At 47.5% G+C, this 1,153,433-nt stretch overlaps 7 protein-coding genes and 1 non-coding gene across 20 annotated transcripts; 6 read left to right on the plus strand and 2 right to left on the minus strand.

Annotated features, from left to right (window-relative positions):
- The first annotated feature begins 13,596 nt into the window (after nt 1-13,596).
- IQCA1 (IQ motif containing with AAA domain 1) lies at nt 13,597-182,472 on the plus strand. The gene is made up of 19 exons (XM_060151211.1): nt 13,597-13,896; nt 22,776-23,100; nt 26,739-26,858; nt 30,668-30,859; nt 33,293-33,364; nt 51,944-52,149; nt 77,351-77,435; nt 86,652-86,774; nt 98,517-98,592; nt 105,617-105,723; nt 105,881-105,982; nt 126,583-126,635; nt 130,063-130,145; nt 137,798-137,905; nt 141,980-142,179; nt 155,994-156,080; nt 166,384-166,561; nt 173,920-174,158; nt 181,895-182,472. Exons 1-19 carry the CDS (start codon nt 13,886-13,888, stop codon nt 182,021-182,023), a joined length of 2,496 nt encoding a protein of 831 aa, XP_060007194.1. The 5' UTR covers nt 13,597-13,885; the 3' UTR covers nt 182,024-182,472.
- A 33,860-nt stretch (nt 182,473-216,332) lies between these two features.
- On the plus strand, nt 216,333-279,525 carry ASB18 (ankyrin repeat and SOCS box containing 18). 3 transcript variants are annotated; one of them, XM_060151775.1, is made up of 7 exons: nt 216,333-216,569; nt 217,735-217,737; nt 238,544-238,663; nt 242,356-242,623; nt 261,646-262,150; nt 277,326-277,439; nt 278,197-279,525. In XM_060151775.1, the coding sequence occupies exons 1-7, from the start codon at nt 216,365-216,367 to the stop codon at nt 278,380-278,382; spliced, it is 1,401 nt and encodes a 466-aa protein (XP_060007758.1). In that variant the 5' UTR covers nt 216,333-216,364; the 3' UTR covers nt 278,383-279,525. The 3 variants fall into 3 exon arrangements, with proteins under 3 accessions (XP_060007758.1, XP_060007757.1, XP_060007756.1); XM_060151773.1 differs by lacking the exon at nt 217,735-217,737 and having other exon boundaries at nt 216,429-216,569; nt 237,819-238,663; XM_060151774.1 differs by lacking the exons at nt 217,735-217,737; nt 238,544-238,663.
- Nucleotides 279,526-296,252: 16,727 nt separating this feature from the next.
- On the plus strand, nt 296,253-298,337 carry GBX2 (gastrulation brain homeobox 2). 2 transcript variants are annotated; one of them, XM_060151214.1, is made up of 3 exons: nt 296,253-296,779; nt 297,076-297,096; nt 297,814-297,922. In XM_060151214.1, the coding sequence occupies exons 1-3, from the start codon at nt 296,253-296,255 to the stop codon at nt 297,920-297,922; spliced, it is 657 nt and encodes a 218-aa protein (XP_060007197.1). The 2 variants fall into 2 exon arrangements, with proteins under 2 accessions (XP_060007197.1, XP_060007196.1); XM_060151213.1 differs by lacking the exon at nt 297,076-297,096 and having other exon boundaries at nt 296,253-296,775; nt 297,814-298,337.
- Nucleotides 298,338-335,454: 37,117 nt separating this feature from the next.
- On the minus strand, nt 335,455-890,527 carry AGAP1 (ArfGAP with GTPase domain, ankyrin repeat and PH domain 1). Of its 10 annotated transcripts, XM_060151776.1 has the most exons (20): nt 890,329-890,527; nt 704,611-704,669; nt 698,113-698,200; nt 697,392-697,403; nt 675,381-675,466; nt 670,898-671,039; nt 665,730-665,864; nt 623,271-623,398; nt 621,233-621,388; nt 613,705-613,797; nt 536,112-536,216; nt 512,539-512,707; nt 491,237-491,395; nt 457,379-457,540; nt 417,594-417,668; nt 403,049-403,203; nt 400,025-400,115; nt 396,196-396,418; nt 339,250-339,505; nt 335,455-336,803 (listed from the first exon to the last, which is right to left on the minus strand). In XM_060151776.1, the coding sequence occupies exons 1-20, from the start codon at nt 890,489-890,491 to the stop codon at nt 336,600-336,602; spliced, it is 2,661 nt and encodes an 886-aa protein (XP_060007759.1). In that variant the 5' UTR covers nt 890,492-890,527; the 3' UTR covers nt 335,455-336,599. The 10 variants fall into 10 exon arrangements, with proteins under 10 accessions (XP_060007759.1, XP_060007760.1, XP_060007761.1 ...); XM_060151777.1 differs by lacking the exon at nt 697,392-697,403; XM_060151778.1 differs by lacking the exon at nt 417,594-417,668.
- LOC132521587 (peroxiredoxin-6-like) lies at nt 434,693-435,602 on the plus strand. Its single transcript, XM_060151215.1, has one exon. The coding sequence runs from the start codon at nt 434,752-434,754 to the stop codon at nt 435,424-435,426; it is 675 nt and encodes a 224-aa protein (XP_060007198.1). The 5' UTR covers nt 434,693-434,751; the 3' UTR covers nt 435,427-435,602.
- On the plus strand, nt 745,387-745,891 carry LOC132521588 (large ribosomal subunit protein eL21-like). Its single transcript, XM_060151216.1, has one exon. The coding sequence runs from the start codon at nt 745,395-745,397 to the stop codon at nt 745,875-745,877; it is 483 nt and encodes a 160-aa protein (XP_060007199.1). The 5' UTR covers nt 745,387-745,394; the 3' UTR covers nt 745,878-745,891.
- A 74,727-nt stretch (nt 890,528-965,254) lies between the features above and the next one.
- On the plus strand, nt 965,255-966,746 carry LOC132521589 (PRELI domain containing protein 3B-like). The gene has a single exon (XM_060151217.1). The coding sequence runs from the start codon at nt 965,282-965,284 to the stop codon at nt 965,864-965,866; it is 585 nt and encodes a 194-aa protein (XP_060007200.1). The 5' UTR covers nt 965,255-965,281; the 3' UTR covers nt 965,867-966,746.
- Nucleotides 966,747-1,039,234: 72,488 nt separating this feature from the next.
- On the minus strand, nt 1,039,235-1,039,306 carry TRNAA-GGC (transfer RNA alanine (anticodon GGC)). The gene has a single exon. It is a non-coding gene; the product is annotated as a tRNA-Ala (tRNA).
- Between the last annotated feature and the right edge of the window lie 114,127 nt (nt 1,039,307-1,153,433).

The raw sequence follows: 1,153,433 nt of genomic DNA on the forward strand, positions 1-1,153,433 counted from the left end.
GATTATTGTCCCTTTATTTTTTGGTGGCACTAAAGTGGATGCAACAATGATTAAGGTGCAAACTCTACGGTTGGAAAGGTTTCAAATTGGTAAGGAACAGATAAAAAGTACAAAAGAAATGACAAGAGAAGGTGGCATGTGTTAACTTCCTGTAAGAAGCTGAAAAGGTGATGGGTGGACTTCTGCTTGGGGGCGCGGAGGCAGGTGACATATACGGTCTCACTGCAGGTGCATGCACAAAGGCACACAGGAGTCCCGATTCTCTTCTACTTGTGGAAGCTTTGCGCGTGCAGGAGTCCAGTCGGTCTTGAAACAGCCGCACGTAAGACCAAGGTTTGGAGTAGCATCTGAATTTTACAGAGGCTGCAATTAAAAGACCTAACTCCTAATAATAATAATAATAATGTCTACTAATTGTTTTCTTTATTAGCCAAAGTGGTGGGGGTTTTTTTTGTAATTGAAGTAGAGTTGATTTACAATGTTGTATTAGTTTCAGGTGTACAGCAAATGATTCAGATATATATACAAACATATATATATGTATGTATACATATATGTGTATATCTGTCTATTCTTTTTCAGATTCTTTTCCATTATAGGTTATTATAAGATATTGAATATAGTTCCCCGTGCTATATAGTAGGTCCTTGTTGTCAGAATGGTTTTTTAAAAATCACCTGATTTCATAGCCTGTGGCAGGTAGAATTCTAAGGACTTCAATAGTCACGCCCCTCTATAAGCCCCTCCCTGAGAGGGGGCAGGCCGGTGCCTGGGATGGGAGAGCCGCCCCCTGGATCAGGTTAGAAGCTGGAAGACTCCCTTGTGGCTCCCACAAGAGAGAACGTCTCCGGCTGGCTTTGGATAAGTGAGCTGTCTGCGCTGTAAGAGGGCCCTGGGGCTGGGACCTGAGGGTGCCTTCCAAGAGCTGTGTCCTGGGGCCTCAGTGAATTCTGTAACAAGCTGAATGAGCTTGCAGGGGGACCCAGAGCTCCATCAGGGAACGCAGCCCAGCCAGCACTCACCTTCAGCCTTGCGTGACCCTGAGCAGAGACCCCAGCTAAGCCGTGCGTGCGGGACCTCTGACCAGTAGAAACGGTGAGATACAAAATGGTTGCTGTTCAAAGCCCCCCCGGTGTGTGATCATCATCACATGATAGAAAGTGCGTGGAGAGCACATCTTCTGTGATTTGTATCCACTTCTTCTTTTTCTTTTTGCCTTTTCTTCCCATCTGGCCATTTCTTTTCTCCATTTGCTTCTCCCCGAATTCTACACCCATTGTATTGTTTAATAGTAATACAGTCTCCAAATCACACAAGAAAGGAAAGGTGACCCGAGTCCAGCTCCTTTTCTAATTCATCCAGGCCTTGAAACAAGCAGAAATAAAGACAATCCCTCGATGACTTCTGGTTGTGTAGAAAACAGAATCGTATCCTCACCAGAGATCTCTGCATCTCTCTGCAGATGAACTTAAGCGACTGTCGAGATGCGGGCACTGTCCGGTGCAGGAGGACGGGGGCAAGACCTCTGTGCTCAGCTCTGACTCTGAGGAGACCAGAACCTCTTTCAGAGTCTGGAGACCCTCAACGTCCCACCGCCAGCCAGGGAGATGCAGGTCTGTCAAAACACGAAAATAATAACAACAGACATGGCCTCACCCAGGCCACCTCACCCTTCTATCCTTTGAGCCATAAATTCAGGCCTCTGGGACACTTTGATTTTTTCTTGTTCATCCTAATGCCTTTTTAGAGGAATATGGATAATGGCTTCAAACTCAAGAGGCTTGGGAAAGGAAGCCCTTTCTGGGAGGGGCCAAAGGTTAAAATTCTGGATGTTCTAATGCCAAACCCTTCTGCACAAGGAAACGAGAGATGGACACACATTTCAAATAACTTCTGCATTTGAAACGCAAGATTGGAAGGAGTATTTGTGAACAGTGACAATCATACGTGGATGAAACATTTTAAAAGTTCAAGGAAATAACTGAAAATAATTTTGACTGCATATCATTCATTTAAATTCTAGATTATTATGATTTCATAGTGTAATATCATGTGATCTACCACTTTTCTGAAATGATTTTGAATTCAATCCGTTACAGTCATAGGAAGGTTATCAGCACTGCAAACAGAGGTGCTGCTGTTTCTTATTAACTTCCTGTTATAGTTACTGTCTCTGCCATTAAATCTAGATGTAGTTAAAGCATAAAAAGAACAGATGTTAAGAAAATAGTTCTGAAGCAGAAACTATAAAGGAAAAATGTTTGGCAAAGAAGCAATCTCTCAGTTCGCTGGAAGAGGAAGCTAAACACAATTATTTGTTAAAATAAACATCATAATTCTGTCATTGGTACTGGACCAGCCCTCCTGCCATAAACAACCATACAACTGGATACAAGTTGGGGGTAAACTGTTTTTCAGACGCTAGGTAGTGAGGAATCTGAGAGAAGAGAAAAGCAAGAGTGGTGGGAATCACCTCCAAGATTACCCTCTCTGGCTCATTCGCTCCCATGGAGTCCAGTCCCCTCCTGTGAGCCGCTCTATGGAGAGGCCCATATGGAAAACCTAGGAGCCAACACGGAACTGAATCCCTTCCATCCAAAAGCCCAAGAGGAGCTTGATCCTGCCGACAGCAATGCGACTAAGCTAAGCCAACTCTGCCCCAGCCCAGCCCTCAGATTTGTATTTCGATTAATTTTCAATAAGTATATTTTCAATAAATATATTATTTAGTTTCAATAAATATATTCAACATAGACTTGTCAGAATACATCGACTTCATCTACAAATTAATAAGAAAAAGACAGAAAATTCAGTAAAAATCGGTCAAAGATTTCCATAGGCAAATGCCCAAATGGCCAAAGAAGTTTATGAAAGGGTTCTCGGGACCTTTATTTATCAGCGAAATGCAAATTAAAACCACAATAAAATAATAATACCACAATTTCAAAGAAAAAGAAAAAGACAGAAAATACCAAGTATTGGTAAATGTGTAAAGTGATCAAAATTCTTATTGGTAAAATTGAAGAAAATGCTACAACGACTTTGGAAAACTTTCTGGCCGTATCTGCTGAGGTTAGACATACGCATGCTCTGGTCCAGCACAGGACGTGCACTAAGATATGTAGGAGATTGATCACAGCAGCGTTGTTCATAACAACCTCAGCCTGGGAGCACCCCAACTGTCCCTCACGGTAGAATGGATAACCAAACTGCAGTCTGTCCGAGGGAAGACTGCACAGCAGTGGAAACAAATTGCATCTCCGTGTAACAACGTGAATAAACCTCACACTCATAAGTAGGTCAAAGCTGCATTCAAAACAAGGCACATCATCATATCATTCCGTCTTATAAAACGTAGTCTTCCTTTCTAAGGGAAAAATTAATCTTCGGTGTTCGGCAGTGTTGCCTTTTGGAAGCCGAGTCAGGGTGAGATTAGGAAGGGCTCAGAGAAGCTCTGGAAGTTGGCTTTTCCTCTGTGTCTCGATCTATACAAGTGTTTGCAAGCTGAGAAGTTTCGTTGAGCTGGACGCTTAAGAGTTTCACAGTTTTCAGCACTTATTATACTTTAAAGTATTTTTTAGATTGTAACTATTATTTTTTTATCTGCATTTCACCTGTCAAGACAAAAGAAAAGTAGGAAATTTTTTTCTTAGCATAAAAAGCATACGGAAACAACTCCCTGGGAATATCTCAGGCAGGCACATGCCCAAGATGACATTAATATTTAAGCTTTAAGCTCACCTAAGGCTGCGCTGGTTATCTGAACCAGTAAGATGCCTCAAGGAAGAGGACCCCATCCTGAATGCTGTGGGGCCTCTCGTGTCCCAGCCCTGGTACAGGGCAATCCCACATCTCAGGAGGACCGCACTTCTAGAGAGAAAGGATAAACCGAGAAGGGCAAGCAGAGAGACAACTGGAAGACAGATGAAGAAATGCATATAAAAATTCTTACTATCCTTCTGCCTCATTTTTTTTTATTGAAGTACAGTTGCTATTCAATATTATATAAGTTACAGGTGAACAATATAGAGATTCACAATTTTTAAATCTATACTCCATTTATAGTTGTTGTAAAATATTGGTCTATGTTCCCTGTGTTGTACAATATATCCTTGTAGCTTATTTGATACATAATAGTTTGTACCTCTTACTCGCCTCCCTGCTTCCCTCTCCCCACTGGTAACCACTAGTTTGTTCTCTACATCTGTGAGTCTGGGAGATGGATGGTGGAAGAAATGTGCCTATAAAAATTCTTACTAGCCTCCTGCTTGATTTTTTTAAAAGCAAGATTATATTTCTATTAAGTCCGGCAGTGTAAATTAATTGAGTAAGTAGGTGTTTTCTCTGCTGTTAAACTTCATCTTACTGCTGTAGTCAGGGCCATTGGCAATGCAAGTCCCTAAATAAGCCTCATTAATGTACCACTTTTGTTTTATGAACAATGCAGCTGTTATTTGTAATTGGCTCTCTACCCTGGGTACCCAAGAACTATTGTTTCATTATAAGCATTGTGAGAATAAAATAGCAAAAGAGGAGGGAACACGTATGAGAGTCAAATGGAAACAAAACAAAACAAAACAGAAATTGGACAGACACATGCTGGTTATTCAGAAGTAGTATCAAAATATAGGAGACTGTCGTTTCTGAGGAAGGTTTAAGGCTGAGTTTATCAATGGCCTGTGGAAATCGTATTCATTTTTAAAAGACAGCAGGTGTTAAAACAATGAGAAGTGACCTCCTTTGCACCTGGGTTACAAAAGCTGCCCCAATGTGTGTGAAAAAACAGGATAATAATAATTTGAAAAACATCCTGCCTCCGGCTAGTTCCTTTTTATTTTTTTCTCACACTGGACAGATTTATTTATAGATAATAAAGGCAGCTTATAAGAATCACACACACACACATACACACACACACACTCTTACACTCATTTCCCAGTGGAAGTGATGTTTATGTGACGTAAAGTAACTTTGGTGTTTGTAGACTCTGTTATCTTTGGAATCCCGTCCAGAATGTAATGTTCAGATTGCTCATATCCCTTTTAAATCAGTTTACTAGCATATTCTCAACAAACTCTACCAAATAAGACTCATTTCCAGTCCAAAACATCCTTTGATATGTGATTATAATGGACTAGAGAGAAGCCAAGATTCACAATCAAAACTTCTTGTTGCTTGGGAATGTCGATCTCACCTGCTGGAGGAGTTTGTAACTATCACCGTGGTGAAGGCGTGGTGAACCGCACCTATGGAGCAGGTCTTTGACACCCAAGATTTCTGTGAACCCCCAAATTAGGAATACTGCTAGCTGAGTTGGGGATTTTGAGCAGACACCTAGGCTCTCCCAGGAGCTTAAGGACCAAGCTGCCACACGACAGCATGTGGTTCTAATTTGTGCCAAGTGCTTTACCTACGTTATTCACCTAGTGCTTTTCATAATCCCTGGAGGTAAGTGGAACTGTCCCTCTCACAAATTGTAACATTCATGGACATTGGGGGTTGGTCAGGAAGAGTCAAGACAGGAAATATTTCAACACCAGAAGTCTACCAACGCTTTACTTTATTAATTCATAATTATGAATTAATGAAATCCATTCTTGATTCATTTCCAGTTGTGTGTGCAAACATAACAAGTTAGCGTTTTATCCATTTGCTTTGGTACAGACAGCATCAGACACAAAAGCTGGCGTGTTACAGCAGAGAGTTTAATATTTGACATTTTAAGATACGTCTCTTCTGTAGAATGACATTTTATACTTACAAGCATAGAAAATGCTTCTTACAGCTAAGCTGAGAGGAGAAGTCCTTCAAATTCGATTTGAACTTGAGCCCTTTTCACGTTTATCCATCCTGCTTCCTCTGCCTGCCACCCTGCAGGCCCACCTGAGGAACACGTTGGAACTGAACCAAGGTCCACTCTGCTTCCTTCTCAAGGTGACTTCAAGGCTCATCAGGCCAGGGAGGGACCACAGCCATCACTCCCCAAACTCCGTGGACACCTGCATGCCAGCCTCCTCCCAGGCTAAGGGAACTCGCCTCTGAAAGATGACTCCTGTCCCAGGTGCTCAGGGAGGGACGTGGGGAAAACTGCCAACGATGCTCAAGGACCGAGTTTTCAGAAAAACATCATGAACTAAACCTGCAGAACCCGAAGTACACAGAGTCGTAACAGCCAGGATTCCAGCACAGGGCAAATCAGAGACCACCGGAGGACGAGGCTCACCACGGGCTTTGAGTGATGTGGGCTTTGCTCTCACGGAGGCTCAGAAATGGTACGCAAGCTGCTTCAAGTCACCCTGTTAGGAAACGGAAGGATTGGGACGAAGTGTCTGCCGGTTCCAACTGTCCGCTATTCCATTCATAGTAATAAAGCCCCCAGTTTTTTTTTTTTAACTCTTTTTTTTTTTTCTTTTTTTTGCGGTACGCGGGCCTCTCACTGTTGTGGCCTCTCCCATTGCGGAGCACAGGCTCAGCAGCCATGGCTCACGGGCCCAGCCACTCCGCGACATGTGGGATCTTCCCGGACCAGGGCCTGAACCCGTGTCCCCTGCATCGGCAGGCGGACTCTCAACCCCTGCGCCACCAGGGAAGCCCCAAAGCCCCCAGCTTTTATTTTCAAATGAACTATGGGCTTACGATTTGCCTGATTACACTGCAACCTGTTTTTGAGCATCAGTGGAGCAATTAAAGTATTAAAGGAGAATAAGCGACATCCTGTGCTCTACAGACTAATAAGGATGATCCTCACACGGGTGGTGTTTCAGGAAATCTGTAACTGGGCAAAGGATGGAAGAGACGCAGCGTGACACTGGGCAGGTCCCCGCTGAGAGGAACACACGTGTGCTGCTCCCTAGAGATGGATGTGCTGTTTTCTGGGTACATCTGGGGCGCTGGGGGTTATGGCAAACCCGCGGAGACTGCATCGTGCTGCTGACTCCACTCACCCTTCAAAGGCCAAATTCCATTTTATGTATGGCACAAAATTTGCCATTTTAACCCATTTTAAGTATCCAATTCGGTGGCATTAACTACACTGACGATGTTCCACAAACATCAGCACTATTTCCAAAATTGTTCATCACCCCAGACAGCAATTCTGTAACCGTTAAGCAATAACTCTCCACTCCCTCCTCCCCTGCCCCAGCCCCTGGGAACCGCTGATCTATTTTCCGCCTCTATAACTTTGTCTATTCTAGATATTTCATATTAAACGAAATCATACGATATCTGTCCTTTCGTATCTGGCTTCTGTCAAGGTTCATCCATGTTGAGGCGCATATCAGAACGTTATTCTTTTTATGGATGAATGCTATCCCACTGTATCTACACCTCGTTGCGTTTATCCACTCATCTGTGCTTCTGGACTTTTAATTGGTCTCCCTGCCCCACGATCATGTGAGTCCTCTGCTCAACTGGACCTCCACGGTCTACAGAGCTCAGTCCAACTCCTCTGGCTCTCCCTGAGCACACACACCTTCTGGCCGAGGGCTAGGATGCCAAACCTATTCCCAGATCAGATCAAAATGTCCACCATCAGATGAATAGCTCCTCACACTTCTGCTTTTAAGCCTTTGCCCATGTTTTTTCCCCTGCCTGGAATGTTCTCCTTCTGTTTCCTCAAGTCAAAGCCAGTTCAGATCCCACCTGCCGCATAACCCCTTCTATTTTCCCAAGGGCACGGTGACCCCTCTCGCTCTTCTAAACTCCCAGGGGACTTGGCACCGTGGCATTTAATCACCCTGGAACTACCTCTCTTCTCCTCTCCTCTTTGAAGGCAGGATTCACCAGGGTCATCTTTTTTTACTGCCCAGTGTTGAGCACTGGGCTCTGTAGAGAAGGGGCATCAATCAACATCTGCCCAGTTGAGGTCACACCTATCAGGAGGGCGAGGAGTTTTCCCAGAGAGCTGGCTGTTGAATCATGAGGCTGTGTAAAAAGATACGAACATTTTAAATGAAACAAAACACCAATTATTAGGACAAAGCATAGTCACTGTGGAAAAGATACTGATCAGTTTAGAGGAAATTACAGAAAGGTGAGTCAGAATAATGATTTGGGCCTCAGATGTCCAGGGAAGCAGAGAGTGTGGTCACTAAACAAAATGAACTTGGTATTTTCCTGCCAGAAGAGAGAGAATCTAACACACTTGGGCATGGCAGGAAGGGACTCTGGGATAGACTCGGCAGGACAGAGAGAGATCAGGGAGGGTGGAGCAGAGCACGGGTCTCCCAGGAAGCCCAGGACTGTTCTGAGTTCTTCAGGGAACTAACCCCCGGGGCCATGTTGCTGCATCTGGTCAGTCCCCCAGCAGCACTGCCTGGCCGAGAGTTGGAGCCTTTCCTGGACAGGGTGCTTGGTCCAGCTGTAGAGTCTGATCATAGGGTAGAGTGCCTTCCTGCCTTACGTTCTAGTCTTGCTATTAGTGGGAAGAGCAGAAGGGGGTTTGCTGGCAAAGGAGGAGGGGCAAGGAGGCTGGGTCCTTGAGTGAGAAGGTGGCCCTGGGAAGCGGGAAGCAGTGCCCCATTCTGATTGGTTAGTGGCTTGCGCAGCACCTGGTGGTATGAAAAGGCCCTGCTCCTGGTGGCAGCTGGAGTTGTCCTGGGCTGAGGTTTGGACAGATGAGCGGCTCTGGGGTGTTTTTAACTCTGGTGCAAGCCTTTTTGGAGATTCAGGTGTGCGTGAGGACCCAGGTCCCTGGGGCTGGCTGAATTACCATGCTTCACGGGAAAGCAGGGTCCGGTGGAGAGGTTCTCAGTGACTGGTGACTCAGAAAAGAAAAGAAAAGAAGGTCAGGGCTTCCCTGGTGGGTCACTGGTTGAGAGTCCACCTGCTGATGCAGGGGACACGGGTTCGTGCCCCGGTCCGGGAAGATCCCACATGCCGCGGGGCAGCTGGGCCCGTGAGCCATGGCCACTGAGCCTGCGCGTCCAGAGCCTGTGCTCCGCAACGGGAGAGGCCACAGCAGTGAGAGGCCTGCATACCGCAAAAAAAGGAAAAAAAGAATAAAAGGTCAGGTTCTGGTCTAGTGAACTTAATGCAGCTCCAGAACAGATCACTAAAACGATTTGTGGGTTCTTAGAAAAGGAAGCAGAGACAAGTGGGTTCTCTAAAACAGGGCACACCTAAATTTCAATTTCCATAGTGACTAGCCTAGTAGAAAAGGACAACGCTGCAGTTGTAAGAGGGCTGTATATTAGCGACAAACTTGACAGCATCCTTATCTCATGGACTTGTTGAGGACAGAGAGGAGACAGGGTGGCTGGGGAGGTTGATAACTTGTGGACTGATGCTAACTGGACACATTTCTAGTGCTGTTCTGTCAGTCTGCTCAGCCTTCTCATAGAGAATGTTTTCATCGATGGCCTGGACCAGATTTGAGGGATGACATGGAATTGGATGGAAAGGTGAGCACACGGAATGACAGAGGGCTCAGCAGGTTGACTGTGGTTGACTGTGGCCGCCCAGCAATAGATGGAAGGGGTGGGAACCAAGGTATGGCCCCTGATGGAGTGCCTACCAGCCCCCACCTGGAAGGTTCTGTTTCATCGGTCTATGTCTAAAGGACACTGACAGTGAGCAGAGATACAGAGGGACTGATGGCAGGGGAACTTGAAATCTGGTGTTGAAGAACGTGGTCGTGCTTACTCTGTAATTAAGAAGACTGGCGGGGAGGGGATACATGGGTTTCAATGTTTAAAAGTCTGCTCCTGTAGAAGACGGTTGTTCTGTTTTGCCCTAGAGCTTTGATGGAAAAGCCAAGACTAATAGTGAGAGTTGTCCAAAATCAGATGGACTTCGTAAAGGGGCCAGGTGGTCCCTCCCGCTGCCAGAGTGTGGGCAAGAAGGGATGCTCAAGAAACAGGAATGTCCTGGGGGCTTAAAGCATCTGAGACAGAAGTAAACCAGACAACCTCTGATGGCTCTTCCAGGCCTGTCATTCCTCCAGGAACGGGATAATGAAGCCTGAGATCATCATTCTCCTGGATGTTTACCTCCTCTACTCCTGGAAGGCAAGATCCGTTCATGCCAGACTCAACCTTTCCTCTTGCACAGTGGGAACCATTGTGCTTTGCATATAACAGGCATCATTTAATATTTGCCCAAATGACTTCACATATATCCAGAGGACCGAGAAGATGAATCTGCCCAGAGACCTGGCAGTCTGATTAGTAAGCTGCATAAATTATTAACTACTGAGGACAAAGTCACCTTTTCAACTGGATCTACATAATTAAGTAGCAATGTTTTTTCTAAAAGGAAAAGTAGTTTGGGGAATACTCTTCTTAGGAACATTTGTCTCACAGGAAACCAAATTTTTAAACAAATATCAGTTAAGGTAGGTGTGGCTACCAACACAGAGATAATGATTAGGGGTGTGGTCTTTAAAGGGAGACTAGCAGGTGGTCCGAATACCAACTCCACCATCAACTGGAGGATGACCTTGGGTACACAGTTACTTAACCTCTCTGAGTCTCAGTTTCCACGTGTGTAAAATGAGCATGAAAATATTACTCAACTCATAAAGTTAGTGGGACGATTTAATGAATGAATATATATCAGGTCCTAAACTGTCCCTGGCGTAGAAAAAGTGGTCGATAAGTGTAGCAACTGGCAGAGCTCAAGGGATCTAATCAGAGAACAACTCTGTTTGTTCTCCCGGTATGCAGAGCTGGGAGACCTTGTTTCACTGTCGTATACTGAGTACCTGCTCCTCCTTTTCACATGACTTGTATCTTTCGATCACTGGATTTCATCCTCAAGTGTTTTATTTTCCAGAAGAGCTCATGGGATTTGGCTCATACGGAATGTTGCCAACCCAGCAGCCCAACTGCCTGATGCGGTTCTTTTATCTACCGCTCTCTCTCTTAATGCAGGTACATGCTGATTACGACAATAATGGCGGTCACATTTCCCAGCCGGTCCTTTTTCTATCTTGAGATGTTACAGCGTGAGGCTGTAACATCTAGAGCCACTGTAGAGGGAAGCCATCTGACATCCCAGGGATGACAGCTCCAAAAGCTAGAAAGCCCATCAAAGATGGATGATGTCACTGAGCCACTGAAATCATTGGCTCCCAAAGAGCCTCACCTCTATTCTTGTTAAGGGAGATTATAAATCCTCTTTTTTTTTTTTTTTTTTTTTTGCGGTACGCGGGCCTCTCACTGTTGTGGCCTCTCCCGTTGCGGAGCACAGGACCCGGACACACAGGCTCAGCGGCCGTGACTCATGGGCCCGCGGCATGTGGGATCTTCCCGGATCGGGGCACAAACCCGTGCCCCCGTGTCCCCTGTATCGGCAGGCGGACTCTCAACCACTGCGCCACCAGAGAAGCCCTATAAATCCTCTTATTGTTTAAGCCATTGGACACTGGGTTTTCTATTACTTGCACTTACGTGAGTGCTGTATTTCCTGAGAGCTTTCGTATTTTGGAATATTAACTGCAATGAGTAGAAATATCCTGGTTCACATTTTCCCCCAAGAACTTTGTAAATACCTCTAGCTTTTCATCTGACATTGAAAGGTACTGAGGAGAAATTCGAGGCCAACCAGATTCTCTGTATCACTTCTCCTTGAAGTTCAATAACATATCCAGGATATCTTAGGTGTTGGTTGTTCTATGTCAGTTTTTCCTGGAACACGATGAGAACTTTTGATCTGTAAGTTTCATTCTTTTATTTCAGAAATGTTCCTTTAGATCTTTGAAAAACTTAATTGGCGCTTTCTTTTTCAGGAATATCAAGTAAACCTTTCTAATTGCTTAAACATCTGTCTTTTCCTTTTACCTTCCCTGCAATTGATTTAAGCTTTTCCTCTAAGTCAGTAATTCAGATGAATTGTGCCCAGTCCATTCCTAGGTTTTTCTAATTTAGTTCCTATATTGGACTATTTCTGATTTTCATTTGTTTCGTTAGCTATACAATCTTCTTTTCCTTCTAATTATGTTGTTTTATATTACTCCCAGCACTTACTCTATTAAACTTCTATTCTTATTAACTTATTCTATAGTATAAAACACATGCAAAGAATTTTCTTCTGTTTGGTTACCTTTTTTCCAGGCTAGGTTCTTCACCTGTTGTAATCCTTTTTTTCCTTCCCCTTTTATTGAAGTCTTGGATTTACATAGTGGATATACTGCTTCTTATTCATATTTAATATGGATTGCTCTTTGTATATCTTCCAGTTCCTCGTATATAATGTGAGCAAATTCTCCTTGACTGCTTTCTCACTGTATCTGACTGAGTTTGAGAGCTGGAAAAATTGTATTTTTATCCACCTTTCTATAGCCTGGACACAGGGTAAGGATAAGGACCGATCCTCTGAGTCTTTGCAAGGTCTGCGCTCTGCTTTCTCTCCTGAGATTTTGGTAACTCTTTTACCACCATCCCTCGCGCTTCTTGGGAGTATATCCTATTCCTGTGACAAAATGTCCTTTGACTTTGAATCTGCCTCAATTCAGTATAAAGTCCTAAAAAGTGGCAAGCCCTAGTGATTTTTTTCTAGTTCCGGAAGGGCCCTGTGGGTGGTAGTGATTGTTTCGACTAGTGCTAGTTTTATCTCACCTGGATTTCCCCAGGTAGCTCACTTACCCTACTCACCTTTCATCTCAATTATCAGATTCCTGACTTCCTTGTATTGAAAAGTATTAGTGAGAATTCTTGGTACTTTGCCTACTTGGTACTTTCTCTCCCTAGTAGGGATTTTGCGGGGGAGTGGGGATGAGATTAGACGCCATTGTCCACTGCAGGTTTCTATTTCATTGAGTAGCTTTTGAAGTTTATGGCATGAAGTTGTACTTAATTTTTTGTTTGGCTCTCCTTTTCTTTTCCTTTCTTTCTTTCTTTCTTTCTTTTTTTTTCCTTTTACTATTCTTTTGTTCATTTCATTAGTAATTGTGGGAGAAGGGTTGTGTGATCCAGATTTATTCTGTCCTTTTTACGTGTTTGCCCTCTATATACTCTTTCAAGTGCATTAGTTCTAAAAATGTTCCACTAGAAATTGCAGATTATAAAATTTGCAAATAAACCTCAACAGTTACCAAAGATGATGAAAGAAGAACAATGCACACAAACACAGTGACTTGCTAATAACATCCACACGGCATCTTGCATTTACAACGCACTGTCGCCGTATTTCATTTTCATTTAGCCCCAGAAGGGCAGCATCTGCATCTGCCCTGCACCCCCAGAACCTAAGTCTGCGCTAGCCCAGAGTAGATACCCAGTAAGGTTTCGAAGGAACGAATGACTGTTACCCCACTTTACAGATGGGAAGACTGGGGCTACCATCATTAAGGACCTCGCCCAAGGCTACATATCTGAAGGTGGATGAAAATGGGCCAACGGGAAAGCGCAACAACGGCGTGGAGGACAACGAGCGGGTGGACAGGACCCGCGGCCAATCCCGCGGAACGCTGGGCGGGTCCTCCGGGAGGCGGGTACTACGCGTGGTTCCTGCGAGGATCGCCGGCCTTCGGCAGGCGCGGTTGCCAGGGAAACAGCAGGAGGCGGCGCAGGCGCCTAGCGCGAAGGGGGCGGGAGCGCGCCGGCGGAGCGGACCCGCGCTGCTCAGGCGTAGCGTCCGTAGCTAGGTTCCGCCTCGCGCCTTCTCACTGCCGGGCCACAGTAAGGTTCCGGAGCCTGGGGGTCTAGACGAGAAGGCTCGAATCCCACTCTCGGCGGCTGCGCGCCTCCCTGCCCATCGCCTTTCCCTTCCCATCGCCTTTCCCTTCCCGAACTGAAAAGATATCCCCAACCCCAGTCCCTCCCTCCAGAAGGAACTTACCCCAACGCCCTCTGGCTGTGTCCCGACCCCTGCAGCCAGCCGCCCTTCAGAGGACAACAGAAGAGCTTCCCAGCGGGCGAGGGAAAGAGGGAAAGTAGCCAGCATGTCGAACGCGTAAGTGATGGGCCGCCCAGCCATAGCCATGGGGTGGGCTTCTCCGACAAAAAGATAGCCTGCTGTGCTTCTTTTCCGTTTCTTTCCTCCCCCACCTCTTCTTTTTGCAGTTTTAGCAAGTAAACATACACCTCAGCAGAGAGCATCAGCTTCTGTGGACAGGGAATGCCATACACTTAGACCTGCCCACTCCCCTGGTGCTATCCCTGCCCCACATAGAGATGAGCTCCTCCAGGCCCAATGCTTATGCCCGCTAAGCCCTTGTGGATGTATTTTTGAGGAAGCAGTGTCTATGTTCAGTTCATTGCCTGCCTTTTTTGTTAATCTAACCCAGTAACATACGGTGCTTTGTGAAAACACCCAGGTCCCGATATTTAAGAAAGATCTTGAGGAAGCTTTACTGTACCACGTTGCTTTTCACCAAGAAACGCCAGTCAGGTGGCAGTGGCACCAAAGAGTATTCACCCAGCACTGTGCCGTTTACACAGCACCAGCCCAGCAGTTATTCCATAATGGTCACCTCAAACATCTATTACAGTGCTGACTCTGCAGGTACAGTTCTGAGTGCTTGACTATAGTAACTCATGACTCCCCTGTAGTGTAAGAACCTTTAATATTACTTCCACCTTACAGATGAGGACTTAGGCACAAAGAAGCTAAGTAGTTCATACACAGCAAGGACACTGTGTCAACCAGGCACTGCAGCTCCAACCTGCATTCCAGCTCTCAGTAACCCTGTTTTCCAGGCCAGGAAATAAGAGCAGCGAGGCTAAGGGCTTGCCGGGCTTTGCGGGTGGGGGAGATCAGGAGTTCAGCTCTGGACGTGTTGAGTTTGAAGTGCCTGTTGGACATCAAGTGGACACAAGTAGACAGTTGAATTCAGATGAGAGGGCTGTGTATGAAATATAAATTCGACAGCTGTTGGCATAGACAGTCTTTATGAGACATGGGATGAGTGTAGACAGAAGAGAGAACAGGTCCAAGGACTAAGACTTGGTCATCCAATGGCAAGAGATGGAGGAGGAGAGACCAGCAAAGGAACCAAAGGAGTGATCATTGAGAAGGAAACAAGGTTGTGGTGCCTTGGAAGCCAGGAGAAAAAGTAGAGTTTCTTGGAGGAGGGAGTAACAGACTCTGTCAAATGCTGCAAGGCAAGCCCGACGAGAGCTGAGAATTGACCATGGATTTAGCAGTGTGGAGTCCAGCGGTGACCTTGACCTTCGGGGGTGATGGAGTGGAAAGATGGACTAGAATGAATGTAGGAGAGAGGAAGAGGAGAGAAATCATAGACAGCACAGCACTGGCTTTTTAAAGGCATTTCGCTGTAGCTGGTGGCAAGGGAAATGGGGTCCAGAGAAAGAATTTTTTAAGATAGGAAACAATAGCCTATTTGTTTGCTGAAGGGAATGGCCAGTATAAATGAAGCGGGATGACATGGGAGGAGGAAGGAGAAGTGGGGTGACGTCCTTGCTAGTGGGGGCACGGGCCCTAGCAGACACAGAGAGGAGCTCAGGTGGTTTATGGCAGGAAGATGAGGCAGGGTAGAGGCTGTTTGATAAAGATGCTGTTCGGTGCGTAGACGTCCTGGTGGGGCCTGGAAAGATGATGTAGATGGTAGACGGTGGTGATGCTGAGGGGCCGAGGGTGGTACCCTCTGATGAAATGAGGTTGCAAACCAGGGAGTGTGGGGGGTGGGAGGGAGAATGGTCTGGAGGTGGGCTTAGGAGCCAGGATCTGGCCCCACTCCGTGCTGTGGTCCGAGGGCTCTGGGATGGAGGGACGGCTGCAGGAGAGGCTGTGTTCTGAGGGGAGAGCCAGGCCTCCCTTAGAGCAAGAATGCCAAGGAATATTCCAGAAACAGTACAAACACCTAGATAGTATTGGAAGAATTTGAAGGTTTATCATATATAAAATAACTTGAGAATTCCCATTTTGCAAGATTTTGTATCGAAGTACATGTTTATGTCTGAATATTTAAGTCTTTTTTTCCCCCTCCGCCCACTTATGCATCAACCCTCCATCCCCCAGTTATAGGAAAACTGCCAAGCTGTAGAAATAACAATCTGGTCTTTTTCAACTGTCATATTCAGTCTTCTGCGCCCACAGTCCTTCTAACTTCAATATCTGTAACATTTCTAGGTCATGTGCTGAAGTCTGAAACCAATCACGTACTTTAGAAAAATTCTAAGTGGTCTCAAGGATAAAATACTACCTTCTCTTTATAAGGCACGTTTAAAATTTCAAGAACACTTTAACGTCTGTTATCCCATTCCTCAGTAATCCTGTGGGGTGTCCAGGGTAGGTGTCATTATCCAGATTTGCCACTTGAGGAAGTGAAGGTACAAGGTTAAGTGACCCTCCTGAGACCGACTACCTCAAGAGACAGGTTCTGATTTTAAGCTTGGAGCACTTACAGCTTAAAAACCACCTTGCCATACGCCAGAGAAATAAAAACATAGGTCCACACAAAAATGTGTATTGGAATGCTCAAAGCAGCATCATTTACAAGAGCCCAAAGGCAGAAACACCCCATGTGTCCATTTACTGATGAGCAGATAAACAAAATGTGGTATATACATGCAATGGAACATTATTAGGCAATAAAAAGAAATGAGATAGTGATACACACCACAACACAGTGGGCTTTGGAAAAGTTATACTGAGTGAAAGGATCCAGTCACAAAGGGCCACCTGTTATATGATTCCACTTATGTGAAATGTCAAGAATAGGCAAATAAATAGAGACAAATTAGATGAGTGGTTGCCAGGGGCTGGGAGGAAGGCGGATAACGGCAAATAGGGAGTGACTGCTAGCGGGTGTAGGGTTTCTCTTTAGAGTGATGAAAATGTACTGAAATCAGAGAAAAGTGAAGGTTGCACAACTCTGTGCATATGCTAAAAAAAAAAAACCCACTGAACTGTGCACTTTAAGAGGGTGAGTTTATGGTATGTGAGTTACATCTCCATAATGGTCCTATTGAAACATCATCTTGCCACATTCCGTGTCTCAGATCATCTTCGTGGGCACTGGCTCAGCAGAAGGATGCTGAGACCGTGGCTTTGAGGCAGGGTGGGGCTCAGGCTGGACTGAGGCTTCGAGGGACATGGAGGCTGCACTGGCTGAGCGATAGGGTTGTAACCAGTGGACACACGTGGAGGGGCAGCAAGGCAGCGGGGAAACTGGAAAGCTGAAGCCAGTCTCCAGGGGAGAGGGTAGCAGATGCAGGGTTGCATGTGCACACAGCTACTTAATATCTCCCCATCGACCAACAAGCTTGCCTGGTCTGTCCAACAAGGGTCCTCCGAAAGACAGCAGGTGAGGAAGAAAGAGGCTGCAGCCCAAATGTCAGGACTTGGAAGGATCAAGCCACCAGGATGGTCTTTGGCCAAAGGTTCCAGTTAGGAGTCAGCTCTGCCCTGGCTCTGGAGGGATTCCTGCCTCTTTAACCCTGGGTAGAAGCCCAGGAGTGCACGACACTAGGTCAACAAGGCTTCCCCAGGCTGGATCTGCCCCAAAGCAAAGTCTTAAATTCTAGGTGTGTCCCATCCATTCATTTGGCTTTTGTTTCCCCTGGTGGAAGCCTCCTTTTCCCAAGATCCCTCGCTAATGACTGGTGTGGGTCTTTATGGGATTCAAGTCACCCCCCTGCACCCTATGGAAGCAGCCTCCATGGGTGGCATAACACACCTGAATGCTTGCTGGTGCGTTAAATGCTTTGAAGTCTGATAAATACCCTCTATCTTTTATTATCAACTCCACCCCTACATATAGAAATTATCACTAGATTTATTTCCAGAGTCTCCTGGATATTATTACCAAATTCTTGGTCATATTAAATCTGCCTGTCAGTCTCAAGAATCTGCTTTCTTTCTATCTGGTCTCTCCAGGCAGGAACAGAGACCGCCTTCTGCCTGTTCCAGTCCTCTGCAGCTAGCATTCCAGAATTTTCTTCAGCTACGTCTTGTGTGGCTCTAGCCATATGTATTCTTGAATGTTTAATGTTCTTGATCACCACTGCGAATGGGGTTTTGTTTTTCGTATTTTTTCTCTGCATTTAGTTTTTGGGGCTTTTATCTATGTCTTGCAACTCTGCTGTATTAATTGACTTCTTACTGATTTCCTTGGATTTTGCAGTGGTGTCATTTACAAGCAGTTTTTTTAATCTTTTGTATTGATCCCTTTTCCATCTGTTTCATCCTTTTTGTACTTGTATTTTTTAGCTTTCTGGTGTTTCTCTACTGAAAATATTTATGGTCTCTGGCTTTCAGCATTTTGAAGAGGTTGTCATCATTAGCCTCTTTGGGGTGTGTGGACAGTATTCTTAATCAGGCATATGCCATAAATTAAATTTATTGAGCATCTTCTTGGCATCTGTGAAAATAATCCACAGTTTTTACTGTCCTGTGCGGTATTTCGTCCAGCTTTCCTGACTCTTGTGAATTTCCCGGGTGACCCCCCCCCCCCTTGGTCAGAGGGAACAATGCTTTTGATCTGGCGCTGTGTTTTGTTTGCTGAGTGGAATTTCAGATCCGAGTTCCAAACAAAATTAGCCTGTAATTTTCTTCTGTAATGTCGTCCTGCCACGTCTAGGCCCTGAGCCCTATTTATTCTACAAAACGAGTGGATTTTCTGTTTTATGGGAACATGTGTCGAGCCTGGTGGCACGTGGGGCCTGCGTCACCTGTCAGGTCAATGAATGCGTTGGGTCCCTGGCCCCCTCTCAGATGCTGGAAGTCTGGGCTTTGGTAAACTAAGAACCTGCTCAGCTTCTTTGTACCCATTTATCATGCAACGAGTGAGAGGTCCTGGGCTAAGTAGAATTCTAACTTTTTTTTTTTTTTTTTTGCGGTACGCGGGCCTCTCACTGTTGTGGCCTCTTCCGTTGTGGAGCACAGGCTCCGGACGCGCAGGCTCAGTGGCCATGGCTCACGGGCCCAGCCGCTCCGCGGCATGTGGGATCCTCCCGGACCGGGGCACGAACCCGTGTCCCCTGCATCGGCAGGCGGACTCAGCCACTGCGCCACCAGGGAAGCCCTGGAATTCTAACTTTCGGTAGTAACTTTTCTCTGTTATAATGAAGTTGTCTATCAGAGTGCTCTTTCACTAGCAGTATTTTTAAAATATTGCCAAGTTTGGAGAATCTGGTACTTGAACCGAGGGATGGAGTGCCAGGGGCAATATTTAGCATCCAGCCTCAGTGGGGTGCTGGGAGGGAGGAAGAGTTTCGTTTTTAGCTATAAATCTTGGTTTCCTTGTGGTGTCCAGCACTCCTCTGCCCTGGGATTTGTCCTGACAAACTAGAGGCAATAAAGGTTCAGAGCCTGTACTCTGGAGCCTGGCTGCCTGGGTGTAAATCCTGTGTTCAAATCACACAACTTCGGGCAGTAACTTCTCTGTGCCTTGGTTTCCTCATCAGTAAACTGGAGTAATAATAATACCACCTCATAGGGTTTTGAGAATTACATGAGTTAATATATGTAAAGTACTTAGAACAGTGACTGATATGATGTAAATGTGAGCTATTAACCGTCATCATCACCAGAACCCTAAAGATTTTTCACATCAAGAGAAGCTTTTCACTTTTGGCCAGGAAGATAAAAATCTCCCATCTCTGCTCTAAGCACATAAAAATGATAGAAACAGCAGAAATTAATACAACATTGTATATCAACTATACTTGAATAAAATAATTTTTTAAAGTATAGAAGTTAGTATAGAAACAGTAACAGATTTAAGTTCCTTTCTTGTTTTATGAGCACTAACATGTCAGTAGGTTTAGAAATTAAACAAAAGTTCAGCGAACTGAGGTTTTGTTAATACTATGATTTCCATATTTATCTTTCTCTAAAATTAAGGATGTTGCCTTGTTCTTAAATTATTCCAAGTACTCAGAATTAACAAAGGAAATGTTTCTTTTGAATTTAAGGTGATTTATTTAGAGAGCAGAGCTAGCTCAGTAGAGTCTAGCCCAAAAAATGAAGTGACAACACAGTACTTAATTTTGAAAAATGTTCAGAGTATAGCTAAGTGGCTTTCCATATTTAAATAACCTAGTGTATGACATCTACTTAGTAAATGTTAATTATTTTTATTTTTAATTTGGAATTTTGATCAATAAAACAAAAATCAAATTATAAAAAAAGAAAAATATTTTTAAGGATTATTTTCATTTTTTATCTAAAACTTATTTTTTAATATTTTTATTTATATTTTAAATTTATATTTATAATATACTAATATTAGTATATTAGTTTATATTTATACATTTTTATTTTTATTATATATATTTAATATATATATTTATATATCTATATATATTAGCGTATATTTAATAGTATAATATTAAATTATAAAATAAAACTAAAATATTTAAAATTGAAAATAAAAAACCTGTTTGTTTGTTTTTTTAATCCAAGTTGAAAATCTCTGCGCCAGGAGCAGAGTGGAAACCCAGGGCAGTGAGCAGGCCAGACCAGGAGGCCTAGTGGGTGGGCAGTGCACTCTGGGATTTCAGCTCCTGAAAGGCCTGGGATCAGACCCTCCAGGAGGACTGGAGCTGGACTCCCATGGAATCCTGGGCAGGACCGCCCTTCCCAGCTGGGTCAGAGGCAGAGGGAGGGGCCGCAGCCCATTCTGGGTCGTAGTGGGAAACAGCTTTTCAGCCAGAAGGCAAGCTGTGGAACACATAGACTCAGAACACATAAAGAAGCCCCACAGTTTAGCAGAAAAACAATCCCACATAAAAACAGGTAAAACAAATGGGTGAACAATTGAAGGAAGAGAAATTGCAGGTGACCAGTAGCACGTGGAAAGATACTGTCTCGGTAGCAGCCGGGAAAGTGGGCACAGAAGTCTCTTATTTCTTACTCGTCGTCGTGGCACACATTCTGGCTGTGTGTCTCAGGGCGGTGGCAGGGGCTCTTTTATTTTGGGGAGAGGTGGAGGTGGCAGTGTGGTGTGAATCGTGGTTTCAGCTCAGAATCGTGTAGACCGGGGTTCAGACGCTGACCCCGCCTCTGAGGGGCATCACCTCCCTCCCACTCCAGTGGAGCGGCGGGAGGCTTCCCCAGGGGTGCTTCGAGGATGACACGCAGCATGGAACATGGCAGGTGGTCAGTTTCAGCGCAAGATGTTCACACTTTCTTACCCACGGGAAAGTGGGGAGCATGCTTGAGGAAGGGAAGATAGTGGAGCAGAGGGCCAGAGGGAATGCCTGGGAATGACCTCGGGAAGGAGATGAGGGATCCCCAGTGAAACAAGGTGGATTGACCAGCATATTTATCTCCAAATGGCCTCCGAAATGGCGGTAAGGGATTTAAAAGGCTGTAAACACACGAGGGCCAAGAGAACATTTGAGCATTTGACAAGAGACATCAGGAAAATGTAAGAGGGAAAGCAGGCTTGGATGAGAGGGGAGAGGTGGGGTAGAGAGCATGGCCTGCAGGCCAGCAGAACCCTGGGAAGGTCTTTCAGAGGTGGGGGGCACTGGTTGGAGATCAGCAGAGAGCAGTGCTAAGCTGCTCCCATCCTGGTGGAAGAGGCCGGTGCAGCAGCCTGGACACAGGATGCAGGACACAGGTGGGCATGGGAACGGGAGGCCGGGCTGACAGCAGGAAGGCAGTGAGAGCCCGCAGCCCCCTGGACCCGCTTGCTTCTCAGGCTGGAGGTTGGAGCCGCCCTCGCCAGCGCATCCTGGGAAGACCTTACAGACAGAGATGGGCATTGGCGGGTTTCGCCCTCAACCCAGGGAGATGGCCAGGATCCTACCCACCCCATCACCCCCGGTTAAGCCCACTGGTTAAGAAGCCCCTTCCCAGACACAATGAACTTCCGGTTAGCTTTTCAGAACTGGGTCTTGGATATAAAATAGGAGCCAAAAATCAGCCAAATTTTGAAAGAAAATAAAAGTCTCTGCCATGAGTGTATTGGTCAGAGTCCCAGCAGGAAAGAGGGCATGCTCAGCAGGGTGGCTAAGAAAGGGACCGGTGCCAAAGCTGTGAGCTGAATCTCGGGAAACCAACAAGGGATGGGGTGGTGTCCTGGGGGTGGCAGGGCTGTCACCACCCTAAGGCTTTGCTAGGAGGAGGATCGTTTGTTGACTCACTGGGGGGCCGCAAGAGAGGATATATCCCTATCTCACTCTCCCACTCCCCGGGCTCCCGGCTGCACCCTCCACTGAGCGGCTCAAACAAGAGCGGGGAGCCGGCCTCCCCAGCCACAGTCTGCACCTTACTTCCTACGGTCAGTGTTATGGTTCCGAGGTTCGTAGGTGTTGCTTAGAGCTGTACGTCGTTCATTTCTCACTGCTGTGTGTTTGTCTGTTGGTGACTATACTACAATTTATTTATCCATTCTCTTATCGATGGACGTTTGGGATGTCTCCAGGTCTTTGCTTTTATCAGGAAACGCTACTGTGATCATTCTTAATGCAGATTTACAAGTCTCTCCAGGGTATAATTGTTCATTCGTAGTTATGCCCATGTTCAACTTTACAAGGTATTTTCCAAAGTATTTGTTCCAATTCGTACTCCACCAGCTATGTATAGGGACAGATCAGGTAACTATTCTGGTTATCAACTTCCTCATCTTTTAAATGGGTATAATAATACTGGCTTTACCGGTATAGTGAGGAATCACTTTATATCATTTAGGCAAAAGGCTTTTTAAACTATTTATTTGATGATAATAGCCGTGGTCATATCCAAAAATCACACGCATAACAAAACAGGACATAAGGGGTCCAAAGAGCCTTGCAACCGTGCGCAGTGTCCTTAGCGCACATTTACGGTGTGTTACATTTTGTTATACCAGATGCCCAATATGTATGCCTTGCAGAGTAATTGTTTCTTCTTGTATTGTTGACCCTGTCGTCCCTCAGCATGTATAATAAGATGTGGCATCAGACCCAGGAAGCCCTCAGTTCTTTGCTTGATAAAGAATCTGAGAAGATGACAGAACCACAAAGAAATCAAGTTTTCATCTTCCAGATGTTAGCCACCTTCTACATAAAATATGTGCAGGTCTTTAGAAACCTGGAGAACATCTATGACCAGATGGTCCATCCACAGAAACGCATACTGATCCGAAAACTCCTGGATGGGGTGATGGGTCGCATCCTGGAGCTGAAGAATGAGATGGTTGAATTGGAATTAACCGAGTTTCATTACTTGGATGATATCTTACAGGATCTAAAGTTGGTTCCCGTAAGTACTCAGGGTGTTTTTCCTATTGGTTTCTTCTTCTTATAAATAAGATATATAGGCCTGTAACCAATGCTCTGCAGACTTTCTAGTCGCATTTATTAGTTGCATGTTGTATTGAGAGTCGAAGCACAGCCCTTCAGTGAAACTATACTGCCGTGGACAAGGATTGGGTTTGCCCAGTTTTTGGCGCAGACAGATCTTTGCACGGTCCTGGGGTCTGCTGGACACCGCTGTTGTGGGCTTACCTGTCACCGTGGTGTCTGCCCAGGTAGGTTGGAATGGAGTAGGACGAGCCTTTCCCAAACATCCTCCCAATTTCCAATAGCCATGCCCCTACTTCTGTTTCCAAAGGAAATCTCTCTCTGGCCTTTGCTTCCCATCATCTTCTCGATGAGCAGCCTGTTGGTTCCAAATTCCCAGGAGGATGCATCTCCTCCTTTGCTTTGGGTCAATGGTGACTCAGGAGGTGTATGGCAATGGGCCTTTGAGCCTCCGACACCAAAGAAGGGCTCCCTCCCCTTCTCTCTGATGCCCTGAGCACTCCCTGCCGGCACCTGTAACCACAGTGCCTACCTGTGAGCATTCTGTCCTGCAGCTGCCCTTACGACCACTGCCTGAGGCCCGGGGTCTCTTCTGGCTGGGTCTCTAGGGGCTGGTGAACACCCCGTTTCAGTGTGAGGAGTCATATGAGTTCAGTCTTCATTTTGAAAAGATCGTTTCCCTAAAATAAAATTAGGAAGAGAAAGCGTTTAGTTTTCCACACGGTGTTTAATATTTCTTCCTTTTGAAAATATTCAGGCTTCTATAAAAGGATGTCCCTCTCTGGGATAAACTTTCCTAGCATTATTACTGCATTGAATCAGAATGGACTAAAGAGAATACCGGGAATGAGTGAAGATGTTGAAGATCATCTCAAAATGTTCGTGTTTGTTGCATTCATGTATAAGAGCATGGGTTAAAGCACTAGATTTTTTACATCAGGAGTTCTTTACCCACCCCCAGTGTGAAAATATCAAGAACAACTCAGGACAAACATGAAATACATAGTCATTAAGTCATAATAATAAATTTAATTAATGAGGTAATATTCAATTTATTAATTTAATTCCAAGAATATTAAGTAATACTCCTAAATTTAAGGAATAAGCAGTTTATGAAATTTAAATGGTGGGCTCCTTCAGTTTTTTCCCTGCTTTTCATCCTGTCTCAGCATCTCTGCACTGGCTGGTTCATCTTCTTGAAGGCCATGACCATTGAGAAGGATGATGACTGAGTGACATCACCCAGGCAGCCTTCCTGATAGGAGACGATGAACTACATGTTCTGCCAGCCCTGGAGGGTGTTGATGGAGCCGTACAATGACACTGAGCTCCAGGTGCCTTGGGGGTGCATCACGCTACCTCAGCACAGGCTCCAGGAACAGTGCCCTTGCCAGGGAGACACACATGGACCAGCCTCTGGGGATACCTGTGTGGCCCAGTTCTGCATTTCAGGGTGAAAGTTTGACCAACCAGCATCCTCTGTGGCTAGGCCTCTGTGGCTATCACCCATAGCTCCTCTGTGTTTTGTTGGGCCAGCACGCAGATAGTCTTACAACATGACCACCCCTGACCGTGGCTCAGGGATGGAGACCTTGGTGGCTGCACCAGCCGGTCCTTCCTTGAGAAATTCTGAAACTGGGACAGAGAGAGACTACTTTCTGTCTCCAGTTCTGAACTGTAGTCTCCCAAACTTGTAAGTAGTTGGAGCCTTTGTTCACCAGATACTCCAAAGAAAGAAGCTTCAGAGAGAAAGAGCGAGAGGATAGAGAGAGAGGAGAACAAAGCAGGATCCAATAGGAGTAGAAGGCAATGACAAGTTCCTGAAGGCATCGTCTCCCCTGGACACATCCCTGATGCTGGCAGACACCCAGCTTTGTTCCTGCCCTTGTCCCAAGAGGCCCCAGATCCTTCCACCAATGTCCCCTTTGGCTAAACTAGCCAGAAGACTGTTTCTTTAGGTCCCCATAACATAGAGAAACACGTAGAGAAGAGAGAGATTCCCGTTCCAACAAATTTACTTTGACGCCACCCCATGGAGAATGGAAACCCCAAGGCATCTGTGATGGGCATAAAATATATCACAGATGGGGGCTTCCCTGGTGGCACAGTGGTTGGGAGTCCGCCTGCCGATGCAGGGAACGAGAGTTCGTGCCCTGGTCTGGGAAGATCCCACATGCTGCGGAGCAGCTGGGCCCATGAGCCATGGCCGCTGAGCCTGCGCGTCCGGAGCCTGTGCTCTGCAGCGGGAGAGGCCACAACAGTGAGAGGCCAGCGTACCGCAAAAAAAAAAAAAAAAAAAAAAAAAAAATATATATATATATATATATATATATATATATATATATCTCACGGATGGGATGCAGCAGCAAGCCTGAAGCAAGGGATACCTACGTTCCCCTCTCTTGCATTCTCAAGTGCTCTGTTTCCTCACCTTCAAAATCGTAACTGTAACTTTATTGGTCCTACATAGACCAGACAGAGCCACGTCAGCAAAGTTTCGTCTTAAAATTTAGAAAAGCACAACACTTGAACATGCTTATTAATAAACAAAAATCACAACATTAGATACAAGTGTCATCATTCTCCACTGACTGTCCACACTCACCCACTGGACCCTAGAAGCTCAGTCTTAGTTCACCCCAAACACTCCGTTAGCCGTGGAAAGTTTTGGTTTTCAAAAAGTGCTGCCACTTCCTGGAAGTCCTGGGTGTGCTATTCCACCAGGTCCTAAAGAGACAGTCCTGTATGCTAAAATGCTTTTTCAAGGGAAGGCCTATTCAGAATTCTCTGGACTGGGGAGATGTGGGGAGTCACACCAGAATGGGAAAAGGCAGAGCTGATGACCAGAACTTAGCTTCCCCCCAGTCAACTGGTCTACCAGAAGGCAGCCATGAGTGTTCTCATAGAGTATCTAGGACAGTGTGTCTAGATACTAGGGCCAAAAGCCCAACCATATCCTTGAATAACACTTCTACAATCTTGATTATTGACCTTGGAATAGTAAACATTCATTTGACCTCCACTAATTTGAAATATCTGTACACAAATGAAGAGCAGAAGTTTATATTAGTGTATAAAAACAAGTTTCCTAATAAAGCAAATTAATTTTGTAAATGATTTTTGTAACGGGGTAATTTAGGTCAAAATAAAACCAAATTATTTTTTTTAATTGTGACTGTTCACGTACACATGGTCAGTGGTGCTAATGATAAATTATTAGGTTTAATTCAAAGATCTCTATAGCTCAATTCTATGCTATCCTAATTTGCATTATTATTTTAGGTAAGCTCAGATAATATTATATTTCTTTAAAGAAAATTTGTTAAGCTGTCATTGGTTAATTGAGGCCTAATCGATACGAATTACTGGAATTTTACAGTAATGATCAAAATGGGCTATGGTTACACTTTCTCCTTTTGACTTCATTTATGTCTCCTTAGCGGGAAGGAACTGTCTTCACACCACTGGCTTCATCACCTCTTAAGTGAGGATGGGAAGTAAAGCGAGTCTCTGATGCCCTTGTCCTAACTGTATATTTTAAATGGATTTGAGTCCTGGAATCATGACCAAAATGCTCTTCTGCTTTCTCTTCTCTAGCAACAGTTAGATATCCCCATACCGAAGTATTTTCTGAAGGAGAGGTTGGAAGTAATAAAAGGAAGAGAGAAAATCCTTGCTCAACTATTAGCCGACAGTGGATTAGGCATAACTGAAGAGGTTTGTATATCATTTTAACAAACTATTCCATAATCTGTAAAACCTCCTTTTCTGCTGTTCCTAATTGTGCGACAAACAAGAAGACCGTTTTCGATGCGAGGAGCGTGGCACCCTTCCTCCCGTGTTATTCAGTCACTAAGAAGTTGCATAACCTTTAGGTGTGTTTTTGACCAGTCATAACCATTCTTTTTTTAAGATCAAAACATAGTACTTCGTTGGTTAAATCAGCATCTCTAAGACTGAGTAGATTATTGACTCAGTTTACTGGTTCATCTCAAAGTCACCCAGCCTACAGTCAGAAGCAGAATGTTGTTCATATAAAATAACTGAGTGCTGAGGTAGCTAGGAGCTAAAAAATTATGACACTCTCTGAAAATGCCGATTGACCTCTTGTAACTTCAAGCTGAGTGGCACTTAGATCACCTCGAATGGACTGTCTCTGGGCAAAGCGGGGGAAACCCTTAGAGACTCCCCTGGAAAGTCAAGGGCAGAACCCAGTGGGTGCCCTGGCCCCATTCCTCCTATATCCCCAGTATGTGCGCGGCTGCCCCCTTCCCGGTTTCCGCAGCTGTCTTCGCTCCGACCCTCACTGCCTTCTCGTGGATTCTGTGGTCATCTCCGTTCAGCCTTCTGGTGGGCAGCCCTTTCCACGGGGCACTGCCAGATGAACCTGATCAACCCCTCACTGCCGGCAAAGCAGTGCCTCCCGCCTCTGGCTGGTCTTCACGGCCCAGGCATTAAGGCGGCAGGTGAGCCGCACAGGGACAGTTCAGAGTGGCCGGGGCACTGTTAGTAGCTATGCTGAGACTGCGTGCAGCCTGGGTGCGCAGGGCAAACCGACACCTGTGGTCTTGGGACAGGTAGGCCCCGTGGGGTACTGCCAGCCTGGGCCATGGTGTGAAGGAAGATTCCAGGTGCACCCAGGATGGCAGGGGGGAGGGAGAAGCGTGTGCCCTGTCTGCCTGCCGAGGGACCTGAAGTGCATGCGCCGGATCAGCAGACACACCACGCCCCGAGCTGTCTGTCCTTTTGCACAGGCAGCGTCTCGCCGCAGCGAGGGTTTGGTCTCCTCGCTGTATCCCTGTCAATGTGATGCTAATTCTGCAGAGCCCAAGGTGGCACAGCATCCCTGGAGAAACCTTTCTTGACCCACCTCACTCCCGACCGCCCCTCCTTCCTGTGCCCCTTCTCCAAACGACCGGCCCCCCTTCTACATTCTACGTTCCTTGAAGCGGATTCCTGGGAATCTGGCCTGGGGGTTGTCCAGCCGTTCCTTCACCACAGGCTCCTGGGTCTGTGCCGTCTGTCACCGCATCATCACCAGAACGGAGCCCTCCCTCCCCAGGAATCCACCCCAAAGAGGCCCTGGCCCAAAGCGTTGACAAGCAGTGCAGAATCCGCGGAAGATCTTCTAGGGAAGACAGAGAAGGGAGGTTCCACGGCACACGCTGCAGTCAAACCCAAAGTCTCCTCTCTGCCGTTTCTCCTCCCCACTGTCCCTCCCGGTTTGTGCGGGGTCGGCAGCAGGAAGGTTTCTCTCCTCCCTCACTCCGCATCCAGCCCTGGTGGCTCCTTTCTCCTTGTTACGTCGAGCCGTTCATCTCTGCTCCAGGCCCTGCTTCAGGGGTGCCTAATGCCCCACAGAACATGGGGCTTCTGAGCAACACCCAGGCATCTGTGTGACCTTCCCATGCCCTTCAGTGTCTCACTGGACCCCCGCTCTCACCTTAAGCTGCTTATTTCTTGCAGGTATATGCAATGTATACCCCAAGAAGAATTTTGATAAGGGAAAATGACTGCCCACTGCTATAGTGGTCATGCAGAATATTTCACTGATGTTCAAAAAATCCTTGTCGGACTGAGTAGATGACACAAAATCCCTCACTAGTATCCCTTAAAAGCTGAAATTATTTTAGAATGGCGGTATGGAACCTAAAGGAAATAGACAATAATAACTAACGTTTGCCGGGCACCTGCTCTGGGCTTAAGGGTTTTTACATACATCAGCTGCTTTAATGGCAGCATAATATTCATTTTACCCTCACGTGCAAAACGCATTATCGAAAAGGAGGGCTCACTGCAAATTCGAAGCAGTGAGATCCCTCTGAAAACCAAACCCTGAGCAATTGTTGTGTGAAAGAGCTTCCTCCCGTAAGGCTCTAGGTGTCCCCATGCTGGGGGCAGTGGGTGCTTTCGTGGAAAGAGCGTGGCCGTCTCGGTTCCAGTGGACCCCACCCCTGACTAACTGTGGGAACTTGCGTAAATTATTTTACTGTTTCCACCCTCGGTCTTCTTAAGTGGTCACAGTAATACCTGTCTTGGCCTTTGCTCTGTGAACTGGATGAGAATGCATGTGAAAAGCATCTGGCATCTGTAGGTCCTCAATAAATGTCCCGTTTCTCCCCTACTTGCCCCTTTCTCTGCACCGTCCCCTGTTGCACAGAGAAATGACCGGACCGTCCTGGGAAACTTGGTCCAGGGGATGAATTGGAGCACCTCTACCTGGTCCCACAGTGTCTTGCCCTGGACCCTGATGGGGTGGCCATTGCTGTCCTCTGAGGCCTGGAAAAAGACTCAGCCCATGATTGAGTGTTTTTCGAATTCGAAAGGCCTCTCCCTTCTGCCTCTATCCACGCAGGAGGCTTGGGTGAAGCTAGGCCAGGCCCACAGCTTATCCCTCCTTCCAGGGACAACGCCTGAGCTCATGCAGGACCCAGGATGCCCCCAGCAGCCTTGCTCTTGTCCCTCTCCTCAGAAGACAGCACCGCGCCTCACCGGACCTTGCCAAAACACACCCCACTTGAGATCTCCAAAGACAATATCCTATTGCATGAGCCTGATTTTCTCAGTCTTGATAGTAACTATCACATTCAGATGTTTTAAAGTGCAAGTGTGCAGGTACTGGTACACATTTCCCATATAAAGGTTTTTTTATTAATTAATTTTTATTGGAGTATAGTTGCTTTACAATGTTGTGTTAGCCTCTACTGTACAGCAAAATGAATCAGCCACGCATGCACATCTATCCCCTCCCTTTTGGACTTCCCTCCCATTTAGGTCACCACAGAGCATTAAGTAGAGTTCCTTGTGCTATACAGTATGTTCTCATTAGTTATCTATTTTATGTATAGTATCAATAGTGTATATATGTCAACCCCAATCTCCCAATTCCTCCCACCCCCCCCCCTTTTCCCCCTTGGTATCCATACATTTGTTCTGTGTCTGTGTCTCTATTTCTGCTCTGCCAATTAGGTCATCTATACCATTTTTCTAGATTCCACATATATGTGTTAATATATGATAAAGTTAAATAGATACCCCTAAAGTGATTTTAATATTAGTCATATTCACTAGATCATCCTGTAATTTATATTAAAGTCAGCATTTGACTTCATCTATATTTCACATTTCAAATCCTCATAGTAGATATGTTTTGAATTTGTACATTTCTACTATTAAGTTAATGAACAGTGACAGCAATTTCAAGTTTATTTCAATCCATTTTATTGGCATTCCTCGTATAATTTGCTACCAACCTAAAACCTTGTGGAGCTAATTAGTATTTTGTTCAAAACGGTAGAGGAGAGCTTAAGGGTCCTTAAGTATGGGCCCATGGCGTGAATGAGGCATAGTATCAAAATATATGTATTCACGGGAAAAAATGATTCTATCGAATGGCTATCATGCTCTCTATCAGCAGTTTGGAGACTCTCAGCAGGGTGGTGTTAGAAGTTAGCATGTGATGTTTCTGGAATCAGCTGACGTCATGAACATGTTTAAACATTGATTTATCTTAAATGTTTTTGCAGAAATACCCTGTAAAGCCTATCCCCCTAGAAGAGGCTGTTAAATTAATCCAGGTCGCCGAGAGGGCGCGGCAAGGGCGCCTAAGAGCCATGTTCATGAAGCAGATCTATCTTCAAGAATTCAGAGCAATGCAAGCCAGGCTACTGGGCGAGAGAGTGGCCGACGTGGGGACTGCCGCACTGTGTATCCAGAAGGTGTGAACGGGGCGCTTTTGGACTCGGGGGCAAGGTGCCTTGACACAGCTGGAGATGCAGACCAGGGACGGGGGTGAGCTCTGAAACTCCAAATCCCCACATCCTACCTTTAGTAGGACTGGCCTAAATTCCAGAAGGACTGATCATCTTACCCTGGGGAAACTGTTAAGCAAGCTTCGTTATGTTTTTTTAAATTTTGTTATAAATAGGTGTGAAACTCAGGCATTTTGTTGAAATATTTTTAAAGATCACCGATAACTGTTGGAAAGAATGTTGCTATATAAGTCCTCACTGAATTTTTAAAAAGACATTTACACGCAGATGTGGTAATTATAGAAAGGGAGCGGGTTAACACCTGGGAGCTTGCAGAAGCATGTGCCGTTTGCAGAAGCTCCAGTGACCACCACTAATAACCAGAACACAAGTGGTCCTTTCAGAAGGGGCCCTTGAAGTTTCCTTCCCTTTGTCAGATGACCACCCTCGAGTTATACCCCATCTTTTTTCAAATTGTGACTGAGGCGGCTCATGGGAAAATGCAGAAGATGGCAACGTGACACAAGTTAGAATTAGGTTGGGGAGAAAGTAAGTACAAGGACATAAAACAGAGCCAGAAGATCAGGAATCTTGTCCCTAATTGTGTTTGAATGGGAGTGGTGGGGGTGCTGGGGAGAGACAGATAGACTATTTTCTTTCAAGGTTCTGTGGGGATATAAGGTTTTTCAATATTTATTTTATTGAAGTATAGTTGATTTGCAATGTTGTGTTAATTTCTGCTGTACAGCAAAGTGATTCAGTTATACATATATATATTCTTTTTCATATTCTTTTCCATTATGGCTTATCTCAGGATATTGCATATAGTTTCCTGTGTTCTACAGTAGGACCTTGCTGTTTATCCATTCTATACATAATAGTTTGCATCTGCTCATCCCCAAACCATCCCCACCCCCACCCCAAGCCTTGGCAACCAGAAGTCTGTTCTCTATGGGATATAAAGTTTTAAATGAGCATCTGAGTCTAAAGCTTGACTTGTACGATTCTTGGGTGTTACTGTGTTATATGCCTCCATGTTACAGTGGACATTTTTCTGTTAAAACTCTGAAGTACCACCCTTAGATTTAGCCCCTCACTTCGCAATCTAGAAGTTTCTCTTGAAGAAATACAGGTAGAGGAACCTCACTAACAAAAGCTATAGGCTATTTGCTCCCCAGCTTTATTGAGATATATTTGACATATAACGTTGTGTAACTTTAAGAGTAGGACATCGTGATTTGATATCTGTGTGTATTTCAAAATGATTGCCACAGTAAGGTTACTTAACACGTCCATCACCTCACATAATTGCCATTTTTTCTTGTAGTGACAGCATTTGAGGGCAACTCTCTTAGCGATTTGCAAGTATAAAATACAGTATTGTTAACTATAGTCACCATGCTGTACATTTTACCCCCAGAATTTATTCATTTTATAACTGGATGTTTGTGTCCTTTGACCACCTTCACCCATTTCCCTCCTCCACCCAGCCCCTGGCAGCCACCAAAGCTACTCTCTATTTCTATACATTTGCTATGTTTAGATTCCATATGTTAGTGAAGCATAAAGTATTTGTCTTTCTCTCTGTGACTTATTTCTCTTGCCCACGAAATGCATACACGTTGTCGCAGATGGCAGGATTTCCTTCTTTTCGTAGCTGAATAATACTTCACTGTATGTGGGCATCACATTTTCTTGATACAGTCATCCATCAGCAGACACTTAGGGTGTTTCCATATCTTGGCTGTTGTGAATAATACTGCAGTGAACATGAGGGTACATGTATCTTTTCAAATTAGTGTTTTCCTTTTCTTCAGATAAACACGCAGGAGTGGAATTTATGGATCATATGGTAGTTCTGTTTTTAATTTTTTGAGGAACCTGCATCCTGTTTTCCATAGTGGATACACCCAGTTACATTCCCACCAACAGTACGGGAAGGTTCCCTTTTTTCTCCACGTCCTCGCTGACACTTGTTATCTCTTGTCTTTTAGATAATAGCCATCCTAACAGGTGTGAGGCTGTTGCTGGGTCAGCAGTGGACCCTCCAGTTGCTCCCAGGGACAAGGGTGGGTCCTGTCTTGTCCCTGGGTGGACAGAACTGCCTCTAGTACCCCTTGTTCAATAGGGAGGCCCTGGACAAGAGTCCTCATCAGGGTCCACCGTTGGGTCCTGGGAAAGTAGACAATGGTTTAGGCCACTTCTGTGATTCATACTTTCTTTAAAATTTTTGCTTGTGATCACAAAAGAAAAAATACTCCATCAACACACACAGGTGCACAACCTTGACCGCATAATCATTACATCATTTGGGATGTGGAGGTTACATGGGAGAAACAGTATGACCATGTTTTCTTTATTTTTTATGTATTAAACAAGTAACCATTTATTTATTTTTAGGTTTGGCGAGGTTTCCATCAGTGCAAGAGAACTGAAAGAGAGAGAGAAGAGGAGATGATATTCCTGGGTATGGTAAGTTTTCTTATAGACAAATAAGCATCTGGTTTTCTTAAAGACAGTAGAATCTGTAAGAGTTGTGTCTTCCTTAGAGAGTTTTTGAGAGAAGAAAGGAAAGCAAAATACATGACTGGTGACTTAAGAGAATGGAATCGCCTGTATTATCTAGAAGCCTGCCCCAGGTGATCCAGAGACAGCAGGGTCTTGTCTGTTTACACGTCTGCCGGAATACACGGGCTGCTCCAAAGGTGGGACAAGCTGTGAGCTGCCCACCGATATCAGCCGTGCCCTACACTTTGTTAATATATGTTCGTATTCATGGTCCTGAGAACGGGTTTGCCCTGATACAGCCGCCTTCTTTTGGGTGATCTCCATGGTGATTACTGAATCAGAGTTGAAAGGGTATAGTACTCAGTTACGGCCACAAACTTAGCAGCTGCAACAACACACGTCTGTTACCTCGGGGTCTGTGGGTCAGGAGTCTGGGCTTGACTGAGTCTTCTGCCTAGAGGCTCACAGGCTGCAGTCAAGGTGTCGGCTGGGGATGGGGTCTCCTCCTGAGGCTCAGCTGGGGAAGGATCTGCTTCCACGGTTGTGTGGCTGTGGGCCGGATTCAGTTCCTCACGGGCTGCCAGATTGAACGCCTCCGTGTTTTTGCCAGTTGTTAGCTGGAGGTAGCCCCCAGCCCCTTGCCAAGTTGGCTTTCCACGTGGCAACTTGCTTCATCAGAGCTGGGGGGCGGGAGCTGCTTACAATCCCACGCAAATGATACGCATCACCTTTGTCCTATTCTGCTGGTTATCAGCAAGTCATAGGGTCCACTCCGTGGTTTTTAAGACAAAAGTGATGAAAGTTATAGAGCAATACCCTGAATGTGGGACCACATGCTGTTTTTTCTATTTACAGTAATATCACTGATAAGGTCTTCTAATTTACTTTAAATCCTAAGACCTCAGAAAAGAAAATTTAAATAGTCACGTTTCCGGTTGATCCCAGAACTCACTCTTTGCTCTTGCATCACTTTTTTTTTTCGGTACGCGGGCCTCTCACTGCTGTGGCCTCTCCCGTTGCGGAGCACAGGCTCCGGACGCGCAGGCTCAGCGGCCATGGCTCACGGGCCCAGCCGCTCCGCGGCATGTGGGATCTTCCCAGACCGGGGCACGAACCCGCGTCCCCTGCACCGGCAGGCAGACTCTCAACCACTGTGCCACCAGGGAAGCCCTCTTGCATCACTTTTATAATGGCCTGTTCTAAGCGACAGACGACGTGGTTTTAGAATAGCACATATTCTCCTCCGGCCCCGCATCCTGACCGCTCCACGTGCACTTCAACCTCTGTGCTTCACCTCTGTTGTCAGCACAGAATGGAAAACAAGAATTATTCTGTTTGAGGAAGGGATTCACCTCCGTGGTGCAGACACCCGGAAGAGCATCTTTCCCTGGTGAAGGGGCGTACGCTCACTGCCCCTGTGTGCGGAACCGCAGTTGTGACGTCCAGGCTTTATTATCTTAAAAAACATGGTGACTCATATCAGAGTGGCATATATGATTCAAGAAATACCCTGATTTCACCACCTGCATTCTTGATTTCTTTTTGATGTTTGAGTTTCAAAAATAAGTCAACATTAATTTTTGGAATTGAAACCCCTAGGATCCCAGCCCATCTTTTATTTCTTGGTTGTTGAGGTGCCATGATGAATCAAATGGGTGAGTCCTTGTCAGTTTCTAAGGATCTTTATGATTTCAGAACTGTGCTGGGTGCAATGTTATTCAGCCATAAAAAGAGGGAAATCTTGACACATGCTACAGCATGGATGAACTTTGAGGACATTATGCTAAGTGAGACAAGCCAGTCACAAAAAGACACATGCTGTATGATTCCATCTTCATGAGGCATCTAAAGTTGTCAGACTCATAGAGTCAGGAAGTAGAAGGTTGCCAGGAGCTCAGGGAGGGGCAATGAAGAGTAGTTCAATGGGTATAAAGTTTCAGTTTGAAAAAAAAAAAAGTTCTCCAGATCTGTTGTACAACAATGTGAATATACTCAACACTACTGAGTGGTATACTTACAAATGGCTAAGATGATAAATTTTATGTTATGTGGTTTTCACCACAATTCAAAAATTGTTTTTAGTTCACTGAACATGGAAATGTATATTGAGATGGTTCTATAGGAATCATCACTATTCACTAATGGCCAAAACATGCAAGTTAAAAATTAAATGAGATAGTGTATTTCATTCAATCTAAGATGTTGTTCATTATAAGATACATCATGATTGAAAATGAAAGAAAATGTTAGAGCAAATAAACCAAAACATATCCCTGATCATAATATACAGCCATCCCTGTATATTTAACATTTCAGGTATGTTAAACCATGAAAAATATGTATGTTAGAACTGATGATAGAAGGCAATTTGTATCTGTCTTATTGGGGGGAAAAGTTTTTTCAAGTTATATTGGAAAAATCAATATCATTAAAATAACCACACTACCCAAGGCAATCTATAGATTCAGTGCAATCCCTATCAAATTACCAATGGCATTTTTCACAGAACTAGAACAAAATTTTTTTGAATTTATACGGAAACACAAAAGACCTCGAAGAGCCAAAGCAATCTTGAGAAAGAAAAACAGAGCTGGAGGAATCAGACACCCTGACTTCAGACTATACTACAAAGCTACAGTAATCAAAACAATATGGTCCTCACACAAAAACAGACACATAGATCAATGGAACAGTATAGAAAGCCAAGAAATAAACCCATGCACCTTGGTTCAATTAATCTATGACAAAGGAGGCAAGAATATACAATGGAGAAAAGACAGTCTCTTCAATAAGTGGTGCTGGGAAAACTGGACAGCTACATGAAAAAGCATGAAATTAGAACACTCCCTAATACCATACACAAACATAAACTCAAAATGGATTAAAGACCTAAATGTAAGATCAAGTTATAATTATTGACAGGAGTGTGATGAGATGCTTATTCTCATACACGGTGAGTTAAATTGATTCAGCTTTTCTGAAAGAGGCAACACAATCATTAAAATATATCCTTCCACCTGAGTTCTAGTTCTAGCGTAAGGAAATCATCAGAAATAAAGGTTTATGTGCATAGACATTTCCTACAGTGTTGTTTTAAATAATGAAAAATTGGAAATACACAATCCTAGCGTTCCAGGGTAGGGATGGAGTTAAATGATTGATGGTGGACCTACCTTAAAGTAGTGATAGACCACCATTAAAAAAATATGTTTATGACTCATTTTTGATGTGAAAATGCTCAGAGTGAAAATACAGGATTTGGAATTGTACATATAATAGGATTTCAACTAAATAGATACACACATACATGCACATAGAAAGGAAAGAAAGTTTATATCGTGTTCCTTTTTTCATGTCAGAACTCTGGAAGTTTTTTGTTTTAATTGTATTTTCCAAAATGTTTAAATTTTACTGCATTAACTGGAAAAAAAAGGCACACATTTAAAAATAAAAGCAAACAGCCATAGAATATTATCAATTTTTTCTATTCAGATCTCCAAATTGTTTGGTGTATGTACATAGGTGGACAGTTTATGATACAAAATTGTTTCTCTGTTCTACCCGTTAGAGACACAGAAATATGAGATGTAATGATAAAAACAATGGTTATCTCCAATTTTCTACTTTAAAAATTAAACTTGCGGTCAGAAGATTCAATCTAAGATAATCTAAGTGTAACATGAAATTTTATGTAAGCAGCAGTTTGACTCAACCACTTCCATTTAATTTAATTCAGCCGACATTTACTGAATATGATGCGTAACAGGCCAGAAACTTAGGGAATGGCCAAATGCTATTTTTTTAACCTGAAGTTTTAATGGCTTACACTGATACCACATAAAGATAGAGTAACATGTTTTTTACTGTAATTTTCCTGTTTTACTTTGTCATTTGTATATGCTCAACTCAAATAAAGGAAGTCTGTTTTAATTTTTCAGCAGTACAGAGTTTGGATAGTAAATAGGACAGCTTGTCTGTTTTGTATTAAATGCGACTTTCTCCAGTTTGCTTTTTTTCCAAGCATGTCTTCTCTTGGTATTACATGTTCTATGAAATTTTACACCATTGAGAAATATATGCATCCAGTTTTTAAAAGAATGGTATCTTCTGTTTGCTGGCTGATAACCATAAAATCCATTACCCCAAATCCTGGGAATGTTTTCAATTAAATACATTTTCCACTATATCACTAATTAAGATAGTGTCTACTCATTTTAAAATTTCATTTTTCCATTATTTTACTTTGTTACATCATATCAGTGTATAAACCATTGACTTCTCTGATCAGAACAGTATTTGTATCTTTGTGGGAAGCTTGGCCTATTTCCAGGGGTGAGTATTTAGTAACTGAAATGAGAATTAGAGCAAACGACATAATTATGTCCTCAGTTCCTGACTAAATGTTGCCTTTACCATTGTCATATAAATTATTTTTTGATGTTGCCATTTTAAATATTTATATTCTAAAATCTACAAAGGAAAATAAATAGCACTCTAAAAATTCATGTGCAGTTATTTTAATTGGCAGAGCCAATGGAGTGGATGAAGGAGGACACTTAATGAATGTAATACATTTCATTCTGTGGGTCCCTTTGAAATAATGTGTCCTACAGCCAAGACCATGGTGTATTTTATGTTACCCTGAAGCTATCAATGTTTACGTTATAATAAAGAACACTAGGGGACACTTATTAAACACGAAGAACTGTCACTTTGAAATGCATCAACTAAATCCTCAAAACACCATAACACCCTGCTCACTTTCAAATTCTAACGTGAAACAGGCTACATTATAGATTATTTTTCGGTCAATAAATTAGACTCATTTCTTATTAACAAATAACCCCAGGTAGGAGCTTGGGCACCCAATGAATGCTCCCGAAAGGCGACTCTCTCCTGAGGCTCCCCTTGGTCTGGGGCCCTCAGGGGCTCCTCTTTGGGAACTGCTGTCAAAGCCAAAATGAGCGAAAAATCAAAATGAAACCGTCTTTATGATCACACTTTGATTTCAGCCCCAAACCATGGCGTCCGGCTTGGTCCTGTGCATTACTCATTATATTTGGCACCAGATGACCTTTGGTTGTTTCTAGAAATAAATGTATTAAAAAACAGATTTGCCATGATTTATGGGGTTTTGTTTTGCTTTGCTTTGGTTTTATTTTACTTTTTAAATACAAAAAAAAGCTGTTTCCCTAAGTGTCTGGGGACGGCAGCATCTTAGAAATGAGTGCGCGTCTCCCCTTGGCCTTTGAAGGGTTGGCCTGCCAGGTGGATGGAGTGGCAGGTGTCTGGGGCGGCCCCTCTACCACGTGGGTCACGGGGGGACACTTTGAGCCTCTCACTCACCCTCCCCCTGAGCCTCAGTTTCTCCTTCTGTAAGGGCAGGATAGTGTCACCTGTTTCACAGAGCTGTTAGAAGGGCTTCCGGACCCGGCCTAGAGCTTAGACGGGTTGCCTTCAAGGAATGGTGGCTGATTGCTCATCGTCTTGGAAAATGACATTACGTTATCCCGATAACTGAATGATTTTGTACAAAGGAAAACTATCACGGTACATCACAACCTTTCTATGTAACAAAACAAAATATTTCAAAATAAGTTGTTGCCTAACACATGCATGCCACTGATTTCAAAATATAAACTGACTTGGCCCTTGTTATTTGCTGCTCGTGTTACCAACCAGGATTCTCAGCCTCCTTAATCAATAGAAATTGATAAGAGGCCCAAAGAAATTCAGGCTAGGCGTTACTGGGGCCCCTGCTGCAGCTGGGCAGTTGGGTTTTTGGTCTTTATGTATCTGGTTGTTCATGATTTGCCCCAACTGTGCATGCACGCAGTTATTTTTAGTCCCTTATAGTCCCTTTCTTTGCTTTTTGTTGCTGGAGGAGACGTTTGTCCAGGTGCAAGCACTGTAGCAAAGGGTCCCAGGTCCCAGCCTGTCTCACTTAGATTTATGAACCTGAAATTAGTCTATTAAAAGTACAATCTGGAAATGCAGTGCCACTGGAACAGCCCAGCAGGGTCCGAGCCTCACCCAGCTGCAGAGGGAGGATTCGGAGATCCCTAGGGCAGCAGGTACTGCCCACCACGTACACTGTGTGTGTTGCACCAGGAAAATGTTTGCAAACCAGGAAAAGCAGTGATCCTGATACAGGCATGCATGAAAGGCTCTTAGGTTGAGCAAGGGAATCAGAGCCCGAGGAGGACACCCTGAATAATTTCTGTGATTCAAAAGTCCACCTCAAGATGCTTTGGGAAAAAAAGAAAACTCACTGTTTTCTTTTCTGTTAAATGAGATCTTACAGTCTAGTTAACTGGGAACCTTTAGTTTGATTGTAAGTATTTTTTATTGAAGTATAATTGTCATGCAGGATCATATTAGTTTCAGGTATATATCATAGTGATTTGACGTTTATGTACATTTTGAAATGGTCACCCCACGAAGTTATTACAATATTATTGACTACATCCCCTAAGCTGTGCGTTTCACTCCTGTGACTTATTTATTTTATAACTGGAAGTTTGTTTCTCTTAATCCCTTTCACCTACTTCTCCTGGCATCCACCCCCCGTCCCCCGCCCAGTCCCCCTCTCCCCTCTGGCAACCACTTTGTTCTCTGTAACAATGAGTCTGTTTCGGTTTTGGTTTGATGTCCATGTGTATTGATTTTTAGATTCCACATATAAGTGAAATCATATGGTATTTGTGTTTCTCTGTCTGACTTATTTCACTTAGCATAACACCCTCCAGGCCCATCCATGTTGCCACAAATGGCAAGATTTCATTCTTTTTTATGGCTGAGTAATATTCCTGTGTGTGTGTGTGTGTGTGTGTGTGTGTGTGTGTGTGTGTGTGTGTGTGTGTTGTGTTGTGTATTATATATATATTCATTTATTCATCTTCTTTATTCATTCATCTATGGATGGACACTTAGGTTGCTTCCATATGTCAGCTATCATAAATAATGCTTCAGTGAACATGTATCTTTTCAAGTGAGTGTTTTTGTTTTCTTCAGATAAATACCCAGAAGTGGGATTGCTGGATTGTATGGTAGTTCTATTTTTAATTTTTTGAGGAATCTGCACACTGTTTTCCATAGTGGCTGCACCAGTTTACATTCCAGCAGTGTAAAAGTGTTCCCTTTTCTCCATATCCTCACCAACACTTGTTATTTTTTTTTTTTGGCTTTTTGATAATCGCCAGTCTGACAGGTGTGAGGTGGTGTCTCATTGTGGTTTTGATTTTCACTTCCCTGACGATTAGTGATGTTGAGCATCTTTTCATGTGTCTCTGTTGGCCGTCTGTATGTCTTCTTTGGAAAAAGGCCTGTTTATGTCATCTGCTCATTTTTTAATTGGGCTGTTTGTTTTTTACATTAAATTGTGTAAGTTCTTTATATATTTTGAATATTAACCCTTTATCAGATACATAAGTTGCAAGTATTTTCTCCCATTCAGTAGGTGGCCTTTTAGTTCTGTTGATAGTTTCCTTTGCTGTGCAAAAGCATGTCGTCCCATTTGTTTATTTTTGCTTTTGTTGCCCTTGCCTGCAGAGAGAAGTCCAAAATAATATTCAGATTGATGTCAAAGAGTTTACTGCCTTATGTTTTCTTCTAGGAGTTTTATGGTTTCAGGCCTTACATTAAAGTCTTTAATACATTTTTAATTTATTCTTTTTTTTAAAACTGTTTATTTTTTTTTTAATTTTTTTATCTTTTTGGCTGTGTTGGTTCTTCGTTGCTGTGCACAGGCTTTCTCTAGTTGCGGCAAGCAGGGGCTGCTCTTCATTGCAGTGCGTGGGCTTCTCACTGCAGTGGCTTCTCTTGTTGTGGAGCACGGGCTCTAGGTGTGCCCGCTTCAGTAGTTGTGGCACACAGGTTTAGTTGCTCTGTGGCATGTGGGATCTTCCTGGACCGAACCCATGTCCCCTGCATTGGCAGGCAGATTCTTAACCACTGCACCACCAGGGAATTCCCTAATTTATTCTTGTATATGGTGTGAGATAGGGGTCCAGTTTCACTTTTTTGCATGTAGCTGTCCAGTTTTCCCACCACCATTTGTTGAAGAGACTGTCTTTTCTCCATTGTATGTTTGTGCCTCCTTTGTCATAGATTAACTGACCATGTGTGCATGGGTTTATTTCTGGGAAGTATTTATTGTTATTCTTATTCTGCTTTATTCTTGCCCTGGGTCCCCAGGTCGTCAGAAACTCAATGAGCAAAACAATTCTCTTTCTTTAGTCACCTGATCCCAGGATTCTTTGATCCCTACTCTAGGGCAGGACATTTGCCCTTATTCATCTCAGATTAGGGCCCATTACAAAGTCCTTTACTGCAGCCTAGTAGAATGGCTAAGGCCAGGAACTCTGGAGCCAGCCTGCCTGGGTTCAGACTCTGATTCCACCATTTACTTGCAGGGTGAACTGGGGTGGTGTCTTGGCTTCCTGGTGCCTCGATTTCCACATATGCAAAATGGAGACAGTGCTAGCACCCAGGCAAAGATGTGTGTTAAGTAGTAAAGAAATTGGTATCTGTAAAGCATTTAAAATAGTGTCTGACACACTGCACCCTGTGAGCACTAGGTAAGTGTTCACTGTTATTTTTTGAAATGGCTTATAATCGTGGGTGTAAATGCTCACATCACTCATGATTTTAAAATGCTTATTAAATTGTCATTTTTAATCTATTTAAGTTGGCCAAGATCAAAATGGTTAAGGTCACAATGTTGACAAGGTGTGGGAAAAAGGGCTCTGTCATACACTGTTGGGGGGAAGAGTAAAGCAATCCTGCAACCTCTTTGCAAGGCAGCTTAGCAATATCCATTAAAATTACAATGTATATTTTTGAGAAGTGTGATCTGTAGTACCCATAAAAACCATTTTCAGACAAACTATTTTAAGCCAGAAGAAAACTATCAGTGAAGAGATACAAGAAAGCATATACAGGGTAAGAGCAGAAATTCTGGAGGTACATGCTTCGGGTCAAAGCTCCAGCCTGCCGCTTCCTGGCTGTGTGACCCTGGACAAGTTGTTTGACCTCTCTGTGCCTCAGTTTCTGCATATATAAAATGAAGATAGTAATGGTACTCATACATAAGGCTACTTATTATGAGGAACAAATTAGTTAATATTTGTAAACCAGTTAAAATAGTGTCTCGCGAACTTTAAGTGCCATGGAAGTGTTTATTTTAAAACATTTTTAAAGAATGTAGGACACAAAAGTAGCAAATTTAGCTCCCACCACTAATCAATTACAGGCTCAACTATACAGTTCTATTCCAGCTCTTAATTAAGCAAATCTTAAAACTACTACAAGCTTCCAGAAAGTAGACTTAACGGACTAGAAATTGCTCTATTTTTAATTGTTTTGCACCCACTTGAAGTTGTGGCATCCTAAAATAAAGATTTACCGTAACTGTAGTATGACCAGAGGGCAAAAGAAAACCATCAGTGGGCTTCCCTCTTGGTGCAGTGGTTAAGAATCCTCCTGCCAATGCAGGGACACGGGTTTGATCCCTGGTCCGGGAAGATCCCACATGCCATGGAGCAACTAAGCCCGTGCACCACAACTACTGAGCCTGCACTCTAGAGCCGACGAGCCACAACTACTGAGCCCACATGCTGCAACTACTGAAGCCCACGGGCCTAGAGCCCGTGCTCCACAACAAGAGAAGCCACCGCAATGAGAAGCCCGCGCACCGCAACAAAGAATAGCCCCCACTCGCCGCAACTAGAGGAAACCCGCCTGCAGCAATGAAGACCCAACACAGACAAAAATTAAATAAATAAATTTTAAAAAATTAAAAAAGAAAAGAAAACCATCAGCCCTGACTCTCCCCACAACTTTTTTTCACTTCTTGCTGGGTTCTTCTTTCTGAGTAGATGCGTTTATATAAACACAGATATACAAGTATAGATATATTACTGTGAAATGAAATGGTGAAACAGAAGAGCTTATTTTTATAAACAAAGGAATGTCCATGCACACGCACCCGCATGCACACGATCTTAAAACGGACCAACCGAAGAGCAGTTTACTCCACAGCATGAGGCATTCCACGTGTAAAATTAGCGCAGGAAGCGCGTGGCGCGAGCCCATGGGCTGATGGGGCGGCTCTGAGTGCTCCCTAATGATGACCTACCGGGGGCTGCGTGGAGCTGATTAATCTCTGCACTGACCACAGCAGTCATTTGTTGGAATAGACCCTCTCCCTTCCCCTCACTGCTCCATCCACGCCTTAAGTGACTACAATACCCCCAAGACCATGAGCTCCTCCAGGAAGTTGCCAGCATTAAATCACTTATTTGCAAGGGGATTTGTGACTGATAAATTGAACAGATTGTCATTTGGACAAATGTCCATTTTATCTTACTAATTTGACCAAGGATTTTTAAAGGCAAAGCCCATCAGACATTAGATAAGCATTTTAAGTTAATGGACCATAGAGTCCTATTTCTCCACAAACCCAGGAGTCATCATCTTATGTCCTATTTTTACAGCAACATCAATTATTAATATGTATATTTTTGCTGACAGAGGACCTTGCTATAAACTTAGGTTTCGTTAACCAGTTCTGGGTCATTAACTGTGGAAAGCTTGTAAATATAATGGTTTATTCACATGGGAAGCCTTCATTAAGATGCATTATTCTACAGCTGATGTATTTCCGTATATAGTATATTATTGTGTTCTCTATTTCCCTTTAATATTCATAATTTATTTTTCAATGAGTTGCTGTCTATGCGGTGAGTTAACAAATTTGAATGCCATGTGAACAAAGTTGCTAAACAGGAAAAAGATGTTGTAGCCCAAAGGAAAAGCTACTCATTAACATAAGAATCTAAATATATTATAACCTTTAAATTCAAAAGCAACTAGCGAAAGAAGCTACAAATGACCCCAAATGTATTTTTGTCAGAGAAAGTCTATCTCAAGCAACACGCATGAATACACACATATTAACAGCCCAGCGTGGTGTAATAGGAGAAACACAGACCCAGAGGAATCCAGAAACCTTATTGCCAGCTTCTTCATTCACATAGGATGGCTTGGGAAAGTCATTAAGTGATGGACCTCAGTCCCCATCTGTTCAATGGGATAATCAGGTCCTTACTTCTGTCTCAAAAGATGGATGTAACATCAGTAAAGAAATGTAGAGAAAGAAGGTGTGGGACAGAGTGCCATGCCAATTACAAAAAATCTGATGAGCGCTGGGAGACTTTTGTTTCACTCGTAGACCATGGACGTGTTATGAAGTTGGCTGAACACTGTGTAGAGCTTTGCCAGGACACCAGTCAGAGTTGCCTACTCATTAATTCACTTTTAGGGATTCAAAGGGGAAAAGGCCCAGCTCAAATATAGTTTGTATGTGTGAATCTATGAAAAAAATATGCTATGATTTACCATAAGAACAATGTAGTGGGGGGGATTTCATATGATTCACTGATAAAAAATCATAATATTAAAGCAAGACTTCAAGACAATTTTACACATTCATCAGAGACAAAGAAATTTGGGTCATTTGTAGCAGAGATGCATTTGAACATCTTCACGAAAACAATGGACTTCAGGGTAGTCATTGGAGAGATCAGATAAAAATCTCTGTGTTAGTTATAAACTTCTATTTCATAACACTAGGAATGTAAGACATTTCCTGAAAAATATGAGAATTGGATATTTCTTTAAATGATTAAATAAAGGGATTTCTTATCTCTTTATTTTGACACCAAGTAGATAATATAAAGTCATGGCTTTGAGCACTTACATCTTGAGTCAATTTAGATCACTGGCTTTTAACATTGTTCTTTAAAATGATTCTCTAATTCTCATTCTAGATCCACTTTCAAAGTCATTTTAGCGGTTTTTCCCTATCAAGAGTTGTACATTCTCACGTTCTCATTATACTAAACTTAGACAATTTGCTTAGTTTGTTACACATTCTAATGCATATTTTTATCAAGTATTATATGTGTGATTTTCTTTTCATTTTTTTTCCCCTGGCTTTATGTCATTAAGTGGATGCTGTATTCTGACAGCATCTCAATTGTGGATTCAAGTAAAGAAGTCACAAACCAAAACAATGGTCACATTCCCACCAACAGTGCAGGAGGGTTCCCTTTTCTCCACACCTTCTCCAGCATTTGTTGTTTGTAGATTTTCTGATGACGCCCATTCTAACCGGTGTGAGGTGATACCTCATTGTTTTCTCTAATAATTTGCATTTCTCTAATAATTAGTGATGTTGAGCAGCTTTTCATGTGCTTCTTGGCCATCTGTATGTCTTCTTTGGAGAAAAGTCTATTTAGGTCTTCTACCCCTGTTTTGATTGGGTGGGTTGTTTGTTTTTTTAATATTGAGCTGCATGAGCTGTTTATATATTTTGGAGATTAATCCTTTGTCCATTGATTTGTTTGCAAATATTTTCTCCCATTCTGAGGGTTGTCTTTTTGTCTTGTTTATAGTTTCCTTTGCTGTGCAAAAGCTTTTAAGTTTCATTAGGTCCTATTTGTATATTTTTGTTTTTATTTCCATTACTTTAGGAGGTGGGTCAAAAAAGATCTTGCTGTGAATCATGTCAAAGAGTGTTCTTCCTATGCTTTCCTCTAAGAGTTTTATAGTGTCTCGTCTTATATTTAGGTCTTTAATCCATTTTGAGTTTATTTTTGTGTATGGTGTTAGGGAGTGTTCTAATTTCATTCTTTTACATGCAGCTGTCCAATTTTCCCAGCACCACATGTTGAAGAGACTGTGTTTTCTCCATTGTATATCCTTGCCTCCTTTGTCATAGATTAGTTGACCATAGGTCATAAATCAAGCCTTAGGAAATTGAAATTGTATCTAGCATCTTTTCCAACACAACGCTATGAGATTAGAAATAAATTACAGGGGAAAAAATGTAAAAAACACAAACACATGGAGACTAAACAATACATTACTAAATAACCAAGAGATCACTGAAGAAATCAAAGAGGAAATCAAAAAATACCTAGAGACAAATGACAACAAAAACACAACAATACAAAACCTATGGGATGCAGCAAAAGCAGTTCTAAGACGGAAGTTTATAGCAATACAATCCTACTTTAAGAAACAAGAAAAATCTCAAATAAACAATCTAACCTTACACCTAAAGGAACTAGAGAAAGAAGAACAAACAAAACCCAAAGTTAGTAGAAGAAAAGAAATCATAAAGATCAGAGCAGAAATAAATAGAAACAAAGAAAACAGTAGCAAAGATCAATAAAACTAAAAGCTGGTTCTTTGAGAAGATAAACAAAATTGATAAACCATTAGCCAGACTCATCAAGAAAAAAAGGGAGAAGACTCAAAAATCAGTAGAATTAGAAACGAAAAAGGAGAAGTAACAACTGACACTGCAGAAATACAAAGGCTCATGAGAGATTACTACAAGCAACTATGTGCCAATAAAATGGACAACCTGGAAGAAATGGACGAATTCTTAGAAAAGCATAACCTTCTGAGACTGAACTAGGAAGAAATAGAAAATATAAACAGACCAATCACAAGCACTGAAATTGAGACTGATTAAAAATCTTCCAGCAAACAAAAGTCCAGGACCAGATGGCTTCACAGGTGAATTCTATCAAACATTTAGAGAAGAGCTAACACCCATCCTTCTCAAACTCTTCCAAAAAATTGCAGAGGAAGGAACAGTGCCAAACTCATTCTACAAGGCCGCCATCACCCTGATACCAAAACCAGACAAAGATACTACAAAAAAAGAAAATTACAGACCAATATCACTGATGAACATAGATGCAAAAATCCTCAACAAAATACTAGCAAACAGAGTCCAGCAACACATTAAAAAGATCATACACCATGATCAAGTGGGATTTATCCCAGGGATGCAAGGATTCTTCAATATATGCAAATCAATCAGTGTGATACCCCGTATTAAGAAATTGAAGAATAAAAACCATATGATCATCTCAACAGATACAGAAAAAGCTCTTGACAAAATTCAACACCCATTTATGATAAAAACTCTCCAGAAAGTGGGCATAGAGGGAACCTACGTCAACATGATAAAGGCCATATGTGACAAACTCACTCTCAGTGGTGAGCTAACATCATTCTCAGTGGTGAAAAACTGAAAGCGTTTCCTCTAAGGTCAGGAACAAGACAAGGATGTCCACTCTCATCACTATTATTTAACATAGTTTTGGAAGTCCTAGCCATGGCAATCAGAGAAGATGAAGAAATAAAAGGAATACTTGGAAAAGAAGAAGTAAAACTGTCACTGTTTGCAGATGACATGATACTATACATAGAGAATCCTAAAGATGCCACCAGAAAACTACTAGAGCTAATCAATGAATTTGTTAATGTTGCAGGATACAAAATTAATGCACAGAAATCTCTTGCATTCCTATACACTAACAACGAAAGATCAGAAAGAGAAATTAAGGAAACAGTCCCTCTTCTTTTTCTTTATCATCATCATTTTAGGCTTTTCAGGACACATGGTCCCTGTCCCGACTATTCAGTGTGGCCGTTGTAGTGTGGAAGCCACCATAGACAGCATGTAAATGAATGGGCATGGCTGCATTCCAATAAAACTTTACTTACGAAAATAAGCAGTGGGCCAGGTTTGACTCGTGTGCTATAGGTTACCAAACCTTTTTCTAGAGTAGTTAGTTTTTCCTCAAACCTGGATATTATCAGAATCACTTGAAGACTTTCCCAAACTACTAGTTTCTTGCTCTTCCTCACCCCCAGGATGGAACTGGGAATCTATATTTTTTTTACTGCTTTTCAGAATTTTGAGGAAAAACGTTAACTTGGAAAAAAAACCTCACTGGTATATTTGAAGATGTGTTGCATCTAAAATAATTTCCCTGAACAAAGTGACTACTAAAAACAAGAAAGGAGCAAATATAAAATAAGAAGGAATTTTGGGAAGATAAGAACATGCTCTAAAAAGCAAAACAATGATAACCCCTCTAAAATTCTAAATAAATCCAAATAATAAATGGACATAACTGAAAGCCAAATTAATTGTGAAAGGTAAAGATAGAGAAATCTTCTGTAACATAGTGCGAGCAAGTAAAGGAGAGATGGAAAATACAAGAGAAAAGGCCAGATCAATCTGGCGCTCTGCCATTTATGTAATATTTGTTGCAGGGAGAAAAATGGAGAAAAAGAAATAATAGAAGTAAAATTTACAGAGGAGAAGACATAATTCTTTATATTGAAAGGACCCACTAAATGGAGAATGTGATGAATGAAGAAATGCTCACACCTAGATTCATTTTGATAAACTTTGAAAAGACGAAGTGTAAAGCATCATAAGAGCAGAATAGCTTTACCTACAAAGGAACAGTCATCAAATTTCCAACAAGCTGTCGCTGGCAGCTCTGCCCATTAGAAGAAGTATCTTCCAGGGTAGCTACTAAGCTGCCGTTCAAGTGGGAAGGGCCAAGTGAGGACATTTTAGAAATGCAGGTACTTAGAATATTTATGGCTGACCATATCCAGTCTGAAAGTTACACTCAAGGACATGCTTCACAACCTACATGTCCATCGACAGATGAATGGTTAAAGAAGATGTGGCACATATACGCGATGGACTATTACTCAGACAGAAAAAGGAACGAAATTGTGTCATTTGCAGAGATGTGGATGGACCTAGAAACTGTCCTACAGATTGAAGTAAGTCAGAAAGAGAAAAAACAAATACCATATGCTAACACATATATATGGAATCTAAAAAAACGGTGCTGATGAACCTAGTGGCAGGGCAGGAATAACGATGCAGGTATAGAGAACGGACTTGAGGACATGGGGCGGGGGAAGGGAAAGCTGGAATAAAGTGAGAGAGTAGCATGGACATATATACACTACCAAACGTAAGGTAGATAGCTAGTGGGAAGCAGCCGCATAGCACAGGGAGATCAGCTCGGTGCTTTGTGACCACCTAGAGGGGTGGGATAGGGAGGGTGGGAGGGAGGGAGACGCAAGAGGGAAGAGATATGGGAACATATGTATATGTATAACTGATTCACTTTGTTATAAAGCAGAAACTAACACACCATTGTAAAGCAATTATACTCCAATAAAGATGTTAAAAAAAAAAAAAAGAGAGAGAGAGAACAGTGAGACCAATAGCTCCCTCCCTCTGCTTGGCTCTAGCAGCCACACTTACACCTCTTCAGGAGCAGATGGGAGGATCTCTGTCTGCAGAAACCAGCTCAAAAGAAAGACATTTGGGTACTGATACTCAGATACCTCCAATAAAACAGCTCTGACCTCACCAGTCAGCAACTCCCCTACACAGGTTCCAAACAGCTCTGGGAGCCTCCCTCCTAAATAAGCGTGAACCACAAAGGGTCACCAGTCACTTAGGAAAGACAGAGACTCAACAGAAAAGAAATTGGAAGATAAAAAAGAGCAGTAAAATAAAACATAAAAAACAAAATTCTAAAAGTAATAACCTTATGGACATAAAATAGGATTATCGAATCCAGAACTTAGAACAAAATTCCCCAAAACAGGAGAATCAAAGAACAGTTGAAGTGCTGCTGAAGAGTTCAAATATAATAATAGAAACTTCAAAAAATAAAGTTGAAAGAAAAAATTAAGAAAGTCTCCTAGAAAATAGCAAAATGACAGAGATGGATGAGGGATACGTGTAAAGAAAATTGCAGGAGTTCTGAAAAGAAAAGAAGTAAGAAAACAGAGGAAGGAAATTGTAAAGGAACAGTAACCAAAAAAATCCTTGTAACAAAAGGATATGGATTTTCAGGTTTAAAATGGTCCCTGGCTTTAGTTAGGTTGTATCCATACCTTGGCTATTGTGAATAATGCTGCAGTGAACAGGGGGGTGCAGATATCTTTTTAAGATCTTGATTTCATTTCCTTTGGATATATACCCAGACGTGGGATTGCTGGATCATATGGTAGTTTTATTTTTAGTTTCCTGAGGAGCGTCCATAGTGTTTTCTGTAGTGCCTGCACCAGTTTACATTCCCACCGACAGTGTACAAGGGTTTCGATTTCTCCACATCCATGCCCAACACTTGTCATCTTTTCTCTACTTGATACTAGCCATCCTTTGCTGAATCAGACTATAGTTTTTGGATTCTGGAAGAATATTTCCTCAATTTTGGGCGCTATTCACAGTATAGGTGACACAGACACGACACACTTTTATGTTTATCTGCATTATTATTTTCTCTACCACTTTATTAAGTCTATACAATCAAATCACAATAGTAAATCAAGCCCTCATTTGTAGCATTTGCTAATTTCGACGGTGTAAGTATTCCTATAGCCAACTGCAAGCTGCTAACCTGAATGAACACAGGAAGGTACGCACAGAAGTGACAGCATTATTACAGTATTTTCACCTTAGAGATACAGCAGACATAATGACATCAAGAGCATAGATGACAATAAAATCCAGTAAAAATAATTATGAAGCAGTGAGTTTTTGGTATCGGTAACTTGCGTTGTTAATTTAATCCTAAATTTATATAATTTAGCATTTAAAAATAACTGTGCCTAACAGCAAGCTTGCAAAATTTCTGAAAATCTGTCAACTGGATCTCATGAGTCATTACAGGCTGGCCCCAGCACACCACTGAATTTGTCCTTAATTTGCTAACTTACCTGGGCTGAATCTCTGAACTCCTTAGAGCTCAGGATCTTTAGCTCATACCTATGATTCCCATGTGTGTTCTTCTTCTCCAAGTCCCTTTTAGTTCTTTCCATCCAAACCCACAAGGTAGCACTTTTATAGATCATTTGACATGGTTCCCTCTTGTGACGGACATTACTCTTATCCCGCCAACCTCATTTCTTGAGCGGTTCTAAAGAACAGGAATTATGTCCCAAAGTGACTTTGTATTTTCGGTGACCACAACCCGCCACACGTTGCTGGACCAGTGCTGAGCATTTGGTGGGCGTTCTACAGCTAGACGTTGTTGCCTTTCTGATCAGCAGATGTGGAGAGAACATTCTGACAATAAGATGTAATAGCGTGAATGTCTGGAGTCAGCTGAATTTCCTGCTCTGGAGGGTCCTCAACAATACAGGGGATGTTTTCAGAGTTGGTTTTGGTGTCATTTTTCTTGAAATCAGAACACCCAAACTCTTTTCATCAATTCTCGCTTCATTTACTTTCTAATGCTGTATTCTTTCCTCTCCCACTCACCAAGAAGATTTGGAAAACTTTACCTTCTGTAACTTGAATGATTTTTTGAATGATTTACCGAATAAGCATTTTTTAAGCTAATTACCAGTTTCTGGGAAATAGTACAGAGTGATCCCATACTTCCTTCCCATGGTTGTGAATTACTCCTTCAAGCCCTCCTGCAAGATCTGATTCTGTTGTTCTGTTTGTATTTCTTAATGGGTCTAATGGTAGAATGTATTTCTTAATGGGTCTAATGGTAGAATGTATTTCTTAATGGGTCTAATGGTAGAACACCATTGAAGATACTGACATATTTCATTATTGTCTAAAATCTTTCACCGCTCTGTAACCTTTATGATCTCAAACCTTTTGGCTTATATTTTCAGAACCCGCCTCCTTTGTTTAATGAAGTCAGTGCTGCATTAATCCAGGCTGACAGGGTGAGCCACCTGCGGGATGAGGTGCAGGTAAAGCATGAGGAGGAATACAGAGATGCCTTGGTTACAATCAAGGATGACTTGAAACTAATAGAAGGTCCCGACATCAAGGAGAACCTCCAAGATGAGATCCGGCGTTGGTTCATCGAATGCAGGTGAGTGTAGGACATCTATCCTGACAGTCGCTTCTGTGGTGGTTGATATTCTTGTGTGTTTTTAAGCACAGAAACATGTTGATATAGATTCATGTGGTTTTCTGGCTTCATTTTAGAAAAGTAGAATGTGAAGGCGAAGAATTTAGGAACTAATTCTTTTTTTAATGAAATTGCTTTTGTTCCTGGTTTTAAATACAGTCTATATAATACCTCTATAGCCACATGAAATTGAACATCATGGGTGGATGACACAGCCCCAAGATGGTAAGCCTTCACAGGCCAGGTCTGTCTGAAATCCGAGGGGTCCGGCCACAAGCAATCCATGCTGCCCTTCCTTCTGGGATTTGACCCTAATTGTATGAGGCTCCACAGTCTCAGTCATGCTCCTTCTCTGTCATAATCCCTTGAAGCAGCTGCTGACTCTGCGACCTGATGCCTGGCCCCCAGGCCTCCCATGAAATGATGGGAAGGTAGCAGTTCTGGGGACAGGGCCTTATGTATATTAAGACCTTCTTGTATTAAGGGTCTGCCTATATTAAGGGTCTTCTTTAATGCTCTTAAGTGAAATGTTAAGCAATTTAAAGCTTGTTTTCAAAAGGTGGTTTTTGTTTACAAAAGATGTGCTCCTTTATTAGAGAAGTACAGTAGAACAAGCACTTAAAGAACAACAGTACAAGTTTCCACACAGTAGAACAAACGCTTTGTAGGCAACCCAGTTGGAGCAGCTTTAAAATCTATTTCAAGGGCTTCCCTGGTGGCGCAGTGGTTGAGAGTCCGCCTGCCGATGCAGGGGACACGGGTTCGTGCCCCGGTCCGGGAAGATCCCACATGCCGCAGAGCGGCTGGGCCCGGGAGCCATGGCCGCTGAGCCTGCGCGTCCGGAGCCTGTGCTCCACAACGGGAGAGGCCACAACAGTGACAGGCCCGCGTACCGCAAAAAAAAATCTATTTCAAGAGGGGAAGGAAAGAGAGCAGATTGTGTGATCAGTCCCAGGGCCATGGAAGCAGACTCGCCACCTGTTTTCTTTGGTGGGTATTGTGCTGTACCACATTAGGTTCAGAGACACTCAGGTTCCAACTTTGATGAGCTCGTCAGGACCAGGGAATTTAACTTGTTGGCAATAGAAAACCAAACTCCTTCTCAAAATATTACATTAAAAGATGTTTATGTCTGTGGTAGGCAGCCTCCCAGATGGCCTCTGCTGACCCCACCTCTTCCTCTGGTAATGTCCTCCCTTTGAGTGTGATGTAGACCTAGAACTTCACTTCTAAAGAAAAATACATGGGGAACTTCCCTGGTGGACCCGTGGTTAAGACTCTGCGCTTCCACTGCAGGGGGCACAGGTTCAGTCCCTGGTCGGGGAACTAAGATCCCACATGCTGCGCAGTGCAGCCAAAAAAAAAAAAAGAAGAATAAAAAGAATATGGCAGGGGACTTCCCTGGTAGTCCAGTGGTAAAGAATCCACCTTACAATGCAGGGGACGCGAGTTCGATCCCTGGGCAGGGAACTAAGATGCCACATGCCGTGGGGCAACTAAGCACGCATGCCACAACTAATGAGCTCACGTGCCTCAACTACAGAGCCCACGCACCCTGGAGCCCTCACGCCACAACTAGAGAAGAGAAATCCCACACACCACAACTAGAGAGAAGCCCAAGCACTGCAATGAAAGATCCCTTGTGCTTCAGTGAAGATCTTGCGTGCCACAACTAAGACCTGACAGAGCAAAAAATAAATAAAATTAATAAATAATAAAAATAAATAAATCTTAAGAAAACAAATATGGCAAAAGCGGTGGGGTGGCACTGCCATCTTGCTTGCCTCTCGCCCCCCTCACTTGCTTTCACCCCTGGCTCTGAGAGGGGTCAGCTGCTGCCCAGCAGAGGGGCCCCGTGGAAGGAACGGAGGGAGGTTTCTGGTGACAGCCAGCAAGCAACTTGGGCCTCCTTCCAGCCTGAGAAGAGCTGAATCTTGTCCACAGCCACACGCGTGAACTGGAAGGGCATTCTCCCCAAGGCGAGCCTTCAGATGAGGCTGCAGCCCCAGCCAGCATTGTTTGCAGCCTCGTGGGAGACCCCGAGGCAGAGATACCCACCTGAGCCACATCTAGTTCCCTACCCACAGAAACAGTGACACAAGAAACATGTGTTGTTTCGGTCGCTAAGTGTTGGGGTGACTTAGCATGCAGCAACAGATGTCTAACGTACATCAATTATTTTACAATGATTCAGAAAAACTTGAACAATCATAAGCTTCTCTTGTGTTAATTCTGTATGGGATTCTAACATGCTATCTCCTCAATGATACTTAAATTTTATAACCAAGGTTCTTCAGGAATGTTTGCTATAACAGTCACATGCTTTTGATTGGGGAGTTCTGTCCTTTATTATATAAATAGGGCTTTCAAATAGTTATGGTTTTTTAAAATTCAACATTGATTAATTTTGTGAGCTTTTCTCTTTATATTATATTTATCAGGGATATTTTATTGCCAAACGGGATATTTTAAATGAAAGGAATATTTTAAAATGAGAAATTTGACACTGTATTAATTCTACACTGATAACTGATAATAATAAAGAGATAGAGAAAAGATGCTGATAGGGAGGGAGATATTTATATATGCATATATCCCCTCTTCACTTTATCAGCTTCCTCCTTACTTTTTTTTTTTTTCTTTGTGGTACGCGGGCCTCTCACTGTTGTGGCCTCTCCCGTTGCGGAGCACAGGCTCCGGAGGTGCAGGCTCAGCGGCCATGGCTCACGGGCCCAGCCGCTCCACGGCATGTGGGATCTTCCCGGACCGGGGCACGAACCCGTGTCCCCTGCATCGGCAGGCAGACTCTCAGCCACTGCACCACCAGGGAAGCCCCCTCCTTACTTTTAATTCTGGTAATGGCTTCATGGAGACATAAGATATACATATACATGTGTGTGTGTGTATGTATGTGTATATATATATATATATATGTATATATATAGGCAGATAGATAGATATCTCAAACTTATCAGATTGTACACTTGAATATGAACCGTTTATTATATATTACACATCCATAAAGCTGTTAGAAATAGATCAAAGATATATCAACAAAGATGTTAGTGTTTCAGTTTTTTAAAATAGCATGTTTTTTTGTTATTCAAACACCAAAACCCAGTATTCCAATCACTAGCCTTGTTCTCAGACTACCCCGCTACCCCCCTGCCAAACTCCCACTCACAGTATAAGAAAAACTTAATCGGTAACAATTGTAGGTAACAATCTCTTCTGGCTTAAATAGCCTCTTTATGGTTGACTGTCTATTTTGAGTAAATGTGCAGTCACTTCAGATGCCTCCCTGTCATGAATGTCCCTGTTTTTCTTCCCTTTGTGGCATCTGACTGCAAAGGGAAATTACCAACCTTCACAGCATCGGCTGGGGGCCAGCAGAGTGAACAGCATCTGGGCTCGGGCTATGTCAGCGCCCTGGCTGGTTTCCACAGGCGGGTGGTGTAGCCATCTGGTCCACGAGGAGAGACCAGTCCACCTGGTCTTTGGGGACCTCCTCCTGTGGCCTGTGGTTTCTGCCACGTGCCCTCATTCACTGGACAGCTGCGATTCAGGCCTCTCACTTCCTGAACAGGCCTCATCCCGCTGGATGCTGGTTCCTTCAGGACACCCACACTCCCCAGTAGCGTACAGCGTGCCCTTCTCAGGCCCTGGGGGACGGGCGGGATCTCTCAGACCTTCCACCAGCAGGTCCCCTCCTCCTGGCTCCGTCCAACTCCATCATATGCTGCACACCCAGGAAGACAAGCACTGCCCAGATGGTCCCTGATGCTCTTCAGCCACTCCACGGTCTCTGCTGGGATCTCAGCACTCATCTCCTCCTTGGCTGAGTCCCCTGGATATGGGGCCCAAGACACAGATGGTGTCCCCACTTGTCCACCTTCTCCTCCCTTCCCCCACCACTCTGCCTCACCAGCTTCTTGTTCAAATCCATCCTCTGTATGAAACCCTTCCTGAGTGCTTCCCTACAGTTCCTCTCCATCTCCTCCTTGAGCTCTGCCCGCATCTTCCCCTTCCCGCTCCAGGCGATCTGCATAATCACAGAAACTGGAGCCTTGCTTCCTGAGAAATAGCTGTGCAACCTTGGGCAAGTCACTTCACCTCTCTGTGCTGTCAGTCTCCTCACCTGTGATACGATAACAAGACTCAAACCTATTTTGTGGGGTTGTTAAGATATGGGAGACTTCGACCCCAGTGTGCAGACCATTATTATTCCTACCATATTGTACACATCTGCTCATTCATGTGCCCCTCCCCCAGATAAATGGCAAGCCCTGTGAGGACAGTGCCTCGTGCTGAGGAGAGAGTGGTGGATACAGTCCCCATCCAAGCAGTGGGTAGTGCAAGCCAGCAGTATTGCCCTTTTCCTTTCTTATCTAATTACATAATTGTGTCTGGAGGAAATATACTCAGGATGATTTTGTGCAATCATGGAACTTTAAGTAGAAAGGCATTGTTTCAAAAGAACTGTCTTCTGATTATATCACCTTGGTTTATAATTGAAACCTTCATTTTCATAGTTAATGAAGATGATATGCCCTGTGTTCATGAACTTTCCTTATCAGCAACTTTCCTCCCTTTTCTCAGGACATCAGAGAACAGATGCCCACAACCATGTGTTCTACAAATGAAATAATTCTCTAATTTTAGATAGACTTTTATAATCCAATTTATTGTTAGGTGATATAACCAAGTTGAAAGCACTATGTACAATTATAACTCCAAATAAGCTAAAATATATAAAATATGTGTATACACACATATACATATATACAAAGATATATTCACACATGCATTTAATTTATTAAATATATGTTTGCATATGGATGGAAAATTTCTGGAAGGATACACTAGAAACTTTATTAGCATGGCCACCTCTGGGGACAAGAGTAGTGATGTTACTTTTATCTCATATTCTCCTGTACGCTTAGAAGTCTTTCTTTCAATAAGTATTATTTTTATAATGAAAAAGCCTAGTTAAAAATATATTAGAAGTAAAAGAAAGGCAAGAAGTTAATTTGGGATAATCCAAAATAAACATTTGAAATGTTAAAACACCCTAATTTTTTAAAAAGTATATTGATGCAATACCTGCAGAACACTCCTGGAAATTCTTTTGATGAAAGAATAGGGCGCCTTGAGGTTGGCAGTAACTGTGCGTTGCTCCCCCGTCTGAGGTGCTGGGAGGGTCATGGGAGACTCCTGATGGCCTCCTGGGAGCAGCCCCTCCCATTGGCTCTGGGCTTTCTTTGAAGACCCAGCCCTCCCGGCCAGTCCCCTTGAGGGCATTCCATCCTGCTGTTACTGACCTGACAGTTTGGAGGCTGAGTTAGAGCAGCTCCCATGGGTATCCTGTGTGTAATTCACAGAGATGTAAAGATCCCTCCTTTTGAAGTAATGTAAGGTCGAGGGCGGATTTATTTTCATAATTGGATTACATTTATCTGATTGACTTTGATAAAATCCCTTTCCTTGCTTTTTTAAATCAAAGACAAATAAAAAGCAAATATTGTCTTTTGAAACATGAAACGTGATCAGTCTTCAGGATAAATTCCAACAGGACATACAGTGACGACTAAAAAATGACTAGAAGTTACAAATATAAACTCCCACAATTTTGAATACTAATTCTTAGCTGATTTAATCAATACTTGTAGTTGCCAAAAGTTGCCCAGTATTTTATCAAATACTAGGATTTGTGGTTCAAGTTGATTTTTAAATTATTTTAAAGGAAATCTTTTTTTCCAGTGTTAAAACTAATACATGCTCATTGTAGAAAATTTACAAGACAGTTTAAAAAAGAAAATTTAAATTGCCTATAATTTTAGTAGACAGAGATAGCTACTATAAAAATTTTTGGTAAATTGCTTTCCAGTATTTTTCTCTCATGTATATATTTTAACTACAGTTTTATGAATCCTTTTACTAATTTTTAAAAATTTAACACTGGGTTTCCCTACGTCCTTAAAATATTTTGCAAAAAGATGTATTTCATAATCGCTTAACGTTCTGTTGGGTGGATGGACTGGCTAATGAATCAATGATGATCTTTTTATTATTTTGCCAAATTGATAAGAGAATAGTGCTGTCCCTTAATTTGCATTTATTTTATTATTTGGAGGGGTTGAAAAATCTTTTGGACTTTTTGTCAATAGCATTTCTTCTGTGAACTGCCCCGTCATTTATATGCTTCCCTTTGTGATGTCTTTTTTCTTAAGTGACCTCTAAAATGTAGGATATATATAAAGTAGTTTAACCCTTGCATTAATTTGCAATTAGTGCTGTAATGCATGACCACAAACTTGGTGGCCTAAACCAATAGAATTTTATTTTCTTCCAGTTCTGGAAGTCAGGAGTCTGAAATCACGGACTCGGCAGGACTGTGCTCCCTCCGAAAGCTCTAGGGGAGAGTCGGTTCCTCACATCTTCCGCTTCTGGAGGCTGCCGACACTCCTTGGCTCGTGGCTACATCACTCCCATCTCTGCTTCGTGGTCACTTGCCTCCTTCTCTTCTGTGTGTCTAATCTCTCTCTGTTCTTCTCTTATAAGACACTTAGGATTTCATTTAGGGCCCACCAGGATAATCTTATCCCAAGATTCTTAATCACATCTCAAATATAGATATCTTTGTTCTTATAAATAACATTCAGAGACTCCAGGAATTAGGACCCAGTATCTTTGGTGGCTGTCATTCAGCCTACTACAATCCTCAGCAACCCCATGAGATAAGTACTCTTCTTTCTTTCATTCGCTGGCAGCATTCCTAACGAAGGACAAAACGAGAAGTTCGTAGTCCTCTCGGTCAGCACTGTCCAATAGGACTTTCTGCAGTGGTGGAATTGGTCTGATGTGTTCTGTCCACTCCAGTAGCCACCAGCCACATACAGCTATTGAGCACTTGAAAGACGGTAGGGTGACAGAAGAGCTGAATTTTTAATTTAATTTAATTTTAATTCATTCAAATTTAAGCTTAGATAACCATGTGTCATTAGGGGCTACCATATTGGATGGCACAGTCGTGGGGATTCTTGTTTCCAGAAAATCTCTTGCTATCATTAGTATTTCTTTTGGCTTGGGACCTGTCATAAACCGTCATCTAAGTGTTACGATCCACGGATGAGCTTCATTTTGAAGTATCATAAAGTAACCTCATCCAACGCCTTAGGGTGATAAAAGGAGAACCTTGAAGTCCGTGGGACTGTGGGCTCTTGTCCGTGAAGCTGCAACAACCTCTTCCCGCATTTCCCTCACGAGCATCAGAGACACCTGAGTAGCTGTCAGCTCTGAAAACCGGGCCAAATCGAGGCCTTTGTCTCTTTGCAATTGGTCCTGTGTGGACCACTTCTCCCCACCTGCATTTTTTAACTGAGTTTGTTGAAACTATGCCCGGCATCCAGCTCACCTTCAGTCTAGAGAGAAGTAAGACCCTCAAATGGGGTGACAGCCCTAGGATTGGCCCTGTGGCAGTTCTCCTGGGGTTTTAGCAGGTTCCTTTTAATCTTGAGGAATCTGGAAGTGGTAGTAAATTACATAGCCTTATTCCATTTTTTAAGCCAACACGCAGTCAGTCAGAGGTGATGGCTAAGAGGAAGGGCTCTGGGGGCTTTGAGATGCTGTTGGTCCTCAGCAGGGTGAGCCTGACTGCGAAATAAAATGCCTTTTAATCTCATGATGTGATGGCATCTATCATGCTCTCTATAATAAACAAACACATTACAAATCACACACGCACACACAGGAGGAGTGGTCTGAGAGCCAAGCTGCCCGGGTTCAAGTCCCGGCTCTAGCACTTACAGACTGTGTGTCCTTGAACCAGTTGCTTAACCTCTCTGTGCCTCCGTTTCCTCAACTTAAAATGAGGATATTAACAGTATCGACCTCATGGATAGGATAACAGAGAATAATACGTATAAAGCCCTTAGAGCAATGTGTGGCATATGATACAGCCTCAATAATTATTTTAAGCATACAGGAAGGCCGCTACATTCTCAGACACACAGTTTGCAGTTTGGAAGAGTTGCCGTAGCCATAGTGCCCTGCGTTTTCACTCCTGGGTCTGGAGCCTTTATATTCACTGCTGTAAGCATCTTTTCAAGTGCTGCATCCTGATCTGCAGGAGAGACTGGCTGGGGATGGAGGCGGGGGAGGAAGGGCTGCCAGTGCTGGGGGTGGGGATAAACTGAGGGATAATAACAGGGTAGGCGGACAAAAATTAGACAGGGTGGAATGTGCTCTCAGTCCCCAGGGCGGGGGAGCCAGGACGTGACATGTCTACAGATCACCAGCAGACGTACATCCTTCCTGGAAGAGGCCTTGGAATGCTTTGTTAATTTTTTTGATTAAAAAAGTTGAGATATAATTTAAATGCGGTAAAGTTCACCCTTTTGTGTACAGTTCTGCAGGTTAAGCTTTGTCGATTTAAGATATGTGGACCCGGAGGGACTCGCAGATTTGTCTCTCGGCCGCACAGTTTATGCCAATTTAGGGCTCCAGGAGTTTACACTGGAGGGGGCTCAAGAATTATCTGCAAGTGGAGAGAATGGTGCACTCACCACCCAGGAGAGCTCCCAGACACGTGCAGAAATTTGCTGAGGATGGGGACGTGTTTGGAGCGAGGCGGAACGACGGAGTTTCCTATCAGCCTGGAAAAGTGTATGTCTCTTTTGGAAAAGACTTTCAGACCTCTCCCATCCAGCCTCCAATGCTGTCCCCCTGCCAGGACCTCCCGGGCCTGCACCAGCTTCCATCACTGCTCACTCCTTCTGAACTTGCGTACCTGTCTACTGCTCCTCCAAGAGGGACCTCGCCAGGCGCTTCCCACGGATGCTTTTCTGGGATCTCGAGGCTTAGAAAGGCTGAGTGCCTTACTCGGGGTTCATGGCTCATGAGAGGCCATTCATACTCCAGTCTCTTGATTCCAAAAGCCATGATGCTCCCCCAACGGCAAATGTGTCTCCTTGTTCTGAGCATTCGAGCAACGGAAGGCTTGTCCTGTGTGTCTTGGGCTCCGTGGTCATTTCATAGGAAAAGATGGCCGTTGCCCAAGGCCGAGTGGCTCACTAGGTACCACCTGGAAACCAGGAGCTCTCCTTGTTCCTGACTCCTTCTCTGTCCCTGCTTCAAAGCCTCTTCCTGCAGAGTGAGGTGATGGTCTGTGTAGGTAAAAGGGAGAAAGACAGAGGAATCGTGGAATTTGAGAAAACTGGCTGATTCCAATTATTTTACAGGTGACAAAACGGACTCAGAGGGCTCAGGTAACTTGGCTAAAAACTTGGGTCGCTACGGGCAGAACTAAAACCAGGGTGAGCAGAGCAGTGAAGCCTGATCATTGTGTAAAACGAGATGGGTTCTCAGGGAAAGGTTCAGAATTGTTCCGAGGACTTTTAAGGACATCGGAAAGAAACCACTAGAATGTTCACAATAGGTATCTTCCCGGGACTGGGACCACGGCTCTGTTTGTTCTTTTCCTTCGTATTCCAAATTTTCTACATTGAGCATGAGTTACTTTCAGAAAGAAAAAAGAAATTTCAGGAGGACAGTGGGGAAGGGTTGGCCAGAGGAGGTGATTAGGGGTCGTTATTTTGAATTCCTTGCGTAATGATATTTTCAGTGAATTCTCAAAAGCAGCTGTGGTCTGTGGAGGAGATGTGAACACATGTGGATTACTCCTGTGAGAAGGTGAATAGCTTTTTTTTTCTCTGCCGTTCGCTTTGGTGGAAAATATATTAGGTTGAATGGAGGACATAAGAAGAGGTGGGTGAGAAATCAAGGTTATTCACAGAGGCCTTGGGGCAGGTGCACACCTGCGTGAAATCACGTATTTTGCTGTCAGTCGTCACAGTAAATCAGACTAAGAACACCCAGCAGCTACAGGCTCTCTGGCCTTATCCAGACACCAAGTCATGACGAAAGACAGGCCCTGAGGCTCTTTTGCAAATGCAGTGCCCAGACTCTCTCTCTATGGTCCACGGGCATACCCCTGGCTCCCAAGGTCCCTCCACCCCCACTGAGCCTCTGTCTTTCCCTCTAGATTGCAAGCCTTTGGGGGGGCAGGGCAGCGATGTCCTCTTTGGTTTTCTTCAAACCCAGCACAGTGCCTGAGATTCAACAGATGTAACGCGTGTGCTGAGCTGAGCTGCGGTCACGGGCAGAGAAGAGCTGAAGGTCCAGCGAGATACTGTAATTAACGTTGGGCCAGATCGCAGTGCCTCTCACGCTGCTGCATGCTTCAAAAGCTGCTGGACAGCCCGTCAAAACGGGTTTTGCCCCCCACCCCCGAGGTTCTGATTCAGTAGGCCTTGGGTGGGAACTAAGAGTCTGCATTTCTTTTTCTGTATAATTACTTCCCATTCGTTTTTGTTTGTTTGTTTGCGGTACGTGGGCCTCTCACTGCTGCGGCCCCTCCCGTTGCGGAGCACAGGTTCCGGACACGCAGGCTCAGCGGCCATGGCTCACAGGCCCAGCCGCTCCGCGGCATGTGGGATCTTCCCGGACCGGGGCACGAACCTGTGTCCCCTGCATCGGCAGGCGGACTCTCAACCACTGCGCCACCAGGGAAACCCACTTCCCATTCTTTTACTGATTTATTGTTTTGCATGTGATAAGAACACTTAACATAAGATCTACCCTCCTAGCAAACGTTTAAGTGTGCAGTGCAGTATTTGTTAACTGTAGGCTCTATGCTATACAGTAGATCTCTAGAACTTACCCATCTTGTATAACAGAAAGGTTGCACCATTTGACTAATACCTTCCTGGTTCCCCCTCCCCCAGACCCTGGCAACCACTGTTCTACTCTCTGCTTCTCTGAATTGGACTATTTTAGATTTCTCATATAAGCGACATCATATAGTATTTGTCCTTCTGTGTGTGACTCACTTCACTTAGCACAGTGTCCTCAAGATTCATCCATGTTGTCACCTATGGCAGGATCTCCTTCTTTTTATGGCTGGATAATACTCCATCGCATGTATGTACCACATTTTCCTTATCCATATGTGTTGACGGACTTTTGGGTTGTCTCCATATCTTGGCTCTCGTGAATAACGCTGCAGTGAACAAGCATGTGTGTAAAGAGAAAAACGTTTCCTCCTGTGTGTGTCTCCTTTACTCACCCACATCCACGCTGTCTTCTGACACCACGTGGGGGTGTCCACACATCAAGCAACTCTCTGCAACACCAGCTGGGTGTCCTACAATTCAGTGGAGTTCTGACACTCCCTGGAGAGAGCCTCAGAGCCCCCAAGTTAAGGGCTCAGTCCCACAAAACTGCTTCCCCCGACATCAGATGTCAGTGTCAAATCCCAGGTTGTCACCTGTGCTGCTGACCAATCGGCTATAAATCGGGGTTCCCATGACTCCCCGCTTGGGTTCCATAATTTGCCAAAATAGCTTATAGAACTCAGGGAGACACTTACTTACATTTACTTTTTGATTATAAAGGGAAATGGTAAAGGATACAGATGGACATCCAGACAGAAGAGACGCACAGGGCAAGGTGTTGCGGGGAGGGGCACGGAGCTCCCATGCTCCAGACACCACCCTCCCAGCTCCGCCACGTGTTCACCGACCCAGAAGGTCTCTGAACCCCATATACTTCGGGAAATTTTATGGAGGCTTCATCACGTAGGCGTGATCGATCATAAACTCAATTTTCATTCCTCCGCCCTTCCTGGACAGTAGAGGGTGGGGCTAAATGTCTCAGCTTCTAATCGTGGCTTGTCCCCGCCCCAGGAGCCCACCCAGCATCTCCTCATTAGAACAGAACGCTCTCCTGCCACGGAAATGCCAAGGGATGTAGGAGCTCTCTGCCAGCAGCCAGAGGCAGAGACCAATCGATGCGTCTTCTGTTATTTCACAGTGGGCGTGTAACTCTTTTTTTTTTTTTCAAATTTTTGTATTGAGATATATTTGATATACAGAAGACGTGTAACCCTTTGAGATCCCAATTTCATTTCCTTTGGATATATACCCAGAAGTGGGATTGCTGGATCACATGGTAACTCTATTTTTAATTTTTTAAGGAAACTCTCATACTGTTTTCCATAATGACTGAACCAATTTACATTCTCACCAACAGTGTTCAAGGGTTCCCTTTTCTCCACATTCTCCTCAACACTTACCTTTCCTCTTCTGATAACAGCCATCCTCACAGATGTGAGGTGACATTTCATTGTTATCTCAATGTACATTTCCCTGATGATTAGTGATGTTGAGCATCTTTTCATGTACCTGTTGGCCATTTGTATGTCTTCTTTGAGAAATATTTATTCACTTCCTTTGCCCATTTTTAAGCCAGGTTATTTGGGGGTCTTCTGCTGTCGAGTTGTAGGAGATCTTTATATATTTTGGATATTAGTCCCTTATCACATGTATGCTTTGTGAATCCTTTCTCCCATTCTGTAGGCTGCCTTTTCGTTTTGTTGATGGTTTCCTTTGCTGCACACAAGCTTTTAGTTTGCTGTGCTTCCACCTGTCTATTTTTGCCTTGGTTACCTGTGTCTTTGGTGTCGAATCTCTAACACGCTCCTGGGAGATGCTCAAAGTCCTGGTCCTGGGATTATACTTTGAGTAGGCTTGGGCTAGAGGCACTGCCACCCTCTGCGCACCTTCCAGGGAGGTGGGAAAGTGTAGGAAATCGCCTTAAGGAGTGTCAGGAAACCACTGAAAAAATTAAAACCAGTATTATCCTGGGAATGTGAAAGCCCCCAAATCTACTGACTCTCTGCTAGAGTCACTGGAAGCCGCCTCCGTCATAGGTACTTAATACATCGCAAGGCAGGACAAACTGTTCTTTGGACGTGGAGACTTTGGGTTTGTTTCAGCAGGCTCTTAATTTTTGTGTCGTATGGTGACATATGTCAATACACGTGTTGCTTCAGACAGAAATTATCATGCCTTTATGTTTCATAAATAGGTGCTGGTCACTCGATAGAACTAAGGTCAGAGGATCTTCAGAATTAACCTTTATACTCTAAAGCTTCTCTTTTCTGTAATTCACTCTGTTGCTGTTTATGAAAGATTAATTTTGAAAGTAACGCATAGGCAATGAGTTTAAAATGTAAACATCTGTAAAGTTTCGTTTCCTAAACTTTCTGGACTCTTGAGTTAGGAAGGGCAGTGACTCACTCCTTTAAATGAGGAAAAGTCTATGGATGAATGATGTCTGGGCTTTAGAACTATAGGTGCATGAACAGAAATGGACGGCCGTCTATTTCAATGGAAAATTCTCTCCATTCCTTCCTAAAGTGATTTGTTCTTGCTTGGGTATGAATTTGTCTATACAGATAAATATTTCAGACAAAAGGTGAAAATAAAGCATATGTAACATTTTCTCAACAAAAGAGTAACCAAAGTCTAAATAATCAATGACGTCATCTGTAGTATTTTGTTCCTTTTAGTAAAATAAAGTGAGCGCAGGGCAGGAAGGTTCCTGTAGGATTCAAGCATGAGCAACGATAATACTTTGGAATCAAGAAAGAAGCTTCCGGGCTTCCCTGGTGGCGTAGTGGTTGCGAGTCCGCCTGCCAATGCAGGGGACACGGGTTCGTGCCCTGGTCCAGGAAGATCCCACATGCCGCGGAGCGGCTGTGCCCGTGAGCCATGGCCGCTGAGCCTGTGCTCCACAGTGGGAGAGGCCACCACAGTGAAAGGCCCGCGTACCACAAAAAAAAAAAAAAAAAAAAAAAGGAAGCTTCTTTCTGGAGTAGTAACTGCTAATCATAGCCCACTAATAAGTAGAACCATCAAAGAATAAATCAGATTTTTTAATGTGCCACTGAGGAATCGCCTTGCTTTGCACACGCCCTTTTCCACCTCTGCTTCCAGAGATGGCAAACCCCTCAGTTTCCCAACGAGGGCCATGGTAATTAAGTCCATGTGTAGCCAATTGCCTTTATTGAGTGTAAGTGAATTTATAGGCAGCAAGTGACACTTTTGGAGGCTTCTGTGCGGTGGCACAAGCTGCTTTCTTTAGAACGCAGGAGAAATTTATGAGCCTGCTGACATTAAGGGAGGTAGTTGGATGACTTGGGGGGGACCGGCCGGAAACCCCTCCATCCATATATTTTTCATACTTGGTGAAACACAGATAAATCTCTGCCCTGGGCATCTGAAACGGTGGGACCGTTGAAGCTCAGTGTCAGAGCTCAGGGGAAAAATTTATCATTTTAGTAGTTCTGCTTTCTAAATCACTGCAGACTCTAGAGCTGGTCCTTTTCACGTTTGTGAAAGAATTTTTGACAATATGCATAAATTTTTAATCAGCTCTAACTTTACCAGATGTTCTGTGCCTCACGTTTGCTAACTGAAACATAGAAGGCATGGGTGTTTTTCTCCTCAGGCTCCCTTAAATAAAAGACTATAAAGGCAGGTAGGTCTGCTGAAGGTGATTTTTATAAGAAAGTAACATTAATCATTGAATATTCTGTAAGAAATTAACATTGCCCTTCCCCCATTAACGTTGTCATATATGAATTATAGTTTCTAGAGCTGAAAGGAACTTTAGAAATTGTCTGATAGACACACATTACTTACTTTTTAATAACGAATGAATAAACCTAGTTCAACAGCATCATTTGGAGGAGAGGGAAACCTACCAGCCTCCCACAGTGATGGAGCGATTTGCTCAAATCACACCTCTGATTAGTGGGAGCAGCCCACTTTATTTTTATTTTTATTTTTATTTTTTTTGATGTGGACCATTTTTAAAGTCTTTATTGAATTTGTTACAGTATTGCTTCTGTTTCATGTTTTTGGGGTTTTTTGTGTTTTTTTTTTCTTGGCCGCGAGGCATGTGGGATCCTAGCTCCTTACCAGGGACCAAAGCCACACACCCTGCATTGGAAGGCAAAGACTTAACCACTGGACCACCAGGGAAGTTCCTACAGCTTTATTATTGGAACCTAAACCACCCGTGTGCCTTCCTTGGCCGTCAGCGCAGCTCTGCCTGTGTAAAGTGCCCGGCAGGGGAGCGGAGCCTGCAGGTTCTCGACTTGCTCCAAGCTTGGTTCTGCTGGGGCAGCCGGTGAAACTTGCTAAGCTTCAGTTTTCTCATCTGAAAAATGTTGATGGCAAAAATAGCACCCACCTCACAGGGCTGTTGGGAGGATTAAAGGAGACCATGATCTCAAGTTCTGAGCGCACAGTGCTTAAAAAGGAATATGTTACCATGGAAGATTCTTTGCAAATCATTTCAGTACGGTCACTAGATCAGGTTATCCAGAAATAACATTGCTTTTTTTGTTGGTTGGTTGTTTTTTGCGGTACACGGGCCGCTCACTGTTGTGGCCTCTCCCGTTGTGGAGCACAGGCTCCGGACGCGCAGGCTCAGTGGCCCAGCCGCTCCGCGGCACATGGGATCTTCCCGGACCGGGGCACAAACCCGTGTCCCCTGCATCGGCAGGCGGACTCTCAACCACTGCGCCACCAGAGAAGCCCTACTGCATTTTAAATAAAGATACAGGGTCATCTCCTTCAAGCCATTCAGTTTATAGGAGAGAGCCAGCAGCCAATGTAGAGCGGAATCTGCCCAGTGGGGTCCTAGGACCTCGGCCTTTCCAGCTGGACAGGCCACTTGACCTGAAGGAGCCGCTGCCGCTCGTGAAATCATCAACTTTGCCCAACAAATCCCGTCTTGAGGCTGATTTTGGTCACGTGATATAAATGACAGTCCAGTAATCTGAAAAGAGAGGAGAGAAATCCTCGGACACAAAATATACCCAAATGCGTTGCTGGTCCCTCCTCTTAACAGCCAGAGGTCCAGGGCCTAGACCTTGCCTCCCTCTGTTCCCTGTCCCTCCTGGTGTCCATGGTAACCTCACCCAGGCTCACAGTGTTCCACTCCATCCCTGTTTGGTTGACTCCCACATGCGAGTCCCCAGCCCGGAGCGCTCGCTCTCCTAAACTCCAGATGTGGGGATCCCACTGCCTACTCAGTATCCCCACAGAGATGCACCTGGGGGGTGGGGGCGGCATCTCAGGCTCCACACATCCAGAAGTGCACTGGCATCTTATCCTCCCAAAGCTTCCCCACACAGCCTCCCACCCCAGCAGATGTGAACCCACCCGTCCAGTCTCTTACCGTCACCCTGACTCTTCATCTTCTCTCAGCCCAGCCTGCAGTCGGCCAGAAAATCCCATTGGCTCTACCTTCCAGATATGCCCCAGGCCCACCGACCTCTCAGGCCTCTGACTTCACCACCACCTGGGGTCTGAGCTGCATCAACCCCACCCTGATGAACCCACCTCCGCGCAACCACCCGGGCTCCCTTTCACCACCTATTGCTGCATACATAACAGCTATCACTCAGACTTGCAAACTTAGTGACTTAAAAACCATACCCACTGCAGCTCCCACGGTCTCTGTGGGTCAGGAGTCTGGGCTTAGCTGCATCCTCTTCTCAGGGTCTCACAAGGCTGTGGTCAAGGTCTCACCTGTTTCCATGCTCTCCTGGCTGTGGGCCTCGGTTCTTTGCGGTTGGCTGGAGGCCGCCCCCGGCTCCTTGCCAGGTGGGCCTCTCACCATGGTAGCTTGCTTCACCGAAGCCAGCAAGAGAGAGTCTGGGAGAGAAGTGGGAATTACGGCCGTGGAGAGCCATCGGGGAAGTGATATCCTGTCCTCATGCTTCCTGTGTTCTGCTGGCTACAAGCCAGTCCTGGGTCCCAGCCCCACTCAAAAGGAAGGAGAGACAAAAAGGTGTGGACACCAAGACACAGAGAACTCAGGAGATGCCTCAGAGTCTGTGGGCACAGAGAGGAAGACTCATCCTTCAAAAACCTAAGGCAGGTCTTGACCCTGCCTTAAAAAGTGGCTCCCTTTCCTCTCCAGAAAGGCAAGTTCGGGCTCGGTGTCCTGCGGCCACTGACAATCCTGGCTTTTCTTGGGGCAGCCCAGGGGCACCTCCTTCTTGGAGGATCGCCGTGACCAGGCCCCAGGAGCCTCCTCCACAGGGATTCTAGTGCCTGGGAGATATGCTTCCACAGTTTCTGCTCCCAGAACTGTCCCCAGTGCATGTTTTGTTGTTTGCTCTGATGAAATCTGGGAGAAGGGAAACTAGAGGCTTCCACTTACATTACTGAATCCTCATTTTGCAGGATAGAAAATTATGTGTCATGATTATTTTTCTTGATTCATTTCCAACTTGTTTGTGTTTTGATTTTTCTGACTCACGTGTTCTTTCAGTTAGGACTTCTAGGTTTCCAAGTCATTCAGAGTTAGACACACGTGTTTATTCCTAGGAATAAAAATGGTTCAGTGGTAGGAGAATGCAATACTACGTGCATCAGGAAAAACAATATTATCATTCCAGGTCATGCAAAAAAAATATTTGATGAAATGGAACGCCCACTTCTTATTGTAAAAATTTAAAGACAAGGATTAATTCTTAGCACAATAAAATGTAAACTGAATAAAACAAGGCTTTTTTTAATCTTCTGTTTACTGCTTTTTCCCTGTGCCTAGTCCGGTGTCTGGCACGTAGTTCTAAATGAGTGAATGAATGAATGAAACATCAAGTATTCGTTAAAACAAAAGAGAGCTATACACTTAATGAGGAAGCACTGTAGGTCGTCCCACAAAAGGAAAGGAAACTATCGATGACTTTGTCCCCTAATAATTAGTGCCATGATATAAATTATTATCAACATAATGACATCAAGAGGAAACAATATTTTTTTAAATGTAGCAAAATGTATTTTTTAAAAATCAACCACAGACTAAGTATGAAAGAGAAGTATATGAAAGTTTAAGCAGTCTATAAATGTTAAAAGGAAGAAATTTTAAAAGACTTGAATAAGTGGTGAGACGTGCCATGTTTCTGGTTAAACAGAAAGATGACATGATTGCTCTGGGTAATTTATAGAAAGGACACAATTTCAATTAAAGTCCCAACAGGATTATTTATTGAACTTGAAAACGTAATTATTAAAGTCATTAGGATTAAAATAAGAAAATAAGAACCATAAGGAAGAACAGATGACACTTTATTTTCAAGAATATTATAAAGAAAAATAAGGTATTGATATAAATGCATTACACTAATATAAAAGCACAAGCATAACTCAGTGAAACAAAGTAGAGAGCCCAGGAACTGACAAACATAAATGGAAATAAATAGCATATGATAAATTAAGTTTAAAAAGTAATAAGAATGGAAAAAATATACTTGCAGTAACTAGATTGCCTTAATTGCTAAAGCCAACAAGCAGTGGGAAGCCGAATGGAGAACTTAACTTCCCTAGAGAAAGGTCACAGTTTTCTAACTACGGAAACAAAAATGTTTTCCGCTGGCTGTAAAAATTACAAGGTCTTTATAATAATCAAACCCTAAAATAAGACAAAAAAGGGAGTCAAACAAAAATAAAATTTATTTTTTATTGTACATTATTTTACCTTACCATTTTATTTAATTACAAACATGATTTCTATTTGTCATAGCAAGGAAAGCAATACTGAACTATGTACAGAAAAAAATGAATGGGCTCCTTCCTCCAGGCCACATCTCTGAGCTAATCCAGGTGGACAGTGTAGGCGTTCCTCCTGCACCTGCAAACATAAACACAGGCAGACAAGGCTCTCCTGTCCCCTTTTCTTTTGATAACCCAGGTCGCTCCCAAGCCCAGTCTTTCCCCTTAATATTCTATCTTTAACATCCCTGTCCACATAGAGCAGACTAGTCTTTATGAGAATTGAATTTATTCATCCACCTAAGTATTTCTTAAGTGCTGGTGGTGAAAAGGTAAAGAGGAACAGGTGAAGTCTAGTCCTGATGCTGGATTCCACAGTGGGGCTTTACCGTAATTACATAGGCATTCCCCATTGCGTGATTATTTGCAGTTTCTTATTACAGTTTTTTTTTTTTTTACAGCTTTTGCTAGTACAAATTGTGCATCACAACATATCTCTGCTTTTACTTCAGTAAGGATTCCCAATAGTGGAATTGTTGGGTTAAAAGTTGTGTACATGTGAAAGGTGTATAACACAAACTTGATAGCTAAAGAATTAAGGAATCCATTGTCTAAGGGTTTATGCAAAGCCAGTAAGTGACTGTGATTAGTAGAGACATCCTGGGCTTTTTTTTTTTTTTTTTTTTTTGCGGTACGCGGGCCTCTCACTGTTGCGGCCTCTCCCGTTGCGGAGCACAGGCTCCGGACGCGCAGGCTCAGTGGCCGTGGCTCACGGACCCAGCCGCTCCACGGCATGTGGGATCTTCCCGGACCGGGGCCTGAACCCGTGTCCCCTGCATCGGCAGGCGGACTCTCAACCACTGCGCCACCAGGGAAGCCCCATCGTGGGCTTCTAGGCAGAATCCCAAGGTTAGAATTGAGGCACTTCTGTAAGGAACCGTTTGCCTTTGGAAAAGTCACTTAAACTCTCGGATTTTCCAACTTCCTCCTTTGCAAAATGGACAAAAGTGCTTATCTCACAGAATTTCTGTAAGGATGAAATGAGAAACAATTTGTGAAAGGCGTGTGTGAAAATGCTTTGTAAACCTGCATGCAACACACACAGTCAATGATCATTTCTGCTAAATAAGTGGGTCCAAGAGGTAAGGAGACCGTTACACAAATGCACATGCACGTAGCAGGTAGCAAAGTGCCAACCTCAGTAGCAGCTAAAGAAATGCGAATTCAAATTGAGCTTCCATTTTATACCCAAAACCCATAAAGGCATCAGAGGAAGAGGAAAGCCAATGCGTTGGTGTGATAGGTGAAGCAGACTGCAGGGGGCACTCAGAACTGTCTGGTGGGTTTGTGTTTGAATTCTGTTCTTTCCAGGAAGCAACCAGGGCTTTTCTCTGTGCACTTCCATCACGGGCACCCCCTCCCCACCCCCGGCCCCAGAATAATTGGCTGGGACAGGGGGTTGTAGTTATACCGAATTTTAATTCTTCCCATTTAAAATAATGAGCCATCAGCATCCTGCCCAGAGCGTCCTGGCTTTCAAGAACAGGTTGCTGCTCTTAGGAGATGCCTGTGAGGTGTGAACTAAGGTCACCTGAATTGATGTGAGTTTTGATGCTTGGAGGGCCAGGCTGGCCCCTCGGTGTCTCAGTGCTCTGCCGCAGAGCCCAGGCACCTGCCTCCAGACGTGAAGCCATGTTTCAGGCACAAAAAGGAAATGGCAACAGCATTGCCTGAGTCACGCAGATGCCGGACAAACGCTACTTGTAGGCTACAAGACGTGCAGGACACATATCATAGCTGCAGGGCCAAAGACAGATTGAAAGCCCAGTCATGGACCAAGGGTTTGGCTGGAGGTTTGGACCAAGGGTTTGGATGGGGGTTTGGGGAGGAAATTAGGTGGGAACAGTTTGGGATCAGACGATGGGATGGCTGGGGATTCAGAGTCATTGCTTTACACACGTGAACCCTGCCTGGAAGCTCCTTTAGTGGAGAGATGGTGCAGGTCCCACTTAAGAGCCGTGGCCTTGGAGGCCGTTATCCTAGATAACTTTGATCATAAAATATGGATGGGATGCTTTCTGAGTCAGTAACTAAGATTGGTATCAAGAGAAGAAGCTGGAAGAAATGTCAGATTACTAGAGCTTTCCAACCCTGGAGCAACTGCCCTGTGCCGTCACTTAGAGGGCTAATTCTCTGGTGGGGAGGGGGGCTTGGGGGCTTCTCAGCTTCTTTCCTCTGTAAGTTTCCAGGGGAGATCCAAATTTAGTGGTAGGGAGGTGTCACTCGTTTTTGAAAAATATTCAACAATCTCTAGTTTGTTGATAAATCTAAAGTTTGATAAATAATATATTCATATTCAGCATTCCTATTCAAATTTTCCTAAATACTTTTTATTTGACTTTTTAATTTTACTTTATTTTATTTTATTTTGATTTTTAACTGACAAAGCAAAAGACTTTAACGGGAAGGGGTGCCCGGGTGGAGAGCAGCAGGGTAAGGGAACCCGGGAGAACTGCTCTTCCTAAATACTTTTCAGGGAATGGATTTAATGAATACCTGGAAGTTTATCTTTTGGAAATTATACTTAATACTAATTAAATATTGTTCCAAAAAGTTGAATTCTTGCTTTTAGAAAACATGTCATCCCCATGAGACGTGCCGGCACGTGCTTGGTGGTGACTAAATGGTAACTAGGAGTGCAGAAATATCTGGTAAATCCTGCCTTGTCGAGTTCCAGATCCCTTTCTCAAACTTTGTGTTCTTGGGTGGTTTTTCACCTTTCTCGTTTCTCCTGTTCTGTAGATGCGGGTGAAATGTATATAGTTCAGTTGATTTCTCATGCAGCCATGTGCTGAGATCCATTTTCTGCATCACTTGGTCCATCTGATGGTTTGGATGCCCATTTGAAGAACCTGCTTTGGCCTTGCCTATTGCAGCAATTTGAGGGCAAATGGAAATTAGTTGGTGGTGCGTTGGGGGTGGGGGGGGAGGGAGTGGCACAGGGCGGAGGATACTAGCACACGCCTGCACGTTAACTTTGAAAATCAGCCGGACGATGAAAGTTCAAAGGTAATCAAATGTCTGTGGAGTTAAGATTCAAGCTATAATTGAGGGAAAGCTGTGATTTAAATAATCACCATGTACCACGTCAGGATCTTTACCATGTAATGATTTTGCAGAGGATTTTGTGTTAACATTTCCTTTAAGTAGAAAAGAATTCCCGCATCTATGAAGGTACTTTCCAAGCTACAGAGAGAAACTGGGGTAATCATCCAGAAACAACTTAACATCCCCTCTCTTCTCCATCCCGAATGCACATCCCTCAGCAAGACCTTTGGTTGTGAGATAAGAGGGAACCTATTGTATTTGGTCAAACATGTACTTTATGCAAGGTAGTCAGGGAAGGCCTCTGTGATATGATGACATTTGAACAAAACCTTAAAGCGAGTGGGTGTGTGTGTTTTCTCTCTGAACGTGAACATCTCTCTGAGCAGGGAGCATGGGGTGGATGGAGAGCAACTGGAATGATGAGTAGGTGGGGGAAGGCAGGAAGGCAGCAGGGCAGTACCAGGGAAGCCGCAGTAAGTGCAGGAACCGGGTCAGTCACCATCCAAACCAGGAGACTTGTAAGAATGAAAGGGGGTGCTGTTGTTAATTACGTATAACTGGGCCTGTCCCCAGGAAAGCGGGCCATAGGTTAACCTAATTATGTGGGCGTTGGTTTCATTTGGAGGGAGAGTTTTGGCAAACTTGGAGCAGAGAAACGGCACGGCGTGACTTATGTTTTAAAAGCATTTGTTTTGAGTCCTCAAAAACACTCAAGCTTTACAATGAAACAATAACAATTTACAATGGAATTGCTTGTGAAGTTGGTTGTCAAAGAAATAAGGTGGGTGGGTGTGAAGAAGGGAAAGTGCTCTAACTTTTAATTCAGTTGTATTCCTGGTTTTTATCCAAGATTGTGTAGGCTGAACGATGCACACATAAGACAGAACTCGGTCAGGCAAGTTAACAAGGTTTGAGATATGAGTCTCGTAGACAAGCAGGATCTGGGGCCAAATCTACGCATCAGCCCTGTGGTTGTGGAGTGTAAGCTGCATGAGGACGAGGTCTGACATCTTTTAACCTTCAGATCACTGTCTTCCGTTGCAACATCCAGAATCTAGTTGGTACTAAATAGATGTTTGTTGATTGACTATGTGCATGAATGGATGGACGCCTAGAAGGATGGATGGATGGATGGATGGATGGATGGATGGATGGATGGGTGGATGGATGGATGAGTGCACAAGGCCGCTCAAGTAGCTGCAGTCATGGTAGCTCCATTGACAGAGTGGCACACATAGTGTGTGACCACCCGACTTCCCCACTGCTGGTGCGTATGTCCATAGAACCGCCCCCCAACCCCAGGCAGTGCACTGTGTTCAGTTCCTTTCAAAGCAATACTGAGCAGCTGAGTCATGTGCCTGCTGAATGAGCCCATAGGAAAGTTTCAAGAGACCTGAGGGATTTTTGTCCAGACAGTGACGTAACTGTCCTAAGATGTTTGAGAAGCAGTCTATGAAAGGGATGGGGCCAACGCCCTGCGGTGGGGAAGGTTAGGGAGGTGCTGGCTGCCGACCTCTACCCAAGGCAGTGGCCCCAATTCAGACCCAATTCAGACTCGTCGCAGTTTTCACTGTCATGCACCTGCCTTTTTAAAAAGTTCCTTTAACAATATCCTTGAGGACACCGTAAACAATAATTGTAAGACTCAACCCTTAAATACATAGCTTTTCAAAATTTACGTGAGGAACCTGGAGGCGAGGTGGCTGCCTTCTGCTGCACCCCGAAGTATGAGGTCCGCTCAGGATGGGCCCCTGCCATCTGTCCAGCTTCAGACTGAACCAGACACTTTTTCTGGAACCTCATTTTTCGGACTCAGGTTTGGGGCAACATTTTCTCAAAAATGAACCAAGCGAGCCTGAAGGGAAACAACTGAGGGCATTTGTCGCTAATAATAAAAGTCAAGCTTTCTAGCGAGAATTACAATTTTGGAAATCTTGTAGTCACCTCTGCGAGTCTGAGAGCTTCTCGTTACTTAGCTTTGGGGTATGAGATTGGTGGCATTATTAATGAAGGTGATTTCTGGTGCGGTGAAATGTGTAAGCATTGGGAAGAGCCACGTAAGTCAGTGAATCATTAGCTTTGAAATGACCAAGATGTTACAGAATCATGTTACAAAGTCATTTTGGGGTGAAAGACCTACTCAATGCAGAGGCACATGGGTTTTGATGTGACACAGGGAAGGGAAAGTTCTTGATATGATTTCAGATTCCACATCACCACCAGCCTTTAGGAAGCTACCACTTGTCGAGTTGTGGTGTAGAGTCAAAGCAGAATGTTCACAGCTATCTAAAAGGCTATTAAAACCCTCCTCTCGGGCTTCCCTGGTGGCGCAGTGGTTGAGAGTCCACCTGCCGATGCAGGGGACCCAGGTTCGTGCCCCGGTCCGGGAGGATACCACGTGCCGCGGAGCGGCTGGGCCCGTGAGCCATGGCCGCTGAGCCTGCGCATCCGGAGCCTGTGCTCCGCAACGGGAGAGGCCACAACAGTGAGAGGTCCGCGTACCGCAAAAAAAAAAAAAACTCTCCTCTCTTTTCCAGTTACACAGCCGTGTGAGGCCAGATTTTCTTTCTATACTTCAACCAAAACAACATATTGTAACAGATTGAATACAGAAGCAGATATAAGCATCGTGCTAGCTTCCATTAAGCCAGAACAGTAACACTGTTCTCACTATTTTTTTTTGTTCTGGGAAATACATTCTTCATTAAAAATTTTGTTTATGTGAACACATAACGGGCTTATTATTGTTATTTTTTAATGAAAATGCATATTTTAGAAATGTGTCAGGTTTAATGTTTAATACAGTAAATATCAATAGCTAGAACTCACATAAACAAAAGCTTTTGGGGATCATCAAAAATTATCAAGGGTGTCAAGAGCAACTAAGGCCAGAAGTTTGAGAACCGCTGTTACAGAGTCATCTGGAGCGTGGGCATCTCCTCTAACCCTCAGATTCTCTTGTTTTGTGGATTAATGGAACTAACTTGGTCGTTTTTTCTTTCTATATATGGAATAAATATAACACTCGTATCCAAGTCAGTTTCTCTTGGAAAAATTAACTTCATTTCCCTTCTGAAATCCCTCAACATTAAATTTCAAAGTCTGCATTTTAAAACATAGAAACTATATGGTTACAGGAAAAAATTACTATTTGGAACTCTTAACATACGGGGCCTTAGACTCGCTAAAATCTAAAGCGTGCATGCGTATTTCACGCACTAGTCCTAAATCTGTAATTCGAACAATGCCATGCTTCTGTTTTATGTCAAAATCCTGTGTTTATCCTAAATTTCAAACAGGAAGAAATAGTTTGTGCTTCTGTCTTTTCATTTTTAACACAAGCACAGAGTATCTCAGTAATTAAAAAGAGAAAAAAAAAGGCAGAAAATTACAATCTGCTTCAAAGAGAGGTGTGTCTGTCTCACAGTCACAACTGCCTTGAGGAAGGAAACCTGTTCCTGAATGTCACCAGGTCCTTCTGCTTCTTAGAGACCGGATGTCTGGCCAGCAACTGGCAGGGGGCCCCTCTCCTAATAACTGTCACTCATTTCAGTGAACCTGACCAGAGCCAGCTAGTGGGGAATGCAGCAGAGAGGGCTGTGCTCATGGATGTTCATTCTGCCTTTTTTCCTCCTCAGGAACTTAACGGGCACATTTCCCAACTACCCTACAGAAGAAGAAGGAGGTTCCGCTATTATTTTTTCCAACAAGACACGACAACAGGTACAAGTATGCGTGAGAAATAAAATGTAAATATATCATAATCGCATTTCTTTAAACTTTAGAGATAATGACTTTTGCAGTGTTATTAGGTCTTGGTTATTTCCCTACAGATGTTTACCTGGAAGTACTTTGGTTGTTTGTCCACTAAGGTGCTTACAAAATTTTTTAGATGAATCCATGCTTTCTCCTGTCTTTGAAAGTGATGTGACATCACAGGAGTCTCATCTTCTTAGTCAGTGATGAGCAGCTCGATTCCAGGAACCCTTTATGTTCTGGTCCCTGCCTGCCTCCCAGTATCATTTCCTGTCCCCGTCACCCCATCTTCACACCGTCAACTCCAGCGGTCCACTTGCTCGTCCTCCTCGCTGCTCACGCTGCTGCCCCTTTAGTGCCTTTGTACATCTTATGCTCTCCCCTCACTCCAGGATGCCTTCTGCCCTTCCTCCTCTGCTTAGCTCCTGCTTGCCTGTCAAGACTCAGCTCTTTGCCATATTAATGCTCTTCAAGAGAAACACCCTTGGACCATCTCTGTAGATGTTCTAGTGGCATTTGATGATTGACATCCAAAGCTGCTTTTAGAAATGCCTTAATAAACCAGAAATAGGAACACTCTTCTTAACCTCAGAGTATTTACCATAGAAACCAAGAGAAGATTTGCATTACTCAACAGTGAAACGTTTAGAAGCATGACCATTAAAAGTGAAACTCAAGAAAAGAATAATTGCTATCAGCACTATTAGTTAATACTCTCTGGAAGTTCTAACAAATGCAATAACATAAGAAAAAGAAAAGAAGTTACAGATATTTAAAAAGTGGTGATTTTATTATTGTTTTCAGATTATGTGATTATATTCCTAGAAAACACAAACTTATCAAAAAATTATATTGACATATTATGCAGAGTTGTACAGAATTATACAGACAAAATTCACTGAAGAAAATGAAAGAAGAGGTGAATAAATAGACTGATGGTTTGTTTCTCTGGATAGAAGGATTCAATAAAATACACATTATCTTTCCATTGTTTATGCAGTTAGTGCAATTCCAATAAAATCAAAACAATTTTTTATTGACAAAATTATTCTCAAGTTTATAGAGAAGAATGAATGCATGACAATATCCAAAAAGTTTATGAAAAAGAGCTGTAATCAAGGGAACTTGCCCTACTTGGTATAAATCAATTTATAAAGTAATTGAGCCATCACGGTACTGGGAAAGGAGTAGACAGATAACAGCAATAACAAAAATAGTATGTCATGTGCAGCATTTATTGGACAAATATTCTGTTCTGGGTCCTATGCAAAGAACATTATGTAAATTATAACTCATTCAATCCTCCCAACCCACGAAGATCAAGCCATTTGGCCAGATTCACAGTTAATAAGTTGGGGAGCTGAGATTCCAACCCAGATAATCTGACTTCAGGATAGTGTGCTCAGAAATTGATTCAGGTACTAGTTGGAATTCAGAAATATAATCCTGACCTAAGTGGTGAAGGATTAACTATGCAATAAATAACATTGGGACAACTGGCTCTCCATTTGAGGAAATTAGTTGAGCTTTACCTCCCTTAATATACAAAATAAATTTCAGATGCATTAAGTATTTACATGTAAAATATTAAACCACAAATTACCAGTAGAAATTGTTTGATATTTAATAATAATGGAGAGTAGTTTTATAAGTATATCACCATAGGCAAAAATCATAAAGAGAATAAGCTGACATCTCTGACTAAATGAAGCTTAAATAGCAAAAAATATCATAAATGAAATTAAAATCATGTGATAAAATGGAGAAAATATTAGCAACGTAGCTGACGTTAGGTATCTTTCATATGTAGAGTTCTTAGTAATAAGAAAAATCTGAACACCTCAGTAGAAAAGGCAAAAAATATTAAAATAATTTAAAAAAATTTTAACTCACTAGGAAAGAAATTTAAATATAATGTTACTGTATCTCTTTTCACCTATAGGATTGCTAAAACTTTTAACTTGTGATAATAATTGGAGTTGGTGAGCGTGTGGAAAAAAGTCACTCTCGCACATTGTGGCTGGATACATAAATTAGCATGACATTTTTTGAGGGCCATGGCCAAGTAAATATCAAAATATTTACTGCGTATACCCTTTAACCCATAAATGCTCTTCAAGGAATTTATACTAAGGAAAAAATAGAAACAAGTTGCCATAGATGGGCAACAACAGACTTTTTCTATTAGCAGCAAAATAGTAAATATTTGTGGAACATACAGTCTCTGCTGCAACTACTCAACTCTGCTATTATAACATGAAAGCAGAGACAATATGTAAATGAATGGGCATGGCTGTGTTCCAATAAAGCTTTATTTACAAACATGGGCAGCAGGCCAGATTTGGCCCATGTGATATGGTTTGCTGCTACTTGCCATAGGTGACTGAAACAGCTGTTCTTGTCTGCACTGTTCACAGCATTGACAGAGAAGAAACAGGCTGATGTTCGTTACTAGGGAATTAGTTAAGTAACGTGAAACATTAACTAAGCAGCAGTAAAAACCATGCTGTAGATGAGGTTTTGTCAGCACTACTGACGCCACAGTCAGCATCCCTGGCTTCCTCTGCTTCCCTGCCTGAGCCCTCAGGATCAAGGGGAAGAGCTCTTCTCCCAACTCCCTGTCAAAAGCCAACATCAGCTCCCAAAGCCTTCTCTCCACCCTCCTGTCCTTCTCCCCTGAACTGTGTGACCACTTAATAACCACCCTCTTGTTGGCAGTTCGAGCCCTCCCTTGAGTGACTGTCATTTTGATGTGATGTTATTTCACTTTTTTACATGTTTAGATCTTGTCCCTCCAGCTAAATCATCCGGCACAAGTTGTGTCTTGAAAGCCCATGACAAGCAGCCAGACATGTTTCATGTTAGTTTTTAAAGGTAACAATTATAGAATTAAGAATGTTGGTGGAATGTCTAAATTGTCCATCAGAAACTCTCAGAAGTAGAGTTAATGTCCAGTCAAACTAAAAGCAAAAGAAAACAGAAGACGTCTGGTTAACACGTACACTAAAATCAAACAAAGGGAGCCCCAAAGCAGCATGACTTTAAAAGGCAGATGACTGAAGAGTCAGGACAGCATCGTGGTGAAGAATCCGAGTTCCACTAGGTCTGCAGCCTTAGGCAAGCGACTTCCCCGCTGCGTCTCAGTTTTCTTGTCTGCGGATGGAGATGCTAAAAACACCTGCCTCCCTGGGCCGATGCAATAATTAGATGAGATGATACACGTAATGTACTCAGAACAGAGCTTGGCACCCTGAAATCATTCAGAAAGTCTTAGCAATTGTTACTAATGGGAGGAGAGGGAGCAGGAGGGAGAGGAAGAAAGGAAGAGGAGAAGGTGGGAGGGGAGGGGAAGAGGCAGAAGAGATAGACCAAACATAATCACTATAACATACACGTAAACAGTCAAATTTCTATTTGTAAAAACAAAACGGTGCAAATACTTTTTCTGAAGTGAGCATAATCACATTGATGCCAAGCCCCCCAAAAGATGGAATACAAATAGAAGCCCAGGTCAGTCTTCCTTATGAGCATAAATGCAAAAATTCAAAGTGAAACATTAGCGAAACACTACAGTCAAGTGGTGTTTACGCACGAACGCAAGCACTGTTGTGTTTTGGATGTTCTGTGAATACATTGCATCATGTAAAGAGATCCAAAAGGGAAAACCATAAGCTCATCACTGTGGGTGCTGAAAGGGCATTTTACAAATTCAACTCCCTGTCTTGATATTAAAAAATAAAACAAAAAATGGAATATATGGATACTTCTTCAACATGACAAAATATTTCTTAGTTCAAAAGTTAATATCATGCTTAATGAAATTCACAAGAAACATTTCCACTGGTGTCATGAAAAATACAAGGATGGCCATTATCACCATTGACCCACAGGATCTATTGAACACTATTACACAAGAGGAAGAATGTAGAGATAGAGAATTGGAATGGAAGAGGGGAAATGGTCACTTTTTGCAGATATGTTCTGTACTTAGAAAAGCAAAGAGAATAAACTGAAAAACGCCTTAAACAATATGAGAAGTAAGACGGGGAGTTACAAAATTAATATGCAGAAAGAGAAAGCTTTTCGACGTTCAAACAGCAGCTACATGGAAAATATATTAAAAGAGTCCATTTAGGGCTTCCCTGGTGGCGCAGTGGTTGAGAGTCCGCCTGCCGATGCAGGGGACACGGGTTCGTGCCCCGGTCTGGGAAGATCCCACATGCCACGGAGCGGCTAGGCCTGTGAGCCATGGCCACTGAGCCTGTGCTCTGCAACGGGAGAGGCCACAACAGTGAGAGGCCCGCGTACCGCAAAAAAAAAAAAAAAAAAAAAAAAGAGTCCATTTACAATGGCAGCAATGACACGAAGATAAAATATCGAGGAATAAATTTGATAATAAATGTGTGTTCTATGGGAAGAAAAGCTTAAAACATTCTGAAGAATGAAAATGAGCAGATGGAAACCATATTGTGTTCTTAGGTAGGAATACTCAATGTTATAAATACTTCAACACTCCCAAACATCATCTATACATGTAGTATGATCCAAATAAAAATACCAATAGCATTTTGTTGGAGTGGGGAGTCAAGGTATGCAGAGGGTGACTAATTTGATTCTAAACTTTAGGTAGAAAGTAAATAACCAGGAATAACTAGTAAAATTCTGAGAACGAAGGGTAGTGAGGAGGAACCAGCCCTGCCAGGTATTAAAACATGTTTTAAAGAGCCCATTGATACAGGCACATGACTAAATGAAAAAGAAAAGAAAATCAAGAAATATATCCAAATACACATGGAAATTTAGTATATAATAAAGAAGCATCTCATCTTTCTTGCAGAAGGAAAAGAAAAAAGACCATTTAATGAATGGTATTATAATAACCAGGTTGTCAACTGGAAAAGAAGAAAATTAATCTCTATCTCTTGATACTTTAGCCCAGAATGATTCCAAATGGATCAAAGATTTAAATGTCAAACAAAACAAAAACACAAAAGAACCAGAAGCAGCCAACAAAGAAATATGTCATAACCTCAGAGTGGGAAAGACTTTTTACCTCTGTCGCACAACCCAGGAGACATAGAAGAAAAAAAACATAAATTAAACTACATTAAAAAAAATTTTTAACCTGCATGGCAAAACCGACACCAAGTAAAGTCAAATGACAGATGACGCACTGCAAGAATTATTTGTAATGAGCATCACAGATAAGAGATCAGTTTTCTAATATATAAAGAGCTCCTGCAGCTCTATAAGAAAAAACTCAATAACCCAATATTTTTAAAGCCAGAGGATATGAACAGTTCTCAGAAATGAAAATCTAAATGGATTTGAAACATAATAAAAGATGTTCAACATATGAAAAGACAATCAACCTCACACGTATAAGAGAAATGCAAATTAAAGCTACACTGACAGACAAAATTGATAGATTAAACCTCATCAAAATTTAAAACTTTGGGGCTTCAAAAGATGCCATTAAGAAAATGCAGGGCTTCCCTGGTGGCGCGGTGGTTGGGAGTCTGCCTGCTGATGCAGGGGACACTGGTTCGTGCCCCAGTCCTGGAGGATCCCACATGCCACGGAGCAGCTGGGCCCGTGAGCCATGGCCGCTGGGCCTGCGTGTCCGGAGTCTGTGCTCCACGGCGGGAGAGGCCACAGCGGTGAGAGGCCCACGTACCGCAAAAAAAAAAAAAAAAAGAAAATGCAAATACAAGAACAGACTGGAAGAAGATATTTGAAAACTTATACTTGATAAAGGATTTGTATCCAGAATGTACAAAGAACTCTTACATTTCAATAATAAGACAAACAATCCAATCAAAAAATGAGCAAAATACTCGAATAGACAATTCACAAATGAATATATATGAATAGCTAATAGGCACATGGAAGGATGCTCAACACCGTTAGTCATTAGGAAGATGAAAATTAAAACTATAATAAGGTACCATTTCACAACCACTAGGATGGCTGTAATTAAAAAAAAAAAAAAAAAGATAATAACAAATGTTGAGGATGTAGAGAAGAGGCAATCCCCCTACATGGCTGGTGGGGATGTAAAGTGGTGCAGCCACTTTGAAAAACCAGTTTGTCAATTTTTTAAAAGTTAAATACAAATTGACCAAATGACTCAGCACTTCCACTCTTAGGACTTTATCCAAGAGAAATGAAAACATATGTCCATACAAAAAAAAAAACTGTATGTGAATATTTATAGGAGCATTACTCATAATAGCCAAAATTTTGAAACAACCTAAATATCCATCTGTTGGTGAATGGGTGGGTGGAATGTGGTATATCCATGCAATGGAATATTATTCAGCCATGAAAAGGGAACAAACGATTTTTACATGCTATAACTTGGGGAAACCTCAAAAGCATGATACACAGTGAAAGAAGCCAGACATGAGAGACCACATAGTATACAATTCTGTTTATATGAAATGTCCAAAAAGAGTAAATCTATGGAAGCAGAAAGTTGATGAGAGCCTGGGGAGAAGGGCAGGAGAGGGAAGACACATTAACAGTTAATGGACATGAGGGGATCTTAGTAGTGGGGTGATGGAAATGTGCTAAAGATGATTTATGGTGATGGTTGCACAACTTGATAAATTTACTAAAGAATGATTGAATTGTACACGTGAAATGGGTAAATGTAGAAAATGTAAAATATGCTTCAATAAAGTTATACATGTATTTTCAAAAAGAAAAATAAAACAGGTAGCAGGCCAGATATGACCTCTAGTCCCCTTAGTTTACCAAAAACGTGATGGCTGACTTCATAGGCACTAAAGTGCACCTCTAATTTTGGGAGGTTTTGCTATAGTTGAAGAGCACGAGCAAAATAAATTCCATATTGACACCTAAAAAAAGAACCCCAAAACAAATACAACAACATGCCATTTTTCACCCGTTCAACTGGCAAACATAAGCGCCGTGTCGTTGAGCATGTGGGGAAATGCGTAGTTGCCGGCATCGCTGGCAGAAGTGTAAACCAGCAGAACCCGGTGGAGGCCGTTTGATGGTATTATACCTGTATGTGCACGTGATCCAGCGTTTCTCCTCGTGGGAATTATCCTGCACGTATGCTCGCACACTTGCAAAATGACATTTGCATGCGTTGATTCATGGCAGCTTTGTGGGTAATAGCAAAAGATTGGAAATAACCTTAATTTCCATTGGTAGGAGAATGGTCAAATAAGTTACCAATGGGGAGGAAACATTTCACTACATGCTCTTTCGTAACTTCTGAAGTGTGGATGGTGTAAATGTTTTATCTATTCAAAATAGTAAATAAACTGGGTAAAGATCTAGAGGGAACAAACAATGCTGTTGATGCAGTCGATACACTGAGTTTTATGCTTCACAAATAAGGATTTTATCCTCTTTTCAGATGCATATGTATATATATATATATTCAAGTTTCTGAAAGTTTCCAAACTTCCGAGAACCAAAACATGTCCATTTTCCATAAGTGCACCAGAGCATAAAAGTCCTGGCAGCCACAGTTTGGTTCTATGAGTGGAGGTGATCCCCAAGGAAAAAATTACTATTCTGATAACAAGGGACTTTTAATCCTATCTAAAGACACCCTTTTTATTACCAAATAATGTGCACAACATATACGTCACCTCAACTCCCCAGTACCCCCTCGCTGAGCGCCCCCCGCCCCTGCAGAATCTTCATTAGAGCCTAGGGGACGGGTGAGCCTGAGGATGGTGTGGAGTTAGACACATGACTATAGGTTTTATTTTTTTAAGTCCAGATGGTGCCTGAATAGTCTGCTTTGTTCATGATAAAGCTGTTCTGAACACTTTTAAAGGTATGAAGTAAGCTCCTAAAAACAACATAGCTATAAATTCAAAAATACAATACTAGAAAATAAACTTCAGCATTTTAGTAAATCACAGTAAGGCAGAATCAAAGCAGGCTTGATCCCAGGAGGATGGTTAAGTACAACACACTAGGGGTGAAATGATATTAGCCCTTTTTTTTAAGTGCATACCTTGCTCTCCAGAAGTAACCACTGTGCTGAATTTGGTGTTTATCATTCCCTCACATTTCTTACACTTTGACTGTGTGTGTATGTATCCTGAAACTGTAACCGTCAAGTATTTTTTTGTTTCACTAGATGCATTTCACAATGAAGGATAAATTTAGAGATATCGTTCAGCATCTTGCCTCTTTACTTTCTACATTATGCAGGTCATCCCGGTTAGCACCTGTTTGAATCCCGGCTCAAGCCACTTACTAGCTGTGTGTGTTGACCGTGGGACTGAACGCTCTGTGCCCTGTTTCCCTCATCGATAAAACAGGTCGCTAACAGCTTCCAGCCGTGGGCTGTGCTCGGCAGTAACTGAGCTCGTCTTTGTGACGCTCTTAGAGCCGTGCCTGGCGATCATTAGTGCCGTGGATGGAAGTGTTGACTTCATTCTACAGCTGAGGAAACTGAGGCTCAGAGAGGTTATCCTGCTTGTCTCAGTCACATGACCAGTGGTGAGCAGAGCCCGAGGGTCAAACAGGCTACGTGTCCCATCACGGTCACCATCCTACCTCCCAGAATTCACAGTGGGAGAGAGCTCAGTAAATAACCTGCTGTATTGAATGGAATTATATAGCTTTTTACAGACTTCCACTAATTCTCCGGTGATGCTAATCCTATGTGAACCAGGTATTTTTTAACCAATATTTTAAATTTTAGGAGAACAAATGGATTTTCGTAGGAAATACAAATTAAATCACAGGTGAAAGACACCACCTCTGAGGAGAGACGCATGATCATATATGGAGTCCAAGCAGGAGTCCTTGGCTGGGATCTGGGGAAGGGGTGTGCGTGGGCCGGTGCTTGGGCTGCGGCTGAGATGCTGACGGAGCCGAGACCTTTCCTGGTGTTCGTGGAACCCCTGGGAGCCAGAGCAGCTCTGAACCCACAGGGAATTGGTTCAGAAATGTCCACCCTCTCTATATATCTGCCCTCCAAGATCCCACTGCTGCCTCCACTGATGAATCCAGCCAAAGGCAGATGGCAGGAGGGAGACCAATGCTGCTAGGAGGGCTGGGTCTGTGGGCCCAGAGCAGGGCAGAGGAGGGACACTGCACAAATACTTCCTTCCAGATGGGAAAAATGGTCCTCATCTCGATCCAACTCTATGAAAAAGCCACGATGATTTTGTTTTTTACCAGGTTATCGAGGATATTATTGCAAGCCAAGAAGAGGAGGAAAAAACCAAAAAGAAGAAAGAGGAAGAGAAACCCAAAAAAGGCAAAAAAGGAAAGGAAAAGAAAGAAACAAAGGAAAAAAATAAGGTAACGTATTTGGAATTTGGGGATTTTTTTGCTTTTTTGCTTTAAATCCGTGGAATAATCTCAAATTTGTTGAGACTATAGTCACTCGTTTCCTTGGGAACCATGCTATCTACCAGCTGTTTTCCTTTTTTTCTTCTTTTTTTTTTAATGAAAGCTGACACTTTTATTTTCTTATTTGTTATTTATTTTATACATATTCGTGTATATATGTCAATACCAGTCTCCCAATTCATCCCACCACCACCGCCCCGCCACTTTCCACCCTTGGTGTCCGTACGTTTGTCCTCTGCATCTGTGTCTCTGTTTCGGCCCTGCAAACCAGTTCATCTGTACCGTTTTTCTAGATTCCACGTTTGTGTGTTAATATACGATGCTTGTTTTTCTCTTTCTGACTTACTTCACTCTGTATGACAACCTCTCGGTCCATCCACGTCTCTACAAATGACCCAATTTTGTTCCTTTTTATAACTGAGTAATATTCCATTGTATATATGTACCACATCTTCAGTTTTTTTTTCATGTTGGTCAACAGTTGCCATCTTTTCTATGACTCATAAATACCTATTAGGATAAGGAGTGGTTTCAACAACTCAGATACTTTACATTATTCACAAATGTGATAGCTTTGAATTTTCATTCTTCAAGATAAATGATTCCACGCATCTTTTCTCAAGGGTAGAGACAAGGAACGGTTCTTGGCAAACTAAGTGACCGCTACAAAGTCAAAATAATTGTGTCTGCTTTCACCAAAGTGTGTTCATTTCCATTTATCACTTCACGTCGACATCTTGGACCTGTTTTAACAGGACTTGTTTCTTACCACCCAAAGGAAAGCAGAGTTCAGAGTCACTGCGGGCCGGCCTGCCCTGTGCAATGGGGTTGCTGGGCGGGCAGGGGGGTGCTGCTGTCCTGGGTGCGATCAGAGGGGTTTTCACCCTCAAACATGTGGAGAGACCACTGCCAGGGTGGTGGTTCTCTCTCTGCATAAACTCCTTCTTTGGGAAATGGAATTCAGGCTGAAAGCTAGCGTCGTCTGAAAACGTGAATATGTTCACTGTAGCGGCTGGCCCAGACACATACTGCTTCACAGCTGACCAAAACCCTGATCTGAATCGGAGTGGAGCCGGAAAGGTTGTGTCCCTCTGTGACTGTCCAGAAGCAGAGGCCCAGGTCTAGCTCGAGTAGCCGTGGCCACGATCCTCATGTTCTGAGGATGCCCACTGACGCGCAGACTCGCAGATTTCTCTGTGGGAGAAGCAACTCCCTGGGGTCTTCTGGTGCATCACAGTGAGAGAGAAATCGGACGGGCTATGTAGTCAAGGAGTGATTGGACCAAGGAGGCAGAAGTTGTGAGCAAGGGAGAGGGGGTGATGGTGAATATAAAATGTCAATACCCGAAGTCCACGAAGATGCAAGTGATAAAAGCCAACCTCACGTTTAAAATCCTTTGGCTTGATTGAGGCCGACACTGCAGGCGAGGGTCCTTTCCAGTGGTCACGGCTGCACGGTGATATGCGGAAATCAAGCACCTGCCCCTGCTGTCCTGCCCTCTCTAACTATGTTCCATTGTTTTGCTGTGCTGACAAAAGAAGAGAGACCCCTCCCCACTCACGTTGAGAACAGCCCGCTCCACTGTAGTGGATGCTGAATGGGGCCCCTCTGATGCCCCCTTCAGGACCAAGGGGCTCAATCCCCAGCTACCCAGGATGCGGTGCTGACCCCTCACACTTAGTCCCTCCCCAGGAACTGTTCAGGGTCTAGCGGGGTGCTTCAAGTGAAGTGAGCCGCCGCCACGGGGCACGGGCCTTCAAGGACAGTCACATTAGGGACTTCCCTGGCGGTCCAGTGGTTAAGAGTCTGCGCTTCTACTGCAGGGGCACGGGTTCAACCCCTGGTTGGGGGACTGAGATCCCGCAGGCCTGCACGGTGCAGCCAAAAATAAATGAATAAATAAATAAATAAATAAATGAAATGAAATGAAATGAAATGAAATGAAGAAATAGCATCATCTTGGGAGAAAAAAAAAGATAGTCACATCAGGGTACAAAGACCCAGCCCCTCACCTCCCAGGACAACTCTGAAGTGTTCTCCTAGCTCCTGGGCTCCCTGTGGGGTCAGCTACCACTCTCTTGCAATTGCATCCCAGTTCAGCTCCCCCTCTACCCAGTTCAGCTCCCCCTCTACCCAGTTCAGCTCCCCCTCTACCCAGTTCAGCTCCCCCTCTGTCCAGTTCAGCTCCCCTTCTACCCAGTTCAGCTCCCCCTATGCCCAATTCAGCTCCCCCTCTACCCAGTTTAGCTCCCCCTCTGTCCAGTTCAGCTCCCCCTCTACCCAGTTCAGCTCCCCCTCTGTCCAGTGCCACTTCTCTCCCTCCCTCCCTTACAGGTGATATTCCCAACAAGCCACTTGCACATCCTCCGTCTCAGTGTTTCCAGGGAACCCCACCCAAGGGACCAGCTATTTGCTCTGTCTCATGGACTTACAAAGCTTTCAACCTTGTTACCTTTGTGATATTTTAAAAAGGGTCTATTTTCCCTTTATGGAGATTAGTTGAAATATTCAGATGTTTTTATATGAGATCTTTCCCAAGTTTTCTTGGGAAAACTATATATATGGGGCTGGCAACTGAGAGATGACCAAGTGTTATAAAAATACTCAAAGAATAACCATACAGCTTTGCTGTTGTGGTTAGGGGTTAGAGTTAGGGGTGAGTCAGTATCTGCAAGTTAAACAAAACTCGTTTCCTCTGTTTCCTGCCTTACCCTCTAACCAGGATGAATAATAGATGTATTTTTCTACAGGTCAAAATACTAATTTCCACACAAGGATTTGAATAGCTGGTCTCAGGAATGCTTCCTGATTCTTTAGGAATGATTTTAGAATAAGACTTTAAAAGTCAATGGAAAAGGCAATCTGATCTATAAGAAACATAGCAACATCATTTAATTATATCAAGCTTTCGTAGAGATTAACATTTCACATTTTAATAATCACATTGTCACTGTGTAGACCTGTACTTTTCGTATAAATTCATTTGTAAGTAATTCTGAAGGATCTTCCCCATCATTTGCAACTACTTCATAAATGCTGATGTACTCAAACTTTGCTTTTTTGTCCAAAACCATTCATCATTAAGTGACTATTTAATAGCTAGTTAATAAAACACTATCACTCAACAAAGACCAGATTGTGTAGCAGATAGTTTCAGATTTTTATGGAACAAGCTTCACTAACAGTGAATTTTAATTTGCAAGTGTCAAACTCACTCATGCATATTTAGAGGAAGAGATGCTTAGAATAAAATTGAAATTCTTCCAGTTGTCCCTTTTCTTAGGCACTGCTTCAAAATTATCTTGCCAGGTGGGGGAGGGTTTTAAAAATTAACTGTATCAAGTGAGCTGTCTTTTGGGTTTGGGGTTTTTTTTTTTTTCTGGAACAAATTAGAATTTTACGGGTGCAGGCAGAACAGTAGGGCAATAGGGGGTCTATGGGTTCCCTGGAAACACTGAGACGGAGAACGTGCAGGTGGTTTTCTGGAAACATCACCTGCAAGGGAGGGAGGGAGAGAAGTAGCACTGGACAGAGGGGGGGAGCTGAACTGGATAGAGGGGGAGCTGAACTGGGTAGAGGGGGAGCTGAACTGGGTAGAGGGGGAGCTGAACTGGGATGCATTTGCAAAGGAGCATAAATATCCAGGGAGTAGCTGTTGGGAGGGGCCTGGAGGGTGAGTGGATCGTAAGGCTGGGCGGGGGCAGTATTCCAGGCAATCTCCAAGCCACAGAACCAGAGGACAACTTCAGAGCATGGATGACAGGAGGCCAGGATAGCTATGCAGTGTGTGGAACCCGGAAAGGCTGCAGCAGGCAATGAGTGATCCCTTGGGGGGCCTGGCAGAGACTTCTGCAGAGAGAAGGTGGACAGAGAGAAGACCCTGTAAAGAGGCCGAAAAGACAAGCTATAGACTAGGAGAAAGTATTTTCAAATTATATATCTGACAAATAATTTGTATCTAGAATATAAAAAGAATTCTCAAAATTCAACAGTAAGAAGAAAAAGTGTCTTTCTTTGAAATCTTTTGTTTTAAATCCATCTCTAAAAGTATTGAGGATTGCAGGTAAGGAGATCCCCTTAAACGAGGGCTTTGATAGAGGAGATGCTGGTGGCAGAAGGACATTTTCTGCAGACCAATAGCAATCTCTGCAGATATGATTTCAATACCAACATAATTTTATTTGCCTCACTCTGGACCTCATGTTGGCTTTAGAAACAAAAATACAGAAAAAGAGCACTCTGTGATCCATCCCTACAATTCTTTTCTCTTTCTTGTTTTTCAATGTTCCGAATGTTCCACCATTTGGAGCTACTTTCAGTGGTTTTGTCCTGCCCATGACACATGCTCACGCGAATACTAAGGAGTCTTCTGTAAGTTTCCTCCAGCCATAAAATGACCTGACGTGGTGCTCACTTCTTCTGGAAAGATCCTTGGACCTATCCATATGCAGCACGATTAGCTTGAAAAGCTATTGTTTGTCCGCAGTGCCACCCAGCCGCTCTGACCACAGTGCCCCTTGGCCCAAGGAGGTGCTCCACATTGAACCGTGGAGCCAACCACGTTCTTATATAATTTTAGAGTATTTCAAACCGAATTTTGCACTACTTCACACAGATGGAAAAGTGAGTGTCATGGGTTTCCAGAGGCTGCTATCAGGAACAAGGATTTCATTATGGAAATATACATACCGAGCATCTTCTGTGTCCACTGAAGTGCAGTAAGAGAGTGGATATAAGGAAGTGAGAGGCTTCTGGGCTGTAGAGGCAGGGGCTCTTAACCCGGGGAACACGGACCCTATGGATACACATCCTGAAATTGTACGGAATTATGCGAGATGCATTCTCCTGGGAAGAAGGTATATGGGTTTTCTTTGTGTTTTCAAAGGATTCTTCCCGCTAAAAAGCTCAAAAACCACTGCATACGGAAAGGACATATTGGGTTGTTTAAGGGAAGGGCCAAGAGAAGCACTGCAGACTCAAAGAGAGTGAGGCTCTATCAGCATTGGAAAAGATGGAGGCTTCCCGGAGTGGGTGGCATCTCAGGAGAGCTACAGGAGTGTATGCACATCTCGTCATCTCAGGGGAACAAAATCTCCTGGCCGCTGCCCCACCTCCTGTGCTGCACTTGCAATCTCTTCTTCCCCCAGCAGCCAGAGTGCCCGGACTCCAATGTAACTCTGATCAGCACTCCTAACAACGCTTGAAACTCAGGAGCTGTGCAGTATTTATTTCTGAAGGAATGAGAAAGTACTCAGGTGAGGACCCTAGGGTGGAAATGGTGGATGGAAAAACATGGAAAAGATGCAGGAGATATGGCAAAGGATAACCAGCCTGGTGGACTGGGTGTTTGAGGTGGAGAAGGAGACCAGGAGTTGAGGTGGCTTCCAAGCGTCTTGAGCAACAGGAACTGGCTTCAGAACCTTGATGGTGGGACATCCAGGTAGATGTCTGACCGTCAGCTGGAGGTTCAGCATGAACTCAGGTGGGGTCAAGACGTGGTGTCGTTGCAGGAGTTGCCCCTGTGCAGGAAACCCTAGTGAAGGCGGGAGGATGGGTGGGTTTTAGGAAAATCAGTGTGGGTGTATGTTGGAGGATCTGGATTACATCCATCTATGAGGGCAGGGGGAAGAGGTGAAACCAACCAGGGAGATGGAAGAAGCCTGGCGGCAGGGAGAAATTCAGCACAAGGCCGCTCCTATCTAATTTTCCACCTGGGTGAATTTCTAGAAGGAGGAAAGGAACGTTTCCCTTCTGTTCCCCTCAGTCCATTCACCATGAGAAGTGAAAACTAAGAATACGATGGAGGCAGAGTCAGGAGATTCTTGAAAGAGAAGGGACCACCGGTGTCAAATGCCGCAGAAAAGTCAAGGAGGAAGCTTGAGAAAGAAAGTGTGGTGACGAGCACATCACTGGGACTATTTCAGGAGAGCGGAGCAAGGGCGGCAGGTGACAGGCAGGCAGGGGACTCTGGCTGAGACATGTGGGCAGCTGGTGGACACACCTCCTTCAGGAAGTTGCAACATGATGACGTTAGTCGAGAGAGGACTTTAAGATGGGGAAGAACTGTAAATGTGCCGGGACCAAGGGAAAAGTGCCCCTGGCCTGGGAGAGCTTAAAATTATCAGGAGGTGATGCCGAATAGAGCAAGACAAGGTTTCTCTGCAGCAAAAAGCAGTCGAGGAGAAGCCGGGAGAAACACAGGCGTGTGAAGAAGTGAGAAGAGTGTGGAGAAGGGGAGACCATTGTATTCAAATGGCCTCTGTCTTCTCAGGATAACAGGAAGCAAGTTTGAAACTGGTGTGACACTGCTCAGCTAAGAAGGACACAGCGAGGTACATGCAAAGACAACAGGCAGGTGGAGAACCCACTTACACGGGGACCGTCTCGGGCTTCGGTTGCTACAGCTGTCCCCCCCACCAGCTGGGTATCGCCCAGACCAGAACCAGACTGATTCAGGTGGACTGTGTTCTCTGGACCCTGATTTCCTAAACTGTGACTTTCTGGAAAGGTCATAGAGATTTCCTTCCAGGAGAAGTAAGCGCTAAAGACGGGAGGATCCCGGGATTCCTTTGCTGGCCTGGTCCTACCCTGCCAAGGCTCATCTAATTAGCACATCAAGCGTTATATAATGTCACTCAAGCAGTACGTGTTCAACGGAGAGGGGAAAAGAATCACTGCTTAGCAGAAAGAGAAAAATAAATAGAAGTTGCCCTTGCACCCAGGACCCAAAGTTAATGGTCATTAACATGTTGGTGTATATATCCTTCCAGAAATTTCTTTATGCATATATATATATATATATATATATATATATATAGTTTCTTAAGATACATTATTTGCAGTAACTGTTAATTGTCATGTCCTGTGGAGATGTGAAGTCAGGATACAGGTAAGGATTCTAAGCAGAAGCATGTCAGTTAAGCTACGAGAAGGCTGAGTGTTCGCTTGAGCTAAGTCTTAAAGGGCAAGGAGGTCAGCCAGGTGGACAGAGGTAAGAGTGGCTCCCCAGCGAAGGGGGCCTGTGAGGCCTACAGAGGTGGGCGCAGAGCCTGGGTGGTGGTGAGTGGGCTGGGGAAGGAGACACGCTGGCGGTCTGGATGGCCTGAGGGAGAAAGTAGTATATTCCACAGTAATAGCCGGGAAGCTCCTTCTGACAAAAATTAAACCTAGATACCCACAGAGAACATTGGGACAGATGTATTGAGGACATCGCTGTACATTTTTAGACTTCCAATTGTAGGTTTTGTCGGATCCACCGTGCATCTTTCATGGGGGAAGGCCAAAAAGGTTGAGTAACTAATTCTCCAGTCTCAATGGAATGTGAGAGCAGAAATGGCAAATGACATTCTAAATGCAAGCTTGAAAACAGTTATGAGATGATGAAGTATTTTTACAAGTCAAATTTCATGAGATACCACATTATTTTCATACATGTTTATTTTTAAAGGCAGTTTTTAATGATGATAGATTCTGGGATGATTTTTTCACTTCTGGATCTAAAAGCGGATTATAATTTCACTCTCAGCTCAGTGGGAAGTAATCAGCCTCTTCCCAGTCACAGCAGCCTCACTCCTACCCCAGGACAGAGACCCTAAGGGAACCATCAGATAATCTGAAAGCCACAAGCGATCAGTTGGACATTTGGACTTGTATGTTAATAGGTATATGCTGAAACACATACCCCCATTTAAAAAACGGAACAAGGAGCTTCCCTGGTGGCACAGTGGTTGAGAGTCCGCCTGCCGATGCAGGGGACGCGGGTTTGTGTCCCAGTCCGGGAAGATCCCACATGCCGCGGAGCGGCTGGGCCCGTGAGCCATGGCCGCTGAGCCTGCGCGTCCGGAGCCTGTGCTCCGCAACGGGAGAGGCCACAGCAGTGAGAGGCCCGCATACCGCAAAAAAAAAAAATTAAAAAAAACGGAACAGGGACTTTCCAGTGGTTAAGTCTCAGCGCTTCCACTGCAGGGAGCACGGTTCGAGCCCTGGTCGGGGAACTAAGATCCCGCATGCCGCATGGTGTGGCCGAAAAAATTAAAAAAAAAAAACCGGAAGAGTTGTGACCCTACTTGAATTTTGACACTTACCCACTAATGTGAAGTGCGACCGTCCCTCCACCCACAGACCACCTCAGATGCACACGTTGGCTAATAGAAAATTTCAAGAGGGCTTCTGTTCATCTGAGTCCCTCTTTAAGCCAGGCTAGAAATCATCCTAACGGTTAACATTTGGGGAGGGGCGTGGCCAGGCACACTGTTTACCTCTGTCTGCTCTCCTAACTTCACCAAGACAAATACCTAGGATACGATATCTGACAATGAAAAATCTTTTGGAATCCTCTGCATTTTTCTCTGTATCGCTATCTCGATGATTAAGGAAAAAAATTGTGTTGTATAAGGACCCATGTCACACGATAGATGGTAACTTACTAAAAATTATCAGTGTCAGTGATATTTACAACATTTCTGAACGAATGCAAAGGCTGGACATGTCTAAGACTCTGTCTCTTATTGGGACTCACTGGGCCTACTGGGTGGCAACACCAGCGCACTCAGGTCAGCAGACAGTGAGATGGAGCCAGGGCGCGTGGAGGGCTCAGGACCTGGCCGGCGTGGGCTGGAGCCGGGAGTCACAGGACCCAGGTCCACCGGGACCAGCTCTTCTGTCCACCCCCTTCTCTGAAGAAGGCCGTATGGTGGCTGGGACCACCTGCCTGCCTGTCATCTGTGTGCCCCCGCCAGTGCAGAGGGAGCCAATGTGGCTGCCCAGTCCAGCTCCTCGGGGTCAGGCTGCTCCAGGAGAGGCGCGTCTCTCTGGCTAGAACACTCTCCAGCCACTCGGCTGCGCTGGGAGTTGTGCCCGAGGAGCTTCCATCAGAAAGGGATGTTGTTCAAGGCAGGCACCGTTGACAGGTGCAACTGTACTTGTATGACCCCTTCACGGTGAAAGATTCAGAAAAAAAAAGTGACTTTGGAGTTGAGAGGGTAACACCTCCTCATGGAATTTCTCTCTCCCAATAATTGTCAAAATGAGAAAGATATTAAGTGTTTCAAACAGCAACCAAAGGAAAGGATATGTCCAATGAACTATTGACCAAAGGAAGAAATATCTCTGAAAAGGAAAGCAGACGTGTTCCATCGTGCTTTCTCTCTGGTTAAAAGGTGTCTCCTGTGACGGCCAGTTCTGTCATTACCACGTGGAAAGTCGTGGGAACCGCTAACGTCCACTGTCATTCTGTGCAATCAGGATCAGATGTTTCCAAAACTGGTCTTAACAGTGTTTTACTCCCCTTGAGAACTTGATATTTATTATAGAAATAAAGCTGTACAAATAGACCCATAAATCTTATTTTTACTTTCGTGCGTTAAACGCCTGGAGAACAGGCCTGATGCTGGTTCCATATGGGGTACAAAACGTCAGCAAGACGGAATCCTCCTCCATGGGGGCCCACAGCCCAAGAGAGCAGCTAAGGCAGGCACACAAATAGCCCATAACATGCACAGAGAAACAGGTGCCAGGAAGGATGAGCAGATCCTGCTGAGCAAGGGGAGGGCCTTTTTGACCTGGGACAATCCAGGACGGCTTCACAGAGGAGGGGATATTTGCCTCAGACCTAAGAAGAATTTTCCACAGAAGAAGATGGGAAAATGAATTCTGGTCAGAGATAGGTGGGCACCCTGACCCCCTCCAGCCTGTGCCCGTGCTCCAGCCAGAGTCATGACCCGACAGGCAGATCCATTCATGCCAGGCTCCTGCGGGAACCGCCAGGTGGCTGCCCTGCTCTCAGACCAAGTTCACACTCTCTGAGGAACACGGCTCATGGGCCTTCCAAAGCCCGTCCCCTCTCTGTGTCTCTGTCTCTGTGTCTCTGTCTGTCTGCTGGCCCTGTTCCGTACGCCCCTGCCCTACTAACTTCCAGTTACCAAAGGCAACGCGGCCTTCCAGCTCAGACTCACACGGACTGGTCCCTCTGCTGAAAGCGCTTCCATGATGCTCCCCTTGCTTTCCCTCCCCCCCGCCCCACCTCTACCCATGAAGGCGCACACTCACCACCTGTAGGGGCTCCCAGAGGCCAAATACAGGATGATCTGAGTACCTAAAACCAAAAGAGAAACAGCACATCCGTCAGCAACACACTGACTAAAAAATACAAAAGATCCGTGAATGCCTGGTGATACCCAGGCGGGGAGAGAGATAAGGAATATCTCTGAGAGTATTCATTAGCTATTTTAGATGCTCCTTTCTGTCCACGAATCATCTGTTTCATCCAAGGACATGGCTTTTTCCAGCACTGGTCTTCTCCGTGCTTCTCGGGCTGATTCTTCCTGAATGCCTGGGTGTCCCGGGCTGTGTGAGTGAGTGGGGCTCCTTCCCCTGTGAGCTTTGATTTCCTGTGGGTCCTGGAAGGTGGGTCAGTTGCGCCACAGGCGTGGAGCCCCCAGGAGTTCTGGGTCCAGGTTCTTCCCCCGCTTCTGCAAGGCAGGTGGCCTCGCGAGGAGGCTGTGTTAGCCCCTGCGTGTTCCGAGAGCTGTGGTTCAAGCAGGTCCCCCGTGTCACCCCACCCCCGCAGAAGGCAGAGTCCTCCCGCCACCCTGACCGCCTCCTGGGAGCTCCCATCGCTCTCGTGAGCTCGTTTCACGTGTCTTCCCGACTGCCACGTGGAGTAGGGGAGGAGAGGTAGGCGGGGATCCGGTACACGGGCTCTGCCGAACCACGGCCCATGGCGCGTGGGGTCCCAGAAACGAGAGCACGCCCTGTGCCCAGAGTCACCAGAGATGCTCACCGTCTTATGGCCGTTCCTCCTTCAAGCTGTACAGAGAGCACTTTGATTGCTTTGGGAAACTCCCCATAGACATGGTGTAGACCAGCATCCTTCCTTTTGCCCTTTGTGGGGTGACAATAACCAGGATTTTGGTCATCGGGCACCAGACTCTTAATACAGTACAAACATTATTGCCCAGAAACGTCAGATGGGGCTTTGCGAGGTGTGGCTCTTCAGGACGCGGAACAGCCCTGGTGGTGTAGGGCGACTTCTGCTGGGGGTCGGGGCAGACCCTCCAGCTGCAGTGGCCGGTGTCCCTGCAGCTCCGATCTGGCTGCACAGGGGCAGCCGGGACCAAGGGTGGCGTGGCCGGGCTCTCTCTGCAGCGGGGGCCCGGGGCAGGGAGGCTGGCAGGACCTCCAGCTCAGGCTGGGGCTCGGGACTGGCTTCCTGGCCCAGGGAGGGGACAGGCAAGCCACGAAAGGAGCAGCCCAGGTGCTCCTGCAAACCACCACCTGACAAGTGGTGGAGCAGAACACAGACGGAGAGCAGCAGCAAACCTGGGTCACGCGAACATGGCGAAGGAGGTGGCAGGACGTGGGTGGGCATCAGCTTTCAGAGCAAGGAAGGAGCAGAGCATCAGAGGACAGGACCAAACTCGGGGTGGGGTACCCCAGGGAGCCTGAAGGTAGAGCTAGGTCTCCAGACCACCCCCGCCCTGATCGGTGGACACAGCACTCCCTGCTCAGACTGGTCAGCAGGGAAACTGCCCAGGTGGGCAGACGAGGGGCTGGGCCTTCACCGCACAAACCAGAAAAGAGTCTACGTGCTTCTCTGTAACCACAGCACCACGATGTACGTGCCTCTTACTGTCTGATCACGACAGGTAAACTCTGCCTGGAGTTAACAAGTGTATTATTCTGCTTTCACAGGACGAAGGTGAGGGCTGGCAGATGTCGCCGAGTGTTTTCCTTCATACGATGCAAGAAGGAAACAACGTATACAAAGGTCAGTTGAGCAGAACAGGTGTGCTCCTGTCCACCCAGTGCGGCCTCAGCCTCTGTTGGGCAGAATTTGGTGCCCAACCACGAGAGGCTGCAAACATGCGATTCACAGCCAAGACCTTCTGCCCGTCTCTCTTTTAGAATTCCTTTGGGTGGCTTCAAGGCATAAAACTGGTAAAAGAGGAAGATGAGAACATCATCTAAACCCCTGTTCTGTGTTAAACCCTTGAGACTCCAGCTGAACATTCTCTTGCTAGGAATGAAAGGGAAGAAGGATTTTCCCTGGATTGTTTAAATTAAGAAAATCAATGCCGTATGTACAGTAAAATGTTTTAATCCTATTAGACTAAGACTCGTGCCTGAACACTGACACCTAAATCTTTTCTGCCATGTTCAGCATACTTAGCAGAGTACAATCTGTCTCATTCGGCAAGTGTATGAATTGGTCTTTGAGATACTCTCATTATACTTTCCTGGAACGGTTACCCAACTCCTGTGGTTCCACTCCACCCTCACAACAAACCCCAACACAGAAGGACCTGCCAAGGCGACCCTGGCCATCAGTGTTATTTGGAAATTCCTGAAAAATGCAATAAGGGCATGAAGTAGAATATTTCCAAACTCCAGTCACATGCGTGCCTCCTTCCTAATTTGGTCTTAGGTGGACAGCACCGCTACTGTTATTTACTTAATATCTATTTTTAATTGATGCACGGTTTTTATCCCAATTAATTGAGCCTCATCCTCGGCAACTATATCAAAAGTCGTTGCAGGGTTGATATGCCGGTTCTACAAAATAAGAGTGTCCGTGGACTTCCCCCCAGCAATCCAGTGGTTAAGACTCCACACTTCCACTGCAAGGGGAGGGGGTTCACTCCCTGGCCAGGGAACTAACATCCCGCATGCCATGCAGTGTGGCAAAAAAAAAGAATGTCCGTGTACCTCCTGAAATTCTTTCACTTACCACTAGTGGCAAGGGTCCCACTCTACCTGAGATGCTGAACGAAGGCAGAAGCACAGGGATAGGATGACCCCAGCAGGATTTAGCGACTGCTTTAATTGGGGAGGAAGGAGGTCAAAGGGTAAATTAACACTGATTAGGTGCCCGAGACGCAGAAGGCTTTGTGTTTTCGTTCCCATCTTACTTACCTTTATAACAACCAGGAGCGGTAAACATCACTTACCCACCATCAGCAGGTCTGATCTTCTATCAGGTCTACTGATAGAAGACCTGCCATCATTCACGTTTAAGAACATCAACTCTTTTTCTTTTCCATTATGGTTTATTACAGGATATTGAATATAGTTCCCTGTGCTATATACAGTAGGACCTTGTTGTGTATCCATTCTATATAGTTTGCACCTGCTGACCCCAAACTCCCACCCCAACCCTCCCCCATCCCCGTCACCCCGTTGGCAGCCACAAGTCTGTTCTCTATGTCTGTGAGTCTGTTTCCCTTTCAAAGATTCGTTCATTTGTGTCATATTTTAGATTCCACACGTAAGTGATATCATATGGTATTTGTCTTTCTCTTTCTGACTTACCTCACTCAGTATGATAATCTCTGGGTCCATCCATGTTGCTGCAAATGGCATCACTGCATTCTTTTTTATGGCTGAGTAGTATTCCATTGTATATATGTACCACATCTTCTTTATCCGTTGCTCTGCCGATGGATATTTAATTTGTTTCCATGTCTTGGCTATTGTAAATAGTGCTGCAATGAACACTGGGGTGCAAGTATCTTTTCAAATTACAGTTTTGTCCGGATATATGCCCAGGAGTGGGATTGCAGGATCATACGGCAACTCTGTTTTTTAGTTTTCTGAGGAACCTCCATGCTGTTCTCCATAGTGGCTGCACCAACTTACATTCCCACCAAGATAATACCAACTCTTTAACAAACAATGGTGCCAAGCAATCACTATCAAAGCATCCACTCACTTACATATTCACTCAACAAACATTGATTGACTCCAATGTGCAGGTGCAATGCTAGCCTGGAGGTACAGAGCTGGCGCATGCCGTCCGCAGGCTCACAACACACCAGGTGCGGTGGCGGTAGATGGGTGGGGACGGTGGCACAAGTTGGATGGCTTGTTAGGCTGGCCTCAGCCACCTCCGAGGGACCCAGCTAGGAATCGCAGTAAGTCACAGGCCTGGCTGTGGCGCCCCCGGAACTCAGGGCTGGGTCGCAGACAATAGCTGCCGTTTGTGAAGACACCACTTCACGTGACTTCATGTATTGGTCTGTACACACTGTCTTTTGTTTCGTATTCTGCACATCTATCTCCAACCTTCGAGATAATTTTCCAGGCCTTCGAACGCGTTAGGTAATTGACCAGCTACTCTTCTTCTGAACACCTCCCTTCTGGAGCCCTGCCAGCTGTCCTCCTTGGGGCTTCCTTTGCCTTCCCTGACTGTCACCCCTTCATTTTCCTGTTACTCCCTCATTTTGGTGGAGCCTGTCCTACTGGGTGTCCTGAGAGGGGCTGCCGGCGGGGAGTCTGAGGTGCCAGGTACATCTCAATGCACTCGCACTCGGGATTTGGAAGGCCTGGCTCCCTTGGCCTCTGATGTAACTGCATATGGAGAAAGAAAGAAAAGTGGGGAAGAGCAAAATTCTCACCTACCTTAACAAGGAGTCAGGAGCCCGTGTCTAAAATTGACACATCAAGAAGCAGCAGTAGACGCGTGTTATCTAGACATTGGGAGAGGAACAACCAACCAAAAGAGACCCCATGAAGCTAGATCACTTCACGCCCCCCTCCCCTGGGCCCCCCCCCACCTCAGGGCTGTCGTGCTTTCTGTTCCCCTTGCCTGGAATGCTTTTCCCTTCAGGCCTTCTCCCGTCTCACCTGTGCCCACCCCTGACCCCACTTTACTCACCTCCCTCTGACTTCCGTGTGTGTGTTTGCTGTCTCCCCGCAGGGGGTGGGAGGGGGGCGCCAGGTCCATGAGGGCAGGGCATGAATTTCATAATTTACAAATAGATCAGATTTATGAATAAATCTGAATCTAGTCAATGCATTTTTGAATGAATGAATGTGGGAATAAATGCCACTGGACAGTGTAACTGGAAGGCAGAGTTTTTTTTATTATAATCTTTTCAATACTCTGACTTTAAAATAAGGTGCATGCATTATTTTGATAAAAACAGTAATTAATTTGGGGGACATCTAATGTTCCCATGGGAAGCCTGCAGCCCCACCCAGCAAAGCTCTTGAAACGACCCACACCTGGTGTGTAATATCTGTTTCCATCAAGACTAAGAAAACACAAGCCACTCGGGAGCAGGAAACATGAAGCGTGATTTTCCTAGTTTGCTGTTGGGGCATTTGATGAGTTATCTGTCAGGTCTTCGGTAACTTACAGAAATTAAATGCTTTCATCTGAGAATTCTTTTCATAAAAATCAAAGGTTTTCCTTCTCAGACGAAACATTAGCATTTTAATCACTGAGATTAAGCGCCCTCCTCAGTCACCCCTCCACGTGCAAAAGCTGCCGCAGCTCCCGCTTCCCAATTCTGGGATAAAAGCTCATTCTCTGCTGTAGGAAAGAGCGGGCCGTTGTTTTCCTTTGAGAGCCATGAACAGCTTCCTGCATTCAGAAATGTCCATGAAATTCTTGAAGGGATTGAGAAGGGCCCTGTGCAAAAGTGTCATGAGAAAAACAAAGTTGCAGTGGAAAACGAGGTCCATTTACGCGAACTAGAGGTGAAACCGGGAAAGGCTGCTACGAACTGCTTTATCTGTAACATATAGTTACAGCTCCAGAAATGGGAACGTCACTGCTTTTACATAAATAATCACATCTTGCTTTCCTTTCTGTTGAATATTCTGTGTTCCTTTCATTTTGAAACGCATTGCTTCCCAGTCTTAGTAAATCAATCCCGTGAAAAAGCAGTGTAGCTTCCTTTAAATAACAAAGCAGTTTTGCTCTAAAAGATCTTAATGAAACAGGTGGCTTTTGCTGTGGGAGGAGATTTAGTCATCATACAAGGGGGAAATCTGCTAGGAAAGAGTTGTTATTAGTGAATAGCACGTTTTAACACAGTTATAGTATTTTCAAGGGGGGAGCTTACAATTGGAAACCCATAAAAAAGAAGCATTATGTTATTCCTGCATTTCAAAGTTTTCCACAGTCTAAGCTTATGTAAATTTCAGAAAACGTACAGAAAAGGGGCGGTTGCCTTCAAGCCCGTGAGCCAGCCTCGCCTTTGTGTACTCACACCTTCCAAGCTCACTGCAAAATCCCCCTTCTGGGGGGGAGGGCAGACAGGCACTCAGGCCAGAGCAGAAACTGGGGTCACCCTCAGACAGGCATACAGGAGGCACACCCCCAAACCTCTCCTGCCGTATCATCCCGTCCCATCGTCTGAGCCCTAGCGGCTGGGCCACCTCTCACGTGGCCACCCTGCTTGGGAAGGACATGTGGGTGAATCAATTCTATGAAAATTTCACCCCCTCTGTGATGTGTTTCTTGTCGATTTCTTATAAATCCACACTAGCCACCCTAGAAAAGGTTTGGGTACTTTCATCATCCTCATTTTCAAAAATCTGCCCCTGAAACTTTGCATCACCCGTCGGTTTCTCCTTGCTATCTTCCTGGCACAGACTGTGACCAGACAAGGACTGGCCCCGTCCAGGCCGCACTGCCCTTGGTTGGCTGGTGGGAGGCCGGTGAGCCTAAGAGCCCTCGCCGGGCCTGGAAGCCAGACAGGCCGACCCCTCTGCCCAGCTAACTGACCAGGAAGTGAGCCAGGCCTGACCTGTGTGTGGCCATCACCTTGTGATGCCCCCTCTCGCTTCCAGAGATCTCCATGCGAGCCTCTGGGAGCAGCGTCAGGGTCTCCAGCCTGTGGCTTGTGGAGCCGACCCACACTTTGGGAAAACTGGAGCTGCACAGCCACATCCCGTCTTGCTCCCCTTGCGTCCTGTGTGGCCCTGACTCGGACGCCGCGAAGAGGACACGCCCAGTGGTCCTCCGCCTCCTCACTTCCACCTGCTCTCTGGGCACAAGTGTTTTTAGAGTAGCCGCTGTCCTGCCTGGTTCCTCGCCCCTCGAGAGGTGGAGACTGTTGACAAGGAAAGGGAAGACTGTAAGACCAGCAGCTGGAAAGCGGTAGCATGGGGGACCCACCTGCCAGGGCTGCCGCCTGGCTGGAGCCCTCCAGGCGATGCCCTCGCCCAGTCGCCCGTTCTTGTGCATCTGCATCTCGTCGCCCTTTTGCTCCATCTCCCCAGGATCTGCAGCCATTCCTGGCTCACACCACGTGCCATCCCTTCTCCTTTCCTTTCTCGCAGCTTCTGCTCATCCCCGGCCTCCATGATTTACGTGGAGATTCCACCCTCCTCTCTCATCTGTTCGCCCACTTGACTCTCCGAGAATCTTCTCTGCTGTCCACCTTCACAGTTGACACCTCCTGCTCTGTGCGCCCAGATGTATGTTTCTGCCTGTGACCGTGACTGTCCTCTATGGCTTGTCCTCTAATGCCACCCTTCTTGATGAGCTGTGTCGGGGGACACAGTCCTGGCTAGTCTCAGGATCCCGTGAGGTGCTCGTAGGAGAAGCTGTGCTTGAGAAACTTCCATCCCATCGTTCACCGCCTGCCATCCAGGCCCCGCACGACCCCCTTTCTTCCCAAGCCATAGCCGTTGTCAGACAGAGGTGGGGAAACCCCTGCCTGGGGCCCCGTGGCCCTCGGTTGCCTTCCCGAGTTGCACGGCATCCGTGCTCCAGGGATGTGCTCCCGGCAAAGTGGCCCAGCGGAGTGGTGGTTGCAGGTTTGGTTCCAGAAATTTTCCATCACATTCTGAACACAAATTCAGGGAAGAGATCTCATTTCCCAAACTGGCAAGTCTTTTTCCCCTGGGAAATCCCCCGATCCCGCAGCCAGGATCCAGTGATCTGCACCTCTGTGCAATTTGGAATTCCCCTTCTGAGAAAACAGGTTTATTCCCATTTATTCCAGTGATACAAAATTACCCTTATTTCCTCTAGGGTCACATTTCTCTAACCATCCTCCTAACTGCCAGGCAAAAGGGAAATGTAAAATGTGTGTGATTTCAAAAACATCCAAAAAGTGATACAAAAATAGGGCCGTTGAATTAGGGGCGCGTAGCGGGTACTTGTGTATTCAGTGTTGGCTTTTACTAGGAGCCAGGGTAAATTACTGGTGAGTTGAACTAGCAACAAAATCTCTCCTATCTTAGCACATCATTTGAAGAATAAAAATAATGTAAAGCATATTACAGAAACAGTCACCTATAACTGTATAATCCCACAATTAACGTAGTATTTTTTACATGTTTTTAATCGTATGGAAGAATACTGTTTGTTTCATACTTTTTTATTGGATCTTTACACATTAGCAGTTTCCTTCTTTATTTTTTAGATATTATACAGGCACAATCCTTCTGTTTGGGAAGTGGAGAAGGATGTAGGGCAGAAAACTGAGTTTGTGTTATATGTCACAAAACTGCGTTCCTTAGTGTCAACCACAAAGGAATGGGCACTGGCCCTCTACCTCTACAAGGATTAGATCATGAGCCACTGCGGCTGCTGACTTCCAACACCCCCTGAAAGGAGTTCAAGGTGGAGAGCAGGCATGAGGCCCTCTGTGCTCTGGGAAAAACTGGCAGAGCAGGTCTTCAGAATAGTTAGATATTTTTAGGAGAAGATTTTATGAGCCCAATTCTTGTATCTCCTCCTATCTAGAAAAGCACTGAAATCCTTCATGGTGACGACTGCTCCTAGAGACGAGCAGAAACCTTCTGCCAAAAAATATGCTCGATTGCATGGACTCCCCCTTCACCAGAATCCCATATATGCTGACCTTCCCCCCCGCCTCTTCAGAGCAGTTTCTCAGAGCTCTCTGAGACGCTGTCTCCCGGGCTATAATCCTCATTTTGCCCCAAATAAAACTTGACTCACAACTCTCATGTCGTACATTTTTTTTAAGTCGACATTAGTCTTCACGCTGAAAAAATTTCATTTTCTTTTTCTTTATCCTTCTGGAGTACAGACCTGTGGAAGAATAAAGATGAATCGTGGAATGTCCCCCAGGGCTATGATCCCGAACTGATCAAAGCGGACAAACGGAAAGAATTGGAGTCGGAGATCAGGCTGCAGGTAAGACTGCTTTTATGCTGTAGTCCCAGCAAGTCATTCGCTGCAGTGCTTTGTTACAATTTCCCATTAATAACCTACCCAGAATTTAAGCTATTTTTAACTTCACAAAGAAAACACAAGTCATGCGAAGTCACCTAAACCTTTTGTATTCACCTAGGTTGACGAGCTGATGAGACAGGAACTAAAAAACTTAAAACTAGCTGTGAACAGAGAGATGGAATTATCGGGCAAAACAGGAAGGAAGAAAGGAAGTAAAGAGGTGAGTGGTCCTTATGCACGGGAAGCAGAGGGCAGATCCCAACCACGACCAAGAGCCCGGCCCCCGTGGGCGGTGGCCCATCCACGCGTGCTGCCTGCGGACCCCGGCTGTCCCAGGCTGATTCTCCGGGAAACGTGCCTACCTTTGGTGAATTTACGTCGGTCCACCAGGTAGCCCTCAGGGCTGTGGGCTCATAAATGAGATAAATCCAACAGTCTGGAAGTAACTTCCCCAGTCCCCCATCACTGCAGATCCGTGGTACCCAAGCCCCACAAGTGGGAGGAGACCTATCGGAGGAGCTGGGGCATGTGTCTCAAATGCCCACCCGTCTCTCCCTGTAGAAGCTCTGTAGGGGAAGCCAGTGGCAATGAGCAGGTTCTTTGTGAGTCGGGGAATCCGATGAATTGAATTTTCAGTTGCCACCCATCCGTCTCATTGTGGTTTAGAGTAGCCAGTTGGATCCCAGTATTCCATGTTCACATACTAGGGTCCTGAGAGATAAGAGAAAATATACATATTGGTGTGTGCCCCTACTTGTTGGCAGGGAGCTCCTGGAACCCTTGTAAATTCCTAAGTGACTGAGTAATATTCCATTGTATATATGTGCCACATCTTCTTTATCCATTCATCCGATGATGGACACTTAGGTTGTTTCCATCTCCGGGCTATTGTAAATAGAGCTGCAATGAACATTTTGGTACATGACTCTTTTTGAATTATGGTTTTCTCAGGGTATATGCCCAGTAGTGGGATTGCTGGGTCATATGGTAGTTCTATTTGTAGCTTTTTAAGGAACTTCCATACTGTTCTCCACAGTGGCTGTATCAATTTACATTCCCACCAACAGTGTAAGAGGGTTCCCTTTTCTCCACACCCTCTCCAGCATTTATTGTTTCTAGATTTTTTGATGACGGCCATTCTGACTGGTGTGAGATGATATCTCATTGTAGCTTTGATTTGCATTTCTCTAATGATTAATGATGTTGAGCATTCTTTCATGTGTTTGTTGGCATCTGTATATCTTCTTTGGAGAAATGTCTATTTAGGTCTTCTGCCCATTTTTGGATTGGGTTGTTTGTGTTTTTGTTATTGAGCTGCATGAGCTGCTTGTAAATTTTGGAGATTAATCCTTTGTCAGTTGCTTCATTTGCAAATATTTTCTCCCATTCTGAGGGTTGTCTTTTGGTCTTGTTTATGGTTTCCTTTGCTGTGCAAAAGCTTTGAAGTTTCATTAGGTCCCATTTGTTTATTTTTTTCTTTCCATTTCTCTAGGAGGTGGGTCAAAAAGGATCTTGCTGTGATTTATGTCATAGAGTGTTCTGCCTATGTTTTCCTCTAAGAATTTGATAGTTTCTGGCCTTACATTTAGGTCTTTAATCCATTTTGAGCTTATTTTTGTGTATGGTGTCAGGGAGTGATCTAATCTCATACTTTTACATGTACCTGTCCAATTTTCCCAGCACCACTTATTGAAGAGGCTGTCCTTCCTCCACTGTACATTCCTGCCTCCTTTATCAAAGATAAGGTGACCATATGTGCGTGGGTTTATCTCTGGGCTTTCTATCCTGTTCCATTGATCTATCTTTCTGTTTTTGTGCTATTTGTAATGAGGTGGATAGACCTAGAGTCTGTCATACAGTGAAGTAAGTCAGAAAGAGAAAGACAAATATTGTATGCTAACACATATATATATGGAATTTAAGGGGAAAAAAATGTCATGAAGAACCTAGGGGTAAGACAGGAATAAAGACACACACCTTCTAGAGAATGGACTTGAGGATATGTGGAGGGGGAAGGGTAAGCTGTGACAAAGCGAGAGAGCAGCATGGACATATATACACTACCAAACGTAAAATAGATAGCTAGTGGGAAGCAGCCGCATAGCACAGGGAGATCAGCTCGGTGGTTTGTGACCACCTAGAGGGGTGGGATAGAGAGGGTGGAAGGGAGGGAGACACAGAGAGAAGAGATATGGAAACATATGTATATGTATAACTGATTCACTTTCTTATAAAGCAGAAACTAACACACCATTGTAAAGCAATTATACTCAAAAAAAAAAAATTCCTAAGTGATAAGCACACTGGAAGCGTCTTTTGTTACAATGAGGCAATGCTGGGTGGGTTCCTAGGTGGCTCCCAGGTGGGGGCTGGTTACAGGGAAGACCAAGCCATGATTAGAAGCCTGGAATTCTCAGCTCCACCCACCCCCATTCTCTAGAGAGGGGACAGGAGATGGAAATGGAGTTAATAATTGATCAAGCCCACATGAGGAAGCTTCCGTGAAACCCCAATAATGATGGGATTTGGAGAGTTTCCAGGTGGGTTAACACTTCCACATCCTGGGAGGGTAACACACCCCAGTGTCACAGGGGCAGGAGCTCCTGCACTCAGGACCCTCCCAGACCTTGCCCTACATACCTCTTCATCTGGCTGTCCTTCTGTATCCTGTATCATATCCTTTAATGAACTGGTGGATGGAAGTAAGTGTTTCCCTGAGTTCTGTGAGCCACTCTCACAAATTAATCATACCTGAGGAGGGGTTTATAGCCGGTTGGTCAGAAACATAGGTGACAACCTGGACTTGGCAATTGGCATCTGAATTGGGGTGGGGAGCAGTTTGGTGGGACATCACCCTTAACCTGTGGGATCCGACTCTATCTCCAGGTAGACAGTGTCAGAATTGAGTTAGATTGCAGGACCCCCCAGCTGGTGTTGCAGAAAACTGCTTGGCGGGGGAAAACCCCGCACATCTGGCATCAGAAGTGTTGTGAACATGGTCCACTTTGATTCAGAGCCAGCCCTGCCTCTGGGGCAAGGATACTCCAGGCAGAGGAGCTGGCAGGACTGTGGGCAGCCTTTGCCCTTTGAAGGCTTTCTCAGGTTTCCATGGTCCATCACCTCTTCCTGGGACTCGCACACTCCCTCAGAGTTTACCACACTCCCAGCTACATTAGTGACTAGCTTCGCCAGCCCAGGGGCTGTATGGTGTCTTTACAGTGGCTCTATCCTAATGCTTTTTGTGTTGACTCTACAGTTTACAGTTTAACTCTGACTCTGAATGTCCTTCATGGGCCTCTACTGAGGCTCCATCTCTGTAGCCCACTGAGGGCTCTCTATAGGCTATTCCCTCATCAATAGGAAATAAATATGCCACCCATTGACCCTGTTAATGAATTTCACATCTTCAGAAAGTGATACTTTCATGACTGAACATGGAAATCAAGCCAAACAAAACGGAAAATGAAGCCAGGAGGTGACTGTACCCCTCCAGCTGAGAACAGGCTTCCTCCTCTTACCCAGCATCTGATCATCAGTCTGGCCCAAGGGCACCCTCTCACTCCTCGCAGCCTGGTGTCTGCCCTCACCATGTCCTAACTCATGACATGTCACAGGGTGAGAAATTGCTATGAATTTCTCTCTTGGAATTAAACTGGTTGAACACACAATAGATGCACTCAGGGTACCCCAATAGATTGATGGTAATTGTGTAACTGTAGAGTTTTCAGTTGTCAAAATTCCAATCCAAATGACCTTGGGAGACATAATTATGATTTAATTTCGTAAGCTGAAACTTAATTAGCTATACTAAATCCCCTCCTTAAGAAGACCATTAGCAGAAGGGGAATGGGCAACCTTGAACATAGAAAAGGAGAAAGAGGACTCAGAGGGATAGAATTTGACAGTATTATTTCAGCATTATCCAGAAACAGTGACTTGATCAGAGATTAGACAGCAGCCTGAGTGCTCCTTTTGAAATATAAATATGACCTTAGCACTCCATGCTGAAACCCTTCAATGACACCCCGGTTCCCCCAAGGATAAAGATGACAGGCTTACAAGGCCATGACCAACCTTGCCAGTGTCCTCTTCTTCAGGCTCATCACCCACCTCTCCTCCCTGGCTGCACTCCAGCACCCTGATCTTCCTCTTTGTGCCTCAAACACTCTGTGCTCCCTCCCACCACAGGGCCTTTGCACATGCTGTTCCCTCTCAAGAACTGTCTTTACCCCCACACCCTCAGTCCCGAGTGTAGTTAACCCCTACTCATCCTTGGGGTCTCAGTCCAAGCCCTTCTTCCTCAGGAAAGCCTTTTGGGACCTCCAAAGTAAGTCTGGTTGCTACACATACACTTGACGCTGAGTACCGTGTCTTCCTGGTGCTTTATATCACAGTTTTAATGTTACATTTACTGGTGAGATCATTTTGTTTGTTTCTGCCTTCCCAAATCTACTACTGAAGGGCCACGAGTCCAGCGACTATGTGACTGTCTTTTCTGCTCACCTTTGTAGCCTTTCCTGGCACATAGCAAGTCCTCAGCACATAATATTGAATGAATTAATTAATCAAATCTAGATCCTATGCAGATTGACCCCTATAGGCTAAATAAGTGCCTCAAGATGTCACAGTATGGCATAGGTAGCAATTCGGAGCATCCAGCCACTCCTTTGCTTATTCCATACTCAACAAGCAACCTTCTGATGAGTTATTGTAGTTTCATGTTCATTTTCTTACAAGAAGGAAGGTTACAGAGTCTGTTTCCCTTGGCAATTATATTTCACATTATAATTTAATCTACTTACATTGCAGTCTACTCCACCTTCTCTTGCGATTTAGAGATCCAAAATCAGATCTTGGGGGACGTATCATCTTTACTGATTGTTTCATTGAATATTATTTATTGGGCACTGTATGCCAGGTAGAGTTCAAGGCATTTGAGGTACAGAAGATAACAAGACAGACAAAGAGTCTGTACTTTCAAAAACAAGTTTGCAGATATGCAGGACTGTGAATCAACCCTGGATTTGCTGTCACCCCCATTATGACATCACTGAGTGAGGTCCTGACTCTCAGAGGCCATCTCTCTCTCTCGAGCTCCTCTCTTGTTCTAATCACAAAAACTTTAAGGACATAGGAGTTCCTGAAGTGGCCATGAAGCTCCTTGAGGATAAGATTCTTGACTGGCTCTATATTTTGCATTCCTGAGTGCTAGCATATATAATGGGAAAAAATGCCATATTTAAATAGAAATTTAGAATCCACATTTAAAAGAAACAAATATACATTCTGCAGTTGAAAAATATGGTATCCAAAAATAAGAAGTCTTCTAATTGGTTTAACAACAGCATAGACATCGCAAAAGGCAGGTTGACCTCAAAAACAAGTCAATAGGAAATCCAAACTGAAGTACAGAAAAAACAAATACTATAAAAAACAGAACAGAGAAGAAGAGAGATTTGAGACATGGTCAAAAGTTGTAACATATGTGTAATTAGAATTTTCCCCAAAAGAGGAGAATGGAACAGAAGCAATACATGAAAAAGTAATGTTTGTGAATTTTCCAAATCAGATGAAATACACACACCCACACATCCAAGAACCTTACTGAGGTCCAAGAAGGATGATTACAAAGAAAACCACATCTAGACACATCACAGTCAAAATACTGAAAGTCAAAGATAAAAGGCAAACTCTTACTAGATTTTTTTTAAAGGCACATTTCCTTCAGGATAACAAAAAATAAGAAAGACTACTAAATCTCTCAACAGAAACCATGGAAGCCAGAAGGAAGTGTGAATAGCATCTTTAGAGACTGGAAAGAAATAACTGCCAACCTAGAATTCTATACCCAGTGAAAATATCCTTCAAAAATGAAAATAAAATAGAGACAAACAAAATCTGATTTGACTTGGCAGCAGCAGACCCATAATATGAAAATACTAAAAGGATATTCTTCAGGCTGAAGGAAAAGAATCCCAGATAAGAGAACAAAAGTGTAAGAAGGAATAATCATTTCTTCAAAATGTAAAATTTGGGCAAGTATAAAAAGCTAACTATTCTTAAAATATTCTGGTTTTTAAAGCAAGAATAAGGGTCTGTACCATACATACAAAGAAAATATATAACAGCAGCAACAGAAAAGTTGGGTAGGAATAAACGGACTTGTGAGATTGCTGCATTGTTCAGGGAGCCAAAAAGAGCTAATTTAAGGTAAATTGTAATAAATTAATGATGTATTTTATAATTTTTTAAATCATACTAAAATGTATAGCAAAAAAGTAATAGTGAAGATAAGCAGAAAATTTTTAAATAATTAATCAAAAAGAATACAGGAAAGGAAAAATAGGAATAAAAAGAAAAGAAAAGAAATAATAAAAAGAAAGCAAATATGAATTTGATAGAATTAAATCCAATTAATTTAATCCATAATTACCTAAAATGTAAGTGGACTAAATGTTCTATTTTAAAAGACAATGATTGTCAGACTGGAAAAAAAACAAAACTCAACTATATGCTATTTATAAGAAACACACTTTAAACATAACAAATAGATATGTTAAAAATAAACTATAAACTATAGATGGTAATCTATAAACCATCAAAGTACTAGCCAAAAGATAGCTAGTGTAACTCAGTATCAGACAAAACAGGTTTTAGTTAATAACCACCCTGCACCATCCAAACACCACAGAAAAAATGTGGCCCCACTCCAGTGCACACCAGCAAAGGCTCCATGGGGAGCCTAGACTTCTTCCCTCATGAAGACATAGGAGACAACCCAACACCCTCACTGGAGTGGTGTCAGAGAAGATCAAATAAGGAACAAAGACTTTCATTCCTGCCCATTGGTTGTGAAGCCTTCCCATCCACTATGTCAGTGGAGACTACATGGGGAATCTATCTGGACTCCACCCCCAACCAGTGATAACAAGGCACCCCTCCCTCCCTGCTGGGATGAATCAGAGGAGACCTAGTGCAGAGTCAAAACTTCACCAGTTCCCAGTGGTAACAAGGACACCTTCACCTCAGTGTGAGTGGAGACCACATGGAGAGCCAGAACTCCCATCCCCACCCAGAAATATAAGGAGCCCCTCCCACAATGGATTGGGTAACCTAGACTTCTACCTTCCTGGCAGTAACAGCACAACACACACACACACACACACAATTCCCCTGCCAGAGCAGTGTCAGAGTTAAAACAAGAGATTTAAATTAAGTTCAGAGTCTCATAACATAATACAAAAATGTTTAGGTTTTATTGAAAGTCAGTCATCATAGAAGAACCTGGAAGATCTCAGACTGAAGGAAAACAGACAACAGATGCCAAGTCTGAAGTGTCAGCAATGTTAGAATTACCTGGCAAACATGTTAAGGCAGCCATGATTAAAATGCTTCAATGAGTAATTATAAAGCTGCTAGATACAAATGAAAAAAAAAAACCAGAAAGCCTTAGCAAAAAAGTAGAAGATATAAAGGAGAACCAAATGGAAATTGTAGAACTTAAAACTACAGTATGCAAAATGCTAGATGAGCTCAGCAGCAGAATAGAGGAGACAGAGGAAAGAATCAGTGAATTGGAAGATAGAACAATAGAAATTACCCAATCTGAACAACAGAGAAAATCAACTGGAAAAAAAAAAAAAAGCTAAACAGGAATTAGGAACTATGGGACTATTAAAAAAAATCTTATATTCATGCCATCAGAATCTCAGAAGGAGAAGAGAAAGAAGATGAGGCGGAAAAAGCACTTCGAGAAAGAATGGTTGAAATCTTCCCAAATTTGACAGGAGATATAAACATGCAGATTCAAGAAGCTAAATGAATACCCAACAGGATAAATCCAAAGACATATAATCTGAGACACATCATAACTAAGCTTCTAACTACAGAAGACAAAAAAAAAAATCTGGAAAGCAGCCAGAGAAAAAAATGACCCTTTACCTATAGGAGAAAAATACCTTAAATGACTGTGGGTTGCACACCAGAAACTGAGATGGAAAGAAAGGGCACAATACTTTTTCAAGTGCTGAAATAAAATAACTGCCAACCAGAATCTATACCCAGCAAAAATATTCTTTAGCTGTGAAAAGGAAATCAAGATATTTTCAGATGAAGGAGAACTAAGATAATTTTTCACCAGCAGATTCACCCTGAGAGAATTTCTAAAGGAACTTCTTTAAATGGAAAAAAAATGGTTCAAAAAAAAAAAACCTGGAGCATCAGAAAGGAAGAAATAACTTGGTAACCAAAAATATAGGTAATCTGGGTATCAGTGAAATCACAAAACTCCGTGTCATGGACCTCCTGGGTACTTCAGAAATACTAGAGGTGGCAGGTTCTCAGTGATATAACCAAGGATCGTCTACCTCGGGAGTCTCAAACTCAAATGCCTTCAGTGTCAGTCAAGTTCCATAAATGAGAGAAGCAGGCATAGGACTGTGATGAACTAAACAGCACACATGACTCAGCTCTGGCCAGTGATTGCCAGGCGGGAAGGCATACCCTGTCCTGCCAGATCTTCTGACTTTTCAAGAAAAGCCAGAAATCCTAACACAACATTGTAAGTCAACTATACTCCAATAAAAATTTATATATATATATATATATAGATATATATAGATAGATAGATAGATAGGCTTTTCTTCCCTTTCTAAATTATGTTATTTGATTGAAGCAAAAATTATGACATTGTTTGACTTGGTTCTCAGTGATGCAGAGGAAATATTTAAGACAATATTACAAATGACAGGGGATGGGTAAAGGCATGTAAAGGGAAATAAGATTTTTCTACTTCACTCAAAATGTGACATGAGTAGACTCTGATTCACTATGCGTATATAATGTAACACCCAGAGCAACCACTAGAAAAGTATACAAAGAAATATACTCAAAGAACACTATCAAATGAAATTCTAAAAATGGTCAAGTCATCTACAGGATGACAGTTTTCCCTGTCAGGAAAAAGAAATAAAAAATATAACAAAAAATAAATAAAATGGTAGACAAGTCTTAATATATCAATAATTACATTAAATGTAAACAGTCTAAACACATCAATTAAAAGACAGAGAATACCAAAGTAGATTTAAAAACATGACCCAACTATATGCTGTCTGCAGGAACCTCATTTGATATATAATGATATAAGCAGGTCGTAAGTAAAAGGATGGAAAGAATATATCATGCAAACAATCAAAAGAAAGCAGGAATGGCTATTCTAGTATCACATAAAGTAGATTTCAGAGCCAAGAAAATTATCAAAGTCAGGGAAGAACTTACATATGATAAAAGAGCCAGTCCATCGAAGACATATTAATCCTAAATGTGCATACACCAAACAACAGAACTATAAAATATAGGAAGCAAAAACCAATAGAACTGAAAGGAAAAACAGACAAATCCACATTCATTCTCAAGAACTGATAGAACACTAGACAGAAAATCATCAGCAACGATACTGAAGAACTCAACACCATCTACAAACAGAGTCTATTTGAAATTTATAGAACACTCCACCCAACAAACAGAATACATATTCTTTGCAAGTGCCCACAGAATGCATTCCAAGACGGACCTTATCTTGTGCCGTTAAACAAATCTTGACATATTGAAAAGAAATGAAATCATAGAGAGTGCATTCCCCTACCACAATGGAATCAAACTAGAAATCAATAACAGAAAAATAATAAGAAAATCTCCAAACACACAGAAACTAAACAGCACACTTCTAATTCATAGGATAAACAAGAAACAAGAGAACTCAAAACATATAATGAAAATACAAGATATCAAAAATATCTGGGACAGGGCTTCCCTAGTGGCGCAGTGGTTGAGAGTCCGCCTGCCGATGCAGGGGACACGGGTTTGTGCCCCGGTCCGAGAAGATCCCACATGCTGCTGAGTGGCTGGGCCTGTGAGCCATGGCTGCTGAGCCTGCACGTCCGGGAGAGGCCACAGCAGTGAGAGGCCCACGTACCACAAAAAAAAAAAAAAAAATCTGGGACACAAATAAAGTAGTCCTGAGAGGGAAATTTATAGCAGTAAACACATACACTAGAAAAAGAGGAAAAAGTTCAAATCCATCATCTAAGCTCCCACCTTCAGAACTTCAGAACCTAGAAAAAGAAGAGCAAAAGAAAAAAAAAACCCACAAAGTGAGAAGAAAGAAGAAAAAGATAAGAGCAGAAATCAGTGAAATTGAAAACAGAAAAACAATAGGGAAGTCAATGAAACAGAGCTTCCTCTTTGAAAATTATCAACAAAATTGACAAACCTCTAGTAAGACTGACAAAGGAAAAAAGAAGTCACATATTACCAACATTAGGAATGAAACAAGAGGTATCACTACTGACTGCAGATATCAAAAGAATAATAAAGGGATACTACAAACAACTACACACAAAATTTGACAACTTACACGAAATGAACACACTATTCCTAAAAATACAAACTACTACAACTCATTTAATATGAAATAGATAAATTGACTAGCCCTACATCTATTAAGGAAGTTAAATTGTAATTAAAACAATTCCCCAGGTAGCATCTCCAGGACCAGATGGTTTCACTGGAGAATTCTACTAAATATTCACAGGTAAATTAACACCAATTCTACACAGTCATTTCCAGAATAGAAGAAACACTTCCCAACCCATTTTATAACAAGCTAGTGTTACCCTTAAGTGAAAACCAGACAAAAGCAGTACAAAAAAAAAGGAAAAATATAGGCCAATATCCCTCATGAGTATAGATACAAAAATTCTTAAAATATTTTCAAGTAGAATGCAAAAATAAAGAGAATTATAAACCCTGACCAAGTGGGGTTTATTCCAGGAATGCAAGCCTAGTTCAATATTTGAGAATCAACTATGTTAACAGACTAAAGGAGAAAAAAAATCACATGATCATATCAATTGATGCAGAAAAAGTATTTAACGCTCACCCATGATAAATCTCTCAGAAAAATTAGAGAACTTCCATGACTTGATAAAAAGAATCTACAAAAACACCTACAGCTAACCTTCTACTTAACAGTGAAAGACTAAATGCTTTTCTCCTAAGACTGGGAATAAGGCAAGTGTGTCCACTCACTGCACTTTTATTGAACATAGTGCTAGACGTTTTAGCCAGTGCGGTAGGACAAGCAAAGGAAATTTAAAAAATAAACAGTCCCTATTTGCAGATGACGTGATTGTCTATTTAGAAAATAAGAAATCTACGAAGAAACTCCTAGAAATAAAAAAGTGCATTCAGCAAGGTTGTAGGGTACAAGGGGAACATATAAAAATCAATCATATTTCTGTTTACTAGCAATGAACAGATGGACACCAAGATTAAAAATATAATATCTCTTAAAATCACTCAAAAAGGAAATACTTAGGTGTAAAGCTAACAAAACGTGTGTAGGACTTGTATGCTAAAACTACACCATGCTGATGAAAGAAATCAAAGAAGATCTAAATAGATCAACATACTATGCACATGGATTGGAAAACAAAATGTAAAGATGTCAATTCTCTCCACATCAATATACAAGATTAATCCAGTTCTTATCAAAATCCCAGAAAGAGGGCTTCCCTGGTGCCGCAGTGCTTGAGAGTCTGCCTGCCGATGCAGGGGACACGGGTTCATGCCTCAGTCTGGGAAGATCCCACATGCCGCGGAGCAGCTGGGCCTGTGAGCCATGGCCGCTGAGCCTGCGCGTCCAGAGCCTGTGCTCCGCAACGGGAGAGGCCACAACAGCGAGAGGCCCGCGTACCGCAAAAAAAAAAAAAAAATCCCAGAAAGATAGTTTATAAACATAGACAAGATTATCCTAAAATTTATATGGAAAGACAATGAATCTAAAATTGCTAAAACGATTTTTTAAAAGAGGAATAAAGTAAAAAGAATCCATCTACCTAATTTCAAGTTTTATTATACAGCTACAGTAATCAAGACTGTTTGCTATTGGTAGAGGGTTAAACTGTAGATCAATGAAACAAAACAGACAACTGAGACATAGGCTCACACAAATAGGCCTGACTGATTTTTGATGAAGATGCAAATGCCGTTCAAGGGAGGAAGGATAACCTTTTCAATAAATGGTGCTGGAGCAACTGGATATCTACAGACCAAAAAAAATAATAATAATAAATGAACCTTGAGCTAAGTCTCACATATTGTACAAAAAATAACTCAAAACAGATCATGGACTTAGATGTAAAATGTAAAGCTGTAAGTTTTAGAAAAAAAATATAGGAGAAAATCTTTGGGAGGTAAGGCTAGCAAAGAGTTCTTAAAATTAACACTGCAAGCGCAAATCCATTAGAGGAATATTTGAACTTCATCAGAATTAAAACTGTTTGCTCAGAGAAAGACCCTGTTAAGTGGGTGAAAAGACAAGCTACAGACTGGGACAAAACATTTGTAAAGCACATATCTGACGACGAGCTAGTATGTAGAACATACAAGGAACTCTCAAAACTCAACAGTTAGAAAACAAAACAATCCGATTATAAAATGGACAAGAGACATGGAGACATTTCACCCAAGTGGATGTACAGAGGGAAAAAGAGCACAGAAAAGGTGTCCAGCATTGTTAGCCATTAGAGAAATGCAAATTAAAACCACAGAGAAATCACTTCATACCTATGAGGATGGCTAAAATAAAAACAATGGCAACACCAATTGCCTAAGATAACGGGGGACAAACTAGATCACTTTTACATGATTGGTAGGAGTGTAAAATGGTATGACCACTCTGCACAAAATTTGTCATTTCTTAAAAAAAAACATACAACTACCACAGAACCCAGCAATTGCATTCATGAGCATTTATCCCAGAGAAATGAAAACTTACACACACACACACACACACACACACACACACACACACACACAGAGACATTTGTTGCACCTTAATCAACTCATGATAGCCCAAAACTAGAAACAGCAATAAAAAAAAAAAAACTATTCATGCATACAGTGACCTGGACAAATTTCTTGAGAATTATGATGAATAAAAAGCAAGAAAGTAACATACTCTATGATTCTGCTGATAGAACATTCCTGAAAGGACAAAACTGTAGAAACAGAACAGATTAGAGGTTTCTAATAAAGCTGGATTGGCTGTGGGAGGGAAGCAAGGGTTACTCTGAAAGAGCAACTGGAAGGACCCTTGGGGTGATTGAAACGTCCTGGATCTCAACTGTATCAGTATCAAGTCAAGATCATGGTTGTGACCTTGTGAGAAAGTTCTGCCAGATGTTACCCTTAGGAGAAACCCGCTAAAGGTTACATCTCTCCATAGCAATTCTTACAGCTGAATGTGAGTCCACCATTATCTCAAAATAAGAAATTTAAATTTTAAAATACTGAAAAACATGAAGTATAGCTACGTGCAACCACATATGTGAATCTTGGAATTGTAATACTGATTGGAGGAAGCCAGACCTAAAAGAGTTTATGGGGTGCGGAGTCAAGATGGTGGACTAGGAGACACGGAATTCACATCTCCTCACAACTAGGGCACCTACCAGGCACTGGTGGGGGACCACGGACACCTAAGGGGATGGGAGGTTGTTTTTTTCCTCTTTTCGATTGGAGTTCTGTTTAACCTTGTTGATTCTTTGTTGTTGATTCTTTTATGTTTTTATTTTTCTAACAAATCTTTTATTTTTCTAATTTTGTTTCATTCTTTATACTTTGTTATTGTTCTCTGCTTTTGATTTGTTTCCCACCCACCCTTTTTTTTTTTTTTCCTTTTTTCTGTTGTGGTTTTATTTTATCTTGTTGCAGTTGTTTCAACTGTAGTTTTATTTTTCCTAATACATTTTTTATCTTTCTAATTTCATTTTGTTTTCTATTCTTTGATATTGTACTGCTCCTTTTTTTCTTTTCTTTCTTCCTTCCTTTTTTTTTTTTTTAACCATGCCACAAAGTTTGCGGGCTCAAGGTCGGGCTCGAGCTCCTGTGATGGGAGCTCCAAGTCCAAATAGCTGGATTAAAAGATAACTTCAGACCCCAGGGAATATCAATCACAGTGAGCCCTCCCAGAGGTCCTCATCTCAGCACCAAGACCCAGCTCTATCCAACTGCCTGCTAACGCCAGAAATGGACATCTCAGGCCAAACAACCAGTAAGACAGGAATGCAGCCCCACCCATCAAAAAAAATGAACCAACAAAAAAATATGTTACAGACTAAGGAGCAAGGTAAAAACCTACAAGATGAAATAAATGAAGACGAAATAGGCAACCTGCCTGAAAAAGAATTCAGAGTAATGATAGTAAAGATGATCCAAAATATCGGAAACAGAATTGAGAAAATACAAGAAACATGCAACAAGGATCTAGAAGAACTAAAGAGAAAACAAACAGTGATGAACAATATAATTACTGAAATTAAAAATACTCTAGGGGCTTCCCTGGTGGCACAGTGGTTGAGAATCTGCCTGCTAATGCAGGGGACACGGGTTTGAGCCCTGGTCTGGGAGGATCCCACATGCCGCGGAGCAACTAGGCCTGTGAGCCACAACTACTGAGCCCGCGCGTCTGGAGCCTGTGCTCCGCAACAAGAGAGGCCGCAATAGTGAGAGGCCCGTGCACCACAATGAAGAGTGGCCCCCGGTTGCCACAACTACAGAAAGCCCTTGCACAGAAACGAAGACCCAACACAGCCCTAAATAAATAAATAAATAAATAAATAAATAAATACTCCTCTTCTCTGTTTAAAAAAAAAAAATACTCTAGAAGGAATCAATAACAGAATAACTGAGGAAGAAGGACGGATAAGTGAGCTGGAAGACAAAATGGTGGAAATAACTGCCAGGGTGCAGAATAAAGAAAAAAGAATGAAAAGAATTGAGGACACTCACAGAGACCTCTGGGACAACATTAAATGCACCAACATTCGAAATATAGGGGTCCCAGAAGAAGAAGAGAAAAAGAAAGGGTCTGAGAAAATATTTGAAGAGACAATAGTCAAAAACTTCCCTAACCTGGGAAAAGAAATAGTCAAGTCCAGGAAGCACAGAGAGTACCATACAGGATAAACCCAAAGAGAAACATGTCGGGACACATATTAATCAAACTATCAAAAATTAAATACAAAGAAAAATATTAAAAGAGGCAAGGGGAAAGCAACAAATAATATATAAGGGAATCCTCATAAGGTTAACAGCTGATCTTTCAGCAGAAACTGCAAGCCAGAAGGGACTGGCAGGACATATTTAAAGTGATGAAAGGGAAAAACCTGCAACCAAGATTACTCTACCCAGCAAGGATCTCATTCAGATTTGATGGAGAAATTAAAAGCTTTACAGAAAAGCAAAAGTTAAGAGAATTCAGCACCACCAAACCAGGTCTACAACAAATGCTAAAGGAACTTCTCTAGGTAGGAAACACAAGAGAAGGGAAAGACCTACAATAACAAACTCAAAACAATTAAGAAAATGGTAATAGGAACATACCTATTGATAATTACCTTAAATGTAAATGGATTAAAGGCTCCAACCAAAAGACATGACTGGCTGAATGGATACAAAAACAAGACCTGTACATATGCTGTCTACAAGAGACCCACTTCAGACCTAGGGACACATACAGATTGAAAGTGAGGGGATGGAAAAAGATATTCCATGCAAATGGAAATCAAAAGAAAGCTGGCGTAGCAATTCTCACATCAGACAAAATAGACTTTAAAATAAAGACTATTACAAGAGACAAAGAAGGACACTACATGATGATCAAGGGATCAATCCAAGAAGAAGATATAACAATTGTAAGTACTTATGCATCCAACATAGGACCACCTCAATACATAAGGCAAATGCTAACAGCCATAAAAGGGGATATTGACAGTAACACAATAATAGTAGGGGACTTTAACACCCCACTTTCACCAATGTACAGATAACCCAAAATGAAAATAAATGAGGAAACACAAGCTTTAAATCACACATTAAACAAGAAGGACTTAATTGATATTTATAGGACATTCCATCCAAAAACAACAGGATACACTTTCTTCTCAAATGCTCACAGAACATTCTCCAGGACAGACCATAGCTTGGGTCACAAATCAAGCCTTGGTAAATTTACGAAAATTGAAAGGGTATCAGGTATCTTTTCCAATCACAACGCTATGAAACTAGATATTAATTACAGAAAAAAAACTGTAAAAAATACAAACACGTGGAGGCTAAACAATACACTGCTTAATAACCAAGAGATCACTGAAGAAATCAAAGAGGAAATCAAAAATTACCTAGAAACAAATGACAATGAAAACACTACAATCCAAAACCTATGGGATGCAGCAAAAGCAGTTCTAAGAGGGAAGCTTATAGCAATACCATCCTACCTGAAGAAACAAGAAACATCTCAAATAAACAACCTAACCTTACACCTAAAGAAATTAGAGAAAGAAGAACTAAAAAAAACCTCAAGTGGGCAGAAGGAAAGAATTCATAAAGATCAGATCAGAAATAAATGAAAAAGAAATGAAGGAAATAATAGCAAAGATCAATAAAACCAAAAGCTGGTTCTTTGAGAAGATAAACAAAATTGATAAAACTTTAGCCAGACTCATCAAGAAAAAATGGAGAAGACTCAAATCAATAGAATTAGAAATGAAAAAGGAGAAGTAACAACTGACACTTCAGAGATACAAAGGATCATGAGAGATTATTACAAGCAACTATATGCCAATAAAATGGACACCGTGGAAGAAATGGACAAATTCTTAGAAAAACACAACTTCTGAGACTGAACCAGGAAGAAATAGAAAATATAAACAGACCAATCACAAGCACTGAAATTGAAACTGTGATTAAAAATCTTCCAACAAACAAAAGTCCAGGACCAGATGGATTCACAGGCAAATTCTACCCAACATTTAGAGAAGAGCTAACACCTATCCTTCTCAAACTCTTCCAAAATATAGCAGAGGGAGGAACACTTCCAAAATCATTCTATGAGGCCACCATCACCCTGATACCAAAACCAGACAAAGATGTCACAAAGAAAGAAAACTACAGGCCAATATGTCTGATGCAAAAACATAGATGCAAAAATCCTCAACAGGATATTAACAAACAGAATCCAACAACACATTAAAAGGATCATACACCATGATCCAGTGGGGTTTATCCCAGAAATGCAAGGATATTTCAATACAGTCAAATCAATCAATGTGATACACCATATTAACAAATTGAAGGATAAAAACCATATGATCATCTCAATAGATGCACAAAAAGCTTTTGACAAAATTCAACACCCATTTATAATAAAAGCTCTCCAGAAAGTAGGCATAGAGGGACCCTACCTCAACATAATAAAGTCCATATATGACAAACCCACAGCCAACGTCATTCTCAGTGGTGAAAAACTGAAACCATTTCCTCTGAGATCAAGAACAAGACATGGTTGCCCACTCTCACCACTGTTATTAAAAATAGTTTTGGAAGTCCTAGCCATGGCAATCAGAGAAGAAAAAGAAATAAAAGGAATCCAAATTGGAAAAGAAGTAAAACTGTCACTGTTTGCAGATGACATGATACTCTACATAGAGAATTCTAAAGATGCTACCAGAAAACTACTAGATCTAATCAATAAATTTGGTAGAGTAGCAGGATACAAAATTAATGCACAGAAATCTCTTGCATTCCTATACACTAATGATGAAAAATCTGAAAGAGAAATTAAGGAAACACTCCCATTTACCACTGCAAGATAAAGAATAAAATACACAGGAATAAACCTACCTAAGGAGACAAAAGACCTGTATGCAGAAAACTATAAGACACTGATGAAAAAACTTAAAGTTGATACAAACAGATGGAGAGATATACCATATTCTTGGATTGGAAGAATCAACATTGTGAAAATGACTATACTACCCAAAGCAATCTACAGATTCAATGCAATCCCTATCAAAATACCAGTGGCATTTTTCCATTGGTATGAACCAAAAATTTCACAATTTGTAGAGAGACACAAAAGACCCCGAATAGCCAAAGCCATCTTGAGAAAGAAAAATGAAAGAATCAGGCTCCCTGACTTCAGACTATACTACAAAGCTACAGTAATCAAGACAGTATGGTACTGGCACAAAAACAGAAATATAGATCAATGGAACAGGATAGAAAGCCCAGAGATAAACCCACACACATATGGTCGGTCACCTAATATTCAATAATGGAGGCAAGAGTTTACAATGGAGAAAACACAGCCTCTTCAATAACAGGTGCTGGACGTTGCTTTGTGACCACCTAGAGGGGTGGGATAGGGAGGTGGGAGGGAGGGAGACACAAGAGGGAAGAGATATAGTGATATATGTATACGTATAGATGATACACTTTGTTATAAAGCAGAAACTAACACACCATTGAAAAGCAGTTATACTCCAATAAAGATGTTAAAAAATAATAATAAGTGGTGCTGGGAAAACTGGACAGTTACACGTAAAAGAATGAAATTAGAACACTTCCTAACACCATACACAAAAATAAACTCAAAATGGATTAAAGACCTAAATGTAAGGCCAGACACTATAAAACTCTTAGAGGAAAACATAGAACACTCTATGACATAAATCACAGCAAGATCCTTTTTGACCCACCTCCTAGAGAAATGGAAATAAAAACAAAAATAAACAAATGGGACCTATGAATCAACTAACAAAGGATTAATCTCCAAAATATACAAGCAGCTCATGCAGCTCAATATCAAAAAAAACAAACAACCCAATCCAAAAATGGGCAGAAGACCTAAAGAGACATTTCTCCAAAGAAGATGTACAGATTGCCAACAAACACGTGAAAGGATGCTCAACATCACTAATCATTAGAGAAATGTAAATCAAAAGTACAATGAGGTAGCACCTCACACTGGTCAGAATGGCCATCATCAAAAAGTCTACAAACAATAAATGCTGGAGAGGGTGTGGAGAAAAGGGAACCCTCTTGCACTGTTGGTGGGAATGTAAATTGATGCAGCCACTATGGAGAACAGTATGGAGGTTCCTTAAAAAACTAAAAATAAGTGGAAAAAAAAACTAAAAATAGAACTACCATATGACCCACCAATCCTGCTACTGGGCATATACCTTGAGAAAACCATAATTCAAAAGGAGTCATGTACCACAATGTTCATTGCAGCTCTGTTTACAATAGCCAGGACATGGAAGCAACCTAAGTGTCCATCGACAGATGAATGGATAAAGAAGATGTGGCACATATATACAATGGAATATTACTCAGCCATAAAAAGAAATGAAATTGAGTAATTTGTAGTGAGGTGGATGGACCTAGAGTCTGTCATACAGAGTGAAGTAAGTCAGAAAAACAAATACTGTATGCTAACATATATGGAATCTAAAAAAAAAAAAAGGTTCTCATGAACCTAGGGGCAGGACAGGAATAAAGACACAGATGCAGAGAATGGACTTGAGGACATGGGGAGCGGGAAGGGTGAGCTGGGACGAAGTGAGAGAGTGGCATGGACATATATACACTACATAGCACAGGGAGATCAGCTCGGTGCTTTGCAACCACCTAGAGGGGTGGGATAAGGAGGGTGGGAGGGAGATGCAAGAAGGAGGGGATATGGGGATATACATATGCATATAGCTGATTCACTTTGTTACACAGCAGAAACTAACACAACACTGTAAAACAATTATATTCAAATAAAGATGTTAAATTTTAAAAGGAAAGAGTTTATATTGTAAGATTCCATGTTCAAGAACAGGCAATGCGAATCCCCAGAGAAGTCAGAGTGGTGGTTACCCACAGACCCCAGAAAGCAGTGTGAGAGAGAATTCAGGAATGGTGAAAATATGTTCTGTATTTTCAGCTGGGTGGTAGTTATATGATTATATGTAAAAATTAAATGTAAAATGTTAACCAACCTGATGTGGGTATACTTTATGTACATTATGCTGCAATAAAAACAATAAATGAAAGCATGAATGAAATGATAGGGAGCAAGAGTCACCTGAGAAGGCCTGGGATAGAAGATGAGACAACAAAGGAAGATAGGGGCCAGGCTGCAGAATTTTAACTTTATCCTGTGGGCAATGGGGAGGTACTGATGGATATTTTATTTATTTATTTATTTGTTTGTTTTCTGCGGTACGCGGGCCTCTCACTGTCGTGGCCTCTCCCGTTGCGGAGCACAGGCTCCGGACGTGCAGGCTCAGCAGCCATGGCTCATGGGCCCAGCTGCTCCGCGGCATGTGGGATATTCCCGGACCAGGGCACGAACCCGTGTTCCCTGAATCAGCAGGCGGACTCTCAACCACTGCACCACCAGGGAAGCCCACTGGTGGATATTTTAGGCAGAGTAGTGCAGCGATAAGCACTGCTTTAACGGACCACGTTCTGAGCACTGCCCTCCCGCCGGCACAAGGATCTGAGTGCAAAGCCCTTTGGGAACCAAAGTTGGATGGTTGCCTCAGTCTTTGGGCTCCAGGTTCAGGTCCTGATGCTAACAGAGAGGTGATCAGATACCAAAGAAAAGCACAGCTTGATAGCCTGTGCACTCGGCACTCTCATCCTTTGTAGCAAGCGTGCCAGGGCCCAGAAGAAGAACCAGAATGCTCGGGGCCTGTTGGGACTCAGTCCATGCAGGTTTCCGGGTGGCCACCTCACCTGCCAGTCCCTGTGTTCATGAAGTAAGTGTTGGAGCTCCAGGTACCGCGATTGACTTCCCACCTCCCATCCCCTACGCCACCCCCCAAAACCAGCTTCCTTAGCTAATCTCTAGAGCTCATTTTTCTTGTTTACACAAAGCTTGATTTTACTAAATGGGTTTTTTTTTCCATTTTCTTCCAGAAAGACAAAAAAAGGAAAGTGGGGAAGAAGGATAAAGACCCAACGGCTGACAGGTGAGGGGTGCATACGGGTGGGGGGCATGGCAGAAAAGAGCATAGGACATGGCCTGAGTCCTCGGCCTGGTCTGGGAAAGGCAACCCCCCCCCTCCTGCTCTGTACACCACACCCCTTCATCCTGGAAGAGTATGGTGGGGGAAAGCGCAGAGACCTCTCTTCAGTCCTGCACGCAGGCCAGCATCCTTGACTGGGGAGACGCAGTGGAGAGGCAGGGCCTGGGAGGCAGACTCAGGCCCCATCGCTTCTAAGGCCGTGTGACTTTTTTTAAGTTTTAAAATTCATGGGGTTCTCAAGAAAGTTTTTTGAGAAAATAGCATCCTGCTATAGCTTTTGAGGGAACACTGAGACTGCAGTCCTTGAGGGCAGAGACGGTTCATATTACATGCCCACCCCTGGGCCCGCCCGCTGAGGCCCTTCATAAGTGCTCCTTGAAGGAAAGGGTGAGGATCTGTCTCATTGTGAAAGGATACTTCCATTTCCTTAAGCCTCATCGGCTGAACTTTGATATTAACGATTATAAATGCTCATTTTTAAGCTGAAATGGCCTTCAGTGCTTTAATATTGGAAATAAATAGGGCCTAGGTTTTCAGACATTTTCAAGGAATTTAATTAAAATCCCTAGGAAGTGAATGTCAGAAATCACTTTGAACATAGACCTTTTTTCCCATGGGTTTGTTAATGGGTCACAGGTGTTGCTCCCTGTTTGGGGTGTTCCCTTGTTCCCCTTTTGGTGCGCTGATAACAGTCCCAAACTCTGCTTGAAAGAAGACCCATGAGAGAGGAAGCCAGCATGGAACCATCCACAGGAGAAGTGGGGACCGGACCACCCCAGAGCTGGTGCACACGCCCAGGGCCCTGGCAGGCAGCCTCTGGAGAGACACCCAGCCTTGGTGTGGGCTTTGGCTCTGGGGAGAAAAGGCTCCCACGGGGTATCGCTAGAGGGAGGAGCTGCAGGCTTCCTCACATGACGTTCCATTGTTTAGGGAAAAGTTCAAGTTCAAGAGCTTTGGCTGACCGCTGCCTGGTCAGCATTCTGAGACTCAGGCGCCCAGTTCCTGGGAAGGAGTCCATCTACCGATGCGCCAACACTGACGCCTCCTCGGGGGGATGTTGTAGTCCCTTCCCTGGAGGAAGGTCCAGCCCCTGCCTACCCGCAGGGCCACTGCTGTCTTTCAGTGACTTTCACATGCCACGTTTCTCCTTTGTCCTTACCTCAGTCTTTCAGGAGAAGAAGATCCTGCTAAGTGTCTTATTGAGTGACCACCCAGAGCTAAACCCAAATCTGCCAAGATGAGCTGACAACTAAGTAAAAGTTATCTATTCACGTTCTCTGCGCTTAGAGAGTCGCTTAACTGAATACAATTCTGCTTTAACAACACAGAGCACACACGTGGCTCATGGACCGTGTCTGTTAGCCAATGAATGTGTTCTTTGCATAGGTTTCTTTACAGTTGAACTATTATAAATGAGCTACAGCAATTCTCTAGTGAAATGAAGAAAGACCAGTAGTATTTTATTCACTTTTATACCCCAAAGTACAGAAATACCTGATCATCCTATTCCTGGAAGATTTTTCATTTTAATTTTAAAGACTCTATGTTATTCATTAAGTGGGATTCAGTAAATGGGCTAGTTCTCTGCCAAGACACTGTAAGACAATTTATGTTTCTCTCATCCAGTTAGTATAAACCTTAAATCAGTATTTTTATCATAGTTTATAAGGTGGTTTTATTTTATTTATTTATTTTTTTTTCCCCATCACAAAACTACTCAACAGTGTGCTGACAGTCAAGGTATTCAAGGGGCATTTTATGCTCCCTGCCATTCACAGGGATTGTTATTGTTGAGTATTGTAATGGCCTCCTGAAAAATCAATTTAAACAGATTCATCACTCTTAGCTCCCTCATCTCTTCCTGGTCACTGTATGTGGCCGTGCTCAGAAAGGGACCATCTCTTCTCAGCCACTTCCTGGTTAATGATTAGGATGATCTATTATTAGTTTACAACTTGGGATTCCTCCCTGACTATTCCTGGGCATGATGCTTTTCTGTTCACTCAAGGCAGCCCCAGGCTGGTAGGCTGGCTGCCCAGACAAAAGGGGGCCTAGGGCTTTCAAACTGGCTCAGCCATATAAGGTCGCCATATAAGGTAGTTTTCGAGTTGAAATTTTTTATTCTGTCGCAAGAGTTTATTTCACTGGAAAGATCCAAATATAGATTTCTGTTCCCGGAGTCTTAAGATATTTGGTTTGGATTATTTTAGAGAATCTTATTCAATTTTATGTTAATATTTTACACATATGTTTATGTTAAACCAATATTCAAGTCAAAACACTGCCGTCGATACTGCCTTGGTATAGGTCAGATACTGTCATCCCAAATTCCATTACAATGAAAACTTTCTTAATTCTCAGCTGAGGGCACACGATTTTAAATATATCTGATAGAATAAAATTTCAGTCAACCAAAGACTGGCGTCACTGAATTAACATCTATCCCAATGGTTTTTGGCTTGAGTCTCACTGATGTTCTTGAGTCTCTTTTAATCACACTAACTTGGATCATTGAACAATCAAAGAACAGTTTAAAAATAGTTATATTTACAATTCTTCAGTCTAAAGAAAGACTGGGGTTGAACCAAAGCATCAGGCCCCTAAAAATGAAAAGGGAAAAGACAAAACATCTTGAAGGACTCTGCTGCCCCGTATTTGAGCATCTGAATTCCAGCAAACCAAGCCCCAGTTAATTTTATTGGGAGTTTCATTCATTAAGTGGGATACTATCTCCATTTTTTTTCCTCAAGTAGTATAAATTACCACCATGCTGGCTACATACCCGAGGCCGCCTTAGAGAAGAGGTTTTGTCATCTGTAAACACTATGGAAGAGTATAACGTCCTCCTAAAAAATTATAATATTTTGTCTTCATATTAAAATGATTTCCATTATAAGCCTTTGTTTTTTATAGATATTTCTTTTAAACTATTAGGCTATGGAGTTAAAAGGAAATGTCAATTTCACGAAGGATTGATGATTTTCTACAGCGTGCAGACGCTAACTGAATATATAATTATGGCCCCGTGAGGTTACTGTTATTGGGTAATTTCTGATTCATATTTGTGCCATCATGAAGGCTGATGAAAGGGGAGACTGCAGGAGTCATAGCTGGTCTCAGATGCCCAAAGATATAATTCTTATTCATGGGAAACATCAGGTATACCCATGGACGAGTGCAAGTATTGTTTTTAAAAGGTCTAATTTATCCCCCAATTGTAGTAACGCTTCAAAAATCAATTTATTTGCATACATACAAATGTACTTTGAATGAGATCTGGTTGAAGTTCTCTTGCGTATGTGATGATTAACGTCAGTACTGCTGATTTGATGTGTTTGCTCACAGAATACACGGTCTGCTTTATCCCCAGGACCATCGAATCTCTGTACAAGGAACTAGTGGAAGAAGGCTTATTGATCCAGGCTCTGAAAGTCAACCTCTCTGATTACATTGGTAAAGTACACAAAGAATAATGCATGTATGTGTCACAGATGCATGTCACCCCTTGGGTTCTGAGGACCCAACAGCCGGAAGTATGTTTCATCTGTGCTTTTGTCCAACCTAAAATCTGGACCTTAGTGGCTTGCAGTAAATGTTTGTTGGATTGAATCGATTTGAGTTCATGCTGTGCTGGGATCTAATGGGTCCAGCTCTCTCCCCTAATGTGGTAGAAGCAGGTTTCCAAACCTACTAGCAAGGTTCCTGGAGGCATTCTTTGTGGCTTAAGCTGAATTGAGGAAATGAAGAATTGTTCATGCTCTCTGTTTATCCAAGTGCCCTAGGGGGCAGCCCCTGGTACTTCCAACACAGAGTCCTCACAGGAGAAATTCCTTCCAGAATTCCATCTAGGGGCCACCACAGGAGTAGCTGGGAGGAAAAAGAGGGGACATTTGCTATCACCATCTTCAGCTAATGTTTTTCTCTTAATTTTTAAAAAATACCATGAGGATCTGAAAACATATTTAAAGCTTAAAATTCGTCATACTCCTACCACCCTAATGCAGATATCATTTTCACTTTCATACATCTACAGTCAACTGAGGACATTTCGCCTACATAACCACGAAAAGATAATCACACTCAGAAAATTTAACATTAATGTTGTACTGTTACCACTAGGTAATATCTAGTTAATACTCAGTTTTCCCAATAGTCCTAATAAATAATGTCCTTTGTAACTGTTTGTCTTTCTCAATCCCAAATGCAGTCAGGGATCATGGATGTGACGGATCTCCGTCGTCCCTTTCATTCCTTTAATCAGCACCAATTTAGAGGTTTTTCCAGTCCTTCACAGCATTGACATTTTAAAAAGTCAGCTGTTTTATAGACTCTCCTTCAACTGAATTGGTTTGATGGTTTGATGGTTTCCTCCTAACTCGATTCATGTTAAACATTTTTTACAGGGAAACTACAGGTAATATTGTGTCCTGATTCCCAGTCTTTCACATTGAGGGCACAAAAATGACGCTTTGTCCCATCACTGGTGATGTTGGGTTTAATCACTGGTGAAGGTGCTGTTCCACAGATTTCTCCATTGTAAAGCTCCATTTTCCACTTTGTAATCAATGAATAATCTGTGGGGGATAGTTTGAGGCTCTGGAGATTCTGTTCCCAGCCATCTTAAAGGTTTAGGCATCCGCCGTGATGACTTCTGCCTGCATCAGTGTTTGCTATGGTGGTTGTAAAGTGGGAATATTCTATTTCTGTCTCCTCTTCTAGCAGGTACCATTTTTCTGGAGAGATTTCCCTCCCACCCTCCTTTTAAAATTGTTTTGGTATTAGAGTAGACAGATGGATTCTCTCTTTCTAAAATTGTATTACAACCCATTTCCGAGTTATTCATTCCAGCGTTTACACTGCCCCAGTTTTGGCCTGCAGGAGCAGAAAGACTGACATTTCCCTTGGATCAAAAAACTGATCACTTTAATCCCTTTGAAATAAAGCCACATTTCCTTCTCAGGGGCTTGGAGGAGCCTTCGTATTTCCTAACGGTGTAAGATTTTACCAGAATATGTACTGGAATATCTGTTGGGTTTCTATTTATTTTATGTGTTTCTTATTCAAGTACTGCAGGGTTTTCTCCTGGATTGCCTTGATTATGTTCTGTTAATTCTGTTCATATGAAAAAATAACACTTTTAGCAGAACCCTACCTCTTTACTTACGACTGGGATCTCTAAGTGCTCTCTCTCTCCTTGTCTGGTTTCTTTCTTCATATCATGTCTTTTTTGCTTATCACTGAATTCCTAGCTTTTAGTACAGTGCCTAGCACATGGCACAGTCTCAGAGAATTAATGGACATATTTCTCATCTTCTTACTAATTTCTTATCCATCTTGGACTTCCTCACTGATCTCTTTGTCAATTTCCAGGCAGCATCTTGAAGATGCTTAAGGTCAAAGCAAATGAAATCAACCTCTTAAGAGTGACCTCAAATGTAAATGACCCAGTCTAGCAAAATCAGTCAAACTGCCACAAGGATTGGCTCCCTTTGGTCTTTTCCACGTTTGTCTTCTTTTTCCCGGTTAAGATCCTTAACTTGAAAAGATGGCAGTGGATCTTCCCAGATCCCCACATAAAAATAGAGTAAAGCAACTAGATGGCAAAAGCAAAGGCCTGTGGACAACATTAACACAAAAACGAAATAACCAAGTTTCCCCTCAAAGCCCAAAGTGCAAGCCACTGGGGACAAAAAACAAAAGAACCCCAAAATAGCCAGCAAGCACTCACTGGAAAGCACAGCAGACCAGGGTAGTAACTGCAGCTGGAATTGGGAGGGGTTTGCCCACGTCAGCAGCAGATGCGTGAAAATGGATAGAATCAGAAAGTATGAACGGGCGAGAACACTCCAACCTCCGGACGCTCTTGAAATTGACCCTTCCAAGACACGGCCTTATACTGAGAAGAAACTCTTGGGAGCAGAATCACAACTGAATAGGAACAACAGAGATGAGGGAGAGAAAAGGTCCAGAATAAATTGGGGGAGGGGAACAGAACAAGGACACCTCAAAAAGCAAGCCACCGTACTCATAACATATATGAAAACAACAGAAGAGGGGACTCTATGGAATTTAAAAAGCTACCCTGACCCAAACTATCTTCTAAACATATAGGAATATTAACTCATATAAATTTAAGCAATGGAAAGTTTCAAGGTCAAAGCCCATGCCAGATGTCTATTAAAAAAGAAAGAATAAGGAGCAAAGTGTCATCACAAAAAGACACGCCCACAAAGCAGACATAACTGGAACCTCCTCTTTCAAACCAAGCTAATATACATTAAGAAAATTATAGAAGATATGTAAGAATACATAAAGTGGAATTAGAAAAGTGCAGAAATGAGTTACACAAAATTCCAGGAATATTTTGGGTTTTTTTTGTTTGTTTGTTTGTTTTTTCTTTTCTGCGGTACACAGGCCTCTCACTGTTGTGGCCTCTCCCATTGCGGAGCACAGGCTCCGGACACGCAGGCTCAGCGGCCATGGCTCACGGGCCCAGCCGCTCCGCGGCATGTGGGATCTTCCCGGACCGGGGCACGAACCCGCGTCCCCTGCATCGGCAGGCGGACTCTCAACCACTGCGCCACCAGGGAAGCCCCAGGAATATTTTAAATAAAGGAGAAAATTCGTTTTAGGACAAAACTAAATTACAGTGAATACAAGAATGAATAAAGTCCACAAACCTGCTTTAAGAGAAATGAAATGTGAAAGACAGAATTTTTTTTTAAATAAAACTAGAAATGAAGAACAAGATTAAAAGGTTTCCAAAGAAAGTAACAAGTACTAAAGATAGGCAAAGAAAATTCACATAGGCAGGCAAACATAATACACATCCCTAAAGAAGAAAACCAAAGCCAAGGAACAGAACAAATACTAAGAACTTTTATTCATGAAAAATTTCCTAAAACAGAAATGCAAACCACATAATGAATGATCACACTTTGTATGTGAGAATATCAACTCCAATTGACCAACACCAAGATGTATTCTAATAAAAGTACCACACCTTAAAGTAAAGGGGAAAAAGAAACCTTGGGGCGTTACCCCTTCTTCTTTTCCAGCCGGCCCAGAGCTGGACAAGCAGGGCAGGGTGGGTGTTGGCTGTGCCTCAGCGACTCCCCATGCAGGCAGGGACTGAGCACAGACCCTCAGACTCAGAACGTGGCCGCGTGGTTTGGACATTCCCCACAGCCCAGGAACCCTGTATTCACAGCCAGCCCAGCTCAGCACTGCCGGGACACGAGTTGTTTGGGGGGCTTCCACTCTTTTCTAAACACCACTCAAATCCAAATACGCATTAGAATCACAGCAGTTAGGGCTGAAGGAGACTTGGAGGGCAGGAGACTCAAGTGTGTAATGTCTGGTTCCCCCAAGGCCCAGCTCCCAACTCCCCCCCACCCCCAGTTCCTTGCTCTGTCCCTGCGCACCTGCCCAGCTCAGAGCGCTGACCCTGTGCCCAGGAACCAGCTCCCGCCACAAGCTTGGGTATGCAAGAAATAGCACATTTCCTTATTCTTTAAATCACCGTAACTTAGCATCACGAGGGCTGAACTGCCAAGGTTATTCAAATTCAATCCTTCTTACAAACCTCCACCCCTGCCCCCAGGTACCATCAAGGTCCCTGATTCCCAAATGGTGCCTGGATGCTGGGGAGAGATTCTGGGCGCTGGCGTCCTCCAAGACCCCTTGGTGCCTGCCTGGGGCCCTCTCTCAGCGAGGGGCTCTCTCCCCTGCTCCCTCGTCCTCCGTGCCACCAGGACACAGGGCTGATGCCCACTGACCAGAGACCCACTGACCAGCTGTCCCGCCCAGGCTGGGAATGTCTTCTCCCTCCTGCCTCTGAAGCTCGCACCCTCTGGGCTGCCAGTCCCTTCTGTAATCTTTCTGTGCCTCAGTTTCCACAATTATGAGGATGATAACAGCAACCGCCTCACTGGATTGCTGTGACGGTTTAATGAGTGCAGAAGTGGAACACCTGAGGGCGCGCGGGCACAGAGCAGCTGGCTGCCCCCCTGTGTTGCCGCGGTGGTCATCTCACCTATCTTCCGCGGGCTCAGGGTTCTCCAGCAAGAGGGCTTGTGACTTCCTGGTGCCTCCGTGCCCCTCCCTCCCTGTGCACGTCGCAGAAGCGCGAGGCACCTGGGTCAGCCACTGCTCGAGGGGAAAATGCAGAGGGAGCAAACACAGCCAATACTCCCCTAAATTACCTGGCTCTGCCTGTGGCTCTGGAGCTGCTGCGTTCAGTGGGAACATTGACACCCAGGCCAGGGCTGGTGTTTCTTGCTTTCTCCTTGGCATCCAGGGCCTGTCCTAAGAACAAGAAGATTCAAAGGGTTCCTCAAAATCCCACCTTACAAGACTTGACTTAGACATTACACGTGGAAAACATCTGAAGCTTCGGAATACCTGGGCCCCGGGGCGCATAATCTTGGCAGAGATATAATAATCTGTTGCAACCAAAGGTTAACCTGAGAAGTCTCTCTGTCGACCTTATTCTGGAAGCTGGTAGCCTGCATCCAACGTAAATTTTTATTGTATAAACAATTCAGGAACCTGGATTGTAACCACGTAGCATGTGTCACCGTGCTCGTCATCATCAGAAGATGCTCTGTGCCGCCCTGGCAGTGCCCAGGGCAGAGCTGGCGTGTCCTGGTGCAGGTGGGAGGCCCCAAGTCCTACGAGGATTTTCTGCTGACTTGAGGCCTCCTGTTTCTCTCGCTCCTTTTCTTTGAGTAACTTTTTTAAGAGGCTGTTATTTTTTATCAATTGTCTGTTCTTTATTCTCTTTTCAATGCTCTGTGGGGTAGAATGGAAACGTTAGAAGCTGATTTCACCTTGCTTTCTCAAATATTTTTTATTTCTCCTTATTTTTTAAGTGTGCTCGTATGTTCCCATTCTCTACAATTAGTTCCTCCTCCTGTGTTCATTTGCTAGGACTGCTCTAACAAGTACCACAGTAGGGCAGCTTAAACAGCAGAAAATTACTGTCTCCCAGTTCTGGAGGCCGGAAGTCCAACGCCACAGTGTCAGCAGTGTTGGTTGCTTCCTCCTGGAGGCTCTGAGAAGGAAGCTGTTGGCTGTAGCCTAAGAGCCCCTTCAAGCCCCCACCTCTATCCTGCTCCCTGGACTTGTCAGTCCTCCCTTGCCAGGATGCTGAGCTGCCCTGGGGCTCACGTGGCCTAAACTGACCTCTTCCCCTCATCCCTCGTCTTATCCCCTGGTGGTTTGCTGGCGGTCTTTGGCGATCCTTGGCTTCTGCTGTATCACCCCATCTCTGCCTTCAGACCTGACGTGACCTCCTCCCTGTGTGTGTGTCTGTGTCCGAACTTCCCCTTTTTATAAAGGACACCAGTGTATTGGATCAGGACCCACCCTAATAACCTCAGCTTCATTAACTACACCTGCAGTGATCCTATTTCCAAATAAGGTCACATTCTGAGATACTGGAGGTTAGGCTTTGACATACGGATTTTTAAGGGGACACAATCCTACCCATAACACAGTCCTGTTTCTTTTCCCGCTGTTGTCCTAGGTTTCCTTGCCCTTTTTCATGCTTTCTATCTCTAACACCTCTTCATCTGTTTCCTTCTTCCCTCGCTCGTGGAAGACCTGGTGTCTGTGCAGGGAACCCTGAAGTCTCTAAATTCTGAATGAGTCCGTGGGAGGGGCTTATGGCTTCCGTGCTGGGCAATAGCAAAACGTAGTAACACACTTTCAGAATGAGTCTCCTCACTTGGCAAAGGGTCGTTCCTTCTATCAGAACCAACAGCCAACAGTTCAACTTCCTTTGTCTAAGTCTAGAAAATATGGCGCATCTGGGTATTAACTTGGATTTACTTAAGCAGGAAAATGGGGTCACTTTTATGCCCCCCCAATGTCATGTTTACAGCAATAAGTGCTGGATTTAACGGTGGCTGCAGGATCCCTTCCTGCTCTAGTGAAGGCGAAATGAACTGCTCTTCTATTTATTACCTGCTCATTAAAAAGCGTGCAGATCGGAAGCCAAAATAGATGCTTTCATTATCACTCATTTCCCTCACCAAGACCATTGCCCTTGCCAAGGACTTTCTTTCATGCGGAGGCTTTGAAAGGCTGTGGCCCACAACAAAACAGCAATTATGATCTGGATTTTAACTCTCATTTTCTTAGCATTTGAAAATGCTTTAAAGCCGTTGATATTTTCAGGATTTCATAGACGCCTACATGTATTTCTTCAGTGTTTTCATACACGCATAAAGGCAGTTATTTTACATATATAACATTGAAAGCTCTGCAGATCCATACATGTTATGAAAAGAAAAAGTCAGGAGAAAACAACATCAAGAGATTGTGATTCGTTTATCGAATATTTTTCCTTCAGATTCAGGTACAAATCAAGAGAGAATCATATGAGCATGTAAAAGTCCATCCTCATGACAAGTGAAGGCAGCAAAACTAATTTTCGTGGTGCCCTTATCTAAATTAGTTAGAAAATAACACTTCAGATTTATGACTAGTTACAATGAAGCTCTTGGATGCCTTCTAATTAAACCTGTAAAGATTTATTTCGATATTATTCCTTCGGTAATCCTTTGAAAACGATAAAAATGTTAATGAATATCACCCTCAAAAGGAGACGTTTCTGTTTGTCCTAAATTAGACTCAGATCCTACCTTTCCAATGATTGCATTTCAGGATCAGATTTACACGGCTTCAATACAAATTTCACATCCATCTTAAGTAAGTTATTTTTAAAGTTTGTGCAAATGTTAGACATAATCTCTTGGAATAGAAATTAAACCAAACATACGTTGTATGTTCTTCATGTTAGAACTTTGCTCTTCACATATTCAACATTCAGAGGTGATTTTTTAAAATACTGGGAGGTTAGTATCATACTCAACATAATTCTCAGCTACTGTAGCGAGTATAGAAATGTTTTTGTGGCTGGACAGTTTTTCTTCAAGCCTTTATCTGAGAAGTTCTTTATAATGACTCTCCGTAATATAATTATATTTGCTCAGAAATGTTAAATTTGTATCCTGTGTTAATTTTGCAAGTGTCCAAGTTATGCAACTCAGAGTAGCGTAGTTTCCCATTCATTTGTCCTCTATTTTTTTTCTCCCCAGGTGACTACAGCTACCTGGGGAGTACTCTTCGCCAGATGTCCACAGAACCCATGCCTTCCCTCCTGGATGTCCGACAGCTCATTACCCTGTACGGGATCCTGCCGCTAGGTAAGGACTCCACTTGCCCTGCTGTGCCTTTGCTAGTAGCAGGCGTGTCTGCTCGTGTGTTCCAGGTCATCAGTGTGCATTGCAGCTTACCTCTTCTACTGAGAATTGTGAGTGAGGGTCGTTCTGCTGGGCTAGAGCATCCTGGAGCACAGAAAGGTACCGCCCAGGAAGCATATCTGTAGCACCTTTGAATGTCTGGTTAGCATTCTGAAGGTCCTGGAAGCTGTCATCTGGAGAGATGATAACCGAGGCAAGCACCTGCAATTCAAAGCGACCAAATTAGACAAAGGCTGAGGTTAGGCTTACCTGTTACACACAGGCTCTGTCACTGGGTCCTTAACAGAGCCGGCCCTTCGGGAGTCAGTGAAAGTGTATTTCTTGGATCTAAAGAATCAAGGCTCTGCCAATTACCACGGAGATTCAATCATGGTTGTTCAGACAGACGGACCAGAGTCTGCAGAAAAGTCGGGGCTCTCCGTAACAGATACCCACTCCTCTCGTTCACTTTTATTTATGTTTTCATGACTGCGTCACCTGGGGCAGGGGCAGGAACTCCAGCCAGGCCGTGCTCTGATGACCATTCTGAACTAGAAGTCGCATTTTGTTTATTTAATTTGCTTCAAAGTAAGATGGGAATCGTTTGGACACTTCTCACCTTATTCCACTTTGACTTAAAGAAGAACTTAAACCTATTGGCCAGAAATAGTTCATTCTTCTTTCAACTTCATGTCAGAAGCAGTCAGTAGAATAGGGGTCAACATAAATAAGATACATATATAACACAATATATAATACTTGGGGATCAACATAATTTGGGGTCAACAGAATCAATATACAATATTTAATGGGGTCTGCGTAAATAAAATAAACAGATGAGCCCTCAAACCTCATCGCAGAGTGATGGAAGGCAGTGGAGCCAAGGACATCAAGGGGTGTCAAGATTTTAAGGGAACTCCTCCCAAGTGAGCGCGTGGCACGTGGTGTGTTTGCATCCTCCACTGGCAGATACAAGGCGATGGGTGTCGTCTCCAAGCTGACCTGAGGGTTCTGGAAGAAGCGGGCCTGGGAGGCATCCCACCCGGACCCTCCTTTTGTCAATGAGAAACCTGAAGTCTCCCTGGTGGCTGACCCGCCCCACCAGGCCCCAGAATCAGCGGGGCGTTTGTTCTCGTGACGGGTTCATGAGTTTGCACTGTACAAACAAGTCAGACAGAGAAGTTCGCTCACACGGCAGCCTGCCAGGGCTTCGTCTAAATTTCATACGTCTAAACTAGTATCCAGGCACAAAAGGGAATGCGTTTGTTGGTCTGATTATTCAGGTCACCCCTGCCAGGACTAGGCAAGGCGGCCACTTGGAAGAGGGCACTGAGGACACACCGCAAAGGCCACTTCCCACCCTGCCAGGCAACAAAGCTCGCACCGGCCCCCAGGGTCCCAGGAGCCTCGGCCAGGGCTCCCAGGACGAGCTGTGAACTTTCAAAGCCACAAGGGCAGTAAGGGAATGCCCAGGAAGCATCTGGTCAGCATTCACCCGCTCACTGCCCCCCGCCCCGGAATGTCACTGTCCCTGCAGCGTGGAGGGAGAGAGGGAAGCGCAGGGGGAGGGCGCTCACGGAGCAGAAGCTGCGTTTTATGTGCGGTTTCATTTCCCAGCGGAGGGGGACGTTGAACAGCTCTCACAGATGAGTAAGCCTTTCCAAGATGTTGAGGAACTTTCTCCAAGTCCGAGGTTGGAAGGGACAGAGCTGGGCTCAGGACACGGAACACTGGCTTCCTCGTGACTCTTTAAGCCTCCGAAAGTTGAAAAGGGTGAACGCACAAAAGCCTGGAAATTTCCTCTGTCTCTTAGCAATTCTAGGCAATTTGTACAACTGCCCTTGAAAGGCGAGATGAGCAGCTAGAGCCATGGACGCCGTGGCAGGTCTGTCCCCAGCAACTCCCCGGCCCCTCCCTGCCCTGCCGTCTGATGAGCTGTCCAGAGGCCAGCGAGGCGCCGGCGCAGAAGCCTTTCTGGACCTCCCTCTCCACCTCTGCACGGCGCTGGTGACCACCCCCTTCCTTCTGGAAAGTCACATCCCTGGGGTAGATGACGTGTCCGGGTCTCCCCCGCCTGTGCCCCTCCCCCAGCGCTGTCCTCCCCTCCCTCCACCCCTTCCGGAACTCTCCTGGCCCCCTGGCTTCGGCCACCACTCTAACCTCCATCATCTTCCAGGGACCCTGCCAGCTGGCGTCACTCTCTACCCCACCCCCTTGCTGACCCCAGCTACCTCGCAGCCAGAATCATCTGACCTTCCGCTGCAGGCTGTGGTCACTGCGCCCCACCCCCTTGCTGACCCCAGCTACCTCGCCAACCAGAATCATCCGCCCCCCCAGGACCTGCCTGACCTTCTGCTGCAGGCTGTGGTCACTGCTCCGCCCCACCCCCTTGCTGACCTCAGCTACCTCGCCAACCAGAATCGTCCGCCCCCCCAGGACCTGCCTGACCTTCGCTGCAGGCTGTGGTCACTGCGCCCCCTACTTGCATCCTTCTCAGACGCCCCCTTCCACCCTGCCCACTCTTCACCGGCCAGCCCAGACACAGCCCCTCTCTCTGAAGTCCGGTCTGACTCACCCCCATGCACCCACCTCATCCCCCAAATGGGAAGTCCTTTCTTCCCTGAATCTCTGTCTCCCTCACGGATCTTAGCACGGATCTTTTCCTCCCCTTCTAGTTACTTCTCAAGTTTAGCTCCCCCCGGCCATGAACTCTACAGCAAATCCTGGCTCTTCCGCATGAGCGGCCCCCAGCCGAGGCCACAGACTGAGCCCTCAGTTATCCAGGTGTTGAGCGGGAGACGGGAAGAATGGCAACTCTCTGCTGCCGTGGAAAACGAGGTCTGCTTCACCATAACACATTGCCGTTTCCCACGCTAACCACAATGGAAGCGTGCCCGTTTAGCTTCATTTTAAAGAGAACTTGCTCCAAACTACTTTCCAAGTTTTTGCAGAGTGTAGTAGGTAACTATAAAAATTTGTTTCTAATGATGAGATAAATTCCCTAAGTCTTGTCAATCACACAAGAAAAATGAAAGAGAAGGACAATAATAATTAGAATGTTGATATGTTTACAGCTGATCCAGAAGAGCCCAGCAGCTGACCAAAAGCAAACTAGTGTGATAGCCGACGTTCCAATCACAGCCATCTACAGGATTTAATTCTGTTCACTCTCTAATTACTTAGCGCCGACGTCTGCTCTGCTCATGTTCAGGATGGTGGAAGAAATCAAGCCCGAGTTCCAATCTGGGCTCGAAGGAGATGGGCGATAAGGTTGAGAGCACAGGGCAGGGACCTCTGAGTGACCTAATAATTCACATCCTTTATTATCAAGGGTCAGGTTGACTCTGCCCCTACCGACAGACTAGAAACCAGGACAGACGAAACCAACAGGGACCAACTGCATAGCACAGGGAACTCTGCTCAATATTCTATAATAACGCGTACGAGAAGGACTTGGAAAAAGGACTTGGAAAAGAATAGGTACATGTATATGTGTAACTGAATCACTCTTGTATACCTGAAACCAACACAACATGGTTAATCAACTATACTCCAACATAAAATAAAAATTTTTTTAAAAAGCCAGGCTACTGCTGCCTGGATCTTGTTTTTTCCCCCTTTTCCCCTGCATCTTCCTGTCCATCGCACATTCGTCTTCCTGAGCCTTCAAAGGCTGTAGTGCTGCTGAGAAGCAGAGAAACCCCCAGCCCCTTCCCCCAAAATGCCAGAGGTTAGTTACTGCAGGAATGTTCTCTAAAATTATGAGTGTGGGGGGAATGCTGGGGTGAGGGGTGAGAGAGAAGCAATGTACTGAACACCCAAGGAGACCTGACAGCTCCACCTTGACATACAAATCAAAGGTGTCACGGAGCTGGCTGAGACAGGAGGCGTGCCCCTGGTGAGAAATGCCTTCCACGCACCCATCACTGTTGCCGAGACTGGTGTCGTGCCATGGAGTCGTGGCCTTGAGGAGTCCCCGTCTAAGAGCCACTTATTTCCTTGGCGGGACCTTAGAGCCTCTGCCTCTGCATTTTTTAGGTTCTGAAGCAGTGCATGAGAAAGCTCCTTTGGTGAAATCCCTGCTCTTGGCTGGCCCATCTGGGGTGGGGAAGAAGTTGCTGGTCCATGCCATCTGTACCGAAACGGGAGCCAACCTCTTCGACTTGTCCGCAGCCAACATTGCCGGCAAATACCCGGGCAAAAGTGGCCTCCAGATGATGCTGCATATGGTCCTCAAGGTATTTATCACATTTCTTGACCTCCAGTTCTCCTCCTCCTTTCAAATTGCATTTTCAAATGCTGCCGTTAATTTCCTTAAGCCAACTAGCACAGACCCTCACAGATCATTTCCTTAGGCAGACATGCACATCCCTCTTAAACCTCCCCATTGCATCCTCCTGTAAATTACTTTATTATTGCATCTGGCTGAGCGTCCAACAGCCAGACACAGCTCCTTTCTTTGCGTAAACGCCCTCCTGTGCCATTCAGATCAGCCTCCTCCTGCCACAGGAATCCTTCCTGCAGTGCTCACAGGTCTCGTTAAAAATCAAATCCCTTTTCAGCCCACCTCCCTCCAATAATGGCATCAGATGTTTGCATTTGGGGGTATTTTTTCTCACGTGGCATACACTGAGGTCAGCTTCTCACACAGGAGATAAAGGAGGAACCCACAGGAAGCTAAGCTGACCGCAGTAGTGTAGATATTCAATTACAACCCAGTGCCAGAGGATGCCATGTCCTCGAAGGTGCATACACAACCCAGCGCTGTGATCTTAGATAAGCTCTTCACCTCCCTGGGTCTCTGTTTTATCGTCACTGAAATGAAGGAGTCAAACCAAATGATACTGTCAGCCCTAGAAGCAATGCTTCTCTGATATAGTTTAGATATAGATGATGATGAAGATACATCAATGGATGGATGGATGGATGATAGATAACAGATAGATGGATAGATAGATAGAGACGCAATATACATACGTACGCTTGAGGATTACCAAGTTTTAGAGCATTCTGATACTCTATATTTGATATTAAAACTTCACAGGATTTCATTTTCATTTGTTTGAGTCCCTCAAGGTTGTCCTTAGGCTGTTCAGTTCATTTTCAGTTGCTAGCATGTCCGATAAGCCAGCTTTTACTATATCAAAGTGTACGCGGAGCAAGGACTGTCCGGTACTTGGGGCTAGATGTTAGCTCTGCCCCTGCTTTCAGGGGAGATGGTTACACATGAGCAGCCGCTCATAGAAATGGTTCCTTTTCCATCTCCTCCTAACAGCCCCAGGGAGGAAGTGATGGCAGCAGGGTTTCCTCTCCCAGCCACATGGACCCCACGCTGCGCAAGTTAGGACATCCCGCCCCCACTTTCGTCCCTTGCTTGTCCTGAAGGAATCCATGGAGAGAGAAGTTTGGGGAGCTGGGAGGCGAGAAGAAGAAGGAGGGTGGGGAATAAAGAGCGAGCATTAAGCTACTTAATAGAGCGCCTCATACACGCTAAATGCTCCATGTCTTGTGTCATTGGATTTAATCTTCACGGCAGCCCAGTGAAGAGTTCATTCTCATCCCCATTTTACAGATAAAGAAACTGGGGCTCTGAAAGGTTAAGTAACTTGCCCAAGGCCACCGAGATCGAGTGGCTGAGCAGAGTTCAAACCTAGACCCTTCTCTTCCTGACCCTCCTGCACTATTTTTATTAAGGTAAAATTTACATACAGTGACAGGCACAGATCTGAAATATGCATATTAAGTGTGAAGTTTGAAGAAACGGATACAAATGTGTCACCGCCATTCTCATGTGCTTTCTGGTCCTCGTATAGCTTCTTTTCTGAAATGTCTGTCCAAGTCATTTGCCTGCTTTTCCCTGGGCTGCTGCTCTTGAGATTCGGAAGAGTTCTTTATGTACTCTGGATCCAAGTTCTTTGTGGGACACACATATGGCAAATGTTTCCTCTCATTCTCTGACTTGCTTTTTCGTTTTCTATTTTTTTTTGTTGTTTACTTGTCCTATCAGTTACTGAGAGGGGGTATTAAAACCTCCACCTATGGGGGATTCCCTGGTGGCGCGGTGGTTGGGAGTCCGCCTGCCGATGCCGGGGACGCGGGTTCGTGCCCCGGTCCGGGAGGATCCCGCGTGCCGTGAAGCGGCTGGGCCTGTGGGCCGTGGCCGCTGGGCCTGCGCGTCCGGAGCCTGTGCTCCGCAGTGGGAGAGCCACAGCAGTGAGAGGCCCGCGTATCGCAAAAACAAAAAAAACAAAAAACAAACAAACAAAAAAAAAACAAAAAAAAAAACCTCCACCTATGATTGTGGAATTCTTTTTTCTCCTTTTAGTCCTGTTGGGTTTTGCCTCACATATGCTGAAGCTCTGGTATGCACGAGATGTATCCACACTTAGAATGTTATGTCTTCCTGATGGGTTATTTTATCATTATGAAATGTCCCTTTTTGTCTCTAATAATACTCCTTATCTTGAAGTCTACCCAGTCTGATATTAATGGTGCCACATCAACTTTCTTTATACTCTTTTATTTTCAATGTCTTTAGAGTTAAAATGCCTTTTTGTGGATAGCACATACTTGAGTCTTGCTTTCTTATCCAATCTGACAATATCTACCATTGAATTGGAGCATTTGCTCCCTTTACAATTATTCACATGGTTGAGTTAGGTCTCCCGTTTTGCTGTGTGTTCTCCATTTGTCCCACTTATTTATTTCTCCTTCTTTGGGGTAAAGTCAGTACTTTTTATTATTTTATTTGAATTACTCAATTGTCTTTTTAGCAATGACTCTTATTTTTCAGTGACTGCTCTACAAATTACAGTAGTCTTTTTTTTTTTTTTTTTTTTTTTTTGCGGTACACGGGCCTCTCACTGCTGTGGCCTCTCCCGTTGCGGAGCACAGGCTCCAGACGCGCAGGCTCAGCGGCCATGGCTCACGGGCCCAGCCACTCTGCGGCATGTGGGATCTTCCCACACCGGGGCATGAACCCGTGTCCCCTGCATCGGCAGGCGGACTCTCAACCACTGCGCCACCAGGGAAGCCCCAATAGTCATTTTTAACGTAACACAGCATTAATATTGTACTATTTTCCTTAAAATGTGAGAATCTTACAATATAATCCATTTATTATCCCTTGTCCTTTGTGATTTTATCATACATTTTACATCTAGAAATGTTGTCAACAATACAATAGAGTGTTATTATTTTTGCATTGAATAGTCATTTGTCTTTTAAAGAAATTCAGCAGAAAAATTTAATATTTTATACTTACCCACACATTTACCATTTTCAGTGCTTTTCATTCCTTTCTGCCAATCCAGGTTTCCATTTGGTGTCATTTCTCTTTCAGCTGCAGAACTTCTTTTACATTTCTTTCAGTGCAGGTCTGCTGGCAACACATTTTCTCAGCTTTCATTTTATTTTTAAATGTTTTTACATTGCCTCCATTTTTGAAGGATATTTTTGATGGATATAGAATTCTGGGTTGACACATTTTTCTTTCAGCACTTTAAAGATGTTATTACATTGTCTCTGTAACTCCATTATTTCTGATGAAAAGTTGTCAAAAATTCAAATTATTGATCTCCTGTGTGTAATGTGTCAATATTCTCTGAATGGTTATAAGATTTTCTCTCTATCTTTGTTTTCATTCATTTGGCTATAATGTGTCTAGATATTTTTGTTTGTTCTTTGTACTTTAACTACTTGTGGCTCACTGTGCTCATTGAAACTGTAAATATATGTTTTAAGCCAAATTTGGGAAATTTGAGCCATTATTTACTCAAATATTTTTTCTGCCCCACTTTCTCGCCTCTCCTTCTGAGATATATATATATATTTGACTGCTTCATATTGTTCCACAAGTCACTGAGGTTCTGTCTCTCTAGTTTCCACATTGGATAATTTCTATTAATCTACATTCAAGTTTACCTACCCTTTCTTCTACTATCTCCAATCTGCTATTAAACCTATCTCGTGGATTATTTTTTTGTGTTTCTGATACTTTGCTTTGCAGTTCTAGGATTTAAATTTGCTTATTCTTATAGATCTCTATTTCTCTGTTGTAATTCTCCATCTGTTCATTCAATGTAGCTATCTTTTCTTTTAAGTCCTTGAACTCAGTGGTTGCCTTAGAGTCCTTATCTGCTAATTCCAATACTGTGTCATCTTGCGGTTTGTTTCTATTTGTTTTTTCTTGTCTATGTGTCACATGTTTCTGTTTCTTCATATGATTGATCATTTTTTATTGTACATTACACATTGTGGACGATATTGTGCTGACTCTGAAGCATGCTAGGCTTGGTTCTATCAGGCAGTTAAGTTGCTGGCTGATCAGCTTGAACTTGCAGAGGTTTTGTTTTCTGTTTTGTTAGTGTGGGTGTATTTTGAGTTCGCCCTTAGTCCTGGAACCTTGTCTTTACTTTGAGGTCTAAAAGGACAGCTTGACGTGTTTACCAAGCTCTTTTAACTTGGCAGAAGCTAAGGTATGTGCTCAGTTAGTTTAGTTTTCCAGCTGTTGCTTTCCACTGAGCTTGTTGGAATCTTCCCCCATGCATGCACACTTGCAGGGTTACCCAAGAATTTGAAGATGAGCTGGAATTTGAAGCCCAGCAACCTGACTTGTGACCTCTGTGTACTTAACCACCAAGCTCAAAGCACTAAGTTCTTCAGAGGTAAAGTAAGAGAAACCCATCCTCTTGCCCAAAAGAACACCTAAATGCACTCATTCTAAATGCTGAATTTTGTTGACATTGTCAGGTAACCAACAGAAGCACATGAGTATAAAAATATTGGCATTTCGTGAGCATCTATATATCACAGACCTTACACTTCTCTCTGTTTTAACTCATTCACTCCTCACAACAACCTTATGAGGTGGGCAATATTGTTATTCCCATTTTGCTGATAAGAAAACTGAGGTACAGAGCATTTACGTGATTTTCCTGGGTTGCAGTGCCGTGATGTGAGCCTGGTCAGTCTAGATGCAGAGGCTCCAGGTCTAACAGCTGCATTATTCAGCCTCTGAATTAAGCCGCTCGTCTCCAGCCACCAAATGGCTCAATTGCTCAGACTCCAGGACAGAGCCAAGGACATGATCATGATGTTCTCACTCTCAAGAAATTATTTGCTCGTGCCACTGAGAGGTTTGTCTTGATATCAGACGAGCTATCTTTGTATTAATTAGAATCACTGCAGACTGACATTATGTGGACCACAAAATGCTGGATGTCAGATTATCAAAATGTGGAACAGTACATGCATCCGCCTAGACCACTCCACGTCGGAGGACCTGACACACACCTCATTTACTGTGTATATAGCCGATTAATGAAAGACCAAGAGGTCTCTGGAGTGAAAGTCATTCATTTAAAGATCACGTACAGTGAGCCTCTGTGTCCTGGCAGGACTGACGGAGCAGCTATCTGCATTGCAAAGAGGTATTTGCCTTTAATTAACCAAAGGAAAGAGGGATTTTATGGCTGTGCTGGTGAATCAGGGGCGGGAAGCTCCAGTGCGGTCCTGTTATGTGGGCCGGGGCCGCAGCAGCTTGAAGGCAGCAAAATATGGATCTGAGGCGTTTGCTGGAGAAGGTGAAATAACAGAAGGGCCCGATTACTCATCACGTCTTCTTATAAAGAATTCCTCTGACTGAATTAATCTCGGCAGAGCAAAGAATGCAACGCGTAGGAAGCATCGTAATTTCGCTTCTGGCCGGAGGCGTCTGCTTTGCCCGCAACACCCTGTGCACGTGAAAACACGCTGGCGAAACGAGTTTCTGATCTGTTTCCCAAGCACAAGTTCAAATCTGTCTTGTTCTCATTATTTTGGGAGGGTTCCTTTATTTTACACACGATAACTCCAATGCATTCCTTTAAGAAATGCCTTTACCGTACCGGTTCACAAATGTTATTTAAAATTCTCTCTTCCAGCAAAGCTATATGTGGAAAGGAATATACATCTATTTAGCTAGGAAATATTAGAAATGCATCTAACAATTAAGAGACGCGGGATAAATGATTAATATTTAATAGGTGTTTTACAGACTAAAGAAGTTATCAAGGCAGGATGCCAGCCTCCTCAGGTGTTTATGACGGTCAGGCAGGGGATGGAGAAGCGGGGAGGACTCGTTGTCTGGCCAGAAGTTTTATATACACTTTCCCTTTTAATTGCCCCAATCCCTGATAGGCAGGAATTCATGTCTCCATTTTACAGACCAGAAAACTGAGGCTCAGGGTGCTTAATTCAACCAAAAATATAAGAGAACTAAGGGGCTGGCATCTGGATTTAAGCCCAGATCTGACTCCAAAGCCATCACCTGGCCCCCAGCTGGCCTCTGAGAGAGTGAAGGCTGTGTCGTGCCCGGCCCTGTGGAAGCTGGGCCGAGCGCAAGGCCATTCCTGGGCCAGAGTGTCAGCGTACCCTTTTCAGCATGAGACATTTCAGCGTGAGAAGGTGAAGAAACTGGAGGCTGTAGCGTCCCGTTGGCAGCTCCCGCGGCACCCCACGCCCTCCTGATTTCCCCCTTCGCTGACCCTCCAGACCGCCCATGAGCAGGCGGAGGGGAGGCCAGCAGCACCGGAGAGCAGGACAGAGCAGAGCGTCCTAATCCTGAGCTCTGGGTCCTGGGGGAGATGGTCCCTCCCTCCCTGGGTTCCTGGCTTCCTCCCTTTCCTCCTTTGTCAGAGGTCCGGCCACTGAGGGCTGGACTCAGAGGAAGACCTAAGAGAGCAGGGCTAACGAGGCCGCCCAGCCGGTGTCTGGGCCACGTGGCCCGTAGTGGCCGGCGAATCCGGACAAAAGAGCTGAGATGCTGCTCGTGCCTCAGCGCCACCCACCAGGGCTCCGTGCTGGGCTCCCAGCCAACGGCCGATGGCAGCTGGCCAAGGGATTTTGCCCAGATGTGCTGGTGTAAACAGCTGGCCCAGGAATCAGCAGATGGGGAGCCCAGCCAGTTACATCTCTGTAGCTCGTGGAGACTTACACTCCTGGTTAATAACCCAGACAAAGACATCGTGGCTGTTCGAGGATGATCTTCAAAAAACAACACACAGATGTACAATAAATGTAATAAATATGTTAGTCACCCTTTTCAAGGTGAAATTCAGTAAGGGTAAAGCAAAGACCTACACCTGGCCCCCCAAAACAGAGCTGCTCAAATGATAGGGGGGGGAGAGGAGAGGGAAACAGAGAAACAGAATTTAGCCACTTTCGTGCAGCATCAGGTGTGGCAATACAGGAACTGGGGGCTGCTGCCCATGAGCCCTCAGTGGGCTGCTCTCAGAGAGGTGGGTCCCCTCCCGCTGGGTCGTGTAGACAGTTTCAGGTTGAAGAAGGGAACGCACGTAGGCAGCAAAACCTTTTTTTTTACTACAGACTTTCCATTTTACAGCGGTTTTAGGTTCATAGCAAAACTGAGCCGCAGTCAGAGCATCCACACGTCCCCACAGAAGATGGGCAGCTGGGTTGGGGGGAAGGGCGCGTCCCAACCCCGGATGATCCGGGCGCCATCTGCAGTGAGGTGTGTGGAAACGCGCTGTGGGCTGTAAGGCACGTGAGCGTGGCTGCGTGTGCTCTTGTTCTGTGGTGGGTAATGGGAACGGGGTCAATGTCACAGGCATTAAAGAATTTTTAACCAGCTTGGAAACGCTTAGAGCGGGGAGTGCCCTAAATGTGGCTAAAAGGTGCATGGGGAAGGTGAGCATGGCCTTGCACCCCGGCGTTAACCCCTGTGCTTCCCAAAGTTGGCACAGAGTCAGGGCGGGTGGGCGTGAATCCATTAGTTCTAATGGATTAGCTGGGAGTCGGCTGGGAAGAGGGGGTCCCAGGGGAAAGTCTGGGTGATCTGTAAGCCTGACACCTGTCACCATCCAGGCACCATCCCCTCGAATTCCACCTGATAATCAGCAATGGTATCAGTGGCTTCCTGGCACCAGCGCTGACCTGGTTCCCCCATGTCACCTGTCCCAGTCCATCAGCTGTGCCTCCCTCCTGGTCCTCTCCTCTGCCTCAGTTCACCTTCCTTTCTCTACAGGGTCAGCCCAGCCGGGCTCCTGACTCTTTAATCCACTTCTCCTCTTCCTGTGATTGTCATTCGCGGCTTATCCCAGCTCACACCCAGCAAGGACTTGAAGTAACTCCTACAATCACATAAAAGATAATGCAAGGAAATAGAAAGTTTGAAAATATCATTTGTAAATAATGGAAATAGAGAACAAAATGTCTTCACATATTAAACGGAAACAGAATCCGAGTGACTATAGTTCAGAAAGCTAAGCCCCGCCCCCCGCCCCCAGTAACCGCCCCCGAGCTCCTTCCCAGCATGGCAGCACCTCGCTGACGGCTGCCTGACTGCCTAGCAGCTCCCATTCAGACCCAGGAGGCCACACACTCTGCAGGCCGGGATCATGTTTCCCAGACATCCCTGCCTGTCACCACAGATGCTCAGCAAAATCTGTGTGGGTTGGATGGATGGAAGGGCGGACGGACGGATGGAGAGGCGGATGGATGGTCCTTTTCAGTTTGGTAAACTAAGACACAACCACTGAAAAACGGAGCTGGGTTTTCCTGGGGTTCTCTATGGCAAACAAAATAGGACCCTTTCAGAAAGAACTCGCAAAGCTTCCAGGGGTCATTTGGGCAGATCTAATTAGTAATTCAAGCGTGCCAAACACAAACTGGTTTCCATTGTTGGGCCATTATATCCCAACCAAGAGAATCTAATTCCGATGGCGGATGCTTAACAGCATTTCTTTGGCGAACACAAAAGATCAAATCCATAAAACTCACGTGGATGGAGAAGTAACTGTTTGCTAGCCCTTCCCAGAACTTGAAAAAGCACGTTTTGGTTGAAACGCATCTTTATTCCGGAATTGATATTCAATAGGACTGCAGAGCCCTCTACTGGCGGCTGAAACAAACTATCTCCTGTAACTTCTGGAAAGTTCCATTACGAATTAATTACATTTAATTGCCCGTGACCTCAAACTATCTGTGGGTAATTTAAATAAAGCCTTTTTGTTGCTAAGCGAAAATTAAAATAGCAAAGGCTACCATTTTTCATTAACAAATTGCCAAAGAGTTTTTTATGGTTAATACTTGTTGAGAAGAGAGTAGAAAAACAGATCCACTTATTTGTGGCTGGAGAGAGTGTGAACAGAGGGCCTCCGGGAGGGCAGGTGGACCACACGGGTGAGGACGTGAAGAGCTGGCAGGCCCTCCGACCGACTAGCTTCATGGACCCAAAAGTGCCCATCTAAGCGCTGTTTGGTTTAGCAAGAAGGCGGAAAGCCATCCAAATGTTAAAAAAACAGGGGTTAGATCGATAAATGATGAGACCCCTTGCTAAAATGATGTTGGAGAAATAAATTTCTTATGAAGTGAACAAGAATATAAAGCAGTGTGTGAAGAACAGTCTTGTGCTTGCAAGTTTCGATACTGAGGAAGGTCTGTAGAGACAGGAAAGGTCTGATGAGCTGTCCCCAGTGGAGGGGGCAGAGGGTGTTTATGCCTGTCTGAATATGTATTCCGAAACTTTTACTAACCAGCGCTGCTTGTGCATGACAATAAGAAAGGGCTGAATTTCCGGGGCACTGTTTTCAAAGCTCAGCCTTGCTTGCCTGGTGCCCCCGTGGATGTGCCTTGACTCTCCAGCACCTGCCTGGCCCACAGGCATCCTTCCCCTCCCCGTGGCTGTGAAGCAGGGAAGGCGTCTCCCCCGAAGGTCATCCTCTCCCACCTTACCTCCCCACCCAATGCCATCTCTAAACTCTGCCAGTGTTTCCTGTCTCTGTCCCATGCACTCCTCAGCTCCCTGTCCCCTGGCTTCTGTCCCCTCCACACCCTGCCAAGGCCACCAGTGACCTCCTGGTTGCCAGACCCTTGGGCCAGCACTGGCTGCCGTCGTCCACCCCTCACTGCCCTCCACCGTCCCTGGGCTGCAGGACAGCTCCCTCTTCCGTGCCCCTTTGTTCTCTCTGGGGCTTCTCTTCCTTCTCTCCTCCATCAACGTCTTCACCCTTGGTCCCCGCTCCGCAGCCCTGGTCTGGCTTCCTCCCCTCTCCCCCTTTCCTTGGGAATCCCCTCCATCCATTCCCATGGCTCTGCTGCCATCTTCAGAGCCCTTTCCAGCCCCCCACCTCCCTCCTGCCCCCCAGACCCATCAGTCCTCCCGCCTGGATGTCCAGCTGCCCTCGGGCTCCCCTGGCCTAACCTGACCTCATCCGTTCATCCCTCATCTAGTCCCCTGTTTGGATTCCTGGGCCATCGTCCTCCTATTCTCCAGGCCTCGCAGCGTTGGAGACCCCCTGCTTCCTCATCCCTCCCCCAACCATCACCAGGTCTGGCAGATCCTAAATGCCCCTCCTGTCCGTTTCCTGCCCTCCCCGCCACTCCTCTGCTCCAGGTCTCACCTCCTCTTCCTCCAACAGCCTCCGAACCCTCTCCCTGCCTCCAGCCTCACCTCTCACCATGCCATCTGCACACACACACCCATCTCTTTCCCAGTCTCCGGGGAACAGTCATGCTTCACACCCCACCAGGGGGATTTTTCTCTAACACAACCAGCATCAAAGGTCACGATTCAAGACCCTTACAGACTCTCCACAGCTTCCAGGGTAGAAGCAAACTCTGTAGCACGGCCAAGGACTTTGTGACGCCTTCCAGAATGACCCCGAGCAGCCCCATTCGGGCACACCTAGCCCCGCACCTTGGCTCCTGTCCTGAGCATGGCAGATGCATCCCCTTCTCCAGGCTCTGGGACCTTCTGGAAACCATTGGAAGGTCTGTCTCCTTTAACCCTCATCTGCAGTCTCCATTTCTACTTACCCTCCTCATCTACTTCTCCCTCTTTCTGTCATCGGTGGTCCTTGCTGACAGCCCATTTTCCTTGTGCCCCCCTCCCAGCTACACATCTGCCCTCCCCTTCTGTCGGTGGGGACCCCTTGAAGTCAGGGACCCCAGCACCTACCCCAGTGCCCGGCACATCAAAGCCCCTCTATCAATGTTGTGAATGAAAAATGCGAGAATGGTTTTCATTCTACACGCTGGACCCAAAATAATAAAACCAGACTTTCTTCCGCCTGACAGCCTTTCAACTATTTGAAATCAGCTCACTTGCCCCCTTGAGTCTTCTTTTCCCCGAGGAAAAGAGCCTCGGCTCCTTCCATTCTTCCTGGTGGGAGAGGTGTTCGGCCTGGGAGGGCCCAGCCTTCTGTACCCCTCTTCTCTGCCCAGAACTGACCAAGGTCACCAGAGGTCCCCTGACCAGGCACGCCACCGAGGAAGGTCAGGGAAATAGAGATTCATGCTCTGGAGGACAAGACAGTGATGGTCTTAGAGCCCTTCTTCCTGTTAGAGGGAAAGGTGATAGAGGAGGACACGGGCCAAGGGTGAGGAGATGCTCTGGAATAGGCATCTTCTCTCCATGGCAACGTGGGAGCCCGCCGCCTGGATGATGGTGCTGGTCTGGGGGTGTCGGGCCGACCCAGGGCTTACTCTGCGCTCCACGTTTCTCTGTGCCGGGGGAGGAGGGGGTTTTACTGACTTCTTTCTCTGCCTCGGCACCTTATGTATAAAGGGGAGTCAGGTGGGGCGCCCTTGCCTCCGCGTGGGGTACATGGAAAGGGAGTAGCAGTGCTGTCCTAGATCTCAAGGCAATTTGCAAATGACCATTCTTTGTATTGTTAACATCAAAGAACTCGCTTGGGAAATGTTTTCTGCTCATTTGATAATGACTGAGCCCTTCCAAACCATGTGGCCACCCAGGTCCTCTGCACAGCCCTGGGAACCCCAGAGCAGGTGACCGTCCCGAGGAAGGAATTCCTTCACAGGTGCATGTTAGAAACACAGGAAGTGCGGAATTCCCCCACCACCGCTCAGAGGGAGCACTCAAGTTCAGGGAGCAATCCATAGCGTTCCCATTCAATGGAATGGTGCGGCCAGGTTTTCAGAACAACTTGAAATAAGGTGCGAGAAATAAGACTGGTGCTTTCAAAGTTATCCCAAACTAATAAGATGCCTGTGTTTCAAGTCCATCTATGTAGCTTGCCTTGTTAAAAGCGGAAAGAGAAAAGGAATGCTGGAATACTTGGTACTCACATCTGCAATTTCCATTAAGAACAGCTGGATCTAGAGAAAAGAGGCACACAGATAAGAGCCATGGAAGATCCGGTGTTTGCCAGGTGGACACAGGAGAGGCCGGTCTGCTGCCTCGGTGAGCGCACGAGTTAGCCTGAGACAGGAGACAGCTGTTTATGAGAAAACTGTGTTTCCATTGGTTTCCGTTCTAAAGCTAGGATTTTCAAGAGGGATTGAAAAGAATAAGGTTTTTGCCTTTGTTATTATAACGTATCTTTGTTCAGAGAAGCTGAAAACCTTTTATGTAAAGTATCTCACTTTCTTATTTTCTTTGGGGGCTGGAAGTAGGGAAGCTCTTGACTTAAACCCCAAATAGCTTTTAGTGGTACAGTGGTTCCTTGGAGCTGCCCCTCTGACCCTTGAGTGGGCCCCGCTGACTGCAGTGCATAAGACGGCTGGAAAGAAGTTGGGGGTTAAAGTCAGGAGCTGAGAGAATGGATGCACTGATGTGGTTGAAAGAGATTAGGAGGGGGGACGGATAGACTTGAGGATGGTTAGACATGGGAGGTGGGGCAAGGGAGGATGCTCGAGCATCTGGCTGGAGGAAGTGAGAGGACCCGAGGACGTGGCCACGCCCCCAGCACAGACCCGGCAGCCATCCATCAGCCTGGCCTCGCAGCCTGCTTCTGCCACTTTCTAGCTGTGTGACCTTGGACAGGTCATGTAGTGTCTTTGAGCCTCGGTTTCTCCATCTGTAAACAGGGATGATAATAACGCTACCTGCTACATAAGGGCTGTAGTGAGCTCAAATGAGTTATCACAGGTGACATCCTCCGAGCAGAGGAAGTGCTGGTCTGTGCTGGCCCTAATCTTGTGTGTGATGCCCTGTACAATGCGTGTGGCCCGGGCCTGTCTCGCTCGCTATTTTCATTGCTCCACGCCAAGCTGCCTCGGGTACTGGGATTGAAACTTGTAATTCTGAATTCTTAAACTCTGTGGCTCAGGGCCTAAAGAATAACGCTGACCAAAGAGTGGTTGTCTGGTACCGTTTCCTCTCTGAACGTCCTGGCATCCCGGCGTGTGTGGGACTGGAATACGGCCAGCCCGGGGGTCGGATTGGCACGGGGAGCAAGCTGAATCCACTTTTGTCTTTGAACATGCATAATCTGCTTCCCTTGGTACGTAGCGCCGGCGGAAACAGACTCAGCCAGTGTTCCCGGCGATTTTTCCATCATTTATTAAATGTCTGCCTTGGTTTAGGAATCATATCTGCTGCCTTAATGATGTTTAAAGAAATATAAAAATAGGAGTACGTAACACTGTATTCGCTGTGGCTGGAGACCACTTTTATCTGTCACCATTTTGCACAAAGCACAAATTGTTGCAAAAATACCCGAACTCTGCTCTCATGGGGGCGCTTTGAAGAGATTGTTAGGTGTGTGGCAATTACTCACGGGCCCACGGTAAGTCCCAGCGCTGTCACGAAGCCCCGCTCGCCCTGGAGGGGCTCAGAGCCACCTTCCAGACGAAACCACGGCCGCAAAGGCGCAGCCACACGGGGACGAACAAATGGCATCACGGGGGCCCTGGTGCTAAAACAGCTTTTCTCGAAATGAGCAAACTTGAATCAACCTGGGAGCGGGGCGTAGGCTGTAATTAAAAGTCCTGGCCCAATTCCCTTCGTTTGCAGGAGAAAACTATTGGTTTATTTCAAGCCAAACTGAGTCGAGGCTCGGGGTCCAGGAGCAGAACGCACAGACACCCAGCGCATCCTGACCACAGGTGGAAGAGGGCCGGGCAGCGCCCCCATCCCGCGGTGAAGGAGGCTACAGGCCGTATGCGCAGTGCAGCCCCGCGAGCCCCCTCCACCCCACGCCAGCCGTCCCCGAGCCAACACAGCGGGCCGCTGAGTCCTGCTGTTGCCGGGGGTCAAGTGTGCACCCCAGAGGGAAATGCATTTACAACCCACCATTTCTCCTTGCAGGTGGCCCGCCAGCTCCAGCCCTCCGTGGTGTGGATTGGAGACACCGAGAAAACCTTCTACAAAAAAGTCCCCAACGCCGAAAAGAAGGTGAGGGCTTCTCATTTCTTAACGTGGCCCTTTCCCTCCTACAAAGGGGCCCCGTACCAGGGACTACCTCGTTTTTTCAACACGGTCTTGCTTTTTCAAGGGAGGAAGGAAACGGAGGGGCAGCCGTCTCTCTGCCCTAAGCACTTGACTGCATTTGAAAGGATCCAGTGTCTGATTTTATGAGGCATAATTTAGAAGAAATGAAAAAAAGTATGGAAAAGGGGGGAGGGGAGCGTTAAACCCAAACCTACCGATTCAGGGGTAAGAAACAATTGAGAGAACTGTACTCAGTTACAGCAAATGGCACACACAGGAGTTATTATTAGGATTTCCTATTGTTCATTATAATAAATAGCAAAAGGCCTGCAATTTATGAACAAAGACCGTCCGTAGAACTGCCAAGCGCCCCACATTGGGTGTCCCCGGGGAGTCTTCTGTCAATTGCTTCCTTCCTCCTTTTCTCTCCTTTCAATGGCTCCCCTCCCCCGCACTTCCCCCGGCAAATCACCAGCAAATTTCCCACAAGTTAAAAAAAATTTGCAGATACACATGATTGTTATTCCACATCAATTTGCACCAAAGCAAATAGTGGTTAACTGTGAATTTCTGATTAAATTCATAAGGATTTTAATCACTTTTGCTCCTTATGTATTATACATCATTTTTAGCAGGTAGAGATGATTTGGATAAAGAATGAAAGCTGAATCTTTTCTTCCCCAAATGAGCCTTGATTGCCCTGTCATTTTAGAAACTCTTAAGAGGGTTCATTTATTATTTAATCTGGGAATCTGGTAGGTAGCTCCCTCTGCTGGCGAAGTTGCTACGTTAAAAAAAAGTCCACATACAGTAAAGCAACTATACTCCAATGAAAATTAATTTTTAAAAAATAACAAAATAGGGCTTCCCTGGTGGTGCAGTGGTTGAGAGTCCGCCTACCGATGCAGGGGACACGGGTTCGTGCCCCGGTCCGGGAAGATCCCATGTGCCGCGGAGCGGCTGGGCCCGTGAGCCATGGCCGCCGAGCCTGCGCGTCCGGAGCCTGGGCTCCGCAACGGGAGAGGCCACAACAGTGAGAGGCCCACGTACCACAAAAAAAAAAAATAACAAATAACAAAATAAAATAAATCCTTTAAAAGGCCACATACATGCGAACTTGAAGGCAGCAGTTACCACGGTCAATCTAAAGAGAGATGCAAGGCAGCGTTTAATCCAGGTGTCACACACTTCACGTCACCAGAAGCTTTGTCTCATGAATGGGCGAGGGCTCTCGCACTGGACATCAGCCTGGAGAATGAGAATTCAGGAGACGTATGTTCCCGGCCTGCTTTGCCCTTCACCTTAGTTGGCTGTGTGTCCCTGAGCAAGTAATTTAACCTCTCTGAGCTTCCACTTCCTTAATTAAAGGGCTCCAGAGAGAATAGCCTCTGAGTTCGTGAAGCCCCTCTCGAATTCTCTCCCGTGACCCCCTCGAGCTGTCGGTTTGTCGCCAACAATTACGTCTGCTCGTCTGTACCCCTCAGTGGGTCGAGAGTAAGAGGGATGGACACACCCGTTTGAGAGAGCCAGAGGGGCCCTGGGGGAAGGGCTGGCGGGCTCTGAGGGAGCGTCAGGCAGGAAGCGAGATGTGAGTTCAGTAGATGCCCCCCCAAGGGGAGTCACTGTGAAAGAGCAGGGAGCCGGCAAAGGAGAGACTCCAGAACCCTCCCCTGAACAGGCCCTGCCTTGCTGATCCCGAGGGGTTCTCTCCAGCACAACCTGATTCCCACAGATATGGTCACCGACTAGTCTTACTCCTGCAGAAAATGAAGGCCTTTGGTGGTACAGTCTTTGCTGTGGACAAATCGGACATTTATTCTATCCACCTCTGCATTAGAAGAGTCTGTCATCCGTCCGGGGAATTAACTGCACTGAGGACTGAATCACAACCTGGGAAAACCCCAGGATGCCTGATGAATACAAGCAGAAGGGTCCCTGGGTCCCCAGATGTCCAGAGGCCGGCTGGGGGCCTGAGGCAGCCCAGGCACAGACAGAGCTGCAAGGGGCATGCCCACCCCTGCAGCAGTGCAGCGGCCCCAGCTCCAGTGCCCCGGCCAGGGGAAAGCACGGTGGGCAGGGAACCGCTGCCTGGGCATCCTTCAGCTCGACGTCCTGGGCCTGCCCCTCGGAGAGCAGGGCTGCAGGGTTCCTGCTGCCTTCCTGCCTCTGGGGCCAGTGCTGGGCCAGCTCTCCTCTCCTTCCCACCCCACCTCCAGCTTCTGACTCCTGTCCTTACCCAAGTCCCTCAGCCTCCAGGGCCTGGGGCAGTCATGAGCATTGGACGTCCATGCTCTGGAGGTGATCACCAAATTCCAAGGGCAGCAGCTGCATCCGCCAACGAGAGGCACCAGGAGGTAGCACGACCGGCTCCACGTTGCATCACCTGGCCATCCAGGAACCCGGCGTCCTTACTACCACCCAGCCCAGCCTCCGTCCCGAAGGCTCCCCCGATCCCCAAGGTGCTGAAACCTAGAGAAGAATGTCCACCTGCAGAGAAGCCACCACCTACAGCCACAGCACAGAGCACTCCCAGCGTCCGCCCAGGGCAGTGGAGGGATTCCAGGAACGCTCTTCGAAGAAACCTCTCACCCACAATGACTAGCTCCACCCTCGAGGCCTCCCCCTCTGGGCTCAGGCCCTTTAGGAGGTACAGTGTGGAGGCTCATGCAGGCATAAGGAGGGAGGCAACGGAGAAGGCCAGGTGGCAGCGAAGGCTCCTGGGTGCAGGTCCGGGCACCGGGACCCCTAGGGTTGCTGCCACAGGCAGAGGACGCCCAGGGGCACACGGTGTAGGTCAGGAAGCTCCTAGCACCCCGGGAGGGAGGCGGCCTTCTCCTGTTTTGCAGAAGAGGACAAAGGCCCGAGAGGGCGCACAGCTGGTCAAGTGCAGAGCTCAGACTCCGAGGCAGGACCCCTCTCCCTGCCTGGATGCGGCTGCAGTGTCAGCACCGGCTTCCCGTCGGACCCTCCTCGCTTCTGCTACACCCGCGTCCTCCCTCTTCCCCTCTTCAGCCCCCAGGCTACTTTAAACCACATCCTGAAGACTGCCCGAGGGGCCCTCAGGTCTTAGAGGCAAATGTGTCAGGCTCCAGAGTCCCCTGGACCCTGACCACCCCTGCCCCCCACGTTGTCCTCAACACCCAGCCCCCAGGGACCTGGCAGATGCCTGGACAGCGCCCTCTCCCTCCCCTCCCAGGAGGGCCCTCCTTTCCACCATCTGAGGCTGGAGCCTTGGTCAGCTGTTGGTGTTTGAGGCGAAGGCAGTAAGGAATGAGGCAAGACGGGCTGCTGATGCATTTTCTGCTCCGTCACCCTCATGACTCCATCTAGCAGGAGCCCTGCCCACGTGACAGTAGGGCCTCCACGAGGGAAGCGCTGGCTGGGTTGGAGCTGGCCGCAGAAAAGCAAATGGAAACTGCTGCATGGGTGTCAGACACTAATTGGAAATCGCCCCCAATAATAAGGTGGTGTGGGCTGGCAGGTCCAGCGGTGGGGGCGGCTGAGGAGGTTGCCAGGTGATGGGGAGGATGTTGGCTGACATGATGGATGAGCACACCAGTCTCATGCATAATGGACGCGGCTCTGAACCGGAACAGGGGTGGCCCAAGTGCAGAAGAGTGTTGGCTGAATATACTCACCTTTCATTTCCATCCCCTCCTAATGGGACTCGCCATCAGTGAAGATATCACTCTGGACGCGGCCCAGGATCAACATTTGTTATCCAAACAGGCTAATTAAGTTCAGTCATCCCTACCATTGTCAGGAGACACAGACAGCAATAGCATCTCCTGCCTCAGAACAGGCAGGACTGCACCACTGTCACCATGGCAACCAGGCTGCTGGGGATGGGCTCAGACCTTGCAAGCATGTGTCTGCCCCCACAGAGTAGTAGTCTCTAGTCTCACCAGGTTAACTGTGTGAGGTAGGGGTCAGTCCTTCTTCCACCGGTCTTTGGGCAGCTCCATGTGCACCGCACACACGCCCCAGTCGCCCCTACCACCTTGCATTATTCTCCGTCAAGCTTCTTAAAAGACTCTTCTCACCATCCCCGCTCACTCTTCAACCCACCACTGTCCACTCAATGCTCTGCAGCTCCATGGAAACTGCTCTCACAAATTTCTTTGAAATCCATTTTGCCAGCGGGCCCCAGCTTGTAAAAAAAGCTCTGTCCTCCCTCAGCCCCTGTAGCCTTCTCCTGGTCTCCTCGCACCCCGCCAACACTTTCTTCTGTGTCTCCTCCATGCACTTCCACCCACCCCTTAAATACACGGGTGCTCACTGAGATTCCATCTCAGGCCCACAGACCTTTTTGCTCTCCTCGCCCTCCTTGGGCACCAGCTTATCAAATCACCCGTAAGCCAACGAGTGCCCCCACTCCATCCCCAGCCCGCAGCTCTCCCCTGAGGCTCGGGTGCAGTCACCCGGCATCACCCACAATCACCCCTGGGATACCTCCCCCACGGTGCTGCCGACTCAGGCAGGGCCTGTCCAAACTCCTCCTCCATCACCACCTACCACATGACCCTGCCCCTCCTCTTGCCTTTTCAAAGGGTTACGTTTTTAGTATAACAACTTTTCATAAGAGAGCTTTGGATCCACCCTGGTAAAATGAATTCTGAATATCTCCAGACTCTCCAAGCCTTGTCTAAACGCAGTGGGTTTTTTCCTGGCACAGGTGTAGATACTCCTATAAGGAATATTCTTCCAGAATCTCAGCAGAGGTCCTTCCTCAGTGGCCTGAGGCCCAGAGGCAGCTCCTCAGAGATGAGCAACTGACGCCTTATCATCCAGTGCAGTGGAAACTGGGGGAGATTTTTACACCGTCATTTTCAGCCCCGTTGGCAATGTTGCTAGTTTCCTTCAAATCATAAAGCCCCCGTTTTTCTGACTCTCCCCTTTAGAAACCTTTCTCTTCAATAGGGCAGACCTAGCATTGATTTCCTACCAGCACTTATATTTCAAGCACTTGTCAGACAGACACATTATGCCGTATACTCCTCATGGCATCCCTCAGGTTAGGACCTATGATTATTCCCATTTCTCAGATGCAGGGACTAAGGCTCACAAAAGTTGAGTAACCTGCCCAAGGTCACACATCTTTTAAGAGCAGAACCAAGACTGAGATCAGATCTGTCTGACCCAAAGCCCGTGCACTGAACCATTTGCTACGTCATCTGCCTGTTATTGTGGAGTTCGTTCCTTGAGCTTTTCATTTTTGCACAGAGCCCGACCCCTGAGGGAAGTTCAGTAGCAAAGTCAAGCCCCACCAAACATGCCTCCCTATCCTAGGCCGCCCAGAGGCATGGGTCTGAGCAAAGGCAGGTTTCTGCAAAGACCTGGGGTAGGGGTTGGGGAGCTGCCCCTTCGAGAGCAGGTTTCCATCCTCATGCCCATTTCCGGGATTTCAGGGAGTCTCATTCTGGGTCATCCCTCTCCTGTGCTTTGCCCTCTTTTAAGCTCCTCTGTTGTCCCCAACCCCCATTCATGCTTCCTGGGTGGAGTCCTGCAGGGCCATTGTTCCCTCCTGATGGAGCCAGGCAGCCTCTGGACTTCTGTGAGGGCAGGAGGAAGGGATCAGAAGCTGCCTGGTGATCTGGCTTCAGGCCCAGCCTGTGAGATTTATTTTGCTGTAAAAATCCCATCTCTTTCTCTGCTGTGAGTTACATTACAAAACGTCCCTTTAAACTGAATCCAACAACACAGAAGAAGGATTAGACACCATGACCAAGTGGGATTTATCCCAGGCTTAACATCCAAAAATCAATTAATGTAATATACTATATCATTAAAAATAAAGGACAGAAACCACACCATCCTCTCAACAGATGCAGAAAAAGCATTTGACAAAATACAACACCCCTTCATGATTAAAAAAATAGAAAGAAAAGGAAACTTCCTCAGTCTAATAAAGGGCAACTACAAAAAAATCCACAGCTGACATCATCCTTAATGGTAAAAGACTGGATGTTTTCCCCTTAAGAGCATCTCTTCTATCCAACATTATATTGGAGGTTCTCACCAGGGCAATCAGGGAAGAAAATTAAGTAAGGCATCCATACTGAAAAGGAAGAAATACAACTATATTTGCAGATGACATGATCTTGTATACAGAAAATCCTAAGGAATTCACTAAAGCAGTATTAGAACTAATAAACTAGTTCGGCAAGGTCGCAGGATAGGATACAAGATCAATATACAAAAAGCAACATTTCTATACACTGGCAAGGAAAAGATTAAAATTAGAATTAAGAAAACAATTCCAATTATAATAACATCCAAAAAATCGGAATAAACTTAACAAAAGAAGTGCAAGACTTCTACTCTGAAGACTCTACTCAAAAGACGCTACTCTGAAGACTTCTACTCTGAAGACTACAAAACATTGTTGAAAGAAGTCAACGAAGACCTCGATAAATAGAAAGATACATCATATTCATGGATTGAAAAACTTACTGTTAAGATGGCAAGAATCCCCAAATTGATCTACAGGTTCAGCACAATCCCCATCAAAATTCCAGCGACCTTAGTTGCAGAAATTGACAAGCTGATCCTAAAATCCATATGGAAATTCAAAGGACCCAGAATAGCCAAAACAATCTTGAAAAAGAACGGAGTTGGAGAACTCACACTTCCCAGTTTCCAAACTTACCGTAAAGCTGCAGCAATCAGGACAGTGTGGTACTGGCCTAAGGAGAGACATACGGGCCAATGGAATAGAACTGGTCCAGAAATAAACCCTCACATTTACAAAAAAATTGACTTTTGGGACAGAAGCGCCAAGACAATTCAATGGAGAAAGAATAGCCTTTTCAACACGTGCTTCTAGGACAATTGGATTGCCACATGCAAAAGAATGAAGTTGGACCCCTACCTCACACGGTTAACCAACAATGCACCACAGACCTAAAAGCAAGAGCTAAAACTATGAAAGCCTTAGAAGAAAATAGAGACATAACTCTTTGTGACCTTGGATTAAGCAATGGTGTCTTGGATACAATATCAGGAGCACAAGCAACAGAAGAAGACTTAAACTGAACTCATCAAAACTGAAAACTTTTTGCTGTAAAAGACATCAACAAGAAAGTGAAAAGACGACTCAGAATGGGAGAAAATATTTGCAAGTCATTAATCTGACAAGGGACCTGTATCTAGAAAATATAAATGACTCTTACAGCTCAATATTAAAAAGACAAGTAACCTTGGGCTTCCCTGGTGGCGCAGTGGTTGAGAGTCTGCCTGCCGATGCAGGGGACACGGGTTCGCGCCCTGGTCCAGGAGGATCCCACGTGCCGCGGAGCGGCTGGGCCCGTGAGCCATGGCCGCTGAGCCTGCGTGTCCGGAGCCTGTGCTCCGCAATGGGAGAGGCCACAACAGTGAGAGGCGGAAAAAAAAAAAAAAAGACAAGTAACCCAATTTAAAAAAAGGGCAAAGGATCTGAATACACGTCTTTCCAAAGAAGGTACATATGGCCATTAAGCGCGTGAAAAGATGCTAATAACATCTTTAGCCTCCAGGGAAGTGAAAGTCAAAACCACAATCCGATACCACTTCACACCCACCAGGTTGGCTAAATAAAAGGAAAAAATAAGAAAAACAGTAACAAGTGTTGGTAAGGGTCCAGAGAAACTTAAATCTGCTCTCTGCTAGGATTGTAAAACGGTGCAGACGCTTTAGAAAACAGTCTGGCATTTCTTTAAAAGGTTAGACAGAGAGTAACCATAAGACCTAGCAATTCAATTCCTCTGTACGTACCCAAGAGATACGAAAACATTAGTCCATACAAATCTTATACACAAATGTTCATAGCAGCGTTATTCACAACAGCCAAAAAGTGTAAGAAAAACAAATGTCCATCAGCTGATGAGTAGATAAGTAAAATGGGGCATAACCGTACAATGGATACCGTTCAGCAATTAAAATGAAGTCCTAAAACACGCCACCACATGGGGGAATCTCGAAAATGTTACCCTGAATGAAAGAAGCCACACACACACATACAGACACATATGGAATGATTCTATTTATGAAATATCCATAAGAGACACATCTGTAGAGACAGAAAGTAGATTAGTGATTGCCTAGGACTGCAGAAGGAGGTTGGGGGAAATGGGCAGTGACTGCGAACGGGTGGGGTCTTTTGGGGGCAACAAACATGAAAACGTTCTAAAATTAATTGTGGTGATGGTTGCACAACTCTGTGAATATACTAAAAACAATCATACATTTTATTTTTTTAATATTTTAATTTTATTGGTGAATCATATGTTTTAAATAGGTGAATTATATGGTATGTGAATTACATCTCAATAAAGCTGATCTATACCATGATAATGATATAAACATAATAATAGATAACATAATATAACAATAATAGATATTTGAAGTCTCCTTTGCAGCGCTCAATCGGTATAGGCCCCTAAACAGGAAGGGAATTGGGGGTGGGGCAAGCAAGGCCCCACACACATCCCCTCTGAAAGGCAGGGTCCCCAGAGCAGGGGCAGGAGCAAGGCTGTGGAGTCACTAACTCCGTGCTGGCAGCTGGGGACCGGCTCATGAACTCTGGGTCTCGGATGTCCCTTGGTCTCCTTGTGCCTCAGGCCAGCATCTCCGGAGTGAGGGTGAGAACGGGTCCCTCTCCTGGGGTGGCTGCGAGAATAAGGTGAGAAGGTTCACGTCAGGCACCGAGCAAGACCCCTGGAACACAGGAAGCATGCAGTCGATGCTACCAGTACCATGGAAGCAGCCTGGGCGTAAGAAGTAATGAGCGAGGCTCACGGGCCAGGAAGTAACAAGCTGCGCTGTCCTGGGAGGTCAAGGCAAGCCCCCAACCTCTTGCCTCATTGGAGCCAAAAGTTTCTGCAACTTCCCACTGGGCTTTCCTCCGAACGGCCCCTCGGCCCGGCGTCTCGCTCTTTTCTCATCCAGTATTTTCCCTGCACCCTGTCAATCCAGACATGGAACTGGGCCTTTCTGTTGGTCAAACAAAAGGAAGGAGGAAGGGGCACAACACTGGGCCCCCTGCGTGGCCACAGCCCCTTCCCTCCCCCTTCCCTCCCCGGCATCACCCACCCAGCTCACACCCGCCCTGCGGACCACACTCCTAACACCACCCTCCCTCCCTCTGCCCAGCAGGCTGCCGTTCCAGGTCTGACTCCCAATTCCACGGGGCAGCCGAAGGGCCTCCCAGGGAACAGATTCCCCAGCACACGAGTGTCCTTGTCCCAAAGGCCCTGCAGCCGTGCACAGCGCTGTCACCCCCGTGCCTCCAGTTGCCTGCCATTCGCGTTTATTCTCGAGCGTGGAATTTATCCCACACCCACTCCCTTCCCTAGATGTTACCAGCCCCTTCCTGCAGGCAGACGTGCGGGGCTGTCTTCCGGCCAGGTGTGCAGGACACACAGGGCCAAGCAACAGGCGACCTCATCTGTATAGAGTAGCTCACACGTGCTGGGGCGGTTCCAGGAAAGCCCCAGGATAGGTGGGATCTTCAATTCTCTGGCTCAATTGCCCCTGAGCCAAATGGGAGCAAAAAAGGCCCAGATTGTTCTTGGGTGTCTCTGTGGAGGCCCCCCCATCACCCCTAGCCGCTTCCTCTTCTCTTGCTGCACTAGTTGTGGTTGATTTAAAGCCCATGCGTTGCCATGGCAACGTGGCCAAATCTGACATGCCCCCCACCCCGCCCAGAAGCCAGAAGTTATCCTCCCTCAGGTACCTCAAGTCTTACTCCTGTCCCTCATTAGTGCTGAGATTATACTGAAATAATACAGGTTCAAACTACACCCAAACTGCTTCAGAGAGAAGTTTCACACTCTTATGTAACCAGCTGTTTTCAGATCTGAGATCCAAGACCTTGGTCCTCGTTGTCACAGCCGTCAGCAAAGGAAATCTTGAGTTCACCTTCAAAACAGCTCAGAGGAACACACTGGAAACCAATTCTCAATCCCAGCCAGTTTCCTTCCGCTTGGAAATCCGCCCTGTTTCCCATTCTTAGGGTTAAGATGCTGGTACGTTCGGTCAGGTGCTTCCTTCCTTCCCCCTTTCCAAATCGGAACACCAGATTTAAGGAAAGGAAGAGCCAGCAGTTCAGACCATGCAAACCAGGAACCACGTCCCGAGACCCGACCCAGAACAAACTCTAAGAAAGTGTGTTTGGGCATCACTTTTTAACAAATGTATGCCACAGTGCATCCAATGCTATATTTTCTTTTGTTCTTGATTCTTTTTTCCTATGTGTGGGCTTATTTTTTCCCCTCTCTCTTCCTCCCAGATGGAACCTAAGCGCCTGAAAAAACAGCTTCCCAAAATCCTGAAGCTCCTGAAACCAGATGACAGGATTCTGATTGTGGGGACAACACAGCGACCTTTTGACGCTGAACTTCAACCTCTTTGCAAAGTTTATCAAAAAATTATTTTGGTTCCCAGACCAGACTATGCTTCCAGATATGGCAAGTACCCCTCACCCCTTCCAGTGTGCAGTAACCGAAGCTGGGCCGTCGGTGTGGGCTTGCAGGCATGTGGGCTTGAGCCGGGAGGGTGGCCGTCGTCACCCAGTGACCATCAGAAGGTGATGTAAGTCCCAGTGCCCCAGGACATCAGCGAACTCCAAGCCATAAACATAAACACCAGGTCCCGAGAGCAACAGATCTCTGTTCTGTTGTTAATGTAATGCTTTTTACCCAAGACAAAAGGAAACAGGACAGGGATTATTATTTTGAGCCCTGAAGGAGACAAAAGCCCCTGTGGGTAAGAATTTTCCTTTTGACTGGTGGATTAGGGTCACTCAGCTTGTCCCCGTGGTGGTGATGTCTTTCCCGTGCAAAAGCATTTCTTTTCACCTGGTCGATTTTTTTTTTCAGGCTCAAAATACCAGTCCAAGGGAATGTTGATTTACCTAAACACTAAATACAACAAGAGCTTACTTTTTTTCCATTTTTTCCCTTGGATAGACAGATTCAAAATCACTTCTTTTGAAACCTATTTTTAAATGGGAACAATACAAAAAAGTGACCCTGGGAGGCAGTGCAGTGAAATTGGGAAGAGCTGTGGCACATGGATTCCGACGAGCCCTGGTTCTGATCCTGGCTGTCCCGCCGAATAGCTGATGACCTTGAGAAGTAGGCTGACATTCTGAGCCTCCATTTTCTCAGCTCTAAAGTAGGAGAACTGTTCAGTTCCCAGGGCTGTGGTGACCCTTATATGAGATGGCTGGAATGCCCAGCACCATCTCAGCTCCCGGAGAGGACGGGTGGAGGGGGAGAAGGCGGTGATGGGGGCGTGGAGGAGGAATATTTAAATGGCAGGTCAGTAAATGGCCCAGGGAGCCGGCAGTGGTGCCGGTGGTGGTTTCCATTATCGATTGCTGTGTGACAGACCTCCCCAGTGGCTTGAAACCATAAAGTACGCCTCTCATGATTCTGAGGGGCCACTGGGCTCAGTGGGGGAGTTCTCCCCAAGGTGTTTCATGATGGTGCAGTAAATGGCGGCTGGGACTCCAGTCATCTGAAGACTGGACAGGGCTGGACATCCAAGACCATTCCCTCCATGACTGTGCTGTTGCTGGCTGTCAGCTGGGAGCTCATCTGGGGCTGGTGACCAGACCTCCTCTACCCGGCCCCTCCCCGTGGCCTTCCACGGCGCGGCAGCTAGGTCCCCAGGGGGAACATCCTAAGGGGAAACATTTCAAGATGTTCAGGCAGAAGCTGGAAGGATCCTTGTGACCCAGCTGCAGAAGTCACACAGAGTCACTTTCACCACATTCTACTGGTCAAGAGAAAGTCACAGGCCAGCCCAAGTTCAAGGACAGTGGACTACACAGCATGTGAATACCAAAGGTGCAACTCATTGAGGGGTCGTCTTGACCGCCCATGGTAGTGGTGGTGGTGGTAGATTTGGTTTAGAGATGATGATGGTGCTGTTGGAAATGGCGGTGATGGTGACCGCAGCCTGGAAGTGATGGAGATGCTGGTGGTCATGACCACAGCCTGGGGGTGATAGAGATGATGGTGGTTGTGACCGCAGCCTGGTGGTGATGTAGATGCTGGTGGTCATGGTGGCGGTCATGTTAGAGGAGATGGCGGTAGCGATGACATGGTAGCTGTGGTGCATTGCTGAAAATAATAAAAACTATTAGGTCAGACTTGGTTTCTATTCATCCTTCATTAGTCACAATAGCACCACCAAAACAGAGAGGATATATGTCCTTTCTGGTTGATCTTAAGTTCCTGGTCAGTGTGATTTGCTAGAAGAACAACCCTTTACTCCCCATACATTATAAACTCTTAGCTTATTAGCCACTCCGTTTGCAATATGCATTCGTTTCTGTCTTGATAAAGTGTGATCATAATCACAGTGTTATATGCAAAGCACAGGAAGACTTTGGGCGCAGTTATTTCTCCACCATCTAGGGACTTCTCCATCTTCTGGGGCCTACAAGCCCTCCACTGGATCCTTTGCAACCAGCCAGCATCAAAGGAAAAGAAAGAAAGATAGTATAAATGATCTCTCAGGAGATTTAGGGACCAGACTGAGGAGGGACCAACAGTTCTTCTAGCCACGTTGGCCAGAATGCCTCACGAGGCCCCACCAGGGTTCAAGGGGGCAGGGATGTGTAGTTTAGCCAAGGAAGGAGTCGACACAGAGGTGGGTGTGCACCAGTGCTCTCTGCCCACTACAGAGGATTCCACGCTCCTGGCTTCATCAGAGCTTTCCCACTTGGTTAGATTCTCTGTCTCTCTCTCTCTCTCTCTCTCTCTCTCTCTCTGTATTGTATATATATTTTAAGCTATCTTAATGGAATAAGGTAGAGTATTATTAATTTTCAGGGCCTAGAACATTATTCTTGACTTTGAACAGTTTCGATTAGATTCTCTTGTGTCTTGGTTAGATTCTCTGTGTGTGTCTCTCTCTCTCTCTCTGTATTGTATATATATTTTAAGCTATCTTAATGGAATAAGGTAGAGTATTATTAATTTTCAGGGCCTAGAACATTATTCTTGACTTTGAACAGTTTCGATTGTCTGACAAAACCATAGGCCCTTTCGAAATGAAGCTATTGATGTATAACAAGGACAGGTGTGTTCTTTTGATAAAGTGCCAGGCCTCTCTAGGGACTCAGATCACAAGACAGATTCCAGCTTGAATCCCCTCACGGCAGCATCGTGGGAGAGGAAGGAGGAAGCATCCCTTCACCGGTGGGCGGATGATAAACCTGCAGCAGTGGTCATCTGGGCCCAGGGCTCTGTCCACTCAACCACATGTGTCTCACATATTTCTTTCTCGGTGGGTGATTTGTTCAGGCTGCCATTCTCGCCAACATCATAAATGCTACCCAGCGTTTCCTCCAGTGACCTTGAAGTTACCATAGCCACAGTGGCTGGGACATCTATCTTAAAGAAAGACTATTCCTGTCTTTGCAATGATCAAAAACGGTCTCTTGGGCTTCCCTGGTGGCGCAGTGGTTGAGAGTCCACCTGCCGATGCAGGGGACGTGGGTTCGTGCCCCGGTCCGGGAAGATCCCACATGCCGCGGAGCGGCTGGGCCTGTGAGCCATGGCCGCTGAGCCTGCGCATCCGGAGCCTGTGCTCCGCAATGGGAGAGGCCACAACAGTGAGAGGCCCGCGTACAAAAAAAAAACGGTCTCTTGCATCCTGTAAAGCCTGGGCTGCAGATCCATAACTTGGGCCCTTGCTTGTCCACCTGTCTGCTGGCAGCCGAGGGCCAAAGGTGCATGGGACACTCTCGATCCAACTGCTCAGATTCTCCAGGCGGTGCAGGGGAGTGACAGGGCTGAGAAGAGAAGGGCAGATCAGCCAGAGGAAACGCGGTCCTTAAGGTTTACCAAATATAATTCAATAGCTACCTGCTTTCCCCAAATCAAGCGGTTTCCTTCAAAATGTCTCTGCAAAGAAAATCCACCCCCAGGTTGATTAATGCCATGTCTAGTCCCCAGAAATCCCTTTGGGCTTCCTTCTCTCCACGTTCCTCATGCCTCCTCCTGTCTCTCTTCCCCGGGGTCTGCTCCGCTAATAACCCGATTCATCACAGGCCCCCCACCTTAGACCCTGTGTCTGCTCGGAGGGGTCCAGCCCATGTCTTTTTTTTTTTTAAACATCTTTATTGGGGTATAACTGCTTTACAATGCTGTGTTAGTTTCTGCTTTATAACAAAGTGAATCAGCTATACATATACATACATTCCCATATCTCCTCCCTGTTGCGTCTCCCACCCTCCCACCCTCCCTATCCCACCCCTCTAGGTGGACACAAAGCACCGAGCTGATCTCCCTGTGCTATGCGGCTGCTTCCCACTAGCTATCTATTTTACATTTGGTAGTGTATATATGTCCATGCCACTCTCTCACTTCGCCCCAGCTTACCCTTCCCCCTCCCTGTGTCCTCAAGTCCATCCTCTACGTCTGCATCTTTATTCCTGTCCAGCCCCTAGGTTCATTAGAACCTTTTTTTTTTTTAGATTCCATATGTATGTGTTAGCATACGGTATTTGTTTTTCTCTTTCTGACTTACTTCACTCTGTATGACAGACTCTAGGTCCATCCACCTCACTACAAATAACTCAATTTCGTTTCTTTTTCTGGAATCCTAGACTGCGGAGGCCTGAAGCTCATCCCAATCACATTATTCACCCTCTTGTGCTTTTGCAAAATCCCAAATAAAAATGAATTTTAAGACACTGTGTCATCTCAAGCACTAGCCAGGATAGAATCAATTGGGAATGCCAAAAGCAGAGAAGGGGCCCCGAAGACCAGATTCCTTTCAGCCTAAAGAAGGGGAAGGGGATGGAGATTAGTCTGAAGAACTGAAGAGCCCTCTACATCCAAGAAAGGAAGGTAAAACACGGCAGCAGGTCCAGAGAGCCCCTCAGCTGCCTTGAACCGTTTTGTAGCCCTGGCCTCTGGTCCTCACGGCCACGCCCGTTGCCAGTCCCCAAGCCTGTTGTGCTTTTGTGCCCACCACCACCCCCTCCGCCGCTGGACCAAAGGCTTGGCAGCCTGCTCATGGCTCCAGTACAGGCTGTGGGGCTGCCACTGCGATGAACCGCCAGGCTAGAGCTCCCTCCATGCCTGAATCCCCTCTTTGCTCCAGAGCAGCTATTTAAGGGCCAAGAACCCATGATCCGGTGGCTTTGTACAAGCAATAGAAGCTGTTCTTTTAAAGGCTAGTAAGTCTAGTTCATCGAACATGAGAAGGAAGTCAAGCCTGATTCTCTCTCCCCTTCTCTGGATCTGGAGATGGCTGGGGGCAAGTGGGCAAATCCCACCGCAGCTGTGACTGCACCACCATTAAAAAATGATGAGCTTGGGGAAGTCATCAATGTTTTAGGTATTTTGACGAAGCTTGACCAAGACTTTACACGAATATCATACACGTTCATTGTCAATAGGGTGTTTACATGCCCACACTAGACCAGAGTAATTGTCGTTTTTTGCATCACTCTTTTTTTATTGGAGTATCGTTGATCTACAATATCCTGTTAGTTTCAGGTATACAGCACAGTGATTCAGCTGTACGTATACATGTATATTCTTTTCCAGATTCTTTTCCCTTATATGTTTTTACAAAATACTGAGTAGAGGTCCCTGTGCTATACAGTAAGTCCTTGTCGGCTGTCTGCTTTATATATAGTCGTGTGTATCTGTTAAGCCCGACGTCTGCATCTCTATTACTGAATCTTTACTTGCAGGGATTTTTGTGTTAAAATACAGGGAGGCTGTGACTTTCATAGCTTAACAGGGAGGCACGGGAGAGCTGACCTTTGTCGCTGGGAAGCCCTTGGCCCTCACTGTTTGTCCCCTCCACGCTGCAGGTAGGAATTTCACCCACGGGTGCCCAAGTCTGAAGCTGCTCTGGGTTCCCAGCCTGGGGTATCTACCAGGCCCTCAGGTTTAGGGGTTCTCACCAGTGACTGTCCCATAAAACGTGTTCCCTTCTCAGGACCCAGAGTCACCACTCAGACCTGTTTGCACGGCTTCTAGATGTTATGAATGAGGACAGGAGACAGACGAGATCCCAAGGGATGGTGTCATCTGGTTGTTGTTGTTGCTGTGTGTTTTTACCACGGGCTGTGTCTCCTGATGTCTAACTCTACAGCAGTTGTATTTAGATAAGGGTAATCCTCCCCTGTTCCAATCTGTCTTTTACACAGATATGCTTAGAAATACTCTGTAGTTTATTTTGTGTTAGCTTTTATAATTGATGTTTTACTGAGCATTAGGAAACTTTGGTACCAAGTGGAATGACTTGATAGTAATAAAATTACAGAAATAACAGTAATAAAGCTACAGAAGAGAAAGTGTCCACTATATGCCAGAAGAGTTTCTTCCAAGTGATTTGTACACATTCTTGTCCTTATTTCTCATAGCAGCTTGAGAAGTAAATCTTTCTACTCCCACTTTTACCTTAGATGGGTTCAGGTCCAAATAAACCCACCAAGGAAGTAGCAGTGTAGACGCAGGAGGAAGATGTTGCTTTAGGCAAATTTGGGGGCCCCTGTGGCCCTTGCTGGTCTCACTGCAGCTCTCATCCCTTGATGGCTAACCTTCCACCGTTGGAAGACACCACAGGCCCCATGATAACATGCACCCCTTCCCAGCAACTCAGCTCACCTTGGGGCCAAGGATCTCCTGCCAAGGACAGTGGAGGCACATTGTTGGAATAACTCGTGGCCCCAAAAGCCAGACTCTGATGTGGGTCCTAGTTACGTTCCAAGTCATTCTATCCCTTGACAGTCATTGGACCTTTTCATCTCATCAGGTACTTTTGGATCAATGTAGTTGGATGCTGCAGTCATGTCACACACCTGACAGTGCTCAGATCATGCAGTAAATCTTCAGTTGTTTAAACACTGTTTCAAATATTCCTCAAAGAAGGTCAAAATGCTCTAGAGACATCTGGCCAGATCTTCTCAGTACCGCGGCTGGTTCTGGTACGGAAGGCCTTACCCTGTCTGCATCCTTCCTCACTGTCTGGATGGATAGAACTAAACACACCACAGCAAGTCTCATTTATTTCCCTGGAGCCTCTGTTGACAGAATAGACATAGTTCTCAAAGTGTAATCTCATCTCAAATGTTGTATGGAAGACCATCCTATCTCTAAGGTTACGTAAACATCAGGGATAATTTCATAATTCATCTTCACAGCATCCCTGTGTTCTAAGTGAAATCTCCCGGTCACCCCAGGTCCCACTGACCCACACAACAACAGGACTCCCACCTGGTAGATCTGTTAATCTGTGCTGTTTTTCCATTGTTGGGGGCAGAGAATAAAGGGTCCAGTTGCTCTGTCTAATAGGACGTGTGGGACAGTGTCTTACACCCAACGGGAACCGAGCCCTGCCATGGCTGATAGAAATTGGACTCTGCGTTCCAATTCCACGCATAAAAATCACGTAAGAAATGAACTTTATAGCTCAAAGAAGTCCGACTCCTACTTAGCCAAATGCCATAGACACCCACGTAAATTTCCAATGTTGGAAGATTTTGAACATCTTTGAAGGTACCACCCTAAAACTATACTGACCCTAGTTTAATTTTTCCTTGTCAATTCAAGGGGCTCGTAGTCTGCAGACCTCAGGGCCATCCACGTGCAGCCCTTATGCTTGAAAATCCCTCGGGGCAGAGCATTTGGTCAGGTGGCTTCCTGTTCATTTGAATTACAAATCGGAGCAGACCTCCTGTGCTCTCCTTTCTTGGTGAGCCACCGCTTTGTCCTGGGAACTGGGTCAATGCTGCTTTCTCTGTGGTGACTCCTGTTCTCTGTCTTTTCCATCATTTTGGATACAACAGTTTTGTGGAAAGAAATCATTCAGCGCCACGGCGGAGTCATCACCGGTGCCCTGAGTGTCAGTTGCTTGGCAAAGATCACCGACGGCTTCACCCAGGGCCACATCGTCCAGGTGGTGAAGGAGGTGCTCACGGAGCGCAGAATCCGGCAGCAATCTCACAAGCCGCTCACCGCCCTCGAGTTCATCCCGCCTCTCACCAGCATGAGTCCCGTCTACCAAGAGGAAGAAGAGAGCTTTAAGGTAAACGCAACGCCTACCTGGCCAGGTCCTAGCAGCAAACACTTGTCACGTCACCTCCTCCCTCCAGTCCCCTGGGATTCATGTATTTGGACTCTACCATACCCAGTAAAATTTAGAAACTCGAAATTTGGGGACCACAGTATTTTTCTGGCCTTAGCAGTAAAGCATGTCTTCCAAATTTTAGGAAAATTGTGATCCATGACCTTATAAATGAACAGCCAAATTGCAGAACTGAGTAGCAGCTTCAAAACCATTGGAATTGCACACACACACACACACACACACACACACACACCCCTCTCTTGGTTCTCACTGGTTTTTACTTCATAATTCACATCATGGAACAAGTTTTGCATGGAAAAAACCAGTCCCTAAACAGTGTACTTCCAACCAGTGCTGCTTTTGCTCCATATTTGCCCTGGTACACGTCATATTCTAGTACACTTGCGATAGGAAATCACAAGAAAATTCGCCAACATTTAGTTTTCGTATTTTTTTTTTTTTTTTTTTTTTTTTTTTTTTGGCAGTACACGGGCCTCTCACTGTTGTGGTCTCTCCCGTTGCGGAGCACAGGCTCCGGACGTGCAGGCTCAGCGGCCATGGCTCACGGGCCCAGCCGCTCCGCGGCATGTGGGATCCTCCCAGACCGGGGCACGAACCCGCATCCCCTGCATCGGCAGGTGGACTCCCAACCACTGTGCCACCAGGGAAGCCCTAGTTTTTGTATTTTTGAACACACTCTGATATGTTCACGGAACTTTTTAGATCTGGAGGAAGCTTTGAGAATTAACTCTTCATATCCCTCGATATGGGAGGAAAAGAACTAGCCAAGAGTGATGTGCCTTTTCCAGGTACAATGAGTTTTAGAGCCTTCGTCCGCAAGGCCCAGGCCAGCAGGCAACCCCTCCAAATCCTTTGAATAAGAATGAGTACAGTTGTGTTCTCTTTCTGAACCTAAAGGTAGTTTTCTTGGCCAACTGGGAAAAAAAGGGAGGAGAACTGTATCCATGCAATTATATCCACCACCATCTTAGCCATGCAGACACCGGAAAGAGAGTTGTAATTCCCGTTCAAGCCTCTTGTCTCTGAAAGCCTGCTTGGGATTAGGAAAATTCCCTCTATGAAGTGTCACTTTTCCACCAACTCTAGAAACTGTTTCCCCTCTGCTTTGCTGCTGATGCTTCAATGAAGGTTGAAAATAGTCTCAATACTGATCCCCAAAATAATGACCTGCACAAGGGTTGCACAAGTAGTTGATCTTGATCTTGATCTGCACAAGTAGTTTCATTAGATCCCATTTGTTAATTTTTGTTTTTATTTCTGTTTCTCTAGGAGGTGGGTCAGAAAGGATCTTGCTGTGATTTATGTCATAGAGTGTTCTGCCACTGTTTTCCTCTAAGGGTTTTATAGTGTCTGGCCTTACATTTAGGTTTTTCATCCACTTTGAGTTTATTTTTGTGTATGGTGTTAAGGACTGTTCTAATTTCATTCTTTTACATGTAGCTGTCTGTTTTTCCCAGAACCATTTATTGAAGGGGTGTCTTTTCTCTATTGTATATTCTTGCCTCTTGCCTCCTTTATCAAAAATAAGGTGACCATACGTACATGGGTTTATCTCTGGGCTTTCTATCCTGTTCCATTGATCTATATTACTGTTTTTGTGCCAGTACCATACTGTCTTGATTACTGTAGCTTTGTAGTATAGTCCTAAGTCCAGGAGCCTGATTCCTCCAGCTCCGTTTTTCTTTCTCAAGATTGCTTTGGCTATTCGGGGTCTTTTGTGTTTCCATACAAATTGTGAAATTTTTTGTTCTAGTTCTGTGAAAACTGCCATTGGTATTTTGATAGGGATTGCACTGAATCTGTAGATTGCTTTGGGTAGTATAGTCATTTTCACAATGTTGATTCTTCCAATCCAAGAACATGTTATATCTCTCCATGTGTTTGTATCAGCTTTAATTTCTTTCATCGTGTCTTATAGTTTTCTGCATACAGGTCTTTTGTCTCCTTAGATTTATAGGTAGATTTATTCCTAGGTATTTTATTCTTTATCTTGCAGGGGTAAATGGGAGTGTTTTCTTAATTTCTCTCTCAGATTTTTCATCATTAGTGTATAGGAATGCAAGAGAGTTCTGTGGATTAATTTTATATCCTGCTACTCTAACAAATTCATTGATTAGCTCTAGTAGTTTTCTGGTAGCATCTTTAGGATTCTCTATGTATAGTATCATGTCATCTGCAAACAGTGACAGCTTTACTTCTTCTTTTCTGATTTGGATTCCTTTTATTTATTTTTCTTCTCTGAGTGCTGTGGCTAAAAACTTCCAAAACTATGTTGAATAAGAGAGGTGAGAGTGGACAACCTTGTCTTGTTCCTGATCTTCGAGGAAATGGTTTCAATTTTTCACCATTGAGAATGATGTTGGCTGTGGATTTGTCATATATGGCCTTTATTATGTTGAGGTAGGCTCCCTCTATGCCTACTTTCTGGAGGGTTTTTATTATAAATGGGTGTTGAATTTTGTCAAAAGCTTTTTCTGCATCTATTGAGATGATCATATGGTTTTTCTCCTTCAGTCTCTTAATATAGTTTATCACATTGATTGATTTGCATATATTGAAGAATCCTTGCATTTCTGGGATAAACCCCACTTGATCATGGTGTGTGATCCTTTTAATGTGCTGTTGGATTCTGTTTGCTAGTATTTTGTTGAGGATTTTTGCATCTGTGTTCATCAGTGATATTGGCCTGTAGTTTTCTTTCTTTGTGACATCTTTGTCTGGTTTTGTTGTCAGGGAGATGGTGGCCTCATAGAATGAGTCTGGGAGTGTTCCTCCCCCTGCTATATTTTGGAAGAGTTTGAGAAGGATAGGTGTTAGCTCTTCTCTAAGTGTTTGATAGAATTCGCCTGTGAAGCCACCTGGTCCTGGGCTTTTGTTTGTTGGAAGATTTTTAATCACAGTCTCAATTTCAGTGCTTGTGATTGGTCTGTTTATATTTTTTATTTCTTTCTGGTTCAGTCTTGGAAGGTTGTTCATTTCTAAGAATTTGTCCATTTCTTCCAGGTTGTCCATTTTATTGGCATAGAGTTGCTTGTAGTAATCTCTCATGATCCTTTGTATTTCTGCAGTGTCAGTTGTTGCTTCTCCTTTTTCATTTCTAATTCTACTAATTTGAATCTTCTCCCTTTTTTTCTTGATGAGTCTGGCTAATGGTTTATCAATTTTGTTTATCTTCTCAAAGAACCAGCTTTTAGCTTTATTGATCTTTGCTATTGTTTCCTTCATTTCTTTTTCATTTATTTCTGAGCTGATCTTTATGATTTCTTTCCTTCTGCTAACTTTGGGTTTTTTTTGTTCTTCTTTCTCTAATTACTTTAGGGGTAAGGTTCGGATGTTTATTTGAGATGTTTTCTGTTTCTTGAGGTAGGATTGTATTGCTATAAACTTCCCTCTTAGAACTGCTTTTGCTGCATCCCATAGGTTTTGGGTCGTCATGTTTTCATTGTCATTTGTTTCTAGGTATTTTTTGATTTACTCTTTGATTTCTTCAGTGATCTCTTGCTTATTTAGTAGTGTATTGTTTAGCCTCCATGTGTTTGTATTTTTTACAGATTTTTTCCTGTAATTGATGTCTAGCCTCATAGCGTTGTGGTCGGAAAAGATACTTGATACGATTTCAATTTTCATAAATTTACCAAGGCTTGATTTGTGACCCAAGATATGATCTGTCCTGGAGAATGTTCCATGAGCACTTGAGAAGAAAGTGTATCCTGTTGTTTTTGGATGGAATGTCCTATAAATATCAATTAAGTCCATCTTGTTTAATGTATCATTTAAAGCTTGTGTTTCCTTATTTATTTTCATTTTGGATGATCTTTCAATTGGTCAAAGTGGGGTGTTAAAGTCCCCTACTATGATTGTGTTACTGTTGATTTCTTCTTTTATGTCCCCTTTTATAAAAGGGGAAATAACTGTCTACCTAAAATTTGTATCCAGCTAAACTAACATCCAAGAGATCAGAAAAAGTAAAGATACTTTAAGACACACAAAGATTGAGATAGTGTCCTACTCACTTAGCATTTGCCTTATGTATTGAGGTGCTCCTATGTTGGGTGCATAAATATTTACAATTGTTATATCTTCTTCTTGATAGATCCCTTGACCATTATGTAGTGTCCTTCTTTGTCTCTTGTAATAGTCTTTATTTGAAAGTCTATTTTGTCTGATAGGAGAATTGTCACTCCAGCTTTCTTTTGATTTCCATTTGCATGGAGTATCATTTTCCATCCCCTCACTTTCAGTCTGTATGTGTCCCTAGGTCTGAAGTGGGTCTCTTGTAGACAGCATATGTATGGGTCTTGTTTTTGTATCCATTCAGCCAGTCTATGTCTTTTGGTTGGAGCATTTAATCCATTTACATTTAAGGTAGTTAAGTTAGTTACATTTAAGGTAGTATATTCCTATTACCATTTTCTTAATTGTTTTGAGTTTGTTATTGTAGGTCTTCTTCTCTTGTGTTTCCTGCCAAGAGAAGTTCCTTTAGCATTTGTTGTACAGCTGAATTTGGTGGTGCTGAATTCTCTTAGCTTTTGCTTGTCTGTAAAGGTTTTAATTTCTCCATCGAATCTGAATGAGATCCTTGCTGGGTAGAGTAATCTTGGTTGTAGGATTTTCCACTTCATCACTTTAAATATGTCCTGCCACTCCCTTCTGGCTTGCAGAGTTTCTGCTGACCCCACATCCATTTCTGCTTCCTGTCATATCTCCAGGACTTGGCACAGCGCCTGATCCCACCTAGATGTTCAGTTAACTTGTTTAGCGGCAAATGGATTGAGCAGATGGCTAGAAGGAATGAAACTGTCACTCTGCTGAGTAATGTGATTCCATGGCTGTAGTTGCTGGTAATCAGGTCTATCATTTTCACCCTGAGAAATTTCACCCAGCTGCGCTTCTGACAACATGTCAGACTAGGGTCTTGCAGATTCTCCAAACACATGTACCTGCACAATGGACATGATGGAGAAGATATTGAATGATAATGATGTAATAGTTTTAATAGTGTTAGCTAATACTTATGACTACTTATGTGCCAGGCACCCTATTAACTCAGTTAGACCACACCATTTACCCTATTTTGCAGATGGGGAAACTGAGTTATAATGAGGTGTAGTAGGCAGAATATTGGCTCCCCAAAGAGGTCTACATCTGGGTCCCTGGAACCTGGGCCTATGTTAGGTTACATGGCAAAGGGGAATTAAGGTTTCAGATGGAATAAGTTTGCTAATCAGCTGACCTTAAGACAGATTACCCTGAATTATCCTTATGAGTCCAGTGTAATCATAAAAGTTAGAAGAGGGCACAAGAAGAGAAACCAGAGAAATGGCAGTGTGAGGAATCGTTGAGACTCCAGGTAGCACAACACTGCTAGCTCGAAGCTAGAGATGGGGCCACAAGCCAGGATAGCCGGTGGCCTCTGGAAACTACAAAAGACAAGGGGACAGATTCTCCCCTGGAACTCCAGAAAGGAATACAGCCGGCAGACACCTTGATTTTAGCCCCATGAGACCCATTTTGGACTTCTGATCTACAGAACTATGAGATAATAAGTGTTTTTTTAAGCCATGTGGTAATTTGCTGCAGCAGCCAAAACAAAACAAACAAACAAACAAAAACCACAAGAGGCAAAATGACTTGTTCCAGGTCACACAGCTTAAAAGGAGTAGAGCTAAAATTCAAATCTCACTCCAAAGCCAATTTTATTGACCATATTCCATACTGTGCCTCAGTAAATTAGGAGTCCATCACCTTAAGTACTTGGCCACCTCACCTTACGTTGAAAGGTGAGTCAATGCTCAAAGAAGAATGAGAAAATCCCCAAGTGCCAGAAACAAAGATAAATCTCAAACACAGGGACGAACAGATGCCTGGCTTGTAGCATAGAGAGAAATAAATGATGGAAAACAAAGATTAGGAGTTGTAGCAGATAAAATGACAAATCTGCTGCTTCTCTGACTGGATCTTTGATATCCCAATATCACCAAGGAGCATTAGCTTCTAAACACCCTATAAGTCCTGGTTCTGGATGTGGGTTTAGAGAACCACGTGGAAGCAAGTGCAGTACTGCTAGGGAGGTAGGTATAATGAGAGAGAGAGAGAGACCAAAACAAATCTGAAAATCAAAATTCCAAAACATTTTAGGAAATCTAGTGTTACATACAATCTTCAAACAAAAATGATTAAAAGACAATAGTTTAAACAAAAACATTTAGATTAATATGATTAAGATGTTCAAGAAAATAAATGAAGGCATAACTTCCATTAGAGATACACACAAAGTTTTGAAACAAAGACAGGCAGAAATGGAATAAAAACAGATAATTATGAAAAAAATCACAAAAAGAGAGCTTTGAAATGAAAAATAAGGTAACTAACATAAAAAGCCAAAAAATAAAAGAGGTGTGAACTCTTTTCACAACTCTTTCACAGCTCCCCCCAGAAGGCAACATAGAAAAATAAAAACATAAAACCTATAAACTGCAAGTAAGAACCTTTGAAGACACTGACACCCAACTAATGGCAGTTCTAGCAGAAGAGAAGAAATGTCAGAGCAACAATTATTTGAAGAAATACTTGCTGAGAATTTTCCTTAATTAAACACCTGACTTCTTAGGTTAAAAACAAACTCCACATGACCAGCAGAACACATGAAACAAATCTACACCTACATGCATTATTGTGAACCTAAGAACAAGGCAACAAGCCAGTCTTAAGACACCAGATTACCTGCAAAGAAGCAACTGGGAGATCAGACATCTCTTTGGCAAAAATAGACACCAGAAGAAAGTGAGAGTATATCTGCAAAGTGCTGAGGAAAAATAACTGTCTACCTAAAATTTGTATCCAGCTAAACTAACATCCAAGAGATCGGAGAAAATAAAGATACTTTAAGACACACAAAGACTGAGATAGTGTCCTACTCACACACTTCAGACTGCAGTTTGGAAATACCAAATAAAATTGAAGATGCTCATGACCTACAACCAGGAATTCTATTTCTGTGTATATGCCCCAGGGAAGTTTTCTCATTGGTGTATGAGGAGATATAAAAGTTGTGAATTTCAACACGGTTCATAATAACAAAATATTGGAAATGACCTATATGTCCGTTAATGGGAGAATTGATAAGTAAGTTGTAGCATAGTCATTTAATGAAATAATATAACCACAGAGCTTGTAAACTGAAGTGTTTCTCAGATTTCAAATAAATGTGAAAGTTGAGAAAAATGTCATCACAGGGCCAGCTGCAATCATTAAGTGCTTTGGGGTATTTTGGCTCCAGTATTTCTGCCATGTTTTTAACAGTATCCCTCAGTCCAGCTGCTGGTGGCCTTGTCTGAACCATAGGGAGCCATTCACATCACCAAGAAAACCCACACCTTCAGGATAGAGCAAGCTTCCCAGGAAGTCAGGTGACTTAGTTGGGAAGGGTCGTTGGTTAGATCTGGCCAATGATCCTCCTTAACTGTTAACGCCTTGAGATAGAAGTTTCAAATTGTATAGAAATACAGGTTGGTAAACCCACGTAGAAAGAATTTGTATTGAACATACATTAAATGCCCAACGTTTAATGGCTGCTTGCCCCTTTCCGTTCAGTGAGCTTTTCTTTATTTTTAAGGGCATACTAGTGAATTCACATCATTTTGATATTTTCCTGAACGTCTGTTTGATTTCAGGACTGGTACGCCAAGACCCCTATGAGTAAAAAGCGAGCCTTGGCATTAACAGGAGATAACAAAGAAAACGAAAAGGACAAAGGAAAAGAGAAGGAGAAGAAAGGGATAAAGGAGAAAAAGAAAAAGTAATGCCTCTCTGAGGAGCCAGGGATGGAGGTGGGCCCGACTCTCCAGGGGGGGAGATTGACCATTGCCTGTGTGAAGTCCCACACTGATGCCCTACGTCCGCCAGCCCCGCCCTCGCTCAGTTAGATCTTCGTAGGCTGACCACCAAGTCAGTTGTGCATAACAAGTGTTTCTAGAGCTTGTAACTATTTCTTAATCTATATTAAAGTTTGTATATAAGCAAAATTCACTCTTCACACACTCCACAATCTATCCCAGTTGGACACTTCATCTCGTCGGTACTAGTTGCTAAATTTAAATTTTGATACTTAGAAAATACCCTAATCTGACAACTAGTAAATTCATTCAGTCATTGGTGCTACTAGCTTTTTATTAATAATCTTGCACATATCTTAATAAATTAATTCTTTGCTCTATTCATGTATTCTATATAATGGAATAGAAACTTTTTCTTGGACTGACTCAGTAATTTGGTTGCTGGAGCTAAAAAAGATCTTTTAAATTAACGCTTTCAATCTTCTGACTTTGAAGATGGGGAAACTAAGGCCCAGGGCCACACAGCTAATATTTGGAACATTGGGATTATGTCATTGCCTCTTAGTTCCTGGGTTCCTGCTCTTGGGAAACACCGGAGCAGCGGCAGGCCAATGGCTAGATGAAAACTACGACCCCAAATGGGGTAAAAATAGGAGAAGAGAAACTCTAAATAAAGAAGTTAGAAATTCTAAGAAAGAAAAAGATTAAAGAATAGAAAGGTGAGGGTCAAAAGATAAATTTCAATTTTGTAAGAATCTGAAAGGTTACTTGGTGGCATATTGTAAGTAACCCGCTTCTAAATTGTGGTGAGAACACAATCAACGGAAGGAGACAAATTGAGGTGCGATAAATTCACTGGAATTTAATTCAAATTAACTACTGCACAGTTTTTGGTTACACCACAGAAAGTTCTACAATCTCCTAGTCCATAGACCAAGCTAGATCTCCAGGCTTTCCTGGGATTTTCAGCGGGTTAGATCTTTAATGCCCCAAACTATCAGTGGTTCCCAGCTGTCTTCTGGCCACCAGCACATACCCCTCAGCCTGTGTCTGTACAGGACATAAACACAAATTAGGACAGAAAGAGACAGCCCCAGGCTCCCGAGTTCTGCATGTGCTCTGTACAGACTGGAAAGCCATCCCTCAGAGTCTGTCTTCTTGAACAAACTCCACCTTCCTGGTGCCCTGCCGTAGATTTGCCTTCTCATACCAAAGGAACCCCAATTTCTGCAGACTGTCTGCCTGCCCTCCCCTTACCCACCCCAGACTGTGTCTGGCCAAGGCTCAAAGTGGCCTGAGAGGTGGGTGGACTCCCCATCCTAAGCTCAGAGAGCAGTGAAATGTTCGTCTCTCCAGGGTGGCCCACGGAGACCCTTTCTTTCACACGTCATGGGAGCAGACTCTTGGTTTTGACCCAGGATGAGAGCTCCAAGGCTCTAGGGTTTGGTGTTCATTGCAAAATAATAGGATCTGGATTGTAAAGCAATGAGAATCATGATTGTAAAGGAATAAGCGTTATGAAAATGTTAATGGTGGACAACACCTTTTAACTTGGTCTGTGATAAACAAGCACACTTTTCAGAACTCATACAAACCTGTGTAGGTAGAGCTTACTCAACAATCACTAATTAATTTATAAAAAATGAAACAGACCCACAAACATAGAAAACAAACGTATGGTTACCAAAGGGGGAGGTGGGAGGATGTTAGGAGTTTGGGATTAACAGATACACACTACTGTAGCTGTAGCACAGGGAACTGACTGTATTCAGTATCTTGTAATAACCCGTAATGGAAAAGAATATGAAAAAGAATATATATATATCTCTGAATCACTTCACTGTTCACCTGAAACTAACACAACATTGTAAATCAAGTATACTTCAATAGAAAATTAAAAAATAAAAAAATTTAAATGGCCACATGTGGCTAGAGTGCCTAGCATATTGAACAGTGCAACTTTGGAGTCATTTTGAGTCTTAAAAATTGGCAAAGATCGTCTAAATATCGTCCCTATGGGCTCACTCTCTCATTCACACTGAGACGTGATCTCCACTGGCCCCTCTGTTTTCTCCCAAACTCTGACTCCCTGCCCTTTCCAGTGCTAGGTGTTCACTCTGTTCCACGTGGCTCCATCAGCCAGCCCCACCTGGTTACCAAGAACCACTATGTGCTCCCACCCCAGCCGGCTTTGCCCAGCTCACAGGTGCCCTCAACTCTGCACAGAGTGGGCCCCCTTGTAGGTCACTGCAGACTGCACAGGAGCCTGACAAGCTATAGCCCAGCACTTGACGGTATTTGTACCATGGTGTCCTGCTCTGTGTGTGCGCCAGGGGATGGGTAGATTCCTACATGTATACTCACAAAAATATATTTCACTTTTTTATACAAGTGGTAACATAGCATATATATTGTTCCACCCCCTTGCTCTTTTCACTTAATTATGTACCTTGGGTATTGGTTCATATCAGCACACACAGATTGGCCTCATTTTATATTAGCTACGTAATACCCACTTGGTGGATATAGCATAATTCATCTGACCAGTCCACTCTTGGTCAGACATTTAGATTGTGTCCACCCTTTGCTATCCCATCAGTGCTACAATGAATACCTTTATACATTCTTCTGTGTGGACGTGTACAGGAGAAAGATCTGTAGGATAAATTCCTAAAAAAGAAGTTATGGCAACGGAATGCTATGCAGTCATTAAAAAGGATGAAATAATGCCATTTACAGCAACATGGACTATTAACTACAGATTATCATACTAAGTGAAGTAAGTCAGAAAAATCACTTACATGTGGAATCTAAAATATGACACAAATGAACTTATCTATGAAACAGAAACAGACTCACAGACATAGAGAACAGACTTGTGGTTGCCAAGGGGGAGGGGGGGAGAGGTATGGGGTGGGAGGCTGGGGTTAGCAGATGCAAACTATTATATATAGGATGGATAGACAACAAGGTCCTATTGTATAGCACAGGGAACTATACTCAATATCCTGTGATAAATCACTTTGCTGTACAGCAAAAATTAACACAACATTGTAAATCAACTATACTTCAATAAAAATAGAGGAAGTTATTGGGTCAGATTGGCCATGCACTTTTATTTTTTAGTTTTTTTAAGATTTTAATGCTGTTGGGACAAGTTCCTTTACTTATTTTTTTTAATATTTATTTATTTGGTTGTGCTGGGTCTTAGTTGTGGCAGCCGGGCTCCTCAGTTGCTGCTCATGGGCTCCTGAGTTGTGGCATGTGAACTCTTAGTTGCGGCATGCATGTGTGATCTAGTTCCCTGACCAGGGATGGAACCTGAGCCCCCTGCATTGGGAGCACGGAGTCTTATCCACTGCGCCACCAGGGAAGTCCCTAGCTGTGCATTTTTAATTTGGGTCACCCTGGCCAGGACACCAGGCGCTCACCCACCCGTCCTGCAGGAGGATGCTCATGACGTCATCATCCACTGGGCAGCTCATCAGACTACGAGCCTGTCATCAATCCATGTTTAAAATCCAAGGTCTCCCTGGGAAAGCGATGCAGCCATGTGCTACAACTCCTATTCTTATCTGACGCAGAGACAGGAGACGTGACAGCCCTGACGGGAGGAAAGCAAATAAGAGAGTGTGTGGGGTGGAAGGGCAGAGGGACTGGGGGAAAGAAAGGGAAACAGACCCTTCCTGGGAGTTCTGCTGGGGCCTGAGCTGTTCCAGGGTCATTAGGTGACAATTAGCTCCTCTGGAGTGTGTTCTGAAATGAAGGGGGCAGTAATTAATGTCATTCACCCTCATTAAGGGAGCATCTATGGAATGCAATCTGATTAAAGTGGAATTAAAGCTCTCGGGGGCTCTACCCTCTGCCTGCCCTGAGGAACCAGCAGGTTCCAAGTCCAGAACCACTGCGGGCTAACACGGCATTCCTTAGAAGATGTTCTTGAGACCATCCGGGCTTAAACAAACACCTCCATCCAGAACTAGCAAGTTTAAGACCCCTAACGCTGAGGAAGCTACTTTTTTTTTTTTTGCGGTACATGGGCCTCTCACTGCTGTGGCCTCTCCCGTTGTGGAGCACAGGCTCCAGATGCACAGGCTCAGTGGCCATGGCTCACGGGCCCAGCCGCTCCGCGGCACGTGGGAGCTTCCCGGACCGGGGCACGAACCCGCGTCCCCCGCATCGGCAGGCGGACTCTCAACCACTGCGCCACCAGGGAAGCCCTGAGGAAGCTACTTTTGAGGCTCTTCCTAACCCTCCATCCATGTGTGATATGAAAACAGTCACGGTGGTCGGTGTCACAGCGCTGTTTCAAAGAGCGACACTATTTTCAGCCACTAAAGACATTGTGGGACCCAAACAACTGAGAGAAGTGGCTTCTGATGTCCTCGCAGGTCTGAAGATTTTAATTTAAGAGAGGCGTGGATGATGCTAACGAAAGCAGAGGAACCACGAAAGACCAGTGGGCTTGAAACCAAGCTGGCAGCTACCTCAACAGTGAGGTTTGGAAAATCAAAGGGAGCTTGACCCAAAATACGTGTCTCCAAGCACCTGTGATCCCCACCATTAGACTCACTCATTCGCCAATGCATGGTCCCCTTAACCACCCCGGGTCGCTAGAAGTCACGGCTGCAGCATCGCAGCGGTGTGGGGTTCACTGTCCACGTCTTTTATTGAGCGCCTTCCATGTACCAGACACCGAGATGCCCAGGGGAGCTGCCTTGCAGTCTAGTGGGGGAGGGACATCCATGAAACGGCTGTGCAATGAATGTGTGTGTCCAGATCTGCACGAGGGGTGTAAGTACTGGGCACCCGACCTTGTCTAAGGGATCCGGCTTACGGCCGCCTGGCCTCATCCCTGCAGGAACATTTTCCGGATGGAGAAGCTGAGACTCCATGAGTACCTGGCAGGTCTGATTCCTTTCCTCTTCAAAACGGCCACACTTAGAGCGCATATAACTACCTAAGACGGTGTATTTCGGGCCCCCAGCACATGGGATGTACTCAGTACGGGTTTATTGCCTCATACTCGTTCTGCAGTGCACTTTTCATATGGGGCTTTGGGAGGCAAAGGGGAGCCCAGGAGTCGGCCTCCAGGAGTTTCGGTCTCTACCCCCCGCTCCCCTACCCCACGCACTGGACTGTAGTGGGATGACTCTCTCTTCACCCCAGCTCACCCAGTTCCTCCACGTGGCAGACAGACACAGGACCTTGCTCTTCCGTTTGGCCTAGGGATTAAGCATCTTAGCAATTTGGTCTCTGCAGTCAATTCTAGTGGTTTAGAGCAAAGGCCTTGCCTGACCCAAGCCCGGGCAGGCAGTTGGTCTCCACCCTGCGGGGCTGCTGGGAATAGTGACCCCAGCTATGACCGTGCACCCAGCACAGCGGCCGGTACCAAGTGAGGTCTCCGTGAGCACCGCTCGCTGTTCCATGACCACAGGGCTTGCGCTACAGGGGAGATGACAACACAGCGCTGCGATGAAGGTGGGGTGGGGGAGGGAAGGGGGGACACGCCTGCATCCCCAGGGCCAGGGTGCACAGTCCTGTGAGAAGCCCGGGGGCTCTCTGCCGGGTCCCCCCTCACCCTCCATCCCCAACCATATCACTTGCCTCTGTTTCCCTTGTTGAGGGCCAGTTTGGGGGTCTGGTAGACCTCCGTCACCCCTCTGGGATACCCCTGCTCCCTCTCTAGAGCCCTTGGGTGGCCTCACTCTGACCCATCCTCAGGCCTCTCCCCACCTGTCTGGAGGGAGGTCAGCCAGTGTCTGGGAGGAGGGCCGTGGCTTCTTGGAAAGCACCGTAGGCTGAGCTGGGCTGGGTCCAAATACACAAATGAGCTGGGTGACCTCGGGCCAGCCCAGCCACACATACACACACACACCACATATTCACACTGCACACAGAAACACACATGCCCCACAAACACACATGCCCACACACATAAACACACCAAGAGACATATAAACACACATGCACAGATACGCACATAAACACCCCACACTTATAAACACATGCACGTGTTCACATGCATACACGCATGTACACAATGCTATACATGCATGTTAACGTGCGTACACATGCTATTCACACGCGTGCATGCATGTACACACGTGCTATATGCACAGCCCCCTCCCGCAGCCCCCATTTCCTCAGCAGGGCTGATGGCAGATGCCCGTGACCCTCGCATCCTCGAGCCTCAGGCCTCCCCCCAGGAGAGGAGTGGGCACTGGGGAGCAGCAAATTGGGGAGATGTCCCCACCGGTGCTACTGGGCTCGGAGCTCTGTGTTTACCATCTACACTGAGCGAGTGTTTCGTGAAAACATCCGCTTCCTGCTCCTCGAGGGAGGGAGTCGCGGAGACCCCAGCTGCGGCAGGAAAGGCTGACGTGGACGCCCACGGCTCCTGGCTGCACGTGGAACAGGTAGGGCAGGAGGGTGGCCCAGGAGAGCCTGCAAGTGCATCCACGGCAAACCGAAAGCAGACTCCCTACTCCCCAGGTGGGGTCAGAGAGGTCAGCAGTTCTCCCAGCGTCACAAAGCGCTGCTCGCCGACACCACCAGACCACACACTCAACTCGGAGGAGGGAAGCTGAACGCAGGGTGATGTGGGGCCCATCCTGGGGGCCCCCAGGGAGCCATGTTTGTTTCCTCATCTATAAAAGACCTGGAGTGAACCCCATAAGGATCCTTCTAGCTCTGAGTTCCTATTGCCCGTAGGACAGAAGCATTCCAGAGATGAGGGATCTGTAAGCTTAATCCACGACAGTCATCAGGGTCATTTGTGATAAGAGGACCGTGACCAGGTTCACCCCACCTCCTAAACAATTGGGATCCAGACACATTCTTGAGAAAGCACCCCAAATATCACAGGGCAGAGTCCTCTACCTGCAGCTGAATGTTCAACACCACACAGCAAATGGAGCAAAGCGCCGAGGGTTGTATCCCGAGAGAAGCAGACCCCGTGATGATGAAGAAAGTTAACAGCTAGAGGTCAGAGCTGGCGTGCTCTCGCTCCGCACGTGATTCTCCGAGCATCCTGGCTTATTTTATGTCCCAGAGCTACAGCTTTAGGGCTCGGGCCCTATCTGGTCAGAGGTGGCCCTCATCTTGGAAAGCAGGGGCAACTTTCATCTTTGACCGTTGGCGTCTGACGATGTCTTACTCAGGCTGCGTCAGCACCGCTCAGGTGGCCCCGTGGGGAGTTCGGCTGCTTCTGCATCCTCCAGGCACCAGCCGAGCATCTTGCTGGCCCCGCTTCGGGGTCAACTCCATCTCCAACAGTAGTGCCCACCCTGCCCGTCTGTCCTCCTGTCTTGTTTCATGTTGTATTGACCACACTTTATTTACCACCACCCGACATGGTAGACATCCGTCTGTTTTCCATCCTCCCCCAAGCTGCACTAGAACATACAGTCCACCAGAGGAGCAAAGTGAGAGGCTGGATGAATCCAGGGAGAAGTCCTCCCTCACCTTCAAGTGGACTCCGAATGGCCGAGAAGCTTCTATTGTGCGAAGCCCCTGAGAGTTTATCGGGGTGGAGGAGAGCAGAGAGGACCAGTGGAAAGGTTTTAGGGGCCAGGCCTGCAACAGTGTACACATCAGGTCTATTTCCTTGGTCACTATGCAATCACACGGCCACGCTCGAGAGCAGGAGAGGGGGAGAAATACAGGAAAGCTGTATGCCCAGCCTCTACCACAAATGGAAACATGAAAAATTACCTCCAGTTTTTAAATTGTGGACTCAAGTGTATGAATTCAAGAACGTTTGCTACTTCCAAGCAAAAACACTAAAGATAAATGAGTATTCCCTTCTGGACAATCCCATTAATTGCTCTCTGACTACCTGAAATTTCATTTAGAGAGTCGTTCTTTTGAAAGAAAACTTTCCAATAGTCTTTTATCAAAATGTGAATATCCATAAGAGGGGATGTGCATTTGTGTTTTTGTTGAGTTATGACGCAAGTAGGACAAAGGCACAGTCCAGGATATGAAGGGGAGGTGTTGTCAACCCCTTAGAAGCCCACTTGCATAGATGTACGTTGACAGATGAATGGAAAAGATGTGGTATTATATACAATGGAATATTACTCAGTTATAAAAAGAAGGAAATAGGGCTTCCCTGGTGGCGCAGCGGTTAAGAATCCACCTACCAATGCAGGAGACACGGGTTCGAGCCCTGGTCCAGGAAGATCCCACGTGCCGCGGAGCAACTAAGCCCGTGCCCTACAACTACTGAGCCTGTGCCCTAGAGCCTTCAACCCACAGCTACTGAAGCCCGCGCACTTAAAGCCCGCGCTCTGCAACAACAGAAGCCACTGCAATGAGAAGCCCGTGCACAGCAACGAAGACCCAACGCAACCATAAATAAATAAATAATTTTTTTAAAAAAAAAGAAGGAAATAATGCCATTTGCAGCAACATGGATGGACCTAGAGATTGTCATACTAAGTGAAGTAAGCCAGACAGAGAAAGACAAATATCATATGATACCGCTTACATGTGGAATCTTAAAAAAAAAAAAAAGACAGATGAACTTCTTTACAAAACAGAAAGAGACTCAGACATAGAAAACAAACTTATGGTCACCAAAGGGGAAAGGGGTGGAGAGGGATAAATTAGGAGTTTGGGATTAACATATACACACAACTGTATATAAAATAGATAAACAGCAAGGACCTGCTGTATAGCACAGGGAATTCTACTCGATATTTTGTAATAACCTATAAGGGAAAAGAATCTGAAAAAGAATATATATAAAAAGAACTGAATTATATATATATGTATATAAATAACTGAATCACTGTACTGTACACCTGAAACTAACACGACACTGCAGATCAACTATGCTTCAATAAAAAAATAAATCAATAAATATTTTAAACAAAGAAGCCCACTTGTAGCGCTTCTGCACTGGGTGTGGTGCACACGGGCCACGTCCAATGCCATCCACCCAGTGAGATGTGGTGCTTTCCCCACCAGCCAGGCTCCCATGTTTATGGGGTCAGCAGTGGGGAGGTCTCATTGGGTGGTACCCTAGCGGGGCTGGGCCTGAACAGAAGCTGATGCCACCCAGAAACCTCAGTCTCCCCATGGCACACGCGGGGCTGCCATGCTCGGAGCCCAGACTTACACCCAGTCCTGGGGGCTCCCACAGCTCACTGAACACAGCACGTCACCCCCCGTGACCATCGTGCTTGACTCAAACAGCCAGAGCAGGGATGACATCCTCCCTCCTGAAAGATCATTTTACTCCAAGCGGAAACATTGATTCTGCCTCAGCAAATTTCCCAATTTGCGAGAATTCTACAACTGACAGATGAGCTGATGGGGAACGTTACCTTTATATAAAACAGTGAGCCACAGACTTCAAAGGGTTCTCGAAGGTAAATTTAATTACATCCTCCCCAACAAGACATCCAAAATACCCTCGCTTAGCTTTTGTGCGTGTACTTATACCAAGCACAATGCCCACGTCCTGTGACATTAGTATTTCTCTTAACATCATTGAAAACAGGAGTCCTTTGGAACTGGTTGGAGCAAATTATAATGCCCCTAGCCAGGGCCTTTTGTTACACAGCTCTTCAAAGGGGGTGCCTGCCTGGCCCTCTGAAAGCTGTCGGACCACTGGAGTTCATTTGAGAACCCTCTACCCCAAGTTGGTCTTGCAAATTATTTCTGCCCTATGCAGAGAGTCTTTTTACTTTCCTCATGGCATCAAGTGACTTTGAATCTTGCATAATACATACTCACACATACACAAGGAAAGGATTATTGTGTTGCCAGGGTTAAATCATGCTTATGATAATGAACTGATAAGATCTGGAGTGACAGAGGTTTTGTGTTTGTCCCTGGAGCACGGTGGTGCTGTGTCCAGTGAGGGAAGAGCTGCAGGGCTGTCTAGGCTCAGTCTGTACCTACAGACTGGCCTGCGCCATCCTTCAAATGCTCCAGATCTGGACTGGGGCTACATTTGACCTTGGTGAAACCCATTCCTGCCTTCTCTCCTGGTCCTGGGAAGGGGAAGAATGATAGGTCAGCTAACACCAAGATGACAACCTGACCACACCAGATTCTACTGATGCTCGTAAGCTTGGTTTCCAAGGCTGGGCACCAAGGGGCTCTCCAGCCCAGATCCTCGGCTCTGTGAGGAAGGTGGATCCAGCCTCTCTCCCACCAATAGGGAATCAAACTGGGACAGTCACCCATGCATGGATGGCAGCAGGGAGCTCACTGCCCCTGCAGAGAGTTGGCATCGCTTCTCCAGTGGCCAAGGACATCCAATGCTCTCTGTGCAAAGCCAGCACAGACTAGCCAGTCAGTTGACTCAAGGCCTTTGTCCTTGACGAGAATGGAAACTTCTCCTGTTCCTCAAGGAGCACGTTGAGAGTTTGATGAAGAGCTGGACCCGTCAGGCACTTGCCCAGGGTTCCAGTTGAAAGGGACGCCAGAACAACCCTGGGACCACAGTGCCCTCAAGTGGAGATTGGCAAGCACCGCTCTTGGTCAGTTCCAGGTTGGGAGCCTGCTCTGTGACATCCAGGACACATCAGGAATCTTATTCTAAATGTAAAGATGGCGATAAGTCATTTTATGAATAAGTATCTTTGTTTACTCATAGAATATAAGCTATTCTACCATCTCCAGTAAGTAAATGTACAAATATTTAAAGAATGCCCATTTTTTGTCTGCTTGGGGGGTCTCCACACCTCTGCTTGTCCCTGACATCTCACCCATTCTGCATATGCTCACAGGCAATGTCCATCACAGGGTTGTCCCTTCCTTGGGACCATGGAACATTTGGGGGATGGACAAGTACATGTCGAAAAGGGAAGAAAGAGTGACCATGAGTGAGAAGAGACACTTAGTGAACAGGCAATTCCTTTAGTCCTATTTCGTACAAGGCACAGGCATCTATCAACCTCGTGATGCAGGTGGTTCTCAAGTGTGAGCTGACTGAGCACTGCATGGACTTGGACTCGAGGTGGATCCTGGCCACCGGGGGAAACTTGGAGCACAGAGTTGCTGTGGCCTCCGCTGACTGTGCCTGGTCCTGTGGTCCCAGCCAAGCCCTCGCCTGTCTGATAGGAAACAGTACAAGTAAGATCCTGGAGTCCTCCTTGTGTGTGTCACCTGGTCATCAGTCACTAACTTCTTCTACTGGATCATTATCACTGGCTAGGGTCTGCCGGGGAAGACCATGACTTTGCCTTAAAAGATGGATCCTGAAGGGCTTCCCTGGTGGTGCAGTGGTTGAGAGTCCGCCTGCCGATGCAGGGGACGCGGGTTCGTGCCCCGGTCCGGGAGGATCCCACATGCCGCGGAGCGGCTGGGCCCGTGAGCCATGGCCGCTGAGCCTGCGCGTCCGGAGCCTGTGCTCCGCAACGGGAGAGGCCACAACAGTGAGAGGCCCGCGTACCACAAAAGAAAAAAAAAAGATGGCTCCTGAAGACTGCTGCCAGCCGTCCACCCTGCAGCTGAATAACATATTCTTAATCTCAGCAGTATTAGCATCAGCTGACCACAGCTGACCATCTGGGCCATAACAGTCATGCCACAACAAATGCCATCTCACACAGAGCTTTGCTCAGTGCGTCATCTATTTCTGCTTGATAGATTCTCAAAAGTGGCCCAGCTCGGTCAAAGTTTCATCTACACAAAAAGCAGAAAGTAGAGGGGAGTGAAAATCATAGACTACAGGGCCGTGGCCTCCTGCCAGCCCTCCAGGGGTGAGGTCCCAGCCTGGGTCATGGACACCCCCAGCAGAGGATGTCTGTCAACCATTTCTGTCATCATAGAAACTGGCCAAAGGCAGATGTGAGTAAGGTTGGGAGAGCCAGCCCTCATTGGACACATTCCCTGAATCATTCGCATGTGTAGATGCCTTCAGAGGGGCCCCAGCGCTGCCACGGTTCCACCCTCTCTGGGGTCACTTGCCAACGGGAAAGCAGGCAGGCCATGACACCTGTGCTGCCGTGTGTTGAAAAGATCCAGGGCCTCCTGCCACACCAGACACAAAAGGAAAGAGAAAGGGGCAAGGAAGCCACTGTCAGGAAAGTGTTGAAATAAACTCCAAATACCTTGAGAGCAGAGCAGGAAAAGTGCCTCAGTCAGATTCCCATTTCTGCACTCACTGGCAGATAGACATCTCTGGAAAGCGGCTCCCTAGAAGATTGCTGCCAGGAGCTGGGCGTGTGTGCACACCTTAACCCTGCTTGTGATGGTCGCAGAGGATAGCACTGCTGTCCATGCTACGTGGGATTGCTGGCAAACATCTGAATTTGCATCAAAATGAGGCAATGGGTGGGGGACATGGGAAATGGGGAGCTGCTAATCAATGGATGTAAATTTCAGTGAAGCAACATGGATAAGCTCTAGAGATGTGGTGCACAGCACTGTAACTATAGTCAACAAGGCTATATTGTGTGCTTTAAAAAGGTAGATCTCATGTTAAGTGTTCTTTCAAAAATGAAACAAATTTTTTTCAAAAATGAACTGACGGGGAGAGGAGCTTCAGACTACGAGGGATAGAAAGTCACCGTCTTGACACTGCACTTAAAAATATGCTCTAAGGGCTTCCCTGGTGGTGCAGTGGTTGAGAGTCCGCCTGCCGATGCAGGGGACCCGGGTTCGTGCCCCGGTCCGGGAGGATCCCACATGCCACGGAGTGGCTGGGCCCGTGAGCCATGGCCGCTGGGCCTGCACGTCCGGAGCCTGTGCTCCACAATGGGAGAGGCCATAGCAGTGAGAGGCCCGCGTACCGCAAAAAATATATATATATATATGCTCTAAAAGAGCATTTTAGCAAGAGTCCCTCAAAAAGAAATGGAGCGTGCTGTACAGGGCAGCTGGCTCGAGGGTCAGAGACCTGCATTAACCAGCCTCTACCTGTGCCCCCTCCTACCTCCTGGGAGGTGCTCTACCCTCCCACGTGCTCTTATGACTGGTGACCTCAGGATGCAGAGGAGATGCTTGAGACGGGAGCTCTATAGGGGCTATGCCCACACTAGACACAGGAGAAACAAATTTTTAGCACAGAGAATCCAGGAATGGATGAATCCATCTAAATGTCGCCCCTAGAGTCCAAACACACTAAGGGACGGTCCTGCTTCAAGTGGGCAGCCCTGCATGCACAAGGTGGGGAGAGGACAAGACCCACCTTTGAGGACAAACAGCTCTGACGGTCAAGTGCAGACTCCACTGCAAGCTCACTCCCCCATCCCCCTTAAAGATGCCCCACTTTGTCACAGGGGTATGAGTTTTAATGGTGGAGAAAATGGGGTGCAGGATGGGAGGGGTCATGCAGTGAGGAAGGGGACGTAACTTGTCTTCACTTCTCTGATAATTTACACACAGAATAATAGTAGTGAGTCAAAGCTGCAAAGAAGTGTGATATTAACCAGACAGGCTTAACAGTCAAATGGATTTGGACGAAATGCAGAAGAGTGGAAAACTTGCCATCTGCTCTTTCTTCTCTCCTTATCAGAATTGCGGATTCGACAAGCCGTGCCCAAAGCTACATAAATCCGTGTTTGCCCACTATTTTCTGTTTGCCTTGGCCAATTACATTAGAATACGACGACAAACCACCATCGCTGCCATACCCAGATGCACACACACACACACACACACACACACACATCTCAGCTGACGTATATAATTGGGAAATGTTCAATCCTAATGACTTCCATTGACGGTGGAGAGAAGAGCTAAGGTCCTTTGAACAGAATGCATTTTTCAAAGCCTTCCTCCCTGTTGCCTTGGTGAATCCTAGTGGAATGGAGATTGTCTTGGTGATAAGAGGAAGTCAAACAAGGAGAATGGAGGAGATGGTATATTGGGGCCAATAAAACCTCCTTGAAAGTTGGTTTCTTGGAGACAAGTTGGGGACACCACGGTGGTTTCACCCAGCTGTCCCGCTGGCATTATTAGGTCAATAAACTCTCCTAAGTTTCTATGAGCCAAATGGCCTCTCTCTCTGCACATTACCCCCAGCCCAGGCCCCGACCTCCGTGAAGGGGAGGGATGCCACTGTCACGTGGCCACCTCTAGGATGCCTTAGGGCATCTGCAGGTCAATAAAATGTCCTCGGACCCTGCCTGCCAGACCCCATCTGTGCCTGAGTCCCTGGGATTTTAGTGAGAATACAGCTTGTAAGATAGGGAGAAGGTCCACTGTACAAAACAGATGCCTATTAACTAAGAAGACCACCAGGGGAGGAAGGGAAGAAGGAGGGAGTGATGGTGGGTCATCAAGTTGGCCTGAAAGGAAAAAGTATGAAAGATCCAGATTGATCTCAAAGAACCCGCCTGGGTACCAGGCAGGCTCCTGGCAGGATCTCAGTGCAGGTGCTGTCTGTGGACTGTCACCAGCAGCTCAGGGTTCCTGCAGTCGCTGCACTGCTGCCTCCCTGAGCAGCCCCTCTTCATGTTGGATGTGCATTCGAATCTCCCAAGGAGCTTGTTAACATGCAGGTTCCTTATCCGTGGGTCAGGATTGGGGTCCAAGATGCTGCATCTCTGACAAGCTCTCAGATGATACAGATGCAGCTGGTGCCTGAAAACTCCATTAGGAATAGAGCATCTTGGGCTCCACTGCAGACCTAGGGAATCAGAATCTGCAGTTTATCACAACCCCAGGCGACTCAAATGTACATAAATTTTCAGCAGTTTTCTTCTAGGCACTACTTACACGCTGGAAATCAGGAAGAAGGCAAGTCAGAGGAAATAGTCCTGAGCACCCATGTTTGGTACACTTGAGCCAACCAAGGGACCGTACAGAGCCATCACCTTTGAGTGTCTGCCGTCAGGGAGCAAATCCGTCACACCTGCAGACGCCACCAGACTGAACATGCCAGACAAGGATGGGCAGTTCATTAGGCAGGACTCACGTTGTATACTTTGTCCCAGGGGCCCCTACATGTCATCCATTCACGTGGCCATTTGGCCATTTGTGTCATGGCAATAATGCCCACAATTTTCTCTGATTTTCCAAAGGTAAGAAACCAATGGTTTTGTGAAAATGTAGATGTACCAAAACATGTTAACACAAAGTTCCAGGAATTAGTCCTTACGGGTCAAAGTCATGTGTGCTTATGTGAAAATTCAATGAAGTCACTGAAACACAAGTGGAAAATACTTTGGGAGCCTTTGATTTTAGGCCTGGCAGGAAGCAAAGCATTGTTGGCATAAAGGAATAGACATAGAAAAGCATTTCAAGAGTCTTCCCACTGATAGAAAAACCCTAAGTATTATCAGCAAAAGGAGCTTCCTTAAATTAGTAAGAAGTGAAAAGTAATCTATGCTTTATCCAAAGAAACAAGAAAAAAAAAGTGAGAATAAAGAACACAGAACAGGGAAGAAGACCCCGGCACAAGCTCAGTTTTGTCACCAATGGGTGTGTACAGACCTTTGGCAAAACTCAATCTGCCCAAACCTCAGTTTCTTTGTCCCTAAAACTGGTCACCTGACTAGTCCACAGCTCATTCTCAGGTCTTAAGAATCAAAATTGTCAGAAGTTATGACTTTACATTTTGCTGCTTTTTCTGTGGCTTTCAAAGTAGACATACAAATGCATTTAAAATATCTTTTTAAAAATAAGGAACTGAAAAGACAACCCACAGAACGTAAGGAAATATTCGTATTGGGGTCTTTTCAGTTGGGGTTTATTATCCAAAAAAGCTGCTATGAATATTTTTGTACAGGTTTTTGTGTGAACACAAGTTTTCATTTCTCTGGAATAAATTCCCAGGAGTGAAATTTCTGGGTCTATGAAGATCACGTGTTTGGTTTTATAAGAAATGGTCAAGCTGCTCTCCGGAGTGGCGGTACCACGTTACATCCTCAGCAGCGATGGATGAGGGATCCAGTTTCTCCGCATCCTGGTCAGCATTTGGTGCTGTCACTCTTTTTTATTTTAGCCATTCTGCTGGGTGTGCAGAGACATCTGACTGTCATTTTTTTTAAAACGTGCATCTCCCCGATGGCTGCTCACGCCGAGCATTTTCTGTGTGTGCTTATTCGCCATTGGATCTCCTCTTCGGTGAAATATCTCTTCATGTCTTTTGCCCACTTTCCCTCCTTTTAACTAAATTTGATTAACTAAAAAACTCAGGGCTTCCCTGGTGGCGCAGTGGTTGAGAGTCCACCTGCCGATGCAGGGGACACGGGTTCGTGCCCCGGACCGGGAAGATCCCACGTGCCGTGGAGCGGCTGGGCCCGTGAGCCATGGCCGCTGAGCCTGCGCATCCGGAGCCTGGGCTCCGCAACGGGAGAGGCCACAACAGTGAGAGGCCCGCGTACCGCAAAAAAAAAAAAACTCAGTGCTGCTTTTAGAGGAATAGGAAGCATGCATCCCTGACCAAAAAAAGTGGGGGGATGTGCATCCTCAAACATTCACGGGAAGACCGGCAGAAACAGCCATAAAAACCAGCTGCATTTATTAAACAGTCATTGTCGGGAAGAGCATTCAAACACAGACGCCAAAGCCCCACTAGTTTCTGCCGGATCTCAGAAGGCTCCAGAAGAACAGTTCTGCACAATGCGCTTCCACAAGTCGATGTCTGTTCTTATTTGAAGGGGGGTGGCGTCTTCATACTTGGGCTAATGGGTCTTAGAGGATCCATTAGGATTCAGACCACTGGGTGGTCTGAATCAATACCCAGCGCAGATTCTAATACATGGAGCTGTAAGAGGCTCATTAAGATTCTATTTTGGTGGAAAATAGACATTAGGGAGCCCCTGGCTTCCAATATTGCAGACCACAATCATTTCTTCTCTGCTCTGTGTTGCAGCATTCTGGAAGATACCTGGGCATTTCAGAAAGTAAATAGATCAGAGTTGCTTTTGTTTGAGAGAAATCCCAGGGCTGGGAACAGGAACTCCTGCAGCCCCTCTGAGCAGGGGTAGGGGGTCCACAGTGAAAGCAAGGCACAGGGCGGCCTCATTGCACGGGCACCCGTATTCACAGCAGCATTACTCACAGTAGCCACAGAGATGGAAGCAACCCAAGTGCCCACTGATGGATGAAGGGATAAACAAAATGTGGTCTATATATACAGGGGAACTCAGTTTTTAAAAGGAGGGCTTCCCTGGTGGCGCAGCGGTTGAGAGTCCGCCTGCCGATGCAGGGGACATGGGTTCGTGCCCCGGTCCGGGAAGATCCCACATGCCGCGGAGCAGCTGGGCCCGTGAGCCATGGCCGCTGAGCCTGCGCGTCCGGAGCCTGCGCTCCGCAATGGGAGAGGCCACAATAGTGAGAGGCCCGCGTAACGCAAAAATAAAATAAAATAAAAAATAAAAGGAAGGGGATTCTGACACAGGCTACAACATGCATGAACCTTGAAGACATTAAGCTAAATGAAACAAGCAAGTCACCAAAGGACAAATTGTGTATGATCCCACTTCTATGAGGTCCCTAGAGGAGTCAAAGTCATAGGGACAGCAAGTGTAAGGGTGGTTGCCAAGGGCTGGGGGAAGGAGAATGGGAAGCTGGTGTTTAATGGGGACAGAGTTTCAGTTTTGGAAGATGAAAAAAGTTCTGGAGAGGATGGTGGTGACGATTGACCAGATGATGTGTATGTACTTGAAGCCACTGAACTACACACTTAGAAATGGTTAAAAGGGCAAATTTCATGTTATGTATATTTTCCCACACTTTTTTTAAAAAGGAAAAGAAACGATGGGTTCTTTACTTTCAGACACACTTTGATCTCACCCTCCCAGTGACTATCCAGGTCTGTTCAGAAGCAGCCTTGTTTTGATTCCCCAAACCTCCAGGAAAGAACAAAGTGGAACAACCCAGCAACCGGTTCTCATTACCTTAGGAGGCAAAGACTCTTCTCCTATCAGCCAGCAGCTGAGTCCAGCTTGATTAGGTCCACTGGCAACACTCCTGTCCCCTTCGGAACAGCAGGAAAAACCGGCTTTGGAGCAGAAATTTAATGAAAATTCAGGTCTTGTTGGCAGAGGAGAGATTTGCTGGTTTTTTCTTATCTTCACCATACTTGGTGGAGTCTGCCTTGGGGGATTCTAGGCATTAACTTTGTTCAGATATCAGAGTCTTCCGAGCTAGAATGGACCCTGAAGATGGTTTACTCCAAGCCCAAATGGACAAGGAGACCCCACATGACAACAGGAAGGGACAGACCCAGGCCACTGCCCTCTGTCCTCCATCCAGCTTTGGACATTTTGTGCTTCGTTCATCACACCGTCTAGACCCCCGGCGAGGTCGTTATTATGATCAAAGAGCCCTGGGAGAAAAATGCCTGACTTCTTACCTGTGTCAGGCACGTGAGCTGTCAGCAAATAGATCCACCGTCCTCTGCAGGGAAGAGGGAGAAAGTCCTGCCCTCACAAAGGTCACGTCCACGGTCACGGGGTCCTGATACTGTACACTCGGTGCCACGTTGATGCCTCACTGAAAGACGTTCAGATAATCAAAATAGGAACATTGACTGCGCCCCTGCCTTGGGGCCACACCGTTCATATATCAAGGCACAAGAAAGTGCTGTGTCCCTCCCATCTTGCGGATGAGACAACTAAGGCTCAGAAAAATCAATTAACCCACAAGGCACGTGGCTGGAAGATGCTGACCCAGACCAGCTCCGAAGACTGAGATGGCAAGGGGTGTTGCCCAACCTCAAGGTGACTGAATCCCAGGTCCCTGTGGTCCCAGCTCTCGCTGCTATAGCCCTGGTCCTCCTTCACAAGTGGACGTACAGCATCCTGAGGGCTGTGCCCTGTCACCATCATGAAGGTCACTCCTACCAGGGGTTAGCTATAGTTTTGAGCTGGGGTGTGAGTGGACCAGGTGGTAGGTTAGCAGGACGGGCATCTGGCCGCTGCTGCCCCCTGCTGGAGGGCCTGGGTTCAGCAGCCATTTGCTGGGGGGCCCACCCTGGAGAGAAATCCCCTGTGGGCAGTGCTGTGAGTGGCCACTGCTGGGAGGTCACCTCTCCCACTCCTCTCCCCGCCGCTGGTCCTCCTCCCGGGGGGAGTGGATGGAGGAACTGTGAGTGGATTTCTCGCATCCCTAAAACAGCTTCACCAGGGTGACCTGTGCTGGTCCGGGAGCCCTGGACATGAGCCTCTCCTCCAGCCAGGGGAGGATTTCCAACTATACCTCGAGTGGGGAGGGGCCGAGATTATTCAAAAACAGAGCCAAGGGCTTCCCTAACGGCACAGTGGTTGAGAGTCCGCCTGCCGATGCAGGGGACGTGGGTTGGTGCCCCGGTCCGGGAGGATCCCACATGCCGAGGAGCGGCTGGGCCCGGGAGCCATGGCCGCTGAGCCTGCGCGTCCGGAGCCTGTGCTCTGCAAAGGGAGAGGCCACAGCAGTGAGAGGCCCGCGTACCGCAAAAAAAAAAAAAATTTCTAGATTTGGAACTAGTTGTGTAGTTGTCTTGTCAACCGTCATATAAAGCCTAGAGAGGAGGGATTATGTGGTTTTTCTGTCTCGACTCTCCAACGTCTTACAGTGTCAGGGAACAGAGAAGGCGTTGAGCACAGACTTGTTAAATGTGATGATTCTCTATTTCATCCTGACCTCCACGTATGGGGGGTCCCAACCTCAGCGGTGACAGACTCCCACTCAAGGAGGGTTACCCTGGCCTGGGTCCCTGCCACTCCAGGCCATCTGGCAAGGTACCAGAAGAGTGAGCCCTCTCCTCTTCCCAGGCACGCGTTCCTTTCCCCCCACCCCCACCCCAGTGATAGTGTCGTCTGGCTGCTAGGAGAGGTGATGGGATGACCTGTGCACAACGGATTAGCCCCATGGCCCATCGGTCTGAGGGAACATGACACCTCTGCAGAACCACACCTTCTCAAACACACGGGCTGCTCTTACATGTCTGCTTGAAAACAGCATCCCCTCCTTTCTGTGTTCCTTCTTTTGATTCCTCCCACCTTTCCCCTGGGGACAGTGTGAACCACCCACAGAGGTTCAGTGGTGGGGCTCATTTCCCTGCCCAGCTGGATGTGGACGTCCACCTCCTTGAGTGTCCTAGATGACCTTGGGTGGTGCCTGGAAATTCTTCTTGGTGACACTGGACTTCTCATTTATGCTATACATGGAGACCAGTGAACCCTTCCAGACTCTACTCCAGCTGGACCCTGCAGGCTAAAGACCTGGGGAGGGCTGAGGGAGCCAGACTAAGAACCAGTCACTGCCTGAGAACACAGTCCACATCCAGGGACGGCAAGCTCCCAGAGAAGGCAGAGAGAGAAGATATGTGGGGAACGGCTGCAAGCCCTCAGAACCGTTGAGTAGAAACTACAGATAATTCTGATCGTTGACTTGTGGTTACTTCCCCTCCTCCCTCCTCCCCTCTCACCACCAACGGAGAGGGAGCTTCGAGCCAGAATACATTTGAATGGCAAAATAATTTATGCTTAATTAGGGTGCTGCATTTAAAATTAGAAGTTTCGATGCAGAAGCACATGGATTGTTTAATCGCATTGGTTTGCCACTCATTAGCCACTCTTCTCAGATGTCTGTGACCCTGGAGCCTTCTCCCTATTCCTAGGCACCCCCTTTCTTCTCTATAAACTATGGCAAATTCATCTTCCTAAAATGCCACCCTGGTCATTTCATAAGCTGCCTCCAAAAAACTCGAAGAGTTGGGCATCGATGGCGTTTAAGACCTTGCATGCTCACCATGTCCCCTTCCCACGGCATCGCTTCCACCCCTGCTGGCCGGGTCCACACAGCTGGTGGTCCCTCCATATCCCTTTGCTTACTCTCTTCTCTACATCTGGGAGGGAACCTTTTTACCTAACAAAATTCTGCCCGTTCCTTAAGACTCAATTCAAAAATCACCTGCCCATGAATTCTCTGGTGACTGCAACAAGACGTCTTCTCCCCAGCACCACCGCGGATGCCCAAGCTGATCGAGGTCCTTATTATATCTTCTTGTCCAGTTGGTCCTGGAACCAGACACCTTGTTCTACAAGCCTTTGTAGCCTACAATAGGGGCTCACTAAGACGATTCTTTTGGATTAAGGGTAAATGAAAGACAGGCCCTTTTTCTCCTTAGCCCTTTGTGATAGCTCAGAGAACAGTAAGACGTGTGATATGCTCAAAGCACGAAGCTTCCCCTACTGCAGATGCCACTAGAATTCACAGGCTCTCGATGCCGTACACAGATTTTCTCTTTGCTCTTAGTCAGCTCCCTCGCCCACCAGCCACACCAGATATTTCTAGTTTTCACTGCTGTGTTCAAGCTCTTTACCCCAATCATCTCTCCCACCCCTCAGCAAATGACTTTGACCCTCATTTCAAAGAAAAGACACCATTAGCTCTCCTCCCTTCCTCTTCTGGACCTGGAGACAACCTTACCTCTGTCTTTGGGGCATCTGTGCCTTTCTGCTTCCCTCCAGCATCAGGTGTGCTCCTGCTTCCGCTAGAGGCCGGGGCCCCCAACTCAACCTGGTGACAGCCCATGTGCTCCATCATTTATTCCACTTTCTGCAGTACTTACAATAGTTCTGTCTCTATAAGCTTTATACCTCGTAGAATATAAACATGTTCGAACCTCTGCCCCCTCACACAATTACAGGCCTATCACTGGAATGGTTAATTTTATGTGTCCGTTTGACTGGGCCACAGAGTGTTCAGGTATCTGGTTAAAGATTATGTGTAGGTGTGTCTGTGAGGGTGATTCCAGATAAGACTGGCATTTGAATTGGAAGACTGAGTAAAGCCAATGCCCTCCCAATGTGGGTGGGGCTCATCCAATCCACTGAGGACGCAAATAGAACAAGAAGGCAGAGGGAGGGACGATTTGTTCTCTCTGCCTGTCTGGGCTGGGACATTGGTCTTTTCCTTCCCTTGGACTAGAACTTATATCACTGGTTCTCCCGGTTCTTGGGCCTTTGGGCTCAGGCTGGAGCTCCCCCACTGGCTTGCCTGGGTCTGCAGCTTACAGAGATGATGGGACTTCTCAGCCTCCATAATCATGCAAGCCGATTCCTTACGATAAATCTGGAGAGCTAGTAAAATGACTCAAGTACGTCGTGGCACTGGCCAGGGCGGTCTCAAGCTTCCTTCTCACAAAATAGATGGTTTTTCCTGTGGGTCTTTACCATTTGGAGTCCAGAGCCCAGAGGTCTTTTCCCTTTAACAGGAGACCCCTGTAAGCATTTTGCCTATTTGACTTTGTCTCGGATATATTGGTTCATTTAGTCATTTTATAACTGAGTCTTGCTGACCTGAAAACCATTCTCTCCTTTTTTACATTTTTATGGAAACTATATCTATTATGTGTTTTCTTATAAAAGATGTAGATGCTCGTTATAGAAAAAATATAATGTAGGTAAGTGACCAGAGTAAAATAAAATACATCCTTCAAATCTTTAAATAAATAAATACAGGGTTGGTTTTTTGCTTATTTTGTTGTTGTTGTTTAGAAATATTGGATCACAACATACCTTCAGCTTTGAAACCAGATTTTCACTTAAAATAAGCTGTAAACAAATTTCCATACCGTTAAATATTCTATCGTCACAGATTTCCGTGGCTCTGTAGACCTCCATTGAATCAATGTACCATAATTTATTCAGCCAATTCCCTGTTAATTGGATATTTGGGTTTTTGCCAACTTGCCGGGGTTCATCAGGTAGTCCCTCCCAAAGAAAAACCCCACCACAGAAATGGCTTGCAATCCTCCAAATGATAGTTTTCAGCTTCAACGATTTTTAGATCCAGCATCCACTGAGAACTAGTTCTGACCTTCTCCTCTGCTCCATGGGTCTGCTATTCCCTACACCTGTACCACACCACTGATCATCGTTGCTTTCTACCTTCTAGGGAAATTCCATCTTTTACACATTCCTCAAAGTTTTCTAAACTATTCTAATATATGTATTCTTTATTTTTTTAGGGGGGCGGGTACTCTCTCAGCATACTTACAAAAGTATCATTTTATTGCAGAAAACTGAGAAAATACAGATTTTTTAAAATACTCGTTTAGAGATAACCACTGTTAACGTTTGGAATCCGTCCTTCTAATCTTTCTCCAAGCTTAATTTCATATATGCTTTACCAAAAATAAAATCATGCCATAGCATGCTGCCCTCTGGTAATTGTACATCTGCCAGAAATGCATGTAAATACCCCTTTCCTAAAGTCACCTCAGCACACAAGCATGCACATTTTTAAAGATTTGTCAATTTAACATCTGGTTTTAATTTGCATTTCTCTGAATACTAGTGAAGTGTAACATCACTTTAAGAGATTTATTGGCATTTTTATTCTTTTTTGTGAGATGGCTATGAATGTCCTTGGCCCCTGTTGCCATTGGAGACTTGGAGATGTGCTTATTGAACTGTAGGAAGCCCTTTACATGTGAAGGCTCAATCCTCTGAAAGATTTCTCACAAGTGCTCTTACCATTTGTTTTTAGGCCTTTTTTATATTTAGAAGTTTCAAATTGCTTATTTGAGCAAATCTAGATTCTAGATTCTGTCTTTGTTTTAATATTTAGGGAGCTCTTCTTCAGCCCAAGATAATAAAAACATGTATCTATATTCTTCTTTAGTGGTGATATGATTTTATTTTCAGTATTTTATTTTTTTAATCCTCTGGGTCTTCTTTTGGTGCATAATACGACAGATTTCACTTTTTATTTTTTCAGCTACCCCAACTCCATTTATTGAAAATCCTTCCCCTCCTGGTGAATTAAATGCCAATATTTCATGATCTAAACCTATTTATTGTTTCTGTTTCCAAGCTTCCTACTGTCTTCCATTGATCTTCCATGGAAGCTTTTGCTGCTAACGCACCTGGAAGAATTATTGGTGTTCTACCCTGTATTTTGCTATCTGGTGAGGCAGATTTTCTCTCAACATTCTTCTTTTATTGAATTTCCTGAACATTGATGTGAATTTATTTTTCCAGGATTCTCTCCTCTACACCTTGCCCAATTTTCTAACTTTGCTGGTATATAGAAAAGCCATTAATTTTTTTTATTTGGGGAGGGACATAGGCTAGCTTACTGAACATTTTTATAAGTTCTAATATTTTTTCAGTTGATTCACTTGGATTTTCCAAATAACTGTATCATCTGCAGATAATGGTTGCTCATTTTGATGTTTTTTAATACTTGTTGTTCTTATTTCTTTCCCTGACTTATCACACACTGACGAACTTCTCGAAGGGTGTAGAACATTGCTAGAGCTCACCTTGGCCTCATGCTTCCATACACCAAAACTTGGACTTGTGTGATGCTTCTGGCCTTCTGATCTCATACCGTTCACTCTGGGAGTACTTTATTGGTATCTCTGGGAGAAAGAATTTGCTTGCATGACTTAGCCACTTCTAGATTCATCTGGGATCTGTGTATCTGAGGAGAGGGTACTCTGGGTCTCTCTGTTTCTTGGGAAGTGTCAGTCCTTGTTGGGTGTGGGTGGGGAAAGGAGGGTCAGAGCTGCCAGGGACTGTGTACGTTGCCTAAGTCAGGGATTCCTAGTAAGCTCCTCTAGCTTCAGATCTAAAGCCACCTACTTCAGTTGGCTTTATCAGTAGTGAAGCTGACACTTTGAGCCCCATCTGTCTGATGCCTCCTCTCAGTTGATTCCAAACTGATACATGGAGGACATAATAATACAGGTTGGCTTGCCCGTTGTTCTTGTCAAAATAATCTCTGTTTCAGCATTAAATATGAGGTTGGTTGTTAATTTTAGAAAGATAATCTCTATCATGTAACAAAGTATTTTTTTGATCTAGTTTACTAGAAGTTTTAATATGCAATATGTTAGATGTTATAAAATATTATTTTAGTATCAGTTGAGATGATCATATTGTTTTCTCCTTTGAATTATTATGAGATAAAATATATTAGTAGATTTTTTTTAAAAAAACTAAAAATATTTGGCAATCCTACAACAAACTCTACTTGGTCATATGTATTATTCTTTTAACACATTGCTGGATTTGATTTGTTGATGTTTTACATAGAATTTTTGCAGTTATATTTGTAATTGATATTGATCTAGCTTTGTTTGTGATTATTGCTATGATTGCTATTATGTTTGTTATGTTTTATTTTGGCTTTTTGTGAATATTTCTTTGACTTTTTTTTTTTACTTTTGTCGACAAAATTGATGTACTGTGGTTTTCTACTCCTTCCTTATTTCGTTTTTGTTTCTTTTTATTTTCCTGAAAAATCACCCATCCCATTAAGACTTACAGACAAATTAAAACATATTTTCTTAAAGATTTAAAGTTCTGTTCCTTATCTAGTTACAGCCTCTTTTCCCTTAAGGTTATGTATTTGTGCCTATTCTCTTGGCTTTTTACTGATCTTTTTTTTTTAAATTTTTTTAATTAATTTATTTTTGGCTGCTTCGGGTCTTCGTTGCTGCTTGCAGGCTTTCTCTAGTTGCGGCGAGTGGGGGCTACTCTTCATTGCGGTGCGTGGGCTTCTCACTGCAGTGGCTTCTCTTGCTGTGGAGCACAGGCTCTAGGCATGCCGGCTTCAGTAGTTGTAGCACGTGGGCTCTAGAGCGCAGGCTCAGTAGTTGTGGTTCCTGGGCTTAGTTGCTCCACGGCATGTGGGATCTTCCTGGACCAGGACTCGAACCTGTGTCTCCTGCATTGGCAGGCAGATTCTTAACTACTGTGCCACCAGGGAAGTCCCTCACCAATTTTTTAATCTTTACATAAATAATGTCATACGGAATTCACTCTTTTGTGTCAGGCAACTTTCATTTATTCAAAACTATGTTTGTGAGAGTCAAGCACTGTTGCAGGCAACTGTAGTACATTCCCCTTCATCATTGTACCTTTTCCATTGTAGGAACACCATTTATTTATCCATCCTACTGTTAATAGACAATCGGATTGTTTCTAGTTTGAGGCATTAGGAACAATGCTGTTATGAACATTCCTGAACATGACTTTTAGTGGAAATGTGTACACATTTCTGTTGAGCATTTACCTGGGAGGGAGATATTTTTGTAACTAGATGTCTTTGCCTTCAACTTGAGTAAATAATCTCAGTTTTCCAAAGTGGTTGTACCGGTTTATGCCCTAGTAGGTTTTGGAAATCTGCATTGCCCCAAATCATCAAAATGAAATTGTAGGCGTTCTGGTGGCAGTGTAGTTGTATTTTAGTGGGGCTTTAATTTGTATTTCTCGTTTGGCTAATGAGAATAGGCCCCTTACATTTATGTATTGTTATTTGCATATCCTATTTTGTGAAGTATCCACTCAAGTCTCTTGTCCATTTTTCTACTTGGTTGTCTCCCTTTTTCTAATTGATTTGTAAGAATTCTTTATCTGAAGGTGAACACTTTGTCTGTTTTACATTTTGCAAATATCTTTCCCCATTTTTTCTCAAGAGATGATGTCTGTGAAATATTTTCCAAGTCCTTTCACGACTGAAGATCTCGTTCTGATTCCCCACACGTGAACATTAGATTGGTTGAGAATGGAGTTCTTGGGTTATAGTATATTTCTCCCCCTGCAAAAAGCTTTGTGGGCATTATTCTGTTGCTTTGTACCACCTTATTATATAAAGAAAACTGCTATCAATTAGGTAATGTGGCTTTCCTACAGTAAACTTATGAGAGCTGTTCCTTTATCCTTGAAATACCAAAATGTCATCAGAATATGTTCAGGTATGTTTCTATCTTTTCAAAGAATCTCTTGAAGGATACTTTAAAGACAATTTTTAATTTTAAGGGTGCTTAAAGGGAGTTTTGATTTGGAGAGAAGACATTCTTCAGCTCAGGAAACTTATCATAGCCCATTTTTGCTATGGGCTACCATAATAAAATAGCATAGACAAGGTGGCTTAAAAAAAAATGTATTTCTCACCATTTTGGGGACTGGGAAGTCCAAGATCAAGGTGCTGACAAAGTAGGTTTCATTCTGAGGCTTCTGCTCTTGGCTTATAGCAGCCACCACCTTGCCATGTGCTCACATGGCCTTCCCTCTGTGTGCCCAGGGAGAGGGGTCTCTGGTGGCTCTTCTGTAAGGACACCAGCTTTATCAGATCAACCCCCCTCCCCACTCATGACCTCATTTAACCTAAGCCACCTGCTTAAAGGCTCCATCCCCACCAGAGTCACATAGGGGGTGAGGGCTTCAACATATAAGTTTAGTGGGGGACACAATTCATTCCACAGAAGAACTTACCTTTATTATTTCCTTGTTTGCATGTTATATTCTCTCTGCTCCTTTTTCTCCTAAGATATAAAGAAGTTTCTGAATCTGTCCTCAATGTTACTTTTCTTTACGTGCATCTTTTTGTCCCTTTTATACTCTGAGTATGAGAAATTTTCTCTGTCCGGTCTTAAATCACTGATTTGATTTTCTGCAATCTCCAATCACTGTGTCAACTGCATTTTAAAACTTGAAGTAATGGTTTTCATCTCAGAGCAATCTTCCTTGATCTCCTGTCGCTCCTTTTCCGTGGACATAATGTTCACCTAGATTCTCAGGGGCGACATAAATCAGAGATTTTCTCAAATTTTCTCTTGTTTCTTGCAGCAACTCTGGTTCATAAAGAGACATTTGCTCTGATGACTCAAAATAATCCATCCTTCTGTGGTTCTGAATCAGAGTTCATAGTTTATCCTTGAGTGAGGAAGGAAAGAACGAGAGAGGGAAGAATGAGGTCCATGGCTTTCTTAAAAAGGTCGTTCAGGTGATGGGTTAATTATGTATTACTTCATAACAAACTACCCCCAAAACCTAATGGCTTAAAGCAACAAGCACTGACAATTGTTCAGTTTCTGTGGATCAGGAATGCAGGCATGGCTCAGGTGGGTGGTTCTAACTCAAAGCCTCTCATGAGGTTGCAGTCATGTCAAGACTCAGCTAGGCTGGCAGTTCCACTGCCAGGCCCCTTCACTGACTGTTGGCAGCCTCAGAATGTCCACTTTCAGGTTCACTCACCTGGGTCCCTCCACGGTGCCGCCTCATCACATGGAAGCAGGCTGCCCCCAGGATGAGCAATTCAAAAGGGAGAGAAAGAGAGCATGCAGAACAGAAGCTGCAGGCTTTTTATAACCTAATCTCCGAAGTGACAATCCATCCCCTCCGCTGTATGATATCCATTAGACGCAAGTCACCAAGTCCACACTCAAGGGGAGGGGATGACACAGGGTGTGAAGGTCATGGGCAGGTCAGTAGGGCCATCTCCGAGGCTGCCCACCACAGTTGGGTAGATCATAGATTGCGTGTGTCTGAGGTCAGACATTTTCAGACCCAGACTAAGAGACAGAGTTTAACCTTACAGACATGGTACTTTTCTATAACAGGTTTGTGTAGATTTGGAGAGAATTAGCCACAGACATGGCCAGGAGCTTCACCACTGGGCAGAGTGTTTCTTTCCAGGTTTTTGTTTGTCTTGTCGTCTTTTAATGTATAAGCCTCTGGAATGGCTGGTGCGATGCTCCTTTCTGAAACGTGCATGACTGAAACTAGAGGTCATAAGGTGCAGAGTGTGACCTGAGGCGCTGATGTTCTGGGAGTACCGCGGGGCTCAGGGCTCTCCCCCAAACTGCTGAAGAGGCAAGATCCACCCCACACCCACCGCAGGGCTCCTCTCCTACTTACCCATGGTGAACCCACGGGGAGCTGGTCAGCCCTTCCTCAGTCTTGCCTGCCCTACTTCTCCCAGGAATTCCCCAACACTTCTGTCATGGTGCACTCCGTCCTTAAGTTCAACCAGACACACAGCTCTCCATTTTTCTCCCTTTCCTATATTTCCAAGATTATCTAAGATGGGAGGAATTAAAATTTGAAAGCAGATTACAAACTGTGCTTCTATATCCTTGAAGTTGTCAAGGTCAGACAAGGGGTATACAGTCTGCTTTGCTCTATCAGGTTCGTTTTAACTTTTAACTCTCAGAAGGCAAACTTTCCACCTTACAATATTTTGCCTGATGAGTGCTGCACTGTCTCCCCCAGTCAATGGCCGAGATATCCATAATTAGCTGGATTACTCTTAAAAAGCCGTGACCATGGTGGTCTGGGCTCAGCACGGTGTCTTGATTAGGGGAACACCCTCCAGCAACCGCAGATGACTTCAAAGCAGTTGTCTTTCTTTCTTTATCCAATTCCCACATACGTCATAGCTGCTCCCAGGCCTTTTCTCCCAAAGTCCTCCAAATATTCCTGGTCCCTGCCTTAGCCCTTGTACCTCTTTTCTTCCCTCCCATGCCTTCCCCATCTCTTTTCACAAGACTGCATCTGGAAAAAAGAGCAAACTAGAAAAGAAGGAAGAGGAAGAAACGGATGAAGAGGGTGAGGAATTGGACCCAGTGGGGGTTTGAACAAGAAGCATGGCCACACAGTTCTAATGAGCGCAGTTAAACTGCCCGCATTTGCGTCTTAGCTCTGCCGCTTAGCAGCTGTGAGGCCGCCAGGAGATTGCTTCACTAGTCAGGTTCCCCATCTGCCAGATAGTAATAACGATAGCCCCTGCCTCGCAGGATTGTTGAGAGAAAGAGAGTTTACATGTGCAATATCTTTAAAAGAGGACCTATGCAATAAGTACCCAGTATATAGTATATATAGTATACAGTATGTAGTATACTATATGCTCAGTACATCAAGAGTACCTGGCATATATGAGGGCTCAAAAAGTATTTATTGGGGGGGGGGAGGAGTAAATTAGGAATTTCGGATCCACAGATACATTCCACTATATACAAAATAAACAACAGGGACCTAATGTATAGCACAGGGAACTATATTCAATGTCTTGTAATAACCTATAATGGCAAAGAATCTGAAAAAGAATAGATACAGATGCAGATAGAGATATGTGTAACTGAATCACTGTGCTGTACACCTGAAACATTGTAAATCAACTATACTTCAATAAAAAAGTAATAAAAATAAATAATTAAATAATTCTGCTTCAAAAATGTGTTTATTGAGTGAAACTCATTTGTCTGTTATTTTGTCTTTGATGGTTATACTAATGGAAAATGTCCACATCTCCAGCTGCATAACTTCATCCTTGTGTCAGCATAAATCATGCCCCTAACAGGAAGAAAAAAAAAAAAACAGGCAAGAGTTGTAAAGGGCTTTCATCACATCTAGCTAGTGCCCACGTGCCATCACGTTGTTTCAAGGACACAAAGGAAATGAAAGTGGCCCGTGTTTTCTGGGTGCATGACTTGCTGCCCATAAAGACCACGTAACAATGCCCCTTCACAAAGCAGTCCCCACAGCCTAGCAGGTTGGTGGGTGAGCCCTTCCCGCCACACATAAGTCTTGGCTGAAACTGACAAGCCTGAAAAGCTATGAGGAACCCCTTAAAAAGGAATTTAGAAAAATCTTCCACCGAGTTGAAAAGCTTCTGATCCCAGGGAGACATCTCTGTGTTGCTGAAGCTGGGAACTGGGAGAGCCGGACTGCGGGGACGGGAGAGAGGAGAGAACAGCCCGAGGTGGATAGAAACACCACGGCCAGGAAGGGAGCCCCAGACCAGCCCCGAGCTGAGAGGGTCCACAGCTGAATTGCACAGTGAGGTTTGAGCCAAGAGCACTTGGGGGCTGACCTACGGGGAAGCCGTGTGTTGAAGGAGCAACTCTCCAGGACCTGAGGATCTAAGAGGGGCCTTTCAGGCTTGAAGAAGCAGCCAGGCTCAGAATTGGACCCACTCACAGCGGAATGATGCCACAGTCACTTTGAGTGAACCTGGTTATGCCCGGTGTTTGTCTCCAAGCAGAACAATGAAGCGACCTTTATCTGATTCAGAGAAAGCCAGGATCCCTCTGCTATTGATTGCTCAAATATATTCTGCCCCTTCAAGGACAGTCAGCGAAGGAGAAAGTCAAATACAAGACTTCCAAGAAGTTAAGGGGGAAATATTGATACTGCATCCCTTCCCCCTCAAATGATTGTTCAGCCAGTGGGGGACTGAGGCCGGGTGGGCAGTAGGGGGTCCCATGAACTAATCAAAAAAGGAAAGACAAAGAAATAGAGAGCAGAAGATTTCACATTGAAATAAAGAAATTCGTGTTGCCTTAAATATAATTTGTGTTAGTTACATTTCAATTCCTAATTTATACATAGCGGGGTTGATAAAGAATTACATTATAACAAAATTAGCCAGAATAATTAGCATAGTATATGTGCTACTGATTAAACACCCAGCAGATAGCTTGGTAATTAGGATCAGTGAGTGCCGTATTTTGAGGCTTTGTCATCTTATTATCTGCCTAACAAGTGCTTCCTTTTTAGCTCCCTTCTGATTTGAAGTTTGATAGCAATCTCTAATAATTCTCAGTTTATTTCTTTAAATTACCTTACCCAAATTCCGATCATTTTCCTGCGGTCACTACCCTCCCTCTCTTTGTATTGACACAAATGTGCCGGTGTCAGATTTCCTTCTAAACGTAAAGGCATCTGATGCTACAAGGCATTTGTGCTTGGAAATTCAGGTTCAAAATCTCTTTCAAAACCCATCATTCTTTGGCTGAAAGAAAGAACCAGAGGCCAACCACACGCTCCGCAAGTTAGTCAAACGTCTGAATACAGATCTATAGAGTTCATACCTCCTTTCTAGGCAGAGCCCCATTGCCAGCAATTCCAAGAATGTGTCCACCAGGGTCCAACAGCAGCCCCTCAAGTGGCCCTGGCTGCTTGCTCACTGATGACCCTAGCCCGTGATGCCACTGCCCCGTATTCGGGGAGTCTGGGGTCAGCTGCTGCCCTTGCAACACACAGTGAGATTTTGTCATGGAAGACAAGAGTTCAACTACCGAAGAACAGAAAGCTTGGGGGCTGACTCACATTCTTTTCACAGGCAGAGCTGTGTCTGCTGCATCTCTTTAGACTGAAACCAGAACGTGTCCATGGTTTTAAAGGCAGAGTGAACACACCTGCCTCAACCAGGAATACTTTTAGCTGCAAGTCACAGAAAACACATGAATAGTACTTAAGGAATAAAGACAAGAAGTCTGGCAGTTGACGACCTGGAGCTGGGGCAAAGGTTCAGAAATGTCATCAAGGAACCATCCGTCTCGTCCCCTCTTTCTGTCCCACTCACCTGAGTATGTCGAGCCTTCATTTCATGTCCATCACCTCATGGCTGTAAGTTGGCTGCCACAGCTCCACACATTATGTCCGTGTTCAAGGAAAGAAGAAAGGGAAAGGAAAAAAGTGCCAACCGCTACTTCCCCTTTCAATCAGGAGAGCAAAGAACTTCCCAGATGCACCAGAGCAGACCATGCCTGCCCTCACTGGCCAGAACGGGGTTGCAAGGGAGGCTAATTCTAGAGTGGCTAACAAGGAGACTAGGGCGGAAGTTACTGACTTAGCTAAACATGATTCATCACCAGGGACCAGGCACACGGTCACAACAAAGAAAACCCAGGGTCTCTTAGGTAGGAGGAAGGAGAACAAATATTAAGTAGTAACTTCAGGGCTGGCTCCTCAAATGCAGATGCAGACATGTCGGGAGAAGCATCAGTGTATGGAACAGAAGCTGCAAAATCATGCAGAGGAGCTGAGAGGAGAGGGGTGTATTATTCAGGGTTCTCCAGAGAAACAGAACCAAGAGGATGTGTGTGCATATATATATATATATTCTTAAAATAAAGGTATATATGATTTATTTTAAGAAATCAACTCACGCAATTGTCACAACCAGCAAGTCCAAAACCTGCATGTAGGCCAGCAGGCTGAAGACCCAGGAAGAATTGCAGTTCTAATTCAAAGGCCATCTGCTGGCAGTATTCCATCTTGCTTGGGGGACATCAGTCTTTGTTCTATGAAGGCCGTCAACTGATTGGATGAGGCCCACCCACATTATGGAGGGTCATCGCCTTTCCTCAAAGTCCACCAAATTAAACATCATCATCTTATTAAAAAAAAAAAAAAAAAAAGAACTTCACAGGAGCATCCAGTATATGTTTGACCAGGTATCCGGGCAGTGTGGCCCAGCCAGATTCACACATAAAATTAACCATCACACAGGGAGACAAGACAAAGTAAGAAAGGGAAGAGGTAGCAAGACTGGGACACAAGGTGAAGAGGGCTCTATAAAAGCTATGTGATATATATACATATATATGTATAACTGAATCACTTTGCTGTACACCAGAATATAACACAACACTATAAATCAACTATACTTCAATTCAAAACTTATTTTTAATTTTTCAAATTTTAAACTTTAAAAAAATAAATCTATGTGAGGAAAGAGGAGAGATGTCATTGAAGGGCACAAACTTGCAACCAGCAGGTAAATAAGTCCTGGAGATCTAATGCACAGTCTAGTGTCTATAGACAACAATATTGTATTATGAACATCAAACTTTCTAAGACATGAAGAAAACTTAATTATCCCCACCACAAAAAAAGAAGTCATAATCCTGCAACATGATAGAGGTGTTAGCTAACAATGGCAATCATGTTACAATATATAAATGCATCAAATCAACATGACGTACACCTCAAACTTACATGTATATGTTATATGTTCAATGTATTTCCATTTTAATATATCCAAAAATTAAGCTAAATGGCATAGCCTGGGCCCCTCAGGTCATTACAGCATACAGGCGCTGCTGGAGCAGCTGTGTTTTGTGCCCAGGTTCAGGTGGGGAGATACAGGACCACTAGAGACAGAGGTTATGGGAAAAAAGTCCACTACCCCGCAGGAATGCATAGAAACCAACATGAGTGCTTTGCACTTCCACGGGGCACGGAATTGGGTGCTTTAAGCCAAAGTTAGCAGCCTTAAGAAGTACAGAGGCTGCTGCTGATACTTCGGTTACTTTCTGGGTTCACTTATGTGATGTTTTTGTCTTCTCGAGACGAGCCAGTCCATCCTGAATTTGGAAACCAAAGATTTCCCTGCATTCTCAATTTCAAGGCATGTCCAATTTATAGTCAACCAGACTCTCTTTTTAGATGAAGTGAAGGAATACGTGGTGTAGAACGTTACAGTATGTTCCTTTCAACAGAAAAAAGTTGCAAGCCCAGGCTCGGGAAAAGGATTTTAAGGTTAGGACAGAGTCTCACTTTGATAAAAGAAGATGTTGATCGGCAGTACCGACAAGAGATTTTTTTTAAAAAACGCTGTCCCCTCGGCTTCTCCCACTCACAGACAGGTCTACTGCCCCCCTGTCTAGAATGATCCTTAAGTGAGGCCTTGGGGAGATTAATTCCCACCTCCCTCTGAGGAACGCGGTGGGGAGGACTGCTGGCGGGTGGCCGTTCCCAGGGCTGTAACCGGAGCCACGTTTCTTCTATTTATAGACATGCCCGCAGCCCTCTCTGCCCAGCTGCTGACTTTGGACTCAGTTGGGAAGCAGAGCAGTTTGGTCAACACACAAACGACATCACGATGTCCATCTCTGATTGCCTTCCCGATTACCCGGTCAAGTCGGATTTCGTAAATAGATTGAAGTCAGCCCTGGAAGCCAGGGATGAGGCGACAGTGAGGGATTTGATCTGTACTGAAGTTCGGCACGTGGACGCCGTGATAGAACTGGCCAACGACGACTGGATGAAGGACCCCTCGGCCCAGCTGCCCCCCGGGGTCCTCCTAGGTAACTGCGATGAATCCGCTGCTTCCCCATCGTGTGCACAGGGTTGGGGTGGGGAACATTCGGGGGTGGAAGGGCAAATGGTTGAAAAAGGCGAATGATACGTGCCCAGCTGTATGATTCTTATTTATATACATACGCACTGTGTGTATATATGTATACTGTATATATACATGTACCTAGTATATATCTGTATATATATACATAGTATATGTCATAGTATGTATATATCATAGTATACACATATTTACTGTATTTACTATACAGTACATAGTAAATATATATATACTATGTAAATATATACACAGTAAATATGTATATATGTACTATGATATATAGATCTATACTATGATCTACACTATGTGTCTATATATATACACATACACACACATATATATACACACAGTATGTTACATAGGCAACAACTAAAGTGCAATATACAAAAAATTTAAAAAGAGAAAAATTAAACCGTGGCACCGTCATCCCGACCCAGCACCTCTTTTCGTTTCTCCACTTTTCTCCAAGCTAGTCTATTTGCATGTGTAAATTTCCTCTCCTTATAACCGTGTGGTAGATAATAAGTTTGTGTTCTGTTCTGTTGAGTTAATACACCTAAAGTACTTTCCATATTGCTACATGTCTTCTTAATTTCAATCACCTATTGAGGTGATTAATGACAAAATACTTAAACCAAACGCCTGCAAGAGGGAGCTGTGTGTTTACATTTTTACTACTATCAGTAATGCTATAATTAGTGTCTATATTAGCATTCATATGCTTTTTTCTTATTCAGGGTTCTGTCCTTAGGATAAATTCTTAGGAGCTGTATTACTGGGACAAGGATAACAAATGTTCCAAATTGTTTTCTGAAATGATTTCTATTCCTCCTGATAGCGAGTGTGTGTCACATCACACCCTGAACATTATGGGCGGTTAATATTCATATTTAAATCTCCAATTTAGTAAGTGCACCCTGGTCATTCTCCACTGCCTGCTCGTCCATCCTTTTATGTTTGTTTTTTAACATCTTTATTGGAATATAATTGCTTTACAATGTTGTGTTAGTTTCTGCTGTATAACAAGGTGAATCAGCTATATGTATACACATATCCCCCTATTCCCTTCCCTCTTGTGTCTCCCTCCCACCCTCCCTATCCCACCCCTCTAGGTGGTCACAAAGCACCGAGCTGATCTCCCTGTGCTATGCAGCTGCTTCCCACTAGCTATCTATTCTACATTTGGTAGTGTATATATGTCCATGCCACTCTCTCACTTTGCCCCAGCTTCCCCTTCCCCTCAACCTTTCTTTACTGCTCAGAACCAAGCCTTATCTGTAGGGTTTGGGTTTTCTTTGTAGACCTTTTTACATGTGGGCCCTTGTCTAGTCAGGTCCTTGGGCAATATCTCCTCATTTCTTTATACCTTTTTGGTCATTTTGTAGGTCTCCTTCACATAACATGTGTATAATCCCGTTGTCATATTTGCTGAAAATGATATCCCTGACCACAGCTTAACTGTTCACTGCATCGTGCTAATTCTAGCTTGTCAGATGTGCCCTCCACAACGTTAGTCTTGACTCCTAAGGAATGTTCAGGGCTCCCCTCCCCCCACTAGACAGACTCCTTCCCAACACATGTGAGTGCATGCACACACGCGTACCACTGCACACACAAGGCACAAACACACACGTGCACAAACACATGCTTACACATCCAGGAAGGACACCAAAAGGGAACGTGCCTGGGACGTTGGTGCTGGCGAGTGGAGCTTTAATGTGATGAAGGGACCGATCAGAGACTGGAACTTCTATGGGGGTGACCATCCCTCTATTCCCCTGTGATGTGGGTGCACCCCCGGTGCTGTCTCTCACTGGTGGTGTAAACAAGCTGCCGAAGGCTTTAGGGAGAAACCGGCTCCTGCTTCTTCTTTTCCTTGGTTTTCCTAATATCTGGGGCGTCGATCAGGGTGAGGCCCCAGGAGGCATGAGCTCAGAGAGCACCACGCCTCTCTTCAGACCTTAGCTCTGCCTGCATGGGCAGGGGTCCTCACCGAGACAGCATCTGGTACACGCAACAATCCAGGAGCCTGCCCTGGGGTGTGGAGGGGACTTTGAAATCCTAAACTGCGCTTTGGCCAGGAGTGTTGAGCTCTACATTTTGCATGTGCACTCCAGACCCACCCTGCCCCCTGCCCAGTGCCTGCCCATGAGGCGCTCTTACGAGACACATCATCCTGGCCCCCACTGGGTGTAGCTAACGCAAGGTGCTGCGAGGAGCGGGGAGGGGAAGGTATTTGCTCGGGGGACCCCTCCCTGCCAGATCATCGCTGCGATTTGGCTTCACCATTGGGCTGAAGGCTCAGCTCCTGCGTGGCACCTCCTACCTCGCTCCTTGCCCCTTCAGACACAGGGAGGGGGCTCCCACGGTGGCCCTGGGGACCCCAGCTGGCTTCCCTGGCCCTGCCCGCCTTTGCTACGCCCTGGAGTTGCGCCGTCTGCTTTCTGCTGGGATTCTGACTAGAGCAAGTGCCCACTCATCACAGCCCCTTTTACAAGCCCATCCCAGCAGGTTGGGGATTTGTGTATTTGGAGCCCCTGAGTTAAAATATCATTTCTTGTCCTTTAACAACAGCCTTAATCTGTTCTTTAGATTCATTTATTAAATAGCATAAGTGTTTTCACAGTAGGACACGTCATCAGTGCTACACATTAATATAAATTACAGGTAACATCTTACTATTTTAAATGAACTACATGAAAAGCTAATGATGTGATAATATTTTTCTTTCAGTATTAATAACATATTTTTTATTAATCCAAGATAAAAATCTAGTCTTTCCAACAAAAACTAAAATAAAATATCATTTCTTTTCACATTACTAATTGCCCTGCACCGTCTTTACTGTCCCCACCACTTTACTAAACACTTGAAACCAATGAAATCTGTGTTAAGAGTGTCCCGTTCCCTCCCACGAAGAACCTGTATGTTCTAAATCATATCGTATCTACTTCTCCCTGCCGAACGGCGCAATTCAGGACGAGAACAGGTCGATGCTGCTGACATCTTGTCAGGACTTGGGCTTGTTCTGGGTTGTTTTTGTTTCGGGATGATGGTAACTGAATGATTAAGCCTGTGACCTCAGGACACATACTGTTGCCAATGATTTTATTGTGGGGGAAGCAGGCTGGGATTGAAACCGGGGTAGAGATGCAGCACGCTCACACCTGCACTGGGGGGCCGCCTCTCTGGCTAACATGTGAGAGTAGGATTTGAAGGAAACAAGAAAGGTTAGGAAACAAGATCTAGTTAGGAGGTGGTTGAAGGCAGTCACCCAGGTGAGAGACGACAGGGTCTAAACCAAGAGAGTGGGGTACACACAGAGATAAAGGCGAGAAATGACAAAGCTGAGAAATGATGGGAAGGGGTTGGGGGTGAGTAGAGGATAGTGCCACCGATCCAGACAGAAATCAGGGGGCTCTGTGACTGTGACAAAGTTTGAGCCTTTGCTGTGAGCCTGGCAGTAACGAGGGGAGAATAGAAACAGGAATAACACACAGGACCGCCTCCCAGGAGTTCAGAATCCAGCCTGTGTCATCACAGGTAGGCTATCAGGTGCCTCAAATAGCCTTGGAGTGAGACGCTCCAGAGGGAAGCTTGGGCTCTGCCACCAACGAGCTGTGTGACCTCAGGGAAGTCACTTTCCCTCTCTGAGCCAGTGCCTTTACTTATTAACTAGTTCATGAGATTCCATTAGTGATTCCCAAGCAGAGGTCCCTGAGCAAAGCTCCACGGGGGAGGTCCCCGGAGAACCACGCTGTCAGAGAATACGCAAGGGCAGGTTAAAGGCTGGCTGTGGCTTCACCACCACCAGGGGGATGGGTGGTTTGCAGATGCGCCTTGGGCAACACTGGCTCAGATCACTGTTGAGGCCCCTTCCATCTCCAGGCTTCTCTGAGGCCGTGATCCCAAAGTCTCCCTGTCTCAGCCCAAAATGGAGCGAGGCCTCCTTCTTCCTGGGTATGGGAGTGAACGGGCTCGTTCTCGGGAGGTAATTGTGAGTCACGGGGGAACAGCCCTGAGAGAAGCAAGAGCTGTTTGCATTCAGACATACACGTGGGGTCTTTAGAATGTGTGAAGAGGGGTCAGAACTTGTAGCAGCACCTTGAAGGGCAGCCCACATTGGGAAGGGATACTGGAATTTCAGTCCTCCTGAGGAGGAAGGTGAAGATGAAAGGATGATGATGACCAAGAAGACAGGGCCGGTCCCGGCGAGGGGCAGGGGCTGCAGGTGCCCACCCCGGCCAGGAGAAGGCAGGGCCGAAGTTCAGGCTGAAAAGGCTTTTCGGGGAAAGGGGAGGAAAAGTTGTCCATCCCAAGGACAACGCTTGTTCAAAGAACTCTGAGTATTGTTCACAAGATGACAATTTGCAAAAATAAGAAGAAGAAAAGTGGGCTTCCCTGGTGGCGCAGTGGTCGAGAGTCCACCTGCCAATGCAGGGGACACGGGTTCGTGCCCCGGTCCGGGAAGATCCCACATGCCGCGGAGCGGCTGGGCCCGTGAGCCATGGCCGCTGAGCCTGCGCGTCCGGAGCCTGTGCTCCGCAACGGGAGAGGCCACAACAGTGAGGGGCCCTCGTACCGCAAAAAAAAAAAAAGAAGTAACAATTCTTTCTGCTTGTCAACATAAATATACAAGGACCTTGCTTCTCTCAGTGAGATCTCCATGCTTGTGTGTGAGCTTATTACTCCCACCAAATAGAGCAGAAAAAATAATTATTATTTATTTATCTGCAGCCATGTCACATCACAATAAAAGCATAGGGAAAAGAGGTACCAGCCAAAAAAATGGCAGGAACGACTTGTTCTGGAGAACCCCTCAGGTATACATGGGTCCCCTTAAGGAGGGCAGAGGGCAAAGGAACTTAAAAATTCAGCCCCAGCAGGTAGTGCGTCAAAGTACGGAATGTACCCTCCCTGCCTGGCCACGAGGCAGAAGAATGGTCCTCAATCAGGATTCCCCTAAAGACGCAACTCACCTGTGCCCTTGTGAAGCCACCTGCTCTCCTGCAAAGATGTACTTCGGATGCCCTGTGGGATGCTGGGAAGGGCATGGAGGTCTCTAACAGATGATCAGCCCTCTCCCTGCTAGTCAGACTGAGACTGGCCCGCTGTGAGGGACCCGGGAAGGAGTCCTGGGACTGGGGCACAGCAATCTCTCTCATTCTCTCCTTGTGTGTGTGTGTGTGTGTGTGTGTGTGTGTGTGTGTGTGTGTGTGTGTGTGTGTGTGTAATGAGAGGAACAGAGCTGAGGCCCCAGCTCATCCACAATCTGCTCCCCCATCTTTCCCACCTACCCCCTCCCAACAAGACCCTTCCTGCCAGGACGACACCCAAATCCCAGGGCTTGTCAGGACCTCCCCTGCCTCCTCGGTTCACCTAGGCCATGCCCTCCTTCCAGACCCCACACACGAGGGCCTCCCTGCACACCCGACCCACAGACCCACCACTTCCCTCCACAAGAGCACAAAGCCCTCAGTCTCCATCAGTTTCCGAAACACACAGCCTCGCTGGGCTAATTTTTTTTATTCTTTTTTTTTTTTTTTTGCGGTACGCGGGCCTCTCACTGTTGTGGCCTCTCCCGTTGCGGAGCACAGGCTCCGGACACGCAGGCTCAGCGGCCATGGCTCACGGGCCCAGCCGCTCCGCGGCATGTGGGATCTTCCCGGACCGGGGCACGAACCCGTGTCCCCTGCATTGGCAGGCGGACTCCCAACCACTGTGCCACCAGGGAAGCCCCCTCGCTGGGCTAATTTTTATACCCACTGAATATTTCATTCTCAAATATGGCCTCGTCGAGGGCAAGACCCTTGCCTGGTATCCGGAGCCTGGCTCAGGGTCTTAGCCCTGATAAGTGTTCAAACTCTGGGTACCCTGGCTGCATGGGTTGGCCAAGCTCTTTTGCTAACGTTCACCCGGGTGGACACAGACTGCGTTTCCACAGACATGACTGGGATGAGTCTTTCTGCAAAGAAAGATTCGATTCTACTTTCTGCTAAAGGCAAGTCTCTACTGTTGAATATTAGCAACAACGGCATTACTCGTCCTCGCCCCTTTGCAGTGCCTATCAGCTCACTAACCAGCGAGCACACAGCAAGGGAGAAAGGGTGGCGGGGGAGGGGTGGCGAGACCCCGCTTGCCCCCCAAATGCATCAACTGTACAATTTGGTAACTGGCGTAATCAAACTACTTAAGAAACAACTGATTACTAATTGCTATTATTAAGGATGTCAGCATTCCATGATTTTGCTGCTGATATCTTATGTACAAGTCAAGATGCTACTTGAATTCTTGATTGAAATAGAAAACTAGAGGCATTATGGTGTGTTTGGGGTAATGGTATTTAAGCATCTGGAGGCAAGTTAAAGAAATACTAATTGGGTTTTTATTAAGAGATCTCACCCAGCAGCAAGTATAGGTGGGGAACGAGGGTGGGTGAACGTGGGATGGACATAGACCCAGTGGGTCCGTTGGCAGGATTTAACTGTTCATTCAACCAACTTGACGCTGAGCACACTGTGCCATCCGAGGTACACCTACTCCCTTTGTCCCTGTGTGTGGAGGGGAGCATCGCCCACGGAAAACCCAACAGCTGAACGTCAGTTAAGTAAGCACAACCCTGCCTTGGAGGACTCACATTTGAACCAATGACAAGTGTGTGTACGTTGCTGGTGTCATGGATACAGCAAGAGATTAATGGTGAGGTGACCCTGGCTCTCCCACGGACTGAGTGGTCTTGAACCTTGAACCTGTGTGGTCAGTCCATCTCTCTGAACCCTAATTTCCTCATTTAAAAATATGGGATCAGTGGGGTCACCTCTCAGGGTGTTTCCAAAAGGGACAAACTAGGGTTCTAAGAACAACGACTTGTATTTATGGAGATCAACAAAACCCCGTTGCCTTCACAACACCTTCAGGTGTCGTGCACCCTGGCAGAGGCCTGTGTAGACTGGGCCCCAACTTCAAAGGAACGGCTGGCTCCAGGCCAGATGGGCAGGGAAGGTATCGCCTGGTGGGAGGCTGGTTTACGAGCTCGAATCACCGAAGACCAGCAGCCTTGCACAGGGCCAGTCTTGTTCTTGTTGTTAGGAGACTAAGTCCGCAGACCAGAGCTTGTTAGCACTGGAGCCAACCGCAAGTGGGGGCAAAGATGGAGGAATCACATGCAGTGAGCACTTCTCTTAGGTATGCGTTTTCCAAGGACTATTATCTTTCCCACTTTCCCAGCTGAGAAAAATGAGGCTCAGAGAGGGTGAGTTCCACACCTCAGATGCCACAGCAGGAGGAGGTGGAAATCCAGAGCTCTTCCTGGCACTCCTTAATGCCTGTAATTGTCCTGTGGCTGCATTATACAGATGGGGACACCAAGGCTCACATGTGTTCCCTTACTGGGCAACAGCCAGGTAGGAACAGCACACAAACCGGGTATGTTTTCTGAGTTGTAGTCAAGGGTTCTTGACACATACCCACCCAGAGATGTGTGGTAGGAAGATCCATGAAAAACGTCCCCACTGAGGCTGTGACAACCGTTCGACTTTACGTCAGACACACACACACACACACACACACACACACACACACACATGCACACAACATCAATAGCATGGAGTCCATCGCTTCAAATCATTCAAATAAGAGTATTAAGAAAAAACATGGATGAATGAACGGGGCGCTCAGCTGCAGAATAAAAACAAAAATGGGAAGCAGGAGGTCAGTGATGACAGGGAAGGATGGAGAGGCAAGAGCTCTGCCGTCTCGGCTGCAGCCCTGATCAGAGCGTGTGGGGGCAGGGAGACCCTGCTCGAAGCAAAATGAAATTAAACCTTTCTAAGTACTTATAAATCAGCACCTAATGACACCATCCCACCACCAGCCGGAGCATTGCTCTTATTACTTTGATTCACAAGCCAGGAAAAGATCCGGAATTATGCACAAATTATTGTCCCATCTTCTTAATTAACGCTGATTGCAAAATTCTTGCTAAAGTCCTTGCTAACAGACTCAATTATGCGCTGCCTGAATTGATTCACCCAGATCAAGTGGAGTTTATTAGAAATACACTTTCCTACAATAACATCAGATTATCTTTGAATATAGTTAAATTATTTAGGAATAAAATGGCTCCAGCAGCATCCCTTGTTTTAGCTTCAGAAAAAGTATCTCCCACCACCTAGAATGAAGATATTCCTTTGCTTTCTGCCAGACACACACCCTAGGCTCTATTTTCCCAGGAGCAGGTTGAATTGCTGTGGTGAGATGAGATATATGCCTTTGAGCTAATGGTCCAGCTTCAAAGCATATAGGCAGGAAGAAATATCCGACAGGGTCAAGTCTCAGCTCCCGCCAGTATGAACCGTCACTGCCTGTGGAACACAGTGAAATTGCAATTAGGCTAAATCAGGATATTTTCAGAATCAAAATTGAGAAACAGGCTAATAAAGACATAATGTATGCTGATGACACACTTCTATTAGCATCACTCCCCAGCACACTGGAGAGTTTCGAAAGAACAAAAAGAAACGAGGATAAGTGGGAAGAGGCTTTTCTACCTTTTTCCAGGATGATGGTGGTTCCTGCAATGGTGCACTCTGCTGAGGATAAACATTCCAAAGAAACGAACTGGAAATGGCAAATGCACTACCTATAGCCTGGTACCAAATTCAACAGCTGGATATTGAACAGGATCTGGGCTTGTCCTAATCACCACATCCTGGCACATAGTAGGTGTGTAATAAATATTAACAGACCAAAAAACATATGGAGGACACAAAATCTCCTGGGTTGGCCCTGGAAAGATGAACGTGTTCTTGACAGGCTGGGATGGAAAGGAAGTTATTCCAAACTGAGGGAGCAAAGGGAGCAGATGTGGAGCACACAGTCTGCACTCAGGGAAGTAGGAGCTGGCTGGAAATAGGGTGTGTTAGTCAGGGGATAGGGAGGAATATCTGGGCAAGCACTTTGAGACTGCATTGTATTGTGTGAGGCCACAAATCCTAGACATAGGCATTTACACTTAAATGCAAAGGCAGTGAGAAGCCACTCAACAATGGAATGAGATCATCTAATTTGGAAAAAAATGAAAAACTCCTACATATGTAGGAAGGATAGAGGTGGAGAGACTGGTGCCGGGAGTCATGGCTAGCTGCACACACCCACTCCCCCTCCTCCTTTACCAATAAAGTCCCTATGACAACACCATGTGCTGTCATAAGGTGGAGAAAAAACAACATTTCCCCACCTCCCCTGAAGCCAGGGCTGGCCTTGTTCAAGTCAATAATGGACTGAACAGCAGATCAAAGATGACGGGAGAAACAGTCAGTGAATTTGAAAACAGATCAATAGAGAGTATCCAGTCTGAAGAACAGAAAGTAAAACGATTGAAAATAAAATGAACAGGGACTGTGGGACAATATAGAAGGTCTGACACATTCAACCAAAGTCCAAGAAAGAGGATGGAGCAGAAAAAATATTTAAAGAAATAATTACCAAACATTTCCCAAATTGGATGGAAGATATAAACTTACAGATTCAAGAAGTTTAGCAAACCCAAAGCAGGATAGGCATCACAGGAGACAAATGTGTGCCTGGTATCTGGATGCTCTGTTGGCTGCTGTTCAGTCAAACTTGCCTTGAAAATAAAGAGCACATTTCATTGCAGTGAAGGGAGGGAAAAAGGTATGCAGAGAAAAAGACGCAATAACAGCTTCTTATTTGGGAGTGCATGTAACTCTCCTTTTCACAAGCCTGCAGTCGTTCCCTACTGCCTACGGCAAAGGTCGGCAAACTATGACCCTAGGGCCGTCTACCTGTTTTTATAAATAAAGTTTTACTGGAACATGGCCCTGCTCATTCATTTACACAGTGTCCATAGCTGCTGTCATACTACAGTGGCAGAGCTGAGTAGTTGCCACAAAGACCATATAACATACAAAACCTAAAATATCTATCTGGCACTTTACAAAAAGGCTTGGCAACCCCTGTCCAACAATGTACAGTTGCAATTTTATAGCAGGCGTCCAAGAGTCCAAAAGATGTGCTGTGAACTAACCAACCCCACCATCTCTCCCACATCCTTCACCCACCCTGTACTCCTGGGACTCTGATCAATAAAGACACTACTCATAGCTCAGTGGGGAGTAGGGGTTGCTCTGCAAAGTGTTTGCCATGAAAATTGACAGTGAACATTTAGAAACGTTGACAGCAATTTGACAATTAATATAACACCCACGTGTGTGATTACTGGACTTGTAATTATGCCCTTTTTCCATTTTATTCTTTCTTGTAATTAATTTTAATTGTATTTTGAAAGAGAATCACTCTGTGACAAACTGGGACCAAAAAAAAAAAAAAAATCCTTGGTCCTTCACCTGACGTGGTTGAGAAACCCTGGTCCGAACCAGGCCTCAGTGCCACCCCCAGGCCCTCTCTCCCCTCTTGGCCTTGGGGCAGGCCATCTCTGATCTCCTGTCTTCACGTGCTCTGACAACATGCCCACCCGTCCTTCCAGGTGGCCCAGGGGTTCACAGTTGGGTGCCGTTTGCCTTGCAGAGTATTTGCTGGGGATCCACACCTTCGAGGGGGAGGGGAGAAAGAGGGATTGGCCGGTGACCCAGGCCCTGCCATGCCTCGGCCAGCCCCAAGGGGAGCTTTGGAGCTGATCCACGTATCACGGTTTTCCCACATGGGGTCACAGTGGCAGGACCTGTCTACCGGTACCCATCAGTCACTGGATCTGCCACGTCGAGAAGCATATTCTGGAGTGAGACGCCTCTCTACCCAGAAGGAGCACACAGCCGGGGCAACAAGTCCTCCCTAACAGTGGGGTCTGGGCAGCACACCTCTGTGTCCACCAAAGGTCTTGGCCCTGCCGTGCACCTTGGCTCTGATCCCTCAGACCTACTCTCTGCGGCTTGCATCTTCCCCAGATCCCCGCTCTGCTCTCCCAAGCACCCACCTTCCAGACTGCACCCTGGGCCCCACCAACACAGCCCTGAGGCCAGGGACACCTGTCTGCCTCTTGCTCAGCCCACAATAAAGGGACACTCATCCCCCACCACAGGCCAAGAGGAGGAGACAGACACCCTCAGGGGTCGTGAGCCATCTTTTCCTTCAGTTCCCTCTGTGCTTAGCTCAGATGCCACCTTCGGAGAAAGCCTGTCCTACCCCTACTTCCTGTCACTCTGATACCTTACCTGATGCATTCTCATCTTCACACCTGTACCCCTATCGATCAGTGATCTCACTCCACTTGTCAGCTAACAGCCGCCTTGTCTGTCTCTCCCACAAAGTGTAACCCTCCTCAAAGGCAAGGATTTCTACTCTGAATCTCCACAGGTCTCTAGTACCTGAAAAAGGCCCCTTATGTGTACACTCACTACAGAATAATTCCAAATGGTATAGAAATGAACCCTTCCACCTGCAAACTCTGAAAATACCAGTTTCACTAAACACTTCCAAAACTTGATTTTTTAAAAACCTTTCACAACTGGATAGGCAAAAAAGATGTTTTCTTTTAACTTGTGTTTCTAATTAGTAAAAATGGACATTGTGTATATGTTTAGTGGTCATTTCTATTTCTTATCATGCTCTTTTCCTATTTTTCTGTTGGAAATTCAAAGTTCGCATTCTTTGCAAACCGAAACATAAGGACAATGAACTTTAAGTGCATCAGACACCACTGGGCTCGCTTTGGTCTGTGCACACTTGCAAAGTAACCAAAGGACTCCACTAGAAGCAACCCCCCTCCTCAACTACAGGACCAGTAAACTTCTCATTTCTCGAAGGGAAGTAAAGGATGATAGGGCATAACCGTCGGACCGAACCAACTTCAGGAGAGAAGTATTTTGCTCCCCGTGTGAGATTCATAAAAAACAATCAGTCTGAACAAGCAATTTGTCTCAAGAGGCAGGAGCTGCAATTTTATCATGTAATTAAATCCCCATGACAGTTGTAAAGAAACTTCGTCACCTTTATCAGGGAGAACTTCAATGAGATGCTTTCCAGCTCCATCACCAGAGTCCATAAGTGTCCTTCCAGGGCTGTTTACTCGTGGCTGTGCCTGCCGAGGTCCGGGCTGCCCCACCTCCCGCTCAGCCACAGAGGTGGGCAGTGCTCAAGGGCACCTTTGCTTCTGAGCTCCCGGAAGAGCCCTCCTGGGCCCTGCTGAAAGCAGCACTTGACCTTTGGATGAGATGGCATTCATGATGAGAAGTGACCACGCTGCTTTGCAGGAGCTGCACCAGGCTGGGTAGCGCTGTCGGGAAAATAAGTGAGCGAGGTGCCGTCCCCCGGTATCGTACTCTTCCACGTGACGGGAATGAGATTTCTCAATAATGTGAAATGAGTACAGACAACTTAATTCATTATTAACAGATACACTTGATCTGAGGAAGTAAAATGTTTTAATGTTTTGTTAAATGAGGTGTGCTGTGCTAACATTGTTATTTGGAGAGAAGGTTAGGATACGTTAATATTTTTGGATGTGAATGTCTGTGTGACTAACTCTGGTGAATGGGTGGGTGGGTGTGTCCTGGGCTCTTAAAAGCAGAGCCTTACATGCCGGCTCAGCTTATTATTTTTAAAAAATGTTTTAATATTTTTGGGTGAATTGCTTCTTTCACTTACATAGTATTTTCTCTTTTTTATTGAAGTATAGTTGATTTACAATGTTGTGTTAGTTTCAGGTGTACAGCACAGTGATTCAGTTATACATGTATATATATATATTCTTTTTCAGATTCTTTTCCCATATAGGTTGTTACAAAATACTGAGTATACATAGTTCCCTGTGCTATACAGTAGGTCCTTATTGTTTATCAATTTTATATATAGTAGTGTGTATATGTTAAGGTTAAATCCCTCATTTAGCCCTCACCCCACCTTTCCCCTTTGGTAACCGTAAGTTTGAAAAAATGTTGTAATTTTAAAAAGCTAAGGGAGTAGGGATGAAGGAGGAGTGGGCTTTAGAAATTAAATAAGGAGAGTGAGGGTCAAAAAAGGTGTGAAAGTAAATCCACGGTAAGACCTGGGGCCAGTGCCAGGCGGTAGGAACATTGAATTTAGTCTGTCGGATTTAGTCCATGGCCATTTACAGAAACAATTTGGGTAGGAAGCAGAATATTGATCAGGATAACAGGATGCATTCGTTTGTTTGAGAAAGTAATCAGAATCTCATTATGTCCCCAACGGGAATGACTTCCTGGCCTAGTGTTCCCATTTACTTGGACGCTTGACCCCAGAAGGAAGCTAGATATTTGCCCAATGGCCTAGGAAAGATTCCACACAGTTGCCCTTTCCCAAGAGCACAAGGAAACTCTACCTCGTGGCCCAAACACACGGGCAGTCACGGCCCTGGAGAACCAGCCTGACCCTGTAACAAACACACCAGCCCCACATTTCAGGCTCTGCTGGGTTGTTCCACAGAACATCACCAGAGCTCATCCCCAGACGCTTCTGAGGAAAAGGAAATCATTCATCAATTCAGTGGCAAGATGCAAAGATCCTGATATCGCGTGAAAATAATAATTACCATTTGAACGCTACCATTTTTATCTCATTATCATTTTAAGGTGGATTTTTTTTTTTTGTCTCATTTGATGGAGAAGCAAAAATTTCCTCTTGTTAGCTACCAACGCTACAAGACTTGGTATGGAGAACCAGTTTTTGTGTCTCCCATGGGCAAAACATTATGCTTATAAGTCCCCAAAATATTGTTTACAGAAGTATATTCAGGACTTGAGGACACAGGAAGGGGGAAGGGTAAGCTGAGACGAAGTGAGAGAGTGGCATGGACATATATACACTACCAAACGTAAAATAGATAGCTAGGGGGAAGCAGCCGCATAGCACAGGGAGATCAGCTCAGTGCTTTGTGACCACCTAGAGGGGTGGGATAGGGAGGGTGGGAGGGAGACACAAGAGGGAGGGGATATGGGGATATATGTATATGTATAGCTGATTCACTTTGTTATACAGCAGCAACTAACACACCATTGTAAAGAAATTATACTCCAATAAAGACGTTAAAAAAAAAAAAAGGATATTCACATCCAGTGGACTACCTGGCAAGCTAGCTAGAGAGATTTAGTCTGTTCATTGAATCATCCAGATAAAAGTTGGGTATCCTCTTGCATTTTTGTCTTCTCCTAAGTTCACTCCACACTCTGCAATAAAAGGCCTCAGCAATTAAATTTCTTTACAAATGAGTTTCCTCCATCGAATAGGTACCATCAGAAACTTCATCCGAAACGCTAAAAGTATTCAACATATTGATGTGGAGAAAATTGTATTCATCAGAACCCCTCTCTTTCACGAAGGGCACTGTATTTGTTCTTGACCAGCTCTGTGAAGCTGAAACTAGCAAGGCCTGAGAATGTGTGGAACCACACTGAAAGGGAGATCAGGGAGGAAGATTGCAGTGTTTGCGCCAGAGAGCAGGGAAGCAGAGATGGAGGAGACTCGTGGGACAAGCCTGTACAAACCGTGATAGACCCCTTCACATCCTCAGTATAGTTACCAAACTCGCTAAGTAATATTGTTGGTTGGCTAACTTGAAAGCAAACAAACCAACCAGAAAAAAAATTCAGTGAGCTAACTTTGTGCCACAGGCAGGACAGAGCACACACATTCGAGCAGACACAGAAGTGGGGAAACACGAGGAGGCAAAGCACAGGGGTGTTCAGGGTTCTAGGGAGGACTCTGGGTTGCACAAAACCAAGGGTCCCAGTGAGTAAGGGAACTCAAACGGACACAAGTTACTCTATACAGGCATGCTTTGAGGGTTTTAAAATAAAGTCAAATAATTTGCTGCACTTAGGCCACCTAAAGTTAGGTATAAACGTCACCACATCCATAGCATGGCTACCTCTGAGCTTAAAAACAAGAAAGAGAAAACTCGGGGCTTTCCTGGTGGCGCAGTGGTTGGGAGTCCGCCTGTCAATGCAGGGGACACAGGTTCGATCCCTGGTCCGGGAAGATCCCACGTGCCTCAGAGCAACGAAGCCTGTGCACCACAACTACTGAGCCTGCGCTCTAGAGCTCTCGAGCCACAACTACTGAGCCCACGCGCCTAGAGCCCGCACTCCGCAACAAGAGAAGCCACCACAATGAGAAGCCTGTGCACCACAACGAATAGTAGACCCCTCTTGCCGCAACTAGAGAAAGGCCCGCATGCAGCAACAAAGACCCAGCGCTGCCATAAATAAATAAATAGATAAATAAATAAATAAAATTTTTAAAAAAGAAAGAGAAACCTCTAGTGCCAGAAACGAGGGGACCCCCGGCAGTGAGTGGCAATTTCAACCAAGTGATTCACAAGGACAACAGGATCCTATGGACCTGGGATGTTGGTTTCACCCACCAATTTGATACCCACTCGTCCACATGTTTACTCACATCATCAGGAAGCAAATTATACAGTATCAGGCTGGAAACAGATTCTGGTCTTCCCTTGTGAGCAATGGTTCTCAACCTTGGCTGTATGTTAGAAGCACCTGGAAAGCTTCTAACCATCCTGTTGCCCACGCTGCCTGCTCCAGCCCATTACATCAGAATCTCTCAGGCTGGGATCCAGGCATCAATGTTTTTAAAGCTCCTCAGTGATTCCACTCTACAGCTGCTGCTTTTTAGGCACCATGTATATTATTTCTCCAGTTCAAGTTTTTTAGCAATATTTTCCTAAACAAAGACCCATATTTTTCCACCTTCTGTAAAAGGTCTTCAACCTTCGATTACAGGTTGAAATATTCATACCTATGCCTACATCTCCTTGCATATTAATGAGATAACCATGACACAAAAGAAAATTCTTTGAGTCCACCCTCACTTCTTCCTAGTGGCCCACAGAGCTCCAAGTACCCCTACTTCCTTTTCTAAATACTCCCAACCAATCCTTTTCATGATCCATTTAGGGATCTTGCCCAGAACTGATGTCAATTCAGACTTGAAGAATCAAGTTCTTTTCCTATTTGAAAACGAAAACTCTAGTCTTCTGGTCCTTCTTCTGTTTTATCTCAGTTTCTCAAAGATTTTGACAATTGCGGAGAAACTTCGTACACAAATTCACCCTTGGAAGAAACTGAGTTTTCGTATGGACTGAAGTAGGCAGAGAAGATAAGACTTGAGTTACATCTTGAAGGCTATGCATTGCCTTTTAAACAAGCTGAGAAGGATGAGGATGATAAAAATGAGATACAAATGGCTTGGTCCAAGCAAGGTTTTGATGGGCAGAATTAGTGTGCAGCAGGAAAGGAGGAGCCCAACCAAGAGAGCTGGGTGAGGAAACAGTGTTACTCACATAACTAAAGGACATCATTCAGCTGGTGGGAAGGAAGATAAAGAACTCCTGTGTGTTGGGGTCCGATGGTCACTGCTTTTTTCCATGTGATCTTTTTTATTGAGTTATGATTAACACACAATATTACATTAGTTTCAGGTGTATAACATAGTGATTCGGTATCTTTATACATTATGAAATGTTCACCACAATAAGACCAGTTACCATGTGTCACTATAAAAAGTTGTTACAATATTATTGACTATATTCCCTGTTGTATTATTACATTCCCTTGACTTATTTATCTTGTAGCTGGAAGTTTGTACCTCTTAGTCTCCCTTAGCTATTATACCTGTCCCCTCCCCCCCTCTCCCCTTTGGCAACCACCAGCTTATTCTCTGTATCTACGAGTCTGTTTCTGTTTTGTTTTGTTTTGTTTTGTTTTTGGATTCTACATGTAAGTGAGATATTACAATATGTGTCTTTCTAACTTATCTCACTTAGCATAATAGCCTCCAGGCCATCCAAGTTGCCACAAAGAGCAAGATTTCATTCTTTTTACGGCTGACTAATATTCCATTGTATACACATACCACATCTTCTTTATCCAGTCATCTCTGGATGAACACTTAAGTTCCTTCCATATCTTGACTGTTGCAAATAGTGCAGCAACGAACATAGAGGTACACATATCTTTTCTAATTAATGTGTTTTTTTTCCTTCAGATAAATACCTAGAAGTGGAATTGCTGGATCATATGGTAGTTCTATTTTTAGCTCCATACAGTTTTCCATAGTGGCTGCACCAGTTTACATTCCTACCAACAGTGCACAAGGGTTCCCTTTTCTCCATGTACTCATTAACATTTGTTATTTGTGATCTTTTTTGGTGATAGCCATTCTGACAAGTGTGAGGTGGTATCTCGTGGTGGTTTTGATTTGAATTTCCCTGATGATTAATGATGTTGAGCATCTTTTCATGTGTCTGTTGGCCATCAGTATGTCTTCTTTGGAAAAATGCCTGTTCAGGTCCCCTGCCCATATTTTAATTGGATTGTTTGTTTTCTTGATATTGAGTTGTATGCATTTTTAATATATTTTGGATGTTAACTTCTTGCCAGACATATCATTGGCAAATATCTTCTTCCATTTAGTAGGTTGCCTTTTTGTTTTGTTGATGGTTTTCTTCACTGTGCAAAAGTTTTGTAGTTTGAATTGGTCCCATTTGTTTGTTTTTGCTTTTGTTACCCTTGCCTTAGGAGACATATCCAAAAAACATATTGCTAAGACTGATGTCAAAGAGGTTACTGCCTATGTTTTCTTTTAGAAGTTTTATGGCTTCAAGTCATATTTAAGTCTTTAATCAATTTTGAGTTTATTTTTGTGTATGGTGTAAGAGAGTGGTCCAGTTTCATTCTTCTCCATGTAGCTGTCCAGTTTTCCCAACATCATTTATTGAAGAGACGTTTCTCCATCATATATTCTTGCATCCCTTGTTGTAGATTCATTGACCATATGTGTTTATTTCTGGGGTCTCTATTCTGTTCCACTGATCTATTTGTCTATTTTTGTGCCAGTACCATACTGTTTTAATTACTATAGTTTTGTAGTATAGCTTCAAGTCTGAGAGTGTGATATCTCCAGCTTTGTTCTTCTTCCTCAAGATTGCTTTGGCTGTTTGAGATCTTTTGTGGTTCCATACAAATATTAAGATTATTTTTTCTAGTTCTGTGGAAAATGCCATTGGTATTTTCATGTGGTTTGCATTGAATCTATAGATTGCTTTGGGTAGTAGAACATTTCAATGATATTGATTCTTCTAATCCATGAGCACCAAATGTCTCTCCATTTGTTTGTGTAACCTTCAATTTCTTTCCTCGATGCCTTACAGTTTTCTGAGTACAGGTCTTTTACCTCCTGAGGTAAGTTTATTCTTTCTGATGCAAATGTAAATGGGATTGTTTTCTTCATTTCTCTTTCTGATAGCTCATTACTAGTGAATAGAGATGTAACAGGTTTCTATATATTAATTTTGTATCCTGCAACTTCAGTGAATTCTTTTATTAGTTCTAGCAATTTTTGGAAGAGTCTTTGGGCTTTCCTGTATATAGTATCATGTCATTTGCAAATAGTGACAGTTTTACTTCTTCCTTTCCAATTTGAATGCCTTTTATTTCTTTTTCTTGACTAATTGCTGCGGCCAGGACTCTATGTGTTCCCTGAGAGTAAATGTGTATATTTTTTGTCTCTGAATCCCCCAAACATAATAGCACACCCTACAACATAATATTACACAAATGATTATTGAATAAATAGGTGAATGAATGGGTTGATTTTCAGCCATTTGTGGGGGTTTTCTTGGTTTTGTTTTTATTTTACTTGGCTTTTATTTAATGTAAGAGTCACACATACAGGTCTTCTTGTTCTTTAAAACAACAACTCTGTCATGCTGCCGTGTAGAACTAATCTCCATGTCCTACTCGTGAAACCAATTCTGTCTACCGTAAGCTATTTTTAAAGCTCTCACAAAGAACCAAGTCTGTTTCTGGACTACTACCCCATATCCACTGAAATCAAGCTTGAGTATTTAGGGTGCTGTTGACAAATATAACACTTGGAAAGCTAAATTTAGCATAGAACACAGGGTGGAATGGCTCTTATCCCTGGACTCACCTCCAGGGTCCCACCCCTTTTAAAAATAGCCCATGACAACATGTATCAGGTACAAAAGAATGCTCCAGTTTAAAGTACAGGCTCCAGTTGGATCCTGGATTATAGTTGCATATGAAAAGTCTTTCAGAAATGTATCTAATTACAAGCTATCAGTCTGAGAAAATAACAGCGCAGAAAGGCTATGTTTAAAGAAACGAAATACCTAAAGAATTACTATTGCTACTGAAATGAATAGAGCAATGACGTAACATGGAAATGAAGAAGGAAGAGTAGATGACTTTATTCTAGTGGACGTTCCAGAAAGGAAACGGTCTCCGTAGTGTTGCTGTTTGTCATTCTCCGTAAGCTCTTGTCGCATGCGTCTGATAAAGGCTGCATGCTCCTTGCAAACATGGTCTGCATAATCTTTACCACTGCATTTTCCATAGCACTCCTCAGCAGTGCTCTGGGACACCCCCAGCCCCTACACTATCTTCACCAACGTGAGCCCTTCAGCCTCTGAGGCACTGTCAACACCACTTATCCGCCTGCACAAAGCATCACAGAGGAGCAGGGGCTACACCTCTCCCATCCCAGCACCCTGCAAACCCCTTCTGTAGAGAAGATGTGGGCTTTACCATTTGGGGGAAGCTCCAGGCCTTGGGTCAGCCCGTGTAATACAGTTATGCCTGCAAATCAGGTCTATGATGAGAGTAAAACATCTTTATTAAATTATAAGGGCATCCAATCTCCCCTCCACTCTTTACTGCAAGCCTTGCTAAGAAAGGTCAAGGGTATTCTTCTGAGTCCCCCCTTTGTGGAAAATCTCAATGAAGGGGGCACCCCAGGGGCCAGATTACTCTGAGAGATCCTGCTCAGGCTTTAGAGGGACATAGAGAGAGGCAGGGGGTGGTCAGGGGGCAGCTTTGGGGAGTGAATGAGAGTGAGAGAGAGGGACACAGGAAAAGAGGGTGCTTACGAAGTCCAGCTCTGACTAAAGAGGTGCTGCCTCGTGAGCCCTAATCCTTGACATCAGGTCTTTTCTCCTGCTGTCTCTATGCTGTTTGACTGCAACACCACATAGCAATGGATCCCACGATCCCTGGGCTACCACTGGCACTGAGAGGATGGTGGCTACTGATACGCACACCTCCCTCCCCCGGAGCCTCTGTGCCTAACTCTCCTGGGCGCATGCTCCACCCCCTTTGCTGGTCCAGGCAGTGCCCTCCCGACTCTCCTTCCTCCCTCTAGCCTCTGGTCACATTTTTTATTGTAAGTCACATAGACGTGGCACAGGATCCTGTCAGCCAACTGCACTGGCCCATCCCAGCTTCCTAGCAGGGGAAAAACAAGAATTGGAAAAAATATATGAGAATTGTGTTTTATCTATGTTATAAGAAAACAGTGACCTTATTAATATTTTTAAAAAACTTTCCATTGAAGTATAGTTGATTTACAATGATTCAGGTGTACAGCAAATTGACTCAGTTTTATATATATATATGAATATATATATATTATTTTTCAGATTCTTTTCCATTATAGGTTATTACAAGATATTGAACATAGTTCCCTGTACTATAGTAGGTCCTTGTTGTTTATCTATTTTATATATAGTAGTGTGTATCTATTAATCCCAAATTCGCAATTTATCCCTCCCTCCCCTGCTTTCCCTTTTGGTAACCATAAGTTTATTTTCTATGTGTGTGAGTCTATTTCTGTTTTGTAAATAAGTTCATCTTTATCATTTTTTTAGATTCTACATATAAGTGATATCATATTTGTCTTTCTCTGTCTGACTTACTTCACTTAGTATGATAATCTCTAGATCCATCTATGTTGCTGCAAATGGCATTATTTCCTTCTTTTTTATGGCTGAGTGATATTCCATGATAGATAGATAGATAGATAGATAAATAGGCAGATAGATAGATAGATAGACAGACAGATAGATGATAGATAGATCACATCTTCTTTATCCATTCATCTGTCGATGGACATTTAGGTTGTTTCCATGTCTTGGCTATTGTAAATAGTGCTGCTATGAACATAGGGGTGCATGTATCTTTTCGAATTAGAGTTTTCATCTTTTCTGGATATATGCCCAGGAGTGGGATTGCTGGATCATATGGTAACTCTATTTTTAGACTTTATTAATTTTTAGACAATAAAATAAAGCCCTGAACTACAATGTAGCAAGTAGCTAGTAAGTTACTAATAAAGAACTGTTACGATCCATTAAAAAAAAAATTGTGGCATCTCTCATCTTCAGCAAGGGATGCGCATTTTGGGATCAGTTCTCAACAACTGGAAGAAACTCACAGGCCACCTGGGGCCCCAGATGATGCCTTTGGAAATCACTGGTGTGTCCTACTACGGAGCCTCCCACCCGGGGACACTTGTGCACAGCCCGGTCATTTGCAGTGTCCAGCTGGGCCTCCCTCACACAGCCTCGGGACTGACACAGCCCTCAGAATACACATCCGTTCACCACTGGCCACAGCAGCTAAGGAAGTGGACGGGATGAAAACAAGAAGACACACTACAGAGCAGGAAAAGAAGCCCTGCCTATCTCAGGCTGTGTCTGCCCTTGTCATGCGGAGAGCTGTTTGGAAGATATACAGATGTGCCTGTCTCTAGAGTTTACATCTATACAATCACAAGGGGGTGGCTGAGCTCTTTGGCGTATTAGTGGTCACGTGATGCTGGCCATATCAAGTAACCATTATCACATCAGAGCCCACAGGAGTTAAAAATACACCACCACCCGAGCCCCAACTGGATGACAATTGAGTAATAACAATAGAAATAGCTCACACTCCATAAGACCATCTTTCCCCTTCCTGGAGAACTTTTCTGAGATCATCGGCACTGCAATGAAGAGACAGCCAGAGCCAGTTACAGGGAAACTTCAGATCTTTCAGAAGATGGGAAAAGAGCCTCAGGCAAGAGCTGGGTGGCCGGTGCTCGAGTACCATGCTGCCTTGGTCACGGGAGACCTGGACCGTCTTAAGCTCCTCATGGACCAGTTCTTCCAGGACGCCAACGTGGTGTTTGAGATCAAGAAGGATGAGATGGAGTGGCAGGTGAAATCCCCGGCCACATTTGGACCGTCAGGTACCTTTCCTCCTTTAAAGCCCGGTTATTTATTTTTTTAAGGAGCTACTAACACACCTCTGTGTGTAGACTGCTCACACGGGTGCTGCCTTTAACATACTCAAGCAAGACATCTAGAAGCCAAACTCTGCGTGCATGATTTTTAAGAAGTAGTTTTTGTTTTGTTTTGTTTTTTGCGATACGCGGGCCTCTCACTGCTGTGGCCTCTCCCGTTGCGGAGCACAGGCTCCGGACGCGCAGGCTCAGCGGCCGTGGCTCACGGGCCCAGCCGCTCCGCGGCATGTGGGATCTTCCCGGACCGGGGCATGAACCCGCGTCCCCTGCATCGGCAGGTGGACTCTCAACCACTGCGCCACCAGGGAAGCCCTAAGATGTAGCTTTTAGGTGAGAGATGAGAGAGATGAAACTGGAAAGGCCAAGCTGTTGGTGAGAAGGGCCCTTCCCACGCTGGAGGTGCCTCTTGTCTTTAAAAAGAGCTTTGGTTTGAATGCTGATCTGCCAGAGCCTGGATCCAGCAGCCAGGGAGGCAGAGATAAAGTACAGCCTCTCCTTTGAGTGCGCCCGGAGCGGGCCCCTGGCGAGCAGCCGTGGGCTAGTTTCCCCTGTGAATCCGTGAGCACCACGGCTCCAGCAGGGAAGCTGGGACACAGCCAGCGTCGTGGAGGAACAGCTCTCGGGAGACGCTCCTCCTGGAACCCAGGGGAGCCTGGGAAGGGGAAGGAGGGGGAGAAAACAGAGGTCCTTAAGTTGTATATGTCTGCATTCTTGTCGCCTGGACGCTGTCGCTATGTGCCGGGCAGGCAAACCTACCCCCAGGTAGAGAGAAGTCCCCTCACCCCATCTGGGATGAACAGACCTTCTGGCCATCAGGCTGCAGTGTGACCCCCTTGGCTGGCACTCTGCCTTGGGCACCCTTCCTCCCGGGCATCCCGATGCCACATGTTTACCGAGAGGGTTCGTGTGTCGGAACCTGTGAGGGTTTCAGACTCTGTGGTCAGTGGGCCAATGGCCAGTGCCCCGTGGCCCTGACTCGTGATCTCTGGCAGGCCAAGAATGAGGAAGGGCGGTTGCCAGAGCACTGATCCAGTCTGTGTACACCTCACACAGGGAGAAGGGGATAAACCCAAACCCTGCCAAAGGGCTAAGCAGCTCAGAGCCACCAGCGAGGTGGCAGAGGCTGCGGGGAAGGCACACGCAGGTCTAGTCTGGGCCAAAACCCCTCCCAGCCAAAGGCACCCCAGAGCCTTTTTGGGCCTCCTCTCCCTCACCTGTCCCAGATGGGGCCCACATCTTCCTCCAGAGGGCTGTGTGACCATTCAACCAAGAACGCCAACTGCTTGAATGTTCGATTAATGTCTTTTTTAATCACATGCCTCGCAGCCCTGGACACACACACACTCAAATGTTGCATTGATAGATATTAATGTCAGTTCATGGTCTGAACCAAAGCCTCCTTCCTGTTCTCCCCCTCAATCTTTCCACCCCTAAGTTTGCTGTTTTTCCATGGCACCGCTGTACGACAGGAGATTAGAGCATTGTGGCAGTGAGGGGACCTGAGATATTACCGAGCAAAAGGGCAGCCCTGGGAGTTAGTGCTGGCCTGAGGCCTCAGTGCAGGCTGGGAAGAGAGGATGGACACTCTGGACTCTGGGCTCTTTCAGCTCAGCCACCTGAATTCTCCCAGCTGGTCCAGTAGCAGAAATGACCAAACCCAGGCTGAGCACAGTGGCCCCGACACTGCCCTCGCTCATACGAGGACTTCCTGGAGGCCAATTCAGCTCCTCCTGAAGGGAGGCATGGGGAAGGGGACACACAGGTTCACAGTGGCTGGCTCCTGGGTACCACATCCACGATGGAATGCTGGCCCCATCAAGCTCGCAGTGCCAGGAAGGCATTAGCATGGAGGAGGGGATGTTCAGAGGGAGGTATCACATGGGGAGAAGCCTGCTCCTGTGCTCTTCCTGGTGGCAGAACCTGGACCAAGGGTGCGATTTACAGGAAGCTGATTGATGATTCAGGTTTACTGAATGAGAGAGCTGCCTTTGAACGGGATTCTCTGGAAGGCCTGATAGAAGCTCATCAGCATCTCCAGGGACCTGGAGAAGGGGGCTGGCCCTAAGCTATGGCTGAGCTAAATACCCAGCCAAGGCCCCTTCCCATCAGTCCAGGGGAAGACTTGGGAACCTTGGGTGGGTGAACAGAGCTGCTGATGGTGGGAATTTAGCATGCCCTAGAAAATGGAGTACCCCCTTCCTTGACCCGCAGTAAGTAAACTTCCTATCTCAGGAAAATGAGTAGAATCAACAACCAGGAGCTGCTCCTACAAGAATGTAGGTAACTGTTACGGTCATATCCATCATGCCCCTCAAATCAGACCCAGTCTTCACTGGGCAGGGCAACTCAAACCCATGCAGGCCCACGTCCGCAGGGCCTCCAGCCACCATCACCCACCACCAGGACGACAGGCCTCCTCTTCCCCCACCGAGCGTGCACAACCTCCAGGCTGGGCCTTGGGGACGCGGGGCGGGCTGGAACCGTGCGCTGCATGGAGGTACGTAATTACGAGTGGTCTTTCAAACTGCTCAGCATGGGTCCCGGGAAGGAGGTGGCCTGTGAAAAGGGTCTCCTCCACAGCTCATTACAGCCACAGTATCGATTCTTCCATCATTATCAGAAGGCATCCCTGCCATGTGAAATCCTGTCCCTTGAAGTGTATTCACCAGGGACAGCTCTCCCCCATTTCCAGGAGTGCCCATAGCTGCTAACAACCTTCCACAGGCCTTTTGAAAGCCCAAAGTTTTCAGAGAAGTGAAATGTATAGTTCCTGCTCCATTCATCCCTCAAGAAAGAGCAACCCTACACACACACACACACACACACACACACACACACACACACACACACACACACACAAAACCCTAAAGAGCGCAAAGGAACAAACCAGAATTGTGCTCAATGCAGACCACCACATCAAAGGGTGCTTCTGAAACCCGGCCACTTCCAAGACAACTAAACTTTCCGAGTCCTTTTCTCGAGCAACCTTGGTGATGGGGGTCAGTTTGTTTTGTCTGTTGTCTTCTCCTCTTAATGATAAAGGGGTAAATTTGGGGCTCGAAAAGAGAGGGCTTGGATTCCAGAAAAATCCACAGCTCACTTTCCTCCCTCAAGCTGCCCCTAATTCAGAGTCTGGAAAATGTGAATTCCTCACGTAAATTCTCCCACTGTCCACCCTGCTTGTTCAGCTTTTAACTCCTCAAATCTTACCCAAGTTACCCTCATATTTCGCAAAACGCTCGTGCTTCTCAACAACCGCCCACCCCAATCTCTCCTTTGTATTTCTTCTCTCCCTGCTTCTCCATCTCTGTCTTTCCAGTGTGTCTCTGCCCTGTGTGCTGTTACTCTCTTTCTCCCCTCTTCCTACACTTCTTTCCCTTGCTACCTCTCTGCCCCTCTCTGTCAGGGCCCTTTCACCTCTACCCCCAGGCCTCCCTCCATCCCTCATCCCTGATCCAGTTGCACCTCACTGGGTCTCTCTATCCCGAACCCTGAGCATCTCTGTGTATCTCCCTACGTGCCCACCTGGTACCTACTTCTAAGAGATGGTTTCACCCTATTTCAGTCTCAATGGACACCGCTCCCCACCAGCGTCCCCCGACTCACCTGACCTCTCCCCACCTCCCCTCCACCCCCAGGCCTCTGGACGCTGGAGTACAAGCGCGAGCTCACCACGCCCCTGTGCATCGCCGCGGCCCGGGGCCACACGGCCTGCGTGCGCCACCTGCTCAGCCGCGGCGCGGACCCCGACGCCAGCCCCGGCGGCCGCGGCGCCCTGCACGAGGCCTGCCTGGGGGGCCACACGGCCTGCGCCCAGCTGCTGCTGCAGCATCGCGCCGACCCCGACCTGCTCAGCGCCGACGGCCTGGCGCCCCTGCACCTCTGCCGCACGGCCGCCTCGCTGGGGTAAGGAGCCGGGTGGCCCCGGCCACCCACCCGACCCTCGACCCCCGACCCCTGACCCTGCCCCCGGACGCCCTCAGCGCCCCGACCCCACTCAGACCCCGGACCAGGCCTGCGTCACCGCTCCAGGCCCCGCCCCCAGACCCTCGGCCTCGGCCCCGCCCGCCGCCTGACCCCGCCCGGACCGGGACCCAGACCCGGGAGCTCTCGGCCACGTCCGTCAGAGCCCCTTGGAGGCCACCGGGCCCCCCCGCCCCGGCCTCGGCCCCAGCCCGGGCCCCGCGCCGGCTTAATTAGCGCTTGATTGCGAGCGCGGGGGGGGCAGGCGACACACGGAGGTAATGAGCCGGTGATCACCGGCCCGCAGACGCCGGCGCTGGAGAATGCTAAAAGGCCACTGGCGGGGTTGGAGGCTGAAAAATTAGGGTTTTTAATGATAATTTTATGCAGAATAATTGTCACAGTGTGACATAAATGGTTAGCTCCTCAGGCGGGGCTTCGGCGTCCCACACGCCAGCCGAGCTGCGCCCGCATTTTCGGGGCCCACCCCCTCCCAGGTGCCGGGGTTCTGGAAGTTCTGATGGTGCCGGGTCCAGCCTCGCGGCTGTCCTTGCGGAGGGTCTGTCCCCTCGGGGTCCAGTAGGTCCTGGGAGAGACGGCGGGGGCCCACCGCGTCATTGCATAGGATTTCTGTTCCGGGGTCCCAGCTTGCGTTGTGTCATCTTGACATTTCTTTTAGTCCCTGTTCTTGGGATTAAAATTTCTTGGCCTCTGTCTCTGTGATGACGATTAAATAAAATCACCACGTCAAGCGCAGGCAGGCAGGACTACTGGGCTCTCAGGGACCAAGGCGGAGGGGCACCGCCAACCAATGTCACGTGGAGCAGGGACTCAGAAAGGCACGTGGACGACCAGGAGTCTTGAAGGAAAGTGACTGAAAACAATATATTTTTCAAAAGCAGCTTTACTGCGTTGTAATTGCATCTAGTAAACTGCGCATGGTTAAAGTATACAATCTGATAAATTTGGACACAGCCATGCACTCATGAAACCATCCCTATAATCAAGATAGTGAACCCAGCCATCACCAGCAAAAGGTTCCCTTGCCCCATTGTAACCTCTCCCTCCTGCTCCTCCAATTTCCCACTGATCTGCTTTTGGTCACTATAGTTTAGTCTGAATTTACTAGAATTTTATGTGAATGGAATGTAGTCTCTTTTGTCTGGCTTCTTTCATGCAGCAATATTACTTTAAGATTTGCTTTGAAGCATATATTATATTTTCATTTTATATTGGAGCATAGTCGATTAACTGTGTTGTGTTACTTTCAGGGGTACAGCAAAGTGATTCAGTTCAACATATACATGTATCTATTCTTTCTTCAAATTCTTTTCCCATTTAGGTTATTACAGAAAATTGAGCAGAGTTCCCTGTGCTATGCAGTAGGTCCTTGTTGGTTATCTATTTTAAATAGAACAGTGTGTACATGTCAATCCCAATACTTTGAGAGCTGTCACACTGTTGTGTGTATCCATAATTCACTCCTCTTCATTGCTGAGTGATATTCCAGGGTAGAGGATAACACAATGTATCTATCCACTCATATGTTGAAAGACACTTGACTGTTTCAGGCTTGGGGCTGTTACAAATAAAGTCGCTATGAACATTTGTGTACCAGCCTTTTTCTGGGTATATGCTTTCGTTTCTCCTGGATAAATACCTAGGCAGAGCTGTGTCACATGATATGACTAAAAGATAATCTTTTAGGAAATGACCTTCCAAATTGGATCTACCATTTTACATTCCCACCAGCAATATATGAATGTTCTAGATGCTTCCCATCCTCTCCAATACTTGGTATGGTCACTCTTTAGCTGTAGACATTCTTTAGGTACTTAGGAATATTCCATTGTAGTTTTGATTTGCATCCCCCTGATGACAAGTGATGTTGGGCATCTTCTCATGTACTTATTTGCCATCCATTTATCTTCTTTGGTGAAGTGCCTGTTCAAATCTTGTGCCCTTTGAAAATATTGGGTTGTTTGTTTTCTTCTTAAATTTTGAGATTTCTTTATATATTCTGGATACAAGTCCCTTGTCAGGCATGCGATTTATAAATATTATCTCCCAGTTTCTGGGTTATATTTTCTTTCCTTAAAAGTGTCTTTTGGGGCTTCCCTGGTGGCGCAGTTGTTGAGAGTCCGCCTGCCGATTCTGGGGATATGGGTTCGTGCCCTGGTCCGGGAAGATCCCACATGCCGTGGAGCGACTGGGCCCGTGAGCCATGGCCGCTGAGCCTGCGTGTCCGGAGCCTGTGCTGCACAACGGGAGAGGCCACAACAGTGAGAGGCCCGTGAACCGCAAAAAAAAAAAAAAAAAAAAAAGTGTCTTTTGGAGAACAGAAGTTCTTGCTTTTGGTGGCATCCAGCTGATCATTTTTTTCTTTTAGGGATTGTGTTGGGTTATTTTATCTTTAAAAAAAAAAAAATCTTTGCCCAACCATGGCCACAAACATTTCCTCCTATGTTTTCCTCTAAAATTTTTAAAATAATTTTATATGTTACATTTAAGTCTGTGGCCCATTTTGAGTTAATATCTGAATATGGTGTGAGGTATGGATTGAAGCTTCTTTTTCTCTGCATGTGGATATCCATCTGTCAAAAAGCCTTTCCTTTCTCCATGGATTTGCCTTTGCACTTCTGTTGAAAATCAACTGACTATATATGTATGGGTTTATTTCTGGCTCTCTTGTCAAGTACACACACAGGGCAAGGCCTGACCGATTCAACTGGTAAAGATCCACAGAGCCACTTGTAGATTCGGACTTTTAACGCTTACATAAACAGTGAAAAGAGTAATAGCCAGAAGTACCAATTCTTCACGGTCCCTGTCCCACACACCACAAAGGACAACACCCAAACGAAAGGGGCCAGACAATGGCAATGTGAGTTGCAGGAGACCCTGATACAGAACACCCAAATCTAGACCTCAGGTGAGCAGTTTTACAGTGTGCAGCTCTACTCTGAGGGGGGCAAGGCAGGAAGTCCCAAACCTCATCAGAACCCAGGAGGTGATGAGAAACGTCTCAGGACGGCCTCCCAGGGGCCGTAGGGAGGTGAGTGGACGATGGTCTTGTAGCAACTCCTTACAAGACTTTCATTCTGGAGGATCACATAGGTCAGCAGTGGTTCAAACTTTTGTTTGCATGGCCTGTGTGGATACGTGCAAGTCGCTGGGGCTCCACGGCAGAGCTGTGGTTCTGTGTCTCTACTCCATTACATTGCTCTATTGGTCCTTTTTGACCCCAGTACCACATTGTATTGAATATTGTAACTCTGTAAGAAATCTTCAAGTCAGGTAGTATAAGTTCTCCAGCATCATTCTTCATTTTCGAAGTTGATTTGGCTGTTCTAGCCTCTTCGCATTTCCACATAAATTTTAAAATCAGTTTGTCAATTTCTACAAAAAAAGCTGCTGGGTTTTGACTGAGGTTAATGTGAATCTATAGATCAGTTTGGGGAGACTTGACTTAAAAATATTGAATCTTTCAACCCATGAACCTGGTAAATCTCTCCAATAATTTAGATCTTTAGTTTCTTTCAGCTTTGTTTTATAGTTTTTAGTGTGCAGGGCTTAAACATATTTTGTCAGATATATCCCTAAGTATTTCATATTTTTGATGCTTTTGAAAGTGATTTTTTTTAACATTTTTTTTTAAATGGACTCTCAACCACTGGACTCTCAACCACTGGACTCTCAACCACTGCACCACCAGGGAGGCCCTGAAAGTGATATTTTTATTCAAATCTCTGTTGTGGTAGCTACTATATAAATTGATAAGAAGTTATTTTTGTATGTTAATTTGAAACCTGCAACCTTGCTAAGCTTACTAACTGTTCTAGTAGCCTATCATAGATTCCATAAGATTTCTATGTAGACAATCATGTCATCTGCAAATAAAAAGAGTTTTACTTCTTTTCCAATCTGGATGCCTTGTAGTACTTTTTCTTGCTTTATTGCACTAGACAAAACCCCCAGTACAATGTTGAATAGAAGTAACGAGAGCAGACAACTTTCCTTATTTGTAATCTTAGAGGAATTAAATCTTTCACCGTTAAGTATGGTATTAGATGTAGATGACATTTTTCGGATTGAAAGAGTGCCTTTCTATCCCTACTCTGCTGAGAGTTTCTACTATGAATGGATATTGAATTTTCTAAATGCTTTTTCTGCATATATTGAGTTGATCATATGGTGTATTTTTTAGTCTGTTAATATAATTATTTACACTGATTGATTTTCAAATGTTAAACCAACCTTGCATTCTTCAGACCACAGTTTATAAATTGCTAGGTTTGATTTGTTGAAGTTTTTTCAATCTGCATCTATGTTCATGAAAGGTATTGATCTGTAGTTTTTTCTTGTAATGTTTTTGTCTGGTTTTGATATCTGAGTAATGCTGGCCTCAAAAATAGTTGAGAAGTGTCCCCTTCTTGTCTATTTTCTGGAAAAGCTTGTGCAAAATTGTTATTATTTCTTCCTTAAATGTTTGGTAGAATTCATCCGTGAAGCTATCTTGGCCTGGAGTTTTCTTTATGAGAAGGTTTTTGGCTATGAATTCAATTTCTTTAATGGCTATAGTGCTATTCAGGATATTTCTCTCTTTTTGAGTGAGCTTTGATAGCTTGTATCTTTCAAGACATTTATCTCTTTCAATTGTTAAATTTATTGTCATAAAGTTGTTCCCTATTATCCATTTAATAGCTGCAGAATCTGTAGAATCATCACTCTCATTCATGATACTGGAATTTGTGACTTTTATTCTTTCTTCCCTGTTCAGTCTTGTTTTGGGTTTTACTGATTTTCTTTCTTGTTTTACTGTTTTATTTTTTCATTCATTCTTGATAGGATCTTTATTGTCCTCCTTTCTTTACTTACATTGAGTTTTATTTGTTCTTGTTCTTCTATTTCTTAAGATGGAAGCTGATGTCTTTGATGATTTTTATTTTCTAATATAGGCTTTCAGTGTTATACATGTACCCTCTATGTACTACTTTAGCTGAATCCCACAAGTTTTAATATGTTAAAATTTCACTTTCAATCAGTTTTAAATATTTTCTAATTTCCCTTTAAATTTTTTCCTTTTGATTTTTTTTTCTTTGAAACATAGGTTATATAAAAACATGTTATTTAGTTTCCAAATACTTGGGTATTTTCCAGATATCTTTCTATTATTTATTTCTAATTTAATTCCATTATAGTGCGAGAACTTACTTTGTATCACTTTACTCTTTTGAAATTTATTGAGTCTAGTTTTATGATCCAAAATATATTCTATCTTGGTAAAATTTCCATGTGCACCAGAAAAGAATGCATATTCTGCAGTTGTTGGGTGGTGTGTTGTATAAATGTCAATTAAGTCAAGTTGCTTAATAATGTTGTATAAAACTCCTATATCCTTACTGATTTTCTGCCTACTAGTTTTACAGGTTATTGAAAGAGGAGTGTTGAAATCCTTGACTATAATCATGGATTTGTCTATTTCTCTTTGCAGTTCTATCAGTTTTGTTTCAAATATTTTGAAGCTCTATTATTAGTTACATAGATGTTTAGCATTTTTATTGCCTCTTGAAGAACTGACATCATTATTAAAAGATATTCTTTATCTCTGGTAATATTCTTTGCTCTGAAGTCTCCTTTGTCTGCTTTAAAATATCCAGTCTGACATTAATATAGATTTCCTTTGATTAGTGTTAGCATAGTATACCCTTTTCCATTTGCATTAGTTATCTGTTGCTATGTAACAAATTACCACAAACTTAGAGACTTACTACAACACCCATTTATTGTCTCATGGTTTCTGTGGGTAGAGTTTGGGTGTGGCTTCACTGGGTCCTCTACTGCAGAGTCTCTCATATGACTGCCATCAAGGTGTCAACAAGGGCTAGGGTCTCACCTGAAGGGTCAACTGGGGAAGAATCTGCTATAAAATTCATATAGTTATAGGCAGAATTCAGTTCTTTGGGACTGTTGAACTGAAGGTCTCAGTTCCTTGCTGACTATTGATTGAAGGCCATGCTCAGTTTGTGTCTTTATTTTTAAAGTGGATTTCTTGTAGGCAGGTTATAATTGAATCTTTTTTAATCCAATCTGGTAGTATTTGCCTTTTAGTTGGGTGTTTAGATCATTTACATTTAATGGGATTTTGATATGATTATGTTCAAATCCTGTTATTTCTTTCTATTCATCTCACCCATTCTTTGTTCCCTTTTCTTCTTTTTCTACTTTCTTCTATACTGAGTATTTTTCATGATTCCACTTTATCTCCCTTTTTGACTTATTATATATAACTTTTGGTTCTGTTATTTTAGTAGTTGCTTTAGGGTTTATAGTATACATCTTTACCACAGTCTACCCTCAAGTTGTATTATACTACTTCATGTATAATATAAAAACCATATGACACTATACTTCCATCTCTCTCCTCCTGACCTTTGCACTATTGGTATCATAGATTTTACTTCTGTATATAAGTCCCACAATGCATTGTTATTATTTCTGTTCAAAGTCAATTATCTTTTAAATATATTGAAATAATAAGAAAAAAAGTTTTTATGTTTACCCATGTAGTTCCTATTTCCAGTTCCCTTCATTCCTTTGTATAGACTGAAGATTCCATCTGGGATCATCTTCCTTCTGCTTGGAGGACTTTCTTTAATATTTCTTATAGTGAAGGTCTGCTGGGGATGAATCCTTTTGGGGTTTGTATGTTTGAAAAAGTCTTTATTTCATCTGAGTGTTTGAAAGGTACTTTTGTTGGGTAGAGAATTCTAGGTTGACAGGTTCTTTTCTTCTTTCAGTGTTTTACACTCGTGGCTCCACTGTCATCTAACTTGAATTTTTATTTATTTCTTTTTTTTAAATAAATTTATTTATTTATTTTTATTTTTAGCTGTGTTGGGTCTTCGTTTCTGTGCGAGGGCTTTCTCCAGTTGCGGCAAGCGGGGGCCACTCTTCATCGCGGTACACGGGCCTCTCACTGTCACAGCCTGTCCCGTTGCAGAGCACAGGCTCCAGACGCGCAGGCTCAGTAGTTGTGGCTCACGGGCTTAGTTGTTCCACGGCATGTGGGATATTCCCAGACCAGGGCTCGAACCCGTGTCCCCTGCATCGGCAGGCAGATTCTTAACCACTGCGCCACCAGGGAAGCCCTAACTTGAACTTTTAATCTTTAAATCTTCTATCTATCTGATCTTTGTTCTTTTGTATATAGTGTCCCTTTTTTCTGGCTTTAATATCTTCTCCGTTTCACTGGTTTTAAGCAATTTGATCATGATGTGCTTTGATGTAGTTTTCTTCATGTTTCTTGTCCTTGAGATTTACTGATTTCTTGGATCTGTGGGTTTATACTTTTCATCAAATTTGGAAAATTGTTGGCAATTATCCCTTCACATATTTTCTATATGATCCCCTCCTCTGCCTCAGGGACTCCAATTGCATATATGTTACACCACTTGAAGTTGTTCCACAGTTCACTAATGCTCTGTTATTTTTTTTTTGCATTTTTTTCTTATGTAATTGATTTACATTTTGTTCTGAAATCCCTGATCTGCCGTTAATCCCATCCAGTGTATTTTTCATCTCAGACATTATAATTTTCAACTTTAGAAGCCCAATCTTAGGTCTTTTTAAAATATCTTTCATGTCTTTACTTAACATGTTCAATCTTTCCTCTAGCTTCTCAGATATATGGAATACAGTTCTAATAACTATTTTAATGTTTCTGTCTATCAATTCTATCATCTGGGTATGAATAACATTTTCTTTATTTTAACTTTGTTCATTTTGTAAATTTCAGATTCACATAAGGCATAGTTGTGAGAGATAAGATATGTAGATATAAGAGTCAAAGTAGAAATGCTTATGAATATATTTCTCCATGATTTTTTTGAAGCTCTAAGTAGATAGCTATTCTGCATGGATACTAAATAAAGATTAACTTCTACCTCATTTTAACTTACAATTTCTATCCTTGAGTCATTTGGTAGATGATTTGCTGGTGTACAAAGTTGCCATCTGGTGACAAAATTATAGAAACCCCATCTATTTTTGAAAAGCACAGCTCTAAGTTCATCCAATAATGGTTCCTTCCCTACAAGCATTCAGTCGCAAGTTGTTGAACTCTACAAGGTGCTGGGGCTGCGCTGTGTTATACACAGTCTATTCCCGCAAGATGCTTTTTGTTTCAAAGGAGAGGAAGGTAATTTACAGCAGGTGCTAGACACTGAGCCAAGCATATGTAGAATCCACTATGTGCACGGAAGTTGAGAGTGTGAGCTGGTAAATCTCTACTGGAAATTTTCTAGGAGAGAAAGAGGCACCAGCTCTATTCAAGGACATAAGCCAATCAAATCAAAGCAAATGTCTTTCTATATACTAAGAAAACGGGCAAAATTATTAGGCAGTTTTACATTGATTGCACTCAGTTTTCATCATATTTTTATACCCTACAATTTTATATGTTACAAGTACATAGTTTGCTACATCTGAGGTCTGGGTTGAATCCCAATTCCAACACTTACTAGCTGTGCAAGCTTGGGTAAGTTATTTCATTTTTCTGTGTCTCACTGTAATATTTGAGCCTACTGTGTAGGGTGGTTATTATGAGAATTAAATTAGCTAATGTAGGAAAAATGTTTAGAAGAGCACCTTGCATATAGTTAAGAATTACGTAGGTGCTGACTGCAATTCCTGAGGCCTCTTGTATAATCATTGTGTCTATCTTACAGGAATTGAAAAAACATTTCACTGTTTTTAATTAATATGGGGTTTGTGGTTTCTTTTATCTCCATATTTGTTGGTCATCTATCATTTATTCCCACTAATATCTCTAGTCAAGAACATACTCCCAATTATAACATATTCCTATGGAAAATATAACCCATTTGATGATATTGCATGTCTAGGAACACACCATGCTTCCCACCCCACCCCCCAAGAATGCATGTCTATATTTACTTTTCTGTTGTTCAAAATTAACTTCTCTAAATGCAGCATGGTATCCTGGATTGGATCCTGGAACAGAACATGAACATTAGTGGGAAAAGTGGTGAAAGTCAAACAAAGTCAGTTAATAGTTTTGGACTGATGTTAATTTCTTAATGTGGGCAAAGGTACCATAATAATATAAGATGTGAACTTTAGAGGGAGCTGGATGAAGAGCATTTGGGAACTCTGCACTATCTTTGCAACTCTTCTGTAAATCTAAAATAATTTTAAAATAGAAGGAGTTTTAAAAACCAAGTTTTCTTCATACCTTGGGCTCCAAACTTCCACCTTACAGTATTAGAAAAATATTGCTCTTTACTAAGAAATGAGGATGTATCACCTACTCAGAACACAAAATATTGTGAATCCTGACAACAGCCCTTAAGACAAACCAACAAGCTTACATTCGGAGCTGAGGCACACGCAGACCGTTCAAGCTACTCGGCTTACACACTGTGTGATAGAAACTCATTTCCTGGCTTCAGCTGGTTTTTCAGAAATCATTCAGATCTAGTACATTGTTTAATAAAGAAAGACTTTTAAAATGTCTTTATATTAACATGGGGCTTTTAAAATCTCTTTTCTTTTGTCTTTCTCTTCCTCTTTGTTCTTTTTCTTCTCATTTTCTCTTCTGTCTCCTTATGTCTCTCTACATGACTCTTTCTCCCTGGTGATTTCATTTGACAGTCTTGACTTAGTTAAATCCACGCTATTGGGGGAAAGTTTAAGATATGCGATGAACACACCAGAAGTTCAGGCAGAACTATGCAACAGCTGACTTAGAATATCAATGATTTGATGGAAGATGCTGGCGGGTCCCCTTGAACACCTCTACAATAACATAGCCAACTACCTTGAAGGATAAAAGTTAACAGATGTCAGAGAGGGCCTGAGGTTTAGACTACGGCTTTTCAGCTCTGAAGAGTCCCCCTAAAGTTAGACTCCGAGGAGGTCTGGCTTCAAGTAGTATAAACATTGTCACTTTGACAGGAAAGAGCTGCTTTCTCCAGAACCTTTTTATACATAGTAGATTTTAGGTCATCCTTAATTTTTTTACCTTACAGTAGAGAGGGGGTCGTTGACCTACATACAGAGCCACTTCATTTTCTTACTCTTGATGACAATGGTCTCCACACCTAGGGACCCAGTTCTGCTGCCTCCCCTTTTAGTCAGCAATTCTCCATGGGTGCAGGACTTTAAAACCTTTGAGTCTCTGAGTTCCTGGGATTTAAAAAAAAAATTATCTGTGCTTCCTTCCAACCAGCAAGCTTCAGAATTCAGAATTCAACACACAAAAAGGGATATCGGAGCTTTAATCTAGGAGCCTTTTGAAGAGATTTTCCCAAAAAGAAAAGTTCCAGTAAAGTTACTCTCTTCACGTTAGTAGCCTGCATGCCAGCCTCGCCCTATTTATTATCAGACTCCTCTCCTTGACCTTTTTAAAATTCTGAGATAATTAAAATGAGAAAAGAATGAACAGAGTCCTGATTCTTTTTCTCATCTAAAGCTGTCTTGATTTAAACAAAAGTGAGGAGGGTTTGCTTCCTTCACAAACGTATTAGTTAAAAAGCATGCAAGTTTACTTCTTAGTCCCAGTTGTGTCAATTCAACTAAATAAAAATTCATTCGTAAGCCAGAATTGGACTTGTGGAAGCAGCTAATTATCTTGGGAGGAAAAAATTATTGAAGAAAATCATTGGACAATTCTTTTCTAACTCAGACCTGGCAGGTTGAAATCTGGGCAGAGAGAAAGGAAGTATGACTCTTCCTGAGGAAAGAAAGGCACTCTCTGGTCAGGATTTGAACAGGGACAACTATTCTGAGTCCTCGCCCCAACCCCAAAAGCCTTTGCCTAATAACAGGAGGTTTGCTTGCATGAGGTTCCAGCTCATGAGCATCGATGTATATTCCACTAAACGGTCCACTCTCCACATCCCAGATGAGTGACAGATCGTTGTTCAGGTGGAGGGGAGAAACCATGGTCTGCTTCAACAGGACTTTGAGGCATCTCAAGGAATATTAAAGAACAAGGTGTCAGTTAGGGGCTACTCCCACTGGATGATTTGATATTTGTAGAAGAACTTCACTTCTTTTTTTTTCCTTTTCTGCCATGCGGCACGTGGGATCTTAGTTCCCTGACCAGGGATCGAACTCGCGTCCCTGCAGTGGAAGCACGGAGTCTTAACCACTGGACCACCAGGGAAGTCCAGAACTTCACATTCTGAGCACTTGCAAGTGTCTTACATGCTATGATCCTCCCCGCAGGCCTGCAAGGCATGGTTATCCCCAGTTTACAGGTTAGAAACCTGAGGCTCACCAACAGCCCATGTTTTGCCGTTAAGTGGCACAGTGTAAACCGTCAGAGCCAGGTTTGAAAGCCAAGCGCCGTAAGGGAGACGGATGTTGAGAGGTAGCTTCTCCCTTGTTAACCTAATTTTTTCAAAAACTGCCGATAGTCAGAAAGTAGCTCTGCTCATCTCTAATCACGACCTTTCAAACATGTTCCATCGTAGGTTTAGCCTCCTTCCTTGCCACTTCTGGCATCTCAGGCAGATGCCTCAGTTTTCTGGTCACTTGCCAAGTTCTATTTGAATACAGACAACTCGCTGTCAGGAATTAAAAGAGGTAATCCAGGCCAAATCAAACCTTCACCCTCTGGGCAAAATCCTTGATCAGACACCTCAGGAAAGATATACAAATGGCCAATAAGCAAACAGAAAGGTGCTCAACATCACTCGTCATCAGGGAAATGCAAATTAAAACCATGAGGAAATATGCTTTACGTTACACCCGTGAGGGTGGCTAAAGTCAAAAAGACAGACAACACCAAACACTGGCAGGAATGTGGAGCAACGGAAATGTCACACACTGCTGTTAGGAGTGTATAATGATGTAATCACCTTGGAAAACTGTTCAGCAGTTTCTTTTAAAGTTGAATATACACCTACCAGCAATTCCACTTCTAGATATTTATCCAAAAGAAATGAGAACGTATGTCCACAAGAAGACTTACATTAAAATGTTCATAGCAGCTTTATTCATAATAGCCAAAAAATGGAAATACCCAAATGCCCATCAGTATCAAAAGGAGAATGAATTTTTTCATTATGGTGAGTCCATACAATTAAATATGACTCAGAAATAAACCAGAATGAGTTACTCACGCATGCAACAATGTGGATGAGCGTCAAAGACATTCTGTGGAGCTAAAGAAGCCAGACACAAAAAGGTAGAAAATTCTAGAAAAGGCAAAACATGGTGAGAGAACTCAGAACCATGGTTGCCTGTGGGGGTGATGACTGGCTGGTAGCAAACACAAAGGAAATTCTTGGAGAGATGAAAATATGCTACGTCTTGACTGGGATGTTGGTTACAAACTTGTATTCCTTTGCCGATTTCTGCACCTGTGCGTTTCTCTGTATGCAAATTTACCTGACTTAAAAAATATATGCATATAAAACTGTTCTCTCATACAAGTCCCAGCTCCCCCCCACCTCACCCTCATCCCTGCCTAAAAAGAGAGTAGAGTCTTTTATTTCACTTTTCCTCCTTCTCTTCACCTCACTCTGATGCCTCTGGGTCTCCCTCTTCATCCAGTGTGCTGGGGCCGGGGGAGGAGAGAAAGGCTGCCCATTTCTTGTTGCTGCGGGGACACTGGTGAAGCTTCCAGAAAGGGCAAGTGAAGCAAACAGTGGAGCTATAACTTCTCTAAGTTTGCTCCCTAAATCAGTCCTCAGTCCCCCAAACGGCAGAATTTCACTCGCTGTCCGGGGAGAATTTGCCGAAAATACCCGCTGCGGCCACAACCATCCAACACTTCCGAAGCAAATTAAACGGCAGCTGTTGCTCTAAGGGGAAACGCAAGGGTGGAAATGGCCGGCAGGTTCCCTCTCCATCTCCCCGCTACCCTTAAGCATTTGTCCGTTCACATCAGCCCTTTCAGTTGTAAACCTTTATGCTTGATCGTCTCACAGCTTAGCATCCCGGGAGATGCTAAGGGAGGGAGAAGAAAATACAGAGCAGAAAGGGGCGGGTGGCAGGTCCACCAAGGAGAGGCTCAGCAGAAGGTCCTGAGAAACCAAGTGGAGCCGCTCCTCCATCAAAGTCAGGGCAGCGGCTTCCCCACCCTTCGTCTGGAGCCAGCTGGGGAGTCGATCCGCAGAGGGAGCCTCCTTTCAATGGAAAGCACGGCTGTGTTTTCCTCCCAGGTCTCTCCCCTCTGTCCCCTGCCTCCCCCCATTCCTGCCTTGCCCAGCATCCAGCCGATCTGCCTGCCCCCACCAGCGGACCCAGGCTTCGGGCTCCAGCCACCCTGCCCCAGGGACACGTCTCCAGCCCATCTGCCTCTGCGTCAACTCCGAGGAGGAAAAGCAGCATAAAGATGATTCAACAAGACTGGTTCATGACACCCATGACTCTCGCTGAGCACACTGCCTGGCGCGAAGCCCCTCCCGTCTGTCAGAAGGGATTCGGGCAGCAACCGTGGGAGGAGGACAGTGAAGGATTGCCCAAGGACTCTGGCGACGTCCAGCCACTGAAACCGTTGCTCAGGAGACAGAAGCTGAACACACCTGACAAAGGGCTTAGAAGCAATGCCTGTTTCCCCTCGAAAAACTTTAAGAGATCTTGGTGAATTTCGCCTTACGTTTAATAGTTCTTTGTCACTGTTGTCTTTCAGGACCATCGTTAGGTCGTTGACTCACTCTCTTAGCCAGCGGTAGCTGGGGTTCACATCTCAAGCAGCATGTTCTGTGGCGTCACCATCACATCCCAGGTCCCCGCCCCTGAGATCACTGCTGACCCCTCAAACACATCTTCACTGAAAACCAGGGAGAATGAAATCTATGGCGCAGAGGTGCCCACAGGACTGGACAAGCAGCAGGTTCCTGTTGTGTGTTGTTGTATAGCCCGAGGTCCACGCGCCAGGAGACCTCCTTGGCCTTCTGCTGCCTTCAGTGTTCTGTCAGTGAGTCTGTCCAGGAATCCCATGGAGTGCTCAGAGAAGAGACGCTCCCCCTCGCCTTGACAAGCTGCTGGCGTACAGAGCATGGGGGAAATTCTCTACTTATTGAATGAGCCAGTGAATGAGAAGCTTAGAGAGAACTTACGGGAAATGCCTAGGACCATGCCCGGCTCATAAAAGGTGCTTAACAAATAGTACCAACAGGAAGAGCAGCCGGGTGGGTAGGGTGACTGAGAAGTAAGCCAGACACAGCAGCCAGGGTCTCTGCCCTGCCACCTCTGGGCTGGATGGCCCTATACAAATCACTGGTCTTCTTCTAAGCCTCAATTCCCCCCCCCCCCGCAAACTCCACCTACAACACAGATTTGTTGCAAGGACTAAAGATAACATTCTTCTAAAAATAAATAAAAAGACCATGTGCTGGGGAATGCACTGACCGCCCAGCTCAGAACCAGAGGCTGTGAAATACCACTTTTGAGGACTTTGTGCAACTAGACGGATGGTGAGGAGGAACGCGGGAGAACGAAAGTCCGGAGCTGGCTCTGTCTCGTGGGGCACAGGGCGGCTTGGCAGGTGGTGTGAAAGGGTAAGGAAGAGGTGAGCAGTGAGGAAACCCGGGCTGAGGCATTCGGCACCTTTCTGCACCTGCGAGGCGAGTGGGAAAGCCAGCGCTTCGGGAAGATGCTGGAGGTGGCTGGAAGCGGTGTGTGGGATGTAGGCTCAGAGTCCCACTTCCCTCTTTAGAAATAAGTTAAAATGACATTCATTCAGCAGCCCTTGATGGGTTCATCTCTATTAACTCCTGCCTTTTGGCTCAAGCCACTTTTTCTGTGCTGTCAACCTTGGGCCCCATAACAGCTTGTCACCTCGATCATTATCAAAGATGGGGATGAGGGATGGTGGTGGGGTGGGGAGTGTTTGCCCAAGTTGCTTCATATCTGAGGTTGTTCAGACAACACAGCATCTCCTTAATCTCGTAAGACAGAGACAAGTCATTCTGACATCGTCAGATGGGAACTCACCCTTGGTTCCCGACAGCGACTGTCCTACACTGGCTCCAGGCCCTCCTTCTTGTGTCTATCAGGATAGCAGGAAACCTGCTCACAAAATCTCCCCTGGGAGGAAAGCGCTTGGCCAAAGCTGGGTTTCCCACACAGTCCTGCAAAGGCTTGGGTGGTACTTTCTCCGCTGGACCACCTCTTCCTTGACTGGAGACACGGACCCACACAAGGTCAGGTCTTGCAGGTCCCCAAGACTGTTACCACTGCTCTGCTTAGCCCTGAGGACCTTCCACCCACCCCCACCCGCTCCTCTCGACTCACCTTCTCAGAGGCACTGCCATACGTGCTTTCCCAGATCGTTGCTTACGCCTGGACAGATCAATGGAAAATTTGAGAGCATTCTGGAAACCTGGAAAGCTGAGCTGACATTCTTAGAATCCAAGAGATGCTGCTGTGGCAGTGGGCGATGGTTTTGTTATTAGTAAGTAACCTCTGTTTTGGTCCCTCTGTCAAATTGCAACTCCGATTCATTTCGGAAAATGAATTTGAAAATACAGGCAGGCAGAAAGGAAACAAAAGCACCATCACCCCATTATCCAGAGGTAAACTCGCTGGCTTGTGTATTTCTAGGCTTTCTTCATATGCACCTGCTCTTTTTTTTAAAATGTGCTCCATGCGGTTTTGTAACCCGATCTTTTCACATGACCACTGCAAATAGTTTTCCATGTCATTAAACAGGTTCCCACAACTTCATTTTTAATGCCTGCCCAGTGCGAGCCAGCAGCTATGTGCCCCAGTCAATTTGTTGTGTTGTTTTTTCCTCCTGCCTGTAGTCTGCAACTTACATCATTATCTGCTCTAAGGAAGTACCAAGGTTTAGCCAATTAGAAGCTCTCCATTAAAAATGAAAAGGGCATCTGCAGCCCTCCAGAGGGTGGGCCAGCGTCCTCATTCTTCTGAAAGGTATCTTTGTTGCAAAGAGCAACCTGGCCGTCAGCCTGTTAGGCTGTGGACGTGGAAAAGAGACCCACTTATATTCCCCGGTGGGCTTCTTCAGAGAGGTTGGGCTGCTGTTAAAAAAAAAAAAAAAAAGAGCAGAAGAAAATGTTTTGTAATTGTTTGTGAGTGCACACAGGCTCAGTGGCAAAATGAGACGGAACCCTTGATTTCTAACCTCCTGCTGCACTGTTCAAAATTCCTCCCAGAGAGGCAAGGAGGAAGCAGATCTGAAGCACTCTGATTGTCAAATTTGCATCTTCTCTTAGCTGGTTATCGTCCCAAAGGACATTTCACATCAAATTGTACTTGTCTGTAAAGATCTTCCACCCAAGACAGACCACTTCCCAAGATACTGCTGATATGGAGGCTAGAGAAATACAGAGAGAGGATTTAAAACATTGAGAGTCCCTGGGTAGAAATGTAAACAGATTTAAGGGCAGCAGCTTCCGGCCTGGAAACCCCCAGAGGATCCCGTTCAGAGCCCCAGTCAGGTAAAGAACAGGACAGACAGCCACCACACGAAGGAAAACCGGAGGAAGTTCAATAACAAAATGCGCGTGTGCAACGTGCTCTCAGGGAACACCAACAGTGGGCTAGCCCTGCCCTCGGCGCGGAGAAGCAGAGATAAATAACCCCCCATTTCTACACCCAAGGAGCCAACCGTCTAAGAGAGGAATCAAACGTGCCGGCGAACATTTGAAACACAGGTGACAAAGGCTGCGCCCAGACACTTAGGCACGAGGAACACGACAACACAGACGTGTGACCCAGAGGAAGAGGAAGGAAAGACAGGACGTGTCCTAAGAACCACACCTGGTCAGGTAGGATCGAAACACGGGATGGAGCATCAGGAAATGAAACTGGTGAGGCCCACGGAAGCTGGAGCACGCGGTGTCCTGTGTCCCGCGGAAAGGAGCCTGGGCTTTCTTCAGCCGCCGGGAGGAGCCTCTGGGTTTTCAGCGGGCACAGGCCTTACGATTCACACTGGAAAGGCTCTTTCTGGGTAGTACGGAGCTTGTTAGACTGGCGCAGGGAACAAATTAAGAGACTGTCGTTAGCTTCAGGCAGAAAATGACTGGGGGCCTCAACAAAGGATGGTGACAACGGGGATGGAGGGAGGAAGCAGTTCAGGTGATTATTCAAGAGATGGAATCGACGGGGCTGAGTGGCCCACTGAAGAGGGGGTGGGGGACGGGGGGAAAGCGAAGAGCAAGTACTGCCCAGAGCGAGACCCCCAAGGAAGCAGAAGAGGACTACACCTGGGGCAAGAGGATCCGGAGGGAGCCCCTTCCTCAGACCTACGGAAGTAGGAGAGGGCAATCGTGTAGACGCAGATGCTAACAGGTATGGGGGCCGACCAGACGGCACAAGGCGGGAAGGACGGCAGTTCCTGGGAGAACGTGCACTCTGAGTGAAGCAGGGGTAGATTGCTGAGAAGGAGGAGAGTAGAAATAGGACCTCTTGGGGACAGCGGTCAACATTTGGAACAGCCAGTAAAGGGCAAGGAAGGAGAAGCTGGTGCTCAGTCCTGGGAAGTAGCACCAAAGGGCCCTGAGGACCAGCTGAGCCCAGAGGCCGATCTCCATGCATGGTGTTCCCTCCAGCAGCACCCTGCAGCCGAGGCGGGGAAGAGCGGGTGGGTGATGATTGGGTTCCCAGCTGAAAATGTGGCCAACTGACGCAGGGGACGGCCACGTCCCCTCAACTCAAGGGACCTGAGGATGCCGAGAAGAGAGAGTGGAGGGCTGCCCAGGGAAGGAAGTGAAGCCAGGAAGGGCTGAGAAAGCCAGGGGCCGATGACCCAAGTCTCAACAGAGCAGAGAGGAGTAGAGTACCGACAGGAGGGCTGGCGAGACGGACCAGAGCCTTACGCCGTGAAGTCAGCATGCTGGCGCGTCAGACGCCAGAAGTGGAGTAAACACACTGATGGCAACGTCCAGGAGGTGACCCGGGAGTGGGGGACTGAAGTGGGGCTGGTGTTCTGGCAGTGCCCGTGAAGGACAAGGGCCAGCAGATGGAGGAGGGTGGTGGGAGGGTCTCTGAGACTATCCTACTTTCAGGCTGGTCCAGGCTGAGTTCCCCACCAGTGTCTGAGGCCCCACGTCCAGCATGGGCCTGCCCCGTCAGCAAAGGCCACCTGGGCTTGGCGTGAGGGGCCTGGGGTCCTCCCAGGTGGAAGCTGCTCTCCTGGGAGAGGACAGCCTTGGGACCCACCTGATGGGCCTGGAAGCAGCAGGTCTCCCCACCTCTGGGGGAGACCAGTGTCCCACGGGAGCCTACAAACCCCAGGACGCCATCGTGGGATTTAGCAGCAGCCAAAATCCACAGTCTGTTCAAGGAGAGCTTGGTTGAAACCAAGACAGTCCCACAGCTGGGCATGGCTGCGGGTTTCGCCCACGCATCCAGTGCTGTCTGAGGACACCCCAGTGCCATTCTGTGTCCGCGTCTTGAGGGATGGATAGATTCCCTCCCAGGGAGTAAGGCAAGCCTTGCCTCACACCGTTGCCAAAGCGCAGGTACCTGCCGGCTGATAAAGAGCCCGACGGCCTAAGGGGCCCTCCTTAGAACCCTGACTCCCAGACCCTTCAAGTGCCACCTGTGACGAAGAGCCCGGGTAACTCGTGTTTCCAGCACCGTCACCTGAACCACATTACCTTCCAGGGTAGCACCAAGTAGTTACAAATTACAAGGTAAATATTAACGCGGCGCGTGGGTTCTTAGGACAAGTTCCTAGCTGTTGCCACCATTTGGTAACCTGTACCCCCAGGTTTACCTTAATCTCTCTTTTTTTTTTTTCCCCCCCCCAGCTCAGTTTGAACTCCTATAGCCTGGGCACGGGAGACCTGGATTCCTGTCCTGGTTGTTTTAGGAGCCAACACCCCCCTGTGGGGAGGGAGGGGGGTCCGAAGCGCCGGAACCCGCAGGCAGGGCGTGCCGGGCTGGGGGAGACAGGGCGCCGGTGCCGGGGCGTCCGCCGGGCCCAGCCCGGGCGACTGACCTTGGCCTCCCCGCAGGTGCGCGCAAGCGCTGCTGGAGCACGGTGCCTCGGTGCAGCGCGTGGGCGGCGCGGGCCTGGACACGCCCCTGCACGTGGCGGCTCAGCACGGCCTGGACGAGCACGCGCGCCTCTACCTGGGCCGCGGGGCGCTCGTGAACGCGAGGAACGCCCGCGGCGAGACGGCCCTGAGCGCGGCGTGCGGCACGGCGCGGCGGCCCGACGAGCAAGCCCGCTGCCTGCGCCTGTGCGCGCTGCTGCTGCGGTGCGGCGCGGCGGCGGACGCGCGCGACGAGGACGAGCGCAGCCCGCTGCACAAGGCCTGCGGCCACGCGCGCCACGGCCTGGCGCGCCTCCTGCTGCGGCACGGCGCCGACGCGGGCGCGCTCGACTACGGGGGTGCGTCGCCGCTGGCCCGAGTGCTGCACACGGCCGCCTGCGCCCCCGAGGCCGCGCCGCAGCGCACGCTGCAGGAGCTGCTCAACCACGGCTCCCCCACCGTGTGGCCCGACGCCTTCCCCAAGGTAAGAAGGGGTCGGGGACAGGCCACGAGGACTTGGCAGCGCAGGGACCCGGCCTGCCGCCGGGGGGCATTCAGCGCTTCTCAGACTTTCAGGGGCCCGGAACGCCCCCTGGAGACTGGTCCAGATGCAGATTCTGATCCCGCAGGAGGGGATGGCAGAGTCTGCATTTCTAGCAAGACTAGAGATGAGGGTGAGGTCTTGGAACCACACTTTGAGGAGCCAGGGCTGGGCAACCCTTTCTAGAGTCACTAGAAAATGAAAAGGTTGGGGGGTCAACAAGCATACTCGAGTGAGACCTTGCAGAGTTGTCACCTGGGGACGCCAGGCCCCTGTTTCTATGATGCCGTCATGGCTCAAAATATTTTAGCAGATTATCTTTTGGTGTAACTGATGAACAATGAAATCAGTCTCTTGTCGCATCTGGTATTTGGCTTGAAATGAAATACGCAACGTGACCATCCACCTTATTAATAGGATTAATGATAGCACTTCACAGATTTCTCTCGTTCAGTCCTCACCACACGCCTGTGAAATACACCAGGTTCCTGACATTCCCTTACCTGGATTTCAATCAGGTGAAATGCCCTGTTGAGGGTCAAGGTTGTGTTGGGACCTCAACCCCACTTTGCAGACTTGGCTCTGAGCCGCTTGTCGCCTTTCCACGTGTCAGATCTGCACTGAAATGATAAAGATGAAGAATAAACATTTCTTATCAGAGAAAATAAAGACAAAATGTTTCTAAAAGGAAAGTTCCCAAGATACTAGTTAAAATAAGCGATTGTCCTCCCCCGAAAGACTTCATTGAAGGGAGGTCATTCCATTCGATGTAAAATTGGCTGTGCTAAATTTAAAAATTATCCCAGACTCACCGGTCATATGCCAGAGACGTGTCTGGCCTGATAAGCTTTACACAAATAGCCTAAAAGCTGTTATCCTAAAAGGACAACAGCTAGATGGTCTAGAAGGCCTGAAATAGTGAGATTCACACATTTCTTTCAGATGCTAACTTTGCATCCCAGATGCATACAGAGTAAAACTCTTGTCTCTCAAAACACAGGTGAGAAATGGAAAATCCACCCAGACAATTCCCTGGGTGTTTCCTTACTTGACAAACTTGATGACAAGTTTCTTACGCCGAGTCTTGCACCGTCCTCGAGTCATCCTCTTGAGGCATTCTACTAATGCAGTGACTTCCATGCCGTGCATGGACTCTTGAAAGGGAAGAAACGCCAGCCTTTCTGTATTCTATAACACTTCCCTTTTATATTCATGATTTACATTTAGACGTTTCCCAATATTAGCAGGCTTAGTTCATCTACCGATAAAATGGAAACCTACCACCCCTCCAGTTCACACCGTGTGTGCCTTAAACCAAGATGCACCCTTCAGCCCTTATGGTGTGAAACTACATAAAGAATGAACAAGAAACAACAAAGAAAGAAACAAGACTTCACATGATGCCCAACAGTGAAAAACACCTGGGACAAATTCTTTTAAAGAAAAAAGAAAATCAGTATATTTCAGAGGTGACCAGTAATAATCCTTTGTTAACCTCGAAGGCATTCGATTTTTAGAGACCGCTGTCCAGGTTTCAATGTCCGAGGTGCAGCCCCACAGGCATCATCCCGGGGGACAGGACTTCTAGCACCTGAACTCTGTCTCCAAGGCTGTGGGAATCACCCCACACTGACCTAGAGATGCAGCGCAAAGCCAGTGCCTCCCCTTTGGGCCTCCAGGGGCCCTGTCCCGGGATCCCCTCACGACATCCTTTGCCAGCCACCCAGGAATGGAGCAGGTCAGTGGGTGGGGTGCGGGGTGGCTGTGGGTTTGGGTCTGGGGACAGTTAGTTACAACGGGGACCCGGAGGCCACGAGAGGTGCTTGGCGTCTGGAGATGATGATGAATCTCCCAGCAGTTCCACACCATTGCGGAAAGAACCGGAGTTTCTTTGAGAAATCTTAATACTTTGAGGCTTTCACAGAGCGCAGTGCAGGGAACCTTCAGTCAGTTTGTTGAATGAGAGAAGGGGATTCCAGCAACTCCAGGGCACGGCGCTGCAGTTAAAATCTTTGGAAACGGGCCTCCGCTGTCTTTGCGCTGAGACCCGCCCACACCTCGGGGTGGGGGGGGGGGCAGGGGGCGGTGCGGAGGAGGTCCGCAGCCCCCTGCCCCCAGCACCCCACCCCCGGCGCCCCCGGCTAGGAGCAGGATGCGGGCAAGAGCGCGTTTACTACCAACCTGGACATCCTCCAAGCCAACGTACAAGTGCCTGTGAGGCTCTGGCCTCGCCCCAGGACAACCAGGGCGAACGCTCTGGAAATGTGGCATCAGCATCCAGACCCCCTGCATGTGCTCCACCGGGAAAGGGGTCTAATCAGCACGCGGGACATCAAAGCGCAGACCCGACTCGCTCAGCAGCCCCGTGGAGCGCGCAGCAAACACGCTGAAACGAGCCACAAAGATGCTCTGCAGGCAGGACTCAGCGCCATGGCGAGGCGTACACAGAGGCACCGGGGAATGTCACAGAGCACGCCGGCCGTGGGCAGCAGCCGCGCTTTAAATAGATGTAAAGAGACACCCACGGAGCTCAGAATTACTGAGGCAAAAGGTTTCACAGCGAGCTTATGACATAAATCACAGTTACCCGGTGCCCAGACAAAGGCACCAGCGCCGCAGCAGGCGGACTCGAAGCATCCGTCGGAGCCGCGCGCACTGCGCTGCCGCAAACATCAAAGCGGTGTCACGGCTGGGAAAGCAAAGCATGTGGACAATGCCAGGCCTTTCTGCCCGGCTGACCGCTACTTAACACCAGAGTCAGGTGGGGACGCGAGGGCAGGTGCAGGTGCGATGTCAGGATACGGCCAGGTTTGAATTCTGGAAGTTGCCGGGACGCAGGGGGCCCGGCCTGGAGGAGAGCGGGCAGGAGGGCAGAGAAACGCCCACGAGGGTGGATCCAGACCAGCTGCCGCTAGTTGACTTCGTGGGTTGGATGCTTGGTCTGGGATAAAGGCCTTTGCTCACGTGCCTCTCTCCTTCTGCCCCTCACCTGGGCAGTCATAAATAACTCACACTTAGATTTGCCCAGGAGTTGGGGAAGTGCCAGGCCAACACCGGTGATGAAAGCTCTCCCCGACAGGCGTCCCTTAAACACTTATTCATTCAACAAACATTTCTAGGGAGCGGCTGTGCTCCCGTGCCGGTGGGACAGTGTTGAACCGGAGCATGGGTATTTCCTGCCCTCATGGAGCGCCAGCCAGGTGGGTGAGATGGCCTTGACTCAGACAACCACACACACCACTGGGAAATTGCTGTGACGTGAAAAGCTGCAAAGCCAAGGCCCTCCAGACCTCGAAGGTACCAAACGAGGGGCCAGACCTGGCTGAGCAGCGAGTCCGAGGCTCCCTCGAGGGCTTATAGAGTGATTCTGGATCTGAAGACTGGAGACTTAGCTGTGTGAAGAGGGGAGGGGAAATCATTCCAGGCAGAAGAAACAGCAGGTGCAAAGGTCTTGGGGCAGAAGGAACTCTGCAATATGTGCAGGGGTGGGGGGTGGGGGGATGACCCAGTAGCTGGAGGGGAAACAGCAAGAGCCGGGACCCTAGGCAGGGCCCCCGTTAAGGGTTTGCGCCTTTGTCTTAAGAAAAATAGGAATCTATTACGTCATCTTAAGCAGGACAGGTGACATAATCCAGTAAGAATTGGAGGGTGATTTCTCTGCTCAGGGGTAGAGAACATGCTCTCTTGGGGGCTGCTGGGAAACCCCTGGCTGCCGTGCGGTCAGGTGAGGGATGCAGGTAGCTGGAGCAAGGGGAAATGGGAGGTGGAGGGCGAGAATGACAGATTCTAGAAATATCTGCAAACCTCCGGTCTTGCCTCTCCTTCTGGGCATTGACCACGCTGCACATATGGACCTGAAGTTTTTGTTTTCTTTTTACCGAATTACGGAACTAGGTAACGTGACTTCACACTCCAATTTCCTAGAGTTCTCCGTGGGGGGAGCCTGGGGTCGCAGTAGTCAAAACCCAGGGCTCCCTTCCCTGCCTTTACACAGCAGTGCTTGCACGCTGCCCCCATGGGAGCGGGGAGGGGAGCTATCAGCAGTAGCGCGCCTCTGTTTTCCTTGCTTTTGTTTTATTTCTCCATCTACATAGAAAGCAGTGTGCCCGTGTGATTTTTCCCCTTAATTTTCTTTCTGCCGCCTCATTAGCTGAAGAGAGTGTGCGCGGACCCTAATGCCATCAGCGTGTCAGAGTAACGTGGCAGCCGCTTCTCCACAGACAGCAAGGAGGCAGCGGAGATTTTTAAACTGTGTTGGCGTAAAAATAATGAAGGCAGCCAGCTGCCTGGCAAACGTGAGGGGGGCACAGCACGGAGGGGTTGGGAAGGGCCCGGGAGCCCCAGAGAGGTGGAACAGAGGAGAGACAGGAAATGAATTCCCAGAGACAGGCAATAAGACTTTGTCACAGTCCGTGACCCAGGGAGGAGGGGCCTGGAGGAGGGGAGCTCTTACTGAGGGAGGGCAGCTGTTCCTGGGGGCTGGGGCTTGAGGGGAGGGATGGGGATGTCCAGGTAGCATGCAGTCACTGGGAACCATTGAATATTTTGCAGAGAAGTGAGAGGGCCAATGGGAGGGTAGCTGGAGGGTCCAGATTGGCCTGAGGAAAGTCTGAAGATGCAGGAATTGCCTAGGATACCATGTAAAGACAGACTAGATCTGGAGGGATCCAGTGTGAACTGCTCTTTTCAATGGCATGGTTTCCTCCCAACACAGAAAAGGGGCCGATGGAATTCACTGTGCTCCCGGAAATGGCATGTTAGTGGTGGCTCGTGTAAGCCAGAAATACCAGCATGTCAAGAGCACACGGTGGGGTGCGAGGCTGGGCTGGGAAGATGCACGCCTGCCTGGCTCTCCCTCTGCAGCTCAGCCTACCGTGTTCATTCTCTCCTCCTCTAAAGCCCACTTAAGCCGGAGCTTGTGACAGTAATGGATTAGGGGAAAAACAAAATTGGGGTAGGGAGGGGACCAGAGATGATAATAGTAATAGGATCACCAATTTAAATGGGCAGCTGCTCCTGTCTTCATGTTAAAATATCTGTGAAGACGTAGACAGGAGGAAGGAAGGATGGAAGGAAGAGGGGGAGGGGGAGAAAGCAAACCCACGGCACCAACAGGAAGATCTCATGTCTGAGTCAGGAAGGGCTGACGCGGCTCTGCTCCACGGCCCTGAGTTTTCAGGCAATCAGGCAGACATTACAGACAAATAGTTTAAGTCCACCAGGCAGTAGGGGATGCTTGTGGAGGTGCAGTGCATCATGGGAGATGCAGTAAAGTGCAGAGGTGGAAACTGAGGAACCTGAGTTCCATGGCAACCTGCTACTTTGCTGGAGGGAGGGTGGGAGGAAGAGGCCTCCTGGTGGAGCACAGGTCACCAGGCTGGGCATCGCCCTCGCCAGCCTTCCTCCACTTTGCCCCTCCACCATCTCACAGGTGAACAGAGAACGGGACCATGGACTTCCCCTGCATGTTGACAGACCTCGTGTCTGGATCTCACCTTAATCAGAGATGAATACAGAAAAAAATTAATGGATTCATTGTGGGGAAGGGGAGAAGAAGAAAAATGAGATAGCATCCTGAGAGTAGAGACGAAATCTGTACCTCTCATCAAAAGATCCAGAAGAAGATCTGAAAAATTGTGTGCCCTGTGTGCCATCCTTTATGGAATGCAAGAAGATCTCGTCTTTAAATCCATAAAACCAGACAGGTTAAGCTGAGGAGTCAATAGAATGGCATGAAAAGGAAGATGGAGATAAATTTATACCAAGAAAGCAAGAGCACAGTGGTAGGTCAGATTACACATTAAAGGAAGTAGAAGGCAGAACTGATTCATTAAAAACATCAAATCAATGATGTAAGTGAGGGCGCTGGGCTGTTTGCATGTGTGCCCCCAGATCCAGTCCCTGCTGCCTCTGTGTTCTGCTCTGCGTCCTGATAGGGTACAGGGCCCCTCCAAGCTAACACGGAGCCCCATATCAGCTGGCTTCTGACTGGGTTCAGCCAACGGAGACACCATGGGGAATTGGAGGGGGAGGGGGAAAAGCCAAGGTATTTCTCCCCCTCTTCCTCCACCTCAGGTAGCTTCTACTGCAGCACGTGCATCTCCATGGCTCCAGTACCCCCAGGCGGCTCCTTCTCATAGCCACAGCCCCACCAGGCAGCCCCTTGGTTCCAGCCTCCCTTGTATCTCTCCTAACAAGAAGCACAGGCTTCAGGATTGGTGGTTTCTGAGTCTCAGTGACATCATCAAAGAACCAGATGCCTTTCAAGCTCAGTAAGTCAGCCTTGCCCTCAAAATGGTCCTTCTCTTGGTCCCTAAATGGCTTCCAGCAACTGGGCCAACCAGCCTCCTATTCAGATCCAGCTATTTTCTCTAGAAGCCCTGAGGAAGTCTTTCTTTGTGTCTTATTGGCCTCAGTTAGCTTAAACCTGCCCTTCCCCAAACCATTAAATGATGAGTGGAATAGAATTATCATGATTGAATTAATCTAATCATTTGGAGCGTTGGGAAGTCAACCACAGTGTTCACTACAAAGGACTAATATTAAAAGATCTTTTGGGGCTTCCCTGGTGGCAGAGTGGTTAAGAATACGCCTGCCAGTGCAGGAGACACGGGTTCAAGCCCTGGTCCAGGAAGATCCCACATGCCACAGAGCAACTAAGCCCATGCGCCACAACTACTGAGCCTGCGCTCTAGAGCCTCCAAGCCACAACTACTGAGCCTGTGTGCCACAACGACTGAAGCCTGCATGCCTAGAGCCCGTGCTCCCAACAAGAGAAGCCACCACAATGAGAAGCCTGCACACTGCAACGAAGAGTAGCCCCCACTTGCGGCAACTAGAGAAAGCCCACATGCAGCAACGAAGACCCAACGCAGCCAAAAATAAAAATAAATAAAATAAATTTATTTTAAAAAAAAAAGAGGGCTTCCCTGGTGGCGCAGTGGTGGAGAGTCCACCTGCCGATGCAGGGGACACGGGTTCGTGCCCAGGTCCAGGAAGATCCTGCATGCTGCGGAGCAGCTGGGCCCATGAGCCATGCCACTGGGCCTGCGCGTCCAGAGCCTGTGCTCCGCAACGGGAGAGGCCGCAGCAGTGAGAGGCCCGCGTACCACAAAAAAAGAAAAAAAAAAAAAAAAGAACTTCTTAAGTGCAAAAGAAAAAACAAAGCCAAGAAACTAAAAAACAAAGTGATGGTCGTAAAGGACAAAGAGCAGAGAGCCCATTCACAGATAAGTGATATTATTGAAGAACATACAACAATGGATCAGAAACAATAATCAAAGACATAATAGAAGAAGACTTAGCTGCACTAAAATATCTTAACATAGAGAAGTTGAATGGACATTCTCTGCAAATCAGTGATGGGAGACACATACCTATATACACTCTAAAAAAAATGTTCTAAAAAGGCTTGCAGAGTATCCAAGCAGCAAACAGGTTATTCATAAGGGAATAAAAATCAGGCTGGACTCAGATTTCTCTGCTGCAGTGTTATTGTAAGACAATGAAATATCACCTACAGATTTTTAAAGCAAAGGTTCGGACGCTAGAATTCTAGTTTCAGCCAAGATAGCTTTCATTTTGAGGCAAAAGAAAGACACTTTTAGATATCAAGGGCTCATAAGACATGCCTTCCTAATGCATTTTTTTAAAAGAAAAAATATTTCTGTTTACTGCATTATTTATTCAACAAATATTTATTGAACACCAGCCATTTGCCAACAACATACTAGAGGCTTAGGATAGCTAATGAGTGAATAAATCAGGGGAAAAATGTATTGCTTCCCTCATGGAGCTTACATTCTAATGGGGCAGACAGACATTAAACAACAAGCATAATAAATGGGCCAATAAAATGATAAGGGCTAGGGGAGAAGAAGCAAGACGGGAGACAGTGCGTTTTAAAGAGGGTAGTTAGGATGGGTGGTTTCTGAGTAGACTTCAGAGAGGTGAGGGAATCAGCTAAGCAGATGTCTAGGCAAAGAGCAGCCCAGCAGACAGGCCAGAAGTCTGTGGCCCCAAGGCTGGAGTGAGCCTGATCCACGTGGGGAACAACAGAGGAAGCCGTGTGGCTGAAGGTGGAGAGAACCAGTGGGACAGTAGCAGGAGATGAGATGGGAGAGGTGGGGGAGGGGCACAGACCGTGTGGGGTCTCGTAGGACATTGCAATGACTTTGGCCATTGGAGTGGTTTGAGCAGAGGAGGAGTATGGCCTGACTAACATTTTATGAGGCTTCTTGCGGTCTCCATGTTGAGAACATACTTTAGGAAGAACAGAAGGGAAGTGGGGAGATGACTTAGGAGGTTGTGACCTTAATCCACCTGAGGGATGACGGTGGCATGGACACGGGAGGTGGTCTGGTTCTGGATGTATTTTGAAGGTGGTCTGGTTCTGGATGTATTCTCCATGTTGAGAACATACTTTAGGAAGAACAGAAGGGAAGTGGGGAGATGACTTAGGAGGTTGTGACCTTAATCCACCTGAGGGATGACGGTGGCATGGACACGGGAGGTGGTCTGGTTCTGGATGTATTTTGAAGGTGGAGCCAACAGGATTTCTTGACAGATTGGCTGTGGGATATGAGAGAAGAGGAGTCAAAGATGACTCCAAGACTTTTAGCCTGAGAGACTGAAAGGTGAGATGCATCATCAACTGATATGGGGAAGCTTATGGGGAAAGTAAGTCCGGGGCTGAGGGAGAGACTTGGGATTTACGTTTCCGATACATTAAGTGTGAGATAGAGCCAGCCACAAGGAGATACCAAGTAAGCAGTTGGCTATTCAAGCCTGGAGCTTGGGAGGGAAGTTTGACTGACCTGGAGATACGCTTTTGAGGGCCGGTGGCATATGGATGGTATTTAAAGCCAGGAAGCTGAATGAGATCACCAGGAAGGGAGAGTAAATAGAGAAGAGGAAGGAGGACTAAATCCAAGGCCATTCCAGCAGGGAGAAGATGCAGAGATGAGAAAGTAGCAGAGGAAACAGAAGGAGCAGCAGTGAGGGAGGTGAAGGAGTAGAAGTGTGGCTTCCTGGAAGCCAAGAGAAGAACACGTCAAGTGGAGGACGTGATCAACTGTGTCAGAAGTGCTGATAGACAGCACGAGGCAAGGCAGAGCTGTGACCACCAGATGCAGCCTGCTCACGGGCGCTCTTGGCACGGGCGGGTTGGGTGGAGTACTGGAGACAAAAGGCCAGATGGGATGGGAGTAGCCAGCTGACCAAGAGGTGATGGGAAAGACTGTCTCAGGATTGGGAAACTCAATCTGCACATTGTCTCAGGTCAACCTCTTAAATATCTCTCAAAATCTTTCTTCTCTTTCCATCCTGGCTGCCACCAGCTGAGGTTAGGCCACCACCATCTCTCCGCTAGATTGCAAAAATACCCTCATAACTGGGCTGTCTGCCTCCAATATGGCCCCATGAAACTCTTCTCAACACTGTAGCCATGGTGACATTTCTAAAATTAAAACCTGACCCTGTCACTCCTCCACTCATCCTTCAAGGCCTCTTGGGTGCCCTCGGGATAAGTCCAGCCTCCCTGTCATGGCAGACAGTGGTCTTCTAGATCTGACCCTGCTTTCCTCTCCAGTCCCAGTTTTCACTACTCCCCGTGTCCAACTCCATGCCACAGCCAGTATTTTTTGTTCCTTTTCACCTCCCAAGTTTGGTAAATGTTTTCTCCACCTAGAACATTTTGGTCCTCAGAACTCTCCACACCTTTCGTAACTCCTACTCCATGTCTTAGCTTGAATGTCACTTCCTCCAGAAATCTTTCCTTGATCAACTCACCACCCCATTGCAAATCTAGGTCTGAGTTAGGTGTCATTTCTAGCACCTGGTGATTCTCTCACCATAGTACTGTGGCACCTATACATTTATTTTTATTACTACTACTACTACTACTATTACTTGAGACTGTATCATTTGGGGCCGTAAAATTCTGTGAAGCCAAGGCTTGCCTTTGTTATCACACAAACATAACACAATCTTTAACTTCTAGTAGGAAATTGATTAAATATCTGTGGAATGAATGGCTTAAACAACCCAGTTAAAATAGAGACAACTTAAATAATTGTCAGGCAGGTGGTGAAACTAAATGCAACTACCAAAAGTTATTTCCCAAGGAGATATATAGCATAAAATAAGATCTTGTACTAATTATAATCCGGAACACAAACTTCAGATGTTACTAAGGAGGGAGAAGAATTGGTTAAGAGAGGTGAGAGAAGGGATAATGGTACATCTAGAGCGCAAAAGATACTATTTTGATGTTTAGAGAAATATAGGTTAATATTATTTTTTTATTCTGAAGGTAACCACTGGTACAATTTTAAATAAGATATAGACTTCCAAAATATAAAAGATAGGGACTTCCCTGGTGGCACAGTGGTTAAGAATCCACCTGCCAGTGCAGGGGACATGGGTTCGATCCCTGGTCTGGGAAGATCCCACATGCTGCGGAACAGCTAAGCCCGTGCACCACAACTACTGAGCCTGTACTCTAGAGCCCACGAGCCACAACTACTGAAGCCCGAGCACCCAGAGCCTGTGCTCTGCAACAAGAGAAGCCACCGCAATGTGAAGCCCACGCAAGGCAACAAAGACCCAATGCAGCCAAAAAAAAAATCTTTTTTAAATATATAAACGATAAATACAAAGAAAATACAAACCTGTGTAACAGAAATCAGACAACAAAGGAAACAAGAAGCATAAAAAATCGTAAGGAATAAAACGATAGAAGTAAAACCAGACAGATTATCTATAACAATAAATACAAATTTCTTAAGTTACCCTATTACCAGTAGAGACTCTCAAACGCTTTAAAACAACGTGAAACAAAAGGTTAGAATTAAAGAGTGGGCAGAGGTAATTCTAGCAAAAACAAACTGAAAATAAAATGATGTACTGATATCAATATGCAATGTAGAAGAGTCCCAGGGAAATACACAAAATGAGAAGAAAAGATTCGCTCGACACTGATAAAGGATACAGTCCACAGTGAAGAGATAACCATTAAGAACCTTACATGCCAAAAAGAGATTATGTTACAATGGAGAAAGTAACTGAAAAATAATAATTCTAGATGATTTTTAATTCATATCTCAGTCTTTCCCATAGATAAAGTAGGGGAAAAAAATTTAGAAGCTTCCAATCATAAATGTGACATATACATGTTGAACTTTGAACCGTCAAACAGAATACAACTTCTAGTACTTCAAAATCAGACATTATGTAAAGCCGGAATACAATACTCCAGAAAATTAATAGCAAAAGTTAATTTTTAAAAATAATTTATGGAGTTCCTTGGTGGCCTAGTGGTTAGGATTCTAGGCTTTCACTGCCGTGACCCGAGTTCAATCCTTGGTTGGGAAACTGAGATCCCGCAAGCCGCAAGGCACAGTGTGGCCAAAAATTTTTAAAAATTAACTTTTTGAAAGTTTCATCACACGCTCCCAAATGGATACTGCGTCAGTAGTTATTTAATTGCAGACTGTTTAAGAAAGAAAGACAGTGACAACATTGTGCGTCAAAACTTATGGCTCGGACCACACCTCTGTTCAAAGGAAGATCCAGAGCGCTTGAAAAATTGCTTTATTGTGACACAAGGGAAAACATATTGTCAAGTTAACTGAGCAGTCAGTCCAGGGAGCTGGAAAGAGAAATGGAGAAAGGGATTAATAACGATAAAGGCAAAAAGTAATAGATTGGAATATTTTTAAAGAGAACTGATCAATGTAATCCAATAGCTGGTTTCCTGAGGAAAAAATTAAAATAGACAAAATTCCAGCAAGACTAAACATGAAAAACAATTCCCAATACAATCATAGTGAATCTCAAATGAGACAGGGTGCTTATTCCTATATACAGTGGAGATACGCCCCCGCCCAGATTTGTTCTCCACCTGCGTGGAGACGTCTGCAAGGCTCCTGGCCCTTGCTTCCTGGCTTTCACCAGTGCAGTGTCCCAGAAGTAGGGGAGGAAGGAGAGCGAGGTCAGAGGATGTATCCACTTGGCGCCCTCTCAGCTTCAGGCTGGTTGTGTGTCCCGAGCCAAGGATCACCCACCCCATTCTCTCACCCTGCAGACCCAGGAGTGGAAATAGCTCTGCTGCCAGCTCTATATCAATGCACTGTTCCCTGTGGTTCCCCTGGCTATAAATAAGCCCCGTATCAATAAACCCTCCTGGAATGATCCTGTATCGAGTATGCCATCTATTCCCTGTTAGAACCCTGACTGATACACATGAAATGCTAAATTTCTTTTCTTTTTCCAGGAAAATATAGGTGAACAAAATTGAGCCAAGAAGAAATCAAAACAAAATATGCCAGTAACCATGAAAGAACTTGAAAATATTAAATTATCACCTACAGCTAAAGGCTAGGCTTAAAAGCTTCAAATGAAAGGTCCGTCATGCTTTCTTATTTCCCATAATTATCTACTTTTCAAAATCTACCAGAGTATTAAAAAGATAGTTTTCTCAGATGGTTTTACTAAGTTAACATAAAGTGATATTAAAACCTGACAATAATAGCTCAAAAAGCTGAAACTGTAAACCACATTTAGTTATCAAGAGAGCTGCAAAAATCTTAGCAAGTTGAATCTGCCATTCTATTTAGAAGAATAGCCAGAGTCTGTTTTGTGAAGGTAAAAATGGGTTAATATTGGAAAGCCTTTTGGTATCAACTTGACTAGAAAAAGGCAAAAAAAATAAATCCTAAAATTTGTAGTAACCTAGGAATACAAAGATATTTCCTTAACTTAGAGTATTTATGTGAAACTAATACCCAAGATTATGGTGAAATGTTAGAGACAATCCTATTAAAATCAGGACTAAGATGCTGATGCCTGCTATCAATGTTGCTATTTAACATTGAATTTTAACGCTCTAGCCAATGTAATAGGACAATAAAAATAAGAAATATTAATACTGAGGAGGAGAAAATACCATTATTTGCGAAAATGATTCCCTACCTGAAAAATAACCTTAATAAATAAAATGTACTTATAAATCAATAGAAAAAATGAATACACTGTAGAAAAAATGAGCAAAAGACATAATTTAGCAATTCACAAAAGAAGAAAGGCAAATGGTCAGCCAAAAGTAAACATGCCATATTGTACCTATCAGATTTAAATAATTAATGAGATGGTCTGGGTAGGAAGAAAGAGGCACTCTCATACTCAGTTCTTTAAAAAGTGTAATAACTTACTTATAATTTGACAGTATGTTTTAAAAGCTTTAAAACATACACAGCCTTCGACCCTGCAGTTCTACTTCCAGCAATGCAGTATAAGCAATCTAAATAACTACAGCTGGGGGCAGAGAGAGAGAGAATTGTGTTCACAGATGTTCACTGTTTATAATATCAAAAAATACTGAGGCATCTTATAGTAGTTCATTCATTGAATTCATTATGATATGTTCATACAATATTTTATGGCCACTAAAAATGATGTTTAAATGCTCATTTATAATTTTTGAATTGTTCACAATCTATTTTGATAAAAAATAAATTTTCAAAATGATGTACAAAGCATTGGCTCATTTTGGTATATATATTAATTCCTTGTCTAAATGCATATAACCTTAGTATATACAAAATGTTGACAGTGGTTATCTCTGAACAAAGAAATGTGAAATTTAAAAATTTTGCTTTCCTGGGTCTTAAAGGGATGTTAGATCTGAAAGAAGCTAGGTACGCTGTAAAGGGAGCAACCGTATTGGGTGTGTTCAAGGAGCACCGGTGAGCGTGCTGCAGGCCAGGCTTGCCATTGGCTCTGACTGTTGTCTACTGTAGGTATTTGGTGCCTGACCTTAGAAAAATTGCTTAACCTCAGTTTTCTCAACCAGGAAATAAAAAGAACAATTCTGCAACACTTGGTAAGTCCTAAACCTCACAAACAGAGAATAATGAAGTTGCCCTGCCCCTCCCCAAAATCAAATCTGAATTTGGTCAAGCTTCTGAACCCAGCTACTAATTTACAGAAAGCCGAGAAAGAGCGGCATGCCCCAGGGATACAATCAGCAAAATCCCAGCAGTGAGAAACTCTACAGGACAAATAACCTAGTTTCTTCCACAAATATGTCAACATGAAACAGAAAAGAAAGACCTGAAAATATATCATATCAACCAATGTAAAGGTGTTGGTCTTATTTGAATTCTTATTCAAACAAACAAATGACTGTTTTTGATATAATGGCATTTAAGAGAAATTTGTGAATTTAACCATTGACTATATATTAGGTGATACTAAGAAACTATTGTTAATTTCTCAGCTGTTACAGTGACAACTGTGTTTGCATTTCTTCTAAACTTCCTTTAAGAGACACACAAATATTTACGGATGAAATGATGATACACTGAATTTGCTTTAAAATAACATTAGGGAGGGGATCTGGAGGTATGGATAGGGGAGGATTGGCCATGAACTGATGTGGGTATGTGAGGGTTTCCCCTACTATTCAGTCTACTTTGTGTACTTTCGAACTTCTTCATAACAACAACACCAAAAAGAAGTTTATTTTTTAAAAAGCAAGTACTGTTTCCATCTCTATGAAGCTGATGGACTTGAACTGTAGACTTTGCAAATTAGAAAATAAACATTCTTTGCCAGTGGGGACTCTGAAAATAAAACGGAAAGGCCAAGTGGAGAAGAAATGCAACAGCGAAGCAATTCTTCTCCCCCAGTTTCCCAACACATTAGAAAATCGAAGTAAGAAACTGGGAACACCATCCTTGGGCCAGATTCCCTCCCAGCAGAGCATACTTCTTTTTCTCTGAGCAGCTCCCCGGAGCCAAAGGAGCCTGCCCGGCCATCAGTATATTCCTCCTGGGAACTTGAATGCCTACCGCTTGGCCCAGACGTTTCGTGTTGATAAGACAGCCCCTTACAGAGCTCTGCCCTGTGCTTACCTGTGCACTAGCTCCTGGGGCCCTACAACGGCCCTATTGTACTGTTACTGGGATTGCTACCGTTCCCTGGGAGGACAGTGACGTCGCACAGCCAGGAAGTAGCAGCAGTGGGACCCAAGCACACCCTCCTGTCTCCCCACCCTTTCCCACCTGGACCCAAAACCCAGCCCACCCAAACTGTGCCTCCCACCATTTCCAACCAGGTGCTGAAGACCTGCGCGCCAGCCCCCGCTGTCCTCGAGGTTCTTTTCAACTCCTACCCTCAGCTCCGGGTGTCAGAGTCCTGGAAGGAGGTGATCCCTGAAGAAGTGTTTCAGGTGAGGAAGCTGCCCCTTCTTCCCCCGTTAGTACAAGACTGTCGTCTGTTTCTGTTCACCCACGTGTGGAGTTTTGCACTAATACTCAGGTAAGTAGAAAACATCTGGAGAACGGACGAGAAAGGCAAATTGGGGGCATATCTGATGTGTCTGCTTTTCTTCTGGAGGCTCAGTAATCACACAGCCTGTGGTTCTGATTGGGGTCCTGTGGGCTGCAAGGAACAGAAAACCGACCCACACAGGCTTAAGAAGCTCAGGGCTGCAGTAACCAGTGTCCAGAGGAGGGTGGGCCGTGGAGGTCCTGGCTCCTGGGTGTCAGTTTCTTTCTCTGACAGCTTAAGATATGACCAAGGCAGCTGCGGGCACTGCGTCCACATACAACAAAGTCCACAGGTGACTGTCAATTAAGAAAGAGAGAACTTTTTTTTTCTAGAAGCCTCTAGAAAATGTCCCCTCGTGTTTCACTGATTTGAGTCCTGTTCAGATTACTGAACAACAAAGTGTGCTCTGCAAAGCGGGTGGGCAGAGGGGAATTCTAGGAGGTTCTACCCATAGTATCTGAAATCACCCAAAGCAGACTTCCGTCTGACTGGGCAGGAGCTGCACTTGAGAAAAGTATCCGGACCCTCTCGAGGAGGGTTGTCCCGCATCAGTAGCCGGGAAAGGATCACCTGTGCCGCCAGGGCTCTTCTGTCTGGGAGAGAGACGTGTGTCGGTTCCGTGTGCCCAGACTGACGTTCCCCCGCCTTCCTTTCAGATGCACCAGCCTTTCTACCAGTCCCTCTTTGCCTTGGCCCACAGCCCGCGCTGTCTGCAGCATCTCTGCCGCTGTGCCATTCGGAAGCTGTTTAGCAGAAAGTGCTTTTATCTCGTGCCCCAGTTGCCCTTGCCCAAGTCCCTGCAAAATTACCTTCTTCTGGAGCCAGAGGGGGTTTTGCACTGAAACCCAGAGATTTGGACCAAGACACTTGTGCTCTTCTGTGGAGGCTCCAGGGTTACGAGGGGCCCTGGATGGGACTTGGCACCCACCCTGTGCACGGACCTCACCCAGCTTCAGGTCCACCTGGGCATGGCATTGGCAATAGAGGCCCTTTCTGCCTCTCAGGGTTGCTTGTAAGGACTGGAACTGTGAATAACGTAGTACTTGTATCAGAAAGTACCTTTCAACGGAGGTTGAACTAAAAGGTATACATATTTTTCCAAGGTCTGTCTCCTGCCCACAATGCGTTGGCAGCATTCGAGCTGCACCCCGCCCCCCCCCCCAGCCTTCAGGCCCTCTGCCTCAAGGGGAACACCCCACCCTTCCTAGTGCTCAGACCCTTGGAAAGACTCTGTCCCCCAAACGTGACAGACGTACACATTGAGAGAGGACACTTCTGTATCGAGAGCCCCTGCCTGGGAGCCCACTGGTGCTTCCCAGCGTATCACAGTCCAGAGTCCCTAGAAGGACGTCAGAGGGGTGGTGAGCCAGACGTTCTGATCCGATGTGGGTCTTCTGTGCAACAGCCTTACCAAACGCCAGCGGATCCAGCTGTGGGGAACAGTCCAGGAAGCCAGATGCCAGGGACAGACACAGGTTCCTGGAGGTTGCCGTCAGCTCAGCCCGAGCGTCCGGGATCGGAGAGCATCCTTAAAGGTTGAGGGCTGTGTTAACCGTGTCTTTCATTTTCTGTATTCTGGTGCTTCGACATCTGGGGCCTTTCGGACCCTGGAGGGACTGCTCCTCCCAGGGTTAGCCAACTCCTAGAGATTGTAAACAACATGCCCCCAGGCATCCTTTTCAAATACACCTCGACCAATCCAGAGTTCACTACCCACCACCTCCCTGGAGCTCCAGCCACTGCCCCTCCAGAGCCAGTCCCGACAACCAAGGCCAGCCCCTCTGCCCTGGAGCCCACTGCAGTCATTCAGACTAGCCAGTCCTACGCCTGTGTGTCCTGCCTCGCCTATCCTTTCCATGGAAACCACAATAAAGTCTCTTGCCCGTGTCCCCTCCCCCCACTTCCTGATCAACCCTGGTGCTTCCCCGTGTGGTGTGACCCTTCTCTTGGGAATGGTGACTAATAAACTATCTCTTCATTGATAACTGTCTCCCAATCTGTTGGCCCTACTAGACCTCACATTTTCTATTAAAAACCATCTCTTAAAACAAGGACTCTTTGTTTTCATCCTCTGAGGATAAGCAGTGGCTGCCCATTTTCCAGTTTGAGCCCGTGCAAGGTGCGGCTGGGACGAACCTCAGGAGGGCGGGCATGCCATCCCACTGTTCACAGTGCGGAAGTGGGGGTTCCACACCCCAGTAGATAACTGCGGTCTAAGGTGGGATGCTCTGTCTGTGAGTGAAGCCCACCGTGGAGGTGAAAAGAATGAGGGCGGGCGTCACGAAAGGAGTAGACCGGCTGAGCCTTGGTGGATGGCCAGATCTCAACACAGCGGGTCAGGCCAAGGGAGGGACAGGACAGCATCCCCCTTCAGCTGACCCACCCACATGCTGCCTTTTGAGACGGACATCTCACCCAAATGACTATGTAAGCACGGTTCAAGATCCCACACACCCTCACCCCAGGCAGATGGCTCTCCCCAGCCCCTCCCACGCAGACATTCTGGAGCTGCCCCTGGATCAAAAGGAAAACTTGAACAAAGGCAGGGGTGCAGGAAAGTGCGCACACCGTGGAGGAACAGTGATTCGTCCGCCTGGAGGGGAGGGTCCCTATGCTTCGGCCCCTGGAAGGAGGCCAGTCGGGAGGGTCTTGGCTTCCGGATCAAGGATTCTGAACTTCATTGCACAGGCCATGGGGAGCCGCAGAGCAGGTGAGCAGGTGTGACCCCAGTGAGACTCTAGGAAGTTCCTGCGTCCTGGAAAGGGATGCAGCACACCAGAGGGCGGGTAGGAACCCATGGTGACACCCCAGAGGTGGGGCTTCAGATCCAGGCTGCTGCACTGAGCAAGGAGAACAGTTACAGGTATCTAACGATCGGCTGCAGTTTGCTCAGCTGGGAAGTGAAAGCGTGCGTACCTCTCTCACCGGGCTGGGACTCAGTGAGATAATTCGTGAGGGCAGCAGGCTTCTCCAATCTGAAGGGATCTTGTTGAAATGCAGATTCTGACACTGGCGTCTGGGGCGGGGCCCCAGATTCTGTGGGTCGGCCAACTTTAACGTTGCTGACGAGCTTGGGTGACGCCCCTGCCCCTGGTTGGTCCTACTGAGAGCAGAGTGCAAAGCCCTAGGCCCAGAGGCGGCCCAGAGAAGGAAAGCAATAAATGGTTCCTTCTCTTATTATGGTTGTTTGATTATTAGGAGAAGAAAATAGCCTAATATTGGGATAAAGACTGCAAAAATGGAAAAGCAAAGCAACGTTATTTATGAGAAAAATGAGAAAGGCGGAAACAGTAAGAAATACAGCCCCAGCAGCTACTAAGGAGCCCTGTCCTCCCGGGATTTTGCAAATGAGGATCTGAGTGAGCCTCTGCTGCCTGACACAGCCTGTTCTTCAGCCTGCCCTCTCCACCCCCCTCCTCCTTAGAAAACAGGTGGTATTTCTGAATGCACTAAATTTTAAATATGTTTTGGAGTCCTGGAACAAAGTAGAACTCTTTTAAAACACATTGACTTTAAATTTCTAAAAATCTGATGAATAATGACCAATTATTACATTTTCAAAAACATGTTTTTCCCCAAATTACAGCTTAAAAACAACAACATGATTCTCAGAGTGAGCCCCAGACATCTCCCCATAGATGCCGAAATTCCACCCCTGTGGAATTCTTATTCATTATTTCACCCCCACCCCCCAAGAATTTTCTTTTAAAAATCAGATGCTCCCAGGTAGAGCTCATCCATGAAGTTCCTTGGGGATAAACCATTCACTCATCCATTCAGTCATTTGCTCATTCCTTTAACCAACCCTGTCTGAGCCTGCTGGGGGTGGAGCCCAGGGCTTAGGGCTCAGGACCCCCCACCACCAAGACAGGCTCCTAGTGGAGCTCACAGCCAAGCCAGGAAGGCCAACTTGTCAGCAAGGCTGTTGGAGAGACCTGGGCACATCGGGGGAGGTGTGGAGAGAAAGGGCCACTTTCTCCACTTTCTCTCTGGCTTCACCTCTGCATCGAATGAGGGCCCCTGTTCCCAAGGCAGGTGGCAGTGCGGGCGCTTTGCAGCTTCCCTCACCAGCACACGCCTCAGGCAGTCACGTGACATCCCCGATGAGCACCCACTGCGTCCTCCCCCACCAGCCAGTACCATATGCGGTGGGTCCAGTACCTCCAGTATAGAAGCGCTCTTGGCCCACATGGGCCCATGTGCAACAGAAACAGAGCAGTGAGCGATGTCAGGAAGTCCTTTACCCTGCCCCCAACTCAGGTACGTGACTGCCGCACAGAAAATAGGAAATAAAGCGGCGCTAGAAATTAGTTCTGAATCAGCCGCGTTCCAGTGGCTCCGGATGTGCTGAAAGCGATTCCTGAGGTATGGTCATGAGCGCATGGGACAAAAATGGCAAGTGTGGTGGTTTGCGGGTTAGCTTAACCATCAAATGGGGTGGAATTCATTCCTAGTTTTTCAGCATTGAATTACTGCTAGCAACTTGCTTTGTTAAGCAAAAAATAACTGAAAAAATTTGTAGTATTGATGACTGTCTAGCTTTGCCCTATGGGTCATGTGGCAGGAGGTTCTAAAATGAAGGGGACTTGCATAATTCCACACAGATAAGGGGGGGAGGGGAAGGACGAGACTAAGAGAAGGAGGGAGGGAGAAAAGGTGGGAAGGAGGGAGCGAAGTAACTTAGCTGAGTAAAACATCCGAAAACACATTATGCTTTGCAGCTAGAGTTATCTTGTCTGTCTTCTTTTCCAGTGAACAAAACATACCCTGGTATTTCTTTTTTTTTTTTTTTTTTTTTTTTTAGCGGTACGCGGGCCTCTCACTGCCGTGGCCTCTCCCGTTGCGGAGCACAGGCTCCGGACGCGCAGGCTCAGCGGCCATGGCTCACGGGCCCAGCCGCTCCGCGGCATGTGGGATCTTCCCGGACCGGGGCACGAACCCGCGTCCCCTGCATCGGCAGGCGGACTCTCAACCACTGCGCCACCAGGGACGCCCCCTGGTATTTCTTTTATTAAAGGGTAAAAGTGTTTTCCATTCTTAAACAGTTCATATTAAACATCACTATTTTTCTCTCTGAGTATATTACATAAACTCAATTCCATAAGACCTAAACTTTTTAAATTTTAAATTTAGTGTTTAATGATGCATTCACATGGTTCAAAAGTCAGAAGGTAATAAAAGAGTAGATGATGTTTCTACTAAAAAGGAAAACGATAGCAGAGGAATATTTTCCCTCAAACTCTGAGTATCTTTGACTATACAACTGTCATCTGACCGCAGAGAATTCAAAAATACACACATGAGGTTCTCTGCCTACAATGGTCCTGAGAAGTTTCACCCCTTTCCATCCCGACCATACCCTGGACAGGATGAGATGTCCACAGCACAGCTAGATGGCCAGACACAACCCACAGCCCACAGGCAGGCAAGGCACGGACATGGCACGGTGTGATGTGTCGTGTTTAAAATTCTGAAGGCGGCATGGGGCTTCTCTTATTAGTGAACTTAAAATCCATTTAATTTTAAGTTCCATGACGATCATCCATTCCGCATGTTTTGAAGAAAATCAAAACCACTGACTCTTTAGGAAGCATTTGCTAATCCCAGCAACTGTATATAATCACCACAGTTTCAGTCTCCGAAATAACCCTTACGTTTTCACGTTGATGGGGCAGGCTGTTGAACTTTTGCAAAGAACACTTAACCCTCTACAAAAACGGTATAAAATACAGGCTTGGAGAATGAGTGGGTCTGCTCCAGTGACGGGTCCTGACACGGACATCTGAGAGAGAGCTTAATCACTGCAATTGCGGACGTTATTAGCTTGCCAAGTACTTTTCATCTTTTAAGGGCTGCCCAAGGACCAAGTGATAAACCAGGAATATTGCATCGTTTATTCCATTATTTCAAGAATAAATTATTCCTTAGTCAAATTTTCTACGTGCACTTGGGATATTCAGGAGTCCCAAAGTTTCAACTAGGATCAAGGTCGCGTCTTATTTTTGGCTTTCAGTCGGCTTTTCAAACTCTAGGGTTTGTCTTGAAATTGTCAGTATCGTTCTGATTTAAAACAAAAATTAATCTCGTTAAATTGCTAAAAAATAAGCCTGAGTGAGGTCAATTCCTACAGCCCAGCGGGAGGATTCCAGCGTTGAAACTTATTTTCATGGAGTCCTGCAGGTGGCGCCATAAGCAAACGGTCTTAACCGGCCCACCAACCGGCCCACCAACCGGCTCTCCCCGGAATCAGAAGACAAGATTTTAGCTCACATGCTAAAGGGGCGGAGAGTATAGGAAAACTATAGAATCGTGACATATCATATAGAATTATGTTGCTATAATTTTAAAAATCCGTAATTAAAATATTGATTATGGGTTTGCCTACTTCCTTTGTATTAAGTATGCACGTTTTATAGGCAATGTGTTTATAAATAAATATAATTTTAAGTTGACTCTTTTACGATGCCATAATGACAGCCCAATCCTCATTTATGTGTTCAACGTGTTCTTTAACAAAATTATACATTCACCATTGCAATGTAACTAGCTGGGTTTTCAGCCTTCATCTAATCTTCGGGAATGGTATTTCTGCAGTCCTAACACTCTGCTTAATCACTCCAATAAAAAGAGTAGATTTCTTTGTAATGCAATTTGTAAGCAATAAACATGATTGAGAATGCAGTGTTTGCTGTCGACTATGTTTAACGCAGGGTTTTAATTCGGTGTGTAATTATTCATTTGGTAGGCACTTTTCCCATTCACGTATCTTTTCCCTGCTCTGAAAAAAGTTGGCAAGTTGGGAAAACATTGGGGAAACAGGATTTTCTAGTACTTTGTGCAAGCCAGAGTTGGATGCAGATGTTATGGAAAAAGAACCTTTTTTTATCGGCTAAAAACAGGAGGTCATATTAACTCCCAGTACAGACACATAAAAATGTGATTATGGGTTCTAAACACAACGCAGTGGGCTCCTAGCTAACAATGAGATTTCTAGGAAGTGATGCATAAATTCTTCAAAAATGACACATTTCTCACGTTTCATTCCAATTAAATTACTGAGGCAGCTAACAGCGAGGAGCACAAAGTACGGGGGTAAAATGAGGGTTTTCTTCTTGTAACTGTATCTCTGTGAAAGTATATTTTTATGAGAAGCAGTTAATATTACGCTATTATTTTTCAACTGCGCTGGAAGGGATATCTTGAGTCTTTCTTGTCGAGAGCTCTCCCCGGAAGAGTCTGCTCCTTTGTTTCCTGCGTTTACTAATAAGGGAGAATTGCTCCGCAGGCTACAGCCCCAACCCGGGTCTCTGGAGTGAAAGAGCCAGCCTGAAAGGGGTTCCGGGTGTCAGTCCTCAGGGTCCCAGGGTCGGACCCAGTAGCTGCCCACAGGCCTACGGCCGCGTGACTCAAATACACCCGGAGCTCCACTTACAAACTGCGGCGCGGGGCCGGGGGTAAGGGATTGGGGGTCCGCACCCACCCGCGATCCGCTAACACGCGGGGCGGGTCCTCCAGCGCCCGGCCCAGGTCTCCGGATCCTGAGTGCCCCGCGGCCGCGCGGGGGAGGTTCTCCGGGTGGGCCGGGAGGGGGATCTAATGGGGGGGAAGACCTGCTAGGCCAGCCCGCCGTGCCCCCCCCTCCGGGCGAGCCTGGGGGCGTGACGGTCCAGCCCCGCTCCCAGGACGACTGGGCTCAGGGCTGCTCCCCCGCAAAGGAGGCCAGAGGAGCGCAAGACCGCCCGGGGGGAGGCGGGAGGGGGCGTCGGAAGACAAAAGGATGTGAAGCTTTAAATTCAAAAAGATGTTTTTGAAAGCCTCGTCCTGGGGTTTGAAAGGCGCACCGAGGACAGCGGCAGAGCGATCCCAATCAGAAATGCGATTTGAAGTCCTAATGAACTTGATTGCGTGAACATTTATAATCCCCCATGGCCCTAAATGAAATCAGATATAATCAGAAGATACAGGGAAGGGAGTGTTTACAGCCGACGCCGGGCGGCTGCGGGACGGGGTGATGCGGCCCCGGTATTGATGTCGAAAATGATGGATAACGCGGGAATGGCAAATATACTATTTGTCTAATGGCTCGGCAATTAAATTCCCCTGTAAATGACCCATGCCTCATTTCATCCTAATCTATGGAATTTTGATTGAATTCGTCAGCTCTAATTGAAAAATACTGCACTTTAATGTCTGCATTGCAGTTTCAGGACGAGAGCGGTTTTAATGAGACAGTGCCCCCCTGACCCGGGAATATTTGAGACTTTCACTCGGAATTTAAAGCCAGAAGATTGCTCAACTGAGCGCCGCGATATCCGCCCCTGTATCCACGTTCATCTATCTCCAGACGCGATTTAATAAACGCACTTGGGGATAAATGCGCCCCCGACCCTCGCGCCCACGTGGCAACCAAGGGGCGTCCCCTCCCGGAGATAAGTGGAGGGGGCTCGGGGAGGTGCAGTGGCGATCCAGGGGAGGGGGCCTGTCCCCTTCCCCGCCCCGGTGCCCCGCCCCCGCCCCCGCCCCGCCGGCTCCAGGCCCTATCGCTGACCACTGCCTGCGACTTCCCGGGCCAAACTCAGGCATCCCCGCCCCCCAGGAGGCGGCCCAGCTGCCTGCGACCCGTGCACGGGAAGACGGGGCCGACTTCCGACGCGCTTTATACGCAAACGACGAGGCGAAGACATCCCTAAGAAATTAGCTACTTGCCGAAGCATATTTACTACACTGAAATGAATTAAAGAGAGACATTTTAAGTCGTGCCAACGAGATAATTGGGCCACCTTAAAACTGGAGATTTTGCCCCTTTCCATAAAAAAAGCAAGCCGGGGGTGCGGTAAAAATCGCCCCCCACACCCGAAACGAGATCAGGCCCGGCTGCTCAGAGAACGGAAGTCTGGGAGTGCGAGGGAATAGTCCCGGCGGAGACCTTGACGCGGCGACCCTCCAGCCCGGCTCCCCGGCTCCAAGGGGCCGATCCCGACAGAGGCCCGCAGGGGGCGCCGTCGAGCCAGGGTCCTGCAGCGAGAGCGGAGTGCTGCCGAGCGGAAAGGGCGGGTCAGCCCTTGGTCCCTGGCTGGCAGCTCGCGTCCCACCTCCCAGCTTCGTCCGCCCGCAGCGTCCCCACGGGGTTCGAAACTCCAGCGGTGGGATCGGGATGGGGGCCCTGAGGAGATGGAGTTTGGGGGGAAGCAAGACGCCAAAGTGTTCAGGTTGCCCACCCCTCCCCAAAGAGGAATGTATTTGAGCTTTGTTCGTTTAGCACATGAACACAGTTTACAGATATTTTATTTAAAGTAAAATAATCTGAAATGACAGAGAAGTCATCTCCCTGGGCAGGCAGTGCCTAGCGCCCTTCTAATGCTAAACTTAGTGATGAGGGCCGACTGCAGAGGGACGCTCCGGGGCCGGCGACTGTCGGCGCCTCGGCCTCCGTTTGTGCAAAGAGGATGAAGCTGTGCCGACGCAGGGGTGGCGCTTCGGGACCTCTGTCCTCCCGGGGAAGGCCTCGTGTGTCGTTAAATACTGTACCGCATCCTGATCCATTGGTGGCCTGTGCTTTGTTTTCAGTGCTAAAGAGTCTTGAGATCAGAGGCTGCCTCAAATTGATACTCTCGCTCTGAGCGCACAGGCTTGCCGCCCTGGCTGCCCCGTGTCCACCCAGCACCTGCAGCGCTCCAGGGCGGCGGGCTTGCTTGCAATTTAGAGACCCTCCCGAGCATTCGCTCCGGGCCAGGCGCCCTGCCACCTCGTGCTACGAGATCTAGTTCAGACCACCCATGACATAAGCAATCTGTTAATTATCTGCGTTTTAGGGATGCAGTCAGGCCGCTGGTGAGACAGAGCCGGCATTCCCGCCCATTACGCGGATGGAAAAACTGAGGCCGGGGTGAACTCAGCGGTGCACCCAGGCCCCTCAGGCCCAGGTGTCAGAGGGTTTCTTATCCTTTCCGCTTCTAGGCCCTGCTCAGGAGGAATCAAAGAACTAGGAGAACTTTACATGGATTTTTAAAGAGAGACAATGTGGTTTTTCTGTGAGCACGTCCAAAATCTGATCATATATCTTAAGGCCTTGCGCAATCACGCAAGTCTGATTTTTACCCCCTCATTTGTGACAAAGCCTTCTCTTGTAGCCTAGACGTTTAAAATGAAAAGAAATTGGGACTTTTTCTGTGCAGTTGTAGACATGAAAAAGGTAGACTCCCCGACCCTTCTAATTCCGCAGAAGGGGAGCCCGCTTCCGTCCCCTTGGAACCGCAGAGCCGAAAGAGGCCCTAAAGCCGATGCCATTACCCACATGACACGTAGGCGGCACTCTAGATCGCCGCGCGCTCCACACACCCAAGGTGCTTTCCACACTAATATTTTTGAAATTTCAAAGTCTGAAATAAAACTGTTTCCTGCCATTCTCTCATTAATTTATTAATATATAACACTTTTTTGACTTCTGTTTACAGATTTTAAATAACCTTGTTAGATGATTAAAATTAAAATGTCAATGTGAAATTTGCTTCCACAATAAATGATCCATTTCTTTACATTTTAAAGTATAAGTTTCCAAATAACTTACAATATACTGAACCAACTGAATTTTAAGGGTTTTGGGGTAAGAATGAAGTTGAACTTTAAGAAGCCTCTCATCTCTTAAGTCTTCTGGGGTTTTCTTTGCAGTTTAAGTGGGTCTGAGAGAAACTTGAGGAAAGAGGGAAAATTATAACAACCAAGAGATGAAGTAGCCTCATACGCTCAGGGGGAGAGCTGAGGGGCAGACGGCCTGAAGGCGCCCACTCACCGAGCCTTCGCCTCTGCCCTGCTATGGGGTCTGTGACTGTCCTCAAGGGCTGCTCTGCTGTGGCCTGGTCAGAGCAGGCGAGGGACACCCAAGGGAGCCTTCAGAAGCAGCCTGGGAGCCCCTCTGCTGGTGTCAGTGGCAATGTCCCCTGCAGGTGGAAGTCACCTCAGTACGGCTCACCTCAGTACATGAGTGTGAAGGAGCTACGAGAATAACCTCCCCTCCCAGGGGTGTCATCATGCAGAATAAATACTACATAGCGAGATGTGAGCAGCCTTTCTTTAATGCTCTGCTCATCGTTCAGAAACAAAACAAAACACTCTTTCAACAAACCCACACACACAAGGGGCAACATGGCCCGTGCAAAATACTTTCATTTCCTACAAAACCCAGAAATGTCCCCTGGGAGGTGTGGGGACAGCATTCTAAAGTTTTCTGGGTTTTTCCCACTGTGTCTCAAAGAACTGCACTCCTCATTCCCTCATTTTCCTGTCTGGGTGCGTATGCTCAAGCAGGTTGGTCCCCAAATGCAAACACATGGGGAGGGGCGGTATTAAGGTCTGCTCTCTATCCTGGTTCTTGGTTCCTTCTTTCTCTAAAGTTTGGGGACTTCAGGCTGCACCCACAAGGGAGATACAATTGTTGGTAGCAAACTTATGCAAATTGAGCCTTCTGTATATTTTCAGATGATAAATGGAGGAAATTCAAAGAAATTCTTTTGTTTCGGAGGCCTAGGAGATCAGCATTTCCAATTATTTCTGCAATCACCACCAAGGAGGGCTTGTATATTGGGGGACATGAGGCGGAAGGTTTTAGAGGTTTGTTTAGAGACCTGAAAACAAGGATTCCCTCCTCCTAGTAGATTCCAACCTTCTCAGGCAGTGACAAGGAGCAATGAGGACAGTGGGTGTGTACGATCGAAACTGGGAACAGTGTATATTGTCCCAGCTTGGCAAAAACAGATGCCCAGAAAGCTGGCTCACCCCCTTGAGCCATGACTTACACCCATGACTTACCCATGACTTACAGCCACCCTCAGGTCAGTGAGCAAAGGAGCCTGGGGAGGTGAGGACTCAGAGTCTGAGTGTCGAGGAAGGGGGAGTTGAGTCCTGTGGCCAGCCTCTACTGACTGTCCTTTTCATGAGCTCTGGTTCTTGGTGGCTTTCAAGCCCCTCAAACAAGGGTCAAAGATCTACACTGGAATTTTCCTCCCATGTGGAATGGGTCCACCCCAGTGGTTTGGGGGTAAGCACTCTTCTCTTCCATGCTTCTGTAAGTTGGGGGCCCTATTATAAGTGAAGTGTTCCTGGTTACCTTTTCAAGCGGCTTCCACATCTACAGTTAGTTCCATTTAATGGTTGATTATAATAGAATGGCTCTCTCCCCACCTCCATCAGCCCACACCGGCTCCTGTCCTCCCATGGGAAACATCTGTCATTTAAGTCAATCCTCCCCCGAGAGTCAGATCTGTCCTCTGGGAAAACCTCGTGGAGCTGGGTTGGTCAGTTACAGACATACCTACCCTTGAGGTTCCCAGATGAGCTTACTGACAAGCGAACTTTTTACAATGACCTTTCCCCCAGAAATCCACGGCAGGGATTCGTTACGAGGAAGAGAGGCCATCCCAATTCTCCCTCCACATTTAGCCAACATCTCTCCCCTCTGTTTACACCCAGTGCCCTGCCCCGTCCGGTGACATCCTTTCTGGGTCACAGTTTCTTAATCAGAAGGGGCAGGAACCAGAGGACATCCAGGCTCTGCTTTGCAGGCATCTCTGGAGAAAGGAGAAACACAGTGCCGCCTGGGAGCATCTCTGCGTTTTATTCGGTCCCTGTAGAAGTTGAAGTCGGAGCAGCGCCCTTGATTGTGGTGGCAGTTGATCCAAACACCCTCTTGCTCCCTCCAGTGCGGTTTCCAAAGGGTTAAATGGATGAACTCTAGGTAAACCTCGTCGTCTTTAACAGACAACACCCCTGCAGGGGGTCGGGGCCATCGAGGGGTGGCTGCTCGGCCGTGGTTTGCGAGGGCCCAGGAGTCCCCAGAGGCTCCAGTCTGAGTCCCTTGGCGGGCTCTCCCGGGCCACGCGGTCTCCTCCCGAGAGCTGGAAGCTGGGAGGGCGCACTGCTGAGCCCCGGCCACCGGTCGCTTCCTACTTCCGCATCCCCTGGACGCCGGCTGTGTCCGGCCCAGGACCGTCACAGTGTGTCCGGCGCCTTCCGGATAAGGCGGGCGGGATGGGACGGGAGGGGGACAGTAGCTGACCCGGGCGTTCCAGGAGGGTTGCCAGTACGGCGGTTCCCAAGGCCCCCCGGCTCAGGCTGGCGCACCCCCTCACCCCTCGGTGCCCTCTGCCCGCCTCCCGGGCCGCCGTTTACGCGGCCCCGGGATTAGCATCTCTGTGAAGTCCCGCAAACAATGCCCGCTGTGCGGGGAAGATGAAAGTCGGGCGCCGGGTAGCGGGGCGCGTTTGAAGTCCCCGAAAGGTGGGGCCGCGGGAATCCGAGGGGGCAGATGCGTAGAGATAAAGGCAGGTGAGAAGTGCCGCGCGGCCTGCGCCTCCCTCCCCGGCGCTCCCGGGCCTGGGGTTAGTGAACTCGCGCGGCCTCCCAGACGCGCGGCCCGAGCCAGGCCCGCGGGAAGGATGCGGGCGCTACTCCCCCGGCAGCCAGGCCCTCGCCCGAGGCCTCGGCCCCGCAACTACGGCCCTCGGGCCGGCTCCCGGCCTGGCCTCCGCCCGGTGCTTCTTCCTCCCAGCTTGGGAGCTCCGGGGTGGACGGGCTCAGTCCCCGCTGAGAATCCGCTTTGCCGGGGCTGGGTGCTCCCGGGGAGATGCGTGGTGAGCGCGGGCGCGGGGCTTCCAGGACGAAGGTGTCAGGCGATCCAATACCCCCAGTGGTCACGAACTCCCCACTCCAAGCTCCGGGGCTATTCTGAAAAGGAACTAGGGCCCCTGCCTGCGCCCTTGGACTCCTGGACCCCGGCTCTGGAGCCGAGGCCCGCGTTGGGTGCGGGGGAACCTCGAGCTCCACGCACTCGCAGCTGGCGTCTGGGTGCGCCGTCGGCGCGTCCGCGTCCGCAGTCTCGCGGCTCCCGGGAGGTGTAGGACCTCCCCGCCCTGGTCCCCAGATCCCACCAGGGCTCGGCTCGCGGGCCACGCGGCCGTGGCTCCGCCCGTTCCTCCGCGCTGGGGTGGGGAGGGCAGCGCAGGTGTGAGGGTCACGTTTCCCCGACTGCAGTCCTGCGGGGAACAATTTCCAACTCCTCCAAGGAAATGCAAAAAAAAAAAAAAATCTCTTCACGTTTCTGGTTTGCGGTTTTGTTTCTGCTATTTTGAGGGTGGGGGACAAAAAGCAAAACTTTCTACAGAAGAATGTCGCAGCACACACGGTGCTGCAAAGTGTTTCTTCTTCAGGGCGCTTTAGAAAACCCCCCGGTCCTGCTTTCTGCACGGCCAAGGAGCAGAATAATGAAACCAAAGACTTTTATTTTATAAACCACTTGATCTTTGCTTGGGAAACTCTATTAATTGAATGGGTTTGCCTTTTTTGCCAGTCCTCTTTATCATTATTTATGGGCTTTAAATTGTTTAAAGTTCCCTTGACATTCAATTTACAAGTTTGGGGACTTTTTTTGTTCTGCCTTTTGTCCTGGAGAAAGACATCGTGTTGGAAGTGCTTTGAAAAGCCAAACATGAGAGGTTGGCAATGAAAGGGAAGCGGGCGAGATCCCTTTTAATTCCGTTCTGTTGGTGAATGGCTCTTTTACATAATTGCAGGAGCTATTTCAAAGCCAGCCAAGGGCTGCCTTCACTTAGAACCACATGGAGTCTATTTTGGGCTTTCAGATTTAAAAAAAAAAAAAAAATGGCTGAATAAAATAGTTAAAAAAGATGAGGCTTCAATGCTTTCTACTACTTGCAAATTGGTGTGTCTGATGGGGAATTTTACACAAGCACCCCTTTGTAAGTGCATCTTGGGCTTGGGAGGGACTGTTCTGGGTTAGCTGGGTGTGAATCCCAATTGCCCTTCCATAAATAAAACCCATCCCAAGCTATTTCCCAACTATTGCCAGGAGCAAGAGCTGCGGCAATGACCTAATGATCAGGCCACTCAAAGTCCCTATAAATAAAAACAACATGGTTGCCCGAGAAACCGGCCTGTAGCCTGGGACTGGGCGGCGGGCCGGAACACCCGGCCCGCTAAGCCCGCGGGTTTCTCCGCACCCACGGAGACCTGGGGCTCCCACGCTGCCTTCTCTCCACGACCACCCGGGACCTCGACCCTGGCGGCATCGTGGAAGCGCGCGGTTCGCGGTGCTTCCTTCTCCGGGCTGGACTCCACAGGCCAACACAAGTTTGCTGCATGAATATTCATTTCCTTGTGCATTGAGCATTTTACACTCAGCCTCCATACACCTGCGTGCAAAAGCTGACTGGGACAGCCCCGAAGCGTGGCGACAACTTAATTACCATCACATTTACTGACGTCTGATGTTTTAAGTGGCCTAATACTGTCTTGACACCAGCTTGGCACCGGCCGAGGAAAGTGTCCAGGGGCTGGGCCAACTTCATCCCGACTGGAGTTTCCCCGGGAAAAAAAAAGTTCGCAGAAGTTAACTGGAGTTGGAGGACGCAAGATCTCCCTTCGGGTGCATCCTTCACTCTTCCTCCTCGGAGGGAGGGGACAGGGGACACCTAAGGCAAAGTTGCAAAGGTCTGTGCCGGCCGGTTTTCCCGCGCAGCCTGGGCCGAGCTGAATCACCGAGAGCTCTACAGTTGGAGGGAGTTCCGAGCTAGGCAGGTCGGAATCCGAAGGATGGATAATCGGTGCACCTGTCTCTCGCTGCCCAGAAATCTCTCCGAGGAGCAGTGGAAAAACTCTAAAGGCTTTTATTATCCACTGTCCCCTCGCTCTGAACGCTTTGTAGGTAGCTCAGGTGCCCCGAATGAATCTCGTTAACCACGGCGAAACACAAGGATCCTTTTATGACGCGAACAGTCGTTTTCTAAGCAGTTAAGCATTAGATGAGAAAATATGACTGCACTGCATTCGAGAAAAAGCACACTGGTAAATAAAATTCATATTGAGGAGCATTCCCTTCACTCCTTAACTAATAAAGGACATTAGGACTATAACCCCTGTAGTCAATACTTTCCACGGCAGTTTACGGGTGCAAATAATACGCCATTAAATTATTTCAAGTGTACCTATAATTCAGTGGACCTCAATCTCCTTGCTGAACTTTAAATGTGGAATTATCACCGAAATAATCAAAGGAACCTCTGTCCCTTGGAGGGTAATCAGGGGATGGAAGTCCCTAGAACAACATTTTTACGCCAAAATAGCAAAGTGGATGGCAAATCTGCTTAGGTAAAATGAGTAACAGCTTACACAGACATGCCAGTGTCAAGCAGCGAAGGGACCCGGCTGTATCAACGTAAATCAAACAGTCGAGCGTTTTTTTTTTTCTTTAGTATTCAAAAAACAAGGTAACCCTGCCCAAGACGGTGTGACTGTAACTATCTCATAATGAGAGGGAGTATTTATTATGCTCATAAAGAAACCAGACTTTTGCCCTGGGCTTCGATTTTTTTTTTCTTTTCCTTTTCTTCTTGTGCTTCCTTTGCAGGAGTGGAGAAAGAGGGATAGCGCTTACAGAGCCCACAGACGTCTCCTTCCCCATGGATCCCAACGGGAATTCATTTCCCCTCACGCCGCCTAAGCCACCTCGGGGTCTGGGCGTGAAGGGAGTGGAGGCAATACAGGCAGCGTCCTAATGAATTCCTTTCAAACCGCCTGCGGCCGGAGCCATCTATTACTGCGGCCTGGAGTGGGGAAAAACGCTGGAGACGCCTTTGTCCTGGTGGGGGGGCTGGGGGAGGAGGCGAGGAGAGGGAGGGCGGCTGGCGGCAGGGCCAGCGAGTTTTCTCAGCCCTCCGGGGCGCCGAGGATGCACCCTCCCCTCGCTCCTCCAGGGCCCGTTGGGTGGGCAGTGGGTCCCCGGCCAGACTCCCGGCTGAGGAGGTGGTCCAGGATTAAGACGTCCCCCAGGGGGCCTTCGGGTTAAAGCCAGAGAAAGAAGAAGAGCGAGAAGGAAGAGCTTCAAAGAATCAGGTCGATAAATTCATAAAGATCGATTTATCTTTATCTCCCAATTAAATGTGCTTGTAAGTGATACACAGCACACGTCCAACACGGGCCAACTCCCCAACCACTAGCTCCTTGGCGTGAGCTGATTTTTAATGACCGGCGTAACAGTGCTCTTCTCTCCTCTCCTCCCGAGTCCGGTGCTTGTCGGCCGTTCCGGGCGAACGTCTAGACCCGGGAAGTTGGAGCCGAGGCCCTGGAGGCGCGTGGAAGCCCCGCGCGCGCTGGCGCGCTTTGCACGGTCTGCCCTTGCCACGAAAGGATTCCATTTTAAAAGGGAATACAAGAGCTGAAAGTTTTGTTTTTATCATGGTGAAGGGGATAAGAACATTCCTAACACTCACCCCATCCCCGCCAATTCCCTTACTCCCAAATTCTGGGTTTTTACCACTGTCGAGACGGGGGAAACATCTTGAGGGAATCGGCTCCATCCTGCAGTAGGCAAAGGGGAACCGCGCACCCTCGAGTCCTCGCGCTGGAAACCTGGCGGCGGCGCCGGGGTGAGCGCTCCCTCCGTTCCCAACGTGCTTAATTAGCGCCTATTTACAAAACGCAGCATTTATTTGCGCAAACATCATAAAGCTTTCATCAGGATAATCTCACGTTATACAAACTGGAAGCACAGCAACTCCCCCCTTCCTCCCCGAGGATGGAGCAGATAAAGGACTCGCTTTATTATCATAATTATCGTGGCTGTTATTTTGGTGCGCAGGCAAAGTGTGTAAATAGGTGCGATGATTAAGAATGTCATGAAAAATGAGAAGGGATCGCTCACTGGAGGGCCCAGCTCGGGATGGGGGCATCAGCAGCCTCCCCACGGCGCCGGGAACGCGGGGGCGCCTCGAGCAACCCGGCGGGTTCCCTGCGGCGGGCAGGGGCTGCTAGCTCCCGGTCGGCGCCCTAGGGGCGGACCTGGAGGGGCAGGACCTTGCCCCCAACTCCGGGAACCTCGCCCGGACCCCGGGAGCAGCAGCAGCAGCACGCAGCAGGTTTGCTCCAAAGCATGTACCAAAGAAATAAAACGCCCGCGGTTTAGACGCGGCCGTCGCTAGACCCGAAAGCCGCCCTTGGAGGCAGCCTCGTTGAGGCTGCCGAGCCCCGAGTTTCGAGCCTAGGAGGTGCCAATGGCCCCTTTCAAGTTTGCGCGGCGCGGGCCAGGCGCACAAGCTCCGGCTCTCTGGGCCGCGCGCTGCGCTCGCGGCGTCCACAGCCTGCTCTCGGCCAGCCCTGGTGGAAGGGGCGGAGCCCCCACTTTCGCCCCGCCCACTCCTGGCGCAGCCAATAGGCGGCGGCTCCCGGCCCCACGTGAGGGGAGCCCGGCCGGGCAGCAGGCAAAATGTGAATGAGAAAGAGGAGCGCGATTTAAAGGTGCTGGCGGCGCCCGCCGAAAACAAGTGCGCCAGCTTCGCGCGCTCCCCTGCGGCCCTCAGGAGGCGACCGACAGCCAGCCAGACAGACGGACGCGCAGACGGCTGCGAGCCCGGGCCGAGGGCCGCGGAAGCGACGCGCGCGGGCTCCGACGGGCAAACGGCGGGCGGCAGCTCCAGAGAGCCCGCGGGGCCCGGGCGCCCGCTCCACTCCGGGGCGCACGGCCTCACCCGCCCACCAGCTCCCGCCAGGCATGCAGCGGGCCCAGGACTGAGGGGTATCTGCTCTCCGGGTCCCGCTCGGCCCCTGCCCGGTGCACCAAGTTGTGCTCCCGGCGCCTGGCGGGCTTCCCGGTGGCGGCGCGGCGCGGGGACTTTTCGCCTCTCGCGGGCCTCTCCCGAGCGCGTCTATGAGCGCAGCGTTCCCGCCGTCGCTGATGATGATGCAGCGCCCGCTGGGGAGTAGTACCGCCTTCAGCATAGACTCGCTGATCGGCAGCCCGCCGCAGCCCAGCCCCGGCCATTTCGTCTACACTGGCTACCCTATGTTCATGCCCTACCGGCCGGTGGTGCTGCCGCCGCCGCCGCCGCCACCGCCCGCGCTGCCCCAGGCCGCGCTGCAACCGGCGCTGCCGCCCGCGCACCCTCACCACCAGATCCCCAGCCTGCCCACCAGCTTCTGCTCCAGCTTGGCGCAGGGCATGGCGCTCACCTCCACGCTCATGGCCACGCTGCCCGGCGGCTTCTCCGCGTCTCCCCAGCACCAGGAGGCGGCGGCTGCCCGGAAGTTCGCGCCGCAGCCGCTGCCTGGCGGTGGCAACTTCGACAAGGCGGAGGCGCTGCAAGCCGACGCGGAGGATGGCAAAGGCTTCTTGGCCAAGGAGGGCTCGCTGCTTGCCTTCTCCGCGGCCGAGGCTGTGCAGGCGTCGCTCGGTGAGTCGGCGGCGCGCGCGACCCGGGCGGGAGGGCGCGGGGGCGCGCCAGCTCCGTGTTCCCGCGGGGACCGAGGGGATGAGGCCGAGCCCCCGCCCGCCCCTCGCCCCGGATCCACCGGCCTGAGGAGCCGGAGGATGCAGCGGAGCTGCGCGGCGGGGCCTCCGGAGGGCATTTAGAGCCACGCAGCAAGCGCGGGGGGGCGGAGTGCGCATTCAGAGCCCCAGGCCAGCTGCTGCTCTGAGCGGCGAATTTATCTGCCGGCCAGTTTGGCCGAGTCTTGCACTCCCCCATCTCCAGCGCTGTGACCTGGGATCCCGGGTAGGTTTCGGCCTTTGGGGAGGGGGGTTGGGCTGCGCGTCTTCGCAGGGAGGGTGCCGAAGGGCGTCCAGACCTATTAAACCCCTTTACCAGGCTTGCTGCTTGCCTGGGAGAATCGGATTCCTAGGAGGCTGTGCGTCCGCATGTGTGTGCTGGGGTGTCCGGTGGGAACTTCTTCTAAGGCTACAAAACTTCCCTTTGACCAACATCATCTGTCTCAAAACCCGACATGGTCTGGGATCTGCACCTCCCTGGGCACTCACTCTGGCTGTGATGAAATTGAAGTTCACAGAATTTTGGCGGCGGCGGCGGCGGCGGCGGCGGGGAGGGAGGTGGGCGGGCAGGATGAATCGTGAACTCCCCCTCAGTCCTCACCCAGCCCCCACCCCGGGGACAAAGAGGACGCTCTCTTGGGCCTCACGCCTCCTGTTACTTCTGCCTTAAGCTGCGGGAGGCTGGGAGGGTGCAGAGGAGGCCTGGTGGCCCCTTGAGTGATGGTTCTGGGCAAAGGGCCGTCGCCTGTACTGTCTCCTCCTCTCCCTTGAGCTTTCTCACGCCCCCCCCCTTCTCTACCCCTCAAAGGCCAGGAAGTCACAATGTGTTAATGTCACAGAAAGACAATCCGCTAAGGGGGGAAAATGCCCGAGGGACGGTGGGAAAGGGAAAGGAAGGCCAGTGTGCGAAATGTAATAAAACGCCGTTTGGTTTTGCTTTCAGTCGGGGCTGTCAGAGGGCAAGGGAAAGACGAGTCAAAGGTGGAAGACGACCCGAAGGGCAAGGAGGAGAGTTTCTCGCTGGAGAGCGATCTGGACTACAGCTCGGATGACAATCTGACTGGCCAGGCGGCTCACAAGGAGGAAGACCCCGGCCACGCGCTGGAGGAGACCCCGCCGAGCGGCGGCGGCGCGGGCAGCACCACGTCCACGGGCAAGAACCGGCGGCGGCGGACTGCCTTCACCAGCGAGCAGCTCCTCGAGCTAGAGAAGGAGTTCCACTGCAAAAAGTACCTCTCGCTGACCGAGCGCTCACAGATCGCTCACGCCCTCAAACTCAGCGAGGTGCAGGTGAAAATCTGGTTCCAGAACCGCCGGGCCAAGTGGAAACGGGTGAAAGCTGGCAATGCCAATTCCAAGACAGGGGAGCCCTCCAGGAACCCCAAGATCGTTGTCCCCATCCCCGTGCACGTCAGCAGGTTCGCCATTAGAAGTCAGCATCAGCAGCTGGAGCAGGCCCGCCCCTGAGGGCCCAGGGAGGGCTAGGGCCTGGACCACCGTGGAGAAGCCACAGTGCCCGAGGGAACCCATGGTGGACTCCACCGTGTCTGAGGCAAAACTCAAAGTCACCCCCCAACTTTGGACATCCCCAGCAAATTGAGAGTCTGTTCATGAAACAGGCTTGAAAGACTGCTTTTGAAGGGGCCACAGCTACACCTGAAGACACACTAAATATTTATTATACTACCCTACGTTGTACATTAGATGTCTATATAGACTGGATCTCAGCTGCTGTATTTTGGAAGTTATAGGACCCAACTACCCAGTAATGTCCTCCAGCCACACTCCAGAAGAGAACAAAACCTCTGCTGTAGCCTGCCACGCACAGCAGCCACTTTTCCATACTTTTCCAAAGGTAAACATCACATGCAGGAACGAACACTGGGGTCTCCATTTCTTTTTGTTTCTATTCTGGCGTTTTTAGTTGACTGAAAAGCAGACGTTTCGGGGCAGCCTGGAAATTCGCTCTGCTTTGGTTTTGCCTGGCTTTCTTTCCTGGGGTTGCATATCCTATGAGCCATGTCTGAAGCACGTCTCCGTTGTGTTTAATTTATTTCAATGTAGCTTATTTTCGTATAAGTTATGACATTAAAACAATCTCAGTCTTGTGAATAATAAAAAGGAGAGAGAGAGGGAAAAGACCAATTCTTGGGTCTCATAAGTTTGTCCAGATTTGACTAGAGGGAACCGCCTGCCGGCGTGTGGCCAGGCAGCTGGTCTGAGACCAGTACTGGATGAACACCCCGTGTCCAGGGCCTCCTCAAGCCGGCCGGACGTGAGCCGCACAGCACCTCACCAGGTTTGAAATAGGCCAGCAAGAGCTCCAACTGGGTTATCAATTTGAGCAAAGCTAATTTTCACCTTAGAAATCTAACATCTTCCCCTCTGCTCAGCCTAACCAGTACCTAGGAGGCTGGCAAACTTTGGCCAGAGGAGGTGGAGGTGGGCGCCGGAGGAGGGAAAGTGAATGCGGGTATGGGTGGCTTTGCACAAACTCCTGATTCTCTAAATCGACGACAGCCGGGGAGGGAATGCGTTTCCTTACAAACATCCCGGACCCGAAAAGAAGCGGTGCTCGCTCGCGGGGCAGGGCCGAGCGCTCATAAATCAGCCTCCGGGCGTGATCTTCCGACGGGAGCAGAAGCCCAACTAGCCGAGCTGGGCTTCCCGGCAGCGCTCAGCTCGGAGGCGGAGGCGGGCTGTGAACGCCCGCGGGCCGGGCACCTCCCTCTCCGGGCGGGGTCGGAGCGGGGCGGGACCCGACCACCGCCCCACCCCGAGGGACGCCGGCCAGCTGGGGGGGCCGGTCCGCGGGGCTGGGGGTGAGGGCTGGGCACCTCCCCCTCCTCGGGGCGGGGGGCGCGGCCAGCAGGGCGCGGGAGGGGCGTGTCAGGATTCCCAATCCCGCTCCCCGACCACCGCAGACCGCGCCCCCCGAGCCCGGCCAGTTCCGCGCGCTGCTCCTTTCCCGACCCGAAGCGCCCAGCCGGACGCGGGCGGCCAGGCCTTCCGGAGATTGCCGCGGACAGGCCGCGGGTGACCCAGGGGCGCGGTGCCAGAGCCCTCGCGGCCACCAAACCAGCAGCCCGAAGAGCGAAGAGAAGCCGGCGGCTTCGCCAGCCTCAGCCTTCAGAATGGAGGCCGGGGAACGGATTGCGAAGCAGCCGCGCGCCTCACTCACCGCGGTTCTCGGTCCAAGAAGGCGAAATCTGTCGCCGTGGGTCAATACTAATATTGACTTAATTTATACGGCTTACGACCCGTCACCTCTGCGTGGAGGAGGGGCATTGGGGACCGAGGTTTCAGCCCGCACTTCAGGCGCAAAGTGAGGGCCGGGCGCGACCGAGACACCGATTTCCGCCGCGTTCCCAAGATTTCCAGGGACAGAAGATGGCCCGGGCTTGGTTTTTGAGCACAGTGATACTGAGTGGCCGTTCATCCGAGGGCCTCAGTCCGCTCTGCGGGGAGCGGAGAGCTGTGGAGGCTCCTTGCTGCCCCCCACCCAGCGCCCTGGGGCCTGAGGTGGGAGGTGCGCCCGGGCCGCTCCCTGCCCGGCGCACGGTCCCCAAGGCCCAGCCGCTCCCGCCGATGCCGCCGGTAGCCCGCCAGTGATCGCGCCCGGGTCGCCTGTTGGCGTCATCTGCTCGCGGCAGGTCCGCACTGGCCACTGGCCGCCGCCGCCGCCGCAGCAGCAATGGAGGCCCGTGGAGACGCCGTCCCCGCCCCCCATACCCGGGCCTCTCCATCCCCAGGCCGGATATGTGCCCCTGGCAGAACCGCGGCCGGTGGCGCAGAGTCCGGGCCTGAGGATCTGGGGGGGCTGCGGCCTCCGCGGCGGGGACGCCCCCACCTGGCGCTCCGGGTCTGGGGAAGGAACCCCGGGTGTTGAGAGCAGGGCACTCCCCGCAGATCCTGGCGTGCCCCCCCATCCCATGTACCCTTGCACCATAACAGGTGTAACCCCTACCCACATTCTCCAAAAGCCCGTGGTAGGGATGGAAGGCACAGAGTGGAGGGGCCCAAAGCCTTGGCTTCAGAAACCTTGGGGGGAAAGTGAAGCTCCCTAGCAAGGAGGGGGGGTGCCTTCAGGGAACCTCATGGTGGGACTCAAGCTCCCAGGCCCACCCCAGCTGCGCTGGTCCTTGGCCTTTGGAAGCAGGAGGAGTAGAGGGCCTGGGGCTACCCTAGCCTGGTGGACACCGCGGCACCGGCCACCGCTGGGCCCCCCTGCCCTCTCTGGGCTCCGTCTCCCTCCTCCCCAACCTCCGAACGCCGGGCGGCCCTGAGAGCCCAGCGCGGAGGCCCAGGCCCGAGAGACAGGCCGAGGGGAGGAAGATAAACAAGCGGCGCTTGATGGCCGCTGTCATCATGGCCGTCATCATGGCTTTCATTTGGCTGCCTAATGAGTCACATCACAGGCAGAGAGAAAAATTGTCAATCGCCCGGGCCCTAATGAATTTTTTTGCAAATTGTAATCAAGCCAGGCCGTCTCAGCTGGCTGATTAATGAGACCCACGAGGCTCGGCCAGCACCTCAGCTTTTTATTCCATCCCGTCCTCTCTGCACTAAATTAACAGCAACTTGTCTGCGCTTCAAATTAACTCCCGATGATTAATTCTGATGGGGGGGCCTGAAGAATAGCTTGTTCTAATAGGCTCTGGCCTGAGATGCTGTTGGAAATTAATACACTTCCCCTTTGGCTGCCGGCTTTAATCCAAGGTTGGGTTTTGACATCACTATATTTGTTGTTACAATAAATCCCACTTACATCTGCAGATCAAATAATTACGCTTGGGAGCGCTGCGGACCTGCACCCACCCCCTCCCTGCGCTAGGGCTCTTGGAGCCCGTCTGCACCCTGCGTCCACCAACCGGGGTAGGGATCCTGGGGGCCGGGGGTGGGGGGCGCGGAGGAAGAGTCACCCAGCCCCAGCCCTAGCCCCTAGCCTCGGGGAGCTGGGTGCCCCTGGCCTTTGCAGAACTGAGGGTACTTTGAAAACCTGCACCCCCGTCTCCACGTTCTGGGGGCAGGGCCCTCTCAGATGGGTCTTGGGCCTTAAACACCCTCCTGCCCCTGCTCCCCGCTGGGGCTGGGAGAACCCCTCGGAGCACCAGGGCTTGGACTTTCCCCCCCGCCCCCAGCGCTGTGCTGGGATTGTTGAGACTCAGCACATGCTTCTGTGCCCAGTTTTTGCCACCCAGTCCTCAGCCCCAGGGTGGTATTTCGCAGGGACTTTTCAGCTAAAGGGGGTGGGGTGAGGGGGAGGGGGGGAGGCGGGGTGGCCTTCTAGGCCTCTCAAGACCAGGTTTGCCTGGCGGAACCATCCCGATTCTACGGCTGTCTGCGCGCCGGCCAGTCCGCACGAGGCGTGTAGCTGGCCGGAGCACCTGCATTCCACCCTTTCTCTCAGGGTCAGTGCCCGCTCGGTCTTGCGTCTGTTTGTTCGAGCTTAATTGGCTTAATCATTTCAGCTGTGTCTGGCAAGCCTCGAACAGGGCCTCCGGGCCGCTCCCTCCGGCCCCGGGCCTGTCCCAAGCAGAGCGGCGCTCTGTCCTCCCTGGCAGAGGGCTCTGCTGGGTGCTGGAAGCTGGGAGGGACACTCTGGCGGCCTCAGGATCTGACCACCGCCTGATTCTCGCCTCGGGGCCTTCTCAGCTCCCTGTGGCGGTCCCGAGTAGGGGTCTCTCGTGGTTGGAGCGCCGCGCATTCCGCGGCCTTGGCCACAGAGTCGGTTGCCTTCTCTTGTCACCTGCAGGAGGCTTGGGTGACCACACGGCCTAGTGGCGTGTCCGCGCTCAGCCTCCCTGGCGAGGACACTTTTGTGTATGTGCCCCTATTTCTGTTCCGGGAGACCCCAGGCCTCTGCCCAGGCACGCACAGCAGGAACAGGTGGTCCGCTTGCACCCTCTGATGTGCCAGGGCTTCCCACACAGCCAGGGCACAGCGGGGCCTCTTTCTGCCAAAGCTGGATGCCGGGCTCTGAGGTCTAGAGGGGAGCCGAGGTCTGGGGTCTGCCGGGAAGGGGTTGCCGGGCAAAGGGAGGTGGCATTAATCTTCATTTCGGCCCCTTATGGTGTAAACAGGAGAAATACGATCTTGGTAACCGAACATGAATGCAAATCACACCGTCAGAGTAATAAAGCACCTGAAACCCCGACACACAAAAGCAACACCATATGTATGAAGACAACCTGCATAAATTATAAATTACATCATAAGAATTGATTGCCGACTTGAACAGTTCAGAAGTGAGGGACCTAAGTTGACTTCCACACTCCCTGGCTTTGGGGAAAGGTCTGGGAGCACATTCCCTTCGATGGGCATCGGACCAGGGTAACTGGGCCCAGGGTCTCCTGCCAGCACTCTGGACCGATCCGCTTGCATCGGAGGTGGGGCGCGCACCGCCGGCTCTGCCCGGAGAGGAGAGGAGAGGCCCGAAACTCTGGAAGCCCTACGAAGTTCCGTGCAGGTGGGGCGAGAGGCGCCACAGGCACCGGGGCTGCTGCGCATCAGGGCCGGGTCTGGATTCCAAAAACCGCCCCACCAGACCAAGGAATGCCGTCCCTCGACCCCAACCCTTCCAGCCGGCGCTCAGATGTCTAGCTCTGAGCCAAAGTTCCCTGCGAGGGTGTCCCTCCGCGCGGAGTCGGCTGTGTGATGAGCAAGGGTGTGAGTGTGGGCGGGTGTGTGAGCGCGCGGAGAGTGCTACCATGTGTATAGTTGTGCGATTCCCCTCTCAACGTCTAAGCCCGCTTTGCCGAGTTTCTCGGAATTCCTGGATCGCGGAGAGCCAAGAGTCCGACCCCGCTGGAGAAGCCGAGACCCCGCTGGAGGAGCCGAGACCCCGCTGGAGGAGCCGTTCGGGGGCGCGCACTGCACCTTCCCCCGCGGGAAGCCGGGCCTGCGCCTCGGAGCTCTACCTCCACTCCTGTCCCACCGCGTGGAGGCCCCCGGGTCTGGTCTCTGGCCTCCACCGCCCAACCTCTAGCGCACTCCGTCCCCTTTGACCTCTCCGCACACACCCCTAACCTTTCTGATCTCTGGGATGACGTCCTCCCCCCACCCCACCCCGGCCTTGGAGCTCTCCCGGGTCTGGACTCTGGGCTGCGCCCCTACCCGCCCCCGAAGTCCACCCCGCCTCCTCCTCTAGGAGCTCCACCAACACACACAGCTGGGGGGCCGGATCTACCGCCTCCCGCCGAGCAGACCCGGCCCGGAGCCGGGCCACACACCGGACCAGGGAGAGGAAAATGAGGCCGGCGCAGCCCCGGCCAAAGCGCGGGGAGACCCTAGTTCTGCCCGAACCGTCAGCGTCCCCTAGGCCTCGAGGGAGAGAGGAAGGAGGTCGCGATCGGACCCCGCGGTTCCGAGGAGGCAAGGAGGCCGTCGGCCCGCGTGCGGTTCCCGGCCCCGCGCGACCTTGCCGGGGACAGGCTCCCGGGCCCGGAGTCCCAAGCTGGGGGCCCATTCAAAGGCGCGCCCGCAGCCGGAGAGCTGCCTAGGGCCCGGGAAGAAGCCGGGGGCAGAGCCCGGCCTGGGGGGCAGACGTCACGCTGGGCGCTCCACCCCCAGCCTCATCTCTTTATTTCCCGCCACTGCATCCCGCGCCTTTGTCATGCCTGTCCCGCTCTGGTGTGGCCGCGCGTCCTCTTAAAGGGCTCGGCCCCCCAGGTCGGGCTCCTCGGCCGCCCGAATGACAAAAGCTGAAATGAGATTACACCGACCAGATCCCATTAAGTCGGCCCCCCGGCCCGCGCTCGGGCCGGCTCAGATCCCTCAGCCCACCCGTCCCCCCTCTCCGCGCCCCCAGCCCGACTTCCGCAGACGCACCTGGCTCGGCGGCGGGGACCCTGCAGCAAGCTGAGCGCCTTGGGGGTTTGCAAGTGGCCGCCTGACCCCAGGGAGGGAGCGCGGCCCGGGCTCTGAATGACAAAAGCCCAGCCCGGCCACAGCGCGGAAGGAAACCGAGAGGGGGTGCCCCCAGCCCAGCTTGGACTGGGCCTCCCTGCAGGCAGAGGCGGGGTGCAGCCCAGGCAGTCAGAACCCAGGCCAGCTGGTTCTGTATGGAAGTTTCTGGGGCGCCTCGCCCATAGGGCCAGACAGGTAGCTGGAACCTAAGGTGCACGTAGGAACAGGAAAGACACCACCACCCCGTACCCAGTGCTTTACCTGCCCACTCATCTCAGTTACTGGAAACACAGGGGGAGGCTCCCTATCTGCAGATGTAGCAGCCAGACTGAGGGAAGAGGCTCCAGTCAGGGTGTCGCTTGCAGTGGGTCCTGGGTCACCCCAAAATCTGATCGCTCCATCCGAAAGCTTTGGGTGCTGAGGCCAAGGCCATTGGCACACACAGCAGCCCCCAGCGTTGGGAGCCAGGGCTCAGGTATTGGCCTTTTGGGGCAAGGCTGGTGGTGGGGAAGGGCTGGTGAGTCAGAGCTTCGAGCACCCTTGTTGCTGCATATGGGATGGTAGGATGGGGCTGGAGATGCCTGGCCCTGTTTCAAGTTTCCCTCTTTCTTCAAATAAAAAGTCCATCATCTTTAGATGAAATTGGGTAGATCTTCCAGAGACGGGGCGCAGAGCAGTGCAGAGAACACTGGAGGGAAGTCACATCCTAATAGGAGCTCCCCTTCGCTAACCTTGACCAAACCACTTCCCCCATCTGAGCCGTTGCTCCTTCACGTGATGACCTGGGACAAGGTTCCAAACTCCAGGTTGTCTTGGGTTCTGGGGGGTTTATGATGAAACACAGATGAAGGGCACGGTAATATCAGGGCCTCGGCACCAGCCCATTTAGGGCCTCGGAGCACAGTTTTGAATGCAGACCACCTGGGTTCCCACGCTTGGGGGTTTAACTCTCCAACCAAAGGTGATGTGGGCAAAGGGCACTGGGCAGAGCTGGGGCACACAGGGAGCCAGTATTAGCCACTGTTTCCATTTGTATCCGATCAGAGGCAGGTTCCCCAGCTGAAGGCTGGACGGAACCAAGGGCTGCCCTTCTGCCTCTGCAGCTCCTCCTCTGGGTTGGGGTCTGCTGTGTGACCTCAAGCTCCTCGGTGACAGCCCTTCCACCGGCCCAACCCAGGTTTGTCCTGTCGCAGCTGAGGCCATCGTTCAACCCTGTCCTTTGTGGAGATGGCCTGGAGTCCGCAGCACCCTCTTCGCTCACTTGGTAAACGGGCTTCAAGTCCTGCACCGGCACCTTCTGTCCTCGAGGGCCCCGGAGTCTGTGGGGAGGAGACAGCTGAATGGGCTGGGGACCACTGCAGCAGGAGACAACTCTTCAACCCATGAAGGCTATCGCAACTCGATTCTTCTCCATGACACCAAATGACTTCAGTGACCCACATGTGCTATCTGATCGGATCTGCTGTGATATCTTAGCCCTGGAGTCGGGGGTCCCGGAGGCTGGCCTGGGGTGGAGGCAGGACTCTAGGTCTAACTTGTTCTTCTGCACAAAACCCGACAGAGGAGGTCTCAGTGAAGGTGTAAATTACGGATAAAGACGTGAAGTCTCTTTTCAGAAGGGCCTGAATCATTCCTCATATTCTCACATTTCCTTCTTGGTACGGACACCCATCTCCCTCCAGAGGAGCCTGGTGGGATTATTTAGAAAACTGGCAAGAGCCCGAGCACTGTGAAAACTAAGATAAGCATTTTAAAAGCATTGTTGTCGCTGTGCTTAGGCAAAGAATCTCTGAGCTGGGCGAAATCTCGCCAGACTCGTCATTTGGTTTTCCAGTAACGGGGGCACGGTGCAGAATGACCACAGACCTTCATGCGATCATTCAGAATATTTGTGTTACCAAAGCAATTATTTAACATACATGTATGTGATTATCATTGAAAAACCTTTATCAATGGTTTTGAAGTGCATTTCCATTTTCCATGACTACGGCTGGAATTTTTGCCCACAATAATTTTCCTATTTCAGGATTTTGAAAGCTATAAATTGCGAGAAAAGAATGATAATTGCCCATCTTTAAATGAGAAATTGTTAATTTGGGATTTACAAAGGACTTTCCTTCATGAATAATAAGTGAAGACAAATTTGTCTTCCTGCCTCATCTCTGGAGGCTGCCGTCTCCTTACAGCGCCACCTATAGGCAGGGCATCTCTACTTGGTGTTTTTGGCATCGCCGGCAGGACAATTCTTGGTATGGGACTGTCCCATGAATGTCAGAGATATGACCCAGTTAAATGACAGCCAACAGTGCCCTCAAGGAGAATGCAGCTGTCCCCAGCTGAGAGCACTTCTACTAGGCATGGGGACCCAATGGGCACCTGGGTGCAACGCACACCTTTGGGCACTCGGTGCCAAAGGGGAAGACAGCTTGTTCCAGTGTGGGGAGACCAGTGTGCCCTGAAGCTCATGGCAAGACCCTCGTCCCCAGCCAGTTTGGGCAAGAAAGGCGCACAGGGCAGAGGCTCCTGCGGGGAGGCTACGGGTGAACAGGCCTTTACCAGGGCCTCTCCCCGCACCCCAGTGACCACAGTGGGGCTGCTCCAGGCACCCAGGGCCACCAGTCAACACAGCAGTGTTTGTATGACCAACTGCCTACAGCTCAGCGCCCGGAGGGCTCACCTGGCTCCTCCGTTCAGTCGCTCCCCGGGCTCTAGGCTTCCTGCTCCCCTCTAAGCCTCGTCCTGCTTCTGAAGCTGTGGGAGCGATCCCGCCCATTCGAGCTCAGTAGTCACAGCCAATCACAGCTGGTGCAGCTGCACGGGATCTCAGCACTCCGGGCACCCTGGCTGAGAGCTGACAATGAACATGGGCAGTTCCACCCCGCGGGAGTTCTCCCTTCCCAGGGCACTTCCCTTCTGCAGAGGTTGCCCAGCACTTACGTGGTTCAACATCCCATCCCTTGGGCTCAGGACCGAAATGGCCTCCAGTGTGTCTCAGGGGGCGCGAAGGCCTTCACGGGGGTCCGCACTGGCAGCCTGGAGCTCCTGAGGGGGCTCTGCTGACCTCACTCTCCGCCTGGGCCTTTCGAATGCTTTCTCAAAATGAATGAATGATAACAACAAATAATAATAATAATAGTTCTTCCCCCCCTTACTACCCAGCCCCAGCCACTGGACTGCCAAAGAAATCGAGGGGTTTATAGACGAATTTGGAGATATGTAGCCAAGTCCCTGATGAGACCGGAGATCACAATTTTCAAGTAATTCAGTCCATTAAGCCTATAGCCTGCCAACATTCCAGAGCTTCCATTGCTTCACCTGGAGGAATTCGATGATACTTTCAGGAAATGTTCTCAGTGACATTACTTCTTGGCAAGTCCACCTTGGTCTTGAAATAATGATTTAGTAATATGAGCTCATGTCCCCTCCAGCCCCTCCAGCCCCTCCAGTCCCTCCAGCCCAGACTAAGAGAGTTCCTGCTCCCCCCTTTCTCTCCTCTTCTCCCTTTAGCTCTGCTCAGACATGTCAGAGGGGACTGGAGTCCATGGGAGAGCAGCACGCGGCAGGGGGAGAGGACAAGGGTAGTAAGGACATCCATGCTCCCCAAATTAACTGCTAACATCAAGGTAATCTCAGTCAGAATCCCAGAAGAATCGTCTGAAATTTGACCAAACGATCCTAGAGTACATCTGGAAGATGCATGAACAGATGGACGTAACTGGGGAATTTTTGTTTTGTAATTTTATTCATTTATTTATTGAAGTATAATGGATTTACAATATTGTGTTAGTTTCAGATGTACAGCAAAGTGATTTAGTTATATATATTTTTTCAGATCCTTTTCCTTTCTAGGTTATTACCAGATATTGAATATGGTTCCCTGTCCTATACGGTAGGTCCTTGTTGTTTATTTGTTTTTATATAGAGGAAAGTGTATCTGTTAATCCCATACTCCTAATTTATCCCCCCCTTTCCTCTTTGGTAACTATAAGTTTGTTTTCTATGTCTGTGAGTCTGTTTCTGTTTTGTAAATAAATTCATTTGTTATTTTTTAGGTTCCACATATAAATGATATCATATGATATTTGTCTTTCTCCATCCGACTTACTTCATTCAGTATGATAGTCTCTAGGTCTATTCATGTTACTGCAAATGGCATTATTTCATTCCTTTTCTATGGCTGAGTAATATTCCATTACAGACACACACACACACACACACACACACACACACACCCCACATCTTCTTTATCCATTTATCTGTCAATGGACATTTAGGTTGCTTTCATGTCTTGGCTATTGTAAATAGTGCTGAATTGAACACTGGGGTACATGTATCTTTTCAAATTAGAGTTTTCATCTTTTCCAGATATATGCCCAGGAGTGGGATTGCTGGATCACTTGGTAACTCTACTTTTAGTTTTATAAGGAACATCCATACTGATAGCCATTCTGACCGGAGTGAGGTGATACCTCATTGTAGTCTTTTTTTTTTCTTTATTTTATATTTTTTTAAAGAGTTTCCACTTTATTTATTTTCGGCTGCACTGGGTCTTCGTTGCTGCGCACAGGCTTTCTCTAGTTGCGGCGAGCGGGGCCTACTCTTGTTGCCGTGCGTGGGCTTCTCATTGTGGTGGCTTCTCTTGCTGTGGAGCACAGGCTCTAGGTGTGCGGGCTTCAGTAGTTGTGACACGCGGGCTCTGTAGTTGTGGCGCACGGGCTTAGTTGCTCCACGGCATGTGGGATCTTCCCGGACCAGGGCTCGAACCTGCGTCCCCTGCATTGGCAGGCATATTCTTAACCACTGCGCCCCAGGGAAATCCCCTCATTGTAGCCTTGGTTTGCATTTCTCTAATAATTAGAGATGTTGAGCATCTTTTCCTGTGCCTCTTGGCACACGTGTGTCATCTTTGGAGAAATGTCTATTTAGGTCTTCTGTAGCTGGGGAACTTTTAAAGAGAAGTGTAATGATGAGGCGCACTTCTTTGATAAGAACGCACATCTAATGTCCATGGGTGACGGGCCCTCTTCTAAGCCCTATAGTCATTAATTAGTTGAATCCTCACAACAGCCCTAAGAGCTAGGTATTGCATTTTACCATACGAAACTGTTGGTACTTGCTAGCATTATTTTACCTACAAAGTGGCAATTTTGTATTATGGCCATCCACATTTTGCAGATGAGAAAACCAGGGCACAGAGAGGTTAAGTACTGTCCCAAGGTCACACAGCTAGCAACTGGTAGATCCAGGATTTATACCCAGACAGACTGGCTGCAGGGATAGTGCTCATAAAATGATATGATGTGACTGACAAATTACTCAGAATTAGACTCTAGAATATATGAAAATATAATCTATGATAAAGAAAGCTCCACAAATTTGTGGAAAAGGAAGAATAGTTGCATACATGGTATTTGGAAAAACTGGCTAATTAGGGGAAGAGACAACAGATCTTCACCTGCCACCTTTACCGCAGATCAATTACAGATGGATTAAGGAGTTCAATGCATAAAAGGAAACCTCTAAAACCTAGAAAAGAGGATTAGCTGAATAATTATCTGCCGAGTGGAGAGGACACAAGGAGAGAATAGCAAAGCTGTCTACATAAAAAAAAACTGGAGCTCTTGTTCATTCAAAAGATCATAAAACAATTAAAAATACAAGGAACAACTGGGAAAAACACTTGTCAGAAACATGACAAGATGGATTAATACATTTCCATATAAAGAACTAGAATAAAAGGGAAAGGAAACTGAGAAAGCGCATAGATGGACAATTCATGGAAAGTGAAAAGCAAACTCATTGATTCCACAAACATTTATGGGGCACTTATTACTTGCCAGACACTGTTCTGGGCTTGAGAAGGAGCTTGCCTTCTATGCGGTGAGACGGGCATGAAACAAACCAATAATGCCAGGTGTTATGAAGACAGGTAAGTGATAGGAAGGAGAATAAGCAGAGTAAGAACACGGGGAGTGGGAGGTGCTGTTTTAGATGGAGGGTTGGGGACAAGCTTGCTGCTAAGGTGAGAGCTGGGTAGCTCCCCGAAAGAAGTAAAGGGGCAAGAAATGCACAGGTCTGGGGGCAGAGTATCCCAGGCAGAGGGACAGCAATGAGACTAATGTCACTGGAGCAAACTGGCAAGGGGGAGAGTGATGGGATGATGGGGCCACAGAGGCAGTCAGGCACTTGACCATGGAAAGCTTTGGAGGCTCTGGGAAGAACTTGGATTTTATTTTAACTGATACAGGAAGCCACTGAAGGTGTCAGAGTACAGGAGTGCATACTTTTTTCTTTAATTGCTAATAAATAAATAAAACTGCTAATACTAATAAATATATAAAACTGCTAATACATTTTTCTTTAATTGCAAATAAACATATAAAACTGTTCAAAGAGATACAAATTAAAACCAAAATGAAGTACCACGGTAATTCTTCAAATTAGCAAAGTTTATAATATAAAAATAATATAAGAATTTATAATATTAAAAAATTTGTAAAACCGGACAGGGATATGGTTCAGGGAGGTGGACACTCATCCGTGGCTTGAGGAAGAGCATCCGTTCAATCAATAGTGATTGAAAAGGCGCCATGATTCCAAAATGAAAAGACAACCTGCAGGATGGGAGAAAATATTTGCAAGCAATGTAACCAACAAGGGGTTAATTTCCAAAAGCAGCTCATATAGCTGAATGTAAAAAAAAAACCCAAACAACTGAATCAAAAAAAAATGCAGAAGATCTAAAAAGACACGTCTCCAAAGAAGACATACAGACAGCCAACAGGCACATGAAAAAATGCTCAACATCACTAATTATTGGAGAAATGCAAATCAAAACTACAATGAGGTATCACCTCACTCCGGTCAGAATGGCCATCATCAAAAAGTCTGCAAATAATAAATGCTAGAGAGGGTGTGGAGAAAAGGGGACCCTCCTACACTTTTGGTAGGAATGTAAATTGGTGGAGCCGCTATGGAAAACAGTGTGGAAGTTTCTTAAAAAACTAAAAATAGAGTTGCCCTGTGATCCAGGCATCCCACTCCTGGGCATATATTTGGAGAAAACTAATTCAAAAAGATACATGCAGGGACTTCCCTGGTGGTCCAGTGGGTAAGCCTCTGCGCTCCCAATGCAGGGGCCCTGGGTTTGATTCCTGATCAGGGAGCTAGATCCCACATGCATGCCTCAACTAAGAGTTTGAATGCCACAACTAAGACCTGGCACAGGCAAAATAAATAAATACTAAAAAAAAGATACATGCACCCCAGTGTTCATAGCGGCACTATTTACAATAGCCAAGACATGGAAACAACTTAAATGTCCATCAACAGATGAATGGTAAAGAAGATGTTTTATCTATACACACACACACACACACACACACACACACACACACACACAATATGGAATACTACTCAGCCATTAAAAAGAATGAAATCATGCCATTTGCAGCAACATGGATGGACCTAGAGATTATCATACTAAGTGAAGTAAGCCAGACAAAGACAAATATCATATGATATCACTTACCTGTGGAATCTAAAATATGATACAAATGAGCTTATCTATGAATCAGAAATAGACCCACAGACATAGAAAACAAACTTATGGTTACCAAAGGGGAAAGCAGGGGGAGGGATAAATTAGGAGGCTGGGATTAACAGATACACACTCCTATATATAAAATAGATAAACATCAAGGACCTACTGTATGGCACAGGGAACTATACTCAATATTTTATAATAACCTATAATGGAAAAGAGTGGGGAAAAGAATAGATATATATGTATATGTATAACTGAATCACTTTGCTGTACACCTGAAACTAATACAACATTGTAAATCAAATCTACTTCAATTAATAACAAAAGAAAAGGAAACCACGAGCCAGATAGTCTTTGAGGGGCTGCAGAGGGGTAGCAAACAAGAGAAACAAGGGATCCATGCTCAGGAAGTAGGGTAAAAAATTTCTCTCAGCCTATTTTAAACTTGTTAAACAATAAGCAATAACCTTCATTATAAAAAACAAATAGGAAAACCATTATTACTACTTTTATTCAGCATTGTAACTAGTGGTCCTAACCAAAGCAGTGAAATGAGAAAAACAAATAAAAGCCATAAGGATGAGAGGGGGAAACTAAAATCAAATTTATGAGAGACACATTTAAAAAAAACAAAATATAAGGTACTCAGGAAAAATTATAACATTTTCTTGAGAGACATTAAAGAACATCAGAATAAACAGAGAGAGAAACCACGGCTATGGATGAAAAGGTTCAATGTCATAAATACGTCAGTTATTCCCAAATTGGGTTAGAAGATTCAGTGTATATAGAAAACAAGTTTATGGTTATCAAAGGGGAAAGGGGGTGGGGGAGGGATAGATTAGGAGTTTGGGATTAGCAGATACAAACTACTATATATAAAGTCGATAACCGACAAGGTCCTACAGTATAGCACAGGGAATTATATTCAATATCTTGTTGTAAACCATAATGGAAAAGAATATGAAAAATATATACACATAAAGAATATATATATATATATTTGAATCACTTTGCTATAAACCATAAACTAACATAACACTGTAAATCAACTGTACTTCAATTTAAAAACAAGAAGTTTCAATGTGATTCTAATAAAAAACCAGGAGGGCTTTTGAAGAGCTTGAGTTAAGAATAATAATGGGGCTTCCCTGGTGGTGCAGTGGTTGAGAATCTGCCTGCCAATGCAGGGGACACGGGTTTGAGCCCCGGTCTGGGAAGATCCCACATGCCGCGGAGCAACTGGGCCCGTGAGCCACAATTACTGAGCCTGCACGTCTGGAGCCTGTGCTCCACAACAACAGAGGCCGCTATAGTGAGAGCCCCGTGCACTGCGATGAAGAGTGGCCCCCGCTTGCCACAACTAGAGAAAGTCCACACACAGAAACGAAGACCCAACACAGCCATAAATAAATAAATAAAAATTTAAAAAAAGAATAATGATGACATACATGAAGAAGGAGATATGGTGAGAGGACATATCCTACAAGATATCAAGCCTTTTAAGGTTCCGGTTATGAGGGAAGTATAGTGTTTCCATGGGAATAGATAAATTGAACTGTGAAACAGAATTGAAAGCCTAGTACATATACCCCATGCATATATATCACAGAGCTTTCAGTAAAGAGTGTTGAAGCAATTAATGATCTCCAGTAAAAAAAGAAACTGGATGCTTCTCTCACATTACACACACACACACACACAAGTTAATTATAAATAGATTAAAGATGTTGATGGAAAAGACAAAATTTTTAAATTCTTATAAGCAAATATTCGAGTATTCTTTCTAAGGGAAAGGATTTCTTCAACAAGTTGCAAAATGCACTGTTCATCAAATGAGAGCATTCTTGAAAAGTCACAAACTAGAAGAAAATCTTTGCAAGGAATTTGTATAAAGAACAATTAAAAAAAACTGTTATGAGTGAAAAAGAAACAGATTAATCAGTAAAAAAAATAATAGGAAAGGGGCTTCCCTGGTGGCTCAGTGGTGGAGAGTCCACCTGCCGATGCAGGGTACATGGGTTCGTGCCCTGGTCCGGGAAGATCCCACATGCCGCGGAGCGGCTGGGTCCGTGAGCCATGGCCGCTGAGCCTGCGCGTCCGGAGCCTGTGCTCCGCAACGGGAGAGGCCACACAGTGAGAGGCCCGCATACCGCAAAAAAATAAAAATAAAAATAAAAATAATAATAATAGGAAAAAAATATGAACAGGCATTTTTTAGACGAGCAACATTATTAACAAGTAAATTTAGGAGTAGATGCTCAGTCTCACTGGTAATCAACGAAATTTAATTAAGGCCTAAATGAAATACTATTCTACATCCATCAAATTGGCAAAAACTTAAAAATCTGACAATACCAAGTGGTAGCAAAGTTGTAGAGTACCTAGAACTCTCATACATAGTTGGGGGGAATGTAAATTTGTACAACTACGTTGGAAAACAATTTGCCTGTTACACTGTGAAGTCAAACACATGCATAGCCACATGGCAATGTTACTTTTAGGTATTGAAAAAGTGAATGACTAATGATCATCTAATAAACCTTTTGCAAGTCAGGTAGTTTCCAATTTATTGTTTCCAATGACATGGAACAGAAACCAATCCAGTTACCAGCTGGTACATCGTTAAAAATTATGTTTAACAATTAAAGAAATAAGGTCACAGGAAGTTAAAATAAATTTTTAAAATTCATGTTATATACATATTTGCATTGCCGAGAAGTATAACAGGGTGATCAATAAATGACATTTAAGGATACAAGTCAGGATAAAGTTTTCAGGAAGGAAAAGAATGAAAGCACAATTTCAATTAAAAAAAAGGAAAAATGTAAGATTTCTGAGTGTTGAAGAGTTTGTTCATGTAGCTTTAAATAGGATGATGATGGATAATAAATTGCCATGGTGCTTGGATTCCACTGGACACATTTTTTAAAAGAGTGCTGAAGAGCTAGCAATAAGAGCTAGCTAGCTATAAGAGCAAACTGTGAAGTGAGGCAAATAGTAATCTATTTATTGGCCATTAACTGTCAGAGTAGGCTCCTTCCAGCTTTATATCTTTGGCAAACTTCCTTATTTCTTCTATGTTTCTTATATAATAGGAATGATGTTAAGTATAGTATATTTGGAATACAATGAAGTAATATTTTGTCTCAAAAAATACTTTATTTTTAAGTGTTAATATTTATAATGTGCCCAAATTATACCATTTTCAAAAACTTATGATAAAAAATTGAGATTTCAACTTTAAAAGGTGCAAGAGGATGCACAGTTTTTCAAATTCTGTTAGAGAGTGCATGAGGGGAAAGTTGGAAGTTCAGAGAAACTCTTGAACGTATGTGCTGGAAAAATGTACAAAAATATTCTTGGCAGCCTGGTTGGTGATGGTGAAAACTGGAAACTCAAATCAAGAGGAGAATGAATAAATGCATTGTAGTCTATTCACATTCTGGAGCAGTACAAATGCAGGAACTTTGGTGACATACAACCTGGACAAATCCCCAGTTTTATAAAGCTCAGAAACAAAACTAATGTGGTTTGTAACTAAACTATTTTTTGAAAAGCAAGGGAAAAATTGGCACACAATTCAACATAATGGTTACCTCTGGGGGTAGAAACATCCAGGGGGCAGAATTACCCAGGGGGCATTGGTGATTTTCTAGTTCTTAAAATGGGATAGTGAGTTACTTTATTATTCACTTTTATAGCTTACATATATGCCATTCTACTGTCACATCTTAACCAATTAAAAATTTTCAATTTTTATTTTGAAAATTTTCAAACATATGGAAAACAGCATCCAATATGCAGTTCATATTTGGATTTCCTCAATTTTTCATATTTGATAGCTTTTTAAAAGATCAACATCCAGTCGAGATTCATAAATTGCATTTGATTATTATTAATTTTAGTCTCTCTTATTCTAGAATAATTCACTCTCTTTTTATGACATTGACTTTTTGAAGGCTTCGGGCGAACACTCTTATAGACTGTCCTCCTGTCTAGTTTTGTCAGAGTATTTTTTCCTATTCTCTTAATTCCTCTTGGTGATTAACCTGCTGGGGGTTGGGGGGTACTTCTAAGAAAAGAAAAACAGTGCATTTTATTATATAATGGTGTCACATTTTTATGTAGTCAAATCTGTCCATTTTTTTAAACTTTGTGTTTTTTATCTTAATGAGGCAACCTTTTTCTAGCCCAAGATTATAAAACTATTCCATATTTTTCTAGTAGTTTTGTTTTTACATTTTGCTTAATTTAATTTAATTTTATTTTATTTTATTTGGCTGCGTTGTGTCTTAGTTGCGGCATGCAGGCTCTTGGTTGCAGCACGGGCTTCTCTCTACTTGTGGCAGCATGTGGGCTTCTCTCTAGTTGTGGCATGCGGGTTTTTCTCTCTCTCGTTGTGGCACGTGGGCTCAGTAGTTGTGGCACAGAGGCTTAGTTGCCTTGCGGCATGTGGGATCTTAGTTCCCCAACCAGGGATTGAACCCACGTCCCCTGCACTGGAAGGTGGATTCTTTACAACTGGACCACCAGGGAAGTCCCTACATCTTGCTTTAATCTATTTGGAATTTATTTTTGCATACGGTAGGCTAAGAGTCAAAGTATACTTGCCCCCAAATATATGGCCTGTTGTCTCCCCTGTTTATTAAATAGACTTTTACCATTGATGTGAAGTGCTACTTTTATCATATTCTAAATTCCATATATCTATAATCCATTTTCTAGAACTTAGCAACAACTCTGATCTATTTGTTACTTTCTGTTCCAACACTGTATCACTTTAATTTTTGTAGTTATTTTGATATCTTTTATGGTAAGTTCTTCCTCATTGTGCTTCATTTTCAATTTTTTCTTAGCCAGTGTGTCACATTTTCTTTTCCAAAAGAATTTCAGAATCATCTCTCCAAGTTATTTTGAAAAATTCATTTGGAATTTAGATGGCAAATGCACTAAATTTATAGGATAAAGGGTAGCATCTTTACAGTATTGAGTCTTATCATGTAGGATCATGACCTGCTTCTCTTGTTATTCAGATCTCTGCTGTCCTTTCGTAAAGATTTAGAATTTTCTTCATATAGGCTTCATGTATACCTTATATAGGTTTATTCCTAGCTATTTGAAAATACTAGTTGCTATTATAAATGGGAACCTCTTTTTCTTTTTACATGAAAAATTGCTAGTTTGTTAATGGTGATGGTATTAGAATGCAATTGAATTTTTATGTGGGTTTTGCCTCTCCTTTTCAATACTTAGACACCCTTTTTTTCTTGTCTTATTGCACTGGCTCCACCCTCCACTCCAATATAATAATGAATAGTAGTGGCGATGATGCGCATATTCCATTTCTCCCTGATTTTAATGGAAATGCTTCCCTTTGTTTTTTTCTCTATCTCTGTGTCAGGTTCCAATTTAGCCTGTGTGCCTGTGCACACCCCCAAAAGCAGAGCTTAGATTACGCACTTTGGGCTGTAGTCGATCACATTTCAAGGGTGCTCAGGCCTTGGGTCAAACTCCAGCTTTGCCTTTTCACACAGTTGTATGGCCTCTGGCAGGTTCCCAACCTCTCTGGGACCTATTCTGCTCTTCTGTAAGAGGGAGACACTGATGCCTCTCTCTAGGAGGACAATTACAAAGCTCCCACTGAGGGGAACGCTTATCCCATGCCAGCACCCACTCCCCTTCATGGCTGCGCTCCCGTGGGGCAAGGACTGCACTTGAGATCATGGCCTTAGAAGGGGCAGGAAGCTCCTTGCGCCCTGTGGAGGGAGGCCTACTTGGAAAAGAAACATTTACAAAAAATAATCACAATGCGGGTTGCAATGCTGTCAGACAGGCCAGGTTTTTCTGGCTCCACTTTTCCTTGACAACCAGCTCCTCTTTCTCACCCCTCAGATTCAGAAGTGTCCTGGGCAAACACATTAGCAGCTGAATCCACCATCATTGTTCATGATAAAAAGTGTGACTAAATATATCATTAAAGTTGGTAACTCAAGAAGGTATATTTCCCTTTGTGTGTCCCTGAGAATAGCAGTAACAAAGGGTGCATCACATGAAAATTAATTTGTTAAATTCAGTCTCCTTACTCAACCTCTTCTGGAAGCCTTCACTTTGCCCATGTGAGGCCTAGGCTCCAGAGCGGTGCAGGGTCCCTTATTCAGCATTTCCCATGCGTATGTGAGCACAGAGCAGACGCTTTCTTTCAGGTGTGCGGTAAACGCTTAACAGTCGGGGGGAAAAAACCTCTGCTGTATAGTGTTTGCCAATTTCCTTGGTGTAAACACTCCAACCACGGCCAGTTTCAAGCTACCTATGGGATGTCACTGAGCACGGAGCTGGGAAGGGAGGCTCACAGTCAGCTCTCCGGAGCTGGGAAAAGCTGCTTCCAGCTCATTACTGCTCAGGGAGAGGAAATCTAACAGGTTCTCTGATCCTTAAGTGGGGGGAATGGTGATGCACTTCCCTATGCCCAACAGGGGTCCCAGTTTTTTGTGTTCCCTTCCAGAAGTTGTTTTTATGTGTGCATCAGTGTATATAAATGGATAAACAGGATGGAATCATATGCAGAATCACATCGTTCTGCACCTTGTATTTTTCCACTTAATGTATTGTGGCCAGTTTTCCATAATCAGAGCACATGGAAGGGTCTGGATCTTGTGGTCAGCTGCTCCACAGTCTCTTGAACCAGCTCCCCACTGCTGGACATTCCAGGGGTTTGCAGGCCTCTCCTGGAACAATGTTGTTCTCTGCAAGCACACATTTCCCAAGCCTCCCTCAGAGGCCCTTGGGCAGCCTGGCCCAGCCCTGCCTGCTCTTCCACTGCAGACACCTGCTGAGTGGTTGAGAACTAACCCTCTTTTGGTATTAATGCCTAATAATAAACCAATCAGCTCCTTCCCTGAGCACTGGGTACCTTCCCTCTTGCCCAGAGCTACAGACTTGCAAACGCATTCAGCAAAGACAACCACCTGGTGCGACTGAGATGGAGGAAGACGTGGACGCTCGGCATCTTGGAGCAGGAGGGATCTCAGGGGCTGCCAGCAGCGTTGTGGAATCCGTCCCCATCTCCTTTGACCAGGAGACCAGGCACAGGAGGGCGGGCATCCCCAGTGCCCCCTCTGTAGGGGCAGACAGTGCCTCTCGGTGCTTTTTGTTTGGACTGAGCTGAAAGGGTGGCTGGAGTGGTGGGCAGAGGCCCCAACCTCAGGGCTGAACTAGTATGCCTCTGTCACCAGGGGGCCCAGGCCTGACATCGGCACTCCTGCATGGCTGTCCCTGTCAACTCTGGAAGCCCAGGGCAGACATGTGGGCTAGACAGGCCCGGGTCTTCCGAGGGTGCCAGCCAAGGCCACATGCCAGGAGCCAGCTCCATGGGGCTCAGCAGGGAATAAACCTGAAAGCCAAGGAGCCCGCCCCCCGCCCCCTTAGGATGCCAAGGACCAATGCCCGGGGGTTGCTGGGCAGAGCGGGAGATTAGGGGGGAGGGCACGGCGGCTGCCTTCAGCAGAGCTGGGGGTCCAATGAGGAGGACTTCACGTGCATGCACAGCTGTCATGCAGGGGAGGAAAGTCGGGGGGACGGGTGATGGGGTCGGGGTAGGTGGGAGCAAGGAAGGGTCTAGGGTTTTCCTTCTTGGCATGCCATGACGCCTCTGTGTTTCACTGAACGAATGAGGGACAGATGGGCCGTGTTCTGCTCCGGACCTGGGCTCTGGGATGTGGCTCGCTCAGAGCCTGGTGGTACCAGATAAGCTGCCTGAGTCCGGGGGAAGGACATCTCTGTGAGGGAGACTGGAACTGCCGCCCGGTGTCTGCCCTTCAAGAACATGTATTCTGCTGGGACAACGCCATCCAGAGTGAGACTGCACACCGGCCTCCCTTGCAGTTGGACGTGGCCACGTGGTGGGCTTCTGGCTGGAGAATGAAATGGAAACCTTCCGGGCCAGTGCCCTTTCTTGCCTCTGCCTCTCTTCTCCGGTCTGCATGCAGACGCCGCCTGGGGCCACACGAAGGAGGGTCTCACCTAGCGGTGGTCAAGTGCTGGGCTCAGAGGACTTGGGTCCCCGAAGACTCGACCCTCCATGGCAGGACTCCCAAATTTTATATGATCCATAACGGAACGTGAGTCTAAACTTCTGTCTTGTTGGAACCACCACTGCCATTTTGTGGTTTTCCCTTTCTGGCGCCGTCTGAAATCTACCCAACACGGTACGCCCACGAGGGCTACCGGACCCCAACCTGGCTCTCGCTGACACACCGTATTAGCTGTGAACCGTGGGTGGTGCCTGGGACCCGCTGCCAACCATGAAATTGGAACCTTTGGAGATGAGGTCAGCATTGTAGTCTTCACAAGCTCCCCGTGAATCCAGCGGGAGCTGTAGGTGGGAGCGAGTGATGGACATAAATAAAGGAAAATGGAGTGTATTTGTCCCTCCCCCAGCCATGCTGAAGTCAGGCACTGGGGGCCTGTCTAGCTGCTCATCCGGGCGACTCAGTGTCGTGAGCTCCAGGCTGGGTGGGGTAGACTAGTTAACAGTTAATGAACTCCCTGAGCAATGCGGAGAGGTCCAATGCATTTATTCGATACATTTATAAGCACTTACTGTACGCGAGGCATTGTTTTAGGTGCTGGGAAAAGTGGTCGATGAGACATGCATAGGGCCTGCCCCTCCGGGGACTTGTGTTCCCGTGGGCGGTGCACTTCAGCAGGTAACAGGTAACAATGAAGGTAACAATGCAGGTAACAATGAAGATGTGGTGTAATTTCAATCGGGGTACGTGCCATGAAAACCAATAAAGTAGGATAAGTGGGGAGAGAGTGGTGGGGCTGTTTCAGGTGGGGTGGTCAGTGGACCTGAGCTCCGAGCAGAGACCTAAGGAAGGAGAGAGGAGGCACGTGAAAGGCAGGATGAGGAACAGAGTGGGTGAGGGAACGGCAAGTGCAAACATGGGAATGGATCTATTGGCAAAGCTCAAGAACGAGCAAGGCCAGTGTACCTGTGGGACGGGGAGCTCGTGGAGGAGCCGTCAGGGTGGTGGTGGGCAAGATCTCATGGGACCTTTGCAAGACAAGGTAAGCATCTTGAATTTATTCTAGGGATGCTGGGAAGCCATCAGTGTGGACAGCACAGGTGTTTCAGGAGCTGACTTACACTTTAAAAGGGTCCCTCTGGCTTCCAGGTGGACGTTAAACAAATGGGGCAGCAGAAGGAGCAGGGAAACAGCCTGGTATTGGAGGCATCCGGCGCCTGGATCTGGGTGGCTGTGCTGCAGGGAGTGACACGTGGTCAGCTCTGGGAGGTATCTTTGGAGATGATGGGTGATCAGAAGGGAGAGAAGTCCTGGATGACTCCTGCACATCTGGGCAAGCACCTGGCAAGGGCGAGCTGGTATTTACGAAGATGGGGCTTCTTTGGGAGGGTTGTATTGGGAGGGAAACATTAATTTCTGTTTTGGAAACGATGCGCTTGAGATGACTATTAGATATCAGAGGAACTATTGATTGGCTACCCCAACACCTATTCCCAGCCTCCTTTTGTTCTTTTCCACCCACAGGACAGAGGCTGGAAAAGATAGATACTTGCTTCATATGACCAAGTTCTGGCCAATGGGTTAGTCACAAAGGGAAAAATTGCTGGAAAATGGTGGAAAATCTTGGAATACCTTTGCTTTCTTGATAAAAAAGATAGATGTGGCCAGTGCCACCCCTTTATCCCATGGACATGAATGCAATGTCTGGAGCTATGGCAGCCATCTTTTGACTGTGAGGTGGCTTGCTAACGAAGTGGAGAAGCATGAAAGAACCTGAATTACAAAAATTAACACTGCTGAGCCACAGTACCAGACCTGGACCGTCTGCCTCTAAATAATTTGTTATGTGATACAATTAAGCATCTTTAATGCTTAAGCCTCTGTTACTTGAGTATTCCATTATCTATAGCCAAAATAATTTGTAACTATACAACATCCAAATACCTACTTAGTGGTGGATATAGGAGTCTAGAACTCAGGGCAGAGACAAGGCTAGAGATATACATTTGGAACTCAAGGGCAAATATTGAAAGCTCTGGGCCTCGATGAGATCATTTAGGAAGGTCTCATGATAAAGAATAGTCTAAAGACGAAGTCCTGGGACATCTAGCATTTGGGAGTCAAAAAAGGAGGAGCGGCCAGCAGAGGAGACCAAGAGGGACAACAGAGTATGCTCTGTGTGTGTGTCTGTGTGTGTCTGTGTGTGTGTATGTGTGTACATACAAACACATACACACATGGGACCTTTGGTTTGGGGGTCACTTGCTACGTGTCTATGCACTGATCTGCAACTTGACTTTTTGTTAACAGTATATCATGGACATCTTCCCCCATCAGTACATACAGGTCTACTCTATTCTTTTTAATGGCTACTATTATTCTATTATATGGATATTCCATAATTTATGCGTCATATGTTAAAAAGGACTTCCATCCTATTGTTTCATACATGGAATTGGTACGATTAGCTAGCCATTTGGAAGAAATAAAATTTTCACAAATGGAAGATGGATGAAAGGTTTAAATAAAGTACCGTAAAATAATAGAAGTGTACTAGAAGAGAAATTGAGTTTTGTGTAATTTGGGTGAGGAAGGACTTTCTAAGCGTCACACGACGGGCAAGAATCATAAAAGTAAAGACTATTTGAGGATAGAAATCTTAAAATTCTGTACATTAAAAAAATCATAAAATTGGAAAGGAAATGAAACAATGAGAAAAAATTTTATAAATGTGCTATATAAAGGGTTAATATCCTCTAAGTTTACACATCATTAAGAAAAATGCAAATGCTCAGAAAGAAAAGGGAGCAAAGTATATGCAAGGGTAACAGCAACAAAATACAGATTGTTATTAAGCAAAACATTTCCACCCCAATAGTGTTAAAATGCAGGTAGACTAAGAGATCCTAGTTTTTTGCCTTTCGCATTGGAAAAGAAAATGTTAGCACCATATCGGTAGAGTGCTGGGGACCAGGCGGCCACATTCCTGAGTGAATGTTTAAATCATATGAGCTATTTTTTTTTTTTTTGACATGAAAAGTTGTTCATGCTCAGGGCGCCGAGTGATTATTGATTGGATCTTGGATGAGAGGAGAATCAGCTATAGACATTATTGGGACAATTGAGGAGATTTGAATATGGGCTGCATATTATATCATATCAATGGTAACTATCTTGGGAGTGATAATGGTCTTGTAGTTACGACAGAGAAAGTCCTTGTGCTTATTTATTTAAGGGTGAAAAATCATGATGTTGGTAATTTACTTTCAAGTGGTTCAGCATCGTGTGTGTGTACATTACCATCTTTCTATTACCTGTCTATTTATCTGTCATCTATCTATCTACCATCTATCATCTATCATCTTTCTAATCTCTAATCATCTATCTTATATCTATCTATCTAACCTATTATCTATCTATCATCTATATAGAAATCACCAATGTGTTAAAATGTTAACAATTGGCGAATACAAATGAGGTATCTCTGATGTTCAATGAAATATTTCCTCAACTTTTCTGTAGGCTTGAAAAATTTCTAAACAAACATCTGCAGGGAAGAGCGGCTGCAAAGGTTTGAAGGATGTTATTTTATTTTTTAAAAGAAAAGTACATCTGTATTTTTTAGAAGGCTGAAAGGACACGCACTCAAATGCGAAGAGTGCCCGTCTCTGAGGTGTTGGTAGTTGTTTATTTCACTTTCTTTCCTTATTTTAAAAAGTTATAGTAGTAATAAATGTTCAGATGAATCAGAAAATTCAAATAAGCAGAGAACAAGTTAAAATCATGAATAATCTGAGAGAGAACTCTTGTTAAGATCCGCTGCACCATCTTTTGGAGCGTTTCTATACATATATACATATATGTAATTCTATGTACTTTTTCCCAGCCAAAATAGAACTCATGGTATACACACTGATTACTTGCTTTTTGCAAACTCTCACTCTGCGTTATAAACGTCTTCTCATCTCCTGCAAAATGTTTCCTGCTTGCATGTGGATTAAGGGGGGATTTTAATATTTGTATGGTGTTGCTTAATTTGATGTTCCAGATTTTCTGTGACCTTAATGATGGTGATGATTTTTAATCCTTACTGTGCACTCACTAAACACTGTTCTAAGAAATGTACTAACTTTAGCCTTCACAACCCTCCAATGTGAGTATTACCATTACACCCCTTATACAGATGAGCATTCAGACTGTCATAGGGAAGAACTTTTGTATTCTATTACAAGGTTTTTGGTTTTTTTTTTTCGGCCACGCCGCACAGCTAGCGGGATCTTAGCTCCCCAACCAGGGATCGAACCTGGGCCCCGGCAGTGAAAGTGCTGAGTCCTAACCACTGGACCACCAGGGAATTCCCTCTATTACAAGTTCATCACTACAGGGATGTTGCCTAGAAGCTTGAATGATACATAATGGCCCATCTCTGGGAACCCTGCCTCCCAGGTAATGAGCATTAAGCTAAAATGCCTTTGTTTAGCTCACAGGAAACATCCTGACCAGGCCCACCTGTGAATGACCACAGGAAGGAGGAAATGAACACATCCCCTCCAGAGTCTGACTGGAACCAGGAGATGTTTGACTTTACTCCCCCCCCTTTAGTGTAAAAGAAGCCTGAATTCTAACTCAGGAAAGACGGTTCTTTGGGACACGAGTCCACCGTCTTCTCGGTCTGCCAGCTTTCTGAATAAAGTCGCTATTTCTTGCCCCAGCAACTCATCTCTCGATTTACTGGCCTGTCGTGTGGCGAGCAGTAAGAGCTTGGACTTGGTAACAAGAGGATCTAGGAAGCCCAGGCTGTCTGAGTGTACAGCCCACGTCTTAATCCAATACACTGCTTTGGCAACGAGCATGACAGTTTGTTGCTAAAAGGCAATATTTCATTTTCATACCAAACAGCTCAGGCACTGGGAGAAGCTGCGGCCAAGCTCTCTGGGAACTTGGCATCCAGGCCAGCACCTTCTGCTCAAGGAAGTCATTTCCCCGAGTGTGGTTTGGCAAAGCCAAGATGAATGCGATGGAGCCACAGTGACCAAACTGCCGTGCATTTCGCAAGTCCACACAACCAGGGCACAGGGCCTGGGCTACTCTGTCCTCCCAGCCCCTCCCCAGCCTGCCTGGTGCAGAGTCACCTGGACAGATGGCACAGGAGTGGGCAGCCACTGGGGTGCCTGATCTGTTGAGCATTTAGCAAGAGAGGACGCTGCACACAAATGATCACTGGATCCTCAGCCAGGAGCAGTGCAATGCCAAAGTTCTCACCATTCCTGTTCATGTGGTGTGTGTGTGTGTGTGTGTGTGTGTGTGTGTGTGTGTGTGTGCGCGCGCGCGTGTGCACGTGAGCTGTGTGTGGTGCATGTGTAGTACGTGTATTGTGTGTGTGGGGTGTGTGTTGTGTCATGTATGTGTGTGGTGTATGTGTGTAGTGTGTGTGGTGTGTGTGCACATGTGGTATGTGTGTGTGGTGTGTTACGTATATGTGTGTTGTGTGTCATGCATATGTGTGGTGTGTGTATGCGTGTAGTGTGGTGTGCGTGCACGTGTGGTATGTGTGTGGTGTGTGTGGTGTGTGATGTATATGTGTTGTGTGTGTTGTGTCATGCATATGTGTGTGGTGTGTGTATGTGTGTAGTGTGGTGTGTGTGCGCGTGTGGTGTGTGTGGTGTGTGTTATGTGTATGTGTTGTGTGTGTTGTGTGTCATGCATATGTGTGTGTGTAGTGTGGTGTGTGTGCACGTGTGGTATGTGTGTGGTGTGTTATGTATATGTGCGTGTGTCATGCATATGTGTGTGTATGTGTGTAGTGTGGTGTGTGTGCACGTGTGGTGTGTGTGATGTATATGTGTTGTGTGTGTTGTGTGTCATGCTATGTGTGTGTTGTGTGTATGTGTGGGTCATGTACCCTCCACAGTGCAGTAAACCAGGTTCTTTCTCTCCAGCTTGGAGCACAGACAGACCTTGAGGCCAGAGCAGAGCTTGGTCAATACCACATGCAAATAAATAAGTGCTAATTGCCTGCAGTGTCTCTGGGTGTCAGGTGCGGTTATCGGACTGCGTTTATGGGCCAATTAGGCTCCTTACGGGACTCGATGGTGATAAATCGTGGCTTAGCAGCTTCGGGAATGTGCTAGGGCTGGTGGGGCGGTGGCGCTCCACGCGGGCTTCTGGTTGTCCCTGCACGAGAGCGCGCTGGGACCTGCGGGGCGGGGGGCCAGAAAGCTCCGCACATCAATGACCGACCCTGGCCCGGGGCCACGGGCCAGGCTGAGGCTCCACCGAAGTGCCTGGGGACCTCTGGGGGGACCCGACTGCCTGGCGGAAGGGGCGAGGCGCTGAGCGCCCAGCTGCGGGCCTCCCTCTGGACCCTTCCCTCTTCAGCCCGCTTGGAGTGACAACCAGGCTTGGTTTCCCGAAAAGCAGAACCCCCCAAAGAAAATGGTGCAGGGGAGAGGGATGAACTGGGAGTATGGGGTTAACAGAACGCACACTACCATATACAAAATAGGTAATCAACACGGTCCTATGGTACAGCATGGCAACAGTATTCAATATCTTGTAATAAACTATAATGGAGAAGAACTATCAGAAAGAATGTATGTAGACTTCGCTGTACACCTAAAACTAACGCAATATCGTAAATCAACTATACTTCAATAAAAACCCTTAGACTTTGTGTTTGTTCCCCGTGTTGTTATTATAGAAACTGTACCCACGAACATCTTTCACACAAATGTCGAAGTGCTCACATTACTCCTTGGCCAGATTCCTAGACATTGAATTTATTCATGTAATTAACACATTTATGGAGCCCCCCACTGTGATGAAGCCTCGTCTAGGCCCTGGATTCCTGGGCCAGAGGGAACATTTTCAGTGTCTTTCAACACAATTCCGTATCGCTGTGCAGAAATGCTGTTTGACTTCGTTTCCACCAACAGCGTGTTAGGGACAGTCCCACTGTAGCCTGGCCAGCACTGCATACGATCACTTAAAAAATCTTGGTTGTAAAATCTAGGCACTCAGTCCCACTTTAGTTACCTCACTGAGGCCGCGGAACTTTCCGTGGCCTGGAAAGGTGAGTGATTCAGTTCCCCACCCCGGAGGCGGAGAAGCTGTGATCTCCCAGGAGGGAGATGGACGCTCCGAGGCTGACTCAAGAGCACTGGAGGGAAGGTGGGAGCGGTCAGGACGGGGTAGAGACCAGGACAGGCCAGGAGCCGCTGAGCAGCGGTGAGGCCGGGCCAACCCGCCTACCGGGCAGCTCTCTGGGGAGTCTGGGTGTTGACAGAAGGGTGTGTTTGGATGTTGGGGAAACTTACGGGCGGAGGGGCAGAGACCGACGGCTGCCCACTCAACACCTGCTCCCCGCTCTTCCTTACCACCAGACCCTGCCCCACTGAGCCCCCCTTGCAGCCCTGAATGACGCCACCTGGTCTGGCCGGCTGTGTGGCAGTGGTCACGAGCGGGGCTTTGAGGACGCCAAATAAAAGGGCCGTGTCGGCTGCTCCTTCCCTTCTCCCCACCTGGAAGGCAGACGCTGGATGTGGAACAGCCCTCTGTGGGGGCCAGGAGGTGATGGTTGACCAGGTGGCCGGGAGGAGGCTGGGCCCAGATGGCCTTCTGGAACTGTCCATGCAGCCCTGGCCTGCCTACCTCTAGGTGTCATCCCTTACTTAAAAGAACTGTTTTGTAAATCTCTTACCAAATAGATAACCAATATGCACGTGAATGCAGCTGATTCCTCCACAAAGCAATGTTCTTGGTCCTTTTTTGGCTTATTTACTAGAAGACAGGCCACCTTTGTCATGGTTTGAATTTGGCCTGCTGGGGGTCATGTGACTGCGTGGCTGGGTGGCTCGCTCCCTTCTGTGTTGCGCAATTCACCAGACACTCTGTGGCGCTGTAGGCGCCCCACGCCACGGGGAAATCCCAGCAGAAACTGTAAATACTACCTGTCCTGTGATCACGCGGCTCTATCTTTACTGACATGGAAGCCTGGGGGGTTGGAAAGCCATCCGTCTGTCTGTAGAGAGAAGAGTCTGGAAGGTGCTCCAATCACTAACTGTGGTGACGTCCGGGTGGTGGCATTTTGGGTGAGTCTTACCTTCTTTATACTTTTCTGAATTGGGGGATAAAGATAGAATGTTATTTTGCATGAGAACATTTTAATATTAGTAATAACACCGTCCTGGAATGGGTTTATTTTCTAGCCACCGCTGAGTCCTTATCACATATCTGGGGCACTGTGGGTCCAGTGCAAAGATACAGCTGAAGCATCTGATGTATCAGAACTTCCGGGCCCAGGCGATCCCTGGCTGGAGGAACCAGGGCCTCTTGGAATTTCTTGTAAATAGGTCAGAAGAGCTGCTCCTTGTTTTTTTCCTTCTTGCCATGACTGTAGCACCTTGGGCCAGTGTGCTCGTGCATGGGGCTGCCCGGGCCTAGTAGCAGAATCCCTTCCGTAAGCACTGAGCTGGGAATAGAAACCCAATTAATCATGACAAAAAATGCCCTCCCCTCCCCTCCCCACCAAAAAAAAAAAAAAAAAACCCAAGAAAAACCTCCACGGAAGCGGCGTAGACGTATTTCCATTTCTTTATTAGAAAGAGGCCTCTACGCTATAGCCACCTCTCTCCATTACTTTACACATTTTTCTTTTTCTTTTTTTTGTCCCCTTAGAATACTGTACAGCTGACACAAAAAAATCCCAAGGCAGGAAAATACAAACTGGCATATTTAATCAAAACAAGATCGTAGGAAATAACAAGCCAAGTGAAATGTCTGTCAATGGTTTTAATTACAGTACAAACAATATAAATAAAGCATCATTGAGTCATTGTGAAACAAACTTGCTGAATGAGGTAATATAAAAACAACCAAAAAAAGAAAAGGAAAAAACCCATCTCTGGATAAACCCCAGGCTCCTCTTCCGTCTTCTATACATGGCTATTTACAGAACAGAGAAATGTGCTAAAATGTGGCGAGGCGCGGCCTTCCCTAGTCCCTCCTAGAAATGCCTCCGTCATCGCCTTTGACCTGCTCAGGCTTCCCTTTCAGAAACACACCCAGTGGCAAGATGAGAACCCAGTTCCGAGTCAGGGACAGGAGAGCGGGGCTTGTCTGGGGCAGGAAGCCACACCCTCGGACCCACGTGGCGATGCCTGTGGCTGGTGCGGCCGAATTCCAGCCCTTCCCTGGGCTGCCAGCCCGGTCCTTCCGGGGCTCGGCCTCTGGTCAAGTGCACACGGCATCCCCAGCACAGGGCACTCAAGCCAGGGCGGGGGCAGCAGCCCCAAGAATCTGATATATTTTAGACACAAAAACTCAGTCGGAGGAGAGAAACCGTGCTGCGTTTGAAGGCTTGGAGAAGGCATTATTTCTAAGACCAAGATGCGTGAACAGCCCCAGAGCAGTTTGTAAGGGTACCTACCCACCGCCTATCCACCACGGAACAGCTCTGACCCTCACTCAAACCCACCAGTGCACTCGTAATAGTCCTGGTGAGAAAACTGCCGGGACCCCGTGGGTGGGACTGGGGGGCTGAGAGGTGCGTGTTGGGCTCCCATGAGCAGTAAGCGCTAACTCCCTGGCTTGTCCCCAGCTCACGGCACCCTGGGTCCAGCCTCTGTCCTCCCAAGCGGGATGTACCTTTTCCCCAGGCGGCTCAGTCAGGTGCAGAGCTGAGTGCAGTGTCCCCAGCTGGGCTGCTCACCAAGGTCTCTGCACGAAGCCAGGCACTGTGGGTTTCTAACACAGGCGTCGTTACAGGGGTGGGGAGACCCAGGACGTCCTTCACCCAGCCCCTGACACACCTTTAATTTCCACGAGCCAGCTCTGAGTACGAGCTTCTAAGGGATGGGCAGAGTCTCCTTATGACAAGAGTATTTGAACCAGCTCAGACATTAGCTTCCGGGCCGGTGTGGATGCCGTCCGGCACTAGGGAGACAGGGGCATAATCTGATTGAGGGGTGACTGTTCCCGACCGCGGGTGTGTTACGGGGGTCTGCTCCATTCCAAAGCCTCCCCAGCCCTCTCACATCTTGTTTGGTTCCTTTCTTTCATCTGCATCTCAAAAGCTGAAGGTCATGGAACGCTCACCGACACTGAAATCTAGATGAGTCCTAATTGCACTCGGACAGGTGAGGACCTCTCTTACGCCTTGATCACGACCCTCGGGAGTCCTTCTCTACAGACGCCACAGCCAGGCCCAACACAAGACAAGCCTCAAGCCCACCTCTCACTCATGCAGCCACCTTGCCTCTCCTTGCGCACAGCCGGCGCCTGCTGGGAGCCGGGTGTCCCGCGGTGGCTGGAAGCCCGCGATCCCGTCCTTTTAATGGGGCAGGCTCATGCTCGTACACCTGCAGCCTTTAGAGCCACCTTGGGTCTCTGCTGGGCACGCCTGCCCCAACCCTGCCCTCTCCCCGGCACCGAAGGCCTTCTTCTGGATGGCTTGAGGGTCTCAGATAAGGACACTTTCACCAAAAAGGCGCAAACCCCCAAACGCTGACAACAAAAACACCACCTCATAAGGGAAATGCCTTAAGGAGAGGTTTTCAAGTTCATGGTCACTGCACCCTTGCTTTGCGGAGGGTGCTTGCTACACTGGTGAAACAAATACTTCTAAAATCTGGGCTTTAAAAAAAAGAATCACAGATTAAAAACAGACTTTTTCGTTTTACAGAATCCCCTGCTGACGAAATGTCCTCTAATTTCAACTCAGACCCAGACTGCAAACGCCAACTGGAAAAAAAGTGTCAATCTATGTTTAAAAAGCAGCAGACATCCAAAATGAGACAGGGAATTTATTCATAGTTTTAAAAAACATCTGTTTTAGGACAGCATTACTTTTCTAAGGGGGAGAAAATCTGTGGTTTGGGGATGATCACGTCTTAGGTGGTTGAACATCCAACGTGGAGGTGCTGACCCTGTGTGGCAACATTTCTCTCTCAGATGTCACAGCACCTTGGGTTCCAGTGACTACTTCCTGGCAGTGATGGAACTGAAAGTCTGAGCAGTGTTTCATCTACCCCAAGGGATTAGCCCACCCGGCTTCTCCCGTCTGCATAACTGGAAGGAATCTGATGTCTTGACTGAAAGGCAAAGCTGATTTAGAAACCTGAATGAAAAAGGACCTGTCAGCGTAGGGCACAGAGCAGGGCAGAAGCAGACCCTGCCTCAGCCGCTTGGGGAATCCAAAAAGAAACATGTCTAAACCACGGCTAAAAGAGAAAGATGCAAGTCTCGATGCCAAAGGCCCTTATTTAGCTTTTTGGTTAAGGATGGGGCTGAAAATCACTCCAGGACAGGACTTCACAGCGTGTGAAGCCCACATGTAAAGAGGCCGTTAGAAATGAATTATATTTCCTGGGAAAGAAAGATGTGTATCTTCAGCACGTTTCTATCAGAGTTCCTTCCTGACGGCTCTTCAGTTTGTTTGCCTGAAGGACATAAATACGGTCCAGGGGAGCTGCAGAAAAGTCGCGACGACCTTGCGGGGCACCTGACAGAGAGGATGTGAGCAAGTGGAAGCAGCCCGTCCAGAGGTGACGGATTTGCTTTCCAATCATCTGTGTCTTCTGAGCAGTTTTTGAGACCTGACCCTACTTTACTCACTGAGGACCTACATTGTGGCAAGGCTTCCGAGCTCCCCCCCGACCCCCGCTTCCAGAACACTCTAAATGCAAAGAGAAAGGACTGGCGGGGTTGGAGCCACCGGGGCCCATGTCACCCGTGAGCACAGCTCGGCTGGGGGTTGGGCAGGAGCCAATGGCCACTCCCAAGGGGGAGGATGGTACCACCAAGGGCAGGCCCAGGACAAGGTCACTGGCCAGCCACAGCAGCTCAATGAGGGACAGAGGGAGACAGAAGGCGGCCCTGGAGCCTCAGGCCACACCCTGCCAGCCCAGAGTGCCTGCAAGAAGCTCTGGTTTTAAAGCGGAAGCAGGATAAGGACACCGAACGGGCCCCAAACGCGAGTGCCCAGCGGCCTCTCAGTGCCAGAGGAGGCGCCTGAAGGACAGAGGCCTTGGGATCGGCGACACAGCAGAGGGTGCGGGAGAGCGAAGGGTGGTCTTGGCCAGAAGCAGCGGGGCTGAAGGGCCTGAAGGGGACACTCACCCTTCCGTCCCCTAGAAAATCAAACTCAGACTCAGGCTGGTGGGCGCATGGCGGTGAGTGACGGGGAGGGGGCAGCGCGGGCTCACCCCTGGGGGAGGGGCTGCCCAGAAGCAGGGGTCCTCGGAGAGCCTCGCTCCCACCGACGACGAGGACGACGACGACGACGACAACGGCGACGGCGGGCTCAGCAGAGACAGAGGAGGGTCAGAGCCTCGACGGGAGGGCCTGGCCGCCCCCGCCCCCCCAGGGCACTGGCTGGGGCAGGTTTCCGGGCTGGCGCTCTTGGCCCCGTCCTATGCACGTTCTGCTCTCCTGAGCGTCCCGCCCCCGGCTGGGCATCGGGCCGGCATTTACCACACTGGTCCAAACGTCACCACACCCTGCAAGGCCACGGGGTTTCACAGCTGAGGAAGGACCCTGGGCAGCTGGATGGGACAGCAAGGCCAGGTGAACCCAGGTCTGCTCGGCCCCAGGGCTGCCTTTCTTGTTGGACTATTGTTCCCTAATGAAGTAGTGACAGCTCCTTTGCAAACGTGGGGGATGAGCCTGAATGTGTTCAGGTGGCACCAAACTGGGAGGCCCGGAGCTGATGCTGGAGGCCGAGGCTGGGTCCAAGCGGACCGCATCAGGCGGCACGAAACCTCAGAGGAGGGGGCAGAAGTGCACGGCCCTGCACCAGTGCTACAAGGGCCGTAGCCTGGACTCGTGGCCCTGCAGGAAAGGTGCTGCTTTAAGGATTCCAGGCCAGAGTAACTCAGGAAGAGCTGCTCTCTCCTGCACCCGACAGACCAGCGGTCAGCAAGCACCCGCTGCCCTCACCTGCTCTCTGGGATAATTGCACATAGGGCGGGCTTCCTGGGGGACAGGAAACTGTACCTGCTTATGGGACCAAAGACTCATGGCAGTAACGTCACTCACTCACCCTCGACTGCTCATCTACTGGGAAGACCGGAGACGGAAGGAACCCGGGACCCTGGCTTGGTAAACCATCTGTCTGTCCACCCCAGTACTCGAGGTCCACCCCCGCACCGTCAGAATCAAGGCTCCTTTCTCCGCAGGGTTCTCCTGGCCACAAGAGAAATCCAGAGAGGTCTGCAATACACCCAGCTCACCTGTGCAGGTGCCCTCACACGCGGCCGCCTTATCATATGCCTTCCCCAGCCAGTGGGTTTCTCGTCAAGGAAAAATTTGAATTCTGAATAGAAAAGGTTACGTGGATTCTGCAGTGGTGGCTTCCTGTGTCCTTGTCATGTCCCTGAACTTACATGGAAATAAACTATGAAAACTGGACCCCCTTCCTCAACTGGTTATTTCTAACACTGGCCCTGGGTCCTTGCTTCTCTGGCCTTGGTGTTAGTAAGGCTTTAAGATGGGAATGAGAGCGTTGTCAGCAAAGAAAGGACTTCTAGTTTGACACTGACATACAAACAGACGAGCCGCCGGTCACCTTTATTTTAAAAGAAAACCCTTGAAACCCACTACCGCCTTTTCTCTGTTGCCAAAACTCGGGCTCCAGAAAGCAGGCTGCCCCCTGCAGCAGATCAATATCGCTAAAAATAGCAGGAGAGGGGTCGAGTTTTCTAAGGAGGAATCAATGAAGTCCCAGCGCTGGAGGGAGGGAAGGGAAGAAACCAGTCTAGCATTCAGGTCGTGAAAGGCTAAGTGAAAAAAGAAGTCATCTGGGAAAATATTATATTATAAACACATATAATAATCTGTACACACCCATATACATCCCAAAGAGAAGCCTTACAAGGAATTCCGTTTCTTTTCAAAAGAAGGCTTCACTGTGATAAAGCATTCCTACAGTGGGAATTAACTACAATGAAATAATTTAAGAATTTCGTTTATACTCTATCTGTGTTCACTACATAACGTCTATGCTAACGGGGAGGCGAATGCGCGTGGCTGGATTAGAACAGTAACGCGTTCTTCAAAAACAGGAAGGACTTTCTCTTTTCCTCTATTCACATTCGAAATAACCACACAGCGATGAAACAGAATTAAAAATCGGGTGGAGGGATTACGGACCTGTTGTCAAGGCTTCCAGGCTGGAGGCTTCCGCACCTGTTACCCTGGGAAAACGCCGAGTTCCACAGAGCTGCATCAAGGTTAGAAATGCCCGTGAAACCCCGACCCAGGTAGAGACTGTGTAAAGCTTTATCTTTTCCCCACCTACTTTAATTTTTTTTTAAAAAGTGAAAGAAGAGGAAACACTCTTACAAAATAGAAGGTTTAATGTATGAGAGCAAGGAACTTCCCCGGAGGCGGCAGGGTGAACGTGGCCCTGTGTTTCTGTGCTACCTCAGTCCCATGCCGTCCTTCAAGGTGACGCCCTCTCCCCCCTCAGACTGCCAAAGGGCTCAAGGCACAGTTGCCCCCTTTTCTTTTTCGCCTAAGGTGTCACGATCTGGTTGACTATGTTTGGCCACCACGTTGAAGGTGGCCGAAGTCTGAAGCAGCCAGAAACCGTGACGACGGCAAATCGGGTGATGTACTAAAATGATGGGCCTGGCCACCAGGCAAAAAAAAAAAAAAAAAGTCTCAGGGCGTTTCATGAGTCAGTCTGTGCTCCCAAATTGGCAGCGGTGGTCAGGATGGACCTCTGCAAAGCGCCCGGGTCTGGGATTTGGAAAGTCACCCCCCCGCGTTGCCACAGCCTGTTCCTCTGGGTGGGCAAAAGTAGGGTCAGATCTAAATCGTGCTTTCCAGTAACAAGGAACGACATGCCTCTTTCCCCCTCTAATATGCTTTTATCCCCCCCTTTCTTGATTTTAATAAGCAAATTGTACCACCATCTTACTCTGATATGCTCCTTTTTAGAAGCTGTATATCACATTAATGGAAGTGTTTACTGCTGGGAATATTTCCCGTGTACAATGATCTGTAACCCTCTTATCTCAACTAGTTGCATATTATTAGTTCACATCCAGTTCAATTTATAAATTAACAGAGGTGCCATTTGTCTGTATAGAAATCAATGCATATTTATGAACTTCTTTTATTCAAATAGATTTTCAACACATCTCATCTAAAGACAGAATACAGAAGCCTGTGTGACTTGGGCAACGTGGCCCCCGAGTGACTGAGACCCAAGACACCCACCTCGGCAAAAGGACACAGACTACCTCTCAGGTTTGGGCAAAAAAACAGCCTTTTACGCATTTACTTAGTTCACTAAATGTGCTCAAAATGCTGTCGTTAGCTGAATTCGTGATTTCCTTTTGAACTTCCAAGTCACCCTTATTTATCTTTTCCGTTTTGTTTTTGCGCCAAGGAGACTGCAGTCAAATAACACTCGGCAACTGGTTTCCTCTCTTTGGACTGAAAAATTAAACAGATACTAAATTATGACAGTGAATTTAGAAAGGAGGGCTCCAAGGGCTTGAAAGAACATGTCTGGGATAATACGATGCTTCTAAGAGCATCGCAGTCACATCGCGGCAATCGCCAGAGCGTGCTGTGTAACTACCTCCTCGGCTAATACGCACGCTTCCTTCTCGGTGATGACTAATCATGTTCTATTAAACAGCGGTAATGCTGGAAGAACTCAGCTGTACGAGTGTAATGAAGCCGGTACTCTCCCTGGACAGATTAGCTACAACTGATTTGACACATACCATCATAGGGGCTTCAAACCTGACAAACTCTTCTTGCTTCTGATTTATGCCGTCAAGCTCCTCGGAGAAGAGATGAAACCCAAGCGTTCCGTCTGGTAGAGGTGAAATGTACTGATGTGCTGAACCGCCAGTTAAGGAGTGTTGCCCCTTCTCCTGGCTGCGCGCCTCCCCTCCCCCATGTCCCGTCCCTTGTGCCACGCTCTGTCTCCCGGCCACCGGAGGGACCGGGGTCCGGCACCGTGTGCTACCATCAACGAACCCAGGCCCGCCGGTCGCTCCTGTGTGTTGATCGGGGGAATTTATGCAAAGGAATCAATGCTGCAGCCTCCGGGCCTCCTCTTCGCCCCTTGAGGACCATCCGGGTTTTGTGATTTCACTTGGCGTGAGGGGGGTGGGGTGGAGGCGTGGGGGGTTGGCTGGGGACCACCAGGAGGAGTGAGGGGACGCGACGGGACTCACGTGGCGTGATCCCTGAGGGCGCGCGGGAGGCTGCGGGCACCGCCGGTCCTCAGATGATGGTGGGCACCCTCCCGCCGCTGTTGTTCCGGTTATTGTTCTTCCTGGACAGGTTGGGGGTGGCCATGAGCACGAAGCGCTCGTCGGGGCAGCCGTACTGCAGCAGGACGTCGGTGCACTCCTGGCTGGAGGCCTGCCGCGCGTAGGCCAGCGCCGTGTTCCCGTGCGCGTCGCGGGCCATCACGTCCACCCCGTACTGCAAAGGTAACAGAACCGCATTAGGGTCACGGGAGGGAGGGGACAGGGCGCCTTGTTCAACCCCGCAGGCAGCTGGGGCAGATGCGGACCCCGGGACGCGCTACCGGGAACCCGTGGGGGAGACCAGCGTCCAGTGTCCCTGCCCCCGTCCCCGCTACCCCCGCCAGGTGTATTCTTTTCAGAAAAGAGTGTGCTTTTTGCATCGAAAAGCCCCTCCCCTGTGCAACAGAAACGGACCAAGGATAACTCTAGTTTTGCTATTTCTATTTTGACTTTCCAATTATAAACACAAAAAACGATCACTCTTTTGATCTCAGAGGCGATTCATTTTCATTGAAGGAAATACATAGGTAATACGTAAGAGCATAAGAAGAAAAAATCACGTATAATCTCGCTATTCAGAGATAATCTTGGTTAATCTTTCAGCGGATTTCCTTCTAATGGTTCTTCTTTGAATCTAAATGCATATATGAATAACTGAGATAAAACTTGCACAAATAATTTTTATCTTTTTGTTTACTGAACTTGGTGCTCTGATCATTTTCTCAGATCATCAAAAGTTATTCAAAAGCATGACATATAACAGCCATATAATATTCCTCCGTATGAACATAACTCAGTTACTCTGTCCTCGGTAGCTACACATTGTGTTTTTTTCTTTTTAATTATTTTAAAAAATTTATTTATTTTTATTTTGGCTGTGCCGGGTCTTCGTTGTGGCATGCAGGATCTTTTTTTTTTTTTTGGTTGTGGCATGAATGTGGGGATTGAATCCTGACCAGGGATTGAACCCAGGCCCCCTGCATTGGGAGCACGGAGTCTCACCCACGGGACCGCCAGGAAGTCCCTACACATAGTGTTTTAAAGTTGTCATTGGTCTAAATAGTGCTGTGATGTACAGCCTCATACTGAACCTTTCTCAGGATCTCTGATTGTCAGAGTGATGACTAGAAGGGGTAACACGAGGTTAAATTACACAAATAGTTTTAAGCTTCTGGATCTTGAGAAAGGGTGGACTGATGTCCACTTCCACCACCACGGATGGGAGTCTCATCTCTCGTCTTCAGGAAGCATTAGCATTAAGGGAACTCTTGGCCAATTTGAGGGGGAAAGATGGCATGCAATCTGTTAATGGAACTGTGTTCCCCCAAACTTTATATGCTGAACTGTATTTGGACATAGGGCCTTTAAAGAGGTGATTAAGGTTAACTGAGGTCATATGGGTGGGGCCCTAATCGAATATGACCTGTGTCCTTATAAGAAGAGAAAAAGACAGCAGGGATGCATGTGCACACAGAGGAAAGGCCCTGTGAGGACACAGAGAGAAGTCTGCAAGCCAAGGAGAGAGGCCTCAGGGAAAAAAGGCCCTGCCCTCACCTTGACCTTGGACTTGGACTTCTGGCCTCCAGAACTGTGAGAAAATAAATTTCTGTTGTTTAACCCCCTGAGTCTGTAGTGTTTTGTCTGGGCAGCCCCAGCAGACTCATATGCAACTGCTAACATGAAGCTGAACACTGAGTGTTTCTGATATCTGTGTATCTAGTTCTCCCATCACAGCCATCCCAAGAGTCAGGTAAAAATATGTAGAAACTGGCATCATTCTCAGCTGTGCTGGACAGACCCATCGCCTGCCCCTGGGGTTGGGAGCAGAAGAGCCCCCAGCAGGTGACCCACCTCTGGACAGTGTCCCACTACTGGTGAGCACACACCCCTCCTCCCTACCCAGGACCCTCTCAACGGGCAGCTTTCCGCCACCCTTCGAATGGGGACCTGCTGTGGCCAAGGACCCCAAAGGCATGCAGGCAGCGGCCAGGCAGGGGGTGTGGGCTTCTCCGAAGCAGCTCCTGGTGGCACAGTCATTTTCTCCCTTTCTTCTCCCCGTTCAAGCTGCATGGCAAATGCTTCAATAGAGATTAAAAAGATAACTCTCCCCAGCGGAAATTAATCGGAAGAGTCCAGAAGAAGCCCTTTGACAAACTCCGACCACATCAAGGCTCAAAGTCTAGGGTCCAGCATTTTTGTGTTATGTGAACGAAAAATCCAAAGGTGTGGTAACGGGAAAACCACATAAACCGTTCAGTTTATATCCTCTCTCTCCACCCCTTCCCCACAAAACGATGATGGGAGTCTTTTGTAAAAGCAACAAGAGGAACATCACCAACTACACTTGACCCAAGGCGGGGGTCATCCCAAAGATGAAGCCGGCAGAAACGCTAGGAAATGCCGTGCAAAGTGGACCACTGTGCCCGCGTAAGGAGACTTCGGTCCTCCCTTTTAAACTGGTGCTCTGTGTGTGCCCTCAGACAGGTGGGCTGAAAGGGAGCCCCCCCACCCCAAAGCCTAAATTCCCTATTACTAATGCTTCCCACTTCCAGGCGGGCAACGATAGCCTTCTCCCAGAATGATGCCCGCGGAGCAGTGCCGAGGGCACGTGGGCGACCTACCCAGATGAGAAGCTGGGCCAGGACCACATTGCCCTTCCGGCAGGCCAGGTGCAGCGCCGTGCGGCCGTCCCCCTCCCCGCAGGTCTCGTTCACTTCGTCCCGGGAGCCGTGCGCCAGCAGCAAGATGACCGTCCGCAGGTCCTCGTCGGCGGTGGCCCGCAGCAGGTGCTGGCCCGGGGACAGCTCCGTGCACGCCAGCGGGGCCAGGAAGAGCTTCTGCTCGTACTTGGCCCGGATCCACCGCTCCTTCTCTTCCCTGCAAGAGTCACCAGACAGGCGAGGTCACGACCGCGAGGCAGAACCGAGGCTGCACCCCTCTGCCCAGCCACCACCGTGTGTGTGCTGTGTGGTCCGGAGGCGTCCAGGGGGCGGTGACAAGTGTCTTCACCCGGCACCAGGAAGCCCCCTCGGGGGAAAGGCTTCCCTACAGTGTACAAAGTGGGTCCCCACCAGGAGCACCACCTGGGCACCTGTTAGAGATGCAGGTTCTCAGGCCCCGTCCCAGCCCCCAGAATCAGAACCCCTGGGATGTGTTTTAACCAGCCCTGCAGGGGATTCTGACGTCCTAAGGTGTGAGAACCAGGGATCGGCCTTGAGCTCTCATGTGATTTCTTTTTTTTTTTTTTTTTTTTTTGCGGTACGCAGGCCTCTCACTGCTGTGGCCTCTCCCGTCGCGGAGCACAGGCTCCGGACGCGCAGGCTCCGCGGCACGTGGGCTCTTCCCGGGCCGGGGCGCGAACCCGCGTCCCCTGCATCGGCAGGCGGACTCCCAGCCGCTGCGCCACCGGGGAAGCCCTCTCATGTGATTTCTTCTGCTTTTTGTGGCCCCAGAAGAATCCCCCCGCTGCCCGGGGCCCCGCCCAACGCAGGACGGGTGCCACAGGCTCGGAGGCCCCATCCACTTTAAGCGGCCACAGTCAGAGCCAGGATTACAGACCACTTGGCTGGAGTCCAGGAGGCAGGGTGGCCGGTGGGCTCTCCCACCTGGTGTGACCTCGAGGGCTTAGTTCTCAACCTCATCGGCCGGGGAGGGGGTGTGTGTGAGCTCGGGGGTCTTACAGACACTCCCGTGGAAGAAAATGCTGCTACAGACGACACATGAAAAGGCAGCGAATCCAACGGGGAAAAGAGATGCAAGCGAAGCTCGTGACCCTGCGCGGCTTTCTTGGCTCTCGGGACACCTGGGGGAGCCTCGGGGAGGGCGTCAACGACTCCTTCAAGACGAAGAGCAGCCGGGGGGGTTTTCCAGGGAAAGTGGGCTGAGGCCCAGCCTAGGAGGCCAGGCAGGGGGCCCCCTGAGGCCAGAGCTGAGTCAGGGTGCAGAGGGCAGGAGGACACGGGGAGGGAAGGTGTGAGGCACGACGGGCATGGCAGCTGGTGCCCCTCCCCCAGGAGCATAACCCCAGCGGGGTGGGAGTGATAACAGGCCCACTCTCTGGGGCCCGAAGAGGACAGGATGTTGCCTGAGACATCTGGAAGGAGGGCTGGGGAAGGGAGGAGGGGGCAGGATGGGAAGAGAGGAGCTGAAGAAGGAGAGAAGAAACCAACAGCAAGGTGTGTTTATATTGACCGGAAGGAGAAGACCCCGGGCCGTCTACTCGTGCACTTGGGCCGCTAAGGGTGGATTTGGGTGTTGCCTCTTCTAATACAGGTGAAGACCACTGAAAACAACTCAGTAATCCTCAAGACTGCAGCACTGCTGGGGGAAAAAAACTGGGGGGAAATGCACAAGACAGAAGTGAGATTTCACAAGTAGCTCTTGAAATGAGAGAGTCTGGGAACAGAATGGGGCCGGGGTTGGGAGCGGGGGTTGGGGGAGTGGGGTGGGGGACCTTAGGCCGGACAGATGCTTTTTTCTTTTCTTTGATGTGGACAATTTTTTAAGTCTTTATTGAATTCGTTACAATATTGCTTCTGTTTTATGGCTGCGAGGCATGTGGGATCCTAGCTCCGTGACCAGGGATTGAACCTGCACCCCCTGCCGTGGAAGGCAAAGTCTTAACCACTGGACCGCCAGGGAAGTCCCCGGACGGATGCTCTTTGATGAGGCTGATGAAAGAAGCAACAGAAGCCCTAGAGATAAGAAGTGACTGTAATTACCCACAGAGACGTACATATACACGGATCCACAATTGCCCTGTCCTAAAACTCAGCATTTTCTCCGGGGGAGTCAGGAGGGTACATAGCTACAAACCACACAGGGGCATCACCTGGGGCCTCACGCTGGACTGGAGAAAGAAAACTCGTTACCCGTGACATTTTTCCTTTCCAAGTACAGAATAAAGGCCCTGTTTACACCTTTTACCCGTGTTGACATTGCTCCTAGTGATGTAGTGTCGGGTTAGCCCTAATCTGTTTCTAAATACTTAGGCAAACATTTTCTTCCAGGAGTAAATCTGGATTAGTTTTGCTTCGCTTCCTGGTCCCTACGAGGGACCCCCGAGCGACCCCCCGACCCTTTTCATTAGGCCATTTCTAGGACGAGCACGTGGCCGCAGCTGAGAGCTCACACCAGCACCCGGAGGCCGGCTGCACACCCTCCCTCCCTTGGGCCAAAATACAAGCACAAAAGCACGGCGACACCTTGGAAATACCGGAAGAGGTGAAAGGCGAAAAAACCCCAGGCCGGGCCGTGCTTTTCGTGTTACTTAAAAACCTTATTTCAAATGTATTAAACATATGTTGATGCATTTCATAAATCGCCGAAGAGCAAAACGCGAATTAAATGAAAAGGGACAGTAGTGGGCGAGATACAGCCAGATTTTCAAGTTCCAATCTGCTAATTCTCATTTCTTGGTAGGCATTAAAATCAGACCTCTTTTCCTCTGCTCCGGTTGATTTTAATACTCATTGCCAAGTCATTCAGGGACAAACCAGAGGATGGAACATGGCAGCTATAGTCCTAACTGCAATTATTCCATTTTCTTTTTAATATTGGAAGACCCCAGCCAAAGAACGAGGTCAGACCCCCCAGCTTCTAGCTCCTCTGCCGTGGTCCGTGTGGTCTCTTGGGGAACGCCCCACCCCAAGCTCACCTGAATTCACTGAACTCGACACGTGTCTGAATGATGAGTGCATTTAAGCTGTTCTTTGCTTTTAAAAATCAGTGTCGTTCGCAATACGTAATAAAGGCAGGTCCAGGTTTCGTGGGGCTGAAAACACGTACCATTTGGGGAGCCTTCTGTAAGAGGAAGACTCTGAGATTATGTATGTGAAACGAGGAACAGGGAGGAGGGCCTGGGGCTTGGGCTTCCTTAGCCTGGAGCGGGGTGATGATCATTTGTAAGGGTTTCAGAACCTCCAACAACTCAAATACAGAAAACAGGCTTGATACTGGGAACCGTCCCCAAGTGATGCTGCCAGGAGACAAAAGCAGCGAAAGCCTCTAGGCAGCCTTCTCGCTGGGGTCCACCTTTCCCAGCCCCACGTCCACACGGCCCCTCACCTCCACCAAGGGCATCCCCAGATCCGTTCAATGCATGGTTTTTATTATCTGACAGGACCACGGCTCTTCACCAAAACTTCTTGTGTTATTTAAAAGTAAGCATTTGATGCCGGCTTCTGGGTCCTGCAGGACGGTGATGTTTCAGTGTTTGTTTGTTTTTTTTCAGACACCAGGAGGCCGGAGAGCAAAGGAAGGCAGACCACTGGGCCTTGAGTCTGTGTCAGGCGTGCTGCCTCTCCACAGCTGAAATCCAACTGAAGGAACAGGGGATTCAGGAACGTTTCCGTTTTGTGGGAGCTAATTCGGCAACCCCCATGCGTGCATCAGCACTTAATATTAGTTACAGCCTATGTCCTGTGGTCACTGTCCACGCTGACAAACCGGGAGGAAAGCTTAATTCTGCATGCTCCCTGCAGTGGCCAGAGGGAGGGAAAAGAGAGTCCACACTGAGCTAAAAGGCTGCGGGTTTCGGCCTTGGAGAGGCTGGCGTTCATGTGCTTGCTTTGTTCTTCTTTGTGGTGCAGATCTTTGCAACTTCAGTCACTTCCTGGGCCCTCGTTTCCTCATCTGTAAAACGGGCACAGTGACGTCTACAGCAGGCAAGGTGGTTTTGGAATTTGAAGTCACGTGTTCGGATGAAGTGCTGGCCGTACACAGTGGTTCCCCGACACATGGCAGCCGTGGCTGTCGTGATGCTTGAAGAGAATAACCTCTCTCAAGATTCGCACTGCTGTCGTGCACACAAGTGCTCCCCGTGGGGGCGTCGCGGGTGATGAGGCGGCGTTGGGGGCAGGGGGGTCGGGCCTGACACTCCCGCTGGGTGGGCGAGGGGACCCCGGCCAGAGGCCTTGACAAACCCACGGGTGTCCTGTGGGGCTCCCCCTCCAGGGTGCAGAAGGACCTGAGACACTGGGGTGAGGAGTGCTCAGCAAATTCAAACGACCCCATAGCTGTCAGGACCTCTGGGGCCAAGTCTGGTTGGCCTCTGCCCGTGGCCTTGAGGCATCTAAGGCCTTCCTGGATGTTATGGACTGAACTGTGTCCACCCCCCCCCCCGATTCGTGGACTGAAGCCCTACCCCACCCAACGTGACTGTATTTGAAGACAGAGCATTTAGGAAGTAATCGAGGGGGACTGAGGTCACGGTCCTGGTCCGTATAAGAAGGGGAAGAGACAGCTGGGGGGTCTTTCTCCCCGTGCACAGAGGAGAGGACACAGCCGGTAGGTGGGTCTGCAGGCCAGGAAGAGGCCTCAACAGAAACCAACCCTGCCGACACCCTGACCTTGGATTTCCAGCCTCCGGAGCTGTGAGAAAATGAACTTGTATTGTTTAACCCCTCCGCCTCCTCTACCCCCGTCTATGGTATTTTGTTATGGCAGCTGGTCTGACTAATACACTGGACAGCCACATGGTCCATTGTTTCCACTTGGCTTCTGTGCCAACAGTCACCATGGGAAAGACAGATACTCTGACGATGATTCCTTTTCTGCGAGAATATTCTGTCTAAAACCATTCGCCCCAAGAAACCACGATGCCAAAGCACAGATACCCTAATGGTGACTCTGACGTCCCAATCTTGCTTCTGGGATTCCCGGCTTGTCTCGGCCCAGCCTTTCGTTTTCCCCAAGGAAGGCCAGTTCAAGAGCAGTGTAGCTGGCAGTACATCACCTCACCTCATTCCAGTCCCCTGGAGGCTCACTGCTCACAGCCTCCGTTAGCTAATGAGCTAAAAAATGAATTATTGGCACGGCTGGCCATCAGCAGAGAGGAGGAGGCCCCGCTCCTCATTTGAGCCCTGCGGTGACACACCTTCAAATAAATCAGCTGCACGGGACCAGGGAAAATGAGAGAACGGGCCACTCATCACAAGACACCAACCCAATCCCCCCAAAGAGAAAGACAAGATACAATCGAAGGCACAGGAGTGACTATTTTCTCTCCTTCTTGCCTAAGATGCAGCCCTTTCCAGGTAGCCTTCCATGCTCTCTGGGCCCAGGAAACTGCCTCGTGTGTGAGCCTGGGGCCCAGGTCTCGGAAGCCGTGACTCCAGGGTCCTGTGGGGTCTGCCGGGCTCAGCTGGTCTGCTAGGCCTGCAGCCTGACAGATGAGGCTTTGCCGCACTTGACCTTGAAGGGTGTTGACTCGGCCAAGGCTCCACCAAAGGTGATCCCGGGGGCGCACCTCACCTGCAACCCGCAGATTTAGTGCCTGCCGAATGGAATCAACTACCAGCACCAGTAAATCCCGCGAGGCCCCACTGAGGAGGGGCCGTCTCCAAGCCGCAGGAGCGCTTACTGTGACGGTGCTGCTGGTGACGGTGACGATGGTGACAACGGTGACCGGCTTTGTTGACGATTCCTGACCCTAGAACACCCGCCGTGTTCTTACGAGTGACCTACATGTCGAATGCTGAACACCATGCATGTGTGACGGCAGAATTGTGGCCATATTTTGGGAAATCATGACATAAAGGAAAGGCTTCAGGAGAAGAGATGGGTCATTTTTGTGGCAAGCTTCAGAAGATGGGGAAAAGGGTGGAGTCTGGAATTGACAGACACGGCTTTTCCTTTTTGTTTTTTTTTTTTTGCGGTACGCGGGCCTCTCACTGTTGTGGCCTCTCCCGTTGCGGAGCACAGGCTCCGGATGCACAGGCTCAGCGGCCATGGCTCACGGGCCCAGCCGCTCTGCGGCATGTGGGATCTTCCCGGACCAGGGCACGAACCTGCGTCCCCTGCATCGGCAGGCAGACTCTCAACCACTGCGCCACCAGGGAAGCCCAAGTTACCTGTTTTATATATAGTACTGTGTATATGTTAATCTTTGTTTGCAGTTTTATAGTAAACTTTAAGCCTTTCTCATCCTTCCTTGACCTTTATTTACCAAGCAATGGGCATGCAGTGATCAACCATGGACAGGTCACTGTTAAAATAGCTGGACTCTGTTACACACACTAGGAAAATCCCCAAGAGCATCAGAGCTAGTGTTTATTAAGTACTTCTGATGTGTTAGCCGCTGGGCTAATTATCTGGTTTCATTCTGACAACACCTGGTGGGGTAGGTCCTGCTATCATTCCCCCACAGTTTAGAAGGTGAAGATGGTCTTGCTGGGTCCCCGACCTGTGACGGCCCAAGCGGCTGTCCCCGGTGGTCACTGCCTGAGCTCTTCCTCCGGGCTCTGCCACCTCCCAAATAAGGAAACTTGATCCCATCTGGAAGGGCATCGCCTGCGTTGTGGGATTCCAGCCGAGTCCCCAGCACTCCGCCCGCCCGTTCTCTTCAATCACCTCACCACGTGGTGATGGGTCAAGTGTGAGTCGCTTTGGAGAATCTAGAGCTGTACCACCCCGGGGGCAGCATGAGCCACGCACAGGTGTTTAAATTAATCCAGATGAAACAGCAAGTCCCGCTCCTCTAGACGCGCCACACGGGTCAAGTGCTCAGTGGCGCCAGGGCTGGCGGCTGCTGTCTCGGGCAGTGCAGACGATCTAGAGCATCTCTATGACTGGATCTAGAGCTTCTCCATCCTGGCAGGGATCGTGCTCATCCAGACAACCTGTCTAGATCAGCACTAGGGAGGGTTTGTCTCTCCCATTTTTTTCTTACCCAAATTATTTGGGAATAACCATAAATGCAGAATGAAGAGAAAGGAAATCACCAATGTGTGTGTGGGAGACGGAGTGGAACGGAAGCCAATGCAGATGCCAGCACTCAGGACAGCAGCTTCTCTAGGCAGCCGGGTCCCGGGGGGCGGGCACCTGTCACTGCTGGTGGCCATGACGTCACTGGAGCACCGCAAACGCGCGCTGTCAGTGAGGAGCTAAGGGCAGGGCGGGTCTCAAAGACCCTTCGGGAAAGCTGAGGCTGAGTTGGAGCCGCACGAGACCCGCGCCACGCCCCTCAGAGAAACGCCGTCTTGATGTGGTCGGGGGGCCCTCCTCTGTCCACCGGAGGGCTACAGGGATGCGGCCACACTCAGCCGCCACCAGCTGTGCTTGGCGTCTGGCAGGGAGGGCCCGGGGTAACAGGGTTAATGCGCTGGCTTCCCAGCAAAGACCATTTTAGCAAATAACCACAAAGCTTCTGATTGACGTCCAGCACCGTTTTGCGGTCCCCAGGAGCAGACACGGGAGCCGCGGCCAGACCGTTCCCTGGGTCCTCAAGGGGCCCACCGTGGAGGCAGGATGGACGATGTTTTGGGGTGACGTGCGGAATGGTCAGCCTTCCCATCTCCACAAACGAGGCTTTCTCTGGCTCGGACCCTGGGCAGGCATGGCCTTTCCCAGAAGCCCCCTCAGTGTCGAGCCGAATGTGTTCATTTTGATGGGAGACCCTCCTCCCAAATGTTTGAAGGCCAAGAACTTTCTGGGTGCTTATCAAACTGCTTCTTCCAGAAACATCTTTTTTCTTTCCCCCTCACGGGGTGGGAAAGGATTTTTCAATAGTGACTTTATTTATTTATTTGGGCGCCCCACGCGGCATGTGGGGTCTTACTTCCCTGACCAGGGATCAAACCCGCGCCCCCTGCACTGGAAGCGTGTGGAGCCTTAACCACTGGACCTCTAGGGAAGTCTCTCAACAGTAATTTTAAAGGAGATTTTGTAGCAAAGTGTACCGGAGTGGAGGAATGTCCTTTGGGGTGAGGTGGAGAAACTGGAGGAGACCTGCACGGCTTTAAATGGTGACCCAAGAGGCCAGGAAGAGGAAAGAAAGCGCTAGCTAGCAGCAAGGAATTTCCCAAGTGTCTTTCGGCCTCAAGCAAAACAGGAACTGGAAGGGGAGGCATGGTAGAGGGGGCTGGAACAATATGTTAGGAAAACAGAGGGGCTTCCTCTCTCTGCAGGGGAAGACCCCGGCCCACTGCGAGCCCCGGCACGCATGCTTTCTCCCCCGGCCGCGTTGCCAAGGGGGCCGGCCTCGGGATGGGGGAGGGCAGCCAACAAAGACTGATGGCTATTTATTCCTTAATTACCAAAAGCTTTTAAGAAACTGGCCACTGTAAATCCCACATGCAGAGAGCAGAAGGCAATGGACAAGGATTTATGCTCACGGGGCAAAGACAAAATAAATATCCTGCCTGACTTCGGATCAATATTATGAGTGTTTTTGCCAACCTGCAGGGTGCTTTATGAGCTCGGAGGAACAGAACAGGATCATTATTAATTAAATAAAGTCAACTGCATTAGGCTTATTATTTCGGCGAGTCACAGTTAAGTGTGCCAGGCGGCAGGGGTTGGGGGCGGGTGGGCAGATCGCGGCCCCGGCAGCCCAGGAGTGAGAGTCTGTGCTCAGGTGCAGGCCCCGTGCGACAGGCTCAGCCCTGCGCCGTCCCAGAAGGTGCGGGTAAGGGCACTCGTCTCCCCCCACACCTTAGTCCGAGGTCCAGGTGGAGGCCTGGGGCCCTCGTGGCTTTGTTGTCATGAGCACTGGGCATCTCCCAGCACCTGCCTGTTTGGAACCTGACCGGGCTGAGTGGGAATATATCCCAGGATACAAGCAGTGACGCAAATGCAACATCATCCCTCTAAAGGTTTGAGGCAACCTAGGAGGATTTTGCTTCGGAACCTCAAAGCCGGAATAAAGGAGACGTCAGGCTGGGTCACCGGCTCGCGCTGGCCTGGAAGTGAGCAGGCATTAGATGAATGAATGCACAAAACCCGGCTCAAGGTCCACAACCTGTTGGTTGTCTGCAATGTGCTGGTGCTTGCAGGGAAAAAGAGACCTGGGCCTTTCGGGGAGCGTGGCTGCACTCATCCTCTCCGCAACCTCGGTTTCCCCTCTGGAGAGGCTGGTTCTGAAGTTCAAGGCCCCCACGAGCATCCGCTTGGGAGGTAAATGATGGATGGAAGGTGCCCCCCTGGGACTGGGTGAGCCCTGCACAGTCGGGCCAGACATCCCCCCGCTTACCGGGTCTGTGCGACGGAATGCCTCCGCTGAGCCTTCTGTTTGGACAAATAAATCTGTACATCGCGCAGCACCCAGGGCAGCCACCCACTCATAGCTTTCAACCACCTTGTTTGGGACCAGCTCAACCTCGGGCCACTCCCAGACGAGGCAGAGATGCAGCCGAGGGGCCTCTCCAGTGGATGCTGTCCTGCTGCCACCAGCACCGTGACCCACAGAGGTGGAATCTCTGCCCCGGCAAACGGCCCAGTGAGTCTCCCTCCCCCGCTGCCCCGCTGCGAGCCACCTGCACTGCGTTCTCAGGCTCCACTCATGAGAAATTCATTCCAGAATGAAAGAACCTGCTGCATTCATTTGCTGGTCCCTGGAATCGCAGCCCCCAGAGCCCACCTGTGTCAACCCTGCAACTGTCCGCTCAGGAGGCCACCAGGTTAGAAGAGGTGGGTATGGGTCAAGGGAAGGCAGGACAGGGGTGGAGGGCTGTCTTCCGGGTGCAATGGGCAGAGCTGGGGGCAGTGCGCAGGGAGCCCAGAGGCCGGCGTAGGCGGCAGGTGGAGTGGGGAGGAAGCAGAGTGGGGACGCTGAGAGCAGTTTCGAGAAAGTCTAACTCTTAAGTGAATCATTTTCAGAAGCGGGTTATGCCAGTAGAAAAAGGCAGAACATCAGATTGTTCCAGAAGCAGCTGAAATATTTTCAACATTTTTTTCAATTTTTAAAATTTTCAATGTTTTTTATTTTCAATATTTTTATTGAAAATATTTTTTAAGTTTTCACTATTTCCCCCTATCTTCTCATCTATCGTAAAATAAGACAACAAGACATAGGAAGTTAAGGGGAAACATGGCCGTGGCACTCCTCCCTCCACTCACAGACTCTCTTCTTGTCTCTGTGCTTCCTCCTTGCCATTTCCACTCACAGACACAGCTCATCTCGTTGGAATTTTAGCACAGGCGCCTTTATTGTTATGTGCAAAGCTGGTCTGATAAACTAAGTTTGTGAGTCAGTTTGCAAATTGAGTGTGTGTTTTTACACAGTAACCCTAGCTCAGCTGTGGGAGCCACACACACACTGGATGCTTCTGTAGGTCAACACTAGAAAAAAGGCGGACAACTGTTTGAAAGCATAAATCCCGATAAATCTGTGCCAAGTGAGAGGGAGCCTGAGGCAGTCAGGTGAGGCGGTCCTAGATTCTGCGTTATGTGGCATGAAACGGGACGCACCTCGGCGGCCCTCGCGGCAGCCCTGTTGGTAGGACCCCCATCACAGCGAATTAAGTTCACCATAACAGTGGCTGATGGGATCGGCTTTGGAACATATCACATCATAAACAGATAAGGGAAGAGAAATGGCCCTTTTCCTCCACTCGGAATACTGTAAAATGGATAGAAGCCTTTGCTGGGTGTGCACCAGCGCCCTTTAAACACCAGGGAGCAAGAACTCCACGGCTCTTCTTAAAAGAAAAATCGAGCGACAGGATGGAGTGGGGCAGAGGGCCAAGCATGACCCGGTGGCTGCTGGCTAAGTGGCCATTAAACACACAGAGAGAGAGAGAGACAGAGAGAGAGACAGAGAGAGAGAGACAGAGAGAGAGAGGGAGAGAGAAAGGCTGTAGGTCATGGAGTGGTGACACATTTGGAAAGCAATGGAGAGTTTTGAGTAGGTTTCTAGTAAAAACTGCCAAGTGGCTTTAAGAACCACAGTCTTTGGTAATATTATTATTTTTTAAGACAAAAGATGATTGATTTTAAACAATAAAGAATCATCTTAATGTAGATTTCCTTTTAATTATTTTCTGGGGGTGGGTGCACAGAGGGGATTGGAAGAATCACATGGTTCCTCAATGGCGAAACAAACAAAACAACAACAACAACAACAAAACGGATTTTAAAAGAGGAAAAGCATTCCAGAGGGTCTGCAAATGGATAAGGGCATTTAAAACAAATTTGCATGTTATCTTTTTTCAAAATACGAAAACACAGAAACATGCTGAAAGACACTAATATGATTGGGGTCAGCTGGACTGACACATTCCTTACAGTGGGGATGACTTGCCAGCAGCCACTCACACGGGCCAAGATGAATTCCATTCCAATGTAATGACAACTGAAAATTTATTAGAGACCCTCTTAGAGAAAACCCAACAAATGAAGAATGCTAGTTTTTCATTCTCAACTAATCTTAAATGTTAAAAATATTAGACCCACATCGACACATCCACTAGGTAGTGTTTTTTTCTAGATTTGGTTGTGAAGGGGTGGGGCTGATCCCAAGAATGTTTCATCAGGAGTGTGTTCGTGAATTCTCTGCAGTAAGGAAAGCATTTACTATGAAAGAAGCTAAAGATAAATCTTTTCCTTAAAATCACCAAACTTCTATCTAATGGGATCGGAAGGCAGAAACTGGTCAGATGTTTTATTTTCCACAATCGACACAGAGTTTAACTTGCCCAATGGCATTGTCTTTGATATTAAGACATTAAAACATTAATGGCGACACTCGAGTCTATCTGCTCAGCTTTTTCCTGGAGAGGGAATCTTAGCACAGTGGCATGAAGAAGACCTCGGGGCTCACCAGCCCGATGCCAGCTTCATCTGGGCGGGCGCAAGCTCTGCAGCTGCACCCTGAGCTCACAAGGGGCCTGTGCTTGGTGTAATGGCCTAAGGGTGCTGTCGTGAAATTCCTGCTAATGACTGGACAAGGGCTGCACAGTTTCATTCTCTACTGAGCCCCATACCTTCTCTAGCTGGCCCAGGACAGGCCAGTCGCTTTCAAGTATCAGTTGGTGGCAAAGCTGTCGCCAATCCACTGTAGTGAGCTTTCCATAAAGCTAGATTTTTAAATTTTTAAGGCAGGCCTTTTTCTGATGCTACATTCTTTCTGCTTTTCTGGATGCTAACATGTCCTTTCACGAAATCATGGTGATAGTAAACGATTTATTTAATTTCCTAACTTGGCAACGTTAAGAACCAGCTACTACCACATCTACCCCCTAAATATATTTTACAACCTGACGTAACTGGGAAGCTCCATCAGCCCAGTCCCTTTCTGCGGATGGTTTTGTCCAAGGCGGGACCGCTCGCTGGGGCAGCCAGGAGACCAGGGCAAGTCTCTGCTCTCAAACCCATGCTCTGGGCTTTCCAATCTGTCCCTGTGCATGAGGATGTTTGAGAGACTTTAAAAAGGCTTTTAGAAAAAAAACATCTCATCGAGACAGCCAACACTCCATTTTTAATGTGTCAAAAATCCAGACCCTGGGAAAACAGTATGGAGGTGCCTCAAGAAACTAAACAGAATTACTGCAGGGCCCAGCAATTCCAATTCTGGGTTTATAGCCAGAAGAACTGAAAGGGGTACTTGTACACCTGTGTTCACGGCATTCCTCACAATGGCCAAGAGGTGCAACTCAAAGGTTCATCGACAGATGAACAAAATGTAGTCTAGCTATGCAGTGGAACATTAGTCAGCCTTAAAAATGAAGGGAATGCTGATATTGGCTGCAACATTTGTGGACCTTGAGGACATGATGCTAAGTGAAATAAGTCAGTTGCACGCAAAAAATATTGTATGATTCCTCTTACATGAGGTCTCGAGAGTAGTCAAATTCATAGCGGCAGAAGGTAGAAGGGTGGCTTTCAAGGACTCGGGGAGAGGGGATGGGAGTTACTGTTTAATTGGGACAGAGTTTCAGTTCGGGAAGATGAAAAAGTTTTGGAGAGAATGGTGGACGGCTGCATGACAATGTGAATGCACTTCCTGCCACTGGACTGTACACTTAACATTGACTAAAACGGTCAATTTGATGTTACATGTATTTACCACAATTAAAGATAAAGTCCAGAACCTGAATGCTCTCTTGTTCCCTCATACAGATACCACTGTGTGAGTCTCTGACATTTCATGCCTGCCTTTTGACGGCTCATATACTATTATACTCCAGGACCTCAAAAATAATATAACATTATTATTGCTAACATGTGGTCTATGTTCGGTTTCCCCCAAATGATGCCCAAATGTCCTCTAGAGTTGAATTTTCCTTCCAATTCAGAAGTCAGTCAATGAGGATGCGATGCACCTGGTCACCCCACTTCTTTCATCTCCTCTAACCTAACAAACAGTTCCCTCCCCTTTTTGGTCTTTCATTATATTGACTGTTTCAAGGACTCCAAAAGCTAGTTCTACGGTAGAAGGTCCCGCACCCTGTTTTGTCTGATTTGATTCAGGTCACATATTTCTGTTGCGAACACTACACGGGTGGCACGTTCTCCTCTGTCACATCAGGAGGTACAGACTGGGGGGTGGTCTCAAGGCCAAATCTGAGCACAGGGTTAAAGCAGGGCCCCTGGCCCTGTCCTCTCTCTGGAACCTTCTTCCTCTTAAAACTAACAAGTGATCTGGGGGCGGATACCTCGAGCCGGTGAATCTCCTGTTCCTCTAAGACCTTTCCCTCTGGGGGCGGATGCCTCGAGCCGGTGAACCTCCTGTTCCTCTAAGACCTTCCCCCACAAGTGCTGTGGCATCACTTATGATCGCCGATCAATGATTACATTCTCAGTTACAAGACAGAGCTTTTCCGATTCTCTCATTCTTTCTGTGTATTAGTTGGCAACTTCTGTAAAGAAGAGGTCCCCCCCTGCCCCTTTCTGGAGTATCACTGTAGATTCTTAGACTTTAGAAAACTAAGTGTGTCATATAAACTATTATCAACATGATGCTTTTTGATCCTTAAATTGCTCCGGTTTGGCCAGTGGGAGGCCCTGTGTGCTGCCTGCTACTCTATCTGACATGTCTCCCTTCCTCCCTGTCGGTCTCTTGCTTCCTGGCACAGCACGATGTCCTAGGTCCATCCTACTTTCTCAGATCTGGAATAAGCCGTTTCCTTAAGGAGTCCTGATTCTTTTTTACGGAAGCCACCATTGATTTTGCTTTGTTTTTATAACTTAAAATTTGAGATAATTGTAGATCACATGTAGTTAGAAGAAATACCGAGAGATTCCATGCACCCCTTACCTAGTGTCCCCCAATGGTAGCATCTTGAAAAACTACAGCACAATATAACAGTCAAGTTATCTTGCTATCGATACAATCCAGCCATCGTGTTCAGATTTCCCATTTTACTTGCAGTTGTTCAAATTTGTGTGTATGGATTTAGTTCTATGCAATCTCATTACAGGTTAAGTTTCTGTATCTTCCTCCACGGTCAAGATTAGGTAGCATCTTGAAAAACTACAGCACAACATAACAGTCAAGAGATCTTGCTATCGATACAATCCAGCCATCGTGTTCAGATTTCCCATTTTACTTGCGGTTTGTATTCGTGTGTATGGATTTAGTTCTACGCAATCTCATTAAAGGTAAGTTTCCGTATCTACCTCCACAGTCAAGATAAGGAGCATCTCCCTTACAAGGGTCCCTCTGGTTGCCCTTTTATAACCACAACCACCTCCCTCCTGCCCATTCTCTGCATCTCTAACCCCCTGGCAACCACTCGTCTGTTCTGTTTCTATAATTTTGCCGTTTCGAGAATGTTTTGTAAATGGAATCATGTGGCCTGTAGTCTTTGGGGATGGGCTTCATTCACTCAGTGTAATTCTCTGATGACCCACCCAAGCTGCTGTGTGTATCACTGCTCACTCCTTTGCACTGCTGAGTACTATTCCATGGCACGGATGTGTCTCAGCTTGCTTAACTGGATCACCCACTGAAGGACGTCTCCTATTCTGGGCTGTTACAAATAAAACTGCGTGAACATTCGTTAAAAGGTCTTTGTGTGAACGTAAGCCTTCTTTCTCTGGGATGAATGCCATGGGGTACAGCTGCTGCCGGGTCATGTGGGACTTGTGTGTTTCGTTCTAGAAGAAACTGCCCACCTGTTTTCCAGAGTAGAAGAAATCAATTTTTCAAAACAAGAATTGATAAAAAGCAATTCCTTTATGAAAAAGGCACTGTGGGGCTTCCCTGGTGGCACAGTGGTTGGGAGTCTGCCTGCCGATGCAGGGGACACGGGTTCGTGCCCCGGTCCGGGAGGATCCCACATGCCGAGGAGCGGCTGGGCCCGTGAGCCATGGCCGCTGAGCCTGCGCGTCCGGAGCCTGTTGCTCCACAACAGGAGAGGCAACAGCAGTGAGAGGCCCGGGTACCGCAAAAAAAAAAAAAAAAAAAAAAAAGGCACTGTGAGGGCCCTTATGATTTAGAGGGACGTGATATCCCCGCATCAGAACACGGTACCCTGGGGGCCCGGGGCCACTGCAGCCTCTGTCTTCATCCCCTCCGACACCCCTGGGCAGACTGAGGGGCACAGATTAGCTTCAGGAATTTGATGGGACAGAAAAATGAGTACAGACACGCCAATGTGTGGGGTGTGTGTGGGTAGAAAGCACGGCTGAAGAGGTGGCACGCGGGGATCAAAAAGGGGGTTCACACGTACATCGACAAACGAGGACTGAGTTTACACGGTGGTCAGTGAGAAAATGTGCAGCCCCGTCTCTGCTAGTTTCCAGTAGAAAAAAAGGGATGAAAATAACACAAGTCTGAACAACCGAGAGCACACTGCAGACACGCCTCCTGCACACCGCCGTCCCCAGTTCTTGGCTCCAACGGGGGCCTCTGGCTCGCCTGGAAAAGCCGTGTCTACATTCCCACACCTCTCTCCCGCCCCTTCCCAGTCTCTCCGGGGCACATTTGGAAATTATTTTAAAAGATAAAATGCCTCTAATCTGTTACCCATTAGAAGAAACACGTGAATATTATTTTCTAATTTGTGACTCTTGAGTGTGTCTCAAACACCAGAGAGAAGTAATTGAAATAATTATGTCTGATCCTGCATATTTCTATTATGCTCCCGAAATAAGAGGGTGGATGTGTCCTCTTTGCGTGATATGCCCGGGGGTTGAAAGTATCCCTGAGAACATCAAAGCGCTGGACAAGAAATGGCCACAAAACTGCAATTTCTACCCAGCCCGGCGGTGGCCTGAGCAGCTGGGGCCCTGGGCCAGGCAATGGCTGAGTGGAGACGTGGGGGGTAGTGGGGCTCCCCGGTAAATATGGGCTCTTCCCTGCAACCCACTTGCCCCAAACTCCCCTACCCAAGTGACTAATTTGCTGCTGGAGACCTGAATTATGAGGCATCAGCCTGATTTATAACATGAGCCGCGTGGATTTTTTTTTTTTTTTAAATCCAGTTATAGTGCGACTTGAGTGACTAACTCCTGAAAATTGGTAATTTCTTGGTGGTTAACAGCAGAAGGTCCACCAATGAGAGGCAAGGCCCGCTAACAAATTTATAGGGCGTTATATGCCAATTAGACCTCGTCAGCCATTCAAAAGGCAGGGACGCCAATCAGGTTACCATTCCACAAATGCACCCTTTATCACCGACACTCTTGCAATTCAATCCCCCTTTATATGTTTGAAAAGCAGCATATTAATGCTGACTGTACAGGAACCTAATTTTCAGACGGCCTTTCTGGTTAAACCACCTCCCTTTTCTTCTAGGCAAACCCGTCTTTGTTCTCCAGTGGGAAACAAGGACCTGACATGAGCATGAAATCTACATGGGACAAGGTTCATTCCAGACTCTGGGTTTCCCCACCAGACACCGGCCCTCAGGGGAACCTCAGGGTTTACTGGTATCACTATGCTGTTATTTAGTCAGGCACCACCTAGTCATATGCTAGCACGCCCAAGGCCTAGTGGGCATTCATCTCCACCTCGTGGTCACTGGACAGTACATCTGCTGGAACGCAGTCCTGGCAACTGGGGGACCAAGAGGCACAGCGGTAAATACGCTCTTTTCGGAACAGTGAGGAAACATGTAGACCTGCCCGGGGAAACAGCATGGAAGTTTGCTCGTTGCATTAAAGCAGCTGACTGGACTGACTTTAATTTTGTATGTTTTCTTTGAAGGAAAAAAAAAATTCACAGAAGTGCACGCTCTCTGAGAAAAAGCCAGCTGTGTAGAAATGTACAAAATGGACTTAGCTGCTGCTGCCCACATCACTGGTCTGGCTTGCACCCTCTCCTCCTGGACATTTCCTGCTCTGCACAGCACCCCAAGTACGGTCTCAACCCCTTCTTTTTCCATTCCCTGAAGTGATGAATGTCAGCTCCCTTCCACCTCTATACTTTGAAATATAGACTCCTTCTTCCCCTTACCTGAAGTGAGTTCTTTGAATCTGATTTGATTACCACCAACATCTAACGCCCTATGAAGCATTCGTTCTTTCAAGGAATGTCAATCGAACACTCACTAGGAGTGAGGTACCGCACTGTGTCAGGTTCTGGGCTACAGGTGAACAGAGGCAGACGGATAAATAAATACATCACAGTGGGAAAAGAACTACCTTTGTAGTAGAGGCTGTGGTAATGGGATTCACAGGAGCCAACACACTGCATAAGAGAGAGAATCTGTGCTCTTCGTTTGCAACTATGTGGACGGCCCTGGATTTAGTTTACTAAACTTAAAGTGCAGCTAAACCCAGATGAAAAAGGAACCCTATTTCCTGCAGCTTAAGAACACAAAATGCATCAGTAAATATCAGAGCGTCTACAATTGGTGGGCAGCCTGTGAATCACTTAAACAAATACTTAAGTTCACAGAGGCACCAACCTCACGATATACCCACCATCCACTAGCCCAAGAGTAAAGGCAGCCTCTTGGGACACGCCAGCCCACTGACATGTGTATCGGAAGCGGCTGGTGTTTCAGGATGGTGTCACAGACAGTGGCGACACCAGGCCCAGACTCCACATGCGTCCTTGCTTAATGGGCCTTTTGGTTTTCCAGCAGAGCTGGAGTCAGAGACTCCTTCACAGCACTGTCCAAAGAGACCTAATTCCCTGCAAAGAGATCAAGATGTCTGGATGGAGAAAAACATGCAGGCAGGGCCACGATTCGGGTCGGGGGTCGATGATGGGGCCACAATCTCTAAAGAGAAAAGGATAATGAGGAAGACAGATAAAAGCTCCCCAGAGCTGTCCATGTTCTAATACCTGGAACCGGTGACTCTGGGACCCCACTGTGGCCGTATCACTGCGGGGCTGGAGTCAGAGAAGATGTGATGGCAGATGCAGAGGTCGGAGTGACGCAGAGCCACGAGCCAGGGGAAGAGGGCAGCTTCCAGAAACCGGAAAAGGCAAGCAGATGGGCTCCCGTGGAGCCTCTAGAAGGAATGCAGGCGTGTCCACCCACTTTGGACTTCTGACCCCCAGAACTGTAAGGTAAGGAATTTGTGTGACTTGAAGCCACTGAATTTGTGGTCGTTTGTTACAGAAGTGGTAGAAATCTAACATCCACACTGTCAGGAAGATCAAGATATGCCACTCAGGCAGAAGGACTATTTTGAACTGAAGATATTTGAGAGTCAACAAATGCAGGAAAAGGCTTTCTCTGAGCTACCTGTATCTGCCTACAAACAGATCCTCCATAAAGAAGAGCTCAATGGCTGTAAATCCCCTCCCTGGGAGTTTCATCCACCAGGGAGGAGGGACTCTTACCCCAGGAGCGATGAGAAGTTGGCATCACACCCATATAAACTTTGTCACCTCCTAAGGGCCCAGTGATCTTTCCTAAAAGTTGTTTGTTTTCCCGTAGGCGGCCTTTCTCCTCTTCCCTTTCCGTTATGAAGACGGCTAGTACATAAGCGCTCAAATCTCACCATCCTTTTGGGATTCACTTCTTTCTTGGATGCCCCCATGCATGTAAAATTAAAAATTAATAAATTTGTATGCCTTTTCTCTTGTCATTCTGTCTGCTGTCAATTTAATTCACAGGCCCCCAGGTACTGAACCTAAGAGGGTAGAGGAAATGTGTTCGCTCCCCTGACAACACCCCGCCCCACCCCCCGCCCCCAACCGCTTGTGGAGGGGATAACTCTCTGAGACCTGGCAAGGCTGGGACCCGGGAGAGGGTGACCAGCATGGGTGAAGTTCAAAATGATAGGACACTGGAGTAGCTCCCCACCTTTCTGGAAATGACAGTTACGGAGGCTGAGGGTCTCTCTTGCTCCAGCGGGGAATCCTGCCCAATCAGCACATCAACAAACTGGACAACCAGGCCTTTCTGACCCGTCCCTCAGGCCAGGGGACGTGGATAACGCTGGCCGGGGCTTGGTGCTGACGTTTTACCTGACTTGCCAGGTACAGTCACGTGCCTTCTGTGAAGGCTGACCAGCCCTCAAGGTCTCTGCACACCTTCAAGCTTCTAGAAGGGGGAGCTCAACCACACAAATACCCCCTCCCCACAAAGACGGCTGGCCTCCCACCTCTGGCCACAGCCCATTCTGGAGTCCTGGATAATGATTAATCAGTCTGGGTTCACTGAAGCCCACCTCCCCCCCCCCCCCGATTTGGTCCTTACTGGACAAAGGGGACGGCTATGTCTCTGTTGTCACCTAACAGAAGATGCCTAACAGTAACTGCCTTAACAGACTCCCCACTGCACCACAGGTTCACAGAAGAAAGCCTTTACAGATGCCAGGTGATCATGCCATCACGCCTGGGAGGATCCCTGTCCAGAGCCTCAAACTGGTCCTATCCCTACTGCCCACCCCCGACCCCCATTTCCGCAGGAGCCGTGGGGGGCAGGGCAGGCTCTGGGGACGACGTGGGTGGATTCGCCGAGATGGATGTGTCACCAGGTGAAAGGGCGGAGCTCCCGAAGGCTGCCCTTCGCTCTCCGGGTGGTCTTCCTTGGAGGGGGTGTCGGGGTGCAGACTGACACTCCCACCTGGGCTCCCTCACACTCCCACTTCGCCCCTAAACAGCAACGAACGCCCCGTCCCCTGATGGGCTCCATAATGAGAAGCGCTGTCAATCACAGCTCCATTAGCCGGGACAGACTTTCACTTCCTGAAACAATTTATTGGATTCCCAGAAGCAAACGGCCTTCTTCCTTTTCAGCTCTGTTTTTAGGGAGCTATTCAGAGGGAGTGTGTGTCCCTTCTGTTCCCGCTGGGCGGCCTTTGTTTCCTTCATTTACTCATGAAGACAGTTTCCTGAGTCTACCTACCTCCTCTGTCCTGGGTTTCCCGAGTATTTGCCAAAACTTTTCCCCCCACTGGTTCAGTGGCTACACAAAACCCACCAGCTGTTTCCAGCTACTGAACCAGGGAGGGAGCCGTGAATTTTATTTGCAGATTTTGGGAGGGGGCAGGGCAGGGCGTGGGGGAGGGGAGAGGGGAGGCACATACTTGAAGAAATTGAACTCGGGCAAAGAAATAAAGAAACGAGGCTAAAGAATGGAAGGCAGACGATGCGCCTAAGCTAGAACTCTGGGGTCCCGGCCCTCCCTCCCTCCCTCACTTCCGACGAAGAATTCTATAAAGAATAAAGATGCCTGGGCTGAAATTGTACCTTAAGAAGATTTACAATTTTTGGACCATGTTCACGCTTACAAGATCTATGTTACGAGTGACACAGTCTTACTGTGATAGAATTTCCAACTGTTTAAAAAACCTACCTGACCTACAAGAAAAGTGCTGCCCAAAGGATTTCAAAGGTCAGTGTCTCTCCCCGTTATGAGGAGAAAGAGAGGATTCAAAATTACATAAAATAATATTTTTCTTCTACTGCTCTTCTTAAAGAATAATATACACCTAGCAACTGCACTTGAGCCGGGAGGCCCTATCCTTGAAGCATAAATCACCTTCACTTTTAACCTGGGAAAATAGGCTGAAGGAAGCAGTTATGTCTTGCCTCTGAGAATTGCACGTCAATAGTAAATCGGGGGGCACGCTGAGTGCCACTGAGATCCGATCAGGGTAGAATTATGCAGCCACGTAAGAAATAATATCTATTAGGCTAATGTAATCACTGAATATTTTACAGATGAATTAGAATTTAGAATCCAATTATTTCCAACATTTGGACTGTCAGAGCCTGTTTCTAAGCAGGGGGAAGAAAAAAAAGCGGGTGGAGATGAGGGCAGGTTTTAAAGATGCAGTGACTGGGATGGACCCTCTCCTGCTCCCAGGCTGCCAGAAGAGCAGAGACATGACAACTGTGATCAGGGTTTTGGCCATCACCCCGCCCCACCGAGCCCAGTGAACCCAAGGCCAGGATTCGGGATTGTTATCCCTGACGGACAGCCATTGTCCCTGCCGGGAGCCCTCCTCCCAGGCTGGCATGCTTTCACAAAGGAAGCTGGCCGGGCCGCATCCTGGGGTGGCCCATGGAGCAGGACCGCAGACCGCTCTCCAGGCCTGGAAAACCACAGGGTGCCCTCGGGGGCCACTGCAGGGGCCTGGCCACGCCCAGGCCTGCCTACCCCTCTTCCAGCAGCATCCCCCCACCCCCAGCTCTCTTTAGAGCTGGGTTTCTTTTTATGGATGGTCAGGGAATGAGGCAGAGACAAATGAGGAAAAGGAAGCAGCTCGAGTGGGCTCTGGGATCTGCGTGAGGTGGCACCACCGCCTGGGACAGGGCCTGTGGTTCCAGGTGTGGGGAAACGGGATGGGCGGAAACTGAGGCTCGGCTGTGAGGCCAGCACTAGAGCAGCTGCGATGGAAATGAGTAAACAAAATCCTTACAATTGATATCGGAGTGATGAATAGATTTGTCTCAGAGTTCAGAGTTGTTGTTTTAAATTCAGAGTTTTTAATTACTTAGATCCAAACAGAGGTTTCTCTAGAGGAAAATGACTGAAAAATATATATATTTTTTCTTTTGCCTGTTACTTTTTTTTTTTTGAGGACAGAAATGTGCAGGAGCCCTTTTCATCATGGCTGTTTTGCAACGCTCAAGAATCTCCCATAGTCTCATAACAGAGAGGGAATGTTAGGGAGAAAACCCTCCACTTAGAATTCATTCCGGAATGATCCCTACAGTGTGAAATGAACGAACGGGCCGCGCATTTAAATTTTAATATGCCAGCAGGTCACGGGGCTGGCCGTCCAGACTGAATACACTTGTGTAGGTTTATGGCAGCTGGGCAGACACCTCCTCTTCAGGAAGACACAACTAAAGCGAGTTACAGCCATTACCTGCTGGGACCTCCCAGTCGTACACCCCCGACGGGAGGGAAGTTTGGTGTTTACAGGCCACGGGCTTTTATGACGGGGGTGCTTCCTGCCCGGCTCAACAGACAGACAGGTCCAACCTACAGACTCTGTGAGTCCTGCACAGTCTCTCCCACCTGGCATACAATGCGTCCTTATTGTCCCTTGAATTACTGAGCTGGACCGCCCTGCTCCCTCTCAACTAGAACCTTTGTGTGCGCGCATGTGTGTGTGTGTGCATGCACACACACACACGCACACACACATTTATCTCTTTGATTCATTTAATTGAGGGCAGGGCATTGGATAGGATCTCAGGCCTCAGAAGAGGCCTCCCTTGTTCTAGGATGATTTATCACAGCTCTTGAAAACACCTGTTCGTCAGTTTATCCTTTTGTACAAGATCAGACAATATCCAGTTTCTTTAAAGTACTTATAAAAATCTTCCTATGTAATACATTAAGTTAAAAAAACCCCCACAAAATTATAAGAAAAGAAACTCTATTTCTCTGTTTAAGAGTAATCGTATGAAAGCTTCCCAAATTGGGGTGATCGTATCTCTATGTATCCACGCACACACACGATTATACGGAATTCCGGTGATTTCTTAGTCGTGGGTATTCTCTGCTCAGCAAAGGTAAGCTGGTAATTGCTGAAAACAGTTTCTTCAAGGCAAAGCGTGTGTGTCTTCTTCTCTTCAAAGGAGAATCACTTGAAGCACTCATGCATCCTTTGATGGGTGCAGACCAAAAAAGTCACTTCCTTACGGCCAAACGAAAACAATCCTTTAACCTTTCCCTTAGGACAAAAGTCAGCCTCCAACGTCACATTATCAACGTGACAGGCCTGCACGGGAAACAACACTTACACGTGACAAAAACTCAGCTCCGCACACGTTATGGGGAACACACAGGCTGACTGAAACCCCAAGACGGAAGGCTCCCTGTCAGTCACCACTTCCCGTAAATTCACCGAATTGGCCAGTCTAGAAGGTGAGACCTCCTTGCTTCTTTATTTACTTATTTAAACAATTTTTATTTTATATTGGAGTATAGTTGATTAACAATGTTGGGTTAGTTTCAGGTGTACAGCAAAGTGATTCAGCTATACGTATACGTGTATCTATTCTTTTTCAAGTTCCTTTCCCGTTTAGGTTATTACTACAGAATATTGAGCAGAGTTCCCTGTGCTATAGAGTAGGTCCTTGTTCGTTATCTATTTTAAATACAGCCGTGTGTGCATGTCAATCCCAAACTCCCAACCTATCCCTCCCCCCGCACCTGAACTTTACCATAAGTTCGTTCTCTGTGAGTCTGTTTCTGTTTTGTAAATAAGTTCATTTGTATCGCTTATTTTAGATTCCCCAAGCGATGTCACAGGATATTTGTCTTTCTCTGTCTGACTTACTTCACTTAGTATGATAATTTCTAGGTCCACCCACTCTTGCTTCTTTAAACTTGGTTAAGTCTCCTAATCCAATCACCACTGCAGGTAAAGTTGTTTGCCCCTGATGGGCCTGGGGGGAATCATCTTCCTTTCTGGAGGGGACGGAGCAATGCTCCCCCCAGCCCTCATCCGCCTGGGTGCTTGGGAAAAGCTCTCCCTCCCTGAGAGATCACGTGGGCAGCAGCCTCGAAGCAGGACCTGGTCTGTGAGCTACTGCAGCCGCGTGCTTAATTAATGACCCTGCTGGTCGCAGCTGGAAGAGCTGAGCTGGGGGTGATTAATTAAATTAGCTGGCAGAGGAAATTACAGTGGAAAAGCCAAAGTTTGATTGCTCCATAATTAACCGCAGTGCAAATAATATCTGCATCTATAACTTCCAGCGATGAGATCAGAAGCCAATTGAATTTGGCAGTGATTGAGGCTGGAAATATCCTGTGGTGAAAAATGATAGGTTTGTTCTAGAGGGAAAACTTACAGAAATGGACATCTAGCAAATGTGATCGGGGAAAAGGGCACCAGGGGAAACTGCAGGAAGGAAGCCTTACCTTTCAAGCTGCCTTTTTCCAACATTAAAACAACTCTTCTTTTTTCATATTTCTTTTGGATTAGTGACTAGGCGTGATAGCCTATATACCCTGTCTCTACATTTCAGATTTGACTTCCCATGCCTGGAACCTACGTTAGGGTTCCATCTCCCTTCCTCGTTCCAGGGATTAAAACGCAATTCTCAAACAATTTCATAGACTGATAAGAGGGGATCACTTTCATCTCCCCTAGAGAAGGAATCCTCTATTTAGACCATCAGATGTGTGAGCTATTGCTGCTTTTCTGGATAATGACATTTTTTTCTTCTTTGTAACAATTTCATGTTCAAAATATGGTTTCATTAGCGATAGGATTCTACTTAAAAGAAAAAAAAAAGTATTTTATACAGATAATTGCCCTGCGAAAAACTGCAGAACTTTAAGCAGACGGAAACATTACATCTTCCACCATCCACATATTTTCACCAGCAAGTCGTTTCAAAGCAGAAGTCATGCATTTCTACAGGAAAAGCTCTCGCTAATGACTTGGTGGCTTTGGACTAGGAGGTGTGGCATCTGCCTGGCAAGTGGTCAACATTTTACCCCAATCTTGACACACAGAGACGCTCTCAGTCAAATGGAGGGGACACTAGAGCTGTAAAAATGTGACATACAGGGAGTTTGGGATTAGCGGATGCAAACTATTATATATAGGATGGATAAGCAACAAGGTTGCTACTGTATAGCACAGGGAAATATATTCAATATCCTGTAATAAACCATAATGGAAAGAGTATGGAAAAGAATATATATGTGTGTGTATATATATATATCTGAATCACTTTGCTGTACACCTGAAACTAACACAACATTGTAAATCAATTCTACTCCAATAAAATAAATGTTAAAAATGTGAGAGTGGCAACATCTTAAACGTCGTATATGGTTCAGAAACGTATCCCTAGGAATTTCTCACTTGAGCTGCACAACAATCTAGTGGGTAGACAGGGCAAGTATTGTTACTCTCAGTTTTTTATTTAAGTGAGAAAGTTGAGGCTCTGGGTGGTCACTGTTATGGCAGAGTTTGACCCAGCCTTCCTGCCCACAGCCCTCATTCCAGCCTAGGATCCCCCCTCCACCTCCTGACTATACACGATCTTCCTGCCAAGAGAGGGCTCCATCCTCACCCCAGGTTGGGATGTGCCCACAAGCACCACACCTGGATGGAGAAAAACATGTAGGCAGGGCCACGATTCGGGTTGGGGGTCGATGATGGGGCCACAATCTCTAAAGAGAAAAGGATAATGAGGAAGACAGATAAAAGCTCCCCAGAGCTGTCCATGTTCTAATACCTGGAACCGGTGACTCTGGGACCCCACTGTGGCCGTATCACTGGGGGGCTGGAGTCAGAGAAGATGTGATGGCAGATGCAGAGGTCTGAGTGACGCAGAGCCACGAGCCAGGGGAAGAGGGCAGCTTCCAGAAGCCGGAAAAGGCAAGCAGATGGGCTCCCGTGGAGCCTCTAGAAGGAATGCAGACGTGTCCACCCACTTTGGACTTCTGACCCCCAGAACTGTAAGGTAAGGAATTTGTATGACTTGAAGCCACTGAATTTGTGGTCGTTTGTTACAGAGGTGGTAGAAATCTAACATCCAGGCTGTCAGGAGGAGGACTGGGTGGAAGATGCACGAGGGGCTGCTGGCTGGTGTCCCGGCTGAGCTGGCGGGGGCCTGGCAGACAGAGGGCCCATCACCCTGGGCGCCCGGCAACCTCAGCCCCTCGTGGCCACAGGGTCTCCAGGAAATCATCTCTGCCTTCACAAACTGCTCTCCTATTTCCTCCCCAGCTGCCCCTCTGAGCCCGAGTCAGGAAGGTTCTGGACTCTTCCAGAATTGAGGCTGGAGACTGGAGGGAAGGGGCCGTCTGTCCTGTCTTCCTTCCTCTTGCTGAGAAACGATTCTTCATTGGTCTCTTGCATCTGCACGGCTTTCCAGCAGAGGCTCAACCGCCTTTGTGTTCGATTATCTTTCCAGGAGTGCCTGCAGGGCGAGCAGCCTTGGACCAGAGAGGCGGCCGAGATAAAGTGCTTTCTGCCCGTCCCTGAAGTTTCGGGTTCCCTGAGCGCGGGGCTCCTCCACCGTCTTGTAGCCCGCTGTGTGTGCGGATGTCACCTGGCCTCAACCGCATCACCCTGGAAACTGAGGGCACTGCTACTGCTGCAGGTAAGAGCTTTTGTTTGTTTCTGACCCAGGAATCACATCATGAAACAGCTCCATGGAACTGTGGCGGGCTAGCTTGCCCATTGGGGAAAATTTCAGACCCATCAGTTTCTCACTCCCTGCTAACTCCAGCCTCAAATGCTGGTCTTCAGCAGCAGTGAAACACATGGTAGCGTGTCGTGGTGGGTCCCTCTTCCACAGCTCTGCACAGACTGCCCCTCTCTCCATGGCATCCCTCTCCCAGGCCCGCCAACTTCCTGCCTGGAAGCCTCCCTTGGTTTCTCTCTTCCCCTCTTCTTGCTGCCGTTTGGCATGTATGACATTATCCAGCAGTTTTCAGCACTGTCTGTCTCCCCTCTAGGCAGTGAGACTCCGGAGGGCAGGCATGGTGTCCCCAGGCCAGGGTATGGGTTGGTGCCCTGTCTGGTGTCATCCCTCATGAGGACAGGACTGGAACCTCACTGCTCCAGCCCTGGGCTCACCGTATTTGGCCAGACCTGCTGCTGGGACGGAGGCACAGTGGGTGGCGAGGAAAGGCAGGCAGTGGGTGTGGTCTCTCATTTAACCACATGGGATGAGGGCCGCTCCGGGCGGAGAGAAAGGCATAAGCGAGGTCAACGACATGGTACAGGGCAGGGGCCTTTGTGGAGTGATCAGTCTGGCTCAAGCATAGGATTCCTACAGGGAGAAGGGGGCTGGAGGGTGGACTGGGCCCGGTGTGTGAAAGTACCAAGTCACAGGGGGCAGGTAGGGGACCGAAAATGTGAGGCCCGTGTGATGTCAGGAAATACCGAAGTCGTTCAAGATGCCACTTGGTAGTAATACTTATCCAGGGAGACTATCCCTTAAAAGGCAAAGGGACCCAATAAAATGCAGTCTCCTCCCCCTGCCCCCGCCTGCAAGGACAGACAGCTGGTGGCTTCTGCTGGGATGAATTCTCCTGGCAGTTGGAGCCAAGGCAGGTATGATGGCCAGTATCATGTGTCCACCTGTCCAGGCTGTGAAGCCCAGTGGTTTAATCCAGCACGTGTCTAGGTGTTGCTGTGAATGGTTAACGTCATCTACAATCCGTTGCTTTTAAGTGACGATGGCACTCAACGATGTGGGTGGACCACACCCAATCAGCTGAATGTCTTAGGAAGAGAAACCCGAGGTTTCCGGGAGGTATTCCGCCTCAAGACCGCGGTGCTGACTTCCATCTGAGTCTCCAGCCTCCGGCCTGCCCTACAGATTTCAGAGTTGCCAGCCCTCACTATCACATGAGCCAGTTCCTTACAGTAAATCTTTCTCCCTGTACATGTGTCTGTGTGTGCGCACGCGCACGCACGCACACGCACACACACACAGTTGGTTCTGTTTGTCGGGAGAAACCTGGCTGATAGAGCAGGTTTCTGAGGAGAAAAGTGACCTGATCGAAGCAGTGCCATAGATTCATGAGCCTGGACTCAAGGACCGGCTTCAAGGGAGTAAGGATGACGCGGTGAAGGATGGAGAGAAAGGCAGGATGCGTGGGGGGAGGGGTGGGCAGAGGGCACCATTCTTCTGGAGAGCACTGAATTGACACGAATTAAATTCCTCAAAAAGTCTGTAACGTTTGATCTAGTTAGGCTCCTTCTGGGGACCCAGCCTCAGAAAAGCATGAGTCATAAGTCCCTCAAAGATGTACACACAAAGGTGCTCACTCCAGCCGTCTTTCACTATTTCATTATGAATGTTCCCTAAGTCCAAAGGTGAAGGACCAAATGATGGCTCAACTGTCAGATGAATTACTGACTCCGTTAAGAATAATGCTCTAAAAGAAATATGTAGCGATGGATAGAGGATCATGATATACTGCTAGTATGGCGGGTCCTTAAAAAACTAAAAATAAAACTACCGTATGATCCAGCAAATCCCACTCCTGGGCATATATCCAGAGAAAACCATAATTTGAAAAGATACATGCACCCTGATGTTCACTGCAGCACTATTTACAATAGCCAGGACATGGAAGCAACCTAAATTTCCATCGACAAGAGGAATGGATGAAGGAACGGTATACATTTGGATATATACCAAGGTATATGTGGTACAGATCTACAATGGAATATTACTCAGCCATAAAAAAGAATGAAATGCCATTTGCAGCAACATGGATGGACCTAGAGATTATCATACTAAGTGAAGTAAGTCAGACACAGAAAGACAATTATCATATGATATAGCTTATATGTGGAATCTAAAAAGATGATACAAATGAACTTATTTACAAAACAGAAATGGACGCACAGACTTTGAAAAGAAACTTATGGTTACAAACGGGGAAAGCAGGGCGGGTAGGGATAAATTAGGAGTCTGGGATTAACATATACACACTACTATATATAAAAGAGATAACCAACAAGGACCTACTATATAACAAAGGGAACTCTACTCAGTATTCCCTAATAACCTGTATGAGAAAAGAATCTGAAAAAGAACGGATATATGTATATGTATAACTGAACCATTTTGCTGTAAACATTTGCTGTAAACATGTAACATCGTAAATCAGCTATACCCCAATATAAAATAAAATTTAAAATAAATAAATAAGCTAAAAAGAAAATAAAATATGTAACAACAGAAGGGATCATGATATGCTAGTGCTAGCCTAAAAAAGGCTTTAAAATTGTTTTTTAAAGCATTGTTTCTTTTCAAAAATTGTGTATGGGAAGACTGTATGTAACACATCAAACTCTAACTGGGGGTGAAATCCCAGATGTGTATGCGTAGGTGCATGTATAGTGTACGTATATATACATGCATATGTACATATTTTCAGTTCTCCGTGGGAGAGCTTCCAAAAATGTGGCCCTTGACCTTTAGAAGGTATTTCTTTGGGAAGGTTCTGTTAAGTAAGCCTGGGAAGCACTGCCCTTGCTCGGATGCCCACAGCACAGAGCCTGCACCCCTTACTGGAAGAAGCCACTGTTTGTTTACTTTGGTTCTCAAACACACCTCTGTTTCCAGAAACACATGTCACCACTTGCTGGAATTAAAACTCACAGGAGTACGCTCTGGCTTTGACACAGCATCCTGGTTCCTACGCTGAGAAGGTCTGGCTGGCTTACAGCCCATGTTTAAGATATTCAGGAAAGAGATGTTCTCAAGACTTAAAAAAAACCACATAACAGTCTCCGGTTGCTGAAAACAATCTTCTGTTCATCTCCAGACCTTACTGAGAAGTACGTGTGAAGGAGCCCGTGACGGGGTGGGAGGGTCCCAGTGGAGATCCGAGTTGCCCCACGGCTCCTGGAGGTCCGTATGCGATGTCCCGGCACCGCCTGTGACCAACCCGCCCCTGCTAGGCCTCCTTGGCCCCATGGCTGCTGCCGACCTGTTCTCACTGAGGCTTCCTCTGAATGGGTTTCTTCTCCAAATACATTTCGGATTCTGAGCCGCTTGCCCCGGCACAGGATTTCGAATCTAAAACCACTGGCGGCATCTTCATGAGACGCCGGGCCATTGGCACGGTGTCCTCACTGTCAGAGGCCCCTCTTGGGACCTGTGACATGTTGGACCGTCTTGGAGCCTCGGGAGGAGTGATGAGGTTCCTCCGGGGCCCACAGGGGGACCTCAGGCCACTTCTGGTACCTGGAGGCCCCAGCAGGTTCCCTATTTACCAGAAAGGCTTTGGAAACCAAGGACTAGAGACAGCCCAGGTTCCCTGGCCCTCATCCCAGTCTGGAATACCATTCCCTCCGACAACTGGATCAGGAGACCCTTGGTGGCTGTGTGGGCCCCACTGATGTCGCCTCTTTTTGTCCTATGCTTTCTTTAGCTTTCTTAATAAACTGGGAGCCCCCTGGGGTGGGGGAGGGCAGTACTAAATCTTTTTTTTCCCCTAACAGCTTTATTGTGGTATAATTTACACACCATAGAATTCACCTATTTAAGCATACATTTCAACAATTTTTAGTAAACCTACAGAGCTTCGCAGCCATCGCCACAATTCGGTTTTAGAACATTTTTATCACCCACCAAAGCTCCCTCACACCCATTTACAGTGAATCCCCAATTCCACATCCAGGCCACCACGAATCTGCTTTCTTTCTCTACAGATCTGACTTTTCTGTCTGGCTCTTTTCACTGAGGACTCCAGTCCTTATGTCCATTCCATAGACGACTGTTAAGTCCACGAAAACAGGAATTGCAAATAAAAGACACATCTGAGAGAGGGCTTTGTGTTGAAGAAGTGTCTGGTCACTGTTCAACTAATTCAATGCACGTTTCGTACCATTTCTACACGTCTGTTTCGGTTTGGAAAAACCTACTGTATTTAGGTGCTGGGTTTTATGTAGTCTATCAGCAAGTACAAACGGACTCTTCTGATGTTTAAGATGAAATTGCTGAGTTTAAACCCTGAAAACGAAGAACAGCCTACGCCGTGCCAGATAAAAACTGATCATGAACTTCCCAGAGTCCACGGTGTGAATTCGCCCTCAGTATCTTTACATTAACCCGATGATGAAGTTGCCCATTCTGAAGAGACGGTTAGGGTGACTAAATGGAGGATGGGAGAAGTCTCTTTGTAAGACGTCTTTATCTACACTCAGTCTAACTCACACCAAAGAAATGTCGAGACCTTCTGTGTGGATCATAAGTGCGGAGGGAGAGAAGAGTCGCAGACGGGGCTCCTGGCGTACCTCTGCTCAACCTCATCTCTTTGCAGGGGACACGGATGTTAGGGTAAGTGACCTGCCCTGACATGGGGCTCAAACGGGTCATGAACCTGCAGCTTCTACTACGTTGAGCTGCTGACTCTCACAGTCGGCTGGTGCGCAAACACCAGTTTGGAAAGGACTAACGTGGTACAAAGGATGTTGGGACAGACGTCTAATGAAAACTGTCATTGGACCTTTAATGAGAAGGAGAGTCGGCTACTCTGAAGGACTGTCTGAAGTCAAAAGTCAGGGCCTAGGGCTTCCCTGGTGGCGCAGTGGTTGAGAGTCCGCCTGCCGATGCAGGGCATATGGGTTCGCGCCCTGATCCAGGAAGATCCCACATGCCGCGGAGCGGCTGGGCCCATGAGCCATGGCCGCTGAGCCTGCGCGTCCGGAGCCTGTGCTCCGCAATGGGAGAGGCCACAACAGTGAGAGGCCCACGTGCCACAAAAAAAAAAGATATAAACAAACAACTAACTAAATAAATGTCCTCCTGAGGGGCAGATCAGCGCCAGGTGAGAGCCTCGCTCTAGGTAAGGCCCCAGCACACAGAGCAGGGGTTCCTGACCTGCGACACACAGTGTAACACCTGGGAGGAGGGGGTGGGGCTTTATAAAATGCCAGTGTCCAGGCTCGACTGGCAGAGTCTGGTTCCGGGGGCCTGGAGAGAGGCCGCAGACCCCCAGCGGATCTCACGTGTACTCGGGGCCATGAAAAGGCCCACAGGTGATTGTGAGGGAAAGCCACGTTTGTGGCCCAGATAAAAAAGCATGATCTGCTCCACCTGCTGATGAAGAAAGACAAGTTCCAAAAGACTAAGTGCCTTCCTTGCTGTGACGGACCCTGAAATTGAGACCGGGTTACTTAATAACCATTCCCAGGTTATTCTGTAAGACATTTATATGTGAGTATCCCTGTAAGGTCTTTGCAGGAGACTAACTTATGAAACCAAGAGCGTCATAATCTGACATCCCACCCCATCGCTGTTTTACAAGTCGAGAGGGCAAACACCACCTCTGTTCTGATGAGCTATCTAGACCCACAAGTTTGAAAATGGTGGCCACTGGCCACACAGGACCACAGGACGCCTGAATTGGGCAAGTCTGAACGAAGGTGGGCTGTGTGAAACAAGAGACCGGGTTTCAAAGTCTTAGTATCAAAGAAGAATGTATCTATCTCATTAATACTTTTAGATACTGATTACTATGTTGAAACAACAATTTACAGATAATGGGTGAGTTCATCATATCTTTAAAATTACTTCCCAGGTTCTTTTGACTCTTAAAGATGCAGCTAATAGAACTTTTTTTTTTTAAACATCTTGGGAACTTTTAAATTATTTTGTTGTTTTTTGGCTGCGGCGCACAGCTTGTGCGATCTCAGTTCCCCCACCAGGGATTGAACCCGGGCCCTAACCACTGGATCGCCAGGGGATTCCCTAGAAAGTTTAAAATGATATACGTGGACCACATCATACTTCTGGACAGTGCTGGTGTAGACAGCGGTGAGGATGGGTGGGAAAGTGAGGAGAAAATGTAAGACTGTTCTCCAAGAGAAGAAACTGTTTTCTGAACAATGCAAAAGAGAAGGCCAGGTTAGGTGAGGTTCCTCTCTCCTGCGGGCCTGTGTTCCATTTGCTCCTGGAGGTGGGCAGGGACAGCCGTGTGAAGGAGAGTCACCATGAGCACTGGCACCTGTGGACAGTTCTCAACCGCCGGATACTTCCAAAATCCGGCTTGGCTTTTAAAGCTGAGAGAAACTCCCCCCTGGTGCGGCAGCCGTACACAGCTGGAGCACCCCAACCTGCTCCACTGAGGAGGCTGCCGAGGGTTTTGAGGGGCTCTGGAAAAGGAGGGGCAGCGCAGAGACTCCAAGGCAAAGTTAGGAAACAACCCCTCCCCCTGCAGTCCTTGTCACCTTTTTCTTCTTTTATTAGAACTCTCACCTTTAATTAAGCTCTTCCAGAGAAATAAGCCCAATCGGCCTCACTACGCTGTTAAAAGTCAATGAGCTTAGCATAGCACAGGGAGATCAGCTCGGTGCTTTGCGACCGCCTAGAGGGGTGGGATAAGGAGGGTGGGAGGGAGAGGCAAGAGGGAGGGGATATGGGGCTGATTCACTTTGTTATACAGCAGAAGCTAGCACAACACAGTAAAGCAATTATACTCCAATATAGGATGCTGGTCCTAACTAGCAGCCCCACCCACTCCCCTGGCAATCCAGCCTCAGGGAAGAAAAAGAGAACCACCAGGTCCTCTTACAAAAGAGGAAACTGAGCCCCGGGGAGGGCTTGTTTTAAGGCTGTGCGGCTCAAGTCCGAGTACTACGCCTCCTCCAACCTCAGTGCTTTTAGCACAGGGCCACAGCCAGCGGGTACCAGGGCGCAGACAAGGGTGCCCTTCGGGTGGCACCCGCCAGTCTCGCTCTGTGTGAAAAGCATGGTCACGGTCACGCCGTTCGCACCAAGAACGCACCCTGCGCCTTCAAAGGTTTCAATCTCATAGACATTGTATACAAAATCTAACCACAATTTTAAAATGGCGGAAAATCAGAAAGTAAAGACAAGCAATAAATAAGTCAAAACCCCATCCCCCAGAAAATAAAAAATAACAACTTGGGGTACATTCTAATTTATAAGATGCTTTTAACTTAATATACTGTGACCCCCCTCTCTGGGTTACTACATTTTCAGCTGCACCATTTTTAGAGGCTTCAAAATATTTCACTGTATATGCTATTTACTGTAATCACCTACGCATTTAATATTTGTAAATAAATACATTATTTATATACTAAAGGAAATACGATTTATTTGATCATCTATTTTGGATTGATGCTTTATTTAAAAATTTTTGACTATTATGAACAACAATTCAGTGAGTACTTTTGCAATGAAATCTTTTCACACAGCCTTCATTTTTTTAAGGATAAATGTTAGGAGAAGAAGTGCTGGGTCAAAAGGCAGGTCCTCTCAGCTTCACATGTGAATTCTACCAAACATTCAAAGAAGATTTAATGCCCATTCTTTTCAAACTCTTCCAAAATATTGAAGAGAATGCTTCCTAAGTCATTTTAGGAGGCCAATATTACCTGATACCAAAACCAGACAAAAACAATACACAGAAAGAAAGTTACAGGCCAATATCTCTGATAAGCATAGGTGCAAAGTCCTCAACAATCAGTGTGATGCAGCACATTAACAAAGTGAAGGATAAAAATCATATGGTCCTCTCAATAGATGCAGAAGAAGCACGTGACAAAACTCAACACCGTTTTATGATAAAATAAATAGAGAAGGAATGTACTGCAACATCAGAAAGGCCATACGTGACAAACCCACAGCTAACATCATACTCAATGGTGAAAAACTCAAAGCTATCCCTCTAAGATCAGGAAAAAGACAAGGATGTCCATTCTCACCATTCTTATTCAAGATAATATTGGAAGTCCTAGCCAGAGCAATTAGGCAAGAAAAAGAAATAAAAGGCATTCAAAACAGAAAGGAAGAAATAAAACTGTCACTAGTTGGGGACGACATGATTTTATATATAGAAAGCCCCCCAAAAACTATGAGAAATAATAAATGAATACAGTAAGTTGCAGGGTACAAAATCAATATATAAAAAAATCTGCATTTCTATACACTAACAATGAACCAGCAGAAGGAGAAATTTAGAAAACAATCCTATTTACAATGGTAACAAAAATAATAAAATACCTAGGAATAAATTTAACCAAGGAGGTGAAAACATGTACACTGAAAACTGTAAGACACTGTTGAAAGAAGCTGAAGAAAACACAAAGAAATGGAAACATATTCCATGCTCATGAATTGGAAGAATTAATGTCGTTAAAGTGTCCATATTACTTAAGGCCATCTAAAGACAATGCAATCTCTATCAAAATCCCAATGACATTTTTCACAGAAGTAGAACAAAGAATCCTAAAACTTACATGGAACCACAAAAGACCCCAAATAGCCAAAGCAATACTGAGAAAAGAGAACAAAACTGGAGGTACCACACTCCCTGATTTCAAATTATGTTACACAGCCATAGTAATCAATAGCATGGTATTGGCAGAAAATAGACACACAGATCAATGGAAAAGAATTGACAGCCCAGGAATAAACCTGCACTTATATGGACAATTAATTTACGAAAAGGAGCAAAGAACATACGGTGGAGGAAGGATGTTCTCTTCAATAAATGGTGTTGAGAAAACTGGACAGCCAGATGCAAGAGAATTAAACTAGACCCACTGTCTCACACCATATACAAAAATCAGTGCAAAATGGATTGAAGACTTGAATGTAAGACCTGAAACCATAAAATTCCTGGAAGAAAACATGGGTAGTATATTCTTCGACATCAGTCTTAGCGATATCTTTCTGGATATGTCTCCCCAGGCAAGGGAAACAAAAGCAAAAATAAACAAATGGGACCACATCAAACTAAAAACCTGCTCAGGGGCTTCCGTGGTGGTGTAGTGGTCGGGAATCTGCCTGCCAATGCAGGGGACACGGGTTCGTGCCCCGGTCCGGGAAGAGCCCACATGCCGCGGCGCAACTGGGCCTGTGAGCCACAACTACTGAGTCTGTGCGTCCGGAGCTCGTGCTCCGAGGCCACGACAGTGAGAGGCCCGCGCACCGTGATGAAGAGCGGCCCCCGCTCGCCGCAACTAGAGAAAGCCCTTGCACAGAAACGAAGACCCAACACAGCCATAAATAAATAAATAAAATTAAAAAAAAAATAAATAAAAAATAAAAACCTGCTCAGCAAAGGAAACCATTAACAAAACAAGAAGACAACTTACCAAATAGGAGAAGATATCTGCAAATCATATAGCTGATAAGGGGTTAATACCCCAAACATATAAAGAAATCATACAACTCAACAACAGCAACAAAACCAAACAACCTGATTTAAAAAAAGGGCACAGGAGCTGAATAGACATTTTTCCAAAGAAGACACACAGCTGGCCAACAGGTATATGAAAAAAATGTTCAACATCACTAATTACTACGGAAATGCAAATCAAAACCATAGTAAGCTACCACCTCACACCTGTTAGAATGGCTATCATGAAACAGGCAAGAAATAACAAGTGTTGGCAGGGATGTGGAGAAAAGGGAACCCTCATACACAGCTGGTGGGAATGTAAACTGGTAGAGCCACTCTGGAAAGCAGTATGGAGGTTCCTCAAAAAGTTTAAAAGAATAGAACTACCATGTGATTCAGCTATTCTACTGAATACTTCTGGGTGTTTACATGAAGAATACAAAAATACCAATTCGAAAAGATATATGTACCCCTATGTTCTCTGCAGCATTATTTACCATAGCCAAGGTATGGAAGCAACCTAAGTGCCCACTGCTGAATAAATGGATAAAGAAGATGTTATAAATACACACACACACACACACACACACACACACACACACACACACACACACACACACACACACACACACACACTGGACTGTGACTTAGCCATAAAAAAGATGAAATCTTGCCACACCTGAAGCAACATGAATGGACCTTGAGGGTACTATGCTAAGTGAAATAAATCAGATTGAGGAAGACAAATACTATATGATTTCACTCACACGTGGAATATATAAAGGAAAAGAAGAAAAAAACCAAGCCAAACACGTAGCTACAGAGAACAGAGTGATGGTTACCAGAGGGGAAGAAGGGGGAGGAGGTGAAACGGGTAAAGGGATTCAACTGTACGGTGATGGATGGAAACTTTCAGTGTCCAACACGCTGTAGTGTACACAGAATTCAAAATATAACGTCAGATAAATTAGGAGTTTGGGATGAACAGATACATATTACTATATACAAAATAAACAAATGACCTACTGTATAGCACAGGGAACTATATTCAATATCTTGTAATAACCTACAATGGAAAAGAATCTGAAAAAGAATATAGATATTAAAAAAACGGAATCACTCTGCTGTACACCTGAAACTAGCACAACATTGTAAATTAACTATATTTCAATAAAAAAATGGCTAAGAAAAATGAAATACAATGTGGTATACATGAAACTTATATAATGTTATAAGCCAATGGTACCTCAATGAAAAAAAAAAAAAAGCTGTCCTTTTAAAGATGTCCTTTCTCATGCCACGTTCTTTCCAGGAAGGTTTCCCAATTTTTACTCTTACCAGCAGTGTTGGCAGGGGGAGGGAGGGGCTGAGGGCACATTTCCACGAAACCCTGGCCGACACGAAGCGTCACTATTTTCGGAAACACAACTATCTTTTTTTTTTTACCCATCAGATGTTGCACACTGACTGGCAGCTAATTATTTGACGCCAGGAAGAGTCACTCCATTTTATAGGAACGTACACGACATGCCCTTCTCTTTGCCAGACCAGCTAGCAGAAGACCGATGGCTGACCTTGACAGTCCAGTGACTGTGACTCGGAACATGGTGTAAAATACGCCAGGGATGGTCACTGCTCTTTGGCTCCTGTGACCACACATGAAAATCGCTTGGGATTCCTGAGTCTCGCCTTATATGTACAAAACGTGAAGGCTGTAAAGGATGCAAAAGATGTCTAAGAGATAAGCCTGCTTGCCCCAGAATCAAAGGAGAAAGATCACTTCATTCTCTTCTTCAGATATGTGCCACTCGCAGTCTTGGCCACAGAATTTAGCCCATGGTAACGTATATTATTTTACACTACATCGTAAGAAAATAACTGAATTGCCTTTCCAGAAACATCCTTCCTGTTTGTCCCAAAGGGGTTGGCACAGTACAAGTATTACTACAGATACTGATGACATTCTCTGATCACTCATTTGATTTAGGACCTTGTAGCCAATGTGATGTGTGGACGCTGTAATTTTTGTATGAGCTTGTTGAACCTGACCCTAAAGTACATGAACTTGTAGAAATTTTTCCCCTTTAAACGCTCGGTGACTTTTCCTTAGAAAAACTATAGATGACATTTATCTAGAACTCAGACCTTCATTTAGAAGATTAGGTATTCAGCACGGTGCCACACATACTGCTCATTCAATCCTCAAAATCATGCTACGAGGCAGGTACTACAATTATCCCTACTTCGCAGATGGGGTAACTGAGGTCCAACGCAGAGGTCAAACAGCCCAGGATACACAGCAAGTCAGTGGCAAACTAAGATTTGACCCTGGTCAGTTGAACCTGAGCCTGACCTTGAACCTTAGCTTTGGAACCAGATCCACCTGGACACGTACGAAGCTTGGTACATGCATCTGACCTGGTACTGAGCTCTTAGGTCTTAGTGATTAAAAAATTAAAAAGAAATAAAAAACCACCATTGATGAGAAACTATATTTCAGATATGCCTTTGAAAGAGTAAAGCGTGCAAAAAAAAAAAAAATACCACTGATAGAACCCCAATCCTTTTCAATACATTTTTTGAGGGACAGATGTCAGCCACAAAAACAGTACATACCCCATAATGCTATTTATATAAATTTTTAGAAAAGGCAAAACTAATCTTGTCCTGATAGAGAGCAAATCCATGACCACTGCTTAACAGAGACATTAACTGGAAGGGGTACGAGGCCACTTCCTGGGGTAAGAGAAATATACCAACAGGGGTGTGGGTTACACACATGCATGTGGTTGTCAAAACTGCTGGAACTCCTGGCTCCCTCAGATGTGCAATGCACTGTATGCAGAATACACCTGGATATAAATATTTTAAAATGACCCCTCCTGCCTCGCTAAATCATCCAGTAATTGTGAGGTTTCATGCTTTATCTCAACAATCTCAGAAGGACACTTTGAATGAGTCTTTTGTCCATCCTTGGACTGAGAACAAGATATTCAAGTGACTGGTATGGGCCTTGCACATTCAGGGCGTCCTGCAGGACAAAGCATCCCGCAGTCCGTGCTTCAGTAAATGGATCTGCGAAGTGAGTGGTCTTTCCTGAGCTTGGGAAGGGTGGCCCTGTGATGACAGGGAAAGACACTGTGGACCAGGAGCCCGGCCAGGGGAGCAGGGTTTTGCAGGATGCATGGGCAAGTCACACTGGGAAGCACAGTCACCAGGGTCACGAGCGGTGACGCTGACATCACCGGACACACGCTGACGTGGGGTCATCCTGACCACGAGATAACTACTCCATCAAATCTCAGCAGAAGCACCATGGGGAAAAGCCACGGTGACCTGCAAGTTTGTCTTCAGTGACCAAAGGAGCGTCCCAGCAGATGAGGAGTTTGATGGACGGCACTAGGGCTGGGGAAGGCCACACTAAAGCCAGTGCTGGAACGTTGGTCCTCGGTCCCTCATTAAACAACCGCCCAGCTGGCCATCACAGGACTCTGGGGCTCAGCGTGTGGCAACTGTCAAAAGATCCCCCTTTTTAAAAGGACCAGGGAGATGGGCTGTTCCGGCAACAACTGGACCCCACTCCCTCGCCTTGGGAAACAGGATTTCACTGTAAATATGCACATGAAAAGCGTTGCTCCTGTTTCTACGTGCTCTGGCCCCCGTGGGGCCCAAGTGCCGGCGGGCTGGCCAAACACCATCACTGTTCTGCAGAGAGCCCGACAGAGTGTTAGCAACGTATCAGCAAAGCCCTCCAGGCTGCCTGCGAACAGATCGTTTAGGGGAGCGTCCTTTGATGACTGCTTCACAGCCAGATGAAACCCAGCGGCAGGGGGGAGCGTGTTTCAGAAATAAGGCGCGACCCGGTGGGTGCAGGGGACCGAGCAGGCGCGACAATGGGGTGAGCGACACACAGGGAACCGCAGGCCCCTAGCTCAAAGCCAGTGGCTGTGTTCCTTGCCCTTGAATAAGTCATTCAGCCTCCCCCTGCACCACAATTTCCAAACCACGTGTGCAAACATCAGGGACAGAGTCCTTTTCAAACTTGTGTTGAAACCAGGGAGATTTCAGGAAGCCATGCTAAGGTCGGATGTTCACGTCCGTCTCACCGGAGTGCAGCCGCCTCCAGGAGATGAACCGCCTGATTTCTGTCTGTAGAAAATCAGACTTGAGAAGCTGCTGCAGAGGCAAGTCGCCTGCTGGGTTCCCTTTCCTCCCTCCACCTGCGCTGTGGCCAGGCGAGGATCTAAGTCCCTTGCCGCCTCCCTGGGGCCTGACTCTCCGCCCACAGTCCTTGTTTCCTGCATCACGTTCTTTGCCCACTTAGAGGGAGGCGTTGGATGAACACGGCTGGCTTTATCTGGCTTAGTAGGTTTTCGGTGAGGGTACCAGTCACTGTCTGGAGGGCCGTTGGTAGGTCTGGGAAGCTGCATATCAGCATTTATAGAGGAGGGCAGGCGAGGCCCAGAGGTCACGTTCCATATATGCCAGCACAGTGGCAAGGACAGCTGTGCCGTCCGGTGGCTGCAGGCCACACCCCTTAGCACCCGGTGCAGCGCCACCTGCTCCAGTTCCCCAATGCCCTGGGGAGAGCATCCTGGCAGCCCCCCAGCCAGCAGCCTCCGCATCTGCATGTGCCCCTCCCACGGCTCTGCACGGCCCCAGGCTACCTCCCCGGAGAGTCTCGGGGAGAAAGGCAGGGAGTTAATCCTGGGTGACCATCAGACCTCGAGACTCATCTCTTAGCAGATGTGGCTCATTTGACAACGTGGCTGCAGGTTAAAGAGGGCTGAAAATGACTCTGGAGCGAGGCTTGGCCTTCACCTTGTCCTAGAACAACCCTCCTCTACCTGCTCCATTCGCACCTGGGCCCTTGTGCCTGCCCTGGAGCTCAGACGATGACCTGGGAGCCGCCACCCCTCCCGGTCCCGCTCTGCCCCCGTCGGGTGCTGCGGGGCAGGTGAGAGGTGCTGCTGGGCCACCGGAGGGGCCCACCTTCCCCAGGTCCCACCTCCCCATGCCTCCACCCTGCCCGGGGTGTGGGGAGACAGGGTCCAAGAGTGCTCGGATAATGAGGTGGACTAGACTCACACCCGGGGAAAGCAGGACACACCTTCCACCTTTCAAGTGACCAGGTCAGAGGCTGGAGTCCGGAGCAGGGCACGCAGAGCAGCGGGGCTGGAAGGACGGAAGAAGGCGCCTGGTCGGCCCTCATCTCGGTCTCTGCCCCTGCTGCAGCAGGAAGATGAGTCGGCGCCTCTGTGGGCTTCCCGCGCATCTTCTCATCTGAACGCACAAGCATCTCAGGAAGCAGGCACCACTGCTCCCATTTTACAGATGAAAAGACTGAGGCCTGGCCATGGTCTGCTAACTTGCTGCTGGGGACCAGAACCCAGCTTGGGCCATTTCCACAGCTACTGTCTTTGTCCTCTCCTGAGAGCTGCTGTCTGAAGCTTCCACCACAGACGGACGGACGGACGGACGGACGGACGGACGAGAAAAGCCATTATGCTTATCTTGGTTTATCTTTAAAATAAACTTCCGAAAGCACCTTTCCTGACCTCCAGATACTTTAGGAGACTAACCTGATTAGGAATGGGTGTTCCTTAAGTGACAGCAACAATACTGCTTGGGGCCTGGGAGTTTGCTCACCACCTTCCAGGAGCCTCTCCAGGGTCATGAACTGGCCTCCGGCTTTCTCTCTGCCTATCTCCCTGCCTCTGTCCAGCGGGCTCGCTCCCAACTTCACCTGCTCACCAGGAGATTTTTTCCAAGTAAGGAGGCTGCTGTCAGGAAGAAAACCTTCCGCGCCTGGGTTACAAGTCTACGCGAGATCAATATTTCCAGTAAGCACCACAAAATGCCTCCCTTTCCTGCTCTTTCCTCATACAAAGTGCTCAGAGGACTCTCCTCTCCCAAAACAGACATGGAGTCCAAGGCACAGGCAGGCTGCAAACTTGACAAAGCCGACTAGTGATTCCTCACCTCGAGGAGGAAGGTGGGTATGACCAACACGCATCTGGGGAAATCAGAGCTCAGTGTATCAAGATGGAGATTAAGGAGACTGACCAGTGGTCCCTCGGTGTTTGCTGAGCCTGAACAATAAACTAAAGATGTTGGCTGTCGTGTTTCTGGCCACCATTCTCCACCATGTTCAGAGGGCATCATGGTCTCCAAGCAGCTGAAAGATGACATCGTGCCACATGGCAGGGGGTGGGCGTGGGAGAGGGTGAGGCCCTGCCCCAAGGTGACATGGATGGGAGGCGGGGGGAGGGGACAGGCACAGACACACTGCTACCTGGTCATCCTGCGTCCTGCTGAGCCCAATGGCAGCTGCACTGTGTCTCACTGCTGTCCAGTGTCACATGCAGTTCCCTTTGGTCACCGACCTCACAACGGCCCAGCAGCAAAGCACCGAGGCTCAGAGTGTGGGCTTTGGGGACAAACTCCCTGTCACCAAGTACCTGCTGTGTGACCTCCGTGTCCTCAGCTATAACATGGGGACAACAACTGCAGCTTTCCAAGGGGTTTCTGGAGACTTAGATCCGGATGCTGCGTAAGACAGCGGCTGCGCTCGGGGCCGTTAGGATGCCAGGGGCTGCTATAACTCATGCGTGGGCCAGCACTGGAGGGGTCGGCCGGCCCGCCCCCGGTGCTGCCACAAGTGGGCAGGCAGTGGACGAGCTGGAACATTTGGTCTCTGCAGCACCGAGGGGCCACGTCCATCCTGGAGGTTGTGCTTTGCAGGGAGCATGGAGAACACCAGCCTTTTCCATCTGCTAAGGATGCGCTCCTGCCGCCCCGGGCCTTGGGGGCTCAGCTTGTCTCTGGCCTTGATGGCTTTAGTGTGATGGGTGTGAGAGGCCAAGGTCACCTTGCTTTGGGCCGTAAGATCTCTAGCTGGAAAGGCCTCTCAGAAGCCCCATGACCACGTAAGACGCAGCGGCCTGCGTGGATCACCACACATTCATGGTCATCACTGAACACGTGGGCCCAACTCGGGGCGTTTTAACTCTTCTGACCGCAGGACCTCACAGGTGTCACCGAGCATCCCGGGAGCTCCCTGCCTCGGACGCGTCTCTCCTCACCGCTTCTTGGCTGTTGCTGCTTTGCCATCGTGGAAGTAGGTTCCTAAACATGACGAGGATTGCATTCTAATCCCTCACCACTACCTCCCAATCACAGAGACTCTCCTCCCCTCGACACTGACTTCACGCGGAAAGGGCACCCCGCTGTGTGACGTCAGAGTCTAGGGATAAACGCGTCCTCTCCTGATAGGGTGGAGGTCTCCTCTGTCAGGACTGCTGATGAAATTACGTGCAGGTGCCCCCCCTCGCATGGCACAGACACTGGTTCTTGATCCACTGTGGAGAACGGGGTTGATCCCAGGAGATTAAAAAAAATCCCACACACGCTTTGTCAAGAAGAAATCTGGTCGTTAGAAACCAAAACTGTCCACAGACACAACTGTAACAGAAGGACTGAGAATTTTAAAATCACAGATAATTTTCTGCTGTTCCCACTGGATTAGAGCAGCCTCGATGGGATCGGAATCCTACCTTTACCTCCTCTGTCCCAGGGACACCGCTTCTGTAAACAGTGCTAGGATGCCCTACGCCATACAGTTCTCCAGACTGTCTTCCGACTGTTACGTGAGGCTGGGTTGCACACAGCCGTACGGAGCTCTGCGTCCATCCTTTAACTGTGATGCCACGTCATAATCGCTAAGTATTGAGGTCAGCCCTGTTTTGTGTGTGGAGTCGTCCACTGGATGGACACTCCACGGAACCTCTGGCTGGCCACTTACTTTCACTTCCCTTTTATCTGCCATGCGGCATAGCCCCAACATTAGTTTCGGGAAACAAATAATTAAAAATACAAGCTCTCAAGTATTTATTGAGCCTCTATTATGGTTCCTCGGAAACTCTACGGAATACGTCATTATTCTTATTTTCATGTAACGCGTCTGGAAAGGTAGACTCTGACATTCTAGAATGCGAACGTATTCGTCTTCCTTGATTTATCCATTCCACACCCCCAGGAGAAAACTCCGGGGAAAGTGACTGGATTCTCAGAGGCCTTCGCACGCGTTCTTTAAAAGACGCTGATGATCTCAGGAGGTGAGGGCTGTTTGGGGTTGTCTCTTCCTTGCTCCGTAGCAGGGGTGCTACTGGCATTCTGGGCAAAGCAACTCTCCCTTTTGTAGGACTGTCTGGGGTTTCAGGATCTCAGGCCCCTAGGACTAAATGACAGTCATACCCCCCCCACCCCGCCCCATGGTCATTTCCAAATGCTTCCTGGGCTGAAAACCACCAGAGGGTTGAGAAAGGCGGGCACAAGGACCGTGGCCATTTGCAGACAGAATCCCATGCTCACAAGCCATGCAGTCGACTTCTCTTCGGTGCCGCCAGCTGACCAGTGTGAGCTACGTTCAGCCTGCTCCCAGGCACTGTGTGAGATTACAGGAGTCGCCTTCCCTGTCTGGGGTCCTCTTCTCTGCTCGTAAACACAGACATCTCCTAATTTCACTAAGATCGTGAGGACCAGTGTGAAAACACAAGGGGCAGCACGTGGAGGTCCTTGAGGAGAAAGTCACAGCTAAGTCACCATGGTTACGTGTTCATCCTCAAGGGTCGTAAGATCACGCACATTAGAGATGCTTTTCACGTGAGTCCCTAAGATTGAGGGATGTGTACTCCAGGTAATGTTTACCTTCCGGACTCCAGGTTGATGAAATTTTGTATCAGTTACAAACGACATTTAACTATTTGAAGCTTTAGTGCTGCTGTCACTGCTCTTCCCACTCTCCAGGGCCTCAAGCAGTTTCTTGGAGAAATCGCGACTCTGAAGCTGGGAGAAGCTTGCTTTGTCCTGCTGGCTTGGGATGGTACGCCCTAAAGCCCAGAGACCCTGCTCCAAAGCCAGGACTGGACAGGCAAGGCTGGGCCTCGGCCACGCTTGACCACCTCCTCAAAACCACGGGGCATAAACGGGTGCAATGTCCACCTTTATTAACACGAAATCAAACTGCCAGGATTTCACGGCTGAAATTACCTTTTATTTGTTCTGCCTGTCATTTAAAGGCCTCGCCATCCACCCAATGGCTCAAGAAAGAAAACTAAGTATCACCTTGGATGTTTGTCCTTCCCCAGGCCCCCAGCTGGGGTGAGCCCTGATAATGTTATGTCCCCGAGATCCCCTTGGTCCAAATGCCTCTTGAGGAAGGGCTGTGCAGCCGGCAGGACCCGGGTTGGATTCTGGTTCCTGCATTCACAGGCTGAGCTTCTCAGGCCAGTTTCCTTGTCTATTAAAGGGGGAAAGACATCGGTTTGTCCTGTGGATTCCAGGAGCCAATGGCTGTGACATGCCCGGCCTCTCAAGGCTCTGGAAGGCCCTCATATCACTGATTATCACTGATTTCAACGCACCAATTCACCTGGACATGAGGCGCCTCTTTCTCCCTGGCCTCACCCTCCTTTGGTCTGCCCCCCCCAAGTGCAGGGGGTTTTGGTAGCAGTGCAAATCCTGCTCAGAGCTCTATGCTGGACGACCCCCTCCCGCAGCTCCCCCAGCCAGATGAGGGGCAGACATGCTGGCCAGGCCGACCTTCCCCCACCATCCGGGCTTCAGCCACCCTCGTGTGTTTCTGCCTCTTTGCCCAGAATGTTCCCTCTTTGTGGAATGCCCTGCCCCATCTGTGCTCCTTGGAAATTCCTTCTTTTTTAAAAAAAATTGACACAATTCATATACTTTTTCACATTTCCTACAATTCATGCTGTAAATGTATATGCTTTGGTGGACTTTTAGTTTAGTTACAAGATTGCAGAGCCATCGCCATCATGGAAATGCAGACAATTTTCACTATCTCCCCCCCAAAAAACTTGTACCCTTTAAGCAGTCACTCCCTGGACACCACTGCCCCTCATCCCCCAGCCCCCGGCAATCACTGATCTCCCTTCCATCTCTCCGGATCTGCCTACCGTGGCCACTCCACATAAACGGAATAATACAATACGTGGTCTTCTGTGTCTGGCTCCTTTCGCTTAGTATGTTTGCAAGGTTCATCCAAGTTGCAGCACATGTGGTGTTTTATTGTTTTTTTGTGTCTGAATAACATTCCACTGTATGGATGTACCATCTTCTGTTTCATCATTAAAATTTTTTATTTTAATTCATCATTAAAATTTTTTATTTTATTTTATTGAAGCATAGTTGGTGTATATCCATCATTTGATGGACATTTGGTTTGTTTTCACTCTTTGGCTATTATGAATAATGCTGCTATGAACACTCGTGCACAAGTGTTTGCCTGGACGTGTGTTTTCATTCCTCTTAGGTGTATATGTAGAAGAGGAATTGCTTGGTCATACGGTAAGTCTATGTTTAACTTTTGGAGGAGCTGCCAGACTGCTTTCCGGAGTGGCTGTGTCATTTAACATTCCCACCAGCAGTACATGAGGGTTCATATTTCTGTACATTCCACCAACACCTGCCACTGACCTTCTTTTTTATTACGGCCACATCTTAGTGAGTGTGGGTAGTATCTCAGTGTGGACTGACTTGCAGTTCCCTAATCAGTAATGATGTCTGGCATTTTTTTCATGTGCTTATTGGGTATTTGTATATCTTCTTTAGAGAAATGTCTATTCCAACGCTTTGCACGTCTTAAAACTGAGTTACTTGTCTTCTGTTGCTGAACGGTACACATTCTTTATACATTCTGCATATCAGACTCTTATTCGATATATGGTTTTCAAATATTTTCACTCATTCTCTGTTTTCAATTTCTTGATATTGTCCTTTGAAGCACTAAAATTTTTAATTTTGAAGTCCAATTTATCTATTTTATCTATTTTCTTCTAAAAGTTTTACAGTTTCAGTTTTTACACTTAGGTCTTTGACTCATTTGGAGTTAGTTTTTGTCTACGGCAGGAGATGGGGTCTAAGCTTCATTCTTTTGTATGTGGATATCTAGTTGTCTCAGCGCCACCTGTTGAAAGACTATTCTTTCCCCAATGAATTGCTGAAAATCAATTAACCATAGAGGGACGAGCTTATTTCAAGACTTTCAATTCTATGCCATCAATCTATATGTCTATTCTTATGCCAATATCACAATCTTGGATTACTGTAGTTTTGTAGTAAGTTCTGAAATCAGGATATACGAGTGTTCCGACTTTGTTATTCCTTCTCAAGATTGTTCTGCCTGTCTGAAGGTCTTGTGAATGTCCATATAAACTGTAGGATCAGCTTGTCCATTTATGCAAAAAAAAAGCATCTGTAATTCTGAAAGGGATCGTGTTGAATCTACACATCATTTGGGGAGTGCTATCTTAGCAATATTAAGTCTTCTAATCCATGAACATGATGTCTTGCCAGTTATTTAGGTCTTCTTTAATTTCTCTCAAAGATGCTTTGTAGTTTTCAGTATATAGGTTAACTTTATTCTTGAGTATATTAATATTGTAAATGCAATTGTCCATTTCTCACGTATAGAAGTACAACTGAATCTTGTATACTCCTGAGGTCCTTTATTAGCTCTAATAGTTTATTTTGAATTCCTTTAGATTTTCTATATATAAGATCACATCATCTGCAAATATAATTTCACCTTCTTCTTTTCTAATCTGAATGCCTTTGGTTTCTTTCTCTTGCCTAATTTTCTGGCTCAAACTTCAATGATGAAGAGAAGTGGTGACAGTGGATGTCCTTGTCTCGTTCCTGATCTTAAGTGGGGAGCTTTCAGTACTTTACCATTAAGTTTGATGTTAGCTGTGGGTTTTTCATAGACACCCTTTATTAGGTTGAGGAAGTTGCTTTTTATTCCTACTTTGCTGTGTGTTTGTATCATGAAGGGGTACTGAATTCCGTCAAATGTATTTTCTCCATCTCTTGAAATGAGTGTGTAGCATTTGTCCTTTATTCCATTAATGTGGTATATTACTTTGACAGATTTTTGTGTGTTGAACCAACCTTGCATTCCTGGGGAAAATGACATTTGAACACAGTATATAATCTTCTTGTAATGGGGGCAGACACAGAGATGTTCTCTGTGGGGTGTAGCACCTTTGAGATGGCATATTGGATACAGAGTACGGTAAAGAAAGAGGACAGATACCTGGGTCTTAAGAAATGAGGAATAAAGTCCAGGGACTTGGGCTAAGACAGGGAGAGGGACTCCAGGCGGGTTGTGGGCGTTCGTGGATACTGCTTGGTGTAGACCACTGCTTCTCAAACTTTAATATGCAGAAGGATCACCTAGAGAGTTAACACACATCGTTGGGCCCCACCACAGGGATACACTTGGAATGGGGTCCAAGAACGTGCCTTGCTGATGCTGCAATAAACCACTCTACAAAGCAAAAACAAACCCGGACCGCATATGCCACGTCAGCAGACCCTCCCCAGCCCCCGAGAGCACACAGGTCACTTGCCTCTCTTGCCGCCAGCATGCAGGGACCCAGGCACAAAGCTGATTGAGTTTTCCAGATAAAGAGCCCAGGAAACTTCATAAATAGTATTTTCTTTCAGCATTAAATCTACATGATTAAGTGGGTGGGCTAATGACTAGTTTCATCTTACAAATGAGAACACTCCCTGGTTTTTAAAAATCAAAATCACAGAAGATGCTGGCTATGAAACCAGGACTAGAAATCCTCTGGCCTGGCTCCCTATTTCATCATGCAGATAATAAATACGATTGTGAAGCTTTTGGGAATACAAGCTAAATGTTTTCAACAGACAGTGTTGGGTCAGGGACATGAACGGAGGGAGGTTCAGGCAGGAGAAGGATGTGGTCACGTGAAAAGCTGGGGCTCGAACCGTGTGACTACGTTGGCTGATCTGTACATTTAGGTCTCGGCACTGTTTTCCAGAGAAGCTCTAAGGATTAGCACTGACTGCAGAAAATTAAGACTTGAGAATCACGACTGAGTGACTTGACCAGGTTTGCTGTATGAATGCAAACTAAAATGAATGATGCTTTATCATCTTTAAGTTACCATGAATGAGGCTATTAGATTTTATAAGTGGAAAGACATCGTAGTTATGCTATTATACATAATAAATTTACACTAATAATATATAAACACCAACACACTAATGGCTGGTAGGAGTATGAGCTGGGGTCAAGGGGAGGAGAGGGAATGTACACTGGTAAACACAGTGGTACCTCTAGATGCCACAACTGACCGTGGGATGTGGCCATATGACGCTGAGCAGAAAAAGGATGGGAGCAGCAGAAGGACCAGGGCAGAGTGTCAGGAGTCAGGTCCTGCGTTCAAGTGATCTCTGCCCCTTAGTCCCGGGCGAACCTCGACAAGTGACTCCAGGACCCTGACCTCACAACCTTCTCACATGGGAAACGGGGGTCATCCCGTGTCGCAGGACGGCTCCGTCCTAAGAAAAAGCACCCAGTACACGGTGAACCCTGGACCCAGGCTTGTCTGCTTCTGCCTCTTCTTCATTGTTAGGAAGAAGAAAGCAGGACCCTCCTCAGAAGAGAGGAGGTTTCTGGTGCAAAATGATCAAAGCACCACTGAGAGAAATGACCTTCTGGAAAATGCTCTACTTTTGGAGGAATCAAAACAGAGGCAGTTGTTTTAGTGTATTTACAGGCCCCCGTTTAGAAGGGCTCCCACGATCTAGAATTCAAGTCTAACAGTTCGCCTCCACATTACATTGCTTCATCTACGGACGCGGGCTCGGAAGTGGTCAGGGCACCTCCAAGAAACTGATGCTGGCAGGTGACTCGCATTTGCAGCTACCAATGATAATAAAAATTCTCAACCATAAAAAATTCCTTGATTGTCTCCATGGCTACATTTCAGAGAGTAAATGAGAGGGGTTTTCAACCCAAGACAGCTCTCCGGTCGTAAAGCTGGCTCCCACATTTGGTTTCCTACAGGATCAAATAAAAGACGGGCTTGTGTGTGGCAGGAGGACGTAATAAACCAACAGCACTATTTCATCCATCTTCTTCAAAGGCAACTGGAAGGAACAGTTATGCTGTAAAATGCGGAGCGCGTTTTACTTAACCTTACGGAGAATCTTGTTAGATCCGCCTTTCTTATAATTAGGGCTAGTCTGTCCTGAGAGCTTAATCGGAGAGCACTGCCGACGCACAGATTCCCTCCACGCTCCCTGCCTGCAGCGTACCAGGGGAACTGCTCTATCTCGTCAACCGTAATCTACAGGTATTATTTCTGAGGCAGTGTTAATGCGCGTCTCGTTTGTACGTTTCCCTAACTGACTTAATATTGATAGTGCAATATTTCCCGTCTGGGTGCAGAGCTCAGGTAAACCCAAGCGTATTTAGCAACGTGCTAATGAGGACCATCCCGTCAAGGAGGGTGGCTGAGTTACGGCTCGCGGGGTCTGATTCCATGTCGGCCTACTCTGAGAAGTCCCTAAAATATCTTAAGTCAAATCCGAGGTCCCCGAGCCGCTGTTGGGTTTGCGGAGCCGCGGACGTGTGAACTTTATTGGCAATAAACGTCGCTCCTGCACGCGGATGGCGTGCCTGCAAACCCAGGGCTCCTCGGAGCCTGCCACTGTCCCCACTCACTCAGGACACTGTCCCCGCCCGGACCCGAGGCCGGGAGGGTGGGCCCCGCTCCGGCGGCTGGGGCCAGGGCATGCCCGCTGACAGGCGCGCCACGATGACAGAAATGCACTCTGAGTTGCAATTAGTGGCACTGTCATTTTCGGGGGCTCCTGCCAATTAATTAAGCCTGTCAAACAGAAAAACCACAGCGCTCACATGATAATTTATATTGGAAGAGACGAGCCTCGTGGAGCACAGCGGCTCCCTCTGCAAACAGAATTCTCCCTCCGAGCATGGAAATACATATGAGAAAATAAATAAAATAAAACAACAACACAAAAGGGTGGATGGAGGGGAGGTGGAGATGGGGTCCTGCACGGGGAAGAAGAAAGTGAGGCTGTCCTTGTTATAACTGTTAACTCTGATCGCCAGAGTCGAAGACAGGCTGATTAAAACTCCAAACGAGCCCCCAGCTCCCTGAACCCTCTGTGTCCGTCCGGGATGATAGAATCAGGAGTTTATTCATACCATTAAGCCCCAGAGAACTTAATTGAAAGAAGAGCACAGCCCGGACCTTGACAAGCGGGAGGTCACGGTAATTGCTGCCGGACATATTTAACATTAAGATAATCAGGCCATTAATTACCCTTCGGATCATTAAATCAGCCAGTTGCAAAATGAAATTTCTGCCTCTATTACTCACTTGAGAGACCACAGGGGTGGCCTTTAATTTATCAGTGAGCTTGAGATACAAAGGCTGGGGCTGGGGGAGGGCAGGAAGGGAGGGGGCCGAGCGGCGGCAGTGGCAGCGGCGGCAGGGCATCAATTCGCCATGCTCGGTGATCCTGGCAAATTAACTAGGTAAGATAACCTCCGCTTCCAAAGGCAGAAGCTGGGGGTATGTAAATAGATGAGGGCAGACAGGGAGATCAGAGTCTGCACACCACTTAGCAGGATAATAAAGGAAATCATCCTTGATTATCAGTGCTAATTTGGACACTGCCGGTAGCTTGTTATGCGTGTTCTGAGTAGCATTTAATTAATTCAATTGCTTGTTAATGAGGGAAGTGACATGTGGGGAGCAGATGCCACCCAACTGCAGATGGGTTCTGGTCATCACTGCAAAGTCCTTCCCCCCCCCCATTTCTCCCCCTGCCCATTTTTCTTTTTTTTTAAGGAAAGAAAATAGGAAAAGGTGTCAAGCATAGAGGAACACTCAAAAGAGACAAAACACTGACCTCAGCAGGGCCAAGAACTGTTGAAAAATAATAAGATGAGACAATCCTGGGACCGCGTGGGCCCTCATGTTCCCCGAGGCCGCATTTGGATCAGTGCATCTTTATGCCAGAAATTTGAGCCTGAGATTACTATATTGTGATCTTATGATCAAACCTAACGAGACAGAGACGTGGCCAAGTGGTGCTGCTTTTAATATCTCAGAGTTAGCGGTGGGGATCCAATTATTTTCAGTTTGGATACATTTCCCCTTTATCAATATCTCCATGTGCATAAATAAGATGAAAGTGGCGTTCGGAAATGAAAAGCACACGGAACTTGGATCACTGGGCAGACTCGCTCCGCCTGGAAGTGAGCAGCCCGTCTCTCCCACGCGGATTTCTGACGTCCGGCCCCCAATCTTCCTCCTGAAGTGACATCTTTTTAGAGGTTAAACACAAGAGGGGAGTTTAGGGGCGCAGGTGAACTGACAAATAACGAAACCCAGAGAAAGGATGCTAAGAGAGGGAAGGGAACGTACGCTAAATCAGCCAACTCGGTCCCCTTCCATGTGGGATCAAAGAGGTGACGGGGTGATTTCAGTTGGGCCTAGAGCTTCTCCCGAGGGCTCTTTCATGGAATTGAGAACACAGCTCTCTACTTCCAGGTTCCTTTGATTTCCTAGACCAAACCGGCAGGCCCCAAACCACCTTGTAAACAGGACACCTGCCCTGAAATGCAAATAGCAACTGGTCCCTGGTCTCTCCCGGGCCAAAGCCCTCGACTCGGAGACACAAAGGTGGAAGATGAAGAGAGAAAGCCGCACAGCCCAGCTGAGTGCGGCTTCTGCCAGGAGGAAGGCGGTTCCAGAGAGCTCCGATCGGTCCTGGTGGGAAATTATTTTCCCTGCAGTCAATCGAAAAAGCTTCTAAGTGAAAAGGGGGATGAGAATCAAGCAGGACCTGCCTTAAGTGATGCAGACCGGCCCCGAAAACACCAGTGCGTGGCCGAGCGTGAGAGGATGCACGGAGAGGTCTGTTTGAGACGGCTTCACCGTGTGCTGGGAATTTCACTCGCAAACACATGGGGGAGTTCTGAGGCCCTGAGGATGCAAAGCCCCCCCGACACATGTATTCCAAGCTGACCAGTTTCCTCTTTCTCTCCTTCACCCATTCGTTCACGCACTCCGGAAATATGCACGTGACTGTTTTAACATCTCTACCTCCGAGCTGTGTCCTGACACCGGAACCAGAGCCCTGCCTGGTGGCTCCAGGCCCCGCGTCCAACTCCACAGGACAACGTACTCTAAGATGCAACACACCAACTCACATGCTGACCGTCCTGCCGACAGCAAACTGCCCCTCCTTAAGGCCCTAACACCTAGTTCATTCTGTTACTTCTCTCCTAGTCCAGCAGCCCCATTTACAATCAATATTTTAAGTGTGTGCTTAAATGGTATCAATAGCAATTAGAGGGGGATTCTGATTCCACCCCAGAGGTAGTTAATTGTTACAGCATCGATCTTCTCTACCTGCTCCTTTCTCCAAATTAAACCTCCATTACAGAGGGGGATGAAGGGCATCCTCTCCCCTCCTGAGACAATAAATTTCATATCGAAGGCACTGGAAAAAAAAATAGCAGTTGTTGCAGAATCCATCCAAAAAGATTTTTTTTTTTCTTCCTGGGAGTAATTAAAAGATGCTTTTCTTGACTAATGATTCCCCGGTTTAGGAATGGGAAGTCAATACTGCTTTGCCGCCGTCAGCTTCGATTGATCTCAAAGCTGTTCAAGTTTGAACGGCAGTTCTCAGGGCAGCTGAGAATCGCTGGAACCAATTACGTGCCGTCCAAAGCTGCCCTAATCAGGGGTGAAGGTCCAGCAAGCAGTAGGGCAGACGGCTGGTCAGAGGAGCCCGTCTGGGTGACACCAATGCGAGATGGCTTCAGTTGTTTCTTTGGAGAAGGGTCTGTCGTGTTCTACTTCTCCATGGTCCTGAGTCTGTGTGTGTGTGTGTGTGTGTGTGTGTGTGTGTGTGTGTCTGTCTGTGTGTGTGTGTGTGTGTGAGAGTGTGTGTGTGTGTCTGAGTCTGTGTGTGAGTGTGTGTGTTCGTGTGTGTGTGTCTGAGTCTGTGTGTGAGTGTGTGTCTGTCTGTGAGTGTGTGAGTGTGTGTGTGCGCGCGCGCGCGCGCGCGCGCGCTGGGGGAGGCATGGCACATTTCTAATTATATTCCACTGTCAGAATGAATCTTCTGAACAAGACAGAATGGATGGAGCTTCTCGGGAAAACAGCTGGGCCCTTTTTCAAAGAATCAGACTGGATATATTGCACTTGGCTTTTCCTCAGACAGAGATAAAATTTTATTAAAATATTTCTTTTTAGTATTACCTGAGGGCCACATTAGAGAACCGTCCAGCTTTTTTTGTGCTAGTGATCACAGGTCCTGCAGAGAGAGCGAGGCAGGGTGGGTGGGAGGGCGTGTCTTTCCTCGTCTTGGAGAGGCAGGAACCAGACTAGATATCCATTCTCACACCGCAGACTGAATTCCATGTGGACATTCCAGCCCAAACTTTGGGATTTTGATTCTGTTTGAGGAAACTGCAGGAGGTAGTGAAGGAGCTGGGGATCTGGCCTCTTTTACAATTACACTGAGCGGTCTCTGAGTGTATCTGAGGCTTTGCCCACGTTCCACCAGGACCACAGTCTTCCAACTGACCTTGCCTGTCTCCATCCTTTCCTAGGATGCTGCTGGCTGCCTCTAGTGTTCCTGAGAACAGGCGGAACATATATGAACACAGAAAGAGATCCAACAACCCACCCTCTGCCCAACCGCGAGAGTCGCTGTTAAAACACTAGCCCGGCTCACCAGGCCTTTGCTCTATTATGGCCTTCCCTTCCCCACTTCTCACTGTGCTCAAGGGTCCAGCTCCCCATGGGCCCTGAGGCTTCCACGTTCCTGTTTGTGTGTAGGTCCCTCCCATCCTCCAGCACACACACTCCCCACGCCCCTAGGCCTGGAGATCACAGCACACTTTAAAGTCAGCTCAGATGACATTTCTCCTGGACCTCCTGGAGCAACGCAAATCCCTCCAGTCTGTGAACGCCACCGAGTCCTGGCATCCTCGCCTGGCCCTGAGAACATTCACCAATCACTGCACACTTACGGTCGTCACCTAGCAATCACTTCTTTTCTATGAGGAAGTACTCAATGAATATCTGCTGAATTTAATTAAAAATAAAACTCCCTGGGAGAATTACTAAAGCACAAAGGTATATTCAATTCTCAAACATGTTTATCTTCTTAAAGATGGACAGAACTTAGAAACCCCCAAGTTACCACTGGAAATACGACGTAACCACATCACCTCACTGTAGGGATTTCACAGCAGTGACTCCACTTGTGAGAAAGAAAGACTCAAATGTCTCTAAAATGTAAAGATACGACGTGTATAACACTACACAGAAGAGGAAGTTACATACTCAAGAGGTTAATTCAAATGTACAAGTTAGAAGGATAAAATACCCTTACATACACCATCTTCACTTATGAGGATGAAATTATTATATAATATTTCCCAGTTAAAAAATTAACCTACGTCTTTGTTTGTAATCATTCTAAATGGTTTCTAATTGTGATAGATGGAAAAACAACCAAACTTTTCTAATCCATGTATTAAAAATAGTATAACTGCTCCGTTTACACACAAACAGTAAAATGTATAAAGTTAATTTTTTCCCAACTTATTTTAATGTTTTCTGCATTCATTCACACGTTAAACTCAATCCGATTTCCAATCATTTTTCTTTTTCAGATCTAAATACCCTCCAAGGAAACTATATGTATGAAAAAATAGACATTAGAACATGAATTAATCTTTTAAGAATGCTCCTAGTGGACAACCCTGCGGATTTCTATATTAGTGTTAAATCAAAATTAAAAAACTGTAGAAGTGTATCATTTCTTCAGTCTGTAAGACAGCTGCCTGTGTGTATACTACACAGCATAACTTATATATAAAGAGCTCACAGCGCCAACCTGCTCGATTTTAAACAGATGTACTTTGTACACATTTCTTGCCCACCCCCGTCCCCTCCCCACAGAGCACCTAAAAGGAAGGGCAGGGTTAATGACACCAGCTTCATTCTCTCAAGTGAACCGAAGGGGGCACCACAAATTCATTTTTTAGTGTTGATGAAATGAAGCCCACAGGTTTTCCACGTTATTGGCGGTAGAAACCAACTTCTTACCCCTCGCATGTGGCCCGACCACAGACGGACACCTGGGTTTCCTTGTTGTCTGACCACCAGCAAAACAGATCCGTGCTGATGCTGGGAGACCTCTTCTCCCCCCTCACCTCTGCACACACCTGAGAAGTGAAGGCTGAGCCCATCCCGTGCCCCTGCTCCAGATGCTGGGATGCCCCCCAGCTCCCCGAACAGCCGTGGAGACAGGACGGTCCATCCTGCCTCCGTGAAAGAGGCTTTCTCAGAAAACGCGCCATTTTACCACCCTTAGGTACATTAAATATGCATGTGTACTAAGAAATGGCTTATAATTGCTGTCAATGAAAAATGAGAAACGGAATGGACTCAAAATAAATGCGTTTTTTACACTGGGTAACAATTAACATTAATGAGGGGCCACCATTAAGTTATGCCACACTTGGTTGATTAAATGTGTTAGAAACATATTTCAGAAAATAAAATATATTTGGTTACTATAAACTCACTTAGTGGGGGTCGGCGGGAGAGGGGAACCAATGGAGTAGATGCTTATCAAAGACATAAGAATAACAAAATTAAAGAATCCAAAATTCATAATTAGTGTTAACAGCCTAGCTTATGCCTATTAGAAGTATATTAATTAAAGTGATATATTCATAAGGTTAGAAGCTTAATACATTTCTAAGAGAGGAAGAGGAATCCCCAAAGTGTAAAAACAAGAGTAAAAAATTAAGGAGTCTGAATTACCCGTGTCTGCGGAAGAGCAATTTTTAATACAGATGTTTCTGTCTGGGGTAATCAGCTTCCCACTGGTTGCTGGGGCAGTTCCAGTGGTGGCTGTCATTAAGGTCATTTCTGGTTGTTGAACTGCCTGCAGAATGCCCCATAACCACATGCCTTCCCACGTCCCTACCTTGTGGAGTCCAGCGAGGGCTTCGTCCGCCCCTGGGTGCTCTCCTCCCAGATGCTGTTGGCCAGCTCATTCCCAATGGACGACATCACCTTGATAAGCTCAATGGGCCAGTCATCAAGGTCCAGAGATCGGACTCGAGAAAGGTGGGTGCCAAGATTCCGGTGGATCCCTGAGCACTCAATGCACATGAGGGCTCCCAAGTTCAAACTGGCCCAGTTGGGATCTGTGGGAAGAGAAAAAGGGCGCCATATGCAATCAGACCGTCATCACTCATCCCAACTGTCCTTAGGTCTCAGGAACAAAACGGCCAATCGGCCTTCCCATGCAACAGTCCCTCCCTAGAATCACATGGCTTGAAAATGCTCCCTGGCCGGTACTTGGAACTGTCTCAGGCATCTCAAAAGATCTGACATGTTGGCGGCAACTTTCAAACAACTGGCTTTAACCAAAGCCTTGGAAACAACGGAAAGCACGGGTTTGGATAGAAAGACGCACTTTTGGATACTTCCGCAGCGGCACTCCCCTTGAGCAGGCGGACACACGTGGAAACGAAATCAGGCATGACTTGCCGCCTACTGTGGACGGCAGCTGACAGTGGGAAAGGGAAGGTGTGCTGAGGGACAGCTGGGCCATTCCCAAAGCTACCAGGTCCCCCGTGACCACCTCTGCAACCACGGGCACAGCAAAGTTTTTAGCGACATGATGCGCACATTTGCAAATTTCAAAGATGAAAGAAAGGCACACCACAATGAAGAAGTGTGCTTTTCAGGGATCTTATTTAAGGGCAACCACCAAAGCAACTCCCGTTTCTCCATCCTTCACTGCTGGCAAGATGGCGGACATGGTCCTTTGGTTAGGTTACTTCCCAGGATGATCGACCCTGATTCTCGGAATAAACGGTGATGGGCTTTGGGCTGTGACACTGCACCAAGGGCACTGAATGAGTCCAGAGAACAGCATTGGGACCCCTGAGTGGGATCAGTCCCTGTGTGAAACTGGCTGACACAGTCAGAAGACTGTGGATTTGGACCCAGGGCTGGCTCCATGCTAGAATCACCAGCTGATTTGCAAAGACGGGGCTGACCTTGACAGTCAATGGCTTTCACCACTGACAGAAGCAAATACGGCTTACATCATCCAAGAATAATCAACATTTACCGCAGGTGCACTTGAAGAGTCAACAAAAAACCAGGTAGCTGACATCATATTTATTTGGAATCACTCTGGAAATGGCAAATGACCAGGAGTGGCCTTATGCTCATTCAGCAGAAATCAGCCAGTGATTCACTTAATATCTAATACAAAGGCAGGAAGGTGGTGATAGAGACCATGGTGGGGGGCACACGAGAAGAGGGGTCTGTGACCTCAGAGACCGTCTGGTTGGGAAGAGGAAACAGATGCCCCTAATAATAATAATAATAACACATAAAAAACAGACACCTTTGCCAGTGTGTCATCTCTCATGTCCTTGACCTCAGCCCCTCGACCTTCCCCTTGTCCTCTGAGAAAACACAGCAGGGCAGCCAAAGGCTTGATTTGAATCCTGCTACACAGCTGGCTCTTATGATGACCTGGGGCATATAACCTGACCCTTCAGACTCTTCATGTCACCCTGTAAGTGGGACACACTGTAGCAACAACTATTACAGTCACAAGAATGGAAAGAGACAGTGCATGGTGGGACTGGGCACAGACCTGACAGATAATGTGTTTAAGGAATGGGAGTTTAAGACCTCTTTTCTCTCCAGATTTGTCACCCTTTGTCCCTGGATTCCTACTCAGGTGGCCTCATTCTAAACAAACTGGCCCCGGAGCCTCCCCCAACCTCCCTCTTCCACCTGCCCTCCCCACCTGGGCACTCGCCCGCCCAACCCGGCTCTCAGAATGTTCTCCCGACCTCCAATTGGCCACACACCGCAAAGCTCAGGAGCCACGGAATCTTCCCGTTAAAACAATCCTGTAGATGATGGTGGAAACCACTGCAGACGTTTCTCCTAATGGAGGTTCCGATACGTCTCCGATTTTGTGCTTTTAAAGATGTTACTTTGAAACTTCCTGATAAAAACACACTTCAAATAACGACTTCTCTCTTCTAACTTCATGTCATGACAACATACTGAAAGTAACATTTAAAAATTCAAACAAAAGAAGATGCTTTAAAGTCCCTCAAGAGCTTCCCTGGTGGCGTAATGGTTAAGAATCCGCCTGCCGATGCAGGGGACACAGGTTCCATCCCTGGTCTGGGAAGATCCCACATGCCGCGGAGCAACTAAGCCTCTGAGCCACAACTACTGAGCCTGCGCTCTAGAGCCCAAGAGCCACAACTACTGAAGCCCACGCGCCTAGAGCTCGTGCTCCGCAGCAAGAGAAGCCAACGTAATGAGAAGCCCGCGCACCGCAACGAAGAGTAGCCCCGGCTCGCTGCAACCAGAGAAAGCCCGTGCGCAATGAAGACCCAACACAACCAACAGTAAATAAATTAAAAAACAAACTAAAAAAAAAAAAGAAGTCCCTCAAGATACCTGAAGAGGAGACCCCTTCTTTCACCCGGAGGCCTCAGACATGGCCTTGCCGTCCTGCCCTTACCTGACCTGCCAACCAGTGGTCTCTCCCCTTTTATCTGTGACAATCCTGAGTTCTTCCTGTTAGGTCACACAAATCCTACCTGGCCAGCTTCCTACCTGAGCAGCAGCTGCTCTTTCCCTGAACAAACCAGAGCCATTCAGTTGTGCGTCCTGCTGCTTCCCTGACTCACAATGACCCCCTCCCCACCTGCTCCAGTCCCGCCCATTTCCTGCACAAGGTGTGCTCTGAGTTGCTGTGTGCCCCTAACGGCCTTGCTCCGTGGCCCCGGGCCTCGGGGCCACTGGGTCCAGGCCTCGCCCACTGGGCTTCAGGCTCGGGATGCCAGGGCCACCTTACACCCTTTTATTTTGTTTCAACTGGACTCTAACAACAGCAAAAATATATGATTGGAAAAACTTTACTGAATGGGCCCAGCACTGTGCCAGGGCTGGAAGGTGAAGAATGAGCAGTCAGTCCTTAACTTCAAGGACACGAACTACAAAAGGACTTTCTCAAAGGGAACGTGGCATTACTCCCTGGACAACGGAAAGCACGGAGGAAAACTGGGTTGCTCCAAGGCACAAAGCATAATTATGAAGTCTGTCAGTTCAATCAAATGCTTTTGGTGTGTAGCGAATTCAAGATAAAATAAAAAGAGACCATTTGATACCAAAATCTAGAACATATGATTTTGAAATAAAGAAAACAAAGCCCAGAAGTCTCTGGGCAGGATTTAACCAACTGTACTCTATGTTTATGGAAAAAGCAAACAAACGTATGATCGTTGATGAAGCCAAAGGTTGGTTTCTGGATCCGGCACAGAATCTGGGCAGGTGGCCTAATCCCTACAGCATCTGTGGTGTGACTGTGGCTCATGGGAATGCCTGGGGCATAAACAAGACTTGTGATGAACCAGAATGGAAAAGAACACGAAGAAGAATACACACGGGTCCAGCTGAATCACTTTTCTGTACAGCAGAAATTAACACAACGTTGTAAATCAACTACACTTTAATAAAATTTAAAAAAATCAAACAAACAAAAAAGAATTACAGTGCCATCAGAGAGGCATTTGTGTGAAGGGCACTGTGTTAAAATATAAGTCCAAACAAAAATATTTCAGTTCCTTAAAAGCCATTAAATCATGTTATAAACCTGACACGCCAGATGACAGATGTGGGTTTGCTGCAATGCACGCTGCGTCGGACCACCCCATCTCCCTCTGCCGAGGGCCAAGCCCCACCCCGTCCTGGCTCACACTTACTTTGGGTCTCGCAGTCCACGCAGTGGGAGTTCCCTCGGATGTTCCGTATCGACTGCAAGGCCATGGCCTCACTCTGGCTGGTCAGTCGGGACTGGCATACAGGGAGACATACAAACCCAAGATATGAGAACTCCGAGAAAAAGGTATATACCTGCTAATAAAGCCTGGGAAACACCAAACAGATGGCGAGCGAACATAACCCGAGGGCAACGTCAACAAGGGACTCCTCGTTAGACGTCTTTAGGATGGAGCCTAGCGGGCGGAGAACGGACCGGCACTACCTATTAGGATGCGTCAGATGAGAGACTCATGCCCTAAGACACATCTCGTGATTCCTCGTCAGGAGACCACACGTGTGTGTGGCTGGGGGTGTTCATGCTTCAACGTACACTTACTTGTCTTCTCTAAGCAAGTTAGAAAAACACAAAGAGGGGAAAAGAGGAGCACAAAAATTATAAACTATCATGGTTAAGTTTTATTAACATTGTGATATCTATTCTTCTGGCCTTTTTTAAAAAAGCACATGTATACAGATAGACGTGCTTTAAAAAAAAAAGCCAGTGTGGGGTACGTTGCTTTGGAATCTGCCTTTTTAGCCTAACGACATAGTGTCACCTCTCAATGGCATCACATAGTCCCTGGCATTATTTCATTTTATTTATTTCTGATGTGATAGATATTCAGAAGTTTTGTTTTTCTATATGTTTAAATTTGATTTTGGAAGGTAGCTATTACCTATGTTACTGATTTTCAGTCTTTCAGCACCAAGACTCCTCAGGAAAAGGGTCAGAGCAACTCTGGCATCATTTTAAATGGCTGCATAATATTCCACTTATGAAGACTTAGTTACATTGTTTTCCTTGATGGACATTTAGACTGTTTCCAACTTCTGTCTGCTATCAGCAGTGCTGTGAAATAGCTTACTGCTAACTCTTTGCACAAATTCGTGATTACTGACTAAGGATGAATTCTTCAAAACAGGAGGACCAGGTAAAAAGACGTACATGGTTTTAAGGCTTATGACGCATCCATTTAATATAATGGCTAATGCCAAATAAATCCCAGAGGACACTTAGAATAAGCTTGATTTTCATGTAAAAATTATTCACAAGTGGAACCATCTTATGTCAAATTGTTTGCTGTGAAACAATTGCTTACTACTTAATCGTAAACTGTAATTTATTAATTGCCACTGTCTGATTAGCATAATGCATCATTGCGGTTTTATTCCCTTTGGTTAGATGCCCAAGTATTCGAAGTGTGTTTAACAATTTCTACTGGCATCTGGAGTGTGTGTGTGCACGTACAGAGATGTGTCTTCTGTCTACCTCTATAATCTCTAGGGCATATGTATGTATATCTACTATTGCTCTCAATTCTGAATTATCCACGGACAGCTAGAACACCTTACAGCCCATTCTCAGCTGAGGCTGTGTTTTCCCCTGCAGCTGTTCCTTGTGGCTATTATTTCCATGCTGTGCACCGTCACACCTGTTCACCAAGCGCCCAAAGTGCTCAGTGAGTCCTTCTCTCATGGGGAACGCTGGCCTCTGATGGCACATGTCTATCGAGAGAAAAGGGGCAGCACTGTAAGGCTGGTGCTCGCATCAGGCCGAGGTGACGCTGTCTGTTTTCACAGAGAGCTGGGAGGCATCTGGCAAGGGTGTGAAACAGAAAAGGCGCGTGCCGTCCCCCACCCTCCTGAATCCGATGACCTGGCATATATTCAGGGTCTGACTTGAGATACTGTGATTTTATGCAAAATTTGGAGATGCGTTTGTCTGTTCAGCCACACGTGCCCTCCCAACGCCTGTTCTGAAGCCGAGTTCCTGAGCTTTGTGGGTGACAGGTGTCCTCAGTCCCCATCGACAGGAGATGCGGAAGCATCCCGAGTTTGCTTCAGAAGCCGCATCTGCAGCCGTGACTCAATAAAGCCAAGGTGCTCAGAAATGAAAGGCCCTGATTCTCCTCACTGTGGGTATAAAACATCTTTAAAAAAGAGAGGCAAATTACATTATAATAATAATGACTGTGGTCTGGTTTACCCTGGTTAAAGAGGGTAATAAAATAAGACACTCCATCTTTTTGAAAGACAGACTCCCTTCTTAATGACAAAGTGGAACATAAATCATTGGCAGAAATGTCTTTAAATGGTTACAAACGAAATTGCAGGTTGGGAGGCAATGTTCTTTCTCCTGGCTTCTGGTTGTTCACAGTTTGAAAACTCAAAATGCTCTCCGAGACTTTAAAGTGTCCCAGAGAAGGGGTTAAAAATATCCAAGCATTAAAATAATGATTTGTGAAGGAATCTCTGCTGGGAAAAGGGAAATGAGAAAAATGACCTTTGTATAAGGAATATCATTGGGCAGTAATTCAGAAAATGCAGGTTAAAGTCTGCTTTTCCTGGCTAAACAAATGCAAAAGAATGAACTCTAATTGAATAAACCCCATATCAGGCTTTATCAACAGAATTTAGAAAATGGACATTTTATCTTCCCTAAGCTCTTTGCATATGCTCATATATGTGCATGCGCTTTTCATCGAAGCCTGTACTAAGGGTCAGTTTTCTAACTCGAGGTGGATTTGAATTTGAGACATTTATGAGAACGGAACAGTGCCTCCTCTTAAGTCTGCACTTCTTTTCCTGAGGGTATTCAGCCTAAAGCAAAAATCAGTGTGAACAAAGAAGCCACAAGGGTCCAAAAGATTCTACGATCTCCAATAAAAGGTCAATACTTTACATTTGGGATGAGCCGAGAGAGCAAAGATTTAAACTGGGATATTCTGCCATCCGAACGTGGTTAAGCTAGGCTACTAATCTATGATACAGGACACATATCGACACAATTCCTTTTTATCTTTGCAATTATTTTGCATTCTGCTCAGAAACATTTAAGAGTCTTGCCAATTGCGCGTCTCACCCGATGCTCTCCCCTCCCCCACCCATTTCCGTTTCAGGATCAGCGCTCTTGATTTTGGTGGTGGGGCCTTGGGGGGGGGGCGGCAGGCTGCTCCGGGTTTTACCTTATTCTTGCTGCTCTCGCACGACTGTAAGCTGGCGAGGATCTGACTCTCGATGGCCTGGACCCACGCGTCTCGCTCCTCGTAGGTGGTGGCTTCAAAGTGCCACGTCTGGCCAGTGAGGGACACAATGATAAACTCAAAGTTTTCTTCTTGTTCTGAAACACAGAGTGGTGGGGATGAAGAGTTTAGCTTTCATGAGATCATGGCCCCTCCGCCAGCCCTCGGTCATGAAAGTGCCTTTGGGTTCAATCGCGCCTGCATGGGGCCGCGGCACACACAGGACCGGCCGCCCCGCAGCGGAGATCTGAATCTGCAGACCTCCCAACACTCCAGATTTGGTTCCTAAAGCCAGCGTGGCTTAGCTAGGTTTCAATCAACGCTCAGGGGATGAGGAAAAATGAAAATCAGCGTGTGATGTCAGTGTCTCTGTGCTGGGCACAGATGAAGCAACTTAGGGTCGTAATATTGTAATTCGTGGCCGGCTGCTGAAATTGACAGGGGGATGAAAATCAAGTGAACACTGCTCATCTCAGGATACAATTTAATTTCTTCATAAGCACCTGTGTGCCAATCCACAGATACACCCCGGCAAAGAGGGAGGCCTGAGGACGTCTGTCCTTTTAGGGCAGAAGACCAGCTACAGCGGGGAAGGTTTTAGTCTGGAGGAGCGAGTGAAATTCCAGGCGATTTGAAGGGGCCACTGTGTCCCAGGAAGGGGGGTCCTTACGTTTAAATCCTGCTCCGCCACTTGGCATGCTGGAGTCTGGACAAGTTCTCAACCCGTGCTGGGTTCATTTCCTCACCCTTAAAATGGGAGGGGAAAGCTGCCTCCTTTGCTGTGTTTTCCACTGGCTAAATGACGTGCACTAGCTCAGGCCCACGCCCAACACCCTCCGTGAGCGCTGGTGTGCGTCCCCTGTTCTGATCTAACCTCCGGCCTCTGCCACGGAATGAAAGGCAGAGCAGGGGCCACGTGCAGACAGCGTAGCCAGCCACAGGTAACCGTGAAGGCGTGTGGAGCTGGACTTTCAGGCACCAGCATGTCTCACGTGATCGGTAGTTCCCCATCGCTTGCTGCTGAGCCAGCTACATCGCGAGCCCCTGGCGAGCACGTGTTCCTAATAGCGTGAATACCCTGCTGCCCGCCCAGCTGACCTCTGCGTTCGTCAATTACCCCTGCCACCCACACTCGGCTTGCTCGCATCTGCACAAACCTCCCCCTTCCACACTCTTGGGTCCTCTAGCCTGTGTCCCCAGCACTCCTCATGGCCCCTGACCTCTGCAAGGCTCCGTGCTGCCGGGTTGGCCCCGCCCCTTCTCAAGGCCCTGCCTCACTGGGAGACAAGGATGCTCCCTCAGTCTCCGAAGCAACTGCAGTCATCTCCAGACGCCCTCTCCTCCTCCCCTTTCGTCTCAGAAGAGAAGCAGCTCCCACTACTGTGGCTGAGAGCCCCTCCCACCTGACCCCACTGATCTGGGCAGGTGGGGACAGGATGCTTGTGTCTTTGTCGAGCACACCCAGGTCTGAGGAGCTGCTCCAACACCGACTGCCACAGACACAGGGCCTTGCCACCTTTTCATGAAATCTTTATGTACCCTGATAACAACAGTATCGTGTTCTCGGTGACATCAGCATCGCTGCTCTTTTAGAATTCAACCTGCTGGCGGGCTGGGCCTCAATCTGTGGAACCTGTTCTCAACAGCACGTGAAGGAAGGTCAGGGACTCTCCTATCAGCGCGCCCAGGCTCACGGGGGGTAACGTTTCTCCAACAAGAGGGTCCACGGCCCCCGTCAGCTTCTCAAAGCTCTGTGACTCTCCCTGTAGCTGTTAAAAGCTCCTGGGACAGGGGTGCATCATGGGGCTGTGGAAAAGCAGGCGTGGAGCGCAGGCCCACCCCGCGTAAGGGGCCAAGCAGGGCGTCACCTGGAGCGGACCCGGGACAGCTCAGGGAAGGGGCTGAACGAGATGGTCTCGGTCCCCGAAGGGGGAAAGGAGAAGGGCACCTGGGATGCAACCGACACACGGAGACAGGAAATCTCTCTTTCAAGGACCAGAGTGGAATAAGGATATTTTCATATAAAAAACTGAAAGAATCAAGAGCCCCTCCCTAGAGGAACTGGTAAAAGACACACTTCAGAAGATTCTACAAAGGTTTGAACCAGATGGGTTAGGGAGCAAATGGATAAATATGGAAATACACCTAAATAAAAATTATATCAAATACTACTTTTCTTATCACGTCTAATTTGGGGAAGGTGCAAAATACTAGAGAAATGAGAGTGGACATGGGGACCCTGGAGTTAAAATGCCCTAGGACTTTGCATTGTTCCACAGGGGAGTTAAGAACTAACTTTAGACTTTGGTAAACTAGGCACACATGAGAAAATACCAGGGTTAACCTCTATGAGAAAAGAAGTAGAATGTATAACTCCCTGACAAAGAAGAAGGAAAATTTAATTAAAAATATGATTAAAATCTTTTATCAAACTAGGAATAGAAGGGAATCCTCTTTCCGTGGAAAAGAGTACGTATCCAAACCCACAGAACCGTTATTCTTTTTTTTTTTTTTTTTTGCGGTACGCGGGCCTCTCACTGCTGTGGCCTCTCCCGTTGCGGAGCACAGGCTCCGGACGCGCAGGCTCAGCGGCCATGGCTCACGGGCCCAGCCGCTCCACGGCATGTGGGATCTTCCCGGACCGGGGCATGAACCCGTGTCCCCTGCATCGGCAGGCGGACCCTCAACCACTGCGCCACCAGGGAAGCCCAACCATTATTCTTAAGGATGAAATGTTAGAAGCAATCATTTCACACCAGGTCAAGGGCTCTCAAGGCCAAAATGTTCACGGTACCAGCCCCTGTTCAGCCCTGCTGGCCGGTGCAGTGAAACAAAACAGGGAAGTGACAGATCCGGAGACTGGAAAGATAAAAGACACCAAACTGTCATTCACAGATTACAAGATTGCTTACATAGGAAACCCCAAGGAATCTACAAATGTCAAGAAATAAGAGTGGCAGTTAGTAAATGGGCAAGATTTAAGACCAGTATAATGAAACGTTAATTGCATTTCTGTACATGAGGATCTAACAGAAATCACGTTTAAAATATAGGTTTATAAATTCATTTCTCTCCATCTGTGAGGTAGGGAAAGAGAGATGCAAAGAAATGTGAGTAAGGCAAATAATTCCCTAAAAGTAGCAACACAGAGGATGACTCGGAACCTGCAGTCTCTGGTAACAGGTGGTAAAGAGAAGACTCCACACTGCATTCGACGTGATAGATTAACCCAAGCTTGGGAGTGGCCAGAGAGGTTTCATGCTTGTCTCTGGAAGACGAAACCCTGGCTGATTCACTAACAATAACGAAACACCAGGAAGGCTCAAAAGATCAAAAAGATGCAGGACATCCCGTGCCCCCAGCCTGGTGGAGAGCAGCTCATGAGAAAAGGTTGGGATTGGAACGGTGAGCCCCGTGAACACAACTGGATGACCCTGGAAAGCACAGCCACGTTTCACATCCTGATTAAGAACCAATGGTGCAAGCGCTCCACACGTGCTTCATCTGAGACAGTTTCCTTTTGGAGGGGGTAGGCCAGTGGGGTGACTGTCAGTCTGGAAAGGCACACAATTATACGAACAATGAAGAGGGGAATCAGAACCTACGGTCCCAATACTTCGGTGACCAAGTCAGCTGCATCAATAAGCGGTGATGGCCGTGACCGTCTGTGTACGAGTTGTCTGCTTCTGAGGGCTTTGAAGCGTGCACATGTACTCAGGTACGTGTCAGGACTTGTGGTCAAGGCTCTTCACGCTGTAGCAGCTCACTATGCAGTGAAACACTGACCAAGCGTTCTTTTGCGAAATATTTATTGTTTTAACCGAAGGGCTTGGCCTAGCCCTGGAGAGGCAGGGGACACTCCTCTCCAGTCTTGTCCACACAGGGTCTGGCAACAGCTCTCAAACAGAAAGGCCTCTGATGGTGCCTCTGTTCCTGGGCTGGCCTCTCCCAGGTGCGCCACACTGAGGGGCTCCTTGCTGAACTGTGGATGCGAACATCAGGGCTACCTGGAGGACGGGGGCCCAGCTCACCATGGAGAAGGCAGGGAGGAGGGGATGGAACCGCCCCCTAACACCGTTTCAGTACAGAGGCAGCCCCACAGGGGTGCTACTCCAAGCCTTCCTTTGGATTTCAGGCCCCGGTGAAGATGTCTTTATAAGAAGCCGGTTAGCTAGGATTCCCCGTTTCCTGAGTAAGGGATTAAAATCTGGGCATGGAGTTTAGTTGTAATCACTCTATACCACCAGCATCAATGAAATCCAGCTGATGCTTAAGTTTTCGTGTGTTTCCCAGGGTACTGTCTGTACGTGGCTTTTTTTTTTTTTCTTTTGGAGGGAGGGTAATGTGTTAACACTTACAGATACAGTTAGAGTTTCAGAACTAAATTATACCTGCCTTATGACTTTCCTCTGCCTCCTAAGATCAAAAAAAAAAAAACAAAAAACCAAGGACTATAGAGAAGTTGCATTTTTAATCATGTTACATATGACCTCCATGAAGGACTACTTGTTTCTTTGTAATGAATCTACTGCCTGGAATAATAAATATAAAAAAGAATAATACCAAGTTCGTGTCAGGAAAAATGCTAAGGCCGTCACAGGCATCGTCTCATTCAGTCTGATTATTTTCCTCTCTCGAGGTGGCCAGCAGTGCTTTGTTTCTCAAAAATAAAACAGTAAAAAAAAAAAGTTCTCCTAGGGTGTCCAGCAGGAGATGGATGGGTCTCCCCACTTCCCAGTGACCTTTTCTGTTATTTTCCCTCACTCCTGATGTCAGAAGAGCAAGCTGCCAGGGTCTTTTAAAGGTAATTTCCCCAGAAACCCCTAACCAGCTTGTCGCTAGTGTCATATTTCTTTTTAACTGGTCACGTCTGGAGAATGCTAGGGGACATGATGCCATGGATGTGGCAGTCTAAGCTGGGGACATTCCAGCTTCCATCTTCCTGCGTATCTGGCTCTGTGGCCAGTGATTGGTCTGCACGGGAAGGAAGAACGGTCCCAGCTACACCAGGACAATCAGAGCATGGGAGGCTCTTGGCCACTGATCTGTCCTAGTGGGGGGCACGTCACCCAAATGTCCTACTCCAGGTTTTCTTATCTGAGCTGGGGTCGCAGAGCCTCCTTCCTCTTATCTTGGACTGAACAAGACACAGCTCACAAGTTATCCACGGGAAGGGAAGCCTCTGCTATCTAGGCCACTATCCGTGGACACGTGAGAACACTGCTGACCAGCAGAGAGAAGCAGGGATGGGATGGACCCGATACCTGCCAGGTTCCTGGGTCCCTGCAGCCAGCCCAGCTGCCTGTCCTACAGTTGGATTGGATAAATGAATCCATTCTCCCTCCTTTTTTTTTTTTTTTTTTTTTTACCTAAATCCCTTTATATTTCTGTCACTTCCAAATCCAGTTCTAACTAATCCAGTGGAGAAAAGATCTAGCCCTGATGGGAGCCTCCAAGCTGCTGCCTGGTCATCTTCTTGAATCAACACCTGGCAAATCTCTAGATTTAATCCTGGCTTATATTTCTGTATCATGGCACTGACCATGAACACTCATTAAGTAAACAGTACATCTGGGGACCTAAATATCACCCCTTCCTCTGTGTGGACAGAACAGTCACAACATAAGCTCCTCCTCACGTTCAAACAAGAATTTCTATCAGACGATACAGCCCTATTCAAACCACCAGTGGACCAGAAGGATCCCATCACATTCTGAAGTGACACTGTGATGCTATTTTAGTATCAGCAACTAGATAAAAAAATGATAAAAATAATAATTGGCAGTGGGGGGCCAATCAGTCAGAAAGACAGACGGAGCATTACTCTCCAATGTTACCCTCACTTAAAATGTGAAGAATGAGAGCTCAGAAGGTGAGGACGAACAGTGGCTACGTTTCAAGTGGTTTCGGTTCACTGACACAAACCGACTCTTTGTGACAAGTACAGCAGCTTATATGTAATTCATTCCGTAAAAATAGAATTCAGGCTGTAGAAACTCCTGATGACATCTATGTTACAGGAGGTTTCTTAGTTTTAGATACACAGGTGATCATCAACATTCAATCCCCCAGATTCCCCCCATCATAAAAAAATCAAAGCCTGCCACACCCAGAGCCCGAAAAGAAAAGAACCGTGTTGTTTCCCAGTGTGGCATTCCAGGGCTTAGTGGTTTAATAAAGTTCTGTGATTGGGCTCATAGGGATTTAAACAGTTTTCCGTGTTTAACGGTTAGCTGTGGAAAGGTCCACTATAATAGTATTTTAGCACCATGAACCTGTCGAAATCAACCTGCCCAATTATTCCAAACGACATTAATAACACCGGATATTACACTAATTGCGTCCAGTTTCTATGCAGACGAGGCCCCGTGGGGCTAATTTCGCCTCCTTAGGGGCAAGCAACTCAGCCACCAGACTGATTTCACAAGGAATCCCTCCTCATTACACAAGTCCGGGCTGTCAAACTTTTTTTTTTTTTAAAGGTTAATGGGCCAATCAGTCATCAATTATTTTTGCGGAATCCTAGCAGGCAAAGGGTTAAAGGGCTAAACACAGCTGTAACTCATTTACATTTGAGGTTGCTTTCAACAGCAGACATCTGACAAGGATGCCTTTTGGGGGAGCGGGTGGAAGGGTAGGAAGACGGACAGATGCATACCTCTGTCTTGAGGGGCAGGAGATCTGGGACCAGAACCATTGCGCTGTACTTCTGCAAAGGCCAAGGATCCGGACCCTTGTGCCCATTTGATGCACAACGGCTCAAAAATGCCTGCGAGATGCAGGTGTACTGTGTACGGGGAGGCTGAGATTTGTTTCTCTTCTGAATTTACAAGAACCCAAAGTGTCTGCAGAGGTCACTCATCCCACTTTCTTCGTTGGCGGGATGAGGAATCTGGGTCCGCGTTCCCGGGCTCCCCTGCAAACCTGGAACCCAGACCCGGATGCCTATTTCTGTCCACGAGGCTAAGTGTCCTTCCCGACACATTTAATGACAAACATGATGAAAACCTGTTATTTAAATGGTGCAGAGATGACAGTGTCCAGCACGGAGGGGCCATGTGCCCACTGGCAGAGGTGGCCAAAGGGTCCACCAAGCCCAGAGGCTTCTAGATGGTCACCATTTAAAAATGATCTGACCATCAAATAGCCAAGGCTCGCAGGGAAATCGCTGTCGTCTCCACCTGTGACTTCTGTTGCCGCAGAACTGGGACTTTTGTTTTAGGGTACAGCACAGCACCCTGATGATACAGCAACTCAGACCACCGGTCAAGGGGCTTTTCCTCCTTAACGAGTATTTGCAATGGGTTTCTCTCCGTTTCTGCCTGAATCTCCACATTCTCTTTTCTTCGTGTCCTTGGGGTCTTGGGCTCCCATTTTTGGGGTCCTCACTCCCGCTTTTGGGGCCTTTCCCACTCTGCCATCTACTAATTGGGGCTGAGCTGCCCACTTCACCCTGCTGGTCTCAGCTCTGTGGTCCAAGGAGGCGCCAGCAGGGACTGACTGGGATGACAAAGGCTGTCCCTCCCTTTCTTTTGCCAGGGAGGACCTTCATCACTGACCCCAAAGGGCCTGAGGGAGCCTCAGAATCCTTCCTAGCCCAGTTCTCCAGGTAGCCACTATCAATTCATCTAAGTTGGAAACCGAGATGGAATGTGTTTGCTATTCTGCCCCCTCCCCAGGTCCCCCACTATCTACATACACCCTTCGAGATTACGCCAGGCTTGGTCAAACACAGCCCCAGGCTTTTATGCTAATTCTGAAGAGTCCCACATTTTGTAAAATACTTCAATATTTCTGCTTTCAAAGCATATATTAAATAAGCATGTGGTTTAGATATTTTGCCCAATTATGATGAAAACGACACACGTTTAAGATTTCAGCCCCAAACCCACCACAATACTGAAAGTCAGATTTTATCCGTTTTCGATTTTTCCTCCCATTTTTGTAAGAAAAGATAAATGTGAAGGATTTGCTCCAGGACCGTGCAGAGCCAAGACCTATGGCAAAAAAGTAATAAGTTAAAAGAAATGCCCTCTTCCACTTGAGCTGTTCATTTTTAACAAAAAGAAAACGTTATTTTTTGGTCTTTATAAACACACACAGGTCATGGTTCTTGGGTAAATATTTTTGCAAGCTCTCAACTTGGTGAATATCTTTGTTTAGCCCAGAGTCCAACGGAGGTGTCGTACTGTGGTTTAATTTAGGACAAGAGTAGAATTAATTTTGTGAAGAAGCAAGACCCCAGAGGAGGTCACCGAGTTAGGACTGTTTACTGCTAAATGTTATCACAGGAAGATCCTCAGGAAACACAAAGGAAGTTCTGATTTTCCAAACACATTAGACACAGGCGGGAGGGCAGCCGGAGAGCCAGGCAGCACCAAAGCTGGTGCTTCCGGAACCATAGGGGGCCACGTGGTTCCCTGAAATTAAGGAGAGTGTCTAAAATAAAACTCCTGAAAAAAATAAATGATTGGATCCCAAACTGAAAACCTCTCAGGAGGCAGAAGGCGGATGTGTTAACATGTTTTCTGGCAACTGCTCAGGCCCAGGCACCCCGGGAAAGCTTGAGGCCCAAGCTTTCGGTTTAGAAAGAGCAAACCTGGAGGCCCCTGTTGTCATTTACCTGGTTGCTCTACATGCTTCCATTTGTTACTCATTCTAACTTACATTCAGCACTTTTCAGAGGTCCCCTGCTCTCCTAATCACAGGGACATGGGGCCCAGGGCCCTTCCTCTGCTCAGAGCCTGGGGTGGGGATGGGGAGACTTGGACTGGCAGGCTCCAGAACCTTCCACGCTGCCTCCGCCCCCAGCTCTTCTCTCCCGGTTGCGGCTCAGCGCGTGGATGCCTGTCAATCTCATCATTCTTTTAAAAGTTGAGGGCTGGAAATACCCGCAGTCTTGCATCTCTCCCCAGAAAGTCAGTCCTGGAGCTAGTGCTCAAAGGGTTTCTTTCCTAAATCTGAATTTATCTGCATGAGATCTTAACCTGTGCCATTCATGCTTGACGAGTGCTGGCTTTGGCCCATCTTGCCCTGCCTGCACGGACACATTCCACAGGCCTAAAACCTGTGTGCTCCACGCACTGTGTTCCTGGAGATGGTCTTCCATGACGTAAGCATTTGTGAGTTTCACAGCAACCACCGCGGTCACCCTCGCCGTGTGCCCAGCTCCCTGGTAAGGGCTTCGTCCGCCTCTCTCAATTTCTTCTTCAATTGTCATTCGAGGTAGGTTTTACGGTCTCTGTTTCGGAGAAAGAAAACTAAGCAGGGGAGGAGACACCCAGCAACCCCAGTAACTCACACAGCTCGGAAGTGGCAGAGCTGGGATCGGATACAGGCATACTGGACTCAAAAACCCAATTTCTACATCTGACGGTTCTTTGGAGGATGAGAGTAAATGCAACTGGGGAAGGGTAGTGAAAAAAGTCTGGGAAAAAAGAAGTTTGATTTTTAAATCCCATCTTATATTTTCAGGGGCAACGCTTCCTGCCGAATGTCTGCCCCTCACTACGTAAATGGCGCTCAAGCACCTGAATCCTCTTTGCCATAGAGACTCTCTGGCGCTCCTGACGCTAGCAGCAGCGGTAGTGGTGACCGTGGGCACCGTGTCACCTGCCTCTGGATAGATGACCTCACTGACTGTCCCCAGTTTACAGATGGGGAGACTGAGGTAGAGAGCGGGCACAGGAATGACCCCAAGGTTAGAGCTAAGAAGTGGGGACGTGAGAACCAGGCCAGTACCATCTGCTCAAGAGTCTGGGCTTGAAACCACTGTGCACACCGCCGCTCACGAACCCAAGGTCGCGCGGCTTCTGATCAGGAACCAGGGTTTGACTGCAAGTATGTGAATGACTTAGGGTGAAGAAGAGCCCAGCCCGAGCGTGGAAGGTGGCCTCAGACGGTGGCCCCGCACAGGCCTGCAGGTACACGGGGCTCGGGGAAAGCTGCTGGGGTCTGGGTGGGCACTGCATTCGGCCACGGCAGTCCTTCAGAAGGACAGCATGACTCGTCACACCAGCTCAGGCCTTTTTCCTCCACTGCGGTGACAGGCGTCTGCTGGGCGTCACGGTCCCGACGGGGACGTGTGCTCCACGTCCATTGCTGAGCCCTCATCCGGGCCTCAGCTGCAGCTCTGACCCGAACACCTAGCCCACATGCCACGGTCTCCACATGCCAGCGTGCCTTCCTGGGGCTCCTGACTGCCCCCTCTGTGCCTTGGTTTCTCCTTTTGTAAAGGATCAAGGACACGACCTCTCTTAGGGGTTACTGGGGAGCCACACGACAGGATGCCAGGAAGTCTGAGTACTCAGCCCTGCAGGCCGTCATGACTCCGAGACCCCTGAATCCAGCGTAGTCTCGCACTCCACTAAACCCGCAGGGCACCCAGGGCCTCGCTGCAACTCCTCCCTCACCCTGCCTGACCCGCCTGGGCTGACCGTCAGCCCGTCCCCTCCATCTGCCTGGGCCCAGCACTGGGTACCCACACTGTAGCAGGAACCCAAGACCTGGGCAGGCCCGTCACCGGCTCAGGAGGGACAGTGTGATCATCATCTGTAATTTAACTGGACTGGAATGAGGTGGACGTCTCAGATCTGTGACTGTGGACACCGGGGGGTGGCGAGAGCATCACGGAGCTAGGCCGGCCATGGGAAAGGCCCGTTCTCATTTGCTCATACAGAAGGGATGGTCTTGGCCATCTGGTGGAGGAAGGGGGCGCCAGTCCTGACCTGGGCCCGAGGGACGAACGATGCCCACCACACGTGTTCTCCAAAAGGAGGCTCGTGTTTCTCCACGGCGCGGCCTGTTTGGCAACACCGTGTCCGGCACCTCTGAGTTCATCCATCTGGGCCACCACGTTGTGGCAGGGGACCCCAACCAGGCTTCACAGGCCTGTCTCTGGGGCAAGTTCCAGATCCAGGGACACGGACTCTACGAGCAGGGCTGAGTCGGGACTCTGGGCTATACTGAACCCGGCTGGTACTTGCGTGGCGCGGCCTGTTGGATGCATACAACGTGGGTGGGCCTGACACCCCAGGAAACGCCCCTCATTCCCCAATACATCTCTTCTTTACCCATTTACGCTTCATCACGTGCCTTCTTCTGCAGGAGCAAGGAGAGCTGAAACACCCCGGAAGAGTCCGCTGTTGGCCCAACTCACAGTGGGTGATGGTCCGCCCTGTCCCCAGCAGCTCAGGGAAGGAGAGGCCTGAGGACACCCGCACAGAGTCTGTGTGATCCCTCCTGGGCGACACTGCTCACAGACCGCCAGCCGGCCGCCCTGCCACGTGTCCTTCTACACAACGTCCACCTTCTGCTCGGGTCTGAGTAAAATGTTTCCAATGGAGTCGAACATTCCCAAGTCCAGCCTCATCCACCCGATTTGATATACATTTTCCTCGTGGCTTAGGAGGCAGCTACGAATTGGAGAATCACAGCATAAATAAACTTTCCATCGCAGTCCGCAGGCTTCCGAGATGGAAAAGTTAAAGTTGCATTCTTGTGGAAGGAACTTAAATTTCACCAACCCTGGGAAAGAGCTGAATTGTTACAAAGTAACAAAGATTTTAAAATTAGGGCAATACAATACACACCAATGAGGTTTCCAGCTTGGTTTCAGAGCTAATTAGCCCAATGGACAAAAAAAAGGGGGAAGAGAAACATATTTTTGTTTGTTTTCTAATCCTGTCTATGTGCTTCCCTAATTAGTTCGGTTTAATTCGTTTTTATCACTCCTGACGTCCATCTTTGACCATTTCCATAAGCACCCAGGAGTGGGTCCTGGAGCTGAGAGATCTGGGCATATGTCCTGTCTCCAGAAGATGCCAGCTACTCGTCCTGCAGAATATCACTTGACTTGTCGAAACTCCAACTTCTCATCTGTAACGAAGTACCTACCTGCCAGTGAAGATTCGATGAGATAATGTAGCACAGAGGCCAGAACGATGAACGTAAGAATAAAAGGGCTTCGGAGAAAGACCATCAGGTTCATTTCTTGGTCCTACCTGTCTTTCACCAGCCTGAATCCTCGGGTGAGTCCCGTAACGTCTGGGCTGTTCTCTCTAGATCTGGACTGAGGGGCGTGGACATGCTTCTAGGACAGGGCCTGGCGCACAGCGGGCACTCTCCCCTCTCCCCCCTCAAGTCCTAACTTCCTCTATAAGAAACTCTGGTGTCAACAATATTTTGTGGGTACCTCTGAACAGATTACTCAAGTGGACCAGTTTAAAAACTAGTCCATTTGGGGATGGGTGTACTTAGTGGAACACTCAAGGTCTCAGGTTACGACAAAAGTTAGAACGTTCGGGATATGAATTTTCCGAAAGGATGATTTTATAGACAGAGAAGATGTGATGACATCATATAGCAAAAGACCGGAAATCAGAAAGGCATTCTGATAATTTATGTTATATAATTATATGAATTCAGCACTATTATACTGAAAGCTGTATGAAATGAGACTGGATGCAGACAGACATTAATCTTGAAAGAAACCTAAAGTAAATGAAGAATGGTCATGTTGCTTAACTGAAGATTCATAAATGTAATCGAATGCCGAAGAGAAATGAAAGAAAATGTGAAGGAGACTAGTCATTATTTACTCCGATATCTTCAGGACTGCCTTGCGTAGCGTTGGCCATTGACGAGGGACCCTGAGTGGGTAGTGTTAACCGTATTTACAGATTTCAGACAGCAGAGAGCATCATGGTCCCTCCCCACCCAGGAGGGCTGGGCAGGGCAGTGTTGCAGGTTACCTGGTTGGTCAAGGCTGAGAAGTTCCCACTTTTGCAAACTGTCACACCTGTCGTGAGACACCTCCCTGCCAGCGTCTCCAGGAAGATCCCCAACAGCAAGTCTCGGGGGGGCTGTCTGCCTGCCTCCTCCTGCCCCCCAGCTTTGTAAATAACCACAGGTAAAACCAGACCTCACAAATATTTTTTAAAGGCCAAGAGTCAATAAACACATTTGTTGTGATAAATACACACATATACAAAAGAAAAGCGTATCTGATACGGACACTGGGGAGAGAAATGATTATGCACTCTAAGTTGAAACACTAGCATTAAAAAATAGTGAATGAGAATACTTAATACCCTTTAAAAGACAACAAGACATAATACTGCATGTGACTGTTTCTAAAATTCGGTTCTTTTCCTCTCTCATTTTGTCTCTCTTAAACGAATGCTTTGAAAGAAGATACCGGGGGGTCAAGTTCCATTGGTACCTTAACAGACGACCGTTTCCCCTTGAGGAATGAAAAAACAAATTATGATTAAAAACAGGTCTTCAACAAGCCATCGTGAAAATGTAGTTTTGTTTTCCGGATTCATTTTTTTTTTTCTTCTGGCTGAGAGCAGGGCTTTCAGTGGCGAGACAGGAGTAATTGTGAAAGGAAGGAAAAAAGGATGGTGATATAAATCAGCAAAGGTTAATGATTGGGATGTGAAGAGGGGGACTTGTTTACAGAAATAGTGTGCAATTTAAAATTTACAAGAGATTTAATGCCACTGCTTGCCAATTGCTAAAATCAACAGCCCAGAAAACAGTGACATTAAGAAAAATATTACAGTTATAATCACCCCCAAATAAGTCAATTAGTGTTAGGGCACGAGCTTGCGATTACTTGACCCATTTGGCTTGCATTTAAGTGAAAAAAAATGTCCCCCTATTATCCCGAGATCACTGGATTGTGACCTATTTTGCATCACACGCATCGTACGCCAGCCTCCCTTACAAGGGCTCGGGCTGATGGGGGTGGTTTTCCTTTGCTTGGCATCAAAATAATTCTGACCCTTGACATTTGTAATCATAAAAAAAAAGGGCAATTTATAATTGTGTTGTTTCAAATGAAGGCTGGGGTGGGGGGAAATTCAATCTGCTATTATACAAAAGCAATGACGGCTGTCTTCGGTGAAAAAAGCAACGCAAGTCAATTTGTGAACTTTGGCACCAGACGACCTTTAGAAACACAACAATATACTGAATTTACAAGCAATAGCGGGCCATGCAAATGACCCGGGCCTGGCTGCCTCTGTATTAGAGCTGCAGAGAGCATTATGGAGAATGTTTCCACAAAACAAATTAAGACTGTTACTTAAATGTCACGGCACACTACTGTATTTGGCTACAGATCATTACACCTGATACTAACACTTTTAAAAACTGTAATAACTTGGGAAATATTACATTGAGTGCTCACATGTATAAAGGAAAAGAAAAAAGAGAAGAAAATAGGTTTGTGAAGTAATTTAAACATCACTACGACTGCAAGGGAAAGGTCAAAATTTAAGTAAGCTGAAAGGAACATGAATGGGAAAATAAAACACACAAACAAAAAGATGGAAAGACCACGGGAATGACTGTGCAAACACAATCAGGGTGCATGCGGCTTTGGGCGAATCGCACTTCCAGTTGTGCGCTGGAGAGGCAGGGAGGCAGGAAGGCTGGGAGGACGCGGCGTGGAGGGCGAGGGGGGGAGGGGCGGCGTTACCTTCGGTGTTGGTGCTGCTGTTGTGGATATTTCGCAGGCTACCAACACGGTTTAGTTTCCATGCTTTGCGTTTGGCTGCATCCCGAGAGCAGATAGGGGAGAGGGGGAACAAGAGAGAAAACAAAAAGGAAAAGAAACAGATGAAAAGGGGAGAAAAGAAATGTCCAAGTAGCACGTGACGTCACCTCCGGCCTCCCGGCCGGGCCTCACCACCCCAAAGCGCAGAGAAACTCAGGAAGGGCAGAGGAAGGCCAAAAAAGCATCCTTAGCTTTGCACAGAATCCAACAAACGCCCAGGCAAGGAAGCCCATGCACCCCTTTCGCCCTGCTGGGTTCCACACGCGGCTACTCAAGACAGTGCAAAGCTGGTCTTTTCCCTGGGGGCTGGTAGCATCTTTTGAAGGAGCTACGAGGCCGGTCGCCATAAGCCCTCTGATTTGGCAAAACGCTGGGAGCATGTCAAATCAGAAGGGACTCTAGTGATTAGCCGTTCCTGTGTATGCTACAGATGGTAGGTGTGCAACGCCCAGAGCTGTTAAAAAAAGTACTTTCTCCCCAGATGTATTTTGATCTGGACAGGAACCTACACTAGCAAAACTCAACTACCATCTTGCTGTGGTTGAAGGGTGGTCCATTCTCCTTCCTATGGGGAGGAGGCTGGAGGCTCTGAATGGAGGAACCCACAGAGCACGTGCCTCCTTAAGCTCTCAGCTCACTGAAGAAAGCGTCCGAGAGAAAAAGACAAATACCAAGTTACCCACAGAGCAGCCCTGGGTTCAGAAGTGAAGTGCGGGACAAGTTTAACACAGGCATGACATGCCCACGGCTGACATGGCGTGCTGTGACTAACAGGGGTGAGATGCCCCCCTCCCACCTCCGCGGACCCTCTTCTCCACAGACACCGCCTCACCTCCTCCGCCCTCCCAACCCCCCACTCGGGAATGCAGACACCTGTGGCCAAGAGGCTGCCTCCTGCCAGCCCTTCAGAGGAGACACGTAAAAAGCAAAGAGTTAAACAGGGTTTTGAGGAGCAAGTCTTCAGGCTAATGTGACTAAAGGTCCAAGCACTGGACGGACAGCGTGGTCGGTGACGGCCACAGTCACGCACGCTCCTGAAGAAGGGGCATAATCGGACCATCTGTCTCTTCTGACTTCCACAGCCGGGAAGAGAAACTCGTCAAACCTTGCACGCGGCTTTCATTGGATAACCACTTGTTTAATGCAGGTAAGAAGCGCTCACCTGGCGAGGCAGGTGTGTGCATTTCCGCAGGTGTGTCTGAAGCTCACCGCAGAAAGCTAGGCTAACCCACTCGGTCACAGGCTGACCAAAAAGCGAGGCATGCACTGACCAGTGGCCAGCTCTCTCACCCCAAAGCATTCCTGGCTTAGGACAGATTGGCTGTTCTTGCCTTTGGTAGCATTAAGGCCAAAAGACTCAACCTCAACTAGTACGGTGGAGGCTTCAGGTCTTCCCAGAACCCCAGACCCCCGGTCTTCACAAGGGGTTCTGCTGCTGGAGCGAATCTCAAGCACTTTGGTGCACATTGGATTGCTCTGGGGTGACAATATAAGATACACGCGAGAAACAGGAACACGGAAGGGAACCAACGCAATTCCGAAACGGTACTGTATAATCAGGAGGCAAATTTTATGTTAATGAGAGTACAAACTAGCTGTGAGTTAGCTGTCACCTGATTCGAAATGAGAAAAAGTGAAGCTATAACTAAACAACTAACAATGACCTTGTGGCTTGAAAACCCAAATAATTTAATAAAAAATGTCTTGGGAATTTGGGGTTAGCAGATGCAAACTATTATATATAGCATAGATAAACAACAAGGTCCTACTGTATAGCACAGGGAACTATATTCAATAACCTGTGATAAACCATAATGGAAAAGAATATGAAGAAGAATGTATATATATGTGTAACTGAATCACTTTGCTGTACAGCAGAAATTAACGCAACATTGTAAGTCAACTATATTTCAATAAAATAAATTTAAAAAAACAAAAAAAGAAATGTCATCTCTAACCTAGTAAGGTTGGTGACTGAGACCCTTCTATAGTATATGCGTCTAAATTTAGTTTTCCATCAGTGGAGAAGTTTCCCTTATCTCTACATCCTTAAGGTATCTTATCTATAAGGTTACCTGTCCCAGGTAACACCACACATGGCAACGGGAGTCTCAGGTACACCCACTATTACCAATGTCATTCGAGACAAAGGAAACCGGTCACGGTTTTCGAGTGTTTACTTTGGAAATGTTCAGTGGATATTTACCGAGTTCCTCGTATAACTGAGACATTCACAGAATTAAGCGTGTGCTTAATTATTTCAATAGCCTGAGCTCTGGCGTCTTGGCCCATGTTTAACAAGTTCCAGAAAGTCGTGGCCACAGAGGCTGCACTCCTCAGTGGAAAGTTACCTCTTTCTAAAGCATTTACATATAAATAGGCAGAATCTGGGCCGGGCACCTCTGTGCAAGGGAGGGGAGCTCTGGTGCAGAAAACCTCTTTCCTGCCTGCTCTCCGCCTTGCATTTTTCATACCCCAGTCTCCCATTACCATATGGATATATAAGCAGGAAGTGAACTTGCAGCCTGGTTTTCTATTAACCTATTGATGAAATAATCAATTTTAATGTGTAAAATGTCATGCCTTTTTCTTCCTCTTAAACAAATGGACTTTTTCTGGCTGATACCAAGGTCCTGAGACGTGCATTTGTCTCCTGGGGCATTGATTGCTCTAAGTCCACTTGTTTAGAAGCTTCTCAACGGGAAAATACAATCATATTATCATCAATAAAATCTCTGGTTATGTGCAATGCTGCTGCCTGGATTCACCGCTAAAGGAAACGAAGACACCGCACCACACGGACCCAGGAATTATCCAACCTGCTGCCGCGGGCTGGATGCCGAGCTCCACTGACCAGCACACGCATGGCCGTCACGCTGGCAGCACCCCGTGACCGCAGGCCTTTGGAATAGACGGTGATTCTTTTTTTTAAAAATAAACTTTATTGTTTAGAGAAGTTTTAGGTTCACAGCAAAATTGGATGCAAAATAGTGAGTTGCCATGTAGCTGCTGTCCACCCCCTACTCACCCCACACACAACCTCTCCCAATATCAACATCCCACACCAGAGTGGTACGTTTCTTAGAATAAATGAACCCACACTGACGCATCATTATTTCCCAACGTCCATAGTTTACATGAGGGTTCGCTGTTGGTGTTACACTTTCTATGGATTTGAACAAATGTATAGTGACGTGCATCCACCATTATAGCATCAGACAGAAAAGCTTCACTGCCCTAAAACTCTTCCGTGGTCTGGCAACCACTGATCTTTTCATTAGTTTTGCCTTTTCCAGAATGTCATATGGTTGGAATCATACAATAGGCAGCCTTTTCAGATTGGTTTCCTTCGCTTAGTCACATGCATTTAACTTTCCTCCGTGTCTTTTTAATGGCTTGATTGATAGCTCATTTCTTTTTTTTTGTTTTGTTTTGTGGTATGCGGGCCTCTCACTGCTGTGGCCTCTCCCGTTGCGGAGCACAGGCTCCGGACGCGCAGGCTCAGCCGCTCCGCGGCACGTGGGATCTTCCCGGACCGGGGCACGAACCTGTGTCCGCTGCATCGGCAGGCGGACTCTCAACCACTGCGCCACCGGGGAAGCCCGATAGCTCATTTCTTCTAGGTGCTGTATAATACTGCCCCAACTTGGAAGCAACGGAGACGTCCTTCAGTGAGTGAATGGATAAATAAACTGCGGTAATCTAGATGGTCATTCTTGAGGACGTCGTGCGGACTAGCTCAAATGACTAAATTTTCTGGATGATTTTTATTTTAATTAAAATATTTTGTTTTAAAAAATATTTCAGGAATATAGTTTCTTTCTTTTAAACAAAGATGAACTTACTTTGCTTTTCTCACTCATGTTATTTCTCATGAAACTATTACTTCAATACAAGAATCTCCCCTGGTTTTGGACAAAAAGGCAGCAGACTGTGGGCATTCCATCAGTGTTCTCCATTCTGCTGTTCTGCTGACTGGATAAACAAGAGTCTCTTCTGTGAGCAAGTTGCCACGATGCCTTATATAACTATTTAAATGGCACATGTCTCAGCATCTTGTCCGGTGTTTGAGAACATGCATAACCTCTCAATGGACACAGAACCCCACAGCACGTAATCCCAGATCTAGTGCAAAGCAACTGTCATCCCCAATGCAGATGGTGAGATGGGCCACTTCTCCTTGCAGCCTGCAAGTTAAATGGAACTTTCTGAACCCCAGTCTGGGTTGGCAGAAACGTCAGCAGACCCAGGAAAGGGAGCCTTCAGCAGGACAGTGTAGCATTCTCCCCATAATGGCGCCAAAACGTGAACCGTGAACTTGGGTTAAACACCAGGCTACTACGTGAATATCACAGCAAGAGGCGGCACACGGGACACACAGCTGATGGTTGAGAATTAAAAACAGAGGAGGAGGTGAAACTCGTCATTAGGTTGGTTGGAAGATATTTTCTGGGGATTAAAATTTTGCAAAAGGCAGGTGAAGACAGTACAGAGACTCATGATAAGAAAACACAAAGTTTACCGCCCTATAGTAACAGTGGTATTGTCACTTCCCCTTAAAATTAATAAAGAGCCCTCTTGCGTATGAACACTGAAGGTGTTAGTAAAACCGACTTTTTAAGGCGATCTTTGAATTACAAAGGGAGGAAAAAGAGAGGTGACTCTGGTACTAACAGTGACCAGTGTAGGAGCGTGCGCACTGGGGGATGTCACGTGACACTGTCCCCTCCTGAGCGCAGCCCTGAGGTCCACATTCTGCACTGATTCATTTTTGGGGGCAGTGCGCTACCAGATTGGCAGGTGGGTGGCTGTGACCCAGCTCACGCAGGTCCCAACTGCTGCCCGTCCTGAGTCGTACATCTAAAGAAGAAAAGCTGATATGAAGCTGAATTCACAGAACATTTCTCTAAGGTGTCTGGGAGTTATAAATGATGATTTTTGTGCTCGGATGACCGTATGAGGTATAGCAGCATACACTCAACTCCTCGAAATTACTAACAGACAGTCACCATCTTTTCAAAGGAAACAGAGAGAAAGGGAAAACGTGCAAATTACGGCTTTCTACCAAGAGTAGCTGGAATCATTTAGAGTTAACGACCCCCAATCATTACACACCGATTTATTTCTGGAAGCTACAGCTTTTCATACAAGTTCCTGTCATGATCATGAGGCATTTAAAATTTTATTTTAAAGGAAAAGTCATCCTGTTTCTCTAAAAACAGCAACAACAAAATTTTAACTACGGCGAATGAATGTCTGAGAACGAATCACACGGCAGAGCTCCAACATGAGAATCCTCTGACTAGCTCTTTACAAGTGGAATAAAAATATTCTGCAGTCTGTTGGCATGCTCAAACAGGCAGGGTTTTATCCTAAACTCTTCCTGCATCCTAGTACCAGGAGGCCACAGACTTGTATTAACGCCCCCTCTGGTCTCCTTCGGACAGCGCTCTCTGTTGATTAGATAAATATTCCTCAGAGAGCTGATTAAAAAATGATGCAGCCAGGAGCTGTGTGTCCGAGCCCTGTCAGCCATGTTGGACGCTCAAGCGCGCATGAATTACATCCCTGGTGTGCACCGAGCGGGGCTGGCGAAATGCACGCTGCGGCCCTCAGAATCAATTACGAGAACTAATCGGACCTTTCTACCTAGGCAGAAGAAGGGGCTGGCTTGACGAGGGTGTGCCACTCATTTCTAAGACTGTCTTGTCTCAGCACGAAACAAATAACCGTCTCCATTCCTTCCAGGGAGTGTAAACTTGTACCTCTTGGAGGAGCCACGTGATAACCTCGTTTGATAGCACTGTTCCCCGTCCACAACGGATGTGTATTTATTTATTTGTAGAGATGCCATCAGTATAAATGCCACATGTGCAGGGGGGACTGCATGGGCTCCCTGGAGCATTGCAGCCGGACCGTGGCACCAGGATGCTGGATAAAGGCAGTCCCCCAGGAACCTCTGCAGGCAGGGTCGGATTCTGCTGTGGTTTTGTGTCCCTTCCACTTTAGTGCGCCCGGTGTCCCGCGATCTTTTGTCGGTGCAATTTCATTGTGAGGTTAGAGATTGGAGATTTCTTTTGTGCCGGCCATCTGAACATTCACGTGCTCAACAAGACTGGGTAAATGTTCTGTTCTTTTATAAAAAGGCAGTGGGTTTTTTTTCTTTTTTTCCCATAAGATGCAACCCCGAAGATTCTTCCACTATGTGAACTCACTACTTTAGCTGTGAAGGGGCTTGACATAATGGTCGTTTCCTAGAGGCTACCACACAGAGAGGTAGTCATGTTGAAACGTCCATTAAAAGGGCCTTTGAGAGGATTAAACAAAACCTGAGGCCAAGCAAAATAGGACAAATGTGCAGGAAGCAAAATAACTTCATCCTTCCCCGTTTCCAGCAAGACGAGTGTTCTTTTCGTAATTTGAAGTCACGGGCCACAAGACAAAATACCAAACCAAACAGAACTCCGAAATAAGGAATCGACCCTTAATTAGACAATTTTAATTCCATTTCCAATAACTCATAACTGCTTTCTTAACAGCCAATACAATTTCTGTATCGGGGGCTTCTTTACAGCTCTTAGGATTTGAAAACCGCCGAGGGCTTCCATGTAGTGGGCTAATGTAGACGCGCGCAGAAAACACCATTAACCCCGGAAAACATGGAAAACAAAAACGAAACAAAAACTCCAGGATACACCATAAAACCAGAAGTTCCAATTAGGTGGAGCGTTAGTTTCCCTTTCGGCCTAGAAACACACTGAGCTGCAGAGCGAGGGTTCAAGGGTACCCAAAATTAATTGGGTATTTCAGTTTGACAACTGCGAGTATAACTTTCAATAGGGACTGAAATAAAAGTGACTTCACGTAGAATACCCCCATCTTAGCTTTGGCACATTCTCGGGTGGAGATGAGAAATACATCAGTACATGATGGAAACTTCTTTCCATGTCTTCAGGGAGTAGCTACTCATTTTGAGAAGGGGAGGCTTTTGCGGGGCGGGGCGGGGGGTGGCTTGTTAGGATGTTGAAATCGGGGTTCCCTGGCCTCTCGGCTTCACTCTCTTTTGGGATGTGATAAGGGTGTGAGAACAGAGGCCACTCGTGACTGTTGGGTCCCCAGCATCACGAGGAACACTGCTTTTTTTTTAGACCTGGTTTCTTGGCGAATAGGGTAACGTATACCCTAATCCTTCCGTAGTATAGGACTGGACACGTGGCATTCAAAACAGAAACAAAAAGTAAATCAAATTCTCACGTAAGCAAGAAGAGTGAGGTTCAAATCAGTTTGTTCAAGCTGGATGATGTGTGTGAAGGTCATCTTTTGTGAGATCCGTGAGCAACTGTGCTCACCCAGGCAAGCAGGGGCAGCGTCTGGGCGAGGTGGAGGGTCTCCCGACCTGTCCCCGTCTCGTGCCCCCTCTCCGAGGGCCGGCTGCTCTGAGAAGTGGTAGGCAGGCCCAAGGCTGCCAGTGCTGGGAGGGGAAGGCCGGCATGCGGGGACCACCTTAGGCTTTCTGAGACTGAAATGAGTGATAATGGGAAACATTCGTCTTTCCTTTTTTCCTCTTTCCTTCCTTTTTCTTTTTCTTCTTCTCAATCTCCTCCAATAGAATACATGGCAGGCCTTTTTCCGATTTTTTTTTTTTTTAAAACACAACATCTTTCTCAGCAATTCTAGAAAAAAGTTTTTTAATAAAACTTCAAATTGCACTATCACATTTCAAAGGCAATGAGCAGTGAGAGCACCTAATCAAAGGCAAAATGATTTAATGACTGTGGCTTGTGCTCCCTGGAAGGGCTGTAATTGAGGGGCTGTGATCACTGGACCACCAGCTTCAACAATGGCAGACATTGCATTTGATCTGCCATCTTTGTAGCTGACTTCCTACAACCACCAAGTGAAATGATACCCTTTGGGGTTATTCAGTCCATCATATTCCCTCTGTGGCCATCTGAATCTGAGAAGACTGGTGAAAATATCTTCTAGAAAATGTTTTTAACATTTTGCATTTAAAGAAGGACTTCACCGGAAATTCTCAATAGCATTCTGATTTGTGGCTTGAGAAATCCTGGAAGCCATAAGATCCTTGGTACTTACTGAGTCAATCAAGTACAAAGATCAGAGGAGGAAAACAAAAGAAGAATTCGAAACTTTTGATTCTCCTTGCTATTATGGAAATACATTCCTTTAAGCGCTAACAGATTTCTTCCCCCTAAAACTGCTTGACTATAACTTCACAACTTCTCAGCATGCTCCTTGGTTATTGTGAATGATTAAACAATGTCGTTATTATCCAAGGAGGGCCTGGAAAAGTACTGCAGTGCTGACACAACAAAATAACAAATGTGTCATTTCTTTCATTTAAAAATAATTTAAATACATTAACTTTATTCAGCTTCCAGCAAGAACACGTTAGGTTACTTGAATATTATTGCAGAAGCAAAATTAATTACATAGCAGTATATAATATTAAGAATAAACCAGGACTAATCTAACTACCCCTTCCATTTTCCTTTTAAAGTTCTTATCCATATACGTATGTAATTATCACACTTATAAGTATACCTCTGACAGACCTGTACTACTTTTGTATGTAAGGTGTTACAGTTACCAGAGTTTTCAAAACTATCCCTTTTAACAGTTGCATTGTGGAGTTAAAATATATCATAGTTGTAGCCAATCCTTACTGTTAAACATTTAGTGATTTCCAGTTTTATGCTATTAAAGATACTATAATCTGTTTCACTTAATATAGGTACAGATAATTACATACAGAAATATTTATATATATGTGTATATACATGCTAGAATACACACATGTATTTCTTCTCTTTGCTAAGTCTGCTGAGAAGACCAAGAAGAAATGACATCCCAGTAGCAACAAGCATACCTAGACCCCAGATCTTGGTTTCTTATACCATTCTCCAATAAACAGAACCAGGGGTCCTTTGGAGAAATGGCTAATTCTAGGACTGAGACAGGAAAAATGCAACATGCGCCTGAAGCATCTTGTAGTTCTAGAGAGTAAAGAAGTGCTAAGACAAACAGGTAAACAAAACCCACCTTGAAAGGGGTAAGGACAAAAGGGCACGGGAGCTAAGTGAAAGAGCCCCCGATGGCTGAAGCTGGAACAATTTGAGCATGAAGAAAAACAAAGTAGTACTGGATGATAACCTCAAGTATAAAAGAAATATCCAAGAGTCCATGCCGATATAAATGACTGAATAAATTAATAAATGGGGAGAAGAGGCCAAGCTTCCATGCAGAAAGAATTTCAAAGAGTTTACACAGGTGTCCCACCTAAAGCAGGCGGTGCATAACTCTCCACTGCTTAACTGAGGGCTGTGCAGAGAGACCTCCCCGTGGAGCAGAGAGTGTGGGAGTGGGGATGCGGAAGGGAGAAACCCACAGTGGAGGAAACTGACAAACACAGCGTCAAGCTAGGTGATCAAGGTCAACACTGATAGTTACGTCATGTTGATAGTGTGTACCCTCGATATGACGTGATGAAAAGGGCACTTTATCTCTGTGGTCTTCCTTCACCAAACCTGTAACTCCAGACTGATCCTGAGAAAAATATCAGACAGATCCCAACAGAGAGGCTACAACATGCCTGACCAGTGCTCCTCAAAACTGTCAAAGTCATCAAAGACAAGGGAAGCCTGAGAAAACGTCCCAGCCAAGGGCAGCCTAAGGAGATGTGAGGATTACACGTCACGACGCATCCAGGATGGGACAGAGAGAGGCATTAGGTAAAAACTAAGGAAATCTGAATAAACTACAGACTTTAGTTAACATTTATATATCAGTATTGGTTCATTAATTATACGAAATATCCCATACTAATAAAAGATGTAAATAGGGCAAATTGTACGTGTGTGTGTGTGTGTGTGTGTGTGTGTGGCATATCTGTACTATCTCCTCAAATTTTCTGTACCTCTTAACATTTTTCTAGAAAATAAAGTCTATTAAAAATACTACAATAAGTATCTTTGGGCAGGAATATGTTTTTGCCTCCCAATTATTTTAATTGTTTCCTTGGAATAAAATGGCAGGAGTAATATTACCAAATGAAGGGAATATTCTGTAACGTGGAATATATACGGAGAGAACCATCTCATCACAATATATCATTTATTCTGCTCACTAAATCCACTTTTACAAGATAAAGACAATTTAAAATCTTAGTGTGGCATCAATATTACCTGTCACATGTTCCATTGAAGTTCTTACTAACTTGAACGCCTACCCCAACTGGCAGTTGTGTGAAAAGATGTGCTATTTATGATTGTGAAGGTAGGCTTCAGAGTATGTTTGCTAACTAATATTCTTTAGAAGCAATAATATACCAATGCTGGTTCTTTGGGTTACTGTGCTGTCTCCTTGTATTTCACTTAGAATTGTTGACCTTTAAATTTTTTTTCCCCTTTAGTGGATTACAATGTATATTTAATAAAAATGTACCATGGTTGAACAAATTTCCAGCTAACTTCCAGGATTAGCTTTTAACAGTTAAAAAATGAGCTTTGATCCACTGAGAAAAAAGTGTTTGTGCTCATGTTGAATTTAGATCTCAGCTTCTAATCAGCACATAAAATCGTCTTTTAAATAAATGTGACAGGGTTTAATAAAATTAAAGAGGAGAGTCATGCTAAGCTGGCTTCCTGAGATTCATCTGTGGTGACTTACCTATTCCGGGAAGGTCTGAACTTAAGAACGGCCTTAAGACTTTTGTCAGGGGACAAAATTAGCATCTTTTAAACGGGGATGAACAGTGATAGTTATATACGAAAAACAAGTTTCTAATCACTAGTGCATCCAGAAAATACGGTCCAAAATACATATGTTTTACTAGGACACACGACATGAGGTGCTATTCTCATCAATGCCCATTTTGTATATAAAAACCCCAAATAAATTGCAAGAAAAAGAAATACTGGGCTTCCCTGGTGGCGCAGTGGTTGAGAGTCCGCCTGCCGATGCGGGGGACACGGGTTCGTGCCCCGGTCTGGGAAGATCCCACATGCCGCGGAGCGGCTGGGCCCGTGAGCCATGTTCGCTGAGCCTGTGCTCCGCAGCGGGAGAGGCCACAGCAGTGAGAGGCCCGCGTACCGCAAAAAAAAAAAAAAGAAAAAGAAATACTAAACTGACTATGTCACAGAAGTACTGAGCTCAAGGCCTGATGGTTTTAAGGTTTTCAACCATCACTTTCATGAATGGATAGGGAACATATAAATCTATACCATATATGCATTATTTAGGTTAAAAAACCCCCGTCTTGTTTAAACTTCTCTAAGTCTTTGGGGGAGACAGTGATGTCTTACAGAGCGGGCAGGACAGGTAAACTGCCAAGAAGAAAGCATCAGGACGACAATGTACCGCTCCCTTCAGGGAGGAGAACTGGCTGCAGGGCGTGGGTCTGGCCTCAGCGGGTTAATGACTGAATTTGATCAGTGTGGCGTCTACTGCTTGCTCCCAGAAGTGCCAGGTGTGAGGTACGACGAAGAACAGCTGGGCAGTGGGGTAGGAAAAGCTGGCGCTCAGGACTCTCGCCGCCCTAGCCGGCAGCAGCGCAGGGTGGCCGTGGGGGGAATGGGGCTCTGTGACGGGTCCCCTTGGCATCAGCTCCATCCCAGAGCTGCCATGAGGAGTAAAGCAGACAACACACCAGGAAGGGCAGGAAGTCTGTGGGCTCAGGACCACTCTACGTACACAGACGCAGGGACAGAAAGTCTCAGACCGCATGAAGGACACGAGTGAAGGCAACGCCGGCTGAACCGTAATTTGAATGATTTTCTAATGAACTTCTGCATTAGTTCTGTGGACACCCCCAACTCTCCTTCTTTCTTCAGTGAGCAAAGTAAAAGAAGTGCTGGAAATAGAGCAGGTGTCTTGAGGGTGTGCTTCAAATCCAGCCATTCTGCCCCTCCTACTCACACAGATTTCGTTCTTAGGAAGCACAGTCATTAAAAAAACAATCTGAGGGGGCTTCCCTGGTGGCGCAGTTGGTGAGAGTCCGCCTGCCAATGCAGGGGACACGGGTTCGTGCCCCGGTCCGGGAAGATCCCACATGCCGCGGAGGGGCTAGGCCCGTGAGCCATAGCCGCTGGGCCTGCGCGTCCGGAGCCTGTGCTCTGCAACGGGAGAGGCCACAGCAGTGAGAGGCCCACGTACCGCAAAAAAAAAACCAAAAAAACAATCTGAGGACATGCTGAACTCAAGGCAAGAAATAGTATAAATGGAATGAAATGTGTTAATGAAATAGCTTTCCTAACTTTTGGTAAAGTTCAATAATTTTATGAAGTCATGGCTCCTGTGGCATCTCCCTCCTTTTAATGTTTAAATGCCCCATCCAAGAGGTACAGAAGGATGCAATGAGCTCCATCCTCAAAGGCCAAGAACCTCCAACGAAGAGAAACAGATGAAGGGCTTTCTTACCAAAACAACTCTGTAACAACAGCTGATGACCCCGCCATAGGGGGTGGCGGTGACGCTATTTGTGAACATATTCTTTTCACATCTCTTTTGCCATAAAACTAGAATTTGAAGCAGTTTATGAAACATACAGTAGCTCTCTCTCACACACAGGAGGGTTGGAGAGAGGGATTTCAACAGAAGACACTACTAGAATTAAAAGACCAGAACCTTTCATTTGAATGGACTTAGAATTTTTCAGATATCAAGAAGACAGGTTTTTTTATTACATATCCTGGAGATGGCACTGGAGTAGCTGGAGCGGCTCAGAAGGTCGCAAAATGACATCTTCTTAAACAATAAACCAAACATTTTAGCAGGGATCAATATATAATCAACCACTAACCGTATAGTATCTGGACACAGGTGCTATGGGAATTGAAGGTGCAAGATACAGCCACAGCTCTCAAAAAAATGTACGACAGAGAAGAAAAAATACAGATGATGAATCTTAAGATAGTACGGAGATATTTCTGAAAGTTGCAGAAATACAGTTCAGAATGATTTCTGGAATCATACTATTTTATAAGTCCTTCATTAAGGGCACTATGCATGTTGCTATGTACACACACACACACACACACACACACACACATTCTCCACTGCTGGCCACGTAACGCTCTACTGGAATCATCAAATAAGGCCCCAGTGATATATAAATTCAGTGAGGTTTCTCTTCTGCTTTTAACTAGTGGTAGAACTATATTTTCTGATAAACTCAACTTGGGTGAAAAGGTAACAACAAATTGGCAGACATCAATCTCTCCCAGCGGTCCCCAAGTTTTTAAAAATATGCACTCCCTTCTGGACGACAATGATTCGGCAACATTCTAAAATGACTTTGCTTCCTGTCGATCACAACGTCAGTACACATACACTTCTGTCTATACAGAGGACACCCGGACTCAAGACCCTTGGCATCTCCAGAGGTCCTTCATCCGCAGGCTGGGAGCTATGGCTCCATCCTCTTTCCTCCCTCCAGATAAACTGGGTTTGATGACCAACAGAAAGTCCCAAAGGGGCAGCCTGAGAGTCGGCAGGCTTGGCTCTCCAGCTCATGCTTCCACCCCTGACTCAGGGGCACGCAGAAGCAACATCACCTCTCCAATCAAGACAGGTGGCATTTAAAGGGCAAAAAAATTTGAATAAAAGGCAGGGTGGGAGGTCAAAGAAAAATGCCCACCCAATGACTAGAAACCCATGTCAAAGTGTAACTTCAAAAATTAGAAGACATACACCAGACACTTTCCTTCTCTCCCTTCGTCGAGCTGCCATGACTGGCGAGTCTGGCAACCCTCCCGGGGAGAGCTGGGCATCAGAGGTGTCCTCACCTCCCGTGCAGATGCCGGGTGCCCGCTCAGCCAGCAGAAGCTCTGAGTGGTTAAATACGGATGAGTGAATGACAATGGCTGCTACTAATCGTTTACTGAGTAATGAAACTGACACAACTGATAAAAGGTTTCAATCTCGAGAAAAATGATTTATCGTTTTTCAGTTTACTGGCACTGCCATTTGTGTGACAAACGGTTGCAAAGCCCCCAGTTAATCTCCGCACACCTCCAGCCTGAAAAGGCAGCTCCAGCCTGCGCATTCAGGTAAATCAGGAACAGCTAATACCCCGGCTGCGCCGAGGCAGAGAGGGCTAAATACTGGTGTTTTATCAAGGCTGATCTCCGCATCAATTTGCACAATGGATTTTTTTTTTTTTTTTTTTTTTTGGCGATGGGTGAGGGAGAGAAGAGACAGAGAAAAGAAAGAGGTGCAACAAGAAAGAAAGATAAGGCACAGCTAGAGAGAGCACGGTCCTAACACGGAGAAATGGAATTGTCAGTAGGATCAAAGCATAAATGACTTCGGATCGTCTCTGGATGGCAGATAGATTTTCTCCATGGCGAAGGCTGATCTGCGGCATCAAAGCGCCCTATCGAGGTTGTTTGTCACCTGAGAGTGCAGGGCTGCTGTGCACAGAATGTTCCTTCCACCCATGAGGAACAGAGGATGTTTATTCTTTAGGTATATTTTTTTCTGTTTTCCTATGGGTGGGTTGCAGGTGGGGGGCAGTGTGGCTTTAAGGACATTAAAGATTTTATTTATGTACAACACTCAAAAAAACACACTTATTTCTATGGCGTTACACGTTGAGTCTTATTCTAATTTTGGTAAGAATCAAATCAATTCAACAGGCTCTTCCCCCGAGAAACTGACATAACAGGAAAACCAGAACAGCTTGGCGTTTTGAGCCCTCTGCTGCTGCTTGGTGCCTGCGTCATCAGACAGGGGGGTAAGTAATTAAATAAGATAATGCACAGTGTAATTAGTATAGAGTTGGCAGAGGATAAACAGTAAATGTTAGCTATGATGGTGATGATGATGATCTACTTCTCAACTTTCAAACCAGAAAGGAACAAGCCTCTACTATACTATTGTCATATCAATCGGTAAATTTAAGATGTACATAAGCGCAAGCACGACGGGATTTCAGTTACAGGAACAGAAATGAATGTGAGGTCCATCTTATAAATTACATCATCTCTATCGGCTAGTCTACAGCGTGAAGAAGTTGGGAAAGACTTCTAAATGTAACCAGGAATTTCAGGAATGCATAGAAACACAGGCAGGGAAAAAATGCTAAATGCAGCGGATTTCAAAGATAGGCATTCTCTAAGATAACCGTGTTTGCTGAGATGAGAACATGAAACGACACGGTTATTAATTAGGACACATGTGGAAAGTGTGTTACAGGACTTCAGGTGACAGATAAAGGGTACTTTAACCCAAGCACCGAGCCCTGGAGGAATTAGAGGCTGTGGATCACCGTCTAGATGGAGGCGCTGGGGAAGGTGTCTGCACTAGAAGCAACGCCTCGAGGGAGCCATCGTAACCTTCCTTCCGAGGCTGAATAAGCTAAAGGAGGGGCGGTTCTTTTCCTTTCTTTAAATGGAGGGCTTCTCAGAGCCCTCGAGTTGCTAACGTGCATCTGAAACTCCAAGACGGAGCCAGACTAAACAACACTCTGCAAACTTCTGTCTTTCAGAGCATCTCGCTGGATTCATGTTCGATAACACAAACTTTTGGAAAACACTGGTTTATATCACATAAAACCATCCTCATCCAAAAGAAGCACTTTGGAAGCCAATCAGTACCTCCAGGCGGGCCCTTCGAGGCACTCTTCTTTTTCTACCTGGGGGACCAGCATCCACGAGGTACACACCACGGGCGGGCAAGGTGCTGGGCTTTTCGGGGACACGAGCACATAGGAGGGTGTGTCTCCTGCCTTCTCGGGCTTTCCGTCTAGTGGAACGGGTAAGACTAGCCCATGTGAAATGTTTCAAACCAAACATGTCGCGGACACAATACAAGGCTGCCCTGTGGCAGAAAGTAATTGTCAACCGAACTGCGTAGAGCGACATGAGTTGAGGAAAAGATCATTGTGCCCCCTGCCCTCCCCCCTCCCCCTCCCCCACCAAGGTTCAGCCTTTTTAGCTGTACAACTGTGAACCGTGGGCATTTTATACATCTTGCTGTCAGTGCTGAGGGAAAAAAACTCCACGTAGGAACTAGAGTGTCTAAGATGCAGAGTCTTTGGTAAAGTTTCATTTTCAGGCCATACACATGAAAATCCATGTCTTAGAATTAGGAAGTTTTTCTTCACCTTCAACGGTAACTTTTGCCACTACTTTACCAGGGACCTTCCATGACCTTGTCATGATGGTGGTCATGACAGTGCAGACATTTCTAGGTTTGCCTCTGTGGCCGGACAGGCTCCCCAGCCCTGGACGAACTAGAGGCAGACGGAGCATGGTTCACCCTGGAGATCTACCAGAAGGAGCTGGAAGAGCCCAATGAGCGGGACCCACTTCTGCATGGCAACAGCTCTTACCCACCCCAGTGCGCACTCTCCCTGGTGCCCACCTGTGCTCACGGACCCACAGGTGGGTAGGACATTAGCGGGCGGGGTACTCTGGGTGAGTAGAACGATCAGCTTAAAAATTTCATCCATTTCATCCATATGGATGAAATGCAATGGATGAAATGCTACTTAATGCAATAACCTCTAGGGGTTACTGTCTACAACCTTTGAAAGAAAGACAAGTATCATATGCTATCGCCTATATGTGGAATCCAAAAAAATGGCGCAAATGAACCTATTTACAAAACAGAAATAGAGTCACAGATGTAGAAAACAAACGTATGGTACCAGGGGGGAAAGGGGAGGGGAGGATAAATTGGGAGATTGGGATTGACATATACACACTACCATATATAAAACAGACAATCCACAAGGACCTACTGTACAGCACAGGGAACTGTACTCAGTGCTCTGTAATGACCCATACGGGAAAAGGATCTAACAAAGAGCAGATATATGTATATGTATAACTGATTCACTTTGCTGTACAGCAGAACCTAACACAACAATGTAAATCAACTAGACCCCAATAAAAATTAATTAAAAAGAAAACCATCACTGTGCTGTACACCTGAAACTAACACATTGTAAATTAACTATACTCCAATAAAATTAAAAAAATAGAAAATAGGGAACCAGCCAGCTGGTGGTTGTCGCCGTTGCGCCTAGTCCTCCTTCCGTGTCATCGCTGCCGCCATGCCCGGAGGGCTCCTTCTCGGGGACAAGGCTCCCAACTTCGAGGCCAATACTACCATCGGCCGCATCCGTTTCCACGACTATCTGGGAGACTCATGGGGCATTCTCTTCTCCCACCCTCGGGACTTTACCCCAGTGTGTACCACGGAGCCTGGCAGAGCAGCAAAGCTGGCACCAGAATTTGCCAAGAGGAACGTTAAGATGATTGCCCTTTCAGTAGACAGTGTTGAAGACCATCTTGCCTGGAGCAAGGATATCAATGCTTACAATGGTGATGAGCCCACAGAAAAGTTACCTTTTCCCATCATCGATGATAAGAATCGGGACCTTGCCATCCAGTTGGGCATGCTGGACCCAGCAGAGAAGGACGAAAAGGGCATGCCTGTAACAGCTCGTGTGGTATTTGTTTTTGGTCCTGATAAGAAGCTAAAACTGTCCATCCTCTACCCGGCTACCACTGGCAGGAACTTTGATGAGATTCTCCGAGTAATTATCTCTCTGCAGCTGACAGCAGAAAAGAGGGTTGCCACCCCAGTTGATTGGAAGAATGGAGACAGCGTGATGGTCCTTCCAACCATCCCTGAAGAGGAAGCCAAAAAAATTTTCCCTAAAGGAGTCTTCACCAAAGAGCTCCCATCTGGCAAGAAATACCTCCGCTACACCCCCCAGCCATAGTCTGGCTCTCCACGGAGTTGGTGCTGGAGCTGCTCACGGAGCACCGTGAGCCAGAGGATGCCAGCTGCCCATCATGTTTTCCTGCAGCAGTACCATAAAAACCTCCTGGTGTGATCACAGCCAAGGTCTTTAGGTTGCTATACTACTGGCTTATTAAATGAAAATGGCACTACAAATTCCTTGGGATTCTTTGCTCTGTGCCTTTAGCAGCATTCTCTTCTGTTCATATATCTTAACATTCTCTGCTGACTCTCTTTGAAATCTGAGGCTCATCTTGTTGGATCTCTGCAGGGTTTATGACCAACAAGGTGGTATCAGTTTATGGTTGAAAAAGCCTGCTTTGCTCCATCATAGAATGAGTATCAGGTTTTTTCAGCTGTTCTAATCAAATCCTCTCTTCTGTTACCCATTTTGGGAAGGAATAGAACTTGGGGTTCAGCTTCCTCTGTACATATCTACATATGTAACCTAAGAACTGAGTAACCCAGATGTTCTTCAATATTTCATGTTTTGATCACAACTGGGGGCAAAACCTTTTCAATTCTGTAATTTTCCAGTAGATAACTGAAGGATGAGCAGGGGGAAGGAATCTTTAAGTATTTTGCTATCAAGAAAATTTTTCAATAAATTTCTATTGAAAGTGGGAAAAAAAAATAGAAAATAAAAAAATGAAACTCTGATTTATATGCTTAAAGACAAAAACAAACCAAAAAAGAAGAAAAGCACAATTTAACAAGTGATCCCTTAAGTCAGAACCCAGCGTCCCTGGGCCTTTGTGAGGTAAGCCAAATTTACTGCGAGTAACTGGGTTCCCAAGAGTAATATTTTAATATATATGAACTGGGTCCCAAGACAGGGACTCGGGGCAGGCTCTGTCCTACACATGCGCTCACGGAGCCCTGACAACAGTCCTAGGTGGCTCACTGTCCCAGCTTTTACGGCTGAGAGCTCCGGGGCAGGAAAGCACGGGGAACCAGCCCAGGCCATCGCCCCAGTAAGAGGTGCAGCTGGAATTCAACCCAAGATGGACTGAGTTCCTGACCATCCCCCCAGCGGCCGGGCATCCTTACCTTCACCAGCACAACCCCTTTTGGTGCTTGGCCGCCTGCCTGGATTGGCCATACACTGTGGGAAGAAACATGCCAGGAGAGCGGAGTCTCACTGATAATTGAGGAAGAATAGGCATCTGGGCACTTGCAATGCCGGCTGTTTCGCTTTCATGGACAGCGAGATTCTAAGCATTTTTTAAAAGTTTGAATCTGTAGAGAATCTTTATACTTTTCTTCCCCGTGACTCACAATTCAAGAAGATATTAGAGGAGACCATCAGAGGTAAAAGGAACATTCTCCGAAGTCGGAGCAATGAGTAGAAATAAAACCCTTGCAAGAAATATTTCAGCAAGAGAAATTTCTTCTTCTTCATTAGAGCAAGGAATTGCAGAGTGAAATGCCTTAATTACCCATGAAGCAAGATAGCCTTATGTGATTGCCTTCGCTTTGAAAGCACTAGAAGGAATACCCAGTGTTAGATGCTTGTGTCTTTTTCCAACTGTTGGAAAACTCCCAATGCCATTCGCCAACCTCTGAAAGTAATCCTAGGCAGAATAAAACTATTTAAAAACTTTAAAATATTTAATCTACTTTATCTTAAACTGTTAAAGTGACGTACGTAGAAAGGCACCCATTTTTCTTGGGCATCCCTCTGTATGTGGTGGTTCTCTGGACCACTTTTAAAAACTGATTTTAGTGCTGCTTGCAAAGAATAAATCCTGTAAATATGGGAATATAATTGCATGTGGGGAACAAGCTAGCAGATATTGAAATTAAAGACTGGAGAAATAAGGAACGTATAACAATTCTTTTTTTTTTTTTTTTTTTTGGCCATGCTGTGTGGCTTGTGGGATCTTAATTCCCCTACGAGGGATTGAACCAGGGCCCTGGCAGTTGAAACAGCCGAGTCCCAACCACTGGACCGCCAGGGAACTCCCAACAATTCTTAAAAGAAATAAAATATTTCCCCAGTTATTTTACCAGCAATTCCAACGCTGAGATTGAAGTGAAAGTCAGCTTGTTTAAAATGATACGGTAGCACGTAAACATGCATATAGATCGCTATATTGACTAGAGACAAGTGCTGAGTTTAATGAGGCCCCCATAACTAGAGCGAGATCATGATTCCTTCGCCGGGAACACGCGGACCCCAGAGGGCCACCTGCTGCCAGCCTCGCCTCTGCGGGCTCTCTGCTCCGAGTCTCCTCGGGAGCCTTCCGGGCCCCTGTCCCCGAGTAAATAACCTGGTGCACCTGACTCTTCTTCCTCTGGCTCATCTCATTCCACTGCTTGATCACAACCGGACGTATCATATATTTATTTGCTATCTGGGACACATTTTCCACAACGGCAACAGCAGTATGGGGGTTCACAGGCTTTTCTAGAATCTTGCCACATTCCGGCAGGAGTGTGCCTGGAACCAGGACTTCGTGTTTCCTAGAGATGGACAGCGTGCGTCCTCCGAGGCGAGGACACAGGAGGAAACGTGGCTCCCGCAATGCTGGCCCACCGTGCTGGGAGGAGGCCTGGCCACGTGGAGGGGTCCCGTGGAGGTGTCTCGGCCGACGGCCAAGGTCCCAAGAGGCAGCACCAACAGTCAGACACGTGGTGACCGGCCCCCCAGACGTTTCCAGCCCCTGGATTTAGAGTCTTCTAGGGGAGGTCCCAGACACCGCAGAGCAGAGACAAGCCTTCCCGGCTGTTTCTGTCCTAATTCCTGAGCCACAGACGGCAGGGAAGCTTCTTAGGGGGTGCTCTGCTCCAGAGGGTGGACATTCCACCTGTCTGTCTATGTGGCCGGCTACAGCAGTAGGCCACGTAGAGAGGGAGGGGCAGGTGCTTTTCAAGGGGCAGGACTTGCCTTGAAAACAGCAGCTCAAATACTAATTCTGGTATGTTGTTTAAGAAAACAGATAATGATATTTGAGCTTGTACATGTTTGAAATTTGGTTTAAACCAATGAAATTAGGAAAAATATAAAACCAATATAACAGATGAGGGATTCTAATGGTAGAGCACCCGGGGCAGGATAATGATGTCAAGTCGTAAGAACGTCTTCTGGGGGCTGCCAGGTCCTGGCGTGTGACCTGCACTCTGCTGGGTCTGAACCTTGCGCGTGTTCATCCGCGACACAGTCCTAGTTGACCTTCACCTGGACCTCCGGTTCTCACTCCTGGCTCAGTTGCAATCACCTGGCGCCCAGGCTCCCCGCAGGCCAGCTGAACCCAAATCTTGGTTTCCAATCAGTGATGTAAACATTGTCCAGGGAGCTGGCTGGCCGGCCGGCCTCTCCACGCGCTTTCCTCCTCCCTTGGACCACAGCGATCCCACGGCTCCGCCACCCCGGGTGTTGCCTCCGGAGGCTTTCACTCCTGCAGGCCTTTCCCGCAGGGGCTACCTGGCCTGCCAGCATCTTCATTCCTTCTCCCCACGACAGGGTCCTCCAGTGCCCCTGTCCTCTTGGTCTCCTGCACTCCCTCCTTTCTCCAGCTGTGACCCTCAGGCAGGCACACCCCTAACTGTCCTGCTTCAGTTCCTGACCCCCACAGCCTGCAGCTTCGGCACAGTCCACGCGGGGACTCCTCGCCCATGCACCGCCGTGCACAGGACCCTTTTCCAGGCCTTCTTCCCTGAACAACGCTCCCCCAGCCGAGCACATCCTCCCTCGACAGCCCACCTCTCTGTTACATGTGTCACTGCCGAGCTACCGGTGACCCTCCTGCTGTCATCACCCCCTCTTCTTGTCTTCCCCCTCCCGCCACAGCAGCTGGGATGTCGTTTCAGAAATCGGGGCCTTAGAAAGTCCCCGGGGGGCCAAGGAGCTGGGGACGCTGGCCTCGGGGAGGACCGCATACACATCATTCCTCCTCCTTCTGGACCACAAGCTCTCAGTCGGCAGGGCTGCCCCTAGCTGGTCTCTGGGTCTCAGAAGCAGCATGTAACAGTGTCCTCTGGGTAGCAAATGGCCAGTAAGTGTCTGTTATTAATCTGATTTAAAGATCCTTAAATTCCAAGATCAAAGGAGGCTACTAGAGGTAACACATTATGAAGATCTGGTATTGCCTAAGTCTTGAGGCCAGTTTTTACTATTAAATATAATGATGATAATCTCACAACTTTATCTGACGGATAAAGGAGAGGAGGCCTGAGGGGATTAAATTCTGAAGGACAGAAAAACCAAAAAACTACAACCGTCGAGGGAAACACGAAAACATGGCATTTGAAGTGATCTGATGCTTTCCTTAACAGACCGAAACCAAAGTTTGTAACAACATAAAATCAAAGAGGCACAAGAACTAGAGAATCATCACCACTCAGCCCGAAGTGGTCTTAAAAAAACTGAGATTAGTACCAGGTTTCTGAAATCGTCTGCTGGAAAATCCCCTGAATGGTGAGCAACACAGTGGTGACAGTGACACCCGATCTAGGAAATAAACACGCAATGACCACAGAGAAATGAGGGGCGACCGAAGGGGAGTGAATGCTAAGTCACTAATTCTGCAGCGAAACAGAGAAGCTAATCACGGCCCAAGGGAGGTTGGCGGAAAAAGAAACAATAGTCTCTGGTCTTTAAGATTCCATCTGCCCACTGGGCCGCTCATTACTGGGAAGTTATAGAAAAAATGCAAGTGTCCCAGAGATGATGGAAAAGCTGACCTCTGCAGGCAAACTGAAACGGGAGAGATGCCCGTGTGCCTTGACTATGTAACTACTGCTGCTCGGTAGAGAAGCCAGGCTGTCCAGAGAACACTGACCCTCGAGATTAGAGACCGGCTCCCAGTGGGGAAGAGCACGGGATGATGGGAAATTCCTGAGTACCTTAGGGAGTCTGCGACTGATCCACGGGGGCAGGGAAGGGGACCAAGCGTCACTCACGTGCCAATGAAAGGAAGTCTTAACTCAGGGTACTTAGGATTTTTCAAAAAGAAAAACAGGAATGATTTAAAAATGCATTAAAGTCATAGACTTCTGTAATTAAGAGGGAGCCCAAAAGTGGATTCACTCAATTGTAGGAGATTCGTCCGTTTCCTATTTTAGAGGGAAAAAGGGAAGTCAGACAGCAGCGTAAGAAAAGAGGAAACTTGGCAGTTCTTCAAAAAGCTACGCATACTCCTAGGTACAGGTAGAAAAAAACCTGAAAAGAGACTCAAACAGATATTTGCATGCCCGTGTTCACTGCAGCATCACACAACAGCTGAAAGGGGTCCATCAGTACCTGAAGGGACACACAAAATGTGGTCTATCCACACACTGGAGTGCTACGTGGCAGCACAAAGGGATGACGGGCTGGTACAGGCTACAACATGGATGAACCTTGAAACCGTGACGCTAAGTGAAAGAAACGAGATGCAAAAGGACAAATACCGTATGATTCCATTTGTATGAAAAAATGTCCAGAACAGGCAAGTCCACAGAGACAGAAAGCAGACGAGTGGTTATCAGGGGCTGCGGGAGGAGACGGGGAGTTATTGCTTAATGGTTGTGGGGTTTCTATGTGGGGTGATAACAAAATTTTGGAAATAGCTAGTGGCAATGGTTGCAGAGTACTGTGAATATAATCAATGTCAATGACCTGTATGCTCAGAAATGGCAAGTTTTATGTCATATATTTCCCCCCCACAAAAAAGTTCCAAAATAAAAACAAGTAAGGAAAGAGAATAAGAAAGTAAGGGAGGAAAAAGACAATGACAGCGTGGATGGGAAAAGAGGAAATAAGAGAAGGGAGAAAAAAGCGAGAAAACTCTTGGATGGAGGAAGGAGAAAGAAAGAGAAAGAGTGAACTGAGGAAAGAGAAGCAAGAATGAGGGAAATGAGAGGGGAGGGCAGCCCTGGAGGAAGGGCTGGAAGCAGAGGATGGGTCCCAGGGAAAGGTCCTGGAGCAGCCCTGCCCGACGGCCCCTCCTGATACCAGTCCAGGGTCCCCTGCAGTAGCCTCGGTCCTTCCTCGACACCTGAGCCTCTGCTCAGCTCCCACCTGCCTGTCCCCTGGGGTCACACCCGGCCCCGGCGTCCCAGGAGACCCGAGCCTCTCCCGGGGCGGCCTTCCCTTCCCAGCTTCCTCCGTGCAGACCACCTGATGGCCCTGCAGTGGCCAGCACGTCAACATGGACTCCAGCACTCCGGGATGTGCTCTCACATGTCACAGTGGGCTTGTCCACCTTTACTGTGTGGAGCAGTAATTCGAAAGACTTTAGGGGTTAGAAAAAAAGTGACACCAAGATCTAGACTTGGCCCATAAATTAATGGCTTTCAGATCCTACCTTAGAATTCTTCAAGCAAAGAAACTTGGAAAAACATAGCTCTACTGGGCGAACTAAGCTGATTTTTGTGATCAGAAATAGAAGGTAGCAAGTTACTGATGATAACAACATATTCATCTCCAAAAGAAAACCAAAGACCTTCCCATGGACATTCGGGAACCACTCCTGGTTTGGAGGACATGGTGGCCCCGGCAGGGGTGGCTCTGTTCTCCTCCATGAGGGCCCGTGATGGGGGTGTTTCTATGCCGTTCAAAGACAAACGGGGCCAAACCGTGTCTGCATCCCTTCCCGGCGAGTAGAACAGGAGTGAGGCTGCGCACACCCGTCTCCGTGCTGGTGGAGAGACAACGATGATACAGGCTTCATTCACCGTTCACAAGCTGCTCAAGGAAAGGTCCCAGGCCACCCGCCACCATGGTGGCTCTTAACGCAGGCACATCAACAGGTGACCACGGGCAGGTGAGTTCTCTCCCTCCATCAGGTCACGGCGGGCAGGTGAGCTCCCTCCCCGCTTCTCACTCCTGCTGCAGGAGTCTGATCCCACAGTGAGGCAAAAACTAACAATTGGGGAAGCGGTGGAGGGGTTCAAGAAAGTAGCTGACTTAAATTGTTTACATTCTTTAATTAATCGGCCTTTTCAGGGTAATTACATGGTAATGACAGCACGTATTCTGCACTCGTGATGAAACTGTATTTTCGAGGTACTGACTCTCTCTCTTTAATGTGAGCACTGGACTCATCTGCTCAGGTGAAAACACCAGGCTGTAATCAGGTCGTCATAGTGGATGCCAGCTTTCTAAAGTTCCTACCTTAAAACTTGAACCATTTGCTAACTGTGAATTTGATATTTTCCACCTGCCATAAAAATACATTTTGTCAATCTACTGAAACATTGCCAAGGGTAAAACGACAAAAATTTTTAATGGCTTGAATATTAACTTATTATAATTAAGAAATATCCTTTTTGACAGCCTATTGTACAATTCTTTGTTTTATATAAATTTAATTTTATATAAAATTTTTAATTTAATTTTATATAAATTTAATTTAATTTATATAAATTTAAATTTTCCTTAGGGAAAGTCCTAGATAAGCCAAGATTTGGAGTGAGGGAGACCACTGAAAAGACACGCGTGAACTTTCAAAGGGAGGGGTGGTCGCTGTGGAGACTCAAGCAGGAGTTTCCTGTGAGGGTCACGAGAGGACACACAGGGAGCGTTTCATCGCAGTGCTGATGTGTAGCAAGGGGTCAATAACTGGGCGCAATGATTGTTGCTCATAGATGGTCAACCGTGGTTTTCCGTTTTGTGATTTTCTCTTTTAAAGAAACATCACGAAATCTAAATTTTGATAGAAGATATTTTATTTTCATGACATCGAGAACAAAGAAATCCTCCGTGTGTGCGTGCGTGTATACACGTGCAGAACATGAAGTTAAGGATTCTGGTAGGTTCTCCTAGGGCTGTTTAGTAACCATGCCTACAGTACACCTCGATTTTGCAGAAAGTCAAGTGACGTGGAAAATCATTCCCTCCTGCAGAAAGCAAGGCCAATCCACATGGAAACCAAGTCAAAGAACAAAGCTACCTACTTATTCAATTCAGAAGAGTCAAATCAGGTTATCGAGGTGCCCAGTGTGCAATGCGAGGGTTCCATCCTCTACGTCTCCCCAATGACTGAGGCCACAGGGAGCACCAAACCCTTGGTGGATTCAAGATAGATTTCTGAAAACATCCCACACCGATCGCTTGCTTGGGCGTGGCCAGTTCCTCACCTCGTACACAGAACAGTAGAAAGAACGCTCACATTTTCCTAGCTGATGACTCTGAGACAATCTACACACCAAGAATCTGGATTAAGAGCATGACATGTGAGGAAGAAAAATCTTGGTTTACAACAGTTTTCTGCATCTTATCATGTGCCTAACTGAGTTAGCGTCATAATGGGCAACGTCAGCGATCATGCTGGCAGGAAAAAATCCCACCCTTTCAAATATCACTCGTCTTCGAGACCAATAGGGGAGGTACACAACCGGGGAAACGACGTGGTGACAACCCTTTGGGCAGAGACAGCAGAGTTCACAAAACCCAGCCATGTCGACGTGCACTCCCCACAATTACTGAAGACAAGCCAGTCGCCTGAGGGAAGAATTCATTACCTCTTTTTTTTTTTTTTTTTTTTTTTTTTTGCGGTACGCGGGCCTCTCACTGTTGTGGCCTCTCCCGCTGCGGAGCACAGGCTCCGGATGCGCAGGCTTAGCGGCCATGGCTCACGGGCCCAGCCGCTCCGCGGCACATGGGATCCTCCCGGACCGGGGCACGCACCCGTGTCCCCTGCATCGGCAGGCGGACTCTCAACCACTGCGCCACCAGGGAAGCCCTCATTACCTCTTTTAACGCTTTTTGCCGAGAAGGAAGCTAACTGACAGAGATCTTATCTCCCCAAAGCGCGAAGCCTCCCTAGATGAATCTGGGAACCTGAACACAGTGGTCCCGTAACTGAATCTGTCCTCCATGCTCAACACATGTGCTCGGCGGCCAATGCCATGAAATACCTTCAGTATTCTCAAACATGCTATCATTAAACAGAAATTAGACGGAAACAAGGGAAGCCTAAAAACTGACTAGGAGTTCGGATGCTCTAAATGGCTAATACGTCCATTTTTCGCCCGAAACCCTCTCCAAATGCAGTTTTGCTATTAGGCAAAATCCAAAGAAAGGTAATCAATTCCAACTAAAAAGCACTTATCCTGGGAGGATGGTTTGCACGGCGCTTCAAATCCCTGGCTGCCTGCCAAAATCCAGACAACAGCCGTCTATGTTTCTGACTAGGCGAAGAGCACAGGGGCCATGCATAATTGACTAGAAGATGGGCTAGAACTGTGGCCAATCAGTGTGTGATCAAAAACGCGTGGAATATTCAGCACCACTTGATTACATGGAGGCTCGTCCTCTCACTCTCCTCATGAAATCTCTTCAAGGTCCAGAGTACTGTAATAAGATCATTACTGTCAAGCGGTACGAATCGCAGGCAATGAGTCTTGGGATAGGAAGTCATACTTCACAAGCTCCCCTGGTCTCTCTCTCTCTCTCTTTTTTTTTTTTGTATTTTACTGCACGCAGAGGCAGCAAGGCAACGAGGCGGCGGATAATGATCACATCGCTGTGTGGCAACTAGAAAGGCACTTTTAAGAAAAAGCAGAGAGACATCAGCTTAAGAGAAACTAAAACATTTTCCCTTTGCTTTTTTTCCCCCTTAAAAAAATTAAATAGAATTAAACTGTGTGCGGTAGTCGCTTTCATGCACTCTGAGATAATGTCATTGAATTTAACCATTTGAGAGATTTTCATATGGCAGCAAAGCCCATTACCCCACAGACAAATGGCCAATTTTCTCCATGTCCCAAGTACAAAAGAAGCCTTGTTAGGTTGTGTGTGTATCTCAGTGGCGATGCCTGAAGTTTGCACCGTACCTGCTTCTTTCGTTGGTGATGACACCCTGGGTTTAATACCTGGGGCCTGTTATATGTCTGAGACGAGAAAGGGGTGGAGTTGAAAGGCAGGGCCGCATTAGCAAAGATTCCTAAATAAACGCACCAAGTTGATCTCGAGCCACACCCACTCTAGAGCGTCAATCATCCGTCGCAATAAAATGAGAGCGCGGTGAGCACACCCGGCAACAAGGTGCGGCAGACATCTGATCATACTAAAATCAGCAAAGCAGGATTCCAGTGAATGATGGGGAGAGCTTAATCAAGAGCTCCCCTTCTCTCTCCAACTGTCCTGAAAAATGCTCACTCCCCTTGTCCAAAAACCCACAAAGGATATCATCCTCACAACGAACTTAAAAGCTGGGCTCACTGCATCTGAGTTAAACATCCCTAAGTTCAAAAAAGTTACGTGATGTTCCCTGCCTGTTCTCTAATCCTGCATGTTCTAATTGTCTGCAGAGTAGCTGAAGCAGTGATCTGCATCCTTCGTGGAATGTTCAACACACACACACACACACACACACAGACATAATGAGAAAGGCAATACTGCTTGTAAAGAAGCCATGTCACAACAAGCGTCCTGAGAAAAGAGGCTGAGATCAAAATTAGTGAAGGAGTCACTGCTTCCAAGTTCTTAAGAGCAATGGTGGGGGGTGATGGGCACGCAGCCCCCGACCAGCTGTGATGGGGAAAAGCACTGCCAGCATACACAGGGCTGAACCATGACCTGCAGAGAAGGCTCCTCTTCACATCCAAGCTGCTGAAGGCCTTTCCAGGTGGACAGCACAGGTACAAGGCAAGCCACACAGACTTCCAAGTCCTAGAGGCCTGATGTAGACCCCAAGTTCACACTCACCTGCCCATCTCTGGCAAATTACTTAACATCACCGAACCTTTGTCCTCACTGTGAAAACAGAGATAACACCACCTCCCTGCCGGACACTATGGGTTGTATGAAGGATGCAATGAGGTAACACCTGTCTAAGAGCAGGCACTGAATCTTGGCTTCCTTCTTTGATGCTTAAAGACCTATTCTAACAACGGAGGCAAGACCCCGGGGAGGGAGGGAGCAGTGAACAGAACAGGCGTGATCTGCAGTGACCGCGTCCATGAAGCCCACAGATAGGAATAGAAAGTTACAAGGCTTCGTGGACCGAATGTTTGTGTCCTCCCAAAGTTCATCTGTTGAAGCCCTAATCCCCATGTGATGACACCTGGAGATGAGGACTGTGGGAGATAATTAGGGTTGGATGAAGTCGTGAGGGTGGGGCCCATGGGATGTGGTTAGTGACAGAGAGAGAGAGAGAGAGAGAGAGAGGGCTCTCTGTGCACTGAGGCCCCCCTTGGACCTTGGCCTGAGTAGATCGCATCACACCCTGGGTCTCAGTTTCATAGCTGAATGAAGTGACATCCAAAGACTCTGACAGCTCCACCATTTTGAGAACATCAAGCAAATGACTTTGAGAGATTATCTTGGAATCCCCTAAAAGTCGGCTGACTCGGGCTCTCCCCCCCCGCCGGCAGAATTCCAACCCCAGGATGCCTGGGGAGAAATGCCTGTCCTGAGTCCTCCTGATGGACATTGGAGGCTGTGGGTTGTTCATGCAGAAAAAGCAGCTCTAAGTTTAGGGCCAACAAACGGAACTGGGGTCGGCCGCAGATCTGTCCTTGTAGACAGCAAGCTTGAGAGCAGTTTGCATCTTTCAAAGGCGCGTCCACTCTTACGTACAGCAGGAGGCTGAGTATGTCTTGTTGCATCAGGAGTGTCTGCAGGGCCCGGGAGCTCCAGGCCACCTTATACCAAGATTTATCGTGTGTTCACTTTGCATATTTTTTCCCTTTCTTGCAACAGCAGATATTTCATTCTGGAGTCTCCAACACCCAGGGTGCTGGGTCGAGGTCCCTTGGGCTCCCTGCACAGGCTGCTCAGGCGGCCACGGCTTATTTAGAGATCTGCTTTCTCCGCCAGACAGTGGGCATGCTGAAGGCAGGGGCCCTCAGTCACTTTTCCATCCAGTCCTAGGCATAGCTCTTGGCCTGCAGTAGGTGATTAATGCACTTTCATGGAACTGAATCTAACTCTTTAGTTTGCGTGTACTTAAAAAAAAAAAAGGACCAAAAATCCTTCTCTTGTTGTCAGCTCATCATGATGGGAATCCTCTGTTCTGGCTTCTCCTACTGTGATCAACTCATCTTTGTTTATTTCCGACCCACAGACTTCCACAAAGGATCTGTGAGCACTGACAGCTTGTGTGTGTTTGTGTCAGAAGGACTGTACCCTGCAGGATGGCTTTTGAGTCAACTGTGCCCCGTCTAGGATGTCAATGTCTAGAGTAAACCCAGGTCTACTCAATTTTAGCAAGTTCATTCTTGTGGAAGCTGGAGTTACAACCTGAGAACTCTCTTTGGAAAAATGATCTGGTTTGTGGGAAGTAGGCAAGTCCATCAGAATATCCAGTGTCTCCTATCACTTCCGCCTCAAGGGCGAAGAAACCCAGCCAACCTGGCTCCCTCATCAAAGTTGCTGCATTTTAGGAATATCATCCAGGAAGATGGCCCAGTTCTTGGCTTTTCCCATTTGCTCTAATTAACTGCTCAGCTTACTGATTTAGAGGCACGTACCAACTAGTTTGTAAATTGAACAAGGAAGTTCAATTAAGAAGTCCTTCCTGTTAGAAGAAATTACTGTTGATTATGGAATTTTGATGGAATGGATGATGGAGACTTCTGATTTTCTTTCCTTTCACTGAAGGGAGCTGCCAAACTTGTAACAAGGGGTAGATGAGGAGTGCTGCTGAAATGGTCACAAATAGGAGATCCAAGAGTGACCCACAAGAGTCACACCGGACAGCTTTCATAATCTCCCCTAGCTTTCCCCTCTAGACACCTCCAAATAATACAAAATCACACGAATCACACGAGAAAGCCCCTGTGGACAAGAAGCAAGCCATGGTGGTAGCTCCTTGGCCATCATGGGTTTCTTGCCAGTCATGTGTGCACCATCGCATCTAACATGGAGTAACCAGCACGTTAACTATGCCCAAGGAGAGAGGAAAGGTGAGAACATCCTGGTGATAAGACACTTAAACAACAAAACTGCTCTCCTAATCGTGCTGTGCAAAATCCCCAAATCACCACTGATGCCCCAAACTGCCCAACCCTCCACATGACCCAACATGACCCAACATGACCCTCGGGTCACAGATGAACCCGAGCTGTGATACACCTGTGGACTGCCTTCTTGTAAAAATGAGTACGCAGGGTGCTTCCCTGGTGGCACAGTGGTTGAGAATCCACCTGCCAATGCAGGGGACACGGGTTCGAGCCCTGGTCCGGGAAGATCCCATATGCCGTGGAGCAACTAAGCCCGTGCGCCACAACTACTGAGCCTGTGCTCCAGAGCCCACGAGCCACAACTACTGAGCCCGCATGCTGCAACTACTGAAGCCCGCGCGCCTAGAGCCCGTGCTCTGCAACAAGAGAAGCCGCCACAATGAGAAGCTCGCGAACCACAAGGAAGAGTAGCCCCCGCTCGCTGCAATCAGAGAAAGCCGATGTGCAGCAACGAAGACCCAACACAGCCAAAAATAAATAAATTTATGTATATATAAAAAAAATGAGTATGCAGGGAAAATGTTGTACAATGCTCCTGCGTAATCATTCATTTCCTCTCCAAATCTTCCAAAATATCAACTAATAAAAATTTTTTCAGAAGATAAAAGGTAACTGATCAATTACAGCAACATCTGTTTTCTTAGCAACTAAGTGAAAACAAAACTTTGTTTTGTGACTAATTCAATCACTACCACTGGTGTTTCAGGTTGCTGTAAATAGAAGACATTTAATGAAAGAGTGATGCTTTTTGTGGCATTTTATTAAATAAGATAACCATTACGTATTAAACCTGCAGAATCTAAAATGAAGTTCTACAACGAAGTTCTACAACATGTTAGCTTCCCCTAACCTTTACAACTCAATGCTGTGCTGTCTTTCTTCTGGACCACCCATGCCTCTCTTAAATATTCTGCCTGAAATCCTAGGTACAGTCTCTGGTGCAAGTCTTCTTCCCATATTAAGGCTATGAATGCCTTGGGGTGAGAGAGAAACTGAGTTTTAATTCTCTCGTCTCCCATGGAGCCAAACACACAGTGCTTCCTCTGTGCTTGTTGCTTAATATTTGATGAAAGAATAAAATGATTCACAATGTCAGGTTCTTCTCTGAAAGAATGAAGGAAAACTAAGTCCTGTCTGGCCTCTGCAACTTGAAGTTAATGTAATTTGTAAACATGTTGGAGACCTCGCCTCTGATGGCTTAGTGGGTACAGCTGTGATGGGCAATTTTTCTACTGTAATGGACAGAGGCCAGTTGTGACTTTTTCTCTACAGGATAGTATTTCAGTATCTACCCAGGATCAACCATACATGAGTCTATAAAGACCCAGAATGAACAACCAGGGCGTGGAGATGAGAAGGATAAAATAAATTTCCTTCTGAGACCTTCAGTAAAAAGCACCATGAACCCAAGGGGACCAAAAAACCCAAAAAACAAAAAACCAAAAAACCTCACAAAAAAGAAACAAAAAACCCCCACCACCAACAACAGGAACAACAGGATTTCTGCATACCCTCCTGTATAATCAGACTGGGTAAATCCAGACTGGCCCTGCATTTTTAAAGAAAGAAAGATCTTTGCTACACAACTTCTAGATGTGATGATCCGTATAAAAGTCAGTGTCTTTACATGGAATCTGAGAAATATCAAGGAAGCCACTCTGCCTGCCCCACTCCTAGATTCAAAAGCCGCTCCACACACCTCAAAGACTTGCTTTTTGCCTGGTGGAAAGAGTTTGAGGCAGAGAATCAAGAGACAGTTCTGTCACCTACCAGCAACCTGACCCTGGACAAGAAAGCCACTTAACCTCTCTCTACTTCTGCCTTTTCACTGGGGAAACAGGAAAATTAACACCGGATGCAAACTTGCATGAATGTTATAAAACTAACGAGAACCACCAGATTGGGGAACCACAGAACTGGGACCGCAGAGACCACGGGTACATTTCAGCCGCAATAACCTCACTCCTGAACCCTGGATAAGAAGGTACCCAGAAAGGAGGGTGATTCAAAGGCAATGCCAAAAGACAGCAAGTCATTAGAGATCTGCAAAATCCCCACTACCCAAGAGCTTTCCAGGCACACACCCTTCAACTTGGTTCTGGCCATGAACCCAGGGCCCCTGGGGCTAGCATCCTTCCGGATTCCGCTACAGTGGCCCAACCAGTGCTGTACTTGCTACAGGGGACCAGGAACCTTGCCTCTCAGGACAGCCCCGGCTCTTACAAAGTTTTCCTTTTAGTATCTGAACCAAAATCCACCTCCTTGAAACTTCCACCCATTGGTCCCAATGAAACCCATCAGGGCCACCCAGGATGATTCAGGACTCTCTTTCCATGGTTTGAACACAATTAGGACGCCCCCATGCCTCTTGTGCTGTGTCACCATCTTGCTTAGCGACACGTGGACTGACTTCTGTTGATCTACGATCATCACTGAGATCAGCACCCAGATCTGAACATACCCATTTTCTTAAATATAACTAATAATCCTGAGCAAATCAAATCCAATTTAAAATCAAGACTGTCACTGATATTTTAATATCTGTTGTTCCCAATGGTCTATTAAATAAGAATACAAGTAGTATTCGGGATTCAGAAGTTTTGTTGAAAAAGGTTAATAATACCACCTTCACATTTTTAATGGTAAGGCTGGGGGATGCTGGTTTCCAAGAAGCTTACCTCAAAGTTAAACTCAACGGTGAAGTCCCTATTTCTGACGTTCTTAATGAACAGTCGTTTTCCCAGATAAAAACATCACAAAGGTGCATATCATTACAAACAGGGCCACAGAATTTGAAAAACTCTCACATATTTTTAGAGACTGTATGTATGGAAAGAACAGATCTAAACCTGGGGGAGCCTCCAAGTAGGTAGATAGGGGGCCAGATGCCCGGTGATGCAGAATGTGCTGGAGAAGTACAGAGGATCCTCCAGCAGTTAGCATGGCAGCCCTTCACCTGCCCAAAGACACACCTCAGGTCTCAGTCCTGGGAACACCTAGGCACACACCCACCTGTCTGACGCACTTCTGCTTTAAATGACATACATCACCCACACTAGCTTGTACCTCTCCATTCTTCCACACTTACCTAAGGAAGGGGCTGGAATACTTTACAATACTGACTCTTTTAATGAGAGTAATAATTATATGTGAGCCCAGTGACCATGCTGGAACTCAAAATACTCATAAAGGAATTCTTCAGTCATAGATTCTACTCCTATAATTCACCAGACTCATTCCATTCATTTTATTTAAATTTTTAAATTTTAATTTTATTTATTTTTTTATATAACAGGTTCTTATTAGTCATCCATTTTATACCCATCAGTGTATACATGTCAATCCCAATCTCCCAATTCATCCCACCACCACCACACCGCCCCCCCCCCCCCGCCCTGTGGCTTTCCCCCCTTGGTGTCCATACGTTTGTTCTCTACATCTGTGTCTCAGTTTCTGCCCTGCAAACCGGTTCATCTGTACCATTTTTCTAGGTTCCACATATATACGTTAATATAGGATATTTGTTTTTCTCTTTCTGACTTACTTCACTCTGTATGACAGTCTCTAGATCCATCCATGTCTCAACAAATGACCCAATTTCATTCCCTTTTATGGCTGAGTAATATTCCATCGTATATATGTACCACATCTTTTTTATCCATTCGTCTGTCGATGGGCATTTAGGTTGCTTCCATGACCTGGCTATTGTAAATAGTGCTGCAATGAACACTGGCGTGCATGTGTCTTTTTGAATTATGGTTTTCTCTGGGTATATGCCCAGTAGTGGGATTGCTGGGTCATATAGTAATTCTATTTTTAGATTTTTAAGGAACCTCCATACTGTTCTCCATAGTGGCTGTATCAATTTACATTCCCACCAACAGTGCAAGAGGGTTCCCTTTTCTCCACACCCTCTCCAGCATTTGTCGTTTGTAGATCTTCTGATGATGCCCATTCTGACTGGTGTGAGGTGATACCTCATTGTAGTTTTGATTTGCATTTCTCTAATAATTAGTGATGTTGAGCAGCTTTTCATGTGCTTCTTGGCCATCTGTATGTCTTCTACGGAGAAATGTCTATTTAGGTCTTCTGCCCATTTTTGGATTGGGTTGTTTGTTTTTTTAATGTTGAGCTGCATGAGCTGTTTATACATTTTGGAGATTAATCCTTTGTCCGTTGATTCGTTTGCAAATAGTTTCTCCCATTCTGAGAGTTGTCTTTTCGTCTTGTTTATGGTTTCCTTTGCTGTGCAAAAGCTTTGAAGTTTCATTAGGTCCCATTTGTTTATTTTTGTTTTTATTTCCATTACTCTAGGAGGTGGATCAAAAAAGATCTTGCTGTGATTTATGTCAAAGAGTGTTCTTCCTATGTTTTCCTCTAAGAGTTTTATAGTGTCTGGTCTTACATTTAGGTCTCTAATCCATTTTGAGTTTATTTTTGTGTATGGTGTTAGGGAGTGTTCTAATTTCATGGTTTTACATGTAGCTGTCCAGTTTTCCCAGCACCACTTATTGAAGAGACTGTCTTTTCTCCATTGTATATCCTTGCCTCCTCTGTCATAGATTAGTTGACCATAAGTGTGTGGGTTTATCTCTGGGCTTTCTATCCTGTTCCATTGATCTATGTTTCTGTGCCAGTACCACACTGTCTTGATGACTGTAGCTTTGTAGTATAGTCTGAAATCAGGGAGTCTGATTCCTCCAGCTCCGTTTTTTTCCCTCAAGACTGCTTTGGCTATTTGGGGTCTTCTATGTCTCCATACAAATTTTAAGATTTTTCATTCTAGTTCCATAAAAAATGCCATTGGTAATCTGATAGGGATTGCATTGAATCTGTAGATTGCTTTGGGTAATATAGTCATTTTCACAATATTGATTCTTCCAATCCAAGAACATGGTATATCTCTCCATGTGTTTGTATCATCTTTAATTTCTTTCATCAGTGTCATAGTTTTCTGCATACAGGTCTTTTGTCCATTCATTTTAAATTGTAAGTATAAGGAAATGATTGTTCTTAATTTAGGTGACAGCATTTTCTTTTTTTAAAAATTTATTTTATTTACTTTTTCATTTATTTTTGGCTGCATTGGGTCTTTGTTGCTGCACGCGGGCTTTCTCTAGTTGTGGAGCCTACTCCTTGTTGTGCACGGGCTTCTCATTGTGGTGGCTTCTCTTGTTGTGAAGCACGGGCTCTAGGCGCGCGGGCTTCAGTAGTTGTGGCTCGCAGGCTCTAGAGCGCAGGCTCGGTAGTTGTAGCGTCCAGGCTTAGTTGCTCCGCCGCATGTGGGATCTTCCCGGACCAGGGATCGACCTGTGTCCCTTGCATTGGCAGGTGGATTCTTAACCTCTGCGCCACCAGGGAAGTCCCAAGGTGACAGCATTTTCTACCATTCTGTGTAGGACTACTGTTCTTCTGCAGAAAAGAACTACTAAAATCGAGTCCGATGAGGGCCAGGGCAGCGAGAAATTCATGGAAGGAAGATCTTTATTTCCATCAGGAGCACCAAGGATCCCCAGGTGGACAGAGAGTTTCTGGCTTTTCAGGCAGCATAAATACTGATGATACACTTTAGCCTTTACTTTCTGCACAAAGATGCCACAAAGGTAAGGAATATCCAGCGCTAGAACCTCTGTGCTCAGCTAAGAGCCTGGGAAGGGCGTGGGGGCTCCCTTTTGGACTTGGCTGGGCGATGGCTCAGAAGTGCATCTGGGGAGCTCTGACCCCTCCCTCGGCGAGGTTCAGGCCAGGCTCTCAGGGGCCACGGTGGACAGAGGCTTCCAGTCTACCGTGCTGATGAAAGATCAGCGGACAGACGTGCCCAGGGGCTTGTAAGAGGCACCGTGAAAGGTGTGGGCAGCACACGGCTTCCGCTGGCTCACCTCCACCTGCCCTCCAACGCCCTCAGAGGCAGGCCTGGGTGGCGGCAGCAGTAGTTCCCACACCCTTTGGCTTCTGGTTGGGTCTGGTCAAGGAGGTGGCGGCATGAGACCAGAGGCAGGGAGGAGAGTGAGGTTAGGCGCTTCCCCTGCGCCCCCTCACCCTTTGGGTCACTGGGGTGGCACATGTCCCTCTGTTGAAGGACACAGCTCCTGACGGAGACCTCCCCCAGACACCGCCCTCTCTGGGTGTTCATAACCGGCCCCTCCTTTCCCCGTCACCCCACTGGGAGTCTGCACCATCCCTAGAGCTCTTCCCACACCCTGCCCACACCTCTGTGGATAGTCCCTGTGGAAAATTCCTATCAACGACCCAGTTGAGGGTGCCATGTTTTTCCCGGGACCCTGACTGAAATAGCTGAATTTTATTTTTCTTATACTCTAAAGAGATTTGAGTCTAGTCATCTGTTCCAATGGGGTATGTCAAAAACTACACAATCCACCTACTTTATGGACACCATCTAGAGAACATTTTGCATCTGCAATTGCGACTTTCCAGCACGAGGTCAAACAAAAGAGAATATACTGGTAATAACAAGTCATAGTGCTTTGCAGGAAAGAGAAATATTTTTTTACAATTAAAATGAAACAGCCCTCTAAAAATATACAACTAGCTTTCATTTCAAGAAGAGAAGGCTTAGTTTTGATGGTTCCCACAATACACTTTGATTAATAAGAGTTGCTAAGAGTACTAAAAAACATTGTCTATCATTGAATCGAAAATGATCTCAATTGAACGATGCCTTCTGACTTTAGGGATGCGAAAATGTGAAGAAAAGAAAAACAGTGTGTCTTGGATACAATCAGTACAGCCTGTCTCCGAAAAACGACTCATTTATAGGTCGGCAGGTAACCTTTCCTCGGGAAAAATGATACGTGCTCTTTTTACCGAGAACTTGTCTTATTTTCTGTTGGAAAGACGTCACACTGTGGCATCACAGAGACAGTCCTCTGAACTACAAAGTGAGGCCCGGCTTCCTCTCTAATCATTAGTGTTGAACTTCTGAACACACACAACCATCACTCATCGTTCATGCCTGAGATGCTGTTGTGGTTTCTAAATTGGGTGTTTCTTTGGTGGCCGGGAGTCTGTCTTTCTGTCGGCATCACTGCCTCAGCAGTAAGGCCCTTTAATGAAAGGGTCTCTGGTTGGTTTGGGGTTGAGGATATGACTCAGCCTCGTCACAGGCTATTGCTTGGAGCACACAGTACAACCTCAGTAACTCAGGCGGTGGAAGATGGAAACATCTCAGGCGTCCGACAAGCTTACAGTCACTTGGCAAGTTTTCTGCAAACTCACGGGATGACCGGGATGCTGACTTGAACCCGCAGCCCGATTAAACACGCAACCGCTACTGATTTACTTTCAGTCTGTATCTTACTCACACAGCTTTCACTATGTCAGTAGGTGGGTGGGATGATTAGAATGTGTAAAATGTGTGTAATGTAGTGAAGGGTGGACTTGATCCCCAGTTTCTACCAAGTGGCAGACACTTGAAAAAAGTCATTGGTTGGAAACACATGACAGACGCGGTACGATATTTATCCGTGAAATGGGCATGAGGCCTTTCCATAGAGCAAATCTTACTCTTCCCTTGGGTATGTGGGGCACAGGTTCCCCACCCTGCTGAGAGGCCATGCATCTTCCTGGCTTTACCTCAGTCCTTTTGTTGGTGGGGTGTGGCCATCTGTGCATGGCTGGGGGCTTTTTGCTGAAGTTGTTGGAAGGTGTCTCATCAATGCTCAGCATCTGTGGCCGATTTCTTTTCCAAAGGGGAAGGTCAGTGGTGTCTGGGTGGGTGCTTTGATCCATAATCATTATTTTTCACCACTGCTGATATAATAGAATCATCCTCATTTAACATAACAGGAGAGAATTGGTTTTTATTGGCTAAACTTGTTAGCAGGAAGCTATGGGAAGCAAAATGGTAAGAAATGTGGTGAAGAAGGGCTTTCAGACTCCTCCCTGCCACCGTGGGAGTCCCAGCAAGCTCCCTGACACTCTGAACCCCAGTCTCCTCATTATAAATGAAAACGCCACCAACCAACTCACAGGATCACGGTAAATGACACAGAGCGTGTACTGTAAACTCTGTCCCTTCCCTGCTAACACATACGCTGTGGGTCTACGGGCTCATCTTTGGATATTAGGAGGGAACAGGCACTTTCTTTAACATTGAAACTTACAGTTTGAACAAAGGAGTATTCAGAAAAAGTGTGGCAGAAATAGAGAAAAAGGATATCAGCTATGAGGGTATTTCCAGCGTATATGGAATCCTTGTTGAAACCAGATTCTTTTACTACTATTGGTCTCACCAATGATTATTCATGTTATACAACCATGTTTGGGAATTTTAATTTTCCTTTGAAGTATCTGTTTAACTTGTTTATTGAAACTACATTAATTTCACCTCCCACAATGTGTGTGTACGTGTGCATGCGTGTGTATCTCCAATTGCATCCATGGAATAAAAGAACACAAGTCCATCAGAAGGGGCCGCTTCTGAAAGATCACATCGGGCCATCGCTGAGAATAAAACCCGACTTCAACAAGTCAAAGGAGAAGCAAGACAAACTGTGTCAGCGGGAATACTAATGCAGCTCACAAAACAAAAAGAGTGACGGACGCTAACAGAAGGGGCGTTTATCATCACACGTCGCTGAAAGTCAGCATCGGAGTGGCTGTCGTACTAGAGTTAAGTCTACCGGTGTCAGGGAAGCTTCCTAAATTAGGAGGCGCCGATCTTTTTTGGAGGAAGACAACATGGCACAGCTCGGCTGGAGCAGACACCTCGACCCCAGGTTGCCGGGGTCGGGGAAGACCAAACAACTTGACCAGATGTTACGAAGGGGACACCAGCGGCACCATCGACCAGGCCACAACCGCCAGGAGGTAAGACAGCTGCTGTGGTTGAACAGTCTCGAGAATCAGTGAGTGAAGAGAGGGTCCCCTAGCACCGCCTTGCTAACAAAAAGCACACGCACTGACCTGCGTTATTGTGCATGTGTGGTTCTGAGGATCAATGATTCCACAAATGAGAAAAAGTAAAAATCAATTTTCAGGAACGCGGACTCTGGCCCTGAGGTCCCGGGAGGCCTTACCGTCAGCAGTGCCTGAGAGGCCATCGGCTTTGAAGTTGCTGGTACTTTTCTTCCTCCGATGCTTCTTTCTGTTGGCGTGAGGGGAGGGGGGCGGGTCGAGCTTGGGGCTGGTGGTGCTGGAGATGCTTGGGCTGGAGCACACGGAGTCACCGAGCCCCGTGTCTGCCACCGGACCGGAAAAGGCAAAAGAACGCAAAGGTCAACACTTACAAAGTAGACTTCGCAAAAGTACTACAGCAACGTTCCTCCAGTGCCACATCATGCTCCGCAAATAACCCCTGGGCCGGAGGCCCAGAGCATCCCGTGTTAAGAGGTCACAGCGCCCCTGCAGTTCAAAGGCAGGCTCTCCTCTTGGCGTCATCCTTATGCTCTGGAGAATTTAAAGTTCTCTCTCTCTCTCTTTTTTATTTTTTAGGCCTGTGCTTCTCCAACTTTTTTTTTTTTACTTTTTATTGGAGTCTAGTTGATTTAAAATGTTGTTAGTTTCCGCTGCACAGCAAAGTGAGTCAGTTATACATACACATATATACACTCTTTTTTAGATTCTTTTCCCATACAGGTCATTACAGAGTACTGAGTAGAGTTCCCTGTGCTCTACAGTAGGTCCTTATTAGTTATCTATTTTATATATAGTAGTGTGTATATGTCAATCTCAATCTCCCAATTTATCCCTCCTCCCTTCCCCCCCGATAACCACAGTTTGTTTTCTACATCTGTGACCCTATTTCTGTTTTGTAAATAAGCTCATTCGTACCATTTTTTTTTTGATTCCACATATAAGCAGTATCCTATGATACTTCTTTCTCTGTCTTACTTATAAAGTTCTCTATTTTGCATAATTGGAGTTCTGGAAAAGGAAAGCGGGAGGTGGGAAGCTTTTTCCTTATTTTTCTCTTCCCATAATTACTGTGATATATTAGGAATGAAGTAAAGACTCTTAGGAATACACGTGAAGTGTCATCTTAAATGGGGTTGATTCCGTGTGTGTACACACAAGATAAAGGCATTCCTGATTCTCTGTCCTCTACCCCCAACATTATGTATGGCTGTACGTTAGTTTATTAGTAGTGAAAATCGGCATGCCACCTCCCTCTCTCACTGATGTCCAGCAATAGGGTTGGAAGTCCATAGTAGACCTGCCAATTTTTGATTCACAGAAGCTACTTACAAAATTTTAAAACCAGTGCACAAATGTGATCATTCACTGGAAGTGAAACTCTCCATTTATTATGTCTGTTTTTACTTTATCAGAGAGAAGAACAGAATGCCATGAAAACACCTGAAATGAACATGAAATTCAACAGAACGGAAAAGTACCCAGAGAAAGTGATGGGGGAACACCATCTAAACACCTCCAAAGTTCTAAGAATTCTGTATTTCATGATTCAGCATCTTTGTAACTCAAAAGACAGAACGTTCTGTGCGATATATTTCATTCATTCAACAAATATTTTTTGAGGCCTACTGTGGGCCACCACTTTTCCAGATGTTTGGGATCCATCACTGAGAAAGATAGATAAAGGTTCCCGTCTGAGTGGCACTGACACAGTAGTGGGGCCACAACCCACAGCTCATTACGAGGTGGTGAGAGCTGGAGAGGGAAAAGGAGGGTGCGAAGGGTGGACACTGGGGAGGCGGCAGCACGGTGAGGGGGAGTTGCCATTTTAAATGACAGGGTGGGTCTCACTGAGAAAGTGACGCGTGAGGCAATAGTTGAAGATGGTAAAGCCATGAGAAGGTGAATGTGCACCTCGGGGAGGAGGAAATTGTCAGAACCTGGCCCGAAGACCAGGTGTGCGCGCCTGGTGTGTTCCAGAAGCAGAGGGGGGTGCCAGTGGCCGGGGCCAGTTGAGGATGGGAGACTCACAGCAAATGGCACTGGAGAGAGGAAGGGGCTTGGCCACTATCTAGAGCCCTGGCTTTTACTCTGGGGGAAATGAGGAGCCTGGCAGGATTTTGAACAGAAGGATGACATGATTTCAAATATAAAGATACTCGAAATCAAAATGAATTTAAAATCTTTTCATTTTCTGATGTTCTAGGACATTTTATCATGTACTGAGAACTGTCAAAGAACACAGTATCTTTTTAGCTACAAATATGGTTCCAGGAATGCCCTAGGATGCAAATTCCTGATATCCTAAGACCGGTGATCCCATCCCATCTCTGCACGGTCAGAAGGATCAACCTTCTTTCCATATCCCCGTCACCTGTGGAGCAAAGGCCTCTGGGAGCCTGTCCTGGGAGGGGTGTGAAGAGTCAACCCACGGCTCCTGCAGGAGAACCTGCCTCACGGAGTCTGGGGCTCCAGGTTGCATCTTTATCCACAAAGTGGCCATTTATTCTGCATTCTCTTTCCAACTTCCCACCTGCTCTCCACCGAAGCCACACTCACCCTGGGTCCGATCCTTACCCCCCAGGCCTGGACGGTACAGCTAACTGCAGGAGGGCTCTCTCCTGCTGGCTTGCCACCTTTTAAGTTGTCCCAGTCTTCTGCAATACGAATCTTCTAAAAGTGGCAATTCTTACATACATTTTTTTAAAAAATGCTAGATCCTACTGAATATCAGATGAAAGCTGTAGGCATCCCAGAAAAAGAAAAAAAAAAAGGCTAGTCTAGTTAATACTTGTGCGCAATTTCAGAGGGTTCAGAAGCTGCCTGATGTTGCTAAGAGGTCCAGGGACCCCAAGACCACTGGCTGATCGTAAAGCAACCCTTTCACATGTTAGTCAATGCTCAAACCTTACAATGAATATTTTTGTACATTTCAAGTATTTGCTGCCCAGGTTTCAAAAGTCTTCACCCTCTGACTGCATCCTCTCTGACTCTGAAGTGTTAAGAACCCATCCTGTGCCGGGTGTGGTGACAGGCCATGGGGAAACAATGGTCCCAATGACCCTCCAATCGCGGAGGCAGATGAGGGGCGCAGGCAGAGACAGCTGCCCTCTGCTGCAGCACGGCTGGCGTTTCATTATTTCACTCTGTCCCTCAGGTGTCCCCTCAATTCAATGCACAATGTTCATTCCCAACTACGCCTCTTAATCCTTATGTCACAATCTCTCCCAAGCTAACATTTCTCATCTCTGAACCCCTACTGATCCTAGAGCTGGCGCTTCCTGCCCTTGGCCGTCTGGCCGTCTGTCCGTTATCTGGATGTAGCTGACATGGTTGTTTCCCAGGGCAGCTGAAGGTGCTCACCCCCGTCCTGAGCCACCCGATGCTGGGCACGCGGTGGATGCAGCATTATAATAGGGACACCTGGGTCCCTTCCATCATCCAGCCGTTCTTTAAGGTGGGTACCAATATCTCTTTTTAAGATGCTCAGAATATATACATAAGCTATACGGTCATGTAACAGGCTTCCATATATGTGAGGTGGCTCTATTTCTGGGTTCTCTATTCTTCTCCAATAATCTTTTCACCTATCTGTGTTCTATTAGCACATGGTCCTGAACGCTACGGCACTTTAGTCACCTCGGTAGCTCATAAGGTAGGGCAAGTCCCCACACTTCGTTATTCTTCCCAATTGTCTTAGGTCTTGTTGGCTGTTCTGAGCACACAACTTTGTGTATTCATCCAAATCGATGGAAAAGATATTCAACAAGGTGAGGTCAAGACAGAGCCTTGAATCTGCACTCACCAATCCACAACCAGAAGCTTTGTTGAGTGATCACTGAGTAGGACCTGGGGACATCATACTGTCTGTGCATCCAGCTCAGACACCTGTGAACTTGCCTATAAAGAAACTATGGTACAGCCTCGTCAAACACTCTGTTGAAAGCTAGACGGGTACCCAACTTACAGATATGTCTGCCAATGTAAAAACAAGAAAGGGAAACCCAGTTAATACCTCTTCTCCTTAATGAACTACCTCTGTTCAATTAAATCACTGTTTCCTTTTCTATACGCACACAAAGCACAGAGTATCACCAATCTAATTCAGAATCCGACCTGGGCTGGATTTTAAACTCACTGGTTTAGGGCTCAGAATTCAGCATTTTGGAAACCAAAATGACAGGCGCCTGTGTCTAGGCATCTCCCCTCACCCCTTCCGACTGCAGGAAACTTTCCGCAAAGTAACTGACAGGGACACGGCAATCTCATTTCCAAGGTTTCTGAGTATCTTACAATACGTGTAATTGAGGGGGAGATTCCTGACTCGCTCGAAGAAAGTAGCTAAGTGCCAATCTCGAGAAGGAACTACTTGCAAGTGGTGACACCCACCTTCCCCTAAGGGACCATCAGAGCCAAGCTCATCTGCATCCTTTACAGCCTTCCTTTCTGGGAGCCCATCCTCAACACCAGTGGCTCTATCCCCACGTGGCTCCACGTTTCCACTAACCCGCTGGCTCACCACTGGGAACCCTCACCCAGCGACATCTGGAAACGTCTGGAGACATTCTTAGTTATCAGACCGAGCAGGGTCGGGGTGCCACAGGCATCAAGTGGGCACAAGCCTGAGACGCTGAACAACACCCTACAACACATAGCACAGCCCTGCCGCGGAAAACCGTCCTGCCCGAAACGTCAGTAGTGAGAAACCTGTGGACTCAGAAGGGCTCTTCTATTCTTCTTCAACCTCTCAGACTCCTCCTCCAGAATCCTGTTCTGTGAGGGCTTGGGGCAATGTTCCTCACACCAGAGACCTCCCGAAGGCTCCCTTTCCCTGGAGCTACCCTGGCTCTCCCCCAGGACACGTCTCCCCCTGCACCACAAAGCACGCAGGTGGGCGGGGCGTCCTCCCAGCCCCGCGCTGCTGCTTGCAGACCACTCTTTCTCCCCCCAAGTCCTGGCCCCTCTGAAGCCTGTGCCCTGGGATCGCGCTCGCTCCCCAAGACCCCAGGTCCCACCCCTTCACTGCCCGTTTCAGGAGCAGATCACCCACCCTGACCTGTGATCACGTCCGGCGCCTCCTGGGCACTCCCTCCAGCATGCTGGCCTCCGGGCCCCTCCCAGGTGACCTCGTGAAGCTCTTTCCTCCCCTCTGCCACCGCACCCGCTGCTCTCCTGGTCCGGACCCGGGCCCGCCTGCTGCAGGAACCGGCCCCTCTGGGTTCTATTCCCCGCCTCCCCCCCATGCCCAGTCTGCCCAGCTCACCTACACCGGGGCCTCAGGTCCCATCTACCGGCCCCATCGGTCTTCACCGACTAACATCCACCTCACGTTCCATTTCTCTCCCTACCCCGCGGGACGACATCACAGGCACTGCTCCTGCAGATTTCAGCCTCCATGCCCCCTGCCTCCACCTCTCCCGACCACAGCCCCCAGCCTGACTGATGATTTCCACCCCTACCTGTGCCGCACCAGGACTCAGGCCCGGGATGGAAGAGTACAGCACCGTGTCAACTGCTTCCTCTACTGTGTGGCCCCTTTATGGTGCTGGGGTGGGACAGGGGCCCAACCTCTGGCCTGTGCTTCGATCCACTGCATTCTGGAAGTACATCCACCCCTCCCCCTCCAAGAGGCTCTATCACCCCTTCTCCACTCCCCTCAGACACCCTGCCCTGCAGCCCACCCCCCTCGAGGACCCCCATTTTCATTTCACTGCAGACACAAAAAGAAACAATGAAAGCAGCAACCAGAAGAGGGCACCCCCCTTCCCGCCCCGGGTCCCCACGGACTCGGGGCCTCCTCGCCCCGCCCTGTTGCCAAAGCGGCCCCTCCCCCGTGAACTGGCTTCCACCCGGCAGTTCGCACCCGCTCCTGCCTGCATTAAACGTGCTGCATCGCTGTATCACCTCCGCTCCTGACGAAACCCTGCCGTGACTCCAGGCCCTTACCCAGCCACCACCTGGCTTCTGCTCCTCCTTAAAGCAAAGCCCCTCAGAGCTGTCCTCCTCCTGGCTGCCTGTGCCAGGTGTCACCTGCCCGCGTCTGACCCGCCAGCCCGACACGCCCCTGCTGAGGCCCGGGAATCCCCACAGCCTCGTCCGTGGGCAGGTCCCAGCGGGATGGCGCCCGTCTCAGCAGCGCCCCACGTGGTTCCTGGCTCCCTCCCTGGCTGGGAAGACGCGGCGAGGCCTTACACTAGTTGGGTGGGAGGAAAATTAGGAAGCTGTGGGTCCTGCGATCCAAAGGGTGATGGCCGGGAGAGGGCCCCATTCTGGCCCTCGCCCTCGGTCACCTCCTGTCCAGCTCTCCTTGCCTCCCTGGTGAGGCCGCCCTCACCACACGGTACACCCCATCAGCCGTGCCTTTGTCTCTTCGTTAACTGGACACCTTCTGAAGGCAGGAACGTCCTTCAAACCTCTTCACCAAGACAGAGACTGAAACGTCCTGGGGATGAATGATCGGGGTTCCAGGCATGTCTGTGGAACTGAGTTTTATAAAGAGTTGATTCTCTCTTGCAGAGGCTTTAACACAGGTGGATGACACTGCTTTGGGTGTGTAACAGAGAATCACCTTTGCAACTTAGTTTTAAAGGTAACCACAAGCGGGCTTCCCTGGTGGTGCAGTTGTTAAGACTCCGCCTGCCAATGCAGGGGACACGGGTTCAAGCCCTGGTCTGGGAAGATCCCACATGCCGCGGAGCAACTAAGCCTGTGTGCCACAACTACTGAGCCTGTGCTCTAGAGCCCGCGATCCACAGCTACTGAAGCCCGCACGCCTAGAGCCCGTGCTCTGCAGCAAGAGAAGCCACTGCAATGAGTAGCCCCCACTCGCCGCAACTACAGAAAGCCCAGGAGCAGCAACGAAGATCCAATACAGCCGAAAGTAAAAATAGATAAAAAATAAATAAATTTATATATATATATATATAAAAAGTAACCACAAGCATGCTTCTGTGTCAAACTGCAGTCAGTCGGGTAAGTTTCCAGCAGTCTGGAACCTATTTTTAGGTGAGCAACTAAGACGGTAGATAAAGTCTATTTACGTTGCCAAAGTATCTCCCTTAATAGACCCCTCCATCGACCACGCCCACCTCGTGGGTCCTCTGTGCTCTGGGGGCCAGCTCTGCCTAGGCACCTGGGTCACGTCAGAGACTAGAGGGTGAAAATCCCTGTCCTCGAGTTGATTCCGATGACTGAGAGGATGCCTATCTGATCAGAGGACGAAAAGGGGAATCAGATGTACGGCGAGCACACCAGCTGCCTGGATTTAAACATACGTACACAGAAGCGCCACCTGCGCGCAGAGAGAAGTGAGGTGAGGAACCGTCCTCACGTCCACTGTCACCAAGGCGAGCACAGGCAAGCCGGCCCCATGGCCTCCCTTGAGAAACAGGAATATGACCCTGGGACGGCTGCTCGGGCCACTAGGACTCAGAGTGAGAGTGACAGAGAGCCAAGGTCAGGGGAAGGCCCAGGAGCGGGGCGGGGGAGGGAGAAGGGGAGGGAGAACAGAAGAACATGAGTCCTGCCCTGGCGCCTGGAGGAAGGGAGGGAGGAGGGAGGTGAGCTTTCAGGATGACACGGGTTGCCATCTCGTAATAAGAGCAATAATGATAATGATGAAACCAGGAAGCAGGACCAGCCCTGGTAAGCCCCACAAGTTCTTCCGCAGGCAAGGAGGAGCATGAATAAAGTAAGGGATATGCACCAGTCCCCGGGAGACCAAGAAGCATTTCCCATCCATGGCCTGGTTTGCTGCTCACAGGATCAAGGTACCGCCAAGAAAACCATCACTGCCCTGATGCAGAGACTTTCCAGGCCCTCCTGCAGGTGAGGCTGGAGCCCCGAGCGCCTCCCTTCCTGTGTCAGTACTCCACCACTGTGGTCCAGGCCCTGGACACGTGCTCCTAACATTTTTGCTGGAGGTAGCCACTATGAGGTCAGGCGTCCCGGTGGCCGGGCTAAGGGGGTGGGACAAACCAGATGCTCTGGGGTGGGGACAGTGGGAGCAGGCACAGTTCAGGGCTGGTCAGCTGGGCGAGGAAAGGCAGCTGCCCACGAACCAGGAGCGCCCACTATGCGAGGGGACCTGCACCAGGGCACAGAGGAGGAGGTCGGAGTGTGAGTCATGACAGAGGCCAGGGAGGGGCGGGGCCACGCGTGGTCAGGGAGGCCTGGAGGAGAGAGGGGCCCTGGCAGCCCTGACCGTTCTCGAGGATGGGGGTCACGTTGAGGAAGCTCTGGTTTCTAGCTAACTGGGTCCCGAGTCCCAGTGCCGGTATATGAATGCCCGGCTTCTAGATTTGGAGAACTCCCTTCCAAGAGGAGTCATTTAAAATTCCCCTGGTTTAGGGCTTCCCTGGTGGCGCAGTGGTTGAGAGTCCGCCTGCTGATGCAGGGGACGCAGGTTCGTGACCCGGTCTGGGAAGATCCCACGTGCCGTGGAGCGGCTGGGCCCGTGAGCTATGGCCGCCGAGCCTGCGTGTCCGGAGTCTGTGCTCCGCAACGGGAGAGGCCACAACAGTGAGAGGCCCGCGTGCCGCAAAAAAAAAAAAAAAAAAAAAAAAAAAAAAAAAAATTCCCCTGGTTTAAAATACGAGCAATCAAAACGCACCAGGCGTCTGTGCTGTGCTTTTCCATTTCCAACAGACTCCGCCTGCCTGACAAGGTATCCTTCAAACTGAAGAGGCCCCGAAAGCCCAGCCCCAGACACTGAACACGAGCCCACAGAACACAGTACAAATAACGCATCTTATTCTGTATCAACTACTGGGCGTCGGGACAGACAGTACTGTCGACAGCCTTAAATACGGGAGGGCAAGTGCAGAGAGCAGAGGAGCAGGGGGGACGCCGAAAGGAGAAAGCCATGCCAAATTGAAAGAGGCAAGCGCCCATTTCGCCCCCTCTAAACCGGCTCTGATGGAGGGACCGGAGCCCCCGAGACGAGGCGCCGAGCCGGGACAGGCCGGTCCACCGCCGTCCCGAGCGCTCAATGCCGGCCATTAGTTCTTCCCAATCGGGCGTCAATGTTCAACGCACACCCCAAAAAATATATAATACGAGCAATAACGATAACTATCTGCAGTGTCTCCGAGCTTCAGTACGTGACGTATGAGTCAAAGAAGCAGTTTCACTTTTCACTCGGAGAGCTGACAAGCATGACTGGAGGGGGAATAAAATAACATTCCGTTCGCATAAATATCAAGTAGCCTGCTTGCGACTGCTGGGCCAGGAACGTATTCTCAGCCGTCATTCCGGCAGACAGGCCCAAGGACACTCATAACTTATTTTACAATCATTTAGTTTCAGCTCAAGTGGAAAACGTGACAACTTATCTCTGCTGACAAGATGCCATATCAAACCTTACAATTAACTCTCGTCCGATTATCTGCCCAGCCGATCATTAGCGGGGCCATCTTTGATGAACTGCTGCAGAGAGCGTGCCTCGGTGATGGCCGTCAGTGCCAGGTGTGCGGATGCGTTTTCTGCTATCCCGGCTGATATTCAAATAGACCGGGCTCCACGCCTGTGATACCCATGGCCCTGCTTCTCCCAAGGGTCTCCAAAAGTGTATGCCGCGGGGGGGGGGTGTCCTCCTGCACCTCGCTGGGAAGGAGCGGGGCATCCCTGCGGCTGTCATGACCGCAACAACTACTGGCGTTCCTACCGCCATTGCATGTCCAACGCCCTTCCCCGATCCCCACTCTGGAGTTCATTTCAGGGAGCTGTGGACCCTCTGGAGGGACGTCTCCCTCCACGCTTCCGTATCGGGCTTGATTTGGAGAGTGGACACCCAGAATGTGCTGCAGGGAGCCCGCCACGCTATCTGGGGGAGCTGCCAGGAGTTCTGAGGGCAGGCTGATTGTTATTTCCTGTGTGCTGACGAAAGATAGGAATTGCTTTAAAATGCATGTTCACAAGAAGCCTGAATCTCTATTAAAAAAAAAAAAAAAGGAAGAAAGGAAAAGGACCGACCGTGAATGCATATTAGCTCTCCTCTCTCTCACTTTCACATAGTCCCTAACTTACTCATCTGGCAGGATCAGGAACAATGTATTACTAAAAATCTTTGTTTTTTGGTATTACAAGAATTCAAAATGATCAAAGACAGGGCTATTTGTCGGTGCCGGGCTGGGGTGGAGGGAATCAGCTGAGGGTTAAAACCTTCCAAAAACTCAAGATGGAGTCACTGTAGGAGCTGGTTAATTAAAACCTATTCCCTTCAAGACAAAGCCGGCAATCTAAAGCTAATTTGGATCTTCACTAAGGGCTCTGTTCTTTCTGAAGCTCAGAGAGATGTGTGGGCTGGTAAATAAAGAACAGGCCACCTCTGCCATCCAAGGAAATCACAACATCCCGGCTGCTGTTAAAAGGTGAGTGTGAAGTGAAGTTCAAAACCTCACCCCTTCTCACAGTCCTTTTGACGGGAGCTTTCAACAGGAGGACGTTTACTTGAATCCCAATCTCTGAAGATGTTTCAGAGCCCGGCATATTGTCCGGTTCCCTTTGCAGCTAGCGGCGCTCACACAGAGGTACACGGTGTCAGAAGAAGGGGCAGCGGGGACACTGCGGGGGGCCCAGGAAGATGACAGGTGTTGGGGAAAAGGGAGAGACAACACAGTGTTAGACTGAGTTACAAAAGTGGGAGGAAAGGAATACAATAGGAGGGGCTAGAATGGAGAGGAAACATAGGGAGAAGTGTTTCCTACCCGGGCTGTGTTCAGTTACACCCAGAGGTCTCTGTAAACGAAGCTGAATACGTTGGAATTGGTCTTCATTTACATGAAGCGCTTACTTACTGAAACATGTTTCTATGACAGCCTTAAAAAAAAAAAAAAAAAACCCACAAACTCTGATCGCTAATTAGGGTTCGGAGTTTCATTTTGAGGCAATGAAAAATGTTCTATGACTGACTGTGGCGAAGGTTGCACATTTCTGTGAATATACTAAAAGTACTGAATTGTAGACTTTAAATGGATGAAGTTTATGTGCTGTGAGTTTTAGCTCACTAAAGCTATTTTAAAACAAAAGAAAAGGGCGGGGGTCCATTGTGTTAAATGCTACAACGCAACCGAACAGGGAAGACAAAAGAAGGTAATGGGAGGGACCAGCAAATGCAGGTTCGGTGTCAGAGCAGGGGGTCCGGGTGGGGGGGTCGGACGACACTCAGAAACTTAAGCTAAGGCCGTTCACAAGACTTAGGTCACAAAGTTGAGTGTGGGGACTGGATGTGGCTCCCTGGGCCTCCAGACAGCCACCAGGACCTGGTTCCGGGTCTCAGAGAAGAGGTGGACCCTGGGATGTTCTGTCCTTCTCTGAGGGAGCCGTCCCGGCCTCCCGCGTGTCCTGTGCAGCGAGCACGTGTCCAAGGGCGGAGCAGCCTCACTCCTCTCGTTTCCTCACATCCTCCCCCCTTCCCTGAGCTACATCCGCCTGCCCTCTGGCCTCCTGGTGCACGCCGTTTCCTTGCACCCAGAATCACCTTGTCCCCTGTCCCTTCTTGCCCGCTACAGCAGGCTCTGCAAGTGCATCCTTGAGCCTCATGCTGGATGGTCAGCCTGTACTCATACCATCACCCGATCTGGGGAATGCAGGTCAGGATTGTATATTTCAGGGTCAAAAATTCAATTGTTCTCTGGCGGAATTTTAGCTGAATCAAGCGCACAAAGTTTAAATTAATCCAGTATACTCCGAAAACGTGTAAAGGCACTCTGAGCAGTACCGTTCGGTGGAAATGAAATCACTTCAAGAGATGCCTGCACCTCGTTTTACATAATCAGCCATTCTCAAGCTTACGGCTGCTCAATGACAAAGAGATTATCTTTCACGTGGGAGGCTCCACTGGCTGAGCAGGTTGGGGAACGGCTGAGATGTCTAGAAGAAAACTCAATTAGATAGAGAAGTTAATTAAATGCATGATCCCTCTTCGATAACGTAAATTTCCCATCTTTAGAAACTTAGCTGTTTCTATTAAAAGTCACTTGGAATCAAATTCCCAACTCCTGCACACGAAATGGTCCTGTCTGAGGCAGGAAAGGCCAGCTTCAGTTCTGCAAGTCCCCAGCGGGCTCTGTCCAGGGTCCTGAATATGTTCACTTGGTTTCTTCTTCTCAAGGTACAGAAATGCATCAAAACAAGGCTGTTTCTTCATGACCCATCCCTGCTCTTACTCTACTGATATCACGTGGTTTGAAAAAGTAGAGCGATGGTGTCCCCAGCTTTAAGAAAACCTGATATACAGAAGCCCAGACTAAAACAGGAGGTCATTTGGTTGTGATACACCATCCCATTGCTCCAGGGTCAAATGTCAAAAAGGTCAATAATCTAAAGAGTAGAGTGTGCTTCAGTGTGCTTAACTATTTCCCTAACGCTTAGATGGACTGAAAAATTCTGACCATAAATCAATACTTTTCATATATTTTCCATATTCGGAATTATTGCATGAGGGCAGTTTTCAAGGGATGTGGGCCCAAGAAAATGAGTATTTGTGGGGCTCGGGATACCTGATGCTAAACTGCTCCCAGAAGCTTTGTGCTCCCCCCACGGCAGTGTGCGAAGGCATCCAAACCATCACGTCCCTGAAGCCCAGGAGCTGATGCACATTCCAGCTCCTACCCTGACCATTTCCCGATGAAGAAGTCCATGGTCCTCAAGATGGACAACATCAAGGGGTGCAAGAGGGATGCAGATGGGGGGCAGGAAGAGAAGCACAGGATGAGTTCCTCAGAAGGAACTAGCACAGCTGTGGAATCAGAAAAGCAGTTCAGAATCCCACCTGGCTATGTGACTGGGTAGTTCATCTCTTTTGGCCTCAGTATCTCCACATGTAAAATGGGCAGGACAGCACCCCTGAACACCTGCCCTCGGCCTGCCGCAGCCCGGCCTCTCCTTCTCCATCCTGCCCAACACCAACTCCACCCTCCAGGTGTGCAGGCCAACAGCCCCGGGCCATCCTGACTCTTCTCCTCCTCTCACGTCCCACACCAGTCCAAGAGGACACACCACCACACAGGGCTTGGACTCTGTGCTCACTGTGGTACTGACCAACTGCCAGACAAATGGGTGGACAGACAGACCCACTCACCCCGTCAGGCTCTCTTCTAGAGCTGTAACAACGGAAGTAAATAAAACAAATCTCCTGTCCTAGAGAGCTGATGTCCTGGTGAGGGGATATCATCAATAAACACACACTAGACACAGACTCACACATTAGAGGGATGATGATAGATGCTGAGTGGACGGGTAATCTAGGTGGTCCTGGAGGGTCACTGACATGCTCTTAGCCTCCTTTAATCCTGAAGACCATGTAAACATGGCCACAAAGGGCAATCAAGTTTTTTAAAACAAGAGTCATCCACAAATAACAACTGCTGGTGAGGGTGTGGAGAAAAGGAAACCCTTCTGCACTGTTGGTGGGCATGTAAATTGGTGCAGCCACTGTGGAGGTTTCTCAAGAAACTAAAAATAGAACTACCATAGGAGCCAGCAATTCTAATCCTGGGTAGAATTTATGTAAAAAAATAAACAAAAACCACTAATTCAAAAAGATACGTGCATTCCAATGTTTACAGCAGCATTATTTACAACTGCCAAGATATGGAAGCAACCTAAGTGTCCGTCGACAGATGAATGGATAAAGAAGGTATGAGAAATCTATCTACCTCTATCTATACATCTAGATACCCACACAGTGGAATACTACTCAGCCATAAAAAAGAATGAAAATTTGCCATCTGCAACAACATGGATGGCCTTGGAGGATATTAGTGAAGTAAGTCAGACAGAGAAAAACAAATACTGGTATCACTTATATGTGGAGTCTAAAAAAACTAACTACTGAAGATAGTAAAAGAAACAGACTCGCAGATATAGAGAACAAACTAGTGGTTACCAGTGGGGAGAGGCAAGGGGGAGGGCAAGACGGGTAGGGGATTAAGAGGAACAAATTACTGTGTATAAAATAAACTACAAGGGTAGATTGTACAGCACAGGGAACGCTGCCAATAGTTTGTAATAATTATAAATGAAATATAACCGTTAAAAATTGTGAATCACTATGTTGTATACCTGAACCTTACCTAATACTGGACATCAACTATGCCTCAATTAAAAAAAAAGAAAAAAGAATAACCATCCAATAAGTTGAAACTAAGGAATCTGAACACAGAACTGCAACACAAAAAACATATATTACTGATACCAAAAGAAGATTATAAATTTAGGGGGAAAGTTCTGATAACTATTAGAGAGGATCTGGGACGTTCACGCTTAGACATCCCGAGATTAAAGCTGGACGAAGTACAGTGCCGACAGCAGACAGCTCACGGATTCCTGCCGGGGTGGGAGCCCAGGGCCAGACGACCCTCATCGTGAAGTCCTCCTGGCCCCTCTTCCCAGCTCCCACACAACACTGCACCCCTTTCACTGCCTTCTGAGTGCTGTGATTTGGCTCTGGGGATGCTTCCCTTATTTGGTGGTATCCCTCTGAGTTTTAACTTCTTTACGTATGCTTAGCAGCCAGTAGGCACCAAACACCCAAAATAGATGCTCAGTAAAAAGTCTTTCAAAAAAAAAGAAACGCCAAAACACAAACTGCAGCGCGTGCGCGCACACACACACACAAACAAAAAAATCCACAACAGACAAACAAACAAAAAACCCATACATTTAAGGAAAGTCTTTGAATGCTGGAAGAAACAAAAATCCGTATATCTATCATTGTATATCTGTGACCTAGAGGTTTTAGATATTATTTAAATGCCAGCTGAAAAAATCTGCATTAAATACCCTCACAGTTTTGAGCCCTTTGTAGAATAAATGATTACCCTATGAAGATGATAAATTGTATCTTCTTTTAAAAAAGATCTAGATTTCCCTTGGGCATCATCACATGTCACGTTATGTTATGTTTCAACTCAACAGATGGCTTTTTTATTTTGGATGAAATCAAATGGTAATTTGCAAAGTCATAGAAATAATATCTTCTCAACATTTAAAATGATACTTGAAAAACTTCTTGTTCTATGTCATCTCACTACTGTCTCCTAAACCGTGGGACAGGAGGTTTGATTGTGGTTCCCAAGCCTTTGTTGATGCTGGGTGGCACGCCAGTGAGAGATGGTATCAGGTGCCTCAAACGTCGGGCCGCTTGAAAGAGAGGCCCCACAAGTCTCAGAAACTCTATTCCTTTCCGTCACACCTGGGCCCTAACAATCGCCCCAGTCAGTGGATTGGAGGCTCCTGTGCGGGACTCCCTCCCACCTTGAGCCACTAAGCCCACGGCGGAGCTTTGAAGGGTTGGGTTCCATTGGTAATCCCCCCTCAGCGGTCTTGCACAGAAAGCCCTGGAGCTGGAGCAGGGCAACTGGCAACCACTGGGGACCAAAGGTGACAAAGCTCCCCACTTGGACGAGCATGACCTTGACGACATATTCAGAGAGCGTTTGCACGTGTGCACACAGACACCAGCCCACAAATAACTACCCAGCGCCCGCTCTGTGGGAAGCACTGTTTTAGGTCCTGGGAAAATAGCCGGAAGATACTATGTGTTTAAAAAAACAGATCCAATTAACACTGCAAAAACCAAACACATCCAACTGTAATTCTATACTGCATGTGTGGATGCAAGAGACACTCAGAATACATTTACCTAAATTTGCATCGTGAGCTGCCTTGGTCACCTGTTTCACACCTATACACCCTTCTAACAGAATAAACATTTTTCATAAAAATATGGGACAACAACTCCATAGGTAAATGCAAGGATTTGTCCTATGAAAATTCTTTTTGGAAAAGTGTGAGATGATTTCTTTAACTGCCACCGAAAAGAGAATATTTCTCTTTCCTGCTGTTTTAGAATTTTGCTAACGTGCTGCTGATGACTAATGACTGTGCTACATATTTTATGTAGATTCCAAGGCTGGGGTTAACCTCTAACTTCCTCTGCCTGAACACTAGATGTATTCAACTCACTCATGTCTCCAACTAGCGGCAGTTGAGGGCTGGGGCTGAATTCATTTGAATAAAGAACTTGAGACATTCAGGTCGTCTGTACTTTGAACTCTGGAATCAGTCTCGTGTGGTATTAAGAAGATGAGGCCAATGACCTTTCACTTCTGATTACACTGTTAAAACAACTGTATTTAAAATACTGACCAGGTCACAAATACATATTAGGTAGGATGATAAAAGGTTCCCCAAGCCAGAGGGCAACTGAGTAGATCAGAGTGGGCTGTTTTGTTTCCACGCCAAACCTGTAGTTAAGATTTCTCCTTCTTTCGAAGGAGCCTGAGCGAGAGCTTCCTACGTTTGGCAAGTTCTACATTCTGATGGTGCCAAAACTGCCCAGTCCACGCAGGGAGTGGCAGGCTGGCACGGTGCCATGCAGCTGAAGCCCAAGATTCTGATCACCTAGGTTACAAGGATACTGCTGACTCTGCACTGGAAGAAAATGAGTAACTCTCATGGACAGTACCCATGAGGAACAAAGGCTGCAAACATGGTACTCAGATGAGCCACCTTGACTAGGGTGACAGTCACCCTGCTTTGCCTGGTACAATTCCTGGTTAATGCCTGTTTCCCAGCATAATTAGTAACATATGGTCACCACAACCTTAATCCCACTCTGCCATCATTTCTGAAAATGACAAAAAGAACAAAGTTCAAAGGAAATCTGATAATTATGGTTATTAAGCTTTGGGCAAGTAAGGTTTCCTGAAAGTCGAAAAGTCCCTCTAAAATCCTACCCTAGGACTTCCCTGGTGGCGCAGTGGTTGAGAGTCCGCCTGCCGATGCAGGGGACGCGGGTTCGTGCCCCGGTCCGGGAAGATCCCACATGCCGCGGAGCAGCTGGGCCCGTGAGCCATGGCCGCTGAGCCTGCGCGTCCGGAGCCTGTGCTCCGCAACGGGAGAGGCCACAACAGTGAGAGGCCTGCGTACAGCAAACAAAACAAAACAAAACAAAAACCTACCCTACATTTTTGTGTTCTTTGCTATTGAATCTCATGATGATTTCATGTCAATCTCAAAAAACCAAAACAACAAACAAACAAAAAACACGCCTGGGACTTGTAAGTGCTGGAGAAGTTTGTTATGTGACCGATAATCATCTTAACTCGCCAGAAAATCTGTCGAATGTTATACTTGGGATAGTTGTCCCTACCAATAACCCCATGGATGAAGATACCATGAATAATATCTCCATTCAAAACCACAGACCAAAAATCATTTCATTTCTGAAGTGGTGTTTAAAGTACAGCCTTTTTCGGCAGTTTAATAATACTGGCCCTTTTCCAATGGTTTAATAATATTGTGGCCAAATGAGTGACTCTTATTTTGTCTTTTCCACAAAAATGAGAAATCGGAGTGTAACCTCTAAAATTAACGACGGTGTTTGAAAACTAAGATTAAATTACTTCTGACAAAAAGCGATGAATAATTTAGCCTTCACTCCAGAACATTCTTTTTAAAAAAGAACTGACTTCATTTGTACTCCTCTAATTCTGTCCTTTTAACTTCTAGCACTGTCTCGGAATTTGGGCTTTGTCCTGGCAAAAGTGAAATAAAACGCAGTAAAATACAATAAAAAAGAAAGTGTCTGGAGATCCCGCGTTGGATCTGCTTTGATTTCAAAGCATTTTCCTTATCGTGGCTAAAAATTTTGTCAATATAGTTCAATCAGATACTGGGGTGGATCTTTGGGGAAATTGCTGTAAAGTAAAATGAGAGATAAGATTGTGTTCCCAAACATAATAACTGACATTTTCCTCTTCTTCCTTAAGCAGAAGCCCAGCCCCCCTGTGGCCGGCACCAGGGTCGGGGAAGGATGCGGCGCCCCGGCCGAGGAGTGGAACCTGCCGCCTGCTATCCATCCAAGGACCGCTCATCCCCATTCTTCCCACTGCTGCCTCTTGTCCCCTGGGGTGAGGTTAGAGGCAGCGACGCCCCACCAGCCTCCCCAACCAGGACGAGGCCTCCTTGCTGCCTCCACGGTGCCCCTGCCCCCGTTCCTCAGGAATACATGTCTTTGCCTCTTCTCCCCTCCGCCCCTGCAGAAGGTTTCCGTCCGTCCATAATTTTCTCTCGAGCGCACTCTCGCCAACTGTCCCCGCCCACACCGCCGGTGATGCGCTACAGCACAGCCGAGGCTGGGACCGGGCGGCTGCTCCAGCTCTTCACTGGGATTCCGTCACTTGCGAGGGTGGAGGAAACTCCGGGAAGCCGAGGAGGGAGGGATTTTAGGGTCCCCTGAGCACAAGACTGGAAAGGCCATCTAGGTCCACTGGGGCTATAACCCCACGGTCACCCCGTTTCCCGCAGCCTCAGACCGCAGCGCAGATGCGTCCCGACCCTGAGCGGCTTTAACTAGCCATCACCTCACCCTCCATATCCCAGCAGCGAAGGGCTCTTGGGAGCAGTTTTGTTGCTGTTTTTAGTATCTTCTCTGATTTCCTGGCTCTGGCTCAGAAAAGGAAAAAATAGGCGTTACGTATTTTCTTCCATGAAATTCAAGTTCGTTTTCTAATCCTGGATCTCAGGACACTTTTTCACAGGTGAAGGCATCTCTTCTGTCTTTTCCAGAGGAACCGAGTCTGACCTTTAGAACTACAGTTGTCCGAGTTCCCAGAACATCCCGCAGGCCGCGGGGTGCATCTAGGGGGTGGGGTGCAGCATGGCTGGGCTCACTCGGTTCTGCCAGGGTGTTTAGGTAGCTAGAAACGCTCAACGCGTTTCTGCCCTTATTTCATGAGGGTCAGTGGAAAATGGAGAAAAGAAGATGTTGATATTCGTGAAAAGAGCTCGGCACTTATAAGCTTTATATGCAAGATGGGCACAAGAATGGATTCAGGAGGCGCACTCCAAGTGGCAAATCTATAGCCTTGGATACTCAGGGGGTTTGAGCAGATCTGTTCTATTGTGAAGAAAGAGAACACAATGATGACATGGAGACACGGTGCAGAAAACTAGGCTGGGATGAGGCATAATTAGGAATTGCACAGTATCTTCTAGCTCTTTCGAAAAGCACAGCCCTGCCACCACTCTCTTCCGAAGTGTTACAGCCATTGTTCTTACAAATTCAACTTTTTTTTGGCCATGCCGTGGCGGCTCGCAGGATCTTAGTTCCCTGACCGGCGATCGAACCCATGCCCCCTGCCAACGGAAGTGCGGAGTCCTAACCACTGGACTACCAGGGAATTCCCACAAATTCAACTTTAATACATGAAAGAAAATCAGTAACAAAATTACATACTTAAGTATGACTGTATCTGACTTCACATCTGGAAAGTCTCAGGAAGAAGCCTATTTGTTCAAGCCGTGCTTGTGTGGGCAGGAGACGGGGCCGGGCAGGACCGGGATTCAGAGCCTTGTTCTAGGTCCACGCAGATGAGAACATTCACTGACTATTAAACATTGCAATTTGCTCAATGCAACGAAATGAAATGCAATGAAACTGTGATTCATCCTCTACCATGGACGCTTCACGCATGTGAATAATTCCACTTACTGCCGGTACAACGTCTGCTTTCCAGGACACAGGACAGGCCCCACGCAGCTTCCCCATGACTCTACCCAGTTGCTCTGAATTGAGTTGGGTCTCCTGGTATCTCTGTAACTGTCTCCCCTGTGTGGCAAGTGGCAGAATGGGGGCAGGGACTCAGGCATCCTGACTTTGGTCTCTGTTTGCCCCACCAAGTCCCAGCTCCCCTTCTGCTCCCTGCCCCCAAAGCCTCAAATGTCCCCCCGCCACCTGCTCTCCTCTTCATGGCCTTGCCAATGCCAGTCAAGGACCACGCTTTTCTGATCAATAAAAGTTGCAAACTGAATTAAGTTTGCTACTAACGAAGTGCAAGTGGAAATTCGCAAATGTTCATGGCTTCATTTGTGTTTTTTCTAACTACAGAATTCATATTTGAAATAACTTTAAAAAATTTTTACATAAATAATAGGTATTCATTTCTGAAAGCTCAAAAGAGAACAAGGGAAAAACAGTTAAGATCTCGTATAACTCCCTCACCCCGCACTCTTTCCACCCAGGAGCCCTTTACACACACCCTGCCCTGCCCAGCCCATCGACGCATAAAACACGTGATCCTGCCAGCTGTGTGACCTGGGGCCAGTTATTCAGACTCTCTAAGACTCAGTTTTCTCATTTAAAATGAGGATAAGGGCACTGCCACACAGAACTGTAACAGGTTTAATGAGCAATGTGTCTAAAGCACTGATCCAGGGCTACTGCAGGGCGGAGAGCATCAGTACATTACATAAGCCCGAGGGAAAGCTCACTGGGCACCCCGTTCTCAGCCCCGGGAACAGAGAGGTGAACTAGATGGAGTCCTCGCCCTTAAGAAGCGTACATTCTAGTGGGGAAGGTGACAGATGATAAAATCAACGCGTGAATTACAAAGGTGGAAGGGGAGAGTGGTATGGGGGCAGTAAAGCGGGGAAGAGGGCTGTGGGCAATTTTAAGCTGGGAGACACAGAGGCCTCACGGACAAGGTGGTATCTGATGGGACATGAGGGCAGGGAGGCCATGTGCGCCTGGGGAGAGGTTCCCCAGCTCGGCACGGGACCAGGCCCCAGAGTGGGTGGGACCACACGAGGGTGACGCTGAAGCCGGTTCACAGCACGGTGACACCTACTGTTTACATGAACATCCTTCCAAGTTATTACACGGAAGGCAACATTTTCAGGGCTACGTGGCATCCCTTTGTGGGGCTTTACTGTAATTCATTTAACCAGTCCTCTGCTGCTCGTCACAGAGATGGTTTCCTATGCCTGAACTATTTTCAGATAGAGTAGAGAAACTTAACACATCTATAATTAAAGCCAGTTACGATGTAATCCAACTTTTGGAAATAAGTAAGAACACAGACATATGCACTGGAAGGGGACATATCCCCCAAACTAAAAGCTTAGGGTAGGAGTTTTTTTGTTTTAACAGCAAAAAGCTTCTCTGCTTTTTTAATTTTTCTAAAATGTAACGTTTTATAATTAGGGAAAATGCAAAGTTATTATTGCAAAAAATGAAAGAAGGGATAAGGTAGTTAACCCACTTGCTAGAAGGAGGAAGAAAGGCTTCCTAGAGTAGGCTGAAGTATGCATAACTGACACCAATGGGATCCTCTGTGTTTTAGCCCCATGACGGACGGATGTCACATTCATTGACTGGTGAAACTTTTTACATAAGTACGTCTATCATCCAGGCTTCTAGAAATCAAAGAATTTTAAAAGTGAAAAACAGAGCATAATGAACACAGTGCTAAGGGGAAAAAATGAATATTGTTTGAAAGGACAAATAATTTCTTAAAAAAAAAATTAACTGTCCAGGAACTTGTATTCACGTGATTTGATGGCTAACACTTTGGTTTACAGTTTTGCCAGCGCCCTGGGAAGACAGACGTGAATAAAAACCGGGTGCTGGGGCTTCCCCGGTGGCGCAGTGGTTGAGAGTCCGCCTGCCGATGCAGGGGACACGGGTTCGTGCCCCGGTCCGGGAAGATCCCACACGCCGCGGAGCGGCTGGGCCCGTGAGCCATGGCCGCTGGGCCTGTGCGTCCGGAGCCTGTGCTCCGCAATGGGAGAGGCCGCAGCAGTGAGAGGCCCACGTACTCTGGGGGCCTGAACTGCATGTCTGGCTGGCGCTACCCCTGCCTTCTGATTGATGGGGGCCTTACGGGCCCCCAGACTTCAATTTCCCTCTGCGCCCTCACCATAAAGGCGTCTTCGAAGGGAGACGGTGAGGTGGTGCTTCTGGGACATTTTGACATAGAAGGAAAACAGCCCTCAGACAGAGGATCTCTGAGGGCTGTTTCGGGGAGTGGACATGCTTATTTCACTTTCTGCATCAGTGCAAAGCTTGCTATGAAATGAACCAAGAGCCAACAGCGGGTTGCAAGGCGAGTTTCCCAATCTTGTAAAATTAAGCTTAAAATCCCACAGTACATTTTTCTGTTTTCTAATTACATGATACACAGAAAACATTTCCAAAGTAGCAATGCTTTATAATTTCAGAGTTCAGCTAGGGACTATATGCTTATAAACACTCTGAAATATAGAATGCCCGTGTGGAAAGGTAACTGGTATATGGTTGCAATCTTGGCTAAATGCTGCAGAGAGCAACTCGCACGTCAGAGCTGAGATCCTGAACTGCAACCGAGATGGAGAGATCAGGTGTGGGAACTGCGTAATGTATTTATCAATAATATCAAGCTCCCCAATACTACATTTTAAATTCAATTATAATTATTTCCTTGTAAATAAGTACACATTTTAAGAGATTCTGACGCAGACAAACATTTCCCTGCAAATGTAGTAAGATTTTAAAAATCCCACTGCAGAAATAATGTAGCAATTAAAATAGCATTTATAACAAAATATGTTTAAAATGTTTCTTCCTATAAAAGAGTAAAATTTTAAGTCATTTAAAATAACCATCTGTTTCCTCATGACATAAAATTTTTAGTATCATGTAATTAATATTAATATCACTTTCTGTTAATAACCTTATCTGTCAGATAATAAAGCAAAGATGTAAGGAAAGATATACTCATTGAAAGAAGTTTAAGAATGCAAAACTGAAGTAATGTACAAGTACTAAAGGAGTAAATACACAGAGGGTTTGATGATGACCCTGATCTGTACAAAGCTACCTGTCAGCCGTATTTATCAATCATCTCTCACCCTACCTACCTACCTGCTTACCTACCTACCTACCTACCTATCTTATCCATCCATCCATCCATCCAGCCAGCCAGCCAGCCAGCCATCCAGCCAGCCAGCCACCCACCCCGATCTATCTCCCTATTTTTATCTCTATCTATCTATCATCTATTACCCTATCTACCTACCTAATCTTATCTGTCCATTGGTCCATCCATCCAACCATCCACCCACAATCTCTCTCTATCCCTATCTATCTTTATCTATCTGTGTCTATTAACCATCTATCTATCTATCATCTATCCACCTACCTATCTCCTTCTAACCATATTACAACCAATTGTATTTTTATAACCACTCCTCTGCTACATTTACTTCCACTCCTTTCTTCCTTATCAGTATCTAAAAATTTTAAGCCCTTTAGGTCTTTCCCTCTTTGTATGCATGTGTAAATAACAGGAAGCAAGGGAAGGATGGAAAGAGATCTGACCAAACTTTATTCTAATAACTGAAAAAGTCACCAGGGAGACAGCATCACTGAAGTTTCTTAAGCTATTTGATTCCTAGGTTGAGGACTTGAGCAAAGCAGAGGAATAAAAAATGAATATTTTCCTGGCCCCAAAGTGGTATGAAATCACGAGAAAAAGTCCTATATTGCTTAAAAATATACAGTGTTATAAAATCAGATGGTTTAATGTTGCAAATACAAAAGCTCAGAAAGTTTTCTTTCCAGTTGGAAAATGGCATTATATACATTTGACAAATCTTTTTATGCTACTCCACCTCGAAGTCATTGGATGCGGGGCAGTAAATGACGCTTTCTATCTGTTAAAAAAATTACCCTAAAATTTAAAGTTTGCAACTAAAACTGCTGGGACCAAAAAACCACCAAACAAAAAAACTAAGTAACTGTAAAATTTTAGACTTCTGTATTTTAGGAAGCTTTAACAATTTACATTAATAACACGTTGTTGCACTGAGGCCAATGAGAAATGATGTTACTAAAAATACCAGTGGGATGGGAAATGCAAGTTTCAGCGACAACTCTACTGGAGACTTCTAGACTTCCGGGAGAATCAGGGGTTGCTGGGCTTGGATTACCTCCTTCTCTCCTAACCCACCTCTGCCTCATCTTTCTACACCAGATGATAACCCATGCTGACTCAGGACTTGGCTTGTAAAAGTCACAATCTCTGCTCCCTGAAAATCATGAGGGGCGCACTTGACTGCCCAGACTCAAGTCCAGACCTTTTGTGGATCCTTTTTCTAATCACCCTTCCTACCTTCATGCCTTGTCTCCAGCTAAGTTCCTTCATTACCCACGCCACAAAGCTCCCCAGACACATGCCCTTCCCAGCCTTCACACACACTCTTCCCTTCTCTGTCATCAGAGAAGCCAAGAGAAGGGAGAGTTTCCAGCACGATGGAGCGGTCACTGGGCTCCCCATCGCTAAGAAGCAGATGGCGACGGGAACCATGCTGTACCTGGGGTGGACAGCGTGGGTGGCCAGGCACTGGATGAGAGCAGTGTCTGGGCAGTGCAGGGAGGGAGGACAGATCGGGACGGATCAAAGAGAAGGCACCTGGTGAGTAGCTGGAGACACTGAGTGTAGACAGGAGTCCCAGGAGGGTGTATGGAGAAGAAGGCTGAGAAGGAGCTGGAAGGGCAGAGGGCCACGGAGCCAGGATGGGAGATCCCGGAGCAGGCCTGTCTGCTGAACAGAGGGACCCAACGTCCAGGAGAATCTGACGGTACAGGAAGCAGACAGGGTAACTGCAGAGGCAGAGTCCTTTGGAAGTGAGAGGTGGTGGGTCCAGAGGTGGAAGGAGCAACACTTCACAAGGGCAGGGACCATGCCCCCCAGTCCCCTGGCCAGCAGGAAGCAGCACAGAGGCTGCAGCTGGGGCGCGGGGTTGGGAAGATGAGTATGCGCCTTCCCCTATTTCACTGGTGAGACTTCAAGAGGGTCATCAGGTGAGGGAGAAAGTGAAAGATGCAAGAGGAAAAGTTTTGAAAGAGTCATTTTGAAAAATTAGGCTCTATCATATTACTTGACGCTACTTTGTGTCAAAATTGTCCCAATTCCTGTGCTATACGGTAGGTCCTTATTATGCATAACTGACACCAGTTAGTTAACTGACACCTTATTAGTTATCCATTTTATATCTAGTAGTGTGTATACTACCCAACACTCTGTAATGACCTATATGGGAAAACAATCTAAAAAAGAGTGGATATACGTATATGTAGAACTGATTCACTTTGCTGCACAGCAGAAAGTAACACAACATTGCACATCAACTAGACTTCAATAAAGGTTAAAAAAAAAATTGTCGGGCTTCCCTGGTGGCGCAGTGGTTGAGAGTCTGCCTGCCGATGCAGGGGACACGGGTTCGTGCCCCGGTCCGGGAAGATCCCACATGCCGCGGAGCGGCTGGGCCCGTGAGCCATGGCCACTGAGCCTGTGCGTCCGGAGCCTGTGCTCCGCAACGGGAGAGGCCACAGCAGTGAGAGGCCCGCGAACCGCAAAAAAAAAAAAAAAAAAAATTGTCACAATTCTTTCCTGTAACTTTGACCCACTGTTCCGAGTTCAATTCCCTGGACGTACACAGGGTAAGGCTCCTATCTGTTACCTTGACTGCCATTCGCACGCAGTGTTCAACCCCGACCCCAGCTCCAGAAGAGTGGATCTCAATCCCAGCTGCACCTTACAAGCCCCCTGGGAACATCTGGTGAGCAGGCTCCACCCCAGGGCCAAAGAAGCCCATCTCCAGCCCTTGGCCCCAGGAGCTAGTACTTTTGAAAAGCACCCTCCAGAGCAGGACCAGGGACGCCCCTGCCCCAGAGGCCCCTCCCACCTCCCAATTCCTCCATCCCTATCTCTGATGTGGGCTCCAGAGCCTTCTCTACATCCGCATCCACTGCTGTGAACAATCCCCATTTGCCAGTGTCCTTCTGGAAACGTGGTCCCACAAAAGAGACGTCTCCTTCTCTTAGGGCAGAGGAAGTCTCGACGGCATTTCGGCAGATGAGCTACACGAGGTCAGCCTCGTCGAGGTAGGGGTCCCCATTCCACGTGTGCACAGTTGGTTGGCTGAATCTGAATGCAGGATGTTTATCTTAGTTTCACTTTGTTAGCCCGACCCATTCTGTGGTCTCTGAATAGCGAGGATGCTGAGATTACGCCCGCCCATGTGTCGTCCGCGCGTCCTCAACACGGGCCGACGGTCAAGGCCACCCCGGGTCTCCCTCAGGCAGGCAGAGTTCTTGGGGCAGCTGAGCGTGGTGGTTCAAAGTACAGCACAGTGGAGGCTGAGACACAGCCTGAGACGGAATCCAGCCTTGGCCACCGGCCTGCTGCTACCTCTGTTTCCTCATCTCAAATGGGGATGGCACTAGCCCGCCTCTTCCGGGTCCTCGTGCCTGACAGGCAGGGAGTGCTGGATGGATGTCATGTGACATCATCACTGGTAGTAGCAGCAGAACTGCCATGGGGCTGGTACAACCCCCGCCTTCTGCCTTGGGGGACGGTCTGGGAAGCTGAGTTGAAAGTCTCGCTGCGGGCAAGGCACTGCTTGGGTTGGCTGTAGTCATTCTCTCAAGAAAGGAAACGGCCTCCCCTTTCTTTGGGAAGGATTATCATTTAATTCACGGTGGAGCACAGTGACGGTGGCTGCTAGGGTCCATAAAACCCAAGTCTTCACTGTTCAGACCAGGGTTTCTGGACCTCGGCGCTACTGACTTTGGACCAGATGGCCCTCTGTCGTGCGGAGCTGCCCTGTGCACTGCAGGGCGTTCACAAGCTTCTCTGGCTTCACCCACTCGATTCCAGTAGGAAACCCCTCCAACCCCTCAACTGTGACAACCTAAACTATCTCCAGACACTGCCACATGTCCCCACGGGAGGGACACACAAAATCACCCCTGGGTGAGAACCACTGGTCTAGATGAAGATACCGAGGGCCAGAGAGACCAAAAGATATGGTCCAGGTACCGTAGCAACTGGCAACGGTATCCTGCTCTAACATCTGTTTAAAATGATTTCTAGACATTTGCCAGGCAGCAAGAGAATTGCTGGCCTGCAGGTATGCAATCTCCTGCTCCCGGTCTGATATGGGGGCAGCGTTTCCCCTAGTCAGCACCTGCTGCTAGAAATAGCTGTTAGGAAGGAACTGAGGAGGCAAAGTACAAAGTAACAACGTTCTGATTGGGAGGAAAAAAATACACCTTTTACCCCCTGCGGCCAGATACCCTAGGAAGCTTCTGCTTTCTCCTCGGTCCCATGCAGAGAAAGGGAAGCAGGTTCTGCCTGCAGAAGGGAACTGGGGTCATCCCTTTAATTAGGCCGACAAGCCTGGTGGGGGGAACAGACCGCAGCGGCCGAGACCGGGCGTGCCCAGCTTTGAGATGAGAGCCCACAGGTCCTTTAATACTGAGCTTAGCTGAAGGTTGATGACAACCCCCAGGGAATGGTTTCTGAATGCCAGCCAAGATTTGGGAGAAACAGATGAGAAAGGCAAAGTGCAGCAGAAGTGAGAGAAGGGAAAATGTCTACCTTCCCTTAAAAAGCAAGCTCTATGAAAAGATAAACAATTTTTATGATACGTTGTTTTAATACTAAGAATTCATTTCTCCTTTAAAAAAAATAACAGAGAGGAAAACTATAAGCTTTGGAATCAGAAAGACCTGGGTTTGAATTCTGGCTATTAAGAGTGTAGTCTTAAGATTCTCGACCTTTTGGAACCTCACTTATGAAACAGGGATAATGATTCTCAGGAAATGGGCATTAGATGTCAAGCTCCTGACACAGAGACGCAGCTGTACAAATTCAGACGCTACGTAAGATGGCCAAACAGGCACGTGAAAAGATGCTCAACATCGCTAATTACTAGAGAAATGCAAATCAAAACTACAACGAGGTATTAACCCACACCCGTCAGAACGCCCATCATCAAAAAATCTACAAACAATAAATGCTGGAGAGGGTGTGGAGAAAAGGGAACCCTCCTCCACTGATGGTGGGAATGTAAATTGGTGCAGCCACTATGGGGAACAGTATGGAGATTCCTTAAAAAAACTAAAAATACAGCTACCGTATGATCCTGCAATCCCACTCCTGGGCATATATCCAGAGAAAACTCTAATTTGAAAAGATAAATGCACCCCCAATGTTCATAGCAGCACTATTTACAATAGCCAAGACATGGAAGCAACCTAAAATGTCCATTGACAGATGAATGGATAAAGATGTGGTATACATATAAATGGAATATTCCTCAGTTACAAAAAGAATGAAATAATACCATTTGCAAAAACGTGGATGGACCTAGAAAATATCATACTAAGTGAAGTAAGTCAGATAAAGACAAATATCGTATGATATAACTTACAGGTGGAATCCACAAAAATGCTATGGCTTAATTTATTTAGAAAACAGACAGACTCACAGACATAGGAAACAAACTTATGGTTACCAAAGGGGAAACAGGGGGTATAAATTAGGAATTTGGGATTAATAGATACATACTACTGTACATAAAATAGGTAGCCAACAAGGGCCTACTGTATAGCACAGGAAACGACATTCAGTATCTCGTAATAACCTATAATGGAAAACAATCCAAAAAAGAATAGATACATATGTATAACTGAATCACTCTGCTGTACACCTGAAACTAACACAATATTGTAAATCAACTATACTTGAATTAAAAAGGAAAAAAAAAAGTGAGCTGTAGTGTCACACTACCGCCACCTGCTGGTCACATGATAAAATTGTTAGCATAGAATCCAAGAAGAGAAAAAAAAAGTGCTCAAGCTGTAAAAATTAAAATTAATGAACTGACAGTAAACCTTCCCAGAACGCAAAGTTACGGCATGCTCTCTGTAATCTCAAATGCAGGGCTGCCTGCCCCTCCTGGGGCTGGCTCTATGAGAAAGGAGAAACCAAAGGAAGTGCAGGACACAACGACAAGAGCTGAAACCTGTGTTTCTAACTTCTACCATTAAAACAAGCCTTGTAAAAAATGTCCATGATGACAAAAAATATTTAAAAGTTAGCAAAAATGCAAGCGCTTCAGATTCAAGATTGGCTGTCTAATAACCACAGATTCTGGTGGGAAGATGTGTGGTTAGATGGTTAGAAGGAAATGGGCACACACACACCTTCCACGTGGAGGAGTGAAAAATGGGTATGGTTTTTATACTTGGGGCTGACAAGGCTGGACGGTGGCCTGGTGGAGGCAGGTGGAAGTGAAATGTTCAAGAGTCATCTGAAGCAGTGCAGTACTGCCGGTGATGGGCAGCCAGGGTGGCAGAAGATTAACTCTTGGAATGAAGCAATCAGAGATGGGGTGGAGCCATCAGAACAACCTGACAGTCAAGAGGGGCGGGGAGTTTGGCTGCCACGGCAACGGCCACCACTGAGACCCTCGGCCCACAGCTGGCAGTGGCAGGAGATGGTGTGGCAGGCTGCCAGGCTTGCCGAGACATGCAGGACCCCTCGCAGACGGATGCACAGGGTTCACGGCATTGGCTCGGGCCCTCAGCACAGGTGGGATGCACCTGAAAATGCATTTTGCCTCGGAGCAAGATATGACAACTAAGTATACTACAAATGACCCCCCCGGGGGTCCCCTGCCACCCACAGTCATACTAACTCTTGGCTAGCACTTCTAGAGAAAATTACCTATAGAGAAATGCTTAATCAAAAAAAAAAAAAAATCACAGGCTCCCAATGAAATTGCAGAGAATTCTCAGCCAATAGTTGTTGCAGAGATAATTGTTCTGAATCTATCAATAAAGCTGAGCTGCCCCTTCATTGACTGCAAACACCAATTTCTTTCACCCAGGATTATAAGTTGGTGTTCACAGGCTCACTCCTGCCATTACCGTGATAAACAGTTGAAATCACAACAGGGTCTGACATGTAGATCAATTCTGGGTCCATAACGAATCTACACAAGAGGTTCCAGGACAGGAATTTACAGCCACCAGTTTTTATTCTCTCTTGCTGCAAAAATTACTTCTGTCAAACACTTAGGAGAGTGAGGAAAAATGTAAAAAAATTAATTTTTCATGTACTACTGGAACAGCCTTTTTCAACGCAGAAGCTCAAGATGAATATGTTTCTGCATTTAAAAAATTACGCTGAGCAGCCTGTGGTGCTTAGCTGGAGTGGGACCCAAGCCTCTGTGCTGCAAGCCGGCAGACAGCAATCTGAAACCCTGAGCTGAGCTGTCTGCATTTCCTCTAAGGGCAGATGCGGGTCTCACGTTAGCAACGCCAAATTATATTAGACATCTAATTTTAAACCTCAGGTACTTAAATGTAAAACCTTACAGCAGTAATAGTCATAAAGCAGTGGGGCACTGCATTTCACAGAATGGATTCTTCTTTCTTCCCCCCTTAATTTAACCAGAACCTCCTGTTTTGTAGTTTCACACACCACAAAGTCATCTATCTAATTAGGAGTTGCTCACAGCTGCTTAAAAGACAGAAACCCCCGGGGTACCTGTGCGTCTAAAGGGGAAGACTTTACAGAGTTCTCTGGAGCCAAAGTCTTAATTTAGTGTGGACAAGGGGGCAGGGAAAAATGGAACCCCAACGTCATGTATTATCATGTACAATAAAAATGTGGGACAATGGGAAGGCATATTCACCAACACATGGTCATTTGGATTCAAAAGCTGCTTACTTCTCCCTGTCCCTGCCGCTAGCGCAGTGTAAGCTTTTTTATGACCCTGACATCCAAACCAGAGACTGGGGTGAGGGAGAGGAAATGATTAAAAGAAAAAAAAGAGGGTGGAGTTTGTATTTCACTGCGACGTAAAGAGAAAAAGCATGACAGAGAGCTCTTAATCATTGTTTGTTTCTTTTGTGATTATTTTCCAAGCATGGCAGGGAACGTGGATGCCCAAGTTGAGGTCTTGAAATCCATTCATAAATGTGTTTTCTTGAAGTCAGCTGTCAGATCCTGTGCCCTGATTTTACTAACAACTGCTCGGCGTCTGGAAGGATGGTACTAACGGGAGGGAAGCCAGGACGTTACTCTGGCCGCAGGCAGACAGGGCTACTGCACATGCAGGTGGACCCGAACGGCCCAGGATTCTTGACGACGTGCACTCTGACCCAGGAAGTCCTGCTGGAGCCTGGGACTCTGCATTTCTAGGCAACTCCCAGGGGCTGTCAGATACCAGTCAGTCTGTGGACCACACTCAGAAGCAAGGATTTCGAGCAATGGTTCTCAAACTTCAGCGTGCAGCATCATTCTGTGGAGGGTTTGCTGGGCCCCACCCCTGAGTTTCAGATTCAGTGGGTCTGGGATGGGACTTACGAATCTGCATTTCTAACCAGTTCCCAGGGGATGCTGCCGCCACAGGTCTGGGAAGCATATCTTGAGAAGTGCTGACGTAGACTCTAAGGCCTAGAATCAGGCCACCTGGGTTCACATCCCAGCCTTACCAGGACGTGACTCTGGACAAGCAGTACTGAACCCTTCTGTACCAGAGTCTCCCCACCTGGAAAATGGAGCTAAGAGCAGTATCCACTCCACGGGGATCAAATGCCCTCAATAAATATTAGCTCTCGTTATCATTACTACTGTTTCTCTTTTCAATCATATCTTGGGTGTGACATACCAGCCATCCTTCGAAAATACAGGCATCAAGGAAGATGCCTGAGAAACTATAGGAATCTTACTTCTGTACAACATTCCGTTTTCTCTCTGGATCTTTGCTATTTAAAATCGCTGTAAGCCTTAAAATAAGATGCTAATTGATTGTGCGATTCTGACCCGTTAATACTCATCTCTCTTCTTCCTCTCTGTCCTCATTTTCCTGTATCCCAACTAATACCTTGCACTTCCTTGTGGCCCCTCGACTGTTCCATGTTGCCCTTTCCTCCTCTTCAAGTCTCTGTCCAAACTGCCTTCATGTTTAGAACAACTTCCTCCTGTGGTTTTGCACACACACAATCCATCTGGTTCTTGAAACGCTGCTCAAGTTTCAGTCTCTTTGGGAAGTTTTCCTTGATTAACTCTCTCCATCCTTAAACTACCTGCACACTTTCACCCCGGGCTTTCTCCACTCACATCCCGCAGTAGGCTCGTGCCAGGGCACAGACTGGCTTCTCATCTCCTGTGTTCACGGTTCAAGCTCTGGGGCATCAGGAAGCCTAGCTAGTCTAGTCTTTCACAAACACACAATGTGATAGAACAACGGACACCCGGGGCGTTGGCATGTGAGAAATCGATTTGTAAATTTAAAAACAGCGTTCACCCGTAGGCAACCTCAGTCATACAGGTACTTTATAAATATGCCCGTACGGACCAATACGATCACCTTCCGTGGGAAGAGGCTTCTCAGCAAGTCAAGGGTTTGGCACTCACGGAGTCCCTGATGTGACGGTGTGGAGGTGCCCTGGCATACACACATGACCAGATGCAAAGAGCTCTCGGGTACAGGGGAAGTTAGCTACGGAGTCTTTATCAAAGAGATAATTATGCGAATGGAATATCTGTCAAGTGTGGGTTTTAGGTTAATAGGCTGCTTCCAATGCTTTTTCTGGAGGAATATTCTGAGTGTGGGGGGAGGCAAAGACTTGGGGTGAGGATCTTGCTTAGGAACTTGTTCTTCAATCCCCTCCCCAAATATAACTCCTACGGCGCATAAGGAACAGAACCTAGAGACCGCCGCCCTCATCAGGTGTGGTGGTGACTCAGCAGTTCTCACTCATAAGAGGAAAGCTTTAGAAAGGGTGCTGCCGGGCAAAGCAGCGTGTGCACCAGGCCGGGAAGAGCCAGCTGATGACTCCTGCCCCCCTCAAACGTGGGAGCGCACCTTCTCAGAGGGTGCCGGAATGAACCCACTCAGACAGTAAGGGTAATGCTCGTCGAAAAACGGCTGCATTTCCAAGTATTTGATAATGCAATTAAGCATGTGAACTGCTTGCCCCCCTAAAAAAAGTAACCATGGCAACCACAGCAGATGCTCAGTGACAGAAGCCACAGATGGACACTGCCCTACATACCTACTGACCACGCAAGGGAGAGAAGGACACACCCATTTAAGATTAGAACACAGAGGCTTGCAGAGGTAAGGCCGCCTGTCAAGGCCACCTGCTCGGCAGGTCGGGGGCCTCTGCCTGGAGCACGGACGTGTCTGCTGAGGAGGCCCGCACCAGGCCTGCCGGGGCACCTGACGACTATGAACACACAGCTGTCGCGTTACAAGGGAATAAACTGTACGCGGTTCATTTATAATGACTTTAGCCTCTTCATTGAGCGTCTTAAGGTGCTGTCATGATTTCAGACGAAAGGTGGAAAGCCCAGTCCCTGAAGAGGCTGGAGACAGACGTTCGTCCTCTACCGAAGCATCCTGTTTTGTCTGAGGAAGGAGCCGGGAGCGTGCTGGGCACAGGGCAATGCCGTCCGTGCGCCCCAGGCCCGCGCCGCTGTGGCACCAGCTGGAGCTGCCTTTCGAGACCTCACTCCTCCTCCTTGGTTTGGAGATGCCTTTTCTTTAAGGCCTCTGCTCGGCGGTGTCTGATGGAGGAGCATGGAGTAACTAGAAATAAGATGATGTTTATCCAAAGCACACGTCCTGCTGCAGCAGCTCTGGGTCTACAGGGAAGACCTGATGCTGAATCTTTTAATTAGGACAAATTATGCTAATATTCCTCTAAAACCCTGTCTGAGAGATGACACACTACTGTGGGAATTCCTTTAAATACCGGTGAACAGGTCATAGACAAAATGCCACAGGCAGAGCATGTTGTGGTAAAGTGCAGCCTCAACGCTGCATAGTTCACGCACTCACACATTTGTCAAGATAGTTTCCAGCGTGCACATCTGTTTCCCTAGAAGCCGCCCACACTTTTAAAAAAAAAAAAAAAAAGGCAAGAGGGAAGACTCTCCAAAACTTAGATGATATACCAGGAATCTTGGAAAACGGATAAGGAGAATGAATTACGTGTTTTCCTTTGATGCAAAAACACCGCAAAGCCTAACCACATAAAAGGCACACTAATGATGGAAAGTGTAGGCCACCTCATGTAGGGAAGTGTGGTCAGGGGCATACCACCTGCAGTCGGGTCTCAGCCCTGCCTGCGGTCTCAGTTTCCAAATCTGTCAAGTGGGGACGAACATCTACTGCTCCCTGCACCAAAGAAGGTCACGAGATGCTGTGGGTGAGACAGCCGATCGAGGATAAAGTGCTCCACGGGCGGAAGGCGGGCCAGGCATCGTCGACAGGGTGGCCGCCCTCAGAGCGGAGCTCGGAGAGCTCGGGGCGTCACGTCCAGCCCCTGGCTTACAACCGAGGACCGCGAGGTGGCCGCAGGTCCGTGGGGCTGTGCCCTCTCTTACCACTGCTGATGGCTGAGTTTGCAATGACCGTAGCCTCGCTCCACTGGTCGGCACTGGAGACAGAGTAGGACCGTTGCTGCATGCCGTCCGGTCGGCTGTTGAAGGAGCCCAGGCTGACGCCGCTCGCCATCTGAGACCCAGGCGCACTAGTGACATTCCCTAGGAATAAACAAGTCAGGTGAACACCAGCGCGCACTGCACACCCGAACCGGCACGAGTTAGTCTAGGGGCTTACACGCCTGCACACCGTGGACCTGACACCGAGAGCAGCCGGCGTCCCGATACAGGGCAAGTGGAAGCATCACATGAAACCATGTTCCAGAGGAAAATAGGGTGAAGCAGGTCTTATGGTGCTTGACAAAGGAACCCGATGCTTCCGATGGCTACACCCACCACAGTCCAAGACAAAGATGCACACCACCACCGCCGCCATCTCTAGACGGAGTAGCGGTGAAGACAAAAGACCCACTTTTGGGAAAAGCGATATTCCTGGCAGGCCAGCGAGCCGGGCACTGAGGAGCCCTGCTGCATCCACACATCAATGGAAATGAAATGATCACCAGTCGGGGGTCAACTGTCTGATGCCAGAGGATTACTTTCGCGGGGAAGCTATACTTTATGATCAACACAAATGGAAGTTGCCAGATGCGACATCGCTGGAAACGCAGACTCTTAAACCAGGTAAGTTTACTCTTAACCTTGAGAAGACCACGCAGAGGAAAAGTAACCTTAGCAACTTCACAGCACGCACACAGACTGCGAAGGAAAATGGTTCCATCGTACACGTAATGATTTGAATCAGTTGCTCAACATCAAAATGAATTATCATCTATCTGGTCACCCCAATTTTAGACGCAAAAACATAATTAAGTGCCTTTCTCCAAAGCTCAGCCAATCACACCTTGCTGCCAGTCAGTTCGTTTGTTAGATCTGTAGGCAGATCTTCAAAGGTATTAGGTTTCTTTCCTTAAACGTTCCTCCCATTGTTTTAGTTTAAAACCAATTAAGTTCAAAATTGTTTTCACAGAAGGTTTTCATAGCACAAGATTTTAAATACACAGACCAATTACCAGAATTACCCGTGGAGCTTTTTAAAAATAGAGGCTTCAAGAAATTCAAATTTCGATTCAGGAGGTCGGGGGATAGAGCTTGAGGGGATACGCATTTTCAAAGGGACTTCGGTGATTCTGGTGAGCAGCCAGAGGTAGGAACCAGGGCTCCACCACGAACAAGGTCCTCACTGTAATCGCACAGAGCATCCGGAAGTGACAAAACCATCAATGAAACACAAACGTGAGCAAATAGGACAAACAAGCGGTTAACGAACAGGAAGGATTTTGCTTTGAAAAATATATTTCTACCTTAAAAAATGATGCCGATTTTACGCTGTTGTGGGAACTGGGTACATTTTGAATGTCGTAAAAGTAAGTATTCCTAGGCAGGTTTACCGGATTCCAGAAAAAAAGCCAAAAGTACCACCTAAGAAAGGAAGAATGGGAGCCCATGTATCTTCCCAAGTGCGGGCCTCATAGCAGAAGCAGCTGCACCGCCTGGGAGCGTCTTCGAAAGGCAGGCTCCCTGGCCTCACCCCCGCCCCTGCTTTTATTTTTATTTTTTTTTGGCGGTACACAGGCCTCTCACTGTTGTGGCCTCTCCCGCTGCGGAGCACAGGCTCCGGACGCGCAGGCTCAGCGGCCACGGCTCACGGGCCCAGCCGCTCCGCGGCATGTGGGATCTTCCCGGACCGGGGCACGAACCCGCGTCCCCTGCATCGGCAGGCGGACTCTCAACCACTGCGCCACCAGGGAAGCCCGCCCCTGCTTTTTAATGAGAGCCCCAGGTGACATGTGCACACGTAAAAATATGAGTGGGCCTGCAGGAGAGCTCTGATTGATTTAAAAACCAAACACTTAAACCAGAAAATAACCATGGACACGAAACAAAAACTACAACGAAAGCTCTTCCCTGCCGCGGACCCCTGAGATCGAAGATGCTCCCGGGAAGGGCACCCGCCCTGGCTCCTCAGCTGAGCTGCAGAGGGTCTTGAGCCAGTTTCCCGTCTCCCTCCCAACTCTGATGTTCTGATTTTAGGACCTGTCCGAGCCCTAAAAACGTGGAAACTCATGCATCCTGAATGGCGGCGTCAGCCAGAGCTGGCGCCCGCTCCAGCACCGGTCCTCAGCAGCCTGGGTAGCAGGGCCAGGTGCGTAGCATCTCACAGGTACAGAGTAGCCAAGCCTCAGAGAGGCAGCGCTAAGGGACACACCACACGCTCGTCCGGGTTTTCTCCACGTGTCATCCATCATTTAGGGCGCCCTGGAGCTGTCTTCGGGGTGCGCTTCTCCTCGGCCAGATCCCTGTACAATAGGGCACTGGAACAGCCGGACGGCATATGCCCAGCAGCTGACCAGGCGTACCTGTCGGGTAGCATGGCCGGGTCTCCTCCTGACCCTGTGCTGACACCCGCGCCTGCCACCACCTTCTCCCCACACCTTCTATGCCCTGCTCCCTTCTGAGGAGGGCACCTGTTGGGTTACCTCCGGCTCCCAGCTGGGCTGAACGAGGGGGAGGCACAGGAGTGTGAAGTGGGGATGTGCACCCCTGGCCCCCCTCCCTGAGCGAGCGCCCTGGGCTAGCTGTCCCTTCACTGGAGGCTCGCCTGGGCCACCCCCACCCTCCTTTCCCTTCGGGTCCGTGGTGGTCCTGGTGCCACTCTGCCAGCCCTGGTGCCTGTACTACCTCCCGGCTTCTCTCTGCCCACACCTCTGTCCCTTTGCAAAGAAACCCTTCCAAGCAGGAGGGTGTGGGCCTCTGCCTTCCCTTCCCTGTGGACTCTGGTCCCACACGCCCACCATTTAAGAGGGGTTCACAACTCCTCCTGAGGCTCTGAGGCCCCTTCCACTTTCACCATGTGAATTCATAAAAACGCTAACATTAAGGGACTTCCCTGGTGGCACAGGGGTTAAGAATCCACCTGCCAATGCAGGGGACAGGGGTTCAAGCCCTGGCCCGGGAAGATCCCACATGCCGCAGAGAGACTAAGCCTGTGCACCACAACTACTGAGCCTGTGCGCCTAGAGCCCGTGAGCCACAACTACTGAGCCCACGTGCCACAACTACTGAGCCCGCATGCCACAACTGCTGAGCCCACATGCCACAACTACTGAGCCCGCGTGCCACAACTACTGAGCCCACGTGCCACAACTACTGAGCCCGCGTGCCACAACTACTGAGCCCACGTGCCACAACTACTGAGCCTGTGCGTCTAGAGCCCGTGCTCTGCAACAAGAGAAGCCACCACAATGAGAAGCACACGTACTGCAACGAAGAGTAGCCCCTGCTCGCCGCAACTAGAGAAAGCCCACGCGCAGCAACAGAGACCCAATGCAGCCAAAAATAAGTAAATAAATAAATAAATAGATACAAACTGATTGTATAAAAAAAGAGCTTTATTTTAAAAAAAAAGCTAACATTTTTATGGTGGGTGGAAGGAAAAGGAAGTGATGGAAAGAGAATAGGAGAAAAAGTACAATGAGAAGCTGCATGTGGGCTGCGACCCCACTCTGAGCTGGGCCCCCTGAGCCCGTGCTCCCACGGGGACACCTACTGTTTGGTGCGCACGTCAGGGGGATCATTCCTTCCTCCCTTCAGCGCTCATCTGTACCCCTGACAAGTCGTTATCAAGGGTGGGATTTGTCCACAAAACCTCATTTCATTACCACCTGTAGGCACACAAGGCAAAACACCTGAAAAACCAAAAATAAATTCACCATCCATCCGCCTTTGGGCAGATGAGTCCAGCAGTGCCCCTTCCCTTGTTCGCTCTGTCTGGGGTGTGGCTCCGAGGACGACCAGCCCCAGACCCTCCTGACATACTCCAGTCAAAAGGTGGAGAGGATTATCTTAGTGCGTCCAGCACTGACCACTTGGTGCCAAAGTCCAGGAATAAGTAGCCACAGGTGCTCAGGACAGCCAAGTCCATCTGAGCTCTGGGTCAGGGACGCAGGAAACATTCCAACAGAGACACTGGATAAAGAGGTAGTCTTAGGATGACAAGTTCTTCATCTGAAGGCTAAACGTCTACCAGGGAAGGAGTAGATTCCTTAAAATGTACAAGCTAATGAAAAACTATGTGATGCTGACCATACAATCTGGTTTTTAAACTTCCAGCTGTTTGTCGAATGGAATTTTCAGCACATTAAGCTGCTGGTGGATCCACTCTGGGGTGTAGCTCCTGAGGGGGCCCCCAAGGAACCAAACTGAGATCTCTGGGGTAAAGGAACTCCTGTCAAGGCTGTGTGGTCCTGGTGTCTGATTGCAGAATCCGTACGAAACCCAAAACAGCTGCATGGAATCATTCCGAAAGCCCACCCTGAGGGCCTTCCAGCTGGCGAGGGTCTTCTTATCCCAACCACACCCAATTCCCAATTGTCAGACTAAACAGAGACACCACAACACCATGACTGAATTTTGACCGAATGAATGTGTGTCCATGGACACGTGGTTATAGAAGTAAAACTTTAAAACAGATCCATAATCTTGGGGCCTGGCGTCGGGGTTGAGCTCATAGATGTGTTTTTGCTTAGGGGGAAATGATTTCTTTTATAAGTAGAATTAAATTTGGGAGTGTGCATCTAAAAATCTGTGGTTTCTGGCATTGTTTGAAAAATAAGAATATGTGGCAGCCATGGGCCTATGTTTATGCTCAGAAACAGTCAGTTGACTCCATGCCTTGAATCTGTCTGGGTTGTGTCTGAATCTACACGGCAAGAAGCCAGGGCCCACACCAGCTCTCCTACCCCCCCCAAATTCACTCAATTACCTGCCTGCCTAGTTCCTGATCTTTGGTGACCACGAGTTACAAAATCTTCCAAAAATATACAGAGGCCGATTCTCATTTCAGAAGGAAAACATGTCTCATTTTCTCTCAAGAGAGTAAATCTCTTTTTTATACATGCCCATTCGCTTTAATTTCAGTTAAAATGTTTCTGAAAATCAAATAATAAAAGATCAACTAATTGTGACGTAAGGAAACAAAAAAAATTGTGAAGGGTAAGAAATATCGTTTCTGCCCTAAATATATATACTTTGGAGTTCCACAAACAGGTGCTTGCCTGTAAATGTGAATGCATAAAGACACACGTTCCAACTCTGAAGCAAACCAGGGGTCCGTAGGCTTGGTCACGACACTGTGAAAGTAGCCTTGCTGGCTTAGCGTGGCTCGTGACACATCTTGGCCCAAGCATGAGCAGTCTTGGGCCAGTGGTCATATTTTGAGGCCTTTCTACTTTGAGTAAATCCTTCAGTCAAAGCAACCAACTACCCTCCAACTGTTTCATGAATATCTTTAGTAACTGTACAGAGTTAAAATCTAATGATAGTATTTTATGTCATAATTTCTGATGCTTATTTTCAAATGCATGCACGCACACACACACCCAACAGAGGCTAGTGCATAAGTTCATTTCTGTTCCCGAATGAACCTAACTGGTCAAGTAATACTGACCTGTCCCTGCTTCTGCCCTACATGTTAGCACTCAGGGAGTGTTCACCACTTTTGAAAACACCTCTAAGCATATGAGGAGATGCTAAGTTTCAAATCACCTTCTCTCCTCTCAGAGTACTCAAGGGTGACCTCTCTCATCGAATGGCGACTCATTTCACATTAATAAGTTATTAATTAAGGCTGTGGATCTGGAGTTCTCACTTGTGACTTATCTGATTCCCTGAGAGCGAAGGGTCTTAAAATCAAGACCACCTGCGATCAAGTGATGCCTAAACACTGTTCTAAGGGCGTCAGGGTCAGCCCGAAGTGAGGCAGAGGCCTCGGCGCCCGGTGATCAAGAGAAGAGCTGGGGATCTAAAGCCCAAATGGCCCACAACGATCCACAGAAACACCTTGCTCTGGGCGGGGCGGCTGCCGTGTTGATTAGCTAATCACCGCAGGGGCACACGGTATGAGAGGAGCCCTGCCCGACCAGGGCCCTGGTGATGCCCAGGGGAGAAAGACTGCTTCCTCTCCCAGGCAGCTGACCACCTAAACCGTTATCTGTTTGCTACAGAATTTCAAGAAAACAAGACAAGAGGCTGGGGTCTCTCCAACAGGGGGACTCAGAAGAGGGCTGGAACTTGCTGTCTTTCAGGCACGTCTGTGTTTCTCCAGAGAGAGGAGATTCCACAAGCCAGACTGGGACGTCCCCTCCCCTGGAGCACAGGGGGCAGGTCTAACAACTGGTTCTAGCTCACCGAGCTCCGAGCAGACACAAGGCCTTAACAGGAGGCGGGGGGGATGCTCACCTCCCCGAGATGCGCACCAGGGCTGTGCCTGCCTGTGGGTGGGAAGGGCACTTTTCATCTTTCCTTCCCTTCTCTCCCCTCATATCCCCGTCTTCCACCCTCCCTGGGCCTGAGCTCTCCCAGGAGACCCCCTCCCGCTGGTAGACAGGTCCACGGGTCCCTCATGGCATGGCACAAGGGGGTGGCAACTTCTTGTTCTGATGGTCTTTTCAGGAATGTCTGTGCAGTGAACAGACTTGGCTGATGGAGAGACCGTCTTCCTCCAGAGGAGGGCGGATTTGTGTGCTGTCGGGATGATAACGTCATGTTCCAGGGCAAAGGCTGGGCAGGCGTGCCTGTACCCCATTATACAAGACTGGGGTTTCCTAAGCTTGGGGTTCCTCTCCTGCAATATGATGCACTGTGTATGCTGGTGTCACCTGGCCCCGAGAGAACTGGTGCACGACACTGCTGAGACTCTAGCCACTGCTACTGCTGTGAGTAACGAGCTGTCATCTGTCCTGACCCAGGGGTCTCACCATCCAGGAAACAGGCAGGCTGGCTGAACTTGCAGGGAGGGTAAAATCGGACCCTGCACAGTCCCGGCCACCAGTTCTAACACCGACCTACTACTACCTTTCCTTGTCTCACTGCATGGAACCCCTGCTGTGCTGGGCACAATGAAGAAGACAGTCCCTGGACCAGCCACCGTCTGGTCCAGGAGAAGGTCTCAGACAAGCCCACAAGTGGCCAAAACGCAGGGCAAGGAACACAAGAGCCGTGAGAAGGTCAAAGAGGCAGGATAGCGTGCCTGCTGGAAGCTTCAGGAGAAACTTCATGGAACTCTGCAGATTTATTTTAGACTTTGGAATGGGCCCATCTCTGTAAATAATAATATGGAAGGAGGCGACACTACCTAACACTATCCCTCTGGATTAAAATCACACCAACATAAACAGATGAATGGATAAAGAAGATGTGGTGTACACACACACACACACACACACACACACACACACACACACACACACACAGAGGAATATTACTCAGCCATACAAAAGAATCACATTTTGCCATTTGCAGCAACATGGATGGACTTGGAGATCACTATGCTAAGTGAAATAAGTCAGACAGAGAAAGACAAATGCTATATGATATCACTTAATGTGGGATCTAAAATATACAACAAATTAGTGAATACAACAAAAAAAGAAGCAGACACACAGATACAGAGAACGAAGTAGCTGTTACAGGGCTGTGCCTGCCTGTGGAGAGGGGAGAGGGGAGTAAGTGGTACAAACTATTAGGTATAAAATAAGCTACAAGGATATACTGCACAACACAGGGAATACAGCCAATATTTTACAGCAACTCTAAATGGAGTATAACCTTTAGGAATTGTGACTATATTGTACACCTGTAACTTATATAATATTGTACAGCAACTATACTGTAATAAGAAAAGTAAAAATAAAAAAAGGACAAAAAAATCACACAGACATGCAGAAACAACCCACCAGAACACATGTACAAGAATGTTCATGGCAGAATTATTGAGAACGGCTGAAACGTCCATCCACCCACCATGGGTACCTCACAGTAGAGCCACACCGGTAAGAATGAATGGCCTCTGACGTGGGCCACAACAGGACAGACACCACAGACAGCACGCGGATCCGAAGGAGACACACACGAGGGCTCCGCCTGTCCTGGTCCCACACAACCGTACGAGGGGTCAGACGCAACAGGCAAAGCCCATCTACGGAGCGGGAAATGAGACGATGCTCACTCTCGTGTGTGTGTAGGGGCAGATGCGAAGAGTGATGCGATGGGGCCGGGGGCTTCCTGGGCTGCCGGCCACGTGCTGCGACTTGACTTACGTGCTGGTCACCCGTACACTTAGCTGGAACTTAGGATTTTGTAAGTGTATGTTAATCAATAAAATTTACCCCCCAACCCCCCCAAACTCATTTGAATGGCGTGTGAATGCAGAGGTCAGATCAGGAAGTATGAGAACAAGTCACCAAGGAGCAAGGAGACGGCTTCACCGGTGTTGCGTCCCACAGAGCGAGCGGCCCGGCCCGGCGAGGTGCGGCATGCTGGCGCCCAGGGGGAGCGAGGCCCAAAGGGACCCATTTGCTATTGTCTCAGTATTGTTTTGTCCCAAACAGTATCTGCGTTATGATGACATACGTGGCCGACTTCCGGGCCCATTCTGAACACAGGAGAGTGTGTCCTCAAAGACCCCCTCTACTATCAGCCGGCTGCCGGCCTTGCCGAGCAGGGGCCGCCGCATTAGGATGCTAATCCAGGGAGCCCCACGCCAGTTCCTTGATATGGAGATGCGTGTGCCCACTGGGCCGGCTGATTAGCGCAAGCTTCCAGGCGTCCAAAGCGCCAGATTCTTCCCAAAGAATAATTTTAGCTTTGCTTTTACATCCCTGAAGTGTAAGAGTTGATTTGAAAAGGTACTTACCTCCACCATATGCTATTTTTCTTTAAACCATTTGCATTTCAAAGCGAATATGGCATTTATAGCTGCCTGATCTCACACGAGCATGAAAAAGATGCTGGTTTTCTATTGAACAGGAATGTTTTCATCCTCCAAATGACATCGAAGGGAGAAGTCCTCTTTTAAGCTATAGGCTTATTACATTAAAAACAGCCTATTCTGATTTTTAAAAATATACCCTAAAATAAGGCTTTTCATAGCATTTAAATAGAGATTCATCAACAATTTTTGTTTTTTTTCTTAATACAGAATTCTGCTCACTGCACATCCTGACTTTGGTCTGCCTTCAATAATGAGACTTGACCCTACCAAGGCTTCAACTAGGAAAACAATACTTGGCATTTGACTTACTGGTGAAACAGCCTGGGAAAGGGCAGAATCGCTTGGGGATGGTGATAATGAAGTTCTTTGTACACTGAGAGTGGAGGAGAAAACCCAAAGAAGATTCTATGAGCACGTTAGTGTGAAAGAGACATTTACGTCCATTGTGGGACTTCGTAATTTTTTAAAAAAATCATAATTACAGAAATAGGATTGATAGGAACTCACTCTTCCCCTCGAAGGCCTCACCCTCTGAAACAGCGATTGCTCTTATAGGCCCTTTTTCATTCCTATGTGGCTTCAAATGTTATAAAAACTCAGAGTTCAAGGCTACTGTGCAAACCTACAGCCACACCATGCCCCATTCCGAGCGCGGGTGGGAAAACCAGGTCTGCTGGAAGCAGGACTGAACGACCGAGGCTCTTCTAATGGCCACATCACTTCAAACTAGGCCTTCGCCATCTGTTCCGTCCTCTAATTATAAAGCCAAAAATAATATAATTCACAACACTACCATAAAAAGTGAGATACGAATGATTTAAGTGCCTGTGAGGAGGGCCCATTCGCCTCACTATTTGCATTGGAAATCTGCCCTCCTTTTGGCAACCAGGATTTCAGGCTAAGAGGATTTTTTTTCCAAGGACATCTTCAGTAGCTTTTCTTAAAGATGTAACATTATGTAATACTTGTTTTGTAAACGCGTGCAATTCAACATATCTACTATTGAGATAGGAATCTTGTGTTTCTCAGAATGCTATGCTTTTTTTTTTTTTTTTTGGTTATATGTTTTCTGCAGTATGCTTACCAGAGAAAAAAAGAATGTACAGAGTCCAGACCTAGTGGTAATGACACAGGTGATTACACTAAATGCAACACTGCGGCCACGCCCAGAATTGAAACTCCTGGAACTAGACAGTTCATGGTTATTTTTCCTAAACTGTAGAGATAGCTCATTCTATTCTGATTTCTCCCTGCTCTAATGATGATGTCATGGGGAAAAAATGGGAGCATGTTTTGTTCTCTAAGTTACTGAAACTTACTTTGCAAGGTTATGCAGATACACAAATCATGTAAAACAGAAGTCTACCAAAATCCCATCTAATAGATCAACTCATTATTGAACATACGCATATATTTTTCTTAATTGTGACAACAGAAAAGATGTAATATTCTACAACACTTCTGTATTATGACTTCCCAGCCATTTCCCCATGTTGTTCCAAAACCTTCAAATAATTTCAGACATATAACATCTTACAGATTTAATGTAGATAACTTGCACTGCCATTTTCCTACATCTGGATAGTTTTGATTGCTTGCAATTTCTCATCATTATAAACAACACTGCAAAGGACATCTTCTACTTTTAGACTTTTCCTTAGGCTGACATCCCAGAAGAGTTATTATTGGGTTAAACAGCATTAACATCTTTCTGACTCGTGATATATGTTATTAATTTTCTTAATGACCCGTGGGCTAAAAGAAGATGGAAGCTGGGCATCCTGAAAACAAGTCAGGTCAGAATCTGTAAGATGGATAGAACAGTAACAATGATGATAAAATGGAGATAATGATGATGATCATAATATGCCCCCTGTGGTTAATACAAGGACCAAATTACATAAAGCACTTCGCATACTGCAAAGCCTCTGAAGATAGTAGTTGCTATCAATTTTGCCAACAGTGAGTTGTCCTTTTCTCTACAGTTTATTTTTTTAGCAAAAATGGTGATACTGCTAATTTTGTTTGACTTTAAAATCTAAGAAGTCTGGATATTTCACTCCTGTTTCTCTCGTGGCGGTGTCTCTTCGTGTGTAAACTGCTCGGACTGTTTGCCTCCTATCTGTGTTTTGGTGTCCTAGTCATTCATCACTTCACATGAGCCCACACACTCATTCACCGATGGTGTTTCTTGAACACCTACTCCTGTATATGGACCAGTACAGCATTTAGCATTGGGACAACTCGGCAACACTCTTCCCACTATTAGTCTCCCCAAATTCCAAAGGTAATGCCAAAGTCATCAGAAGTAGAGTTCATAAAAGGAAAGACAGAAAGGAAAGAAATCATGTGCTTGGGACATAACGCAAGCAATGGATGAATGAGATTACCTGACGGGCAAGGACAGGTGAGCTACAGTATCCATGGTCCTGCTTACATCCCATCCCTGGGATGCTGCTCCACCTTGGGGATGGATAGGATTTGGTGCTTGGTATAAATTAAGAAGAAAATATTAAGCACAATCAGAAGGTAAGTTCTGATATTTGGAAAGAGTTTAAATATTTATTGCTATGACAAAATCTGCTTTTTCCAGTTGGGTGTCCCAGCATTCATCATTGCAGAACGACACCTGCACTTCTCATCCTGCCCATTTATATCTATCTGCCTGAGGAACACTTGCTCCTACAGATTCTGAAGGTGTCTATGGAGACTGTCACCATAATGCTTACTTATGCATGTGATGCTTCCACAATGCTTACTTACCTACAAGCCATTTCTTGGTACGGGTTACATGAACAAGTTTATATGCAATACAGTTATAATGAGGTATTGTGACATTACACAAAAGGAGGCTAAAACTAAGGATTTTTTTAAGCAATAAAATATGAATATAGCACTCAAGTAATAATGTTTTCTAAAACAGAAAGTCCAAGATGCTCATATCATCTTCTCTCCTAGCTTCTTATTTGGTTCTATGCCCGCAACAACTTAATTCAATAGTTCAGTTTCCTCCTTTGCCATGAATAACAGTCCTGTCTTTAAAATATTCTTTCTCCTCCATCTGATACCTACAATAGGTGTGTTTCGCACAAAATTCAGTGTGACTTGACAGCACTGCTTTGAGGGAAGTCTTCCCTGGCTCTCACCGAATTTTATAAGCCGTTTCAGGGAGGTGGCCACACAGCCCCACCCCCAGAAGTGCTCACTTGGATTTCTTCCTCTCCCATCCAGGCTTCATAGAACCATCTCTTAGGATGGAACAGAGAGAGCCTGTAGGGGCTGAGGGCACTGAGGAACTCCATGCTTGCAACTCTGATGATGTGAAGGGGAGCTGCTTGTCTGTGGGCCAGGATGTTTTGGGGTTTAACCACTCACTAGGAATATTCCAGAGAGAGAAGCGCGGTCTCTGTATGCATGGTTTCTCAAAATGCCAGGCCACAAGGTTTGGAGCTGGTACAACATCATGACTAAAACATCATCCATGACTTGGAAAAGTTCTCCTCTGCCAATGTGGGAATGATTATGGAGCAAGTGGGCCAACCACAGACTTGACCCTAGCACAGAAAGGCTCTAACCCAAGGCCCTGGTCCCAGCCGAGGCCCCGGCCAGCTACCTTGCTGAAGGCCGTTGGGTCAGTGAAAGCCGCCCTCTTTCCTAGAGCTCTCCCAGGGCTGACCATTTTCCCAATCTTGAAAGCATCATGTCAACAGCTGAAACACTATTCTTCACTGAACACACACATTTTTGAGATGGGGGAAAAGTTTCTAAAGCAACTTTTATTTACTTATCGGGATATCTGTTCCCATAGAGATGTATGGCTCACTGTCTCCCTCATCCTTCTACGTTTTTAACGGAAATCATCAAGGATTAACTTGCTTTTGTCAGTTCTTACACAAAAGAACACTCCATTTAGAGTTCAAATGATTGAAGACAGTCTCCTTAAACTGGAAGGCATGGCTTTGATTTATATGTGAACTGTACCCCAGTAATCTTGATCACGGAATGTTGCAATGGAGGAACCGTTATCTGAAAGCAAACAATACTTACTCTCAATATTTATCACTTACATCTCACATGATGGGCGATACTCAGGAATATTTACTTAATGCAAAAATAATTGCTAGGTCACGAAGCTAGGAGAGGACAACAAAGGAAGAGAAATAATGGTCTACGCCTCAGAGAGTTTACAATTTAATGATGGAAACAATGTAGCACACATTTGCCTAAATCTCAGTGGGAGAGTCGTCTAAACATAGAAACCACTAACAGTAAGAAGGCATTTCTCCTGAAAGCAGATGCCAAAACTCTTATAAAGAATCAAAGAACAACTTTAGAGCCATTTCATTTCAGATGTCACCAGCTTCTTCAAATTTTAGTCTTAGAGAAACCCCACGAAACGTTTTTAACCGAAAAATAATGAATTATTAATTAGCCGTCAAAACCTACTCCAATAAAACCTGGTTTATGGAAGCAGACATCACCACGTGGTACTGGTTTTGGGGAGTATTCTCCAGCAAATTAATTCTCAACCAAGAAGGCGATCGTCTGCAAGTGCTCCACCGAAGCTGCTAGAAGGCTGTTTGGTCAAAGCATCCAATTTATGTTACCGGAGGATTCATGCTGCAAACAGAATCCAAAGTGTGGGAAATCATCGGGTGACCAAGGGCCCTGATGTCCTAACGAGCCTGCGACTCAACCCACGGGGAGGAGACTGCTCATCCGGTGCACAGAACAGATTCCACAGGCTCCGGAGTTATGAAAATGTCTTCTAGCCCATTTGAAACTAAACAAAGAGAAACTTTGTCTCTACAAGACAAGCACGGATCTAGTTTTGCTGTTGCATGTTGCGTTATTATTATTATTTTTTTAAATAGCTATTACCACTGTAGCAGCAGCTTAGCGACTCAGCGTCTGCAGTGTGAGCGGTTTTGATAAACAGCCTCTGCGGGCCACACAACGGGGATAATGTGTCCTTAAGTACCGCCAATGAGCTGCCATTCTGCACAGCCAATTACTTCTGTGCGTCTGTCACTCAAAGGAAAAATGACTGAGCCCATTAGATCAAACCTTTGTCACTGTTCCTAATGCACTCTTAGGCCTCATTAATCTCCGGGAGCAGCAACAGAGCTGCCGGGGTCTCATTGCCTCCCCCGACCAGGCCCACGTGAAGCCTCTCATCTCTCCCCCAAGTGTTCCGCGTTAATCAAGCTCTCCTTATTACCCCAGTCCCTGTCACGGCGGAGAGCGCGCTCCCTCTTAAATGCTCTCATTATGACCCATCTTTAGAGCGGGCTAAGTGGAAAAAAAAAAGAGAGAGGGAGAGAGGGAGAAAGAGGATGGGAGAGAAAGAGGAGAGGAAAAAGCAAGTCCGATCACATTAATATTCATGACACTAATTACTATTCTAGGTCACTGAATATTCATGCTATTAGTTGGGTTTTTTATGGGTTTGCTGGATGCCCTGATTACTGAAGTGTGGAGGGACACAGCATGGTTGAGACTTTCGATGTCCACAGCGGTTCAATACTCAAAACACATTGAGATCCCTGCCCCCACCCCTGGAAAATCAGCCTCGACCCTCCAGACGGCTTTCATATTTTGAAACCGCTGGGGGCCTGAGTGCGGGGGGGTGCGGGGGTAGAAGACGAGGCAGAAAGGTCTCCCCGTCACGCAGGTCTCAGCATCAATCTGGTTAGGATAAAAACACACCCACAGTTGCAAATACCCAACAAAGACACACTATAGGGATGAGAAGATAGCTGTCATCTGGGAAGCAAATGTCGCAACCAGGAGTTACGGCGAACACAGGAATAAAGAGAGGATGGACACACAGAACTGGAGCAGAGCCCCCCATGCAGATCCAGGGAAGTCCTGAAGGGCATTTCTCTGGCTGCCCAGCTCTCTGCCATCATGGGGGCAGCTGTGGGTTGCAGGGTGTGGGTTTAGTTGATTCTGACCCACTATGTCTACTCAAAGGCTACATGAACACTTCATGGCATTTACCAAAATTAATTCAAAAACATAATTTCTCAACCCTCTTCCTTTCTTTTCTTCACTAGTGATGAGCACGACTATTATGATGGATTCCTGATACAGTTCTGAAGAGTCACCCCGGGTCAGGCTTTGGAGAGGCATGCAGTGTGTTATCCTTACAAGGATGGGGGTGGGCACTGTTTTCCCATTTTCAAGATGAGGAAGCTGGGGTTTAGGTCCTAAGATGGGGAAGATGGGATTCAGTTTGGTGTTTCTGGCTCCAAAGCCCCTACTGTTGGCCATTATGTTTTCCTGCTGTCTACTGAAATGTCAAGATACCTGTCAGAGCCGAAACAGTCCTATATTCTGTCATATATGAATACTATTCTACCAACCCAGCCAAAAACTCGTGTCAGAAAATATTTTTGGACATTTGACCCCCTTCTCTGGAAGCGTCCCTGAAATGACAGTTGGGCAGACTCTAAAATGTGGTTTCCGATGGGTTCCCATTAGAATGGCAATGTAGGTTCCACGCCGAAGGAACACAAATGGTGGATACTGCCCTGGGCATCCTCAGCAAGTGACCTTGGAGGAAGGGGAAGATGTGATGGGGAAGGTGGAATTTAACCAGGTCTGAATAAAGAAATATCTTCTCGATTCTTCTCCTCCTTCTCCTTCTTCTTCTTCTTGCAGTAGATGCTTAAGTAATTTTTTCAGAAATCCATTGAGAGGGAAGTGTTCTATATCCCTGTATGTGACCTAAAAATGTCTTCACACTTGATTGATAATAGTTTGGCTCTACATAAGCTTCTAGATTCAAAATTATTTGTTCTTGTAACAAATACAAGGTGTTACTCTTGAGAAGGTCAAGGACTATCAGAGTTTTCTTCCTTGATAGGTAACCTCAGTCTTCCTGTTATCTTCGATGCTTTTGGGGATTTGGCCGTGTTTACAGAGCTTCCTCTCCCATCCAGTTTGTTACTTGACTCTTCAGATGGGAAGACACTGGCATTTCCTTTGTCACCTCTAGCGTATTTTCTTCTGTTATACTGCCAACAGTATCTTTAAGCCAAGTTCTTTATAGTATGTAATCCATCTACTGAAATTTTTAGTTTTGCAAACTTTCTCCTTAACTTCCAAGAACTCTTTCTCCTCAGGTTTTTCATGTCATCTTTTGTCTGTTTGTTTCATTTTGGAATACAAAAGCCAACCTCTTAAATCTTTCTGATGATCCCAGTTGTAATTTCCTCTTAAGTTCTCTTTCCCCAAATTATCACTCTCTCTCTTCCAAGATCAGTTGTCCTTTTGCTTATGTTGGTCTTTCACATTTTGACTGTTGGTGTCCACAAACGTCTTGGCTGTCCACTCATGTTTATGAGTAAGATCAGGGCTGAACAGACTCGGCACCCCTGGGGCACGTGTGTGGCGCATGCTAACTGGCGGGTTTGTCTTTGACCAACAATACAAGTTCATGGGCGGGCTGACACACCTGCATTACGTCCCTCATGGTCAGAGCTGCCCTTCCTTGCCATTCGTTTATGTTTCCCCGGGTCTATGCAGAGGTCTGCGTTTTCCAACCTGCTTCCTTCTCTTGCAAGCATGAGCACCCACATCAGGATATCCTCCCCAGGCATGCTGCTCACTTTCCCAGTGGGGCTGGTGGTGGGGATGCCACTGGGCAACTCTTCCTGAACGTGTCCCTCAGCCTGCAGTGCCTGCATCCCACAGGTGCCCAATGGAGCTGGCAGCCACCCCATCTTCACGGCAGCTCTTCTGCTCTGGTTAACTCGCGAGCCCCCAGATGAGACCCAGGCTGGGTTATCAGTATGCAGGTATGCAGTATCAGGCATGACAATGTGTTTCTCCTCCTCTTCCCCAAGTCCCTGGCGAAACTCGAAACTCGGTATTAAGAGCATCACATTTCTAGCATTTTAATGTTTGAAAGGTAGTCAGCATTCCAATACTGGCCAACCACTCCCCGATACTAGGAATAATGTAAGACCACCATCTCCTGCAAGTAGTTTTCTATCCAGTTGCCCCTTTTAGACCCTTTAGCAATGATCACCAGCTTCAGTGGTCTTGCTTGTGTGTCTATCTTCTGATTCTTCCACCCCCCATTGGAGTGTAAGCCCTTGGAGGGAGGGCCCCCTGAATCTCCAGAGCACTCCTCAGGGCTGGGCGTGCCGCAGACTCAATGATGATGGTAAGTGAATGGTACAGGAGGCAAAGCAATAAGGTATCCAAATCATTAAACTGGTTGGGAGAAACTAAAAGTCAACATTGACACACAGTTAGGCATCATAATGTTTGAAACATGGAATGCATTATGACTGCACACTAGAAAACTGAGAGAAACATCTGGATAATTATTCCAACTCAGGAAGAGTTCAGTAAGATGGCTGGATATAAAAAATACAAAAATTAGGATCGTTCTTATTTCTTACCGATTAGATGATAGAATAGACAACCCCTCGCCCCACCAAGTATCAGCTCACACTTCAACAAAAATTATAAAGTAATAGAACGGATTAACAGGACACATACAGGATCTAAATGGAAAAAAGTGTTAAAAGTTTACTGAGGGGTATATAGTAAGTCTGAATAAACTGGGAAAGAATTGTGTTCTATGATAAACTCAATATAGTTAAGATGTCAGTTCCTCCACAATTAATTCATAGATTAACAGCAATGCCAGTTAGAGTCACAACGAGATTATTTTTAGGGGGGAAGAGAAAGGTTTCCAGTTATTCTGAAGTTTACTGGAAAAAATAAATGGTGGCAATAACCAAGAAACACTATAAAATAAAAGAGTAATATGAAACCATGTTATATGTTACGTTACCAGATATAAATTGAGCCATGAATCTAAGACAATGAGGTAAATCTACACAATGCGGAGAAAGTAGGTCAATGGAATAAATTTTCAAGCCCAGAAACATAGCTAATTTGATTAAATGAGTTAGTTGTGCAAGAAAGGTGACAAACAGAATCAACAGGAAAAGGAAATAACAAAGAGAGAGAGAACAATTAGCTATATATTTGAATAAAAAGTTTAACTAGATTTCCTATTATATATAATAGACCCAAACAAATTAAAGGTGGATTAGAGGTTAATTATAAAAAAGGGGAAAAGGAGCAACAATAAAACTATAACTCTGAAATACATATATATGAATTATGATCTTACTTCAGGATTATTAAAGGCTTTCTAAATATCTAAAGTAGAAACTACAGAAGTACAAGTCTTATGATTCGATTACATACTAAAGAGAAGGAAACTCTGTATGTAAATAAGGCTACAAAATTCAAAAAGCAAATAGTAAACTGGGGAAATAGCTGCAAAATATATTACAAAGTGTTGTTATCCTTAATATACGAAGAGTTATTACACGTCAGTAAGCAAAAGAGAAGCACCTAGTGCAACAATGGACAAAGGATACATCTACACACTTACAACACAAGAACCACAAAAACCCCATAAATATATGAGCTGTTCAACCTCACTACTAACTGAAGAAATCCAAATAAACAAAACACGAGATATTTTTATTGCTTATAATATTAGCATAGATTCTAAAAATGTGTAGAGGTGAAATGAGCACTCACTTTATGGACGGAAGGGTATTTTATATAAAACCTTTCTAGAAATGAATTTGGAAATATGTATGGAGAATCTTGTAAGTGTTTATATCCACTGGCTGAGTCACTTTGCCTATGGACTTTTATGCTAAGACATTAGTAAGTTACACACAAAGATTTCAGTACAAGTGTGTATCAGGTCTATGTGAATGAAAAAAATGACTAGAAAGGAAGGCACATAACATTGATCTAATTCATAACATGGAGATAGAAAACGAATAAAAAAGAAAAAAGCTAAAAAGAAACAAAAGACGCCCAGTTACTCCAGAGGTCTAAAACAAAATGGCAGAATTCAAATGAGTTGAGAATGAAAGATGAGGTTAAGTAGTGGGTTAAGTTCTTCGGCAAGTTAGCTCTAAAATAACTAATACCTATCTTTAGCTAAAAGTCCATCACTTAAAAGTAGCATCCATTTACTTGAAATTAAATTTGCTGGGTTGGAATTCTCCACGTGAGAGAGTTCTATGAACAACAGGGTAGAGCTCTGGGTGATGCCAGCCAAGGACGTTGCCCACAGGCTTAGCTGAGGGCACCACCCCTGGGCACTGCTGTGACCATGAGGGACTTTCCACAGCACAGTGGTGCTGTGCTCCTGCGCACATCATATTCCCACTTCCGAGTCCCTACTTGTGACCCAAAGAAGATGAAACATCTACCAGGCTCCTTGAATGGGGATTTCCCCAGCTTAGGGTCGACAGGATGTGCTGTAATAAACCGACCATGGGTGTGACCATGGAAGAGGGATTTCAATCGTGACCCAAATCTTCCCATTCACCCAACAGCAAGAATCTTAAAGAGAAAGCAACTGGGCATTGAAAACTCAATCCCTAGCCGAGGCCCATGACATAACCTCCTCTGGGGATGTGATAAAGTTCACGTGGCATTTTGTATTTTCTATTTGTTATCAAACATTACATTTTCCCTAGGACAGTAAGTGGCAGTTAAGCCCCAAAGATGTCTCAAGATGACATTTCAAACTCCAAATCTTACATAGCCGACACTTCTTCAAATCATCAGGACTCTTCCCTCATCCTATGTGCCTGGCAAGTTCCCATCCTTTCTTCACACCCCACACAGGCATCCCTCAAGCCCTGAAGCCTTGCCCCACCTCCTGGGGTGAAGCCGAGCACATCACCCCGGGGCCTTCACACCTCCTATGAGCTGCTGCACTGCACTGGCTCATCTGCTCACCTTTCCCACCCCCCAGAGGGTGAGATTCCAGAGGATAGGGGCCACGCCTCATTTTTCTGTACCCCCAGAGCTCGGGACAGTGACTGGCGCACATCAGAAACCCCACACGTGCTTGCTGACTTGAACAAATAAATGGACAGATGTGTCCAATGGTCAGAAGGGGAAGTGGCTGGTTATAGGGTGGCTGCCTCGCACAGGAGTTCTGGGGGTCAGGGATTCTGCATCCACAGAATGCACAATTCCTGGCACAGAACAGGTGCTCAGCAAGGACTTTCTGAACAAATAAATTAATTAACGAAGACATTAGCTTTTCATTCAGTATAGAAACATAGTTTTTCTTGGGCGCTTTTCTCTCCTCCCACCCCACGGAGTTAGCACACCATCTAGAAAAGGAGAACTCACGTACCACTTGGAAGGAAGGTCAGCAGGTCATGAGACCACATAAAGTAACCGTATCACCTTTCTAGAATGAACTAATGTCTCTGTTATCAGAAAGGCCAGTTTTATTTTGATTAGTCACAAGAGCTGATGTTTGTATTGTGCTTCATGAGTTTCCACAGCACCTGCCGTCACACCTCTGTGATGGGGGCAGGGCCAGGCAAGATCAGCCTAATGTAAAACATGGTTCAGTTACCTGCTCAACACCATGCAGCACCGGGCAGTAGAACCCAGGCTGCTGCACCCCGAATTCTGTCCCCTTTTTCTTACCCTCCTTTTGCCAAACAATGTTATTCATGCCATGGAACTGTGGGGTCAGCATTATTCCTCTTTAAAAACATTTAACATTTCAGAAAGGAAAAAATTTCTTTAAGAAGCAGAGACATATGCTAGGAATGACTGCAGAACAGAAATCTATTTTGAGAAGATCAGATGTAGGTTGGAGACAGGAAAGGAAACAACTGAAATCTGTGAAGGGATTTCATATGTTGGAGGAGTCTGAGTTTGTTGGTGGAAGACTTAAAGTGGTTCTAACCACCTTTTCTCTGATAAGCGATCATGGGAAGGTAAAAGCCACAGCACAGTTTGCCAAGACTCTTAAACAAAAACAAACCACGACACTCTGAATGGTTTGCATTGCACACCGAAGCCAGGAATTTCTCAACACATCTATTCCGAGAAAACATTAACTTTCTCTGATCCTGAGCAAAAACCAAATTCTCCCTTAAAAGAGGATAAAGAAAACCAAAATTGTGTGAAAGAATCACATAACAGTTACAAGAGAAAACTGAGAGAATCTGAACTTTTATACAGGCCCAGGGGTTTCCTTTAAATCTTGCTCCAAATGGCTTTTCCATTTTTCTGAACACAGTCACTACAAATTAGTTAATACTAATCCTTGACACCTTAACAATGAATTCATGTTTTTTAGAAGGCCCTTAAACCTCCATCACGTGTAAAACGTGACTTTCAACCGCCCAGCCCTGGGAAAGCCTAGTGGTTTGTGCAGCTGTGACTCAAAGTGCCACAGTTTGCTTGTTGGCAGTCCAGGAACCCAAGGGTGTAGCGGAAACAATCATCCACAGAAGAGATGAGACTTGTAAACCTTAGTCTACAACCTTAATGGTCAAAATCTCCACTTAATCCAAAAACCTCGGCACTGTCCTCCAGCCAGGACCACCCATTGCTGCCATTGCGCTGGATTTCTTCAGCATGTTGGCTGTGAGCTTACCTGAATTTGGTGAGATGTGCAAGCTGCTCATGTCCTTGGACAGACCGTTGGTTTTCGGGCTGGAGATGGGCGCGCAGGCCGATGTGGCTCGGGGCGGCCTCTTCCCTGGGACTTTCACAGTGGTTCTCAGAAGATCAATCTCTTTGCCATGAACATTCTGCATGTAATCCTGTTCAAAATGTTAAACATCCAAGAGAGATTAAAAGAAAGACCTTTTACAATCTAGGACAAGAGGTTCTATCAGACATCCTGAGTTGTAATCCTATGACCCTTCCACGGTGGCAAGCGCTTAAAAATAAGGTTTTGATCTGTCTTGTACTGGTGGCATCATCATTACACTGATATCAGCTCTGTCTCTGTGTCCTGAACTAACCCAGGCCCTGGAAATACAGGAGACACAGTCGATGCCTTCTACCCAGGAGGATGAGACACCAGTACGGACATGAAATACTATTTTGTGAGCTGCTGCACATTAGATAGTACATTAGGAACCTGGGCTCTTCCTGTAAGTTTTGGGTAAAATTCCTTGGAGTAGGAACTATTTTGTAATAACCTTTTTGTCTCCGAGAGCAATACCATTAGACATCTAGGTAAGACTGAAGTTGTCTGGTGGGAACTCAGGTGAAAACTCTAAGTAAGAGGTCAAGCATTTTGTTCAGGAAGATGTCTGAGGGGGTCAGTGGTACAGTGCTGAAAACACACGAAGGTCACAGAAGAGCTGGATGCTAAAAAAGAAGGCGCATTATTTTTACTCAAGCATTATGTTTCTCCAAGTGATTCACTGTACTCGGAAAAAGTATCTTGCTTTTGTCTACACTTTGGAGCTCAATGACTAGCAGTTATCACGGAACTAAAGGGAAGTCTAGGTACACAGGGAATTCTTTGTGCCGTCACCTAATTCAATATGGAGGAAAACAATACTAAGAATCGGCTGTTGGGTGGAGAAAGAGAAGACAACTGAGAGCCAGAGTGAGGGGCCTCTTGACAAATTAGAGGAGTTACTGACCCTTTCATACATCTTGGGGGGCAATGAACCCCCCTGTCTCTGCAGATATATCATTAAACCAACATCACACATGAAGAAAGAATACAATCTAAATCACTCTTGGGTAAATAATATTTCAAGTGTTTTAAGACTAACCAGGAAATGAAATAAACAGATTCCTTCCTTGGCAGAATCTTGGTGGATTCCTTTTAGGATATAAAGGGAAAGACCAATAAATCTGTACTGATGATAAACAATAAAGTTCACGTCGATCTAATTTTAGAAGAACTGCCAAACGATCCGGCGTGCGACTGCAAGCGACCCAGGGAGTTTGGAGAAGCGAGCTGTTTCCTTATAATTGCCGATCAACAGAGTCAACAGATACAGAGAGAGAACTAGATGAAGGTCTACCGGCAAAGTGCACGGGTCAGAGGCCTCGGCCTGCAGGACGAGGAAAGTCAGTCCAGGTGAACGGCAGAAGCTTCAGAGCGCACAGAAGGTGCTAGGGAAGCCAAGAGAAGGACTCCAGTGGCTTCTTTTAATTGCAAGACAATGTCCATATTCCATAAGGTGAAGGGGTTGAGAAGCAGTCACTGGTTTAACCACAAGTAGGAAGTTTGCTGACAGAAGTTATGGCACAAAAAGGAACTCAAAGTACTAGATTCCAACACAGGGGGAAGAACCCGCATATGGGTCGCTGGGACCGTACGGGACAGAGAGAACTGTCCTCCCTCCAGCATCTGTAGGAGGGAGGGCCAGCTCTGAGTGTCAGACCTCACCTGAAACCCAAGCAGTTGGACTTGTGGCCGCATGGGAGCCACCCCAGACTCAGGAAAGGGAGTGGGCGAATTCTCAACACAGGAGGAAGGGCTGGAAGAGAAACTCCATAACGTGAACGGGGGCCTTGTGATGGAGATTACAGAACCCTGGAAGGTTCACCAAGCAGCAGCCCAGGAGATGATGACGCAGCATCCAGGGTGACTTCCTAAGGACAGACCTCAAACGGCCAATTCTTAGTGCAGAGCTCAAGGTCAAAAAGCTGAGGCTAGAATCAGGAGGAACGTGGGACTGAAGACAAACAAAGGATCAGAAGCTGCACCAAGCAGGGGCAAATTCAGATCAGCTCCTCCAGGGAGGGGCGAGGCTGGGCCTTCCTCAGCAATGACAAACCATCCGGAGAGAAGCATCTGCACCGGCACGTATGCTGTCAGCCGGGGAAGCCAGGAGCAGAGGTGCTGATGCACCCTGGGCTGCCCAGCTGTGCATTTAATCTCCCAGGGCAGCTTAGGGAGGGACATCTGCCGGGGTCGGCCACGGGCATCTAGGAGGAGGGTCATCACAGGTTTGGAGAAGGGGTGGGCTGTGCCTAGCTGGGAACAGACTAAAGACTCCACTTGAAAGGCAAGATGCTTCGACTACCCCTCCCCCCCACCCCCTGCCGCAAATATAATCTACTATGAAAAAAGTTGTGGTTTTGAAAGGATGAGGACAATGGATGGAAAGAAAGTTATTATCATTAAATTAGGCTAAAGGATAAAGCAGACTGAAAGAAATGTAGAAGTCTCGTGACCAAGCTCACCACGAGGATGGCCGACAAAAAGCACACGGAAGAAGGAAGTGGCCTTTGGTCAGTACAGGGCCAAGGGTCAAGGTTATTTTAAGAAAAAGGTTGTTCTTAAGCATCTTTCATTTACTTCCATTAACATTTACTCCAAACAGGCAAACCCAAGTCCCAAAACCAAAGTTAATGCTTGTAAATAATGAATTCCTTCTTGCATAGTTACTCCTTTAAAAATATCAACTTGCTACAACTTTTTTCTTTAATGCCAATTCTTAACAAATTAAAATACAATAACAGGAGTGTAATTGAGCATTTATGGCTTATGGGCTCTAAAATGAGGCTAATCAGAGAGTGACTAAGCCTCAGCGTGGTCTCTTTTTTAATAGGCATGTTTTAACATACAATAACCAGGATATTTTATTTAAAATTATTATAGAAATGTACCAAGAGTTGGCTCTCTGGATTTGAACGCGGCGACAGAACCGATTTATCTTTGGCTCAGCATGGGCTGGGGGATCTGTTTTCCTGCCTGAGTTAGGCATTGAAAGTGCAGAAGAACCAGTTCTTAAGAAAATCAGAATGTAAGTCTGGCAATTCTTAAATTTCAAGCCACTAAAATTTATAAAAATGTGACAAGACCCATTTCCTAATCCATAAAAGTCTTTCAGAAACAGGTGGATACAGGAGCCTGAGGCTTCTAGCTTCTCCCAAGAGAAACAACACTGAGTTTTCCGTTTTTGAAAGAACTACCCTTTTCATCTCTCCCCAGCTTGGTACTTGAGGAATTAAAGCTACAACCACCAAACAATGTCGCCTCCTCAGAAGTGGGACGCGCAGCCTGATGGTCCGAGGTAGGGACCGTGCAGGGGGAAATAAAGCCAGCGAGCTTGATTTTGATATGCAAACGTTACAGATACAACCCCTCTCCGTGTTCCTTGCAGAAAATGCTGATCGAGGATAAAAGGGGAAAAAACCCTTTAACAAGGCATGAGGGTAATTCAAAGCCAAGTACTTTTAAACAGCACTTAACAAGTCCCCGGGGCCCACTCAAGAGCCAGGCCCCCCAGAGGTGCTATCTCCTGCCCCTCAACAGCTTGAAAAAGTAGTAATTGCAAACCTATTTGCATTTTTCTTCTCAAGTTGTCCATGCTCACCTCGTGGATTATTTTTTGCAGGCAGGCGCCGGAGCAGAGGGACCCGTCCCCGACCGCGTGGATGAAGCTCCAGGACCCAGCACAGCGTCCCCCTGCCACCCCGCTCCGGCACCTTTGCCATCCCTTGTTTTTTACATTTTCCTCCTAATTATGTTGCATCTATTGCCGTACACTTAATTAGCTGCATTAATGTGATTTCTTTTCACATAGTCAAGCAATTAAGAGCTATGATTGAGTTTCATTCAATTAGCCTCAACAAACATGCTAATTGATGTCCCAGATGCAAATGAGGTGCAGTGAGAGGAACCTGCTAGCAATGGAGAGCCGTGTCAGGGACCCACAGCTTTCAGCTTGCTGACAGAAGCACAGCTCAGTGTGGCTCCCACCTTCGGCGGGGCTGCCTTGGGAGAGGGCGTGGAGTCCTGAGTGCCTCGGTGGGTGTAACCAGATCCCTCCGGATTCGAGAATTAACGGGTTGGCTGCTGTCACGCTGTTGTCCTAAAATCTCACAGTTACCCATTACCAGGACTGGGAGGTCATCACTGGAAGGCACTCAGCTCCGGCAATTAGAGTGGTACCAAGTCCTCATCAAGATACCACACGAAGCTCCTAAAAACACCCCACCCGAGTTCTCCCCAGACGGCCAAGGGAACGACGTGTGGGGCTCGTCTTGCCCATCCCAGAGCCCTCTGTGTGCGTGACGGCCTACAGTTCTCAGTAAATGGTGAGTTCATCTTAGTCAGCTCTGGGGCATTGGCACTTGAAGTTAAGCTCAAAATACAGCAATCCATCAATAGTCCCTAAAAATACTCTTACTATATTGATTCTCACTGCCTCCCATCCCTTTGTTACCTTTGGCTGTCTGGTGAAAGATGGTTTGCTTCGTGTGTTCATAGGGTACCAAAAAGCAGTTAACGAGATCTTAAAGCTAAACCCAAACGCATCAATGATGTGACTGGCATCTCAAGATTAGATCATCAGCATAAAACACACAGCTTTGAAATGCAATCAACATTGCTCTAGTTTTAACATATACTTTTTAAAGGTATAAAGATCCTTCATTCCCATAATTAAATGATGGAAAAGTTACAGAAATCTTTGTTCCAATTAGGTTTTCTCAATAAGCTCTGGTTTCTAACTGTATATAAATGTTGAGAAATTCATTATTTTCTATTACTATCTAATATTTTGTCTAAGTGAGGTAACTCTTAGGACATACTGATGCTTGCCTTGGTCTTTTTGCCACGGCTAATCTAGTCACGTGTTTTCTCTTTGCATAACCTAAGTTCAGCAGTCCTCAAAGTGTGGCCCTCAACGCCCTATCAGGGGCTTCATGAGTTCGACACTATTTTCAAAACAACCCCAAAACATAGTTTGCTTTTTCCCTCTGTTGAAATTTGCTTCGATGGTGCAAAAGCGATGTGGGTAATAAATATCGCTGACTCCTCAGCAGGAATCAAGGCAATGGTGACCACGTCGTACTTTGTACCCTGTCAGTATTTTACTGATTGTCACGCTCTCTAAATACAAACAAAAAAAACCAAAAAAGTTTCACCTAAGGATGTTTTCTTTTTTTTTTGTATTTCCTTTGATTTTATTGGTCTGAACTCATTTTACATTAACACTTCAACATTTTAATTTCCCGTAACTGTAAAGAAGAAAATAGAGGAACTTAAGAGAATACCGAACCAGAGTTGGTGTTATAAGAACACTCACATATCTTGCTAACAGAAGGATATTCACTGTTAAATCAAGAGCCTGAAAAAATGGCCACATTTTCCCCCCAGGAATTTCCCTTCTAGGTAATAATTCTAAGGTTCAAAGATACGACAAAATTGAGTTCAAGAATTTTCACTGAAGTTAGATAATGGTAAGGATAAGCAAGCACCTAAACGCCCATGACAAATATTTTGAATTACGTGATAATTTATTTATTTTTATTATTATTATTTTTTCTGGTACGCGGGCCTCTCACTGTTGTGGCCTCTCCCTTTGTGGAGCACAGGCTCCAGACGTGCAGGCTCAGTGGCCATGGCTCACGGGCCCAGCCGCTCCACGGCATGTGGGATCTTCCCGGACCGGGGCACGAACCCATGTCCCCTGCATCGGCAGGCGGACTCCCAACCACTGCGCCACCAGGGAAGCCCTGAATTACGTGATAATTTACAGCCATTCAAAATCATATTTTGAAGAATACTGGCTAACTTTAGATAACAAAGTATGTTCTTAATAAACCAAGAAAAAACCCCACAAAAAACCTACTGATTAAAAAAATTCTAACCTTTGAGCTTTTAAATTTCCCAGGTGATGCCACGGCAAGTGTACTTAAGTGTTTCTGCTGCGCCGCGAGGGCTGACCATCCTACACAGGAAAGCTCTTCCCTGAGTGTTTCATTCACAAGCTGAATTCGTCACTTGTTTGCTGGGACAACACTTCAACTTGAAAGAATGACTATGTCAGACATTAACTATGGTTATTCGGTCTTGGGTATGTGGTAGATATTTTCTTGAAAAAGAACAAGTACTTTTCTTGTGTTTGTACTGTAAGGAAAGCGGCTGACAGTATTTGTGGCCAGTGAGAGAATCTGAGCTTTCCAGCAACAATGAGAATTTCGAAAACTTGTGTCTCTCACCATGACACCTTCCAAATACCTGGAGACTTTTCTGACAAGACTGGTGGTGATATTAATGAATGTGATTTTGGGGTATTACTTGATGAAAAGTATCACCATTTGGAAATCTGCATACCTCAGTTAAACAAGCTTTTTGAAATGACTGACACATGGTGTGTCACATGCATGGATACAAGATCATTCAAAGTGCAAGACAGGTCATTGGATGTAACGTAGCAGGGAAGGAAAATTTCACTGAATTCCTAAGCTTTAATAAACTGTCACATGTCAAGTTTTAGTGTAGTATCCAAGGAGAACATGCATGATCTGAATGATCTGAAATGGCTATTAAAATACTCCTCAACCCTCCTCCACTGTCGGTGGAAATGTAACCTGGTGCTACCACTATGGTACACAGTTCGGGGCTTCCTCCAAAAACTAAAAATAGAGTTACCATATGATCCAACAATCCCACTCCTAGGCATATATCCAGAAAAGACAAAAACTCTAATTCAAAAAGATACATGCACCCCAATGTTCACTGCAGCACTGTTTACAATAGCCAAGACACAGAAGCAACCTAAATGTCCATCGACAGGTGAATGGATAAAGAAGATGTGGTACGTGTATACAGTGGAATACTACTCAGCCATTAAAAAGAATGAAACAATGCCATTTGTAGCCACACGGATGGACCGAGAGATTATCATGCTAAGTGAAGTAAGTCAGACAGAGAAAGACAAATACCATATGATATCACTTATATGTGGAATCTAAACTATGACACAAATGAACTTATCTACAAAACAGAAACAGACTCACAGACATAGAGAACAGACTTGTGGCTGCCAAGGGGGAGGGATGGATTGGGAGTTTGGGGTTAGCAGATGCAAACCATTATATATAGGATGGATAAACAGCAAGGTCATACTGTACAGCAAAGGGAACTATATTCAATATCCTATAATAAACCATAAGGGAAAAGAATATGAAAAAGAATGTATATGTATGTATAACTGAATCACTTTGCTGTACAGCAGAAAGTAACATAACATTGCAAATCAGCTATACCTCAAAAAACGAAATTTTCAGAAAAGCACACTTAAAATAAAAAATACTCCTTCCTCTTCCAACTAAATATCTCTGTGAGAGCCCCTTCACATACTTTAACCAAAACGACATGTCTCAACAGACTGAAGGCAGAAGTAGAAATGATGGTCTAACTTTCTGAACTGAAATCAAAGAGCTTTGAAAAAATGGAGAACAATGCTACCCTGCTTATGATTTCCTTTTGTTTTGGAAAGTATCTTTTTCATTAAAAAAATGTTATTTATGGAATAATATGTAATGGATAGGTTATTATTTTAAATGAACTATATGAATATTAAACGCTTTCTCAGTCATTTCTCAGTCATTTCTCCCAGGATAAACATCAATAGACATAATCCACAGAAACAAAAGCTCTTTCAGATTCTTCAGTTTTTAGGAAGGTAAAAGGGCCCTAAGGCCAAAAGGTTTGACACCCACTAGTCTAGCTTGATGTTCACAAAACAGCCAAGGGCTCTGTGTGTGTGATTTTATGCACACAGCTGGGGGAGGAGCATTGCAGCCTGAGCTGTGCAGATATTACAAATGGTCTGCAGATATGTCTGTCTTCTCCTGGAGGAGAGGAAGAACTCAGTCTTCCCTATTTTCACTCCACTTCATGAATGTGTCCAGGTTCAAGAGGAACAGTAGTTTATATAAATTCTGTTTTTTAAAACCCTTACTTCTGGGATCAAAAAAAAGATGTAAGAGAAGCCATTGTCAGATGCACTGCTATTCCCAAACTCCACTTAATACTATTTTCAAAGGAAACTCATCTATAAAGACATACATAGTACCATCCCTTCAAAGAGACCAAGCAAATGCTTAAGTCCGACATGGATGAATAATAAACAATAGCCTCATATATAGTCACAGGCACAGAGGAAAGTTAATACCCTAAAAACACTATGAAAATAGTATCGTAAAACTATGCGAAATCTCCCGGCCACATCCTTTCAGATCACATCCCTCAAAGAAGACAATTTCTCCTTCTCTCCAAAGGATCACAGTTACAATAGCAAAGGGAGCAGGCAGCTTCAAAGAGAAAAACCTTATGAGAATCAGTCTGCTTTCCCAAAGACAGCCAACAGAATCCCACTTATGAGAATCAGTCTGCTTTCCCAAAGACAGCCAACAGAATCCCACTTATGAGAATCAGTCTGCTTTCCCAAAGACAGCCAACAGAATTCCACTGTTTCACTTCTGGAGCTGCTTCGGAAAGACCACTTGACCAGCGGATGTCAACGTGACCTGTGGCCACCACAGGAAGAAGATACCTGGCAAATTGGATGTCAAATGGCGTCTGAGGCAAAGGCAACGCTTAGGACACCTGATTCTGAACCAAGGCTTTACTGGGCCTGGGTAACTACCTAAGAGGTGGTAACGGAAAAGGTTGGTGAAGCGTCGTGAGGGATCCGTGGTGGCACCCTTCGCTTCCACAGGGAGCTCAACACCACTGAAGCAGGGCAAACCTCTCCGGTGCATGTGCTCAAAGCGCTGGCATCCAACACATGTGGGCTCAAGCCCAACATTAGCCCAGGGGGAACAGGTTAATATAATATATATCAAAATAGCAGGGAATTCTACGTTGAATTATGAATATACCTTTGCTTCTTGACTGCATCTGCCTTGACTGACCCAGTATATTGAGCTTCACACTGCAAGAAAGATTTTTCTCATTTTAGGTTAAATTGAACATTACCCAGTTGTAGCCCATGCGTGCTCAGACCTAGCCTATACAACAGCAGTGTGTTGGATATGCAGGCAGGTCTCTCCCAGAGGCAAGCATGAGTGAGAGTTCACAGCAATAAACGACAAGGAGCCAGCCCCATTCCCTGGCTCCACGACTCTTTTAATAATTAAATATGGCTTGAAACAACTGGACCAGTAGTTGGATCCTGGAAATTCTGAGTTATGTAGGAATGTTCACCATAATGATAATTAGCTCTATCTGAACCACTTTAAAACTTCAGATTTCTTGGGATGAATTTGCTAGAACATGAAGCACTTAAAGAAACAGATTTTTTTTTTTTTTTTTGGTGGTACGCGGGTCTCTCACTGTTGTGGCGATTTTTAAAACATTTAAAAAAAACGTTTATTTGTATATTTATTTAGTATCTGTGAGCTCTGTGAGGGCAGGGACAGTATCCCCAGCACCAAGCAAGTGTCTGACGCAAGACAGACACACAGTGACTTCTTACTGAAGAAATGAAGGAGTAGGATTTACACGCTCGGGAAAGCAACTCGGACACTGCAAAGGAATGGGAAGGAGTAAAAGCATAGGGACACCACTTAAAGGAGTGTCAGGAGGAAGGGATGGCGACAAGAGATTTCCTAGCGGGAAGAAACAGATTTTTAAGACAGAAGAAGAGCACACACGTCTGTCTTCAGAGGACACTAATGATCGCTAAGCCTTTTCTTCTACCATTTGGCCCAACGCAGGACAGGAAGATTCCTACTTCAGTTTTTGCCCATCACAAAATTTAAGTACTTCTTCTAATTTCAAAACTTTCACTAAGCCTGTCTGGAAGTCTCATTATTTATTTTTTTTCCTGATGCATTGCTTTTTTAGGAGTGATTCTGTTTTCCTAACGCTACTTACTGCCCGCCAAGGCGGTTCACAGTAGTATGATCAGATTCATTTCAAATGAATAGCAGTCAGGTCACGGATTAACATAGTTTTCTGGTTTCCTAAACCAAGGACGGATGTCCACAGAAAACCAAGTTAGCCTCCTCCGGGCCAGAGGATGGCCTCAGAGCGAGAGTGCCTGGGAGCCTCTGCCTGTCAGGAGTTGTGGGCTTGGGCCACGCTATTTAACCAGTCTGGGTCCCGATTTCCACATCTTGACAAATAAGGGTGTTAATACTTCTTGCCTCACGAGATTGTCCCGATTCACTGAGACAATATACAAAGAGCTTGAAAGAATGCCAAAGCCCTTTAGAAATGCTGGCTCTACTGCTCTTGTCCAATAAAAATACTGAAATACTTGCCCTCTGATTTTATGTGGGCATTTCCCGAAGTGCGGGCAGCATCCCCACTGGGGGTGGCCATTCCGACAGGATGAGCCACGGGGGTGACCTGCAAAGCTAGTTTTCACTTCACAGCATAGAAAAAAAAAAACTGTCCTCTGCAAACGCGTGACGTTTTCTACATTTTTCTTCTTCTCCCCCCTCCTCCTTTTTCTTTTCTTTTCTTTTTTTTTTTGGTGGGGGAGGCATGTACAGGGTAGTCAGACATTTTTATTGCAAAATGCCGTCTGGAAAAGATGCAAAACAAAATTGCTAACATGCAAGGGAGAAAAATAAGGGAGCAAAACAAAAGGCCCCCTTCCCTTTGCTTATTGAGTTCAAAGGCATAACAGGCAAGCACCCTGCAGCAAATGGGAAGCTACACTAATTTTAAAGCCATAAAACGCTATCAAGTTCCCTGCGGGGCAGGACTACACTGAAGCTCGTGGCACCTAAATAAGATATGGTTCATTTACTTCGCAGCTTAGCCTAATGTAATCATCAGCGGAGTTTTAGCCTAGAGTTGTAACAGGCAAACAGCCGCTGCGGCAGAGGCGGTACTCCCAGCCATCGGCGGGGCCGTGGCTAGACGGCTGTTGATTAGAAGATTTTTCAGTTTTGACAAGCACTTAATGAACATCAATCGCACCTTGACTGGTTTCCATCTGGGGCCACAGGCACACCTGAGAAGAAGCAGGTCTCTCCGTCTCCGCCTCTCCTTCCTTCCCAACACTGTAGCAACCAGCCGGCAACCAGGTTAGAACCGGAGAAGCACATACTTACAAAGTCGAATAATGAAATTCCATTTCTTGGCAGCAGGGAAAAAGAATATTCCCGCACTGTCCCCCACGTCCGATCTCTCCCACTGAGAGTTCTCCGGAGCGACTTGCCGTCAGTGAAGAAAATGGACGGGTTTGATTTATTTACCTTTCGCAAGAATTTCCGGCCATAATTAGTAACCCTCCAAAGGCCCGAAATGGAAAACCAAGTGATACAGCTTGGGTACAAGGATGAAGCATCATGCTGCGTGCTGATAAGACGATATTCCAAGGACTCCTCTGGAAGCTTTACTCAGATCCACAAGCTACACGGTTAACTCTGTACAGTTATAAAAACATATATATACTTTTTGCAGAAGAATTTTTCAATGTAGAAAAATTTTTAAGTTAGGTAGGGTCTAGGCTACCTGGTGGTTTAATTTCTATACAGATAGGAAGACTTTATTTGTCTGATCTCACCCTACTTATGGTCACTCTGTTCTCAACATCAAGACGTGTACTACGGTGAGCCTGCATTTTGGCCATTTTAACCATCAATCTAAACACTTTCAAAGCCCAAGGGCTACCTAAAATAAACAAGGAATTCCTCAGGGCAGAAATATGAGTTTGATAAAGATTCTAACATTTCTGTGTATGTGTAATAGGTATGAGTTTTTCAGTAGTCATCTTTTTCTAACAAAATTTGTAGCTAGGGGCTTCCCTGGTGGCGCCGTGGTTGAGAGTCCGCCTACCGATGCAGGGGACACGGGTTCGTGCCCTGGTCTGGGAAGATCCCACATGCCGCGGAGCGGCTGGGCCCGTGAGCCATGGCCACTGAGCCTGCGCGTCCGGAGCCTGTGCTCCGCAACGGGAGAGGCCACAACAGTGAGAGGCCCGCGTACCGCAAAAAAAAAACAAAAAAAACAAAAACAAAAAACAAACAAAAAACAAACCAAAAAACCTTGTAGCTATTCCCTGAAAATATTTATACTACTGTGGCAGTATCATTCCATGGGTTTGAAATCATTGATATACGGGAGAAATAATTTATCATACTATCTGAAACTTGCTGGATGAATGCCAAAAATATTTCCCAGGTCACCTGAAGAGCAGAGAGGGACAGCCTCCCTCACCTTTGGCGGGCACTTGGCAAACACAGAGAGAGCCCATGGCCCATGTGGGCAGGGCTGGGTGGGCGTTTGCATGCCACATGGACCATGTCCAGACCATCATTCAGGTTATGAATCCTCCAGAACCCACCAGGCTCATGACTGGGCCTAGCGAATTTCTCTGTGGTATTTCTCATCCAGGGCCCTCATTAATGCTGGGCATCTTTAAATTCAGCCATTCTCAGTAGTTCTCCCACACTGTAGTTTTTACATTAAAACCTCAAGCTCCAGAGAGGTGTTTGTACACCTACGCTCACAGCAGCATCATTCACAATAGTTAAGAGGAGGAAACAGCCCAAGTGTCCATCCAACAAATGGATACACAGAATGTGGTATGTATACCTGGAACTAGTGCCAGGACCCCGACGGACACCAAAATCCACAGATGCTCAAGTCCCTTGTATAGGATGGCACAGTATGTGCATATAACCTACACACATCCTCCTGTGCACTTTGAATCAGCTCTAGATTGCTCATAATGCCCAATACGATGTAAGTGCTATATAAACAGCTGCTGGCAGGCGAGAAATTCAAATTTTGTTTTTTGGAACTCTCTGGAATTTTTTTCCCGAATGTTTTCGATCTGCAGTTGGTTGAATCCCTGGACTGTATATATCCAATGGTATTGTATGTATATACAATGGAATATTATTCAGCCTTAAAAAGGGAGGAAATGCTACAACACAGATGAACCTTCAAGACAGGAAGCTGAGTGAAATAAGCCAATCACAAAAGATAAACACTACACGATTCCACTCCTATGAGGTACTCAGTAGTCAAATTCATAGAAACAGAAGGTAGAAGGGTGGCTGGAGGAGGGGGGAATTCAGAGTCAGTGTTTGATGGGGACAGAGCTTCGGTTTTGCAAAATGAAAAAGTATCGGAAACGGACGGTGGTGATGGTTGCACAACACTGTGAATGGCCTCATCACTCCTGAACTTACTGCTTAAAAATGGTGAAGATGGCAAATTTTATGTGATGTGTGTTTTACTACAAATAGAGCAAAACAAAACCAAAAAACATCTCAAACTCCTGTCCAACCTTGGTGACCTGCTCTTCATTCTGCAGAAATGGAGCCTGGAAGGGACTGTGACACTTTTCTGTGGCTTAAAAACATCACATGGCGGCCTCCTTTCCTACAGTTTCAGAACCGCAGGCCTACAGGTGTGAGGACAGGCCACGCGTTCGGCTAATCGTGCCATCATTCTTTCACTCCTTCGACAAAACAGCACTGGCTCAATGTGAAGGCAACGCCGGCAACAGGACCCAGAATGTCTCCGGCTCCGCGGAGCTCCCAGTTTTGGGGGAGAATCGGGGCCATGAAATAAGGCAAGAGAACAGGGAAATGAGCCAGAGGGTAAGGTGCGGGCACCCAGCAGCGGTGCCCACACAGGCCTGCCTAGCAGGGGAGGAGGCTTCCGGGAGGAAGTGACATGTAAGACACCACCAGGAGGGGGCAGGAAAGAACATTGCTGGTGGCAGCGACGGCATCTGTTAGGACCTGGAGCCCCCAGAACACGGCCAGTGCCAGGAACTAAAAGAAAACCAGAGCTGTGGAGGAGGGATGGCGGGAGACTGAGGGAGCAGGTGAGGCCCGGAGGGGCCTGCTAGGGAGCAAGGACGCCGTCTGAAGTGAAGCGGGAATCCTCTCCGCACGGAACGTCTAAAAGAAACAAATGCAGGGACGGAAATCAACGTGTGACGTGAATTACAAGTGAGGGATCATGGGAAGACCTGCTCTCCTCCGCACTGTGCAGACAGGTTTTGGGAAACACGATGGGCAGGTACCACTCTAGGAGAACCGAGCAGACGTGCAGTTCTGAAAGTTCAGGACAGGTAGGGGTTGGGAAGTCGTCTCTCTAGCTGTGACCTCTGAGGTCTTCCTGATGAATTCCCAGGGACTACGGTGGAGAAAGAGAGGCCAGCAGAGCAATCACCTTGAAAGGGGTCTCCTGATTCCAGGGAGCCGCCCAGTCCCAGGGCTCCACAGGGGCACCTCCAGGCCGCCACGGCGGGGATGGGGCCATGCCAGGAGCTGAAACCACAAATAAGGGGGCCCGGTCCATGGCTGCTTCTGTCCACCTGCAACCAGAAGGTATCGACTTGGGGCGGGGGAGGGGGAAGCTGACGAAACGCCTTGGAAATCAAGGAAGGAAGGAACTATAAGACGGAAGGAGGTAATGAAGTTTGGGAGGCCAGAGATGCAACACACCTTGATCACATTCTGTAGATAAAACACACTGCATGAAGTTCCGCCCAGAGCCATGTGTGTATAAACATAAGAGCCTATGCTCCTACGTTGACTAGAGAGGGGTGTATTTAAGAACACACTCTCCCATCAAGCGCCTGCTATAAGCTGCCTCGGTTCCTGCCCTGGAAAAGGCAGAGCATTCAGTACGCCTGGAGGTGGACAAATCAACACCTCCAGATCCTTGAGGTGATTCCCACAACACTGGCTTGAAAGGCCAGGTCTGCCCTGAAACGGATCCGTTTGGATAAAGGGCCTGTGGTTGCTTCTGGGGAAGCAGAGAACGCTGGAGACTGAAGGACGTGAGCCTCTGTCCCATCCTCGACAAAGCCCCGCACACGGGGCTTATCCCTTCAGGCCCAGAAGCAGGAGACACACTTGGGATCTTCGGTGCTTCTCAGAGCTGTCTCCTGCCATCTGAGAAACTCTTGCAGAAACACCTGTCGCGGTCCAAGGTACTTGTCGCGGCCCGATGTACCGCTTACAAACCCTTTCCCACTTGTCTAAACAGGCAGTGAGACGAGAGAACAGAAGTGCTCATCTGTTGCCATACAGCTCCAGACCTTTGCTCCCTGATACCTACATATTTTCCTAACCTCCTCTACATGGATTGTTCTGGGTTCCAACACTCTTCTAAGATTTTATGGCATCCGTATCATGCCATTTGTGTGTGTGTTCTCTTCCGACCCCGACGTAAGCTAATCTATTCTTAGGGAGGTCTAGTTGTGCAATGTGGGTGGCTTTCTCCGTCTCAGTCTCACCAGAATTTTTAAAGCAGAGCCAGGATCACCAAGGACAGGTTTGGAGCCCAGGTCCCTAGGAGCACAGACTTGACATGAAGCTACTGAGCAGCCATGCTCCCTGCCACGTGGCCCCTACGTACGGGCCTGTGTGCTGAGCCCATGCTAGCCCTGGGCAGACGGCGGACTGGGCATAGTCCTTGCCCTCGGTGAGGCTACACTAGACGAAGCGGTACAGACGCGAGAGGCGCCAGGACAGGTGGGCAGTCTGGGAACCAGGTGTACCTCCAGCGGACAAAGGGCATGAAGGCCCACCTGCATGACGAGCATCAGACCAGAAACACAAGAAGCCAGACTGGAGAGGAACGTATAGACCGAGGACAGCTTCCGGCACTGCGGCTTCTACAGGGGGTAGCAAGATCCCGTAATCATTCATCACAGAATGATGCAGGTCGACTGCCGCGGTGTGACACAGCCAGGACACGCCAGACAGCATCTTCTCAGAAAGAAAGGGAGGCCTGACTTCTCTCTCAGGGTTATCCGTCATTCCATGACTCAAAGCTTCTACATCTGGACATCTGGGCTTGGAATCTGTCTGTCTAGCCCTGTAGCCTGGCTTCTGCAATGTTCTGGGGAAAACAAGGGAGAGGTTTTCCGAGGGTAACTCAATTCACCACCTCAAGAGATAGGGGTCTCCCTTCACGGGTGTGCAGCGGGCTGAAGGGACAGATTCTTAGTGAATCCTCAATCCTCAAGTAAAACGTCCCCATTTTATGTGAGGATTGTGTTATTTTATTTTTTACTTTTTCTACTTTTGGCCGCACCTTGCAGCTTGTGGGATCCTAGTTCCCTGACCAGGGATTGAACACGGGCCCTCGGCAGTGAAAGCGGAAGAGTCCTAACAATTGGACTGCCGGGGAATTCCCAGGATTGTTATTTTAAATGACACTTACCAGCAGTGGGTACAGGCAAGAGTTGTTCTTACAACGAATGGTATCTTCCTTTTCACCTTTAACTATTTCTTTTGAGAAGCATACCTACTTGGAAAGCATCTCACATCTTTTTGTTATTTTGGCATCAGTATCAGTAAACAAGTGGATTTTTCTGCCTGACTTTGAAACTAGAAACATACTGCAATCAGCATTCCGATGACAATTCAGAGTTCAAGTCCATGGGGGAAAAAACAAGGAAATGTCAGCAACCTGCAGAATCCAAGGCTTTGTGGAGCCGGAGAGTCTAAGGCACTTGATTAGGAATGAATGTCCTGTAAGAAGGAAAAGCCCAGTTCTGCAGGGCAGGGAGAAATGACAGCACCCCAGCTGCTGCTATAACTCAGGCAACATACAGAATGGGAAAGAAATCCAGGAGGGAGGATTTCAAAAGTGTGAGCAACTCAAGCACATGTCAGCCAGGTGGGCTGTCCACACCTGCTACGTGTGCTCAGGAGGAAGCTGGGAGAACCCCCCTGGTCTGGGCACCATAAAGTCCTTGGCTTGACCGGCGGCCAAGAGAGAACTCTTACAAGTCCATTTAGGAATCCCCCCCCCCACACCTTTGCCAGCAGGAATTTCAGCTGTGCCCTCGACGGCAGCTCCTTCGACACGGAAGATGAATGGGTGGCGATGCTGAACTGTGCAGCCCCGAGGTCCAAGTTCCTTCTCATTATCCTCTCCATTTCTCTATCAAGGTGCTCCCTAAGGCTCACATTCAAGTCCATAGAAAGGGAATTCAAGGATCTCAGAACAGGCTGCCTTTCACCCACCCAGACTAGAAACCAGCAAAGTGTCACAAAACCTCGGGACACTAAGACGGGTCTCCCCCGCAAAAAGTTAAGCAGGTAGGGCTTTTTAAAGGTCTTGTAGTTGTACAATTTTCTCCGAGGATCAAAAAAATACAGACCACGGAGCAGCAGCAGAAGTCAACAGCTTGCTTTTTATTTATTTATTTACTTTTAAAGTGTGTTTATTTGTCTATTTTTGGCTGTGTTGGGTCTTCGTTGCTGCACGCAGGCTTTTCTCTAGTTGCGGCGAGCGGGGGCTACTCTTCGTTGCAGTGCGTGTGCTCCTCATGGCGGTGGCTTCTCTTGTTGCAGGGCACGGGCTCTAGGGCACAGGCTCAGTAGTTGTGGCACCCGGGCTCAGTTGCTCCGCAGCATGTGGGATCATCCCGGACCAGGGCTCGAACCCGTGTCCCCTGCATCGGCAGGCGAGTTCTTAACCACTGCGCCACCAGGGAAGCCCAACAGCTTGCTTTTTACTATTTCAGTCTTATTTATATATTTAGGGCTGTCTTTGCAAAATGCCACGTGGAGATGAAAGAGCAGTTAAGCTGGTCAGTGCTGAAGCTCGGGTGACCAACTTCTCCCAGTTGCCTGGGACTTCCCAGGTTTTAGCACTGGACGTCCTGCATCCTAGGAAAACCAGGGCAGTCGATACTCTACAACGCCAAAGCAGCTTCGTTATCTTGGTTGAGTTTTCTATGTGTCATCTAAACTGCGCTCTAGGTTTTATTTAATTTAATAACAGCATCTTGAGAAAGAAAGACGAATCAAATCAACTGGCTTGTTTTCTGAGCCCGGATCTTCGTCTTACCATGAAACTGATCCCACCCAGCAACTCCAAACTTGGAATGGGGTTGTCCTTAGAAGTCCAACTGACTCTGCGAGCCTCCATTCGCTAGGGGTTCCTGGTGACAATTTCAGACGCACACACCCTTAAGAGTCTGAAGTGATCTTGAGAAGACAGTAACAGCAAGCATGCCCTTGCAGTTAAAGGATTCTTTCTCTGGATTTCCAGAGCAGACGCTGTGCAGCCAGTTTCTCGATGTCTACCTTAAAACGCACACTGAGAAGAAATGAAGCCTGACTGTATGCAGAAGGGTAGGATGTGTGAGCTGAAGCTTCGCAGGCAAGTTCCACCTTCTGAAAAGGCGGCAGCCCAGGTCCACCACAGACCAGGCGCTGATACACTCAGTTACAGAGACAATGCCACGGACCTGTGGGTTCCTTCAGTCCTCCCCCACCGGCTGCTCTGCTCAGCTATTCTGCCCCTGCCATCAGACCGCACGGCTATCCTTCCCCAGCGCGGGAACCACCGATCTTTAGGAACACCTAGGTTGAAATCCACCATCACTTCTTCCTCCTATGCCTGCATCTCCTCCTCTCTACCTACAATGCAGGAGGGAGGGGGACCCCATGAGCCCAAGCCAGCCACTGCTGACGGCCCCCGAGCCCCTGGGGAAGAGCGGAAGCAGGCCAGGAGGGGTGGCAGTGGGCGAAGGGTGGGGTTGAGACTTCACGGACCACAGAGTGAGTAAATCTGGGGTCCAGAGGCATCGCTGATATCAACTTGTAGGGAACTTTCTCCGTCTGGGTGGGATCAATGTTTGGCCCACTTTCCCTCTCATTTCCAGATGATCACTTCGTATGATCTGGCCACACACAGGCGATTCTACTCCGCTGCCCGGAGAGGGTCTCTCCTCCCTAAGAGAAGTGTTTAAGGTTTTCAACAACAGGAAACATGCCTGGGGTGAAAAAGCTTCCTTCAATGATGTCTATCTGCGGTACAGGGAAGGCTTAGGGACACCTGTGCTACAGAAATGGCAGAAGGAGGCCAAGCTGTGTGTCAGAGGGACCAAGGATTTGGGGCCCCTAAATAATCTGTGTAGGAGCGGAGATGAGGCTTGGGGTGAAAACCAGAAAGACACGTCCGGGATGATGCCATCGAACTGGGCCGCCTTTGAGGGCTTGGGAAGAAGATGTGGCTGGGAAAGCGTGTGCCAAAAGGGAACTCTGCAGCTGCGGCGACCAGTGGAGGTGATGTCCTGAGGACACCACCCGAGGTCCCCTTCTAGTAATCTTGTGCACGTGAGCTCTGAGCGGGACAGGCCATCCAGGCGCACCAGCGTCAGATTCCCTGGCAGCTGACCCATTCCGAGCACTCGGTGAACTTGGTCTCACAGCAACCCCACTGCCGGCTGCAAAGCTGAGGCCCCCCGCCTCATGACTGCCAGCCTGCTTCTCAGCCCCCGTCTCTGACAAGCCAGAGCGCGTCTTCCTGCGGCTCCACAAGCCGGGCACACAGCTGGGACCACACACGGGCCGTCCATCTCGCCCAAAGGCCGGGTCTGTTTCCTACCCCACCAACGCGTGCGAGACATCTGCTGGGATTGAAACTTGTGGTTCGGGTCCAAAGGATGATCTTTACAGAAACACTTCCACAGACACCTGTGTAATGAGGAAACCGTATCTGTTTCCCTCAAGAATAGAAATGACCTCCTCTGGGAGATCTTTTTGTTTTGCGGTACGCGGGCCTCTCACTGCTGTGGCCTCTCCCGTTGCGGAGCACAGGCTCCGGACGCGCAGGCTCAGCGGCCGTGGCTCACGGGCCCAGCCGCTCCGCGGCACGTGGGATCTTCCCGGACCGGGGCACGAACCCGCGTCCCCTGCGTCGGCAGGCGGACTCTCAACCACCGCGCCACCAGGGAAGCCCATCCCCTTTTTTTTTTAAAGGAAGTGGTCAGTCTCCCGCTTCCACAGCGCCCGAAGTAAGTTAAAGGTAGAGCCCAGTGCTGCTGGAGCATCCTGTCCAAGGAAACATCTGAGAAAACCATCATTGCTGGCAGCCCAGGGGAGCTGAGGGGGTGATGCGGCAAGGCTGGGGAAGGAGAGGCTTGTGGGGCAGGCAGCTCGGGCCAGCAGCAAACTCCGTACCCTGTCATAAACTCTTGGCCTTGCCTGCCTGCCGGTCCAGGGACACTGGTCAGGGTGGTCACCTGGGATTTTAAATCGGCTAGCTAACGAAGGAGCCGTCTAGATCAGCCCCTGCAGAGGGGGTCCGGCCTTACAGACCACGCTCTCTGAGGCAGGCAACACTCTGCAGGTGACGCACTTTGACTGCAGTAGAACAATTCAGGGCCCTCACCACGCTGGCCTGTTTCCCCACAAGCTTGATTCAGTCATTTACTCTTGCTCCAGTCCTCCTGGTGTGCAAGACCCCGCCGAGATCCTTGGGTTCAGCAGGACACCACGTCGAAGGTGACTCGTGATAGAGTCAGGGTCCAGCCTGATGCAGTCCGTGTGCAGTGCCTGTGCGCACAGGAAATGAACGCCTGTCCACCAAGAGGAGAGCCACACGGCCACAGGTAAGTGCTGGTTTTGAAGGGGCCGCTGGGGCTGCTACAGGCCCCACCTAACATCTGTTTGAATGATACACGTTTTGTGTATCTCAAGCCTATTGCTCTCAGACGCCCAACCCCACCCCATCACAAGCGCATTACCTTATTGGAATCCCACGCTCCAGAAAGCATGCCAGTTTCCTTTTTGGTAAATAAATTACCTCATCGTCAAAAGTTACGAGGATACACGGGAGCTGGTACAGCTATTCCACCAAAAGGACAAACACAGTCTTTGTAGAAAAGTATCTGAAAATGTCAGGCTGTTTAGCCAAGTTCTTTTCCTTGGCTCCCTGGAGAGGAACAGGCTGTAGGTTCTGCTACTTGAGATCAGTGCAGGTCCCCTGCTCCATGGCCAGTACGAGGGTGATGACCGACAGTACTGAAACCCAAAGCCACCAACCTGGGCAAGATTTCCCCAACATTTAACCACTTAGGTCCTCAGCACAAGTAGCCAGTAAGCTTAGCGGTCCTCCTGCCATAATACATCTCGGAGATAACCCAGGGAGGGAGTGATACAGTGTGATCAGTGTTGGAGACCATCTGGTTCTATCACCTTTGAAATTTTCCAGACCCGTTCTCCATGATGCAGAACTCTGGGACTTGAGTTAGCCACACATCTGCATGCTCCCAAATTTCTTATTAAGGAAAGTCAGGATTCTGCCCTTGGACATCCCCTTGAATACCTCCTTCCATCTGGAACCAAAGAATGCCAGTCTAACTCAGCTGCTGGGGATCTGTAGCTCCCAACAACTTCGACTAGAACAGATCCGTTCCAGGTACCTGCCAGAGAATATACCTGAAACTCAAAACTCAAAATATATCTTCACCCAAAGCTTAGCTGTATAGACAAAATCGGTGAAGGATTACAATGAAGGTCATGCCACCCCGTCATGCTCCAGTAATTCAAATCCACTTCTAGATTAAGCCACTCCCTTAGGGAACTGTGTCCCTGCATCAATAATTCCAGTTCCCAAGAGACTGGCGTTAACTGAAATGCACTTTAAAATGACACTGGCTCTTGCTTGCCCTACAATTACATAACAAAGCCCCACTGTGCTCCTTTGCCGGATTCCAATAATATCCATGCATACATAGGAAAAAAAAAAAAAGACGGCACTGAGGGCCCTGAGAAGCAGCAGACTGTGTGGGAGAATGTTTGAAGAACCGATGCTGATTACATCACCAAGCGGTTGAGATGAAAAGTAAGTGGGCATCAGCTCTCCTACAGGAATGTTCCAGTACCATCTTTTGTTGTTATCATCTTTCCCCCTTGGCAAGTAGGAGCAAATGCCCCTCTGATGGCACGTGAGCTTAGCAGGTGAGCGTAAGGTGACTTAAGATGCATCGTCAATCAGATCTCACTTTATTTTTACTTCCCAGCAAGAAGATGGTGATTGCACGTCTCCCTCTAAGTAACATAAAGCAAATGGGTCAATAATTAGGCTTCGCTCTCTGACGGGGTCTTTGGAAGAACTACGCCAGTGAAAAAGGGCCGCCTCCTTGCTGATGGGGCAGCTCTGCGGAGAGAACCCCAAAGACCTGGAGAGGGACAGGACTGCCACAGGCAGGCCTCATGGGATGGTATTAAGTCTCTGATTTGGAGGTCACTGGAGAAGCAGGCGGACTCTACTCCCCAAATAACCCCAAATAAATCAAGCACAAAGGAATTTCCTCTGTAAAAGAAGGAGTATATATCTCAAAAGTCTACTTAATGGTGAAGCATGGGAAGCATTCCATCGACAGGAGAAACACACCAGAGACACCTAAAGAAACATGCTTTTGAACACGGTTCAGAAAGGTGAAGCCACTGCTGTAAGACAAGAGGGAAAAGGGCAATTCACCCCAGCAAGCAAATTACACAGCGAGGGTACCGTCTGTTACCCATCCTATTGGAAAGGTTTCTGAAAAAGGGAAATGTTCCTGAGAGTGCAGGGGAAAAAGCCAGAGGAGATGAACGGATACCGTCTTTCCAGGAATTTGGCACTACATACCCAAAGCCCATAAAAGCATACACTGTTCAACTCAGGAAGGCTATGGCTACGAATCTGCGGAAAATGGATGAGGACGCAGAAGTGTCAAAAGAAGACACTGATTAGAGTTACTTACAACAGCAAAAATCATTCAGAATGTAAATTTCCTGCCAGATGTCTGTTCTGGAGATGCTGTTAAGTCAATTAGGACACACATGCAGAATGAATGCTATATAACTATTTAAAATGGTGGCATACATTTGCTGACATGGGAAGGTGCCTATGATCTTGCATCGTCTAGGAGAGCAGGCCACATGCCATGTGCACAGGGGGGCTGCATGCTTGTGGAAGGAAGACGCACAGAGTGTAGAAATGGCTGGGGACATACACCCCAAAACGCGAGCAGTCACGTTTTCCAGTGGGTATTTGGGGATTTTCATCTTCTGCAGTACGTTTATCTCTAACTTCTTGCCAGTCACCGTGCAATTTTTTTTAAAGTATTTAAAATGAAACGCTTAACACTGTGATATAATCAAACAACCAGCTAATACTATATATTCTAATCTACGCATTTGTCTACATCAAGGCAGGTAAACATCACGCAAGATTCAGGGAATGTGTCGTTCTGGAATAGGCGTTACACCCCGTCTTCAGGTTTTACCACTTTCTAAAAGAGCTCACCGTGGGTGGAATGTCTGCTTTCCCCCCACTGATGAAATTAATTGTCTTTTAATCTATCTTATAAAAATCACCAGTATAAGAGATTCTATTACGCAGAGAAAACGAACTTGCCTCACAAACCGGTATGTGTTCTTATCGGACAATAAAAACTGACTCATGAATTGCATGTAATTCTTGTTTTGGTTCTCAGCGGCTCAAGCGGACCCTGGGTTCCCTAGTCTAGATTTTCAGACAGATCTCTTTTTTTTCTCCTTTCTCTTTTACTACTTGCTCCTGTCTCTTTACTCTCACTTAAAATTTTTACTCTCATTTAAATACTACTTCAACCTCCAACAGAGCTGAAAGGCTTGACGGTGACTGTGCTGGGACACCCTCTGCCCCTCCAGCCCAACACCTGCTACTTTCTCCGAAGGAGCAATACTCACATGTAAACTTGGATGATAGGTCAGCACACCATTGTCACACAGGGTGACGTATTTCTTTTTCCATTCTTTGTTCAGTGATTTGCCACTTCGCTTCAGCAGCATGCCCTGTAAGGAAAAAGGAGGCGGACAGAAATTAATAAATGTAAGTTATAAAGTCCTGGGTCCATTTTTTTAAAAAAAGAGCAGGCACATAGGTAACTTTTAAATTGTTTAACTTTCATTTTCTCTATGCCATCTTAAAATGGAAATGACACATTTGTAGCTTGGTCATTTGATTTTCTCCTTTCTTTTTCATACGATATATTTATAGTCAACCAATTTCCTTTTGTGTATGTGTGTGTAGAACCTAACTTTCTGCCATTAATGAGTGCTAAGATACGCCACTGGTTCAACAAATATGATACGAACCGTCCTGATGTGCCACATCATACCTTTTCTTATAACTAAGTTACAAGCACATGGAGCCCCTAAAGGTATTAAAAAGGAACCTGCATTTCCTTTTCTAAAATTAAGACAGTAACCATATTCTTACCTTATGATATTTACACATAACATTTTTTTATAGTTTTTCATTTCAGATCTGAATTTATTAAAAATGAAATTCCATTTGCAAACTTAGCAACGGCATTCAATAGATGAACTGTGTATAATTTCCTTTAACCCATTTTTAATGAAATCACATTAGGGCTTCTTGAAAACCATTCAAAACTGGAAACCAACACACTTTTGAAGTATATTTGATCCAGTCTTCCTTAGATGACTGATGAGAATTTATGCTTGTTTTAACTACCAATTCCCAGCAAACCTTCTGCCTTGTTTGTAGGTTTTCCTGAGTTAAGAAAACCGAAGGCAGCCCTGAGCTCTGCCAGGCCCAGCACCTCGACTCTGCACTTTCTCTTTCCCTTTTGGGGCTTCGCGCCTTCCGTACTCAGTCAATTTCAACTTGAGCTTTCACATCTGGGTTCGTCTAACTCCTGTTCACGGAAAAGAAGGAAAACAGAAGAACCTCCTTCCTTGCCCTTCCTCTTGCTGCCCATTTATAAACCTACATAATGATGATTATGACTGAGAACGCATAAGACTAATGCTAGTGAATTCACCCAGATGGAGGCAGAAAGAATGTTGTAAGTTTGAGATAGAATCCGACACCTTAAAGAAGCAGAGGCATCCTGAGTCCCCTTGGGAATTTTTACCAGCCTCCATCCACCTCCTGACTCTCTTGATCGGAACCAAAATACAAGAAAAAAATCAAGTAAGCATTTTTTTATGCAATAGAATTAAGTTCCAATTAACTACCAATATTGTGACATTAGTTTTACACCAAAGTTTACAAATATAATGGATTATGAACCAACTCGGGACTCGGACCACAAACGTTTATTGTCGCTGAAAGAAAATATTTCAAAGTTTGAGGCAACCCACAAGTAAACCTTTGGAAGAGCATTTCTTTCCAAGTTCTTACTTAAAGAAAGCACGTGACATAAAGCTGCAGACCTTGATTTCTTGGAATCTCAACCAATATACACCAAACATGGCACTGAGACCAACAAAGGGAAGCAGGCCCAGAGGAAAATTTTACTTACAAACCAAGGCGACGCAAGTTCCAGGACACAGTAAGAACCAGTGGGAGAGGGATGGTCACCACTGGTGACGATGAATTAGGGACGATGAAAAAGCAACACTTAAAATCATCCAATGTCCCTCCCTGGTGGGATTTCTAAGATATTAAAACTTAGCACAATAAAACGTGACACAAGTTCTCCTGCAGGCTCACATTCTCCCACCACCATCCATTGTAGCTGGAATCCCAACAATACCTGGCGCTGGGGTTACTACGTGTCACTGGTGGCCGAGAGCCGCCCTGGGCCTCAGAAAGCTTTTCCTCTGGCCTCGAACGAAATGCAGGCCTCAGGTCACGCCCCGGGGCTCCGTGCAGAGGGACGAACGGAAGTCTCTCAGCTAGCACGTGGGCACTTTCAAGAGCAAATCCTACGCTCCCCGGTGAAAGGTATAAAGACTTATTTCTTAAGGGAATAAAGGGGAAATTTATCAGGAGGCCATGTGAAGAGACGACGTCATAGTTTTCTGGGAAATTAAATTAGGCCAATTTGTTTGGTCCTAGGAAAACTTAATGTCTTGTTGAAAAAAACAATCCAAGTCTTGACAAATCTTGTTGAAAAAAGAAAATTCAAATCCAAATCTTGATTATTCAAATGCTGCAACATACAGCAGACCTGAACACCCTGGTGGCCTAGGAACCGTATTTCTGCCCTTAAGTCCTGGCCCCAGCTGGGTTTATTATCCCACCCCTCACAGCCCACCCCAAGACTGCAGTAGAGACTGAACCGATTGGCCGCCTGGCTCCCCACGTCATGCTGCACACAAGATGGGGTCACCCAGCTGCTGGTCTGGGCAGAGCTGGACCAGGGAAGGCACACTTTTCTTTCAGTGGCTTGAGCGCTAGCAGGTGCTGATGCGTTTCTAAGTGTCGTCATTTTTCTCTCTCTCACTCGCTCCCCATAAGCAGCAGGGCAGGGGTAGCAGTTATGACGGCTCCCTCGTTACAGACGTGTACTCTGACCACAGAGGTAAGGGAGCTCGTTAGTGATGGGAAGCGACAGGACCAGCCTCCGTGCTCTCTTCATTCCTGCCATTACACGGGGCTGCTAAGTTCCGGCCTGTGGGCAATGACCACAATGGTCAAACTGACCAGTGTCCCCACCACTGCCTGGCCTACAGCCTTCAGTCTCGAAGCACCAGCTCGTCCTCCCAGGGCACAAAACCCAAACCTGAGAGCGGCGGGTCACCCAGGATCCTGGCCGGCACCTCCAGTCCGGTTCCTCTCTGGAGAGGGCACTGAGAATCCAGGATCGCAAGGGAATAGAAAATACCCGTAGCACTCGGGCTGGTACTTTACATTCACGCAGTGAAAGAACAGACAAGCACCATTCTAACGTGAACAAATTCAAATCTGTTCCTGAAAATACACTGTATATGGATCCAGAGGAAGGGGTTTCTGTTTGCTAAACCTTAAGAGTACCCTGAAAATGCCCTAAACTCTGAGTGTCCTGGAGAGAGGGGAGACCGGGACGAGGATCTATGGAAGCAAATCTCCAGCTTTACTAAAAGATCCCAGGAAGCGGGTGGTCAGGCTGTTGCAAGTGGAGAAGGCCAGACCTCTCGATGGGGTGGAGAAGGTCAACGACGCATAGCGGAGCCAACGGTCCAGGAACGGCGCCCTGGACTGAGCAGGGAACGCAGGGTCCGCATCTGCGTTTCCAGATTTCCTGATGACCCAAGAGAAGAAGAAAAACTGGAGCTTTAAGTGACGGCTCCTTACTTTAGAATGTCAGCAACGGATTATACACCATCTGCGTGTAATTCAGGCCAAACCCGACACATCTGCAGGCCAGACGCAGGCACCTCTGTGTCTGCGACCTCCGGCCAAGAGTTAGCAGAAGGCGGTAGTGGGGTCTGGACCAAGGTGCTGGCCCTCCCACGGCTGGGCCACGTGGGACCCCCATCCTATCACCCAGATGACAGCCATCCACAGGCTTGCACTTCCTGGAAGGGGAGTCCCGGGAAAGCCCAGGGCTGTGGATTAATGCCCACAGCCCTGGACGTCGGGGTCCACTTCTGCACTTACATGTGTGAACCTTTAGAAAAGGTCATGCAAAACACTAGGAGAAACCAGCAAACCGTGTGGTCTCTCCATAAATAAGAAGAGCCCCATCCTGAAAAACACGATGAGACGCGAGGTCTCTGATGAGTCGAGGGCGTGGGAGGCAGCAAAGCAGGATGAACTTCTGTAATCAGAGGTTTACCTGAAGTTCAAATGAGGAGACTCAGGAAACAGCTTCTGTGGATTAAAGATGTGTTTCCTTTTGCTTTCTTTCCATTTTTTTTCTTAAATTAATTCTGAACCCTGATTCTTAGAAAGTATTTGTATCAAGTGGGAATCACAGAATTTCAGAATCACAGGAGACTCTGGAAGTCAAACCATTCCATCCTGAATCTGCTAGACCAACATTTGTGCTTGATCCCTGCCCGGGGTCACCCTGCTCAAGAATCCCTGGGGACAGTGAACCCATGGGCCTGGACCCCTAGAGCTGCCTGAGCAGGGCTCCGCTGCCCTCCGGGGGCCGAGCCTGGTCTGTAACTCTGGAGTGCAGCCTGCCCCCAGCATGCCCTTCTTTTCAGGGACCAAGGACAGTTGCCACAAAGACCCAATGAGATGTCACACAGCTACACAGCCAAGCCCGTTCTTAGCCCCAGACTCCTCCCAAAGCAAAAGGTTCCAGCGCTCTGACATGGTGAGACTCTCCTCTTGAGCACAGGTAGCATCCCCCAGAGTGCTAAAGGGAGAGAACCTATCACCTCCCTTTAGGACAAACTTCTACCGATAAAGCAGGATGCTCTAACATGCTAGCAGCCCCTCACTGCAGGCTGAGCCCCTAGACTGGATCCCCCATGCTTCTGCCATCCCAGACTTACACAATTTCTACTCTAACTACCAGGAAAATGGAAAACCCTAAAAATAGTTCATTTTAAACTTTTGAAGGACACGAAGCCCTGATCCCACAAGCTAGAAGATGATAGAGGCCGGAAGGCACTCTGCCAGAGACACACGGGTGGGCAGCTCCCATCAGCGAGTGTAAATGGCCCTTCTGATTCTAAGTCTCTTTGATTCTGTGTGACCCAGGGCAAAACCACACGGCGGAATGTCAAAATGCATACTTGGTCTATCTTTCAGATGCCACTTTTGTACATGTAGAAACGATTTCCTGTTTAAGATCGTTTCTTGTGGACCAGCTATCCCAGTGTAGATGTCAATTACAGTTAATGCTTTATTTGAATTTCGTATGGCTTATGCATGTTTTAAAAATTTTTTATTTCAAAACAATATTGGGCTCATTGTGAGCCAGATGCTGCTCTAAGAGCCTTAGAAGTAAGTATTAACTCACTGAAAGCTTATGATGACCTGATGGTAATTACTATGACTATCCCCATTTTACAGATGAGGCCACTGAGGCACAGAGAGGCTATGTAACTTGCCCAACTCACACAGCCAGCTTGGTAGCTGATTTCAAGACAGCTTCCAGTGCACCAGGCTTCGTGTCCCTGTGTAAATCAGCCCACACTGACTCAGGGGTGCCTGAGACTCACTCTAACCAACAGTAGCAGCTGCAGTGATGCTACCTACACTGGGTTTAAACCTTAAGAAATCCTGGCAGCTTCTGCTTTGGGGAGCTCTGACCTAGAAGCCATGCTGTGCTCTGTCCATAGTTCTGAACCACAGAATTATGCGAAATAATAATAGTTTTTTCAAATCATTAGGGATTGGGGTAGAGTGTTAGGCAAAAATAGACTAGAAAAACAGAACTAGCGTCCTGCATTGCTGTAACAAAAATCAAAAACACATGTCACTGGCTTGCAACCAGGCAGCTGGTTGAGGCTGGCAGGGACTGAACAGCTGGAAGGACCGTGAGGAAAGTGCTCCCTGAGGTTGGAGAAAGGGGTCCGCCTTGTGTACTGGCAGGACGGACAGTTAGCAGACCTGCTCCCTGTGGGAACGTGCAGCACAGCCAGGGTGCGCAGTGAACCCCTGCACGGACCTGGCTAAGATTTCCGAGCAGAATGCCAAACACGCTAACTGCTCTGATGAGCTCTGATGAGTCTGGGAGGAGGGAGAGGAGATCAAGGTAGTTTACAAGCAGAATTAGAAAAAATATTTCTGATTTAAAAACCTCACTGGACCAGACCACGAGAAAAACTGTTTCTCAATCCCAGCTTCTCCTGCAGTAGAAAACTCTGAGAGTAAGAACTGGCCTCAGAACAAAGATGGAATCCAGGGAATGGCAGGGGATATGATCTCAGAATAAAGACCCCACCAAGAGTGTGGCAGTCAGACCCCCTTCTTGAGAACTCAGAAAGATTTCAGGTAGACCTTTCCCATTACCAGAAGACCTATGGATTAGAGACAGGAACCTGTGGATTGGCTTTCGCCTAATGGACCAAATTTGTAATTTGATACAAAGGACACCCACAAGGCTTTTAAAGGAATTACACCACTTTGGATTAAAAAGCACAGAGGGGACTTCCCTGGTGGCGCAGTGGTTAAGAATCTGCCTGCCAATGCAGGCGACTCGGGTTCAAACCCTGGTCCGGGAAGATCCCACATGCCACAGAACAACTAAGCCCGTGCGCCACAACTACTGAGCCCGCACTCTAGAGCCCGTGAGCCACAACTACTGAGCCTGCGTGCCACAACTACTGAAGCCCGTGCACCTAGAGCCTGTGCTCCGCAACAAAGAGAAGCCACCGCCATGAGAAGCCCGCGCACCGCAACGAAGAGTAGCCCCTGCTCGCCACAACTAGAGAAAGCCCGCGTGCAGCAACGAAGACCCAATGCAGCCAAAATAAATAAACAAACAAATTTATTAAAAATAAAACAAAATAAAAAGCACAGAGAAAAGAGGCCCTGGGCTTTCAACCCAAGTACAGGCTGAGAAAACTACATAGCTGTACACAGGCCATTTCTTATGGAGAAGGAAGGATGACTCAGATAGCAGAGCCCAGGGCCAAGGAGGATGGCCCGAGGAGCAGAACACACCCTGTGCTGTGGACCACTGATATCTACAGGTGTTCTGTCCCTCTCCTCCTTTTTGGAATAAGGTACCTGCTGTGGTTCTCCTGCGCCGCTGTCAGCACCGTGAGTGCGTGCGTGCGTGCGTGTGTGTTTATGCGTATGATAACTTGTCCCTTGAGTACCTGGTCTTCAGATGGAAAGGTCATATCCCAGGAGCCCCATCTACATGTGCACCTGATGTAGAGGACAATCTTGGATTCAAGCCTGAGCCAGACGCCATGATGGAATGAGACTTGGTGAATCTGGGGACAGGGTGAGGGTATTTTGCACGTGGGAGGGCAGATCGAAGTAGCTAGTCTCCAAAGATGACCCTCAAAAACTCAGCTCACTCTGTCACCCCAGGCCCTCAGACTCAACTTAACTAGTAGAATATGGTGGGAATGATGCTACTGTTCTGGCTGAAGCCTTGAGAAGGCCTGGAAGCTCCTGCTTTTGTGCCCTCGGGAGCCCTAGCCTCCTTGTAAGAAACTGGACCACTTTTCTAGGGAGACAGTGAGAAGGGAGAGACCCTGAGACTACATGGAGGAGAATCGGGTCTTGGATACACGATGGTCGTCGACCTGCTGGCGTCAACCCCCAGCCGTAGGAGCCACGTCTGCTGAGGCACCAGATGTGACTGAAGAAATCATCTTGTATGCCTCAGCCCCAGAAGGCATTTTGTGGAGCAGAAACGAGCTGTCCCCAACATCCCTGCTCCAAATTCCTGACCCATAGAGTCATGAGCAATAATAAAATGGTTACTGTTTTAAACCACTATGATTTGGGTTAATTACCAGCAACAGATAACCAGTGCAGTGGGGCGAGCCGGGAGCGATAGTCTATACTCATAACTGGAAGGTACACCACCTCCCAGTGAGTCATTTCACCCTCCAGACCAATTTCAAAGCTTTAACATCTTTTACTAGTTTGCATAGTGAGAAATTTAAGGGCTTTGTGACATCTCAAATATTCCTCTTCTCTTACTTAGAAATGGCAAACGTTGACCTAATTCCTACCACCTCATTCATTTACTGATGCATCAGAAAGACTGATTTTTAATGATCTACAACCAAAACATCAGATTCTAGGCAGGCATTTCTTGCTTTTTTGGCTCAGGGAACTTTTTCTATGGTGGAGCAAAGAGTAGAATTGTCTTTTGGATGCAATCTCTTTATTAGTCATGTGTATTCTCTGCGTAGTCCCAAGCGGTCATTGAAAGCCAAAAGCAATGTTATTAAGGGTACAAGCTTTAAATAACTTACAAAGTTAACGTAATGAATGTAACTGCTACCTGAAATCCATCACTCAGTGCCCGCTGCAGCCCCAAGCTGTGATAAAACACCACTCATAAATTTATATTAAAACCCTGTTCGATAGCAATTATTTACCAACAAAGATTTACTGATTGCATTAGAGACTGGGGGACTAAAGCAGGCACATCAGTCTTTGTTTTGAGTTGCAGGGACCAGTGGCGTTGGCGTCTGCGAGCACAGAGATCATCGCGACACCGGGGGAACATTTAACAGCCAGTCAGGGTCCTACGAGGCAACGGAGGACCAGCCAGCTGCAGGCTGCGCCATGGCAAGATCAGACCATCGACAGACACGAAGCACTGATCTCTGCTCTGAGGCAGCATTTCTCATCTGCTTTAACAGCCACTGGAGGCCATGCATGCATCTGACTGAAAGCAAAGGAGAGGCCATGTGTGATTCAGCAGTGATATAAATTGAATTATCCTGCTGCACTTGAGGGGGTGCCAACAGCTTCCTAATTACCAAGTTTAAAATGACGATAGTTTTTCCAGGGTTTGAAACATTCCACACAGGTTCGGAAATGTTTAGTATTTCTGCTTCTAAAAAGGACGTGCGGTTTGAGTCCTTCTTTGGTTCTACAGGGAACACTTGTTAAGGGCGCCCCGGTGACTTTATGACTCGCGTTATTAGTACTTTTGAGGAGATTCTCATGATAGCAGTTCAAGGTTTTCTATGGAATTTCTAAAATGTCGCAGAGAAAAGCTGGCATCTTTACCTGAGATCCAAAGAGTAAGATCACCAATCACTCGATTTTCACATTTGCATTTAGTACTTTTATTCCCATCAAGATTTTTCCTCTAACATGTATTATACTTGTGGTTTACTTATGTTTTGCTGACTTAAAGAAAGAAAAAGAAAACTAGGAAAGGGCATCTGGGTGAGTGGTCCATTTCATCATTAGAAATTGGGGAAGCACAGGAGTCGGACGACCATACAAGGCACAGGGACACTCTCCTCCCCTGTCAGGGGCTCCTGCAGAAGCCCGTCCAGCTGCGTGTCACTCCCCGCTGTGTCTCCGCCAACAGCCCACCCTTCCAGCATGAAACTTCTCCCTCCATCCTGCTCCTGCTCTCTCATTACGCTAAGCTGTCCCTTGCAGATAACAAATACACACTTCACCAAGAGTGCGCCTGGACGCAAAGGAGTGGAAATCCACGCACAGAAGTGTCTGTTGCAGGGGGTGCAGTCTGAGCCTGCCTCCCCTCACATCCCTCCATCACTTACACGTGGGACCGAGACGACGTCAGCAAACTCCCTGTTGGGAGCGTTGGATGTATAATCCTGAGCGTTGGGCTCATCCCCATGTCAACAGGAATCTCAACGCCGGTGCACCCTGCAGAGACTGCTAGCGCTGGGAATCGGGCAGCACTGGGGCTGGCAAAGTCTGGCCTGTGGGCCAAATCGAATCGTCTGCCTCTTTCTGTAAATGAAGTTTCATCGGAACGCAGCCGTGTCCATTCTTACACAGGGCTGCTTTCACCCAGTACAGCTCCGGAGTTGCAGGGAAGACCGTGTGACTTGCAAAGCATAAAATACGAGCTATCTGGCCCTTCACAGAAGAAGGTTGCTGAGCCCTGCTACAGGATCTGGAACCATGAAGAAGCAACTGGCAGCCACTGACTTAATTTACTTTATTTATTTATTTTTACTTTATTTTTTTTAAATAAATTTATTTATTTAATTAATTTATTTTTGGCTGCGTTCAGTCTTCATTGCTGCGCGCAGGCTTTCTCTAGTTGTGGTGAGTGGGGGCTACTCTTGGTCGCGGTGCGCAGGCTTCTCACCGCGGTGGCTTCTTTCGTTGTGGAGCACGGGCTCTAGGCACGCAGGCTCAGTAGCCGTGGCTCACAGGCTCTAGAGCGCAGGCTCAGTAGCTGTGGCGCGCGGGCTTAGCTGCTCCACGGCACGTGGGATCTTCCTGGACCAGGGCTCAAACCTGTGTCCCCTGCACTGGCAGGCAGATTCTTAACCACTGCACCACCAGGGAAGTCCCAACTGACTTAATTTAAAGTTGGCAAATTCTGTTCTTTTCCCCCAAGTTCCCATCTTGCATCCTCCCCTTACTCCTGCTGAAGACCCCCTTACACTCTAGCACTGTATGGAAGCTGGGCTCTGGGCTTGCATAACCTCTGCTGAAACAAGCATCACCTGGACCCTTAGAATAATGGTTGCTCTGGGCTGAATTATATCCCCCCTAAATTTTTATTGTGAAGTCCTAACCCCCAGGACCTCAGAATGTGACTGCATTTGGAGATACAGGGCCTTTAAAGAACCTATGGCTAACGAGGCCTGTAGGATGGGCCCTAACCCAGGAGGACTGATGTCCTTATAGGAAGAGATTCAGACACAGACACACATGGAGGGAAGATGATGTGAAGACACAGGGAGAAGATGCCCAACCACAAACCAAGGCAAGAGGACTCCAAGGAAGGACATCACCTTGATCTCAGACTTCCAGGCTTCAGGACTGTGAGAAAATAAATGCCTGGTTTTTGGTTTTTTTTTGCGGTGCGTGGGCCTCTCACTGTTGTGGCCTCTCCCGTCGCGGAGCACAGGCTCCGGACGCGCAGGCTCAGCGGCCATGGCTCACGGGCCCAGCCGCTCCGCGGCACGTGGGATCTTCCCGGACCAGGGCACGAACCCATGTCCCCTGCATCGGCAGGCGGACTCCCAACCACTGCGCCACCAGGGAAGCCCTAAATGCCTGCTTTTAAGGCTCCCAGTCTGTGGAACTGTAACCGAGCAGGACCCTATGGGGTCTTCCCGGGACAGATGCCCTCCCGCCCCACATGTCCACCTGCCCCTTGTCTGTAGAAAAACTTTAATAAAAGTTTTGAATAAATTTAATCAGAGAAGTGAGGAAACGCAGGAAGAAAACAGTCAAGCAAGACCAAGTAATAGTTTAGCCATTAAACAAAGTCAGGGACCTTTAATTCCTCCTCAAGGGCTACAGATAATATTCTAAGTCTTATCCTTTGAGCTGTTTTGCAGACACGGAAACCCACACCAGGTGGGAGAAGTTAACTGCATGCTGCCCACCAGCACACAGACCCCAGATGGGCTGGAACCAGAAGGCTGGTGATGCTGACTCCCGATGACCTCACCACCAACCAATCAGAAGAGTGTCTGTGAGCTGATCACACACCCTCCAACCCCCCTCCCTCACCCCGTCTTTAAAAACCTGTCCCTGAAAGCCAACGGGGAATTCAGGCCGTTAGAGCACCAGCTGCCTAGACTCCGTGCTTGGTGCCCTGCAATACATGCCGCCCTTCCCCCTTTGCCACAACCCGGCGCCAGGAGCCTGGCTTTAGTGCGGGCAAGGGGACCCGGGTTTGGTTCCGTAACAGTACTTTGTTACGGCAGCCCTGAAAGACTAGTACAACGGTGTGCAAACAGCTTGTAAGCTGCTGTAGGACAGAGAAAGGGTCTCATCCACCAGCACCCAGCACAGCAGGTAGTACAGCCCGGACCTCACCACGAATGCCCTGCAGGTCCCCACGTCACACAGCATCTTCAGCTCTCAACTCCCTGCTCACTCGAGTCTCACTTTTCCTCCCCAGTAGGACGCGTTCCCTGAGTATCCATCAGGCACCTCAAATACAGCACACCCCAACAGACAGGGAATTCTGGGGCGAGTGGCATGCGGTGAGTCCTAAGTAATCACGCCCATTTACAGACGTGCCTGGTTCTAAACTACCTCCCCAAATCCGGAACGTCTCCAGATAGCAGAGCAATCCATCGCAAACCTAAAACCAAAATCCAAAACGCAGGGAGGGTGCAGCAACCCGCCACTCAATTACAACGCCACTGAATCACATGGGGATGAGGGACCCGCCTGCTACAGGTTTAACAGGAAAAAGCAAGTGGGACAAAAATGACAAGACTGTACACCGTGGATCGAAACAGCTTGCGGTTCTAGACGCAGAAAAATACTCTTAAGTCAAAGAAGAAAGTCAGTAACAACCGCTCATTATATGCAAGAAGATAATTCCTATGAAATGGTTTCCCCAGATGCTCCTCAAACAGAACAATTCTAGCAAATTCATACACGTGAGGCTTGGATGTCAGTGTTGGTAAAAGGAGACGGACCAGTTCGACCGGGACCTGCGAGCTCTGCCAGGACTCCACCATTTTAACTTTCCACCTAGTTTAGAGTGTTTCCATAGAAACAGCGGGAAGCCCCTCTTAGCTGAGCTCTTTTTTTGGAATAGTAATATCTGCATCCCTAGCCCCCCATCCAGAGGATCTATTATCCCACAAATGGAAGCTTTGCTCCAGCCGGTGGAGGGAGTTGGGGGACGAGGCCAAGGCACCAGTGAGGATTCTGGATCTCTAAGCAGCTCCCTCGCGATGCCCTCCCCTTTCTGGTTAGTAATATTTCTGTCATTCTGCCAGGTTGTAGGGTACAAAGGGTTCCACTTTAATTGAGCTGTCAGCATCTCCGACAATCCTATAAAGCCTCGATTATGCACGGCGGGGTTAGTGACACACTTGTTATTGTGGATGCCCTATTTGCGAAACCCAAGCCTGCACCACGCGCGGGTCAGCTCACCCGCGCGACCTTCCTGTCATTAGCCGCGTCGATTTCTACCTCACCGCTGAGAAAATCACACGGCGCGGCTTCAAAGCGCCGGCCGGGACTGGATTCGACCAGGAGCTAATCACCCACAAATCCAGCTCAAATGGCAATAATTGGCTAAACTGCTCCCCTCTCCAGAGCTCAGCAGTAATTTGGGATAATAAAGAAAAGAATTATTCAGCCAACTGCCCCGGAATGGATGCTTTGTGACCGACACACTTCACATTTTAATAATGATGGACACAGAATCCAATTTAATTCCGTGTCAACTGAGTAACGAGACGGAGAACAATGGCGGGGAAGGGAAAAAAAGTTTGCTGGTTTTTTTCCCCCCTTTTTAGAAAAGCACGTTAACCCTGAGGAACGCTGAAGAGATGTGGACTTCACGTTGGGTCTGGCTGAATTATGAAGTCCCCACGAGGACCAAATGAATTCTAAACAGGGGCGGAAAAACAAAACAACGAGGCTGCTATATACTGGGATAATTTCAAACAACCACCAAAAACACTCCCCTCATCCAACGAAAAGAAAGGAAACGAAGAAGAAACCGTTGCCGCCAGGATGGACAGATCCTTCTTGATTTTTCTAGTTAATATCATCTCTTGATCACTTCGTCTGTCTTCCCTCTTACCCTGCCTCTTTCTGCCACCAGGGTTGCGGCAGCTGGGATGAGAGCTCTGCCTTGACGGCAGCCTGGTGACACCGCTGCAGTCACCCCGCAACACTGACTGCCGTCCGGGGGCCCAGCGGGCGCGTGGCGGAGCAGGGCTGCTCCGTCATCATCCCGGCCCTGACCTGTCCTCCCAGCCAGACCACCCCTGGAGGCGAGAACCACAAACAAAAACTGCGGGCGGGAGATGGACACCACTCGCTCGGAGCCGGTGAGACTTCTTTTCCTAAAGAAAATCAAACTGAATTCAATCCCCCGCCTCGGAAGCCAGGACACCCCAGTGTCCAGCCAGGTGACAGCGTGAGGCCAAGGATGGAGGGGCCCCTTTGTGCGATGGGGGGGCATTGCCCCAAGTACAAACTGTGGGGCGACACACGCAAACGTGTGTGTGCAAACGTGGCAGAGAGGAATTCCTGGACAAGCAACAATAAAGAACCTGTGGCTGCTTCTTTATTCAAGCAAATGATCCCTAAACCCAGTCATCAGCCCCCACAGGACACCCACCAGGGCGACTGTTAGCGTGCGTGTGAGCAAGGTGTGCGTGGGACATGGAAGTTACCTGGTGTGAGACACCAGGTGAGCTGCGAGGAGATTTCACATCTCCATCAGCTAAGTGTTAGTCTTCTGCAGGGGAGATCTGTCTTTTCTCCCCTAACCAACACTTCTAAACGCGTTCTCCTTGGGATATGCTCTGTTCTCACTTCCTTCTCGTTTCTCTCCTACCTGTCTGCCAACTGCTCACCCACCTGCCTCACATGCTGCCACTGCTGAGACCTGGTTTCTTTCCAGGTTACACTCTGCCCCTAGAAAGTCACCAGCAGCTGTGGGGAGCTCTCCCAGGGCACCCCAGGTAGTTCCTTCCCACCGTGTTCAGGCTCCCCATCACTCCCAGACTGGGCAGCACTGCCAAACTGGTGAGAGTTGTCACCAACTGTGGCGCCCCTCCCCCTGCCTCTCCCGCCTCCTCAGCAGGCGTCTCCTAGTCAGCTTAAGTCCCCTCAGCTCTGGGCCTGCTCTGCCCAGCAGAGTCACCACGAGCCCCGGGTGACAAGTGAGGACTCCACCTGTCCTCAGCTCTGAGGCTTGCTGTAGGTGTAAACCAAAACCACACACCAGAGTCTGAAGGCTTAGCAGGAAAAATGGGCAACTTTTTAAATTGGTTACATGCTGACATGATTTAATTTGGGATAGACTCAGTTAAACAAAACATTATTAAATTTCATTTCACTTGTTCTTATTTACTCTTTCTAATATGAATACCAAAAGAGGGGTGCGATTGTATCTGTGGTTCACATTCTGTTTCCATCTGACACTGCTGCCTACCCAGATCACATCTGCTCCCCCGTCGGGCTCCTGGGCTTCTGCAGCAGCAGCTTAACCAGGGAAGAGGCCATTCTCGTCTAGCTCATTTTTGTTTCCTACAACCTGGCACATGACAAGTGCTCAAGAAAAGGCTGTTGGACAAATGAACACATAACTGTATGACATAACCATCGCCGTGAACGGTAAAAGGTTTCGTGGAGATTAAATAATCGTGCGACGTAATATGGCCAGTGAGGAGTAAAACCCAAATCTGCACCCACGTTGTCTGTAGGGCTCCAATCCTCTTACGGTAACCACATGCCTTGCACCACACAGCAAAGGTGATTAGAAATCGCACGCTCGTAAGGAGATCGCATCAGACACCGAATCAGTACAAATCGTCTTCCTGTACGCATGGTAAGTGTAAAGTGCTGCTTTGGATACAGGGAGGCATAAAGAAGAACACTGCGTGGGGCCTGCCCCTCGGGATTCTTCTATTTTGGAAATTAAGATGTGGGCACAGGCAGAGGAAGGCAATTCAAACCTGGATTAGAGTTTCTACCGGAGAAATCAAAGGAGGGAAGGATTACTCACTTTGCTCCTGGTTAAGAAAAGAAGAAAGTTGGTGCCAACAGCCATGTTTCGCTTTTAAGCCAAGACTTAAACCAGGGGTGGTACCCGCTTGGCGGGCAGGCTCCCACTTCGCCACCCTCTAGGCATTTGCGAGGGCGAGCATCGAGCTTTCTCAACACAGCCCTCCAGGCAGGCTCTACTGTGGATGAGAACCGGCACAGAACAGGAATCCACAGCCGTCCCGCCCCTGATACTGCTAAGCCCTGGTCTCCAGAAACATTCCACATGCCATCTTTTTTTTTTTTTTAAATGTTGAACCTTCTTTTAATTTATTTATTTTTATTTTTGGCTGTGTTGGGTGTTCGTTTCTGTGCGAGGGCTTTCTCTAGTTGCGGCGAGCGGGGGCCACTCTTCATCGCCGTGCGCGGGCCTCTCACTGTCGCGGCCTCTCTTGTTGCGGAGCACAGGGTCCAGACGCGCAGGCTCAGTAGTTGTGGCTCACGGGCCCAGCTGCTCCACGACATATGCGATCCTCCCAGACCGGGGCTCAAACCCGTGTCCCCTGCATTGGCAGGCAGATTCTCAACCACTGCGCCACTAGGGAAGCCCCACATGAGATCTTTTTTTGTTTTGTTTTGTTTTTGGGTTTTTTTGCGTTACGCGGGCCTCTCACTGTTGTGGCCTCTCCTGTTGCGGAGCACAGGCTCTGGACGCACAGGCTCAGTAGCCATGGCTCACGGGCCCAGCCGCTCCGCGGCATGTGGGATCTTCCCGGAACGGGGCATGAACCTGTGTCCCCCGCGTTGGCAGGCGGACTCTCAACCACTGCGCCACCAGGGAAGCCCAACACATGCGATCTTTTTATGAGCAGCACAAATATTTCCTTCCACGACTATCTTCTATCCCAGCGATGCCGATGATTACTACGACCACTATTACTACTACTTAATTTCTTGGAAACTGAATACTGTTGTGAACTGATTAGAAAATGACAGAGACAGAGACAGAGACAGAGAGATAGAGACAGAGAGAGACTGCGTTTCTGGAAAACCAAAGTGAATCTAGTCAGCGCCACGTCCTGGGGCTGTGTGTATACTCAGAGCTATCACTGAAGGCCCAGGACGGCAGGGTCTCTATAAGCTAGTGGGTGAGTTTTCATTTCAGACCATTACCTGCCAGGTGCTCAGTTACTAGGTTAGTCTGGCTGAAGGGGGCACCCCTGCTCTCAGTCTTTGCCTAAAGGCGTGAGTTCAAACAAAGATACCCAAGACACCCAGGACAGGGTGCAAAATGATTCTCTTCCTCCCAAATGGTCTTGCTGTCTTACATCTAAGATGTCAGGTGGAACTTGTCTACAGATTCCAGTGTCTTCCCCAGCAGTTTCATTTGAGGAAATGTCAGATTGCTGAAAACTGTCATCAAACGGATATATGTGCTTACAAGTGTAAATACGCATGAATAAGGTAAAGGGCCATCCCTAGAACTACTCCCTTGGTGAGCGGGAACGAGCATGCCCACCCATCCACCAGCTGCCCACCAGGGTCACTAGTGGGTCGTTTCACAGACAGCAGTCAGCTCACCTGTCTGAACATACCTGGAAGGAGAGGGAAGATAGCCGTCAGCGTGCAGAGCCCCGAATTGCAGGCAGGGGCTACGCTGCTGAATACACACAATGCATGTGGGTGACAGAGGTGATGGTGACTGTGGGGCAGGTCGGATGTGCTTCTTTTCTGCCAAACATCCTCTACCAACGTCTTCTGTGCTCCAGCTCAGAGGCTGTTGCCATCAACGAGAAATGTGCTCCCTAATTACGGAGTAAAATCAAGTGGCGTCCATCACACCTTACTGACATCAACATTCTGGATAAAATTCTCAGCAGTCATCAAAAATGTGCTTAAGGAAATGTCCACATAAAAAAGACTATACCTTATTTCACGCCAAAGTCCTCAAATAACAAAATTTAAAACATAAAAGAGGGTGAAGTCATGTTCAACCAGTCCTCTGATGCATCACATTAGAAAAACAATGACTCCAATGGTCTCACTCTAGAAGGTGATTGTTAATCAGGGCAGTTTAATGATGAAACACTGCAAGTATTGTGTCAGCAAGTTAAAAATGGCCTTGTTTCAATACAAGAATCACTCGGTATATACTATATATGAAGTATTGTATTTCATGCCCCATTTACTGTAACACATTAGTGGGTTCAATCATCAAGTAACAACTGTTTCCTTGCCAGGTTCAGATATTGGGGGGGGGGCGGTCTGCAGTGGGAGAAGAGCCCCTGTAGGCTCAGAGGGCCGTAGGCACGTACAGAGATTTGGTCCTGTTCATTTTATGGGCCCTTCGACAATAGTAAATAATTGCACATCTAGATTTTAGCAAATAATACAGTCTTAGTGAATGCTTGTTTTTTAAACGCCAACTAACTGAAACACTATTAGACATGTTGTTCTTCATTGAATTATTTAAGATCACACAGAAAGAAGACTAGACAGCAGAGCCTTCCTGCAATGATGTGACTGATTCACTTCACTATGAAAATGTCAGAAAGAATAAAACAGACTGCAAGAACTCTCTGCAAAGCAAAAAGCTGTACAGTCTTTAAATATGAACTGTTTGCAAACTCCAGTCACTTCTTATATTAAAAAAATTCCAAAACTGAGACTAAGACAGGATATTTCACAAATTGGATTCTCTTTGGTTTAACACTATCCTAGATACTATTCCTATTGATCTGTGATGTGACAGTAGAAGGTATGGGGAGACAGTGGTGATTGGAAACCTATGTGATTAGAAAAGCTCACTCGTATACTGAATCCATAAACTATTTCCTTGGGGGGAAAAAAAAAGCACAGCAACCACGGTTTCAAACGGTTGGTTAAGAGGTTTACAGGAAATGCCGGGCACTCACATAATGACTCTCAACAGAGCACAGATCTGTATTTTCCTTTTCACCTTGACTGCCAGGATGCTCAGAGATGTTACATTTTTCTGAGTAGGTTTTCTGGTAAGTGCCTTTTCCTTCGGTGCCCGGCACTTAACTTTTTATAGTTTTCACAAGTGTCTGCGTTTCTTTTAGTGTAAGATAAAGTTGAAAGAAAGAGAAGAAGAAAAACACTTGAGAGGAAGGTTTAGCCCCCAAACTCAGGCCATAAGAAAGCAGTTAAGAGACTGGTTTGGGAGGGAAAGGGAGCCCGTGTGGCTGGTGATCGCAGCCTAATTCCCCTTCAAGAGGCACCCAGGGGCAGTCACACAACCTCTGCTCGGTGGTGTCCGCCTGGGCTCCCAGGCAGGACCCGAGCTGCCCTCGAACCTGAGCTGTTTGTTACTTCTTGCTGCCGAAAAGAGGCTCGGAGCCAGGGCTGAGGCATTTCGGTCTTTGAACTGCTTTCAGTGCTGTGAGGGGCAGGCCAACGGCTCTCCAGACAATAGTTCAGAACTTGTTCAGCAAAGCTTGATTTTTTTGCCTTCAAAGGTTGAAATTTGTTCTACAGATAAAAGTAATGCCTTCAGGGAAAATAACTCTAAGGCATTCCTGACAAATTCAAGTCCCTCCGAGTATCAAGCTACTATTGTGCTAAGGTACAGTCAGCTACGAAATACAGTTAGAAAAGGAAAGCCAGAACTTAAAAAAAAAAGAAAAAAAAAAAACTGCCCAGGAAAAACAAGCAAGTAGAAGGCCTGATGCTACTTGGTTGTTTCTATCTGAAAGCTGGCAGACCCAAGAACATACACGTTTATAGAGGTAACAGGCTCCCATGTTGAAAGGGGAGGGAACAGAAAAAAGAGATGTTTGTAGATTTTAGGATGCGGGCTCTAATAGGACAAGAGCGAGCTATTCTTCCTCAAGGACAGAGAATGGTTCTCTAGCCTTGGCAAGTATTTCCTCCTTTTAAAACTTCTCATGGGTGGAGAGGGAGTTAATAAAAGAAACAATATGTATAAGAAAGTGCAAGGTGCCCAGCATACGGCTAATAGAATTTGATGCTGGCTTTAATTTTAATGAAGAAAGTTGCCAGTAGCAACAAAACTGTCAGCAGCCGCTGAGGACCATTAATAAAGACGGAGACAACATTAGTGCCCGGCACCAGTACAAAAGGTTCCCCTCGCTCCATGCTGTGCTAAATTGGCTGCCCAATTTTTCTTAAGTGTCCATTCTATTTAGAAGACAATTTATTAATTTTTGCCATTTATTGTCAGTTGACAGGCCATCATTTTGTAGCCCGAATTTTAGATGAAAACTAATTGAAAAGACTGGCAGTATTTATGAGGGGTATTATTTGTCAATTACAGCGGCAAATACTCCTTGCTACCACCGAGTTTGATGCCCCAGCTCCCTGGGTGTGAGGACTGGTATGGCTGGCATTAAAATATGAGTGAGTCTCTCCCAGCTCATCAGCTCATCAATTTCACAGGCACGGAGGGAAACCACCTTCACGTTATAGGGACCTTTCATGGTAGATGGATATGTTATAACTTTTGACAAAGGGGAAGTACACAGCAAGTAATGAGAACAGATAATTGTGCACACAGAATGTAATTCACTGCGAAATAATTCATATCCACTACTTTTTATCATCTCTGGATAAGAGTCATCATAACTACTTAAACAGTCTGCTTTCTTAATTTTATACATTTTAAAGTAATTTCCCCTAAGTTACTATATTTCAAACAAATCCAAGTAGATGTATATGTTCTGCCTGTCCATTTTCCAACTTGAAGGCTCAAATGTCTTTTTTTTCCAAAAAACACTAAGCCTTATCCTTTATAAGGAAAACTGCTTTTACTCAGTCCAAACCCCTCCAGAACCTTGCAGCTAAAATGTTTGATAAATATGTATCTCTGAAGATGTTATGTTCATATGCTACAGTATTATCTTTTCATGTTTTAACTAATGTTTCCAAAACCTTGGATACAATGTGTTGAAGCAGTGAACAGTAATTTGCTTACCAACTAAAGAAAAGTTAAATGAGTTATAATTTTATGTGCCCAACTTAAGTTTCCTTTCTGTAGTAACGTTGATGGTGGAATTTGTTAAAGATTGCTATATTGCCTGAATTATGTTCCATTTGAATTTATACAAAGTTAAAGGTTTTAGCAATTAAGATAAGCATTCTCCCCAAACGGCAATACTAAATTAAATGACGTACATGGCGTCTTGCCAATTACCCAGTCCTCTGCCAGAAAAACGAGAATTCCCTGGGATCACCCAGGCAGCCGCGCGGAGGGTAGCTATGCTCACCTAAAACATTCAAACGCTTAAACAAAAAACATGGCACAGATCAAAAGAGATATTTCAGGATGAACTTCAGTAAACTTCTGCATCCTTCAGTGCTTCTAACTGGAAAACCTTTCTTTGTACCCAATCGATTCCCAAGTGACTTCTGTGCTGAATTCTCGGAAATCAGTTACAGGCATCCATAGAAAATGCTTGTATCGGTCTTTCCTTATCAGTAACTGACTGTATTTGCTGCCATCCCAAAGCTGGCCGGCGGGCAGAGGGGAGCTCATCTGTCAACTCAGGTACGGTGCACACACGCAAAGAGGGATGACATGTGTGTGACACGCAAGCCATGTTTTTGTGCGCATCCACTTTTGTAGTTTCTGGTTTGAAAGTAACGGCTGTGGGACTGCCAGTGCAGGGGACATGGGTTCCAGCCCTGGCCCATGAAGATCCCACATGCTGCGAAGCAACCTGTGAGCCACAAGTACTGAGCCTGTGCTCTAGAGCCCGCGAGCCACAGCTACTGCCTCCCGCGCACCTAGAGCCCGTGCTCTGCCAGAGAAGCCACTGCGATGAGAAGCCCGCGCACTGCAATGAAAGAGGAGCCCCCGCTCGCCACAGCTAGAGAAAGCCCGCACGCAGCAGCAAAGATCCAACATAGCCATAAATAAATAACTATATATATATGAAAAAAGTAATGTCTGCGACCAGGGTGGTGTGCCCTGGTCTCCTCAAGGGACGTGCTATGAGCAACCCAGGAGGGTCGGGGACAGGAGAGGGGAGGGACCACATCCGAGGTCCCCGTGTGATGCTCAGGGAAGGCTCCGAAGAGCAGCGTCCCAGGGATGCGGTGCCTCTGCACTGAGCTGCTGACTGCTGATGCAGCATCTGGGTGGGCTCCAATGAGGGCGCTCCCCGGAGGGCTTGTTCCCATGCAAGCAACTCTGGGCCCATTACATGGGGTGTGATTTGAGTCTGTGTGTCTCTCTGCACGTCTACAGCAGACTGCCCTCGAACACCGAAGATGGCCAACCAGGCTACACTGTCGGGACCAAGTGGCTTCCCAGATACCACACGGCATGAGCCGACCCTTACTGAGGAGACGTCCCTGGGGTTTAGCCTCAAACAGGCAGCACTGTCTGAAGTAGTTTATCTTCTGGTTTCATTGAGAAACAATTGACATAGGTCACTGTGTAAGTTTAAGGCACACAGCATTGTGGTTTAACTTGTATATATTGTGAAATGACTCCCACAGTAGGTTCGGCTAACATCCGTCTTCTCATATACATACAATAAAAAGAAAAGAAGGACAAAAAGAAGGAAGGGGGGGGGAAGCTTTTCTTTGTGATGAGCTCTCTTAGGGTTACTCTCTTCACCTTCCTATACACCACAGAGCAGTGGTGACTGCAGCCATCATGCTGTTCCTTACATCCCTAGTACTTGTTTATCCTGTTAACTTATTAACTGGAAGTTTGTACCTTTTGACCACCTCCCTCCAGCTCCCCGAGCCCCTACTGTTCCCCTTTGGTAACCACAAATCTGATCTCCTTTTGTATGAGTCTGGTTTTGTGTTCTTTACGTTCCACATATAAGAGAAGTGTTGGAATTTAATGGCAACCCCGGCAGGGACACTTATTGGTGACCCTCCCGCACTCACCCCTATTCTCATTTCGGCCGGTGTATGCGGGGTGCCCTTGGTCAAGGTCACTGCCTTGCCAGTGCACACTGTGTCCCTGACTCATGGGGGCTGGGTCAGAATTGGACTGGCATTTGGTCCACGTGAACAGCACTTGGGGGGGTCTTCTGTTTGAGGCTACTGCTGGCTTAGACGTGGTAACCACAGGAGGGCCCGGGCTTCAGCACACGGAGCACGAGAACACGCAGGGCCTGAACCCAGAGAGGTCAGAGCTGGGAGATGCTCCCTGGTGCCACAGTTTGCGGTTGCCCCTCTGCTTCCTGGCTGCCACCAGGTGAGGTGACTTTTCTCACACACACACCCCCCAAATCATTGTGGGTGAGCCACCAAGGATGGGGACGAACCTCAGGGACAGAGCCACGGCCTCAGCAATGCTAGATTAAGATGCAAATTTTAAATATCTTCAGTACTTCTGAGACAAGACTGGCCTTCTGGGAATGCAACAGCCTCTGTGCCTCCAGAGACCCCCAAAGGGTCCCTCCTCCCTACCCAGATGCCTGGTCCTCCACGTACCAACAGGCCTCCCAGTTTCCAGCATCGTGGAGGCAAGAGAAGGAGGTCTGGGTTGATGTGTCCAGACAATATAAAAACCCAAAAGTTCAGGGAATGAGTCTAAAGGACAGGAAGACAGATACTCTATTGCTATCTAAACCTGGAATCACTCCATTTTGAATTTAGTGTAAGTCAACTTTTAAAACTTCAAAAATATATCCAAGATAAAATAAGCTTAGAGTTAGGTTTCTTTTTTTTTTTTTTGCAGTATGTGGGCCTCTCACTGTTGGGGCCTCTCACCGCTGTGGCCTCTCCCGTTGCGGAGCACAGGCTCCGGACGCGCAGGCTCAGCGGCCATGGCTCACGGGCCCAGCCGCTCTGCGGCACGTGGGATCTTCCCGGACCGGGGCACGAACCCGCGTCCCCTGCATCGGCAGGCGGACTCTCAACCACTGCGCTACCAGGGAAGCCCTAGAGTTAGGTTTTGATAAACCTGAACGATGATAAACCTGTAACTGACTTAATAACTAGATCTAGAAATTCTGATGATGTTTAAATAAAGGTGAGCAAAGAGAACTTAAGATCCCAGGTGGCATTTCCTTTTGAATAAATACACTAGTGATTCGGAAATGCCTGCCACCCTACCACAAACCCCCTGATCCAGCCGCATCACCACTTTCCATAGACTTTGCTGACAGTCGCCCCTCCGGCCAGACTTTCCTTTCCATTCCGGGCCCAACACACAGCAGCTCACACATCAGCAAGGCCAGGGGCTACGTGATACACCTGAGAATATGGTTTGTTGAACATCACAAAGGAAGGACTTCACCTTTTCTTCCTTTCAACTTTTTCTGCTTTTCTTTTCTTTCACAAAACTAGGTAAGGATCCATTAGTCATCGTAGTTTAAAATAAATGATGTTGAAATTTCAGAAGTAACAGAGAGAGAAGAACTGAAAGCTTTCCCGCTGAAGCATCCTCTCGGGATGAACACACCATGAGAGCTGACCGATGTCCTGGGCCCTGGCTGCGGCCGTGAGCTAAACTTAAAGGGATCGAAACTTCCCGGGATACCGGCTCCAAAACCAAGGAAGACTAAAGAACTGTTTCTCGTAATTTGCTCTATCAACTTCTATGCAAAAAAAAATAATAAAGTAAAGCGGGGGAGAGGGGTATTAGCCATTTCTGAAACCCTACATCGAGACTACCTGCCATTCACCCACTCAGGGGGACACCCCACAGCTTAACAGATGACGCAAGTAAAGCTTAATTAGGCTGGTTAAGAAACTTCCTCAAAGCATGGCTAACAGGTGGAAGTGTAGGCACTAGGTGCTGGGTTGGCCTGGACTCAAAGCCCCTTGTGCCCTCCATCTCTCTAGGCCCTGAGCTAACTTCCCCCCTGGGGAGTCTGTCTGTGGCTACGACTGACCGCATCTCAATCAGCTGTTGGAGAGTCAGCTGATGGTTTGCAGCTACAATAGCAGTTCAGGGCGGGCTGAGGAAACCGCTGGTTCTGCCTCTCTGAAGAAGGGCAGGATAAGGGGGATGGGAGAAAAGGGGGAGGACGCACCCACCCTCTCTGCCTCTGGCCACGTGGTTTGCCAACAGGGCCGTGATGCACGATTCAGCTGGAAGCAGAGAAGGAACGTTGTCTCCTCCACGCAATGTTTTCTATCTGTTGACCTTGATCAAGAACTGGGCCTGAACTGTCTCAGCTGTGACAGAAGGCTTGATCATAGGATCATACGGATTTTTGTGGGCTTCATACTCGGTTTGTTGGACGTCACCCCAGGAATTCTGGAAGGGAAGGCTGGTTGGGTGGAGTGTCTGCTCCACAGGGCAGTTCCACTTCCTCCAGCTGAGTGAGTAATCTGGACTTCACATCTGGGTCTCAATCATCCTATGAACCTATGCATGTGATTCCTTTTTTCTTCCCCCAAAGAAAGCCCAGAACTGGCATATTTACCATGCGTACTTGCTTCATGAAAAAAACTGGAGTCGTTAGGTACGGCTCAATTACAGCATCTAGCATTTCTATACTGGAAGGTGATGAAGATGATCAGCATTTACTAGGAAGTTTTGTTAATAACGTCATTTCCCAAATTGATTCTGAGAGCAGTCGATGTCTGTTTCTAACCGAACCCAAAACAAACAACCATTCTCTCCCCCATCACAATACACCAGACTGGGGGTTTCTCATTTTACTCCCCCCAAATATGAACTCGTTTGTTCTACAGATTTCAGCACTTGTAAATGCACTTATCATACTTTACTCCCTAAATGAGGTTGAATAATATATTTGGTCTGATTAAATTTTCATTAACATTCAAAATCATTATTCAGTCATATTGTCTGGTAAAACACTCTGGCTTTTGAGTCCCCAAATAACGACCAGAGGGTCTTGGAAAGTGAAACCTAGTCTTGCTAACAAAGGAAAACAAAATCGTCTCCTAGACTACCTAAAATAGATAGCAACTGTAGATGGAAAGAAAGATCACATCCTCTTATTCACCATATCCCTGGGGTATTGAGAGATTTATGTGTACCTGCCTGGGGCTTAATTAGAAAAAAAAAACAACTAACATCACAAGGAAGTTGACATTACAAGTCCAGGATTTTTCTAATTCAGTATCGGAAGCCTTAAGAAAGGCACAACCTTGTTCCTTAAAAAACTCCTCCCTGAACTCGCGCGATCACAGGATTTTTAATCTTTAAACAGAGAAGGGGGAAGGTTTTCCCCCCCCATACAGTCTGTAAAATGCAGACCTGACACAATCTTTGATTTTAATGCCTTACATTTGCACTGTTTATTGCTTGTCCTCCGAACGTGTAAAGTGCCAATAAATGGAGGGAGAAAGGAAGAAGCAGCAAAGGTGCTCAAGGAAAGAGTGGAAACGCTCATTGATTTCCCTCCTTTGCGGAGCCAATCGCCCGGCTATAGAAATTAAGGGGTATTGTGTAAGTTGCCCAACTTTCCGGAGGAGCGATCCATCTCTACCTTCTGTAACCTCTTTGTTGGAAGACGTCAAAGGTCTATCAGAGATGCGCTGAAGTCGGGACCCACAGAAGCAGCCTGGGAGCTATCAGGCCGATCTGGAGTCCACCTCTGTGTTCACTCCCACCGCTAATTCATCATGGCCTGGACAGCTGGGCTGATTGCCGGCCTCCTAGCACAAAGCAGGGCCGGCTGACCACCCCTGGGCCCTGGCCGGGCAGGGGGAGGGCTGCCGGCACAGGCGGCCCTAGATAAGTGCTGGCTGTCAGTGCAAGGACAAAGAAGGGCAGGCCCTGGGGAGAGAAAGGAGATAAAAAAAAATTCCTCACAACTGCTTTATCTGATGAGGGTTATGGCTAATTAATTATAAACTCAATTACCTAACCCTTACTTCAGCAGTCTCTATTCATTAAGAGATAAAACATGACTGACGGCTAACTTTCCCTCGCACGCATACCCACACAGCAGGCTTGCTTGCGTTTCTATTCGCTAACACCCCATTTCCTAGAAAGATGTCCGAAGGCAGCCATACCCATCGGTGCCTGTCACAAGCTGGCCCGGGTCGGGTACCCCCCTTTCCAGCCCCGGCTCCCTCTGCCACTCTCCTTTCCCATGCTGGGCCCCGCTCTGTGTGGAAACACCCAGACCCCAGACAATAGACATTATGGGCACGCGCCCCTGTCTCTGCTGCATTTTACGGGGTCCTTTAATTTGGGTGTAAAACTGGGGAATCGGTTGCAGCGCGGTTTTTCCTCTTTCCGAGTAAATCTCCCCAACCAGGAAACGGGAAGCGAGGGCCAGGCAGGCGTTTCATATTTTTACATGTCGATTTCCACTCCCCCCGACTCCAAAAATTCTGGACAGGCCTGACCTTCTTTTCAGCAGCTCACACCTCATTTCAGAGCCCGCAGCGGCTCACAGGCCCGCTTCATCAATAGGCTCTATTCAGCGAAGGTTGTTAATCTCTTTCACCCTCTCCGCTTTGCCCACTTTAATGTATTTTCATGTCTATAAGTTCTTTTAATAAGCTGGGAGGGTCTGGGAGAGAAATACTTCAGGTTTCCTTACTGCTTGTCGCCAAAATTACCTCTGGTGTTCCGCGGACGAGATGAGCGGGTTGCGCATCCAAACACCAGGATCTCTTTCTTTTCTTCACAGGAGGCGACCGGAACCCCCAGCTTTCAGGTTGGCGAGCGGTCAGGACGCGCTTCCCCCGCCATTCCTCGTTCACATGCTCCTGCGCTTGTTAAACACCGCCTCGTTCACATGCTCCCGGCGGCCTCCTGGGTGTTCACGGCGCCCACGGGTGACAGTGGCTGTGGAGCCCCACGCCCCGCCCTGGGCAGCCTGGCCTCAGCTGCAAGTGCCCCGAGGTGGGGAGACCGAGGGATGCTGCTGGCAGGGCAACGCCACGTGCAGACAGCGCACCCCGCCTGAAGGGTCTCCCAGCCAGCGTGGTCCCCTCACACACCCCCACGGCGCCTCCTGGTGCACGGGGCGAGGCTAAAGTTTACGGGAAGGCGTGGAGCTTCCTCTGCCTTCGCCTCGAGCAGGCCCTGCCTCGGGTGTTCACCTCTACGTGTCCTCCAAGCCCAAACCGCAAGTTCATGGAGCCTCTCCTCCTCTCGCCATGAGAGCAGGGGGGCCCCGGTGGAGGCTCACACACGGTCAGGACCGACGGGCTGATGGGCGCCGAGCGCCACTGGCGCCAGCATTCCAGGCTGGGCTGGAGCTCAGAGATCCCAGGGAGGCCGGCTGGTGGGCCCAAGGCTGACCAGCCGGGAGGACACGTAGAGGCCCCGTCTCCTGGACGTGGGAGGGCCCTGTGAAGGCCGACGCAGCACACACTCTGCCCGGGAGACCCCCATCGGGTGTGGCGGGGAGGGAGCACGGTGCACGGTGTCGGAGGCTGTACCGAGGGGAGAGACCCAGAGTCAGGGATGTCCCGGGCAGGGCCCCTGCCCACAGCAGGCAATGGTCCCCGCAGACGGACACAGACCTGCAAGCTCACAGATCCCCCGGGATGGACTTGGTGGGAGTGGGCTGTGGGGCAGCCATGGAGCTCCCCAGCCTCGCTGTACAGCTGTCATCTCTCCAAGTCCACGATGGTCCAACACCCATCGCGCAGAGACAGTGAGAACACAAAGGGTGATGGTGAACACGGATACTCTTTGCAAAGCAGATATTTTTTTCAGGAATACACAGCAGCTATTCCAAGTCGCCCCAAAGTGTTTCTCGTCAAAGGCCTCCCTGCCAGCAGCCTCAGGTAAAGGAACGCCTCACCATCACTTTCCAACGTGGGCTCTGAACGAAAGCTGCTAGAATAATGTCACTGCAGTGAGCGAGTGTTGATCTGAGACCTCGAGGTCACAGGTGCCGGCGTCCAAGGAAGCCAGGTGATTATTTTTAGAGCTTGAGAAACGTCATCAACTTTTAAAGTAAGATTAGGAAGAGGGACGGCGGTTAATAACTGTGGCTATTGACAGTTCCGTCGTATTTAAATAAAGCAGAACTTCCCGGCTGTGTTTGAATTCTGTCTCTACAGCGCAGAACGTGTGGTTCTTTCTCCATGAGTCTCCACTCCTCTGGCTCCTGTGCAGCATCTGTGTTTTCTTCTTGGTCACACTATTCGCCCGCCCAGGCTTGCTGCCATCTCTGCACTGTAAAGAGCTGCTGCTGCCGGCAGTGGCCCAGGGGCCGGGATGGGGAGGTGGACAGGAGCGGAGGCAGGTGTACGGGCCCTGCGGGCGAGGGCCGGGAGGCGGGGAAGCCTGGGTCTTCTCAGAGCATTCACACGTCTTACTTCCTTTCCAGTCCGCATCCTTGGGGATCCTTCCTTTCCATTAGCATCCTCAATGCATGCTAACGGGGAACAGCAGCAAAGGAGACCGAGGTGGAGAAGCCAAGGGGGCGGGGCAAGACAGGTGAGCCTGGAGAGGTAGAGGTTGCATCTCAAGGAGAGAGACGGCCTGTGTGTCACGTGCAAGAGGAATACGGGCACATGGGGTGCCAAGAACACATCTTCCCACCCAGGAGCAGAGGGTGTGGGGCGTGGACCAAGAAGTATGGAAAAACCCTGCGTCCTGGGGAAGGGTGAGGCGAGGGGCCAGGTGGGGCCGGAAACTCCAAGCCCGACAGGTAACAACCTGCATGGGGCGGTTACCCCACCCCGGCATCCTCAGAGCAGGAGAACGTCATCGGGATGCACTCGGGGAACCTCTCCCAGCCACACGCTGTGAAGCTGCTACCCACCTGGGACGTGATGCAAACCCACACCATGGACCAGCACGAGAGCAAAGACCACTGATCGAAAACTCCGTGTCCGCATGTTTACATCACCACCACCACGCCCACAGAGGACTCACTTTGAAATGTGACTGGAAATGATGACTACTTGGAGAGACGTTCAGAAAAACCAGTTAATTAAATTGTCATATGTGTAGTCATAATTGGGCCTTGCTGGCCAACAGAAGGAAGACATTTGCAACTTTTCCCAGGAAATTATATTCTAAATCCTTCACGAGGTGGACCTCGTCCTTTTTTTCCGAGAAAACTTGATGGCGGTCTTTAGTATTCACTGGCATAATTAGGACTGCAGTTAATTTCATTAAATTCTCTTGCTGCTAAATGAAGCAGATTATGAGACATCTTTTATTGCAAGGCGTGAAATTACAGCCTGTCAGCTGCCAATGGTGGGGTGAAACTAATGAATTACAGGGTAAATAACACCAGAATTAACCAGCCAATTTAACATAGCGCCACAGAGCAAAGTCATTTTACTCAGAGCCTTAAGAAGTAACATGGGCTTCCCTGGTGGCGCAGTGGTTGGGGGTCCGCCTGCCGATGCAGGGGATGCGGGTTCGTGCCCCGGTCCGGGAGGATCCCGCGTGCCGCGGAGCGGCTGGACCCGTGGGCCGTGGTCGCTGGGCCTGCGCGTCCGGAGCCCGTGCTCCGCGGTGGGAGAGGCTGCAGCGGTGAGAGGCCCGCGTACCGCAAAAAAAAAAAAAAAAGAAGTAACATGGCCAGGACACCTCTGAAGCACACGTATGAACAGGGAGCCTGCCCATCCGGACCCCAAACACTGAGAGGGCAGTGAGGGGCAAGAGAAAGTAGCCATGGATGTGACTCTCAAACAGGGAAAAAGCATTAAGAGCCCAAATGAGAGAAACTCTCCCAAATATTCACAAGCTGGGGAAAAAGTTAAAGAAAAAGATTATCAAGGTGCAACTGAGTGTTTCTCACTCACTCTACTTGTTAAAAGGATCAGGAAAACTTCATCTGTGTGCTGTGTTGAATGGCTACGTCTGGACACACCAAATAGGAGATTTGGGAAATAACCTAAGAACTTTGAAACTATCAATAGTACCTGACACATGAATTACATGATCAGTATTAGTCTCATGAGTAATGATCTCATCGTGAACATCACAACTAATGGAGTATTATTTTCATCATGAATTATTTCCCCTTTTTGCTAGGTCCAAAAATTTGTTACTAACTTTTTTCCTTTTTTTTTTTTAAAAGAAAAACCAGCATCTGATATGGCAACGGCAGTATACCAGCTCCCAGTATTAGAAGGAAGCTGTCTGCCTAAGAGTATGGCTGTATCCACAATTCAGGTACCAAGTGCAGACTGTCTCAGGTGCTGTTCTGAGAAGAGGGCGGGGCAAGCAATATGGCGACAGGGCTGTTCCTGGAAGAGCTCAAGGCAGCTGGGCAATTCTGATAGGTGAGCAGACACATGCAGGTCTTAGAGGAAGGACCAGAAATTGATGTTAAAGGTTTTAAAGCCCCCGCCCTGATGTACTGACCAGGCTATGAAACTCTAGGACCTTATAATCCTGGAGTGGAAAGTAACTTTAAAGGCCACCCGGTAAAGTCCAATTTCTCATTTTGATGATGTAAAATGTGTGTTGGGAACGAGATAACTTCATGGGGAGTCTGCCCTCCTCGGGAGAAGAAACAGAAAGTAGAGCCCTGGGGAGGCACGGCTCAGGCTGCAGCTTCAGACGAGACACAGAGGTCAGGTGCAGCGGTGTGTGAGGGTCCCTGTCTCAGCAAACGAACCCAGAAAGGCACGTGTCAGGATCTAGGAACATCACTGGAAGGGTAGGAATCATCTCTTTAGGGATGCCGAACACACTGCTTAAGTTATGACTACTCAAAACTAGTGTGAGTTTTTGTTTGATAAAAGGACAGATTAAATGAGTTCAGTTAGAACAGGTTGACTCACTTCAACCCTGTTCTACCTTTTCAAAGATGTAAGTTTCTATGCAGAATAAACGTCAAGCTAAATAATCTATGAAGAGGTTCACTTCACTTACGAATTTAATCCGGAGTATGTATATTGTGCAACAACATCATTTTCACTGGGAAGCGTTCTTCTTTTGGACAAAATCAAAAGCAAGAGTGATGTGAATGGAAACAGGATTCTGAATCTGAGGAGGGTGTAAAAGGCCAGAGCGGCCACACTCCAGAGGAAAAGAAGATGGTCCAGGGTTTTTCAGTGCCGGTTTCCTTTCTAAAGCAATGCTTTTTTTTTTAAATGGAATTATCTTTTCTTCCTCAGTTTCCGATGCTGGTAACAGACCACCGTCCTTACAGGCTCCTGTTCTCAAAACCTAAAGTCTCACGAGACGCTCCCTTCCACAGGAGACTGGAGACCCCACTGGGCCCTGGGCGCTGGTCAGCCTGTGTGTCCCCCACCCTCCAGCACCCCCTGCCTTTGCATCAGCCTCCAACCTTCTTGTTCAACATGTTCAACCTGGGACGTGTCAACCCCTCTGCAGTTTTTAACTCCGTGGGATGAGGAGAGGGGAAGGCCACAGCCCTTCTGAGAGCCGCGGCCCCTCTTCTGAGAAGGCGCTCTTCCAAACTCTTCCATCCCACTCGGTTTCCAGGGGTCTATGCATTTACCAACGGCTTCCTTCAAAATCTCTTTCTCCTCTGAGTCCTAGATCTAAATTCCCAACTCTCCAGTACACCGTTTAACAGGATGCCTCTTAAACGCACCAGCTTCTGCAAAGAAACACACCTAAACACATCATCTCAATAAAACACGGCAATGGAAAGTAGCTCTGAGTGAACAGTGAAATGAAAACTTCTAGAAAAGAGGAGGTGGAATGTAGCTTGGCAGGCTCAGTATGCCAGGGGCCCCCCCAAGCCACCTCCTGGCTTATGACTCATACGGCAAAAGGACACAAACCACAATCAGCAAAGGGAAAAGGCCCCCGCGGTGACGTCCAGGGGAGACCAGGCCTGCAAGGGGCCCCTCCCAGCGGAGCCACACAGGACGCACTCAGTTCCCGCCCCCGTGAGCTGTGACACCACGCGTGAAGTGCTGTCCACCAGGGACGCTCATCAGAGACTCAGCACTCAGGGCTGGTCCCAAAGGCACCCTCTGCCTGGCACAGACCCCAGTTCCAAACTCCCCGGAGGAGAGCAGGTGGTTGCACAAACAGTGCAGGTGCACAGAGCTGCTCTAATCAGTCCAGGGAATGCGGGCACCCGCCCCCCGAAATCCCAGTTCCCAGACCAGCCAAGGGCCACCCCGTCAGCAGTCAGGCCTGCGTGGGATCTCTCTCCTGCACAGCCGGCGGGGAGAAGGGCGGGTGGGTAGGCGAGGGCATTCTGGTGGCGGGAGGCCTGGGTACAGGAGCACCAGGGCCGAGCCAAGGTGCAGGCTCCCGAGGGGCACAGAGCGGACATGTGACAAGACCAGGCAGAGTCCCCGGTTCCTGACTCAGGGGACTCTGCAAATGTCACCAAGATAGACATGCACACACAGGTGCTCAGGAAAGGAGGAAACAGAGGAAGATCCGTTGTAGATCAGCAGGGCCGGAGGTAGCCAGCAGGGGCCTGACGAGGGTCCCGAGGAAGCCCAGGCCCAGGGCTGCCCAGACCCCGAGCTGGCCCCACGTGCCGTTCTTCTACTAAGGAGCGTCGGGCACGGCAGGCGTTTCTGCATCGTCATCTGTAACCACCTGCATTCACGGAAGCGGCACAGCGTCTGACTTGGCTCCGATGCCCCTGAAGCCATCATAAAGGTGGTCTGACTCAGGAGGCGGCTGGGGGTCTGGAGGTCGCCCTGCGCTCCCTTGACCCCTTCTGAGATGCCGGGGCATCCCAGCTGTAGGTCACCCCTGAGGCTCTTGGGACTGACCTTTGGTCCAGGGCATGTTTTTGTTCCCGTTCAGGTGGCCCGCCTGGCCTAACGCAAGGCCCGTGGCCTGGAGGCTGCCTTTTCAGCTATTCAAAAACAGAGCCCAGTGGGCAGGCTGCGTCCTGCTAGGTTCTGGGGACCCCTCTGACAATAAGTTGTAACTGCTGAATCATTGTCTGTGGGGGGGCGTGGAAAAGATACCATCCATCATCAGTACCCACTGTGACAAGCACCACCGTGTTCCTGTGCAGAAGGCTGTAGGAAGAAAGCCAGGAAGGCTTCTGAGGGGTGGCGGTGCTGACACCAGACTTGGGCCAGCAGGACGAGCCAGGTGGAGGCGCGATGGTCGATAAACGCTGTGTGCAAGGGCACAGCAGTCAGGTGGCACCTATGCCTGGGGACACGGGTGGTGGGCATGGCCGAGCCGGACAGAAGCTGGAACGGGAGGCCGGAGACGGGCCGAGCCGGACCTGTAACACTGCCGAGATGGCTGAGCTTCTGGGGAGGCCTGGGAGGGGGTCTGAAGCAGAGACCCACCCTGGCGGCTTGGGGGGCCGTTTCCAGCCTACAGATACCTTCACATCAGCCCCTATGAGCGATTAATGTTTTCCGAACTCGGTTGCCAGCATTTAAAAATGACAGGATTTGATACGCAAGCCCAGATTCCTGGCTTCCTTTAAAAACCAGGACCATCTGGGAACACGGGGGCCACAGAGTAAGAGGCATGTGGATGTGAGCGCCGGCTGCCCCGTGGTGGGAGCTGCTCTCGTGTGAGTCAAACTCTTAGCCAGCTTCCCATCCCAGGACGCACTCATCACACGTGCCTGCTTGGCCGCTGTGATGCACCGGTGGTGTTTGTAATTCCTGCACTAAGCATTTTTATTCATTTGGCCACAGGCAACACAAGTCCACACCAACCACTGACATCCTGGCGTCAGGCGGAAAGGTCCCACCAGGAGCTGGATTTATGAGACCAAAAAGACCCCAAGGGGTACGGATCCTGGGAGGGGGGGAGATCTCTAAAAGTAGAGATCTCTGATTCAGGGCAGAGTGCCAAGAGCTGGAAGCCCAAGATGATGCTACTTACGGGGTAAGACAAAGCGGGAGGAGATGCCGCAGAGACAGGACACCCAGAGGTTCCGAGAGGAGAGTGGAAGCGAGGCATGGAAACCCCAGAGGAGAGAGTGTCACGTGGGAAGGAGCTCTGACCGCATCACTCCCTGGAGAGAGGTCAGGGCACTGCTTCTGTGGAAATGGGAATGTCACTCATTGGCCCCGGGACATACAGTCCCACTAGGAGAGGGGCCCGATCCAGAAGCACCGAGCAGGCAAGCAGAGGCGGCTGCAGCGCTGGCGGGCACAGGAGCAACCCTACAATGTCCTTCAGCAGAGGAAGGGAGAGCGCCCAGCGGGGGTGGGGAAGCGTGGATCCAGGACTGATCCCAACAAGGGGCGGGGAGTGGGGGGTGGGGGGGGAGGGGCCTGGGGCATCACCAGAGACCAGACAGGTTCACGCGGCCTTGAAGGGAGAGCTGGACAACAAGCCCTTTCACTCAGTTTTGAAGACCCACGTCCTTAATTTTATATAAAATTTTACATGAGATAAAAACACATTCCATTTACAGAATTGACTGGGTAGGAAAACATGAATCCCCAGGGAGGCTTGCTGGGGGTGCGTCCCTCTGGGCATTTCCTGGAGGATCCTTTCTAAGAAAAATGTCTTTCAATTCACTGGAATACAAAAGATGGTAGAATACAAAATATTTTGATCGCTGCCAACTAAACTGAAAGGCGGCCATCAAAATATTTGTAAAGCGTCTAGGGCAGATAAAGTAAACAACGCGACTCTTCGCTACCACTTCAAGATCTAGCAGGAGAGCTGGTACCCGCCATACTTCCAAAGAGTGGGAGTGTAGGCCACTCATCAAATTATCTGTGACAACTGCCACGTGAGGTGTAACAGCCACGACGTCTGTGGGTGACACAGTCCGGGCTCCGCTACCGCTACTGCGGGTTGGTGTCTAGATTCACGTTTACGGGAAATGCCAAATCTCGGTGGACGTTAGTAGAAATAAAGATGAATTTCCCCCACCCGCATTCTTGGGTCCTCGAATTCTATCTGCAGAGCCCGTTAAGACATGTTGCTGGAGAGCGTCTACTCTGGGCTCGGGAACTAAGCCGTCTCTCTGGACCAAGCCACTTGCCAGCTGCAGTGGCTCGTGCGGTGGCGTGACCTCCTTGATCTGGAACGTGTGGTCCTTGTTCTTGGTCTAAGACATGGAGGATGGGAGGGAGGCCCACACCAGGAGAACATGGAGGGGGGCACCTCGGGGGGAGCGCACGCCACACGGCAGCACCTCGTACAAGGCGGGAAGGCAGCACTGTCATCGTGGAGTGGCGACCACAGATTTCTTTTAAATATGGGGACGTCTGCTAATTCAGTGCCTGAAGTTCTTTCACTCCCTGATGAGTAGAGGTTAAGACTCCGCAAGTAATAATGGAAGTGGCACCCGGAGCTTTTGAGGGAGAGAGTGGCGGGCATATGGGTGAGGAAACAGGAAATCGTGGGAAAACGACACCAGGATGAGGCTGTGAGGAGGGATGCATGCTTGAAATAATTTCTTCTCTCAGCGAAAGCAGAAGGGAACAGCATCTCAGAACCACCTGGAAGGAACTGGCTGTCAGGAAAGTCAATGCGTTCGTAACGCAAAGCCAGATCACCGTGTCTGGCACGTGGCAAGTGCTGGATGAACGCTGGGAATTGTTTATAAGTTGCGAAATGATAAGCAAGTAACTATTTTTAAAATAAATGTATGTCTAGTCAAAAGTTTCCTAAGGAGTGAGACTGCTGGCAACTTCTGAACAGGAACTCACAGCAGTACGTTATTCCATCCTTTGCTGTTACACATTAATCAGTAACTTAGACCTAGTTTCCTCCTTTCCATCGCAGTCAGGCTTGCTGAAGTGTTGTCTACACTCGCTGTCCCCTGAACCAAAGGATAACTTTTGGTCCGTTTCCTATTTGATCTCCTTTTAAAAGCCACACCCTCTCTTCCTTCTGGTGGCGCAGTCTCCTAGTCCTTCTCCTGTTGCTCTAGTCCTGTTTCTCAGTTTTCTCCATGGGCTTGTCTTCATGTGCCCGTTCCTGTAACATTCATGTTCCTCAGATGCCACCCCAGCCCCTCGATCCCATTCTGTGCAATTCATTGATCTCACGCGCTCTTATGTCTTCAATTGCCATTTCTGATAGTATTAATGATCCCCAAATATACATCTTCAGCCCAGGTTTCCCTGATCTAGAAAAGCATCCACCAGTTGGCTTGCTGTGGATGGTCCACAGGCTCCGCAAACCCAGGGCGCCTAAAATGACACTCACTGTCTTCTGTGGTCCGTCCTCCCGTTCTGCTTCTCACCTTGTGACTGGACCAACTTGTATGAAGCTGACCAAGCCAGAAATCTCAGCATCATTCCTTCTTCCTCTGTCTCTCTCATCCTCTACATCTAACCAACCAATCACTACTGCCCATCCTACTTCCATAAAATCTCCCAGACACATCCGTTTCTCCCCATTCCGGTAGCCACGACCTGCCTGAGCCCACCCGGCTCTCGCCCGGATCACTGCTCTACCCACCTTCTGTCAGAGCCCCTGGTGCCTCTGATAGCTAGAATGACAATGCTGTCGTACATACTTGAATGCCACTAGTAAAACCTGGACCAACGGATGTGGAGTTTTAACCCGTCCCATGGCAAAGCTTCCAAAGGGGGTAGTTAGAAAGGAAGACGGAGGAAGAGGCCTAAAGACAGGATGGTTCCAACTCTTTCTGGGCACAGGTGACAACACGGCAGGGAACGCAGTGTTTCCTCTCTCTACACACGTCACTGAGCTGTGTCTCGAAACCACTGCTTTCCTTAAACAGCATCACAATGGTTGAAGCCATCAGGATCGGCGCCACTGGACACTGGCTGATCGTCCTGAAAGACTGACCGTCGACAGGTGTGTGGCCTCTGAGGAGTCCGCTCGGTGCTTACCCTACGGCAGGCCCAGGAGCAGAAGAACTACAGCCTTGGGCTGCAAGGACATGGTGAGTCCCCCGAAGATCGCAGTGTGATCTGATTAGGAACGTTCCTCTCAAACGTTTCGAGTCAACAGCTAATGTACTCTTAGCTGGAAAATTATTTTGCTCATAAATTATTTCAGATTTTAATTTTCCCCTTTTCTGGTTATGCTGCCTCCCTTCATTGACTTTCTCATTTTAAAAAGAAGTTCATAATTCTTTCTAAGTTTCTCTCATCCTGTGCTGGTGACATCTATTTCTGAGTGGAAATCAAGCTACAAAAATGTCTTTCAAATGACAATCATCTGCAAATGAGGAACCATTTCATGTGTGAAAAGCACAAACAACCCCTTTCCTAGGACTCCGGGACAGGAGGCAGCAGCAGCCTCCTTCATCTTTGCCTTGGGTTTCCCTAGAGTAGTGGTTCTTAATGGGGTGGAAGTGGAATCGCTGGGAAAACTGGTTGGAAACAAACCTCCCCTCCCCGGGAGCCCAGTCACAAGGCCTAGGGTCTGGCTCCTCCGACACTGTTCTGCTGGGTTTGTGTAAAAGCCTTCCAGGTGACGCTGATGAACAATCTTTGAGAATCACCTAGAGAATATCACCAGACCCAACCCAGACCAAATGAATCTGGATCTCCGTGGAAGGACTGTACGTGAGCATCTATATGTGTGCAGAGACGTGAACAGATGTGCCTCCGAGATTGAAAACCACTGGTGCAGAGGCTTTTTGGGAGTCCCTCGTGCAATATGTAAGTGGAAAAGAACTGCCTTGTGTTCTCATGCGACACTTTATTCCAAACCCCTCCTTTTGTTTGTAAGCTTTTTCCACAAAAGATTGCTTCATACTAAATGCAGACAAGTCCCTGGGGAGAGGAAAACCATGTTCCTGTCTTCTGATGTCTAGACCGTGGTCACATTAAATACCCAACATGGTTAATTTGCTAAATACGGAGACATCAACAATGTGTCTCAAATAAATCCCTTGTTCATCGAGGGCAGCTTAAAGAATGGCTTTATATCTTAAATTCCTGATTGGCAAAATTTAACCGCAAGTCTTAGAAATGTTCACTTTAAGTCCACAAAAATTGTGTTCACTTCTAATTTGTGCTTAAAAAAAAGAAAGTCTTCAATCAGTTAGATTCCAAAAGAAAAGGCTTCCTGTTCACTAAATATCATCTATGGGAAACACTCACAAGATGAGGATGCAGTAGATAAAATGTTCCCTTCTGGCCCCCTGGCCCTTTGTGCCGCAGCAGCCAGCAGAGTCTGGTACATCCGGGACCTCCTGAGATAATCCTGGCTTTCCTGCTGGGAGTATAGACTATCTCTCGTTCAAATCACTTTCCTTTTTATAACTAATGATGGTGGCCAACACGTACAGGGGTCAGCAAAGGCCACCTGAGACGATCTGTAGTCAATGTGATCATTTCCTAATATTCTGGAGCAAACTGTCTTGAATTCATTACGTTTTCTAAACACTTATCCGTGGGCAAAACTGCGAGAAAGAATGAATACTTCAGGAAGCACAGTTCCTATTCTTCCTCCTACTATACGAAGGGTTAGAGCAAAGAACGTCATTTTTTAATGCAAATAATATCTTTTTCATTTTTAATACAATTACTTTGAAGGGCAAATATTCACCAGTGGCAGGCTGCTCATGATGGCAGGCTGTCGGACGGCTCAGCTGTCGATTAAACGCGCTAAGCAAACATTACAGGTTTGTGAGATAACTGTCACTCCATCCTGACACTTACGTTTGGACCCTCCACCTACCACGTTTATGTTCAACTTTTTCCCTTTATCTGAAATTAAGAGCAATAAACTTATTGATGAGAAAGGAGAATCTCCTCCCATATGTAATTACCATGATCTAATAAAGTTGAATAGATGGTGTCTCTATATTTACTTTTACGTGAATGCAGACATGGCGATGGCAGTCACCGTACTTCCTGAGCTGTTGATTAGGTGCTGCCTGCTTTACGGAGGCCATCTAGCATCCTCTTCATCCACCCACCAACTCTGGAAGAGGGCTGTTCTACCAACCCTATTCTACAGGTGAGGTACCTGAGGTTCGGAGAGAGGGTTGGGCGTTTGCCTGAGGTGCACAGCTGGAAAGTAGGGTTTCATTCCAAAGCTGGGATCTTTGCACCTTCCAGAAGGTCCTGTCCCTGAACATCTGTGTCAAAGCTCGTGCCAACGTTGTGCATTGTGATACTTGATATTAAATGTTCCATTTCAGTATCTAACACTTACTAGTATATATATATATATATATATATATATATATTTTTTTTTTTTGCGGTACGCGGGCCCTCACTGCTGTGGCCTCTCCCGTTGCGGAGCACAGGCTCCGGACGCGCAGGCTCAGCGGCCATGTCTCACGGGCCCAGCCGCTCCACGGCTTGTGGGATCCTCCCGGACCAGGGCACGAACCCGCGTCCCCTGCATCGGCAGGCGGACTCTCAACCACTGCGCCACCAGGGAAGCCCACTAGTACATTTTTACTTTAATGTAAGGCTGTTATCACATTTAACCTGAGCTATTCTCAAAACCCTTGAACACATTACCCCTCTGCCTGCCCAATCCACGACCTCCAGTTTATACCAGCATCTGAGGTCTGGGCAGAGGAAGCCATGAAGGCCAGCGTTTGCTGCTGAAACGCTTCTCTTTTCCCTTCTCTCTGTGCTCACGCTGCTCTCGGCTTGGTTCCATTTCTCTGCCCATTAGCTCTAACCACGGAGGCCGCGTTAGAGACAACGGCAAGGGCGCTGTTAGGATGCACACAGGCCCGTCTTATCAGCGAGGCAGGGGGCTGCCTTCTCCATCTCCCTGCAAAGGCAATGAGCCCTGAGCTTCTGGAATCACCCATCTTAACCCGTTAATTTTAAATGCGTGCTCTTCAAAACGGGATGCACATCACCATGGTTTGAGATCTGAGACTCCCAGAGGAGAAAACGTGTGATGGACAACAGGTTTCATCTCTCTGGCCAAGGCCCTGCTGCACGCTGGCTGGAACTGAAGCATTATTACCTAAGGGCCAGAGTTTTGTGGAAGCCCCGGTATTCCCACAGGGACTGGACGTGGTTCCCACAGGACCACTTCTCTGGCTCTTCTCCCGAGTCAGGTCCCTAACCACTTCCTCGGGTCACCATCACAGCACTCTGGGCCGCTGCTGCAGGGCTCTAATTTGACTATTACTCTTTGGATATGGCTTTTGATCGCTGTACCTTTACTAAAGAATTAAGGTAACAGGAAATGTACGACAATATTTATAGCATCCGAAGTTTGCTTCATTCAGAAACCAGCTGAAGGGCTCGAGCTGCTTGCTGTTCAGTTTACTCTTCTGATTGCTTTGCTACTATGTAAATCAATTTGTTAATGTTCCTTACAAAATGCATGAGCCAGTTATACTGACAAACACACAAAGCTCATTCGTAATTAGCAGTTAATTAGTAAGAAGGAACAGATGCTGTTAGAGCTTCAGCAGGCGAACAGGTTCTGTAAACAATGCTTATAAATCTAAATGAATTTATTAACCACAATACAACTGTCAGCATTTTGTTGGCAACCATACAAAATATGGCGGAATCCCCAAAATGTCTTTGCAATGTATTAATAATCACGGTGACAGCCAGGGCCCTTCCAGCCACCGGCTGGCTGTTCTCAGCCACCTCCTTTGTCTTCCTGAGATGCGGTGGCTTAGTCATTCCTTCTTAGCTTAATCTTCCGTACATACTGGTTAGTAACAACGTTTAATGTGATGCAAACTTTCTACAACTGTGGCCTGGTTTGGACGCTCCAGCAGGGCTACAAGTCAACGGACTCAGAACTCAACGACCATCGGGAGGGACACATGTGCACTCCTCCCCACTCCCACAAGAAAAAGCTGATGTAATGTGCCAGGCACTTAATAAAGGGCCATGGGGGTGGGCAGAGGTGGGCCTGGGATAAATATGGAAGGTTTCAAAAGAGAGGGGCTGCCTGGGCAGCATCTTAAGGATGAGAAGTTTAAAAACCAGATAAGGTTGGTAAAGAGCAAACAGGCTACCGGCTGAAGAACCTCCCTGTGGGACGTGGGGAGACGCCAGACACGCTGTATTTGGAAACCTGCAAAAGTTTATGGGGTGGTGGGAGCTCCGGGGAGGCTGTAGGAAACCAGATCGGCGCCGGGTGGTGGAGGGCTCCTGCCCTGCCACGGGCTTTGGCCATCTTGGTACAGGCCGTGGGGAGCCATGGAAGACTGTAAGCTAAGTGGTGACAGACTCTAATTGGCATTTTCTGAAAGCAACCTTTGGCCTCAGTGTAGGTCAGGGATGGAGGGGGAACGGGCTGGGCTGGGCACTGGCAGGCGACCCAGGAGAGCAGGGGAGGGCGGGGCAAGGAGGTGGGGTGGGCGTGAGAGGCAGGCAGGGGTGACACCAGCTTTTAAGTTAGTCTCTTCCCCATCTAGTTTCTGAAAGTCATTACCATTCACCGTAATTAACGAATCAAATGTTCCCGTGATATTACACACATGATGCTGGAAGGGCTGTGACTCTGCCCCGCTTGCCTGGAGCAATCCCGATGGGCTCCCGCACGGTGGTCCCTGCAGCCAACCCTCCGCATCCTGCCCAGGTTCCCGGGATGGAGCCTTCCCTCCCACCAGCCTTCTCGCCAGCTGCCCATCTGCTTCAGAGCTGTTCCTTCTTGGGTGACCTTTTATTTAAATGGCATTTTCCCGTCCTCTCGTGGGGACCTCCTTCATAATGGTCTCTGCTAAATGAATAACTGGCCAGCACAAATGAGAACTCCAGCAGACAGGCCGCCCCCGCCGCCCCCCGCTTGACATTCCAGATAAAACATTTTCTCAAGGCAGACACAGAATGTGTGAACTAAGAGCTGGAACGACGGGCTTGGCCTCGGAGACACGTGGGAACTCTGCTCTCCTGGTGCTCTCCTGGTGGATGAGGCCGCACCCAGCAAGGTCACACCCCTCCACGGCTAGTCTGCAGCTGTTCCGACGGGGCCGAGGTAGAAGTCAGGGCAGGACTGGCCTTGACACGCAAATACCTCCCTGGACTGGCCGGGGCCCTTCACACTGACAGGCCAACACTGGCCAAGGGGCTGATGCTACCCGGATGGTGTCTTGAAGAAACGCGTGTCACGCCAAGCAGCTGGTCAGGAAATCACTGTAATGGGTTGTAACCGCACTTGTCAAAAAACAGGACAGAAGAGAGCAGGCTGGAGTGCAATGCACTTAATAAGCATTACTTCACAGAACTCAGATTTCAGTTGGGCATATATATATATGCACATATATGGCATATATATGCACATACACACACACTGCATCCCAGGGTGAGATACATTTCCTACTCTGTGAATTCTGAAACATGTCGCAACAGCTGGTAAAAGGTCTGTGGTGACTTTTGCAGCAATCACAACATATACATGTGGCCGAAGTGAGCTTATGTAGTCAATTGCTCTAAGTATATTCCGGAGAGTTAAATGCACATGAATGTGTAACGTGAGGAGCGAGTGCCGCTGAGGCCTCGGACAGGAACTCGCTTCAAAAAGCAAAGGGAAGAGTTTAAAAACCAGCCCCTCCAAAGCCTTAACCTGCAGGCATCAGCAGGGTCTTGCTCCCCTGGCCCATGGGACCTGCAGGGTACAGGCTGCTGCCTTCCTAGATAAGGCCGCTCTCTCCTCTGCCTGGACACCCCTGAGAGCTCAGCCACCAGCCTCTGCAGACCAGGTTTTCCAGGGCCTCTACCCAAACACGATCATTTCAGCTGAGCTTCAGAGACCCCAGAAGGCCACAGTCATAGGGATTGGGTCCCGGCCATGACCCAAGAGTGGCCGGTGACCAGAAGACCCTGTGGTCAGATTATGCCCCAGCTTCACACAGCCCTGTCCTCCTGGCCACTCCCACAGTGAGAGCTGGCAGGGATGGCCCCTGGCCACCCTTGTGGCAAGTGACATCACCTCTGTGCAGACCCCTCGAGTTTCTCCCCAACTCAGGACTCTGCAAGGACCACACAACAATCTAAGTAAATTGGCAACAGCGCCCAGCCCATAGCAAGCTCTCCACAACCACCGGCTATTAAAACTAATAGTGTCTTACATTCTCCACGGAACATTCTCACCCCATGGAAAGCCAACAGCCTTCCCTGATAGCTGGCGCCTCCCACCCATTCCTTAGCGACAGAATGAAGGATGGGGCAGCCCAAGCTTTACTCCCCAGAGCCATGTGCAAACCATTCCTCTCCACCGTCTGTAAGAGCCCTTCCTGAAGGAGCTCTCCTGCCTGATCCAAAGCTTAGTTTTAAACCTGCAGAAAGGGACCTGATGGGGTGCAGCACGAACAGATCCTGTCCTGAGACACTGAAGTCTGCCTAATTTGGTAACGGTGACATTCAGATCAGTAGAGAACAGATAAGCTCAATTGACGAAAGAGCTTAACTACCTGGAAGAATCAAATAGCAAAACAGTGAAAGGATGAAGTTGTAGGAGGACTTGGGAGGACAGAAGACCTTCAAAGCATAATTAACAAAGGAGGCAACACAAGATGAATAAGACTTTACACCAGAATTTTTAGAAATCTTCTCAAGGTCAAAAATTACTGCAAATAAAGCTGAAGTCAAAAGATAAATACGGAACACACGTGTATAACATAATGTATATAAAAGCAAAGGGCTTGGGCTTCCCTGGTGGCGCAGTGGTTGAGAGTCCGCCTGCCGATGCAGGGGACACGGGTTCGTGCCCCGGTCCGGGAGGATCCCACATGCCGCAGAGCAACTGGGCCCGTGAGCCATGGCCGCTGAGCCTGCGTGTCTGGAGCCTGTGCTCCGCAACGGGAGAGGCCACAGCAGTGAGAGGCCCGCGTACCGCAAAAAAAAAAAAAAAAGCAAAGGGCTAACATGCTTAATAAATAATGAGGATTAACAGGCCAATGCTGAAGATACCAACAGAAAAACGAGCCAACACTTAAACAGGTCCTTCACACAAAACAACACAGGTAGCCCATAAAAGTGTTTTTAAAAACTGGTAATAAATAAAGACAATAAATAAAGACTTTTTAAAACAGTAGGGTGCAATTCTAACACAGAAAACTCATTAAGATTAAGAAACACATATGTATATGTATGTGTACACACACACACAAATACCCAAATGCAGATGAAAGTATGTAGAAATATCACTTGTAAAGGAGTGAATTCATGTATTTTCTCTACAGAAAAATTTGGAAATATCTATCTAAAGCCTTAAAATTCCTATGCCCTTTGACTAAGCAAATCTACTGTTAGAAACATACACTAGGGAAATCAGGAAGAATCAGCATAAAAAAGATCTGGCTCCCTGGCTGTCACTGCAACCCTTCTGTCCTCCAATAATAGGAACCAGGGGTTAAAACGGATCTACTCAGACTGCCTCAAAGATGCCTTCGAGGCTCAAAGGCTGGCACCCAGAAGCAGGTTCCAAATGCCTTCCCTATACAGTGTGATGTATACTCAAAGACACACTGTTACTGTTCCATTCATTCATTCAAGAAACATTTACTGAGCACCTATTATGATATTAACTGTAACCAAGAGTCAAGATTTCTTCTGTTGTGGAACCCAAGGCAGGTGAGGCCAACCAGGTGACATAAGTGCTCCAGGGAGGACCAAGGTGACAGGGATGGAAGCAAGGGGGACCTCTCAGGGAGTGGGATGGGCAGGTTAGAAGAGGGTTCCACACACAGTGAACCTGAACAGGAGTCTGAAAAAACGTGGGTTACCACATGGGTCACGGCACCATGGGTGACTTTTCTTCTTGTCCTCGTATATTTTCTAATTTTACTACAATGAGCGTGTGTTACTTTACTTTTGTTCTGTAGTTTACAAAACAATTCCACCCAGGCCCCATCCTGCCCCCCGCCCCTTTCTGGCCACCTGTGGCTTCTCCCCGTCCCCAGGCATCCTGGGCTTCCCTTTAGCTGCAGTTCTGCCAGGCAACCACCCATGTCCCAGCGCCTCCTTCCTGGCTTCCCCTTCCCCTTCAAGCCTCATGCTCTACTCCTGCCCACCCCCTGGCCTGGGCTGCAGGTTGAGTGAGGCCTGCTCCTCCTGCAGCACTGCTCCAGTCCACAATCCCTCCACCCAACAGCCTGCTTGCTGACAACCCCTGGGTCCTGCAGCAAGCCTTCTACCTCCCTCCAAGGACACCTGCTGTCTGGCTTCCTTGTTCTCTTCTGCTGCATCCCCCAGCCCATCAGCCCTTCCAGCCTCACTTCCTTGTGAGTCTGTGCCTCAGGAGTCAGATGTGACGTGGTCACAGAGCAAGGGAAACCCTGCCTTGTGGGGAGGAGGAGGTTCCCGTCCTATGCCCACAGAGGAGGTGGGAGAGCCAGCTTCTTCCTGGCAACTGATCAACACCATGAGCTGGCAACCCCCCTACCCCTTTATCCAGCGGGTACATATCCTCCCTCAAGGCTCAGTGGGTCTCCACCCCCTTACTCCAGGCAATAAACACAGAAGCCAACCGGCAATTGACTACTCCCCCAGCTGTTAATTACAGACGTTGACACTGACACAGGACAGGGAGAATTATTACACCGTCCTGAATGCTTATTATTCTTATTAATTGGAATTAAGGTTAGAATGTCTACACTGTATAACTTAAAAAATGTTTCAGCCATTCTAAATTTAATACGGTGTATCAAGTACTTGGAAAAATTCTATATGCTCCTGAGCAATTATGTAATCAAGAGTTGATGATTTTGAGGACGCGTTACATTCAGTGTGTAATGGTTGAAAAGTAAGCAATAATTCTACTAAACTGCAAAGAAAATGCTAATCACACACTGTAGGCAAACCAAACAAGCCCAAGATTGAAATGAAGGGCACATCACTAACGACGGCTGGGAAGAGACTCAAGAATAATTGTTAGAAGTGGAAGAGGAATGATCAAGAGAATGAGAAGGCAAGACATACACTGGGAGAATTTAATATTGAAAGACATATCTGATAAAGGAATGTTATCCAAAACGTACAAAGAACTCTTAAAAATCAACGATGATAAACAAACGACCCAACTGAAACATGAGAATATCTGAACAGACACTTCACCAAAGAAGATGTACAAATGGCCAATAAGCACGTGAAAAGGTGCTCGGCATCACAGGTCATTGAGGAACGGCAAATTAAAACAATGACATACCACTAACACACCTCCTAGAATAGCCAAAATCAGAAACACTGACATCATCAAAAGCTGGCAAGGATGTGAAGCAACGGGAACTCACATTCACTGCTGGTGGCAATGCAAAATGATACATCTGCTTTGGAAGACAGTCTGTCATTTTCTCACGAAACTAAAAATATTCTTACCATACAATCTAGCAATCCCACTCCTTGGCATTTACACAAGTGAGTAGAAAACTTGTGTCCATACCAAAATCTGCACACAAAATGTTTACAGCAGCTTTATTCAAAATGCCAAAACGTGGGCTTCCCTGGTGGCGCAGTGGTTGAGAGTCCGCCTGCCGATGCAGGGGACACGGGTTCGTGCCCCAGTCCGGGAAGATCCCACATGCCGCGGAGTGGCTGGGCCCGTGAGCCATGGCCGCTGAGCCTGTGCGTCCGGAGCCTGTGCTCCTCAACGGGAGAGGCCACAGCAGTGAGAGGCCCGCATACAGCAAAACAAAAAAAAGCCCAAACTTGAAAGTAACCAAGACATCCTTCAAATGATGAAAGGACAAACTGTGTTACATCCAGACAATGCAATATTATTCAGTACTAAAAAGAAATGCGCTAACAAACAATGAAAAGACATGGAGAAACCGTAGATGCATGTTACTAAGTGAAAGTAGCAAATCTAAAAAGACCAGATACTGCATGTTTCCAACTATACGACGTTCTGGAAAAGGCAAAAGTATAGAGACAATAAAAACTGCAATGGTTGCCAGTGGTGGGGGGAAGGAGGGATGAACAGGCAAGAGCACAGAGGATTTTTAGGGCAGTGAACCTATATGCCGCGATGCTGTAATAATGGATACATGTCAGTGAATATCTGCCCAAACCCAGGGGATGTGCAACATCCAGAGTGAAGGGTAATGTAAACCATGGACTCTGGGTGGCAGTGGTGTGCCGGTGCAGGTGTACTGGGTATAGCCAAGGCGCCGCTGTGGTTTGGGCTGCCGTGAAGGAGGCTGTGCGCGTGTGGGCAGAGGTCATGGTGGAACTTTCTGCTTAATTTTGCTGGGAACCAAAAACTGCCCTAAGAAGTTAAATCTACTAATGGAGGAGAAGAGTGAGATGCTCATGACCAATCAAATGGAAGTCCCGGGTGTGAATCACCGACAGCTCTAACCTCCAGGGACAGCACCCAGGAGGTACCAGCACAGCCCAGAGTCCCACAGGCCATGCCCCTTCCATGGGGCATCCTGTAAATACACGAAATGCCAGCCTCCCAGAACTGCTCCGAACTCGCCCATGGGGATGCAACTCCCATGGGCATCCCATCAAGAGTCCCCATGCCTACTTAGTTGTGGACAACTGACAACTGAGCTTTCACCGGTTAACTGCTGGACTCACTGAAGGGTGTATCTGAGACGACTGTGACTGTGAATAGCATCCGGTGTAAGATAAATGGTTTTTAAAATTCCAAGGAAGAAACGTGTTGTAAACACCTTCTCCAACCTGCTGCCAGGTAAGTCGTCTGGGAGCGGCTTGTTAACGCTGCGGCTTCGCACGCTTGGGGCCGGCAGACCTTCCCGGGCTGGCCTGGGCACCTCTGCCCCCTTACAGCACAGCTTCTCCCCAAAATGAACCCTGACTCCCTGTGACTCCCAAGGTATCTGACAAAGAACGTCCAGCATGCAACGGCTACCCTGAGGGAATTACATTCTTCCTTTTTTTTTAAAATTTTTATTTATTTTTTGGCCGTACCTCACGGCTTGTGGGATCTTAGTTCCCCGACCAGGGATTGAACCCAGGCCCGTGGCAGTGAAAGTGCCGAGTCTTCACCACTGGGCCACCAGGGAATCCCCTTCTTTAAAACTGAAGTATAGTTGCTTTACAATGTTGTGTTAGTTTCAGCTGTACAGCAAAGCAATTCAGCTATATATATACTCTTTTTCAACTTCCTTTCCCTTATAGATTATTACAAGATAGTGAATATAGTTCCCTGCGCTATACAGCAGGTCCTTGTTAGTTATCTATTTTATACTTTGTAGCGTGTATATATGTTAATCTTTACCAGCGGCTTTCTGAATTCTGCAGTGTTCACTGAAATGAACACCGTGAGGGAGAAACATTGAGTGGATGTGACCACTTCGATGCCCTTACAATTAGAACACTCCCTGGGCTTCCCTGCACTGGAGGGAAGGCAACTGCAATGCTCGCTGGTGATGAACAGCACGGCTTTCCTCACAGAAATTTCCAAAGTGCAAAGAAAAATGCAATCTACTAAATAATTAAGTAGCCTTGTTAAGCACAACTAATTTACTAAGCACACCGATCCTCCCTGGCCACCAAGACAGCTGACTGCAGGCCCATCTCCCGGTGTCAGGGAGAAATTCCCCGGAGCCCAGTCCCTCCTCGTCCACACCTTCCTCCCGTGGGCCCCCTGCTCTGTCCTCAACCTCTTTCCTGGGTCGCATCACAACGGCCTTGCACTGGGAACTACTCCTCAGGCCCCCTGCCTCTGTCTGTCAAGATGGAAAGCAGCCGCATAGCACAGGGAGATCAGCTCGGTGCTCTGTGACCACCTAGAGGGGTGGGATAGGGAGGGTGGGAGGGAGGGAGACGCAAGAGGGAGGAGATATGGGGATATATGTATAACTGATTCACTTTGTTATAAAGCAGAAACTAACACACCATTGTAAAGCAATTATACTCCAATAAAGATGTAAAAAATATATATATTTAAGATGATGTTATAGATACTCATTCTAAATCTAGATGGAGTGATGTTTTAGGAGTGTATACATATGTCATAACTAATCAAATTGTGCACTTTACATATATGCAGTTTTTGTATGTCAATTATGCCTCAATAAAGCTTTGGATTAAACGAGAAAAGAAAAAGGAAAGCCGCGCAGCTGCCCTCGGGCTCTGCTGTCCATGGTCCTGACCCCAAGCTTCTTCCTACTGTTTCCAGAGGAAGTATCCAGGTACCTGTCACCACAGACTGCTGGTCGTTTCCTGAACCCCCTGCTCCCCCCCACCCCACCCCAACCATTCTCTGTGCTCCCGCTGCCCTCGCCGGTTCCTGCAGACGGATGTGTCACCTCGCTCCTCCTGGGAGAGCGTGGCTGGCTCTGTCAGCACTTGCCACACACTCAAGCTTTCTGCCCACCACCCTGCAAACGCCTCAGAGCCCCAAGGGAGCCTCTTGTCCACCTGCACAGCCCACTGCAGAGTGTACCCACCAACTCCAGGACGGATGTCGCCATCACGACAGAGGCAGACCAAACCCTCGTGCAGTTGGAAGGATTTCCCGCAACGAAAAAGATGCAGGAATATAATAGCATGAAAAATGAAAAAGCATTTATCATCAACATTAAGAAAAAAATTGCATGGCCCAGCATGTCCTCAAATGGTCACCCAGTGACCTCCAAGGAATGCATGGACAGTCTTGGAACACACTCTGGGAAACGGTAGGCAAGGTGAGCTCCCAGAATTCTCTCCTTGACCTTCCACTCTTGGGGAACAGGCTCTCAAAGTGAACATGTGCCCGAATTCTACCCCAGACTGTCCTCTAGACTTCCGACCCCAAAAGCTTATATTCTAAGGTTATACACACTCCACCCCATGGGGCAACTCCTCACTGGCTCTCCCAGGTTCTTCCAGAACAAACGTGACCCTAGGGAAGCCCCACAGAGAGCTTAAGTCTCAGCATTCCCAAGCTGTGTGACACTGAACATGGGCCTTAACTTCTCTGAGCATTTATTCTGTCTAAAATGGGGATTACTCTGTTATCCCCACAATAAGGCTGTAAGAATTGAACTTCTTCATTCAACAAGTATTTACTGAGAGCTTACTTGCTCTAGGGGCTTGGGACAGACCAGTGGCCAAAGAGATTATTTCTTTAAAAATGTCCTAACCTCAAGGCATTTACTTCTACGGGCTGGCAGCCGGGGTGGGGTGGGGTAAGTCTAGCACACAGTGACACCCAGCCTGCGCTAGCTCTTATTTCACTGATCTCAAAATATTTCCTCTTCTGGCAAACCTTGTGCCAGGAAGGTCCCTGCCCACTATTTCCTAGAAACCTGACAACAAACGAGAAAACATTTGTTCCCAGAAATGTAAAATTTGCTATCCATACTCACCTTCCTTTGGGATACTTATCCTAATCCTGTCAAAACACACCATCTTCCTGTGTAAATACGGCCTTGGGTGATCGGTACCCAAGGTGGCCTGGGTAAGCCTCAGGCGCTGGGAGGTCTCCTGCACGGAGCAGGAATCCTGCCAAGCCTACTTGCTCCAAAACTCTGGCATTTTTTTCTTTCTTTCTTTTTTTTTTTAACATCTTTATTGGAGTATAATTGCTTTACAATGGTGTGTTAGTTTCTGCTTTATAACAAAGTGAATCAGTTATACATATACATATGTTCCCATATCTCTTCCCTCTTGCGTCTCCCTCCCTCCCACCCTCCCTATCCCACCCCTCTAGGTGGTCACAGAGCACCGAGCTGATCTGTGCTAAAGGGCTGCTTCCCACTAGCTATCTACCTTACGTTTGTTAGTGTATATATGTCCATGCCTCTCTCTCACTTCGTCCCAGCTTTACCGTTCCCCCTCCCCATATCATCAAGTCCATTCTCTAGTAGGTCTGCGTCTTTATTACCGTCTTGCCCCTAGGTTCTTCATGACCCTTTTCTTTTTTCCCTTAGATTCCATATGTATGTGTTAGCATACGGTATTTGTTTTTCTCTTTCTGACTTACTTCACTCTGAATGACAGACTCTAGGTCCATCCACCTCACTACAAATACCTCAATTTCATTTCTTTTTATGGCTGAGGAATATTCCATTGTATATATATGACACATCTTTTTTATTCATTCATCCGATGATGGACACTTAGGTTGCTTCCATGTCCTGGCTATTGTAAATAGAGCTGCAGTAAACATTTTGGTACATGACTCTTTTTGAATTATGGTTTTCTCAGGGTATATGCCCAGTAGTGGGATTGCTGGGTCGTATGGTAGCTCTATTTTTAGTTTTTTAAGGAACCTCCATACTGTTCTCCATAGTGGCTGTATCAATTTACATCCCCACCAACAGTGCAAGAGGATTCCCTTTTCTTCACACCCTCTCCAGCATTTATTGTTTGTAGATTTTTTTGATGATGGCCATTCTGACCTGTGTGAGATGATATCTCATTGTAGTTTTGATTTGCATTTCTCTAATGATTAATGATGTTGAGCATTCTTTCATGTGTAATCTCCAAAATTTACAAGCAGCTCATGCAGCTCAGTATCAAAAAAACAAACAACCCAATCCAAAAATGGGCAGAAGCCCTTTCTGCAGACATTTCTCCAAAGAAGATATATAGATTGCCTCTGGCATTTTCAATTTCTGGAAGCTTCTATGGGGGGGCCTCAACCCCCGTAGATACTAGCAACCCCCCCGGCTGGGCCTCTGCATTTGGCGTGGGATACAGCCCCCCTGCCATCTGCGAGGCTTACCCTGACAGATCTTTGAATGCAAACCATTGTTAAGGGAAATCCTCCATAGCAAACGTTGGAAGTGCAATCCAACCCCTCTCGCGTGATTTAGTGATGAATCTTGTTCTCAGAGCCGGCGGCCGGCACCCACTTCGCAGCTCACAGGCGGCAGGGGGGCGGGTCAGGGAGGGGCTCAGCACTCCAGCCACACCACTCTCCCCCTTCCTTCGGGGGCCACTGCAAAGTCCTGGCAGACCAAAGAACTTTTAAAAGTCATTGATAAGGTTCATTACCGTATCAAAATGTCACCTACTCAATGTGAAACATTAAAAAGTATGAACACGAGTATTAGTAGAAACAGTCATGAAAGTGCAGAAACATCATGGAGAAACATTCGTCACCTCGCAGCTTCAGTACCAGCACTGACTTCCTGCTCCAGAGCCCTGAGCCTGGTAGGGCAGGGATGCACCCTATGCTCTCAACCCAAGACCCTCGGATCAGAGCCCTGGTAAACCCCTGGGTTTGCAAAGTCCTGACGTACATTTGAAACCACGGCACGAGGCAGGTCAGCCCTTGGTGGAAAACCAATTTCATTCAAACACGTGGGAGACACAAAATCAACAACTTAACTGATAAATAATAGAAAACATTCAAACACAAGATATGTTTATGGAGCAGAAGGGAAAAGTCACATACATTTTTCAAATAAAATGTTTACAGCTGTGTCCTTCTAATCCCTCAGGGGGACGGTGTTTTCTCTTCTCCGCATTGTGGGGAGAAACACAAGCTGAGACTGCAGACCTGCCCAGGGCTGTACACTTCCCCTCCTCCCAAAACCGCCTCAGGGTCGGTGATGGGATTTGGTTCTAAATTCTCCAGCAAGGAAACCACCCTGCAGGTCATCTGAAAACTGAAGGCAGATTGATCTAACTCAATCAACGTTAGCAGTAATAATGGAGGGGGCTATAAAACCATTGCTTCTGGGGTTGTTAAGCTAAATGTTGGTGTTTTTGAATCAATCCATAGAGAAAAGTGATGGGTCCCCTCCAAAAGAACTTTTGTGAAGTACCTTTCAGGAGAGCTAGTTCTGTGAGAAAACACTTAAGGTATGAGGCGTGGAGAAATGGAGATGGAATCAGGAATGATACAACCCAAGGGCACGGCGATGAGGCTTGCACCCAAGCTGTCCTGCATCCTCGGTCAGATTCCACATCTGCCCGAGCAGCATCTCTCAGCAGGCCAGAGGCTGGGTCTTAACGGATCCCTGCTAAACCATATTAATGAGGAAAACGCCAGCAATCCCATCTGGGGGTAGCGAGAAGGAATCTATCGGCGTGAAGAGCACAGAGTGTCCCTTCTCTGCATACTGCAGCCCAAACTATCCAAGCAGCTGTTTCACCCAGGGGCTGGGTACCACGTGAGCCTAAGCTAGCTCGCGTGCCTCTTCTGCTCCTGTGCACCCAAAGTCGGGACGGCTTCGAAAAGCCCGATTAAACGTTACTTTTTACTGTATATACTGACCAACATGCAAACATAGTTAGCTTGGTAAGTGAGTAATTGTGCCAAACTTGTAAAGAATTTGGTCTAGCCAGAACTTTATACTTTTTAATAGATGCAATGCTAAGTGCAAACATCTTCTGCTTTTCCTAACTGAAAATAAGATATTACCATATATTTTTAAGAGTAGGCATTGAAATAAACACCAACTTCCCTAAACTGAGCAAAGCATAATGACATTTATACGTGTAGGTGATCGTAGGGGAGGGCAAAAGAAGAAAATAACAGACTGACCTAAAATTAACGTAATGATATATATTTTTTAAAAAGTCTTTTATGTTACTTTTCATGCCATAAGCACAGCCAACAAGATGTAAAAATTGTATTCTTGGGCTTCTCTGGTGGCGCAGTGGTTAAGAATCCACCTGACAATGCTGGGGACACAGGTTCGAGCCCTGGTCCGGGAACAGCCCACATGACGTGGAGTAACTAAGCCCGTGGGCCGCAACTACTGAGCCTGCGCTCTAGAGCCCACGAGCCACAACTACTGAGCCCACGTGCCACAACTACTGAAGCCCACGCACCTAGAGCCTGTGCTGCGCAACAAGAGAAGCCACCGCAATGAGAAGCCAGCGCACCGTAAGGAAGAGTAGCCCCCGCTCACCACGACTAGAGAAAGCCTGTGCGCAGTGACAAAGACCCAACACAGCCAAAAATAAAATAAATAAATTTATATATATATAAAAAAAGTATTCTTTGCAATGAAGCTGAGGCTTCCGTGCTGGCAGCTGTCTAAAGGGCAGTCAGTGCTTCTTTCAAAAATCCAAAAGGACAGCAGTTCTTGCCCCCTTCACAGAAGCAGCACAAATACATGCATCAATCCCAATGTCGTTCCCAGCCTGTCAACAAGAAGGCAGGGAGAAGGCGGCCACAGCAAGGGAAGCCAGACCCCAGAGAGGCTCCCTCTGCCACCCTAGGGTTCACGGTTCTCTTCTCAGATCCACGCTCAATTTCAACACAGAGAAACAGGTCTCATTTTCTTCCAATATCATTTCTAGGAGCAATTTGCACTTGCCTACAAATGGTGTTTTGTATGGTTATTCTTGCTGAATTGTGAACAAGGAAAGACTTTCATAAATCAAGTCTGCTGACTCTCTTCCTCTCTTGATAATAAAAAGAGGGTTTCCATTAGGAGAAAAAAAAAAAGTCAGGGAAGCCTCCCTCCAACACGGGACACAAAAACATGTTTCCCTTTTGCTGAGATGATCCAGTCCCATGAATGCCCGGGTTACTGTGATGAGCACACATCACACAACAATATGCCTGTTGTGCTGAAGGCAGTTCCTTTTTTTGTTGTTGTTCTGCGAATACGAACGTGGGCAGTCTGATGTAAGGACATATCTGATCTAAGTGAGAAAACTATTTTTATTGCTCACTATTAACTGAATACAACAACAAAAAGAGGGGGGAAAAAAAGAGCATGCAGACCCGAGGGAATTACCAAATCAATTAACAAGTAATTCAGGAACTAATTTCTATATTGCCTCTTAGCACAAAATTGTATCTTTAATTTCTCCTGCAATAAGCATCTCTACGATGATTCTAACATACACTGCCGCTGTAAATGAGTTTACAAGGATCTCTTTTTGATTGGCTCTACATTATTTCTTCACAGTTCAATGCTACTGTAGCCAAGTGCTCTGAAATATTTAATTATACTGGTAGCTACCAGTTACCAATTTGCAAGGCCCACAGTGAGTACAGTACATTTTAAAGAACTAGTAATCAACTAATTAAAACCACAGTGAATTCCAGATACTTGAATTACAAACAACTGCTGTGGAATACACTTAGAGGATGAAGGGGAAGGAGATCTTGCAGAAGGTCTGGCTGTACCGTGGAGCGCGGATGCCACCCACCGAAGACCCAGCAGCACTGGTGCTATTAGGAAAACACATCTGCACTAGTCCCTGGGTGTTGTTCTGGGCCTGGATTTTTCATATCACATGGGAAGCCCAGTGGTAGATGAGGGCATTCAGTGTGAAGACCACAGGTTTTGGAAAGAGGCAGATTTGGGTTTGAACCTTGTCTCTGCCTCTTCCTGGCTTAATGAACCTATGTACGCTGAGCCTCGGCTTTCTCATCTGTAAAATGTAAAGAGTAACAGTACACAGCCTCCTAGGGCTGCTGGGAGATCAGCGAGCCTGCTGAATAAATGCATTAAAAAAATGCTTCGCGGGCGGAGACTGCGGGTGGCGGAGGCGGGGAGAAGCTTCGGAGCTGCGGAGGAGAGCACAGCAACAGGCGTGCGGCGGGCAAAGCGGAGAGATTCCCGCACAGAGGATCAGGGCCGGCCGGCGCTCACCAGCCTGAGAGGCTTCTCTGCTCACCCGCCGGGGCGGGCGGGGCTGGGAGCTGAGGCTCGGGCTTCGGTCCGAGCGCAGGGAGAGGACTGGGGTTGGCGGCTTGAACATAGCCTGCAGGGGTTAGTGCACCACGGCTGGCGGGGAGGGAGTCCGGGGAAAAGTCTGGACCTGCCGAAGAGGCAAGAGACTACTTCTTCCCTCTTTGTTTCCTGCTGCGCGAGGAGAGGGGATTCAGAGCGCTGCTTAAAGAGCTCCAGAGACGGGCGCGAGCCGCGGCTAACAGCGCGGACCCCAGAGACGGGCATGAGACGCTAAGGCTGCTGCTGCCGCCACCAAGAAGCCTGTGTGCGAGCACAGGTCACTCTCCACACCCCCCTTCCGGGGAGCCTGTGCAGCCCGCCACCGCCAGGGTCCCGGGAACCAGGGACAACTCCCCCGGGAGAACGCACGGCGCGCCTCAGGCTGGTGCAACGTCACGGCGCGCCTTAGGCTGGTGCAACGTGACACCGGCCTCTGCCGCCGCAGGCCCGCCCCGCACTCCGTGCCCCTCCCTCCCCCAGGCCTGAGTGAGCCAGAGCCCCCGAAGCAGCTGCTCCTTTAACCCCGTCCTGTCTGAGCGAAGAACAGACACCCTCGGCGACCTACACGCAGAGGCGGGGCCAAATCCAAAGCTGAGCCCCGGGAGCTGTGAGAACAAAGAAGAGAAAGGGAAATTTCTCCCAGCAGCCTCAGGGGCAGCGGATTAAATCTCCACAATCAACTTGATGTACCCTGCATCTGTGGAACACTTGAATAGACAACGAGTCATCCCAAATTGAGGAGGTGGACTTTGAGAGCAAGATTTATTATTTTTTCCCCTTTTCTTTTTTTTGTGAGTGTGTATGTGTATGTTTCTGTGTGAGATTTTGTCTGTATAGCTTTGCTTTCACCATTTGTCCTAGAGTTCTATCTGTCCGTTTTTTTTGTTTTTTTTTTACCTTAAAAAAAATTTTTTTTCTTGGGCTTCCCTGGTGGCGCAGTGGTTGAGAGTCCGCCTGCCGATGCAGGTGACATGGCTTCATGCCCCGGTCTGGGAAGATCCCACGTGCCGCGGAGCGGCTGGGCCCGTGAGCCATGGCCGCTGAGCCTGCACGTCCGGAGCCTGTGCTCCGCAACGGGAGAGGCCACAACAGTGAGAGGCCCGCGTACAACAACAACAACAACAACAACAACAAAAAAATTTTCTTAATAATTATTTTTTTATTTTAATAACTTTATTTTATTTTACCTTACTTTATTTTTTTTATCCTCTTTCTTTCTTTCCTTCTACTTTTTCTCCCTTTTATTCTGAGCCGCGTGAATGGAAGGCTCTTGGTGCTGCAGCCAGGAGTCAGTGCTGTGCCTCTGAGGTAGGAGAGCGAACGTCAGGACACTGGTCCACAATACACCTCCCAGCTCCACGTAATATCAAACGGCAAAAATCTCCCAGAGATCTCCATCTCAACACCACCACCCAGCTTCACTCAACGACCAGCAAGCTACAGTGCTGGTCATCCTATGCCAAACAACTAGCAAGACAGGAACACAACCCCACCCATTAGCAGAGAGGCTGCGTAAAATCATAATACGGCCACAGACACCCCAAAACACACCACCAGACGTGGACCTGCCCACCAGAAAGACAAGATACAGCCTCATCCACCAGAACACAGGCACTAGTCCCCTCCACCAGGAAGCCTACACAACCCTCTGAACCAACTTTGGCCACTGCAGGACAGACACCAAAAACAATGGGAACTACGAACCTGCAGCCTGCAAAAAGGAGACCCCAAACACAGTAAGATAAGCAAAATGAGAAGACAGAAAAACACACCACAGATGAAGGAGCAAGATAAAAACCCACCAGACCTAACAAATGAAGAGGAAATAGGCAGTCTACCTGAAAAAGAGTTCAGAATAATGATAGTAAAGATGATCCAAAAATCTTGGAAATAGTATACAGAAAATGCAAGAAACATTTAACAAAGACCTAAAAGAACTAAAGATGAAACAAGCAATGATGAACAACACAATAAATGAAATTAAAAATACTCTAGAAGGGATCAATAGCAGAATAACTGAGGCAGAAGAACGGATAAGTGACCTGGAAGATAAAATAGTGGAAATAACTACTGCAGAGCAGAATAAAGAAAAAAGAATGAAGAGAACTGAGGACAGTCTCAGAGACCTCTGGGACAACATTTAAACACACCAACATTCGAATTATAGGGGTCCAGAAGAAGAAGAGAAACAGAAAGGGACTGAGAAAATTTTTGAAGAGATGATAGTTGAAAACTTCCCTAATATGGGAAAGGAAATAGTTAATCAAGTCCAGGAAGCACAGAGAGTCCCATACAGGATAAATCCAAGGAGAAACACGCCAAGACACATATTAATCAAACTGTCAAAAATTAAACACAAAGAAAGCATATTAAAAGCAGCAAGGGAAAAACAACAAATAACACACAAGGGAATCCCCGTAAGGTTAACAGCAGATCTCTCAGCAGGAACCCTACAAGCCAGAAGGGAGTGGCAGGACATACTGAAAGTAATGAAGGAGAAAAACCTGCAACCAAGACTACTCTACCCAGCAAGGATCTCATTCAGATTTGATGGAGAAATTAAAACCTTCAAGACAAGCAAAAAGTGAGATATTCACCACCACCAAACCAGCTTTACAACAAATGCTAAAGGAACTTCTCTAGACAAGAAACACAAGAGAAGGAAAAGACCTATAATAACGAACCCAAAACAATTTAGAAAATGGGAATAGGAACATACATATCGGTAATTACCTTAAATGTAAATGGACTAAATGCTCCCACCAAAAGACACAGATTGGCTGAATGGATACAAAAACAAGACCCTTATATATGCTGTCTACAAGAGACCCACTTCAGACATAGAGACACATACAGACTGAAAGTAAGGGGATGGAAAAAGATATTCCATGCAAATGGAAACCAAAAGAAAGCTGGAGTAGCAATTCTCATATCAGACAAAATAGACTTTAAAATAAGGACTATTAGAAGAGACAAAGTAGGACACTACATAATGATCAAGGGATCGATCCAAGAAGAAGATATAACAGTTGTAAATATTTATGCACCCAACATAGTAGCACCTCAATACATAAAGCAAATACTAATAGCCATAAAAGGGGAAATCGACAGTAACACATTCATAGTAGGGGACTTTAACACCCCACTTTCACCAATGGACACATCATCCAAAATGAAAATAAATAAGGAAACACAAGCTTTAAAGGATACATTAAACAAAATGGACTTAATTGATATTTATAGGACATTCCATCCAAAAACAACAGAATACACATTTTTCTCAAGTGCTCATGGAATATTCTGCAGGATAGATCATATCTTGGGTCACAAATCAAGCCTTGGTAAATTTAAGAAAATTGAAATTGTATCAAGTATCTTTTCCAACCACAACGCTATGAGACTAGATATCAGTTACAGGAAAAGATCTGTAAAAAATACAAACACATGAAGGCTAAACAATACACTACTTAATAACGAAGTGATCACTGAAGAAATCAAAGAGGAAATCAAAAAATACCTAGAAACAAATGACAATGGAGACACGATGATCTAAAACCTATGGGATGCAGCAAAAGCAGTTCTAAGGTTATAGCAATACAATCCTACCTTAAGAAACAGGAAACATCTCGAATAATCAACCTAACCTTGCACGTAAAGCAATTAGAGAAAGAAGAACAAAAAACCCCCAAAGTCAGCAGAAGGAAAGAAATCATAAAGATCAGATCAGAAATAAATGAAAAAGAAATGAAGGAAACAATAGCAAAGATCAGTAAAACTAAAAGCTGGTGCTTTGAGACGATAAACAAAACTGATAAACCATTAGCCGGACTCATCAAGAAAAAAAAGGGAGAAGATTCAAATCAATAGAATGAGAAATGAAAAAAAAGTAACAACTGACACTGCAGAAATGAAGAGGATCATGAGAGATTACTACAGGCAACTCTATGCCCATAAAATGGACAACCTGGAAGAAATGGACAAATTCTTAGAAAAGCACAACGTGCCAAGACTGAATCAGGAAGAAATAGAAAATATGAACAGACCCATAACAAGCACTGAAATTGAAACTGATTAAAAATCTTCCAACAAACAAAAGCCCAGGACCAGATGGCTTCACAGGCGAATTCTATCAAACATTTAGAGAAGAGCTAACACCTATCCTTCTCAAACTCTTCCAAAATATGCCAGAGGGAGGAACACTCCCAAACTCATTCTACAAGGCCACCATCACCCTGATACCAAAACCAGACAAGGATGTCACAAAGAAAGAAAACTACAGGCCAATAACACTGATGAACATAGATGCAAAAATCCTCAACAAAATACTAGCATACAGAATCCAACAGCACATTAAAAGGATCATACACCATGATCAAGTGGGGTTTATTCTAGGAATGCAAGGATTCTTCAATATACACAAATCAATCAATGTGATACACCGTATTAACAAATTGAAGGAGAAAAACCATATGATCATCTCAATAGATGCAGAGAAAGCTTTCAACAAAATTCAACACCCATTTATGATAAAAACCCTCCAGAAAGTAGGCATAGAGGGAACTTTTTTCAACATAATAAAGGCCATATATGACAAACCCACAGCCAACATCGTCCTCAATGGTGAAAAACTGAAACCATTTCCACTAAGATCAGGAAAAAGACAAGGTTGCCCACTCTCACCACTCTTATTCAACATAGTTTTGGAAGTTTTAGCCACAGCAATCAGAGAAGAAAAGGAAATAAAAGGAATCCAAATTGGAAAAGAAGAAGTAAAGCTGTCACTGTTTGCAGATGACATGATACTATACATAGAGAATCCTAAAGATGCTACCAGAAAACTACTAGAGCCAATCAATGAATCTGGTAAAGTAGCAGGATACAAAATTAATGCACAGAAATCTCTGGCATTCCTATACACTAATGATGAAAAATCTCAAAGTGAAATTAAGAAAACACTCCCATTTACCACTGAAACAAAAAGAATAAAATATCTAGGAATAAACCTACCTAAGGAGACAAAAGACCTCTATGCAGAAAATTATAAGACACTGATGAAAGAAGTTAAAGATGACACAAATAGATGGAGAGATATACCATGTTCTTGGATTGGAAGAATCAACATTGTGAAAATGACTCTACTACCCAAAGCAATCTACAGATTCAATGCAATCCCTATCAAATTACCACTGGCATTTTCCACAGAACTAGAACAAAAAATTTCACAATTTGTACGGAAACACAAAAGACCCCAAACAGCCAAAGCAATCTTGATAACGAAAAACAGAGCTGGAGGAATCAGGCTCCCTGACTTCAGACTATACTACAAAGCTACAGTAATCGAGACAGTATGGTACTGGCACAAAAACAGAAAGATCAATAGAACAGGATAGAAAGCCCAGAGATAAACCCACACACATATGGTCACCTTATCTTTGATAAAGGAGGCAGGAATGTACAGTGGAGAAAGGACAGCCTCCTCAATAAGTGGTGCTGGGAAAACTGGACAGGTACATGTAAAAGTATGAGATTAGATCACTCCCTAACACCATACACAAAAATAAGCTCAAAATGGATTAAAGACCTAAATGTAAGGCCAGAAACTATCAAACTCTTAGAGGAAAACATAGGCAGAACACTCTATGACATAAATCACAGCAAGATCCTTTTTGACCCACCTCCTAGAGAAATGGAAATAAAAACAAAAATCAACAAATGGGACCTAATAAAACTTCAAAGATTTTGCACAGCAAAGGAAACCATAAACAAGACCAAAAGACAACCCTCAGAATGGGAGAAAATATTTGCAAATGAAGCAACTAACAAAGGATTAATCTCCAAAATTTACAAGCAGTTCATGCAGCTCAATAACAAAAAAGCAAACAACCCAATCCAAAAATGGGCAGAAGAACTAAACAGACATTTCTCCAAAGAAGATATACAGATTGGCAACTAACACATGATAGAATGCTCAACTTCATTAATCATTAGAGAAATGCAAATCAAAACTACAATGAGATATCATCTCACACCAGTCAGAATGGCCATCATCAAAAAATGTAGAAACAATAAATGCTGGAGAGGGTGTGGAGAAAAGGGAATCCTCTTGCACTGTTTGTGGGAATGTAAATTGATACAGCCACTGTGGAGAACAGTATGGAGGTTCCTTAAAAAACTACAAATAGAACTACCACATGACCCAGCAATCCCACTACTGGGCATATACCCTGAGAAAACCATAATTCAAAAAGCGTCATGTACCAAAATGTTCATTGCAGCTCTATTTACAATAGCCCGGAGATGGAAACAACCTAAGTGTCCATCATCGGATGAATGGATAAAGAAGATGTGGCACATATATACAATGGAATATTACTCAGCCAGAAAAAGAAACGAAATCAAGCTATTTGTAATGAGGTGGATAGACCTAGAGTCTGTCATACAGAGTGAAGTAAGTCAGAAAGAGAAAGACAAATACCGTATACTAACACATATATATGGAATTCAAGAAAAAAAAATGTCATGAAGAACCTAGGGGTAAGACAGGAATAAAGACACAGAGCTACTAGAGAATGGACTTGAGGATATGGGGAGGGGGAAGGGTAAGCTGTGACAAAGCGAGAGAGAGGCATGGACATATATACACTAACAAACATAAGGTAGAGAGCTAGTGGGAAGCAGCCGCATAGCACAGCGAGATCAGCTCGGTGCTTTGTGACCGCCTGGAGGGGTGGGATAGAGAGGGTGGCAGGGAGAGAGACGTAAGAGGGAAGAGATATGGGAACATATGTATATGTATAACTGATTCACTTTGTTATAAAGCGGAAACTAACGCACCATTGTAAAGCAATTATACTCCAATAAAGATGTAAATAAATAAATAAGCTACTTTTTTTTTTTCACAAAAAAAGGTTCATATTGGGAATCAGATCCTTTCAAATACAATGATTTCTATTTCTTCTCTTCCTCCTTTTTAAAATAGATCCAACAGTATGAAGCTGAAGGATCCAACTTAGGGCAACATGGCCAGTCACAAGAAAATCAGAATATCTGCAGACATCACTTGTTATTTCTATTCTTTTAAAAAAAAGGTCCAAGGAAGAAGAAAATGCCCAAGATGTTTGGTGTTAATAGTGGAAAGGGCATTGGGGTGAGCAGCTGAATGATGGATCCTGGATCCTGCACGCAACGAAGTGTAACGTTGGGTAAGTCATTTAACCTTCCTGGGACTCAGTTTCCCTATCTGTAAAATGAAAATCCTTTCCAGCTTTAAAAACCAGTATGTTTGTTGTCCTAAGACACTGTAATTTCAGGATGGACTCAAGGAGAGAATTTGGTTATTTGGGCAAAAATGGCATGACCACAGGGAAAAAGAACTCTTATGGTTATTATTTAAAATTAATATATGTTAATATATTATAAAAATATATACATATCAATATATATATAAACACACACATATATATTCTTCATTCTCTGAGATAAATTACTTAAGAGAAATATGTAAAATTTTGAGTAGAATTTCAGTTTTCAAGCAAAAAATGATTGGGGACCAAACTGAAACAGATCTTGGTTTGGAGAAGTACCTTGGGAAAGCTTCCCACTTTACACCAACCCGGTACAACCCCGGACCCCAGCAGCACTCAAAGCATAGCTGCTGTTTGATAAACAAGACTGACCAGTTTTTAAATGAAAGAAGCTGGCAGCTGTTGGTGATTCCTTAGGATTTGCTGAGAATCCACCATGGGCCCACATTCCAAGGCCCACAGCCTCCGGTCAGCCTTGAGTTTGGGAGCTGCCCGTCCATCCTCAGATCTGTCTCGTCAGGTCCACTCACCCTCCCAACCTGGTGGCCCCCCTCCTCTCCTGGACCCCTCCTCACCCCAGGTCCTCCTCAAAGGCCCAGCAAGTTTCACAAGTGTCCCCCTTTGCCCCTTTCCCCCAACAAAGGAGGGGGCTAAACAAGCACTTAATTGGTTCTCAGATGGTAAATCAATGGAAGACTAAAAGGAGAAAAAAGAAAATCACACCGGGAAAATATTAGTTGTCCTTTCTTTCAGACTATGAAATATTCCTGAGTTACAGATACTACTATGTTAAAAGGCTGATAAGTACCTGAAAGCACTAGTTTATGTATAACAACTACTCTTGAAATTCCTTTGATCAGGAGAGGCCTTTCATGGAATTCAGACTTCTAATTCACCTGTTATAGAAGAGGGGAAATAAGCTTTGTTCCACTTATGTACTCACGGCACCCGGGGCACTTTGCTCAAGACTACGTACATTTACCAGAAGGAAACTCTTCATTTTTAAAAACCTACTTATTATTGAACGCAATTTATATCATTAAACATGTTTTTACAGAGTATCAAAACAGTGTCGAAGTATCCCCCTAAGATACTTATCAGTAACTTCCTCTAAAGGAAGAATGGTAACTGCCAATTGAGAAACCCGCAGACCCCACCTTAACCAAATGACCAAATGACACTACCAGTAATTAGATATTTGGAAAGCATGTGCTCCCTGTTGAGGGCACTGGGAAGGGCACAACGCTTCTTGTGTTCCTGCCATAAATGCATAACCTCAATCTATTCCAGACAAAAACGTCCCAGTGCAGAAAGAGAGACATTCTACAATACAGCTGATGCGTATTCCTAGATGGTGTCAAGGTCATGGAAGGTAAGAGAGACTGAGGAATTGTCAGTGTGGAGGTGAGGAAGTCGACACAGCAACCAAATGCAAGGAGGGAGCCTGGCCTGCATACCGGGATGGAATCCAAGATGAGTCTGCAGACAGAGTAGTGTGTTATCCGAGTCGTCTCCTGCTTTGATACCTGTTTAGGGCCATGTAAACTGTTCACATTAGGGAAGCCAAGTGCAAGGTATACGGGAACTCACTGTACAATTTTTACAAGTTTTGTACAAGTCTAAAATTATTTCCCAATAAAAAGTTAAAATTTTTAAAGTTCTCGGGCTTCCCTGGTGGCGCAGTGGTTGAGAGTCCGCCTGCCGATGCAGGGGACACGGGTTCGTGCCCCGGTCCGGGAAGATCCCACGTGCCGCGGAGCGGCTGGGCCCGTGAGCCACGGCCGCTGAGCCTGCGCGTCCGGAGCCTGTGCTCCGCAACGGGAGAGGCCGCAACAGTGAGAGGCCCGCGTACCGCAAAAAAAAAAGTTTTAAGTTCTCCTTTAATCCCACACCAATTTACTTGTTTGTGTTCCTATTCATCCACTTTTATACCGAATGTACATATATTTTCATGTGCTTATTATAAATACAGTTTCATGCTTTCACTTAGCATTTTCTAACACTTCTCACAGCTCTAAAGAGCCTTCCAATTGACCATTTTAGAGGCTTTATATCCTACTACTGGTTAGTTGACAGTCACTAATTTAACTTCTTGGACATGTGTAGTTCCTGGAATTTTAGTATTATAAATAAACTTGCTATGAACATTTTTGTACACTTAAGATATTGTCCCTTTCTCCGAGTAAATTATCCCGTTGGGATGAACTTCTAGCAGAAAGGGAGAAAGATTACTGGGACAAAGTGAATACATTTTTTTATGTCCTTTATATACTGCTAGATTATCCTCCAAGAGGGCCGGGCCAATTTTTAGTAACACAGCAATGCATTTTTAAAACTCTGTTTTTCCCTAATTTTTGCCAAGAGTAGGATCTTATCATGTTTTGTTATTAATAATTATAAACCTAAGTGTAAAATCATTTCTCATTGTTTTAAATTTCTAACCGTTTAGGTATGAGCAAAGAAAACCCAAACGTCCATCCATGTTTATTTCCTTCTTGTGTTTCTTCATTTCCAAATCATCCCTTGTATGTTACTCATATCCCCAGTAGTTTGTTAGTGTAGTTGGCATATTTATATATTTCCATAAAATTCGTTTTTATGCATATTAAAACAATGTAAATCATTTTTCTGCAGAAGAACTTCTTGATGATAAACATATTCTTCTTTGGGGGACAAATTACAATCACAAAGGCTATGGTTGATGTAGGCTGAATAATGGGGTAAAAATCTGGCAATTATGAAAACAGTCAAGTGTTACTAAAATTTGCTGGTTTGATGTGAAACAATTTTTATAAACAAAATTACATAATGAAGACATCTACTTACGGACTTCCCTGGTGGCACAGTGGTTAAGAATCCACCTGCCAATGCAGCAGACACGGGTTCAAGCCCTGGTCTGGGAAGATTCCACATGCCTCGGAGCAACTGAGCCCGCGCGCCACAACTATTGAGCCTGCGCTCTAGAGCCCGGGAGCCACAACTACAGAGCCCACGTGCCACAACTACTGAAGCTCGCATGCCTAAAGCCCGTGCTCCACAACAAGAGAAGCCACGACAATGAGAAGCCCGCGCACCGCAATGAAGAGCAGCCCCTGCTCGCCGAAAGCCCGTACGCAGCAACAAAGACCCAACACAGCCAAAAATAAATAAAATAAAATAAATAAATTTAAAAAAGACAACTATTTAGACGCAATTTCTTCTGTAGTAAAGAAGTTTTAGAAGAAACTACATTTCTAAAATCATTTAGGTCACTGACAAAGGTTTTACTCTTTGAGGATTAAAAGATGTACCTCTTGTGTTTCACCTAAATAGAGTATTCTATGTATATATGAATCAGAGTTCAGAGAATGTTGGATTAAAAATTATTCTGGGGCGAGAGAGAGGCATGGACATATATACACTACCAAACGTAAGGTAGAGAGCTACTGGGAAGCAGCCGCATAGCACAGGGAGATCAGCTCGGTGCTTTGTGACCGCCTGGAGGGGTGGGATAGGGAGGGTGGGAGGGAGGGAGACGCAAGAGGGAAGAGATATGGGAACATACGTATATGTATAACTGATTCACTTTGTTATAAAGCAGAAACTAACACACCACTGTAAAGCAATTATACTCCAAGAAAGATGTAAAAAAATTTTAATAAATTAATTAATTAAAAAAGTAAAAATTATTCTGGGGCTTCCTTGGTGGTGTGGTGGTTGAGAGTCCGCCTGCTGATGCAGGGGACGCGGGTTCGTGCCCGGGTCTGGGATGATCCCACATGCCGCGGAGCGGCTGGGCCCGTGAGCCATGGCCGCTGAGCCTGCACATCCGGAGCCTGTGCTCCGCAATGGGAGAGGCCACAACAGTGAGAGGCCCGCGTACCGCAAAAAAAAAAAAAAATTATTCTGTATCTTAAAATATAACAACGTAGAGTATGACTTCTCCAATGTAACATATTCTTTAAAAGAAACATAACATTGTTTTGGGGGAAAGAAAAACATTTAACACTATTGACCTATTCCATCTACCACATATACTTGCCTACCTACTCGCTCTGCCCTGTGGACACTCGGGAGAGAAACACTGTCAGAAGAGGCAACGCCCCTCCCCTCCCACCCTTCCCCCCAAAGCACGTGGGAGTGGGGGGCATGAAGGATGCACGTGTCCATGCATCTGGGAGGACGGAGGCAAGATCCCAAGGCCTGACGAGGTGTCAGGGGAGGGCGGAGAGAAGACAGCACATCTCCTTGGGGACAAGGTACGTTTTCCTGGAACAGAAGGCATGTGACATGGGCCCTGAAGACAGGAAGACTGTGACAAACAGAGACTACAGGGACCAACCGAAGCTGGGAGCCCTATGTGTGCAAGGAAGGAAGGGAAGCAGCCCTGAGGCAGGGGTCCCTGACCCCCGGGCCATGGACAGCCTGTTAGGAACCAGGCCGCAAAGCAGGAGGCGAGCGACGGGCGAGCAGGTGAGGCTTCATCTGCCGCTCCCATCGCTCGCATGACCGCCTGTACCATCTCCCTCATTCCCATCCGTGGGAAAACTGTCTTCCACGAAACCGCTCCCTGGTGCCGAAAAGGTCGGGGACCGCTGTCCTAGAGGACTTCCGGGTGTGAATTCCAGCGCTGCCACTTACAGCTCTGTAACCTGGGCTGTGTGACCTGACCTTCCTAAGCCTTGGGCTCCTTATCTGTCGCTGGCAGTAAGTTGTGTCTGAGGCTGGTGGAGAATTAAGTGAGGTCATGTGATTAAAGCATCTAATATAGGAACTGATGCACAATGAGCACCCAGGGGGATCGCCAGCATTCTTTTAATAAATTGAACACACAGCAATCTGGTCAATTGTGACGACTTTCTAAGTAGGTGGAAATGTCACGAGCAAATATAGTGGGGTGTGGGTCTGATGAACTTGGGAAGGTGCTAAGTTGTTAATAGTATTTTTTAAAATTGAAGTATAGTTTCCTACAATGTTGTGTTAGTTTCAGCAGTACAGCAGTGATTCAGTTATACACACACACACACACACACACACACACACAGAATATATAACATATACAGATATTCTTGTTCAGATTCTTTTCTCTTACAGGGTTATTCCAAAATATTGAGTATAATTCCCTGTGTTATAAGTAGGTCCTTGTCGGTTATCTCTTTTATATATAGTAGTGTGTACATGTTAATACCAATCTCCTAATTTATCCCTCCCCCTGCTTTCCCCTTTTGTAACCAAGAGTTTGTTTTTTTTGTCTGGGGGTCTACTTCTGTTTTGTGAATAAGTTCATTTGTATCTTTTTTTGGTTTTTGGGGGGTCAGATTCCATATATAAGTGATATTTTTAAATGTTTCTATTTCACCAGTCTATAAACACAACTATAATCTTAAGTGCTTTATAGAAAATGTTTAACTGCAAACAGATTTCTCAAACCTACAAATCCTTCCACGTCTGTTTTATAATATTTCAGCAAATTTCTAGATATTTCATTACGGCTGTCAGCTTTGGTACCAAGGGTCTGAAAACGTGGCCATTGGTACCTCCGTTAAAAAATAAATTCCCTGGGGCTTCCCTGGTGGCACAGTGGTTGGGAATCCGCCTGCCGATGCAGGGGACACGGGTTCGTGCCCCGGTCCGGGAAGATACCACATGCCGCAGAGCGGCTGGGCCCGTGGACCACGGCTGCTGAGCCTGTGCGTCCGGAGCCTGTGCTCCACAGCGGGAGAGGCCATGACGGTAAGAGGCTCCCACAAAAACAATAAAAATAATAAAAATAAATAAATTCCTTGAGTGAGATGCAGGAAGGCAAATATGTTTTTGCTGCTCACATCTAGCAGATAAAATGTCGCTGTCTGATGACCTTCCTGAGAAGGGAATGGTGAGGACGTCTGAGGACGTATCCTTCACAATTTCTGGGGCCAAAGGCTCTGGAGTGAGCAACCGGTGGAGCAAAGTCATGAGAAGGGAGCCTGGGTGAGAAGCCACGTTCTCCGGTTTTTGGAAAAGTGTCCAGTCAAGCAGCCAAATGTCTCAGAGGGTTCCACTGTTGCTGTTTTTACACAAAACGTGACATTTTAAAAAAACTGAAGTATAGTTGATTTACAGTGTTTCAGGTATATAGCAAAGTGATTCAGTTATATATATATATATTTTTTTTTTTTTTCGTTTTCACATTCTTTTACATTATTACAAGATATTGAATATACTTCCCTGTGCTGTGCAGTAGGTCCTTTTTGGTTATCTGTTTTATATATAGTAATGTGTATATGTTAATCCCAAACTCCTAATTTATCCCTTCCCTCCCTTTCCCCTTTGGTAACCATAAGTTTGCTTTCTATGTCTGTGAGTCTATTTCTGTTTTGTAAGTAAGTTCATTTGTATCATTTTTTTTAGATTCCACATATAGGTGATATCATGATATTTGTCTCTCTCTTTCTGACTTACTTCGCTTAGTATGATAATCTGTAGGTCCATCCATGTTGCTGCAAATGGTATTATTTCATTCTTTTTTTAAGGCTGAATAGTATTCTATTGTATACACATACCACATCTTCTTTATCCATTCATCAGTTGATGGATGCAAAACATGACATTTTGACAGCCCATATGATTCTTCCTGCCAGAAAGTGAGGTGCTCACTCGTTTCAAACTTTATGTTCACAAAGAACAAAATCCAAGCTAGCCTTAACAGTCATGAAACGCACTGCCTAGAGAGGGAGCCACAGGCTTCGTAGAAGGAAGTACTCCTACAACAGTCTTACTTCAAATGATAAGTTTACTGCAACTCAGGAGAATTTAAGTTCACATGCTTAAATCAGAATATTTCAAATACCACGTGTTTCCTAACTAGTACGTGGAGCCTCCTGAAAAAGGTTCTTCCGATTCTCAAACATACGGACAGGAATAAAGTGGCCACACCTTGTAATCCTAGGAAGGCCCAAGGCAGAAGAACGTGTCGATGGAGAGATTGTTTCAGATGGCTCCTAGGGTCACACAGCCTGGCGCTCCTGTCCCAGCACCAACTAACCGTGTGCTACGGGCTGAACTGTGTCTCCGCAAAATTCACAGGGTGAAGCTATAACCCCCAACGTGACCTTATTTAAAGACAGGGACTTTAAAGAGGTTATTAAGGTTAGCTGCGGTCATAAGGGTGGGCCCCAAATCCAATACGACTGGTGTCCTTATAAGGGAGACTCAGCAGGCCAGGAAGAGCGTCCTCACCAGACATCAACCCTGCTGGGACCTTGAACTTGGACTTCTGGTCTCCGGAGCTTCTGTTGTTTAAGCCTCCCAGGCTGTGGCGCTTTGTGACGGCAGCCCTAGCAGACGTACACAGTGTGATGCCAGGCAGGTTACTCAGCCCCACCTTCCTCATCTGTGAAATGGGCACCATCATGTTTACTACTTCATGGTTCAAAGGGGTGACACTGACGCTCTAGCAGTGTCTGGCACTCAGGAAACAGCCAGTAAACGTCGTTCAGCACTAGGGCTGTGACAGGTTACAATCGCCCCGTGTCATAAACACTACGGGGATAAAGCTGCAAGGGGGAGGAAACGCTCTGACCAGGAACAACAGCAGCGACAGGCCGTCTGAGAAGTAAAGGCTGCTCTGGCCGGCCCTCGGGGACACAGCCCGCAGGCGCTCTGCCCCGGGGGAGCCTGGAGCCCTGAGCTCCACGTACTCAGAAGTCTCCCACCCTCATGCTGCCACTCAGTGGGGACGAGTCCTGACTCCCCACAGCCGAGGCAGAGAAACTGACACCAACACCCCTCCGCGGGGCAGTCAGAGCCCTTGGCAACGCGACGCCCCGGCCGTTCCAGCTTCCCTGCCTCACACCCCCTCCTTCTCTCTGCTCTGCTCATATCCTGCCCCCGCTGCCTCTGATGACTGCCTGCTCATACCTCCAAGTCCAGAGGGACTGACCAGCCCAGTGGAATCCACCGTTCCCAGCCCAGTGGAATCCACCGTTCCCAGCCCAGTGGAATCCACCGTTCCTCCAGGGGTACAGGGCCCTTTCAACACACCTCCACTGCAACGCCCACCCACCAGTACTGGAGGGCAGGGGTAGGGGCCTCCCTCGAAGTCTGAGGCCAGCCTGGGTGGCAGGCATCTATCTTCTGTCTCTCCAAGCCCCTGACAGAGTCCCCAGGGCGTGTCCACACAGGATGAGTGTATGACAGTTACAAGCCAACTGAGTCTGGTAAGAAATAATGCCAAAACCAAGTATCTTATTGATTCATCCACAAGCTTGGAGAAACTTAGCTTTGAGCAACTTCCCTCTATTTGTGTGTGAGTTTATCATCTTTCTGAGCCCACAGGGAATTGGGTTTTCATCACCACTGTTGAACTTTTAAAGAAAGTAAACAACCTTTAGGTGAAATGAATCACTAAATCAGGTATCACCCCAGCTCCTGGATTATGGATACACAGAGGACACACTCAGTTGTAACACGAACCTCCACTCTTGGAAATAACGTTATGTTTGCAGGCAGTTTACAGTGTATAAAGCGCTTCATTGTATATTACTGTGTATCACCGTCCTGCAGCCCTCCTGACCAAGGGAAGGATTAGGTTAAATTGCTCTGCAGATTTATATTTAAATTATGGATTTTGCATTTCAGTCATGTCATTTATTTCAGCATTTTGAGCACTTTGTACACACCATACTGCCACCCACCTACATTGGCCAAAGTGTCAGGGGGTCTGCCTTACTCATCAAAGACGGATGACGGTAAATTCCAACGCAGGCAACCAGATATTCCAAAGTGTGCCAAGAGTGCCAATGACACTGTGATATCTGAGGAGTCAAATGAAAAGCGTGTATGCCCCCACCTGACCTATTAAATTAATAATCGTAATTGGCTGAGTCTGTCGTGAACCAGGTCGGATGCAATCCTCACAGGGCCCTGTGCACCCAAGTGAGGTAAATTAGCTTTCAGAGCACCGGGTCTGTGTCAGTAAATTACCTGCTTCTGGGGAGCTGGCTGGGCCCCCGTGGGTGCCACGCAGAGCCGATTTGCCACACGGGTGAGCAGAGTCTTCTCAGGACGCTGGTGCACACGGAGTAAACAGGATCCCTTGTGGACACGGCACCATGGGGTGAGCTCTCCCCACATCCCGGGACGAGGGCACAGCCGGCCCCTTTCTCTCCCTGCCAGTCTCTCTACAGTTTCGGCCCGGTCACCAGTCTTGTTTCCTCCAGGAAAACAGACGATGGCTGGGTGGCCGACCACCCGGCTGTGAACGGTGTCAAACCTTCCGGAGACGCTACGAGTGAGCAGCGTTGGGCGGCTTTCTTCCTGCGGATGCCACACCCTCCACCCACCTCCCCACGCCCGGGTAGACCCCAGGTACCAGACCATGCAGGTCAGCGCCTGCAGCAGGCTGGCCGAGAGGATTCGCTCCAGAGGATCCTTTCACTTAATGGACAATTGCTGCTTTCTACTCAACCGAGAATCAAACACATGTATGGCTTCAAACGGCTCACAGGTGACGGCACAGCGCTGGGGACAGTGCCACCCAGGCCGCTCTGCCTCTGATGCCCTGGGAAGGGCTTTCCTGTGGCTTCAGTGTCTGCAGAAAAGACCCTGCTGTCACTGGCTGTCTGCCTGCCCCAGAGGTGGCCAAAGTCCATCAGGGTTCAAGGTCAAAGTTAAGACCTTAAAGAAAGTCACATGAAACCAACAAGGCCCTACTGTACAGCACAGGGAATTCTACTCAATATTCTGTGATGACCTACAGGCGAAAAGAATCTAAAAAAGAATGAATATATGTATAACTGAATCACTTTGCTGTACACCTGACACTAACACAACACTGTAGATCAGCTATACTCCAATAAAATTTAAAAAATAAAATAAATAAAATAAAATGCCTCCAACCACTCAGGTGAAAAAATCAGAAAGTCACACGAAGACACTTGGTGTTTGGTGTCTCCCTGGAGCATCCCAGGATTCAACAGCTGAGCCGGGTCTCCAGCAGCACCTCAGGCCCAAGTTCCGAGAGGTGCCTGGGTTGGACCAGGCAGAGGAAGAGCCAAGCGGAACAGGTGGCCCCTGAGTGCCTGTCACAGCTCGGGTCCCCGCACACACCTCTCTGCCTGCGCTTCTTCAAGGTCAACAGAGACTTGTTTCTCTCAAAATAGCAACCAGTGGACGAAACACAGAGAAAACTTCTGAACGCAGGAAGCAAGCAGGCGCGGTGCTTCGCCCACGAATCTCTAAAAGCTGAGTCCCGCCGGCACTTACATCTTTAAGAAACAAGCCACCAGGCAAGTGGCACCCCAGCCGGGCCTCACAGGCCCGTGCGGGCCCTGCCGGGGGGGGGGGGTCCACGGGGACAGCGAGGGGTCTTCGTTGCGGCCGGATTTACAGGCAGGCCCCGTGCTCTTCTGCAATCTCCCCTCTGCCTCACCAGGAATGCCCACCCCTTAGGGCCCAGCCGTGAACGGGGGACGGGTGTCAACAGCCGGATAAACACCATCAGTCTGTCTGAAGGGGGGAAGACCCCCAGACAGAAGCATAATAAAGCAGACAGTAGTTTCCACTCTTTTTCATCCTTGGAAATCCCAGGAGACAACATTTAGGGAGGCGTGCGCTTGTTTCTTGTTTGTCCTCACAAATAAAACATACATACAGGTATTTTCAGTTGTGTAAGCGAGACAAGATAAACTGACCAAGATTTTAAAAATTCCAACGTTCACACTCTAGTGTCAGTTACTAGGTGTGAGGCGACGAGGCCCTGAGGGCTGTTTTCCCCACGTGAACACCGGGGGGGGGGGGGGGGGGGCAGGACGAGCCCCGGGAAGGGAGAGGTCAGCTGCGTATCTGGACCATAATATAGAGATGAAAACATGCGGAAGGGAAAGAAAGAAGAAAGAGCACACAGCTGCCGTCCCCCAAACAGACCTCCCATCTGCCACCCACGATTTGCATGTCACCTTCTCCGGGCTCATTTGTACTTCATTTACTGCCAGTGACTTAACAAGATTTATGCAAATGACACCATAGGAGCTCCCCAACTCCCACCGCCATCAAGCGATTATGCATGTGCAACTCTCCACAGCAGTGAAAAATTAATACGTGACGAGCCCACGCGCTGCCGGGCCGGGCCTCTGGCCTTTTCTTTTTCTTGCTTTGCTTTTTAATTTTTGTTCGAATAGACCTTTTTGAGGAGGAGAAGGAAGGAGACGGAGAAGCAGCGGCAGAAGCAGAACTCTTTGAACCAAACCTCCACTAAGACCTCAGAAAGGACGAAAAGGCAAGGTGGGCCCAGGTCCACCTCAGGAAATGAAGTTACTTTGCAGAAAATAAGTCATATCCTTGACGAGAAAGCTTTCACTGGGGAAGGAGGGAAGAGAGGACCACTGCCTGCCGTGCACGGGCAGCTCCCACGCTGGGGGAAGAAGCCTCTGTCTCACAACGAACGGACGAGCTGTAAAGCGTGAGCCAAACAAGGTTAAAATAACTGACCGGAACATGTTTGATCTGTAAAAACACGAGTCAGGCTGCAGAGCGTGTTGCGAGTGGCCTCACCCGTGCCCTAAACCGCCCTGGACAAGACGCCTGCGCGGAGGGGAAGACAGACCCCATGATGATCACAAATCCTGGCCCGTCCCAAAGCCACCCCCAGCCCAGCCCCGCCCCACCGGGAGGTCCCTGAGGTTCGGGACAACTTCTCTGTTGTTAGGCAAAGGGCCCATGAGCTGGGGTTCAGGGCCCCAACATACAGACCAAGTCCTGAATGCAGGCTGAGTGTGGAGACAAGTGACTGGATGCTGGTGGGAAGGGCAGGCTATCGGGACAGGATGAAGGGACCCCGTGCAGCCCCGGACAGATGCGCGAGGACCCGTGTCCCTGGAGAAGCACGTTGCCGCAGGCCCATCTCAGAAGGTTCCTCTCCACAAGCAGGAGGTATTTCTGTCTGAGGTCAGGGGTCACTTGTTAAATTTAAAACACGTAACTTTGCTTCTTAAGCTTTCTGGGGCTTTTCGCCAACAGGCAGTGTACGGCACACGGCCGTGGGGATATGGGGGCCGGGGTCCGAATCCTGGCTCCTCAGCTTCTGAAGATGCCTGGTCTGGAAAGCTTGCCCTATGCGGGTTTAATTTAAAAATAAGGATAACACGGCTACCCGAACCGCGCAATGTTGAGGGTTCAGTGACATGCTAGATGGAAACAGCGTAACGAATACTAAGCAGTCACTTAGCTGTTCCAGTTCTGTAGTGTCTAGAACATTCCGGCAGGTACTGCCCCACTGGGCTCCGTCCTCTGTAATCCTCTTGCTTCAATTCTACCGGTTGAAGTCATCACTGGGAGGGTTAGGAATTTACACTACCTCTAATGGTCTCGGTTCCTTTATAAAAATACAGATAAATCTGTATGGCAGCGTGCAAACCCACGTCAGTCCCTGTGACCCGCAGCAAGGCTCCGACGACAGTGTCCTGAGCGAGACCGATCTGAAAGTCCGGTTTTGCTGGAATCTAAAAGTTCTCGCTGGCATCTCCACATCCAGTGTCCCAAGCAGGTCGGTATCGTCCGGAGCCCACTTCACAGATGAGGATTCTGAGGCCGGGCACAGAGTCCACGGGACTCGGACGGGCCAGGTGAGGTCTCTGGGAGGCGTCTGGTCTGTGGCCACGCGCGGGGGGCAGCTACGAGGGACACGAGCTACGTGCACTGCCTGCGTCACGATTCTCCAGAAAACCAGACCGTGATTTAGAGTTCGACTGGATTATTTGGAACATACACGACTGAAAGCTTCCAAGGAGTGGATAATACAAACTTTACGCCGCACGGTCAAGCCCCATCGGCACCCATGCTGAAAGCCTGGCCTGTAAGGCGAGCGCCTCCACAGAGGAGGCTGGGGGTCTGCCTGGCTGGTGTGGAGGCCAACGCTCCCACCCGAACCCACAGGACACGTGACTTAAGGCCACAGTCTAGTATTGAGTTCTAATATTCCCAAAAGGAAATGTCCCGGGACCAATATTTTAAGTGAGAGGAAAAGAGTTGAATGCTTTTTCTAATTCTAGTTGAAACAGCATCAACAGAATGAAAACTACACATTAAAATTACCTTATGTGGAGAATTAGGTTTACAAATAAATGCACAAAGAATAAACAACTGTGTGCTTGCATCTCTACAGCAAAGAAGTTGTTTAAGAGCCTTCAAAAACACACTCACAGACGCAGAGAACAGACTTGTGGTTGCCAAGGGGGGCAGGGATGGGGCAGGGATGGATTGGGAGTTTGGGATGAGCAGATGCAAACTATTATATATAGGATGGATAAACAACAACAACAGGTCCTACTGTATAGCACAGGGAACAACATTCAAAATCCTGTGATAAACCATAATGGAAAAGAATATGAAAGAGCATATATATATATGTATAACTGAATCACTTTGCTGTACAGCAGACATTAAACACAGCATTGTAAGTCAACTATACTTCAATAAATTTTTTTTTTAAAAATGCAAAAGTCAGGGCTTCCCTGGTGGCGCAGTGGTTGAGAACCTGCCTGCTAATGCAGGAGACACGGGTTCGAGCCCTGGTCTGGGAGGATCCCATATGCCGCGGAGCAACTAGGCCCGTGAGCCACAACTACTGAGCCTGCGCGTCTGGAGCCTGTGCTCCGCAACAAGAGAGGCCGCGAGAGTGAGAGGCCCGTGCATCGCGGTGAAGAGCGGCCCCCACTTGCCACAACTAGAGAAAGCCCTCACACAGAAACGAAGACCCAACACAGCAAAGATAAATAAGTAAATTAATAAACTCCTACCCCCAATATCTAAAAAAAAAAAAAAAAGCAAAAGTCAAAAAAAAAAAGGGAGAACAGCAGAGAGGAGGAAAGAGGACTTTCCTCAGTGGTTCTCCACGCCAGCCCACACACTGGCCACTCAGCGTCTGAACACATCTTACGAAAACCTCGTGGACTTCCTGCTCTGGTCTCACCTGTGACGCTGGGGCCCGATCTATCCTGTCCCTCCCCACACCTCTGTGCAGAAATTGCCCGGCCCCCAGCTAAAGCTGTATTCCTACTGTTTCAAACGGATTACACTAAACTGTGGAAAGACTCCAGCCCTTTTCAAGGGTGGTCAGTGCCAACACGAGTCCCTACAGGATTGGTGAAACTGTCTAAGTACCCGGAGAAGAGGCAAAGCTGTTATCCTGCCCACAGATTCCCTTCCTCTGAAGCAGAATGCACTCTAGATCAACTGGCCTTCTTCAACAAACTAAAAGGTGGCATTTCCAGAAGCCATGGTGCCGGGCTGAACGCTTATTTTTATTTTCCTGGGAACTACCGCAGCCAAATAGGTCCGATGAATTCCCGTTTTACTTGAGACATAAAGTAATTTGGTACCCGGCTTCTGGGCTAATGAAAAACGATTCCAGGCTAGCAACATAGGCCAAAACAAATGCCTGCATTCGAGTCCTGTTGTGTAATGAGGAAGTTTAATTAAGGCCCCGCATTACAGCTGTAAATGTTCCCTTATATAATAAGGTCTAAATGAAACTGAACCTAATCAAAGTTACAATCCCTTCATTAGCAAATTACAAACAAGAGCGCACAGCTGACACACCGGCGATGATTATCACAACTAATTGCCTCGTTGTTACAAACCAGCCTGAAACAGCGTTCAGATGTCCGTCTGCGCGAGCAAATTAGGGCCACGTCGGGCTACTCTGTGATCACAAGGGGCTCTTGTATGGCGATCTGATTTACCCCTGTCGACTGGCGGCCAGCGGCCCAATCAAAGCCGAGCTACAAAGGCAGCCTTTGAAGCCAGTGCAGCCTCCAAACACGCTCCATATGCAGGCGGGCAGACTGCGCTTCATTAGATCTGTTGTCACATTTCCCTCTTCTTATTCTAATGATCCTATTTTAATACACACAGGAACCTCTTCTAATCGATGTCAAGTGAGTGACTTCTACATTCATCAACAGAGCACATCAAACAAACCTTGGCGCACGAGCCGGCATCACAGTGAGCAGAGGGCCGGGGTGTGCCTCCGGCTACAGGGACAGGCAGGGGAAGCAGCATACCTGTTTAATCGGGATGGCTCGACCGCTCCCGATGCTGTCCGCCCGGCTCTCCAGGCCTTTTTTCTCTTTGTCTGGGTCACTCCCTTTCCGAGACTGCAAAGTAAAAATAAAGTTAGCATTTGGGGAAGGGCTGCGGTTCACAGATCGTGGAGGTGAGCCCCCATCTGCATGGTTGCTGCAAAACACACGCCCAGAAGCCCTGGATGAGCTATGCGTGTACCCACGTGCGCACACACAACCCAGGAGCAGACTGCTGGGGCGTCCACCTCCACCCAGCCATGACGTTACAGGGAGTTTTCTAAACTTTTCTTCCTACTTTTCCACTGCAAAATTATCTTTTAATTCTTTTGTAAAGAGTTCAAAATTCAATTACTAGAAACCAGTGGACCATACAGGAAAGTAACGCCCAACGGGAAAACACACTCTAAAGCCGCAGTTAGTCCAGCCGAGGAGGAGAGGATTCCTCGCTGCTTGTTTGGGAAACCTATGACATAAACGTATATATTTAATTAACATCTGAAGGATTTAAAAGCTTCTATTAACGTTTCGGCTGTGCAATTCAAAGGGACACCCTTAATTTGTATCAAGGTGCCATTAATGTTCCTTTTGATTGCTTCTGGATAGCTAGAAAAGAGCAAATTCAAAGTTAAAACTAGTTTAAGATACCACAAAAAATAACAAAGGGAAAAAAGTTGAAAATACCTTTTGGGGCAAAACAGTACTCTGGGGAAAAATGAGTGGCTTTGTTTGCCAAGTTCCTGAACAGTTTCCCTGGCCGTACTGCCGATGTACGTGCACTGCCCAGGAGCGGGCAATCGGCGGGGAGGGCGGCAGTGGTCGCCCCAGTTTGGAAGCCACAACTCCAGCACACGGTGCCTTGGGGACACTGAAGGAGCACCACAGCTAAGTCTCCCTCTCTTGGTGGCATGAGAAAGTGTGAGCACAATGATTTTCTGACAGATTTATTTTATTATGAGAGAAAGATCTGAGATTCGTCCTCCTTAATAACTGTGCTGACAAGTGACAACTCCACTCCATTACTTTTCAATGGGAACATTACTCACGCAATATTGAAAATGGAGAAACATTTTCATGTGCTTTTCAAATCTGGGATGATATATGAAATGAACAGACTTTGTGGTGTCCAGGGCAGCAGTGAGAAGCTAATGAAATCCAGTTTTAAAGGGCGTGAGATGGGGCCGCTGATTTTTTTTTTTTTTTTTTAAATATTAAAGGGGGCGATGTCGTAGGGCATAAGGGAGAAAAGTCCCCATGATGTAAACCCGGATCTGGGACTGCAAGGGGCACAAGGACTCCTCAGAAGACAGGCTTCTTGGATGATGCTAAGAAGCCGACATTTATTTATTGAACACCTACTAAGTGCCAGGCCCCGTGTGCTTTTTTCTTTAGGATGCTAGAAGCCTGGAATGAAGTACCAGGAAACGAAACAAGCAACCAATAGGAAGTTTCAGAAGAACATAAAACATGATGTTTAACCTTTGGGCTAGGAAAGAAATAGAGATTTATCAATTCCTTGTCGTGAATTTTAGTTAAGAGTTGCGGGCTCACTTTTCTCTTTAATTAACTCTTTAATTAATAATCTGTGGTAAGAGCTACGTGACAGCCTTAAATTCTCTTTTCCCTACGTCTCAGTTCATAGAAAGCTGGAATTTCAGGTTACTATTTGTAAAGTGAGATTCAAAGCTCACGGCGATGACTTTTAAAATTGTTTTAAATCAACAGAGACCATTAATGGTACTTTCAGAATTCTATGAATTCTAAATTTCTAAATCTGGAAATCTATCTTCATTATTCTCTATTAACCAGAATAATTAACAAAACAAACATTAAAAAAAATCAACGTCTTCCTCAAGGCAGCACATCTGTCCTCACAGCCACTCTGTCGTCAGAGCAGAATTTCCAGATTCCACACGAAGCAGGATTATGAACTAAGCTCCATGTTTGATCACACTCCCTGAGATGAAGGAGGTCAAAACTGATGTAAGACTTCACTGACAAAATGCAACAGAAATTCCCTACGGCTCCAACACGTTGGTGGAGAGAGTCGTACAACTAAAATTTCAAGACAGATCAGTGGTTATTTGTTAGGCAAAAGACCTGGTATCGCTGTCTTACAGTGACTTTTGGTACAACGGGCTGTGATATACGTCATAAAACTGAAATCCAACAACGAAACTAAAACAAACCCATTGGACATAAGACACCGCAGCACGTACAAATTCCCAGTAAGGTTCCTGATGTTTCTGCCAACTCTGAGACTACATCAGCCACGTCCTTACGTTCCAGCTGGAATGGCTCCGTGAAATCATCAGATCCGAAGTCTCTCTGGGTACCGCTGCCTGGGGCAGGAGTGAGTGTGCAAGGCATCCAGCCTGACACACAACCAGAAACCTAACGGGAGTTTATCACACCCATCACAGAAGGTCGGGGGGAGCCGGAAGTGGGACCGTGTAGCCTCCGCAAACAGCGAACGCAGAGGAAAGAAAGGCTAGGATAACTCTCATTACCATCTCCTTCTTTAGAGGAATGTTTAACTTTCCCCCAGGCGATAAAAGAAGCCGTGAAGGGGCACCCCGTCAGCTGCCTGCTTCCAAGGACAGGCAGCATCGCTGACAGGAGCCCTCACTATTAAACAGAAACCTGCTTTCCCCTTTCTAACTGATGAGTAAGTCGAAGGCTGCTGGAACACATATAATAGGATCCACGCTCCCCTTCTCTACAGAAGACAAAATACCATTCAAACAGGTCTATTTAGACTATCAATTTTGCTGCCTTATTTTTACAGAGCGTCTCTATGAGCTGGGCTATGCCTTTTTCACAATCTTAGGTTACTGGGTATGCTTGGCTCTGTGTCGGGGTGTCGGCATTATATGGTAAGCTTTAAAAAATACCATGTAAGTGACACCACGATTATAAGGCTTGAAAACAGGCAAAGCAACGTACAATTGTGGACACGTACTAGAATGAGTTTAAGACATGGATGCAGATAACAGACACCAAATCCAAGGGAATGCCGATCCCTGGACCAGGGGTCAGGGGGACGTATTCTGGAGGGGCACAGTTTATCCGTGACGGGGTTATTTCTAGAAGAAGTAACCGCTGCAGTGGCAGAAAAATGCTTGTATTTGCTGAGCTGCACGGTGAGTACATGCATGTGTTTTTTTAAATTCCTACATGTTTGAAAATATTTCCTAATAAAACATCTGAACCACACGTAAATAGGGCTACTAAACTAATCATCCTAAGTGCCAATATTACAGAACCAGGAAGTGAACGGAGATAGCCTTTGAATATTTCTTTTCTCAAAACAATGATTTTTTCTCAAAGAAATAAGCAAGATAGGATATAATTTAGCTTTTTTATCAGTGAAGTACCGTTCTTACCGCCAATATAACACATAATTTGCTACTACAGGAGAGACTTTTTAAAGTTTGTACTATTTTGTAAAAGGTGCGTGTGATTTATTTTTGCTTAAGATTTTTGCTTATTTCTGCACATGTGTATATGCCAACAGAAACATCTGGGACTGAAGAATGTTAGCCCAGAGTGGTACATTTACAGGTCATCAGATCCGAAATTTACACAATTCATAAGCACGTTATTTGAAAAATGGTGTGTGTACTACTTAATTACCTCTGGCCTCTTTATGAGGGTCCAATAAACGAGGACAATGCTCCCTCATCTGGGCATTACTGTCCCAGCCTGCGTGGACTTTTATTCACTAGGATTGTTCGGCATATGGTACTTCTGTCCTCCTAATACACGCTTTTCAATAAATACACTTTTGCCAATTTAAGCCAGTAACTACCAATAATCGCCAGGGATGAAGAGTCTACGACATTTTACATATTTAAGAATAGATGCAAACCGGTAACAAGGAGAATTTAGTTTCCTAAGTGGCTACAATTTCAAAATTAATTTGCTTCTTGTCATTCCTTGGATGACACTGACATCTAGTGGAGTTGACACTTCGAAGATCTTCAACCTACAACACCCACCCGGCACCACCACCATCACCATCTTGTTCAATGTCAAATCCAGTAATGACGAAGACACAGGATCTCAGCCGTCTTTTCCTTGAACGCCGTGATGCAAACCCGCCGTGAGGTTAGCTTCTTCCATAACCTGATTCCTGTTCCCGCTAATGACGGCCGAGCAGCCGGATTCGATTTCTAAAAGGGTGTATCTACTCTCAGACCATTTTCCAGCACTAAAAGAGATCAAGCACTGATCCCGCACAGGGTCACAGGCAGGCCCCCGCATCACTAGCTACGTTAATTATGACACAATAAATGAGGGCGAGTTCTTATTGGCTCCGGCACTGCCCCACCCGGCCTGGACAGCTGCGCCCCTGGCCTCTGCCCGGGTGCCTGGACGCGGCGGCGGTGCATACGTGTGCGCCGCTCCAGCAGCGGGGAGAGTGCCCCCTCGCTCCAGTCTCTGCTCTCCTCCTACCAGGCAGATCCCCCCGGTCTCTAATCCGCTTCCTCTTGAACGTGGGTTAGCTCCCATAACACTATCCCTGATAGAAAACAGAACCCAGCTGCGCAGACAGCAGAGGGGAAGGGAACGTTTATTACCCGAGTTACCGTTCCTTTGCTTCTTCCTGCCTTAAACTTGTCTCCTTTGTCAGTTACCCAGTGAGCGGGGTCTGGGACACTATTTTCCGGCACATCCCAACCCCAGGACTGCCCTTATAAGGGGTGGGGGTGGGCACGTGTCAGAGCAGCCCCAATTTTTTTTTTTTTTTAATGGTACGCGGGCCTCTCACTGTTGTGGCCTCTCCCGTTGCGGAGCACAGGCTCCGGACGCGCAGGCTCAGCGGCCATGGCTCATGGGCCCAGCTGCTCCGCGGCATGTGGGATCTTCCCGGACCGGGGCACGAACCCGCGTCCCCTGCATCGGCAGGCGGACTCTCAACCACCGCGCCACCAGGAAAGCCCAGAGCAGCCCCATTTTAAAGAGACTTCCTGGTTCTCACCTCTCACCTTGAACAGAAACCAAAGCCAGGGACCAGGAAAGGTGACCCTTAGAAGGTGTCGTGAGCCTGGGTGTTCCCTCTTCCCGCCACACCCTAGAAGGCCCCTCCCCGCTACGCTGGTGCCCTGCTCAGGGCCCAGTCTCTCTGCATCTTCGGCAATGGGCTTCTCAGGTCCACTAAGCCATGAGTCAGTGCACAGCCTGTTCTGCGAGGTGACACCTTCTCACCTGGAAGACCCCACCTGGGCGGACAGAAGTGTTACAGGTGTTGGATAAGCCAGACGTGCTGCTTAGGCAACTGCTGTTATTCTCGGTATGTCTGAAGAAATTCCACAGTAAACATCTTATTCACGTACAGATTTACGCATATCAGATATTCACCTGTATTTTGCAGACACCTAATTACCTCCCTCCCAATCTATTACACAGCCCTACAACTACTTTCTTTTTTTTTTTTAAATTAATTTATTTTTGGCTGCGTTGGGTCTTCGTTGCCAAGCGCGGGCTTTCTCTAGTTGCGGCGAGCGGGGGCTACTCTTTGTTGCGGTGCGCGGGCTTCTCACTGCGGTGGCTTCTCTTGTTGCGGAGCACGGGCTCCAGGTGCGCAGTCTTCAGCAGTTGTGGCTCACAGGCTCTAGAGCACAGGCTCAGCAGCTGTGGTGCATGGGCTTAGCTGCTCCACAGCATGTGGGATCTTCCCGGACCAGGGCTCGAACCCGTGTTCCCTGCACTGGCAGGCGGGTTCTTAACCACTGCGCCACCAGGGAAGCCCTCTACAGCTACTTTTGCTTATGCATTAAGAGAAATCGTTCCATAACATTAGTGGTGGTGAGATAAAAATGAAAGCAAGGCCACAAAGACTCTTCGCCCCTACAGGGAATCTTCTTAGCAGCCTCACCACAACTACCGTTGTTTCCAGCTCAGAGAGGTTAAGTAAGTTGCTCAAGGTCAAGCAGCTGCTGGCAGTGCAGGACAGGGTCTGAGCCCGTCTGATCCTCACTCTGGCCCTCCAACAGTAGCATCTGGCAGACCTCACATGGCACAGGGCAGAGAGTAAAGGGAAGGGGAGAGTTGTGAGGAGGGGGTGTTCGCTGTTGGCAATAGACCTTGGCACTAAAGACTTATCTGATGGGAAACCTGTTATGAACGTGGTGGGAAAGGGATGGGGCATCTATCATACTTGGTAGCCTCGTTCACCATCAAGAACGCCATCTTCAGGGAATTCCCTGGCGGTCCAGTGGTTAGGACTCCACGCTTTCACTGCCAAGGGCCCGGGTTCAATCCCTGGTGGGAGAACTAAGATCCCACAAGCCTCGCAGTGTCGCCAAAGGAAAAAAAAAAAAAAAGGAAGAAAGAACGCCATCTCCAAGTAAGGGCAGTGGGTCAGATAAGAGACTTGCGGCCACCCCTGCAGAATCTTCCTTCAGTTTAAGCCAGGAAATACTGAACTTCTTTGCATCTAAGTCAGCGATACTCAACCAAGAGGAGAAGTCAAGTGGTTTACAACAGAGCACCCTGACACTGGCGGTCGGAGACCTCTTTGTTGTGGGGCTGGCCCGTGCATCGCAGGATGTTTAGCGGCTCCATGGTTGCTACGCAGACTAGACGCCTGCAGGACCACACCCACTCCCACCCCCGAGCTGAGACAATTCACACTTTCTCCAGAAATGGCCGAATTTCTGGGAGTGCAAATCTGCCTGGTTGAGAACCCCTGCTTTGAAAGCATACACTTGTAATGCACAGACCTAGTCCCGGGAGGGAAAGTGTTCTTCTCAAATCAAATGACGCTAGTCACACGGCAGTAGCAGCTCTGCCCGGAGTTCTGTGGCCCCGAGTTCTGGGCTCCACTGCAAAGCCTTCCATGATTGATTGGTAATGTCTGCTGTGTGTCCTCTGTAGTTCAGGGGTTCTCTGCGTCCCAACTGCCCAGGGAACTTTTAAAAACTACACACGCCTGGGCCCCACGCACAGATCCTGAGTTCGTAAACCTGAGCCCTGAGAGCTGATGCAGAGTTTTAAAACGCTCCGCAGACGGTTCTGAAGAAAAGTCCAAGCAGACTGGCTTCTGTCTGTGAGCCGCTAAAGACCCTGAGCTAAGTCCTCAGTGCTCCAGCCCGAGGAGAAGGGGGTCTGTGCATTGATACGGCTTTATACACCTCATCTGAAAGGCCTGATGCACACGTTTGGGGAATTCTGGTGGAGTCTGTCACCTCCATGTATCTAATGTGACAAGTCTTTAGCTAGAGACCAAGAAAGTCACAGGATAACAGAGACCTTTATACAAACCCCTTGCTCTTCATTTCTGACACGTCAGGACTCCCTGCAACCGAGGAAGGCCCACCTGGCTCTACACCTGCGTCGTGGCATCCTATCATTTTCTCAGACTTCCACAGAACTCAGCACTCTCCTCATTAACTTGGGTTGGATGCTACACCTGTCGTTGAGCCACCTGGCGGCCAGAGGCCCGCTAGGTGAGCAGGAACCACGCTCCGCTTCCCCCCCACCCCGCCCCCCGGGGGACACTCACGGTGAAGAGGTTGGACCGGCGCTTGGACTGCTTGCGGACGGGCGTGGGCGTGTTGGCCGCGGGCGGTACGTCGATACGCAGCTCCTTTTGGCTGGTGCTGGGCGTGGACGGGACAGAGGAGGAATAGTCGCTCAGACTCCCGCCTCCGTTACTTGTCTGTAATGATTGAAAGCCAAGGTTTTGTTAGGACACGCTCCAGGAGCCCAACCCGCCCCGTGCGTGGGGTCATAACCCACAAGCCAGCAAGGTGCATGGAGGCGCGGCCCGGCCGGTGGCATCAGCATCAAGCAGGCACCGTTTCATCCTAGAACAGACCCATCAGCTCGGCAGCGTTTTGTCCAAGAAAAGTGACTTAAGACAGAGAAGTCTCTTTCGTTTGATCTTATACACGACCAAGTGCAAAACAGATGCTAGTGGGAAGCAGCTGCATAGCACAGGGAGATCAGCTCGGTGCTTTGTGACCGCCTGGAGGGGTGGGATAGGGAGGGTGGGAGGGAGACGCAAGAGGGAGGAGATATGGGAACATGTGTATATGTATAACTGATTCACTTTGTTATAAAGCAGAAACTAACACACCATTGTAAAGCAATTATACTCCAGTAAAGATGTTAAAAAATCTGAGAGTTAAAATGTCATTATTTCCTATTTCCTCTGAAAAGGGAAGGGGTTGGTTGAACTAAGTGGTTTCTACAGTCCCTTCACTGCTCCAGATTAGAAGGAGAAAGAGTGCAATTTTGCCCAGTAGAACCAAAACTCACATTTTGAAAATGACCTCTTGAAGGGATACATTGGGAGATTGGGACTGACATATACACACTACTATATATAAAAATAGATAACTAATACGAACCTACTGTGTAGCACAGAGAACTCTTCTCAGTGCTCTGTAATGACCTATATGGGAAAAGAATCTAAAAAAGAGTGGATATATGTATATGTGTAACTGATTCACTTTACTGTACACCTGAAACTAACACAACATTGTAAGTCAACTAGACTCCAATAAAAATTCATTTAAAAAAAAAAAAAAGAAAATGACCTTTTGGAAATGTGAAAGCTTCTGGAAGATTCTTCAAGATCCAGAGAGAATTACAGATGCCTAGAGTGGGATTTAACATCCTTGAGCGTGCCTTCACAGGACCCCGCTGTAAACGCACTTCCTGACTCTTCAAGCTACCAAAAGCACGATACGAAACCTTCTCGCTACGTCTCTTTAAAGAATATAACACCCGCCTAAGAAATGTTAACCGAAGACACACGGGCAGGCAAAAATAAGCCAACAGTTCATTAGTGGGTTTTTGGCTAGGTTCTTCAAAGTGACAATTATATTGTTCGTTCCCAAGTAAACAGCAAAATGTTGCAATGGAAAGATACTAGTTTCCATAGGGCCTACGGGAGACGGGAATTATAACTGAGGGCTGCTACCATATTGAAGCATATTGTAGGATTAGCCACTGAGATTCACCCACAACTGCCCAACCTACAAGCAGACGAGAATGAGGACCAACGTGGGGTCATTTAAATCAACAGCAGAGGGCTTCCCTGGTGGTGCAGTGGTTGAGAGTCCGCCTGCCGATGCAGGGGACACGGGTTCGTGCCCCGGTCCGGGAAGATCCCACGTGCCGCGGAGCGGCTGGGCCCGTGAGCCATGCCCGCTGAGCCTGCGCATCCGGAGCCTGTGCTCCGCAACGGGAGAGGCCACAACAGTGAGAGGCCCGCGTACCGCAAAAAAAAAAAAAAAAAAAAAAAAATCAACAGCAGAGACAGCAGTGCACACCCTGCACCTCCACTCCAGCCAGCATGCCTCATAACACAGGCAGCGTGAAGACAGGGAATATTAAAGAATGATTCCCATCAAAACCACTTGGCCACAGCAGTTTCTGAAGGAGATGTTACGTCAATTACCGACATGCTGTTATTTATAAAGTTGAAAAGAAAAAAAAAATCACCTTGGAGCTGGCTGAGAACACTATTTGGCAGGTGTGTCTCCTGGGTTCTGACCTGCTTTTCAGTCCAACCTCTCAAGGGACCAACATACCTGGCTGATGTGCACGGCAGACACCTGTGCGGAACAGACAGATGAGTGGCTCGGAGAGTTGGGTAGGGACTTGCAGGGCCCGATGGACAGCTGCTGCTTCTTCCTCGTGGCAACAATCTTCTGGGCAACTAGTGGACAGGAAGACAGAAGAAGTCTACGTGAGGCTCGTTTCCAAACAGAGGGAATGTGGCAGAGACCGAGGGCTGTCTCCGTTATCCACTATTCCTTTCATCCGTGGTAACAGAATTCCTGATTTTTAGTTGGGCGCAGGACTACCAGAATAGATACGACATTTCCTGGAGCTTCCTCCAGTCCATCCCCTTGCACCCCAGCTAAATGTGGCCATGCAAGCAAGCTCTGGCCAATGGGATGGCAGCAGGAGGGTCACATGGCGGTACCCAGGAAACATCCTTGAGAGAGCTGCCCCTGGCCCATTTCTTCCTTATGTCTCTTTCCTTCTTGCTATGTAAAAAGCACATATGTTGGCTGTAGCTCTGGAAGCGATCTTGCAGAAGGAAGCCACACTTGGTGGGACACAAGCCCCTTCCAGGGGCTTGGCCTCTGGCTCGGCAGCCTCGCGCAAACCTCAGACGCTTTGTATGTAAAACACAAAAACACACACCTATCTTGTTTAAATTATTCTAATAATAGGACTTTTCCCCCAGTTACTTGCAGCAAATATAATCCTAAATAAGACAGGGTAATTTATACCAAACCCTTTGGAAAATCAAAAATCTATTTTTTTTTGCATAGCCTGAAGAATTACTCTTAACTCTACAGGCTACTGCATAGAATTATATTCAAGGACATGTAATTATGTCAAAGACTTTTTAAATTTAAATATACGGCTCTACACATTGGGAGTTCATCTTAATCAATACAAACCTAAATTCAACCATTGGCAAATAGGCTGGCTGATACAGCACATTGGATTTAACTGGAAAGGAAGCCAACGATTAGAAAACTCTTCCTACACCAATAGGTGTCACTACAGGAGAATAACTACAGCTTTTATGTGAACAGATGTGTGTCTTTGGGGAAGAGCTGTAATTAAGTTCAATGATATTCAATCCTTATCTTTGTCCAGAGAGGTTGCTGATTTAAAAAGTACCCACGCAAAGGAAAACACACCACTGTCCCCAGCAACAGCTTATGTTACAGAAGGAGCACACAGTGTCCGCAGATGATTTCTTCTCCAAATGAACATAATTTTAAGAAGGAACTGGTCTGTCCACAGCTTATGGCTTTCATGTAAATGAATGATAGTATAAATATGATTAAGTGAAAATACAATATATAAAAAATGGCTCACAGAGATGAAGAAGCAGCTTCATTAGTTACATCCCACCTCCGATAGGCCTCTTATCATCCTGAAAGGACGATATCAATTAATTTACCCTCCCGTAGTGTATTGATCATAACCTTCATCAGCTAATCACGTTTAAATTACAGAGGAATATCGCAACACTCTGTCATTTCAAAACCATTGGCGTATCGATCTGGGGTCTTTGAAGACGCACATTAGAATATTTTAAAAATCATTATGTGAACTCAAAACTAAAACCTAAGATCAGATTCCAACAGCCGCAAAACGTGTGTCTTATAGGTGAACTGAAATCCCCAAACCAAAAGTAAATTAACTTAAAATCATGATTGTTTGGATGAATGCCAAATTACTTCTATTTTTTTTTTTTTTTTCTGAAAAAGAGCAAAAGGTGTTTTCTTGTGTTCAACTACTCCTGGCCTCAGAGTCACTATTCAGTCGGATGACCATACTGACTTTCACCTTAAATCTCATAGAAAAAACACAAAGGTCAGAATTAAACAGGGCTAAGCTGTTGGGAGAACTTCATAGACATTTTCTATAAGTGTTTTCTACTCTAAGGGGAGATTTGAGAAACTTTCTAAGACAAGTCAAATATGTTATTAAAATCCTCATTTTATGAAACTCCAAATGCAAATCAATGTTCCCTCCTTCCCACGTGGAGGCTAGAAAGAGCAAGTTCATGGGCAGAGAGAACCTTTTCCCATTAAACCCTCTCACAGAACAGGGCTGTGTAAAGCGTGAACCACACGTCAAGTACTACGGTTCTTCTGTCCACTGAATTATTGCTTGGCCACATTTATTAAAAAAAACCCGAAGTCACAACTGCTAATAACTGGTAGCATTCTTTCAAATTTAACTAGAACCTTCAACCCTATTTGTTGTATTTCCCCGTAATTTTTATGTCTACACACACATGGAAGAAAGGAAATGAGTTACAAATATTTTGTTCTAAAATACATAGACTGCTTTAGGAGTTACAGGATCACCCATAAAAGTGGGGGTAGTATCTGACTTAAGAAGGAAAAGGAGATAAGGGGACTGTTTTGTAAGGCTGGGCCACCTTCTCCTCCACAGTGAAAAGCCCCCGGCCCACTGCGGGCCACAGGGCTGGGCTGGGCTGTGTGAGTGGAAGGGCCCCCCGCCCCAATAACAACTCAAGGGAAACGGGATGCCAGGGGCAGGGAGGCGCTGTTCTCTTGTAACTATAATCATCAACTTTTCCTGAGATTTGGAACATTTAAATGTCAGGAGACTTAGAACATGAATATTACTTACACCCCAGATTACACTGGCTGGGAAATTTTTATAATCACTGAGTTTCTGTCTGCATTGGATCATTCCACAAATGAATACGTCACGTATTTTATATAAATACATGCAATGCACGAATGAGAAAACAGAAACACAACCACTTGAGATTCCTTAAAAGAATCTGGACTCTATCATCGAGGTGTGATGTTTTTCCTGTTTTGGTGACTTGCTTTCCTATAGAGTTGCCTGAGGCGCTAAGCCTAAGGTCTGAAATGCTGTCGTTGGCAGATACGGAAAATGTCTGCTCCTTTACCAGATACCCCGCCACTTTCATTAACCTGATATGGCAATGCTAGTACTTGGTGTCATTTTAAAAGTCACTTCCTAGGGATGTGATGTGCATGATAAACGCACAACAGTTAACATAGCTGTAGGTTATACATGGAAGTTGTTAGGGGCGTAAACCCTAGGAGTTCTCATCAAAGGTGAAAAACTTCTATTTCTTTACTTTTGTATCTATTTTACATAGATATTTTATTATACCTCAGTAAAACTGGAAGGCAAAAAATGTTCAAATACCTTCAAGTATAAATGAATGAATGAATGAATAATGTGTATGACTCCCTCCACAATTTTGAAATTTTATTTGGGTAATAGATAAAACATACCCTTTAACGAGCCCCTTCAACCATATCTGTAATTGCACTGTAGAAACTTCAAAACCAAGCAAGCAAACTGCTGGTGCCTGGGAGAGGCATGAGGGGCTCCTGGGGGCTGGTAGTGGCCCCTTCCTGACCTGGGTGATGACTCTGAGATCATTCTTTTTTAGCCGTACCCTTAAGTATACTTTCATAAACGTATTTCCACTCTTCAACTAGAAAGAAGTTTATTTACAAACTTAAGCAACAAGAAAAGCGAGTTATACGTTTACTTTCCCCACAAATTTTAAATTCTCTATTGGATAGATGATAAATGGCATCTTTTAATTAGTGTGTAAAGATAAGACTCTCAGCTCGCAAATAAGACCTCATTAAATCCTGGCCTAATGCCCGATTTCTGCTTCCGCTTTGTTTCTCAAATCATTTGCACTAAAGGAGGAGCAGAAAGAACGAATCTGGTCACACCAAGGGAGTCAGGCCCACCTCTCACCAGGTAACTAGGGGCGTCCCCCTCCCCTCCCTCTCCCCCCTCTTCTTTGTCCCTTACATCTGAACGATGGGCCAGCGGTCTGCACTTCCCGTCTACTGAGTCATTTAATCCTCGCAGTTGGGAAAACAAGGCAGAGGGGGCACCGGCAGCAGAACAGGGGTTCAGACACTCTGTCGGCCCCCATGACGGCACCAAACACTGCCACCTGGCAAGGCATCACCCCCCCCCCGAGACTCTACGGCTCCCAGGACAGGGACTGTGTACCCTTTGGCCCTGTCCCCTCACAGACTCTCCCTTGCTCTGCTGACCACTGCAACCCAGCTTCCGCCTCCATCCCCGTGGATGGACCTGCCATTGCCAAGGTTGCTGGTGACCAACTGGAGGCCAGGCGCATCCTTCTTGGCCTCTGGGCCGCCCTAGGCACTGCTGATGGTTCCTCCTCCCGTGACGCTGACTTTCCTGTGTTTCCTCCCCTGGCTGGAACCTCTTCTCAGCCTCCTTCACCGGTTCTTTGAACGTGGGCGCTTCTAGGCTTCCTTCTTTGGCCCTTTTCTCTCCATGCCTGTGGCTCCCCAATCTGTATGTAGCCTTGCTTTGTGCCCTTCCTACTTCTAGAACCGTGTATCCCATAACCAGCGCCACACCTGCCCTTGGAGGCACCTCAGTGTCCCAACCTGGGCCTCGCCTCTAACTCCGCACCCCCCGAGCAACCCCAGAGCAGGGACAGAGGAGCCGGAATAGATCGATTCTGCCACCGGAATTTCTCTTCAGTTCACCCTCACTGCCAATGTCTTGACCCAAACCTCGTCTGCCTGTGGCTGGTTTCTGAAGCAGCTTCCAAAGCTGTCCTCTCCTCACTGCCACTCAAGGGACACACTGCACGGCGACCTCCGCAAAGGTGACCCTTACGGGCCTTGTCCCGCTCAAAGTTCTGCAAATGCTCCCGTCACCAGACAGACGTCAGAACCGAAATTTCTCAGCAAAATGGGGCCCTTTCACGCTTGGGAGGGGTGGATTCTCCCCTCCTGTTATCACTTCCCATGCATCCCGGCTCCCACGACCCAGACACTCCTGGCCTCTTCCCAAGCCCTCCAGTGAAGGTCCGACCCACTGACAAGTGACTTAGGTGATGGCCGGCTTGGGACAGGCTGTCCCTTCTCCATCCCTTCGGTCTGGGGCTCCCACGCTGCCTGGAACCATATGGGCAAGTCTGTCTGATTCTGGTTCCCAGAGAAGGAAGCCCAGATAAGCTTCATTTCCCAGGACAGCTTTACCAATAAAAAGTAGTCATCCGATCTTCCAGGGTCTTATTCCTTAACGGGTTCCGAACCCCAGGGAGGACAAGGGTCCCCGCCCAACCGGACACGGCCTCCCTCCAGCCTCGCTGCCGGCCCCCAGGCTCACTGCCCACTTCCGAGCCGGACAGAACCCACTGCAGATGCCACAACGTGTGCTCTCTGAATCCTGCTACACAAGTTGCCACCACGGCCCAGACATGCTTCTCCTTCTCTTCATGGCCAATTCCTTCTCAGAATCCGTATCTCGAGCATCACTTCTCCTAGGCAAGCCTTCCTCTCTAACCATCAGGTTCCTCTAAGGAGACCCCGCATCCCAAATACCAAAGGTGCGGACACAACCAGCTCCGTATTTCACCCAGGCCTTGACTGAGAACCACTGCACAGTTACGCACACACACACGCCCACACGCACACATACACATACAGTCAGGGCCAGGCTGAAGAGCTGCAATTCTACTTTTCAGCCCCGAATCCCTAGTGCCTGGTGCATAGGCATTGTGCAATAAGCGATTATGTAATAATCCCAAACCAGACACGTCATCATTCACATCAGGTCCTGGCCTCCTGATCTCTACTCACAGGGCGAGGCCCCAGGACGGGGGTGTCTTTGACACTCCTCTTGCATGGTACCACCTGGCATCGGTAACGTCCACAATTAAGCACTTAAATTAAGCTTTTTAAAATTTCATTAACGATTATGACATTCTTGGTAAAGTCCAATGAGTGTTAGTAATTTAATCAGCAAGATATCTTCTCTGGTTTAAATGATTTACTTGAATTAAGTCAATTAACAGAAACGTCTGAAGAGCCACCTATGGGCCCAGAGAAGGAAGGGAAGACGGGAAGAGGCATGTGACCTGGTCTCTAGCCTCATGCAGCTCCCAAGCCAGGAGCAAGGCCCTCTGCATCTCACATCAATAGCTCCAAGGTTTCACCAGAGACAGGACCACTGAGAACTGCTCAAGTGCTCCACTGGGTGGTCCCTGTTGCCCCATCCTTTCTTCACTCCTTATTTACTCGGCTCCTACGACCCAACCTTCTCCCTGTGCAGGTCCTGAAGGAGCAGAGGCTTCTCCATCAGGCAGCAAACTGGCTGCCCTTTCACGTCCCTTTTGCCCCAGTTCACTGAGGCAGAGGAGACTTAACTCATCAACCAGCTTTGTAATGATCTGCTTTTGAACATTCCCCATCGTGACGCCCCATACAGCATCAGCTTCCGCTACGTGAGCCCTGCTGTATGAGCAACACAGCCCCTTCTGGAATGAGCAGAGCTGAGCCCCACGTCCTCGGGCTGCACTGGGGAGCGGGTGACTCTGGGGCCTGGGGAGAAGTGGGGTCTGCAGCTCAGGATGGCACTGTGGAAGCATGTACACCTGACTGATGACGTAGAGTCCCAGGTAGATGCCAAATAGAAACTTGGTGTGAATCAAGCCAACTCTGAGGAAGAGGACGATCCTTCAGCTACTAGGAAAAGCTCTATGTAGCCCATTGGGGCCAATGTGGGGTGGCAGTTCTGCGTAGACAACGTTAGATAGGAATTTAAGTATGAATGATACATCTATTACAGTAATATTTTAAATGTTTATAATAAACACACTTAATGAAAATCAACTAGCATGAGGCTCATTTTGCTCCACAAACATATTTGAAAAGCACAGTTTGAGGCTGGGGTTCACGCCATCGTTCTATCTCTGTTTTTGGTGCTACCACCCAAATGTAGCATTAACTGTCTTTGCATCGAAAGGCTCCTCCCTTAGAACCTTGGAGGGCTAACCAGGCAAATCCCCATAAAAAATGAAAACCACCAGGGACTGTAAATTTTCCAGTAACAAATAAAAGGTCCCCTAATGTCTCAACTCAGTCTTAAATTACAGTTGAGTGATCATTAAACTATCTTGTTAATTAAGTAGAAATTAATTACCACATTATCTAGGTAGTTCTGAACTTGTGACTTAGGAATGAAAACAAGTTTGAAGTGGAACTTTTCTCAAAGTTAATGAACGTTAAAGGAGGTGTGGTCTGTGTTGTTGGTAATCCTATACCCATCTCCTAGATTTGTTTTCATATGACGTTTTGGGAATAGAGGAAGCTATGCCAGAAAAACCATTAAAATGAAAAAGAGCGAGGGAGGTGGGGAGTGGGGAGAGGGTCTTCTCGAAGGCCTCTTGGGCTGTGTGATGATTAGTGACAATTAGTGAACCACAGGGACCCACAGCCCTGCCTGGCCCACACACCTGCGGAGATCCTGCCAAACTGAGCCGCCAACTGGAAAATACAGTCAGCTCACGTTCCAAGACGATGGGCCAATCCCACGGACCTGCACGTGACTCGAAGTGCTAGACGGGATGCCTCATTTACCTTCCTAGGGTCAACATGGACTTGACATTCAACCAGCACTCACCAACTGGGTCAGTGAACGAACAGAGGGATCGACAATGGGGACAGGGTGAGGACATGAGGAGAAGTAGGGGTGGAGAAGCAGCTGGAAACACGTTTAAGGATCCCGTATGCAAAGTGTGGATCGTATCCTTAAGGCAACAGGGAGCCGTCAAAGCTATTCATGGGCCAGTGACGCGATCCAGGAGTTGGAAGGACACCTGGTCTGTGTGGTTTGCAAGATGCAGGTGATCTCTACCTGGACAGTGGAGACAGCAAGCATGGGGGGCGGCGGGGTGGGCGCAGGGTGGGGGGGATTTGGGGGGACGGTGACCGAGCGGCCGTGGTCTATACGCAGGACCCCGGCTCTCTGATATTCTGTTTTGAGACTCTTGTGTCTCAGACTGCTGTTACTGTACCCTTACACATGATTAATATTTTCAAGGGGTATAGAATTCTAGGCTGATTACACGTCATTTGACGATTCAAAGCTACCAAAAGGAGTTATTATAAGGGTATATGAGCTCACTGATGTAGTGTTAGCTAAACCCCCATAGTTTAAAAACTTTCAAAGCAGATTTGGACATTTAACCTATTCTAAGTTACAGTTCTAAATCTGAGTATACGCCCATCTTCCTTAGAAAGACAGGCTGCCCCTGTTCTTTAACGTGTGTTAGATCTTCCTGTCGGCACGGCGACCCGCAAGGAGAAGCTCATTATCTTCGTTCTAGCAAAGCTTTCATCTTTTTTGCCACTACCTTTAAAATCACCCAACTGCTCTCTCCGAAGCCGACTTGTCCCCTTCCAAACCATCCTTCGTATGGACACGTTTATCATTCTAAAAACAGGCCTGGCTTGACCACTTCCACGTTTCATCAGGACAAACTATAAACCATCAGAATAGTTTCCTAATTATAACAAATATTATTAAGGAAGGAAACACACCCTGGAACTGAACAGGTCATAAAATGCATTTAGGGGTGCATGAAGAGGAAACACTCGCCATGCCTTTGTTTATTGGTTCCTTGTCAGTGAAAACCTCATGAGAAGCTCTGCCTAAACCCCGTGCCCTTGCCTTGTGTCCCCGAGCACAACATACGGCATTTCTATTATATTAAAAAAAACCTCTAGGCCAAGACAGGCCATGGTCAAAAAGCCAAATTCTCTTTAATTTCTTCTAGCGAAGCTTTCAAGTTTTCCGTGAAGTAATGAAATCTGAATTCTTAATCGGAGATGCCGTTCTTGCCTGTGTTCTTTTTATCTCATTGCATTAAAACAAATTTATCTTCATTTATGTCGCAATTACCTATTAGGGTTGTTAATTTGCTGGAAATGAAGCTATTGTTTAATTGCTCCTATTAATCGGGGGATTTAAATGCCGACTGTAATAAACAGTTACCTTCAGGATGGAGCAAAGTCATGGCTGCTGACATTAATTTCACAATTTCACAATGGGCGGAAATTTCTCCCATGTCCCAGGCAGCTGGATTTCCCTTTTCCTCCCGGAGAAAGTGCAAGAGTTTTTAAACATAAAATGTTTAAAAACTCATGCTGAAATAAACACGGTCTATTCAACGTGTTTTATACGTGTACCTAATTCTGATGGAAAGTTATTCTTTGTGTCGGGGAACATCAAACCATCCTGCCAGAAACCCACATCCCTTTTTCATGCGTTTCTTCACAGCACAATTTTCTCTTAAAACCAAGTCCCCAAGTGGAGTTGCCAACGGGAAGCTCTGGGTCCCAGCGGCCCCAGATGTTGGGCTGGTGGGCAGCAGGCGCCAGGACGCTCACCACCTGCTGGGGTTCTAGGCCTCCGAAGGACACAGGGTTCCTGCGTCCACACGCAGAGGATTTTGAACATTCACTGCTCTCCAAACAACTAAGTTTCAACATATCCCAGCACCGTACTGTCAAACGTCCTTCAGCTGGTCTGCACGTGGCACTTCCAGGGCTGGACTCGGCTTCAGTCAGCCTTTCTCCGCTAGAAGGAAGGAAGGCATTCCATTCAGCCCTGCCTGGAGTCCCCTCAGGGACGGCATCGCAGGCCCCAGCGGCCCTGTGCACCGCCAGGACGCCCAGCAGATGGTCAGCTCCAGACTCCTGACGCCACCTGCAGACACTGAGGGATCCTCCAGTTCCTCTGCCCTCCCTCCCCTCGTGCCGCCGGGTCCTCCCTCAGCACCGCCCACATTGCTGTGCCTCCTCCAGCCTGCTGACCCCACCAGCACCCTCATCTAAGACCACATCACCTCTGCATCACTGTGCAGACTCCAAGTTTTCGTCTCCGAGTGCAGAGGAAAGAACATGATACTACCCAGCATCTGGGACAAATCCAATGCCTGGTGGACGCCTGGAGAATCAGGGCCCCACTCAGGGATGGGTTCACGCTCCGGACAATCCGAGGCCCCCAGCGCACACTTGTGCCTGTGCTGCTGGGATCCAGGGGGGCCTCCGGGGTCTCAGAACGGAAATGAGCACCACAGACCTGAGCGGTGACTCTCAGAAGGGCTAATGGGGGGAAGGAGACTCCACCCCTCCTTCCCCTGCCTCCCCTTGGGCACAGGTGAGACCAGGATGACACCTGCCAGGCGTGCATGAGCCAGAGGGTGCAGCATCGATGCCAGTGACCCAGGCTGGTCCTAGGACACTCTCGGTCCTGCCACGAGTCTGCCCTCTTAATACGTGGAGTCGCCTTTTCCCTTCCATGGGTCGGGGCGGCGTCTTCCCTCTGCTCTCTGGCATCCCTCACTCACGATCTATTCCTTCATCACATCTTGGAGCAGCTAGTATGTGCCGGGCAACCTGTCAGATGCGGGAGACGGTGGGGTCCACACTGGCCTGCCGGCCACACCACTGAGGAACCAGGGACCAGGAGGCCTTACACGCTTGCGGTGAGAGTGCCCTTCAGAAGAGATGGCCACACAGCCTCCATGACTTCTTTCACTAAGGTCTCAAGAAGCAGCACTTGACAATCTTAGCGGAGAAGCGGCAAACCTCTCACTCTGCACCGGTGTTTCAGGTTCAGCACCTGCCTCCTTCCTCAACAAGTGTGTCAGGCACAGGACCAGCTGCGGGGCTTTAACAGCGCCCTGAAGAGAGCTGTGTATTTGTGACATCAAAGTGGGGATAATTTTCAAGAGGGAAACATTGATGAATTGTGACTATACTACGTAGACACTGAGGAATCATAAACAGCAAGAAAAATTTGGGGAAAGGGGGGTTGGGGAGGGATAAATGAGGAGTTTGGGATTAACAGATACACACTCCATTATAATAGATAACCAGCAAGGACCTACTATATATATAGCACAGGGAACTCTACTTGATATTTTGTAATAACACATGAGGAAAGAGAATCTGAAGAAGAATATATATATGCATAACTGAACTGCTGTGCTGTATACCTGAAACTAACACAATATTGTAAATCAACTATATTTCAATTTTTATTTTAATTTTAAAAAAGTAGGAAAAATTTGGAAGCGTGACCAGGAACACAAAGCACATCGAAGTGTCCTGCCTGAGGAACCGGCAGTGATCAGAACTGGATGAGGGCAGGCCCTGATGAAACAGAAAACCGCGGTGTGCGTGCGGCCGCAGAACAGCAGCAAGGGGTGCATGTGTGCCCGTCGGCGCAGTCCTGAGCCAGGACAAGGTAAGGAGTCTGAGAACGTACGAGCCAGGAGCAGTGAGGGGGCTGCTGCTGGCCGTGGGCTCTGAGCATCAGCGAAGGGAGATTCCAGGAGGCGGGAGCTGGCACCCCTGACAGGTGCGGAGACCTGGGCAGGGGCTGGAACGCCCCTGGCCACCCCGACCCTAGAGCTTTACTCTGATGCGCTGCATAAGATTACAAGAGTGAGTACCACCTACTCAATGCTCACTGGGCACTCATTACTATGACTCCGCGTAATGAATAATCAATTAATACAAGCCAGCAGGGTTTAAAAGCGGGGGACGCAGCTTAGGTTAATCGCAAACGTAGAAAGATGTGGCCAAAGCATAAATTAAAGATCTTTCAAAGAGCGAAGCTTTCCGGACTGGGGCACTGTGACATTCCCACCAAGACCCAGGTGGACACAGAGCTGCACCTAGACTCGGGCTAGAAAACATTCCAAATGCTACAATTAAACCCAGTGCAAATCTGTTCGAGAGGCCGCGAGACGATTAACTTTCTCTCTCCCTTATTCTCAAGTTGGATGCAAATCAGTGTCTTTCAAGACAAGGCAAGTGAAGATCCCAATAAATTGGCAATACAATTTAGATGGCAGACAAGGATCTAAAAGATAAATGGCTTAAACAAAGAGGGGGAAAAATGAACCTGTCACTTCTTCTCAACTCATCAAGCTGTCTCGCGGAGAAAGCTGATGATTCCGGAGCAGAGATGTTTCTGACACCCACTGAAGGTGGCGGCGTACCCTGGATGCTTTCATCTGAAGTTCCTCACCATTTTTTCTGCACCAGGAAGGCTACAGGACTCACCTTTTAGATGCCCTATTTTTTTTAAAAGGCCAAATTACTGGTCACAAAATAGACTAACACAGTTATATGAGTCAAGTGAAAGAAACACCCAGGATAAATGCAAATAAATGTAGTGATACCGGAAGAACACAATCCATGACAAAGACAGAAGTGACACAGGAAAAAGGTGACTGCGATAAGGATTTTAAAACACGATAAAAGAGGAGATACCAAAAGAAATGATGAAATCACAAAAAGTGGTTGAGAGTCCGCCTGCCGATGCAGGGGACACGGGTTCATGCCTCAGTCCGGGAAGATCCCACATGCCGCGGAGCGGCTGGGCCCGTGAGCCACAGCCGCTGAGCCTGCGCGTCCGGAGCCTGTGCTCCGCATCGGGAGAGGCCACAGCAGTGAGAGGCCCACGTACCGCAAAAAAACAAATGAACAAAAATCACAAAAATGATTATTCAAGCTAAAGAAATTGCATGAAAATTTAAGATGAGGAGATGAAGATAAACGAGGAACAGGAGACCAAAAGGGTCCAAAATAAGAAAATATGTGAGACAGAAAGGCCGTAAGTGGATTTTTAAATCGGGAACCTTGAGACAAATACAGTTAAGTACAATCATTGGTTTTCTCTTTCATAAATTAATAAAGTTTGGTTAATATTGCCTTAACCAAATGTGGAAGGTCTACTTTGCTTCCTATGTTGAGACACATGCTCACAGAAAAAAAAGGGAGTTTTAGAAACTTCTTTAATCTCCCCATTTGTCACAAACACATTCTCCTACAGATACCTTTTAACTTTCAAGAAAAATGGACTTATCTATCACAACTGAAGCTGTTTTCCTATTTCCGGAAATAATTATCCTTACAACAATCTCCATTAAAAAAGACATTTTCTTCTTAAAGTGGGGGAGAAGATGTCTTGGTTGGAACCTGAGAAAATTATTCCTCTCTCCCCGGCTCTGTTAATAACAAGCCAGCCGCCGTGCTCCTTGCGTGAAATGCCTTGGAAGAAGTGACAGTGACACACAGGTTGAATTATACAATGTATTGTGATGCAATTAGGAAGAAGGATGAGACGACAAAACAATTTCCACTTGGTCTTCAACAGGGCTGTGTGCACTGAGTCACCGTGAGGCTCTGCCCACCAACCATCAATTACTATCATTTACCCAGCACCACCACCCAGAACCCTACCCTCTCCAATACACACAATTCCTGTGGGTAAGTCTGGCCTTTTGTGATACTTCAGCGATATTAGGCATTTAAGTTATATGAATTCGAGGGCCCAAGTAAAGAAATGATATATGATTCCATAGAATTAATATAGCACCCTAAATAGATAACTAATAAGGCCCTACCGTACAGCACAGTGAACTCTACTCAATACTCTATAACGGCCTTTATGGGAAAAGAATCTAAAGAAGAGTGGAGATATGTATAACTGATTCACTTTGCTGTACACCTGAAACTAATACAACGTTGTAAATCAACTAGACTGCAATACAATTTTTTTTAAAATTTAAGAAATTTTAAAAAGAGCATCGTAGATCATTCTTTTCCATCGATCACGGTTACTGAAGAGTTACGTACACAGTGTGGAGACACTTTTTGCAAGTTTCTTTTCTTCAACAAAAAATAAGTGTATCAATTCCCACTGTAGTTACTCACAGCACCCCAGGTGATTAACAGGGCTCTAAATCTAATTTTATTTACATTTAGAAGACCTGAGGTCACGCCATCAAGATTTCACTTTTGTGACTAATCATGTTTAAGTATTAATTAGAGTCCGGCGGAGGATATCGATTGATTTCTGAATCTGTAATCTGCCGTGATTCAGAAACTGTGAGGAAGTCAAACTATCCCTACCTGGTACTGCCGGTTTCTACGAATTATTGAAATTCTTGCAAGAATCATGCATGCATTTTAATTCTGGAAAGCCTCATTTCAAAAAAAGAACGAAAAAAAGAGCTCAGAGTAATACTGCACGTTCCCCCTGTGAGAAAGTACTTCACATTAAATTCAGTGCATCTGGACTCATCTTACCGCAAAATACCGACAACAGTATTTTATTTTATTATTATTATTATTATTTTTTTGCGGTATGTGGGCCTCTCACTGTTGTGGCCTCTCCCATTTGCGGAGCACAGGCTCTGGACGCGCAGGCTCAGCGGCCATGGCTCACGGGCCCAGCCGCTCCGCGGCATGTGGGATCTTCCCGGACCGGGGCACGAACCCGTGTCCCCTGCATCGGCAGGTGGACTCTCAACCACTGCGCCACCAGGGAAGCCCAACAACAGTATTTTAAATGGAATAACAATTGCTTTTCTTTCCCCCTAAATTTTATAACGCAAATTTATAACCGTGGACAAAAAATGGAAAGAAATGTAGCTTGCACACCCATGTCCATACCACCTAGATTTTATAATTGTAGGTGTTGCTCTACTTGGCTTACTGCATACCCACCATCCATCCATCTTATTTTCTGATGCATTTCAAATATGGGGCAGACATCAGCGCTCTTCACCGCTACACTCTTCAGCATGTGCGTAATTAACTGTCATGCATTAACCGGTTAAGGTTCCTTCTTTTGAGATTGAAGGTACATACTGTGAAATGCAAACATCTTAGCTGTACCATTCCATGAACTGACAAATGTCACGTAACTCAAATCACTGTGAAGCTTCAGAAGGTTGGTGCCCCTTCCCCAAACCCACTCCCACCAGCCCCTCTAACTCTCAAAACCACTCTTCTGACTTTTTTACGTGCAGATTAGTTTTGCCTGTTGTAGGCCTTCATATAAATGAAATCATTCATTTACTACGAATGCCTCTGTTCACTCGACATCATGTTTTGTGGATACATCCGTAACAAGTTTTCAAACTAACTTCAGCACTGCCACACCGAATACCAGAATCCTCATTACAAAGTGTTCATCTCTTCCCAGTGAAACACAACAGGTCCCTACGAGAAGATGGCGATCTTCTACCGTAAGGAAAATAACACCTAATTACCATGAACTTCTCTGGTCCTGCCAAGAATGAAAAAGGAATAAACTGTCCATATTTTTTGAACCTACTTCTAAATTTATCTGACCTCGGGTATATGTGTCAGCTGCAGGTAAGAAGTCATAATGACTCTTCAGACCATAAGTTCAAAACCCTTTCTACACATGGGAGGCTTCCTTTAATCCACCCTAAGAAAATATCCCTCATTAACAAAAACTGAGGAATGTTATCCTTGGTGACATCACGGTTCAAACTCACTGAGAAAAATGGCATTAAAAAACAAAAAGTCCACAGTGGACACTTTGAAAACAAGTCACAGAATCTTAGACTAGATTCCCACACCTCCACCTACACACAGCAGCAGGTCACAAAAAGTTATCATCTGTATTCCAACAGTTTAAAAGGTTAAAAACTCAACAACGACATAAAAACATCCATTCACAGCACTTACAGCTGAAGACAGTGGCCTCTTACCCGATGCCTATTCCATTGCTGCAGGATGCCCAGCGACTCTTAAGAACATGGGCAAAAGTCACAGTGCAACTTCAACACGTTACCTTAACACGTTATCTTAATGTCGAAAACTGTAAAAATTAAACACACAATCCCGCTACTTCAGCACCCGTCCAGGGTGACACCTACAAAGAAAGAAGGAACTGATTGCAAGTTTTATGAAGTTATTCAGAGAAAGAAGGTTATTCTTCCACTGATACTGCTACATGTGACATTTTATCTACTAACGATATGTATGTTTATATATCGATATAAGCTTTTCTAATAAAGCTTTTGGGAATTCATTTTGAGAAAAAGAAACCCAACGTGAATAGATGAAAAGGACTCAAATGTGTGCTAGTTAATAACCCAAATCATTATCTATCATAAGAATTAGAGAAAGTAATGTGAAAGGAACGCTCTCTCTTCACTGCTGACACCCCAAATCCATCTGTGGCTGACACACAGGAGTAAAAGGCAAATGACAGCCCAGGAAATTTAACATACTAACTAAGGACATCGTCAAAGAAAGTTCAGAAAACACAGGGGGGCTTGCCTGGTGACGCAGTGGTTAAGAATCTGCCTACCAATGCAAAGGACACGGGTTCGAGCCCTGGCCCGGGAAGATCCCACATGCTGCGGAGCAACCAAGCCCGTGCGCCCCAACTACTGAGCCTGAGCTCTAGAGCCCGCCAGCCACAACTATTGAGCTCACGTGCCACAACTCCTGAAGCCTGCGCGCCTGGAGCCCGTGCTCCGCAACAAGAGAAGCCACGACAATGAGAAGCCTGCTCACTGCCACGAAGAGTAGCTCCCACTCGCCACAACTAGAGAACGCCTGTGTGCGGCAACGAAGACCCAACCAAAGCAGCCAAAAATAAATAAATAAATAAATTTATTAAAAAAAGAAAAAAAGAAAATCCAGGGATTTACTTTCTTCCTCCAAACAAAAATTATATAAATGCTAAAAGATGATACAGATATCTGTCTTTAAAACAGATTTCTCTTTTGATGGGCAAATATACAAACATGAGGGAGATAAAATGTATCGGAGCTAAAGCTCTCCTTCAAATGTATTACCAATCCACCCAACAATGGCTGGAACTTCAGGCCCATGAAGGAGAAGACGATGCCTTCCATGCTCTACACCTTGAACTGCAGCCTCTGCCCCGGGTGGGGTGAGGCACCCTGCCCATCTCCGTCCTTGCCTCTCCCTGGCTGAGGCTGGCCCCTCAGTGAAGAGCTAGTCCTGCTGTCCGGTCAGAGGCCTTAAACCAAGTCCACAAACACCTGCGGGCAAACAGTGGACAGTCAGAGGAATCCCACTGTGTCACTGGGTCTACAGGGTAAGAAGAGGGTCACAGCTGCCAGGAGTCACGGCTTTAAGCCTCTGGATCCCACAAAAGGAATTCAGGAACTCCTTACAGACTAGAGGCATTCCACCAGAGAAAAAGACATCTGATGAGAAGACTCATCTACATCCCCCAAAGCAAACCGGTAACGGGAAGACTCCCGTGTGTACTTTCCCAAACAGCTTCCGCTGGCTGTGCAGTGGCTCAGAGGCGCACTGGGTCCTACCTGGCTACGACAGCTTCCTGGCACCTGAAGACCGTTAACAAGACAGGAATTCACAAGTGTCCCCTGAAAAGATGTCTGCGCTCGGAAAGCCTGATTTAGCCTCCAATAAAGACTCGACTCTTCATTTGTGACTTTCTGGCCTTTATAAGCATTTAACTGTCATAACGTCTATAGTTCAGCACAGAAAAGGCATCATAGGGCGTTTATTATAAATCTTGCAAAACATATAAGGCCCCTTTGCACTTTAATCATTTGCTAACAGTTACAATAAGATTGTATTAAAAATTTAAAGTGCCCTACTTAAGCCATTTACCTTCAAACGTCCATTTCCAGGGAATGAATCCAAGGGATATGAATGTCGAACCCTACCTCAGATTTATTGCACCAAAGAATATTTCTACTGATACGGCTCTGATGAGTGAAGTCCAATGACTGTAGTTTTATTACTTTTTAAGCACTTAATGGGAAAATTTAGACATTTTCACAAGACCGAGCTTCCACAAGAATGGTACATTTAAAAAGTGACAGGCTAGGGAAGGTCTATGAGATTACTTTAGACATACCCAGATGAAACACAGTCGGTGGGAATTTTAAGGCAGCATCTAATGTCACAGGCTTGCCTCTGACATTATTGGTTTGGTTCCCCTCATCAACATCTTAAATAGTCCAGGGAATATTTAGCCAAGAGTAACCATAGAGAATTTTATTATTCGACACATAAACTTCTAAAGCCCTTTGAAAAACTCCACGGTATTTAATACTTTTCCCCACACTTACAACCACTTACCGTAGGGAGGTTACAAAACAAATACCATAATTATCTCCCTGTAATTACCCAAGGCCCCGGCAAGGGGCAACTGCGCCCATCACCGACCAGACTGTCAGCGGGAAAATCATCTTTAAAATGTTCAGAAGCAAATCAGAAAGTTTCCCTTTACTTGAAGTGACTTCCCCCCCACCCCGCATTGAAACCCACAGCTGTGATCCCTCAGCTTTCAATTAATGCCAAGGCAGTAATCCTATCAATCACCGAGGACTATAAATTTCTTATCTTTCTCATTAGCTGCACCTTGGCACAGCTTAAATATAAACACACCTTGCCACCAGACTGTAAATCACTCCGCACCAGCGACTCTACCCACGGTCAGAAGGGGCAGCAATGACTGCAGCAGATCCGTCGTGCGCCCGCTACAACGAAGCCGATTGACACTTCTCCAAAAAAAAACAGAAAAGTACCGAGATTCACACGGACACCACCTCTCTGAGTCTGTTTGGCTTAAAACTGGTCATGACCTGTCTTTATTAGTATTACTAAGCTTTATGCGCAAAATCCGATTTTCTGTGGAAATACATTTTTTGCTCCATCTGCCAATAACATCTTGCGTGGTTACCTGTAGCTATTAATTTTTCCAGACCTAAATTCTTCAACTTATTTTTAAAGCTGTAAAAAAAAAAAAAATCAACCCTCTTCTTGAAATAAAAGTGGGCACAACTATATCGAGAGAGGTGGCAGGCCCGGGGTGGGGCAGCCCCTCCAGAGGACTCGCCACCTTCTTTTCCAGGTAACCTTTGGTGTGGACATGTTGATACCAATATCTGAGCCTCATGTGAATAGTTTTATCAGATGTTCTCCAGTGAAACTATGCGGTCCAGTCCCTTAACAAAAATTCAGGCTACCTAAGTATTTTTCCACCAGGTGCAAACTTTATAAACTGTGTCCACTCGGTGGACCTGGTGGCAATTTCGCCCACTGGCGTCGCAAAGCTGTGCAAGGACTCGGAACCTTGGGCCGCGCGCGCTTCGGCCGTGAGCTTCCAGTGTCCCATCACATCCACTTTAGGCCTAAGTTAATTAATTGTATCTTTCAAATTAAAATGGATGGGGCACATTAACTCACCACCTTCAGTCTGCAAAGCGCAGAGGTTGATTACCTCCCCTGAAGGAAACCACGGGCAGGCGGCTCTGGCCGTGGCAGTACTGCCATCTAGCGGCCCCTGCTGTCATTGACCCGACCTTCCAGAGCGGCTTGGGCTCTGGGGCTGAAAATATTTCTGAGCATCTCAGGAACGGCTGGGTTCTGACATATTCTAGGGCACCCAAATACGCTATTTAAAGAGCTTCCGGAGAATAAACTGTGATGAGAAATACTTCATAGGGTACGGCAAGGAGACGCCATTAGTCACAAATTGCTCTCAGGTGACAAACATCTAAGACTTGAAGCAAAAAGCCCAAACCTCAAAATCAAAAATAAACAGGTAACGTTGACGGTTTTGAAAGGTATCTCAGTAAAGCTGTTATTTAAAAGAAAAAACAACTCGTCAATGCTTCTATCAGGATTTCCTTTTTCAAGTCCTCTGATGAGGATTTCTCAAGTTCCTGAGGGTTCTTTGCTCCTTTAGCTGATGACTCCATTGAGGTTTCTGGTACATATCTATCGATCAAATTACAAAGGCAATAAGTGCAACAGGGAGGAGTGTGGGTGACGGAGCTAGACTGCCTGGGCTCCCATCTCAGCTCTGCAACTGATGACCCAGATCCCCGGCAGGTGACCTGGCCATCCCGTGCCTGCTTCCGTCTCTGTATATGCCTCATGGGAGGGGGGTTTGAGGAATAGGTCATCTGATGAACAGGAAGCACAGGAAACATGCCAGCCTCGGGCAGAGGGACCACAGGGTGTGGGTGACGTTGAAGAGCAGCTGGGACACTGACTGGTCTGGGCGCCGCCTCTGCTCTCTTGGGAGTTCACAGTCCAGGTGAGGAGAACGGCCGTCAGACAGACCATCACCTCTAAGCCTGTGGAGCCCTTATTCTTTGTCAGGACCTGACCTGATCATTGGACCATGACTGACTCACAGCAGACTACTGTCATCTGCTAACTGAGAGACCTGGCACCCTGCCCCAGGTACGGGGACAGCAGAGAGGCAGCCTCCTGACTTCAGGGCTCCGATCTGAAGACTGAACTTGGGAGGAGAGAGGGACTCTGAGGACACAAAGAAGCAAGGAGGGCATCTGGTGGAAGAGACAGGAGCGTGGGGCAGGTAGGAGGAGGGTGCAGGGGGCAAGGGGGACACAGGACTCACAGACTGGGGGAGTCTCGGAAAGGCATTAGGAGGTGCTGTCTGATAAGAGCTGAATTTAAAAAGCCCTGGCAGAAGGACTGGACGGGGAAAGGGGGGACGCCTACAAAGTGGAAAAGTGCAGAGAGGGGCCCAGTGGGAAGGGCAGTGGCTTGGGCCAGGGCACTGCTGGTGGTGACCACACAAGGTAAGTGACCAGAGAGCCAGCCAGTCACACCAACAGAACGTGGTGAAGCGCATGCAGAAAGGAAAGCAGACAGGGGGATCAGAATGGCCCCAGCTGTCCAGTCCCAGTAACAGGATAGATGTGTTGGGACTCCAGGATCAAAGGGGCAGGTGCGGAGCCTGCGTGCCCCTCCGTACCCAAGAGGAGCAGTCCCGTAGACAGCTGACGGGGACAGCTCTCAGAGAAGGGCTCTCCACTGGCAGAGAGCTGAACTCTGCTTAAGCAAGCAGAGATCTTAGGTCAGAGGGGACAGGGCGAGGAGGAAAAGCAAGGCCAGGACAGAGCCAGGAGCATCACAGAACGAGCCCCCAGCCCACAGCAAAAAAAAAAATCCATTTTATTAAGAACATGTTCATGCGGAAGCATACTGAAAAGTATACAATAAACACCTTGTAAACCCACTGCCTACCTGCAACAAATGCAAACATTTTACTCTATTTGTCTTATTTCTGTGTTTATTAGCTGAACCAATTAAGTAGCAGGTTATCATTTCCCTTCAGCTCTAAATACTTAGAACACGTTCCTTCTTGAAACAAGGACATTCTCCCACACAGCCATCGGAGACCCACAGGAGAGTGTGAGTCTGTGCCCGTGTGCAGGGGGCTTGGGGACGCTCAGATGACTTGCTGAAGAACACCAGTCCCCAGGATCGGGGGATGAGACGCGCCTGGAGGTGGGTGCAGGTGCAGGGGCATCATCCTTTGCACTAACAGAGGGCAAAGAGCTCAACCAACCAGGGCACCGGGGAGGCTGCAGGTGGACAGAGGGAGCTCCCATTTGTCTCTAAGACAGAGATAAACAGACAACGGGACAGAGGGATAGAACTCTTCAGCACCGTAGTTTTCTCACGTTTGTCCCACTTCTGCTCATTTCATCCCTCCAGCTCGGAAGAGCCCAGTGAATCACTTCTGTCTTGACTTCCTCGTTTCTCTGCAGGATCCAGCCCGTCCTCCCCAGCGAGCAGACACCCATAGGATATGTGACACCCTCACACAGGTGAGCCGAGAGCTCACCTAGGCTGGGGCCCGGGCTCGGCAAATGGGCACAGAGGCAAGCAGAGCCGCATCCCCTCCTGCTCTGACGCTGCTCCCCGCTCGGGGCAGAAGGCAGAGAGGAGGGCGAGGAGAGGGGCTGCGAGCTGGGTGCCCACGTCTGAGGGACCAGAGGACTCTGCTCAGTGGACGGCATTCCAGGCCAGGGCAAGGGCGTGGCAGCTCAGCGTACCTGGGCCACAGGTGTGCAAAGGGAGGGACGGGACAGGAGGCAGGTGTCTGTCAGCCCCGAGCGAGGGTCCTCTGCTTCTCACTCCTGCCGAGCTCCCACCTGGGGGGGCGGCTAGGGGGAGGCACACGGGGGGCCCTTCATAACCCACAAGGAGCTGCTGCCTGAGTGAATGCAGGTTAGCGGCAGGAGGTGCTGGACAAGCAGTCGGGGATCTGGGCCGCCATCCACCCTGCCCGCTGGCCTTCAGGTTGGGAAACGCCTCCCAAGAGGGGCTCACAGCCACAACCAAGTTTGGAAACCTCCAAGGTGGTCGCCAGGGGGCCATCAAAGGCTCCTGAGCAGAAAAGAATCATGTCTGAGCTCCATTCCAGGCAAGGGCATGAAAGACAGTGCAACACAGAGGCTGAGAGCAGGCTCACTGTCTGGCTTCAGAAAGGATGCTGACCAGCGGCGTGGGTGGCGGCGGGACCTCCGAGAGGGCGGGGGGGAGAAGCCGGAGGGCTGGACGCAAGGCCATGCCCGCCTGGCGTGCACAAGCAGCCCCCCTTAGTCGTTCAACCACAATTACGGGAAGTTACCGTACGCTGGACACCGTGACCACCGTGTTGACTCAGATCCACTTCCTGCCCTCGTAGAACTTAAGGTAAAATCATTTCCAAAGAGGGTCTCACATCTAGTATGTGTTCAGAACAAAACAAAACAAAGCACAGTCTCCTCAGCTGTACGATGCCCTGTGTCTACGCTTTCCTATGAAACAGAAAACACTGTAGAACCATTCACGGATAGAAGTCAGCAGAGGCACAGGGGTGGTCCCAGGCGCGGGGAAACGTACAAGCTTGAAGGAGCCAGCAGGCTGCCTTCACGTTACCTGGTTCCTTGAAGAACGCGTCACAAATTCCTAAAACTCGTTTCCAACATTTTTCTGTCTCTGAAATACTTCCAGGAGACTAACTGCTTGATTAATTTCATGGACTTAGAACTTAAGACAAAGTAAAGGCTCTCCCCGCCGCCCCAAGAGCCCAGAGCAAACTGAGAACAGCAAAGTACGGGCAGCAAGTTAGAGCGTGAGTAGGAACACGCTGGGCGAACCCTTGTCTCGGGGGAAGGACTGTGACACTTCTCAGCCTCACAAACCAGTAAGCACTGACCTCCCGGCTGATGGAGAACCCAGGCTGCTGACGGAGGAAAACAGAGGTCCATTACGCTTCCATGGAGAGTCGCCTCGAAGATGCTGCTCGTTTCAATGGGAAGCATGCCATTACGTCCATGACTGTGGGGAACAGCTCTGATTTTTCTCCTGGTAAAATCTGATCTCTGCTGGTTTAAAATGCGCTCAAGGAACTTATTTCAGCCATCGGGGCTCAAATGAAGACGACATCAATGCAAATCTTCTCCCACTGAGGGCGACCCTCCCCACTACCTGGTGCCCAACGGTGGCCGATTACAGTTTGGGAGCTGGTCCAACTGTCATCAATGGTCCGTGCGCAGACGCCGGGCATGGCCTGGGGCTCCCACACCGCGCTCTGACCCTCTTCCTTTGCCCCACGAGGCTGCTGGCCGACCACACGGCCTCCAATGCTCTGTCCAGCACTGCATTCTACCCGCCGTCTTATTTTTATCACAACTACTTGAACTTCCCCTCGACTGTTCCCAGAAGTGACAGGAAGGGAATCCTTTCCAGGAAAAATCGAATTCGAATCTCAGAAGGAAGTTCTAAATCTTCCCTACTGACGCGTACATTTGAACTGTACCCTTATCAAGGTGCAGGTGGCCTTGTTTTTGTGGCCCAGGGACAAGCCCAGGGCACCTGAGCGAATGGAGGGAATGAATGGCCCAGCCCACGATTCAGAGCATCTCATTAGGGTTTCCCTCCCGCTGCCCACGCATCTCTCTCATCTTCTCTTTCCCAAGATGAAAAACGGTAATTACTTTAGAACCATCTGTTTTCCGAGACTTCACCGAAAATACCAAAATAAGTTCATTTGAAAGCTCTGATTGGAACCCGAGCACCGCCATAAAGATAAAGGCAGCTTGCTGGAGCAAAGGTAATTGGGAGTCACCTGACAACTATTTTAATTACTGCATTTACACCGGGCTCCACTTCCAGCCCTGGCGTTATTTCCATTTTAAATGCTACATTTCTCAATCGCTGCTCGCTTTACGATCAGGAATTTTTTAGGCTGTACACACGAAGGTTGTGATTTTTTACTCGCATTTTCCCATCGCCTACTCGTCATGCCCAAACCCACGCTGATGTGGGAGAGTTCTGAGGCGATGTTTTGAGGGCAGCACGAGGTCCTCCAGACACTGTCGTTTCTGAAAACAGGAGAGACGTGCGTCCACGTCTCAGCCGTACCATTTACACTTTAGTTACAGGCCCTCCGTCCGCAGACACCTGTCTCCTCACCCAAAGAAGGAGGTAACAGTACTAAGGACCCTTAAAAACAGGGGTGGATGTAGTGCTGTTTTGTGGATTTTCCAGCCATGGGTTCTTAATTAGACATATGCCACATTCAGGGGCGGGGGATGTCTGTAACATCCTGACAAAAGGCATCTATTAATTGAATTTTCTTTTCAAAACTTAATACAAAGAAGCTCAAAGGTCTGCATGTTTAATTGCAGAATATATCAGAACGGGCAAGACTAAGAAATTTAGCTTTTGTTCAAGTAGTAACTAGTGACTACGTCCTATCTCTTGATGCCATTTTTGCTAAGGATCCTAGAAAAGAAGCGATTGGTGGAAATGACCAGCAGGTGGGATAAAGGGGTGGTCATCTTAAGCAGAAAGAAAAAAACTCTTCAGTGAATTCTGGTAATATTTTCAAGAAGGAATTCATTTTTTTAGGTGTGAGGACAAGAAAGGCAACCAGGGGGACTCAGTTAATTAGTAGATACACTGTGGTTACCCAGAGAGACGCCCCTCCCCCTGCCACCGCACCCCTTTAATAGGGGAAAATGTGACTAACCGAGCAATTCACTTAACAGGTCCTCAAGCACCGTTCTTTAATGAATGAGTCGGTGTTATTTAAAAGAACTAAAATTTATGGTGAGTTAATCTGCGTCCAGAACACAGAGGGGGAGAGGTTGTTACAGGAGACTCAGTGCATTTTGGCCTACATCCAGGTGGAACTGGACAGAGCCGTCTCAACACCTTTCCTGGACGGGTGAGGCACAAGCACCAACCCCAGAAGGGCTCCGAGACCTCCCTGAGGGCAGAGAGGGACCAGCTCGCATCCCTGGGAGGCCTTCTGCTGCTTCTTCGTTAGGCATTCTTTTTCAAAATCCTCCCGAGCTAGCCACAGATACATTTCAGTTATTTTGGTCGCCCCCTCCAGGGAAGCAAGAATGGGAACAATGTCCCCACTCCACAGGTGGGTAAGCTGAGGAAGTGAGATGCTGAACTGTCACGTACGGCGGCGGGAAGATGAAGATGGAGCCCAGTGTTCTGTGGTCCAGCCCAGCATCCATCCCCGGGCCACCCAGGGGCGATGGTTTCTTGGTAATTGACTCAGGAACATCTGAGATTATAATTCACTACCTGTTGAACTCTCAAGCCTATCGGCGGGTAGCGATTCAATACAGCTGTCTTTACGGGATTAAGCAGGAATTTCTCGTCGAGAGAAATCGGAGTTTCTCGGTGTCTCAGGTCATTAGTGGTGGCTCAGCCTGTCTCATCATGAGCAAAGTTACAAGCAACATCTGGGCTTTCAGATGTTCCATTTACCTCAGCCACCTTCTAAATAGACTAGTTCAATAATTCCACCGGAGTTCTGTGGTTTGTTTTCTAAACGCTGGATGAATCGCTTTAATTCCCTGTTATTTTGAAACAGGTAGAAGGGTTGCTGAACAATAAAATGCAAAATGTAATAAAACTAAGAAAGGAAAATATTCTGAACCCTGGACTCACTCATATTCAAATACTTTTCTAGTCGTCTACAAACTCCCAAATCAGCTGCACGGTTTTAAGCATGCCTTTCCCGGTTCTGAAAAGGCTAGTTGGGACACACCAACTGCCAGGCACTGCTAAGGCTGAACATGTAGCTTCTGGCTAGGACCCACCGTGGCCGGTCAGCGTCACGTGGACCTGGGGTTACTGTGGCACCTCCAGGTGACCGACAGGAATCCAGCGTCACGCGGTGAGCGTGCTCATGTACACACACTGCACTCAATAAACGCTGATGGAGGTCAACAGGGGCCAATGCCAATGGTGGGTCTCGGCACCATTTCTCACAGGTGCCTGGCAGAAGTACCAATGCAGCTTCTTGTGCATAAACTATATCAGTTGAATCAATGGAATGGGTTTGGGCTGTGGACCGAAGAGAGAGAAGATGCAGTGGCCGAGGATGGGGTCTCAGTACATTCCATGGACGAAAGAGGCTGGGGAGAGGTGGAGGGAGGGTTGTTGCTCCAGGAGGGGTGGCAGGTGTCACAGAAGGAAAGGTCGACGGGTGAGGGAGGGATGAGCACTGAAAGTGGCCACTGGATTTAGGCAAGAAGGTCACTGGCGAGCCGGTGAGAGACGGAAGGGTGGAGTGGGGTAAGGAGTGGGAAGCAAGAATTAAGGTAAAGCAGCCCTGATCTCGGGGGCCTTCAGAACTGCTGGAAAACGCCAGCAGTCTGACCACCTGGCCCCGGCCTGAGCCTGCTCGGGCCCCTGCAGGCTGGGATCACTCCCCTGGGAAGACCAGACAGCAGACCAGAGCGCTCTGCTGCTTCTGGTCACCGGCGAGCACGCGGTCACCCGCTCCACCCATCAGAGTCCTGCCTTCTCGCCCTCAACCCCACTTAGAGCCACTCCTGTCCTTGTCACACTCTTCACGAGCCCCACGTCCTCCTGACTGCAGAAAGCCATGTCGCGTGCACCGGCTTCTGGTGGTGCCTCTGCTTCCGGGTGTGCACGTGCCCGGTGGGCATCTGAGCCCCGGGCAGCTCCCTCAGCCCCCTTTCCCAGGCTCCTGCATCACCACGGCAGGCACAGCTGAGACACGGACTTTCCTCCTGCCTTCTCGAGTCACCCGGCCCATTTCTGCCTACAGGAGCTTCCTAGGGCTGCCCTAGCACATCCCCGCAGAACAGACGGCTTGGAATCGGCAGAAACAGGTTCTCTCACAGCTCTGGAGGCCGAGAGTCCCACATCCGTATTGCTTGGCTGAAATCAAGGTGCTGGCAGGGCTGTGCTCACTCCAGAGGCTCCAGGGAGAACCTGTTTCTTGCTTCCCCAGCTACGGGTGGCCGCTGGCGTGCCTTGGCTCGTGGCTGCATCACTCCGCCTTCGACTCACTCCGCCTTCGACCCCCTCCGCTCCATCCTCACGCGTCACCTCCCCTGCGCATGCACTCAAATCCGTGCCTCCCCCTTACAAGGTAAATGCAACTGCTTTCAGGGCCCAACCAGAACATCCACGGGCCCCATCTGAAGACGCTTAACCACACCTGTAAAACCCTTTGTGCCTCTTAAGGTACACCCACAGGTTCCAGGGATTAGCACGTGCACATCTTCGGGGGGGCCATTCTTCCGCCAACCACACCATCTCAGGCTGTGGCTCAGACATTCCTCAGCTTTGGAACCCGTCACTTCAAGCGCCATTTTCCTAACACTGATGAGGGAAGTCCACCTAAGGCATGCTTTTCCCCCACATCCACCAGCTTTTCTAATTAGTTTTAATAAAATTCTGAAATGACCACTTGTCCTTCAATTTAAGCTTTTAACCTTTTTTTAGAAGGATTTGTATTTGGACAAATGAATACATGAGATCTAGGAATGGATCTTTATAAAATGTGGCTTAGTTTGGGTCATTTGCCAGAAAGAAAGGGGTCCATAAAATGAGCCTATCTGGTCCTGTATAATTTTTGTCCAGTGTATTTAATGGTATCGATTCCTTTATTTCCCAAGAGGAATCTACACACCAAAGAGACAGACTCTCTTCTTCCAGTCTACCTACCTGGAGGCCCATTTGTAACCACAGTTCACTGGTGATCAGAGATGCAGGAGGGGGGCCCCGACAGGCTAATGTCTCATGCACACAGGCAGCGTGAGATGCAGCTGCCCACCCGGACCTCCCGCCCGCCCCCCGCAAGCACCTCTCCCAGGCAGGGCTGGGAACGTCACAGCTGATGGTGCCTGATTTAATGGTCAGAACCTCAGATGCTGTGAGCAGGAGCGGGGCACTCGAGATATTTAGGGAAAGGATCTAGAGAAGGTGAGTCTCCAGACGAGCCTTCTGTCTCCAGGGTTGCTGAATCCAGGCTGGCAGATGCCAGCATAGAAAGGAATGCTGTGAAGTCATAAAGACACAGTGGAAATTAACGCAGAAACCATTCCCAGGTCTTTTTAAAGCAGGTTATTAACAAGGATATAGAATAAAATGCCAATTTTGTTTTAAAAGTATTGAACGACTAGACTGACTAGATGGACATAACAATAAAATGTTGATCACGAGGCGGTGGGATCACAGGTGATTTTAATTGGCTTCGTTAACAGTCTTCTGTGTTTTTACAAACAAGTGTTATCCTAACCGGAACAACACGAACGTGTAAATACACAGAAATAGGTAACACATGAAATATACATGTGTATTTTCGAGGAAATGGATGTGAACCCGGACTCTGAAAAGCAAAACTCCAGGGAAAGGGTGCAGCCAAGGGACACACGCCCACCCCCAGTGCAAGACTCACTCAGGGAGCCTGGGCTTCGCGCACCCTGACCAGCAGCAAAACTAAGAACAATGAGCTCCGCTTCCCCACTGTTACCTGGCCAGGTGGGCGGGGTCAGCCGCACCTGAGGCTTACTCATGGGATTGGCTCTTTTCCACTCTCCCTCCTTATTTTAGCCATCATATTTATAGCAAGTAAGTTAATGACATATCACGCTGAGTGATTTCCTCTGGCTATCATCTCATTTCTTCAACGGCCTCCTAACTGTCCCTGTAGCACACAATAGTGTGACCTGCCCAACTAACTGCATTTCTCCAAGGACCATTTAGGGAGAAAGGGCAGGAGACAAAGGACGGGCACTCCCAAAGGGCCCCGAGGAGGGAGACGCCCGGGAAAGCAAGGTGTCCAGGAAAGGAGCCCCTGCTCTGCTCAGTGTCGGATCTGATTTTATGGGCATTTTCACCCACATTTATCTTGAATTACTCGATTCATCAGGGTATTCGTTGAGGATTTCCGTCATCAGGGATGTATTTATGAGATCACTGTTCTTCAAACTCCTCTAGCAGTGGCCTTCCTTCTTCCAGAAGAACTTCATCAGGCAACGCCAACAAGGAAAGATTCAGCCGGCTCCTCTGGCTGAGCTGGAGCCTGGCCCCCTGCAGCCCCTGCTCAGAATACGAGGGTTCCCAGGACACTGTCCACCGCCCGCCGACCCTCGAGCCAGCGTGTGTGCATCCCCCGCTCGCTCCTGAGCCAGGCTCACTTTCTGCAGGGCCTGTGGACCCACGCTGGTGCCCTGTGAGTGGTCTAACGCACAAAATGTGTATTGAATTCAGTGGAAACACCTGCACCTGGGGCCACTGCCCCACCTCCACACGCCCTCCCTCTAATGCTCTCATTTGCAGGGGCTGGTAAAACAGTCTCTGGCTCTAAAAGAAAGTCCGTGAAAGCCGCCCTCCCAGAGGGGCTCTTACGCCTCATGTGGATGAATTTACCCCACTTCTACCTAACTTCTTGCTCAAAATACTCTGTCCTGTTCCCACTATTCCAAGGACTGAAAACTCTAGAACTCTCCAAATTGTATTTTCTTATAAATTCTAAACACTCCATTTGTAAATAACCTATAAAAAAAATCTATATAGAAGAGGCTGTGACTTGATATACTTCTCACTGGAAGTACCAAACGTGTAATTAGTCCCCTTTTCCACATAAAGAAATTGAAATTTTTCTGAGCTGAGATGCTACAGTGTCTAATGGAAACTATGCAGTGGGAGAAAATAAAAGGGTGAGAGCAAAATACAAATAAATGGAAAGTAACAGGGAGAAGCTATCCACCTTAGGGGGAAAAGAACTAACAGAACAAAACAAAAAAGAAAACAAAACACCACCGTCTCGAGAAACTAAAAGATGCGCCCAAGGCAGGTGCAGTCTCTATCAGAGACTCCTTCCTCTCCTGCGCGCCCCCAGCCCACTGCTGGTCCACAGAAGAGGCCACAAGTGCCAGCTCTCCGGAAGGGTCCTCAACACTTCAGGCGCCTAGAAACCAACCACTCGGCACCTGACCACTCTCAGTAATGGTGCTCTCCTGTGCAGAGAAGGACATCCGTGTTTCCCCAAACTGATCCACTCTGTCCCTCCTGCCCGGGGATGTCAGTCTGACTGTTGTCTGTCTCATCACTAAGTACCAGGCAGCATGAACAGCCCACAGTCTCCCCAAAACAGGGAGAGGCAACAGCTGGGCAGGGAAGCTGATGGCCAGGGCTCCACCCCAGACACCTGCTTGGCCCGGGTGCTGGTGAGAGCGCGGCCTGTGCTCCACCGCCTGCCTTCCCATCAAGGGCGCAGACCCTGAAGTGGGGAGCCTGGGCTGTCACTCAGGCTGACGGAACTCTTGGTGGCTTCTGTTCAAAGAGAATGGCGGACTAAATAAATCCATTTATTATACTGTATTAAAAAATAAGCCTACCGTTTGCCAAACTTTCATTGATTCTTCTCTAAAGTTACACGAGAGGCAAACTTAGGAAAAGGGGATCTGGGTCCCTTTAACCACAGACTACATCATTTCATCTCTTTTTATTTTATTCTCCTCCCCATTCCAATGAGTGAATGAAACGTTACTTCTGCGTTCGTGCACTGCTGATCCAGTAACTTCACACACTTTATGGAGTGTATCTTACTACAGGTCTAAATGGCCTCTTAAACCAGAGTGTTCGTTTTATTACGTCTGTATTCCGCACAGTGAAAGCAAAAGTTAAAAATATGTGAGAATCATCCTTACGAGTTCTTCCGATGCCCCCTAGTGGCATCTTACTAAATTACAAAATTGAGTACTTTCCTTTTGCTATATTTTCATTGAATCTCAGAGACCCTGACACAGGTCTCCTTCTATGACGCACATATTCTATCACATAAAGAAAACAGTCTGTGTGAATGTGTTTTCATTAGACAGTTTATCCGAAATATTATAATTTATAATTACAGCACTGCATCTAAGCCAACATCCCTCACTGGTGAAATGGCCTTACACACTGTATAAAAAATAATGATCGCTTAAAGGGCATTTTCGCTCACTACCAGGTTTAAAATGTAACCAGCGGCTTTTGAATATAACATTTCCAGGACAAAGGTAGAACTGTGCAGGCAAGAGACGCAGATCAAATTTCTAGCTTCTGCTTTGCTACTAAGCTTCCTCCCTGGCGGAACCGGCCCCAGGGGCCCCGCCTGCTCGTCGGTAAAGCGAGCGGTTGAGCGGGACAGCGTCTCAGGTCCTTCCGGACGTGAAATTCCACAAGCCCGCAGGTCAGGCAACAAATGAATTGAAATGCAGGAGATGCCTGGGTATTTCATTTAATATTGAAATCCTGGTGCATGGATGGGAGTACTCCCTAACATCTAGGCGACTGCACTGGCGCTCAGTATTTTTTCATTGGGTTTACACACCAAGTTAATTATGAGGGAGTTTCCCGAAATGCCAAAGTCCACAGACAAAACATTCCTCCTTGAACTACGGCTGCACGTGGAGCACAGCTGGCCAGGGTCGGGTCGCAGCGCTCCCTGCAGACAGAGACACGCACAAGCGAAAGAGCCGCACAGCCCTCTAAGGGGGTGGCACCTGGGGCCGGGTGACAGGCTGGCTGGCCAGACCACTCCCGACGAACATGCCTTAGGTTCTCTTTTCTTTTAGGGCTGACTGCTGTTTATTAATCACATATTTAAGTACAGGCTTGCAGGTCCCATGTGCACCCACTGAAGGGCATGTGACTGAACACGGCAGCACCTGGGAGACCTGCAGAGACAGAAAATCAGGCAGCGCCACCTGTGCTCCCGGCGGCTGACACAGGTGCCCAGGACACGGTGCGAAAAGAGCACATGCTTACGTCTGCTTTCTTCCGTGTTCATAGCAGTGACTCCTGTGGGTTCGCAAATTTTGACATTTCAGACACTTGATAATGAAATAAGAGTTTTATGTTCCCCCAAAGGGAGGATGTGCTTCGAGCATCTGGGAAACATGGGTCGAGATGAAGTTCCAAGCCCAACCCCAGGAGGAGGACCCAGAATGGCAGCCCAGGGACCTGCCCCGCGGCTGCCCTGCTCTGCAGCCCCGTCCCTGCAAGGAAATGAGGGGCAGGACCAAATCCAAGGACCTGGGTGTTCCCTCTGCTTCCCTCAGAGGTCACTTCACACCGGGGGTCTGTCTCCCACGGTGACACAGGCAGCGCTGGTGAGAAAGTCTGAGGGAACACTGCACCTCTGACAGCCAGCTGCCGAAGTCACAGCTCTGCACGGCTCTGGGGACCAGGCTCTGGGCCCGGCTGCCCTCTGGGGAGCTGGGTGCTCAGGGAACCCACCTGGTACACCCGAGAGGGCATGTCTGTGAGAGCAGCAAGAACCCCCTGCTCCCCACGTATCATCCCAGCCAAGAGACTGGCTGCTACCTCCTAACAAATAAGCTTTTTCTTAAATTAAGGGACAGACCTACTGAAAGTAATATTTGGAAAAAACTAGAAGTTATGATTATTTTGTCTATAAACAATAAGCACTTTTAAAATGAAAATATCCACAGTGGCCAGAGTGCAGAAAAAGGACACCTGACGGAGGAAACCTGAGTCGACACAGACTCCCCAGAAGGTTAAGGCTATCAAACCACAAGGACCAAAAGCTTTAAAGCTATGCAAGTCGCTGACCAGCAGTCTCAAGTCTGGAGGTGTGTCCTAAAGAAATGATAATAGGGGGCTTCCCTGGTGGCGCAGTGGTTCAGAGTCTGCCTGCCGATGCAGGGGACACGGGTTCGTGCCCCGGTCCGGGAAGATCCCACATGCCGCGGAGCAGCTGGGCCCGTGAGCCATGGCCGCTGGGCCTGCGCGTCCGGAGCCTGTGCTCCGCAACGGGAGAGGCCACAGCAGTGAGAGGCCCGCGTACCGCAAAAAAAAGGAAAAGAAATGATAACGGGTGGAGATGCAGCTTTAGGCAAAGAGCCAACCACTGAAGCATTAATTCTAAAACAACAAATAAATGGAGGGAGCGGGTCACAAAGTGTCTAATAGAGGACTGGGCCCAAAAGTTGTCACAGCCACTCAACGAAGGCAGTGCAAAAATTCCAAACTATTTTGTAGAAAAAGTATTTCTGTGAAAAAGGTTGTGAAGTATCAGAATGCCCGAGAATCCATTTTTCAAACACGTGGGCGTCCGTGTACAGCCCCCTTCCCAGGCCTTAATGATAACAGCCAGTGGGCGGGGGTCTTCCGGGTGGTATTTATTTCCATATTTCATAACCTTTAAAACCCATCTCTCTCTTTTCTTTGGCAAGTCTCACAAAACCCAACTTACTCATCAAAGTTTTTACATCCGTGTCTCTTGTAGACAAATCTACAATCCACTTTTCACAGTTTACTTTTCCCCAAATCAGGGATGATCACTGACAGAGGTGCTAACGCATCATTCCCCTCTTCACAAAATGTCCAATGGCTCTGCACTAAATGCACAAACCAGCCCCAGACTCCAGAGCCTGGTCTTTGGGGGACCCACCATCTGCTCCAAGCCTGGCTCCCCCACTCACTCTTGGAGCCAGTGTCTGGCCAGGTTCACCTGGCAAGCGGCATGTAAAAAACACCAAGTCCACGGAGAGAAGCTATGCTTTCTCGTATCAGAGCATCTCACAACTAACGAAAAGTCAACCTCCTTTGAGGATTACTTTTGTCTTTCACGAACTGAACCAATTTGGTGCTGCTAACCTAGTGGGTAGTGGGTAGTTCCTCAATGAGTATAGGTTACTCAAAATCTGGCTATGTCAGAAAACAGACTTGTGGTTGCCAAGGGGGAGGGCAGTGGGGGGAGGGATGGAGTGGGAGGTTGGGATTAGCAGATGTGAGCTATTATATACAGAATCGATAAACAACAAGGTCCTTCTGTATAGCACAGGGAACTATATTCAATATCTTATGATAAACCATAATGGAAAAGAACATAAAGAAAAGTGTGTGTGTGTATACATATAACCGAATATATATATATATATATATATAACTGAATACATATATAACTGAATATATATATAACTGAATCACTTTGCAGAAATTAAACAACATTGTAAATCAGCTACACTTCAATAAAAAAAAATCTGGCTATGTCCTATAAGGGAAAAAAATGTTATAAAATAAATAGAAGACTCCAAAATAACTTGGAAACATCAGCTACAGATCGTAACAATTTCTCACTATCCTAATTAAGTAACATCTTCATATTCTTTTGATCAGAGACTCTGTGGAGGGTTAAATAGGTCAAAAAATACATCACCGTTTAATCATCTTAAAAACATTAGAAAGAGCAGAATGCCGTGGCATTAAGAACTGATTAGGAACAAAAATAAAAGCCATTTGTATGCATTAATGATACATCAAGCTAATTCAAGCTGGCTAAAGTCATTAAGAGGAATCCTGGGGCAAAACACAGCTCTGATGCCACAGTGCGGCAAAGTATTACAAGAACCATTTTCTATGGCATTGATACAATTAATTCTCTGAGCAAAAGATAGGCTCTTAACGTGAAAATCAAAACACAGCACATTTACTAATAGTGTGTTTAATGGCCTCGTGTTGGTAGTGTGAGAGTTAACTCAGGCATTTCTGTGCACTTACACGAACACTGGGACCCACTCAATGCTCCCAGGGGAAGCACAGCATGACAAGTCCAGACTCAGGGTAAGTAAATGCCAGGAAAGATCCAAGCCTCTATCAACACAACATCCCACGACACCATGAGACAGAAGATGGCTCACCGTCTCTCGCTGTTTATAATATCATCAATCTTGATAAAGATTTTCAGATGACTTCTATGTTATTTTTTAAAAGAATTAAAATGCCTCTCCTTGCAATGGTTCCTTCTACTCACATCAGAAACCAGTTTAAGAATTATCATTTCACACCTGATTCCGTATTGTTAAGGCCAGTAGCTGCAGTCTGTGGAGTATGACCAACACTGATAATTTAGAAATTCCCCCCTACCTAAAAATTGTCATTTTGGGTAAGTGATTTTAAGCAAATCAGTCAATATTCCAAGGAGATAATTCCTCTTTGAAAGGAATTATCAGTGGACCTCTGGGTCCACTGAACATGATGGGAGATAAATTCTTAAAAAGGGCAACTTCTAAGCAAAGAGACTCCAAATGAGGAACGAGCTGATTTCATACTGGTGACAATAATCATGTTTTAAAACACTTGAGTTATTCAAGGTTCATCACCTCTCAGCCCCGGATTGCTCAGTGCAGCCCAGTCACTGGTCTCACCTTGATACATTCCCTACCTGTTCACCGTGTTTGGAAGACCTGGTTGCAGATCACGTGCCAGACGCACCGGGCTCCCCACCCCTAAGAACTTTCGAGCTCAAAGATTTTTTTCTAAGAACAGTAAAGTAACTCCAAAGTTCTTCTGTTTTTCTTTTGTTTTTGTTACCTCTGAGAATACAGTTTACTACACCAAGTGTTGCTATGTTACTTCTGGCATTCATTCATTACTTCGATGTGTGAGTTAACCCTGTTACAGAGAAAGCTTCCCTGGTTAAGAAATTCACTGCATTTGAAAATGCATATATAAGCGGTACTGACAATGTCATGTTTCATAAAAAGTTACTATAAATCATTTACACACTTTCTCACCCAAACATACACGAGGGTTACAGCACAAGGAGAACCACCGCCCCAAGCCTACACATCCCTAATCACTCCACGCCCCCTCCACTCACAGGCTCAATCAAAAGTCTACTTAGCGCTCGGGATATTTTCAGTTTGGTGAGAGATGATCCGCGATGGGCCAGGTATGGCTCTTTTGGAAACAACTTGCAGATTTCCAGGGAATGAGACCATGTTAAAAGCTACCAGGCAGTGACAGCCAAAGACACCTGTGGTTAATGATGACATCAGGGCAGCTGCAAAACCAGGGTGAAGACTGCCTTGTAAGACTTAACCAGTTAACTTGAGAGGAACCTGATGACTGTTTTCCTTTTCTTTTGTCCCCCACCTCAGCATCACCACGTGAGTGCTACGTAAGACTTAGGTAGGTAACTTTTTTCACGTCATCCCTGTTCTTGGGAAGTTTTAAACTAGTAAAAACCTTTAAAAAGTGTAATTTAAGCAGCTGAACCTTTTTTGCCCCATCCTAATACACACTAACCAACCATCTGTCCCAGGAAGTCCTGCGCATACAACTTTCCACTGCAAAGAGGGCAGTGAGAGTGGGCGGGGTGGGTGTGGGCACAGTGACAGTGATGGGCACAGAGGTGCAGTGAAAACAGGAAATGGACACGCGGGCCTGACACCAGCCGAACGATGTGACTTCAGGAAGCCAACCCCTCAGAGAACGTGGCTGCCCACTACAAGTCAGGCCTCGTAAGATCTACTACCTTACACCGTAAGCCCTTAAACTGCGACATAAACATCAGTCATCATTATAAATGATAAAAAAGCACATATTAACAGATACTTAATGACACTTAATGACTTCATTAGTTCACCTTTTCAGTATATATTAAATGCCAAATGGACACACATGGCTTGCTTCTGAACATGAAAAATCTTATCTTTGAAAGTACTCTTTTGGAAAAGAAAACATATATATATAAATAACAGTAAGTTGGCTCCAATCTGATCTCTAACATAATACAAAGAGGAGAAAAACAACAGCAACACTACAGATAACAACATAGGCCACCCCGCCGGTGAAAAGTAAGCTGGTTCCAGGAAAGAATGGAAGAGGCCTGACACATCCCTCAGCAGGAGGAACAGAAGACTGTGATGTAAGCAAGACAAGACGGTGCCAGATGGGGCCTCCCTGGGGGCGCAGTGGTTGAGAGTCCGCCTGCCGATGCGGGGGACGCGGGTTCGTGCCCCGGTCCGGGAAGATCCCACATGCCGCGGAGCGGCTGGGCCCGGGAGCCATGGCCGCTGAGCCTGCGCGTCCGGAGCCTGTGCTCCGCAACGGGAGAGGCCACAGCAGTGAGAGGCCCGCGTACAGCAAAGAAAAAAAAGAAAAAAAAAAAGCCAAAACGGTGCCAGATGATGCCACACTGGGGAGAAAAGCCCAGAAGATTGCTTACACTTAATGACGCCCTAACACATGCAATTAGGTTCCACCAACTGGGCTCATTAACACAGCTACCCTTGTACTGGACACTCCTGTAATTAGGGCCAAGCAGCTGCAGACGTTTCACGTGAAAGGGGATTCTCTGTACATCAGGGTTTCAGTCTTTGGAAGCAAAGGCTGGAAAGCACACTGAGGCTGCGTGCGGCACCACAGGACCCGGGCAGGTGTGCGATCTCTCGGGGCTCGGGCCTTGGCATGAGGGAGTCGACCCCCAGCTGGCGTGAAACCCAAGTAGAACAGCTTCTGCGAAAGCGTTTTCCAGAATGTTGACTGCAGCACACATCTGAAGAGCTGGGGTGGGATGAACTGGGAGATTGGGATTGACATATATACACCACCGTGTATAGAACAGATAGCTGAGGGGAACCTGCTGTATAGCGCAGGGAGCTCAGCTAGGTGCTCTGTGGTGACCCGGATGGGTGGGACCGGGAGGCGGGGTGGGAGGGAGGTCCAAGAGGGAGGGGATATAGGGATGTATGTATACACAGAGCTGATTCACTTCGTTGTACAGCAGAAACTAACGTAACACTGTAAAGCAACTATACCCCAATAAAAATAAAAAAAAGAAAGAAAGAAAGAGCTGGGTGATGGTGTCGCAAGACTGCCATGAGTCTTCCTAGGAGGGGGGCTGCTATAGATAAACGTCCACCCCCAGGACAGCTGGAGGGAACTCTCAGTAAAGCAGAAGGTCTAGCAAGAGGCAGACAGCGACCTTCAAATGCTACTGCCCAGCTTTGCCAACCACACGTACCTAAAACTGAATCGTTTCTGTTAATATAAATAAAGCAGACCCGTCCTAGAACAGAAGGTCTCGCACGTGAGATGACGGAACCACCCAACCACCCAGTGACAAAATCCAGCAGCCTTGGGCGGAATGAAGCAGGATGGCAATCTGCAATGCATCTACATCTTGGTCTATACGGATCTTGAGCTGGTCCACCAACTACTGTCAGAGCAGAATCTTGCAGGTAGGTTTCCAACTGTTCAATGAATAGAAGCTTAAGAAGTTAAACCTTTAGTGGGGAGTATGCCTTAATGTGTACAATAGGATGCTCTGAATCAGGATTTAACAAATGACTGCAACTTTAGAATGTATGTGCAAGAACATTAAATTCTGCGTACAACTGATGCTGGGAGGGATAACACAACATCCTATACGTAAAACAATACTGTTTACGATTCACATAAATCTGCATCAACTCATTCTGGGGGCGGGGGAGGGAAGGAGGGAGGGGAAGGGCATAAAGCAGCTTAGATAAGGGAAAGACAAGATGGTGTTCTGTACCACCAGCTGGTTCTACGTCGCATTCCGTATAAAGGGAAGCCACTCTTCTTTAGGTATCAGAGATCTTTAAAATATGCAAGCCAGATGCCATAATTTAAAAATTATAAAATATACCGCCAAAACCTTAGAGGTCCATCAGCTCTCTTCCACGAAACGCCAAAACAAACAAACGGATCCTCCCTCATCCCTAGGCTGAGATAACTGTTCTGTGACACAAATCACTATGCTCATCACACGTCCATGACACACCACTGCCACTCTCGGCAAGACAAGCTACAAACACGGACACCCGGTATAAGGTGAGATATTTAAAAGTGTTCAAAGAGTGACTAAGATCCACAATTTCCAAAACCCAACCCCAGGAAACTAAAATCACGGCTGCTCTATCGTGAAGACTTTCTTGCCCCCGAGACGGCGCATGTAACCCTCCAAGGGGCACTTTCACCACCCACACCAATGACTTTTCACTACCTTTAAGCTCTGCTTGGTCTTCTGAGGGAAGAATTTACTTTTGTTGTTAAGCGGTGTTTATTTTAGCTCATCACTGAACGTCTCGCCTGAAAACTCCCACCAGCAACACCACCTTCCTTTACCTGCCCAGAGGCTGAACTAGAACGCCATGAAAGACGTGCTCACTCCAAGGGCTCTGGCCACTCAGACCTGGTTCCTTTATAGAAAGTGACACTTTTTTAAAAAAAAAAAAGGAAGAAAAAAAAATTACAGCACCAGAGAAACGATACCTGCCGAGAATGAACTTTATTTGCTGCAATCCTGTTTCTGCATGTGTCCAGGCCCTAATCTGGACAAATGACCAGGGACTTTCAAAAAATTGAATGCCAAACACAGAAATCACTGTAATATTAAAAATACAACAGCCTGCAGTTCCTCTCCCAGACATGCCAGGGGCAAACAAAACAGCACAGAATGGGACTGAGAGACATGGGGTGGGCCCCGGGCAGCCCACAGGGCCCCCGAGGGCCCTTCTGGGAACCCAGACAAACAGATGGGCAACCAGGCCCCAAGCCAGCTTCAGCTGCCCAGATTAAGTAAAAAGCAATGAGTGTATTAATTCTCAAAAGGCGAATCTGACTTACAGGAAGCCCCTGTGCAGGCCAGATCATTCTTCTCCACAAGCTACACAAACTAAGAAGCAGAGGGTGACCCCAGGCTGTCAAGCAGGGGCGACGGAAAGCATCCTAGTCCGGCACTACCTCTTCTCCGCCCCCAGGCAAGATGTCGCCTGCATTTCTGGGTGACTGTTCTAAGTTTATCTTCCCTGCTGGACTTTCACTTCACCAAGACGGGGGCCCTGACTGTGCTTCCAGGCATGAGGAAGGCTGGGGCTCAACTAAGGGAATGAATGAACGAACGCAACAACCAACCTACTTTGCTTCCTCCTGATACCGAGAAGCGAACAGAGAACCTCCCTCCTGAATCACCTTCCAGGAGATACGTGACTACACCAGCAAAACCATCCTGTTTCTCCACTATTTTCACATTCTGTCTTCTGTGTTAGGACACTTACAGAAGCAAAGACTAAGGCCCCTGGTCTCGTACAAAGCAGAGCTGGGCAGCCAGCTGATCGGGAGCTCGGCCTGCAAGAGCAGGTGGAGGTCGGAGCTGGGGTAACACACCGGGTCTGGATGCTTCTTTGATCGATAAGCTAATGGTTACACAGAAGTCACATGCTTTTTAAAAAATTTTTCTACCATGCAAAGATATAAAAAGTACACAAATAAAAGTAAGCCCTAGGGCATAGAGAAAGCCCTGAAGTCAAAAAAAGAAATCCAGATATACCGAGTCCGTGAGTGGGCAGTGAACCTGTGCGGTGAAAGTGTACCCTGCCCCCAGCCTGCCCCGGGTATGTGGGCAGGACCCAGATGCTCTGTTTTAATGACAAAATGGTTAAGGCTCTAGGCTCCCGGCTCCCAAGACTGGGGTCCAATCCACGCGAGTACCTGTGGTCAAGGTACCTGACCTTTCTGAGCCCTGAGTTCTTTAGCTATAAACCTTCCAGGTTGGTTTTTTTTTTTTCTTTTCTTCCCTTGAAGATTAAAATGGACGGTTATTGCTAATGATTTCCAAGTACTGAGTATATTCCCCATTCGGTGAGCCACTACTTTCACCACTAACAATTCAAGAGTTTACGATTAACAAATAAAAAGGTTTACCAACTAATTACCACAGAAAATATGCAGAGTAACCGCAATTTTATTTTAGAAACTTAACCTTCACGTAAATAAAAATATTTTAAGAATAAAATCACAACAGTCACAGAAGTTGCAGTATCATGCAGACTTTGTACAATCCAAATACTCAACGGGAAGGTATCGTTTCTAAAGTAATAGCAAAATGTTCTGGAAATCGCGCAAGCCTGTGAAAACTCACACTTCGAGTGTAATATGGTTCACCTGTGGAATCACTGAGGAGCCGTCACAGCAAGGAAACACTGGTATTTTAACCAACGACTTTTGGAAAGGTCCTTCCTCACGCTCCCCTTGCCAGCTTCCAGCTTGAGGATGACAGGGAAGCGGCCCCTGCACACTGGCCCCTGCCCACTGCCTCGGATCCCCTGGGTGCTGGGCAGGGAAGCTCCATACCTTGTCATCCCCGAGTACCAGTTAGTTTACTATGTGTAAGAGGAGTTCATTTATTTATGGGAAGTTCACATTTGCAAACCTCCATCAATGTACAAGGAAAGCAATCACTGTGGAGAAGCAACTCATCCACGCAACTAAATGCCGATCCTCTACGTCAGGGATGGGCAGACTTTCTGTAAGAGGCCACAGAGTATCTCAGGCATTCCTGGCCAACCACTCAACTCTGCGGCAACACCCAAGAGCAGCCCAGCCCACCCCTCCCGCAGCCTGTAAACAGAAAAGTCTGTTTATAGAAACAGGCTGTTGGCCAGGTTTGGCCCCTGGGCCCTAGTTTGCAGACCTTTCATCTGTTAATACTCCACTTTAACCATCACAGGGGTTTCCACTATTGGGGCAAACGGCGACCTCGCCCACTGGAGCCCACCCCTCGGGAGAGCCCCACAGGCTTCCTTGCGTCATCCTTCACGGTGTCACTAACGTTCAAGGAGCTGCAGACACTGGCCCTGAACGGCTTTCAAGTGGGGTCTGCTCCCGAGCATGGGTGGGCAGGGCCCGAGGAGGCCCACGTAAATGTGCGGTAAAGGACAAAGGGGACGCAGAGCCCTGGGGACTGGGGGCTGAGCTGGGAGGGGAATGTGACGTACAGGGACTAAATAGGATAAATGTACTGAAAGATAGAAAAGGCTGATAATTATCTGGGAGGCGGATAAGAGGAAAGAGATGGCAAGCTTAGAAAAGGAACTGGCTGCTAAGGAAAGTGGAAGAAAATGCAAAGTTAAAAAATGGACACAATCTTTGAAATTTAATAAAATGGCAAGAGTGTGCAATTCCTATAATTTTCTCTGAAAGCTCGTTTGGACATTTAAAAAAAAAGCATAACCTGCCCGGTTTGGGGAAGTGCTGGGAGCACCCCATCATTACTACTCTTCCTGGCATTAACAGTCTCCCCAGGGCAAGGCCTCCACGACCCCAGGAGCAAGGGAGGCCTCCAAGGAGACCAAGCCTGGCTGCCCTGCTCAGCCCCCAACAAGCCCCGGCACAGAGCTGGGGATGCAGAAGTAGGTCTAAACGAGATTAACCCAGAAGAGGAGGGGGCCTAGGATTCCCATGAGGCCCATCAGAAACAGAACCGTCTGCCGGGAGCATCCTTCTCCCGCGTCTTTGATGCTAACCTACCCCAGACCCTCCCCGACCCCACCAGACCAGAGACCACCTTCCCCGCTACAGACCCCACCCCCCCGCCTCCCTCTCATCCCCACCTGCTCTCTCCCCTGCCCTCCAGGCCTGACGTCTGCCATCACAGTTGTGTACGGGGGGACCTCTGCTCCACCAGGAGAATTTCCCACCTGAGGGGTGGCTGTCCTGGAGGTGAGGGATCAAGAAGGAGGCAAAGACACAGTTCCCAAATGCTGGCGCTCACTCCCAGCCAGCGGCCCTAAGGCGTACTTACTCCTGGCCAAACTAGACTCTCTCTCTTTTCTGCTTACTCTCCTCCAAACCCAGCATGAAATATTTAAACCTTTTTTTTTAAGTGGGGCTGAATAAAGAGCATCTGCAGTGAAGCAGAAATGATGCGTGTGTGTGTCTGACACGTCCTGTGCGCAAATAACCATTTGAGAAATGCTTCATCCTGTGCAGAAAGGGGTCACCAGTGGTACACACAGGACTGTTTCAGGGCGGACGCTCAGCGCACCCCCGGAACGCGACCCGGGCTGAGGACCCTCCCTGTAGGGAGCGCTCGGGGTCGCGTCATCCGCGTGGACCGGTGGCCGGCGTGAGGTGAATGGATGCTGCAGGCACAGCACGAGCATTTACCGTCCTGGAAGACCCTCTCCACGTTCAGCCCGTACGTGGCGCACGTCTCGTAGTACGTGCACCTCTTGAGGTCGCTGGAGAGCTTCCGCGCCCTGGCGTCGTCGATGACCCGCGGGTTGGTGGAGCTGATGGCATCTGCAACAGACCGACAAGAAGCGGCGACATGGTGACCACGAGCGGCCTGGGGACGTCCCACCACTCACGGCCCCCAGGAGCTCAAAACCTGCCCCACGCTCAGCACTGCTGGGATTCTTTCCAGCACCTGGAGTTTTCAAAACACCGTTTATCGCCAACATAATCATCCCAGACACCACAACGATCAGGTGTTTCAGAGGATCCTGCTTCTGAATATGAAATAAAAGAATGTCCCCGAAGACCAGAAGGAAAGGGTACGAGTTCAACGTGGCCCCAGAGGACAATGCTTTAACAAGGAAAACCACACGGTCACTACGTGTGGCGAGCTCGGCACACGGCACCCGGGAAACGCACGCCCTCCATCTGCCCGCTGGACACGCGCTCATGGAGCCCTGTTGGGTGCCTGGCCCAGTTCTAGGCACGGGGATGCCCCCCAGGGAACAAAACTCTGTGCTCTCACAGAGGGGACATTAGGTCAGCTGGGGAGGGAGGCAGAAGATAAGTAAGACACAAACGAGGAAGGACGATGGGTGTAGGATGGGACGTAGGGTAGGAGCTGGGTCACAGGGCAGGGGTCAGAGAAGCCACACCTGCAGCAGGTGGCGGGTGGGGGAGGGTGCCTGGGGCAGGGGGCGGCAGAGCGCCGAGCATTTAAGGGGGACCCAAGGGCGAGGCAGGAGTGGGAGGGGGCCTGGGGCACTGGAGGGGGTGTCGCAGACTAGTGTGCAAACCACGTTGGCTCTTAACAGGTGGCTCGGGTGGGGGACTTCCCTGGCAGTCCAGTGGTTAAGACCTCGCCTTCCAAGGCACGGGGTGCGGGTTCGATCCCCGGTCGGGGAGCTGAGATCCCACATGCCTCGCGGCCAAAAAAAAAAAAACAGAACAGAAAATAGAAGCAATATTGTAACAAATTCAATAAAGACTTTAAAAGTGGTCGTCATCAAAAAAAAAAAAAAAAAAAAAGATGGCTCGGCTGCGAGACACCCCTCACCTCCTTCAGGACCTGTGTACAGATGGGGGCATCTGAGCCGTGAAACACATGTCAGGCACCGGCCACTAGTCTCGTAATAAAAAGAAATGCAGCCCTTCTTTTCTTTCAGCTCGGCATCCACGAGGCCCTCTCCCCGTTCGTTCTGTTACTACTGAGTAACTGGGGGGCAGCCGGACGCCCCGCACACAGGACCAGAGGACGGGCTGAGACGTTCCTGCTGGCGTGCTACCCTGCGAGGACACACACTTCACAGGGCTGCCCCTGACGTGGCATTTTCCCCGAGGGCACGAAAGCTCCTGAGTTACGGGAAACACTCAACATCTCTTTAACCAAAAACCCGCCACCGGCATTTTCTGTACTAGTCCAGGGAAAAGCAGTGTTAAGTCACACAAGACAGTGACAACCTTTTAAATGTCTGCTGTTGCACAGGAAGTGCCTGAGGCACTCAAATTCCTGGAAGTAGTAAACAAAAGGGACACCTTGAGGGAATAATTTATTGCTTTTTCCCCCTCTTTCTCTTCTCCTTACTCCCTATTTTTTCTTTTTTTCCTAGTCCCATGGAATAGGTTTAACCGATAGTTCTGAATTACTCCTAGAGAAACTATGATTCAGGACCCTTCTCCTGACAATGACCGGAGCCACCTCAAACAGATGTTCCAGAACATTCCCTGGCAGGGCCTGTTAGAGGGATTTCTTCAAACACTATCTCGTCCTGTCTTCTTACCTTACAGAATAAGAAATTTGACTTGGATTTCATAACACTTAAGGAAAACAAGTTTGCTTTTTTTTTAAGGTGTAAACATCTTTTAAGAAAACAGTAGAAAAAACGTTAGAAACCCAGAATTTTCCAGTGCTTTCGTATAAACTAGAAAATACACGCCACAGAGCGTGAATCCAGCTTCAGATTTATCCTGACCCCGTAATCCCCCAGGCCCTCCTTCCCCGGTGGGTGCCCACTCATTTCCGTCCCATCTCAGCTTCCTTCCAAGATACATTGTCATGTGTCAGAAGCAGACCCTACACTTGAATGCTCTTCTGGTCTTGTTTTTCATTCCTCTTGTGACTCTGCATCTTTTTACAGCTCGGGCTTCGCCCTCCAATCAAGGTGATCTTCAAGTCTTTAAAACAGATGTTTAAGAGACATCACACCATCACCTCGTCCTCTTAGGAACATCCTCCAGCTCCCCGATGGTACCCGGGAGAGAACACGTCCCCCCACCTCTGGGTAAGGCCCCACACCCCACGTACCCTTCAGGAATTGTCTTAATTCTTCTCTATCTTCTCCATCCCATAATCTCCTATCTTGAGGCCACCAGCCCCGACCAGCTGGGAGGGAAACCTGAGATCCCCTCAGCCGTTGTCTCTGGCACCCCACGCCGCCTGTACAGCATCAGGACAAGCATGGCTTCACAGAAAGCGAAACAAGCTAATGGTACCTACGGGTGGAACCTTCCAGAAGCCCACACTCACTCCACTTTCCTGCCACGGGGGCTTCCAGGGTGCTCTGGGAATCAGAGGTCTGGCTGATGACCACGAGGAGCCCTCAGGTGAGGACTGTCCCTACTTGATAACATTCCCGTCCTGCTCCTTTGGGACATGGCTTTGCTGAAGTCCAAACAGGTCTCACAAATGAATATGAGGGGACAGGGAACAAGCCCTCCAGCAGTGCTCCCAGGTGCTCGCTGGGTGCAAGCTCACAGGTGTACCTTGCAGGTACATGGCCCTCAATCGACAGACGCTTATAAAACTAGAGGGAATAAAAGGGGGCCGGTTCCTCCACATCAGGGCTTCCCCAGAGCCTCTGTGGAGCCATCCCCAGGCCTTCCTGAGACACAGACCATCCACCATCCTGGTGGGAGGTGAAGATGTGCCTTCCTTCAGCTGGGGCGGGAGACACAGAGGCTGCACTTATCTCCAAGGTCCGCAGCAGGGAGAGATATGCATCTGCAATCCCAGCAGGACCTCAGGTAAACTGGCCACACGTGGAAACATCAGGAACAAAAGCAAACACGCACTCGACACTGGTGTGCCCACGGATGCCCCCACTGCCTTACGGGATTTCCTCCCTTCAAGGCCTGGTAGCGTCAAGGTCAACAGCGTCCTGGAGCGAGTGATGCGGGGTTTGCACGGCCCCGTGCAGGGACCCCAGACTCGCCACCCCTACTACCCAAAACACTGCTGTGTAGAAAGACAACAAACTGATCAAAATTACCTTTCTGGCCTGGATTGAAAACCTACCTGCCCTTTATCCCGGTGAGTCCACCGCAGAAAGGCATTCTGCATCCTGAACACAGATCCCCTGAACCCAGGCGGCTGGCAAGGAGCCGCCCATACAGACCCTGCTTTGGCTCAGAAATGCCCTCGGTAGGCCTGCAGGAAGAGGCGCTTACTGGAAATTAACTGCCTCGATGTCGATTTCAAGGCAGCTTGAAGCAAGGTCTTCTTTAGATGAGCTGCCCACTATAAAATATTACGTATTAAGAATTTTCAGGAGGCCAACTCAAATACGCCAATTCTGTACATCCGAACAAGAACCAAGGGCTTTTTACTGGCGTGCCTTGTCTCCCAGTGACCACTAGAGGGCGCTTTGGGCATAAAAAACCTCTCACGTCCCATGTTGGTCTAAATCCACCTCTGCTCTGAAGGTTTCAGGTGTGAGACTGCTGGCCAGGACATATATGCTATTAAAAAAAAAAAAAAGAAGAGGGGGGACTTCCCTGGTGGTGCAGTGGTTAAGAATCCACCTGCCGATGCAGGGGACACGGGTTCGAGCCCTGGGCCGGGAAGATCCCACATGCCGCGGAGCAACTAAGCCTATGCATCGTAACTACTGAGCCTGCGCTCTAGAGCCCACGAGACACAACTACTGAGCCCGTGTGCCTGGAGCCTGTGCTCCACAACAAGAGAAGCCACCGCACCGCAACGAAGAGTAGCCCCAGCTCACTGCAACTAGAGAAAGCCCGCGCACAGCAACAAAGACCCGATGCAGCCAAAAAAAGGGGGGTGGGGTGGGGATTGGCAATGAAGTTCTCTCCATGAAAACCCAACCCTCACGTTTTACATCTAGCACCCTGAGCAGATGACTTTAGTTTATGGCACACTCTTTTCTCCCCACACACACCCACTCCACGATTCAGGCTTCTCCTGCCAAGGCAGCGGGTTACCCCGCCAGCGCTCTCAGTTATATTAGATCTGCTGCCACGCACGCAGCGAACTGTTCTTGCTTGTTTGGCGCAGCTGGTTTCTTATTTGGAAAAGTCTTACATCAGGGCATGCAAGGGCAGACCAGATGTGCTCATTCTAAAGGAATTAACGAAAAACAGAACCTGCACCAAAAGATGAAAGGAAAATCCAGTGTTTCTTGACATGATTATATTTTTTAAGTTCTCCATTTTTCTGGCAAAGCAGTTTTAAAGTTAACCTTCATGTGACTTTTAAAAACATTCCGTATGACCCCTTAGTTAAGTCCCCAGTGGCAGGTACCAGCACATCAATGAATCTATGATCAAGGGCATAGTAAGTGATGTCACTTTACTAAAAGACCAAGTTTTAAGTGTCCTAGAAAAAAAAACACAAAACGTACCCACATGGTAAGATTCTATGCTTTCTAAGGGATCTGCTAAAAATGAGATACAGCTCATAAGACATTAAGAAATAGAGCAGAATAAAACAAAACTCTGCATTATATCAGAAATCAGTATTAAAGGTACAAAGGTGAACATAAATAACCTTTTAGGGCGCTTATATATTATTTTGGAACAGAGAGAATTAAGATATTCTAATATAGAAATTAGAGCACTTGGGAGTGTAGGGGGGTGTTTTGTTTTGAAATTGCCAAGTGACTTCTCCACTGAATCAAATCAGGAAGTGTGACAGTTTCAGTTTCACGGATGCTCACTGTAAAAAGGGAGGCTTCAGTAGGAAATTACTGCTTCTTTAAACCGTTTCCAAACCCCTCCACTCTGAAAACACAGGCCAGGAATCACTTACTGCTCAGCTGCTGGAGCCATAGAAGCACAACCTGCCCTCGGGCACCACTCACCCTGGGTTCCCACCAGGACCAGCGGAATCTCACTCGTGTTCCGGTAGTTGGCCATCCGGCTGTAGTAGTGGTAGACCGTCTGGAAACTTATCTCATCCTCCAAGCTGAAGACAAATATAACAGCGTCCACCCACATGGCAAACTGGGGAGAAAAGAAAGGCAGGTGAGCAGGAGATACTGAGTGAGGAGCTCACGAGGGAAAGGCAAAGGAGCAGCATGGGGTCACCTTCATGAACACAGGACGAAAGGCCGGCAGACACGCCTCCAGCCGGGCCACGTCCGACGTCTTATAGCGCATCGCTGGGGCGTCACGAACGCCCTTCTCATCCTCGCACAACACGCCTGTGATGGCCCTCAGCCCCTTCCCACCCAGGCCACGCTGTCTCCAGAGTAAAACCAGACATCCTTCCCCAAGGGAGTGTCTACCCTCTGGCCCGACTCGGCCAATGGAAGGCAAACCCCGCGCACAGCAGAGCCGACCTGGAGATAGGCACGGAGGGCGGCCTTGCAGCTTCCTGTTTCACCCCAAACTCCCCAAGAAGGCCGCCCAGGAAGCCGTGCTGGACCCCTGAAATGGGGCTCTTCCTCTGGGTGCCCACGGCTCAGAAATCCTCCACCTCCAGGGCCAACTACTCCCTCAACATGTGAGGCCTTCGTATTGTAAAGATCAGCCGTCCCTGATTAATCCCAGCACCCTTCAAGGAAATCATGACTCACTGCCGGAGAAATTAACAAAAGCAATGCACAAAACTTAGGGGAAAACAATGAAAACCCCACAACAGCCGACTCCTGTCATTTTATTCTCATTTTTCTTGCATCCAGCTGAACTCACATCAGATCCTCTCTCTGGCAAATAACCACACCCTCAAGCACACGTTATCTCGTGGAACACCCATAACCGTCTTGTAAAGCTGGAGCCAAGAAAGGAGAGGGTCCTGGAAGCTCAGCAGCTTCCCAGGGCTCCCAGGGTCACAGAGGTGGCTCTGAGGAAGAGACTTAGCGCCAGAGACCCTTCTCTTTGATGAAAGACCCAAGTGAAAATCAAATAAAAAAAAAAAATGCCCCACATGCTTTCTCTAAAAGAACCTGCAGCTCCACGTAAGTTCTGCTGGTCAAGGCATCAGCTCTAATGTCTGGTGAGATTTTTAGTGGGTTAAGCTCTGACTTCCACATATAAATGAAAAGCGTATTCAGTTACAAATGGAGATTTTATGCAACAAAACGTAAATACACCTGAAGTTCAAATGATAAATATGAAATTAAATGTGAAAGAGAACTTGGGGCCAGTAGCCTTGGGACTGGCTGATGCCTCCTGAGGGCCCAGGACTCAGGCTGACACGGCATCTCCTTCTCCCCTTCTCTACCTTGAGATGTGTTTTCCTTTCTCTTCCCAAGAATCGGGGCGAAGTCAGCTTCCCCACGCCCACGAGCACCTTATGAATGCTTGTGGTCCCTGGGACCAGCCCGCACCTCCCAAAACTGACAACCACCTGACCCTCCGTGCAGAGGAAATGCAAACCAGGCCACATCCTCTCAAGGGTGCATCCTGAGAGCCCCAGGGCCTAGTGAGCAGTGGGCACTCCATAGATGTCCCCCATCCACCCCAGCGGCTTCTCCACCAACTGCAAAAAAAAACCCCAAAAAACCCAGTTAACTGGCAGAGTTTTCACACCACCTAATAAGACACCAGTATCCACAAAATCCTGCAACTTCACTCATGAAGCCGTCATTACCTTCGCAGACTATATGACATGATCTGCAACAGTGGAAACAAACAGCATGCTCACATGTGCCTAGGAGTGGTGACTTGAAAACAGTTCTTTTCCTTGAATGTCCGAGTACACTCGGCCTAGTTTTGAAAGGCTCCGTTTGACATCCCCTCAAAGCAGAAATCTGCACTTTAACCAGGGTAAGCTTCTAGCCTAATGATGCTTCTGTGGGAAGTATGTGCTAGAATAAGGGACTGGTCCTCAGGAAACTCACGGCCAGGGGCCAAGACAGAGACCTCCTGGGGGCCCTAGTTCTACCCCCGGCGGGGCGGGGGTGTGGGCCGGCCACCTCGGCCTGTGCCCTGATGCCATGAGATCTCAGGGCGTCAGCGTCCTTGGTGACGGGAACGCTCAGAGCATCGTCTCCCAGGGTCATCTCGAGGATTAAGTGAGCTGCACCACTCAGGGAAGGTGGCGGGGCGGGGGCTCAACCAGGGTTACCGATTCACAATATGTGTGCTTTCCAGACACGGGAAGAAACTTACAAGAAGGGCTCCATTACTGCTCACAGGCCTTAAGTTTTTTTGTTTTATTCTTAAAAGCCAATTCTTTAATTAATCAGGGACTAAAAGGAAGGAAAATGATTCTGTGTCGAATGACATCACATGTCCTAAGCATCTGAGGCTATGGAAAAGATGTGTTCCATAGGAATACGTGCTTCCTAGAGGAAAGATGCTTCTCAGAGGGTACATACCACTGGAGAGAAAAACCCCTGGGATTTTTAATGTCACCGTCTGGGGATGTGGGGAACACTGGGCCTGAGCTTCGTAATAGGAGAACCACCCCCCAAAAATATTTTCATTAAAAAGGCAACCCCAACAGCAATCATGGCTGATGAAAACTTCAGGGTGGGGCAGTGCTCCGAGCCCCTAATTCCTCGGGCTGGAGTTCCCTCTCCAGTGTGGGCCTGGGGCTCCTTGCGAGACTGGTCTCACTGCGGTTAAACTCTGGCCCAGGGCAGCCTGCTCACTGCTCCACGACTGGCGTCAGGGGAAGCGCCGTGTCTCTGCAGCCCTGGGCCCCCCAGCATCCCATCCCTGGCAGCATCCCGGGACATCAGTGCCTCTGAAGCCACTACACCAGCTCCAACATGCGCTCCTGTACGTCTCTCAACTTTCTTCTTAGATTCTTTATGTCAGAGCTAAGGTGTGCTCTTTACATGTGAGATTGCCCCTGGTCACTCCAAAACATTTACGAGCCAGAAAAGCGGAAAATCACCCCAGGTGACACCCACACTTTACCTACGTCATTCTCCTATTACCACCTGCCTCGGAGGGAACCCTTGTGATAGCAGGACAGACGTCCCACGGGCGAAGGACCACTCAGAAAAAGTGATTGAGCTTTCAGCACCATCATGAACCTTCTAGGACGGTGTCAGACATCACACCCTGTCCTGCTTAAGTATAAAGTAACAGACGTGCGCTGAACCCGAGCTCTCACAGCTCCGTAACCTACTTTTTTTCATGTTTAACATGTCTTCGGTGTTTCCTTACTCTCATCGATTATGCTGTTTCAGCAAAGCGAAAACAAATCTTTTCCACACTTTAACTAATGTCTTTGCTATCAGAACATACCTTATGGACTGCTTTGTTTCACAGTTTGACAGCATTTTTCTTTTAAATACTGGTATAGCTTATAATCAGTGGCATTTTAGACTCACTAAAACATGGTAAATCCAGGCCATTTTTCTGTAGCGCTGCATACGCCTCAGTGTATGGAGTTCTAGAACTTTAACAACCTCCATATTCAACATCGTTCGCTTAAATCACCAATAATCCTGTGTCGCACTTTCACCAAAGGGTAAGTTCAAGAAAGAACGCCAGAGAAAATTTTTAATATTAAGTTCACATTAATGGGTCTTGACTATTACTAGCCCTCGGTCCCTTCAAAGTGTTCAGCTAGTAAATTATATAAGTACAGTAATAAACTGGAGAGTAAGTAAACCAAAGAAAAAGGTTTTCCACACTCATGCTGTTTTTTTTTTCCTCCACAACACCCATTTTTCAAGGAACTTTCAAAGAAATCACACTGTGCTGCATCCTGGTTTGCGGCGGAGAATGATCCGGGCTGAGAAGCCTGGTGGGCAGCCTGGCAGTAGTGCTCAGATTTCCAAATCCCATCCAACTTTCTAAATGACTGTATTGCTCTAGAGATCAAACACAGGATAAAAGGAGAAAAAAAGGGCTATAGACACTTCCAGATGTCAATTCAGCTGAGTTGACAAATCAGTGCAGATTCTGCTCTTCCTTCCTTCTTAAAAAACGCAAAGTGGGGCTTCCCTGGTGGTGCAGTGGTTGGGAGTCCGCCTGCCGATGCAGGGGATGCAGGTTCGTGCCCCGGTCCGGGAAGATCCCACGTGCCGCGGAGCAGCTGGGCCCGTGAGCCATGGCCGCTGAGCCTGCGCGTCCGGAGCCTGTGCTCCGCAACGGGAGAGGCCACAACGGTGAGAGGCCCGCGTACCGCAAAAAAACAAAAACGCAAAGTGAAAATCAGCCACACAGCCCAAACTTCCCTCTAGGTTTCTGTCTGAAGGAACAACGGAATTAGTCTCTCAGGGATGAGAAAAACCTCAGTACAGAAAGCATTTTCCTGGGGCCTCTCTCTCACCTTTTCTTGTATGCACCTGACCGACTTCTTAGAAGCACCTGTGGAGTCAGACCCTTCCCAAGGAGGCCCAGGTGAACGCGGGTCACCAGTGTGCGCGCAGTACTCACCTGTGCCTCTGGAGGGCCCCCTTCATCCCTGATCAGCAGCAGATAGCTCTGTCCGTCGACAACAATCTCTTTCTTGAATCTGCCACCTGCCACACACACACAAAAAATCTCGTTACGCGGGAAAGACAGAGCGAGGGGAGGGCAAACAGACGTGGGCTTCGCTTGTGGAAAAATACACCCTAGGCTGTGGCCCTGGGGGCAGCCCTGAGTGTTTAGTAGGAGTGGGCTGCGGCTCTGCCTCCAGGGACCCCTGGACTTTAAAAGAACTACTGAACTCAGATTCAAATATCCATCCTTAAGAACCCGTGTTCCTTTCTAGTTAGAATACACAGCCTCCATGCAATGCCAGGATCACTCGTGGCTCAGAAGCGTGGGATTTTAATGCAGGCTTTGTGTGTAAATTCAGGAATTCTCTCTCCCTGGGAACACGCTGATACCGAGTCCAGAAACAGAGAGCCCGGAAATTGTTCTCTCGTTGGGTTCACAAAACCGAAACGAATTGTATCTGCTGATCAGGGGCCTGGTCTCCAGCACGTTGACAAATTCAAGGGCTGAGAATCTGTATTCTCCTCAAGAGAAACCCAGTTCTTGGAAGGAAAACATAGAACAGCATGGGGATGGTGTTTCCGTGTTCACAGTTCACAGGTAAGGGAAGGGTGCTCAACTACCACACACGGGTTAGACACAAACTACTGGATGGCAGCTCCGCACAGGCGGAGACACAGCAGCGCAGCTGGCGGACGGAGAGCGTTAGAGACCACGCTGGGTTAGCGAGAGACCACCAGGGGCCCCGCCGGAACACTGGGGGTACGGGGGTGGCCACGTGAAGGCGGCAGGGGCTGACCCCGCCCACGCCCAGGTGCCTCAAACATCTCCCCTCAGCGCCCCGGTTCGGACTGCTAGGCCTCCCCTGGGCAGCGGGAAATACGTCCACTTCTGGGTCCCTCTGCCACGCCCTCTGCCACCTCCAGAGACAAACGACCTTCCCACGCTCTGGGCTCCGAGCCTGCGGCAGTCACCCCTCACTGGGCTTCGGAACTCGTGGTCTCGAGGGGAACACGCCAGCACCGGCACTCATTTCAGCTCCTCGGCACAGAGGCCTTCCAGAATCACCAGCTAACCCCGAATAACTGGAAGCCCGCGAACCTCGCTGGTGGAGCTTCCCCACCGGCCCCAGAGGCTGGGTGTCGGCCCCCTGCCCCCCGGAGTCACACCTGGCTCTCCGCCACAGTGGCCCCTCGACGACGCGGACCTTCCCTCCGAGAGTCCGGGGTTTGGGCCATCCCAGCGCCCGAGAAGCAGAAACTAGACTCCCCGTCCCAAACCACCCCACCTCACCTCACCGCACCCCTAAGAAGTGTCCGCAGGTGGGCCTCTGCCACGTGAGGCTGGGGCGGCCCGCGGGGAGGTCGCCTCCGCAAGCGAGCACGCATGCGCACACGGCCGCTCCCGCCCCGCATTCCCCCCCACCCTCCGCCCCGGCCACCCCGTCACAGGCAAGATGCACGTGCTTAAAGAGCAAAACTTCAAAAACCGAAGAAAACTTTCCAACTTTAAAATGGAGAAACCCTCATTTTGATCCCCCTCACCGCCGACACCGAAAAAGGAGGGCAGACTCCGTGGAGAACGGACGGAGGGAAACACATCTGAGGGCCGGGGGCGGGGTACAGAGCGCATGCGCGCTGGACCAGACGGGCTGAGGCCCGCTCTGCACCTGCGCGTCCGGCTGTAGGAGGATCCACAGTGATTCACGGTCCCTGTGCCCCGCAGCTCCCCCAAACGAGCGCTGACTCCCAGCATCTGAGCGCATGGAGGCCAGCCCTGGTCTGATGAACTCAGGTTCGACCTCCACGAGGCTTCACAGCTGCCCTGGGCACGCTGGTCTCACACGGCCAATTCCTCACTAGTCCACGTGGTCTCCAGAGCAGGAGGGGGGAGCTCCCGCAGTACCAGCACCCCTCCGCTGCCAGCCGCCTCCCCCCATCTCCCTGGGGAGCAGGCACCCGGTGGGCGTCACCATGCAGCTCTCCCGGAATGACGCCCGCTGATGGCCCTGCTCCTCCCCTGGGTCTCTATGCCCTCGTGTGTCTTACAGGGTAAGGGCTTGTTGGATGAATTTCACATCTATTCGTTCATTCACTTTCTTTCACATATTTTTGTAGAGTCACGACCCCAAGTTATGTGTCCAGATAGCTGAACAACAATACTAAAGTTAAGAAAGGTTTGCACAGAGTTCTTTCCGCTCCTCTGCTTTGTAACCTCAAGCAGAGGCCTCTGGACCTAATTTTCATCAGCTCTAAAAGGAGGGGTGATTCTCTCCTCCATCCTTAAGGCCCCTTCCAATTCTAAAATCACTTTTCACTTCCCCCCTAAGATATGTAATTAGTATGTCTCTTCAATATTTTACAATTGCAAATATTAGACACTTGCAATGGACTTCTGTGTTTTCTCTGGTGTTATACATCAGGAAACAAAAATGAAACACTCAAATGCATTTGCCATGAACCCAAAGGTTTGATTAGATAAAATTCAGCCAGGTGTTTAAGCACCCAGATTGTGAAAAAGTAAGACTATGATTAATAAAATTATACATAAAAAATAAACTCCTACTGCGGATAGATTGTCAGCAGGCTCAACGGGAACATAGACAACTGGGTACTGGAGAAACACAGCCCAGCAGGTAAATAAAATTCGACTTTAAAATCCGTTTTCTACAGTTCACTTTAGAGACACAAAGGGAAAAAACCTTGGGATGAAGGTGGGGGTGGTACCAAGCTGGTCTACACTCCCCAGGGGCCACCTCTCTCATTATCTGAAATTCAAACCCGCCATCCATCCCAGCCATTAGATCTTTCCCTACCGAAATGTTAGAGCACACTACCAAACTTACATCCAACTTCATTTCTAATGCAGATTTTTAAATGCCTATTTTACAATCCTATTTCCAATTACAGTCATCCCTCAGACTCCACAGGAGACTAGTTCCAAAATCCCTTATACAAAATGGTGCAGTATTTTCATATAACCTACACACATCCTCCTGTATACTTTAAATCATCTCCAGATTACCTATAATATCTCATACGGTATAAATACCGCGTAAATAGCTCTAAGTTCAACATAAATGTTACGTAACTGGCTGCCAGCATGAGACAAATTCAAGTTTTGCTTTTTGAAACTTCCTGTAATTTTTTTTTTTTTGAGTGTTTCAGATCCGTGGCTGAACAAATCTGTCGATACAGAGGGCTAGCAGGGCTGTTGCACCGGGCTCTGTATTCCTAGCATTTAATGCACAGCCTGGCCTGTGGCCCATGCTATAAACTTGTTACACGAATAATCGTCAACCGTCTCTGACTGCCTAATACTATTACATAACATTAAAGTACCTGGGGGGTAGTTTTACTTTTAGAAAGTGTACCCAAATCTGACCCCTGTATTGGGAACGACCAACATGCCCTTGGCTCGGCCCACCCGTGCATACGTGTGCAGTGTCCCTCACACAGCTGCCTGCCCACCGAGTACACAGGGGTACAAGGGCTCTGTACCTGTGCTGACATCTCCATGAGAAGGGAAAACGGAGATCCCTCCCGCACTTAAGTCTGTTCCTTCCAGAGATGCCGTGAGGTCAGCAGAGGTAGAGAGCACCACATTAAGTATGCAGCAAACAGGTAGAGATAAGTGAGCAGAACCAAGTTCATCTCTGGGCTTTGATGTTCGTAACTGAGTCTCGCTGGACAGAAGTGTTTGCATCTCGTTAGAGCACACAGAGGAGACATTCTTCTTGTCTGAGCTCAACCTCACATGCAATTTATTAAATTTCTGGTTCACCCAAAGTCTAGTTTTCAGAGTTTCCAGAAAACTGCCCTGGGAAACTTGGTTTGCCCTTCAGCTTGCCTTCTTAAGCAAGTCAAGGTCTTAATTTCTTCCAAAAATGAGTAGAAGATGGACCTGAATATACCTACCAAGAACAGGGATGCTGGATGTGTTGTGAATAGCACACCAGGAAGCAAAGGTCAGTTGTTTTGTTTCTTTAATATCTTGAAAAAAAGACTCAAGGGGCCCCCTTATAATCCACTGGTAACCAATCAGTATCAAGGTTTCAAGGTTACTACCCTGAGTCCTGATCTCATGCTGGGGGAACCAGTTTTGAATCTGGGATGCTGGCGTAGGTAAAAACAACTGGGTTCCCTCTATTCTTTAAACTCAAGCTAGGTAGGATGGACCTACAATGGAGCCCTATTAAATATGAGGGCTGTCTACACTGAAGGAGGTATAACCATCTCACCTGGGTTGGCATTTCTGCTTTAAGGGGGAAAAAAAGAAAATCAAATTTTCCTATTCTCAAAAAAAAAAAAAAACTTGTTGGGAGTAAACACTGCAACAGATGTTTGACATTTCTGTCTTTTTGGCTAATTGGACTAAAAGATATTATCATATCATTAACAGCTCTCCAGGCAACAGCAAGCCTTGTAATACTTTACAAAGCACTTCTCTTCCCACATCATGTCCGTTGTTCCTCACAGCATCTTGTGATGCAAATATCACCATCAACCTCCACATCTAACTTGGCTGGAAAAGAAGTTCAGACACTGACCAAACCCCCACAGCCAGCAGGCATGAGACCCAAACCCAGAAGTGCTGACTGATTCTCACCTCTGCCCTCTTCCCTGTGGATTTTTGCTGAGACAGTTCACGGCACACAGTGTCCACAGACGAGCTTGGAATCTTTCGTGTAATTTCCTAGCACCCACAGGGCAACACCGAGAATGCAGGGCAGTGGGGCTGAGGATGTCTTTTCCTCGCTCCACTCACAGCTCCGGAAGGGAACTGCCTTCAGCCCCAAATGGTAATCATCCCTGTGCTTAGGAAACTAAAAACAAATAGACCTGCCTATCACTTTGTGTCACAGGGAAGAACCTTTTGTATTCTATTACAAGTTAATCATTAAAGGGATGTTGCCTATAAGCTTAAATGGTACATAATGGCCCATCTCTGGGAACCCTGCCTCCCAGGTGATGAGCATTAAGCTAAAATACTTTTGTTTAGTTCACAGGAAACATCCTGACCAAGCCCACCTGTGAATGACCGCAGGAAGGAAGAAATGAACACATCCCCTCCAGAAGCTGATGGAAACCAGTACGTGTTTGACTTTACTCCCTCCCCTTCTAGTATAAAAGGAGCCTGAATTCTAACTCAGGCAGGATGGTTCTTTGGGACACGAGTCCAGCATCTTCTCGGTTTGCAGGCTTTCTGAATAAAGTCGCTCTTCCTTGCCCCAGCAACTCATCTCTCGATTATTGGCCTGTTGTGTGGTGAGCCGTACAAGCTTGGACTCAGTAACATGTTTCATTTTTTTTCCCTGCTGATTTCCATCTTTACTTTTCCACGCATAAGCAACGGATGAATACCATTCTTGAGTTTAAAAGTGCATTTGTGGAGCACGCTATTTCCCTTTTCCATAAGAAAGAGGAAGGGGGGCATTATTCCAGCATCTGATCAGACAAAGTCAAGCCGCTAAGACCCTCCCCATAGCTGCAAGCTGGCCTCACATCTTGTCACCCTCACGAGGCCCCAGCTCAGGAGCACCTGATTTTCCCGGAGGAATGGTTCAGAGATTCTTGTCATTTGTAACATTTGCCTAAAATTTTCTTCCTACTTAGCCCCAGAACAAACATCTGTAAATGTTGGTGTTCCCTAATTATTTAGGACTGGCGGGATGAGAGGACTGCACTGGAGGCAACTATGAATATTTTCATTTCTCGCGGGAGAATATGAAAAGTCTGATCATGAATGTGCTAGAAAGGCTCTAAAATTAATTTTGCTCTTTTAACTCTGATCAAAATACTGAAGTCAGGCACCTATTACTGAGGTTTTGGAGAAGTTTCATATCATGACATTTAAAAGGGATTTTGGATCCCATCACTTTTACACTGGGGAAGAAAAGTTTTACTGGTTACACGTCCGTTTACAAAATTTAACCAAATCAGACTTCATTTCCCCTGCCAAGTTTTAAAAAACTTACACTGTTTAAAAAAGGGGAGGGCAGGGCTTCCCCGGTGGCGCAGTGGTCGAGAGTCCGCCTGCCGATGCAGGGGACGCGGGTTCGTGCCCCGGTCCGGGAAGATCCCACATGCCGCAGAGCGGCTGGGCCCGTGAGCCATGGCCGCTGAGCCTGCGCGTCCGGAGCCTGTGCTCCGCAACGGGAGAGGCCACAACAGTGAGAGGCCCGCGTACCGCAAACAAAAAAGAGAGGGCAGGGACTACTATAAAAATGTACTAACACTAAGGATCTAATTAATGCGTGGTGATTGGTAAGTTCACGGGTGAAATGCTCACACTTATGACTTCAGGTGAAATGGGGTTTAACACACAGGCCATGGTCTTTAACAACTTCTTTTCACCCAGACCTGAGTAAAATAAAGAAGGAAGACTGAGACAGAAGTCAAAGTTCCAGGGTAAGACGAAAGGTTTGAACGTTGCTATAACCAAATTTCCTTTCTTCCATATCTAATAAAATGAGGGGGGGAAAGTAAAAGCCAGATAAAAAGTTCACCATCCACCAAGAAAAGAAGCCAAGCTTTACAGAACCAACCTCGAAAACACTGACCTTAAGAATGAACAGGGGGACTCCAGCACTGGGTGGAGAGGGGCTCCAGATCCCCCAGGGAGGGGGTGCTCAGGAAGGGGCAGCATGGCCTTTGTGCCCTGTCCCCTGACGGTTAGGAGGTTCCCAAACGAGCAGCCGCCAGGGCTCTCTGCAGGCAAAGTGCCTGCGATACCCAGACTGCAAGGAGGGGCCCCCGCAGGGAGTGACAGTATAACACAACCCCCGCCCAGCCCGCGCAGAGGCAGGGGACCTGGCGCAGGGCATCCAGCAAATTCCTATGGACTGCAAGCGCCCTGTGTGTCAGGGCAGCTCACCTTTGTCTGGAGGAGATGCCCTCAGAGGACAAAGGGACTCATGATACACTGCGATTCTCAGGGAAAGTAACATCCAGCCTCAGCCTTCGGTGCTTCCCTGCAGGGGGCCGGGGGTGTGACGGAGGTCTGGGAAATGGGAACTCGGGCAGACTGGGCCATCCCTCTGGGCCAGGGATGTCTCCTCTAGCCTGTGTCCTGCCCCAGAAAACCAGATGGCAGGGGGCTCCCCACGTCCCGTACCTGACCCAGGACGAGTGGCCAGCCTATGTGAACGGCCTGGGCAGTGCGTGTATCCCTGCACTTGACTACAGTCGAGACAGCGCCAATCTCAGCAAAGGGGAGGAAAAAGCTAAAGAGATGGTGAGACTATCATGCAAAGATAGGGCAAGGGGAAAAAGACACGGAGGGACTGCGGGAGTTCCCTGGTGGCCTACTGGTTAAGACTCCGGGCTTTCACTGCCACGGCCCGGGGTTCAATCCCCGGTCGGAGAAATGAAATCCTGAAAGCCGTGCAGCGCAGCCAAAATAAAAGGGGAGGCGGGTTGCAAGGGAGCCCGCAAAACCCAAAGAGCCAATGGAGGAGGAAACAAAACTCAAAAAGCAGAAGGAAATCCCTTCTGATCACTTCCCTCCCTAATGCCACTTACGAACAGACACTGAACAAGACAAGAACTCCAGAGAGAAGAAACCGAAACAATGAGGGAAGAAATGGGAACCTCTAGAACTGAGGACCAAACCAGCATTTTGGAACGGACGAATACAATGTGAAAAAGTAAGGGAGAGAAGAAACACCGCTCAAAGCTGAAATTCCGACATGGAGGAATGGCTTGAAATAAACTCCGTCAAGATGAAAAAGACAGAAGTTAACTGACAGGAAGACAAATGAAACTAACAAAAGGATAAACGGCACCTCTGACAACAACTCCCCAACAAAAGAGCTCCAAGACTATTCAGAGGTAAAATACAGAGGCATTTTCTTGAAATGCAAGAAGATATGAACCTGCAGATCAAAACAGCTCATGATCTTCCAAGAGAAAAAGACAGACTCTCAACGTCACTTTAAGGATGGAGCAAAACCAAGGCCGTGGTGAAAAGCTGCCACGCCAGCCAAGACGGGGCTCTCATCCCACAGCAGGGCCCAAGGTGCACCCCCAGGAGCACACTCCAGGGCCACTTCAGGGGGTTGGAAAACGGCCAATGGAATAAGCAGTTTTTACATATGTACAACTGGTGTTGAAACGGCTGTCACATGGCAGGTATGTTACACACTAACCCAGAGACCAAGATGGCGGCTCTTGCTGCATCAGGGAACCTGGGCGGAGGCAGAACCCACCTGCTGGGATACAGGGAAAGTTGCAGCCTCGCCCTGGCCTTTTAAAAATCTCACCCTGCATTTGTTTGCGCCTGAAAATCATGAAGATTGCACAAGCAAGCAACCTGCTTGGGGACATGTCCCACCTTCCGTGAGGGACAAGCCGGGCACACGTGCGGTGACAGTTTTTTGTGTGATGCAAGTAATTTAAGCAACAACAAGGAGATAGTTAACCAGCTGGCTCTTGGCGATGTCACAGTGCACTCAGTGCTGACCGTGGTCCGGGGGGGCTCCTACCTGAACACTTCTATGGAATGAGGGTCACTGCCTTCATTGATTCAACCTGGAATTTCAAGAGTGCTACTATTCCTACTACTTCAACACTTCTGGATGTATTTAATGGAAGAGTACCTTGAAATGGCGAATAAGGTGAATATGTATATATACATTTATACATATATATATATTTAAGTGTCACCTGTGTAGCTCAGGTTTTCTTGACATCAAGTAAATAAAATCAAAAATTAATTGGATGAAAAGGCAGATATAAAACTGAAACAGGAGCCCCTTAAGCCCTATTCTGTGTTCATAAAACAGCTTTATTGCTGTCTCTCATAAGCAATGAGTCAGAAACTTATAAACTAGAACTTGTACAAGTTTTATTAACAGAACACCATGATGTATCAGAAATCTACTTAAAACATTTTGTAAAAACGGTATTGCTGCTCAAAAAAGAAACCGGAAAATTAATGTTTGGGGAAGTGGTTTGTTGCCCAAGAGTTAAATGCAATTTCTTTACATCTTCCAAGAACTTTGAGAAAAAGGTAAATTAGCAGCTTAACACATGAAACCCATTAAGAGTTCTCTCTTCCAAGTGCTATCTTCTCACGACTAAAATAAACACAGAAACCCTGGGAAGGTGCAGGCCGGCTGACCTGGACCAATCTCCAATCATCAACGTCCAGGGACAGGCCCAATTCCACTTTCATAAGCTTTATTAGCTTTTCCCCTGCAAAAAAACACTAAAATGGCTGTAAGACAGGATTAACCCAACAAAATGTTCTCTGTAATCACAGCGGCAGAACCTCAGGTACTGCAAAGAATAAAACATGCCCTACGATACCAGCAGCCCCAGAAGAGGCAGGCAGGTCCTGGAGGCCAAAGCATCCTTCTTCTTGTGAAGATGTCCACGGGCCCTGTGGTGGACACGGGACGCTCTCTGGAAAGGGAAGCCTGGACTTTGCTGTCCTCAGCTCACACTCCAGGTGTGATGCTGGCGCCTGGGCCCGCAGCCTGTTCCCTTGGGCTCAGAGCCCCAGGCCCATTCAGGCTGCCCTGGCTCCACACACTCAGACTTCCCTGCAAAGCTGTCTCTGGAAGTTAGGACCCACCCCCAAAGTTCACATACTGTCCTCCACTGAACTCAGTACTTTCCCCAGTAACTCAGCAGCTGTTCCAAGGGACAGGCAGCCTGCAGGGGCCGGCACGGCCCAGAACGCAGGAGACCTGGTGACCTGAGGTCCCGCTGAGGCCCCTGAACGTGGGTGCTGAGCCGTCAGGTGGGCTGTGGCCATTTCAGGACAGCAGAGTGTGTGTATCCAGGCAGGGGGAGCGCAGTGCAGAGGAACGGGCTCGAAGCCGCCCGCCAAGGGTCTGCCTCTGAGCTGGGCGACCCTGTGCGGCTTCAGTAGCGGCTGGTGCCTCAGCTCCCTTGTGTGAAAACTCAACGGACACCACCACCTGCCTCTGCAGCCACAGCGAAGGTGAGCGGGAGCTGATCTGCGGCAGCCGTCAGGCTCCCGGAACACTACCTGTGTGCCCTGAACACCAACTGAGCTCTGCTGTGTTACACTGGCGACTCTGTCTGGGGACTTGCACATTGAGGGAGAGTCTCAAAGTGAAATTCAACGACAAGGAAGAACCAAGACCACAGTAAGCAGAGAATGAAAGAAATTCCCTCAATTCGCTCAAATTCCCATATGAAAACCAGGATTCCCCTTAACACTCTGTCACAATTCCAGGTACTCTGGGAGATCCAGGGTAGTAATTATTTTTCCCAAGTCTGAAGAGCTCACAAGATACCAAGTTCTGGACGGTACTACTCATACTGCCCCAGGGAGAAGATTTTGTGAGTCCCAGTAACCGTCTCAATACTTATCCACGTGTACGGTGTGTCTCTAATCTCAGACGGGGTCTTCCATGCAAGCAAGCAATAGAGGAACACAGGGGAATGGACCTGATTGACACTCCACCTGTGACACAGTTTGGCTCTTAGTGGTATTTGGCAAGGGTTCTCCCCCTGTGTTCGCCGCTCCCCATTTCTCTGTTAGCTCCCTACACTGGGGCAATAAAACCTTGGTCTTCAGAAGCACCACTCAGCAAGCATTTAGCAAAGCCCGTTGTGGGCCAATAAGAAGCACAGTGCTGGTGAACAGAGTGAACAGGACAGAATCTCTGACTGTCAAGGGCAGCGGGAGGACACGGGAACTGACCAGGAGAGCCAGCTGGGTGGGGTATGGGAGGGGACCGGGCACCAGGAACAGACACAGCCTGTGCCCCCTGGAACCCGCTGGGAACCCACCGAGCGGACGGGATGGGGGGGCATGGTTTTCAGCCAGCCCCCTGAAGGAGGAAACAGCCACGTAATGATGGGCCCCTCCCTATAAAATCTAATACACGGGCACACCTCGGAGCTACTGTGGCTTCAGTTCCACCGCAATAAAGCGGGTATCACAATAAAACGAGCCACGGGAACGCTGGGGGTCCCCAGTGCATGTAAGTTACGTTTATACTATACTGTACTAGTCTATTATGCAGCATTATGTCTAAAAAACAACATACATACCTTAATTTCAAAATACTGCTAAAAAATGCTGACCATCATCTGAGCCTTTATCAAGTCATGACCTTTCTGCTGGTAGAGAGTCTGAAATATTTCAAGAATTATCCAAATGTAACACAGAGACGTGAAGTGAGCAAGGGCTGTTGGGAAAAATGGCGCCGACAGACTCACTCGATAACGGGGCTGCCACAAACCTGCCATTTGTTTAAAAAATAACAAAACTGCAATATCTGGGAAGTGCCAATAAAATGAGGTGTGCCTGTGTGACCAAAGAAGTAAGCTGTTTGTTGGAAATGTTCCGATACCCACTGTGGTGGCTGTACGTGAACATTCCAGCATCTACTACAGTCTCTGAAATAGTTTGGTGGTGAGGGGAGTATTAGTCGTGCACATACTTGTTTCCCTGGGGGGAAATGTACTTAAGGTTATTTGTTTGTTTTATTTTTAGTACTCTGCACATTTATCTTAAGCATAAAAAGGGATGAATTACAAAAAGTACTGCAGATTCAGGAGAAAAGAGCCCAGCTGCTCACCTGGTGCCTTTAAATGAGGCCAAATGCCACCAGCCATGGCCTGGGACGAGTCCAGGGGCAGCAGCCTCAGAAAAGGGGGTGAGGAGGTGAGCTGGCCAGCGCCCAACAGCACCTTGGTGGGTTGCTCAGCTACCAGCACACGGGCAGATGGTCTCTTAGTCCCTCAGATTTTACTGCTCTCAACTAGTGTTTCCCACGTGAAAATAACTTGTCATTAAAAAAAAACTGTCGTGTCAACTTTGTTTTTGAAAATGCGATTGTTGAATTGGACATGTAGAAGTACTGGCTTTAGAACTGTCTGTTCACACACATTTCTCTGAATATAAATCAGGTGCTTGTTTCAAGAAACTAAAACAGGATGGTGGTTGTGAGATTAGACCCTATGGAGAAACCCAGAAATCCTCTGCATTTTAATACCTGATGTGTTGACACTGCAGAGCAGGGTCACAAGCCATCACGGCGAAGGGCCACCAGACAGTGGCCTCGCGGGCAGTAGCCTTGCTTCAGGGTCGGGGTCGGGGTCGGGGTTGTTTTTGTTTATTTATTTTTACAGATCTTTAAAAATGCAACAGTCCTTCTCAGCTCAGGAGCAGCAACAGTACAGGGAGGGGGTGACGGCTGTGGGAGAGCCGTCTCCCCTTTGATATTTCTTCTGGGGACGTCACTTTTTTTTTTTTTAATTTATTTTATTTTTGGCTGCGTTGGGTCTTCGTTGCTGCGCGCGGGCTTTCTCTAGTTGTGGCGAGCGGGGGGCTACTCTTCGTCGCGGTGCACGGGCTTCTCACTGCGGTGGCTTCTCTTGTTGTGGAGCACGGGCTCTAGGCACGTGGGCTTCAGTAGCTGTGGCTCGCGGGCTCTGAGCGCAGGCTTGGTAGTTGTGGCACACGGGCTTAGTTGCTCCGTGGCATGTGGGATCTTCCCGGACCAGGGCTCGAACCCGTGTCCCCTGCATTGGCAGGCGGATTCTCAACCACTGCACCCCCAGGGAAGTTGGGGACACATCACTTATTGTCTGGACTGTCCTCTTCCATTTCCGGGGGCGGGGGGAGAGGTGGAGGCTCACTCTCTGTAACTGTCTCATTCCCATGGAAACACTGTCAGGACTTTAACAGCAGGATTCCAGGGGGCTCTGTCTCCAGGTCACTGTGCCCATCCTAGAGGGTGATCTGGTCTCTGAGAAGGCCAGCACCCTGTGAGCTGGACACCACCAAGACCTGGAGCAAAGCCCACCACCCAGGGCTGGCAGGAGACAGACTGCCCTGGGGTGGGTGGGTGTGTGTGTGAGTGTGAGAGTGTGTGTGTGAGTGTGTGTGTGTGTGTGTGTGTGTGTGTCTCCCTCTCAGGCAGATTCGGAACCTGCCCAACCCAGGAAGCCCCTGCATCTGCATCTTGGAACACACTTCGCTTGCACCCGGAAGGCGGGCCAGGGCACATCCTACAGCCAGTACTTCATGGGACTAATAAGCTGCCGCCCCTCCTGATGGGGCAGCAGTGGGTCCAGTGGTAAATGGTCCCCGCGGCTCATTCCCACCGTTCTGTGTTAGCTCCAAGGTCCAGAGGTTGTCTGAAGACTCCTCCCAACTGCCCTGCTGTGTCCCTCGCCAAAGCCAGCGCCTGTGTAATGACTGCTGGGAGCCCAGGGGTCCGGCCCCCAACTCCCTTCAGAATCCTTCTACGCACGAGGGCAATGGGAGATGCACGTGCTGGCAGCCTGGTCCACCTGGAGATCACGCGGTCACACCCGTGTAACTGACAGTCCCTGCACACAACCTCCCCCTTGGTTCAGCCTCACCCGCTCCCCTCCGCTGCGTGGAAGGAGTCGAGGACACACTGCCACCTGGTTTCTGTCACCAAGCCCCACCCCCTCCACACTTTCAACATGCTTGTCCCACCCAAGTGGCCCTCAAAGAACAATGCTGCTCTCTTCTTTTGTTTGTGGTGTTGCCATTTTGTAAAAGAAGCAAAATGGTAAGAAATGGGGCTCAGAAAAGGATGGCGTGCTGGCCACACATGGTGCCCCTTGGGCCACATGGATGGAACCGAGCAGCTTCCAGACGCAAGTCAGGGGGGACCATCTGCTACATTCAGAACTCTTCCCGAGCCAAGATCCTGCCTCACAATCCCTCCCAACACAGGACATCCAGGAAGCCACCACGACGGGTAAAAGACTACGCTGTAAGTTGCATGTGGTTTCCACTTCTGGCCTGGGTCAATCATCAAAGAATCGATTCGGTCAAACCATTTCAGTCATGTCGAACTGTCACCTTTTGTAGATAATGGGCAGCTGTACGTGGCGTGCACGCAGGTGCGCACGTCCGCACACAGGGGCCTGTCCCAGCCCCTCGGGTCTTGTGCCCACGATGCCCCAGCTCTCAGGGGGCACCTTGGGGGCCCCTGAGTCCTGCATGAGGAGGTGACGTGGAGGGGAGAGTCTGCGGGCACCTTCATCACACTACACACCCTCCTCGTGTAATTCTTTTTTTTGGCACTTGGCCTATTTTGCTACCGGTATTTTCCCTTCTGCTGCCTTATCTCCACGTCCTGGCCCTGGGAGTTAACCATGGCCCCAGCGAACGTCTGCCCTTAGAGCTCGAACATCCAGCAGGCGTGACCTCCCAGCGTCATCCTGCAGGCGGTGCGTCTTCTTCACACGGCAATCCCGTCTCGCACCAGCCGTGGCCGGAAGGTGGGCTCCACGCTGGAACATCCGTCCCCGTCTGGAACGTAAGCCTGGCCCCCTGACCCACTGCCCCGCATCTGACGGTGCTGCCTGCCCCCCTTTCTTTCTCCTCTGCCCGGCCCGAGGCTGGCCTCAGCCGGCATTTCTTCCTTTCTGTACAAACTTGCACAGAGAACCTCTCAACCTGTGGTCAGACTGCCTCGGTCAAGGACTGGTTATGAGTCTCAGATCTTGCCCTTCCCTGGGACCAATAAAATGGGGTGGGAGGGTGGGAGAGAAGTGAGCCTGTGAAAGGCAGAGATTTGCGAAAGGAAGCACAGAGGTGAGAGCAAACAGGACCTGGCCCTTCTGGCCTCTGGGGCACCCTGTTCCCACTGGGTAAGCTGAGTGGATCAGGTCTGTTCATCAGGGAAGAGATCTGCATTACAAAGCTTCCCACCGGTTAAAACTTAGAGTCTGCGCCTCAAGCAATGCCATCCAGAGGTGTCTCTAAAGTCTTCCCTCGGAGCTACTGAGAAAAACATGCAACTCTTCCTCCCATGAGATGTGAGTTTTGCAGACCATGCAGTCACGAGGCCACCAAAACTGCCTGCCGCCAAGTGGGGAGACCCAAGCAATGGGAGAGGCAGGTTCCTCACTAGCTCACGTGCATCAGGTGATTAGGGGCTTTCTCAAGCTATACACCCATCCCCGGAGCTGCTCCAGGTACATGAGTGAATGAATTCCCCCTTTCTACTGAAGCTCAGTGAAGCTGGTCATCTGTCCCTTGCAACCAAGGGATTCTACACTACGACAATGAACATGAACCAGACCAGAGCAGGCAGCTGCTGGACTGGTCGGCGGCCACGTGGTTCCCTGGATCCAGAGCCGCTGCCAGCAAGACGACAAAGTCAGGGCCCAAGGTCATGGGCAGATGTAGCAACGGACCAAGGAGAAAACACCTGGTGGCAATTCAGCTTTGACAGATCCAAGGACTGTTTTCTAATTTGCAATTAAGTCGTGCACTTAAAGGTCTAAAAAAACCATCTTGGGACTTACAATTTCTCTAGAAAAAATAATTTCTAATTTCAAAGGTGGAACTTTCTAGACCCCAGTCTCCTTTTTCCTATTAAAGAAATGGTTTTGTCCTGAGGTGTCTTAGGAAAGACACGGTTGTGTTCCCAGCATGCACGCTACTATTCTGGGGTCTCTGTCAATCAAATGACACGAAGGAGGATGTGTGGGCTACCCTGGGAGCCCAGGGACACTTCCCGCCTGAAGCCAGCATGCAAGGCTGCTCAGCTGACCAGGTGTAAATCACCACCGTGAATTACAGTTATTCATCCAGAAGCTTCTTCTCCCCTCTGGAACACACACACTGGCCACAGGTGCCATGCCCAGCTCTCAGTAGGCCCTCAGTTTCCCGGTGAATTAATTATAACAACACGGGACAATGTGTTCTGAGTCCCAAACAACCAATTCAAAAATACATTTTGTCCTGCCAATTTTGTCAATGCCAAAACCATAATCTCCTTATTCTAATTTTACAGCTGTCTTTTTCTTGTTTAAAATGAAGTAGAACACCCTTCTCTCTGATGATTTCTTTGAAGTTCTAGTGATTATTTCAGTATCTTTGCCTATTTTAAAGGCACTATCACCTGATCCTCAGTATGGCTTACGTGTGAGGGGACAGAGTCAGCAGACGGTTACACAGATCAGAACCATGACAAGAATCAATGATATTCCTATAGTTAGGGACTGAGTTAGCATCTGAAATAATTAAAGAAGATGGCTGAACTGGTTTCTGCTTTATCTATTAAGCCAACCTTCCGGTGGGCTCTTAGTTTTAAGGCTTCAGATAATCCTCATTAAAAACTTATCATGTACTTATGATCACCTGGTTGCAAGTAAGATGGTAAAGTTACGCTGAAACATTTAACTGGCTAGATTTCAAAACTACTCGAATTTTATTAGTGTTTACATATTTTGTTCATTGGAACACTGAACAGCACCAAGAACGTGTTTAGAAATAAACCTAACATCTGCTGAGCAGTGGTAGCTCACAAAAATGTTTTTTAAGTTTATTTGATTTGGAAAGGGTTTCTGGAGCTGACAGTTTAAATGCATTTCACATGTCCCAGAAAATAAGGCTGGTATTTACCACATGGCTTGTTTCTAAGAAACTAAGTAAACATTCATTTTTAAAAAATGACTTCAGATACCCATGCTCCTGAGAAGGCTTTTGCTGCCCTGACGATAGACACATCTGTTGGGAAACAATTCCAGGCAGAGTCCTCAAGGGAAGTGGCAAGATTAACAGAGGGACGTCCAGCTCACAGTGACCTGATGGCCAGCAGCCGCTGACCTCGGAGGAAGTGACCATTAGAACTGCAGCCGGTGTGTGACGTCCCGGCTAGGCACGGGCAGGGCACAGTGGTAACCCCAGGGCCAGTCACCCTCGGGGGGGCACCCTCGGATTGGAAACACTGGAGAGAAGGCTAAGATGGGGCTGTCTCATCCATCACAGTGGCCACCGTGCTCTGAGGCCACATCCAACCAGAGAAGCTCGTGACCCTGCAAGCAGCCCAGACAGAGTCCCCACCGCCCGGGTGCAAGAAAGACCTCAGAGAACTCAGCCCCATTCTAGAAGCCCTGTGGGGATGGGGGGCCAGTTTAAATTCCATCCTTCTTTCTAGTTTCCAAATGGCCCGACTAGGTCCCAGGCATCTTGTACAGCTCTCTACTGTCATGACCTGAGCTGTGCTTAAAGCTGTTAGAATAACCGCACTGGTGAGGAGAGACAGTGCCTCGGGCATATTCGAGCCAGGCCTGAGCTGGTCGAGGACCAGGACGCCTGGGGCACGAGCAACCGGGATCGTGACCTCGTGCCTCGTGGACACGAAGTCCTGAAGCCACACCTGTCAGAACAGCCCAGGAGGCAGGGCTGCCCACCTGAAGCAGAAGATGGAGGAGCGAAGGGGCAGGACCCTTATTTACGAGGTACGCGTCCCTGAGCCCTCTCTCCATGCCAGGGCTAACGCAGTCTTCTGCACGCTTACACTCATATTCAGTCCCTACAAGGACTGGGGAGCAGGGAGGAGTAAGCTGAAGTTCAGGAGGATGGGTAACTCACCCAAGGCCACAACGACAGTAAGTGGCTACGACAGGCTGGGAACCCGGGTTTCAACCACAGGCAAGTGCGGGCCTGACACGCGGGTGAGAGGCGGTGCCGTCGCGGCCCTCGTGCTGGCGCGTCCCCCACTACCGGGCTCGTGGCCGGAACCTGCAGGCTGCCGGCCTAGACTCGGGGCTGCCGTGGCCTCGGAGCTTTTTTAACCAAAAATGTGAATTGGTGGAGAGCCTACAGGAAGCTGGAGTCATTCACTGAAGGAATGAACTTCTGATGGATTCAGCTCCTGAGGACCTGGGAACGACAGGGTCAGCCGCCCCCAAGTCACACCAGGCCGAGGCCCCGCTCCGCAGCAGGTGGCGAACCCACCTGTGTCACACCTGGATGAGGGCTTACTCCAGATTCCAACGAAGGGGAGCTCTCAGACAGCGTGACATCATCCTAGCACTTCCCACCCATTTGGTGGCCCTAAGTCCTTGAAAAATTAGCCAAGAGCAGTTAACTTTATCGTCACAGGAAGGTCGGTCTCTGGACGTCCTTAAAGTTGTTTCCACCAACCTTAACACCAGCTACTCAGTCTGCTGGGCACTGTAGTGCATCTTAGAGCTAGAGGCCCCTTCCCCTCCTCCACTGCCATGAGAGCCGCTGCTGGGCAGCAGCCTTTCTGGGCCCCAGGTCCCCTGCGTGGCCCACCGTGGGAAGCACAAAGGGAGGGGCACACAGAGGGAGATGCAGCAGGACAAGGTCTCAGCAAGGGCTCAGCTCTGAAGCTCAGAGCTCTCGGGGACACCACCGTGTCCCGGTCTGCAAGGGAAAGTGTCTCAGGTGGCCCACGTTTCCATCAAATTCCTACATAATACTGGGCAGCCTTGGTTTTCTTTCCTTTTCTTTCTTATTTTGAAGGAAGAGAGCAAAAAACTGCGGCAGGCCCATGGAGTCTGTGGCGGGGGAAGGCAGAGTGCACAGCAGACATCAAGCGCACAAGCACATGAGATGGAACTCGAATTACATGCCCAGATCCTCATTCACTGTCCTAATTAGCAGCCACTAATAGGGCACTGAATGGCAGAGGAATAATTTCCACCCGATTCTTTCCATCAGAAGTGAGTGACAGCTGTGAAATTCCATCAGAGGTGTGAAGGTCACATGTACACTAACCTAATGTTTGTGACGTTCTAGGAGACCAGCCATGAGCATGGCCAGTGAGGTCTGGGGCAGCTAATCGCCCTTCTTGTCACCAAGAAGTAACGGGGCAACTTCAACAGGTCCGAGTGCAGCTTCTGTTTCAACACCAGATGTGTAATATGTACATACTATTACGGGTTAAATTCTGTCCCCTAAAAATGTGTTCCAGTCTGAACCCCCAGTACCTGTGGGCCTAAATCCAGAGACGAGTGTCTTCATGAGATGAGGGAAACCTGGACACAGACACAGGGAGAAGGCCCCGTGACGACACGGCAGAGACTGGAATGATGCGTCCACAAGCCCAGGAACGCCAAGGGCTGCCAGTCACCTGGAACGTGGATTCTCCCACATTCCCTCCAGAAGGAGCCAACCTGTCAGCAACTCGATCTCAGACTCCTGGCCTCCGGAGCCGTGAGAATACATCTCCACTGTTTCAAGCCACACAGTTTGTGGTAATATGTCATGCAGCCCTAGGACTCGGATACACACATTTATCTCACACACACGCACGATTAAAACGGTATTTGCCTGCACAAAAATTTTACTCTTTGGATTATTTTTGTGGACTTACAGGCTCCCTACTGGGTTACCCACTTTTGCATTGTTAATCCACTAATTAAAAAACACACATAAGGGCTTCCCTGGTGGCGCAGTGATTGGGAATCCGCCTGCTGATGCAGGGGACACAGGTTCGTGCCCCGGTCCGGGAGGATCCCACATGCCGCGGAGCGGCTGGGCCCGTGAGCCATGGCCGCTGAGCCTGCGCGTCCGGGGCCTGTGCTCCGTGACGGGAGAGACCACGGCGGTGAGAGGCCCGCGTACCGCGAAAAACAGAAACAAAAACAAACAAAAACAAAAAAACCCACACATAGTATTTAAATCCACTCCCTCATTTCAGTTGTATCTTTAAAATAATCTAAATTGTATGAGTCAGCTGCCTTTGCCACAGGGATAAGTACCAACCCAAATGCATCACACGAAGCACAACAGGTGTCATCCTCTGAGGGGTGATGGAACCTGCACTCTGGCGAAGGCTGGGGGTCCGAAAACAGAAGGCCCTGACCACCTTCACCCTCCCGGCAATCTAAAGATGCCCACCACAGGTCAGAGTAACACTAAAGGACATTTACACATTAATTAAAGCAAAAGAAGAGCCTGTGCAGACGGGAGAAGGGCAGGAGGCGCCAGTGGGCTGTGTGCACAGGCAGAGCCCCCAGGAACACGCCTCCCATGTAAAGCCGCTGCGCTGTACGGGGCAGGCAGTGGATCACTCCAGCCATTTTAAGAGGAAAGGGGGATGAAGCTGCAGGTAATAATAACAGCAAGAAAGCGGAGAGGTCTCACAGCTCAGCCAGAGGCCAAACCTCTCGGCCTGGCGACCGTGACACACACCTTCAGCTGCGTCCTAACCTGACCCTTTGCTACGAACGAAGCTGCAGGTGGTGCTGAGCTGTAATCGGCTTCATCAACCTCCCGCACACCCCAGAGAGGATTCCCTTTGCTCTGATGTTCTCCATAAACCTGGGTGATGACACAGAACACTGCAGCTCCAGAACATTCTCTGTGGAAAGCTTCTCACTGAAGCGAGCAAGGGTAATCGGTGGATGTTAACGCATGCGGCAAGGACTGAAATCACTTCGCAGCCACAGGCTCTGTGACCGGGGGCAGGGACTCCTGTGTGCCAAGACGATGAGAAAGCAAGGCTTTTCTCATTCATTTCCTTTTGGAAACAACAAATTACGGTGCCCTCCTGCTGCCACGTGGGACTCGCCCCAGTACGTGGACAGAACATGGGAAGCAAAGACATGCCCACCTGCCTGGTTCCAGGGCAGCTGGCCTCTGGGAAACAGCGAGTCGTGGGGACTAAAGGCTTCCAGGCACCAGGCGGCGCCTGCTCACAATTCTTCCGGGTCCCGGAGGACCTGACGCACGTCCCCTGGGGGGACCTCTCTACACTCCTGGCAACGTCAAGGAACAATCCTCTGACCTCTCAAACGGTGAGAGGACAGGTGGCCAGGTGGCAGGGCCAGCTCCTGAAGGGCGCGAGCAAAGATCTCGGACAATCTTTCCCCTGACCCGGGAGCCCTTGGGCACAGACCCCACTGAGGGGTGAGATGTCTCCACTTTGCAGATGAAAGAAGGGACGTCCCGTTACCGAACTCGAGAATGCATCCACCCTGTAAAATAATGTACTCTGAAAATCTTATGATACCATGAAATTCCCGGAGTAAAATGTGTTACCTGGGAAGTCGAAGAAGTAGGGCTGTTACAGAGCACATTTAGGTCTCCCCACTGGGTACAGTTTTTACTTTTGATGTGCGAACGTTCGAGAGAAAGGCTTTTGTGTTCATCAAAATATAAGGGCCCGCCACAAAGAAATCACAGTCAGGGCCAAATGCGATGGCACAAGCTGAACGCCCAAAGGGAGATGACAAAAGCCACAGTAAGGACGAAACAGCACCACGCGGGGAAGGGGAAGGCGGCCACAGGCGGGAGAACCGGGACCCGCGCCAACCACGCCAGACGCCGAACGGAGCACAGGAGAATCCGGCTCGTGGCAGCAAAACCAGGGCCCAGACCACGAAACCTCCAGGGACCCCCGACCAAGGGGTCCCCTCAACTGAAATCCTGAGCATTCCAGGGCACACAGGCAGCTTTACTTGAGGAGGTGATCCTCTCACTTGCAGTCCAGCTAATGAGTCCATCAGCAGCTGGTGTCATCAATCTACACAATTGCTGGACCCGAGGAATAAGCAGAACCCTCAAGAAAAAGGCTCTAAAAAACTCTCGGGTATAATCAAAATGACTATGGCTAAAACCCGCAGTCAGACACAAAGGCACAAATACACAAGTACAACCCAGGTACGGATTCCAGGAAAGAAGACGGCCAACTTTCTCACCTCTCTAAAGCACGCAATTTTCTAGCATCTGTATCCATTTTTCAGTGTCTAGCTATGCTTTTCCTCATTGATTCCCACATTTGAGCCTTCACTTCCAATCTCCCTTAAACCATCATTTCAATACGGATAACGAAAAACGTAGGCCTTTCCCTCATGTGACCACCACGAGACTTTTCTGGTGGGATCGCAAAATGCTGCAAAGTCATGGCAGAGCCCCACGCAACGACTGCCACTGAATTCCATCTGCCACACTTTTCTGAACGGTTACACAGTATCCAAGACAGGAGTTAAATACTAGAACAGGTGTTACAGGAAACATGTGAAGCTACTCAGCACTACTGCTAAAAAGACGTCTAAGGGACAAAACAGGGTGAAATGTTGAACTTAAAAAAAAAGGAAAGGATCAAATGAAACAAAATAGGATGATATACACAGAACAAGGAGGGAAGGGAAGACTACAGCACAGAGTTGTGTCTCTCCTCGCTCTTCAAACAAGACAAGCGCTGCCATGAAGAAAATGTATAGTTACCTGCGTCCATATCTGCAAAGAATGGAACAGCCAGTAAGAAAAAGAAGGAACCAGAAATTCAGTGTCTCAGAGTTGGATTTTAAAAGGTTACATGGAGAGAAAATATAATTTAGAAAACTGTGTGTGGACACTCTACCTGGATTTGGGGACACGGGAGCTAAGCGGTTTCCTAGCATTACTACCATCATTTTATTTAAAGCAAAAAAACAAAATATGGATATGTTAACTGAAGAAGTAAAGGCCTCATGGCAAAAGAAATAGCTTCTTCTCATGCAAAGTGATTATTAAATGTTTACAATACAATATAAGGGGGGAAACATACTCAAACACATGGTGGTGGGTCATCTGAAAGGCTCGGATCTATGACTAAGGAACAGTACACACAAATTAGGTATGAACTCAAGATCTAGATCAGAGAAACGTCCAAGCAGTAATCGTTAAAGGACTGACACTGGATTCACATCTGAAGGGACAGAACTATTCGGTACGAAATATATTCAACAGCGTTCATGGTTTGACTCTATCTGCTCCAAATGCCGAGATGGTTAGCGAAAAATACTACAGAAGAAGCAACATGCCTACGGATTTTTACTGCTTGGTTATGTTATGATTACTTTTCTCGACATGGGATACGTCACAGTAATGATTTAGAATATGCTAACAAAAAATTCAGAACACTAAACTCTCTAGAGGTAGAGACTGTGTGACACACGCAGCATACCTTCGGGAGACTCCTCCTGGACGTACGTGCCGGTCAGATAGCGATGCACCAGGGCCGACTTGCCACTGGCTAAATTACCCACAATGCCCTGAAACACAGAAATGGGCAGTCACTGAGGAGTAGTCAGTATATCATGCGATTCAGCAACCTGCAATGGAGAGGCTAAAATGGACAGCAATCCTGAACACCACCACGACCAAGCATCAGCGGGATGGCCGAAAATGGGCTAAATCCTTCTGCTGGAGAAGAAGGGATTCCAACACCTTCAATTAACCTCTCACGTTTTATCAGCCTCTACAGCCTGAAGAATCAACATGGTTAGAACACACACTGAATCCCGTGAGTGCTGGTTACATCAGGAAGGTGTACAGTGCGTCAGCCCACCAACATGTATTGTGGACCCTCGAAACACTCAACAAGGTACGAGGTTCAATGGGGCGCAGTGGCAGTACAGAGCCACAAGGGGATTAGGAGGACGTGCATTCCGTAACAACTCTGGGGTAGGATTTGCAGCCGGGTGAGACTAGCTGATAAAGAGCCACACCAAAAAAGCACAGTGCCAGGGAGGGACCGGAGGGGAGAAAACTGGACCAAGGCGGGGAGAGGAGGAGAGCCGGCCTGCATCTCTGGACACGGGGTCCACACGGGACAGAGCAGGGACCCACGGTCAAGGCGGCAAAGGTGTTCGTGCTGGATGGAAACCAGGTCAGCATGACGTGAGGGCCACTGTACCAGCAAGCGGGAACTCACAGTCACCGGCAGGCAAGGCTGGCTTCACCCTGCCTTCTTCAGAGAAAGCTCCCGTGTTAACACAGCTGACACACCTGGACTCAGGTGGCTGTCCCTGGGGAGGCCCTCCCTCTGCTCAGGACCTCACTCCCCCTCTATCTTCTGTGCAAAGACTCTCCTGAATTTTAATCTTTTCCTCCCCGGCTAGAACTTTCCCCTCTGCATTTAAGCATGATCCAACCAATTCTCTCTTGAGGAAAAGCAGGACGAGAGACCTGCCCTGGACACAGGTCCCCCGCCTACGAAGAGCCTGCCTCCCTCTCGCCCACTCTCTGACCCTACCCACCCCCAGCCTGCTGTTTTGACCCTATGGCTACAAGGACACTGCTCGAGGTCACCGAGGACTTCTGTTTCTAAATCCCCTGGCCCTCCCCTTGCTGCAACACCAGAAGCTGTAGAGGAGATTCTCTTTCTTCAAACTTCCCGCTCTGGGCTTCCTCTTCAAATTACCCCCAGCCCACGCTGGCTCCTTCCCTAGACCTCCTAGATTCCCTAGATCCTGGATTCTAAGCACCCACCTCCAACCAAGGGAGCCAGGCTACATCCCACCTACTCCCAGTAAGCCATGGATACCCACTCTCATTCTCCAGCCCCACCCCCTCTCAGGTAAACCCAAACACACCTACACTGGTACTGAAACCTCAGCATGTCCAGACCTTACCGTTCTCTCCCCAATCTGTTCACCATCCTGTGATCACATCACCACTCAGACTCCCAAGCCAGACACCTGGACGCCGTCTCCAATTCCCACCCCGCCCAGATGTGCTTTTGAGGGTCTCCACACACACACCCCCACCCCCACCACGGGGCAGGCTGTGCGTCCGTCCACTGGATCCTGGGAGAGCCTTTAGCTTATCTCCCTGCCTGGGAGCTCCCCCTCTTCGCCCAGAGAATACCAGAGATTCTTTAAAATTGACACTGCAAAGATGCGACTCCCTCATTTCACAACTCTCGGGAAGCCTCCCACTGCCTGCAGGCCAGAGTCCAAGTATTTCATGAACAGACCACAAAGCATCTCCCTCGAAATGCTCACGATCAATTCTGCTGCAGACACCCAGGTCCGGCAGGGACCACACGAACATATCACTCACCTGGGCACCCCTTCCTTCACCCGGAGAGAGTTTGGGGTGGCTTCCCTGCACACCCAGAACACTTCACACTGACTGCTGACGCTCTTGACGCCACCCCCCAGTACGCTCGGGTCCCCGAAGACCAAGAACTGTGTCTCTGATGCTGGCAAGGACACCTCTCTGAACGCCTACGCTCAGCACTGTCTCCGGCCCCAGTAAAGTGCCGGTAAACATGGGATGGTTGGATGGATGGATGGAACGGGGGGGTGGGGGGTGTGCCTGGTTGGCTGGATAAATGGGTGACGGTGCCACTAATGAGAAGAACAAACATAAAAGCGAACAAATTTGCCACGAGATTGTGGAAAGTAAGTTAAAACCTGATCTAAAACCCTGAACCATCCTGTCCCTCCCACCGTCATGGTCCTTTCGTCCTCAGCTTCCCACTCCCTGCTTCGTCCTCGATATGCCAGTGACCAAACACCATCCTAACAGGCCTTGCAGACTCCAGACGCTTAGATCGTTCCACATCAATCGCTGCCCAAAATAATACTCCTACTCGTGGGTCAGCAATCGGTTCAGATGTCACCTCCTCTGAGAAGCCTTCCTAATGCCACAGCCTCAACCGGTGCCTCTTCCCAAAGCTCCCTTAGTGCCCTCCTCCTAACGCTACCTTGCCACTTACCTCTTTGTTTCCCCAACATCGGTATGTGGGTCTGACTCTCTCCAGTGCTGACAAGGGACTGGGTCTCGTTTGTGTCTGGTTCTCTACCCCCCAGCATTGCCCACGGCGGACTCCTAGCAACACTGGGTGAATGAATGAATGACTGAATGACACTAACGCCAGTGCGTAGAAACGAGATGCTTTATTACCACAGCTCCAAGCCCCAGACTACGTGGACGGATCCCTTCCTGATTTGACTGATGTCTTCCCTTTGCTTTGGGCCTCTATAATCTGAGAATTTCTACCTGTTAATTATTCTCTTGCTCAAGGGTACCTGCTGCTTAGTCAGCTTCACGCTGAGAAAATCCGAAACAGTATGCCGCAGAATTGAATTTTTAATTAAGATTAGGCTTTTTCTTTCCTGAGGAGGAAAATGTTCAAAATCACTGTTCAGTCTGTGCTTTCTGTGTGTGGCAATATTCCCTCCTTCTTACATGTCAATGATTTGCTAAGAATTTACTCACCCCTTCTAGGGATCAAATCACTCAATCCCGGGGGTGGGGGGGGAGGTGTTTTATTTGGACTGAATGGCCATCTCATATACCTCCTTATGTCTGTGCACCGTGGGCATTATTTTAATTTGAAACACTGGCAGAAACAGCCAGCCAGCTGTGAGGAGGAAATAAAGCGAGGGATGAAAATGCTCTTTAAGCTGTAAAGCTGCACTGGGATCCATGAACTGCTACTGGATACGAACCAGAGAGAACGGAATCAGGCCAGTCTGGGGCTACAGGCTCGGGGAGAAGCAAGGTAACACGGGAAAAGGTGTCCTGAAAATCACAGAACTGTGTATTCTGCTGGCGACACGTCATCACACGGGCCCGGCATCCTCTGGGCAGGGCTGTGAACAGTCACATCACACGAGGTGTCTTTCTAAACTGACTTCTCTACTGTCCCACACTTCACCACGTACCAGCTTACACACGTGGTTTGCTGAAAATAAAATCGAGGCTTTTGGTAAAAATCCCAGTTGAGAATTCAATGAAAACGCGCAAATAGGATATGACGGGTTGCTGACAGACGCCCACCTCTACAGGCCAGGGATCTACGGAGTGGTTTCCTTTCCGCCCAGAGGTAAGTGGTCAGCACGTGCTGCCTGGCACACGTCTGCAGGGACCCGAGTGTGGACCCAAAGCAACTGGCCCCCATCACACAACCTCAGGAAGCATATAGCATGGCACTACCACTCTTGAAAAGAATGCAAACATTGGGGAATTCCCTGGAGGTCCAGTGGTTAGGACTCCTTGCTTTCACTGCCGAGGGGCCGGGTTCAATCCCTGGTCAGGGAACTAAGATCCCACAAGCCATGTGGTGGGCCAAAAAAAAAAAAAGAAAAAGAAAGCAAACATTGACATTTTTTCTCTGACAGATTCCAGATGGTTTACGGCCCAACATTACACGAAGAGTCCATCTGAGGCTTGCTATCATGTCACTGAATTGCTGCGTTTCTGAAAGCGTCAGGGGTTCCGAGGGTGCTGACCTAAGGGACCACCTGTCCCGGGTACTGTACCCAGGCAGGACACAATCGCAGCCCTGTGGACACACAGAGGCTGCCCCGAACAAAGGAGCATTTCTGTAGACGCTGGGAACGCCTTAGCACAGAAGGGATCTGCTGAGGAGGCCGAGCTGCCCGCTGCACCCCCCAGGCAGGAGGATGCCCGGCCCAGAGCGGAGCTGGCCATCCCCGCACGGGTCGGGGGCAGGGCGCCTCCCCCAGAACTGCAGAATCCTCCCCATTTACTTCTCCGTGAGATGGAGTCCACTGCTCCTGTGAATTCAAGCCAACTTCGTGAGAGTCCTGTTTCAGGATCATAAGTCCGCACCACCGGTTAACACAAGCGCCCCGACACCTCCAAGCACTGATTCCAGAAAACTCATGCTTCTGAAATACCAGCAGAGAACAGGTTTTGGTAGGAGGCGTCCTCAGTCACGGGCTGCTATGCGGGCTCTGGTAGAACCCTCACCACCTTTAACTCCCCAAACTGGGTCGAAACCATGGGCCTTGACACCCTTCAACTTTAAACTTCAGCTCCTCCCTTACACTGGCCACACTTCAGATGCTCTACAGCCACACGGGGCCCATGGGTGCCACCCTGAAGACAGAGAACATTTCCACGTTGCAGAAAGTTCTGCCGGCAGAGCTGATGCGAAAGCACCAACTCCAGGTTCAGATACGGGCTCCGCGTCTCACTAACCAGGGCTTCCTTGGGCACACTCTTAACATGTGAGGCTCCGCCCCCGCTGCCCGGGGAGTGGGGACAGCAGCACTCAGGACTAACAGCACTCAGGACTAACAGGCTCAGGACTCAAGGTGACGGCTCCACCCAGGAGGCACCCCACGTCCCGCACAGAGTAAGTGTCGTCACCAGAACGCTGTTCCCCTTGCTTTACTCCGACGGCAGGCCCCCAACCTTCGGCTGGCTCAAGAGGCCGCCTCTGAAACTGGGAAAGCTCCCTGGGAACCTCCCAGCAGCGTCCCTGGCCGCGCAGCCGCGACTGCTGACGTCGCTTCCTGACAGTGTCCCGCGGGATTCGCTCTGTTCCGGGGACGGCGTCACAGAGCACAGGGGACAGAGCGGCACTGTCCCAGGGCTGGGCTTGCGGAACCCGCGCTTCTGGAACGGCCCCGGAACCGTGGGCCCCTTTGCCTCCCCCCAAGGAAGGAGTCACCGAGAAAGGTCAGACCTGCTGGGAGGAAGGAGCGGGGATGAGCGGGGAGGGCAGGGGGCCTGGCCTGGACGCCTGGCAGTGGCCGCGGGGACACACATCAGACGCCCTCGGGCCGGGGGGATGTCAGGGGGCCTGCCCACGAGCCCTCCCTTCAGGCCTTAAGTTTCAAACCCTGCTCTTCCCGGTGACACTGGAAGTCACAGACACACTTGGCCTTGCTCCGTCTCCTTGTCTCGGAGGGAGAGGCCAGAAGGAGCCTGTCCCCCGCCCCTCCGGGTCCACCCGTGAAGCACCGCAGGTGGCTGGGGCCCCGGGAAGGGCATCTGAGGGCCTCTGGGGTCACCGGACAGACAGGCTGGAACTGCTAACAAACCCTGGGGCCTCAGAGAAAGGGCACGTGGGGGGACGACATGCCGAGGCTGAGGGCCCAGGTGGGCCGAGCAGAGCAGGCCCAGGGCCTGGACAGGATGAGCTGACCTGCTGTCACCACGGTCAGTCTGTCACGTGAGAAGTTTAAGATACACACACACACACACACACACACACACACACACACACACACGTCCTCCAGACGCCGCGTATTTCATAACAATGTGATTATTTAACAGTTCTAGCTGTCCTTTCTTCCATCCCCAAGTGCGGGGGGCAGGTGAAGTGGGGAGAGGCTCAGAGGCGTGGCTATTAACAGATCCAGTCATTTTTTATTTAAGTCAGTTTAAATAGTGTCACTGAAAGAGTACTTAAAGTTCATAATAAAAACAGAACTTTAAATTTTATGCTACCCCTCTGTGACACAGTAAACAGTCACATTTTCTCAGGGATGAGTTATAATTACATCTTGATACCTCGCTACAGAGACTGTCCATGACATCCTGCAAAGGACTAATGAGCTGTGTGCGTGTGTGCGCGTGCGCGTGTGTGTGAGACAGAATCTCTCTCTCACACACTCAGATACAAGAGACAGTGGTGGGTGGACCCAGCCCTGCACACAAGGCCACCTGCCATCTGTCATGACCGTCACGGGCGCCCTCGGGACTCCAGCCCTAACCTCAGCCTCACCTGGCCCCTCCCCAGGACACAGCAGAACACGGCCCACCTCTGGGCCCCAGGGAACGAGAACCCTCACACCCACCGGGATGCGGGCTTGGAGCACTCACAGGTCACACCTCACCTCTTCCTGAGCCCCCCTCCAAGCCCCCCTCCTGCAGGTGAGGAATGACCACGCCCAAGGCCAGAGCAAACACTCACCACTTTGAGCTCCGGGACGGATCGGCTTAACGTCCATTCCTGGCTGTTCACAAAGGCATCTGTAAAACAGGAGGGTAAAAGGAAGTGAGATGCTGAGACTTACCGAAGTGCAAGGTCAAGGTGCCCCCAAGGTGCCAGGTTTCAAGCGGGAAGGACACCGAGGACGGCCCAGCCCCGCATCGCTTGCACCCAGAGAAGCTGAGATGTGCCTGGTTCACACGGCTGTTCTGATCCAATCCGTGCCCTGCCTCTTAAAACGTAACACACACTCCAACAACTCCGAAGTCCTGCCCCAGCCCTGTAGGGCCCACCCTGCCCAGGGGTGTTAAGACCCTTCCTATCGCGAATGTGGGCAAGTGTGAGGACGAAGGAAGCTCCTGGGTTTCCTGGAAATGACCCTGAGCCAGTGAACTTTGGGCCTTTTGGGTTTTCACTGAAATACTCACTCGCCTGAAATCCCCCCAATAAAGTTATGGTAGGTGATGGTTGGAAAATCCAAGTGTTTACAATACGACACTATGGTTTAGAAGAAGACTTTCAAGCTGGAGTTTTGATCCTCAGAAACATATTAGACACTGAAGATCCAGTGAGAACACCTTGGGATGTGTCAGAAAGTCAAGGGGGAGGACTTCCCCGGTGGCGCAGGGGTTAAGAATCCGCCTGCCAATGCAGGGGACACGGGCTCAACCCCTGGTCCGGGAAGATCCCACATGCTGCGGAGCAACTAAGCCTGTGCATCACAACTACCGAGCCTGCACTCTAGAGCCTGTGAGCCACAACTACTGAGCCTGTGCTCTACAGCCTGCAAGCCACAACTACTGAGCCCGTGCGTCACAACTACTGAGCCTGTGCTCTAGAGCCGCGAGCTACAACTACTGAAGCCCATGCACCTAGAACCCGTGCTCCGCAACGAGAAGCCACCGCACCGCAACAAAGAGTAGCCCCCACTTGCCGCAACTAGAGAAAGCCCGCGCACAGCAACGAAGACCCAACACAGCCAATAAATAAATAAATAAATAAATAAATAATAAAGTTATTAAAAAAGAGAGAGAGAGAGCGCTGTTGCTGTGCTTGTAACAACCCAAGGCTGGTTACGTACATTTGGATACATCCACGTAACGAAGGCTAAGTCGCCAACAAAATGTTTAAAACCCCAACGTACCAAAGTGCAGCCATCCCAAAGCTATAGGGTTGTGTGTGTGTGTGTGTGTGTGTGTGTGTGTGTGTGTGTGTGTGTGTGTGTGTGTGTGTGTGTGTGTGTGTGTGTGTGTGTGAAATACCCACACAAGCTTGTCCATGCTGAGAACACTTCTGGAAGGATTAAAAAAAACTTCACAGTTGCTGATCTAGGGTTAGGAAACCAGGTGGCCTGGGGACAAGGTAATGAAGACATTTTCTTTTCATTGTCACCTTTTGGTACCTTCCACATTTTCTACCATCTGGCATGAAAAAAAAAATTCCATAATATAGTTTTTAATAACCTTAATAGGAAAACAAAGAGAGCAAAGTGGGAATTAAAATGAGCTCCATTCACTAATGCACGGCCGATATTTAAGCACATACCACCAAAGATTATGTTTATCACAAGTATTATATATTCATTATAAATTAAGCAGGGCTCCATTAAAGAAAGACGCGTATTATATAAACACTGCAACAATGTGTGTGGTGCCTTTTTACTTGCAAACATATCTTCCCTCGAATGGAATATATTTGTTTGTGGCAACTAGCTTAATAAAATTAATGCCTGATCTACCTGACCAGATTAATAAAATTAATGCTTGACTTAACCAGAAAAACACATCTTCAGTTTTTAAAGATTTACTTTAAAAATGTTCATCGCCTCCATCATTGCCCGGGCAGGACTGAATGCTGCCTCCCAAGAGGCTAAATGAAACATAACAAAGATGCAGCAGAAGACATACACACCAGATACTCCTTCACGCTAGTCCTCTATGGATTGGGACCTTTCTGTGGGCTGGACTCCCTAAGTGGGAGTTACAGGGATGACAGTACAGCCCCTCTGGAAGAGTTCATCACGGGGTGAGCAGGGTGGGGACCATGGCGACCAGACCAGCCGGCTGCTCTATTTAAGTCCCACGGTGCAGCAATCCTTAAAGGATAAACACACATGCGTCGGGGGCACACACCCAGCAGCCTGTGCGTGTGTGCGTGTATGGGAAAGCGTGTGCACGTGCACGTGTGTTCTCAGAGCAGCTAGAACCAAAAGTCACGGAAGATGTGTCTCATTTCAGAAGAGGCCATTCCGCGCTCCACTCAATTCCCCCACTTGGAGTAGAATAATCTTAAGAAAACACATCCCCATGCGCTTTTGAAATGCTACTGGACTTGAATTTAGAATAAAACACACCCAGTAAGCGCTGACTGACTGCTTTTAGCCTGTCGGGGACACTGAAGCCCCTTTAGCTGTCGTCACTGGGGGCCAGCATGCTGCGCGTCCTCTGTAATGACCCAATAGGGTTTAGGAAAAGAAGCCGGTTAGTCATTCCTGATCGTTAACATGGCTCCACTTCAGGTTACATTTTATCTTTTCAATTGAAATCATAATAGTGAAAAGAAATTCTCAAAGAACACAAAGATTAGGGAACCTGAAGTAACAGGGAACTTTTATCAGGAGTGAAGAACCCAAACTATTAGCTTCTTCAACAGAAATCTGAAGGCAGTTGGAGAAAGAAAGTGACCTCCCCCCCCCCCCCCCTCCAAAGCAGACTCAGGGACAGGGCCTAAGGACACAAGGGGAAGTTATCAGGACCGAGCAGGAAACCAAAACTGCTCAGCACTCGGGGGGAACTGTTAGGAATTTTAAGCAGAAATTCTCGGCCTAGTTATTCTGAGTTGACGACCAAAACGTGAAATTAAAGGAAAAGACACCAACCCCCCGCTGTCTCACTGGTGTGCCCACAGGTCACACGCATGGCATATTATTTTAGGACTTAAGAAAGGGAATTCTAAACAGTTAAATGTGGATGCCAGTAGAATTCCTTCCTAGCTTAGCCCTATATTAAGATAAAGTCCAGCGAAGCTCAGACATGAAAATGCACTGTATCCACACAATGCACACTTTTTTAAATACATTTGTTTATTTTATTTATTTTTATTTTTGGCTGCGTTGGGTCTTTGTTGCTGTGCACAGTCTTTCTGTAGTTGTGGCATGCAGGCTTCTCGCTGCGGTGGCTTCTCTTGTTGTGGAGCACAGGCTCTAGGCGCACAGGCTTCAGTAGTTGCGGCACGTGGGCTCAGTAGTTGTGGCTCGCCGTCTCTAGAGCACAGGCTCATTAATTGTGGCACACGGGCTTAGTTGCTCCGCAGCATGTGGGATCTTCCCAGACCAGGGCTCGAACCCGTGACCCCTGCATTGGCAGGCGGATTCTTAACCACTGCGCCACCAGGGAAGCCCACAATGCACACTCTTATGATGCTGAGCAAAGAGGAAGCTGCCAGACCTACACTTTCAAAGGCAAAGGTGCTTGGGGTTTGGACAATTCGTGCTGAGCCCCAAGAAAAATGAAATTCAAACCACCTGGGTCATCCCTTTACGGCATCCTCAGCAGTTTCTTTGTCTTTACGATTCTGGTGAGTGATGACGGAGCAGGCTGTGCACGTGGGGGGCGGGCATAAGGGGAATCTCTGTACCTCCCTCTCAATTTTGTTATAAACCTAAACTATTCTGAAAAAATAAGGTCTCAAAAAATGTAAACAAACATATGTATATATACAAATACACGCATATATATAATATACACGCACATACACACAGACACACAGTGAAATAAAGTGCCGAGCCTGGACCCCACCCTGCAGTGACGAGTAAAGTGCAGGTCGCGGAAGACGGCCGAGACAGAATGTATTTACAACACCACACTGTATTTATTCCTGTCTTGGTCCTAACACTGCTGACCACGCGGGTCACTGAGTGATAAACGTGTTTACACACACAGCGCTGCTGGAGAGCCAGCTCCTGGTGCCGCCCGGCCCAGGGGAGCCCTGAGAGCAGCGGGCAGCCTGGGCAGAGGGCCGGGCTCCTGCAGATTCCAACCAGCCTCCACCCAGAGGCCGTCTTGACAAATGGAACCACACACCGTGCACCTGGACCACCAGGGTGTGGTCAGCTCTCCTTAGCATCCCGGAGACCCCCTCTTACTCCAAGCGGAGGGTGTGACTCGGGCTTTCTTAGGAAATCTGAAAGCGTGATGCAGGAGGAAAGCAGGGATTATACAAACACCAGGAGAAACCCTTCTCTGGGCCAGTTCCGCCTCCTCCAAGTAGACCTCCTTCCTCGTCCCCACTGGCCGCTGCTTGTTTCCCATGCCCAAGGGCACCCCTGCACCCGCATCCATCTGGTTTCGTCCTACTGAGGAGCAGGGTTGGCCCAGCTGGGCCTGCTGACCTGCAGGGTGAGGGCAAGCAGACGGCCTTCCACGGAGGGGCGCAGACATCCTGGAGCTGGAAATAAAAGCCACACGGCAGAGGAAGGAGCCTGGACCCTGCAGCGGCCCCCGATCCTGGCCGGCCTAGGGGCCCCTCACCGCACCCCATACACCCCAACGCACTGGCGTGCACCCTGCTGTCCCTGAAACAGCCTGAACCCTCTTCCAGAGGACACGCACAGATCAACCCTTGACGGGGCTCCGGAAAGCATCGTAAGTGAATCCCAAAGAATCGCAAAGTCCCTTCCCGGTTCTTCTGAAGGAGACACAGTCACAAAGGACGCGGGCTTATTTCAGAGAACAGCCCCTCTCCCCAGCAGCAGAGCTGCTTCTCCGAGCCACTGGAGAAAAGCAAAGATGCAGTGAGGCCTTCTTTCTGGAACCTCCCTTTCCAGGACCACCTTCAGCCACACCCTGGCTGCTCTCGGTGACAGACAAGACCCTGGACCCCAAAGAATGCGAACAGCTCCTGACACCGACAGATGGGAGAACAGGCCTAAGGCCGTCGGGGCAGGAGCCGCAGAAACAAACAAAACACAAATCCAACGACAAAGCTACTCGGCTGTTTATTTTTATTTTCACTCCCAGGAGGACTGTCTCCTTTCCCTCGCCTGGACTTTCTCAAAATTCATCCTGAGTACAAACTCCCTTCAGTCTCCGCCTGCTAAGAACACTGAGGGACTCAGCTCTGGTCTGTTTCCAAAATTATTCATATGCAGAACCGCACAGTTAACCAGGAAATGTAAGGCCCTCATTTTACTACACACACAGTAGGCGCTCTGACTCGAAAGCCCTTGAAAGCCATAATCGCTCCCTTTTTTAACAACCCCCTCAGACCAAAGACAGAACAAATGGGGTGGGGGTGGAGGGCAGGGACCTGATTCCCAGCTGCTTAATTAGCAACTTGCTGCCCATGGGGGATCATGGACAAATCACCTAATTCCTAAATGCTAGGAACACAGGTGAAGAAATGGTCCAGCGAATAGACAAAATCATAGTGAATTTTACACTGCGTAGAAAGCCCCCCGTTTTCCCCTTGGTGCTACTGTATTGTTTTGTATTATTACAGCACCAACTCTTCCACTCTCTTGATTTGATGTATCAAAAGCCAAAAATTCAAGTCTTAAAACTGATACGATTTTGCAAAGTAGCCCAACAACAAAAAAAAAGAGTACTTCTTGTCCTTCAGCATTTTCCTCCAATACCTCGGAGTTTATTTAATTGCAGGGCATGAAGACGGCTACAGACTACATTAACCTCTGGGTTCCAGCAATAACCAGGAACCCTGCGTTAAGATCTACCAGGGAGATTATCCATTCATTACTCCATTTCCGCTGAGCCTGGACCAAGCAGTTACACTCTGACATTCAGAAAAGCATCAAAGCTGTGGTTGGACTTCCTTCTTGTGCACTTCATGTCAAAAATGAGCAACATGGGGCTTCCCTGGTGGCGCAGTGGTTGAGAGTCCGCCTGCCAACGCAGGGGACACAGGTTCGTGCCCCAGTCCGGGAGGATCCCACATGCCGCGGAGCGGCTGAGCCCGTGAACCATGGCCGCTGAGCCTGCGCGTCCGAAGCTGTGCTCCGCAACGGGAGAGGCCACAACAGTGCGACGCCCGCGTACCGCAAAAAAAAAAGAGGAACTTGAGAATAAACACAGCAATCTACTGGCGTAAGAGTACACCTCGATGAAAATGATTGATTATGAAGGACAATCTTAGCAGCCTATCTGGTAGGGGGACTAAAATCCTAATAAAAAGGGATGTGTTTTATTTTCTCCTTGTATTCCTGCCCTGAACAAGAGAGTGAAAGACTTTTCAGGAGCATAGAAATCAGAATGAATAAAAAGCATAAGTCTTCTTTACAAAATCAAATCAAATCTCTTTTGCAATACAGGCAAACGAGGCCATTCTTCCATCACAATGAATCTGGTCTGGAGACAAATGGTTTCAGTGATTACAAACAAACACCTCAGAAGGAAAACTGCCCTCAGTGCGCATGACTTCACCACTGTCTATGCAACGAGGATCAACCCTGCACAGGATTGATGAAGCGCAGAGAGAAAACAGCAGAGAGTCTCAGCGACCTTTACGACTGAGCCTGTGATACTGACGACCATCCCCCGAGCACTGCTGTGACCCAGGCTCACCTGATGCCTCAGCAGCGTGGGGACAGGCTCTCACTGCTCCGGGCTGCCCGGCTGCCCGGTGCTGCTGCAGAGGGGCGGTCCCTTGTGAATGGCCAGGCCAGCAAATCCCTCCCTCTTCACCTGCTGTGTTCCCCCAGGTGTGCGCCTCGCCCCACCCTGCCCCAGACTCACCTGGGACACCTGGCAAAGCTGGCAACAGGTGAACGTCAGCCGGGACCCATCCTATCCCAACTTCAGAGTCTGCATCACTAACCAGCTCTCTCTGGATTTCTTTACTCCCTCCGCTTTCCAAACTTTGCTAAGCAGATGCGACCAAGGTAAAATTCCAATGTCAGGGATTCACGCCATGGACTGTGGGAGCCCTGCTTCTCCCACCTGGCCCCAGCTGTCCTAATGTCCAGGTCCCCAGAGGAGCACAGGGAACTCGGCACGGGGAGCCAGAAGCCACGGGCTGACGGTGGCCTCCACCTTCCTGGGTGACTTTCCGAGTCTCTCTGACACTGTGTTTCCTCACCGGTAGAGTGGAAGTCCTTCCCCTCCACTCGAAGAGATGATGTAACCCCCTCTGCTAGCAAAGGGCCCAATCCCCACAGTGGAAGCCCTCCTACGGCCTTTGTGGGTGTGATCAAGGAGCAAAGCTGCTGGTACCCCATTGCCTGGGTCCCGCAGCCTCTGGGGTGGACACAGGCCACCTGAGTGCACCGCCTGTGTTGGGACCACAGGTGAGCCCGAAATAGCACGGGGCCCGAAAAGGCCTCATCAAGCCATCGAGCCACAAGTTATTAGCTATCGGCATTCAAAGCAAGCCATTAACTCTGAAGTGAGTAAGACCCGCTAAAAGGTACTGCCGGTTAGTTTCGATCCCAGGCCTATTTATATTACGTTGAACCTCCTGGAATTGTCATTTTGTCGGTCAGAAGTGGCTGAGTAGCAATTTCATGTGGTTCACGCTATAGCACGTGAGAATGCAAGAGGAAAGAAATGTATCCATGTGGCATGGTGACTCATATATAGCAAAAACACTGCAGGGCTCTAAAAGAATCCTGAATTCACTGTCTCTCAGCAAAAAACAAAAGAATCAAAGGAACAAAACAAGGGGGCTACGGTAAACCAAGAGATCTCTCAATGGACGTGAACTGAGACCATAGAGCCCCACGTCCTGGGCCCCCATCTTGGCAGGAGAACCTGGCTAAAGACCAGGGAAGGGCCAGTGTCGCTCCTGCTGAGGCCCCCGTCTCCACAGCTGTGTCCTTCCTCGGGGTCTTTCGCCATCGGCTCCCAGCACCCCTCGCTAGACAAGGGCGCTCGTCTTCAAGCACACTAACCCAGCCCCCCTCTGGCTCCTGGGCTCACTCCCCAGCAGAGCTACGGGCTCATTTCTTCCTCCAAATTCTCACGCAGAAGCACAGCACGTGGCCACGATTAGACCGTTATGGTCTCTCCTTCCCCCGCAATCCCGTTTGGATCCAGTGGCCACGAATACAGGTTCCAAACAAACCTCCCGAAATTATATTTAAGGGTTAAAACAAGGGACCCTGAAATCGCAGGTGACGTTTTAAAAAACTACATATTATCTCCGGGATTGAGATGTTTGTTTGAAACCTTAAATTTCACAAGAAGTTTTTTTTTAATATTCTTTTTAGCAACAGAAAAGTGAAATAGCATTTATTTTTAGTTTAAAGCATTCAGAATCCCAAAATATAAAGAGAAACAACAATGGGAAAAAGGAAGCACAGCCCCCGAGAACAGAAGCACTGGAGGAGACCAGGGCTCCCGTTGGGCCTCGTTTCCGTGCTGAGACAGGAAACGCATGTCCCTAATAAAATAAGAAATCCATTTCAATGCAGCAGGGAAGAGCCACACTGCAAACTGGTTAATGCATTAATACACTGATGACTCTCAACTGGAGGGTTTACCAGAAGCTCACTGGCAGTTTTCCGTAGGGTGATTTAATTTCTTATTTGAAAATCCCTGAGTCTCTCTAAGAAATGGAATAAACCATAAACCCTTGGGATACAACATTCATTCCAGGCTTCCCTGGAAGTTCAAGTTGCTTTCCAGTGACCTCAAAGACCCAGAGACCAGTCTCCCACCCACACGTTCCCTGACAGCATCCAACCCCTCCTCCTAAGGTGCTCCCAGGGCAGGGTGACGCACGCCAGGCCACCAAGACGCCCCCAATCCCACCACCGCAGACACGACCAAGGGCTTGCGATCCCAAGCATCTTCCTTCCCCTGAGTCCTGACGTGACTCGGAATCCTTCTCCACGAGACCAGCCTCTAAGGGGATCCTTTCTCTTCTGCCTAAGGAGCGCCCAAGGCAAACGATGCCTGCCCAGATGAGGTCCAGGGGACGTGCGAGCTTCTAACTTCTCAGAGCATGGCTGACTCCCTTCCCTGCCTTTCCCCCGATGGCGTTCCTGCATGCTGCCTAGAGCACCTTGCTGCAGAGCTCTCTGAGAACACCACTGCTACGCTGGGTGTGTGAAAAACGGCTTGAAAGACTCGTGTCTGAGGATAAGGAGAGTAGAGGGTGTGAGGATTTGAGAATGGAGAGGAAGAAAACGTTCCTTTCCTCCTTCAAGTATGAAAACTGATGCCTCTCTGCAGCCCAGAGGGGGAGCAGGGCCGCCTATAGAGGACCCTTCTGTGCAGCCCTGACAGCTCTGTGTTTCGTATTTCCTTCAGAAGGACGAGCATTTCATTAGCTGACGCCGCTCCAGAGTATTTTATTCACAAACAACACAGCAATCCAAAAAGCTGTGCAACCTGACTCCATCGGATTTCTGTTCCATGGTCATAAACCCAGGGCGACGGTGGGTTTTGCTGCAGATGTCTTTCTAGAGCAGGCTTTGGATCCCCAAACAGGATAACCCTATGGTCCTCGCTCTGGTTAACCCAACAGACATCATGTAAGCATTTCCACGCAAACAGACAACAGGCCGGTCTCCAAGCTGAAGTTAGGGGCCTTCTATCAACACCAGAGTTCCTAAAAGAACCACTCTCGGGGGAATGTGAATTGGTGCAGCCACTGTGGAGAACAGTACGGAGGTTCCTCAGAAAACTAAAAACAGCATTACCATATGACCCAGCGGTCCCATTCCTGGGCATATACCCAGACAAAACTATAATTCAAAAAGATACACACACCCCTATGATCATTGCAGCACTAATATTTACAACAGCCAAGACAGGAAAACAATCTAAATGTCCATCAACAGATGAATGGATAAAGAAGATGTGGTGTGTATGTATGTATGTTACACACACACACACACACACACACACACACACACAATGGAATACTACTCAGCCATCAAAAAGAATGAAATAATGCCATTTGCAGCAACGTGGATGGGTCTAGAGATTATCATACTAAGCGAAGTACCAGTAAGTCAGAAAGAGAAAGACAAATACCATATGATATCATTTATAAGTGGAATCTAAAATATGACACAAATGAACATATCTATGAAACAGAAACAGACTCACAGACATAGAGAACAGACTGTGGTTGATGGGCGGGGGGGATGGTTGCAGGCGCAAGGAATGGGAGTTTGGGATTAGCAGACACAAACTATTATACATGTGTGTAGGATGGGTAAACAACAAGGTCCTACTGTAGAGCACAGGAAACTCTATTCAATATTCCGTGACAAACCGTATGGAAAAGAATATGAAAAAGAATATATATACCACATAGGAAATGTTCAACCTGGACTTTATGAGGACTTACAGCTGAGCCCTGGGTAAGAGCTTCTGTAAGTGGGAAGATTAACAAGAAGTTCTAAGTGATGGCTGGTGTGATTAATAATTGTGAGACAGTAACACTGGCTGCCACACTAGGGTCCTGAGACAAGGACCCTCAGAACATACGGAGCTCCACCACTAAAATGCCACCTCGTGGCCAAGGACACACAGCCTCCTGGCGCATCTAAGCAGTGGCAAAATGTTGTCATCTCAGACCAAAGTCAGAATCCTACATTTTGAAAAGATTTTAAATTGTAAACAGACTTTAAGGAGTCTTTAAAACATTTTAACACCTACAATGAAACTGCCGAGTCTTTGAAAATGAAAATGTTTAAATGAGGACGTTTTATGAAAAGGTGTGAGCCAGAAATTGCCAGACAAAATAAAATCGGCAGGTTAAATTCACAGCCGTTTTTCTGAGATAGGTTACAGCTGTTTTTCTTATTGAAGTTTGAGTCAACACATGAATTAAAAGGTAATTTTAAAAAAAATACTTATTATTTTTTTGGCCGCACTGCGTCTTAGTTGCGGCATGCGGCATCTAGCTCCCTGACCAGGGATCGAACCCGGGGCCCCTGCATTGGGAGCACGCAGTCACCCACTAGGCCTCCAGGGACGCCCCAAAAGGTAATCACTACTATGCAGCTTAGATGTTGCTGGTGGGCAACAACCACTTTATTTGTGAAAGTTAAGACAAAGCTGAAAGAAGAAAATTTTCCTGGTTAAAATAAATCCTGGAAAAAAACAGAGATGGCTTAGATATTTACAATTCATAGGCTGCACTTCTGTCAGTCCTGTGCTGGATATAACTGAGCCCGACAGTTTTAATTTCATAGAGAATTGCAAACAGTCAGTAATATTTTTTACTTCTTGGTGCAATCAATGTTTATAATAAGGGATGGCTTGGTAACAGATGACAATGAATCCGGAAGATGACTACAGAATGAGCAGGCAGAATTAACTCTTTCCCTGCTGCCCCTGAATTTTGTCTAAAAAACCTGTAAGGTTGGTGGACAAGCGGAGGCCACGTGGCCAGCAGGGCCCAGGACCACACAAGCCCCGCCGCAGGGGCAAAAGGCACAGAGCCCGCTCTGCGTCGGTTACCACGGCCTGCCCATCACTGTCGGAGAATCAGCATTCCATGCGGGACGGCAGGCGTCACAGGGGTGTGTGGCATGGATGTGCTCAGCCACTTCCGAGCTGCTTCACAAGGACTAACCGCACGAGACAGGAGACAGTAGCCAGCACTTCTCCAGCTGGAGGTGGGAACTCCTGCTTCCAGGAAGCAAGTCAGTCAGCCTCTTCGGGCCCCATCCCTACCCCTGTAAGACACGAGGGCTGCATCTGGTCCCTTTGGCCCTCACAGCCTAGAATCTTCTCTTCCAGGACCTCCTTCCACGCAGACCCACGGCAGGCTGGGGCTTAGGGCAGGCCAGCCTCTCTCCATTTAATGGGCCTGCGCTGACCAAAAGGGAGGTTTCAGAGACGCTGGTTTCTCGACACAGCCTCATAATGGCCTTTGGCTAATATAACCCTTGACTTAACGTCGATAAAAGCAAATCAAAACAAAAAGAGCTGGGATATTTCTCTTTATAAGGTGGAAACAGGGCTCATCTTGAGTTAGCATGAATGATTTTTCCCACAAATAGGTCTGCAGCCCTTGCACAGGAAATGGGTGGTGATTTCACGGTGCCGCTACCTATTCTGCGGCTGCATTACAAGATTAAAATAAATACCGCCCGTTAGGTTGTAATGTCCAGCAAATCTAATCACGATCTTGGTAGAAGGTCCGTTGAGTCAGCTGAAAAACATGGATCGATGTCTCCTCCCTGTGGGCCCGGTCCAGGGCCTCCTGTCTGAGAGACAAGGATGCAGACTGCCGAGTGCAGAGATGAAGGCCCACCTCCATCGTCACACCTGTGTGTCCACCGTGCACTTCAGGAGCTGCACGGCTTCTGGGCCCCTCTGTCACTGACATTCAGGGTCAGTACTGGTCACGAGCAGTGGATGAAAAATTGGAAAACAGAGCAACTGTGCCAATGCTCTCTGCACTGGTCAGGGCAGTGCCCGTCGCTGTACTGCTGACCCTGGCAACCCCGCCCCACACGCACGCACCATCTCGGCCCTCCCCTGTTCTCAGCACAGAAGAATTTCCAGGGGTTATACACAGAAAGGGATCAAAACCTGAAGTCCACAACAGAGGGGCTGGCGACGGTCAAACCCGTCATCTGCATCCGGCCTGACGCAGCATCTGTGCAAGACCTACCTCGGTCCCCTGCTTGAGAAGCTCCTGGGGAAGACGGCCACCACCCTGCTCCTCTCCTCTGCTCCCCGGGCTGGGTGCCCAGCGGTCCCGTCACACACATGCACCTGCGGGACTCGCCACCCACTCTTATCTCTCTCCCCAGCAAGGCGCCCCGCTGCACCTCACCCTGTGCCCTGATCAGCTCCAATTCACACGGAACAGGCACGGCTGTAACGGTATGTAGGCTCGGGTGCAGACTGCACAAAATACAAAATCTGCCTTTGCGTGGAAAAGCCCCAGGGCAGATGACGTGCGATATGCTGAGCACAGAGACGGGGTCACAGGACGTGTCACCTCAGCCCACAGTTGGGCACCAGGTAATTAATGAGTGAGCTCGACAGCACATACACAACCGCAAGGAAGGCTGTCTGCAATGACAGCCGCTGCTGTGAGGTTAGTTGGGTTATTATCTCTAGGAGGAAGAGGCAGGGGGATCTTTTCGCTTTTACTGATTTGGGTCCTGTTTTAATTCTTTACCATGGGCAGGTATTATCTTTGTAATGAGAAAAGGTAGTAGAGATACTTTCTTCATAAAGGACTGGTTCCTCTTTACGCTTCTAACAACCAGACGAGCATGAGGTGAGTCACCCACGTGGTCATCAAGGTAGCACAGGAGGAAGGCTTTCAATGTCAGCCTCACTATGTAAGCATCGAACTAGGGAGAAACACAAGGAGACGGTCCCCCTTATTTCCAGACTTCTCAGTCCTCAGACTGTGACTGTCAGAGATCCTTAGGTGGTTCTGAAGTTACGAGGTCCATTCAGTAGTAAAAGAATGGACATGGGCTTCCCTGGTGGCGCAGTGGTTGAGAGTCTGCCTGCCGATGCAGGGGACACGGGTTCGCGCCCCGGTCCGGGAAGATCCCACATGCCGCAGTGCAGCTGGGTCCGTGAGCCATGGCCGCTGAGCCTGCACGTCCAGAGCCTGTGCTCCACAACGGGAGAGGCCACAGCAGTGAGAGGCCCGCGTACCGCAAAAAACAAACAAACAAACAAAGAAAAAGAATGGACATGAAATTCTACGCGTATGTATGTATATTCATTCCCCAACTCTGGGGGGTGCTGCCCGTCATCCCCGCCCATCACACCGTGCAAAGCCACAGCGGAAACTCATCCTGCACAGGGAGGCCTGTGTCAACGCCACACAGGTTAAACGGGGAGGAAGGAACATGAGTCCCCACGCATCCTGGCCGTTCATCCTCTACATCTGAGCTGTGTTTGCTTTCTAATTACACACGGCCTCTGGGGAGGGAAGGAGTCCCATGTGGACACAAACAAGGCAGGTGTGCAGTGACAGCAGGACACCTCGCCAGAGGTCTGGAGAAGATGCTGAGCAAGGTGAAAGGAACAAATGCCCCTGTGAAGCCAGAAGATGCACAGAAAGGAGCTTCCAGATACCTTTATTCCTTATTCTTTACGTCACTACACTTAAACCTAAGCAGATGGTCGCCTTCTAGAATCAGACATGATTTCTGTTATTTTCTATGAAACGTTCATGATACGTTCTGCAAAATTAGTAGGCAACCAAACTGTCTTGTTTCCCAAATAGAAAAGCCATTACTTCCCAACTGCTGGGGAGCAACTCACAGGATCTGCTACTACTTCATAGGAACCTGGATCGTTTCTGGCAGAGACAGAATTTTCTGCGTGTGAAGAAAAGCTAAGTAAGATCAGTTCTCAGTTAACTCTTCTATTTAATTTCTACATCCTCCTATAAGAAGCAAGTACCACTGCTTCTGATGTTTTTTTTTTTTTTTTTAATTTTTGGCTGCGTTGGGTCTTTGTTGCTGCACGCGGGCTTTCTCTAGTTGCGGCGGGCGGGGGCTGCTCTTCGTTGCGGTGCGCGGGCTTCTCATTGCGGTGGCTTCTCTTGCGGAGCACAGGCTCTAGGCGCGCGGGCTTCAGTAGTTGTGGCATGCGGGCTCAGTAGTTGTGGCTCGCCAGCTCTAGGGTGCAGGCTCAGCAGTTGTGGCGCAGGGCTCAGTAGTTGTGGCTCGAGGGCTCTAGAGCACAGGCTCACTAGTTGTGGCTCACGGACTCTAGAGCACAGGCTCACTAGTTGTGGTGCACGGGCTTAGTTGCTCCGCGGCATGTGGGATCTTCCCGGACCAGGGCTCGAACCCGTTTCCCCTGCATTGGCAGGAGGATTCTTAACCACTGCGCCATCAGGGAAGTCCTCTGATGCCCTTTTAACAAGCGTTTCTGACAAAACCTTCACGTGACCATGGAGGGCGGCAGCCCCGGGGTCTGGCCGTGGGGAGTGTTGGTGGCTGACTGCCTCCTGATTCTGATACAGTGCCCGAAGAGAGCATCGTAACCCAAGCACCCAGCCCCTGGACAGCTGACCACGGACGGGTACCAGGCATAAAGGCCTGGCCCGCTTCCCTGACCTGGACAACTCTGGGAACTGTCCCAGCTCCAAAGTCCCTGCCCTGCCCACCTCCTCAGGGTGCCCAAACCCCGTGGGGGGACTGCTCTGCAGCCGGGCAGCCTGACCTCCCCCACGGTGGGCGCCAAGAGCACGCAGGCCTCAGGGGATACTGATGCTGCCCGCCTCCTGGAGGCTGCTTCCCTGAGGAGCTGGCCTCCAGCAAGGGCCTTCCGCAACATCAACGGCCGCAGAGTGTGACGGGGTGCCCACCAGGAAGGCCCCCAGATCACGGAGCCAGACCTGGGGAGCATTTTCTGACGCTCCGCCGACCATGCTGGGTCACAGGGGCCTCTCTGCTCGTGGCACCCCTCCAGTCCCGACCCAGCCGCCAACTCCGGGGCATACCGGACTCATCTTGGGAACCGGGCAGCACCAAGGACCAGGGCACGCCCTCGGCCAACTCCAACCTGACCCCGCCCTCAGAAAGCCTCTGTCTAGGGCAGAAGACCAATGAGCCCACAGACAGGTCTGGAAGGCCAGCCCGTGATGCCAGCAGGATGTACAGGGACCCAGGAAAGGGACGGGGGGAGGAGGTCCGGGGCAGGCAGTCAGGAAGGGGGCTCGGAGGCGCTGGCATTTCAGCCTGGGGCCTGGAGGACGGGGTACAGCCAGGGGAAGAGCAGGCGGCCGGGGGGGGGGGGGCAACTGAGGAAAGGGCGGGGGCGGGAGCAGGACGGAGTGTGGGTCGATCCTGGGGTGGAGGACAGAGTGCGGGTCTTCTCCTCATGGGAATGAAGTCGCCTGGCCTCTAAGGGCGAGAAGATGATACAGGAGTCATACTTTCTGGCTGGTGAGAGACCCGCTGGGAAGGGCTGGCAGCGAGGTCCCTCCCTCCTGCTCTCTGCGGGCCCAGGCGGTGGAGGTCTGGGGTGGGGGGGGGGAGGGAGGGAGAGGTAGCGCTCCCAGGACCGCTGAGGGACCAGATGCAGGAGGGGAAGGCCAGGTGCCCGGCTGGAGGGGCAGAGGGAAGGTGGGTGCCACGTGCTGATATGGGAGAGGGGCCAGAGGCCCAGGCGGGGTTGGGGCAGGGGGCACCTCCGTGGAGACGTCCACACGTACTGCGCACGAGGGGCCCAGCCCAGGTGGGTGCCTGCCGGGAAGCCCCCTCTGTGTGTGGCTCTGGCTACGTAAAACATCTTCTACAGATATTCAAGGTCCACTCACTGTGCGTGCTTGGGGTCTGAACTTACTGTTTGAGTTACATCCTCTCAAGACAGCTGTATAACTTTTGCAACGTGATCTACCTTGCAAGTAGCTAACCAACTAGCTATCGTGATGTACTCATTTCTTCGGAAGGCTTCACGATGCACCGTGTAGCTTGCTCCTAGGAAAGTTACTTTTGCATCCCTGCCTTGCCTTCCAGCGCCTTGGACGTCATCAGCCGCTATTCCCAAGCTTGGCCAGCATTGCATCCCAGTGGTGGAGGGGCCCGCATGATGGAGGCCACACTGAGGAGGAAGGCAGAGGCAGGTCCCCAGAGCATGAAGCCCCCCCAGGCTCTCTGCCCCTGGGGCCCCTGCAGATGTGAACCCACAGCAAGAGGTACATTTCACCGAGCGTTCTCCTGGCATCCGCTTGGCAGTTCTCGCCAACACGAGACCTTACCGTGGTCACATGCACCGTGACAGTGGGTATCTGATCATCTTCGACCCAGCGCTGCTCTGTGGTGAGGGAAGCCACGGAAGGAGGTGAATCAGAGCCAGTCGCAGACTCGCTGGAGCCCACCTGGATGCTGGCGCGTCTCAAATCATTAACCTCGAGGCCGTAAGCAGACTCCGAAGATGTGTCAAATGTACTTTTGCTTATTGCAGTGGAAACGTGCACAGCTTCCCACCTCTGGGAGTACGTCACTGGCAAGCACAGGCTTTCAAAAGGGCCAACCTCTCCCCTCCCTTGATGAGCAGTGGCCACCCGCAGAGACACTGGCCTTGCCCACAAAAAAGAAGACACCCAGCACCTAGCACCCAGAGCCCCGGTCCCTCAGAAGGGGGAAGACTTCCCTGGGCCCTGCCTGACCTAGGGAACAGAATCTGGAGGGAGGGGTAGAAACTTCCAGTAAACAGCTCCCACCCCAGTGCTCTGGTACTCTCACCGGACAGCTCTGAGATCCCCAGCTCACCGCTTAATCAGAGAAAACCCAGCAGTGGGCGGCTTCCAAGAAGGCTCCTGGCATTTTTGAAATAGCCACAAATCCACGCTAAACCCTAGGCCCAGACTCCAAGTGTTTACACGGCTGGATTTAGAACTCTGAAAATAAAACCACTGATTTGGACTTCTCAAAACCAATCCTCAGACTGGACGGGAGGGGGAAAAAATCATGAGCAAAGAAAAAACACAATGACTTCATCCAAAGATACAGCAAGAGCAAGCAAAATCCAAGACCAACGCACCCACCCAAGCTGACTTGGGTCCACCTCATGGGGAGGCCGTGTCTCTGCCAGAGGAGCCCCAGCATCTGGTTGCCACCAAGCACGGCCCCTGGGGCAGCAGGGCCGTGTCAGTCTCAGAATCTGCCTGCAAAGGCTGAGGGACTAAGAATAAACTGTGCCTGGGGACTTACCTCCCTGGCGGTTCAGTGGTTAGGACTCTGCGCTTCCACTGCAGGGGGCGTGGGTTCAATCCCTGGTCAGGGAACTAAGATCCCACAAGCTGTGTGGCGTGGCCAACAAAATAAAAAATACAAAAGTAAGGGTTCCCCTGGTGGCGCAGTGGTTGAGGGGCTGCCTGCCGATGCAGGGGACACAGGTTCGTGCCCCGGTCCAGGAAGATCCCACATGCCGCGGAGTGGCTGGGCCTGTGCGTCCGGAGCCTGTGCTCCGCAGCGGGAGAGGCCGCGTACCGCAAAAAAAAAAAAAAAAGAAAGAAAGAAAGAAAGAAAGAAAGAGAGTAAGAACAAACCGCGTCCCTTCCTGGTTACTACTTTCCTTCTAAACTAAAACCTGTGCCGAAAAGTTTCAAATGCAAACATCAAATGCTCCAGTTGGAGCTCTGCCTCTCTGCAGCTAGATGTCACCTAGAGCGCCAGGCCTCGGGGCAGAGGGGGAGGGAGGCTGGGGCGTCTGAAGCCTCAGGAGCCCACCTGGGCCTGTCCTTTGACAGCCAGGGCTTTCACCTTTAGAAGGGTGGGGTGGAGCTGGGGTCACAGTCCCTCAGCTCTAACTTTCCAGGGTCCTTTGTTTCAGAAATGCATACTGAAGTCCTCTGAGCAGTAAATGGGAAGCCACTGCACTGGCCCCAAGCAAGGGGCAGGAAGTAAGTCCCCCTCCTTGTCCAAGGAAGAGATAAGAGGCGTACCTTTGGACCCATCGGCGACTGGAAAAAAGGGACACTACTGCGTGAAAACCAGCGAGGAGTGAGACCCGGGGCTCGCAGTCACCTGTGCGTTGACTACAGTCTCACTTCATCAGACATGTGTATGCAGCTGTTAGATACCTCTACCATCAGATACAATCGGTCCAGGGAAAACAGTAAATAGAGGAAATATTGTTTAAAACACTGTCAGGTGCTTCCCTGGTGGCGCAGTGGTTGAGAGGCTGCCTGCCGGTGCCGGGGACACGGGTTCGTGCCCCGGTCCAGGAAGATCCCACATGCCGCGGAACGGCTGGGCCCGTGAGCCATGGCCGCTGAGCCTGCGCGTCCGGAGCCTGTGCTCCGCAACGGGAGAGGCCACAGCAGTGAGAGGCCCGCGTACCGCCAAAAAACAAAAAAAACACACTGTCAGCACCACTAAACATCCTCAGGGGCTTAACACAGCCTGGAAAGCCAACTCTCCAGCCTGAGTGCACTCCCAGCCTGGGGTGCAAGCCACGAGCTCACTGCCCACCTGCTTGGACACAGTCAGCCTCAGCCCGGCCAGCCAAGGCTTCACAGGTGTGTGAACACACACTTGCACGCGAATCTACCACCATCCCAGCTCTGAAAGGCAGAAACCGCCGGGGGAATCCAGGGAAACATTCCCGACCTTTCATGACTTGGGTTGAGATGCAGGAGGCAAGGTAGGGAAGATCCCCATTCCAGGCCTGCCATATGGAGGCCCGTCAGGAATCCCACCTTTGAAATAAATGACAATGAAAGCGGGGAGGCCAGGAGAACAACAGCCCTGAGACCATGGGAATCTGCAGAGGCCAAGACCGCAGCCCCACGCCATCCCTGCCCCATGGCTGACAGACCTGCACACGTGCTCTGCCTGCCCCTCTCTGCGTGGTCCCCAAACGTAAGCTCTGGGGCTGCACGGAGACCCACTGCAGTCGCTGAACCCCGCCCGTTAACGAAGTCGCCCGGTACTGTGTCAGCGTCTCTAAGAGCCTACGAATGCGACAAGCTCCGGCCCTGCCACCCACGGGGCGCGCAGTGACAGCGAGGACAGGCAGCCTCACTGCTCCCACCACTCCCATTCCAGCTCCCACAGCCCCCGGGCCATCTCCGGGCAGCAGGGATGTTAGAGTTGAGCGCAGGTCGTAAGTGGACCAACTAACAGCTGGAGCCTGGGAGCCCCCGACTGACGGGTGGTACGGGCTCCTTCCGCCTCAACCTCCCCGTCCATCTCCGCAGGCAGCTCCGCAGAGGTCTCTCCACAGATAATCCATCAGCCCTACTGATGTGCGGTTTCTGGAACAAGCCGAGCGCTCCCAACAGGGCCCAGCCTGGAAAACATTACGTAGGTGTGGCTGTCACTCTCAATTGCCTTGTTGTGACACGACAACAAAACAGTCTAAAAATAAGCATAATTGGTCTGTTCCTCAAAGAGCACAGTCTGGTGGCAGGAGCTCCAGACTGCGGGGCAGGGAGGGGATCTAGGATGGACCCGCTGTCCCTCTCGCTGCTCCCGAGACCCCAAAGCTCGGTCCCTCCACTGCCAGAGGCCAGGCACCACTGGACGGCCCCGACCTGTGAAATAAATCACGGTTTCTATTTCAGCCGCAGCGACCCCTGTCCTGGCCATAAAACGGGCACGGGCCGTCACACACAGGCAGGACAGAAACCTCAACGTAAGGAGAAATTCCAATTCACCCGAAGCCAGAAACGACACAACAGACCCTCGCAGGGCCCGGGGCGTGAGGTGCTGCGAGCTGCTGCGAGCTGATCCTCCTGAGAGCAGCCTTCATGTGCAGGGCACGCCGAGGGCCCCGGGAGCGGCAGAAGAGTCCAGACGTGTGTTTGAAGCAGAGGGGCCGGCGATGCGAATGGCAACTGAGCTGTTGGGGCCTCGCTGACCCCTAGAGCTGGAGAATGAAGGGACGCCTCTGGGACGGGCAAAGCGCTCCCCCCCCCGCCCCGCCCACCGCACACCCAGGACCTCACGCCGAAACAGGCACTCTGCAACCCGACACCTGAAACCTCCTACAGACACCTCGACCGACCACAGACCCGGAGGACGGGACACAGCCCACACCTGACTGTCCCAGGACAGAGGTCAGAGGAGAGATCCAGGGGACAACCTTCTACCACAGAGAGCCTAAACTCCTGGGCACGTGAGCTTCCCCTCAAGAGATGCTGAATGCTGAACTCCTGCCCTTCCTCAAATCTGTTAATATCCCAGATGAATCTCTGGCCATGCCCTGTAAAGGAAGGGAACATTCCTGTTTATTTTGGAAACAGAAGAACTGAAGAGCTGACAGGTCATCTAAACAAACAATTTGAGTTTCAAAGGCTGGTTGCCACCTATACAGGGATTTTATCTGCAAGTTTTATCAAATTGTAACTGACATGCATCGAGTACATCTAACTTTGGAAACTCATCTGAAATGGAGTGTCAGCTGGTATCTAAGGTGAAGGGCCTTTCTAGGATTTGCTTGGCGTTAGACACACAAATCATATCATCACCCCAAAGGCACGCCTGCTACAAATAAAAGTCAGGCTTCAGGGGCCACGGGGACGAAATTCCTGGGCATAAAAGGTGCTGGTTAACACCTGCCACCCAGGAAGCCCAGACTGAAAGGGCGACCTGTCCTGATGGAACCTGAGGCCTTAATCTCCTTCCCAGGGATGGATCTCTCTCTAAAGACTTTAAAGAAAAGGAAACATGCCACGAAAATCTCCTGCCGTGTGGAAAACTAACTGCCTCTGAAATGCACACTTGTTTGATAGCAAATACCTGGATTCTTCTGCCGAGAACAGTGCGCACGTTCAGAGCTGGGGTTCATCCCTTCCCTGCTTCCCTGGACAGAGGCTGTTACAGCCCCCATCTACCTGACCTTTAACCCGCAGGTCTCAGGGACAACCCCATAAATAATAATGTCGTGGGATTCATCAGGACGGACGGGACGGGGAACTGGGGAAGGAGGTCATGTGGAAAGCTTTCTTCTGAGTCATAATTTAGAAGTGGCATTTGAATCTGTTGGTCAGGGGCGGTGTCCAAACCTCCTGTAGGTGTTGTACGTATGCAGGCATCCTCCGCAAAGGGGTGTAAGTGGAGTGCAGGCCTCAGCACGGGCATCTCTCAATCCCAGCTTCTTGGCCTACCTAATAAATTACTTGCTAATTTCAGAATTTTTTAACTAATTTAAATATTAAATACTAAATTTATTATTTTGTAATTTATAAAACGTATATTTGGATAATGTATGAATATTAAACAAAGTAAATATGAAATTTTAAGCAACATTTTAAAAATATGTATTTCGGAGAGATGAAAGAGGCAAGTACATTTCAAACAAAACAAAACGAAACAAAAAAAATCAATGGAACCCCAAATCGTATCCTCTTCCCAAGGGGTCATTATTTTTTACCCATGCCACCTTAAACAGAAGAAAGTATTTTTCATTTTAAAGGAGAGTAAGATTTCTCACATACACAGCACCCAGCTCTCCCCGCTGGCCAGGGTGGCAGCACCTCCTTCCGGAACAGTTCCTGTCATTGGCGGGGTGGGGCATCCCCAAGCAGGCCACACGTGGTGCCCCTGCTGCCCTGAGCCCGCAGGGTGGCACACACTCACCCTCGCCCCTCACCACCAGCCCAGGTCCAGTGCTGTTATCAATCCCTATTTTCCAGACGAGGAAACCGAGGCACAGAGAGCTTAGAGAAGACGCTCAAGGACACACAGCCACAAAACGGCAAAACCAGGCGTCTGGCTCCAGAGGCCTCGTTCTCAGCCAACAAGCCGCACGTACCCCGTGACCAGCCTGAAAGGGCTTCACAACACACCTATTACTATCCCGGTACGAAAACACAAGCAAACAAAAAATAGCTGAGTAGCATCATGGTATAAAATACGCACGCTCTCAGATCCTCTGCCAGACGCGACGTGATGTATACGTCGGTGGAAAACAATACATTTCCCCGATACTCTAATTCTGAACCGATTCCTCTGTTAATGATCTACTCCTAAAAGTCAATAACCCACCAGAGCTGTAGGGCGTGGTATTCTCTAGGCGCTGGTCGATGTTAAACGTCAGATGTAAAAATTACGATAACTGTATTACGTTTCTAGGTGCTACACAGAATTCAACATTTACTCATAAACCTGAGATCTCAGTTTAAGGATGGGCGGGGGCAAAGCTAAAAGCTCTGTACAGAGACAAGCTCCCTCCCAAGTGGCTCTGCATGTGTCTGGCTGTCTTGGGAAAAGTGGATGCACAAGGCAGTTAACTCAAGTGGGGCGGAACTGAGCTGAGGACAAAAGCACCAGGCTTGAAATAACTCCCTTCCGCTGCCGTGCACGCATTCTACTCCCAAGGAGGAACACAGGAAGTCATGGTGGGTGAGAAAGGGGCGAAAATTCTCAAAGAGGTGAGCATCTTGACCAGGTAAAACGGGACAGGACAGCAGCCCCCGGAAAGGGGTCATCTCATCTGGTGCCCGCGGCCCGGAGCCAGCCCCAGGCGCACAGATGGGAAAGCCCGCCTGGGGTGGTCCAGCAGGTGCTAGGAGGGTAATTCCGAGCAGAGCCTCCGGGGGCCCACAGTCGCTCTTCCCACCAGGCCACGAGCTTTTCCTGATGCGGCCTGAACAGGACAATCTGCAGAAGAACTGTCAGAGCAAACATTCCAGACAGGGTGAAGCTCCAGCCACGGAGACTCGGGCTGGGATGCTACCTGAAGATGCGCTGCACGCGTCGGAAGCAGGCCAGATGGATGTCACCTGCTCCCGGGCAGAGACAAGGCCCGAGGAAAGGCCAGGCTTCTCACCTCAGGAGGCCACCTGGGTCCCCTTTCACCTGCACGCAGAGAGCCAGAGGACAGGCCTGGGGGCGTCACACATCAAGGGCCACGTGGACATCCCGGAGGGTGCATCCCAGGTCGCAGCTCCCAGAAAGGGCTACCATGCCTTTGACCCTCGAGACACCTGTACACATGCAGACCCTCACTCCATCCCACCTTCACTGGGTTCAGGCCCAACACGCCTCCCACTGCTAGATCAGAGCCTCACAGCCTGCCCCAAGCTGCCCCGTGTCTTCACATCTGAGCCTCTTTCCAACAACAAGGCAGATTTTCTCAATCTTCCATGAGTGTACACTGAGTTAGCACTCTTCAGTCTCGGGGCGGGGTGGGGGTCGGGGGGTGCGTCCCAAGAGGAAGCCCCATCACGGGCCCAGCTCCCTGCATTCTGACGTCTCCCATGAGAACACCAAGTGCCTCTCACCAGGGTTACCTGCTGGCTCGAATGATGAACAGGTTTTATGACACGATCTTACACTGTCGAGCCCCAGTGCTCTCATCCAAAGCAGCAGTACTCGATGTACAAGAGTGGAAATATCAGCTTGACAGCAACACGGGTCCAAAGACACCATCTCTATCACGGTGTTGGAAAACGTGAGTATCTGAAGATAATATGGAATGCTCCAAACGATCTTGGTTACACTCCACCCCACTGAACAAACAACATGCGGCACCAGTGCCTGTCACTCTGAAGGCTGTAAGTCACTGCCAAGAGGAGGATCAATCACTGTTCAGTAAAATAGGAAGACGGCTTCCTCTAGGGATGCAGACAACTCTGGTTTTCAGGCAACACACTCGCCAGGAGGAAAGCACAAGCAGGGATCACGAAAGGCAGGTTGAGGACGCAGTGCTCGGAATAGCTCGTGGAAATAAACACATATTTGGCTCGGATCAGGAATGAAATGAATCCACATGCTACTAATGGAGTTAACTCTTCTGGTTACAGGAATCAAGAGGGGAAAAAAAGATTAAGCCCAAGGGGGGGGCGGTGGGGAAAGACCACTGTGCTCTCCCACTTATAAACTGAAGGTACAATGGTCAACAATTTAAAAAGAAGTAGTTAACTGGGAAATAATTAGAAAATACAGGGTGAAGTAGTGAAAACAAAACACAAGGTTAATTCATACTTGTGGCTTTGGAAATGCATTTGCCCCACCTGGGCCAGCTTACATGTGAGAGCAACCGTAAATCCTAGCATATCCACGTAGTTCATATGTTCTGTCTTTGGGTCTTTTGTAAAACATACTACAGGCAATCATTCTAAAGCAAAGTTATTCATTCTGGCCTTCCTGAGAATCAGCCCCCGGGATTCTAAACACCTACTTAAATAATGAGGCAGATGGGGCTCAGGGCAGTGAAATGACTTCTCTGGGCACCTTGAGCCCAAGTTTGCGGCCAAGACCAAACCTATTCCACTGACTCTGGACGCCGCGCCTTCTCCACGTGGCAACTTAAAAAAAGTCTCCCACGATAAACAGAACATTCCTTCCTGCCACCATCATCGACTTACTCACATACCTGAAATCAGTTTTCAAGGCAAGAACGCTAAGAGAAAGCAAAAAAGAAAGAAGTACAGGCTTTGAGAGAACCAGATTAAGATCACGCCGGGACATCACCCACCACCTTGAAGGCAGAAGGACAAAAGGCTTCAGTACCACGAGGGGCTTGATGGCCCGACGTGAGCCCAGGAAGCACAAGCTGTGCTGTGGCAGCTACGGAGTGGCCATGGGGCAGGCGGGGTGGGACAGATCATTTCCCCTAAGTCCCAGGTTAGCCAGCAGAATAAAGCAGCAGGTACAGGTACAGCCAGGTCTGGGGGCCGGGGGGGCCGGGGAGCAGGCAGGAGATCAGGACAAGGAAGTTACAGACAAATCTACCTCTCTTCCTGTACGTTTGGGAGAAAGCTGCTTCCTGAGAGACCAGGTACAAAAATCATCAAAATCCTAGATCCTGAAAGGACTCTTGACCTTAAAAACTAATATGGGACTTGAAGACCACCAATTCTAAGCCCCAGACAACGACCACGGGACCCCTTCCAACATTCCCTGACTAGCCTGTGCTTGGAAGCCTCCTGTGACCGGGAACACTTCACACAGGGAAGCGGCCCACCCCTCAGGTGAGAGCTGGCTTGTGGGAAATGCCTGCCTACCTAGTTCTGAGTCAACCTGGTCCTAAGGCATTGCACTCTCAGTGCTGACTACTGCGTCCTTCTTATGGCTGCTCCTCAAAAACCGGGAGACAAGTCTCCGTGCTCCCAGGCTTCCCTTGCAAATTAAAATTCCCCAAGTGTCTTCAAATGAACTTGGCTTCCAGAGTCTTCCAGGAGCCAGATCCGGCAAGTAGATTAGGCATCTTCTGTTAAATGCAAGAGAGGCCAGATTCTCAGAAGGTTAGCATTCTAGTCTGGCAAGTAAAATAACCAGAAAAATAAGATATTCAGGTATCTGGGAGCTGTGGATGAGCGGTGGGCACCACGGAGACAGCCTGCCTTGCTGGGTCCACCCCTCCACCAGTGACCGGGCCACGGTCTAAGGGAGCGGGACTTAAGTTGCAGGAAAGCAAGTTACAGGTGTGCATCCCTAAGTCCCAAGTCTTGTTACACACAGTTCACAGGCCAACTGGTTTTTCCATTGTTTTAGAGCCCTTGCTAATCGGAGCAGGAAGGTACAAGATGGATCAACACGCGACATCCCGACCCCACCCCCATCAGCTGAAGAAGTGGCATGTGAGTAACTCTGGTCTGTGTGAGAACGAGGGAGGGCAGGAGCTGCGTCAGAGAGCCTGGGGGCATTGTTCACCAGGTCAATTCTCAAGTGTCTGACGGTCAGCAGCACAGCTGAAAGAAGTCCTTGCGATGACAGGCACAGGGGCCAGAGGGAACACAGCTGCCCTTTGACAAGCATCTCAAACAGATGAGTATCCACGCACACATGCATTTGTATTCCACTGGTACCCAAAGGCAGCCCTCGAAATAAAGGGAGTGGTCCTAAGTGTCGACCAAAGGAAGGGCACACGCTAAGTCAGGCGAAACCTTGCACCTGACGAACACACCTGACACAGACCCAGTGCTTCGTAACTATTCTCAACAAAGGACAATATAAGAAAGTAACCCGGGCTTCCCTGGTGGCGCAGTGGTTGAGAGTCCGCCTGCCGATGCAGAGGACACGGGTTCGTGCCCCGGTCCGGGAGGATCCCACATGCCGCGGAGCGGCTGGGCCCGGGAGCCATGGCCGCTGAGCCTGCGCGTCCGGAGCCTGTGCTCCACAACAGGAGAGGCCACAGCAGTGAGAGGCCCGCGTACCACAAAAAAAAAAAAAAAGAAAAGAAAGTAACCCTCTTTTTCCCTTTCACTCCCACCAAATGAAGTGTACCTCTTCAAATTATCTTCATTTGTTAGATAAGGAGAAGCCAAATGATCCTTTCCCAAGCCTCTGGCTGGTACACCCTGGTAATGAAGGAGGGAACAGAGATTCCCATCCTCCAACCTATGAAGCTGATTTCTTTGTAAGCTTTCTGAATCTTCAGATCCATGAGTGATGTTAGAATTGAAAACCAACGTGAAAATGAAATTAACGAGACTATGAGAAAACAAAGGGTCAAGATGCATCTTTGAATTAAAACCAGCCAAATGAATAGATGTGTGCTAAGATTTTTTAAATTACGGGAGCATCTACAGGTTTGTCTTAAGTAAATGAACAGGAGAAAACAAAACTAACAAATGTGAATGCCTACATCAGTGGAAATGTATGAGAAACAGAATGCCTGAGGCTGTAACCTACAAACAAGTAAATATCATCACCACACCACACTGGACTCTAATCTGAGCTGAACAAAACCTAGACTGAAAACGATGGTGGGCAGATGGTACTTTCTCTCAAAATGATGCAAAGACAATAATCGCCCTTCCTTTTGCTAATCTGTTGACCTTAATACCAATTCTGTTCATCACCTGGGATATAACTGCAGCTTGCAGCTGTACATACTTTATCTCAATCGTTGCCCTAATACAAACGTTTTCTTTTACTCACTGTCAGCATTTTAAATAAATATAATTTTTCAAATTACAGAAAATAACAATAGCCTAAAGGCAATTTCCCATGATAAACAAAAACCTCATGCCAAAAAAAGTTAAAAAAAAACAAACCTCCTGAAAACCATAACATCCTTTTTAATGGCTGACAGTGGCATCAGTCATATGGATCTGGCGAACACGAATAATTTTTTTAGGAGTTAACTATAGAAATCCCAACCAACTTGCTGGTGGAGAATCTCCTCTTTTCTACCTGGTAAACTCCTACTGATCCTGCAAGACCCAAATCATTTTACCTCTCTGTGAGGCCTTCATTCACTCCTTCCCCTCTTCAAGGACATTTGCTCCCCTTTTTGTGTCCCCCCCCACAGTCATCTCAGTTCCTCCCATAAACACCTATTACAAGTCTACGTGCCAAGCACAGTGCTCTTAATTCTACAAAAGAAAGAGGAATAGGACGCCCAGGAGGGACTCATTGACTATTAGAATTGGCAGACATGCAAACAAGGTTACTGTTACACATTAGGATTAGTGCTCCGATGGAGGAACAGTCATACCTTCCCCTAAGTATCCCATGAAAGTGTGACTCACAGGAAACTCTCCATCTCCCCCAACAGGCCACCGACCTTGGAAGTCAGGAACTGTGCCCTAGTAAGCCCTAGCTCTCTGCTCCACTGCAGATTACACCACAGAAACTCAAATGTTTGTTAATGCAACAGAACAACAAAAAGACTGAAAATACGAAAAGTGGTACCAGTGCTTTACAGTTGGGTCTTATTCTTCCAAACAGAAGTACTTGATTGTATAACCGACCAGATGGTTGCAGTGGATCCATGTTAAAACTGGAGGATTTCTTTAGCAGATGCACTTTTGAACATCCCTTTGGGGGCAGGATATTCCAAGCCCAGCCAAGCCCAGATCACAAAAGATGCTAATAGGTGACTATGCTGTAATGTGGGCTCCAGCTCAAGAAAATAAATGTGGCAAGACACAGCCTAAGCCTCCAGTGCCTGCTTCGAGGGTCTCTGGCTGAGCAGCGCAGCTCTGTCTGTACCCCAATGGGCTGCTCCAACTCCAGGAAAACAATTCAACCTTACGACTAAAACGATGCGGATTTTCCTAAATTGCTACCTAGAGTCATTTATTCAAAAACAAGACAAAACAAACAAACCCAACATACACAAGTGAATTTCAAAACACTGAGTATGTAATTGGTTCAAACTGTCTCAAATGAAAAACTTTCAGTTACATCCTTTCTTTAAAACCCTGTCTTTCTCAGCAACAAATCAAGTTCAAAAATAAAAATGCATCAAGTTATTTCAGTCATTTCATTTCACTGTTGCTTCTCCTCTTACTGAAAGTTTTTTTTTTACTATAAAACAGTCTATCACCCCACACAAATTGAGTGATACAAATCAACGGAATCAAAAATTAAAGAACAAAGCCACTCATCAAAATGTGCTGTCAAAAATCAGCTGTAAATTAGTCATTTAAAGAGCTAACCTCAGTCTGGGCTATCAATGAATTTATTGCTGTAATCAATCCTCCCAGACAGCAACAGAACACCCTGAACACACGTGCGGCCCTAGACTGGCACTGCCGGCAGCTGGTTCCAAGGATGCCGGCAGCTGGTTTCATCCGTCAGCAGGCTGGCCGGGATGCAGAGGGCCCTCGCCAGAGAGCGACACCCTACAGTGGAATAAATCATTTATGACGCGATCTTTCGCGGTATTACATGATAGTTGTGTCAACAGACTCTGCCCTAATACACGCATATCAGATAACAGGAAACTGCCCTTGATCTGACATAAGGACTCTCTGAAATGTTCTAGGGCTCCCTGATATTGATAGTTCCAAAGCTGACAGGGAGGAGCCACCCTGGAACCTGGGAGGCGACTGTTACACATCACGGTGGGGGGAGAAAGAGGAAGAGCCTCAACAGACCAATAGGGATTAAAAGGTACGAGAGACTCATCCAGGAGCTTTCAATTCTTTCATCCTAATGCCTTGAATTCAGATTATAAGAAAACCACAGCTATGGGATGTGTGAGCCTGTGTGCGTTCTTAAAATAAGACTCTAACCGTCTTGCAAAGGTACCTTGCCTAAGCAAATTAACTCTGAGAGGCCAAGTAAATAATAATAATTCATTCGGTAGTCTTTTAAAGTTATTTTCCTATAGTCAATTCAAACTTTTAACAGCTGAAAGAGTGTAACAAAAGGAAAATTCGCCTGATGACAAATCTTCTCTAAGGTCCTTTATACTCGAAGGATGTCGAATTTTGATACAAAGTGGCTGAGATTTAAAACTAGTGACTGCTCCTCCTAATACATATATATATATATACACATGTGTATATATATATATATATATATATATATATATATATCTCACATTACAGGTCTGCAGCGGCTTACCTGTAACTCTGAAATCCAAACAGGTCTGAAAATGGAAGCTCTGTTCGCAAATGTTTAGCAGCCTCGTGGTGGCAAAGCACATTTATCATACCGAGTGTGAATATCTCCGGCTTTGCTGCATCTTGCTAGTGTCTGATTACAGCGTGCTGCCCGACCTCACGGCCAGTGTCCTGTCACACACACCACTTTACCTTCCTAAAATCCAAATTTTCTAAGTCCTGCAGATCCACCTGGCCCCATGGTTTAAGGCTCTGGGGACCTTCGCTCTATGGACATTCACATGGAGATTGAGCCTAGGTTCCACTGCATCTGAACGTTACCCGAGAGAATTCTACCCTAAATTCAAAACTTCATTTAAATAGCACCTAAAATTTGCATAATCTGTGTCACAGGAAGCAAATATATAAAAAGTAGAAGAGTATGATAAAAATGAGAAGACCCAAAAGCTGTGGGGTGCACCTTTTACTTGTAATAGATACAGGCCTTACAAAAATCCTGAGAACGCTGACATTTCAGGTATTTTAGCCAAAGGCAGGTGAAGGAGGTAGTTTTGTGAGTACCTAGAACTTCGAAGTAAGGCCCTAGAGTTCCAACTGTGTGTTCTGTAACCTAGTTCACAAACATTTGGTTTTTCTACACAACCCACAATGCTGTTATGCTCAGATGAAAGTAATTCCACCCTGAAAAGGAATGGCCACAGGGACAAAGCAACCAAGCATTATTTTAATTATTACTCTTGTTATTATCTTGTACAGCCCTAGAGGGAAAAATTCCCATACACTTCACACCTTTACTACTCCAAATCTACTATCAATCCATTTGACAGGAAAGGAAACATCCAAACCCCAAAGCTTTTAACTTGTATCAACAGCCACCACAATGAAACACATTCTAAGTGCTGTCTGGGCCGGTTACCTCCCCCTCCTGCTGAGGTCCCCCTCCCCCTCCTGGAACCCAGGCAGCTAATGACTATTTGCTACAAAGCCCCTGAGAACAAAGATGCAAGCCTGCCATTAGAGGAAGAACCAGCTGCCTGCGCATCTGAACTTCCACCGAACACAGGTGATGGCAGTGGTAGCTCCGTACAAACCAAGTGTCTCAACAAAACAACTCACATCATTTTTTAATATTTTAAGGGCACGCGGGAAGCGGTTGAGATCATGGTTGGAGTCAAACACGGTGCTTTCTACAGTATTCCAAGGCAGGTTAAAACAAAAGACGTGTGCAGCAAGTTAAACTAGTGCAAGCCCGACGACAGGTAACTTGATGCTACAGAGCCTCCCTGATCAAAAACTTCAGACTTTAACACTACTTGCACATCTGACTGCTTGGTTTCAGATATTTTCTATCATATCCTGAGGCTCAAAGGGAGTGTATTAGAACATGACATCATCTGTCTTCAGTTTACCTTAAAAGTAACTTCAGTGAGGGCAGTGGTTTCTTTGTATTGGCTGGTTTTAATATACGCCCTCGGCGGTCAGCTAACCTGTGAAGTCCGCTAAGGAGGAATACGCTCTCCGGGGCTGGTGGGTTAGCCGCTGAAAAGCTCTGATGAAAAGCCCACATTGCAGTGCTTCAACTATCTCCATCTCTATCAGAAGCAGGGTTCTGGTAATTAGCAGAAGGATCGTTACTAGTGATTTTTCTGTGATGAAATGCCCAAGGGACAATATTCTTAGGCATCCCCCTCACACCCCTCCCCATGAGAAGGACACAACAACCTAGCCTAACACCCTGCCCCCAGCCTCTTTAGGGCGATGCCCAGGCAGCGCGTAGAGAGTTGTGCTGTTTCTGGAGGATTCTGACCCCCAAACAACTACCAGAAGGTCAGCTGATACTTGCAAGAGAGGGTTACCACATCTGCCTCCAGAACCTTCCCTGTTGGAGGTCCAGAGAACTGAGCAGAGTAGAGAACGGAGATTTCAGGATCAGCGTGGGGCTGTGGTTTTCCCTGCCCGTGTGCTCTAATACATTCCTAGGAAACAAGAGTCCTGGCCCAGACGAGCTCTCACCATATGATGCCACTTGGCAGGAAGGCTATGGGCAGAGACCCGTCTCTGACCACTGGAGTGAACCCTCTCTACCAAAGGGTGAGAGCTGCCAAAGCAGCGAGGACACATCACACCACTCACAGATGGTAGTGCCTACAGTGAGACAGAAATTAACCAAGATGAACACCTCCTCTCCTGGCCACGCAGCACCACCTGCGTGGCGGCTTCCGGGACCAAGCCCCAGCTCCCTGCTGCAGCCCACAGGTATCCCAGCCGGCAAGAGCACGGTGCAGCACGAGCTCACGGGCCCGCTTATGGAGAACTGGCTGCGCCAGCATCTGCGGGAGAAAGGCACCGCTTGGCAAGGTGAAGTCTCCCTAGACGGGCTCACAGTGGCTAAAGTGACAGACCCTGAAAGGCACCAACACACGCAGTTGGGAGCAGGGGCAGTCAAGAACTTCCAGAGCTGCGGTATGACTGGGGAAAAACCGCAGTACCGGAGTTCTCTTCCAGCACGGCCACTCGCCGGCTGCTGAGGGCAGGTCCTTTAGCCGTTCCCAAGTCCCGGCGTGTTCTGCCAGGCAGGCCGCTGCGGGGCCCCCGGCCGGTTCCCACCACTGCCCTCCCCTGCCCGGCCGCGCTGCCCACCTCTGCGCGGGGACCCGTCGATGCTCTCGGCGCTGGACGAGTGCGCGTCGGCCGGGGCCCGCCGCAGGCTGCTGAAGTAGCCGCGCGGCCGCGAGGCGCCGCTCCGCGGGGAGGGACCGCCGCCAGTCGCGCCGTCCCTGCGCGCGAAGATACCACTGAAGAAGCGCAGCAGCCTGTGCTCCAACGCCGCGCCGGAGCCCGCGGCCGCCGCCCGCGCGCGCTCCAGCCGCTGCAGGTCGCTGTTGTCCAGCGTGCGGTTCTTGCTCTTGCTGCGCTCCCAGCGCTCCAGGTCCGAGAGCGCGTCGTTCTTGCTGAGCACCTCGCCCACGTCCAGGGTGTTGCGCTTCTCCGAGGCGGGCTGCCCGGAGGCCGCGGGCTCCAGGGCGGCCCCGGGGTCGGCCACGGCCTCGCCGCCCGGAGCCCAGGCCAGGCTCCCGGAGCTGCTGTGGCGCCTCCCGCGTCCCAGGGCCCGGCCCCGCGGCGCCTCGGGCCCGCTCCAGTGCCTGAAGCTGAGGCTGCGCCGCAAGGGCGCGGCTCGAGCCCCCTCCACGTCGGGACTGCCGGGAGCGGGCGAGCCGGTCCCCTCCTCCACTGCCGGGGGGCTGCCGGCCAGGGCCGCGGGCTCCCGGCCGCGTGCGCACGGCCGGAGCCGCCCGAGCTCCAGCTGCCCAGTGCTGCGGGTGCGGAAGGTGCGGAAGTCCCAGGCGCGAGGCCGGCGGCCCTCGGGGTCCTCAGCGCACGCCACCTCCTCCGCCTCCTCCACTAGCCGCCCGGGCGCGTCCGGGGAGCGCGCGGGCCGGGGCCTCCGGGCCGGGCGCGGGTCGGGGCCGCCGGGGCCCGGCGCGCCTAGATGCTCCTTCCTGACCATGGTCACGGAGATGCGGTAGACGGTCTTCTTGGGGGGCGTCCCGCGCGGCATCGCGTCCGCGGGCGGAGACGCGGGTTCGCCGCTGTCGTCCAGCAGGTACATGTCTCCCGGGACCGCGGCCGCTGCGCCGCCCGCCGGGGCTCCGCCGCATCCAGCGCGCCGCGGGCCGGGCCGCACGGTCGGGGCGGTCGCCGCGCGCGGCGGCGGGGAGGGCGGGCGCGCCCGGACAGGGTCCACGCCCCCGGCTCGCCGCGAGGGCCGCGCTCAGGCTGCGGGAACGGCGCCCCTGGCGCCCGCCGGCCCGTGCGCCGCGCGGCCCGAGTGCGGGGGTCCGGGCCCGGGGCGCCGAGCCATGGGCCGGCGGGGCCGGGCGGGCGGACGGTCAGGCGTGGGGACTGTCTCGCCGGCAGGTGCGGTCGCGGCGCGCAAGACCCGTGGCGGGCGACGGCGCCCGCGGCTTCATTGTCTACGGCGCGGGGCCCGCTCTCATCCTCGGGCCTTTTCTGCACAGTTCGGCGGCTCCGCAGCCTCCGCCACTACGTGGGTTCGGGACGCGCGGGCAGCTGCGCCGGCCGCGGGCGAGGGTCTGGCGGGCGGCGGTTTAAAATGGAAATGCGCGCCGGAGCGGGGCGGGGCGGGCAGGGGCAGAGGGGCAGGGGCAGACGGGCAGGGACCGCGGGCCGCGCGCCCAGCCCGGCTGCCGAGTCCCGGGAGCGCGGCGGCGGCGGCGGCGGGCGCGCGGCTCGGCGGCCAGGCCTAAGCGCCGGGATGGATAGCCGCCGCCGCGCGGACCGGAGCCTCCGGGGGATTGGCGGGGTGGCGGGGGGCAGGAGCGGGGGAGGGGGCTTGCGCCCGCCTGAACCGACACTCCGGGGCTTGGCTTGCAAAAGCAAACAGAACATGGAGCATCTCTCACCTGCGGAAGGTTTATAGGAAGAACCTCTCCTCATCAAGGAGCTTTGAAGGAGCGACTCAAAAGGTTTGTTTTCAAAAGCAAGGTATCTTAGGTACTTGTTGCCCTAACTACAGAGGAGCAAGTGCACCCCCAGGAAGGAGAGAACAAAGAAGGGCCCAGGAAGGCACCATCCGGCGATGGGGGTGCGGTTCACACCAGGGCCCTCCAAGTGAAGGACGGCGCAGTTTCACTCCTAGAATGATATTTTGGAGTATTTTTCCAACGGGTGGGGAAAAACTCCTGACAGGCAGGCATTTGCTGTCTTGGATAACAGGCCAGAGAATACAGTGGCTAAGAGCAGAAGAAAGAAGGCTGCCTGTCCCAGCCCTGCTTGTCCATTTCCTTCCTAGAGGGCTCAGTTTTTACACCTGTCAAGTGGGGATGGAAAAGAAATACAAAAACAAAAACCCAGTACCTAAACGCTGAGCGTTCTTGTGAGGACTGAATTAGCTGAGACTATGTGCAGGCATTCTGTGTTAAGTGCTAAATATTTACCATTAGTAATTTTTTTTAATCAACAGGTTGTTTTTGTTTTTAAATATTTATTTATTTTGGCTGCACTGGGTCTTAGTTGCAGCATGCAGGATCTTTTAGATGCGGCATGTGGGATCTAGTTCCCCAACCAGGGATTGAAACTGGGCCCCCTGCATTGGGAGCGCAGAGTCTTGGCCGCTGGACCACCAGGGAAGTCCCTTTACCACTAATATTTAGTGTTGATTTTTCTCCCATCATTTTCCCACCAGCTACATCTTGGCACTGCAGATACTGGTTCTTCATATTCTCTGATGCAGCACTATATTCACACGTACTTGATCAACACATTAGTTCTTCATGATGTCCTGAACATAGATCTCTCTGTTTAAAAGCTTCAGAAGGAAAATGTGGTAAAGACAACGTCCACTCATCAAGCCGGATGCTTTTACAGCCTTTTCTAGGCCTGGAAATGCCAAAGGCTGAGAGGCTGTTTCTAAGAAAAGTGCTCGAGGCCAGGCCAGGTGTGACGCTGGGATTAGACAGCTGTTCGCAAGTGCTGATTTCCCTTCTTTAATCTCTTAACAAGTAATTATGGGGCAACTATTGTGTTTGTGGCACTGAAAAGGACACGAAGATGAATCGTGAGGTCTCTTACAAAGGAGGTTATAACCTAGGAGATCTGGATTTGACCTCAGAGTGAAATGAAATATTTGGATTTGATGAAATAAACCAAAAGGTGGTTGAGTTTATTTTTAAAAAGAAACTTTGTGGCATACAGGATTTTTAGGGCAGTGAAAATACCCTGTATGATATCATAATGATGGATATGTGTCATTACACATTTGTCCAAACCTATAGAACGTGCAGCACTAAAAGTGAACCCTAATGCACACGATGGACTTCAGCTGAGGATGACGTGTCAGTGTAGGTTCATCAGTTGTAACAAATGTACCACTCTGGCGGGGTATGTTGATGGTCCAGGATGCTCTGCATGTACTGGGGGGTGGGGCGGGGGGGAGGATGTGGGAATTCTCTGTACCTTCTTTTCAATATTGCTATGAACCAAAAACTAAAAAATAAGGATTATTTTTTTTAAGTACTTTAAAACACACTTGACCACCCTCGGCTCCACCTGGACACAAAATTGCCACTGTCACAGGCTCACAAGCTCCATCCACCTGCTCTTGGCACTAAAGGATTCAGGACTGTGTCTCTCACATGTCCTCACTGCAAAGATGGGGACCCCAGGACAGATCAGTCTTACCTTTTGAGTTTCAATAAAAAGCCCCCTTTGATAAGACACACAGATCACCAACTTCTAGAGCTAGAGCCAGGCAGTAATCATCATCTATCAGAATGAGGTTTCTAGAACCCACAGGTTAGGGGAGTGTAAAGGCTCAGAGAGGGTGTGTGCTTTCTCCAAGGCTACACAGCTCATGGCTGAGAGCTAAACCTGGGGTCACACTGCCTGTGCCCATTTCCATGCTTCAACGTCATTTCTTTTGTCAGCGTTCTGCTTTGTGGACATCAGAGAGAGAAACAAATGTGTGACTATTACTGCATTTGACACTAATTGAACACAAATGATATCTCAGCAAGTTTTCACTTATTCCTTTTTCCTTTTGTTCATTTATTCATCAAACATATATATTGAGCATCTACTGTGGCACTCCGCAGTGAGAAGGCAGAGTCTCTCTGTCCTCCGAGAAGTCACAAACCTGTGAAAGACGCTGCAGTTCTCAAGGCCAAGTGACGTAACACACAAAGACAGACAGGAGGATGAAAGGGTGGTACAGGGCAGGGCCCAGCATGGTCTGATGGACGAGCACCCAAAGAGACAGTAAAAGCCTCCAATCTTACAGCTGTCGAGACTTAAAGGTCCACCAGGGTCTATAAGCAGAGAAACTGAAATTCAGCAATGCAGAGAGACCAGGATCTCTGTTAGGACCAGAATCCAAGGCCCTAACTTAGCCTGGCATCCATTCTCACTAGTATTTGAGACCATGGCAACTTCCAAACATTGAGACGAATTTTAATATGAAATCAGCTGCCCCATAAGATATAAAATACATCTTGTTATCGTGGGCATTCACAGAGCCCAAGGAGGGGAAACAGCATTTCTTTTTTTTTTTTTTTTTGCAGTACGCGGGCCTCTCACTGTTGTGGCCTCTCCCGTTGCGGAGCACAGCACAGGTTCAGCGGCCATGGCTCACGGGCCCAGCCGCTCTGCGGCATGTGGGATCTTCCTGGACTGGGGCACGAACCCGTGTCCCCTGCATCGGCAGGCGGACTCTCAACCACTGCGCCACCAGGGAAGCCCAAAACAGCAATTCTTCAGAACTCAAATACTGAACCGTGAGGGTCCTTCCAATCACTCCGCGGCTGTCTGGAATCCAGCCCGGGTTTTGCACTTTGCCGCCCGAAGATGCAGGCTGCAGAGTAGAAGATTCCATTCTATCCACCTTAGATAACTTGGAATCTTCGATGACACTGAACGAGGAGACCTCTTTCTGCTACAGCCGGTGTTGTTCACTATCTTCCAGCGCTTTCTGCCTCACAAGTAGCACCCATTTTCCATACCAATCCTAACGATTCCGTGTGAGGCCCGATCGTCTGCACTGAAAAACCTGGGAGAATGGCCTCTCCCTACTGCCCTGGATACATGGGCTCTTCCGATGCAAAGAAGACAGAGAGAGGCTCGGCCAGAACCTGCCCCTCCAAAATAGAAATCCTTTCTCACAGCCAGACCTGCCTTTGAAAAATAAAAAATAATCATACTATATGTGTTCAGGTGGGTAGGACTGCTTTATCTTCCTGTTGCTTTGGAAAGCAGCCCTGCTAGACCATTACCTCTTGCATTTTTCCATGCCATGGAGTATATCTGTATCACCATTTTGGCTTTAAAAAAAAAAAAAAAGAACGGAAGACTGTAGTGGAGCTCACTGCCACATCAAAACCGCGCAGCCGGCAGGCAAGCAGGCAAAGCCTTGGCACTGCAGAGATGCCAACGTCAGAAAGGGAAGGACCACATGGGGGGTCCAGGAGAGGGGGCCGGCCCTACCTACGCCCTCATCACCTCGGCAGCTGGCTTCCCTCCCCCAGCCTCAAGTTTATGAGATCCTTTGGCCACCCTCCCACAACTTCCCTGTCCCGGGCCATTTCTAGCTGCCCGTAAATTAAACATCCTGCGTGAAAATACTACTTTGCAAGCTTTCCTAGAGCTGATCAGCCTTGTTTAAAGGAAACCCCTGGTAGTCAGCAGAGCCATCTGTTCCACAAGCTGACTTTCCAAGCAGCAGAACGTGCCAGCCAGGCATCACATTTACAGTATCCTGGCAGAACCACATCTGCGGGCAACAGAAACCTGCAACCCGCTGACCGTGCCCCGGCCTCCGCACACCCGCCCCAGGAGCCATCAAAGGATCCCTCCTCCTGTCACGGGACATGGGACAGCCTCTTTTCTGGCATCAGGTTGACCGACAGATACAAATAGGAAGCAAGGAAAGACATGTATGTTTTCCTAACAATTTCATATTTTACCTTTTGGCAGAAGACTCGAGTCAGACCCTTGCGGGAGGAAGGGTTTCTGACCTAAGATCTACTGTGATGCTCAGCTTCTGCAATCACCCTGCCTGGGCTGAACTCATCAGGGGCCCCATTTTCCCTCATTTTATAAACTGCAGGTTCAAGTGGAACTCAAGTGAGAGGCCCTTGAGTCACAGAAGGACAAGGCACGTGCTCAGTCCCTGGGGCGAGGGCATTCAGCAGAAGAAAGACCACAGGGCGCCTCTGAGCACCTACGTCTTAGCGGCATTCTTCCTCAATGACCGACAGCAATGCGGTCACTGCCAGCCAAACGACGGGACCGTGGGATGTGTACGGAAGCACAGACATCGCAAGGCAGCGCCTGTGCTCCACACGCTTCAGTTTTAACAGGAAGCCCCAAGGTGCGGCCTCAACAGGCAAGACAGCCACACTCCAGGCGTGAGAGTGAGGAAACCGGGTCAGCAGCTACTGATCACAACTGAACTTGGTGTGACCTTAGAAGAAAGGGTTTTCTCAATCCACTGCCCGTCCGAAGGCATCCTCAGATCTGAGAATCAGGCAGTTTTGTCCCCATGGAAGCCAGACAGCTGGGTGCCCCTACAGGTGGGCCGGGGCAGAGGAGGGGCCGGAGACCCACGCACCCACCCTCAGCAGTAGCTCAGGTCCAGCTCAGGATCCTGCCAGCAAAGGTTTCTCTGGGGGGGCCCTCCTGCGGATTCCAGGTGACAGGTGATCGCTACCAGATGCCGGCGGTCGGCACCACACCTGTGCGGGGCAGCAGCGTGGGCGCTCACACTTGACTTGCAGACGATTTCATGTCGAAGGTGAGTCAGGAACAAACACCCTGACAGTCGGTGGACCTCTGACAGCGGGGGTTGACAAGTGTCACAAATAACCACCAACCAGAAGAAAGTGTTACATGTGGTAAGAAGAAGGTGGGGAAGAGGAAGGCAGAAGATTATTATTTCTACCTGAAACACTCAAAAAAAAAAAAAGGTTTCCGAAAGGGAAGCGGTATCTGGCCTTCATCCAGAGCAGGGTGTGTCCACCGCAGCGCTCTGGGCTTTCTGGGCATCGTAGGGTGTTCAGTTAGCAGCATCGCTGGCCTCTGCCCACTAGATGCTAGGAGCACCACCCCCCCTCCCCGGTTCGGCAGATACCGGCAAGTATCTCCTGAAGGCAAAATGCCTCGGGCAGGTCCAAAGGCACTGGCGAGACACACCCACGTGAAAAGGGGACTAGGGGTTCCCGTCTTCTCAGCTTTTCATTTTACCATTTTAATAATTCAGCCAGTCCTGCCTGCCTCTGGTTGTAGTAATGGAAAGTTCCAGACACTCTCTCTAAAAAAAAGAGAAGCAATGATTTCCTGTAGTCCTTCCCCAGATCCGAAGAACAGCACGAGTTACAGAGGAGGCCACGACTGGTCCTCACTCTGTGACAGACACGTCATCAGTTACAATTAGTTAAAATGAATAAGTATTATGGATGTGACTAAAACGCTGGAAAGGAAAAAACTGAAGTTCTGCCCTACCTTAATTATTTAAAATCCAAAGCAATGTTGTATTATTTTTAATCAGAAAATGTCCAAAGCAAGATGCTTGGAGGCTTGGACCCAGGACTGCCTTCCAGCACTGCCCAGGTGTGGACAGAGCACCTGAGGGCACGTGGGATCTCAGCTCCCGCCACGAGCCCCTGCAGGGACTTGTGCGCAGGCCTGACGGGCCACAGACCAAGGGCTGGAGGTACTTTGTCACACGGTCCGCTCCTGCCTTAGCTCAGGGTGATATCACTCCATCCTTTGCAAATGGGAACTGCTGTTTAAATTACAGAAAGCTAGAGCTGGAAGAGATTTTAATTTGACCCATTTCACAGATACAGCAGCGGACTCCACGGGAAGCCACCTGCCCGAGGCCAAAGGGGAAGAGCAGAGGAGAGGGCCGTCCACACAGCTGGAACAGGAGCCCCTAGGAAACCTCAGAGCCACTTCAGCAGCGCAGTGAGGAGCAGTCCTGATTTCAGAAGGATGCTCCCTGTCAGTTACAAATAGATTCTCACTCCCCAATACAGGAATGTGTCAGAAACATCTTCCTGGGCTTCCTTGCTAAGTGTCAGGCAAAAGTGACTTAAGATGCTGATAGAATGGAAGCCAAGCCTCCTCCCTGTCACTTTATGGAAACAAATGCCAACACCCCATGGAGTGACAACCAGAGCAGCTCCCACCTACGGTCACCCTTGCGATGCCAGATACTGCGCTGCAGCCGGGGCTCCCCGCAAGGATGCTCCCCTTTTCCGGCCTCCAGCTCTCTGTGGCAGTTCAGCTGATGAGTCAGAAGGATTTAATCAAGGGCAACACACAACTCTGCACCTGTCCCCTGAACAGCTGCAAAGAGGCTCTGGAATTTGTGTGGAGAAAACCCAAGGAACTCCTACAGATTACCTAATCCTCCCAGCCTTCGAGTGCATGAGGGGCCGAGGGGCTGGGCTGATCTGGTAACATTTTCCTCTGCAGGATCCACCAGAAGGGATTCCCCTAACAATAAAATCTGCCCAATCGTCGACAATCAAAACCCAGGGAAGAGCCTTTCAGCCGGAACTGCCATCTTCCAGTAATTCGCCAAAATGACCAACACAAAGGGAAAGAGGAGGGGCACCGGCTACACGTTCTCTAGGCCTTTTAGAAAACATGGAGTTGTTCCTTTGGCCACATACATGCGAATCTACAAGAAAGGTGATAATGTAGATATCACGGGAATGGGCACTGTTCAAAAAGGAATGCCCCACAAATGTTACCGCGGCAAAACTGGGAGAGTCTGCAATGTTACCCAGCATGCTGTTGGCATCACTGTAAACAAACAAGTTAAGGGCAAGATTCTTGCCAAGAGAATTCATGTGCATATCGAGCCTATTAAGCGCTCTAAGAGCCGAGACAGCTTCCTGAAACGGGTGAAGGAAAATGATGAGAAAAAGAAGGAAGCCAAAGAGAAAGGGACTTGGGTTCAGCTGAAGCGCCAGCCTGCTCCACCCAGAGAAGCACACTTCATGAGAACCAACGGAAAGGAGCCTGAACTGTTGGAGCCCATTCCCTATGAATTCATGGCATGATGGGTGTAAAAGAAAATAAAAGACCTGGACTGTAAAAAAACAAAAAACAAACACAGGGAAGAGTCTGATACGGACCCTCCTAACAGCCTGTGGAGTAAAAACAAAATACCAGGAGCTGTCGAAGAGCAGCCACCTAAGTGTGTGTGACGACAGCCGGACGTTTTCCAGGCTGGTCTTTAGATCCACGACCCCCAAGATGCGTAAAATCCAGAACTTCTGTGGAACTAACGATCGAGTACACAAATAATGCCGTGGGAATTATTATCTGCACTGTTAACAGAGCTCACCGTCAGGAAGAGCCTGTTTGAACACGAGTTATCACTACTGCATCCTGTGTGGGATCTGACTGCAGAGATATCTGGAAATCTTTCATCTGTGCCCCGGGGACTTGAAGGTTTGATATATTTTTCTCTAAGGGCTGAAAACAGCATGTGAAGATGCCTGTTCGAAGCCCAAATCCCCCCTCTGCCCCAAATCCGCAGCGGGAGACAGGTGACCAGCCTCCTGCCTTCGTTAGCCAATGTGTCACCAGCTCCGTGGTCCCCAGGCTCGGAGGATAAATGCTCCACGGCGGCTGATGGCAGCAGCCAGCCCCTTGGTAGTTACAGTTTGCATTAGAGCTCTGGGGACAGAAGACAAGTGGGTCGCCGGGATGAGTTCTGACGCAGTAAGATGGAATAGAACATCTACGTCTTCTCCTCATCTGCTTGCCACACACTGGTCGTCATCAGCCAGTGCACAAGCAGGGGCGAGGGGTGAGGGGTTCCTGGAGCAGGAAGGTGGGAAGACAGGGGGGCGCAGGGGGAAGGCAAAGCTGGGTCTCTAGCCCAGACAACTAGGGCAGCTCTGAGCTTCTTCACCTAGTTACGGTGGTGTCCTACGCTTGCCTCCTTTCAAAAATCACCACCAACCCCAGGCATGAAAAAGGATGGACCGAGGGGGGAATGATAAATAAAGCGGCCACGGCCAAACAACCCACAGGACTCACAATCTTTACTGACTCTCCCCTCCAGCGTCATCGCTGTTCCCCCAGGAGCGCTGCTAACACTTCTGTGATCTACCTGGCAATGAACCAGCACAAGACTTTCCAAATTTGGAAAAGGAGGTGCGTGACGCCTAACCTGCCAGCTCTGGGCACCACCGTGGGCGGATCTAGGGCAGCCTGAAAAGCCTCTGAACTACAAAGTCATATAACCACCTAAGACATGACTAGTTGGCTCCGCAACAGGTGATGGCGGAGCTGGGGTTCAGGTGCCATCCCTGGGTCCCTCTTCTCCTGTCACTCTGTCACAGCCACTCCACCCCAAGGGGGGCGGCCGGGAGAACCAGGGCACACACACCTGCCTCCTCAGCCCCAGTGGCCTTGTCCTTCACTGGCTTCCAGAGGCTCCTCCCACGGCCACACCCAGAGCTAGCGCTGTCCTACCATCCTCGTCTCCAACAGCTGTTCCTCTGCCCACAGCCCTCCATGCCGGCCAGCCTCTCCTTCCAGAACTGCGCCAAAGCGGTTATTTTAATGGAGCCTCTCCTTCCCAATCCTTCAGATCCTTCTGTATCCGGCAAAGGCCGAGACCTCTCATTGTCTACACCAGCCACGACCCTCCCAGCCCCGGGTGCCTCGGAGAACCCTGCTCCTGCACTCCCCACAAAGCTGCGTCCATCCAAACTCCACCCCACTGGACCGACGCTGCTCACAAGGTGTCCACGGCCCGGCAGCACGTGGCGCCCACCCGACCCTCTGCATCTCCAGGAGGCTCTCGTGCAAGCTCAAGCGTGGAGGCACCGGGCCCACTGCAGATGCTCGCACAGCAGGAAGGGCTAGATGCCAGCATCCTGCAGCCCTGGGCTCCCACCCACCCTCCCCATTCCAACTTTCCGGGCCGACCGCCTTCCCTGAGAACGCCAGGGCACCAGGCCCTCTTACGAAGACTTCGGGCCAGCGTTCAGGGCGGCCTCACTCTTGACCCTCACAACCACACCCACGTCTCCCGCTCAGAGTTGGCAAACGGACCCTGTACCATCCATCACAATCGTGTCCTCTCCTTCGGCCAGGCCAGCCCATGAAAATGCTCAATTATCTCCCATTTAATAAGAAACAGGAACAAGAGCCTCTCCTCCATCTGCGTGCCCTTGGCCTCTGCCAACGTCCTCCCAACTCTCCTTCCTCCCTCCATTTCCCCATCCTCTTCATCCTCCCCCGGATTCCCAGAGCAGGCGGGCCTGGCTGCCCCACGCCCCGGCTTAGCCCGCTCTCGGGCAACCATCCTTTCTGCTGTGATCAGACTTTTAGGGCACAGTTCCGCTCAGACCCCCAGAGACCCGTGTCACCTGCAGAGGAAAATGCCCACTCCTGCACTGGTGCCCCAGGCCCCAGGCAGCCCCCACTCGCACCTGCAGTATACAGCCACCGGGGTGCTAGACCCCAAGGCCAGAATGATGCAAACCCCGTGTGACTTCGGGAAAGTGACCTAGAGTCTCTGCACCCAGTCTCACTTATGCAGTAAGGTGATATAATCACAGGGCAGATGTGGCGACCAAATGTGATGAAACCACAGGGCAGACGTGACGGCCAAATGTGATGTGAAGCACCGGCCCCAGTGCCTAGAGCAAGCGTGTGTCGTCTGCATCCCCAGAGTCTTCCCTGTAACCCATCAAACTGCTTCCTAGTCCAGACTCACCCCCCCCCACCCAGTCTCACCACTGCCTCCTGCTGGGGCTGCAGGGTCAGCTACCTCCTCCCATCGCTGGGGCCCGGGCTCAGGTGTCTGTGTGTGGCTTCCCCGCCACACACACCTGTGCACACCCCTTCTGGGTATCCATCACCCTGCTCTGACCTGACATTCGCCACTTACGTAACCACCTCCCCCAGAAGATCAGGGTTCTTGACATGGGGCCACCAACTTCACCGCTAAACCCCAGCCCTTACCAGCGTTCTGCTTAAGAAACGCTGCCTGATGGTTCACTTGATCAACCCTGGTGGCTGATCCAAGCTGAGTCCCGGAGGGGAGCAGCAGTGCCTTGGTCGGTCGTATTACAGATAACGGCAGACGTCAGCTGAGTTGCTGGCCCCGCCCCACTCTGGGATGCCCCAGTTTATACAGCTACACCGCAGGGCCACCCAACCCCCTCAGAGTTTATCTACAAAGTCTCCAGCGATTAGGGAAAGACACGGCGAACAGGGTGATTCATTTCTTCCCCTGGCCACAGACCGCCTCAGCTGCAGCTGATCTTGGGTGGCTGCCCCCCCCACCCCGAGCAAAGGTGCCCCTCCCTTGGTGGAAAACAGGCAAACGTGATGGGGGGGTGAGTTCCCAGAGCCTGACTGCCTGCGGGGAGTCCCCCCCCCCCCCGCAGCAGAAGCTGCATTTTAGGGAGGGGAGTGCTGGTCAGAGGGCAGACAGCCTGGAGCCTGGAGAAGGCCTTCCTTGGAGGGATCCCCTGGTAGGGCGCCTCCTTCCCCGCCCACCCCTCGGGCCTGGGCCACACCTACTATGCAAAAGGAGGCGGGAGGGGATTCGCCCAGGGGTCCCCAGCCAGCGCGGGATGGGGGTGGTCAGCGGGGATTCCGCATACAGGGGCTCCTCGCCCAGCACTGGGCGTTTCCTGAGATAGAAGGAAATGCAGGCTACTGAGCCAGGTGCTTAGAACACCCTCGAAGAAATACAACGCCTGAAGTAACTTAGAACTCTTTAAAGGGAGGCCACTAATGGGACCTCCCCCGGAGTTAATGCAAGGATCCAAAGGCTCTGGGCACCGGGCACTTCAGAAGTTCTCAAAATAATGGTTTTCGGACTTCCCTGGTGGCGCAGTGGTTGAGAATCCGCCTGCCGATGCAGGGGACACGGGTTCGTGCCCCGGTCCAGGAAGATCCCACATGCCGCGGAGCGGCTGGGCCCCTGAGCCGTGGCCGCTGAGCCTGCGCGTCCGGAGCCTGTGCTCCACAACGGGAGAGGCCACAACAGTGAGAGGCCCGCGTACCGGAAAAAAAAAAAAATAATAATGGTTTTCCTCACTTTTCAGATGGCACATTCAGGGAAGCCGCCGGGAGCTGTGGAGGACCCACAGGGATGGCCACTCTGCAAATACCTCATCGCTGCACCCAAGCCGTCCGAGAATCTCCAGAGAAGCGGCAGCTGTCACTGGACATCTCTGGGTGCAAAGAACGGTGACCTAGGCAGCAGAATGTTCATGCAAAAGACCTTTTTCCCAGGAAGACTGCTCTATGGAATTACAAGTTCACACCCCAGGAAATTCAATACTTGAGACGGCCATCCACAAAAACCACCGGCACACACCAGTCCCCTGGAACTTGCCAGCGTTCACAGGCTGTCATCAAGCGAAGGGATGAACCGGGGCCTGCAGCCTGCTCACGCCACCTCCCCCAGGCTGTCGTGCAGGGGCCTGGCCCACTTCCTGCGGCCAGGCCAGGGGCGGGTCTCACTCGTGGCCAAGAATGAAGGGCCGCAGTGTGGCCATCCTTTGTAAGCCACACATGCAACGCGCTTTCAGTTTACCCACTCCCTTCCAGACAAGATGTAAAAAGGTATTTTACATCGATCGAAGATTCCCAGTTCCAAAGCCTACTGTGTGCGGCTCCGTCCTCCCAGAGGCTTAACCTTTGAGGCTTCGAAGACACCAGGCCACCAGCAGGGCAGGCAGGCCCACCCCCAAGCCAGCCCTTCTAGCACTTCCACCCAGACCCCCAAGGGGCCCGCTCCCCACCCGCCTGCAGCCCAGGCCTCCCCTCAGGGGGCCCGCAGGCTCAGCCAGAGCAGCCCTGGGCTCCTCTTGCCGAAGTGGCCATGGCCAAGGCCAAGGCTGGAGGAGGGCAGGCCACGGCCAGGCTCAGCCAGAGGCCCTTCACAGACGCTTTGACACAGTTCATCCATTTTATTCCCCCAATGCCCCGATGAGGTGGGCACTGCTATTATCCCTAATTTTACAGACTTGGAAAGTAACTCACAGAGGGGTTGAAAAGGTGCCCTGGATCTCATTCCCGGTGTGCCCTGCCCCGACACCCTCCCCAAAGCACCGACTGCACCCAAGGGGTGAGGCCGAGCCCACAGAGGAAGGCTGGACTGGAAGTCAGGGTGGGGAGACAGGGTGAGAGTGCTTTGTGGAAGAGAGTCAGGGAACTTCATTTTGCTGTTGCAGGTGGTGCTGGGTAAAGAGGTAACAGACTTCGGAAGCAGGTAGGCAGAGGAAGTGACACACACACACACACACACACGCGCGCCCCCCACACACACACACACACACACGCACGCACACGCACGCGCGCGCGCGCGCGCCCCTCACCCGGCTCCATGCGATGGGAAACTGAGAGTTCAAGGCAGCCTGGGGTAAAACAGGCTCCCATTTCACTTGAACCTCTAGGGACAAGGTACCAGTCCAGGGGTCAAGATTATCCCCAAATCCCTCCCTCAGGGCTGAGCAAAGCCCTAGGCTCCCTCCCCTTCCCCGTACAGGCTTTGAGAGGGCCTCAGCCTCCAGCCAGATTCCAGGGCAACCCTCCCAGGAAAACCTAACGGCCCCAAATCACCAACCCACTGCCCAGTCCACCTGCTGAGCCCGCCCCCTCCAGGAAAGCCCCCTCCGGCCCCCCTGAAACCTGCCCCCTGCCCCCCACCCTGTGTGCCCCCAGGGCCCTGTCACCCCTGGTCCCAGCCCCTGACCTCAACCCTGGAAGGCAGCAAGCAAGTCTGTCAATTGCAGTCCTCCCTTCCCTAAAGAGGAAGTACTCACTTACGAAGCCATAAATTCTTAGCATCAGACATACTCCGCATACAATTAGATCAGGACCACGGCATGGGCATCAGGAAAACTGCCCATCCCCCAGGGGATCCAGACCTTTCGCGGTTTCGTCAACTCAGCTCCTCCAAGGGTTATATTAGCAGCGTTATTTCTAAAGCAAAATCTCGTCATTTCTAGTAACGGAAGAGATTTATTTTGCTAACAGAAAACGGTGTGCAGAGAGAAGCAGAAATGATTTCCAAAAGGATTAAAAAGGGTAAAGGAAAATGTCCACAAATGATTAATTGGCTACCAAGGTTTTAATGACCTTGCTGACCAAGACCAACAGTTTGACGTTCATAATGGCGTTTGAAACATCACTGCACTTGTCTGCTTGGGCTGCTGTCACAAAGTATCACAGACTCAGGGGTTTAAACCCCAGAAATCGTGTTTTCTCGCAGCTCTGGAGGTGAAAAGCCTGAAGTCAAGGTGTCGGCAGGGGTGAGTTCCCCCTCCATGGCTTGTAGGTGGTGTTTTCTCCCTGTGTCTCCACATCGGCTTCCCTCTGTACCTGTGTCCTAATCTCCTCTTGTAATATAGGACGCCTGTCTTATTAGATTAGGGTCCATCTTAGTGCCCTTATTTTAACTTAATAACCTCTTTAAAGGCCCTGTCTCCAAATACAGTCATAGTGTGAGGTACTGGGGGTTAGGGCTTCACAGCTCATGGCATCTTCCAGATGGCATCATGGTTTAACCAATAACAACAAAACTTCTTAAAGGAAGGGGTGCATTCAATATCTAATAGTCCCATTTGGATTTACAAAAGGCATTTTTTGCAGTAAAAACTCAAAGCAAGCCCGACATCAACAAGGTGCTGCCATGCTCAGCTCAGCTCCCGAGCTCCCCAGGCCCCAACGGGAGTAACAGTCACTAGTCGGTGAAACTCAGGACAGAGAGAAACTCAGCTTTTTCTGGAGGAAGCCGAGTCTCACCCCCCGCCAGGCTCACTGCCATCCTCTCGGGGAAACCTGGAAAATTCACAGCACATGTGTGGGCTGGGATCAGTCTTCACTCTCATTTCTACCTTGTCATGGACGTTACTGGATTCATTGAAAACCAGGCGTGTCTTGCTCAAATATTAAACCAAAACCCATGTGTATGGTCAGCAGTTTCAACTAAAGATCCCTGGCACACAGCGGAATGCAATGCTTCTTTTCCTTTGTAGCTCTTATGTTCAGACTGCGTTGTTCGCTAGGCATAAAGCAAGATTTTAGGCTTAAAAGTCAGTTCTTTCTTTTTTTAAAGTAGCCCTAAGAACAAGTGCGTGAGGACTGTCCGGCCAAAGAGGTGTGTCACGTTCAAACCCGAGCCTCCGCAGTGGTACTAAGGCGCCAGGATAAATGAAAGCAATATTCTCTCCCGCCTGGTGTCCCCATCAGCCAGCAGCAGGCATGACCTACCCCCCAGGCCAGTGGGAAGGGGCTGTGGTCTGGCGGTAAAGGACGACTCCTGTGTCCTCACAGGGAGGGGGACATGCAGTGGACGGCCTTCCCAGACAAGACGCTTTCTTCCCTTGTCTGATTGAGCCTGTGCAGCCCCGCTAGTTACTTACTGGGAGGCTCAAAGCCCCAACCGCCTTGCCTTCCTCTGCACTGCCCCCTCTGATCCAACAGAGGTTCGCCCACAGCACGCAGGACAGAGTCTCACTGGGGGGACAAAAAGGAGGCTGGAAATCTCCACTGAACAGATTTAAACATGAATAAATCATACTTTCTGGAAAAAAAAATATATGGTTAAGTTAGATTACTTCCCACAAAGTAAGGGATTCTGCTCCAAGGCGACCCACAGAGCAACAGGGGAGCCACCTGCTTCTCTCCAAGGTAACTGCTCCACTCAGGGTGCGGCTCACACACAGCCTGGCTTGAGAAACACCTTGTTATTAGTTGGTCAGATAAAAGCACTCAGCAGGGTCTGCTCTCTCCATCCGCTTTCACTCTGGAGGTCCAGGGCAGGGAGTGTAACGCTGGTGAAATAAAGGGATGACGATCAAGAGGAAAGTGAGGTGAGCCTGGGAGGCTTCTGGACGCCTAATTAATTCCATGTCCTCAATTCCAGCATGAATTAATTTTCCAAGCATATGTATGTCTGCCTTTAAATCTATGCTGACCTTGGGTGGAATGCACAAAGGTTTCTGTTATCACGCAACTCAGGAAACAAACAAACAAAAACAACCTGCGGATCCCTCTGGGTACAGTAATTAATATTCCTTATTCATGAAAGAGCTTTGTTTGAAAATATATGATTCAATCAGAAAGTCATTTTCTTTCCATGTTTGCTGGGTCTCCTATATGAATGCAAATCATAGTGACAAAGACACAACATAAAGACCGAAAACTGCACTGCTTACTCCTTACAATGTTTAAACTTGGTCCAGATAGAGCCATGAGAAGCAACTCAAGAGAATCTGATAGAATACGTTGGATATTCTTATTCTCATTTTCTTGAGACGATTTGCCTTCATGAAAATAAAGCAGAGACCCACGATGGAGCCTTTTCGGATGAAATTATCGTCAAGCGCTGTCACGTGGGACGAGAAGAGACAGTCTAAAAAGTCCTGCGGGTTAGGACTGGAGCACGTCAACTTTAGGACTGGCCAAGGGGGACCACTGACCACCAATATCTAGTTCCTGTCACTTGAAATGTGTCACTGTCCTGGGATCACTTCATCTCCACTAAACCCATACGCGGACGTCTGTGGATGACCTTGGACTGGGTGAACCACACTTTACTCTGGTCTCTACCTTCGGACAGTGATGCCGTGCCCATTAGATTTTCTCTGGTCATCATTCAATCAGCAGTATCCGTGATGCAGAATATTGTGCCCTTTTTCAATCTGTCATATATCAAAATATTCAATTGGAAAGTCTGTTTCCTTCATCTTGCTATTGTTGTTACATAGTTAAGCAGTCCCAGCTGTCCAGGAAATACCACCGCAATGAACACATTATTGGGCAAAGAAGAATGAATGGAGGTTGCTGACAACCATTCCCCCGGCTACAAAGAGGCCAGGAAAAAAAGCGCCCGCGTTACATGAAATACACAGTTATGAATAAAATCCCTCCGCTGCCTTTTATCACCTCCTCGCAGGCCAGACTGAAATAAGCAGCTGGAGGACACTGATTATAATCTCCTCTCAGTACCGGTAAGATGTTTCTTCTGGTTCTTTATCTGTATTTTCTAAACTTGACATGTATTGCTTTTCATAAGCAAGGCTATTTTTAATGTTTAAACTTGGGCTGAGCCTGGCTTTCAATAATTTTGTTTATGCTCTCAGCGAGACAATGACTTTAAAACCCATCTTTACATCTCTCTCCTCAAGCCGACCACCTTTAAATCCTGAATGTTTCCCCTTTACTACTTAATCCATCCGATAATAAACAAAGTTGGGACAAATCAGGCAGAAGAGAGCAGTGAACCTACGCCACTATTCTGTATGTAGCAAAGCAAGAGGGCCCCCCCCCCCCGCCCCCGCACAATGGCTGGGTACCATTTCCTCCCTTCAAGAGGAGGAAACAGGCTTCGGGAGGTCGAGGACTTGCCCCAGGCCAGACAGCTAAGGAGGGATGACAGTTCAGGGATTCCTGGCAAGGTCAGCTGACTACAAAGCCAGGCCCTTTTCCTTCCCGGTGCTGTGCTGCCTTCCCACCCTTGCTGATCACTGGAAGCACAGGAATTGCTATCTTTCACGCTTTTGTTTATCTCCAGCGCTGAGCCCTCTTCCCCAAGGTTTCAGCAATGTCTGTGCAATAAAGTTTTGAAATCTCCTGTGTTCACATGCACAGCCCTCCTCCAGCTGTCCCCTTAAGGTGTAATCAATGTCGTCACCCCACAGACATGTGACCAGGGAATTTGCTTAGGGCAGTTCCTCAAAGGTGAGTGAACCAACAGGGAGAGGGTAGGAGAAGAGTCTCAAGACGTAGGAACCCAGCAGGTGGGTGGGCAGAACCTCAGTGGGTGGTGGACAGAGGCTGGAGCGCGACCAGGTGGCCTCAGTGGGGTCCCCTGATAAACCTGGAAGCCAGGCCCAGCCACCCGGGGTCGGGTCGGGTCGCCTGCTCCAGAGGGACACACTTGCGGCATCCCTCCCTACGCCTTCGGAAAGGCTGTCAGCTGGTCTCCTGCCCAGTCCATGTGTGTCTTCAAATGAACGCAGGCCGACCCTTCTGGTATGATCCACGGTTGGCGTCATCCTGTATTTCTCCCTCAGTTAAATAACCATTACAAAACTGAGCTCAAAAACCAGAAAGGTACCCCAAACCCTAAGCATTTCCTACTAGAAGACATTTTGTGTAATGTAAGGCTAATTTGCATCAAGAGAAGACATTTTCATCGACGGTACTTGCCTTACCCCTGCCATCACTGTAGGCTACTTTATATCCTTTTTGGAACACGACAGGGTAGAAATACATATTACTCCATCAATTGTTGTGAAAATCTCTTTAATTTCTTTAGCTTAGATTCCTAGAAGCGTAATTCCTGGGTCAAAGTGTGCAAACCATTTATCCATTCACATTTCCAAACTGCTTTCTAGAAAGGGTAAATTACTTCGACTGCCCCGTCATTATTTGGGGGCCTCAGTGTTGCCCTCTCCCTACCCATCCGACAGACAGGCTTCTTTGGGCCACCGTCCAGCCCATCCCCACAACACGGCCACAGGAATGGATACCTCTGTGTCACTGTCACCGCTGGTTTTAATCTTCGCTTGTTTGCTCAAACAATGGCATCTCAGATTAACTGGGTTTCGTTCATTTACCTACGGGAATCTTCATGTTCATTTGTATGAGCTCTTTAAACATCAGGAACAGCCAATTGTCCGTAACATTCAGCGCAAGTATGTTTTCCGTAACGTGTCAAAATGGAGAGCAGGGTACATCAAAAAAGATTTTCAAGAATACTGCTATGCAGACATCAGAGCATAGTTTTCTCGATGGTACCAGATCTCCCTCCCGGTTGGCACTGCCCACAGAGCGGCAGTCCATCTTGTCTCTATATTGGCTGCTCTTAATTAAGGCTGCCAACAGTCACAGAGGCTGGGGTTCTTCTGAGGAGCATGCTAGCTCTTCCCACAAAACGTTCCTTGATAAGTCTTTCTAGACTTTTAGCCGCAGTTGAAAGCTAAACTCACAGGTCTGTAATTTGCAGAAACCACATTTTTGTTTTCTACTCTGAAAACGGGTACTTTTTTCACGTTGAATTTTCTGTGCCCTATTTGCCAGGTGTTCTTCAGAACAGCAGGGTGGGAGGGGGAGGGTAATCTCATTTACAAGAATCCCCCGGACCTCAGAAGTTATGCAAGCCGTAGCACAAGTGTCCAGTTTTATGTCCTTTCTTCTCTGCTGTGTCCCCAGTGCCTAGAACTGCCATGGAGAACAACTAACTAACAATAACGGATGGAGGGAGTGGGGGAGGGGAGTGAAAGAATAAACCCACCCAGCCCCCAGGGCAGCAAGGGGCTCCCTCACACTCCCTTCACTCCTCCTGGGTCGAATCAATGCTTACTTTCATCTTTTCCATCCAAAGCTCACTCTCCAATCACAAACACATTTTTCTGGGCTTCCCTGGTGGCGCAGTGGTTGGGAGTCCGCCTGCCGATGCAGGGGACACGGGTTCGTGCCCCGGTCCGGGAAGATCCCACATGCCGCGGAGCGGCTGGGCCCTTGAGCCATGGCCGCTGAGCCTGCGCATCCGGAGCCTGTGCTCCGCAACGGGAGAGGCCACAGCAGTGAGAGGCCCGCGTACCGCAAAAACAAAACAAAACAAAACAAAAAAACAAACACATTTTTCTGATTGTCCACCAACATGGTCATCGAGTTTGATTTACTGAATTCTGTTGCCTTTGCAACTCCACATATTAACTCGAGCTAGAAATTAAAAAGCCACTACTTTGATGTAAAAGGCACTCCAGCATAAATGATAAGAGAAGCCAGCTCCTGATCTAAACGAAGAGCTGACGTGCTTCTAACTGATTTCATCTCCATCAACCTCATGACACCCAGGCACAGCCCAGACCCTTAAGTTAGTGACACCTGATACACTGCATACTCCATCGCGCCCTTTAAAATCCAATGCTCCCTGCTTGGCGTGTGGTCCCCGGACCAGCAGCGTCGACAGAGAATGTGGCACGAGTGTTAGAAATGCAGACTCTCAGGCCTCACCCCAGACCTTCTAAATCAGAATCTCTGGGGGTGGGGCCCGGGAATCTGTCTCAAGAAGATTGCTTCTTAAGCATCTCTATTCAAATGTGCAAAGCGCTGCTCCAGGACACAGAGGGCTGATGTCCTTTCGGACATTTCTGATGTAACAGCCCATTTTACATAAACACTTTAGCAAATGTCTTAAAACGACTGATTTAGTAAAACTCCAGATGTTCTATTTCCCCACCCTTTCTTATTTCCCCTGAATTCTGAAAGAATGGTACGGCATTTAAGGATCATTAAAGTAACACATTTTTAAAAGACATATAACAAGTGTGAAAGGCTTTTAAAGCATGACAAAGTCAATGATGGAATAATGGAAAAATTAAAAATCTCCTGGAAGTAGAGGCAGAACTGCACCCAAAATGTCTCTAGGACTTATTCTGTAATAGGAAAATAAACGTCTCCTGTAGCCTCACTCCCTATTTTAGAGGAAACTGCCCTTCCCCTCCGCCCCACAAAGTCCTCTGGGTCCTGGAGCTCTCTGCCCAGGGACCACACCCACCTCCCTCCTGGGGCCCGCCTCCTCCAGGGAGCCCCCTGCCCATCCCTAAACAGCAACACAACTAAATTCCAGTACATGTCAACGGTTTTTAAATAAGCTTTCTGGAAATGTCTAACCACCCTCCTTTGGGACCCTCACGAAGTCACACCATTCTGAGTCCTCCAAGATGCAATCAGAGGAGCCACTGTACTGACAGCATCAGCAGGGTGACCACAGTTGGACCAACGATAATCCTGATGAAAGTTAATGCGCAGGTGCTCAAAGCACCACGGACACCTGGGCTTGCGCATTTTAGATCTGATCACTGCCCCCATCAACTTCTGGAGGTGGATACCATTACCCCTCTCCTTTTTCTAAATAAAGGGCTAGAGACTTGGAGGGGAATCACTCAGTCACACAGCAAGCAGTGTGCAGGAAGGGAAGGCGCAGAAATCTGAACCCAGTTCAGCCTGATTCCAAAACGCTTGGTCCTGATTTAAGAGATGGAGAAACAGTAGGAGGGGCGGAGGGTGTTCTGCAGGGAGCTGCCGGGACCAACCCATCCTTCCCCACTATGGCTCTAGCGTGGGGTGCGGGACGGGTGCCCTGCTTCTCACATCCTGGGAACCGAGCCCCACAGCTGCGGTTCTGCGGTGGCCTCTGCTCCTGTCTTCGTATGGCTTTAACTTTATGGCAACAGCAACTACAAGATGGCATCACCCTGAAGAGGGGGAACTGTTTTTCAGGCTGTGGCTGGATTCACCACGGACATGGAAACCCTCTCTCCAGGGAGAGAACCACTCAGGCGAAGTACCGTTGCTGCTGACCTCCTGGAACCTCCGACTTCAGGCACTTTAACTGAGACAAGTTTGACATTGTCGCCTGCAGACTCCTCATGGGTTCTCATTACACAGTTCTCCATATGAAGTGGGGTGGAGCTGGCCCGTCCGTGGCCCATCAGAGGCCCAGATGCAGGGCCACTGCGTCGTCACAATTTCACGACCCACCCTTAACCTAAGGGCTGAAGGTCAAAAAAGAAACCAAAGCTCACTGCCCTGGGGGGCACAGGAAGCAGAGGGGCAGGAGGCTGGGGGCAACCAAGCAGTTGCGGGAAGACAGAAAGAAGAGATGGGAGTGGCACCGTGCCCACCGGATGGACACACCCATGGCCAAAGTTTCTCAACACTGGCCCACAACCGTGCAGGGCTTTCTAAGAACAAAGGAGGGTGAGGTTCAAGAGAAGAAGGCACTTGTGCTAATCTCACTCACCCCAGCACTCTCGACCTTCGTGTACGGTTGTGTTTGGGGGTGGGGAGGCTGCATTAACTAAAGGATTTAATTTTTCTGAATGGCAACCATCTGCTCTAATCCAGACTGACGGGGAAGCGGTGGCTGTGTGGTCCATGATGCAGACAAGGAGGGGGAACCACCAGGTCCCACCTGGGCCCCCATGAACTGGTCAGCCATGAGCCTGGACCATAAAGTGATGATGAGACTAAAACTTTCAGGGAAGTTCATTCCAGACCTCAAATTCTACCATTTTTTAAAAAACTTTATTGAAGTAGAGTTGATTTACAGTGTTGTATTAATTTCTGCTGTACAGTAAAGTGATTCAGTTATACATATATACACATTCCTTGTTAATATTCTTTTCCATTATGGTTTATCACAGGATATTGAATATAGTTCCCTGTGCTATACAGTAGGTCCTTGTTTTTATCTATTCTATATATAATAGTTTGCATCTGCTAACCCCAAACTCCCAATCTTTCCCTCGCCCAAATTCTACCATGTTAACATCAGAATTCCTCTCGCAGGCCACTACAAGTGATTCCTCAACTGAAAACCTCGATATAAAGTTCACAGGCCTCTGTCTGATCTGAAATATTCAGGTTACTCAGGTGCCCTCAGGTAAACATTTTTCTCCCTCCTGCTCAGCAAATCACTGAAATACGATAAGGGTAGACCCGTGATCAGTTGTCAAGATGATAAACTCATTTGCATGCAGTTGTGACCAAACATTTAACTAGCATCTTAAAAAGCAAACAGAAAGCCACCCTCTGTGTCACCGGGCACTCTTCACTGTCAGGACACAGACTCCCGAGTCGACTTTCCAGAACGAGGATGACCTTGCTCCCCTGACCTCCTTCACGCTGGCTACAACTCCAGCCCACCTTTTCTTTTATGTACAGTTAATTATTTTTCTGCTTTAATGCTACCTTCTTGTCCTAGGGCAGTACACAGCTCTAAGACCAGGAGCCCCCTATCTGGACGGTGTTGCCCCCTTTACACTTAAATGTGTTCTACGAAAGCCATTCTTAAAGGAGAGCAAAGCTGATGCACTACCAGAACTATTTCTGTGTATAAGTCAGGACATCAAGCGCTGGGCTCTCTCCAACCAGAGCTCACGGCGTACCAGGGGACAGGACTCCAGCCAGCGGGCCTCACGGCCACAGTCCACTGTGCTGTATTTCGGTCACGTCTCAAATCCCAGAGCCTGTTTAGCCAGCTTCTCAGAGATTGTCTCCTGGTCTGAGTGCCTGACTCCGCTTTGCCTCGTGCTTATTCGATGTGGACGTTTGAATGATTCCCTCCACATGGAGAGGCTATCGTTGATCTCCCGCCCAGGGGATTAAGAGTCTGCAAGTGAACTGTTTATCCCAGGGCAGAGAATGAGGAGGAGCTACTCTCAGATAAACGGGGCCTCAGACTTCCTTGGTGGCGCAGGGAATCCGCGCCTGCCAATGCACGGGACACATTAGTTAAGAATCCGCCTGCCAATGCACGGGACACAGGTTAGATCCCTGGTCTGGGAAGATCCCACATGCCGCGGAGCAACTAAGCCCGTGCGCTACAAATACTGAGCCTGCACTCTAGAGCCCGCGAGCCACAACTACTGAGCCCGCGTGCCACAACTACTGAAGCCTGTGTGCCTAGAGCCAGCGAGCCACAACTACTGAGCCCGCGTGCCATAGCTACTGAAGCCCATGTGCCTAGAGCCCGTGCTCCGCAACAAGAGAAGCCACCACAGTGAGGAGCCCGCACACCACAACGAGGAGTAGCCCCCGCTCGCCGCAACTAGAGAAAGCCCGCACGCAGCAATGAAGACCCAACGCAGCCAAAATTTAAAAAGGGGGGCCTCCCCTGTGGTCGACTCCCTGGAAACGCCTGTGTGAGCACCAGCGAGTACAAGAGAGAAACATCAACAAGAACGCTCCCAGGGAGTCCCCAGGGACGGGGACACACACACACACACACACACACACACACACACACACACACACACGGTGAACACGCCATGTGACAGCAACGGGCTCTGCTCCTCTCCAGTTCCCCCTCCAGATTATCTAATGGGGAAGAAATCTGACTGCTCTTCCAGACTTTCTTCTCCCAGCCTCCCATCCCGCTTCCAAGGAGGCCATCCAGGGCTTCTCGACCACCTGCAGCGGAAACAACGCGGAAAATCCCAAGACGTCTGCAAGGCTGACTTTGCATGGTCAGAAAGCCGCCCGTCTCCAGAATGGGAAGGCTGCCCTGAAACCTGGCACCCCGCTTTGTGGCTCGGGGAGCCCCCGTCCCGCTGGTCCCAGGCCTCCTCCACCACGGGGGCACCAGACAAGGGGCTCTGTCACCTGCTTCCTTTGATTAGATCATCTGTTTCTCTCCGAGAAAGATCCCAGGATGTGGAAGACCCAAATGCACATGCTGGCTCAGATACTGGGGACCCCATAGAGACAGCATGACTGGGGGGGCGGGGGACAAGCCGTTCTTGACAAAGTCTATTTCTGAGTTATGTTTCAACAGTGAACTTGTCAATTGCTGGCTTCCTATCCAAAGAAAAGGAAAGAGAATTGTGCTCAGACCAATACACAAGATAATCTGATCTCCAGGGCCCTGCAGATGGATAAGGTAAATTGCTAAGGGCTCCCCAGCGGAGATGCTGTGGGTCTTACTGGGCAACGCTGAACAAGGAGACATCCATCTGTGTCACACAGAGAGGGTTTCCAGTTCCTTCCATTCCCCCGTTCACTACGATCACTCCCCCCCCCCCCGACAAACACAATTAAAAGAAACGTTAAAGGTCATGAAAGGGGAAAGCCCTTCCAAGAAAGCAGGTATTCACCGGCCTCCCCTTCCCCAGCAGGGTGGCAGCAGGAGAAGATGGTTGTTGCTACGGTCCAGTCCAACTCTGTGTCTTTCCCAATCCTCCTGAGGCAATCTGCTGCGAAAACTGATCCCAAGTCACTTTTTCTCCATCTGAAAGCGAGAATGAGTCTGCACCTCCTCCTTAACAGAGCCTTCTGCTGCCACGTGACTTCCTGAGCCCAAAGGAGCCTGTGGCCAGAGGCCCTTCACCTCCCAGCATACCGCCTTCGCGGGTGGGTCTGTCTTTGGACAGCTGGGCCCTGTGGACGACTCTGCTGACAGCTGTTAGGACACAGGGAGGGAGCCGGGAGAATGCCTGCGCGGACCGTCCCTGCAGAGAACTGCAGAAGGCCCCTTGCCACCTCTGACCCAGGCCATCGCTGCCTGCGGCCATAGCCCGGAGGGCCCAGGAAGGTTGGGGGGTGGGGGAGTGTGCAGAAGACTCCAGCCTCACGTTTCTTTGGAAATGCTCCCCATTAAGCGCCCCAGACCTCAGTGACGAAAGAAATGCACACTTGCGCATCAATCCCATCGTACATGCAACGAGCCAGTGGGACTTAGGAGAGGAACCCCTGGTAGGAGGAAGGCTGAGCTGAGCGGGGGAGGGGCACACAAACTGAGGATGGGGACACTTTGGGACGACCCCTGGGAATTATCGGAAAACCACAGGGCCATGTGTCACCTGAGCCCCAGGAAGCCACGTGGGGACTTCAGGCTGAGCAGAGACTCAGGGTGCAAGGAGATGATGGAAGAAATGGCTGATCGATAGAGAACAACCTAATGGTCACCGAAAAGGGATCAACACAAACAGACAGAGGAAGGCATGTTTGAGAGAACCCTGTGCCACGGTCGAAAGGTTAAGGGTCAAGGCCGAGCAGTGCTGTAGAAGAGCCGGTGACCATGTCTCCGCAGCGTCACCCTAAGGTCATCTCTGCACACAGAAGACCAAGGCTGGAGGAGGACGTGGGAAAACGAACGCAGGGCATCTGTCGGGTTGGTGAAACCAGACTGGGGCAACTGTTCTTTAATGATCACCTCCTACCACGCAGTAACACCACGTGGCAGTAACATCGCTCGCGTGTCCTTTCCATTTAGAGGACAATGTCACTGAAAGTCGGGGGACAGAAGCAACACTCCGGACGGAGACGGAGTAGCAGGTTTTGAGCAGGACCAGCCGGCAGCCACGTGGGCAAGAAAGGAACCCACGGCGCCCAGAGGAACAGGGTGCGACCGGCTCTGCGGCTCCAGCTCCTTGACGTTTCCCAAAGTGCTGCTTGAATCGCAGCCCTGGAATGCACGGGCAGGCCTTCGACGAGCACACAACACAAAAGGCATTTCTCTTCTAATTACACGTTTCCCTAAAACACAACCAAGACCTATTTTAAAAAAAAAGAATTCCACATTCTGGGGACATTCACATATTTCTGTAGAGTTGTATTTGCCTGAACTGTATCTGTAAGATTAAAGAGGTTTTTTTAAAGTTCAAAACTCCCATTACACACTGTTTCTGGGATGGTGTAGGCCTGCACGTGTGTAACTGGCTGGTGAGCAAGGACACAGTTTGCGTGATTGATGGGAAACACCCTCCAGTCATAACCTGATTTTTTCTGGGGGCATCCATTGTCAGCTCAGGCGTCAGGCTGGTCATTACAAAAAGGCCGAGGTGGAGACGTCGTTCTGGGGCAAGAAAACACTCAGAAGTACAGCCTATTCCTAACCCACCTCAATCCAGCTCAACAGATCAGGACTCTTCTCTCCCATCTTTTCCAGTCCACCAAACATCTGACAGCTCTCCTTCAAGGGGAAAGAACAAACGTGCCTCCCTGCCCTGTCAGGCAGGCTTCCCAAGGTGCCGTTCAAAGGGTTTGGCCGCCACTGTTCTTTAGAATTTGCCCCCAAGACATTCTTAAAAGATGACAGGGGAGTAAAAATGGTGGCAGGTAAGAGAACATACAAATGAGTTAAAGATGCTGGCCTGTCCCACTCATGGCTTCTGCTGCATGCATTCCCAATCAGACAGTTTAATTACAGACCTTAGCTGTTTATGGACCAGAAGTGTCAGGAAACAACCAAGGAAATGCAGCTCTGCACTGGTCTCTCATTAAGCTGAGCCTGTCTGTCTACCAGCGGGGGAAATGGTTCTTTGGGGTTTTAGGATTTCTTTGCTTCTGAGTCCTGAGATGGGAGCATGTGATTTGGGAGGTAATGCACAGTTCATTCCTTTTCTGGAAGATAATGCTTCTGCCCTGTGTCAGGCTGGCCTCTCTCGACCCTTGATCTCTTGAGGGGAGGGACAGCACCTTCCCTCCTGGCCTGGGGCCAAAGTGGCCACTAGGGATCTTTGGTTTTTTTTTTTTGCGGTACGCGGGCCTCTCACTGTTGTGGCCTCTCCCGTTGCGGAGCACAGGCTCCAGACGCGCAGGCTCAGCGGCCATGGCTCACAGGCCCAGCCGCTCCGCGGCATGTGGGATCTTCCCGGACCGGGGCACGAACCCGCGTCCCCTGCATCGGCAGGCGGACTCTCAACCACTGCGCCCCCAGGGAAGCCCACTAGGGCTCATTTTTAACTGCACAGTAAACCAGCCAGAATCTTGGGAGATGGGCCAGCTTGAATCTTAAACAGAGGCAGGAAATGTTACAGCACCTTAGGCTCTCAGAGCACTATGTCTCTGTCCACCTGGGAATCCAGTCCCTGACTGACAAGGCTCTCCACACCCAGTCACCTCCGGGTCGGGGGATGATCTCTGCAATGAATGATGCTGTGAGTGCCCCGCAGGAGGGAAGAGGTTAAGTGCCTGTGCATTAGGCTGCCCTGGGCGCTGACAACCACCTCCCAAGGGGACACCAAAAACCCAGTGGAGATCCTCACACCAAGGAAAACTAGAAGTCTTTTTGAGCAACTGTGCATCTCTGAACCCTGTGACGGACAAATCACAACTAGAAAGATGCCAATTTCCCCAAAGGGAAACTGGGTCCTTAAAACCTCAAAAATAATCCTAAAAGGAAGTTCCAGAACAGTGTCACTGGCCCTTAAAGTGTTTTTCACAGTTCTGAGAAGCAGAAACGGACGGCACAGACACACGGGGTGCAACACGCTGCTTTTGGTTTGACAGACGAAGGTGCAGCAAGCCACAGCTCCCCGTCAGCCTTCAGCAAACAAACGCACCTCCTGTGCGCCCAGAAACACAGCAGACGGCCCCGCCGGTAAAGGCCGAGGGAGTACGGAGAGGATGCTGGGGAAGCCCCGCACCCCCGGGGTCATCCCTGAGGTTTCTGCATCTGCCCTGAGCTTCCCCTTCACCCCCCAGCAGCTGCTGAGCAACGGCTCCGGCTGGAGAAATAAACTCGCCTCTCAGCATCCTCTTCTGCCCACCCTGGAAACCCTGGGATTCCCCAGGCTTCTCTCCCAGGCCACACAGTCACCCTGGATGAGTTCATCCGCCCCCGTGGCCTGCTCTCCATCTCTGGATGACCTTCAGATGGATGTCTCCTGCTCAGATCAGAGTCTGAGGGCCGCTGGCCCTACAGCCTTTCCTACAAGCCCACTCAACTGTCCCATAGAAGCTTCACACGCACCAATGGCGCGGCCACCACGGACCTCATCCCGGTCCCTCCCCCAAACTGAGACCCACCGTGATCCATCCAAGCCCCCAAGCCCCACGCCCACCCTCAGCCTTGCCTCTGCCAAATCCAATCAAGCATCCAGTCCTGTACAGGCTCCTCTGGGATCTCTCCCGAACCTCCCCCCTCCCTCCGTCCCTACCGCCATCTCTGGGCCAGCGGTTCTCAGCGGGGCAGTTTGCTCTACAAGGAGCATCTGCTTAGGACTGTCTGGAGACGGTTCTGGTTGTCACAGCTGGAAAGGGGGGGGCCACTGGCCTCTAATGGGTGGAGAGCCCAGGGACGCTGCTGACCATCCCACAATGCACAGGACAGGCCCCGCTCAAGGCGTCAGTACGGCCGAAGGTGAGAGTCCCTGTCGTAGGTCCACACCACCCCTCTCCTGGATTCTACCAGCTTCCCCACTGGACTCCCCTCTTCCAGTCCCCGCTTTCCCAGCCCATGCGCGACAGGGAAGCCAGGGCAATCTCTCTCTCCAGGACACACATGATCACAGCTTATTCTCCCCCAATCCTGGAAAGCAAAGCCAATGACTTGGAATCCCCCCACTCACAGACAGCTGCCATTAGCACCATGGTGTTTTTCTTTCTGGTCATTTATCTGGGCATATTATATAGATTTTTTTAAATCAAAAGAATATATATTTTTTTGTTTTACAAAACTGAGATAGCATTCAACCTACTGTTTTGTAACAGGGTTTAACGTAATAACATTTCCCCACGTCATTTTGATGTTTACTTTTAATTTGACCGTTCACAACTTTGTCGTGGAGCACACTCCAGCTTTCTTCACTCTTTGAGTCAAATGTCATGGGACCCCTCACGTGCAGCCCAAGGGGTAAGACTAAGACATGGCGCCTCCAGGGGCTCCCACTCCCAGAGCTGCAGCCGTGACAGTGCCACGCTCAACTTTCACGGTCATAACATCTTGGGGCCAACCATCATCATCAGGTCTAACTTCCTATTTTACCGCCAAGGACGCTGTAGCCCAGTGAGGCGGGGGGTCGGTACCCAGGCCATGGAGCTGGTCTGTGACACACCAACCAGCATCCTGGCTGCCCATCCGGGGCACTTCCTCTTCCGTCTGGCAAGGGCTGAGACACACTGGTCTCTGGCCTGGAGCGTCCGTCGCCACGTTCCTCCCAAAGATAATTACAGTTTGAGATCCCGTGAGATGCTGGGAAACTTACGAGCCTACAAGGCAGGTCTTACCTTCACTGTACAGATAAAGACACCAAGATCAAGAGCAAATGCCCCACACCACGTGCTGAATCACACAGTGAGCTGGTGGTATTTCCATTTCCTAAGGCTGCTGTGTTGAAGCTATTAGGCTGGGTGCCTCAGGCAACAGCAATGTATGGTCGCACAGTCCTGGGGGCTAGAAGTCCAACAAAGTATCCGCAGGGAAGGTTTCTTCTGAGGCCGTGAGGGAGAAGCTGACCCAGGCCTCTCCCCTGTGTCTGGGGCTGCTGGCCATCGCTGGTACTCCTTGGCTTGCGCATCTCTGCCTTCCTCTTGCCAGGGTATGATACACATTTATCTCCCAATTCCCCGTTTTTTAGAAGGACACTAGGCATATTGGATTAGGACCCACCCTATCCCACTAAGACCTCATCGTTACCAATTACATCTGCAATGATCTCATTTCCAAATAAGACCATATTCTGAGGCGATGGGGGGGTTGGGACTTCAACACATGGATTCTGGAGGGAACACAATTCAACCCCTAACAAGTGGCGATACAAGGATTCAGTCAGGCTGACTCACCTCCAAGCCAGTGGGGTCCTGGGAAAGCTGGTGTGGAGGGTCCCAGAGAATGGGCCATCTAGGGGTGGGCACTCCAGACTCTGGAAGGGGAAGGCTTGGTTCTGGACAAGGCCTCTTCCACCGCCAGCACTGACCCAGAGGGCTGGACACCTGCATCCCTTCGCAAAGTCATGACTATTCCCCAAATTGGAGAGCTTTACCCTCACGTTCCTTCTCTGAGTCCAGCAACCACAGAAACTCAGCAGGGGTGTGTTTATTCTTTAGAACAGTCACCCCCAAAAAGCACAGTGCACAGGATGCCCCGCTGTCTCTCTGCACATGGCCACAGCCCTGGAAAGGCGCCCCAAGGTAAAAAGACCCAAAGAACTTGCTTGAAGAAAAGGACAACTGAGCTGGATGAAAATTCAGGGTCACCCGCATCCTCCAGAACCCTTTTCTCGATAAGATGGGATTTCAAAGCACTGAAAGGAGAACACCAGTCCTACACAGGACAATGCTGTTCGCCCCACACCTCCTGGGACGCTGCTCCCTGGGGCGTGGCTTTGGCGAGGGCAGTGGGAAAGCTCTGGACAAGGCCTCACGGATAACTCTGACACTGACTCTAGAAAAGTCACTCGTCTGATTCTTCCTAAAATGAAAGCAAAGCGCATCCCTGCTTCTGTGTTCTTGTGTCTCAGAGACTGAACCCACTGTTGCCAAACCATTTAAAATAATCTCAGGAACTGGAAGTTTCCGAATGATGGGTGAGAGAATTAATCCATTTTCCACACCTTTCAGAGTAAGCTGAATACCCGGAAGATGAAGGGCAAAACCTATCCGCCAGAGAAAAGGGGAAACGGAAGAAACACCTGCATCTCACGGAGCCTGGCAGTGAGCACAGCATACGTATACGGAGCTCACCTCCTTCCCCATATGACCTTGGGTGGGTTTCTCATTCCCATTTCCAGAGGGGGCAGCGGAGGCTCAGAAAGGTTGGAGGCCTTACCCACCGCCATGCAGCCAGGCTATAGGGTTAGGATTCAAACTCAGGACACCTGCTGCTTACACCACAGGTCCCGGGGCAGAAGGCTGTGCAAGATTCCTCATCGGGGAAGAAACGTTCACACTGTCTGAGGGGAAGCTGGTCCTGCCTGGACTTGAGGTCCCAGAAAATCCACGCAGACCTGACAACATACAGCCGGCCTCCGTGTCGACACTTCAGAGGGATTCAGGGGAGGGGATGGGGCGGACAGGGGACCACTTCTCCATCCACTCATTCATCCCACGAAAGGTACGGTGCCCCCAACCAAGAGCCAAAAGAGAGCCTCCCTCTGAAAATTCAATGCTCTTTTCAACACTCTGAAAAGATTTTATTTTGACCAAAATAAAACCCAGTGTTCTCAGGTTCAACAGCACAATTAAAGTGAGAACGGGGAGAAATCTGATGAAGAAACAGCCACAAAAACACAGGATGAAGCCTCGCTGGCACTGGGATGCTGACAACTGCAAATGCAGCAGAGAAGGTTCCGCGAAGCCCCTGGAAGGCTCAGCCTTTCCTTAACCGTCCTCCGTGTCTTGGACACACAGCTGGCCTACAGCACCAGGGGTGGAACTGATTAGAGACGGGTTTAATTCACGGCTTGAGCAACTCGGTTTTGACCCAAGAAATAACTTTCTGATGGACAGTTTCTCGGCTCCAGTTACCGTGAGAAGCTGTAAACAAGCGTCTTCTGGTGGGGTGAGTCCTGTCTGAGGGACGCCCGAGGGGACCTTCCAGAGCCAGCGCTCTCCACCGTTTTACACAGTGCCACACACAGGGGCTGTAATTATTACAATGACACCGTTGCTGCTTGCATGGAAGACTCCTAAGGGTGTGCAGGTGGAATGTAAACATACATCAGCGCTCCCGTGTTTACACGCAGAGCTCTCAAAAGCACAGCTTCCATCTAGCCAGGTGCCGGTGCGGACTCATACCCTAGCCCCTCCCAGGACCCCAAGGAGAAATTCGAGAGAGACACAACTGCGGGAAAATCAAGTGAAAAGCCCCAGCATTTGTCTTAAAGCCGCAGCTGCTTTTTTCAGCCCCAGCAGTGTTCAGCCCCTGTGCACGGGTCCCCCATCCAAGGCCTGGAGAAAAGCGGGGCACCCAGCTGCAGCTTTTGAGGGAGGGGCTCAAGCAAAGCAGCACTCAGAAGCCCACCAAACCCACCCAGAGGGAGGGGTGAGACTGCCACTGGGCTTCTGACCTTTAAGGAAACAGAGATACCCTCCTACACATGAGTCAGGGCCAGGCAGGTCTGCCAACGCAGCTGTCTGTGTTTTCCGGCAACTAAACCCCTGCACCTTACTCTAAAACAGTGATGCCTGTCCAAACAGGAAAACAAAGCGACAGCACATGTTATAAACCTCCAGTGACATGCCATCGGGCACCCCAACAGGAAGGCTGAGCAGATGAACAGGGAACAGCTGGCGATCGTGCCTCGTGATAAAAGCGGTGGACGCAGTTCTGCAGCAGACACGTGACCACCTAAACAGCAGGAGAGACAGAGCCTCGATCCCCGGACAAGCCAGGTGGAACCGGAGAAACAGAAGCATCCCGAGGTTCCCGTCCGCAGCCGGGACCTGCGCAGGCCTGCTGATTGCGGCTCAGAAAACCAGCCGTGTAGAACTCAACCATCAACAGATGGTCACCGCACAGCCCCAGGTGTACCTCGGATCTCAGCTCACCAAAGCCTGTGCCGTGGCTGCAATCGTCATGGAGATGGCGAAGCAAAGGGCCCCTGGAGGAGAGCACAGGGCAATTCGCCCAGCCATGCAGCGGCCTGTGGGGACTCGGCCACAGCCAGGCAGTCTCCTGGGACCTCTACTCAGGAGGGGAGCGCTGAAGTCGGAAAGACCGCTTGTTAATTCACCTTGAGACACTGAATTGCTGGAGCAGGTAACCTCTTGGGTCTCGCGGACAACACATTCTCACCTTGTGCATTAATTAGGATCACGTGGCCACATATGACCGAAAACCCCAATAACAGCGGCTTAAATCAGACAGAAGGGCAGTCCCCTCGCATATTAATGAGGTGTCCAGGTGGGCTGTCCCAGGTGAGGCTGGGGGCCCCATAAACCTGGACCCCTTCCAATTCCAACGTGGCCGTCATCCCTCCTCCTTGAGATGATCAGAGAGCAAGGGGCAACAAGGACCCACCCTTGTAAGGAGGGCGTCCAGAAGCTGCCACATAACGCCCCCAGCTGCATCTCAGGGGAGCAGCCATCCCCAACAGCGAGAGGGGCTGCGCGGGGCTTCATTCCGGGCAGCCAGATGAGGACCCGTACCGACGACCGGCTGCACGGAATTAGCATTTCCCACCTGCCACAGCTCTTTCTAAGCATTTTTCCATGCATCCCTCATTGAATTTTCACTGGCAACCATGTTGCATAGATATCACTACCCCCCTTTTTCAAGGCACACAGGGGCTCTAACCTCTTACACGGAAGTCCAGCCCATGGAAGCTGGCTCTGGAAGGCTTAGGGTGCACCCTGGGAAGAAGCAGAATGGGCAAGAAAAGTCCTTTAGGAGGGGTGGTCCGTGAGCCCAGGGAACTCTGGCAGGAAGGCAGGCCAGTCGCAACAGGTACAACATGGTTTGGTCCTTGGGCACAAGGCCCCTCTCGATCAACGGCGCCCGGCCAGCCAGGGCAGCCTGCCCCACCCTCCCTACCCGGCACCTCCCTGGCGACTGCCCGAGCCTGGCCGGTCACAGGTGGCCAATCCGTCATCCTCGCCTGCGCCAACCCCAGGCTCCATGCGCGGCTTTTTCAGTTCAGTCCTCCTAAAGCACCCTTTCCAAGTGTCCGGGGACACCCTCTCATTGTCTTCCAGGATCTGACAGCATCAGAATCAAGTTGGCTAGGACTTCCCTGGTGGCGCAGTGGTTAAGAATCTGCCTGCCAATGCAGAAGACACGGGTTCGAGCCCTGGGCCGGGAAGATCCCACGTGCCGTGGAGCAACTAAGCCCGTGCACCACAACTACTGAGCCTGCGCTCTAAAGCCCACGTGCCACAACTACTAAACCCGCGTGCCTAGAGCCCGTTCTCCGCAACAAGAGAAGCCACCGCAGTGAGAAGCCCGCGCACCTCGACGAAGAGTAGGCCCCACTTGCCACAACTAGAGAAAGCCCACGCGCAGCAACGAAGACCCGACGCAGCCAAAAATAAATAAATAAACGATTTATTTATTTTAAAAAAAGAATCAAGTTGGCTATTTACACATTAGAACAAAAACAGGGCCTTTTCAGCGACGAACCCCGATGACATCGACAGCGCCCCCGCTGCGGATTCCCCCTGGGGAGTTGCCCTGGGATCCAGGCGTTGCCAACACATTTGCATAAGAAGGAGCTAGACGGTGGGCCCTGTCAAAATATTTCGTGACGGCCCAGAGACGAGTTTGATGACAGGATGCGCAGTTACCGGGGAATGTGTTCACAACATGTCTCCACAATCTGCTGGCTCTCAGAGGCGGGCTCTTTGTTTTGATCGGGCTGCGCGCGGGCTGTCACTCAGGTTCATACATTATGCAAGCCCGGCAGCAAGCTGGGGCAGCACACCGGCCTGGGTTCAAATAATTAGGAGGAGGACCAAGCGTGGAGGAGGCAGGGCTGAGTGTTGCCATGGCGACAGCAGGGACCGCAGCCATGTTCTGATGAAGCACAGATGCCTCCACCAGAGCTGCTGGGTTGCCAAACAGCATCAGTGCAGTGAAGAAGCAGAATCACTTAACATTGAAAACTGAAGCCTAATGCCGCCCACTGCTCCCCCCAAACCTGCACCTAATTCTTTGACAGGTACAGTGCACACAGAACACGGATGTGCTGTGCTATGACACGACGTGGGAGATGCTTAGGCTGTAAGACTCCAGAATCCCATCTCAAACATCTCATGAAAAAGGAAAATGTTTAGCAGAAATTCCACCAAAATATTACCAATGACGTATAACAGGTTTTCAAAACAATAACTTGCCTTTCAATAAGTGTTTTGTTTGGCATAAAATCTTCCTACATTGCTCTGCTCTGAAGTTTTGTATTCATGTATTACTATTCTAATAGAAACCAATGCAAGGCAATATTCCACATACAGTGATGAAATGGTTAATATCTGCTTCAGAAGTACTTTTGACTAACAAGGCTTCATAAAAATCCCCAGTAACAGTCATTTCCTGCCTTCAGTGAAGTCTATTCACATCAGGTTACCAGTGGTGGTCCCTACGCTGGACGTTTGGTCCCCATCCTGGAGTTGCTCCTCCCATGTGTCTGTCCTGTTCTCCTTCTCCTGGTCTCGAGCATCTGGCTATGGCCGCAGCATCCTAACCGGCCTGCCTTCATCCCGCTCCCGGAGCCTGATGAGGCCACATCTCACTGAAAAAGCCCTCCAGGGCCTGCCCACCTTCCCTGCACACCTGATCTCCACCTTCCCGGCTCTTCCAGGCCTCTGGGCACGTGTACCTGGCTCACCCATCCCTCTGCCCAGACCACACCTCTCCAGGCTTCCCTTCTGCCAAGCCCATCCCCAGAAACCCAGCAAAGAGCTCCTCCTTCCCAGCCCCACCCCATCCCCGGGGGCTTCCTGCCCGGTGTCCCTGCCCAGTCCCCGGGCTCCCCCACGGGGACACCAGGCACAAGGTCACAGCCATGGTCTGGCTTCATGTCCTCTGCTCCAAAAGCAACTCTACTACAGTGAGAGGCTCAGAAGTGACACCTCGGCAATGCCCAGTGGGTGCTTTCCTCCGTCTGCTCTGAATGACCTTCCCCAGAGCAGTCCGAGCCCCTGACTCACCGAGGGTCTCACACTCCCCTCTCCTCCCACCAGACTTGCCCTGGAGGACACTCGCCCAGCAAGTGAGTGGGACCTTGGCCGTCTTCCCCTGTGGGTGAAGGACACGGTGCCCACTCGGGTCATCCCCCCCTTCTTTTCCAGCAAACATGTCCTTCCTTTCCTAAGTTCACCTTTCCTCCCCCAGTCAAGAACATTCCAAGACATATTTTCTAGTTCTGACCCCATCTTCATCACCCTTTGGCCAGAGCGCAAAAATAACATTCAAACCGCTGAGAAAAATCGCCCCCTTTCAGACAATCAGACCCACCATTCTCCCCACCGGTAACACACCTTTCTCCAGAATACAGAGCCGGCCCTGACCCCAGCCATACAGACCCCTGTGATCCCCTCCCGCTGCCTCAGCTGGGCTCTCCAGTGCCCGAGGCCTGCCGTGCATCATACCCTGTCCAAGGAGCCATGGCACAGCTCACCCCACGCTCACTGCCGCTCCAGAGGCATCATCTCAGAGCCCGAGATGTGACTCTCTGTATGGCATCCTGAAGCAGTTCAGGTCTGGGAAGAGTTTACTGCTACAGATGCAGATGTCAAGGTTATGGAGCAAAAGAGAGCTGCACCCCAAGTCCCATCCCAGCACCTGGAGCCAGTCTGGAGAGCCCTCCCATGAAACACTCACCCCCACCACAATCTGAGAGGCTGTGGCTGAATTCCCCAGCAGGATCTGAATCCCCCTTAGCCTTCCACACACACACGCGTGCGCGCGCGTGCATGCAACTCACTTTTCAGCTCACACACGGAAAAAAAATTTTAGTATTTAAAAATGTTTAATAGTTTAAAAAAATATGCAAATATTTAACTATGAAACAATAAGTTCTAAATGGAATATTCTACAGCAGGTAAAATGAAAGAACCAGAACGACATGTGTTAACACACTTTTTTTTCATTCACAAGGCAGAAGGATACCTTCAGCGTGTGTTACCCTGTGGGTTCTTACACACACAGCACACCACTTACTAAGGACACATGCTCAAGTTACAGTCTAAAGAGATGTAAACGGGAATTCCCTGGCAGTCCCGCGGTTAGGACTCTGTGCCTTCACTGCCAAGGGCCCGGGTTCAATCCCTGGTCGTGGAACTAAGATCCCACAAGCCGAGTGGCGCGGCCGAAAAATATTTTAAAAATTAAATAAAGAGATGTGGATGGAAAGACACAAACCACGTCAACACAGTCGAGGAGGTGGTGCTGGTGGGCCTCCCAACTATGTTTTGTTTCACAAACACACAAATAAACACACAACCACACCCCACATAGAAAAAGCAAACGTTAAATTTTTAAATCAAGGAGGTGCATAATCACATCCACCACGGTCTTCCCTGTGGATTTCAGAATTTGAACCATTTAATACTTTCAATGATTAGGATACAAGGTTCTCTCAACCGTTATGAAGTTTCTTTTCAGCAAAGAGTCACTTGGGACGGCGGCTGCAGAGCTGGTATCTGGCCACCAGCTCCAGAGCAGTTGGCCACGGTTCCATGTTCTTCTGTAATTAGCAATGACAGATTCCCCTTGAGGCCCCGCTTCTGGACACATTGGTGTGATCTAACTCATCCATGAGGCAAGCTTATACCGGAATTATCTTTAAAACGGAAATATTCCTCTTGGGTACTACACGTTATTAAATCTGACCTTTTTTCATATTACAAATACTAAGGGCTTCATAAAAACTGAAAACACTACAATACCCAAGAAAAATCTGAGGTAGAAAGTAACAACCTGGGGTGGGTGGCAGAGAGCAGAAGCGTGTCATTCATTCAGAGAAAAATGGCTGAAGTGAGGGGAGGGGTGAAGGGCCAAAAGTCAAGAAATACACCCCAAATGTGTCACTGGGAGGCTTCCAGAAGTGCGTGTTTGGCACGGGCCTCCAGCACCCTAACCTTCCACTCACGCCCAGCCTTGCTGGAAGGACCACAGAACCTGCAGCTGGCCTGGAGCACAAGGCTGGGGACGCACCAGCACAGGGAAGGGAACAGGAAAGATGCTGAGACAAGGTCCTGACCCAGAACGGCTCAGGTCACCCTGAAACCTTGAAGCAGCAACTCTCAAAGCCACCATGTGCAGAACAAGTGAAGTCTGATAACCCGCTATTTCCAAATGAACTAATTTTCTGTTCCCAAAACATGTTTTGCTAATGTTTACCCGAGTTGGCATGAAGCAACGCAAATGTGGCTGTGTAGGCTGCCGCCCATAGATTTCTGTGTTATGCACGGCATTCTGCATCAACAAGCGGAGGTCAGCCTACAGAACACAGATAAATCCCCAAAACAGTCAATCGATTCGGATGCACTGTTTCTGCAGCTGCATTTAAAGTTCCAAAGGAAAGGAGAGGCCCATTTATGTAAAAATTTCATAGCTGCGGCATCCTGGAGAACATCAGGCAATCAACAGGAAAATGAGCTCAACCCGAGAATATACTTGGATGCAAACTGAGAAGTGCTACAGTCGACCCCCATTCTATTCCCCTCCCCGCTCCCGCCAGGGTGCAGCTGGGTCCGAGGGTGCGAGATGCCTTGAAAGCCAGGGGGAGGTTTTGGCCAGAGAGGGTCACGTCTGACTTGGGTTTGAGGGCTCCCTCAGGCTGCTATAAGAAAGAACATTCCAGCACTAACTAGAAGGCCGCAGCAGCGACCCACCGAGTGACACTGCTGCCCAGGAGGGACAAGGGTGCCAGCAGCCGACGCCCAGAAGGCGAGGAATCTCAGCACGGGTCACGGGAGGGCTTCAGCTGTGCCCAGTAAGGTCTCCAGGGAGCCCAGGGCAGGTGCTGCAGAGGCCCGCCGGAGGACAAGCCACTACGGCGACGTGTAGCCAAAGGCTCTCCTCCAGACGTGTAGCCAAAGGCAACCAGCCCAGCGGATGCCGAGGCTCAGGAAAACCGAGTCCCACACAGACGCAGGCTGCACATCCTGGACAAGGTGCACAGCAAGGCAGACGGGGGCCCCCCGCACGATGCAGCAGGAATCACCCGCGTGTCGGAGCGCTGCAAGCAGGGGACACGTGAGCCAAGGGCGCAGCGAGCAAAGTCCCAGTAGTAAGTCCCTACACTCAGTGTCTTGTTTCTTATTGCCGCTGTAATGAATTCGCCACAACTTAGTGGCTTAAAACAATACCTATTCCGTATCTCACAGCCAAAATCAAAATCAAGGCAGAGCTGGGCTCTTTCTGGAGGCCCTTTGCCCTTTCCCACTTCTAGAGACGGCCCTTATTTTTTGGATCACGTCTCCATGGGTCCAACCCCTGTATCTGTCTTCACCTCGTCTTCACCTCTTCTTCTGTGACTCTGACCCTCCTGCCCCCTCTTGCAAAAACCATTGTAATTACATTGGGTCCACCTGGATAATCCAACATAATCTCCCATTGACTGGACCTTCATTTAATCACTCCTGCAAAAGCCCTTTTACCATGGAGGGTCACATATCCACAGGATTCAGGGATTAGGAGGTAAACACCTTTGGGGGCCATTATTCTGTCTCCCGGATTTATTCTCCCACATTTTCTGTTGTTTTTTGTTTTTGTTTTTCAGGCGAGGATTAGATGACATTACATACGCTAGTTAACTGAAGCTTGATAAAAATTGAAATATTACTATCAAAAGCTTATTAATAATAGTGATTAACACTATTAAAATTAAAAACCTTCTAATTTTAAGCTTTGATTGTACATTGTCTAAATACAAGCTTAATGATGGATCTTACTAATGAAAAAAAGATAAGGCCTTGTTAGTCTGTAAATCCCTACTTTGAAGCTTGTTAATTTGTGCTTGAATTGTGTCTGAAAACTTCTGTATTAATGTAAAATGGGTCTGTAGAAAAGGAGAAGCTAGAAAAGAAACAAACTGCAGGAAGCCAATTAAACCAGACAGATCAGGGCTGAAACCGCAAGAAGAGAAACCAGGCGCCCAATTACAGATTGCACTGGCTGCGCAGGGTAAGTGTGGAGCCCACAAAAGCCAAATGCTCCTGAAAATCACCCACAAAAACCTACTGGAATCCCCTGTGGTTCAGTAATGATGAGGGAGAAATTATTAGCATCTCATGAACTTGGAGCTCTGGGTCCCAACCAGAACACAGTCAAAAGTCACAGTGATGGAGGTGCCTTCAAGATGTCAGAGGAGTGAGACGTGGAGATCACCTTCCTCCCCACAGATACATCAGAAATACATCTACACGTAGAACAACTCCTAAAGGAACATCCACTGAATGCTGGCAGAAGACCTCAGACTTTGCAAAAGGCAAGATACTCCCCACGAACCTGGGTAGGGCAAAAAAAAAAAAAAGGAAAAACAGAGACAAAAGGATAGGGATGGGACCTGCACCTCGGGGAGGGAGCTGTGAAGGAGGAAAGGTTTCCACACACTAGGAAGCCCCTCTGCAGGCGGAGATTGCGGGTGGTGGAAGGGGGAAGCTTCGGGGCCGCAGAGGAGAGCACAGCAACAGGGGTGCTGAGGACAAAGCGGAGAGATTCCCGCACAGAGGATCGGTGCCGACCGACACTCACCAGCCCGAGGGGCTTGTCTGCTCCCCCGCTGGGTCAGGCGGGGGCTGGGAGCTGAGGCTCAGGCTTCGGTCGGAGCGCGGGGAGAGGACTGGGGTTGGTGACGTGAACACAGCCTGCAAGGGGCTAGTGCACCACGGCTAGCCGGGAGGGAGTCCGGGGAAAAGTCTGGAGCTGCGAAGAGGCAAGAGACCATTGTTTCGGGGTGCGCGAGGAGAGGGGATTCAGAGCACCGCCTAAATGAGCTCCAGAGACGGGCGTGAGCCGCGGCTAACAGCACGGACCCCAGAGACGGGCATGAGACGCTAAGGCTGCTGCTGCCGCCACCAAGAAGCCTGTGTGCGAGCACAGGTCACTCTCCACACCCCCCTTCCGGGGAGCCTGTGCAGCCCGCCACTGCCAGGGTCCCGGGATCCAGGGACAACTTCCCCGGGAGAACGGACGTCATGTCCCAGGCTGGTGCAACATCACACCGGCCTCTGCCGCCGCAGGCCCGCCCCGCACTCCGTGCCCCTCCCTTCCCCTGGCCTGAGTGAGCCAGAGCCCCCGAAGCAGCTGCTCCTTTAACCCTGTCCTGTCTGGGCCGGAACAGACGCCCTCAGGCGACCTACACGCAGAGGCGGGGCCAAATCCAAAGCTGAGCCCCAGGAGCTGTGCAAACAAAGAAGAGAAAGGGAAAACCCTCCCAGCAGCCTCAGGGGCAGCGGATTAAATCTCCACAATCAACGTGATGTGCCCTACATCTGTGGAATACCTGAAGAGACGATGAATCAGTCCAAAATTGAGGCAGTGGACTTTGGGAGCAACTGCAGACTTGGGGTTTGCTTTCTGCAACTAATTTACTTCTGATTTTATGTATATCTTAGTTTAGTATTTAGAGCTTATTATCATTGGTAGATTTGTTTATTGATTTGGTTGCTCTCCCTTTTTTTTAATCTATATATACATATATTTTTTTCCTTTTTCTCTTTTTGTGAGTGTGTATGTGTATGCTTCTTAGTGTGATTTTGTCTGTATAGCTTTGCATTTGCCATTTGTCCTAGGGTTCTGTCTGTCCATTCTTTGGGTTTTTTTAGTATAGTTTTTAGCATCTGTTATCATTGGTGGATTTGTTCTTTGGTTCAGTTGCTTTCTTCTTTCTCTCTCTCTTTTTTAATTACATTTTTATTTTTAATAATTTTTTTATTTTAATAACTTTATTTCTTTACTTACTTATTTTTCTTTCTTCATTCTTTTTTTTCCCTCCCTTTTCTTCTGAGCTGTGAGGCTTGGTGCTCACACACCAAGAGGGTCTTGGTGCTCTGGCCAGGTGTCAGGCATTGAGTCTCTGACGTGGGAGACCTGAGTTCAGGACATTGGCCCACCAGAGACCTCCCATCCCCACATAATATCAAATGGAGAAAGCTCTCCCAGAGATCTCCATCTCAACGCTAAGACCCAGCTCCACTCGACGACCAGCAAGCTGCAGTGCAGGACACCCCATGCCAAACAACTAGCAAGACAGGAACACAACCCCACCCATTAGCAGAGAGGCTGCCTAAAATCATAATAAGGTCATAGACATCCCAAAACACACCACCGGATGTGGTCCTGCCCACCAGAAAGACAAGATCCAGCCTCATCCACCAGAACACAGGCACCAGTCCCATCCACCAGGAAGGCTACACAACCCACTGAACCAACCCTAGCCACTGGGACCAGACACCAAAAACAACGGGAATTACGAACCTGCAGCCAATGAAAAGGAGACCCCAAACACAGTAACTTAAGGAAAATGAGAAGACAGAGAAATACTCAGCAGATGAAGGTGCAAGGGAAAATCCCACCAGACCAAACAAATGAAGAGGAAATAGGCAGTCTACCTGAAAAAGAATTCAGAGTAATGATAGTAAAAGTGATCCAAAATCTCGGAAACAGAATGGAGAAAATACAAGAAATGTTTAACAAGGACCTAGAAGAACTAAAGAGCAAACAAACAATGATGAACAACACAAGAAATGATATTAAAAATTCTCTAGGGGCTTCCCTGGTGGCACAATGCTTAAGAATCCGCCCGCCAATGCAGGGGACATGGGTTCGAGCCCTGGTCTGGGAAGATCCCACATGCTGCGGAGCAACTAAGCCCGTGCACCACAACTAATAAGCCTGCACTCTAGAACCGCGAGCCACAACTACTGAGCCCATGTGCCACAACTACTGAGGCCCATGCAACTACAGCCCGTGCTCCACAGCAAAAGAAGCCACCGCAGTGAGAAGCCCGTGCACCACAACGAAGAGTAGCCCCCGCTCGCCGCAACTAGAGAAAGCCCGTGTGCAGCAACGAAGACCCAACGCAGCCAGAAATAAATAAATAAATAAAGTTTAAAAAAAATTGTCTATAAGGAATCAATAGCAGAATAATTGAGGCAGAAGAACTGATAAGTGACCTGGAAGATAAAATAGTGGAAATAACTACCACAGAGCAGAATAAAGAAAAAAGAATAGAGGACAGTCTCAAGAGACCTCTGGGACAACATTAAATGGACCAACATTCAAATTATAGGGGCCCCAGAAGAAGAAGAGAAAAAGAAAGGGACTGAGAAAATATTTGGGCAGATTATAGTTGAAAACTACACTAATATGGGAATGGAAATAGTCAATCAAGTCCAGGAAGCACACAGTGTCCAATACCGGATAAATCCAAAGAGAAACATGCCAAGATTCATATAAATCAAACTATCAAAAATTAAATACAAAGAAAAAACATTGAAAGCAGCAAGGGAAAAGCAACAAATAACATACAAGGGAATCCCCATAAGGTTAACAGCTGAACTTTCAGCAGAAACTCTGCAAGCCAGAAGGGACTGGGAGGACATATTTAAAGTGATGAAAAGGAAAAATGTACAACCAAGATTACTCTACCCAGCAAGGATCTCATTTAGATACGATGGAGAAATTAAAACCTTTACAGACAAGCAAAAGCTAAGAGAATTCAGCACCGCCAAACCAGCTTTACAACAAATTCTAAAGGAACTTCTCTAGGCAGGAAACACAAGAAAATGAAAAGACCTACAATAACAAACCCAAAACAATTAAGAAAATGGTAATAGAAACATACATATCGATAATTACCTTAAATGTAAATGGATTAAATGCTCAAACCAAAAGACACAGACTGGATGAATGGCTACAAAAACAAGGCCCTACAAGTGGGTCTCTTGTAGACGGTATATATGCCGTCTACAAGAGACCCACTTCAGACCTAGGGACACATACAGACTGAAAATGAGGGGATAGAAAAAGATATTCCATGCAAATGGAAATCAAAGCTGGAGTAGCAATTCCCATATCAGACAAAATAGACTTTAAAATACAGACTATTACAAGAGACAAAGAAGGACTCTACATAATGATCACGGGATCGATCCAAGAAGAAGATAGAACAATTGTAAATATTTATGCACCCAACACAGGAGCACCTCAGTACATAAGGCAAATGCTAACAGCCATAAAAGGGGAAATCGACAGTAACACAGTAATAGCAGGGGAGTTTAACACCCCTCTTTCACCAATGGACACATCATCCAAAATGAAAATAAATAAGGAAACACAAGCTTTAAATGATACATTAAACAAGATGGACTTAATTGATATTTATAGGACATTCCATCCAAAAACAACAGAATACACGTTCTTCTCCAGTGCTCATGGAACGTTCTCCAAGATAGATCATATCTTGGGTCACAAATCAAGCCTTGGTAAATTTAAGAAAATTGAAATCGTATCAAGTATCTTTTCCAACCACAATGCTATGAGGCTACATGTCAATTATAGGGAAAAATCTGTAAAAAATACAAACACATGTAGGCTGAACAATACACTACTAAATAACCAAAAGATCACTGATGATTTCAAAGACGAAATCAAAAAAATACCTAGAAACGAATGACAATGAAAACACGACAAACCAAAACCTATGGGATGCAGCAAAAGCAGTTCTAAGAGGGACGTTTATAGCAATATAACCCTGCCTCAAGAAACATCTCAAGTAAACAACCTAACCTTACACCTAAAGCAAATAGAGAAAGTAGTACAAAAAAACCCCAAAGTTAGCAGAAGGAAAGAAATCATAATATCAGAGCAGAAATAAATGAAAAAGAAATGAACGAAACGATAACAAAGGTCAATAAAACTAAAAGCTGGTTCTTTGAGAAGATAAACAAAATTGATAAATCATTAGCCAGACTCATCAAGAAAAAAAGGGAGAAGACTCAAATCAATAGAATTAGAAATGAAAAAGGAGAAGTAACAACTGACACTGCAGAAATACAGTGGATCATGAGAGATTACTGCAAGCAACTATATGCTAATAAAATGGACAACCTGGAAAAAATCGACAAATTCTTAGAAAAGCACAACCTTCTGAGACTGAACCAGGAAGAAATAGAAAATATAAACAGACCAATCACAAGCACTGAAATTGAAACTGTAATTTAAAATCTTCCAACAAACAAAAGCCCAGGACCAGATGGCTTCACAAGTGAATTCTATCAAACATTTAGAGAAGAGCTAACACCTTTCCTTCTCAAACTCTTCCAAAATATAGCAGAAGGAGGAACACTCCCAAACTCATTCTACAAGGCCACCATCACCCTGATACCAAAACCAGACAAAGATGTCACAATAAAAGAAAACTACAGGCCAATATCACTGGTGAACATAGATGCAAAAATCCTCAACAAAACACTAGCAAACAGAATCCAACAGCACATTAAAAGGATCATACACCACGATCAAGTGGAGTTTATCCCAGGAATGCAAGGATTCTTCAATACACGCAAATCAATGTGATAAACCACATTAACAAACTGAAGGATAAAAACCATATGATCATCTCAATAGATGCACAAAAAGCTTTTGACAAAATTCAACACCCATTTATGATAGAAACTCTCCAGAAAGTAGACATAGAGAGGACTTACCTCAACATAATAAAGGCCATATATGACAAACCCACAGCCAACATTGTTCTCAGTGGTGAAAAACTGAAACCATTTCCACTAAGATTAGGAACAAGACAAAGTTGTCCACTCTCACTACTATTATTCAACATAGTTTCGGAAGTTTTAGCCACAGAATCAGAGAAGAAAAAGAAATAAAAGGAATCCAAATCGGAAAAGAAGAAGTAAGGCTGTCACTGTTTGCAGATGACATGATACTATACATAGAGACTCCTAAAGATGTCACCAGAAAACTACTAGAGCTAATCAATGAATCTGGTAAAGTAGCAGGATACAAAATTAATACACAGAAATCTCTTGCATTCCTATACACTAATGATGAAAAATCTGAAAGAGAAATTAAGGAAACACTCCCATTTTCCACTGCAACAAAACGAATAAAATACCTAGGAATAAACCCACCTAAGGAGACAAAAGACCTGTATGCAGAAAACTATAAGACACTGATGAAAGAAATTAAAGATGATACGAACAGTTGGAGAGATAAACCATGTTCTTGGATTGGAAGAATCAATATTGTGAAAATGACTCTACTACCCAAAGCAATCTACAGATTCAGTGCAATCCTTATCAAACTACCAATGGCATTTTTCACAGAACTAGAACAAAAAATTTCACAATTTGTATGGAAACACAAAAGACCCGGAATAGCCAAAGCAATCTTGAGAAAGAAAAACGGAGCTGGAGGAATCAGGCTCCTGGACTTAGGACTATACTACAAAGCTACAGTAATCAAGACAGTATGGTACTGGCACAAAAGCAGAAATACAGATCAATGGAACAGGATAGAAAGCCCAGAGATAAACTCATGCACATATGGTCACCTTATCTTTGATAAAGAAGACAAGACTATACAATGGAGAAAACACAGCCTCTTCGATAAGTGGTGCTGGGAAAACTGGACAGCTACATGTAAAAGAATGAAATTAGAACACTTCCTAACACCATACACAAAAATAAACTCAAAATGGATTAAAGACCTAAATGTAAGGCCAGACACTATAAAATTCTTAGAGGAAAATATAGGCAGAACACTCCATGACATAAATCACAGCAAGGTCCTTTTTGACCCACCTCCTAGAGAAATGGAAATAAAAACAAAGATAAACAAATAGGACCTAATGAAACTTAAAAGCTTTTGCACAGCAAAGGAAACCATAAACAAAGACGAAAAGATAACCCTCAGAATGGGAGAAAATTTTTGCAAATGAAGCAACTGACAAAGGATTAATCTCTAGAATATACAAGCAGCTCAATATCAAAAAAAACAAACAACCCAATCCAAAAATGGGCAGAAGACCTAAATAGACATTTCTCCAAAAAAGATACACAGATTGCCAACAAACACATGAAAGGATGCTCAACATCACTAATCATTAGAGAAATGCAAATCAAAACTACAATGAGGTATCACCTCACACTCTTCAGAGTGGCCATCATCAAAAAATCTACAAACAATAAATGCTGGAGAGGGTGTGGAGAAAAGGGAATGCTTTTGCACTGTTGGTGGGAATATCAATTGATACAGCCACTATGGAGAACAGTATGGAGGTTCCTTAAAAAACTAAAAATAGGGCTTCCCTGGTGGCGCAGTGGTTGAGAGTCCGCCTGCTGATGCAGGGGACACAGGTTCGTGCCCCGGTCCAGGAAGATCCCACATGCCGCGGAGCGGCTTGGCCCGTGAGCCATGGCCGCTGAGCCTGCGCTCTGCAACGGGAGAGGCCACAAGGGTGAGAGGCCCGCGTACTGCAAAAAAAAAAAAAAAAACAACAACACCTAAAAATAGAACTACCATACGACCCAGCAATCCAACTACTGGGCATATACCCTGAGAAAACCATAATTCAAAAGGAGTCATGTACCACAATGTTCACTGCAGCTCTATTTACAATAGCCAGGACGTGGAAGCAACCTAAGTGTCCATTGACAGATGAATGGGTAAAGAAGATGTGGCACATATATACAATGGAATATTACTCAGCCATAAAAAGAAATGAAATTGAGTTATTTGTAGTGAGGTGGGTGGGCCTAGAGTCTGTCATATAGAGTGAAGTAAGTCAGAAAGAGAAAAACAAATACTGTATGCTAACACATATATATGGAATCTAAAATATATATATATATGGTTCTGAAAAACCTAGGGGAAGGACAGGGATAAAGACGCAGACATAGAGAATGGACTTGAGGACACAGGGCAGGAGATGGGTAAGCTGGGACGAAGTGAGAGAGTGGCATGGACATATGTGCACTACCAAATGTAAAACAGATCGCTAGTGGGAAGCAGCCGCATAGCACAGGCAGATCAGCTCGGTGCTTTGCGACCAACCTAGAGGGGTGGGATAGGGAGGGTGGGAGGGAGATGCAAGAGGGAGGGGATGTGGGGATATATGTACATGTATAGCTGACTTACTTTGTTATACAGCGGAAACTAATACACCATTGTAAAGCAATTATACTCCAATAAAGGTGTTTTTAAAAAATCAAAGAAAGAAAAGTCACAGTTACTAATGGACATAACGGGTTACAAATCACAACCACAGTAATGGTAAAAAGGGAGTAAAAATTGCGTGCATCAAAAACTGAATTTTGCAACCCTACAAAAAGTGTACGTGTGTTTAGAGACGTGAATTTTCCCAATGTTGATTTTCTCAAAATTAGAGGAGTCACGTGCACTCGGGTAATTCTTCATGAAATGTTGGTTACTTAACTCATTTAACTCTCCCTGCTCCCAACCCACATCACCACAAAGACTCCGGTTCCCAAATCACTGTCTTAGTGTTTAAATTTAAAAGTGAGTTTATGCACAGCCTAAAATTAGTCACTGTATTCACTAACTTAGTAAAAGAAATCTGACTTCAGAGAGTTTAAAACAAAAAGCAGCTCGAAGGTAAAATATGTTTCCACCCAATCCCTTACCCAGGTCCCAGATCAGAGATTATAACTTAAAAGCAAACGTTCTGCACAACAACAAAAGCAGTAGCAGCAGAAGCCACACTCCTGAGTTGGGGTTTAATTATTTTTTAATTATTTTAACCACTATCCTACCTTCCTCTTAAACCCCAGCCTTTCAAAACTGTTTGCACGTAAAGAGTAACTTTCTGTGTTTTGGAGAGAGCGAAGTCTAATTCTCTGGACATTTTAACCTAGTTTTTAAAAATTATTTTGATATCTCTTCATCTCTTTACATATATTTGGTCTGCGTTTCAAGAATGTTTTTCTCCTATATTACAATTAATCCTTAAAATTATGAAGTTACAGTCCCCTGGTAAGGCCACTGCAGCATGCCAAAAATGAAAGCAAATGTTTCCCTTCTTTACTGCAAATTCATAAAATGTGAGCCCTGCCCAATCCCTGGGGAACTGGTATGACTTTGACTTTTTAACTCATCTGAAGTTAAAAAAAAGAAAAAATTAAAGATTCACATTCGTTCGTTTTACAAGCATCTCTAGGGAAGTTAATAATGGCATTTAAAAATTACACAATATATCCCCCTCACTTCAAAGATGCAACAAAAAAGGCATCTTTCCCAAGCTTTTATTAAGCTGAAAAGTGGTTTTTTTAATTATTATGTTCAGAAATTTTTTTTTTTACTATTCATTTTTGTAAATTTTTTCAGGGCAGAAACATTTATGAAAGGTCCGCTCCATGCAAGGCACCCAGTGATGTCAAGTTAACCACAGCTGGGCAGGGTGAGACCCCAAGTGCGGCCAGAAGCCATAAACCTGTGAGGTTTTCCATACACTCACATGAGTGCTTCATTTATTGGGCCAAACTGGCAGAAGGGTTACGGGTTGTTAGGCAGAGTGGAATTGCTAGGTCAAAGGCGACATACCTTTTTAAGGCTTTCATTACATTTCGTCGATTTTTTTTTCCCAAAGGGCTATCCCAATTTACATTCCTTCCTCTCATGTCCAATGGGAATACTATGGTCTGAAGTCCCCCTCAAAATTCACAGGTTGAAGTCTACCCACCACCAAGGTGATGGTATCAGGAGGTGGGGCCTCTGGGAGGTGATTGGTCATGAGGGTGGAGGCCTCATGAATGGGATCAGGTACCCTGTCCCCTCCAGCCACCTGAGGGTACAGTGAGAATTCAGGGACCCATGCTAGCACCCTGACCTCAGACCTCCACCCTCCAGAAGCATGAGCTATAAATTTCTCGTTTGTAAGCCACCCAGTGTGGGGTAGTTTGTTACAGCAGCTGGAACGGACTAAGGCAGGAACCGATTTCCATACACCTTTGCCAATATGGGGTCTTTGTTTTCAATACTCTACTTAACTAGGTGAAAAAGTCAACTCATCATTTTAACTGTTCTTTAATTAACAAAGCTAAATGTATTTACATATTATTTGCTCCTTCATTTCTTTTTATGAACCTGTGTCTGCTTCTTGTTTGGGGGAATTTCCTGTTCTTTTTGTTTTATAATATTCTTTACATATGGAAGATAATCCTTTGCCATACATTGTGAATATTTTCCCAGTTTTTTTATTTGCCTTCATATTTGCGTAAAGTGTTGGTGATGTTCAGAAGTTGTTCACTTGTTGTTCAGATGTTGTCAAGGCAAATCTCTTTTTTTTTTATTTTCTGCCTTTGATGGCCATCCTAAGAATAAATGACTTTCAAGATTTGTTTTGGAGGAAAGGATTCTGTCTTTGGAATGGCTATAGGCAAAAAGAGAAAAACAGTAATTTGACCTAGTTTCATAATAACCCAGCTCCCCAAGAGGGACAGAATGCATAGTTATACTGTGAAGTCAGGAGACCAGAAGAGAGCTGACCCCACTGCCTTAAAATACTTGCTCTTGGCATAAAAAGTAGGCTACAATGGAGAGGAGAGTAATGCCAAACATACCTCTGACCCACGCTTACAGATAAATTCAGGAAAAATGTAATAAATTCTCTGCCTAGAAACAAGAGAGATAATGCTTTGAAAAAGTATCTCGGGCTGTGAGTAAAGAATGGGATCGTTCCAATTTTAGGTCATTTCAGATCATTCCAACTTTAACAATACTGGCAAACTCCTCAGTGGGGCCAGTTAGGAGAGTATGAGGCCCAGTGGAAAGATGGATGCTGTGCTCAGATGTCCTATGAAGTCTGGTTCTCTGACTCCCAGTCACTTGACTCTGGGTGACGAAGCAAAGCCAGGGACACGGCTCTCCACGTCCCGGACCCTGGAGGTGACAACGCCCACCTCTGACCACGTGAGGAGGCAGAGGGCGTCACCCTCTCCGCACTCTTCACCTAAGAGCTACCCTCACTTTCACTTTATGAGCAGAAAAACGATCCAACAGAGAAAGCACTCGGCTGGCATAGAACCTTCTGTGGGCACACGACCACAGGCAGAGGTTCGTTGGCTGCGGGTGTCTGGAAGAACTGAAAGCCTTGTAAGAACATCACATATGGCACGTGCTCCAAGCAGAGAGCACGTCTGAGCTAAACAATTAACAGTATTCCCAAGAGGCAGAGAAAATGGGAAAAGACAGCACCCAACGCCTGGTTCTATTTCACACGAAGTCCTCACGCTACATACGTACCGTGGGAGCTGTTCCAGCCTCTTCCCAAACCATGTGGCCATGGGTGTCTGGCCCTGTGCCTGGCACATCCCACACCCCACACCAGGTTGCAGGGGGGTGGAGGGTGGGGTCTGGGGAGGACATTGCTAGGGACCCTCAATGCTCCCAATGTAAGTGGAACTGCCAAAGATTTTACACCAGAAACCTCTGACGACTTCACAGACTTTATAAAGAACAGCCCCCTAACCCTGCCCCACGCATCCTGCACTCCCTCACCGCTGAGCTGCAAGAGCCTTCTTCCACGTACTCCTCAAATACGTCTCTCCCGCACAGGGCCTTTGCACATGCTGTCCCCCCTCCTGAAAGAAGTGCACTCCCGTCCCCACCGAGACTGAAGAGGAGTGGCAGCTCGTTAAGCTGGGTCACCACCCTCCTCAGAGGCCCTCCTCTGACCCCGCTGCTGACCTCACTGAACTGTATGGTTATGGGGGTGACCCTGGCCAACCTCGCCTTCCCTTCGAGACTCCAAGTGCCGGAGGCCAAAGACCTTGCTTGCCTTGGCTCGCCAGCACCAACAGGAGGCCAAGCACACTCACAGATGCTCGATAAATGTTTGACGAATGAATAAAATGAACAGACACAAATGCAGAAAATTTACGGGCTTTCATGATCATTTAGCAGAACATACATGTGTGTCCGTGTATGTGTCAAAGATTCTGACACATCCCTACATTCTGAAATGACAGAGAAGTCTTCCAGGCCACTGCTGGCCAGGTGTCACCCCAGTTCCCTACACAGCAGATGGGTGAGGACGCCCCATGGCCCACGCTGTGTTGCAATATGCTAATTTGCTGTTAATTACAGCCTCTGCTAGGAACTGTAGGTGGAGTGGCAGGTTCTACGGGGAGGGCTGCACCAATTAGGCACACTCAGAAAGGAATATTTAAAAATAATTACCAGTTTAGTTTAAAGGCTTCCTTTAATTTATCAGATCACCTGGAGTAAAAAGCAATAAAGTGGTTCTATTTACCTGTGATATAGTTTCCTCTTTTTTCCTTTTCCTTACGATTTCTAGCAGCTTTTTTCCCCTGCCAAAGGGAACACCCATGGGCAAGAATAGTGTTGAGCTAAAAATTCTTTCCCTAGCCTTGATCGTTTTCAAGGGAATGGAGTGTTCTGTTAGTTCCTGAATCCATGGTTTCTATTCAAATAGATGTAATACTTGTCACTAACAGAAGCTGAAAGGTTTGGGGGACAGGGCTTCTGACATATGCATTACATGTAAACCCGTTTAGATGACAAGACAGAACCCGTTTTATTGTAAAATAAGTTGCCACATTAAGGTACTTATATCCCTCAGGCATCTGCCTCAAAACCTCACGTGAAGAGTATTAAATGTAAAACTATTTCAGTACAACTTATATTTATTTGCTCCCCTTGGGCAACAGAGTGTCCATGCACCTGCCCATCAGTAAGAACGCCCCCAGCCACGAGGAGAGAGGAGGACACCTAAGAGACGAAAGGGCACCAAGACAACCCAAGCTGAGAGTCTCGCATGGAGGCAGAAGCTAGAATCTCGAGAGGCTGGCATCCACGCCCACAAGAGCACAGCGCTGGCCGGCAGGACGGGCGGCCACAGGCATACCTGGGGGAGAATCACCCAGGCTGGCTCTCTGGCCATCGCACAGAGAACGGCCACCACACCCCCCAACGACCCTGGACGCGCTGCCGAGACGCCCGAACTCTGTCCCACCTGAACACGACCCTTCTTACACTAACTTCGTGGATTCATAGGTTCTCAAGGGTCAGAGCGAAACCCCCACAAGGCCTTGCTCCTTCCCCTCGGTACCTGAGTACGACAGGCTATTAAGGGTGCATTTGTCAGTCTGAATAAGTGCAAAGGCAAAGACCAATCCATAAATCATCTGGAGGGGTCTGGGCACTCATGGCATTGCCCCTGAGATCTCATTACCGAGGGCAGGCGCCCCGGCTGCCTTGAATTATTTACTGCAGCCCTGGCCCTTTGATTATGCCCGTGAGTTATATGCGGCGAAGGTGCATCTGGGCCCCGCTTTAAACAGGCTCTGTCCAGAGGCACCGGCTCAAGGCGAGTGAAGGGTGCAATCAATGAACAAGCTCTCTGAAGCCTCACCAGATGAGAGGAGATAAACGCCGGGATTAAATCTGGAGAGCCCTCCCTGCCAGCAACAAATCCGCCCCACAGGCTTCAAGCAGCGGACGACGGGCTTCACTGAGAAAAGCAAACGTCTCAAACAATAAGCAATTGGGAAAACAAAATCCTGAAACAGCGCTGGAATTATGATTGCAATTAGAAAATAAAGCATGTCTGATTGTTCTCCAGTGAGACCGCAGGCTGCAGACCAGAATAATTTTACATAATTATCCACATCACCATTGACAGAGGACGCTCCAGAAGGGAGTCACGCTGTGCCTGGGTCCCTGACCAGTGGCCTGAGATGTGGTTTCAGTCCCGGAACGACGGTCCCAGTGACCACGTGGTCTGAAACTGGGACAGAAGATGGAAGCACTTCTTTGTCTGAAATGTAAACATGTTTATGTGGAAACTCCTACAAAGGTATGAAATTCAGGCCATATTTACAATTGACGAATACTCTAAAGAAATGAAGACCTATACGGCAAACCTAAATTGTAGCAGAAACTCAAGACTGTACTTTTTACTCTACCTGTAATGGACATACACAGCTGTTCTTTACAACTAGCTCAATCCCCTGCTTATCAACGAGGAGACCCAACCCAACAGACTCGGACTCCTGTTCAAAGACACACAAGAGAGGGATTCTCTGATTACACCTGAGTCCGTATTGAGGGCTGAGCATCCCAGTTACCTACACGGTGTTATCACCCAGGTGTGCAGCTCCTGGCAAACAAAAAGGAAGGCGCTCTCAGCACGCAGGCGAAGCATGTCCGTGATTGGTTTTCATAACCTGGAAGACTATCACATCGGAGGAAGGCATGCCTCGCGACTCTCAAGCAGTGTCAGGTAACAGTGGGGTGTGACACTGCCAGCTGGCTTCCAGCTGAAACCCTTCCTCTTGCTGAGGTCAGCACTGCGACAAACTGAAGAGCTGACGGAGCGTCTACATGCCTAGAAAGCCCTGGATTCACGGTTCAAAAGCACTCACCCTCCTGTTAACGGTGCTCACACTGGCCCGCAGGAAAGAGATGCTCAGTTATCCTAAGGTGGTCAGCCAATCACCTCCTGTTCTGGCCCAATGACTGGACCTCGAGCAACTAGCCGGCGGGTCTCCACTTACCCACCTTTGAGGCGAGAAGCCTGGAGCCGCACCTCCAATCCTGCTGCAGCAATCACTTGCATCCCTCCCAATGCACTTCCCGGCCCCCTTGCGGTCGTGGGACCACCTACCAATCCTGGCCAGTGAGCTGGGAGCAAAAGTGACCTGTGCAACCTCTGAGCATCTAACTGCAAACACGAGACCCTCCGCCAGAGCTCTCTTCCCCGGCACAAAACGAGGAATGTTCCAAACGTGAACCGCTCCATCAGCCTGGGACCCCGAGGGACCAGATGCACAGAAGCCCCTCTGGCTGGCCTCGGCGCGCACGCAGATTCGGGGTGAGAGCGGGAAGCAGCCCTGGGCTGCCCGTAGCTCAGCTGAGGCTGCGCGGTACCACCGCACAGCCCAGCCCCACCCTACCGACACCCCTACCACGCGCTTTCCCTCCACTGCCCTTGCCAGTCCCTAGCCTCTATTTATTCTTATTTCTCTAAATCTCAAATAATGTTATCCCAGCCAGCCCCCTCGGGCTTCGGGCTCCCTCCCCAGAGCTCCCTCCCTCGCTGTCTTCATTCCCCCGCCCCCAACACCTCTAGGTTCCCTTCTCCCACTGGGGACCCAACTCCACTGCTTTCTCCCAAGCACCACTGGTCACTCCAACTCCACCTTTTCTTTTTCTCTCCTATGTTCCCACAGCTTGTCTTATTAAAATCAGGGCTCAAGAAAAAGTGCTCAGACAGCTGCCTCATAGCACCTGGCCGCAAACTCTCCCCACACAGCAAGACAGAAAACCACCAAAAGTAAGACCAAAAACAGGAGGAAAGGAAACCACAAAGCCCTTGGTAATAAGCATCCTTCAAAATGACAAAGCTCTGTGCAAAATTACTTCTATGCAGAACTTAACCACTGCTTCCCTTTTCTGTGGTCTCTTAAGTTTGCTCTTTTAGTTCTATTATTCCATCTTTATTACTATTATTATTACCACCTGCTGCCTCCAGGGGGCCCAGGGCCTGGCCGCCCCCCACTCTGAGCATCCCCAGTGCCCTGGCCTGAGACAGCTCCACCTTCCAAGGACCACACCCCACAGGATCCTTGCCAAGGTCTCTCAGCTGGGAACTCTGACCAGCAGGGCTCTTTCCAGAGCCAGATTACAAGAGGGAAAAAAACACACGCCTTGGAATTTTACAGAAGACAGCCAGCCAGCTCTGATTCCAGCAGTCTGCAGTGCTGCGGGCCAGAGCTCCTTCTCTGTGAGAATAAGAAGGGACCACGACGGCGACCAGGCAGAGGAGTAACCCCGAGACTCAACGAGGGGCCGTTCCAGGGAAGCCAGCTGTGAAGCCAAAAATCCCAGCGAGCAAAACTAAGAGCTCCACAGTCTTCACCCAGGAGACTAACCCTCCACTCCCCCCGCCCACCCTCTAAACGGGGCATCCCGCGAAGTACAGGGCCCATAGGTCATCGGCTGCCCTGCAGCTGGGACACAGCGGGCGTTCGCGGATGCGTTTCTAAGTCGGGCTCAGCAGATCTGGCTGCATTTTTTTGTCTAACATATTTTCAGAAGAACAATATTTGTTTTGGGGGAACCCAACATCTAGATATTATCTCTCCTTTAAAAATTCTAAAACACTCACAAAACCTCGAAGAATGTTCCCACCACAGTGTCAGGGCTGGGAATCCAAGCCTCCAGCGGCCAGTAGCCTCCTCTCTGCCACCCGGTCGCCAGGAAGATGACCGGAGCTGGAGCTCCACAGACTTCCAGGGAGATGCCAGTCTGTCCCCCGCGGTTGGGAGGGGGCCTCACAAGGTTCAGGGTCCAGCCCCTTCAGGTGACGGCAAAGCAAAGGCTAAGAGAGGGGCACACTCGATCACACACTCGTCACACTCGATCCACCCGACAGGGAAAAGCCAGGCTTGCGGGCTGCCAGCCAGTCCCCCCAAGGCCCAGAATGCCCTCCTCCTGCCCTGGGCTCCATGTGTCCTCTTATTCCTGCAGAGAGCACTGAAGGGAGACCAACAGAATTCCATTTAACAGTAGCTAAATTTCCAAATAATTAGCTAGATTTCATTAGTATAAACCATGCTTTGGTCCTTCTATAAAACCTCCCGTTTCCCACCTAGGACCCTCCCCTGCATGGTTTGGGGACAGTCTGGGGTCGGGGAGAGATGGCTCTGGCCTTAGAGACATGGGAACTCACTTTGGTCCCAACTCTGTTACTTGGGAACCTGGGAAAAGTCCCTTATCCACCTGACCTTGTTTTCCCATCCAGAGGATATAGACAAGAACTAAATACCCTAACCTTGCCATCTCCCTGCCTCGCTGGGCAAATGAGACAATGTGTGTGAAATGGGTTTATCAACGATGATAATTTATAAGAAGGGCTGCTCGCTTTGAAACTCCACGGCATCAGTCAGTGCTTCTGCCTTTATTCTCCTAGGATTGGTTTGTGACTCCTTCAGCCATATGCGAGATTCGCCGTGATGCCCAATTATCTTTTCCAGGAAAAGGCTCATTCTGGGTGTGATACTGGACATTCAGAACACAAGCCCTGCTGACGGTTTCACTGAAGCAGGACTTGGTCTCTGAATTGCGGAGAGCTATCTCCCCATCAGTCATGCTGTCTTACCACCCTTCCCCAAATCCACTAGAGGATGGATGGCCCAAGGGTGAATTAAAAGTTCATCTTGTGCAAACCAGTTTTGCTTTCATTAAAAACTGACACATCGGGGGACTTCCCCGGTGGTCCAACGGTTAAGACTCCGCACTCCTACCGCAGGGGGCAGGGGTTCGATCCCTGTTTGGGGAACTAAGGTCCCGCATACTGAGTGGGGTGTGGTCAAAAAAAAAATTTCTTTTTAATAAATAAACTAACACATCAGTTCTCAGCAATGTAGCTCAGACTGTGACAGAGAACACAGCTCTCTCTCCCCTGCCCCCTGCAGCAGATTCACCAAGAGGCTGATAAAGGCCATTCGTGGGGCAGCTGTACGCGCATCTGGAAAGACGGTAACGCCAAGCGCGACAGACGCCAAGTAAGCGACTGGCGCTTCACACCTACAAGAGGCCTGGAAAACAGCCCATCTTGGTAATCAATGATCAGTATTAACTAGTGTCCAAAGACGACTTCTCTGCAGACATACAAGCATAGCTGCTTTACTGTTTTCATTATAAAATGCATGCTTATGAGAGGAAGTCTAGAAAATCCTTAAAAGTGGGAAGAAAAAAAATCGGAGTTCCAGCAGGCAAGTACCTCTTCATGCCTGCAGGGTTTTGGTGGAGCTCCATAAACCACCAGACGGAAGCTTCAGGAGGTCGGGGAGGCCGCCGTCACCATGGTGACACAAGGCCGTGGATGGTGGGTGTGGCTTCCTGTGCACTCCTCAGGTCTGTGGCTGCAACTCCAGAGTCATTGACTAATTGCTGGTGGAGAAGAAATGTTACACAACAAAAATGTGCTGACTGCGCACAGCCGGCAATTTTTAGAAAGCGGTATCTTCGGAGGCTCCCAATTTCTGATGCAGGATAAGTCTAAGAATTTTAAATTTTTGTAAATGTGCTTACATTTTTTAAATGCTGCCTTTCTTATGTCTTCCCTTAGGGTGTCTTCATTTCCAGTATTTCACCTGTTACACATCCACACTGCACTTGGCAACACAGCAAAGAGAAAATAACTAACAGTGATAAAAACAATTATGATGCCAAAGATGTAGTGCTAAGTGATAAGCATAAAAAGGTTCCAACCAGATGCTAAAATTAGATCACAAGCTGCAAATACCATCAGGTATTAGCTGTACAGCCCTGGGACTTTGCCCGTCTGTAAAATGAGGAAAATAGTAATAATATTAATGAAGATGATGGACATGAAATGCACAGCACAGAACACAGAAAGCACTCAATGTTAGCCTCACTTATTCACTTTTATTATGACTATTATTAAATATTATTGGCCAGAAATGTGCAAGCTGAAACCAAAAAAAAAGATGGCATAAAGTATAAAGTGACAAGCAATATTCCTTTTATATGTGCCCGTTGAGAAGGAATGATAAATGTCAACTAAAAACATGTTTTTAATTCTATTCCTGATGCCAAGTTATAGCTGGAGGTTGCCTCAATTCTGAGGGCAATGATCGTATTTATCTTAAAAAAAAACAAAATGAAAAAACGAATTGAATGGCCAGAGAGCTCTTAACAAGATCCCCCTGTTATGCAACAGTTTTCTTCACCTGAATTCTGAGGTAAGGGATCTATTCATAGTAAGCCTTCCAAAAGCCACAGAAAGTTCAACATGGGGAACGAGCACTGACACAGGGCCTTCGCCTCCTGAGTGCCAGGACACAGGAGGACCACAGCGTGTGTGCAGGCATGCGTGGGGCTACACAAAGCCACCTCTGACCCACAGTGGGAAGCCCGCTCGATGTGCCCCTTTCTGATGCAGTGGGATGAAAGTAAACTAATTCATTAACTACTGAGATTTCTAGTGAAATATTTCCCCACGAAATATTTCACCTCCAAAACATTTACAAGCAGGGCTTTGCAGATAGGGGAAAATACTTCACACACGTGGTAAGACAGGTATTTTTTACTTCTTCTTAAAAAAAAAAAGAAATCGCTGGAAGTTTCATACTCACAGAACCTAACACATTTTGTTTTGTTTTGTTTTGTTTTGTTTTGTTTGCGGTACGCGGGCCTCTCACTGTTGCGGCCTCTCCCGTTGTGGGGCTCCGGACGCGCAGGCTCAGCGGCCATGGCTCACGGGCCCAGCCGCTCCGCGGCACATGGGATCCTCCCGGACCGGGGCATGAACCCGTGTCCCCTGCATCGGCAGGCGGACTCTCGACCACTGCGCCACCAGGGAAGCCCAACATGTTTTTTTATACACAAGAGAAGGGGTATCTAACAGAAACTTACGTACCTCCCCCAGAGCACCTAAATTGCGAATACTTATTCTACATCAAGTCTTTCGACCAATACGGACCGAACACTCCGAGGACCCCTTTCTGATCTCAGTGTTTGGGCCCAAAGAGACGAAGACCCCAGTCGTCGGGAACTCGGGTCCAGTGGCAGCGGGAACCACGAGAAACAAGCATAATGAGAGCACCGGACAGTGACGGGGCAGGAAAACAGAAGAGGAGGGGCTGCGGGCAGGAGGGAAGCCCAGCGCTGAACCCCTGGGAGGCTGAGGTCTGAGCAAGGGCTTGAAGGAAGTGAAAACCCCACGAGGAAGGGCCCTCCGGGCAGAGGCACGGCCACAGCCCCGAGGGCAGCCCATGGGAGGAAGAGGGTGGCCTGGCTGGAGCCGAGGTAGCCGGGAGATCGGGGAGGAGCAGAGGCCAGAGCAGGGCTGGCAAACCTCTCCTGCCAGGCACCGGAGAGTAAACCGTTTAGGTTTTTCGGGCCAGGAGACTATCGAGGGTGTCACAAAGGTCTGTGTCTCGAGGACTCAACTTTGCCGACATTTGAAGGCAGCCGTGGAAGGTGTGTAAGCCCACTGGCGTGGCTGCGACGTAGACGCAGAAATGTCAATTTCATAGGCCTTTCACAGGTCGCAAAGTATTTACCTTTTGATTTTCCCCCCAAGCACTTTATAACCATCAAAACCATTCTTAGCTTAAGAGCAGGCGCAGGACGGATTGGCTCCTGGGACTTGGTAAAGGGCCACTGCAAGTGCAAAGCTCTGCAGTGACATGACCGACTTGGGTTTTAACGATCACCTAGAAGCTCTTGCGAACAGGCCCCTGCAGGAGGGGTGAAAGCGAGGGGACCAGCGCATGGACAGTGTGACAACCCTGGAGTGAGGGGGTGGCAGGACTCCTCCCATGTCCAGGGTGCAACCGGGGGTCCCAGCTTGACTGGAAATGGGGGATGGTGAGAAAAAGAGAGGCATTGTGGATTATCCTGGGTTTGGGGCCTGAACAGCTCACTGGGAAAATGAAGTGACCGCCAGCTGAGATGGGCCAGGCTGCAGACGGGACACAGGACAAGGGGCCAGGGAGGGGGAGCTTCAGACCCGGGGGAGAGGAAGCCAACGCACCTTCCCTATTAGGAGCAGCCCATGGTCCAGCGCAGGGAGACGTCAGTATTCACAACCGGGGGTAAAGAGAGGCTGTGAGTCACCTCATGTTAGGTCCCCAAGTCTGGCTTTGCTGCCAAATGAGTTACAGAGCGTTTCCATTCTCGTGGCTTTCTGATAGGAGACAAAGGACTTGAACCTTTTTGCTGAATAAATACCTAAATGACTACAAAGGCGGGTGCGGGGCTCCTGAAGGCTATTTATATGCCTCTGAACTTGGCAACCTGGGGTTTACCGTGCCTGCAATTTGTCCCCATTTGTCCTTAAAGTCTGGAAGAATTTTCAAGCCTCCGCTAGAAACAGGAGCTGGCCTGAATCAGTTACACAGACTGAATTCCTCATGCCCGCGCCCCATCGTGACCTCTGCTGCTTCCGTGTCCTGGATCCCGGCACTGCCGGCCCCACCCCCACTCCCCGGAATATCCTAGAGAGCAGAGCAGACCATTCTCATCTGGGGGGGAAAGCCCCTCACCGGTCTGGGCCAAGCCTGCCTAGCCAGTGGGTGGCCAAGTGACGTCCAAAAAGGATCCCATGCGAGTGATGCTTGCAAGTGGCCCTCTAGTTTCTCTCTTTTTCCACCCAGCTTTATTGAGATATAATTGACAGATAACATACCTAAGTCTACTGTTTACAATAGGGTGATTTGATACACATATATATTGTAAAACCATTACCACAGGAGGTGCTAACACCCCCCATCACATAATTACCTTTTTTGTGCGGTGGGAACATTTAAGATCTACTCTCAACAACTTTCAAGCACGTAATACAGTACTGTTAAGTCACCATGCCACACATTAGACCCCAGAACTTACTCAGCTAATCACTAGCAGTCTGTACCCTTTCACCGACATCTCCCCATCCCGCCCCTGGCAACCGCCAATCCGTTCTGTTTCCACGAGTTTGCCTTTTTTTGATTCCACATATAAGTGAGATCATACAGTGTTTGTCTGTGATTTATTTCAATTAGCACAATGCCCTCAAAGTTCATCCATGTTTTCACAAAAGGCAGGATTTCCTTCTTTTTATGGCTGAATAATATATTCTATTGTGTATATACCACATCTTCTTTATCCATTCATCCATCCATGGACACTTACGTTGTTTCCACGTCCCGGCTCTTGTGAATAATGCTGCAATGAATGTCGGGCTGTAGCTATCTCTTCTAGACACTGTTTTCATTTCCTTTGGATATATGCCCAGAAATGGGATTGTCAGATCACATGATGTTTCTATTTTTAATTTTTTGAGGAGTCTCTATATTGTTTTCCATAGTTGCTGTACCAATTCTCACCCCCACCAACAGTGCAGCACGAGACTGCCCTTTTCTCCACATCCTCTCCAACCTCATTTTGGTAAAAAGCCATTCGAGCAGGTGGAGATAACATCTCATTGTGGTTTCCCTGATGATCAGTGACGTTGAGCATCTTTTCATGTATCTCTTGGCCATTGGTATGTCTTCTTTGGAAAAAGTCTATTCAGGTCCTTCGCCCATTTTTTAATCAGATTGCTTGGGTTTTTGCAGGTTTCTGTTTTAGGACTGGTGAAGGGGCTCTCAGAACCATTTCCAGAAGGCTCCGTGGGCACGTAAGCAGTGGCGGAAGCCCTGAAGTCATGTGCAGTTTTCCAAAGCTGAGCGACCACTTTGTGCAAACCCTGACTTGGTGGGGAATTTCTTTTTAAATTTATTTTTGTAGCCACGGAATAAAGCCTCACATGACCCTGTCATTTCCCACACGTGGAGAAGGCGTCACCAATTACCACCCTTCACGCCTGGCTGATTAATTACAGCACACACACCCCCCCAAGGTCCTCTACAGTTCACTCTGCACTGCCCGCTTCCCTGCCCTCCCCCAGTACCGGGCACCAGGAAAAAGGCAGAGACTGCCTCCCCAGCGTCCTCGCCCCCAGCCCCACCTTCTCTGTCATCTGATTCCTCCTGGGCAAAACTGGGGCAGGAAGAAAGAAAACACACAGCCCGACACACACAGTGTGACTCACTCCAGCTCGCACTCCCCTGGTGGCTAAAAACACACACCTGCACAGGCTCTCTCGGCACACAAGGCAGGGACCAGCTGCAGTAACTTGGAGGGCCCTCTGGGAGCAGCCAAAAGTCCCCATTCTGGCTTCAAGAAGTCCTCCAGGAGGAAAAACGGGAAGCCTGTCAAACTGACTCGGTAGAGCACCCACAGGCCTCCGGGGAAACGCATTTCACCTGCTGTGAGGAAAACAAAGGGCTCACCTGTGTGCACCACCAGGCAGGGAAGGATCGACCAAAGGAGACCCGCCGCTCTCTGCACCAACCAAATACTTAAAGCAGCTGAGCTCCTCCACAGCCCTGAGCACTTACATCAGTGACTGAAGACTTCGTTTTTCACAGGCTTTTTAAATAAAGGTATTACTCCAGCGCTCACAGCAACTTAAGAAGGAAATGGGGCCCCAGCTCACTGCTCTGCCCACAAATGAGAAATAAGCAACCCGCCCCCTGCCTCCCTGGGGACTTGAGGGTCCTCCGACGAGTCTCTCCCTGGACCACCAGACCTGCCTGCCTTAAGCATCCCACAGTTCCACAGCTCTCTGCTCCCTGACGTGAGGCAGAGGGCTCCGATGTCACAACTGCCATGGTGACCCCCTCCCAAGGCCCCCACCATCCTGCCTGGGCTTCTGACGTCATTAGTCAGGGTTTCACCTGTGTCAGGTACTACATGTTCACACGCAAGGCCTCTGTGCCAACTCCACAGTTCCTATAACTTTAAAACGCAACGCCCTCGCGATGCCTTGCGTGACCTTAACAGGTGATGCACAGAGTGGAGGCTGATTTTATCAACAGTGGACAGCACCTAGACAGGGTTTCCCAAAAGGTCATCAGCAGGCTTGGTCCCGGCAACTTGCAGGGGTTATGTGTTTTGATTCAAGTATTTAAAAATTATCTTAAAAAGCTAAAGACTTTGCCGTGAGTCCAACAGAGGTAGCTGGGGAACCAGGATGTCTGTCCACCAGCCTAAGGAGGGCCATACAGCAAATGCACCGAACCTGTGCCACCCCAGTGATTGCAAAAGTCACACCAGGGGGGCGGCTGACTTACAGCAGAAGTGCCCCATCTGTAACAGACTCACAGATGGAGAGAACTGGTGGTTTTACCAGTGGGGGGAGGGACGGGGAGGGGCAGGATGGGAGTGGGCGATTAAGAGGTACAGACCACTAGGTGATAAAATAAATAAGCCACGAGGATATATTGTACAGCACAGGAAAATACAGCCATTATTGTATAGTAACTTTAAATGGAGTATAATCTATCTGTTGATTCACTATGTTGTACACCTGAAACTAAGTCAACTATACCTCAATAAAAAAATGAAGTATTAAGTATGTTCATACAGAAAAGCACCCCATCTGATTCATTAAGTGGTTCCTTCTCATGTCACTGCATTTGATGTAGGAATTTTGAACTTACGGCTGGATTATCCAGGAGTGACGAACACAAGAAGGTAAAAACTATTAGTTTTGCGTACACTGATAAGTAACCACAAAGAGACAGCACGAGCCAGCTGTGGGCCGTGAAGCACGGGAATATTTCCTTTGCTGTCGTGCATGATTCAGAGCTGAGACACTGCTCAGGGTTCGGGGCTCTGGTCCCAGGAGACACAGTAACCATCCCACAAGAGGAAAGGAAGAGGGAACAGCAGCAAACCCACGGGTGCCGGCTGGGTGGTCGAGGTGCGCCCCTGGTGTCTCCTCCTAATAAGGAAACAAATCCCATCATCTCAAAGCCCAGCACAGTGGAGATTAGGGCCTCCACACAGGGGGAGCACAATTCTGTCCCGAGCACTGACCTTAGATAACATTAGTTTTCTGGTCTCCAGGGCTGGGATGATGAGGAGGGTTAGGGTTGATCTCCAAGGCGTCCTGGAGATCTAAAATTCTGCCGATTCTCAAAATTGATTTAACAATCAATATCCACTTACACAGTCCCATCAAACACAGCCCCACAAGACACAGCACCTCTGACAGCCAGGAACCCCAGTGTCTTCCCAGTCTCACTTGCCTCCCCGAGACCAGCAGAGGTGCTGTCGAAATGAGAGGAAAGGCTGTGTTTCTCGGTAGTTTCCATGGAATCACGGCATCACTCTCCTGTCGAGAGCACTGCAAGCTATCAGGGCGACCACTGCATTTACACAAGCACATCCAAGAACATAACCTGCTAGGCGTGAGACACGCCTGACACGCAGTGCATGACGTGTGCAAAGCAGCATGCCCTTGCTTCCTTCTGAAGAGAGAACATTTTGACCTTGTGGTTCTCTATAATGTTGTAATAACCCACCCTAGTTTATGCCGATTTATTCTTAAACGGCTCTTAGTAAGGTAAGTTAATGCATACATTTTTCTTACTCTCCAAAGACAGAGACCTTCTAAAATAGACTTCGCCACTTCAGGCTGCTGTCAACAGCTAGCTCTTGTTCATTTCGTGTAAACCATCGACTATAAATACCTCGGCTGTCTCTGCAGGGGATTTATTAGTGAGCTCGGTTTAGCGGTGGATTTACACCAACAGGAAGTGGCAGGATGGTCACGCCCCTCTGTTTACACGTCTCACTCCCTCCATCTACCGGCGGCTGCTGAAAATGAGTCCTAAAAAGGTCCAGGCTTGAATGTTTCAATAATGGACACTAACAACTCTATAGAGCCTTGCTCCACCTGACTTATAAAGAACAGCATGATGTCAGGTGCTCTACTTAGTTAACAAAATTGAAACCATATGAGCAGGCAATTACGGCAAGAGTGGCCCAGTATGTAATTAAGTAAGGTGAATTCTAGACTTCAGTGACACGGACATTATGAGACTACACCTCAGTGTTTAGGTTGGATTTGGGGTGCCCGGGGCTGCTATCACCGTTTCTGGCCGTCCAGAGGCCACGCTTCCCCGGGAAGCCTGCTTTTCTAAGGGTCAGCTCTGAGAAGCAGTGATGGGCTCCAGCAGCTGTTTTTTAAGGCGTCCTAACCGTGCTGGCTGGCTCCCCAACAGATCCTTGGCTTTCCAGCCACTTCCCCTAGAGGCTGGGCTTCACTTTTCACTCCTTGACCGGGGCACTTATGCAAGGCTGCCCCCATACTCTCTGAGACCCCTTTTCTGGGGAAATGTGAGCGAGTTCTTTAGGCGTGAAATAGACTCCTCTGGGCTCCACACCTGGCCCATCTGGCCCATCCCCATACCCCAGGCTCTCAGACAAACAGACGGCCCTCTTCCTCCTCATCAATGCCAACTGGGGGGTCCCGACTCCAGCCACCTTCTCTGGATAGGCTGAGGTTAAATTTCCTTAAAATTTATTTCAATGTCTTTGTAACTGTGTTGATATCATTAAAAAAAAAAAAAAGTCTGGAAAACTACGCATCCTATGCCCAGTCCTTTAAAATAACAAGACTGCTCATGGAATGCCGACCGTGGTGCCCAGCACACAGTCGTGCTCCGCATGAAGGAAGGACAGAAGGACGAAGTAAACTGGACAGGACCATATAATCATTTTAAAAGTTGGAACGGCAGAGAGACCAGAAAGCTATTCCTGTGTTTATGAAGGAGAAGGACAGGCGAGAGAGACCACTGCTGATTCCAGTTTTCTTTTTCAGGTTTAATAATAAAAATAATATTTAAATACAAAACAAATCAAAATGCAATTTTGCTACAAAGAACAGACAGTATTAGAATGCGTTTCATCACCAGAAGGGGGCAGTGTCTTCAAGACTACGTAAGTCCTTACCCTGCCTCAAGTCAGCTCAAACACTGAAAGCCCACATGAGACTAAAAATACACCAGGTTTCCGTTTAAATATCTCACTCTCCACTTCCTTTATATCACTAAAAAAAAAATTATTACATGTGAACCTACAATTAAAATTTTAATTAACATAGTTATGATATATTATAAATTAATGCAGATATTGGTTCATCCTTTTCCTTTCATAGTTGTGGTGCTCTCTTACATTACATGAATACACACTTTTTGAAAATCTCAAAGCCACAGGTAATCCCGATGTACCCTGCAATCAGGGTGGCTGACCTCAATAATCAGTACAGAACTACGGACCCACAACCTTTATGGCATCATTTCCCGCCATCTCACACACGGCCAGGTAAGGAGGGCCTTAAGCAGGATGGCGTCACCTCAGGCTTGTTCTAGAAGCTCAGCCGGCCCTCGAGGCCACCCTCCTGGCCACAGTCCCAACACCCACCGTCTGATCATCACCGACCGCAGCGCTCAGACACCCCCTCTTTACGTGGAGCCAAAACGTGTATTCCTGGGATCCCGACATTCGTGGGAGCCTTGCAAGGAGAAGTTACACCCACCCCACCTTCTATCTCCCAATGCCTCCTCTCGTCTCCAGGAAAAGAGTAGCTTCAACCCTGAGAGGGCATGGCTTTCCCGCCATTACCACCCTGAACAACCTCGGCCAGATTCCATGTTCCACGCACGTGTGGCCCACAGTGGAAGCTCTGGCTTCCCTCTGTCTCAACTCTGCTACGATTACTGGTGTCAAGTCCCTCCCAGGCATGTCCCACCTGTGAACAAGGAGGCCTGCCTGGAATTACTGATCACACCTGCAGGGAGGAGGGCCTCAGACATTCCCTGGAGCACCCTCTGCCAGTCTGTGCCACCAGCCACAAATCCCCCCGTGGTCCTAGTTCCAAAACTGCCAGCCTGGAACCAGCCTCTTCTGGAGCCCAGCCCCCCAGAACACTGCAAGACGGGGGTCTCGTCCAAAGGAAAGGTCCCCCAACTCCATCGTCACCGGCCTCCTTCTATGCGCCCTGGTTTGTCTGCTGGTCCTCAAGAGCGTGGTGTCCAGAGCAAAGCCCACATCTCAGCGGTCTGAGCTGCCGGGGACAAACACCTCCTCCATCTGGGGCGGGGATGACAGGCACAGATCCCGGCCGCCTCACCGACCCCACTGGACATAGCTCCCCATCCAGCTGGGCCTGGACCTCTCAGAATCAGAGCTGCCTCAATTTACTCCCATCTCAGACTTGAGGGAAACATACACACACAGCTAATGGGGCACACTAGCTCTTTGGGGACCACATCCCACTAAGAAAAAGAGTGACTGACTCTCTGAACCCAAACCCATCAGCCTTTAGGACATGTTCCACCAAGGGCTGCCAGGTTCCAGACCCAACACCAAGATGTCACGATATTTCCTGCTCAGTTCCATCACATCGAATCAATTCATTCCTATCGCTGTGTATAGGGACATACACTGGCCCTTTAAATGTGTCTGATCCCATCAGATTCGATGGGCAGGTTTCTTTACCCTTGGATTCGATGGACTGGCTGTGGCTGAGGGTGCAATCGGGGGCTTTGCTGGGTGTGACCTTCGGGGAAGCCCACCTCTGCTGGATCCCTGTCCCAGCATCGCCTCCCAGTGAGCCAGGAGGCCGTGCGGGGAGGGGAGCGCTCTGCCACGCTACCATCCACTGGCGGCCCCTTGCAGAGGGCCTGTCCCTTTCTCTGCATCGCATTCACAAAAGAACAGATAAGGTCCTTCTTCTAAGATCCTTTTGTATTCTTGGCTGGGCTCAGCTTTTCTGACACTCCTCTCCCAGTTCATCACCCGTGCTTATCCACCACCAACCTCGTGCCCATCTTCACACCCAAGCTGGACGCCAGGCAGCTTGGCCTCCTTGCCCATCATTAGTATGTGAAAACACCCATACCCCTGGGAGACATGGCATCTGACAGAGCAGGAAGGATGTGCACCGAAGGGTTAATAATAGTCTTTTTTTTTTTTTTTTTTTTTTTTTTTTTTGGCGGTACGCAGGCCTCTCACTGTTGTGGCCTCTCCCGTTGCGGAGCACAGACTCCGGACACGCAGGCCCAGTAGCCATGGCTCACGGGTCCAGCCGCTCCGCGGCATGTGGGATCCTCCCAGACCGGGGCACGAACCCGTGTCCCCTGCATCGGCAGGCGGACTCTCAACCAGTGCGCCACCAGGGAAGCCCCAATAATAGTCATCTTTGTGGGGAGAAATTATGGTTGCTTTCTATTCATGTTTTTATAATAAGAAAAATTAGAACTATTTTTAAAAATCCAAACCTTAAAAAAGTTCCCATTGAGTAAAAATTGGGATAGATGGTAACAGTGACAGAAAAGGAAAGATACTTCCTAATCCTTCCCAAACCTTCTCCTAAGGGATCTCTCCTCTTCCTCTCTCTGGACTCTCTGGAATTCCGTGTCCCTTTACCTGGACCCTCCCCACCTGTGCCCTCCTTCTCCCTCCTGGCAACACATGACGACACAAACCCTAAGATGACCATCACGTCCTCCGATCATCTTCACTCCAGAACAATTTAAAATATAAAGACAGTCATCCCAAAGAGAAAGTGACACCTGCAGATGGCAAGGCCCACTTCCCCGCTGAAGAACCAGGAGTCACATGTGAAAAGTTCAGGTGGAGGGAAAATTCAAAAATCAGACACCGAAACAAAGATATCTCTCAAAGCATAAGGGTACCTGGCAACCTTTCTTGAGGGCTGGACCCAAGCAGGACCGGGGAAGGGCATTTCCAGAACTCCTGGAGAGAGGAGTGCTTGGAAACTGTGGCAGAGCTATGACTACAGACTGAAGGTTTGTGTCCCCCCAAAATTCATATGTTGAAACCTAACCCCCAAGGTGACAGTATTTGGAGGCAGGACCTTTGGGAGGCCATTAGGTCATGAGGGTGGAGCCCTCATGAAAGGGATTAGTGCCATTATAAAAGGGACCCCCAGAGGCTCCCTGGCCCCTTCTGCCACATGAGGACACAGTGAGCACACAGCCATCTATGAACAAGGAAGCAGACCCTCACCGACACCAAATCGACACCAAATCTGCTGGTGCCTTGATCTTGGACTTTCAGCCTCCAGGAGTGTGAGAAATGGTTGTTTGCTGCTTAAGCCCCCCCCTCCCACCCCAGTGTATGGCCCTTTTGTTACAGCGGTCTTGACTGACTAATGCAGATATATTCCAAGTAAAGGAAACACAGGTGTATTTCAATATGGAAACAAATAAGTAAGCGCAAGCATGAAGAACAGCAGAAATCCAAACTGCTGATAACCTTAGGGGCCAGTTAAAATTCCGAAGTAAGCTCGGAAGACAAGCCACTTGAGACCCTCCTCTGCTGGAAGAGTCTTTAAAAGAGTCCCATCAGTAACAACAATCTCCAGTATATTCTATAAAGGGAGCCCACCTGTAGTCACAGAGCCTAGGGATAAATTTTAGTCATGACATTTACGGCATTCTCGATCTGTAATTTACACTAATAATCTCCAAGTAAAGAAGGATTTAAAAGGAACAGAAAAAGTAATCACTTGTGTCTCTCTGTGAACTTAAGGAAATCCAAAAATCTTCCCCAAAAGACACTCAGGAATGTGCATGAATAGAGTATAACTTCTTAACAACCGGCTCTGGGAGACTGTTAATAGCTCTACTAAAAGCCAAATATTACTTTAAATCAGGATTTTACCATGTGGCGGGGTTAAGTGTCGGAGGCCACACCTGACCAGGTGTGTCAGCAGTAGTGAGTCAGGGGTTCTAAAGAGGTTTGCCCATCTCAGCACCAAGGACAAGCGCCAGGGTGAGGGGTGGAACTGACTTTAAATATAGAATAGGGGGAGTGGGTGGGAGGTTGAGTGTAGAGTCATGGAAGAAGGAGAAGGAAGCACAGTTTTCCCTTCATTCTAAGGTACTTTATCCGTAACGAATTCTGAGAACTACCCTTCCCTGTGACGATTTTCATTTAGCAGTGGTTGAACAAACTCCTCCAAGTAAAGTGAAAGTTCCTAATACCCAGCAAATGACTGAGCTTCAGTTCCTGGGAAGCTGTGGGAGAGCGGCAGGGCTTGCTGTTTACCCCTGGCTCCCCACCTCCAGGGTGGCAGCTCCACTCACCACCACCCCTGCCTCAAGCATCCCTCCAGTAAAACAGATTCTTGGGCAACAAAGGAAACAGTATCTTTCCAATCCTTCCAATTGCGTCAGGCTCCCAGTGAGCTCAGAAGTCAAGTCACACCTACGATTATTACAGGGAAGATGCAGGACTCAAAGAAAGCTGTCTTCTCCAATTTTCTTTCACTCTCCAGCTGTCTGTAGCTCCATCTGCTTTAAAAGACAAGACTCAGTCCTCCTTTGATCAGAAACTCTTTTCTCCTTTTCCACCTGCTGGCCCCTAGTAGAAAGCTCTCCACATAATGAGGAGACAAGAGGTATTTGTGTAATTAACAAGTGAAATACAAGTGATTCTATTATTGCAGCCATGTTTATATTTGGGTAAGACCTCCTCCCTATAAACGGTTCAAAAATTATTCAATTGAAGGCACTGACTCGTCCGTTCAAATAAGGATTTAGCGAGCAGTTCCCTCATTAACCTGCAAAAGAATGAACTAACAACAGAGTCAGTGAAACTGTCTGTCTGCGTGGGACTGGAAACCGCCACCCTGGTAATTTTTTGCGTCTTGATTGGGTTGCCACTTACACGCGAGAGCTCTCCTGGTGGAAATTCTCAAGCTCAATTACACTCTAGTGAAACGTGCCCAAGAAAGCCGCCACGTGTGCACCATCCCCTGACCCACTGTCCAGCACCCAGAGTCCGGCACCCAGCGTATCCTACTGCACCCAAAACACCCTTCCGAAGTGAGTTCGCAAGAGGTAAGCATGGGTGGTCCGCCAGTGGTGAGTGCAGTGGCTCCTGTCTCTCCCAGATTATGTACCCCTGCAGGCAGCCTGAGGGCTCAGCCACCCCAACTCTCGTGTGCGTGTGTGTGTGTGTGTGTGTGTGTGTGAGTAAACCCACACCATAGTGCTGAGTCATACTGAGTCGACTAAAGTTCTTACACCTACTGTTTATCCAGGAGGCGTTTCTTTTCAGCCACGCTTCCCCCACCCGTACCTGACTAGCTGACCAGCCAAACTCCGGCACCTCTTCCTTGCCCCTGCCCACATCTAATCCACAGTCAGAACCTGTCTCAACACGCCCCTTGGTACCAGCCGCAATCCGTAACCTTAAGTTTAAAGGATTCCTCCAGCTGGTTCTGGTTTGCACAAATCCGGGCTGCATGCGGCCGCAGCGCTTAACCACTCCCCCTGCCGTCTCAAGATATGCTCCAACTAAACAGAAATGACCAGACTGGCTTTGTTTGGGGGTCTGCACAAAACAAGGAGCTGACCCCACGGCAGAAATTAAGACGACGGTGGATGCCAATGGGTGAAAACCTGGTGTGCGACAGATCTGAATGTACCTGTTGCTTTTAACTTCTAGTTTTTAGGAAGGAAAAAATATATTTAGTTAAAATGGACTCACACTTCTGTGGGATTCTTTTTTTTTTTGGCCGCACTGTGAGGCATGTGGGATCTCTTAGTTCCCCGACGTGGGATGGAACCCGTGCCCCCAGCAGTGGAAGCACACAGTTTTAACCACAGGAGTCCCTGTGGGATCTTTTTAAGCCTGTCCTCCAAACCTACCATTCACCCTGAGCCTCCATGGGATGGCTGGTGCCACCTCCCTCCTTCCACAGACTGGACGTCAGCATGACCCCGCTCTGCCCTTTTCCTGGCAGACAACTACTGGCCTGAGATAAAGTCACAGGTCCAAAGACTTTCCTTTGGCAAGATGGCCATGGCTGTGGTCTTCTAACAGTGATGCCCAGTCTGGGGTGTCCTGCCTGAACTTGTCCCCTTCAAAGCTGCCCCAGGACCTTGGCTTTGGCCTTTCACCTCTACGAATCAGGGAGAAATGAGGATTATTCTGGAAAATGCACATGTGGGGCTGGAGATGGCCAGTTAACTAGGGAATCATTTCAACTTTAAAACACAGGGGCACCCGGCAGGTGCAAGGCCAAATCCTACCAACAGTTTTAAATGAATGGAAAGCTCTTTTAAACATTTTCCCCCAATTCCAGAAACACATTTCATCAAAAAAGTTCTGTCAATTCTCGCCAAAGCTGCTGCCCGGGGTCATTAGTGTTAGAAAGGAAAGTCAGGACCCGGCACAGTATGCTGTGATTCCCGGGAAGCTGGGAGCCAGGGCGCTGACCCCAAACTCTGGTGATGGCGAGACAGGCTGAGGCCCCAGGCTCCCAAGTTCTGAGGGATCCTGGGCTCCCTTGGGCCATCACCCCAGCTGCAAAATCCTTGAAGTCCGCTCCATGCTTTTGTTATAAATCACAGTTGAGAAACATTTACACATCCTTCTAAAAAGGGTACTGCTCTTCGATGTGAGAAGCCCAGATTTTGGCGTCCCTTTGATCTCAAGGTTGCCACTGAAACCTGACCCCATGATTATGCGCACGACCTGGTGACCCAACAGCAGAGGGCTCTGTCAGTGCAATGAGGGGCCGCCACTTCTAAGGAGACACCGCGTGGTTCTCAATGGGCCGCCACTGGCATTTGGGGGCGAGACAGTTCTATACAGGGCAGGCCTGTCCAGCACATTGGGAATGAGTAGCAGTCCTGGCCTTAGGGCACTAAAGGCCATGGTGTGATGACCAAAACTGCCACCACACACTGTCACACTGCCGCTGAGAGCAGCACCGCCCAGCTGAGCGTGGAAAGGGCAGCATATTCAGAGGTCTGCCAAGGTCAGGCCCAACCTGGGGCCAGAATGGGCTGAAACCACAAATAGGAACCCCAGGGCCACATCTGGGGGCCAGATGTCTCTTCTCCTACGGGGCTGGCACCCCCATGGCATCCCCTCTTGACTCCCCAAGCCTCTCTCCAGCATCACTCCCATCACAATCGTGTGCTGTCTGCTGCACTAACATCTTCCCTGGATGGGACAAACAGCTCACATCCCTTAGAGGCTGCTGTAATCCGTGTTCTTTCTTGAAGGCCTTAACGATCTCCCGGGGTAAACACGCAACAATAAAACCTTCCTGCTTGCTATTCAAATAACCACATTCCACAGTTTTCTTCTTACACGTTTCAAGCTTTGCCACCAACCGTTGTCATTTTTCAGGATGTCCCTGTGTTTGTAGGATATCCATGGTAACATCACTAAGTTTTCTTTTTTCCTTTTAAATAGCTTCCATTAATATTTCCATCAGTTTCACACTCAGTCCATTAAAAACAGAATATAGACAATCATCCTACTTTATGATCAAATTCTGTATAAATCAGGGGTCACAAAACAAGCTGTAAGACTCAGCATCTTGACACACAGTGTATAACTTCCAAGTGCCAACCTCTTTGAGCATCAGTTTCTTTTTTTTGTTTGTTTTTTTGTTTGTTTCTCATTTGTCAATTTTTTTTTTTTTTTTTTGCGATACGCGGGCCTCTCACCGCCGTGGCCTCTCCCCTTGCGGAGCACAGGCTCCGGACGCGCAGGCCCAGCGGCCATGGCTCACGGGCCCAGCCGCTCCGCGGCACGTGGGATCCTCCCGGACCGGGGCACGAACCCGCGTCCCCTGCATTGGCAGGCGGACCCCCAACCACTGCGCCACCAGGGAAGCCTCTGTCAATTATTTTATACCTACAGAAAAGCATGCCAAGTACATGTATAATCTCTTCAAAAGTTAATAATATATGAAGGGAAAAAAGATAACCAAGGACTATCATGATATATAACCACCGTCCTCCAAATATATACATTGATTTAATGAAATGATGCCTGGAATATAGGCACAAAATAGACAATAAGTATGTATAGAATACCTTGAAGAAAATGTCACAACACTGTAAATCAACTATCCTCCAATAAAAATTTTTTAAAAAAGAAATAAAAATAACCCTGCTCACAAAACTAAAAAAAAAAAAATTGAAAAAAATAAAGAACCATTAGGATGGAAGGTGAGAATTTCATCATAAGCATCAGTTTCTTGATAAGAAAACCTCACTCCATACCTCACGCGGTTATAATAAGGACCAGATAATGTAACAAGCTCTGCAAAAGTGCTGGGAAGTCATAACGCAAGGGCAGCGGTTAGTACTTGTTATTCACCATCATCACGGTGGGGCTGCATCATTACTGGATAAAATCTAGAGCATCTTATACCCACTGCTCAGAAGCAGAGAAAGCACCTCTCACACAGAGCCTGATTCAAAGGTTCTCACTTGATTGTTTTTTTCTTCCACGCTGTAGCTGAGCTGTCACTTGTTGGGTATTTATCGAAGTGCCGCAGTTAAAATACAAGGGGCCAAAGGAGCGAGAACAAAGTAAACACAAAATGATGTCTAACATCAATTAATTAACTGATCCTAGGTCACAACTCTCTGGAACGACTCCTGTACTTGAGGATGCCCTAAATTTACTCAGGCACACAAGAACCTCTTCTTTAGAGCAAGTGTCATTTATTCCAGGAGTGAAGGGACCCTTGGGATCATTTGGTGCTGCCTCGAGGGGACTCCCAGAATGTGGGAAAGTACACCCCAACCCCCCTCTCTGCCCAGAACCGACAGAGAAGTCACTGCCACCTAGAGGGAGATGAAAGAAAACAAGGAAGCACCCTAGGATGGTTAATTTTATGTGTCGCCTTCTCTGAGCCACAGCGCTCAGCTATCTGATCAGACATTATTCTGGATATTTCTATGAAGGTGCTTTCTGGATGAGAAACATTTAAATCGGTAGACACTGAGTAGAACAGGTTGCCCACTATAGTGGGGATGGGCCTCATTCAATCAGTTGAAGGCCTTAAGAAAAAAAGACAGACATCCTCCAGATAAGAAGGAATTCTGCCAACAGATGGCCTTTGCACTTGAGATGGAATGTCAACTGTCCCCTTCATATTTTGGGCTTATACCTCCGTAATTATGGCAGTCAATTCTCTAACATAAATCTCTATCTCTGTTTACAAAAAAAAAAAAAAGGAGGAAACAGGCAAGCGGCCAGCATTTCCACATTCTCGACAGTAATAAGAAAAACAATGGGGGAAAGTTTAGTGGTTCCTCAAAAAGTTAAACACAGAATTACCATATGACCCAACAAGGCAGTTTCTAAGTACATCTCCCAAAGAAATGAAACTCGATTAAATACATATACACACAGGTACTAGCAGCAGTGCCCTTCACAACAGCCAAAGGTGGAGACAGCCCAAATGCCCGACAACTGATGAGTGGACCATCTGTGGTTAGAGTCCAACAAAGCAGTACCATTACCCAGCTTTAAAAAAAAACCTACTGACACGGTACCTCAGGGATGCACCTCAAGAACATCTGAGCGCAAGAAGGCAGACATGAAAGTCCGCAGTGTCCAATTCCGTTTATTTGAAATGTCCACAGAATAGGTAAGTCCACAGAGACAGAAGCCGACCGGTGGTTGCCAAGGACCTGGTGGGGGGCAGGGGGGCGGATGCGGAGTGACTGCTAAGGGTACAGGGTTCCCTCCTGGGGCAATGCAACTGTTTTGGAACTAGACTGAGGAGGTGGTCGCACAACACTGAGAATGTACTGAACGCCACTGAAGTGTTTACGTTAAAATGGTTAATTTTTCATTACGGGTGTGTTACATCCCTCGATCACTAAAAGCAAGGACCACAAAAATGGCAACAACAAAAGGGCCGGGCCGGTTCACCCGCTGGGAGCCTGACCCAAGGCTGTTGAGTCCCAAGAAGACTCTTGTGCCCGTGGAAGATGCCTGTAAAAGGAAAAGGTCTGAGACCACAGAGCACGGCGACATGAAGGTCATCCGACCAGGAAGCAAAGGCACCGCCTGGAAACCTTCAAGTACTGACCAGGGCTCCTTCAGGACAGCAGCCTGATGGCCCCCAAATGCTCCCTGTCTGACCTCACGGTGAGACTGCCAGGGGCTCCCAAGATGCCTCCCACAAGGAGAAAAGGGGCCCGGCTCCCAGAAGCCGGCTGGTCATAGCAGAGGAAACCTTTCGCTTCTGATCTCCTAGCTGGACAGACTCTGCCCCGGTGCACCCTTACCTAAAAGTTGTAATTTGGCCAATAAGCCGTGAAAATGGGCACCCTCTGTAACAAGAGTTGAGGAAACGATCATTTTGTTTCCTGATTTTCTCTCCAAGATTACTAAACTGGGTACCTTTTAACTTTAGCCAGTGATAATGAGACCCTCAATTCTTCTAAGACTTAGACTATCAAAGAAAAGGAAACAATTTTAAGATACAGGTTTGTATATCTAGATAGACACAGATGCCTAACATGCGTGATTTATATGATAGACAGGTAGACAGGAATACACTATAGATGTGTAATTTTGACCCTAAAAACTGAAGAATTATCAAGCTTTAACACAAATATTTAAATAGTGCACTGATTTTTTTAAAATCCTGGTGAAAATAGACACATAACATAAAATTCACCATTCTATACATGTTTAACCACGGAATTCAGTGGCATTAGGAACATTCACTATCATTTTAAAGGTCTCCATCACGTCACTGGCTTCTCACAAAGATATCCGGGAGTGGTAAGGCAAGCAGGTCCCTGGGCCCCAGGTCCAGCTCCAGACTCCATCCCCATTGCACTCGGGCCCTCGGAGCCCAGTCCAGACGCAGGTGACCTGCCTCTCAGCAGGGGCATGGAGTCACCACCACAGCCGGCCCCTGGGACGGTCCCTGTGAACACCGCCCCGCCTAGGCAACAGCCCTGTTCACACCAGGCCCGGCTTGGGTTTGTTCAATCAGCACAGAAGGCAATCTATCAGGTCAGAGCCCACAGACGTGAGGCTTTTGTGCAGCGCTGACAGAGGCGACATTTCAGGAGGGGCCAGCCTGCCCTCCCCCCCGAGGAGGGGCCAGCCTGCCCTCCCCCCCAAGGAGGCAGATGAGCCCGTGCTGAAGGGACTTTTTGTTTATGGCTCAATTAGCCGAGCCATCGTAGGGTGACGACACACACTCCCTGCTCGGGGGACGCTCAGGATGTTCGGAGAGAATGGTCACATAAATAACCAGGACCGGGGCCACACAGCAGTGCTCTGGGCCGCAGGGACTCTGGGCCACCACTGACCCCAGCAAGTGACACGAGAGCACCCGATGACTTCCAAACACACGAAGGACTCAGTTCCAAGCAGGCACTCGGAGAGAGGCAGCGTCCATCCCAGCCAAGGCTCTGGGCAGAGGGTCAAGATGCCGGATTAAGTCAAAACTGTCCAGGGGAGGCCACCAGACACACGCAGCTACCGAGCACTTGAAATGAGGCTGGTCTGACTCAGATGCGCCATGGGTGAAGAACACACCGCAATCCAAAGGCTTACAACCAAGAAGGATGATATCCACCCCCTGATAAATCCGATATGTTGCAGATGGGAAGGATGGGACTTTGCATGTGCTGGATTAGACACGATGTATTAATGTCTCAGTAAAGTGAATTCCACCTGCTCCTTTTTACTTTTTTTTAATGTGGCTACTTGAGAATGTTTAAGGACGCATGTGGCTCACATTCTTTTTCTACTGGACAGAGCTGCTAAGGGGCCTCAAGAAAGACCCAGATTTCATGACAATATAAATTCTTCCCTTGGGGAAGATGCAGAGGTGGAGTTTGGCACGCAGGGTACGGGTGGGAGATGCAGGTCTGTGGAAGGAGGGGAGAACAAGGGCCCGCGGGGAGCCCCGCAGCATGTGCAGCCTGTCGGTACCATCAGGATGGGCTCAAATGGCCAGACCATCATGCCAGGCAGACCACTGGAAGAGGGCCCAGAGGGATGCGCCCTTACGTGGGCATCTCTTTCTGCAGGGGCTACAGCCAGGGATGCTCCCTGCAGCTGGGCAGCATCCTCCCCAGGAGGGGCCCCCAGCACCCAGCATCCATCTCCCCTGTCCTCCGCCTGCCCGTCTGCAGTACTCACGCCGGCCGCCACCCCACAACATGACCACCGGTGAACATGGCAAAGATACACACCACAAAGTTCTTCAAAGCAGATGCTGGGTCAGCTCATTAATATTAGGCAATGCTTCCAGGTCACGCAGAGACCAAATGCTCACTGAGCACTCAGGGTACCACCTCCCAGCTCCCAAACAGCAGCTTAATTAAAAAAAGCCTGGAGAATGAAATGAGTATGGTGCTTGATGGACTGGACAGACTCACGGCGCAGAGGTGAATGAACAAAGCCCAAACCCTACTTCTGCCCTTTGTCCACGGGGAACCTGAGGCCCGATGTCACGCAATATACCAAGTGTCGGCAGCACCGTGACCCTGGCCTCTGGGTCCCCAGCCTGGTGCTCTGCCTGCAGGTCCCCAGATGTTTCATTCTTGCCAAGAGCTCAGCCACCTGATGCCAACTGCTATTCCCAAAGCAGCTTTCCAGCTCAACCCCTGGGTGGCAAGCTTGTCACTTGAATGTCTCAAGTCACTGTTCCTCCACAAGTGCCCCAGAGGCAAGATCATGCTGCACCCCCCAATTCCAGGTCAGACTCTTGGGACGGAGCTGCTGCAGGAAGAACCCAGTATTTCCAGATAAGATGGGTCTTGGTCAGCTCTGGCTGCTGTAACAACACGCCACAGACTGGGTGGCTTAAACAAGAGATGCTTATTTTCACAGTTCTCTTTTTTTTTTTTTTTTTGATGTGGACCATTTTTAAAGTCTTTGCTGAATTTGTTACAATACTGCTTCTGTTTTACGTTTTGGTCTTTTGGCCACAAGGCATGTAGGATCTTAGCTCCCCAACCAGGGATTGATCCCACACCCCCTGCCTTGGAAGGCGAAGTCTTAACCACTGGACAGCCAGGGAAGTCCCCTATTTTCACAGTTCTTGAGGCTGGGAAGCCCTAGATCAAGGCACCAGGCAGTCTGGTTTCTGATGAGAGCTGCTTCCTAGCTTGTGGAAGGATACTTTCATGCTGTGTCCTCAAAAGATGGAGAGAGAGGTCTCTCTGGTATCTCTTCTTATAAGGGCACTAATCCCATCATGGGGCCCCCACCCTCATGACCACATCTAAACCTAATCACCTCCCAAGACCCCACCTCCTAATGCCATCACACTGGGGTTTGGGGCTTAAACATCTGGATTTGGGGAGGACACAGTCCATAGCAGGGTACACCAAAACTTTGTCATAAGTTGACCTTCACGGCTACAGAAGACGAGAAACTTCTCTTCTGCTAAATCCTCAAATTTCCTCTACCTGGCTCAAAATCATGTTTGGTTCTTCTAGCCAGGATCTGTCAGCTGAAAGTGGCAGGTGAGTGTCAGGAAACTGGCCATGGACATTCACATCCATCTGTCTGCCTCCTCAAGCTACATCCTCACTGAGGGCCAAGTGGACCGCCTCCACCACTCTGCACCTTCAGCCCCGCAGGTCCCTCTGCCTGCAGATTGCTGAGCACGGCCAGCCCCTGGTCACATGCTGCAGCCTGGCCCGTCTGCACCTGTTTCCCTGGGTGCTCGGTTGGAACTTCTACCTCTGCTGGACAATGAGCCTGGGGTTAACAGATACACACGACTATATATAAAACAGACAACCAACAAGGCCCTACCATACAGCACAGGGAATTACACTCAATATTTTGTAATAACCTATACGGGAGAAGAATCTAAACAAGAATATATAACTGAATCACTCTGCTAAACGCCAGAAGCTAACACAACATCGTAAAGCAACTGCACTTCAATTAAAAAAAAAGAAAAAAAAAACCTATATATTCAGCGTGATCACAACAATGTGCAAAAAAAATCTGTGGGGACTTCCCTGGTGTCGCAGTGGTTAAGAATCTGCCTGCCATTGCAGGGGACACGGGTTCGAGCCCTGGTCCAGGAAGATCCCACATGCCGCGGAGCAACTGGGCCCTTGCTCCACAACTACTGAGCCTGTGCTCTAGAGCCTGTGCACCACAACTACTGAGCCTGTGTGCCACAACTACTGAGCCCGCATGCCTAGAGCCCGTGCTCCGCAACAAAGAAGCCACCGCAATGAGAAGCCCGCGCACCACAACAAAGAGTAGCCCCTGCTCGCCGCAACTAGAGAAATGCCGTGCACAGCAATGAAGACCCAACGCAGCCAAAAATAAATAAATTTATTTTTTTAAAAAATCTGTGAATGAAGAAAAGAAAAATGTTCTTTTCAGGGAACATTGTTTTACAGGACTGGAAATCAAGAAGGAAAATGATGTGGCTTCAGCTTTCTGAGACGCTTTAGAGAACACCCATCCTGTACCAACAGGAACAAAGTGGACAGTCACCTAAGATGCAGGGTTAAATGGCATCCCCAAATCTAGAAAGGAGGACAGGTCTACATATACTGTGTTCTCCTGGACTGGTCAAGGTGTCAAGGAATTTACAGGAAGGCATCCCTTAATTTATTGATGCTATTAAATAATAAATACACACATATGTAAAATGTATGTAAAACCTTCTAAAATTCAAACTGCCACGTGAACACCATCTGACCCTGTTGGCCTCACTCACGTGCCCTGTTTCTTTCCTACGTTACATGTAGGATGCCAGGAAATGAGTTTGCTGCCACCACTAAGATGGCATGGGAGCCAGCAGGGGCACTGGAGCTGGCTGGGAGCAGGGGCGGGCTGTGTGGCCCAGACCAGTCATCCAGCTGCTGCGGGTCAGCCTCTCTGCTGCCAAGCATGGGGGTGAGTCTCCCCAGGGTCCTGTGACTCTAACAGGAGGGTTTCACCAGACCCAGGGGTCAGACGGAGGCACAAGCCTGATGTGCTGATTCTGAGTCTGTGGCTCGTCTGCTCTGGGGCCTTTGGTATCACTAACTGAGACGTCTGCCATCCACACAACACTTCTGACCCCAAACGTGCAGGGTTTTTCCACACCAACACCGATTCTCCAATTCCTCGGACAGCAACTTGGCGTCCGAGATTCAAGTGAGTTCTGACGCCACCCAGAATTAGGGTCAGACCCCACAGGTTAAGGGGCTGGTCCCACAAGGTTGCCCCCGCCTCAGGTGCCGATGAGAACCAATCAGATGCCTCCCATCCTTCTGAACGACCAGCTGTAAACTGGGGATTCCCATCTCCCCTCCTTAGGTTTGATCATTTGCTAAAACGGCTCACAGAACTTCGGAACAGTTTACTTACCAGTTTATTATAAACAGCCAGACAGAAGACATGTGTCCGCAAGTCATGGGGAAGGGTGCAGGGGCTTCCGTGCCCTCTCCAAGGGCGCCACCCTCCCAGTACCTGGAGGTGTTCACTGTTCAGAAGTTTTCCAGAGATTAATCTCCAGCTTCTCTTCCCTTCCCGGAGGTCGGGGGGGGGAATGAAAGCTCCACCTCTATTTACTTGGTCTGTCTGGTGACCACCCCATCCCGAGGCTATGCAGGGCCTCACGCTGTGAGCAGAGCAAGGCGGGAGGATGTGAGGAGTCCAGAGGGCGGGGGAGCCCCAGCTGGGGCAGGGTGGTGCTGCCCAGGGGCGGGACCCCAACTGCCCAGAGAACCAGCCCGGCCTGCAGGAACCAGGTACTCAGGCCCTGGGGTCTGATCACACTTCCTTACAGCAGGTACTGCGACGGTGGCCGGACACCTGCAGGGGAGGCCTCGAGTCACGGTCCCCGTAGGAGCTCCAGGGCAGCAGCCTTCGGGGGCAGGCGCTCAGTGCAATTCCAGTGAATGTCCTAGAATTGTGCACGTGTAAGAAGCTGGGTCACACCGCACACACTCAGGAGCAGGCAGCTGAAGGACCAGCTGACCCAGAGAGGATAAGGCGGAACGCGGAGGAGCTCTCAGCGATGCTAGGAGGTCGTTAATGCCTTTTCATTGCAGTTGTCCAGCAAAATGCAGTGAAGTTCAGGGCTTACGTAGTGGTGCAGTGGTTGAGAGTCCGCCTGCCGATGCAGGGGACACGGGTTCATGCCCCGGTCTGGGAAGATCCCACATGCCGCGGAGCGGCTGGGCCCGTGAACCATGGCCGCTGAGACTGCGCGTCCGGAGCCTGTGCTCCTCAACGGGAGAGGCCACAACAGTGAGAGGCCCTCGTACCGCAAAAAAAAAAAAAAAGTAAAAAAAAAAGAGACAGGTTCTCTAATATTTTTAATCGTGGGCCACTCACCCCATTGCTTGCCTTAGATTTTCAATGCTGGTTATAATGTTTAATTCCATAAACATTCTAAATTTATACCTTGTTTTTTATTAAGGACGTAAAGAGAGCACCAATCTGAGAAATGACAGCGTCCACTTCTGGGTACTGACTAGCAATGGGAATTTCGGGCCCAGGTGGTGTGAGGAATAAATACTACACATGGGTCAGTCTCTGAACCAACAGGCTCCAAGACAAGACCCCACTTCCCAGGTCCAGTGAGGCCGAGAAGGGCCGAGCCAAGGTGAGACCACAGACCTTCCCGCTACGTGGGCCCAAGCCCTGCGGTGCCCCCCATTTCCTGAATTACCTGAATCTGAGCACCGGGTTTGCTCACAGACTGTTCTCACCTGGGTGCGGGCAGAACCCTGGGCTCAGAAGCATCAGGGTCTCTTCCCATTTTGCCCTTTACTGCATGGGGTCCCTCAACATTTGAGCCTGTTCCCCCACCTGTCAAACTGAATAACAAGCCCACTCTGGACGGTCGCTGTGAGGGGTGAATGAAAATTCACGTAAAGGGCTGCTTGGCCCCAGAGAGGCACCCACAAGTGGTCATGTCACTGCGCTAAGATCCCTTCTGACGGTGTGCGGTGGACTCAGTTAGCAGGCCCACAAAGACGTCCACTTCCTAGTGCCCTGAATCTGTGGATACGCCACCTCACAGGGCAAAGGGGACTTTGCAGCTGTGATGAAGTATCTTGAGCGTAGCCCGGATTAGGCACTGGGCTCAGTGCCGTCACAGGGTCCTTATACGAGGGAAGCAAGAGAGGAGAGTCAGACAGGGCAATGGGACGACGGAGCAGAGGGACAAAGAAAGAGACTGGAAGATGCCCGGCTGGCTCTGATGTCAGAGGAAGGGGCCAGGAGTCAAGGGAAGCGGGCCAGCATCCACCCCACACAGACCTCCTGGTGCCACGACATCTCAGGGCTGGGCGCTTTAGGACGGGCCTTGCCCTTCCGATAAACCTCAGCTTCCGCCTCAGAAAAAACAAGGCAGACTCTATTCCAATGGGCTGTGCGTCTACTCAACAAGAGAACAAGCGTAAAGGCTTACCGGAGCCCGGGGCAGTGCAGACAGCAAGCCAACAGCGGCTCTGGATTCATAAACACGGAACTGTGCTTCCATCTGTAAGCACCCTGCTGCCCTCAGACTAGCTGGCAGGGCTTCTCAAGACCCAGTCAGGGAAGAATCCCACACTGGCCTCGGTCTGACAGCTTCTGCCTGCGGGTAACCCCTTTCAGAATGCCACACAGGGGTCCTGATGGCGCCAGAGCCGTCGCAGTCAACAGGCAATCCCCACGGAGGGCACCAGAGGTGGAAGGGCACTGGCAATGTCACCCACCCAACACGCTCTGGGACAACCTCCCTGAGGGCATCCACCCAGCAAGTGGCTGGCTCCACAGCTACCTTCTGGAAATTTCTCAGCTGTGACCCACAGCTTCCTATCCCCACCCCTGATCTCTAGGCGAGCATTTAGACAGGTAGCAGCCCCACCAAATGGTACCGGCTGGGAAGCAGGTTGCTGAGGTACCCCTGCAAACACGGCATTGAGAGCTCCCAGCCGTTGCCCGGCAGACCCCTGACCTGCAGACACACAGCTCAGGTAGAGCGAGCACGGTCCCCGCCAGCGGAGAGGCCCAGGCGGAGAAGGGACACAGGAGGAGAGCACAGTCCCAGCAAAGGTGCAGACGTGGTGAGAGGATGAGACTCCTCACAGGGTCAGGCGGCTGGAGGGAGGGCAGGAGGAGGGCAGGGCTTGGAGATAAAGACGAAAATGCCAACAGGCAGATGGTCAGCCCCAGCAGTGCCCAGTGCTGGCCTCCCAGCCGGGGAGAGGGTCGTTGGGCTTGAGAAGGGATCACTGGGGAGAGAGGCCATGGCTCGGGCTTCTCTTGGGACAGACAGGTTCTCTCCCAGAAAACAGAGTGTGTCCCCGCCTTTTCCCAGGATCTCCACTTCCAAACATCCTTCCAGCTCAACTGTGACAAGAAAGAAAAGAGGGGGGCTTCCCTGGTGGCGCAGTGGTTCAGAGTCCGCCTGCCGATGCAGGGGACACGGGTTCGTGCCCCGGTCTGGGAAGATCCCACGTGCCGCGGAGCGGCTGGGCCCGTGAGCCATGGCTGCTGAGCCTGCGCGTGCGGAGCCTGTGCTCCGCAACGGGAGAGGCCACAACAGTGAGAGGCCTGCGTACCGCAAAAAAAAAAAAAAAGAAAGAAAGAAAGAAGAGATTCCAGGGACTTCCCTGGCGGTCCAGTGGTTAAGACTCTGCTCTTCCAATGCAGGGGGTGTGAGTTCGTTCCCTAGTGTTGGTTCCCTGTTTCCCACATGCCTCCCCGCCAGAAAACCAAAATATATAAAAAAAAAAAAAAACAGAAGCAATATTGTAACAAATTCAATAAAGACTTTAAAAAAAAAAGAAAGAAAGAAAAGAGGCCAAGACACCAGCCCACACACCAAGTTCTGCCTACAGCTGCCCGCTGGCCTGGGGTGGGAGTGGGCCCCTCCTTAGGGGCATGGACCAGGGCAAGAGGCCCACGTGGCCCCTGAAGCCAGGCTCGGGCCTGTACTGGGCTGAAGAACGTCCCTCCAATTCACATCCACCCGGAAGACACACACAGGGAAGTAGGTCACGTGATGACAGAGGCAGAGACCGGAGTGATGCAGTTACAAGCCAGGGGACGCTAAGGACTGCCAGCAGACCCAGAAGCTGGAAGAGGCAGGAAGGACCCTCCCCCAGGGTCCCTGGAGGGAGCACGGTCCTCTGACACCTGATTTTAGACTCTGGCTCTCAGAATTATGAGAACAGATTTCTGTGGCTTTAAGCCACCCAGGTTGTGGTCCTTCGTTCTGGAAGCCACAGGAAGCTAACACAGGGCCTGTCAGGCAGGGACTTCTAGGTCCACACACACTGGACCCAAAACGCTTCCTGCCTCATCTGCGTCCACTCGTGTCTCCCTCCAACAGATTCTCCCGCGTGCCGGCTGGGTCCAGTTGGACCACATAGATATGAGACACGGAGACGAAGCACCTTCTCTCACACTTAGAACCTGCCCTCCACTTCATACAGTGAAGAGGTTGCCCAAAGTCATCGAATGGCACCCTCGCGAATGTGCATTTCCTTGTTTATAAATGTTTATCTCAAAAGAAAAAAACAACTGGAAACCAATCTCAGACTTGAGTTAATAACAGATGATATGCACATGGCAGCGCTTAGAGGGAGATGTACTGAAGTCTGCAATTGACTCGAAACGCATCCGAAAAACGAAACAATGGAGGGACGGACAAATGTGCTCAAGCCAGCACAGCCACATGCTAACTGCAGAATCCAAGTCGTGCGTATGCAACTATTCACTGTAAAATCCTTTCCGTTCTTCTATATGTTTGAAATTTTTCATAATAAAATATTGTAAAAAAGAGTACAGTGGCAAGACATCCTTTGAAACTTTCTGGAAATCAGTGAAATGAGAAGCTTTGCGTAGATACACTTCACAATGGCCTTTTAGGAACCTTTTCATCACAAATAACAAAGCAAAGTGCATCTTCCTAACAGCACTGGAATACGTGAACGCCTGGTGGGTTCCTCCCAAGAATCCCCTCCCACATGTCACATGGTCAGTCAGGCAGCTGCTACACTGTGAAAGAGGGCACTAAAAAGATGAACCTTTTAAAAGCACCCCCTTAATGCCCTTAAAACAGATACCGCCAAGCTAAGCGGGGCTCCTCCACCTTGGTTTACGACGCCGGCAAGGGGCCCAGAGCTCCACGGGGAGGGAGCTAGTGCCAGGACCCGGGTGATGGGGATCCAGACTGACACCTGGCCCCAGGTCTGGCTCACAGCCAGCAGGCCCTCGATGTGTTAAATGGATGAGTGATGCCAAAACCCAATGTTTAGGAGAAGCACCTGAAGGCATCCTCACAGGCACCGATACTTCCACAGAACGTGCAGAAAGCTGGTCTCGGGTATTTGGCCTGAGAAACTGGATTAAAATCCTTCCCCCATGTGAGGACACCGGGAGGCTTCCTTGGCCCACTGCATGGCAGACGAGACCGATGTCTGTGGAAGGTCATGCTCAGCCACTGTTGCAGCGCCCCCACTCCCCCGCCCCCTCAGAGTCTGACTGCTCGAAAGCAAGGCTCGAGCCTGCAATTTACACCTGGTTCCCCAGTCCAAGGAAAGCATCCTATGATGTCACGTCTTGGTCCTTAGTAGCTTGACCACCTTAAGATTCGATGGATAGAGGCCAGGGTCATGATCATAAAAAGGTTTTAAAAGGTTATGTGGGGACTTCCCTGGTGGCGCAGTGGTTGAGAATCCGCCTGTCAGTGCAGGGGACACAGGTTCGAGCCCTGGTCTGGGAGGATCCCACATGCCGCGGAGCAGCTAAGCCCGTGAGCCACAACTACTGAGCCCGCGTGCCACAACTACTGAAGCCCGCGCGCCTAGAGCCCGTGCTCCGCAACAAGAGAAGCCACCACAATGAGAAGCCCCTGCACCGCAACGAAGAGTAGCCCCCGCTCGCCGCAACTAGAGAAAGCCCGCGCGCAGCAACGAAGACCCAACACAGCCAAAAATAAATAAATAAATAAAAAATAAAATGAAAAAAAAAAAAGGTTACGTGGGCTGAGAAAATGTGCAGGATGAAAAGTAAGTGCCAAGAGGAGGCCCTTCTGACTTCTCCGGAGACCACTTCCCCCGGCGGAGACGCACAGACCAGCAGAAGCAGCAGGAGCACCACCTTCTGTCTGTGGAAAGGGTCCTGGGGCCACACAGAGCCTGGGTATGGGAACCAGAGACCCATACGGACCACCTTCTCATTACGGTCACGTGACCTGTAGCAACTTCCCCACCTGCCCAGCCTCAGTTTCCTTATCTGTAACAAACGGATGATACCGCCCACTTCATAGGGATTTCGACAAGAAGTAAATCAAATAACACTCTTGAGGGGCTGGCACCGAGCTTACCACCTCTGAGACACTCAAGAAATGCTAGTTTCCTTCTCTCTCTCTTGCAGGGGCCCCTTCCCAAGCCCCAGCAAAGTTAATTAGGATCAAGAAAATACGGCAAGTTCCTAGAATTTACCCAGAAATCAAAGAAAATCACCCTACCAAGAAAAGGATGATAATTTATTGTAACAATCCAAGTCCCCCAGGGGTGTAATCTATAAAGAGAGAGTTCTAAAACTACAACTTCCTGTCCGATTGTAAAAATAGAACAGTGTTTGTCGAAGATCCTGGATCCAATTAATGCATTCATTTTCTCCAGAGAAGGAATCAAAGCATCTCAGTTTGTACCCACGCGGAGGAAACTGGGAGCGACGGGGGGGACTCGGGAAGCTTCTCGGGGCCACTGCCCTTGTCTGGGTAAGAGTGAAAGCAGGGTGACTGAAGCCACAGCCCCAAGGATGAGGGTCCCAAGGCAGAGTCCAGAGGATGGGTGGGGCAAGGCACCCCCAGACCCAGAAGAGAAGGGGCAGGACGGACAGAAAGACTCGCCATCCCTAGGGGCTGGGGACACGGAACGGGCCTAGAGCTCAGAAGTGTGGTCTGGGGGCACAGCTGAGGGCTGGGGGCATAGCTGAGGGCGGGGAGGAAACCCTACAGCATATCCAGTCCCACACCAGGCATGGGGCACAGACGCCTTCTGTAACCTGCACGGCACCCCAGGACATAAAGACGTGCACCGCAGCCCCCCACTTTACAGATAAAGCAGGGCAGCTGACTTGCCCAAGGTCACCCATTTCAAAGGGGCAGAGCCAGGACTGGAGCCGGAGCTGACTGTTAGTTTTACAATAGAAGCTACAGGGCAGGAGGGTTTCCAGAAAAAGACCAAAAGAGAACCCCTGGGTCTTGGCAATTAGAAGGCCACTGGAAAGCTCCAGGAACAGGGAGAGAAGTCCACGGTCAGGGATTGAGGAGGGAATTGGGGACTTGGGGGCTCAGGGGGTGGAGGGGTCATGCGGCCAATGCCATTCAAGAACACACACTCCAAAACGCACAGGAGAGGACACGTCCCCGGCCGTCCCCGTGGTCAGGGCTCGGCACTGTCCTAAAAGACCTGCATCTCTTCCTCATTCCTCAACCCCACAGTGGCAAATATGTACCCACACCCTAATCACTTGATTACAGACATAATACGTTATGATTTGACTACATTGCCGGATTATTATAGTGTGAGAAAATACAGGAACTGTTTCCATTACGCCTAATGTAACAGATGAACATAGGGATTGCTTTCAATCATGGTGAACGGCCTCAAACGCTGATTTCCTTTAAGATTGTTTGAGATCGTCTCTGATGTGCAAAAACTTTAAAACTAACACAAACCACTCTCTAAGCTCCCAGATTTTGTCACCATTTGTTGGGAGTTTTGTATGTCTGCTCATCTCAATAATGTCACAGAATTAGCTAGTTTGTTTGGACAAAAACCTCAAGCTCGTCCATGGAAGAGCCATATGTGTGAAAATTTAAAGCCTTGGTGGAGCAGTGGTTAAGAATCTGCCTGCCAATGCAGGCGACACGCCTTCGATCTCTAGTCCAGGAAGGTCCCACATGTCGCAGAGTAACTAAGCCCGTGCGCCACAACTACTGAGCCCGCTCAGCACAACTACTGAAGCCCACGCGCCTACAGCCCGTGCTCCGCAACAAGAGACGACACCTCAATGAGAAGCCCGCGCACCGCAACGAGAAGCCCACACACCGCAACGAAGAGTAGTCCCCGCTCGCCACAACTAGAGAAAGTCCACGTGCAGCAACGAAGACCCAATGCAGCCAAAAATAAATTAAAAAAAAAAAAGTTTAAAGCCTTGTGTTTTATGAAATAGGATAAAAGTCAAGCTCAGAGGACATAAAAGAAGTTGCATTTCAGCCTGGACTGGCAGGCAGCCCCTTCCTCTGCAAACAGAAGCAGCTTAGGTTCAAACCTGTCAACAGTTTTTAAATCAAAGGCCTTGGTTTCTGCCTCATCCTAAGTCAATTACAGTTCTAACCTGAAAAAGGTATTTAATGGGCCTTTATTTGAGTTCACAGATATTTTCCCCAAATAATGAATTAGCAATTTAATCCTCTTATATCCTCACCAGACAGGCAGATGGCAAGAGCCTCAGGAACACTGCCCGGGGGCGGGACAAGGGTCGAGGTCGGCCCAGGAGGGACCAGGCCCTCCGCTCGCACCCCCAGGGCAGCCGCCAGAGTAAACACCCGATAAGGGGGTACCCGGCTGCACACCTGGATCAATTGTGGGGGGTTGAGAACAACCCTAACATGTCAGGGAAACCCTCTAGCTATCCCCCCACCCCAAATCAGCAGAAGACATCTGTAAGCCCTCCCATTCTTCCCCCCCATACCCCGGCAGCCTCCCAACCTCCAGGGTTTCTCAAAGTCACTTGTTTGTTGATAGTTTTGAATTCAAGACACAAAGAAGTAACACTGGAAATGGTGGCTCGGTCCCCAGCCAGCTTTCGAGGCCTCTCTGGCTAGAAAGGAAGCTGAAATACTGTGTCCACGCAAAGAAAACTGACCGGAAAGCAGAGCCAGGGTAAGACGATGACCTGACAACACAAGGGCTCCACATGCAGACAGGTCGTCCTGCAGTGTCCAGTCCCGGGACAGCCCACCTTGGTCGCCTCTCCCCTCCAGCGGCTTCTCCACACAGTCCAGACATCACACTTGGAGGAAGCACTCAAGTCCTTTGTGCTGAGTCTGATCAATATTTTTTATGACTTTTCCAACAAAACAGGAGGAACTCTGACAGGGCGTTGCGGGGGGGGGGGGGCACGCATCCAGCAGTGACCTGAGCTTCCTGGAACATCACTTTGTCCAGTAGGGCAGGGGGTCCCCAACCCCCAGGCCATGGACCGATACCAGGCCGTGGTCTGTTAGGAACTGGCTCACACAGCAGCAGGTGAGCGGCAGGTGAGTGAGCGAAGCTTCGTCTGTATTTGCAGCCGCTCCCCATCACTCGCATTACCTCCTGAGCTCCGCCTCCTGTCAGCATTATGAGTTGTATAATTATTTCATTATATATTACAATGTAATAATAACAGAAATAAAGTGCACAATAAATGCAATGCGCTTGAATCATCCCGAAACCATCCCCCCTTCCCCAGTCCATGGAAAAAGTGCCTTCCACGAAACCAGTCCCTGGTACCAGAAAGGTTGGGGACCATCGCAGTAGAGAATGTAACACCTGAAGTTGACAACCTCTGAAAAGGTAAGTTTATTCATTTCCTGTTGCTACCGCAAGCAACTGTCACAAACATTAAAGGACTTTCCTGGTGGTGCAGTGGTTAAGAACCCGCCTGCCAATGCAGGGGACACGAGTTCGAGCCCTCATCCAGGAAGATCCCACATGCCGCAGAGCCATAATGAAAAACTGACTAATCTTTGAGAACACGCCTTACAGTGACAGACACTTCCACTAACACCACCGTCACCCTCGCTTGCCCCGCACGAGGCGTGCTCTCTGCAACGCCTCACCACCTGCCAGAGAGATGGCCACCAAGACCCATGACCATGAGCGCTCAGCTCCCTGGACGATTTCCAAACACTCTCAGGACACTCGTATCACCCCCATCATCGTATCCTCAGAAATTCTAAGCTGGCGAATACTTTATTTTTTTTTAAAGCCTTCTATGAAATGTGTAATGAACTCTTTCCCCCTAATTACAAACAGACCTGTCTGAGGCTATGGTAATGCGTTCACAGAGCTCAATTCTGTGTGCACTGTACCTTGGGGCTCCTCGTGAAATCAATCTGGAAAGTTATCTTTCTGGCTGAGAGTGTAATCATACTATTATAAACTACAGCACTTGACAGTTGCTGCATCTTTCTAATCAAACCTTCCGAGGCTGCGTCCTTTGTGAGGAATGGGGCCCTGATCCCATCATAACATTGCTCCTCTGGGAAACGCAGACAAGGCTTCCTGGAACTCAGGGTGAGGGAAAGTGGACTGGACTCTCTGGGGCCCTTCTGCTTCTGACGGCTAGGACTGGAGGGTAGCTGGGATCAAGTAGAGAGAAAGGAAGTGGATGGAGATGGGAGAACATTCTGGAAGGGCTCTGAGTATTTTCTAGGACTTGAGAGGTCAGATTTCAACACTTCTGGTTTTCCTGGTCACATGCTATTCTTAGAATCAGAGGTACCAGGAGACAGGGCCACCGAGATGCAGACACACAGAGAGGCCCCCAAGGGGCAAAGGCCAGTCAGACGTGGACAACGGCAGACGCGAGGAGGAGGTGCCAGAGAGGGTTTTCGGGGGAGGGAAGTGGCTCAAAGTGCAGGGGAAACAGGTGGCTAACGTCATTTGAGGGAAATACGTGACGCGGACAACAGAGAGTTAAATAAGAAATAAATCACGAGGGCTTCCCTGGTGGCGCAGTGGTTGACAGTCCGCCTGCCGATGCAGGGGACACGGGTTCGTGCCCCGGTCCGGGAGGATCCCACATGCCGCGGAGCGGCTGGGCCCGTGAGCCATGGCCGCTGAGCCTGCGCGTCCGGAGCCTGTGCTCCGCAACGGGAGAGGCCACAACGGTGAGGCCCGTGTACCACAAAAAAAAAAAAAAAGAAAGAAAGAAATCATGAAATGGGGGAGACAAGGCAACCTGCGTCCAAAAGAGCCAAACGCTCGGGGCTCCTCACCCAGAGGAGGAGAATGTGGGCAGTCCTACGGCATCAGTGCACACACACACTCACACACAGAGACACACGCACAGAGGGAGACAGAGATACACAGACATGCATGCACACACACAACAGACACAGACACACACAACAGACACATACACAGAGGCATGCAACACAGGCTCACACACACACAGGTGTGCACTTGCACACAAAGACACACACACAGGCTCACACAAACACAAAGACACACACAGAGATAGAGACACACAGACACAGACAAGCATGCATGCGCACAAAGAGACAGACACACAACACAGAGACACACATACTTAGACACAGGCGCGCACACACACACACACAACAGACACAGACACATGCGCACACAGACGTGCACTTGCACACACAGACACTGCGCCCTGGTGGCGCAGTGGTTAAGAACCCGCCTGCCAATGCAGGGGACACGGGTTCGAGCCCTGAGCCAGGAAGATCCCACATGCCACAGAGCAACTAAGCCCATGTGCCACAACTACTGAGCCTGCACTCTAGAGCCTGTGTGCCACAACTACTGAAGCCCACGTGCCTAGAGCCCACGAGCCACAACTACTGAGCCTGCGCTCTAGAGCCCGCGAGCCACAACTGAAACCCACGCGCCTAGAGGCCGTGCTCCACACAAGGGAAGCCACTGCAATGAGAAGCCCGCGCACCGCAATGAAAAGCCAGCTCTTTGGAATGAGTTCAGACTCCATTCCTTTCACCAAATCAAAATAACGCCAAGCCTCTGCCCAGCGCCGCTGTCTTGCTGCGTTGTTTGCCAGCACCCATAGCACTGATCCTCCCGAGGGGAGGGACCGAGCAAGGCTTTCCAGCCCTAAAATAACATCAACACACTGCAAGGAACAGCTCTGAAGAGCAGAGACGTGTGTGAATCACAGGGAAGGAGTGAGGGCCTGGGAGGGTTTGGGCAAACCCGTGGTGGCTGGCTCAGTTGCCCACCCTTCCCTCCCATCCCCGGTGTCTCTCCGGGACCCACTATGAAAGCCTGCAGGACGCAGACCTGGTTGGCAAGGCAACAGACCCACCGTCTCCAGCATCCTTCCCAGACCGCACCACAGACCCCGGGTCCCTGCCGGTTGGGAAACCTGGGACGGCCCTTTGGGCTTCCACCTCCAATCTCCAGAAAGTCCTGGGGCCACAACGGTACCTGCTAGATACTTGGGTCCTCGGAAGACAATCAAGCCCGGCTCCAAAATAATACAGCCTAGCTCAAACCTGACTTCTACGTTCCCCGCAAAAAGCAAAAGACCGCCTGTGTCCAAAACGAATGTCCACACACACAGTGCCATGGGGTAAGTGCACACGGACACTGGTCTCCCGCTCACGACGAGGCCACCGCCCAATACACAACCAAAAGCATTTCTACACTCCTGACCTCACACCTTGGTAGAGAAAAAGTTAAATGCAACTTACGGCACTTTCTAAGGCAGCTGGGTAGATGAACACACGTTGGTTTGGATGGATGTACACATATCACTTTATTCCCATGTACACCCGCGGAGGCAGGGGACACACACAGAGAACAGAGTCCCCACTGCAGTCTGCAGGAGGCTCCAGACGCCCTCCCTGCCCAGCTGCGGGTCACTCACGGGCCCTGACACCCAGGCTACTCTGAGCACCGTAAGGGTGAAGGGTCAGGCATTCGTGGCATCTCCACTGACACCCTTCTTGGGGCTGTGCACCCCAGATTCCCACGTGGTTCACCTACGGGACGGGGAGGGCCGGGGGCTGCCCCCGGGCATCGTTCCATCCTGGAAGGCCTTGGCGTGGGCAGCTGGGACAAGCCTGGCTTGGGCCATGGGGCAGGGTCCTCCTATCTTGTCTGTGGCCACTGGAGCAGTGGCCGAGTCCTAGAAGGCAGGTGCAGGCCAAGGACAAAGGGACTTGGGGGGTCACAGGTCTGTTCCTGAATGAGGCCAGTGGGCAGCAGAAGCCACGACACCAAGCTCCCCAGGACGCAGCTCCAAGAAACCGGGGGCCACCTCCGCTGCTGGCCAGGCGACAGGCACGGCCAGGCTGGCGCCCACCGTGTACACACCCCTCCCGGCTCAGTGCCCCGTCCCTCCTCCCTGAGCGAGGCTGCAGCCGAACCCCGCTCTCCCCTCCGAGGAGCAGCTCCCGCTCACAGCCCGCAGAGCAACTCAAGGACAGCGGCAGGCAGGCCTGGGAGGCCTGCTTTCCAGTCTGAGTAGCCCAGCCTGGCCGGACACGGCCCAGAGGAGGTGCCCCAAAACCCCAAGCAACCTCCTGGCCAAACCCACAGCGGCCACTGGCCGGCCTCAGACCAACAGCACGCCACCCACCACGAAGCTTTTAACCTCAGTGACTCGGGTACGGGCAGCGACCCCCAGGCCTCTTCTGCTGAGCACCTCAGGCAAGCACGGCCTCCACTCGGGTGTGAATCACACAGCGAGGCCGCTTACAGCCCAAGTTCACACGTGTGCCCTGGGGCAACGTCCTCCTACCTTACCGAAAGCAACCTGACGACAGGACACGAGGGCTGAACCGACGGTGAACACGAACACGGCTGCCTCCTCCTGCTGTGCACAGCTTGGTGGGCGTGAGGGGTCGCTCCCTGCACAAGCTTCCTCTGCTTGCAGCAGCGAGGTCCCGGCCCCCGCCAGCCCTGGATGCTGCCCTAACACACGTGCACCCTGTCACACGCGTGACAGGTGCAGGACGGCTACAGATGAGCATCTCCCTGTGCCCGCGGCCGGGCATCAGACACTGCGCTGGGGACGGGCTTCACTCAGAGACTGGAAATGGAGAACAACGGGATGGGCACAAGTGAACAGGGAGCCCCCTCCTTGGTTCTCAGCTGAGCAGACCCGCCACACTTGCAGGACGGCCCACGGAGCAGGACCGCAGGCTCTCCGCATCACAGAGGGATGGGGACGGCTAGAAGGGTGGCACTGCAGAGCAGGCAAACCTCCGGCATCTTTAGGAAGCAATGCTTTCCTCACTAACCCAGATTCCTAGGAAAATGATCCACCTGGAGAGAAGACCCACAGAGCCGCGGTAGCTCTGCCTAGAGGCACCTGGGAGCCTGGGGCCCTCCACCCCACCCGACCTCGCCAGGGCGGCCCGGGTTCCGGGATGCTGAGAACCCAACCGCTCACACCCACCCCAGCAAACCACCGCCCCACACCTCCCTACGATTCTATTGGCTGGAGAGAAAGACTGTTTGACAGACTCAAAAAACATTTCCAAATGGCATCAAGGCTCTCACAAGGCCCTCCAACTTACAGGCGTGTAAATGGAAGTCTCTTCCCTCCCTGACCAAAGCTGGAGGCTGCCCTGGTGATGCCCCAAGCAGTCCTGGCGCAGGAGGCCCAGGGTCAGGCAGGGCCTCTGGTTAAAAGGCTACGGCAGGGCAGCTGGGTCCTGGTCTTCTTTTCTTACCAGGAAAGCTCCAAGTGCTCCCCGGGTCCCCTAGAGATGGTGGCCAGCTCCCAGCTAGGGCTGGAACCCAGGCAAACTTCCCACATAAGAAACCCAAATAAATCAGGAGGCGCAGCTAAGCAGGCCACGCGCTCTGCTACAGCACAGCCTCCACCGGGCAGAGCCAGGCTAATTAAAACAAGACGCTCAAGATCAGAGCTCCCAATTACCTGCCAATTAACGCGCTGCCTTACAGACTCCCTGCCCCTCGTCCCCAAGGCCTACCTTCAATAAGCCTTTCTATTTCTGAAGACTCCCCGGAGCCCTTCCGCAAGTCTCCTGCAGAGACCCCGACTCCACCTTCGTTACAAATAAGCTTCCCTGCACTTCTGGGCAGAGGTGACTTGGGGAGAAAGCTTTGTCCACCCAGTACCAAGCCCTGGAGCTGTGACCGCAGCTCAGGGCCCCACCAGCTGGGGTGGGGAGTGGAGGACACAGCGGCTCCCGGATCCCTAAGCTGAGGTGCTTCCACACGCCAATCAAAGCTCAGTTAAGCCACTTTCAAGGGGAACTACTACTTCCACTGCAGAGGACAGACAGTGCCACTCAGGAATGTCACACGTGCTCACGGGCGCCCTGAGTGGCTCCCACCCACACCTGCCAGAGGCCCTGCCCTTTCCTGGCTCAGTCCAAACCCAAGGCCCCGCGAGGTGGCTGCGCAGCCGCCCTGCTGTGGTTCCAGATGGTAACTGTTAACTGGCGTCTTCGGGGACCGGGCACCAATTCACACACAGACTCACTGCCGCCAAAGGCCAGCCAACAGGGCAGGGAGATGTGCTGAAAGCCCTCTTCGTACAGATGATGATGAGGGTGACAATGACTGGAGTAGCAGCGACCCCTCACTAAGTACTCACCATGTGCCGGTGTCCTGGAATCTGTTTTCTTAACTAATCCTAACAACAACACAAGACAGGCATTAATGCTACCTGCGGAGAAAACAGAACCAAGGCACAACTAGGAGGTCATGAGACTCACATCCAGATACACGCTGTGTGCGTGTGTGTGTGTGTGTGTGTGTGTGCGTGCGCGCACATGCGTGCATCAGAGGTTAGGACCAAGGTAGGCACGGCCTCTCTGCACTAGCTGGGCCCATAGCCAAGGCCCCCACTGCTCAGGTAAGAGGACACAGCCTATCACACTCACCCGCAGACACTAGAGTCTGCAGCTGGGTTCCTGAAACCCAGCTCTCTGGACGGCAGACACTGCTCTCACCTGGTTCTTCCACACCTCTATGAACCCTCCGTTCTCTGAGTCGGACCCTCTCTGCATCCACAGCAGCCCTGCATACTTCGGCCACACCTGTCTGCAGACCTCTGACAGGTGCGTGCACCTGCCCACCACCCCCCGCAGGTGGAGGAGCTACCTGCGCCGCGTCCCCACTGCCCGGAAAGTGGGAGCTGCTCCTCTGACATTTTCAGGGAGTGAAGGAGAGATGGAAGAATTCCACCCTTTCCGGAAAGTCCAGTCCCCGGGGTTCTGGACTTTCTCCAAACAGCCAATGCTTCTACTTGACCAAGCACCTCAGCTGGTCTTCCTGGCCTCCACCAAGGCAGGAGTTAAACCTGCGCTGAAATCCCACGTGCACTGTAGGCACACCAGGCAAGCGATCCAAACCTGGTTTCCTTCACTATTTTCACTTATAAAATGTCCCTTGATAGAATTTCTTGGCGCCAACTTCCCTCTCCTCCCTGCAGTAACTGTGTTTCTCGATGCCAGCAATGTGCAGAAGTGAAAGTGCGTCTGAGGAGACCCCTCCAGATGAACGTGGCAGAGGGGAGACCGAACAGCATCGAGACGATGCTCAAACTCATCCGATTAACGCTTCTCCCAAGTCCTGCTCAAGGGGCTGGCGGGGACCAGACTGAAACCATCTGTACCTTAACTCCACACCAGAGGTCTTCAAGGGACTGCGAACTTCCTCTATCTTCTTTACAGAGTTTGGAGAGATGGGACAGAAGCCCCGCCCCCAGCCGCCTCCTCCGTCAGGCTCCTCCCCCTTCACTCTGAGCCGAAGGGCGGCAGCGGTGGGCGTGGCCGGAAGTGTGGCGGCACACCGCTCTCTGCTCTTCCGCACCCAGCATGCCCCGCTTCACCCGCCAGACCTGCCAGTCCAGGGAAGGACAGAAGTGAGCCCCTCTGCACATCCCAGAGAAACTTCCGGCTTGTCCCTCTTTCTTTAAAGGTGCCCCACTCACAAACCCTCAGCACACGCCGGCCGAGTACACGCCTGGGAAAGAAAACGATTCAACCGGTCTCATAAAGGGGCCTGAGAATCTTCAACTCGGAAGATCCAGAGGCCTGGAAATCCCATTCCCAGAAGACAGACAAGCAGGCAAAAGGGAATCGACCATAGCCTGAGAGTGAGACACAAAGACAGGGCCGACCTTCCCCAGGTGGTCTCACCTGTGCGGAGGTGGGTCTCACGTGATGCTTCCTTGCTCCCTCCCTTCCCCACAGACCGAGCATCAGCTGCCGCATCCCGTCCCGCTGAGCCTCCCACCTCTCCTCTGAGGTCAGTTCTCTCTTGAGAAATGCTGTTTTATCAGCAGACCACGAGCTCACTCTTCAGCCGCAGGAAGGACGGAGGCTCCCACCACCCTGGGCACGACACCTGCACCTGCAGGGCCCGCTCCTTGCGTTGAGGACGTAAGAGGCTCCGACCCGAGTCCCTGCCGACCGTCAACACCACCAAGGCAAACATCTGCCCACAGCGGCCAGAGGGAGCCCGTAGCACTTCCTGGGTCAGCAGGTCGGGGGCTCCGAGAACTGGCATTCCTGACAGCTGCTGGTGGCGTCACTGCTGTCAAGGATCGGCATTTGGGGCGAAGAAGGAAGGGCTGGACCATGAACTGAGGAGCCCCCCTGCCCGCAGACCTTATCTCTGTGGGAGGAATGGCCGGGAGAAGCCCCCCCACCCCCTCCCCAAGCAGCAAAGGGTTTCAATATTATAAAGAGCTCCTCAGGCGAAGGCGGGGAAAGGATCCCAGAGGAGAGGCCAGCTGCGGGGCAGTAAAGCCTCAGGCCACCCGTGGGTTCAGAGCCTGCGGTCCCGAGGCGGGCCCTGCCCACCCCCGCCCAGCACTCTACCCCGAACAGGGACACGCGCCACACCTCTAAAGCACCAACCCCACCAGCCCTCCCTAAAATCCACCCAGCCTCATAAGGACAAATACAAGGACGTGCATCATTTTAAACAGCGGCGACCATCAAAGAGCGAGCCGAGTCCACAGAGCCGAGCACCAACCCTCGCGGAGGCCCAGACACCCGACCTGCGGCCCCCAGAGGACCCAGGGCCTCTCCGTGCCCTCCCCCTGGGACGCACCTGTCCCCCACTCTCTCCAGCAGCTCTTCCTCTTTCCTCCGTGACAGCTGGGCGCCACCGAGCGGCCACGGGAACATCTCAGGCGAGCCCTGCCTGCAGCGGGCGAGCCTGAGAGCTGGGTAACGAGAGGCAGGGGTGCCGTCACCACCAGATCAGCGTGACCTTCTGGCAACCATCACAGACCTGTAACATCAGGTGTCTGGCAGGTCACTCTGCACGGAGGCTGCCGGAGTGGCTGCAGGACAAGCCCAGGAGGGACCCTGGGAGGGTGACCGTCCCTCTTGCTGGTGGCGGCTCCCAGCGGCCAGGAATCCCTGGGAGGAGGCCCCAGGCCGTGCAGAAGGAGCTACCGGCTCCTGCGCCCACAACGGCCTCCCTGGGGCGGTGCCTGCTGGTACAGGTGACACCACACCCGCGGGGTGACGGCACCAAGAACCAGAGGGCACAGCAGGGCTGCACTTCCCACCCTCCTGTCTCCTTCCACATCCATAAAACAGAAGGATGACCGATTAGCGGGGCTGACCAGAGCCTCCCAAACTGTAATGTGTCCCCGTCACGTGGGGATCCAAATGCAAGTACGACTCGGGCACACGCCTGCACTTCTGACGTGCTCGCGGGCGACGCTATCTTCCAATCCCTCAGCGATGTGCCGCCCATACTTCCTGCCTTGCATCTCGAATTAACAATTCATAGTGGCTTAAATGGTTCTCCTCTATAGACCGAAACCGCCATGGGCACTCGTAAAATACATGGGTGCTCAGAAATATCAATACTCTTCGTGTTACTCACCAGGTGCTAAAATGCAAACAGTATTACCCTCGTTTTAAAAAATTAGATTGTGGAAAAGGGCTTAAAAAAAAAAACACTAATCCAAGGGAACGAAAGCGGACCATGACGCCCGCGGAAGATTAACGGGCAAGTACAACTCGAAAGAGGAAAGCTAGGACAGGTGGGCCGAGCTAAAAACAGCAGCTGTTTGCAGAGCGGTGCTCACTGCTGGTGAGGGTCCTGCATCTCCTCCAAACGCCCACGCAGCTCTCCAAACACAGGAGTCCTCCGAGAGCGGCAGGCTGGCGCAGTCTGCAAACCAGGACTCCGTCCTTCCAGAGGGAGGCAATGCGATGTCAACCCCTGGGACATCCCGGGGGCTGCACTCACTGACTCTCCCGGTTCCTCCCAGCTCGATTACCCATGGGAGCCTCTTCTAGTCCGCATTCCTCACATTCGAAGGGTCTGGAGAACCCCATTGATCTAGCACACCTTCCTCCAAAACCGTGAGGGACACGATACCAGAGGAAAAGGCAGCCTGAAGCTATTCAGTCACCTGCGTGAGCTCCCAGGACTAGGGAGCAAGCAGGTCACCGTTCCTGCACAAGCCCCAGCGCCTGGACCCTGGACCACCACCCCAACAGGCCATTTCTCGCCAGGGCGGGGTGGAGGCATGTCTGTAAAAGGTCAGATGCAAAAGCAGCCAGAGGCAAGCACAAACAGAAGACTGTGGCTGTTCCAATAAAACTTTATGAACAAAAACGGGGCAGTGGCCCGGATTTGGCCCTCGGGCTACAGTTTTCTGACCCCACCCACCTTTCATCAAACACGTGGATAATTCCATAGTGAAGTGTGAGCACCTTCACGTGCGCAGACATATACATAAAGAACAAAAGCAGCGTCCCCGCTGGACAGCTCAGGCTTTGCTGCCACATGAGCAGCGCAGACCTAGGAGCTCCTGGATTTCCCAATTCCAGGGAAGGGGCTGTGGGCCTTTATGGACCCCAGTGTTTCTGGAAGTAAGTTGTGGGGAGGTGAGAGAGGAGGAAAGAAAAAGGAGAAAATGAGCCCACAACGCGCCATCTTTCAGCGCATCTCAGCACACGGATCCCACCACTGGAACATCCTCCCGGATGCGGGGAAGACCGCGCATCCCAGGACCCCAGGCACACCAGGTTAGCGTGTCACCTTCCCTCGAAGGCAAACCGCAGTCCACCGGCTGAGTACTGAATTAATGCCTGAGGCGCTGGACTTCGCTCTGGAACTAACAGGAACCTTATAGCAATCGCTCCGATTGTCTTCTTGCTCTAAAACAGACATAAATATTCTGTATTTCAATGTTCATGAGAAATATTCACTATTTCTCATGACACCTGGGCAGAAGTGGCAGCCAGAAGCTAACCTCCCAAGGCTTGGGTCACAAATATTCACTGCACCTGTTACTACTGCACACGCATTTCCACAAAACCACCGCCCGCCGGAATTTCACTGGGCTCTTTTCTTTCCGACGCACGGACACTGAGCACCTGCCTGCTGCCTCCACTCCCAAGTTCACCGCCACGCCCACAAGTCCAGCCTCTCACAGGGACAAGGTGAAATAAGGCCACCCCACAGTCTAAAGGACTCACACAAGCTAGGATGCGGTTATCTGGGAGGTGGGGACTTGAGTGTTTCCTGGAGGAAACGTACTCCTTTCCACATGGAACACGCGAGATGCATGTTCATCATGACATCACTCCACACAAGCCCCAGGCTGAATCTGGGAGGCTGGTGGGGAACAGGGGAGAGGCCTGAATCACATGAAGGCAGGCCACAGGGACGCCAGCAAACAGGAACACTGAAGGCCCACTCCCCCTCCCATCAGACGTGCTCTCCTAGGGCTCGCTAATCTCGTGTTAATGGACTTCATGGCACCCACAGGTTTGGCCCGTGCCAGGCTGGAAGTGTGGCCTCTAACACCCTGTGGCCTCATTCATCTCCGTGTAGTTTTCCTAGGGTGGCAGATGGAAAATGTTGCAAGAATGTGACTTGTGTCTCTTATTATGTTATAGATGTTCTGAGCAGTAAAGCAGTGTTCATATACCCACGACCAGGAGGGGCAAGGGAGCTCGAGGTCGCTCTGTCACGCTACGGGAGTTTGGAAAGCCACTAGAAGAATCAATATGGCAACATGTTACTACTGCCTGGAGCTTTGTTCAGGCGTTGGGAAGCAAAAGATACATAAGATATGAGAGCAAAGGTTTGCTAAAAGATTTCTCAAAGCCTTCTGAATCACAAGAGGAGTGTGTAACTTTGGCAGCGGGGGTACCACGTGGCTAAGCCACGTCCTTGGGGCCCAATCTCCAAGTGCACCACTGCCATCACCGCCACTCTCTGATGAGAAGCGGAGCATCTCTCTGAGGTGCATCTTACACCACCATCCTCAAACCTGTGTCTTCTGTTACACGGTCAAAGGTGTCTTTTTTGCTGGCGCGGTTCACCTCTGCACAGCTCTCTGGGTAACAGAGCAGGTCCACATGGACCATGCGTCGAGTACCGCAGACGGCCTGCTTCCTCGCCCTGCTCCTGCAAACTGCTTGCTTCTCGTTAACCTTCTTTAATCTGATTCAAGATTCACAGCAGCATATAAATAAAACCTTTTCACTCTGTCACAGAAGAAACTGAAGACCAGAGAGGCAAAGCAGCATTCCAGGCACGGAGGGGCACATGAGGTCTCGGACCAGCAGCTCCTTGTCCGGGTCCACACTAGGGCACCCACGTGTGCTGGACTGAAGGACTGGTGGTGAAATCAGACAAGGCATCCCCAAGGACCCCCCCATCACCCCCAATACCCACCCCTAAGCTCCCACCCCATCTTTGGCATCATCACCATCAGCTGGGAAATAACCTGATTCCCGGCTGGGAACCAGAGTCATCTTGGAAGGATTCCAGCCCTGTTTCTCAACAGAGATCCAGGACAGATGTGCTGATCCCAGGCATGGTTCTGGAACCAGAATTCCTTCTCTTGCTAGGCTGCCAGGAACCACCAGGAGTTCAAACCTGGCTAATTTACAACCAGGCTCCTTCTAGACTGCAACCTCCACTTTTCTTGTCCCCTCTGCCCCTGAAAATCAAGACCCTGAAGAAGCAGGATGACCCCACTGGGGGTGGAGGGCCTGCTGGGCACTCAACCGTGGGATTTCCTGCAGCTCCACTCTCAGCTCAGATGAGTGACCTTCACATACGAGGCAAAAAACCACCTGAGCTCTAGGGGGACAGCCCGGATTGGTCTGGCCTGCTGTGGTGACGGCTGTTCCCATGTCCCTGAAATTCTGCCCTCTGACCCCCTCCATCACAGACAGACCATTACAGTCCAGTGTGGAAAACTGCTCCCCATGTAAGGCAAAGCCTGGGCCAAATCTTGCAGAATGAGGAGGTCCCAGCCAAGGCCTTGGGGGTGGGGAGGTAGACAGTCCAGCAGAGAGGACCCCGTGCACAAGGGCCTGCAGGTGAGAATCTCATGTGGTACAGAGAGCTTCTTAATTCAGTTTTCAGTATTACCTGTCCTAAAACACCTTTTCAGATTTTTTTTTCCCCTAATCGCTCTCCCCCATGAAACTTTAATAGCAGAGGTATACCATACACCTGTTTACATCCTGTGGCCCACCAAAACCACCGTCATCTCTAGGATTTGTTTTTTCTCCTCTCAAGAACCAATTTTCACCACCACTGAGAATGCACTGTACAAAGGGATTACAAGCAGCTTGGGCTGCTGAAGAAACAAGCACGGATCCCGCTCCGCCAGCGGGCGTGGCCCCCACCCTGTCCCCCAGGGTCGGGGTGTCCCCTTCTGGGTCCTGCCCGCCCCACCTGTACTGGAGCCTCGACCTCCCTCATGCTCTGTATCCAACAAGTACTCAGTAAGCACCAACCAACACTTGGTGCTTCGGCAGATAACAGGGTGCGTAAAAGGTGGTTCTGGTCCCTGGCGCCGTGAGGACCAGTAGAGGCACACAGGGTCCAGTCTACCCATCACAAAGCAACATCCAACGGGGCCAGAATAAAAGGGTGTCACTGCTGAAGACAGAAGAGCTGGAGCCGCCGGGGCAGCTCCCTAGAGGGGCACTGGAGCTGCTAATGTGCTGGGTCCCACAAGCAGAATCTGCAGAGACAACTCCAGCTAACCACAGTGACACGGCCTCCCCACAGCCAAGGAGCCCGACGTCTGCAGGAAGTAAATGGCTTCAGGAGGCAGTTACTGAGGTCGACTAAATCTGACCATGTGTTAGAAGCAGAAAATGCCATCTACTATTTCCCCGGCTTTACCAGCGGCTGTTGCAAGACACCAGGTAGGTTTCAGCTCAGCCTCAGATTTCCTCCAAGTAAACCTCGAACTAAGGTTTCCTTCACTGGCCCTCCGGAACTGCAGCTGGGACGGATGCATGGTTTCCTTGAAACGCACAGCCTCTGAGTAATCATCCCTTCCTTTCACTTACACCACGCTACCTTCAACAGGACAAGGAAGTCCGAATCAAGATGATTTCCACCAACAGCCCTATTATTAACAAGCCCTCTGAACCTAGGTGGGTCCTTCGGATCAGCTTTGGGAGTGTCCACGGTCGCTGAGAACACAGCGTCTCCTTTTCCCGAGCAGAGGATGATCTAAACAACAACAAAATGGCGAAAACCAGGGTAAGGGAGAGGAGACAGAAAAGAGGCTGTGGAAGACACATCCGTGCATTGGAATGACCGCTCATCTCACTAGAATATTGGTTTAACTCAAGACGAAATTTTAAAACTATCAAAAACCCCCACCCACAGACTACAGGACCACTGAGAAGAAGGTAACGTGACCCTGGACCAGTCTTAACCAGGAGGAAACAAAGGACTTCTGAAACCTGACACAAAAGGTTCCCTAGAGTCGACATTCCAGCAGGAAGGCTTTTCCTGGTTAATCAACCAGAAATTCGAGTTTGACAGCTATGGGGACGGGTGTCCAGCAGGCTTCTGCACTTCCAACCGGCCAGGCACACACTGTCCCACCCTGAGGGTGTCAGGCAACAGCCCCTCGCACATCTGGGTTACTTCGCTGTAACTAACAGGGGAAGAGGCTCAGGTGCTCGGCCCCCATATGCTTTGAGAGCCTGACTTGGGGTGAACGAAGCCTGTTTCCAGCCCCACTGACTGTGAGAAGGATCCTATTTCTATTTCTACCTCAGAAAGGCTGGTCACGCCCCAGAGAGCATTCTTCTTTCTAAAACTTACGTAACAGAAACTAAACACACACCCTTTTAGAGGGGGAAAGCCAATCCCTGCAGATTCGGGGCCCTCGTGAGCGGTTCCGGGGGCACAAATCTCCCACTGTTCTTGCACAGCTTTCACAAAGGCAAACTGCAGCATCCTCTGTGTCTCTGTTGGCTTTGCTCTCTCCTGCCCCGACGCCTGATGGACCACTGCTTGGACCACTGCTTGGACCACTGGATGGGAGATCTCTTGCCACTCACTCCCATCAAGCTCCTGAAACCAGTGAAACTCACATCTGAGCGATCAGTCATCACTCATCAAGATGGCCACTCACACGTTTTGTGAAGCATCTGTGCACCTTCAAGGTTAGCCTTATGAAACTGTCTCCCCCCTGGGTCACTCTGTATTCAAACATGCTTCCTTGAAGGGAGGGAGAGAGAGGTGACGGAACAGCCAGCACCCGAGGACCAGGGCATGGCCTGAGCCAGCCGAATTCAGGTCACAGCAGTGCCAGGGGGAGGGCAGCACACGTAGGCTCCGCTGTGGAAAAGGCTGCCAAGCCCCCGGCGGACGTCGTCTCAGATGCGGCCTGTGATCTCCCCCGAGGTCATGCATTCAGGGCACGTGCTACCACTGGACGCCCCAGAGAACACCTGCTGGGCCAGGCAGGGCTCCGAGTGGCCGAGGCTCCTGCACACATGTGAGGCCGAGCTCACCGCGGGGCTCTCGGCTGTGGTCACGGCCGCGATTACTCTGTAGCTGCACGAGGGACTGGAGGAGCCCAGGAGGCTCTTGTCATAGGATCACTCTCCGCTCTCAAGGGCAGAGCCATGATGCTTCCACGAAGAGAGCTCCTGCTCTTCCCAGGAGCGTCTACCCTGCTGAAGAGTGCTCAAGAAGCTGCTAGAAAAAGGTGCAGAAACAGAATCACTACCTTTTGCTCAATCCATTCGGAAACAGCATGTCAAATTTACCATCTAGGGCTTCCCTGGTGGCACAGTGGTTGAGAGTCCGCCTGCCGATGCAGGGGACACAGGTTCATGCCCCGGTCCGGGAAGATCCCACATGCCGCGGAGCGGCTGGGCCTGTGAGCCACGGCCGCTGAGCCTGCGCGTCTGGAGCCTGTGCTCCACAGCGGGAGAGGCCGCAACAGTGAGAGGCCCGCAAAAAAAAAAAAAAAAAAAAAAAAATTTATCATCTAACCCCACCAAGGAGAAAGCCACACCCCTGAGGGAGTCAGGGTACCTGCAGTAGAAGAAGGTGCTGGCGCTCCGACCCCAACGCCCGGTCAGAGGCTGGCCCTGCCTTCCTTCAGGGTGACCATGTCCGGGTTCTTCCCTGTCGTGACAGGGTCTACACCCTCTGGAGGTGGTCACAGTTAACAGACATACTTTGTTTCTAGACCAGGGAAAATGACCTTTCCAAGCACCAATGCTCCAGGCAAGGCAAAGCTGGGGGGCACTGCAGACCTGAAGGCTGAAGAGATCTTTGCGGGAGAGGTTAAACTTCAAAGGGAAAGCAACAGGGCAGCCCACGGTCAGGCCAGCCCTGGAGAAGGCTTCCTGCTGCAGAGTATAGTTTCATCCCAGCCCCCCAGCCTGCAGGACACAGTTGCAGGCCAGACAGCCCCTGCCCTGGAGCTCAGTCCAGCAGCATCCTTCCTCCAACCTCTCACCTGGATGCTCTGACAGTCTCCCAGTGAAGAGGCAAAGCTAGTAATTCTTACCATACGCAATGATGGAACATCTACCAGAATTCCAGGCTCGAATTTAACCATCTCCCACTGAGCATGCTCCGCAGGACTGGACACTTAATAGCAACGAAGCAGATACCTTGTGTCCTGAAGACTGGCTACATCCTAACCAGAGGTGCTTCTTCCTGATGCTTCAGCACTTGCCCCTGCTTGGTCCCATCCTCCATCAGAGCCTCCCGGTGACACTGAGCTCCTTCAGGTGGAGCCACAGCCAGCCCTCCTCCTCGGGGCCCAGCCTGTCCCCAAGAGCTGCCTGGGGAAGGGGACTGATCCAGCCCATCACACTGGGTGGGAGCCACATTGCCCAGGGAAGGACAGTGCCTTGACGTGCCCAACGGGTCCTGAAGAAAAGCCAGCACATGGGTGTAACGGGAGCACCTGATCAGAACTCGCCCAAGTCCTGAAAATGAGCGACAAAATCCCAGCTGCAATTTGGTCCTCCTGGCAGTTCAGTTCATGCAGGTGAAAGTAAAATGCTCACAATTTTCTTAAAAGCCCCTGGGAGATGAGTGGGCAAGTGAGGGTTGTGAATAAGGCCGGCACGGGAGACTGGCACTGGGTTAATGTCCTATGGTCAGTGGATACTGAGGAGGTACAAGTGGCAGTATCTGGTGCTGAAGTGTCAGGATGCCTGCAATGCAGGTGCAGGAAAACAAAACAAAACACAAAACAAACAAAAAAAAAACACAAAAATTTATGTATACATAAGTAAAGCAAATGTGGCAAACTTTCTAAAAAGTCTCAGAGAAATTCAACTTTCTTTTTAAGATCATTTACATGCAAAATATATATAGTTTCATAAGCACTTTCTAAAATACGAGGGGACACATCAAATTCATGGATTAGTATCAGATGGGTGATGAGAATTTATGGATTTTTTTCCTGGTAGTGTTTTGTTTCATTTTTTTTAAAAACAGTGAACGGGTATTATCAGAAAGAAAATGAGATTTTATTTTTCGGTGATGGAGGCTGGGAGTTGATGGGCTCTTTTGATCTGATAGAGAAAGCACTGCCTGAAACCACAGGAGGAAACAAACTCCACTGATTGCTTCCTTTTCATCTCAGGAGTCACTTCCACTCCCACGTGTGCAGACAAGGAGAGGCTCCCTGAGGCCAAGGTCGAGACCCCAACCCTGGCCCTGGCGCTTGTGCTCAGGATGGGTCCCTGCTCTTGGGCTTCTAACACCTGACCTCCGGCTTTTGGCAACCAGCCTACGGGAACCCACTCTTTGAACTGCACTTTGCTCCCTGGGTCCTTGCTCCAAAGATTTGTTGCAATAAATCAAAGTGAAAGATACACAAACAGTTCCAGCCTGAAGAGCAACACCCCCGCTTCCACAAAGAGTATCAACTTCACTCCTGGAACAGGGATCATTCAGCATCTGGGCCCTTATCCATTTAAAAAAATGTCACATGACATTCAGCGTCCGCAGGGACAAAATGATGCAGCCATCAGAAAGAATAAGACAGAACCACAATGGTGGCCACGCCTTGTAACCCTTCACAGGAATTCTATACAGCAGTGAAAATGAAAGCACCAGAGCTACGTGAGTTAGCGCGCCTCGGTACCCAAAATCATGTGTAGCCAAGAAAAGCCAGGCAGAGAATCACATACAGGTGGATTACATTTACATGAGGTTGACAAAGACAGGCAAAACCAAGCGATACAGATTTTAGGGAGAGACACATTAAATGACAAAACCATAAATGAAAGAAATGGAACAACAAAAAGAACATTTAGGATAGTGGTTACCTGGGGGGGGAGGGGAACACGGGGGTCTGCAAAGGTTTTTGTAAAATGGTTCTTCAGCTGGATGGAGAATGCAGGCATTCATCTTATTGTTCCCTAATCTGTACCTACTGCTTGTGTTCACTGTCGTTTGTGTGAGGCAAATCCACGTGACCTGCTGCAAGACTGTGTCCAACAGTCATTTGTCAGATAAAATAAATGTGCTTCACCGTTACAGAGCAAGAGATCCATGCTTACGTAAGACGAGAAAACTTCTTGAAGAGTGCAAAGAAATTAACCACAATTACTTTTGATATTTATACTCCTTTTTCCCCCCACTGCGAGTATTACTTTATTTTTATTTATTTATTTATGTATTTGTTTATTTTTGGCTGCCTTGGGTCTTCGTTGCTGTGTGCGGGCTTTCTCTAGTTGCGGCAAGCAGGGGCTACTCTTCGTTGCGGTGCGTGGGCTTCTCACTGCAGTGGCTTCTCTTGTTGCGGAGCACGGACTTCTAGGCACACAGGCTTCAGCAGTTTTGATGCACAGGCCTCAGCAGTTGTGGCTCACGGGCTCTAGAGCGCAGGCTCAGTAGTTGTGGCGCACGGGCTTAGTTGCTCCGCGGCATGTGGGATCTTCCCAGACCAGGGCTCGAACCCGTGTCCCCTGCATTGGCAGGCGGATTCTTAACCACTGCGCCACCAGGGAAGTCCCGCGAGTACTACTTTATTAAGAAATAAATTCTCCTCAAGTCTAGGTCTATCTAGACCTTGCTCAAGCAACTGAGCGACCACATAGAGAACCATGCTGAGTAGAAATTAGCTACAAACATCCCTCCAAATCCGCAACTTGTGTATTCTATGCCCCAAGTACCGGAAGCCCTTTTTCCCCTAACACTGTGCACCAGCCCTGAGTGCCTCCTCCTGTCTTTTACGCCGTGAGGCACGAACTGGATAAACACGCGACCTTTGTAGGTAACGCCATATCCTCCTGTGCTTTTTTCCCTTCATCATGGTCTCCTCTTCAAAGATCTGTTCACTCTCATTCTCAGACACTGTGAGGTTCTGCAGAGATTTCCTCCAGTCTCTTCCCCTCCAAAGAAAGCACACCCAGGAGAGTAAGTAGAGGGTTTCCCCAGTCCTTAAAAGCATCGTTTCTTGTGCTTTTCTGATAACCAGGCTCTTTTTCCTTTTTGATCTTATTCAATGAAAACGACATTCTCTCCTCAACAAGGATAGAGAAAAGGGTTGAAAAGGAGGCCAACGGGAAGTGTCCTCACCTGCGTCCATTCGTCCCCTGCCTGCTCCTCTCTCCAGGGACCCCTGGGGAGGAAGCAGGATGCGGATGGCTCTCTGGGCAGGACTGGTGTCCACAGTTCCCTGGGCCTGACTCAGGACCAGGAGGACCAAAGTGGATCTCCAGTGCAGGCACGAGGTGCTTCCTTGACCCAGACTGAAAGGCCCAGACTTCTTGCGCCCAAAACCCTAGTGGGTCAGAAATCTACATTTCCCTGGCTGCCCCGTAGTCTTCGTTCATATGTGCTCCCATACACCCACCATGGGCACCCAGCACTAACACGCTCCCCACGCGGAAGCCGCTGCAATCATGCGCTGCAACACCTTTCATCGAAGGTTCTCTTCTCAGAGACAGATGACCAGGGGGAGGAGGACTCGACATGAGACAGACCTCAGTGACCTCTGCCCCACAGTGTGGTACCTCCAGGGCCACCTCACACCTCCGTCTCCTCCCTCCCACCTGATGGGGAAAACGGGACGGAGGGTGGACAGGAAAATTACAAAAGTAGGTTCTACACAAAAAATAACCACTCGGGCTTCCCTGGTGGTGCAGTGGTTAAGAATCCACCTGCCGATGCAGGGGACACGGGTTCGATCCCTGGTCCAGGAAGATCCCACATGCCGTGGAGCAACTAAGCCCGTGTGCCACAACTGCTGAGCCTGCGTGCCGCAACTACTGAAGCCCATGCGCCTAGAGCCCGTGCTCCGCAACAAGAGAAGCCACCGCAATGCCCGTGCACCGCAGCAAAGAGTAGCCCGTGCTCACCACAACTAGCGAAAGCCCGCGCACAGCAACGAAGACCCAACACAGCCAAAAATAAATAAATAAAATAATTTTTTTTAAAAAAAGGCCACTCATCGTGAAGGACCAAGCATGGCATCCTGAAAAGGACCGAGAGTTGGAGGCAGGAGACCAGCGTCCTTCAATTTAATTGAGCCAGAAACCCCTCCCTAGGTAGCCCCGGGCAGGGACAAGATCCATCCTCATATCTCAAGAGTGTGGGGTTAATTTAGAAAAAGTCCCTAAGAGATCAGCTACCTGGCACATTTTAAGATTCCAAAGCACTGTCTGTGCTCTGCATTCTCCGCGCTAGCCTCTTTAAGCAAAAACAACACAACACACCATAAAATTTCAGCCCCAGAAGAAACACCCCTAACACTTTCTCCAAGGAGAAGCTGTGCAAAGCCTAAGTCATTAAATGTGGTTGGAAGTTTGCACACCAACTGTTGCAATGCTGCACCGGGTCTTCCACACCAAGGGAGACCAGGACTTTCGATCAGGAAAAGGCAAGCATACGTGCCGGTTCACTGTGCTTTTTCATAATATCTGAAAGTTTGCACGTAAGAAAGTAGCTGCTGCTTCTCTGTGAACAATAAATAAACAATTTAAAACTCACACTTTGAGACTTCCCTGGTGGCACAGTGGTTAAGAATCCGCCTGCCAATGCAGGGGACAGGGGTTCGAGCCCTGGTCCGGGAAGATTCCACATGCTGCGGAGCAACTAAGCCCATGTGCCACAACTACTGAGCCTGTGCGCCTAGGGCCCGTGCTCTGCAACAAGAGAAGCCACTGCCATGAGAAGCCCGTGCACCGTAATGAAGAGTAGCCCCCGCTCGCCACAACTAGAGAAAGCCCACACACAGCAACGAAGACCCAATGCAGCCAAAATTTTTTTTTAATTAAATTAAGAAAAAAAAAGGGTAAGGCTCTTTGAAAAAATTTTAAAAAATAAAACTCACACTTCAGAAAGTGGTTGATGAGACCCAACCAAATTTTTCTTTCTGCCTCCCACCAGGAAAAAAAAAAAAGGTTTAAAACGCTACAATAAAATAATCACAGGTTCAAACATCAGTTTCCACTGACTTTAAATGGCGTTAAAATGCTATAATAAAGTACGCTGAAAAAACATCTTTCCTCTTATTTTTTCCTTATGGTAATCTGACTCCCCCCCACTGGTATTCCTTGTTCTGCTCTGGAATACTAAATCCTACCTTGGAAAACACACTTCAAAAGTGTCCTCCACAAGGCAAACTCATCCAAAGGAGGGAACGCTGATGAGAAGGTGGGAAAGGAGGCCCTACGCGGAGGGCTGATGGCCTGAGATGCTTCGGTCTGGACCAAGGAGGCAGAGGGTAGCTCCCACTGAAGGAGGGACCACCAGGTGATAATCTGCTCCAGGCACTCCACAGGGACCCAGCAAGGGTCACAGAAACCTGTGCAGAGAGAACTTTCCAGAGAACGGGACCCCTGGGCTCAGGAGCAATGCCCCCATCCTCTGTGCAGCGGTGAGCAAGTGTACATACGTACACGCACACACACACGCCGGCTGGGGCTTTTCCTCCAAAGCCTGGGAGAGAAGTCGGTCAGCACTTCCCCGGACAGACAGTCTGCGTACAATCCAATGCATTCTGGGACTGAATAACGCTCAGCACATAAAGACAGGATGATGCCCCATCACAGGCACAATATGCACCAGCCAGAAACCAATCTGGTCCCTGCACTGGACATTCAGACTTTACACTGTAAGTCAGGACACCCAGCCTGCACAACCATAAACACCCAAAGGCTCGAAATAAGCCTATAACCCTATTTTCTTTTCAACATCAAAATATGGATTAGGCGTTACAGTTGTTCTCTGAGTTTCTCCTGGGAGGCAGGGCATAAGCTGAGATTTAGTTTTTATCTCGAATGTGCAACAATTCTGACTATCAGGCGTATTAGCAGCTGCAGAAAATATGAATTAAGAGCTAACCTGAAGCCACTTCGTGTGGCTGGTGTAATATATTAGAAAAAGTCTTCAAGCCTGCTCTGCAGGGGAAAGCATGCTGGTTTTTCCGATGACAGATGCACAAAATTTTTAATGTGGCTGACTTAATGCCACGCAGGAAAAAAAAGGAGGGCAAGAGAAAAACAACAAAAAAAAAGCAAGTGATTTCCAGCAGCAAGTCCCCGGCTCACTCGGTGACTTTGGCCTTAAAACATCCATGACCCGCAGTCAATGGTATCTCAGTTGCTGAGAGAATTATTGGACTGGATTCAGAATTCAATAATATGGACTTGAAAGCTCCTACAGGCCAGCACTGTTAATACTAGAAGTGATAATTACACTCAAAGTGACAGTGTTCGCATGGGGAGCTGCAGGCTCCTCGGGTTTCTCCTACTTCACCCGCGGCCGGCAGTGGGGGAGCAGACACTGGAACGCAGGCTGTGCTGTCACTGCAGTGCTACCCTCTCCCTGGGGCCCAACGGCCGCCAGAGTCCATCCTCTCCCTGCTACCACTCGGCCCACACAGGGCCCGCTTCGTCTGGTCCGCGTTGCTTCTCTGAGCTCGCGTCAGCCCTCTCCCCTGCCTCCCTCTGTTCCTAAAGCCTCAGGGGCCCCTCCCAGCTCAGGGCTCCGCCCAGAAGCTCAGTCCGTCCCACCCAGACCTCTCCATCCACACGTGCACCCTGATCCAGGGCTTCGGGCAGCTGCCCCTCTCGGCCAGGCCTTCCACGAGGCCACTACACTTTCAACACCCCCCATCCCACACGCACACACTCACACCCCTTCCCTGCTGTGTGCTTTTCCTTGTCCTTCTTACTGGCTGCACGTTTAAGTAGTACTTTACTGGCTTTGTTTGTACGCTCCACCCACCCCAAAAATATTAGCTCCAGGAAGGTGAGTTCGCACCTGTTTGTTCACCGTTGATCCCCCAACGCCTGCAACTGGACACAGTTTAAACAATGCGGTGTGAGACTCCAGCGGGAGCCCTCCTCTCCGGGGGACCTGGTTCCCACACACGGGGTGCTGGGCCCCGTACGCAGTAAGCACCAAGGTACCCAGGGTGGGGACAGGCAGGACTGGGCACAGTGTCCTGTCTGAGGGATGTGCGCCCACACCCGTACACACTCTCACGTGCACACATGTGCGTGCACATACACCGGGCTCCGTGTGTCTGTGCTGTAAGCAAACGAGAAAGGGCCCCAGAGAAGGCAGACACCCCCTCCCCATAGGGAGGAAAGGAAGATAGTTTTCAAGGGAAACTGAACAGTTGATCTGTCCTTGATGTGTTATTAAGCTTTCCACTAAGGGAAATAGAGATTATTCTTGATGGAAAAAAAAAGTCAAAGCCAGGAGAAACGCAAGGCGCTTTTAGCATTACAAGAGTTAAAATTAAAAGGTGGGGCTCACTGGAAGACAAGTGAGTAACAGGGAAGAAGCAAAGGTCTGAGTCCTACAGGACAAGCCAGAAAGGCCTCTGCGGCCAAACCCTGGAGAGCTCAAGGTAGCGCAGCCGGGGTCCTGGGCTCCAAACGCGTGCTCCCCCCGTGGAGGAGGTTCCAGAAAGCCGACCTCTGGCCGGCAGGGATGTGCAGAGCCAGGCCCCGGCATGTCCTCCCAGCAAACCTGCCTCCGGATCCAACCCTCTGAGCTCATCAGGGGCAACTGGCTCACTTACACACTTAGGCGTGAACATGCAGGCCTGTTCAAGGCTGCCGAGAACCTTTTCTTCTGGAACGAGGGTACCAGCCCGCAAGAGCCGGGCACGTGAAAGGGCCGCAGCTCCGGGCCAGCGAGCACGCACAGCCCGGCCCGGGGTCTTTGAGGGCACTTTCACCACGAAGTGAAGTCACCGCGACTTCCTACCCGCCCGCCGCGGAGAACACAGAGAGGGGAGGACAAAGAGAAGAGGCGGCGTTTCAAGTGTTCAAGGCGCTGTTGCCACCCAAGATGCTATTCTGAGATCCATTCATCCCGCAGGGGAGGGGCGGTCAAGTTCTCATTTCATTTGCAGTGAGGACATAACGCGGTCGGCAGTGGCGGCCTCCACACCGTCCTCGATGACTTGCTCGGCACACACAGCCCTTCCGTGCAGAGGCTGGCGCACGCGTGTGCGCACGGACCATCCGGGCAGCGCTGGGGGCACCGGACCCTCCCCACACTCCTGCCAGCGCCAGCCCGGCTGTCCTGGAATACCCTTGGCTGCAGAAAGCCGTTCACGTCAACAGCTGGTCTCTTGACGTTCAAGCCCGAATTCCAGCACAGCGGAACCAGGAAATGGGCCAAAGGCATTTGCAGGGGGAAAGCACCCCTGGGCTACAGCTGCAGGCTGGCGTTGGCTTCCTGCTGTCACTTTCCTGGGCTTCGCTGCGCTATTTTTGTAGAAAAGGTCAATACTACAACTGAGAACTCATCTAAGGAACCCCAGACAGGGCAGAATGAGGTTAAAACAAGATGCCTTGACAATTTGAGACAGAAAGAGACAGAGACAGCAGCCTGCCGCCATTCCTGGGCATTGATGTGTGCGGGGGGCTGCTGTGAACACTTCCACGAATTACCGTACTTGAGTTTCCAGACGCTGCTCTAAGGAGGTACCACCGCTACCCCTGGCGTTTCGAGATGAGGAAACCGAGGCACAGGGCATCCCTGAGGTTTAAGGAGACAATGTGCAGAGGACATGTGTTAGGATTAAACGGAATAACATAACTCACACATGAATGTGTGTATATCGATAAGCTTCTAGTTTGATTACGTTTCGAACGTTCATCAAAAAAGGTAAATAAATGGCCCTGAAGCTGACATGGGTTATGGAGACAAAAAAAAAAGAGCCAATGGGAGAGGGCAGCGGGGCAGATCGGTCCCCACACTAGAGAAAAATCCCAAAGCTGACTTGGTACCAGCCTCCCAGTGCCATTCTCCGAGCATTCCTTTGCATTAAAGCAAAAGACAGAAGAACAAAGACCTAAAAAATATAATAAAACCTCTGCCTGATGATTTTAAGAACTGGAGTAGGATGCCTGCCACGTGTTCAGTCTCAGCCAGAGCGTAATTCCGGTCAACATTCCAAGCAAAATCTTTGCTGTGATGCTTAGCACAAAATGCCGCCTAGTTTCTAATTATCTGACGTGCTTCCATGCGATGGTGATGACAACGAGCAGTGGATGCACACACCTCCCTAGGACCATTCTCCACTTGTCTGATCCAGAAAACTTGGCCATTACGATTTCTTACATAATTTCCTGCCTGCCACAAACATTTGCATCTTCATTAGCTCTAAAAGGAAGAAAGTCAAAACCTCTCTCATCAGAATGCAACTGACTGTGGTTTTGAATGAACCTGATTATTTCTGATATTTAATGGACTATTACTAGATTGAAAAATAATTCTTTCAAAGCAAAGACGTCCAAAGTAGGGCTGTAACTCCCTGCTTCGGATGCTCATTCACTGCTCACGGTGTGTTCTATCTCCCTTCACTCTCATTATACTGGCGCCTCACAAATAGTTTCTGTCTGATTTTGTTTTCCTTTCCACCATCAGTAGCCATAGATGGCTCCCTTCTTTTTTTTTCCTTCCATCACCGCCATGACAGATCTGAAGCCGCATCTGATGACACAACTGCACCAAAGAAAGCAACACCCGTGTCTGCCAACCTACAGAAGCGGCTCCGAATGGAAGGAAGGCCCCAGTGTCCACAGCTCATGCGGAGGATCACGGCCCCCCGTCCACTCACCAGGACCAGGAGGGAGCAGGCCGGCACGCACCCTGCCAGCCACAGACAGGCAGGGGACGGGGGTAAGCTGCGCAGGGACTCTGGGTTTTCTTTTCATCTGTTTTAAAATATTAATTTTTGTCCTTTTTTATTTGATGCACTCAAAAAGATTTTTAAATCTACTTTGGGATGAGTCGATTCCAATACATCCACATACTTAAATATCATGCAGCCATGAAAAAGATCACTGATGAGAAGGCGAGGACATGGGAAAAATGTCATTGTAACAAAGACTCAGTAGGAAAACACTGGACACACCATTGCTTACGTGACACTTACCAACCCTCATAAAACACCAAGGTGGGAAAAGGAGAAAACCTCCCTGGAGTCAGTAGTTGCCTCCAGACGGAAGGATCACAGGCAACTTTTCTTCTTCTTTATAGTTTCCACATTCTCTATATTGAGCATATAACCTGTTAATAATCAGAAAAACGGTTGATCCATTCCCTGCAAATTCTCCTCTTTGTGATCAACTCTACCTTTTCTGTTTTCTCTTTTTCCTGCTGAAAAGTCTAAAACCTGGACAAGCATCCGCCGGGTGAACAATCTAACGAAGGCACCACTTCTCAGGGTCGGGGCTCCTGCTTACCTAGAGGTAAAGGTGGGCAGAGAACCAGGGCCTCCCAGTAACCTTGTCCCACCACGAGGACCCATGCACGATTCATCATGCATCTCAAGGCAGAAAGTGGCAGGTGACGTGAAGAGGGTCGGTCACAAGCTATGGGACTTGAGAAGAGAAGACCGTCCAGGAGATGAGGACACACAACCCTGGGCGAGGCTACAAGGATAACTGGTGATCCCGCAGGAGCGGAGGAGGGGACAGGAGCAGGTCCAGCCATGAGGACGCTGTGGCGAGGCGAGCAAGAAGGCCTCTTCACACCGACGAGCGGGGGGCGAGGCCACCTGCAAGAGGAGCTCTGCCTCCCCAGCAAAAAGGGGGAACCCCAGTCGGTGCAGGACAGCCAGAGGCTTCAGTCTGGACAAGGAGGGTCAGCTGAGATTCCAAAATCAGCCTCTTCGTGCGGAGTCTAGGTTCGTGGTACACGTGCGTTCACAGGTCGCGACGGTTGCCCAGAATCGGTACTCGTTTGCTAACTGTACTTCCTAAACTGAAGTGGAAGTCGGCAGAGAGAGCCAGAAAGCCTGACGTTCCGCAGTGCCCTCCCGCCCCCCACCACCCCGTGTGAACAGCGGAGCCCAGTGATGACGGGTGTGGCCCGTCCGCATGGCAGGAGAAGAATTGCCTGCAGGAACGTTGGGCCTGATGAGAAACAGACCCGGGGACTGCGGTGGGCAGAAACGTGCCCCCGCCCAAAGATGCCCCCGTCCTAACCCCCCCAAGTCCTGAGACTACGTCACCTTACATGGCAAAAGAGACTCGGCAGGTGTGACTACGTGAAGGTTCTTAAAATAGGGGAACATTTTGGATTATCCAGATGAGCCCAATGTCATCATGAGGGTCCTGAGAATTCGGAAGAGGGAAGCAGAAGAAAGAGAGAACATGACGTGAGGATGGACGGAGCGATCAGAGAGAGATCTGAAGATTTTACACGGCTGGCTTCGAGGATGGAGGAATGGACCACCAGCCAAAGAGTGCGCGGAGCCCGCAGAAGCTGGAGAAGGCCAGGGGATGAATTCTTCCCTAGAGCCTCCAGAAGGAGCACGGCCCTGCCAACACCTTAATTTTAGGACCTCTGACCTCTGGAACGGTAAGAGAATAAATCTATGTCGATTTAAGCCACTAAGTTTGGGGTGACTTGTTACAGCAGCGACAGGAAACTGATACCGGACCGAGGTCACAAGGGACCCTGTGAAAGCCCTTGGAACTACTTGCTACATGGAGTAAAGCACAATCTACGGGGATATTACATTTGTCTTACAGCAAACCAGTAGTGTGTGGAAGACCTCAGTAATGAAGTCTGAGACACCGACACAGAACTGGCCGCACTCACTCCGGACAGCTTAGTAACCTGGCAACAATTTGACCCCTAATTGCATCTTCTGGATGCAACTGCATCTTCTAGATGTAACTGCATCTTCTGGACCCCCTGGTAGCACGACAGTGGGGTATCACAGGCACTTTATAACTCACATCCTTTCTTCGACACAATCTTCAAGGCTTCCAGCTCTGTCCACTTCAGAGATAAATGGTGAACGTCTTGACAAAGACAAGACGCATGAGACGGCAGGCTGCCCGGCCTCCTCTTCTTGGTACTTGGGGGCTGATTCTCGCCTCCCCAGCCCTACTTGCCTCCAACACCACACACCCTAGAGTAAGGATGCAACACACCTTACCCTAACCTTCCGAGTCCTAGAGAACAGGGATTCTTGAAACCCATCCCATTACCCAATGAGGCACACACAGCCTCCGCCCAGCCCAATCACTGCCCCATCGCAGCTCCGAGCCCTCCTCCAACTGCTCCGGTGGGCAGCCAGGGGCCAGAGATCTGCCTGCCCAGCTTCCCTTCTCTCCCCCACTGCTCAACCTCTACTCCCAATACTGCCGACAGCCCTGACTCACACAGGTCAGGCCGAGGGGATGAAACGCATGACGGTCCCGAAGAAGGTTCACATGCCAACGTGTGCACCTCACACAGGGGATGGGCCAGGTGGGGACAGGTTAGTACAATAATGAGAATAACCTGAATGCAGAGGTTCATTGTTCCCTTCCAGCTCTCAGACATGGCGAGCTGAACTCTTTTGGCCCGAGCTCTCAAGCATTTTGTCCCAGCTCCCTGGAGCTGCCCAGTCTGATGCTGGCTGTGCATGTCTGTCCCGTGTCCCCTGGACACCATGTGCAATGGATACCATGGGCTCTGGGGTCAGGCACACCTGGATACCAAGCCTGATTTCTCCACTCACCACCTGTAGGACCTTACACGACATTCGTATTCTCTGAGTCTCTTAATCCCTACCTGCCACGATAATAAGAATTCTGTAGATTATTATAACAGGGAGCCAATACACAGAAAATTCTTCACATGCAGCTGATGCCCACGAAACTGTAGGCACTACAACCACCAGCCCAGGGCAAGCTCCAGCACACGGTACAGAAGTCCGAGTTCCCTGGAGAGAACTTACAACAATTGCTCCCCATAACATAAAAGGACCAGGGCTCTAACTATGACGAGGCAGCAAAGGGGCCTTCTCACAGTGCAGCAGAAATCTGACCAGGCAGCAGAGCAGGGCCTGGAGCCACTCCCCACACAGAGTTAGAGTCCCAAGAGAAGGGACCTGGAAACCATCGGCACTGCAGACAGGGAAGGAATGAGAAAAATACACAGTCGAACAATCAAGTCACCGACAGCCAAACTGTGATCAAAACTATTCATCACACACAAGGCTGCTTGCACACTCCGAAGCTCACAAAGGATGGAAACACGTGTTCTTCCAAAGTTCCTGCAAGAAGTAAGTTGGGCAAAGACACTTTGTTGAGAAGCCAATCTTTCACCGACTGCATGACGATGACAGTCTCAGCCGTCTCTCCCCAGGCAACTCCCACACACTATGCTTGTACTTTCCCCAGAGTTCTGGGAACTTCTCCATCCCACTCTCTAGTTCCAGACCTGAAATGAAAAGTCCATAATCAATACGCTTATGAAGCCTAAGAAATCACAAATAGCGGCGGAAGGTGGGGATGACCCGTGTGTGCAGGTGGCAGTCTGTCCCAGGGGCCTGCTGGGAGAAAAGACAGACTTGGTCCAGCAGCCGGGCTAGTAAAGGCCACCCCATTCCACCCCTTCCCTCTGGAGTGCGATGCCCAAGTGTGAGGTGGGGAAGGGAGGGTCCATTCTCCTCATGGGAGGATAAATGGGTACAAACTTTCTGGCATCAGTGCAATAATACATTACTTTTATTGGGGGAAAAAAAAAAACTTTGATAGAACAATTACCCATCTAGGATGACATCACAAAGAAATAATGCTCAGTGCTGTTATTATGAAAACATCCTTTACTGCATTGTTTAGAAGAGCAAAAACTCAAGCACCTTAAATGCCCAACAGAGTGTGGCTAATTCTGAAACATCCATTCACTTGAAAGGATAACACACATGCAATTTGGTAGCGACGCTCCAGTTATATCACCGGATATTAAAAACAGGGGTTGAGGACCTGAGCACCATAAGAGCCTCTGTTGTAAGATGTGAGAGGAAGCAAGCAAAGACCATCTGAAACTCACGTGAAAAAACCTCAACACGACATCTTGAAATGCTCGGTTATGGGCTTTTTTTCCCCCATCTACTTTGAATAATCCTACAATGAACACAAATTACAAATGTTTAAGCAGTCTGTTTAATAGTCTGTTTAAAAATAACTGGATGGGGCTTCCCTGGTGGCGCAGTGGTTCAGAGTCCGCCTGCCGATGCAGGGGACGCGGGTTCGTGCCCAGGTCCGGGAAGATCCCACGTGCCGCGGAGTGGCTGGGCCCGTGAGCCATAGCTGCTGAGCCTGCGCATCCGGAGCCTGTGCTCCGCAACAGGAGAGGCCGCAAAGGTGAGAGGCCCGCGTACCGCAAAAAAAATAAAATAAAATAACTGGATGGGACTTTCCCTGGTGGCGTAGTGGTTAAGAATCCTCCTGCCAATGCAGGGGCCATGGATTTGATCCCTGGTCTGGGAAGATCCCACCTGTCACGGAGCAACTAAGCCTGTGCGCCACGACTACTGAGCCTGCACTCTAGGGCCCGCGAGCCACAACTACTGAAGCCCACGCGCCTAGAGCCGTGCTCTGCAACGAGAGAAGCCACTGCAGTAAGAGAAGCCACCGCAATGAGAAGCCCGCGCACTGGAATGAAGAGCAGCCCCCGCTCGCCGCAACTAGAGAAAGCCTGTGTACAGCAATGAAGACCCAACGCAGCCATAAATAAATAAATAAATTTTTATAAATTCTATATAAAAAAACTGGATGCCTGTTTTTCAGGCATTCTCCCCACTTATTAATAATTTCTTGACTTGGGTCAGTTTAAAGACATCCCAGGCCACACCTCCTCACTGAGAACCACGTCTGGCCAGTGGCTTGACAACCTGGATTCTCCTCCTAAAATCACACACCACCCCCCATTTCCAGTTTCCTGGGGATTTTGCAATCTCCCATTCCATACGGGTTCCTATTGATCACTGTTGCCATGAACAAAACACTAAGTTGATACAGAAGAATTGCTACTTTACTTTCGCTTGATACAGTTTCATGGAAGACCGGAAGCCTGACAGTATTTCCATTTCAGAAGAAAAACAAGACTTACCGCCACCACCCCAAAAGTACGGAGAGAAATGCTTCCCAAAACAATCCACTCTACCACTTCCACGGTTTCATTCCATCAGTGGAAGTCTGCCTGTACAGTTTTGGGATAAATGCTACAAGAATTCACCGACATTCACTTACAATTTGCAAGGAAAAGTGTTCCATTAATTTTTAGGTTTATTACACATCATCACTATTCTCCACCTCAAGAAGCAACAAGTGCTTCCAATTTCCAACCTCAGGCTGGTGGTGAACTTTCTCACACAGGCCCTGCAGTTCACATCCTCATCTGCATCTCCTTTTGATTTTAATTTACGCACAACGATCTTGTCAAGCTCCTACTGCTTCTAAATGTATGCTTTGTGAAGGTTTTTCTTTTCGTCTCCAAATAATTCATTCCTTGTTACCGTAACTTATTCACAAGAGGCTCTTTTTTTTAAAATGTAAGTAGTTTTCTATCACAGGATTACAAGGGTGATATTCCACATTTTCAAGTGATTTTCTTGCTGCAAAAAAATAAAAATCTAACTCATGGTCTCCAAGTAAACAGAGATGAATCACAAGGCAACAGCCATGCCCGAGCCTTCCCCTGGGAGGAGACAGGCCAGGACATCTGTGCTACACCGAAGGTCTTCCCACGGGGCTGCTCTGTGGACGCAAGTCACAGCTGGTCCCCAGGTTTGCATCGACCGGGACAACCCAGCTATGCCTCTGGGTCCACGCGGCTAAGTGGCCTTGACTTTTTAAAACAGCCATCGGACAGAACTCCCACGCAGCTTGCCCACTTTATAAACTAGTCTTCTCTCTTGCAATGGAAACATTTGCCGAAGACCACATCAATACCTCCAGTTTCAAAGGAGACCCCGACGTAAAACAGAAATTTAACATTCAACAGTGACCACCCCAAAAAAGGGGGTAAAGTCCATTAAAGGGATCAATCTCAATGTTCTCTGCTAAATTTCACACCTGCCTTATCTCATCACCTTAAGAAATTTAACCCTGAAATTTTAAAATGGCATTCACACTGTGCAGACTCAGGAGGATACCTGATACCTGATACATTTTCCTGATGTATTTTCAAGCTGATACATTTTCAAGCTTTCTTTTTTTTTTTAATGGAAACTCCTATTTTTCCACGAAGACATTTTACCTAGAATTTGTATACAAAATTAGTTTATCTAGAATTTAATACATACTTAGCCAGCAATATCCAAGAATCGATCCAAAGAGATGCAGGATCCCTAGAGTTCCTCCCTCGGTCATCTTGGGGCCCAGATGTGCCCAGTGAGGTCGATAAGGGTGGTATGTTGCCCACCATCTGCTTCTCTTGGATGTACATCCCCCCGCCCCGACCAAACCCCCCAGTCAGTGAGCAGGGCCTTGCTGGGCAGGCTCTCCAGTACAACCTTCTGTTTCCCCGCTTTGTGTGATAAGAACATTTCCTGGAAGGGAGGGGTGAGGGCTGTACAGCCAGCTCGTCCTTTGGGGGAAGGCCTCGGGCATATGGCGGGAGGATGCAGGTCACGCTGACCCGCGGGCAGGACCACGGAGGCCCCGTCCTCTGACAAGAGATTGCGGGCAGCCGTCCACCTGCATCCTCTCCTCTCCAGATCCTCAGCTCAAAGCCTCCAGACCTGCCTCCACCCCTTTGCACCACCCCTTGAGCCTGCATACAAAGTATACCGGGAGTTGCTAAGCCACCCTGTACCGTTAAGGTTACATCTTGGGCCTGAGCCATCCCCCGCCTCACCCTGGCGTGACACACTCACTCCCTCTGAGCAGGACTTCTAATCGGAACCAACATTCGTGGGTGTCGTTGGGATCAGGGTCGGCCGCCCTAGCCACGGGGAGCCAAGTTCAGCCAGCTGTCACGTGACAGTGGTGCCCCCCCCGCCCCACCCACTGTCACAACCATTTTACGCTCGGAACTAGGAACACAGATTAAGCAGCACCTACACCGTCCCAGGCGCTGTGCTCAGCGCTGACGTGAATCACCCCTCTGGACACTCAGCCCAGAACTCAGAGGAAATGGGCGGCATCGTCCCCGCTGGACGCCGGGGGCGTGGAGCTCAATGCCGCCAGCCGCCGAGGTCACAGGGAGGTCCAAGCAGCACTCAAACCAAGGCTGTCTGGACACCGGCCACCCCCTCCCCGTCCACCCACACGGTGCCTCCCCCATGGGCATCCAGTCCGGCCAGCTCTGCCCCTGGGTACACACTTGCTGTTTCATCCCTGGACGCCATAAAACACTTCTCACAGCTCATCTTGGTGAAGGTGACCAGGGCTGGGGCAGGTGCTCGGCAGATGGCTCCCACCCTTGAGTGGAAAACCGGGACCCCGCTCCCAGGAGCCAGCGCCCAGCGAGGCGCCATCCACACCAGCCTGGGTCTCGTCTAGGTACTGACAAACCCGGCGCCAGGGAAACCGCTGCCTTCCCCTGAAATGTACCAGCAATCGCCACGCCCCAGAGGCAGGCAGAGACTAGATCCCCCCGAAATGTACCAGCAATCGCCACGCCCCAGAGGCAGGCAGAGACTAGATCCCCCTGAAATGTACCAGCAATCGCCATATGCCCCAGAGGCAGGCAGAGACTAGATCTGCACCGGGAAAGGAACACTTCCTGCCCAAGCGCTTTGCAACAACCTGGAAAGAATGAATGACAAAATCACAAGACCTCCAGTTTGCAACCTCTTAGCATGAACAGATCCGGAAGATGACGATTAGGTACTGCTCACATCAAAGAAAGACAACTCAAAGGTCCATCCCATGATGAAGCCCGGCCTCCACCCAGGAAGTCGCCTGGCCAAACAAAACCAGAACTGGAGTCAACACAAGCCTCCACAACCACTAATTTACAGGGAAACACAGAGGCGGCATGTTACATAATTCTAAGGGGATGCGGTCCCAAAAACTCCAGACCAACAAGTGCCGCAGGGCGCACCAGCTCTGTTAACAAATCTATTCCACAGGAAGAGAAGGAAGACGGCTGTGGAACCCACACGTTGGAAGGGACTCAGGGGAAGCATCAACCACCCGCACAGCGCGGACCTTATTCGGATCCCCGTTCAAACAAACTGAAAAAAAAAAAAAAATTACGATACTCCTGAGACAACTGGAAATTTGGACACCAACTGTGTATGTGATGATATTAAGAAATGGTTCATTTTTTAAGTGTGATAATGGTGACGTGGTCACGTGCACTTTTTGTTTGTTTTTAAGAGTTCTCCTCTTTTGGAGATGGACACTGAAATACTTATGGATGAAATGACAGGATGTCTTGGACTTGCTTCAAAATAATATTGGTGGGTGGCAGGGTGTCTAAAGGAAGTAAGATTGGCCACGGGTTGGCAGTTATTGAAGCTGGCTGACGGGTACCTGGGAGGTGATTATGCTATTCTATATACATTTGACGTGTTTGAATTGCTCTGTAAGTTTGAGAAAGCAATACTTAACTCAAAAAGTTCAAGCCTAGACTTTTCTTCTACCTTCACCCACTATGCACACCCAACGTATATACACATGAAAACACACACGCGTACACACAATTCTCTATTTTCTATGCATACACTAGACCTTCTCCTTAGGGAGGGAAATGAATGATCATTCCACTCCGAGTCTCGAGCTCCTACATCTCTAAGTCGAGAATTACATCTACGTCTTAGAGTCACTCGAGGATTAAACCAATTAATAAATATAAGCTGATTACCATAATTCATGTCATATAACCTGCAAACTGCTATCGCTAACAGTGCCGGTTTCAAGCGTGCCAAGGTGGTTTGCTCTGACAATTCTCCTGGCGGGGGCCTTCTGTCGCTATGAATTCAAGGAGGATCAAGGGCAGAGGGGCAAGATGCACTAAAGGAGCGATGTCAGAGTCACCGGCCTGGAAATGAGGTGACCTAAGGATCCCGTTACTGATGGCTATGCCGTCCCTCTGGTTTAAGACGCAAAAAATCCTACTACCTTGAGGATTTAAAAGTGAATAACCATTCTTTTTGCCCTCGTCTCTCTGGACTACAGCAGGGGACACCAGCTGAAGCTCCGCTCCGCACCACTCCCAAAGGCTACTGCGCACAGCTGACAAGCACTGACCTGCAACTGCCAGCCTGGCTCCCGTGTCAGGACACCGGGGATCAAAGTCAATTCCAGCAAGCCAACGGGGGGGAGGGGCGTCACACAAAACATCTTGAAAGACACCATTTAGGGGGTATGGGGTCTGGGCTGACAGCTGATTTTATTTCTGTCACCTTTAAATTCTTTACCAAAACCCTCTTTTAAAAGCATTCAAAGACAATAGATGAAAGAATAATCGAAGTCGCGAGACTGTCCAAAGCTGGGTTTGGAGATGCATGGTACGACTCGATGCACCGTTGTTCTTGCTCGGACCGAGCGCCAGAGCTACAGAAAGAACTGAACGTGGCAGCAGGGATGTGGCAGAGCCGTGGTCTTCAGGCAAAGGGGAGAGAGCCGGCCCTTCGCTCTCTTCTGGACAACGTTTCTGGGCCAAGCTCGCGGGATGGGCTGCTGGGCTCATTCCCGCTCCGTGCCCCGGGGGCCCAGGCCTGGCTGAGCTCGGATCCTCTCACCTGCCCCTGGGGCAATAACCCTAAGGGGGTGGGGGGGACCCCGGGAGGCATCCCTGCACTTAAGTCTCACTGCGAACAATCACTTCTGTTTTTCATTACGCTTCTTTCTTTAAACAAATTTTTATTTTTTTATCATCTGTTTTATATTTTTAAAAAACTGCTTGAATCTAAACATACTCTTCTACATTTTTTATAAAACAGTAACCTCATGGCTATTATTTTTTTCCCAGTACAAATGAGTCTCTGCAACCTCAATTAAGATAAAATTATAATAAACATAGAAAATACAGATATGCTAAATATAATTAAACATAATGTAAATAAAAATATTAATAAAGAAGTAAAGATATTATACGTTATAATAAAGACAAAAAATAAATAGCTCATCTCAGGTTCAGAAAGTCACTGTTTCCTGGTTCCATTCACTTTGGAAGTCAAGGGCGGGCTGCCCCCCATACCTGCAGTAGCGGAGACGGCTGTGCAGTCGGAGCCCTCATCTGAGTGGGGGATGAAGAAATGCTCAGGTACCACATACGGGTGATATCGGGGAGGCCGGGGAAGGGAAGGACACTCTTACGGACTGAATCACATCCCCCCACCCCCCAAGTTCCTATGTTGAAGCCCTAACCTCCAATGCGGCTGTAAACAGGGCCTTTAAGGAGGTAAATAAGGTCAAATGAGGTCCTAAGGGTGGGGCCCTAATCCAATAGGACTGGTGTCCTTATAAGAAAAGAGACCCCAGAGATGTGCACACAGAAAAGGCCACATGAGGACACAGGGAAAAGGTGTCCATCACAAGCCAAGGAGAGAGGCCGCAGGAGACAACCAACCCCGGCCACACCTCGATCTCGCACTCCAGCCTCACAACGATGAGACAATAAATGTCTGTTTCTTAAGCTCCCCGGTCTGGGACAGTCTGTTACCCTGCAGACGGACACAGACACCAAGCCCTTCCAGTACGCCACCGTGTCCCCAGCCAGTCAGATCTCACCCTGCAGGACCAAGGATGCTTCTGCCGGCAACTGTCCATCAGCAGCATTTGCACGGCTGGCTTTCGGGCCAACCATGTTAGAGAGGGTGAATCCCACTGCGGAGACCCAGCTTGGGGGGGACCACCCTCCACACAGTGTGCCCTCCCAAGCTGAGCATCCCCCCGCCGACCCCCAGGACACGGAGAAGATCTGAAGTCTCCTGAGAGGGGCGAGTGAACGTCCATCCACTCGACAGACCTCGGGCTGAGCAGAGGGTGGGGAGGGGAGAGTCAGCGGGAAGAGCAGCTAAGGGTACCAGGTGCTGACACTCACTTCCTCCAAGTAAAGTAGGAGGAAACTGAGGGTCAGAATCCAAACGGCTTCCCCAAAAGCACACAGCCAGGAAGAGCAAGACCAGACATCATTCAGACACTCTCCTTAGACACTACACACTATATGCCCCACAATCAATAGCTACTATGACGGAGTAAAAGCAGAAAATGCCAGGAGGGAGGTTCAAATAAAATGTGCCCGGGTATGAGAGAAGGCAAGGGCACAGCATTTCTGTTTTATTCCCAGGCTCGGGGAGCAGAGTAGAACAGTCAGGAAAGGCATTCCTCTCGTGAGCAGAGCGTTCTGGGGTGTTTATTGCTGCCAGGCATGCGTGCAGCTGGGGTGCCTGTGCCCTGAGGGACGAAGGCCGAGAGAGGAAGGAAGCCCAGGCCAGGCGAGTGTGTGCCTCCGGGAACCACCTGGTCTGAGGGAGGAGTGGCAAAGTCCCGGGGCAAGTGGGAGGCGGGGAGCTGGAGCCCGAGCGCTGAGGCAGCCCAGCCATCTGTCACCATCCGAAGCCCACAGGCAGCCCAGCAACTTCTCCCTGCACCTAGCAGGCCCTCGAGCCGCATCACTCAGCTACCCCCGCTCTGAAAACTATCTCACTTCAGTGAACACTTAAAAGGCAGCGCTGTCCTCTGGCATTTTCCCAGCTCCCTGGATGTTTAATTTCCAGCCTTTACATCTGCAAGGAGGAATTTAGAATGTCTGAAGCTGCTTACCAGTTGACACATGGTGTTTGCGCATCTTAAAGAAAAGTCGCCAATAAACCCATCCCATTCTCTTTAAAACACTGCAAAATCTCCAACCATAACCAGACTTGTTCGTGAAGAATTATGAGGACGCAGTGGACTTGGGCGGATGCAGGAAGTCATGCTCCAGACTCGATGAGCATCTCACTGCTGACGGGACAGCCCGCGTGTCCTCGCCACCGTGGTGCACTGGCGCTGCTCCTGCCAGCTGGGCATCCGTGCCCCCAGCTTTCGGAGGCAGCTCCTCCAACTAGCCTTTGAGGACCTGCCCCTCTTCTTCTCTACCACCCTCCTGGCACCGTCAATCAAGGTGGCCAAGAGGTGGCTGATTCCCTCTGGCAACAGGAAGCCCAAGTGGTGGCCCAAGAAAGAAGTGCAGTACCCCAAAGACACAGGGGTCTTGGACCCCTCAGCGGCCCTGGTTCAGCCCACCACCAGGCCTGGCTCTCAGACCGGCCTCCCATGCTCAGGACTGCCCCCCACATCCTGCTGGTAAATTCATCCGCTGGAATTTGCTAGAATGAGATTCCGATGTTTTCAACCATGGACCCAAACAGACCGATTTATCACGCTCCCCAGCTTAAAAGGTAAGCAAATTCTGGCCATCCTAAAAGGCAAAGGCCACTTGCTGAGGGCAAAGACTGCCTGAATTTAGGAACTTTTTTTATTGCCCTAAGTTCTGAAGGCCATTCCCAAAATGGCAACCACAGTAACCTCCAAGTCCTGGGTACCCGGCCTCACGGACTGGTTACTATAGCCTCGGGCCTCTTCTCTGGGTATTTCAGTCCTTGGGTCCGTGTTCATCAGGTGTGTTCCCTGTTGCTACATACATACGGCCTCATGCCAGGGAAGACGCCTTCAGGAGCTTGGTCCTCCCCTCTCACGCGGTCAAGCTCCATGGAGCTCTCACCATACGGTGGGTCCTGCGTGGGATCCTGGGGTCTGGTCCTACGACCACAGTCCCTGAGCACCTGGAGCCTGCGCTGGGGAGAGACTGGGGGGCTGGGGGTGGGGACACAATCAGAGCTGGGGGCACAGGCTGCCCGCCTGGCGTCTCAGCCAGGAGACGTCTGTACGGCCTCCAGGGAGCAGTGACACTTGAGCTGAGTAGTGAGGACGTCAGCTGGGTTAAGAAAAGAGGGGCATGCCTGCCTGGGGGCAGGAGCTGGACCACCAGAGGCCTTGGTGGAGCCCAAGATGACAGGTGGCCCCCAGGGAGCTGTCTGCAGAGGAGGTGCCTGCAGGGAGGGGCAAGACCACGCAGGCCGGTCACCAAGGGCCCTGGATGCTAAGAGAAGCAATTCCATTTGCATTTCTTTATTTACCCCATGACTTGTTCTAAAAAGGCTAAGGGGGTGAGGCCAGGAATTTCGACTTCACTCTGAAAGCCCTGGTGAGCCATTAAAGGCTTTTAAGCAGGGCAAGGCCTGGCCAGATTTGTTTTGGAATCTATTTATGGGTTAGCTAAGCTGTCAAACACGAATTACCACATCAGCGTCCTCGGACATCTGAGCGCAGAAGCAGAGACGTGCCTGTGCACCCCGAGGGAGGCTGGTGAGGACCGCCAGTGCCTCATCACGTAAATATAAATACGTGTTTACTACACCATCAAAGATGCGGGGACAGCACACAACCTGTGAAGCTGATCATAAAACACGTCAGCGGCATCCTACGGGTTATCACGCTGTGAAAACTTGAAAAGCTATCAAATCTTCATTTATATGAAGAGCTCAGCAATTCTCCAGCAGGCTTGATGTGGGGGATTGCATGTTGCTGGGCCTTCTGGCTTGTTAACTGAGAAAGGCCTGTGAAAGGGGGCAAGCTCACAGGCATCCCGTGACAGCAAACCACACCACTGATGCTTCCTGAGCCCACTGGCTAGGACGCCGGGTCCTCCACCCACCAACGAGGCACATGCCCACAGGGCCTGTCCACATTCCAGATTCAGGTCACTCACCGCTCCTCACGTCGTGACACCAGGATTGGGAGACCTGGAGCAGTGGTCCCCAAAGTCCAGTGCCCCACCCAGCAGCAGCAGGGGCAGCCCCTGGGAACCTGTCGGGGGGGCGGCATCCAGGCCCCGCCCCGGACCTCCTGGCTCAGAGCCTCTGGGGCGCATCCGGTGCTCACACGCTGTCCGGGTGACTCTGAGAATCTCTGCTCTAAAGGCCACCAGCTCTACAGCCAGGCCCGCGGGTGGGCCCGCCAGCCTGGACAGGTATACGGGAAGGGAAGCCATGCCTTACAAACCCACGGTGGCAACACCGCAGCTCTTGAATGGAGTGATGGGGACACAGGCGGAAGAAAACAACACATGCTATGTCATCAAATTTCATGATCTCAACCCTTTAAGACAGTTTGGTATCAAAGAGAAGCTAGGGAAGCTACGTTTGAACTAGAAAAGCATAAACAGGCCCAAGAGAACTGCAAAACAGACTTGAAGGGAAGTGACCTAACCTGACAGGGCCTGACCTGAGGAATGACCTTGAGGAATGACCCTGAGTGGACCGGGAGGGCCTGACTCCAAGCACCACTGTGGACAAGAACCCCAACTCTGCAGAGGGGACCAGACCAGCCAGGAACCCCTCGCTCTTATGAACACACAGTGCACTTTTTATAACATCCCAAGCACTTAATATTTCACAAATAATACATTCATGAATGTTAACGTCCTGGCAAGGGAGACAAAGGGCAGGTTCTCTGACTGGTGCAGAAGTTAGCTGGCCCTCGAGGGGACACCGGGGCTGCTGAGCAGTGGCAGGACCCCAGAGAGGTCAGGGTCTACTTCCAGTTCAGAAGTCAAGGTCAGCTTTCAGTTCAGAGGTCAGGGTCCACTTCTAGTTCAGAGGTCAAGGTCTGCTTTCAGTTCAGAGGTCAGGGTCTACTTCTAGTTCAGAGGTCAAGGTCTGCTTTCAGTTCAGAGGTCAGGGTCTACTTTTAGTTCAGAGGTCAAGGTCTGCTTTCAGTTCAGAGGTCAGGGTCTACTTCTAGTTCAGAGGTCTCCAACCAGCAGTGGGCACACGGCACATCCTTCCTAACAGAGAAAGTGAGGCAGGAATGGGTAAGGAAGTACAGGGGTTATTTTTTTATTCCTGTGTCAAAAAAAACCAGTGTTTCCCATTCTTGCTATTATCCCCCAAAAGCAAAAAAAAAAAAAAAAAAAAAGAATAAATAAGCGAACTCCCAAGCAGATAAAAGTCAGCTCTGCAGTACTTTGCTGATGCGGCAAGAAGTGACGGCTGACGTGGACAAGGGCTGTCATCTGCCGACACACACTGAGCCCCACCGTGAACACGTCTGTGAAAAGCTTTGTAGGAGCAAAATCTGTGATTTGAGGCAAGTACACAAGAGTTTTCTCCCCACCCTATAAGTAAAAGAACTGCCAAGGGAATGCTCCAGAATGTGGAGCTGTCAAAAAGATTTAAGTATGAAAGCTTCCAGGAGGTTTCCTCTTGGCCAGAGAACAAGTGAGTAATTTCCCTGAGCCAAGCGAAGGTTAATAATCAACGAAGTTCGTTAAGACAGCCCTGAGCTCACGCGGTTAGTCCTACAGCGCTGGGTGGAATTTGCCGACTCAAGCAACTGGAGGAAAGTCACATCCTCACCCAGGAGCCAGCTTCCTAGAAGCCTTAGAGGAGAAGGTGCTGGCTGAGTCTCACACAGCCCCTGCCCACCTTGAGAGGCTCGGTCAGACCCAGGCGACAAGGCCAGCCTCCCTCTCTGAGAAGTGCTTGACCCCTGGGAACACGTGGGTCCATTACCCCACAGATAATGCCACAGGTTCCCACCTGAAAAAGCAACGAGTGCCAGGCTGACCCTTGGTCAGCGCAGAGCTCTGCAGTGCAGACCAGAGGCCAGCAGGGTCCACGCAAGTCCGGCTGGCGGTCTTCAGCCCAGCACTGTTGGGATTCTGGGCCACCCTGTGCAACGTCCCTGGTCCCCACTCACCAGATGCCACTAACACCTGCCTCCCCAAAGCTGGGACAACCAGAAATTTCTCTAGACGCTGCCGAATGTCCTCTGGGGGCAAAATGTGCTCCTTGTCTTTGTTAAGAGCCGCAGATCTTAGCCAAACACTTGGATTGACGAGGAGCGAAAGTGACGTCAGGGGGGTCACAAAGTGCAAAATACCTGCCAACCCATGAGACAAGGATGGCAACTCCTCTCTCTCAAGGACACGTGCTGTCCTAACAGCCTGCTGAACTGACAGGCAGAGCAGAGACGCTCAGACTCCTGGCGGGAGGGTAAAGTCCAACAACCAATCTGGAAAACCGTCTGGCAGTTTCAAAGTTGACGCTACACCCACCACATCGCCCAGCCACTCCCTGCTGGATATTTACTCAAGAGAAACAAAAGCGCGTGCCGATAGGAAGAACAGTACTGAGTGTTCACAGCAGATGACTCGTAAAAGCCAAACCCTGGAAGTGAGTCAATCAACATCCAACAACAGGATAAGCTGTGGGGAGCACACACAATGGAATACGACTCAGCGGTAAAAAAGAGCAAGCGACGGATACACACAACGACCTGTATGAATCTCAAAATCCTGACACTGAGCGAATGAAGCCAGACGAAGAAAGCGTCCATTACTGTGTGATTCCGCTTCTGTTAAATTCTAGTAAATGCAAACTAATCCACAGGGACAGGAGATCAGTGCGAGCGGATGGGGGTGAGGGGATGGGTCACAGGGGGCAACGCCTGAGGAGATGAACACGTCCGAGAGCGTGACTGTGGTTTCGGGGTGGCCCGTCAAAACTCATCAAAGTGTAAACTTTCAATGTGTGCAGTTTCTCTTGCAGAAATTGTAAGTCTATAAAGTCGTTAGAATAAAATAAAGTAAGTGCAGAAAAGGCAAGGCAGCTGTAAAATTCACCGAGAATAACTGTTCCATCCCATGGGTGGGGGGGGTCACACGACCTTACAGGTAAGTCCTGCCTAAGCAGGTGGGGACTGCTCAGGTGGGAACTCTCGGCCAGCAGCGCTGCACCCCCTCCCCCGACACTGCTACGATCCCAGGGGATGGGCACACAGCCACCACCTACACTTCCCACTCCTTCCCCATCACCCAGGGGCCCATCGCCCCTCCCCGGCCTGGGGCAGATACAGCGGTCTGCCCCCTGCACAGATGGGGACTAAGCCCCGCCTGAAAGGCGAGTCTGGTCTGGTACAGAACAAGAATGCAGACCGTCACCAAATGCCCTTGGAAGGAATGTTGTGGACAGAGCACTAGACGGGCATCAGAGAACTGCCAGCCTGACAAAGTCAACTACGGGACAAGCCTGGGTGAGCCTCACCGCTCTCCGTCCCCAGAGCCACTCTCTGAAAGAGGGACGGCGCCGTCTGAGCCGCCCAACCACACCTGCGGTGGGAAGCAAATCCTGCGCGGAGCCCCACGCAGAGTCTGGCTCTGCTGCCCCATGAAGCCGGCATCAGAGCCGAGCACAGGACTTGGCCACCTCCGGCCCTGCCATCCGGCTCTGCATGATCTCAGGTCAATCACGGTGACTTTCAGGGTAGCAATTTCTCCATAATGTGCTAATTATAGCTCAGAGGAAAAGCAACGTCTATTTATACGTGTTTAAAATGAACTGCTTGCCAGCATCTTTATTATTAAGATGTCACATAGGGGCTTCCCTGGTGGCGCAGTGGTTGAGAGTCCGCCTGCCGATGCAGGGGACACAGGTTCGTGCCCCGGTCTGGGAAGATCCCACATGCCGCGGAGCAGCTGGGCCCGTGAGCCGTGGCCGCTGAGCCTGCGCGTCCGGAGCCTGTGCTCCGCAACAAGAGAGGCCGCAACAATGAGAGGCCCGCGCACCGCGATGAAGAGTGGCCCCCGCTCGCCACAACTGGAGAAAGCCCTCACTCAGAAACGAAGACCCAACACAGCAATCAACCAATCAATCAATAAATAAAATTTTTTTAAAAAAGATGTCATATAATTCGGGTGCCTTAAAGTTAATAGCTATAGTTTCGACCAGACCAGAATAAAGGTGTCACAGATGTTCCGAACTCAGGTGAATTTTCAAAGCCACGCTGTCTGGAATCTCTCCCTCCTCCCAGACTGGGAAACTGTCACCACAGGCCACCAGCTTGTGCCGGGTGTCCTTGCTGTGCAGTCAAAACCGCCAGCCAGCATCCCGACGCCACCAATCACAGCAACGGAGGAAAAGCAAGCTAGCAGCTGTGATTTTCCTGGTGACCACGGTGAGTAAGAGACACCTACAGGAGGAGCACAGAGCACAGAGAACTCCTCATGCCCTCTGCAGACCTTGGGCGGATCTGAGAGGTCTCCTTTCTGCATCATTAAAAATGTCATGAAGGGGCTTCCCTGGTGGCGCAGTGGTTGAGAGTCCACCTGCCAATGCAGGGGACACAGGTTCATGCCCCGGTCCGGGAAGATCCCACGTGCCACGGAGCGGCTGGGCCCGAGAGCCATGGCCGCTGAGTCTGCGCGTCCGGAGCCTGTGCTCCGCAACGGGAGAGGCCACAGCAGTGAGAGGCCCGCGCACCGCAAAAAAAAAAAAAAAATGTCATGAAGGACCTAGGGGTAAGACGGGAATAAAGACACAGACCTACTAGAGAATGGACTTGAGGATATGGGGAGGGGGAAGGGTAAGCTGGGACGAAGTGAGGGAGTGACATGGACATATATACACTACCAAATGTAGAATAGACAGCTAGTGGGAAGCAGCTGCATAGCACAGGGAGATCAGCTCGGTGCTTTGTGACCACCTAGAGGGGTGGGATAGGGAGGGTGGGAGGGAGGGAGACGCAAGAGGGAAGAGATATGGGAACATATGTATACGTATAGCTGATTCACTTTGTTATACAGCAGAAACTAACACACCATTGTAAAGCAATTATACTCCAATAAAGATGTAAAATAAATAAATAAATAAAAATTTAAAAAAACACACAGAGAGGTACGGTGGGAGGGGGAGCGGGGGGGGGGTTAGTGTGTGAGTCCTGAGTTCGAATCCAGACTCAGCCACCTCCAGGTGTGGGCGGATTTGGGCAAAGCTCTCAACGCTAGGCCTCAAGCTCCCGGCCCGCAAAAGGAGGGTTCTCCCACCTCTGTGCTGGGGTGACCAGGTAAAATGGCACAAAGCACGCTAAGCGCTTAACACAGGGCGGGGTCCCCCACGCAATAAACAGTTGGTGCTATTACGGATTTTATTAAGGGAGGAGAAGGGAAGAAACCACGAGTGTGTTCATGAAATGTTTAATAGAAATTTCTGGAATCTGGAGCAGGGGCAGCTGTCGGGGATGCCTCCAAGCGACGGTGTCATTTACAAGGCAAACCCGCGCCCGGCAGCCGCTGGGGCAGAGCTGCACCCCAGGTCCACAGGCCGAGCCAGACTCCTCCGCCAGGGCACCAGGCCACTCACCCACTGCCTCGTGCTGGCCTCTCCCCACTGTCCTCGCGGTGCAGGGCATTTTTAAGTAGCTAGTCATGTCCTCTGTTCCCCAAAACTAATTCATAACTGCAGTCTGAAAGGGACCCACGGGGGGAGGCGGAGGCAGGGGCTGGGACTCCTTAGCCAGCTGGCGTGGGAGCGAGCCTGGCCCACGGGACCAGCCGTCACCAGCCAGCAGCTCCCACGGGACAGGTCCTGAACAGCTGCCTCGCTCGGGGCTTTCCAGGTACAGAAGCTCGGCACAGAGAAAGGTCCACACGTGATGGCAAAATAATCTCCCGATGAAAGAGCAGGAAGTTCTGAAGAAGGGCTCGGCTCCACAGGGTCGGCCCAGAGCAAGTGTGGCCTGGCCGCTGGGGGGCTTCAGGGAGAAGAACCAGCAAGATGCTGCTGCAGCTCCAGCCCCCTTCAAGCTCATAAAAAAAGACTGGAACCTAAATAGTAGAGACTGTAACGCACAGAGAAAAGAGCAAGAAAACAGACTGGGCAGATGGCTGGGGTCTCTCCACTGTGTCCTGTCCACTCGGCTCCTTGTCCACCACCAGGCCCCATGTCTCCCCTCTTTGCAGTGTCGGTAGAGGACAAGGCAGCGTGGACCTGGGTGGAGGAATAAGTGCTGGGCCTTCACTGGTGGCTTCAAGTCTCGGTGGTCCTGCTCACGTGGACGCGGCTTCTCACAGCTCCTTACCAAGAATGGTCTCGGTGACATCACATTTTGAAACCGAGAGAAACTCTTGGTCAAATCAACTCAAGTTTCTGATTAAAAATTTTGGTTTTGTGTCCAGAAAGCCCCAAAAAGGCAATCTCAAAGTCATCACTCTTTAGGTCATGTTTTTTTTCAACACTGGAACCCAGGCTTAACAAACGCCAGTAGCTGAATCTAACCGGAGTTATGTAACAACAGCCAAGGTAACAGCAGCCATGGAAAATGGCTATTCCACACACAAGCTACTGGAAAAGTTCACTGCAATTAGCTTTGCACAGTATCTTCCTACAGAATTCTCAGACAGGGCTTGTTTAAGAATCAACACACGGTTGCAGCAGGATGGAGGGTCCTGTCCCCTATGGCTACAAGACTTGAACCCCAACCAAGACGGTCCATGCATCTCTCCATCCCTCACCTGCTAAGGAGCATTGTCAAGGCTGACGGGACAGCTCTAGGGATAAAACAGAACAAGACTCTGTGCTCCCACCCTCTTGGGAAAAGACACCCTTAACACATCCACGCAAACATCCACACTCACAGATGTCATTATAAATCGCATTACGTTTCCATGAGAGAGATGGCGGGCGGGGCGGACACCAACAGGGAGCCCGGCTACAGGGGTGACCGAGGTGACTTCCCTAGGTCCCTGGGGTTTAAGGTAAGGCCCCAAGAACAAGTGGTTTTTTGATACTTAAGAGAGTCAAGGGGGACTTCTCTGGCGGTCCAGTGGTTAGGACTCCGAGCTTCCACTTCAGGGGGCACGGGTTCAATCCCTGGCTGGGGAATTAAGATCCCACATGCCTTGCGGCCATTAAAAAAAAAAAAGAGAGAGAGAGTCAAGCCTTAAGGAGAACTTTGGTTGCCTGTTGTTGAAATAGACAAGCAAGACATCTGAAATCCTTCCACCATGAAAACGCACGGAGGCTGGGGCATTCCTTGTTTTATTTTTTAATTTATTTTATTAAAGTATAGTTGATTTACAATGTGTTAATTTCTACTGCACAGCAAAGTGATTCAGTTATACATATATACGTTCTTTTCATATTCTTTTCCATTATGGTTTATCATAGGATATTGAGTATAATTCTTTGTGCTATACACTAGGACCGTGTTGTTTATCCATCCTATATATAACAGTTTGCATCTGCTAACCCCAAACTCCCAATCCATCCCTCCCCTGCCCCCGCCAGGCAACCACAAGTCTGTTCCCTATGTCCGTGAGTCTGTTTCGTAGATAAGTTCATGTGTGTAAGTGATAGCATTATGGTATTTGTCTTTCTCTGTTTGACTTACTTCACTTAGTATGATTATCTCTAAGTCCATCCATGTTGCTGCAAATGGCATTATTTCATTCCTTTTTAATGGCTGAGTAGTATTCCATTGTGTATATGTACCACATCTTCTTTAACCATTCACCTGTTGATGTACATTTGGGTTTGTTCCCATGTCTTGGCTGCTGTAAACAGTGCTGCTGTGAACATTGGGTATCTTTTCAAATTATAGTTCTGTCCAGCTATGTGCCCAGGAGTGGGACTGCTGGATCACATGGCAACTCTATTTTTAGTTTTCTGAGGAACCTCCATACTGTTCTCCATAGTGGCTGCACCAATTTACATTCCCACCAACAGTGGAGGAGGGTCCCTTTTCCGGGAGCATTCTTTTTTAACTAAACTGTTAGAACGAGAGAATCCCTGTCCCATCAGCAGGTGACATGTTCGAAACTTAAGCTTCCCCCACTTTGTGGGGAGAGGTGGTCATTGAAAGCAAGTCAGAGGAGAGCATGGGAGGAAGGGATGGACACTCAGAGCCGCCCAGAAGCTCAATCCCTAGTCGAGTGACAAGAGGTGACAACTGAAATGTATTTTGCCATAAGTGCCCCTCAGCTAAAAGCCAGCCTGGACTTTGAAGAGATAATCATGACGAAGTGGAAGTTAAAACCCAGGGCTCTGGCTGGATATTTTAGACCCACAGGCTCACCAAATAGAAATTTGGTTTGGAAGCAAAGGCAGGGCTGTGAGCTAAGATGGCTTGAAGGCTCGAGTCCAGGCAGAAAAAAGTCTGACCCGCCAGCATAACCTTGGTGCAGCCCGGAGACGCACCCTGTGACGTGCAGACAACAGCTCAGAGCCGTGGAGAAGACACTGAGAGACCATACAGGGGGAGGAACCCGCTGATTCAGCGCCCCTGAAAGGCTGCGTGGTCAAAGGCCAGCTCTGGGCAGGATGTGGAGGGAGCTGCAGGGAGTCGATGGAGGAGGAGACTACCGACTAATAGCCCTTTGTGAAGTCATCGCTGGCTCAAGGACAGCTCAGAAGACATGCCCCAGGTGGGCCCAGTCTGGGGAACAGGAATTTGGGCCTAATCAGGTTCTGTAATTAACACTGTAATTAACGCTGCTGAGACAGGAATCACGCTATAATTTGGCTTCCAGTTCAGCCCAGGATGCTCCCTAAACTCATAAACTGGAGAGGTGAATGAGAGCTGAACTAGACACCTAGCATACAGGCCATACACACACACAGGCTCGACAACCACACCTGCAGCATTTACCATGTGCTCACCGCGGTGACAATGACCCAGCACCGCCAGGATTACAGAGAGTCCCACATCTGCTTTTCTATCTCTGGCTAAGTCTGGGGAACCAGGGTACAGTGGAGATGTTGGAGATTATTATCACGGACAGGGTTCCTTCTGCAGACCCCTGCACACTCTCAGATGTCATAACAAGGCCTTCAACGTGTGTGCACCTGTTACACAAGGCACACAAGGGCTAGATCATCCACGTACTACATGGATTACATACACACATACAATATGTTTTCTTCCCCTTTTGGCTATTACTCTACTGAGTGAAATTTCACTCTTGGGTTTGCTGAGGCAAAGAAGACTGTGGGCGGAACAAGTGAACACAATGCCCTGGGACAATCTGGCTTCCTCTGCCCAAGTCTTCTCCTCCCCACCCTCCCCATCCCCTCCTCCACCTCTACCAGACCAGGTCGGTTCAGGGACTGAGGAGCAATGGATGGGACAGTGGCAGTCACTCTGGAGACTGGAGGAAGCTTGAGCTCAATCAAAGTTCAACACCATGGATTCTAGACTCTGAAACTGAGGCCGAAAGGGACACGTGTGTTTCCCAAGGGTTCCATAGCACGTCACTGAGGCAGGAGCCTGTCTTGGCTCCCCCAGCTAGGGTTGCCTGTCCCCCTACAAGTCACAAAGAGTCATCAGATCCTCCACATCATTCTGCTTCCAGGAAGTGATCATGGTGTAACATGATCCAACAAGGAAATGCCTGTGCTCCGTATCAACACACAGACTATTCCTAAAACCAAAGTCCTGGACAAAGAGGATGGCGTGCCGCCCCAACAGCCAAAACCACCAAGGCCCGAAGTGGGGCTGCCCTCCCCCACACACACGCTCAGCCACAGAATTCAAGTCAGAGCTCAATTTAAAGTGTCCCTGTGGGTTCAAGGTTGAACTGTATCGAAATTAACAACACACACTACTATATATAAAACAGATAATCAACAAGGACCTACTGTGTAGCACAGAGAACTCTACTCGATATTTTGTAATAACCTATGAGGGAAAAGAATCTGATAAAGAATATATATATTCAGTTATATATAATACATATATATATATAACTGAATCACTTTGCTGTCCACCTGAAACTAACGCCACATTGTAAATCAACTATGCTTCAATAAAATAAAATACAAAAATTAATTTTTCTACATTTTATTGACACATAGTTGATTTTAAAAATAAATTAAAAAAAAAAGATTAACAACAAAAACTGTCCTTCCGAAGCACACGTTAAACCAACTTCCCCTGCAGAAGGAGACACTTCACGTTCAATCCACACTTAACGAGCACCTTGTCCCTGCTGTGCCTGTGCTGCGCCTGGAACCTGACACCATGACACCCAGATGGTACCGTTTCCGGACATCCTTTGGATTCCATGCCAACATGGACCCAGCCTAGGAAAACCCGGCATTCTATTAAAAATGCCTGCTGCTGGGCTTCCCTGGGGGCGCAGTGGTTGAGAGTCCGCCTGCCGATGCAGGGGACGCGGGTTCGTGCCCCGGTCCGGGAAGATCCCACATGCCGCGGAGCGGCTGGGCCCGTGAGCCATGGCCGCTGAGCCTGCGCGTCCGGAGCCTGTGCTCCGCAACGGGAGGGGCCACAACGGTGAGAGGCCCGCGTACCGCAAAAAAAAAAAAAAAAAAAAAGCCTGCTGAACTATCACCCTCTGGATGGAGAGATATACAAAACATTAACTAGCGGAGAAGCAAAGCAGTGGGTATGTAAGAGTTCACTCTGAATGTTCTTTCAGCTCTTCCATGTTTGAAATTTTTCATCACAGTATGTTGAGGAAAAGAGATCCTCCTCAACTTGTAAACAATGTTCATCTCTTTTCATTGCAAAATGTCTTGCTCACACAAATCCCAGACCCTAGGCTGTGGGACACGGAGACCCAGAGGGGGTGCCTGCAGTCCACCCAGGGGGTGAGGGCTCCGTGGACTCAGGTGAGGGGGCTCTCCCCACGCTGCACAAAGCGCCCAGGTGTCTATACCAAAGAGTGGAGCAGGGTCCCATCTTCCCGGATGAGGGAGACTGCACCGCGCTGAGATTCTTTTATGTCCAAGCAGGTGACCTGGAAACTGAAAAGCCCAGAAGTGCACCCCTTCAACCCGCATCCCCTCAGAAGTTGACGCTGGGATTCTAGAAGAAACACAGGCTCTCGCGTCTGAGCCTGGAATTCTGAGCCACTTCAGAAAAAGCAGCACTGCCACAAAGTCCACACCCAGCTCGCCATCCGGGCAGGGTCCGCAAGACGCACAGACAGAAACACAAGAGCCAACTGCCCATGATCTGAGCGTCTACCACTCCCCCCACCCCACAACTCTCCTGCCAAGCAAGGAGTTGAGGGAAAGAGTTTGGGGCTTCAGAGGTTTTTTTTTGGGGGGGGGGGGGACTCTAGATTTAGAGAGCAGGCAGGAAGAGATAGATATATAACTTTTTTATGCCCCAGCATAAGATGACCAGAAGAGCAAGTCCAAATTGAGAAACCTGGGTAAAACTAAACTTATTCAAGTGAAAAAAAAAAAATAGAAACACACTTTTTTGTGTGAAGACAGTGAGATTTCTTTGGGCAGAGATGAGAGTTTTCAAAGGCCTCCTTCGGAAGCGAGATGCCAAGATGCCCAGTCAGCGACCCCCCGCCCCAAATGGCATTAGCTCCCCATCTTCTGGGGCTCAAACAGCGCTTCCTGCAGGAGCTCCTGGGCTCCCCAGGGCACCCCCTCCAGCCCTCCTAGCCCACTGCACCCCTGGCCCGAAGCCTGTGCCTGTGCTGACCTATACAGCAAGCAGCCTGTTCGCCTCTGCGCTCCCAGCACGTGGCTCTACAGCTCTACGGATTAAAGCCGTAAAGTGAAAAAATAAATACACACCTAACAGACAGATACGGTATAGCGACAGAGACAGAGAGGGAGACACAGACACAGAAGAAATTTAGGCACCAGTCCAGCACCATGGGACACATGCTCTGAGGCAGGCACAGGTGACGACCTGGCTGCATGAGCAGGACCGCAGGGCCACCAGAGCCCAGGCTCAATCATACACGTCCCCCTGCGGGGACTGATTCAGCTCCTGGAGAGCAATGCACACTAGCTGCACTCCTAAGAGGCTGCCGTGCCCCTCAGACACCCAGTTAAGTTTCTGCAGGGGCGGAAGTGGCTGCCGTACAGCCCAGATGCCTGCCCCTCAGCCTGGATGACAGACGGGGGTGACTCGTGAATCTATACATCTGAGCCCACCCTGCAGGGGTAGGGTCCTCCCACCACAAATCCCAGGTAACCGGGTAACCACCCTGCTGTGGCTGTGAGCACCCCTCCGGCCCAAACCTGAGGGCTTCCAGGGCATCTAGAGGTGGAATCCCCCCACACGGCCCCACTCCTGCATTCCGTGGGTCAAACTTCGCTCCTTCCTCCTGCCCCCTCCACCCGAGACTCACAGGCAACCTCAGGCCTGCACCTGCATCCGTGGGTGCCCATCTCCGTTCCCCTGCTCCCTTGCCCAGGCCCCCCACCTTCCCTTGCAACAGCCCAGTTTTGTGGGTTTTTAAATTTTTTTTTTAATTTATTTATTTATTTATGACTGTGTTGGTCTTCGTTGCTGCACGCGGGCTTTCTCTAGTTGCAGCGAGCGGGGGCTACTCTTCATCGTCATGGGGCGCAGGCTTCTCATTGCGGTAGCTTCTCTTGTTGCAGAGCACTGGCTCTAGGCGTGCGGGCTTCAGTAGTTGCGGTACATGGGCTCCATAGTTGTGGCTCGCGGGCTCTAGAGTACAGGCTCAGTAGTTGCGGCATGCAGGCTCAGTTGTGGCTCGTGGGCTCCATAGTTGTGGCTCACGGGCTCTAGAGCACAGGCTCAGTAGTTGTGGCACGCGGGCTCAGGAGTTGTGGCTCACGGGCTCTAGAGCACTGGCTCAGAGTTGTGGCATGCGGGCTCAGGAGTTGTGGCTCGTGGGCTCTGTAGTTGTGGCTCGCGAGCTCAGCAGTTGTGGCACACAGGCTCTAGAGCACAGGCTCAGTAGCTGTGGCTCATGGGCTCAGGAGTTGTGGCTCGCGGGCTCTAGAGCACAGGCTCAGTAGTTGTGGCACGCGAGCTCAGTGGTTGTGGCTCATGGGCACTAGAGCGCAGGCTCAGTAGTTGTGGCTCGTGGGCTCTAGGCACGTGGGCTTCAGTAGTTGTGGCACACAGGCTCTAGAGTGCAGGCTCAGTAGTTGTGGTGCACGGGCTTAGTTGCTCTGTGGCACGTGGGATCTTCCCTGACCAGGGCTCCAACCCGTGTCCCCTGCACTGGCAGGTGGATTCTTAACCACTGCGCCACCAGGGAAGCCCGACAGCCCACTTATGAACCCTCCCTGCCACTCCCCACCACCACCGGCCGCCACCACCATTTCTATCCTGCCTGGTAACAGCTGAGCATCATGGCACAACCTTTTCCAAATGGAAATCCATAATCTATAATTTCCACGGCCCAATAAATAAAAGCACTCCCAGCATGCTCTCTGGGGCTCACCGGGCTCTTCTCCATCCTCGGGCCTCTCCTCCCCAGGTCCCCGCAGGCTGCAGAGAATGGATACTGGATGTTCCACTCCTATTACCCGCCCGCCCGGAAAGCCTCCACTGCCTGACTCCCACCCAGCTTCCAAGTCCAGTTAATCCCACTCCCCTCCCCTGCATCACACCCCCTGCTTATCCCAGTCTGGACCAGTGTGGCCTCCTGGGCTAGGTCCGACTGTGCTGGGAGAGGGGCTCCAAGCCCACACGTCTGCCTGTACCCCCAGATGCAAATAGAGTGCTTTGCCCACTGTCAGTGCTCGATAAAATCTGGTCTACTGATTCTCATATTGGCCACTTCCCATACTAAACAAAGTGAGGGTAAACCCGGCCCTCCCAACCCCCATCCCTCGAAATAAATATTTGCGTTTGTACAGCCACTGGAGACGTTCACACAGGCACACACCCCTCTCTCTCTCTCTCAGGCCCTCGGGTCCTTACCAGCTTCCCGGGTTTGGCCTCGTGAGTGTGGCCTTTGTGGAGGGGGATGGGCAGCTCCCAGGACACAGCAGAGGAACAAAGAAAATAACCCCTTGAGAGTAACAGACAGTTGGCAACACTTCGCTGATCTTTTTCCCTTTTGTGTCTCCACATAATTGCTACAAACAACAGAGACTGAAGAGCGCTAATATGTAACCATTAAGACCACGGATCAGTTTGGACGGGGAGTACAGAAGGAGTTTCCCTTCCGATGCCAACAGAGACGCACAGGTCACCTGAAACCCGGCGCCGAGGTGTGAGATAGACTCGGGGCTGGTGTGGGCTCAGCCAGTAGGACCCCCACTGACCACTGATGTCGGGCAGGAGCCAGGGAGAGCCGAGGGGACCCCGTTCCAGTCCCGGGGGAATCGCGCCATCCGCAGTTTCGAGGAAAACACTTCCTGGTGAAGGATTTCATTCTCACAGCTCCACTTACAAAGCTATACTTATTCCACTAACAGGGAATGAAGAGCCTATAGAATATCCAAAGCTAAAAACCTGATGTCTAAGACAGTGCCGGAAACGTATAAAGCACTTGACTATTTGTTTTTGGACAAACAGCTGGAAAGAAGGAGAAGCAAAGGACGGAGGCAGCAGGCAGCCACCATCCTGAGTGTCTGCAATGAACCTTGAACAGCAAGGAAAGGTCTCCAGACAGAGGCCACCAACGGAGCGGGTTCCGGAGCAGCTGCGCTGACCTGCGAGAAGGGCTAACAGGACGCAGCGCTCGGCTCCCCGGCGTGCAGCCCCCAACAGGAACGGGGACACGTGGGCACCAAAGGCACGGTAGCCCTATTCCCAGCAGCCCCGAACACAAAACCTCCCAGATGCCCATCGTCGGGAGAACAGGTAAGTAAGCGGAGGCAACCACCTCCAACCACATGCAATACAGGTGAGTCTCGCCCTGCGCTACGGCCAACTCAGGTTTTTTGATCTGGAGGCTGGATGTACCCACGTGGTCAGTTTGTGAAAACGCCCTCCCTGACGATCTGGGCATCCTTCTGGATCTATGTTTTATGCCAAAAAAAAAAAAAAAGAGCTCAAAAAAACTAGGGCGTTTGAAGTGGTCTCAATCCCTCCAATCCCAAACTCCTAATAGTAACACACGGAAAAATCAGAGATCCAGGCTTGATCGTCGAAGCGAAAACTGAAACAACTGTTTGTCTGTCTGAAATCAGGTTCACCAGCCTGACCTGACAGGAGCGGTGCCGGGACAGGAGAAGACTGCGTCACTGCTCCCAGCAGCACCCAGATCTTTGGAAACCACAGCAGAGGGTAGGCAGGCAGGCCCACGGAAGTCCCCTCCCTGGAAAATACGCCGGTTCTCCCCTCTCAGACAAGGTCAACTGGAAACACAAACAGAAGGCTCTCAGGGCAACCCGCTCTCTCCGAATCCACTTCTATTTCATTACAAAAGGGAGCCAGTAGCTACCACATCTGTGAGACCAAATCTTGCTGACGGCCACCATCTGCCCTGACACAGAGAATGTGAAGGAATAAAAACTCTTTCAGGAAACTAAGGTGGGTCTTGTTTTGTTGTAGGTCCTCACGAAAAATTCTTTTTCTGTCGTATGCTCAGTACTGCTGGTAGACTATGTCCATATCACCTAAAACTCACTGAATGAAAACTAAATTCACAGCCTGAAGATACCGTTCCCCCTTTAAGACTATCATCTGAGGATCCAGTAACAGTAGCTTTGTGTGCTAAGCTGGAAAGGGACATGGTTCTCTCTGCAAGAGCCTGCTGGATGTTGACATTTCTAAGACCAAACATAAATCGTTTGTGAACATGGCCGGTAATTATTTGGAATTCTTCTCCCAGAACCATGAAAAGTGTTTCCCACCCTTTTTAAAAAAAAAAAAAAAAAAAAAAAGCAGCTTCTAACCAGGATGCTAATGACAACCAGACGGCATAGGCAGTTTTTGAAGATCACACAGTCGCTTGTGTAGAAACACTGCACAAATACTCCCAACACTGCAGCCCAAAAAAAGACAGTCCGCACCAAACAGCGGGAGAAGTGTGAAATCTGCAAAGGAGCCCTGGTTAAACAAAAACACCAGTCTGTTCGCAGAGAGCTCAGGGTGGCCACCTGTTCAGGGCCGGTGGCGAGTTCTGATTAGCAGTGGAAGAAACAGTATCAGAGCGATGACAGCCCCCGCTCGGGCCCTGGGCCCAATCCTCCAGCCTATATTTAGTCTGCTCCTTGTGGAAATGTCCCAACCTCGCACACAGACAAGCTCTCTGGCTGGCTGCTCAAAGGGTCCAGTAACAAATCTCTTCTGCTGGGGCAGGTACCTTCTCTCCTTCCCTCCCTGGCCGCCACATGCAACCAAGGCAGCCCCTCCCGCCGGGTCAGTCGTGAGCAGAGAGCACAGGGAGGTGAAGGGATGGGGCCCACCACGACGCCAGCCCTGCCCCGGGATGGGTCATCACCGCGACCCGCTGTGCAGGCTTCCTCGCCACAAGATGGGAGCCAACGGGACTCAGCCTCAGAGCCCCGCGGCTCGCGGAAGGACGGGGCTCAGGGCAGCACACACCGGGCCTGGTGCTCAGAACCTAAGGAAAATCACAGATGCTGCAGAGATTAGAGATGAACATCTGCAGAGTTCATTTTCCTTCTCAGAGAAAGGTACTTAACGAAGGGTAGGAATTATGTGGCTAAGCAGCAGATCAGAACCCCCAACCCTGGATTTTAAAAATAACTAAGCCTGATCCGCTTTGCCAAACTCAATCACTTGGGCGAAGGCCTCAAAGAATCTGGAGTGTTGGGCGGGGGGGAGGGGTGGGGGACACGGGTTTGCTGGAACGTGGAGAAACAAGAGACAGGAACAAATCGGTAGTTCAAACAAGCCAGAGCTAGACGCACCAACTGTAAACACCTGCAGGGTACACAGGAAAAAAGGATGCAAAATAAGAGATTTTAGTCTGAACAAAATAAAAAGTCAGTTTGAGACCAAAAAAAACCAACAACAACAACAACAGAGGTGGTAGTAACGGGGCTCCAGGTTCCGCTGTGAAGGTTCCTGCAGCTGCCAGGGCTGCTTCTCCCTTCTGAGTCACTTCCACCAGGCTCCCCACACAGCCTTCTTAAGCTGCTTATAACTTACAGCTCTCCTGTTTAGAAATCCTCTTTTAGCTGCACAACAAAAACAAAACGTTATCACCTGCCAAATTATCATAACAAGTGAATACGGAAGAACCCCACTTAAACACACAGGAGACTAGCTAAGGATCAACAACCGACCTCGGAGACACAGGAAGGGAAGCCCACAGAACCCAGGACCGGGATTTACAGTCTCCCTCCCTAAGGGATGCCCTTGGCAATGTCCACCACCCACCAGCCACGCTCCTCGCAGGGCACTCAGCATCAGCACCGTGGAAGCAGAGTGAACCTGGACTTGAACCCATTCGAACCTGGGCTTCAGGGCCTCCTCCACTGTGTTTAATCTGTGTCACCAGAAGCAACGCCCTGGGCTCTTGGCCCCCGCCTGTCACCCACAGGGAAGGACAAGAGGACGCCCCTCCGCTGACTGAAAGCACTGCGCAGAGCCCTGGCCCAGGGAAGATGCCCGGTCCGCCACCGGAGCTCCGCCCCCTCCCCGGCCATGCTTCTCAAAGTGCCGTCCCTGGACTGACAACACCAGCATCCTCTGGAAACTTGTCGAAAGCACATTCTCAGGCCTGCTCCAAACCTACAGAACGAGAAACTCTGGGGGCAGGGCCAGCAACCTGTCTTCCCAAGCCCTCCATGTGATTCGACTGCGCGCTCAACTTCGAGGACCAAGGCTCTCTACTGAGGATACTATATTACGTCAGCCACCCAGCCTGTCACTCATCCGTCCCTATCAATGGTATCGATTCTGGGTCTGAAATTCACTTCCACCCAGGAGGAAGAAACACCACCCTTTTGTCGAGAGCCAGGTTGAAAAAGTTGCCAGGATTAAGCAAGCACGTCTTTTTCTTCCCCTACATGCACTAGAGAAAACTTCATTTCCACCCAAACACACACGGCATTTAGTTGCCACCCGGGCTAATCCACCAGACCCCAAAACACCCCGGCCCTGACACCTGTGCTCTGGTGACAACTAGCAAAACACCGTCACTTCTGCTAGAGGCTCAACATTGTTCAGATCACCAGCAAGAAGCAAGAGGACCCAAACGCCAGAGAAAACGCAAGCCCCCCCCACCCGCCGACAAGTCACCCGCTCAACAAACAATTCCCGGGCGTCCTCCAAGGGCCAGACACGACGCTCTGCATCACCGCGGAGATGGAACACAAGCACGACCTGATTTTCCTCAGAGGGTCCCCAGTCCTTGCTGGGAGCTGAGGCCTGGGACAGACAGGGAAGATGCGGACTTCAGCCAGGCTGAAGGGACGCCCAGAATCCGGAAGGGTCGGAGACCGTTAAGGTATGAAATTTAACCTGGAAGTGACGGACCGCCACCCGAGAATCATCTTGAAGGAGGAGACTGTGACACTCATATCAATAACGAAAAGGCCCCATATTTACAACTTGTATTAAGCCTGCAAGATTACGAACATAGTCAAGCGTGTCCAGGAAGGGTTATGCTCATTCACGGCAGGAAGAAGGGATTTGTTCCTTAAACACACACACCTGCCCCAACCAGATGAAATCAATTCTTCTAGGCAAACAAACTCTTACAGAAGTTTTGCCGAGGTGAGCCACCACGCAGAGAACGTAAGACTTGCAGTTAGTGGCAGCGTCCGCAACCCCTTCCTGTCTTGGGTAAAGGGGACACGTGCTTGGGATGGTTTGTACGTTCAGCCTGTGGGAACTACGAATAACCAGGAGCTTCGTTCCTAGCTCAGAAAGGGCTAGACAGCCAGCGATGAGGTTGACCAGCCCAGCCCATCTCTTTCCAGCAAGTTCCCTACCCTTTCTGGGCCTCCAAGGTGGCATCTGTGTCACTGGATCATCACAAGATGGACTGAGATGATGGAGGTCAAGCACTGGGCACTCTGCTGCCCACAGGTGCTCAACAGAGCTGCTCCACCGTGGGATGAAAGGCGCTCCCTGCCCCATCTTCCCAGGTTCCCCAAATGCTGGGGCTCGGCCCTTCAATGCCCCTGTGTCAGTGCCCTGACCAGGGGTGGCAGGCAGAGTTCTCTTGCCGAGGACTGGGCCACTGTGACCTCTCCAAGCCCTCCCAGGAAGCCACGCAAACCACCGGCGGGGCCCGTGGGGAACTCGGTTCCGCCCTCCCCGAGCAGCTGCTTGGTGAGTGTGGAGGCATGAATGCTGGTTAGGGGCTCGACCACGGCCCGGCGTATCATTTGCATCACGGTTCTGTGGCAGGCAAGCTGAATTACAAGGTGCAATGGCTAACAGAGGCTTTACCCATACTAGAAGAACAAGCTTCATTTAACAAGAAAGACAGCTGACTCATTCACCTCAACTCCATCAACCCCAGGTGGGCTTTTTAAAGGAGAACTGGAGGGGGGACCCTAGGCGAGATGCTTGCTCACCCAGGAGGCAGGCTAGTTCCCGTTCATTTCCAGGCACGGAGAACATCCAGGGTGCTGGCCACACCCCCGGGGGACAGCCCAGAAATCTGACCAGGTCAATCTGAAAACAACAGGCAATGCTTCCTTAAACTCCAGAGATTGGAGGAAAAAAATAAACCTCTCAAAGTCCGAAGTAAAGATTTGAAAAAACACTTTTCTTTTTTCTTTTTTTTTTTTTTTTGACAAGGTGATGTTTTAAAACAGAACTGAGAACTAAATCACATTCCCCATGCCTTCAAACAGGGTCACAGACCCATTCAGATTTGGGGATCTTGGTGAGCTCTTTCGACTAAAATATATACAGTTCGGCCCATCATTAAGAGATTTTCCAGTCCAAACCCTCTTAGAATCACTTTGAAATAAGCATTAGCTGAAACATCCTCCCCTTTGACAAGCTCGCTCCTCACTGCAACAGCCAATGATTCCTGAAAGACTCGGGAAAACGGGGAAATTGTACGTAAATTATGGCGCAAATGCTGGAACCTCACACCGATGTGATACATCGTATCTCTGAAATTGCTTCCTAACATTGAAAAGTGCTCACTTTATGCTAATCAGGTAGTTTTGTAAGTATGACTCCAACTTTGCTTAGGTCCACACAGAGGCAGGAAAAATGCCTAGCTGCATCTCCTCTAAAATGCAGGCAATTTTCTGTTTGTTGAGACGAGCGATGTTTAAACCATTTGTTATGACGTGCATATACTTTCCTGATTGGAAACGGTCTTATATTTTAAAATTCAGAGAGGTTTACGTTTTGCTACTGTACCATCCTCACCTGCAAGGTTCACAGGCAGGGGCAGATCTGCGTGCGTTTCTTAGAGGTACTGTGATCCTCTGGGCGCACACTCAGTGACAGCGCGGAGTTAAATGCGTCTGCAGTCTCCGTACCCCACGACAATGCTCTCCTGCTCGGTGTGAGTGAAGAACCGATATCCTACACAGTTGCACAAAACTGTTTCTTGCATGCTTCTCTCCTCACAGGAAAAATGTCATCCTGCCACAGCTGAGTAATCTTCTCAATTTCCAAAATATCAATGATGTAGATATAAATCACAACCGTATCTTAAAATTGGTAGTGAGAACATTTCATTATAACAAATGAACTTATATTTCATTAGGAGGGGCAGTGGAAGGTGCTTTGGGGGGCTGCAGACCTAGGTTCAAAGAATCCTTTGGTTCAGACCCGACTTTGACCTCAGTCAAACGTTCAGGAGGTCATTATCCTTCCCCGAATGAAGCCGGCCCACATTCTCTCACAGGGTTGGTACAGCTCCACATCGAGCTTATGAATGCAAGAGCATGCTTGCTAAAGTTCTATACAAGTAAAAAGTGGTAAAGTTGTTAATAATAATGCAAAGAACAGAATCATATTTGAATGGTTCTTAAGCCTCATTAAATTAACCACAGCCCTGACACAATATAAACATTCCTTTTTCTAACAAAAAAATAATAGCATTGCCAAAGTCCCAAGCAGGATTCATCACTGATTCTGCGTCTTATTAATGATAACAAGGTTTCCAGCCAAGAAGGGGCCTAAAGTCTGACATAGTACAGGTCAAGTACATAGACCTGTACATAGTACAGGTCTGACAGCAAGCTACCAGAAACCACCATCTAGGAACCACACGATGTTTTGGTTTTTTTAGAAAAGAAGGAAAAGAGAAGAAAAATGAAACCACATCCTCTTGCTAGAAAGTCAAAATGCTTTGCGAGGGGTGCCCGAGACCCCAGAACTGGGCTTCGCGATGGGAAATGAAAACGAGGCAGCATGACTCACACTCAGCTAGAGGTCTCTGCACAGAGACTAGGCGCTCTCAGCCAGGTGCTTTCAGCGCTAGTCACCAGCTTTCAAAGTGTTTCATCAGACTCCTGTGGATGTTGCCAGAGAGCTGCGGAGAGACAGCGGAAACAGGCACAGGAGCCCTTCACTTGGGTGGCCGCGGAGCCAGAGCCCCGGCTCTGGAGGAACGTTTCTGCAACCTCACCCAGCATCAGCAGCCGTGTGCCGGCCCCGCGGCCTCCCGCAAGTCTTGTCAGAGCCACACTGCAGCCTCTGCCTCTCAAGGAATCTGGAAGCATCTTAAACTGCCAACAGGGCGGCCAGGTGCTCTGAGAGCCAGGCCCACATAAGGCTGGAGCACTGTTCAGATCCTCCCCGGAATTAGCAAGTCCCCTATGGATACAGGCGACCAATCAGCAGCCTGGCTGGGATGCTGCTGTTCAGGTCCATAGGGCTGCCAAATGCCAAGAGGATCAGCCCCACCACATCCACCTTCTCCACCTAACTGGTCAAGCGTCAAACCAAGACACTCTGGGGTGAGCAGTTCAGGCAGCACGGCGCCAAAGCAACGCTCTCCTGAGGCCAGTGCCCCTCACCTGCAGACGGAGGGGAGCTGGGCGATGCCTGCAGCTGGGCTCCCGACACACTCCTGCCAGGCCTTAGAACCTTCTCAGTGTTCCTCAACTGTGGCCAGAGTGGCTTTTGGTTAGGACAGTTCTATATTATGGACAACCCACCCTTCAGTTCTTTTACCATCATTGACCAATGGCAGTGAGAAGGGAAGCAAGAGAACAAACCGGAAGCCGAATAGCAGAGACATAAGAGCCATGGCAAACCCGAGAAAACACAGGCCCAGGAGAGGCAGAACTCGCCTGAACGGCTCCGGAGGATCACTGCCTCGCCTGACTCGCAGGAAGGGTGGGTGGCCTCCGAGTGCCAGGTGTGTGAAAGTGAGACCCCCCAGGGAGGGTTCTTCTGATGTAACCCAGGACTTTTGGTAGAAAACACGCCATAGAGGAAGCCAGCTTCTGCACAGGGGCAGGTAGACCAGCATCGGGACACGATGCAGCCTGCAGCGGGGGCTGGCTCTCCGCTCCGGTTAAGGTCAGCTCTCTCCACTGTGCCCCCGAAATGGCCAAAGACACCAAAGGGGTTGGCCCTGCCCGCCTAAGCACGCCAGCCAGAGCCTCGCCCCCAGAAGCAACACTTCTCAAAAGACCTCTTCAACGTCCAGCAAGACGCTCGGCCCCAGCCTGGTAACCTGTCGCGGTCCGGTGGCGCCAACTCCTCCGGCTGCCCCAGGGCTTGGGCTGGGTCACTCGGGTGGCCCAGGACGCGGCCACACGGAGCCACTTTCTCACCGGAGACTCTACTGCCCATTAGCACATTATCGCCGGCGATCCATCTTCGCTGGCAGAGCTGGCGGCGCGCTCGCCCAGCCCTCGGCCTCCCCCTCCGCTCTCGCCCGGCCTTGCGGGGTGAGACGCACCGCAGTGCCCACTCGGCGGGGCAGCCGCGTGCCACGGCCCGGCGCGTGTGTACACACGCACGCACACACACGCGCGCGCCCGCTCCCCCGCGCCTTCCAGAAGCACCGCGGAGGCCCGGCCCTCACCTTCGATGGCGATGACGTGCTCCCGGATCTGGTTCTGCAGCACCGGCTCCTCCACGCGCTCCAGCAGCTCGTAGATGGAGTAGATGTTCGGGTGGACCGACTCGAAGCGCTGGATCTCGGCCCGGATGGCAGCCGAGTTGGCCAGCTGCTGCTGGTAGTTCATGGTGCAGGCACCGCGCCCGGAGCCGCGCGCCCCCCGCCGCCGCCGCCGCCCCGCGCCCCGGGGCCCGCGGGCCGCCGAAGCCCCCGGGGAGCCGGGCCCGCCGGCGGCGGGCGGAGGAGGCGCGAGAAGAAAGGAGCGGGCGGAGCAGGCGCGGGGCCGGCCCGCCGACTCAGTTCATGGCCGGGACGCGCGGCCGGCGGGCGGGCTGGCGAGCGAGCGGGCCCCGGCGCCCCGGGTCAGCGGGCCCCCATGGAGCGCCGCGGCGGGCGCGGCCGGCCCCGGAGGAGGCTCGCTCGGGCGCCTTCCTGCGCCGCAGCCGCCTTCCACCCCTAGGCGCTGCCCCGCCGAGCAGCCATTAAAGCCCAGGCAGCCGCCGCGCTCTGAGCGCCGGGGCCGAGGGCCGGCCCCCGGGCAGCGGCCGCGCCGCTCGGGGCGCCCGGCCGCGGCGTGGGTCCGCGCGCTGCGTGCTGCGCCGCCCGGCGCGCCGGGGCCCCTGCGCCGAGCCCTCCGTGCGCCGGCCGCCGAGCCGGGACCGAGCCGCAGGCGCCTTGCAAGCCCCGGAGCCCGCGCCGAGCGCCACTCGCCGCCTGCCCGGCCGGCCCCCTCCCTGGCACGCAGGGCTCCGGCCCACGTCGGCCCCGCCTCCGCCTGCGCCCCGCCCGCCCGCCCGCCCGCGCGCTTGCCGCTCGCCGCTCGCGGCCCGCAGCCCGCCGCCGCTGCTTCCTCCCCGGCGCTTCCCAGCGCGCCGGATCCCGGGGAATTGCGCCAGGCTCCGCCCCGCGCCTGCCCCTAGGCTTCCTGGGACTTGTAGTCCGCGCCGCGCCGCGTCGGCGCCCCGCCGGGACCGCGGGGAGGAGGCGCGAACGACGACCGGGGACCCCGTGCGGCCGGGGCCCCGGGGGCGAGGGGCCGGGCTGACAGGCTAGCAGACCCGCGACGCGGCCGGCCCCCTGCCCCAGCCTCTCCACGAGTCTCTGCGCTGCCCCGCGGCTGTCCCGCCGTCTCGGGACCCGGGAGGCCGTGCACGACCCCGCCCGCGTTTTTGTTTGTTTCTGGGCGGCTGGTTAGAGGAGCTTCTGCGACTCACCGTGTCCCCCGACCGCACTTTGTTGCTTCCCCTCCCCCCAGCCCCAGTTTTCACTTGCTGTCTCCTTTTGCGAAAGTGACACGAGTGCTTCCTCTAAATAAACTAAATTTCTTCCCGAAGGCGAAGAGCCTCCTTAGCCGTGGCGGCGTGGATATTCACACTCCAGGAGTGAAGTTTAGAAGAGGACACGAGGTGCTGTGAAATACCACGGAGGCTCCCTAGGCATCCTTTTCCTTTAAAATTAAAAAACAAAAAACAAAAAACCAAGCAAACTGAGATGTGGGTCCCCAGCCTGTTCACCCACCCCAATCCCCGCGTAAGCTCAGCGCCCGGGACCCCGCGGAGCCTGACTGCACTGCAGCAGTGGGCCCAGCGCGCGCAGGAGGCTAATCCCGCAGATTCGAGGCAAACCGGATAGTTGCAGATGTGCTGAGCACCGGCGCCAAGTTTGTGCGCACTGGCCTGGTCCCTAACCCCGCCCATCCAAGTGACCTTTTGGAAACGCGAGCCTGCTGCCCTGGCATCCCTGATCAAAGCCAGCTGAGTCTTCACCTGGTTCATGTGCAGCCTGCGTGTGGCTTACTCACCCTGGTATCCAGCCGCCTTGGGTTACACTTCGGGTTCACAGTTCCCCCAGACAAATGTGCCGACCACCTTCAGCACTCTGAGCCCTTGCTCATGCTTTCCTCCCTATCCCCAATCCCAGCAGGGCCCTGATGCCTGAGGCAGAGTTCCAGGCTCCCTCTGTGATATGCCTCTGGCTTTGCTCTCATCCTACCTAACTGTAGTAACTGAGGTGCCGACAATGTGCCCTCATCTTAACGTCTCAGCCGTCATTGGCTGCTCCCCTCCTTGAACCCTTCTCCTGGCTGCTGGGATAACATGATCACCAGGCTTTCCCACGACCTTCCCGGCTTCTCAGTCCGGTTTGTGATCCCCTCTTACTCCTGTAACCTTTAAATATGGAGAGCCCCCAGGGCTCATCTCCGGATCTCTTTTCTATAAGTGGGGAACCTCTGTCTTTTGGGTGTGAATATCGTATACAGGTTAATGAACCTCAAATTCATATCTCTAGCCCAGACCTCAACCCTAAATCACAAATTCGTATCCAACCGCTTCCTCAGCATCCCTTGCATGCCCGCTGACAACTGAAATCTAACACGTCTCAGACTGAACTCTTGTTATGCCCTCTTTTCTGCTCCTCCTGAAATCTTCCCTGTTCCAGTTATGGGCAACTTCAGGCCTCCTTTTGCTCAGGCCAACAACCATCCTTGATGCCTCTCTCCCCCATACCCCAAATAGTGTCAGCTCTACCTCCACAAGGTCCGGAATCTCACAGCTTCTCACCAACGCCGCTGCCACCAACCTGCTAAAGTCGTGATCATCTTGCCTCTGGATTGTTGCTAGGAAATTGATCTAGCAATTGATCTCCTTGCTTCTTATCTTGTGCCCTTACAGTCTGTTCTCAAGAAGGCAGCCCTGGTGACCCTTCTAAAACCCAAGTTAGGTCATGTTAAGCCTCTGCTCAAAACCCTCCCGTGACTCCTGTCCCATTGAGAGTAAAATTCAGCTCTTTACTGTCGTCTCCAAAGCCATACACACACTAGAGCCTATCAAGAGCTGTGCGGGGTGTGATGGGTCCCCCTACTTGTAAGCTAACAAGGTAGCCTGCCAAAGACACGAGACCCCTGGGTCAGAAACAAAGGGCTTTATTATTCATAGCAATCGCAGTAGCTAGAGGATCAGCATTTTCATGAGCTGGTAGTTAACAGAGCCCCAGTTCCCAGAGGGCCAAGAGGTCCAGATGCACATATAGTGGATTGACCTATAGGAGGGGAACCCTGAGCTTAGAGAACCCCAATCTTTTATATGGGCAGTAAACGTTCTGCCCTATAACTGTGACAGGAAACCCTATCTTCATCTCCCAAGGCCGTTTGCTCTACAAAAGTTCTTGAAAAGATAGTTCAGAAGAAAGGCGGTCAAAGCCACAACTACTGAACCCGTGTGCCACAACTACTGAAGCCCGTGCAGTCTAGGGCCTGCGTGCTGCAACTACTGAGCCCGCATACTGCAACTACTGAAGCCCGCATGCCTAGAGCCCATGCTCCACAACAAGAGAAGGCACCGCAATGAGAAGCCCGTGCACTGCAACAAAGAGTAGCCCCTGCTCGCCGCAACTAGAGAAAGCCCGCGCGCAGCAACGAAGACCCAACGCAGCCAAAAAAAGTTTTTAAAAAGAACAAAGGCAGTCCATGCCTCTTCACTCAGACATGCAGAAGTGCAAGAGACCTAGGGAGGATTATCTCCCCCAGCTCCTTGGTACACCTCCCACCACAGCATCTGTCCTTCTTCCCCATTCTCCCCTCTTTAGCCACGCTGCCTGGCCTCCTTGCTGTTCCTTAAATATACCCGGCACACACCCGACTCATGTATTTGCACATGGTATTTCCTCCATCAGGAATGCGCTTCCCCCAGCAATTTCAGCAGCTCCATCATTTCCTTCACACATTACTCCAAAGCCACCGTCTCCGTGAGCCCTCTTCTGACATCCTGTCTAAAATGGCATCCCTCTTCACCAACACTTCACGTCTTCCTTCTTTGCCCCCAAACATGCCCACATCCTAATCCCTGAAACCTATAACTATGTTATCTTACATGGCAAAGGGGCTTTGTAGATGCAGTGAAGTCAATGATGTTGAGATGATTATCCTCGACTCTCTGGGTGGGTCCAATGTAATCACAAGGGGTCTTATAAGAGGGGAGGCATCAGGGTCAGAGTCAGAGAAGGAGCTAGGAGGATAGATGCAGGGATGAGAGGGGGAGAGAGAAGTTGGAAGATGCTACACTGCTGGCTTTGAAGATAGAAGGATGGGACGATGAGCCAAAGAAAATAGGTGGCCTTTAGAAGCTGGAAAAGGCAAGAAAATGGATTCTCTCTTAAAGGTTACAGAAGGAATCCAGTCCTATCAACTCATTTCTGACTTGTGACCTCCAGAACTATAAGGTAATAAATTTGTGTTGTTTACACCACTAGGTTTGTGCTAATTTGTTACAACAACAATAGGAACTTAATACACTTGCTTAAATGTTTTCTTAGCACTCACCCCCATCTGATACGGTACGTACTTTACTTAGCTATCTTGGGTGTGTTCTGTGTCCCAACCAGAATATAAGCTCTATGAGAGCCAGGATTTCCGTCTGCTTTATTCCTTGTTCTAGCTCCAGCATCTATAAGTGCCTGACACGTAGTAGGTGCCCAATAAATGCTTATCAAATTAATGGCTTCTCCCATTAAATTATAATTTCCATGAAGACAAGGACCATCTCTCTTCTGCACAGTCCTTGGTCACTGTAGGGGCAATGAATATTCAACAAGTTAACTGATGAAAAATAGTAAATATCTCTCCTAAGGTAAGGGCTCCCCTCCCATCATACCAGGCACATAGTAGGTGTTCAATAAATATTAGCTGAATTGAAATGAAAGTTAGTTTTTCTAGTGACATGAGACCCAGTGGCATTTACAAGGAGGTTACTGGAGATTCATCTTTTGTGAATACAGCCAAGAATTCGGGCCTATTTTGATATGATAGTCCTTCCAAGGACTTTAATTTGTGAGTGAAAACTTTACTATGAAAGCAAGCTGGCTCTCAAAGTAGTGAATTTCTCCTGTCACCAGAAGTATCAAGGAAAAGCCTGATAACCATCCCATTCATTCATTTGTTCATTCTCTCATTTATTCATTCAACAGATCTTCTTTGATCACCTACTCTGTCCTAGACAGGGTGCTACATTCTAGAAATAGAAAGACAGAAAAGATGATGCCTGCCCTTAGAGAGCCTCCATTCCAGGGGACTATCTGTAGAAGAGGCATTGCTTTTGGGGTTCAATTTCTGAATCCAACACAGAGATTGTGAACAGAGAGTGAGAATAGTTATAAATGAAGGTGGTCGTGAACCCCCCTGCCCAACACACACACGCATATGAACACAGGGTTTACACACTCAACATTCAGTGACTGAGTTACAGTTGGATGAATGATTCTGGTCATGTCTAAGTAAACGTGTAAATCTAGGGCACTTCTGCTAGTGCCTAGCCATATACCTCTACGTTCTCCTGAAATGAAGCAGTGTGAGTTGTGTCCTCCAGAGGAAAAACTTTATTGTCATAACTTTAAACATCAAAATTCTCCCCATCCCCCAAAGTGCACGGGTGCCCTTACACATAGCTACATAGCTATTCCACCTAAATTATCTCTAAGAAGTGATTTAGAAAATTTATAAAACATTCTGTGTCTCTGGATTCTTAGGTAATTTACCTGAGCTTGAATTGATTTCATTAGGTTACTTTGCATGCTTGACTGGGGAGCTCTGAGATTTTTATTTGACATGTGTGTAGACTGTAATACGACAGAGGTTGCTTCATCTCATGGGGTCATCTGCAGAGAGCAGAGGGTCGTTGTGGGGAACTAGCGTCTCACAACGGCTTTGGACTCCAGATGGAGGTGGGGAGGGGCCACGTAGGGCAGGAGACGAGAGCAGAGACCAGAAAGAGGCATAATTCAGAAAACGGCCAAGATAAAATTTCCTTATCTTGCATTTTGCTCTCTGAGGCAATGACTCTGGGGTGAGGACGAGAACACACACAAATTGTGTTGGCATTTTTGCAGTTTGAGCTCTAGGCTGATCCAGACTGGGCTCTGTGGGGCCCCGCCTCTCTACTCCATGTAGCTCTCATTCTCCTCCTGGCACTGCAGGACTTCAGGAGCCATGTGCGTCTCTCAGTGATTGGGAAAGTTCAGGAGAACAAGCCCCATTGGGCAAGCTCATTTCAAACCTCTGCACTCTTCACATTTGCTGACATCCCCATGGCCAAAGCAGGTCACAGGACTGTGCCCAGAAGCAGGGGAGGGAAGAACACCCCACCCACCATGAGAGGACCCTGCAGAGTTATGTGGCAAAGGTGTGGCTGTGTAATCCTACTGTTGGAAGGTAGTGCAGAGCTGGTTAGTAGTCCAGTGGGGCATGCCATCCTTGGCCAGGTAATCGAGCCCTTTAGCTGAAATTGTGTCCTTCATTCGGTTGTTTGGCCCAGGGAAGAAAGCAGTGACATCTCACAGGGCAGTTGTGAGCATCTGAATAAGGTATGTGGGCAAACGCTTTGTCACCTGCAGGTATTATCCCAGCAGTGGAACAGGAGTTCTATAAGCCTCAGTTTACTTTTCTGTAAAAGATAGATTATAACACCTAAAACATTGGATTATTATTGCTATCAGAGCTATAGTCAACTTTCCCAAGTTCACAAGGCCATAGTAAGCAAATAATCCAGATCTGATTTACTCCACTTCTCTGAGGGAAGAAACAGAGGGGCAGCTTCTGCCTTTTCTGTACGTGCAACTTTCCCAGCCATCGAGTGCAGCAGAAGCAGTGATGCAGGACTTCTGAGGATGGTTCATATAAAGCAGTATACCTCCTACTGGTCTTATCTTTCTCACCCCTCCTCCACTCTTTTCACTGGCCCTTGGCCACCATGTTGTGAGGAAGCCCAAGCCACAGGGAGAGGCTACAAGATCGTGTGAATACAAGATCCTTCAGATGATTCCAGCTCCCAAGCTTCAAGTCTTCCAGCTGAGGCCCATGTAAGGTAGCGTGAGACAACCTGTTCTCTCCGTGCCTTGTCTGAATTCTGGACTCATCGAAACTCTGAGAGATAATAAGCAATTATCATTTTCAGCCTCTAAATTTGAGAGTGACTTGTTCTACAGGAATAGACGCTAATGGAGACGGGATCCTTGAACCTGTGAAAATGTATGAGAGAATCATGATATGTATGTGAGAATATATGACATGTGAGAATATATGACATTTTTGTTTCTGGGTTCATCATTTGTTGACATTTGCCCTGAATAAGGGCCCCCTTGAGAGAGAATCCAGTTCCCACATCAGCTCTGCTTGTCCTCTCCAGGCAGCCCTTCTCTGGTGCCCATGGCTCACTTTCTGAAACAGTCATTGGTTTTCTATTGCTGCCACCAACACAAATGTGTTGTCCTGTAGTTCTATAGGTCAGAAGTCTGACACGGGTCTCATCAGGCTAAAATCGAGACACCAACATCACGGTCCTTTCTGTAAGCTCTGCATAGCATCTGTCTCCTTGTCTTTTCCAGCTTCTTGAGGCTGCCTGCACTCCCTGGCCTGTGGCCCCCTCCTCCATCAATTTCACGGCCAGCAAAGGTGAGTTGAGTTGTTCTCACGTCACATCACTCTGACCCCCTCCTTTGCCTCCTCCCGCTTGTCAGAACCTTTGTGATTATATTGATCCCACCTGATAATCCAGGCTCATTTCCCCATTTCAAGATCATATGATTACTAACTTTAATTCCATCTGCAACCTTAATTCCCCTTTGCCACATAAGGTGACATATCCACAGGATCCAGGCATTAGGACCTAGACATCTTTCGGGTGGGGGGGGGCATTATTCTGCCTATAACGCATTAACAGATGCTGCCAGTGTTCAGTATGCACTTGTTGTTTACTATTTGGGGGTGTCAAGTGTCATAGTAGTTGCATTTGAACCTACCTATGCGTAACTAGAAGGGTTTTCGAAAGAAATGTTGGGTTCCCAGAATCAGCCTTGGACCCAGCCACACTCATACCCCTCAGTACAAGGTAGCCTTTGAAACTCATGAGATTTGTGTAACCTGATAAGTCACCTACTACTAACAGGCTCAGAATCCCCCCATAGGCCCCCACAGCTCCTGAGGCAAAGGGATGGAAAGCAGAAACACAGATGAACACAGTCTTTAAAGGCTTCATTTCTTTTGCACTTACATTTTTAGGTCAGTCAGTGCTTATTTGCAGGGTTAAAAGAATATCTTCCTAATATGCAGAGTAAACAAAATGAGCAGTAGCACTATTTAGCTCAAGGTCATTTAAAAAAGATTTTCATGGGACTTCCCTGGTGGCGCAGTGGTTAAGAATCCGCCTGCCAATGCAGGGGACACGGGTTTGAGCCCTGGTCCGGGAAGATCCCACATGCCATGGAGCAGCTAAGCCTGTGCACCACAACTACTGAGCCTGCACTCTAGAGCCCTCGAGCCACAACTACTGAGCCCACGTGCTGCAACCACTGAAGCCCACACGCCTAGAGCCTGTGCTCCACAACAAGAAAAGCCACCACAATGAGAAACCCGCGCACCGCAAGGAAGAGTAGCCCCCGCTCGCCACAACTAGAGAAAGCCTGCACGCAGTAACGAAGACCCAACGTAGCCAAAAATAAATAAATAAATTTATTAAAAAAAAAGATTTCCATGTTTATGGGCTATCCTTAAAATTAATAATGGCTGCTATATGATTTTATCAAGATTTTCAAAATCCCACTGAAAATGCAGAATGTTTCCTGTATGAAATCCAAGTTTTATTTCTCCAACTGTCACTAAAATGGGAGTACAGTTCTTGAGGACTCTTACAAAGCTTGGAGCAGCAGAAAGTGGGATGGGGTAAGTCAGAGTTTAGGGTAGATGGGAGCAAATTGCAGCTGAACCCTGAATGTTACTTTTCTGGAAAGTGTCTTTGTTCTGCCATGTGGAGCTCTCACTCCTGACCTTTCTCCTCGAACCCCGCTTTCTCTGGAGGCCAGTTGCTCCTCTCTTCACAGTCCCAGTTGTCCTGAATCACCAGGAAGGAATTCACCCCAAACCACGACACTTTATGAGACTGACTTTGCTCCTTTGGGTAAAGGTCTGGGGACACACACACACACACACGCACACACACACTATCACCATATTTTCCTAAATTAAGGAGAAATTGTTATTCAGACATGCACTCTATGGGTCATGATTCTTTAAGAGGTTGCGAAACTAATCTTATCAGCAAATAGAATAGAATAGAACAGAATAAAACAAATAGAATAGAATATCAGTGCATCATTGGTAGTGGGGGTGAGTGCTGTCTAAAGGTAGCAGTTGTTCTGTGAAACTTTTGTTGTTTTGTGAAGACAGCAAGGAAGTACTACTTCTCAAAGGACAAACATATAAGCAAACCTCTCACCCCCCCACACACCCGCCTTCTCTCTGGGTGTCTTTGCTAAGCATAACTCTTCCACAGTTTCCATGTTGTATCTGATTCCCATGGCTCCTGCAACAAATTACCACAAACTTACTGGCTGAAAACAACACCTATTTATTATCTCAGTTCTGGAAGACAGAAGCCTGAAATGGGTCTCATGCGGCTAAAATCAAGGTGTCCATAGGCCTGCACTCCTTTTGGAGGCTCCAGGGGAGAATCTGTTTGCGTGGCTTTTCTAGCATCTGGAGGCTGCCTACAATCCTCGGTGCGTGGCCACCTCTTCCATCTTCAAAGCCAGCATCATAGCGTCTTCAAATTTCTCTCCCACCCTCCTGCCTCCCTCTTTAAAGGACCTTGTGATTACTTTGAGTCCACTGATGATCCAGGACAATCTCCCCATCTCAAGATCTTTATTTTAATCACATCTGCAAAATCCCTTTTGCCATGTAAGGTAGCATTTTCACAGATTCCAGCTTTAGGACACAGACATCTTTGGGGGCCTTGATTCTGCCTTCCACTGATGCTGACAGTACAGTGGAAACAGACCCGGGCTTTGCATATTTCAGTGAAATGTATCATGGGCTGTCCCTCAGATAGATCCATATCAACACATGCTTAGTGACCAGCCTCCCAAAAAAACAAAAACAAAGAACCCAGCCTCCCTGTGGAAAATTAAAGCACTGTGAGCTCTTCTCATTTTTATCTAAAATTTAATTTAATATTCTAAAAGTCATTCAATGAAATACATAGGACTTTGAAGGAAACCAGTTATACTGAATTAGAATTATCAAGATATTTAACAGTTTATGGTATAGGAATATATCTGCTTCTTTATTAACATATCAATTAACAAGATGTAGCAGCCAGTCTACTAACAGAACTTTGAACTGCTGATAAACCTAAACAATATTTTAAGGAATTTGTAACATCTGTGATAGGAAAGAATCTGAGTTCTCTCAGTGACAAAGTCTCAGACACTGCTGATACTTCTGTGATCTATTATTTACATCTATAATGGAAGGAAATACCACATTTTAATTAAAGCTTAGTGAAATTAAAGATGTAAATGCTTCCTCATCCAAGTTCACAGACCCCTCTGTTTAAGGCCAGGACAAAGTAGGCAAGACAAGGTCCCCAGCCCAGGCGGAGGCTGGGGGTCTCCTAAGGCAAGTCTTTTTTTTTTTCATTGTGGTAAAATACATATAACATAAAATGTACCTTAGTACCAATTTTAAGTACACAGTTCAGTAGTGCTAAGCATATTCACATTGTTATGTATTCACTCTCCAGAACCCTTTTCGAATTGCTAAACTGAAACAATATACCCATTTAACAACTTCCCCTCCCCCCTTCCCCCCAGCCTCTGACAACTACCATTCCACCCTTTGTCTCTGTGAATCTGACTATTGTAGGCGTGTCTCCTATAAGTGGGATGGTGCAGTTTTTTATCTTTTTGAGACTGGCTTATTGCCCTTAGCATAATGTTTTCAAAGTTTATCCATGTTGCAACATGTGTCAGAATTTCCTTTTTAAGGCAGAATGATATGCATGTATGTGTGTATGTGTGTATATATGTGTATGTGTGTGTATATATATATGAATGTATATCACATTTTCTTTATCCATTCATCCACTGACTGACATTTGGGTTGCTTCCATCTTTTGGTTATTGTGGATAGTGTTGTTATGAACACGGGTGTGCAAATATCTCTTGCAGACCCTGCTTTCCATTCTTCGGGGTATATACCCAGACGTGGGATTGTTGGACAGAGCAAGTCCTCTTGATGGCTGTCAGAGGGAAACAACGCTACCAGGATCAGTCTTCTTCCAGACCAGGGTTCCCGCTCCTAAGATTTGTGCTGGAGAAAAGTAGTTAGAAATCTGGTCTCAGATTGTCACAGAATCAACACTACGGAAGAGACCTCAGAGTCCCTTTCGTGTACCAGCGAAAAAACTGAGGCCCCTGTGGGTGAAGTTACTTCCTGCACTAGTTAAAAATGAACTCAGGAGTGGAACTGGCCCTGTGAAAGTTACCAATTCCTGAGCCCACACAGGGTGGGTATCAGCATGGCTAAGACCCAGGCAGCCAGAGCAGAGGGAGGTGCTGGCTCTGGTGCAGAAATTCCACTGCTTTAGTGGAAATGCCCTTCCCCTTGCCTGATAGGAATACAGCCACACAAGAACAGTTTCCCTAGAATTTTCCCATGAAGCCAGCCACTGTTTCTTTTTCTCTTTTCCAAATGCGGACAAAAGGCAAAGATGCCTTATTCTCCTAGCAACCCGCTCAAGCCCTCTTCTGCATGTGCCATGAAAACTCTGTTCTGAATTCACATCAGCTCCTGGGGGTGTGAAAATGCAGCACACCAACCTTGGATTTGCAGCAGTTTTTAAAGTGGGTGTTTATAGAGACACAAGCTAACACAATTCTGTAAATCATTCCTCCTTGTATCAAGTGCAAAATGCATAATAATTCTGAATGTAAGAATTCTTCTCTCATATAATGGAAGATTAATTTTCTTCTACACATTCTGTGAGCTGATTAAAAAGCTGGTTTTATACATATAGTTTTGGCTGATGAACAAATTAGACATGAGAAATCAGATGCAAATGAGTAGTTTACAGACACTTTTGAAATTACATAATCTTCTCACAGATCATATGAAAACCAAGTAACTGAGTTAGAAAGGATCTGTTGAGGTGTCTGAAAGGAGGGTTTCTGTGATGTTTACCAACTATTTTTTTCTAATCACAATTGCCATATATATATATATATATATATTTTTTTTTTTTTTTTTTTTTTTTTTTGCGGTACGCGGGCCTCTCACTGCTGTGGCCTCTCCTGTTGCGGAGCACAGGCTCCGGACGCACAGGCTCAGCGGCCATGGCTCACGGGCCCAGCCGTTCCGCGCCATGTGGGATCTTCCCGGAGCAGGGCGCGAACCCGTGTCCCCTGCATCGGCAGGCGGACTCTCAACCACTGCGTCACCAGGGAAGCCCTGCCATATATTTTTGCAAACATCTTTGCACTTGTGCTTTGTATCTGTTTGTTTCATAAATTATTTGTTACAAAACTTTCAGGGGGCGGGTTGTTAAACTTTAGGATTTAATACCTTTGGTAAACATCCTTTTGCTGCACCCTCTGAAAGTACACTAAACAACAGCCCCCCAAAAGGACTGCTTTTCTGTTCTTCAATTTTCACTTGGTGTCCAAATACAGATTCAATTTAAATATTTATCGAAAGGTCGCTAAGTCCTGGGCTGGGCACCTGTTGACATCATCTTATTTAACCCTCTATGACATCACAGGGCAGCTAATGCTGTGCACCTAAGAGGCCCGAGGGTCAGGGAGGAGGTGACGGGCCCAAGGCTACAGCCAGACTCGACACACCCGGAGGGTAAAGCCCGGTTTTCTGAGTGTGAGCACACCTGGTTCCCTTCTAACCACAGTGAATCTCTAATTTTAAAAACACAAGGGAGGAATTCCCTGGCGGTCCAGTGGTTAGGACTCCACGCTTTCACTGCCGAGGGCCTGTGTTCGATCCCTGATCGGGGAACTAAGATCCCACAAGCCGTGCGGTGCGGCCAAATTAAAAAACAAAAACAAACAAACAAAACCCACACGGGAATGTGTGATCACAGAGACATTTTCTGTGATGTGGAAGATGAGCCTATAACCAAACAGATCTAGATCAGTGTGCATGGTTTCTGTGGAATAGAAGAGCATTTTCCCTGCCTTAACTCCAGTCTCTCCTGTTCTCACCAGGCTCTGTGTTTTGACTGTCATTCGATGCTCTGCTAAGCTGTGACCCACATGTTGCCTGACAATAATCCCTTCCTGTGTGTCACACTCTGCCCGGGGTGTGAGTCTGCCCTGTAGAGGAGGCCCTGGCATGTGCCCGGCTGGGATCCACAGCACACTTGGCTTCCAGCATGCTGGCCAGCTTTCTGCGTGTATCCCAGGAACGTAAGACTGCCTTTGGAAAAGGAACAGCAGTGGTGTTAGGACTTGCCTCCTCTTCTTAGCACAGTGGTCATCCGATTGTGCTCCTTGGAGCCCCCTAAGGAAGCCGGCTCGCTGTGGGGTTGGGATGTGAGCACATGGGGTTCTCCCTCACCCCCAACACTGGCTCCCTTTACATAAAGCTTCACTTTTATCTTGTTAACATGCAAGTTCCCCCATTAGATTCACTTTGGGGCAGGGGTGTTATTTAAGAAGCAAGACACATCAGTACAAGATGTCAAAAAACTTTCTAGGTACTTATATACTTCCTAGACCCATGACATTTCTGCATGATCATCTGTAGGCCTTATCTACTTGGGGTGGTTTTGTTCTACAGGACATGGAAGAGGGGGCACAGGGATGATGTGGGCAGAGAGGAAATTTGCTTTCCTTCCCAACACCTCCCTCCGGTTCTATGATATTTTCCTTCCCTCCTCCCCTCCACCGAGTGGAGAGCGGGTGACAGAACACCAGGTTAGGGCTTGGCAAAAGAGAGCCAGCAGGCCAGATGGCCTATGAGGTAAGAATCATTGTCACATTCTATTTAAAAAGTCAAAAGGAGACTATTTTTATAACATTTGGAAGTAAATAAAATTCAAATTTGGGTGTCTAAATAAAGTTTTATTAGAACACATGTGTGCCCATATGTTTGCACATTGTGACTGGCTGCTTTCACACCACAGAGCTGAGTAGTTAGGACAGAGACCTGAGGTCTGCAAAGACTAAAACACTTACTGTTGGGCCTGTTGCAGAGTGTGCTGACTGCTGCGCAAGTTTTAGAGGGTCCAGCCTGGTTTTAGAGGGGCTTCTGAAAGGTGTTGCCTTAACAGCAGACATTTTTTTTTTCCTAATCGAAAAAACATTTTAATCATCTTATCTCATTGACCTTTCTCATGCTTGAAGAAAATCTGAAAAAATGTTGTTTGCACAACTACCTTCTAACCTACGCAAATGAGTCAACAGCAGACCTCTAGTTGTAACAGAGCAGGGGAAATCCTGGGGAAAAGTCAGAGAGTCCTTAATCTGGACTCCCTTGTAGCTACAGCTATTCTGTGGGCGACCTCTGAATACATAATGAAGGAGTAGCACAGTGAATACAGAGCCTTTATTTTGACGCCCATGGGACTGAGTGCATAGGAACTTTATGAATATGCAAACAGTACACACCAAGTTTTGGAAACTCTTTTCTCAATTTCACTGGTTATGTTTTACCAACCAAGCAGTTATGAAACCAAGACACACCTTACTGAGTATCACACAAAGCTGGACAGAGCTTGATGGGTGGCCTGGAAGGAGAATAATTTGGTGCCTATCTAACCAATATTCACTGAGTATCTAATGTACATAGATGTGAAGCTAGGCTGTTCCAGGAATGTAAAGAGAAAGGTGTCTTGGGGTAGCTCAAGCCAGCCCTGGTCCCCGTTCTCCACGGCAGTTCAGCTCTGCCCCAAACCTGCATCACTCATTCACAGAACCAAAATTCTGGAGGAAACCACCCTCCCTACAGTGCAGCGTGGTGATCATCTTTGGGCTTCTCATCTCAGTCCAGTTGGATTGCTTCAGAAGCAGACTCTGAGAGGATTCAAGGGCAAGGAGCTGATCTGAGAGGTGATCCCAGGAATCCCCAGAAGGGGTGCTGGGAAGTAAGATAAGGAAAGGGAGGAAGCCAGCTTAGGGTGTGCTCCTGAGAAGGGTGTTGCTGTAGGACAATGGGGGCTCCTTTTCCCAGGTCCTCCAGAAGACTGCATGGGGTCACCCCAAAGTGGTCCTTGTGCCTCACAGGTGAGGAAGCCAAGGTATTTACCCACCGATTCATTCATGAAGGGCTGTCTTCTGAGGCACCAGTTCCCTGACATTTCAAACCTAGCACATTCTGTGGTCAAAGAGATCTCAGGTTCCCACAGAGAAAATCCACGTGTGGGTTTGGGAGGCAAGCCTCGGGCATAGGGAAAGGTACCAGCCATGGTCCCCACATCCTTCTCCACCCACCGTGCACTCCCTGAGAGCATTCTGGGAGACGTGCATCCTCCAGCTCCTTTCTCTTGCAGGGGTGCTTTGTGTCCCTGGCTGTCTGCTGCTCTAAGGGGCCACACAGCTGGCCCATCCTCCACCCATCTCTGGGGCAAGGGGATGGAGAAGAGAGTCTCATAACTGGGGGGGGCGGGGGGCGGGGGGTGCTGGGGCAGAGGAAGGAGTAGGGACGAGCCTCCACTGGGCATGGGGGCGGTGGGGCTTCCCTGTCACAGCTCCCCACCTTCCTGTCACCTGGAGTAAAAGACTTCCTCTCCTGGGCTTCCACTTCCTTGCTTGAAAAATATCACATGGACCAGAGGACCTGTAGGCCAGCACTTCTCAAACTTTAATATACGCACAAATCACCTGGGGTCTTATTAACACTGCAGGTCCTGATTCAGCAGATCTTAGGTAAGGCCTGAGATTCTGCACTTACAAGTTCCAGGTGGAGCCGTTGGTCTCATCTGCTGGTCTCATAAGGTATAGTCAGGATGTTGTATACCTGGTCCACCAAAAATCTCTGGTTAACCAGGATGGTATGGGAATGGGGTCTTACAACTTCATAGCTGTTAATGGAAACATTTTTTGTGGTTGCTCTTCTGATCCTGGCTATTAAACTTCTCTCTAAAATATTTTAGATCACAGACCTGTTTAAGGAAGCCCATACTATTTGTAAAAACCAAGCAGTTTTTAGAAGTTTCTTAGAAATGAATGCAATCCCTTTGTATTTCCCTCAAAAAGCTAATTTCTCTGGGACTCCAAAGGGCCTGCTCGTGCCGTTATCCCACTTATCACCCGCTTGGTTATTAGAAGCACAAAGTCACCGCCAGGTTTATAGGATGATATTTCCTAAGTGGGGTGAAGTAGGTGTTCTATCCAATTCTTCCCCCCCAGACTAGGAGTAGAATCTCACAGTCCTTGGCTTCTGGCAGCAATTCTGGCCCCGGGCAATTCACCCACCTGTGCCTTGCCAGCAGTCTGGACCACGTGCGGGCTCACTCTCTGTCAAACCACTCTTCCTGGCAGTGATGGTCAGCCTTGTGCTTGTGATATCACCATGCCAGAACCGTGCACAGCACCTCCAGATGGCTCTTCATTATGGATGAGAAAACAGCGGCTTAAAGCTAGTCTCAGGTCACCCAGAAAACAATGGCAGATGTAGCAGTAGGAGAAAATATCTGGTCCAGAGCCCTCTCTCGGAACCACTCAATCTAACCACAGATAGAACGCGCATACACCAGTCCACTTAATTCAAATTCTGGCTACTGTTAACTATGACTTAGGTGAATTCATTACCATCTTTGGGCCTTGGTTTTCTCATCTGTAAAATGGAGCCACTAAAACACCTACTGCATACGGTATTATGATTATGTTTCTGGGAATCTTATTAGTAACACCCGCAACCTTATTAGTAACATCAGTTACTAATTTAATTTACACACATGCAATTATAATGTTTAATGCCCTTTTACATTTTTTCTCAAACTCAAAGTATGTCTACCTGAGTTAGGTTAAATGCGCCCTCTAAAATCTTATTTTATTTTTTAAAATATATGCATGCATAGGCTATATTGGGGTTAGCATAAAATGGGACCAGTCGACCAGCCAATAAATGTTTACAGAGCACCTACTCTGTGCAAGACGGTCAGTGTAATGGAGATTTGGGACACGATGGTAAATAAAAGAGACTCACTTCCTTGTCAGAGCTGTCAGTGTAGATGGAGGTAAGCAAATACTTTCTCATCACTAATTAACTAATTCCAAGTGTGTGCTCCAGCGGACTTGAGGTGAGCTGCCCTTTACATCAGCTTCAGTGCCTTCTTCAGCCCAAGTATCTAGGCCAGATTTCCGTTTTCTTTTGCCTCAGGTTTATGTGTTGATTACCCTGTAGCACCTGAACTTCCCTTTGACCTTGACCTTCATGGGAAAGATGACCTGAAGATCTAGTCTTGAGGAGCAGAATCTGCTCCAGTTTTGGTGAATGACTGGGCTGTTTGTTTTGAAGAAAGGAAGTAAATGTTTGCAGAAGAATAGAGTTGAAAAGCCTTGGACAATAGAAGGTGATTTCAAGGCTCTGTGGGAAGAGATGGGGAGAGTGGAGGCTCAGCAGTAGGTACTCTGGTCTAAAACCTAGAGAGAAAATTAACATGGCTAATGCGGAAACTGCATTAACTTTTACTATATGACATGCATTTTCTTACCCTATATGGCATTCTTTCCTTTCCATGGAAATCAGTAAATTCTGCATTACTTGCACATGTGTTGGATCCAGATGTGGATTTCTTTTTGGATGGAGGGGGTGTTGAGACTGGGTGGGGGAGCATGCAGCATCACTCAGGGTTCTCCCACAGGTACAGGTGTGTGTGAGGGGGTAGGAGCAAGGGTCCTAGTGTTGCACTGAAATTAGCTCATACAGCTTCATGCAGCAGTTCTGTGTTGGGGGACAGAAGAACCCCTATGGCCAAAATGTTGATCCCCAAGGGGTTGTCCAGGGCTGACTGGCCAGGAGGTATGGAGGGTCCTGCAGAGGACAATATGAGGCAAAGGGCACGTTTGCAGCACACTTTTCCATCTTGCCTGGAAAGGAACAGCCCAGCTTGTGTGATATGTTTTATCGTGGTGATGGAGGGGAGGGGATGGGGACTGAACTGGGCGGAGTCTGGAAAAGCTGATGCAACATGAACTAATCTTTGTGAAGCTGACTCCTTTGAGTTCAGCCTGAGCTCTTGTATCACCTGTCTCCAAGATGCTGGAGCTGTCTGGGGGCCAAAAATGCTTTTAGAGATCCTCTAACCAAAAAACCTGTCTTCATGATGCTATCCCAGGATCCCATGGAAGCCGGGAAGGTCCTGGTGGTGGTATCAGATCAACCTAAAGTCCGAAAAGATTGGAGATGGGAGAACCTGAGAGCGGATTGCTGAGTGTCAGGTTCAGTCTGGAATGTAGAAACCTCATTCCCAATTCGCTTCAGCTGAGCTCATATCCAATGCTCATCTATCACAAACAAAGCAGGTTGGAATCAGTTTCCAGGTTTCAGTATGGAAATCTAGCCTTCCCTGTCCCTCTGTTTTGTTGACTGTCCCCCAAACTCTGTTAAAGGTGCAGAGCTCTTGTTTCCTTGTCACACATGACACTCAGGATTTTCTCCAGAGAAAGGGTTGGTGTGGTCAGGTATCCTCGGGTGGAGCTGGGCTCAAATGGTCCAGGAATTTCCCTAGTGGGCAAGGCTGATGCTACAGGCCGAATTGTGTCACCCAAAATTCCTGTGTTGAAGCCCTAACCCCCAGTGTGACTGTATTTGTAGATAGGATTTTTAGAGGCTTAAGGTTAAATGAAGTCATAAGGATGGGATTGGTGGCCTTATAAGAAGAGGGAGGGAGCTCTGTATCTCCACTATGTGAGGACAGAAAAAAGGTGGCCATGAACAAGCCAGGAAAAGAGCTCTCGCTGGAACTCAGTTGTGCTGCCGCTCTGATCTTGGACTTCCAGCCTCTAAAACTGTGAGAAATGAGTTTCTATTTTTTAGGCCACCCAGACTATGGTATTTTGTTATAGGGGCCCCAGCTGACTAAGACAGCTACTGTGTTCCTGGCTTTGTGGCTCCATCCCTGTCTAGCAACTTATAGGCACTGAATACTGTTATATCCCATCTGGAAAGCAATGTGGCAACACGTTGCAAAATGTTATGTCTTTGGTCTTATAATTTCAGTCCTGAGTATTTTTAGGAAGTAATTTAACAGGAGGAAAAAACTGTATACCTTGAAGAGGTTCATTGGAGTAGTGTCTTTCAGGTTTTATCAAATCAAAAGTATCCCACAATGTGGACTAGGCAACAGTAGAACAGGGTGTCAACTTGGGCAACATAGATACATTTTATATTATATGGTTTAAAAAGGAAAAATGATACATTTTGTGTAGGTTTTAATTAGAAATGTGAAACATATGTGTCTATGTGAAGGAAGAGAGAAAGGGAATATGTCAACATCCAATGAGTTAATTTAGGGCAGTGGGATGTTAGGGAATTTGAAAAATGTAGACATTTTCCCTTATTGACGTTTCATTTTTGCTATAGAGAACAAAACAAGGCTTATACTTGTCAGCTTCCACCCTCGGCAGTGCCTCCCCCCAGCCTGCTTGTCCCCTCGGGACTGAGTTTTCAGAACCACAGGAGGCCTTCCATGCCATCCCCAGGGCTCTGTTTTATAATAGAACACCCACTTGTCACAGGAACTGTGTCCTCCTCTCTGTGTAAACTGTCACCGCAGTCCCCAACAGCCTCCTTTGCATCTTGCCATTAACCTCACACCTGGGCTCACCTCTGGTTAATAGAAAAACGTCCGTGAAGCCAGAAGCCAAGACCAACTTCACTTTTCCACAGGTTTACAATGGCCGGCCGTTTCTCTCACTGGGATGTCACATGATTTGCTCTTGATGACAAAATCCCCTGGAACCAGATCCTTCTCTGAGTCAGAGCTGATCCTCTTGCTGAGTATCTGGTAGCTTGAGTCAGGTGATACCTAGCCTGGCGTTTTGCCACTGAGCCCTCAGGACCGGGTACTCCTGCTTTCAATGTGCGCTGGGGCTGAGTTTCATCTCGCAGCCCCCAAACTCGCCCGAGTCCCTTTGTCTACATGACTTGGGTAAATACGGTCCTTTTGGAATTGAATTTAGGTAGGAAGTGATGAGTATTTTCCACTTATACAGAACCTTTATCAATTTTTGAAACTATTTCCTTTCTAACGTAAACAAATGGATGCAAATGGTAAAACAAAACAAATGAATGCAAATGATAAAACAAAACAAACATCCACAAAAAGGTCAAAAGAGAAAAATGAAACTATGCTGCATCCACTAGCTCCACTCATTGGGAGTAATTATTAGCAGATTCTTGTGTACCCTTACGTCTATGCATATCTGCATCTATGCAGCATCTATATGCATATTCTGCACATTTTGAAACAAAACAAAACAAAATCAGGATGGTACCATGCACTGTCCTAGTGTTACATTTTCACTTAATTATATTGACATATCTTGGGATCTTTATCAGCACATTTAACAGGCCATTTGATAGATATTGAGGTTGTTCGTTTTGCTGTAATAAATAATGCTGCAAGTAACCATTTTGTGCACATACCTTGGTGCACATTTGCAAGTTTATTTGTAGGGTACATTCTTAATGATGGAAATCCTGGGTCAAAGGTAATGTGCATTTTAAATTTAGATTTCTACTGACAAACTGCTTCCAAAGAGGTTGCTCTCGTTTATTCTTCTACCGACAATGTATGAACCCACTAGGTTTTTCCACACTCTAGCTCATGATATGAACACAAACTTTAAAATTTTTGCCAATTAATAGTTGAAAAGTGGCCTCTTCCATCATTATTTAATTTGCATTTCCTTCATTATGAGTGAGGTTAAACATATTTTCATATATTTATTGGCCATTTATATCTTCGGTTCTATGAGATGCCTGGCCCCTGGCATATTTTGCTGTTGGGTATTTGTCGTTCTCTTATTATTTTATTAAGCAAATTAGCTCTTTATCTGCTTATGGGTTATAAATATTTCCCTAATTTTTTGCTACTGTTGGTTATGAGATTATTTTTCATACAGAAAACATTTAAAATTTTTTCTTAGCGATTGGAGCCACTTTTCTCTGGTCTCCAGGTTTTGGGGCTGTTTTTAGATAACTCTTCTTCTTCCATTTTTTTTTTTTTTTTTTTTTTTTTTTGGCTGCACTGTGCAGCATGTGAGATCTTAGTTCCCTGACTGGGGATTGAACCCTTGCCCCCTGCATTGGAAACGTGGAGACTTAACCACTGGACTGCCAGGGAATTTCCTGATTTCAAGATTATAAAACTTGTGTTTATTTTTCTTCTAGTGCTTAGTAGGTTTACATTTAAACACTTGAACCATTTAGAGCAGCCTTGTTCAACAGAACTTTCTAGATGATGAATATGGTCTGTGTTGTCCAATGGTAGTCACTAACCACATAGGGTTCTTGAGCACTTGGAATGTGGCTAATATGATCGAATAAATGAGTATTTACTCTTATTTAATTTTAATTAACTTATATTTAAATAGCCACACATGGCCAGTGGCTACTGTATTGCAAACCACATACCCAGAATTTATTTTAGTGTTAAGATTGCAGGAAGGATCGCTTCCCCTCTCCTCCTGAATGCCTAACCAGGTGTCCCAATGTCATCTGCTGAACCTATCTTTTCCCCTTGATTTAAAATGTCACCATTACCATATGCTCAACTCCTGTGTGCACTTGCATCTATTTTTGGACACTCTGCTTGGCTCCATTGATTACACAGAACCTTTATATCTGCAAAGAGCTTTTAGAAAGCTTCTCTAGTTACCGTATCTCAGAGCATCAGGATTACTTAACAGAAACATCTCTTCGTTAGTCTTTGCATAGAGGATGGCAATTCACTCCCACATTTTTCTGTCCCATTCTATTTTTGACGATAATACTTAACATTTAATGTCTAAACTAACAGTGATGGTGGAGAACAGGGGAAAAATAGTTAAAGGATTGACATGTGAGATTTTAAAAACTAAAATGCACATGCACACGAACACACACACACACACTCACACACACACAGATTTTCCAAAGATTTTTGGGGAGCCAGCTCAAGGCAAATGAGGAGGTAGGTGAGCGTTGGCTTCAGCACCTTCAGCTATACATTTCTGGGCCCTCTCATCCCAAACAGCAGTTATCCCTTGTCCATCCTGAGTCTCTCACAAAGCTCTTGGTCATGACAGTTGTCCAAACATCGGCTCTTTTGTCGCATTCGAGGTATCAGCTCTTTGGACGGACTGTTCCCTGACTGACTTATTGCAAGTTTCCTCAGCTCCTTCCCCAGGGGTCCACCCCACAGCCTCTTACAGTCAAGGTTCCCTTGGCCTTGAAGGTCACCCTCTTGGGTGTGTTCCCATAAAGTCAGTTCTAGCAGGCTATCTTTTCAGCATGCCCTTGGCCCAGAGGAAACTCATGCATTTGTACCACATCCGTGTTGGGGTCTGTGCTATTGTATGACTGCCCTCTCTCCCAGGGGGTCCAGTCAAGTCTCCACCCTTGGAGCCTCCAGTGGGGAGCGGGCTCCAGTGTCCCCAAGCGCGCCCCTCCCTCTAAGCTTCAGCTCAGGCAGCAGGATGGCAGTGAGTTGCTGCATCTCAGCTGCCATTCAGGTGGGAGAAAGACACGGGCACCAACAGTCTCTAAGGAGGGGTCTCTTGGAGCCTTTGGGGGTTGGAGGGGAGTCATGGGAAACACCTTAGTCCCTCCCCCACCCCACGGGCTGGTTCTTCTCTGTTGCCACCCATGATCTCCGATAAGCTCGAGTCTGTGCTGAGATAGCCTGCCAGTAGGTTTGAGGATTACGGGCCTGCTTGGTCAACTCAGGATAAGTCCCGTGCGGATGTGTCTTGAGGGTCAATATTAGAACCTGAAGTTATTTACTGCCTACTACCCTCAGGAATGGGACCTTCCCTGAAATTCTAAGACAGCGCAGAAAGAAACATCATATGTATGGCGCGTAGCCCCTCTTGCCACTGCTTTGAACCTTCTCTAATTTCCTTTCCCCTCTCCCTCTCAACCTTTTAACACACCCTCGTTCTTTTCTCAGAGCTCCTAAGATTATTTTATTTTTAATTTAAAAAATGTTAATACAATTTTTAAAGGTTGCTGTCCATTTTCAGTTATTACAAAATATTGGCTATATTCCCCATGTTGTACAATACATCCTTGAGCCCAACTTACACCCAATAGTTTGTACCTCCCACTCCCCCATCCCTATATCCCCCCCCCCAAATGGTAACCACTAGATTGTTCTCTATATTGGTGAGTCTGTTTCTTTTTTGTTGCATTCACTAGTTTGTTGTGGCTTTTAGATTCCACATATAAGTGATATCACACAGTATTTGTCTTAAGATTATTTTAGAACAAAGTACCAGGACAATGGTAAAATAAAAAGAGAAATTAAAAAGGGTTGGGGACTTTCCTGGTGACCCAGTGGTTAGGAATCTGCCTGCCAATGCAGGGGACATGGGTTTGAGCCCTGGTCTGGGAAGGTCCCACATGTTACGGAGCAAATAAGCCTGCGAGCCACAGCTACTGAGCCTGAGTGCCACAACTACTGAAGCCTGCGTGCCTAGAGCCCGTGCTCCACAACAAGAGAAGCCACTGCAACAAGAAGCCCGTGCACCACAACGAAGAGTAGCCCCCGCTCTCTGCAACTAGAGAAAGCCCGCATGAAGCAACAAAGACCCAATGCAGGCAGAAATATATACATACATACATACATACATATTAAAAAAATAAAAAGAGTTGGCAGGCAATAATATCCATTATAAAGTCCTTTTGCTTAGTATGATAATCTCTAGCTGCATCCATGTTGCTGCAAATGGCATTATTTTGTTTTTTTTTACGGCTGAGTAGTAGTCCATTGTATATATGTACCACATCTTCTTTATCCATTCATCGGTTGATGGACATTTAGGTTGTTTCCACATCTTGGCTATTGTGAATAGTGCTGCCGTGAACATACGGGTGCATGTATCTTTTTGAATTAGAGTTTTGTCTGGATACATACCCAGGAGTAGGATTGCTGGATCATATGGTAATTCCATTTTTAGTTTTCTAAGAACCCTCCCATACTGTTTTCCATAGTGGCTATACCAACTTACATTCCCACCAACACTTTGCTGTACAGCAGAAATTAACACGACATTGTAAATCAACTATACTTCACTTAAAAAATAAATAAATAAAGTTCTTTCATTTTTGGTGCTACTGGGGAGCCTTTCTCCCTCTCTGGCAGAATTATCCTCCATTCCAGTTCCCTAGCGAGCACATGACAGCAGGCATCCTACCAGGCTGGAGCTGCAGCTGGGTGGGGGCCAACCCAGGGAATCAGGTACAGCAGAGGTGCCCAGCAGCACTTAGCACAGCTACAGGGGCTCCTCATGGGAACAGGCAGAAATTATGCTGTGTTCAGATAAGAGGACTCTAATTAATAAGAAATTTAAAGAAGACCAATTTGTGCTCCACGGTGCACAAATTCTGCAGACCCGTGGCTGTTTAGGGACCACACAGCCATAATGGGCCTAATTGTCCTTTATTGAAGAACAGCAGAGCACAGTTAAGAGGCAGAAAAGGGGCTTTGGGAAACAGGTATCATCTGGTTCCACGTTCATCTTCTTCAATTGCTTCTGAGCAGAGAGATTTTCCTCACCAATGAAAAGCAAAGGCTTATTTTCCTCTGTGCCAATACTGAAGTTTGGAAATCAGGTTGGAGGGCTTTTGGTCTTGGGTTTAAGTGCCAGTCATCTATAGCCAAGGACTGATGGCTTTGTCAATGCTGGAACACCAGAGCGTGGCTGCATTTGTATTCAATTCTCTAAATCCACGTGTTTCAGGATTTTCTCTCAAGTGGAGCAATTGTTTTGTATTGATAACAATCTCCCAGATGAGCAGAGGTAGGAGAAGGGAAGCAGGTCAGGAGGCGTGGATTCTAATCCTGGCTCTGGGTGCACCTCGGAGCCCCTTCGTGTTAGTTTCCTGGGGCTCTGGAACACGGCACCGCACGCTGGGTGGCTTGAGGCAACAGAAATTCATTCTCTCATAGCTCTGGAGGTAGAAGTCCCAAATCAAAGGTTTCAGCCGCGTTGGTCCCTCCTGGAGGCTCAGAGGTCAGCTCTGTGCCCCCTTCTTAGCTCCGCCAGCATCCGTGGCATTGCTTGTTTTGTGGAGGTGTCACTCCATCTCTGCCTCAGTCGACACGTGGCCTTCTCCTTGTGTGTGTGTCTGTGTCTCTTGCCCGCTTCTTATGAGGACTCCAGTCATATCGGATTAAGGGTCTACCCTACGCTAGGATAACCTCAACTTAGCTTCCATCTTAATTACATCTGCAAAGACCCTATTTCCAAATAAAGTCACATTCATGGGTACCTGGGGTTAGGACTTCAGCCTATTTTTTGAGAGGGCACAATTAAACCCACAGCACCCTCTAACCCCGGCTTCCACTGTTTGAATATTTGCTTCCTCTGTCATGAGGCAGATCACTGGTGCTAGGTGTGGCTCGGCCATCTTTCCTGGTCACAGACAGCTAGGCTGTGCCCAACGATGTCTTCCCCAGGGCTCCTGAAGGGCATTCCTGGGCCCCCCCAGGGATTGTGATCAGGGCGATTCACTTGGTTGCAAAAACCCCAAGCTGATGCACACAAAACAAATGCAGAATGTCCCAATTAGTAACTGAAACTAGTAACATCTTTTTTTAATCTCTTCTCCACAAATCCCAAATTCTTTCCCGCCGCTGCCCTCCGGTCCAGTGGAGTTATGGTACTTGTTCCCTTGACGCGTTTCTTTCCTTCTGAGATCTGCGGTGAATTTCCCTGAAAGCACACGCTTGCCAGGTTTCTTCTGCGTTCTCGCCCCTTTCATTCTAGGGCTTTGTCACCAACACCTGCTGTTTCCGGTGCTAACAGGCCAACGGTTTTGCTCTTATCTTTGCTCCCCGGCAGCGCGTCTCTCTCTGGGCTGTGTCCCTAGATACGGTGTAATTTTCACCAGTGTTTATGGAACATTCCGTCTATCCTGTCTCCTCTGTCTGGCTTTCATCGTGTTCAGTTTTGGGAACTTCAGATTGGCCACTGTTTGTGGTCAGGGCGGCAGATGTGACCCGAGAGCCACACAAAGGCCAATAGCTTGTCCTCCACGGTCACTTCTTCACTCCTTTTGCGAAACTGGATCCCACTCTACTGACCTTGTCAATTTCCTCCGCTGGCTGGGCTGTGTATATAGCTGGGAATTCCTGATGTTGATATTCTCGTTGGCCTTTTCCACAGGAGATGCTGCTGCCAGCATCCTGCCTGGAGCTGTTGGAAGAAAGGGGTCTCAGCATTCATGAGGCAAACGCACGTTCAACCTCCCTGTCTTTGGTGGAGGGCCCTGCCCTCGATGGAGCCTGAGCACCCTGTCCAGAGGCCATGGCCTTCCCTCTCTCCAGAGGGTCTACTTCCAGGCTCGGCAGGGGGTGGGAAGGGGCATTTCCTCCGCTGAGAGGAGGGGTTACCTGAACGCTCACTCAGCCCCGCCTGGTTTACCTCTACGCCACCCCTCACTCACCCCAATTCCTAGACTTTTGGGGGACTCTGCTCCTTGGTTCTCAGCATCTCATTGTCTGCTTAAGGTTCTTAGCTGTCAGGTTACTTTTACTCATTGCTCTGCTTCCCAAATTTCAGACCTTATCGCTGTTGTTTACGCTTCCATTTTTCTTATTTGTATGTCTTTCAAAAAAGCCATTTACTGTTATATGACTCTATTGTAATATACCTAATTAGTCAACGATTGTTTTGGAAATTCATATCGTTTCCATTTTCTGTTATTATAAAGAAGCTGCGTTGAACAGCCTTGTCCATATCTGTTTACACAGCACTTATAATAAATTCTTATAAGAGAAATTGCTGGGTACATACACACATACACACACATTTACTATATATGACACATATGTATCAAGACTTGTGAGTATATATACTCATATACATCATACTCACATGTATATACTCACACCCATATATACACTCATGAACTTATCTGCGAATGTATGTTTGTATATACTCATGCATACCTAGTGAGTATTTCATGTTCATATGTATTTTATATGTATAATATATTGTCAACATGGTTCTGGTATTGTCCACGTGTGCTTTTCATTTATATATATATATGTATTTATTTTATTTTTGATTGAAGTATAGTTGATTCACGATGCGGTGTTAGTTTCAGGTGTACAGCAAAGTGATTCTTTTCAGATTCTCTTCCACTACAGGATATTATAAAATACTGAATACAGTTCCCTGTGCTGTACAGTAAGTCCTTGTTGTTTATCTATTTTATATGCAGTAATATGTATCTGTTAATCTCATACTCCTATTTGATCCCTCCCCCGACCTTTCTCCTTTGGTAACAATAAGTCACATTTGCTTTTCTTTCATTGACTTGAGAGTTTTGGGGTCAAATTGCTTGGGCTCAAGTCTCATCTCTCCCGTTGCTGGTCAGCCTCTCTGTGCCTGTGTGTGTGGAGATAGAGCGTCTCCTCCCTGAGGCTGTAGTGAACACTCAGTACAACAATACTGAACATTCCTGTAATGTCCTGGCGCAGAGCCCGGTGCCCAGCCAGCCCTCAGGAAGGGTCAGCAATGTTTGCTTTCAGGGTCAACAAGTGGCACTCCCCTCCCACCCGATTTCGGAATAATAATAAACTAAGACAAAACAATCAGCAGATAGAGACCTCGATAGCACCTTTGTCACTGACGAGACCAGGTTCAGGAATGGTCTGCTGGCTCCTTGCCTGCAGGGAGCAAATGTGCAGCTGACAGGCCTCGCCCTGTCCCGCCTCGGGCTGGGCTGGGTGGGGGGATGGGAAGACAGACTCTCAGGGGCATAGATGACGTCAGGCAAGTTGCTTCAGGGTGGCTCCTGGCGCTGAGGGCTGGTGCATCGCTGGCAGGCCTTGCTCCCCTGCTGGGTGTGTGGGGCGGTGGGAGGGCTGGAGGGTTCTGGGAAAGCCCCTCCCCTAGAGAGCCAGAGGGGTTCTCCCAGGTGACTGTGTTCTTCAGCTGCCCAGCTCACCTGGTGGGCCAATGGATGACCGAGGCCAAGCCCCATCTCAGGGGAGGGGACCAGCAGTCCGTCAGGGCAGGTCAGCTCCCACCCTCGCAGGACGCTCCGCCTACACCAGGCACTGGTCTTTTATGGATTCTCTTAGGAGCTTAGATGGCAGTACAGACTCCGCCCCCGAATAGCTCAGAAATCAGCTGAGTTAGATCAACTCAAGGTCACTTTTCTCCCAAGGCCACACACTCAGATCTAGCCTTGTGTTCAACACGCCTATCAGAGGTCCTGCACTGGGACCTAAAGATACTCCAGGGGCTTCACTGGTGGCCAGTGGTTGAGAGCCCGCCTGCCAATGCAGGGGACACGGGTTCGTGCCCTGGTCTGGGAAGATCCCACATGCTGCGGAGCTGCTGGGCCCGTGAGCCATGGCTGCTGAGTCTGCACCTCTGGAGCCTGTGCTCTGCAACGGGAGAGGCCGCAACAGTGAGAGGCCCGCGTACCGCAAAAAAAAAAAAAAAAAAAAGATACTCCAAAAGTTAACAGGTGGTAATAAGTTACCCCCTATGTAAATATAGGCCCTCTCTTCATTAAGAAGTTCCTGGGTATAAAATAAAGCCAGAAGATTAAATCCTCTTACAAGCTAAACTTCAAAGAAGTAGAAGTCCAATGGAATCAAAGTTGGAATTAAATATTTTGCCCTTGTGAGTTAAAAGTCAAAGGCATTAAAGACCAAAAATCAAGCTCCCAGCTTCTAATTCCTCTCTTCTCAGCCAGGGACATTCTTGCCGGGATGATGGGCAGACCCCCAGACGGGCAGCTGGGGGTCTCTTCCATTGGAAAGGCCGGTGTTGCCAGCCTGGCCACATAGGATGGTCAGCTGGTGCATTCACTTCCTGGGCCTGCTGTAACCAAGTGCCACAAATTGAGGGGCTTAAAACAGCAGGCCTTTATTCCCTCACAGCTTTGGTGGCTGGAAGCTCGAAATCAAGATGCTGTCAGGGTTGGTTCATTCCGGAGGCTCTGAGGGAGAAACCATCCCATGCTTTCTGCCGGCTTCTGGTGGTTGCTGGGAATCCTTGTCATTCCTCTGCTGTGGGTTCATCCCTCCAACCTCTCCTTCTGTCTTCACAGCGACTTCTCTGTGTTCCTATGTGCCTTTTCTGTCTCTTATACAAAGACACTCTCATTGGATGTAACGGCCCCCGATCCCGTGCAATCCGGTGTGCTCCCATCTTGACTGCAAACTAATTACATCTGCAAAGAGCCTAGTTCCAGATGAGGCCAATGCTGAGGTTCTGGCTAGACCTGTAGAGTGTGTACAACCCACAGCGCCCAGGCCGAATCCCACAGCTGTTAACTCAGGGGCTCTGGGGTGGAGCCAGGCGCCAGTCGTTCGTCAAGGCTCCCCAGGTCATTCTGATGTGTAGCCAGGGCTGAGAAACTCACTGAGGTCTAAAGAGGTGGAGGGAGTCTCTTTTAAAGAGGCCAAGTGTTAAGGGGAAGGAATAAGAGAGCACGCATGTCACACTCACCACCTTAGCGAGGCAGGCCAGTGCTTAGCCTTGCAGGGACCTGGGGCACATGAACAAAGGGTGGGGATGGAGAGAGCCTTGCTCTCACTGCACCCCTCACCCAGGCTGCCCGTCGGTCTGTGAGGATCGGTTCAAGTCCCTGGCCTCTGAGTTACACTCAACCAAAAGAAATCTGCCGTCGAGACATTATTTATTTATTATTTATTTGAAGTCCAGTTGATTTACAGTGTTGTGTTAGTTTCTGGCGTGCAGCAAAGTGATTCGATTATACATATATATATTATCTGCAGACTTTTTGATGATGGCCATTCTGACAGGTGTGAGGTGATACCTCATTGTAGTTTTTTTTTTTTTTTGCGGTACGTGGGCCTCTCACCATGGTGGCCTCTCCCTTTGCGGAGCACAGCCTCTGGACGTGCAGGCCCAGCAGCCATGGCTCACGGGCCCAGCCGCTCCGCGGCATGTGGGATCTTCCCAGACCGGGGCATGAACCCGTGTCCCCTGCATCGGCAGGCAGACTCTCAACCACTGCGCCACCAGGGAAGCCCCCCTCCCTGTAGTTTTGATTTGCATTTCTCTAATGATTAGCGTTGCTGAGCATCTTTCATGCACCCCGTTAACCATCTGTACGCATCGAGACACTGTGACGGTGTGTGTTCATCTCATCTGGGGACAACCCCCCTGTATACGTGAGACAGGGCTGTCTTCTTGCAGAGCTTTGCCATTTACAGTTTAAGGCTCATTCCTGGGTCTTGTTTGCAGTCTCTTCCCCACTCTGCATGAGGAAACTTCTGGTTCTGGTACTTTGGTACCTTGAGCACTTGCTCTGCTGGTCCGCTGAGAACGCTCCCTTTGCGGGCCGGCCCCCCAGTGGGTTTCCCTCCGCGGTCCTCTTCCTCCTGAGGCCCCCTTTGAGTTTCCAGCAGCTGAAGCTACTTTCTGAACGGCTCCCTCTCCTGTCCCACACACCTTTGGTTAGAACCATATCCCCATCTGAGTGCCTTCTCTCCTGATTCCTCGTGGCTTTTGTTCTAAGATATTTCTCCACCCTCTACCTTGTGAGACTACCGAGTGAGCCAAAGGAAATAAGAAGGTTCTAGGTCTGCGACAACTATCCACTGTTCAAGGAGTTCTCATCTCCTTACGACTCCGTTCCTGAGTGGGTCATTCCACCAGGAGGGCACCCCTCCCTGAGGACGAGTATTTCAGCCAGGCTGGACTTGCTCTAATTACTGTCCTGGCTCAGGGCATCTTGGCTGTACCTTTTCATAGAGCACTCTTGTTCCTGAGCTTGTTCTCACAGGGCAGGAAGTACTGGTCCCACCTCGACTGTGTCACCTTGAAATGCATCTAAGGAGGCTTCTTCGAGTGTTTCATGCTGGTCTGGGTGACCTTCTCTAGAATCTGTTCAGATTTTCTGTAACCACTTGGAATATCCATCCAACATTAATGGTAGTTTGCAGTTGCTCTCACCACAGACGCTGACGCTCTGGACGCCTTCTCCTCGCAGAAGGAGGTCCTCCCAGCAGAAGTCCTGAGATGGCAGAGTTGTCAGATTTTATTGGACTCCACTGTTTCTGACCTGTTAACAACCAAGATCACATTAACAACATCCCCCTATTTCCCTGTTAGACCTGGGGTGCATCTCCTTTCCTGTTTATAATGTCTTTCCTGGCCCTGAGATCTCAGTTATTCCTCCCGTACTGTTTCGGGTGTTGCTAAAATCCCACCCTTTCTCCTGTCTCTTAAAGAAATCTCTCTCTCTCCAGTTGAATCCTCCCAGTCTGCCTTATTTTATTTTCACTTTTCCTGTGCTGACTCTAAGCCTAAAACATTGTTGTTTGTTTGTTTAACGTCACTCTGATTTCGCCTCAATTTTCTGAGCAAATGTGATTCTTAGAGGCATGGGTCTTTCTAGCTTTTGGATTTGCAACGATTTCACTGAGTTGATTCTCTGCCTTCACCAAAAATGACAGCATTTGTTTCAGAAGAGACCCTTGTTTCTTTTTATTTACTACTGAAAAATCTACCACCTCCTGAAGGTGAGTCAGTTTGGTTCTCTGAAGTCAAAAGCCAGGGTCAGAACTTACATAATGAACGTGTCTAGAGCCAGCTCGAGAGCCTATGGGGAACCCTGTGATTAAAGCTTAGTTCCTCCAGCCTTTTCCTTGGCCGTGTGTGCAGAGCGAAATCTGGTGGCCAATCTATTGCTGTCTGTCTCCCCAGGTTTAGCACCCACATTCTAGAGGTACAACTAACTCTCTGCAAAAAATGCAGAACTCAGCTGCCTTCCAGTTTAAAAGCAGACCATGTTCTGCCCACCAAGGTCAAGGTCACGGTCAAGCAGGGTCTCCTCCAGCCTCAGCCTCACCTGGGGTACTGGTGCGCATATTTAAATGTCAACTGTGTCTGCACAGGTCCAGGTCAAGCCGTGGCAGCTGGCGTGCCACGGCCACCCACGCAGCTCATACCTGGCTAAAGTATCTGCTTGGTTCCCAGCAGCACACGCCTTCGCTAAGGCCTGGGCTCTGTGTCCTCCATTTACTGCCCAGGATTACTATGGCTGTCACAGGCTGGGAGCATCTGCTAAGGTGTGGGTGGCCTGGGCTGGGTCAAGGTCAGGGCTGCTGCCCTTCCTTTTGAAAAACAAAACTGTCCAAAGCTGCAGTGGCTCAGCAAGGTCAAATCTCACTTGAAACAGTCTTAAATCTGCTTGAAATTGTCAATATCCAAAAAATACTCGAGTCCTGTCTTCACAAAAGCTTCATCTACCCTGTGTCTTGGAAAACCTCCTCAGGTGTGATTCTGGACTGGGAAAGCTTGGGGCCGGGAGGAGTAAACCAGAACGTCTGCTCTCGGATGGCATGAGGAGTATGGGCTGGCCGAACACGCCTGCTCTCTTTCCCTGACTGTCCAATCAGGTCACTGACCCCAGCTCCCTCGGGAAAAGTAAGAGGTTGGACAAGGAACCAGAGTGTTTATGGAAAATTCCTCTCGTGGAAACCAGCGTAAATGCTATCATTATTCTATTATTAAGTAGGAGGAGCTCCCTACCTTTTGGAGTATTAGCACTATTTGGGTGTTATCACCAAGAAGTGTTTGGTTAGCTTGCATAATACAGTAGGCCTCACATCACACGACCATGTAAACCCTGGGATTTCAGTCACTCTTATTGAAGTGTTTTCTCAAATTATATGGGACTCTTCCATCTGAAATGCAATTAGTTGCTGTGGACTAGTACAGCTCCAAAGTCAATAAGTGTAATTTTAGAAATAAAATTCAGCATAATACACGCATCTTAATTTATCTGAATCTTGGCCAGTCGTAACATTTGGAGGACTGACAATTGTAATTCGATCACTTTAATTCTCTTTCGTACCCTTGGCTTTATGATCAAAACACATGACAAAGGTGATTTTCTTATTCCCATTGGACCCTGAGGCCCTACATCTATTTTAAGTTATGGCACTAGAGGAGAAGCTTAAATGATATGAACCCCTGAGGGGTGTCCATGAGACCCCAGGGCTACAGGATGGACCAGAGGTTTCTGGAGGATTAGTTTTGCTTTCATTTCCATGACACAGGTAGCCTTGCCCATGTTTTTACCTAGAAAAGGCTAAAATGAACCCTGTGGTGTTGAATTGGGATCAGAGGTATCAGTATAAACTCATGATTTTATAGAGACAGAGAAATACCGATGTGTGTATCAGATGGGTTACTAGACATTTACATATACATACATGTCTTAGCTCTGTCTCTGAGAGAGCCTAGAAGCAATGATACCCCAGTAACAACGAGCACACCTGCTGCCCAGGTCCTGGTCTCTAAACAGCATTCTCCAGAAATAGGAATCAGGGAAAACTCGTTGATCCAGTGCTGGGGCAGGAAAAATACAAGATGAAACTTGTGGTGACAAAATAAAAAATAAGGAAATGCTCAAGTAAAGATGGCAGCTTATCAAAGCAACACAAGAGTCAACATGAAGGAAGCACACGTGGCCAAAGCTGAAACATTTGATCAACAAAATGGATGATGATAGTGTTGAATTTTAACATATAGCATAAAATTAAAAGCCATCATGAGTTCCTACTGGTCTAAATAAATAACTGAATAAACAAGTAAGTAATAGGGGAGAAGAGACAACTCCTTCTCAAAATAGAATTTCAATTGCTAAGTAAACACAAAAAGAGGGAAATAGAGAATAACCATTAAGCAAACACCTCAGTAATAATTGTTGCAGACTAGATCCACCAATGCTAAAATTAGTGGGAGAGAGTTTGAGAAGTAGGGTTTGCATAGTCTCAAAGTATCTGTCTCAAGATTCTTATCCACTACTGAGAAAAGAAAGCATGACTTTACAATGGAGAAACCCAGCAGACACCAACTTAACCAAATTATTGAGGTAAGTGTCACAGTTAACAACACATCTTGGCATCACGAACCCCTCGATAAGAAAGGATATGACGTCATTCTTGCCATATTTTGTTTTGCCATATTCTTGTTCCAATCATGAAGAAACATTGGCCAGACCTTAACTGAGGAACATCCTACAAAATAACCCATCAGTGTTCTCCCAAGCGTCAAGGTCATGAAAGATGGGGAAAGACTAAGGATCTGTCATAGACTGGAAGAAACTAGTGAGACCCAACAACGTAATGCAATGTGGGATCCTGGACAAGAGTTGGGAACAGAAAAAGGACATTCGAGGAAAAATCGTCAGATTCTGATAAGGTCTGCAGTTCAGTTAATAATATCATGGCAATGTTAATTTCCTGTTCTTGATTAAACTGTGGTTGTGTTACCATAAGCTGGAAGCAGGGTATACTACTCTTACAACATTTTTTATGTCTAACGTTAATTCAAAATACAGAGTTTAAAGAGAGACGTTTTCTTGCCCCATGATTTTACGCAGGGACAGATCCAGATTTTGCGGATCTGAAGCTTGTACAATTTTGGAGGGCCTCACGAGGGAGAATACAAAATTATGAATATACAATTAGGCACAAAATTAGTATTTATTTATAAAGAGTAAAGAAAGTGCAGTAGGTTTTTTGATTACACATAATTTGGTAATGGAGTTGCTCTCATGCTACAAATTACAGAAGAATATTGTTTTTGATGAGAACCTGGTTGGCCTAGGCCGCTCTACTGATACTTGGCAATTTTGCATGTTGTTTCATCTAGAACCATCAGACTTTGTAAGGACAAAAGGTGTCAGATATGGGAACACACGATCCAAAATTTGGGGTGGGTGAAATATGTATTCTTATACACAGAAATGCTTACCGTTTGTATTACTGCTGCAGGTTAAGACAACTTCCATAGAAATTCCAAGTTCTATTTAGACAATTCCCATGGATAAAGAGAAAAATATGGTCCATTTATAGCTGTATGTGCAGGGTTATAGGTACATTCCTGTCGGGAGAGAACTTCCGCTTTAGCTGGGCATCGATAAGAACTGAATCCTCAGCTTATCATTTTGTATATGTAGTGATTGGAAGGATTTCCCAGAGTCTAGATACTGGCTTCTTACTTTAAACTTATTTTTGCTCCTCTCTGCACATACGTGTGATGCTGGGAACCGAGGGATACCTTCATGTCACAGAGGGGCCAGCAACACATCAGAGAGTCCTGGAGCGGGTGATAGCGTTATCCCTGGCAGCCATTCCTATGCTGAGTTGGCTGGAAATACCGTGAACTATGTACAGATAAATATATCCATTAAGCCCCCACTGAATGTTATCACCAAGGCAACTTCCTCTCAGTCAGATCCCCAAACTGCCCAGTCCACCCCAGTGCCACGGATGTGAGAAGCTGACAGAGAGGAACAAGAGTGGAGAAAGAGAGAGAGATCCTAAGAAACTGCTGTTAAAACATCTTACTTTTGCAGTTTTCAAAAACATATATGACTGTGTCAACGCATTACGCAGCCCCTCCCCGCATCTTGGAAGGGTCCTTGTGAGCAAATGGCCCCAAAGTGTAGAGCTCACTGGCTTCACACTGAGTCAGCCTCTGGCTACCCCTCTCAGGGGGAAACAGAACATTTCCTGAAGCTACGGCTTTCTCCCACTTTCTGTTACGGATTTCCAAACTAGCCCCTTTCAGACATTTGTCCAGTAGTCCTTTCCTGTCTCTGTTTCCCATGTTCCTCCTTTCTAGTCCCACGTAATGGGGTCGCCTTTGACTTTTTCACTTCCTGTTCTTCTCTTTAAGATGCCACAAAGAGGAAGCTGGAGAGATGGGGAAGATGGGCACGATCCTGCGCTATGATCACTTGTCTCTGTTTCGCACTGATAGTTGGGTTTCTATTATAACCGTCATTTATTAATGGCGGCTGGGTTGTATGCAGTACCAGCTGATTCCTGTGCATTATCTCACAAGACTCCGTGACTCCAGGAGATGGGCAAGAGTCCACTGGGGTGGACTGGGCAGTTTGGGGATCTGACGGAGAGGAAGTTGCCTTGGTGATAACATTCAGTGGGGGCTTAATGGATATATTTATCTGTACAGAGTTTACGGTATTTCCAGCCAACTCAGCATAGGAATGGCAGCCAGGGATAACGCTATCACCCGCTCCAGGACTCTCTGATGTGTTGCTGGCCCCTCTGTGACATGAAGGTATCCCTCGGTTCCCAGCATCACACGTATGTGCAGAGAGGAACATGATACTCCAATTATTCAGCTGTGGTAGGGCACGAACAATGATCATCAAAAGTGGACTTGGCCACAGTGATAAGGCAGGGTCCCAGAGGCATAAACCCTTTAGTTGAGGGGGAATTGGGGGAGAGTCCTGGGGGAGGGGTGGGAAGAGTTGACATGGAGAGGGTTCAGGCAAAGAGATGAGGACAGTGGCTATTCACCAGCTGGTACAGGACTAGGTCAGCATTTTATGGTCCTCCTGGTGCCAGTAGCTGAATACCAGCCCTGGAGGTAGGAAAGGATATTGTCCTTATTTTGCTGAGGAGAGAAAGAGGCTGAGAGAGGTCGAGTAACCTGCTCAGGCTCACACAGTGGTAGCTGGTGGAGGAAGGAGTCCATACCTGGTCTCTTAACCAATGGCTTCAGAGCCTCTAAATGAAGGGTCTCCATCCTCTGGTCACTGTCGTTTAGTCTATCGCTTCATGTTGCTGTATGTGGACCTATGTGCAGCCGGAATGGTAAGTCCACATCTTAAAGGAGCTGAAAGACACTGAGAGTCTCCCACTGGGAACCACCTGGGCCCAGGAGCCAGCCTGTGGCACCTGGGAGGGCCTTTCTCACCGGAGGGATGCTACCCACAGCCCCTCAACCTCTGGGTCACTGAAGCCCAAACTGGACTCTGCAAAATTGTTGAAAAAAACAAAACAAGTAACAGGGCTTCCCTTGTGGCACAGTGGTTAAGAATCTGCCTGCAAATGCAGGGGACGCGGGGTTCGAGCCCTGGTCCGGGAAGATCCCACATGCCGCGGAGCAACTAAGCCCGTGCACCACAACTACTGAGCCTGCGCTCTAGAGCCCACGAGCCACAACTACTGAGCCCACATGCCGCAGCTACTGAAGCCCGCACGCGTAGAGCCTGTGCTCCGCTGCAAGAGAAGCCACAGGAACAAGAAGCCCACGCACTGCAATGAAGTGTAGCCCCTGCTCGCCGCAACTAGAGAAAGCCTGCACGCAGCAACAAAGACCCAACACAGCCAGTAAATAAATAAATAAATTTATTTATTTAAAAAAAAAAACAAAAACAAGAAACACACTGTAGATATGTCAAGAACAGCCTGACAAAATTAGCAAGGGAGCCTCTTACACATGCTGCCACTTAGTATGAGAACGTCTTCCCCCAAAGCCTCATCAACACTGGTGATCTTCTAGCCATTCAGTCTCTGGCAATCAGGGCAGTGGGAGATGGAACCGCGCTGTTGTTGTTGTTTTTTCCTGCAATGTTGTTTTGAGTTGCATTTGTTTGTGAGTGAGGTGGAACACTTTTAGAGTAAATGTTTAGGAAGACAATTTGTTTATCAAAACTCTAAATGTCTGTACTCTTTTACACATGAATTTTACTTACAGAAATGTATTGTTTATTCTTGCAAAGGTTTCTAATAATAATATTCAATAATTACTGTGTGTTTATAATATGTCAGGCACTGTTCTAACTGCTTTCCATTATTATCTCTTTTCATCATCACACCAACCTCCTGGGAGGTAGAATTTTTATTCCCATTTTATACAAATGAAAAGATTGAGATAGAGTTGAATGAACCTGCCCACAAGACACAAAGTTAATTTTTTTTTTTTTGGGTGAAGTAGAAAAGAGTAGCTTTATTGCTTTGCCGGCCAAAGGGAACCAGAGCGGACTAATGCCCTCAGAACTGTATGTCACAACCCAGCGGGGTGGGGTTGCCTGTGAGGAGTCTTGTCGTCCAGGGGTGGATTGCTGATAAGGATCGGGGTGCCCTGCAGGGCCCGCATCACTTCGGTCCAGAGATCATCGGGCATCAGGTGATGATGGGCGAACTGTGACCTCCTCTGGAATGAAGAATGCTTCATCAAGTAGTTAACGTCTTCCATTCGGTGGGGTTTTAGTTCTGGTTTCCGGACTTAATGAAGCTCAGGCTCTTGATGTCTTATCGCAGAGAGAACTCAGTGAGAGACACAGTGATAGGGAAGAAGTGGATTTATTCAGAGAGAAACACACTCCACAGACAGAGTGTGGGCCGTCTCAGAAGGTGAGAAAAGGCTCACAAAGCTAACTTTTCACAACACTGTATGTAATTGTAACGTCTAGAAATAACTTATATAGCTATCAATTTGGGACCCAGCTACATAAATTGTAGAACAGCCACTCAATGGAATACTGAACAGCTGCTTGGAAGAATACCATAGATGCTTACTTCTTTACTGATAAGGGAAGATGTCTAAGATCTATGTCTATATCTACATCTATCTATATATATGGTAAAAAAATCAAGTGGAAAATAGTATCAGCCCACTTAGATAGAAAAAAAGTATCTATTATAAATGTATCCACGTATGGGTCTGCTTCTCTACGTACAGACGTTATCTGGAAGGATATGTAAGAAACCTCTACAAGATAAATAACCTACTTATGGTTTCTTATGGAGCCTAAGTGCTGGGAGGGAGGGTGGAAGGGAAGCCTTATTTTTAACTTTATACATTTCTATAGAGTTTGATTTAAAAAAGCAAAAGCCATGAGTGTGCATTACTTTAGAAATTTAAAAAAACAATAAAATTATGTTTTCAATGGATATAGTGGGCTTTCTCTCATAGTGCTGTTTTAAGAATGAAATAGGATGACAGTGGAAGAGCCTAGCTGCACCAGCTTGAAGGTGGGGCTCGGTGAACATTAATTCTGAATCCAATCCAACACCTGGCACAGGGCACATGGGACGCCATTCTTGCTTGGAGAGTGGGGGTCACAGGCCAGCCTTGAATGGAAAGGCTCAGTGCTGTGCTTTGAGCAAGGACGCAGATTGCTTGAAACCTGTTTCTTCTTAGTGACAATCACATGAGAAGAGTAACATCAGTGCTGTGCTTTGAGCAAGGACGCAGATTGCTTGAAACCTGTTTCTTCTTAGTGACAATCACATGAGAAGAGTAACATCTGGTAGAAGTCAGGACTGTTACAAGGATAAGCGTGTTACAGAGAAAATAACCACGGGAACCACGAGAGCTGGGTGAGGATCTTAGCTCTGCCCCTCACAGGTGTGAGCCTGTGCAGACTGTGGGAGTCTCGGGTTGCCGTGAAGATCAATTAGATTAGGCATCAAGGGAAAGGCTTTTATAAATTGCAAAACACTATTCATACACTTGGTTTCATGGATGAAAAAGTAGTGTGAGAAACAAACCCTTCAACCCCCAAATGTTAGTCATCAAGAACAAAACAAAATGAAATAAATTCAGAGGGAGCCCACAGAATGTATTCAATTTAATCCTTTAAAAAAAACCTCTTTAGGGCTTCCCTGGTGGCGCAGTGGTTGAGAGTCCGCCTGCCGATGCAGGGGACACGGGTTCGTGCCCTGGTCCGGGAGGATCCCACATGCCGCGGAGCAACTCTGCCCGTGAGCCATGGCTGCTGAGCCTGCGCGTCCGGAGCCTGTGCTCCGCAACAGGAGAGGCCGCGATAGTGAGAGGCCCGCATACCGCGATGAAGAGTGGCCCCCGCTCGCCGCAACTACAGAAAGCCCTCACACGAAACGAAGACCCAACACAGCAAAAATAAATAAATAAATACTCCTTCCTTCTACTTAAAAAAAAAAACAAAAAAACACCTCTTTATTCTTTTCAAAAAAGGAATAAACGTGGGGGGAGGTCCAGGTTCTGTTTACGATGTAGAAAGGTGGGAAGAGCCGTGCTCCCCGCAGCAAGAAAGAAGAACATTCAGCCTGAAGTCTAGGGAAAGACACGGGGCTCCAGGAAGGCACGGGACAAGAGCACCTGTTCTGGTCCGAGCAGGGAGAGGATGGGCCGACACACAGCAGGTGGGAAGACGGCAGCCCAGTTTCACCTCATTGTCAAAGACTCAACGTGGGCTCTTCTGAGCGTGGAATCCGGGAGCTGCGGACACAAGGGGAACCACACCTGTTCATGGTCTTTCTGCATGGACCTAGCTGATGGGAAAGATGGGAGGGGGTGGGAGGGAGGAGAAACCTCCGCAGGTGTCGGGGAGGGGCAGCCCTCCAGGACCTTCTCACACAGGAAGCCGGAGCCCAAACTTTTTGGGGAAACAAACCCCGTTGCCCTGCAGGGCTCAGGTCAACACCTTTTTTTTTTTTTTTTTTTTTGCGGTACGCCGGCCTCTCACTGTTGTGGCCTCTCCCGTTGCGGAGCACAGGCTCCGGACGCGCAGGCTCAGCGGCCATGGCTCACGGGCCCAGCCGCTCCGCGGCATGTGGGATCTTCCCAGACCGGGGCACGAACCCGTGTCCCCTGCATCGGCAGGCGGACTCTCAACCACTGCGCCACCAAGGAAGCCCAACACCTATTTTGTTGGAGGAAGGGAACAGAAAAGAAACCATCCTGGACCCAGAACATAAGAGATCTTCTCCAGGGAGAGACAGGGAGGATGAGAACGCAGGGAGCTAGACCTGGCCGAGACTGAGGATGGACCGGGACACCCGAGGACAACGCCTCTCGCTCCCGGGCTCGAAAGCATGATGAACAAAGAACAGGGTCTCCACTGGCGGGTGGGGCTCGGGGCACTGGAAAAAGCAGAGATCTTTCCAACTCGTTTTTAAAATACAGGTGTAGGTGCTACATTTATATCTGCCCGTTTAAATTCTGTCCTCTTTCGCTTCTAGAATTCTGGTGCGGTAAATCGTGGTTTCCTTTTAATGAAGCATTGGTAATGGAGTATCTGGTCCTAGTAGGAAATCATTCCTCACTTGTAACGTGCTCCAAATGCAGCTTCCTTTTCCAGAGACCTTGATGCAGAATAAAGTGTTCATCATTAGGTGCAAAAACAAACAAACAAACCAAAACCCTCTCGGTTGGCAGGAAAAGCTCAACGTTGAGATTAGAACAGGAACCCAGAAAGACACTCTGGCGACCCAGGGTTTGGGGTCTGGGAGGAGGGCTGGAGGAAAGCAACCTGGGTCTTTGCTTCTCTGGTGCTGCTGTGGTCCAGCCTGGGCGTCCATGTGCATCCTCCTGCCGGCTCTCCCAGGCACAGGTGAGTGTTTGGCTGGAGGCCACTCGCTGCTCAGTTCTCAAGGCTCCCGCTTGCCCTCTTCCAGCCCCAGTTCTGCCCTGGGCCACACGCTCACAGCCTCCTCTGTAGGGCCTCCTCTCCAGACAGTCAGCCATCTCCAGTGGGACCCTTGCTGCCAGACAGGATGAATAGAAATAATTTAACTGAACTTTTTTTTTTTAACGTCTTTACTGGGGTATAATTGCTTTACAATGGTGTGTGAACTTTTAAGTATTTTTAGAATATTACTTTATTCTTACAGGAATGTTTGTGTCTCCCAATTTTTCATAAAACCGATTTGCTTTTCTCCCTAGATGTGAAAGCAATCTATGTACATTGTCAGAAATGTGGAAAGTCTGGAAAGGAGAGAAGGGGAAATTTCAGACCCAAACTTCTTAGCCTAAGAGCTAATGTCTAGCGTTTTGGCTTCAGTCTGCACTTCCCACTTTCTGTTGCTGCCTCTGCAACCAGCCAGGGGCTGCCTTCTGCGTCAAACACACCTCTGTGCCCGTGCTGAGGCTAAGCCCTCCCTACCAAAGGGCTTTAAACTTGCCACTAAGATACAGCAAGCATTCTGGTTTACACTTTCTTCAAACTCCAACGTCTGTCTCTTTCTACATATATATGCTTATGTAACTCGAATGTACTATTTTGACTAAAGCTTTTGATAGAAAAGCTCAGCCAGGCAACCCTTTCCCAACAGGAACAGAGGCAACAGACTTTGATATTTCAAACCCCTCCGGGAAGAAACAGGATGGCGGTACCAGCATCAAACCGCACGCCGGAAGTGAAACAGCTTCCTGCAAACAGAATTTCTCTGTGGAAATTAGACCGGGGTCCAATGACTTTGAACCTTAGTTTCTTTCTTTCTTCCTTCCTTCCTTCCATTCTTCCAATATTTATTTATGTATTTATTTTGGCTGCACCGGGTCTTAGTAGTGGCACAAGAGATCTTCCTTGTGGCATGTGGGATCTTTTTTTAGTTGTGGCATGGGAGATCTAGTTCCCCGACCAGGGATCGACCTGGGGCCCCTGCATTGGGAGCGAGGAATCCTACCCACTGGACCACCAGGGAAGTCCCTTTTTTTTTTTTTAAATGACAAGCTGGAAGGGAAAATACCTTTGCTAGGCTTCTTTCCTCTTTTTTACCTTCTGCCATCATTATGTCACTCAGGGCTTGGCCACCTGTGCCAAGGGGGCCACATGGTATGAAAGGTGACTCTAGTGGGCTCTGAGGATGGGCACAGATGGGTTTGAAGCACAGCCCAGGCTACTGGGCACGAAGCTCGTTCTCCACCTAGCTGCTGCATGAGCCTGAAAAAAGAGAGAGAACGAGATTTCCCAACAGGTCAGACATGCTCTACCTTCAAAGGAGACAGGTTTTTTTTCTCCCTCCTGCTTGTTCGTACCTGGGGGGTCAGACTTTCTTTCCTCTCTTCATTTTCCCCTTACCTTGAAACCGACTTTAAAAAGTTTACTGTTATTATTATTTAAATAACACTGGATCCTTGCTGACCACCTAACAGAGGTCATGACCAGCTCTTATTGTTTTTTCTTTACTTTTACACGTCAGTTCTTTTCAAAAAGAAAAGTTAACATAGAGTTTTCAAGGTAATAGGGCTACAAGGAAATAGGTGTCAGTGCTAATTTCTAACCTATACATTGAAACATTTCCCAAATTCTGTTCTATGGAACACTGGCCGGTGTTCATGACTATTCCATGGTCAGAGCATCCTGTGATTTAAAATATTTGCTAAAAGGATTTATGAATATTGGTGATTCACGTAGAATAGATATTAGCATTTTAAAGGCTTCTTTAAGTTTTGCCATAAAGAAGTCTGTTTAAAATTGCTAAACCTAGAGTTTTTTAAGCTTACTTGACTCTGGAAAAATTTTCTTTAAGAATTCTCGATCAATTTGAAAAAATCTGAATTGTACTGAATAAATAAAAATAATACTGGACTTCCTTGGTGGCGCATTGGTTAAGAATCTGCCTGCCAATGCAGGGGACACAGGTTCGAGCCCTGGTCCGGGAAGATCCCATATGCCGCGGAGCAACTAAGCGTGTGAGCCACAACTACTGAGCCTGCGCTCTAGAGCCCATGAGCCACAACTACTGAAGCCCGTTTGCCTAGAGCCCGTGCTCCGCAACAAGAGAAGCCACTGCAATGAGAAGCCCGTGCACTGCAGCGAAGAGTAGCCCCCGCTTGCTGCAACGGGAAAAAAGCACCTGTGCAACAACGAAGACCCAATGCAGCCAAAAATAAATAAATAGAAATAATATTGTTTTTAATGGGGCCTCCTGCTTCACAAGCAGTATAAACGTAAACTTGAGTTCTTGCTGCAAGAAGAAATTCCGATCTTCTATTCAAAATCTTCCTAATGGCTTCCCTCTTCTAATGTGCCATTTGTCCTTTGGACCCTAGATAGCTTGTTTCTTTGTTCATCCATCCATTCATTCATTCATTCATCAATGTGTTTGTACTTAGGGAATCCAAAATGTTTTCCTTTAGGGTCTCTGCTTTTATGAACCTATAATCTAGAGATGAAGGACATGACCAATGGCTCCACTGAAGGGCAGAGTAATATGAATAATATTGATTAATCAATTAATTAACCTAATAATTAAATAGATATTTACTGAGTGCCTACGATGGACACTCAACACACAGATGGAGGCACTGGAGAAACATCTGTGAACAAATAAAATCCCTGCTCGGGGAACTAGTACTCTCTTTGGGGAGACACACAGTAAACAAACGCTGGTGTGTCAGATGGTGACAGGTGTTGCAGAGAAAAGTAAGGTAGGCAAGGGACAGGGAGTCCCACGTGGGGAGGGTGTGAGGCTTCTGGTGGTCAGAAAAGGCCTCACTGAGAGGTGACATTTTGATCAAAGATGCAAAAGGAGGTGAGGAAGGAGTGTTTTGCTTTCCTGGGGAAGAACATTGCAGGCAAAGGAAAGAGCTGGTGCAATGGTGGGGCAGGCGAAGACCTGGGTAGACAATTTCTTTTCATTGGTTAGAATTCTATCTTTAAGAATAGTCCTGCAAGTGTTTAAAGAGAGTTATTCTGTCCTTTCCTGGTTCCTTACAAGTTCTCACAGTCATTTTCCATTCGAATGAGGCTTCACCCATCCCAGATTATACTTCCCTAAGAAACACTCCTGGTTTCTTTCAATGTCTCCTTTCAAACATCTTTCCTAGAACTGGGACGGATGTGGTCTGACCACACCAAACACCGTTACCTGCTTTGATATGACACAGTACTCCAGTCTTTACAGCCCAAGATGATACTTGGATACAAGGCAGCCATGTCCTTGAGTTTGTGGTCAACTTCTCCAACATGAGTTGCTAAATCATATTCATCCATCTTCTACCCATGAAGATGACTTTAAAAGTCACAGCTGGACATAGCTGATGACACAGATCCGAGAAGGATAATTTGGTTGAGTGATTAGAGATTCAACATTATCCCAATAAGCTAGAATAATGGGTGAAACTAACAGAGGTAAATCTAAGAGAGATTAAAATCCCATGTTAAGGTCAAAGCAGATCTTCTGGTTCCTGATTAAAACACTGTGTTCAATGAGTCGATTTATTCTACTTGGATGTCTTGAATCTTCTGTTCTAATTGCATGTGCAGCCTAAAGAAAATGCCATAGCACTAGGTCTTTGGTTAAGGATTGTTTCCCTTCCTACCATGGCAAAAGTAGTGATTGACAGTGGGCTTTGCACATGTATTTGTGTGTGTGTGTGTTTGTAGACTAAGGCGTCTTTTATCAGGGCTTTTCCATTCCTAATGCTCCAATGGAAAGACTCAACATAAGGACAGTAACTTCACCAGATTCCAGCTGTCAGTGCCTCATGTTGGCCAGGAGTGCATATTAGTTATCAACTGCTTCATAACAAATTATCACGAACTGAGTGGCTTAAAACAACCCACATTTATTAACTCACAGTTTCTGTGGGTCAGGAATCTGGCATGACTTGGGAAGGGGGTTCTCTGCTTAGGTTCTCACAGGCTGCAATCAACATGTCAGCTGGGCTGTGTTTTCATCTGAAGGCTTGACTGGTGAAGAACCCACTTCCACGTTCATTCGAGTTGCTAGCATAATTCATTTCTTGTGGTTGTAGGACTGAGGACCCTGGCTTTTTGCTGTCAGCTTGAGGCTGTACTCAACTCCTAGAGACCACATGAAGTTCCCTACAATGTGGGTTTTTGCAGTGTGGCCAACCCCTAATCAGAGCCTCTAGCTCTGGTTTGCTTATGGAGTCTTATATAATGTAATATAATCATGGGGTAACATCCCATCACCTTTACCGCATCCTGTTGGTTAGAAGTAGGTCACGGGTCCTACCCACAGTCAATCAGAAGAAGCTACATGAAGGTGCCACACCAGGAAGCTGAGGTCATGGAGGTCCTCTTAGGGTCAGTCCACCACAGGTCAGTCCACCCCGGAGGCCAGCTCACATGGGATGTTGAGAAACTCATGTCTCTGAAACAGCCCACCCAAGTATATGGAGAATCTCTCTCCTATAAACTTACTGAGAACAGGGACCCGTGCTCTATATACTTCTGTATCTCCAAGTTTCAGCTTAGCACCAGACGTGTAGTTTGTACTCAATAAAATGTTTATGGAAGTGAATTATACAGAATAAAGTTGACTTGCATTGCAGAGTATTGAAATAACTGGCAAAGGTGAACTGCTCTGACAAACCCTGGCAGTGATGATGAAAATCAGGTGTGTGCCTGAGGACCCAAGAGGGTACAAAATAACATTTGAAATGGAAAGAGAAGTGATATATGATTATAGAAAATGTAGTGTGCTTCCTGAAAAATGTAAGATCGTATTAAAGGGTTATTTGTGAGGCAGTCATTAGCAACCAGCAGGCATCCACTTCACAGGTCATGGTGTTCTCACAACAAGCCTTTTGCTGGTAGGGGGATTGGAGGAGGAGATGAGCGGGTCATGGAATCCAGGGTCATCCCCGGGAGGTTCCTAAAATCTTCATAATATCACTGGGGTGAGAAGCTCACGATGTGTTCTGGATTATGGTTCATACATATAGCTGCTGAAAAACTATACCCACAGAATGTTGATGAATTGACCAATGTCAACATAAAGAATGGTTTCCTATAAGTGCTTCACCTCGTCCGGGTCAACAGTTAAAAAGCCCGATGCCCCTTACTCATTTGCAGTGATCTACTCCTCTTTGGGGACTTTTGTCCTAGACACAGTCCTTAGCTCAGATTAGCCATGGAACTGGCTTTGCATACTGTTCGCTTCTTGGCCATCATGAATGCCAAGGTGGCCTGTCTCCCAAGTTACATCATGTCCACAGCACTCATGGGCTCTTCCTTGTTGCTCAGCCTGTTATTAGCCAGTTCTTCTCATAACCTTGGCTGCCTTCTTAGTAATGAACTTGTTATTAAAGCTAGCTAAGGTGTTTTCCAATCCCACTCTGGGCATATATCCAGACAAATCTATAATTCGAAAAGATATATGCACCCCTACGTTCATAGCAGCACTATTCACAATAGCCAAGACGTGGAAAGAACCTAAATGTCCATCGACAGATTAATCAATAAAGAAGACACAATAAATATCTATCTATCTATATGTATCTACATACACACACACACAGACACGCATGCATGTGTGCACACAATGGAATATTACTCAGCCATAAAAAAGGATGAAATAATGCCATTTGCAGCAACATGGATGGATCTAAAGATCAACGTACTAAGTGAAGTAAGTCAGAAAGAGAAAGACAAATACCATATGATATCACTTATATGTGGAGTCTAAAATATGACACAAATGAACTTATCTATGAAGCAGAAACAGACTCACAGACATAGAGAACAGACTTGTGGTTGCCAAGGGGAGAGGGAGCTGGGGAGGGATAGACTGGGAGCTTGGGGTTAGCAGATGCAAATTATTATATCTAGAATGGATAAACAACAAGGACCTACTGGGTAGCACAGGGAACTATATTCAATACCTTGTAATAACCTATAATGGAAAAGAATCTGAAAAAGAATTTATATATGTATATGTATAACTGAATCACTTTGCTGTACAGCAGAAATTAACACAACTTTGTAAATCAACCATACTTCAATAAAATAAATTTTAAAATAGCTAAGATGTTTTCGGAGACTCTGCTTTTAGCCATCCAGTGGACACCAAAGTCTTCCATATGTTTCACACCACAGTTTGCTTTCATAACAGATTCTTTGATGTGGGATGATTTAGGTGTAGGGTGGAATCACATACCTCCTCTGAAAGGCCACACTTCCTCTCAATTAGGATGGTTCCTGGGGGTGTTTCTGCTGCCTGGGTCAGTCTTCTTCTCCTTCACTCCTTCCTTCCCCAGATTAGTTTCCCCTCCTCTATCGGTACATCTAAGGGGTCTCAATTCTGCCTAATTTAGCCAACAGGGTTTAATGAAGGCTCAGCTCCCCTTGGGATGGAAAATGAGAATTCTTAATTAAATCTTGGAATATTGAGGTCTGAACCTCAACCTTTTTTGGCAATTCCAAAATTATTTCCCCTGGAACATTTAAACCTGCAAAAAGGTCATGAATGTACAAGGAAGCATTTTAAAGTCACATTGGAGATTATGTTCTGAGCCATGATTTAGATTTTCTTTTAAAAATAAATTTATTTATTTGTTTATTTCTGGCTGCGTTGGGTCTTCGTTGCTGCGTGCGGGCTTTCTCTAGTTACGGCCAGCGGGGGCTCCTCCTCCTTGCGGTGCGCGGGCTTCTCATTGCGGTGGCTTCTCTTGTTGCGGAACATGGGCTCTAGGCATGCAGGCTTCAGTAACTGTGGCACGTGGGCTCAGTTGTTGTGGCACACGGGCTTCAGTAGTTGTGGCACACGGGCTTCAGTAGTTGTGGCTCACAGGCTCTAGAGCCCAGGCTCAGTAGTTGTGGTGCTCGGGTTTAGTTGCTCCACGGCATGTGGGATCTTCCCAGACCAGGGCTCCAACCCGTGTCCCCTGCATTGGCAGGCGGATTCTTAACTACAGCACCCACCACCAGGGAAGTCCCATGATTTGGATTTTAATTAGGAGTAGGATACACAGTTGAAGTAATGTCCCTTCTAACTTTGGAAGTTATTTTTATATGTCTTAGGAAAGTCTTTGGGAGTGGTGGGCAGGTTGTACTTTTCTCAATTGTGTTCTCTACCAGGGGAGAGAGCCTGCCTCTTTGGGTCCAGCCCCATCCTGTGAAGTCGGAGTGTTTTTCTTAGCAAAGACCAGCTTCTGTGCCCCTAACCACGTGGTCTTTCCCTTGGGCCCCCTCCAACAGGATGGAGTGGGCACACGGTGCCAAAAGACCCAGAAAGAGGCGGCAAGCTGAGTGCAGAGTGGAAAACTACCTTACGTCCTGACATCTACCAGACCGCTGCACTCCGCGCAGTGGGCCTGAGCAGCACACAGGAAGAAAACCTGCTCACATTCCCATCACGGAACAGGGTGGGTTCATTCTCACACTTGCATTGTCTATATTTAGGCTTTTCCTTCATTGAGGGAAACACCTGCAGGTCACCCACACTCTATCTCAAGGTGCTGATCGTTTTTCCTCCAAAAATCAACATGTCTAGGGGTTGATATGCTACAATGACACAAAAATAGTCCAACGCTTGCAACCACTGAAATATGTTAAAGGACCCTGGAGGAGTCGTGCTTGGGAGTTGCCAGGTGAGCACATTATTTCTTACTGAATAAAAGCTTGCTTTGAAAGTTTTGTATTTATCATATAAGTAATATATGTTCATTGCTGAGCTATCAGAAGATACAGATACACCAGGAGAGAAAGTGAGAAAAATACTTGTAACCCCAGAGGTAACCACACTTAAGGATTTGCTGTGCACCCTTTCAGAACGTTCTCTACGTTTAGTATGAATCAATCATACATACTATTTTATAACCTGCTTTTTTGCTTATTATACAACATGAATAACTTTCCATGTCGATGAATTAATTTCTGCAACTACAGTTCTGGTTTCAGTTCCAGTGTGTGGGTCCCCCCTCTCCCCCCATACATCCAAGCAATTCTGGGATACGGGGTGGAGGGTCCTACAGTTTAACTCAATTCTGACTATTTACCTTGAGATAATGTCAGATCCCATAGGTTGAGGGCTCCATCCCACAAGCCTGCTCCCCTCCCCCTACTTCAGATGCCAATCATAAGTCCAGGTTGATAGTTACCTGTGCTTCTGACCTGCTGGCTATAGCTCAGAGGTTCAATTAATTTGCAGGAGCAGCTCGCAGAATTCAGGGTAACATTCTACTTACTAGATGACTGGTTTATTATACAAGGATATAACTCAGGAACAGCCAGATGGAAGAGATGCATAGGACAAGGTATGGGGAAAGGACACAGAGCTTCTGTACTTTCTGAATAAGCCGCTCTCCCCCAGAACCCATGTGTTTACCAACACGGAAGTTCTCTGAACGCTGTCTGTTGGTTTTTCGTGAGAGCTTCCATTACACAGGCATGATGGATTAAATCATTGGCTATTGGTGATTGAACTCAATCTCAAAGCCCTCTCTCCCTGTCCTGGAGGTTAGGAAGTGGAGCTGAAAGTTCCAACCCTCTAATCACATGGTTAGCTACCCTGGCAACCAGTCCCCATCCTTAGGAGACTTAGGGGTTTTCTCAAAGTCACTCATTAACATAACACAAAAGGCACCTTTAATACTCTCCTTACAGGAAATTCCAAGAGTTTCAGGTGCCAGGAAAAGGACCCAAGTCCAGATATATATATTTCTTATTATAAATCACAATATCACACTACAGTATAATTTTTAATGGTTGCATATTACTTTAGCAAATGAATATACCATAATTTTTTGATTGGTCCCTTAATTCTTTAATAGCTAAGTAGCTTCTAGTCTCTCACAACTATTCCTGTAACAAAAGCTGTGTACGTTCATCGTTTTTAGTTTGTTTTGTATCTTGGTGCACAGAACTGGATTGTGCATTACCTCCAGCTCAGGACACTTTATCTTCATTCATCCACAAAAATATTTCATATTATTTTATTTTCTTCTTCACCCAAGTCTCACTCCATTTTTTTCCCTTATAGATTCTACTTTTGAATATTTTATGTGTGTCCTTCTGATCTATTTTCTAGACTTCAATTTGTACATATATGTAATTTGGTGAAGCACTTATTGCTTTATGTGCTTTAAAGTTGCCACTTCTTAATCTTCATTCAGCATATTACATACTGAGCTTTTCTTTCTTTGATGTATGTAGCTTCTGTTCCTCCCTTTCCCAGGTAGAGAGCACTCAGTCATGGGCATCCACTGTTACGTATCTGTTCATCCCTGATGCTGGACTTTTAGGTTATTCCCAGCTCTATGCCATTATAAACAACACTGCATGGAACATCCTCATGTGTGTCTTTTTTTTCTTTTTTTTTGCGGTACGCGGGCCTCTCACTGTTGTGGCCTCTCCCGTTGCGGAGCACAGGCTCCAGACGCGCAGGCTCAGCGGCCATGGCTCACGGGTCTAGCCGCTCCATGGCATGTGGGATCTTCCCGGACCGGGGCACGAACCCGTGTCCCCTGCATCGGCAGGCAGACTCTCAACCACTGCGCCACCAGGGAAGCCCTCATGTGTGTCTTTTAGTGAAAGTTTCTCTCAAGTATATGTCCTGCAGTGGGACTTCTGGTGTGATATCATATGCAGAGTAATTTTCACTAAATATTTTCAACTTATTCTGCCAAAGAGCTTTGCCAGTTTATACTTCTACTAATGGTGTGTGAGGATTCTCATCTCCCCCAGTATTATCTCCTTTTGAAATTTGGGCCAGTCTGGTAGATGCAAATGACAATTTTTATTGATTGAATTATGATTATTAACAAGGCTATTTCAGTCTATGTTTTTTAGCTATTTGATTTTTTTCCCCAATATGAGAATAAACTATTCATAGAATTTTCCTATTTTCTATTTTTCCGTATATATATATACATATATATTTCCATATATATATTTCCTTATATATAAAAACTTAAGAGTTTTTTTGGATTACATATGCTGAAGTATCATCTTCCAGTCAGTTATTTGCTGATTAACTTTATCTCTGAATTGAAATCTTTGCCTTTCAATTGGCTTTAAACCATTAATTTTCCCTTTCATGGCTTTATCTTTCAGAATCTCATGTAAGAAATCATTTCTTACCTCAATATAACAAAGAAATCATTTCTCACCCCTTCTTAATTAACTATTTCCTTAGGGTATATTATTTAGAAATGGTATTTTTGGGATAATGAATGTACATCAGACCTCTTTGGTTATAAGTGAAAGAAATTTAGCTCAAATCAGCACAATGCAAAAAAAAAAAAGGAAATAAATTGGCTCATTTAACTGAGAAGTCAAAGTTGTGGGAGTGGTTTCAGGAACAGCTGGATCCAGGGGTTCAAATAATATAATCAGGGCACTGGCTTTGGCTCTTTTTATTGTTGCCCTGCTTTGCCCTGTCTGGGCTTGATTTTCAAGTGAGAATTCCCAATGTGGTGTCAAAAAGGAATAGTGTCCACTCTTGGCTAATAATGGCCATAGAGATCGCAATTGTGTCTTCCCTGATAGCCCTGGGAAAAGTCCTGAGGGAGGCTTTGCACTGTGGCTTGAGTCTCATACCATCCTTGGGAGTGAGGAGAAATGACTCTTTGATTTGAAGTCGCATGAAAGTCCCCCAGAGAAGAATAGTGGTTTCCCAGAAAAGGACCTGCTGGACAGCTAAACATGTGTTCATATTTTTAATTTTTATATTTTGATAGTACTGATTCCAGAATGGTTGCTGCTTCCCCCAGCAGATAAGCCGGCCCCACCGCAGAGTCCCCTCAGCCTCAGGCAACTGCACGTATCCTCCCGGCTCCCTCCATTTGTCTGGGTCAGTCTTCCTGGGCATCAGGGTCCATCACGGGAGGTCCATCTCTCCTGTCTTTGCAGGAGAGTCACAGTGGTGGCTGCTCTTTCTTGCACCGGCAGCTTCTCCCTTCCACACACCCTGCCCCTCTGCGTCACACAGAGAAAGGGGGGCTGCTTTTGTGCCAAGTCGGCTGCCCCCAATCACCTAAGGTGGTGTCTAGGCAGCCGGGCTCCCCAGACCACTGTGCTCTCCCCCGGTCCAGCCCTCTTTGCTCAGGAATCCCTTGGAACTAACAGAAATCCAGACATGGTGGAGGAGGGTACCTCCACCCAGGGTCCTGGGGGAGCTGGACAGGACCAGTCATCACCCAGGAGCTCTGGGCTCAGCCCTGCTGATCTGTGCTGTGACTTAGGGTTGGTTTAGCTTCCGGGTCATACGGCCAATTCTGGGGGAGTAAGCTGAAGGTTCTGGGGGCAAAGGAGGGGGGCCAGACTGTAAACGTAGCTTGATGAATCACTTGTAAGTATTTAGGCCTGTGGTTTGGGGCCCTCCATTTCCACATGTGCATTCACTCCTGGGTTCAAGAGATGCCTGATTTTCCACGTCCCCCCTAATCCCCTATCTCTGTCTGACTGAACAGACTTGGGACACTAGCTCCAGCCTTCATTGTGATCTCTAAAGAGAGAAAATATGGGCAGGGGCCAGCCCTGTGGGTGTCTGAGGGCCCGGACTGTAACTTCCTGGTGGAGAAACAGGAGGGCAGAGCTGCCTGGGGGAGAGCACCCGCTGGAGACCTGGTCCATCCTCCTCCTTGGGGCAGACAAGATGGCCTTCAGGTGAGACAGAAAATGGGCGCCCACCAGGTTACCTAAGGTCAGGTCACGAGCTGGGTGATGCGTATCTGGAATGGACTTGAGATGCCTGAAGAGACCTCACAGAAAACCATTTGCTTGCTCTGCTGGGTGGGAGACAGGCGAGGCACAGGGAGAGATCAAGGTTTGCCACCATCGCGGAGGCGGACCAGATGCGAGTCCTCTGTGTGGTCCTGATGTGGAAGGAAGCGTGGGTACCACAGTGATTCTCAGAGGATGCTTTGTGAGCCCTGGCTGCTGAGGTCCCCTACTGGGCCTCACATGGATGCCCAGGGCAGGTTACTTTTTCTATCTTGTGGACTGAGGCGCACCATAACCAAGGACTTGCATGTTACTTCTGACCCAGGGCTGTTACTAATAGTTATCAACAGCTTCTAAAATGGAGTACTTCATAAACCACAATTGATGTGTTACTAGCATGTCCAAGATTCATGTAGTTGGCTTCCGGGAAGACTGCCTGCTGTGGGGAGTTAGACATTTCTACCAAGCCTGTGTACATGTGCATTATCAAGATTCTTTTTTGGGGGCAGGTTGTTTCATTTTTTTTTCCTTTTTATCAGTACGTTTTTCATGTTAGCCTCAATTTAGTGTAGTGATTAATCTTAGCGATTCAAAATCGCCTTTATTAAGGTGTAATTTACATACAACAAAATGCATCCATTTTCAGTGCGCAAGTTGATGAATTTTGACATGTGTGACCCATAAAGCCACCATCCCAACCAACATATAGACTATTTCCAGCACTCCAGAAAGTTCCATTATACCCTTTGCATTCATTATCCACCCTCACCCCTCCAGGTAACTGCTCATCTGATGTCCATCACCACTGATTAGTTTTCGCTGCTCTAGATTCCAGAAAAATGGAACCAGCCAGTATGTATTCTGAGGTATCCGACTTTCTCTCAGCATACCTGTGACATGATTTGTGTTGCTTGTTAGAATTTTATCCTTTCTCATTGCAGTTATAACTCTTCTCACTTTCTAATTATACATTCCAGCTATTTGACCTTTCTCCTAATACGTTTAGAAAGTGGTGGGCTGTTCGGCTGTTTGGGTATTGCTTCTGTGTAGTGGTATATATTTCCTCAGGAATTCTTTTTCAGCCTGGAAGCGTTTCAGTAATTTTAAACAGGCATGCATTCTAATACATGGGAATTATCCCTACCCCCATTGCTAAGCTGGATGTGGTAATATACGGTGATATTCATGAATTTGTGATGTTTCAATACTTTGCGACTTACTCACAAGGTGTGTGTGCTAAAATCTCTCGGTTGGTTTTCGTTCCTAGACCTTTATTTTATAATGGAAAGTCATGCGTAGAAGCACGTATCCTTCTCTTGTTTGTTAACAATAGTGACTCACTCTCCTCTTTCACTTTTCCTATATAGGTGGAAACCCTGGAGGAATAGCTGTCGCTCTCGGTTTGAGAACTGTACCCTTTCTGAGCCGTCAAAAGCCTACACATGGTGAGAGCTGAGTGTGGCCTGAGCCCCATCACACCAACGTCCCCCCAACCTTCCCCTCCCTCTGGCCTCTAATCATTTGTTCTCTTACCTCAGAAGGCACCTGATACCTAGAGATGTGGTTTTCACATTAAGGGTCATGACCCTCCGGGAGTCCTGCGATGAATTTGAAGGGTTATAATCTGCATTTTAAAAAATGAGATAGAATAGAGAAAATTACATAGTGCATTGTACTAAGTAAGAGTAACATTTTATGAAACTCTTGTTTCATTTGTGTATTTTCGTGTGTGTGTTTGCGTGTACATAGGTGTGTGTGTGTGTATGTGTGAATGTGTGTACATAATGGGTCACCATGGAAAATGTATTTTTTATTGCGTGGACAAAAATGACGTTTGAGAAGCTCTTGCCTGGAAGAGACCCAGAATCTCTGTCTTCCTCCTGTGCTGAGGTGACTGTGGCTGCAGAGGTGGGTGTCCATGTGTCTGCAGGAGAGCCCCCTGAGGTCACCCTGCCCCTCCTTTGCGATGTTCTGGCTGCCCCTCCCCGCTCCTCAGGACAGTGGCAGGCAGGCTGGTTGCCACCTATCCTGCTCTGGTGGGTCCAGTCCGTTTTAAGCCTGCTGCACCCACTTTGACCCAGACCCATCACCACTGCCCTTCCCCCAAGGATACAGCCACAGCTCTTCTTCCAAGACGCTGTGGTCTCCACTCCTGGCTGGCGGCTGCCACCGCTCCTCTCGTTCGGCTCCAGCTGGCCACTCTGGGTTGCTGCCGATTCTGGTGAGCTCAGTCCAGCTGAGCGTTTTTAGAAGTTGGGGACCCTGGGGCCTGGACCAGATTGGGTGAGAGCTACACAGTGGTGGCCCAGGTGATGCCCCTGCAGGGAACACTGACTGAGGAGGGAAGGCACCAGGTGTGGGATTAGGCAGGGAGGGGGCAAGGCTCAGACGGGCGAGTCACCAGGTTGGTGTTGGGAGGGTTTAGTGTAAGTTTGGTGTGACAGCAAGTCAGCTCAGGACTGACAAAGACGGAGTCCGTGAATGGGCGGGGGGTGTCAGGGGACAGCCCCAGGGACCAGGTAAGCTGGCCGCTGCCCCGAATCCTCCACTCAAAGTCAGTCCGTTTGTTTCTCCAAGTGTCCTACCCAGGCCTTGCTGGGAGGTGCTAGTCTCCTGCTGGTTGTTCAGACTTGGAGTATTTTTTTTCTTTTCCATTATGGTTTATCACGGAATACTGCATATATTTCCCTGTGCTATACAGTAGGACCTTGTTATTTATCCAGCCTGTATATAATAGTTTGCATCTGCTGACCTCAAACTCCCAATCCATCCCTCCCCCGCCCCCCCTCCCCCTTGGCAACCACAAGACTGTTCTCTATGTCTGTGAGTCTGTCTCTGTTTTGTAGATAGGTTCATTTGTGTCATATTTTAGATTCCACATATAAGTGATATCATATAATATTTGTCTTTTTCTAACTTCACTTAGTATGGTAATCTCTAGGTCCATCCATGCTGCTGCAACTGGCATTATTTCATTCTTTTTTATGGCTGAGTAATATTCCATTGTATATATGTACCACATCTTTATCCATTCATCTGTCAATGGACATTTAGGTTGTTTCCATGTCTTGGCTATTGTGAATATTGCTGCAATGAAAATAGGAATGCATGTATCTTTTTTCTTTCTTTCTTTCTTTCTTTCTTCCTTCCTTCCTTCCTTCCTTCCTTCCTTCCTTCCTTCCTTCCTTCCTTTCCTTCTTTCCTTCTTTCCTTTTCTTTCCTTCTTTCCTTCTTTCCTTCCTTCTTTGTTTCTTTCTTTCGTAATTGGTAGACATGTCTCTTAAGTCCCTTTTAATCTATAGGATCCTCCTCCATATTTTTTCTTTTTCTCTGTCTTCTTTATTGTGGTAAAATTCACATAACATCAAATTTACTGTTTTAAACATTTTAAAGTGTAGAATTCAGAGAGGCATTTAATACATTCAAAAAGTTGTGCAACCATCACCACTAAAAAGTTCCAGAACATTTCATCACCCCCAAAGGAAGCCCTTACCCGTTAAGCAGTCACTCCTATCCCCCTACTCCCCAGGTCTTGGCAAACACTAATCTGTTTTGTGTCTTTCTGAAGTTGCCTTTTCTGGCTATTTCATAATAATGAAATCAAACAACATGTGATGTTTTGTGTCTGGCTGTATCTTTTTGAATTGTAGTTTTGTCCGGATATATGCCCAGGAGTGGGACTGCTGGATCACATGGCAACTCTGTTTTTAGTTTTTGAGGAACCTCCGTACTGTTTTCCAGAGTGGCTGCACCAATTTACATTCCCACCAACAGCGTAGGAGGGTTCCCCTTTCAGACTTGGAGTATCTTAACCTAATTGCAGGTGTTAAATCAAATTAATGCAGACGTTAAATTTAACTGGAGCTCCAAATCCTTCTTGAAGACCCTCTGCATGCAATTTAGGGCTCCCTATGCAAATGTGGCTTCAGGACATCCCAGAGCCCCCAAATCGGACCCCAAAGGAGAGCCCCAACTTTTACCCAAGCCATGACTGAGCATTCAGTGGGAGACCCTGCACAGAGGCCAGCACTGGTGCACCGATTTTGTGTTCCAGGGGTTCAGGGCCCCATCCTGCTCTGCAGACCTGGAACTCCATCCTGCAGATGAAACATGGGCTGTGCCACGGGTCTGCAGGAGAATCCCTCCTGCCTTCCATTAATAAATGCACTTTATTTGGATACATGCTTTCTTCCTCTTCAAAACCATACGCCCTTTGGAGGCTAGAGATAACATATCTTCATCTTTTATTGCTCATCACAGCCGGGGACTTGCACACAGTAGGTGCTGGTTGAGTACTTGTTCACTGGAGCTGGAAAGCCCAAGTAAAATGTTTTCCCTTCCCACAAAGGACTGACTGTTCCTTTCTCTTTATAAATCTCCATCAGGAGCTACACCATACTCTTCCCCACGAAGCACGAGTCTGTGTCAGCTCTGGATCTTCTGATGCAGCAAAAGCATTCTCTCTCTCTCTCTCTCTTTTTTTAAATAACTGCACCTCCTGTTCTGATACTTGCCTTCTTAATGGGAAATAGCTCCCATGTGTACATGAATTCCTTGCTGGAGAGGTGGGTGTAGGTATTGGGTGGAGCAGGGGGAGGGATGAGGTGTTCAAACACCACGTGGTCGAGAAAAATGGTACAGAGGAACCGGTTTGCAGGGCAGAAATAGAGACACAGACGTAGAGAACAAACGTATGGACACCAAGGGGGGGAAGTGCGGGGGTAGTGGTGGTGGGACGAATTGGGAGATTGGGATTGACATATACACACTAACATAAATAAAATAGATAACTAACAAGAACCTGCTGTATAAAAAAAATAAATAAAATAAAATTTAAAAAAACACAAAACACCATAGAAACAGGATGTATTGAAATAATTGAAGGGCAAGGGTGGCAGCTGTGTCTTCCCATTTAATTAATGACTAGGACACTTATTGGCTAAACAGAGCTTCATGCAGTGGATGCCCCAGCTGGGCCAGCTACGGTCGAAAGTACAAGAGGCGTGAGCGCTGGAACGCTGAGGGCAGCCTGGCTGTGCCTGACCACTGCCACTCTCCTGTGCCCTGCGATGCAGGGGACGGTGCAAGTGGCCAGGAGGCCACTGGGGGTGGGGGAAGGGCAGTAGCCTGGAATTCAGGACACCAGGTGGTACCCCTCGCCCCAGCTCAGCCTCTAACTTGCTCAATGACCTCGGCAGGTCACGTCACCTCTTTGCAGTTCAACATCCTCACCTATAAATGGGTTGAATGAGTGACCCCAGAGGTTCATTTCCTCGCTGACGTTTTGGGTCTGTGATTTCCTTTGGGCTCTAGCTTTCTCTGGTTGAGAGGGCAGAGCAGCGAAGGAACAAGACAGACTCTGAAGTTAGGCACGGTTGGTGGAGGCTTGGGCGTGACTGAGGTCAGCGGGCATTAGTGACACTGTCTTGACACAGCATGTACGTGCAAGTGCAGGTCTGGCCGGTCCCCCAGTGCTCTAAAATTCTCAAGCCATCAGGGTGCTGAATTACATAATCTTTCCAGTTTTCCACTAACGTAGCTATTGAAGACATTTATGAAAATCTCCTCCTGTGCGAGTAATTAGGCCAAAGCCTTTTCTATTGAGGTTCAGTATTGCACATCTCACATACAAGCACATCTCCTAAAAGCAACTGCGCCTTGGAAAAGTCACATGTAAACTCTGTGTGGCCTGGTGAAGTTGCTTGCTATCAAAGTGGAGCCGAACAATAATGTAGGTTCAATGTAGGCAAATAATGTCATTCACACTCAGACAATATGTAGGGCCCGTGGGAAAAGATTTTGCATCTATAGCTTCAAAGAGGACGCTTAGATCCACCATCCTCTTTCCCACCTAATGTTCAAATTTTCTCTACAAGGAGTGGTCTAAGCTGGTGTTCAGCTCAACATTTCTTGGATTTGCTGGGCAGCAAACAGACTCACCAGGGAAACATTTCTTTAAGACACTCAAAAAATTATACTGCTTGGAAAAATACACATCCCCAATTAGAAAATCATATAATATTTTTAAAAATAAATTTATTTATTTAATTTATTTATTTTTGGCTGTGTTGTGTCTTCATTGCTGTGCACGGACTTTTTCCAGTTGCAGCAAGCTGGGGCTACTCTTCGTTGTGGTGCACGGGCTTCTCACTGTGGTGGCTTGTCTCATTGCAGAGCACGGGCTGCAGACGAGCAAGCTTCAGTAGTTGTGGCATGTGGGCTCAGTAGTTGTGGCTTCCCGGCTCTAGAGCACAGGCTCAGTAGGTGTTGGGCTTGGTTGCTATGCGGCATGTGGGATCTTCCCGGACCAGGGATCGAACCCATGTCCCCTGCATTGGCAGGTGGATTCTTAACCACTGTGCCACTAGGGAAGTCCCCAAAATCAATCTAATATTTTGGATGTTAGTTTGAAGTTGAAAAACAACAAAAGGAAAACTACTGAATGTTGCAGTATTCTTCCATGTAAATAAGGACAAGCACAGTGCTTCACACAGAATAAGAGCTTGAAAACGTGTTAGAAGGCATGTGTTTTCTCTAGAAAGTTAGAGGACCTGGGAGGCTCCAGAGCAAGGAGTTAATCCTGAAAATGTGAAATTAATTCACTGAGGACTGCGGTCGCAGAAGTCTCTACCATACGGTACACGGGTTTCTTCGAAAACAACTGATAAAAGCTGATAAACTATTTATAAAGAGAAATAGGTTGTTTTTTTTTTTTTACACAACTGCAATGACTTTCTTCAAGAGTAATGCCAAGAAGCAAATATTTTTGTGTATTTATTGTCTTAGCCTGGGCTACCATCACAGAATACCATAGACTGAGTGGTTTTAAACAACAGAAATGTATTTTCTTACAGTTCTGGAGGCTGGAAGTCCAAGGTCAAGGCACCAACAAGGTAAGTTTCCAAATACCATCCCGTTGCAGGGAGGGGGTTAGGGCTTCAACATATGAATTCGGGAGGGGGACCCAAGCATTCAGTTTATAACACTTATTATATATATGTACTCTTGTATACTTATTTACTCAAAAGATATACTCCTTTTAGACTGTTGCCCTGAGGGCCAGCAGCTGGGAAAGTCAGGGATACCCAGCCAGTGCCGGGGCTGCCCGAGAGGAGGTGAGTGGCACCAAAGGGACACAGAGCCCGGTAGGGAGCCTGCCCTGGCTTGGGAGTGGGTATTTGTGGCACTGCTTCATGACCAGCTCTGCGGGGACTCAGCCTTACCCCCCAGCCCTGCACACACCTGGGGTGGGAGGGGGGGGGTCGGTGGTATTGGTTAGAAAGTGCTCTTTCAGTGTGTCCATGAGTTGACTGCAGATGAGAAAAGTCACACAAACCGTGAGAGAGTCGTGGGGAAGGCTGGTGCAGCCGTCTAGGAGGTCTCTGACAATCACATTTAACCAAACAAAGCCACAGATGGTGGAGTAGCAGGAATTCCGAGAGGCCGTTTCTCACCACTGGATATCCTGTTCCTTTCCATGTGCATTTGCTGAGTTTTACTCGCCTCCCAGCCCCCAGATACTTGGCAAGCTTAGGCCCGGCTCACGTGTCAATTCCTCTTTGGGGGAAAGTGATCCCCTCCCCATCCCCACCTTTAACCATCCGAACCTCCATCCTTGGCTCAGGGACCAACTTCTCCATGACCACACAGCACACAGTCTCTGTACCGTCTGAAACACCTTGCAGATTCCTCGGGTATCAACACAGAGATTTTTAGGTCTCTAAGGTCAGGGGAAAATACAATCAGATCCTTCTTTGAACTTGCCCAGCTGCTGAGAACCAGGCTAGGAGGAGGTGCAGGAATGTTTGCTGATTGCATCAGGCCCTCAGATCTTAGCTCTTGCCAAAAAACAGAGCAAAGGCAGTTGGAAAGTTCTTCCCTAGACCTAGGGGGCATTCTGTCATTGTTATGAAACATTATCAGTTATGAAATTCATGACGATGTGCAACTGCGAAACTGTCCCCAGTTAAGTATCAGGAGAAAGAGAAAGGAACCAAAATTTATTAAGTGACCACTGAGTGACAGCAGATTCTTTTTTTTTTTTTTGGCTGCATTGGGTCTCTGCTGCTGTGTGCAGGCTTTCTCTAGTTGTGGCGAGCGGGGGCTACTCTGCATTGCGGTACACGGGCCTCTCATTGCAGTGGCTTCTCTTGTTGTGGAACATGGGCTCTAGGCGTGCGGGCTTCAGTAGCTGTGGCTAGCGGGCTCAGTAGTTGTGGCACACGGGCCCAGTTGCTCCGTGGCGTGTGGGATCTTCCTGGACCAGGGATTGAACCTGTGTCCCCTGCATTGGCAGGTGGACGCTTATCCACTGCACCACCAGGGAAGTCCCAGATTCTTTTCACATTATTTAATTTAATTTTCACAATAAGCCTATGAATTAGGTATTTGTGTTCCAGTAGTACAGATGAGGAAGCTGAGCCTTGTGGAGATTATGTAATCTGCCCAAAGCCACACAATTAACAAGTGATAGCATAGGGAATAAAACTTGGGTTTGTCTGATTTCTAAGTCTATGCTTTTTCCTATATCAAGGAACCTTCCAAAGCATTGTGCATATATAAGTATATTGGTCATGGTAAATTTCAGATGAAAATATGCTCTTTAATATCAGGGATTAGGGACTTCCCTGGCAGTTCAGTGGTTATGACTCTGTGCTTCCACTGCAGGTGTCACGGGTTCTATCCCTGGTAGGGGAACCTTAGTTCCCTGCATGCTGCACTGTGCGGCCAAAAAAAAAAAAAAAAAAAAAAAAAAAAAATCAGGGGTTAAATACATTCATGGGCCCTCAGAGCTTCTCCCTTTGACAATGTGGGGGATCTTTGCCCAGCTCGACAGCTGTGACCAACACCTATGTCCTTTCTGAGTCTGGCAATATTTTATCTGTTTACCTGAATCTGAAGTGATGTCCCTCACCTCCTTCATGTCCCTTCTTAGGTCAGGAAGTCAGGCGTTTATTGAGCTGTGAGGAGGAATTTTAAAAAAGAAAGAAAGAGCACATGAAACGATGCTCACTGTCATAAATCATCAGGGAAGTAAAAAAACCCCACAATGAGATAGCACTTCATACTCGGTAGAATAGCTATAATCAAAGACAGGAAATAGTGCGGGCAAATACATGGAGAAATTAGAACCATATATTCTATGGTTGGTGGGAATGTCAAATAGTGCATCCACTCTGGAAAGTAGTCAGGCAGGTTCTGAAAATGTTAAACAAGAGGAACTGTATGACCCAGCAATTCATAGCTATATACCCAAGAGAAATAAAAACATATGTCCACAGCAACACTTGTATGTGAGTGTTCATAGAAATACTATTCATAATAGCCCCAAAGTGAAAATAACCTAAATGTCCATCAATGGATGAATGGATAAACAAGTGTGGTTTATTCATACAGTGGAATATCATTTAACATAAGGAGGAATGAAGTACAGCTTCAGGCTACAACATGGGTGAACTTGGAAAACATTATGCTAAGTGGAACAAGCTAGTCATAAGAGACCACATATTGTATAATATTATTTATACGAAAAGTCCAACATAGGCAAACAGGCAGGCAGTAGATTAGTGGTTTCCAGGGACTGCAAACAGGCAGGCAGTAGATTAGTGGTTTCCAGGGACTGCAAACAGGCAGGCAGTAGATTAGTGGTTTTAGGGACTGGGGAGGAGAGGGAGAGACTGCTAGTGAATACAGAATTTCTTCTTGAGGTGACGGAATATTTAAAAATTACATAATGGAGATGGTTGTCAACATTGTGAATGTACTAAAAACCATTGAATGGTACACTTAAATAGGTGGATTATATGGTATGTGGATTATATTTCAATAAATATGTTATTAAACAAACAAGAAGGATGGAAGGAAGGAAGAAAGAAAGAAAGAAAGAAAGAGAGAGAGAAAGGTATTTACATCCTGTCCTTATAGGACGTGGAGTCTGGTTTGTTCAGGGACCCTGCCTCCTCGAAGTGTTTTGAGTCCTTCAAGGGCCTTCCTAACAGCATGCCTTTATTCCTCCTTCTCCCCTTCCTGGAATGCCCCTTCCTCTCCTGTCTGCTGGGCAGACCTACTATTCCACCATCAGGGCCCGCTTCCCCACACACACTCTTCCCTGGGGTTTTCGCAGATCAACTGGCAGCTTGCCTTACCCTTTTCTCTGCGCCCAAAGACTGTGCTCCTTTTGGGCATGTCACGTGGTATCGTGGTTCCCGGCTACCCGTCCATCTTCCTGGTGACCCTCCTGGGGGGCCAAGACACTGTCTTATCTCTCTCTGAGTACCCAGCAGCTGACACAGGGCCTGGCAGACAGCAGGGGTGAGGTGGATGCTGGCGGGGTGAAGGGCACATGCCCACACAAACACCTTCCAGAAACACGCATCCCTGGGGAAAAGCCAAGGCAAAGTTCACTGAATTTCTCTTCAGCCAATTTCCTCCTTCCTGTTAAATTTCAGGCAAGTGATCAGGTATACCCTGTTCTCACTGTGGTTAAAAAAACAACAAGCCAGGTTTGAAATTTAGGAAACTGGAGGCTCGGCTCCTCAGGGCTGAGAAAGGCCGGCAGATTCTCCAGAATTTCAGAGTCAAAGGCCCAAAAGTCAAAGGCAATTACCTTAAAAATCGCAACTCACCTTGTGCTACCAACATATTTTGCCGTGTATACAAGAAACCAAATTGATTTAATTTAATAATGTGTTTGCCAGTTCTGAGAAAGCTTGGTCAGAAGAGTAAATAATTTCAAGGAAGGTAAATAATTGCCGCTTAGCTGCCAGATGAATCTGTTCAAAATTTAGATGAATTCTTTATAGGTTCTTGACAATATTGATGGAAAGTTCTGATTCCTAACTGATCAATGCTGGTCTTCCTCAATCACAGCTTGTATTACTTAGGAATTTTGGTTGCAAAGCCCAGAAAGTCACGTGAGCTGCTTAAATGAGAAGGGAAATTCATCTTAAAGGCACAGGGAGCCTCTGTGAACCCAAAGCCTGGAGGCTACTGAGTTTCAGGATGGAATGGAACCAGGCCTGAGAGCTCGTTGGGACCCTCAGGGAGACCACTCCCAAGGGCTCTGTTTCCTTTGTCCCTTGGTTTCTTTGAAGGGCCATCTCAGCGTCCTATTCAACACAGGTCAAAATGACGCCCCCCACAGCTCCATGTTGGCCTTGGTTCCCCTCAAGACAAGAGTCAGGCTGACCTGGAAAGTCTCCCTGCCAAATTACACATACATTAGATGTAATCTCGGTAAATTTCAGATTAAAAGCATCCCCTTTCATACCAGGAGTTCAGTACGCTAAGGGGTTCTCAGAGTCTTCTCCCCACAGTACGCTAATGGGTTCTCAGAGTCTTCTCCCCACAGTACGCTAATGGGCTCTCGGAGTCTTCTCCCCACACAAAGAGCTCTTTCTTGGCTTGGGTCAGCTTCCCAGCGTCATGATGTATGAACCTGGATGCTCCTGGGGGGCCATGCAGATGGGCAAAGTCGGGGGAAGCTGGCCCCAGCAGAGGAAGGGGCTGCTGAGCAAACAGTAGGGTCCTCAGCACAGCCCACAACCGCACTGGAATTTGCCTAAATTTTGCCCTTTTCCACTCAGTTCTGTTTCCTTAAAAATGCCATTTAGTTTCCCTAGCACTTCATAAATCTTTTGCATTGCAATACGGATTATTTTATAGGCAACCCTTGGAAAAGTTGTTTCCATGAAGGTAATTTGGAGGCATGGGGCTCTTCCTAGTGGTGGGAAACAGTGGGCGGGCTCAGGGAGTGAGGCAGGGGCGTTAGACCTCAGACCTCCTGACAGCATCCAAAGTCGGCCTGCATTCCGCGCAGTGGATTGAGGTTGGAATCCGAAGTCTGGTGGGATATCTGGTCAACAAGACAGGAGGAGACGGAAGAGCTTTGACTGCTTCCGTGCGTGTCTAGGGCTGGTTCCCTGCAACCCGGGGCTTAAGCGGTGATGAGACACAGACCACATCCGTGAGGGATCACGAGCCCTGCTATCCTGCTGGGCTGAGCCTGAGGGAGGTAAGACTTTGCTACCTAGAGATTGAGGATGGAAGACTGATGGGCCAGGGAGTCCAGCGCCCCGGCCTTCAGCCGGTCCAGAAATGACAGTCATGGCGGGATGGGGGGGCTGGATGGTGGGGGTTGCAGGAGAGGAGCCGACTGACAAATCTTTACAGCCTTTTAGGCCCCGAAGCCAATGGGATCCCGAGATCGGCCTGGGACTGAGCAGAGAACTTGCCTCTGAATCAGGACAGCTGGGTGAGTTTCTGCTTAGTCATGGCTGAAGCGGGTGGGCAGGGGTACCCTGAGAGAGTAAAGAACAGCCCTGGTCCCTTCGCACTGGTAGAGCTGAGGCTCCTTTTTTCCCTACCAGGATTGGCTCGGAGCTGGGGGTGTGCGGTGGGGCTGGGCCGGCAGTGACGAGGTGATTGGGGGACGGGGTCCCACTTGGAGTGGCAGGAACACTCAGATCCAGGGTCTGAAGACCTGGGGTCTCACGAGAGCTCTTTCCTCAGCAGCCGCTGATCTCGAGGAGTTACCCGCCTCTGAGCATGCGCCCTCGCCTTTAAAATGGGAAGAATGGCAACTCCCTGTGAGACTTCCATAAGGTCACATACCTCGAGTCCCTGGCACATAGCACTTGGCATGTGGTACAAGCTTAATCAGCATGGATGCCCTGCCCTTTGGCTTCTTTGTGATGCTGAGCAAACTACCCATCTCCTTGTCTCATAAAAGGGGATGACAACGTCTTCCCTTTTGCTTCACCGGGACAGTAGCCGGTACACATTCGGGTCCCCGGGCTGCGACTGTTAGTGATTATCCAACACTCCTCTTCTCTACCATTCCCGGTCCCCCTTGAAGTTAGGTTGTGACTGGGTTCCAGCTCACAGCACGTGGATGGAAGTTGTGTAAGCCGCTTCCAAGCCTGACTGTAAGAATATCCTTCCAGATTCTCCAGTTCTCTCTTCCCCTGCCACAATGACCTTGGAAGCCAGAGAAGTAAGTGGGCTCCCCAATCTACACTGTGAGAAATCAACCTTGATGGAGGGCTTCTTTGTTCTTGCAGCATAGCTGAGATTATCCTGACAAATTCAGGCACTGTGGAATTCCTCAAGTTTTATCTACCGCTACCCCCACCCAACCCCTTCCCCCCAAATAAGACATTATCTACAAAACAATGAAGACTTTAAACCCTTCATATAACATTTCATTGACATGACCTTGAAGGGCTGGTGGCCAATATCAAAAGGGTCAGTTTTCATTGTACGGTCAGCTTGGCCTTCAGAAGTGCTGAAGTGGCTTCTTGCTTTCAGAGTAAACGTGTCATGTACACTTGTGCAGCACCTTAACTTTCAGTGGGTATGTTTTCTACAATTTAATGTTCCAGGCTAGAGAGTTGCTTTATACTACTCTTTATATCATAAAATTAATACCTGCTTATAGTAAAAAAAGAAATTCAGAGCACAGACAGGCATCACCTGAAAAGTAGAAGTTACTTTCCCCTCTTAAACACAGTCCTGTCCCTGAGCTAGTTTTTCTCACAGGACTTCTCTTTAAGTATAAGCACTTAAAAACAATCACAATCAGAATTCTCCTATATATATTCTTCAACAATTTGCCTTTTAAGTTTGAAAGTAGATTTTGAACATCTTTACATGAAGCTCTATTTTAATAAATGACAACATAATATTCCATCATGTGAATATACTGTAATTTATTTGAACATTGATACGGTTTCCAGAATATTTCAGTTGCAAATCATGCATCCATGTTTACATTTTTGCACGTTTGTGGGAGTTTCTCTGCAGGATAAATTTCTGGAAGGAGAATTTCTGAGTCAAAGGGTATGTGCTTTAGAAATGCTAAGAGATTTTGCTGAATTGTGCTTCTCCAATGCAACACCAGTTTACACTCCCAAGAAGGGTACATCAATGCAATTTTTGTATTCATTCATGCGTGCATGCACTCAATCAATCAACCAATTAATCAATCGCTCAGTCAACAAAATATTTATTGAGTTGTCTTTTACGTGTCAGGTGGTCTGTGGGTACCATGTTGAGGGAAACAGAGGCGGCCCCTGCTCTAATGGGGGTGACAGTGTCATGGGGAGATAGAAGTAAATTATTTTATTTGCTTTGATAAATGTGATAAGAATAAGGTGTGGGGACCGTGAAAGCACAGAGAAGCTGGTAACCTCTATTTTGTGGGCGTCAACCTACACTGCTTGCAAGAATGACCATCTGGCGTGTGATATTTAAACCTCTCAAAAGCTAACAAAAAAACCTCTCTGTGGTCTGTGTTTCTTCCTTTTTTGCTGTGGTTCGTATTATTTCCCTCTGTTCTGTAGCACTAGGCAACATTTAGCCTTCCATTTTTCTATATATCTTTTATTAGATAGGACTAACTGTTGATAAATTGTGTTCCCTTGTGTTGTAAATCATTGTGCCTTTATCTCTGTGTAATGTTTAGACTTTGGCTTTTTTTCAAAAGATTTAACAGATTTTAATAGTAGTAAAACGTACAGAATATTAAATGTACCATCTGAAACATTTTTAAGTATACAGTTCAGTAATGTTAAATATACTCACATAGATTTCCAGAACCCTTTCATCTTCCCAAACTGAAACTCTGTACCCATTAAACAACAACATTCCACTCCCTTTCCCCCAGCTCCTGGCACGGGCCGTTCTACGTTCTGTCTTTGAATTTAACTCCTCTATGTGCCTCATGTAAGTGGAATCATACAGTATTTGTTTTTTGTGACTGTCTTATACCACTTAGCATAAGGTACTCAAGGTTCATCCATGTTGTAGCCTGTGACAGGGTTTCCGTACTCTTCAAGGCTGCATAATATTCCGTTGTATTGATACACTACATCTTGTTTACCTATTCATTGTTAGTGGACCCTGGGTTGTTTCTACCTTCTGGCTATTGTGAATAATGCTGTTGTGAACATGGGTGTACAAATATCACTCAGAGACCCTGCTTTCAGTTCTTTTGGGTGTATACCCAGAATTGGGTTCACTGGATCATACAGTAAATTCTGTTAATTTTTTGAGGTAACACCATACTCTTTTCCACAGTGGCTGCACCATTTTACATTCCTACCAACAGAGCACAAGGGTTCCAATTTCACCACAACCTCACCAACAATTGCTCTTTTCTGTTTTTCTTTGATGGTAGCCATCCTAATGGGTGTGAGCCGGTAGCTCACTGTGGCTTTGATTTGCATTTCCCTACTGACTGGTGATGTTCGGCCTCTTTTCACGTGTTTCTTGGCCATTAGTATACCTTCTTTGGAGAAAGGTCTATTCAAGACTTTTATCCATTTAAGAAACTGGGTTGTCTTTTGTTTTTCTTCCATTTTACGTACGATAAGAACATGCAAAAGTGAGTAAGGTGACTTTTGAAAGATGCCTTTGAAGCTTTTATTCTGAAATGATAGTCTCAACTCCTGGCCCGGGGCAACATTCTCAAACTAACAACAGTCATTTCTTCTCTTCAAAGTTCCAGGAGTTCAACGCCCACAGAGTTGTTTGCAGAGCACTGGCCTTAGGCCAAAAGGGCATCGTGTTTCTCCAAGAACTATATGGATGACACCTCCTGCACTGTCTCTTCCTGGTGGGGAGGGGACTCCTGACAAAAAGCTCTCCAATCTTGGGTCTCAACAGAGCCCCTCACAACCTGGCTCCCAGGTCACCTGGCGGCCTCTGATGGACCTTGACCTGCACCTACTCTTCTCCACATTCGCTTTCCTGTTTTTCTTCCCTTCCGTCTCTCCACAGCTGTGTTTTGTCCTTGTGGGTCCTTGGAGGAGACTTCAGGTCCTTCAGATTCTATAGACTGAAATATTTGCAAGGCAGACAACCCTTCTTCATGTAGATATTGGTCGACTGTCAGAGCATAACTTCAAGTCAGTGAGTTAGAGGCCAACAAGGTTTCTGTTGTTAAGAAAGTGGTCTTTGCAGTGTTAAAAAGCCAAATCCAGCTGAGTAAATTTGAAGGTCTAATCGGCCTTATTGGGCGATTCATGAATCGGCCAGCCTCCCATCTAGCAACTGTTGTAGAAAGGCACTTCCAGCGGTGGTATAAAATGGAAGGTATAAAAGGAAGAGGGATGGGACAAGGGAGCATTAGCAAAGAAAAGAAAGGACTGGTTTTAGGCCAGGATGTCTTCTTTTTTGGGGGAAAGGAACGCAAGGGTTTTATCATGCAGATTGCCTCTTCTTCCCGGGGGTGAGGGCGGGGTTGGGGTGGGGTGTGGAGAGTGAAAGAGAGGGCCCAAGTGACAGGTGGCTTCTTTGGTGCTGAGCAGAAAACTCCAGGCTGGTTGATTAAGATCCCATTTCTGATGACCTTCCAATTTACTTGGTTGGACATTTTTTTTTAAATCACTGGAATAGATTAGGTATTAAATCTATGTTTGATATCATGGGCTTTAGCACAAGGGATGCCATTTTAGGCCTGTGCTTTTTCTCTTTCACACCAGGAAGGCGGGTTGGGACGGAAGAAGGCATAGGGGCTCCCACATAAGATTTCATTTAAAGGAAGAGCTCCACTGGTTTCAAAAAGGAAGGAAGGAAGAGAAAGAAAGAGAGCGAGAGAGGAAGAAAGGGAGGGAAGGACAGACACAATAAGAAGGGATGTTTGAAAACCATCCCTCTAGGTCAGTATCAGGGGTCCAGCTAGGAGACTGGTGACTCAGGAGCACTTGTGGGGGGGCTAGTGCTTGCTGCATTTGGGAGCACTGCTTTTTCCTTCTGGAGACTGGGATAAATTATTTGTGCAAGGTTTCAAGTCTCTCATCTAGGCTCTTCCTTCTTGGGAGTGATGAGCTCTGCGTGTTTAGGAGTCCAACACTAGTGTCCACACAGTTTCAGCAGAAACACACTGTTGCGTTTAGGGCCCAGGGAGGATACACTAGCCGCCCCAGCTCTGCCCCCCCAGAGAGTAATGAGTCACCAGCCCATCCTGCTACTGGTCACATGAACCCTCCCATGTGCATGGCGGACCGTGGCTCCGTCTCACGCTTCCATGACTTGCATAAAAGGCAACAAAACCCAGAGAGTTTGTGTGAAGTTGTGTGTGATTTCATATCCACACTTCAGCCCCCTCGAACATGAGGGCAGTTAGAAGAGGCCTTTTAGCAGGCCCCTCAGATAAGGAATTCTGCATATTACTTAAAAAAGTTTTAGAGTTGGTAATAAACATCTGGTTATTAAGAGTCATAAGATAATTTGGGGGTGGGTAAGAGGTGAGAACTGGAAAAGATTTCTATTTTTGGTTAATATCTATTCTTTACTACCTGAAATTTTTATAATAAGCATATATAGCATATTTCTTTTTTAATATGAAACCGCGTGTGAATAAAGGCTTAAACAAGATACAGGTATTAGGAAGATTATTTTCATCTAGAGAAGGAATCTACAATTTCAGGACTGTAATGCACGTTGGAAGCAGTGAAATTGAATGTCTTAAGTCATGAGTTGATAACCCGTTCTGGCTGTGCTGTGGGCAGGCTGCAGAGTAAATACTGTTTCCTCTCTGCTCTTCTCATAATAATACATTATATTTAAACTGTGCTTTCGAGACTCACCGGACTTAATATACTTCAAACGAACCCTGTGACTTCAGGAGGAACAGATTTCTTCCCCTCATTTTATAGGTGAGGAAACTGAGGTCCAAAGAGATCGAGTGACATGCGAGCCCCAAGGTATAAAGTGGATGCCAGAGTCAGGAGCTGGGATTTAAAAATGCTATTTATCCCCTTCCATTCCAGGGATTGGCAAACTCTTCCACTTGCTCCAGCAAGAGTAGGCCTACTTTTATTAACTTTGTATATTAGAATCTGTACTTTGTCTAAACATTTTGTTTCTCAGGACGCTTCTTTGCCTCTGCTCTTCCCTTGGGGCCCTTCATAGTATTGAACTCTGGGCAAATGGTACCCTAAGTGTGCAGTTTATTTTTATTTTAAAGGCAAAGTTTTTTTATTTTATTTTATTTTAGGCTGCATTGGGTCTTTGTTGCTGCGCACAGGCTTTCTCTAGTTGCAGTGAGCAGGGGCTACTCTTTGTTCCGGTGCGCGGGTTTCTCATTGTGGTGGCTTCTCTCGTTGTGGAGCACGGGCTCTAGGCATGTGGGCTTCAGTAGTTGTGGCACGCGGGCTCAGTAGTTGTGGCGCACGGGCTTAGTTGCTCTGCGGCATGTGGGATCTTCTCGGACCAGGGCTCGAACCTGTGTCTCCTGCATTGGCAGGTGGGTTGCTAACCACTGCGCCACCAGGGAAGCCCGAATGTGCAGTTTACAATCACAGGACTGCCTCTCCCGCAGGGCATTTGCACTGAGGAGAGTTTCGATATAGTTAGCAATACACCCTATCGTATATTTAAAATTGTCTAAGGGGGTAGATCTTATGCTAAGTGTCTAATAATAACTAATAACACTAATAATAAGTGTCCCCTCCCCCACAATTAATGTCCACTGGAACCTGTGAATGTGACCTTACTTGGAAGTAGGGTCTTGTAGATGTGATCAAGCTAAAATGAGGTTATCTTGGATTAGGGTGGACCCCAAATCCACTATGACTGTTATCCTTATAAGAAGAGGAAAATTTGGACACAGAGACAAATAGGAGAGAAAGCCACGTAAAGACAGAGACTGGAGTGACACAGCTGCAGGCCGAGAAACAGAAGAGGCAAGGAAGGATTCTCCCCAAGAGCCTTTGGAGAGAGCCTGGCCCTGCTGACACCTTGATCTTGGACTTCCATCCTCCAGAGCTGCGAGTGAATAAACTTCTGTTGTTGTTAAGCCACTTGGTTTGTGGTAATTTGTTACAGCCGGCACAGGAACCTAATCTACAAACTGTCTTCTTTCTTTTAATGAGAAATTGCTAAGTGGGCAATTTGAAGTGGGACTTGTAGCTGTTCCTAATGACAAAATGCTCCTTGATGTTTTTGAGATTGGTACATTCTTTTAGTATATTTTATATTTATATATTATATATATATATATTTTAATATTTATATATATTTAGTATATTTTATATTTATATATATATTATATTTATACATACTTATATATATATATTATATACTTATATATATAATACATATACTTATATATATTATATATATATTTCATATTTATATATTATATTTATATATATTTATATATAAATATTTTATATTTATAAATATTATATATATATTTTTATATATATAAATATTTTATATTTATATGTATACCCACCACCCTTGCCAATGCTCTCAGGGACCACAGCATGCATTTCATTTTGTGTAATATTATTTGCTTACTTGTCCCTTCTTCTTAATCTTGGAATCTTCAAAGTCTAGCAAAGAGTCTGATCAAGCATTTATTCTTTTTTCTTTTAGCAACATCCATGCTTTATGAACACATTACTCTCACACGTCTGGGTGACAAGTTTGACACAAGAATTCATTCTTAATAACATTTCTTGAATGAATGAATGAATGAATGAATATAGGGATGTAGCCTTTTTCTTTCTTGTGAGAAATCTCTGATAATTTATGCATTATGTCAATCGCGTCTATATCAATATAGGATAAATAACCTCTAATATTGACTAACTTCAGATATGGAGAATGGCAGTTAGGACGCTTAGCTTTTCTAAAGATAGAGACCAGACCCCAAAACATATACACTTCCCCAGTGCTAATTAATATGACATTCTGCCAGCTCAGACCTCTCCCAGTTAGAAAGAGAACAGCTCTGGAGTGTTTTAGGGTGTACATGGGGTCGATATAACATTTTTCTTTCCAACTTTAATTACATATGGTTAGACTCTCACTCAGGTTTGAAAAGCAGCTTTGCTGTGTTCAGGTATAGAAGATTCCAGCTCATCTTTTTTTGTGAGAGTAACCACATTATCTTTGTCCTTTACATTAATTCATTTCAGCCTTTATACCTGACACTATCACACAGTTTATTGGATCGGGCAAACTTCTTCAGATTCTTTCAACCTAGTCTATGCTTTCCTGAGTCTCATTCTGACCTATTCTCACTGAATAAAATTTCTAGTGGATAGAAAGTTGAAATTCAGGGGAAAGGGAATGTTTATTGCATTGGAAAGAAAGGAGAACAACTACAAACCAACCTAGAGTGCAGGCATTCTGGTAGTAAGTACCTTACTTAAAAATAAGGGAAGTCATTTTCTAGTTTTGACACCGAAAAATACTTTTGTTACTTATAGTTTCTGAAAGTAACTTAAACTCTATTTAAAAACAGCAGGGGCTTCCCTGGTGGCGCAGTGGTTGAGAGTCCGCCTGCCGATGCAGGGGACACGGGTTCGTGCCCCGGTCCGGGAAAATCCCACATGCCGCGAAGCGGCTGGGCCCGTGAGCCATGGCTGCTGAGCCTGCGCATCCGGAGCCTGTGCTCCGCAGCGGGAGAGGCCACAACAGTGAGAGGCCCGCGTACCGCAAAAAAAACCCCAAAAAACAAAAAACCCCAGCAAGAACAACAACAACAGGCCAACCTTGTTTAATAACGTTTGTTGGGAGATTTTCCTGGGAGGGGGTGGGTTGGGGCCTGGGGAGTCGTGACAGCTGGGAATTTTTATTTTCATATCTGTATATTGCTTGAGTTTTCTAAAGCAAGTTTGTATTACTTTTGTGATCAGAAAAAGCAATAAAGAGAAATTATTTCCTTGAGGGTAGAAATGTTGGGAAGGAATGAGGCCTTTAAAAAACAATTTCTGGAAAGCCTTATACAATTTCAGGTAAGCTTCTGTTGCTAGGGAGTTGCTAAGGAACGTCAAGACTCTAGTGGAAATCTACTAGCAGTGATGAATGGGAGAAAGGAAATGCCATATTCCTCTGATGGTAGGAGAGCATTCTTTTCTGCTGATTAGAAGAGATCCAGGCTCAGTTCATTGTCACCGTACCAGGAGAGAATGTCTACTTTGCCTTCTGGAGAGCCAGTGAGAGGGGTTAGTGCTGATGGAGATGGGAAGTAAGCCAGGAGGCACATGGGGACACCTGTGACGCAGAACTTGGCCCGATACAGACACTCAGGTATTAAGTCTCACCACCAAAATGGAAAAACTGTTGGGCGATGACTTTCGATAAAAATGGCAAAGGAGGGCTTCCCTGGTGGCGCAGTGGTTGAGAGTCTGCCTGCCGATGCAGGGGACACGGGTTCGTGCCCCGGTCCGGGGAGATCCCACATGCCGCGGAGCGGTTGGGCCTGTGAGCCATGGCTGCTGAGCCTGCGTGTCTGGAGCCTGTGCTCCGCAATGAGAGAGGCCACAACAGTGAGAGGCCCGCGTACCGAAAAAAAAAAAAAAATTGGCAAAGGAGAACAGTTGCAGAAATGAACTGAAATTTTCATACTCAGCAAGAACTAGCTTATTGTTATTAATCAGTTCTGATGTCACAAAGCCAGGTTTAGCCTTGGAGCGTCGAATTCAAGAAAGGATTAACTGTTGTAAACTACAGAGGTAGATTTTGATCCATGTCTCTGCATGATACAGTTGGAATTGGTTCACAGCAGTTTAGAAATACTGATGAACGGACCAAATTATAATCAGACATTTTTATAATTGTAACCATTACTGGAGAAGGAGAAAAGGAGTGGACTGTTTGGAATTTGGGGAAATTTTTCTCCATTACTTCTGATGGCTCAGGAACTGAGGTAGTGGCTAGTACCTGGGTCAAAGCCCACTGGTGAATCCAAATGCCCGTTTTATGGGAGAGCTAGGCTTGCATGACTGGGGGTACCCATCAAGTGTCTGAGGACAGGGAATTGTATTGGGTAGGGGGAAGATTCTCACTCGAGGCAACTCTGGGGAAAGCCGAGATTCACGGGATTGGGTGGTCAAGGACTTAAACTCCAGGCATAAATGGTGAGGGACAGCACTGAAATCAGGATAGTGACATCAAGAGTGTAGACTTCAGCTCTGCCTCGCTGTGCCCTATCGCCACCCGGACACCGCGCGGGCCGCCGGCATCATGAAGATCTGGACTTCGGAGCACGTCTTTGACCACCCATGGGAAACTGTTACAACAGCTGCAATGCAGAAATACCCAAACCCTATGAACCCAAGTGTGGTTGGAGTTGATGTATTGGACAGACACGTAGATCTCTCTGGAAAGTTGCACAGCCATAGACTTCTCAGCACAGAGTGGGGACTGCCTTCTATTGTGAAATCTCTTATTGGTGCAGCAAGAACCAAAACATATGTGCAAGAACATTCTGTAGTGGATCCCGCAGAGAAAACAATGGAACTTAAATCTACTAATATTTCATTTACAAATATGGTTTCAGTAGATGAGAGACTTATATACAAACCACATCCTCAAGACCCAGAAAAAACTGTTTTGACTCAAGAAGCCATAATTACCGTGAAAGGGGTCAGTCTCGGCAGTTACCTCGAAGGCCTGATGGCAAGCACGATATCGTCAAATGCCAATAAAGGCCGAGAAGCAATGGAGTGGGTAATACATAAATTAAATGCTGAAATTGAGGAATTGACGGCTTCGGCAAGAGGGAGCATAAGGACACCAATGGCAGCAGCAGCATTTGTGGAGAAATGATAATGAAAGTTGATAACACCCAGTTCCCCAGGTCTCTACAAGCTGGCAGTATATTTATTTGTTATTTAAAAAATACAACTATATTTTCGGTAGAATTGTTTTTTAATAAGCTGAAGAAGGACTATGTGACTTGATCAAAACAAAGAGGTGCAGTGTTTCTAAATCAAAGGGATTGGCTGAAATTAGTGTTGTCTGAAATGACTGTCTGATTTTGAGGATTCCAGTATTTATGTAAAAATGTAACAATTTTTGAAAAGTACTTGAAAATTGGTATTGGCTGATCAAACCTCCTTAAGGTAGAGTTTTAAAGCTTTTCATGCATTGGAACTCTACCTGTCTTTGGACCAACCCCAGAACCAAGCAGAGCCACCTCTTACATACCCACCACTGCCCTGCAATAAACTTGGAGAACTTGCATGAGGGAACTCACTTTTAAAGGAGAAACTGTATAGTTTTAAAAAGACATTAATTGTATAAAATAACTTGCTCTGCTATAAACCACCATTAAAAATCACAGTGTTTTAATTTGGTACTCAACATTTTTGGAGTAAAAATTATCATGAAAGTAATAACTGACTCCAACAAAAATATATTTTATTGTGTTAAAGAGTACTGTATTGATTTGCCAAAGTTTTGTAACTTAGTAAATGTATTACCTTCCTTGGATCTGTACTTTATGACTTAGTATGCTGTGTTGTGGGCTGGTTATGTTAACTGAAAAAATAAAGTCATTACCAGAATTTTGCACTACTCTAAACTTAAACAGAAGAACAGCTGTTCACATCTTTTAGCATTTCACATTTGCCTAACTTATCAATTGCCATGTGTCAAAATTGTGGTTCTGTAATTGCTAAAGCATGATATGTCAGGTTATTTGAATATAATTCCTATTTGAAGTAACTGTGACCACAAAACATCTTTTTTACGTGAAGAGCTGTACATCATTTGAAATTACTCGAATGATGTCTTGATCTGAAGCATAAATCCCAGGGACTTAATGTTTTTAAATAATACTGTGTCACTGCAGGGGATGGGGGCGGTGGAGAAGAAAAAAGAATAATAGGGTGAAAAAAAAGCATTGACCTAAACTAACCAGTATGTGAATTGCTTTGCAGCTTTTATTTATGGGAAATCCTTGCTTTGGATGCCAGTGGGCAGCTGCAATCTGGAAAACAATCCAGTAAATGTTGTGTTGTTTTGTATTTTGTAGCAGGCAATTAATTATCAACCGTTAAATAAGAATACCTTTGATACTGGGAATTGTTGCATACAGAATATTTTTGTTAAAAGGTGATGAGCTCTTGCCTTTATTTCACAGTACTTAAAGTGATAAACTTCTAGTCAGGTTTCCTATAAACGAAACCAATTAATATATGTACCTAAACCACAAAAATAGTATACCAGGCTATTTGAAAATTGTTTTTCTATTTAAAATATTGTTTAGCTTGCAACTTCTTAGGACATTTGTAAAAGCAAGTTAAAGCCAATAAGGTTTTTGATTATTTTTTGTAACCGGAGATGGTTTTTACAATTAAAATAACATTTCAACTAAAAAAAAAAAAAAAAAAAAAAAAGAGTGTAGACTTCAGCATGAGATCAGGGTCATAAGAAAGTCAGGGTGAGTGCCACGGTCATCTTAGCGTGCCCACAGCTTTTCTCTTTTGACTGGTGCCTACTGCCTGTTGAGATGAGCAGATTTAATGGGAAAGTACAAGCAGGACATGCTTCCAGTGGTCCTTAATCTGAACACTTCGACTGGCTTCATGGAAAGACCCCGTGGGAACCTCCTAAAATTGTTTGCAATATTTTGTGTATGTATCCATCGTATTTTTTTCCTGTTCTCCTCTGGCCTCCACCTCCTGGCTGCTACTCCCATGAGATCTTGTACATGCCAAGACAGTAGCCTCCAGATGCCTCAAAGCTAAGTTTCTTCATGTGTCAAGAGTGGAACTGCGTTCAAGACAAAGGCGAGAAGAAGGGCCTTTCCCCCAGTTCTGTGCCACACTTTGTCACGTGGTCCCTCAATGCTCTATTGTGTCCAGAGGCTCATGTGTTTCTTTTATAAAAGCAATTCCACTAGCTCCCAGCCCAAGCTCTCTAAATATAGAGCCTCCAACCTAGTTCAAGGCACAGGGGTTGCAGAAGGGAACAGAGCACTGTTATTCTTCCTTCTCTTTTATCCGCTCTGTTGACCCTTCTCCCCAAACCAAAGGCTTCCCAATTACCATATAGAGATAACGCTGTGGATTAGCTTCCTATTGCTGCTGTAACAAATGATCACAAACTCAGTGGCTTAAAGCAACATACAATTTTTTATCTTACAGTTCTAGAGGTCAGAGGTCCAGAGTGGGTTTCACTGGGGGACTTCCCTGGTGGTCCATTGGTTAAGACTTTGCCTTCCAATGCAGGGGGTGTGGCTTCCATACCTGGTCAGGGAGCTAAGATCCCACATGCCTTGTAGCTAAAAAACCAAAACACAAAACAGAAGCAATATTGTAACAAATTCAATAAAGACTTTAAAAAGGGTCCACATCAAAAACAAAAACCAAAAAACCCCCCAAACTCTCAAAATGGGTCTCACGGGCTAAAATCAAAGTGTTGGCAGGACTGCGTTCCTTCTGAAGGTTCTAGGGGAAAACCTGTTTTCTTGCCTTGTGTCCTCTTCCGTACTCAAAGCCAGTGATGTCCAGTTGCATACTTCTCACTTCACATCACTTCACATCACATCACTCTGACCCTGACTCTCCGGCCTCCCTCTTTCACAGTTAAGGGTCCTCGTGATTACATTGGACCTACTCAGACAATCCAGGATAATCTCCCTACTCGACGGTCAGCTGGAGAACAATCTTAACTCACCTTCGCCAGGTAGCATACAGTATTCCCAGATTCCTAGGGAGCTGTTATTCTGCACAAGTCTAGATGCAAGTAATTCAGGTGGAATGCCCTATTGTCTACACTAGGAATTTGGTCTCCCCTTACTCAGCCAATGTTCCCTGTTATGGTCATAGCTGTTCCTGTTATTATTACATAACATGTGCGCTTGTAGGGGACACCTATCACTTTGTCCATCTACCTCTCTCCGGGTGACAGCACTTCCCTTCCAGCGTTGGGTGGGGCTCAGTCTCTAGAGCCAGAGGTCAGGGCCAAGAGCTAATGAGCACTGACTCGAAGCCTGAGTCTCGTATGAGAGCCTGACCCAAGCCAGGCCATTCAGCATCCCTCCCTAGACTCTTCTCTCCACACCCAAGGAAATCTGTCTCTGATAGTGGGAGACCCAAGATGTCAAACCCGATAGGTACTGGCCACCACCTTTCCAGCCATGTGGGGAAAGCAGCCTGAGGGGTGGGAATGAGGCTGGGAGGCAGAGAGGGGCTGAGATGAGGAAGAGTGGGAAAGACAGGCAGCGTCTGAGTCCTGTTTCCGTGGTTTCAGCTGCACCCTGACTTTTCCAGGCTTGGGTTGGCCAACCCCTCCTGCCATTACACGAGCTATCAGTCTTCCCGTATTTCTCCCTTTTGCCTAAGCTAGTAGGTTTTTGTAGCTAACAAGTAAAATAATCTTCAGTAATACCATTTATATGTAAAAATAAAGACTAAGTGTGTAAAAAGAACTATAGTTGATAAATAAGATGTCTGTTAAAGGGAGGAGGAAGAAAACTGCAATGGAAAAGACATTTTTTGTGTGTGAAAAAACAAAAGAATAAGGAAGACATGAAGAATCCAAGCAGAGGCAGTGCTTGATGGGGAAGTGAGTGCCTGCCTTTCCAGGTCTTTGAGCAGAGGCTCAGGGAGAGACCATTTGTACCCCTGGCAAAGTGGGAGTATGATGTTTCAGGTCATTTGTGTATCTGAGATTCTGACAAAGATACTCCAATAATGTAGTTTTCTGTCTCTCTCTACTGTGACTTTCACCTTCCAGCTTGCAATTTATGTTAGATGGATTCCAAACCTAGATGACTTCAGAAAATCCTTATTCTGGGACCTGTCCCCCAAATTGAGAAAGGTTTTTGGAAGATGAAGCTGTCTCATGTGAGAGTAGATACCAAGAGTTTTGGTATCTCAATGGCCGTCTTCAGAATCGTACAGCTGGAGAGGAGAGGGTTGAAGTCCCCAAAGGAGAGAAATCAAGTGATTCATTGAACAGCAGGGTAGGATGGGGGTTGGGTGTAGGCGAGCTAGGTGGAGGCTCAGAGTTTTTATTACAGGGGCTGGAAGAGAGGAGAGGAGGCTGGTGACCACAGGAAGGATGGACTCAGGTGTTTTACCCCAGCTTGAAGCAGGGCTGGTAGAGATGGGGTAGGAGGGGATCCCTTCCAGGTTTTGCATTCACTTGGTCCTCTAGCTAGTGGAGTTCATTGGCCAAGACTTTGTGGAAGTCTTCAACACCTTATCAAGTGGCCTTCAGGTTCCCCTGCAAAGAATGGACTTTCCCTAATTACTGGTTAGTGTCTGACCTCACAAGGGTGCTTTGTGGTGGGAAGGGGTGGGAGTGGAGGTTGGGTTGGTGGGTGAGGCAGTGTTCTAGGTGACAGTGTGACAGGACAAAGTGGTGTGAAGATCTGGCTGAGGGACAGGGTAGCAAACCATATAGCCACAAACAACTTGCCTGAAAGCAGTCTGGCAGAGAACAAATCGATCAACATGACCACTGGGTTGAGACAACAGTTTTGTCAAATGAAAGTCCACAATAGTTTGAGTGTTGGTAGTTTTGGGGCACCACAAAGATGGTTTTGCAGGTTTTTGGTCAATTTTTTTCCCCAGATTTCTTTCACCATTCTGTTGACTTAACATTTCGAATTTACTTCCAGAAGATTTTTCTTACCCAGGTTAACTGGAGTTGAGGAACACAGGTGCCCTAGACCTTTTGCTCCAAGGAGTGGTCGCTTCTGAAACCAGGGAGAGGATGTGGTCAAATTCCAGAGTTAGGACAGGGGTTGGAGTCTGAGAGCTAGAAAAAGAGGATGGAGTGAGGATGTTGGAATGGAGTAGACACAGAGCGGGTCATCAGAACCTGAAACTAATGACCAAGAGAAACCTCAGAGCAGAGGCCATCACAGACTTGGTCCAAAGGTTATAGGGTCATGGTGGAATATTTCCAAAACCATGGCTTTTGGAGGCCATAAATTCCTTCCCACGGGGGTGTCCCTGAGTAATAAGATGGTGGAGAGAGTGCCTGACAATATCTAAATCCCAGGCTGGTGCAGACTCCCAGAGGTGGCGTCTGCCCTCTTTCCACTTCTTGGAAGAAAGTCAGGGGCTGATGGGAGGCCTTGAAACCAAAGGGAATCTACCAGCAGAAATGTCACACAGATAGGAGGAGCTGGCAGTGGCCACGCTGCCCACAATGACATCCTCTCCTGCAAGAGAAGCATCCATCCTCCTGCTTAACTAACGGCTTGCAGGACCTTCCACTCTGGAGGTCAGCTACTGCTATAGCCTAAGCCACTGAGAGCCTGTCGGCGCACTTGGAGACGGCCCTTCTTCAGATGTTTTATAGCCTTTTGATTTTATTTAATATGATTCTATGTATTCTAAGTAAACTCATTCATCACACCTTCCCTGGGTTTTGTGATCTGTGCAAGCACATCACAGATCCTCTGCAAATACCTTCTCATTGAAACCTGAGGACCAGAGCTTGTAGAATAGTTGAATGTCTCACAAGAGTGTTTTTTTTTTTTTGGCCGTGTTGGGTCTTTGTTGCTGCACGCGGGCTTTCTCTAGTTGCGGCGAGCGGTGGCTACTCTTCGTTGTGGTGCATGGTCTTCTCATTGCGGTGGCTTCTCTTGTTGTGGAGCACGGGCTCTAGGCACATGAGCTTCAGTAGTTGTGGCACATGGGCTCAATAGTTGTGGCACGCAGGCTTAGTTGCTCCGTGGCATGTGGGATCTTCCCGGACCAGGGCTTGAACCCATGTCCCCTGCATTGGCAGGCAGATTCTTAACCACTGAGCCACCAGGGAAGCCCACAAGAGTGTTTTTTAATTAAAAAAGTAATACACACACATCACAAATGTAGACAGCACTAAAGGGTAGATAACAAAGATAAAATTCTTCATCCTACCCCAGGAGTTCAATTTTCCTTCCCAGCAGGGCTCCTGTCATTTCCCAGGGAGATACACCATTGCATTCCAGAAATTTCCATGCATGTACCCACTTTTGAATCAACGGCCAACGTTTTGTTTTTTTTTAACATCTTTATTGGAGTATAATTGCTTTGCAATGATGTATTAGTTTCTGCTTCATAACGAAGTGAATCAGTTATACATATACATATAGCCCCATATCTCCTCCCTCTTGCGTCTCCCTCCCACCCTCCCTATCCCACCTCTCTAGGTGGTCACAAAGCACCCAGCTGATCTCCCTGTGCTATGCGGCTGCTTCCCACTAGCTATCTATTTTACATTTGGTAGTGTATATATGTCCATGCCACTCTATCACTTGGTCTCATCTTACCCTTCCCCCTCCCTGTGTCCTCAAGTCCATTCTCTACATCTGAATCTTTATTCCTGTCCTGCCCCTAGGTTCTTCAGAACCATTTTTTTTTTAGATTCCATATATATGTGTTAGCATACGGTATTTGTTTTTCTCTTTCTGACTTACTTCACTCTGTAGGACATACTCTAGGTCCATCCACCTTGCTACAAATAACTCAATTTCGTTTCTTTTTATGGCTGAGTAATAGTCCATCGTATATATGTGCCACATCTTCTTTATCCATTCATCTGTTGATGGACAGTTAGGTTCAACGGCCAACATTTTTCAATCAGTTATTATTATTTTTCTCCAGTGACTCGACCTCGGAACCTGGCCGTGGCACCAGGGGAGGGGTGAAGACCTCCCTGCTCAGTGACAAGGGAGGAAACGTCCCAGTGGCATGAGTCCAGAAGGTGACCACTAGCCAGGGCGGCAGCTCTGAGCCAAGGGCCCAGGTGTTCACAACTGAGAATGTCATCCAACAGTGGAAAGCTGGCTTCGGTGACGCTCTCCAAACGCATCACTGTATTTGCCTTTGTTGCCGATGGCTGTGTCTTTCTGTTCAAAGGTATTATTAGATTATCCTCCAGATTGAAATAGTGTTATGCTGGGGACTGTCGGATTCCGCCACTGCCATCTCTGGGACACGACCAAGGCGGCTTCGTTTCATAACCTTCCGCCTGCGAGGCACGGGGGAAATGCTAACCCCGTCCTTATTCTTTGCAAACCTCCTCCTCGAGTGCACATTGGTAACTGTCTCATCAGTGAATTTGTAGATTGTAAGGAGAGAAGGCTTTCGTGAGGGCACAGTTTACTTCACGAAGCTTCGCTATTTTTATGACAGCTGTCCATGGAAAGATGAAAATCCTGAGGACGTTTGAACGGTCGTACCCCGTCACCAATCCATCAAAGAAATCAGGCCGGACCAAATGCTACAATGTGCTCTGATCTGTTGATTTCCCTCTTAACTCTGTGGATATCCACTTTGAATTATGCGTACCAAGGGAAACCCAGTTGATGTATTTATACTTAGGGGTGCCTAGAAAGCCTCATCTTCACAGTAGTTCATATATTTACAGAAAACAAACATGTGGCGTGGTGGTGTGTTAGATATAAATTATATATATATATATTTCTATTTTTTTATGTCTATATCTCAAACCATAGCTGATTAAAGTTGAAATAGATGATAGAGATCATCCTTTAACTCATAGATTTCAGTCCTACGGTTCATTTTAAGGTGAGAAAAACAAAGACATGGAGAAAGTAAATGTCTTACTCAAAGAAGCAGAACTATTTGGTGACAGAGCCAGGCCAGAAACAGGAAGGCTGGTTAGCCTTGGTTCCCTGCCCTGCCCCCACCCTAGCAGGGTCCATTCTCTGCTTTTCTCTTCTCTCTTTGTCCCTGGAGACTAACCCCCGTAGTTGCATTTCCTGAGCTCCCTTCCCAGCTGGCTTCTCTTTGGATTTGACCATTGGGCGGCATTGGCATTAGATGAGGGGGCAGAAAGGGAGAGAAGCTGGGGTATTCCTCCCACCCGCTCCCTGTTTGACATCTTGTCTCTGGTTGTAGCTCTGACCCATCACAATGGCAGCTCCCTCCTGTACGGTTCCAGCTGTCACCTGTGTGCAGTCACCCCTTTGGCCCTAGGGATGGCACACGGTCCTCTGTGGCAAGTCTCTGGCTTCCCCAGCATCGCTTGTGTGGTCCCCCAGCCCTGCCCACACCAGAGTCTTTCCATTTGAGCTGTGTTTCCTGCCAGGTCCCTGATGGACACACCAGGTGTCCTGGACCCCCATCCAGGTTTTTCTTACTTCCCCATGTCGACTTGTGTGGGCATCTCTGCAATAAACCCCTATTACAGTGCTTGGCACACTAGTGTTGGCAAACATCTGTGGGATGGCTGAACGAATGCACGCACACACTCTAATCAATGCCTGCGAAAAAATTAGAAATTCTGACAGATGGAATGTTGTCTAATATTTGAGCAAAATGTATTCATTTTGAAGTTTCCCTAAAACTGGAAACTAATGTTGATGAGCAAAAGCGTTGACACATGCGTGAGCCAAGAAAGCACAAATATCGTCCAAGGAAAAACACTATGACTTAAGAGAGACGTAACCTGATTGGGGCACTAAGTTAGGGAAGCACGGCCGGCAGGTGATGTGTATACATGAAGCAGATCAGAAACTGCCGTCTGAGCAGGGCTTCCCATAAGCCACAGCGGGAGGTAGTCCATGAGGGTTTTACAAATCTTCTCAGGCAGATCCCAGAACTGGAAAACGCAAGGAAGCGGATTCTTTTGTAAAGACTCCAGAAGGATCGCCGCCCCGCTGAGCCCTTGATTTTAGCCTTGGCCCTCCAGAACTGTGAGATAGTAAATGTGTGTTGCCTAAAGCCACCAAGTTTGTAGTAACTTGTTACAGCAGTGCGGCGGACCAAATGGCATCTCCACCCAAATTCACATCTTGAAGCCCTAACCCCCAGTGTGACTGTATTTGGAGACAGAATCTTTGGGAGGTAATTTAGGTTAAATGAGGTCACAAGGGTGGGGCCCTTGTCCAGTAGGATGTGCCATTATGAGAAAAGACACCAGACTGTGCACGCTTTCTCTCTCTCCTTGCACCCTCAGAGGAAAGGCTTTTTGAAGAACGTGGCCATGTGCAAATCAGGAAGAGGGCTCTCACCAGGAACCCAACCCTGCTGGACCTTAATCTGGGATTTCCAGCCTCTAGAACTACAAGAAATACATTTCTGTTATTTAAGCCACCCAACCTGTTGTGTTTTGTTACAGCAGCCCTAGCAAACTAATGCAGGTATACAGTATAGGTCAGAAAAGCCGAGGTCTTTCCCAAGTTCTGTGGATCACTCATGGGCTGTGGGATCATGGGTGAGCACAAATCCCCTCTGCACCTCAGCTTGTTCACCTTTAGGTGTATGTGTGTGTGTGCGGTGTGTGCGCGTGTGTGTTTTTAATTAAAAAAAATTTTTTTTGGCCGCGCCGTGCGGCTTACAGGATCTTAGTTCCCCGACCAGGGATTGAACCTGCACCCTCGGCAGTGAGAGCATGGAGTTCTAACCACTGGGCCACCAGGGAATTCCTTTTCCACCTTTAAAATGGAGTCAACAGTATGGAGACGTGAACACTTCATCAGAAAGTTCTAAGGTTCTAATGCAATAAGTAAGCACTCTTTTAAAATTGTACAGTGTTAGATAGCTGTAGAGGGCAATATTTTTATAAGCTAGAGGCTTGAGAGGTGGTGTGTTATACTGAACATGGGGACACCCAGGACCCCAGGTGGGTGGAGGGCATGGATGTTTGTGATGATGAAACCAGAGCTGCCGTCTCTAGACACCGATCCTTAAAGTCATGCTTTACGGAAGTCCCTAAAAAATGACTTTGGAACCTGGCTATCTGAAGGGAGATTTGGCTTTTTAAGACAGTTAGTGCAGTCAAAGGACCCTGATTAGGAGAGCATTAAGCATAAATCACAGTAGTTTTCCTTGGCTTATGGGGTAACTAGAAAATTGGAGGGCAACACAATGGTCAAAGTCCTACAGGAGCTCCAAAGCAAGTAATGATAGAGGCACAGGTCAAGAAGAGAAGAAGCTTTCCAGGAATCAGAGGATTGCACCTTTAAGGTTGAGAGAGTCTTCTATGAGGATGGGGCCCTAGGACCTTCACAAGAGGCCTGGCTGGTTAAAACAGTGTGGAATTGGTGTGAAAACAGACAAATAGACTAAAGGAACAGAATGGACTGAAGGAAAGAAATAAAGAGCTCAGAGACAGGTGTAGGTATATGTGCAAACCTAATATATGATAAAGGTGGCATCATAAATCACTGGGGAAGGACGGGCTGCTTTGTAAATGATGTTGGGAAAACTGGCCAACTAAATGGAGAAAAATGAAATCAGATTACCACCCAGCAGCATCACACACAAAGGTGGAAACCACTTGGACCTAAATGTGAAAGGCAAATTAAGATGTTAATTGAGTGGGGTGTGTGTGTGTGTGTGTGTGTGTGTCCACCCTTGTGACTCAGGGAGGGGAAGGACTTCTTAAACAAACTTCTTCTATATCACAAACCATAAGGCAAAACAAAACAAAGCAAACTTGATGTGATTATATCAAACTAAGGATTTTATCTTTCATTGTTCAGAAAGTACATTGAACTCTTACCACTCAATAATAAAAAGATAATTAGCCTAATTGAAAAATGGACAAAGGATCTGAATAGACATTTCTTCAGAGAAGATATACAAGTGACTGATAAGCACATGAAAAGATGCCCAACATCATTAGCCATTAAGGAAATGCAAATCAAATCACAATGAGCTACCACTCCATCCCCCTGAGGATGGCTGTAATCAAGATGGTTGTAACAAGTGCGGGTGAGAATGTGGGGAAACTGGAATCATCGTGTGTTGCTGGTGGAAATGTAAAATGGTGCAGCCCCTGTGGAAAACAGTTAAATGTTTTCCTGAAGATGTGAAACATAGAATTACCATGTGACCCCACTCTTAGGTATATTCCCAAGAGAAATAAAAATACACGTCCACTCAAAAATTGGTATACATCAATGTTTGTAGTAGCCAATAAGTAAAAACAACCCAAATGTCCATCACCCAATGAATGGATAAACGAAATGCTACTCTGTAGTAAAGGGTGAATCACGAATACGTACTGCAACACAAATGAACCTTGAAAACATTAGGCCAACTGAAAGAAGCCAGTCCCTGAAGACCACGTAGTGTATGACTCCACTTACATGACATGTCCAGCAGAGGCAGATCTACTCAGACAGAAAGAGATCAGTGCTTGCTTAGAGCTGGTGTGCTTGGAGGGGTAGGTAGTGAGGAGTGACTGACTGCAGGTGGGTATGTGGCTTCTTTCGGGGACAACAGAAACGTTATTAAATTGACTGTGGTGGGACTTCCCCAGTGGCGCAGTGGTTGAAAATCCACCTGCCAATTCAGGGGACATGGGTTTGAGCCCTGGTCCAGGAAGATTCCACATGCCGCGGAGCAACTAAGCCCGTGCGCCACAGCTACTGAGCCTGCTCTCTAGAGCCCATGAGCCACAACTACTGGGCCAAGTGTCACAACTACTGAGGCCCACGCACCTAGAGCCCGTGCTCTGCAACAAGAGAAGCCACCGCAATGAGAAGCCCACGTACCACAACGAAGAGTAGCCCCGGCTCAACACAACTAGAGAAAGCCCGCGCACAGCAACGAAGACCCAACGCAGCCAAAAATAAAATAAATTATTAAAACAAAATTGACTGTGGTGATGGATCCTCAACTGTGTGAATGTCCTGAAAACCAGTGAACTGTACACCTTAATTGGTGAATTGCACCGTATATGATTTATATCTCAATAAAGTTGTTTTAAAAGTATACCATCAAGTTAATAAAAATATATAACTGTGAAAGAAGACACATCTGTAATAACTAAAACTGAATAGGAAATGATATTTGGGATAAATGAGGAAATGCTGCAAATCTATAAGAAGAAGATATGAATGGGCAATTTACAGAAGAGGAAACTCAAAGAGTAACCATCATACGAAGAGACACTCGGACTCTTTCGTAAAAAGAGAAATTCAGGGTTTCCCTGGTGGCACAGTGGTTGAGTCCGCCTGCCGATGCAGGGGACGCGGGTTCGTGCCCCGGTCTGGGAAGATCCCACGTGCCACGGAGCGGCTGGGCCCGTGAGCCATGGCCACTGGGCCTGCGCGTCCGGAGCCTGTGCTCCGCAACGGGAGAGGCCACAACAGTGAGAAGCCTGCATAACGCAAAAAAAAAAAAAAAAGAGAGAGAAATGCAAATTAAAACCACAGCGAGACCTTACTTTAAGTCTATTAGGCAAAAATCAGAATATTAGAAGCTGGCCATTGCTAGTGCTGGGAGGGATGTGGGATGTGGGAACTCTTGTGCACTGGTGGAGGGAGTGGAGATGGGTACGTCCATTGGGGGAGCCATCTGGCAGAGCTCAACTGATGAACACTACGGTCTTCATCAATCACTGCTTCTGGGTACCACTCCCCACACCCCTTGGCTATGCCCTTATGGACAAGCAGGAGATCGGTGGCAGTGCGTGTGGGGCGGGGGAGATGAAGCCAACTGCAGTGCGCATCACTGGGGGTGGAGAGGCAGAATGTGGCACACACACGCCATGGAGGTCTGCGCAGGACTTAAAAATGATGGAGGAGATGCTCGCTCAGCAGCGTGGATGCATCTTAAGTACAGTGAAAAATGTAAGAAGCAGCTATGCAAGGCAACCTTATTTACAGAAGTCAAGAATACAGGCACACACCAAGAAATAGGCTGTTTTTTAAAGGATCCATCTACATTAAACAATGTCTACACCTACCCATTGGCATGGGAGCCTTATGGGGGTAGTTGAAACAGGAGTGTGAAATGCGCCAAAATCAATAAATGAGAGGAGGGAGATAAGTTTAAAAATAATTTATGAGATTCTGTTCTCCACACTTCCCAGAAGAAGCAACCTGCGAACTTGTTCCGACCCTGTTGAGACTCTAATTTTAATGGACTCAAGCGGCCCCTCTGGAACTCTTCACAGTGCAGGTTCCTGGGCCAGAGCTTCAGGGCTTCTTTTTTGATTGGTTTGGGGTGGGAACCAGGATTCTGAACGAACAGCCTCACTCTGTGCTTCTGACAGAGGTGGCCTGTGGTCCGCTTGAGGAACCGAGCAGGATAGATCTCACCTTCCCTGGCTCAGATGATTCCTCTCCTTGCCAAGTGCTGTGGGGCTTGGCCTCCGTTTGGCCTGTGGATTCTCAGTCACCCGTGCCCCACTGGCATCTGTCATCTGCTCTGTGCTGATCATACAGCTGGCCTGGCCCTCGCTCTGGCTTTGCCCAGTGGATGTGGTTCTGGCCCCCGACTGATTGCCTCCTGGACTTTCATGATGGCTATCACCCCAGCTTAGTAGCCACAGCTCCTGTGGCCCCATCCCCAGGAGCCAAGACAGGGTGACACTTCTGGTCTCCACTGCAGGTGAGGGCACGTCATCTGGGCCTGGCGTGAGAGCCACCACGGGCCCAGACAGCTCCAGGAGCCCCTCTGCCCACAGCGGACACTGTGCGGTTTGCATGGCCAGTGGGGGAAAGTACAGATGGGGGCTCTTCCGTCCGGGTGGCACATACCATCCTGGCAGAAAAGCAACGACCATCATGTGGTCGGACAGCCACAGAGCCATTAAGAGGGCAGAAGGGAACTCACAGAGCAGAAATGAAATGTTCCTTCTCAGAGCTGCCAGGCCAGATGACGTGCCCTTAACAGTCGCCACTTCCTTTTTAAGGATCAGAGCTGCATCATCGCGTCCCGGAACCCAGCCCCATCACCCACAGAAACAGAGGCCTTTTCTTTCACAGGCTGGTGACTTCATTACACATTCCAGGACTGCGCGGGGCACGGGAAGGCTCTCTTCCGCCAGGCCTGGGACAAAGGCTGGGAAAGCAGGGGAAGGCGCACGGGGCTGGCTCCGGCTGAGATGAGACAAGAAGAGCGGGTGGGAGAGGGTGAGCCCGCGTCCAGAGCCCTGACGGCCACACAAAACCCCCTCTGTGTGTGGGTATCAGCAGAGCGGGGGTTGGTTTCCTCTCACACCTCCGTAGGGAGGGGGTGGAGCCAGCAAAGGGCAGGTAGTGCGGGGTGAGAGCAGAGCAGGGGCCCAGGAGTCCGCAGCGCTGGGTGTGCCCTGGTGGGGGCCGGGGTGTACATGGATGCGTTCCCGAAGCTCCCGGGGACGCTTCTACTGTAACTGGAGACCGCGATGTTCACCTCCTAGGACGACTATAGGATCCAATTATAAAGTAAAAGCTAGGAGTCAGCAAACTCTTCCAGAACACTCTACCATGGGTCAGGCAATTAGATCTTTTAAAAAAAAATTTTATTCAAGTGGAGTTGATTTACAATGTTGTGTTAATTTCTGCCGTACAGCAAAGTGATTCAGTTATGCATATATATCCTTTTTCATATTCTTTTCTATTGTGGTTTATCACAGGATAGTGAATATAGTTCCCTGTGCTCTACAGTAGGATTTTGTTGTTTATCCATCCTGTATATAAGAGTTTGCATGCGCTAATCCCAAACTCCCAGTGCTTCCTTTCCTGCCCGCTCCCCCTCCCCTGGCAACCACAGGTCTCTTCTCTATGCCTGGGACAGACAATTAGATCCTAACATCGGTGAATACAGTGCCACAACAGTTTACACAGCAAGGGTTCAGATTTCATTCTGACAACCATGATGTGGGTACCATCAGCCCATTTTACAGATGAAGAAATCGAAACCTGCATAGTTCAGGTAACGTGTTCACAAAGTCGCATTACTTGGCAGATCCTTTATCTCCAAATTTAATGATTCTTCCCCTGCGTCAACAATGACCCTCCTCTGTTCTATGTCCCACCTGTTTACCCAGCTGGAAATTCTGCCCCTTCCGGAGAACTCCATCTAGCCCCGGCCCCAACATGAAAGCGATTCCTTCTCAGATCACTGTCTGGTGACAGCCCAGCCCTCAGCCTGGCCTGGCCTCCTCCTCCCTCCCTCTCCCCGGGGCAGACAGTCACCTTTCTTCCCGGCTGTGGCTCCTCTTTGTGACCTGTCACTCCGCAGAGGGCCTGATTTGAAATGGTGTGAATGTCCTATGCTGTAGACCCAGCGCCAGCCCGCCCATGTTCAGCAGGTGTCCAACCCTGGCTGTGGGATTCAACCAGCAGCTGTGCCTTCGTGCAGCCTGCATCCTCAGAGGACAAATGCTAGCCTGTCCTCACCCTGGGGGTGCCTCAGGGACTTTCCCTGGCACGTGGCAGGATGTGGGTTTCAGGACAGCAACTCTGGGCTGCTGGCCTTCTTTCTGACTTTAACAGGATGTGTCTTGCAGAGATCCAAGTGGTAGAGTTCCAACCCCTCATCAAGAGTTGGGGACCTTTTCTTTATTAACTAAATAGCTGAGTGTGTGTGTTGGTCACTGTGGAACAGGGATTGACCGACAGAAGGACATCACAGACACAGTCAATAGAAGAGGACACAGGAGCCAGGTATCGACATAAGACAGGAGATAACCTGGTATGTGTTTTCCAGAAGCCCAGAGTTGCATGCACTGGGCTGGGCACGGGGCTGACCCCACCCACGAGGAGTGAGGGTTCTGCCAGGTGTGAGAAGCCACTGGCACCTGGAGCACATCAGAGCAACTCCACGTGTGGGGTAGCTTTTGCCATTAAAGAACTTTACTTTCTCTCCCTGGGTCTGTTGGCACCCTTAGCCCATCATCTTCAGTCATCATCTTACATCAGTCATCAGCCACAGCAAGGTAAATGAGGGGATGAGGGAGTGACAGCAGCATGGCGTGGTAACCAAGCGTGGAGGTGGAGTCCATGATGTATCAGGGGAGAGCTGGTGAATCCTGGTCCTGAAACATCTGGTGTGAACTTTGTCCAGTTCACTTTGTTTCTCTAGACAACAGATCTCTTTTTTGTGAATGAGTGTATTCACTTCCTATTGCTCCTTGTATCAGTCAGGGTTCTCCAGATACACAGATCAAGAGGTGTATGTTGTGTATGTGTATGCGTGCGTGTGTGTGTGTATGCACGTGTGCATGCATGTATTGTATGTATAAACATATGCAAAGAGATTTATCATAAGAAATCGGCTCACATGATTGAGGAGGCTGACAAGTCCCCACATCTGCCGTGGGTAGGCTGGAGACCCAGAGACGATAGTATGGTTCTACTCCCAAGCCTGGCATTCTTGAGACCCATGAAAAGCCAGTGTTTCCGTTTGAGTTCAAAGGCAGGAAGAAAACCCAGTGTCCCATCTCAAAGGCAGTCAGGCAGCAGGAATCTCCCCTCACTCATGGAGGGGTCAGACTTTCCGATCTGTTCAGACCTGTAACTGATTGCATGGGATTCACCCACATTAAAGACGGCAATTGCTTTACTCAGTTTACTGATTCAAATGTTAATCTCATCCAGAAACACAGACACACTCAGAATGCTTGACCAGATGTCTGGGCCCTTTGGCACATCACAGTGACTTTACCTAAGAAATGTGCTTTATGCTGCAATTACACTCATCAGCTTTCTAGCAAGTTATGATGAATGTCACACAAAAGCCAAAGACTGAAACGCTAGGTTTGTTTTTGGTCCTAAGGTAACTCAGTACAGGTTTCTAGAACAGATGGATTTGAGAAAATATTTGACTCCAGAGTGCTTCTCCTGTGTTAACCATCCAAGACCTTATTATGATGTGAAAGTTAAGGGTGGGACGGATACTGAAAACTCCAAGTTTCTAATGTGGAGAGCAGGAGCCAAATGGGAGAAAATGGGGAGAAATTCTGCCCATAGTTATGAGAAAACAAACATTGTAGTCAACCAAACAACATGCCAACTAACCAACCACCTACCAACCACCAACCAATCAACCAGCCACCTACCAACCAACCACCAACCAACCAACTTACCACCTATCAACCACCACCAATCAACCAACCACTGGCCAACCAACCAACCAACCAACTGCCAACCAACCAACCACCCACCAACCACTAACCAATCAACAAGCCACCTACCAACCAACCACCAACCAACCAACTAACGACCTATCAATCACCACCAATCAACCAACCACTGGCCAACCAACCAACCAACCAATCGCCAACCAACCAACCACCCACCAACCACTAACCAATCAACCAGTCTCCTACCAACCAACCACCAACCAACCAACTTACCACCTATCAACCACCACCGATCAACCAAGCACTGGCCAACCAACCAACCAACCAGCCAACCGCCAACCAATCAACCAATCAACCAACCAACCAACAAACCAGCATAACCAAAGCTGTTGCTTGATCCCCTAATCAGTAATTTTTTAAATTCTTTTTCAGATTGTGTTCTACAGACTATATAAATCTCAAGCATTTGGGAAGTTTGCTAAAGACAAAGAATGCTCAGCCCCACCTCATCCCTGTTGAATCAAAATTGCTGAGTGTGGTGCCTAGGAATTTGGATTTTTAGTAAGTTTCCCAAGTGATTCTGACGAATGCTAGCTTGAGAACTCTTGCCTAGTGTATGCTGAGTATACCTAGAGCTTTGATGTACTACAGGTATGAGGAGATTTGTTTTGGATCTTGACCTTCACATTTTGAAATTAGTAGATTCACTTTTATATCACAAAGAAAAGACTTAGTCCTCCCTTCCCACTTCATTATTCACTAACTCAAAGAGGAAACTGGGACAAAAATAGATGCATTTGAGTGGCTGCCATGATTTCTCCCAAGAACATGTTGGCAGGTGTAAAATTCCAGAATGAATCAATCCTACATGTGGGTTGTATCTCTGGCTAGTTTTGATAAACTACATGTCTGAGTGCTGCTCTATTTAGACTCTTCAACATTCTGGTTATATTTTATTCCTTAGAATCAAGATGCTGTCAAGATATTGATGTGGGTATTTGGGGGGCATAAGCTTTATTTTATGTTGTCAAGGACCCCAACCCCTGGGTGATGGAAGAATATTATGAAAATACTTATTCTTTCACATACTTTAAAATCTTCATATTTATTTTGAAAAAAATTTGAAAAATTTAAAAATATTCACTCATTTTTGTACCACCTAGAATTGACAACTGTTAATATTTTGACACAACTTTTCCCCTGATTTTTAATTTAAAAATGAAACCATTACAGATGTAGCTAGTGTCCTTGAACCTGTCAGGTTGGTCCTCTTGCCACTTTAATTCCATATCCTTCTCATTTTCCCCAAAGCCAACTCCTCTCATGAGCTTGGTACATATTCCTGTGTTCCATTTAAGAATAATGTAAATACATATGTGTGTATATGTTTGTGTGTTTAAAACACTTTACACATAAATGGTACAGCTAATCATTCTGTATCTTGTCTTTTTCACTCGATTTTAAGTTTTTGAATCTATGCACATTGCCATATATGAGTTCAGTGCATCTCTTTTAACAGCTGAAACTTATAGGGCTACATTTATTTTATTTGCCCAATTCCCCTACTGGTGGGTGTTGGCTTCCAGTTTCTTCTGTTGCAGATAATGCTACAGTGAACACTTTGACGTGTCTCTTCGTGTACAGTTTCCCCAGGATACGGATATAAAAGCTAAACTGCTGCATTGTGGGGAGTGCACATTCTCCATTATAATAGGTGTTACAAAATACTCTCCAAAAGGCTGAGCTCATTTATTTTTCCCACCAGCAGTGTGTGAGATGGCCAACCGCCCTTCTCCCATTTTCACTAATGCTATGTATAAATTTACCTAATTTTAGCCAGTCTGATTGATAAAAATGATACCATGCTCTTTTAATTTTTAGGTTGCACTAATAATTATTGAGGCTGAGCATATCTTTTAGGTTTTTTAAAAAAATAAATTTATTTTATTTATTTATTTATTTTTGGCTGTGTTGGGTCTTCATTGCTGCACAAGGGCTTTCTCCAGTTGCAGAGAGCGGGGGCTAGTCCTCGTTGTGGTGTGCATGCTTCTCATGGTGGTGGCTTCTCTTCTTGTGGAGCACAGGTCCCAGGTGTGCAGGCTTCAGTAGTTGTGGCACGTGGGCTCAGTAGTTGAGGCTCCCGGGCCTAGTTGCTCTGCAGCATGTGGGATCTTCCCGGACCAGGGCTCAAACCTGTGTCCCTTGCATTGGCAGGCGGATTCTTAACCACTGCACCACCAGGGAAGTCCCTATCTTTTAGGTTTTTTTTTTTTTTTGCGGTACACGGGCCTCTCCCGTTGTGGGGCACAGGCTCCGGACGCGTAGGCTCAGCGGCCATGGCTCACGGGCCCAGCCGCTCTGCGGCACGTAGGATCCTCGTGGACCGGGGCACGAACCCATGTTCCCTGCCTCGGCAGGCAGACTCTCAACCACTGCGCCACCAGGGAAGCCCTTTTAGGTTTTTATAATACTTTTTAATGAGTAACTCAAAGCCCATGCCTATAGATTAGAGACAATTTATAAGATGAATAGTTTAGACTTGTTAAGGGAGTATTTCGGTATAAAGTGATGGATCCTCAGCAGTAAAAATATTAAAACTCTACAGATTGGGATGAAGTAAAAAGTAAAAACCTCCATGCTCTTCAACCCATTCCTACAGCTCATGGACCATGTGTTTTATCATCTATAAAGGGACCCTCAAGAGAGGGAAAGCATCACATCTCGGGATAAGTGCTAGGAGCCACTGCCCCGGGGCAGCTGCTGGGAATAGAGTGTGGGATATGTGCATTATCCCAGGCTTCTTCTGTGTTGAGTTCATAACTGTGTTCTGAAACTTAACAACATATTAAGGACATCTTTCCATGCCAGCATACAATGATTTACTTCATTTTTTCTTCATTATTTTATACTTCGAAAAATTTCAAGCTTACAGAAAAATGATAAAAATAAGGCAATGCATTTCTATATTCCCAATACACAGTTTGCCAATATTTTATTAACATTTTGCCATATTTGCTCTGTCTCTGTATCTCTCCCTATGTATGTAATGATTGGTATTATTGCAGACATTTGGGAGTGAGCAGGGGTCATCATCATCTTTACCACTAAATTCTTCAGGTGTATCTCTGGAGAACAAGGACATTCCCTTACCCATGTAATGTACACATCATTCTCAGGGAATTTAACATCCATATGATACCACTGTCTAATATACAGTCCGTATTCAAATTCCACCAGTTGCCCTCATCATGTCCTTAATTGCAGTTTATTTTTTTCTGATCCAGGATCCTACAGAGGGTCACACATTTCCTTTGCTTGTCACGTCTCTAAATTTTTAAACCTGCGACTGTAGCTCATCCTTCTCCGTGTTTCATGACACTGAGATGAAACATATAGGCCGGTTGTTCTGTAGAATGTCCCTCAATTTGAGTTTGTCTGATCGTTCCCTCATTATTACGGTCAGGTCATTCACTTTGGAAGAAACACTGGGAAAGTGATGCTGTGTTCTACTCTGTGCAACCCACTAGGAAGCTCCTTATGTTAGCTTCTTTCAGCCTCATTCCTTTTAACGACTGCATGATAATTACATTCCATCCTGTGGATGGAATGTAATTACTCCAACCCTGCCTCTATGGATGAGCTTCTAGTTTGTTCTGGTGTTTGGCTAATGAAAGGAATGCTGCAAAGAACGTGACAAGGAGTGTTTTAAATGTTAGAATAATTAGAGTGAATGTGATCAAGAAGATAAGAGAGAGAAGAAAGAACAATGGAGGATGGTGTTTTTTTTTTTCTTTCTTTTTTTACATCTTTATTGGAGTATAATTGCTCTACAATGGTGTGCTAGTTTCTGCTTTATAACAAAGCGAATCAGTTATACATACACATATATCCCCATATCTCCTCCCTCTTGCGTCTCCCTCCCACCCTCCCTATCCCACCCCTCCAGGTGGTCACAAAGCAACGAGCTGATCTCCCTGTGCTATGCGGCTTCTTCCCACTAGCTATCTACCTTATGTTTGGTAGTGTATATATGTCCATGCCTCTCTCTCACTTTGTCACAGCTTACCCTTCCCCCTCCCCATATCCTCAAGTCCATTCTCTAGTAGGTCTGTGTCTTTATTCCTGTCTTACCTCTAGGTTCTTCATGACATTTTTTCCCTTAAACTCCATATATACGTGTTAACATACGGTATTTGTCTTTCTCTTTCTGACTTACTTCACTCTGAATGACAGACTCTAGGTCCATCCACCTCACTAGAAATAGCTCAATTTCGTTTCTTTTTATGGCTGAGTAATATTCCATTGTATATATGTGCCACATCTTCTTTATCCATTCATCCAATGATGGACACTTAGGTTATTTCCATCTCCTGGCTATTGTAAATAGAGCTGCAGTAAACATTTTGGTACACGACTCTTTTTGAATTATGGTTTTCTCAGGATATATGCCCAGTAGCGGGATTGCTGGGTCATATGGTAGTTCTATTTGTAGTTTTTTAATGCTCAACATCATTAATCATTAGAGAAATGCAAATCAAAACTACAGTGAGGTATCATCTCACACCAGTCAGAATGGCCATCATCAAAATATCTAGAAACAATAAATGCTGGAGAGGGTGTGGAGAAGAGGACGGTGTTTTAATTTGAGTAAATCTAGGTGTGAAGCTTGAAGGAAGGATGGTTTGGCTCATGTAGGGAGCGGAATGTGATGGTAAAAGACAAGGTCACTTTGGCTGCAGGAGAGAGAGGATGTGTTGGAGGGGCAGGGTGATAACTTCAGAGTCTGTTCAAATAGCCGGGGGAAGAGAGAAGAAAAGCCTGAAGTTGAGCAGTGTTGGTAAGCAGATGGAAAGGAAGAGAACAATTAATTTTAGATGTACTGACACACACTGCAACTAGGATGAACCTTGAAAACCCTACCCTCAGTGAAAGAAGCCAGTCACTGAAGTCCCCAGGTTGCATAATTCTATTTTTTTTCTTTTGACCACACCACACAGCTTGTGTGATCTTAGTTCCCTGACCAGGGATGGAACCCCTGTCCCCTGCAATGGAAGCGTGGAGCCCTAACCACTGGGCAACCAAGGAATACCCTGCATGATCCTTTTTATATGATATCTCCAGAATAGGCAGCTCCAAGGAGACAGAAAGCTGATTAGTGGTTACCAGGGGATGGGAGGAGGGGGAAATCAGTAGAGGGAGTTTTTCTGGTGTGATGAAGAAACTTAGAAGCTAGAGAGAGGTGGTGGTCGCACAACGTTGTGGATGTGCCGAATGCCACTGAATTGCACACCTCAAAATGGTTAACTGTATGTGAATTTCATCTCAATTAAAAATAATAGGAGGTAAAAAATCTTCAGGACACAGGATTCAATGGACATTGTGAAGTGGCGGGGAAGAGGGAGAACTGGCTGTCTTTCAGATTTCTGGTTCAGGCACCTGGGTGGAAGGTGATACCCTTAACTGAAATAAGGTTTTCAAGGAAAGGAACAGCTCAGAATGGGAGAAAATGATGTGTTCAGATTTTTAGAAAGCTATTTATATGGTAAAATATCAAATATATACAAAAGTCACAGTGTAGGGTAATGAACCCCAATGTACCCATTACCCAACTACAACAATGACCAGTTATGGCCAATATAGCATCATCTGTAACCCCATCCACCTCCCACTCCCAAATTATTTTGAAATAAATCCCAGGCATCATACCCCACCATCCATTAGTAGTTCAGGATGCCTCTCTATAAGATGAAGAATTAAAAAAATTCAACATACCATTATTACAACCAAAAAATTAACAAGGATTTCTTAATATGATCAGCCAGTGATCAAATTTCTAACTGTCTCCTAATTTTTTCTTCTTGTTTCTTAGAATCAGGATCCACATAAGATCCAATTATTATGATTGAATGCTGTGTCTCTCAGATCTGTTTTTGTTTATATATTCTCTCTCTGTCCTTTCTAATTTGCATGTTGGAAACTTAGGTTTTGTCACATAGTCTCCTGTGGTCTGGACTGTGCTGACTCTTCCTTATGGTATCTTTCACATGTTCTTCTCTCCTCTGTATTTCCCATAAATTAATTGGTAGTTGGGTCAAGATTTTATCAAATCTGAGTTCAATTTTTTTGGCAAGAATACTTTATAGGTGATGGTGTGGTCTTCCATCAGGAGACATATAATGCCGCAATTGCCTTGGGGTGTGTGTGTGTGTGTGTGTGTGTGTGTGTGTGTGTGTGTGTGTGTGATGTTAATAGCTGTTACTGATCAATGTCTAGTTAACCCAGACAACCTGCTCCCAAATTCCTGACCCTCTGAAACTATGTGAGAACATACATGTTCGTCGTTATTCTAAGCCATTCAGTTTTGGGAGGATTTGTTATGCAGCGACAGAAAACAAATACAGAAATGTTGGATCACTATTAGGAGACCCATTAATATAATTCATCATATGAATAGAGATAAGGATAAAGACTTAAAAAGTCATCTCCAAAGATACAAAAAAACCAGAAAGAAAGCATTTGTCAAAAGGCAATACTGGGCTTCCCTGGTGGCGCAGTGGTTGAGAGTCCGCCTGCCGATGCAGGGGACACGGGTTCGTGCCCCGGTCCAGGAAGATCCCACATACTGCGGAGTGGCTGAGCCCGTGAGCCATGGCTGCTGAGCCTGCGCGTCCGGAGCCTGTTGCTCCGCAACGGTAGAGGCCACAACAGTGAGAGGCCCGCGTACCGCAAAACAAACAAACAAAAGGCAATACTCACTCATAAAATAAGATTTGATGAATACTTTCTTATTATGCTAATTTATATATATATACACATATATATTTTATGCCTCCAAACTAGCACTTTACTTAATCAGAAAACACTTGAGGATTTCCCATTAAATGGAGCAAGTATGCCCACTATTTTCACTATGATTTAACAATGTGTTGGAATTATGAACCCCTGCCTTTGACAAGGGAACGCAATAAAAGGCATTAGTACTGGAAGGAAAAACTAAAACTATCTTAATTTGTAAATGATATGCTCATGTATCTGGAAAACCCAAGTAAATGGTGAAAAAGCTATTAAAAAATAGAACTTAGAGAAGTTTCCAGTTATGAAGTTAATGTATAAAAGAAAGGGAAATAACAAAATAGCTAGAATAAACTCAAGAAATGTCTTACACCTGCTTAAAGAAAGCTATGAAACCCTCTTGAGAAACACAGAAGTAGAACTTAAATACATGGAAAGACGTATATGTGTTTGGATAGAAAACTCAACAACTTAAAGACGAAGATTTTACATATTAATTTACATATGTAATGTAATCCTAATTAAAACATCCACACATTTCCCACCTGGAATTAGACTAGTTGATTATAAAGTTCATTGGGAAGAACAATCAAGCAAAACTAGTTAAGAAAACCCTGCGCATGATTAGTTTCATCTTAGTGATCTTTTTCTTAAGTACCTGTGGATTTGAGAAGCCAGGTAGAAATGTGCAGCTGGGAGTTTGATATGCAAGGCTGAGCCCGGAAGTCCCCGATGACCTGTATGGGTAGGATAAAACCAGGAGGGCACCTGGCCTTTCCCTGGAGAGAGTGGATGGGCTTTTCCAGGAAGGGCATATGGAATGGGTTGAGGACCCAGGAAAACTAGAATCTGAGGCAGCTGTAGGTGAGTGGTCCAGTGATGAGGGCGAGGTTGGGGAGAGGGAGAGTGAAGCAAAGGAGGAAACACCAGGGATGAAGGAAGAGGACCAAGGAAGAAGATGCCACAGAAATCAAGAGTGTGCAGAGTTCCCACAAGGAGGCAATAAGGCCGAGCAGGTGAGATCCTGGAAACAACTGAACATTCCATCTGCGTCTGACAGGTAGGAATCCATGCGTGACTGGTATGCACCAAGTGGTGATACTGACCCTAACAGTTCAATATTTGAGTTCTAAAGAAATGCTGTTTTGGTCTTCCCTGGTGGTGCAGTGGTTGAGAGTCCGCCTGCCGATGCAGGGCACACGGGTTCCTGCTCCGGTCCGGGAAGATCCCACATGCCGCGGAGCGCCTGGGCCCGTGAACCATGGCCGCTGAGCCTGCGCGTCCGGAGCCTGTGCTCCGCAACGGGAGAGGCCACAACAGTGAGAGGCCCACGTACCGCAAAAAAAAAAAAAAAAAAAAAAAAGAAGTGAAGGAGAGGCTGCTCTCATAACCGGGGGCATGAGGGCATGAGGTTAGATATGAAACGAGAACTCTTTCTATATTTCATTATATTTTCTCGGTTACTGCTTTGACCTGAATGGTGACTAAACTTTTGCAAGATGTCATTACAGAAGGAAAAAAAGATGTCTGCTGCACGCTGATTGATGTAAGCATGTGTTCTTTAACGGTAATTGTTGTAGCTGTTACAGGGGACATTTGATTTGAACCTATCCGTAAAGTAGGAGAAAGTTTCTCGTACTTGTAGGATGATTCCTGTGAGCAACTATTGCTTCTGACATAGTGACAAAAAATTTACTGCACTAAGAATGGCTCTTTAAGAGTAGATTCAATCAGTATTTAATTACGATATATACTGATAGAACATAAAATATAGGACAACATAGCAGAAGCTGTTAGATACACATCAGTTTAAAATATAATTTAGTCATGAGATACTGTCATCCAAAGCAGAAATCGTAAAGCAAAATATTGGTAGCTTTTACTTTGCAAAAGAAGACATTAGAATCCCCAAACACGTCACCCTGAAAAATAAAAGCTGAACAACACTTAAAAGAATTTAAAATATGTATTGCATATATGTAATGAAAAGTCAGTATCTTTGTAATATTAAAATTATTTGAAATCAGTTTCTTTTACAAACACTGCAATAGACAAATGATCAAAAGACAAGAAAAATTTTCAAATGAAGAATGAAAAATTGCCAATAAATGTTTTAAAAAGGACCTCTTCGTTAATATTCTTAGGAATAGAAATGAAAGCAATAATCAAATTTTCACCTTTCAAAAGGACACACGTTAAGAAAAGAAAATGTTAAAACCCAGTATTCTCACTGGGCAGTTGTATGTTGTGGAATTTTCCTGAGCAGAATATTATTTTTAATTCTGCAAGATTGCAATATGTTTAGAACAGGAAAAACTCAGGCACAACCGAAATGTGTAATAATAGGTGGTGGATTTTATAACTTATGGAGTAGACCGTAACCCTGAAAAATGATGCTATAGGAGAAAATCACTTGGCTTGGTAAGTGATCCCGCTCTTTATCTGTTGGTTTAGTTTGTCCGGGACGCAGCTCTGCAGGACGTGTGGCAGCCCCCTTGGACTTCCAGGCAGGCAGCCTCTCCTTTGCTGAGGTCTGATGGAACTTTGATGATCATTTCAATGGAGACCTGTTCACTGTGTACAGCAATGATTTATGCATATTTCTGTCATTTGTAATTGACAATGAGCTCTTCCATTGCAAGGATTGGGTCTTAGCAATTTCTCATTAATTCTCTCCCTCACTCCCACGGCACCGAGCACAGCACCCTGCCCACGGAAAGTACTCAGGACATGCTGAAGAAATGAGGACAGAGGTGATACTGCAGTTTTCTAGCAAGGCCAGAGGGCACAGAGCAGGGAAGCCAGGATCCGTAGGAGGGCCAGTGTTCAGACTTGACTGAGGTCAGAATCAGCTGGGATGCTTCCAAAAGAAATGATTCCCTGGTTTCAAGTCGTGCAACGTATGAGTTTGGAAATCAGCATTTTAAACTCCTTCGCAGGTGAGAACGCCTCTGCTGTACCAGTTCAGGGTCCGGAGCTGCCTCTGGGAAGCCCTGGGCGGAGCAGGGGCTGCGTGGAGCTGGCTGGAGATGGAGGAGGCCAAAGGAAGACTGTGCAGGTGTGTTGGGTGCAGGAGGGGGTGCAGGTGAGCTGCTTGATCCCTGTGACTCTGGGAAGAGGGATTTGAGAGAGGCAGGAGTGTGGAAGCCAGATTGGATTTCTGCTAGAGCCAAGAAGTTGAGGGGGCATCCATCCATCCTGGTGGAGAAGTGTGGGTGAGACAGAGGAAACTGCTTCGTCAACAAGTTTGGAAGCTACAGGACACAGAGTTGGGGCCACAGACGGGGTGTGCAGGGCCAGGAGGACCTGCCTGGTGGCACTGACATCACACCCACGTCTCATACCTCCCGGAGACCAGCTGTCCCTACCGTGCCATGCTCTGGGGCTGCTTTTTGCCTCTGGGTTTCACGTAAGTGCCAATTATAAGGATAGCAATTGCATACTTACTGCCGTTGCAACAGAATCTCTGAATAATTATCTTTACTTTACTTGATTATGTTGATCCAGTACCACAGGCACGTCGAATAGAATCTAACAATTTGCTGTTGTGGAAGGTGAGTCACTTACGGCGGTATCGGTCCCCGTTCCAGGGGCGGTGCCACCTTGCAGGACATCTGTGGCTGGGGCACTCGCTTTTGCGGAAGTGCAGTGACTGGGGAGGGTGAGGGCCCGTAGCTTTCACTGCGTCTGAGGGATTTGTTGAACTCTTGAAATATGGTGTGTTTACAGTCTCGGGAGGAGAGAGGCCATTTCTGTTCATTTTGACTCATGTCAAAGAAACAGCCCTGTGCCCCTGGGCTGGCGTCAGGCTGAGCCCAGAGCGTGGCAAGGACACCCATGCCAGAAGGTGGGTTTTTCTGGCGTCCTGGGGTCTCCCTCTCTGGGGAGACCAGCACTGTGACACTCAGACAGCAGTCTCCAGCAGGACAAGGTCTTTTGACTCTGAAGCAAGTTCAAGTTCTACAGTGCGCCATTAACATTTTCTCTGCTCTGGTGTGAGTTTGCTCTAGACGCCCTCCTTTCCTCCTTGTTCTGCTCCTTGCTCCTTGTAGGAGCCAGGCCAGACAACCGCTGCTCCCTGACTGTGCTCTTCCTCCCCGACTCTATCCTGCCCACCCAGCTCCTCCTTATTTCTGACATTCACGGTCCTTCACCGCCCAAGCCAGATGTCATCATCTCCTTCAAGTCACCTTCCTGCGTCCCAGTCACTGAATGGAACCTTTGCTTCCCTTCCTCCGAGCCCCATTGCATCCTGTCTGTTCCTCTTTCACATCTCACCCCGTTCTGCCAGGAGTAGTGGGGCTGCCCTGCCTTCACTCCTGGTTTGGGGTGACCTCTCCTGCCATAGGGACGTTACCTTCCTCTGTGGGGGCAGCACCTCTTCTACAGTGGCTGGTGCATACAGTAGGGGCCTGTGGGTGTTTGCCCAAGACCTGATGGGAAAACAAACTGCCATTGCAAGATGCCAGCATAGGGCAATGAAGAGGAAGGAGGAGATGTGGCCTTGGGGAAGACTGTCTTCTCTAAAGGAAAGTTTGGGAAAGCTTCCTATTTTTACCAGGCTAATTACGAGCCCTCATGGACTTGGTTTCAGGTCTCCTGCCCTTGAGCACTGCCTACTTGTGAAAGGAGCTAGATTTTATTTCCCTTTTTAATTTAAACTTTAGTACAAAGGCAAGTAATTCATTTTAAACGATTCACACTTATATCAGCCTCCCTCTGCTTCCCAATGGTGATGACTCTTGAAAATGTGATAATTTGTTTTGCTTGGAGCCCACATTTTGAGCTTGGGGTGTGTTTGAACCATGATTTTGGTGCCCTTCACGGTAACACTGTCTTCCTTGCTGGGGAAATGAGCAAGGACTTATGTTGGTGAAATTCGTTTTCTCTTGCTTCAATGCAAATGCTTACAGATTGAGTTTGCTGCTCCTTTTCTTTGCAAAAACTGAAACCTACAGCTGATGATGAAGCCTTAAAAATAAACCGACTACAGAGCTTCGAAAATTGATACAGTACTTGCCGATTTACCCGTGGCTATCGACAGATGTTCTTCCTCGCGGTGCTAGCTAGCTTTTTGCCGAGGTGTTTTCTCTGACGTGTGATAAGCATGATTTCCTCATTGACTCTCCTTACTCCAAGTCACTTCATAAACGGTAAATGCATAAGAATTCCAGCCCATTATCAACACAACAGCCCCCTTGGCCCACCTCACTTTCCGGCAGAGGTACAAAGAGGAGAGTGGTCCCCAGGGGACCTGCTTCTTTCCTCTCTGACCACATCCTTGCTGAGACACCTCGGTGGCTTTTATGACAACAGCCAGCACCCACGTGCCTCCACGCTCGTTGTAGTCCTGTTACCAGCACTTCAAGCTGAGACGCAGACGTCTTTAGGTCCCTCTGTAATCTCCTCCTCTGCCCGCTTCCCCCCCACACTGTGGGAGGAGCAGAACGTAGGCATGGGATGCTAAACTTCAGTGTTTTCAGAGCTAACATAGGCCAATGCCTTTTTATAGATGAGGAGACTCAAATGGGATGCTTTTGAGCATCAAAGTACATGATCTAGTTTAAGTTGGAAAGAGACTGCAGGGGACAGAGCAGAGAGAGAGCTCCGCTGGGCGTGTGCTGGCCTGGGGGAGGTAATGGAGCTGTGGGCTGGTATGCTGGCAGTAGGGACGAGGGTTGTTGTATCCTGGATGTATTCTGAAGGTGGAACCAGCACGATTTGCCGATGGATTGAATGAGAGGAGTGAGAGAAGGGAGGCGAGTCAAGAAGGAGGTCATTGCTTTGGCCTGGTCTGTACTGGATGGGTTTGCCCCTCACTGCTCGGGGCTGTGCTGATGGGGGAATGGGCTCTGTGGGAACAGAGCCCAAAGAAAAGTGCCGCTCGCACGCTTCTGTCTGAGGTGGCGACCATGACTGGGTGGATTTGATGGAATGGAGTGAGGGGTGGATGGAGGATGAGGGCCTGAAGGTGCCTGTACGGACAAGTCTTTTCAAGAGCTTTGCTACCAAGAGCAATGAGGTAATTGGGCGCGTTTGGACAATTTTCGAGATCTTGGTTTCCGCCCCTGCCTGGCCGGCTGCCCGTTTCCTCCGGTGACCCATATGGCGCAGGCCCACGGAAACCCGACCTAGGGCAGGTGTTAATGTGCTTCCTTGGACTTAAATGAGTGCCTCGTTAAAGCGGACACAGCGGCGGTAATGATGCCTCGTGTCACGATTCAAAACCCCTGACTAAAAATAACAACGCTGCGAGCCCTTACCCAGCACTTTGCCGGCTAATTAGCTCATCCGTGCCCCTTACCGTTTGATTTATGTATCTCCTCCCTCAGCGAGGCAAGATCCCAGGTGAGGAAACGCTGGGATGCTGCTGAAGTGCACAGGGCCTGCAGAGCCCTGGGTCTGCGGAGCCAGGTCCAGCCCTCCGCCTCCTACCTGCTATCCCTGTTCTGTTCCTGGCTGGGTGGTCGGGAAGCTGCCCTTACAGGGGGAGAAAGAAGGTGCCCGGACAGGAGCGAGGGTGTAGCTGGAGCAGAGGAGGCGTGCGGAAGGCCGGCTCGGGGGAGGCCAGGCGGATGTCTGCGTGGGAGCGTGCGTGCCTCCCCCAGCCCCGCTCCTGGTCCTTCCCCACGCCAGCCATCACTCTCCAGTGAGACCAAACGGTCTCCCACATTCGTGCCCTCAGTGTCTCTTCCATCCTGTTCCAAAACAAGGTGTTCTGAAGGACGTTTTGGGTGGATCCTCCAGTACCGGGCTGGGAAGGGGGCAGCTGTGAATGCTGGGTGCACCGGAGGGGAGGTGGTGGTGACCTCAAGTGCTCAGGGTCAACCTTCGCTGGAGCAGCCTGGCCAATTCCCCGACCACCAAGTCCCACCCGACTTCATCCTCCCTGGTAGCTCGGCCCACGGGGCTGTGATTTAAGAGGAAAATGCTGCTGCTTCCGTTTAGTCAAGACCCTACTGCTCTCACCGGACAGGTCGACGGCCGATGGACAGCAAGAAAAGAGGACATTTGTGGAAGGAAGTGGCCATGGTCCCACCCTTCTGCAGGAACTCTTCCCTGAGTTAGAGGGAACTTCACTATTATTATCTGCCCAGGCAGGGAATTAACACTAAATAATTAGAGTCCTACTGGCCTTGATGATAAAGTTGAGAAATCCTCCTGTTGCAAGGGAAGACGGACCTCTGCCTCTCCTTGTGTTGTTCAAGAGTCTTGGGGTTCCTTTGCTGAGCAGCCAGCTCTGCTTTGAAAGCTCCTTGGGGAGGGAAGTGGGCGAATCTCAGCTCTCCGAGCCGACCCTGGGTTCGGCTGCCGGCGCTGGACCTGGTGTCACAGACCCCTGCCCAGTTCGTAGGTCCAGCGTGCTTTACTTTACCCTCCGGGGCTCCGACTCGGGCTGGGGTGGGGCATCTCCCAGCATCGCTCTTCCCTGCCAGGCGACCTTCCCTCCTGGACCCCTTCCCCACAGTTACACCCCCCTTGCCAGTCCCTTGGATCCTTTTCCCGCCCGTGAGCCTCAGGTGGTACTAACGGAGGCCCTTAGGAGACCCCTGGAGTGTACGATTTCACCTTCCGGTGGGACAGACGAGCCTAACAGATCAGGAACACTGCTCTTGAGCAAAGTAATGTCAAGCCTGCTGCGCTTTTTCAGACTATGTGCTGTAGATCCTAACCGAGGTCAGATGAGTACATCCCAGAAATAGGTGCTTCAAGGAGGAAAATTTATTTAGACATCCTGCTTTCCTCCCTCTCCGCCTCCCCTCCCCCACTGCCTTTCTTTTTTCTTTTTATATGGATGTCTCCATGCACGGTTATGAAGAAACTTATCTTTTGCATCCCGAAGAGGGAAGACGGAAGTGAAAACTGGACTTTTTTTTTTTTTGCGGTACACAGGCCTCTCACTGTTGTGGCCTCTCCCATTGCGGAGCACAGGCTCCGGACGCGCAGGCTCAGCGGCCATGGCTCACGGGCCCGGCCGCTCTGCGGCATGTGGGATCTTCCCGGACCGGGGCACGAACCTGCGTCCCCTGCATCGGCAGGCAGACTCTCAACCACTGCGCCACCAGGGAAGGCCCCGAAAACTGGACTTTAACTATGGTTTTGTGACTCCTGTTCCAGGATGTGGATAGAGAACTTCAGAACCTCCTCTGCCCGTGGGCTGGAAGGGACCCTCGTGATCCCCGCAGGCCTCCCTGAGTGGTGACCCCTGCGGCTCTCTGGGACATCCTCTGGGTCTCAGGCCACTCCAGCGTTGAAGGTCTCCATCTTCAGGGAGAGGTCAGGGTGGTGTGGCAGCTTCTGGACAGAGCGTGAAGTTGCACTTGACAGGACACGGCGGGCAGAGAAAATCCTTTACGTGGCTTCTGTCTGTGGTGTCCAAAAGGTCCATTTCACTGAAATCAGCACCGTCAATGTGACTGGGGCTCCAGAGAGGGGGCAGCTCCTGGTTGGGCAGCTGCTGTGATAGGCGACTGTCCAATGTGTCAGGGAGAAAAGGCTCAGGTCTCAGGACCTTTCAAACCACCAGAGAGGGTCCTGCCGCCCCTTGCCCAAGGCCCTGGCTAGTTAATGACATTATTTCCGTGGTATAAGTGATTCTTCCCAAGACAATGAAGTCACTCCCGGGTGGCCCAGGTGGCTGCTGTCCCCAAGTCAGAGAAGCAGCTGGTGGTGCTAACGGCAGACCACTTGCCGATCATTGTAACATCCCCTCCCCCAACCAGCCCCCCACCCCCCAAAAAAGAAAGACAGTGGAGAGCAGAATACTGTTAGATCCTGCAGCTGGCTGACGATGTGGCAGACACAAACCATTCAAATGGCAGATCCTTGGCCTCTGAAGACAAATAGTTTTTTACTAAATAATGGAAATACAATTGCAAGCTCCGTGACCACGTAGGTGGGTGTTTTCAACGTGTAGTATTCAATGCTTAGTATACTTTCTCGCTCCCAAGGTAATTTTCTTGCCCGTGAAAAACAGTCTGTGATTAAGATACGAAGGTGATTCGGTCGGTGACTGATGAGATCGCTCCCCGCCCTGCTCTCGTCTACCCTTCCCCAGACATTAACTCCGATCTTGAGGGTTACTGACCCGGAAAGGGAGGCGGCCTTCTCCTCCGCTGCTTCCCACGCCTTGGAAATTCTGCACGTGGCTTTCACGCTGCATCTTGGCTGCTAAGTGATTGTGTTCTCTGTATGTTGGCAAAGCACTTCTCAACGTAGGTCTTGTGGAACACTGGTTCTGTAGGTGTTCATGAACAGAATGGAAAAATACTATTATTTGGGAAATGCTGGGTTAGACAGGTCTTCTCATTACATGACCAGGGTCCTTAACTATGTGTAAATGTGTGTCTTCGAAGGAGGGAGGACGCTTATTTGACTAAGGAACTCTTTTAGTGGAGAACACCCCCTGGGACTCATATTCTTAGGAACATATTTGGGGAAATTGTGCCATAAAAGGAGTTATTGACACTTAGCTAATCCTCCAGACCAGTGTTGTCCAATGGCCCGGAATATGAGCCACGTTTGTCATTTTAATTTTCCAGTAGCCACATTAAAAACTAAAAGTAAACAGGCAGGGACTTCCCTTGTGGTACAGTAGTTAAGAATCCGCCTGCCAATGCAGGGGACACGGGTTCGAGCCCTGGTCCGGGAAGATCCCACACGCCGCAGAGCAACTAAGCCCATGCGCCACAACTACTGAGCCCATGCGCCACAACTACTGAAGCCCACATGCTTAGAGCCCATGCTCCACAACAAGAGAAGCCACCGCAATGAGAAGCCCACACACCTCAATGAAGAGTAGCCCCCGCTCGCCACAACTAGAGAAAGCCCCTGTGCAGCAACGAAGACCCAACGCAGCCAAAATAAAATAAATAAATGTATATTTTAAAAAAAGTAAACAGGCGACATTCTGCTAGTGATTCCTTCCAGTGTATTTTTCATTTCGGTTACTGTGCTGTTCATCTCTGTTTGTTTGTTCTTTAGTGTTTCTAGGTCTTTGCTAAGCATTTCTGGTATCGTCTCGATCTGCGCCTCTATTTCTTCTTCTGAGACCTTGGATCCTCTTCACTATCATTAATCTGAATTCTTTTTCAGGGAGATTAAACAGGGGAAATTAATTTTAATACTGTATTACATAAATTATATTAAGTAGTATATTCTATTAAGTATTATAAAATATATGTAATACACATACAATTATATGTTACATATGTAACTTGTATCAAAAATATGATTATTTCAAAGGTGATCAATATAAGAGTATAAATACTTACATTCTTTTTTTCCTACCAAGTCATTGAAATCTGGTATATATTAGACTCTTGCAGCACGCCTCAGAGTAGCCACCCACGGGGTTAGTGGCTGCCATATTGGACAGAGCATCTCCAGCCCAACCCTTGCCCTGTGCACCCCATTCAACAGCCTATCAAAGGCCATGCAGACTTGGTGAGACCCCTTCAGAGGTACAGGGATGGGGATTCGTTGCCAGTAGGGGCTTATGTTCTGTTGGTTTTCAGCACGTTCCTCACCCGTCTGCCTAATGCCCCACTAGGATCTGGGAAATCTGCCATGAAGAAACATTTTTCTTTTTCGTTTTTTAGAGGAGGTTTCTGCTCAGAGTCTGATCTCCTGTCCCAGCTGGGGAGGGCGATCAGATAAGCCAGAAGCAAACCTCAGTACAAATGTCCCCTTGACATTGGGGTCTGGGGCTTCCAACCCTCGGTGACATTCCCCCTTAGCTGCTCGTTCCCTGCATCTCCCTCCAGAGACAAGGCCCCCAGAGTCTCAGCCCCTCCCTCCTCACCTGTTGAGTCCATCATGAGAGAAGGGTAAGGTCGTCATGACCCATGCCCTTCAGCTACCAGGAGGCCTTAGCCTGGTTCTGTGATCCTGGAAGTGTGTCTCCCTCTGACGTCACCTGAACCTTCCACTTCTGTGTCTGCTTTTGATGTTCTCAGTGCCAGACAAGCCTCTCTGAGGAGGTTGGAACAGAACTTGGGGTCCCCGTGGGTTACTTGTAGGACACCTCCTTCTACCTTTCAGATCTTACTGAACCCAAGTTGCCTCTTGGTGGATACCTTGCCTCTCTTCACCGTGTCTCAGGTGCCCGATAGCATGCTAAGCGCCCAACAGGAATTAATTTAATTTAGTCTACCACAAAGTTTGGAGGTAAATGCTTCTGCTCCTCTCGAGTTGCGGATAAAGTCACTAAGGCTTAGAGGGAGGCCGAGGACGTGGGCCAGGCCGCCAGCTGGGCAGTGGGGGAGGGGTGCAGTCCCGTTGTCTGACTCCAGATGCCAGGCTGAATCCACTCTCCCCTCTAACTGCTCCCAGCATCTCTTTATCTTATCTCAGCCTCAGGGGCACATGGGCTGGGGCTCAGGCCTCTTGCAAAAGGCAAGCGTTCGAGTTTTTGAAACCCACCAACAGGCTTTTCCTCTCCTGCACAGTAGTTTTCACCTCTTTATTTGGAGAGAGGAAAGTAACACAAAGAGCAGACTGTGGACAACCGATTTCCCCTGCCCATAATTTCTTTAAAACTGACAACTATAGCCACAGTGTCTAGAACCTCGTTCTACACAGAAGCCCTTTCCTTTCCATGCTGCAGTGAGCACTTCCCTCGCTTCTGGCCCCAAGGCAGCCGTGGTGTCCCCTGGATGGAAGTGTGTGGTCTTGAGCAGGTGCCCAGGCAAGCGGCTGGCGCTGTACACTGATTCTCTGATCGAGGTGACTGGGGACTCATTACTCTCAAGGGCACAAATGTCTTGACCCAAGATGCAGGGGAATAGCCATCTTGTCTCCACGAAGAGTCTTGTACTGGAGCTAGAGTCACGAGTTCTCCAAATAACTCCTGTGCTGGCCAAGAACAACTCCCAAAGGGCAGCAGAAGGGGTCGCCTGTGTTCCCAGCCACGGGGTCCTGGGTCAGGCAGCTGCATCAGCAGACCTGTCCTTCTGACCCCTTTGTCCAAGCAGCTGAGGCTTTGGGAGAACAGGAATCTCATCTCACTTAAAACAATGGTAGCAAATGCACCTGGTTTTACACAATCATTTTTCCTCATCATTACCTTTGACATGTCCCTAAAGCAGCAGTTCTGAATATGTCCCTGGACCGGTACCATCAGCATCGCCTGGGAGCTGGATAGATATTCAGGTTCTCAGGCCCCACCCCAGACCCACCAAACCAGAAACCCTGGGGGTGGGACCAGTGACCGTGTCTGAATGAGCCTTCAACAACGGCACTGTCCCATGTGGCAGCCTCTTGTGTCACAGCGTCCATCGAACACTTCAGATGTGACTGGTAAGGTGCACTTTGATTTTGCAACCTGATATGAGAAAAGCAGTATGCCAAATACTGCATTAATTTTTTTATATTAATGGCTTATTGAAATTATAATATTTTGGATATGAGTTAACTAAAATACATTATGGAAATTAATCTCACCTGCTTCCTTTTCCTTTTTTTTAGTGTCATCCTAAAAAATTTAAAATCACCTAAGTGGGTGGCTCTGATGCACATTGAAGTAGGAGAACAGTCGTCCTCAAGCTTAGGGCTTAGAGGAACTTTAGAGATACCGGACATCATTCATAGCAGAGGACAGACGCGTGCCACAGGCCAGGGAAATGAAATGGACTCTGTTACCTATTAGGAATAGTGGTAGATGGGTTGGGAACCTGAACTTTTCTGTTTGTTTGTTTTTGCCGTACACAGGCCTCTCACTGCTGTGGCCCCTCCCGTTGCGGAGCACAGGCTCCGGACGCGCAGGCTCAGTGGCCGTGGCTCACGGGCCCAGCCACTATGCGGCATGTGGGATCTTCCCGGACTGGGGCATGAACCCGTGTCCCCTGCATCGGCAGGCGGAATCTCAACCACTGCGCCACCAGGGAAGCCCGGGAACCTGAACTTTGACTTTATATCCTTTGGTATTTGCTTTTTGTTTTTATACTCTTATAAAACAAAACAAAACTAACCCAAACTAAACAAATACCCACCTCCTCAACAGCAACTAGACAAACAAACAAACAAAATGCCCCCGAAAACTAGTCAACAAAAAACCCAAGAAGAATTGAGGCAAAGGATTGGAGATGTGGGGATGGGGATTTGCAGTATTTTATTGAAAGCGGGGAGGAGGGAAAGAAACCTAGACTTATCACCACTGATGCAAAGGGTGGATGCTATAAATTCCACAGACAAACATACCTGCAGATGCAAATATCACGCTCAGCTATGCAAATTGGTCCTATTTCTTAAAATAAACGTCTTTGGTCCCTACATGAAAACAAGGCAACTTTGGATGGTCTGATCCTTCCTTTGAAGCACAGTAGACCTGAGCATCTTCATTGCAGAATCTTATAAAACAGCTTCCTCAGGGAGCAGAAGTTAGGATGAGTAGGAGAGGAAGGGTCTGGTAGGTTTTCGGGCTGCAGACTCGTGGCATTCGGTTGTCATTTCAGCTGAGCTCACGCCAGGGGATGACTATTAAATGAAAAGCCGTGGCAGAGCTGAGCGGCCTGGTTGACTGTGTTGACGGCAGAGCACGTGGTGAAGGTCTTGTGCTGTCCCTGCATCTCCAGGGTCCGTGGTCAACAAAGCAGGTTCAGATCGTAGGAACGGGAGGGTCACAGGAAGGAGCTCTCTGTTACAGAGCTTAAAAGAAGTTTTTATTGTTTTGTGCTTTTAAACTTTTTTGCAGTTTTGTTTGAAGTGAAAGAGAAGGAGGGTTAACTGAGTGCATGCACCCTTAAGGGCAGAAAGTACTGTCAGGCACGATTTGGGAATAAGGAAATGGGTGGGATCCTGATGCAGAAGGAAGCAGTACATAACTGAGGTGGTCTTTCCACCTCTAGCTGATTTTCTCTTTCAGAGCCACAGATTTCAAGAGCAAGCCCTTTAAGCTTTGGAAGGAAAAAATCCAGACCTTTCATATCCTGAACGTGCTTGGTGTACACATCCACCCAAGTTCTGAATGGAGATGCTAAAGACCACCCAGCCCAGGGACAGCCTGTTTTTCTCTCGACTGCTCCCTTTTAGAATTCATTTTTAAAAAACCTACGGCAATATTATGTTTTCAAAGAAGAGCAACTAACACTCACACAACATTGTAAAGCAATTATACTCCAATAAAGATGTTAAAATAAAAAAGAAAAGCAGATGGGCTGAAAGAGTAACGGTAAGTCAGATCCTTTTAGGTTTGAGGTTTTGTCTTACTTAAGCCTGGTAGTGGGACAGCTAAGCTGAGCCTGTAATACTGAAGGGTCTTCTATATTTGTGCTGTCCAAAACCATATGTATTAGTCAGGGTTTTCCAGAAAAGCAGAACCCATAGGCTGTGTACATACAGAGAGAATTATTTTAAGGAATTGACTCATGGATTATGGAGACTAAGTCCAAAATCTACAGGGCGGGCCATCAGGCTAAAGACCCAGCAGAGAGCTGATGCTGTCGTTCAAGTTCAGAGGTCGTCTGCTGCAGAATTCTCTCTTGCTCCAGAGAGATTGGTCTTTGTGTTCTATTCAGGCCTTCAACTGATTGGACGAGGCCCACCCACATGGGGACAGCAATCTGTGCTACTCAAAATCCACCAGTTTAAATGTAAATATCACCCCCAAACCCCTTATAGAAACATCCACCTATCTGGGCACCCCACGGCCCAGCCAAGTTGACATATAGAATCAACCGTCACATCATATAACCTGATCTGTCACAAGAGGGGCTTTTCACACAATGTCTTATTTAATCCCTTTATGTTTGAGGAAAGGGAGTCTTGGAACATTTAAGTCATTTGCCCAAGTGCTCTCAGCCTGGACCCCCCAAGGCCAGTGCCCTCTCCACCTGGGGCGGTGGCCTCTCGTGCCTACCCCAGTTCTCCTGGCAGATGTGGCACGTCTGTGGAGGAGGTTCCCAGCTTTGCTCCTGAGCAGAGCTGAGGGCTTGCACTGCAGAAGGAAACTACTGGGACTCTCCTCCCCCTTTCCAGAAAGCATGACGTCAATGGAGCGTGCTTTTCCAGCTGTAGCCTTTTTACACGTTAGGTTAGTTAAAGCTTGGCGCCCGCCTCTGCTTTTCCGTGGGTGGGTGCTAACGGGCTGGGTAGCCCATCCCACAGAAGTGAGCCTGCCGTGGCAGTAGGTGGAACCAGTAAGCCTCCTCTGCTGGAGCTGGACAGAACCCCCGTCCACCGCCTCCTGGGCAAGTACCTCATTCTCCTAATCCCGAAAAATCCGCCCTTCAGAGGGTTGTCGGGAAGAGTCTGTGCCTCACTCTGCATGTTCCCAGCTCGGTCTGGGTCCCATCCACGTCACACCTGCCTTGCTTTCTGGCCTGGGGGCCCACACTGGCTAACGGTTGGGAGCCCGGTGATAAGAAGCTCCTGCAGCGACCACTCATCCTGGTTCCTCGTGCTGTGGCAGGCAGGACCTGACACTCCTCTCCTTGTGTCCATGCCACCCGCTGCTGGCCTCCCAGCCCTGGGCTCTCCTGTGGCCACTGAGGTGCAAGACCCCACAGGACTTGAGATATGCCCAGGCCGGCACGACCTGGCAAAGGCCTAGAGCCGAGGAATGGGGCAGAAATTTGCCGGAGGTGGGGGTATTAGGATGGATTTGCCACCTAGGATCTGAGCATGGAGGTGACTCAGAGAGAGTCCTTCAGAGCTGGCTTCTAGCAGGAACGGAGTCCTGGGCACTTAACCAGCAGAGAAGAGTGAAGGTAAACTCAGCGATGGCTATTGTGGTCAGTGGGAGGCGCTGAGTCTCAGGGATCTGTTGACGATGACTAGACGGATGACGGTTTTCTCAGGGGAGAATGAGCTGGACAGCCAACTAGGGCGTTGCTTGATTTCTATGATCAAGAGCTGTGGGTCGACATGTGTCCCCCAGAAAGCCACATGGAGATCCCTGTGTGGTCATCTTTGAAAGTGATCTTCTTGGAAATAGAGTCTTTGCACAGATAATCAAGTTAAGATGAATCTGTACTGGATCAGGGTGGACCCTAAATGCAGTGACTGGTGTCCTTATAAGAAGAGGAGATTTAGACACAGGGGAGACATGCTCACGGGGAAGAAGCCCATCTCACAGCAGAGCCAGAGGTTGGAGGGATGCAGCCGCAGGTCAAGGCCCACCAACAACTCCCAGAAGCTGGGCCGAAGCAGGAAGGGCTCTCCCTTAGGGCCTGCGGAGGGACCGTGGCCCCGCTGATACCTTGATTTTGAACTTCATAGCTTTGAGAGAACACGTTTCTGTTGCTTTGAGCCACCCGGCTTGTGGGGATGGTCCCAGCAGACCTGGGAGCTGATGTGAAACGGAACCAGTGAGCAGTAGGTTGCTGTCTGCAGCCACGGAGGAAAAGTGTGCCCCTTGTGTAGCTTCCAAATCTGGGTGAGCTCATGGCGAGCCCACCCTGGTGTTGTTCCCCATCCCTGATGTATACCAGGGCTTTGGAGCCGGCAGACCTCACGCCCAGTTCCCAGACGTGGAGTAAAAGTCGTGGCAGTAGAAGGGGTCTCGGGGAAGCAGCCGGGAGTCAGCTGATGTGCCCCTGCAGCGTGGACCAGCTGCAGTCCTGGGGGGAGGTCGCTGCCAGCCTGGCCGAGGGGCCTGCTGTGGTGGCCGTTTCGGTCCATCGTGCCCCTGGCAGGTAAGACTCCACAGCGCTTGCCTTTTCCCTACATCAGTGGCCTCTTCTCCTTCTCCCGCGTTGTGGCCACGTGCACCATGCCACAGGCCACTCAACCCCACACGTGTGCAACGGGGTGTGCAGGGGAGGGGCTGCCCCAGGCAAATCCCTCCATGGGAGGTGGGGTCAGTAGAGACGCTGTCCTCTCATCCCCAACCTGGACAGGCGTTGTTTTGGGAAAGCCTCAAACCACACGGAATGAACTTGGGCAAGGCCTTGGCCTGAGGCAGCCTGGGGTCAGCTCCCTTCCCCACTGCATCCTTGCTTTGACTCTGTGCAGGTTGCCTGACCCCTCTGAGTCTCATGACTGTAATTTCCTGACGGTGCCACCCCACAGGGTGGTAGAGGGGACCATCTGGGAGGCTTACAAGGTCTGCACATATGGGCACAAACGCGATTCTTTTTCTTTTCCCTCAGGAATTCCCCAGTCTACCAAACAGGAAATGTTGAGTCCCCTTGTCACTTCCCTTGCTGACATATTATTAGCCCTTTAAGGCAATACCACAGAAAAATATTACATTAAAATAAATGTGTCCCATGTATCTGGAATTAGGACTCTTATCAGCAAACTTTCAGTCTTTTAAACACCCCACCTGTGACCAGTGAGAGAGCCCTGGTCAATCCTTTTACCATCTTGATGTCCTGCTGTTTTCCTGGGTCTGCATCAGACCTGCCTCATATAAGGTGAAGTGGAAAGGGGTCAATGACTCACTGAGTCAGAGATACAAGTCTGAATGAAGAAGCTTCTGGTAGCTGACTGCATGATCTCAGTGGGCTGGATCTCTCCAGCATATACTCTCCCACTTTTCATCTCAGGTGGTGTTGCAAACACCTGAATGATGTTGAAGGGGACTACATGTAGGACCTTGCTACAGCTTCTCTGTAAGAGAGATCCTAACTTTTGGAAAACAAATGTCATGGAAGATAAGTTTCTTTTACTTTAACCTTTGTGTTCTGTGTTGCCTATAGCCTGAAATATACAGGACAGCCCATTTGCAAGGCTCTGACCTTTAAGGGTATAACACTCTTCCATTCATAGAGACATAAAAGTTGCAGAACAGAGAATAACATTTGTCTTGGAGGTTTACAGGAACAATGTGACCTGACCTGCGTGGACAGCTGCAAGAACAAAGGATGCCGACACCAAGCGGTTCGCAGCAACCAGCAATGCCCATCCCTCACCTTGAATTTAAAAACACTTTGCTGAAACCCTTTGGGGAGTTCGGGGTATTTTGGGGCATGAGCCACCCTTTCTCCTTGCATGGCCCTGCAATAAACCTTTCTCTGCTCCAAACTCCAGCATTTCTGTTTGTTTGGCCTCACTGTGAGTCGGGCATACAAACTTGTATTCGGTAACAAATTCATTATATAAAGCTTACTGGAAACGTGGCACTCTACCAAAAACACCAAAGGAAATCATTTCCTTTTGTGTCTCTACTCATGTGATTTTCTATGGCTGGCAAAATCAAGAGACAAAAACCTAACACACAACCCACAAACCTTTAAAAAAGTCCTCAAACCGCCAGCCTGCGGTGTAACCCTTAGTGTCTGAACCAGGGGCCTGAGCTGCTGAAAGGGCAGCAAGAGGAACAGAGCAGAAATAATTTCCACAATCAAAGGCTCTCTTAATATTTTACTACATTATTTACAGCTTGGGAAGACAGGAGCCTTCACAAAGAGCTACCCTTTGACCATATAAGGCAGTTTTAATGTAAAAATCAACTCTGACTTTATATCTGTTTTAATTTAGATTTCCATTTATTAAGGAAGAAATAACACACTCCAAAAATTAAGCTTGACATCTGATTAAAATGTCCAACCAATTTCTTTGCCCATTAGTCTGTGTAAGATGTGAGTCTAAATTTTTAGGAATCCTTTAAAGAATTTCGTTGGCCAGCTTTCATTACCTTTTTCCTTTTAATACCCTCCAGGTACCAATCTCAGAAAGTGTTTGTGTTCTGGTAGCAGAATCATTTCTAGTTCCAACACTAGATGAGATGATGAGGAAGTTGATGAAGTAGAAGTTCTGTATAAAAATTTAGTGCAGTCGTGAGGCTAGGTTAAAAAAAACCTGCCTAAGGTTGGCCAGCCTCTCATTTATTCCCTCACAGTAACCTCTGCTTTTCCAATGTCATAGCATCAGGATAGAAGGGAAGAAAATACATGTAAGTAATGCTGCTGACTACACCTTCAGCAAATATAGTATTTGTTTGAATTTTTCCCCAGGGATAGAGAAAGATTTGCCTTGATCTCTCCGTACATCCGGCTTCATCTCTTTGGACCAAAGTTTCTCACCTGCAGCACTATTGACATTTTGCTTCTTTGCTGGAGGGCTGTCCCATGCATTGCGGGAGGTTCAACGACATCCCTGGCCTCTACCCACCCACTAGATGCACCCACTAGTAGCACTGCCTAGGCCCAGTGGAGATAATAGAAAATGTCTCCAGACATTGCCACATGTGTCAAATGTTCTTAGCGGGGCCAGGGGAATTCAGACCTCATACTTTGTCTGTAAGGCTTGCAGTGCTCTTGGAGGACACCCTCCCTTACTTTTCCCTGAGAGTGAGTAGGTTTCGAGGTCAATTAGGCCAACCCAATAGTTCCATTTTTTGCAGGATTTACAACAGAGAAGTGCGGGGAAGAAGGAACAAGGACAAAAAGAGGGTGTGCATAATTCCCCTTTCTCCTGCATTGGAAGGGGTAATATGGGATCGGTGGAACTCTTCTCGGAGAAGCTGTCCTCAATCTTCCCGGGCTAAAAGGTCAGAGTGAAGCCAGGGGTGGAGAGGGAGTTGGGGGGAAGAAGAAAAAGGAGGCTGTGTTTTATCTCATGTCTGTAGCCCTCACACAGTGCCTGGCACTCGGTGGGTACACAGAGATGGGTCCATCCACAGAGCCTGAGCATAAATTCCATCCCGAGCTCTTCACACTCAGCAGCAGTGGTGTCTGTCCTGATCACTCATAGTGGTGTCCATCCTCATTCACATGCAGAGAGACTCAAGAATTTCCAGTCCTGGGCAAAAACCACCCAGCGAGTATCATGTCTTTTTGTATAACTTGATAGGTATGTTCCATTTTTACCACATTCCTTCCCACTACTGACATTTTTGTAATTCTTTTGAGTATTAATCACTAACTGGCCGATAGATTTCTTCTGAAGTTATCTTTTGTGGTGTTAATAATTGGCTGGCTGGCTAAAATTGTTAATAATTGGCTGGCTAAAATTGTTAATAATTGGCTGGCTGGCTAAAATTGTAATAAGAAAGAACAAATCTGACTTCATATTGGATCTGTTTCTTTTACTTTAACCTTCGTATTCTATTGCTTTTTCTACAAGTTAAGAATGTTGCCTAGAGACAGAAATATACAGAACAGTCCATTCTCAAGGCTCTGACCTTTAAGGGTATAACACTTTTCCATTCATATAGAGATAAACAGCAGAACAGAGAATAACATTTGTCTTGTTGGAGGTTTATAGGAACATCATGACCTGACATATGTGGACAGCTGTAAGAGCAAAGGATTCCGACACCAAGAAGTTTGCAATAACCAACCAGACTCCTCCCCTTTTAGTATAAAAGAAGCCTGAATTCTACCTTGGGTGAGAGTTTCTTTGGGACAGTGGTCCACCATCTTCTCTGTTTGCCGGCTTTCTGAATAAAGTCGCTATTTCTTGCCCCAGCAACTTGTCTCTCGATTTATTGACCTGTCATGCGGTGAGCCGTACGAGCTTGGATTCTGTAACAAAACAAAGGACTTGTTTGTCCGTCCCCAGGGCCTTACTGAGTACAGACTGGGCACTTTTCCTTGTGGTACCACAGCTCTGGATATCGATTGGACATGAAAATTTAGGTGAGTAGATTGTAGTGACCACTTCAGTAGTGAGGTGGTGCTCTGAGCATTTAAAACATTTGACATAGTGCATAATTGTTTTTCGTACGTATGTGGCAATACCCGATTCAAAGAGGTTCCCAGGGCACAACATGTTCGAATGTACTATGTTGTGATTAAATAGACTATATCCACATAACAGGGCTCAGAATGCAGCTTCCTGATCTAGGCCAGCTGTGAGTGTGTTGAGGTTTATGCTGAAGCTGAAAGTCTTGAATTTACATCTTCAGTTCTGACCTCTCTCTGGAATTCCAGACTTCCAACTTGACTTTCCCACTTGGATGCCCAACAGAGTTTCCAACCTATTATGTTTAAAACTGACTTCCTGATGCATGCAGTCCCCTGAACTGCCTGCCAGCAACCTTCCGTCTCTGGTGATGGCAACTTCAGACTTCCAGTAACTCCTGCCAGAAAATGTGGAAACCTTCATTCCTCTCTTTCTGTCTCTCCCCACATCAAAACCACAAAGAAGCCTTATTAGCACTGGACTGGCTTTGGAATTTATCCAGAGACTGATCACCTACCAGCACCCCTTCGTTACAGCCCTGTTTTACATTACTGTTATCTTTCTTCTGTTACTGAACTGGCCTCCCTGTTCCCATTCCTGTGCCCTGCCTCCTCTCTGACCCCAATCTTTTCTCAACACAGAGTGATCCTTTTAAAATTAAATTAAATCAGGTCACTCCTCTGCTCAAAAATAATCTCACAGAGATGTTTTCCCTTCTCATTATAATAGAAGCCATAACTCTCACAGTGGCCTCTAAGGCCAACATATGTGCCCCCTCCTGCTTTCCATTACCCCCTGGCCTCATCAGCCACCATTGTCCTGATCACTCATGGCCACCTGGGGTGCCTTACCATTCCTCAGCCATGCCAGGTCCTTTCATCCCAGGGCTCTGTGCTTGTTCCCTCTGCCTGGGATGCTCACACCCAAATAACCCCATGCTAGGACCCTCCCTGCCATTCTTTGCTCTAATAGCATCTGTTCAGTTTGGTCCGCTCTGGCTACCCTATTGACACCTGAACCTTCCCCCCAATCCCTTACCTGCCTCACTTTCCCTTTTTCTGTAGAACTCACCCCCCATCTCCTCACCTGCCGTAGCCTCGGTTCACGGTCTGCTGCTCCAGCTGGAATGTGATCTTTCTCTCTTTTGCTCCCTGATGCATATTACAGCACCCGGCACAGGGTCTGGTACCCAACAGGCTCTCAAAGAGTACTGGTTACATGAAGGTACATGATGGACTGAATCTCTCATTTCTTCAGTTCCCATGTTATCTTTTTCTTTATAGTTTTGGAAGCAGTCTCCCATCTGCTCTATTGGGCTATTGTTTGCTTTTTGCAATTTACAATCTACTGTTTACTGTCACTGGTAAGTGAAAATCTTCTGACCGTGAAGGTCTCCTTTTGATTCGAGGTGGCTCATTTTTCAAGACAGCTTTGATTTTAAGGGTGTAAAGTCTTTTCAAATCACACTGAAAATACAGTAGAGTTTTAAAAAATTTGTTCTACTTGCAGCAACTCTTTTTTTTTTTTTTTTTTTTTGCGGCACGCGGGCCTCTCACTGTTGTGGCCTCTCCCGTTGCGGAGCACAGGCTCCGGATGCGCAGGCTCAGCGGCCATGGCTCACGGGCCCAGCCGCTCCGCGGCATGTGGGATCTTCCTGGACCGGGGCACGAACCCGTGGTCCCCTGCATCGGCAGGCGGACTCTCAACGACTGCGCCACCAGGGAAGCCCCTGCAGCAACTCTTTTACTGGACTTAACCTTGATTGACTTGATCGTCCCTTTGGAACTGGCCAGTCTCTTAATATGCTCAGTGATTGTTTTCTCTCTATTGACACTTTTTGGGGATTACTGGCTGAGACGGGCTCCATCAGAAATTGTTCAGGTCACTGCTCTCCTCTTTTAGCCACTGTCAAGAGGGAAAGGGAAACCTTTAGACTGGTTGTATTTCACCTTGACTGTTTAAGCAACCCATCATTTTTTCTAAGGAAAGGGCAGAGCTGCAGCAGAGCACGGCAGCCCTACTGCTGGGAGTCTGCCCTCCCAGCCGGCTGAGGCTTGCCTCACCCAGCAGCGCTTGGTGGGGTCCCCTCTGCCGTGTCTCTGCTCTCTTCCGAGGGTCATCCCTACCTCCTGCAGCCCGGGGAGCGGGCTCTCGGGTTAGCTATGGGGCTGAATCAATGTGTCCTCCGTTTGCCATCTTTTCACCTTCAACCGTCCATCCATCCTTATTCCTTCCTACTCAGGTCCAAATGATTTGTGTGGTTTTATTTTTTTTGCGGTACGCGGGCCTCTCACTGCTGCGGCCTCTCCCGTTGCGGAGCACAGGCTCCAGACGCGCAGGCTCAGCGGCCATGGCTCACGGGCCCAGCCGCCCCGCGGCATGTGGGATCCTCCCGGACTGGGGCACGAACCCGCGTCCCCTGCATCGGCAGGCGGACTCTCAACCACTGCGCCACCAAGGAAGCCCGATTTGTGTGGTTTTCTAGGATAACCGTTTGTGTGTGTGTGTGTGTGTGTGTGTGTGTGTGTGTGTGTGAGATTTCCTGCAGGCTCCCTCACCCTATGTTTTGCACAAAGGCAGGTGAGTGCCCTCCCCCTCCCCCACCCATCCCCCACCCCCCTCGCCCTTCCGCATTCACTCTCAGGTGTGCTGTGAGCCACACGATCTTCTCGACTTTCCAGGGAAGCATTTGCGAGCCCTTTCCACTTCCAGCAGTGTGTTAGTTTGTCTTCTGTTATGCTGGTGGTGGGAGAATACAAGTGAGAGGGTGATGACTTCTTGATCCTGCATCTCACGTTGCTCAGTGACTACCGCGCGTAAGTTGCGTGACATGCGTTGCACGGTGGCCAGGAGAGTGACACTGTCCTACGCTTGGAAACCTCGATCTGGCTGGCACAGAAGGTAGGTCTCACTGCAGCTGTCAGCCGTGGTCAGGTCCCATCCTCTCAGCTCCTTCCCTAGCACTTCACTGAGTTTCCTGGCTGCTCTTCTTGACATCATCCCTTCCCGTTGCCCCTGTGACAATGTGTAGCCTTGTCATCTCCAACTTCTTGGACTATCGCATGCTTCCTAAGCATTTGTGTCCCCATAGTCCCATCCTTAATCCTCTGTGCTCTCTCTTTATTCCCTTCCCTGGACCTTTCGTTCACCTTTGTGTTTCTACCATCACTGGATTCCACGTCCATCACTGGATTCCGTGTGGAGGGGAACGGTTGTTCTATCTTCTTATTCTACAATTCCCTCTGCGTGGTGCCCTTCCATCCCAAATCTTTAAAACCTAATGGGCTCAGCTCATCCCCCTTCTACCTCTCTTCCATTTCCCTTTAGTTCCATGTCCTCTCAAATCCCTTTCCATTGGTACATCCTTCCCTCCTTTTTGATCTCCCTGCTGTGGCTGTGGTTTAGATTCTCAGTGCTTCTCTCCTGGGCAGTTGCATCTTCTTTTAACCCCCCTAACTGCCCCTGCTCTGGCCACCCTCCACTGTAACCTACACACCAAGGCTTCAGTTTGATCTCCCTAAATCACAGCTCAGATCATGTCATTTTCTCTGCTTAAAAATTTCTTGCTGGGAAAATAAAATTCACGTTTCCTAGCTCAGTAGGGATCCCCTGAGGGTTTGTCCTTCCACGCTCACTCAGGTTGTCCTGCTGCACACACGTTGTCTCCTGACAAACTGGGAGTTAGCGGTTCATGGCTGTGCTCTGCACATCCCCACACGTCTCAGCATCCCCTCCGTCTGGGATGCCTGATGCCCTAACTTTGCGTGTCTCCATCCTGTCTCCCCATACCTGTACCCGAATGGCCCGGCTGCAGTGGTCTCTACCACTTCTCAGTTCACCTAGGGCTTCTTAACACTTACCCCACACTTCCTTTGTTCCAGGTATTTACACACGCCTTTCTGCCCCAAAGCCTGCTTCTTCACTGGTTGTGTTTATGTACAAAGTGCATTACACAGTGCAGGACGCAAAGAAATATTTATCCGATGAACAATGGTCAAATAACTGCTGTGGAGTATCCCCCTTGACATGCGTGGGGATTGTGTCTTGAGACCTTCAAGTGGTAAAGAGCTGTAGTTAAGAGCACGGAGTTTATAGTGACACAGGTTTGGGTTTAGGTACCAGCTGTGTCACTAGCTATGTGATGCTGCAAGAGTTACTTAATCTCTCAGAGTCAGCTCCCTAAAAATAACAACCCACAAAGACCTTTTGAGAGATGAGGTGTGCAGGCCCTCAGCTCAGCATTTGGCATGTAACAAGTGCTCAATAAATGCTAACTGTCAATATTACTGTCTTTTGCTTCTATCCAAACGCAACACCAGTAAAAGGCAGGTGACCCTTCAGACCTGCATTCAGTGATGGGCAGAGAAAGAGGTGGAGTTGAGAGGTCAGTGCTGGGCAGGTGGCCAAGTTTCCACACATGCTTTTCAGGGTGTCCCTGTCCTCCCCTGTATGACCAATTATTCACAAGCCCTGGACTTTTGGAGCCCCACAGGAGTATCTGAAATTGGGTAGAAATTAGGTCCAGGCTATGCATGAATGGAAGTGTCTCCCTGGGGAGCAAACCAACTCAGCACCCATTCTTCTTTTTTTAAAAAATTTTTATTGAAGTATAGTTGATTGACAATTTTGTGTTAATTTCTGCTTATAGCAAAGTGACTCAGTTATACATATATATATATATATATATATATATATATATATATATATATATATTCTTTTCCATTATGGTTTATCCCAGGATATTGGATATAGTTCCCTGTGCTATACAGTAACACCTGGTTTATTCATTCTCTATATAATAGTTTTCATCTGCTAACCCCAAACTCCCAATCCATCCCTCCCCACCTCCTTGGCAACCACAAGTCTGTTCTCTATGTCTGTGAGTCTATTGCTGTTTTGTAGATAGGTTCATTTGTTTCATATTTTAGACTCCACCTATGAGTGGTATCATATGGTATTTGTCTTTCTCCTTCTGACTTACTTCACTTAGTGTGATCATCTCTAGGTCCATCCATGTTCTTAGCACCCATTCTGACCTCCCTGAGAGCCCTGCCAGGCTGGAGCTGCTAACACATGCCACATGACCTCAAGCTCACGTCTAACTTGTTTGATTTAGCGGTCTTCTGATGACCTACACTAGATCACTGGGGGCCGAGGCCAGCTCTGTAGACTTCTTTCTCTTCTGCATTTATCTACCATACGACAGTCTCTTCGTAGGTGTCACCCTTCTAAGAAAAAGGAGAAACATTGCTCTCCTAGGACGAGGCATTGTTTTATCAATAATATCACAATAAATCAGAGTAGGCTTCAGTCATGGCACTAAAGCAAGAAACGTGTGCTCTTTTATCTTATTTTTAGATGCTCATAAATGCAGCTCCATCCCTAATAAAAAGAGAGGCGTTTCCTTTAAATCAGGTTCATAATGACTGTTTAGAATCAGTAAAACACTGTTAGCTGAAATGACCAATCTCTTTCTCAAACCCTAACGCATCTCCTTTCTTGTTCTTGGGCAAGCCATGCAGAGTCCGTTGATGAGATCGATTGTTTTCTTATTTGTGTGTCACACAGTGTATTAGCTGGTCCTTTGGAAGCTGAATGACAGTCACTGTGGAGCTCCCTGGCTGGGGTCTCTGAGTCACAGAACCTGGTCAGGTAGGAAGAAGAGGGGACTCGTTACCCTCAAGGACACAACGTGTGTCAGGTTTTTGAAAAATCAGTGGAAGGGTGAGGATTTGTCGGAGAGAGACTGAAACTTGGCGACAAAGTCTAGGGTTAGGGAGACTGCTAGAAGGTTGGGGGCTGGCCTTAAGTTCCGAGGGGACATTACAATGTTGGTCACCGTCCTGTAGGTTACTTGTGAAGAGTTCTGTGTGAGCGTGGAAGTGCTGTGGTTGAGAAGCTGCAGTGCAGATGCAGAAATATCACTGTTCCTGGTCCAGCCGGTGGCCCTGGGGATGACAAACACCCTGGAGAGGGTTACCAGTAAAACCATGTCCTTGATGGGGAGCCAGGAGGTGGGAGGAGTATTCTGAGAGGGTATGGAGAGGTTGGGGTATAGGTTTTCAAAAGAATGAAGGTTCCAGAAGACAGAGTAGAAAGGTCCCGCAGGAGGAGGATGGCTGGGGGAGCGACAGCAGAGAAGAAAGGGAGTGGGGACTCTGGGGCAGAGCCGCCTGGAGATGCTGGCATTGGGATGGGAGCAGCCAATGTGAGAGGTGTTGTGTGACAAGTTGCCTTGAGGATTAACAGGGTACAGGCATGAATTGGTTCATTGAGCATGTTTTTCCTGAAGCTTGGATGAATTGAAAATTTAAAGGTGGGGAAATGAAAGAGGCGGTGTTGTACGACCTGGGTGTATCCGTTGGTCCTGACAAGACAGAGATGGTGCATGCAGGTTGGGTCATTCGAGGAGACTTTGATGAGGGGCTATTCGCAAAGGTGAGAGAAGATGTAGGGAAAGTACCAGGGGCAGTGCACCATCCTGGCGCTAGTGCCAGTCGGGTGGTCTCTCTCCCACGCCTGAGGGGCAGAGGACTGCAGTGGGCCTGGACTGCTTCTCTAAGCTCCAGTCTTGGGTCATTGAAGGTAGGCAGCCCGCCAATGGTGCTTCCATCCAAGGGAGCAGGGGCAATGCCCTAACCTCACTCTGTTCCTCCTCCCACTTCCTGCCTGGGCTCCCCCTGTCCAGAAGCCAGTGGCCCTGGCCCAGCCCACCAGAGTCCAGAAGCCAGTGGCCCTGGTTGAGGGGGTCCACACTGGCCAGCCTTCCGGGGCAGAGGGTGGCTCAAGGAAAGGTGGAGAATGGATCGCGGGGAGCAAACTGGGGCTGAGGCGGTCGAAGTAGATGCTGGGCTATTTTGGGGTGACCATCACGGACCATCCTGGGCCACTTCCTTGGATATTTTGCCCAGGGACAGCTCTGCTTTTTCTTTCTTGGAGGAGCCCCAGATAGACAGGCGGCCATCAACCTCGCTTACACTTGCGTCCCCTTCATCGCTCTGCCCGGCGGGGAAGCTGGCGTGACATGACACTCAAAGTGAAGTGTGATGCCCCCCGCCCCCCCGTCCCATGGCGCCGCCTTCCACCCTCTGCTGTCAGCAGAGTTAGCAAAGGGCCTGCTGCGCCCAGGATGTGGAGCGCATCCATTTCTCCATTCCTGGACTTTCCCTCACAAAGGTATTCTGAACGTGGGCCTCAGGAGACACACCCGACAGGAAAACCAAAGCTTGTTTGGAAAAGAGAAATTCTGCACCTGCTCTTTGACCCACAGGAAGGTCCGTGGGAAGAGAACGTCTGATGTTCTCAGCTGCCTCGACCTGGCCCAGTTGGGAGATTCCTCCCTGGAAAGGAGAGGAGCTTCTCACTGGGAAGGGAGCTCTTCTGACATTTCAAAAGCTCGTGCATTTGTAGAAATTGACGGGAAATTTTGAACTTTAATCTGCCCTTAATCGCATTTGCTGATATCGCTCAGAAGTGTATTGATTGGATAATTTCTATTTTTTCCAGAAAAGAAAAACTCACCTTTGAGTTAGGTCTGAGCTGTGAAAATGACATTCAGAAGGAATACTTGATAAAAATGGGAAAACCTGGCCAACGTGGTGTTAGGGAGACATTTCCTTCTCAGCCATTGCTCTGCTTCCCTGGATGCTGCTGTCTTCGTGTGTAACACACACAACACGAACACACAACCACACACACACGCACACACACTAGCACTCCACGTACAACACACCCACAGTACACCACATACGTACATACCATCTACCTCACACACAACCCACAACGCATACATCCATGTCACACACACACATCGCACAGCGCACAGCACAGCACGTACAACCACCACCTCCCCCGCCTCCCTCTTCTCCCTGAAATCAGGCTGCCTGACAGGAAATTAGATTTTCAACAGAGAGTCGAATGATTTTCTTTTCTAGAGAAAAGATGATGGCGGAGGACGCTGTCTGAGCTGCCACAGATCATAAACTCACAGTCGCTTTGTGCTGCCCTAACGAGACGTTCCGTTTTGACGGCTCACGTATGAATCAGTCCTGCATGTGCTGAAGTTCAGGGGAGCCTCTGACCTTCACGTCTTCCTCGGGTTCAGCAGCTGAGTGTGTGTTGGCGTGTGAGTGTGAGTTTGTGAGCGAAAGGGTGTGAATGTGTGGGCACGAGAGGGTGTGCACGCCTGCTTGTGTGAGCGTGTGTGTTTGTGTGAGTGTGTGGCGGGATGAAGGGGGTGGCAGAAACAGGAATCATGTGTGGGAACACAGCTGAATACAGTCAGCTTCATGAATGATTTAGGTAAACTCTGGTTTCCAGGAATATGATTGAGTCAATTGCCGCAATCCACTTTCCCTTTGACAGTCTGGGTTTAAAAGCTCAGAAGCACTGTGATATCAAATTTCCAGATTTAGAATCTCCCTGCACCCTCCAGCCCAAACCAAGCTCTTTCCTGTACAGACTCTTCGTTGCTGTATCCTGCGAGTGGGAGCCACAAAACCCCAGCTATAAATCGTCTGGTAGATACGGGTATCTGGCAACTCTGGAAACTTCCAGGCACTGAGGCTGGGAACTTTCAGTGGGAAGAGCAGGGGGGTTACTCTCCACTCCCCGCCACAGCCCCCCAGGAGGCTCTTTCTTCCCCTGGTGTGATGGGCTTAAGAGATGGCTCCTCCAGGCATCCTGGCTCATAGGAGCAGGGTGGTACCCAGGAGAAACATAGAGGAGGCATCTTATCAGTGATTCCCAAACTGGGTTAGCTTTAGCATCATCTGAGAGCTTATTTACAAAGGACATTGCCTGAGCCACTTCCAAGATGTGCTAACTCAGAATTTCCAGAGTGGTCCCCAGCAAGCGTGTTTCCAAACAGCTCCCCAAGGGAGAGCGAGACAAACACTAATCTCTCTTGAGTGTTCTCTGTGGTCTAACCCAGCTTACCAGGAAAGGAAAGCAGGGGTTTGGGAGCAGGAACTCCATCTTGAAAGATGGGTTTTGCCTGCTTATGCCTTGTTACATCCTTTTTGGTGTGAGATGCTTCCTTCCACTCTTTGTCTAGTCACTCTTACCCATTCCTTAGTTCTCAGTTTTTACTTTGCCACCTTCTCTCATCCCACAACCTGCATCAGGTGTCCCTTCTGTTTGGTCCCATGGCAGTCTGACATTTTTTTTTTATCATAGTTCCTAACCCTCTGAATTGTTATTTCTTGTTAAGTTGTCCATGGCTCTCATCAGACAATAAGAGGGTAAGGATAATGTTTTGTTTGCATTATTTGCCCAGACCTGGCAGAGAGGTGCTCAATGAAGATTTTCTTGGGGGGTAAATTTCCAAACACAGAGCACTAGAAAGGAGGTGGATGCATAGACACAAGGCAGGACAGGAAACATGATTGACACCTGAAAGGCTTCCCTCATTTCCAGGCTTTGACCCACAACAGCATCATTGCAACCTGTATCAGTCAGCTATTTCCATAATAATGCTGTGTAATAAACCATCCAGAACCCACAGGCTTAGAGCAATAACCATTTACCCTCACTCTCAAGGGTTCACTGCAATGCGGCTGGGCTTCTTTTCAAGCTGAACTCAGGTCATGGGGCATGTTCTTCTCCTGGCAGAGATCAGAAGATTCCAGAGACCAAGCCAGACTATGGAAGGATGTTCACAACTTCTGCTTGCATCACATCCACTAAAATTTCACTGGCCAAAGGAAATCACATGACCAAGCTCAATATCAATGAGGCAGGGCCGTATATTCTATCCACAGCATGAAGGGAAAGAATGAACATTTTCTGAACAACAATTCAAACTATCAAATAACTTAATTCTACTATCTTCAGATTTTGATCATTTCTTGCTAAGGAGGGATAACAATATTTAACATGTTTTGAATCCTTATTAAATGTCAGCCATAGTTCTGTAGACTCTGTAGACATTTTCTCATTTAATGCCCATAAAAATCCCACGTGGTACGTACAATGTGTGTGCGACCTGCCTGAATCACACAGCTGGAAGGAGCAGGGTATGAACTATAGGCACTTCTGGTGCCCAACTCATGACACTACTTGACTCTTCCTCCTCTTTCATTTTCAAGCCTGAGTTTGGGTAAATGTTTAATTTGTTGCCAGTGTTTTAACCTTGGTGCAAATAATCTAAGCGAGATTATGGAGGGAAAGATGGAGAAAGAGGTTCTGAGGTGGAAGCTGGGGGAGTCGCAGAAGCACAGACAAAGCTCAAAGCCAAAGCCAAGCTCTCCCCGTTTCATTACCTGGTCTTGAGCTAACCCAGAATTAACATGCATATTTTCAAAACAACTGGTGGCCAATTACCAAGAACGTAGGATGTGACAGATGGCAGGTACCAGGATGTTTATTCCAACCTCCTCGTTTTACAGACGAGGAATTGGAGCCTGAGGGAGGGGAAGTAACTTGCCCAGGACATATGGCTTGTAAATGACAGATCTAGATAAAAACTAGATTTGTGATTCCAAGTGGAGAGCTCCGTTTTCCTGCTTGTTTTGTGGGAGCCATGAAGGTGGTGCTGGGTACCACTGGCCTGGGTGGGTTTTCTGATTAACTGATCCTGACAGAACATACAATTGATTCTAAGGAAGCAGTCAAAGCATTTGTATAGTGAAGTCCAGCAAAGCAAATAGACTGAAGTTTTCAACGTACAGCTACTCGCTTGGCATCCTGTAGGCACCGCCTGGATGAGTTTTACTCAACAGGCAGCCACCTGGCACTTGTACCTTCTCACAAATGATTTAGTGGCAGTGATGTAAATATTAACTGTCAGTTGATGTGTTTTATTTAACAGTAAAGAAATGTAAAACCAATTGAATGATAGGTTTAGAGAGGCAAAATTGCCTAGAAATTGGGTTTACTGTCAATATTTTTACATATTTAATATTTGTTCTTCTCAATAGCCAGCTATCTAAGAGTGAGATTGCTGGGTTGGCTGTAGTTGTGGTTAATAATGGCAAAGGGGGATCAGGGCAAATAAAGGGAAGAAGCATGCAAAGTTTTACACACTTGTACCATTCACTTCCGTACCTCAGGAGTAGAGGGTTTTTATTTTGACCCTCTTCTAGCCCTCAGTGGTTCTTCGCTTGTGCTCTGTAGGAGATAGGGCTTACTGTCCTTCTCCTAGAGGTTCAAGACTTTTGTTCCCAGTGGCAAAGGGTCCAAGTGGGGCTACGCGTCTTTCCTGCATCTGTACCTGCTCCCTTCCTCCAGGCCTGTACCACTGAGGAAGGTATTTTCTGTCTCCTCCCCAACCCTTGACCATTCTTGTAAGCATTTGCAGAAGTCTGTGGAGAAGAGCCTGCAAGTGGGTGCAAACTCCCCTGGTGTCTGCTGAGGTTCTACGCTCTTGTGCAAGCCCATTTTCCAACATTTTGTAGTTCCTTAGAATTGTAGCTGAATTCTTCTTGCCTACTTATATGGTCTCAGCATCTCCTCCTCTCATGCTGTGCTACAGGTGAGCAGATGTCTGCACCTTGCCTTGGAGCTACCTTCATTTCTTTGGACTTCAGGATACCTCGTTGCCCTGCAACCTCAGATCGCTGATAGATCAAAATATGTTATGATTTTGTAATTTATCCGCTTTCTCTCATCATTTCGGTAGGAATAATGTTTATTCCAGCTTTCTACATCCCAGATGAAAGCGGAACACCACATTTTCCCCCTGGTTCAACTTTAGTCTTCCTTTGGGATTTTCTTCTAAATATTTCTGGAAAGAAAAGTCTTGATTTCTTCCCAAATTTGAGGCTGGCATTTATGGAGCTGCCAGAAGCAACTTCTGTTTTGCAGGTCCTCTGAGCCTCTGTGCTGAAGAGAAGGCTTAGTAATTGGATTTAATTTTAATTTTTAAATTTATAGCACATTCAACCTTGTAATTAAAGGCTTTAGAACGATCCTAAATTTCTTTGAAGCCCATCGACTCGACCTATTTTATTGCCTCGTTGTGATGAGGTCTGTTTAACAAGCATCTGAAATTGTCCTCCTCCGGGCCATTCCCCATTATCATCCGGAACAGCCCTTCTTTTCTTTTCTAAATATGTTCCGGAAATACAGATATTCAGGGAAACCTAGACCGAAATGAACTGCCCAGAAATCTCCATCCAGTGAGGCCTCGTCGACCTAGCTGTTCCTGAATTCCAACGCTACGGCTCCCGTTCTTTAAGAGGAAATTGCTCCTCCTTGCAATTTTCTCTGTGTGATGTTTTCTCTGTTGTTACAGCACAGGTTACTTCACTGCATCTTCAAGCTGGCTGTCAAGAGGGGAACAGTGCCCGGCTGCTCTGGTGTGCTCACGGCAGGCTCACATCCTCTCATTAACAGAACCTTCTATGCGCCTCAATAAAGTCTCAGTTGAATGGCCACAGGAGTCATTTCCAGAACTGACTCTTTAGGGCGGCAATTAATCTATGGTTAATTAACTTTGGTGTTAAGCTTAGTCTTGGTAACGATGCTTGAAGTTTAAAGAGGGACAGAAAGGGAGAGAAGGAGGGCCAACTCGGGCCAATAACAATAACAGACCTGGAGAACTCACAAAGGTAAATAAGAAGAATTGATGCAGGTGTATTTTGTCTCACGACTTCTTCGTGAGGATGCTTCATTTAGATTAATGCCCACAGTTAGAATAAAGTGGCAAAACAAGCTTCTTTTGTTTGACTAAGGGTATCGGCTTTAATTAGCAGTTTTTTAAGAGCCAAGCAGAGCTCTTCATCAGGGAGGGAGACTCATTAATAACACCATTCATTATCCTAGGGTTTCCTCCCCGAGGGTGGCGGTGGGCTTTGCCGTATAAGAATTCTCATTGGAATGGCTGACTCGTGAAGACCCCACAATGGCCTGGTAGTTCTAGACCTGGGATGCGGTCCAGGGCACAGAGGGGAATCTGCAGATCTCACCTCCAGCTCTAGCAGGGTGCAGAGGGAAAGAAGCCAGCCTGAGGAGTTGATAGATGACAGCTAAGCCAATTAAGACTTGGAAGTCCCCAGAATGTAATATCCCGTCACTCCCTCATCTGACATTAGTGGTAAGTGAGGAGCTCACAGTATGAATGTCTTAGGTATAGGTTGGAAAACTATAGCCAGGGGCCAAATCTGGCCCACCACCAGATTTTATGAATAAAGTTTTATTGGAACACAGCTATGCCCATTTGCTTAGTGTTGTTTACGGCTACTTTCATGCTGTGATGGCAGAGTTGAGTTATCATGACAGAGACTGTACAGCCTGCAAAGAGAAAGTCTGCCAGTTCCTGTCCTCCGTCACTGAAGTGCCAAAACATGGTGATGCTTTGAGGTGGAGATCCACCCAGAATGCACTGCATGTGTTACCTTTGTCTTTAAGATGAGAATACAAGGACAATAATTTGACTTTGCAATAAAATGGCAGCCACTGGCCATTCAGTGTAGGGAAGCATCTTCACCCCACCTGAAGTCCAGAGGATATCATTGTGTGCTGTTTCCAATGGTAATCTTAAGCCCACAAGAGAATGATTTTGTCTTTTTTGCCTTGTTTTAATTTTTTTTTCTTACTGTCAGCTATGAGCATTGATTCTCGTAGCTGTCATTTACACCTGCCTCTAAATGTCCTAAGCTTTCTGTTGGGCGGTTAATCTGATGCTTCTGACCACAGAGGTTGAAAAAAATAAAGAAAATGAGCCTATGGGAATCGTGTCCAAAGTAAGTGGGAAGAGGCTGCTTCTACTTCATTTATTCCGGGATCCCCAGGGAGGGCTGATCTGCCAGTTATCTCACTGGCCGGTATTGATGGAGGGAGACTCTGCTTTTGTCTCTGTTCTCACTGTCTAGTGGGGGAGCTGGTCACTTACCTGTCCCCCAGAAGAGTGTTTGCCTGCAGACTCCGGAGCAGGCTCTGACAGAGTGGGGCCCGGGTCCTACCTGAGCACGTGACTGGGGCACCTGATCTCACCAGGAAGGCTTCCGTGGGGAAGGAGGAAGTGCCCAGAGGAGGGGGCTGGGGTCGACCTGGGGAGACACCTGCGAGGCCCTGAGGGGGAGAGGGCGTGGCCGCCGGCCACATGGCTGGGACTGCAGTGAGAGCCCCAGGAGGTGAGGGGGGGCCCTGTAGACCATGGAGGGGAGTTGGAAACCCTTGAATGGTCTTGGGGTGAGTCTCAATGGGGATGGTGGGCAGGGAGAATGATAGGATTCAATTTGCCTTTCTCCAGGAAGGGCCAGAGGTAGGAAGGAGCCCAGATAGGACCCCGATGTTTCGGAGAGAGCACTTAGATTCTCGAAGGCCCTGAGACCTGGTCTGCAGCAGGGGAAGCACCTCCCTGGTCACGTGACCTTTCTCGCCAGCACCCAGAGGCCAGAGAAGCCGCTGGGAAAGTATTGAGCCTCCATTCTGGTCTCAAATGGGTAAAACAAAAAAGTACCAAATGTCTGAGACACACCCCTGCCCCTCCCTGCCATCCCCATCCCCAGAACTCCTTTGACTAGGAGACTCTCATGCTGGACCAGTTACGTGCAGCACTAGGCATGACTCGAGTAGGGGCCCAGATGTCCAGACAGACCTAATTCCTCCCGGTCCACAGGCACAGCCCCTCCCCATCAGCTTCCTTCAGGCCCGACACAATTTTTAAATCGTTTCTGCTTTTGAAAAGCAAACAGTCAACATCTCTAGATTGCATTAGTTTTGTTGCCTTTCCAAGAACATAGGCGATAAGATAGCAGAGTACTTGAGCGTCGCCGTCTGGCCACCTGGACGGCCCCATAAACGGCCCAATCTTGGCTCATTCACTAACATCCTGGGTCTGGCTTTCAATTTTGCATCGTCACAAACTCTATTTTGTCAGTGTCCCGAGGCTGAGGTTTCCCTTAGGCTGCAGATCTGCCCGTCTCCCCAAGGCTGGTGCCCGGGTCTACCTGGAGCTGTAGTCACTGGGCACAGATGCTTGTAGGTATGCTCGCTGATGTGATGTACACACGCATGGAACACGTCTGCCAGATTTCAGAGAAATGTGCCTGTGAGGTAAATGCTGGAGCCAGCTTGACCTCAAGAAAAGTCACGGAAAATGTAGTTTCCTGGGAGCCCAGAGTCAGTACAAAGGAAGCTGTTTGATCTCAGGAAGGTGGCCTGAGTCACTGCCACTCAGAGGTGGCCTTGCCAGACGAGTTGTTATGGTCTGAGCTAGCGCAAGCTTAGCCTCTGCGGTGATAGTGTTCTGCTCAGTCTGCTGTAAAAAAATGTACTACAGATCCAGGGGATCACACAACCAACATTTATTTTCTCACGATTCTGGAGGCTGGAAGTCCAAGATAAAGGTATCAGCAGGGTTGGTTTCTTCTGAGGTCTCTCTCCTTGGCTTGTAGATGGCCGTCTTCTCCCTGTGTTTTCACATGGCCTTTCTTTTGTGCGTGTCTGTGTCCTAATCTCCTCTTCTTAGAAGGGCGCCAGTCATCTTGGACTAGGTCCCACCCTAATGACCTCATTTTTAACTTAATTTCCTCCTTAAAGACCCCATCTCCATATACTCATTCTGAGATACTGGGGGTTAGGACTTCAACATAGGAATTTTGAGGGGACAAAATTTAGCCCGTGACATGGTCAAATCTAGGACACCAACAAAGTTGGCTTCTAAGAGTCTCTATTGTTAAAAAAATGTTGACGGCCACGACCGACCCACCGTCACAGGCTACGATACACTTGAACATATTTCTGCTCGTGACATGTCAATTACAATGCCTCCCTGCCCTCCTGGGGTTTCTCTTGGTTGGTCTTTTGGATGTCCTCAGACTTTGCTGTCCCACATTAGCCACCTGGCAGTGGGTTCCCACAGATGGCTACTCACACCCATTAGGTGAGAGCTTTACTCCTCAAGCTGGGAGAGAGGCTTTAAGCGCAGGTTCTCTGGGGGTACCTTTCTGTCACCTCCCGTAGCCACCTGCCACACACTGCTAACAGGTGTGACTGTATTACCAGTAAATAAGACAAAAAATGTAAAGAATGATTGGACTAGGGCCATGGAAACCACAGGGAGAGAAGTCTGAACAAAGAAAACATCTCCTTCTGTGGATGACACAATGTTGGAAGAAATCCAGACATATCTTGACAGCCTGGAGCAATGCACTGACTCTAACGAGATGAAGTCTCAGTTGGGATAATTGTGCGGTCTGGTACTTGCATTAAGACAATTCAGCTGGAGCACGTAAGGTGGAGGAGAGGTAGCATCACAGCAGGGACATGATGCAGAGACTCTGGCTGACAGCGAGCTTGCTCTGTGCCTCAGCTCCCAGAGCCGGTGTGAGCTTAGCCCCTGTGACGATTGTGTTTTGTTTCAGTGAGGGAGGAAATAGTCTCATCTTTCTTGGAAGAGGTCAGATTACTCCATGGTCCATTCTTTCAGATGTGGCCACCACGTTTTAAAGGGGTGACAGCAAAATAGAATGATGGTTCTTGAAACTGAGTCCTGGGGAAAAGGTGAGGAGACAGAGGGTGTTAAGGAGAGAGGACTTGGGGCAGGACGAGCATGCTGGGCAGATTAGAGTATTTGCAATGCGGCCAGATCCAAGATAGATGGGACTCACTCTGTGTGGATTCAACATGAAGACCACTGGGTCGAAATTCATGGGGAATTTTGTTATTTACCAGTATAGTATCTAACAGATACATCAGAGCTTGGAGATGTTTAAGCAGAAGCTGCGCTTGGAGAGAAACTTGGAAGAGATGTGGTAGAAGAGATTCAATTATTGAGAATAAAAGCAAAAGCATAGTTAAAAAATAGAAAACGATGTGGACAAAATAAATGCAAAGTACGTCAATAATTACAACAAACATGAATGTGTGAGTGCAACCATTAGAAGATGTATAATCCAAACTGTACCTTGTTTACAGGAGTACAACATAAGCTGACACAAAAAGTTTGAAATTAAAGAGGTAGAAAAAGATACACCAGATAAAATTAACGGAAAGAAAGCTAGTTGCTTGCAGCTAGAAAGTAGCAATATTAATATAAACAAATATATACAGTTCAAGGTTACATTTACTTCTCTATTTAAATTCTCTTTATGGCCCTTATCATTACCTGATATTTTCTCCCCCCGCTCTACTCCAGGCTAGACTGTAAATTCCATGAGAACAGGGACCGTGTTTATTCTGTTCATTACATCTTGAACATTTCTTGGACCACGGAAAATACTCAATACAGATTTGTCGAATGAAATAATGACTCCAAAGACTTTCTCTTTTTCTCTTTCGAGTACTGACATTCCAGGATGGAGGGCATGTGAACTGGCCTTTGTTCTGTCTGGTTAGCTATTGCTGCAACCAAACTACCTCAACACTTAGTGGCTTAAAACACCAACTTATTATCTACCGTGGTTCTGTGGATTGGCTGGGCTCACCTGGGCAGTTCTTTTTTTTTTTTTTTTTTGTGGTACGCGGGCCTCTCACTGCTGTGGCCTCTCCCGTTGCGGAGCACAGGCTCCGGACGCGCAGGCTCAGCGGCCACGGCTCACGGGCCCAGCCGCTCCGCAGTGTGTGGAATCTTCCCGGACCGGGGCACGAACCTGTGTCCACCTCATTGGCAGGCGGACTCTCAACCGCTGCACCACCAGGGAAGCCCGCCTGAGCAGTTCTTGTATGGGCTCTTTCACGCAGCTCTGGTCTGCATGGCTGGGGATGGAATTATTTAAAGGCTCAACTTATATCAGACGTCCAAGATGGTGCACTTGCATGCCTGGTGGTTGATGCAGGTTGTCAGCTGGGAGTTCAGTTGGGGCTGTTGACCAGAGCCTCCATGTATGGCCTCTTCGTGTGGCTTGGGCTTCTCACAGCCAGGTGGCTGGAATCCATCAGCAAGTGTTGTAAGAGACGGGAAGTGGAAGATGCCAGTCTCTTAAGGCCTGAGCCCAGAGAATGACACAGTGCCACTTTGTCACAATCTATTGGGCAAACAGTCATGGAGCCCACTTAGATGTAAAGGTGGGGACGTAGATCTCCTTTTCATTCCCCTTGTCAATGGGAGAAGTGTCCAAAATTTTGTGGTCATCTGCAATCTACCACAGACCTTCAAATGAGGGAAACTGTTCCATCTCTATTAATGGCAGGACCTGGCAGATACGATTTGCTGAGTCTGAGGCATCTCTCTTCCCAGGGAAGGAAAATTCCATCATGGAAAGAAAAGAGTCCTGTTCTGGAATCTCTGCAGCATGTGTGGGTTGGATGAGATATCCCCCGAGACCCTTTTCCAGTGCCAACATTCTTGGATGGAAACCTCAGTGACAGACCAGGGGGAAGTCATCGTGATTCAGTTAAACCTCAGAGGGTTGTGGGTTTCACGGAGGGAAAGAAATTGAGGTCTGCCACTAAGAATTACTCACTTCCTCCTTTCTCACTTCACACCAGCTAAGCACTTTCGTCTAGAGCTGTGCATCTGGAACTGGAGGCCAGGAGCAGTGCTCTAAGCAACACAACACCTGTCTTGGGGACTGTAATACCTCAGAGAGGTGTGGATGCGTTGTGTGAACACTGACACTGATTTGGTAACATGTAACAATGGGCTTTCAATGCTTCTGTTTATGATTCATTTTTAGATATTGGACCCATTTTAGAAATTGCTGGTCAATTTCTCTTGCTTTCTTACCTCCCCTCGAATTATTAGCAATGAGTCCTTAGGCAAGTTACTTGATATCTCTGTGCCTTATTCTGTCATCTGAAAAGAAAAGACTAATACTAGTGTATACTTCGTAGGGTCGTCGTGGGGATTAAATGAGCTGATACAACATGCTGGGCTCTCCTTTAAGACTTTACAAGGCAGGGCTCAATAAATTCTAACTATTGGAATTTTTCTTTTATCACAAAATTTAATGACTGCATAATAATCCACTTTACGAATGTTCTATAAATTATTTTACCCATCTATGAATTTTGTGTTTGTTTCTTTGCCACTGTAAAAATGACATTATGAATATCTTTATGGGTAAATCTTTGTGCCTACCACTTAGACAACATTCCTAGAAGTGGAATTTTTGGAGCACATTTTTTTTTTAACTGCATAATGCAGCTAAATAAAGTTCAAATAGTCAAGTGAGTGGGTGTTTGAGTTCTATAGGATTGGCATCTCAGTGTTCGCAGAACAATATATTCATCACTATCAACAAAACAGAACCGTACTGTGATTCCCAGTGATACCCAGATCCGCCCTGGACACCCACGGCCCCTCTAACTCTGCAGGGAATCATCAGACTTTCTCACTTCCTATTTTCCAAAATAAGTTTTTTTTTTTTTTCTGTATTCAGTTCCTTTTCCAAGCAGCCCTTTACTCCATTCATCCACAACGTAGCCTGGCCTTGAAATTACACCAAATTAATTGATTGATCAACCGAATACAATGTTAGTATTTTTAAATGGTCTTTGTATGTAACAAATTTTTCATTCTGATGGGAAAGAAGAGCTGTTTGTATCAGTTATAAATGGGAGAAGAGTACATGTTCTTCACAGAATCAGTCCCTACGACATCCCACATAATCAGCGTGTGTAAGATTTCACACAGATCTCCTTGACTTCACATTTGTTGAGCAGTTTCCATGATCTGGCCCCGGAAGTAGTCTGGCCCCTTACGTGATCTCCTCCCACCTAAAACAATAGCACTTGCCTCTTTATCCATCTATAAGGATTTCCTTTCTCTACCTGGAGATCTCTCCTCCTCATGGCCTTTTTTAAAGAATTAATTGTTTTACTTTTTATTTTTTGGCTGCGTAGGGTCTTCGTTGCTGCGTGTGGGCTCTCTCTAGTTGTGACGAGAGGGGGCTACTCTTCATTGCAGCGTGCGGGCTTCTCATTGCGGTGGCTTCTCTTGTTGTGGAGCATGGGCTCTAGGGTGTATGGGCTTCAGTAGTTGTGGCACACGGGCTCAGTAGTTGTGGAGCATGGGCCCAGTTCCATGACATGTGGGATCTTCCTGGACCAGGGCTCGAACCTGTGTCCCCTGCATTGGCAGGCAGATTCTTAACCACTGTGCCACCAAGGAAGTCCTCCTCATGACCTTTTCATTCACTATTTTCTCTGCCTGGAATGGGCTCTCTAGTTCTTCCATACTCAGCTCATTCTCATCTTTCTGGGTTCAGCCCAAATGTCACCTCTTCAGTGAGGCCCTCCCTGACTACCCCCTATAGCAGCCCCTCCACAGCCCCTGTGGGGTCACTCTGCTTCTCATAAAGTATTATGTAGGAAATAATCTGAAACTATCTTGTTTTATGTCATCTTCTCCAATAGGTTGTAGGCTCACAATGGCAGGGATGCGTCTGTCTTTTTCATGGCTGTCTCCCATGGCAATGAGCATTGATGGAGTGAATGGATGTGTACAAGTGAGTTGCTGTGGAATATGGTGCTGTAAAGATGCCTATGCTAGTTTCCTATGGCTGCTGTAACAAGTTACAGCAAACGGCGTGGCTTCAAACAACATAAATTTATTATTCTATAGCGCTGGAGATCAGAAGTCTGAAAACGGGTCTTATGGCAGAGTTGTGTTCCGTCTGGGGGCCGAAGGATAGAATCCTCTCCTTTTCCAGCTCATGGCCCGCTTCCAGCAGGGGCATCACTGGACCTGCGTCTGTTGTCACCCTAACATGAAATCCACAATATGGTTAGTTCTTTCACGTCTATCGCACTTCTTTCCCCGCCTCTCATCCTAATCAGGCTTTTCCTTCTGTGGGGAGCGGGGAGAGGCTGGGTTATTGTGCAGAAATGTCAGTGCTCTCTATTAAGTCCCCGCTGTCCCCAGCGACTATTCTCTGCTGACTTCCCACAATGCCAAATACATTTTCCCTGGAAGCCATCTAGCTGTGGATTTTCCTTTCCAGAGATCCAGGGGTCCTCTCAGCAGTGGAGCAGCCATCTGGGCTTTCAATCAGTTTTCAGGCTTCGTTGATGCTGCTACTTGCCTGGGATTGTTGATCAATGGGAACCCCAGGGGAAGGCTAAGCAGTGGGGTTATCTGGCCAGGCTGATGGAGTTCCTCCAGCTGATGGAGGGCTGTCCCAGGCTGAGCTGCCCATCTCTATGTGCATGATTTAAACAGCAACAAGAAAGAAAGATTACCATATGCCTAGGTTACAGTTTATGTCACAGATGACAAAATATATCATTGATAGCTTTGAGGACATGAAGCCCAACAAGAAAAGCAGTAGAAAAATGTGCTTGTTTATGGAAAATTTACAATAACAAAGAGTTGGTAATGGTTGCCTTGCCAAGTACAGCGGGTTGAAGGGCCAATATTTCTATTTCTTTTCTTCATAACCTTTACCACTTTCAACATCCAATGTAACCTACTTCTTTTTCTTCTTCCCCTCCTCCCCTCCCCCTCCCCCTCCCCTTCCCCTTCCCCTTCCTCTCCTTCTCCTTCTATTATCATAAATGCAAGCTCCCTAAAGCTAGGGATTTTTCCCTCAAGGATTTATCCCAAGCACTTAGAAGAGTAGATGGTATATGGTGGATACTCAGTAAATATTTGTGGAATGAATAAATGTTGGTGGGTGAGTTTCTCAGAAACCATCACGTGACATTGATTCAAAGGCAATGAAGCCCTTACTGCCTTTCTGATCCTATAAAGGTATGGTTTGTCCCAGAAAGAAGTGAGACAGGAATACAAGGAAATAAATCTGCAGAGGAGCCCTTATTAAGAAATTACATCAAACACAACTTTATACAATTAGTTACTCTATTGCATGGATTAACTGATCCGTCTTCTTATAAAGAAGGTCTTGTACTGTGCCGTGGGCGATATGCAATCTATAGTTCCTCAAATTTGGCATTAGGGCTCATTTCTACAGAGCTATCATTGTTCTCATAGGAAGAATCCCTTAGTGACTGTAATATTATTTCAATGATAAAATCAGACAGCACCTAACTTTGACTTCTTATAATGGGCTCAGAAGTGAAACTCTTCTGCTGGATCTAATCTTAACTCTTCCGTGGAGTTTTGACTTTCAGTAACAATATTTTAAAATTCTACTAGTTGATTTCTCTGTTCAAACCTATCCTTTTTTATTTCTAGAGTCTTTTGCTCTTTTCCTATGATTTCGACTCCTCTTGCTGTTTGTAGGTTTTGCTGTCTGATGTGGGATATTTAATGCTCATCTCCTGAGCTTCCATCAAAGTCTAGTGCTTTATTATTTTTTTGATTTCAAGTTCATTTCCAGTGTTTTTTCTTTTTTTTTTTTCTCTCAGTTGAATCCGTGGGATTTTCTGTTTAACTCTACCACTGCCTCAGCTGCGTTATTGCCCTTGTAGGATACTTTTTGTTTTTTCCCACTATCTTCTCAGCTTGGAGGTTCCTCTAACTAGGGAATCAAATGGCAAACCCGCAGGAGGCAAAGGACGGTGTTTTTCCCCACCCAGAGTCCAGTGAGTCATCTACTTCTCGTCTTTTCCTTGGGCTGCCTGGCACATTTTTTTCCAGCCATCACATTAAGAGCTGTGACCTTATACGTGGATCTCAGTCTCCTGAGATTTTACTCCTGAAAATCTTGTCCTTTGCTTCCTGGTTTGTGTTACCCCACACTCTGGCTCCTGTGTGGGGCAGCCCACACGCCTACATGGCTTCTAGCTTATGCATCATCATTTTTCATTTTAGTTATATTTCCTCATATTTCTAGTGGAAGGGTTTTCACATTCGTTTTGTCATCAGTCTTACAAGAAACTAAAATCCCTTTAGTTTACTTCCCACCACCACCTCTCTCTCTGAACGCAGTAAAACCAGGTAAGGTGAGGTGTGGGTCTTAACGGAATCTTTTTTCTTATTGTTGATGCTGTTGTAGGGTCTGAAGCCTTGACCTTCTTGTCTTGTGGTCACATACTCTTTCCTACAGCAGTGATCCTCAGCTGGGGCTTCTTTTGCCCCCCTCCTGCAGCGGACAATTGGCGATGTCTGCAGACCTTTTTCGTACCATGACTGGAGGCTACTCCTGACATCTAGTGAGTAGAGTCCGGGGATGCTGCTAAACATCGTATGATGCACAGGACTGCTCTCATAACAAAGAGGGTTCTGGCCCCAAATGCTAACAGTGTCGTGGTGCAGAACCCCTGTCCTACAGGGACGGCGCTTTCTTAATTAAATATCAGTGATCACTGCGTGGTTATTCTCTGCTCCATCCCTCCCTGCCCATTCTACAACCTTCTCTGCTCTGTGACCAGGAAGCTTGCTCCTCGAGTCTGCACTGTCTCCCTTGTCCGCTGGCTTCCCACTGGCTTTGGCGTTTGAGAAGTGGTAGCTGACAGTTGGAGCAGAGAGAGGGATGTGGGTAGATCTTTGCCACTCCTGCCCTACTCTGGGCTGCCTTTCTCTGTCAGCGGCTGTATCCCTGCGTGATTCCTCTTCCTTGCAGGCAGCCGTCTCCATGGCTGTCACCCTTACTGGGATCTTGTTGGGCGATTTCCATACCTTTGACCTTGGGTGGTGATGGCAATGGCAATGCCCACCCCTGCTGGGCTCTGGGAGCCCCAGCACCCTCTGTGTGTCTGCTTACCCTGCCCACAGCTCTTCATTCATTCCATTCTGAGTTGGATACTGTGTCCTGCAGGATGCTGGCTGGTACAGCCGCTGTGATTTCCTTAACTGTAGGGCATGATGACCTCATTCAATGCACCAGATTGTCTTTCATCTCTATCCTGCATCCCTGCTCCATTAGGTCCGTGTGGGCCCATCACCTATACGGTGACCATTGTCTCCTTACAATGTAGTGATATAGTGGCATCTCTCAGCCAAGAGGCCTTGACCAGGGTTCTATTTACATGACAAGCTAGGGAGATGGAGCTGAAAGCAAACATGATTTGACTCTTCAGGGTTTGCGGCCAGATGCTGAGCTAGGGATGCCTTCCTTTACTTGATTCTAAATCATCTATAATTAGATATGTACACCCTCCATGCAGGTGTTTCCCAGGTTTATGTTCTCCCCTTTCTTCTCTTTCCTTTCTGGGAATCCTGCTTCCTTCTAAAGGCTTGGACCTTATACACTGCCCCTCCGTGAGGGTGACTGAGCTTTCAAAATCTACCTCTCCTGGAAGCCTGACATTCAGCTAGAGAAGAGCCGCGCTTTTATCCCAAATTTCTCTTGGAGGATAGTTTTGTATTTCTTTGACTCAGAGCTTGGTGGGACCTCATGAGTGTAGCCCTGAGTTACAAATTCAGAAGAATTTGAAACCTGAAGCAATTTCCTGTTCTGAAAGGTCCATGCTGATTTTTTTTTAACATCTTTATTGGAGTGTAATTGCTTTACAATGGTGTGTTAGTTTCTGCTTTATAACAAAGTGAATCAGCTATACATATACATATGTTCCCATATCTCCTCCCTCTTGCATCTCCCTCCCACCCTCCCTATCCCACCCCTCTAGGTAGTCATAAAGCACTGAGCTGATCTCCCTGTGCTATGCGGCTGCTTCCCACCAGCTATCTATTTTACATTTGGTAGTGTATATATGTCCATGCCACTCTTTCACTTTGTCCCAGCTTCCCCTCTCCCTCCCCATGTCCTCAAGTCCATTCTCTACACCTGCGTCTTTATTCCTGTCCTGCCCCTAGGTTTTTCAGAACCAATTTTTTTTTTTTAGATTCCATATATATGTGTTAGCATATTTGTAATTGTTTTTCTCTTTCTGACTTACTTCACTCTGTATGACAGACTCTAGGTCCATCCACCTCACTACTCTTTCTCTGTGAAAATACGTTCATTTGTGTCAGTTGTTAGATAATGCCTATAAGTGATATCATAGTATATGTCTTTTGCTTTCTGACTTACCTCATGTTCTGTGATTATCTCTAGGCTCATCTCAAATAACTGAATTTCATTTCCTTTCATGGCTGAGTAATATTCCATTGTATATACGTGCCACATCTTCTTTACCCATTCATCTGTCGATGGACACTTAGGTTGCTTCCACGTCCTGGCTATTGTAAATAGAGCTGCAATGAACATTGTGGTACATGACTCCTTTTGAATTATGGTCTTCTCAGGGTATATGTCCAGTAATTGGATGGCTGGGTTGTATGGTAGTTCTATTTTTAGTTTTTTAAGGAACCTCCATACTGTTCTCCATAGTGGCTGTATCAATTTACATTCCCACCAACAGTGCAGGAGGGTTCCCTTTTCTCCACACCCTGTCCAGCATTTATTATTTCTAGATTTTTTGATGATGGCCATTCTGACTGGTGTGAGACTAGTTAAGAAGATAAACTAGAATGAAATGAATGAATGAAATTAGAACACTCCCTAACACCATACACAAAAATAAACTCAACTAGTCTCATAGCGTTGTGGTCAGAAAAAATACTTGATACGATTTCAATTTTCTTAAATTTACCAAGGCTTGATCTGTGACCCAAGATATGATCTATCCTGGAGAATGTTCCATGAGCACTTGAGAAGAAAGTGTATTCTGTTGTTTTTGGATGGAATGTCTTATAAATATCAATTAAGTCCGTCTTGTTTAATGTATCATTTAAAGCTTGTGTTTCCTTATTCATTTTCATTTTGGATGACCTGTCCATTGGTGAAAGTGGGGTGTTAAAGTCCCCTACTATGAATGTGTTACTGTCGATTTCCCCTTTTATGGCTGTTACTATTTGCCTTATGTATTGAGGTGCTCCTATGTTGGGTGCATAAATATTTACAATTGTTATATCGTCTTCTTGGATCGATCCCTTGATCATTATGTAGTGTCCTTTTTGTCTCTTGTAATAGTCTTCATTTTAAGGTCTCTTTTGTCTGATATGAGAATTACTACTCCAGCTTTCTTTTGATTTCCATTTGCGTGGAATATCTTTTTCCATCCCCTCACTTTCAGTCTGTATGTGTCCCTATGTCTGAAGTGGGTCTCTTGTAGACAGCATATATATGGGTCTCGTTTTTGTATCCATTCAGCCAGTCTATGTCTTTTGGTGGGAGCATTGAATCCATTATATGTATGTTCCTATTTATATGTTCCTATTTATATGTTCCTACATTTATATGTATGTTCCTATTACCATTTTCTTAATCGTTTTGGGTTCGTTATTGTAGGTCTTTTCCTCCTCTTGTTTTCCCTGCCTAGAGAAGTTCCTTTAGCATTTGTTGTAAAGCTGGTGTGGTGGTACTGAATTCACTTAGCTTTTGCTTGTCTGTAAAGGTTTTAATTTCTCCATCGAATCTGAATGAGATCCTTGCTGGGTAGAGTAATTTTGGTTGTAGGTTTTTCCCTTTCATCACTTTAAATATGTTCTGCCACTTCCTTCTGGCTTGCAGAGTTTCTGCTGAAAGATCAGCTGTTAACCTTATGGCGATTCTCTTGTATGTTATTTGTTTTTCCCTTGTTGCTTTTAATATTTTTTCTTTGTGTTTAATTTTTGATAGTTTGATTAATATATGTCTTGGCATGTTTCTCCTTGGATTTATCCTGTATGGGACTCTCTGTGCTTCCTGGACTTGATTGACTATTTCCTTTCCCATATTAGGGAAGTTTTCAACTATAATCTCTTCAAATATTTTCTCAGTCCCTTTCTTTTTCTCTTCTTCTTCTGGGACCCCTATAATTCGAATGTTGGTGCATTTAATGTTGTCCCAGAGGTCTCTGAGACTGTCCTTAATTCTTCTCATTCTTTTTTCTTTATTCCGCTCTGCAGTAGTTATTTCTACTATTTTATCTTCCAGGTCACTTACCCGTTCTTCTGCCTCAATTATTGTGCTATTGATTCCTTCTAGAGAATGTTTAATTTCATTTCTTGTGTTGTTCATCATTGTCTGTTTGCTCTTTAGTTCTTCTAGGTCCTTGTTAAACTTTTCTTGTATTTTCTCCATTCTATTTCAAAGATTTTGGATCATCTCTACTATCATTATTCTGAATTCTTTTTCAGGTAGACTGCCTATTTCCTCTTCATTTGTTAGGTCTGGTGGGTTTTTACCTTGCTCCTTAATCTGCTGTGTGTTTTTCTGTCTTCTCATTTTGCTTAACGTACTGTGTTTGGGGCCTCCTTTTCCCAGGCTGGAGGTTTGTAGTTCCTGTTGTTTTTGGTGTCTGCCCCCAGTGGGTGAGGTTGGTTCAGTGGGTTGTGTAGGCTTCTTGGTGGAGGGGACTTGTGCCTGTGTTCTGGTGGATGAGGCTGGATCTTGTCTTTCTGGTGGTCAGGACCGCATCTGGTTGTGTGTTTTGGGGTGTCTGGGACCTTATTTTGATTTTAGGTGGCCTCTCTGCTAATGAGTGGGGTTGTGTTCCTGTCTTTCTAGTTGTTTGGCATAGGGTGTCCCACACTGTAGCTTGCTGGTCGTTGAGCAGAGCTGGGTCTTAACATTGAGATGGAGATCCCTGGGAGAGCTTTCGCCATTTGATATTACGTGTGGCAGGAGGTCTCTGGTTGACCAGTGTCCTGAACTCTGCTCTCCCACCTCAGAGGCATGGGTCTGACACCTGGCCGGAGCACCAAGACTGTGTCAGCCACATGGCTCAGAAGAAAAGAGAGAAAAGGGGAAAGAAAGAAAGAAAGAAAGAAAGAAAGAAAGAAAGAAAGAAAGAAAGAAAGAAAAGAGAAGAGAAGAAAAGAAAGTTATTAAAAAATTATTAAAAATTAAAAAGTAATAAAGAAAGAGAAAGAAAGAAAGAAAGAGAGCAACAAAACCAAAACCAAATCCACCAATGATAACTAGCACTAAAAAGTATGCTGAAAAAAAAAAGAAACCGACAGACAGAACCATAGGACAAATGGTAAAAACAAAGTTATACAGACAAAATCACACAAAGAAGCATACACATACACACTTACAAAGAGAAAAAGGAAAAAAAATCTATATATATATAAAAAGAAAGGAAGCGAGCAACCAAATCAATAAACAAATCTACCAATGATAATAAGCTCTAAATACTAAACTAAGATAAACAAATTAGATGCAGAAAGCAAACCCCAAGTCAACAGTTGCTCCCAAAGTCCACCGCCTCAATTTTGGGATGATTCATTGTCTATTCAGGTATTTCACAGACGCAGGTACATCAGGTTGATTGTGGAGCTTTAATCCACTGCCCCTGAGGCTGCTGGGAGAAATTTCCCTTTCTCTTCTTTGTTCGCACAGCTGCCGGGGTTCAGCTTTGTATTTGGCCCCGCCTCTGCGTGTAGGTCACCGGAGGGCGTCTGTTCTTCGCTCAAACAGGACGGGGTTAAAGGAGCAGCTGACTCGGGGTCTCTGGCTCACTCAGGCCAGGGGAGGGAGGGGCACGGAGTGCGGGGCGAGCCTGAGGTGGCAGAGGCCGGCATGACGTAGTACCAGCCTGGGGCATGGTGTGTGTTCTCCCGGGGAAGTTGTCCCTGGATCATGGGACCCTGGCAGTGACGGGCTGTACAGGCTCCCGTGAGGGGAGGTGTGGAGAGTGACCTGTGCTTGTACACAGGCTCCTTGGTGGCGGCAGCAGCAGCCTTAGCGTTTCATGCCCGTCTCTGGTGTCCACACTGATTGCCATGGCTCACGCCCATCTCTAGAGCTTGTTTAGGCGGTGCTCTGAATCCCCTCTCCTCACGCACCCTTTCGAGAAGTCTGAGGTCTTCTGCCAGCGTTCAGTAGGTGTTCTGTAGGAGTTGTTCCACATGTAGATTTATTTCTGATGTATTTGTGGGGAGGAAGGTGATCTCCACGTCTTACTCTTCCGTCATCTTGAAGGTCTCCTCCATGCTGATTTTTAAAGAGCTCTGGGCAAGGAGCCCAGTGCATTTGCAGGAGAGGCTGAGGTCCTCTCTGGGTGCGACCTGGAGACGTTGCAGAGCGGCTCCTCCACTTCCTCTGCAACAGGCACCCTGCCCGTCCTGATATTTACAAAGAGGAGCCACGGAACAATGACATAAGAACCAGGAGGAGAGAGGCACTTTCCAGGCACCCCTCCATTATAGGCAGGTGCTGAGCAAGTACCGTGGACCCCCAGAGAAGCTTAGGACCTGAGCATCTGGGTGGAGAGGGAATGAGCATCTCTGCTCACTTTCATGTGTTTTAGGCCCCCATAGTGACTGCTTTAGCCACAATGTTTGAACAATATTCCATCATTATTCCACTAGAGAAAAATAGAGCCAATACCTGGAGGTGCTGGGAATTGAACCCAGGGCCTCATACATGCCAAGCATGTGCTCTATCACTGAGCTACACCCCCTCCTAACTAGCCACCATGAACTAAAGCCTTGTGGACGTGCATTGTCCTGTCCTACCCCATGGAGACTAATCAAGTTTTGCTCATTTGGAGGTTTCTGGGCCACCTTATGTCTCTTCTCCACAGCTGTCTATGGAGGGTGTGGGCTGATTCTCCTGGGGTCAGGGTTAGACTGTGGTTGACAACAGTTTTGTGTCCAAGGGATCCCAGTTCCTACAGGAGAACTGTGATGCCTGGGCAGGCAGTGTGTAGGGCAGACTGCACCTGGTAGGTGCCTTAAGAGACATGGAGTTGGGCTGAGGGCAGCTACAAGAGGACGGCGGGACTCCTGGGTCCTCCCCACGCCGCGGGGGAACCACTGCTCCGTGCAGGGCACAGATGTGCCAACTCCTTGGTGCTGGGGGGATTGGACAGCTCCCCCATCTCCAGCAGAAGACAGAACCCCTGGACTATGGGTGGAGGCTGGGGTGAGTGTAGCCTGGGAAAAAGTTGCACTTCTGAAAGCTTACAGGGATTTTTTTTTTTAATTTGTTGGTGATATTTCAAACACTTTACTTCCAAGTAAGCAAACTTCTTTGCATAGAAGAAACAAAATAATAGAAGCCAACAGATGAACAGAGAGATGAGGTGGTAGGTTATGCTTAGAGAATATTTGTTTTCTAATGTTAGCTCAGATTAATCCATGAACTATTTTATGTATTGTCACCAAAGAGAAGGAATAATACAAGAAGCTTACAATGACCTGCAACCAGCAGTATTTCTGCATCTCCATTTCATTGAGGCCTCTTGGTTATCAACTAATGAGACGTTTTCTCTCATGAAACTCGGCATATTCCTATTAATTGCTTCCTATGTCCAGCTACTAAGAGGTAGGTTTCTTTTTTTTTTAATTTTTATTGGGGTGTAATTGATTTACAATGTTGTGTTAGTTTCAAGTGTACAGCAAAGTGAATCTTTATACAAATACATACTTGGAAGGCTCTTTAAGGCACTGGCTCCCTGGACATAAGTCTGCACCTGTGGGTAGTGATCTACCTGAAAGTGAAGGGCGGGGATTTGGGAGACAGTGTCCTTCTGGTCCTCACTAGCCACTAGCCCCTGAGGCTGAGGGCCGGCGCACCCTGTAAGGCGCCCACCTTTCCTCAAAGCTTCATCTGTTTCCCTTATTTTCTTGGAATCTCAGGTTTCAATGACCTTAGTCTTAAATTGCCTCTGGGGTGTGTTGTATTATTTCATTGAAATTTAATGATTTTCATTATATGGTCCTGCTTATTTCACTTAACTTCTATTTGTTTTTAATTAAGAAGTTTTAGAGGGAGGGAGACGCAAGAGGGAAGAGATAGGGAACATATGTATATGTATAACTGATTCACTTTGTTATAAAGCAGAAACTAAGACACCATTGTAAAGCAATTATACTCCAATAAAGATGTTTAAAAAAAAGTTTTAGAATTTCTGTTCTTTTCTGTAAAATGGTTCTACTTTTAATTTTTAATAATTTCTTTTGTTTTATAATTTTTAACATCAATTTTTGTTTTAAAAATTAATTTCTAAAAAGTTTAAAAATAATTTTTAACTTTTAAAATTGCCTTTTAGTAATCATTTCATGATCTACATAAATCAAATCATTATGCTGTACACCTTAAACTTACACAGTGTTGCATGCCCATTATATCTCAAGAAACCTAGAAGACAAAAATTGCCTTTTAGTTTGTTACATTAACCTTTAGAAGATTTCCTTTTGATACTTATCACACGGTAGATTTACTATTTTTACATTGGCCAGTAAAATATTTACATTGCATTTTACTCCCTTGCCCTTTAATACTTAATGACAAAACTTTTCATCTTCTTTTATACTTTTACTTTTTAAATCAGTTTTTATTTTTGTTCTTTTTAGTGTCCTTTTACATCTTTTCAAAGTATTAGATGTTGTAGATAACCCTCAAAAATGTCATGTTTTTGAGCAGACCTGCTTCACCCTTTGTAAAAATTCCTGGTCTACAAGTTTGCAGGCACGTGTGTTGCTACAAAAGAGCAGGGACGTGTATTGAAGAGTGAGAGAAAAGCCACGCCATAAACAGCAGGCTGTGCTGACTTTTGCTGCATGGCAATGAACTTACCACAGACCTAACAGCTTAAAACAGCACTCAGTTGTCAGCTCCTAGTTCTGTAGATCAGAGGTCTGGGAGAGGCATGGCTGGAAGACCATCGGCCGAAGACAAGACCCTCGGCTCAGGGTCTTGTAAGGCTGGAATCAAGATGCCCCTGGGGCTGTGTTCCTCTCTGGACGTCCTGGAGAAGAATCCACCTCTAGGATCACTCAGGTTGTTGGCTGAATTTAGCTCCTTGTGGTTGTAGGACTGAGGTTCCCATTTCCTTGATGTTCGATTTCTGCTCCTGGAAGCTGCCTCCATTCCTCCTCAGATGTCTCCTCTCTATCTTCAAAGCCAGCCACAAATCTCTCTCATGAAAGAAACCCCATACCTCATTATCAGTCACTCCCCATTTCACCTCAGTTCCAACTAATCAACTCTCTGCTTCTACAGATTTGCCTATTCTGGACTTTTCATACAAATGGAATTATTCAAGATGTGGCCTCTTGTGATTGGTTTCTTTCAGTTAGCATAACAAGGTTCACTCACACTGTAGCATGTGTCAGTACTTCATTCCTTTTTGTGACTGAATAATATTCCATTGTATGGATATACCACATTTTGTTAATCCATTCATTAGTTGATGGACATTTGCGTTGTTTCTACTTTGTGGCTATTATAAGTAATGCTGCTATGAACATCTGTGTACAAGTTTTTGTGTGGACATATGTTTGCATTTCTCTTAGGTATACACTTAGGAATGGAATTGATGAGTCAAATAATAACTCTATGTTGAACTTTATGAGAAATTGCCAACTATTTTCATGGCAGCTGCACCATTTTATATTCTTTTCAACAATGTATGAGGGTTTCAATTTCTCCACGTCTTTACCAATAGTTGTTATTATCTGTTTTTTGATTATAGCCTTTAGTGGATGTGAAGTGGCATCTCATTTTTGATATGCTTTTTCTTAATGATTAATGGTATTTTTCATGTGCTTATTGGTCATTTGTGTATCTTCTGCAGAGAATTGTCTATTCAAATTCTTTGTCCACTTAAAAAATTGAGTTTTCTTTTTATTGAGCTGTAAGAGTTCTTTATATGTTTTGGATACTAGACCCTTATCAGGTATTTGATTTGCAGATATTTTCTCCTAGTCTGTGGGCTGTCTTTTCTCTTTCTTGAGAGTGTCCTTTGAAGCATGCAAATTTTAAATTTTGATGAAGTCCAATTTATCTGTTTTTATTTTCCTTTGGTTTCTTTTGCTTTTGGTGTTCTATCTAAGAAGACTCAGCCTAACTGAAAGTCACACAGATTTACTCTAATACTTTCTTCTATGAGTTTTATAGTTTTAGCTCTTACCTTTAAGGCTGTGATTCATTTTGAGTTCATTTTTGTATGTATTATGAGATAGGAGTCTGAATTCATTCTTTGCATGTAGATATCCAGTGGTCCTAGCACCATTTGTAGAAAAGATCACTCTTTACCTGTTGCATTGTCTTGGCACCCTTGTCAAAAATCAATGGACCATAGATGTATGAAACTTTTCTGGATTCTCATTTCTAATCCATTGATCTTTATGTCTATCTATATGCCAATACTAGCTTGATTACTATCACTTTGCAGTAAGTTTTGAAAGTGGGATGTGTGAGTCCTCCAACTTTGTCCTTATTTTAAAAAATTGTTTTGGCTCTTCTGGATCCTTACATTTCCTTATGAATTTTAGGATCCGTTTGTTTATTTCTGTGAGAAATAAAGTTGAGATTTTGATAAGGATTGCACTGAGTCTGTAGGTCATTTGGGGGTGTATTGCCATCTAAACAGCATTAAGTCTTCCAATCCATGAAGACAAGATGTCTTTCTATTTAATTTCTTGAGTGATGTTTTATAGTTTTCAGTACTCAAGTCTTGCTCTTCTTTTCCTGAGCATTTTATTATTTTTTTGATGCTATTGTAAAGGGGATTGCTTCCATAACATCATTTTGGAATTGTTAGTGTAGAGAAAAATAATTGATTTTTTAAATATCAGTCTTGTATCCTGAAACTTTGTGAGCTCATTTATTAGTTCTCAAAGTTCCTTAGGATTTTCTGTATATAAGATCATGTCATCTACAAAAAAAAGATAATTTTACTTCTTCTTTTTCAATCAGTATAAATTTTATTTCTTTTTCTTGCCTAGTTGCCCTGGCTAGAACCTCCAGTACAATGCTGAATAGAAGTTGTGAGAGGGTCATCCTTGTCTTGTTCCTGATGTTAGGGAGGAATTTTTCTTTCCTTCATTATTTAGTGTGATGTTAGTAATATATTTTAGAAAATGCTCTTATGTTATTTTTTATGAGACTTTGAAATGTTTACAGATGAAGTGAGGTGATACTTTGGATTTACTTTAAAATAATCCAGCAAAAAAAGAATGGAGGGTATAAATGCTTTTAAAGGGGAATAGACATATGTTGATAATTATTGAAGCTAGGTGATGAGAACAAAAGGGTTCATTATATTGTCAGCTCTAATCTTGTGTGTGCTTGAAAATTTACATAATAAAACTTTAAAAAAAGTCCTCATTTTTACTCAGTCCTCAGATCCCTATAGATCATTGGTTGAGGGCTCTAGGATGGGATAGAGCCTCAGTTGGGTTTAATTACAAGCAACATGATGTAACACGTGTCCAGCTCTAGGTCAGATGCAGGAAGAACATCTTTGGCTAGAATATGCTGTCACTGTGTATCAGCACAGGTCTGGCTTCTTTTGGAGACCAGGGTGCATGTATGATTGGGCCCTGGATGAGTGAAGCGTCAGTGAAAGGGACCGTCTTAGTCATTTTCCCTGGATGCAGGCTCTGGGTGGGGCAAAGTTTCCCGTCCCAGTAGTTACTTGGGTGGTAATCCTAGGAAACCTAGTGGAAAATGGAGAAGAGAGATGGGGAAGGGAGGAAACCCAACAAAGAATGCCTTATGAAGCCAATTACCACCTGTGACACTGGACCTTAAACTGCTAAGGAACTTTAGGTGAAAACACAGAACAGGCGTCAGACTCCTCCCAAACTAGGCGCAGGGGAATTTTCACACTGGCTCTGCCTTTTGTTGAGAGTTGCTCCCTGGGATCTTTAATTTTCCAGCATAAAGCCCTCCGACAAGGAGATGCAGCCGCTGGGGTTGAAAGTGGGGTGGGCAGACCTTCACTACAATGATGAGGCTCAAGGGCATGGTGGGCAGGGTGGTAGAGGGGGGTGGGCAGTGACGGCACCTGCCACAGTGAAATTTCTACCTGACGGTATATTTACCTTCAATGTGCTTTCACCATTGTTCTGTCCTGCAATTAACCTTGGATGTCACTTAAGCATTCACCCAGAAATCCACCTCTTTCCCAGGAAATGGACTACAGAGTTGTCTTATTAGCCACGTAATTCAACCTCACCTTTTCATTCAAGGTCATCCCATAGATTCCCAGAGAAGTGATATTGAAAATGAAAGAAAACTGAGATGCAGTTCTCTGCATCTCTGAGCTGAGCTGTCTGAGCTGTCTCAGACATTTATTATGCAATTTGAGTCAGCGAAAGGCAACAGTAGTGACTCACATTTTCAAGGCTAAGTGGAAGAATGTCTCTGATACAACCTCTGGCTTCAGCCATACTACCTGCTGGGAAATTGGATCTCCCACACCTCCATCTTCTTGGGCTCTCCAGCAGCCTCAGAAAGCAATTAGGAACCATGTGTCTGGTTCTCCTGGCAGCCAAGAGATGACCCAGCCCCATGGTATGTGGATAAATATTTAACAACTAGCTCTATGGGAAAAAACCCCAAAGCCTGAGTGTTTAAACATTTGCCCATTTCCGTGGTGTAAATGTTCCCACCGTGGCTGATTTCAAGCTACCAAGGGTTTAACAGCTGGCTTGCAAAATTCCTGAAGGTTTACTAATTGGCTTTTGTGAGCTGTTACCAACTGGCTCCAGCACACCACGGCCACGGAGGAATACTCCTCTCCCGGACCCCTGTGCTTCAAGCCAGTCTTGGCAAATCTTGCCAGCAGCTTCAACAGCATGAATGATACCAGCCCTGATGGGACCAATAGGAAAGAAGTGGCTGACCCACACCCCTCTGCTAAGGGAACCAAACTGAAACCGAGCAGGACCCTATGGGGCCTTCCCAGGACAGACACCACCCCTACCCGCCCCCCGGCAATGTCCTCAGCCTGCCTCTTGTCTGTAGGAAAACTTCAGCCAAAGGATAAATTTAATCAGAGAAATGAAAAATGAAACGGCAAAGTAAAATAGTCAAACAAGACAAAATAGTAATAGTTCAGCCATTAAACAAATCCAAGGGCATTGATTTCCTCCTCAAGGGCTATAGATAATATTCTGAGCCATATCTTTTGAGCTGTTTTGCAGATACTGAAACCTCCACCAGGTAGAAGTTAACTACATGATGACCAGACTGTGGCCATGACCTAGCTGCTCCATCTCACACAGTTCTGAAAACTGGCCTCAAACCAGCTCTGGAACTGACGCTTAACTGTACTTAAAACAATCACGATGACTCTGATCAGACCACCACATGACCAACTTCAAGATGATTGTCTGAGCTAACTGGGCTGTTCTGCACATAGCCCCCTCCCTATATACACCTGAAACTCCCCTTTAAAAGCTCTTGCCCCCTGATTGGCAGTGGGGAATTGGCTTTTGGACCTGTGTCTGCCTTCTCCCCAGGTTGCTGGCCTCCTGGATAAAGCAATCTTTCCTTTCCTTCTAATACTTGTCTCTCGAATACTGGCTTTCAAGTGGTGAGCAGCTGAACCTGAGTTTGGTAGCAAGACCTCACAGCAGTCCTGCACAGACCTTTGGCAGTTCTGAAAACCAGGGGAAGATAGATGTTGAGCCTTGGAAAGATGGCTGTTACTGACCAGCAAAGGCAACAATGCAGAAGTCCACAGCTGTAGGGACAGCCTTCACCAGGCTAAAGGGAGGTTATCATGGAGATTGCTCTGCATGTGTTCTTGGACTTTACAGAGTCCCAGCCGTCTCTGTCTTGGTCAGCACACCCTGACAGAAGTGATGAAGGTTTGCTTTGCTAACATAAACTTCACTTGAGTTTCGTAATCATATAGTTGCTCTTCATGAATTCCTTCTGCTTTCTTTAATAGAAGCCAAAGTTAATTTTTTTTTTTTTGCAGTACGCGTGCCTCTCACTCTTGTGGCCTCTCCCGTTGCAGAGCACAGGCTCCGGACGCGCAGGTTCAGTGGCCATGGCTCACGGGCCCAGCCACTCCGCGGCATGTGGGATCTTCCAGGACCAGGGCGTGAACCCGCGCCCCCTGCATCGGCAGGCAGACTCTCAACCACTGCACCACCAGGGAAGGCCCAAAGTTAATTTTTGAGTAATAGACAGAGCCCAGTGTTTGGCAGGACATCTAACAGAGTTAAAGAGAAATGCCCATTTGCACGTGAGAGTGGGCTTTTGTACCCAAGAAGACAGGAAGTACAAACTCTGGAAAACTTCAGTTCGACCTAGTTTACTATAGGGTTACAGTTAACTTAGTTGGCGAATTATATTTAAATTAGTTGACTAATTTTCTAAATTGGTGTTTTGCTAGAACTCCAGGAAAATGTGGAGTGAGGGGGAAAACTGGGTTAGGAGATAGTATTTTAAAAATACCTAAATTTAGGATAATTTGATAAATTATTTTTGGAGCATCTCCAGAAAAATTTTGTAATTAAAGAGCGTGGCATTTTGTTTGAGCCTAAGTTTTTGATGAAATGAACATACAGTACTTGTACTACAAGACAGTATTTATCCATTGTGCTAAATTGACAGGTCAGAGGATTACGTGTTTCTTTTGAAAGCTAAAAGAAGTTTCCATTGGATGTAAAATCTTTTAAAGCTTCATAGTTCTGGGCCGAGGAAAGATGACCTCGGCTAACAAAGCTTCTGTTTCCTTCTGTTGTTTCCTACTGCAGCGCTGAGAGCTGCCTCTTTTTTAAAAATAATTAATTAATTAATTAATTAATTAATTTTTGGCTGCGTTGGGTCTTTGTTGCTGCGCGCGGGCTTTCTCTAGTTGCAGCAAGCAGGAGCTACTCTTCGTTTCGGTGCATGGGCTTCTCATTGCGGTGGCTTCTCTTGCTGTGGAGCACAGGCTCTAGGTGTGCGGGCTTCAGTAGTTGCGCCTCATGGGCTCTAGGGCGTAGGCTCAGTAGTTGTGGCACACAGGCTTAGTTGCTCCGTGGCATGTGAGATCTTCCCGGACCAGGGATCAAAACTGTGTCCCCTGCATTGGCAGGCGGATTCTTAACCACTGCGCCACCAGGGAAGTCCCAGAGATTCCTCTTTTATTAGCAGGTTTCCACACTAGGAATGAGCACATAGTTCTGTTCATTTTTTGTCTGCGATATAATATCTCAGTGCTTCAGGCTGGAACAAAACAATTAAAGAGAAGGAAAGAAATCCTCACTTCTCCTACAAAATCCCTGGTGATGACAGTGATGCTGTTGATATCAAATGACTCATGGATAAAAGATACTGTATGTAAATATCGCCTGGGAGAACTACCTTAAATTGATCTATTTTAAAGTTGATTTTTAATGCATAAAATATCTTTTGAAAACAGTCTCTCTTGCACACGTATCCCGCTTTGTCAATTATCGCTAACAAATGACACCTGCCAGCGATGATTAGACACAATTAAAATCTGCTCTTTGAAAGCTCTCCAATTTGCCCTCAAATATATGTTTATTGGCCCCCTCTCTCCCTCTCCCTCTCTCTCCCCCTCCCCCTCCCCTTCCCCTCCCTCTCCCTCCCTCTCCCTCTCCCTCCCCCTCCCTCTCCCTCTCCCTCCCTCTCCTCCTCCCCCTCCCCCTCTCCCTCCCTCTCCCTCCCTCTCGCTGCCTCTCCCTCCCTCTCCCTTTCTCTCTCCCTCTCCCTCTCTCTCCCTCTCCCTCTCCTTCTCTCTCTCCCTCTCTCCCTCTCCCTCTCCCTCCTTCTCTCTCTTTCTCTCTCTCTCTCTCTCTCTCTCTCTCTCTCTCGCTCTCTCTCTCCCTCCCTCCCTCCCTCCCTCCCTCTCTCTCTCCCTCCCTCTGTCTCTCCCTGTCCTGTCTGGAGCAGGCTGGCAGGTGTGGGCTTGGGGAGAAGGTGTCAAAGGAAGCGTGATGGGATGCAGGGGAGGACAGGGGATGGGAAGTGAGGTTTCTGCTTGTTCTCACCCTGGACTGGCCCCAGCTGCCCCTCTTCCACGAAGTATATATATTCATTTTAAAAAGAAAGGAAGAAAACCACAGTGTTTTTGCTTTTTCTGAAACAAACAAAACTGTCAAACTGGCAGTTTAAGTAAGTATTGAGGTAAAGAAAACTCTGCAGAACATTAAATTGAAAAATCTGTTTGGACACTACATCCAAACAATATTAATACTGAATTGAAACACAAATTTCCAGTTCTGAATTACTTTACTTTCTACAGTGCAGATGGAAAACACGTTGTGTACGGTTCCCTTCCCCTCTGAAAAGCATGTGAAGAAAACTCTGGATGGAGAAGTAGGCACACAAACATTTTAGGAAACTAAACACGGGATTAGAATCCTCATAGCCTTTTAGCTAAACAGATGGTAACCAGTGACTAGACAAGAAAGTGGGAATTTTGGTTTGACAATTGAACCAAAACAAAACCCCCATTCCTCGTCACAAGGACAGTGCGTCTGGTTTTGGGACACAAAGCGATAGAGAGGGAACCTACTCTTTCCATTTCTCTCTTTTTTTTTAACATCTTTATTGGAGTATAATTGCTTTACAATGATGTGTTAGTTTCTGCTTTATAACAAAGTGACTCAGCTATACATATACATATGTTCCCATATCTCTTCCCTCTTGCGTCTCCCTCCCTCCCACCCTCCCTATCCCACCCCTCCAGGCGGTCACAAAACACCGAGCTGATATCCCTGTGCTATGCGGCTGCTTCCCACTAGCTCTCTACCTTACGTTTGGTAGTGTATATATGTCCATGCCTCTCTCTCGCTTTGTCACAGCTCACCCTTCCCCCTCCCCATATCCTCAAGTCCGTTCTCCAGTAGGTCTGTGCCTTTATTCCTGTCTTACCCCTAGGTTCTTCATGACATTTTTTTTTCTTAAATTCCATATATATGTGTTAGCATACAGTATTTGTCTTTCTCTTTCTGACTTGCTTCACTCTGTATGACAGACTCTAGGTCTATCCACCTCATTACAAATAGCTCAATTTTGTTTCTCTTTATGGCTGAGTAATATTCCATTGTATATATATCTGTTTTCCCAGTGGTAACAACTGAGTTAAGTCATTCTGCAAACGCGGCTCATTAATTGAATTCCCTACTAGGCTGACTTCAGGACCCGGGAAGCCCAGCGCTGGGATTAGCAGCAGGGGTGCTTACAGTTGCCGTGATTAAAATGATGGAGTCAGACCTGGAAGAATGTTATTGCTCTTGTTAGTGTCACTCAGAGGCAGGAAGGCTCTCCATCCGGTGCCCAGCCCAGGACTGTCTCGATATGTTTCATTTGAACAGGAACAAGGAACATCCAATGTAATAAACATACTGCAGTTCACAGGAGACCCCTTGTGCGCAGGGACTCAAAGCCTGCTCTTTGGGAATTAGGATTGCTTGCCTTTTGTAGAGGCAAGGCCGTTGGTGCTAATGAATCCCAGTGGCTATTTCCAAGGAGGGGAATAGTCTGGGGACAGCTTAAAGCACCACCGACCCACTAACTTGCAGGAGAGGCGCTTTTCTCTGTGTCAGGTTGTCCTTTAAGGCAGTAAAGCAGTTCTGCTAGTGTGGTAGCTCCTGGCTAAGCACATCCCTGCAGCTCCCTGAGATGTGCACTGGGTATCCGATTTGATATGGCTAACAAGGGTGAGGCTGAAGGGAATTGGACTGCCCAGGGATCAAATAAATCTCTTGTTCTCCGATCAGCCATGAGACCTAAGCTCTATCCCAATTTGGGTTTTCACAATGGACGAGCCCTCTTGGTCTGTCAGCTGCTCTGTGAGTCATCTTCTCTCTCGTGAGGTTGGCCAGTGTTCCTGTATCATCCCTACAATGATAAACTGTTATCAAGTCACTGGTCACATCCTAAATAAGTATTTTTTATCATGGTCACCAAATGGTGATTTTTCCCAATTTCATGATTCCTTTTACATGTATTAGCTGGCAGTTTACTCTAAGGAGGAGATTTTTTTTCTTTCCCCCTTTGTTTGTGTCTGTCAGTATTTTACTACTATTTGTTTTGGTGCTTAGACGGTTGCAGATTTGGCTACGGGAGTGCCTTCAAGATGGTCCCACATCCTTTGATTTGTTTTCATCCTTCTTAAAGCTGTCCTTATCTTCAGACACAACAAGATGTTCCAGGTTGTTTTACAAGATCTTTACAAGACCTGGTTTTGAGTCTTTTCCATCTTCAGACCCCAAACCAGCTGTTATTCTAAGAAGCACTGGTTCTTTGTACCAAGATCTGAGTGATAGGTTTGCTCATTACCACTTGGTATCATTGCTTTTGGGCCCTCTTTAGCAGACAGGGCAAAATAAATATATCAGTATTTATCTACTTATCCAGCCATCATCTATCTATCATCTATCTATCTATCTATCTATCTACCTATCATCTATCTACCTACCCAGCTACACACCCATCCATCTATATCTATCATCTGTCATCTATCTATCTATCTATCTGTATCTATCTATCTATCATCAAGTGTTCACACTGATACCTCCAGTATGTCACTTCAGGGTTTACTCTAACTTTCCTTCTTTCCATATTTTTAATTTCCTTCTCAGATGATGGGAAATCTGGCTCCCATGATCCATTATACGTGTTCGTATTTCTTCAGTGCTAGAATATACAAAGTAGTTTCAAAAGTGCTGACATGTACTACTGAGAAAAACACATCTTACAGCTAGAGCTCAATGCTTGTTGACTGCTCTTTCTGTCTCTGGCCCAAGGATGTGGAGTATCGAAATGTTATTCAGGTTTGTTCCCCTTCTTCACCCTTCAGTGTGGTTGTGTTATTCACCTGAAATCATAAAATAATTGAGTTCATTTGTAACTTAAGTTCTGTCTGTACTTGACTGTTACTTTTCTTGTTCTCATTCTTATTGATTTTAAGTATATGGAACATTAACGAGATCCCAAAAGTCAGAACTAACTCATAGGTATACACTCATCCTTTTCACCCTGTTCTTTGGAGGTAACCGACGCCATTAATTTCTGGGTTTTCCTTCTTGTGTCTCTTTTTGCACAAATGAGCAGAAACATTTTCTGATTCTTCCTTTTTTCCTACACAGAAGGTAGCATACTTTAGTCCTCTTTTGCACTTTTTCTTTTCTTTTTTTAACTTAATGTCTCCTGGAAATCCCTCCACATGATTTTATGGCGATCTTTGTCATTCTTTTGTATAGCTGTGTAGTACGCTACCATGTGGACGTATCACAGTTTACATCTACTCTCTTAGGTGTGGGTGTCTGGATTGTTTCTAATTACAAACAGTGCTGCAATGAATAACCTTGTCTTCATAGAGCAGGTTGCTCGATTACAAGGTAAACACCTGTATGTCGTTCTGTTAGAGGCTGCCAAATTCTCCTCCATAAGGATTCTATCAATATTAATTTACATTCTCACCAGCCACATAGGAGAGAGCCAGTTTCCTCACTGTTTCACCAACTGAATGTGTTGTTAGTCTTTTGAATTTTTGTCAGTCTGCTGGGTGAGAAATGAAATCTCAGTGTAGTTTTAATTTACATTTCTCTGATGAGTGAGGTTGAAAACATTTTCATGTTTTTGCCCATTTATGTAGCTTTGTGTAAATTGTCTGCCCGTTTCTTTTGTCCCTTTTTCTATCAGGTTTTCGATTGCTTTCCTCTCAATTTTTAAGAATTCTTTATATTAGAGATATTACCCTTTGTCCCTGTTGTATGTTGTGAGTCTATCCCCGACTGTCATTTGTCTTTTAGTTTTATTTATGATGATTTTTTTTCTATACAAAAGATTAAAAAAATTTTTTTTGGCTGAGTTGGGTCTTCGTTGCAGTGCGCGGGCTTCTCATTGCGGTGGCTTCTCTTGTTGTGGAGCACAGGCTCTAGGCGCGCGGGCTTCAGTAGCTGTGGCTCGCAGGCTCTAGAGTGCAGGCTCAGTAGTTGTGGTGCATGGGCTTAGTTGCTCCGCCACATGTGGGATCTTCCCAGACCAGGGATCAAAACCGTGTCCCCTGCATTGGCAGGTGGATTCTTAACTACCGCGCCACCAGGGAAGTCCTGTACAAAAGTTTTCGAAAATATTTATGGAGTTGGGCTTCCCTGGTGGCGCAGTGGTTGAGAGTCAGCCTGCCGACGCAGGGGACACGGGTTCGTGCCCCGGTCCGGGAGAATCCCACATGCCGCGGAGCGGCTGGGCCCGTGAGCCATGGCCGTTGAGCCTGCGCGTCCGGAGCCTGTGCTCCGCGATGGGAGAGGCCACGACAGGGAGAGGCCCACATACTGCAAAAAAAAAAAAAAAAAAAAAAAAAAAATTATGGAGTCAAGTGTATCACTCTTTAGTTTTATTGCTTTTCCATTTTGTGTCATAGCTACAAAGCCTTTTCCTTCACTAAGGTTAAAGAGAATTAATCTATGTTTGCATACAGTATGTACATGGCTTCATGTTTTTACATTTAGATCCACTTGGAGTCTAGTCTGGCATGTGGTGTAAGGTTTGTATCTGATTTGATCATTTCCCAATAGTTACTTAGTTGTCCTAGCACCGTTTATTAAAAAGTTCACCTTTGCTCAGGCAGTTTGAAATACTAACTTTACTCTATACTAAATTTTCATACATACTTGGGTCTATTTCTGGACTTTGTATTCAATTCCACCTGTTGTCTCTCTATTCGTGACCTAGTGCTACAGTGTTTTACTTACGGAGGCCTCATAGGATGTTCCCACATCTGGAGAGCAAGACCTTATCGTGGATTTTTGTCCTTGTGTTTTCCTAGCTATTCTTGCATGTTTAATTTTCCACATGGACATCAGAGCCAACTTTTCCAGCTTCATAAAACTGCTTGTTGATATTTTATTGAAATTTCGATTGATTTATAAATTAATGTGGGGAGAACTGAGATCTTAATGACATTGAATCATCCTATTCGAATCCCATCTTACTGCCTGCTTCCTCGGGTACTCTGGGTGCCACCGTGTTCATTGGGTCCTTGGGAAGCAGGTGCTGCCACAGAATTAGGAGTGGGAGAGGTTTACTGGGCGGTAGTGTTTGTGAAAGTAACTAAAAATAGTGATATGAGTATATTGGGTGCAGGGAAGCAGGGGTGTTGATAGAATGAGATACGTCATCACAGACAGCCAACAGAAAATGAAAAGTTGATAAATCAGAACTGAATGGTATACAGAGAGCATTTAGACATACAGGATATAACCATCAGAAAAAAAGAACAAAAAGTTAAACGGTGTTGCCTTTGGCGCGAGTTGGAGAGAAAAAGTGGAGCAGGAATTTATTGCCTTTTGCTCTAATCTTTTTGAATATTTTGATTTGTTTAAACCATGAACAGGTTTTACCTTGTTAAACAACAAACCAGTTAAAGATACAAATTTCTACACAGATCAATAATGGTAAAAAATAAACCCTTAATAGTTAACTCCTTAAGGCCTCAGTGATAGCATGGCTGGAGCTGATGTCTAAAGACGCAAGGAAAAAGCAAGCACTGAAAATTGAGGGTGAATGAAGGAAACGGTTAATTCGGAAGCTGGTTGAAATGCCAGGAATACAATTTATTCCACGCATCAGTGTTCTGAAGTGAGAGAGGGATTTGTCAGCCCACATCAGCTGGCTTCTTAATTACATCCTTGCCGATCCAAGACCCATGGAGGCGTCAATCACGCTTAACTATGAAGTCATCCCCAGCACAAAAAAGCCATTATTTAACTAGCATCTTTTATTTGTGGCGGCTCTTCCTAGAGTTGTCAGTGGACAAAACAACCAGTTAAAGGGAGGAAAGAAACAAACCCCCGTTTTTCCGACAGCTGTTTTTCCCTTAATTGTTTTGCTTATTATTTTTGAAGCTGATGGGCTATTTTGATGTCACGTACCTGTGGTCTCAGAACCGCTAAAGGCTTGAAGTCAAACGGTTTCATTGGAGCTGGGCAGCTGCGGCTGGCACTGTGGGAATCACATGCCCCCAGCTGGGGTGGCAACCATCAGGCAGCCTCAGACGTAACGCAGGAAGACACCGTGCCGGCCGCAAGGGCTATTTAATAACCATCTTCCTTCCTGCTAGTGTCAATCTTTTTACAATTGACTCCAGGGAGAATTGGCATCTGCAAGTTCATGCTAAGTGGAGGGTGCTGATTCGTTGAACATACCCATCTATATATTCCAAATGTGTCCGATAGATTTATTTCAAGTGTCGGCATCAATCAATTTTGCAGGACCTCCTGGAGTGCAGTTTGAAAAGGATTTGGCTTATTTTACTTCGCATAATTGTGGGTTCATCCATGTTGTTGCGAACGCCAGGACTTTCTTCTTTTTATTTTGTGTTTTTAATAAAAGTTGTGTATGTTTAGAGTGTCCAACATGGTGATTGGTACACATAGAGTATTGACAATTACTAGGGTCAAGGTAATGAACACATCCTCTCATCACATTAGTGTGTGTCATGAGGGCACCTGAAATCTGCTGTCTTAGCAAATTTCCAGTATTCAAGACCGTATTCCTAACTAGTCATTATGCTGTACACGAGGGCTCTGGATATATTCATCCTTCATGACTGCGCCTTTGAGCCCTTTCACCAAGGATTTCCTTCTTTTTTAAGGCTGATATTTAATTTTCCACTGTAGGAAGGGATTTTTATATTAAGAAAAGATACAGTCCAAACGCATTTGTCATAGAAACTTTTATGTACCGAACACAGCTACCTAATGTAGAAAGTGCATGAGAATTCAAAAGAGGACCTGATAAAACTATACTGGAAGATAGCACATCACTCTCATGACTCGACAGATCGAATAGAAAAAGAATAATGCGGGCATTTGAATGATACAGTTACCAAGCACACGGATACATGTGTACTTTAATGTTAATTCTATCAAATGTTACTGAACACCTGCTTTTTGGTCTATACCAGGAAATTAACAATGAATAAGACAAACATTTCTGGTTCTCAAGGGTCTCCATTCAGTAAGCTGGCTGTGCGGGTCAGATCTGCTTCCCAGGGCCGGCGCCTCTAAGAGGTGAGGGCGCAAGGAAATAGCGTTTGGGGTGCTAATGGCCAGAGTTCGCTACCTAATATTCAGGATCTCATGCAAATGAAAAACCAGGGCCGTGTTGCTCACAAAGCAAGGGCAAAGCTTTTCCTTTCTCCTGTGTTCTCTCTACCTGCTGTGGTGTTTTTTATTTGCTATTTAATGTCGGAAAGGGGAGGCTGAGGAAGTAAGTGCAGACACTCCCCAGTGCCTGGGCCCTGCCCCCGACTCAGTGCCTGGGATGTACCAGCTACCCTCCCCGTGCCCATGCCCACGTCTCCAGGAGTGTCTGCAGGGGTGAAAGGAGGAGGTGCTGAGAGCCTTCTGGGGGGTAAGGTAGGGAGGTGAGTGGCGCTCACTTCATTGTCTCAGTGGACTGCACTCATAAAACACAAATTCAAAGATAAAATTATTAAGAATTTTAACTCAATGACCACAGAGAATTAAAGCCCAGGCGAGGCCCCCTTCTGAGGGCACGTCTCTGTGTGATTCCATGCCCATGAAGGCAGCACTGCTGTAGTCTCTATAGTAGAGGCAGGCAGGGGAGAAGGGGACAGGAATGGGAGGCAGGAGGGCAGACCCATGGTCACTGCCACCTCGTCATGTGTGAGGTGTCCTCCATCTCTCTGAAACTTTACCAGCCCGGCAAACTGCTGAGTTAGTGACTGGTACTAACTCAAACCTTAGTGACCCAAGCCATGTGGGCAACATCTGAAAAGACAGTGCTAGCAATGCCTTAACGTTATCCTGATATTTTCGGGCTTACGTGTTTCATTTGGAAATAAAACTGAAGGGTAGTTCTGCCTCGAATATTTAACAGGAAATGTGAATATCAGCAGAGTTGACCCTTCCTATTCTACGCCGTATTTGGAAGTCTTTTGCATCATCAAAAATGCATTACTGCCAATCTGAAAAGTATTTTTAAGGTAATATGAATGTATGTTAATAAGTCTTTTTGAAGTCCCCAAATCTCACTTGAGCTTTCTAATTCAGTCCACACCAAGTCTTCGTTCCCGTGATTCTAGGATTCTAGGATGTTTTGTTTTTCATTTTTCTTTTCCTATCACTGTATCCTCAGTACCTGGAACAGAGCCTGGAACATAGTGTTGACAAATATTTGTTGAATGACTGCATAAATTTGTTCAGAATTATTAGTCAGGTTTTATAAGATAACTTACGTTCCTTAAAAGTAAAATCAAAAGAGATTTTAGTCAATTTATTCAAAATTCTTAAAAGGGTTTTTCTTCCCCCTGTGGTTTTGTAATAAATGGAAATAATTTATTTTTCAATTTGTTTAAACATGGAATTTATTAGGACTTCTTATTTATTTCAATTCTGGATTGGGATGAAAAAATTACTTTTAACAGTAGAATTATGAAAAGAGGTCAAGTTAGGCATCTGAGACACTTGGTCTGAAAGCCCTGGTTTGGATTAAAGCTGAGAGCTAGAGGTTGGAACCAGAGTCTATAACCCATGTACCTCTACTCCAGCGCCCAAACTGCCCTTCTTTGGGGCAGTGGCTAGCACGGAAGAACTCTGGCCCTTTGCCCTTCCACCATGTGGTCAGAGATAAATACGAATAAGAGAATGAGCTCTGTTGTTAAACCTAGAGGTCTATCTACTAGGCAAAAGGCAAAGAATGCCACTGTAACCAGTATGTCCAGTTTGCACAAGCTTGGGGTACAAAGTCCCCCTTATAGTGAAATCCCTAATACCATGCCCAGGCTCTCCTGTCCCTGGTGTGGCTAAGAAAGGGATCTTTCATCCTGAGGTCAGGTCTAGTGCTTCTGGACCTGCATCAATGGAACAGGGATTCGAGTCCTCCCTGACTCCTGGCCAGGATGCCAGTTATCCCAGACGGGCCCTATATCTCTTCATGTCCCTTGGAGGTCATGCACTTGAAGATGAGTGAGCCTGGAATGGAGTCATTGGACCTGGGACAGAGAGATACCCATGGTTACCACAGAGTGAGGAGGACAGGGCTCCATTGGGTGCTCTCTGGTCAAGACTATGTTGACAGGGAGACAAGGGAGCTCAAGAGACTGGAAAGGGTCCTGAGGCAAGATGGCTCTGATACCAAAAAGTGTTGGAGCCCAGGGTAAAGTCCTTGTCCTTCCCACCTTGGCTAGCCAGGAAACATGTGCACATCACCCCACAGAGAGGAATGTCAGCCCCTCGGCTCTTCCTGGAACCCCTTGCTGTGGTCAATGAAGGCAAAGTCCAGGAGTCACTTCCTCCAGAAATTCAGGATGTCAGCAGAGTCATGTTCTGGGCTGTGACCACTGCTCCAGCCTCTGCTGTCATGGGTCCCTGTGGATTTCCTTAGATTACAGGGAATCTTCTAGACCAGGTGGGTAGACAAATTTGTCTTCTCTCAGCACTATGCCCAGATAAGGTTGCATCAAGCCTTAAATGATCTGGCCCTAAATATTAAAACTCATCTTCCTCTCCCTCTCATATTCTTGTGTAGATGGGATCCTCCAAGAGGCAAATGCCAAGGTAGGATTAGACGTGCAAAGGATTCATCGTGGGGAAACGCTTGTGAAGGGGTCAGGAGGAAGCAGGGAGACTCTGTGGACCATTATGAAGATCTGACCCCTGGAAGGAGAGAAGGAAGGAAGGAGGGTAGGGTGGGAAGAGTCTCAGATTGCAGTGCCATTCCAAGAATGGTTTGGCCAGGCTGATGGGGAGTCTTTGAGCCCAAAGTCACCAGCTGTAAAGAGTTGAATATCTGCCCAGGTATGGGCTTGAGCTAACACCTTCCCCCAGTGCTCGGGCCTTGACTGGGAGCAGCCTGCAGCCAATGTGGCCTCTTTGGGGACATGATGATGGATCCATCTGGGGCCTTCAGTCAAATACTCTCCCTGTGACTGGAGATCTTAGCAGCTTATTTCTATGGCTGCCACAGCTCTCATTGCTCTTTCTTGCATCCTTGTCTTGCATCCTAGGACAGAACCATCCTAGTCCAAAGGGCAAGTTTTAAGAACTTGGAAACTTACAGGTTCTTTGTAAATAGATACAATTTTGGTGGCTGTGATTCAGATGACCCGTGGTGATTTCTACCTCCTCATATTCACACCCTTGTTTAATTCCATCCCCTTGAGTGTGGGCTGGACCTAGTGACTTACATATAACCAATAGAATATGGCTAAAAGGATAGGGTGTCACTTTTGTGATTAGCTGATTAGCTTACAAGAGACTGTAACTTCTGTCTTGCTAACAGACTTACTCTGTTATACTCTTCCTTGCTGGCTTCGACGAAGATGCATAGGAGAGACCTATGTGGTGAGGATCTCAGGGCTACCTCTATCCAACAGTCACCAAGATACTGAGACCCTCAGTCCAACAACCTGCAGGGAACTAATTCCTGACAGCAACTATGTGAGCATGGAAGGGGATCCTTCCCCAGTTGAGCCTTCAGACGAGACTCCAGTCTTGGCCAACACCTTGACTGCAGCCTTGTAAGACCCTGATCAGAGGACCCAGCTAAGCTGTGCCCAGACTCCTGGCCCAGAGATGCTCTGAGAGAATAAATATACGTTGTTTTTGAGCTGCTAAATTTATGACAATTTGTTACACGGTATGGATAACAAAGAGAGGGGCTTAGCCCATCTTTGACCAAGAGCATCTAAACCCTGAATTCCCTGGATATGTTGGGGGAAGTTATCAGATCCCTTCCAGGTTAAAAGTGCGAGGCCCAGCCCTGATTCTAACAAGCGTTTTTTATTTTACAAAATTGGGTTAATCATTGGCTGTACAAGTAAGTATGCAAAACACATGCCCCTGTTATCATGCTGGAGTTCCAGGAACCAATGCAAAATTCATTCAGGAGTAAATCCTGCTAAGACTCTGTTAATCAGTCATGCTTGGCACATGTTCACCTAAGGAAGAGAGCCCCCTCCACATGGCAAGCGTGCAGAGAAGCAGCAAAGGCAATGTTTGTCAGCAAAGCTGAATAAAGCCAGCTAGACACTTAGAGATCTCTGAGCAAAAGCAAAGAGGCTCACAGTGTCTAGACAATTCTTTGCCATGGCTTTATCCCAAGGATATTTCTGTCTAGAAAATGATTCATCCCTTTTCTGAAATGTATACATTTCTCAGAAAAAGGTGGCTTCCCAAAGATCTTTTAGAGATGAAAACACTACAATTTTCATGAAACACCCCAGATAAAAAAAAACCTGTAACCCAATTTCTAAAAATAACTTGATATCAACATCATAAATGTCATCTCAAAAGTTTTCATCCTTAGCAGGGATAAAAAAGGGCAAAAAAAAAAAAAAAGTGAGTTCAGAACGCCAAATTTTGGTTCTAGAAAAAGGTGTCAGTGTTGAATGTGTATGTGGTACAAGTTGCACGCAAGTGGAATTATGAGTGTTGTGTAACGCCCTGGCACCTCACGGCAGAGACATCCACAAAAAATGACACTCTCGGGACTTCCCTGGTGGTCCAGTGGTCAAGACTCCATGCTCCCAATGCAGGGGCCCGGGTTCGATCCCTGGTCGGGGAACTGGATCCCGCCTGCTGCAACTGAAAAAAAAAAAGATCCCGCATGCTGCAACGAGGATCCCGCGTGCCGCAACTGGGACCTGGGGCACCAGGTGAATAAATAAGTAAATATCTGGAGAAAAACCCACTACGCTTTCTCTTCTGAAGAATTTTTTAAGTAGCCCCATGTTTCTTTCTTGCATGTGGAGAAAGACTCAGGGGTGACTGTGATCCTTTCCTGTGCTTGCATCGAACGCTCTTGCTTATCCGCGCATGCTCTATGGGTGCTCTTCGTTACGCAAGAGGTCTGTAAGGAACTGGGTCCTTGTCTACAAGTCCAAGAGTGAAGCAGAGGCAGATGTGGAGTGTTTCAGATCCCCTGTGAAAATCTAAAGGGAGCTGTAGGCACTCTTCCCAGACACAGGCACACACTTTGCAATGAATTTTGAAAACGTGTTCTTGGTGTCAGTGAACTTCAGGGTCTATGGACCTCAAGGACAGGAAAACCCCCAGTTAGGGAAAGTCTTGCCTCTGGCTCATGCCCACTTTCTAGGGTGGTTCTTTAGGGCCCTTGGGCTTTTCACAGAGGTCCATGAAGACCCCAGGAACATTTTGTTAGGTTTTATTTTGTGGAGTAGCTTCCGGGCTGAACGACCACAGACTGGCCTGGGCGTGGTTTGTCAAGAGTGTGAGAGGTATGGGGAGGGGGAATGGTAAGCTGTGACAAAGTGAGAGAGTGGCATGGACATATATACACTACCAAACGTGAAATAGATAGCTAGTGGGAAGCAGCCGCGTAGCACAGGGAGATCAGCTCGGTGCTTTGTGACCACCTAGAGGGGTGGGATAGGGATGGTGGGAGGGAGGGAGACGCAAGAGGGAAGAGATATGGGAACATATGTATATGTATAGCTGATTCACTTTGTTATACAGCAGAAATTAACACACCATTGTAAAGCAATTATACTCCAATAAAGACATTAAAAAAAAAGAGTGTGAGAGGACAGGCCCCAGGTTTTCCCAGGTACTACCCTGCCTCCCACACTCCCTCCCTGCCTGCCGGCCAACCTGCTTTCTCATTCATTTATTATGCAGGTCCGCCTAGAGAGAGAAAATGCTCTGATATTTATTACATGATTCATTATATTGTTCAATTTAATAACTCACCATCATTGTAAATTAATAAATTGACATTATGACTGCACAGATTACTTACTGTGAGCCTGACTGATTTTCAAAATCTTTAAAAAATTAATAGATTTCATACTTTAGAACAAATTTAGATTTACATAAAAATCAAACAGATGTGTGGAGAGATCCCACATCCTCCTTCTCCCCCTCGGAGTTTCCTCTATTAAGTAACATCTTGCATTAGTGTGTATTTTTGTTACAATTAATGAATCACTATTGATACACAATTATTAATTAATGTCCATAGTTTGCATTAAGGCTTACTTTTTTTTTTTTTGCGGTACGTGGGCCTCTCACTGTTGTGGCCTCTCCCGTTGTGGAGCACAGGCTCCGGACGCGCAGGCTCAGCGGCCATGGCTCACGGGCCCAGCCGCTCCGCGGCATGTGGGATCTTCCTGGACCGGGGCACGAACCCGCGTCCCCCGCATCGGCAGGCAGACTCCCAACCACTGCACCACCAGGGAAGCCCCCCTATGTTTCTTTGATATATCCAAAACATTGTGGGTTTTTTATGTTTTGTTTTTTAAGTATTTCATTACTTTCTGGCAATATAAGATGTTCCAGGTTTGTTTTGTATATTTCCTGCTTTAGTACTAGAATCAGCCATTTCTCCAAGGAGTGCTGGTGCTTTTATTGGAGAATGGTATTAGAAGCCAAGATTTGGGGAATAACTGTAATCATTCTACTGGAGTGTCATGCTTCTAAGCTCTCTCAGCTGACAAGCAAGGAAATATATGCATGTACCTCTTCCTTTTCACAGCTGCCTTGTATTCCATTGTATGGATGTGCCAAAGTTCATTGAACCAACTTCCTTGATTCAGTCGATTTCCTTGCTTGGGTGTTTTGCTAGTTTCCAATATCTTACAATTATAAGCAATATTTCAATGAACAACCTTGTGCATTTGTGTTTTCATATTGTTGGAGGTAAATTAGCGTAATTTTCCTAATATCTTTAGGATAAATTCCTAGGGATTGCTGGGTCTAAGGGTAAATGAATAGGTAGATTTTTTGAATATTGCCAAATTCCTTTTCATAAGGGTCACACCATGTTTGCGTTCCCATCAGCAATGTACGAGAATGTCTGTTTCCTACAACCTTGCCAACAGAGTATATTGTCAAACTTGTGAATTTTTGCCAGTCTGATGGCCACTAAATTCCCATGGAAGAATTTAGGCTTTCTAGACTAACAAGCTGACAGCAATGATCTATGACAAAGGAACCCAAAGGCTAGGGAATAGGGTACAGAAAAGGCCTCCCATGGGTTCCATTCTTCTGAAATTTTAAGAATAATGCATAAATAATCTCATGTTGCATGTACACAAAGGAAAACAAAGATTTTGAACAATGACTCACAGGCCCAGAGAAAAACTGCCTCTTAGTAAATGTACTACAACCACGTGGCAACTTGTGATAGCATGTTACTTGCGGTTGCCTGTAACCCAAATCTAACTTCCTCCAAGATGCTTTGTTTCTGTGGCTGCCCACTGAGGTTCCGGCGGTGTCATGGCCACACGTGCTTTTTGTTCTGTGACTTCTCTGGCATGCCAGGTTATGGTACAGTGCCCTGTAGAATTCAGTATTCGCTGGCCAACCCACATCCTTTCCATCACCCAGGATTTTTAACATGAGGCAAAGAATCCAGAGGTACCAGGAAGAAGTTTTCCTAGTACTTATCCAATTGTATAAAAATCATGAAAGAAATATCATTTTAATTAGCTTACTGTTGTCACAAAAGAAGAAAATGCTATAAAATAATGTCTACCACTGGTATTTAATGTCAGTTTACTTTTTCAAATCATGCCCACAGTCTCATCTGAGGATCGTCTTGTCTACCTTTAGTGAGGTAGGTGGAACGGCAGGCACTTTTTTCCCCACTATATGGTTGGGGAAGAGCTGGTACAGTTGGAGTAGGAGTCTCTGACCCAGATAACTCAGTCAATGAGAGAGCCAGGGCGACATGCTCTCCTAGCCCTTCCTCCACCATACCATGCAAGGCAACTGGGCAGGGGATGGAGTTTAGTTACAAAAGAAAACCAGGGGTCACACATGGAGTCTTCTCTCAGTGGGATGTCAGCCAACCCATAGAACCTCTTTGGGTCTCACTTTATTTTTCAAAGAAGGAGAAGATACAGATTCTAGGATTCTATCAAATGGGGTCCCAGGCTCACATATACAGGGGAATATAATCATTTTTATTCTACCATACTATTCATTCATTCATTCAATAAATATTGACAGTCAAAACTGGATTTCAAGTCAATGGCATGGTTGTGTAGACCCATACTGGATGTCGTGAAGGCGCACTTCCATCAGGCCCAGTAGCATGAGGTAAACTACCTATGCACTTGGTACCACATCCTCCAGATTCTACTTTAGCAGATACAGAATTATTCAAATCATAAGCAAAACTCCCAATACCTGTCCCTACAAAGAGATTTTCACTTCCAAGCTGAGCTTTTCTGTTTTTTAGTTTAATATTTTTTTCTCACTCTTTCTGAAGGAGAAGCAAGATGTTGTGTTCTTTTGAAAGTTGACCGTATTTGACCATGAATGCAGCATGGATTTTTGAAGGGCCCTGTGGTGAAGTAAAACATCACTTTAATTGGGAGAGTGAGACACTTTGCAGATTATGAGGACCCCAGGATTGAAGAGGTCTCTGCTGTCCTCTAGAGCAAAATTCCACTGGATGCATGAATCATCATTCCCTTTACTAGATCGTAGCCATGAGTTTTTTGTAAATGCCATTGGAAAGAGCAGGTGGTCATTCAGCTGGTGTCTCCATTTAGCAATTACCAAAATTGAATTCATATTTGCGAGAACAAGAAGGCTGCAGCCCTTCGAGGTGGAACACTTAAAAAGAAATGCATTGAAGTAATGAAGCTCTTATGCATCCAGGCAGAATGGACCTATTAAAAGGTGGCAATAAGGTGGAATGCATCACAAGGAGTAATGAGAGTCTGAGGGTGGGCAAACCTTCATGTACAGTTCATCTCATTGGTCAAGGGCAGAGGAGAAACTGTGTTATTTATAAAATGATAATTTGATTTTTCTCAAAGTCTTCTGTCCACTTAAATAAATGGAAAACAAAGCAGGAGGATGGAGAAAATAAGGTAAAAGTGAAAAATAATTACAGTTGAAATGAAATTTTAAAGTAATTTTAGCCAGTTGGTAAAAAAAATCTCTTTTCTCAATTTATAAAAGCAAACGAGTGGATGGACATAAATAATGATGGTAAATATAAATCTGCTAAGTAAAAATATGTTAATGATGGGAATATATTTAGCCAAGAGAAGAAGAAAAAGCTGAAAACCTAGAAAAGTCACCTTAAAAATAGTAGCTGAGGAATGGAAATGTGGGAAAACAACCAGGAAATATCACTGTAACCCTTCAGTGCCTTCTGAGTAGGCAAGAAATTTTAGTATCAAGCGTTTTGTAACAAGACAAATAATGCCTGAATTTTCCTCTTTAGACTGAGAATATAAAAGTAGGTTTCCTCCCATAATAAAGTATAGCAACTTCCCTCTGAGCTCCACAATTCTGGACTAGAAACCTCAATGAAGCTGATGTGGTCCTTGGTTACCAGGAGGTCTGGAGGAGAGACAGTGCCATAGCAACCTGGTATTGCTGCAATGAGCACTCGCTGAGGCTCCCATCTGCAGATGCAGAGAAAGGCTCGAAGGGAAGGGAACTTCCATGACCTGAGCTCCTACTATGTACCTCACTGTGCTGGACACTTCAGCCACATTATGTCATTTAATCCTTCCCTGTGCCCTGAGGGACTGTGATTATTACCTATATTTGGAAGATGTGGGATTTAGGGTTCAGGGAGATTAATTTTGTCTACGGATATGCAATTAGAAAGCAACATAACCAGTATTTGAAGGCGTGGTTGAGAACGACACCATATCTGTTATGGGCTGAGTAGTGGCCCTTCCTCTCCAACCCCCCACAAATTCATATGTTGAAGTTCTAACCCCCAGGACCTCAGAATGTGACTCTATTTGGAGATAGGGTCTTTCAGATGCTGATTAATCTGACTGGTGTCTTTATAAGATGAGGAAATTTGGACACACAGAGAGACACCAGGGATGCATGCACAGAGGAAAGGCCATGTAAGGACACAGCAGGAAGGTGGCCATCTGCAAGCCAAGGAGAAAGGCCTCAAAAGAAGCCAAACCTGCTGACACCTGAAGCTTGGACTAACAGCCTCTGAACTGTTTGGTTACATTGAAGCTCTGAGATTTGGAATGTGTTCTTGCATAATTGAGAATATTTTTAATGTTAAATTGAAATAAAAAATGTGGATTCCACAGAATAAGGCAAATCTACCTGGATTAGCAAACACGTGTCTTTGTCGTTATTTGGACACAGAGATGATAAAGGGGAAGAGACTGCACAGTCTTGATGTAGAGAGGGAGGGAGAGCCTGGGGTGGGGAAGGGAGGAGTTTCTATGAGAACAGTAGCTGGGATCAGGGAGCAGGGAGTCAGCTGGGAGTAAGAGGGATGCATCAATCTGCTGGCGTGAGAGAGCTCTGGCCACCACGCCTTCCTGCCAACGGGATGGAACCAGAATGAACACACCTGTCCTGCTTGCCTTTGCTGCATGGAAGGACCCCCAGACCTCGAAGGACATGGAGTTTAGAGAAACCTGGGCAATCTTGACAGCTGTCTCTCCTTGCCGTCAGTGAAGAGGGATGAGTCCTCTCAGAGAGAGTCAAGATGGGGGCTGGCAGATGTGAATGTCAGCGTTGGAGGTTAGCCTCCGTTTTGAAGCCTTACAGCAAGACCCCAGAACACAGAAGAATTATGCATTTAATGAATTGTAGGTCTCTGTTTGTACTAAGACTGTGTACCCTGACTTAAAATGAGATGAAGTGAGACTGTTTAGAGCTCCTGAGTCTCATAAGAAATGTGAACTGATGACACTGATTGATGCTGGTAGGATTCAGCCAGCGGCCAGCCAGGTCTGTGTTTCCCTGCCTTGGTGCCGATGTAGATGAAGGTCTGTTACCCCATAGGCATAGGCATGGAATATGGTTTCAATAATGATGGTGGGAGGTGGGCTGCCCTGAGTCATCCTAAAGCATCCCTTCACTTGTTAAGCAAATGGTAATTGATTGTTTACTGTGAGTCACTGTGGTACATGCTGGGGCTTCAGCAGAGAGCAAGACAGCAAGGGAGAGAGTAGCAGGGGATGTGAAGGGACGCTTGCAATTGTGAAATCTGTTTGTAGTAGGATGAGAACACAGAATTCCTTTTTTGGGAGAAAACTGCTCTTTGTTTAGGCAAAGAACCAAAACAGCCGTGAAAGGTGATGGTCCCCTGCTTAGCCTCCCCTGCTTAGCCTCGCTGGGAGAGGTTTAGACTGGAAAGGGTGGAAACCTCCTGCATTTGGGGAGACTGGGGTTCACAGGCAGGAGGAGTGGTACCAGGAAGGAGAGAAAAGGAGGACCCGGGAAGGGGAGGTCGCCCCAGTACCACAGTGGGACCTGGTCTGGTGAAGATGGAAGGATCTGGGGTGTGGTTGGATATAGTCTCCCATCTGAAGACTTTCTGCCTGTCTCAAATGTTTCTAGCTCCCCAAGTCTTGTGTTGGTGGTGCTTTGGGGGGACAGAGGTGAGGGTGGTGGAGAGTCACAGAATGTCAGGTGACCAGTAATGTGACGAGGACCCTCTACATGGACTCAGGTGGCACGTGGAAGTCTCCTGCTCGGCCCAGATATCCTTCAGTCAGGTGACTCTTCATGGGGTCCTTTGGGAAGGACTGGAACTTGAGCCATTTTGAATATTACAAGAGGGCACAAACCCCATCTCAACCTGGAGAGAAGGGGTTTCTGAGACATTAAAGCCACCACCTGGCATAGCTAGAGTGGCATGGTGACGTCAGGGAAGAGACGTGGTGCTGGGAACATGCTGGCATAGCTAGAGTGGCATGGTGACGTCAGGGAAGAGACGTGGTGCTGGGAACATGCTGGCATAGCTAGAGTGGCATGGTGACCTCAGGGAAGAGACGTGGTGCTGGGAACATGCTGGCATAGCTAGAGTGGCATGGTTACCCCAGGGAAGAGATGTGGTGCTGGGAACATGCTGGTGGGAAGGTGGGGACAGAGGAAGCTTGCAGATGGTGGTAAGCAGGGTACAGGGGAAGGTTAGGAGGATGAAAGACGTAGGTGTCGAGTGAGGGGAAAGAAATGACAGGACATTGTAGGATGAAGGGTGGAATTAGGCAGATGGGGGCGGGACACGGGGAGCCCCAGGGTGTTTGAGAGGCTGCAGTGGGAGGAATTGGTCCCCCAGTCTCCTGCCGCGCAGTTGGGGTGGGGAAGGCGCCAGTGGGACCCCTGTCCCCGCAGCTGCAGCCTCCCTCTGCTCAGGTGGTTGATGTGCGTGGTTTATACTCTAGACTATTGTTCTCTTTCACCAGTGGCCCCAGGAGATTCCCGACAGCTCCCGAGTGGATGGCTGGGTGTGGAGGGAGGTCCTACCTGCTTCTCCTGACTCTGAGGGTTGGCGTCAGGACTGATGTTCCTTGGGCTTATCTTACCTGCCTGTGGGCACTGATAAACCAGGAACTGGAAGTTGGCACTCTCTTCCTCGTGCCAGGCAGGCACTAGGCTAATCCTCCCAACAGCTTGTCAGGTGGACATGGCCCATCTTACAAGTCACGAAAAGGGGGCCAGGGCAGTTGCAAACACTCACACAGGTGGCCAGAACAGAGTGCAGCCGAGACTGGGGTCTGCTGGGCTGCAATGTGTTTTCCCATGCCCTCTCCTTTGCCAGCCCATTCTGTGTCCATCTCCTGCCTCTGCACAGGGGTCCCAAAGCTCTGCTTGTTGGTGTCTTGGTTTCCTTTACCTGGTGTCCATCCCAGCTCCTTAGAGCTGGTGAATTCACCCCCAGTTAAAATGTGTCTCTCTGTTCTATGCTCTGCAGCACCTGGGCTGGGGGTGGTGTTGGAGACAGGTTGGTACACTTGGAAGGGCTCAGTCCACAAGGAGTGGACAGGGTTCCGGGAAAGCCATGAGGCTGGGGAGCTTCCTGGGCTGGGGGCATGGACTGGTCCTGAGAACTGGCTGTGGCGTTAGGAGAGTCCGTCTATCAGCAAAGGGGGACACCACCTGGTGTCACAGGTGGTGAAAGGGGGTGGCAGCCACACCACCCCACAGCCCAGCAAGGCGGGGCTGAGGGGACTGACTCCCTGGCCTTCCTCCCCTCCTGCCCTTTGAGCTCCTGCCAGCACCTCCCACTGGCCAAACCCACCAGCCTGTGGAGACCCAGCCCATGCTCCCTGCTGGAGCGCAGGGTCCACTGGAGCCAGTGGGGCTGGACCCGCAGGCCTGAGAGCACCAGCTTCAAGGCCACACCATCCAGCCAGTTATTTTATAGCTTTAATTAGGTTCCAAAGTTAATCGTGCATTTCATTCTAACTTGCTACAGATTCTTAATCACAGCCTTAGGAGCAGTATACATTTAATGCTCTTTCTGGATATTTAAGGATTTCATAAAAGCACCCTATTATATCCTGAGGGTTCCTCCTGAAATTTTATCTTCCTACGGCATGTAACCCTCTGAGCTTTGGAAGGTTCTGGTGGTAGTTATGCTAACTTGCTTTGGTATGTTACCTGTCTTGTCCAGTCTGTTCAATAGAAATGCAACGTGAGGGCTTCCCTGGTGGCACAGTGGTTGAGAGTCCACCTGCCGATGGGGTTCGTGCCCCGGTCCGGGAAGATCCCACATGCCGCGGAGCGGCTGGGCCCGTGAGCCATGGCTGCTGGGCCTGCGTGTCCGGAGCCTGTGCTCCGCAACGGAAGAGGCCACAACAGTGAGAGGCCCGCGTACCACAAAAAAAAAAAAAAGAAAAAAGAAATGCAACGTGAACCTCAAATGGGGGCCACATATGTAAGTCAAAATTTATTGGTAGTCACATTAAAACTGTTGTAAACTTGTATGCTTTTGGAGTCCAAAAGGGTTGGATTCTAATCCTGGCTCTGTCATCTCTGAGCTGTGTGATCCTGGGCAGGTCACTTAACCTCTCTGAGTTTCAGTGTCTTAGTCTGGAAAGTACACAAAACATACCTATTCTTTATGGGTTTTGTGATATTTAACTGAGTTAATGTATCTAAAACGCCACCACGTAGTTTGAACTCAGCAAGGGGTGGGTATTGCTCTACATTGTTGAGAAGCGTGTAGAGAATAAGAAAGCAAACGTGTAGATTAGACCCGCTGCTTGCATCTTCTGAGGAGCACGGATCCTTCAGGTCAAAACAATGATGTCAGATGGCCTCTGCAGATGAGAAAAATTCTTCGGTTTAAAAGTGATGGGGCCATTTGGGAGAGACGGCTCTCAGCTCTGATAGATGGCCTGTCTCATGACAGCTCTCGGGGGTGGGGTAGCAGTTAGAACCAGGGGCTGCCAAGTTCTGAGGCGCCGGATCTAGAGGCTCCTGTATCAGAGAGACAAGCCCTGAGGATGTCACAGCGGAAACCGGGCGAGAAAGTTGCAGGGAATATGAGTCAGAGCGAAGCAGGGTAGACCGCCGTCTGCTCTTCAGGCTTGTGGGCCCTGAAATCAGGAAACACCCGCTGCCTTCCTGAGCCCACCCTGACTGCACTGGAGAGTCAGGGTATCGATTTTCTTTTTTAATCACTTGGGTAGATTATGCCATATGCCTGTTGTTTAAAAATTAAAGGACAATCACCTCTGGGGGTGGAAATCAATCATCACTTATAAGGAGAAACCTCTTTCATATGATTTTAATGACAGAGGTAAAGAAACCATTTATCCTCCTGCTTTTCAAAATAAGAAAAGCAGACATGCAACTTGGTTGGAAAAGCATGACGTATAGTGAACTAAATTTTCCAGCCTGATGTTATGAACGGATAAAGGAGAGAAGGGGGACTGTGGGAAAAAAAGAGGAAAAATGTAAAAATATGAAGAGAAAGAATCACAAAGACCATCTAATCTAATCCAGTGAATTCCAATTTGTCCAGCCTTCAGGCGCAAATAAGGGTGTTTTTCTTGTTTTTAATCCAAGTGACAGAAATCCAGCTGAAACTGACTTAAGAGACATATTTTTTAACATTAATTAATTTATTGAAGCATAATTGATTTACAATGTTGTGTTAGTTTCTGCCGTACAGCAAAGTGTTCAGTTATACATACACATATTCTTTTTCATTATGGTTTATTACAAGATATCGAGTATATTGGGTTGGCCAAAAAGCTCGTTCGGGTTTTTCCGTAGTAGCTCACAGAAAAAACCCGATCGAACTTTTTGGCCAGCCCAACAGTTCCCTGTGCTATACAGTAGGACCTTGTTGTTTATTTATTTTATATATAGTAGTTTGTATGGTTACCAGAGGGGAAAGGGGTATAAATTAAGAAACATTCTTTTGAATGTATTTACTGGGGAGTCTAAGGGTTAAGTGACCTTGCTGCTGGCTGGGCTGATGACTGGGGCAGGAGGGGAGCCGGGGGTCCTCTGATGAGCCCCTGTGGTCAGACGCCGGTCTCCAGGCTGGCAAATCTACGTCCTTGGAAACCGGTGGTTGGACTAAGGAAGAAGGAGGGGCGGCCACCGAAAGAGAGGGAAGATGGGGGCGGGGCTTCTCTCCCAGCCCGCAGCTCTGAGGCCCCTCCCCCAATCCCTTAGTGTTCCCCGAGTTCAGTTGGAAAAAACCATCCTACACCTTCCCTCCTAACTCCTCCCCCCATAAATTTTGCAATAATGAGACTGAGGCCAAAGAAGGAGATACAAAACACAGCCAGTCATTATTTGTGGATTCGTATTTGGGGATTGGCCTGCTTGTTAACATTTGTTTGTAACCCCCAGGTCAATGCTCGGGGTGTTTTCGGGGTCCTTTGCCGACATGCACAGAGCCTTGGAAAATGTGAGTCACCCAGCTGCCCTGTTCCCATACCAGGTAGCACCAGCAGCTCCGCCTTCTTGTCTCCTGCTCACACTGGAAACAGGGTTCCCTTCTACATTCTCTTTAGTGCCATGCGGTTCCCACTGGGGGCTTTTCCTTGGTGATTTTGCTGTTTAAAGTGGCCCCCTGTGCATACGGCCGAAGAGCTGTCTCGTGTCCTCAGCTCAAGAATGCTGTGATGTGCCTTACGAAGAAAATACAAGTGTTAGGTAAGCTTTGTTCAGGCCTGAGTTATAGAGCTGTTGGCCGTGAGTTTAATGTTAATGAATGGATCAGCAGTGTATTAAAGAAGATGTCTTTAACACACAGAAAACAAGGTCATACATTGATGGGTGGACCAGAAGTGTGCGTAAACCTAACTCTGTATTTTCCCTACAAGCAGTGGTTCAGTGTCACTGGTTGCGTGTCCGCGGCGACGTTCTAGTCCATCACCATCCCTCTAAGCCGGAAGAGGGCCACTGAGGACGCCGGCCCACCGCTTCCCTGCTCCACCATATGTAATGAGGGGGCAGAGATGCAGAGGGGAAGGAGGCAGAGAAACCATGATGGGGCGTCGAGGAAGAGAAAACAGCAAATACATGAGAAGGACCGAAGGGAAAGAAGAGAAGTGAACATCTGTAGGTTCAAAGTCTCTCCACAGCTACACTGGGTGTGTCGCACCGGACAGGTACAAAGGCTTTGGACATGAGCACAGGGTTTGTGTATGTGATGAGATTTTCATCAGCTCCAAATACTGTAACTAAGCCTCGTCTACAAGTGTATAAACACAGGCCACAAATTTCAACAGAGGCTTGAACTTAATGAGAAACTTCCCATGATTTACACAAATGCTTTGAGCATGTGAAGACTTTGGTGGGCAACATCACCTGGTTTAGGAAATAAGGGAGGTGAGAAAAGGTAATAATAAAACACAAAATTTAACGAAATAGGTACTTGGTGTCTATCTTTTAAAAAAAAATTCTGAGTCTGTTTAACAAAAGGGACAAGGAATTTTCCTATATGATGTTGAGGTTTGCATTAATACTTATCTTCCAGGGAGAGGGGGTTAGTAAGCTGAGCCGTGTAGGAATATCATAGAAACTGCATCTGTTACAATGCTTGATGGGAAACACTGCTCCTAGTAACTTCCAGTTGTAAATTACATGTGTCACAGGAGGGTGAATTTACTCACCAGGCTGTGGCGTGATTAAATCACCGACTTTACCTTCCCCGATTCTGTCACATTTAACCCACCAATGCATCAAACCTTGCAGGAAAGGCTCCTCCTTGTGAAAGTCATTTTGACAAGTAAATAAGTGAGTGATACAAACAGATTAATACCGAAATATAATTTACATTTTCAAGGCACTTTTCTTTCACACATATTTCATCCAACTCTCTGCTCTTTGAAACTTTGATTCCGAAGTTTGAATTTCAGTATCTTAGAAAGTGTCCTTTCTTTTTTTCTTTTTTAAAGATTATTTTTGATGTGGACCATTTTTTAAAAGTCTTTATTGAATTTGTTACAATATTGCTTCTGTTTCATGTTTTGTTTTTTAAGTGGCGAGGCATGTGGCATCTTAGCTCCCCCGCCAGGGATTGAACCCTCACCCCCTGCATTCGAGGGCAAAGTCTTAACCACTGGACCGCCAGGGAGGTCCCAGAAAGTGTTCTTTCTTGACCCCAAGAACATTGTGTGCTTTTTTTTTCAAACTTCACAAAGTTTGTTTTAAAGATAAAATTTCACTTTCTCAAGGAGTTCTGAAAGATGTGAATACGTATGAATGAAAAATTTAGGATTTAAAAAACTGTCCTGCAGCCTTAGCATTATCTAGTAATGGGATGTATTTGCAGTTCCCTATTTGCATCCACAGATTGTTCACATCTTAACCATGGTTGCTGTTGGGTTCATCTTTGGTGATTTCATGCTTGCCTTTGGGTTATATCTGGAAATAGCCTCTAGTCCAATTCATTAGCCCCCTCTTCCAAAGCAAATCTTGGTGTTCTTGTACGTTGGCCTTAGAGTGACGAGCACTTGGAAAAATGCTTATGTTGCTGGTTTAAATGTTAAGGGCAGGGTTACAGAATTGCTTCTGGCATCACCGGCAGCCCATGCATGCGTGTGTAAGCCTTGGGGGAGCATTCTTGCCAGCATTGCCTGCTGATGACTTGGGGGATGGTTTTTCCCTCTCTTTACTTTTTTTCGGCATTGTCAGTAACCCCTGCCTCTTCTTCTGGCCTCTGTCTTCCCCACTCGTGGGCTTCTGCTTGGGCTTCTGTCCACACCATAAATGGAGCCCTGAGAGGGGTGGGCCCGCCTGTCTTACTGGTGGCTTTCCCTCTCCTTGGGGCCGGCACCCTGACACCAGCAGGCTCAGCTCTCCCAAGGCTGCTGCAGCTCTGCCTTGATTTTGAGCATCACCCACTCGCTTCCCAGCCAGATGCCACGCCCACACGGGTGCACCCCTGCAGTGGCCCCATCTCCTCTCAGAGCATTCCAGAACACTCAGAACTATGGCCTTATTTTTCCTAACTGATCCTTCTTCAGGTCTTTGCCCAAAAGGGTGAGAACAGTGTGAAATGAGAGCTGCTGACGGAGGCCCCGGTCTCTCCTGTGATGGCAGGGATGGCTTCCCTGAAGAAGCAGCCCTGGAGCCCTGGCTCCAGCTTTAGTTAATTGATTTTTTTTTAAAAAAATCATCTTGGTCTGGACATTTTCAAAAATACGCAAATATAAAGAGAAGAATGTAATAATCACCACGTACCTGTCACGTAGCTTCAACAATTATCACCGTTTTGCCGAACTTGTTTTGTGTCCAGCATTGTTTTTCTGGACTCAATTTAAATAGTCAACCATGGGCTTTTCGGTTTAGGATCTGTCTCTGTGGACGCTCCCAGGGTCCCGTCTTGACCTCTGCTGTCCCAGTGTGCCACGCCCGGCCTGCGGGACGTCTCAGAAATCTGCCCCCGCAGGCCCGTCTGGATGCCCCACTGAATCACCTCATTGGAGGGGTTTCTAAGGGTAAGTGTCCGGCACTCCCTTACCAGCCTTGTCTAATCCCAAAGATTCCCTGTGAGGGAAACAGCAGTGTTGGTCCCAGCAATGTGTCTGTCTGGCCTCACTATCGGGGCTGTTTTAACAGAAACTTCAATTTGCAGGGTTCTTTCTAAAGAAAACCAAAGGCTAATTAATGATCAGCTTTCAGATCCTGTCTTAGGAGCATGAGCTAGTTATTAAGGAATAAACACTGAAGAAATTCCACTGCAAAAACTGGGGAGAAAAGAAAGTTCACTGATGTGAATCCAAGTCATTACCTGAGGATTACCGTCCGAACTGGCAATGGGTCCCTCTGCCACCAGCTGTTTCTCATCTAGTTTGCGGTATGAATACTAATGTGGGGGCAGAATTGAACAAATAAAAGTGAAAATTACCAACTTGCTAGTGATACAAAATAAAATGAATGTTGATTTGGTTATTGAAGACCACATGAATGCTGTGTGACAACTCCCTAGCACACACGCAGGCTCAGTGGCATCTTTTTCCCATGTGTGCGGGGTCACCTTGGGGTCAGCAAGGGGGACCTGGTGACCCTGGTGATGCTCACTCACAGAAAGGGGTGGGCCGGCCGCCAATGAGCGGGGTGGCCGTGGTTTGGGACGTTGAGGCAGTTTGGCTGCGATGCACGTACCTTTCATCCTCCAGCAAAATGTCCCGGACAGGTTCTCATAACAATGGCACAAGGGCAGAGAGCAAGGTTTGGCTGCGATGCACGTACCTTTCATCCTCCAGCAAAATGTCCCGGACAGGTTCTCATAACAATGGCACAAGGGCAGAGAGCAAGGGGGATGGGCACGGCCTCCTGAGGTCCAGTTTGGAACTGGGATTCTGCCGCTTCCATCCATTCTGTTGGCGAAGACAAGTCACAGGCCCAAGACCGACGTCAGAAGGCAGGGCTGGTGACACCCCCCGCTCTTGGTAGGAGTGAGAACACGGCAAAGGTACCTGCAAAAGGCAGGGTGGGTGAAGAACTGGGCCCATACAGGGCTATCAATTTACTGGAACTGGTGCCTTTTCAAGTCAGCTTCAGACTTGAAAGATGATTTTAGTCCGTGGGAAAATAGCTGGGCCTTTCTTTTAATGTTGAAAAGAGGGCATTGACTTTGAAGTCCAGCAGTTTGAGTTCATATCCGGGGTCACCCAGCTCCTGGCTGGGTTTCCTCATACACATCACAGACTTTCAGAGTCTGGGTCCACATCTGTGAAGCGGGGTAGCTATCTCCGCTTCATCGTGCAAGTGTAGGGTCCAAAGCACAGAGAAGTGTGCCCGGCAGTGGCTGTTACATGCTGTGGGTGTGAAGAAATCGCTCTCCACACAACATTCCTGCTAGTTCAGGCAGCGGGAGTGACCATCACCCAAAACAGATTCAGAATATAAACAGGAAAAAAACAGCTTATCATAGAAGACCACGTAATCCCTAGCTATAAATAAGTGATTTAAATGGCATCTCTGGTTCTTCATTTCTCCTCCTTACTGTCTGGAGTGTCCTGTGTTTTCTCCCAGGGCAAGTCTTTCTCTTAGGTCAAAGTGTCTGTCCCCCTTCCTGGAAGAAGTGGAAAACAATCCCATGGGTTGCAAAGGCCGGATCCCTGACCTCTAATTACATCATCATTTCTGCCCATCACCTGGCTGAGCTGACCCCTTGGAGACGAAGCAGGGCTTACACGGTGGCGGGAAGGGGACTTTGGAAGAAAGAGGGGAGAGTGTGTCGCCCTCAGAAGAGACATGCATGACGCTGGCAGCTTCAGGCAAAGGTGGTCTTCCACTCGGGTCACACCGCTGCCCATCGGACTGTATCATGATGCTGCTGGCTTGGCCCTCTGGGGAGGAGGCTATGCTTCACGACGGGCACGATGTGGGGACCAGGCCACGTGGAAGGGGGAAGAACACTGGGGTCAAACACCCTCAGAAGCTGCCCAGGGGGTGCACTTTTGAACAGATAGGACAGAGAGCCCAACGCACACAGACTCCGAGCCACAGACACCTGCAGGAGAGAGTGAGGAAGAGTACAGGGGGGTCAGAGGCCAGGAAGCGTATCCTGGGGATAGGCCGGGAGATTTCCCTTATCACCGGCTTGGATCCCACTGGTGGAAGGAGTACTCAGCCCAGGAGAGGCTGGAGGGGGGTGAGGTAGGGCATCAGGCGCTGACGGGCAGCCCAGCGCCCCGGAGGAGAGGGCCTTCTGGTTGGTGGAGCGCGGGACCTAAGGAGCCCACTGCAGGGGTCAGTGTCAGCGAGCCTGGACCAGACAGTGCACAGCCCAGATGCATTTTATAAAAACTTAATTATGGAAGTTTTTGAGGTAATACAATCTAAAATTTTGAAACTCACTTCACCTTATGCACAAAATTTGGTATAAAGACCCCTTCTTTAAATTATCCTTACGAGAAAATTAGTCTTAAATAACGCAAAACCTTCCAGAAATCCACCTTTTGCCTAAAATGCGACTTCCCCATGTTCCAGAGGTTCAGAGTCTGGGAAGCGGCAGCCGGCTCAGGTCTTCAGGGCAGGACTGGAGTCCTTCAGGGTGGGGCTCAAGGAGGCCCCCAAACTTGGACTGAGCTGCCTTCCAACCAAGCATATTTTCTTCAGGCCCTGATTTATGGGTTCGTGAAATTTTGTACAGTTAAATTCTAAATTGTCTTCCCTTTCTAATCATGCTCTTTTTAAACTGCCCACTCCCGTGTAGAGCAAAGATAAGAAACAACAACTTGCATGAGCACCAAGCTTTATAGTCTTCAGAGCTTGTTCACAGCCTCCAGCCAGGATCTGGGTACCTCACAAGGGCCTCTGGATGCTACACTGGTACCCACTGAATGTTGAATGAATGAACGAATGAATGAGTGAACGCATTATCCTGTGTGAGACTGGACACATCCCTGTGGTACATGTTGTATTATTCAAGGTTCTCCAGAGAAACAGAACCAACGGGTGTGTGTTTGTGTGTGTGTGTGTGTGTGTGTAGATGGCTCCCACAATTATGGAGTCTGAGAAGTCCCCAGATCTGTCATTGGCAAGCTGAGGAACCCAGGACACCCAATGATACAGCTCCAGTCCAAGCCCAAAGGCCTGAGAACCAGGAGAGGTGATGGCGTACATTCCAGTCTGAAGGCAGGAAGGAACTGATGTCCCAGCTCAGGGCAGTGAGGCAGGAGGCGTTTCCTCTTACTCCTGGACGTGGCTGCCTTTCTGTTCCATTCAGGCCATCGGTGGGTTGGGTGAGACCCACCCACATTGGGGAGGGCCATCTGCTTTACTCAGTCTACTGATGCAAAGTATTAATTTCATCCAGAAGCACATCTTCACAGACACATCCTGCATAATGTTTGACTAAATGTCTGGGTACCCTGTGGCCCAGTCAAGTTGACACATCACACATATGTTTTATAAACGCATACGTTGCCAGCATTTACCTTCTCTTCCAACAGAGTTAATGTCTTTGATCTGGGATGGTATAGTTGCTTTTAGCTTATTTAGTACCAAGAAAGAAGTTTCAGGAAACAAATACACAAAACCTTCACCTATTTTTAGTTTGCACAAAATGTACTCCAGGTTTATCTTTTCAGTAAAAAGATGCCAAGATCAAATGTTTTCTAGGAGTTGGGAGGCTTGTCACAGTGTGCTGTACGCCTTCTGCCATAGAACAAAAGAAAAGTGGGTGAGCTGCGTCAATCTGGCCAGGGTTTCAACATCTAAATGAAACCTTGCCGGCCTGTTTTTCCTGATATTCATTGGCTTCTGATGGAAGGCTCTGTAGTCCTGTCGCTAACTCATCCTTCACCTTCTCCCTGAGCTGTACCTGAGTCTCCCCTGAGAACACACAGTTGTGCTCTGTGTACGACCCTTAGAATGGGCTGCGTGACTCAGACATCAGCCAAACGGATCATTGTTTCAACAAGGACAGTGACCGTAAGGCATTCCTCAGATGCGGAGGTCACACCTGGCCACCCCCGTGTTGGTGTCCAGGCAACATCAGGTTACAGTGAATGATGTGGCAGCTGTCTTAAATTGCTTGGTTCTAGCTCAGAGATGGGTGGGTTCGGCGGGGGAGCGCAAAGATGAAAATAAATAAATAAAAAGGGGAAATCTGAATAACCAGGGCTCAGGAAGGTTCAGAATTTATGACCTCAACATAGAGAGTTTGCGACGATTCACTCTAGTGCCCGTATTTCAACATACGGACCAACTCAGTTCCACTCTTTGTGTGTCTTCTACCCAGCTACCCTCTGGCTACTTTCTCTGAATCTTGGTTCTAATCCTGAGAAATAGAGGATCTGACTCAGTCTAAACACGAACCGGTCTTCTTAAGGTTATGTGTGTTCAGTCTCGTACAGCCATCTCTGGCCCAGGGGAGTCCCATGGCACCAAGATGGTTCCCCAGCCTCGATTATGACGGGGCTGTGGACAGGACCAGTTCCAGTAGAAGGGCCATGGGCAGGGCTGACCTGCCAACACAATCTTTTTTAATTGCTTAATCCAAGTGTGCTGGAGCCAACTCGTACTGGATGGTGAGAACTGACTGAAACTTCCAGGAATTGTGTGAGCCAGTTAAACACAGTCATGATTAAAAATTAAATTGTACAAATTTTCAATAAAACAAAATATAAATACTAATTACTTTACTACATTTTGCTATTATCTATGCCTAATAATAGATATTATCTATCTCAGTGATAGGTACTGTCTAATGGTGTGTTACCATGATGCGTCTCTACCCAACTGCACATTTAGTGATGTCAGGTTGGTCATCAGGAGTATTTACACCGTGGAAATTGTCAAGTGCGACATACTAGGGCTTAATTTACTGTGGTGTTAATTGTCTAGACTTAAGAAATTGATAGAGGAATGTTAATAACGCAAATTAGATTTGAAACTGGGAATGTCTATAGCCACCATATTATGAATAGCACAAAAAAATTGAGGAAATTTCTTCCAGTGTTTAAACGTATTGTCTGATTCAGCAAAAGTGACTCACACCATTGATAAACAAGTTTCAACACACAACTTCAGTGTTTCATTTTTGTCTTTTTAAATTATTTTTTTATTTTTATACAATTTTTACAGGTTATACTCCATTTACAGTTATTATAAAATATTGGCTATATTCCCCGTGTTGTAGAGTACATCCTTGTAGCCCACCTTACACCCACTAGTTTGTACCTTCCATCCCCCAACCCCTATATTGCCCCTCCTCCCCACTGGTAACCACTAGTTTCTTCTCGACATCTGTGAGTCTGCTTCTTTTTTGTATATTCACTAGTTTGTTGTATTTTTTAGATTCCGTATGTAAGTGATATCGTATAGTAGTTGTCTTTCTGTGACTTATTTCACTTAGCATAATGCCCTCCAAATCCATCCTTGTTGCTGCAAATGGCAAAATGTCGTTCTTTTTTATGGTTGAGTAGTATTCCATTGTCTGTGTGTGTGTATGTATGTATGTGTGTATGTATGTGTGTGTGTGTACATATATACACACCACATCAAGGAAAATATCAAATAACATTTGTCTCACCACTACACTTATTTGTCAGTGGCAACCATAGGTTGGCTGTGGATACAAGAGTCTACCAAAAATCAAAAAAATCATTGTGTCAGAGTCAACTGGCTACACAGAATTTACAGCAAAGAGTACAGTATATGTTAGAATTTGTAAATTGTATGTTACACATCCTTTATATCAGTAACACTTATAATAACCATATATACGTGTATATACACATATTCTCTTTTTTGAGGGTGGGAAGCCCATTGATAAACCTTTGCCAGCACCCACATAGTCTTGCCCCTCCCATAGGACAGCTCATGGGTGAGGGGAGCACAGGAGGGAGCTGCGGCGTAGGTATCCAGAAAGAGCAGACGAAGCTGAGCGGGAGCTGCTTCTCCTGCAGGAGGGGATGATGCAGCCAAGAGTCCACGAATCCCCTGAGATAGTGGGATTCACATTCCCGCCCCAGACGGTACTGACGACCATGGGTGATGGAGCAGCAGGGACAGCCAACCAGCCAAGAGGGGATGTCAACTCAACAACTGGGTAAGGATCCGTCTTCCTCCCCCACATACCAGCACCATGGAGGGAGTGAGGTGGTGTTGCGTTCCCCTCCTCAGATCCAGACACATAGTGCCTGGGTGCAAACGTTTGCTCAAGGGAAGGGAGGAGATATAAATCACACCAGAGATGGAGGCTTTAGACTGGACTGAGTTTTGTTTGTTTGTTTGTTTGTTTGGGTCCTCTGTCTTTTCTTCTTGGTGAGCCTGACCAAAGGTTTGTTGATTTTGTCTATCTTTCAAAACCAGGTTTTGGTTTTATTGATTTTTTTCTATTTTTTAAAAATCTCTTTATTTCTTCTCTGATCTTTATTATTTCCTTCCTTCTGCTGGCTTTAGGTTTTGTTTGTTCTTCTTTTTCTAATTCTTTTAGGTGGTAAATTAGTTTGTTTACTTGAGATTTTTCTTGTTTTTTGAGGAAAGTGTCTATCGCTATGAACTTCCCTCTTAGGACTCCTTTGCTGCATCCCATAGCTTTTGTAAGGTTGTGTTTTCATTGTCATTTGTCTCGAGGTATTTTTTTGTTTCCTCTTTGATTTCATCGTTGACCCATTGGTTTTTTAGTAGCATGCTGTTTAGTCTCCACGTAATTGGTTTTTTCTCCTTTCCCTTTCTGTGGTTGACTTCTAGTTTCATGCCATTGTGGTCAGAAAAGATGCTTGAAATAATTCCTATCCTATTAAATTTGTTGAGGTTTTAGACTTGACTAAGTTTTAAAACCCAAAAGTAACTGGAAAGCTCTGGATTCTGTTTAATGCATTATTAAGGAATGAAAAGGAAGATCCAACAATATACAGTTCAAGATGCTGATGAAAGAAAAAAAAATCCATATTTCTATCTCAAAGAGTTACAACTGATCACTGAAGAACCTGGCTAGACTTGTCCTGAATAACTTTTAATTTTATTATATGTGCAGTGACACATTCTCCTCTTTTCTTTGCTAAAATCTCAGAGCCAAATCAGTGACCACCTTTGCCAACTCAAAGGAAGTGATGGTATTTCTTTAATGCAATAATCTGTATTATCTTCCTGTACATATTTTCCAATGGCTCTCACTTCCTCAATTATTTATTCTTTTTTTTCCCAGAAGAATCAAAATCTCTTATTTTTGTTCTAAAACTTAATAATTCAATTGTGCTTTTCTTTCCCCCAAACAAATAGATATAAACAATGATTTCAATAGTTAAATAAGTACTTTTCCATTTAAAAATCTTAAAAAAATTTATTTTTTATTTATTAAATTTTTTAAAAATTAAATATAGTTAATTTACAATGTTGTGTTAGTTTCAAGTGGACAGCAAAGTGATTCAGTTATTACATATAAATATATTCTCTTTCAGATTCTTTTCCATTGTAGGTTATTACAAGATATTGAGTATAGTTCTTTGTGCTATTCAGTAGGTCCTTGTTGTTTACCTATTTTATATATAGTAGTGTGTATACATTAACCCTAAACTCCTAATTTATCACCCCCCCTTCCCGCTATCCCCTTTGGTAACCATGTTTGTTTTCTATGTCTGTGCCTGAGTATTTATTCTTATCCTTTGTATCAGAAGTAGTCAACGGTGAAATCAAAGAGGAAACAAAAATTGCCTCAAGTTTTAGGAAGATGAATACGGGGAATAAATGAAAAAGTGCACTACTAAGGTAAGATATGACTATGGTGTTGGGAACTGTGAAGGAAGAATAAAAGACCCTGACCACGGGACATGATGGAAGTGGAAGCTTATGGTTTTTGACATTTGAGGAATCCAGCTACAAGCTCAGATTGTGTTGATACTGTGAGGGCTTTGGTTTCTCACTTCATTTCTTTTTGGTTTTTAACCTCACGGTAAGACAGCCAAGTTAATCACACTTCTCAGTTCAGGACACTTTTCTGCTACTGATCCGTGCAAGGTGCCTCTTCCATTATCCTTTTGTCCCCATTCTGGTTTTATTTTTTTGCGGTACACGGGCCTCTCACTGCTGTGACCTCTCCCGTCATGGAGCACAGGCTCCGGATACGCAGGCTCAGCGGCCATGGCTCACGGGCCCAGCCGCTCCATGGCATGTGGGATCTTACCGGACCGGGGCACGAACCCGCGTCCCCTGCATCGGCAGGCGGACTCTCAACCACTGTGCCACCAGGGAAGCCCTTTTGTCCCCATTCTGAATTCCTCATTTCCATCTTCCTTGCAGCAACCATTTTAACGTATTTAATGTCTATCTTCTTGTTCATATGTGTATTAGTTTGATAGGGCCCCTGTGACAAAGCACCACAGATTGGGTGGCTTAAGCAATAGAATTTATTTTCTCTCAGTTCTTGAGGCTGGAAGTCCAAGATCAAGATGTTGGCAGAGTTGGTGTCTTCTGAGGCCTCCTCTCCTGGGCTTGGAGATGTCTGTCTGCTTGCTTTATCGTCACACGGTCTTTCCTCTGTGTATATCTGTGACCTAACCTCTTCTTCTTATAAGGACAACAGTCAGTTAAATTAAGGCCCACACTAATGACTTCATTTTTAACATAATTACTTCCTTAAAGACCTTATCTCTATAAACAATCAGATTTTGAGGTACTAGGGGTTAGGGCTTCAACATACAGATTCTAGGAGGACACAATTTAAGCCATAACAATATGAATTCCTGAAAAATTTGTATTTTTGTTTTTGGTGCTTTTTTTTTTTTTAAGTAAAGTTGAACATCTGTTCATGTTTTTATAATCCTGTATTTTATTGCATTTTCTCTCCCATGGAATGTCTTTCTACCTTTATTCCCTTCTGCTCTTGAGTCGTTGATCTTTTTTCAAATCGATCTGTTGTTGATTTGTTGGAGCTATTTTAAACATGTATTCTATGTACTGCACTGTCTGCATGTTGATTGCAAATATCTTCCTCCAGTCTGTTGCAAACATCATAAGTGTGTAGCTGAATGAAAATTTCCCCATCTTTATTGAGGTATAACTGAGAAATAAAAATTGTATACAGTCAAAGGGTGTGACTTGATGTTTTGATATACAGATACATGATGAAATGATTACCACAATACAGCTGATTAACAAATCCATCACCTCACATATTTACCAGTTTTGCGTGTGTTTGTGGTGAGAGCACTTAAGATCTATTCTCTTGGTAAATTTCAAGAATACAATACATTATTGTTAACTGTGGTCACCAGGCTGCACATTAGGTCTCTGAAGCTTATTTTGTGTGACTAAAACTTTGTACCCCTTGACCAACATCCTCCACTCCCCAACCCCCAAGCCCAAGCAACCGCCATGCTACTCTCTGCCTCATGAGTTCAACTTTTATTATTAGATTCTACATACAGGCGACATCATGCCAATGAATTTTTATGAAGTAAACACAGTCACATGATAAGCACCAGTTCAGGAAGTAGAAGGTTTCCTGGCCCCCTCTGTGGATCCCCTCAATTGCTATTCTCTTCTTTTTCCCCAAAGGTAACTGCTATCCTGATTTCCAGTGTCAATTGATTAGTGTAGCTATTTTTGCATTTCATATAAATGAAATCATACACTATGACTTTTTGTGTGTCTGGCTCCTTTTAGTCAACAATTATGTGTCTGAGAATCATTCTCCTTGATGCATGTAGATTAGTTTGTTTTTGTTGCTGTATACTAGTTCATTGTATTGTTATATTACAATTTGGGTTGTTACCAGTCTGTGACAATTACAGATAACACTGCTGTGGAGTTTCTTGAGCAGGTCTGTTTGTGTTCATATTTATGCATTTTGTTGGGTATATATCTAGAAGTAAAAGTGCTGGATATGTTTAGTATTCTTAATACAGCCAAATAGATTTCCAAAGTGGTCATAGAATTGATATTTCTTGCCAGCAACAAATGAAAGTTCCTATCGCTTTACATCTTGCCATGTCTAGTTTAGCCAGTGTCTTTAACTTTACCCATTCTGGTAGGTATCCAGTGATATCTCACTGTGGTTTTAATTACACTTCCCTGTTAATGAGGATGAAAACCTATTTGTGTTTATTGGTCACTTGGATAATTTCTTTTGTGAAGTGCTTGTTGAAATTCTTGTCATTTCTTATTAATTTTTAAGAATATTGTATATTTTCTGGATTTAAGCTCTTTGTCAGTTATACATGTTGCAAATATTTTATCTCATTCTGTGGTTTGCTTTTTTTTTTAATTTTTAAATTTATTTATTTATTTATTTTTGGCCGCGTTGGGTTTTCTTTGCTGTGCATGGGCTTTTCTCTAGTTGTGGCAAGCGAGGTCTACCCTTCTTTGCGGTGTGTGGGCTTCTCATTGCAGTGGCTTCTCTTGTTGCAGAGCATGGGCTCTAGGCACGTGGGCTTCAGTACTTGTGGCTCGCAGGCTCAGTAGTTGTGGCTCTAGGGCTCTAGAGCACAGGCTCAGTAGTTGTTGTGCATGGGCTTAGTTGCTCCGTGGCATGAAGGACCTTCCTGGACCAGGGCTCGAACCCGTGTCCCCTGCATTGGCAGGCAGATTCTCAACCACTGTGCCACCAGGGAAGCCCTGTGGTTTGCTTTTTAAATCTCATAATGATGTATTTTGTTGAACAGAGGTTCCTAATTATAACACAGTATAATTTATCAGTCTTTTCCTTTATGATTATTGCTTTTTGGGTTCTGTTTAATAAATTTTTGCAATCTCAAGATCATGAAGATATTCTGTGTTTTCTTCTAGAAGTATTATTTCTTATCTTTCACATTTAGAGTTACAATCCTTGAGACTGAAGTTAGGGTGTAGGAATGGAGATTCATTACGCTCCATATGGATATCTAGCTGATCCAGCACATTTAGTGAAAAGACCACAGTCTTCCTATTTACCTGCAGTACTATCTTTGCCATCAATCAAGTATCTTTTTATGTGGGAGTCTGCTTTTGGATCCTCTGTTTGGTTCCATTGTTCCATCTATATTCTCTCTATTTGTCCCAATACGAGTAAGCAGAGTTTATCCTCCAACTTTGTCCTTAATTCTAAGGATGACTTTGCCTATTTTTTGCCCTTTATATTTACATATATATTTAAGAATACACTTGCCAATTTACACACACACACACACACACACACACACACACACACACTCTGTTAGACTTTGCAGTGGGTGAGATGGCATTGAATTTATAGATAATTTGAAATAAACCAACATCATTATAATATGGAGCCTTTCAATATATGAACATGGTCTATCTCTCCATTTATTTAGTTTTTTATTAAATTTTCTCATTAATATTCAGTAGTTTTCCTTATAAAGGGCTTGCATGTCTTTGATAAGATCCATTCCTAGGTATTTGATGATTTTTGATGTTACTAAAATGTTTTAAAATTTAATTTTCTAGTTGATTACTGTTGGTATGAAGAGATAAAATTGGGTTTTAATATTGACCTTTTATCCAGTGACTTTGATAAATTTGCTTATTAATTCTAATATTTAATCTAGCTTTTCTTATTAACATCATGTTGTCAGCAAGTAATGATAGTTTTATACCTTCCTTTCCAACCCTTACATCTTTTTGTCCCCTTGGTTTATCCCACTGTTAGAGCCTCCAGTGTGATGTTTAGAAGAGGTGCCAGTGGGCATCTTTGTCTTGTTTCTGGTCTAGAGAAAACAATTCAACAATTCACATTTAACCACCAAGTTTAGAAGGGTTTCTTGTATTTCTTTTCTTTTCTTTTTTCTTAATGTATCAAATTAAGGAGGGTCCCTTTACTGTCAGGTTGATGCCAACTTCTAACATGAATGAATGTTGAATTTTGTCAGATGCTTCTGCTGTACCTACTGAGATGATCACATGATTATGCACCTGTGTTCTGTGTATGTGATATAGAGAATTGCTATGGAAGGTGGATCTTGTACCCAAAAGCTTGGAGAATAATCTTTTTTTTTACTCTTAATACTTTGTCTGTGGAGTCCATTAGTTTCTCTGGGTAGGAAATGTTCAGTCTGTAAATGATGATTTTTTTAATCTCTTTCACCTTAATTCTTATCTTTGTTTTTTCCCCTTCATTATTGGTCAGACCTCTGTCAGTGTCTTCAACAGTACCTGTAATAATGGGCATTCTTGTCTTGTTACTAATCTTGAAAGCAACGTGTCTAAAGTTTCTCCAACAGGATGATAAGACTGACTGCAGGGCTTCCCTGGTGGCGCAGTGGTTGAGAGTCCGCCTGCCGATGCAGGGGACATGGGTTCGTGCCCCGGTCCGGGAAGATCCCACATGCCGTGGAGCGGCTGGGCCCGTGAGCCATGGCCGCTGAGCCTGCGCGTCCGGAGCCTGTGCTCCGCAACGGGAGAGGCCACAACAGTGAGAGGCCCGCATACCGCAAAAAAAGACTGACTGCAAGTTATCAAGTTATGGAAGTTCATTTCTTCTTCCAGTTTGCTGAGAACTTCTTTTTTTTATTGAATAGATATTGAGCATTACTAAATACTTTTTCTCTATCAGTTGAGATATCCCAGGCTTTTTCTCTTCTTTAATCTATTATTGTTCTACGTTACTATCTGAAACTAATTCTGCGACTATATTGCATGACTGAGTATGGCAGCTTTCTATCTTTTTAAAAATTAATTAACTAATTAATTTTTGGCTGCATTGGGTCTTTGTGGCTGCATGCGGGCTTTCTCTAGTTGTGGCAAGCAGGGGCCACTCTTCTTTGTGGTGTGCTGGCTTCTCATTGTTGTGGCTTCTCTTTGTTGCGGAGCACGGGCTCTAGGCGCAAGGGCTTCAGTCGTTGCGGCGCGGGGGCTCAGTAGTTGTGGCTCGTGGGCTCTAGAGCACAGGTCCTGTAGCTGTGGCGCACGGGCTTGGCTGTTCCGTGGCATGTGGGATCTTCCTGGACTAGGGATCTAACCGGTGCCCCCTGCATTGGCAGGCAGATTCTTAACCACTGTGCCACCAGGGAAGTCCCTTTTTCTTCAATAAAGATGTAGCTGTGTGATTTGATTAAGTGGCCCAAACTGTTTTTATTTTATTCTTTTCCAAGATTGTAACATTAAGCTTGTGTGTAGAAGTGGGTTCTTTAGGATTAAGATCCAACCAAGGTAAAATGCTCTTGACCTAAATGGGAGGGAAGCCTAAAAAGGAGGGGATCTCTGTATGTGCATGGCTGATTCATTTTGTTGTGCAGTGGAGGCTAACACAGCACTGTAAAGCAACCATACTCCCATAAAAATTAATTAAAAAAATAAAAAAGTCAATGAAAGTTCAAAAAAAAAGATAAAATGCTCTTGAAATCCTCTTAACTCTAGTCATTTTTGAAAAGATGCATCATGTCTCCGTATTCCAGGATATTTTAGCAATTGTACTCACTCTTGATATGGAAGAAAGGGGGTGCAGAGAAAAAAAAATGTGAGGCATAATTAGTGCCATGAAATGTCCGCTCCGCTTTCCTTTCTCATGCTGGTGCTTCCAAAGATAAACCCCTGGAGTCAGCTTTTGTGTTCATTTCTAGTTTATCTGAACCTGTCTTATGAGCCACTTCTCCAAAAGGCCTTTGGGTCTCCTTGGGCATTGTAATCAGATCATAGATTAAGCTCATCAGCTGTAGGGACGGAAGATTCTTGCACTACTCATCCATGAGGACCATCACACGGCATCCTGTCTTCACAGCAGCACAAAGCACGGCTGAGATGGTGGCTGGGACAACTTGGCTGTAGCCGGAGACCATCCCAGTAGAAGCTAGAAGTAAGTTTGTGGCTTCTGAGATGTTTTAAATCTTCTACAAGACTAAATTTAATCTACGGCATAGTAAGAAAAAGAAACACTTAAGCTCTCTGTTTAGTTTTTAGTAAATAAATGTCATTTCTTTTTGTCATTTGTCTGTTTTCAAAGCCAAGTGTATAGCTCTCGGGGTGTCATTATATTGAACCCTGCTCCCACTTTTAGTTACCTTTGTTGCAAAGTCTCATAAATACTGAGATTCATTATTACATAAACTCAGGGCTGACGGGTCACCCCATTTGTCTCTCGGAAATGAGCGTGTTTTGTGACCGTGGGAACAGCCTGTTCTCTGGAGAGACATCTTCCACTTCTGGTGAGGAATCAGTCTCTGTCTCAGTTATAAAGGAAAGAATCTCCTCTCCCCCGTTCCCACGTTTGGCAGGAAGCCTTCTTCTGTCACATTTGTTCCTGCTGCGGTTTTTGTGGCTTTATTCAAAGAGAGCAGAAATGTTCGGCCATCCTGGTTTCCTCTTCTTCTGAAGGCCCCCTATTACCTCCTTGTGGACTGGCATTTTGTAAAATGTGCCTCTGAAAAGCATTCTGTGTTGTAAAATGTCTATGTACACATCTGGAAATATCCTTCTGTAACGTCTGCTGCCAAACACCAGGAAAAGTTGCTGTTGGTCTATTGGCGCGACTTCTCTGCTGCTTCTCATCACCCGTGGGGGTCCAGACAGCCTCGGCGGTTGACTGAGGGGGTCCTGCCCGGGACCTGGGCTGTGGACCTGTTGAGAAACCCCCCTACGAGGGACAACAGTGGGGTACTGACTGCCCCCCTTCCTAATTCACTGAAGGCCTGGACACATAATTTCACTTTTCAGGCCCTTGACTCCATTCATAGCAGGATATTGGACTAGATGATCTCTAAGGCTGCACTCAGCTCTCAATTTTTAATTTCATTTCTTCTCACCACCATTGCTTTTATTTCTTGGGGGATGCACTGAACCGTTGACGAAGCGTGTTCTCTTTACTGAGTCTCTGTGACAAACAGGCACCTCGTGCCATTTCCAAAGTGAGACACCAGGGCTTTGGGAAGTGGAGTCCAAGTCACAGCAGTGCGTCCCATCTAAACCCTTCTCTCCAGATGCCATTTTGATGAGGTCCCAAGAAAATTCTCTGAGCGCGTTCTTCAGTTTGGCGGAATAACTTTTCCAGGTACAGAGGGTGGTTTCTCCTCCCCTGCCTTTCTCTAGTCCCTCTGCACATTCAGGCTGAAGGCAGCTGTGGAGTGGCCAGGCCTCTGACCAGGCCTCTGACCAGGCTTGGGCTGGATTTCCGGACACCTGTTTCCAATGCCCTTGGTAGTGATGGAAGTTGAGGGTAGGTGTCGTAAAGGACATGAAGTGACACCGTTTACCTCTAGGGAAAAGCAGAGACAGGATTGTCTGGGGGTGATTCTAAGAGATGGAGGAGGGACCGAGGTCCCTAGGCTCTGCCGGCCAGGAGGCGCAGGCTGGGCTCCACGTCAGCGGCCCACACGTGGCTGACTTCAGAGGGAGGGTGGGTAGGGGATGCTGGGCTCGAGGGTGCAGGGAAGGCACCGCAGGCCTGGGGCAGTTACTGGACATACAGAGGATGATGGATAGGACCTGCTCTTGACCCCCGTTGCAGTCTCCCACCCTCCCCTTTGTGTGGCCCCTATGCTGTTATTTTTAGGAAATAAAAGTGTTTTTTCTTATTTATTATTTATTTAATTGAAGTAAAGTTGATGTACAATGTTGTGTTAGTTTCTGCTGTACAGTAAAGTGAATCAGTTATGCATATACATATATCCACTCTTTTTTAGATCCTGTTCCCATATAGGTCATTACAGAGTATTGAGTAGAGTTCCCTGTGCTACACAGTAGGTCCTTATTTATCTATTTTATATATAATAGTGTGTATATGTAAATTCCAGCCTCCTAATTTATCCCTCCCCGCTTTTCCCCTTCGGTAACCGTAAGTTTGTTTTCTATGTCTGTGAGTCTGCTTCTGTTTCATACACAAGTTCATTTGTATCTTTTTTTTTTTTTTTTAGATTCCACATATAAGTGATATCATATGATATTTGTCTTTCTCTGTCTGGCTTAAAAGTGTTTTTTCCTGCACACCTGAATGTGCGGCCTGCAATTCATTCCTCCCACAGTAATTTCCAGCAGCCTGAAGTACTTTTCACATGTTTATTTTAGTGAAGACTGTGGAAAGTTCTGAGGCCAGTAAGTGCAGGGGTAGTCAGGGGAGCGTGTGAGCCACAGGGACTGCAGTGAAGCCCGGGGGACAAGGGGACCAGGGAGGAGGAGGGAGACACCCAGGAAGGTAGGAGAAGAGGGGAAATCCAGTGCTCTTGTAGAAGGTGAGTTAGGACAGTAGAACCCAAAGGTGTCCTAATAGGAGACACGAGCTGCTTTCAGAGGAGCTGCTGCAAGTTCCTTGCTGCCCAAGGGCCTGGAAGAAACTCTCAACATGCGCAAGACCAGGAGGGTGGAGAAACCCCTGCGTGAGAAGGGGTCCGTGGTCTCGGATGCAGTTTATTTGAGGCTAGTGTGTGGACAGAAGGCTGTGCGTGGGGGTTAGAGTGTGGACACTGAAGCCAGCCTGTCTGGGACCAAACAGCTTCTCCATCTCACCAGGGGCTGCTCACTTCCCTGGAGCCCAGTTTTCTCACTTCTTGAAAGGGGGCGATGATTCACGGTCATGACGGTTCACTGTGTTTGTCAACCTGGCTGGTTCACGGTGCCCAGATATTTGGTCAAACGTTATTCTAGGTGTTTCTGGGGGGTGTGTGTTTTCTTTTGGTGAGGCTTACGTTTCAGTTGGTGGGCTTTGAGGAAAGCAGATGCCCCCCATCATGTGGGTGGGCCACACTCCATCAGCTGAAGGTCTCCAAGACTGATGTCCCCCAAGCAGTAGGGAGCTCTGCCAGCAGACGGCCTTCAGACTTGAATTGCAGCTCTTCCCTGAGTCGGCCTGCTGGGACTACCCCCTCAGAGTACAGGCTCACTAAGCCTCCACAATCGTGTGAGCCAATTACTTAAAATAAATCTCTCTCTATATATACACACACACATCCTGTTGGCTCTGTTTATCTGGAGAACCCTGCCTAACATGGTGGTGTTACTCACCCCTAGGGTATTGTGAGCTCTCTCTGGGGATGCCCAGGTGAAGGGTAGGGGGATAGACCAGAGTAAGCTCATTAGACTCAAAATAATCCCTTAAAAAGCAAAGGCATAGGTTGGGGGTTGCCAGGGGCTGGGGAGCCATTGTTTCATGGGTACAGAGTTTCCTTTCGGGGTGACGAAAATGTTTTGGAACTAGATAGAGGTCGTGGTTTCACAACATTGGGAATGGACTAAATGTCACTGAATAATTCACTTCTAAATGGTTAGCTGTATGTTATGTGAATTGCACCCCAACATAAATAAAAAATATTCAATGTTTCAGGAAAAACAAAACCAAACAATGGCCTACTTTAGAAAAGTCAAAACCCTAGCCAAGTATGGTTTATGTCAGAAAAAACCTATTTGTGTGTTAGCACTTGTCATGGTTGAATTGCGTCTTCCCGGAAGACGCTTAAGTCCCAGTACCTGTGAATGTGACCTTATTTGGAAGTAAAGTCTTTGTGGATGATCAAGTTGAGGCCATTAGATGGCCCGAATGATGTCTGGTGTCCTTATAAAATGGGGACATGTGGACCCAGAGAGAGACGTACACAAAAGGAAGACAATGTGAAGACACGGGAAAAAGACGTCTACAAGCCTAGGACACCCAAGGTCACGAGAAGCTACGAGAGAGGCCTGGAGCACACTGTTCCCCACAGCTTTCAGAAGGAGCCAATGCTGCCGACACTTGGACTCGGGCCTCCGGACTGTGAGACAACACATTTCTGTTGTCAAGCTGAGGTGATACTGACACAGCACTGGTGCCCCTTGTATTTTTTTTAAAACTTTACTGAAGTATCGTTGATTTACAATGTTGTGTTTAGTTTCTGCTGTACAACAAAGTGACTCAGTTATACATATTCTTTTTCAGATTCTTTTCTATTATGGTTTATCATAGGATATTGAATCCAGTTCCCTGTGCTATACAGTAGGACCTTGTCGTTTATCTATCCTATATATAACAGTTTGCATCTGCTAACCCCAAACTCCCAATCCCTCCCTCCCCCATACCCCCTATTTCTTGGCAACTACAAGTCTGTTCTCTGTATCTGTGAGTCTGTTTTTGTTTCATAGACATGTTTATTTGTCGTATTTTAAATTCCACATATAAATGATATCATATGGTATTTGTCTTTCTCTTTCTGACTTATTTCGCTTTGTATGATAATCTCTAGGTCCATCCATGTTGCTGCAAATGGCATTTTTTCATTCTTTTTAGTGGCTGAGTAATATTCCGTTCGGGTACTCTCTCAATGCCTATGTTGGCCACCATGCAAGACCTGATGCTCCCAACAGACTCCACTTCCAGGAGGATGGAGAGATGTGAGATCTTCCCACCCTGTTGTGGGCTGCATGTAGGGACCTGCTTCTGGCCAGTAGGATGTAGAAGGTGATGGAGGTCATTTTCATAATTAAGTTACATAAAATGGTGACTTCTGTTCTGCCGGCAGAGTATCTCCCTTCCTGCTCGCACAGTGGGATGGCGCCTGCCATCCTGTTGGAGAACCAGTGAGGAACTGCATCCTCCCTACAGCCACGTGTGCTTGGGAGCCGATTGCTCCCCTGTCCACTCTCAGCTGCTAACTCCTCCGTGACACCTTGATTTCAGCCTGTTGGAAACCCTGAGCAGAGGCTGCAGGAAAGCTGTGTTCGGACTTCTGATCTACAGAAACCATGAGATGGAGTATTTAAACCACTAAGTTTTGAGGTAATTTGTTACACAGCAATAGAGATTGAATACGCAATCCTGATAGCTTATTGATTTTCCTCTGAGTATGCTTTAGACCAATTTTCCATCCCTAAAATCTACAGGGCTCTCTAATTCCCACCAATCTGTCACTCTCATCTAGGAGCCTGCCTGGATCTCAAACCTCTCTCTCCACTCCTGGGTACCTCCCTGCCTTGCCAGTCCTAATAAAGCAAGACACGGTGGTGTCCCGTGCAAGTAAAAGACACTGAGGGCCAGAGCTCATAAAAGAAGCACAAAATATTAGAATGAGAAGGAATTAAAGCCCCTCTAGTCCCACTTGATCACTGAGTAAAGAGACACAAAAACAGGGAAAACGGACTTTTCCCATGTCCAAGCTAGCCGGGAGCAGTGCTGGTGTACAGCGTCAGCATTCTGGATTCTCGACCAGTCTGCTTTTAGTTGCTACGTAGAAAACTAAGAAGCCTTTGTCAGAGCAAGGGCCAGATTTAGAATGCTTATGTGGGCAGGGCAGGGGGTGGTGGATTAGGCAGGCGTGGCAATCTGGACCAAGGCTCATAGTAGAGAACTTGTCCCGGACTCTGCTTGTCTAACGTTCTATTCGATGGAGGGACACTTAACAACCGTATCAAAGAATGAGGCCATCACTTGCATCCACATTTCCTTGACAGGCTGCTTGGTCAAGGGAATGGAGCTCAGAGAATCGCGTTCAACCACCCAAGACTCATCGCTGCAAGTGGCAGCATTTTTTCCATCCACCATCTGCAGCTTCATTTGCTTTATGGCTTTTATTGAACGCTCCTAAGCTTTGCCACAAAACTCAACTCGACGTGGATTTTGCGTCCTCTTTACTGAGATCCTAACATATCAGATGGACAGATGTTTGGTGAGAAGTGCAAGAAAGGACTGAATGCAGGTGGCTAACTCTCTCCTTAATCTAGGATGCTAGTATTAGAAACTGAATATTAAATAAGCTTGCAATACCTGTGTACTTTGTGCTTAGAGATCTTATCAGTAAAAGCCCAGTTTAGTTCACCTTTGGTTTTTTGACTGTAGACCAGGGAAGCTCTGAACAGTTCTCATATTGTTGAAAGAGTCTTGAGACGCGGCAACTTCGCCAGCCTGGGAAGCCAGTTCGTACCACCCAGCACAACTGCCGAAATGAAAATGCCTTCAAGCCCCACCTTCCCATTCATTCATTTGTTCATTCAAAAAGTATCTACTGAGTAGAGAAGATAGATGCAATGGTGCACACAGTCAGACAAGCTTTCTGGCCTCATGAACTTGCAGTTGAGCTGGGAAGACAGACATTAATAAAGTAATCAAACCACACTACAGTGTCCTGCAGGGAAGGCCCCACTCAGGGACCGGTGCTTGGACTGGACCATGACAGGTGAGAAGGAGTTAGGTAGGCAGACTGCAAAGGGAAGAGTGGTCCTGGCAGAGGGAGGAGCATGTGCAAAGGCCCTGTGGAAGGAAGGACAGAGTAAGCATGTGAGGATGAGAAGGGGCTGTTTTCCTAGAGAGTAAAGGGGGTGTGTCTGGACACAAAGCTGGGATGAAGGAGGGCCCTGTTAGGAAGTTTTGTACAGCTCTCTGGTTGGAAGCAGCAGGCTTAACACATGCATTGAGTAGCCCTTCTTCCTGAAATACCCCTGAAACAATAACAAAGGGGTTTAAAAAAAGGGGCTATCAGCCTACACAGTTAGCATGAAAGAAGAGAGAACTGTACCAAGGAAGCAAGGGAGAAATCTGACTCACACCGTGGTCCCCAAAGGCTCAGGGCAAGGTTTTCATAAGGATGCTCAGACCCCAGGCTTCTTCCCCACTTGAATCCTGACACCTCCCTGTGGAAGGAGACCGGGAGAACCTACTCTAGGGACACTGCCCACCAGCGGTGAACACTTCCTGTTCATCTTAGCGTCCAACCTCTTTTTTTTTTTTTTTTTTTTGTGGTACGCAGGCCTCTCACTATTGTGGCCTCTCCCGTTGTGGAGCTCCGGACGCGCAGGCTCAGCGGCCGTGGCTCACGGGCCCAGCCGCTATGCGGCATGTGGGATCTTCCCGGACCGGGGCACGAACCTGTGTCCCCTGCACCGGCAGGCGGACTCTCAACCACTGCGCCACCAGGGAAGCCCGCGTCCAACCTCTTAGAGAACAAATGGTAAGGTTCCCCAAAGATGTGGCCCAGGTGAGCTCCCTGACAGTGACCCCTATAGTGAACCACAGCTGACACCCTCTCTGCCCCGCATCTTCCAGTCCAGTTTTTAGGGCCTGGCTCTCAGATAGAAACAGATAGCCAGGGATTATCAGACAGCCCGGGGAAACAGCTGTTTGGCATCTGGAGAGCTTTAAACAAAGGCAGCGCCTGGCACCACCCTCAGAAAGTTTAACTTACTTGTCCTGGGACGGGGTCTAGACAACGTTTGCTGTTCGTTTCTTTGTGCTTTTTGTTATTGCTGTGGACGGGTGGCTTTCAAAATCTCCAAGTGATTCAATGTTCAGGTGGGGTAGAGAACGGCTGGTAGAGTTCTTTGAAAGAGTAGAATTAGGATTTGAGCTCTCATCCCACCAGTTAACAGTCGTGTAGATATATATGTGTGTGTACATGCACGCCCACAGGTATGTGTAGATGTGTGCAGGAGTACACATGTGCGTACATGTTTGTATATGTGCGTGTATACACGTATATGCCTGGGTATGGATACACACACGCGGATGAGGACATCAAAATCACCAGAGGGTTTGCAGAAACACAGAAGCCTGGGCTGCGCTCCCAGAGGTGAAGATGTAGAAGGGAGAGGTGGGGCAAAGAGTCGGCACCTTTAACAAATTTTCAAATGATACTGATCACGCTGGTCCAGAGACCACCCTTCGGGAACTGCTGAGTTAGGGTCTAGTGGGCTGGTTGTGAGTTCAGACCCAGAACTGCTGAATTCAAGCCCTGGCTTTCCCGTTTTCTAGCTGTGCGGTCTTAGGAATATTACTTCACTTCCCTCCTCTTCAGTTCCTGAATCTATAAAATTGACATTTTAACGCACATACCCCTCTCAAGGTGCTGTCCTGAGGTGAGAGGGTTACCCAGTACTGGAAACTTCAGAGGGAGGGCGGGTACGGAAACCAAACTGACACGTGACACTGCTTTGAAAAGGACGAATTGTGAGCCCCTTTGTTACTGTCACCAAAGAGCTGGAGCGATCTCAGGATTGCACTTATCCGCTTTTTTTTTTTTTTTTTTTTTGTGGTACTGGGGCCTTTCACTGTTGTGGCCCCTCCCGCCGCGGAGCACAGGCTCCGGACGCGCAGGCTCAGCGGCCATGGCTCACGGGCCCAGCCGCTCCGCGGCATGTGGGATCTTCCCGGACTGGGGCACGAACCTATGTCCCCTGCATCGGCAGGCGGACTCTCAACCGCTGCGCCACCAGGGAAGCCCCACTTATCCGCTTTTGAATGTTTCTCCCAGGTGTCATTCAGTATCTCCTAAAGAGGTGGGCTTTCTCAGCTGGATGCCCTCGGGCAAGCTGTACCACCTTCAACGTCACCTGCACCCCACGTAGGTCAAACAGGATAAATAAAAACCTTACTTTTCGGGTCCATTTTAAGAACCACACCAATTCACATCAAAGTGTTGTAAGTTGAAGTATGCTAGTTAGAAAAATGTGCAAGTTCTAAAAGTATTGTTATTACAATGGCGCTCTTGGAATTAAGATTAAAATTATTTGACATCTCAGTTTAATAGGTATATACTGTCTTACATTCCCTTTCCATAAGAAAGACTACCTAGCAATCGTCTCATTTACGATACTCTGGGATGCCTCACTTTTAATATGAAATTCTGGGTTAAAATTTACAGTATTCTCGGGGGAGGGGGAAATGTGCATTTTCCGACAAATGTTATGAAGCTTTGAGAACTTCATCCGCAGTACCTAGATGTGTGAGTGCTTCAACAAATACATCCCAGTCTGGGAGTTAGGGCTACGTGGTGGAGAAGATGTAGCCGTACCCTCAAGGGTCTTCTGGGAGCTGCAGGCAAGAAAAGGAGCCAGACTTGCAGAATGAGGAGAAGCAGGCTGCTGTGGAAACAGAGGATGCCGGGGAAGGGCGGGGCACAGGGAAGTCCTCCCAAAGGAGGTGATGAGACTGAAGGATGAAGAACAGGCAGCTTTGATGGGGTGGGTGGGCAGGGAGCTGGTGTGCCCTGGGAAGCCCTTCAGTGGGAGAGGGTACTCTACTGGAGGAAACGCAGAGAGTTCTCGAACACTGTGTTCCGTTTCCTCTCCAACCACTCCTCTCTTTGATATTATGCACATACAGTTTTATAGCCACATCAACTGTTTTCACTTTCCACACACCCTTCTCATCGTAGTCTATATGCATGCATGCTTTCATCATTGCAAACATAGCGCACATGCAATTTATGTTCTTTTCACTTAACATCATATTTTTCAAGTTGCTCCAAGTTGGCTTCATTACAGATTTAATGACAACGTCAAAGTTCTTCAGTTGATGTCAGTTACTGATTTCAGCTTTCCCACGTTGTTGGTTGTGGCTGTGTTTTAACCACTATAAACCATGCTGTGCCCACATCTTCATGTACATACCTTCTGCTTCTTCATCCTTTGGGGATGCTGTCCCCAAATGACTGAGACAATACACCCTGGGCTTGAATCCCGGCTTTGCCACTTCCTGGCTGGGTGACCGTGGGTGAGTCATTCCTCCTTCCTGGGGTTCTTTTCCTCATCTGTAAAATGAGTACAACAACGTTATCTACCTTACAGGGATGTTGGGAGGGTGGAAGGAGTTACTATGTCAACACTTAGAATGATGCCCAGCACATAGGAGGAGTTTATGGGTATTTAATTAAGTATCCTTGTTTACCTTTCCATCTATTATATACAAGTGAACAATGAAGTATGCTCTGTGCGTTGAAATCCTTTGTCCACTTATCTGTTGGAGCTTTAACTTTTTTCTAATCAACTTCTGTGAGCTCTTTATGGAATCTGGACATTCGCTGGAATGTTTTATCTCAGTGTGGACTCATTTATATATTTTAAACATTTTTTATTACCAAATCTTTCAAATGTCTCTTGTGATTCCTTCGGTGAAATCAGAGCCCATTAATCAATCCTTCATCGAAAGTTAATATTCAATAACATTTTTAAGGCATGCTTTGATTGTTATAATTTTATTTCAATATGTAGTGTTTTATTTTCCAAATCAATTACTATTAAATCATTTCATTTGTTATACATAAGTGTTATTTAGGAGAGCACTTGAAAATGTTGGAGGGGATGTTCTGTTGGTTCTTTCACAAAATTTCATTGTAGAGATTTCGGCAAATACTGTGAATCACCAGTGACCCCTCTGGCTCGGTAGAATCATTCTTACCACTGTTTGTTTCAGGTTTATATATGAAATTGATATGCTGGATATAGTTGTCTTTTTTTCACTTACCATTACCTCATGAGCAGTTTCTCGTGCCATTGAAAACGTGCACTTTGCTGATGCCTGCTTAAGGGGATGCATTACCATTTTTCAATCATTTCCCCCTTCATTTCCATTGTTGCCGGTTTCTGCTTTTATAAATAAAGCTGAAATGACCTTGAGTTCAAAGCTTTGACCGTATCTCTATAGCAACTGATTCACTGATATTTGTTGTGATTGACTCTGTAGCCTGATATGTGGTCAATTTTTGTATGAATTCGTGAGTGTTTGAAAAATGATCTGTAATTGTTGGATGAGGGATTTTGTAAATATACATTAGACCAAATGTGTTCATTGTGTCATTCAATCTGTCTGTACATGGATTAAATTTATATGCTTGATACCAATACTTCACAGAGTTGTGTTAATATATTCTATGTGGAAACAAAAAAAAAGCTTCCACTTCATCTCTGATTGAGTTCCCTTGACAGATTCCTGGAAGCGGAATTAGACAAAGATGGTGAATATTCTCAAGGCTCTTGTAGCATCTTAACCTAATCACTTTTCATTAAAAAAAAACACACCAGTTTATAATCGCATGCTCTGTGCGCGAGAAAGCACCTTCCCCTCAATTGTCCCCTCCTGCACCAACCACTACACACAGTGTCTGAAACATCTTGCTAATTGTCTGCTGCCATCGAGGAAATGGCACAGATGTCCACACCAGGGAGGCCCAAGGTCCAGGAGCAACTCTTGCTCTGCTGCCTAAAATCTGCAAGTCCCGTAACCTTTCGGAGGCTGAGAGCTCCGTTCTCATGATAAGCACTTTAACCATCAGGCAAAAAATGTAGATGGAAGGGAGATTTAAGATAAGTCTGGTTGCAGTGAGCCTGTCCGGACGTAGCTAATTCCTTGCAGGGGTGGTCCTCTCTGTGTCCCACCAAAGTACCATTTAAAAAGTCTCCACTGAATAAGTGTCAAGATGGGGGAGAAAATACCGCTCGGATCTTTTGGATTAAGGACCATTTCATTGCTCATTCGTGCTAGCTGTGGTTTCTAGCCTGAATCGCTTCACTTTTAGAGTGGAAAGGAAAGAGGACCGTTCTGAATGGACCTCCAGCGAGAATCTTGGGTGAGGCGCCTGTACCCACCTGGGCCCCCCCAAAAGGCTTCCTTTTTTCTATGGAGACTTCATTGTCTCATGGGAGCTGATTGCACAACAGGGAATATTTTCCTAAATATGTCTTCAGAACATTTTGCAAAATAGCCTCTAGCTGGGTTTTGACAGACACTGGCTGTTTCTTTGGGGGTATTTGAGTGTCCAGCTGCCTTTGAGAGAGTCCTCACTGTCTTTGTAAATGCTTGAACCCAACTGAAAGATGCCAATGGTCACCAGGGAACCGAAGTCTTCTACCGTACGAACCACAGTCTAGATTTCATAGCAGTGGTAGCTGACTGGCTACTGGATTTCCCCTTCATGACTAGTGAACGCTTAATTGCTCTACAATTAAAATGTAATTATACTGTCAAAGAATAATTCCACAGTTACTCTAGCATAGTGATTTACAAAACGGAAAACATATTTTTAAAAGAATTCCGAAAGTCCCTCTCCACACGGCTTGCTAAACCCTTTCATAATTGGTGCCTTTCTGGGCATCGCTCCAGAAGCTTCTCAGCTGTCACATTTTTAAGGTCAACTGTACAAATATTAGCTTATCATCTACTTAGGGCTTCTGAAAACATGATATTAGTTATCTGGAGTGATCTAATTATCGCTCTGTTTGGAAATAGATAATAAATTCCTAGTGCTTCTGAGACATTGCACATTCCAAGAGATCTAAACCTTGTCATAGTTCCTTAAGGATGAAGAATTACCAACTCTCCCTTGAGGCTCTGAAGAAAGAAAAACTAGGAAGAAAGAAAAGCACTTAGAAGGAAGGAAGGAAGGAAGGCAGGAAGGAGTGAGGGAAAGATCTTTGCTCTGCAGGCTCCAGGCTCAGGTTGAGATCCTCCTGGGGGGAACGTCGCCTTCTCTCTTTGCCCCCGTCCTGTCCTCCCTGCCTCCCCTCTCCCCATTCCAGCCTTCAGTCTCCTCCCTTTTTTCCTTTATTGTACATCTCTCCCTTCCTTCCATCTTTGCCTCCTATTAACCCTGATGGGGCAGGGGAGATGCTGGACTAAGTTGGTAGCTACCTCATGTTTCTGGGTGCCTAGTAATGCCTCGGAACACAGAAGGCTTCTCATTATTAGCGTCCTGTGATGCTGACATCTTGGGAAAAGTTGCTGTCCAGTGCAGACAGCAAGGGGTCTGCTGTGGCACACAAAGTCTGAGTGTGCTGTGCTCAGTGTCTGGGCAAAGCTGGCCCTCCTGGAGGTCAGGTCTTGCTTCTCTGTCACCTGCGACCCTGACCCAGAGTGAGGACTGAAAGAAGAGCCACGTAAGGGCGCAGTGACTGTATTTCCACGGTCTGGTGTCATTGTTGTTTTGAAATAAAGTGTGGCGTCCCAGAAAATTCAATAACAATAATAACGACTTAGATAATCATTCAAACAGAATTGACATGCTTGTGTTCTGGTTGTGCGTTCGGTACAAGTGAAAAACAAACAAAAAGTCAAGGAAGCAAACAGGGAGAGCCCTGCAGGCCTGCTGGTTCTCCACATCCCGGGTAGATATTGCCTCCATGATGGCCTCACACACACTCACTCCCCAACCTCCACCCCAGACCTGCGGCTCCAGCCAGGCTCAGCTTCAGGTCTCTGCCTAGGTTATTTGAAATCATCGTTCTAGAACACTCAGCGCTGTATGTTTAGTTATGTGTAATTGAAACTTTGCTTCACTCATATCACAAATCGGGGGGGAGGGAGTTTGGTTTACTAAGTTGCATAAGGCAACGGCAGTACCATCTGAGCACCTACTTTTTCTTTCATAATTAGCATTTCTTAAGGGTTAGGTATCTGTATTTTTGTGCTATAGGGAAAAGAGAATGATTGGTTTTGAAGTTCTTTGCTGTGATGAGTTATTTGCGTTGATGGAATTGACTTCATCCGATCTATTTGTTACAGCCTTCAATACTCCTTATCACCAAAGTGCTATTTAAAAAGTCTCCATTTATCAGCTCGGTGCTTTGTGACCGCCTGGAGGGGTGGGAGGGAGGGAGACGCAAGAGGGAGGAGAGATGGGAACATATGTATACGTATAACTGATTCACTTTGTTATAAAGCAGAAACTAGCACACCATTGTGAAGCAATTATACTCCAATAAAGATGTTAAAAAAAAAGTCTCCATTGAATAATTTAACAACACTGTATCGTATGTTATATATGAAAGTTGTCAAGAGAGTTCTCATCACAAGGAAAATACTTTTTTTCCCATTTCTTTAATATTGTATTTATACAAGATGATGGATGTCCACTAAACTTCGTGTGGTCATCATTTCACGAGGTGCGTATGTTCATACCATACTATTTCAAATTTGTGCGTGTAATTTAAATTCAAAAACATAGTGTTATGATTGAATTTTAAGCAAAACGCAGAGGTGGGTCTGAGAACCCCTAAAATGGGTGCTGAAGGGAACTGGGCCCTCAGAGCGTCAGGAAAGGCAGCAGCAGGTGTGGCACTGCAATGACTTTGATGACTTTAGCTAATGCTCCCATGTTTGCTAGGCAAGTGTGTTATCCAATTTAATCCTCAGATAACCCTGCAGCGTAGGTACCATGACCCATGAGGAAGACACCAAGAAAGCCGAGGCGTCTTGCCCAAGGTGAGTACAGCGTCAATGTTTCCATCCGGTGGTCTGACCCTAGCATTCGCAGGCATCACCTCTCCGTCCCTGCCCGTCCTCTCGGTTCCTCTCCGATTTGTGCATTTAAGTGGTTAATTCAAGTAAATCTGTATACAGAGTCCCCAGAACTCAACAAAACTTTCTGGGACACCCACCATCTTAGGAAGAATTCCTCCTGTACTCAAGGCATTCACTATATAAACTTCAAATTGCCCAAGGTTGACCTTTACTGTGGCCACTTTCTAGAGTCCCTAAAGCCCAGAGGAGACCAAACAAACAAAACCCTGCAGGCAACGTAGGCGAGAACGTCACTGGTCTAGAAATTGCTCTGGGGGGTGAACAGCCAAAACCACCTACAGCTGGAGACCAGACAGGGGTGGCCTGGATCAGACGCTTGAACAAAGACTGCATGGTCTGGACACGCTGCTGTGTTAGACCGGTTCTGCCACCCTGTCATTTGACTAGCTTATTGGCACTGGCTTTTAGCACTGGGCTGGCCAGCTTGCCTCTTGTCTACCCATGTCCACTCACCAAAGAGATGTGGTGCTTCTAAAAAAAAGAATGCTGGTTTGGTGCTGCAACAGTGAAACAAAATACCTTGTGAGTTTTAGCTTTTGCCGGTTTCTTCATCGAAGCAGTTCAGCGGGCTAGCATCAACTAAAGGTTGTTAATAACACGGTGTGTCCATCTAGTCAACCTCAGACTCTGGAAGGAAATCTGCAGCGAAGGTCCTGTGATGGGGATCAGAGCTGTCCAGGGTTCGTGGCAAACATCAAATGGGAGGCAGCCTCGCAGCATGGCTTTGCCTCAACCCACAAAATTGTTCTCTGGCTTCTTGAACACAAAACAAACCCAAACAGAATAATGTATTTTTCCCTTAAGGTGGAACGTAGATATTCTTGCAAACGGAAACTCCATGAATTTAAGGAGGCAGGACTTTAAGCCAAGTTGGTCCTAGGTAAAGATTTTAGGGGTTATTCAGGCTTTTAGGGGCAGTAGATGTTTCTGGGTCAAATGGAAATTGACTGCACTGTCTGAAGCCAAAAAAGCATCAGTAGAAGCGGCAGTGACCGCAGCTCCAGTAACAAAGTTGTGCAAGACTTCCAGGGATTGAGGACAAAATGCATTGAACTTCAGAACCTGATCCTGTTTTTTTGTCAATTTCTGTCCACTTAACCTCTCTGAATTCTGTTCTTATCTCTAAAATGGGAATAACAATACCTACCCACTTTACAGTGTATTTAAAAATTTTTTTTAATTAATTAATTTATTTTTAGCTGTGGTGCTGCACGTGGGCTTTCTCTAGTTGTGGTGAGCAGGGGCTACTCTTCGTTGCGGTGCGCAGGCTTCTCATTGCGGTGGCTTCTCTTGTTGCAGAGCACGGGCTCTAGGCGCGCAGGCTTCAGTAGTTGTGGCACACAGGCTCAGTAGTTGCGGCTCACGGGCTCTAGGGCACAGGCTCATTAATTGTGGCACATGAGTTTAGTTGCTCTGTGACATGTGGGATCTTCCTGGACCAGGGCTCAAACCCGTGTCCCCTGCATTGGCAGGTGGATTCTTAAGCACTGCGCCACCAGGGAAGCCCTGCAGTGTATTTTGATACTGAGAAATGATCGGTAAGAAAAACTCAGCTGGGTCAGATATGTAAATGGCTGGAATACAGAAAGCTTTAAGGACCTCATCAATACGACAAAAGATTTATACCCCTACGCATAGCTCTTAAAGACAAATAAGAAAAATACAAATAACCCAATAGAAGAATGGGCAATGAATATGAACAAGCAATTAACATGAGAAATACAAATGGCCATTAAATTTAGGAAAATGTTCAAACTTACTAGCAATGAAAGAAATGCAAATTAAAGCAATGAAGTATTTTTTTCTGCCGTATTGGACACGTAAGAAAGTGATAACACCTAGTTCAGTGAGAGCATGGGAAACAGGAAGCTCTACACCCAGTGTGATTGTGTGGATTGGGGTAAGATTTTCGAAGAGCAATTTCAAATTACATACCAAAATTTTAAGTTGCTCATCCTTTGATATGAGAATTTCACTTCTAGGAATTTAAGGTTAAGGAATGCTAGCATAAGTGCCTAAAATTATAGATAAGCATATTTTTAAAAGATGATGTCAGGAGGGGAAAATAACCCCTGTGATTATCTCTCACCGAATCCTGTGAAATATCAAACTCCAAATATGGTTGCCTAGGAACACAGGACCAGGAACTGTGTTGAAATTTCTTCCCTATTGAGATAGGTTAAACTTTATTCAGCAAGGCAAAATGTGAATTATAGCTTAACTTGAAGTCACTTTGAAAATACCCAACTGTGGTTGCATTTTTAATCTTTACAGTAAATTTTGGGGGATGAAATAGAGCAAGTCTTGCCAAGAGTAGAAATTCGTGTCTGGGTACAAATTAGACCTTGCTCATTTTGCTATAGTGACCCCATCATTTAAGAAATTGTAAACTAATACCTTGGAAGAGCTCACGAGCTCCATGAAATGGCTGGACTACATTCAGAGAAAAGATATTGGCTGAATTTCTGAGAACAACAGTGAAATTACTGAGCCAACGAATTTCTGTGCACTATGTGTGGTTTGGTCAAACTTAGTGGTTAAAGAGATGCCACTAGAGGCAACTTCACTCCACAAAATGCTCTGTAAATAAAGAAAAGTAACACAGCTCTCTTGTCCTTATCTACATATTCCATAAAAATGCTTCAGAATGTGTAAAGTCATGGACGAGTTTGATGCACAAACAGCATAGTGCTGGAATATGTAAAAGGGCAAAGCATTGGAATTGCCAGGAGAAATGATCAAAACAATAATTATGGAAGACATTAATGACCAACTCAGAACATGCCAGAAGGAAACAAGAAATAAGGAAAGACAAGGATTTGCACATTGCAATTAACATGTTTAATAGACACACATTGAACTGTGTACCCTACAAAGAGAGACAAGGCTTTTAAAAAAAACATGGAATATCTACAAAATTTGGTTATACGTAGGCTAAAGAAAAACTTGATTACATACTCCAAAGTAGAAATTACAGAGGTCACACTATTTAACCAAAATGTTTTAAATCCAGAAACAGTCCACAGATGAATAAGAAAAAATAAATTTTAAGTACTGGGACATTTTGAAAGCATTCTTTCAAATAGTTTTGAGTCAAAGTGCAAATCTTGTAGTGAGGTGGATGGACCTAGAGTCTGTCATACAGAGTGAAGTAAGTCAGAAAGAGAAAAACAAATACCATATGTTAACACATATATATGGAATATTTTTTAAAAAGTGGTTCTGAAGAACCTAGGGGCAGGACAGGAATAAAGACACAGATGTAGAGAATGGACTTGAGGACACAGAGAGGGGACAGGGTAAGCTGGGATGAAGTGACAGAGTGGCATGGACATATATACACGACCAAATGTAAAATAGATAGCTAGTGGGAAGCAGCCACATAGCACAGGGAGATCAGCCGCATAGCTTGGTGCTTTGTGACCACCTAGAGGGGTGGGATAGGGAGGGTGGGAGGGAGACGCAAGAGGGAGGAGATACAGGGATATATGTATACGTATAGCTGATTCACTTTGTTATACAGCAGCAACTAACACACCATTGTAAAGCAATTATACTCCAATAAAGATGTTTTAAAAAAAGAGCAAATCAATTATTGTCATGGTAATTTACAAATGATTTAGAAATTAATATTAATGATAAAATACAACCAAACCTGTAGTATGTTGTCAATTCAAATTCGTAACTTTACAAACCTTTACTATTGGAGAAGAAAGATCTTTAAAGATTTAACTAAGTATTCAACTCAAGAACTTACCTAACAATAAAAATAAGCAAAAATGCAGGTACTGATCATGATAAAAAACATGATAAATTAGAAGTAAAATTGTAGAAATAATAAAGTCAAGATGCTGTTCCTTGAAAAGATTTAAAAAAACAGAGAAGCTTTCAGGAAGTACAGTCAAAGGAAAAAAAAGAAAGAAATTAAGACCTATAGTATTTGGAATTAAAAAGAGAATATAATTACAGAGCTAAAACAACTAAAACTTTTAAGATAAAGAACAATTTTTTCCATAGAAGAAGTGTTCTTAATACTGACATATAAGTAAATGTTCATCAACAGGATAAAGCAAATGTGCTACATCCGTTCTATGGAATATTATGCTGCCATGAAAAATAAGGAGACAGGTTTTATGTACTAACATGGAAAAATCAGAACTGTGTATAGAGAATGCTTTAATTTGTGTAAAAAAGGAAGCATAATTTTTGTCTTTGCTTCTATCTACATTATAAATCTCTAAAAGAATGTATCAGACATTGATAACATTGGATATATACTTGGGTATCCCACATGGTAGGAACTGATCAGATGGGGAACAGAGGAAGGATGGAGAGTTTTATCATGTACACTTTTATACTTTCTGATCTTCAAAACTTGTAACTGTACTACACTTTCAGCAAGTTACCTAAATAAGATAATACCGTGAACATAATTTAAACTAATAAATTTAGGAATCTAGATGTGGTTAATGTTTTTCCAATATATTATAAGTTGCCAAAATTGATCAAAGAAAGATATCAAACCTGAACAGGCCGGACATCTCAACCTCGTCTAGTGACATCTTTCTTACCCACTGCCTTCACCTTACAGACAAAGTCATGGAAGATCTCTCTTGGAAGACTTTTTCAAAGCTGTCCCTCCATCTTTCTTTACCTCCTTCCACAGCTCTGGGCTGTGCTGTGGACCAGCCCTCTGACCAGGCTTCCTGCCTCGGCCACTCACCCCGTTGTTGTCTGGCAAAACTGCTAAGACCACCAGCTTAGACAGTGAAAAGGGGTGGGGGGGGAGTTGCCACCTGGCCTCTGTCACTTAGCAGGCCTCACGATTCTGAGTTTATGTTACCTTCCTGAGCCCCCATTCGTCATCTGGAAATTGGGAATAATTATTAGAGCATCTCCATTACAGGACTACTCTGAAGGTCAGATGAAAAAACAAGGGTGATGCGCTTAGCAGAGAGTATATCCTGCACCCAATAAATGTTAATTCTTCCTGTTAACACACTTGACTCTTCTCATGGCCGGCACGGAGCTGCACCGCTCAGCCCTGCCTTCTAGAAGAGTTTGTTCTGCCAGTGGCCTCCACCTGCGGCTCCTTCGGTGCTCACCTCGGCTGTCGAGTCAAAGTCATTCTTCTCAGGGAGGTCCCAGACAGTGATTGCGCACAGCGAGGGCATGGCCATGCCACCAGCAAAGCCTCATTTCGTGGGCAGCCCTGAGGGTAGGCAGGGGCTTTGTCGGTTCTGTCCCCCAGCCCGACAGCTCCCCTGCCCTCTCTTTTCCTTTCACAGATGTCTCTCCCCAATACTTCCCTTGTTCTGCTCACTCTGCCTCAGCGTCTGCTTCTGGAAGAACCCAACCTGCAGGCTTGTCAGTTCAGTCTACCAGACCCCTTGCAGCTAAAAGATAAAGTCCAAACTCACAGCTTTGGTCTCTGTGCCTCAAAGGCTGTTCCCTCATTTCTTCATCCTGCAAGTTCTACACATCCTTCTGGAGAAATATTTCTTACTAAGTCTTCCCTGTGGTATCCAGACAGCCACGTCCCCTCCAAGCCCTCAGTTCTCCCCATCCTTTGTAGGCTCGCCTGTGGTGACAGGCAAAACCTGGAACTGACATGGGCAAAGGGACCCCAACCCATCACTCTGGGGTAAACACGACAGCAATAATTTGCCTTAATCTCCCTGGTGTTGTCTACATCCTCAGTAACAAGGATGGGATTGTTGACTTTAAATTAGAAGTTTCATACGCAAATCAAAACTAGAATGAGGTATCAGCTCACACTGGTCAGAGTGGCCATATACGGATGTTCCTTAAAAAACTAAAAAGAGTGTGACCATATGATCCAGCAATCCCACTCCTGGGCAGGTATCTGGACAAAACTATAATTTGAAAAGGTACATGCGCCACTACGTTCATAGCAACACTATTCACAACAGCCAAGACATGGAAGCAACTTAAGTGTCCATCAGCAGATGAATGGATAAAGGTGTGGTGCATCTATACAACGGAATACTACTCAGTCATGAAAAAGAATGAAATAATGCCATTTGCAGCAACATGGTTGGACCTAGAGATTATCTTACTAGGTGAAGTAAGTCATAAAGAAAAAGAAAAATACCATATGATATCACTTATATGTGGAATCTAAAATATGACACAAATGAACTTATCTATGAAATAGAAACAGACTCACAGACATAGAGAACAGACTTGTGGTTGCCAAGAAAAAGTGGGTGTGGGGGAAGGATGGATTAGGAGTTTGGGATTAGCAGATACAAACTATTATATATATGTATAACTGAATCACTTTGCTGTACATCAAAAATAAACACAGCACTATAAATCAACTATACTTCAATAAAATAAATTTAAATAAATAGGAAGTTTCATGAGATAGATTTTTCTCCTCTTCTTTTAATAGAATTATCCACTGAATAGAATCATAAATTTAACACTCAATATATTTACTCATGTGATTCTTAAGAAATGCAACGCCCCAGGTCCCTGAAACGCTCACTTGTGCTAGGGCAGGTGGGCCAGGTGCATTTTCACATAGGGTTGTGATTTTTTAAAAATCTGAAATGCATCTAATTGCCTTGTATAAATCTTAGCAATTATGTTCACAAACTCATCGTACACAGCTCAAGGGGAAGGGTGGGAATCCTCACCTCACACCTGTGTCCGGGCCGCCACTTCCAGGCTGATTAACACAGCCAAGTGCTGGGAGGACGCTTGGGTCCCCAGAGTGTGAACCTCTGAGGGAGGATCAGATGATAAAGTCTGAATGCAGAAATCAATCTGAGCTCTGGGGCATGGCTTCATCTGGGTGATTTATGGGTTCCCTTTGATCAGCTCTCTTTACACAGACCTCTGGACTCAAAGGAGGGTGAGAAAGGTGGGAGATTATTGGGGTCCCCCCGTGCATGCCAGTATTCTCCCCTAGGACAAGGAGATGCACTGACACCCCTTTCCTGGGTCCTTCAGAGAGTCATGGATGAGACAATGGCATTAAAGGTGGAAAGGGTGGATTAGACGCACAAGATTCGAGAACTGGGTGGATATTAAACATTGGGTAGCCCAGTCTCCTGAGATTGTAGGTGAGGAGACTGAAGCCCAGAGAGGGGAAGAGATTTCCTAGCTAGTTTTTGGAAGACAGTTTCCTGTCTCCAAACTTCTATTTATTCCTTAGCCTCCCATCACTCTGCCTTATCAATGAAACTTGGAGTGATAATTATCATAGCTGGTGCTTACGGACTACCCCATGCCAAACACTTTCCATTCATTATCCTAATTAATTCCACCAACAACCCTATGAAGCTGGTACTATTATCACCCTTTTATAGATGAGGAAACCTAGGCTCAGAGAGTTTGGAAACTTGCCCACGCTTATGCAGCTAGTAAGTAGTGATGAAAGATTGGGATCCAGCGGTACCACCCAGAATGCTGTCCGTGGCCATTACCCAATCAGGCTTCTATCTGGGAGAATCTATACCACCCTCAGTCCTCAGCACTTATGGGAAGTGTATTTCATTTTCCAGACAGGTATCATTTGTGCAGTAGTTGAGTTTACACATAAAGATAAGAACAAACGTATTACGTCTCTAAATAATGCATTTTTAAAAAATGAGTGTCACTCACTGTATCTTCTTCTAAATGTATTTTCCTTTTACATGAATAGTTTCACTAGTTTTATGGGCCAGGAAGGAAAATAGAAGTAAAGAAGATCCATATACGCTAAGCACGTATGTGATTGCCCTCCTTTCTGCCGCTCCGCGGCATGTGAGATCTTCCCGGACCGGGGCACGAACCCGTGTCCCCTGCATCGGCAAGCGGACTCTCAACCACTGCGCCACCAGGGAAGCCCTCTGCCCCCTCTTTTAAAAACATCTAACTTGTTCCTTCCTCAAAATATTTATGCTTTAATTAAAATGGCCTAAGGCAAAGTTCATTTTCATGGGAATCACTCCTCACTGATCTCCGATTCTAGGTAGTTGCTATAGTTACACCTGAATTAAGCAAGATACATGATATAATAACTTTGTAATGTAGGACTTCTCCCTGGAAGGTGCACACCTTTCCCCCATCTGTTGGGCAAGTTGTAAGGCTTTTCAGGCTCTGGCTCCCAAATCAACTTCAAGAAATGTTGACTATTTTAATAAACACAAGAAAAGCAGGGGTTAGGGGTGGGGGGGGGCTGGTGTCAAAGGGAAAATTGGAAGGTCATTGTAGTGATCAGTTCTTCTGTGTGAAAAAAAAGTCACTCCTTAACAAAATCTACAAATTAGTCACGTAATTAGCAGCAACAAAAATTTCTGCCGGGGCTGAGGTAGGAGGGCCTTTTCCACGGGGAACAGCTTGGCAGTGCTCTGAGCGGCATGTTTATGGTTTACATTTCCTTCATGGTCTCATGTAAGGACAAGACCAGAGATAATTTTTAATTCCACAGAGAGAGCAGTCAGAAGAACAGCAACAAAGCGCTATGTTAAAATCAATGTCCATTGACCTTGTCTATCAGAATAGGAAGCAATTCCATGGACGATGTTGAAATACAAAAATCAAAAAGGAGGATTTCTTGGATATTGAAAAATGTTATCCGTGAGTTAGAATCAAAGATACAGCTGTTTTTTTATGCTTAGTATACATTTGTATTGTTTAACAAATAGTCAACAATAGATGTATTTGGAATATGTATGTTCTAAATTCCTGTTCTAAATATGTTTTGGGAAATCCTTAGGGGATTTTTCCCGAAAGTCACTGAGACTGTGAGTCTGGGTCTTGGACTATCCCTTCCCCTGTAGCTTTTCTTTTCTACACAGAAAACAGGGGAGACCAGGGGACAAGCATTTAGGAGCCTCTCTCTGCCTCAGCTCCCTGTGGGGTCATCTTCAGGACACCCCTGCAAGGCATCTTCCTGATGTTTGCTCAAAACCAGGAAGTCAAACTTCCCGATTTGCCGGACCACAGGGCTAGGATTCAGCCCTGGGGGCCGGCAGACAGAGCCCTCCACCTACTCTGGGGACTTGTGCCTTCCTCCTAAGGAACATAAAGGTGACCTCAAGGTCACTTTGGTGCCGGCTCTCACCCTGCTGTCATTGTAATGCAAACATGAAAACATTTTAGGAGAGAAGAGAATAATAATCCAGGGCCTCTGCCACATGTTGGCTGATGAGCCCGACTTTTACATTTCTGTTCCCTTTCCTTTTGTAACATTTTCCTTTTGTATTCCCCCAATTTCCTCATCCTTATGACAGTTAATCTTTCTATCAAAAGGTTAAAATAATGTTGTTGTTGTTATTACCTACAGATTGTTTTGAAACGTATTCAAACTCCTCTGCCCCTTCAGGCTGTGGTTACACCCCCATGAGAGCTCTGTCAGTATAACTGGTAAATAAGAGACACGTGAAAATATGCCCAACACCACCAATCATTAGAGAAATGCTAATCAAAGCTACAATGAGGTATCACCTCACACCAGTCAGAATGGCCATCACCAAAAAATCTACAAACAATAAATGCTGGAGAGGGTGTGGAGAAAAGGGAACCCTCCTGCACTGTTGGTGGGAATGTAAACTGGTACAGCCACTATGGAGAACAGTACGGAGGTTCCTTAAAAAACTAAAAATAGAGCTACCATATGATCCAGCAATCCTACTCCTGGGCATATATCCAGAGAAAACCATGGTTTGAAAGGATACATACACCCCAATGTTCATTGCAGCACTGTTTACAATAGCCAAGACATGGAAATGACCTAAGTGTTCAGCAACAGATGAATGGATAAAGAAGATGTGGTACATATATACAATGGAATACTACTCAGCCATTAAAAAGAGTGAAATAATGCCATTTGCAGCAACGTGGATTGACTTGGAGATTATCATATTAAGTGAAGCAAGTCAAACAGAGAAAGACAAATATCATATGATATCTCTTATGTGCAGAATCTAAAAAAAATGATACAAATGAACTTATTTACAAAACAGAAACAGACTCACGGACTCAGAAAACAAACTTATGGTTACCAAAAGGGAAAGTGGTGGGGGAGGGATAAATTGGGAGTTTGGGATTGACGTACACACACTATTATATACAAAATAAATAATCAAGAGGGACCTGTTATGTAGCACAGGGAACTCTGCTCAATATTCTGTAACAACCTAAATAGGAAAAGAATTTGTAAAAGAATAGATACATGTATATGTATAACTGAATTACTTTGCTGTACACCTGAAACTAACACAACATCGTTAATCAACTATACTCCAATATAAAAGTTAAAAATATACTAGTTGGTCATTGATAATAAGGAGTCTGGACCCCCTTGTTCGACCCTGATCAAGTGGTTTTCTCTCTTCATTATGTGTTACCCAAGTGGACAACGTTATTAATAGAACATAAATCCCACTTCTTCAGTTGGTGCTTCTCTTTAAACTGAATCCAACCCTTTAGGGAGCAAAGATGCGTCTGTGTCTTTGAATTGTCAGCCCAATGACAGGGTTTTACTTCCCAAAGTCCCTAAGCCCGTGCTTGGTCAGCTCATCAGGATGAAACCACTTCGCAGTGCTGGACATCTCTGCTGTCCCTCGGGGAACTTGCTGGCCGTGGTGGGCGGGGCTGAGGTGGACGTCATCTGTTGAGTCCTACCTCATGGCTGGGGACTGGGTACCAATTTAGATACAAGCTCCTTCCAGGCAATTATTACCAAAGTTTTACACACAAAAGCAGTGATGTTCTAGAACAGACTTGGGCGGTTTTCAATTCCTCTTTCATTGCTTTGGTTGCCAATGGCATTTCCAACAAAATTGGGGAAGAGGCCACGTGTGTCCTTTGACCTGCTCACCTCCTGTCTCCTATCCCCTGCTCCCTCTGTTCACTCAAGATGGCCAACCGCCAACCCCCCTCACACCTGCCTTCTCATGCCCCAAGCGATCCATCCCTCTCCTGACCACTTACCTCCAAGCGCAGACCCAATTAAAATTCCCTAGCTTAGAGTCTATGTGGAAAATAGTTAAAGGGCTTCACAATAGCAAGTAGAAGAAAGAGGTGCAGCCCTCTCTCCTCGGTGGGGAGATTTGCAAACTTACTCTAAGGAAATTTCAAGGGAAAGCAGTGGGTGCTGAAATGTCCTGGGGCTTTGGAACAACCATCGCACCCAAGGCCTGTGGGTCACTCGTAGCTCCAGAGGGCTGATGGGAGGGAAAGGGATCTGGGAGGTGGCCTCCGGCTGCTGCTCTGGGCACAAGTCCTCCATCTGAGCAGTGGATGGCTCTCGGAACGAAGTTGTGGGGTCTACCCATGCCGAGGGGGCAGAGGAAACGGAGGGCTGGTGGTGACCTTGGGTCCAGTGATTGTGCAAGTGGGATCTGTCACCTGAACGAAGGTGAACAGCTCTGCAACAGGAGAATTTTGGATAATGACCTACAGGGGCGCTGCAGGGGTACAGGAAGACAAACGTTGCCAACCAGGCCTCTGCCCACGTGTCCTTAGTCACAGCAGGACACTTGCTCAAGCCCACTCAGCTCGGGGTGGGGGGGCACCCTGCATCCAAGGGGAGCCAGACAGGGAGGGAGAGGAATAGCTGTGAGCCACCACCACGATCCACCCTTGCTCCAGCCTTCGAGGGATGTCTGCTCACTGCCTCCAGCTTGGCTTGTGGGCCCAGCCCTGCCTGAACCTCCGGGAGGAGAGAGGTCCAGGAAGGGACAGTTCTTACCGCGTGAACAGGACGAGGCTGTGAGCAGATCTGAGGCGGAGGTTCTCTGAAACGTCTGAGTCAGAGGAAGCGGATGTTGGAAAAGGCCCTGGTGTTTCAAGGCGGGTAAAGTGGGAGGGGGGTATGGAGAGAGTCTCTTCCAGGACAGCAGAGCCAGCGGTGAATCCTGCTGGTCCCGCTTCCCATTGCTGTAGGTACACGGAGATGAAGAGCCGCAGGGCACCTGGGAGGCAGTTACATCCTTCGGGAGATCGTTTGTAGCACGAAGAGCTACCAGCACTACTGGTGAAATGAGAAAGAATGAATCAGTGGAGAAGCCAGGAATTATAGGCATCAAGTACCAGAACAATCTGAAAGGGAGGTGCTGTTATCTGTTGTTCAGAAAAGGGGCGCTGGAGAAATTCTATGACGCGCCCAAGAAAACCTTGTTCTTCCTCTTTCCCACTGGGTCTGCCTAAATCAGGCAGAGATGCAGGAAAAGAGAGAGAAGCATCTTAATAACCCAGATGACAAGACATACTTTTTTCCTGTAGAAAAATGTATAACCGTGGTCAAAGAGTTTCTATTTTCTGCAAGTATGATGATGTCATACCTGCTCCATGACAAACAGAAGTGCAAATGGGAAGCAGAGTCACAAAGAATGCACTCGCAGGGAGAAGCAGAATGGCGTGTTCCAGACCCAATGGGGACCTGGGCAGAGCCTAGAACGGACCTTGAATTCTCAGCTCTCCATCTGGAGGTCGGTCTGCAGTGGAGTTGGTTTCAGCAGTTAGTTCTTACCTGGAGTCTGTCCAGTGCATCTAAAAATCCTGAGGCACCGCCCCAAACCCCTGGACTCTTTCCCATAACAAGGCTGTTTTGGTAGCAGTCGCGTCTTCAAAGGACCCGGACGCCTTCCAAGAGAGAATGCTTTTCTCAGCGCACGGTGTCCTTAACTGGGATATTTTCAGAGGCGTATTCACCTTCCTCTGTACCCAGGCTTCTGTGATGTCCTGGGGAAAAATACCAAATCCGTGACTACAATTTCCATGGTGTGCCCTTTGATCTTCTGAATTATCCTCTCCTTCGAAATAGGCCACTCTGCCTAAGTTCTTTATTCTTAACCTTTTACAAAATGAAAGTGTTCTCCGAGCTTCAGAAATGTTTGAAGTGGACATAATATACACTTGAAAAAACAAGCCGTCCTTTCTCATCTCCAGCCTAAGTGGCTGGGCTTGCGCACGCCAGGGTTTCCACGGGGGCTGAGGGGCAGCTGTGAGAGCCGAGGCTTAATGGGTCTGGTAATAAATGGGGCTGCGAAATCAGATATTCATCCTCCAGACTGTCCGTGAGTACTTAGTGGTATTCTTCCAGACCTGCAATTTACTCAGCAGGAAGAAGGATGGGACAGCTGAGTTAGCTGGAATTTCAGGGGGCGGGAGGGGGAGAGGGGGCCCTCCATCTAGTTTCTCCTCTGGTCCTGGCTCAGCCTAGCACAGACCCCATTCTATTCAAATAGGCCAAGGAGGATTGATTTTAAAAGCAGAACTTTTCATTTTGAGGCAATCGGGACATTGGAATATGAAATGGTATTGGATGCTATCAAGAAATTATTTATTATTTTAGGTGTTAATAGTTTTATGATTATGTAAGAAAATGCCCATATTTTTAAAGAAATGCACACTGAAGAGGGTAAGAGAGAAGTGATATGATATCTGGAATTCGCTTAAAAATATTTCAGGAAGAAGGAAGGAAGGAAGACGGATACATGATGTGGCAATTTCTTGATAATATTTGAATGCAGGTGATGGGTATATGGGACCTTTGTGGACATAAATTGGAGATGTTTGATCATTTTCATGGTACAAACAGGCTTTCAATACCCCTAAACTTTAACGACAAGATATATCAGCTTTAAGAATGAGGTGAGCAGAGAGTAACAAGAAATAGGGACTTAGGATAAACATTTAAAACATCAAAGATCGTTCCTGTAACAGCCAAGAGGAAAATCTGTGCCCTGAAATAAATTAATTTCATTGAACAAAGGAAAAGTTTATAAAGGGGTAGTTGTCTATTTTTAAAGAGACGAGAAAATAAGTTATCTTTTAAATAAAAATATGAGGCTGGAAAAGGAGAATAAGGCATATAATAAACTAAATCCATCATTGCTGGAAAAAATATGTTTTTAAATGGCATTTCAGAAAGTTAACCCAGCGATATGCTTTAAGTTTTCATTCCCTCTGCGTTTAATCAAATTTACCTAATTGTGGGTTTATATAATTTAATTTTTAATCATGCCCATGTTTAACAACCAGCTTCCAGAATCCCTAAAATTTTAACAATCGACTCTTTCTAGCCAGTACAAGCTTGAAAGCACTGAGACCCTTGACACGAGCACAGCACCCTTCTGCCGCAGCCAGCCCCACAGAATGGCCCGAGAGGGAGAAAACAGGAGTCTGATACGTGCCGTGATTGAGGCTGGGGTCCCAGGGGTATGGGAGATGCGTGTTAATAGAGAGAGAGGACAAAGCAAAAAGCAGAGGGGTTTTTATGCTACACCCCCCCCCCATTAAGGACTTGGGAAGGAAGCTCACAGTCAGGAAGGGATAAACTCCAGACCAGCCCTCCCAAGACACCCTTGACCGCCCCCCTTTGTGTGAGGACAGTTAGAAATTTCTGTTCACACCTGTAGGGGGCACTTGGCCATCCCTGAAGTTTGCTGGGGAGGTCTCCCAGAGGAGGGATCGGGGTGGGGTGAAATGACCCTGTAGGCAGATAGACAGGGGGCCAAACACCTGGGCTGAGGGCTGAGTGGGGATCACCGTCAGACCACAGGGGAGACACCGGGGAGGGCTGAGATGGCCCCGGGTCAGTAGAGAGCCGCTGGGCCATGAGCAGGGTGAGAGAGGACCACCGGGAGTGCCACCTGAGGCGTGGGCAGCAGCAGGTGGTACAAAGGCAGACCCGGCACACCTGAGGATCCCGGCGAACGCACACCAAGGGGCGGCAGGGCCTGGGCTGCCCTTCCCCCCAAGGCCACGGTATCATTTGCCTCCCCTTCTCCGCAGACCTTCTTGCAGGGGATCCAGGAGAGAGGTTATCTGAGGACCAAGTGACACGACAGAGACTCAGCTGTCTCAGGAGACCGGCTAGATTATTGGATCAAAAGATGTTTATTAGATTAGACAGAAGTATCATTTTTTCCCTGCTTCTCAGTTGCCAGTGAGTTCCAAATCGACAAAGGAAATCTGGTTTCCCTATTTTCTCACTCTAGTAAATGTAAATTTGTAACCCCATGGTAAAATCTTTATTGGGGGCTTGGAAATGCTATATAAAAACCAATCCAGTATCCATTTACAGTTGCATTTGGATTAAACAGCCGATCATTCCGGAAGGATTTCTGGTGAGGGTTTCAGGTGGGGGGCCTGGGGAGTCAGAAGTGCAGAGGGGCTGGGTCTGAGGAGGGTGTGAGCTTGCATGGCACTGACAGCTCGGCTTCCCTGCCCTCCAGAGGCTCCCAGTTCTGGGGGACACAGACCCACCCAACCCCGGGCTGGTGACAGTGAGGCCTGTGCACATGGGGTGGGCGACAGTCAGCTAGGTCCCACTGGAGGGATTCAGAACACGAACCAGCATCCCTGGGGCCACGTCTGCGGGTTGACCAACGCTGGCTGCAAACACTCAGTGAAGTTCATCTGTCTCCCCACTGTGTTTCTGAGGGGGGCCGTTGAGGAACCCCTTGGCTGATAATCTAGAAACTTCCTTCTCTCTCCTTTCATTTCCATGGTAGCTTCAGGTCCCAAACCCAGGGAAGAGTTTTAGATTTCCACTCTCTTTGAGGTGCGTAGGGGTCTTAGGACCACCAAACCATGGCTCAGTTCCTGCTTCCACCCCAGGGAAAGCTCACATCACTCCTGGGCTGCCTGCTCAGGGGGCAGGGAAAGGCCTGAGTTTCCTGGGACCAAGGAGGCATTTACCATCCAGGGCTCGTTGACTTGCTTTGAGAACCCTTGGAAAGAAATGTTCTCACATTTGGCCATTTAATGAGTGTATTTATTTACTCTGAGTTTTTACAGGAAGTAAAAATCCCTCGTCTCGAAAATCATATGTGGACTTAAAGAATGGCTACGTTAAGATTTTCAATCTGTTTTGTGTTTTATACCAAGCAGGGTTTGGTCGATAGCCACCTGTTTTTAATGCACCCTTCGTCTGGTCCCCATGGAGCTCCCCTGGTGGGGAGGAATGCCTGTCCACCCACGGCCCAGGCAGGCCATCACCAGCTTCCTGCGAAGGAAAGAAGAGCCTCAGAAGTTTTCCAAAGCCAAGATGTCACATCTGTTTGGCATTCATTCCCTTCAAACGGAATTCCCAGGAAAGAGAGTTTTGTAGACCCTGTTCGCTGACTCTGGTTTTCTGAAACTGTCTTGGGAAAGAGACTCCAGAATGTGCCTAATGGGGTCTCTGCCGATGACCCCCCGAATGCTCTCGTCACCAGCCGTGCCCACCTAGGGCCGTGTGTCCAGCCACCTTCCCCTCTGACCTCACCAGATGCTGCGTGTCCCCACTGATCACCACCTTCTCAGTCTGTGTCCCGCCTGGGCAGATCTTCACTGAAAAGACACCAGAATCAGTCCCTGTCTCACCCTCAACGTAAAATATGTGCTTCTTCCAAATGTCCGCCCGACATTCAGAGTCTATGTGACTCCCCCTTTATGTTTAAACAAGAGAAATTTTTTTGTCCCTTTGTCCGTTCCCCCTAGAGACAGAATGGTGTCTCATTTTGGAGCGCCTCAACGGAGATCCAATACAGGGCGAAATGTTGTAAGTTTTTTCTTTTTTCCCTGGACCCAGATTGATTCACAGACTCTCCTGGTTGAAATAGAGGTCATTTCAGTGGACGTATCTGTGAAGACAGCTGGATTTATGGCAGATGGATAGGAATTATGGCTGATACCTCTGAGTAAAGTCTATTTCCCATTAAGGTCCCATTTAAGAAGTCACACACTTTAGTGGACCTTGGGCCTTAATTTACACAGGAGGAAGGATGCTGTGCTGACCCACTTGTCTATAAACGTCTGTAGGTTCTGGATTATGACCTGAAAAGTTAGGACCAGAATATCATACTCTACCTGATGCATCGTTGTGGGGTGTGGTCGTTCCCATGCAGTGAGGAGAGAGCTCTGTTTGAGTTATTATTAGCTAAAATGGAAAACACAGGATGATAAGGAAAAGATAAACCAGGGAATGGGAGAAGTGTTTTCGATATATATCTGACCAAAGACTCATATGTAGAAAATATAAAGCTCTTTCCCATGTTGATAAGAGAACCCAGTAGAAAATGGGCAAAAGACATGACAAAGTATTTCACAAAAGAGGTTCTTCAAATGGCCAAAGCGTATATGACAAGAGGCTCAACCTCATCAGTCGTCAGGGAAACACAACATAAAACCACCAAAGGATGTTACTACATTCCCACCAGAATGGCCGAAACTAAAAAGACAGGTAAGACCAATAGTTAGCGAGGATGTTAAACTCTCATACGCTGCCCATGGGAGCATGAATGGGCACAACCACTTTGGAGGCAAAATGTACACACGCCTGGTTATACCCTGTTACCCAGAAACTTCACTTTCAGGTAGATACCCAACAGAAGTGCACATGTATGTTCACCAAAAGACATACACACTGGAATGTTCATAGAAGCAGTATTCATGATAGTAACAAACTAGAATCAACCCAAAAGCTCATGAGGAGAGGAAGAGATGAACACAGTAGAATCTCATACAGCAATGGAAATGGACAAATGAAAACTATTCACAGCAGCAACACAAAGGGAGAACCTGGTCACCAACGATATAAACTGTATGATTCTATTTATGTGAAGTTCGAAAACTGGCAAAGCTAATCTATGATGTTCAAGGTCAGAAGAGTAGGCAGAGGGGGCTAGTTAATGCCAGTGGACATAAAGGGGAATTTTGAGGTGCTGGGGATTTTCTGTTCCTTGATCTGAAGGGTGTTCTGTTGATGACCTTCATGTTGGTTATATGTGTGTGTATGCAAATGCATTCATCTGTTCACTTACTGTTTGTGCATCTTTCTGTATGTGAGTTATGCTGTAATGAAACTTTAATGAAAAGTTTACTAAAAATGAAAATAACAGAATATTGCAGAGGGCTTGTTGGGATTTAGGGTGCTAACTAGTTACAAGCCCTAAATTCCCTATGAGTTAAGAACTTACTGAGAAATAAGACAGAAGAGCCATAGGAGATTGAGTTTTAAAACCAGCAAAAGAGATTATGTTTGTTTGTTTAAGAGGTAAACTTATATTGAAGGGTTCAGTGTGGATTTATGGTCCCAAATTATGGCTTCTTGTCCACTTCTTTCTCAAGCCAGCCCATGGGCTGACTCACACAGAGGAGTTTTGGGGTCTGCCGAGCAGGAAGACACTACCATATGGACATTGGGTCCCCTGCCTGGGGATAGAGCGGGGCATCCTGACCTATACCTGACCCCAGTGTGCTTACTTCAGGAGAGGGGAGCTGAACAGCCTCTGATTGGCCACTGGACTTGACCTCTCCCCAGTCTGACCACAGAGAAGTCTTGGGAGATGGGAGTGAATTGGGATGAGGAAGGAGGACAGTAGAGGTTCTCCCAGATTTTCTCTTCCTGCGGACAGAACTGGGAGTTCCTTCCCACAGTGGTTGACTAGGCTATTCCCAACATTCTACCCCTTGGGCATGAGGTGGGATTGCACTTCCCCAGCACGTTCAAGGTTAGTGTGGCCAAGTGACTATCTCAGGACGAGGAGACACGAGTGGTTTGGGCATGAATCCTGAGGGATGCCTTTAAGAGTGAATGAATCACTAGCAGCACTATTTACAGTAGCCAAGACATGGAAGGAAACTAAGTGTCCATCGACAGATGAATGGAAAAAAAAGATGTGGTACACATATACAACGGAATACTACTCAGCCATAAAAATTAATGAAATAATGCCATTTGCAGCAACATGGATGGACCTGGAGATTATCATACTAAGTGAAGTAAGTCAGACAGAGAAAGACAAATATCCTATGATATCACTTATATGCGGAATCTAAAATATGACACAAATGAACTTATCTATGAAGCAGAAACAGACTCACAGACATAGGGAACAGACTTGTGGCTGCCAAGGGAGGAGGGGTGGGGGAGGGATGAACTGGGAGTTTGGGGTTAGCAGATACAAACTATTATATAGAGAATGGATAAACAGCAAGGTCCTACTGTATAGCACAGGAAACAATATTCAATATCCTGTGATAAATGATAATGGAAAAGAATATGAAAAAGTATATATATATATATATATCTGAATCACTTTGCTGTACAGCAGAAATTAACACATTGTAAATCAACTATACTTCAATAAAATAAATTTTAAAAAGAAAAGAGTGAATGGATCACCAGGTGACAGACAATATCTCACTCAGTGGGGTCCCCTCCGTTCTCATGGGCCCCTACAACAGAGCAAGGTACAACAGAGCAGCCAGTGACCTGTGAGGGTCATGGAGAGTAAGCCAGACACAAACCTGTGTTGTCTCAAGCCCCTGAGATTTTGTGTGTTATTGCAGTGTAACTCAACCCATACTGACCAATGCATCTCCCTTCTGTGCAGATGCAAGGGGTGAAGGAACAACATTTACCCTGAATTTTGTACTCTCAGCCATTGGACTGTACAATCAGGCTATGGTCTACCAGGGCTTTGTGGCTGGACCCTTCAGAGGAGAAGAGCCTAATCTATCAGGGCCCTTTCATCTTCAGGAGGCCCCTCCCTAATTTCAACCACTGCTCCTGTGTGTATCCTCCAGGGGACCCAGGGAGTTCCTGTGAGCCTTTCAGCTCTTCCCCAGGATGGTTCTGAAATGGTACAGAACAGCACATTAATCAAATTTGTCTCATGACATATTGTGCCCAAGGCTGAAAATATACTCTCTATTCCAATAACTGTCTTAAACTGTGTCCAGCAAGATGGACTCTACAGCTCACCAGGGGCTTCGCAATGTAATTAGAAGACAGCACCAAGACTGCATCGAGATACTTCAGAAATGCAGAGCTGGCAACGTCTCCAAAGGCCATCTAGAGATTTGTGTGTCTGAAAGAAAGAAGGCAGATAGAGGGAATGTGAAAGAAAGCTCTTCTTGTTTTTGCTCTTGCCAGAAGAATTTGTGTCACGTGTCCATAACCATAACTTAACAGTTCTGCACTCCTTTGAGAAAAACCTCCCAGCATGAATATGGTAAGTTGGACTGTGGATCTCAGTCCTTTACCGCCCTCTGTAAAGGATTCCACGTCCAGACTTTGCCATGTGACTTTGCAGTGCCAACTGGTGGAACACATGGAAGATAATCTCTGTCCCCTGTGGATTTAGAGCTTTGCCTCATGACTTGCTTTTGTTGGCCGATGGAATGTTAGCAAACAAGATGCTAACAGAGGCCTCAAGAATGCCAGTGTGGTTTAGCTTGGCTTCTGTGCTTCTGCCAAAAGAGGGACGTGCCTTGCCAGCCACTGTTCTGAGGAGAATGAGAAGGTGCATTGAGCAGACCTGAGCCAAGTCCAGCAGAGCCACAGTGCACATGAACCCATGGACAAGAAATAAAAATTGAGATTCTGGGCTTGTTTGTTAACCAGCAATAGCTGTCTGATACAAAGGCAAAAAGCCAAGCACCCGTGTTTCCTTGGTCAAAGAGTAATATCTTGAGATATCCTGTCTTCTTGCAAAATTTAGGGAGTTTAATGATGACACTCCAATCGCCAGGTCTTAGATTTGGGTTCCTTTTTGCACATTCTAAGTACAGAAAGATTTTCAATATCTACTTCCCTTTGAGCCCTGAGCTCCTAGCACTTGGGTGTTGCCTTATGCGTGGGCTGTTTAGTGATAGTGTCTTGGAGACCCTGGCTGTTACCACTGCCTCTTGCTGTGGAATTGCTCCAGCCAGTGAAATCTAACTCCTAGAGGTTCATCCTCTCTCCTTCTCAGCATCTACTTCTGCAGCAGAGTTGCCCTCAGCAGATTCCTGAATAGCAGCTGTCGTTGCTTTTGGAGTGCCCTCATGGCCTGGTGGGACCAACGCTTCTGCTGTCTGCTCTCCCCCAAACCTAGCTTTGCTCAACACTAACTCTGCAGACCCGAGGCCAGGGTGGGAGCGGGCGGGGTCTGGACTTCTCTCCCTTTTCGTTCCATCGCATCCTGAAACGTCTCTCGCTGCCACTTTCGGTCTCGCTGTGTCTGTGTCATCCCTTCCCACACTCAGACGCTCCAGATAAAATCTCATGGGAGGCTGATTTTGCCCTTTAGATTTATGTTAATGTCATTCAACTTTACTTCCTCTTCCTTTTCCCATATGGGTCTTTACGCAGTTCCAATTGTTTGTTTAAAAAGGCTTACTGTGCCTTGGTAAAAGTCATCTGACTTCCAAAATCCAAAATCATAATTAGTACATTTGTGGATCAGAGTGGATGTGAAGAAGTCACAAAGCTACTGGAAAAAGCTGCTTTGACCTCAGGTGAAAGTCAGAGAAGATGGAGGTGGAAAATACGAAACTGCTCTGAGTATAAACACTGGGCTGGCTATGAAACCGGAGAAAACCAATACAAGCACCTGCCTGCTGCTGTCTGCACAGCCCGTGCTGGCAGCTCTGCCTGGCTGGGGCCCCAAGCACCCTTTCTAGTTCCTGCTTCGGCCCTGCGGGGCCCGGGTGAGTCAGGTCAAGGTGACTACAGAGATGCAGGCAGGCCTCATCCTCAAGTCCGTGCTGGTTCCTCACCAGCCTCAGCTCTGCCCCTCTGCACACGGCGCTTCCTAGGGCATAAAGGCGTACAGCCCCTGCTCTGCCCCAGCCCGAGCTTCCCTCTCTCCATGTGAGAATTCTCACCCCCAGAGACCAGTCCGTTCCAGCCATCTCTCCAATATATCTCACTCCCAAATCCCAAACCATTTCAAGGTCAGACCCAGGATTCGGAATCTGAATGTAATAAATCAGCTTTTGTGCTGGAAAAGCTGGACTGGAGACCTGAGCTGGGATATGGGGCCACAGTGCAGCTTCCTACGCCCTCAGCCCTCCATCAGCATCTCGGGATAACGTGCAAGGAAGGGTTTGGCTCTGCTGAGCAGACCAACTTACCCAGGACCCCCAGAATGCAAGATGGGGCCTGAGACCAGTGTGCTGAGCGCGGGGAGGCAGGAACACAGGGGGAGATGAATTTACAGGCACCGAAAAGGAAAGGAGAGGAGGATGCCTGGCAAGGCTGGGCTTCCCCTGCAGGCCACCCCCTCCTCTCGTATCACCTGGAGAGAAGAGCATGGCTTGATGCAATTAGCTAAGATGAGGTCACCCTGGAGTAAGGTTGGCCCTTCATCCAACGTGGCTATGTCCTTATAAGAAGAGGCAGAGAGGAACACAGGGAGAACACCTGGTGATGACAGAGGCAGAGATGGGAGTGATGAGTCTACAAGCCAACAACCCTAAGGATGGTGGGCAACACCAGAAACTAAGAGAAAGGCATGGAACAGGTTCTCCCCTAGAGCCTTCACGGGGAGCACCGTCCTGCCAACATTTTGATTTCAGACTTCTGGTCTCCAGATCTGTGAGAGAATAAAGTTTTGTTGTTTTAAACCACATGGTTTTTGATGTTTTGTTACAGCAGCCCTGGGAAACTAAGACACGTATCTCAACACTTCAAAGGTTTAAACCCATTTAACTGTAGTTTAGTTCATGCCCATTCAGGAAGACATTGAAAAGGAAAGAAGAGAATGAAGAGGAGAAGGAGAAAGTGGAGGGGGAGGAGGGAAGATGGGACTTGTCCAATGGGACATTCGTATGTGCCCCAAAGCAGTCACTAGAAGAAGATTACATTGCTCTAGGAACAGGGTGGAGAGCTCTCTCTCTCTCTCACACACACACACACACACACATGCACACACACACGCACACACACACACACACACACACACACGTGCATATTTAGACACTGAGGGTGTGAAAGGAGGTCACAGCTGTCCCAGGCTGGACAGTGGCTGTGGCTAGATGAGCCTCCTGCTGCTTCACCTGTTGGCTTGATGTGTTTGCAAGTCACTCAATGCCTGTATCTTCAGATTCTTCTTCTATAGGATGGAAGTTATAAGAATATCTGTAGTGAAAGTTGGCCGTGTGAATTAATGAGATACTCAGATAAAGTTCTTAGCACTGTGTCCAGCACATAATAAGCATGCAATTCATGTAACTATTTTTGCTGAATTATCATCAGGTATTAACTGTGGTGCTGGGAAGATAATAGACATGGGTACACAGTTTATATCAAGGAAACATATAAGAATATAATATTTGATAAAAGTGGCATTTTAAATCAATAAAGAAGGGGAGAGTTGTTCAAAAACTGCTTGGGGAAAATCAATGATTTGGAATTTTGGAACAATTTATACTTCAAACTCTATGTTAAAATAGATTCTAGAATGATTCAAAAGTTGAATATGAAAACTCAAAGAAATCCTTATCTCTTGAGATTAAAATGTTAATAAAAAGGAAGAAAAGTAGATAAACTCGACTACATAAAAATATCTGTATAAAAAACTGAAAAGAAAATCCTAAATTGAAGAATATATCTTGGTCAGTGTTGACAAGCAAATAGCTAGTAATTATATTAAAGTTTCATATAAATCAATGAAGTAACATGAAGGTACCTACTGTGGGTAAAACACATGAAGAATTTCATGGCGATCATAGAAATGTACCTCTCAGATCTCCAACCGCAGGGAGAGTAATTGAGCAGGACTGGCTCTGAAATCCATCACTACAGTCGCACTGAGGCCACACTTCCCGAGGGATGCTTCCAACCAGGCACTAGGGCAGCAGGCTACTCTTGGGGGACGTGGGGCTCCTCTAAGGCAATGTTGACCCTCGTACTCCTCCAGGCCACGCTGCAGTGGAGGACATCTCCCCCAAACCTACCTACCTTCCTCCCTCCCTCCCTCCCTCCTTCCCTCCTCCCTCCTTCCCTCCTCCCTCCTTCCTTCCTTCCCTCCATTCCTCCCTCCCTCCCTCTCTCCCTCCTTTTCTCCTCCCTCCCTTCCTTCCTTCCTTCCTTCCTTCCTTCCTTCCTTCCTTCCTTCCTTCCTTCCTTCCTTCCTTCCCTCCCTTCCTCCCTCTCTCCCTCCTTTTCTCCTCCCTCCTTCCTTCCTTCCCTCCCTCCCTCCCTCTCTTCCTCCTCCCTCCCTCCCTCCCTCCTCCCTCCCTCCCTTCCTCCCTCCCTCCCTCCCTCCCTCCCCCTTCTCCTCCACGCACGGTCACCATCACGTCCTCCAGCTCCCCATCTCCCTCCCAGTTCTCCTCACAGGACAGTGCCCTGCTGACTCTCTGGCAAGGTTAATCCTGTGTTGGCTCCCACCTCTCAGAAGATGCAGATTAACAAATATATAAGAACGATTACTGACTTAACAACATCTAGAAAATATGTCCAGCCTCCATAGTATTCAAAGACCTCGTTCAAGTTGTAATAAATAAATATCAAGATGAATTTTTTTCCATTTAGCTATACTGCCCTAAGTAGGCCTTTTTCAAGGAGCCAAGCTTATAGTGCTGGGTGAAGCACAAAATGATTCCGTTGTTGCAGAAAAAATGAGCCCTGTGTAGCAAGAATCTTAAAAATGATTATACTTTCGACCCTGGAATTTTATTTTGAGGAAACTCTCTTAAGCAATATCAACATTTGTACATAGGCACTAACAATATTCAACATTGTTTCATTCATCTTAAAGGAAATAAGCAGTCATTCAACTTAATGCTGGCAATAAAACGGAAACTGATTCTAGAATGACGCTCAGTGCGGCAGTGATGGAGGCGAGTTGCTTCAATCTCCTGTCAAGAAGGAACATGCCCTGGGGCTTGAGGATGCAGCGAGTGGGCAGCCTCCAGCTCGTCACAAACACAGGGTCAACTCCAGCCTTGGAGCTGAGACCAGCCCTTCCCAGGCTCTGGGGCCTGGGCACGTCTGCCCACACAGAGATCCCCTATCTGGAAGTCTTTCCTCTGGTCCCTTCTGAGTCGCCCAAGATGTTCTCGGGTCGGCCTTGCTCATGGAGTCCCTCCTTGCCCAATCTGCGTCGTCCCTGCTCTCTTTCATAGCTGTCACACCTCCGTCATGGTCCTCAATCCTGTCTCTTCCCCCTTGGTCTTTCACTGGACACTTCCAATGGGTACCTTTGGTTTGACAGCTCTCCATCTGCTGGCCAGATCTCTGGTGGAGCTGCACTGTGGTCTGAGACCCTTCCTGCCCAGCCCTGCGTGCTTTTCTCTCTCCATCTCAGGTGTCAGACATTCAGGAGCAGAAGGCTCTCCCTGCACCTCCTGTTCATGCCCCTTCATCCTCACGGTGCTTCCTCTGAACTCTCCTGCATGTCCAACCCCATCTCGGCATCTGCTCCTCCAAGGACCTGCGTGAGCACACCATCCTTCCAAACAACTCAGCTGGGAGACTTTTACTTCCCTTCCCTGCAAGTCAGGGCTCTACAGGGTTTCTGGTTTCCCCAGGGGATGCTGCGCTGCTGGGGCTCCGTGATGTAAAGTACCAGCAACAGCTGCCTCCAGAGCTCTGTGAACTCTGAACACAGGCATCAGCAGGTAAGAGAGGAGTCACCATCCTGGCAGGGGTAATCCATTTCAGTCTTCAAGAGGGGCCAGAGGGACCACTTGCAGTCTCCCTCAGAAGGAGAGGTCCACTGGACTCCTAGCAATGCAGCTCCTGGTGATGCATGGAGAGCTGGATGACTGGGGAGTAAGGGGTGGATAGTGGTGGTCTTGGAAAAGCACTGCTGGATCTCCCTGCAAAATAGGACTTGCCAGACCGCTGCAAGGGTGCAGGGGGCTGCCACCCTCCAGCCTGAAGCAACTTCAGACCCCACCTTAGCTTCTGGAAGAGGCCACATTCCTCCAGGGCTGCCCTAGACAGTGACCGAGCACAGCAGACACTGAGACTGGGATGCTTCTGCCCCCTGTGGGGACGCCTCCTGCTTGGCGGCTGAGACCTTGTCAGAGCTGCCTTGTGGTCTGAAGGCTCTCCCTGCCTAGTTCCACTTCTTCCTTCCTTCATCTTTCAAGGGTGTTAATTCCCATAATCCTCTTGTATGACTAACTCCGTGTCAGCAACTGCCCTTTAGAGGACCCACCCCACACTTTAAATAAAATAAAGTTTGAATAAATAGATGCATGAATTAAATTAGCAAACCAGGACTTCCCTGGTGGCACAGTGGTTAAAGAATCCACCTGCCAATGCAGGGGACACAGGTTCGAGCCCTGGTCTGGGAAGATCCCACATGCCGCGGAGCAGCTAAGCCCGTGTGCCGCCACTACAGAGCCTGCGCTGTACAGCCCACAGGCCCAACTACTGAAGCCCACGTGCCACAACAAGAGAAGCCACCGCAATGAGAAGACTGCACACTGCAACGCAGAGCAGCCCCCGCTCGCCGCAACTAGAGAAAGCCCGTGCACAGCAACGAAGACCCAACGCAGCCTAAATAAATAAATAAATAATAAATTAGCAAACTAAAGACAACCACCAAAATAGAAATAGTATTTGTCTTTGGGAGATTCTTTTGAAGCAAATAAGATATTTGTCAAAGTTTTCATGGAGAAAACAAACAGTAAACTTTATTTATTTATTATTTAAAAAAAATTTTTTTTGCGGTACGTGGGCCTCTCACTGTTGTGGGCTCTCCCATTGCGGAGCACAGGCTCCGGACGTGCAGGCTCAGTGGCTCAGGGGCCTAGCCACTCCGCGGCATGTGGGATCCTCCCGGACCGGGACACGAACCCCTGTCCCCTGCATCAGCAGGCGGACTCTCAACCACTGCACCACCAGGGAAGCCCAGTAAACTTTATTTTTAAATAATAATAGCTAACATTTATTGAGTATCTACTATGTATGAGGCATTATACCAGATGCTTCATATGTAATATCTCATTTAATTTTCACATCATCCTTATGAAGCAGGTACTATTATTATTCCCGTTTTACAGATTGGAAAACAAAGGTTTAGGAAGGTTCAGTAACTTATCCAAGGCCACAGACCTGGAAAGTAGTAGAGATTTGGATGCCTGTGTGCGTGACTTCTGACTTACTTTCCCAAGCTCCATGTTCCATGAATGTCCATCACACCTGCCCCTCCATCATTAGTGACACATCTTCCTGTTGCTGGGTAGTGAGCATTTTAGGTTTTGTGGGCCACATGTGGTCTCTGTCATCTAGTCTTCCTTTTTTTTTTTTAACACACTTAAAAAAACATTTAAAAACAAATAAACATTCGTAGCTTTGGGGCTGTGCGAAAGCAAGCTGGGGCCAGATTTGGTCCATGGTCCATAGTTGGCCAACCTCTGATTTCGCTTATTTTTTAAATCTTTATTTATTAAGCATAGTTGATTTACAATATTGTGTCAGTTTCAGCTGTACAGCTTCAGATTCTTTTCCATCATAGGTTATTACAAGATATTGAATATAGTTCCACACGCTATAGAGTAAATCCTTGTTGTTTATCTATTTTATATATAGTGGTGTGTATATGTTAATCCCATATTCCTAATTTATCCCTCCCCCTCTTTCCCCTTTGGTAACTATAAGTTTGTTTTCTGTGTCTGTGAGTCTGTTTCTGTTATGTAAATAAGTTGATTTGTATTATTTTTTTAGATTCCACATGTAAGTGATATCATATAATATTTGTCTTTCTCTGACTGACTTACTTCACTTAGTATGATAATCTCTAGGTCTATGCATGTTGCTGCAAATGGCAATATTTCATTATTTTTTATGGCTGAGTAATATTCCATTGTGTGTGTGTGTGTTTGTGTGTGTGTGTGTATAATATCTTCTTTGACCATTCATCTATGAATAGTGCTGCTACGAACATTGGTGTGTAGCTTATTTTTTAAATAATCAGACTTTGTAAATGAATTTTATTTATTTATTTACTTACTTATTTAACCTCATCCTAAACAGTAATATCTGTGAAGTCCCAGGTTGGATATGCTGTCATATATGTTTTTAATACACACGCAAATGAATACATGCCTATTAATATAAACACATTTGGGACCACCCGGAAGCATCCTTTGTTCCCCAGTTGTGCACCTTACGCTTTGAATGGCTCCGCTGCTCTACCATCTCACTGATGTGAGCGGTTGCCCTGCCTGGTGACCTGAGGCTGGAGCTGGGAAAGGCTTTATCAGATGAAAGGAGATTTGTGCCTGATGTATATCTTGGTTGAAAATATAAACCTTCCAGAGAAACTTAACAGCTGCATCCCTGACAGGTGTGTGGCTGCTTGGAAACAGGCAAAGTCAAACTTCTAAATGTCAACGAGCAGACTGATCATCAGAGGGTGTCCTGGCACCACTGACTACTCACTGCTGCTTTAGCCACTGAGATAATCAACATGCAGCCTGGATTCCTTCCTTCAGCCAACAAGGATCTATCAAATTACTGCCACTTCCTGGCACTTGGTAGGTGCTGGGGACACAGTGGTGAGACAAGTGTGGTCGTGGCTCTGTCTCCATGGAGCAGGTAGAGCCCAGAGGGAGACAGACACCCACCACTAATCTACAAGTGAATGGAACATGGCAGCGGGCTCGCTACCCCATAGGACCGGCATGGAGTTACACTCCAGGGTGAGACGGGAGTTGACTTAGGGAGGTGGGGGAAACTTCCTGGGGAGATGACGGGTGTCCCGAGACCTGAGAGGTGAGCGGAAGTTCCCTGAGGAACAAGGGAAGGGAGGAGGTCCTGGCAGGAGGGAGAGACTATGCAGAGGCCCTGTGGTGGGAAAGCACCAGGTGAAACACGGGACTGAAGTAGCAGTGGGTAGGGGTGCCGAGGTGCAGCCCAGTGGGTGAGGCCGGTTGGGCCAGTGGATCAAACCACGTGGAACCAGACGCCAACGTCCAAGGTGTGCGTCTTCAGCCTAAAGGTGCAGCGCTTCAGAAGCGATTCAAGCCGAGGTCACGCAAGCATAGCTGTGTTTCCCAAAGATCACTGGGGTTGTAGAGTGTGGAGGGAGACTGTATTGGGTTAAGCATGAAAGGGTACAGGTGAAGGAGATGGTAGAACATCGCAATGTCCGTGAAAGGCTTGAGGGGAGCTTTCCTGGTGCTCAGTCCGAACCCCAATGGTCAAGAGCTTTATCCACCACTCTGTGGCCGTCAGAGATGGGGACTCACGTTTGCCAAGTTCCCCAACCAAAATTTCAATGTGGAGGAGGGTGGGTTTCACACACTATCCATGTCTTTATGAGAGAAGGCGTCCTCTGCTGGAGATGTAAACGGTATTAACAGGTGCTTGCTTTCAATAACTGGTTTATCTCTTGGCATAGGTTCTCGATAGTCAAACAATCAGCACATACCGAGTCCCAGACGCATGGTGGGAACAGGCATTCGGGTGTTACAGTAGGTAGCAACATAGCACACACATGTGTACACACACACTCTGCTGTGTATAAAAACCTATGTGACACCCAGACACAGCATGTCCATTTGCCGAGGTTGACTGCAAGAGCACAGAAAGCAATGCTTTTTCTCTGATTACTGGGGTTTGTGTTTGTGGCTCTGTTCCCAGGATAAAACAATGTTCCATAATGATAAGGGTATGATGCCGCAGCATTACTAATTTTCCCCAGTGATCTAGTGTGTGTTTTTTCTTTGCACACATGAGAGGGCACACGGGTCCCTAGTAACAGAACTTTAATTTCTATGCACAGGGGTTAGATGTTCCATGCTTGTGATCCTGCTGTAAATCCTATGCAGGTAGGCACTTTGTCGTGTGTGGTTTCCCATCCCTCGTTGGACCACTGGAAAAACATTTGGCTGCATGGGAAGAACATGAGCTTTCAATCCAGACACACCTGTACATAGATCTACACTCCAGGCCCCAGTGGCCTGGTGGCTCTGAGCAAGTTCCTCATCTTCTTTGCGTATCAGCATCTTCATCTGTCAAATGGGCCTCATGCCGTCAGTTTATAGTGTGTTATAAGGATTAGATACTCAGCTGGATGGTAGAGACTCTTCCACTTCTGGTGGCCTCATCATGATTGACGGGTGGTTTATGGATCAGGGGCAACGTTGGATGAGCTAAAGAGGAAATTGGAAGATAGTTTGTGTGTGTGCATGGGTGCACACACAGGTGTGTGTGTGTCTTCATGAGTGTTGTGTTAGAAATGTATTAAGGTCTCAACAATTGTAGGTTCTTCAGAAATGGATGCTTGTGCCTGGAATGAGAGTCTCAGGGCGAGTACAAATATCTCAATAAAAAGTGACAGCTGATTTAGTAGCTTTTTGGAGGAGGGGGAGATGAGAGAATTGTTGAAGGTCATTCCTGCTCTAAACCTGATCTTTGGAAGCCGATTTTTCCCAAAGACCATATTGGACTTGACTAATGCATGGGTACCCAGTAAATTGCTCTCCTGTCCTCAGAGCATACTTCTGCTTCCCTTCCATCGCACACATGTTTCCATGGACCTCCTGGGTAGCTTTGCAAAGAGACAAAAGGTGAAAAGGAACAAAAGTTGAGCGTCTGAGAGAGCAACTGGTCAACCGAGCCTAGAAGCCACGCTATGCAACACACATTATTCTTTCATCACCGTTTCGAATAGACAAGATGCCCAAGTGGCATCTTGAATGTGAACAAACCCAGAACAAGTTAGAATGAAGTAGCAAAGCATTAATTAAAACCAACAACTTCCACACTAATGGACAGGACTTTTCTAGATCAAAGTGCATGGAGCAGATTTGAAAGAATCAGGAAGAATGAACACAGCAGCACCCCATCCACAGTATTAACTTGGAGAGGAAATAGTATGACTAAAAGAGCCTTGGCCTCTTGGGCTGCTCTTGTTCGATGTGCAGTGTGTGCTGTCTGGGGCTTACTGTTGGGACTTGCCCAGGGAAGCTAGGCAGCTTGACCGCACGATCTGTGTCTTGGTGGGGTGGAGACGGGCCACCCAGAGATCCTCTAGAGCTGCAAAGAGCCCACTTTTCAAGTTCATTGTTTTCTTTTCCCTTTTTAAAAAAGATATTTATTTATTTCTTTTAGATTCTTTGCTGTGGCATACAGACTCAGTTGCGGCATGCATGCGGGGTCTAGCTCCCTGACCAGGGATCAAACCTGGGCCCCCTGCATTGGGAGCTCGGAGTCTTACCCACTGGACCACGAGGGAAGTCCCTTCTTTTCCCTTTAAAAGGACTAAAACCAATTACAGTAACATTCTCACGGAGCTGATATGACAGTACAAATGCTTGTTTGTTTTTTAAACAGCTTTATTGAGATATAATTCACATACCATATAGTCCACCCATGTAAAGTATACAATTCAATGCTTTGGGGTATATTGCATTATCAAGTTTTTATACATATATCATATCATACATATATCATAAAATTTGTCATTTTCATCACTTTAACGGATTAAAGTGTATAGTTTGGTAGTATTAAGTACACTTACAATGCTATGTGACTATCATCACTATTTCTAAAATTTTTCATCAACCAAAACAGGAACTCTATATCCATTAAGCAATAACTCTCCATCCCCTTCACCCCCAGTCCCTGGCAACATTTAATCTACTTTCTGTCTCTTTGAATTTGCCTATTCTAGATACTGCATATAATGGAATCATACAATAGATGGTCCTTTGTGGCTGGTTTCTTTCACTTAGCATGATGTTTTCAAGGTTCATCCACGTTGTAGCATGTATCAGTACTTCACACCTTTTCATCGATGAATAATATTCCATTGTATGTATATACAACATTTTGCTTATTGGTCCATCTGTTAATGAAAGAAATATTTGTTTTTAAAAATGCTATGAGAGATTACTATTGTGAGATTTAATCAGTGAATTTGATGAGCTGAACTGGGCTACTCTGTTGTCCACATCTTTCTGTGTTTTAGAGACAGGAAATCAGTCCCCCTGTTTGCCTAGTCATAGATCATTTATTTAGTGGTAATCCCACTAAATAAGAGAGAGAGGACTTCCCTGGTGGCGCAGTGGTTAAGAACCTGCCTGCTAATGCAGGGGACACGGGTATGAGCCCTGGTCCAGGAAGATCACACATGCTGCAGAGCACCAAGCCCGTACGTCACAACTACTGAGCCTGTGCTCTAGAGGCCGTGAGCTACAACTTCTGAGCCCACGAGCCACAACTACTGAAGCCTGTGATCCTAGAGCCGGTGCTCTGCAACAAGAGAAGCCACCGCAATGAGAAGCCCGCGCACCACGACGAAGAGTAGCCCCCGCTCACCGCAACTAGAGAAAGTACGTGCACAGCAACGAACAAGCAACACAGCCAATAAATAAATAAATAAATAAAAATAAGAGCGAGATCTCAACACATATATACTATCACAAAGAAAGAGGGATGTTGCCGAGAGCCCTTGCACAAGAAGTTCTGGAAATGACCATTAGATTCAGGGTATCTGAGGGTGGGGCTCTGTAATCAATGGACTTGCTGGGTCAGAAATGAGAAGGTCAGGTACACCACCCAGGGCTGGGTGACCGGGTGATCAGGAGGTGTCCTGCTGCAAAGCCCAGAAGCGGTCAAGCACAAGGGTAGGTGGCAGCAGGCGTCTGGACAAAGGGGGCCATTGAGGTCCTGAGGTGATTAACTGTGTGTCAGCTTGGCTTGGCTAGAGGGCCCAGCTGTTTGGTTAAACTCTAATCTAGATGTTGCCATGAGGGTATTTTGTAGACGTGAGTAACACTTACAATCAGTAAGGTTTAAGCAAACGAGATGGTGGGCCTCATCCCATCAAGTGAAGATCTTTAAGAGAAAACTCAAGGATAGAAACCCTGCTAGAGTCTCCAGCCTGTCCACCTGCCCCGTGGATTTCAGACTTGCCAGCCTGACAATCATGTAGCCAATTCCTTAAAATAAGTTTCTCTCTATCCATCCTTTATATACACCTCTGGGGAACCTTGACTCATACAAGTGCACACAGGTAAATATTTCTGGGAAAACAAGTCAGGAAACTCAGCGCAGGGGAGCAAGGTCACGGATGCACCTGGAGGACAAGGGAAGAACTTGGTCCTGGGAACGAGCCGGAAGCTCAGGTGACTTGACCCAGAGCGTCCTTCTCCCCTTGCCCAGGAGCCAGGCCAGCAGTAGCCCTGGGGGAGCTCGTGCTCCCCTGGTGTGGGGAACAGCAACCCAGTAGGGACACGTGTAAAGCACCATTCCCGGCGGTGAAGACGGAAACCCTGCAGGGGAGGACAGAGTGACCTGCTGGGGGCCGTTTGAGGCAGGCTATCAGGGAAGGCAACAGCTGACCAGAACGGGGAAAAGCAGGAAAGGGTCTCGCAGTGGCTCTGCGGGGGGCATCCCTCAGGGGAGGGGCAGAAAGGCAGCCCTGATGCGGGAGGAGGTTTGGACGGAGAATGGGCACGTGTGGCCAAAGCAGGGAAGCAGCAGAGGGTGGGGTGGCGTCCAGAGGCCCCGGGGCCATGACGGGGGGTCTGTCCTGTTCTGTGTGCGGTGGGAAATAGTACAGCCTTTGTGCAGCAAAATGGTGCTTGTGGGACTCCTGCTGTAGGCATGGGGCAGGGGGGAAGAAAGAGGTTGCAGTCCCCCACTGAGGGGCGGGGGCCCTACATTCGGTGGACATGGCTGGGGGAGGGCTCAGATCTGGGGGGACAGTCTCCGTGGGGGGCAGAGACATGGAGGGATGGGCGCCTAGGGCATCGGTGACTGGGGTGGAAAGGTTGGGACAGGAGCAGCTGGGGGGCAGCCAGATTCTCCAAGAAACGAAGGGGAGGGGAAGGAGGCAAACGGAAAAAGCAGGAGGATTCGTGAGCCCCGTTTCACTTCACACAGGGGCGGCGTATTCTCAGGATGATCTCTCACTTCATCCTGATAGGATGAGACCCGCTCATGGGAAGAAGGTACGACGTTGCGCTGCAGTCTGTTTCATTCACGGAGTTGAAACACGCCGCCCGATTCCCCCGTTGTTCTTTGTATCTCACGATACAGATCTCGATCGGTGGAATGGAATCCAGGAGGAAGCACCCCCACCAAACGCACGCCCACCCCCCTTCTCCCTGGGCAGAGTTCAAGGAGGGATTCTCACTTCAATTCCCAGATCTCAGATAAAAAGGACTCCGTGTTAGCCTATGATTTCCTGCAGTGAGTTCAAAGCCCCTCACAGACCTGGAGATGATGAATATCCCGGAAGAACAGTTCATCACGGGCACCATACCGTCAACGAAAACAAAGTTGACCCTGGGCATGTAAGCGACCTCTCCTGTACCTTGGGTGAATCCATGGCAGACAGCAGAGGCGAAGCATGTGACACCTGTGTGACAACGTGGCTCTCACCATCTCCTGTGCTTCTCCTCCTAAGAAAACACCAGGGGCTTCCCTGGTGGCGCAGTGGTTGAGAGTCCGCCTGCCGATGCGGGGGACACGGGTTCGTGCCCCAGTCCGGGAAGATCCCACATGCCGCGGAGCGGCTGGGCCCGTGAGCCATGGCCGCTGAGCCTGTGCGTCCGGAGCCTGTGCTCCGCAACAGGAGAGGCCACAACAGTGAGAGGCCCGCGTACCGCAATAAATAAATAAATAAATAAAACACCATATTCTGATGGGTACCCTTCTTAGGAATGGGTTGATGTGCAGTTATGAATTGATTTTAGCTCTTGGGGAGAGTTTTGAAAGGATTATTTGAAATATTAATGAAATATTTTTCAAAAACCTTCGTGAGGTCTCAGCAATGACTCTCACAGTGGTGATGGTATGCAGCTGTCCTCTCATTAAAAATGCGCATGAAAGGATGCTATATTTTTTAATGATTTGCCGCGCCTCTGAATCGTGTTCTGTCCTCTGCACTTTGATTCAGACGTTTAGGTGGGAGTGTCATGGGAAGCAGACCCTCTGATGTGGCTCACAGGCAGGTTGGGGGATTCGTCTGCTGGCGTCCCTGTAGGCTCAGCCTCCCTGTTAGGGCTGCCATTCATGGTGTGAGAAAGGATTCTTAATCGTTAGAAAGTGGCTGGAAAAGTGAAAGTTCTATGTTAATGTGAAGAAAACTAACACCTTCATTATCCTTTTTCATTTTTTATTTTAGGAAAACCTAGCTAAATCATCAAGCCTGTCATCCGCTATCTGTGGGGCACAGGAATTCACACCCCAGAAACTGATGCCAGACTTGGCTCGAAGGGAAGGCTTTATCGAGAGTGGTTGGGACCTTCCAAAACTTCAATTCCCAGCTCTGAGCTCTCAATTTCAGGCCAGTTTCAAGCCAATTTGATGAAAGAATTATAAGACAAGACCCATAACAAACGTTAGGGAGATTGGTAATAAACTGGGAAGATAAGAGGGAATAAAAAACTAATCTTGGGGTAGCAGAGAGGAGGCTTTGGGTACTTCTGGAAAAGGGGGTTGGCCCAGGTGTCAGAACACCTGAATCTTGTCCCCCTGGGCCACTTCCCTAAACCACTCGCCTAATGACTGAAGGCTCGGTGTTTCTTTTGCTCGTGTCCGAAAGAGAAACAGGAACCCCCATCTCATCTGGCCCACTTCACAGAGTTCTTAAAAGATGCAAATAAAAAAAACAGGATGTGAATATGATTAGCAAAAGAAGACACACAAATTAATTACCGATATGCTTGAGGACAAGATGGTGAACAATTCCATGACCAGATTAGGAGGGCAGGGAGGGCTGACTGTCCAGATGAGAGAGGCAGGAGACTGGGCCCAAGGGGGCTGGGGTCCCATGATATCCAGGAGCACAGGGCTGGCAGGGTGATGGAGGGGAGGATGCTGCCCTGCCCATCAAGGGACACCTCCCCTGCAGGTGTCTACCTGCAGCCCCAGTGGAATTCCCTATGTTCCTGCGACGGTTGGCTTCAAAGGCTGCAGGATGGAACAAGGATGGTGGTAGCAGACTCAAGGGAGAGGCAGAGAAGCAGGAAGAAGTGGATTGGGAATTCGCTGACAGCTTTGGGCTCTCCCTGGCCCAGAAGAGGGTCAGACCCAGAGCAAGGGGTGGAAACCGTGGTGACAACCGGGTTGATTGATCCAGATGCCGGTAAAGGGCGCCACTCAGGACTGAATGAGGAGTCTCGCACAGACGCACTTTAAATTTATACAGATGTCCTGGCAGAGGGGACCACCCCCCACCCCGGCCCCTGGGGCTCCGGAGCAGACACTGTGGAAGACAGCTTGTGGAGGGGTATTCCCAAAGCTAAACATAGTCTCACCCTACAATCCAGCAATTGGTCCCCAAGATATTTACTCAAATGAGTTGAAATTTTACACCCCCATGAAAACCTGCCCATGGATGTTTATAGTAGCTCTATTCATAATTGCCTCAATGGGGAAGCAACCTTGATGTCCTTCAATAGATGAATGGATACACAATACATCAAGACAGTGGAAATTCAGTGAAAAGTAAATGAGCTAGCAAGCCGTGGAAAGACATGGAGGAGACAAATGCACGTTGCTAAATGGAATAAGCCAGTTTTAAAAGTCTCCATACTGTGTGATTCCCATGTGATTCCATATGACATTCTGGAAAGGGCAAGACTGCAGAGACTGTGAAAAGCTCAGTGGCTGCAGGGGCTGGAGTAGGATGAGGGATACATAGGTGGAGCACAGAGGACTTTCAGGGCAGTGAAATGATTCCGGATGATACTGTGATGGTGGATATGTGACATTATCCATTTGGCAAAACCCAAATAGATGCACAATACCAGGAATGAACCTACGGTAAATATGGGCTTTATTTAGTTAATAATCATAATGTACTAATACTGGTTCATCAGTTGTAACAAACGTACCTCACTAATGTGAGATGTTACTAATAGGGGAAACTGTGAGTGTGTGTGCCTGTGTGTGTGTGTGTGTGTGTGTGTGTGTGCATGTGTAGGGGTGAGGGTTATATGGGAACTCTGTACTTTTGGCTCAATTTCTCTATCAACCTAAAACTTGTCTGAAAAATAAAGTACACTAATTTAAAAATTTTTCAAAATTTTCAATCTCATCTCAGTCGTGATCATGGGGAAAATGAGAACGTTAGTGAATTTCCTTATACTTGTTTGCCTTTTTCTTCCAGTTTTGTGGCTTGATTTCATTTGGAGGGTGGGAGGAGGGTACCATGATCATTTGTTCGTGTTAAGGGCCTCCAAAAGTTAATGAGCACATCCATCTTCGGCCCAGGGGAAGTGGAATGGTCTTTCTCCGCATATAGTAACAGCGTGTGTGATGTGGAAGCGTCCAGCAAGAGCTTTTTCTGCAGTATGGCATTACCAGAATATAGTCATGGCAGGTGCATTTCTCCCTCTGAGTAATGAAAGCCCCGGTTCTCCAGTAATTTGGAAGGGCGGGAATGAGGAGGTGATGGGAAGGGTCGCCTGCTGTCAGACCCTAATCCATGACATCACCAAGCTTCCACCTCGGTCAGCGAAAGGAGCTACTGGTATAGAACTGTCTTTGCTATACATTGAGTCTGAGGGGGCCGAGGCCCGACAAGCCATCTGTGCGCCCCGCCTCTCTTTAAGGGACCATTTTTATCCCCATGAAGACAAGTTTAGTGGGAACCTCAACAGTAGTCACCGTAAAGTGGTCCACAGACGTCAAGAAGGTCCCAGACCCACAAGTGAGGGGGCTCCTCCTTGGAGACGGGGAGTGAGGTCATGGCAGGAACACTGGTGTCCCGCATCCTCCACTTCTGAGTTTCCTGCGTCTGCCTGTCTCCCCCACTTTTAAAAAATTGTAGTGAAATAAACGTAACATAAAATTTACCATCCCAACCATTTTTAAGGGCACGGTTCAGGGGCATTAAGTACCTTCACGTTGTTGTGCTAGCGTCACCCTCATCCGTGCACAGAGCCCTTTTCATCTTCCAAAACTGAAGCTCTGTCCCCAAGAAACACTAAATCCCCATTCCTTCCTCCCCACGGTTCCTGGCCGCCACCATTCTGCTTCTGTCTCTAGGAATTTGCCTACTTTAAATACCTCACTTATGTAAAATCCTACAGTATTTGTCCCATTTCACTTAGCATAATGTCCTCCAGGCTCATCCGTGTTGTAGCACGTCAGAATTTCCGTCCTTTGAAAGATAAAAAATAGTCCGCTGTACCTATATACCACAATTTGTGTACCCATTCATCCATTAACGGACCTTCTACTTCTGCGCATCGTGAATAATGCTGCTGTGAACGTGGGGGTACAAATACCCCTTTAAGTCCATGCTTTCGATTTTTTTTTTTTTTCCTTTGGTACGCGGGCCTCTCACTGTTGTGGCCTCTCCCGTTGCGGAGCACAGGCTCCGGACGCGCAGGCTCAGCGGCCATGGCTCACGGGCCCAGCCGCTCCGCGGCATGTGGGATCCTCCCGGACCGCAGCACGAACCCGTGTCCCCTGCATCGGCAGGCGGACTCTCAACCACTGCGCCACCAGGGAAGCCCTCGATTCTTTTGAGTATATATCTGGAAGTAAAATTGCAGGACCATGTGGTAGTTCTCTGTTCAATTTTCTGAGAAACCTCCATCCTGTCTGCCACAGCGGCTGCACCATTTTACATTTCCACCAACGGTGCACAAGGTTCCAATTTCTCCATATCTTCGCCAACATGTGTAACATTCTGTTTTTTTGATAGTAGCCATCCTGGTGGGTGTGAGCTGGTGTCTCACTGTAGTTCTGATTTGCATTTCCCTAATGGTTAGTGATGTTGAGCTCATCTTTTTTTGTGCTTATTGGCCGTCTGTATACCTTCTTTGTACCTCCCTCACTTTTAAAACTAGGAGCGGGTGGGATCCTGGGTGGTCATCACCAGGCTGCTTCTCCCTGTCTCTATGACTGCTGTGGGTCAGGCCTTCTATGAGCCCCTGGGTTTTGATCCTCAGCTTCCTACCCTCTGCTTACCAACCTGCCTTCCAAATTAGACAGAAGCTCCGTTTTCTGCATCTTTATCTTGTGACTCTATACCACATCACTTTCCAGCCTAGGTTTCTGTCTCTTCTTCCTGCATCTTCTTTTCAGTCGGGGATGTTCTGAGTCCGTGATGTTGGAAGAAACAGTTTTCTCTGTGGCTCCTTTGAAGAGTCATACCACACCTTTGTTTGCGTGGCATCTTCACTCAAAACCTTCCCCTGTCTCCACCTGCACTCTAGTCCTCACTCCCAGACCAGCAGAAAGAAAAACCACGGGAGGACCTAGCTAGTTTCCTCTCATTAACACCAATTAGGAAGGTGGAATCCAGTAGCGAAGGTAACCTGAGGAGCATGCCCTTTTTCTCTTTTCACTGTGCACTCTTATCTCTGCGTTTTTCTTCTCAGAGAATAAACGTCTACCTGCCAGCCACTCCCCCACTGCAGTAAATATCCAAGTTCAAATGTGTTTAATACTCAGCTCCTAAATTTAGTGCTTCTAAATTCAGCTAAATCCAAATGCTGCGTTCTTGTTCTTCTCGTGGAATTCAGGAATTACATTTAGAGCAACTTTGCATGCGCAGAAGATTTCTCCTAAATGCTAAACACTTAGAAACATCGCTCACAGACGAGCTGTAAGTTATCTTCACTTAAGAAAAAAAAAATCAATGGGACCAATACCTGCCTTGCAGGGTCATTGTAAAGATGAAAAGAAATCATGAATTTAAAGTGTCTGGCATGTTAGGAGCATCTCGATAGGTACTTTTTATGCCAATCGGATTTTATATCATGACTCTGCAAATAATCCCTAAAATTGAATAACACACTCCAGTTTAACGGAGCTTTCTCAAGCTTTGCCTTACTCAGTCTCCGTAGCAACCATGTGAGACAGTCACTGGGCCACTAGGAAGAATGCCTATTGCAAATTATCCTGTGGTTAGAAATATTTCCATGCCGGGCAGTGTCTATCAATAAAACTTTAAGCTCTTCAAGCTGTGTCCTCTCTTTTCCCAGAGACTATGAATGGTGTAGCCTGAGTGAGCCTTTCTGATTTACTCGTGGCCAAAGGCATCAACTCTTGATATCGTTATCTTCCAATTATTCATCCGTGTCCTAGCAGAGCTGGTTTTTGTTAGTTTGAGATTTTGTTTTGTTTTGCTGCCCTTTTCCTCCTCCTTCGTCTCCTTCTCTTCAGCAGTAATGATTTCTACTCAAAGCTCGCCTTTTCTATCTACTTACATCATCTCCTAAGGACACGGAGAAGAACTGAGTTAACTGACCCATAGTGCAGGTTTAGGCAGTTTATCCTTTCTCTCGAGAGAGAACAGGAAAACCTGTTTGACCACATGACATTCATTCACCTTTGGGATTCCTGGGGGAATACTTCTGGACAAATAGTCAACCCTCACTCGATATCCATGGGGATTGGCTCCAGGATCCCCTTGGATACCAAAATCCACGGGTGCTCAAACACCTTCTATAAAATGGCATAGTATTTGCATATAATCTATGCACATCCTCCCATATACTTTATCATCTCTAGATTACTTATAATACCTAATACAATGTACATGCTATGTGAATAGCTGCTGGTGTACGACAAATTCAAGTGTTGCTTTTTGGAACTTTCTGGAATTTAAAAAAATATTTTTGATCATTGGTGAATACACAGATGCAGAACCTGTGGATATAGAAGCGTGACCATATGGGGAAGATAAATCTTTACATCAAGAGTCTGCAATAGATACAGATGTTGCTAGAAAACTACAAGATGTTTTGGTCAAGATTGGAAGTGGATGACCTTTCCAATCCTGGAGTAAGCACAGCCCGGGCCAGAGTCAGGGTGACAAGGCCCATTCTCACTTCTGCAGGAAGAAATCTGCAGGTACCTGGAAGCCCTGCAGAGCTCTTTGGATGATTTCTGACCTCAGATGACCATCACATGGAAAAGTAGATGTATAATCCTTTCTTTGCCAGGACAGATAAGGGAAGGATGCAAGGCTTGTCAGAGGTGACCTCACTGCCTTGTGGACAAAGGAAATGATGCAATGTGGATTTGACTCAAAGAGCCTTGGAACAGTCTGGAATTCTTTGACCGAATGGAAACCTCAACTAGCAAAGTGAACTCGTGGAAACTTCAAATCTATTGTTTACAGATACTTTTAAATTCATGGTTTTCAACTCATTGGCTTCAAAACCAGACACTGACACCAAATGTCAGGGGCTGTTTCACAATTTCAGCTTCTTTTGCAAGACCAACAGCTGCAGCCTTTTCATCCAAAGTCACCTCTGAGCAGGCGAGTGCCACTGCTGGCCCCTTAAAAGACAGAGGTGAGACGTTGCAAAGATTTGTGTTTGGCTTTTCTTGTTATGGTTTTTCCATGTTTTTTATTTTCTTAACATCTTTATTGGAGTATAATTGCTTTACAATGGTTAGTTGCTGCTGTATAACAAAGTGATTCAGCTATACATATACATATATCCCCATATCCCCTCCCTCTTGCGTCTTCCTCCCACCCTCCCTATCCCACCCCTCTAGGTGGTCACAAAGCACCGAGCTGATCTCCCTGTGCTATGCGGCTGCTTCCCACTAGCCATCCATTTTACATTTGGTAGTGTGTGTATATGTCCATGTCCATGTTTTTTAAAGGCAATCAAACGCACCCATGGAGTCCAGAAAGTCTTTCACTTTATGCGTGAGCTGCTTTCCCCTAATGCTGCACAGTGCACAGCTGGGTGGGTCCCGACTCACCTTGCCCTTCCCCCAGCAGGCTCCAATCCTTTGATCCTGGCTCTCTGCGGGCTCCACGTGGTCAACCCTCTCAGCTCAGGGGGGAAGAGTAGGCTCCCACTGGACTTTTGCTTCTCTCCCCACGTCCTCCACCCAGGGCTCTTGGTCTCATCTCAGCACCCCTCCTCCTAAAGGGCATTCGGTCCTTTCCTTTTCCTTCAGGTCACAAGTTACTACTTGTTACACTTATTAACACTGTAGGCTCTCCTCTGGGAACTGATGACAGTCCGTCCTTCCAAACATCAGCTAAACGTTTAAAGCCACATTTCTGTTAAGTAGCTTGCAATTCTTTGTAGGGAATGAAGGCACAGCTTGTCCAGACAGTGTGGACAATTTAGCTGTGATAATTTTTAGGGGACAGGAGAGTAGACGGCTTACAGGGCAAGGTCCCTAAAATTAGACCTAGACCCTTTCTCCCACCTAGATCTATCATACACATATCCTGAGTAATACCAGGACTAGGGGGTGATTTGTCCCTCTAACTACCCTGTGACCCCAATGAGTTATGAAACACTAATCTAAAACCTTTACAAAGCAGACGTTTTTTCTATCTTTTCATTCAGGAATACTACGTCTTGCGATTCATTTTAACCAAGGAGAAGTGGGTATGTCCAGAACTCTAGGACTGTTCTTTGATTTTTGGATATTAAACCAACCTTGCATTCCTGAGATCCGGCTCACTAGGTCATGGCGAATGATCCCTTTTACATGTTGCTGAACTTAGTTTGCTAGTATTGTGTTGAGGATTTTTGTATCTATATTCACAAGGAATATTGGCCTATAGTTTTCCACTTGTGATGTCTTCTTCTGGTTTTGAGATCAGGGTGATGCCATCCTTAGAGGCTGAGTTGAGCTCTGCTTTGACTCTTGCTCCCACAGCCAATTTTAATTCAGCAGCTAGAGTAATGTTTTAAACGTAAACCAAGTCACATCATGTCTGACTCCCACCTCCAATGGCTGCCCATCCCGTTTACCATCCCGACCACTTGCCAGGGCCCCCAGTGCCTAGACCCCTGCGTGCTCCTTGACCTTTACCTCCTGCCACCTTTTCCCCAGCTCTCTTTCCTGCAGTCACACCGGTCTTTCCAAAGTTCTTCCAATCCACCATGCTACTTTCCACCTAAGTGCCTTTCTCCTGCCTGTTTCCTCTGCCTGGAATGCCATGAATGGCTCCTTCGCATCACGCAGGTCTCTGTCCAAGCATCACTTTCTTAAAGGCCTTCTCTGAAGGGTTCACCTGACATAACGTCTATTCCATGGCCACTTTCTGCCCATTACTCTGCTTAATTTTTTAAAAGCACTTATCATTTGAAATCAGTTTGTTTGTTCACTTATATATGGCTTATCTCCCCTACTATTATGTAGATTCCATGAAGGTGAGGATTTTGCCCTGTTGAACTCTCAGTACCTAATGTGAGGGATGCTTAGTAGAAGCTCAGTAAATGTTTGTTGGATACATGCATAAAATAGACAAACATTTCTGTACGAAGATATTCATTACAGCATTATTTATCATGGTAACACATTTAACAATACACATTTAACAATAAATGCCCAACGGCGAGGAATAGTCGAATCAGGGATAGTGTATCCATAGGATGGAACATTATGTGGTCATTTAAAGTGCTGTTTAAAAAACTTTAAAGACATGGGAAAATGTGCGTGGTATAATGTTACACCAAAAAAATCAGGTTATAGCTCTATATACAGTTTAGCCTAATTATATTTTATGTTGTAAACATATATTTATAAAAAGAAGTGTGAAAATAAAGGGAAAAACAGAAAAAACAGTGACAGTCTCTGAGTGGTGCATTATGGGCAATTTCAACTTTTTTTTATACTCTTTTGTATGTTCTAAATTTTCTCTGACATGCATGCATTATTTTAATAACAAAATATTTTAAAAATTATGACTAATATGATATATTTGGAGAATAAAAATTTTCAAGTGGGAAGACATACTGTCTCTCCTGCGTTGAAGTGTTTCCCTGTAATAATCTTTTAAGTAGAAGTTTCTAAAATGAATCCGAATATGTGGTGGATTAGTGGCTTCCTGTGTGCTTTTTTCACCCTGCTTGACTGAAGCAAGGAGGTCCAGGAGATGGTTTGGTTTGTTCTTTTTATAATGCACATTGGTTCTTTTTATAAAGGTCCACCTAGCCCTTCTCCCCTTCAGATTCTAACTCCAGAGACGAGACCTTGTTCCACATAGCTTTCCATCCCCTGCAGAATCTACCCAGCACTCTGCGCCCCACTCCTCACTAACGATGCCGGTAACACCAAGTACAGACCTACCCTCACCGGCCTTGCTCTGTAGCCTCAACTTGCTGAGAACGGAGACGGCAAATGGCCTTCCTGTTCGATCTCAGAGCCTGAGGCGCCCCCCAATACACGTTCCTGTGCTTTAACTGCAGCAAAACTTCTGTATGTATGATGCCAAGGAACCGTGCTAAGGACCCTGCCTGCTCTCAGTGAAAAGAGGGAGCCCTCTCAGCGCAGGGCTGGCCAGAAAAGAAGATCTAGGAAGGCTCTGCCCCTGTGTACAGACTCTTCCCCTTCCTCTTCCCTTCCCCAATGCCTGAAGCATCTCTCCAGTTCCAGACTTGCTCTCTCTTTCACCGTGCCCAGTGCCAACGGATGCCATGGAAACAGCTGCCGCAGTGGTGAGGGAGGCTGGTTGGAGCTTCTGCTCTGCGGAATGATTCATTTCTTAAGAAAGAACGATGCTCTCTCCTGTGGAAAGGCCCCATCCCTGCAGCGGGCCCAAGCTGACCTGCACAGGATCCCTCCGACAGCGGATGTCATCACTGTGGTGCAGAGAACAGCAACCTGTCTGCACTATTTTGAAGACATGGAAACATTCAAAGGTTTTTGCTTAAGACACAAGCTCAAGCTGAGTTCCTAAGGCTGTGTTTATTCAGAAGCTGAAGCATTCAGTAGACTCATGAAGACTGTGTGCAATCTTTCTTTTCCACCTGCCGGAATGTTTTCCTCCATGACAATTACCAGGCCTCTAGAATCTCTTAAGAGTTTAAGGAATCCCAGGAAGGAACCAAGCATCCAGGAATACCCTAGAAGCAGCCAAAGGGTGCGGAACAAAATCCCGGTCAGCATCGGAAAGGACTAGGGAGCCATTCAAGGAGCTCTGGCTGCTCCCAGACAGGAGGGGGGCCTTTTAATATTTTTTTAATTAGAAAAAATGTTTATTTTATATTGGAGTATAGTTCATTAACAATGCTGTGTTAGTTTCAGGTGTACAGCAAAGTGATTCGGTTATACATATACATATACATGTATCTATTCTTTTTCAAATTCTTTTCCCATCTAGGTTATTACAGAGTACTGGGCAGAGTTCCTTATGCTACACAGTAGGTGCTTGTTGGTAGAGGGGATTTTTAAACGTTTTCTTCTCAGACTCCCTCCTTAAATTGCCTGTAAAATTAAATTAGCCAAGACATTTTCTCTTAAATGAGTAAAGTGGGCTGACATTAGCAACAATCGCTAACAGGGAGCACGTTTTACACCAGACATTGTGTAGACATATGGCCCCACCTTGCTCAGAGTAAAAGCCCAAGTCTTCCATTGGATCTAAAGGCCGCAGGTGACCACCCCCACCCCCCCTACCCTTCCATCCCCTCCCCCGTCACAGCTCCTGCCCGTTCCTCTCCAGCTCCTGGTCTCCATGTCCCTCCTCCTCAGGGCCGTTGCACCTGCCCTTGTCTCAGGCTGCATGTCCCCTCCCCAGACTCTATGCACAGAGCTCCCACTAGGGGCCTCCCCGTGGATGCCTATTCACTGCACAGTGGTCCTCGGTCTCCGTGCATAAAAACTCCTTCTGCCCCAGCACCACCTTTACCTCCAGCCCTACCTGGTGGTTCTCCACTCGTGATTTCAGTCTTGCTTTGTTTTCTCCTAGAAGGATGTACACCCTGGGAAGGTGAGGTTTTGAGCAAGCTCCCTGGGTGACCTTCACGGCACTTGGAGGGAGAGCTGATCATTGCCCCACCTGCTCAGGGGGACCTGGGCCCCGAGCTGGCTGGCATCACAACGCAGGAGGATGCTCCACAGTCTGCCTCGTTATGAAACAGGAAAGTGCAGAAGAAGGCATAGCAGTGTCTGGTGGGGACCAGGTGTCAGAAGGTCCCCTATACTCCTTAGAACCTAGCAAACAGGGGCCTGGACTCTCCAAGCTGCACAGCTGATAAATGTCTCAAACCCTCACTAGGATATCTACACATTTCTTTGGGACTTACACTCTCGTGGGCTCTGTGTTTTTCATTGCCGCATAGCAAATTGCCACAAACTTAAGGACTTAACACAGACGCATGACCTCACAACTTCCCGGGGTCAGGAGTCCAGCACGTTGTAGCTGGGTCCGCGGCTCAGACGCTCACAAAGCTGAGATCCAGATGTGGGGACCGGGGACAGGGGCCCCCACCAAGTCACTCACCTACCACGATGTGGCCTGGTGGTCTGGGGAGGAGACGCTGCTCCCAGAGACGCTGTCCTGAGACACTGCTGGACACCGTGCGCGACCCTGACCTCCCGTGCTCAGGGCTGGAGGGTGACAGCAGAACGGAGGCCGCTCCACAGAGGCACCTCGCTTCCCATCCCAGGCGGAGGCTGCACTGGTCTCTGTGGGGGGCAGGGCCGGGGGCAACCAGGGAGGTGTGGAAGGCAAGCCCCTGGCCCATGCTCCATCCTCCCATCAGACATCACCTAGTTCTCAACCTTCAGATTTTTCTGACCACCTCAGGCCTAACCAGAACATCCGTGGTAGTGATGGGGGGGAGGGTTGGACACTGCGTCACAATCCTTATGACACAGGGCCTATTTGGGAAGCACCGTTCCCCTGCTGAAGGCATAGCATGAAATACTTCCTCTGCCTATTTTTAGTGACCCTGACCTCTGCAGTCCCATTAGACCATGGACAGGCATGTGGCCCAAGGACAAGAAACCTGCATCAGTCCAGCACCCCACCGTGTATTCACACAGAAAGGGCCCAACTGGGAAAACAGGTTGTTACCCTGTGCATTCAGAATGCCTTTTTCCAGGAATGCACACGGAGAGAAATCAGCTGAGTCATGTTAACGCAGTGTGGTTGGGATGAGCGGATACGGCCTTGTGAGGAACCCTCCCTCCGAGCTCTTGGTCAATTAGCAGTTTAGCTGCTGGACCCTTAAAACTCTCATTCGGAGCTTAACCCAGTTCAGCCTCTTGGCAAAATGGCCCCATGTTCAAGATCCTTGCCATTCTTATTTCCAAGGTTTTCCTTACTTCTTCTGATGTAACCTAAATGAGTCTCTGCAACCAGGAGATCTTTCCCTTTTGACAGATGAGAAAGCTGATGTTCAGGCTGGTTGAGTGACGGGCCTAACGTCATAAGCATAGGCTGATTCCAAAGTTCAGCGGGGACTGCCACCCTGAAGACAGCAACACGCAGAATGGTGACCACTGGCGGGGAGGACAAAGGGGAGAGTAGAGCAGAGGCTGCTGAACTCCCTTGGTAAATCGTATTCCCGACCCGAGACCAGGAGGAGGGTCAGGGCCTGAGCTCCCCAACACCCTGGCTGGACTGAGGTCTGCTCTAATAAGGGGGCTTCTCCTCTGAAGCTGCTTACTGCCTGCAGTGCCCACCACAGCCTCGTGGAGGCGTTGGAGGGGCCTTCTGCGTAGCCCCTGGCAATGACAGCGGCCGTCTGGTGCTACAGCTGCTGAGAAGGAATTTGCTTGTTGCCCTCTAGTGATCAAAAGTGGAGAAGGCAGGGCTTCCCTGGTGGCGCAGTGGTTGAGAGTCCGCCTGCCGAGGCAGGGGACGCGGGTTCGTGCCCCGGTCCGGGAAGATCCCACATGCCGCGGAGCGGCTGGGCCCGTGAGCCATGGCGGCTGAGCCTGCGCGTCCGGAGCCTGTGCTCTGCAACGGGAGAGGCCACAACAGTGAGAGGCCCGCGTAGCAAAAAAAAAAAGTGGAGAAGGCAGCCCCCTGGCTGAGATTGTGGATGGGGGCCCAGGCATTGGCTCCTCCAAGAAGGCTGCGGGGAGAGAGCTGGTTTTGATGCCTCCACTCCTCTTGCTTCGCTGACTTCAATGGCCATTTGTGGTTCATGCACACAGATCTCCAGGATCTTTTTAGCATTATTCATCCACGGCAACTTTCCCCCTGGGAAAGAGTCGCATGATGTGAATTTTAACCACATCCTTAGCAGTCCATGCTGTCGACCAGGCTCCAGCTACACAGAGAGTGGGAAGTGATTGGTGGGATTTCTGACACCGAGCCCTGAGGGCTTGTCTTGGGGGCCAATTTTGATCAATTGCTTGAATATCCTGCCCCATGTGGGAGAGCCAGTTCAGAAGGAGAGAAGCACCTGCCCTTTCCATCTGTCATGGGCAAAATGTTTGTTTGCCCTGACTAATGGCTCACCTCGGGCCCTGGGTATTTGTTTCTAATTCTCCTCCTCGGATTGAAGCTGTTTTAGAAAACAGATTATGTGCAATATTGCAGAAGTTCACTTTTGTTCCAATAAACCAAAGTATTAAATCTAAAGTGATAACCTTTAAAAGATCCAATACCCTTGGGAAACTGAAGGTGCTGAATGAGGCTCTGAAGCCTTGAGAATTTGCCCTCCGAGGCCTTTGGGGATCCAGTGACAGCATTTTTCTCATCTCAAGTTTCAGATTTCTAGGACAGAGGCAAAGGATGTGACTAAGACAGATGACTGCGGATCACTTTTTAATTCATAAAAATGAACACCGAATTTCCACTTCCTTTAGCTAAATTGAGTTTTCCCACTGGGGAGCACACCACGAATTGGTTGCATGGGGCTGCAAGAAGTAGCGGAGCTTGGCCTGGCCCACCAGGGTAGGCGGCCTGCGGTGCTTAGCCCTCGAGTCCAGCAAACCCAGGACTTCCTGCAGAAGCACAGGGGCCGAGCAGGCTCGCGGTGCCAAGGCAGTCCTCACTCTCCCTTCAAGTGCCAGGCATAAGCTTACGAATGAAAGACAGAGGGCCCGGGAGCAGTGGGCCTCTGTGCCCTGATGAACATGAATATCTTGGGAATGAGCTGCTCTTTCCACATTTGCCTACCAGTCCTCTCTTGGCTGTGGTATCAAGGGCAGCATAAGATAGTTGCCCAGCCAAAAGGTCCAATAGCCTGGAAGGTAGGAGTCACTGGCTTTCTACATCACCATCATCAACATCATCAACACCGTTATCATCACCATCACCACCACCACTATCACCAGCATCACCATCACCATCACCACCATCATCATCATCATCACCATCATCCTCACCACCAGCATCACCATCACCATCGCCACCATCACATTCACCACCATCATCATCATCACCATCATCATCACCATCATCACCATCATCATCACACCCATCACCATCATCCCCACCACCAGCATCAGCATCACCCTCACCACCATCATCATCATCATCACCATCATCATACCATCATCACCACCAGCAGCATCACCATCATCCTCACCACCAGCATCACCATCACCATCACCATCATCACCAGCATCACCATCATCATCACCATCACCACCATCATCATCACCATCACCATCATCACCATCATCATCACACCCATCACCATCATCCCCACCACCAGCATCAGCATCACCCTCACCACCATCATCATCATCATCACCATCATCATACCATCATCACCACCAGCAGCATCACCATCATCCTCACCACCAGCATCACCATCACCATCACCATCATCACCAGCATCACCATCATCATCACCATCACCACCATCATCATCACCATCATCACCATCATCATCACACCCATCACCATCATCCCCACCACCAGCATCAGCATCACCCTCACCACCATCATCACCATCATCACCATCATCATCACACCCATCACCATCATCCCCACCACCAGCATCAGCATCACCCTCACCACCATCACCAGCATCACCATCATCATCACCATCACCACCACCATCATCACCATCATCACCATCATCATCACACCCATCACCATCATCCCCACCACCAGCATCAGCATCACCCTCACCACCATCATCACCATCATCACCATCATCATCACACCCATCACCATCATCCCCACCACCAGCATCAGCATCACCCTCACCACCATCGTGGTCCATCATAGTTGCAGTCATCGCCCTCACTGGCACCCCTTACTTTCATGCCGATGTAGAGAGCGTTGTCCAATATCAAAATCTAATTTCATCTTTGTAACACCCTGTAGGTGAAAACAGCAGAGACAGTTATGGCATTTCCCAGGAGAGGGGGCTAAAACTCAGAGTGATGAACATATTTGTCTTTCTCACTCTAAACCTCAAAGAACTTTACCCAGGGTGTGACTCTTGAGCTAACATTAGGAAGTGTTTGTCAGGCAGAAGGTGGGAAAAGAGTGTGTGGTGTACGGTGTGTGATGTGTGTGTAATGTGTATGTGTGTGACGGTCTGTGAGTGTGCGTGGTGTGTGTGTATGAGAATGAGCCCGTGAGAGCGTTCAGTGTACGTAGCATGTGCGTGGAAGTGTGTGAGTGTGGTGTGTGTGTGTGTCCCAAGCAAAGGGAAGAGGGGACGGCCTGAAGCGAAGCTCCCGGATGACTTCCGTTCCTGCCAGCTGCTCTTTCTGAAGTGTCATCTGACGGTGTCACATCCTCATCGCGCCCTGTCGCAGTCCCTGCTTCCAGGCAGGGCAGAGTCTGGGCCCACCCCGCCTGCGCCCCTCCTCCTTTAAAGCCTCTGTAACGCCCGCTTCCTGAGCCGCTCTAAACCCTGCACGGGCAGGCCTCTCTGTGAATGTCACCTCCTGCTTCCTCTAGCCTGCCTGCTGCTGGGTGTCCTCCTCCACGGGGCACGGCCTCAGTCCCTGCCCTGAGCCCGGCCACAGCTGGTGCCGGTTCTGTCCCGAGCCCCTCGGCCTGAGCCTCCCCTGCTGCCGGGTTCCCAAGGCCGGGCACGTGGGGGCCAGCCGGTCAGTAGTGGCGACCTTTGCATGGGGGCTGAGGGCCATCCTGGGAAAGCCTCACGTTGTTCCCTCTGCTGGGGTCAGACTCATGTCCACTGATGGGGCAAAGGGCCAGGCTTCTGTTCAGGAACCTGTGGGCAGAAGGAGGCCAGAAGGGCCAGTGGGGAGAGACTCCCTCGGAAGTGGGGGAGCAGAACCCAGTAACCAAATCGAGGCTGTCAGCGGGAGAGAGATTCTGAGAACAGCATCCTGGATGTGGACCAACCATGACTGTCTCTCCCTGGAGGAGGAGGGCAGCAAGTGACACTGGAGGGCTGTGTCCCTGCTCTCACCCACCGGAGCTGCCCTGACATGGTACCTCACGCTGGAGGCTGAAACAACAGAAACGTCTCATCTCACAGCCTGCAGTCTGCCAGTCCAAGATCACAGGGTCACCAGGGTTGGTTCCTTCCTGGGGATGTGAGGAAGGAACTGTTCCTGCCTCTCTCCTTGGCTTGTGAACTGCAGTCTTCTCCCTGTGCATTTTCACACCGCCTTCCTTCTGTGCAAGTCCGTCTCTGAGTTCAAATCCTCCCTTTTTATAAGGACACCAGTCATATTGGCTTAGGCCCACCTTGCTCTAGTATGACCTCATCTTAACTAATTCCGTTGGCAAGGACCATATCTCCAGATAAAGTCACATGGCAGGTATGCAATTTGCAAAAACATAAATAAGGCGAGCTTGGTCAGTGAAGGCAGGTTACAAGCGGTGGGGTTTTTAACAAGCTGTAAGAAGAGCTTAGGAATTTCTTCTAGTCACCAGTTTCTGTTAACCCTGTTGGGCACAGTTTCAGCTGTGGGATGGGGTGACAAGGTCAAAGAGTGGGGCCATAGTTTATTTTTC

This window comes from Lagenorhynchus albirostris, chromosome 6 (genome assembly GCF_949774975.1).
Source record: "Lagenorhynchus albirostris chromosome 6, mLagAlb1.1, whole genome shotgun sequence".
NCBI lineage: Eukaryota > Metazoa > Chordata > Mammalia > Artiodactyla > Delphinidae > Lagenorhynchus > Lagenorhynchus albirostris.

What these genes read in the sequence shown, in the direction of transcription:
- IQCA1 (XM_060151211.1), top strand. An exon ending in CAACCTCTCTGATTACATTG is followed by an intron (nt 130,146 to 137,797) that starts GTAAAGTACACA and finishes TTTTCTCCCCAG; the next exon opens with GTGACTACAGCTACCTGGGG. An exon ending in GTACGGGATCCTGCCGCTAG is followed by an intron (nt 137,906 to 141,979) that starts GTAAGGACTCCA and finishes TGCATTTTTTAG; the next exon opens with GTTCTGAAGCAGTGCATGAG.
- ASB18 (XM_060151775.1), top strand. Translation starts at nt 216,365, where the DNA reads ATGTCCATCTCTGATTGCCTTCCCGATTACCCGGTCAAGTCGGATTTC. An exon ending in GGCCACATTTGGACCGTCAG is followed by an intron (nt 238,664 to 242,355) that starts GTACCTTTCCTC and finishes CTCCACCCCCAG; the next exon opens with GCCTCTGGACGCTGGAGTAC. An exon ending in CGCACGGCCGCCTCGCTGGG is followed by an intron (nt 242,624 to 261,645) that starts GTAAGGAGCCGG and finishes GCCTCCCCGCAG; the next exon opens with GTGCGCGCAAGCGCTGCTGG.
- GBX2 (XM_060151213.1), top strand. Translation starts at nt 296,253, where the DNA reads ATGAGCGCAGCGTTCCCGCCGTCGCTGATGATGATGCAGCGCCCGCTG. An exon ending in GGCTGTGCAGGCGTCGCTCG is followed by an intron (nt 296,776 to 297,813) that starts GTGAGTCGGCGG and finishes TTTTGCTTTCAG; the next exon opens with TCGGGGCTGTCAGAGGGCAA.
- LOC132521587 (XM_060151215.1), top strand. Translation starts at nt 434,752, where the DNA reads ATGCCCGGAGGGCTCCTTCTCGGGGACAAGGCTCCCAACTTCGAGGCC.
- LOC132521588 (XM_060151216.1), top strand. Translation starts at nt 745,395, where the DNA reads ATGACCAACACAAAGGGAAAGAGGAGGGGCACCGGCTACACGTTCTCT.
- AGAP1 (XM_060151776.1), bottom strand. Translation starts at nt 890,491, where the DNA reads ATGAACTACCAGCAGCAGCTGGCCAACTCGGCTGCCATCCGGGCCGAG. An exon ending in GAGCCATCCCGATTAAACAG is followed by an intron (nt 536,217 to 613,704) that starts GTATGCTGCTTC and finishes TTTTCCTTACAG; the next exon opens with GGCATGCTGCTGAAGCGAAG. An exon ending in CCTCTCAGGCACTGCTGACG is followed by an intron (nt 417,669 to 457,378) that starts GTAAGGCCTCCC and finishes CTCGGGATGCAG; the next exon opens with CCAAACGCAAAGCATGGAAA.
- LOC132521589 (XM_060151217.1), top strand. Translation starts at nt 965,282, where the DNA reads ATGAAGATCTGGACTTCGGAGCACGTCTTTGACCACCCATGGGAAACT.